This window comes from Nomia melanderi, chromosome 3 (assembly GCF_051020985.1).
Source record: "Nomia melanderi isolate GNS246 chromosome 3, iyNomMela1, whole genome shotgun sequence".
Lineage (NCBI taxonomy): Eukaryota > Metazoa > Arthropoda > Insecta > Hymenoptera > Halictidae > Nomia > Nomia melanderi.
The window spans coordinates 5905899-7059331 of record NC_135001.1 but is presented as its reverse complement, the minus strand read 5'-3'; the positions used below and the strand labels follow the sequence as shown (position 1 = coordinate 7059331).

Below are 1153433 nucleotides of genomic sequence, written 5' to 3'. Positions count from 1 at the left end.
AGTAGTCTGTGAATTGTAAGCTAACTTTTGCTATCAATGCTAAGAGGATACTTAGAGAATCGTAATATAATTCTGAATTATGGATTGCCTACACTGGAATCCTGAAAATGTAGTTTTCAAAATATAGCTTCGAAGCTTTGAAATGAACGAAAGTTTGTGGAAGCTCCGGTTTCGGGCAGTATTGAAATGGAGCGAATTTGTTTATATAAGACTTTACGATGTTTGATACTGCTTTCGCTTTGGTTTGACCAATTAACACGTTGAATGTCATGAGGGTTACCGGTGACCCCCGACCAAATCGAATTACTATAGTTCACTCAATAAAGCGATGATTCTATGAAAACATTTCTATATTATAAATAATGCTACCCAATACGGTGACATTCAACTAGATGAACGCAATAGTAATAATGCAATTCGATTAAATGATTTAATATTATATTTTTTCCATTCTGTGTATTTTTCTCTATAAAATCGTGCGTTCAACGTGTTAAACATCTCTGAATCTCAAGAACTAAAACTCTAATCCTAGTCTGTCCAGTTTTTCTCAGAATCGATGTATTATTTCTGAGAATTAAGTCGAGGATGTTCATCTGTGCAGGCAGCGCGAATTCGTTGAACAGTCCGAGCACGATCACGCCTCCCAGGAACAAGCTGGGACTGATGCTGGCCAAGTCGGAGAGCAACAGTCCTCTAACACCCGAGTCGAAGCAGGGCAGCCCATTCTACGCGGAGCCAGCGGATGCCATCGCGCAGAGCGCAGCGATAATACCAAGAAGACGAGCCAGGAACAATCCAGCGACGAACAAGTACCGGCACAGCGAACCTGGCTGGCTGCAGACACCGGTTGGCGTGAACGCGAATCAGCTGCACCCGATTGACTGGGAGGAGACGGAGGAGACAGAAGACAAGACGCCTCTGATATCCTCCTCCGTGGACAACTTAGCCAAGCGACTCGGCACCAAGGACGTCAAGAAAATCCCCCGAGCCAAACCTGTGCAACCACCAAAGATCAGGACCAAGGTGTTCAACGACACCTCCTGGGCTGTAGACTCCAGCTGGGAATTCATTGGTAGGCTGACATGGACCGTTTAACGCGTTCGCTAGCACCGCTTATTTCGCTGACGGTCTCCTCAATTATAATACACCTGAACTGAAAATATGGAATATTATTATAAATATCGAATAATTAACTATAATACACCTGAACTGAAAATATGGAATATTATTATAAATATCGAATAATTAACTATAATACACCTGAACTGAAAATATTGAGAAGCTGGTATAAGTTTTAGGAATACATATTTATTTCACATAGCTCAACAACAGAAATAATAGTAATGACATTTTAGAGAACAAAAGTATATTTTAGTCGCTGTTACTAAATTCAGATCGCGTGAAAATTGTCCGCATAAATCGAGGGTCAGGTGTATTTCCTTCAATCCAATAAATCTTCTAAACAAAATATTAGAAAAATCAAACTGAAGCGAGTCGTTGAATTCCTAAATATAATGTCGTAGTTTATAATTTCTAATAACAATATCTCTAAGATTAATTTCATTTTCATTCTGTAAAATATAGGGTTACGGCCGTTACAAATATGTGAGGCTGGTAGCAAACGTGTTAAATTGTTACCCACGATTAACTTCTTTTAAATATTTCTTTAATTAGTACTAAGAAATTGATTCCTTGTTCATACAATTTTATTGAATCCTGCTCTTTGCTTCTTGGAGTTGATCACTTTGCAAATGGTTCGTTTCAATCTATCTGTCTTTAATTTTATTCGAAGACTTTATCATGAACTCATCAGTTCATTCCGCTTGAAGTATCATTTCAGTAGACTGATAGAAGCTTATCAGGACCCATGAACACAGGTGGCTGAATTCTTGATGATATTCTGATGTTACCTTGGAACGATGTTACCATACTCTTGGATTTTTTAATTTCATTTCATTGAAATTATCTCTGCGTTATGTCTGCATTACATGTGTCAGAACAAAATCGCCAATGGCAAAGATAAGAGTACCATAATTGAGGATATAAGAAAGCCTATCTTCGATATTATTTGCAATACTCGAATTATTAAACGTTCCTTTCACAATCACTCGATAAGATTAGATCATTTCATTAATCTAACCGGATCGATCGTTCTTTCGGCGACCGTTGCCTCTATGTCTAACGTGACAGAGTTGTTGCAATTATTGTTTACGGTCCACAGTTCCGTCGTTTATCGATTCAAAAAGAGAAGAAGGGATGAAAACGGGCTTCTCGAGTCGTGCGTGTCGAATTAATCGATTGTCAAAACAACTTGTTTATTCGTTATCGTGGTCATCGGTTGATTATCATGTTTAGGTAACGAGGGAGACGACTGCGAGCCAGACTACGACTGTGATGCGGATTATGAGGCCGATAATGTGGCCAGAACGTTTCCGGACGAGGAGTGCGACAGGGACGTTGTTGGGAACACTTTGACCGTTCAGAGTATCATTCTCCAACGGTGAGTATCTAACGAAATCGATCTGATTTCATTTGCTTAATTGTTCGATAACTCGAATAACAAGACAAACATAATTTTATTTGTATAGAGAGCTCCGAAGAAAAACATGTCAAATCACTCTTTCATATAAATATTCAATAGTTCATTGTAAGTGTAAAGAATATAATTTCCAAATAATAATAATATAATTTTCAAACAATATTTATTTAGAAATATTCAATACCTACTGATGAGATACAGACGACATTCTTTAAAACCAACTAATGAAAAAACATAAATTAAGGAACAAAGTTATTTTATTTACACAATATTATGCAAAGTTTAATATTGTACGTAAAACTTTATAACTTACTATTTCAGATAATGATGCGGTTTTGTTACTACTTTTGTGGTTAAGACTTCCTCGATTATTCTGTATGTAATTCTGTTTTTGTATAAAAACACATGTTATAGCGAAAAGTTTTTAAACGATGTCGTTTCTGGTGTTTCACAAATCGTCATTTCGAAAAGAGTAATTGTACATGCTTGTGGAAGACTTCATGATCCACAAGAAATCGTTCGAAACACGTATACAAAAAAGAATGTTGCTTTGTTGGTCAGGTACCCAGAGCTGTTGAAACCACCGGACACGTCGGAGTCGCTGTACAGTGACAGAAACTCCTCGTATGACAACGTTGAGAAGAGGAACGAGAGGGAGGACGTCGAGGACACCAGGAAAGACCAAGCCTACGACTCCTCCGAGTGGGAAACGCCGCTGGAGACGGACGAGAGCGACGTGGAGAGGATGAACAAGAGCAAGAACATCAAGGAGCGGCTGGACTCCCTCCTTTGTAAGTGACCTTCGCAATAATAACATCAAATATTCTGCAAAATCTTTCGAACCGAGCCGAGCATGTGAATTCCAATAACAGGAAAATAGAAACGAAGCGATAGAATGAATGTCCTTAATTTTTAAAATGGTCCAAGTCACTTCAAGCATTAACACGTTAAGCGCCAAGAAAGTCTTGACGATTTTTCTGTACGGTCATCCTTTTCAGCAAAGAAAAGTAACAACAATTATTTGACGTTACAATCTTTACATCACACGATTATCAACTTAATCACGTTATTAAACATTCCGATTCGACATGGATTACCTTGCATGTTACGATTGTCGTCAAGTAATTCAGAAGCATCAGTCATCGGTGACCGACACGGCATTTAACGTGTCAAAAATCATATTTCCTTACAACTCGCACACATTACACAATGATAATAAGTTCTTGCTTTTCAAGGCTGAATGCTTCCTAAAACATTTCGTTACATAGTACTATATCGTTCAATCCACTCTAACACAAACTTCTAAATATCCCAAAACTAAAAATACACTTCGTCCACTCTCGAAGTTAACGGCAGAATCATTTGCCAACGATAACAACCATTACGAAGTGTCTAAATTTGAAATTAGAGGTTCGAACACTTGTCTACACGAAAAATAAGGGATCGAGTAAACGATATAATCCCACAGGAATTTTTAACTTCGGGTCAAAGTTGACCCGGCTGTCGCCGGGTGGGCGACGGTTACAATTACATTTCCTACAAACGTCGAAAAGACTCGATCGGTAATGGATGTCATAATTTTCCGTTTGCCACGAGAAGTTAATCGGCTTTATGCTCTCTTGGTATTGCGACTTGCACGGCGGCATCGTTGGCCGACAAACGCAGCATCGCGGGTCAATCATCGTTGACTCATTATCGCCGCGACGGAACCTCGGTCCGCTAGAAATTCTTCTGTATCTCGTTGCGCCGCGCTCGTCATTGTTATCGTGTGCGTGCGAGGGAGAGCAAGAGTGGACGAACATCGGGGAACGTAATAATTGGCGAGGCCCCGGCGATGCTTCAATTAATATATTGCACAACAGCTGGCTTATCCAATAAAGTTCACGGCCGATAACAAATGCAAATGCGGGGTCGCGCGTCGACGGCTGGTCGACAAAACAAATCGACACCTTTCCCGCCGCGACACCTTTTGTCGACAAACAATGCGCCAATTAGATGTATCAGGGAGGGTCAAGATGAAGTATAATCAAAGCAGTACTTATTAGAACTATCATAGAACGTATCAGTTAGAATGACTGGGTTTAACACGTTGACCGCCACAAAATCCTTTAGAGTTTTGTATATCGCTTATTCTTTTGTAACAAAGATAAAAAAGCAGTTATTTATTAGTTGGTATTGAAATGTTTACGCCAGTCTGGCATCTAGTTATTTACGCTATTAAACATTTTCATTGGATATTAGGTATTTGACGAATTAACATTGTTTTCAAGTGATTTGGATGCTCATCGGTGACCACCGTGGCAGTCAACCTGTTAATGTTATTTTTCATTTACTGATATACATATGTTAGATATGTGAAATTATTTTTGAAATGTTCATCGTACGTAATCTGTGGAATATCAGTAGAAGTTAAAACAAATGTAACTTTATAATTGTTATAAGAAAAACATATTAAACATATCAAATGATTGGTAGTTTTTGTGTTAATGTTGCGACTGCAGATCTTTATGTAAATTCTACTTTTTTAAGGATACGATTGGGATTGCAGAATATCGTTAGGAAATGGAGTCTCAAGAAATATTATAGAAAGCAGTATACTTGGAATGTTTTAAATATTCTCTTGTATTGTGTGCATTTTGAGTAATACTGTAGTTTCAAATTTCCTATAAATATGACGTTTAAAATTCGTAGTTTTTAAAGCTACTGGGAGGAGCTTGTTGCCATTAGAATCTTTGATGCTAACGAACGGTAATGATAAAATACTAATTCAAATACAAATTTCAAAATCAACCATTTTATTATGCACTACTCCTCGATTTCAAGGGAATCCAATTTCACCGACTTTAGTAATAACCGAAAGTAAACGAAACTAGTAATACCAAATTTCGAATTGGTTAGTAACTGTATTAAAATATCAGCTGAATGATTGTTGACTCTCAACACTCGGCCTTCACGCTAAATTTACTCCAACGATAAATACAAGATTTTTGTGTAGGATAGTGAATTATTAACTCGGAACCAGCTCCCGCGACCCCGGCGAAGAAAAAGATCGCCAGGCGATCGGCGACGGGTTAATTTCGTCAGCACGACAGAACGGAAAATATTTGTCTCGCCTCCGATTGATCGTCAATGAAGACTCGATCCTCGGGTGCACAATCGAAACGTGACATTGTTTACCGGCGAGCGTGGCCGCGGTTTCGAGCGAGTGATTCACCGCGACAATTGTGGGAGCGCATCGCCGCGTGCATCGAGCATATCACGGAGACCGCGTCGTGGAAGGTCAGACCGGACGATGCACGCGCGACTCCCTCGTTGTCGAAAGAAAGAAATCGACGGATGCGTCAGATGATGGTGGAATAAGGCTGAACGCACACGAAATGTCGCAGTTGGAATTGACACGTTGACCGCCGTACGATTTTACGTAGAAATACAGAAAATGGAAAAAATATTCAGTTGTACTAAGAGTTTTTGCTTTATTCATATACGTAAAGGATCCTTAACGCTTTATGTTTTATATTATGCCATTGAATTGTGCATAATACATTCCTTCATTTTCCCGAAAATTCCATAACACTATGTTTCTGAAGCTTCTGCTAGACATAACATTGCCGACGGAGCACGAACCGAACGAATGGAACAACAATATAATATCAGATTATTTCATTAAATCGTTTTATTATTGCAGGTTTATCTTGTCGAATGTCATTGCATTAGATAGTATTATTTATAATATAAAAATATTTGCAGATAATCATCGTTTGATTGACTGAATTGTAATAATTCAATTTAGTCAGGGGTCACCGGTGAGCCTCACGGCATTCAACGCGTTAATATTGTAAAATACTCAAGTTCCTGAAACTTCAACTGTAATACGTTGCCTGCCAAGATAATCTTGAGGGTTTTGTATATCGCGTACTCTTTCGAAACAAAGATATAGTTAGATAGTTAGATACAGTTAATTAGGTTTACATTTTTATTCGAGGCCAATCATTTTAGATATCATAATTGTTTTCAAGCTTGATTATGACTATTGAAAACTTCTTAAAAGCTTCGAGATTGATTCCTAAGTCTTCGAAGTGTTAGGAACAAGACCTTGAAGACTTCAGCTTTCACGGCACAACGGACTATAGCTTACAGGACTCGGACTCAGAACGTATTTTTACAATACTAATCGAAACAACAAGGAAACAAAGTTCTTTTGTCTTGCCAAAAGAAGGACAAAAGAACTTTACGTCTTTGTTCTTCCAGAAGAGTCGCCGCTGCGGCATTCTGCCGCAAATCGCTCGTGTGTATTCAGCCTAACGCGTCGCTAGATTTCCTCGGATCAGTCGGAGAAGATCGGAGGAGATCGATTCCTTCGCAGATTTTCGACGCAGTAAAATACGGTCACGGTTCCCGTGCTCCGATTTCGCGATCGTTACGCTTGTCATCGGCGTTACTCTAATCGCTGCTTAGTCCCGTTGACCAGTCGGGGAAACGTTAAGCCCTATCGCACGCGTAGGAATGAATACCGACGAATTACAAGCATGTTACGAATGTCTGAATTATCTATTGTTCTTTAATTGATCGACGATACTCTTTATTTCTGAAATAGGGCTAACTTCTTTGTGCGTCGAGCTTCAAGATTTTTCTGATTGCCGTAAAAATGGCGTCGCGTGCTACGCGTAACGAGTAATCGGTCTATAATTATAGCGATGACTGTTGTTTTATCTTCTATCGTGTATTCATTGGTATAATTTGTATACTTTGTATATATCATTTTTAAAATTCTTGTAAGAAATATCGAAGATCAATTTCAAATCCAATATGGCGGCAGAGTGAGTCTACACGGTCGGCCATCTGGGAATACTCCTAACGAGAAACATATGTAACTTTGTTTTAATTCGTTCGTTAGTGTACGTTTATGTTACTGGTGAGACGTCTCTTTTAATAATAATTATGCTTCCGTCACGAACCGTTTCGCTCGTTGTATATCCGGATTTGGTTATAATATCCACGCGAAAAAGGGACAGAATTTTGACCTGTATCGGTGATCACGTGCCCGCCTCGTGACAAGTTTTTACGGCCGCCCGAATATTCCGTTCCCCTCTAACGCTTTGGTGTTACCCCGGGATTTCCCTGTCCTTTGTGCGTTCAAACGATGAAAGAAGCGCAGTGTTACATAGCTGTAACGTGAATATTATATTGTTACAAAAAGAGAATGACAGTTTTTCCTCTAAAATGAAAAAATCATGGGACTTTTGTATCGACATAAGATTACAAAGCGACGCTCATTTTCAATTATACGGTACAAAGATTAAATTATTGGAAAATATTATCATTGCTAATAATAATAACAATAACAATAACAACGATAATAGTATCGATATTAACAATTATTATTGTGATTAATGTCGAATAACTTAATGAATTAATAAGATTAATTCAATAATCTTCATTACTATCAGTTTTATCGATACTAATAATACAAAGAATAATAATATTAATAATAACAATAATAATAATAATTGAGTTAATTATTAAATAATCTATTATGCATATTCTAAGTTGAGATACAATCTTAGCAAGTTGACGCTCTAAAATCGCAATTATTCGTTTTGTCCTATTGTCGATGACGTACAAACGCGACACGCGTTGCGGAAACGATTACACGCTATCATGCAATACGACGGTCTTTATCGGGGAAGGTTTCAGCCAAAGATTCATCGGCGTACTACGCTCCGATCGCTGCCGATATTGTAACCCCGTTACCGACACTTTTTCCGCGGTAATTATCTGCTCAATGTGGCGCATCGGTATTATTAAATCGCGCGGTTATTTTGCGCGCGAGTCGGTCACGTTTCCCGATTACGACACGTTTTCGTAATACCTCTGGATCTTCCGAACAACACCTTACAACATAACGCTAGCAATGACAAGTGTTCACGGTCCTTCGAAACTTCGTTCGATTGAAAATTGAACTAATAGCTTCAGCAATAACAGAAGGACGAACTAAATTACTTACACGTGGCATTACATCAACGAAAAACTATTTTACCAGAACTTATTTAAGAAAGTACAAGTTCGCTTTATCTTTTAGTCGCCATTTGATTCGGTGCAACAAAATGATGAGATATACAATTCAATATTGAATTTTGTGTCACGTGTCAACGGATGGACCATTGAGATAAGATAATTCTGTTTCTTGATATAAGCAAATTACTTCTTCCTGTTAGTCGCGAAAAGTACCATTAACGTTTCGTCGGGAAATAATGAAGATTTAATGTTAAAAAATATGGCCGAGTGCAAAGGGTTAGGTTGAACTTCGTTAAACTGAATTCATGTGTAAGATAATGAAAGATGATCTATATTTATATTATATCTGTATTAAAGATGAAATAATATAACATCTTATATCGTCGTAAAATTGAGGAAGAACTTATATATGAAGCTATGGTGACAACGGCACAAATGGTAACCGTTAGAAAAATCATTTCTGCGGTCGGTAAATTCAAGCGGAACACTCGAGAGTCACGGATTCGCTTACCCTTAATTCATCCCCATCGATAACTCGCCCCCTTTTGAAACCGCGCCGAAACTTCGGGGATGATGATCGCCCCGGGGCAACAATATGCAACAGACAGAGTTTGATATTCAAACGACGGACGCCTCGTAAACTATTCCAATTTGTTGGCAAAGCCGGCCATTACCGTTCGGTTTATAGGGTGTCCCATTCGTCGTCGTGTTCATGGGCGAATCCGGCGATCCATTACGAAACGAAACCCCATGGAACTTGTAACGAGTCGGCCAAATAGTTTCTTATGGCCGTCGCGATGTTACCTAAAGGGTAAATTACGATCAACGAGATTAATGCACAGGGGAACTAATAATATTGAAATCATTACGAACTTCTTTCGCGTTCAAATTTCATGAACGTCTTTGGTAGCGGCAATTAGAATCTAATGGCAATTACGAATAAAAATGGTACTTGCGTAATATACGTATTACCTTTGTTTTTAACAAGTAAGATGTGTATAATAATAGTAACAATAATGCAATATTAATAATGTGTTATAATATTAAATAAACACTAAACCAGACGATTAGTCTTCAGTTAGGAAACAATGGTGATTCGTATAATAAGTATCATAAAAATTTGCCAATGGAAAGTGACAAGGATTAAATGAAAATTAATTTCTTATTTTAATAATTCTATTAATGTGAAACTAAAGGAATATTTTCAGATGTTAGCGATGTTTCTTTACTTTATATTCTTTGCATTTGCATTCGATATTATACAAACCACTATTATATAAGCGTAATCGATAATTTTGAACCATGAATATCATGGTGAAATGTTTTGCAAACACTTCGAACAGTAAAATTGGAGGTCGATAAAAATTGTTCGACTAGTACGTGTGTGTGAGTGGATTAACCGGGAATCAAGGCCATCTTCTGTGGATTAGCAGTCCCTGTGCATCGACTTTAATCTTAACGTGAGACACGCATTCCACAGGCTGTTCACGTGTCCGTGTATCGACAAGATATCCGTCGAGATATAGAGCATCATATTACAAATTGCCTTTGTATTTTGTGTGGCGCGAACGATAAGTACGGATGAACTCTTTATCTGAGCTATTCTTTCTCTTATCGGGACGTCCATTCTCTTCGTCTTTGAACGCGACACCGAAGAGGGGGCGATAGAACACGAACTCGAAGGAGGGAGAAAGGGGTTGAAAGTCCAAAGCTCTGAACATCGTGAAGATGGGATCGAAAAGAAAGGTTCGATGCTTCGAAAATGCGAATAGAAATGATTAAAAGTGAGGTTAAAGGTGAGGAGAACAGCTGAAACAAAATTCCTAGCAAGACAGGAGAACAAACTTCTAATGCAAAAATAGTATCAAGATACGGTTGAAATTACAAAAATCCAAGCAACTTGCTGAAACTAAGAACGAGTAGAACCTCAAGTACAGTTTTCAATAAAACAATGATAGAAGAAAAAAAGATGAAAATGAAAATACCATTATCAAAGCTTAAAAGAGTGAAACCAGATACGATTTTGTACAATGTAACACATTGAATATCGATATAAAACATTCCTGTTCCTTAATTTACGCAAGATTTTCGTTTATATCAACTGCAAAGAATACCATATATAATAATGAATATTTATAACGAGAAGTATTATCGAGTGCAAAGGGTTAATATTCTCCAAGAGTAGCGAGACAGCGTTCAGAAAAATTCCACTCCCTAACCCAGACACTCCAGCACCAGGGTAATGACCTGGGCCGGGGGTTAGGAAAGTCCCATCCCCCAACCCCGGTTGCAAAATGCGAGCGTTTACTGCAACCGCGCGCGATCAGCGTATACCTCCCTGGTCTGGGGACAGCAAGCCGTGAAGGAGCGACAGAGAGCTCGTTGGAATCGTTCTCCGGCTACCTTTGCCGATAGCGGCGGCGATTCCTCAGTGTCAGTCAGTCCATCGTCGGTGCAGCCTCGCGGAGGCCTCTCTTGGGCCTAGCTCGCTCGTCCGAACAGCTAGAGCTCTGCTCCGGTCCTCAAGCGACGATAAGGTCTTCTTTTTTTTTGCTCCGACCAACAGAAGAAACAGTGATAAATCGATCAAAGAAGTAGACCAAGCGTCGGTGACTTCATCGATGAAGAACGAACGCAGGAGAAAGTTCGCGAGAAACAGTGCACCGTGATTTACGCGAATCAACGCACGCGGGAATCTAGTTGAATCTCAACAACAGCAGCTTTGTTCTCGGCTAATCGAACTATTGCCCGACTCCCGCGTTCCGACCGCGTTTGTTACTGGCGAAAGATTTAGAAGAGGAACAGAATTCCTGGGACTTCTCCGCTTGACGCGATATAGGGGATCGGTTGGAATCTTGCGATCCGATGGGAGGAATTTCCGTAGAGTCGTAGAAGTAACTTTATCGAGCTTCGATCGAGAGGCTTAGAATATCTTGGACCGTTACCAGACACGGATAGCGACTCCAGTCGATAGGAAGTTGTGAAAACGTTGTCCGGTTAAATTTGTGGACCGTTTGATCGATGCTCTCTCGCACTGTTGCGCTTGAAGGTAGTGGCTACGGAGAATAGGGGATCAGAAGCTGCTTGGACCTCATTGAAGAAAGTTTGTTGGGATAGGGGTCGTCTATCTGGTTGAAAGGTTCCATGATAGCTAAGATAAAGCGGCATCTCGCCGGTCGCAGACGTCTGGGAGTCTTGGCTAGGTCAGCTGGTCCATAATTGTATGCGAAATTCATTAGATAAGCCCTGCCAGCTCGAAGAGTCCTGCGAGTAGCACTCTTCCAGCGAAATATTTGTACTTTGATAAGGAGATTCGCTTTAGTACTTGGATAGGACCATTGAGAACTTCGTTCTGGATGATATTTCCTTGGAGGAATAAAAAGACTTGCATCTGTTGGCAGCAGGGAGATTGGAAGCCTGGAAGATCCTTGGCAATGTCATTTTTGATCCTTTATCCTATTTAAATAAGAGAGGAAGATTAGGAGACTAATAATTGAGCCAAGAAACGCAGAGTTCGGAAGATCTCGCTGATGAGAGGAATAAACGTTCGAAGACTGTTTAGTTTCTAGGAGGATCGTTAATTTTAAAGAACAGTGAGCCGAATCTTTGGTTAATTATCTCGAACCTCTGAAGAATTTCAAGTGGATTCAAGGCTTTCAAGGCTTTCAAACAGTATTACATTTTAAAAGCAGACTGGGTTACGTTTAAGTATTAATATGGAGGAAAAGATTGAAGAAAACGGGTTCAAGATGATTAATTGCTCGCTGGAGGTGCGCGGCAAGCAAAACAGCTTCTCTATGAAGACGAGGGGCATCTTCCGGAAGATCGGAAAGTGGTTCCGGTGTTTCTGCAGGAGGCTTCAGCGGAGCGTTGAAGTCCTGAAACGTAAGCTATAACCTGACTCGCGAAACTACGTATCTTCCGATATTGTAATCGATTTATCGTTTAATCCTCTACCATCAGGCCAATATTCCAAGATTGAACGTTGGTTTCGAGGAACTTCCGGTCGACATTTTCGCGTGTCGTTTGACACAAATGATCTGGCCTCGAATTTTCTCGAAGAATTATCGGACGGATGTCCCCAGATAGCGCAAGAAAATCAAAGAAGACGCGTGGACAGATAACGACGTCTACTTCTACATTTTTTCCCCTGAACGTACTTCAGCTATTTTAGAATCCCGTACGACAATAGTAGTTTAGCATTGATAAGATAAGCCGGCTGTACACGGGCGTGTTTACGCAGATATCAGGTTGATAAAGATCGTAATCGAATTCTTGAAACCTCATTGACCGGCGCACTCGACTTTCCGAAAGTGATGGTTAATGGATACTTGAAACCCAATTAGCAATCATGTCTGAAATCCACTCTAACGAACCTGTGCACCGAGTACCCTGTAAATACTTATACAAACTCATCATTTTAAACAACAATTGACACTACGACTATCAAATCGATCCATTCCTATGTTCTTCTTCTCAATGATTAAAAAGATAAAAGGTAATAATGAAATTGATTTAGCAGTAGGCAAACTGAATCATAAGTCAATCGAAGTTACAATAACTGTATTCTTAGAATTTCTGTAGAAAAATTTGAAGTCAGTTCAACCGCTCGGTAGTTCTAGTATTAACCCTTTGAGGTCGTGTGTCTTCTCAAACACCGAAGCTCTCTCACTGTTCCAGGCGTGTACAGTAAAGTTTATGTTAAATGAAACTTTATTATTCTATGAAATTTGTCTAATGTCTTAAGAAAATAATACATTTCCTTTATCATTTTAATTTAGTTTAATGTAACTTTAATATTTTAATGTTTCGTTTCATTACGTTGCTCTCGTTCATACATACGCGTACAATTAATATGACCACAAAGGGTTAATAGAAAATAAGATTCCCAGATCCATCATCTGACTTGCATTCTCCTTGCGTTCCAGCTCCGCCAAGATTACAAGCCCTCAAGAACCGCGACAATGGCGGCACCGGGTCCACGATCAGATTGTACGCCCTCCAGCTGGCCGCGGACAAGACGACCACCTTCTCCCAGAACATCGACAATTTCATCCAGTGCACGAAGGAAGGCAAAGAGGCCAGCCCACACGTGGTCATGAGGAACATGCGGCAGTTCATGTCCGGGATGAAGAACTATCTGGTGAAGCACGGCGAGAGGGAGTTCGAGAAGGAAGTGGAAAAGGAAAGGCTGAAACTGAAGCCGAACGAGTTTCTTAACCTGGACGCTATCTTGGAGGGAGTAATGATGGGCCTGGTGGTCAGGCCGCTCAGGGAACACGTCTACAGACTGTTCGTCGAGCATTACGCGACCACCGGGTCCCTGCAGACCCTGGCCGAGAGCATCCAGCACGCCCAGGGGAAACACGTACAGGATCTCGGTGTTCGAGTTAGTAGCTGTTCGCTGAAATTAACCCTTTGTGATCTTTGAAAGTTTTCCATTAGAAATATCCAATAATTTCTGTTGACAGACAGTTTTTCAAACTAAACACGTTCGTTGCCAGCGTTTGTTTCAGTGCTGATCCTCTAAATTATATTTTATTCGAATCGATAAATCTGAACAAACTGTTGAAACAAATTAAGCTAAAACGAGTCATTGAATCGCTAAATGTAATTTCATAGCTTATAACTTTAATTAAGTATATCTGTAAGATTAATTTCATTGTTTTTAGATAAAATATAGGATTGCGGCCGTAACAAATATTGACACTGGTAACGAACGTGTTAAAGAGAAATCAAACGTACATGAAGGTACAAAGGTATTTTATTGCAGCGTTTCATATGTAGATGCATCGTGCAACGTTTAACGCTGAATATTAACCCTTTGCACTCGGAAGTATTTCGGAAGAAATACTTAACATTTTCTAAATAGACACAGACGACATTTTTTTACATTAACTCAAAGAGAAATCGCAAGTGAATTGAGAAAGCTTTTTTATCCCAATATTTCACACATGGATGCATCATATACATTTCAATGTTAAATCTCAAATTTTGTAGTTTTACTGCATCAAATCAAGCGGTAAAATAATTTTACAATATCGAGTCAAGCGATGGTCTCCTCTGCACAGGATTGAAGATAGCTTTTGTTGCAGTTCATTGATAGGCACCCTAGATTTAGCTTCGATCTGTTCAAATATCACGTACATAAACACAGTGCATTGAATTCTAATGAGAAGCGAAAGAATCTTCCTAAAATAGCGTCTCCACTTGCAGCCAAAGATCATACCCCCATCAGACTCGAATCTGGACCGTATTCTCAAGTACATAGACAGACTCCAGAAAGCCGATTCGCCGCTGGATAAGCTGGAGAACCTGCTAGCAGCCATTTCTGCCATCTTCAATTCGGTAAGTCTTCTGGAACACTGGTGATCAGCTGATTTGTAAGGTTCTTTTATTCAAACCATGATACCTCTGCAGGTGAAGCATGCAAATTCAGGAAGACACGTGACCTTGGGAGCAGACGACCTTTTACCTCTTCTCGTCTGGGTCCTGGTACGGGGTAAAGTCGTGGATGCCGAAGTGGAGGCGGAATACATGTGGGGTCTTCTTCATCCTTCTCTTCTCACCGGCGAAGGTGGATACTACTTGACGACGCTGTCCAGCGCGGTGCACGTATTGAAGACGTTCAAGTCTAGCCAGGGAACCATGTCCACGTTAAACGTTAGTGCGCTATTAATTTGTTACGACTGTTCAAGCTATAGTCTAGCTAGGATAAATTGGGGAAAGAGGTGGATCATTTTTTTTTTTTTTTAAAGAACTATTACATCATAAATATCACTGATATCTGATAAATAATGTATATTGAAAGTAAATATGTGTGAGGAAAATAATTATATAGTATACCAGTAAAAACAATTGTCTAAAACAATAATCTAAATGAGATCAGGCCATCACGCCCGGAATTATCCTCTAATGTGCATTTAGTAGGTTGGATTATCTGAAACAGCACACTTGTTTGCTTGTTAGGCTAGTTAAATTTCAAAGAAGGAATAATTGAAGTATTACGTAAATTGTGAAATAGACTACTTATTATTCGGTTTTCTTCAGGGCTGTGGAACACCGGACTGTTCATCCGTACTACGAATCTTAGTGCCAGATGAACTACACGGATCCCTGAACACCAGAACGCTCCCGGTACGACCTAACATGAACACCAGGGAGATCTGTCGCATCCTCGCGCATAAGATAAGGTGTACCAACCCTCAGGACTACGGTCTCTTCAAGTTAGTCCAAGGGGAAGGCAAGTATTCAGGTGAAGGTTTGAATAATTCTAAAAATCGACAAATTATCATCTTCTAACGAAAGAAATCCGTGTTACAGAAACCTTACTGGGTGATCACGAATGCCCCCAAGAGCTCTCTCACTGCCTTTTCGCGTACAAGCGGATCGATGCCAAGATTGCCTGGCCAAGGACCAGTTCTTAATGGACCCCGCGATAAGAAGTCACTTAGGGTAAACCATGTCCGTTCCGTTTCTGCACTGTTCGTCAAGATTCCTCGAATGGTGCGCAACGGTTGATCCATGTAGCTTCGAAACAGATTCGAAGGAACGATTCTCAGTAGTCATTCTAACACAATCTCGAGCACAAATCCGTAACTCTGTCTTAGACATCGAACACTGCCAGTCGTAGACAATTGTCGAACGAGAAACGAACGAATTTCTGTCGCGTATGATTCCAGTACTTAAAAGTGGCCGAAGCTTCAACGGTGAAAATTAATTCTAGCACTGAACCCGGGACTGTATTATACGTTCAGTGTGTCGTCTGGCCGCTTTCCGTTCGAACTTTCCAAATTCCAAACGATCTTCTTCGACCACGTGCGAAGAAACGAAAGGTTTCCCGTGGAAAACATTCGACATGGCTAAACGATCGTTCATCGTGTCAGATTAGCGGAACACGAGCTCCATTAACATTCAGTCGGATTTAACTTGCCACCGAGCAGGTGCTAATGTCGGCTCGGCCCATCCGTGCAATCGGTTCGTTCCATCGGCGATTGAAATAGTTTCGAAACCCGTTCCCCGCGATTGGTGTGTAAGGAAAATCGTATGTTACTCAGTATTCGATATTTCGTGAAACTCTGGAGACGCTGCTCTGATCCATTCCGGTGGGGCAGAGCAAGGTTCGAATCGAGGAATCCACGACTCTTCTGGATCCTCGCTCCAGAAGAATTGTAGATGTCCTCGAGGCCAACTTTGCAAGGAATTATTCTACGTTTTCTACAGGATAAGCGACTGGAATGGAATACCTGAACGTTTCCGTTCTATAATTTGTTTTTCTCATTTCTTCCCTTTTTGCACATAAAACTTATCTTCTTTCTATAAACGTAGAAGTTTTTAAATAACTGAGATAATGTTTTGAACATTGAAAAACAAGTGTTCAAAACGCCGACCCTCTTAATGAGAAAATTCTATTGTTGCCAAAAACTGAAAAAAAAGGATCTAAGAAAATGTAATTTTTATTCTTCCCGATTCTTCTAAAAGTAACCGACCGAGATCCTTCGAAAAGACAGAAACATTCGGGTGGTCCTTTCCAGATGACTCGCGCCTAAGGAAGCATGATCGCGTTAAATCGGTAGGAGACTCCTTGATACAAATTAATTAGACTCGGAGCACGAAAGACTAGTTTAGACTCTATTTTAAGTACTTTGTACGAGGACGTGGCGAATTACTGGATAAGCAATCTGTACTTTTAAGGCGGACGTCGCATATTTATTGGAAGTTGTACACATATTTTAATATTTGTCGGACGTTTCTCCTTGCGCGCGTGTCGCTTCATCCTTTTCCCCTTACCCCCTGTACTTCCTCCGCTCCCGGTTCTCCAGGGAGTTTTTTTTGCCAGGCTGATTTGGCGCCTCAATCTTTTAAAGGCTGTGGAATATTCTCCGACGATCGTGGGAAGCTTGATTTAGAAAAAGAGAGAAAAAAGGAGAAAAAGAGAGGGAGATAGAGAAAGAACAACGAGAATGCTTTCAATTAAAATAAAAACGAGAAGCAATCAATAAAGAAAACGAGAAAGTGAGTGAGAGAAAGAGAGAAAGAGAGGAAGAGAGAAAGAGAGAAAGAGAGAAAGAAAGAAAGAAAGAAAGAGAGAGAGAGAGAGAGAGAGAGAGAGAGAGAGAGAGAGAGAGAGAGAGAGAGAGAGAGAGAGAGAGAGAGAGAGAGAGAGCGCACGAGAGAGAGGGAGAGAGAGAGAGAGAGAGAGAGCGCACGAGAGAGAGGGAGAGAGAGGGAGAGAGAGAGAGAGCACGTGAGAGAGGGAGAGAGAGAGAGAGAGAGAGAGAGAGGGAGAGAGAGAGGGAGAGGAACGAAAATATTTTACTACTGAAAACTCGTACAAATCAGCCTTGCATGTTATTGTCAGGAAAAAGAACGATGTTTGTAGCCCTCGATACAATTACTTGTAATAATGATATTAGCGATCTAATGAATGTACATTTCTTCTATCGTACCTAATTTATTACGAAAGCGACTTTTTTAATACCTTGTATATCGTAATTTACCATCCCCAACAAACCTTCTCCCCCCCCGTTCCCGTCCCAGAAACCCTTTTATCCGCATCAAACGTGCTTTTTCGATCCTCCTCCTCCTCTAATTGATTACAATTTAACTGTAACGTTAAATGCTTCTAATATGCTAGTCAAGCCGATACAAATCAGAAGTTTGTAAAAGGAGTTTTTAAGTTTATTAAGCGTAACAGATCGTGATAGTTTGTATTTGTTGAAGAAAAAAAGGTATATCATTGATTATCATTACTCTCTCACCATTATTATTATTATTATTATTATTATTATTATTACCATTATTATTATTATTATTATTATTACTATTGTAATGTGTAACACTATGCTCAATAAAGATTTTTCTATAATTCGAAGTAGATGGAACATGGCGTCCGTTCGCATGGTAGTCGCGCAACGGGTGTTCCCGTATCAGATAACATGTCGCTCTTCAATCGCGCGATACGAAAAGGAAAAAGGAACGAAAGAATTACGTTTCGAAAATAGATCGGCCGTAATGCGTATAATAACGCGTATCGCATGGTCGATTTCTTTTCCTTTCCTTATTTAGAAGAGCGCGCATTTGCGGTGTCTGGTGGCGGCCAAGATGGCGGCGAACGCGACGGCTAATGAACGGACAACTGTCGGTATATTTATAGCGGCGTTTTTAGCACCGAGAATAGCCGGTTAATCTTAGATTACGGTGCTGTCGCGATTCATCGACCGCAGGATCTAAATTTTGATTTCCACGAAATACAGGTGTCGGCGAACGCGGACACCTTTCGTTAAAGTCGGAAGACATGGCGAACTTAATTGTAGCCTTCCCGTCACGTCACGATATCGTTTCTCGCATCGCAGTTGAACTGACCCTTTGCTTGTACAAAGAATTCCCATCGAAACGGGCGAATACAATTTGGGAGAATGAAATTCGCTGACAGTCTCTTTCCAGGCGTACAACGTACAAAGTTTATTCGATGGATGAACTGTGTGCGAGGAAAGGGATAGGAGAGGATGAAACGACGCGGCACAAAGGGCGTCGCGATGAAAAGATCCGAGAAATCAACTGATGGGGATGAGAATTCAAACAGAAACGTTACAGCAATGCATATTTTAATAATGTCCGACGACGAGTACAATGCGATGTGATTTCTCTGTTTGAAAATGATTTGTCTTCTTCTTCGTGTGTAACGTCCAGTCGCATGAACTTCCTTCACCGCGCGATAGAGGAAGACGAACAAAGGATTACAACTGGAAATATTTATTATAAATCAAAAAAAACTTACATGTTATCTAAGTAACAGTACTCGCACCTGAGAGCTACAATACCTTAACGTTTTCTCGTTCTATGGGAAAGCGACGGCTACATTCGACGGTACGTGGTACGCTAAGTCTTATCCTAACACTGTTATCACATCGTCTATCCTTCGACAATGAAACATAGATCATTGGCGGATCCACGGCTTCTTTATAACGTAAATTACTTAAAAGAAAAGGAAACAAAAGAAAAACGAGGGGACGAATATAAATCAACGTTCGAAATCCGTAACGGAACGCGGATACCTTACCACTGAAAGGGGTGTGTGTAAAACGTGTAATAAATATAATATCAAACGCTGGACCGAAACTTATTAAAAATTGCACTAGAGAATCCCAGTTCCGTCGGAACTGTACGTGCAACGAAAGCGAACTTCTCGCTGGGTTCTTAAAATTAAAATTTGTTAAAAAACGAAGATAAATATATATATTTATATATCCTTCACGGTGCGATTCCCCGTGTAAAACAACGTTAATCTAACTGCACGCAACGTTCACGTCGAGCATTAATAAAAAGCTCGGCTGTCGGCTCATTGTCGCTCGTTCAACCGCGCCACTGTGTCTCGAGCATCGTGAACAAAGGACGAAACGGACGTTCGATTGCGCTAGAAGCCAAAACAAAAGTTCCAATTCTAGGCCATCAAGCTCTCAGGCGCAGAATATGCGTGTATCGATAAATGCATGTTTGTAGGGGGGTAATGAGAGCACACATGGGCGTAAAGATTAAACATCGAACGGTTAAGGATCGAACAGGCGAGATTTTGAGACCGTTGGCTTCGAACCAAAGGGGACTGTGAATCGCTGATGCAACGGCTCTGACTCGCGTCAGATCGCCCTTAATCTTTTGAACTAAGCTAGCCCAGTGGTGATGATGATGGTGATGGAATAGTTAAACTTTGCCCTTTGGATTTATTCACTGTGGTTGATAATGACGAAAAAATACTAGTTCCTCTCCCTCTCTCTCTCCCCCCCCCCCTCTCTCTCTCTCTCTCTCTAGAAAATGTTTTTTCTATTACTGATACCACTGTCAACCATACAGCGCTTCTCGTTAAGTGATCATAGTCTCGATCTTCCCGATAACGCAAAGTAACCGTAGCCCGTAACGATGAAACAGTTAATGATTAATTGCTTGGACACTCCAACTGTTCTGATGAATACTCGCCTAGAAAAGAAAGCAACGGGGGTATAACAGAGACTTCGCGACGCTTCATCCATCACAATGAAAAAATCGAATTCGCTAAATTAGAAACGCGGATCAATCCAGAAACGATCTGCATATCCTCATCGTGGCCACGAAACGGTCAAACAATATCAGACGAATATTTCTTGCGCTCACAGCCGCTTATAAAGTCCCTTGGTTTTTAGAAGCAAACGAAACGCGATTGCGAAGGATTCTCTATCTCGCGTTGAACGATAAAACAAATTCCTCGAAAAAATTAATCTGAATAAATGCGCCTGTAAAAACGTGTCTGTCTACTGAAGACACGACAACACCGCGATTTATAATACAAACCCGTCCCGTGTTCACGCCAGTATCCTCGATTCAACGAATCGCACAAATAAATTACGTATTCCAATTACATAAATATATATATATATATAAGTATGTATAATATAATATATAATTAATATATTTATATGTATATAAATACTAAAATTATATGAATCTTAACAGGACAAAGAAATCAGTATCGCTGGCGAACGTGTGTGGTTCTCCGTTGCCAGCCACGCGTTAGCCTCCACTCCGTTGAACGAACGAAAAGAAAAACTCTCCCCCTGCCGTGTTGATGACTCGAACAATGTCCTCGATGACGATCAATTACAATGGTACGCAAAAACTCTGCCTCTACCATGTTCAGGACTCGAAGAAAAAAAATCCCCCTCTAACGTGTTCCGTGACTCGAATAAAATCCTCAGTGGTGATGAATGACGATGATACACAGAAACTCTCTCCCTACCGTCGTGATTATGACTCGAATAAAGTCCTCGATATCGATGAATGACAATGATACACTCGCGTAATCCTAACGTGCATGTAAAGAGTACATTTTACGCTAAGCGACATACAAACGTTCCCCTAACCGTTAACCTTTATGCGTCGGAAATCGCTTTTCCGTATCAGACATCGTGTTCCAGTTTCAAGCAAGAACAAAACAATCGTTCCTTTACACAAAACGTTTCATTAAACTAGACAGAAATCGAGTAAAAGGCGCGAGGATTGCGAGAAAAACAATTGCAATAAGAAGATTGGCGTGTAATAGAATGTTTAGTAACGTGAACAGCTAGACAATAGTGCAACGTGAGAACCGACACCAAATCATTAATAATTATATCTAACGCCATTTATCTCGACGACTCGCGACAAAAAGAAACAATTTCTGTATTCGATGCCAGTTCTTTCTTAGAAACGTTCACAGATGTGTGTACTTGACTAATAATCTGCAATTTGAAGATCCAAGATTGCATCGTTCGTAGCGATTTTCGAGGCATCCCCCTAAACGTCGACTGGGAAAAAGCTTCGCTCGTGGAATGATTCCTGTCGCGTCATCGGTCGTAGCGTGTATGAGCAACGGAAAATAGTAATGTCCATGCAAATGTCTGAAAAAACGTGTTGCTTGACACTCTGGTGTCGATGCGCAGAGGAACTGAACACATCAGGGTCTTTTTTAGGTCAGCGATTTCATAGTTTCTTTCACTCTTGCGTTGTTCCTTCTTTTTTCTTCGATTCTTTCTCGTTGAATACGCGATTGGCTTGGATTTCTTTCTCTTCCTCCTGTCTTCTTTTTCCCGTGCTGTTGTTTGCGGCTATTCAATCCATTTTGATTCAGACAACAGTAAGTTCGAAGCGGGGTGGACCAATTTACCTGGCAACCATTTCTCTCGTTGTTCCCCAGAATAATTACATCGGGCCGTAAAAATCGTTACCGGGTGAAATTGAGCAACGTGAAGTACTTCATTACGGTGCGCCTGATTTAAAAGCAGCTGGAATGTGCTGTATTACGGTTAAACGATCAAGACAGGGAGCGGACATCGAACAATTGTTTCGTCGTTTTCTTTTTGCGTGCTAAACAATGCAGAGCCCTGTACGCCATCCGAACTTATCGACTCGCGTATCGTCTTTTCGCGTAGTGTCCTTTATTGCGCACGCACGAAGAACTTCTTGTCCTGAAACAGAAGGAGAGGGACAGTTAGAGTAACCTCTTCGAGCAATGTCACGGACCTTGTGTCTTCGATTTCTTTTCATTGGAATTGCATTCGACTTCGTTTGGCTTTGTGTTTAAATTCGTTCTATTGCATTTCATTTCGAATTCGTTTTATTTTTATTTTAGCCTTTTCTCTATTATCGTCGTTTTATTCTAGATTTATTGTAGGTTTTCCATTCTAAATTTTCCCATGAATCTCAATGGAAGACACAAAGCTCCTTGCCAATGCAGATCGTCGTTGCGAAACCTGTAAAAACGTGAGGTAAATTTCATATGCGCAGCAAGCAAATACATCATCTATTGACGATATCACATTTACAGTGCAATCAATTACTGCTCTCCGTCTAAACGACGTCTATATGTACAAATGACAAGTTCGTTATGCGTTCTCCATGCTGGAGAGCAGTAATTCATTTCAACGCGACCTTTTCAAGGGTCTGCGTGTCGGTAATATCTCTGAAGGATACAAAAAATAGAATACAAAATGCAAAAAAAATACGAGACAAGAACAAAAACAAAAAGGTGTGAACAATCTTTGTCGGTGGTAAACAAAAACAAGATCAGTGACTCTTCTATACAATTAACATAACAAAAAAAAATAGAAAGAAAGAGATAATGGTACATCGACGAAAACTGTAACGGGATTATAGTTCTACGTACATCTACGAATACGCACCTGTTAGATCACGGTTACTTTCGTGCCCGTTTCCCGGTCCAGACGAAATCGTACTCCATTAAGGTGACATCCTTTTTATCTAAGTCCCGGCCCGCTGAGTATACTCAAATCAAAGCGAAACAAAACGACAACGCAGGATACAGGAACAAAAAAAAATAACAAAATACGATTGGTAACAATGGTGGTTAAAATCAACACAAAAAATGCGTGCGAGGAGAATTAATGATGCAAAACCGATTACACACATTCTCAGATCTGTACGGATAAACGAAAATCGCTGGTCTCTCCCCTACGCATGATTGTTTAACAAGAAAATAATAAGAAAGGTCGTCTCGTGTGCCCTTTCCTGCGCATCCTTCTCCTCCCTCCGACCCACGAAGAATGTGAATCAAATGACAAAGTAAGATACGTTGTTTCAGTTAGAAAATAATTTATTCATTCGCTCGTTAAAATATCAAGGCACTACTTATAGTATTAAATTATTCCAGTTCGTTAATGATTGCAAAGTCCGAACATTACACCGTGTGCCGGTTAACATAACAATGTGTTTGTTGCGATTTTCATTTTGAATCGAGATTCGAAGTGTTCGTCTGTAATGAGTAAAACTGGGACATAAGGTGCCTCAAAGAATAGAAGAAGTACCCTCGATACGATCTAAGAACCTTCTTAAAGTATAATAATCATTTGTCATACAAATGAAACTCGTTTAAAGGCGTAATAATAATAAGAATAATAATAATAATATAATATGATATGCACAGAGCGGTCCCTTTGTCCCGTGCACCGAATTGTATTGCTCTTTGTGAAACGGAGAGATCGTCTTGGATGGAATTATTGCACCGATCGTAGCATGCATCCTTTGGAAGCAAATAACTCCATTCAAGATAACTCCGGTGACCTCTGAAAGCAACGAAGTAACGCTGAGTGTAAGGGACAAAAGGAGCATCCTGTAAATATAAATAAGATGAATTGCACAAATTGTATCCGTTTCTTACAAATACATAATACTCTGAATGGAGAATAATTAATGTTACATTAATTTCGAGACACCTCACATCACGTTAAATAATAGGACACAATCGATCTAATCATAAGCCAGATAAAACATTTCGCATTAATAGTTCAAGGTAAACGCATTATTATATAAAAAAAAGAGAATGGGTAACGAATGTAAATTGATCGTACGAATTATTACGGAACTCCGAGAAGGCTGTATATATAATTGTATGTACGTGTGTGTACGTGTGTGCTTGTAGTAAAATCAGAATAAGCTATAAGAAAATATTGTACGGAACATCTGTCATAGAGAATAAAAGTGTTTTCTTCGCTCGTTCGCCTGTCGACCGTCACAGTGGTATTAATTTTCTCTGCACATCGTTTATAAACGGTCACCTTTGCAAATCTATACTGGACTATATAGTTAAGCAAAGCCGTCGCTAAGGATTTACTACGTGTAGTACTTTATGTGCGTAGCTTCACAGTGTTTTGGCTTCAGGGAAAAAGAGTGGCTCGATTCTCTCGTTTCTACCATCACCGCCCTTCTTTCTGTCAGCCAACAGTACCGCGTGAAACAGTAAAACTGTACTTTCCAACGGGGAAAGTGATGATCCGTGGAAGCATCGTTTATTCTAACTGCTTCTATATGGCTGTGTGTATAATACAAGCGTAAGAATAGTTCCAATGGTTCTATTGTCATTATAAATAAATAATGCAATGCGAAGAACGGAATATCCATTGGAAAGCACCTCAACCGAATTCGGATTGACTTTTTAACAATGTGAAACACAAATGTCCTCGATGCTTCATTTAATTTAAAAAAACAAAAAAAAAAGAAAACGGAAAAAGACTAATCAAAAGGCATTATTATCACAGCTTATGATGAATGGAAGTGATTTGTAAAGGCTTCGATATTTTTCTACGTGAAATATATTCCCGAGACGGTCAAAGAAGTAGCGTTGCTCAAAGAATGTTATTTGAAACATTCGTTAATGTATAAAAAAAAAAGAAAAAAAAATAAAATAAAACGAAAAAGAATATGCAGTTACGGTGTACTGTTTACCGGGGATACCTGGCTGCGGGAAACAGTTATCAAATGCCCAGAATTGCCGAAAAGGCCCGTTCCTACAATTCAACTACACATTTTAATGCCTCCCGGTGATTACGAGTTGTCACTAGGGGTCGTGTCCGTAGCAGCTCTCGATCCAGGGACACTGTCTTCATGACAAGACGAATCATGGACAGGCATCGTTTCAATAAATCCTCGTTAATATTCGTCAACGATTAAGTATCTCCTCTCTCGCCCTGGGAGCACAGACCTCGAGTGATACACCGACAAATCTCTGCGAGTGATCAGGGGCATAAATGAACGACAGTAGCAATACTACAGACGAAGGATAATCCTACGTGGAGGAGTGAATCCCGAAAGCTTGAAAGATCTTGTTTTTAAAACCGGGTTTGTTAGAACTAGCGTCGTGGTGGCCAGACTGTCCATCATGTAGCGCCCTTTGTGCCAGCGGCAGCGAGCCCTGTGATTGTGTGTTGTATCGCCAATTCGTCAGAACGGGCCGGATAACGAAAAAAGAACAAAAAGAAAGAAGAAAAGGATAGTAGACGACTAATCGTGTGCTACGACATGCAGTGCAACTAATATGTATATGTATATATATATATATCTTATCGACTAACACAACTTACCTCGTCGTGTTGCTCTTGCTCGTTATTCGCTAGACTGGACCGCGAACCGCGTCTTGTCGAGCCCTTTCCTTCCCCAAGAATTTGCGCGACCTTTCCTTGCTTCACAAACTCCAATGTCTGCTTCAAAAGAAACAAAGAATTTGAGCAACGGATACACCATTTATTAAATCTAAGTAACATCACTTGCGATCAAAACGAACAACGTAACAAACTATCTAATTACCAATTGCTATATATACTTTCTTTTACTGTACTACTTTCGTTAAACTTATCTACAGTAAAAATTCATCTAGGTGAATGAATTATATAGCAACTCAACTAACCTCCCTCCGTGACCTCAAAGCACAATCCTCCAGAGTGTCCGCAGCTTCGTACTTTCCTTGTCTTCGATACAGCGCACCGAGGTTTTTCAAAGTGGTCGTAACCGTAGGAGAGTCTACTTTGGCTGCTTTGTGCCAACCGCCATATTCTCCGTAGGGAGCGTTTCCTTTATTTTTATGCTTATTCTCTTCTCTCTCCTCGGCGACCTGAGGTACAATGATCACCATGACGAATGCTTTCATAAGTTCTTCCCTACGTACATGAAAAGTATGGAACTTACTTTACCTGCCAAATTGGTTTATTATCGCTAGCAATAGCACCAAATTCTTTCTCGTGTGCTCTAGTCAACACTTGTTTGTACAGAACTTCTGCCTCCTTGTATTTCCCTTGTTTCAGGAAACAGGACGCCAAGTTGTTTTTCGTTTTCGCAACATTTGGATCGTCCGGGCCAAGTTTGAGTTCATAAATTTCAAGCGCCCGTTGATAGTAACGCTGGACTTCCTCGTATTTAGCCTGGTTCTGGCAAAGTAATGCGAGGTTATTCAACTGTTTGGCAACGTCCGGGTGATCGCGCCCAAGGACCACTTCTCTGATCGCAAGAGCACGCTTGCAGAGTGGCTCAGCCTCTTTGTATTTGCCTCGTTTTCCGTATAAGACAGCTAAATTGTTCAACGTAGCCGCAACCGCAGGATGGTTTTCGCCTAGAGTCTTTTCTCGAATGGACAAGGCGTCATTCAGCAAATTCGCTGCCTCTTTGTATTTATTTTGGTCTCTATACACTAAAGCGAGGATGTTCAACATTGTGGCCACATCAGGATGGTCGTGACCGGAAGTCTTCTCCAAATCCTCCAGCGCTTGCTTACAAAGAGGTACTGCAACTTCATAACGTCCTTGGCCTGCGTATTGTATAACCAAATTGTGCAGTGTACGTAAGCGCGCAGGTATTTCGTATCCAGCGTTCACTTGTTGTGCAAATTGTGATGGCGGTGTCGGTGATATTGCTGTAAATAAAATGAGGAACTTTGCAAGGGATGGTCCTTATTAGACATCTTAAGTCTGTGTGAAATTAGAATTTTATTACAGAGTGCCATAACATGATAATCAGCAATAAGCTTGAGAACGTTTCAAATTGTATTCCAACATACAAAAGATAATTCCAAGAGGATTTTAATAAAATTCAGTAATAAAATTCACACAGACTTAAGGGACAATTTAAGCATCCCTAAAGGTGCTCGAGAATAAAAATGAAAAGTGAACCTACACTTACTGTTTCGGTCATCCACATCATCATCAGCAAACAGATCAACCACAGGATCACCCTTCGGTCTGTCCTTAGAAGTCTCGTCATCAACAGAAGGATCATGATCATATTGCCTCATGCTTTCCATGAATTCTAATTGTTTGTTAGCAATTTCCAATCCAGCCACCTAAAAAGCAATCACAGGTACCATAATTTCAATTCAAATTCTTTGCGAATTTCAACATTAACCAATGTAACTTATTCACTTACTGCCTGCTCACTAGCTTGCAGTTTCTGCTGTACTCCAGCCAATTCGTCCCTTAGCCAGGCATTTTCTTGACACAGCCTTCTAACTTGTGTTCTGAGCTTTTGTTTCTCAGCCTCAACCTTTTGCAAATGATTGGCCAGTGCCATCATAACCTCAGCTTCGCCAAGGCCCAACTCTATCATCTCAATGTTTTTCGATAATAAGCTAGATTTGTCTCTTGCAGCTGGTGCATCTTGAGACTGTAGACCTAGCAGAAGACCTTCGTGTTCTACAAGAAGGGCTTCCAGCCCTTGTGCTACAGTCCTGGCACCAGCCACAATTTCTTCCTGAGTCATGGCCGTCATTCTACCAATGTTTTCTATTTTTTTGCTGTAAATAAGAAATCAAAATATACAGGCAATGTTGGGTAGAAAATTATTTTAAATACCAAGTAGTAAATAATCTGCACAAATAGTATTTAAAACAATATTCAGAAACAGCATTTCAATTCAAGAATGTTATAAATATGATGGCTTTATTTTGCGATCTTTTCCTTTAAAATTATCAATAAACAAACTTTATCATACTTTAAAGTTTACAATAGAATTACTGATATTATTACAGTAGACGTTACACAGGACTGGAAAGGAAACACAAAAGAAAAGGTAAACCGAAGGTAAACGATATTTGGAGCGACTTGCTTTACGCGCCGATAATTAACCGCAATCAGAAATAGGCATCGAGGAGAAGTATTTCAGTCGAGGCAAGCAGAACGTATCCGACATTGGCGGAGAGAAGAGTTTCCAAATTGAAAAGTATTTCATTTTTACCTAACGTTCAGCCGTTAAAATTTGACAAACGATTACAAACAGTTCGAAACACTTTTATAAACAGTCAATACAGATAGTAACAAAAGTAATTTCAATTGAAACTTACCCATATTAGGGCCGCGTTAAACTCACAGAAATCAATGGTTTAATGCGTACAGGCATGCGCAACTGTGCCGTCGGGACGTCTCTCTAATGCGACATGGCTAGCGAATCAATTTTCAAGAAAGAAACCTGATGAAAGTTATCGTTACCACGACGCGCACATTACTCGAACGATTATAGGTAATATCATAAAATAAATGAAAAGATCAATTGCAACGGTATCCGATTCGATAAGAGACCTGGGTCTATACCAGACCCAAATTAAACCAAACAAAATCAATGGCTCGATACTTCAGCGCGTGCGCGTCTTAATGTGTACTTTTATGCGACAGAATGTATATACCTATATAACAGACAATGGAATTTCGAGAGAGAAAGAGAAATAATGGCAAGAAGGAATATTCGCGAAATCGATAAATGTTTCTGCATACTGCATACTCGCATAGTTGCAATGAAAAATTCTGAATATTGTAAGGCAAGGTTAGGAATTCAGGACTCTGCGTCTATAAACCTTGACCTCGTACAATCATCCTCAAGCCTTGACCTCGCTGAAATGTTACCGCCTAGAGAATTAATCATACAAAACCATTCTCGTTGCCACCGTTAATGGTCGCTTCCTGTAGCTTTAAAGGAAATCGGTCTGGCAGGACCGATTCGGCGTTATTACGAATCGATTTTGTCAGCATAAGTAACGCTGGTACGTGCAGGAAAAGTTTGAAAGTCTCCCAGCGACGCATCGATTTTCCACGGAACCATTTATGATATACCAGAGAAAGTGTTTTCCAGCTGACGGAAGCGGAGGGCGACATGCAACGAAATTTTCATGCCAATTTTCCGCGTCGATATATTGACGCCTTTCGTCCTATACACATGCAACCTACGCATGTTTTCTCTGTACCGTGGGTTCCGATGAATGGCAGGTCGCTGGACAACAGGGGTTGGCAGGATACATACTGTGCGAGGTTTCTAATGAAAGTGCGCGCAGCAATTAGAGCTTGGTACATTTACGTAAAAACGCAGTGGCGTAAGAAAGAGGAGAAAAAGGAGGAAAAGGGAAATGACCAGGAAAAGATAGAATCACCAGTCGTTTATATATATGTGATGTCGTGTAAATGAAGAATTCGTAAGTGGGGGGGAAAAACTACTTACATTCTATAAGCGTTCAGCGTTTTTGACATATCTGTTCTACCCATCGGTAAAGTTGGACTCTGTTGGGCCTACCTAATCCCGTGGAAGCAAAAGAAAAATTTCGAACTTTCTACTATATCGATCTGTCTGCTGTCTCACGGGGAACCGTTGCGGACGTATTGTCACTCTCAGTCGAACGTGTGTGTCGTAAAAAATTCATCTATATCCTCGACTCAAAACGTAGAAAAATATAATTTAATCTATATATACATGTACACTACCAGCTGCCCGAGATGTTAACATTTATAGGGGGCACTTCGCGGAATCGCGTTTAATTCTTTACTGAGGGGGTTACGTTTGGCTTCGCACCCTCCGCATGAAACGGGGGTGGTCTTCGAGTGGGGGTGGATTGCGCATGCGTCCCACGTAAATGTATAGACATCAGTCGGTCAGTAGGAATAACCCGAGGGTGCATAAGGGTGCGATGAATAAAATGACACTTAACGCATCACGCTTCATTTTATTACACTATTAAAGAACGGTTCGGGTGACGCTAATTTTTCAATCGTGGCATTTGTCTTTTCAGAGACTGTTAGTCAGGTTTCATTATTTTTTAAATAAATTAAATCACACTTATGTGTCTTAAAGAGTGATTTTTCTTAGCATGAAATAATTTTTATAATAAGAAAGTTCACCCGGTTGAGAGGTTCATTTTTAAAGCGGGAAAAAACCGTTAATGGTGGTTGCCACCTGGCGGTAGTTAGTGTAAAGATTGATATCACCCTCGTTCGCTAAAGAAGTATTCCTTTTACAACTGGTGACCAATTTTTTCTATTTCGGTTAGTTTCCTTTGCTGGATAGGCTGATAATAAGCCGTAGGTGCCCGGGACTTGAGAATGTATTGTATTCAATTGGAATCCTGATGCAGGTACAGGTCGTCGTCACTGGCAACATGAATTTCACCTAACAGTTACCCTTTCCAACCAATTAATTCGACTAAATTTCGCGAGAAAATTTCAATGCAGCAAAAGAACCAAGGCGCGTAGGCCGCTTTCGCAATCGTTCGGCTTTAAGGGGAATAGAGTCCGGTGGCCGATGACTCATGGCATGACGACAGAACATTGGAAGTACCTACTGTACCATGTGCGCCCGCTCGTAGAGAAGCGCACTACATGCAACGGTGTATGCACCATGCAACACTGCTTTCTCAAATTTATTTCTGACGAACTTTCAAAAACAAAATGCACTATAAAAGTGGGACGAAACGGTACCGTTTATGTAAATTGATTCCATTTCTAATATGAATATCAGCTGCAACGACATGCTTCAACTGGAAGCGTACAGGAAGGATCAGTATTGACAATCGAGAAGGACACCTAAGTCAACGTCTGACGCAAAATACGAAGATAATCGGTGCGAACGAAACTAAAAATATACATTATGCATCGATACAAGTATTTTTAATAACCTCCTCGAGCAACAAGTACAAAGTAACACAGTCCGTGGATGAAATTTCCGTAGAGAATTTTCGAAAGTAGAAAGGAGTCAATTTCAGATCGTGTAGGTGCAACGAATTTTTCAGACACGACTGGCTTGATGACGTATAACAATCAGTAGCCCATATTTGTAAAACGTAACGGCTGAAACGCTGATTGAGATTCGTATCGCGTGACAATCGCATATTCGTATCGAGTTTCGTTTGTATATGGCGAACTGTGGTAACGGTGTACAACAGAGGGTCGTTTATAAACTTTGTTATAGTAATCAAAGTACACATAGTAAAAATTTAATCGGATGAAAAAACTATCAAAATTTCGAAATATCCCTAGAAACTTCGTAGTAATTAACAATTGGAATTTCTAATGTAAAGATTTAATGAATTATTTATTCACGATGAGTTTTACTGTTTCGAATGTTAGTTATGTTTTTATAAGATGAAATAAATAGAAAACTAACCTAACGTTCGATTATACGATAATACAAAGAAACGTGCCACCATATTGATAACTTATTTCGTGGAGGGCCTATTATTCTAGCCATCTATCTTCCGCTTATCTGACAGCTCATAATTAATCCAAGCTGATCTACCTGCATTTATGTAATGGCACACGCGGAATACATAACAAAATCACTACCGCATGGTGAGAACGTTATTCGTGCCCGAGTTCCGTTTCCACTTACCGAATTAGTGAAAATTCATCGAAACACGTTCCTTTCTAAACGCACCAGAACAGGGATAATTATCATGACAATCGTCGTCATGCTCCGTGATTTTCTGTCATGGTTCCGCAGAATCTTACGGAAACGAATTAAAACAATTCACTTCCGGCTATAACTCGCTACCGAAGGCGTGGCGATTCGAATTCACGGATTCACGGTGCGTCTTTCTTTCGCATACATTTAAAGAGATTAAACGACGGAGGAAAAATAAAAATAAAAATATACTCGTAACGATATGAGAATCAGACTTACTCCTCGGAACGGTCCATGCAGGAGATCTTCCCTCTTCAGTATATCATCCCACGTCCTTGAAGAAGGGCAGAATCTTCGATGCACAATCAAAGATGTATCTTTGGGAAAATCCCTTTCAAGCGAAGGAGCAAAGTTTCACAGGTTTAAGTCGTGCAATGTTCTTAATATACTTCCAGCAACGACGTACAACGTCACTGTCAGCGATAAGATCGAGAAAAAGGAAGTTCCATTCACCGTACACGCATTTATTGTGGAACGGTCCTCACGATTTACCAAGAAAGCTGCGGGCTTCTTCTTCAGAAATATCGCGTACAAATTCAATAGAATGGTCGGAGAAGCACGAATTTTATTCCCGGACGTTTGATGACAGACTAAGATGGCGAGAACCGTGAAACTTATTACAAGAACAACAATCACATATTTTATACTTCGGACCCGCGATTGACGAGCACTACGTGTTGCGTTGGTTTCCCGTAGCAATACAGGTTTTCATTAAATCACTGGTTGATGAGAAATATGCTCCTCGTGGCGAGAAAATTGAGAGAAAATCTTCTGAGCGCAAGGACTGCCGTCAGACGATCATAAAAATTCGTACTGACTGAAGCGCCGCATCGATTGTAACATCAGTTACCAGAACTTACCAAAGCTTATGGCGATTTCTATAAAACGCGTTTGGACACGAGAACGCGAGAAATTGTACAAATATACTGTTGCGTTATGCCGTTCGCGGTTAGGGAAAATTTAGGGAACTTTACGTGGGTAAGGTGCCCGTGGAGTACTAAGGTACTCTGCTCGTGGCGCGTGAAATAAAACTTATACTTTTGGTTGTGGAAATTTTGACTTCTGCTTTATTTCTGAGTTTATAAGTAGTTAAACGTTCGAGGTTTGAAATCGTTCTGCTTTTTCGTTGTAAATCTCGCTCATTGTCGGCTCGCATCCCCTCTTCTCTGGTCCTGTTTTCTCCTTCCTCCTCCAGTGGAGGAGATCTGGTTAATGCGCGGGAACGATTCCATGCGCATATGCTGAAAGAAAGCGCGGGACCCAGAGAAACACACAATGTTCTCGTAAAAGCGAACGCGTCGACAGCTAACAATGTATCGAATTCGTCGAAGTGAGGACCGGATGTAACACGTGACAACCTTTTGAAGAGAATTTATGGCCCCTTACAATGTATCTGGTTTGCTGAAGTGAGGACCAAATGTAACCTGTCTCAATCTTTGGAAAAGAATTTATGGCCCCTTACAATGTATCTGGTTTGCTGAAGTGAAGACCAAAGATGATTCTAGCTGAAAATAACAATTCTCTGGTTTCCGACTTCCTCTCAGCTCGGCCGTCCGCGTTGAGTGTTTTACAATAATATACTGTGTCTATAATGTTCTCGCTAAACCGTTCGTAGTTCCCTCTCAATTTATGAGCTTCCACCACGGAACGCAGCTTTAGCTATCCTTGCCTGGCGTTACCGTCGTACCGTGCCTATCCAATCACGTGATAGCGTTACAATACGAACGACATAAAAAGTCATGAATTTTAAATGTATTTTATAAGTTTGCAATTTGATATACTTTGTTCCTTTATTATAAAATAATTGGCACTTTCATGCTGCCATTTTCTGGTACGACAACACATCGTTAGCTCCAATAAGAAAAAAATACTAGACTGAACATCTTATGGGACTACGTGTTCAATGATGTGAAAAATTTAATATTGCGGCAAAGAAATACAAAAGAACATGTTTTTCTATTTATTTATTCGTATTTATATGTACTCTGTTGATAAGATTGCAAGTGATATGAAAATGATAATGTGATCACGTAACACCTGGCCATGGGATAAAAATTTACATTGCATGCTGGTTTGTTCTATCTGTTGTTAGTGCCATTAGCATTGTCGGATCGCTTTCTACATTACCAACAGAGTATAGATGTAGAAAGCGCTAATAACGGTGAGAATTGGAAATAAACTTAAGGTAAAGTCGTGCACTTTAGCCACAGATTTAGAGTATACGTAGATGTTGTACGTATAGAATTTTGTGTCCAGACTTCAAATGATTTAATTTAATTAATAAATTAAACTTTTTTTCATAATTTTTACCGTTCACTCTGTGTATTCAACTCCTACCACTTTTTCCTTTATACCTATTGATTTTACTTCATCTCTATGGTTCCTTCAGTTTTATACTATCTCTATAATTTCTTTTATAATACAGTTTTAATCTTCTTCTTAATTACATACAAGGATTACTACATTGTACAATAGTTAAATATAATATAAGATGTGTAAGTAAACAATATTCAGTTTTTGTACTTTCTATTCAAATAACAAAAAAAAGGAAAATAGAATAAATGCATTTAAATTTTACAATTTGGAAAAAACGTTGAAACAGTCAATTTAAAAGTTGAAATTTGCAATATTAAATCACTGTATATTGCATTAATTTATTAAAAATACTGTTGTGTTATGCTTTTCAGTTATGCACTTTCGTTAAATGTGCTCTGGTTTTACTAGGAACAGAGAACAGTTATAGAGGTTTTAAATAAAGATGAGAAATGTGAAAGAATGGTAATGCACTTTGGTTATGCGTTCCTGTCAAAAGTCAAATGAGTATTTATTAAGAATACAGAATGATAGTGGAGATTTTAGATAAAGATTAGACGAACTGTGATAATAATTTTAGTTATGTAGTCCTAGTAGATTTGCTCGCAATTTATTAGGAACACAGAATGTTAATGGAAGCCCCAAACAAACATGTTAAACTATAATTTTGGTTTATTTAAATTATCCATTGCATAAGTACTTATTTTCTTTTCATTATTTATTTGTTAATTTTCAACAAGGTACTATTAATGTTTATTGTTGAACAAATATTGTAATATAATAATTGTAAGACAATTTGTTTCATCATTTTTTGTTAATATAATTTATGAAGACAAAAATCATTCACACTCTACAAATGTGTTTAAATATACAATAATTTCTCTCTAGTACAGTTTTTATATAATATGTTAGGTTTTTAATTTTATTGTTTCGATTGAACTTTTCTCACGATTTTGAAGTGGTATTGCCTTCCCGCTACGATGCCGTAATTCCAACGTCAGTGGTCAGGAAATGACGTTCTTACAGCACAGTGTCCACGTAGCGCCTCGAATCTTGACGAGTGCAGCAGTTCGTACGTCAAACGCTTTGTGAAACGTTACTCGGTCGAACGTATCGTGAGTATTTGAGTTTTATCAACTATTTATTGTAAATTAAGTTAAAAATCATAAAGTAACCATAAGAAAATCAATATTCTTTATAACCTGTAAATTATTTTGTATAATTAATCGGTTTAAAATTACGTATTAACATTTCATTAAATGCAACTAAAATATCCACACAATATAACTCGTGCGATTTTCTATAATTATAAAAACATATGTGACACGTACATTTTGCACACTGTTCATAAAGCGTCTGCATTGGTTATATTCAAACGTTCTAATAATAAATTTACTTGTAAGCATACTCAAATTAATTTAAATTACACAGATCCAACTTATTTTGTTTTCAGTCTTACAAGCATCATGGATCAAATGAAGAAGCTTACTGAACCTGGCCGCCAGTTTGCTAAAGACAGTATTCGTCTTGTCAAACGATGCACAAAGCCTGACCGCAAAGGTAAGGTTCCACATTTTACAGTAATGTATTAATTTTATTACAGAATTACCTAGAAGCTATGTTTGATCGTACAATCTTTCTCAGAGTTTCAGAAAATTGCTCTGGCCACAGCCATTGGTTTTTGTATAATGGGCTTTATAGGATTCTTTGTTAAACTAATTCATATTCCAATTAACAATATCATTGTGTAAGTATATTTGTTGACTTTTTTTGTATTCAATTATTGTTTAGAATAGATTCTACTTAAATGACTCTTTTCATCTTACAGGGGTTCATAAATCCATATCAAATAGATACAATTAAGGTTTAATAAGGCTATTCTCCTCATCCTCCTCATCATGTATCTTTATTTATAAAATAAATTGTATTCTGTTTTGAAATGATTGTGATTAATGTATGCGAATGTGTGTGTGTATAATAATGAATTTTATAATAAAATAAGTGTATCATAAGAGGTTGTTTTATTATTTACTTAGAACCTCATAAATTGGTATGAAACAAATAACAGATTATTAGTATTGAAGGCACTTTTATTTAAAGAATAAAATTTTTCCTTAGGTTACAATGATATAATTTTGTCAGCCATTTTTCTAGTTTTAACTCAATGCATTTCTCCTAAGGAAAAACAGCTGTCGCATGGAAAACCATGGCCAGGTACTCAGTAATAAAAGACACAATAGTACGATTTTGTTATGACAAATAGAATCTTACACTGTTTGCTAATTTGTTATTAAAATTACTCTGCACTTATCTCCTAGAAAGACTTTTCAATACATTTTACTAATAAAACAATGAACTTATGAGCCAGATACTGCAAGTAACAGGATCTGGGATTTTAATAATGGCAGTATGTATTGAATAGCAAACATAATTATCAAAATATATTCTAAACTTTTATAAGAATTGTCCGTTTTATCCATGACTCTTGATAAGTGTATGCTGCAAACGTGATCGGAATATTTTTGTTTAATTATAAAATGCAATACTTTCTAACAGTCTGCACATTATATGTGAGAAATGATTGAACACGAGTGCTTATAATAAATTTGTTACAGATCCAATACTATTTAATCCTTTCAATTTGTCGGCAACATTAATCAAACGTTTGCTGTTTTTCACTCTTAAAAATTGTTCATTAAAAGAAGATTCATATAAATAGAAGCTCTATTTGAAAATATGTTTGATAGTATTACTTCTCGAACTCATTGCATTAGTAAATAGACCTCGATATTACACGCTTAACATGTGTATTAAACTATTAAATACTCTCTTCAGGCAACTTAATAAAATTTATATAAAAAAGCAAATATATAATATATGTAGCACCACACGTGTGTGACTGTTACGTGTTGACGTTTGTCCTGCACATTTACAAATATACTTAACATTCTCGGATGACTAACCCATTTAATACTTTCTACTTTTATATAATAGATATTAAGATATACGAACATAACTTTAGAAAATTATTTTTTACTTAGAACGACAAGATAATAGAATATTTATAATAAAAAAATTCGTGAATGAAATTTTGTCATTATTTTTGTCATCTTTGAAGCTAGATACGTTATGTGTCCTCATCATTATGAGATTTTGTACATATCCTCTTCGAAAATATTTCTGTAAATATATTAAATGTATTTACTCAACAATTTTGATGAATAGACATCATACAGGTTCATCAAGTATAGATGGGCTAATCTTTTAAATCGCATACTGTGAAGAAGAACAATAAGAGGAAGACTTTGTCTCACTTCCGTCTGACGAAGTGCAAGAAAAATCTTCTTCGTTAGATCAATTGGCGGTAACATTCCGACGATGAAAAGCATTTTAGTCCGTGGACTCGAAGCGTTTCACTATTAAACTAACTCTCGTAAATTGCAAGAACGCTTAAGCGTAGCCCCAGAGTGCGTTTGCTGATCCCTAGATTAATAATAGCATATTAAAATGAAAAAAATATAATTCCTCATTCTGTACACACTGATCAATGTTTCTGATGGTTCTTTGGCATTCCCTTGCATATCACTGTCACTCAATGTACACACTGCGTGAATCGACAATTAAAATTTCAACAATTACATGATCAGAGTTACAGGGCAGAGTTGATAGACTGTAAGCGTTTACGTGTTTCCAAAATTTAATAAAGCCCTTCCCTTATCTGCGATTGAGTTCCTAATACATTGTGAATGAAATATGAATTTCCTTAAACGTCTACAGTCTACATATTACGTAGGCAGCACTAAACAACCTGGGAGTGAAATTACAAGGCAAACGCACAGAGGGAGGGTAACTACCCACAATAAAGTTGAGGTATGTCGTTCGGCTCATGTCATATTAATGAAACATTTAATAGTCATGTAATTAACTGTTCATTAACTGTTAATGACGCTCGCGTATCTATATATATGTGCGTGTCTGCGAGTGTAAATATATTTATGTATATATCTATATATATTTATATATATATATATAACATATATATCTGTATAAAATATGCACATGTACATAATATTAAATATCATTCGATTATTCGTATAATTATAAGTATCCTTTGAACGCGTCTCGCAGTCGCGTCACAATATGATAGTCACAATCAATATCAGAAGACTTACATGCTGAGTTATATACTTTCTCTCACTGGTGAATCGAGAAATGGTCACATAAAAAATAACGCATTGCGATTTAATACAGGCTCTCTCGATTCTAACTTAAAGCAACGGAATGTCTTTGCAATGATTCTCTTCTTTAATCTACTTTGATTTTGAATTTCGTGATTCTTAACCGATCACTTATAGTAATGACTCATGGTACTCACTGGTAATTCAATTTATTCCTTCTATATTCATGTGTGGATATAATGTAGAGCAGTTCAATATTTTCTACCGGGCACATATAAACACTTAACACCAACAGATCATTGTTTCCTCAGCACTGCAAAGGCAATCCGTTTCTATCTTACGTTTATCCATAATATTAATTATACCTTAGAATGTCACAGTACTTATGTTGAAGGAATTGGTTACTTACTTTCAAGAAAGGGTTACTTTCAAGGAATGTCTTTAAGCGTTCTACGTTGAACGTTTTGAGTATAAGGGGGCAGGTTAAAAAAAGAAAGAAGAAATTTTAAGGCGAAGAAAAGGAAGAAGAAGATAGAAGGTGAGCAGGAAAATGAACAAAGAAAGTGGCGAAGGTACCGGAAAAGAAGACATAGGAGCGCGCAATTATGGTATAATAAACAACTTATGAGCTACAGACTTGCAACTAACGGAGGAGGGAAGGAGATCCAGGAGAATCTGATTTACCGGGAGCGACAAGGGAGACCCAACAAGGATGACATTCATGACACTCTCTGAACATATTCTGAACATAGTTGGCTGCCACTAAAGATGAAGTACAGGATAAACCTAATGTCTACAGTACTGTTGCGTTGCGCAATGAAAACACTCAAGAAATATTCTCTTTCATCTATCATTTCTTAAACGCATAATATCATTTTTAACAATTGCAATGGTTATCTTGAACATGATTATCAATGACATCGCTGTTAATCACAGACGGTGAGACAAGAGTACTTGTGTGTTACACGTAACTCCCATAAGATTTTAGGCCAATTCTGAACCTCATCTGTTGCACTATCGACATTCTTATTCACCGACATCTTCTTGGAATGCTTGCTTTCTCTTCTTCTCTGTTGGACCAGCTGGCAAAGACACTAGCGCAGTTTCTCCAGCCGGTAAACCGGATCTCCACAGAGATTGCTCCCCAAAATGGCGCAGCAGGGATTACTTGTAACGAATAAAGCTACTACACCGTGCAACCGGCATCCGAGGTTGGCACGTACGGACTCTCCTGCCTGTAGAAGTCACCTTCGTAATCCTCCACCTTCACCGGATACTCTGTCACGCAGTTCTGTGGCTGGTTCAACGCAGGGGGGGGATGTACAAAGTTCTCCTGGTAACTGGGTAGATGCAGGGGTTCCGCGAACTGTTGATACGAGGTGTCCGTGCCGCCCTGCTTCAGGCAGGTTGGCCCATGAAGGCTCAGCATATCTACCAGCCTACGCCTCTGCGTTTCCAGCTCCTGGATCTGGGACTTGAGGTCGTGGTTCTGCGTCTCTAAGATCTCGGACTCCTGTACCAGGATCACCGTCTTCTCACGCTTCTTTAACCGACACTTGGTCGCGGCGATTTTGTTTCTCTCGCGTCTTCTTCGGCGCCTTTCCTCATCCTCCGGTGTCAACTGAAAGCATTTCAAGCTACTTATAACAACGTTGCTAAGTCAACCAAGGTTTAATACCACTAATTACTAGAGAATATTCAATCGAGCAAGCTAGACTAGTTACTACAAAATATACTTTCAGGGTAAATCACCTAAAATTAAAACCTGAAACATCTGCGTTGCCTCTAAACAACGAACACTCGACAGAAAGGAGTCTAACACACCATGTCATCGAGTTAGATCGTTAGATCTCTTCAAGGTCTAACCGTTTAAACGAGAACCAGTATGCGAGAGATTCTTACTCCAGTGCGGCTGTGGTTGTTGGGCGAATCGTCCTCCTCTTCGTCGTCCGCGCTTCCGTCCTCCTTTTTCGTCCTCTTCTTGCTGTCATCTCCGCTCCCGTTCGCCCGCCTCTTCGTTTGCAGCGTCAGCTTCAATCCTGAAATTATTCACGTTGTTTAAACGATCTGCGGTTGTGGGACTCATGTAGATACTGACACACGACTGTTGCTCAAGGAAATCGTTCCGGAAATTCGAATAAACGAAACAAGTTGGATCAGCCTGGACCACGACCGAGCTGAACTCGACCCTCCAGCGGATAGAGGATGTTTTAGAGAGCGAAATTAGGCACGGGCAAGGCTGAGACGGCCTTGGAGTCGCGGCGGATTCGAGAGAGGACATAAGAAATGAGAGTCCGCGACCCGGTAGGATATCAAGGCCACCACTGGATGGGTACCTTCTTTAATGAGCTGACTACAGGTGTGCTGAACGCTCGGTGGGCTCGGCTCACCACTGCTAATCGAGTCCGTACGGTCCCTGCTCTTCTCGCTCGTGTAATCCTCGAAGGGATTGGTCATGGCGATTAGGGAGTTTACGATTTCCGGTGTCCTTGGCGTGACCTCGGCCGCCGCGACACCGAGAAGACCCGCGGCAGCCGCTGGATTAGGATTCACGTTCACGTTCAGGTTGTACATGGTCGGTTAATTACCATTTAACCTGGAACAAGAACAGAGAGGAGCGTCAGTAAATCAGACTGTCCGGGATCCTTTGTTCGTGTTCATTTCGTGTTTTCGTGCCTTTCGCGCCGACTGTCATTTATCTTCCGCCGATGGTAGCATCCGGTTAACCCTTAACAACCTAGCAGCGTCCAACGGACATATTTTCAAATTTCTTTACTTGCGTGATTCGCTTCCCTAAATAAATAACATTTGTGATTTGTGTAATATAATAGCGATAAATTACCTAGTTTATATATTTTAATGTAGTATTTTCATATAATACCGAGTGCCGATCAGTCACTGTGCAAGAATTATAGCGGGTTGTTAAGAGTTAAATTTTAGACGCCGCGCCGGTGACACTATTCGGACCCGAGTTTTTCGGAACTTCAGACGATTTCTCAGTTTTCTGGCAATTGATTTAAAAATATACGATCTAAGAAGACCGTTTCAAAATATTCGCACAAAAAACAAGTAGACCTAGGCTGAACTGTCTTACAGAACTCTTATTATTCAACACTTCAGCTGACGATATACAAAAGGTTCATTGGAGTCAGATAAAAATTTGTATTAAAAATAAAAAGGAAAAGTTATAGAACATTTCTTCAACGAGATTAACACAAATCAACAATTTGAGTTGGTGATAAAAGATCGTCCAATGACGATACAATGCGTATAGATACGGTGGCGCGCAGACGACAATATGGCGGCTGTGAGATCCTCTACCAGAAGGAGAGTTACTTCCAGTTATTATTATTCCCGAGACACCGAACACGTCTGGTGTCCACTGGTTATTTGCAATTACCCGGTTTATCTGCGGAGGAATATCTAAAGTGGATGTTGTTACTGTCGAAGCAATTCTCGTTGATAAACGAAACCTCGGCAGCCTGCGGCCACGGTATATCTGCAGTTCTCGGGGATTTTTGGGCGCCGGTCGCTGATAGGCGCGCGACATTCTCGGTTGCGGTTTAACTAGACGGTTGAAACACTTATCGCGATGAAACGCGTTCACAGAATCGCGTTCACGCAGAAAAGAATGCACCTTCATGCTTCTTGCTCGCGAGATTAATCCTTTGAGAACGGACGTCGTCGTAATGGTGACAGCAGACTCTCGTATTTAGAACACGAGGGTGCAAACAAGTATTTTAATTAATCACATAACAAGAGTATCAGGTGCACTATATTAATTCTCATTCACTTCTTCATATTTTTAAATTAATATTACATTCAATATTAATTCCTCTTTTTTTTAAATATTAATTTTAATGTCACGTTTAACGTTAATTCCTCTTCTTATTAATAATAAATTTATCATCAATTTTCTTCTTCTCTAGAATTTAAGAGTTACACACGTAATTCAATTTCCTCCGCCGAAAGTTTTGAATTCTTTAAACAGTCCTTGTTCGCAAAGGGTTAATCGGTTCGAAAAAATAAAAATGGTTCGCGGATCTGATCCGATCTCCGTGATTTACCGGTCTCGATTAAGCGCAACATGGGAACGCAAACTGACGCAGCCAACCTTCTTCATTTCCAAGTGGCCTTTTGTTGTTCTGCAACCTCTATTTTTTTCGTACAACCGCCACGTTCCCTTTATTACACGTTCTCCTTTCTCGGGAACGCGAAGCCCATTGATACGTCCTTGATACACGGCGGAACAAAGAGGAACTCAGCCTGAATCGCGGCATTCTGATAACGTAACCGGAAGCTGGAGATCCTTATCGATCCCGCGGAGTGAAACCGGCCTTCGTTCATCACCGAGGACCGCGGAGTGTTTACCACTGGTTCAACGACACTGCCGGTACCAAAACAACCGATCAATTTCAAGGTGCCAACATTTGATAGTGTTCCTATAAACGGCAAACTTCCACTAACCACTTCCACTAACCAAACTAAGCACGGAAGGAAATTCACGGAATTCTATTCCGAGGTAGGACACAGATTTCCTATGCATTTCCTATGAACAAGGAATGCAAACACTGTCTTCCTTATTCGACCGTGTTATCTACCGGAAACCTATTAATAGACATCTCGGTGTCTCTGCTTCTGATATGTTGCAGAAAAGGTTCATAATTTTCCTTTAAATACAGAAGCCAAAAGCAAAAATACGAACCCACGAGAATCGAGATGTCTTTGTTACCGTGTCATTCATCGTTAATACGAACTTCACAACGCCATTAATAATATTAACTATCATCAATTATTAATATAATGTGAAAATTAAGAAATTACGAAGTTCGATATTCGATATTAAACCTTGTACGATGCATCAACATTGGGAACATTGAAATTCACGTGTCTCTTCGATCGGTTCCAAAAAAGTACCCTTTCTATCTCATCAAAAAACGTCAAATATATCCAGTGATCAACCCAAGACGATTTCAGAAAATATTCCGTTTCCCCAAGAACTCAAAAATCAAGTTAGACCATTATTCCAAACCACTGGACCACCGAAACCGCAGGAAACAATAGAAATCCGAAAAATCGCGATCCCGATCACCGATCGTCCCGAAGTCTCGGAAGACGCGAGCGGAGGCATTTTCCCGGCATATAGGTCAGTGGGTATGGGTTCGACGGTGGGGCCCTTGTCGCGGCCCGTTCGGATCCGGTCCTCGGAAGTCAGTTTTTTTCTTCTCCGCAGCTTCACCGTGTGTGTCGGTGGAAAGTGTAACCGGCCCACGAGAACGCGACGGTCCTCCGGGGCGCGCTGGCGCGGAGAGGAGATCGGTGAAAGAGGCGGTGGAGGTGGAGGTGCGCAAGGAGCAGAAGGAGGAACCATAGAAGGCTACGAAGGAGGAGTTGCAAGGGCATTAGGCTCCGAATACGGAACGATAAAATTCTTACGAAACGCGCGAGCAGCCTCTGCCGCGTGTGCACGCGCGTCACCGTGTTTCGAACACAGGTACAGGTAGATCGGTGTACACCAGAGGAACTGGCAGCCAGCTACGTTGGAGAAGGAGAGAAAGAGGTCCTCCCGAGCTGGGGAGGAGGAGGACGAGGTTGGGCAACAAGCTGCGGTGCCGCGAGCCGAAGAATTCGACGGCCGAAAACAAGCCGGCCGGCTCTAGCTTGCTGGAGGACACGCACAGTTTCTTTTTAGAGGACACAGAAGACGCACCCGGCAAGAGAGAACAGCGGAACGTATTTCTGACGAGAATTGACAAGCTTTTAGCGGTCCCCCACCATACCGGATCCTCCCGACGTGATCGCCTTTGACCGTTGCACGCGCAGATCGTCGAGAGTCCCGCGCTGCGACGCTAGGACTAACGAATAGGCGACTTGGCTGTCTTGAATTTTCGCGTGGAGACTGTGCGAGTATGTTTATTGAGACGGTGGGCTTGTATTTCGATTTCGGTACCGGTGAATCACTTTCTTCGGTGATTCCTTAGAGAAGTGTGTTTGGCTTTTAATAATTGCGGAAGAAGAAATCGGAAATGGACTGAAATGACCTTGACTGTTATTGAAAAAATACGGATGATTTTCTGGGAAATCGTTGGATAAATTGTCTTAGATTGACACAGGCTAGGATATAATTTTATAAAAAACATTTTTTTAGTTTGACCTAGCTTCCGTGGGGACGGAGCTTACTGTTTTGTTTGTTCTGCGGGCCAATTTTAACCTAGTTTAATTTTAACCTGGCGCTAAAGGGTCGCTGATTTTTGTTACATCGATGTTTCTTCAATATTAACCTAATTGAAGCTAGAGACAAGCTTGTCTCTATCTTGTCCTGCAGCCAATGTTAACCGAGACAGAATTAGATCGATGCGAAAGGAGTTTTGCGTTTCCGAACGTTAACGTTCGTAAAATTTCCCCTTAATCTCGATGGAACGCGTTCGTGTCGTCTTCGTAAGCAGAAAGACGCTTCGTGAAAAGAGTTATTGAGCTTGACGCAAGACTCCTCCGGCCGCGGGCACGATTATCGGCTATTGATATTTAAATTTTCGAAAGGGATACGCGACCCCCCATCGCGATTATCGTTTGACTAATTTATTGCGTGCTGGAAACGAGCGGATTAACCCGTTTATACCGAACATTAGGCGACCATTGTCGCTGCGAATGGAATATTTATGGACCCAGTTAGTCTTCTATTCCACGAGAATTATAACATTGAAAATAATCGATTCCTCGAATGACACGCGTGTTGTTACGTCCTACGGGCAAACTTTCCTTCATCTTTCCCACCACACATCGACGATCTATCATCGATCGCAGATAACGCGTGTGTGGATAACCTTCTAATATCATCAATACCGAATTCACCGACTTTTATGCAACGTTTTCTTACTGAACGCTTGAGACATTTTTCACGTGTATTCTGACGTCTCTTATGTGAACATTGACATTTATAATTATCTCTTGTTTACAGGAATATAACTTCTCGGAGAGATATTTAATACTTACGATACATTATTTAACATAAAAATCGCGTTTCTAACGAACGAATATGCAGGCAACCTTGCGTATCACTCATTTTATCAGACCGCAAGAAAAGTGCGATTACAATTGGGTTTTGATATCTCCAATGGCTTTACAGGAACGGATACATAAAGTTAAGATATGAAAAGAACGAATTAATTAGTCAATTACTATTTAATTCCTCTTTTTTCTCGAAAAACCATTCTTCTCATTGAAATGTCTTAATTCTATTGCCGCTAAACAATTGATGTACGTTGATTTAGATCTCAGAAATTAGGGTGTCGAAAATACACAATCAAGTGAGGTATACGTGCAATTTCATCAATAAAAATCAACGTAAACATTTATCAAATAATTATAAAATTCGATGCGCGTCAAATTGACGGGTTCCGTAAACCTAGTGTTAATACGTTGACTGCCACGATGGAGCTTCCAAATTACAAGTAAATAATTGTAGTTTATAAGATAACTAATGTCGAATAAAACTGTTCAGTAGCGTAAATAGCTAGATAATACTGTAACATAGCAATCGCAATAGAAAATAATCATTTTTCCTCTATATCTTTCCTCGAGAAAGAATAAGTGATACATAAAACGCTGATGTCTTTCGTGGAAGTCAACGTGTTACATAATTTCAGTTTTCTTAATTGAAGATACCCTAACAGAACACTTTTCCTTCGAACAAATAAGATCGCGAACGGGAAAAGGACGAATCAACTCGCCTTATTGAATAAAACAAACATCAATGATATCTCTCGAATAACGTTCCCAAATTTCAGTTAACTCTCGATGAATCATTCGCGGCTCAATTATCAACAGCGAAACAAACGTGAATGAAGATAAGGGGGCCGATAATTCATCGTTCAACCGGTGGAGCGAGATATTTTCCTTGGCTCCGCATAAAAGAATACACATCTAGCAGCCTATTCGATTTCATTCGGGCCGCGAATGTTCGTATACGTATTATTCGAGCGGAATCGGCGGAAGGAATAACAAATAAATCGATCGCCGGGCATAATATGATTGCAAAGTCAACAGAATCGGTATAAACGTTCTGCGGCCGGAGGCGACACCGTTTTCCCCTTCGAGCGCAAACAAATTCACCGTCCCCCATTTCCCTCTGTCATTGTCTCGCTCGCGTGTTTATCCCCGCTGATTAAACGGGAAGACGGCCGAGAGAGGATAGCCGGAGGAATCTAGCGAATCGAGGCCACCGGGCGGAAGGAGGAAGAACGTTTAGATTTTGAAATTGAGCTACGAAAATAGCCGGCCGCGGGAAACAAAATCGCAAAACGAGGCGTCGAAAAAATCTGCCACTACTCTGGGGGATTATAGAGGATGTGTTAGTTTTAATCTTTTGCACTCGAAAGTTTTTCACTTGAAATATTCAATACTTTCCAATCTGATGTAGACAAGATCCTTTAAAAGTAATTTATCAAGAAATTACACATAAATTAGGGAACAAAACTATTTTCTTTCAATAACTTACGTATTCGTGCAGTATACAAAGGTTAATGGTAAATACAAAAGTTTGTAATTTTACTGTATAAATTCATCTGGCGACTGGGGGTCGCCTATCGAGTGCAAAAGGTTAAAGATGGATTTTGTAGGGGACGAATTGATAAATATTAGGTTGCTTGGAAAGTGTTGTCGCTTTATTTTGCGATACGGTGTTATATTGTTGTATTTACAAAGAAATCAAGAGAAAGATAAAATTCATAATTTAATGAAGTTCATATTTTCGAAATTAAATTTTTCTTTAATATATATGGATTTTAAAAATAATGTGGATTTGGAAGAGGACGAATTGATAAATATTAGGTTGGTTAGAACGTGTTGTCGCTTTAATTTGTAATACGACGTTTCTATTATATTGTTATGTTATTATTCACAAAGAAGTCAAGCGAAAGATATAATTCATGATTCAATGAAACGAAATTTTTACTTAAATTTCCCATTTTCTCCAGCACTTCAGTTAAAAATTACATTCTTCCTACTTTAATTCGTCCTTTGAGGTAAACTGAGATAACGATGAACGATCGATAGTTAAATTTAAAACCCTTCATCGAAGGTAGGAAAACGAACACTTCAAGCTATCGAAAGTTGAAAACAAAATTCCGTACTGTCCAGCGAATTTCAAATTTAAAGATTCATTTTCTGGTTCCAAGTTACCCCAGGAATTCGACTATTTTTTGCAATGAGATAAAAATGCCTATAAACCCACGACATTCGAAGATAATCGATTCAAGTTCTTCGATTTTCTCTCAAGAATCTCCACTACGTCTCTTCCTGTCCACGTATTTTTAATTTCTTGTTTGCAGTATAAATACAGGGAGATTTATCGTGGGGGTTGAAGCAGGAACGTTTGAAAGGGAACAAAAAGAAGACAATTCGTGACCTCGGCTCGAAGAATGTAGATGCGGAACTGGGTCGAAAAATCGTAGAAAATTATACAGTTCGTCTGGAGAGGTTAGGGAAAAATAATCTGTGCAACGTCGATAAGGTGCAATACACCGCGCGATCGTGTAATCAGCGTGATTATGTAAAGCTGGGGGGGGATGCGGTGCAACAGATTGAAATAATAATCGGCGGATCGGGTTTGTTTGAATGGGAACAGGTGTCCGATCGAACCCGTCGCCGCTGCACGCTGTTAAACGTATAAATAGAAACCGTTTGATTTTGATGTATGCCACGAACGCTTCGGTATTCGCCGGATCTCTCGCTGAAAGATCCTCGGCCCGAGGCTTTCGAGCCCTCGCGAATTATTTTCACGAAATCAACGGTTCTTTCATTTCTTTCATTCTTTCGTCGAGTTCTGTCGAACGTGTGATTTCTCATTCATACTTTGAAAACATCTTGCACATAACGATCGTGGAAATGTTGCTTCAACAATAAGAAATTGAAGGAATACGAGACTTTGGTTTTTTCGGAACCAAACATTCTAAGTAAATTTAATAAGATTTGTAATGAACGAATGGTGTTTGTTTGTAATATGTGTAGTAATGAGGCGATATTTTTTAAGAAGAACGAGAGTTTTTTAATTATTTAGAATTTACTGGAGTACTTAGGAAATCGGCGATATCCTGTAATATAGTGTCGTTCAACCATTGTTGCGATTTAGAACTAACGGAAGAGAAATTGAACCTAAAAAATCTCCTTTTTCACGGTAGAATCTTTCAATTAACAATATTCAATATAAAAAGAGGGTTCAATAATCCCACATTATATGAACATACCATAAACTTCGCTGAAAGTGTTCAAGTATCATCGATTCATTCCAAACTGCACGAAACCGAAAACGTAAACTCTAGTGGCATTCGTCTTTCACCAAGCTACATCTCTCAAAATGCCGATAACGTTAACAAACTCGTTAAGAGTGTCAACGAGAAGAAAATTCCAGTTTACTCCCAACCTCGATCCACTTGAGTGCGAACGTATTGGTTCGAGGGGTCCGCGAGCACTTCCGTCTCGAAAAGTCCCCATCCTTTGAGTCGGTTGTTAAAAGTCCCCGTACATGTTGAAATATGTGATAAGTTTCAGTCGAAACCTTCTGAGGTTTCATGATAGGAAAAATGTAGAAGAGACGGTTCACATTTTTTTAAAAGAGCCATTTACATCATAAAATATCAGGATACCTCTAACAAAGAAAAATTATATTATCCGATTAATCGATTCTTCAATTTCTGTCTTCTATTTTGTCTCTATTTTGAAAAAACTTATTTAATTCGTTCCCCTTTGTTATATAATCGGCTATTTGACCAGTTACTTTAGGAATGAGTGTATATAAAGTGCCGATCCGTTTAACACTAAAACTACGAAGCAACTAGAACGACTTATTTCCACTTTTTTCTGGAAGTTCAATTTAAAATCACTCGCAAAAACAGCTTCATAATTCAAATACTCGCAAAATAAAAACTCTGTCGATCAATTTGAACCGTCCGGTAGTTTTAGTGTTGAATTTTAAAATCGGTCGTTTGACCGATCGCGGTGAGTACCTATACGTCTAGCGTTAAAATTACCTTGAGACCATCGGCAGTCCTCCGAAAGGCCAAACAAGGGGCCCACTGTGTTCGCCCGACCGGCTGGCCACGTTTCTATTCGGAGATAAAGGCCGATAAAGCAGCGGCGACCGGGCCGATTCGGCTCGCGTTTCGAAGACGGAACGAGCCCCCAGGAAGCGGGCGGCAGCAATGGCGGCTACGATACAATACCCTCGAGCAGAACGGTCCCTACGGATCGGAAGTACGATTATTATTAGGCGGCCACTCTACGAATAGCTTCGTTGCACCTTGACGCAAAATAAACTGTGCGTGGTGTTTATAATTTTCGACGACCTACCCGCCCCCTCTACACCCTCTCACGGTTGTCCTAGATACGATCGTTGATTCGAGATTGATTCGGCAGCAGAGAGAAACCGATTCGCTCGAGACTACGTTCTTTTATTTCGCAATTCTAGGGGAATCGTGGAGAAATGTAACGATTCGGGGAATCGTTGAATGAGAATGTAATAGTAATCGAGCCACTCGTTGGTCAAATCGATTAACAAAACTAGAAACTAGAACTAGAAGACTAGACGTCTAAAGACTGAAACCGGGCCTGTCAAAGTGACAGTTTTCTTATTTCGTAATTATCGATAACCTGAAAGTGTTGGATATCCCATGTGACTTAAAAAATAGTTTCACTTCGATACTACAATCAATATATGAAGAAACCGAGGGAAAATCTATTGCTACAACTTTCATAATTGTTATCCTTATAGTACTTATAATTAATATGTTAATTTAACATTAATCATGTTAAACGCTCGATTGCTCTAGTGTTAATACTCTTTATGGATTCATGAGAAGTTTGGTAGTGTATAGTGTTTTCTATAACATTTGTTGTGTAAAAACCACTTTCCATCGTAATTCTGTTGTCTCAACTATACACTGAAATATTTGAATGTAAAGATTCATAGTTTAGTGATTGATAAAATTGTATTGTTAGCAGAATTGAAATTCATTCGAAATTTATTTGTTCGTCCGTGTTATCTGATAATTTAGTTGGACACGTTCGAGTTTCTCTAACGTGAATAAGACTGTCGTTGAAATAGGTTAATGATGTGAGAGATAGATCACGAATAGATTTAAAAGGAAATCAAAGTGATTGGAACCAACATAATTTCTCATTTTCCATGGACCAAGAATTCCTCGTGACCTTGCCGGTTGTGCAACCGTTCATTCTTTTTTGAAACAATTAGATTAGTGAATTTGTAGCTGTTGGCAACGTCCGAGGAGCACCGAGATTCCGCTCCGCGTAAGATTTTTCGACGCGAAACGCGGAATTTCCGCGACGGATATAAATCGTTGATAATCCCCACCTATTCTCGAACCGCGATTTGTCTTTTTCACGGTCGCCGCTCGAATAAGTACCGCAGGCTCGGGTCTGGATTAAAACGGGGCCAAATAGACAAGTTTCGAAGTTCCATACATCCGAAATCTGCGGTCCCCTGGATCACGCTGTAATTCCATTTTTCTCGCTGAACCATTTGTTTCCAGGTCTTCGAGAAACTGCCGTCGGGGTTTGGGGTGAGAAATAGCGACGGATTCGAGTATCTTTGAACGCAAGGAGAAATAAACAAACAAAACAACCTGCCACTGAACTTATTGCATCAGAGATTGCGTTAGCTGATCGCTGTTTGTAGATTCTTTAGGAACGAAAGGGAGAAAGTAATATTATTCAGATGCAAATGAAGTGGTACGACTCGTACAACTTCTACGATTTCCTCTATTTCTATTTACTCCTATTTGTAAGGAGTTGTATGCATTAATTTGAATACGTCGGCAGTTCCAGCATTATCTAGTGATTCCACAGTTTTCATCTTAACGCGTGTACGGTAAATCGATTTATCCAATAATTTCGAATAAGAACGCATTCAACTATTCTGGAAATCTTAAAGAACTGAAAACTTGAATCGTCTCGTTTCCATTGCTAGATCGCGGTTCAAATTTCTGAGCGCGGCCGCGGTGTATCGCGGAAAGATTGATCGCTGTGGCTCGAGTCGAAAGACGATCGCGTCGCTGCTGGGATTTTCGTGGCGTCCCGACGCTTTTTCGGAAAAGGGGGGCACAGAGGCATGTACCTTCGATATATCGTTGCTTGGTGTATTTATGACTCGCGCTTGACACGGTCGGTGCCTCTATTCGCCGCGCGGATCGCCTCGGTTCGCTTCGACGAATTTCTGCTGCCCGCTTCAACCGCCATTCGGATGGGAACCAACGGATGGAGAACGGACATGTTCCTAAGTCAGCGATTGTTAATCTTCCTCATCTCATGACACGTCTACGTTACTATATTAATAATGGTAATAACATTAATATTGATAATATTCGTATTGATGATATTCAAATAGTGATAATATTAATGTTGGAATGTTAGTATTACAATATTGCCATATCACAATATTTCAATACCACAATATTAATATCACACTACTGCAACAACACATTATCAATGTTACAATATTACAACATTAACATCACAACACTGCGGTATTATAACACGAATACCACAATATTCCGACGTTACAGCATTAACACCAATACTACCATGCACAGCAACAAACATGGAACATAAAATATATTGTAAAACAGTTGCTGTGACAGAAAAATGAACAAGAATCCTCATCAAAATACCTGAAAACTATCCCAAATCCACTCACCCAAAAGTCTCGCGCACCGATCGAATCGCGTCTGGATCAGAACAAAACAAAATGGCAATCCCTTTCGCGCGCCTCGATGACGAGCCGACGGAACACGTTTCACGCGGTGACAGTTAGAACGCGGGAAATCCCTGGTTAATGAGAGGGGGGGGGGGGGGGGGGGGGAGGAAAACGGAGGAGCGGGAGTGGGAGAGAGCTTGCGCAACCGGTGCCCATCTGGCCAGAAAGCTTTTATCGTGCTTTTTCGGTACGGTCGTCGACATAAGCGTGGGCGGCCTAATTCCTGCGGCTGTCGTTTCTGCAACGTACGCGTCCGATCGAGTCCGATCGAGTCCGATCGACTCCGACCGAGAAACTGGCCCCGCACGGATCCCATCAAACTCCCACGAGATCGGTCCCCGATCGACGTTTTTACGAGATCCTGAAGTCCACGCTAGAATTTCTTCGCAAATGTCGAAACCAGACAAAGAGAAAGAAAGCGAGGGAGAAAGAGAGAGATGGAGAGAGAGAAACAGAGTTTGTTGATGCGGAAACCGAAATGTTTAGACCGAGAATCGACAAGGGAGTCTAGGATACATTGTTAGTGGGATAGACAGAGTCTAAAGGTCGTGAATGAGACGATTGTTCGTGTGATAGACTCCGATGCGAGACTTTCGAGAGCGTCAGTGTTATCGGACAGGCTGCTCTCAAGATCGAAACGTTTTCGACGATGTTGCTTTCGGGTACTGATCGTTCAGAAATGTTTTGTATTTACGAGGACCGTTGTTTGGACGATGCACATGGGTTCCGAGAAGCTTTTGGCGTGCTTGCGTACGGGAGATGGATGGAACAACGGAAATATTGGGTATAAATCATCGCGTAGCTGAGATCGGTAGTTTCTGCATGGGAGATGGTATAATCTACTATTAAACGTTATTCAAAATTGATAGGATTCGAGTCTTAGGCAAGTCCAGCTGTATTAGACATAAATGTGCGATTCTGTACGATATTAATGAAAGTCTTTGAAGGTACAATATGTTTTCATTATTGCATTCAAGTTCTGCAGTTAAAGTCACGGTTGAATGGACAAACAAATATTATGAACGAGCACGCGGTAAGATAGTGGACATCTGTCCAATCAAATGAAGAATGCTTCATTCAAGGAGATTCGATTCGATGTAAAGAAATCCTGATTCTTTCCATCGCCAAATGCGATGAGGCTCCGTGGGCAATATTTCATCGCGCGGATGGTTGCAGAACTTCTCAATTATTGGCACACGACTATTACATAAATTTTGCGCGTACTATATTAGCTCGAATACGCGGCGAGCTTCGCGGAAATTTACAAATTTAAATTCCTCGGAGGCCGGTGCTGCGGCGGCCGCGTCTGGACCGTGGTCGCCGGTAGAAAGCCGGTCTTTCATCGGGAGCCGCGTCCGCGAAATGAAAAGGACACACGCGCGATATTTGCGAAACGACCGGGTAGGTTTGCACAACCACAGAAACGCCGAATTACCGATAAATAAAAATTTTGCCGTGTATACACCTAACCTTCTGCGGCGACCGTTCGATAATTGGTGCCGCGGCGGGATTAATGCTTTTAGATAGCTCGTGGAACCGTTCTCCGAGAGATAAGCAGACGGAAAGTAGATAAAAACTGAACGATCGATTTTCCTCAACTTTGTGGATCGTGCCGCGGCAACGTTTTCGGAAGCGGCGATACGATAACGTCTTGGGAGTGTCTCTGGCGTTACTTAATTCTTTCAACTCGAAGACTCCGGAGCCATTTAAAATTCGTCATTACACTTGTAAAGTTTTATCATTAAATGTATTATAACAGTTATATCTGTAATCGATAAAAAACAGTAAAATGCATCTATGACTTTTCTTTTCATGCGCGTATCATTTATTTATACGTTAATATGCTTTCTTTTTTAAATTGCTTCTAGTTGCTGGTAATATTAATGAGGAAAAGCTTCGAGTGCAAAGGTTAACACGTTCGCGACTAGCGTTTGTGTCAGTAGCAATCAGTAGCATCATATCGCCTTCATAAAATGTAAGTAAAATTCGGGAAAGAAATCTCGCCAACTTTCAACACGTCACACTATGTATCAGGATTTCAAATATAAATAGACGTGAAAGTAATTGAATTTTCTTTACGCAAGATACAGAATGGTATGAATATATGTCACTGATTGCGAAAAGGTTAACTTCTGTTACGCTATCATTGAAATTTTACAAATACTTTCGCGGGGAATGCTAAGAATTCGATGAAAAGTGGTATATGGAAAGGAAATACAGTTTTATGATTTTTTTTTTAGTAAATTATGGAGCGAATAATTATTTGGATAGTTTAAGCCTGGATGGAACATTTCATATCCGTATAATTAATTGAAATGAGATTAATAGTAATCAAAATTTTGTACGATTTCATTGTATCGTGTAACAAATACGAAGATACACAAAAGTACAAAAATATAATACGTTGAAACGCTTTAATTGCTATGGGCGCATATATGAGTCCAGCAAAAGTCATCGCTGTGAATTACAATTACAACTTAATCACGCATCGCATGAATTCACATACTTTGTCGATCTTTAGACGACAAATTAAACAAAAAAGTATTCCGTCCGTGCAGAACATTTCGGCTAGAAGTATTCAGCGCTCAAAGTTTTCAAGAAAGAAGAGAATAAAGCTGCGAATACGCGCAGCGAGGAAGCAATAAAAGAGGCAAACGATACGTAAATGAAGGTGCGAAACAATTTTTAGAGTTCCAAGAACTTTTTCCGTTCAATCTTTGGGACTTGAAGAATGTTCCGAACGAAGATTCGAGATTTTCGCGAGATCGAAGACTCCTCGAATCTGATGTCTCGCGACAACATGGTGAAGGTCACGATAAGTTTCCGGGGCGTTGTTCGACGGCAATTTCGCGGATTTACGGCCGTTTTTTCTTCTTTCTTTTTATAAACACTGTCCGGGGACCGTGTGTTAACAGGCGTCGCCGGGAATCGAAGGAACGTTGCGCCGCGCCACGGCGGACGCGCGAGGAAAGAAATGCGAGGCAAGGACGTCGTAAAAAAATGCATGAAGGGAAACGACGATAAAGCACGAACCTACCGGAGAACAATATGCGTCGTCGGCCAAGGAGAGAATGCGTGCGACGAAGGTGAGAGGTCGACGCAACGGAAAGAACATAAAAAAAAAAGAGAGAAAGAGTTCGCGGAGTCAACGCCTCGAGACACGCCGCTCGAAAATCGACGGACCCCGAGACGCCATCTTGTCGCTCAACCTTATAGGTCGAACGCTTCAAACTATACGCATTTTGATTTTTATTCTTGAACCTAACTTAACAATCGTTCGAATTTGTTTTAAAATGATTTTCGTGAACCCTATATTTCTAGAAAAAGATTTTTCTTTCTTCTAAATCTATAAGGTTGATGTATAGAATATATTTCTGTAGCTAGTGCGTCGAGGTGGTCTCTCAATCTTGCACTGTATCGCTAAAAAAAGATAGTTAACGAGTTCAAGGAAACTGAATTGAAAAATATAGAAATTTCCTGCGGCTGTCTTCTGTAACCGAACGATTTAACGGAATTGCAGATCAAATTCTAGTCCTTTTGCGTTTAGAAAGCTTCCTTCGTGATTGGAGATCTACTTTTAAAGACGAAGGAGTATACGAGAGGAAGATAATGAAATTTGAAAAAGTTCTTTTCCAAGACTCAAGTGGAAATTTGCGCCCTAAGGCGGAAAGTGGACAGATTAAAAAACGGAGACAAGGTGGAAAGGATTAGAGAATACGGTTTCGTAACTTGTCGAGGAAGATTGAGTGCGACTACATTAGTCAATGTCACGAACGTTACTGTTCGTAACGTAGGAATTAGGTTGGCGATCAAGGCGAGGGGAGAGAGGATAATCAAGATTAAAAGAGGCCCATTGAAAAGCCACGGCGTTACTTTTACGGGCCGGCATGGCACAGTGAATCGAAGCCGAAACAATAAGCCCACGGCAGCAGGAGGGACGGGAGGATATTATGGCGCTATCCGTCCCAATTATGCGACTTTAATTACGGCAAATTACTTTGCCGGTGCCTCGGAGCGTGACGGCAACGAGCCACCCGCCGGTCGGACGTGTATCATGTTGAACAAACTGCGAATCGCTTTCATGAGGATTGCTTAGATCCCTAAACAGTTCGGTCTGAAATAAACGCAGAAGTTCAGACAAAAGACGCCCACACTTTAAGCTAAGCTCTGGATTCTGAAATTACTAAAGACAGTTGTGCGAACAAAAGGATTTGGAATAACAATGAAGAACTGGTTCTTAATGCTAGAGCCACCGAGCAGTCGAATTAACTTTTCTAAAAATCTTTTTACGGGAATTATAAGAGTGCATTTATTAGGATATCCATTGACTCAAATTGTAGAAAGCGGATTCCTATATCAGGTTCTTTAGTAATTTTTCAGGGAGGCACTCTTCATCTGTTCAATAATAGTAAAACAAGAAATGTGGAATGTCGTTTCGAGGCATCTGTTAGTTCCAGCGTTAATCAACGTTTCGTTAAATGAAATTCAACGTGTCCGAGAAGTGGGTTACGGGAGGGATTCATGGATAATTGATTTGATTAAGTTGCAGGGCGCCTAATGGCCTGGGAAAAACTATATTTACGAGGGTGCGTGCGCGCGCGTACGCGAGAAACACGCAGGCTCGTTTCGTCGATTTCCTCTTTCCTCCATGCCGCGTTCGTGTTCGCCACGACAGTCATCATAGACGAAACGCACACGAACCGGGGCCCGTATGTAAATTACACGGCCGCTGGCGAGCCGAGCGTGTGGTCGCGTTACCGGCGGACAGGAAGCATAAATTTTGTTACGAACGCCAAACATAGTGCGGGAAGAGCGCGCGTAGGAAACCGCCAGGACCTCCTCTTTCTAGCATCGTCCGCTACCATTTTGTTTTCGCCAAAGGACACAGAACAATTCGGATTGATGAACCGTACGCAGAACCCTGATCATATGTGACCCATACTATTTGTTATTATGCCATGTATTTAATATTATAATGAATAATTATTGTTATTTACTGTTATAATGGTTACATAATTGTTGTTCTTCTGGAATACTGGAATGGATAGTTTGTGATGTTAATATAAATATGTGACGAAAAATTGATTCTGTTAAGTATATGGTAAATAATGATGATTTAATATGAAATTCTTTGTTTAGTTTAGAATATTTAGGAAAGTAACGAATTATTTGTACCGTTGTATATAGATATTATTCAAGATAAACGCATTGGTAATGCGAACGATTATGCAGGAAGATAAGCTGCTTAATCTTGTAGCTTAGCCTTCTTAAGGTTATTATATCAATATGTTGTCACTGGTTATCGAGATAACGGTTAAAGTGTTAGAATGTTTAAACATATTCGATAAGAGAAATCAGAAGTTGAAAAGGTAAACATGGCAAGTAATATCTTAATAGTGGATAATGGTATTTAATTTGGTAAATACATATTAAAGGCGTTTACCCTTCTTCCAGTTTTCTAGGTGGTGAAACAGCTATTACCGAGGTCAAGAAACACAATTGCTGTGATCGCAATTTCCCTAATAAAGAATATTCATTGACTTTGAATATTCCTTCTATTTGACCTTTTAAAGGTACTTTCGCCGATTACTTAAGTCTATCTTCTACTACTGACTTTTCTATGTTTGACCACTAGTTCTCCAAGTTTGAGAAAATTAAGAATTATTTACTTCCTTTAAATCTATACCGAAATAATAGAAATTCCTGAAATCTTTCAAAGGATAATTGCTCCAGCAATTCAAATTTGAACGAGTCGCAAGAAAATTTATTCGAGTTCATAAAAATTGAATCCCAATAACAAATTATAAGGGTACCCAAAAATTCATTTTAAAACTTAATCAATCGGAATACCACAATATTTTTAATTTAAGTACTCGAAAATGTCGGCCAACGACTAAAATCAACACACCAATATCCGAAGATTCATTCAGAATCCGAATCTCAAGTGAGTCACGATTATTTAGAAGGTACTCCAACGAATCAGAATGGTTTAAAGACTTGAATTCCACCGCAATGATATGTGCAGGAAGAGCAAAGCCTCTCACCGCACACAGAACATGTTTGACATTCCTACTCCGAAGCTTCTCTTCCAAGTACTCCAGAATTCACATTTCTTGTGAAACTCCCAATGCCATCGGATCTTACATATATGTATCTAATATCGGAAAACAGAAAACCCTCGGTATTCCTTGTAAGACCGCCAGTTATTAATCTTTATTCCATGAATCTCGAACCCGGTGTTTACGCCGCGACGCCACTGCTTCTCTATTCACCGCACCGCCATCGGCGGTAACTTTCCTGGCAATTAGGCTTTATCGCAAAGTCGATCGCCGCTCGGAATCTTCGCGCGTTCCCGGGGCTCGATGCAACCGGGAATTAAACTATGACCTGGAATTCCGCCCACTCCGAATATTCTTCGGCGAACAATCTCGTATCGTGAATTTCTGCCATCAGTGGGAATCGCTCTTTCAGAAGCTATTATAGGATAAGAATCTTCAAATGCTGAACGAGTGTTTCAACTTTACCGCGTCTTTCAGCTCTTCTTTGACCTAAATGTTTCCATTTTCTTATCACCGTTCTGTTTGTTTAATCGTTTTCAATTCAATCGCGTCTTTTAATTCGCCGGAGGTATTTAAAATTTGAGACTAATACAAGAAAATTATTAGTGGACTATGGGTTCCTATTTCGTAAATAGAATTCTGAATTATAGATACACTGAGAACTGCAGAATAGTTGATCGATAAAACGAGTAATGGGTACAACAGAACAATGGAGCTCCAAGTATAATCGAAGGATAGGTCTTCAAGTAGAACCGAACAATAATTCTACGAGCATCGAAGATGACATATCGGCTTTGAAAGCGAACGGTCGATCACTCAAAAGACATTTAATGTCGAAGCCGCGGAATGCAATGACACATTGGGAGACAGTCTCGCAAAGGGAATCGTTGTGACACGCGACAAAGAATTTTTCCGCCGTTCACTAGCGAACGTTAGAATCTATCTTAAAGTATAATCTAATTACCTGCGCATCGAGACTAATGATTAGAATGCAACTTTCGATTCAATTAGCAAAATACTTCAATTATTAATCAAGACTCGCAATACTCATCTCCATTTCAATTGTAGGTTAAAAATAACTGGCAGTCACAACAGATGATCGAATCAACTATTACCTTTGAATAATTTCAATTATCCTCAACATCGTGCAATCAAATGACATTTTTCCTAACTCTGGCTTCAGGTACCATTTAGAAAACATTAAAAGGTTAAAAGTTCAAGAATTTAAATCTTCCAATTCTTCGGAGGAAGATATCTTCAGAAATGCTTTTGGGAAACATTCGCCAAGCGAGATATTAGGCGTCTCTGTTTCGACACTGGGCAGCTCTCCGGTACTTTGTATTCGTAAGTTAACCGTTCCGCTCGCCTACGACGTTCCCGAAGACACGAATTTGCGCCCGTATGCCGAGAACGATTCCCCAAGAAGGGAGAACACCATGCGGGTTCGGGAGACATCAATCTCCATTAATTGTTCTTTCCTAACTGCTTCTTCGAAAGACCGTCGTCGAGGTAGCCTAGAAACAGGCTGAGCTCGAGGATACTAGGAAAGCCGCGCGAGCGATCCTCGTCGCTTCTAGAGAGGATTCAGGTGCTATCGGAGAAATTCCACTTGTTCTGTACACAATACCAGTCAACAGAACATCCTTCAGTTTTCTAGCAACACGCTTCGAGAGATTTATGTCGGATGAATTTTAATTGGAAACAGAATACGAAATACTCAATATTTTGAAGATTCTTCGAGATTCGTTATTTTCAAAATCCAGTATTAAAACACTGAACACTAAAGCTACCATTTACCATTCTTTGTTTTTTTGCAATTATTGGAAACATACAAACATTTGAATAATGATTGAAAAACATGATTTAGTCAAACTAAGATATAAGTCAACTGAATTGAATTAAACGCAGTCTTATAGTTCCTGCAAAAAGATTAAGCTAGTCTAACTGTTTGGTAGTTCTAGCGTTAATCAGCAGTCCTACATATAATTTCATCATTCTTGTCCAATTTTCACTTTTCCTAGTTAACCACTTCGTCAAATGAATGTTTCGCGTATGACAAGACGAATCCGGCTAACAAGATAGATTGGTCTGACGAAAACTTTTGGAAAAGCCTCGAATTAATTTTGGACCCCAGAATCGAAACGTTAATTAAAAAATACCGATCGCCGAGGAACGGCACTTTCGTGCGCGCACCGAGCGCACATTTCCTGGAACGGTCGTCCATCCGGCGCGGCGACTTGGTTTTCGTCCAGAAACGATTACCCACTTTAACCAGTTGAAGAGATCGAAAACGCGTTCGTCGCGCGAGCCATCGACGCGTGGATCGCGTTTCGCACGCGACCTCAGCGCGAGCATCTACACTGCACGCGGTTTCATTCTCGGATCTCGGCCGCGCGCGCCTCTGTTTGGTCGGAGACCCAAATCGCGGGGAAATTTCGCGGAACCATCGTGTAAATCCGCGGACGAGCCAACTCGGGAACGTTTAGGACCGTCCGGAACGCAACCGATCGACGAAATCCTGCGTGTTGCATAACATGCCCTCGCGCCCTTACCGACTCGAAGTTCGCCAAAGTGTAATCTGATTACAGATTAAGCCCTGCTCTTATAATATCGAGTGGGATTCGTGATGTAGTTTCGAAAATAAATTTGATATAGTACTTTTTTCTCTTTCGAGTCGAAATTGTATATTATTTTCTTTTTTGAACTGAGATTGGATATTATTTTTCTTCGAGTCCAAGTTGAATATTATTTTCGTCTTTTGAACTTCATTTTTACAGTAAACATAGATTTATGATAAAAGTAGAACTCTTTTCGTTTCGTAGTTAATTAATGAAGATAACGCGTTAAGGAGCTAATAATGAAAACGCAAGTTTCTATATAATTGTAAGTTGCAACGTGTAATTATTAATTATGACTCCTTGTAATCGCCTCAATTTCAATTGTAAATTGGTAGCAATTGACTATTACCGATCGTTACATTTGCATTGTCGTCAGCAACGTGTAATCCGATTACATTCAGTTCAACTCTAGACTGGAAAGATGCTTCCGCTCAGATCCTTCGCGCGCGACAAAATAGAAACTCGTAATATTGGGAAATTTACGACGCAGTGCGCCGATATAATGAGTTTGAATTTTACTGTACAAGAGGCTCTGAAATATAGTTGTAAATGCCCGGAGAATTGGCGAGCAACAGGTGGAGCCTTGTGATTTAGTGCATCGCGGGAAGTGAATATTAAAACTACAACGTCGATCGTACGTAAGTTCACAAAAAATGGTCACTTTACCTTCCAAACGCCTCGTTACAGTGACAAAGTCGCAAAAGATTTTCGAGAGTGACTCCGGATGAAACTTAAATTGCGTGTACATCATCGGGACGTTACTCGCGGCCGTAAAGACGCTTATCTATTTGCGTAGGTAAAGTGTCTTCATCGTGCGTCGAGGTGCCCCGTCTTTCGGGGGAATTTCGAGAAACTGCGTGGCCCGAAGTGGGACGTTTCGAGCTTCGCCGATCGTATAAATTCCAGCGAAACGGTTCGGCGCCGTTGCCGTACACGACTCGCGTCGTTCGAGGCGTACTATAACCGAGGGAGAAACAGTTTCCCCGAAAATAAAGGCGCTTGTCGAAAGGCCCGCGGTACGATTATCGCCGGTTTTACGGTTACGGGCCGGGTCCGTTCGACAAATCCGCACTCCGCTCCGGACACACAGGGGAACTAATAACAACGACCGGCCTGGAATTATTATTAGAGATATCAGAACTATGCCAGCCGGTATTTACAATCGCCGCGTCCGGCGTCGCCGTTACGCTGGCAATTTAAAGAAGCTGTATACGAACCAGAGTTCCGTACGACCGGCCGTCACTCGCGGTCCGCGCACACTTCGACTTCACTTTGATCTCCTAAAGTGACACAGATTTGTTGCTGGCTGTCCGCGGTAAATTACGAGCACAATATTGTGCATCGCCGGCCTCGGATACCCCGCTAGAATTTACGCCTTTAACGAACGAACGAACGAACCACCGTGTACCGACGAATCGTTGGAACGGTCAGCGACAAGCAGGCTTCGAATTACTAGACAAGCGAATGGCTGGTCGTCTACAACGTCGCGAAAGTCTCGAATTTTCTTGAAATTCAAGCGGAGGGTAGATTACTGTGGACCGTCATTTGTTCGATTGAGTCTGCGTACATTTTGGATCTTGAAGCTTTAGTTCTAACGATGGTAAGGATCAACGAGTCTGTGAGGATCAACGTTTGAATAGCATTCTTATCTCTTCTGCGCTATTTTCATTGTATGGGAACTCTGAATACTGGACGTTTAATAATGATTATACCGAGAAATAATTGTAATTGTATTGACGATTACATCAAGTTGTACTACTAATAACGAATATGTAGCTTACAAATACAATAACGCGATAATCAATGAGAAACCCTGTATTGGAAAACAAGACAACGGCAAACTCAAATTTCGATTGAAACGTGCCCAGAATACATCGCATAAATGAATAATTTTGAAAACATTAACCACCCAGCTTTCGACAGGATTTTCAAAAATGTCTGACCTTCGAGACGGAACGTTCAAAATGGTCGCCGTAAAAAATTCGTGAGCATGTTCGGAGGCGTTATCGAACGGGAATATATTTTGTTTGCTAGCGATCCAAATCCTTCCTATTCGCCATTTCTCTGCGCTGCATATTAGCATTTTAAATTCAATCGGTACATTGACGCCCTTGAACAATAATGGTCTCCCCCACCAAGCACCCCCGCCTGGCCCCCACCATTTTTCCTGTCCACCTCTCACTCTTTCACCGTGACAACTTGCAAATCCAGTTATATCATCTCTCGACTTTGTAATCAGCTGTGTGTAAGAAGGCGAACGAGCGAGCGAGCAAGCAGGCGAGCTCGCCAATAAATCAGCCGCGAGAGAGCTTTTATACGCGGCGCGTTTTTCCTTGACCGCGGTAAATTTAATTAAGACGTGCTCTTTTGTTGGCGGTTCTCGACGAGAACCTTTAAACGTCAACTTTTCCCACATTTCCCTTTTCACTTTAATGGAAACGGTTGTAACTTCATTCAATCATTACTCCTGATTACAGAGTAAGTACAGGATAGTGCGACCAGGGAGATACTTAGATCGGCTATTGTTGACATTTCAACTCTTTGCAGCCGAGAGTTTTTGAAACTTGTAAAAACTTCTTCCGTAAAAAAACTGAATCACCTAATGTTTTTTTTTATAAAATCATTTGAAATTATTGGTATTGGAGATTTTAAAATAGCAATTTATCTAGTATCCGAGATATTAAAATACCATACGTCAACCTCTCGTTATTAGAAAATGTTCAATTATTCATTTTCCGCTTAGAATTTTAGATACTGAAGTTTGAAATCGTTACATTATAGTGATATTTGTCAGCGAATGGTTAAAATTGACGCGTGACTGAATTCTGTGCTAGTTTTTGAATAAAGTAAATGAATCGCAAATGAACGCACAATTAAGTTATTGATTGCACTTGAAACTTTATGCAAATCTGGTCGAATTATCCCAGACTTACACTACTGGTTTAGGTGCCATTATTTCCGTCGCTGTTTCCAGCAATCAGAATCTGCCATGTTTAACAGAACTCTATAATATTCTTTTCGCCATTATTCAAACAGTAATTAAACAGAACGGAATAATACTAAAAGTAATTGAGCATTGTTCAACATCTTTACGTGCAACCTTTAACCCTCGGTCATCTGTGTCGGATCCACTGTTGACATACGTTTCCGAGACCGTGTACTCCACTGAACAGCAACACATTTTTTATTCAATTCTTATAACCGGATTCTGCATCTCGCTAGACATGCCCGTTCTAATCAAAACCACGGATTCACGTGAAAATTACAATTTTACATCTAATATTGCTACAGTAGAACCCCTGCACAACGCGATTGAGAAATTCCGTGTTATACTAATTTCACGTTCATGAATTTCTCGTTAAATTCCTTTTCTTGATACTGGCCCAACTTCTGTCTCTATTTGTATGGCTTTCTTTTGAAGAATCCCACTTTCATAGTTATTTTTCAATAATTTAACATTAAAACTACTGAACAGTTGATTTAACTTTTTGATATTCCTTTATAAAAACTCCAAGAGTGTATCTATCGCGTCTTTAATTGATTTACAATTCAGTTTGCGTATTGCTACATCAATTTCTTTAATAATTTCTCAGAGAAACACTTCTTATCTTTTTAATAATTGCAAAGAGAAGAAATTAGGAATAGGTAATTTTAACTTGTCTCACAGTTTTAGTGTTAATCCAATTAATAGAGATCTTACCTACATTACATCTAAAATTACTCGAACAACGCGTTACAATTGAAACATAAGAAACGACAAACTTCAAATATCTACAATAAATCCTATAAGTGCGATCAACGCGTGACATCGAAAGAAACAAAAGTTCTATCGATCGTCATCGTCTTCTAACTTCTTAAACCTCCAAATTGCCATACCCTGACCAAAGTATTCCAACGTGTACTACAATCGAATAAATTCTGTTTTACGATGGAACCAACGAATCGATATCTTCCCGAAGGAATCTACGCGAGTGAGTGAGCGAGCGAGCGTGCGTGCGTGCGTGCGTGCGCGCGCGCGCGCGCATTATCGTAATGATTCTCATTAGTTAACGTCGTCCAGCCGAGTCCGCAGACAAAGATTCCTCGACTCCTTCGCGACCATGACCTTACTGACATTTAATTCTTAGATCGCCAACAGCTTCGAAACTCGCCAGTGCAGGATCTGCACACATGTGTCAGATAGCGTGGCGCATTTCCATAACTCCGAAGGTCGCCAAATATTGCAACTAGGCGAGTATACACCTTTTACACGCTCCCCGCCGACTTTTTATCTTCGCTTTCATCGGAACTGTGCGCGCCTCTTCCCGTTCCCCCTCCCGGTCACGATAAATTCGATGTTTGCGCACGAAAATTGTGGCCAATTACCGTTCTACCCGGCTTCATTCCTCGATCGTCGTTTCCCCTGCGAGCCGTCTGAAAAATCGTAAATTACCGGTAAGTCGCAGGGTCACGGGCTTGCGAAATCGAATAAAGCCTTTCGCGGACTAAGAAGTCGAGGAATATTTAATCGTGAAGCATGTTTTATTTTCATGGTGTAAAATTATTACAAAATTACCACAAATGTAATTGATCACCGGTATCGGGGTCACGAAATTGAGTAAAACCCTTTCGCCAACTAGAAAATCAAAGAATATTAAATCTTGAAACAAAATTACTTCCTCTTCATAGCTTAAGAAATCTACATTTCCCACTGACCTAGCTAAGTCATTTGGCAATTGAGATTTACGACTACTGAACCTACGAGAATGTATCGTCTACTGACGATCCTCCAGAAATCGAAACGAAACGAGCGAAGAAAGTCTGTTTACCATTTGATAACAGTTAAAAATACTTCGAAAAATCATAAAAAGAACATTCTCGCTTAATCCTCTCCTCGTACATGTTACGTTAACGTTCCGTGAAATAAGCTGGTCCAACGTTGGCATTTCACGCGCGCGCGCGCCTTTCCTCTGCAAGATAAGAAATTACTCGGCGAATAAAGAAGCGATAGGCGAGACCTCGGGAGATCGGCGAAGAAAAAATAGAAAAAGAAGAAGGAAAGTAATAGAAACTCGTGAATTGAAAGGAAAACCGAACACCTCGATATATTTCCTCGAAAAATCGTGATCTATGAAATGGCGCGCGGCGACGGTTGCGGCGGCGTACGACCGTCGCCACTAATTATCACGTCCAGCCTGTTGCACCTTGGTAGTATCGAGTCTCGTTTGCATAGCGAATGCGAAGATAAGATTATTGTTATATAATGGTTATCAGCCGCGCGGAGGAAGTTTACAAACGAAAGTAAACATTTAAGGTTCGTGGCTCCACGAACGTGAATCTCGGTGAAGATCGGAGTGCTTCGATCGGTTTAATTATGAAACATGTAGCGTTGCTTCCGAAGCAGCGACCTTGAAGTTCATTCAAGATCCCATTGCACCGGCGATTCCTCGCCGATTGACGCGAAACTGCGCCGAGATGACAGAAGAATCATGTACATATGTGCTTTCGTAGGTTGCTGCAAATGTTTTGGGAATCCGCCATTTCTAACGTTGCCATTCGGTTGTTCGTTATCTTCATAAAGCATTTTTAAGTTTAGAAAGTGCTGACAGAACACAATAGGAACTGTACTAACGTTAAAGGAAAATATTTTGAACAACAATAAAACTATTAGCAACAACCCGTGTACTACTAGATCACCTAACGGCTAAACTGAGGTATTCGGTCGATCGATCAGTTTTCATTTTCTATCACTCAATTTTCTGTTGCTCTCATTTCCTAATTCTTGTTATTTTCGACGACTAGTTTGCTATTCGTCAGTACGATTGCACGTAATCAATCGAAACTATAAAACTGTAAACTAAAAAGACACCTCTTGTCCATGTGCCGTGCCGCTAGACATCCAGTAATTTGCATACAGTACTTTCGCTAGAGCCAATCTGCAACGAAACGATATCGACGGGTTTCCCCGGTGATCTCCGCGACTCTATCTTGAAAAACGATGCTCCGCTTCGAATAAACACCGCGTACCCCGGTGAGTTTGTTTTTCACCGTGCAAACATGCCCGCGAAACGCACGGGCACGCATGCGTTCCCGGTAAACACAGAGTCGTTCATAATAAACGCACGCCACGCTTAAACTCGCGGTAATATGCGGTTTTATGATTACGGTTATTCCCGATCCTACTTAACTCCACTTTACATGCCAATATAAACATTATACTTTCGTGCGCGTAGACGCGAGAAAGATATTACTAAGAATATCATTTTCCCGAGCATTCGACGCGTTGACTCCTTTTGGTGGGAACCGTTCCGAATTTTTTGAACTTCCATGCAGTGTCTCGTATAGGGAAAAGTTAACGCTTTGCGCTCGAAAGTTTTTCACTGATAATATTGCACATTTTCCGGTGAGATACAGACGACATTATTTGAAGGAACGAAAATATACATGAATTAAGGAACAAAGTTATTCTGTTCCAATATTTCATACAGCGATGAATGTATGTATGAATTATACGAATGTTTTGCATTATAGAAAGTACAATACAAAATATTATATTGAAGACATTATCATTTTTCTGTATCAAATCTCGAGTACAAAGAGTTAATAGGGATAGCCTGATATAAAGGATAAAGACAGTTCGTATGAACATCCTGTTCGATTTTGTCCTCTAGTTGTAGAGAGTTTCGTGCCGCAATCAATCTTTCGACTGAGGTAGTTTAATAAACTGTTTGTAAACAGGACTTGATGTCTTACGAATGCTAATATTACTGACGATAATTTTCGTAATGTCCATCATATTTCTTGTGCAAGCAGAATCTGTGAAAAATCAAACTCGGTGTAACTTGAAAGTAGAGTCAAATGTCTACATTCTTTTCATTCGTTTGATAAAACCATTAAATGATTTCCCACGCATTATATATACTGTGTAACTGTAAAAACTTCGTTTCTACCAATGAAGAGGTGATCGTGGTTTCTTAATTCGGTATCAAAATTGTAATTTAAAAAAAAATGTAAAATTACAACAGTTTATAAAAAAAAGCAGGGAACCATTCATCTGGATTCGAAAGTCTCTAGACCAGAGGACTCGAAAGGAGAAACGAAAGCGGGCGAGAAAGAAAACCGTGGGCGAACGTTCAGTTCAAATGTTTAGTTTAACCGAGGTGTTGTGCAATGAAGAGCATTGGTACCGTGTGAGGATGCTATATAGCCCCCCCCCCCCCAAGATTCGTGACGATGTTGCCAATGTTCTGTTTTGCTATATTTAAGGTTCCCCACTACACGTCGGATGTTCTCCGTGACACTAATCGTGCATTATTACGAGTGCATCCTCAGGTGTCATCGGTCCGCTGACAAATGCCCGACGCATACGCGCACATATGCGCACGCAGTCATAGTGTTTGTGAGTGACACCTACCAAACAACTTCAGCCTGCGCCTTTGATCAACTGTCTCGACAGAAAAATTTGTACTTGTAAAATCAAACAAGGGGGAACGTCCATCGACCCATTAACACTAGAACTACCGAGCACTTAAACCGTCTTTTTAAAATGTCTTTATAAAAGCTAACAGCGTAAATTTATTAAGATTTCAATCAGCTTATATTTCAGTTTAGGTATTACTTAATCAGCTTCTTTAATCATTTTTCGAAGAGATACCTTTTCAGTAATCACAAAAGAAAAAATTAAGGAGTGGGTTATTTTGACCCATTTGGTAGTACTAGTGTTAAAAATCGAATTTCTACTTAAATGTGATTACTTCGTTCTAGTAGTCTTCTTCGGAGACATTGAAACGTGTAAATGTCACAAATTTCTAATTGCTGTTACCTTCATCCCTAAACGGTTTTCATAGTGAAGAATGCATTAAGAGAGTTCGATAAAAGATTGCTCGTTCCCTCGATGGATGGGGAAAACAAATCGCCTTTAGTTGCGCTAACAACTATGAATAACAGTTTTTCCTCGTGCGCTTTTGGCGCGGCTCTGGTATCACGTGAACCGATAGTCGACATTACAGTCAACTTCATGGAAACACATGTTTTACCGCGGTATCTGCCGCGAACGATCGCTCGATTAGACGGTAGTGAAATGTTGTCGGGGAGTTATTGCTATTCAGCCAGTGATGTCGGGGAAATAGCTGTGCGTTAATGAGAAACAGCGAGCGAAAAAAAAAGAACGAAGAAGAAGAAAGAAAAAAAATAGGTAAAAATTGAGAGGCGAACGATAACGTACCCACGTCGCGGAGTAAACGTCGCGTTTAACATATTCTTCTCTCGACTGTTGCTGTAATAATGCAACATGTTCGTAATAAAGCTCCGCTCGGTAGCCGCGCGACCTTGAATTGTTGCGAACTCGATCTTCGCGGTGTTCTCGCCGATAGAAGATCATACCACGATTACTTTGGCACCTGTTCCTACGTATTCCATTATCTTTCAATCGCCGATACGCGATTTTCGATACACGTCAGGCAGGATTTGGGGGAAACGTCGTACCCGCGAGAATTGTCAGATGCTGGACAATGAAACAAAAATAAGTACAATGGAAACGAGAGTTCAAGAAAGCGGCAAACAAATGCAATTCACGCTAAGCGATCAAACGTACATTCAAACGATTTGTTTGCTAAACCATGTCCAATTACAATTTTGCATTGTAGTTTCAATATTTGCGATCTGCGGCCCTCTCACGCTATCGATACAAGAGTAACAGAACAGTCAACAAAAGTCTCACGAAATCTCCAAGTAAAATCACACGTACAGACATGAATAATTATTCCCTAGTTTAACGGAATTAATTGATCTTTGTTCGAGATCGTTAGCTCTAACAACACAATCCGTATTTCATCTGTGTCGTTAGCCAAGATTTGACCGGTGTTCTTCGGCAAACAATGTTACTAGAACCAACAATTATATAGAATCTACAGCACGTCGGACAACTTTAAATTCATGTACAAGAGACATCAAACGAAAGGGAACATCCGTAGCGGTCCGTTTTCCTCGTGAGCACCGACAGCGTGATTCTTCGAGGGGTCGCTATCGCTTCGAAAATCGGTCTAAAGGACAAATGTCACCAGATACAGGAACGCCTGACAATTTGTCGCGGGAATCCCGAACGAAACGTCGCGAGGCCTCGACTCGGTACACCCTCGAGCAGTATTACGAGAATAGCCGCGTGTGCTCGCTGGTCGACCTACAAAAGAGCTTTATCACGTGTAGAGATGGAAGGCACGGTTGTTTTGGTTGCGTGTGGTTCTCCTACCTTTTTCTTTTCAGTGCGAACAGCACAGCGTGTGTCCCGGGTACGGCGCACACCGTCCTTCCCCGTCGGCTGCCGGCGCACGACTGTGGATAATTCGCGGTCGCGACCGGCCTAGATATATACGGGTTATTTTTAGCGACTGCCGTCACCGGGACGGGCGCCGATTGGACTGCGGTGTCGTGACCGAGCAGCCCGATTGGCCGATCTCGCGAATACGCTGCGAGTGCCTCCGGTTGCAGGCCTGGCTCACGGCTGGGCGCGACTCTGCGGGCACGACATTTGTTGACATGAAACTGTCAGAGAGAATACGCGCTCCCTTAACCCCCGATCCTTAGGTTGCATCGTGGAAAGCCGACGTCGGGTTACTCGTGACCCGCGCTGAAATTTTCTTACGTGTTTATTGCCCTGCCAACGAATCTTGTTAATGAGCTTCATCCTTTCGCGGTGTCGACGCGTCGTACATGTTACGGAGACGTCGCTGTTTACCAAACGTAGTATAACCGTGTAGATCAGGCTCGAGTTGTTCATGCGGCAACTGAAATTAATGCAAATTAAAAACGGAACCTTGTATCTAAGCTAATCGAGACAGGCACTAGAGAGTGCATTTTCGGATAATGCTTTCTATGCGGTAGCATACTTTCCTAACACTGATTTCCTAACACCGAAGAGTCGGGTCAGAAGTGACCCGGCATCGGCTGAGAAAGGGTTAACGTACCGATATTCTGCAGCGCGTTGCTTTCAGGCAACTTTACCTCTGGCTCGGATTCTGTCCCTTTCCCTCGCTTGTGGAATTGCTTGGTCGTGACGATATGGTGAAAGATGTTTGGTGCTTCTACGAACGATCCAATTGGAACGTTTCGCGGCTTAATTCTATGAGTGCGAAACTTTGGAAATGGTTGACGTTTCATTTATGCTAGCATCTATGCTTTGAAACGAAGAAAAAGAGTTTTATTAGTAAGGACTGCTTCCCGCTCAAACGTTTAAGGTTAAGATCGAGTTGCGCATGACCTATTTGACAAGCCACGGAAAGCGAACGCTGTTGTAGGGTTAATCTGCGTTTCTCGTGAGGTGTAATTTCAGTTTTGAGGAATTTCAGATGACCGTATACCCTCCCAAGGGGAGAAAACGGTATAATAATGAACGTGACATTTCACGTCGCGGAGATCCAAGAACTGGATCGAGGTTCGCTCGTATTCTTACAGGTGAACAGTAAATCGAGACTTACGCAGGGTGGGTGGGTGGATGGAATTTATGGAGAATAGAAGCGATGGTAATGGACGATTATTAACGCGGCGTGCGCTATTAATTCGCTCGAAGCTTTCGAAAAGCCTTGAAGTCGGCCGGCGTGCCTCTCTTCGGCTCTATGAAATCATAGATTTCCCGGCAGCGTTATTATGCGAAAATTACGCTCTAAAATTAGTCACAGTCCATTACCGTGTGCGTGCGGGCCAGCTTGTGGAAAGAAGCTAATTGAAACCCGTACTTTTTCGATACGTATCTCAGTATTAATGTTCGCGACGGCGATGATGATATTTATGCTAATCGTAAGCAAATCGAATAATCGTAATGGCACGGTACGACGTTCGCGTATCCGGTCGTCGAATATCCTTTCGTGTCTTAGTCACTTGTCGCATCATAGATTCATCTTCGATTGTTTACCTGTGTGTTGGTTAAACGATCGACGAACCACACCGACAGTGCCCCGATATTTCCGTGTAGCCTCGACGAAATGCCATGCTGAAATGGTTAATGACACCGGGATCGATACTTTCGATCGTCCGCGTACCGCAACCGGGTCAAAATGACATTCTTCTTCAAACATCTGAAGCATTTAGTTATCCTGCATAAGAATCTGAGTTAACATCTACTTTCGAATTACCTTCCTGAATCGTTTGACAGAAACACCAGCGACGCCTGGAAATGCGCGAGTGAATTAAAGAACAAAATGGCGACGCCCGTGGTTCAAAGTTATGTTTCGAGATAGCTTTAAATATTATAAGAGTCGAAACTCACCTCCTGATTTGAAAGATGTGATCGATTTAAATGGTCCCAGTAACAATCATGTAAGTTGTAACTTATGATATTTATGTACATTTTTAATTTATAAAACCTTGTTGCTTTCTAGGTTACCCTTAGGACTAATTTCAGAAAGAAGTTCTTAAATGAACAATGTCAGTATGAGTTAGGGTTGAAACCGGTGGAAGACTGGCAAATCTATGAATTTTTTGATATTCCAGGTATGTATGTTGACATGACAAAAAGGGAGTAAATGCATTATACATATCTTGACTTTATTATTAGGGCTTATCTTCATAAAGAATCCATTTACTAGTGATGGTCAGCGATATTGGATTATAAAATGTTTAAAAGATTACTCAAGAAAACCACATAAATTAAACTTAGATGCCCATGATGTTTTGGGTGACGGTGATGCCTGGTGGGACTTATGTGTTGCTAGCAACAAAGCTAAAGAACTATTACCAAAATTACGTTGGGCTACACTAGGATACCACCACAATTGGGACACTAAATTATATTCTGAAGCATCTAAAACAGAAATGCCTAATGAATTATCATTATTGACTTCAGTTTTAGCAAACACTTTACATTTTATGGACTTCAAAGCAGAAGCAGCAATTATTAATTATTATAGGATGAATTCAACTCTAGCAGGTCATACTGATCATTCTGAAGTGAACAGTAATGCACCTTTGTTTTCTATAAGTTTCGGTCAAACTGCAATATTTTTAATTGGAGGACACAAGCAGGATGATCCAGCTAATGCTATACTTTTAAGAAGTGGAGACATAATAGTAATGTCTGGAGAATCACGTTTGAGGTACCATGGGGTCCCAAAAATTTTATCAGCAACTACTACACCATGGGTCCAAGAAGAAAGAAGTGAAAATAAGAAGCAATATCAATGGCACCCTGATGATTGGAACAAAGCAGAAACTTATATTTCCGAGGCTAGAATAAATATGAATGTAAGACAGGTACTAAAACCTGGGCAGACATCTTTGTTATAAATTGTTGTTTAAAGTATTTTTGTACAGTTTTATTAAAAATACTTATATTAATTACAATGATCTTAAATATTCATTTTCCTTGTTATTCAAGCTGTCAATTCACATGAGCAGTAGAAGCCGCATTATAAAAGTATAATATACTTATATTTTATTGTTTAAAGTATTTTCTTCTTCCATAGTTTGATTTCTGATCTGTTTTTGAAATGTGTTAAAAACATTTAAAATATTCCATGCAACTGTAGACATTCTCAGTAAAAAATCTTGTGAATGTAATGTCCATCCTTGAGTATATCTACTTTTATAAATAATTGGAGGTGAATTACGTTCAGATAATATTAGAGGTGTGTATGGTTTAAGTAAAATACTAGTAGCCTCTTGAATTGCCTTATTAAGAATAGAGTCTTCAGGAACATCTGGTACGTGAATCATTTTCTCTTCCAAATTGAAGGCAATTCATTAAAAAGAATATCTATATGTAGGTACCTATAAGATTTTTTTTGCTATTACATGCAATTTCTATTTTATACCTTATAATTAATGCATACAAACTTATTTTTACACACTATTCACATTCATTTTAATCAAGATATCTTCACAGGCTTTTCTTATTATTCCTGGGCACAAGCAACTTCTACGCGCACTATGTGGATTGACAGCACACACGTCTATCCTAAATGTATTTGTCAATTTGTTGTCTCTAACGAAGAAACAACGATTTTCTTTTTTTAATTGTTCTATAAGAGAGGCTTTCATTTCTTGAAACGTAAAAGAAACTTTCTTCTTTTCTGCCATTACAAATTATTTGATCATCACATTCACTGTTTATTATTCATTTATGAAATTAATGTTAAATAGTGTATTTAGTTTTATGATATATTCGGAATTTAGTTACATAACTAGATGTACAGTATCAATTTTTTAAATATTTTGTTTTTTATTTGCGCCATTGTACTCATGAAATCATTTTATACATGTAAAATAACAAAGAAATTATTTTAATTGCACTACCGATTGTCAAAAAGTCAATAGACTATTTTCAAGGGTGAAGTATTGACAAAAGCTTATTCTTTTAAATCTCGCGCTTGTCACGCGCAATTGTATTTACCTTGACACTTCCGGTCCCGCGAGTCAGCTGATCAATCTCATTCCTGTCTGCTTGATAGTTCTCATAGCAATGTCTGGAAAAGATAAACTTCCGATTTTCCCTTCTCGGGGGTAAGTATTTCACTTATATATTGCTTAAATCCTCTTCTTTCCTTCATTGAGTACACTTTTCATTTACTCCATGTGAATTTTGATTTTTGCGTCGAAGTAGCTCCGATCGTCTCATCGTTAGATGGGTGTAACCCTATCTCATTGAGTTTTAAACATCAAAACTTCATTTCTAAGTACATGATTATATTATCGTCGTATTATCATATTATTACGAATTATGACAGTGATATTTGATAATCTTCATTAAACTATCACAGTTTTTTACACATTCTATATATGTCTTTCCTTGAGTTATTATATAAATATGAATAAATTGGAACTGGGTCTTAATTTGTGTGTGTTTCTTACAGGGCACAAATGTTAATGAAATCCCGGCTGCAGGGAGCACAGAAAGGTCATGGTTTATTAAAGAAGAAAGCTGACGCATTGCAAATGCGTTTCAGATTGATTTTGGGTAAAATTATTGAGGTATATCCTGTGTTATTGGTGTTTCCATTTGCTTAACTTTTGTAGTATAATATTTATTTTTACCACTTTTTTTATTCAGACAAAAACACTTATGGGAGAAGTAATGAAAGAGGCAGCTTTCTCCTTGGCCGAAGCAAAATTTACAACTGGAGATTTCAATCAAGTAGTGCTACAGAATGTGACAAAAGCACAAATTAAAATTCGTTCTAAGAAAGATAATGTGGCTGGTGTTAATCTTCCAGTATTTGAATCATATCAAGATGGCACAGATACTTATGAATTAGCAGGATTGGCCAGAGGTGGTCAACAGTTAGCCAAGTTGAAAAAGAATTATCAAAGAGCGGTCAAGCTATTAGTAGAATTAGCATCTCTTCAGACAAGTTTTGTGACCTTGGACGAGGTTATTAAAATCACGAATCGTCGTGTTAATGCTATTGAACACGTTATCATTCCAAGAATTGAAAGAACTCTTGCTTACATCATTTCTGAGCTGGATGAATTAGAAAGAGAAGAGTTTTATCGGTTAAAGAAAATTCAGGATAAAAAGAAACAAGCAAAATCCAAGGTAACAGTTTTAGTTATAAATGTTAATCAACACTAAATTTGTTTATAAGTGTTAATAAATTTTTTAAATTCTTTTCCAGCTTGAAGCAGCTAGGGCTGAAATGTTGGCATCTGGCAATGATATGGAAGCTCCAAATATGCTTGATGAAGGAGATGATGATATTTTGTTCTAAAAACTGTACATAGCTTGTTTTCACAAACTGAAGTATTAAAAAAAAAGTATATTTTGAATCTGAATGAATGTATAAAGCGTGAATCTAGCGAAGCATGAGAACACACTTTACCCCCTACACGAAGATCCTCTGACAATACTAATTTCAGAGTACATCTGAATTACACGAGAGATTGTGATTAATGTTCCACAAAAACATTTTATGTTATCAAACTATGACAGATAACGATGGCCTCTACAGCACAGTTAACATTTATTAATTACAATGTAATATATCCTAGGCTTGATTACTGTGTTATAATTGAAAGATGTTAATATTTGCTGTGGACTACATGTTACGTGGTTTGTTAAACTCCCCATTGTGTCTAAGCACATTCAAACTGTTCGCGTTGTTAATATATTAATAAGGAAATCACGGAACGTGAACGCTTCGCGACAGGTATTATAAATGGTTATAGAATCAAATAATTTAGTAAAAATTATAAATAATAAACGTGTACATATACATTTACACCTGCGTCTATATTCTCCCCCCTACACTGTCCTCTTAGTCTCGCACCATATACTATACCTATTTCAAACATGAAAAAGAAAGGTAAATACATATGTGAAGAAATTATATTAAATACCGAATGATCTATTTAACAGCCAGTGCTGTTATCAGCATACCAAAAGTTCCTGCTAGTGACTATAGATGCTTTCTGACACGCGCGTTAAGAATAATTAAGGGCGATACATAATCATTGTAGCCGGTAAATTTCTTGAACTGGGTCAATCAATATATGGACCTTTTCCCATATGAGCCTCTCCCTACTAAGGGTGGTGCGCGCGTGGAAAATCCTTTCAGTGCGCGGAAAATTCGTGCCGTGACCACCCCAAAGATGTCGTCCGATCATTTAACGGTCGTCGAAGTCCCAGAAAATCGCTTCGATGAGGCAATCCACCACTTAAGATGGAACTTTTTCTCCGACGAGCCGCTGAACCATGCAGTGGGACTTTGCAATAAAGGGGAAAGCCAGTACGAGCTCGAGAGACATTGCCTGCTTACTTTAAAGCAGGGATACTCGAGGATGCTAGTGGATCAGGATGGGACGGTAAGTCGAATCGAAGAAAGGAAACACCGTCCTTGAATTTTCTTTTTCATTTCCCGCGCACTATTCCCCGCCTCTATCGTCCCTACGTGCTTCCCAATCAACAGGTAAAACATTTTACCGCGGACCTTGAAGATTAACTCATCACAAGACACCCTCGTTCGTAGTACTAACAATAAGCCGCACGTGGGGTAGCGATCCACCCTAAACTTTATTTCACAATAACTCGGAATCTCATTAATTTTTTTATCCAGTTTACATTCACTATCATTCTAATGATATTAGACATTCAATGCCTATATTTGCAAATTGATTAATTATTCGAATTATTTAATTGCCCCCTGAATATAATTGAATAAATGTATATTTCGAAAAGTTTTAAGAGACTAGTTTTAAGTTTTAAGTTTAAGTTTTAAGAGACTAGTTGTGCCTTCCTTTATTGTCGAACATGCGAATTGTCCCATTAGATAGCAGGCATGGCTTTGAATGGTATCTTGAAGGAGGGAGAGCGCGAGGAAGCTGAACGTCGGCTCGCCGAACTAAGTGACGAGAAATTCAAAATCATTTTCGGGCTTCTCTACAAGGTCAACGAGAAGGTCGACCTATTCGCCAAGTACAATGTCAGCGAGTTGTTCGAGTGTCGCATTCTCAGCGTTGACGAGAACTTCCGCGGGAAGGGTCTGGCGAACATTCTGATGGCGGACAGTATAGAGACCGCGAGAAAGGCTGGCTACAAGGTAACGCGTGCGGCAAAAGCCCAGTTGCCGTGATAATTCTCAAAGATGTTCCATCGTTAACTATGTGTGTAAATGTCCGTTGCATGCGTTTAGGTTCACTGAAATGTGACTTGCCACCCTAAAACGATGCCCCGTGACCTTTACCATGCCTCACTGCCACCGTATTCTAATTTTACGGCATCCACCCCCGTATTTCAGCAGTAATTTCCAATAATTCGATGTTGGTGTTGTCACACGGCGCAAGTTTCCCATCGAAAGTTGCGTTTAACACGGAAAACCGTGTTACGGAGAACTTCGGGCCAAAATGAGGATCGAGTACTCCAGAAAAGAAACGGCGGAACTCGACTGGTTTCGATCTCCCTGGTCCCCGGAGTTTCACACATTCTATTTTTGTTTCAGCATGTTCTTCGATTGTAATGCATGGGATGAATGTTCGTTTACCAAGACGTAATCGCGATGCACCCGTTGCTTTCTCGGGAGGTACTTTTGCACGCGATGTAATTCGAAGTGTATGTAAATGTTTGCGAGCGCCGAGCGCACCCCGGCTCAGAGTCCTCAATTTGCCAACGTGTTTGCAGGTGTTCAAGGCGGACGCGACCGGGATGTTCTCCCAAAAGGTGTGCTTGAAACACGGTTTCCAGGTGGAAGCGGAGATCCCTTACGCCGAGCTTGACGATTGGATCAGACCAGCTCCACCCCATCAAGCTCTGAAGCTGATGGTAAAGATACTAAATTAAACCAGGCAAACAGACGAATAGAAGGAAAAACAACAAAAGAAAACAAAAAAAAACGAAACGGAAATGTTCAACGTTATTCGAGACACCTTCGATGAGCAGAGAAATTTTACGAAGGAACAGTAGAGTAATACTATGTGTATCGTTACGCGACAATAACAGCTCTCTAATGCATGTTCGTCTTAAAAGACACAGTTCTCCAGAAATATATCTAACGATGCAGGGCGGGACCGCGTGTCTCGCGTAGAGAATATTAGGAATTCGAGGCACCGGCGCACCCTGCCCCTCCCTTTCTCAATGTTTCGAGCGATCTGTTGTTTCACGCAAAAGAAGAAAAAGAAAAAAATCAGGAAAAAAAAAGAAAAACGAAGCAGTGAAGGAGAAACGAAACAGTAAGAGGATGATCTATCTTTAGAGTTTCGTTCGCTGAACTTTGGTTCCGCGTTCTGTTCGTTGAGAACGAACTGCGCGGGGTCGGCTGCTCTCGTCCGCAAAACGACAGTGATCCACGAAATCAATTTTCTGTGTTTGCATGCCGTGAAAATCGACAGAAACGAGAACCGCGTGTCAAATGTTCTCATTTGACGAATTTGTTGTCTTCGAGTACATCCTTGCAGTTCGCCGATGGAAAAATTGAAAGTATATCGTATACGTACAGTGCACGGAGTCTCGTAGGTATTTCGGAATTTCGTGTACGAATTTTTTTACAGCCGTCGTGGGAGAACACGGTCCCCGGAGGCTTCCGGGCCACCGTGTGCAACGATTCATCAAAGACGGTGATTTAACTCATGGTTTCAGGAATTACTGGATAACGGGTCCATTATGAGTATAAAACTAAAAAGTGACAAGGAATATTTTTGTTGATATCACGTGTTACGAAAATATATTACAAGTTATTTTGTAAGAATATCCGCCAAATAAATATTACAGTTTATAATGACCGATGGCTCTCATTATGTTTACATCCTTTTGTCTCTAGAACGCGATTACACTGGGATAAGTCGTAGCGAAAACTGTTACTGAATTTAATGAGACTGATTTCAATAGTAATATGCCTTGAGCTTGTAACTCATTTCAAGAGTCGTAGCTAACAAGTATTAAAGTGCATATTTCAATTAAATAAGTACAAGTTTATTTCACCAATAAATGTATAAATATGTAACGCAATAAGCACGCCTAACAACTTGTTATGCATAAAAATTCTAAGGTTTAAAAGGAATGCAGTCTTGCAACAGTATTTATACATGTTCTAGAAATGCCTAGAAGTTTACTTGGGGTCTAAAGTATCTTTGCAGTTTGTTCGCCTTGAACTGCAATTGTGTAGAATATTTAGCCTGTATTCTTTGCATGTATTTTATATCCCTGGCCTTCTTAACAACAATCTCTTTTTGTGTTTCCTTCCATCCAAGAGCTCTATATTGCGATAGTATTTTCCGTAATTTTTCATTCTTGGGTACCGCGACTGCTCTATTCGGGTTTAAGTTTTGTTTATAGTATCTCATCAGGGACCTGTGACCAATAACATTCCCAGATGGCAAGACCAGTTGATAGTCACTGTCGTCTAGCTCAGGTATTTCAATTTCTGCATCTGGATCGCCATTCTCTGCATCAGGGTAGCTAGATGAATAATCATAGAATTCTGCATATTCTGCAAGTGCATCTCCTTCGTGCAGCATTTTGCAATGCCCTTTATCCACCATATGTGACCTGGCAGCTTCTGCGCTTTGAAAACTTTTCCCTGTTAATTTTTAAAACATAATGATAATATATGTCACTAAGAAAAGATACACCCTAATTTATTGGAGGAGTAACAACTTACCAGTATCATTGCACCAAATACACATGTATCCGGCATAAATTTTTTCTCCGAGGTATGTGAGCAAACCTTTAATATCTGTACAATACTCTGTGTCTGGTATAAAGAATGAATGTGCAACAGTCATATGCTTTAAATTTTTTACCAAAGATCTACTATGATGATCGCAAAATAGACAATCGTTATTTTTTATTGGATTCTCTGTATCTTCTATCCATTCATCAGAATCTATGGACTCTATGTCAGAATCTATCTCCATTTCTTCTGCTGGTCGTTTGCCACTACGTCTAGTACCTTCTTTTTGAGTATCATTCATGATTGTTGAACTAGAAGAACTACTTATATCGTCTGCATCTTCCATAGTGTTCTGCTTCGCATACTTTTCCTTGTGTTTCTTTGACAACAAGTGATTTTCATATTGATTCTTTGTGTTGAAATTTTTTCTGCAAATCTTACAGTTCATTAACTCTTCTTTTCTTTCTTTATCATCCTTGTTCCTTTGGGCAATTACTCGCTTTTGGAACTCTTCTACAGTGACCGGAGGCAGTTCAGCTACTTTTCTCTTTAAATTATACCTGTGCCAATCTGATTTGTAATGCTGTCGTTGAACTTCCAAATCTCGAAATGCCACACGACACGTAATGCAAGTAAACGGCGATGTCATTTTCGATATATTATAAACGCAACTCAACAATGAACATTAACAACGTACTTTTTACACTAGTAATAACAATTGATATAACGTGTCATTTATATCGTAATAACGTTTGGTATGATTTATTTGTCACACCATAAATAATATTATATATACATCTATTAAAATTTCACGTATATTGATGCTTATACCTTTAAAAAGAACTGTAATGAAAATCACGTGTGCATTTGCTTTTTATACTGACATTAAGGTTATACTATTGATCACTGAGTCATCGCAATTCTCTTACAAATTTCACAATTATATCTGTTATTGTATCAGATTGACCGAGCAAAAAAAAGTAACGCGCTCCTGCTATAAAAGGCCTGATAAATTTTTTCTAAATTATTAGAAGAGGCTCATATAATTTTAGCGGCAACATAAAGAGTTTCATGGCTAATTTAAAAGTATCGAATATTCGAGCGATGATAAAATGTGCGAATAATTACAGGTTACACAATTACATAAATAATCGTAGTGATATCTTTGTTATCTACTAGTTTCATTAAATGTTTTTATTACTTCGTTACTTGGCGCAACAAATTTTTTTCTCCCATGCTTATTTTTTGTTAGCACGTTACTGTTATTTAAACATAGACTACGACCTCTGATTAGACAAGACTACCATACCACTAGATCTTCTCCTTTTTGATGCGTAAATTAATTGGTCCATTCAAGATTTATTTTGTTTAGTAATTCAAATAATTTTGAAAAGAAATTCTAATCATTTCATGGTTATACTGTTCTTACATAAGAAATATATAATAAAGAATCTTATTATAATCATTATCAGAATATTCAAGAATAACAGCAATCGTCACCGAGGATTCAACATTCCGGCAACAACAATACAATTCGAAATAATTGATTCTTCGAGCTTCCGAATAAAAAATATTCTCTTAAATGATCAAACTAGGAACCATGAAATTCATATTGCGTCACTGCGATTGATACTACATTATCACGTGACATACAGGAAAAAACGTCAAGTGGCCGACGGTAGGGACGGCGCTATCATGAACAGGGAACCGCAAGTCACGTTACGGGCCTGGCTTCGTCGATCGTTTGCAGTTGTATTCAGGCAGTAGCCGTCTCAGAAGCCGGAACGTATCAAGTGTGCACGTCGTGAGCGAAAAAGGTACGCACAGCACGCTTAAAGCCGCAGAAACCTCGAGAGCGAACAGTAATTCGCCGACAGCGGTCCAGTTTGTCGTCGAGCTTGAGAAATCTACGAGGAAATCGAAAGGCATCATCACGGTGTCACGTCGAGGCGACCGAATCCAACAAGCAACTTTCGCAGACGATATCGTAGCGAAACGTAAAAACGAGACACTGGGGTGCACCCGACAGGGCGATCCATCTGTCTCGATCCACCCACGAACACCCGTTCAATTTTCACGCTAGAAGGCGGCCGTCCAGCAGGGCGATACCATTTTATATGACTTTTCTTCGACGTCAAGGTGAGTTGAACCAGGGCATGGTACTCCTATCCGGTATCTCTTTCATTGCTTTCCGACGCTAATTTTAGCGACCAGCCATTTTGGACACGAGGAACGTGCGCCGATCCACGGTATGCGTGCGCGACCCGTTTCTTACGGAAATGAAACGTTTTCTCCATTTCTTCCCCGTCTTCGCTCCTTGTCCAGCCCGTTATCGTCGCCCCTATGTCTGTCCTTTGCTTTTTCTCGCTTTCTTCTCAGAAGTTCTCGACGTTTCCGCGATGGATCGATATCGATCGTTGAAAAAACTTTATATTGAGCGGACCGAAACGGCTGGTTGGGGCTCTCGTGCGACCGATACGGGAGGATCGTGATAACACCGCGTGGTATATCGATGCCCCGATGAATCACGGTCTCCTTTTTCGGCGATTAATAAGGGGAAACGGGCGAATAGAAAAACGGCCGCGCGGAAAGCACCGATAATCGATGTAACCTCACGCTCGTTTCAATCACGGCGAGGTATCGGTTGCTCCAATTCGTTCGAATTTTTGCATACGCTATCAATATTTATTTCCACGCCTCGCTATAAAGCGCAACGTCATACAGTGAACAGCAATCACGGTAAACCGTTGACGTGTTCGGGTGTACTTACTATAATTTTGAAGGTGTCGGCGAAATATATGGGAACGTGTACAGACGAGAGAAGAATATGATCCGGAAGTAACGGCTTACGTAAAAATCGAAATTCTTGCAAAATGGTTTGAATCGATTTTCAACTAATCGGGAAATTGCGTGGAAATGGATTTTCAGTTTCGACTGAAACGTCTGCTTCGTTTTACGTTCATTTTCCGTAATCCGAGGCGTTCCGGTAATATTTCGGTCGTCTAACCTTAATCGGCTTAAAATTGATCGGAGCATGGAACTTTTTAATCCGCGTCGAGCGACGAAGGAGGAGGAAGTTATCGGCGTAATAATAATTATTATTTCGATTCATTGCGAGACATCGTCCCGTTCAACGTATTGTTTACGTTCCAACGAACAGTCGATATCTCGAAATATCGTACATTTCGAAATTGAATTGAGTACAACGCTGGATCAATACGGAGCGAGATCACGAAAGGTTAACCTCTTAATCCGATGTGTACTCTTCTCGATTTTATACAATATTTACATTTTGATCCGTTGACCTGATTCAAGTTTAAATCGTTTAACAAGCAATGACACAACGCACGTTTCTATAAATATTATTCCCTTTAAATCGAACTTCCGCAACGAGATATAATTGCTGACAGTGTAAGTATGGAAATATACGATTCAAACAAAATTTGCCACATAGTCAGACATCGGTCGCTGCCACTATATTCGGATGTATTCACCCTTTGCATTCGAAAGGCGATTCTCAATCGCCGTTCGGTTTGATGCGACACAATTATAAAGTTCAATATTCAACATAATTTCATGAAATCGTATTCATTGAATTATAACGTAATTGTAATATTACACGAATATATAATGAAAATATAATATTGCATGAAACATCGAAATAAAATAGCCTTGTTTCTCAACTCACGTGTGGCTCGTTTTTTAGGTTAGTTGTAAAAAATCTCATCGACGTTATGCCAGAACCTGATCAATATTTTATAATGAATATATTCGAGTGCAAAAGGTTAAACGCTAAAAAAATATTTAACGACAGCCGGCACCTTGCTAGGGCTTCAGATTCGATCGCGCGGACTTCGATCGTCAATATCGGACGAGATGTCCAGTTTCGAAACCGATTCTCTGAACGGTCTCGCGTGTAATCGGACCTTCCGCTCCCTTCGTGCGGACTCTCCTTATTTTTTCCGTTTATCTGCGGCTTAAGATGGCCTGCTTTGACCCTTAAGCATGCATAGCCGCACGATAGCAATGCAAAATAATAAATACCTCTTAATCAGTCCCCCCGTCCCAGTGGTTCTCAACTGGACTCTCAACGAACCGGAAATCAGTTATGGCCGCGCCATCTTTGGTGAACAAAGGCCGCGAACGATCACTTCCGTCGATGTTTAAACTCATTGTTTATTATTAATTGCTTATTAATTAATACTCGATGTAGTTTTCATTGTAAAAATACATATGTTGCTTAACATGGACGAGAATCTATTAATCCTTTGCACTAGGGAGGTGACTCTCAGTCACCACTTGATTTCATACAGTAAAACTATAAAATTTGATATTTAATATTATACTACGTATAATGCATCAGTTTGAGAAATATTGAAATAAAATAGCTTTGTTCCTCGATGTACGTGTGATTTCTCTTCGAGTTAATTTCACAAAATATCGTCCTTATCTCATCATCAAATGTTAAAATATTTCTAGTAAAAAACTGTCGAGTGCAAAAAGTTAATGCAAAATGTAATGCTTGAGATTTATGGCGAAATATTAGCAAATTATTTATTCGACTTTCGAATTCGTGAAAGCTCAAAAATGACTCTGTACATTCCGACGAATCTAGTGTTTTCTGATCGATCGAGGTCCATTGCGGCTTTCGTTACGCAAGCATCTAATCGCGCGTCGTAGATAACACCGTTCAACGATACGACGCGATAAACAATAAACATATTACTGTTCACCGGCTAATTGATGAAAGTCCTTTCCTTGAGTTTCGTATGGAATCTCGAGAATTCATCGGCGATTGTCCGCGTCAGGCGTGCAGCAAAGTAAAGGTTATTAATATTAATATTTGAAAAATGAATCGTTGGTTAACAGCACGTAAAAACGATTGTCCGAACGGTCGTATGTTTAGACTGCAACGTTCACGTATAAGCTCTCGTGCAATTGTTCGAACGCACAATCTCCGTTCTTCATTTTTTATCTTAATCTCCGGTATTTAAGCGTGAACGTTAGCGATTTTTGCTTTGAAGACTCTCACAGATTAATAAGAATTTCAGCGAGCGATTCGCTGCTTCGCATCGAAATCGTGTATCAACGTTTAAAAATATTTTACCGTTAGCTGTTTCAACATTGTTATTTCCGTTTCGTGCACCGCGAAGCAACCATACAAAAATAAACAGCGAATCGCAATAACAGACACGTCGTCGAGTTAAGGGTAGTTGCAACAATGATAAATCGAAAAAGAAACAACAATCTCGAAAAGTCTCTACATACGTAAAGCCCATCGGCGAGTTACACGAGGAAAGATAACATACATTCTCAAACAGCAACTAAGTAGGAAATTACTTTTATCAGCTTATCAATAAGGATTTACATGTCCATAGGGTAAAGTAAATTTGAATCGATTAAAATTTCATTGTTCATGGATTAGTCCGCATTCCATTAAAATTCATTGCTCCTGGATAATCTAGTCGAGTAGGTATCGGAACATTCGTAGCACTGTTCAATGCCATCGTTATAACGAAATTTGCTTCGGAATTTTGTTCAAGATCGATTAAGTAACAATTTAAATAACAATTTAACGTCGATTAGACGAGTTCCTCGTGCGGAAAAATTCGTAAAATCGCTTGGAAGCTCTGAGCCAACGTTGCAGCCGGGAAACATCAATGCCAGAAGGAAAAAGTTATCGGTATAACGAAACACTTCTTGCTCTCGGCTCTGTACATGGCTCGGTACTTACGGCCACGCGAGCACGGCCCATATATACACACCACGCGATATCGTTCGCCCACGGCTCTCTCGAAAGATCACTTCGTTTTTCGAACCGTGCACGCAGCTTTACGTAACGCAGCCGCGGCGGGAGTGAAAGTTGCCGGTCCGCGTTGAATTTTAAACTTGCTCCAGTAAACAATTGCTGCTAACAGGGGCCCGATCGATTCTGTTCGAACGACGGCTGCAACCGTTTCTGTGTGTCAAGTTCGGTCAACGCGTAATTATCTTTCCCGCGAAGCGATCCCCGCGGCAGCGTTATCAATCGCTGCGGCTTTCTCGGATCCGAATGATCCCCCCCCCCCCTGCGCTTTCGATTCCCACGGGGTCGTCATCGACATTCCGCGGAGTATGTACAAAACTCGATCGTCGGTTTCACGAGGTTCGTCGAAATGAATTGTTAACTCTTTTCGCTTCAATTTAATTATGAAGAATTTTGCAATGAGGCACCAGTTCATTTGAGTAAGCCACTGCATAATATAGTGTTAGAAAGAAAAGGAGATGTTTAATTTGAAGGTTCATACATTTTGTAAGTTAACAGTATATTATTGGTTTGAATGTAAGTGTAATCTAATTTGACATAGCAGAATTATGAAATTTTAAAATTAATATTACATTTTGTGTGATGTATAAACAGAGATAGAACAGTTCTGTTTCTTTATGTAAGATATCTTTTTTGTGCAAGGTTCAGATTTCTCGTGGGAACGAACGTGTTGATTTGTAAACAAAATTGGTCGATGTTAATTTTTCTTATTTGTTTTGGAGCGTATTCGTTTTCGTGGAAGATTTTAACTTTGATATTGGAAAATTTACACTAGAACTACCGAGCGTCTAATACGATTAATCTTTATCAAAATTGTGATAGTTAAATAAATTTTTTTAAATTTTCTCGTATATTCATTATAATATTCAGGTGAAGCTATTTATTTTTGAAATCATTTCGGATATTTAACACTTTTAATAATTGCGAAATAGGTAAACTGAAACTCGCCATTTTGACTGGTGTGGTAATTCTAGTGTTAATAATTGGGCACATTTCGCACGAAAAGGTATCGGAAGTAATGGCATCGAAGACACGTGACTGCGAATCGTGTAACAGTTCTTACGTCTGATTTTTGTTGCGAAAGTGGACGAACGGGACAGAAACATTTATAAAAAGTTTCACTGAGAGATTCAACGGAAATCGAAATTGTGCGTGGTAAAATCCGTCGGAACAGCGAAAAAATTCGCATAAGTAATGGGTCCCGACACCTGTTTCGAATGAGTGTCCGAAGATGCTAATTTTGGACCATGAAGTTTGTTCAGTGACGATGGAATGTCACCGAACGCTTATTAAAGTAACGTACAATGTCCAATTATATGTTAATCCTTTCAAACGCGTTGTAACAAGTATTTTCAAAACATCTACTTGAAAAAGAATTACAAAACGACGTACAAAAGTATTCAGAATTAAAAACACTAGTCGAAGAAAAACTTCGCTAGCTTCTCATTTATCACCAGATCGTTCTACATAATACAAGATTGCAGTAATTCATCCAACCATTACACAAACATTCCCAAAAAACTATAAACCATTTCTCACGTTAAAAAGCAGAAAATTAATGTACGTCAGGTGTAATTCCATTAACCCTTTGCACTCAAAAATTGACTCACAGTCGGTGTTTCGTTCGATACAGCAAAATTATGAAATTCAACATTGAATACGATATTTTGGTACAATGCACTTAACATGTTAACAGCGTCGTCAGTCATTGTTCGCCAATAATGTATGTACAATTTAAAAAATATTACAAAGAATATATATGAAGATATACATGTAGTCTTATCATAATCTTGCATGTATCTCTGGCTACCCAGCATATCGGCGATATCGGATATCGCAACCTAAACGTATAGGAAGACAAAATAGGCTTGGCGCTTAACGTATTAACCTTCAAGTATGAACGTGCAATTTCGAAACCAGTGAAATTTTCGTTACATAGTTGATGCTATTGCTATGCAGAGCCATTTAAATAAGCAAAAACGAATAAACACAATAAATCCGTTTATTAATTGCTACTAACGAGAATATTTAATATTAATCGGTAATTTTCAAATTTCCATACATAAAGGTTAACTATGAAACGTCGAAATAAAACAGTTCTATCCATCGATGCGCGTATTCTGTCTAAAAAGACCACCGATTTGATCGGTACTGCATTAGAATCAATAAACATACACAAAGGAGAAGCGGTCGACAAAGGGTCAACCCTTTGCGGTCGGTTGTCACTCAAGAGCTGCAATGAATAATTAAATTGTTTAAATAACGAAAGATTGACGTATGACTTTCTTTTCTAGTATTTGAGTCCTACAGATTCAGCTTGTTTCTGGACAAGTTTCCGTAAGTTTAAAAATTCTCGTCCGCAGAGGGTTAAAATGCCGATTTCACATGCAAAAATCAGTGGAAAACATGTCCTGGCTGTATCGCGTGCACGCCCCGGTCCGTCCGTCCTGCATTAAGGCGGATTTTACGAGCCTCGCCGGCAGCACGAACACGACCCGCGTCCGCGGGGCGGGTAAGTCCTCGCTGGCGCGTTACGATCGCCGTCGGGGACAGTCGTTCGAAACAAAGTTGTACGGGCCGTACGATAAATCGTAACGCGCGTCCCGTTCACGCACCGGCCGTAGCTGCAACCTTCACCCGGGCTACGGGTCGAAGCGGGTGCAACCCGCCGGCGCATTTGCATAAGGAGTTATCGCGCCGGATCTGTCCCCAACCGCCGCGATACGTCTTTTCTGCGACGCATCGTCGTGGATATTTGGCCTTGCCCAAAGGAACCTATCCTGCCCCTGTCCTCCTCCTCCTCCTCCTTCCATTCTGCGATCGTCGGAGATGATTGATCGCTAAGAGAGAATGCATAATGCATGTAAACGGACCGGTGTCTGGACAGATAATAACACGCTCGAAAATGCAGCGCCGTGATCTGTTGCGCGGACGATAACGGCGACGCTAAACCCGACTTCGTAATGGACGCCGTCGAGGATAAGGTGATCGCTGCGTTCCCTTCTGCAAACTGATACCTCCTGCCTCTCTCACCTCTCTTCCTTGCACACTCCATTTCTGCAGAGTCTAAAGGTTTGAGTTCCTCTGAAACTTCACGCGATGATATTTATGAGGAGATTGCGGAGGGTTTTGAGGACTTTTCGGAGTTGACCGAGTTCGATCGATCTGTTTAGGAGTTAGATGTTTTTTGTTGAAGTGTTATGCGTTGTGTGTGTGCGTTCTCGATATCTCTGTAGAGTCTAGAGTGTGGAGGTTTTAGTTTCTTTGAACTTCTCGCGATTATATTTATGGGGAGATTGCACGGAGTTTTGAGGACTTTTTGGAGCTGACCGGGTTTGATCGATCTGTTTAGGGGCTAGGTTGGTTCTTTATCGAAGCGTTCTCGGAATTATGTAATTTTTCGTTCGGCTTGTAGGTAGGCGTTGGTAGTGGAGTAAGTGGAGCAATGGATTTAGAGATGAGGTATCCTTAGGGACCGACAGTATTAAGTTTGAGGAAGAATATTTTATAAATCATTCGATATTAAAGCATTTGCTCGCGTTCTTTATAACGAATTTCATTGAAGTTGTAAACGGAAGAAGATTGTTTCTGTTACATATTTCTTGCTCGCGAGCTAACGTAATTTTCGAATTAAGGGCTATTTCGAAAAAAGGGATCCGTGCTCAACGTGTCAACGTTCAATGTTAAACTTCCCAGCGGACCCGACACACTTAGATATGGGCGTGATGATTATCTAAAGTTATTGAGTTTAGGGTCAACAGGTAAATCTTCTAACAGGATTATTGCTGGTTCAGCAGCCATAAGAATTCTGCGATATGAAAACAAGTTTTCTAATAAAACGAGAACGGATGAACTTTATCGGGATAGTTGCTGCATTAACACTCCACCCCCGCGTCTACCGGTTCATTCGTTCAAGAAACTCCAGTTACAATCGTCACCTTGAAACCTCTAATCCTGAACTTCTCTAATGAAATACGTGACTGTAGCAAGAATTAAAGGAACGCATCCTGGCACCAAGGATAAAAATAAAGATGAACTAACCAAACCCTGCAACATCGAGTCAAGTCAAAAACGACCCACCATCGGTAAAGCTACGATCATCAATCCTCACTCATCAGAACCCATCGAAGGATCATGCAACGAAGATCCTCGGTCAGAAGGAATCGACTATACTCGACAAGATACAACTACGTCCTAAACGAAACTTTCCACATAGAACCCAATCTTTACAGAATCGATATCAACTGATTACCAAACTCTGGTTCATATTAAAGACAATCAGAGTTCTCAATTCTAAAGAGACATTTCATCGTTGAATTACGCCACCCGAAGCCTACGCTCCAACACTGGCCGCTGCCACGACCCCGCTACATCATCGGCGACCGTATCACAGGACACCAGCGAAGAGGACACTAGGGGCTAGCGGGTGCAGTTAGTCCGACAGTCCTCGTGGCGATGCTGAAATCTGACCTTGCGTCGCGGCGAGGCGCGGAGCGGCGCACGACGGCGGCATACTAGAAATTCCGGCGCGTTGTTCGTTACGTCCGGATCGGGCCACGTTCAGATCAATATACGGCGTGTCCCGATGCGCGGAGGACGCGTGCGCGCGCGGCCACCGGACCCGTTGGAGTAGGTCGATCCGGGACCCGAGGAGAGAGTGCCGCGAGCGGAGCACGCACCGACGTCGAGGACTCCGGAGTGTCACGGCAGAGCCGGTCGAACAGAGGAAGAGAGAGAGAGAGAGATAGCTAGAGAAGAAGGAGAGAAAAGGAGAAAGAAAGCCCCAGCCCACGTACTCGCCGTGTCCCTGCCGTGAAACGGGCCGACGACAATCGCAACGAGAGCAAAGAGAAAGAAAAACGTCCCCGCAGTACGGTGGCAACACGTGTGTGCGTGCGCGTGTGTGTGCGCGCGTATCCCCACGATACGAAAGCTGCACACGAGGGTGCCGCGGAGGCGACGGACATCGGTCGCGGACGAAACCGGGGCGGATTCAGCTGCGGAACCACGCGCGCCGACACTTCTTCCCTCTTCCCCAGGTCTAGACCGGCCGCAGTCGTACCTGGCCGCCCGGCGATCGACAGTCCCGCACGAAGACGACCAGAAAGTACCGGCAGCTGCGGGCCACGCTGGCAAATCACGACTTATGCGTCTGTACCGAGCAGGTAATCGTCCAACCGTGAGACGTCATCCACGGGTTTCTCCACCGGGACACGTCGCGCTGAACGGACAGGCTGGAGGCTGGCTGGTTGGCCGCCGAACTGTGTCGAAGGATCTAGGGTGCACCGGGTGTCTCCGGGTTTTGCATTCCGACTCGCGACCCACTGACGCAATTTTCCGTTACGCGTTCTCGGTTGAATCGACTGCAGAGAATCGTTCTTTATACGTGGATTTTCGGTTGCTCTTCGGTGTACTTAGGCGATAACCTTCCTTTGGTTTGGTGATCTGTTGAGGGGTTGGAACGCTGACGCAATTTTCCATACTGCGGTTGACGTGAGATTGATTGTAGAGGATTTCCTCTTTTTTGTGGATTATTGAAGAATTGTTCGGTGAACTTTGCTACGTGATAACGTTCTCCTGGTCGGTCTCGTGGTTTGTTGGAGGGTCGAAGGACTGACGCAATTTTGACGTGAGATCGATCGGAATTGCTTCTTCTTCGTGGATTATTGAAGAATTCTACGTTAAACTTAGAAGATAACCTTCTTTTGTTCGTGGCCGAGGGTTGGCCGACGTACTTTTCTATTGCGTAATTGATTAGGAAGAATTCACGTTGTTCTTGGATATTACAATGTAGTGATCTTTTAGTTGGTCTGATACGTTGAAGTGTTGGAAAGGCGTGGGTTCGGAGAACGTTAGGGGATGGTTCTCCAGCAATGACTCGTCTCGATGGATCGAGAGCTTTTTCCCTTCTGCTAGAGAAATCAGATACGTTTGATCGTCCAGAAAGTTCGTGGGCATTCCTACGCAGCGTCTTTGTTATCCTTTCGCAGTATAAAATGGAACCTCGTTTCGCTCGGTGGTCGTGCAGTCTTCTAGAAACGTTTCGCCACGCGTCCTCTATGCGAATTGGATTTCGTTTTACCGTTTCAGTACTGTGGGAGGCACGAATGAAACAGAACCTCGAGAATTTTATCTCCGAAAGATCATGTGTCTGGGTTACTGAAGAGACTGCGAAGAAGAAGCTATCGACCGGCCTCTTTCAACTAGAGAACGAGAATTTTGTGTAATGACCGTGAAATCGTTAAGAACTAAACGAAAACTGTGGTTGCTCGTGATGTAAAGCAAAAGCTGTTACCCGTGTCACGGTTCTACACTATCGAAGCTAATCTAGACGTAGTCATTCGATAGATTAAAATACATTGCCGATTGTAGACCATCTGTTAGACTGATGAGAATTTCGTAATGTCTTCGACAATGTTTCCGGGCCTGCCAGCCCGGTTCTACGAGCGGCGTGACGTGCATCGACGTGGCCTCTTTGCGCATTCTGTGATACGGTGCAACGTGACTACCGTGTGCACCGGTTTTTCACATCGAAACGCGCTGCCACGTATCTAGCCGCTATCCCACCGCCTGTTAGGCTGAAATTAGATATTTCGCATGTTCCGAATCTGATAGAAACCATTGGGCACCGAATTAACCGATGAACTATATAGTCCCACGAATTCACGATCAAGAATACAAAGATTCAGTGATCCTCTTTGAAAAAATGAAGAGTCGTGCTAGACAATCTGCCAGCATCAATCTTGCTGCGTTCTTCGGATCTCTCTCGACCCAATCAGGTTCACAGCACGATCGAATCTATTCAGTCTTCTTCAACTTAATTGCATTCCCATTTTACCACGGCTGACGTACGTATTCTTAGTCCTCTAACGATACTTTAAGTATGCAGATAAATCGACGACCGCAAGGTTAAATATATAACGACTGATCGACTGGTCCCATTTATTCTTCCACGGTGGTTCTGCCAATGCTCCTCTAGTCGATCACTGGCTTACCTGTTCGTCGATCGATCCCGCCGCTTCATTTATTTTATCCGAATCCTCCATTGTTCTCGGACAATCTCCTTCAGCGATGATCGGTTCCCGGTATCGAGGATTCGCGAGGAACTTCCCCGAAAACAAGGGGACCAGATCATTTCCACTCTTGGATCGAAGATTGTCGGCTCGTTGATCGTACATCTCGGCGGAGCAAACGATTCGAGAGATAAGGGGATGAACCTTTGAAAAGCTGCCCGATCGAAAACACCTCTCTGTTTGCCCGGTGGCCGCGGCGCGTCTCCCGTCGAACAAATGTTGCCGATCGCTCGGCATCCGCGGCAAACTGCATTGTTTGATCGCGATAAGGCCATTGCACCGCGTAATCGGAGAGCAAATATCGATTTAATGGCGCGCGGACTCCATTAACGCGCTCGCCGTCTCGCTCGCTCCGTAGATTAGACCCCGGCGTAGGAGATAGGGGTCTAGGATCCGGAGCACTGATCAGCTAACTAAATCCACCTTACAATTATATCGTGTAAAGCTAACCATCCACAAAGCAAGACTTCTGATGGAAGAATTTCACGGTGAACACGGATGTTCAAAATAAATCCCAGATCAATCAGGACTTAGCATTGAAGACCAGAACTACCAAGCAGTAAAACTATTTGCATTGGAAACAAACTGCAAGGGTCCATTTATTGAGACTTCATACGTTAGCTTCTTATATCCAACTCGGTTTAGTTCCCTAGAGAACCATCTTTTCGATCGTTGCAAAAGAGGAAATCCAAAACGAGTCATCTCGACTTAGCGGTTCTAGGGTTAATGGCTAACGGATTAGCGTCCTCTAATCGAAATATACTAGCATCGCCGGGAAAAAACAGTGCACCGTTGCAACGAAAACTCGCTGGCATTCCCGGCAGTTCGGATAACCGAGGTTCCGTATCGTACACGCAGGAATTTGAGCCGCGCCGGTTCCCGATATGAAATTCTGTTTCCATTAGAAATGGATCGATAGAGGATTGCGGGTGGAAAGGAGCGAGAGAGACAGTGAGAGAGCGCTTCCTCTGCTCGTCGCCGCGTTGATAAACGGCTATCGGTACGGAACCGCGCCGCGACTGGAATTCTAGGCTGTTATTTTACTCCGCGTGACCGGGCACCGGAGGGAGAGAGAGGCGTCCCCACCCCTGTCCGCGCACGTGAGAACGTGAATACTTCATGGGGCGTCGGTGAACCGCGGAGGAATGCTTTACTACCGAGAAGAAGCTCTCGCCATTTTCCGCGGTCGCGCTCCAATTTTAATTAACACTGGCTTTACGGCCATTTATCCTGCGCGTCGCGCTATTGTTCCTAGAACGATCGATGTTCGTTCATTTAGATCTCGGAAATTAGAGATTTAACACTAAAACAACCTAATCCGTAAAAATGGCGGGCTTCCGGTTTCTTATTTCACGATTACTGATGTCTTAACACACTCGCGACCGCTGATGCGAACTCACGTCTTTTCAAATTCTATTCCTGGCTGCGGCTGACGTAGATTTACGGCTTTTCAAATATAATAGCTTCCAAAATGTTTGGTTCTCCTCTGCTTCTCCATTTGCGGCTTCCGCGGAACACTCTTAATTTCAAACATATCATTAAAAAGACGTTTATTTTAAAACAGATTCTCTAATTTTTGTCGTATGTTTTAACGTTAGAAATTCGCGACAATTAGTTTAAGATTTTCTTCATTCTCACCGGTAATGGGGATTGCATATTAATCATGTTTAGAGCTCGGTTGTTCTAGTGTTAAAGGTGGACGGTTAGGATACGTATTCGTGCAGATACATCGATCGAAATCGACGTAAACAATTTACGAATAACGTTTATAAAATTTAATACGCGTCGAACTGACGCGTTCCGTAAACCTATATGGTAACAACATTGTATTCGATGGAACGCAGTCAGTGCACGCTGCGAACCACTCAAAAAGGGGTGGGTTCTCGCGGAAAATCAGGAACGCCGAATACAAATATACCCGATACACATGTATTTGAAAAGATTCCGTTTGAATTTCAGATGCCATTATCGAAGAATTGGCTGGTATTATCGAATATTCATTGCTTATCGGTTCTTGTATAAACAAATGTAGGTGGACATTGAATTTAATAAATTTTGTATAGCATTCTGGAGAGAAATTTTGTATCTAGAAATGTTACTTTACGTTTTCGAATAATTTTGTCCTTGTGATTACTGTCTTTGTAATATTCTTGTACTGTTCGGCTGGAGACACACCGTATATCGGCTGCAGGTGGTCGTCTAAGCGGTTAGCCGGCTGATAAGGAGACCACGCGCTGATTTTAATGAAACTTTGTAGGAAGGTAATGGTCAGTCGTATTCTAACAAGGAGAGAGAGCCAAGTGAAATGGTGGTCATTTTAGATCAGGGGTTGTCAACTTACTTTCCATGGAACTCTAAGATTTCCCCGAAACTGAAAATCAGCATTCGATAATAAAATTTGACACGATCTAAAAGCTGATAAACATTGACGAAAGTGGAACACAAAATTCGGTCTAAATGCAACCTAACGTTCATGTTACAAATGCTTGATCTTCGTTGTGAACGTGTATTCACGACGTACTAGCAATTCGTATCTTTCCATTAGCAAATTACTAACGAATAAAATAACTTCGAAGAACAGTTGCGCAGGAAATCATGAGATAACACGTTAAAATGTGGCGTGAAGCGAAATAGGGTTAGAACGGAGTCCCGAAGATAGTGCTTGTTCCGCGGCGATACGGGTTTCACGTCTACCGGGTGATTAACAATCGGCTCTTATCTGTTCGGACGATTTACGTGATTCAGTCGCATCCGATGATTACAGCACGAACGCGACGCCGCGTTACCGTATCGTTCGAAAACGGATTACGCTGTGTTTTTATATAATAGGATTACATCGACCTAACAAAACCAATGAAAACCTCCCCGCGAGTCGATCTAATCCCCGAGGAAAATATGTTTAAATATTTTCTATGCTGCAAGTTCGATATTAACCGTTTGCACTCGAAGATATTTCATTAGAAGTATTCAACAATTTCTGACGAGATGCAGACGAAGTTTTTTGAATCTCAACCCCTTGCCCTACAATATCGCCTCAGACTCGCGGTGAAGATTTCAAACAGAATTTAGGAAATATAAATATCGCTTAATTCTTCCAATCAGAATTGTATATTATTTTTCTATTATTAATTGTAATGCTTCTGAGTAAACATAAACATAGAATAAGTGTAAAATTTTCCACCTTTTGTAAGGAAGCATAAGGAACAGAATTATTTTATTTCAATACTTCACATAGTGATGCACAAAGTTCCATGTGAAATATTAAACTTTACCATTTTGCAGTATCGAATCCAGTGGTGACAGAAAGTCACCTCTCGAGTGCAAAGGGTTAAAGCCATCGATCATTCGTCCGGCAATTGGACAAACGCTCTAATTCATTTTAGCGATCCACGTTTCGGTTGGATTCGCAAGACGCAAGAAAGTTGAAGGAGGGATCGCCACGATGAACGTTAATTTCCCGGTTTCTGTTACGCTGTATAAATTGCTCCCATTTTGCGGGACTTTCATGGTTGCTGTTTCTGTCGTCGCGCTAATGATGTCAGATAATGGTCACTCGCGGATGGAGATATTGCTGGTCTACTCGCCGCCAGCATTCGTCGTACATAGCCGGAAGTATGCTCGCGGCGTTGCGAGCCATGTCTGGCTTCGTGTCGGGAATTACCGTAGTTATATTACACGTAATACGTAACGATTGTTGTTCATCGGTTGTTTCCCGAATCTGACTATTCTTGTCCGAATTAGTTATTATCAGATTATATCATATAAAATATAGAATTCCTCGTGTCTCACGATCTTCCCTATTACACAAACCTTTATTCATCGCTTGGAACAAATACGAAGATATCTGATATCCTCGTTGTTATTAAACCGCAAATGCAAAATCAAAATTTTCTGAAGCAATTGAAACAGCAATTCGATGATTGTTAAATAGAAATTGATTTTCTTTCTTAAGAAATCTACGAGGTTGAAAATGAACTAGTAATTTCCTTAAATCCTCAAGTTTTCGATATTTTTAGGTAAACGTTCGAAGTAAATTGTGAATGTAGTAAAATTCTTCGGAAAGCATTCATAGTTGATAGAACGGTCATCATAGAACATCACAGAGCGATCGGGACACTCGAGCGGTCCTCAGATTGCAAGAAACCGATGACGATTCGATCGATCCCTCGCCGATGGCCATCGTCATTTGTCGCTCGTTTCATTTGTTCGACGATGGGAAATGAGGTTCAGTGTGAATCATCAGAGCCTTCGTTCCATCTCCGATACCTCGATCCGTTTTTCAAGTAAACACGTCCTCGTGTAACTTTCGCTATCATGATTTTTGCATGGTCGGTCCCTCTCAAAAGTTGCCCGGATGACCGTTAATTGCCGCGGATAAATGAAACTGGACAAAATTTCTGGGCAACTGGCACACCACTAAGAAACACACAAATGACCAGTCTAATTCGCTCGTGTGCATCCTGGTAAAAATCGTCACCGATGGTCCCGCGTACCGAACGTTTTTAACAGGCCCCTTGACTCAACCGCCTTGAACCGTATTCTCCAAACGAATGAGCAAAGAAGTGAGCCGATAAATTCCTATCACATTCGACGTTCAAAGTAGATCCTGATAACAGCGCAAGGTTCCTCGGTTTGAGATGATTTGGCTCACTAAACATAGGTTTGTCTATTGTTCAACTGAAGCCCTCTCTACGATGAAATTCAAGCTTATAGTGTTAGCCAATTTGGGCTGAAATTCGCGTAAATCAGTAATATTGCGGGCTTGTATTTTGTTGTATAAGAGGTCTCTTGTGATATAATAGGGATTAACAGTGAGGTGCTATTTTCACCTGAATAGTTTTCTCCGCGAGAGAGCAACTTCTGAGGTGAAGTGTAGCTCTCTCGCGGAGTTTATTGTACTTAGGATATACAGTAAAAGCGATCGTATAGAAGGTCATTGAGACATCATTTTGTAGTGATTAGTAACACGGAAAAACAACAAGAATATTTATAGGAACAAGTTTTATTTATAGTTTTTGTAAATTAGATTGTAGTGGAAGAATAGGTAATAACGAGGGTTTGTTTTGTTACAGAAACATCCAGGATATCATCCAGAGGGAAAAGATCGGTGTACAGCAAAGGTGGCGGTAGTAGGACATTGTCCAAGCGATTCATAAACGGCAACACCATCACCTTCGCACGGTATAATCGTTCGTTGCGAGCAACCAGCGAGTTAACCACTCCAACCTGGTACCCAGGTATTCTTAGTGGCACAAGCAACGGACAGGCAGCGTGTATGATCATTGAAAACCACCCCCCTCTGCTCACCAAACCGAGGCAATATCTACATCAAGATACCACCCAACGATTTCTGAACCACCTGGTCCTGCCTAAGCACAGGACCTCAAAATTTTCCAGGTGTGTTTCATCGCTTGATCCTTCAGCAACCGTGGAACAGAATGTACACTTGAAAACAATGATGAGACAATAAGATAGTAGATTTAGTGGGAAATAGATCCAATGTTGTCGCTGATTGCTAAACTTAGCCGATTTCCTTTGTATAGTCTCACTAGATTTAATATCTCATTGTATCTTCAAGTGTGCACATTTGGAATCTAATCTTGAAATATGCTAGTGGTACAATCAGGCTCATGGGAAATCCCTTTACTGTAAGACTTTGCAACGAGCATGTTTCAGGATGAAATTCCATGAGTATACTTTAATTATATAGAAGGGATTAGACGACCGATTAAACGAATAATCTGTTTCAGTAATAGGCATCGGAAGCTACAGTCGTTCAGAGAAACGTGACTGACGTCAGCGGGTAGTGCGGCTTGCCTTACCGCAGACAACGAGAATCACCCTGACTCGACACGTAACGAGCTACCATCGGGTAGCCATTGCCTGGCAACGTCGCTGCACAGCAATCAAACTGCCGCTGGGAAGCGTGGAAAGTAGATCGAGAAGGACAAGGACGAAGACGTTACCTACTTGAACGAAGCAACGATAGGGGCCGGAGGGACCAGTGCAAGAGAAAGCCCTAGCGAGACAAAGGGAGGAACGCACGGCTTGAACCGTCACTCTCTCGATTCGCGTGGTTCGTCGATACTCATTCACAACGACGTCTCGTCCAAGGTTGCGGACTTGCTCGAAGGGAGGCATTAAATTAACAGGAAGGTACAGACGGGAAGAGAAGCAGTCACCATGGGGAGCGTGAACGTGAATCGCAACGTCAGCGATGCGTTTTATCGCTACAAGATGCCGCGGATCCAGGCGAAGGTCGAGGGCAAGGGTAACGGCATCAAGACCGTCATTGTGAACATGGTCGACGTGGCGAAAGCCATTGGCAGACCTGCCACCTATCCTACAAAGTACTTCGGCTGTGAGCTTGGAGCACAGACCCAGTTTGATTTCAAAAATGAACGATTCATTGTAAACGGTTCACACGACGCCATTAAATTACAAGATCTGCTGGACGGTTTCATTCGGAAATATGTACTCTGCCCGGCCTGCGATAATCCTGAGACCGAGCTAGTCGTAAGCGCGAAGAAATCGACTATCTCGCAGGGATGCAAAGCGTGTGGCTATCACGGATTATTGGAAAGCAACCATAAACTGAATACTTATATATTGAAAAATCCACCGAGTCTGAATCCAGCAGTCCAGGGCAGCTCATTGACGGAGGGGAAACGAGGTAAACGTTCGAAACGAGCGAACGGTGACACCACTACTACCACCACTACTGCCACCGCAAACGGTGACCGATCTGGTTCTCCGGAAAACGAGACTAGCGCCAAAGACATCGTGGTTGAGGTTCCCGAGAAAATTCCCGACGAGGAAGGAGACGATGTTAATTGGGCGGTTGACGTCTCGGAAGAGGCGGTCAGAGCTCGTCTGCAGGACCTGACAGATGGAGCGAAGGGAATGACCATCAGCGATGACCTCGATAAGACTGAAAAAGAGAGGATGGACATGTTTTATAAGCTAGTTAAATGTCGTCGGGATGCTGGCCAACTGGACAACCATAAGGAGCTCGTCGCTGAGGCTGAACGGTTAGAGATCAAGATGAAAGCGCCGTTGATCTTGGCTGAGTTACTCTTCGATCAAAACATTGCTGCTCAAGCCAAAAAGTACCGAGTACTGCTGCTTCGTTTTACCCATGATGATACTAAGGCACAGAAGTATTTAATTAGAGGAATCGAGCAAGTGATAGCTTTGCACAAGGATACCTTGATGTCTAAAGTACCCGGCATATTGAAGGTAAAAAAATGGATTAACAAACGTGTGTGTAGTTAATAGATTAGGGATTATTTGAAGTTGATAGCTTCATGGATTGCTTTTCGTTTGTAGCTATTTTATGATGCGGATATTCTGGAGGAAAAAGCTTTATTCGAGTGGTCGAGTAAAGTCACTAAAAAATATGTATCAAAAGATTTGTCTCAAGAAATTCACGATAAAGCCGCGCCGTTCATGACTTGGTTAAAAGAAGCAGAAGAAGAGGATTCAGAGTCGGAGGAAGAAGACGATGACTTAGAAGTCAGTATAAATTTAACAAAACTTTTCGTTAAATGCAGTTTAATTGAATGATGATAGATTATAATAATTTCTTTTCTTGTTTGCAGATTGAATACGATGACAGAGCTAAACAGTCGTTAAAACCACAACAATCACCGACTGTGCAGAAGCCTGCTGCAGTTAATGCAGACTCGAATGACGAAGATGATTTTGATATTGATGCCATTTAAAGATGAAAAGATGCTCAGTAGTCGGACAATATTATAGAAAGAAAAAGATGGAAAAATGCGTCCGATAAACAATGATTAAGAATCGTTTCTCAGATGATACAAAGAGTCGCAATGCAATCTCTTATTATACATAGTATTTTGTTATTTTAGGCCAAGAAGTGATTGTAATGCCATTACGATTTATGAAAAATTTTAACTGTTTCCCGAGTTTAGCAATATTTATCTGTACGATAAAGATACTTTTAATTGTTTTTAAATAAGGTAATTACGAATTACCTGACATCATTATTCCTAATTATTATTCAAAGGTTTTAAAACAATCGATGCTTCTATACCTTGATAATGTGTCTCTTTTAGAAAAAGAAACAAAAACGATATTGATAGTTCTCCACTGTTACTGGGAAGTTGGCCTGCTAAAAGCGTTCTCTATTGTATCTATTTACTATTCAAATAATAATTATTCAAATAAATATGGTTTACTGCAATTTATCCTGGTTTTGTATTTAATTGGATTCCTGACTCGTCTCTTCATTGTTTCCTTCCTTTTTATTTTAATTATAGTATAATGTTACATTTTTATCAGATTTTAAGATAACTGTAAGTACATTCATAGTCATAGTTATGATTTTTTGTCATGACTTATACTTGTTTTTACGAAAGAAGAGCCCTTTTAGACGATTACACGTGGATATTTAATTTATACTCATTCTTGTTAGCTTCTAGTAAGATTTCCATGAAAAAGTAAAATAAGCACAAAATTTTGATGTTCGATCTATTATTACGTAAACCTTGTTTATGTAATATTTATCATTACTAATTAATATTCTTATTATTGCATTGCAGTGTCTTAAAAAAATTATTCAACTATTTATATTATTAGAAAAAAACTTTTAACCCGTGTGAATTGCTCATTACACGTCATAGTTCAAAGAACTTTTTTAGAAATGTACTTAATATCAGTTTCATTTATTATTTCCAATTTTATACAGTCTTTTTTAAAATAATAGTTCAACTAAAAAAAGAATGAATATTACTACAATTTTTATTACAGAAACTCTACTTTATGCATTATGTATCAGCCTTAAGGTATTATCTTGTAAATTACCTTGACTTTTGTGATTAACCTGTCATCTGTCAGCTTCTTGTTCTCGCACTGTACTTTGACCCATAGAAATAAATATGAATTAAAAAAGAGTGTAACGTGATAAAGATTGAAGAAATTAATATATTGTGAAATTCTTATTTTAAAGAAGAACATGGGTAACAGATCGAGTTTACTTTTACGGGAAGAGGAAATAGCACAAATCCAGGAGGCCACAGGATGTAAGTTTTATTACATATATTTATATATCTGAAATATTTAGAATTATTAGATTAAGATCTGTTTCATACAAAATAACGTAAAGTCCGTGTGCTATTACATTTATGATATTGAAAATGTGTTCTTGTAAGTTGAATTTAGGTTGTGTTTAACTAAACTGTAATGGAATAAGATCTAACTTAGGGAATCGAATTTATGCAATTTAGTAGTGCAGTTCTACTTAGTGCGCAATGCTTTTAACCTAGTACTAAAATTATTATTTATTATAATTCCAGTTACACCAAATCAAATTGAACGATTGTATAGTCGTTTCACAAGTCTTGACCGTGGAGATTGTGGCACATTAAGTCGGGAGGATTTCCTTAGAATTCCAGAATTGGCAATAAATCCATTAGGTGAAAGAATTGTGAATGCATTTTTTGAAGAAAGTGGAAATGACAGGGTTAATTTTCTACAGTTCATGCAAGTTCTAGCTCACTTTAGGCCCATTAAGAAAAATAGTCCTAATAGGTTGAATTCCAGGCAACAGAAGTTGAAGTGTAAGTTTAATATTAGTTTCAGTCATACAGAACAATAGTAATATACTGAAATAATCTTTGGCTTTTTCTAGTTGCTTTTAAAATGTATGACTTGGATAATGATGATTTAATATCAAAAGATGAACTTTTGGCTATTTTACATATGATGGTTGGAGCAAATATTAGGTAAGGATTAATTCTGATATATTAATACTAATTATTAATCATGAGTTATAATAATTATATCTTTATTGTAGTGAGGAACAGTTAACTAGTATCGCAGAGAGAACTATATTAGAAGCTGATGAGAATGGTGATGGAATGATATCATTTAAAGAGTTCTGTAAGGCACTAGAACGAACAGATGTGGAACAAAAGATGTCTATCAGATTTCTTAGCTAATTTACTTCACTGTTTCTTATAATAAAGCACAATTTGCTGATGAGTTGGAAAGATGTACTAAAACTTATCAATTAATAATAGTGAAAAGGAAATACTTTCTTTTGTTATGTATAGAACCTTATTTATTTTACATAGAAAGATAATTGAACAATCTGTAATAATCATTGATGCATTTAGATTTCATATCTCTATGAAAATGGGTATAATTTTTATTAATAAAAAAAGTTATATATTTGGGTATCGTTGTTATAATTTATAGTATATAAATTCGGTAATTATTACAAGTCTTGGTAACCTACAGTTTACAATGCCTAATACACAGTTTGTTTATATGCCTTGTTACATTGTTCGTGGTGTACCATTGGAAAATAAATTAGTCTACAGATTGAGACATTTTTAAAAACCGACGACACGGGATATTTAAAATATGTATTACATTAATACTATGTACTTTATTTGTACATGAGTCGTACCTCGACTTTTGGAAAAAAATAGTCGTTGAGGAATTACATCTTATTTTTTTATTAATCACGTACCTCCATTATAACCGCGTAATTGCTCTTCTGTATATATAAATTCGTACCGCACCTACAGTATCCTTATCGATAGATTGCAACTGAGTATCTCACCGTAAAGCACGAAAATGCTTTTAAATTTTGTTTAAACAAAACGGTGAGATAACACTTGTCTTTTGTATTTGCAATTTAAGCTGTTGATGAGACGGCCAGCTTCTTCAAATGTTCCATGAATACTTGCAAACTGACGTCGTCAGTTAAAACAGGCGCTCCGCTTTCCTAAATTAATACAAGCATTTATTACAATTTGCAGTTCGGAAATATGAAACCAGTGAAAGCTGGAAATTCTTAAACCCAAACCAGTGCGAAGATAAGAAATAATCATAGGTTACAGTTATATAGAATTTCAAAAGAAAAATGTTTGACCCAACCACCAGTGAATTGTGATAATGCTATTGTATATACAAAGATGTTATATATTTTATGACTGTTTAATAATGACAAGTGGTGTTTACAGATAGATCGAGTTGCGCCTGTAGTAATATAGCTGTAGAATACTGAAGTAACAACTGATATCTGTTAAAAACTGTTAGATGTTAAAAAAATATTGTAATGAATAAATATTTTATTGTGATGCTGTAATAAAACGTAGATAGTTTAAATAGTTGCCCCGTGTTCTCCCATTACCAAAGCAATTAAAAGCAAATGTGACAAAATTAAAAAAAAAATAATCAAATGAATGAAAAACACACCCCATTGGGTATCGGCATCCCCTGGTAACAGGAACACGGTCACATAAAAAAATATTAGTTACTGCGACTGATAATTTTGTGGTATATAATTATACCACGAAAGACGAGTTTTTGGTATATAATTGATTCGAAATATTAAATAAAAAGGATATGATACACATGTCATATATGATAAATATTTTGTAACAGACGAGAAGTTTACTTACGGCTCCATAGGCATACATATTATTGTGGGTTTGACTGGGATTCACTTTGCTTAGTAAGAACCTCGCTTGTGAACCACCTTGTTCAGTATCGATATATCTAGGTGCAGGGAATCTTCCAGCTAATATTTCTGCTGCATCATCAACAGGTGCTGCTAAGAGTTGCCGGAAGTTTTCATATTCTGGTAGATCTTGATATTTTAGTTGACGCCACTGCGCGATCGTCTGTAATCAACAGATACGAAGATGTTGTAATGAAGTTCTTCATTACTTGTCATTTCATAATCAATAATAAAAATTACTTCGCCGTGGAATATAAGTATTTGGAAGAAAGTGTCCATTAATAAGATCCTATCAGGTTGAATCGATGAAGTGTCTAACAAAACTGGTTCTGGAGGGCCACTGAATCCGTAACTGTACAAGATTGGTTGTACCATTATCAAAGAATTTGTTAAGTCTTCTCTCATAAGCATGTGTCTGTAATATTCAAAATTTAATTGATCTGCTGTCCCAATGTGTTAAATATTAATATCTAATTTTCCGTTTACCTGTAGAAGCTGGTTTCATCGGGGGAATTATTAAATACTTGAATGAACTGTGACCTACGAAGATGATACATAAACTGAGGATACAACGAAAAGTTTTCTGCAAGCCTAAAGCTATTTGGATCATCTTTAGCGTATTCGCCAAATTTCTGACACTGTAAGCAAACATTTTAAAATTACAAGTCATGTTACTATTACTTTTGTAAAAAGTTGAACATCGTAATACTAACTAGTCTAATGAGCATACGATCAACCCATCTCAAAACATCTTGTCCGTCATCGCTTTCTGCCCTAAAAACTGCTAGACGCGACATGAGGACAGCAGCTGCTTCTTGATCAAATCCGGCACTTATGTGATGCAAAGATGTCGATGCATCTGCCCAACTATAATCAAGTCCACGTTAAAATCAAACCTACTATTTTCTAATTATTTTACTTACTTTCTAGCAATTGTGGTGACTCTAATTCTTCGTTGACCACTGCTGTGTTGATATTGGGTAATAAATTGTATGCAGCCTCTTCCACCTTGTGGAATCGGCCCGGTATGTTGATTTACAACTTCAAAAAATAACGATGTAGTTGTGGACGGTGTAAGGGAACAGAATTTCCATTGACATGTGCCACCTAATCCTACTTCTTGCTCTCCTACACTCGCTCCTTTTACTCCCAGAGAAACGCAAGGGCCGATTGCTCCAGAAACTTTAATTTCCCGAGAAGTTTTAACTTCTAATGTCGCATTAAATGCCATCTTTAAGTCTCCTTTACTATCTTTAGCGAATACACGCTGGAACGTTTGTTTGAACAAGGAAGAATTGAACGAATCTCCCATGACCATGTGTCCACCGGTTGAATTGCAACATTGTCTCATTTCTAGCAACCCAGTTTGATCAAGAGCACAGGAGTAGATGTCTATGATATGTCCATTGGTTGCAGCCCGTGACGCAAGGCCATCATAATGCTTTGTTGCCTTCTTCATATGCTTAGCATTATCCTTTTGAATGTCGTGATGTGATCTAATTGGCTGCCTCAAGTCATCTGTTACAACCTGACCAGGTCCTTGAGAACAAGGACCACCAACAAATAACATTATCCTACCAGAAAGATGTATGTATTATTTAATGTTAAAAGTGCTTGGAGGCAACAATTAAATATATAGTATATACCTAGCTCCGGTATTGGCATAACTAGCTTCTAAAAGACCAGTAGCAACAGCCAGTGCAACACCGGTAGATCTTAACGGACGTTTTCCTGGACCTACAGGCCAAGGATCACGTTGTAATTCTCCTAAAAGGTCTGTTAAACTCATGTCACATTTATGTACAGGCTGCAAAAAACGATTTGCCGGTGGAAGAGGCTGTCCGCCTGGTCCCCTCTGTTGATTCAGATTTTGGCCTGGTACTGGTCGGCCTATGCCTATAACAGATAAAAATGAATACATACATTATCATCTGAACTTAACAAATAATATTTAGAACTTACCTAACATATCCTGAACCTGTTTTGGCTGTAGGTCTTTAGTGCCGCGGAAAACATAACTTTTACTGCATCCTTCACAACCAAGTTCATGAACTTGAACCATTCTGCCAAAAGTGATAAGACCAATCAACGCATTGGGTGGAAGCAAAGAGAGGGACATTTGAAGAGAATCTTTAAGAGAACCCAATTCCTCCTCATCCATGCATGTATCCACAACCAATAAGAAAATAGGTGGCAAACATTGTGCTCTCTAAATGGAAATAAGAAACAAATGTATTAATATATAAATTGATATTAACAGCTTTGTTATTTTCAATCAGCACTGTCCAGTATATGCTCTTGAAGTTGTGATATTCTTATATTATTTTCATAAACATAATACTACATGTGTACACCTTACAACAGAATGCAATGTACAGCAACAATATATAAAGCTTCCCCTATGGACAGTACTACTTTAAACCTTAAATTTTTCGTACCATTATAGTATATTCAATTGTAGAAAATATCGGAATGAGTTCGGCAGGTTGGTGCTGCTCTGAAATAGCAGCATATTGTGGAGGAAACTATAAACATCAAATCATGTAACACATATATTAATACATGCTGTTTAATTTTGTGAATCTAAAAACTTGAGTGCATACTCACAGGATTCCTTTGAAAACACAGATTGCACACCCATAACTTAGCACGATAATCCACCTGGCACAATGGATTCAAGATTGCTCTGCAAGTAGACCTTGTACACATAACTGGATCATATTGTATAGGAGGAAGATCTGGTCTTTCTTTGATGGGCTGATATAATGTACCCAGTGGCACAAGTAATCTAGTGGCATCAATGCGGGATGAAGGCCAAATGTTCCAGGTAAAACGTACTCCATCACGGTCTTCATTTTGCTGAATGAAATCCTCATAGGTGGTCATCTTGCTGCAATCGCCAAAAACCATATGACAATAAATCTACAGGATATTTAGTATACATTAAGTATATTGTTTTTAAATATGTGACAAGTGTTAAGCTGTAGATAGGGGATTTAGGTTAGCACGTACCTGAGCGTATCGATGATACTCCTAAGTTCTCAATTACGTTATTGAAATAATTCAAAGCAACGCCTGTTATCAAGTTTTCATAATTGTAACATGGTTTTATAAATGAAACAAAACGACACTGTTTCACGTTAACAGCACAACTCGTGCCGTCATTGAGGCCACGTCACTTGAAGCTTTGGAAGAAATAGCGCTGGCGCATGCGTGGAGTGGCTTTTAATGATACAAAAATTGGAATTTGAATGGAAATTTGCACGGTGAAAAAAAGTGAAATTTTTGTTACTTTCGTGCATTATTATAAAATGGAACGTTAAGGCAGTCCAGTGTTTTTCTTTTTTCCCTTGATATTAAACTGGTCGGGTTGACGGTATTAACAATATTCTCTGGGTAAAATATTAAAATAAAGAATAAGCAGCACATTGAAGCCTTTATAGAAAAGTTCTCATAGTGGATACGATGTAATTATATTTGTTATTATTTTGTAAACGAGTATTAAGATTAGATTTAACAAAAAATCAAATTTGTACCTTCGCGAAGTGATAAGATTTTCTTCATCAATGAACAATTTTTAATGGTTACGGTTTCAAAATACTTGAATATCAGAAAAAAACATGATACTTTCAACTTTTAGAGCGGTCAGTGAAAGAAGAAATTGCCAAGTGTCATCAACAAATAAATCATGTTTAGCGTTTAGGAAATGGTAGGGATTCATTCAACCAATCAGCCGCAAAGTGATAACGACCGACTGTGAATAGACTTGGTTGAGTGTTTACCGTACGTATTTACTATTACTGCAACTCGTGCTGCAGTATAAGTTACCAGTGTGAGCTTGTACGAATTACAAGACAAGTATTCTGCCGTGGACGCGACAGTTTGAAACATAATAAAGTATCCATGTCACGAATGCTGCGAAGGTTTGTTCGCGACTAACCTCTGACACGGAGTAGACAGTTTTTTAAAAATGGATAAAAGGTAAGACACTATTTTTCATGTACATTAAGTAACAAAAGCAATCACGAATTAAGAATGTAAAAACGAGTTGAGTTTTTAATAGCAACAATTATATCTCGAACAAGATCTCCTGTAAATAAAAAATTTATGTACTCCAATTTTTTGGAGTCAGTATATAATTTAAGTATAATAATGATATAGATTTTTCAATCTGTGGGTATTTCTATATTTAAATGATTTGTTTTTTTGTTAGGTTGGACTCATCAAGGTCAAATTATCAAGAGGATGCTTCTGGCCACTCTAAGAAAACCAAGAAACGGTCTAGCAAAAAGAACAGTATGTTTTGTCCTTGGATAAACAATGTTCAGACTAATCAAAATAGTGATACATTACCTGGTATGGAATATCAGCAAGTGATGTGGCAATCAAACATACAGCAGAATTTTCAGAGTAACGGACAACGTCTATTTACAACAGCTTCTGATCCAAGCATGTGTGGCTATGCTCAAATGCCAATGACATATACTATGGAACCCGTTTCCTTGCCAACTATGTATAGATTGTATCAACCGGTACCATTTTCTGGTATTAGAACTGTTCATAATAGACCCAGACGTCATTACAATCAGAATCAGCCATTGAATTTGGGTGTGAATACTGTGGGAAATGGATATACAAGTTTACAGGAGAATGGAATGGAATCTCCTATGCCAGTTAACTATCAGAATGGAGATTACACTAGTTTACCACCCACTGCTAATAAAAATAATGGGATGAACGGAGATGAATTGAATTCAGAGCATCGTAGGTATTCTGATCCTGGTCTTGGGTCTGCTGAAGCACCTGTTCATACTCAAAGCGAAGATTCTGATAGTGTTGATAGTGGAAGTTCTATTACAACTATTGGTCGCAGCAATAAACTTGTTCTATCTTTGATCGAGCAGGTCTGTACTAATTTTAATTAATCACATCCAATTGTATATAAAACATTCCATAAGATTCTTATGTATGGCATGGTATTGGTTCCAGATGACAGAATTAAAGAAGAGCAATAGTCAATTATTCAAAGAATTAAATGAAACAAAGTCTGAGTTAGGCACTATGAAGACAAAGTTCGCGCAATGTAAATATAATACCTCTTCAGATTATCAGCCAGGAATGTTAGCAGGTAAATATTTATAAAGCCTAGTCTATTAATTTCTAATTCACCTCGCCGCAAACGATTACAAATTTGTTAATTGTTTCAGATCTTATCAGAGAAATTAGACAAGCTAATAAAACCTGTGAAGAAGGATTAGTTATTAAAGTGAAGTCCATCGTGGAGGAAAAGCTGAACCAAAGGTCGTTGGAAGTAACTAACTTAAGCGTATGTATCATTTTTAATTTTACGCTTCAATATAATCTCTAGTAACAGAACACTAAAATATTTATTGTACAATTGATCCACCTTTAAGATAATTGCAAAGCATTGAAAATATATCTTAAATATACCTGCGAATTTTTTACAAATCTTTTCACGTGTACAAAAACAATGATTCTCCTAAGTTCGACACTCAAAAATGTCAGATTCCATTGCGTTTTCGTTATCATAGCAATGATTCACTGCACTGGTAACAAATTTTAGGAATTCTTCAAACCCTCGTTTGTCTCAAGAACCCAATTTAAGGCCAATGACTCACACCATTTGCCCATAATACTGACTCATTCTTCGCTGCATTTTTGTTCCATTCTCACACGATTTAAGTCACCTAAAGGAATTATTATATAATCGTACAAAACGATTTTATATTTGTAGAAATTTCTTTCATTACGGGGATATAAGTAGGAGGAAGTTTCAAAGAAGAATAGAACTCGGACTGGAAAGGTAGATAACGTGGGAACGGAAAACAAAGCTAGGAAACCTTTCTCTCCGGACTTTGCAGTTAGGGTACAGTGAGATGTGCCGCCTTGGCCAACGCTTTCGGCATTTCCACGACGCGCTCATGGACATATTGTTTGCGTAGCATTCGTACGCTCTGTTTGATTAGGACCGCCAGGTGATCTTCGGCCTCTTCTCCCCTCCCCTCTTCTTTTTTACAATTTCTCTCCCTCGATTATCGTCTGCACGCGAATTTCCATCGATCTCTGCCACTTCCCGCAGTCCGTTGAATGTTGATTCTCTAGCGCATTGTTTGTGCGAGTTCTTATGCAATATTCGACTCAAGGGACCAGCGGTGCATTAATGAGTAACGTGCAAGAATGCCGTACAGGAGAAGTAAATTAATATTCCGCGTACGCTTGAGAGGAGATACATGATCTTTCTACTTGTTTCTCGAGAATAACTTCTTCTCCCATGCAATCAAGAATATGTTCTCCCTCACGGTTGTATACTAATTACCATCGTCCACTGGACTCGATTTAATTACCATGATCTAGAAGCATGTACCGTTTCTTCTCGTTTATTCAAAGATAGCCCAGAATAATCTTGAATAACATTTTTACGTTACCAAGGTGTTCTCTATCATCGTAGCCATCCACTAGACACCATCATCGATTCAAATAATTTCAATCTCTTCTTCAACAAATTTATATTTTAGATGCTACATCTTACTCCAGAAAGAACCAACGGAATAGGTATTTCGAGACTTTCCACGACGCGGAAAGCTGAGCACAGCCAATTTCACGAAGTCAGCGAATCGACCCCGAAGAATTGACTTCATCCCGTAATTGGGCGGGCAGACTCCTCCCATATTGGAGCCGGCCGTTGATAAAAACCGGTTGATACCGGAGAACCTAATGTAGACGTAATACGAAATATCCGTGACGCGGGTAAAAATGATTAGGTTTCACATGAGGGTGGTACCTTGCAAAGGGACGTGCGGTAAAGGGACGGGCAGGGGATAGAAGGGAGACGAAAGTATACCCCGGCAGTGGAGGGTGAAGCAGGGACGGAGAAGGGTGAAGGATGAGGCACTTAGCGGCTGTCACGGCCTCTCCCTTGGCCTCTTTCCTTTCCCTCTTTCCATGGTCTTCTCGGGTTTCAACCATCCATTAGCCTCATCAGCCGAAGCGATGGCCGTCCGCGCCATGGCTGCCTCCGTCGCGTTGCCAATCTCGTAATTGAACCTCCGGGACCTTCCACTTTCGTGCATGTAAATTTCCCTCCTCGCCGGCGACGCGCCCGATGGAGGCCACTCGATGCGTCCCGTCGCGTCGCGACGCGAATTTCGTGTTCTTCGCGCCCGCGACCACGACCCGTTGAATATTTCTCTCTTCCTGGCGGCATTGCGTTTCACGTCGGTTCTATTTTTTAATGGTTGGGCTACTATATTCGCGATTTGAATTTGAACCGAAGATTTTCAGATTTTTATCTGTGGAACTGCCAACTGGGTCAGAACGGCTCATTGGTGATTTCCTTTTTTGCAATTATTGCGGAGACATAGACGGAGAAGTTACTAGATCAATTGATTTTGCGATACATAAATATATTGAATTTTTAAAAAATGCATTCTTCTAGTTTCTGTAAAACGATAAAGGATAGTTAGTTTGATTGCTCGGTAATAGTGTTAATGGTTAGGTTTTCTTTCATGTTTTCGCGGAAAGTGGGAGGTGAAAGTTTGGAATTTATTTCTCAACTTGTTTTGGCTAATCAACCTTTGTTTCGAATTCATTGTTTTGTTATACCGTGGAATATGTTTATGATATTTTGAATGTTATTTAGACTTTGGTGTGTGAAGAATATTGGAGGATCTTTTAGAAGGGATGGCTTGTTGAAGAGTGTTCACGGTATTCGAGTCTTCGCTCAGTAGTTTACAGTTAATAATTTACTTCGCGAATTAGTAGATAAGTGGAAAGTTAGCGAAGACGCGCGAGAATACCACGGTGTAGTCGTAAACCGTTATCTGTTAAAAATTGCAGGTTACTATGTAAATTGTTTGATTTCTTTCGAAACGAGGCGTCTTATCTGCGGCATGTATTATTGTCTCCCTTATCTTTTATCTTTATCCTCGTTTCCCCACGATGGGTGTGAACTCGGTTCGCCGAGCAAAATCTTCTTCAACACCTCTGGTTAATTATTATTTCCTTTATTTTAATATGAAACGAATTTCAATGAGAACGTTATAAAACGAGCTATTCGCCAAACAATATAGTAATATTTCAACCCCTTGTTTCAAGATACCTCGAAACAAAGTTTGTCGCGTCGATTCAATCGAAACGTTTGATTTCTTTATTTGACTCGAGTAATATTTAGAATCGATTTCTTCGTTCCAGAATCAAATTCTGAAACTGATCGATGAGAAGGAGGAGAGCGAGAGGCGAATCGCGAAATTGGAGGAAGAGGTGGCCACCTTGAAGTTGAACGCAAAGTGAGTACTCATTTACGGATTGGTTGGGTTGTAGAAAGTTTGTACAATTGAACTTAGGCTTTGTTTTGTTGAAAAACTGAGCAAACGTTGCTGGTTGTGATTTCGTGACGCACAGATTTGGCACCGGGCACACAGTAAAGGTCGCAAAAACTTGTTAAATATTGTCGGTTCGGTGGGAAAACGGTGAATCTCCTTTGTCCAATGAATTATTTTACCGCTGCCTAAATGTGTACACTGTAACGTAAACGATTTTGTTCGAGGAATAATTATTTTTTGTAGAGTCAAAGCCTTAGGCACAAGAATCGTGCAGTTGTTTACGAAACATCGTCGCGGAATATTCTATTTTCCAAATGATTTCTCTTTAAACTGAAAAATTGTATAAATATGTTAATATCATTGATCGATAACGCGTTGTAGTCTTTTCTTCACGATTTCTCTACTCTTTTCCCACTGTTCTCCTTACTTTGATATCCCGCTATCTATAAATCTCACCACTTTTAGCAATACGAAATACTTTCATCGTTAAGAATGACAAAAGTCGTGTAACACGTTCGAAGAAAAGCTGCTAATCTCACTGTATTGTATATTCTTTACCTTTTAGCTGTAGTATTTACAAAATCAACCGGTTCACGATATATACACGATTTACACTGTCACAGTATTTTATCAAATGAAAGAAACCACTCTTTATTTGACGAAAACGCTTCGATGTCCCGTAGCGCAACGCCGTATCGCGAGCCTAACTACAGATTTCATTCGCTTCTATTTTTCCACCCTTAAAATTTCCGTTTCTAAAACCATCTAACACGGAACCACACCCCGTACACATTTTCCAAAATCATTCTCCAATTTCGCCAGTTAACACATAAAAATGCTTCAAGACCATTCCGCTGAAAAATATCTCCAAATTTAAAATTTCCTATAGAAGTCTCCTTCGCCTAAATAACACTCCCAAGTTCAAAAATCGACCTTATATTTCCTAAAAATATCATCAACAAAAATCATCTCCATTTCCGTCGACACACGGAAACGTTCGAAACCACTGAGTCTCAACTTCACCCCTTAAAAATTCAAAATAATATGAAAACTGATTTTCCTTCCTCACCAACTTCAAGCGAATGAACATACAATAATTTTTCCCTAATTCCTCCACCGGATACACGAAAATGAAAATCACTTGGTCCTAAGCCACTTCATCCCCGACCTCAGCCCCCCACACCCCAAAGATCAAACAATCCGAAAACATTCAAGAATCGACTGATTTCTACCGAAACTCCAGAAGACTTTTACTTCAAACTCCGAAATCGCTCCGCATGCCGGAAACCACACAGCTCCCTCTCACCAATCTCATAGTACAAACAGTTACGCGGCGAAGAAAGCTCTCCAAAAACGCCCCGAAATCAGCTCCAAAAAAGCCCTATCCCGCCTCCGTGTCTAGCTCGGTGTAGAATCTGTATAAACGTAGGACTTGTGTTGGCACTTAGCAACGAGGGCCGCGAGATCGCAGCCTTCGAGGAAGAGACGCTGGCGCTGCGACGTGAGCTGCAGGAGGCGCGGGCGTCGAAGACCCTGGCTGAGACCCACGCGGCAAAGTGCGTAAATGCAAGACCCGTCACGCCTGTATCGTTCGAAACGCCCTACGTAACCAGCACCCCCGTGCGTACCGCTCTCTCAGACACCTGTAGCCTGATCCCGTCGGTACCCTCGTTCTCAATCCCGAGTCTGATCCCGTTCAAACGCAACCGGACCGCCGCGGATCTGGCGCAGCACCACGTGGCCGACAAGTCGAGTCATTACCGTACCGCTGACGGCAGTCCGATGTCGGATACCTGGACCATGGAAGACAACCGGGCGCTAATCACGAACACGCAGCCAGCTTTAGCTATCGGGGACGCGGATGAGGACAGCACCTTAGAGGACACCTCCAGCCTGCCCTCCACGGACACACCTCTAGAAAAGAAGGAAGAGTTAGCGCAGAAGCTGGCAGCGGCTCCTAGTGAGGCTAGAAACAACGAAGACAAAGAGGTCACCGTTGAACGAGCGAAAGAGGACATGGCTAAAATTGCTAAAGACGAGGAAGATAAGGCGGCCTCTGTTCAGAGTGTCGCAGACGCTGACGATGGGATCGCGTCTAGCGTATCCGAGAGGAAAGAGGCTAAAGGTTCGAGGAACGAGGCGGGTAAGGACGAAGGGATCGTTCAGCGGAGCCAGAGGGGTAGCTCGAAGAAGTCGAGGAAGAAGAAGGGTATGAGTAAGAAGTCGTTCAGCGAGGCGGACAGGACGTCTAGCGAGGGTGTCTGCCACCCGGTGAAAGACCGCAGAACGGTGAGCGAGGACGACAACGATCACGCGAGCCGAGCCATCACCGAGATCCCGGAAGTGACCGTAGTCGGTGGTGGCTCCTTCGTGCCGAAAGATCTCTGCTCGACGGGAATCCTGACCTCCAGAGTCCTGACAGCACCTTCACGCGCTACCTACACCACTGCCTACATTTAGGCTACGTACGCGCGGGGCCCCGGACGCGAAACGCCGCGCGCCACTTCGTCGCCGTGCCGCAATACTCGGGGGGCTTCAAGGGCTTGCTAGAGGCTACTACATGTACATGTCGAATAGCACGTAGGTCTATCGTTCTGGTTCGATCCTCGTTGGAACACTTCCCCCTCCTATCACTCTCCACGCACGCTTGGCCCTCGGCTTGGTCCACTCCCGTGATACTTTCCGCGAACCGATCGAAATGAACTTCGACCGTTTTCTGACAAGCAAATTTTGCGGACCGAACTTTGGATATTTTTGTAGATTCTTAGTGGAAAGATAGGGGTGGACGTCTCGTGGATGTACCGCGGACGTTTGTACAGATTCGTTTGTAAATTTGGGAACCGATTTGTAGAGGGTTGTTATTTTTATATTCGATATCCGCGTTTAAGGCATTTCTATTCTACTCGAGTTCAGCCGGCAGAGAGGTAATATCCGCACTCTAATTGTAAATAATTGATAGAATAAATGTTTCAGAGGACAGTATTCTCTAGGTTTTATGTATTAGATTGTTGATAATGTGAATCTCAGTGTCGATCAAGCCCTGGACCATCCCCTAAATCATTCTCCTTTATCAATACGCTTCTATCACGCGTAAGGAACAGAAGAAGAGTCTCGATTTCCACAGAATCTCCGTCCAAGAATCTTTATGCAAAGCCGCACGCACTGTCTTTATTCTTTACGATCAGTTTCAAGACTCTTCTTCTAGTTGAACTTCTAGTTGTGCATTCTGATAGTCTCAGGCGGAACGCGAGAAGCTGTATATTCCAAAGAAACGAGTTTTTACCAAATAATGGCAATTTGCTGCCACTTTAATGCGTCGACTGCGATATTAGTGGAAAACCTTAAAAATTCAATATTATTAATAAAACTCACAGTTTCTGCTCCAGTGAATACTAACATCGTAGTCATCGCGTTAATGAATGTCTTGCTTCCAAATTCCAATCGACGAACATACGATGATCTTTTTAATCTCGCTGCTTCCCGGGTTCCGGCTCGGAAATTGTAATTATATATAATCGTAGCGGTGTGTTATGTTGTGCGCGAGAACATGCGTGTGTGTGAGTATATGTGTATGTGTGTGTGAATGTGTAAATTTGTGTAATGTAAATTAAGTCCCTGTCTATTGTTCAGCATGGCTTCGCAGCTTGTCTAGCATGCGTTCAGCTCACGTGTTTCCTTTTGTGTCAAAGCCACGCTCGTTTCTAGCACCAATGTTGCGTAACCGTGTGCCTCTGTTTCTCGTTTAATTTCGTAGCCGTGCTCGTGCCGGGGACGAGTCGTTGAACTTTTTCGACTCGGCTCGATCGTTCCAATCACATCCCGTCGACACGACGAACGTGCGGAGGCGATTCTTTCTTTTTGTAATATAGTCCAGGCCGTCTCTCTTTTTATTCTCGCGTGTACCACACTTTTGTGGCCCTGTTCTTTTTTCTTTTTTCTTCGGTCTTTAAAACATTCCTCCGACGATCGATGCAACGATCGAACGAGGGTCGCCCTTTCACCGCGAACATTATCTTTTCGTCCCCTCCCGTTAGGGTATATACGAATTGACAATCGAAACACGAAACGACTGACGATCATTTTTTGTCGAGAACGCACCAGTATTGCAAACAAGAAGAAAAACAAAACGATACGCTTTTTGTAGGTGTAAGAGAACGATTGGAGGCGCAGCGTTTCGTTTTTCGCCGACGATCTCCGGGACGCGCCATTTTGATAATTTCGTCGACGGTGGACCGATTCCCGCGTCTCGGTGCGTGGAAAATCATTTTTGAACGACCACCATCCAAGTTTTTCGTCTCACCGAGTTCACGTATTTTTCTTGTAGATCGTCGGGGATAGAAGCGTTCGATGCGAACCGTCGCCGATTGGTGTTGCACTTTCTCGTTGCGAATGCGATACAAATCGTCGTGTGTATGATCGGCACGTGAACGAGAGTTTTTATATGTCGCAGTTTAATAAACGGACCAGACTTGTTTGTATCAGTACCGTGTTCTGTGGCCGCTGCGACACGACCGAATCGCCACGGTACGGCTCGGATTACCGTCCACAGAGAAATCTTTGTTACATTTCTTCAGTTTCCAGAATTATAGAAATGACTACATCAGTTTCGTGGAACACACGCAAAGATGAAAGTATTCGATGTATCTTTTTAAGTCACCCTCAGTATTATCGCCGTATCCGAATTTCACGCGTCCAATTGCAACAATGGAAAATATTAAATTTCCATATTATCTCTGAAACGACGAATTCACTAAAGAATAGATTAAATATCTCACTCAATTCCTATCGATGTAATCGTGAAGATGCGAATTTGCGACTCTATATATCTATATATATACATATATATATATTAATGTCCAACGAACAAAAGATTCCCATTTAAACGTAACTTTCTTCTACAAAATAGTAAAGAAATGTTAAAAAGGAAAACAAGACTAATTACCGATCCGGACCGTACCGTTTTCTATATTCCTCACGCCATCGCGTGCGATCGCAGACCGAACGAGCATCCGAAGAAAGCTCGAATTTTAACGAAAGATCGTTGGAGGATACGTTCGATTCGATCCCGTCGCGTCGTTCTGGGCGAATATCTATGGAGCTATCCTTGGACGGATTCCGCACACACCCCAGTCCACTGAAGAACCCCTGTCCAACAAACCAACCCCCTTACACCGCACGAAATGGTCCCCGCCTGTATATTTGGGTCATGGAAAAACCGAAACCGCCGCTGGGACTAGGTGTTCTCTCTTGTTCTTCTAGCTGGGCAGCATGGCTTTCACGGCTGGCGGAAATCTGTTGCTTTTTTTTGCCGCTTCTAAACGAACCGCATTGCAGAGAAATTGTCTTGTCCGGGCCGGCTAGCGGGCGGATTCACAGCTGCGTGAACGCATAGGTAACGTGAATCGAACCGTGATATTTGTCAGACGGGAGACGCTGCTGGACATTCTCCGTAATAAGGTGATCGGTGGTGCCACGGACGGGGGAACGATCGATCGAGCGGTTCCCTCGGAGGACGAGGAGGAGGATGAATTCGACGGGACGGAGAGGCAGCGGGAGGACGAAGAGGACGACGGGGACGTCGACGGTGGCAAGGGAACCCCGTTCAGGGAGAAGATCGATCGATCCGCTGTGGAGAACTGTAGCAAGCTCTCTGGACCAGTCACTGATCTTTAGGAGGTTTGGCGTCTCTATTGTTTCAGGATCTCTGAAAAGAGATTCGAATTGATTCATTCATCTAGGGGGTTCCTTGATTCAGAGTTTGTGCAGGGAGAAGGTTGATCGATCTACTGTGGTGAACTGCAGCTAGCTGTCTGGGCCAGTCGTTGATCTTTAGGAGGTTTGATATCTGTACTATTTCAGAATTTAGGAAAAGAGATTCAAACTGATTCATGATTCATTGCGTTCTCCAGGTTCATTCAGTTCCATTTTGGGACACTATCTTTAGAGGGTTTCTCAATTCAGGGTTTGTACAGAGAGGAGGTTGATCGATTTACTGTGGAGAACTGGAGCTAGCTCTCTGGACCAGTCACTGATCTTTAGGAGGTTTGATGTCTGTACTGTTTCAGGATTTAGGAAAAAACATTCGAACTGATTCATGATTCATTGCGTCCTCCAGGTTCATTCACTTCCATTATGGGATATTTCATCTTTAGGGGTTCTTTGAGAGGATCTAGGGAGGTTCGGAATCTATATAGAGAAGATCGATCTATTTAGTGTGGAGAACTATAGCAAACTTTCTGAATCAGTAACTGATCTTTAGGAGGTTTAGCGTCTGTACTGTTTCAAGATCTAGGAAGAAAAGAGTAACTACTAGGTCACTTTATCTTTAGGAAGGTTCGAAGTTTGTATTGAATGATCCAGGATCGGAGGAGAGAAATTTGTAACTGGATTTCTTTCTGAACCTCTGGTTGATATTCAACAAGTTTGAAGTCGATGCTGAATGTTTAGGGATACGCATCAATTCATGATTTTATAGGTACAGTCTCTAACTCTGTAGGTTTCTTTCTGGACTGGAGACTGATTTTTAGGGGCTTAGATGTTGATTCTGTATGTTCGAGGTTTCGGAGAAAGGATTGGAATTGTTTAATTGTTTGACGACTGTAGCTTTTACGCATTTATAACTTTCACTTCGTGGATTTGTTATTTTCAAATCAATGCAAATCAATGCATTATTGCAGAAAAATTTATCATTTTTTAGACTGATCATTAGAGTTAGGGTTTAAAAGGTCGAGAATGTTAAAGGGAGATTAGCTTGTGTACAAGATGATGGTTCTTAATTGTTCGAGGAGAATGTTTTTTATCAAGAAATGGAAAACGAATCAAATTCCCTGGATCAGTGATTGATCCAGGTTTTGTAATGATTTTTGGGTTAGGTAGTATTTAAGGCGTTAGATCGGTGATTAATTACCATTAACGATTCTAATAATCATTAAGCTTCCTGGATTAGGTTCCCGTCCTTTAACTCATACAGTATATCTTTTCTCAAATTAACACTCTTCTCCTGTAAGAAAGATTAGGTTCAATTGAATTGTCAGAAATGAACTTTTAATTGCGCTTTGTTGAATCGTTCTTTAATCATTTTTACATAAAGAACATCCTTTATACAAAGAAAATTTTATCCATTGACTATTGTATATACATATTCATTGAATATTCAATATTATTACATTAAGTCTGATTTATAAAAATCTTGTGTACTTCAATTAAACATATTACATCTAAAGCGTAATCGAACACGCGAGACTAACGGGTGCAGCGATTATTTCAGAGCAATACAATCAATCAATTTTAATTACATTTATTTGTAACCTCACCCGTGATTGTTCAATTCGTTCTGATTTGTTTTCAAGAACGTGGTTCCTCTCGTTGAATTTCAGTGCGTGTGCCTGACCAGTTCGTCAGATTTAACGGACGAATTCGTCCGAGGTCTTAGGTCGGGGTTTGTTTCGGATTAAGAGCTTTAAAATAACAAACCAGCTTAGGGTAACGCGTTACAGTTCATCTTCAAACGAATAACAATGCTAGGCAATACCAGGATGTTCCGTGGTCGGAGCCATCTTTCGAAGATCAAACTATTTTAATAACGTTTAACAATCTTGTTACAACAACTCGACAATGTTAAGTATTACTAACGAGTACATTCACACATCGTTCTTGGTTTTTAGCCTAATCGATTTCTAAGGTTTTCGAGAGGCATACGAGTCTTTTCGCGATCACCGTTCCATTTTTCCTATTTGCAACCCCTTGTCTTATAATATCGTATCAGGCTCGTAGTGAAGATTTCAAATGTAATGCAAATTATAATCATTATTCGATTCCTTCGAGTATAAATAGCCGGCAACGTATTGGCCACTTAGCCCAAACGCCGGCTTCATTCACTTGTATCTGATCAATGAGTAACTAAAAAAAATATTCAAAATATTATACATTTTCGTAAAATAGTACATTTTAATTGCATATTTGTCATATCCAGAAATTCGCATTATTGCAGGGCCGGCGCCAATGTGTTACTTTTTCTCGTTATTAATTTGTATGGTTCAGGGTACATTTAAACGCAAAAAGAACATGGAATTTGTTATATTTCTAGTAACTTATTAACGATAAGCAGTTTCAACAAGTTAAACTGTGAAACCGAAAGGACCGTTAACTAAATTAATTTGTTATTTTTGTAAATTATTGAGCAAGTGCCACTGCGATGCTAGATCTTAAGGCAAGGGGTTAATCGGCTCACGAACATCGAAACTTGCAATATTGTCGTTAGATGTGTTCATAAGTCTAGATTATAATCTTTAGATACATAGTTTTTGTTACTAGAGTACTGCACACGTAGCGTGTCGCGTTTCTTGATACGATTCCGCAATAAATCCCTCATCTGCCGCAACCTCGTAGGATTCCAATAGAGTACAACTTCTTCTTTACACTCGCACTGTCCGCTCGGAAATTGTGTTACCGTACTTCGTATAGGTTCTTCGTGGTTCTCGGGTAACCGTAGTTTTTTAATAGCGAAAAATATATTTTTTTATGAACGACGTAGATTAAACACGGACACACTCTGTACATAGGGAACACGTCTGCCAATCCTTCTGCCGCGATTGAAATTCTTCCTTTTCATCGGCGAAAGCGTTCGCATCCCTACAATCAACGAAAGAAACATCGATTCCGGGTTTCTTCACATTTTCACGGTACATTCGCGAGTCGGGAACCGATCGCTCTAAGAGAAACGACAAAAATGGCACTTAGTAGACGTACAATTTATTAAGCAGACTTTTTACCGTCGATGAAACAATTGAATAATGTGCAGTCAACAATGCAAGTGTTCGAACAGCATGGTAAGAAATCAATCGCCATTAAGACGTTCACGTCGGCGATGTAATTTATGTTCTCTCCCATCCGACAGCGGAATTATTATATTTTTTGGAATTACTAAAATTATCAATAACTAAATTCGTCATCAATTATGGTGATCATCATTTATATTAAATAAACTGTTTTACATCACGTCTGACTTCAATAATGGACTCTAAAATAATAAACTGTCGTTAACAACGAAACGTACAATTTATAAAATTGACAATCCACATGGTAGACCGCATAAATGGCAATTTTTTTGTTTTATCAAACGCATTTAATGAACTACACATTTTATGGTACACGCCATCTGATGTGACATTCAACTGTTGACCACCGATGACACACGCTGGCGTCACCACGTTGAAAGAATTGTACACCGTATATTGCTATTTATTGGAACAATTTGCGTCCATGGTACATATAATAAAATTGTAAAAATATTTAGCAATACGGGGACAAGTTATGGGATATTTATTACTTCTAAGCATGCGTGACGTTCGAATAGTTTCGTTGCCGACTGTAACTGTAACATTGCAAGGTACAGCGACAATTATCTTTTTTCTTTTTCTTAGAATAATGAAAGGAAAACACCCCGCGAAAACGGTATTTTCGTAACGAAAGAATGATGTTCCTTTCCAAGCATCGCCCGGAAAAACGAATATTTCAAACGAATTTTCTTTCTATTTTTTATACCCTGTACACCGAGAGCAGCAAGGTTCATTAGCTTTAATCGAGCTTAAATCGTGAAGTCCGACACGATTTCGTTTCCGTCGTAGCACTCGAAATAATTCCAGGATCGTGTCTCATCTCCTTCGTTGTAGAATCTTTCGGAGTTCGAAGAGTTATGGCTCGGATTGTTTCGAAACAATTTATTCTTAGAACCTCGAAGAGTTAGGCCTCGAATTTTTTCGAAACAATTCATTCGTAGATACACCGATGAATAATCCATTATATACTTCGTGTACATCAAGTAGACTTGTTTCTAAAGGAACGAGAAATCAGAAAACTAAGAGAACATTTGATCGAACTGAAGGGCTAGAAAATATTCGACGAAGTTTCAAGCGTTTCCCATTGACGTTTAATCAGAGAGATTACATAGTGGATTTCACATGAGATCTGTTGATCAAAGATCTGTTCTATTACCGAGGAAAATGAGTCTCGTGTCTCGAAGTCAGCGTGAAAACCGCGACGAATTAGTTTCTTAAGAGTTTCTTAACACTTTGACTGTCGAGTCACTCGAATTCAGGGGACACGATTTTTCGTATGGATATAACGCTTTGCACTCGAGTGACAACTTCGAATCGCCATTACATTTGACAGAATACAATTAACAAATCACAAATTTTTGCTGTGATTTTCTTTAAGGAGCGGATGAAGGTTAAGAAACTTGATAGTGTAAAGTTCTGCCTATCAACCCATGAAAAATTAAATTAAAATAGTTACATCCCACAATTAAAGTATCATTATTCTCCGTGTTACAAAATACAGTCAACATTATAACGAAATGACAAACATCTACAATGAAACACCTTCGAGTGCAAAGTGCTTAAACACATTTCAACTATTCTATATGGATCATTGTCTTACATATAGAAATCAAATTTCATCAAATCTCTAATTCGCAAGAAAGTTCGAAACTGCGATTGCTCGAAAAATCTGAATTTCCCAGTTGCGGATATGATTAACCCCTCGCCCTATGACATCGTGTCAGTTTCATGATGAAGATTTTAAACGTGTCATTTTAAAGTGTCGTTTATTTTTCTTAAGTATAAATTAAATATTTCTTTTTTATTATTAATCGTTAACGTCTGAAGCAAACATTTAGAACAGAATAAATACCAAATTCTTCCTAATAAACGATTAAAATATTTTCATAAAGCACAATTATGAAAGAGATCACAGGGCAAGGGGTTAAGTAAAATCCTTCTGCGTGATTTCGGTGATCGAAGGCAGTCAACGTGTCGACGTGTCGACCGTGTAACGACGAGAAAAATCAACGCGAAATTAACGTAGAATCAACGTTGCACAACGAACGGATTAATAAACGCGTAGTTTCCCCGGACGGAAAATATATAATCAATTAACCCATTCCGGGACAGCGTCGAGCGTTGATCGGTAAGGTGATCGGAATTAATTCGCGCGCGCTCCGGTAATGTTTAACCGATTAATATTTGCGGAAAGATCGGTAAAAAACGCCGACCGGCGCGGCGCGGAAACATTAATGCGTTAACGCACAACGCGTTCTTTGATCAGGCATTTTCCGTTATTTGATTTCAGTTTGCAAAAATTAACTGGCAGCGTTATTTCCCTGCGTGCCGTCGCCGATTGTTTATTCAAGTCTTCATGATTGACTTTTTATTCAAATTTCATCGGTCAACCGAACGGCGGCGGGATTTTTCGCTCAATTTGCTGATCAGGATCGCCATCCGTGTGATTCGCGTCCCGTTTCCCGACGGAATCGCCGCGGATCGGTAATTCGTTTCCGCCGAGCACATTATTATTTTCATGATTTATTTTGTTATTTTATGCAGCACGAATGCTTCGCTGATGAACAAACACGCGGGTCGCGTATCTACGTAATGTAAAACCTGCGTGGGGATCATCGTCGGCGGACGCTCGACGCGGTGCCTCCGTTGTTAACCCGAATTTATCGATTCGCGCTTCGATAAGCGAGTAACGAGGATATTGTATGTATTGCCAAAAGCTTGTAATTATCGACCGGATGAACCCTTTGCCTCGCAGGGTAAGTCAGGGAGAGATGGGCCAGTTTTTTTTGGAAGAACTGTCGCGTGAATGTCGTTTTAACCCTCTGCGGTCGAATGTCACTGAAATGGTAACTCCGAGGATTCATGTTTGAAAACCGAGTTTACAAGTGAATAATTTAATTGATCGAGCAACGAGAGATTGACTTCTGGTTTCCTACTTTTCTAGTATTTAGGATTTTGGTGGGTAATTCAGTCTTGAGTGGGAAGAGTTTTTAGAAGTTTGAAAAGTTCTTGATCGCAAAGGGTTAATGGTTAGCAAAAAGAAAATGTATTTACGAAAGTGAATACGTGTAACATGAATAGTTGAACAGATTTCTGTGCAAGATTCGGTGAACAAATAAAAACAATTGACAACATAAATATTTGGCAATGTATTGTAATATGAAGGTTTGACAACGTAAAAGGACCATCTCACCTGGAATTACTCTATATGAAAGATTTATTTGAAAACCTTGTGGATTGAATTTGTTAAAAACGATGTTTGATTGCTCATTTCTTTTAATGTCGGAAGAATGAAAATTGAAGATTAAAGAAAATGAAAAAGATGGGATTCATTTTTTGGGTTGTTTTTCTTGAGGAAATTATCAATATTGAAGTAGCTTCTACTGCATTAATTGCGATATCAATATTTTTGGAATTCGTAAGTGTGCTAATAACGAGGGAAATCGTGAGGCGAAGGGTTAATCGTAGGGTTGAATTTCGACCCAGCTGATTGTTCTGCACGAAAAATCAACTCCCGTAGATTAAACGTAACTCGATGGTACGTATACTTAATACGCTGTACTTAAATGATGCGACGCGACTGCAGTTACAATTCGTGCACCGAAACGCATCGTTCACATTGGATTCGTGTGTATCGTCGACGTGGATTGTCGATCTTCGACCGATACAGATTTGTTCGAATTTTTATTGGATAATAACGGAAGCGAACAAAATAAAACAAGAATCCATTGGGTAACTAAAAATGTTCTCTTAAACCGTAAACAATAATAAATATATGGCAATAATATATTATATTTCGTATATATTATATTAATAATATAATATATTTTTTAATGCATTATATTATTTAAAATATATATTTTAATATATTACTGTTATATTATTTCAATGAATAAATTCATTTCCTTTTTGCATATTCTCGTTTAATTCTCCTTAGGATTTAGAAGAATGTTCGTTGTCTGATATTTTTATAAAAAATAAAGGAACAAAATTTGATAGGATTCGGAACGATCATTTTAGTCGAAGATCGACAGTCTAACTGTCGGTTAATTTCCAAGTGCCATTAAGCGCGTGTCTCCTCAGGTCTCAACGAAACATTTTCTATCACATCGGAAGCGATACCAAGAAACTTTTGGTAGCGATGTCACAGTAAAAGTGCCCTTTGTACTGCAAACAGTTAATTACAGTGTATCTGTTCTGAGATATTAACGATAGAGCTAAGTTTAAGACGACAGTAGCCTTAAGGGGGTTGGTGTGAACGCGATTCGTCGGATGCACACTTTTACAATTGACGGCGTGGCCGTTTGCCGATGGCGTGTCGCAGCGAATTATCGAGTATTATATAAACGCGGGCGAACAATGGCGTAACGATGCCGGCGACACACTTCAAATGGTTTGTTTTCACTAATAAGCAGTTGTATATTCTTGGAACTTCAATAAAATACACGGTTGCGTGTTTAACCGATCACTTAGTCCCCTTTCCTCATCCTAAGAAATTCTCATGTTCGTATTTACTCATAATTTCCTATTCGATATGTATTTATAAATTTCATTCTGAAACTAATAGACTGAAAATCGTCGTGCAGTTTAAAAATATATGACTTTGTTGATCATTCGCAATAGGCTTCATTGTAAAATCCAAGAAAGAATATTCATCGAGGTTCCAAAAATAGATAAAATCAATTTTTAAACAAATTGATTGTTCCTCGAATTATACGATCTTTCACACGATAGAAAAACAAACGTAGGAAAATAAAGTGAATTCTAATATTGTACTATAATTTGTTAATAATTTCTATTGCTTTTTTCGTTGTTTCTTACAGCTCTTTTATTTTCCTGGACAGAAAGTGAAAAATAATAGAAACATGTATTAAATCTATGTTGTTTTTATTTTATATTTTATTATTTTATTAAAAATAATAGAAATAATAAAAATAAAGGGGATGGTAATGGTAGAGTCAATACGTTATACCTACCAAAGTCTGTGAAAAGATAAGGAAAAGCAGGGAAACGCGATTTTTGGTTAGGGACGAGCCACTTCATTAACCCGGCGAAGTTCGCTCGCCTTTCCCGGAGATTTCAACGAGCGGGGAGCAATGTTTTTCTACTGTCGCCTGCCGACGCGACGCGCTCAGTACAGGCCGCTCCAAGTGTTGTGATTAGCGGAACGCGAAAGATGTTATTCTTGTGTATGGATGTTTGTCTCCGCTGCGCAGCCTCCCACGAAGATCGCCTGAAACAGTAAAAGGCTCGATGTACGGATAACGGAGTCGATGATAGCAAAACATCGGAGTGATAGTGTCTTGCTCGGATGATAGCGAAAAGGGAGCGAATCTTAATATGTGTATGTTTACATCGTCAAAGATACTCTTCGATTCGGAAGAATTTGGTTATTTCAGTGAACGAAATCTTTTATCAGATATTCTTTATGAAAATATGAAATAACTATTATTGTATGATTTTATCAATCATTATCTATACTTCTAATTCATATCCCTTTTCAACAGTGTTTTAATCGACGATGTTTCGAAGGAAACATTTGCAAAGGAGAAAGACAGTTCATTTGAAAATTCAATTATTTAGATAAGAACGAATGTTTCTTTACGAAAGATATCGTACACTTAAAAAAATTCATATTCGCAGACTAGTTAACCAGTAAACTGTGTTCGACGAATATACACACCATACTAATTTATTACGTACTTTTTTAAAGGAGCACGTAATTATTTGTCATTCTTTAGCCTTTTATTGTAACATATATCAGCTGTACTTGTTCTGTTCGACGTGTATGCTCGCCATTGGCTGATTTTATCAGATACCTCAACAAAAATTCTTTCAAACTAAATTCCACAGTCGCCCGATTCAAATCCAACCCTCTCAATTATACGAAATCTATCAACTCTTCCCATCCTTACCAAAAAACGAATTCACCGTAGCAAAGCCAGTCATCAAGATGACGTCCGCTCGCCACGAGGAACGGAAGAACAATGACAATTCGCCAGCAGCCGGCAGCCGTAAAAGCGGCCCAAGGGTTTTTATTGTGGTCGCCGTATGCGTCACAGCGCAGAGATCGCTTTTATTGTCGGATGCCGTACGAAAGCCGGGAAAAAATTCGAGCTTTCCTCAGATCATTTGCAGGCTCAGGGAAAAATTCTTCTTTGGGTTCTGGGCGCAAAGCGCCGCCATTGTAAATCGATTATCGTTTTACGACCGGATTTTCGGTTTCTGTTCGCACGTCGCCGTGCCCATCCCTTCTTCGTGCCTACACTGGACGCACCGCCACCGCGAAAATACCGAAAAAAGAAGACAAAAAAGACAAGCGAAAGAGAGGGAAGGAAAAAAAAAGCGTATTTAACAGAGCCCCTTCTACCTGACGCAGGTACATACCTACTTGCACGCTGTGTTTTTATTGCGTGCCGTGGAACGTATCCCTACGTTTCGATTCCTTGTAATACTGCGATTATCTCTGCCAATAAGGTGACCAACTGCGTCACGTGTTCCAGTAGGTATTAAGGTATTAGTGGTTTCTTCTCGAAGACGACGGAACGATGTTAACCCTTTGTGGCACGTATATATCTCTTCGGAAGCATTCAACACTAACCGCACTCTATGCATACCTATTTCTACCGTAACCAGTAAAATAACTGGCTAAAAAACCAAAGTAAACACGTTCGATGAGCATTTTTTCTTAGCAGAGACGGGAAAGAAAGGAAAGACAGAAATTGTAAAACTGGATAATTGGGAAGTATAGGACTGATTAATCAGGCAATATAGTATTCGATGTAAGGTTACATGAACGAAAGGTAACGCAGAACTTTAAACTAAATTTTAAAACCGGCTATTTGACCGGTTTGTGAAGAAGGTTTGAAATATTGTAATAAGACCTAAAAAATAGGGTAGTTTCGGGTGAGATGGCCCGATCTCATTTGGATTGTCGAACGTCCATGTTATCAATTCCTTTTAGTAGTATACTGAATCGTGAACATAGCTTATTCTTGCTTATTTAACTGGTGTCTGTATAAATCATTTATTTTCATAAATATATTTTGTTTTATTAGGTACTAATAATATTTATGATGTAGTCGGTTCTTCAAAAGAAGTCACTCATTGCCCTCCGACTTATCTTACGTATTTTTACAGTTTGAATTCATTTTTTGACTCAAAGTAATAACAGGAACTCCTCGTGTAACCAATGCATATTTACACTTTGAAATGACATTGCGAACTCGCGGAAATAATAGGAAAATTAGGTGTTTGCGAGCTGCAAATACTTCGTAACGGTTAGACGTGTCGAATGAGGCAATGATTAATAATACACCGACCGCACGGTTGAACGGACGGAAGATCAAGGAGCACTATCGCAATAAAAAGGTCCAGGGATTCCCTACGTTATTTAGGGAACTTGTGTAAGTACTCGAGGCTGACAGTTTTATTACGCTCTTTCGAATACTTTGATCGAGTATTACTGGGGATTTATCACGCTCCGTTGATTCAAGCTTCGGGGTTGTGATGATTATCCGGATTTTGCGGGTTTCCGTCGCTCTTTAGGCATTCAATCCTTCCATAATTATTTTGGGAAGAGGATACAGCGTGGCGCAAACGTTGCGACAATTTGATCGATCTTCTAGTAACTCGCATGCAGGTGCGTTTCAAACATTCACACTGGCTAGCCGGTGATGCATATTTCTGTTCTGTTCTTCCTCATTTCTGTAACAAACGTTTACTCCCTAGTCCTATGATTTCTTTCGCAACTGGACTTAATGAAACTACTTTATTCTTAATCATTTAATAGAAAAAGAAAAGAATTTGATGCTTATTTTATGTTTACGTTTAGTCTGAAGGTTAAATATTGATAATAGACAAATAATATTTGATTCGTATGAAAAATAAATAAATAACACTTAACTTTGTCGAATACAGTTGGAAACTTTCATCGCGAGTATAACTCGATATTATAGGAGAAAGAGTTAATGCCCGCTAACCCTTTGTCGCATAGTGTCCTAGCAAGTAGTGATAAAAATTTCAAACAGAAATGTCAGAGGAATCGTTTTATTATGAATCGTTGATCTCTAAATCACAGGGCAAGGGGTCAATTATAAATAAACAAACGAATCTGTACATATAAGAGCAAATGTCGAAACAATTGAAACTAAAAACATGGAAGGATAGTAGGTTCTTTTCATAACGTACAGACTTTTAACAGGAATTTTTCGAAGTTCAATCCTTAAGGGAGTGAAGAGGACTGTCAAAGTTTATATAAAAAAGAATTATTTGATTGACCTTAACACTTGGTATAAATAATAATTGATGTCGAATATCTACATCAGTTCTACTTGCAAAATACCTATTTCAAATGCTCGTTATTAATAAAAAAAACTTGGTACGATAAATATTCCGTGAAACAAACAATTCAACACGTGTTTTACGGGTTCTAAAATTGAACTATAAGGGTAAAACACGAGATGTCAAATATTTACATCAGTTCTATTTGGAAAATGTCTATTTCAAATGCACGTTATTGATAATGTACTAATTGCCAGGCGAGCGAAGCCGCGAATACGAGCTAGTCATAAATAAACAACCTAAATAAAAAGAATTCGGAGTGCAAAGGATTAATTCCACGAGTCGCGGCGATGATCGTTGCGGATCGTCCTTCTCCAACGTAATTCCTCGTGTTCCACCCACTTCCGGCGGGTTAACGCGGTGTCCAGGGGATCGATAATTTGCGGGGGAGAGCGAGCGCGCAGCCCGTGGGAGTTCGGATAATTGAAACCCGTCTGAAAATCGTCCGAGTCATCGTGCGCGTACCCGTCACGAGCCGTGGGCGTTATTAAAATTGACTGGCCGAAGGGGCGCGGGAGAAGCAACGGCAGTCGAGAAATCGCTGCCAATTCGAGGCGTTTGATCGGGACGCCACTCACCTACCACCTGCCATCTTTTTTAACGTGTTCATCGATCGCCGCCGACGCAGTTTTGAAAGAGAAACGCGAACACGAGGAGGGAAAAAGGAGAATACATCGGGTATGGTGGTTCTTTGGTGGTTTCTTTGAGTTGCTTTGGGTTTGATAAGGTGTCTTAGTATCGGAGTGGTAATCTTGGCGATTGACGCATATTAAATCGGTGTATCAATGTGTAATTACTTGGTTCGATGTGGTTAAAGAAAGCTGGGAATTTGACGACTTGGAACTTTCGAAATTTGGTAACATAATAATTTTGAAACCGCAGAACTTGGGAATTTGGGAAACTTGAAAACTTGGAAATTTGAAAATTTGAAAATTTGGAAAGTCGGAAAGTCGGAAAGACGAAAACTTGGAAACTTGAACATTTAGAAATTTAGAAACTTGGAAAATTGGGATCTTAGAAATATTCAAGTTCAGGAATTTCAAAATTTCGAAATTTGGGAACTTCGCAATTCTGTGATATAGAAACTTAGAGATTCAAAAACTCGCAAAACAATTAATTTTGTAACATAAGTAAGTCAGGTGAGATTAATTGAGCGTTGATTTTTGTTGAGTACTGCTCAAATGAAACGAAGGCCGTCGAACGGTTTCACGACTGGCCCATTGGCCTGTTTAAAAGTTCTGCCGACCGCGAGCTCGACGAAATGTAACGAAAGATCGGCATAGCAGGGATGAAGGTGCACACGACGGACTTGTTTGTACAATCGATTCCTCGCATGCCGCTTTTACACGCACGGAGATAGTCCTATCGGAGGGTGGAAAGTCTAGAAAGTCTTCAGCGTTTATTCCCGCGATAATCTTCTCGTTGTTCCACCTACAAATAATTAGCATTTCACAACGAAATACAAAATTTACTAGTTAAACATATTGACATATATAATCTACTATGTATCGTTCAATTTAATATTTATCAAATTAATATTAACCCTTGTCACGTGAAGCAACAGTCCTATTATCAGATACAAGTATAACGAATACAGTTACTACAGTAAAATATGAATAAACATGTTCTTTATTATTCTATGCTTATCCAACATTTGTAAGTAGTCTTACTAATAAACAAATACTTTATAAAAATTACGTCTTGTTTTTGTCTTCATGTTGTAAACTAATGAAATCTGTTCCGAATTAGTTGACAAACTTGCTATAATATTCTTGAAGCGATAAGGGTTAATCATGCTAATAATTATTCTTAAGAAATATTCGGTCAGTGTCGTTAGAATGATTCTTCTCGTTCACGCCTTTACTTTCGAATTGCCAGTATTTCACGAAGAGGAACGATTCTTTGCTCTACATACAAACAACAAAGAAAAACTCGACTTATACAATAAATCGCGGGGATCGAGCGACACCGAACAAGGCGACGAAATAAACAGCTTCCGAAACAAACAGCTGAAGGCGTAAGTAAAGCTCGTCGATCGGTCTCCGCCACGGCTCGGCTGGGCTCGCATCGTGTCTGTTTGTCATCGCGGCAAATCGGCAAATATTTGCAAGTAATAATCGACTTGCTTGCAGGATCAATAAAGTACAATCGCCCCGCGACATCTGGCAGGCTTCGAATAATTCCGCGACCATGATCCTTTCGAATCGTTTGCACAAACTTTTTAACCGGTAAACGACGAGTCCCGAGAACTCGCGCACGCGCGCGCGTATCACACTCGGCCATTTCTTTCCCTCACTTACCGCTCGATAAATGAGCCATTCGTTGGACAAACTAGTTAAGTGCATTTCCTTTAATTATTACAAATTTCTATGATAAACTTTGAAACTTGGGAACTTTAGAAATATCGGGAAATTGAGAACTGGAAACTTTGAGAAATTGGAAGCCTGGAAACTTGAGAACTTGGAAATTTGAGAACTTGGGCGCTTGAGAACGTAGGAACTTGGAAACTTGGAAAATTGAAAATTTTAGAAATTGGGAATATAAAGCATTGAGAACTTGGGAAATTGGAGATTTGAGACACTGAAAACTTGGGAACTTGGAGATTTGAGACACTGAAAACTTGGGAACTTGGGAAAATTAGAAACTTGGGAACTTGGAAACTTGAGAAATTGAAAACTTAAGAATTTGGGGACTTGAGAATGTAAGTTCATTTAAAGTCCTGCATTTGAACAAACGAACGACACAAACAAAATCGGGTTCAGTCGAACTATCCTATAGAGGATGTGTCCTCCACAGTCCTACTTTAGAAAACTGTCATCAAAATAAAATTACGATGCACAAGAGAAAGTCGGTACATAACTGAAGATACCAATTTTCACCCAAAATGGCAGCCGGAAGTGCAACGTTCAATCCGATATCGCTCCGATACGAGACACATTGCCTCCAGTGAGCACTCCAAGCGATTCGATAACGATTATTTACCTCCTAGTAAACAACTCCGAAACTTCGAATGTTTCACTTTGAACCATACGTAAGTGGCCACGTGTTTGCCGAAAATTCGACCTGTGAATCATCGTCGTCGCACAGCGAAACAAACGTCAAAGGACAGCTCGTTATCCAACACTCAATGTCTTCGACGATTACCGGACAATGCTGGTCGTAAATCGTAAGTGACTCAAAGGGCCAGAGTTTCGGCCGGTAGCGCGCATAACCTGCCGCTTGTGATTTCTTTACAGCCTTATTTACCAGATGATTGATTAGTCATCTATCAGACAGGACCGATACGCAGAGGATCCCTCAAACAAACAGCATTATCTTGTTCAATGAATACATTAGTCACTTTTTCTTGTCCGCGTTTGTCATCGCTTTCTTCGAGACAAACCGGACACCACGTTCGACTTGTTGTCTCCTGCTTTCCCTCGATCGTTTCGAGTACCGATGTAATTGATTTGATATTGAACAAAGGTGTTTTTTACTTGAGAAAATAGTGAAAAGCAGAACGCTATTTTAAAACTTTAAAACTCAATAATTGAAGCATCAGCGTTGGTGATCAATGATTTTGACAATTATTTTGGCGTTACCTTATTACGGTTATTGTTATTCTATACTTCTTACAACCACTATATTATAACTATATTATAACTATATTATTGTCATACCAGTCATTATATGGTAGAGCAATAACTAAATTATTTTACTGTTCCCTGTTTACTATTTTGTACTCTCATTTAGGCTTTTATACAGATTTTGACTGAACCTTCGCTAACCCACTACTAAACGTTTCTATGTCGATGAAGGTATGCATCAACCATTTGGAACATTAATTTAGAACATAGAAACAATGAACAGCATCTTTGAAACATGTCTTACATCATACACTTAAAAGTAACCTCTAGTTAACCAGTCAATAGTAAACAGTTAATCAGTTATTCAACGTTCGTCTTTTCTGTTTAAGTTTCCAGTAAGAAACATTCATCGTCCAACTTGTTTACCTTTATTTCGTAACCAATTATTTGACTGGTTACGGTAGAAGTAGTTTAGTGTTATAATGAAATCGTAGAATCTTTTTTCTACGGTTCACTCAGGCAAAAGACTAAGCAGAGAGGTTGCAAGAGATAAATCGCCAAGCCAGCTCTTCTTTTTCCCCTGTATCATGGATCACGGATCCGTTGATCTTCGGGAACGTGCGAGAGACGAGTCTATTATTTTTACTTCGGCTCGGATCCGAGAGGGTGGTTTTCGCCGGGCTCGAGATAGGCCGACGGTCGACCGGTCCTGGGCGCGGCAAATCTGGGAAAAGGCCGACCAGGCACGCACAGCACGTGACTCCTTCGAGGACCCCGGTCTGCGCCGCGTCCGACAACGATAAAGCACACGCGGCCGTATCGTTTTTTAAGTGACTCAATTTTCGGCCTCGCCCTGCATCCACTTATAGGCGTCCCTTTTCCTCGCGATCCTCCATTTTCCGTAATTTTACGCAGCCTTCGAGGCGTTACAATCAACTCGTGATTATTTCCTAACCCAAACCGATACTTCGTTATTAGCGAACCACAGATTTTGTACTTAAAATGGGGTGAAGTTGGGGTAGTTTGTTGTCGGTGAGTAGGAATTGCAATAGATGTGGACTGGTAATTGAAATGGTAATTTTTATTGTTTTGGTGGCTATCGTTTTGATAATTTGACTAATTTTTATATCTAATGATTATTTCAATAGTAATATTTTCACTGATTTCGATAGTGATTGTTTTAATAGTGAAAATTTTACTGATTTTGATGGTAGTCATTTTCGTTGCTATTAGTACTGCGTTACTTAGACAGTAATAATTCTACTATTTTAACAGAAACAGTTTTTCTTATTACTATTATTATATTACTATTTGTATAGTAACAAGTTTCCTGAGTAACTTACAACAGTTGTTAAATATTTAATAACTTAACTTTAATTCACTTATCTCTGGTTTTCTATTGTACAGCTATGAATTTACCCTTTGTCATATCCAAGAACGTTCATTTCGACAAATGCTTTAATTCCATCGACTTTCAAGATTTTCCGAAATCCTCGACATTGTCATTGTTTTATCATATGCGGCTTTCGAGGGTTATCTAAGCTTCGATTCCGGAAAGGAAAGATCAGCAGGAGCGTAGTCCACTTCGAAATCGTCGAAAGTTCACGCTGCACGGGATTTCCCCGGGTTAGGAAAATTGGTTTTGCCCCGATTATGCCAGGTACTTAATGCGGTTCACGCTCTTGTCTCGCGCAAATGTTGTGACAGCGATTTACGAAGTCAAACGGTGAGATTTGCGCGGAAACCAGGCACCGTTTGACGCTGACATCGGTTCTTGGGCGTCGTTGGTGGCTGTTCCGCGTACCGAGACATGGATTTAACAATCTGACGCGACGTGCTGCGACAAATAAGATCTTTTCTTAGGGGGCGCTTTCCCTTATCCAGGTACTTATATCCTTTATTTTTCTAGGTCGATTTATTTTTACAGGAATGTGGAACCGAGCGTTCGGAGAATTTTCAGGGACATTCTCAATGGATATTTAAAAGTCGTAGGAGAATAGTACATATAATCGAATTGAAACAAGTATTCCAATTATTTCACCCTTTAAATTTTTGAATATTCAAATGCTGAAGTTTTCAAGCATTAATGTTTTCAAGTTTTCAAGTTTTCAAATGTTTAAGTGTTCAAGTGTTCAAGCGTTGAAGTTTTCAAGTGTGGAAGTTTTCAACTTTTCAAATGTTTAAGTATTCAAGCGTTGAAGTTTTCAAGTTTCCAAGATTTCAAGGTTTCAAGTTTGCCAATTTTTGAATTTATAGTTCTCAAAATTTCAAACTTTCACAAGTTCTAAGATTTTAAAATACAGCCAAACAAGGGGTTGACAAAACGAAGATGAACAATATGCTTGTAACCCTTCGCACACTGAAATTTGTCGCAAGCGTTTCTAAAGACACTACTCTATCCAAAATTCTTTCAACAAAAATTCCACTAATGGTTCTGAAGCATAATAAACTATCCCTTTACACCCGAAAAATTTAATCTACAATTACCAAATCCCCGAAGGAAACTATAAAAACCGTTCTGCTACGACAAAGAGCATCCACCAAAATCAAATTCAACGACTACCACCTAAACTCGAAATTTGCGAGTAACTAATTTAATTATTGAAGCAACATACCGCAGTTATCTTCCCTAATTCCACAATTTAACCGTTTATGATCGGCACATTTTTCTGGTGACAGTACCAACTAGTCAAAGCAAATATGCATTATATATATATTTTCAAAATTATGTTTCTATAGGTGGTTTATAAGAAATATATGGATATTAAAAATTTGTTGAAGTTAATGTGTTTTGTTGAATTTATTTTGTAAAGAATAGAAGAATTCTGTACTCAGAAAAAAGAACATGCCGCCATATTGGCGATACCGATTTCGAAAACAAACGTTAAATGTCGCCACTACGGTGGCACTGATCGCATAGGGTTAATATATAACAACCAAAATAAAAGATAAACGTAACAATTAAGCTGTCCATGGAGAACCTTTCCAACACTTTAACCCCTCTGCAAAGGGTTGAATCCGTCAGAAATTATCCGTGCATCACATGCAAGCGTCTCAAACATAAGCCACACCTCTCCACGGAGGCCGTCGCGGAGACGAACGAGTCGGTTGGTTTCGCGTCCCCGTGGAATTTTTGGGAAATTTATGCCGCGTCACGGGGGCGGCGGGGTCGCGTGAGTTTTTCGTGAGTCCGGTCGCGTACCCAGCCGAAGGTGGGCCGGTGTTTTTCGGACGTGACCCGACCGCGGATGCACCTGATTTTCTGGAGGCGGCCACTCACGAAACATTGACTTCTCGACGGAGGGCGCGGTTTGTTGTTCGTAAAGCCTTGAAACAACAAACCCCTTGGCACCAAGCAAGCTCCCGACGACGGTAATCGCGTGACAGGTATTTAGGTTGCCCAGGCCAGATATTTTTCTAGGGCGGTCCACTTAACGCGGATTTCGGGAGACGTTCTTTGCCGTGATGTCGAGGCTGGAAATCAGTGACATCGAGACGAGTCGATATTTTCTCGAAAAAGTCTCCTTTGTTTTCATTTTACGATGTCTTGAAGAAGCTCATAAAGTGTATTGGTTTATACAGTAGGGACCTCTGTAACGCGGTGAACCAGTTAACTCTTTGCCTTATGATTTTCCCAATTGCGCTCAACAGAGATATTTTATTGTTTGTAATTCGGAAGAGAAAGAGGAAAATTCTGCATATTATATACTATGGCTATGTTTATTTAGAAGCATTACAATTAACAATAGAAAAATAATATTCAATTCGGACTTGGAAGAGTTTAGTGATATTTATATTTGTTAAATTCTATTTGGTATCTGTACATCTTAAAGCTTGAAACGATACTAATTCTTTCAACGATGAATTATTTATTTCCTCAGATAAACATGTAATTATTCTTTCTTTTGCTTCGGTTTTTCATAAAAATATACTCTAGCTGCATTCGTCCTGCGTCTGACAAGTACACACTTTATTTTTCCATTTTATTGCAAAAACGACAGAGTTTTGGAACTAAATTCCACAGGTAACAGATTAAAAAATCGTCGAAAAATATCCTTGAAAGTGAGAATTTCTATAAGAAACTGATATATGTGAGGGACAAAGTAAATAGAAGTTGGACCAGTATACTAAAAGGGAATTTCACGCGAAATAAACGAGAAATCCTGTAGCACGGAATATTTTAATCGTATTACAGGGGATTTTACTGTATTTTGTACTTTCCACAGCTAACTCGAACAATCCTAAACGTTTCGCAACGAAAACCAGGATCATCTTTCCATTGCGTAGCGGCCGGTTCGTGTGCCGAGAACTTATCAACGGCGTTAATAATAGGAAACACAGGAGTGGACCACCCAGGTAGATCAGGTAGCCATCCTTCGGGCTGGCCGGTACAGCGTCCACACCCATCCGATCTCGTGCCGCTCGCCTCAGCTCGGCTCGGCTCCTTATAAAAATGACAGAACTCTTTTATCCAACCGAGCCCTCTCGACCCTCATGTCTTTCAAACGGACTTTCAAGTGCGTCTCAGCGATAGGGGACAAATTTTCCTGTGAAATTTCTCCGAAGTTCAACGGACGAACAGGAAGACTTTCCAAAATGCAGAAGCATCCGCTCATTTCCTCCCACCCTTATCCTAGCAATTAAAACGTTCACGTCCGCTAAAACTTCAATATCAAAATCTTCCCACATTCGTTTACAAACGGCAAATTGACAAAAAGGTGTGAAAAGAGTATAATTCCTAAATTTATACGAAAGCTTATTATTATTAATGTATTATCAAATCGATTAAAAAGAAATTCAATTCCCTATCCCTTCGTAAATTATTTTACTATAAATCCTTTGCTTCTAAACAATCTAAAATCGAAAACTGGAATCGAGTAATTTATTTATTCAACTAACCAGAGACTGACATCTTCGTTTCGTTTAATATTTCAGACTTCGATGCACAATCGAGTTCTTCACGAAAAGAAACGTTAGAAGTTCAAGGCAATCTCATCCGCAAAGAATTAATAGAACATTGTCGACCGTTAAGGGTTAATCCAATACACCGTTCATCCTGCGCTATACACAAACAAAATTTTTCCAATGCAGATCCGCATGGGTCGCTCCACTGAAAAAAGAGTACGCTCGACTTTATCCGTCCCGATCCGTTGCAGTATCACGCGCGAAATTTCGTTTGCCCAAAACAAACAGATAAATAAAGAAGAAGAACAATAAAAGTCGGTGAGGACCGGGCGCGGGCTCGCGTAGGATCGATCGCGGCCTCGATATGCCGTAATCTAGGTCAAATAGCAAATCGTTGTTTAATCGTAGATTAAGGATCACTGGTACTAATCGAAACAAACACGCGGGCTCGGCTCGATTGTGCATCGCGAGGAGTAAAGGGCTGGATACGGGGGAGGGGAGCAGTGATTTGTTGTAAACGAAGAATACGCGCGCGCGCGGCCGCGTGAGAGAGAGAGAGAGAAAGAGAGAGAGAGAGAGAGCTATGAGCTAGGCCGCGATCGCTTGGCACAATGTAGCCACTTGTTTACAGGGACAATATTTTCATTCCGCAAACAATTGGTGGCTCGATAAAGACCCGGGCGTACAGGTGGCTGCTCGGGATCTAACGTTGTAACGCGCCGCCGCCGTCGGTTCGTGAACACGCCTCCGCCGCCGCCACCCCCTCGACACCCCCGTCGCCTATGTGTGTGTTTACGAATCTCTCGAGTAAAGTATTAGCCGACTCTAAACGCTCGAATCATCGAGAGAGAGTTGTATGCCTTCGATTCGTCGGCCCGTCACGGTCGACGCGCTCGCGATATTTCATCCTTCTCGTTCTTCGTTGGTTTTTTTCGTTTCTTCGCTAGCGTGATACCTAACGCCTATCCTTCAGATTGTTCTTAGCTTGTAAATGCTTTATTCTGATCGAAAACGCGATTCGAGCTAAAGAAGGTCTCACTTTTTTCTGTTCTTTTTGGTGGAAGTTTGATTCTTGAATTCGAGTCATTACTATGATACTTAATGTCGACCCTTGAGATTGTTCTCAGTTTGTAGCTGCTTTATTTCGATCGAGAAGCTCAGAATCAGAGTAAGATTTGAAATATTGAACATTTCAGGGTTGCGATATAAGTATTGAAATTGAATATAGGACTCTACCATGGAATGTTGGTAATAATGAAAATGAATTGATATACTATAAGGAGATCACTCGATGATTACGCTGATAAATCTCATTAGTCAGTTCTTACCTCATTTACTTTACCAATTTGCTATTCGTCGATGCGGTTATGCTAAACATTAAGCCACTTCCCTACAATAGTAACACGCATACTAAAACATAAATCAATCGAAGTTCGAGCAAATGAACCTTCATAGTCCCAAAAATAATAAAAACTAATTCCATCGATTGCTCGGTAGTTGTATTCAGTACTAACAGCATTTCAACAGTGTAGACAAAACGACGGGGCACGAAGAAAGGTGGCACAGGGTGAATCAAACAGGTATAGTACCACGTATTCTTACAACGGTAGCGTCCGGTGTAGGTGGCTGGCAATAAAAAACAAAAGGAAAACCCGTATGGCTCGTGTTTATCGGCCAGGTAATGAAGGAAGAAACAATGGCGACCGGACAGCGTGTCCTGCAGAGATAATCCGGCGGTGTTTACGATCGAGCAACCGCAAGAACAAAAACAAACGACGGTCTCATCGGGGCTAGAGTCCACTCTTACGGCCGCTGCGGATAATAAGCGGTACTAAAGTGACTGTAAACCGAGATTTGCTGGTCGTGGACGGAACGATACACCCGTGGAGCCCAACGACGCAGATCCTCGCCAGATTTTCGCCCTTTTTCCCTTGTAATTGCATAGAATTCGAGTATCGGCTCATCCCGTAACCCGTCTCAACGGCAGAATTCAAATTCTCAAGCAACCGAAGAATTTTCTTTAACACTAGGTTTACTGACATTTACCGTACAGTCTGTTCTATCGTTTTTAGAGAAATTGTTATGTGTGAAATTTTTATGATTCAAATAATTGTTACATAATTCGGTATGAGTCAAATTGTTATGATTCAGATAATTGTTATAAAATTGAGTCGAATTTACTCGTTCGATAAATCTAGTGTTAAGATACTATGATTCACGGGAAATTTTGATTTTCTCTCGTTATCTTTCCATCTGGATGGAAATTCATTTGCGTGGGCTCTGTGGTACTACCGAGGCTATTGAGATTATAGAACATGAAATAAATTCTCGAGGAATAAAAGCTTCACCGTAGAGAGCTGACATTTTTTTTAAAACTATCAATTTTCTTTCGTTACTTTTTCATATGAATAAAAGTTCCGTTTTGCAGGTTATGAAATGGCTCACGGTAGGAGCCATTTTTAAAATAAATTTTTCAATGTTCGACGAGGGGAAACTGTGAAATTAGCAATCATATATGAAATATAGAAATTGTTCTGTACAGATTCATTTTAAAATGATTTATTTTTATTTATTCTGTACTGATACGTTGGGGGTAAGTTTCTCGAGTAACTGGAAACAGCGGAATTTCGAAAAATCCGTATAATCGGCAGTCGGTAGATATTTAGAGGCGGTTTATCAGGCCGGGAGGGCTTTTAATCATGGGTCAGTGAACAAGATACAAGGGACGACGGACAGACAATCGATAAAATGCCGGACCTCGTTTGCGATTGACTCTACCTTCCCCTGTCCGCGTTCGGTGAAGATTGTCGACGCTTTTCATGCTCGTTTTCCATTGATTACACTTCTTTCGAATAGACTATAACAGAAATTTCTGCTGTTCCCGAAATATTATGCCTTTTTAAAATAATTCTACACCATTTTTTCTGTTTTTCTATAAAATATCGCTGCAAGCGATAACAACAGAATCGAAGAAAACAATTTCTGATATCCGAATCGAATAGTTACAATGGAAATCGGGCTTTTTTCAATGTCGATAGACAATTAAATGGAATATTGGAGTTTTCACTGGACAGCTCGTACAGTGAATTTTATAGGGAAGCATGGCGTGCTCCTGAACCGCCGGAATTCGGCGCCATTGCAGCCGATAAGCGATACACCACGATAACAGCAGTGTGCATCGATCGGAAACGGAACATCTTCGATCGCTTTCGAGCGGGATATTGTAAAACGTTGAAAACATTTGGGATCTCTTCTTTTCGAAATATTGACAAGGTAAAAGTACGTTTTTAAGAAATTATTAATTAGATTGACTTGTCAGTGGAGAATGAATTATATCTTAAAATGTTTATAAGCTATTCGAAATCTTAACAAATCCATTTTTCTAATGTCTACAAAGAAGTATAAGTCAAGCAAATTGGTCTGCTGGGTTTTATTGTCGGTTCTAATCTCTAGTGTTCTATTGTAACACTCTAACAGCCTACAGCCATGGCAATTCCCAAACTGAAAGCCTAATATTTCATGTCATAAAGTAATTATGAAGTAAAACATCATAAAATGTCTTCATAATTAAATACGTAAATACATTCATAAAAAATTTAGAACATTAGAACTATAATTTATATGAAGCTCCTTTTGTTCATGTTATTGTGTACACCGCAAACAGTAATTGAGGAGTTGCGAGTTGCGACTACTAGTCACTCAACTGCGAATGTTTATGCATTTACAGTAAATTTGATTGCACAGAGCACATACAATACAAGGAAATACATGAAGTGCCCAAAGCTACTATTCTTTGTACCATGTCCTAGCATTGATAATATTCATTGCCACGCAATGTCTACATCCACTCTTCAAAAGATGTCATTGTACAACACCATTACTCTCTTCAACCCTTAAAAAAATCATTTCTCATCGTAGGAAACTCTAATTCTACCTCTCCAATTCCGTCCTCGAAGATCAAACTTCAGCTAAAAATTCACAGTGTACTCATCATTGTTCCAGTATCAACAAAAACACATGAACTCCAGAGAAAAATAAAATTCAATAAATTTGTCCGCGAGCATTCCTCTTTCGTAGCAATCATCCGCAACAAGCGGACTCGTGCTTGACAAACGCGATTTTTGCCGTTCGACAGGGCGCTGGTTTAAAATAATTTCACAACGGGCTCGACTTTTAATTAAAGGAGCAATCCGCGGATTGTTCGGCAATACGCAGGTGGTACGAACCCGCTCGCTCGCTTGCTCGCACGCGTGCGCCGAGATTACCTGCTCTTAATCCAATAGCAGAAGCGTTTCGCGTCCATGTTTGCGAAGCGTATTAGCCGCGGGTCGGCCGGCGGATTAATAAAGTTAAAAATGCACTTTGCGGCGAACGTGCGATAATGATAATTTCGCCGGAGTCCGTAGGACGGGGGCGAAAAGAAAGCGGAAGGGAGTAGAGTCGAACGAGTCGATTTTTAACGCTAAACCTACCGCGATCGCTCAAACGATCGTTTTCAAGGTTTAATTAACAATTCTGCGTTTTCTTTCGTTCATTTAACTTTATATCAATTCCTATATCGTCCGACTAATCAGTGCTTCAATTTTTGTCTTTTTCCTCGGTTCTTTTTCCATTAAGAAATATTTATGGTTTAATTTGCTTACTTTTATGTTGTTACGAAATATTTGATTGGTTATGGTAGGAATTGGTGCATATAAAGTGCCGGTGCGTTTAATGTTAACACTAAAATTACCGAGCAGTCAAATTGACTTTTTCAAATTTTTCTGTAGGAACTCTAAGAGTACAGCTATTGAAACATCAGTTGACTTATGATGTAGCTTGCACATTGCTAAATCGATTTCTGTAGCAATTTCTCAGAGAAGTATGTGTTATATTGGTAGCTTCGGAATTCTATTTTTGTGTATTTATAAACAGAAATATGTTATCTAGAACCTAGCGTACGGATTTTTCGAAATTTTAATTCTTATGGGAATGCCGAGCATTTGAAGTGCAACAACCTGTTCTTACCCCAAGAAATTAGCTACAAATGTTTATGCAGAATTAAATAATCGAGATATCGAAAAATCCGTACGCCGCATTTTAGATAATATACTTCTGTTTATAAATCCATAAGAATGCTTGTCTTTGTTTCAGTTGTCTGCAATCGAGTGATAAAGTCGACGTCTACATAACCGCGACATTTTGTAAAATTTCAGCTCAGAAAACATACAAATATAAAACAGAAGGTTACAGTTACACACCTAAAAGAAATCAGGAGTCCTCACTTAATAGTTATTAAAACAAAAATTCTTAAAGTCCACCTATACTCAGGACGTCTCCACAATTACAATAATAGTTTTTCGCGTAATTGCATCAATCAAATATGACACAAACAATACCAAGTAGTGTTTATAAAATTCGATATGCATGAAATTGTCGCGTCCCATGAGCCTCTGTAGTGTTAATTGCTTCCGGCCGGTCGTGCGACCCGCTCGCCCCCGTTTCTTGTCGCGCGGCAGCCGGATCGCGTTATAATATATTCTAATTAAAATAAATAACGTTCGGCTGGAAATCGGATCCGCTTGTTTCCGTTGAAAATCGCGCGGATTTTGTTATTCAAATGAAGAGGTTAATTAACGAGCGGATTATAAACGGGATTGGCGGTTGTTTTCCACTTTTTCGTTTCGTTTAAGTATGGTAATTGAGATTGAATCTGATGTATACGACACGCGCACGCGTGCGTGTGTGTTTTATTCGTTTATACGCGAGTTATACCTGGCGGAATCAGATTATCCGCGTCGATTCCGAAAGTATAGACACTGGCCGCCGATTATCTCGAAAATGAATTCAACGTTACGCAAACATTCGTTCGCGGCGCGATCGATAAACTAACCGGGAACTATGCGACGATTAATCGGGAACTAGTCGGCGTTATTTAATTCATCGTTAAACAAAGGGTACCGCGGCTTGACACCTCGCGGAATTATTAACGCGCGGCCGCCTATGCAGTTGTTTATCATAAACAGCGATGCGGACCGGGTTTGATTTGTCTCGTTTCCGACGCGGGATTCGTTGTTACAACGATTCGCCGATTGATTTAATGCACCTTTCGCTTTTAATTAGCGCGGGCACATTCAAACGAGCTGCCCGCGTTTCGACAGTTTCTAATAACCTGTCTGCTTTGATATAGATAGTTGAAGTGGGCTCGACATTTTACCGTCTAATGAAATTAGCATTAACGTAGAAAAGCATATAAAACATGAAAATGGTTAAGGTTTCAATAATAAATTAACACGTCACGGAACTTCGAGATATATCGCAGCGAAGGTAAACAGAAACTATTGTTGATCATTTGGTGTCGCAGTTGTTTGTCATTCTGTTACTATAGTTACTTATACTGTAGATGTTGTTATTCGACATCAATCATCTTGTATATCGTAGTTCATTCCAAATCAACGTATTAACCATTTGTGGGCGAATGTCGACATTTCGGCGAGATGAAATTTTCAGATGCGGAAGACTAAGTCCCAGACAGATAATTTAATTACTCGAACGGCAAGAGATCGGCACGTAGTTCCCTTTTTTATTACATTTTATTTAAGCAATTCATATATAATTGAGCTGCATTTGTGGAAGGTTTTGTGTACTTCAAAGAATCTTCGTCCGCGAAGGGTTAATGTTTCCCTTGTATTCGCTGAACTGATTCGTATTCCTATTTAGAATGAGCCTGAACGAAAGTTTCTACGTTCAGAAGCGTATACGTTAGAAGTCGAATAATGAATTTAAAGTATCTTCAACGTGATTTTGAAGCACGGAGTCATAGAATCGACGTCTGAAGGCTCTTTCTTTCTCGTTTAGTGTCGTCGCTGCGAACGGTCCGGTCCCGATGTTAGAGGAATCAATTTGGAGGGCACTAAATTGTTGAAAAGCGACGACTCCCTCCACCGTGACCGAATAAAATGGGTCATCGTAACGATTTACACGCGACAGTGTTAAAGGTTTCGACAAATCCGATCGGTCGTTCAATGGATACCTTTTTCTCGGTTCCGTTCTCGAACCGACTGACCGGCGCAACCGAGCAATTTGCCGCGTTAGACCGCACTTCGCACTTCCCTGAAAAACAACTAGTTACGCCGCATCGTAGCGCGAATTACTAATTTCTTCGCGGTGCGCGATTCACACATGGCGCTGCGATACATCGAACGTGTTCTCAACCGATCTTTCTACCTTTTCTCGATCCAGATTCGAATACTTTATACGACAATTTTGGGACGTTGAAACGATCTGCTGCAGGAAAATCGTAGAATTTGTAAAACTATAACTAAACTTGTAAAACTACCATTTTCCGATGGACACGTGAAAAACTCGTTGGTATTTTTTAATTTAAACAGATCTTTTGTAATTTTTTAATGAAGACAATTTTTATTTTGTTACTTGAATTTTCGTGTGATTGGATTTTTCCAATTAATCAACTGTTTTTTTGTAGTGTTTTTGAACCTTCTTGATTTTCTGTGCCGTGATAAAAGAGATTATGATTGTTTTGTAGGTATATAAGAGGATTATGTATGTTTCTTGTATTTTGCGATAGAATCGAGTAGATTTTTGGACTGGCAACGGAATCCTGTTTAGAGCCTCCTATGTATTCACTGTTAGATGACTTTTTTCGTTGGAGAAATTGAAATTTTTTTTCTATGAAAACGTAATTTTCTGTGTCAATTATAATTCGTCATTGTTCGCTAAATTCAACGGGAAAATCGCTAATATCGTGCATTAGAAGTTTGTTTTCAAGCGTCAGACGAATGATCGATCTTTCGTAAGCAATAAACTCCGAAAATCAGAATATAAAATAGAAGTTTCTGATATAATCACTCAACATTATTAGAATTAAGTCAGGACGATAAGTTTATTCTCTATATTCCATTGCGACGGATATTGAATCTTATTTCCAAAGTCTATCCACCTCAAAAAACTGAATCCACACAAATCCCATAAAAAATAATTCAACTTTATATTTTTCTATTCATTCAACTGAAATCCATACACATACATCTCCTGCCAACGTCTTCAATTTTTGTATACACCTTTACAAGCGGCCATCCTTAAAACCTTAACATTTCACTGAACCGCGAAAGCATAAGTAAAATAAAGTATTTATCTCTTAAATTTCTCATTCCTTCCAGGTTTTCTAACTCAGACACACGTGTAATCCTTTCGAGACTATTGGGACACATAAACCTAGTCAAGTTTACAGAGATGCAAGCTGCTGATCTATTAAGATTTCTTGCATGCTACTTTATTATGAACGTGCCATTATTACTTTAAAGAACATAATCTCGTACTACAATTTCTCGCTGTTAAAAATTCGGTTAAGTGTCTCAAATATTTGAGTGACAATGTTTGTAGATCATTTTTCAAAAAGTGGTCTTGGAAAATCCGCCTCGGAAGCATTAAGGTGTTGTATAGCAAATTTAGCGGAACATCTTCACCAAAGAAAAAAATTAACAAGAAAATAATCGCAGAAAGGGATATCGTTGGTGGACACCACCATGTATGGAAGAATTTCTGGTCCCAAGATCGCGTAAGATAAAGAACGTTTGGAGAGCGAGAACTTAAGCGCATTGAATTTGTCGTTCAAACTCGCGATAAAAGTCGAGGTGATAAGCTTTTCGGTCAGCGGAATCGTCGCGAAACGAAGAAACTCGGATGGGTGGACCAGGAAGAGGCTTGAAAGGCCGCGGAGCGTCGGCGAGGAAGCGCGGGACGCTTGATCGAATCAATCTAACCTAATTATCTCCCCTGAAAATCCGGTCTCTTTTTATTACGCCCGTTTAATATTCATGGGAAACTCCGACGGTTAATTATTCGACGCGACAAACGGTTAATTGGAACGAAATCGAACGAAAAGTGCGGATTAATTAGGTGATTCGATTGCGGGCCGCTGATGGGACCGGAAGCTCCTCTGAGGACTCTGCAGAGAGCGCTGGTTGGCGTCGGTCCTTTTATTCCTTTTTTTTTAATTCCTTCTTGTCAGATCTGAGTTGGAACGAGTTAATTTTTGAAAAATGTCACGATCCATCTATAAATAAGTGTCTTTGCTAGGTTTTGGTAGTTTTGTTCGTATTTTTGGGAGATATCCTAGTCCTTAAAATGAGGAGTTTGGTTATTGATATACAGTTTTATTACGCGAGAACATTTAGATGTTCGTCGTGCATTTTGTTTGGAGATTTTTCATTCAATTTCGAACTAAATGGCGATGGAAAGTTACAAATGCGAAGTGTGTTAACGAAGTCTCGAACGAGAAATTATGATGTAGACTCGATAGATAAGGGGTGCGACGTCTGATGCTGCCGACGGTGAATAACAGTTCCTGTTTGAAGGAAATTTCCGACATTTTAGAATTTCTGAACTCGATAAGGAGAGAATACGTACGCTGTGTTATTGTTTTCCAATCTTCCACAGTGAAAATACCAACTAACAATGGTGTTAACTGGTTTCAGCGACGAGGACGAATAGAAACATCAAATACCCACGGAACATGATTGACTTTCACGATCTCCAATATTAGAATCGAACGAACGAAGCCTAACAAATAAACCCACAGTAGCTTCAACCAAAATCGCTAGATTCTCATCAAGTTTCATCCAGAAGAATACCCCGCGTCTACAAAATCTAAACATCCAACTTGCCTGGCAAGCAAAAAGCCAAGATCTTCTTAAAACATTCCCCTGTGCTTCGAAATAACCCTCGCAGCTCTACGAGTCACACGAGTTTCACGAAGGAGAATGCAACCGAAACAAAGAAACCAACCAAAACAAAAAGAAACGAAAGAACAATCATCAGGTGAATCAAGAAGAAAACGAACCTCCATCGCCTTGATCCATGCGCCGTCCGGTTCCCTCCATCGTTTCCCCGTAACGCGAGAATTCCCGTCTCCGCCACGGGGTTGGATCGCGGGAGCGTCGAAAATCGAGGCGAAAACGCGTCGTCGACCGAACTCGTACTGTAGGATCCGCGAAAAAGCTGTGCGAGAGGGGGGGGGGGAGGACGAGGAGGTGGTGCGGAGACGAGGGGAGGTTGGTGGGAGGCAGAAGGGTGGTCAGGTCGTACGAGTAGGGAGGTCGTCGAAGAAACAAGGGTGGAGGAGAACGGCGTCGACGGGTGGCGAAAGTGATGCGGAGCAGGGAAGAAAAGCGTCGCGTCGCGTCGGGGTCGCGGGACGCGTGACGGCGCGCGCGAGATAGGTGTCAAACGCGTGGCGGACAGACAGTTGACATGACATGGCAGAGCCGCGAGGAGAGGCGACGCGGTGGCCCCGTCGTCATCGGGACGATCGTCGTCGCCGGTCGTCCGTTGCCTAGCCGTCTCCTGCGGGTTGTATTGCGCAAGCTGCTCGGCGCGCAGAGGTTCGCAGCTGCGCGCTCGCCCTCGGCGAGGAAAGCCCGAGCCAGCGAAGCATTATCGCGCCACCGATTCAAGGCGGCACGGAAGGGGGACGCGCAACCTAACCCAGACCTAACCCTCCGTCCCAGTTAGATTGGCTGGCGCTGGCCGGCGGAGGGGACGGGCACCTTTGCATTGGCCGCGCCGCATAGCGTGGAGCAGTGGCGGGCGTGGTGCGCGGCGCCAGGAGTGGGGGGTGTTTGAACAAGATCGGGAGACTCAAGAGTAGCGGAGTACACTCGCTAACCGGCCTCCATCCACACGGCACACAGAGAGAAACAGACCGGGTGAATGAGGGAGAGTGGAGGTGAGGCGGCTCAAACAGGCCCCGCTCAAACAACTGCTCTTGTGTGTTCAGCTCGTGGCTGTTGCGAGACGCCCGCGCCACGATCGCCGCCGCGCACACCGTTGGCTTCTTCCTCTCGCAGTTCGGCCGCGTCGCGTCCACTCGTGCTGAACCGGAGATCGACGAGTGTCCGATCGAGCAGCCCGGTCGATTGTTGCTCGTCGTTGAACGTCGTCGTCGATCAGTGAACGTCAATCTCGTTTGAACAACGGAGAACGGTGACTGTTGTCGTGCAACGGGAGATCGTTGTGCCCGCGAGGGATAATTGTCAGTGAACCAAGAATCGTTTTGTGCGTCCTCGTTCTACCGATCGGGAACGTGTTTGCGTACGTACTGATTCAGTGAAGTTTCAGTGTGAGATCAGGAGCATAAGGACCCGACTGCTCCTCAGACAGATCAGTGATCTCGGTTCGAACCGCGTTTCGGCGTTCCGAACTCGCGCGACGGACTTCCACGAAGGTTTCCCAGTGACCGCGACATCATCAGTGATACAGGAGGTATCGGTGATTTCTCGACCGGCGACAGTGGGGCGAGAAGATTAAGGGATCGTCGCACTATCAGCAGCCGTGGTACCGTGGTTTTCATGATTCCCGTTTGACGAGCAGACAACAGTCTGCCATACCGGCCCCGGTGACCTCTATGACCATGCTCCAGTCCCAGAAGCTGTACGGCGACGCTGGCGGTTTAGGCGGCGCGATGACCAGCGTCGCGATGTCCACGATGGGCAGCATGGCGCCGACGTACAGCTCGATAAATTCGATGGACTGCGTGTCGATGGGCATGTCAATGGGGGTCGGCGTCGGGCCGAGCTGCAGCCCGCAGGGCGCCGGCGGCTTCAACATGAGCACCATGAGCTCCGCGATGGGAATGGCTCCGATGGGCGGCGGCACAATGAGCAGATACGGCAGCGCTCCGATGGCTGGCGCGAACGCGTGCATGAGTGCCGTCGGCTACGGCTCCTTGACGCCAGGCGCCAGCGCCGCGGTCACCAGAGACCCGCTGTCCCTGACGGAGCCTGACTCGCCGAACTCAAGCCTGCAGCGGGCCCGCACGGACAAGTCGTATCGGCGCAACTACCCACATTCGAAGCCGCCGTACTCGTATATCAGTCTGATCACGATGGCTATCCAAAATGCGCCCACGAAGATGCTCACCTTGTCCGAAATTTACCAGTTCATCATGGATTTGTTCCCATACTACAGGCAGAACCAGCAGCGCTGGCAGAACTCCATCAGGCACTCGCTCAGCTTTAACGACTGCTTCGTAAAGGTGCCGAGGACACCGGACAAGCCGGGAAAAGGCTCGTTCTGGACGCTGCACCCGGAGAGCGGGAACATGTTCGAGAACGGTTGCTACCTGCGCCGGCAAAAGAGGTTCAAGGACGAGAAAAAAGAGCTGAATAGGCAAACCAATAAGCATCAACAGCACCAGCAGCATCACACCAGCGACAACGGGATAGCGCCGGCGGGCGCCGCCAGGCACAACAGTCCGACGCCGGTCACCGCACGGGCTGCTGGCAGGAGGACACCCGCCTCTCTGCACCACGGACCGCAGCAGCAGGACGACAAGGACCTTCACTCGCTGGTGTCCTCTCACCACCATCACCACGCGGCCAGCCTTCATCAGCACCACGCCGGCTTGAAGAGCGACACCACGGACATAGGAGGTCTCTTGGGCCCCGACTTAGGCGCCGCGCACGACGAGCTCACGGCCATGGTCAGTCGGAGTCTTCATCCTCATCTCATCCCCGACACGGCCACGCTGCACCATGGAATGACGGGCAGCTTGAAGCAAGAGCCACCGTACACCGCTGCTAGTCATCCCTTCAGCATCACCAGGTTACTACCAGGCGCCACAGCCGGCACGTCCCCGGGCGCTCAGGACACCAAGCCGCCCGAGATGAAGATGTACGAGCTACATCAAAGTTACACGAACTTCGGCTCGTCGCATCATCCGCACGCGCACTCCGCTCCCCCGAGTCACCATCATCACAACGGAATGCACACGGGCTCGAACACCGCTCCCATGCACAACATGACCAACCACCATCACCAGGAGTATTACCAGAGTCCGCTCTACCATCACGCGACCAGTGTGGCCAGCAGTAGCGCGCCACCCCCGCCGACCGTCGCTTCCGCTGTGCCCGGCTTGTGACACCACGCTACACACCCCTACGCCCTGGCCTGAGTCGCTGCTGCCGCGGCCTACGCCGCCAACACTGCCACTCCGGCCACCGTCACTGCCGATCTCGTTCTTCATCATCATCACCATCCGTCGGCGTCTTCCGTCTCGTCGTCGTCGTCCTCCTCCTCCTCATCATCCTCCTCGTCGTTGCCCTGCCCGGCGACCACCCAGCCGTCCGCCGTCCAGGACTCGCCCGCGTCTGTCCGACCGTCGCCTGCTGGGCAACGACGTCGACGCCGCTGCGACGAGAACCCGCCGCCGGACGTCGCCTGCTGGCATGCGAACGAGGAGGAGTACGACGACGAGGAGGAGGACGAAGAGGAGGAAGAGGACATCGTGTGAACGAGGAGGACTTTGATCGAGGTATGAGGACAACCAGCGTCCGCGGGACTCTTGCGAACGTAGAGCGCTCTTTTACCCTTCGATCGTCGCGATCATGCCACCTGGTCGTTCGATTCGCCGGACCGGACGGGGGTTCAAACGGGGATGTTCGCGCGAGGTTAGGCGTGATACACACTGTCGGTCAGGTTCGATCGGATGTTCTTCGATTGCTTACAATGTACGTGTTCACGCTGTGAATCCTGACCTGGGCTTGGTACGATCTCGCTGTATTTTCTTTCATTGGAAACAAAAGACGGGGGAAGAATTTTTCATGGATCGATAGAGTGTATCGGGTCTTATAGTAGCGTAGGCTGATCAGGGGTTGTTAATGTTTAAGATGTTTCTTTCATTTCTTGAGGGCTGGCTCGGAGAGGTAATTTTTGGCTGAGATTTTGTGCAATAAGGATTTGAGTCCTTTCGGTAGGGTATCTGGAATTCGTCGAGCTCATCTTTCGTTGCTATCTTTGGTAGAGATATGTTCGATTGTGTCCTGAAATTGAGTAGAGTCTTTATTCAATTTTCTTTTCATTCTCTTTTTATGAAATCGCCGTTATAAATTTCTGCTTAGATTGCGGTCTAATGTCTTGGATTTGCAGAAGCTCATGCTAATCGAAGCTTCGGCAAACAGAAACTTGAAATAATGGAGATCGCGCGAAGAAATTTTTCTTTCAGTTGCATTGAAATGGGAATTTTAATAACTTAACCATCGGATGGTAGAATGATTTGAGTCGGATAAAAGGCGTATATAAATTGTTCCTATTCCACGAATCGTAGCAGCTGACACACAGTATCAGTGTGTCTTTAACCCCTGATGAAACCAGCTACAATGATGGCGAGACGTTGGAAACAAATTCCTACTGGACATGGTTCAAAAAGCATTAAAGCTACTGATGATAATAGTTACTCGATGACTCAGTTCCGCCGTCGAACGGCGAACCAAATTTCCATTTGCTTCTAGTTTCTGCGTAGTAGTTCACAGAAGTTTGTTCTCTAGTCTGAATTTTCGATTTGCGTAGAAAGATCAGAGCGCAGCGAATGAAATTTTCGTCTGAGCGTGAAAGTATAAACATCAGCAGTCGGATTACGCAGTACTTGCGGCGATTTATCGACGTCTGAGACGCAGCCGTGAGTCGGAGAGACACATTTTAGCCGCGTTCGCGTAACATTAAAAATTATCGGGAATAATGGAGTCAAACCGATTAGCTCCGTCTTTTAGAATTCTCGAAACATTTCCGTTGAAACGCTCGTCTCGGGTTTTTTTTCAGTTTGAACGTATAATATTAATTTTCGATTTTCATTTCACTAAGACGATCGCATCGACGAATAAACGAACGGTTCACTTTTCGGTCTTGAAATTTGGAGTAGCCTGAATCTCGAGTGTCTGACGACGACAGACACTTTTCACTTTGCTTTCTATTGAAAGAATCGGACACAAGGAAGCGTTTAATGCTCTCCTCTCGCTTGACGTCTTGAAATTTAAGGAATACCGAGTAACGCATCGCTTTTAACGAGCAGTTAACCAGAGCGACAAGTCTGAAAAACTACCGGTCAACACATTTCCGGAGAATTTGTTAAAACCTTAACCCTGGAAAGACGAAGAATAATTCAAAAATCATATTACCGCGTGATGGTTCAAGAAAATTATTTATTTTCGCTTGCGTCTTCCGGAAGAAGCGTTTGGAAATGAACCGTCAGGTAGTGGATGAATTACTGAGTCTCGAGGTTCAATCTTTCCAAGGTTAATTCTGAACATTTAGAGGTCTGTCGCGCGGAAAGTGTCTTTCTCGACTGCGAATATTTGATAACAGTCTTCGATACTCGTTGAACGCGAAGCTTGTCGGAATTTAGTACCATTTGAAATTTGTACGATTTTTAATTTAATTTGCACAATTTTTAACTTAGTTTGTACAATTTTTAGTTTAATTTGTACAATTTTTAATTTAGCTTGTAAATTTCTTAATTTAATTCGCACAATTTTTAATTTAATTTTTATACTTGTTAATTTTACAACCAGAATGAACGTACCATTCTTGGTCTTTGATAAACCATTAAAAAACGATAATTATAGAAAAAAGGGTGAATAAAACATTCTCTAAATTTCTTTACAAATAAAAACAATTAATAATTCGCATGTACGATCCACGGTCCAGCGAGGATCAACGCGAATCGGAAGTTGCGACGTGATTTACAGATCTTTCCAAGCATATCGCTCGACGAGAATGACAGAAAGAAACCGTGGAAAGGAAGAACTAAAAGAAACGAAGAAAAACGGGATAGAGGAACGGTAATCGGGACGCCAATCAAGCGTCGTCTTTGAGTGTCTGACTCACGGTCGCGCGCAGATATGCGAGCGCAATCTAGGGGGAGAGAACGATGAGAAGTCGGCCTGGAGACGCGCGATTAGGCCAACGACGCGTCGCGTTCCTTTGGGATCTTCCAGTTAGATTTAGGCGAAATGTGATCTGATTATTACACTGCTGGATCTTTCTTTCAAAAGCAACAAATAACTCGAAGAAGTTAAAATTAACTAGATACAAACTTCTTCTCTTAAGAATTTGAGTAAGTTAATCCTTCGAGGACTATAATTTCAATTACATCCTAATCTCTAGTTATTTAAAAAATTCAATTTCTTGAAGATATTCGTCCTCGAAAGGTTAAAAATAAAAGAACGTTCTTATATCCTCACGAATTTCAATATTATCTCTCTATTTTATATTCTATGCGATGGTAATTACAAATTGCTTTTCGGTGTTTTGAACTGTGATCTGTAAATCGAGGTGATCCCATTATGTTTTAATTGACAATTATCATTAACCCTTTGAACATAATGTTTCTCGTTGTAGGTGATAGCTAAATGTTCATTATTTTCTGATGAAATCGATCATATTTTTTGCAACTAACAGTCAAAAAACAATGCTGCATAAATTGAGGTATAGGATTATTTCATTTGAATGTTTCATGTGTTAATATATTATACAGAATTTAATATAGAATTTTATAATCTCTGTGTTGAAACAAATGGTGATTGAGGGTAGAGGGTTAACATCTGGTAGGTTACAGTCAAATCGAGGTTCACATTTCACTCGTCGATCTTGACGTTCAGATCACATTTTGCTCAAATGTGCTCGCGTCGCGTCGCGACGGTTTTTAGCCCCCGCAAACCACCGACGCGCGTCGGTTTTCTGTGATACGCGACAACGATTGCACGAGGCGATTCTGAGTAGCCCCGCGGACTCACCCCTTGCTCCACGACCCTTCGGAGTCCGTCCCCGTTTCGAGTTTTCGTTCCGTCGCGCGGACGAAGAACCCTCGCGATTTCTAGATAGAGCTGTCATTCGCGAATAGACTGTGGATTTTTATGCGTTTATCAGAAATTTGAGAGTGTAACGTTTCACAGAATGCAGAAAACACTAAGAGATACATCAAATGTTCGAAGTGCAGTAATTTTTATTATTTTAGGTAGCAACGTAACTAAATTTGGTTGTAGATATGAACATGTTTCGATTCATAAAATTTAGTTAAGGGCCCTTGAAAACGTGCATAGTATTTTAAACATATGAAAATGCAACGTTGCACAGTATGCACAAGGCTCTAGAAGGTACATAAAATCTTACAAGTGTAGTACTTTCTATAACGTTAGATAGCAACGTAAATAAATTCAGTCGCAAGTATGAACGTGTTCCAATGTTTACAGTTTAATTACGAGCTTTTAAAAATGCATGCAAAGCAGCATTTATGTGACAACCCAATATTTGCCACGACAAAACATTCTCTATCGCAATCCTCTTTTCTTCATTGTATGCTTGAAAAGTTGAATTTGCATGAAGATCTGTAGTCTACTCGCGAGGTACCCGAATACTCGAATGTCTCACACATTCGGTAAAAGGTACCAGCCCAGTTTACAATCCCCGACGGGGTTGCTGACCATGGAATCGAGGGCGGGAAGCTTGCACGGGCTTTTGAGACGCGAACGGAGCCAGGTTCCTCCTCTTTGACCTCTGTAGAACGCGAGACGATCGATTTGTTAATGTTGCTCCAGATTGACGGACAATCGAGGATGTTTCTTCGTAAATGTTAAATAGAGTACATTAAGTCGGATGTTTTGGTTTGAATTTCTCCAATGTATTGCATTCGATATGATATTCAAATTGACAGTTGTGTGGCTGTTGAAACTGAAATTTTAATGGAACATTCTTAGACATATGACAGTTAGTTAATGTAGACGATTTACTGAGAAACCATCCATAGACTTATAAATCAGAAACGTCTACAAAGTCTCTCAACCTCGACCAGCCTTTAGGGGAGAATTTTCGAATCGTGTCGATGGTTGGACGTTTCGGACGCCGATCGAGTTTGAATAGGACCAAACCGGTTCTCTGGATGTTGATTAAGGTTTATTCGGAATATCTTAAGTATTGACTGTTAACTGTTAACGGTGGAGAGGCAAGGAGCTATTCGACGAGAGTAGACAGGAATAGGGTTAAAGATTTCAGGGATTTTCTAGGGGAACCGAGAAATTCACTGTTTAGAATTTAGGAGTTTAAAGTGTTAAACGTTCTAGAGAGAAACATTGTTTTTTGTTTTATTCTGTTTGTTAATTAATTCGAGTTTCTCGGTGCAACTTTCAAGGTGATACGCGAAATAATCTACCTCTTCAAAAGCAATATTCGGATCGACCCACGTAAACAGTGAAACTAAACTTAAATCAATGAAACAATCAGTCGTTCCTTCACGCGTGATAACCTCAATTATCTCAAACATTCGCTTCCGAAACCAGTGTCCAAACTTTCATGTACAAAGAGACAGATTAGGATCAGTGCAAACATTTTGCGTTTTCCGATAAACAGTCTCGTGTACTCGACGTTTCCTTTCGAATCGAAATCTCACTGTTTTTCTCAATACGATTTAAATTGATTAACTCCTTGCCCTTATAACATGTCAGACTCATGAGGATTTGAAACGAAATTTAACAAATGTAAGTATTACTCAACCCTTGTGAATTCAAATGAAACATTGCTCTTTCTGTTATCAACGATTATACTCTATAGCAAACACAGACGGTAGGATATATCCAGAATTTTCCTCTGTTTTTACTAAATTATTAGTGGCAAAGTAATCGGACACAATTGAGGAATAAGTAATAGGACAAGGGGCTGTCCGTACTTTATCGCTAAACAATCGGTTCGATGACTCACCGTCGGATCGATGAATACTCGGTTGTTACGCGGAGATTTCAAAGAACGCGATCGGCGCGGCGCCGATCTCGCGCGACTCAACGTTTTCTTATCCTCCCGTGGTTGTCGCAACGGTGTTCTGACTCACTCAGGTCGTGCCGGCGCGAGGAAAAGCGGAAAAAGTGCGCGGCGTGCACACAATCGGCCGACGAGTGTGTTTATCGACGGCGTTAGATCGATACTAGAAGCCGATAGGAAAGGTCTGTTTTAGGATTATCTGTTCCTGACGCATTCCTCCTCTTCTCCGTCTGTCGTTCTGTCGTCGGTCGTTGATCTCTTCGATCGACGCGCGTCTCCATTCTCTCCCGGCGACTCGTTATCGCCGGCAGCGCGCAATTGTTCGCGCTGCTCGCATCGAAAGGTTCGCCAATTAGGCTTTATCTTCGATCGGGATCCCCGCCGATAAGCGGAAATCAGAGTTTCCCTCGGAGACGCAGCTTTATTTCCGATCGACGACGTTTCGTACTCTTCGCAAAGCGACGTTGTTGCATTTATAATTGACATTTCAACCGTCTTTGACGGAGACGCTCTCGAATGCGGAAAATGTTGACCCTTCACTCAGTCTGTTTTGCAATTGTGCACGTTTTCACTGTTTTATGATTTAATGATCTGATAATGTAATGGTTTAATGATTCGATAATGTAATAATTTAATGCATTGATAATGCAACGACTTAACGATTTAATGATTTATTAGAACTGAAACAGAGTTCTATCTTTTTGCGTGCACACTTCGAATATGAAGAATTTATAACAGAAAAGTAACGTTCAACTTGAACTCAAGGGAATAGTGACATTCATTGCTAATTTCTGTCTGAAGTCTTTGTCACAAGTTCGACGCGACATTGTAAGGCAAGGGGTTAATCGCTGTAGAATTCGTAACTTCGTTTCTGAACGACTTCGAGTCATTGATGAACAATGTACGCTTCGCCCGATGAATATCTATTGATTCACGAGGAAGTGATTCTTTTGTAACAAGATTTTGGGATTTCTAATAGGAAGATTGCTCTGGTACACTGTTTGTCATGTGATAATAGTTAGTTTCTGCTGTTGATATGATATGGTCATTTCGAACTACTCTGAACTGTGTCCAGTTGGTCCCGGGGAATGATGAATTCTACAAATATATGTTTAATCGGGCGCCGTAGTCATTGTTAATGGTCAGCAGCTCGTGTGGCAGCTTTTAACTGGTTCACAGTCACGCGGAAATCGTTGTCCCCGCTTGGGTTTCTCTTTGTCGTCAGCGACTCGCTTGGCTTCTGGCTACTTTTAACCGGCAATGTTGACGGTCCTTCCATATTGTGCTCTATTGCTGTGCACACACGCCGGTTGCAACACCGAGGAACGTGAAGTAATGAAGATGCATTCAACGTTAGAAGCCGCAATTAAATATTCGTTGAGTAACCCGGCTGGTAGAGATTCTTTTGCCATCATAGTTATAATTTCCCATTCGCGGGTTGACGGCTAAGTTCATTTTCTTTTGGACAGCTTGCCCAATCTTCTGTCTGATCGCCTGTAAATAAATGGATTCGCAGCATTGATTGGATTTTCCGTTTAACATACCTTATGTTATGATTCCGTTTCTTTGGTTCCTTTATCAAAACAGTATTCTCCTAACACGATAATCTTGGAAAAGAACTTCTTGCCGATTCACTCACGAATGTTGGACAAAACTATTCTATTTTCTTCGTGTTTCCTTGGCGATGCAATTTTCGTGTATCATAAAGTTAAGAGACGGAACTATATAAATAAGGATCAAATTTGTTCCTCGCTGTTGCGTATAATTAACGAAAATCGATTTGAAATTTGCCTTCCTCGTTCTTGCGCAGCGATAAATATGCGCTTCTCGAAGTTTTCTCGATCAAGTTAATGTATACACGTCGAAACAAGGGGTATTGGAAGAAAGTGCATCGTTCTTGTTTAATTATTGGACCGAAGGTAACGTTTACACTACGATACAGGAACAGATATCGCGAACAGACACATCTAGAACTCGAACGAAACGAACGACCCACGGTTTCGTGAATTCTAACCGAAATGACTGAAACATCTGTTTTCAAACATCCCGTACAGATGCAAAATGCTTCTCCCATTCGATATTTCGTTCTCCAACCGGGTGCTACGCGCGAACATCTTCGAACACCGAAACGACTCGATTCCTTGAAGCGATTTAGATCGTTCGAGGGGTAAGAGGGAGGATAAGAGAGAGGAGCGTTCGCACGGAGGAAGCCCGCCGATAGATCGAAGTCGATGGAAAGGGCAGTCGATGGCCGACCCCGGAACGCGAAAGCGTCGGCGTAGAGCGAAAATTGTGATAATCCGTGAGAATAAGTCTAAATTAATGAACGTAGGCTTGCAATGACGCCTGTATAACCCGCGTAGAGGTGCGCATTCGTATCGGAGTCGGGCGAAACGCGATCGAATTATCAGACTGCTCGATTTTCCCGTGAAACCGGCGTCCCTCGAAGTGGCTTGAACCTTGCGTTAGCAACCGGGTAGCCATTTTTCTGTTTTCTTCCACGCGATTTGTTACATTCTTACGAAAATTCGACAAAATCGCATCGATCCTCAATTTACTTGACGCTCTCGCGGCGATTTGTGCCCCGAAGATGACCAATTCGCGCACGAACATTGCAATATTCGAGTTTGAAGAAACATGAACGCGTCAGTTGCTAACGCGAGGGTTGAAGAAACAAGAAGATTCTTCCGTCGAGAATTGGAATAAGTTAAAAGTAAGGTAACACGACTCTTAAACTCCTGTAAAGTGTTACTTTATTTTTCTATTTCGAATTCTACGCGCTCGAGGACGTAACGCCCGCAGTCTGCTAATTATATTGGAACGATTGAAACGTAACGAACTGACAAGTAACTTGATTCGGCGATAAACGATCTCCCGCAATCTCCGATTGTCGCCGGTCTAAATTTGAAACCGACGCGATCACGGTGATTCACGATGAATAATTACAGACAACAGTTCGCCAAAGAAAAGTTGCATTTCAATCGTGAATCTTGGTACACGTTCCGTGCAACTCCGTATTCGTACATTGTACTCGAAACAGACAGACACGCTTGAACACACGTGAACGAACACGACACACATACTTACATGAGACATACGAGAATAAGGAAATCGTAAACGAAAGGAATCCTGTTGAAAGAGAAAAAGCGTCACGCAGGACACGTCCAGTGTTTTTTGTATGATACGTGTAGATAGCCGCACAACGTAAACGCGTATGATTGTACAATATTATATATGTTACAGAGAGTATATATATATATAAAATTATAAATATAAATATATAAATAAATGGAGTCTTTAAACGATACATTATGTTAGGTATATATGTATGATATATATACATATATATTATATAAATAATAGAGAAAATGTGAGCGACTGACAAAAGGGGGGGAAGAGTGAGAGCGAGCGAGAGGAAAAACATTGTACGTGTATTTCAAAAATGTCTCAAACGGCAGCTGGATCGTCCGGGATAAATCCGCCCCGATTATTCGAGGGTTGCTTTCGAAACACGCCCCTATAAGAGAGACGTCCTGTAAATAGAGAATATACATATGTTTGTGTGATAGAATGAGCGAATGAAAGAGAACAATTGCGGGAGAGAGAGAGTGAGTGTGAGAGAGAGAGAGAGAGAGAGAGAGAGAGAGGGGGAGAGGGAGAGGGAGAGGGAGAGAGAGAGAGAGGGAGAGAGAGAAAGATGAAGCCACAGAGCAGCGCGCGCGCATCGCCGAATGCACCGATCATCGTGAAACAACTCGTCGCATCGAATTCTCGGTTTTTCGTTCCGACACTTTACTCCGTTCCGATTTTCACTTTCTTTTCGATCCCGTTTCTCGAACTACATAGCATCTAAATAACAGCGACAGACTCCATAGCCTAGGATCCCGATCGAACTCACACGAGTTTAAAAAATGCCGCGGAAAGGGCACGCGCGGGAAATTCGAATGATCGAAACAGCGAAAGGACGATTTCCGCGATCGAGAAGAAAGTCGTGAATCATTGAAATAGCGACGTTTCCCATCGTCGCCGGTGAGTTTCCTCTCGATCGTGGTGAAATCACGTGGCTCGCATTCTTCATCATCGCCAGTAAATTGTCTCTCGATCGAAGATTTTTCATGACCGAGGAAAATCGTGGAATCATGTGACTCAAGTTTTTTATCGATCTTGATGAACTTGATCTCGAATCTTATCGAAGGAAGATCGCTATAGAAAGGACGAGACAAAATCTGGAAATTATGTAACTTGAAGAAGATTCTCCATGATCGAGAAAAAATCAAGAAAAACCATGGGACTCGCTTTTCCTATCGTTGTCAATGAATTTCCTCTCGATCGAAGAACTTTCACGATGAAGAGAAAATAGAGTCGCGTGACTCATAGTGATTACCATCATTGTCAATGAATTTTCTCTCGATCGAAGGTTTTCCTTGATCGAGAAAAAATCGTGGAATCACGCAATGTACGATAATGAATTTCCTCTCGATCGAGAAGGATCCGTCGATCCGTTCACGGCGAGCGAGAAGCCTGACGTCTTCGACTTCGCGATTGTTCGTCCGAGCTGCTGTTTCTTGCACGCTCGCGTTCTCGGAGACGGAATTGTCGTCCGACGTTGCGCGTTTTCGACGGACCGAGCGATCATTTTCGACCCGCCGCGCCGCGCGGGACAGCGTTTTCTCGAATTCCGTGTCCGTTCTCGAAGCGATCGGTCGTTCTATGGCTGATTGTACATATTATGCATTGACTTTTTAGGCAAGGACACCGCGCGTGATTGGGATGGACCTCCGTCGGCCGCGACGGGGCCCGGTGAAACGGCGCGAGCTAAACGAGGATGTAAATGTTTCAATAAATCCACGTATTTCTACGAAATGTCTCTTTTGTTTGCGGATCTCCAGACCTGGCTTGATTCGTGTTCTCGTCCTTGTTATCCTGATCCTGTCACCGACGTCGACGATACAACGGGTACTCGAAATGTTCCCTGGAAACGATTGTTATGCGCTGATAGGATACTCGCTTTATTTTGTAAGTAATGTCCCTCCGGCCTTACAGTAAGTGGCAATAAATAGTCCCATAAGTTCGTGGCGTTCGTATATTTCTTGGCACTAACGCGAAGAGAAATCACTCGTAAATTGAGGAACAAACCTGTTTTATTTCAATATTTCGCATAATGTTGATGTATTATACAAAGTTTAATATTAAATATTAAATGTAGTGGCTTTGGTATGCATCTATAATACTTAAAGGATTCACACATCGCGGCACGAACTTATGGGACGATCTAATGCAGTATTGCGGATTTACGACGAGGGTGACCAATCATATAATACATCATTAGCAACTCTTTTAAGAGCAGTAAAATAAACAACGTAAATATTATTCGATATTATCGATAAGAAATTGATTTAATACTCGAGCATGAATTAATGAAATTTCATAAAACCATGGATTAACATATAAAAAACACTCGAAACGCAAAAACGCAAAACGCAAATTGTCCCAACAGAATTAACTTCTACCATTATTCGATCGCGTGAAAATTTGTAAATAAAGTTCAAGTGTTCGCTTCGCAAATATTTTACCTACCTACGGTTCTACGTTATCGCGTAAACCCCTTCAGACCCGGCGCACATTATAATGTATCTACACCGTTTCACTACTTCGATGTCTGACGCAATATTAAGTACAAATTGAAATAAGTTTCCATTAAATCATTATATAAGTTTATAATATTTCAGTGAAATAATTTTAACAAATGTAAGAGTAGATTGATTAAGTAACGGTTGATTCAACTATAGTCAACTGTTACCAAACGGCAGTCGAGATAAAGGTAATAAAAGGAAATTCCGATGAATAACTGCCGGTCGAATCGAAAGTTACATTTGAAGCGTCGGTTTCGATACAAGCAGAAGAATTTCGGCCGCAATTGAAGGGAACGATTCAATCTGGACGAATACAAGCTCACTTAGTAGGTTGTGCAAACAAGTAAATAATGTAAATCAATTTTTAATCATTATCGTTAATCGCCATCTTCTTTCTATCTTTGAGATGATCCACTTGTGAGATAAGATCGCGTTAAACAAACAACAAATTGTCTGAAATTTGCCCGATTTACTACAACACGACTTTCTTTTGTTATCCGATCAACCTTGTCCTTCCTAAGAACAGGTTCTATTTCACTTTCTTCATTTAAAGAACAAACAAAGAATAGTAACAATTACTAATCAATTTACTATACCTGCCACATTCAAATCTTCACAACATCCCGGGACCATAGAACATTCTATAAATCCGTAACCTGTTGCTTATTTATCACAATACGACATACAAAAAACTTGTTCTTTTACAATACAAATCACTTCCTTACCCACAAACACTTTCAAATCTTCCCCCATTCCACAGCTAAAACTAAAATCAAGAAGCACATGTCACACCTCCAACAGTAAGCGACTCAAGAAATATTAATTCAACCATCCAATATTTCATTCAACCATTCTAAATATTACTTAAATAATCAACCGCGTCCCATAGTTATTCGATTTTCATCTGAGCTAATACATGCCTCTCGACAACTTTGCCACTGCTATCGTTCCTTTCCCGATCTCCCGCGATAAGCGTTCGATTATAATGTAAAATCTTTTGAACCGATTCGTTAGCCGAACCGTAATCTGTCGATCTTGCGCGCGATAATGCTGGAAACACGCGCGCAAGCAGGTAGCGAGGAATTGAAAATAAGATAAAGATTCACGCGATGTTCTTTCCCGCTGTCATCTTCGAGCGGCGTGGACGCGAACGGCAGTGGCGAAGGGTTGGCGGGGGTGAAGCGGGAAGTGGCAAAGAGAGAAAGAGAGAGAGAGAGAGAGAGAGAGAGAGAGAGAGAGAGAGAGAGAGAGAGAGAGAGGGAGAGAGAGGGAGACAGACGTATCGGAGCAAGTGGAACGAATCGATATCGCCTATCGTGCAAGCACACCAAACACTCGATATTTTGTAATTCGTGCAACACGATCCGAAGCGAAGGTGAACGACCCGGAGCGTTGCACGCGAAAGCTGCCGGACGCTCGCCGAGCACGCTCGAGGACGACGCTGGTGAACTTTGAAAAAGGCGGTCGACTCGACCACCCTCTGGGCGCATCGTTCAGGTAATCGTTACATTAACAGCCCAAGCTCTTGCGCCGGAAAGACGTTAATCGAAAACGAAACGAGCAAAAAGATTCTTTTCGCCCGTAAACTGTTTTTCAGAATTCTCTTGGAGCTTAACATCTTTCTCCAGCGATTCATTCAAAAGCAGTGCGGAGAATTTTGTTTTCATCAATTTCTCGCAGACGTGCGATTTTGTTTAATAATCGTATTGTTTAGTGTAATACATTTTAAAGTAGTAGGGTACATCGAGGCGAATCGGATCAGTTTAGATTTGACAGTGAGAAGCTAATAGTTGAAACTGAGAATCAACATCCTTTTACGTAAATTTCTTATCAATGTCAGCTTTAGTATCAGTAAAGCAAAATGTTAAAAAGCTTAGAAACGTTCGTTTTATAAAGAGAAAACTAGAGTGCTTTGAAATGTATCACTCTATACAAAGTGACTACTTTGCTTCTAAATGAATTGCCAGAGCAAGAGGTTAAGCACCAAAAGAGAATTCTGAAACGCTCTCGATTAACGTAAATATTGATAAGAAGTCCGTGATTATGTATTATATTTGTTTATTTTTATTTCAAGGGCCGTATTTACGCGTAGATATAAATAAATTGTGATAAATAAATTATGATAAGCAAATTACCAGATCTCTGTAGTCAACATCCCAATGTTTTATTTATTAACTCGTTGACACATTCTCCATTTGCGCCAGTAGGATAACAGTAGAACTAACTCGCAAGCAACCAAAACGATACGTTTTCAATATTTTCTTTTCTAATTAACAGTTATTAAGACACAAATTCTCTGAACGAACCTTCACAAAGCTCAACACTTCTAATCACAATAAAACTTCAATGCCCAGTGTCAACGCTAGAAATCCAAATGCCTATTCCCACTTACTCATTTATCGATTTCGAATGAACTAGACCAAAATCCTTATCCCCTTATTATCCTCAAACAAATCCTCCCAATAACGCAATAAAGCAATCTAATTTCGACGATAATACACGGCATAGCGAACACCATCAGAAACATGGAGAAACGTAGCCACCCCTGTGATTCGTATAAAGAGAAATTCCAGTCTGCTCGGTAATTCCACTGTCAAACATCCGTCGTACCCTTTCCCCGGCCGAAGCAGCCGACGCCGAGGGAAAAGCGGAGGCATTAACAAAAATCATGTCATAATATTTGCCTTGCCAGACCGGGCCGGGCCGGGCCGGGTACAATTTGCACGGCTCCTCGGCTCGTCGACTAGCTCGCTTTTTACGTTCGCCGATCCCGATCGTGGATCCGCCTAATCTCCGCTCGCGGAACCGCCGCTCATTAATTACGTGATTCGTTTGGCGGCCGGATACAATTTTTTCGCGGGCACGTACTACCCGGCCGAAGGATAGAATGAACGGCAGCGATCCAACGCGATCGAATCCGTTCGGCGTGTAATGGGGGATTAAACGCGGCCAATCGCGGTTACGCGGCGATCGGTCAAAATCAGCTGGCGTATAACGCGCGATATCGTTACCCGGGGATTATTGTTTGAAAAATCGTCGCGGGGAACTACTCGTTTACCGGGGGTATTCGGGTGAACCGTTGGGAACGGGGAACTGTTTTAGGTGAAAATGGCCGTTCCCATGTGATGCATGGACGATAGTTGTATAACCCCGTACCTTACGATTTATATCTCAACTATGATCGATACAACTGATTTGTTATTAATGTATTAATCTGTATCAATCTTTGTTTCGGAGTATAACAATTGATAATAGAAGAATAATATTAAACTTGGATTCAAAGGGCTCGAGTAATGTTCATGCCTGTTTGATTCTGTTTAAAATCTACACTATGTGTCTGACACGTTATTGTAAGGCAAAGGGTTAAGGATTGGTACCTGTGGTTCTCTACTTTTTAAGTAATTCTTCTAATATTTTATTAATATTAATTTTTGCAATGTTTTTAATACCATCCTCGAAGTGCCATTGAGAAATGTTTTGTAAGATAAGAAATTACATGGACTGACCTAATGTTAGAAAAGTAGGAATATGTAGGTTAGTAAGAATTTTCTTAGATTTTGAACATTTGAATCGTCTTGGAGGAAACGAGGTTGTGATATACTTCGGAAGAAAGCAAAGAAATGAAATGCCAAGGAAATGAGATGATTGGATGAAAATAGATCTGAAAAGTGCAGTAGAGTTAAAATAATGGATAGAATCGTTGCGGTCGAGCGAATACGTTCTCTGGTACATATATCGATTCTCTTTTCAACAGACACCACCGGCCGAATTTATGGCCGTCGTGTTTTTACTATCTTATCTACCCCTTTTACGTCACGCATTAAAAGTTCTTATTAAGCCTATCTAGCTTTTATTGGCCTTAAATCGACCCCCTAAATCGAGCGTCATTTTTCTATTGCCGTGAATTTTTAACATCTAGGATCGAGGTTGTAATTAGCTTTAATTTTGTTTTTTTTACACCTGTTTGATATTTTCATTAGTTTATTAACGATCGTAGTTTCATCGAAGATTAAACCGTTCACTTCGTTTCCATTTGTTTATTTTTGAATACGTATTATCTTTTAGACAGACTAAACAGATTATACGGAATCTGGAACTAGAAAACACTCTATGAAAAATGTATTTACATACACCAAACTTTACTTATCGAGCTCCAACATTGCCCCGACAATATTTGCCCAAGATTCTCACGAGTGTTACCGTTTTTCAAGACCACTTTACACTGGCCAAGTGACCTAGTGCTACTTATTGTCCGTCTTAATCTTTCTATCCCAGAACATTCAAACGCAAGGTTCTGACTCGCAACTCACGGTGAATATGAATTAACTGCTAAGTATTCTTCCACTCTGGAAGATGATTTTAACATTAATACTCTGGAACAAAAGCAATTGTTATCGCTGTACGTTGAGGACGAATTATAACCGTTGCATTCGAGTTTTCTTCATTAAAAATATTCTTTGTTTAATCCTTCTTCGTTAACACTACAACTACCAGATATTTCGCAATTATCGAAAATATGAACCTATTTCTCTAAAAAATCACTAAAGTTAATTCCGTAATACTAAAACCGACGTATAACGCCATCGAAATCTCAACAAACGTACAGATTCCGCATACAGAAACTCCAAAAGCACGATTCCATTATTCCCTACACCCAGTGTTAACACATCGACTGTCAAAAGTACTCGTCAAAACTCCCACACACTCGAAACTTAATAAATCAAAAACCAAAACCTCAAGGTCCTCGAATAACGATTGTTCTCTCATTCCTAATCTCATTCCCAACAAAATTCAGTTCTTTCGTTACATCGCCAAGAAAATCAACGTTCAACAGAACTACCAACCAATCAAACTGCCATTCCAACATTCCTTCGCAGAAACCTCAACAGATTCATCAAATTATTCAATTGATTTCCAATTCATTTTACCTGTTAGCAAATCAACTTCACTAACTTCTTACAGAGACATATATTACTTCCTCAGCGATTGCAAAAGAAAGAAACATCTCCCTTTTCCCGTTGGATCCAGTGTCAAGTTCATGCAAAAAACGTTGTCACGGCGGTCGAGGTGTTAACTAACGTTCAGTCGAATTAACAAACTCCGTAGTCCCAGCGAGCACATCCACCGCCGACGATAAAACCGACCGATGAAGCGTTAAATTTCATCCGAGGGGGTTTCTACCCTTCGCGTCTTGGCTGTGCCGGCTGGGTGACGCCGGGAGAGGGCCGCAGAGAGAGGAGAACACCGACCGCGGCTACAGGCACGCACGCGAAACGTCCTCTCCGTCGATATCGGCCTCTCTTCCCCACCACTTCCGCTGGCGACGGCCCCCCTACCCCCACTCCAGGCCTCCAGGCCGCTCCCCACTTCCCTGGCTTGCGGCGTCTCTCCCTCTCCGAACGTTTCTCGGCTCCCTCGCTCGCTCGGCCGTTCCTTTTTTTCCCCTCCCGTTTTTACGCCCCTACCACCGCCGCGTCTCCGCCAGTACATTTTACTCCACCTTTCAACCGTTCTCCAGCGTCGAGACTCTTTCTCTTTCACCCTTGCCTTTTTCCCCGTTGCTCCGTTCTTCCGACGGTGATTCTGCTTTTTTCTGCCCCTCTTCACTTTCTCGTAGCGATGGGAACAATTCCGAGGATCGCCGGCTGCGTCTTGTTCTCGCGGAGTTGATGATGGTGATGATTGGAGTGTCGGGGAATGTGTTAGCTTGCAGCGAAGGCTTGTTTCATTGATTCGTAACGGACGAGTATTTTATGATCTATGTTGCGTCATTCAATGTCCTCGCGCGGTTCGGTGGGTATACGGTGTTGATCGTAATGATCGGTAGTTGGGAAAGTTTTAAGTTGTAGCGAAAGTTTCTTACGTTTTGTTGATGTATAGGGGATATCAAATATTTTGTGGCTTACGTCACGTTATTGAACTGTGCACGTGCAATGTTTGGTAAAGTCGGTTAGTATTTTATGGTGTATAAACGTGGCAGTGTTAGTGTTCACGTATGCAAACTGATAAGAAAGTTGGAAGGTCTATTATTGTATTCAATGAGAAGCTGTTCCGAAGGCTATTCGAAAAAACTCAGTTTTACAAGTATAGCTGCGAGACAACAAATAGAAACAGAATGTCACGGACAGACATTCTCCTCGCAGCAGATCAGTGGAGGCAGCAAGCAAAGATCAGACAAATTGTACTCAATGCACACTGACATTAGAGGAAACAGCCTGTTTTATGACCCACACATTTTGTTAATTAAAAGAATATTAATTAAAAGTAATCTGGCAAGGTACTACTATTACACCAATATACTCTACAAAAACTTCAAAAACTACTCTACAAAAAGTTTTAAAAATAGACACCAGAACACCAAGTAAATTCTATTCAGCCCTCCAAAACTACTCACACGTTTCACCATAATACCCTAAGATCCACCCAAACAACAAACAGAATACCAAAGAAGTCCTATTCGGTGCTTACACCAGGGAACTATAATTTCCCAAAAAAAGACAACTCACCGAGGACAGAGAAAAACGAAAAGCCCCGACTTTCGACTCGTTGCCAACACAAAGAACCGTTTGCTCTTCGGTCAGACTCGGAGCCGGTCTATCCCCGTTAAAAAAGGGGGTAACCGAGAATCATTGCTCTCATCGCTACTTCCTCGTGTCTATTTTTCCACCTCGTTCCCCTTTCCGTCTTATATCTCTGGCTCCCGCCTTTTCTTCCTGACGTTCCAGGGACGTGGTCGTCCTCTTTCCACACAATGCCACGAGTCCCGTCTCTTCTCTGTCTCCTAGGTTTCTCGCCCTCTATACCCTCTCCGTCTCGTTGCACGTCCATTCCCGTCGCGAAGCGCGGAGGAGAAGAGCCTATATCGAACGAGCTCTCGTACACGTACTCCTCCGCACACGTACACGGACACACACAGCCGGGTCGTACTGGTTTCCGTGTATCTACCTGTGTCTGTATGCATGTACGTGTCCCTCTTTCTCTCTCACTCCACGCGGGAGTATGGGTGTATAAGCGCGAGGGCGGGAGAAGCGAGCGAGCGAGCGAGCGCGCGAGAGCTGCCCTGTGTACAATCAAACATTGTTCATGATTTAGTCAAATATTGGCGAGATACACAGGTTTGTAGTACCTCTCAATGTATATCTGGCTGTGTATCATGCCGAATAATCCGCGGGAGATTGCACCTCGATTGTCCACCCGTTAACTAAGACTCGTTACGCCGACGCCGACGCCGACGGCGACCGGCCCGGCGAGCGAGACGCGTCTTTTTTTCGTGTTCGACCCGTCGTTCGACAATCTGACGGGAGATCGTTGTGACTGGAAGCTGATCGTTGCATTGGACCGATGTTTCCCGGGATAATGAGGATTTTGGTGAATAGTTGACTCGGCTGAAAGAGAGTTCCTTTTGGTTTTGAAACTTTCGGTTTCACAGCGTTTCAAGGAGTTATAGTTGAGCGATAGACTGTTTACTGATTTTAAAAATTTCCCTAGAAATGCAAAATCGAATCATTATTAATAGAATCTATTTTACTCGATTAACACGAGTGTAGCTTCGATCTAACAAACATGTGAAATACATAAAATAATATATATTCTTAAAGTAACTTACTATTATTGCAATCTTTCCACGACTGAAAGAGTTTTTATTATTTCGTGGTAAATCATAGAAAATTGAAGAAGTGCTAACCGATTTTCCCAGCGAGCGGCTCAAATATCGATCGCGTTGGATTGTAAAGTGTCGCGATAGAAGCTGGAATCTTTTATTATTAGTATAATTGCTTACAATATTTTTAACGTTCGATACAACGGTGGACGTCGGGGTTTATCGATATTTTCGTGCGGCGTGGTATCGTAATTGTGGTCACGTGACGCGGTAGTTTTATCCCTTTGATATCGATAGCCAGTTTCACGGGTCGCGGGAATGCGTGTCTGCATTGCGTCGCCTGTATGCAGATATTTGCACTGGGCGTATATGTGCACGCGGTGTTAGTCAGGCTAATTTGCAGCTTCGTTAATTTATGGTTGCGCAAGCGTGAATTTCGCGTCGCCAGCAAAGGCGAGGAGTCAAGGTTCGTGGGGAATCAGTGACAAGATGTCTGACCGGAGAAGCGCCGCGCAGCCACGATCCACTCCGTCGAAACGGAATTTTTTATTTTCAGCTGTATAAATCGGCGTTCACTCCTTCGACGATACGAAATTCCTTTCACTGAGAAGTTCTGAATTTTTGCGCCACCGCTGATTGGAAATTAGAGACCAATCGAGAATGGAAACGAACTTTTTAGCCGTGAAGTTTGGAATTGTTATGCTACCGGAAATTGGAGGAAGCTAATCGAAAATTAGAAACGAATTGAAAATGGAAGGAAGTTTTGTAGCCGTGAAGTTTGGAATTTTTGAGCGACTGGGAATTGGAGTAGAGCAATAGGAGATTAAAAAGAAATTGAGCATGGGAAGAATTTTTTTTAGCGGCGAACTTTGGAATTTTTTCGTTATTGAAATTGGAAATGAAAGAGAGGAACGAATTGAAAATGGAAATCGTAAAATCGGAATCTTCTGCTGCAAGAATATAGAATATTTTGCTTCGAAAAATTAAAATTCTCTGTAACAAGGATCTTTTAGAACTCCATGACAGGCAAAAATGATAATTCTTGCAACACACTATTTATAAAAATAATTATTCTCGAACTGCATGGAAGTATAAAATCTCAGCACACCGAAAGTTGGATTCTTAAATTATAATAATTGAGTTCTTTTGATCGCGAGGTGATTTCACCATTGAAAGAGGAAGGAAAATATTCTTGCATTCTTAAATCGCAATCACAGCGCTACGACTAGAATCGACACACGAATAAACAAAACGTAATCGTGAAACGAAGTTAAAGGAGAGAAAAGGGGGAGTAAGTTGAACGCAGAAAACTTCTCGTCGTTCGAATATCGCGTAATATCGAGGAAGATATCGCGGAAAGCTTAACGCCGAGTCACCGATTGAATAATACGAGATAAGCAGTGTCGCCTTAACGCCGACACTTAAGTGTAGCATACCGATCCTGATTTTTCCGGCTAAGACGGGCTCTCCCAGAAATCTGCACTCATTCCTAATACATACTTGTATCTACATACACGTGTCTATATATTAGGTAACCGAAAGGTTCGTGTGATTTTTCGAAATAACATTTAAACGCGTATAAGAAGTTTCATAAAAAATTATGTTATTCAATAAAATTGTACAAATAAGTTTACTGTTAATATTGAATGATTTACGTATGACTTAGTTCTCCGTTGTAAGCACAAATAAGAAAGGTTATTGATTTTTTTAGTGTCAATTTTTACGTTGCAGCATTATTTATTTATTAATATATCTTTATAATATTAAACATTTGTATTCGATATTAATTACTTCAAATTGTAATTGCTTCCGAGCAATTCGTGAGCACATGATCGACAATCACCATAGTAGTTAACGTGTTAATATAATATTTCGTTAATCATCGCCTGGTTGCCAACTAAACGTGAGTATAACGAATCGTCATTTCGTTCTGTTTCGGCAGCTGGGTGACAGTGTTGCAACGCGTGAAAGTGCAGAAGCATAGAAAACCAGTATAAAATAATATAATATAATAATAATAGTTTCGCAAAATATCGCTTTTTCCAAATGAAATATCGATTTGTATTGTATCTATTCTCTTTTCATAAAAGTTTCTGTTTTTCTGGAAATCTAACAAAAATCTGAATTATTCAAGTTCAGGGTTATGAAACCCATAAATTCGATATTAAATATCACAAGCATTATTCGATAGAATTCTATATAGATTTTAATTGAAGCAATTATATCAATATATAACATTCTTATTCCCTCTTTAAGAAGCTCCAACTTCCAAGTTCCATACGAATGAACAGTTAATTTCCCAGGAATAATAAAATAAACTATACGTCAATAAATGCTTGTAAATCTAGCATTGATAATTTCCACTACAATTTTCATTCCACCAAACTGCAGTACAAACTATTTTGAAAACAGCCGATACTATAATTATTGCTATAACACAATTACAACCACGTTACAATCTCGATCATCGAAAACTCCAAAGTCAAGGTTGCCGATCGCACTCGAGAAATCTCATCCAGCCGATTCAATAATTCCAGATCGCCGATTACACGTAAGTAATGACACGGCAAACGTAAAAATCGGCGAGCAGCCAACGAGCGTACGCGATATTATAATTCCTGCGGCGGGATCGCGAACACGTTTAATCGGTAACGGCTGATCGGCGGATTTTAAAATTCAAACAAATACCCGCTGAAATCATTATTAATAATCCGGCCGGCTATTTATTTTTAAACAATCGGCCCGGTCGTCGCGCGCCGGATAAATAACGAAATCATTCTAGGGTTGCGCGCGATTAAAAATAAAAATATTATCCCGTAACGAGCGCGTAATAACAAACAGTATACCGCTACAGAGAGAGAGAGCGTGAGAGAAAGGAAAAGAGAAAGATATATATTTTTCATGAAACGTTAGAAAGAGAGAAAAAGGGGGAGAGAGAGGAAGGGTGCACGAGCGGGATCGATTAGCGTCGCGCTGCGAATTTCATTTTAATAGAGTGTAATGGCTTTATGGAAATACGATATAATTCGCTGCACGGCAAACATGATAAAAACTGCAAACAATTTTGATACATTTCACGCATCGCGCAGAGCAACGGGCCCGTATAATTTTCAATTTCATTTTATAACTGGATCGAGAAACGAGGCAGCTCGGCCTCGCTCGCTCTTTCGTTCGTCCTTCGTTGTTCCACCACGGGGAAAATAATGCGACGTGAAAAAAGCATTCGGAGAGTTAATTATTCGGCGAGAAAGGGAACAGGGCGGGAGGGGGGACGATGCGTCGACGATTAAACGATCGGGTTAATCGATCGAAGCGAACGTTTTCTGATCGAAAACTCGTTTTACGATCTTGTTGCGCGGAGACATACGATCGACGACGAAGTGGAACAGGGTACGACAGTTTTTCTTTTTATTCCGGGTCTCGTTTTTCTTCCTTTTTTCCCCTGTTCTTTTCATTCCACCCTTCCTTTTTTTCGGTAGGTATGTACGTTGGTAGTGCTACAGTTTCACCGTGGATCGAACGAATGAAAAAGAGACGGAACGCGCCGAGCAGTGGATTTATACGGGCGAATGTTATTCCATTCTGTTTCACGCGTGACATAATACCAGCGGTGCCCCTTTTAATTAACGTTACTACAATTAACCGACGCTCTCGCGGATGGGACAAATATTTGAGGCATGGTTACTTATCTCTATCCACTTTCCCGATATTTGGTGGAAATGTACCGTACGCCCGTTTTTCATTCGCTCTGTTTTATCTTTCTTCCGCGCCGGAAACGACGCGTTAATGGATCCGCGTGTGCCCCGGGGGAAGAAGATTTCTCTTATGTGTTCAAGGATTATGTGTCTCGGCCGCGAAATATTTCTAAGAAGTTCCTTAAGATCACGATCTCTTCGTCAACGTGAAACGTTTTCTTAACCTAAATTTATTCGCGATCGTTATTATTTTTTCTTTGTACTCCCGACGAATAGACTATTATTATTACTTTGCTTGCATCGATGTCCAATACAGACTTATCATTATTATTCCTCGTGTACACTTCCGTTCAATACAAAGTTACTATTATTATCCTACTTGTATTTCTGATCAAAACACTATTTCATCCACTCCCAACCTTCAACCCTTACCAAGTTCGGGGTTGCTCTATATAAAACCTCAAGATCCCCAACGCATTAAATTAATTTGGCAAATTCTGCGGCCACCTTCCATATTTCTCAGTTCCCCTACTAGCTTATCCTATAAATTTCGAGTGTAAATTCAACGCATCAAGTCCCAGTTCTTCCTTCGATCTCCCTCGTGTACTCATCAACGCTTTCTTCCCCGCAACAATTCCAGCATCGCCAACCAGAGCTGCTTCCTACTTACTTTCGTCAATAAACCTTTGCTCCAATTCGAGCGTCGCGACTCTGGTTCGTCGAATGCGTTGAAATGGCGCTATTTTGCTCGCACCTTTGATCCACTGGTAAGGTCCCGTTCAATCCCCACAACCGCCCGCCGTAGATTCATCTCTTATCGCAATCAGGATTATAGCGATCCTCCAGACAGTTTCAATTTCCATTCCCGTCCAGGAAATTGGCCCCGGGTGTCTGAGACGTATCCCGGTATTGGGCGCAAGCAAGCCGAGCAGAGCGTATCCGCCGGCTGATTTTATTAGCGAACGTCCCATTAAGACCAGGATTACATTCTAATTAACAAGGAGTTTGTCGTGCGGCCGGACCCCTAATCCGTTTACGAAAATTTCAATTTCTCGGCCGCACCTAAGTAAACCCCGGTGGTGCCGGCTTAAGCCGCCGCGGATCCGCCGGACACGCGCGGACCGCCGCGCAGACTTTGCCTTTTCGAGATACACATCGAAATCACGCGGGCTAATCCGCCATCCCGCTCCAAGGAATTACGGGGAGAGGAATCACCGAGGAAAACCGATTCCCCGAGGGTTACATCTTCGATTCTCTGATTCTCGCTTCCCGTTTTGAACGTTTCGTCTTCTTTTCCAGTTGATCGACGAGGTTCATAGGTAGCTAGTGTGTGTTTGTTTTGGTCGATGTACTGTGATTTTAGGGTTTCGCGCGGTAGATTTTGAAACATTCTGTTGGTCGTCTGGTTAGTATGTTGTCGATGGTTTTTGGGAACATTGTTCAGAGGAATTGGAATTTTCTATTTGGGGAAATTAAAATTTCCAGAATAGAAGTGTGACAGTTTTTGGTCTGAATTTGGTCTCCTTAGATCGAATTTGGAACTTTCTTCCTAGAAATTCGAGTCTTCGGAAATAATTGATACTCTGTGTTTGGGGACAGTGGAACTCTTTGTATGCAAACCAGAATTCACTGTTTGGGAAGATTGAAATTTTATGATCACTGAACAGTGAGTGCTCTTTTCATTAATTATCTACAAACAACAAATAAAGTGTGTCCTAGTGATATATTTCACAAATACTTGCGTTTTTCGTACCACTAAAATGTAAACATTAACGGCGATTATTTAGGGATTATTTATTAACTTCTCAATAGCAATAGCAATTGCAGTAATGGATCAGTAAAGAATCTTTCTGAATATAATGCAATAGCTTCCTGTAACATTATCATGTAAAATAAAAGAATAAGTAATACCATACAGCAAAATCATCGAGAAACCAATTAGCAACCCTACAAATAAAGTGTACACTAACAGCATCAATATTCTGACAACAATTCCATCGAACAGTATCCAAACTGTCGCGTGTACGTTCAGTCTCGTTCGTCAGGATGCTCTCTTCCCTTTTTCCCGTTTTCCGCGCGGGACCACGGGTTAGGGAATCGATTGCCAGCTGGTATTTGGTTATCGGGGAGTTACGTAACACGGCTGGTAATCTCGCGTGGCAAGTCCCTCCGTAATTTCCCCATACGATGTCGCGCGCTCGTGCGCTCGCGCGGCCGCCTCTGTTTGAGTGTGCTTGAGAATCTTCGGTCGAAAGTTTCTCAAGGATCGAGGGAACGCGTTGCTTTCCTGGAAAATGTTGCGCAGGTGAAATGGAGTTGCGAGCCCGACAGCCACGGTTGGCTGGCGGGGGCCGAGGGGAAGGGAAGGAGGAAGAGGAACGCTGGTACCGGGTGCATGTTGAGACAAAAGAGGATCGGCGGAGAGGAAACGAGCCGGGAGTCGAGGGAAGTCGGCGGAAGCAATATAGATTGGGAAATGATTTTACGTGGCCTGGGAAGAGGACTTATCGAGATGAACAGGGAGGAAGGTGAACGCGAAACGAACGGCCGTGAAGTGGAAGAAGAGAGAGGATAAGGGTTGAAGCGGCGGAAGAAGAGAAATATTTTGTATGGCGAGGAGGATTTTTTGGGATTGAAAGGGAAGGAGATAGAGTTGAAACGAAGAGGTGGAAGATTGAGAAGATAGAGAATCGAGAAGAAGAGATTAACAGAGATGAAGGGTTAAGATGAAGTGAGGTAGAAGATGAGTTTGAAAATGGACGAGAGTTTAAGAAGAAAGGAGAACGAGTGGAAGAAATGGAGAATGAACGATAATTTGACGTGGGGAGATTTCTTGGAGTGAGAAGGACAAAGTAGATATACGAGAAAGAGGTGAACAAAGGCTGAGAGAAGAAAATGTGGCAGCTGAAGCAGAGATCCCACTGGCACGAGACGAGAAGAAAACAAAGGCGAATCAAGTGGATGCAGATTACAAGAAATGAAGAAACTTGAGTAAATTAAGGAAAAAGTGGGACGAATTCCACGCAATTGCGGAAGAAGGAGAGTCATTCAGTTCAAAGGGAACAACACAAAGGAAAAATAAAATCATTTCATAGGAAGAAACAACACGGTGAAGAAATAACGAAAATGAGGAGATTCATTTTGCATTGCCCAAGAAGGAGACCATTGAAGGAAGTAAAAAGCTCGTGCAACATAGACCGACCCGAACTGACGGGGAGAGAACTAATTTAAAAGTAACTTTTCATAAACAGCTTTACACGAAGAATAAATTGACACGCGAATTTCACCAACAGCTGGAGTCTCTCCAAGCAGGCTTTGACCTGCTCTGACAATCGCGGCCCATTAATTTAATCTTTTAATACGACGCGAATTCTGCGCGCGATGCACAGCGCTCGTTCTCCGGAGCCAGCAAACAGAATCGCCGGGAAGACCCGTAGAATTCCTAGGACCCGCGAAGACAGGGTCTTCATAAAAATTCAGGCCAACGAAGCGACAACCCCCGAGACAATCCGAGCCCCAAAAGCCACGAAGACGCGAGCAACTCTCCGGAAACGAACGTAACCGGTGACACGGAACCAGTTATCCACATAGAAAGTAGAATCACAATTTTCAGCGGAAAAAGAAAGAGCCCGCAGAAGTTCAAAAGACCAGAAAAAGTAGAAGGTGGAACAACAAATTCTCTGAAACAGCAACCCTGTAAACAGAGATAGAGAAATATAGAGCTCGTAAAAGGGTTGGCAGACAGAAGCATAAAAGGAACACGGTACAGGCAAAGCGAGACGAGAACACCAAACGAGAAAGAAGCTGTAAAAAGAGAAGAAGCAGAAGGAAGAAGAAGAAGAAAAAGAAGAAGAAGAAGAAGAAGGAGAAGAAGTGTTGAGAAGTTTCGGACAAGTTGGTTGAGGCAAGGGAGGAGAGAGAGGAGAAATCGCGAGAGGGACGGAGCAAGGAAGGCGTAGTGGGGTCACGAGGGAGGCGAAGAGGAGGAGAGGCTGCTGACGCGTGTGGGAGCGGCTATCAGTGAATATGAGCGCGTTTATCAGCGTGGGGGTACGTCGGCCATGTTGAGCCTGCGTTCTGGCTCCGCGACCGCGTCTCCCCCACTCTTTCCTCTTCTCCCACTCTTGGCCGTTATCGCGTCGTCTTTCCCACTCCCTTTTCCACCCTTTCTCTCTTTTCCCTGCACGCGCTGTGCCCCTTTTCCCTCGCCGGCCTCGTCCATCCGTTGCTCCCACCACGTCGGTTGTCTTCCTCACTCCCAGCTCTCGACTCCTGCCTCCCCGTTCAACCAACCGCCAGCCTCCTCTCCCCGCCGACCTGTTCGTCCCTCTCAGTCCGACGAAGGCGCGTCAATACCTCGGCCGAGCGTGCTTTGCACCCCGCGAAGTCTCGTGGGCCGCGTTCGCTCGGGCCAACCAGAAGGCAAGCTGATACCCCGGCGTAGCGATGGCAACGCTTTCCTCGCTCGACCGCCGCCGACGGCTACCCGGCGGCTCCCGCCGCTATATAGCCACTTTTCCATCCTCCTCCCGCGCCCCGGAAAATCACGAGAAACGAAGGAGAGACCGGCGTGCCGCATTCGAGACCGACCAACCCTCCTAGCTGCTGGACCTAGCCGCGTTCACTGGGCTACCGGGGAAAGCCGCGCGATCGAACGCTACCAAGCCCGTCGGGATCGAGATCTTTGGGGATGCTGGATGATGTGTATATTGTTACTTGGAATGACGGGACTATGGCAGTGATGCAGGAAGGGATGGAGAAAGCGACGGGATTGATGATGGGTGTTTGGAATAGGTGAGATTGGAGAATGGAAGATTTAAAGATGATTCGTGGATGATTCAAGATGGAATCGATGATACCGGTGAAGGGATTGATTCGTTGTATGACTGGTTTGAATGGGATTTGGAAATTTTAAGAGTGGTTTTTGAAAGTGCTCGATTTGGAAGTGTAGACGAAGTTGTTGAGATATTCTTTGGGGATGTTGATAGTTTTTGAGTAGAAGAATTGCTAGAATTCTGTTAAAGCTGAAGGGGTTAACGAAGATGCTGTAGGAATGTTGGAATTTTCAAATTTAGATTTAGGTGAACGAGTCGGGGTGGTCTGGGAACGTTGAAATGAACCTGAAACAATATTTAACGTAATATTCCTTTGTCTCTTGAAAAGATCATAAGACAGGGGGTTAAAAATGATCGTTACGGATCAAAGGACACTTGGAAGATCTCGAACCAGACAAAGAATCTAATGAGTTTCTTCGGGAATTTTGCGATTGGATCGTTGTTGTAGGCGTGTCGGCCGATCGATGCGCGAAATGAAGGGGTCGGATGATCAACGGTGGGTTTCGGCTGTTTTTTCTTGAGCAAATCGCGGGAATAGCAGTCTGAATCAACGTCGTGAAGACGACACGACGTCGTTTCGGCGTCGCGGCGAGAGGCACCGGCCTGTGAAATATTAAAACACCCCGTGAGACAGGGGTTACGCTCTCCCCGAGCCTCTCGCTGAAATGAATTCCAGTCCGAAGCTGCCACGGTGAATCGACTATGACGGAGGATCTTTCCTCTTTCGGTTTCTGCATTATTTCGTATAATGTTTCCTATCGAGGACAGAATAAACTGTTCTCTTAACTTGTTCCATTATAACATCGTGTCGATCCCCGGTGGAAATTTCCAACAAAATTTAACGAATATAAATATATCGGATCATTTTTCAAAATTGAATTTAAATATACTGTTTTCTGCTTCTTGCTTCAGTGTGAATACAAGATTTAGAGTAAAGAATGAGAGAATGTATAAACGATTTTCCTTTTTCGAACTCTCTCTTCAACAACAAAGTATACAGCGATTCGTCATAGTAAGCCTTATACTCCTGAAGAATGACTGCGATGAACCTACAAGTTTCAAGCACAAATCACTTCCGGTGTTGTAAAAGTTCTGAGACTTATTTATTGCTCTTGGTTCATATGTATGGTAACTCTGAAGTTCCACCGTTATATTCGCTAGAATATCGTAGATAATTATTTTGCATTCAAGAGTTACATATCACGGAAAGGTTTAAAAAAATAATTATAATAAAGTCATGAATGGTTAATAGTTAGATGAAGAAACGATTTAAATCTACATTAAAAGTACATGAGACGGTGAAGAATTGTTCGAGGATTCTCAGAATCAAGAAAATTAGCTCTCAATTCGGTTCGCGAATCGTTTTCGCGATTTCTAGAACGCGAAATCCCGTTCTCCGCGGTTTCCGCACGATTAATGGAACCTTTTGTGTGTTATTTTCGAAAAAATTCCACGGGGTCGGGCGCACGGTCGCGTAATTTCCTCGATTGGAACGACAATCGGGTTCCGGGCCAGGGACGCGAAATTGAAAACGCGGTTTCGAGGCTGGGGCGATTGATCGCGGCCGCATTATGCGTGAAAAGGATTCCCTTGTATTGATAAAAGTAGGATCATTGTGGGCAGCATGTAATCAGGCCGAAACACCGCCGCGCGGAACTATTTAATTCGCCGGGATCGATGGAAATTGAACGGCCGCGGCTCGCCAGCGGGTTCGTTGATTATTTGCGGATACGTTGATCAGTGCTTTATCATAGTTGGCGGCTACGTGGAAAGAGATACTAGAATAAATTAAATAACACTCATTTTTATTTACTTTCCTGTGTAACGTACATATCTGAATATCTAACACGATTTGTGTTGCTTTGACCATTACGTTTTATCGATGTGATAAATTAACAATATTGCTATGAATTTTTGCCAAGCTCCAAATCAAATTAATGGAACATCATAATTGCAAATGAAAAATAAAAAAAAATGAAAAACAGAATTCGTGTTATTTACACGGCTTGGCGTAGACAATTTTCATACGTTAATATTGAAACGGGAGAATATTTTATTTAATCGTATCTACTTCCAACTTTTCAAATTTTATTTATTTCATTTGTTTCGTTTGTTTTATTTATTTTGAAATTTCTATGATACAAAGAAATGATGTACATTAAACACTATTTTTGTTACTGTAACAACTGTCTATTTAGAATGTTTATATTCGACTCATTCGTAATGAAGGCGGCGCGATGATAATGAGAATGGTATTAGTAATATTAAAAGACTGAAGTGTTCTTGAAAGCACGAAACGATTACACGCGTTACAGCGGCAAATGATTCTAATAAAACTCTAGCGCGAACCCCAGTCCAGGCTTCTCCGAGCGAACCACCCCACGGCTACGCCCCTACGACACGGTTATTGTCGAGCTTACCCTTTGTACTTCATTATAGATGAATAGAGCTAAACGGTACGCCCGGTGACCTATGAATAATTGGCCGGATTAATGCGCGACAATCTTCCGATAGGCCGGCTAATGACAAATTAAAGCGTATCGCATTAACCAACTAATATTCTATATCAGTGCCCATTTAAATGTTTGGACACAAAGTTATTAACTTCACTTCCGGACCGTTTAACTAATATACGTGCGTATATACTCTGAACAGTCTGCGGATATTTATGCAAATTTGTATTTTGCTAAACCAATTTGTTTAATTAGGCAGCTATTAAATAGAAAATCAAGTCTCCTTGCGGTCGGATATTATTCAACGATGTTATCGGCTGTTACAATCTCATTAGTTCAAAGTATTCCGAATCGTATCACTCTTAAAACTAATATTTCGTTGCGTTCCTTACATTATGCAAAATTCGTATGAATTGTAAAAATACAATTTTTTTTGAAAAAGAAACTTTATATTTCCAATCACATATCACGCATAAAACATTCAACAAACAAACCTAACGACTAAGACGCAACTTTCAATCCGATTGCAGACTACAATCCCCAATTACCAATTACAACTCACCATAACTATTTCCAATTGTACATTAGCAACAAACAAAGATCACAGAAAATAATCTTCGATACAAGTGAACAGAACGTAACTCGCATGACCAAAACAAAACTCAACGTCCAGTTCAATCAACCCCCACATTAGAGTCGTCATTAACACCTAATCAGCTTACCTTTCGCCCGACTACGAGCCCATGACAGAATAATCCTTAATCCACTTCCCATTTTTCCATCGACAGGTCCCCGACCTCCCTAACCCCCTCCAAAAGAGAGAAACAGGAGCAAAAAAAAGACAGTCGAGGGGTGAGAAATCAGGTGTGACGGATCAAAGGCGACCGCACATGTTCCGTTCTCGCGGATAACGCCGCATGGTCGTCCGCTTAATTATGCGCCATTATCCGGTAACGCGATTTAAACCCCGGCCCGACAATTTGTCGATTGTTTTAAACTCCGGCCCACGGATCGTCCTTTTGTTACAGCGATCGCGGCCGGATCGTTCGAAGCGATCAAACGAGAAAGGGTTGAAAGCGTGGGCGAAGCGGAAAACAGTCACGCTCGCCGCGTTCACGGTTTGTTACACGCGGCCTGTAACGCTGCGACGCAGGCCCGATGATTCCGGGGCTGTTTGTTATTGGTAAATCTAAACAGGCCGATGATCGTTTGCCAGCTTCCGGGGGACGAGTCCTGTGATCCCCAGGATGAATTACTCGGAACCCGTTCTGCGGCTGGTTTTGTAAATCACCGTCTGATTCGAGCCTGTAACGTTCTGGCAGCAAATATTGTGCACCGGCACACCGGTTTTCGGTTCTTTCCGATTTCTCGTTTCGTCGAATCCTTATTTTTCTTTTCATTTCTCCGTTGTATGATTCGTAGGGTTCGTGACTTTGCGATCGGATCGCGGGCAAGTTGGGTGATAGGGGTGGTTAAAGGTTCAGAGGGATGATTGCAATGGTATTGTCGCACCGCGGCAACCTTTATGTAAATTTTCCGTCGGCCTGGATCGTTTCGCGGGAACTGGAATTAGGGGATTTGTTTATTTCGATTCACGGGTTTATTAACGCTTTACATGGATCCCGAATAAATGGCGCTGTTTGGACCGCGGCGGGATTTAGCGACGCGCATCGCTCTGCGGCTTTTGCTTGTTGCAGCGCACGCTGGTTGGGGGACTGAGTTATTATGTTGTTGAACTCTTGCTCTATGATTTCTTCCGTAACTGCACTTGATAAGACTGTTTTATGATTCATGATTTACTAGAAAGAGAAAGGAATTTTATACTCATTCTATAGCTATGTTTAATTTAAAGCATGATGATTGATAGACAAACAGTGTGTAATTTGAATTCCAAGGAACTGAATAACATTTATGTTAATTTTTCATTGCGATGCAACTTGACATGGATACTATGACATTCAAATTTGTAAGTTATCATATATTTAATCCTATGTAGTCTTAATTTTTTCAAACAAATCGATTTAAATATTTAAATTCTCGACAGGCCAAGTTCCCGAATATCTAAAGAAAGGTGTTAACTTTCGAATACTGAAATATTTAAACATTAAAACCCTCAAGAGATTCAATTTTCAAATATTTACACTGTCAACATCTGTTTCAGTCTTTCTTCGATTACTAAAGATTAAGAAACTATTTTCTTCGCTAGAAACGTGTTACTCAGAGCCCGATTCAATGATAAACAACCGTATTCGATGAAAATTGAGTTAATAAATCCGCGAAGATCGTCAGTCGTGGAAAGTACAAAATCATCTCGTCTCTAACAATTTTGTCTTTACAGTACGATCGCCGGCATGGTTGTGTGGTGGCTTTGCCGAGTACACCGTCGTCGATCGGCGACGAATTAAAACCGGCCAGCGTGCTATTGATTAGGAATAATTACTGTTAACGAGCGCGATTAAAAGCACGGGGAACACGGTCGCCCATCGTTATTAAATGTAAACAACGATGCTTTTTAACGATCGTTCCCGGCTGATTTTCGAATTCCCGATTCCCGGGGCCATCCCCACACCCACCTCTATCACCGCCGCCATCGCTCTAAATAATCACCGGAACTTCCCGCGCCCGGATTATTTTAACCGGCCGAAAATGCGCTCGGTCTGTTTGCCCTGGCGCGCATAAATTATCGAATGAAGTAAAACCGAGCGGTCCCGGGGAACGACGGACAATTTCGTCGCGACGGGCCGGCATAATGCCGCAAACGATAATTGCTAAACGCGGATTTCATTAACACTAGAACACACCGGCGGATACGTACGGATTCATCGAATCATCGGGGCGCTCGCGCCGCTACGAATTATTATACGAATTAATTTCGTGGATGAACCGTTCCGTGATGTCGTTCCTTTTCATCTCCTTGCGTATTCTATAATTAAATCGGATCGATTCACTCGAATATGAATGTTCTGTAATCGAATTTTTCCCTGTATTCGTTGTAGTTAGAATTTCATTCGGATCAAGTGATCTATGGATACTTTTTATCGATGATTCGATATGGTTACGAAGATGGGATATTTGCGAGATGTTCATTGAACTGGGGATTGTAAATAATAAATTGATATTGTTTGCTATTGTTAGGATTTACCTTGATGTTATCTATTTCATGACTGTTACGCGATAGTGATCAATTCTATTCTGATCTAGGTACTATTCTTTAAGAGCAATTTATCTAGGAACAAAACGTTGGTGCTAATTGATCATGTGTAATTTAGAATTACACTATTATACACACTCCAGTTCGCTGTAAAGTATTAAACTTTGAACTTATTTCCCTGGGAACGAGGCTTTAAGCAAACAACCGTCATTCTTTCTGTCGACTTACTTTTCAATAAGTACATCCAGAGTTCAGAAATAACTATTACTCTTTTCTTTCAGCTTACTTTTTAATAAGTAAATCTAGCATTAAATAGACATTCATTCCCTTCTGATTTTTCAATAAACAATTATTACCCTTTTCCTTACTTTTCAATAAGTAAATCTAACGTTAAACAAGCAACTATTATTCTTTCCTCCCAACGTACTTTTTAACACATTAAGTGCCGCACAGTTTTCCGAGAAAAATGTAAAAAATGAAAATAATGGAATATCAAATTATGTAATCGAAATCCGTTATTATTATTGCATCTTGTTTAACATCACTGTATTAGGTAGTGTTACTTGTAATATAAAAAAATTGTTAAGTAAGTTAATCGTTTAATCGAATGGATTATAGTAATTCGATTTGGTTGAGGTCAACGGTGACCCCCATAACACCCAACGTGTTAATAAGTAAATTTCCTGTTTCAAACAAACAATTATTATTCTTTTTCTTCGATTTATTCTTCCACGTTACACCAGGAACGCTGTCATCGATCGATTGGCTCATGCATATCGATCAGCCGTTTACACTGAACAGACGAACGACAGGGCCCGTCTAGGGGGCGTAAGTGCGTGGCTGGAAGGGGTGCAGGCCGCAACGCGTATAGTTAGCATTTCATGGGGTGTTTTATTGACGGGTGTCGCGCCGCAGGGGTCGGCCCCCGGCGATCCGGTGTTAAACGGTGCGATCTTAAGCCGGATCCCCATTGAACACCCTCGCCGCAGTCGGTCCAACCCCAACGAATCTGTCGCAGCCCGTTCACGAAGATTTCTCTATGACGCGGCGAACAGGTCTATTAATCGCGGCCTTTTCGATCATTGTTGTCGATTCTTTGCCCTTTTCGTGCCCCGCGTCAATCCTTGGGCACACGAATCTCTGTATTAATATCTGGCGCGTAGTTTAATTCGGTGGAACACCTTTTCCTCGATTGCAAGGAAGAATTTCATGAATTCCGAGTAACAGATGCGATAGTTAAGCAATAGAGTTATCGCATGGCTTATATCGCTTGTAGAATTTAAATATTATCTATTATAAATACCAAATATGCTGTTAAGGTATACTGTAAACTTATTAATACGTTAATTTATTCTACATCTCCATAACTTTGCTAATGTCATCAAGGATCTTTTTGTTTGAATCGATTTTGATCGAAATATTAATATAAATGAGAGTTTATTCTTTAACAATGTATGTTCATGTATACCTACATAATAACTCAGTGTATCTACGTAACAACAATTTATATAATTAAAACGATCATTTCAAACAATCCTTATTAACCCCTTACCTAATAACAACGTATTACACTCGCAGTGAAGATTTCCAATATAATTTAACACAATATTACTCAATTCATTCGAAGTTAAAATATTCTTCTGTAATTAATTGTTATAGAAAATCCCAAGAATTTTTCTCTTTTCCCAATAAATTATCAACGACGTAGTCGTGTCGACCGTAGTTAAGAAACAAACCATAGCGCATGGGGTTGAAAACAGTTCACCAAGATAACTTACAGTATCCATCGTTCAAAGACTCAACCCTGTATGCACAGTGGCGTGCTCACGGTGCAGTTGTCGATCACAACATTGTCCTGTCCGCATTTAAAGGGTGCTGACTGCGCCCACCCCCCGTCCAGCGCCGCTAACAATCACAACAAAGACTTTTATTTTCCGTTGGGTTCGATGAAATCGAGCGTGTCGAAGACGCAGAGCGGTCGCATACGGCGGGCCAGGGTTGATCGCGGATGAGTCGAGGAACGAAGGGGCGAACAAGGTATGCAACTGGGGATTGGCCGGGAATTAGCAGGAATATAGCAGCATTTAGTGGACCGGCCAACGGAGGATCGCACTAGATCACTGCTCCCTGTTTGTCGTGCCCCCGCGTACACATACGGGACGTTTTTCCGCGCGAGCAATGATCTCGTTATTTGTTTCTGGTCCAGCGGGGTGCGAGCCAACCCCCTTCTCACTACTTTCCTCGAAGAGAAATTTTCTGGCCGCGTGAATTTCGTCCGTGATCATTGAAATTTGAATTCGCAATATTTCTTTTCTTGTGGTTTCTTTTGTGGGCATTTCTTTTCTTGTGGCTTTGATAAATATTCACTTTAACTCCTTAACGCAAAGTTTTTTTGAAAAAAACAGGCCAAAAAAATCAATTTTGATATACTGCGCTTTTGTTCCATGGAAAAAGGCTATATTTTATTCTTGAATAAATAAGTGTTATAGCTTACAATCCCATGTAAATGATAAATATCAATAAAACGATTTTTTTTCTTTGCTTTCACATTGTTATTTTCACAGTTTGGCCTGTTTAGCGCGCTCGAATTAACTCGAGCGTACAAGTTAAGGGGTTAAGGGACATGTCGGTGACTTTGATTTTCGCGTACATTGATAATTGAATTTAACAAATATAAATGTCACTTAATTCTTCCAAGTCCGAGTTGAATATTATTTTTCTATTATTAATTGTAACGCTTCTGAGTAAATGTAGACTTACAATAAGTGGAGAATTTTTCTCTCTTTTTACTGAACTATGAACAATAAAACATTTCTGTTGAACGCAACTGGAAAAGAAATCATAGGGTGAGGTGTTAATGATGGTGTACAGAGTATTAGAAGACACTTTTTAAAATTTAAACGTTTCTCTATTTTATGAAATTTTTTATTGTATTTGATTTTGTTTTGAAATTATCAAATGAATGTTGTAGTTATCAAATGCAAAAGTGTATTCACTTGAGGTGTAATTTTTAAGTTAACTTAATTTGACCGATGGTTTCTTAGTTTTCGAGATTCACTTATGAGAAAAGTGGGAACTGACAATAGTTATATGACCGAATTTTATATTTTCATGCTAATGATTCCGTCAATTGTTCGAATGGAATTATATTTTTTAACAATATTTTCGTATTGTCATAGTTCTTGCAATGAATCTAATCTTAAGGTTGAACACTTAATTACGAAATGACTGTTGATATTTCTGCAAATAGCGTATAGAATGAAATATATTCATTATCGAGTGTTTCTTTGATATTCTTATCCCATGATCATACCTAATCGAAGTAGGTTCTAGAAATGCGCAACGGGTAACGCGCAAACAGTCCGGCTGCGCCCGCATTCGATCGGTGTCCACGCGACGTGCCGTACAGTGGCGAGTGTGGATTTACGAGACAATGATCAAGAGATGACCGTGGTCCACTACAATTACGGAAATGGTTACTCGTGGCAATCAGGTTAACTGGCAAATTGCGATCGATCGTCGTTTAGTCGCGGCAAGGAACTGCGCGTGAACGACCGAACGTCGCGCGAAGATTTCGAAGCTGACTCGATCATTTCATATATATATGTCTCAAAAATTAATTGTCACCGACGCATAACTGCCCCAACGTAATAAAATTTTGTGAACAATTTCGTAAGTCATTAATGTTGCACCGTGAGGAACACTGGTAGAGATGTGTACAAGATTGAAAGGTTAATTTAATAGAGTGCCAATATTTGTGTTGCTCATTTATCAAAGTTATTGATTCGACAACACAAACAGTAGAAGGATTCGGCGTAATTACGTATATTTATGAAGACCAATTAGATATGTTACAGGATTAAAATTTGTAAACTGTAAAACAGAGTCAATCAATTTGATCTGTGAGCGAGTTATTTATCTATAATAATCGTAGTAAGAGCAGAATTCTTTTTGAGCAAGAATATATTATTGGATGTTGGAATACGTTAGGAAAAATGATGATTTCGTTGACAGTGAACGTTTCAATCGTGGAAAGCGTGAACTATGTGTAGTTCTTGTCTCTACCAATGGCAATGCTACGATGGAACGTGCCTCGCGGAATAACGCGTGGATTTATACGAGGATAACCAGGGGATGACCATGGTCAGCAATCATTACGCCGATGGTCACTCCGACGGATTACGATCCACAGCAGCCAAACGCGATCGATTCTGTTCATGGGAGAACCTACGGGTACGATTGCTTCGCGTTAGCTTCCATCTTTAACATTGAAACCACCATTCCATTATTAACTGATGCATTCACAACAGTTGTGAATATCACGGATTATCAATGAGTTAGACAACTGACATCACGAATTATCAACGAGTTAAATAAATATCAGGGCTCACCAATGAATTATAAATTCATATCACTAAGTACCGATGAATTACACCATTAATTATTCAATGAGATTCTATGCTGTTAATGTTTCTTACTGTCACAATTTTAAAACGAATGATCTGCAAGCACGAAGTATACAGTTCATCGAACATTAATGCACTTTTCAAACGTCAACCGATCATTTGATACATAAACTAAATCATTACTAAATTATTACATCTGTTATTAAATTGTTACTAAATTGTTGATTCGAATTTTTGACGATTAATCTATAAAGTAATATTTCTATGTTTATCGGTGTCTTTTCGTCATTCAAATCGAGAGAAGCCTCAAAACGTCCACCAGGTCGATCAGAAAGACCTATTTTTATCATTAATCAACAAAAATCTATAATCTACGATCTATAAAACAATTTCAAGAAAAAATTCCATTACGCCAACTCTCGGTAACACACGCAGAACCTTAAGCACAACATTTTTCCACGCAAGTCATCGGTGTCCTTTCATCATTCAAATCGAGGGAGGCTCCTACGCGTCGGTCGGAAAACGTTATCAGACCACGTCCACGTCCATTCGAGCGTTCCCGCGACGCGGGGCGGAATCTATCATCGGAAGAAGTGACCGCGAGACGTCAGGGACGCTTGATGGATGAGCGGTGATTAATTATATAATGTCCACCCCCAGCGTTCCGCGCCGCAACAGCTCCACCGTTGAGCTTCTCCTGATAGTAAACACCGGAGACGATTCTCCGCCTCGATTTCCGCGTCCGTCTTCGCCCGCCCAAGAACCAGACCCGGAATTGACGTATTAATTTTCTAAAGTGGATACACGGCTGCCTGGTATCGCCGATGGGGAACGGATCCCCTGGAGTCTTCGTTAATTTCGGTAATGGAGTACGCGGCAGGGATTTTTGCGGAACTCCTCACGGTTTACTGCCCACTTCTGCTCTTGTTTTAAAGTCTTCCTAGTTGTTTCCCGTATTTTTCGCGGGATCAATCGATGTTCGGCGATCGGGGAATGTAGAAGTTTAAGGAAGTTGCAAGTTGAAAGGGTGTCCGAACGTTTGAAAGTTTGGAAGTTCGAATGTTTGAATATAGCAATCGAGTGGCTGGATGTTTGGGTATTGAAGTATGAAGCATCGAGGCACTGAATGGTTCGATGATTTAATATTGTGATTAACTCGAGCGGGCTGTCGAGTTTGTTTGAATACTTGGATGTTTCACAGTTCAGTTATGGAACAGCTCGAGATTTGAATGATCAGTTTTGGATGGTATATATGTTCGAGTGTTTAAATGATTGAAGACTTGAATGTTCGAGTGTTCGAATGTTGCGAAGGTTGAATTTTTTAATATCTGCAAGGGAAGTTTGAGTGTTTCGAATATTTGAATGTTTGAACGTTAGAGGAATCGAATGTTTGAATGTTAGAATAGGTACTCGAGAGATTGAATTTTTGAATATTTGAATATCCGAATATCTAAATGTTTGAACATTTGAATACTCGAATAATCAAATATTTTCAATCAAGTTCAGATTTTTTAACACATAAATATTGTCACGTTCGAATACTCGATGGATTCAATTTTCGAATATCTAAAGTAACAAAAGATATTTATTTCAATATCCGAATACGCGAAGAAATAAATTATGAATTCGTCGCGTGCTAAATGTCCACCTCCTACATATCAAAAATAAAACATCCACTATCCTTCTTTCCTGAACAAAATTAAGAACGATTTTTTATTTTTCCCAACGATATCATGCAATTTGAGTAACAATAATCGATAGTCTGCCAGCGAGTTGCGGTTTTTCGCGGTTCCAGATGGAACTATGGTATCGTCGTTTATCGACGTCGGCGCGGGTTCCGGTCCGGCGTGGCTCGCTCGGCCATTAAACGGGAATAACCGGTATCGTTCGGCGCTCGGTTTTGTTTGCCAACGTATTTCGGTAAATAAATAATACCTTTGTGTAACGAGCATCGATACCCGCGCTTGTTTGCGCCGGAAACGCGGCACTCCCGCGGTTTCGATTAGAAAAGGGTGGCTTCGTGGAGTTGTTCGGCGTCTTCCGGTACGTTTCATTCGCCCTGACAAAAAAAACGAAACGAAGGCACCGTTCTCGAATTTTTTCACCGCTGCGCAGTATTTTCAAACTTTACCCCTAACGATCGAAGGGCTTCACCATGCAGAAATGCAAAAGAATTGCTTTTTATTTCTATTTATTGTATTTGACGGTTTATTTTATTTGACGGTTAATTAGAGGTATTTTTTGTATTTAAATTAGGTTCATCGTATTATGAAATGTTATTGTATTCAATATTTTATTGTTTTATATGTGAAGCGTGCTGTATGAAAAATATTATTAATTGTTAAAGGTTAAGATCAATTTAGAAGCTAGCAATTTGGCGGAAGTATTCGAGTTACCATTCAAAACAATGCACGATACCTCGTTGGAGCTGAAAATATATCTGGAGAATATTAAACAAAGCGCGGATTAAAGGACACGCGGCCGGATATTGCGAGTTCCAGCGTTTCTGTCGTGCACTCGCCACTGTATTTCGTAGGATGAACCTGGATTTGAATGTCTGTCTCTCCCTCGCACACTTTTTCTGCCATTAAGCGTTCTTTACGAGGCAACACTGCCGTCGGAGAGGTGTTCAATCTTTGCGCAACACTATAAATTTTTGAAACTATTTTTTTTGCACACTCTATATGTGCTACCTAATAAAGAATATCGTGCTTCGCTTTTGAATTCGTTCGTAATTCCATTGAGAACGTATCTCATTCTTTTCAATCTATATTTTCATCTTCGATCACTGGAAAAATCCTGAATCTAGCTAAAATAATTTACAAACCCTTAATTTGAAGGACACAGAGTTTCATTCTTTGGTAAATATGACAATTTTGATTGATAAAATAATCGAAAATGTAAGTCTGTTCTGTTAGCTATAATTTGCAAGATCTATTTAAATGAACTCCTATTACTCTAAGAACAATATAATAAAGTATACCATAAGCGCATTCGTTATTTGATTCGTAAATATATTATTCAATATTAAACAAGAGTTCTTCATTATCCTTATTCTACTATTTTCAATACAGTTTCGAATTCAATTTGAAATATCTCTCTCCAAGCTATAAATCTTCGTAAATATTGCTCATTGTCCTCATTGTATCTTTTTAAATACATTTTCCAGTTCATTTCGAAATTTTCCTGTCTCCCCTCTAAATCTTTGTGAATCTTGCCTATCGTGTTAATGAACACAAGTAATGACATTATTCATTATTTTGTTTACCACTCTTCCCAATACATTTCCTAATTGACCTCGAAATTTCTCTGTCGACTCCGTAGATCGCGAACCGTTTTCGCGACATCGTTCGATGTAAGCCGCGGTAAACCCGCGACAGTTCGAAGAATTATGACGGCCGCGGGCAGAAGGTTGCAAAAGTCTGGGATTCGTAGAGTACGTCGACACAATAGCGTATTTTCGATCGTGGAAAAGGGAAACAACGTTTCGAGAGCCTTATCGTCGCAAGACGAGCAATAAATTTCAGGTTTAGCGGCGTCTCGACGCGAGTTACTTTTAATTCTGCCGCATCAGATACCGCGGAATCGGATTCGTTCACGTTTCGAGCTGAATATTCTCTTTGGAGGATGAATCTACGTCTCGCGTCTACTCTAACCCTTTGTACTCGAGATGTGATTCTCAATCGCCACTCAGTTTGATACGGTAAAATTATAAAGTTTGATATTTAATATTGAACTTTGAAATATTGAAGTAATATAGTTTTGTCTCCCAATTTATTGATTAAATTAGTTAACCAGGTAGCTGTTTTTGACGAGTACACTCGTTACAAAGAAATGGCAAGGTTTCGTATTACGACGAGTATGCTTGTCAAAAACAGCTGTAACTTACTTTTGCGACACGTTTTAGGTACTGACTTTTTAAAAGGTTGCAACAGCTAACTGATTAAATTAGTTTCGGGTAACCGGGTTTGTCCCCCGGTGTTTTAAGGAGAAACCAATCGTTAAGTGTTACGGAGGATCGTAAAGGAGGATGACACGGTAGATTCCGCGAATATTTCGAATGCAGAGTCCTCCGGCTGTTCTGAGAAGTGATACGTCGGAGAAATATGCGATCGACGATAAGAAATCACGGACTACGTCATGCGAAACGGCTGCGAACTGAAAAAACGCGATGGCGGACACAGGGGGAGTGAAATTTCACAGGAAAACCGACTAAAACGATATCCTACGTGTTCCGTGGCAAGAGTTCTTGTATTCTCATCGGTCGAACGTCCTCCTTTGATTCTGACTTCGTTATTATTTATTTAACACTAGATTTACGGACATTTATTGTACAGTTTATTCTATTGTTTCTAGAAAAGTTCACGTTCATTCGTTTAGATCTTAGAAGCTAGAGTTTTAAGAGTAGACAATTAGGACACATACTCGTCAAATCAATATTAAGATAATTTTAGTTTATTATCCAATGACACGAACCCATGGAATATATATAAAACTCGCATAAGAAAATATTATAAATCACAAATGTAGGTGTGACCACCTCCAGCTGCGATGTCTAAGGATTTATTAAACTCTTTCGAGTTTCGCTCATGTTTTATTCGCGTTTTTTATTTTTTTCACCCGTATTCTTTTGAATTTTAACATTTCAGAAGTGGACCGGTGGATAGGGAATTTTCATTAAGAAGAAATCATTTGCGACACGTTATCGTAAATTGTTAGCACGACGGTTCTAAAGTTCGTCAGGGAACATCGCATCGCGCGATGGTACCGAGATAACAAGGCCAACGATCGGCGAGACCATCGCGAGTTCATCCCAGAATTTCTTCTCTAGCGAAATAGTCGGCGAGGCGATATACCAGGCGGAGTTCGCGTGACGATAGCGCGTGTTTGCGCAGCGATAAATTGACTTCTACCTGGCGCCCGTTTCCTTAGCCATCCCGTCATCTTGGTCCGCCACAGTCTGTGCCAGAAATAATGCGCTCATTGTTTTCTGAAAACACTGGAGTACAGTTGGGATGTTGCATTATTGAATATTAAGGAAACCATGGGAGAAATTGGACATTCGACCGAATTAAGTTATCTTTTTCATAATTGAAGAGGCAAATTCTTATTATTCAGCAGCCTTTACACTGAAAAGATGTTCTGTATCATTATCTTCTTACTTTGGTAATTTCGCTATACATGGATTAAAGGTTGAGTTTATTTTCAAATTTTGTGTATCCTTATGCTATAGGAAATTTCATGTGGAACATCGAATTTTATACTTTTCGAGAGCAGGATTATTTTTAACGTGTCTTTCAACGACACATTTGATCCGGGGTCCACGCGCAAGGACTGCAGCGTCGGCTCGGGGTCCACGCGCACGGACTCGGTCCTTGTCCACGAATCTAGCGACTCAGCTAATTAAACAGAAGATTGTATTAGCAAATACGATGCAGAACAAGATGGGGACGAAGAATTTCAAATGGAATAAAACGAGACTCGCGAGACGGGCCAAGGTTCGCGGCGATAATCCAGTGGTTCTTAACCTGTGTTCAGCTTGTTAGTTCGTGGAGCTATAAAATCTTCAATTCTAAATCTTGTATTTATGTTATCGATGATTTCAGTGTTCCGATTTCTCCAATTACGCTTGCTAACCATCTATCTCTTTTGTGTTAATATTTCTAAGTTTAGTAAATTTCAATATTTAACACTAGAATCACGTATTCCTGAATCCTTTTTCCAATTTCTTCTCTGAGAAATGACTAAATAAACAAAAATAGTCCCGACACACGCACTCTTCAGGTTTCTACACGAAAAGTTCCCAAAGCCAGTTCGACTGCTCCGTAGTTTTACTGTGAACCTCAAAGAAAATGGTTGAAAATGAGAAAAAAAACACTAAAAAATCATCTCCCTTCGGAGTTTTTACTCGTTAGACCTACGCACGAAGCCCGAGGTATGCGAGATATCTCGTTTCCCGTCCGCGGTGCGTTAAGAACCGCTGTAACAAGGTTCGAAACGGTGACGCGCGAGCTGCGACAAAAGGACACGTCGCGTTTCCAGAGAAAGCTGCGCCGGTTTTCCAGGTAAACGACAAACGGCCCGGGGCACCGATGCGTTCCCCGCGTTCTCGGCTCGTTCCCCTAGGGCACCGAATCACGAAACGGGCACGATCCAATGTTTGAGCCGCGTCTCGCTCGGCAAACAGCGGCACGCTCAGCGCTCCGACGAAAGGGCCCCGATAGAGGCTCTCGCTCTAGAGTGGGCCCCTTTTCTTCCTCTGTCCCCGCCACCGCTCGACTTCCGTCGCGGCTTTCCCCGGCGTCCCTTTCCGCGAAACGGGGCGTAAAAGCGCGTCGAGTGCCGCCGCTTTTTTGGCTTTCGAGAGCCGCGAGCCATCTTCGTTTTTTCATGTTTTCTCTTCCCTCGAGTCCACCTTTCCCGTTTCTCCACCGCTCCGCCGCTTTCAGGCGGATCGGGTTTCTTTGGGCCTGGCGGACAGGTAAGTGGCCGGTCGTTCCGTCTTTTGGGGACTTTGAAGGTAGGAGGGGGTTGATTGGCACAAGAGATCGACTTTGGTTTTTCGTTTTCTGAGTTAGATGTGCAGGAGTGTATTTAACACTAAAACTATCGAGCAATCGGAGTGACTTATTTCTGTGATAATTGGAACAATATATTCCTTGAGAGTTGATGGGTCCCTTATTGTCGTATCTGTACAAATAGACAAAATTTCACAATTTTTCCCAAAAGCCTTGTCATGATTTAAATACTTACAAATTAAAAATTTTTAAATGGATCAATTCGAGTCGTCTGGTAGTTTTAGTATGAGCACGAGAAAATACTCTGAATTTGAGAGATACGTTTGGTTCGCAAAATTAGTTCTTCACGACTGCCGTTCTCCTTCTTCCCCTGTTCATTTGTCTTTCACCGCGATGCTCCTTTCATTAATCAACCTTGATCCTCAATGTTGGAGCATGATCTCTTTAGAAAATGCTTCTGAACGTTTGGTAGTGTTAGGTATTGATATCTCAACAGAATAGAGCGTAATACTAAGAAACAGAATTCGTCCTCTAGAAATTAAATAATGCATTTGCTGACACACAGGATAGAAAAGTATCGAACGATATCCGAGACATCGCTTCAGAAAAAATGCTGCTAGGTTCTTCAGTTCACAATGTTCATCCTACAAAAGCGATTCCACTATTGTCAACTTTTATAACGAGTACAATCGACTTTGAACAGATCCTAAAATCTAACCCAGTACCAGCCGATTGTTCAAGAAACGCATTGCTCGATAATAACGCGTTGAACGTGAAATGACGGTGTTGGTGGAACTGGCGGAGGATGAATCCTAAATCATAGCAGATTACCATCTAATAAGTATGTTCGATCGATCGATTCCCCCATACTTCGCGCGTAGGAAGTTTAATGATGTTCTCGAAAAGCCGATAATGTTGCGCGCGGATCGATGTTTATCTGGACGAATTGGAAACGCCGACGATCATCCTCCCCAGCCTGCGCCGGGGACTTTCTCCGTCCCGGAGAAGATCGATTGGCCGATTTGTCGAGAGACACGGAGTTCCGGCACGCTTCCTTTGTTTTACGTAATTTCCGCGCCAATATTAGCACGCTGCGTTCCGCCGGCGTGTTCCGTTTTCGAGTCGACTTCGTGTATTGGTTTGTGTGTTCTTCGCAAACAAACCAATCAATGCCGATGCCTTAGCCCCCTTCCCGCGAACTTTCTCATTTTAAAGCGGCCGCGGGGAAGGCCCTTCGCAACCGGGACACAGTTTTTCTCGGGGAATATATGGACGTCACTGTGACATCACGGATTAGAAGGATGAACGGGCTGTTCATTTGTTAAAGCGATTAACTCCGTCGAGGGAACTGCAAGGATATTTATTACGTAAACAAAGGGATTGTTGAAGAGAAATTAAGTAGTTTGGTACTCGATGAAAGTGTGTGTCCACTGTATGTACTAAATAGAACTAGATTAATAATAATACACAGGCTTCCTTTATATCTCTAGTTTTCCAGCTCTATAATGTATAAAACAGTAGGAATTGGAAAATATGTTCAATTGAAACATTCAATTTATCTGCTGTTTCTGAAGTAGATGCCATATTTTATTCACTGGTTCTTATAATCAAATTTATTGCGAGTAAAGAATTGATTCAGTTCCAAATATCAAAGTAATACACTACGTATATACTTCACTTTAAAAAGCAATATTTAAACCATTATGTTCAATGAACAATATCCTAATATCTTCAATGTTTAATAATATTCTTATTCGTTAAATACTGATACTTTCTCAAACAGAGGGAAAAGTCGAAGATTAGTCGAACTCAAAGAAAACTACCCCGAACGTTCGAATATTCTGCTCGGCGAACGGATACACGTTGAAAACGATTGTGCCACGCCGTTGGTCACGTAAGAGCGTTATTATCGCAATGTAATGTAGGTCGGGCGCAAACAGACCGCGTTTTTTTCCATCGATTAATTATCACTGAACACTATTCCCGCGGTATCTCGATGATTACCCGCCGGTCCTCGATCGTCGTAAGGTGGCGGCGTCAATTTTATCTGAAGGGGGTCGAGGACCCATTATCGGACACCGCGGGAAACGCGAGCAAATACGGCAGCGTATCGAGCGCGTTTCTTTTTTCACCCTCCAATTCGCGGATACTGAACGATCCGCGGGGATCAACGCTTGGAACGCCGTGACAACCGCTGTAATGTCCATACAGACGTTATCTAATTCAAACGTCGAGTACTGAAGAGCTTGTCGAAAAATAACACGTGTCGGAACATGCGAATTACGAGACAATCACTTTATTCGATGCTTTATTAGGAAGAATTAATTACCTACAAAGCAGATACTTGAGATTTTAAAATTTGCTAAGCGATACTTGAAGGTTTGTCGAACTAAGTAGGTACTCGTAGCCTCTTAAGAGTTAAAAATGAAGTGAAAAGCATGAATAAGCTGGAAATGGAAATAGTTGAAACAGCAGTGATACATAAGAGTACAATAGAAATTGGAAATGAGCGATTCGTAGCTATGGATTTCTTAATAAGATAGATCGTCAATGGCAACAATCGATAAGAAATATATAGGAAAATTGAACGTTACAATGAAGCAATTTTTCGTAATTATCAAATCAACACCGTCGATAATAATAATATTAACAAGAATCTCTTTTCAGATTGTTATTCAAAGAAGAAACTATCTTTTTTTTCAATACACAGATTGAGAAAGTATTTCACAGCTTTTGAAGGATTATAGTAGTACCAACTCGATCTGAAACTTCCGGTACAAGATGTTCTCGCACGAAGTGCGAAAATATGGGACAAACACGTTTCGTCGAAAGAGGGAAGAGCGAAAAGTGGAGATAAACGTGGAAGAGGCTGGGAGCTTGTTTCTCTCTGTGCTCAAACGTCGGCGGGTCACGCGCGAATCCACCCCCGTGGACAAAGGGAGGCGCGGCGATATGTACAAACCAACGGAAGCGTGTCGAGCCCAGGAAGCGAGGCGAGAATTTCCGGGGAAACATTCGGAAATCGTCGAACGCGTCTACCCGCCGTTCCGGAAACGTGATTTCGCTCATCCCCGCGCGTCGCCGTCCTCGTGGAGGCGACGAAATCCTTGCAGCCGCCCCACCGTCGCGCCGCGACGTCGAATTCACGCACGCGAGTCAATTTTCCGTTCCTCGGCAAATACTCGATGCCTGTTTATAAACGCGCGAACGTGGAGGGACGAAGGACAAGCGATAAAGGGGATGGACTCAGGAAAATGATTTGTATGTATGAATTTTTGGGAGTCGACGAATGACAGAAGGGACGGATGCGAGGAAAATCGTTCGCATGAATTTTTTGGGATTGAAAAACGAGTGCTCGAAAGGATGAGGTTGAAAGAATTGATCGTATGAGTTTTGGGGGGTTGAATAACGGGGATAGATGGGATGAAATTTGAGGGAAAGGTTTGCTTGAATTTTTGGGTTTGGAGAATGAGGGTAGGTAGTTGGAGTTGAAGGAAATTGAACGTTTGAATATTTTAGGGTTGTAAAAGAAGCGATGGAAGGGATGGAGATGAAGGAAAGAGTTCGTAGGAAATCAAATGGCTTTTGTAGTCAATTCTTAGGTAACTAATTATTCAATTAGCGAATCGTGATAAAATCTCAGAGGACTCCAGTCAACTCCATTGAGGTTCGTGTGACTTTTGAGAAAAGTGACTGACGCAATGCAATTATTATTATAAACACAATTCTTCTACGCTGGTTTTTTAATAGATATTTGGCTATTTAATAAAATATCAAGTGATAGAAATGTTTCCGTTTTATCACTAGAAAACGAAAGAAAAAGTGATACGCAATACAGAATAATTGTACGTTAAAGATGGATACGTGACTATTCCTCGCATTGCTAAACAGTTGGTAATTATTTCAAATCGATCGAACACAAAAAGAACGCCGCAAACACCGGCCGCATTATTCTCCGAAGCTATTTCCCCGGTGAAGTCGTTCGCGGCGGACTCACCCCCTCCATTGACGCCGGATTGTGTGGGTAAGGGTTGCTCGATTCGCAGCGATCTCCTGATTCCAGAGCATATTTAGAGAGGCCTCGGTTTTATTTGTTGGCTCGAAAAACATCCCCCTACCACCGTGAACGTCGTATTATTTCATCCCCCTTACCTCAGCCAACAGAAAAATATTAGTAGTCTATCGGTTCTCCAAATTACACAAAACTCCATTACGCCGAGCCGATAAACCGTTATCCCCTCGACAATAATCACATGTATGTATAACGCTCAATAACGAAACGATCGCGAAACTATTCACCGTTCACCCCTGATCGTTTTTTCATCAGACAGAACTCTTTAATTTCTTGCAAATTACCTCTCTTCCATCCAAAAAAATTATCTGTAATCATTTGAACGTTCAGTCTTCAATATGTTTGTTTAAAACAAAGATTCTTGAGTTTCTTCGGCCGAACCTCACTTTTCCAAACAAAAAGGAAAATCACCCAGCTACCCAGGTTGCTCATTGAAATTGGTTTAATTGTTAATAAGAGGAATTAATTAGGGAAAAAATCTAAGATTGTACAATCAAAAGTTGGCAGTGGACAGAAGAAACCTACCTATTAATAAGGGGAACTAATTAAAAGAAAATCGAAGATTCTGCGACCAAAGGCAGTGGCCAGAATCTAACAGCTAATGAAGAAAATTAATTAAAAAGAAACCGAACATTCTTCAGCCAAAAGAATTATTTCGTGGAGTTAATCGATTTGTCCAATGAGTGGCTCCATTCGACAACCGGTCGCGGCCATATTGAAAATGATTTGAGTATCATCTATCGACCTTTGTGATTAATCGCTTCCGATAAAATAACAAGCTACACTCGTCATACGGCTAAAATTACAGGTAACATGTTTTCACCTGCACGAAATTTGTACAGTCCTTAATTATGAGTAATCTAGTGTAATAGTTAACTCTTTGCGCTTGAAAGTTTTTCACTAGAAGTATTCCTCTTTTCTGACGAGATATAGACGACATTGTTTGAAACTAATTTACCAATATTTCACAGATAAATTAAGCAACAAAGCTTTATTTAAATATTTCACATAGCTATACAAAGTACAATTCAAAATACTAAATATTTAACTTCATAATTTTTCTGTATAAAATCAAGTGGTGACTGACAGTCACCTCTCGAGTGCAAAAGATCAATAGTACACAACCAGATTATTCTCAATGAATATTCTCTTTATTAACGAAACGTACAAACCATGCAACGAAGCATGTTGTTCCCCTGGATAAAAATAAAATGCTCAAACGAACCATTCGCCTCTACCCTATGAAGCCGGCCAATTACGAGCCTCGTTTCCCTCTGTCGCGACTTTCTCAGTTACCTCTTAAGTGCAAAGGGTTAATAGTAGACAGCCAGATTACTCTCAATGAATGTACTCTTAATTAACAAAACGTACGAATCATGACACGAAACATGTTGTTTCCCTCGATAAAAATAAAATGTTCAAATGGACCATTCGCCTCTACCCTATGAAGCCGGCCAATTACGAGTCTCGTTTCCCTCTGTCGCGACTTTAAAATGGCGGCCGGTGCCCTTGATTACAATCGCGCGTCGGGCGACCGTTTGAAGGAGGCCGGCGGGGGTTAAAGACGACGACGATAACGATGTCCAGGAAAGCGATAGGGGGCGAGTGGAGGGGGAGAGGACGGTCGCGAGGGTGACGTTAACTCGTCACCGGGTAGTGGGAGGGCTCGAGTGGACGCAGGGGGTTATACGTGGAGCGAAAGAGGGACAACGGTGGAGGAACCACCCACGGAGAGCGCGGAGAGTCCGACAAAGGCTTCGCCACTTGTCCGATCTCTTGGATCTACGCAAATAGACGCCCACGAAGCAGGCTTTTAACGTTCTCCGTTCCTCGCCGGCTCTTTTCTCTACGCGCCTTCCTCGCTTCCCTTCTTCGGCTTAGGCCTGATACACGATATCGGTTCGTCCTTCGTTCGATCGAATATTATTCAGTTGTTTTGAATACAGGCAATCCTTTTGCAATGAGCTCTGTGCATGATGAGAGGAGAGGTTTCGGAAATAACTGTTCGAAACTGTTATATATCGCTTTCATAGTGGAACAATGATGGGGAATCGAGGTAGGGTTGTGATTATTAGGTGTATCGGTTTTGAAGATCGGTTTTGCTTCTGGCCCCTTGGAATCGGTATTATGTCGGTTTTCTGTTGGTTTTGTAACTCTTTTTCGGTTTTCCGTTCTGGTCTGGAAGTTTCGGAAGAGGAACTGAAATGTAAGAATTATAGATTTCGGAATAAAAATTGATACAGTTGTTTAAACTTCTGTAACTCAACTCCGTTTTTGGAGGTAGTTCATTTTTTAGAAATTTTTAGAAATACAATGATTATGTTGTACAGGGGATATTGATTGTTTTCGAAATGATTATAGCGGTGAAGTATCTTTGCAAAAATTTATGTATAAAATGCAGCACCGTGCTCGTTTCGAAATGACTTAGGTTGTTTTAGCACTGTCAAAGGATTTTATCGGAGAGCGTCGGGTTTTTCTGTTTTATTTTCTTTTCGTTTGGGGAAATATGTCGAGTAACTTATTGGTAGGCTCTATATTTCAATTCCCGGGTAATTCGACCCAATTGAACGAAACACTTATCGATCCGAGCGTCAACGTCGCCCGGAACGGTACGCCGAAAAGCATGTTCATGCTAACGACAAGCAAACAAACCGTGCGTGTTCGATTCTCGCCAGGTAGTTGGGTAATCCACCTATCTAACCGTATATCTGCGTGCCTTCCTTCCTCTTTTTTTTTTATTTTTTCATTCACGGTGGAACAGCTGCGGAGATAGACGAAGCCGCTCGTTTTTCACCGACGAAAACAGTGAACTGCTTTACAAGTGTATGTAACCTACTCTTTAAACGTTCGAACTTTCATAAATCAATCGATCCCTGTATATATTTCCACAGGAACTTCTTTAACGTTTCCAAAAAGAACGTAAATTTTTAATGAACCTAACAAATTTTCGTGTTTCTTTGATTTCAACGATATCTCTCAGTTGTCTAAAATACAAGAATAATTAGCTGATTAACTTATTACTTTCACTGTGGTCGCTTCCCTCTATATTTCTCACAAATTTCTTCCTGCAATTCTCGAAGCAATCAAAGAATTAATAATTAGCGATTCGTGTTCGATTTCTTTTCTTTCATTTCTTCCACACTTAATTACCCAATTTTCTAATTCATCGATAACAATATAGTCAACTCTAAAACTACAGAGCGTTTAATACGATTAGTATGTGATCCTTAGAAAAATTAGATTTTTCGAATCCTTCGCATACTCATCACAGCATTCAAGTGAAACTATTTACTTTTCAAAGCACGTAGAATATTTAACACTAGAACTACCGAACTGTCAAAATCACCCATTCCTGACTTTTCCTTTTTGCGATTATTAAAAACAACAAATTCTTCTCTGCGAAGTGGTTAAGAAATTGATTTGACAATACGTAAACTGAGTACTAAATTAATGGAAGTTTCAGTAGATGCACTCTTGCAGTTTCCATATACGAATTTCAAAAAGTCACTTTCGGTGCTTGGCAGTTCTAGTGTTAGTAGTTACAACATACCAATAACCGCGAAATAAGAAAACAGAAACCATTTGGATAGTTCTACTATCAATGCATCTTCGAAACAATCTCTTAATATACAACCCTGGCAAACCTTCAACCCCCTCAAACACCTCTATTCAATAACAATAAACCACGCGCAGAAAGATCGCAGCTCGACGCGGGAATACGTGATCGGTCAACTCGCCAACGTCCAACTCGGAAAAAACAACACCGGTGAGTAGATTGAAACTCGGAAGAAAGGAACTTTTCGTGGTTGAAGTGAAACCTGCTCTCCCCATCCGAGCTGGCCAGGTTTTTAGGGTTAGGCAGCGAAGCGATAGCACGAGCGAACGAGCGAGGCGGGGCGTCGCTAATTAGTCGTGGCGGAACGGCTGGTGCAAAATTTGCGAGAGAAATCTGAATGAACGTGCCTTGAATCGTGCTACGCGGTTAATACAAATGTGTATTACCGAGCAAATAAATAAATATTTGGTCATGAGCGGAGCAACTCAAATATGTTCAAGCAATGTTAGCAGCATCTCTGTTTGTCCCGTTCTCCCTCCGTCTCTCTCCCTCACTCCTGCTCCCTCTTTTTCTCGTTCTATCCTCTCCTCCTCCTCCTCTTCTCCTCCTCCGTACACACACGTGCAAATAGACGCACGAATAGGCAACACGGGGAAAATTATTCGTAGATGCAGCTGGAAAATCCGCGTGCACGCGAAAGCGCAAGAGGAAATGCTGCGCGCACACTGCAATGGAACAGTGTTCATTGGCCTCGGGTTTCAATTTTCCTTTTTCCTCCGTGTCGCGCAGCTTTCCCGATATTTCTGTACAGGCTCCGTTCCCAACGACGCGAGTGTAATTCATCTGTTTCCACGATGACGGTTTGTTGCTCCGTTTCGATCCTCTTCCATTCGCGCGCGAGTCGCCCCGTTTTCGCGACCTCTCTCGATACTTCTTTGACCTTGCCTGGTTCGACGTGTCCTCGTTTATCGCAGTTTTCGGGCGCTTCTCTTGTTTTTTTGCTCTTTCTTTCGCCGTTCGTTTCGATGTCAACTTTCGTTTTGGGATTTGAATTTTCGTCTTGGACGAGAAGAGTTTCACGGATTGAGAGATACTGCTTGGCGTTGTTAATTGGAGATCGGCATGGATATGCTAAAACTAGCATGGATTGAAGAATGGGAGAATTGATGGGTGCGCCGGGTAATTTGCGATTTGGTGGGTGAGGTGTGGAATTCAGGGTAATATGGGACATGCGGAGAACGTGGAAAATATGAGAATTATGGGAAATACGGGAAATACGTAAAATATAAAAACAAAGAAAATAGAAAAAATACAGAAAACTGAAGAAAATAACTATTACAAAATAGAGAACCACAAAGCGTACGTGACGATTGTAATAATAACGGCAATGCCATTGTGCGCATCAAAATCGATCTAAACAGCAGAGAACAAAGGAACATTAACGCTACAATTACCAAGCACTCAAACTGACCAGTTCAGAATCACATATCTTACACAAACGCATAAAACTGCATTTACCAAAATTTCAACCGACTTACATTTCAATTCACACGTAACAAAGCCGATTCATTTATCTCAGACAATTGTCTTCGATTATAAAAGAACTAATTCGAAATTAGTTACTCTAATCTACCAGGTAGCCCTAGTGTTAAGCGCCCTGTCCACTGGTCGCCTCTTTCTCTCTTCTCCTTTCTGCACCCGGTGTGTACAATGTACGTGTATGTTTGTACGCGTGTGTGCGTGTATGTACAAGTGTTTGCGCGGTGCGCGAGTTTCTACCATTATAACAGCGTTATACGCACGAGAATACACAGAGATCCGTATCCACGTAGGACGGCAGGCGATAGCGTTCGGGTACAATATGTACTCAGTCTACCCCACGGTTGACTCTTGGTATTTGATTCTTGAATCATTTTGTGTACGAGAGGAGCGGTTAATCGTAGGTTAAATATTTTGGCCAATCGAAGCTTGACGCGCGAGCGGCGGACCCGTTGACGTCGACGACGACGACGACAACGACGCGAGCCCGTTGTCCACCCCTCGATTATTCGAACCGACTGCGAACCTGCCGTGCAAAGTGATTTGTTTATTTCTCCACGTAGAACTGGTTCTTTGGTCAAACACTGTTCGATGGGAAACGGTAAATAGTATTTTCTTCGTGATGTTTCTGTTTAGATTTTCCTTCGAATGAATCGTTTTAAGGAGAGCTGGCTGGAACCAATGCGTATGATGTTGTTTGCTAATAATTTTGGAAATAGAAGAAATATAATTTAAGGGATGTTAAACGTGATTTGATATAGAGTGCTTATAACAACAATTTTTTTACCGCGCCTCCCTACCTTTTAATTGATATAGAGACACGTTTTGAATAATAATAACTTTATTACAAAATAAACATTACTTCACTGAATTTGTACTGTTACCTTATGATACGATGTTTATTTATTTGTAGATATTATGGTGTGAACATTAATTTTTTATTAAAAATTTTGGCGCCGTCCCTGGCAATAGTCCGCGCCTCCAAGATTGGAAACCGTTATTTGATTTTGATATTGAAATTAGACACTTGTTATCAACTTTTATTTGTTGCTCGATTTTCGAGTGTTGATTAGATTTCGATTGACAGAAAATAAAATGTTAATATAGTGAATTGATTTCTATATCTTCGTTGATTAGGAGTCGATTAACAGAAAATAAGATGTTGAATGTTAGCTTTAATATTCTTGATTGATACGTAATCATATAAATTTTCGTATCTAGTAATTTTATAAAAACAAAAGCGATCGAACTGTGATTAACTTTGATTCCTGTGCATCGATCTATCTTCGAGTTCGAGTGTTCAGATAGTAAGCGCGGTTGAGCTCGCCGCTTTCGAACATTCTGAAGGTTCCGGTGTACCATTTCATTCTCAAACAGACACACGGCGAGTACAAGATGTACGAAAGACGTTTATCTCGAGTAAAGAATGATTATGCAGAGGCTTCTATCTAATCGTCGCTGTTTGCCGGAGACGGAAGGTCACGCTTTAAATAACGATATTTGTCGTTTCTCTTTCGCCGTGGTTCGAGAACCACGTTACGAACCGAGCGCGATCCTCTAACAAATTTTATCTATCCGAGCTTCTCGAGATCATCTAGGTAAACATTCATCGATTTCTCTTATCGAGAGGGCTGTATCGTAGATCGGAAAGAAATATGCTGAGATTAATATAGATACCAGAAGAATATTCTTAATTACAGACGAATTCGTTATAATAATTAAACACGCCAAGGAACGTTCTATAACACTGGAACTACCGGAGTCCTTGTTTGACGATTGTTAAAAAGACACGTATGAGATGTGGGGAATTATTAATTAATTCCTTTAGTGTTGCACAGTTTGAGAGATAAGTTGATTATATTCTGAATTTAGGATTCGTAGATTCAGTAGAACCTCGATTAACCGACTCAAATGGGTAATTGGCGATTTAGATAAATGGCAACTCGAGACAAAATTGTTTGTAATGTGATTATGAAATCTAATAGTAGATACATATTCTGAGGTGTAATCTAAGAGTCCAGATTATTGAATTAGTCAATAATGAAGATTTTGAATAATCGAAATCAAGAAAAATGGGAGCAATAACCTGTTGTCATACAATATTGAAATTCGTGGCGAAGATCTACTAAATATCATTTTTCTGTTATTAAAATTATACATTATTGTTCTATTATTAAAATTAAAATTATATATTCTTGTTTTGTTACTAAAATTAAAATTATATATTATTGTTCTGTTATTAAAATTAAAATTAAATATTATTCTTCTGCTATCGACCATTATGCTTCAAAGCAGACGTACACAGAAAAATCCTAGAAATCTTGGCTTTTCCTAATTAATTATTAATTAAATAGTTGCATCGACTACAGCCGAGAAAGAAATCACAAGGGAAGGGGTTAATCGAGGTTTTACTATATAAAAAGCTACTAAAATACTTATCGTTAGTAAATTCGTCTGTTTTGTAGTTCCACTGTTAATCGCCCCTGATTCGTATCGGTGGACTTCGTAGTGACGAAATAAAAATTTCTCGTGCTCCGTTCGAGGGCGAGGTGGAGGACCTATTAAATGGAGGCGCCGAACACTTGTGCAAACTCGACGAACTCGTCGCTGTTGACACGCGATTCTGACACGCGGCGGCGACGAATTCGATCCTCGGGCATCGCTACGATTGTTTAAATAGTCCTCGGTGTAGCCGGGTTACCGGTTTCGCTCGAGAATTCAAAAGTGAGGTAATTAATGGTTCTGGAAAAGTGGGGAACACTTGGAAGGGAACTGGGAATGTACAAGGAAATTTTCATCATGGAAGTACATGGAAAACGTAGAAAATAGAAAGATATGTTCAAGAAGCCGTAGAAAATGCAGGAAATTTATAATGTATAACGAATTGGAAAATTTGAGAAGAATTCGACGAATGTAGAAAATTCGAATGTGAACGAATGAAAATATGTATGTGAATATAGAAAATATAAATAAAGAGATATTATAAATCCGGAAGTTATGAAGATTCGAATCACCGAAAAGTCGTAGGAAAATGAGAAATTCACGGAAAGAGTTAGAAATTACGAAACAGAAAGAAGGCAAAATGTTTGCGGATAGAAAAAGATCCAGATGAAAATCAGGAAACGGTGGAGAAGTGTGATAATCGTGGAAGTCGTAAAGATTGATTTATAGGAAACGTAGAAAGTCCGTGAAGTGCACGGGAAACGGATTACACGGGAGAAAAATCGGAAAGGAAAGCGGAAGGAAATATCCCGTCGGATTTCCCGGCGTAGCCGTGGCTCGAATCGAATTCGATCGAAAAATCGTTCGTGGAATATAACGGATGGTGAAACGCGTGAACGTCGAATGGCGTACCTGTGTTTAATAGACACTTAAAACACATATCCTGCAGGCATTTTTTGCGCCGATGTTCGGCCAAAGACCGGGATTTTTCGATACAATTTGTGGAAGCTCAGTGCGTCATATAAAAAACAATATGGCGATCACGTACAGCTTTTTCCATAAAAATATATATTTAGTAATATTTTTATTTTAATTCATGTGTTGTTCAATCTGAAGAGACATGAATACTACTCGCTTAACGGCGGAGTATATCTGTTGCAGAAATGCGATTGTTAAATTTTGTGGCAGACAGTAATATCGCGTAAGAGCAATGCTAAGTGACAAAGGATTTTCACTTGGTTAAAAGTTTCGTACAATAATTAACCCTTTGCTCTAGAGTGTTTTTTGCATCAAATTTATAAGTATTGAAAAGGAAAAGAAAGAATGTATGGTGATCTTTCGTTATTTATAGAATTCAATTATTTATTTGCAAGTTTGAACTCTAGATAGGAAAATGTGGCGTCGATATGGGAGTAGTTAAAGTTGAAACACGTTAACACTAGATTTACGCATCCCTTCAATTCCATGGATATCAAAAAATATTATAATCATTGTTAGTAAAGGTTTATGCCAATTTGGACTTTGCAATCTTCTATTTTGGAGCTATTTCTCTGATAACAATAAAATAAAGTCTATAACAGATTACTCTAAATCTATTGCCAAGCTGCATACTAAAAATTTGTAAATGTATGCTTGATTTATATAATATATTTCTAGTTAGTTAATAACCTTAATTGTCGACGGAACAAAGCTAGGTAAAAGAAGAAAGTGATTCATTTACAATTATTCATTTGAAATGAGTAAGTTTCAAATATAAGATTATTCATTTGAAATAACTAATTGATAAATTTGAAATAGAAGATTATTCATTTGAAATAATCAATGAATAAAGTTTGTATATAAAATTATTAGTTTGAAATAATCAACGAATAAATTTCAATTTTAAACAGAAGATTATTCATTTAAAATAATCGGTCAGACGATTTTATATAAAATTATTCATTCGAAATGATTCAACCGTCGTTCGGTCGTTGCCGATTGTCTGTGAAGCGACATATTTTCGTCAACCAGCAGCATACGCGTTGATAATCAGCCGGCGTGTAAAAGCAGAACGCGCCGCGCGGCGTAGCCGTAATAAAATTTTACTTGTCCCTGGATTCCGCGTACAAACACGCACACGCAGGCCTCAAGTCGGGTACGTGCACTCGTTACTAAACCTACCAGGCCTTTGCCGGCCTGATATCTATCCAATCTCCAGGTTCGTATCCCACCCCATAAATACATTGGTTGATAACGGCGGGCTGCGTTCCGCGTCGACGATAAGATACACGTCGCGAGAAGAACCGTGTTCGTGTCGGTCTACACGGTGGCGAGGCTGGGAAAAAAATATTTAAATTCGTTGGAGGCGTATTTTCGCGGTATTTTCTCATTCTATTAACTGTTCCACCCCTTGACGAATTTGAACTTTGTCGATGGAAATTAACAGGAATCGGGAAGAATAAAAATTGACAAGTTTCTGAAGTTGATAGGACAGCGTTTTATGTTTAGTATGCGTTTGTAGCAATTTCGAGTAAACTTAATTACATCGAGTTTTTCAAATGGAATATTGTGACAGCACTGGACTGCTTTGGTCTTATAAAATTTGATACCAATTGGAAAGAGGTTGTCAACAGTATGATTCATTTATATGAAATTTACTTATTATTTCATATATTGATCTTTTGTATTGAATTAATACTGCATGATAGATTAAACAATACTCTCGCAACGGTTTCAATTTTCTTATGGAATGTGAGAGAAGCTGTTGGAAAAAATTATGAATTTTTATATATATATATATATAGGCTGTTTCAACCCTTAACAAAATTATTATAAATTACATCTCCGTCTGTACTTTCAAATGTACGGACGAAGCCACGTTACCAGTTCTTCGATACGCGTATCGTCGATTAAAAGCTCTCGTATTAAATTTTCGCAAAATCTGTCGTGTCACAGGGTGCTTCATCCCCGACACGAAATATCAAGCAGGAATCGTAGCAAGGAATTTAATCGCTTGGATTAAACATATGTTAGATAATATTGTTTCTGCGTCGTTGAACGTATTATTAAGCTTGGGTCGAACAGAAAGCAAATGGGCCGCAATGAATTATTTCAATTTTACGACGCGGAGGAATACGAATGGCACACGGGATGTAATCCAGTCGCGATTTCTGGCGGTTCAAAGTTCAAGGAATGCCACGGAATTACCGGCTTTCCCGCCGCAATCTCTCTCCGTCGAATCGATTCCGATTATTGCCCGTGACAATGTCTTCGCAACAAACTTAAACGATCTCGTTTGATTAAATAATACTTTATCAAACACATTCTATGATCGTTAACTGCTCGAACGCATGCCCGGATTCGCCGCATCCTCAATCACTATAAATCCATAGTAAAAACTCCTTCGTTTCCCTCGAAAACACCGGGAAAAGCGGGGAGAGGGCAAGGGAAAGGCAGAGGAATCGAGAACGATCCGAACGTGAAATCGGTCTCAACCCTCGAATGGAACGATTCCGAGATCCCGAGCTAGCCTTCGACGCAGACGCGGAACGCGTCATTCGTTTCATCGCACGCGAGATTTAAAACAATAACCCCTTGCTTAACTACTTTTATATTTAACACTAGATATACGAGCATTCGCCGTGCAGTTTATTCTACCACTTTCGGAGAAATCGATGTTCGTTCGTTTCGATTTTGAGAATTCGAGGTTCAAGAGTAGACTATTAACGAAACATTTACCAAATAAGATATTTAGGAAAGTCGATATGAGACAAATGGGTAAAAAAATTCGACTGCGTCTTTACGTATACATCGAACCGTCTAATTTCACAAAGTTGATCGCTTTGGGAAGTTCAATATTCCTACAAATTTATGACGTGTTAACCCATTGCCTTATAACGTATCAAACCATGACGAAGATTTCAAGGAGAATTCATCAGAGATAAATATTATTCGATACTTCCGAATTCAAATGAGACATCATCCTTGTGTCATCAATAATTATACATCGGAGTAAACAAAGACGTTATATCCAGAATTTCCTTCTGTCTTCAATAAATCTATTAACCATACTTAACAAATAACTCATACGGCAAACGGTCAATAACGGCAAATATAAACAATATAAATAATATTTCACATTCAACATTCACCCGAGACATTCCCCAACAAACTTTCCATTTCCATGTACCCCTTAACGATAAAATGATTGAACGGTGAAAACCTGAATACAAAGGATTCGCGGAAGAGTATCGACGTGGATTCCCGATGGATCGGCGAAGCAACGGCGCAGGGAAACTCGCGACACACCCGGTACGTGATTTATCGCCGGGGATCCTCTAAGGAGAGGCCATAATCGGATCTCATGGAATATTCAGTATTAAACGAGCAATTTCACGAGAGGCGAGGCTTTCTCTTTCGCTTTTTTCCTCCCCCACCTTCCAACCCCCTCTCTCTTCCTCGTCCTCTCTCTCTCTCTCTCACTCCCTCCCCCCGCCCTCTCTCTTTTTTTTATAGCTACCGGCGAGAGATCTTGGAGAACAATGACGAGGCAGCGCGTGACTGTAATTAAGTTCCTTGTGATTAATGGCGGGCACCCAGGCTCGTTCCTCGTCGGCTGCATTAATTTACAACTCTGTTTAAGGCCTGCCCGTAAGAACCGGTACTACCGTCCGCCATAATTTTCTGTTGAGAAACGCTCTGTTTACATACCTGATAAAGTATACGCTCCCGCCCGTCCAACCCCTTCGTCGCGCCTCCCCTTTTCCGCCGGGTTTCCCGTCCTTTTTAGTCTCGGCACTGCGCCGCGGCTATCAGCGGCGTTGTTTCACAAGCGGGCACGTATGTACGTACACGTGCTTATACGTACTTACACACGTGATCGGCGCGGCGCGGTTTTCTTCTTGGTCCTCGATCCGATCGAGCACGATCGATTCCCGCGCGGATGTTTCACGGGGGAGTGTGCCCGGACCACGAAGCCGCACTTCCGTCCACAATCTGCGCGGAGCGAACTCCTCTCCGATCGTCGCCGTTTGGATTTTCTTTTCTTAGATTGATTCGGAGGGCCAAGGTAGTAATTGTAGTCTTGATGCTTTCACGGCCTGGAGTATTATTACATTCATTTTTGGCTTTCGAGTGAGAGCCGTGTCCAATAGGAATATTTTCCCAACGTTTCGCCGGCATTGCAGCTGACTTCATCAGAGGGCTAAAGGCACACTGATACTGGTGTATGTCTTGGAAGACTTTCTTTAAATATGTACTCTGTTCATGTACCGGATCGGTGGTTACCAATCATTTTCAATTGGTCAGCTGAACAATTAAAAAAAAAAGGTAGTAATTGTTATCGTAGGGGTGGTAAGAGAATTGTTGAAACGTGTACGGGAAACCGAGGAATTTCGTTTAATTTTATGCACGGGTTTAACACTAACTGGGCTTGTTTCTCGTGTATGTAACTTTAATATCAATTCCTACATTGTCAGATTACTCGGTTCTTCGATCCTCAGCTTCCCTTTTCTTTATGTTTTCGCTACCAAACATTTATCATTTAACTTGTTAATCTTTACTTTACAGCCAGTTATTTGACTGGTTACGGCAGGAAACATGCTGGTTAGTGTTGATGGTAATGTATAACGTTCAAGTGACTAAGCCATCGTTATGGTAAGGTGGATAGGGGTAGTTTTACGTAAAAGAATGTTGATGATGGCATTGTGAATTCTTCTTGGGCCCGACTCTTTGTTTTTTTCTTGTTAGATTGATTCGAAAGATGAAGGCAATAATTGTTATCATACGAGTGAAAGTGGAGAATTGTTGAAGAACAATTGTAGAAGAATTGTAGAATAACATGTTGTGTATAGATGAATTAAACTTAAATCTTGACCTGTTGTTCGTGCATTCGTATCCAAAGCCGAATCACCGGACAAGAAACAGACGTGTTTACCATCGAAGGTCGGGTATGATAAGAAAAAATCATTAGACAAAGATCCACGCGGAAACTATAACAGAGTACTGTTTTTTGGCGCACCTTTTACTTACATTTCTTTCATGTCTATCCGTCGTCACTCTTTCAAGCGGACAAGCCCGAATGGAATTAATGGTAACGAGCGCCGATAAATTCGATTCGGATCGAACGGAGCGATTCTCGCGAGATAATCGAGAGCCAGAAGCGAACGAGACGGAGTTTCCAGGTAAACGGTCAGCTAACGGGAAGAACACGGCTAGAAGTGGGCGGAGGGCGGCCGGTCTTCTTCGTTAATTTAAGAATTTGCCTCGTTAGTCGCATCATGTCCACCTCGTTGGCCGCGCAGCAGTTGATACAATTAATTAAGCAGTCCGTCCGCCCGGTGTTGCTCGGGGTACGCAGGATTTGATTAGAAGCGACCCAGGGCGGACGCTTCTTTCCACGGGCCTCGTTTTTTCCGGATATCGATGCCCATTAACGTCGCGATTAGCCGACTCGACGAACGGGATCGTTTTTCAACCCCTTGCCGTGGAATATCCGAATCCTAATGAAGATTTTATTTAGAATTTAACTGGCATTAACCCCCTGGCCTATGATCTCTTTCTCAACTCTGATCGGTACAGCTATTTTGTCATTGATAATTTATTGGGAAAAGAGAAAAATTCTAAGCTTATGTTATTCTTATATTTCTTTTGAAGTATAATAGTTGATCACAGAGGAATAATATTTACTTTCAATTCGAATGAACTGAGTAATACCAGTTGAATCATATTGAAAATCTTCACCACGAGTCTCACTCGTTGTTGTAGGACAAGGGGTTAATGTTGCTTGATTCTTCAGCGTTCAATATTGTTTCCGTTATCGACTGTTAATCTGTGGAATAACTGCAGATATAGAATGACGATGGTATTCTTAGAGTTATTGGAAGTGGAGTCTTTGAGATTATAGTGAGTAATAGTAAATTTAACACGTTGACGCAGCATGATTTCATAGAGCGAGATACTGAGAATGAGAAAAAAGTGATATTAAATTGATTGATTAAATTGCATTGTTATTACTGCACATTCGTCTAGCTGAATGTCACTGCATTAGGTAGCATTATTTATAATGTACGTTCGTTTAATTACGTTAAATGTAATTATCGTTTAATCGAGTAAACTATAGAAATTCGATTTGATTGAAGGTCACCGGTGACCTCGATGGAATCGACGTGTTAATAGTCAATTATTAGTGATGCAGTTCCAACAAGTACAATCGTGAAAGAAATTGTATAATAAAAGAAAGGTACAAAGATATGAGATATACGATTAATAATTCTGTTATTGATTATAGAAGGATTAAATGAAGGTTCCTCGGCTACCAAATAAAAAGTATGAACAATGTATCATTTTTCTATTGCGGAATATTGAAAAACGAAGTGCTTTTCGTCTGCTCCGAGCAGGCAGCGAACAGCGAAGAATGCTCCTTCTAAAAGGAACATCGACAGATGCGCTCTTCCGTCAGTTTCAATTAATGTTCACAAATAGAAATTGTACGCACCGCGAGTCAGAACGTGCCACTATCGATACGATATTTCTTTCAATCCCGATGCACGACCGATCCAACGGAGCAGTGCAGAGGAAACACAGGCCGCAGATCAATTCTGAAGAGCCACATCAATTCGAAGGCTCATCCTTCACGGAGAAGATTTAATTACAGTCCATTCAGCGCCTCGTAAAAGCCGACTTTCTAGAAGCCGATCCTTCTCACAATCAGTTTCCTGCCTCTCGCAGGCGCACGGCATCGATAATCGCCACCCCGTTTCGTCGCGCGCGCTGGCAACAGGGGAAAAAGAAACGGAACAACCAAAGAAACGAAGAGACGAAGAAGCGAAGAAACGGAGAAACGAAGAAACGAAGAAACGGAGAAAGGGAAAAACGGAGAAACAGAGAAACGAAGAAACGAGAACAGAGAACCCGGAGAAAATAAAAGGAAAGTTGCTCCGAATATCTTCAACTCTCGACGCAAGTAGGAAATCGTTCCGCTCGCTCGAGAAATTCCGAGGTCGATTCAATTTGCCGGTCGCATACTTGCGATTCCACTGACGAGCGAACAGACCCGGCTGGCGCAAATCGCGGAACACACTGCAAAATTAACGATTTGTCCCGCATCGGAATAATGGCGGCGCGCTCGAGACACTATCGCATTCCCGATGCCCCGGGGAACATGTCGGGAAGTGTCGGCGATCTAATTGCGATCGTTCCCTAACCCGCCGCGATTTTATTTGATCGCCTCGTCTCAGTACTGTAACCGAAACCCGGAATCTTTTTGCTTCTTGTTTTTTTCTGACTTTTAACAGTAGATTCGTGGGCATTCGTTGTATATTTTACTGTACTGTTCCTAGGTATAGAAATAGGGAGGTTAGGAATAATAGTGGTAAGCGTGTGTTTATAATTGCAGCAATCGAAAGAGACGTGAACCTTTACCATATAATGTCTATGAAAATTCATTTTTTGCTGTGGAATGTATTGTCAGACGCTTGAGGAAAATATCAAACAGAAGTAGTAAAATAAATTCTTTGGAATTCAAATTAAATATTTGTTTTCTATTATGGATTGCCCCGCTTTAAAGTAAACGTGGATATAGATGAATACAGAATTTCTCCTCGTTTCTAATGAATTACTAATGGCAATTCTATTGAACGCAGTTGACAAAGAAATCATAGGGCAAGTTTAACACGTTGCCACAGGGATTTGGAACGTTTTATACATTACTTATTCTTACTTACATTGTTTACATACAGTAATCTCTCCGGTGTCAAATAATGTTTACACTATCATAAAGTCAGATACGAAGAAAATCGAAATATTTCACATTGCCAGTACAGTGAATCGACTAATATATTGCTAAACCTATCATTCGTAACATGTGTTTTGAATTCTCCATGTTTCTTACAATACAGCCAAACAAATATATACATTTCTATTCGTAAAACCCAAGAAGACTTCGATTTCGCTGAAAACAATGTCCAAAATGTATACCAATATACACTCTATTATACACCTATTATACACTCCATACCCTACAAATCTCGTTCTAAACTTTCCAAACTCGAAAAAACGAGCGTTGACACCCTCTATACTCCTCCATCGGGTGCATTTTGCACCGTCGCGCATCAATGCGATCGATCCCGCAATTCGAAATTTCCCATAAATCCATGAAAATCCCCAATCCACTTAGAATACAGAACCAGTTACAAGAGCAAAACGTCTAAACGTGAACCAGAAGAGAAACGTTTCCGGTAACGTTGCGAGAGTGGACGCGAGCCGATCCTCCCCCGAGGGGCGCGCGAACCATCCCATTCCTCTGCTCGATCGCCGTGGAGAGCCGAGGGGATCGCGGATCGGAACCGTCGGACCGAGGAGATCCCGCGCGCGATCTAAAGGGCAGGTAATTACACGGGCCCGCGATCGATTCCTCGGCCGGGTAATGAATTTTTTACGACGCGCCGCCGAAGAAGATCGGCCCGATCGTTCCGTTCGCGGACGATTGAAGGCCCGTGTCCGATCGGCCGAGGCGTCGGGCCGAATTGAAACGACCGGCTGCGCGCGGGCCGGGGCAGCCGCTCGACACGCCACTCGCTCCTATTCACTGACAGAAGAATGCGTATCGCGATCCGTTCGGCCAGGCTCTCGTCGTTTATAATTTATTAATTTAACGCGGCCGACCTCGACGATCCCCGGCCGATTCCACGCGGTTTCTGTCTGTCTCTCTCTTTCTCTCTCTCTCTCTCTCTGTTCCTCTTCGTTCGCCCTCTTCTTGTTTTTCCCCCGCCACCCCCACCACCTGTATCCTCATTCTACCTTTCTATACGTCAAGTCGAATCGGCACTTTAATTAAAAGTCTCTCCACCTTCCGCTCGTTATTACCCTGTTAACACTAGCATCTCAACGCGGAGCGGTCGGAACGACTCATCTCAGGTCCGAACGATTATCGTAATAATTGTAACCGGCGCCACTGTCAGATACCGTCGACAAGCATGAGGCAATTGGTTGGCTTGTGGTTGTTGTTTCTTTTTAATGTTTCCGGGGGGGGGGGGGGGATTTTGGGGGTGTGCGGAGGTTACTTTGATTTATTCGCACGGATGAAAGGTTAGGCGTGGTTGGAAAGACAATTGTTGTGTTCTCTGGGTCCTTTCTTTTTTTGGCGAGGGTGTTGAAAGTTGTTAGGTCGAGTTTTTGTTGTGGATCTTGGGACATTTGCAGTTGGTTTCTGCTGAGGGAAGTATGTGAAAGTGAGGTTTTCCGGGAGAATATTTTTATTTTCTGTTCTTTTTTACGATGTTTTTGCCAGTTACGATTTTCTCGAATTATTCAACTTATCCGGTGATTTTAATTTTGTTACCTTCGACTTCTCGTTTTCTACAATATGAAGAAGAAACACTAGAATCACTAAGAGAAGATAGTTTCTACTTAACCTTCCTTTATTGCATCACTCTGGACAATCTTCATTTTGCACAAAACTCTACATATAACCTTACAAAACATCCCATACCGCTTATACCCAGTTTCCACTCAACCCCTGACGACCCTTCGCATGACTTTGAAAAATATTCGTTTTGCCAAAAGCTCCACACAGAAACTTCTACAAGAAATTCTAGACTCGTTTCATCGAGTCTAAAGTCGAAGACCGGCTGAACCGGAAGCTTGATTATTGTTTTGTCGTTGGAGGGGTGCGCAGGTCGCGAATCGCGAGCACTGACCAAAAGGAACATATGGCCAGGCGTGCCGTGTCGGTGTTACGCGTAGGCGTAGCGTGTCAAGCGCTTTTACGAGCCGACGAGTCGCACGGATAGCTCGTCACCTCGACGCGTATATCCAGCCCGACGGATTATTTAACCCCGCGGCGAGCATATGTCGCTAACCCCCGCCGACTGAGCACGGGTTATCGCAATTAACCCAGCGTCGAAATCAAGCCTGCGATACGCATCGCGTATAAAAACCCGTTTTATATTGTACAATGCTGTGCACGCTATTATATCACGGACAGGTTGCCTTCTGTAATACTTACCCTATGCACTTCCGGCCCTGCTTGCCTTAATTCGTCCACGCCCCCTAAATATAGACGGCCCATCACTTTCGCACTGGAACTACCTGACATGTCAATGATTCACTTTACTTTTTTTAGAAGCATTCAGAAGATACATGTTCTTTTGTGAGAAATTATAGAATTAATTGTTTTAGCGACACGAGTTGCTTGGAATAGAAGTTTGACTATTCCTGAATCTTCGAGAGGAAGAGGTTTCATGAAATCGTTTTTTGAATGAAGGAAATAATAATATTATAATGTTACTAATAATATTAATCATTATTGGTTGTTAATGTTAGCGATTATAATGGGACTGTACTGTATTACAATTACTGAATCGTTGAAAGTACTTATTACCTCTGTAGTTTGCCAGTATCGCAATTTGGATGTTAACTTCCGTGGTTTCGAAGATAAGCGAAATTGTAAGGGACCTTTGCAAAATATGTTAAAACAGTTGAACATCAATTTTCGATAAGAAGTATCGCAGTTAATCGGGATATGCGTTGTGTATACGAAAAATTCCGTGAATGTTCCTCTGAAAGTGAGAAGGTTCTACGTGTTTATCTTACTGGAAGAGAAAAAAAGCTGCAGGATACTCGGAGTCAGGTGTCTCTAGAAGGAGAAGAGCGTGTTAACCGATCGACAGTGTGTACAACGAGCGTGGCAAGGTGAAACAACCGGGAGGGTTGACACTGGGACTGAAAAAGTCAGTTTCGCGCTAGTGACCTACCCTCTGCTACTCACCTCGCACTTAACCACCTCCGCAGGACATTGAAGCTACGAAAAGGAGGACACACCCCTTGGACGTCACCCGTTTCTTACCGGCGCACTCGTCCTCCTGTCAGAATAAATAGATTTTCTTAGCGCCGTAGGGGCCAGATGATAAAACTAAACGCCTTTCTGTGGACATCACTACCCCCCCGGCGGGGAGCGACACTGGAATTTTATTAACACGCCCGTCGCGACTGCTTCTTTCATAATTAACCCCTTCAGAGTCGGTGCACATTGTAATGTATACTGTTTTAATATTTAAATGTCGGACAAAATATTGAAACTGTGACAGTCAACCGTGTAAAACCTTGTTCCGTAGTGTTTCCAATACCTTGGCATTCGAGAGTCCATTCGACTAAGTTAAGTACTACTTGTATTTTATAGTCTGTACAAAGCATTTCGCTTCATTCACCTTTTTACTAAAACATAAATATTTACTACCTAATAAATCCGGACGTTTGGCTCAAAATGTCGAGCATATTCTTAATGGAAAAACCTTTGCAGTCTCAAAGCATAAGACATCCCCCATCTCAAAACATATGTGTATGTGTACAAATACTATCCTATATTCTACCCAGAGTATATTACTTCATTCTACTTTCTACCAGATAATAAATCATAAACATTCACTATCCAATAAACCCACTCATTCGTCGAAACCTCCCGTCACAAAATGTCAAGCATTTCTAGTGAAAAAAAACCTTTGTAGTCCAAAGGGTTAAGACGTCCTCCGTCCCGGCCTATAAGTCGATCCCCGTCGATAAGGGGTCGCGCGTGTTTCATCCACCTAAACGCGCCGCTTTTGTAAACCTTACGAACGGGGGTGCGCGGAGGACGGAGGGCAGAAAATCCCGTGGCCCGGCCGGGCTGCACGCAAGTTTCACTGCTTTCGAGCAGTTATGGAGGGCGCATGCCTGCATATTTCATGAGCAAACAGACTTCAACCCCCGTGGCATGCGCTGCAACCACCCTCCCGCGACCGACCCTCTCCGCCCCTCCGTGCCTCTTCGCACAAGACCAGCCGTAGCTTCGACGAGACTGGGCCCCGCTTCAAAAAGACTTCGCCGCGAGGAAAGCTGCCGCGCGGGGGTCGAATTATTAACGAACTTCCGCCTGGTCAACGAATAAGTCTCTCGCTTGCTCGTTCTTCTTGATTCCCTTACTCCTTTTAGCCAACTCTTGTTGCCTACCACTTTCTGCGTCGTTTGATCGAGTTATTAATTACGTTGTCTCGATACCCGCGCGGTTCGTTCAGACTCGCGACGCAATTTTCAATGAACACGACTTGGTTCAATCCCTCGCTGCACGAGTTTCTCTCGCGACTACGCTTGTTGCGTTCGTTTCATTAGCAATAATCTGAGAGACGGCGAACACGTTTTCTGTTTATTGAAAGTACCTTACTTCGGAGATGAAATGTTGATAGAAAAGCAGTTTTAACTTTGACTTATATAGTATGAATGACATTGATTTTTGGTGAAAATGAAAAATCTTCGCTTTGAGTTTCATTTATTATTCTACGGCAAGGAGTTAAGTATTGAGTTTGGAGTTAGATGTAACTTTCCTGTTCTCTTGTAATTTGGTGTGAAAATTTAAGGAAATCTATTTTGGGTTTTTACTTTTTGTTGAATATGAGTTATGGGGTAATATTGGAATAGGAAGGCTTGAAGGAATGCGAATAATTTGGTTGATAACATAAAGATTGGCGGCCGCCATTTTTTATGGAGAATCTAGGAAGTGAAGGTTCGATGTGGATATGACCTTATATGTAGCCTTCGATTTTCTAACTGTGAGGTACCTATTGAATATTGAAATGATCGATGTAAATTATTGACTTTAGATTTATTGAGAAGTTCATTAGATAGTAATACTACTTCTTTATAACTAGAAAAGCTAATATTACTTAAAACTAAGGATTGATATGATCTTCAGTTCCTAAACTCTCACAACTACTATCCTTTAAAACAATAATCAGACCTCTAAAACAAAGAATCGATCTCCAAATCACTAATTAACACAAAACTTCCGAACCTCCCAAATTGACCCACTTCGGGATCTTTATTTTACAAGTATGCAAATTATAAAGACGTTTGCGAAAGGTTTTCAATAAAATTTGTGTATTTGTACAGATACAAGGCTACGACCCTCCGAATCTCAAGAAACGTATTGTTGTAATTTCTATTGAACACTGGAAGTAACTTTAATTGTTCCGTAGTTCTAGTGTTAAGCCAGGCTAAACAGTACTTTTAGGGCGCATTCTATTTGATCCGCATGTCGAGTTAATATCAACTTTCCGCGTCGATTCAGTAAACTCGTCTTGTCAAATGGAAAAATCGACTTCCACGATCGGACGTTTTTCAAGGAAAGGGCAAGAAACTGTCCGCCGGAGGCAGACGCAAAAATTCATTGTTTGCTCAAGCCTGTTTTTCATCGGCAGCGTAACATTATCGTCTCGCGATCGGATCGGTGGACGTCCGATAATATCGGCGACGGTGTATTTGCCCTGTCTTGTTTTAGCGCGCAACGTTCGCCCTGCCAACGTCTCTCCGCGTGTGTGCGTGGCCGTGTGCCCGCGTGTACCGTACATTCATACGTTCGTTCAACGTACAACGAATGTACGTGTGTTTACACATTTTGCAGGAAAAATAAGATGTTTTTATATCACGTGCAAGCTGAAGCAAAGATTTGCAACGAAGCTGGATACTGGGGTTGCAGGGGCGTGGGGGGTTGGTAGGGGACAGATGGCAAACAGGATCGAACAGGAACAGTCCGCGAATCTGGATTTAGAAAAATCCAATAAACGGTGAAATTTTGTTTGCCCCGCGTGCGATATATATGTATTACGCAACCGTCCATTAACAATGTTTGCCTTTCGATTTTTCAGCGATCGCCGGATCGTGTCTGTTGATATTATCCGGATCCAGGAAACGTCGAGTATCACATTCGAAGATATAATTTCCGTTCCTTCGACCGATAACCGTGCGCTTTTGTTTTGGACGGCGAGCTGGAACGATGGCACGTGATTATCCTTGTGTTCGTTGCTTCTTGGAATGGCAATTAGTGGAGAATCGGTGAATAGGCAGTAATCGGAGAAGGTAATAATTTCATATAGAGATGTAAAGATTGGGAAAATTAATGTTTTTGCTTCTGGAGTGATTATACGACATATTCAGAAACTATAAAAAGGACTTCCTGACCTACGAAAAATGAAGAAACAAAATCCTTGTATAACTAAAAAGAATATTAGTTGTTCCATTGAAATTTATAAGGATCAGAAAATATCAAAAAATGGACCGCATTGACTTCTGAGCGACTCATATATATATATTTCGTACTTAATTAATGTGAGCTAATTTCCCCCTGGATCTGATTACATTTTTTATTGTAATGTAATATTTAATTCTACAAAGTATAATATATACTGTAATATAGCATTTTACCAAATTATAAGAAGTGTCCATTTTGGCACAAAAGATTGGCACATGAAGAGTATACTCTTCACATGAACCCAAAAGGGTTAATTTTATTTAAACTAAAACAAATCATTTTAATTATAGTACATATATCTTTTATTTGGACCTATTTCTATCAGAAAAATATTATACTGCTATATTTTATTCGAAATGCATGCCATTACTGGTAGCATATTGAATGGCAGTCCTTTGATAGTTCTACGAAAATCAGGTCTGGAGAGGTTAACACTAAAACTAGCAAGCAGTTAAATTGACTTCTTGAAATTTCTCTATAGAAACTCCAAGAATTCATCTATTGTGACTTTAATTGATTTACAATTCAATTTACATATTGCTAAAACATTTTCTTTAATAACTTCCCAAAGGCACATGTGTTGTCTTTTTAATGATTGCAAAAAGAAGAAATCAGGAATGGGTCATTTTGACCCGTCTGGTAGTTCTAGTGTTAAGAATATTCGAATTTTACAATCTTTGTCTCACATATACGTCTCTACAACATAATAGAAGCACAGACAATCATATTGGCCTAGGTTTCGGCCGTGGCCTTGCAAGGTCGTTGCTCTTGCTTCGACTATTCACAATTATTTGCGTTTTTGCATGGCGTTTGGAAGGCAACTGACTTCCAAACGCTTGGGTGTTTGGATAGGGTAACCTTCTGAACTTTTCGTCGCGAGTCTACGTTGTTTTTGCTGTCTATTTTGTTTTGATTGTTTTTAGGGCAGGACTCGAAAGCCACTGATCTTCCGAGTTCACTGCCCTCCACACGTAAATGCGCCTACAAAAGTATACGTGTAATTACGAGTAAGACAAGTATAATAAAATGGAAAATAAAATAATATTTTTATAATTTCGATTATTGGAAAATTTGAGGATTTGCTTTAATTTCTCTCAAAACTAGCTAAACGTGTCGCAAGTGATTTAGAAAATCCTTAGGACATTAATTGAGCTAAAGTAAAATTCTAAAATAAAATTGTTATAATCTCGATTATCGGAAAATCTGAGGATTTGCTTTGATTTTCCTCAAAACTATCTAAACGTGAGCTTTAGAAAATCCTTAGGACATTAATTGAGCTAAAGTAAAATTCTAAAATAAAATTGTTATAATCTCGATTATCGGAAAATCTGAGGATTTGCTTTGATTTTCCTCAAAACTATCTAAACGTGAGCTTTAGAAAATCCTTAGGACTTTAATTGAATTACAGTAAAAAGAAAGATAAAAAATAATATTCAATGCTTGGTTTTGTTCAACAAATCACTGAAACTAGTAAGAAGTAACTAAAAAAACTAAGAAGACCGCCGGTCAAAATAACAAAACGTCTTTCATTCGCACTGTTCCGAGGTCCTCTAAAGATATAAAAGTTACTCATAGCCTAACCGAACACCTATAGCAGAACGTTTCAATGTATCAACTCAATAGCTGTTAAAAATTCAGTCCTGCATTAACATTCGTAAGTGCATCCGTGGATTGACAAGCATTGCATGGAATAGTGGCGGCTCTTCTCCATGATCGCGATCAGCGAGCGATCCATCAGGATTTCTAGCACCAGCGGTGTACAAGAGGGAGAGACACGGAACTTTAATAAGTACCCTCGAGAAAACAGTGATTCACGTTCAATCTCGGAACATTTCTAGAAACACTGGCGAATGGGGAGGGAGGTTAGCAGAGGCTGTCGGTGTACCCTCCGAGCGATGCGCACGAACAGAGAGCGCATGGGAAATTATGGGGAATCGGGTGGCCTCGCAGGGGATGCGTGTGCATCGCTTCAGGGAATTGGTTCAACGTCGATGGACCTAGAAGTATCATCGAAAGGTAGTTTACATCGGCTAGTACCGCGGCCGCGATTAACTCCTCCGACGTTCAAAGGCGATTGCTTTTTAAATAGACGCCCGCCTTGCCCGTGGGAAACTTCGCCCGCCCCAATTACACCGGGGCAAATCAGGAGGAGGAAGGCATCGGTTTCCTCTCGAAAAATCGAACGAGCCGGGCGACGGACTCTTCAATCTCCGACACTTCGAATGGATGTACATATAAGTTCTGTCGTCATATACGAAATTTTTGGGATTTGAGTGGGTGACGTTGTATATTGGTGTTGGATGTGGGTATTGGTACTTTGGGGGTGAATGTTTTAGGTAGCTGTGTCGAGAGTGGGCCTTTCGTATTTTGAATTGAACGCTGGGAATGAAAGATTTGATTTTGAATGACTTGAGAGAGCGGAGAGGAGTTTTATACTTTTTAGTGGGTATTTGAAATGTTTAATAGATTAAGGAAATTAGTTGTTAGCATGGTTCGAAGTTTGTAGCATTAGCTAGTTCAATTATTGGAAATTTCAATAATTTGTAATTTCAACCCTTTGTAATGTTAACCATTCGAAATCTCAATTGTTTAAAATTTCAATAATTTGTAATTTCAACCCTCTGTAATATTGACCATTCGAAATCTCAACTGTTTAAAATTTCAATCATTTGAAACTTCAACCCCTTGAAATTCTAACCATTTGAAACGTCAATCTTCCGAAATTTCAACCCTTCGAAATACTATTACTCAGCAACAAAGGACCGCCCCCCCCCTCCACCGCCAGAATCCACGTCTCCATCGAAATACTATTACGAGATCACAATCAAAGGTTAAACCGTTCACAGTCTTCCCAGAGACAGGACCCAACATGATCACCCTTCGATATTCGTAAAGACCTCTAGCAGCGGGTAATCCGTGTAGATTTCAATGAAGCTGCGAAGCGACGAGTTAACTCGTCCCGGGGTTCAAACGGATTTGGCCAGCGATCCGCGTCTCCCCACGGAAAATTCACGTGGTGGTCCACGTGTGGGCGAGCACGCGCGCAGTTGAGAAGAAGAAGCCCGTGAAAAGGGGGTTGATCAGGTTGGAGGCTGCCGCCCCCCCTTCCCCGAAGAAAAAACGGGGGCGCCGACGTTCCCGAATGTTTTGACAGGGGGTGGGCAGCACGTGGCGTGGAGCTGTTTGTAAAACATCGCCGGCTCCTTTATCGCGGCGATATTAACCGGCAGCCGCGCCACGTGACTGGCCCATTGTTCGCATTGTTGCGGCTCGAGAGAGCAGCGATACGGCATTGTTCCCGGGGCGAGACGCGACGCCGTGATTTCTTCCCCTCCGCATCGCAATAATCTAATTGAAATTAATTCCCCCCCGACCTGCGCGAAACCTGAGAACTGCGATTTATGTAGATAAGGGCAACGGGAATCCCTCTTAACACTAGGCTCACGGACATTTGCTGTACAGTTTGTTCTATCAGTTTCAGAGGAACGGATATTCGGTCACTTAGACTTTGAGATACAGATTTGTGTTGCGTCAATGAAAATCGATCAAAACATTTACCGAACAATGTTTATAAAAGTCGATGTCAGTCAAATTGGGTCGTTTACACGTTGAAACTTGCGATCACGACAGGTGACGAATTTGAGTCTGGTTTTATGATACATGTTGCTCTCAAAGAAGAAAGACGTGGATAAAGAATGGAGAAAAGGAGGCTGGATTCTTGTAGATTGTTTTTTAGGCTTTAGGGTGTGGTTTTGGGGAACTTGTACGTTCAATGTGAATTGGAGATTTAATAGAAATTAAGTGAAGAATCTATATAGTTGAAATTGATGTATCCGACGCGAATGTTGAGATCTAGAATTTGTGATGTTTCCGTTTGGTTTTTCGGAAAAGGAGTTTCAATCTTTTGAACGCCTGTATTAAAACTTGACAATAGAGTATCATTTCAACAAATAGGAATTGCTACGAATTTTTGTTGTATTTGTTCGTGAAATTATAATTGTTCTCCGAAATGTAAGTATCTATTTTAGCATCGCTCAGATGTCGTCAAAGAAATAATTTATTAATAAACTGAATACACAAGCTGAGCTGTAATTATACAGACCTCGACGGAAGGGATAACAAACAAGAGGATCGTATGTTATGAAAGATGGAAAGCAAATGAAAGCTCAAATCGATTTTCAGAGTCACGCGTTACGTCGAAGAATCGAGTCGGTCGATTGGCGTTCACGGAAAACGAACGGTCGAAACGCGCGTTTTACTTGAACTTGATTATAAACGTCGGTCCGAGCGGGCCGTCCGGCGGCCTCCTAGTTGACAGAACAAACAGGTGACGTTCCAGCGATCGTAAGACTGGTAAACATATATGCCGGGCCGGCCGCAACGCGTTACCAAGCAAATAGCCGGCATCAAAATGCATTAGCCGATTCTGATAATGCCGATTTACGATGCGCTTATGGCCGCTAATTGTCTGATTTATCGACGATGTCGTGCTAATACGATTAACACGCGTTCAAGCCCGACCGGATTCGTTATCGCGGCAGCTTCGCTTCAAATTTGCGAGGCTCGTCCCGCAATCACACCGTTCGCCGACCACGATGGCTACCGTCACGTTACGCGTCGTTCGGCCGCCATTATGGTAAGGAAAATAGGTGCAATCGCGACCTAATCAATTCATTTTTGCTTGTAATTTTAGATAGAAAAGAAACTTGTATTAGTATATAAATAATTGTATTAAGTTTCTTTTTACTTCATTTAGAGTATTATTTTATGTTGCAATTATATTGTATTGCATTACATTGCATTTGTATAATATTGTATTGTATTACATTGCATTTATATTGCTTTGTATTATATTTTGTATTTATATTACATTATATTCTATTATCTATCTTGCATTTGTATAATATTGTATTATACCATTTAACAATTATATAATATTCTATTGCGTTATGTTACATTTGAATTGTATTATATTGTAGTTGCATTGTATTCTGTCATACTACCATTTGCATTATACTCTACTATAACGTTACTACAAGCACCATAAAAAGCCAATTCCAATCACACCTAATCCAACTACATCAAATCACATCAAACTCCACGTTTAATCACTTTCAGAAACTCCTTCGAGCTACAAACGGATAAAGCTCATCTCCAACCAAAACAAACACACCTACTACAACATTCTATTATCTACTCTTCCCTTCCGAAACATATATTCTCAAAACTCTTTCCAGCCGACGAGCAAATCGAGAGAACAGTCACCGAAGGACGCTGAAGATTTCGCGCGTAACCGGCGCGAAAGTAAAAGGGACGGCTAATCGGCGTAGATTTTGTCCGTGAAAGCGTTTAGACCGTCGGCATTTGTACATTCCGCTGGTGTATATTTGGTACATATTTACACTGCCGGTCGGAGTATTTGCACGAAACGGTTGTACGAGAGGATCTTTAAATATTAAAAAGAATATTTGTCGGGCAAATCAGCCGCAGCGCGAGGGGAGTGCAATGAGCCCCGCGGTCGCGCGGTTGCGCGCTCGCGCCGGCGAGCGGACACGACGCCTTTATTATTTCTAATCGCTCTCCGTCCGATGATCGTTTGATAAATGGCCGTGGCGCGATACTTCGAATCAACAGGAACGACTGAGGCCGGACGGGAGGCGGCGTGTAAATATATGCAGTGTATACAACGATAAATGTCGCCGCGATTCGTGTGCACGCGTACACGGCCGACGACGATGATGTTTTCAGTGTGCGGTTACAACGATGTGTACTTACACGTACGTGGTACTTACACGTGTTGTTGTCTTTCGTTGCGGCTGCGTTTCTATTCGGGATTCGAAGATGTTTGTTTTCTTAGGCTGTTGGTTCCGTAATAATGAACAGATACTTGACGGCGAGTGTAGATTGAAATCATTTTTGTCTCTTTGATTTTATTTGGAATCTCGAGCATTTGGTGATTTAACAGTTTGAAGTTTCGACGGTTTGAAATCCGGATCATTTGACGTTTGAAGCTTTTGAAGTTTCAACCGTTTGAAATTTTAATCATTTATAATTTCAACTTTGGTAACTTTTACTTGGAATTATAACCTTTTTCGTGTTATTTGATTTTTATTTTTTACTCCGGTTTCGACGTTTCTTAGTATGAAGCTTTTATTAGTAAAAAATGTTTAGCGATGAAATTTCGGAGTGATTAGTAGTGGTTAATAGTGGTTTGAATTAGTTTTCGGAGAATAACGAGACGAATAAATAGTAAGATGTCTAATAAATGAATAAATATTCCGAGTACCGTAATTACAATCCAAGAGAAAATAAAATGGAATAAGAATTTTTAAAAAAGTTAAAAGAATTTAAAAGAAAGTTACGAATGAAGAATTTAATTATTTTAATAACGAGAGATTGATATATGGTTTTTTCTGTACTAATATTTAAGAGATCGCTGATCAATTCAGCTTTGTATCGAAGGTGTTTTCAGAAGTTTAAAAAATTGTCATCCGCAAAGGGTTAGTGGACAAATCGTGAAATTAGCTTCGCCACTTGACAGATTGTCACTCGAACTAACAGTCGTAACTTGGTTGCCGTCGTAAAAGGATTAAATGAAGAACCGAACGTCGACTATCGATCGTGTACATTACGGTTTACTGTTAAGCAAAGAGCAAACTGCTACCTCGGCATAATTCGATACGAACCGTAGAATATCGAAACAACTTTGTATCGATATTCCCCGGCGAGGCATATCGAATTAATAGTTTGTACATACGCTGTAAATCGACGGCCCCGTGCACCGTGCGACGCCTATTGAAACCCGATAAAACGGCGTCGTGCACACGGCCAATATGGCGGAACGAGTCAATCTTCGCAGTTTTCGTCAAGGACACAGTGTAAGTAGTAGATTGTCGGATAATAAGCGAAAAATTGTGAATTTGAACTTTTTATTGATCACTCAAATTAATTGATCAACTTTTTATTAATCGCTCAAATTAATGGATCAACTTTTTATTGATCGCACAAATTAATTGATCAACTTTTTACTAGTCGAACAAATCAAGATACAGTAATCCCATGGTAAGATTATTGTATTATTGCATAATAGGATATTCATAATAAGTAAGATGTTTTTAAATAAAACATTTACTCACACTTCAATTCCTTCATCTTCAATTTTGACCTTTCCCCCTTCTAATTATATAATCTAACACCTCTGTACTTGTGCGCGTAGGTATCCGATTGCCCACGAAATGCCATTCACTCTTTCCATTTTCCCCACTTTTCCGCTGAGATAATGATATTACTGTAAAAAATTAAATATCGCATATTAGAAAGTCACCGGGTGATCGGTTAATTATCGGCGGCCTCTTAACGGATATCAAATTCACACAAAGGTGGGTCGACGCAACGATCGATCTTACCCGGAGCCTGGAATATCGATAAACAGATAATTGGCCAAGAGGTAATATTCCGTAATGGAGTGTAATTCGACACACGGGTTCGAGTGGAATGAAGTGGGATCACCAAGCGAATCCAATTACAACGATGATCGTGTTAGAGGCAGATCTATCGATTCTCTTTTATTCGAACCACGTCTCAGAAAATTGTTATTAACAACATTTACTCATAAATCTCCTAATCGCTAACCAAGACCTAACTAAGACTTCATACTCTACTAACCAGAGGAATTCACTTTGTTCTACAATTCTCGCATCCGTTTTCCTGCCTAATCACACGAACATTTTCCGAATCGATTAACGGTAACGATAATAATTTAATATAATTTAATACTGATTAATAATAATATTCAATAACTCAATCCACGAAGAACAAGGAAATAAATTAGAAGACAATGTCCAACGCCGATCGATGAGGAGGAAAAAGAAGTCGGTACATAAACGGGACGGAATTAATTGAAAAGAAATTAAACGCTGCTAGAGCCGGCCCTGTAATTAACCACTTTATCCAATCAGTTCCGTTTTATCGCGGTATCTAGCAGGGTAGGGCAATCAAACGGTCGAACGAATCCCCTTTCCGGGAGACGCGCACGGAAAGAACAGGTGGCAAGCGCGCCGCATGGGGTAAGCGCACGTCAGACCACCCCCGTTTGGTAAGCCCCATACGCAACACCAGACACCATGGGGCCACAGCTGGGCGCCGTGTAGCTGCTTAGCCCCCCGACAACCCCCGGCCACTTCATGCTCCTTCCCGGCCACCTCGAAAGAGAACACGCGCCCCGCTGCGCCACCAGACTTTAGGGATTGATTCGATTTGTTCCGGTTGTACTTGGCGGTTTTCAGATTTCGACACGGCCCTTGGTAATTTCTAATTCAATTTTAATCTGTTCTTAGTGATTTATCATTAAGATTTTTCTTCTACGGGGTAGTTAAGTATCGAAGGTCAGTTTCAGGGTGAAGAAATCTTTCTTAGGAATACATTAAGCATTACTGTAGTAATTATTGTAGGGATTGGAATAATTGTTGTAGTTTCTATGGTAATTATCGTGCTAGTTATTAGAATAATTACTGTAGTAATTACTTTACTAGTTATTGAAGTAATTAGTGCAATAATCACTATAGTAATTGTTGTACTAGGTATTGTAGTAATTACTGTAATAGTTATTATAGTAATTCATAATTTATCTTTCAATTCTCTTTTATGAAGTTTTAAGGGATTTTTTTGTCACATTGCGTGACAAAAAAATCGTGCAATTTAAAAATCATTTTCCCTTCTTAGGACGAAGGAAGTTTCGGGGATAGTTTTGCGGTGGATCCTACTTACATGCCAGCGAATATTCCCTCAAGGATCTCACCAGGTGTTCTACTGTGTAATTTACAATCCAATTCTGAATCCTCCAAGGGATGAACGAGGGTGGATTTGCGGTGGATCCTTTTAAGTACTAACAGTACCCTTACCTTAAGACTCACTCTATGTCTAATCGACTCTGTAATTTGCATTTAATTTTTGAACCCCTATGATTTTAGGGGTGGATTAGTGGTTCCCTCAACTCTATCCACATATGGTCAAAACTGTGGATTCCTAAGGTTTATGTGTTACTCTACTTCCAACAAACTCCATACAACTTCCAATTATAATTCTTTTAGGACCCTCTTCAGGTTACTCGTTGTCTTATCAAGTGAATCATCGCCGAATGTTTTGCACCGAATACTCTTTAATACCCGTTAATCCCACGGTTTCACAAACACACTTACATCTCTGCGAAGTGACACCCGAAATAATTTTGCTTTTCCGTTTTGAAACTTGTATCAAAGTTACTACTATTCCATATGTTATTTCTCTCATTTAATTAAAAGTTTCTAGCAGTCACTAAAACTGTTGTTATACACATTTCAAACAATCAAAGCAATAAGTGCTAAAGCACATATTAGAATAAAATACTAGCAAAGATCGATTCAGTTCAATAGAAATCAAAGTCATTCCTCGAAAAATGATTTCAATTAAAACACTATATTGTTATAATCAATGTTCCTCTTGCCAAATGAAAGTACAATCACCTTAAACAGAAAATTTCTTACGTATTTCACAGACAACCTTGTGTCCCATCTGAAGTTTTGTGTTAGGACTAGCTTAGTAGTTAATGAATATTATAAGACTTTATTTACTATATTATTAATACTATATCGTTACTAATATTATTAATATTTTATTTCTTAACGCTAGAACTACCATGGATCAAAATCACCCATTTCTCGATCTTCTCTTTTTCTATTATGGAAAAGATACAAATACTTCTTTAAAAAATGATTCATGAAGCTGACCTAGTAACACCTAAACTGAAATACAAACTAATTGAAATCTTAATGAATCCACGTTTGTAGTTTCCATAAAGAAATGTTGAAAAGTCAGTTGAAGTACTCGGTGGTACTAGTCTTAAAAACAAAGGTAGTCCATACAATACGTAGGTATCAATTTTCTTCATGTCCTCACAGATTGTAAATGATAAAATACATCAGACAATCATAGTTGAGAAAATCGCACGATGACGGGTTAAAATTTCCATTTCTCGAAGTCCCTTGCAGTTCTCGTGGAGTCTGGTTCCCCGAACCCGAGACCGAACGGGTTCGCGATCCCGCGAAGGGTGAATGCAGGCATCAGCCTCCCGTTCGGCCGTGCTCCACGACGCCGTGGACATTGTATTCCCGTTCGGTGGAATTTTTCGTCACGGCGACACCTCGATCAATATTTGCGCAGCCGGGAGTGGAGACCACGTCACACTCGACCTTCCGCGGCCATATGCGAACACGCGGCTGCATACGCGGCGACGAATCGCGCGTGTTCGAGCGTCTGCGAGCTGCACCTTCAACGCTGTCTGCCATATTTTCATCGATATGTCCACTTATTCTAATGTCGCAGCCATTATCATCTCATTCAATCACGTTGGGTCAAGCTAAGAACGATTATCACCTTCGTTTCGCAATTTATAAGGTTTCTAGAGTATTTTGTGATCAACGATGGCTCGCGTTTGACAAATTTACGATCGTTATTGGCGATTCTTCGAATTTTCTAGGAAAGTTCGGGAATGGGATTGTCTGATTGAACTGTAACGAGCGGACGATCCGAGGTCGGGATCGAAATAAAATATGCTGGTTTTTTGGAAACATGCGGTTTCCTATGAGTACAGATGTTACTGAAAATATATAAATCGGTATAAATTACTCTAAATATAGAAACGTAGAAATTATTATAAACTGCTATAAATCTAGAAATACAGAGATCACTATAAATCGCTATAAATATAGAAATGTAGAAATCGTTATACTCTACTGTGAATATAGAGATACAGGAATTCCTATAAATTACTATAAATATTGAAATACAAAAGTTCCCATAAATCTAGAATCGCAGAGACCACAATAAATCGCTATAGACATAGAGATACCGAAATTGCGAGAAACATAGGTATACAGAAATTCCGGTGAACATAGCTGAGTAGATAATCGGATCAATGATTTCTCTGCATCGGTGATACCGTGAACATGTGACTCTGAGGCTGGAAGCGATCTAGAGGACCTTCTCGCGAACCGAGGAGCGGCGGTCCGGTTCCAGGAACCGTTTCTTGAGGCTTGCGAAGATCGATTCTCGCCTGGCGACGACGCGGCCAAAAGAAGAAATAGATCGGCGTCTAATCAGAACGAAGGCTCGCGTATTTGTCGCGCGAGTTATTTCCACGTTAGCGGCGGCCAATAGGGAGGCGACTGACGCTTACGTCTCGGTCCTCCTCGTCCACGCTAAACGCTCGTAATGAGTGATTATCTTGGTTAGCTTGGTTAACACGCGGTGCCAAGGTAGCGGCGAGTGTGCACCGTTTATTTGCTCGCCGCGACACGTGCCCGGCCCGCGGACACCTCGCACTTACGCAATTGCGTGTACCGAACGATCTAACGGTTCAACGGATCCGTGAATCTGTTCTTCCACGCCACCCGGGTCAACGTATCGTGCGAAACTTCGTACGCCCTACGGCGGCAACGTCGTTCGATCGTGTTCGGGACGAATAAAGTGTCGCGTAGGTACGGTACTCTTTCCACTGATACTCTAGATACTCTAGATTCTATATTTGATCTAACGCTGTGGTTTCCAAACTTTATATTACGCACGTCTTTGACGTTTTGAGTGCTGATCTTTTTAATCTCGTACAGGCCGCGGTGATAATTATAAGTGCGTGTGATTAATATACGCGTTTTGGTATCATTCCATTTGGTGAAACTGTGGAATTACAATTTAAATTTAATTATCACTTAATTAATTGTATGAATTAACGTAATTTATCGATCTTCAGGTGAGCAACAATATATTCTATCCACGCGGAACGTTTCGGCTAGTATTCAGCACTCAAAGGGTTGCAAAGAATTTATTCTTGGCGCCTATCCTGGATGCTTTGTGTCATAAAGTAATAGAGACAGATTTTTAAGTGGTAAAAAAAATGTATTAGTGCAAAACTTGAAGAGAACGTGAATTACATTTCTTTTCAAGTTTTCGCGCCTTCTTTTGCACTAGCCCGCGCTTCCTAGTTTCGCTGATCTAATGTTTGTGATCGTTTAAGCCTTATACGCAATGAAACCTAACGTTATTCTTTATCTTTCTATAATTTACTTTTTCGTTATTCCCTAAACTAGAAGGTATACTTTCTTTGCATTCCTAGTACTTTCCTAGAGAGTACATTCCCCTCATCCCTTGTAGATACCTAACAAACTTGTTTTCCTTGCACTCCTAATAGCGCTCATCTTAGGAAACATTATTTCCTTCCCATTCCTCAAGCCCTTAGAATCTGTGCTCTTCTTGCATTCCTAATGCTTTCTAAGAAAAATACCTTTTTGCTCGTTCCTAAATCCCTGGGCACGTAAAATATTTCTTTCGTTGTTCCCTCAAATACCCCTTTTAATAGTGAACAATTCCACGAAAACAAACTCTACACAAACAAACTAAAACCCCAAGAATGACAATCACATAACGTAACGGTAAGAAATAATAGTACTTACCGAGAACAGTGTCAAAGTCAGTATCGCATGAACGCAAACGGCGGACTCGCTTGTCCCACGATTTTCATGATCGCGGCGGCAATTACCGTCGGGCGTTACATTATTTAGCGTGTCGTGTCTTAACGACAATTCGGGACATTGTTCAAACGGTTGCTTTGATGCGAAACAGAGGTGCAGTCGCAATAACGCCGTCGTAACACAACGGGGGCTGTTTGCGTAACCAACGCGGGCGCGGGCACGGCCGTGGAAGGGGTTGCCGTTAACTGTTACGACGGTGTTTGACGTTCTGACGTGTTCGTGACAATTTAACAAGTCGCATGCACCAAGAAACTGCGCCTACCGGTGCGCGAACGCCGGCGCAGCACAAACGCCCGAGGTAACGATCGCCGTTTGCGATGTCGTTATTGAAATCTGTAACGGCAAACCGGCATCCTGTTTGCTAAACCGGGCCGTTTCTGCGCCAGGAATACGACTATACGAGCTAAACCCCGCAATACACGTTCTTAACTCGCTTTCCATTCAATTAATCGTCAACATTCGATGATTTTCGCGAATCCACGAGCATCTCTCGTGTTACTCGACTGTTAAGTTTACCGCCGATCGTATCTGCCTGGTTGTAACCGATGCGTTGTGTAATTTCGTGTAATTCTATAGTACTGCTGCGAGAACTTTTATAGAGAATTCATTTTGGTTCTTGGTCTGGGATCTTAATTGAAATTAGTTATTGAGACTCTGAATTTTTGGATAAATTAATCGATACTTTATTCTATTTAACAATTATAGCGCTGTGAACAGTTCCGTACTACAGACATTGAAAAGTAATGGATTATTTGTAACTAGATTTTTCTGGTAATACATACCGCTGATTTAAGTTTTCTTGTACTTGCAATTCCAAAATGACACTATAATTGTTAGTAACGATAATTCTTCCACGAGTATGAAATATTCCTTTCTTCAAAGTGTTCTACTGTATTCGCAGGAAACTACAAAACGTTCAAAATATCTCATCATATCTTCATATTCTCTATATTTTCACGATATTACAAACCTCTACCAATATCAAAATTCAAAAATAAAAAGTCTTTGACACAAGAATTACCGCACCTGTCAAAATAACGAGTATGAATTGCCTCATTCCGCAACTATTCATACCTTAAAACTGTTAACACGAACCATACTGAAAACCAATCAAATGACCGCATTTAAAATTCTGCGTTTCCTTTTGTTCATTTAACTCTATATCAATTCCTACATTATCCAGTTAATCAGTTTCTCAATTGTTGCCTTTCCTTTTATTTCTGTTTCCACTGGAAAACATTTATCATCTAACTAGTTCATCTCTATTTTATAATCAGTCATTTAACTATATAGTTAAGGTAGACAGAGTACCAGTACGGTTAACGTTAACATTTTGCCGAGAAATATATACAAAATGAAAATAATCTGATATCAAATTATGTAATTGAAATGCGTTATTATTATTGCAGGTTTATCTTGTTGAATGTCACTACATTAGATAATATTACTAGTAATACAGAAAAGTTTCCAAAAAATCATCGTTTAATTGCATAAGTTATAGTAATTCGATTTGATTGAGTTCACCGGTGACCCCCGTGGCATCCAACGCGTTAAACATCCCAAACGATTTGAGAAACAACAAATTTCACTCGAATACTACAGCCACTACAGGAAAAAACGGAAACAAATCCACTATTATACTTCTCATAGTCGCACATCAATCGTATCAAACGCTCGTTATTCTATCGTTAACACGGAGAATCCCCTACAGACAATCAACGGGACGTTGAGGCAGGTCGCGATCTTCGGCTCTAGGAAAAAAGACGCACGGTTCGATTTCGCCGCGGTCTCTATCGAATGAAGAGAGATCCGACGGAATCGTGGCGCGTTACGCGTAACGTGGGGGACCTCCAGGACCTGGCCGGTGTTTGAACGACAAATATTTTGTCATCAAACTTCTGTCGCGGGGAATCAGCGTGTCTATATGTGCAGGGCTAATACAAAGCGTTTCGCGGCCGTTTGCTAAAATCGGGTTACACGCCGCGGAGCCCAACCCCCGGCCCGGCCACCGGAGGACGCGGGTTTCCGGTCGAAGACGCGGTCCCGCTCGTTTACCACCCCCTAACCCCATCCCATTTCCTCGAGGATATCGCGCGATAATGAATTATCCAAACGCCGCACCGGGTCGGGCGAAAGCGTCGACGAGTTGTTTGGAGAGCGCGGTCGTTTCGGCTGTTTGATGACGGAAAGCTTCGAATAATCCGTCCGACCGGTATAATGGACGACGATTTGTAGCTGTTCAACGGTGATCACGAGGCTGCGTCGCCTCGATGGACCGGATGCAACCTTACACGCTACGTTGCAGCTTTTTTGATAGCGGATTTGTAGAACACGTTCGTTTAGAGCAGTGGTCTTTGATACATATTGTTGTGGTAGGTTCGTCGCGAAGATTTCAAATAGAGTTTAACGAATGTTATTTAATTTGAATGCAAATTACATAGTAATACTTTGGCACCAGTGATTGTACTTTGGAGCACGCATTGACATAGAATAAGATTTTTCACTTGTTTTCATGTTTGATAGGTTATTAATAATAAAGTAAGTAGATCGATCACAGCTCGGGAAGAAATCTTGGGGAGATTCTAAATTTCTTCTACAAAATCTTAGAGAAGTTTCTAAACTTTCGTTTGAAATAGAAGAAAAAACTAAGAATCGCTTAAATGTAATTAATAACTGCGTGGCTCTTTCGAGAGTAGCTTCGCTTCGATAGTGTCATTATAAATAAACAACTGCAACGTAGCCACTGAAAATTGAGATATTGTTTTGTAACTTTAAAAATTGATATATTGACAACCTTATTGATCCTAGATTACTAATCTTCCATCAAAACACTTATATCTATTCATGTTAAGAAAACAACTACCTACCGGTTGAATATACTTCAGTCAATTACCCTACGCCGATCGAATGCCAATTAATCAAGACCCACTACATTTAAAACCGACGTTTCAGCCTCGTTCAATCAGCCGCCCACGAATCCAGATCGGATAACAATTTTTCCGACGCCCTCGCAATGGAGTCGTTCGATTCCCCAGTTAATTAGAACCCGTTAATCGCGGCGATGCGCGCGCGCGCGCGCGCGTGCTCCACCGTAACAGCTTAACAGGGTTAAAGGGGTGGCTTGTCTCGCGCTCGAAAAGTCGACGGCATTAGCGTAGCTCGCGCGCGGAACTCTCTTCTCAGGGATGATTTCCGACGCGAGCGCGCGACCTGGTGAGTGGGCTCCTAACTCGTTCCGTTCCTTTGTTTTCGAGGAGCCAGCGATAATTCCGCCATGAATTTTAATTCGACGCCGCTCGAAGCATTCATGAATTTTAATTCGCCTCTTTTCGCCCGCGTTTTCACCCGCTGCCCTCCACCCCTGCGCCTCGCCACCCACTCGTGGACCACCCTTTCTTTCGGCTCCCTTTCGCTCGTCGGTTAACCCGTTCGCGCGAATCACATAGCTGTCTAATGTTTCTTCGCGTTCTCGCAATTGTTGGCTATAGCATTTATACTTTAACCCTTTGCACTCCATAGGCGCCTCTCAGTCGCCAGTTGATTTAGTAGAGCAAAATTATGAGGTATTATATTTAACACATTGAATTCTATGGGGGTCACCGGTGACCTGAAACAAATCGAAGTACTATCATTCATTCGATTAAACGATGATTACTTGAAAACTTTTCTATATTATGAGAAATACCACTTAATACACTGGCATTCAACAATTCGGACCTGCAATAGTAACAACGCAATTCAATTACATAAGTGGATACATTAGTTTCATTTTCTATATTTGTCTCAGCAAAATCGTGCGGCACACAACGTGTTGATGTGAAGTTGCGTGTGATGCAATAATATGTGAAATATTAAAAAAGAACTGCCTCTTTTTAACCTTTTCCTATATTGAGCGTGACTCGACATCAGTTTTACTCACAGGTGTGCTTCTTTGTTAAGATATTTTTAAAATAGATTATATTATTATGTTATTTTCGATATTATTAGTAAGAAGAATCGTTTACACTGCTCTCTACAAACTATCTACTTTTTAAAATAAATTTCAAATGAAATATTGTAATAGTACAGAGTTATCGAAGAAAAAATGCAGAAGAAATTTGGAGTGCAAAGGGTTAATTTATGTACGATTTCTCGTTAGTTGCAAGAAATGTTGATTAAGTTTTATCGGAAAGTGTGTTGGTTAGTTTTGGTAAAAGACTCTTGAAGTGCAAAGGATTAGCCCTTTGACCAGTGATTTATTTCATAACTCGCGAGAAGTATGTTGTCGTTAAGGATTTACTGAAAATTAATTAAAATTAACGTTCTAACGAAATTCAGTTCTGTTAATTTCGATTTCAGATCTTCCTCGCGAGTCTAACGGGATATTGCGTGGCAAAGAGTTCAGACAGGGGAATAAAACTGACAATAAAACTGACTTTTTAAATTAGTGCGTTTTTATCTAATTTGTTAGTGACATAGGAAGTACATTTTGAAGAAACTATGTACTTTTAAGATCGGTCTTCAAGTGAAAAGTTGACTGAATTACAGAAAATATAGAAAAATCATTGTTCAATTGACCGAACCATAATAATTCCATTCGATCGGAAATCACTGGTAACCCCCATGGCATTCAACTCATTAAACATCCCAAATAGTTCCAAAAATAAATAATTCCACTCGAGTACTCTAACGAATCCACGAAGAAGCCGAGAAAAAATCTATCGTCCGAATTTTCATCAAAATTACATATCAATCGTGTCAAACGCTCCGTAGTTCCAGTGCCAATGCACACATAATTCCAGAAAAGCCAACTCGATAGCCGAATGAATTCGACTAAATTCGAACGAATCTACGTTCCCAAGAGATACCTATGTACTCGCGACGGCTACGAAAAATCCCAAAGCCCGGCGCGAATAAAATAATAAAGTTGTAGCCACGTAAAAGCATCGCCTCCGTTTCATCGCCGGGTTTCTTCTCGACGGTTTTATTTCCGCGGCGGACAGGTCGTACGATTTTACTCCGACGAGATGGCTCGCTACGCGAGCTGGTTCTCTACTTGTTAGCACTTAATTAACCATCACCGGCTCGACCAGTCGCCGACGACGAGACGAGAAATTCCTTCTTCCTCGGATCCATCAGCCGCGAGACGAACCTGCCGCTTCTATTCTTTTTTTTCCCTTCTTTTCTTTCTCTTTCCCTCTCCGTCCCATACCCATTTTCCCGTCATCGTCTGCTCTTCCGTCTCTCTTCCGCCCTGCGCCGAGGCAGACCGTTCTCTTCTCGTTGAAAAACACCGACGCCTCCGTAAAAGTGGCGTACACACGCGGCGCATTAATAAAGCACGCCTCCGACCTCGGTTTTCCAGGAATCCTCTCGGCGAATATTAATGAAATATTAATGTCGCCGGCGACTTTCGTAACCGTGCACGCGAAAACACGATGACCCAATGGGCAAAGATCGACGGACCCCTGTGATACAGCCTGTGCATCCTCTTTCTCGATCAGCGGTAACCTCGCGACACACGGAAATATGGAAACCGATTATCGACGACGTATGTTGTATCGTTGCGTCCACAGGTGGATAAAGGTAAAGAAAGTCTGATGTGTTAATCATCCATGAACGATGGCGAGGAATTTATCGTTTTGTAATATTGTTTCTTGTAAAATATCACTTTGTGATAGGAGCGGTAGAAATCCAATCCAACGTGTTAATACATCGATCGCCACGAGAATTTTGAGCGTTATGCATAATACTGTTCTTCTGAAGGTAATAAATATTGGAATTGGTTATCGATGCTTTGGAATCGTAGTTCTTGAGTTACACTATTAGTTACATATTACTAAACACTTGAATTCTACATCAGTTTCCTTCGTGCATTTGTCTTCAAGAATTTTGGAAGCTCCGGTCATCGGTGACCACCGCGACATTCAACGTATTAATGGCGCGACGTTCTACAAGGCAAACGCGCAATAACGACAACGCAATTCGATAGAATAACTTCATATCGTGTTTTCCTCATTTCGTGTATGTTGCTCCATGAAATCACGCAGCATTCAACGTGTTAAGGAAGTAGCATTACTCATGATACAGAAAAGTTTCCATATAATCATCATTTGATTCAGTGAATTATAATAATTCGATTTGATTGGGTCACTCACGACCTCCGTGGCATTCAACGCGTTAACAACTGTCACACGGAAACAGGACAAAATGCTGAGATAGAGAAAGATCTTCGCAGATCGCGTTGCGTGCTGTGTTACGACGGTAACAGCGATTCACGACAGAAACAGACGTTCACCGACGATCTGCGAGCGAGGAGGATCCAAGCGCGCGCAGAAACGATAAGTATTTGCCCCATTAATCTCTTTGGCGAGTACCCGGAGCACAAACTTCCATCGAGTACGTTCAAATTACTCGGTGCGCAATACTTCCACAGAGCGGGCTGTGTATAGACCGGCCGAGCCTCTGCTGACAGAGCACACAGTTTTGACACGCGTACGCCGGCCACGTAATTTGCAGATAATCGGTGTACAATTATTTACACGGTAATAAATCGGCCCGTCGGTTTCTCTCTGTTCACAACCGATCGTTCGGGAACCCACGAACACTAACATCCTCGATCTTCGGCCCCCTGCCACGAAATCCGCTGAAAAATGCTATGATCAGCTTGTACATTACTATTTATTTCTTTGTGTTACTATTTTCTACTGTTCCAAACCTGGTTATCGCTTAGTCTAGAATCTAGAATAGTTGTAGACTACACCATCAACGATTTCGATGATTTTATTGTAGAAATCGATGGTTTCGAGAACTTTTTCCTCTTGTGAAATGTCGGATTAGTTTCTGAGATATTCGAAACTGTTGGGTCTATGGAAGGATTGTCGGCCATGCTGAACATTAATTAGGAAAATTAATTAGTTATTCACTAAATGTGATAGGGAATCAACTGTTTTTAACTGAACCTAGTAAATGATAGTTTTATTCTTACAGATTCACTGTAATCTACAATTTCATTTCAGTTTCACGATTTCAAATCTGCAGGTTAACTGATCCCTTCCCAGTGGGGAACGGATCCTTCGATCGTCTGCTGCTCGTTTTTTCTCGGTATTTTGTCAGTTATTTTGCCCGCGGTCTTGCTTAACCGGCAACGGCGAAATTCTCGCGTCGTTCGGCTTATATAACTCGTATCGATGCATTAACGAAGTCCCGAAGGCCGCGGTTTCTAGAAAGAAACGCGTATCCACGGATTGATGCGAGTGGTCAATCGAATTGGTCGAACGAAAAATGTTGTAAATCATTTTTTCACTTTTTCGTTGTTCTTTCTATTTCCTTTTATTTTTGTCGTTATTGTAGTATTATTATTGGTTTCTTAAATTAGTCAGTTTCCTTTTTAATCTCTGTTGGTATTTTCACGAGTAATTTTTTTCCATTAGGGAAATAGTTCACTAATAATTTAATTAGTAAGTTTAGCAGTATTAGGTTTTCTTATTTTTCATTTTCGTCATATTTTAAATGTACAGATAAACTGTGAATCGCAGCAGAGTTAAAGAAAACATCGAATTTCGTCGGTTTGCCAGAGCTAGTCCGTCGAAGGATTATTTTTGCCGGCCACTGTAACCCCAATTTTCGACTGGACTTTCAATTAGCAGCTTCGAGCGCGAATAATTTTGCCTCTCGCGCCCGAAATCATTCGGTCAGCGTCTAAATTCGTGTTCCTACTCCCGGGAGGCGTGTTCTCCTTGTTTGCCTTCGAGCTCTCTCGTCGCGTTCCCAACGACGAACAATATTATCGCCGAAAACTCAATACTTTTTCATTCGTTTAATCTATTACGTACATACAAACGTACAGAATCAAACATGGAAATCTTGCGATAACCCGTGCATATATATTATTCATCGTATTTCAATTGAAATCGAACTCTAAACAGTTTTTATCCTTAAACTTAATCCTCAGCATCTTCAATTAACAAACGAAAACAAAACAAAACACCTACAAATAACACCACCAAACATCAACAAACCTCTCCCACTAACTTCACCGCAGACAACCCCAAAAATTCAAAATCCAAGCACACGGAAACAAGAAAAAATTTTCTCTCAAACCCCGAAACAACAGTCATCCTCCTACAGCATCGGAAACCAATTCTCCTATCATAATTCACTGGATCTTGTCGGAATTCTCTGAAACTTTACTGAAACTTCAGTAAAAAGTAACCATAAGCAGCCTTCGAAACTTTACCATTAAACTTAGCTTCCATCTTCAATAGCCAAAGCAAAATCAAAAAGCACCCACCAATAAAACCAGCAAACATAATCAAACCCCTCGCCTATTTAAAAATCACGCGCACAAAGGGACAAAAGAAAGAATTCCTCTCGCGCTCCGCAACAATAATCACTCCCCGACAGCATCGGAAACCAATTCTCCCATCGTAATTCGGTGGATCTCGTCGGGACTCTCTCAGACCTCAATGAAACGCGGTGGAAGCCACCCCCCGGTGGTGTCCATCATCGAGAAGCAAGTGGGGAAAAAAAGAAACCCCATGAAAACGCGGTCGTTGTCCCTCGTTCAAAACAATCCGGACGATTGTTTCGCGGTCCGGAGGGGGTGGATGTTCGCGGTGCAGCCCGTGGATGTTCGCAGCGGCCTCGGGGGTGGTTCGCTAGGTCCCGGACGCAGAACGGCGGAGAGACACGCCGCGGATATATACGGCAAGCGAATCAGAGCCGGTAATCCTGAGCGACAGGGAGGCTTAGCGCCCCTCCTGGAAATGGTAGCGGCGAGGGTGGCCAAGGAGGGAGGCCACGGTCCCCGTTAAACGCACCCCCGGCGGATCTCACATTGTGCGCGCTCTCGTACCGAACATCATAGGCGCACGATGTATGCAGTGTATTGCAGCCTATACACGGCGTCCTTGATAATATGAAGATCGCATCAGGATTGTCTGATTGAAAATATGATGGAAGCGAAGGGAGGGAATTCCATTTAAGAATTCTTTTTTGAGGGAAATGAATACGATTTTGTATTATTATATATTCATTTGGTTACTCGAATGCGAGAGGAAAGGAGGAAATATTGTTTCTAATAATATTCAACGTGTTAAATTAATCGTGACAACGGTTTGTACTTAAATACGAAGAGAAAGACAATTACAATTGTAATCTAGTGATACTTGTAACAATCGCAGTTTCATAACAATGCAATTTCGTTATTCTGAATTTCCATTTTATTCTGAAAATTAGACTCCCTCTGACCTAATTCGTATCGCAATTTACTGGACACCCGGTATTGGATGCGTTCCGACCCTCGATATTCTACGCCGCCGCCAATGCAACCCCCCGAGAGCCACGATCCTTGGCATCGGTAACCCCGTTGCGATCAAGGGTCACGAATAATGCCGGTTAAACGCTACATATTGCTCGGTTCGCCCCGGAATTTACTCGGGGATTTGAATAACGATTTGTCGCCCGGCTCCTTCGATCTGTCGCCACCCTCTACCCCTGTTCCGAACGCTCTCGCGCGCGTACCATTGATCAGCCGCGGAGCGAAGGGGTGGGACACGCGTGCACGGTAATCGATTGGGCTTGTTTATGAAACGCTTATTTCGACGTGATTTCGGGTAACTGGGAACGCGACTAGGAGACGATTCTGGGGTGGACGGATCGGATCGGAGGTGGAACGGTCGTCTGTTTGGCGACTCGTTCTGGTGAATGTTTGGGGAAAGTTTTGTGACTGGCTTTAGTGCTGATCGGCGCGGTGGACAATTTTTCGATAGTTTGTGGAAGATTGTATTGTGTTGTTCTTTTGTGGGAGATTGTAAAGAACATTGTAGTCGAACGGATGTATATTCGAAATTTGTTATGTTGCGCTGGTTAGTTCAGTGTGCGATATTCATTGTGATATCGATCTTGTAAATGATTCATGAGACAGTGTACTTTTTTCAGACAGAGTTGTTGAACTGCAATTTTGTTTAGGAAGAGTTGAATTATGCTTTTCTAAAAAAGGATTGAATTGTAATTTTTTAAGGAAGAGTTGAATTGCGATTTTTTAAAAAGAATCGAATTGCAATTTTTTGAAAAAGGATTGAATGGGAAACTTTTTACAAAGGGTAGAATGGCAATTTTTTGATAAAGAATAGAATTGAGGATTTTTTAAAAAGAATTATATTCCAATTTTTCGAGAAAGAATAGAATCATTATTGTTAGGAATTCTTAATTAATGTATATCTAATTTTCTCCGATTTCTCAATGAAGAAACAGAAAATTTGAAACTATAGTTGTTAGAAGAAGAACCGCTGGAAACTATAGGATTCAACGGATTCATTTCTAAGGGGTACGATATACTTTTTCGTTGGTAACTTCTCGAAAATTCGGCAACGATCGAGCGGTGCGCGATTAACGGCTCCCGATAATGGCCAGTTAAAAAGTGGCGCTCGCGTTCCGCATGCTTATAACTTGTTTCCGGCCGATAAACATTTTCCAGAACAAACAGGGAGGAGCCGGGACGCGGCGTCGAATTATTGCGGTCGGGTGGGGATAAAATTGGTTAATTAACGGGAACGGCCTTTTTCTCGTTTTCACGCGTACGCACAAAAGATTTGCACGGGAATCGGCGGGATTATCGATGGAAATTCGGCTGCCGGATACGAAATCGCCTGTCGCTCGTATATATCAGATGCGCAACAAACCGAGGTCGGACATATTAAATCAAACTCTTTAGTTTTCGGTCTCCTTCGGGTAACGCGATTATAGTCCTTTAATTCGAAAAACTCATCGTGCATAATACAAAAGCCAAAATAAGTAAAAAAAGTAAAATAATAAAATAAAAGGGGAATAATTCTAGGCATACTCTATGTCTACGTTTGCTCTAAAGTATAATTATTGGTACCAGAAGATCGATATGTAATTTAAATCCATAAGAATCGAGTAATATTCATATTTGTTAAATGTTCTTCAACATCTTCATCACAAGTCGGACGCGTTATTATAAAGAAATACTTAAAAAACACCCTACTAATTGATACTCACACATTACTCATTTGCCTTACATCAACTGAATCATTCCGAACTCATTTCATCATTCGAAACTTCTAATTCCCAAATCAGAGACTTTAGTATTCATTTAACAATAGCTTTCTATACTATTCTTTATCAAACTATTCTCTTACCCTCCACGATTAATATTTATTATAATCATCCTCCTTGTATTCATTCCACAACTCCTCCATTCGTTTCAACCAAAACTATCTACTCAATACCAGAAACATCCCCATAAAACGGGAAATCCTCTCGCAAAACATGTTCACCGTTTCGAAAAGGGAGCATCCCCAACGGCATAGAAAATAATAAGTAATTCATCGAAAAATAAACGTAAAAAATCTTTTTTGGCACCTTTGAATCCCGGGGAGCTGTCGATCAACCGATTAACACGAGAAAGGAAAATAAGGAAACCTTCATCCCCGGTCGAACGCCCGCTGGAAAACGACAGCAGGATCCAAGGGCGAGAGAAGTGTATCAATGGTCCACTCGATGTAAAACCACAGCTTGCCGTGACACCGAATTACTCTCGGCGGGCTCGCGCGTGTTCCGCGTGAAGAACGGGAAGCGAAAGCACAACCCCCGCGCGGCCGGTCGAGGGCCCTCGATGTCATCGCTACAGAGACGTTGCTTTTCGTCTCTCGATCGTTTTCGAGACACACCGTATCCGGTCGTGGCCTCGAGTGCCGACCTGACCGTTTCTCTTCCTTTTATTTTCGGGGTGCGACGCGCAAAAACACCCCCCGCCCCGACGATCCTCCATCCACAAAAACGTCCACTCTGTTCGATGCCACGTCACTTTCACATGGATGACGCGAGTTTTTGTTGGAATTTGGGGATTTAGTTTCGCAACGATTGGGAGGAACTAGTTTTATTAGAATTTGCTGGATGTGCAACTTAATATTGTAATTAGGGTTATTAGGAATCTTGACTTTTTCAATGGGTCTTTCGCAGAATCGGATTTGGTTTTGTGAGATTTTAATGAGTATTTAACGCGTTCATTGTCTAATCTATAAGTCTTGGCTATTTTTCTGTTTAACCCTTTGCGGATGAGGATTTCTGGAGTGTTAACATTCTTTTATAGAAAATCGAATTGGATATGGCACTATGAAATGCCATAGAATGAGGAATCTATCAATCTATCGATGTTTTATTATTTATTTTATGTAAACTGTTCGGTTGCAACTTTCGAGATACGTTAACCTGGCGTGGTTAATAGATCAATACTAGGCCAACAGAGCAATAAATATTAATATTTACTTTCTATCGTCCCTCTGGAACATTGTCCACTTTTTTGATAACAACATGCCACAGTACTTGATTAAATGTAATCAATTGGAAACGCGTCGTAAACAGACGTTGCTCTAATAAAGCAATAATCCACTTTTAGGTTAATTGAGATACTTTCACGGCCTACAATATTTATCCATGCCTTCTCTATTCCCATCAAGTTCGACTGGCTCCTCGGGAAAAATTCCAAATTATCGATATATAATAAGGTAATCATTTACAAAGCGATGCTTATGTCAATATGGGCGTATGGAATTCAATTATGGGCGACAGCCAGCAACTCTAATATAGAAATCCTAGAGAGACTACAATCCAAAGCCCTCAGAACAATGGCCAACAGTCCGTGGTGCGTCTCAAATGCGATCATCCACGTACATGTAAAAATAAACACCATCAAAAAAGAAATCATTCGCTTCAGTGAAGGATAGTCCAAAGATACGTCTAAATGAAGACAAAACTAATGAAGCTTTTCAACCAGCACACGCTAATTTAAATGAAATTCACGTGAGGCATAGTTCTCAAGAAAATATTTGACTCGTATTTTTCTTTATCAGTCGACATCCACTTTGAACAGGTGAAAACATCCCTCAAAGTTGAGTATTCAAAGTATATTCTTTCCATCTCTGAAACTAGAATTATAGAAAGAAAATCTAGATTATTTACTTCGAAGCGAAAAATTTAAAATATAATTTCTTTTCTATATCCCCTAGTTTCAGAGATATTGTGAAAAATATACTTTCAACCCCCAACTTTGTAGGGTGTTTTCACCCGTTTAACACATTCGCTACCAGCGCTTATTTCGGTGACGGTCTCCTCAATGATATTTTCTTCAATAAAATTAATCTTCTAAACAAAATATTAGAAAAATGAAACTGAAACGAGTCATTAAGTTCCTGAATATAATCTCGTAGTTTACAATTTCTAATAACAATATCTATAGGAGTGAAACTATGTTTCACATAAGTTTCATAAAAATCTGTGTCTGCTGAAAAGGTTCCCTTGTAACAACCACATCCACAAATTACCTGGGCCATGCATCACTGGACACTCGCTTTGAATCCCGTCAACGTTGTGTTACGCCATCAAAATTGCTGATTGTTATAATAATAGCAGATTGCAATTGTTTATAATAAAAAGAAAATATCGAGTTCGACGAGTCTGTTGGATAAACAAGTGCACGAAGACATATATATATATATATATATCAATCAGTGGGCGTGGTCCGTTCGCGAGGAGTCCTTTCGATCACCCTCTCGACAAGGGTAAGAATCGCGTCGCGGGCATCAAAGCCGAAAGGGGTCTCGGAATTATTGGAAAACCGTCGTCGCTGGCAATCCGACGGGAAAGGGGGACAGGAAGGAACAGCGATGGAAATAAGCGATGGCGCGGGGTGGGAAACGCCGGGACAAGACCTCAGAAGTCTGACGCGACGAGCGTATAGCCCAGGAAACTTTTCCGCGGAGTCTCGAGGGTAGAGTTTCAGGTCGCATTAGACTGGTAAATTCCAAAAGCGCCCGCGTCCGCGAATGGAACACCCCTGTGATACAGTGACGCGCAACTCGTTGCCCTATTTAACCCCTTGCACTCGATTTATCTTCAATACTGTTGGGTGCAATCTTGTATTGATTTTTAGAAAAATGCATTGAAGTGATTTACAGTAGGGGAATTCAACGTTTTGGAATTATTTTATTTATTGTAATTATAACGAGACTTAATTTTTATATTCCTTTAGAGTGAGGTATTTTTTGAAGAAATAAAGTATAATAAATTTCTATTGTTATGTCCAGCATGGTATACAGGTGCAAAGGGTTAACTCTTTAAGCGTTCCGTTTTGTTCCGTTCCGTTCCGTTCCGTTGCTTTGCTTTGCTTTGCTTTTCTTTGCTTTGCTTTGTTTTGTTTTGTTTTGGGGACGTCTACCGGTGTGCTTAATTATTTGTACGCGATGACGAGTATAATTTACAGAAACATACTTGTAAGATCGAGTTGAATTATAATAAAGTGATAAATATTTTTGGTTGTTTCTTTGAAATATTTCGTTATTTATTGGTGTTTATGGTGTTCACAGAACTTATTTTATTTTTGGAAAATTATTTTATAAAAGAAAACCGTTAAAAATTCGAAATGTAAGAAAGGGAACTCGTATTTTTGTCGATGCATAAAAAGAAGAGAAATGCTTTGAAATATTCTAAAATATGCTACTATTCTCTTTGAGAACAAAGATGATTTTAGTTTCCATTGTGCAGTTTATTTTGTTCAAATTGACACGAATCGAACGATACGAAGACGGACGTAGGTAATTATGAGAAACATTTGAAAAAACAAATATCCCTTCGATGAACGTTAATGTTACCACTAGAACTACTAAGCAATCAAATTCTTTTTTGATATTTTTCTGTAGAAACCCCAATATTGCAACTATTGAGACTTCAATTGTTTAACAATTCAACTTCTGTATTGTTAAATCAATTCCCCCAGTAATTTATCAGACGAGCATCCGTTATCTATTCAACAACTAGAAAAAAGAAATTAGGAATGAATTATTTTGAACCATCCGGTAGTTCTAGTGTTAAACTCAAATCAAATGTACACATATGTGCCAGTATCCAGAAAAAGGTTAATAAATGATGTTCCTTGCAAATTTTGACACGCGGAAGGTTGCGCGTCACTGCTCCAAAAGCTCCGCGACTCCTCCCCCTACGGCCGCGAGCTTTCCCTTTTCCTCGCTCCGCGGCCTCAAAGAGATTCTTCGAGACTTCGAGGAGCAATATAACAAGAGGGACCACGGTGGTGGGCTGAGGGGGCGGAGTTTTATTAATTTCGAAAGTTCCGAAACTGATAATTAGATCCCCGCGGACCCCGGGGCCGCCAAAGGCGAAGAAACTCAATTTCTGGGTCGGTTCACGGGAACGCTTTCGCCGTTTAATTTTCTTTAATGTCGCTTCCCCGACGCTTCCGGCGCGCCCGCTTCCGACCCCTCCGCGTTATTGTATCCCGAATCGGCCGGGGGACTGGGGGTGACCATCCCCTTTGTGCAACCTGGTCTGTCTTTCTTGGAAAAATTATCTTGTGACATTGTTTTAATCTTTAATCCTTTTAATGCCCGTGATTTTATACAAATTTAATGGTATGTTTCTGCGAGAAAATGTTCAACCCCCTTTGTCCAACTTCTTGGTACTCTGCTTTCTAGGGAGATTGTTCTGTGAAACATTTCTTTGGATCGTTAATGCTCTAGTAATCTTAATTCCCGTAATTTTATATAATTTTAAAGTATATTCTTCAGTAAAAAAATTATGATCCCCTTTGTCGAACTTCTCGATGCACCCTTCTTCCGGAAATTGTTCTGTGAAGTACTACTTTTAATCATTAATGCTCTAGCAATTTTAATTCTCGTAATGTTATATAAATTTCATATGTGCCGGCGAGGGAATGGAAACTGAAGGGAATGACACTCTCTTTACTGAAACTTTCCACTTCTTCCTAATCCTCCCGAATATTATTGCCTTCACGATTCCTCTTAATATTTCGAAAATCTCTTATAACAAATATTCCTTTCTCGCGGTATAGAGAGGCAAAAAATACGAAGAAAGTTAAAAATCATCTATTTATCTACAAAAACAACTCATCCCAGCGATACCGTGCGCTCTCAATATCGAGTTCATAAAACGCTGCCGGACGAAAGTAGCGTGTCATTGTTTTTACAATTTAAATTTCACCGAATTGTTTGCCCGTTTAATCCGAATCGTTCCGAATAATTTTGTTTGTCCTCCTGAAAATAATCTACGGTCCCGCGAACGGCGCGCGAAATTTATGGAGATAGGTCCGACCCCAGTTATTTGTTAATTAGATAACCGGCTACAATAAATATCGATCTATGCAAACAGGCCTTTGTTGTATTACCGAACAAGTGTCGTATAAATGAATCGAGACGGTAATGACACTCGGATCTATTTGACTAACAACATGAACCGTCGACTGAAGTTGACTCAACTCCGTTCTGTTGGGAGAGGCTTAAGTACACCGAGTCGCTCTATTGATTTATTTGTAATAAAAGTATAGTATATACATACAATATACAGATATATGTATACAGAACTAATGTCCATTAGATTTTAACGCACACGCACACGAGCGCGCGCACACACGTATTCGCCGCGTAAATTGTCGCTCAAGATCCTCCGGCACGATAATTACCGAACAAAAAACTCGATCAATTATCGCCGAGTGTTATCTTACCAGTCATTTATTTAACACCGTATCTTCGATTTACATAAGATAACAAATATTGTTTGATTTCTTCGGCGATCCGTCGTGTTCCTGCTTCTGGATTAACAAATTACAAACAAGTCGTTTGATTTATCCCCACGAAATCCCAGGAAACGTATGCTCGAATAGTATTTCAGTCGATTATTTGCGACATTATCCGGAAAATTATTGAATGTACTTCGAGGGGATTATTGCGTGCATTTCGAATGAGTAAAATTCGATGCAACCGATAGAAACAATTTCCAACAGCCGACGCGAATTGGTTAAGAATACAGTTGCTTATTAGTAGACTCGAGCCGGATCTCGTGTTTGACGAGACGAGGTACTGTGTACTCAAATCTAGGAAGGGAAAGTCACGTCGAGTGTCAACTCTGCAGTTTTCGCTTGGAAACAAAGCGTATTTCCCGTATCCAAAAATAAAAGTAGCGTTCACTTTCACCGGGAACGAAAAGCCAACGAATACCTAACCGTTGCTAAAAATTCTTGTGTTTCCTGTCTTTCCAACCCCATTGTCGTTTCCTAATGTTTCTTGTTTCAACGTTGACTTCCCCGAGAACTGTTGGAAAATAAATGAAACGTTTCCATTTAGAAGGAGACGAACGAGAAGAATTAAAAGCAATTGCTCGGTCACTATAGAAAATCTGAACATTTCAATTTCCGTTTCATTAAAAATATTCCTATTCCAACTGGAATTTCAATGAATCAATTTCAATGTTAAAAACTTCTCTAAACAAGAGAATATTAAATATATAAGAAAATATAGTATATAAGAAAACAAAATTAACTCTTTCGAAAGTATCGAAAAGCTAAAGAAAACCTAGAAAGCATCAAACAACAATTTTTAAAGTATTGAAAACAATTTCATAACTGAAATTCCGGTAACAAAATTCACTAGCTGCTTAAATCCAGGAATAAAACACTAAATACACTGAAACACATCGAATTCCAAAGAGCTAAAAAAGAGGCATAGCTATTCTACTTCTGTTGGTTAAATAACTATCGCAGTCTTTTCTTTTCAATATCAAATCCCAAAATTTCTTCTCAAAGGGTTGAATCGTGTTTTCGAAAAATTATCCCCAAAATCCGACTCGCATTGCGGCTGGTCGACGCGGTTCCCACGAGAAAGGTGTCAAGCGTTGGGCAAGAATAACGGATTGCGCTGATAGAGTCGGCGCTCCACCCCCGAGCGTTCATCCCCTTTCTTTTCGCGGCAGCCAGTTCGCCAGCGAACACAATCAGACGCGCGTTCTAGCTGTATTCGGAATTGCGAATGTTGACTCGGAGTATATTTGTCCAGCAATGGAGGAGCGTCGGCGATGGTGGCGGCGACGACTGAGGGGATGGCGTCCCGGTTCAAATATTGTGCCGGTTCATTCAGCGCCGCGATCATAGACGCATTATTCCAGCGTCGCGGAACACGAAAAAGGTGGACGGCGGATGGTGCCCGCGGGATCGAAAATCATGACTGGACGAAGGGAGAGAGGGGGTTAGCGAGCTGCAATTCCGATGGATTGACGGTTGCCAGTCGCGAGTATCAATCGCTATTTCGATGTTTCAACCCCACGCCCGTCGCAACAATTTTTTTGTCGTATTTTTCCAATTTCTGTGAGCAATGTATTTTTTTATAACGTTAGATTCCTTTGTAATGTCGTTGAAATTGTGTTAGTAGAATTCTGTTTTCGAGAATTCTGCGAGTGGTTTTTTTTGCGATGTTGGATTATTATTCGAATACTATTAGTGAAATTTTATTTTTTTTTTCAGTTGTGTAATGTCTTTGTAATATTGGATGATTGTGAAAAATCTATCGAATTTCCTTTTAATTTTCTTTTATATGGAGAACAGGGATGATTTAGAAAATTATTCGAATGGTTTTGTTGACGGTAGTGTATTAGTTGCCCGCAGTTCCGTGGAAATTACTGTAATATCGGCGAAATATAATTGAAACTTTTTATCCGAGCGAATAAAATAATCTATGCCCCGGGGATAGAATTCGTTACGTGAAAATGTAAAAACGTTTATCCGTTGTGAAGGATCGCGGGCGATCGGGTAACTTCGAAATTAATAAATGGCAAGGGGAATCATGAAATGGAAAATATTTAATCGTTGGTGGATGGATTAAAGGAATTCGAGATGGAATTATAATTTCCGAGATAAATTTTTATTATGCAATTTGGAATAAAATCGCACGGCAATCAGTTGGAACGCTCGGACTGTATTCTTCCCGGCAAATTATATCGTTCAAATATTGCACGATAAACTCTGTCTCGTATTATTTAAACTTGCAAAGGGTTTATATCATTTTTAGCAGATTATATCATTTAATTTTGATACAGTGCCCCGTTTTTACACATCCCGTTTGTTTACACACGCGTCGGCACACTGGGCCGAGTTAAATTATTTAAATTCGGGATGTAATGAATTTATTTATACCCGGCCCGAACGATACGGCGACGACGTTGATTAAATAACCAGTAATTCCTACTATTAAATGAAATTTAGTGGAGCACAACGATCGCTCTGTTAACATTTTATTCCCCCCTTTTTCATCTGTCGATTTCGCAAATAACTGCCCTCGGATAATACACTCCCGACACACAAACTTTCTAGTCATTACTTCCGCTTCACAGTAAATTGCATTTCTTTGTTTTCTTTCGCGCTGTAAACAGATATCCACGAACTGCTAACCCGTACAGCAACTTTTTCACTCCACGAGCCTCGGAAAACCTACTTATCGAACCGTGAATCTTTATAAAAATACAATTTTCCATGAATAGCTGTTGAATGCTAAGTATCACACATCAATCAAATATTTCCCCGAGAAGTCTCCATCGAAAACATTTCAAAGCTTCCCAAGAATTATTCATACCTAACGGGTTCCACATATTGCGCTCTATTATATCAGATCAATACAATATAACAATCCCGCGATCAACCATCGCAACGAATCAAAATTCCGGTAAACCTTCATCAAAATTATCAAGAATTACTTGAAAAATATTATCGCTAGACGATATCTCTATAATATCTCTCTTTTTCTCCTTACACTAATATACGAATCATAAATACTCAGACTTATCGAACAAACAAACAAATAAACAAACAAACAAACAAACAAACAAAAATCGAATAACAGATAAAAACACGCTCAAAGCTCCAATTACTTTCGACGTCACACAGGAAGCAAATTACCAAAATTTCCGCGCCAGTAGAGCGCGTGAATCCGGCGAACGACCGTTTCCAATAAAATCGGCGGGAAAAAAGGAGATACCTCGACCATTATTCTCCATCACGAGCGGGCCATGCGTCCGCGACGCTAGCGGTAGCGCGCGATAAAATTCACGACTCGCAGAAGACGGCCGACGCGCGGAGCCCGCGGCCCAATGGATTTATGGTAGCCTGCAGGACTTTTACGAGGAGCTGCCCGATGCCGGGCTAAGTCCTGCGAGCGAGGACCGGCTAAAACGGAGGATCCGAGGCCGCTGGTTGGCTGCGGCCGGCCCCGCCTTTCATCATCGCGATTCCCGGTCGACTACGTGTGTTACATACCGCCGGTTTAAGTAGATACGTACACGCTCGCCCGGTGAATCGCGCTACCTTGTAATAAGAGTCTACCTGATCTGGCTGATCCGCGACACAGGATCCGAAGCTCGAACTCCGCGTTCAGCCCCGATATTGCTCCAGCCTACTCTTCCTTCTTTTTTTCGTCTTTCCTTTTTCTTTTAGATTTCTGGGACACTGTAGTGATACAAGCTTGAAGATCTCGGACACTTTGGGAATGTTGGAAATTTCGAAAGAATTGAATGTTCCTAGTGAGTTGTTATGGAAATGTCTTTTAGATTTATGTTGTACGATGTTCAGAGTGACCTTTTAATGCTCAAACTAGAATCTATAAAAGCAATTTTCCAGATTCTCTAAGACATCTATAATTTACCAACACTCAAACTCTCCGCATTAATCCCTAACTATCATCTAATCGATATCCACGATCAGAAGATAAAAGATACAAAAGCGGTTCAACTCCGTAATGACTCACAATGAAAAGAATCAAAATTTCCTAGCCAAACAATTCCTTCAACGATTCAGCTTTCCACAAACCCACTTTCCTGAAAGAAAAATAATATAAGTATCATCAAGCTCGATGGGAAGGGGTAGTTCCAGAATGACGGAAGAGATAGCGGCAGCCGGCCGCGTGATCCGTCGGGATCAATCGAGCGGAGGACGACGCAACCATTCATTAAATCATAGAGACGCGTCGGTTGCGCTCCGTTCCGACGTCGGGCGCCGTCAATATACGAGTGCAGGTCGGCCAATGAATAGGCCGTGTTTGCATAGGTCCCGAGGTGCAGCGCGCGTTCGGGGCTGCGAGGGAAGAGGGAAAAAGAGACAGAGGTAGCGGGAAGAAGAGCGAGCGAGTGATCACGATGGGGGTAGAACTCGAAACGACGAGTGAAAAAGAGACGGAAAAGAAAGAAAGAAAGACGGCACAGGCTCCTATGTACACTCAGCTGTCGGCCTGTTTTTACGGCCGTTCTATCCAACCCTCTAGCCTGCGCTGACGTCTCCCAGCGCGCCTGTCGATTTACGCGCGCGGAAATCGCGGATCCTTTGCGCGTCGTTCGAATGTGTCTTCCTATGTTCCGCGAGAAATATTTCTAACGTGGATAGATGATTGTTGAATTGGGAAATGTTTGTTTTTGAGTATCGAAGAAAATTAGAAGCAAATTGGAAGGAAATTTGAAGGAAATTATAATATTTGAATTATAATAAGCGTTTAAGTTTGTACGAAGTTTGTATGAAGGCTTAATGTTTGTTCAATAATGTAATTGATGCTATGGGACAAACTGTTAGTATAGAATTTCGAATTACGCAGATGACTCTTCGCATAAATTAGAATTATAATCGAGAGTAAGCTTGTTAGGTTGATTTGTGAACTTCGGATTTCACGAGTGAAAATTATCTTCGCTAGAATTTCTCAAAAAGAGACTTCGGTTTAGGAAAACGAAAAAAGATGAAAGTAAGCTATAGAAAGTGGACCGGTGAAAAGGCATAATGAACTCAAATAACAACGGGTCGTAGGTCGGGAATTCTTTTCAGAGTCGATCAACACTTTTTGTGTTCACCAACCGAAATGAGAGCAACGTAATTTCTGCCCGCCCGTGACCTCTCGCGAAACGTCACCGCGCCGCGGTAATGTTGCGCGGAAACAAACGGGGTCTGTTATTATATCCACGTCGTAACGCACATTGTCCCTATCGGCGTGTCGTCGACTGAACGAGATTGCCTGTGCATAATTTAATGGGAGGCAGCGCGGTCGATCAATCGACTCTGACAAGCGAATTTTAAGGTAGAAACGTTGTCGCGGCGGGACAATCGTGACCACAGAGGACGCCGCAAATAAAGAAGCACGAGGTAACAAGTTTCGCTGACAGTAATTATCGCGACGCTGATGTAATCATGGAAACTCGAAATTCGAATTTTTTGATTCTCAAACAGCAATGTGAAGAAATGAAAGCTTTGATCAGAAAGGACTTGTCAGGTAAAAAAACATGCCATGACAAATTTTACTAAGAATAATTGTTACGAAAGTAATAGTACGAAAGGAATTACAAATTCGACTCTCATCAAATAATCACGCAAGGAAACATAAATAGAAAATTCAAAACGAAGTTAATGAAAATCATCTATCGAACACAAAGCAGCTAACGATCGGACATCAAAGAGGCAACAAAGATGGCGACCACTGGAATCATAGTACCATCCGTTGCACGAGAGTTGGCAGTAACTGGAAATGCGGGTCACTGGTAAATTTTCGTCTTTCCTCATCTCAGTTCCAATACTACTTTTCTATTCGTCAATACACTGACACATAACCAATCTAAACTATAAACAAAGCACATAGCAGCACCCTTCTTGCCCTTATACAGACACCTCTGCCAACTCTAGTAACGGGCGATACACGATGAGCAATTTTTCGAAAACTGTCGTCGCAGAAATTAATGGGAGGGAAGCGTCGACGAACAGAAAAGCGAGGACAGACAAGGGGAAAACGAAATTGAGAAGCGAGAGACTAAAACGGGGCGAGGGAAGATCGTCGGAGGAGGATGAAGAGGCGGCTGGCAAGAAAGCGGAGCGAAGTTTCTCGACAAAGCAGAGAAAAAAGAGAGATGGAGTCGAGAGAGCTTCCGTCGAAAGCTGAACGATAATACTCTCTGCGGTGCGCTCTCTTTCCTCGCTCACCCCCTCGCCGACAACCCTGTGAACGCTTCGAGCGGGATAAAGCCTCGCTTTTCGGGCTGGCGAGAAACGAATCGAGGGGGCGGAAGAAGCGGCGAGGGTGAAGAGGAACGCCGGCTATAGCTTGTAAGTGAATTTTATTGCGCGATTATATTGAATCCCTCGAAGCCACCAGCCACTGTCAATTCCCACCCCCTCGAGAAGAGTCCACGCGGTGCTCAAACCGTCAGGCTTTTAATTCGTAGTTCTTCCGCGTTATGAACTTGACGTTTGTTGTTATCTTTTTCGTTGAATGTCGCGGCCGGTGAGATCCAGCTAAACCGAGTTATTGTGGTTCGCTCGGCTGTATGATAAGTATTTGGAAACATTTGTGTACTGAATATGAGAAGCGACTCGGTTAAATTATTCGGTATCATGTTCGTTGCATTTCGTATTGTTTTGCGAAATTATGTGGCTTTCAACGTGTTAATTGTTAAAGTAATGGGCTAATGTAGAGGATTTCGAGGGGTTAGTTAGAAAACGAGGAATGTAGATTTAAATGTAATAATTGTTGATTTTTGAAGACGAATATTGTTATATTATGCATGTATGCATAAGATAGCATATTACTGTATGCTTCTATTTCTATTTTACTCGATTTTCTTACATTTCCCCTTTTATCTAGATTCTTCTAAAAAAAAACCTGAAAACAAATTTCAGAGACTGGTATATCGATTATTGCTGTTAGTATTATTATAAGCGAATCGATCACATGATTTATAACAGGCACATTCACTAAAGAATTTGAAGAACTTAAAGTAACACATTGACCTAATGTGTAATTAAACATTCAGAGTTCCATTCGATAATATGAGATAATATTTAGTAATACAAAGAACAATTTCCCAAGGAGAGATCATTAAATAATATTAGAAGAATGAGTCACCTGTTGTCGATAGCAGAATTCGTCAAACCGACGAACATATAACGAGAAAAAGGAAGTCGAGCGACTAAGCCATTAAGCCACGAAATAACAGGGAACTTTAGCCCGACAGTGAGCACCACTTTTGAAGCTCGAGGGTTGCACGGTAGTTACCGGCCGGCGGATACCAAATCGAAGCTCTTGCCCACAGGGATGTTTGCACGTTGGATCACGGCCTCCATGGCAAAATTCACCATAGCAAAACCTTGCTATTCCCAGAGGCACGGGGCTAGGGACCGGGTTTCCGGAGTTTCGTGTCTGCGACCTCTCGGTTTCCTCTGTCCCGAAGTCGTTTCACCCGTGATCGAGGATCTCCGGGTAAACTTTCGTGGACTTAGACGATCATCTTTAACCACATTCGCCTGGTGCTTTAAATTATTTTCGCCGTAAATCGGTGGACCGAACATCTTCGCGTGTCTTCGTGGAACAATTGTAGAGAGAGTTTAGAGGTTACTATACGGTAGAACTCCCGATAACGCGGCGAGAAGATTATTGAAGGGTAACTGTAGAAGTGAGTTTCTTCATAAGAAAGTTATACAAGCAGAGAAAGAAGTTGGATCAATATCAAAAAAGGAAATTTAACGGGAGATACGTACACGTGACATCGCTGACGGAAGTTTTCAATCGCGTTATATAGGGTTCTACTCTATATAAAGTCGCTTTTATCAGAGAATTCACCTTCTGAATCTTTGAATTCGAATTTTAATATGAAACTACCACACCCGTCAAAATGGCAAGTTTCAGTTTTCTCAGTTCGCAATTATTGTTATCTCAAGAATGGTAGGTTAAATACCTAAGAATTTTAGAAATGAAGTTTCACTCGAATGATGTGATGAATATACGAAGAAACCGTAAGAGTCTGTTACTATTATATAAGAATTACACATTAATCATATTAAACATTAATTACAGCGTTAACAAAGTATTTGCTATCACCTTCGTCCTGCAGTTTTGTATTTAGAGCATTATACTAAACACAGTTCTCGATTACACAATTATAAAGTATAAACGAATCAGTGTACCTTCTATATGTAACGAATGATTCTGTTCTATAAGTGTATACCTCGGATGCCATTCAATTCCTCAGATTCCCCCGTGAAATCCAAGAACCAAAATCAGTGGAATTAATTAGAAATTTGGAAACCCCCTCCAATTGCTTTCACCAGAGGAAAGAAAGAACGGTGAACGAATCGCCGGGGGATAAGCAGCTAAACACTCGGCCTCGCGGCGTGATCCGAGGAAGAAGGAAAGAAAGGAGGAAAGGATCCGACGATTACATTTCGAGCTGCGCGGAGTAACTGGCATAACGAAGGACCGTAGGAAGGATAGCCGAGAAATTAATTCAACTCGACCATCTTTTTTCCCCTTCCGTGCCATCTCGAGGGAGCAACTGGCTGCCTCTTTGAAGAAGGGCCAATAAGATCGTCCCGGGGACCTCCTCTCCCTGTCCTTGGGGATAAGACCAGCACTCAGCCGAACTAAACTATCAGATCTCTTCGCGAGACTGACCGCGCAACCGCGACTGAACTAATTTTTCCTATTCCTTGTCGGGCCTGGTTCCTTGCGATGGTCGTTGGTTCACGCTTGAATCATTCGATGGAGTGTGAGGTGTGATCGGAAGGACAATAAAAGGATGTACGAAACGATTATGAGGATGATAAAGGTATACAACAGTGTTGAAGGAAAAGTGTTTTAGAAAATGGATTAGGTATAAGGTGTGAAGGATGATTATGAAGGAGATAAAGGTAACATCATCGAAGGAAAGGTATTTCATAAAATGAATTAAGTATGAGGTGTGATGGAAAAGGTAATTAAAGGATGTGAATTAAAGGATTTTGTTCGAAAAAATGAGTTATGCATTTGAAAAAGTGTTTGTAGGATTGAAAATAACTGTAGCGTTGTATTTAAGGGAGACTAGTTTGTGAAGGATTACATCAGTACTGATGGATAAATGAACTTTACGACTATAAAGGAAATAAGGGTAAAATAGTTGAAGCTTCTGAAAGCTATTTCAAAAAATCGGAACCAGTAATGTATCCAGGATTGAAAATACAAAGCAAAAGAAGTTATAGAACGCTGTAACACAGCGTTGTGTAATTGTCAGTTCACAATTTTTTGTTTAGTTACATGTGTTAACCTTAATTGTACAAAGGTTCCAGTGTTTATTGTAATATTTTTCATCGAAAAGCAAAGACCGTTGTTCATCGAACAAGCGATCAAATATTATTCCGCTTTTTTCTCGCTCAATAGGCTATTCAATTTTATTTCACTAGCAGCAGTGATTAAATTTTATTCAATCCCCTGAAACGGTGAACGGGGAATCCTTGTAAATGATGAATCGCACTTTCGAGAATGATGCTTCGTGTTCACTTTCTGGGAAACATATCTTTCCAGGGCAATGCTGTCGTATAAGAACTTCTTTCGCAATGTAAAAATGACTAAAACTAATTCCACTAAGAAACACAAGAACAATGTAAACTACTTAATTTATATTTTGAATATAATTTTTCTTTAATAGAAACTCAATTCAATTTCTTTCAACTCTTTCAGCTTTTGTTGCGATCCAATTCCAGTTGTATTCTTCCAACTGTATTCTTGGATACAGTTCAAAGTTCCAAATTTTCTAAATGCCTCACTAAAATTTCCTACAATTCAAAGTTCCAAATTCTCCAAATATTTTAAGAATTTAACATTCCAAACTCTCCAAATACTTTACTAAAATCCACTAAAATTCAAAGTCCCGAATGTTCTAAACACTTCAACGATTTACTAAAATTCATAGTCCCAAGGTTTCCAAATACTGTACTAAAACGTCCCAGCATCCAAACTTCAAAATCCTCTAAACGCTTCAATACAATTTACCAGAATCCACAATCCCAAATTCTCCAAACACTTCAACAAAACTGTACCAAAATCCACAGTCCCTTTCCCAAATACACCCCGACATTTCCAAAAAAAAAATTCCCTTAAAATTCGCAGCAACATAATTCACTCCATCAATTCCTCGATCCCTGACCGAAGAGCTGAACCTGTTCCCTTCCACGTTGGCCTCAGAAACGTTCACGGTTGACCGGGCCCGTTGCCGCCACATGGATCGCGGGGCGAGCGGTATATTGCGGTGGATATGATTTCGTATGATTTTTAATAAACACCGATCAGACAGCCAGATGTACCGGTCCGGTACTTGACTCGGCATTCGGGAAGAGGGCACTCGTTCGGCTTACCCGGGGCCACTCGATGCACAAAACTGACGGACGGACAGGCCCTAGGCCGTGCATCGAACATATTACGTCCGAAGTGCGCGGAACAAAGCTACGCCATTGTTTCGTGCCGTCAATAATCCACTTGCCCTGACTTGGAGAGGACCGGGCGAGGGTGAACGGCGGGGGCGCGGGCACAATTGGAAAAAGCATGGAGGAAACCGGGAAACCGATGCCCCGCGGGGTCCATCCCGGCCTCCACCAAGAAAGGGGGAAGAAAGACTTTGATTTCTCCTCGATCCTCGAGGATCACGGAACCCGGAGCTCGCTTCGACGCACGCGACGGACGATAAATGATTGTTTCGATGTACAGGATGTTCAAAAAGGTTGGCACCGAACATGTACTTTGTATATGCAGTGTTCGAAAGATCCTGGCTAGATCATTTCTGGAATATTTCTTAGATAATGAAGGCTTTAAGAAGTTTTTGTTAATATGACATATAAAGGACATATTGCATGGGAGGATACTGTAAAATAATAAACACCGCATAGTTTATGTACATAGTTTTTTAGAAATAAATAATTCAGTCAAAGTTTTTCGTACGGGGTGTTTAAAAAAGAAGATAATGCTTGTTTTCTGTTATAATAATAATAATTTTCTATTATAATATAAACTCTAGGTATTACTGAGGTCAAATAGATGAAAAAGGTTTGTAGAAACTTATGTCCGAAAATGCTTTATTGGGAAGATACAAGCATTCATAGATTTACGGACGGAACTGGCGTGACAATTCGTTGTACGGAATCGTATACATATTATTACTCTCTACTATATGTCGTTCTATCGTCTAAGAAACATTTAGTCGTACAAGACATTGTCAATACAATTTATACAATTGCAATTGCAATTAATAATGTACGCGTTTCCTAAATTATGCGATTTGCATCTTGTATACCCCAGACGCCCTACACCCCAGCAAATTATCGTCAAATAAACAAAAGTTTTAAATATTTACATTTATTCACCTTATCGAACAATTTTGTAAATCATTCACGATACATCGACCTATAAGAAGTTAACAAACTTATCAATTAGTACTCTTATATTCCGATCGTATACGACTCCCTCTACGGAAATTACCTCAAAGAACGCACGAAGAAAAGAACAGATTAAGTTCGTCAAGATTTCAAATACTTCATCACTTCTTCCAACCCTTTTAATTATCCCTAAAGTGTCTCAAACCAAAAATTAAAAAAAAAAAGCGAAGGAAACGGAAAACAACGTGACTCTTCGTCTCCGTATCAACGAAGACGAGACGCGCGCGCAGAAACTCGGCTAAGAAAAACGGCAAATTAATTTACCGCGTTCCGCGCTGAGGAAACGGTCCGGTCTGGCGGATACTTGCTAAGTAAATATCGTGCGCGGTTAGATATCGGCCTCGCCGGGGAGAGGAAGGGACCTCTAAGCGCCGGCAATCGAATGATTAAAGGCGGGTTCGCCTGGTTGCGCCGGATGCGGCGAAATTCCCGACGGAAATCAGAGTCGCTGGCCATCCAGCCGTATTCCCTCTTTCTAAGCACCGTGAACGCGCGGCCACCCCCGCCGCCGCCCGTCGGGCTCATCCTCCACCCCCGTGCCCTCCTTCGGGAGTTATCCTCAAAGCCGCCCAGTCACCCGCTCCTTCTAAACCCTCCAGCATCCGCATCCCCTCTCGGCAAACAGCGACTCGAAGCACCGAGGACTGCCACGGAATTCTGGAAATATGCTGAAGACGGGGGAAACACGGGGGAGGACCGAAGAGCCGGCGACACTCAGGTGGTGCACGCTTAATGGTCCGCCGAGTCTCTGTACATCGAGGTTTCTTTCTGCCTTTTCCACGTTTTTTTTCCTTCGCGTAGGACATGTCGCCATTTTCTTCGAATTAATGGGGATACGAACGGCGGAATAGCGTTACGGGGTTAGTTCTTTGATGGTTTTGTTGATTCGGGTGTGATAGATGATTGATGGGGACTGTGTAGGGGTTTTGGGAATGGTGAATATGGATAGTTGAATATTAGGATATTAAGATATTAGCATATTAAAATATTATGATAGTTATATATAGATATTAAAATATTATGATAGTTAGATATAAATATTAGGATATTAGCATAGTCAGATATATATATATATATATATTAGAATATTATTAGAATATTAGGATACTAGAATAATTGGATGTTAATACTAGAATATTAAGATACTAGGATAGTTGGATATAGACATTAGAATATTAGGAAAATAGAATACGTGAATATAGACATTAGGAATACTTATCGGTTCACCATCATAGTTTCTTATAAATATTGAAATATTATCTTCCGAAGGAAACGATTTGAGTATGTTGGAAGCAGCGTCGACAATTGAAAGTTAATCAAAAGTAGTATTTTGGGAAAAAAGAAGTTACAAAAACCGAAATTATTTGAGATATTAAAATACATTACCATTAAAATCATGATCCAATCTATGACATAAAATAATAGATTCTTCGAACCAAAAGTAAATACAATTGTATTGTTTCTAATTTCACCGATTTCCTTTTTCTCAACAATTTTCCCAAGAATTCGACTTGTTTTTCAGGATTACCCGGTACAAACGATAAATCTATGGCAACGAGTCGATGAGACCGCGATTGTGGACAAGTTCCGATCACCGATAAGACTTGAAAACCGTTTCGACGCGAGTTACCTCCGTTATCGATGCGTTTCCCTGCCGATCGTCCTGTTAACGAGCAAGAGGACGAAGAGTTGCCGAGATGGTGCGAAAATCGATCCTCGTTTACGATCTGCTAAGAACCGAACAGCCGCAGCAGGGGTTCTCCGAGAAGGAGATCGTCGAGCAGATCAGCAACAGGCATAACATCACGGCAGGGAAAGGACTCAGGAGACAGGTGTCCGTGGCCCTTCGCAGGGGACTCGATTTTGGGATTCTCGCCAAAAAGAAGAATCGATTTAGGTTGCCACTTTATTTCCACGATCCAAAACATGGTCTCCTCCATTCGTCAAATTTCTTCGAGAATTCTTTTTGACGATTCTTCCTGAGAAATTGCTTCCGATGTTTACATAAATCGAGATTACAATTCGTGTTGCCTCAAATAGATTAGTATAGTTTAACTTTGAATGTTTAGACAAACTTGCATTGAATCTGTTTTTTCCAAATGAATTAATGAAGTCATCGGCTGAATTTAACTTTGAATTTTTAGGCTAATTTACATTGAATTTCTGTTGCTCCGAATAGATTAGTGTAGTCGCAAGTTGACTAGATGTAACTTTGAATTTTTAGACAAATTTGAATTGTAATCTATTTCATTTCATAAATTTACTCGATGGTTTCTCAAATTCACACGTGATCCATTCTAAGAGGATCAATTAGAGAATTATTCATTACATTTTACTGAGAATTTGTTTTTCGAACATAGATTCGATCCCGACAGTGCGATGATGAACAACGCGAGGCGGCAGGTTTCGTCGAGGATATCAAAACCGAAGCAGAAGAAGAGGAAGGAAAGAAGGTCAACGACGACGAAGCGGCGGAGTAACAGCTCGAGGAACAAGGACCGGAAGCAGAGTCGAACGGTACCGCAACCGCCGTTACCTAAATCGTGGGCACCTGGTAGGAGGAACCTCGCCGAAGAACCCATCCCCAAAGTCAAGAAGATCTAAGAATGACTTTTAGAATGTTTTCAATCGTTTACCAGTGTTTGTATTGTTTACTAATGTATTTATAATCATGTATTTTTGAATGTTTTGAATATACTTAGAAACTTTTTTACTTTTCATCTGTAATGTCACTTGTTACTAAATTCTACTAAACTTCGCTAGTAACTAACATTATAGCTAGTAACTACTAATTAGTTACTAACTAGTAACTAATATTATAGCTAATAACTACAAATTAGTTAATAACTAATAACTAATATTATAGCTAGTAACTACCAATTAGTTACTAACTAGTAATTAACAACTAACGACTACTAACTATGCAGTGCGACAACACTTGAACGTCTCTATTTTTCTTTCTTTCAAGCCTTATTTCTAGAAAGATCCTCTACATTGCAACAATTGCGATACATTCGATCCAAAAAGTTCCCACAAGGATACTTCGATCATTATTCTCACTCTTCCTCCCACCTGCGAAAGAGGAGAGAGGGAAGAAGGTGAAAAAATTGAAAAACTACCCCTAAAACGGCGTAACAGAGAAGGTTTCGCGTTCACGTCGAAATCTCTTCCCATGAAATCCACCTTCCGCCGTCAGGATCCGGATCCTGTTAGGCGAGACTGGTTCAAACGCAGCGGCCGATCCTGCGCCCCGTGATCTCCGGCCGGATTATCCGAATAGGTGGATCCGCGTACCTTGGGAATTCATTCGAGGTTTCGCTGACCGTTCCTCGATTAGACACGGCTGCTACGCTCGCTCTTTCAATCGCCGAGGCCCCAGGGGTGGTTGGCCGACCATTTCTTTGGAAGTTTTCATCAAATTCGCGCAATCCTGGGCCGGATACGCCGTGAAAATCGGCCAGAATCCGCTGAACGAATCGCCAACGCTCGATGCACCTGTTATCTAAGCCACGGCTAGGTAGGTAACTCGCGTTGTGTACCTTGCGTCTCGATTCTCGCGTGATCGCTTGTTCTGATCATGCGATTCGCGAAGGGTGGCTCCGATTTCGCAGAGTTTCGAAAGGTGGTATTCATATTGAGAGCGAGCTTATATTCGGGTATCCATTGATGAATAAAGTGTAGAAATTAAGTTACTTTAAAATGTAAAAACTAATTTAATTTAATATGTAGACATTAATTTAGTTTATCATATAAAAATTAATTTGAAATATGGCAATAAATTTGGTTCAAATTACAGCAATTACCTTAAATCCTAAAAATTAAGAATGACACTTTTTACTTGAAATTACTTAAGATTTTAATCAAAGTTTCTACTTCGTCTACACCGAAACACATTGAAACCAGAAATACAAAGAAGAAAATTCTTTTACCCGACGACTTGACTGTCCCAAATACAAAAGTGTGAATTATCAATTTCCGACCAGCAGGATTGCCTCTAAATAAAATCCTCAGCTAATAAGTTTACTGCCCGATAAAAATCGAACGTCCCTGTAGATCGTTCGTCCCAGTTTACTGAATTGATCCGGCACAATTATCCGCACCCACGCCTCCTCGCGGTCCCGCCAATTAATATTTCAAGCCTGGCCCGCGTTGTTGAGTGCCGCTGCATTGTCGACTAACAACAATGCGCGGACGTATCGTTGGTATTGCTGGCAACCTGGCCTTTTGTTCGCAAACTGCGCGTTGCCTAATGGAGCCCCCCTGTTCGGTGGTTCAAAGTGGACGGGGGCTGGCAAAGCGGACCGGAAGAAACCTGGATGACCAACATATGTCCCGTCGCGATCAATTATTGAGGAGCCGCGCGATAATCGCACGTTTTGCAGTCAATCGGACTCAAAGCTGTTACCCAGCCTGTTTCACAACTTTACTTTAGTGGATTTCTGGAAAACGAGGGTGTCACGCCGATAAAAAATTGTACTAGGGGATGAATAAAGCGCAGGGCGCGAAATTGTATTTGGTTTTCTGCAGTGTGAATAGTCAAAGTGTTTCTAGTTATTACTTTAGCTGATTGTAAATAAGTTTCTGTAACTATAAAAAGATGACAGATGAAACTTGATATTCTGATTGGTTTCGAAGTTCAAGATGTTTCCAGGTTAGAAACTCTAGGAATGGTTTTTAAGATCATTCTCTCTAAAGTAATTGCATATAGTTAATGAAATTTATGAAATCACAGATGAAAGGATAAAAGTGAGTCAGTAGGCGAATTAAATAATTCTATTATGATGAAGTATTGAATTACATTGTCAATGGAATGAATAACTGTACGAAATGAGGAACATAACGAACAATCGAAGAATAGTTAACAGAGAATAAGCAGAAGACTGTGAAAGCTGTGAAAAAATTCTCTAATCGAGGTGTTCTAGACAAAATAGGAAGCAATTACTCGAAAAGGAACATCGAGACCTGCATTTGAATAACGTCTGGCCCATTGTCGTCTCCGAAGGAATGCTCAAATTAGCAAGTGCATCGAAGTTAACGGAGAAAGTGGCCGTTCTTCGTTCGGACACGCCGTGAACCTCATTGTCCCACAATCAACCGGCATTTAGAGGACCTTTTCTCGTCAATGACAGAGCCCAACCGCAGAGAATCTTTGTTCCTCGCTTCTCGAGCCTGTTCGAACCATGTCGACCACCTAAACAACATTTTAACCGACGACACGCGTGTCGCAGGTGTTTCGATGGTCGATTACGTGCGAGATAGAAGACCGATTTCTCATTGGGCCGTGCCACTCGACACGTGTCGCCTCGCGAGACCACGAGGAATCATTTCCGGTTCTCACGGGAGGATAATTTCGGGAGGGGAATCGACGATGACACCTTTTATGGGTTTTTAATTATTAAGAACGCGTTGAAACCCTTGTGTAACTTGTAATAACAGATACTGTATTATTTTTATATTGTTTCTGTTAGGAATAACGTCTTTTTCTTCGAATTTCTTAATTTCATCTATTTTCTTTTCTTTACTATTTTTGTGGTATATTTATATGATTGTAGAACTGAAGTTAACACGCGCGCGCGCGCGTTCCGTGCCAGACCGTTTTTTGACGAACATTCCGTTCAGGCTTTACAATTATATTGTTTTGTTTCTGGAGTATGTCTTACAATGATTAAAATAATACAAAACTCGTAACTGTCAAGAAAAGAGTGTATAGTTTAAGACGTATAACACAACAAAGCAATAAATTAATTTTTTTAGCAATTAGTTTAACAAATACCTGGCTGAACACTACTCTACCGAACGAGTCGCATCCTCGCACATAATATTTTTTTATGATGTCTATATTAGTTTAAAATAAAACATTTCAGTTGAAATATATTTAATATTATATTTATGTGACAAGTTTGTATATAATCAGGAAAGGATATTACGGTGAACTCTGTTAAAACATGGCAAACATAAATGTGGTTTATCCACACAATTATTACAGAATGTTGCAATTTTTACAGTACAGTTTTTTAAAAAATAGTGACTACCACGCCGCGTGGGGCGTGTACGCCCCACGATCAAATAAACGCCGCGACAATAGTATTAATATGCCCACAATTGACTGCATAATACATTTTTAATAAATTCTTCATTTTACAATGACATATAGCGTATACGCCCCCCGCGGCACGCAGCGTGTTAAAGATGAAGCAGTATTGAATCTTCTATATTTTATCATTACACGCAACGTGACAATCATTCTCTTAAACACAATAGAGAATTTTTTTAAATATTCAAAATCTTCCGCAAAAAAGCTCAATTATACATCGAATTTGCAAATACTAAAGAAAAAGAGAACTGTACATTAATCTTTTATTATTTGAAGAATTTAATCATATGTGGGTAACTCTATCTTGGACGTGAAAGTGATGTCTCTAAAATGCCAACATTCGTCCATAAAGGGTTAATATTTCTATTAATATTTTAGACACTAGCGTTACACCTAATATCGTAGATATTAATATCATTACTAATAATCATTATCACTATCATTATAATTCTATAAAACTGACCATAATCAAATTGATAATTATTAAATAATCCTACAACCAAATAATTTCATCTAAACAACGTATCTTCATAATTCGATAATCAAACTAACATCACTTATAAAGGGGTTGCCCGCGATCAACCCCAGTGCATATAATTTTCGAAGGAATCAAGAGTGCTTCGACAACCCTCTGGAAAAATATCAGCTCGCACGTTTCAAAAATGTTCGAGGAAAACAATGGGGGCAGTTTAGAGAGGCGTTCGATCCCGGAGACCGATAATCGGCCGGTAAAATAAAATTACTCTGCTCGTGTTGCCTGGGGAGGGTCTGAGCACGGTCTAAGGGTTGCCCAACAAAGACTGCCCTCGCGTCGTCTCGCGTCCGACTAATTAGACGGTTTATTGTTGCGGAGGTTCCATTGGCGTCAAGCGTGATATATTGCCCGTGCCGCTCGTCCTTTATCCTCGTCGACCAGCCTCGAGTTTTGATCGAGCCTCGTTAACGCCGTTGTGGAAACACGTTATGTCCAGCGTCACCACGGTCTAGGGCGTTTCTCTAACTCCAATTCGATTTTATGGCCATCATTGATGCAGTTGTGTATCGATTCCGTAATTGCTTCGACGTGCGATCGACGCTGTTTCGAAAGATTCGACGTCGTTGGGGAATATTGGACAACGTTAACGAATAATTCGATATAATTAGCAGTTAGGAGTTGATTCGTGAAAGTATAATAGATATTTTATTACTATTCACAAACTATCATCACCTTCGTTGATATCAGAATCTTAGGAATGAAGTTATTCCTCGTTTACTAATTTAGAAGCTGTCCTATAATAAGAAAATCGAATTAACTCTAGTAACTTAAAGCAGAGGCGAGAAATATAAGTAAACTTAGCAAATCAGTTATCAAACTTGTGTTCATATTCGTCATTCCATTTAGATTGAACCCCTTAGCATATTATTCACTTTCGTCACTAAGCTCAGTTTACCATCGGCAACTTCGAAGAAACGCAAAGAATGTTCTAGTCCACTTTAATGCAAATTACTTTGAAAACAATCCATTGGTGATAGCAAGACAGTTCTTTTTTATCCGTGGATAAGGAACAACACTGATTTATATTCAATTAATCTTCAAGGGGTTAACGAAGAAAATTTAGTAATATTGTATCTTTCATTTCATCGTACGATGCAAATGGATTGAAGAGTACATATAATTTCGAACGTGGTTTCGGGAGATTCTCGAACCCGTGGAGACAGGTACCGAGCAGTGTGTCGCCCCAAAACCGTTCGTCGAGCTGCTGGAATCTTACGGTTCCAAGGTGAAACGGATAAACGCGAACTCGGTAACAACGCGTTTCTTGTGGGCGAGCAACGTCTGACATCTGGGCCGGCGTTATCTCCGCGTTATCATTTTTGAGATTAGCCTTAGTAGTCGCGGCGTTTGCTTTGCACCGCGCCGCTTTCTCTGTGTACCCTGGGTGTATCGCCGTCCTGCCACGCCAAACCACCTTCCTTCCACTAACCGTTAAGCACCGTACACAGGTAATCTATTTTCTGTGCCGAAACTCTGCTCAACGCGTCTCACGCAGGTCGTCCATTTGCCAAAGCGATTAACCCGTCGAAACGAGAAGCACCGGAAATTGATGGAACTATTATATATATACACGAAAGACCAATCGAGCGTTTCACTGGGAAACATGAAAATCTAGAAATTTAGGAAGATTGAAAGCGTCACTTTGACCTGTGAATACTTGTAAAGGAAATATGAAGAGAATATTTAGTAATTATAAAACCTTGGCCAGTAATATGTAAAAATCAAAGATTATAGAATTTTGAATAAAAATGTTAATTCTCTTAACAGTTTTCTTGATTTAAAAATTCTGAAATAATGATTTATTATCTTTTTACAATTTGATTTATTTAATGTAGAGGATAGGCGATTCTTTGAAAAGTCTTGCGACAGAAAAAGAAGAAAAGGAATGACGTGCTTTATTTTCCCGCGTATAATGAAGATTCAATTTAACTTATGAATCCTGTATAAAAGAGTTACTTATGACTATTAAATGGTAGTGAATAGTCTCAGCTGTTTGCAGATGATCCATCTTTTCTGTTTTGTTAGCTGTTAACGTGCACTGAACGCGCGTGTGAGGCGAGCTTAAGGGCCCAGAAGGACACGACAGTATTCACACATCGCCGAGGCTGAGACTGAAGAAGACTATCTCGAAGATTTTCCGGTGTGAGAATGCGATAGCGTTCCTTGGCTGAGCAAACATCGACGCTCACGGAGAGAGAGACCCACGGTTGCGTTCGAGCAATTCGAAGACGGACGTCGCGAGTCCGTGAGAATTCCCTAAATATCCTCCATTAATCGCACGCGATAAGCGAACGCTCTATCATCGTTCGTCGTCGCTCAACGAGTACCGATCCTCCCCGACACAGAATTTTTACAATCCCACGGTTCCATCGAAAGTTTCCACTGACACTCACCGGGAGTTCCTTAACGCGTTGACTGCCACGAGAATTTCGAACGTTTTGTGTAACAATACATATCCTTTCATAACAAAGGCAAATGGTATTAGAAATAATTATTAATGACTTGGTATCACAGTACACGTATTTATTATTATCTAGCTGTTTGTGTTACTAAGTATTTTTAATCGACATCAGTTTTCTTATTGTAATTGTATTTAAGCAATTTTGAAGATCCGGTCACCGGTAACCACCGTGACAGTCAACGTGTTAACACTTGATCTACCGCAAGTCATCAATCGGCTTTCCAATTTCGAATGTCTAGCAATCGGTAACCTATTCAAATTACGCTGATTCAAAACAAAAGAAATTAGAACAACGTTACGAGGTTCTTTTATACTTTGATTTGAAAGTTAGCTTTGCGAATGAATACGCACGCTTCTACGCGATGAGGAACATCGAATTGGTAGTTAGTGAGTGATGCCTTGATCAGGAGCGGTGGATAAAGTGCTAATACTCTACGGTAAACTGTAATCTACATTAATTGTGGAGAAAGTAATTCTCTGGGGACAAAGGAATTGCAAGTAGTCCATAACATTATCGAATAAAAAGAAGGAAACTTCCCAACAAAGGAATTCGTGAAACAGAAATCCAATTTTTGATAGAGCCAAATTAAAAGCTCATTAACCCCTTGCTCTATTTATTCCTTAAATGTACTTGATAAAATTATCGTTAATAATTTAGTAGCAAAGAATTTTATTCTGTATTCACCATTACTACGGATGTTAAAGATCGATGATAGACAAGTAGCATTTAATGTATGTTAAAAATAAAGAAATGACACTAAATGGTAATCACGAGTCTAGGGGTTAATCTTTCCTTCTCTATGAAGCTCGATCGAGTATCTCCGAGTTTCATCTTCAAATGAAACATTCTTTAACCTCTTCAAGTATACTGGCACATATACCTACATTTGATTTCAGTTTAACATTAAAGTCCATCAAATGAACACTCGTTGTTTTCGCACGTTTCTCATAACTGTCTCCGTCCGCCTTCGTAATTGTTCAATTCATTTCAGTTTGTATGAAATGAACTACAATCAAACAGAAAACTGAAATCATCTTTCGTCCGTTCTCAAAAATAATTCGTTCCTGAAGAGGTTAATCAAATTTTCGAAGGCAATGCCAATCAAACGAACCCCCGTAATAGAAAAAAAGAGCTGTGCGATCCGTAGTGTTTGCGTTAGGGCCCGCGGACTCGCGATCGGAGCATCGCATCGCCGTTTCAGCCGGCCGGAACGCAAGCCCGGGTTTTTAACATGTAATGTTTAGCTTGTCATTTTTACAGTTCCATGAGGTAAATATTAGAGCGCGTTTGTCGGTGGAAACGGGGGCTTCCCCCGTTGAGCATCGAGCTCGGCGTCCCCCGGAGCTCTGTAGCGGCGGAAAAAACAAAAAAAAAGAAAAAAAATATGAAAAATGAAAGAGAGAAAGGGAATACAGAAACTACGCGATCCCGATTGTTGAGCGCCCGATCGCGCGTAAAAATATCGCTCCCCGAACGATTCCTGCCGGATACGGCGTAAGCCGCTCCCATTTATTATTCTCGAGCGCGCCCGCCGCACAATGTTCGGCTCGAGTGACAGGCATCCTGCTTTTGGGGATACTTTTAACGTCCGACAGGTTCGGGCGTGTGAAATTTGTCGCATGAAAATTGCTTATATATTTTCTTAATTCATTATTTTACTATTTTACTATTTTATTTTCGTTGTTTCATTATTCTACTATTTTTTTTACTATTTTATCTGTACTATTTCATTATTCTGTTTTTCTAGTATTTTATTTTTGATGATTCATCATTCTATTATTGTTCTTACTATTCTATATGTATTATTTCATTATTCTGTTCTTCTACTATTTTATTTTTGGTGTTTTAATATTATTGTTTGTTTACTATTTTATTTGCGTAATTCCATTATTTTGTTAGTTTACTATTTCAGTTGTATCATTTCATCATTCTATTACTTTATTACATACGCGTAATATTTTCTATTCTAAATGTAACAGTGAATTAGAACGATTACTCTGTAAAGTACTTATATGGGTACTTGTATCGTCTGCAATTAATTTGCAATTGGAAACAAGATAACGATAATAATACCGACGTCAGACAGCAACGAGGGGCAATCGAGATTGTTTCCCCTCCGCCGGAATCCCTGAACTCTAATGCAGAAGTGTTGAAGTTAGCCGTATCTCCCTTTGATCGGTGGTCTCGGGCGCAGCACAAAGTGGAAATTGTATCCACTGCTAAGGGTGGCAAACATCGACCGAGGGTTCAATCGTCGCGGATGTTTCCCGACGAGTCCCGAAAAAATGTTTCGGGCGCGATCGATCTATCAGCCGCCACAAAATTCTAATTAAAACAGACGATCCCTCGGATCCCAAAACGCACGACGTGAAACTAAACGTCAATATCCATTCCCAAGTAACGCATTAATTATAATTATTTTCTCGTAACTTGTAGGCTCATACGTTTCATAAAATATTTCTTCTCAAATTCGACACTGCAGGCTCCTATGTTCAACGTCGCCTAAATGAAAAGTTCGCTGACACTGATCAACATCCAGAGATTCACCTCAGGGATCAACATCGCGCAACGTAGTCCCACGTCATTTCAAATTTCTTCTCATTTGTAACGTCCAATTGTTTAAAACTTTGAACAACGACTAGATACGACTAGAAGTATCCTACTGACAAATAGTAGAACCCTGTCGTACTCAGCTACAGACTTTCAGAAATTGCATGCCGCATTCGTCTAAAAGTGTTATCCAGCCATCCCTACTGTCGCGAAAGTGTTAAGCGGTGGAAAACTAATAAATAAAAGAAACCTACGAGAAACAGGGGGCGGCAGCTAGTGGACAACTGGTCCACCCCATGTGTCACGGTTAGGGGATGTCCGCGACGAGTCACCGCGTCGCGTGGAGGAAGAGACAGAGCGACGAGAGCAAAGAGAGAGCCTGGAAGTGAGAGAATGCAGGGTGACGAGGGGGAGGGGGTGGCGGTGGTGGCAGCGGCGGCGGCGGTGGAGATGACAAGGAAGCGCGGAGAAAGAGAAAGAGAGACACGGATCAAGGATAGTCTTTGCCAAATACCAATATTTGCGACCGCCCTGTTGGTACCTCTGCTCGACTCGACCTGACCCGACTTAACTCAACCGATCCGGCCGCAACTCAACTCGTACTTTCTCCCTCTCTCTCTCTCTACCCCACCCCCCCTCTCTCTCTTTCACTCTCTCCGCCCTCTCCCTGCCGTGTCGTTCTTCTCGCTGACTATCCACGGGGTGATCCTCGCTAGGGTTACTCGGCGGCGTACGGAAAAGAAAAATCAAATCGCTCGGGTTTTTCCACGTTATTACCGCGACGAATGCTGATAAGGAGACGACAGATCCATTAGCGACGGACAAATTGCCGGCTGATCGATCCGCAATGGCGACTGTTGCGTGAAAGCGACACTGGTCTGCTTCCTTTACGATTTCACCCTTATCGTTCGTCGAATGTGACGTGAATATTTTACTTGTATGTGTTTATGGGTTTCTGTAGGTTGAAGTAGGGGAGAAGAGGGTAAAATGAAACACCAATGGTTTTCGTGTACTTGTCTATTGATCTGCAGTTGATTACAGAGTATACTGTGAACTTATTGTTTAACCCTAGAACTACTACATACATGAAAATGACCCATTCCTGATTTCTTCCTTTTGCAATTGTTAAAAAGATGATGGATGTTTCTCTGAGAAATCATTAAAGAACTTGATTTAGCAATACGAAAACTGAATGGTAAATCGGTTAAAATTTCAATGGATGCATTTGGAGTTTTGATAGAGGAATTTAAGAAACTCGATTTAATTGCTCGGTAATTTTAGTGATGGATCATGCAACACCACCTACGTTTGTTTTTGTATACGATTGGCGAAAGAATTTATTTAAACTGTCTTTTCAGGCGCAGTTTGAGGATAGACTGAGGTAATGGCTTTTTGGAAAGTGGAAAATATTGGAAGAATATTCAAATCTCGAAGGAGTCACGTCTGATCGACCTGATGGGGTGCGATAAACGTGATCCTGGGACGTCGACTCCTCTAATGCTAATGGGAGAATGATTGAGGACTGTTGGCGCGAGTTATTGTCAAGGCAAACTGGGAAGATTGGGGGCTGAAGAACTCATTGATCGAGGAAGCAGAGACTGGTAACAAAGAATTCGAGTTTGGTGGAAGGATTTAGATGATTGGTAGTATCTGATCCTTATCTCTCAATGTTAAGTAGAATACATAGATAGAGTTACTGTTTAGAAACATAAATATATCCTTACGTTCAGTTTTCACAGTTGCATACCAGGTCTTCCAATGAAGGTACACCAAAACAACTATACGAAAACCCTACCAGCAAGGTACAAAGTTACGATAATCAAGTATTCATTTCGAATCAAATGAATAGCACACTCTCATCAAATCAACAACCTCAAACAACACCGGTAACTCCACCAAGCACATCCAATGATCCCCATGAAGCAAATCCCTCCTTCAAGAACCATCCCCAGCTGAATCCAAAGGAACCCACTCCGAAACCTACGTACCACTCGCATCTCCCTCGATAAAATCACCGATTGAACCCACTGCGACAGGCCAGATTGATTTCGGGCGTATGCGGATGGTAACGTAGACCCGATTGGCTTCTCGCCCGAGGGCCGAGGGCTCGTCACCTAGCCGCTAGTAGCCAGCTAGACGGAGAGCAACGAAACCAACGGGGAAGGAAGACAGAGATACAATGATACAGACAGACGGGAGGACAGAGAGGAAGACAGAGAGGAACCGCGGTAGTGGCAGTCATATTACGCGGTGTGTCGCGACAGTCGCTGGTGTCGGCGCCGGAGACCGGGTCGCGTCCGATGCAATAAATAATAATTAGGCGCTAATTAGCGGCGGCCATGTTGGCCGGCAGCAGTTGTCGGAGGATGAAGAGTAGGAGGGCGGTGGTGGTGGATAGCCGGTGGAAAGAGGGCAGCGGCAGGGGAGGCTGGGTTCGCGGAGGGCGGTTTAATCATGTCACACACCAACGCACCCCTGTCCTCTCGCTTATGGCCGTCTCAACCCATATGTATATACACGTACCTGCATACACGCGAGTATACATACGTATTATACATAGATCACACACACACGCGCACGCACGCGCGCATACACACACACACACACACACACACAAGATATATATATATGTATGTATGTATGTATGTATGTATATAGGTAGGTATATGAATGTGTAGACGTGCCGGCGCGTGAACGCGCGCGGATACGAGCACACGCTTGTCCCGGACATGTTGACGATGTAGGGGCTAGCCTGTGCGGTCGTACGATAATACAACGAGCACGAGGGTGGATGGCGGAAGCGACCAAGGGGGCGGCAGGTGGGGTGGAAGGTGGAGGGAACCGGAGCGGGAGGGTGGACGCTGGATGCTGGATCCTGGATGGTGGATGCTGTCCGTGGGATGGCGGTGCACGAGGTGGTCGATTTCACGCGGTCGATCGCTGGGCCCGCAGCTCCACCCCCGTACGCTCGCGCTCGAGCCCATTCAAAGAACCATACCGCTCGCTTATTGTAGCACCAGGCGTCTCTTAACCCGTTCACGCACGCTTTCTTTCTGTTCTTTCTTTTTTTCTGCTCGAGACTGGGATAACAGTTTGCTTTTAATTTCTTGAGATATAACTCTGTATGACAAGATCTGACGCGGTCTGCGTATAGTAGCATAATGTAGCATAATGTAGCATTGCGATTTGAGACTGATAATTTTATGCTGTGGAATTATGTGCACTGTAAAGTACACAGCTGTCGACGACGGAAAGATTTGAGTCGCTATAGTGGCGTATCGTTCGAAAAGATGGTGTACACGAAAGTCATTGTAGTTGTGTATAGTAGGCAAAAGGTTAAACGTTCGAGTGTCGCGGTCTAATTTGAAGTATCCTTATCATGGACCGTTCCTACTTTGTCGTGTTAAGATGTTGTTTTGATGCTGCGAAAATTGTATGGAAACGCGGTATTCTTGAGTAGGTGTTTACAGCGTAAGATACTCGTATCGGACGTTTATGGAACAGCTGATAACGAAGGACTGATTTCGTAGATTTTCTATGGTTTATACTTTTGTCAAACTATGTAAATAACAAGAAATTATTCAATCAATGTCGGTTTCCACCAATGGCGTAACTTTTATTCAAATTTTGTGTAATCGGGATAGTCACTTGCATGCCACAATTTGACATCACCGATTTCGAAATAAAAATATTCAAACTGAACACTATTTTTTCATGGAATTCTCCGTTCTAATACATATTAATATATTTTTTTTTCGTTCCTGGGCGGATATACACGTTGCTTTTCGACAAATCATCGTCACAATTACCAAAGTTTTACCGCCGTATCACAACAATACAAGAAACCTAAATTTTTCTGTATATTCAAAAATTAAGTTTCTCGTTGACACACCGAATGAACCAAATTTTATCGCATCTGTACGATACAAGACGCGTTAAAATACTAATCACCGTGCAAAACTGTCATTTTTCACTTTCCAGGGTACTACAAAAGTTATTTCCAATACATGAATAATTTAATAAATGCAGATGTAACGTAATGCATTAACCATTTAGTTTATTTCCTTCAAAACTACCCTTACTACAACTATTTCATACTTAACGATAAAAATAAAGAATTCCATGCTTTCATTATATTTAAATTCACTCCAATAATCAACAACTGACAACAGAAGAATAATTTTTCAGCTAACCTCCTTCCGAAATTATACAAGACAACGGGTTAACCGTGATCAAACTTTACAGTCTTTCTCGATCCAGATCGAGATGAATTTTTGCTGTGAATTGTTTTAACTTTTTGAGGCACACCGTTTTAAAGAAGAAAACGACTCAAGTTGCACAGAATTCGCTGCATCACATAATTCGCCAACTATAATTATTATTATGTAGTTAGTTGTTCGTAGTATTGCCAACTGAATGAAAAATTTTAAATAAAATATTGCACTCTACTATGAGTAATTTCAGCTTGTCGAGGTTGGTTCAAATATACTCCACCATGCATCAAAAGCTAAGCAAAGGGTGGGACAGTTTTTAACCCACCTAGTCCCAAAGAGTTAAGTAACGCATGAAGGTTCAAATTCGAATAAAAATCGACAGACTCGATCGGTTAGACGAAATTCCGACAAATAGGGATGGACGATCGGTATTTTTGGAAGTTTCGGACTTAAAACCGCGTGTGTGCCGTCCATCGCGCCGGATAATCTGGCTGCTGGGAATAGTTTGTTTCGCGGTAAACAGAGTCCTCCGGGTGGAGTGCCTTGAAGGGCTCGTTAAATCACCACGGGCAATTTTCGCCTTTTACCTGCAAATTTTGCGGGACTCCTGTCAGCCGAGTTTCCTCAAATATTGAAATTGGTTGCGGTCCTCCCCCGATGCGCGTCGCATTCTTTCGAGAGCCGGCCGATCGTGGACTCGAAGAGCCAAGAGGGCGTTCGTTCGACCTCGTTTGCCGCTTGGTTGTCCCGTTGCACCTATGAGAGGCAACGTGAAACCCCAACAGTGTCTCAAAGAACAACAATAGGAAATTACACGTTCCTTTTTCGCTGGGGGAAATTCGTTTTTCAATGAGAATCGGGCGAAGAAGGGAATACGAGACTTTGACTTATACATAGGTTGCTGCAAAAGTTTCGAGAAATTATGAGAACAGTCACAAATAAGTTTGAACTGATGGTATTATTGTTTCCCGAAATAATCTCCTTCAATATTAATGCATTTTCAATTGCGTCGCGTCAGCACTTTTTAACGTTAAAAATGTAACGTAAATTCTCGAGTTGAAAAATTCCTGGAACTTCTGCAGCAACCTACGTGATACATCGTAATTTGATGTGTATAAACGTTTATATTTTGGTAAATTATGAGATATGAACTCTGAAATTTACATTCACCACCCTATATCCTTCTATCACTTCGATGTCTGCCAATTGCCACTTTATAATTACCACGACGATTACCTACACTCTGATTTCTCAATTGAAAGGTTTTCTATGTTCATTATAAATCCGTAGTACTCACGTTCCTCGCATTACTCTTACGATTTCTGCTTACAGTAGTACAACAAAGTTAAACAACCCCTCAAGAAAAGTCTCCTCTTCCAACGAACATAAGAAACCACGTTCCACAGCACGAAAAGACTAGCCAAAGCTAATGTGAAAAATTCATACCGCTATAATACCAAAGAAACATTAAGAGTACCATCTACAAAAATGTCCGAAGTTAACAAAAACAACACTTCAAATTAAACTCGATCCAAATACGCAAACCACAACAATGATACATTCCCCCAAAACATCCCCCAGAATCAATTACTCAAAGGGAAAACCAAAAAAATTCGTCACGCGCAAAGTACCGGTTGCACGAAGGGTTAAAGCGAACAAACGAAATCACTGTTACACCCGGCGATCCAGCAGAATCCTCGATCCCCGAATCAGTGACGGCAGAAAGGGGTGGGGGGGAGGGACGGATGAGCGTTTTAAAACGACGATGCTCGCCGGTCGGAATTCATTAAAAGCGCGTCGGTAATGGGACAACGATGACGTTGTCGGTGGGTGTGAGAACGCGCCGCGCCGACGGAAACCGTGCCGCTCGCCGGCGGCGGCGGCGGCGGCGAACACGAGGACCGGGGAAAAAGCGAGAGGGCGTGGAGAGGGTGTCGTAATTCTGTCGCATTACCATTTAGATTAGTTAGATTTGCAGGTAAACAGGACGCGGGGCCGATCACAAAACACAAACATACGCGCGCGGCCGTCTGCATCGGCCAACCCCCTCCCCCGCTGTCGACAACCCACCCATCGCGACCGGCGGCCGCGCCAACCCCGTTGACATTTTAATTTCATCGCGATAATTACTTTCAAACGGATGGCTTTTTAAGTAGATTAAAATATTCCTGCGCCGCGAACACGTCCACACTCGTATAATTAATGCATTTTACAGGACGCGCGCGTCGACGGGCTCGCCACGGTTTTAATGTTCTCTCGCCCCCCGCCGCCGCCGCCTCCTGGCAATTTCAACTCGATTTCGCGACTGGCTCGCGAATCCGTGATTTTCATTGGTGTTTTATTTTTGGGAATGTTGGAGTGGATTCTGTTGAATGGAAATGGAGCTGGCTGGGAAGATGATCTGTTGGTTGGTTCTGAGTTAGGGTATCGGTAATGTGAAGGGATTTTCGGGGTTGTTTCATTGATGTGCTGGATTGTTGTTTATTTGTGTATTCTTGTGTTTGCAGTGTGTTTGGTATTGATGATGTGGTGATATTTGATTTGATTTGATAGTTGCGCGAGCTTTCTAAGCTCAGTTTGGGAGTGATAGGGGATATTGGTATTAATAAATGTCATTTAGTTGGGTTGGTGTGTGATGATGATAGAGGTCTTGTTTCTGTCGTCGCGGAGATCGACGGAGTTTCTGAGATAGGATGTCACCAGATGTCATTAGTGTATTGAAATTAAATACTATGTTTCTGTTATCAACTGTTGTATCCTGGCGCAAACGTGGATATAGGTGTATTACCAATTTCTCTTTGTTTCGTCGGTGAATCATTAATGACAAAGTTATTCCAGCGAGTCCAGTTATGGTATAAATCATAGGATAAGAGGATCACTCGTCATATCGTATCACACTCGTGATGAAAGTTCCGCACTAAATTTGACAAATTCAAATGTCACTTCTTTCGAATATTAATGAAATATTACTTTCGTCTCACTAATCATTTCTTTCTGTAGTAAACGCAGACATGAAATATGTATCAAATTCTCCTCTTTTTATAAGAAGTTATTAACGATAAAGTATAATAGCTTTACCAAGGACAGTTATAAAACAAATCACAGGACAAGGGATCACCACTAAACCTACCAAGTAGCTCAAAATGACCGATCCTGATTTCTTTTTACAATCACTGAGAAGGCAATCAATCCTTTTCTAAGAAGTTACTAAGGAAACTGATTCCAGCAATATACTTCAACAGATGCGTTCTCAGAGTTTCTACAACACCATTAAATAACATCAATTCGACTGCTCGGTTTTACTACTAACGCTTAACAGTCAACAATTATTACCACATTACAAACGACTCTGCCTTAAACCAATATTTCTTCCCACAAAGAACCAGATTACGCACGAAAGTCCTAAATACAACCAGAAAAAAATCACATACCAGTCTCTCGCTAATTGAAGAACTAAATCATTCATTCGCAGTTTTCGATTTCAGATATTGCAGCCTGATGTCAGCGTTACAGCGATATACGACCGCAAACAGTTAAAAAGAGTAGACGAGGAACTTTTCGCCGAAAGTCCTGGTAACCGGAGTGCACCCCCGCGCGGAGGGTGGCGACGCGGCGGCCCCGCGGCCGAGGAGCCGTCCCGGGCAACGAATAATATCGGCGGTGTACGCGAGTAAAACGCGGCGGGCGCGTTGCGCGCGGTGCTCGTCCCTCGATCGATAGCTTTGAAAAGGCCAGATTGAATGCCCATCACTAACTGGCCCATCGACGTCGCCGGCCGGAGAGCATTACGTTTTTCCACGTCGGATGTAAATGCCAGGCAATATCGCGATGTTGGCGCCAATGGTGGACGCTCGAGTGACTGGTGCTGATTGATGTTGGCCGTGTTTGGTCAGAGGGTTGTTTCTCCGCTCCGCAGCAGCCCCCAGCGGACCCAATAAGCACCTCACGCATACAGAGGCGAGCACGCGCGCGCAACACGCTCTCTCACTCCCTCGGCCTCCCGACTCTCCCTCTTCGGCGTCCACCTACGCCTAACCTAGCCGAAGGAACCGGAGCCATTGTTTGCACGAGCTGCAGCCCGTCTGTCGCGATACCTTCGCCCCTCCGAACCCCTACGCCGGTTCCCCATGGGAGAAACTAGGTTTAAACTGTCTCCCTCCCACGGAACCACCGTCAATTTATTGTACTCCAATTGCGTCCGTCTTCGAATCGATCCTCGTCCCTCGTCCCGAGATCGGAATCACGTTTGGTTCCCTCCGGCCGTGATATTAACGCGTTATCGACGGATCACGGCGAATTCAGTCGGACTCGGGAGTCTTTCGCTGGGAATTTCGGGAACCGATGCTCGTGGCTTGGGAAAATCGGAGGTTCTCGGTTTTGTGGGAGTTGCAGCGTCGGGGACCGATCGATCGCTTGCTTTGAGGTTCGTTCGTTGAGGATTCTTGTGGGGCTGTTTACTGTCTGTTCCGTTTTTAGAATTGTCTTGGTGCTAAGTAGAATGTTATGTTGTTCATTGGAAGTTTAGGGTATGAAGTGGCGAAGTTGCATTCGTCGTTGACTGCGAGAATATTCCGAATTCTTCGAGCAACGCTTAAAATTTGCGAAAAAGGCAAATTTTCAGTATTTAAAAGGCTCGAGATTCCTGGCCTATCGTGCGAAAAAGTTTCTCTATCAACACGTTCGCTACCAGCGTTGCATATTTGCGACGATCAATATTTCATACTTCCTACAAACAGTAAATTATACCTACGTGTGTTTTCACGCGATATTGTAACATGGTATAACGTGTAGAAGGTCACGAAGATTTTGTTCTTGATTATTATATGTATTCCTATTTTATACATATTTAATAAAATAGAACAACCGCATCGACCGTTAAAAGAAATTCTGGTAGCGATTGACTTAAGGATGCTTCTCATTTCTAGGTTCCCGCAGAAACGATCCTCCTCGTCATCTCCGCGAAAAATACTTAAGCCACGAAACAGAAGAGCGCCCAGAAAATATCTTCCGTGTCCAAGGGAAAAAATAAACAACGGAGCCGCCTCCGTCTTTCGGGAAAGCCGCGGAGCGCGTTCCGCCATTTTCTTCTGTTGTCTTTGCGGAGGCAAACCCCGGGAGCCAGGCAGGCTCGGCAAAAAATTAAGGCGCGTTCTTAGAGACTTGGGAAAACAGTGTCGAGTGTTTGCGTCGATCGGCGCGCGGAAAGGGGGTTGGGTTTGCATGGCATTAGTGCCTATATTATTGTAAGCCGACGCATATAATTCTCGAGCGGGGTCGTCCCCGACGATTTCAGCCCCCGGACCCGAACTAGTTGATGTCGAATTAATTTAATATCGTTACGCTCCCTTTATCGCATATTTACACGGCGCCGTAATTAGAAAACTGCATCGCCGTAACCTGTTAACCGCTCCATCGCCGCGAATCGTGTATGAATACGTTTATAGCAACTCTCGAATTATTTATTGTTCATGTTGGCGACGCGTGTCGATCACTGTTTACACCGGAAAAGAACGAAACATAGATAAGAATTGAACAACCTGTCGAAGATTCTTATCGATTGAATATTAAATCGGGTAGACTCAAATTGCTTGAACCACCAGAATTAATGTTCCAGTCAAAATAGCTGGTTTTGTCTTATCTTCAAGGTACTAAATACTAGAAGAGATCTTGAAAATAAATAGGTTCACTTGACTATTATAATGAATATCTGAAGAAGCTGAAAATATTCTATTGTTACAATTTTTATAAGGATTAAATATTTATCGTATTAAATGCTCGATAGTTCTAATGTCGATAAACGTGTTTCCACGTGAAATTCCTACATTTTCCCTAAATATTATATATTTCACTTGCAGCAGAGATGAATGTTGTTAACAAATATTATATTATCATCACTGTTTACTCGGATCACTAATTCTTATTCGATGCTATAGAAACTTTGAACAATTCAACGTTTAACCTCCAAGAATTTTCAAGCAATTAAAGTTTTCATTTCGAAACAGTGAATTTCGAAGCCATTAAACTTTTAACTTCGAAACAATGAATATTGAAGTGATCAAATTTTTTATTTTCAAAGCAATGAATTTTGAAGTCATTCAAGTTTTTAAATAACTCAATACTTATGATCATTAATGACTACCACAATGACCTATTAGAAAATGTGACAGTGTCTTTCAGCTAACTTGAAACTGTCTTCTTATTTTCTCGGTAAAGCTGCGTTCGCGCCGAACGCAATGAACTATGAAATTTCCGACAGGAATCATCCGGATAGCTGTGAATCGCGAAGGGGTAGCTTTATATTAATAAGAGACCCGTCGCATCTTCGAGGTATTAATAAACAACCGTTCATCCCCCGAGCAATACAGGGCAATCAGCTGAGCTTTCGACCCCGTTCGCCGTCGACGACGAGGATAGCGGCCGGTGATCCGGTGTTGTCACAGTGACTCAGTATTTGGACAAGGGCCCCGCGCTGCCGCCGATGGAACGATTCAACTTTTCGGCAAGAAGCGGCCCTGTCGACCCTGTTTCTCTCGTTATACCACTTACCGGCAGGATCCTGAGCGATCCTCGTACCCCCGAAAATCTGGATCATCCTGTTCGACGAGAAAATCTCGACTCCCGCATAGTACATGGTTACTTTCACCTATGATAGAAAACTATTATAACGCTAAATTCGATACATACTGTCAACTGCGTATATTGCAATTACATGTGACAATAATGACACTAGTTAACCATTTGCACTCGAGAGGTGACTCTGTCACCACTTGATTTGACGCAATAAAATTATAAAATTTTATAGTTAATATTGAACCGTGTATAATGCATTGGTGAAATATTCGGATAAAAAAGCTTTGTTTCTCAATTTACTTGTGAATTCTCTTTGAGTTACTTTAAAACATATCATTTTTGTCTAGTTAGAAAATGTTAAGTATTTCTAATGAATTACATTCGAATGCGAAGGATTAATTAATCGCACCTATTAAAAATCTGAAAAATGAAATATAAAGCTAAAATTATTTAATTTCTAATTATTCGTTGATGTATACAGGAATCTTAAGAGGATTGAGAGAACATATTTTCTTTAAAGCCGTTTAATTTCTTTTTTACATTTCACAGTTTTAAGGTTTTGAAGGAGATTCACCGAGCCATTATTCAAACTAAGATATTACGCATTGTGTAACCGTGAATTAGATAGTAGATTGTCAGTGACACAAAAAAGTCACGTTCGAACGATAGTGACTGATAATTGGTAGAAAATTCGCGGATCGTCTGGACACGGGAAAGGAACGTAAGTAAGTCCGGTGTTTGCGTTCTCGCGAGTGAACGAGCAAATTTATTCGCCGATAAATATTTTAGTTGCGTCGTAGATTAACGACCAACGTTGACGATCATACCCTTTTATTTATCGAGTCGATTTGTTTACCTGTTCGCGCAATCGTACGTTACACTCAATTACACCGGAAGTTGCACGAACTCCCTTTCGATCTCGCGCGTCACCATCAAGCCTGCTATCAATGCCCGATACCAATAATGGATCCTCACCGTGTACTTCGAATCAAAATATTATACAAAAAACGAGAACGTGGTACATATAGTATAAATTTTGTTAACTGTCGACAACTCCATAAAAATGAAAATAAAGGGGAGTAATTTTTCGAAAGAAAATTAAGTTCGAATAAATTCAGATTACATGATATCAATCAGCACAGAAAACGGGAATAGTCGAGTTTATTAACTCTTAAAAAAGTTTTATTTTCATTTTTATGTATCGTGCTCGCTGTAATTTCAGATAAATTTTCCGTTTTATTGTATTAAAATTCTCATCGTGACTTCCTCTACATTCAGCCAATATTCTGACGTTTCATAGAGGATGTGAGCATTACTAAAAAAATTATCGACTGATAAGGGTTAATGTTTCGCGCAATCATTCCCCGTTGTTTCAATATTAGATACAAAAGCTCTCGAAAAAATCGTACAGACAGAGAAAGCGAGGAATTATTTTCAGGATAATGGAGACAGCGAAAGGAAAAGGGATTTAATAATTGCACACGCCGCAGTGCTGTTAAAACGTTAGACAAAAATTTTCCGACCGAGTGAGCGCCGGCGTAACCTGAAAGCGACGCGGGGGAAGGGATGAAAGTAAAACACGAACGAAAGGGAAGCACTCGATCAAAAAACGGACGGGACTATGCTCTCGCCGAACATTTTTCAGAATCGGCGTTGCGTAATCATTGATAAGATCAAAAGCGAATACCATGTACAAATTTGCCCTTTAAACTTTACCTTCCCGCTTTAGTCTTTTATGCGTTTGCGCAGGCTGCTCTCTTTCATCGCTGCCCATTATTGCTGACGAGAATTATAAGAGCGTCGGCCGATCCCATATCCGAGAGAGAAATTTTCGGAGAACTTGTTAATAATGTCTGAACGTGGAGGGAAGGCTGTTCGCTGTTCTTGTTATTGATTCAGTATCCTTTCTCCTCTATCCAATGACTATGACAGTGATAAAGTACTAAATACCCCTTCACTGTATCATCCATTCAAATAATAAAACAAGGAACATCTACTTTTTATATTAAATTAAGATTTTTTATTAAATTTCTGAATCTACCAAAGTTGGGAAGTAAAATTATTTATACTTGTAAAATATCGATTCGTCAACCCTTCTATCCCAATATTGGTCTCCCAGTTCCCTCAAACTTTGGTTTCTCGAAACCTTAGTCTCTCAAAACTATACTTTCTCCAAACCTTACTTTCTCTAACTCCCGGTATCACAATATTTCCCCAAAACCAGCCTTTTTCAAAACAAAGGTAGTATTTAAAAATAAGAATCCCCAAACGCCCACAATAAAATAGAAAACCAATTACCCAGATTCTCAACGCGACTCTCAGCCTCAAAAACCCGGAGAAACCAGGCCCACTCGCTCCCGGCCACTCTCGCCGTATCTCGCATAACCTAACGTACCCTCGTACACGGTCCAGCGATCCGAAAAGACAATTCCCGGTCCGCGACACAGTCGGGGGTGGCATCTTACACGCCGTGACGCTGGCAGGTATGGGTATCCATCCCATTTGCAACTAGTCGCATTATTGTTAGCCCTAGGTATGTACCATACCGCGCCGGTACACAAACGGTTGTGTACACACGTATCTCTGGCCCAGGTTGTGCGCCACGTACGGAGCCGCCTCATCCTCATCTTCCCCGTAGATCCATCGGTGCGCGCGCGCGCTCGCGCGGCCCCGCGTGCACACCGGGAAGACACCGTGGAATATAAGGACACCGAGTGCGTCTCCCTTGATCCAACTGTTCACCTTTCTCTCTGGTGTACGTAAATTCGGTGTATGTGCGCGTGTCGGCGAGAGAACGGGCGCAGACACTAGGGGGTGGTGTAATATAGAGAGCAGCTAAAGGCGGACGTAATTTCCTGCCCGCCTGACAACGCTGCAGACATGTTTGCGAACTTGACACACACAACCTACTTAGAGCCTACATGTGTCCCTACGACAATGCGCCGACACAAGCTTAATCTATTCCCTGCAGGTATGTACTGGTGCTCGTGCAATCATGTACTCGATGTATATATATATGTGTGTACGAGCGTGTGTGTATGTGTGTGTGCGTGCATGTAGGTATGTATGTTTGTATGTATGTATGTATGTATGTATGTGTATGGAGACGGAACCTGTATTATCCACGTGTGTCGATGTGTGAATGTAAGAGAGGGACCGAGGGACATTCACGATATGCGACCTGCAGCGTCTACTCGCCTAGCCCAGGGCGCTTTGATCAGAATACAGAGAGGATGACCCAATCGCTGGATAGCCCCGATATAAGTCGACGCTTCCGATCCACGCTCGTCTTTCCAGCGAACCTTCCAGCGCTGCCGACGACCTCTGTCCCTGTGGCAAATGTCTTGTGGACTGACGCGCCGATTCACCGATTTTGGTAATTAACTGGGGATTAGATGACGATGTGTGCACGGAGATTCAGGATTAGATGATATTGGGCCGGTGATTCGGGGAATTTGATCGTCGGCTGGAATTCGCGGTTGGATTATTCTTGAGGACGAGTTTTAGTCTCTTCGGTTGTGGGTCCGTGGAACTTATTGATCCAACGGATATTGAATTATGAATATTATTTAGCAACGCTCGCGTCGGTATTTGTTCTCTGCTTCCGGAGCTCCATTTTCCATTTGAGAGAATAAAGTATACAATAGGTGACTGTGAATTTAGTGTTAATTGATATCGAGTTGAAGTCGATCAACGATTTCTTTTGAGATCATTTGAGAAATGTCGATTTTGGGACTAAATAATAGTTTGGGGATGATTAGAATTATAGAGATAATCGAAATGGAACTCGAGTATTAAACGAAACCATTGATGACAAAGTTTTGTTCGGAACGCTTAAAAAATATTGTTTCCGGCGACAAATTGATGGAGCAACGCAGAAACCAGGCTTCCATTCTCTCTTTTTCTTTCGCCTCCTCTCGAGAGCGCTTCCAGCTCCATTCGGCGCGCGACAATATCCTTGACACAGTCAACAAACCTCAATTAAGCTCCATTCACCGCGAACTAGTCCATCGAAATCTCCATTTGCATAATCATCCGCGATCCGCTAACCGAAGAATCTAATCCCCACGAATCCGACGCGACGCGACGCCGTCCGCCACCGACAACTCGAACCTATCCTCTTCAGCTACCGTTTCTCGCGTTACACAATCCCCTCGAGTGTTTTTATTATTATATAACCCAGCGTTCGACGAGGCAGCGAACAGAGATCGCAAATCATTCCCGGTGCTCGGGGATTCGATCAAAGTGCGCGTACGGCTCCGGTTGTCCTTGCCGAGTAAAATAGGCTTGCTAGAAGTTGCCAACGATCGAGCAGTTATAGCAACAATGACGCCTCGGTTTCGACATTTTCGTTATTCGAACAAAAATGCGACGAAGTGAGGTGTAACGATCGAGGATAACATTGGCGTAGGATCCAAGAGAATTGAAAATGACTTGTATCGTTTGTACCGCTCATCCGTTAGCAACAACTATTAACATAAAAGAACAAGAACACTATAAACGATGCAGAATAAAAACTGAAAGCTTCTGCTATTAGTACCTACCTTCTCAGTCACAAAATAGAAGTCATTACTCCGTTCTTCAAAAGACCCCGGGTCAACATAGAGACAAGAAGGGTTTCTAGCTATATCCTCTATCCATAGTTCAGTTACATGTATTGACAAGTAACTACTATCGAAATAAGGAAAGATGAAAACTAACCAATTAGACTCGCAGTCCTTTCAACACTCTCCTAAAGCGACGCTGAACAGATGAAGCCAGCAATTACCCTCGCCTCTGCAGTCCCAGCTTGCAAGTACCCAGCCAGCTTCTTAAAGGACGTATTACAGTCAGTATTACCAATCTCTACAATAGTCAGAGAAGGATTGCAGCTCGGAATCCCGTAGCCCAAGCCGCCTATCACTTAACATCGATTACGGACGAGGTGTACCAGCCACTCGGCACCGGATTCCGCTCGCGGGCATCGCGCCACTCGATAAATCTTTCGCAAACCGTTGACACTCGTCGTCGCAGCCTGGCCTGGACGGTATTTTCTCTTTTTTTTCTCTCTCCTCATCCTTTTTCCCTTTTCATCGGAAGAGAAGCTCTGCTCCCGATAGTCGTCGAGACCGTCGAGTGGTCGCTCGCGCTCGCGCGCGCGCGCGCGCTCGTCCAAACATTTCGGACAGCCTAAGGAAACACATTTGCCTGCGGGCAAACACGACAGTGGGCCGCGCCGCGCGGCGAGGCGAGGTGGACCCGTCTTCGCGTTGCCTCCGGGGCCAAAGTGGAACGCGGAATGTGTCTGGGACTGTTTGCACTGCAGGACAATATTCCGAGTCTTTTGAAGGACGAGCCGAGAAGAACCATGTTATTTCGTCTCTCCTCGCCTGTACCGTCCGCCGCTCGTTTCTTTTATGGGTCCTCACCGACCGGCTCGCTCGCTCGCTCGCTTGTTCGCGCGAGCTTCGACCGACCGGATTTTTGTTGTTCCCGGAGACACGGCGGAGGTTTCGGGGAATCCATTCGCGCGTGCACATTGATTGCTGGTCTTACTATTGGAATCGGTCATTCATTTGGAGTCTTGCGAGAATCGAGACTCGTTTGTCCTGGCTTATTGACGTTTTCGCTTGTCTAGCTAGGAGTACCGAGGTTATCGGTATTTTGTTATATTTCTTCGTGGTTGATGTATATCGGAAAATCTCGGCCTATTCGCCTTTAATGAGTTGGTTGTAGAATATATGGACCTTTATTCTTGTATCGCATTCGGTGATGGTTGTAAACCAAATTGCTTCTGTCGCATATGTTGCCCATTAACCTCTTAGGAACGACGCGCCACTATAGTGGCTCCGTCGCTACCAATATGTCATATATTATACCCAATTGTATTACTAATTATTATTCTAAACTGTTAGAGTAAAATTATGTGTATCATATCTTTAAGAAAAATTATAATTTAATCAACAAAAACTTCATTCCAATGTACTCGCGTAGAGAACAGCATTGTCCGTACAGAACTCTGCCGTACAGAGTAACAGCCCCGCGCAAAATTCAGCCGTGCCTAAGAGGTTAACAGTATTCGGTTGTCAATTCTAATTTCTGATGAAGCCTGCTTAGCATTGAATTAGATACAAGAAAGAAAGAAAAAATGATTAATATGAAACACACTCACAAAGAAAGGACAAGTATAATAATCTACATCGTAAATAGATTCATTTATGAACGTTTAACCCCTTGCCGTACTATTTACCTTTGCTACTAAGCTCGTGTAACATTTCACTATCGACGATTTGGAAGAAATGCAACAAAATTTTCCATTCTACTTGAAGTGGAAGTTTCATTTGAAGATAATAAATTGATAATATCAAAATAATTGTTTCCTTTGATTCTTGGGTAACGAACAACATTGATTGTTAACATCGTCTAGAAGTCTTCATCGCGAGTCTCACTCGTTATTGTACGGCAAGGGGTTAATGTGGTACTCCCGATGCAACTTCTGATACAAACGAATATTATGTTATAGATAGGTACTCCAAAAGTTGTCTTCAAGGAACAGCCAAGACAAAAGCAACGAATCAAAAGGAAAGGGATGGTGCAATCTCGATCGCACGCTCCCGCGTACATATGTATGTATATACATGTGGCAGCATAATAAGTCTCCGTTAAAGGCGTGATCCGAAAGATAAACACCGCGCTCCTCGCCCGCCGCTCGTTCTACCCCCGTAGCTTTTTCTATTGAAAATTCATCACACAGGCAAAAGTACGTCGGACCCTTTCGTCGGTGTCGCCCCATCGTTGAATCGAGCCACCAGCGCGATTCTTCCTCCTCCTTTCTTCCCGGAGGCCCTTTCCATCGTCCCTCTTCTTTTTCCAATAGGGAGAGAGAGCCGCTCCAGGGATCTCCGGTCGGGTTCCGCGCGTAGCCGCCCCGGGTTATGAGATTTTATGAGAGCCAAAGCGGTTTACGCACGTAGGATTTTCCTTCGATCTGCTTTTCTCTTCGTCTCCTCGATAGCCGGACGGTTATAAAGCCGGGGAGGAATTTTATTTCCCGATGTAGCGTGTACGAAGTTACATCGGCCATCTTGCGCGCGAGCATCGCTTCATTTAATCTTCTTCTAGCTTCGAGTGGTTGACAAAAGTGCTTTTTTGATAGGGACTGAACCATCGATATAACTTCTTCTTGTGTAGCACTGAGAGACTATTTCGTAGTGCAGTTAGGATCGATTCGGGATCCGTTCGATACGCATCTAGACTCTTCTACTTCGGTTGGTCATCCGAAGTACATTGTAGAATGAATACAGTATCTACTCGATGCGCATCTCCAATAAAGGTAGAAGCTGTCTGAAGTGAGCCTGGAATAGATGCAGAATTCACTCAAGATGCATCAAGAATTCTTCTTCAATGTCTCTCTGCTGCTCGTAGTGGTGTATCCAGAATGAATCTAGAATTCACCTAAAACTGCACTTGGAATAAATCCATGGAGAGAATCTGTCTCGATGTGCACGCAGAATTCATCCAAAGTACTATACATCCTGAATCCATAGGCAAATATGATAATAATGCGATAGAATGTATTACTTTGTACTCGAACAACAGATAATAACATTCACAAGGTAACAAGGAAATTCTGGAGAACCAGAACAGATCACAATATCAATGAAATCCGAATCTTGCTAAATTGGAACACAGACAAAATCGTGTTGCTTCAGTTCCGAAAACGCAACGGCTATCGTACACACCAGTAATAAACAGTATAAGTATTTATATGAGAAAAACTATAGTAAAATATGAATTCTAATTAAAAAATGCTTAATATTTCGACGAATTATCAACTCAGAACAGATCTAGCCATTCCATCCAATATTATTCCGATTCTCGAGTCAAGATTCTTCTCGCAAACGGAACAAAACTAACCATTTCCTCGATTGATCCGACAGTCGAGCGATGATCAAAGAAACTTCCCTAAAGGTGTAACATCCGGATACCCGGGCAACCCGACCCTTTGAAAGAAGGAGAACGTTCCATTACACGGCTCTGAAGAATCAATCCTCCGGTTTGCCCGTCCGCAACGCAGGAAAACCGCTTCTGCTTCTTTCAGCTGGCCGGTGAAAGCGCGCGCGGCTGAATATGAAGCGAAACGCTTTGAGCGAGCTCGAATAGGAATTTTCGAGTTATTACCTCGTATTCCGCGCGCAAACAGAGGCGAGCCGTAGGTGAAACACGGAATGCATCCGACTGCTCGGGACAACGTGTTAAATCTTCGTATTCGACTCGAGCCTTCTCCTTTTTCCCGGTACCGCTTTTTCTACGAACCTATTCCGCTCTTTTCATTCGTCTGGTACTCTTCCCCAGACTCCGTCTGTTTCAAGTAATGGACGAACTTGAACGCCGTGTTACCTAGAAAAAGAAGAAAATCTATGAAATCCAGCAGAAAGGAATTTTCAATCGAAATTAAGCGAGAAAGAATATTCTCCGAGGAAGGAAATAAACGAGTTGTAGTAATTTAAGAGAGAAATCCGTGAATTTCACGCTGAACGAATGTTCAATCGAAATTGTCTAAGAACGAATACTTCGTGGAATAAAAAGACTTCTCGTTATTCTGAGAAGAATCTAGGAATTCCACGGGGTTAGAATCTGCCATCGAAATTATCTGAGAAGAAATATTTTTCAAAAGGGAAAGTAATTTACTGTAATGTAGTTTGATTAGAAATTGAATTGAACTTAATTCAACTTGAATTCAATTGGAAAAGATTATTTAGAAATTGTGCAAGAAAGTATATATTTTGAAACAAATAGAACGATCGTTACAAAGGAAGAATTTACAATCGAAATCGTCTTAGAAGAAACATTGTTCGGAAAAAGGAAGAGAACGTTCCGAATAATTCAACTGTAATTCATGCGCGCGCGGAGTATCGATAATGAGCATATTGGAACGTTATAATCCGTCGAACGTTGGCAATTATTTTTAACGAACCCCGGGCTGGGAAATATTTTCAATAAACGAACGCGGTGATCCGGAAACATTACTGATTAAAATGTACATTATTTATTTTTGAGGTACGCGTTTTAATGTAGGTTAATATTAATTGAACGGTATATTATTCATTCGGGGCACGCCACCCCCGCAGCGGTCCGTCGCGGGTATTCGCTCGAAAGAACTGCAAACAAGTTCATTATTTTTGTAATTAAGCTTCCATGGGGAAATTGGTTATCGGCAGGCCGTCTCTCGCGGAGATATTTCCCTCGTATTAAAAATGAAGCCCGATTGGAATCCATTAAATGAAAAATATTGTAATGAACTATTGGCCCCGCTGCTTTCATCTGTTACGGCGACCTCGGTCGCACGATAAAATAAGTCGAACGTTTTTCTCTGCAAATGGTCGATCTTCAAACCTGACAACTTCAGACAAATTTACATTTCTATAGAAATATTTGGAGAATTATAAATCGAGTTAAGTTTTTTGATTTTCTTCGTTTGTATTGGTATCGATAAGTTCGAAATCGAATGGAATTGCACAGAACATCTGCAAACTCTGTATTTAATAAATATTCGAAGATCTCTGTACATTTAAACTGTTTCTAAACGCAGTAGGTATCTACCTTATTATGATTAATCATATTGATTTTCGTTGCTCTCTATCCAACGATCAATTATTTACCATACTTTGCGTATATAAATCACGATACAAATACTACGAAATGTAAGAATATATTCTTGATTTCAATATTATTGAATAAAACGAATTCCAGCCTCGGGTAGTCGACATCCCCAATCCCGAAAATGCAAGTGATCCCTGTTGCGGAAAAACCGAACGTCGACCGGTGTCTAGCGATCCGCGAATCGCTGGAGATATTCCCGATATTCTGTGATGCCGTATCGCGGAAACTCAAACATGCCGGTACGCATTAAAACGGCGAGCAGACAGAGGGATGGGACGAATCACTGAAAGGACATAGAAAGAAGTCCAAAAGGGAACAAGAAAAATAGAGCTAGATAACTATACAGCTATATAGCTAAGTAACTAGATATCTAGACAGGTAGATAGCTAGATAGCTAAATTGCTAAGTAGCAGGTAGCTAAGTTGCTAAGTAGCAAGGTAGCGAAATTGCTAAGTAGCAAGGTAGCGAAATTGCTAAGTAGCAAGGTAGCTAAGTTGCTAAGTAGCAAGGTAGCTAAGTTGCTAAGTAGCAAGGTAGCTAAGTTTCAAAGAGATAAGGTAGCTAAGTTGATTTTAATTTTCCTACCTTGCTAGATAGCAATGTAGCTAGATAGGTAGGTAGATAGCTATGTAACTAAGTATCTACATATCTAAATACCTATACAACTAGACATCTACCTAGCCAAATATCTAGAAAAACAAATAAACAGACAACAAGGAAAAAGGGAAGAGGCAGAGACGGATAGAAATAAAGGCGAACCCGATTTCCTCTTTTTCTCGTTAACGTTCCTCCTCTTCCTGCTCCTTCATTACCGCGAGACGGCTACACCGACAACGACGTGGCTCTCTCCGGTTCTCTCTCGTCCTCCGTCGGATGTTATGTGGGTCGTTCCATCTCATCTCGCTTCTCTCGCCGCCTCCTCCCGCTCCCGTTCCCCGCTCAACCCGTCCACCCGTCCGCCTAGCCACCCATCCACCCCCTCCTTCCGACGTCCTCTTTCACCCCCGTTCCTCTCTCGCCGGGCCGTCTCTTCCGTTCCGTTTCGTTCCAGGCCTGGCTTGCGAGCCCAACTTGCGTCAATATTTGACTCAAACACGTTAAAACAATACCCAGGCCCCGGAGTAGAGAGTCGTTTCAACGTGCTTCCCAGAATTTTATCTCGCGTCAGAAAACGCCTAACGACTTCCCGCCACGGAGAATTTCGGGCTTGTGGAGGGAGTTTGCGAAGACTCCGCTGGAAAAAGGGAGAGGAAACGTCGTCGACGTCGACGACGACGACGAAGAGATCCGTCTTCGTGCTTCCCTCCCCGTTTCCTTCGTCTCTTTTCCCCCTTTTCTACCCTTTTTCTTCTCTTTTTCGGTCTTCGCCTCCATCTCTCTCACTCGAAGGATCCGGAGTCCTCTTTACCTACGTCCTCTCTCTCTCTCCCTCTCTCTCTCTCTCTCTCTCTTTCTCTGTCTTTCTCTTTGTCTCTCCTTTTCTTAGCTCGCGCGGCTGAATATCTCACGGCCCTCGTACCGTCGGTCCTCCTCTTTAATTTCATATTTATCTTCGCTCGTTTTATACGGCGCGCCGCGCGGCCACCAAGTGGCACGCGCGCTCTCCTCGGCCCCGCCAGGACTACTCTCTTCATTACGCCTGGCCCGGGTTTCGGCGGTAAATAGAAGCGGAAAAAGTACCCGCGGATCGATCGGAGGATTGTTTGATTAATTCATTTCTTGCCTCCGCCGAAGCAGTCGCCTCTCGTCGGGCGGACCGGTGTAATGCAGTCTTGATTGTTGTTCGACGGGGACGACGGATGCCCGATTAAACTCGGGATGGACGGAGTTTAGGGGAGGATGATCGTTTGTTGGTTAGGTGTTCGGTGAATATGGAAGCTTTGGGTTGAGTTTTGTTTTTGATCCTTTTTCTTTCCGCTTGTCTTCTTTGCATGTTTTTGATGAACTTTGCATTAGGCTTTGAAGTAGGATTTGATTGTATTAACGTTTCAAGCGATTTTGGGTGAATTATATGCTCTTGTTACGTGTACTGTGCAATAAAGACGATGAAATAGCGTTTGAATGACTATATCGTGGTAATTTCATGATAGCGAAGGACGAAAAGGTAAGTGAAATAATTTAATGATAATTAATAATAATTCAATAATAATTAACAATATTGAATGATTATTTGAAAGCTGACATTATTGTTCAGAAATGAACGAAAGAAGTGTTACTTTGATTACGTAACTATAATAGTTATTTAATTTTATTGTTCAGAAATCTTTTCAGTCAACTCGCGCAGAGAATATTGATACTTCAAATTCCGAGCACTCCAGGGGAACGGAGTCACTTTATTATTGCACTGATTGCAACAGATCATCAGCCGAGATCGGGTAAATGCGACTATCATGCGATCGTAACATTAACTGGATATATTTGTATAATCGGGCTATTTCGCGGGCATCGGCGCATCGGTTTGCAAAAAAAAAAGTCATCGCCTCTGAAATGCAACTGCAAACAAAACAACATTTGCGTCAATGCGTGCTCCTGGTGACCAACCGAAAAAAAATTGTACACGCAACACGGTTGTAAAACGAAATCAATTTGTTTTCCCCCAAAGCAGAGTGGCATTTTTTTCATAACCATTGATCATACAGGCGCACACACTTCTGTGAAAACATTTCGCGTAATAACTTGGGTACACACATTAACCCCTTCAAGACTAACGGAACAATGTGTTGGAAGATCGCTTCTATCAAAATTGCCGGAATGTTTGTTCCCAAATAGAACTGTTCAGCCGCAGTTCTGTTTATTTTCCGATTCCGTTTATTTTTTTTCTGTTGCACTAGACGTAGAATCTCATGCACGATAAAATGTAACGTGACATTAATGAATTCGTGTATGAAATTGAATATTTCTCTACTAAAACCTCTACGGTGGATTCGTAATAAATCACTCATTGAGACAGTAACACTTTTTCGTCAATCCTGCATAATACAAAATCTCCGAAGATCCACTTTAAAATTAATAAAAGTACACCCAGCGGATAACAGTAGCTCGTAACAAAAATAAACAACACGAAGGCTACAATTTTTAAACATTAGGAAAGCACATAAATACAAATCTCCTAAGTTACTTATCCATACACCCCACAAATGATACTCCACATCCCATCACAAAACTATCCCATACTACCTAGAAAAAAACTTTCGGAAGGTTCCAATCAATACACAAACTTTCCAATTCCTTTGTCATTTGCAGCGCGAAAAAGAGGGCGTGAATTCTCAAGGAATCGTTTCGCGGTGCCATTTCGCGAGGATAGGTGCTCCAAGGGTCAAGCAACAAGGTCCGGCCGGCACAAAGTCCATTGTCGTTTTTAGAAAAGAAGACGCGTTCGTTGAAGGAACAGGGTCACCGGTCATTCTTCGGTGGCATTTCTTCACATTTAGGCAGTTTACCGGGCCGTTTCGCCGTCTGAATGGCCGTGTAACGTATTGCAAACATTTTACCGTTGGCCGGGACGCGCGGGGCAAACAAGAACGAAGAGAGAGAGAGAGAGGCGGAGAGGGAGAGAGTGGGCACAATTCCGACTGGTAGGACATTGTGCCTAATGTTTGGACATGTGTTCCGCTCCGGTCACGCCTTTTGTTATCATATTCTATGCATGTTTGCCCGCTTAAAATGTTGTTTTAGCGCTTGCGCCACGCCGCGCGGTGTCATCCCCGGTGTCCTCGCACCCTATGCGCCGACCGACACGCGTACCCGTCAATGGAAATGCAGCGGCGTCTTATTCTTCCAAAACCGGGGTGGAACTTGTTGCGGGATGCCTTTAACCTTTTCAAGGATACTGACACATATGTGTACATTTGATTTTAGTTTAACACTAGAACTACTGTACTAGTCAAAATTGATTTTGGTCATCTTTTTTCGTAATTATTGATACCTTAACCCCTTGCCCTATGATTTCTTTTTCAACTCTGACTGATACAACTACTTTATCATTAATAATTTATTGGAAAAAGAGACAAATTGTAGGCATATTATATGCTTATGTTTGTTCTTACGTATAATAATTGACTGCTGAAGAATAATATTTATTTTTGAATTCGAATAGGTCGAGTAACATTCATGTTTGTTAAATTATGTTAAAAATCTTCATCGTGAGTTTGATTGTTATAAAGCAAGGGGTTAAAAGCATTGAATATCCGAAATGATTTCGAAAATAAATAGTTTCACTTGAATACTATAATTAACATATGAAGAAACAAAATAATCTATTGTAACAATTTTTATATGAATTACATATCAATCTTATTAAATGCTCGGTAGTTCTAGTGTTAATACTGTACACGTACAAATGACGGGTGTTAGCTTTCTTAGTTTACAATTACTGGTATTTCGAAACTATCAAGTATTCGAAGTCATTGTAAACTTGAAGACTATAAGGAATACCTGAAGAAGCCGAGGAAAATTAATTGTTATAATCTTTATGAGTATTGCATATTAATATATAAAATGCTGGAAAATGTATGATTTTCTAATTCTATGGCAATGTTTATTTTATTTTGATTGTATAATAGAAATCAATAATGGAGAATAAGTGAAATCTTTACGAAATAATAAAGACACTTATTTCGATTATTTTTTTAATTCATGACCACCCCTAGACTCTACTCGAGATTCCTCCCCACACTGTGTTCCCGTTCCTTCCAGGACTTGTTCATATTTGACGAAAGTATAAAGAAACGTTTGCCGACGCCACAGATGTCAATGAAATATCAAACAGAAATTTGTTTACCCTGTTTAGGATTCCGGGTTAGGTACCGAACAAATAAAAACGTTGTTAACTCTCGAGCACCTACGGCCCATTTTTATATTACGCAAACTTTCCCTTTCAATGTTTAACCACCGATATTTCCATCACAGTTACTAAATTAATTCTCCCGTATATGCACATTCACAAATAAAACATGCAGCGCACTTATGATTAACCTCTAAATTTTTCAAAAGGGAACACAACTGGAAACTTACTAATTTTCACCAAAACAAAAAGGAAAAAAAGGCATAAATCGATAAACTACAAGAAATAAAAACGTTACAGCGAAAAATCGTGACAAGAGAGGAACGTTCTTTCCGAAATTCAAATAAAAATCAAACATCCATCAAAAAGAAAAATATTCCAGAAGAAACACGGATTACCAGGCGTGCAGTTCGACCGCCATAAATCTCGAGACGAATAGAAGGCGAAGCGAAGTGTCCGCCGGAAGACGAAAGGGACTCGTAGCCGCAGCTGGAAAGTCCATTAATACGCGGTCCGATCGCGCGCGGAATTACTTGACAATTTTGATTAAAGTTCACAACGGTACCAACAAACATATACCTACGCGGCGAGGGGCTGGGTGCGTTGTAATTCCGCTGTGAAAACAAAAATCGTGGAAAAAAACCGGCGACAGGGCTGCGCGCTAGCCGGGCGAAAAACCGGCGCGGCTATAATCTTGCTCCCGTCGAAATCCCTTTGTTGTTTTTCACCGTTCCGCCGTTTCGTTATTTGTCCACGGTGAAATACGAGCTATTAATAAAAATCTGGGACATTTTTTTCGCGATTGATTTCGGGGGAGAACGGGCTGCTCGCGCGCTTGGAAACTGGACACGCGAAGGAGCGCCATTTTTTTTCCCCTCGTCGTGTTTACGGACAAACGCGCACACTTTTTCAACGATTTAATTACGCCTAAAGTGCGCATAAAAATGCTGCCGTCGATAGCCACCGGTGGGAGGGGTGTCGATAAATATTTCGGGCGTATTTTTTTATTTTTATTTTCGCTTCCTTTTTTTTTTTGTTTCCTAGTCAATTCCGTCCGGCGGAACACTGGAAAAAATGCTTGATACATATTTGCGAGCGGCTCGTTTTTCTGTGATAGCCTATTTACCAAATACGCGTACAAGCGAATGCAAATTTCCCCGGCAAAAAATTGGCTGCGCCGTGAAAAACAGAGCGCCTGTTGACACGGCCGCGCGCGGCCACCCTTTTTTTTTCTCGCCGTGAGCGGCCGCGCGCGCGCGCGCGCGTACGCCGGTGGCTGTGCTCCTAAGTAGGAAACGTTCGCCGATTGTTTTCGGAGTGTATCGTTTGAGTTCGCCGATAGGTCTTCGGGAATCAACGGAGATTTGCGAAAATATGTTTCTGTGTGGTGATAGTTTGAGTTGTTTACGTGGAGTTGAGAAGTCGGTTTAGTATACAATAGGTTAGTGCGATGTTATGAAGTTTACCAATCAGGAAGGTGTAGTTAAATTAATTTCGATGTTCCCAGAATTGATTAGCGATTTTGTGATAAAATGATCCGGAATTTTTAGTACGGGGATTCTATATTGAAAGTAGTAAAACTTTTTGCTGGGGTATAGTAAAATTCTACGTTGCGAAATAGTACAATTTTGTACTGAGGAATAGTCTTAAGTTAGAAAACAGTAAAATTTTGAATTGGAGAATAGAAGAATTTTGGATAAAGGAATGGTAAACTTCTGCATTAAGAGAGAGTAAAATTATATACTATACGATAATAGAATCTTGCAGTAAGAAATACTAAAATTTTAAGATAGAAAACTGTAAATTCTATAGTATAAAATAGCAGAAACTTGGATTAAGGAATAGTGACATTCTACATTAAAAAGTAGTAAAATTCCACGTTAAAACATAGTAAAAACAATTTCATTATCATTTAAAGGGGCACAAAGGTGACACGTAGGACGAAAGGTATCGTATAAGCGAAAAATCGATTCCTCGAAGGCGAGAACCACCCGATCGATTAGCCAATTGGAAATGAATTTTTGTAAACACGTCCATTTTTCAGGTTTACTCGGTGCCCGGGTCGATGCGGCCGCCATACATCATTCGCATCCCTTAACGTTCCACGCCCTAACAATAAACCGGGGACATTACACGCGTAATCAAAGGTTGGCAGGGACGTTGTACAGGCTGAATGCCGTTTCCTGGGGGCGTGGAGGGCGGTGTAGCGGCATTCATCGATGCCGGAGAAATAGACAGCCCCGACAAATTGGCTGGGAAAGACTCTATAGGCTGACTAAACTTGCCTCTACGCGAACTGCCAGTGACTGTATCAAAAATATATGATATTCGTCTAATATAATTAAGATTTATTTATATATATTATGATCACCAATAATCCAACAGTAACGTTGATCTTTCACCTTTGCTAGCATTGTAGAAATATTTAGCTAGACATTTATTTGACATATATTCATTTTTCTCAATTTCATCTACTTTATACTTGCAAAAATTCATTATTTATTTATTCATTTATATTTATCCGAAATTCATTCATTCATTTATAATTATTCTTGTAAAATTCACTAAATATTAATATCACTGATCACTTACCGATAGTAACAAAATCTTCAATTGTTCATATTATTACCAAACCCTTGCAAAAGTCTCGAGTAAAATAAGAAAAATGTTCTTTTCCAGAACTGTGGAGAATACAGAGGAACCTTGCGCCGAAGGAATCTCTCAATGGACGGGCCGATATGAATGCACACGCTTTCGACAGGTTCGTCCGGTGTGTTCTCACAATCGATCATCGATCCACGCAGACGCAACACTCCGCCCTTCATCGGACACTATATACTTTCCATTCGATCCTCGTTTAGAGCCTGGCTACCAAGTCTGCGCGACGCAGTCAGTGCCGGGGGCCCATTCAACGGCCGGTCGAAAGAATTCACGAAAAAGGCACAACATGAATTTCACGGCGATTCTGCGAGGCACAATGAGACCCCGGATCCGGACGTTTTGACTTTTGTCCGGTCTTTAACCGTTACCTGGTTCCTTCGGTGTACCAGCCGCGCCTCTTTAGTGCCGACCGGACGTTCGGTGCTCTGGATTTCCGTGCCCTTTCCCTATTCACCCTATCTCTCTCTTTTCCTCGTGGATACGCGAAGATCCTACCGTGTCCACTGTCTACCCTCGAATATAAAAACTAGTCTTTTACTACGCTAATTCCGGGAAATTTCCGATCTCATTCAGAATGTCAAATATTTACGTTTTCTACTGTTTTTAGTGGTACACTGAAACTTGTAGCGAAGCCTATTTAACTGTTCTTCTTATCTGTATTTACCTTTAAAAACATATTTTTTCGTTTTCTTAGGTATCTATGATGTTTATGGTGCGTTAGTTCTTTCAATGAAAGTGGGCATTAATTGAACCTACCTAATGACTAGAATTTTTTAGTTTACTTATTAAATTTCTTTTTCCATTTCGAATGAAACATCCTTTTTCATACGTAAAAGAATACTAGAAACCAGTATCGGGAGTAACAGAAGAAATATCAAATAAAACATATGTAACAGTAAACAATTTTAGAAAGAATTAATTTTACAAACTGATTTAGAAGTAACGTTCAACTGTTCAGATAGATCAACCGAACCTTAATTTCCATTTTACAGTGGAGCCCACAAAGCCCGTTGCTCGTCTCAAAATTTGCATATGTTCCAAGTCCAAATGAAAACGTCAACATTCTCCATACACAATGATCAACAAATAACGCAAAACAGAGTGTACCTCAGCCCAAACCTTCTCGAATCCACGAACATTCCACATTTTTCTCCCAAGAGGAACACAACCTAACCAAGACTTGCAAAGAGCCCGCGACCCACAACCGCGCAAAATGGGTTCTATTACCGGAGGACAAATAAAAGAAAATGAAAAGATACGATCGTATTTCAGTTTCCAATTCATTAGCGGCCTCGTAACTCAAGTGGCAACATTAACGTCGATGATAATGAAGGGACAATTTGTACCTACGACACCGTTGGCCGCGTTTCCCCAGTGACCGAACACACCCAGGGGTGCAAAATGGTCGACAACAAAGTATCGCGTAGGGGGGATGGGGTTTGATCCATGCGGCGACGGTCGCCGCAGAGGAGACTCGCTCTTTTAATCCTATCGCGAAGGATATCTAGACCTTTAAGATCGTTTGTACGTACTACCTACGTTCACGTGTGTATCGGGCCGGTCGAAGGTCGAACCCCAAGTTCTCGTAGGCCAGCCGAAAGGGAAGCAAAAGGGACCCGCCTGCTTCGGAGCCACGGATTGGATTGGATCGGCTTAACGCTGATTTAAGCCAATCAGCAAACAGGCCGGTCACCGGTCCCGAACCTCAACATTGATCTCGTTAGCTCTTTACAAGTTCAATGTTGCGTCCCGGCTGCGCTGGGACCGGTCGAACAATTCGCGCAACGATCATCGTGATTCTCCCTCTTCTTTAAGCATGTATCTAACTCGTACGCGTTTGTACGAGATACCATCGGATAGATTTAGAAAATTATATTTATCTCGAGATTCATGTATTATTTGTTATATTTGTTGCTAAATAGATGAATAAGACGTAGTTGTGTTAACCATGAGTTCGATCCTGGAGACACTGCAACGAATATTTTAGAATACCTATCGAATCTTGCTACTTGATTTTCTAAAAGTACTGTTAACGAGACAATAAATCATTTGATACTTGAACTTAGGAAAAGTGATTTCAACGATGCACACTATTTAGAAAAAAAACGATCGTTCTAACTGAGATCTCTTACCAAAGCTTCCTAACGAATTCCACGGAGAGATTCATAAACAACAAGCATTCAATTCGCATCTACTCGACCCAATGTCAACGTCGCATTCCTAAAATCCTCGATAAACTAACTTACCGCGTACCCTCTATCCGATCGTGTCCAATCCATAGTTCACCCCAAAATTAACCGAGAAAGGAACAACGCAGCCGAAAAGAAGAAACACATACAGAGGAAATAAGGGAGAAGAATTTCGAGTAGCGGCGGGTGGAAAACGAGAGGAGGCTCGAAGGAATCGCGGGCCGCGCGACATAACGATACGGCTAAACATACTTCCATAAAGTCGCGCGCACACATCGTACCGCGCGCCGCGCCGAGTTCATACAGCGGCGTGGAACGAGCTGGATGTTAGTATTTTAAGCCTATTTAAGTGTGTTTGTCGTATAATATTGACATCGTGCACACAAGCAAAGATAGCACCGCGTGCGCACACACTCGCACACGCACCAGCCAATCCTCTTTCTCCCTCGATCCCCTGCCCGACACGGTCCCTCTTCCTCTTTCTCGCCTTCTCCCACCCCTCGCCGCCTCACAGTCTATCTTTCTCTCGCTCTTTTTCACGTTCACCCGCTGCCTCCCTCTTTTTCTGCCTTCCTCCGACCCTCTTCACCCCTTTTTTCCGGCGGTGTAGGCGCACACGTAAGGAGACACACGCACAAATGAGAGGAACGCCGAGGGGAGGCACGGCGAGTGAATCAAATCGCGGTGTGTGCTCGGCAAACGACGCCCCCGCGTCGTGACGCCTTCTTCTTTCAACCTCCGCGCGCACGTGGAGCGTCCACGGACGCGGAGCTCGTCGACCGCTCGCCGGTGTTTAGGGTACGTTTACAACGGAGTTGTGAACTGCATTACACAATCAGAGTAGAAAATGGGATATACGTTAGAGGGATTTTGGAGGATTCATTTGGAATTATTCATAGATATTTTAAGGAGGAATTTGGGATTTTGTTTATGGATAGAGGTGTTTGAATATAGAGCTACAGTTAGTAATAGATCAGCGATGGATGTAAATATAAAATGATTATTTGATGGTTGGGGTGAAGCTAGTATCTGGTAATAACGAAGAAATATTTTGTGAATTGGAGGTATTGGTGAGGAGTGTTTGAATAGGATTTGTGAAATTGAATAGTTGTTATTGAATAGTTGAAATTGAAATATTTGTGTTTTGGTGTGTAGATGTTGGCGTGTGCCAGATGGATTGCAATGGAAAAATTTGTGAGAGCCTAGTGGAAGTAAGCATTGCATGGTAGGATGATTGTAATGTAATTCTAGTTTTATTAGTTTAGTTGGCGTAACGGTGAATGCGCAGAGATATTCGACTAGTTTACTGATTGTTCACATTCAACAAGGTTGGTTCACGATCGAATACAAGGATTTATCTATAGATCGACTTTTCTCGAAGATCAACTCCGAGCAATGATTTTCATTTCGGCGTAACGAAACTCGGACCTCGATGAACCTAACAAAACCGAAAGCGATAGTATAAACACTTCGTAACCACCCCCAAAATTACCGTTTGGAACTCGGGAAGTCGAAACGCACGATATCGAGAGCAAAGAATCCGGCCCAATCACAATATTTGAAGACAAACCCGGTGTCTCTTCGGATCTCGATATCAGGATCAACAAGTAAACACCGTTCGAAGGGATGAAAGGGGGAGGGTCCGAGAATAGAATAGAGAAAGCGACCATCAACCTGTTAATCGATGATGACTAGTAAACTCATCATTTTCATTCTTCGTTATCGTTGACTGACCTTTCATTGCAATCAAAATGCAATCAACAGACGGCGTATCAACAGAAATGAGAGCTCTCTCTCCGTTGGTAAAGCGTCAGGTATCGCACCGTAAAAGTTCGAATCTTCCAGCAATGATAACGCACTAAGTAAACCCATAAGATACCAAAAACACAAACAATCCAAATAAAATCAACAGACAACGCATTGCCAAAGTAAATAAAAAATCTCTCCTCGCTTGTCTAGCAACGCGTTAAACATCTTGAACTCTCTTGAACCCTCCCAACAACATTAACCCTTTACGGTCGAATGTCGTAACGGTGACTTCAAGCTTCGATATCTAAATTGGAAAACCGTAAACGAATAATTTAAGTATTCAACTAACGAGAGACTGACGCGTGCCTTTTCTTCTTTCAGCATTTAATATAATTCAGTTTTCCATAAAAAAACGTTAAAAGTTTGAGACAATCTCGTCTGTACGAAGTTAATAGAAAATTGTCGACCGTTAAAGATTCATGCGTTAACTAAAACCATAAAACCCTAAAAACACAAGCAATTCGAGTAAACTCAACAAACGACGCGTTACCAAAATGAAGGACCGCCGATTTTCGTCAGTAACGCGTCAGATATTCCATAAAAATTCCTACTCCCCGAAATCCCCCCGCCAAAGATAATGGGCTTCCGGTGCGAAACATTCCGACCGCCGGAACCACGGTGATTTTAATCAAATACGAAGATCCTGAGGATCCTTCCGTCTCGAGGGAGGAGCGGCCGGAGGATCCCTGGCTGGCAAACGGTAGCCAAAAAGGCTGTCAGCGACACCGGTAATCTCCTGGTAATCGTGACAAATTACGGGGCCGAGGTTCTCGCCCTTGGTCTCGCGGCCCGTCGAACGGATGAATGGGGGACCAAGCGCCAGGTGGGGCGTGCCAGCCCCATGCTGCGAGCCGAACAATTACGTAACACCATAGAACACACCGCCGGAACGCGGCGGGGAACCCGCTGGCACGAGAGTCCGGCAATCGATTACGATAAATTATGTTTATAGGCGCAACGTATTTTACACTCGCCCCCTTCCTCCCCCCGGAAGAACTGTGCAAACGTTTACCCTACTATTTCTCTCGTTCGAGCCTCTTCCGAGGGTGGCTTCCCCTTTACGCCAACTCCGTCGAGGAACTTCGAGGTTCGAGCCACTTTTTCAGTCTTCTTGGAAATCGACCATAAATATTTTTCTTTTATCTTGCGGTCGACTGGTGGAAATATATTTTGTCGGGTGAAATATATATTGTTTCCTTTTGAGCAGGTTTTTGGTGCATTTCTTGTTGTCCTTTGCGATTTGGGGATTGAAGTGTTGTAGAGTATAATATTTTGTTCGATGTGTTAATATTAATACTGGTGAGCAGTTATTAGGGTAAGTGTGTAAATGTTGATAAGGATTGCAGTAATATATTTTTTTATTTTATATGTAGGTGAAAGTTTATTTTATAAGACCTTTTGTTGGATGCTTCTGAAATATCGATAATTGCGAAATAAGAAAGGTGGAACACGTGATTTTTACGGGTAGACTAGTGTTGAATGGAGATGTTTGTGTTGCGGGTTTCTATTTCGACTTGAGAAACTTCTGAGCTGATAGTTGATAAGGCATTGATCGCAGGCATTGAAGCAGAACAATGTATCGAATTTCGAAATTTGATTATTCTTCTCAAAGATCCTATTTTCCTTGGAATTTCATGGAAGATCGATTATTTTCAATTTCAGTTCGTCGAAACTGTTTGATCTACTATTTGGATGAAAAGTGTGTTTAGTAACGGATCCGTATCTCCAAATTTGAAGCACAAACATTAAGGGTGAAGTGCCTTTATACACAGCGATTATATTGACGCGTTTAACCCGTAACGATTCCAAATAAAAAGGTAACGTCCTTAGTCCAATTCAATTCTGTTTACAAACCTGTTGACTAATTCGAGTGGCAGTCTCTGTCAATGTTTTTGCAAACGATTACGAAATAATCCCGTGGCATTGTACGGGAACAAGCGTACACGCGCGCGCGCGAGCCAGCGAGCGAGCGTCCCGTTTGTGTATTCGAAGAATGCAAATGATAATCTCGGAGCGACGATTCCGTTAAGGTGCATCAACACCTCGAACGTTGGTATACGTCATTAATTAAATGGAAGAGTCGATGGAGTGGTGCGCAGTGGTTAGAGGCTGTAGACAATCTCCAAATATTTGCGAGGCCAAATATCTTACCTAAACATCGGAGTGACACGGTAGTTTCTAACCATCACTCTCATCTCTTGCGTATAACTGCTTTCGGAAGCGCCGAGCCGACGGAGCAACAACGACCGAACGCGAAACGAAACAATACACCGACGTACCTATTAAATTAATTTCGATTAATTAAAAATCCTTGTTCAAATACACGTATCAACGCGATACGATTCATCCTCGTGTAACGAATGCGCCGTGTGCAAACGAAATGTACGCTTAATAATCGACACGGAAATTGTCTGTAGATTCTTTTAGTTTAAAAAAACATAATTGATATACTCTGGAAAAATAGATTCTTAATTTAATTAAGGCGGCACCTGAAGCCGAAGGATACTAGTCACAATCGAAACGGACATTTCTTTCCAAAAATTCTCGAATTTGAGTAATTCATTTGAATTTGGCGTAGTGGAAATTTTTTACAAATTTCTTCAGTTTGCGTTCAATCAAAAGCGGAACTCTTTGTTGCGAGTGAGTTACACGTGGCACCGTCGTAAAAACGTTTTATGGTGTTTCGTGTGAACCAAGCATAGTCGTAAACCACAATCCCTTTCCTAATATACTACAGGGTGGTCCTCGTAAGAAACCGCAAGTCCTTTTCAATAATGTGGTCGACCATTAACCGGTTGTTAGGGTTGTTTACCCTCCCGCGCGAGGAAACTTATCGTACATCGCCATTGAAATCCACCGATCGAACGAAAATGATCCAACAGTTTTACTAGCGCTTCAAGCAATTTCTTCGTAACGACACATTTCAAATTATTAAGTTGTCCCGTAAGTTTCTTTCGGGCTTGGCCTAAATCGTGCATTCCACCAGAATTTTGGGGGAAAGAAGAGAAAAGTAAAAGACGAAAATGGAGGAAGACAATAAATCGGAATAGGTAATACAGAATTCAATAATAAAACATGAAACATAAAATGTCGTGCATACATTGCGTAGCAATAAATCGAAAGAAATTGTTTGGACAACCTAACACAACAATTTGATGAATTCGTGGCGTGTAATTGTTGAAAAATAATGTAGTTTAATCGGCAGCCCGATGGGAACGAAGAACGCGCATCAAATATCCGAGAAAATTATGGATTAATGTGAATTCGATATGAAGACAGAGCCGGCCAGTGTAAATATTTCGAGGCACGTAAGCAACGCGATCCGAAAATTAAACTGCATATTACTGAAATAATTAAACTCGCTGTTTGCGTCGCCCTCGGTCGGATCAAAAATTTTCGAATCCCGCCGCGACGTAGTTCATTATGAAAAAAAATACATCCACCGCGAGTGAGATGAATCGCCGAATTGTCCGGTTCAATATAAATTTAACGGTACATTAAACGGACGGTAACGTTCCCATTTCCGGGGTCGAATTTCGAACTCGCCACGATGAACGTTACTTTTATTATTACAGCATGCGATTAAAATCACAGTTTTTCTTCAACGAAAATTAATATTCCCTCTCGTTCAGCGTATGCTACTTATAATTGATCACTTAGAAAATATAATTAATAGACACCTATACCTGTTCTGCGGAGTCCATTCAAATAATATTTTTCGAACCTCTAATAACTTCTTTAGTAGTAAACTATTCCTATTTCTTAACTATCATATTTGTCTACTTTCAATTTCTCTTAGTTCTCTTCAATACCATAACCCCAAAAAATCTAAATTACATCATAGCAACATAACACCTAACACAAAGACAAATTCGAACGAACAAAGCATAAACCAGCAATTAGGTTTACATAGAATTAAAATATCAACCAATCCTCGTTACAGAATTCACGCATCCTAAAGAACCAAACCTAAATCCGCAAAGATTTCCCAAAGAAACATCCCTTCAAAGCACAAACACTAAACATTCGAAAAGAACCCCAAGAAAGAACCCGCAAGTAAACGGGCCGCGGAAACAAGCCAGGAACAAAATCATTGCGATCTTGCCCCTGTCTCTCCGGATCAAGCCCGATCCAACACGATGGGGCCGGCAAACAGGATATCGCAGTCTGAAAGCAAACGCGGCACTTTGATCAGGCCGTGCGCGGGCTGGAAGCAGCGGAAGTGGCGCGTGCATTAAGCTCTTCCGCGGAAACGCGACAAGGGGTTGAAAAAGGGGTTCGGGAGCGTAGCGGTGGGGAGAAGGGTCGCGTGTGTCCACGGGTCACCCGGTATCTGGCTGGTTATAATGTATGGCCTAGTCAGGTTCGGCATGGTCCAGTGGGGGAGGGAGAGGTTCGGTTGACAAATCATTAACTATGCATCGAGCCGGCCTGCAAATACTCGTTACTAGTGCTTCTCCGTACTAGCCCACCCTCGGCCTCGTTCCTCCCTCCGATCCCACCAACGTGTCCTCCTCCACCCTCTCGCACGACCCTATCTCTCTCTCCACGTTCCAGGCCTCCCCGCCCTGCGCCGCTCCTTGCCAACCCTCCTCGCGAACCGACAAACGCGGCACCATCAACGGTACCTTCTGTCAATAGCCCGACCTAGCCATACCTAAATACATCGGTGATCATTATGCAGCGTTATAACAGCCCCCGCCCCGTGCGCTCTTCCGAGTTTTTCGGGCGGAACCGGGAACGGGTTATGGAGCCGTTTGATCGGATGGAGACGGGATGAACCGGGTGTAGGGAGATTTGCGATAAGTATCGCGTGAAAAACGAATGTTTCACGTATGGTCTGTCCGATTGAAGGAGCGAATGTAAACACTGCTGGCTGACTTAAGTGCGACGGAGGGAATTGTGTGTCAATTGTAGAGGTGAGATTGTGAATGTTTTGTTTATGTTCGTCGCCTCGTTTCGCCGGGGACCGTAGGAACGTGTTTTCTGGCAATTAGGCCGTTAACGATGGTTGTTTAATGGAAATCGTGGCGTTGCTTAGAGTGAAAGCTGGTCGTTCAATGGTGGAGTTATTGTTCTGTTGGTATTGTAATTGATGTATTCTGTACTTTAATAAGGTAGCGTTTGATAGGTTAAAGTATGTATACATCAATTACTATAGATACAATTACTCTCGATGAATTCGGATCAATGACAGAAACCCGAAAGACGCGAGTGATCCCGACCCCCGCTGTATAACCTTTAAAGGCCCGATCAGACCACCAACGATTACCCGACAATCGCAGCCAAAGCGCGGTCCGTGCACCATAGAAAACGTATTAAAAACAGCCGATTGGATCGGCGATCAACTCCATCGGAACCGGGGTACAAACAGAACTAGCGTAGGATCGAACGGTTATCCAGGAGCACGCGGGTGAAGGAGTCCAAAGCTAGGAAAAGTGCAGCCCAGAAAAAGACGGGAATCGAAAGAAGAACGGAGAACCGAGCTCCGCAACAAGGCAAAACAGAAGGCAGAAGCGGGGAAGAGGACAAGCCGACAGAGAAAAAGGGACGGTAGTCGATCGGCGAAGGGGTGAGGGTAGAACACGGGGTGGGAATAGGGGCGGCGGATGGCTGGATGCGGTTTCCAGCCGCTTGTACATGGGAATTTGTTGTCCGTTATGTGGCGCCTGAGTGGATCGCCGTAGAAAGGAGTCCTTTGGTAGAAAAGGACCGTGTCCAGGACGAAGGGAGACGGGGAAAGAGATAGGTGGATGAAAGAAAGAGAGAGAGGGAGAGAGGGAAACGATCCGTAACCGAGGAGCGAAGGAACGAAGGAACCTGGCGAGAGAGAAGGTGGTAGGGGGAAGGGCAGAAAGGGCAGGCAGGATCGGAGGGGGGATAGGAGGACGAGCAGCAGACGGAAGTTAGGGTCGGTACCAGCATTCCTGGGAGCGGGAGGGCTGAAGGAACGAGAGAAACGGGAGAACCGGCTCGGAGGGTGAGCGAATTCGCAGCATTAAACATGGTGGACTCGCGCATTGGTTGCGCAGTAGCTGGGCGTTACGGGCCGCACCATCGACCAGCGGACTATACGCGCTACTGTATACCAACCATCCTGCGGCATGTACTCTATCTTCATCTCCCTCGCTTCCACTAGACTCTGCTCTTGCCTCTCTCCCTCCGTTCCTCCCTCTACGCGGCTGCTTCCCTTCAGACGCGCACCTAAACTCCGTCTAGCTCGCTCCTGTTCTTTCTTACGATGCGCCGGCCGCAAGCCATGCTTACCATCGCGTAGCTCGATAAGCTTCGACCACTTCCGTACCCACCGCGGGACCTTTTAATGGCAGGAGCAGCCGGGGGTGGTGCGATGTTGTAATGATGGAATTGGCCTGGAAAGGGGGTCGGCTGTCGTTTAGACGGTTTGATCTGGGAATTGTGCGCGATCTGTTTGACCGTCGAGTAACGTTTAGCGTTTAACGCTTAGAGGTGTGCGGACTGGAATCATGGAATGATGATTCGGGGCCATTTGGGACTGTTTTGATGTTTGAGGACAGGGGTTTCGGGAGGATGGATATTTTTATTTTCTGTATACGGGTCAGGGTGTTGGGGATATTTTAATGGTAAACACCGAGTAATTGGGATAATTTGTTTTTCATTCGTTTTCGTGAAAATTGGAACAATATGTTTGTATCTGTGCTAATAGATCAATTTGTTTTACTGTCCCTCGCGAAAGTAGGTCTTCGTGATATAAATATTTGCGAAACAAAAATTTCGGAATGAGTCAATTTGTGCCGTCTAGTGGTTCCAGTGTGTTTATGTTTGAACAGGAAATTTTTGATTCGCGAGTAGTGCCAATGTAAATGGCACCATGGTTCTGTATAAATGAATAATAAATGAATAATAAATGAATAATCATGACTCTAAAATCTCTGAAACTGTGTGACACTGGTTCGAGACTTTTTATACCGACTGTTAGACCGTTTCAAATGTTTTCTATCGTTATTGATCTTTCGCGATGTTGATACTGTCTATTTCACGGTGTCCCGTGGAGAATAATATATAGAATAAATGCATGAACATACACAGTCTAATGACGACAGAAATAAATAAATACAGCGGCGGCAAGGTGAATTCGCTAAACGAGGGTTAATAGAGGACAGCAACTTCAGTATCTATTTACATTTCCTCAATTTTCATCTTTTTTGTTTACACGGTGCTGCGATGATTGAAGAGATTCCTGGATCCACTTCTCACAGGAGCGACTGCGCGTTCAGCCCTAGCCAAGTTTCTAAGTTATTTCCCGACCCTCCTGACAAAGGCTAATTCGATTAAAACAATTATACTATCGTTATGCTAATACTATTACCATTATCATACTACACAAGTCATTGTACACTATTACAGTAGAAACTCCATCAACGAGTCATCATTTTTTATTTCTCTATTATACCCGCAAACTCAACGATTTAAATTCTCAAACTACACATCAGAAAATATCTAATATATAATCCATTTATCTAAACCTCCCAATTAAAACAAACAGTCAAGATTCCGCTGTATATTACAATACATACATTCCCTTTAGCAAATCTGTTCCCAAGAGCCAAAATGCAACGAAAGTTACATCGACCGCCGCCAAAAGCGAAAAATCTGAAAATTCCAGTAAGATTTTCCTGTGGTAGGAAAAAGCGCTCGTGGGATTCAAAGAGTCTCGGTGCTCATCCAGTTGCGGGGTGAAGGGTGAGTGCGGTCTGTTAGAAGGGAGGATGCGCGAGTATAATAAAGGGTAAACAGAGCGTCGTCTCCCCGACTACCTCCTCGTCAGGCCAGCGGGCACGAAAGGTCCTTTGCGATTTCGTGAGATTTTCAGTTAATTTTCTGGTTCCTCTTATGGAGCACTCCATCAAGCATCCCTCCCCTCCCAGCTTTCTGGGGGCTATCTCTCGTCCACCATTCGGATTCTCGGCCGGAGCCCTTCCCTTTTCGTAAGAGTTTTCAACCCTTCCAACGAGGCAGCCTGGTATAATATTCAATTACATAGCTGCAAGTAAAGTCAAACAAACCCACGGGGCTGCAAATCTCTCCCTCTCTCTCTCTTTCTTGCTCTCCTTCCGTCCCTCTCTTACTTCTGTCTTCTCGTCTCTTCTCCTCGTTACTCTTCGCTTCTGTCCCTCTCTTTCACTCGCTCGATCCCTCTGCCCTCTTTCAGGGTTGGTCGAGGCTCTCCATAGCCAGGTGGGTGTATACAGCCCACCCCGTGTATATAACGTTGCGTTACTCCACGTTACTTTGCCGTAGCGTTCGCGCAGTTTGCAGAGACGCCTGGCCATGGTAACGAAGAGAGTGCAAATTCCTGTTTGGAAAAGACGGGACTATGCCTCCGCCCGCCAGCGCGCACGCTGGACGAACGGACCGTTATTCAACCGAGCCCCCAAAAAGAAACACAACGTCCTCTTGCCCCCGTGTACACGTTTTATGAATTTAACCCGACCTTAACTGGCCCCTACCGCCTCCTACCCCATGCTGGAATACGAGACCATGATACCCGGACGCCAAACGTCGCCCGATTACACTCGGCATATCCTTCCACCTGCTACAAGCCCTTTCGCTGGAGTATATTAACCACTCGTCAGGAGAATTTGTATTAATGGCCGTACGGGTGAAACTTACTAGATTTAAGGAGGTTGGTTTGGTGGGTGTATTCTATGAATCGGTTTTGGGAGACGCTTTGGTCGGCGACGCTTGGTCGTCGATTGAAGATTGAGCGAGAAAGATTGGAATTTTGAATTTTTGGAATCTTTAGGATTTTAAGTTTTGAAACTTTGAAATTTGGAAATTTGGAAACTTTGAAACCTTAAAATTCAATAATCTGAGGGATAATAACTAAATGTATGTGTTTATATCAGTTAAATAGAATCACTTTGATGTTTATTGGTTGATCAGGATATCGTTGAAGGCAGAAAAGAATCCTATATACCTAATTGAACTTCATTAATTCATGCGTCATTCCCTGATGTCATTATATAAACGATACTATTTCCCAAACAAGAAAAGCGATAAAACAGAGTGTCTAAAAGCACCTCTAAATATTTTCATATTTAAAGGAGCTAATATTTGGAGACGAAATTCCGGGGTGAGTAGCAGATTTGTTTGGAAGGGACCGAGGGGGTAGACGAATTATAATAATTTCCTCGAGAAGAGCGTTCGTCCCCGAGTCCACCTCACCGTAATTAAACACAAGGATCTAATTCGTTCAAGGAAGTACATTCGGATCCTCCCGAAAAATCGAATTCTCCGACGGAAACGAAAGTTGCTCTGAGTTTCGATGCCGTTTCCTAAATTCTACCGTCTTGTATTGATCATGCTATCAGCCCGCGTGTTCGTGGAGTGATTTCGCTGGCGCCATCTGTAGAGATTGTCCCGAGTGAGGCGAAATCTCAAGGGCTCTAATAATCGGTTCACCCTCGGATATTCGCTTCGGACGAGAGATCTATTCGAATTTCCGGACAAACATCGCGCGCGCGGGAAATTTTTCAACAAAAAAGAATATCGACGGAAAAAGCTGTTTCGATCATCTATATGAAGACAAGACACGCCGGTTGCACTCCCGATGGAAGGATAAATAAAATCGGAATGAAAGTTGCCAGCGCTCAGCGCGCACCTCCATCCGACGGGTTTCATAAATGGACCATTCATTTGCCGAAGCGATTAGCTGCGCAAAACGAAACGCAGAAAAATTTGATGGAATTACGTACATAAAGAACTAATTAACCCGCTGCCGTGCCACGAGTGAGATTAAAGATTTCTAGCTCGATTTAATGAAAATCAGTGGTTATCCGTTGCACCTAAGTCGCAGTAAAATATTCCAATTTAATTTCTTAATGAACTATTGTAAATATTATTTCTAATGTTTTATCAATGTTCCATGTTCAAAGTAAACATGCACTCGCGATGAAGAGAAATTTCGATGAAATTCAAGCGCGTTTGACCTCAGACAAAATTGACCTTATACCGTTGACCGATTCCACCCCCGGTCAACCCGTTCGTGACCGCAAGTGCAATGTAATTTGTCCGGCGAAAGTGGACGAGCCATGAGAATCGTTTGGTCGCACGGCGCTCCGCTTATTCATATTTAATTCGAACGACTCGTCAGTTGTACGTGAAAGAGGGGGACGAGAGGGGGTGGCTTGCGAGCGTGAATCGTAAGGGTTCGTCCCGTGCGGACAGGACAACCGTGGCCCATTATGCTGCGTTTCCGGTAGAGTTAGTCTCATTGTCCGCTCATCATCGTCGATAATTCTCGTAAACTGCGCGCCTGGGCCCTCCTTTCCGTCCTCGTCCTGACATTTTAATGAACTCGACACACGAAGTCGTAATCCCATGGAGAACCTTTTTATTACTCTTATTTCGTTAATAAATTCGTTCGACGTCGGTTATTCCTGGATAGGTGTTATGCAACGACACGTGTGTAACGTTCCCGAAAGTGGAACAAATGATTTACGTTTGTATCGTAGAAAAGTCAAAGTGACTAATGACTTCATGTTCGAATGTATTTAAACTTCAGCGTTGGAGCAACTTAATCGCTTGTCATACGATTTGTTTCATTATTAACTGTTTAGAATAATATTCTGCCACGTCAATACTTGTATTTACATATATTAATAAGTATCTATTATCAAAATTTCCCAATACGTAGAAAAAAGTCAGACCAATCCTCAAATAAAAGTAACAATCATCAATATACATAATACTCATAAGTAATCTAAGTATAGAAATACACTGAATATCATTTTACCACCAAAAAACCATTTAGAAAAACTTCCAAGAAGAAGCCCAGTCATGATCCCATTTCTCACCACCAGATCTTAAACCAAATTCCAGAAAATTTCCGAAGAATCCCCCTACGAATCTTCCAAAATTTCTCAACATCCCCCACCAAAAAATCACTGGAACCATCGTCAATAATCAAATCATTCGACAAACAGAACGTTACAGCGTAAAAGAGGATTTCTGCCAAAGCGATCAATCAGCGGGCACTGGAGATTACAAGTGGGGCGGCAGCCGGAAGAAAAGTTGCACTCCCGGCCTGCTTTCTTCGTCCGGTTCCTTCGTTCCTCCGGAGAACTCTCGGTTCTCCCTGAACACGGGCTGGCCACGCTTAATTCCAGCTAATTAATAAACTTTTACCATCTCCGTGTTTGTACCCTGCCGCCGTGGCCCCGCGCCGCCCCTCCTCTACGGAACGTTCGAATTCATCTCCTAACCAGTCCGTCTCAAAGGGTGGCTTTACTGTTCGTTCACTCGCGGCCCTATCCCTCTCTCTCTCCCCCCTCTCTCTCTCTCTCTCTCTCGCTCTCTCTATTCCTCTTTTAACGTCACCCTTTCGAGAGAGAGTTTAACCGGCTTCAAAGACACCGTACAATCATCCGCCTTCCGCTAGACGAAGTTCAAAGACCGGATCTTCCGGCAGCCTGCCCCTCGCCGCCCCCGAACCCGAGTTCCCTTTTTTCTCCTCGAACGGAGAACAGTTTCCGCGTCGCGGGATTCCCCCAAGTCGGGTTTTCCGGGAACTTCTGTTTTTCGGATTAATTGGAAAAAGATATTACCGGGACGACGGAGGTGGTAGTTAACCCCTTTAAGTAGGTACATCTCCGTAATAGGCGTGTTGCGCGAGCTCTTGAATATTGTACCTCTGAGATACTGGATAATCTACCCCCGTGATATTTTGTGTACAAGGGTAGGAGGTTTCTTGAAGAATAGCCTTCGATGTAAATTCACTGAGATTCGTGTAGGGAAATGATGATGTTAGGAGAGTTTCTTTTTGATACGTTTTCCTAATATTCGGTGCATTTTTTGGGGGTGTGTGGAATTAACTGTAGGGATAGTTGAGTTGCACGTTCCGTCTAGGTAGGTTGATCAAAGAAATCAATGGAAATTGCTAGTTACGATTTCATAGTTACTAGAAGTTAAGAAATAAAAGGAAAGTTACAGAGGCAACATAGTGTCTCTATGCTAAAAAACAGAAGGAAATATTCTCGAGTTCACCTCCAGTGACAAGAAACCAAATACATATTCCTTATCTCGCATGGAACAAATAAGAAAACAATGATCTCCTACATGATCAATATTCAAAATATAAATACACGACAACAAAAATACACGAAGGTCAATCCCAAACACAATTACGACAAATCACTCTGCAAAAACTTTTACCCTGCATTTCTTACACCCTCCTCCATGATTACTTTCTACAGCCACAGGAGACGCCGTGGACAATCGAACCCCGAATTCCCCATTACAACAAGTAAATAACAAAGCGCGTAATATGGGTCACCGATAAATCCAAGCGTTGATTCTCGGCTCAAAAATCGTTCATTAGCCCGTGATCCGACTATCAACCGTGCCAATTAATTCCAAATAATTCCGGCACGGTCTGCATCGATTCCACCCCCGAAACGATCGAATCGAACGAGGCCGGGTGGACGGGGGCCGCGTCGTAAAAGCGCGGCCGCGTTATTTGCACCGAACGTGTACGCTAGCCGGTCTGTAAATCACGTCTCCGAAGTCGGGTTTATTAGCGACGAGGCGACCGGCGATGTTTGCTCAGCGATAGAACGACGAGGAAAGAAGGGCACGAAATTCTTGCGTGGAAAAGAGATGCCAGACCAAGGATCCTCGGTCGAAATAACGGTGCGCGCGCGGGCGAGAGAGCGGCCCCCTACAATAACTGTCGCTTTGTGTGCTGCTCGAAATTATGTCCTAATAAAGGTTTTACGGGGCCGCTCGACCGGATAATATACCACGCCGGCTCTGGCCTCGTTAATTACGGCCGGTTATCAACGCGACGCGACGCCATGATCGGTCGGCTACGATTATCGCCGACGATCCGCCATTTTGTCGGGGTTCTTGGAACTGTAGAACGAGAAATTGGTATCAGCAGTCTACCGTTTGGAGACTAGCAGCACTGCAAGAGGGATCTTTTTCTGTGTGGTTTGATTATACCTTTAATAATTTGAAAACCATATGAGAAAATATGAAAACAATCAGTCAAGTGATAGATGTGCAATATAGCGAGTTGTGGAAGAATCCCAATTGTTAAGTTAAGACGTGTTAACACCTTGATTTCCACAAAAATTCACAGCGTTTCGTACAATATTATTTTTTCTTAACAAAGGCAAATGATTAAAGTCAATTCTCCGATCAAAGAAGCTCCGATCATCGGTGACCACCTTGACAGTCAACGTATCGACTGACTTTTTTTGTTTTGGATAATTATATATTCCTATTTTCGACGAATAATTATTATTCAGCCAGACGTGATCGTCGCACGCGCTCAGGCGCTCTCGATGTCCGCGTCGCGTTTCCGGTCACGTGGCCCGCGCCGGTCACCCCCGTGGTGCGACAGCAGGGTCAAACGCGCGGGCCTCGTTTATCAGAAGGATGCCGCGTGCCGTGTGACGCGTAATTACACGTCCGCCTTACGTTACACACTATTTACATCGAATTTTCCCCGAACGCGCAAACACGTCTCTGGACATTAATTAGAGGGCCGGCGAGCGCGGGCAATTTATTCGGTCGATGCGCGATGGAATCTACCGACTTTCCCACGAAACGATGGAGGATACACCTCTCTCGCCTCGTTTGCCGAACACAAATATTAGACTGTCGTGCAGGACGTGGATGGGGGCGCGTTATTTTTCACCCGTTCCTCCTTTGGATCTCGCATGCGCTATCTGCCCGAGATTAAAGGTACATTGTTCGAAGGTTCTCGGATAGCCAACGGTTCAAAGGGAACCTGGGACGCGATTATTTCGAGAAGGAAGATCGTCGAGGTAGTTTTGAGTGTTGACCGATGGATGATGAGATTGAGGCTTTGAAAGTTAACTACGCCCTTTGATTTCTTTGCTAATTGTAGGGAGGATGACCATCGAACGATAGGGTTTATCGGTTTAACAAAAGCCGAAGTGTCTCGATGAAAAATCAGTGACTGTTGCTGATGCGTGCTTCTAGTGTACTGTCAATAATAATCCATCAATAGTGACTGATACCTTCTAAGACTGTTACTAGAGAGTATTATCTAAAATAATTATTGAAAAGCTTAGATAGTGTACATTCGAATATTAATGTTAGAATATCTAACCGAGAAATACTGAAGAATGATTAATCCATATACAACAGTGCCTTCTTTCGAATGTACACAAAATCTCACTAGCAAGGTATCATTGTTAACCTCTTATACAAGCAACCAATTGAAAGCTTCGACAATCTTGCACGAAAAACGTATTTCACATAGATATACTATACATCTCTCACGTTACCTCCATTGACCTTGGTTTAACAGTGCAGAGGGGCAAGAGGACTCTTCCACTCAGGACGCTCAGATTTCGACGCATAGTCATTACTGGCGCGCGCCGAGGCCCGTAAGTGGAAGAATCCCCTTGCCCCTTTCAGTTTTAAACCTATGACCGATGGACCTAACGCGAGAGACGGACTGCACATACTTCAATCCATTAATAACGTTGTACACATTAAAAGACAATTTCGAATACGCAACGCAACAAAACTGCACCGCGTATAACAGGCAATTTTTAAACAAAAAACTGCGTACCACCTTACTGCAGCGCAAGAGGTTAACTGATACATACTTAACACAACAGTGCCCAAGGTGGTTCATCAAAAGATCTGTATTATTTAGCGGCTGGCGACGAAAGTTTTCCCCTTTCCACGAGCGTTAGTTGTCGAAGGAACATCGAGAAAAGTTTCGGATCGACCTAGCCGATGTATTATTCAAGCCCGCGCGGCCGGGAACACCGGTAATTAACACTTGGCTGAGGGACGGGGGCGATCGGTTAAGAATGTTTAAACTAAAAACGGGGAGCGAGAAGTGGAGTGGCACTCTCGGCCCGTTCGGCCGAGTAGTCCCGGTGTCGTTTTAAATCGACACACGTACCAGGGTACCTCTCTACATATATCTAACGAGCAACTAGGTATATTTGCCAGGCATAAACGGAATGGCGGCTGGGAGAGCACCATAGGGTTGCGGTGGGGTGTGCTCGCTAGCGTGCGCGCGCGCGCTCGCGGATATCTATGCCGCGCGACTACCCTGTAATAATAGGCACTCGCTCAAATATTTCCCCGGTTAAATATTTGATCCCCCCTCGTTTTTCTACCATTTATTAAAAGCCGCAAGTGAAACGGCGCGCACGTGTCTTACGGGATACCGAGCCGCAAGCTTCGATCGCTTTTCCAAACGCTGGAAACGCTGGATCGCGGATAAACGACCGCTTATTAGAATTTAGATTGCTCCGGGATAGGGGTTCATCGTTCGCGATTCAACATCGCAAACTTTGTTAGGAATCATCGAGTAAGCACGTGCGTTTTTTTTTTTTGGAGGGAATTCTCGGTTTTGGTTCTGTTGGCTAACTGATCGTGGCAATAGTTGGTAGTTTGAGTATTAAAGCCTGTTAATTGGTTTCTTAGTATTGTGCGGTGGTGAAAAGAATTTTGGTAGTTTTGATTTGGAGATTAATTAGTGGAGAATCCGTTGTGTTGGTTGAAAGCATTTGTTGCTTCCATATTGTGATTTCTACAGAGTAATTGAAGAGATTCTGTTTTAGGTAGTACGTAAGTTTTCAAGATCCTGCTTTAGATGGTAAAGAGATCAGTCCATATTTTTTAGTACTTCCGCGTAATCGTGTGACTTAAAATTAATCTTCTCGGTTCATACGAAAGAAACATCGATAATTCCACTGAAAAAACGGAGTTTCACTGAAAAAGGAGTACCGACGAGAAAACTTTTCACTCGCGAAAATAACTGCTGCCAAAAATTCGTGGGCAAATATGGAAACGAGAGTTTGAACGGAGCAACGATTATAATAGTCCCCGGGGGTGCAACAAATTGCTGGGAATTAATGGGCTCGATCTCTCGCTCCTTCTCTACCTATTACTCTCTTCATCTTCATAATAAATCCACGTCCGATTAATAAATCGTCGTCGCAACCGTTTACACGGTTAACACGGCACCGCCGCGGCCGCCGCGTTTCGCTTTCTTACGGGTCTAATATTGACTCGCGATCGATTTTACGATTTTTCCGTGGCCCCGTTGACCCCCGCCTCTCCCGCACCCTCCTCCACGCTCCCACGAACGTAATACACACTTTTTTTCTCTGCCCCTTCCGCCCCCAAGATTGCATTACTCTCCCATTACCCGTGTTGACTCAATTTCATTCCTACGTCTGTCCTGTCAATATTATCCCTCGGCTGCAGGTTCCAATAAAATTTTGCCCAACTTCTGCAAATCTACTTTTATACGTCGGCTCTCCAAACACATTAAACAACGCGGCCGTCTTTTACAGCTAGCGGACCCGCGAATTCGCTCCGGGCAAACTGTTGTTCTTCGGATCGAGAAAAAACCGTGCAAAGAAAACACGCCGAAATTTTGTGCATCACTTGTTAATATGCTTTAGAAGGTTTCGAAGATTAATCGTGAATTATTGTGAGTTTGGAACTAAGAAGTTATGTTACTTGTGGATGAAGAAAGGATACTTGGTGCAATTGTTATTAGGATACTTTGTATAAGTGGAGGGGGTTTAGTATTCCTAAAAGTAATGCCCGATTCATATAGACATGGTAACATTAAACTCCAACCATAAGGCGACCTTCACAAAAAGACAAGTATAAAGTGCAAGAAATGATAAAACAGCGCTAAACAAATATTCGAAAAACCCGATACAATATAAATATAATATAAAAGGCAATATAAAAACCGAAAAGAGGATCACGAATCCTTACACAAGAAACTCCGAAACTCCAAAATCCCGATTCCACCCTATCCCAGTCAACGACCACCGCGGAAAAAGACCACCCCGAACGACCAAGAACGCGGGATCCGGCCAAACAGCATCGAATCCGAAAAGCGTAATCGACCGAGGACCTTCCTCCAACATCCGAACCAAGGGAACAAACCCGATACGAGAAAAAGCGCATCGTGACGCTCTATCGTCCACCCGTTCACCGTGGAAAAAACGAAGGAACCGAGCAACAGGGGGAGAAAAGGGGAGAAAAGAACACGACAGGAAAGAAGGGAAAGCAAAAAAAAAAGCGGAAAAAGAAGCAGAAACCTAAAGCCGCCCGGTACAAAGCACACGCGAATTCGACTCGCTGCCGGCTCTCCTCTGATAGGTACACGGCCGCGCGTTGCAGCGTAGGAACCGCCCACCGACCGACCGACGAGTCTCCCTTCCCACCCCTCGCGCCGCTTTTTTCCCAGCGTCCTCCAGTTTTTTCCTTTTCCCGTTTCAAAGCGGTGCGAGCCGTACCCTCGTAGTAGTAGTATCTGGCGATTCCCTCGATAAGTGATCTCTCGCCGTATTACCTAGATTACCATCGACGCTGAACCACACCGGCATCCGACCGGGCTCAATGGTCAGGCTCAGTCAATATATTCGGTGGCGGACGGAGGAAAGAGGGAGGGATGAAGAGAGATGAATGGATAGATGGATGTATAGTTGAAGAGAGAAAGAAAGAGAGAAAGAGAGAGGATAATAGAGGAAGAGAGGGTAGTAGAGAAAGAGATAAAGAGGAAGAGATAAAGAGGAAGAGAGGATAAAAGGGGCAACCAGAGAAAAGAGCGGTGAAGATAGAGAAATAGAAATAGACGAAGAGAAGGAGAGAGATGAAGCTAGTGAAAGTGGGAGAGAGAAACAGAGAAAAAGAGGGATGAAACTAGAGAAGTAGAGAGACAAAGGGAAACAGAGAGATGAAACTAGAGAAAAAGAGGGATGAAACTACGGAAAGAGAAATAGAGAAAAGAAAAGAGAGAAACAAAGAGGAAAAGGGTGGTTCGCAAGGGGTTGCGAACGATGTAGGATTCGCGAGTGCCGGACGGGGTAGTGCCAGGAAACGGAGCTAACGGATAAGAAGCAGCGAGAAAGGGGGACGGGAACAGGAGAGAGAAGAGACGGCGAGAGACAGAGAGAGCGTGACAGGGGTTGCACGATCGAGGGGGAGTGGCGCAAACATTTGCCTGCCGCCCGGTAAATTAAAAGCACACAGAGAGGAGAGAATAGAAACGGGAGGAGAGTGAGTAAGTGAATGAACGAACGAGCGAGCGAGGGATCCGTAGGTGGCCATCGCTTTCTCCTCTACCTTTCGCCTTGTCCCCGTCCCACCAGCCCCTGCCACCGCCGAATCCCGCCGCCGACACGCTCCTGTGTACCCTGTTCCACAACAAACTCGAAATTCACTGGAAAAATTGTTCGATTAGACGACCCGGTTCTGGGAACGGTCCTCTACTCTTTGGCGCGTGGCAACTTTTCCGAGGGTAGCCGGTTATTTGGGTTCGAAATCAAGCTTCGTCTTTGATTTCTATGACTTTCACGCATGAATATTATTATCCGTTGTTTACTAGATGTTAATACTAGAACTACCGCACCTGTCAAAAAGGATCAGTTTCAGTGTATTCTTACACGGTGGTGACAGCCAATGTATTGATAGACTTTCCATTGGCAATCCTTATCATCTGAGAGCCAATTAAAATTACTTCGTTTCGAGAGAAAAGAGGTCAAACCAATACCACGAATATTCCTAATGTTCTGATCTTAAAAGTTTACAATAAAGTTAAACGTAACTTAATGAAGTTTACATTATAGAGCTTTACAAATAGATACTCCTTCGTGATAGCCAATACCAGGCCTGTGTTCAACGAATTCGCGCCAAACTGATCATTAACATACTCGATCACAAGCGAGAAAAGTGTCAAAATACATTGCCAAGGATGTCACTTAACTAAATTTTTTGTATCGACGGCAAGGACCATTTCCTAAATAATTACGCAGAGTGTTTCGTCCCGCCCTTCGCGGAGAATTGGCGCGCGAACTCGGACGTTCCGCGCGTCGGTATTCGCTGGTAGTCGCATTTTTTCGTTTTGTTTGAATTTTCTTTTTTGTTACACGTTTTTTTTCCGTTCCGAAACAGTGTCGCGTGCGGGCCGAGTTTTCTCATTACATTTCATTAAAATTACACGGTATGCTCGCCGCGGGAAACAGCACGACGAACTGGCCGAGCGGCCGCGCCGCGCCGAGCTTTTTCATTTGCCGCCTCGTTACGACACGCGGGGAAACGACAAACAAGCGTTCGCGTTCCCAACGGTTCGTTGAAAATAATTTGTAATGTTCTCGCTTGTAATGGGAGGCCGTGATAGCGGGCCCGTTCATCAAGTAATATTTACCTCGCGTTTAAAGGGACGACCCGACGTAACTGAGACCCTCAAGTAGCCTCTCTGAACGATCGTCAGTGGGTCCAATTGTGAACAAATACAGAAGCGCGCCGCGATTTTTAATAAATGTATGATAAATTCCAAATACTTTCAAACTAAACTGATAGTAACATCATTTTATCCAACACGATCATTTTAAACGAACCTCTAATCAAACTCTCTACAACATCCTCCCTTAATAAGTTTAAAATACATCTCCAAAGCAAACAAACCTTCAGCATCCATTTCAAAGAAATTACATCACCAGTAATAACATTTATTTACCAAGACAAATCTCGCTAGAAAAGTTCTTTATTCAGCGAACTCATAACAAAGCCTTCCTTGCCACCATTACAATTTTAAATACTCAAACCTCCTTCAAACATGATTCAGTATAAAAACTCAAGTTTCCGAGTCTTGTTTGACTTGACGGACTTTTTAACCATGCTGGAATTCCGCGCAACTCGTTCAACCCTTCCGTCCCGAATGTTACACATAGGAGCCACGAACATTTTCAATTACCGGAACGCTGGGAAACGTTCAGATAATGAGAAACTGTACCACACGGGGACCTTTGCTTGACAGCTTAAGTGCTAATCAGCTGTGAGTACATGTGTTTTGGTCGATCCTTGCGCTGCCGTACGTTTTTTTCACGAAATTCATATTAAAGAAATACATATTCAAAGGCGAAAGGGTTAATCAACCCCCAAACGGCAACGTGTCGTTGACAACAGAGCGCGGGATGATCGCGCGAAAATCAAGTCCTCGGTTCTTATCGCGTGTCATTGCCTCCCTCGTTCCGCTTTGTCTCTCAATCGGCCGCTTTTATGATTCGTTTGGCTCCCTTCGCGACGTAACGTCTGCCCTCTCGCCCCTCCAGCGCCACGACCCCTCCGCCAGTTGTCTCTCTTTCTCTCGTCCGGCCATCAAACGTTCGCTTGGATATGCATGTCGTTTGCGGCGAAGGGATGGAACGGGATGGTAGTGCGAGCCTCTCTGTGTTGACAGGTAAATATTTGTCGCGGCATACACCACCACCGTCAACCACCGTCGACCACCGTCAACCGCCACTACCATCGTCTCCGCGCTCGCGTCCTCCAACACCGAGCACCCCTCCCCTAGTCGCGGCACGGCCGCCTTCCGTTAACGGTGTCTCCTTTTCCCCCGTTTTCACGCGGCCGCTAAAGACACCGTTGTGTCTCCCGCGATGGCTGAAATACGCTTCTAAATCGCGATTACCCTGTCAACCCCCTCGGAAATCGAAATGACTCGTCGTTTCTGTTTGCATGTTCCGGCTAGTTTTTCTCGATGAATTGTTTAGTATAATTTCAGTTTTTAGATTAGATTATTTGTGGTTTCTGAAAAAACGATAAAAGCGTAAATTTATAGAAGCTGCAAAATTATCCCCCAAAATTTCAAAGTGTATAGTAGATATATTCTACAGCTCCAGCCGGAGTTCCAAATTTTCCAAAGCTCCAGTCATAAAGTTCAAAATAGTGTGGTAGATACTAGAACCTATTCAGAAACTACCCCTACTTTAAGATAACGAATACAACGTTACCATATTCACCATAATATACACAAAAACATTATCAAACTATCCCGAGAATCATCTCTCGAAATGTCTCTTCGCAGAACCAACCCGCACGGACAATATAATACTTCCAAAAAAGAAAAAAAAACGAGGAAAACCATCGCGGAAGGGGTGCGCGAGGGAACATTGTCGCAGCGTCCCTCGGATATCTTGACGCAGCGGTCGAAAGGTTAATTAAGAAGTTGTCGGGGTTTGCACTCCGGTCAACAGACATCATACTCGTAGCCGGCCACGGGAACGCGGCACCGTGACTGGGGGTGAAAAGGAATCGGAGGGAGTGAAACGGAAACGCAATCGAGTCTTTGTTGCGCTTTTACCTGGAGCCCGACTAGGCCCGCCACTGTCTGCCCGTGTTTGTCCCGCGCAAACTTTGTTTTTACAAATAGAACCACATGTTCCTCCGTTCACCCTCTAACCCGCTACCCATTCTCTTTCACCCCCTACATACACACGTACACACACACACACAGAAACACACGAACACATACCATTTACGTATTTCCCTCCTTCTTTTCCCTCTATTACTCTTTCTCTCTTTCTTTCTCTCTTTATCTCTATTTTTCAGCGACGATGTCTTTGTCTCGCTCTCATCTTCGCGCCTCCTCTTTCGCTCCGCTTTCCTAGACTCACACCAACCAAGCCAGCCGTTCGCTAGCTCGCTCGCTCGCTGCGCACACACGCGACAGGTGGTAAAGTATAACAAAAAGGCAACTTCATTCAAACGGTTTGCGTTGGATTCGCTTTGCACCTCGGAATTTCTTTGGAAAGCTGCACCCCGCCGCTGCCCCGCTCTACACCCCGTCAAATATTAGTTCGCGACAGGCTTTTGTGGCTCGTGGATCTATACCATGACGACGGCGATGGGGTATGCGGGGGCGAGCAAGCGAGCGAGCGAGCGAGCGCGCGTTTCGATTCTTCTTCTCCTTCTTCTTCTTCTTCTTTTTCGACCACCCCCGATCGTAATTGGAACACCACGGTGTCGGATCCTGTTGACAGCTTTTTTCTGATGTGCCTCGTGGGTGGCGTTTCACGAATGATAATTGTTGGCGTTTGCTGTCGCGCTCACTTTGAAGCAGTCGCTGCGGTAATCAGGATTGGAGATAGGGAAAATAATTTTAAAAGTGAATGAGAACCGAAGGAGGATTTTGTTTCTTTGATGCGCATGTTCGTGAAATTTTGGTTTAGAATTTTGCGTGTTTTTGAGATTTTGGTAGAAATGATTGCATCGAAGAGTGAGGCTCTTATCCGTTTGTGTATTAATTAGTATCGATGTTTTGGGGATGGCTAATGGCTCCTTGTGTTGACGTTTGGGGATGAAGGTACATAGGTCGATGGTTATTATTCAGTCGGAGTAGGACAATCGTTGGATTAAACAGTCGAATTAATTCTAGAGCAAAGAATTTTTCAAATACTAATTAGTAAATTTTAGATTATCTGTTCTTCTATTACCATGAAAGATAAAAACAATATTCTTCGTTGCTAACGATATTCAAAACAATCTGTCAAGTCAAAATAGTTTCTGGAAAATGATTCGAGATTTTTTCAAATAGATTACAGAATTTTTGAAACATTATTTAACACTAGATTTTTAGAGCGAGTCAAATCGACTCATACCGAATCTTATAAATATTAATTGATAAATACTTCGGTCGATTTATCCCAATTGTCTACTTTTAAATTAATTCCCAAAATCTAAGTGAACGAATACCAATTTTTCTAACAAAGATAGAACAAACTGTAGAATAAATATCCGTAAATATAGTCTTAATGCAACATTCAGATTGATATTAAACTGAACGATTAGAAAATCTAGAAGTTATCTAACGGAACATCCAGAGAATGGGGGTTGAAGTGTTCACAGGAATCCGCAGCTTTTTTTCAACCACACGCGCGTCCATCTACTAGGAGGCTGTTAATTAATATTTATGAGCGAAGCGCGCGCATTTCTGCGCACAACTTGTTCATCGAGTGCCAATTGTCAGCGGCGGACACTTAAATTGCTCATCGAATATTCATGCGTAAGCAGTCGCGAGAATGCAGTTCTGCTCGATACCTAAATACGAATGAAAAACTTCAAGAGGAATATTGGAAACTATTTGCGTATCGGCATATCCCGCCATTAGTACTTATTCAGTTGCGGACGTAGAGAGATGACTTGATGTCTAGCGAGACGGTGCAGTGGCAAAAGGTGTCCTAATTTACAGTTTCATCATTTTTATTGGTTACGCGTAACCGTACTGACGAATAGTAAATTAGCGATCGAAAATATTTGAAATTAAGAAATAAAACCAATAGAATATTGGAAAGCTGAAAACTAATTACTCAACTGAATTCTTCATCCTAGCTATCAAGTTATCTCCCAGCTGTGTGTATATCATCGTTGCAACTCGTGGATTGCACGCGCATGATACATCGCACGATCAAAAGCATGAATTCACTGAAATCACTCTTTGTCCGCGTAGAAGAAACTTCGCGAAGCGAGAATTCCGATAATTGAATGATTTCCTGGTACGACAACCATTCATAGTAATTGTTTCATAAAAGCAAGCACTCGACTTACGAAGCTAATAACATGGACTAGAAGCTTAGTTCAAAAGTTGAACAAGGGATCGCAAGAAATCCACTAAAACAGAATTCTAAACGTGAACAATATAAATCACCCTTTTGGGTTCTGTACACTTTTACTTAACACATTTAATTTATCTTAATTATCTTTATTTATCTTTATTTTATTAGAACTCTTAACACTAGATTTACGGAACAACTCAATTTAACTCATATTGAATTTTATAAGCATTATTTGGTAAATGTTTAGGTCGATTTTTATTAACACAGTTATGCAAATATGTGTCTTAATTGTCTACTCTTAAAACTCTAATTTCTAAGATCTACACGAACGGATAACAATTTTTCTAAGAACAATAGAACAAACTGTACTGTAAATGTCAGGAAATCTAGTGTTAAGAGAAGAATTGAATTTCAATTCTTGTTTCTTCTGATTGTTTCGGGAAATTTTGAGTTTGATCGATGGAGTAGGTCCACAGAGATTCTCTGATTCTACGCTCCAGAAGTCCAGCCACCGAAGAGGTCAATCCGGGAATAATTTCTTTCTTTCTTTCCCATTGAGAAACAGAAGAGGGTCTGTGAATTCGGCTGGACCAGAAGAGTTCCCGTACGACGCGGAGAGAAGGTAGAAGATGTATACTAATTGAAGGGCCGGTTAGAAGCAAGACAGTAGCAAGTCTCCTGATTAACACCTCCGCTGGACCACACACAGCCTTTCGGCAGGAAGAATTTCCAGTCCTATTTTTGTTTATCGAGAGAGGCGAATCTGGCCCCACTGTGTACACGCGTATAATAATGATACGACCTTTTTCAACGGGATCATTGTTCTTTATTGTTCTTGCGACGAGGGAAGATGAAGAGCTACGATGAAGAACTACCTTCGACGCTATATAAGTATAAAACACTAAGATAATGAATTCTGAAATATTATCAACGTTTTATAGTGAAAGTAATTGTTAAGTGATCGTTTTTGGGTTGAGGTAACAGTTTTGACGTTTTTTTATAAGATCAGTCGCTCAGAAGCCAATGCGGTTAAGTTCATTGTTTGATATTTCCTAATTTTCGTACATTTTAATGGAATAAATAATATTCTTTTTAGTTATTCAAGGATTTATTCTTTTCTTCGTTTTTTTTCTAGCTTTGAAAGCCCTTTTATAGTTTCCGAATATGTTGTATAATCATTTCAGAAGTTAAAACACTAATTTTCTCAATTTTTGTTTAAAAAAAAATTTGAAAAGAAGAATCCTCAACTATTCGCTGGTAAAAGCAAAAGTAAGTAAAAACGAAGAAAGAACTGTCCTTTAAAGACTTTATAATAGTTTGAAAACAGATGTCATTTATTTCGAGAAACGCAATTTTCTTGTACGCACAATAAACGTCAAAACTTTTGCATCAACCCAGTATGAATGAAAAGAAACATCTTAAAGACGAAAAACTGCAAGTTGCAGAATAATATGGATTAAATGAATCGACGAACAGTTAAATCGGAAAAGGAAACTTGGAAAAATTGAAATATCATTGAAAAGACTAAAAGAAAGAAGGGTTGATATCAAGGGATGAAAACTGTCTCAAATATTATTCATTGCATTTTCTAGCTTAAATAAAATTCCGGCAGAAAAAAGGAATTCTCAGAGTCGAGATAAAACTAAGCTAAAATCGAAGTAATGAAAGTAGCGACGCAAAAATTTGAAAGAACTGTAGTTCCGGGTATTTCGACTTCCAAATTGTTGGACGGGGAAAGTGGAAAACGCGAATGATAAATTTAGAGACCTAATTAAACGTTTCAAACGACGAAGAAAAGAAAGGAGCTCTAGAGAATTTCGAGGGGCAGCGCGCGACGTTGAACTGCGTAGAATCCTGGAAATGTGTTTCCGCGGGGAGGGTTGATGCAAAAGCGCGGAGGCGCTTTGCGAAAACATCAACAGCAGAAGGAGTAGGCGGATAGGCGGGGAGCAGGAAAAAAGCGACTACTTTCGGAAGTTCATGAAAGTTCGTTTACACAACTCTTTCCCGTACTGTGATGCATTATGCTCTCGAGACGGACTGACCTGAAATCTTCGGCCTCTACTGCACTTCACGACGGAAGAGCATCGCAACTCGTCATTCCGGTGCGCTTTCTACGGATCCGTTCGATATACTATGTGTCCTGGAACTACTGAATAGTCGTACAAAACTACATTCGCTGTTTTCATTAACGGTAACATTATCGTACGAATCGAAGTGACCGATTCTTGATGTCCTTCTTTTGCAGTTATTAAAAATATAACAAATGTCTCTGTGAGAAATGATTACAGAAACTGATTTAGCAATACGAAAACTGAATTATAAATTAATTAAAGTCGCAGCAGATGCACTTTCCGAGTTGCTATAGAAAAATTACAAAAGCACTGTTTATCTGCTCAGTAGTTTTAATGTTAACGAGTTTAATGCACAATGTGAGATACAGAAATTTAAAGAAATATAATGTCGAATTATTTAACCCTCCGCTGGTAATGTGTATATAATAAACTATTTTGCTATTAATAATTCATTGCAAAGGGAGAAAAATTCTATTCAATAAAAAAAATAGAAGAAGAACGGAAAAACGATAAGAATGAATGAAACGAAATTGTGACAATAAATGAGGATTACGATTGTTCGTAAATGTAAGACAGAAATTTTTAACTTTTCAATGAGTTTACACATCTAAATCGATTTTCCAAGCTATCTAATATCTGCTCAAACTGTACGGCAAGATTATATGGGACACCGAAGAGGCGGCTTAACACTTTAAGTGTCGTGTCAGTCGTCTGTGAATGACGCGGCCGTCGATCATAAATTGAGAATTAATATTTATGGTAAAATGTGAAGACTGGAGGAACAGGTTCTGCGATTAGTCTGCAAATGCTTATGCATTCGTGATTCATTTGAATGTAAGGGGTACGAGAGAAACGGCGAGATATTCCAAATTTTCTATTCTCAACTTTCACTTATGAATAAACCTGATGTACCTACAATTCAAAATTCTTTCGTTCGCGAATCAAGCTAATTAGCAGAATCTATAAGAATAGCCTAAATAGTATAGTGGGGCGATGTTTCTGAGGTTCATCAGATTCCAGCGACAACAGCTTATTCGCACAAGAAACCTGATATAGAAATTCTTTCACTTACGAGGCAAAATAATTGTTACCACACAATCTAAGAAATTAACTGAAAGAATAAAGTGAGACGATACTCGCAAGATTCATTTAAACCGAGAAACCTTTGTCGTTTGGGATAGCTGAATATGTGAGGAGCAATGTCTTACAACTTCACGAATGATTTTGTCATGGATCAGAATGCGTCCCGGGATTCCTTCAAGCGCAGTTGTATTCACCAAGGTTTTGAGATTGTGATCTAAAAAACACTCATTTGCAACTTTCTAAGGTCATACAGTTTCAGTACTTCGAAACAAATTTTTTTTTATAAATTTATGTCACTTTCACCTTCAGCAATTTTTCAACAGGGCTGAAAAGAGGGCTGGACTAACCAGCCAGGTGGAGGTACTAAAAGCAGGAGGGGCGGCGCTAAAGTGAGAAGGAGGCGGGACCAATCCAGTATAACCCCATCTCCTCTCCAGTTAGCCCCACCCCTTTCCCACTTCAGCCCCAGGCGTGAGCGAGCCTAACAGAAAGAGGGCTGGGCTAACCAACCAGGTAGCGCAGCAAAAGCAGATGGGGCAGGGATAAACTGGCCAAGAGGCGGAGCTAACTACCCAGGTGGCGGGCCAAACCAGTATAGCCCCACCTCCTCCTTCGTTGGTCCGCCTTTTCCCTGTTTAGACCCCGCCTCCTGGTCTGTTTGGCCGCTCTACCTTTCTGGTTAGTCCAGCCCTCTTTCGAATAGGCTCATCTGAGCCCTACGCTTCGCGATCTGCAGTGTAACAAAAAGACACTTCCCACTGTCATTAAATTTAATACTCCCAAACTATAAATTTATATCACTTCCAACGTCAACAATATTTCAACAGAAATATTGTGATTTTTCAATTTTGCTTATTACTAAAGAAAATTTGCAGAAAACCACTAAATTAAACAATTACATATTATTTATGATGTATTGTTATGCATTATATATTATATCATTTTATATTACATCATGTAATATATGATATATAAATACATATATTCTTTTATATTTATATGAAATTATATGTAATTTATCTAAATAAATTTATTGTTATATGCCATATAATTGCACATTATTTTATGTGATTACATTATATGCTCATATTTTCTTGTAAAAAAATCTTTCTTCTTTTTATCTGTCTTTAATTTTGGCCGCTCAGATCGGGCAAATACGCCACTGTGCGACTTCAGCCGGTGGCGTATTATTCAACCGATAGAAAAACGGCGGCGAGTCCTCGTGGCTGTGTCGTATTCTACCCGGTATGCTGTCCGGAGCGACTACTTCGCCCGATGGAGTACTTGGTCCGAGGGTACTCGAGGCCGAGTCGAGAGAGACCTCTCTACATGGGTGGTCCATTCTCCTTACGCATGCATTATATAAGTTCAGGAAAGTTCACACTAAGGATACATCGGCACCGTGAGCTGTCCTGCCGGCTGCCAACGGAATTCGATAATTATATCCTAAACCGTACTCTCCCAAGTCCTCCATGCCCGGAGTCACTTATCTATGCAATCCGTTCGATGACGAAACAACGAACGTTCTTCCACTTGCCTAAAACTGTCCATGAAATCAGGTACGCTATCGGTATCCCCATTCTTTGAAACTGAAGTCAACGAAGGAGAGTTTGTTAGCGAGTTTCAGAAACTATTGTGAATGACTCTAACAGGTGTGTGAATCGATGAATCGTCGATACATGCTTGCAATTTGTTCTGAACATTGGAAGAGATCATAGTTTGAGATCAATCTAGTAACTATCAAATCTAATAACTAGTAAATTAAACCCTCTCTTTTGATAGAATGGTTCAATGTCGCATCAATTGCATAGGACTCTCGTGTAATAAGGAACGATAGACATCAAGGATGTTGCCATTAGCCCTCAAGGAGACTCGATCTAAGGAAAACGATCTTCCATCAACCTACTACTTCATCACTTCTAGCATTCAACAAACATTAAGCACCTAATTCATCAAATCCTCTGATCACCGCCGAATCCCCTAACAATCCTACACTTCATGCAAGGGCTTTGTCTCGGCACCAAGTTTTAGACAGTCTCGTGCTCGGCAAATGCGTCTGTAGCGCGAGGTAAGCAGCTAGGTAGGTATGTGTACCCAAAGAACTTCGCCGTGAGGTGTCCCACATAATTCAAATTTTGGACATGTACAAAGCCGGATCCGGGGAACGCGGCCGCCCCTATTCGTGGGGCCAGCGCAGGGCAATATGGTCGATTCATCATACCGTGTCCCGGGCACGCGATATAACCGACGAGATGTGGAATACGGAGAGGCAGAGAAACCGTGGCCTGTATTCCGCAGATAAGAACGGACCCTACGTCCCCGTTATGTAGACTCCACCCTTCCGCCGCGATCAAGATTCCTTCTGGTCCCAATTACGTTTCAGATACTTGCGTGGTCACGGGAGGATTATCATCCCTCCGACACGGCAATGGTGGAAAAAGGAGGCGCGCGCGGAATATTGCGCGAGAAACGGGACATTGTAACGCTCTTTCACGAATGAATCGATAAACCGAAGGAGCCAGTTCAGGAATATTATGAATTTTTTTTTATTAATCTCTTGGCCTATAATTTCATTCTCTACTCTTTCTACAGCTACTTTGTCATTAATAATGTATTGGAAAAGAAAGACAAATTCCAAGTATATGTTATGCCTATATTTCCTTTTAAATATAATAGTCGATTACAGAGGAATAATATTTATTTTAAATTCGAACGAACCGAGTAATGTATATATTTGTTGAATCATGTTGAAAGTCTTCACTGCGAATCTCATTCGTTGTTGTAAGACAAGGGGTTAATCAGTTAACTGTGTTCGACGAGTGTACATGTCACATTGAAACCCAAACTAATACTAGCTTTGTCAGCAATCAATTATTTATTTTTTCAAGTAAACATGCAATTCTTTATCACTTTGCCGTTTGCTCCTTCTTTTTTATTATTTTAATGTATATAAAGAGCATTCTGCGTTCTTTAATTTTTAAAAGTAATTACCAGAGATAAAAAACCACCTCAGATTTCTTCTTTCACAATGATTGGAAAAATACGGACAGCTTTTTGAGTAATTGGTGAATTTATTGATTTACTAACGAAGACGCGATAATGTTCTTATTTCTATTATTTTTAAGGTGCACGTATAGAACTGAGGTGCATCAGGTTCTTTTCATTTTCTGCTAATAGAGGCAGATTAGGTAACCTTTTTTTATTTTAATAGTTTGATAGGACTAGGTTTTTTACTTAAATATACGACGTCAATAATGGCCAATGCGAAGGTTCCATTTTGAAATGCAGGAAAGACTTGGTGTGCATCCTGGTGGCGGAATTTGGTATGTCTACGACAATTAATTCTTCTATTGATAATAAATTCTCTATATAATAATAAAAGTAACATTAGCATATTTAATTAATATTCCTCAATTAATAGTAGCACGTGACATACAAAGACTACAAAATAATATAAAAATAATATAAATATAGAAGTCTCATAACATGCATCATCCGTATCTGCCTAAGTCTGTTTTATCAATCGCAGATATAAGATACAACATGTTCCCGTCCGATGGCGCTGTTAGTGGTTTCGAATTCTACTTCAAAAGGTCGCGCCAAATTATCTGACCTTCCGATCCGTTCATTCTCCATATTTTCTACACGACTTTAACCAAATAACTACTGCTTATAATCATATCAATGCAGAAAACTATTCAATCGACCAATATGCATCGACCTATATTATGACTATTTACATAAAATGTAGCAGCTATATTATTTCCTCAATTCCATTTGGCTACATGAGCCAAAATGGTTAACACGTTGAATGCCATGAGGGTCACCGGTGACCCTCAACCAAATCGAATTACTATAGTTCACTCAATTAAACCATATTTATTTGGAAACATTTCTATATTCTAAATAATGCTATCTAATACAATGACATTCAGCTAGATGAACGTGCAATAATAATAATGCAATTAAATCAAATAATTTAATATTTCATTTTGTCCATTTCGTATATTTTGCTCTATGAAATCGTACGACATTCAACATGTTAACGACACTGTGATTAGGAAATGTACAAATGGTCAGAAATTTCATCACTGGAATGAATTTTAGTCTATTGTCTGTGATTCAGGAAGAATTACCTATTTCGTATAATTGTTAGTGATTATATCACTTTCGAATTAATTGTCCGAGAATAGTTCGACCAGTAAGAAATAGGAACTGGACGTACCTTAACGTTCGAATCGTAGGTTTCCATTTCCAAGTGAACATTAAAACAAGGAAACTTGTCGAGATAATATAAACATAGGATAAAGCAATGAATTTGATAGATTTCCGTTGATTTTTACAAAGAACGAACATTTCACTCACGAGTTTTCACTGGACCATCCGTTAATACGAGATGAAAGTCGATTCGATATATCGCGATTAGAACCGTTTCCATTACGTAGTTTGAAGGTACTTTGTCGATAATAATCGTATATCGAATGCATAAGTGCTTCTTCATGTAAATCACGTGGATAATGTCAGTCGCAGCGAAAACAACGTTCGGTTTATGTTGTTTAACTTCAATTGGAATAATTGGTTACGTGCATTATAGGCAAGAATATGACAGGTAATGTATATAATTCACAATTAAAAATTAGGTTAACTCCATGTAACCCTCATCAGCAGAATACCATAACAGTTTCTGTATGTCTCGTAACATGGATGATGCGTTAAATTAACGATAAGACACTGTTAAAGTGTAGGATATTTGCTCGTATTAAAGGAAAAAAGTTAACGATGAAAATATTATGAAAATCAAATGCTTTACGTGTATTAAATTCATCGAATTATCATCAATCTGAGTTGATAATGTGTCCATGTTACACGATGATGTGAAACGCGCGGTATATTTATGAATTACTCTGAAGTGTCATTATTTCAGAGAACAACTTCATTTAGGTGTTGTTCGTGATAGAGAACGGCAGGAACGTAGGAGAATACAAAACTTATATTATCTTGAACAGCAGGCCGAATTAAAAAAGCAGCTTCAAAAAGCTCAGAAAGAGACATCGGAAATGGAAGTTTTGTAGTTTGTAAACATAGTCTAACCTAGTTAACAAACAAAGTTATTTTTTATCTTTATCAGTAGTGCTTAATTTGCCTCAACTTTTACATAGTTTTTTTGTAATTTTTCGTTTAATTACGTGAAGTTAAAGAATACAGTTCTCATGAATATAATGACTACAGAAGAACCAGTAGATCAACCAGGTAAATATGCTCGCATAGGGAAATACATTAAAGACCTTAATAAATCAGTTTCATTTAATTATACATTTATAGATCTAATTTGTGTGGAAGAAAGCCTCATGAGTCTGGAAAAACTGGACCGTGCATCACCAGATTTATGGCCTGAGCAAAGTGAGTTTGCATTACAAAATATATATTCTGCTCCAAGTGAAAGTTGCATTGTATGATACATCTTAGTTGTTATTGAAGTTCCAGGTGTAAATGAATTTGTTGCTCAAAACTCACCACAAACTGAACCATCATCTTGGGCTGCTGGTCTCACAGCAGACGACATAAATCAATTACATCGTAAGCTTTTATTTATAGATGAAACCTATTTATTTATATTCTACATCTTATAAAAAGCACATTTTCTTTTAGAACTGGGAAATTTATCAATGACTGGTTTAATATCTGAAGTGAAAAAATTACATGACATGGCTTATCAGTTGGGACTGGAAGAGGCGAAAGAGATGACTCGTGGGAAGTACTTAAACATCTTCAAGCACAAATAGGAGAATTCTGCATTAAAAAAAAATGTGTAAGTTAATATTCAATCTAAATTATTGATAATCGATTTCATGATCAATACTAACCATCTTGTAAGCAATTAACAATTTTCTATTATCCAGCGTATATATCTTTGAACATCAACAAAGACTGTTGGATAGTTGGTGGTGGAATTGCAGTTGGAACCATGTGACAAGATTCCTAACTATAAAGTTGTATACAAATGATCGTTACCAAATTGCAAATTAAGTGTAAATGTATATGATTTTATTGTAAATATATTGAATTTCCCAAAACGAAAGGACCATTCAGAATTCTTACCAGAAAATAAGTATTGCCATATTTAAATAACAGGGGACTCCCATTGTATCCTGAGCAAGGCATTTCGTCCCCTATCGCACAAAGCTCAACAGAATATCCGTGAGCATAATAATTAGAACACTCTTGAGCCGGTGCGATCCGCATTCTCAAACACTGTTGTTGGCATAACTTGACTTAAATAAAATTCAAGCGCATTATTATTAAAGTTGCACATTTATCTATTCATTGGTATATCATTGATTTTCTTACTCTTTTGACTCGATAATTTTCCCCAACCAACAAGAACAGAACCACCACCTGGACCTATCTGCATGTCTGGTGGTGGTAGACATATTGGCTGCACAGTTTCTAAATGAATAAAGAAGAATATGTATATATACATACATAAAGCTTTTTCTTAAATATGTAAGGAAGACGTATATTGTAAAACAATCATCAGTACGCTTTTCACAGCGGATTGATCATTACATTAAATTATTTGATTACCAGTGTATTGTATTGGTTCTCGCAGCCGTAACATTGCTATATTATTAGCAAACGTTTTCTCATCGTAATATGGATGTTTTATTACATACGATATATTATGCTTCCGTGCACTGCAATCCGGGTCAGTCTCGGCATTAAATTCACCAACAAGGACGGAATGCCTATCACAACGTCAAGTATCAACCTTAGAAATTCACTATAGAATACAACAAATATTTTACGTACAATTTATAATGATCAGTTTTTGTAAGAGCGCAACTCGCAGTGGTCAATATTGTTCGTTCATTAAGAATTACCCCACTGCAAGGGTATCTCGTTTCTCCAGTTACGCCTGACGAGAAAAAAGCTGCATAGTATTCAGAGCGAAACGCAATAAACAATTCTATTACAATTTAAAACACTTCTTATAGTTCCATCGTGATAATAAGAGCCTTAAAAATGAAACTAATAATAGAAATAAATTTTTAGATTCTCTTACACTCTGTAAATTACGTCCTAAAACTTTATACAAAGTGTTTAAATTTTTGGTTTGATATAGCAATATTATAAAATATTCAATACTACATTTTATATAGACATGAAATATCGAAATAAAATCGTTCTACCAATTGACTCGTGTATTATTTCTATTTAATAGAACCAACAATTCAATCAATATTTTATTAGTAAATAATATATATTTATAACGACAAATATTTCGAGTGCAGAGGGTTACTTGGCAATGAAACTTACTCAAAAAGCCAATCCTCGCAACGAAAGGATACACTCCTAAAGCGTTGAAGTCACTGTCAACGTAACTTTTCCCGCACTCCATGATTGAATTCGATCTCCTAGAAAGTGAACCGTCTCCTGGATTCGCGGGACCATTATCTAAGTCGCAACAGACTTTTACTTTAATATTGTCGTAGCCGCAAAGTGCTTGACGAAATCTAAATCAACGTTGAATCAGTCAGTCTTCGAATTCCTTCGAAAGCAAATCCGGGAAGCTTTACCTGTGAATAGGCAACAGACCCTGACTCATCAAGTCGACAATTGCCGGACAGTTCTCGATAAAGGTGCACATCTGATCATTTTGACAATCGATCGAATTACTTTGGTACGGAGCATCGAAGAAACTTTGATGCTGCGCGACGGCACAGAGAAGCTGAAGAGCCACGGAAAGGAACACAAAAGGAGGCAACATTTTTCTATGATGGACCGACAACGTTTAAAACATATTCCGAACTGAAGTCGTCGGGAAATCCTATTTCGTGACTCGCGATGAATTTCCCTGCTACCTTGGTTCCAGCATTATTCGTTCATCCGGCGGAAGTCTCATTGTCAGACAATAAATAGTTTTGCAAACGCTCACGCAGAAATGGCGGCCCTTTCCATAATGTCATTACAAAAGCCCGATTACGTAGACAGGGAACGATAATCATCCACGTTTCGATTAATAATCAAAATAACAGAACGGTATATAAGTTCAGTATATTTACAGCGTACAATACTAATTCTTTTTTGAAATAAAATTAATTAACACGCTCGACGATTACAATATGTAAGACGATCGACGTTGATACCAAGTAATTAATAATTGCTGCTATTCATCTTTCTTACGAAAGAATAAGTGATATATAAAACGTTCAAGATTAACCCCTTGCCATATGATTCGTTTCTCCACTATGGTGGATACAACTGGTTTGACGTTAATAATTTATTAAAAAAAAAAGAGATAAATTCTACGAAACAAGAATTAACGATTAATTAATAAAAGAATAATATTTAATTTTAATTCAAAAGAATTGTTTAATTCTTAGGCTTGTCGAATTAAAATCTTCACCGTGAGTCTGGCACGTTATTATAAAGCAAAGGGTCAACATATCAATCGATTTGTGAAAAGATTACCCTTCTGTGGAGGAAAAGGAACTACATTCGAAAGGTAACTAATATCGACAGTGGAAGTGACGATTCTCGTTAGCCTTGATGGCTGCCTCGACGATCCCCGTTCCTCTTACAAAATCCACCGCCACGATATTGGCGGAATACTGCCAAATACTGCTGTACCAGTTGGTGACATTAGCGTTTACTCTGTGGGCCATGTCGCGGATGCTACCGAGGCGATTGTAAAGGACATCTATGACGTTCGCAGTCAGCTCTGCCATCGCTGCTCTTGGCCTTACTCTGGAATCGCTGATACAGACAAAGAATTACCAATTGTCATATCTTATTCGACTCTTCGATCGCACGTTTAAATTAACATTGTTCACCAAGGTTAGCTACCTGTCGCTGCTTTCAATTTGATTTAGATGCCTGTACAAGTCCTTGACGTTCCTGACGTTGCCCCATTGATGTTGCACGCAAGGCCACACGCTATCGCGTTCCTGAACAATCCGCGTGTGCCTGTATCCGATTATCAATCTTTTTCCGGAAGACCAAATATCATTCAACGTGGCGAACCATCCGTGACTGTTCGCCAGGAAATAATCCTGGAACTTGTCCTCGAGATACGACACCAGTTTACGATGAATCGCTATATCGTTGAACCCTGACAATGAGAGATCTTGAATACAATGAAAGAAGACAGTGTGCAATCAACATGTTGATTTCCATGAGAATTTTGATTGTTTCATATAGTGTTACTCATCCTCCCGTAGCAACGACGAATGGTATTAGAATTAATTGTTAATTACGTGGCATCATACTTCTTACGTTATTCATTATTTTTATATCATATAGTTCATAATATTTTGATAATATGTCTATCGCGGTCGATGCATTTCTGGCAAATGCGAGCGTACAGAATAAAAAATAAAGAAATATGTGTAAGGCTTTACGAATGTCACTATTTTATTTGCTACTTTTTAAGAGCCTCAAGAGAGGAAATTGATTTTTATTAAACCTTCATTTCTTTATGTTTATATATTTTTGGAAATTTTTATTTTGAATAAAGATATGCTGACATCTGATCAATGTATCATACAATGTGGGATTCAAGCGATTACCAACTGGGAACTCGTGGAAGTCCATTATCACAATTTCTTCGGTGTTGTTGAGGAACTGCTTCACCTGATCGATAACTGTCTTCAGGGGCACTGACCGATACAGCGGCCCATGATTCGTCCACCAAATCTCGCTTGACAAAGGGTAATGGCCAACTCTGATGTCCAAGAATCGTACACCGTGGATTAATTGACCGAGAATGTCTGTATCCTATAGATTCGTCATAATAGACAGCTAACGATGACCAAAAGATTTTGGGATTTATTGGAATACAGTAAATTGATTGTTATTTAGAGAATTATAAGAAATGATCAAAAAATTAATCTCTGAAAATCTGAATTTTTTTAAACATCCACAGCTCAATGATTATATAAGATTTGGATTTTATACGATACCTGTGTCACAGCGTTGTTTGTGATAAAGTTCCCGGTATCATCTTCCGCGTAGCTTGCAGAGTCGTGAGTTCCCGGAAGGAAAATCTCGCTGATCCTGCGAGGACCCAAGATGTTCTGTCTTTCCTTCATCCACGTCGGCTGCGTCTTGAGACAGTTCACTTCTTTCAAATCGCTGGTTGCAGTCAATAATGCCACACTATATCCTACGGGAAAAAGAATGTTTTCATAATTCATCAGCAAGATGATCTTCCCAAGAAAACGTATACCCTAATGATTATAATTAATTCCTTGTATGATTTATTTTTCAACTATGGTCGATACAACTACTTTGTCGTTAACATTATAACGATAATAAATAGTTTATTAAGAAAAGGAGGAAGATTTTAGATATATTCTGCGTCCACGTTTGTTTTAAGGTATAATTATTAATAACAGAAGAATAATATGTAATTTACGTTGTTACTATTTTTTCCACTGAAACTCTGAGAAATTATCAGTAAAATAAGAATCTAGCTGCACGCGTACTGTGGCATTTATTTGGTAATATTCTGTGCAAATGTACAAAACAACGACAAATAAATTCGATCGTCACCTACCGGTGCAACGCTGCGTGAACGAGAGGTGTGAGCTTGGCACAAATTTCGCTTGGACCCCAGTCCTTTCGAAACCACTCGGTCCATTCGATGACACATTATAAAGTACAATAGGACTGTCTAAACGACTGGTGTCTAAGAGCACGATTTTCTCATAGGGTTTCATGTTGTTCCAATAAATTTCAATCTCGTGGATAGGTAATTCGGAGACTATCGGAGAAATGAAGATGCCTATACGTGACTGCCCTGTGAATGATTTTATTAAATACAATTGTCGTGATATAGAGTTAAAATGTAATTATCTTTTGTTGGTAGTTGGTTCAGAAGTCAAATTATCACCAGATACTAGATTCATATTATTAACCATCTACACATTAGAAAAATTTTTAAAGAATCCTATAACTGAAAAAAAAGAAGAAGAAACTTACCATTGTTTATTACAGATGAATTGCAGACTTTGACAGCTAAAGCTTCATTGATCGTTATAAATATGAGTACTAAATTTATTAAGCATCGAATCATTATTTCTTATGATCGACCAAAGATTGCTGATTACGTTACTTTATCTGCAATACTTTCCTGGTTCAGCGGTACATGCTTGCACAGCATGAAAACATATAAATAATGTAAAGGATAAATATGTAAATAATGCAGGAATGTTATGTTACATAAATATGTAAAATGAAAGTCCATTAAGGTAACGAAGATAACCTGACAAGCCGATGGCCTAAGTCTACATTATTTCAAGGAAAAATGTCTGTTGACATTGCACATTACTGGGGATAGGAACGGTTTGACTTATTCGAAATGTTATTACATTTAGAATGAGCAAGTAAGCAATATTTCATGAAAAAAAGTTTGTTTGACATTCGTAATGAAAGTACAACATACTTTCAGTGATAAAACTTAGAATTTCAATTTTATCTTCAAGCCTGAATTTCTCAAAAATTCACAAGGGAAAACGAATCGCATGTTTGAGTTCAGCATAAAAAAGTACGATTAAAGTCACCGATTAATTTTTTCGCGGGAAAAGAAAAATTAAAATGTTGTAGATTAGTATAATCCGTCTTCTCTTACCGAAGGATCGCGTTCTTCGACGTAATGATCACTTGCACTTCGCCTGTTATCACGCTACTAATTAAACCAAACTCATGATAGTTGCGTATAAACCGAGGAAAAACACGATCTGATAAAGTAGAGCAAGAGAAAACATAAGTGCAGTATATATTTCGGTTCTGTTTGCGACGCACGATACGATTTTGCAATGATTCAGTTTTATTTTGCGTCGGTCACTCACGCTGACGTACGATTCTTCAATTTGCAGGAAGGCATTACATCAAGTGCCGTTCGGCGATTGCTTAAGACTAAACACATCGCCGTGTTTCCGTTGTTCACAGGTCCAAGACTGCGAAAGCGCGGATAAGAGCGTGAAACCCTTACTGTGTGGTTTTATAATTCAGCTGTTGCATAAATACATGAATTGTGTTTTTCGCGGTATCGTTGATTTCGCATTCTCGTCCTTGACAGGTTCATTCGAATAATTCGACGTCAATATAAATTAAATCATATTGAGAACAATTAGTATCTTTTCTCTAATTGATGAAATTTTCTGCGATATGTTAATAATTATCTTACCAGCATATTTTCAATTGGCAATGTGAAAAGGCTGTGTACATTATCGAATACTTGATAAGTATATATATATATGTAGACAGGGCATCAGTAAAATTATAACTACTATTTTTATCGATGATACTTGTTATAAAGTAATTGATAGGAATATTCAGTTGCTAAAATTAAACAAATTAAACAATACTTCAGACTTCATCGGGTACTTTTATTTCTTTCAAAGTTGATTTTCTGAAGCTTATAATTAGTCAATTTCTTAATTTACAGTAATTATGTGATAAGACATGCTAATGGTTCATTTCAGTAATAATGCTGTATCAAAAAGAGCGCTAAACTGCACGGTGGCGTCATCTACTAACTACAAGTTCTACTAACACGTTTCAAACATTAATTACTAGATGGCGTAATATGTGACTTAAATTAATTTTATATCATAAGCTGGAATCAATACGAATGACACTTTCCCTTGACAATACGAGCGAGATATAAAAAAGCAGGTGAAGAAATTAAGCAAGTTCAAAATTATAACATTCCAACGGTATACATTTTGAAATACTAAAAACTTCCTTGAATAGAAATATTGATGAAGATACAACTGATAATCAATCCGCTAGACGTATTGTTCTAGTACTAAGTTTTTCGATTTAGTTCATCTCCAATAATACAGATTTCTTAACGTTTTATTTTCCACAAAGGCGACAATAAATAAATGTAAGGTAATGAGTAAAACTCAGAGCGTTTTTAGTCATCCTCCTTTATTACAAAACTGAGAAAAAAGAAAACTTTGCGAGAGTAACAAACTTTTGGCTTATGTGACTAGTTGTAATACTCAGCGGCAATACTAAATTAGTGCAATGTAAGTATGTACATTTGTATAATTAGGTGCGGCGGGCGCGGTGAAGGCCGTGGCGATGGATCGAATGAGTCGAACGATTTTCAGCGGAAAATAATCACGTGTAACGGGCGAATTATAATTTATATCACTGGAACTAAAATATCATGGGCATTCTTACGTGATGCATTCAAAGCAATATCATTCGTCTCTGATTTCCCTGTTAAATTTAATCGAAGTGTTAATCGTGTATTATATACAATTTCCATTCTTCGTGCCAAGAACTTTTCAGGCATTTTTTCGTCGTTTCAAATTTAAACATGGCGTCCAGCACAGTCGGGAACATTTTCATTCATTCGCGCGTATAATCGACGAGCTATTTGGATATGTGTGTTGCACATTCGAAATTTAATTACAAACGAATTATCCAATCTTAACGCGATGTTCGAACCGTTTATCCACACTCTGTACAATGAAATCAACCGATCTCCGGTGTCCAATAACGAAATTCTTTAATGTCGTCGACTTTTCATGGCCGATCGCCGATCTCGATTCGGTTCAGTTTCAGTCCCTAGAACTCTATGTTACAAAATGCAAAACGTTTTACGTGTGCGTGTGCTTTATTTCACGGAAAACCGTCCAAGGGTAAATGAAATTCTGTTCCCTGCGTGTTGAGCGCACTGTCTCTCAATGATCATTGACACTGTTTGTATCAAAACAAGGTAGATAACTTCAGAAAAGGAGTTAATAAAATGAAACTACCAATACTGTTCTAGTAAACTGTAAAATTTTAAAAAAGAAACATCAATATTGTTATCCAATACCCATTTACAACTTCAGAAAATAAATTGAGATGAAACTACCGATACTGTCCTTTTGTTCTAGCCATCCATAAAATGTCGATCATATTTCGAAGTTATTGTGCAATTCCTTTTCGTCATCTTTAGGGTCTTTCCCTAACGTTTTAAAAATGTTATTTGTCATTCTTATCTTTCATCCATTGCTCGAATGAAATTTTATTTCTCCTTCTAATCGATCAATCTTTCCTTTCCTGGATTCATCCACTTTCCTTTTGCCACACGAATAGCTCCCCTAGGAGTCACTAGGAATTCCCTAGCGGTGTGGATCGTTCAGAGACAGATGCACTCGCTAGTATTCTCGATTTCACGCGATCAGGCTTCACTCGGTGCCTCGATTCCCACCCTCCTTTTACAGGGTGAAACGACAACTTAGTATGGGATACAGGATATCGGGTCGCGCTCCGTTATCGCACACGTGTCCTTTCGAATTTCCAATTTACGTCCCGTCGTTCCAAGCGAGAAAGTACCTTCTCGATGCTATCCATTATCAGGCTGTACGTTAAAATACATTCGTACCACATGTCTCGCATTCTTCCTGTTCTATTTGGAACATCGTAGAATCTCTAAGAACTATCACCTGTTTCCCCGAGGATTTTAAGTACAGACGCAACAGCACGTTCGAACATGAATAAAATTCGAGTACCTTCGCGTGTTAATATTCCCTTTGGCGCGAAAGGTTTTCAATTTTACCACATAATACTACGTTCTTCCAGATATGCAAGATTCAAGAACGATAAAAGTCTGAACTCTCGATTCGTCGACGAATAACTTCGTCATTTTTCAATAAAACACCATTTATCGATAATTCGTTACGTTTCTTACGTTCCTGCGTTTATTCTTTCTACCTTAAAAGCACAATTGAACGTATCAACACGTTTCCTTAAAACATATTTTTATGTTTCCCAAATGTACCAGTACATCGTATCCCATATAAAATCGTCTGTTACCGTGAACCTCGACACGCCCTTGGTCTTCTCGCGGGCAACGTGTTTCCATGTTCTCAACGTGACGTCACATTGTAAAATACACAAAATTCGATTTAAAAGAGAAGCCGCAACCCGGTAATGGCAATGAAACATTGCATAATCCTGACGGTGATGTTTGTTACAGTATTCTTTCTCGGACGTTTTTAACGACTTTGCGAATAGCGATGCCTAAATCCTTGCAAATTCTTGTTCGTCGATAATTTTTTAATATATTTTTCAGAAATATTCTGTTCAAAATACGTCAATCTCATTAATAGATCTCATTATTATATTATATTTAATATGAGCCATACAGTTTAGCCGATAGAAGTTAAAAGGTTATGCGACACGTTTTAAAAAACGATTGTTTTTCAAAAGAAAATGGACACAGGCATCGTCGTCGACAAAATGGCGCCTGCACGGTGGATAATCGGAGCACGACCCGCACGTAAATACTAAACTAATTCGCTTATTCGTAGTCTCTGTCTTGGAAGACACGGTATGGCAGGATTTTTTGATTAGGAATCACGTATCGTAGGGGAAGGTCTCTGCGTTTTGGTTCTCTCATTCCGCCACGGTTCCGTGCAGCCGCGGCCTCGCCTGTGTTTCGAGGTTATGTTCAAGCGAGAAAAGCGGACCACTGTCCTCGCGACTCAGTTTCAACATATCAACGCTTCAACTGTTCAATGTGGTCGATACTTAACGCTTCAACATTGTTACACCTCGCGACAGTTGTTCCGATAGTCTTTGAAAACTCAACGATTAACAATCAAGGATTCTTTTCATCGATTATCCAATGGCGATAGAAACTGCTATCGTGGACCAATTAGTTCACTTAAGAAACATAACATAACAATTTCATTTACGATTACTATTTAAAGAAAAATGATTGTACTTCGTTTTAACGCATTGTTGACCGACCATGAGTATCATAACAATATAAAATATTTATTTATAAAGCATAAACTGCTATTGCTATGTTACTCATTGTATTGTATAATGTGTGATTTATCCTTTCCGCTACGGAACCAGAAAATTAAATACTTAACTTTTTAATTACTAATAATCAACTGTATCGATACATCGCAATCATCCTATGCCAATAAATAAAAAGTAGCAGTTGAATAAATTACAACATTTTCGTTTACTTTCGTGTGAAAGAAACAGGAAGAAGAGAAGCACACGTATGATGATTCAACGACAATGTAACTTGAGAACCACTGTAGCGACGCGTAGCGCTTATAGAGTTAAATTTAAGAATTCGATACGCTAATTATGTAAATAACCAAAGGCAGAATCGGTCAACAACATGTTAATGTAACACGGACGTTTAAGAAGCCATTAAGAGGCTTTCCTGGCAAATAAAATGTGGTATCGATAAAGGATCGGCTTTAATTCCAGTGGAAATTGTTCGAGAGGACAGCGACCGCTGATAAATTATCAATATATCTACTCGCTGATGGAAATGGTCGCGTTTCACTGGACACGCGAATAACGGCTCACCAGCGTCGCCGTTGCTTAATTAACAAACTTGCTGCGAGGCCGAGAACGCTTCGTCGATTAAGAATATCTTAATCCTACCGGAAATCACGCGTCGCCGGCGATCGATCGTTTTCCCGCGCTTTCTTTTTCTTTCCTCTCGTTTCGAACTTAACAACCTAAAAGGACTTATTCACTAGTCGACGATGGTTCCTCAGGAAACTTAAATCCTGCCAACGATTTAACTTAGTATAATCTTCTTACCAATAGGCACCGGTACGGCTCAAAAATCCTTGAATCATTTGACAGAGTACGATCTTCGCCATTTTATCGAATAAATAAAGTACTACAATATGTTACAGTGGGCCAGTGGTTCCCGACTTCGATCATTCCCTCGAAATTGTTAAACGAAATTCAATTCTTCGAAGTTTAAGCCTAAAGTCGAAATACAGTTTTATAGTGGATCTCCGAGGTTCCACGAAACTCGAGTTGAGAACCACTGCTCCGCGTTGACATATCCGATACACTATTTTTGAGCGGTAACACGTACCCGACGCTATCGCGAAATGTTAAATAAAAATAAAAATAAAAATAAAAATAAAAATAAAAATAAAAAAAGAGGAAAAAATCTTAACTCGTTCCCTGCTTGAGAATTCGTTACTTCGTAACGAACGAAATTCGTGGTAAAAATCGATGGACAATCGATCGATCTCGAGTCCCTCGGACCGAGGACATCTGTATTTACAGACACGATTCGCGAAGAAAGGGACTAATCGAAACGAAACGAGAGACACGCCCAATTAAAAACTAAGTCTTCAGTGTCAGTCCATTTGGAAACTCTACGCGCGCGCAGTACCGTAACTAGAACGATTACCGAAATGGAATTGGTCTGCCACGGGTCGAGTCTGCCCTCTGATAATTAACCTGAGCACCGTTCACGCACGGAATCCACTTAAATATCGAGGAACGGTTTAAACGAAAAAGAAACAACAAAACCGGAAACAGACGTGATGCATAAAGGATCTTGGTTAAAGGACGCGAACACTTTTCGGTAGTCATGGCCAATGCTTTCGAAAAGAGAAACGAAGTAATGCTGTTCGCATAGACGGGATACTTATCAGCTAATTTACCGGTTAGACGGAGCGTGTCCAACCGATCGCTCGCTGAAGTTGATTTTAGCGAGGAAAGAGCAGCCGAGGGGGTGAAGCATGTAAGACACGCCTCCTTGAGTAAGAATCCAGTAGTGTAGGGATCAGAGAACGTATCAGCGTCGAAAAAATTGTGTTGAAGTAACCAAACATGGTAAAGAATATATTTTCTAGTAAAGATTTGTTTTAAAACACAATTGAATTTTAAATAAAAATGAAAATAAGTGATTCTGATTAATATTTTCGCTGTAGATGTTACTTTATCGATCTTATATAATTCTTCATGCCACAAGTGTATAAAATCTATAGTTTCGTTATTGCTATTAGTACTATTTTTTATTTTACTGCCATGGCTGCCGTCTTATCGTCAGGTAAACGATCTTGTGACGTAACTTTGTAAAAAAAAGATTGAATGAATTGAATAGATATCAGTATCTAGCTTAATACTGATTCGTTTCCCCCACTATTTACCGTGACTTTTACTCTGGCACCGCCCACGAGCTTCAAGGAGCGCTCTGATTCGCGAGCTTGGCCCGGTTGGACACGTCCAAATTAGTCACTTAGGCAATTAAGGTGCTGTACAAGTCGTCGTAGCGAGGGAGACTACGTTTCGGTGACTTTCAATAAATTACATCATCGCGAACCGTAAAGACGGCTGAATGTGAGCCCCGCTGGCTCATTCATGGTCACTCGTAAACGGCTCCGGTTCAACCCTTCGTGGACGGATGACGCCAAACGGCAACATTTCCAACGTAATGAAACCAAAATAAAAATTCATAACACTAAAGAGATTACATTGTACTATGCAAATATAAATCTGCAATACAAGATATTTCTAAATGTATACGTTTGCAGCTGCAAAACAAAACGACGCGAGTCAGATTTTTAAGAAAATTGTACCACAACTAAGAATCTGCAAAACACAATTTATATTTTTCGAGGAAGAAAAATAGAAAAAAGTTAAATTTCTAAAAATCTCAAATCCCCGAAAATCCCCTAATTTTCTGTACAGCTGTAGATAATAATGAATATAAGTTTAATTGCGTGCGTTCAGACAGTGATTCCTACCGAAGTAAGTATGAATTTTTATTTCCTTCGAAAGGATCGGAATTACTTGTTCAAGTGAGTCCACGAAGGGTTCGACCTGATCCTCCACAATCCTACAATGCCGGGTTCTCTTTATGTACACAGGGGATCAACGAGTTTCATATATTAATATATCGCGATTGGACCACTTACGCAGCGTTTACATTGAACAAACTGGTACAAGTACTTCGTACGCGTATTATGTACAGGTCGGTTTAAATTAAAACGGGATTACAAACTAGTAAGTAAAAGTATCTTAGTGACTTAGCGAGCGAGGAAACGCCTTCTAGTTACGGCACTCGGGTCGACCAATGAAAACTATTGTGGTGTCGCGGGTGGTCGAGAGAAAGAGAAACCCGTTCCGCGTAGTCCAAAGGCTGGACCGATATTTTACATCCTTAATATAAGGGATTGCTCGAGTTAACGCTACAACTACCAAGCAGTCAAATTAACTACATTCTTTTCTTATAATCATTAAATCTTATAATTAAAAATTTGAATTCGTTAATTACTAAATTCAATAATTCATAAATCTATTCAGTAACCTCTGAAATCTAAAGTTTCTATAATTACTAAATCAAATAATTAGTAAATCCATCCAGTAAAACCTTTCAAATTGAAATTTGTCACAATTACTAAATTCAATAATTAGTAAATCTATATAACAATCCGTCAAGCCTAAATTTTGCATACTTACTATATTAAATAATTAAGTAAATCTATTTCGTAATTTCTCAACAGAAGCACCTGTACCTTTTCAATAACATAAAAGAAGAAATCTGTAACATTACCGGTCCGCGTGGTAGTTTTAGCGTTAACATAAGAAATTCAACGCAAAACCTGTTTCTGTATTCGGAAAAGTCAGTCAGACCTGCGAGATTGCGGCCCAAGAGAATTATTGTATTTATATTGTGTTCGTTTCTTCTTCACTTTTCGTTAATTCCTCGAATCATTCAACTTCAAAGGTATTCCTCCCGAATCATTTAAAAGTGTGGTTTCATTCCCCCGATAGTTACTGATCCCACGCCATTTTCCCACGTCGTGAGTGTCAACCGCAGCGAACATCACGGAGAAACGCGCTCGAAACTTCTTCCTGCCTTCAGGCACTAGACGGCAACAATAAATACTAAATTAATTACCCAGATAGAACGTGAACGCTGGTTCGGCCCGAGATTGGCCCGGTTCTTCATTTTACACAATTTTCCCCCTCGATTTATCACCTAATATCGTTAATTCCCTTCGCCACTATTTATTTAGTTTATTTATTTGTTTATTCAGCCCCGGATACACACGAGCTCTGACGCGTTCGCTTATTATTTACACGATTTAACTCTCTATTATTGCAACAGTAACAAAATATTCGTAGTTCATCTCCTTATTCTTCTCTTCTTTTTTTTTCTTTTTTACCTTTTCTCGAAGCTCGCGGAAGATACGTTTAATGCCCATTAGAGTATTTTGATTTCGGTAATAATTCTACTTTCCAGTCTCTCCTCTCTGCTTTTGCACGAGTTCAATGAAATTCAATATTCCTTATTTTCTTTCTTTCTTTTTAATACATTAATTGTACGTATTGGTCGACAATGAACACCAAATGAGGGTGGAATGGGGGTGCGATTGGGGAAACACTCGTTTTCTTTGCGCGACCGTTCCGAAACGACTCGAAATTGAAAATGTTTCTAAAAAAAGTATTTATAAATCTACAAATTATTTTTCAGTAAATGACATTGAACTCACCCTCATATGTCTGCAAATGTTTCTTTAAAAACGTTTTTAAACGCTACGCGGATAACAATTCAACGTATCAATATATTGGGAACAAACAGAAGTAAAAAAGAATTAATAAACTAAATTACTAAAATACTCGATTCGTCGTTTTAACTTATGAGCTCTTTTCTCAGAAACATTCGGAATTTCATTTCAGTACCTGCGCGCCTCGGAACGCTTCGCGTATCACCGTCGCGCATAAATTCGTTATTGGTCTACAACCCGCACGATCGTATTTGTCAATGCGCGAGCAACGTCGGGCTACCGATACCGTTCCATCTGGGTAGACGTCGTTACTTTAAATGTTATTAAACGCTATTTGTTACATAATATGTACAACACTATTTTCGTGTGTATGTGAAATATCTCGGGACTCGATTGCAGATTCTTTGAACGGAAGGTCGCAGACGACTAAAAGCAATTGCATTTCGAAACCTTGTAGTTTCTCTATTGGAATTAAATTATTCGAGATTTTCATTGTGAATGCTGCATCAATCTTCTTATATCTCACAGATCCAATGAAATTTACTTCGTCTCAGAAGATGTAAAACTGAGAAAATCAAAGTCTAAATTTATACAAAAAGATTGTGTCATTTGAATTCGGATGACATGGAAATCGAAGTGTTGTCTACAAATGCTTGAAGAACTAAATAACGAAACATTTAACGAAACTCCGCCCAGTGGGCGGAGTGCGGAACAATCATTGGCGCTACGCACTTCCCCGCCCTGTTATTCTCCGCTTAGTAGACGGAGCTAATGCGCAGTGGTGTTCTGCGCACGATCTCTATTGGCTGTAACTTCTACAATCATTTGCGAGAAAATAACTCATTTGTGAAACGTGAATCTTTTTGTGTTTGAATCGCTTTTTCACGTAGAACACACTGAAAACGTCGAATTGTGTTCTGAAACGTAATTGTTCAACGTCTCTGCAATTCTCAGTAGATTCAAAGATATCGTTGGATGTATACCGAAGAGGATGAACGCCAATCAATTGCTCAACAAATAACGTTCCAAGAATTTTGCGCTGTTTTCGGGAAACGAAGCCGTTTAACGCTTAACCCCTCCCACGTTAATAATAAACCGCAGTAACATCTTATACTACCTCTGACTGTTTTACTGTACACACGTCTTCTCCTTGAAACTTATTCGCTAGACTTTCTTTCGCCAAGCATTATTCTCAACCACTTCTCACCCGAGAAAGTAAAACGATTTAATAAAATATACCGCAACGACTTTCGATTACGTGGATCGTTATCCCTCGCCATAAATTAAATAACCTACAGCTAACGAAGTCGGGTGATAACATTAAGAACAGAGAAACAAATGTAATAAAAAAAAAAGAAGAAAAAAGTAAAAAAGAAGAAAAGGAAACAAAAAAAGAAATGATATTGCTAAGTCAAAGGAACTTCCAGACGACCCAAGTAAACGTTACGATAACACAATTAACGGTAGAGAAAAGAATAATTTACGCGCGTACGTACTATGTTAATAATAAAATATATAGATATATAATATATGTATATATATGTGTATATATAAATATATGCTTTCACGCCACCGGATAACCGGATCCAGATAATCGAAAGCTCCCTGAATATTTTACAGCGTTTATAATACAGTTCGGAAGTGTTCGGCCTGTCGCACTGGCCTTGGCCCGTTCGATTCGATTTGTTCTATCGTTCTTCACCGGAATCGAACGAGGAATCGAACGAGCCACACACCTCGACGAAAAATCTCGGGGTTTGGGCAACGATCAGGGCTCGTTCGTCGCGTCTGAATCGAACCGGACCAGACGAATCGATAGAAAACTCGCGGCACGCCCTCTGCCCCGCCCCCTACAACACACACGCGCCCCTGTACGCTCCCGCTACCCTCAGTCGATCGATCAAGAATAAATACGGCCAAGAAAAATACTTATCCGGACATCCGTTTATATCTATAAAATAGAGATACTCTCTTTTCATCTGTTTTTGTTTTTGTCTTTTTAGATCCCCTCCACTTTAAACCCCATTCCTTACCTTATTAAGTTATTTATACTTATTGCAAAGATTGTTGGCATGCTTATTGCAAGTTTACCTACAAGATACCCGCATGACCGCAAATCGCGTGCTCGAGAATCGTTCTTTTTTCCTCTGTATAGAAGAAATCTTGAACGAGCGTCGTGATTGCAACTCGTGCGAACGGTATGCATGTAACAAGGAACTCTGGTGTGCATGAATTTTCTCGTGTGGCGAACGCGCAAGTCCGTTTTCGGTTCAAAGACCGGATAACGTCGACTACTGTGTCCTTTTGTTCTTCTGTCTGCAGTGTATTCCATGAACGCGGCCGAGCTCCGCAAGAGAGCTACGATTTTTCTCCGCGAGAGAGCTATGACAATTTCTCCGTGAAAGAACTACCTTCTTCAAGAAAATAGTTGCACATCTTTCTCAATCAAAGAGCCATTATCTTTATCTTCTAATTGTTTTCTTTTTCCCCACTTGTTCGCGATGTGTTCCAATCAACTTTGGTATCCAAAATAATAGCTCTCTTGCAGAGCCCGCTGCGCCACGAGGTATTCGTAGATGATTCTGCGATATCAAGATAGAAACGGATTAACATTTTTCCCGTGAATGCTCGGGGCAACCGCGGACCAACTGCGAGTGAGAGCAATCATCATCGTGTCGCCTCTATTTACATAAAATCCCAACCGAGAGAAACAGTGAGAGATAGAGAGTTCGCTGAGATATGTATAAGTAAACCTTGATGTGTTGAGTATAGAGAGACTCGGCGACGGAGCACGATAAGTTTCGAGATTCGACGCGAAACGAGAACGTTACGAAAATTTTCTTTCTTTATCATACAATGAATTCATTGTTAACTTTGCCGTCGTCTTGGTCAACAAGAATAAACAACACGACAACGTAACCGAAAAACTTAATTGGGATCACCCGTTTCTATTAAAAAGTCTGGTGATGTCTCGTTCATGTTCACGCTAATTATCTTTTCCAATTGTTTCATTCTTTTGGAAACTCCAAAGTACATCCATGGAAATTTTAAATAGAGTTAAAACTCGCACATAGTACTATACGAATCAACGAATAGAGAAGAAAGGAACATTTGCCTAAAAATGCAACCGCATGAACGATCCGGTAACAAAGAATTCACTGTATAACCGCCCACGATAGACTCGACGTTTTGTATAATTAATCAGTTCTTTGTGAAATAGGTAGCTGCAGCTACGAAAGAGCCAGGGAGAACAAAATGATTCTCCCAAGGATGTCAACGGTGAGTCCTGTGCAGTCTAGGAGCTGAGAGCTTTGGTTAGGTATTTCTAACCCCTCAAGGAGTCGGCGATAATTTCCGTATTAGCGGAATGTCACGCTAATGAAACTGCCATTGCCGTCATTCTAATTCTATTCTCGAACACTTTCAATTTAAATGTGAACCGAGCCTTAAGAGGTCAACGAAGGGGAAACTCTGCAAGGTTCCCACGGACGTAGTGTCCGGAGTGATTTGGTCATCATCGCATGTAACCGCGAAGTCGATTATTGATAGACTACAGAACTTTGCGCAGAAATGTACACTTTCGCTGATGAATTCGGTTAAAACTAAATCAAAGGAACTGTTCCTCCTGTCACCAACGTTCTCATAGAATTTTATAAAACATGCGACATCAAACTTTGCTCGGGATCTTAAAGATCAGATCAGTTATAACAACGAAAAGAAAAGAAAATAAATCATTCCCTTAGATTAACGAGCCACCAAATAACGAGTACTCCTCTTAACACTGGAAACAACGATCAACCAAGTTGAATTTCTCAAACTTCCTTAGAAACTCCAGGAGATTTCGATTGACGTTTGCGTATTACTAAATCAATTTCTTTAGTAGTTTCTCAAAGAAGCATCTGTGGTCTTTTCAATAATCACAAAAGAAGGATTCAGGAGTCCCAGTATTAATTCTCGACACTGAAATCTTCAATGAACAGTGGCATCGTTCGCAGATGCTGAGAAGCTAAGTCAATCTTCAATCACATTTTCTCAGATTCCTCAAGCCGAGCGCACAAAGTTCCGCGGATCGTCGATCAAAGTTCGTGAACGGGCTCCGAAAGATCAAGAGTATCCCAGCCCGCTGCGAACGCTTGTCCATGATCGTCGGACCGACCGAAATCCGTTGCCCTAAGGGCGATCGTTTTGTACATCGTGTCTACAAGCTCTCTGACAGGCGATTGCCTCGCCGCAGCCGGTCTCACCGATCCAGAGGCACGTTCTCCAGGTTGGCTACATTACCAAAATGCTGGAAACCATTCTTGAAGATGCGTCCCCTGCTGGTGCCGGCCTTGGTCTGGTCCAGGAGCGTCACGTTGTCCTCGAACTCCTTGACCCAGCGCGCAGTTTCGTTCCCCCAGTGGAATCTGATGGGCGCCGCCGGGTGATAAGGTTTCTTCATGCCGGACTTCCGACTCTCCTTGCCCTCTGCGGAATGATAGAACGATTTCTCACAGAAGTCCTGCCCGAGACAGGACTCCAGCTCGCCGACGATCTCCATGAAAGTTGGTCGATCACTGGGCCTCCACTTGAAACACTTCTCCATGATCTTGTGGATGTTCTCAGGACAATTGCGAGGTATACTGAGTGTCCCCTTATGCAACACGTGACTGAGCACCTCCTCGTTCGAGAAGCCTTGGTAAGGCATCTCAGCCAGGGTTAAGATCTCGTATAGAACCACTCCGAAGGACCAAACGTCCGAATCTGACGTGAACACACCGTCCGCGAGATTCTCTGGCGCCATCCACCTGATAGGCAGCAAACCTTTCCGGCCGATTTTATAGTAATCAGTCTCGTAAATATCCCTAGCCATCCCGAAATCCCCGATCTTGCAAACCAAGTCCTTGGATACCATGCAATTCCTAGCGGCCAGGTCGCGGTGCACATACTTCTTGGACTCTAGGTAGGCCATACCATCAGCGATCTCAGCTGCCATCCTTATGATCCCGCAGGCATCTGGGACTAGGTCCAATCTGTCTCTAATCTTCCGCAGATAGGTCTTCAGATCTCCGTTCTCCATCAGCTCCATAATGACATATGGTGGATTCTCAATGGACACTACTCCTAAGAGCTTGATGATGTGATACGTGGAGAAGTTCTTCATCACTGACGCTTCGTTCAAGAATTCGTTCTTCTCCCTCTGACTGGCCGTCTTCGAGATGGTTTTGATAGCTACCGGGATAGTCTTGTCGTACACTCCACGGTACACCATGCCGAAGTTTCCTAAACCCAGCTTCTCGACGATCTCAACGCTCTCAGCAGGCACTTCCCACTCGTCAATCACGTACTTAGTCTCGATGTAGTCTGGGTTCACGCTAGCGATCAGCCTCTCCTGTGTTTTCTTCTTATGTTGCGTTCTCAGGAATACAAAGATAGCAATTAGAATGACGGACAGGACGCCTAGAATCAGCAGGGATATCAGAGTGATCGGCGCAGTGTTGGATAGATTGACCGAGAAATAAACCACCTCCGAGAAGAAACCGTCCCCCGCTAAAGACGTGGATCTCATTCTGAGACTGTATTTTCCAGGACTCAGGTTCTTGATGAAGAAGCTTTTCAGCTTCTCCTTGCGAGTGTGCGGGATGCATTCGGTACTCTTCCTCGCGTCCTTCACGTCCAGATTCGTGTACTCTATAGTGTACGAGACTGTCATAGCGTTAGGGTCTTTGACCAGGTCCCAAGTCACCTCCACGATGGTGTTGTTCGTCACGTGGATCTTCACGTTCTGCACATCATCCGCGTGATCCAGCTTCTTAGTCCTCACGATAGCGTATTGAATAGAGGAACACATATGGGAATCGTTCACCTTGATGCCACAGGCAGCAATGGATATGATATACCTCGAGAAGTGTCGCAGCTTTGTGACCAAAAACCAATTGTTCGCACCGCTGATATTGTACGTTACGGTACCCTCGTCCACAGACCCTACAGCGTTCGTTGGTTCAGTCCTCATGGAGTCCTTTTCTTGCTGTGGAAAGGACAGATTGTTCGCCAGGTCGTAGAAACTGTCGTCGATGGAATTGTAGCTGTTGTAGACGCAGTAGTCCCTCCAGCCGGGCGATATGTAGCTAATGGTCGTGTTCTCGTGGCAGAATAGCTCGAATTTCTTCGACGTGATCACATCCACGTGCTGCACGTCCTTGAGGCAGCATGAGGCAACATTTACAACGGGAGTTCTGATAGTTACCTCTGGTACAATCTCTTCGACTTCGGACTCAGCCCGGATGGTATTGTTGCAATAGTCTCTATAGGAGATCAGGTCCTCCTCCTCCGGGATCACAGTGCTGGAGATCATATAGTAACCAATAGGACCATTCGGATATTGAGGAGGTTCCCACTTAACGAGAACCTCTGAGTCGCTTTTAGGAGTGGACACTAGGTTCAACGGCGGAGACGGTATAGTGCTTTTGGTCCTGAAGAAGATGATCTCGGATTGACCAACGGGGTTCAAAAAGTATTTAGTGTTTCTGGCGTTGAAGGTCTTCACGAAGACCGCGTACATGGTGTACGGCTTCAAGTTGGTGATGTGCTTGGACACGGTGTTGTTCCACTTGGGGATGTCAACGTCCAGGATCTGCCAGGTGTTGTTGCCTCCGCAAGCGTTCGATTCGTAGCTGATGTTCTCGTTATCAGTTTCTATGTAGTTCAGCAGGTAACTCAGTAGCTGTTGACCTTCCGGTGGTTTGTAACTGTCCCAGACCAAGTCCGCGTAATCTGGGCCCAGGTTCCTCACAGTGATGTTGATGTTGACGATGTTACAGGCTACCTTTTCACCATTCGACTCCGGTTGCACCTCCATATCCGTAAAATTTGTTATGTTCACCATCTTGCTGAACTGCACTATCTTCGAGAGACATAATTTCGGGTTGTAATGGAAGAACAGTCGGCCGTTGTCGATCCTGATCTTCTGCTCCGGTGGAAACAGGCCTGACAGATTCGGGTTGTCCAGCACTGTCAGACTGGCGTTGTTTATGTCCAATTTTTCTCCGCGGATTACCTTCAGTTTCTTGAAGAAACTCAACGAGGTGATCGGGAACGAGTGCGTGATCTTCAGGTACTCCGTGATCTCCTCGATCTGTCCGAACGCCTCGGTCAGCTCGTTCATGATGTTCGGATTGCCATTGCGGATCTGGAACTCTAGTGCGCCTTTCACTACTGTTGTGCCTCGGTACGTCTGCGCGTCCGAGATGTGACGTATCAGTGCGCCGTGGTTCATTTTCCGGCAGCGATTCTCGCAGACGCGACACGTTGTCATCTGTAACTCAACGGAGGTTTAAATTATCCTGATTTCCAGCAAGTCAAGGAGCTTTTCCGAGCTTCAGGATTCAAGCAGGTTCGGAGTAGTCTTTGAGGATTGGTTCTTGGATATTCATGTTACCATTTGTGCCTTTCGTTATCTTTAAGCATTCTCGGTACTTTTTAATATATAGAATGATTTTTAGATATTATATTATAGGATATTGTTGTTGTTATTATTAGTACTACTACCAGTAGCAATAGTATTCATATATATAAAATATATATATAGATACACATTCAAAAATACATAATTTATGAAACACAAAAATTGCACAAAGGCGACTGGCATTATTCCTCGTCAATGCTATATAATCAGTGCAACAATTGTAAAAGTACAAATTGACGTGTATTTTCATTTTTTTGAGAGTTCTGTTTCTCAATGTGATTTTATGCGAGGGAATATCCGTTAACGAAGCAACAAAAAAAGATCGTTTACCGAATAAAAACTCACATTATTATGATCAAGGGCGTCCTCGTACCCCTCAGGACACTGAGTCAAACAGGATCCATTGAAAGGCCTCCAAGCTTGTCCCTCCTCCAGCATGTACGTCCTCCTCAGACGATTCATCTTCACGCACTCTTCCATGCTGATGCAACGTCTCGAGAGGTAGGCGTATCTGCGGAACGCGATTGCATTTTCACTGACGATGATTCAGTGGTACACTCAACGAGGGTACGTTCGTTCATCGATCGATGATATCTGGGTTACGTTTCCCGCTTGCTGAATTTCACCCTCGCAACAATGTCTACCAGGTATCATCAATTCATCTGATTCCTCTTGCCAATTAATTCGTGTTTTTACTCCACGCGTGGAATTTACTTTACCATCGTACCTTATATTCTCGTCTCGTTATTCTTTAAGTTTACCTTATCGACATTTCGTTTTATTTTTTATTAAATTCTTATCTTTACGTAACTATTCTTTAAATTGTATCTTTTCCTTTAGCTCATTCTCTCCTCGTTTTACTGTTCCCTTTTCTATTCTCATTCGTTTATTTTCTAAGGTTCCCTAGTTCCCTAAGATTACCGCCGACGTTCCCCTTATCATTCGTAAGCGATAAAGATGACAGTCTTATTATTATGATATTACTCACAAATGATGGGGGCAGTTCTTCACGCATTTCCCCTCGTGCCGATAGTGCTTGCAGGCGTAGCAGTCGTTCTCGGTTGGCCCGTGACACTCGCCGAGACACTGCTCGTGACACTTCGGCTTCTCCAGTCTCTGACAGTGCTGGGCGCTCCAGCAGAGACCTTCGGGACAGTGGGAACACCCTGAAACATGCAGCAAAATTCATGAGAACTTTCATACAACGATTAATATCCTCTTCCTCAGTCCACCTCACAATGTGTTCCAGTCATTATTGCAATTTTTCATCGTCAAAAACTTTCCAGTCATCAAGTAATATTATAATCATAACAGCTATACAACAACTACAACTTCATACGTGACCATAACATCTAATAACAAATAACACAATTTATTATCGTCAAAATCTTTTTGTTCCAGTATATCGCAATGGTTCCTCATCGGAAACTGTTTCACTAATTGGTCATGACGCTTTCCTCTTTTATATTTATTTTATTCATTTATTTATTTCACCTTGATTAGGTCCCAGAGTCTTTCGACCCAAATCGAGATTTTTTCTTTGATTTCTTTATAAGTAATAAATCTTACCTGGACATGAAGCCTCTTCCCTGTTGTCTTTGATAACGTTCTCCCCAGCGGAAACGATTCGGTCCCAGTTCAGATTGTTCGTGTAGCAAAGGGTTGGGTTCTTCTCAATCCGAACGCTACCCCTGGAGATCTCGGTGAGCTTCTTCAGGCCGATCTGCAAGAAGAAACCGTCGGTTTCGATGCGTATCGGCGGACCAGAGGTCGAACGGCCCAGTTAATTCGATTAACTAATTAACGTCACTTGACCCGGCGGGGTCAACTGGCAGCGCTGCGTCGAATTGGAACGGATCGACGGAGCACAGCATCCCGCCAAGGAGTCGCCGTGGGAACGATCGATTGGGAAAATTAGCGTTTCGTGACGCAAATCGATCGGTCCACCTTGTCGTTTACTTTATCGCGCTACTATCTATATAATTATACACGGTAGTACCACGATTAAACCGTTAACGATCAAACTTCCTCGGTGTGCAACGTTATACATGAATTTCAAGTCAACCGTTACTCATATTTCCATTTGACTATCAATATAAAACTGTTGCCTTTTAATTGCTCGTGATGGAAGCTTCCTTTCTATATGGAAGAAGCAAAACATGATGCCGAATTTAAATAAATTAATGAGGTTCGGTATTGTCCCTTCTCAACCCGTTGTGCCGTGAATGTCACGAAGATATGCATTAACCTGTTAACTGTGGAATTTAATTTCAAAAATTTCTGATAATACTCGCAATGAAATCAGATAATAAAGTATGTACTCGTTAAACGCAAGCCAAATGCATTTATAAAATATTCTAACGAAAAACTAATGCGAAACGAAGAAGAATTATATGTTTATCTGAAAAAATAAGTAAATTAGCATTGAAAGAAACAGTATCATTTTGATTTTAACATGACGTGTATACTCGTCGAACACAGTTAACTGGTTAAGCGGTTAATAGAGTCACTGAACACTTTGCGCGATCCAGATCGTTCAAGGTCTCGGTACCCACAATCTCGATAATTAAAATTCAGTCTTAGAATGAAGTCGATTTGATTTGAACTCGAAAATCTTTTTGAAAGTGTTCATCATTTTCTATGATGGAAATATTAAATAATAAAAATATATATGCAGTATTAGTGGTATTGTGACTAATATAAATACAGATAATACACGAATGAAAGGGAAAGGATTATTTTATTCCAACATTTTATTTATAATTGCATCATTTGAACTTTAATATTTAATATCAGACTTTATTATTTTGCTACGTGTGTCTCCACTTATGCGGCCCGTTAGTCGACTAATTAAATTAAGCAATCGAAGTTCTACTGCTAAACTATTTATTCGGTTACAGTTCTAAGCAAACGGTTTTCGGAGAAATGAATATCTCATTTTCATTTAAAACAAGAAAATGTTTTAAACGAAGATACTTCGTTTCGAATCTAATAAAGATTGCCCTCATCACATAATAAAATGATTGCAAGTATTTAAAAATAAAAATAAGGAATATTATAAATCTCTACAATTATCATCGCGTAATCACGATTAGGATTCCAATGTATTTTTGATAATCACCGGAAAATTCAATTAAGAATGTAAACTTTTATATTCAATTAAAATTCAGATGTTGTATTGAAATTGAAAATGTTAAAGAAAGTAGATTCGTCGATTTCCTGGTCATCGAATCGCGCGTTACTGCTGGAAATGACAACAGATATCGGCACAGTATTCGCGATTGGCGGGCAAAAAGAAAACATCCGACGTTCTCGCCTCGCTCGAAAAAGTGATACGCCAAATATTTGCCATCTAAGCGAATATTGATTCACGTTTATTTTGAGGAACAACACGGCAGTGGGAATCCCGTCGGCTAAGCGTTAAACCCGCGCTTTCGTTTCGTAGAGGCTTCCTGTCCGTCGAAAAATATTTACAGCACAAACAGGACACTCTAGTTTCGCTTTTTTCACCGGACCAAGTGGAAATATCAAAGGTTACGCGACACGAAGTAGAAAGTATATCTGGATTATTGAGCCATGTTTCTCGATGATCTGTTAACCCATTCGCGCAGAATAACATGTCAGAGTGGCGGTGCAGGTTTGAATTTTGTCGTGGTATATTAACACCTTGTCCTATGATTTCTTTCACAACTGCGTTTAAGTAAACTACGTTATCTTTAATAATCTAGCAGAAAAAGAATAGGATTTAATAGACAAGAAATATTTCATTTATATGAAAAATAAACAAATGACATTTAGATTTGTTGAGTGAAATTTAAAATTTTCGCTACGAGTCTGACTGGATATTACAGGAAAAGGGGTTAATGAATACTGATACGTTGTATTTTTCGTTTTCCTTTGTATTACTATACTATCATACTATTTAGACAGATTCTAAGCAATTTCTAAATGAACAAAACAAAATATATGAAATGAATGTCGCGCGAATGGGTTAAATGACTAATTGTTATAAATATTTGTCTCACAAGAATCTAACTAAAAATTTCGAGGCTAATCCCAGAAGTTATTGTGTTTATTGCTCCTTGTGAACCTCTTGGGGTTAATTTCGCCATAAAAAAATCCTTCGTGTTATAGGATCTTTGTTTTGATCATCTAACACTCCATAGATTCGGCAGTTTGTAACAAGTATTTCTAAGTTCCTTACAGTTCACGCGTATTTGAAAATTGTTAATATTGTCAGTGAATTTAAGAACCGAGAATATAGAATATTTCAAACTATTACGATCTCTCATTCAGTAATCCAGAAATTCATCGATTAAAAAATTTAAGAATTCACCCAATGTCATTGACACGCCACAAAATAGAATACTCAATTCAAGAATTACAAATTCATACCGCTTGACATTACCGAACCTTTCAATCTCAGCCGGTGTCAACCGATTTCAAAGCAAAAAAAAACAGAGCATGTTTACGACCGTTGAGTCTCTCGACGTCATCAGCGCGCCGTGTGTACATACCAACTGGCAAAGGTTAAACGTGCTCACCTCCTGCAGATTCTGCATCTCGTACACCATGAAAGCGTAATCGGTCAACAGGATGTTTCCTCGTATCACCTCGAGGTTCGGGAACAGGCTACCGAGGCTTTTCAGGCCGTTCACGCGGTACAGGAGAACGTAACCGGTGACTTCGCGCAACTCGGAGAACTGTATGTCCTGGAACTCGGTCTCAGATCCGTTCTCGATCAACACCACCTGCAGGTAGCCCTCTATCACGCGGCAGTTCTTCATGATCGGGAAATTCTGCACGCTGTTCCGTATGTCGATGCTCTGGCAGATTCCGTCGCCGATCGTCATGTTCTTCAGCCGCCTCTGCCTGGCCATGAACTTCGTGCTCGGCTTTGGGAGGTTCGACAGCTGGCCCGACTGCTGACTCGTCTTCGTGTTCGCCTCCGACGATCTGCCGTTTCATCAACAAATAGTTTAACACTAAAACTACCGGATGAGTCAGATTTACCCACTTCAGAATATTTATCTTGCAAATATTTAAATTATGAAGGCGTTTCAATTAAATTAGCGTATTCGCACAGGTATAAAACTGTCAGGCCCTACGAATCTCAAGAAACGTATTATTCTGATTTTCATAAAAAATTGGAAATAAGTCGTGTTAATTGTTCGGTACTTTTAGTGTTAACTGTGGAATTTAGTTTAAAAAATCTCTCACTGTGCACGCGGTAGTAAAACATTATCGAAGCCGGAAATGTATCGAACATTTTCGGCTTCCACGACTAATCTACATTTCCGACGAGCCCAATCCAAAACAACTCACAATCCCAAACCTCTCGAAACCTCTCCAAAACTCTAACTAAAAATAATATTAATCGCAATCCGAATCGAATCGTCAATACCGACAACCATTCCAAAAGAAATCGAAACGAAATTCAAACACAAACAAAAAAGAAAACAAGCGTCCACGCCCAAAATTCCGAATCGTTCGAATCCCGATTCCCAGGCAGATTCCTGCGTCACCGAACGTCTGAACCGAAAGATCTCGATCCGGCCAACATGTATCCAACGCGAGGGACGCAGACATACAACGGATATCAAGGGTACCTGGAAGCATCGATGGCCCTGTTGCTCCTGTAATTAACGACGCGATCGTAAAACTCCGGATCACCGGAACCGGTCGTGTCCATTTCCCGATGCTGCTGCTGGTCGTCCTTTCTGTCCGCGGCACGAGCGTCGTGCGCGCTCTCAGCGTCCTCCTCCCGGTAATAGACCGGTGTCCTGTGCGGCAGCGAGTCCTGGCACCTGGCCAGCCGCGCCGCCGCGACGCAGAGGAATACGACGATCATCAGCGGCGACCACCTCATCCTCATCTCCCTGTCTCATCGACACTGTTCCTATTGACGAGGCTATCGTCAAACCTTCCTAAATTATCCCGCCTGTACTCCCCTTCGGTCCCCTCCACCTTCTCCTTGCCGACCCTACTATTCTGCTTTTCTTCCACCTCCGCGCGCCGCGCTCCAAATTAATCGGACACGATCGATCGTCGGCTGGAACGCACGCTGCCGAATAGAGAAAAAGAAGATCTCTATCAACGGACACCTCTAGACCACTGGATGCTACGCCTTTCGATGCCCGTAGTGCCCTTTTGTCTATCTTCCGATGGGACCAACCGAGTTTCTTGACCTAGTCGAGTGTAGTTTCAGCTTTGAGGATACCTCTGGAGGAAGAAGATTCTTTAGCTGTGCAGTTCGATGGTTGAGCAAGTTTGGAACGCGTTGGAGATGATGGTTAGCTGATGAAGCTTGTAACCTTTGGGGATCAGGGATTTGAAGGTTTAGTTTCCCTTGGACGTCTCGTTCAAGGTTTTTTCGTATCGTGATGTGCGGTGGCGATCGAAGCAATGGCTCCTCGGGACCCTGGGGATGCACGCTTGGATCTGATTGCTCGAGCTTTTAACTAGCCGCGGGGAACCCTTTGGCCTTTGCGACCACTGATAGGTAAGTCTTTCTGGGAGCAGCACTAATGGTGCTCACATCGCGGCATCGTTCAGAGGAGCTTCTTGTTGAAGATGAAGAACTTCCTCGATCTCATAGTTACGGTTTACCTGGAACCAAAATATTTTTCTTGAAGGAGAGAAGTGACTAACATATTTGTAATGAAACAAGTAACTAGTACATTCCCATTATATAATCTTCAAATAAATGTTTAGTGATATTTTGGAAATTAAATATATTATCCTTTAAAGATGTTGTCAATAAGAAAAGACCATTTTGAAATTTTTGAAAGACAATTGCTTGGACGAAATGATTTACGAAATGATTGATGACTATGATTTACTTCTTAACTATGGTCGATGTAAATACTCTATCATTAAGATTAACGATTTATAATAGAACAGTAATATTTAATTTATAATTAAAGAAAATAAATAACACTCAGATTTCTTAAATTCAATTTAAAATTTTTATCACGAGTCTGACACGGTATTGTAGGTCAAGGGGTTAAAAACACGAGTTACTAGGCATTACAACTCATAAATGTTATGTATCTATAAATTCATTTGAAAATGTGTCCAGTGGACACTAGTATTAGATTGTTAATCAATACTGCTCACGAAACAGCGAAAGATCCTTGTTGCTTTTGTAACGCTCTAAGTGTTAACTCTTCTTACCGTCAATAGACGGCAAAGGTTCGGCACACGATTCGATAGAGGATGGTTAATGATTGTGACGGGCATTGGGAGCACGCTCCATGTGACCGCAGCCACTGCCGCACACGTGGAATTAACCGGCCATTCAACACGTTGTTGACGATATATGACTACCCAGAGAGAATCGAACAATTTTATCATACTAAACGGAATCTTTTATCGAGATTAACCTTTTGTGGACGAACCTCGTTATTTTGACGACACCAAACTTTTGTACAAAGTTGGAAACATAATTTCATTATTGAGATAACAGAAGATTATTCTTTCAAGAAATCCTCGCCCGCAAAGGGTTAAACAGTGAAATAACTTTTAAGCGATTGTACGAATTATGTTACTAATTATTTTATTTATTCTATATATACGTTATATCTGTGATTAACATAAAACATAAATACATTTTGTATTACTATCAAATGAATATAGAATGATACAAATGAAGGATAAGTTTCAGAGTGTTCAGTAAATAAATTACATTGTAGTGCCCGGATAACATCTACTCTTCTCAAAACTTTCAATTCAATCCACGGTATCCGCTTCTTAACGTATAATCTTCGTACACGAACACGCTGCTCACAATGTTGATCCGTCATAAAAATACCTTGATAACCATCGAGGGAGGAGACTTCCAGTGGGAGTCTTCTGATTAAAGGGCAAAGACACTCACGGAAGCGATCTACACGCCGCGCAGTGGGGTATGCGACCAATCAGGCCGGCTAAAAGTTCATTTTCAAAATTTTACCTCAACCGAAAAATTGTTGATGTTCGACATAGCTGAATATGTGAGGAAGAACGTCCTCCAAATTTTTGTATCCTTGGAGTACTCGAAAAGTGATGAACTATTCCCAAAGCTAGGCATTTTCCAACTACGCGTTTTATTTCTGAAATTTCTTACAACACTTTCCATGTGTTCTGGAAAAGTTATACGAATTTTTCTTCCGTATCAAAGTTTTCAGGTAATTATACATTATACCTTTAATAGTTCATTACCTTTGGTAAGTAGCAGGTAGCTAAGTTGCTAAGTAGCAAGGTAGTTAAATTTCTAAGTAGCAGATAGCTAAGCTGTTAAGATACAGTCCTGCTTTTAATTTTGACCGCTCAGATCGAGCAAATAGCTCACTGTGCACCGTGACACGTGAGCGGGAACTGGTGAACGATCTAGACGCAGCTCTATGAATGAATAGTTTGAAAATATGCGTAGCAATTCAACGGCGAATCATTGGGTTGATATAATTATCAACAAATTTGTAATTAACACACCGTTTTCTCTTAGCAAAATCGAATCTTACTGATCATCACAATAACGAATTCGTAAACAAAATGAAAAGAAGAAGAAGAAGAAACACATCGTTATTTCAACGTAACAAATTGCTTCATCGACTAAGCGAATCATTTGCCACAGTCATCAATTTGATGACAATACGTGTATAAAGAATCGTTTTGAAAGAAGCACATTTTGGGGCACTTAAGAATGAATTACTTTGACTCGTGAACGCTTCAACTAATAAAATAGTAATTATTCATTCCAATTCGTTCAATTATATTTAATTATTAGAATATCCGTAAATGAATACACATCACAGTCATTTTTACACATCGCCGCTCTATAACGAACTGAATCCTCGAACTCTGCAACTGGAGCACCATTCCAGGATCATTATATATCGAAAGTGAACGTTCGTTTTCAGCGATATTCAGAACGATATGCAAAGTGAACTCCGTTTTAGCAACAAAGTGAAATATCGTGTTCAGTTACCAGCGTTCAGTGAACGACACCATGAAAAAATCGAGAATTTCCAGAATGCGAACGTACCGCGGTCATTTTCGTATCGCTCGATGGGTATGGGGATACGGCGAAATACGTATGCACATAAGCAACATTGTTGCAACAGCTACTACATTTATATTTATGTGACAACTGTAATTACGTTGCACCGCGACCATCGCGGTGGTCAAACAAGTTTCCAGCACGTGAAACCGAAAGGTACTCCGCAGGCGACATTCACGTGGAATACCGATTCACTTATGAATTCGGAAACGTGAACATTGAGAACATTATGTATACGAAAATGTAATGTAGTACTTCATAAAAAAAATAAAAATGTTGAAATAATTATTATTACTTTAACTTGATCAGTTTTCTGAAAGTAAAGTTGACTGTTCTGATTTGTATATGAAAATCTAGTGTACCCTATGAAAAAAATGATGATATGAAAAGAATCGTTATTACTTCAATTTGATTACTTTGCTAGAAGTAATTACTCAAGTCAACCGTTTCGTGTTATCTTCGATAAATCATGAGAGTTTCATTAAGACTTTGATTCAATTGTATATACTTCAATCGCGCGTCACTAAATCAGAATATATTTTTAAGTGGAATGAATGTATCAAAAATTGGACCCGCTCATACAAGCCGCACTATTTTACGTACGCATCCGCTATTACTTTTCCTCGAATATACGTAACGTATATCGTTCGTTTTATTATATCTCCTTCCGAGTATATTAGCATACATTTCTTTTTCGTTCCGTTTTAGTGTTTTAATCTCGTCGAGCGATAAAGGAAGGGACCCTTTTTCTTGTATTTTGAATATACGATCGCTCGCAGCTGTTTTTATGTCCGGCCTTTAATTTGTTCCTGGCACTGAGGTAAAGATTGATACGATCCGATCGTTAACGCGGTTCATTTCACGGTTATTAATGTTTCTGGCCACGTGGAGGCGCGCGGAAAACACTCGGAGCTTTTATTAAGCGTTAATGGAGCAACGGGAAATATTTCGGTAGGCCGAGGGGACGGATCCGTTGGTCCAAGTGCCATTAAACGGATGCGGCCGAGGAGAAAATGAATCGCGATGGGCTTGTTATTGAATGTTTCGCTTCATTTTCTTCGTTATCGGTTAATAATCAAGGATAATTGGTGAACTCGAGCGGCAGGAAGACAGAGAACAGGAACGGACGCGTTTCCTGGTATCGATGTTAATTACCATTGATGTTGATTCGTTATCGAATCGCCCGGAACCCTTCCAATTATACCATAAAAACATCCGTTCGCCGTTTGCCAACTGAAATATTCACCGATTTTTGAAGTCTCGTTACGTTCCAACGGAAACAACATAATCGATTCGACCACAATTCCGGTTTATCGTAATTTATATCTAAAGTTCGAACCAATCGGACATTTTAATCTCCACGAAGATTTTCATAGCGGCTGAACGTTTCGCTGCTTAACTTTGCCAACGAACTTTGAAATCAATGAAGTTGTCGTTGTATGATTAATAATTGATACATAGAGATACTTAAATAAGTAAAAACAAATAAATAGAACAAATTTGTTTATTAATTGCTACAAATGAGAATATTCACCATTAATCGGTAATTTTCCGATTTCTGTACTTAAACCATCTTTCTTCGATACAGTAAAATATATAGTTCTTTTAAATAATTTTTAATTATCTTCCTATTGTTTTGTGAAACACGTGTTACATATTTTTAGTGTTTCATTATTTTCAGTCTCATTTGCATATAACTGTATGATTAATCAAAGCGTTGAACGGAAGTTGCTTAGTTCAAGCAATATGTGACAAATTCATTTGTGAAAGTGATCAACTGCGTGATACAAGTAGAAAAACCTGATGCAATGGTATAGATAGGGAATGAATCAAACGTTTCATCGTTAAAACCTGAAAGGTAGAGTTGGCCGTTGACTCCTGAACTATTAACACATTCGTGACAGGCGATAGCATGTCAGGACAAAACGTTTAGCTGAATATGGGCATATAATTTCCAGTAGTCTGTGGCTGAGTACGACAAGATTACCGTTATTTATGGGTATGTGACTGTAAGAAATATTACATCTCAGTATGATACTTATAGTCAGTTGTTGTTCAATATTTTGTAAAATTAAACATTACAATGTGTATAGAACAAGTATCTTTGTATGATAAAATATATTCTGCTAAAGAATTTCAAATAACACAAATATAATAAATAAGCCTTATACGTGTTAATGAATAAATTCTATTTGTTAACACTTTGTTGGCGATTTGAACCATTAAAGGCTTGTCGAAAATCTCATTTCTCCATGACCGCCACGATTCTACATTTTTATTGCGAAATAATATGAAGATTTGGGCAAAGTATAATTTCTATATTAACACTAGATGTAGAGAACGTCAATCTGACTTGCATTGAATTTTATAAACATTAATTGTTCAATATTTGGGTCGGTTTTGATTGATACAGTTACGCGAATATGTATCCTAGGTGTCTACATTTAAATCTCTAATTTGTAAAATCTGAACGAACGGATATCAATTTCTTTAAGAAGCATACAACAAACTGTATAATAAACGTCCGTAAACGAAGTGTTAATTTTTAAAACACGTTAAGATCCTGTAGCTGTAATTTCGCGGACAATAATTTCTTTTCGTTCTCAGCGCAAATCTACGGAACGTGATCTTAAATTGGACGGTCAAACTGGCATGATACCGTCCATTCATAACTTAACGCCGGTTCCGATAACGAGCTGATAAGCGGCAGATTGGCTCGTGCCCGGCTCCGCGTTCCTTATCGCGTGTCTCGTCGAGGAATTCGAAACAAGGAGGAAACGCGACGCGGATAGCCCCCCATCGCGAGCATCTTTTCCCTTGTACGAAAAGGAAAGAACACCGAAGATCCTGTTAACCTGTACACTCTCCCACGATGAGATCAAAATCTCGTAGAGTACGAGGAGAGAGAAAGAATAGAAACTAGCTCTAAAAGAGGAACGACGAGATCCAACGTTTTCTAAACGGTTCAAAGTACGAGGTTATTTTATTCTATTTAACTTAGTATTATGAACCGCCACGATGAGAATAGCATTTTCTTTTTATAATTATCGTTGTCGTTGCTTCTTACAATTATCGTTTTTCTGTCATTGTCGACTTTGTCTACAACTTAGAGACTCGACATCCAAAGTTTAGTAAGATTTTGATGCATCATTCGATCTACAATTTTATGGAAAGAGCTTTTAGGAGCTTAACAGATTCTCATCTGCAAAGGATGAAGAATTGGAGATGTATAATACGAAACAATAGGTAGTTCAATTTGTTGAAAGAATGAACAGAACGTTTCGAAAATGATTATGAACACATAATTATTCGTCTCTACTCCTTTAACACTAAAACTACTGAGCACTCGAACTGACATTTTCGAATTTCTTTATAAGAACTGTAGACATTTATTAAGATTTCAACTGTCTCATATATATTTCAACATAAGTATCACTGAATTAGCTTCATTAATGTTTTAGGCAAGTATTTGTCCCCCTTCATTACAAAAGAAAAAATCAGGCATAGGTCATTATGGAGCATCTGTTAGTTGTAGTGTTAATGCAGCGGAGACTGAGTCAAGATTTCAATCAAACGAAAATCATCGAGAAAGTTAATGTTTAAATCTCCGTAAAAAATGGTGTCATCCACATTCGTGGCAATCAAAGCGTTAATCCTTTGCACCTGTAAAAAAGATTTAAAGTTTTAAAACATTAAATTCCACCGTTGTAAATTACCTTAATCCATTTCCCTAAAAATAATTACAAGTTTCAACCAACAACATTGGAAATATATCGAGCGCAAACTGTTAACACTAAAACTACCAGAGGGGTCAAATGACCCATGTCTGATGTCTTCTTTTTGCAATTATTAGGAAGGTAACAAATGTTTCTCTCAGAAACTATTAAAGAAATTCATTTAGCACTACGCAAATTCAATTGTAAATCAATTAAAGTCCGAACAGATGCACTCTTGGAGTTTCTATAGCGAAATTTTCAAAAGTCAATTGAAGTGCTCGGTAGTTTTAGTGTTAAATCGTTTCCAAATTTCCCGTGTCCTATATTCCCCAGACACCGGTGAGCGTTACATGTATACACATAGCCGTCCGTTCTAGGGCGAACGCTGCGACGAAATTCGTGACTTCTACGCAGCGGCATCTCGTTAAACGATCGCGGCGGGCGGCTCGGCCCTTCAGGGAATAACAAATAAGGCACGTGACGCAAGCGATCGACGGGGCTGACGCAATGATGCAATTTTTGGCTCTGTCGTTTGTCCCTGTGCCGAGACCGACGCCGAGGCGAGGCAACGCACGCGCTCCACGACCCAACTGTGTGTCACAATGAACGCAAATGAGATTTCCCTGTCATCCTCGCTCACGCCGCCCGAGACCGACCACTCACCATTGCCGTTGTTGTTTACGCGGCGCAATATAATTTACGCATCTAGAAATAATCCGACCACCGCTATCTGCCCCTCTTACGCATTCGTCTTCGTCGCGTGTCCCCATTCGTGCGGAAAGAATTTTCCCGCGGACGCTCGGAAAATTTCTCGAGGATAACGCGGAGAAACACGGGTGTCAGACTATTCAATTTATTTCCAATTGATTAGTCATTGCGACTGGTTCGATGTTGTTTTTTTTTGTCAGTGGTATATATTATAATCGTGCACATTTTTAAGTCTTCGATTTATTTGGAATTAATTAGTTATTATGATTGATTCGGTGGTTCTTTTGCCAATGGTATACAGTGCAACCGTGCCCACTTTTAAATCTTTTTTTGATTTCTGCGGAATTTCGTGTATAGCCTATTTTTAAATCTCCTTGCACAACTTGTACAAATTTGTCAGAACTGTCTTGAATCTTAGTTGTTTAAACACTTTGAAAATCAGAAATTTTACGCATTGGAAATAACAGCGCAAACATTTCGGTTGCTAACATAAACATTAATATTGAGAAATGAATCACTGAAAATTATATTTTAAAAGCTACATTATAAGCCTTCAAGAATCCATGTATTCGCAAAATTGGTTTGGAGCAAAGCTGAGGGTACTCATCTCTATGCATACTGTCAAAGAACTCCAAATATAATTTACCTTTCCACGAAAAAGATGGTTAACGCTTCCAAAATAAATCTCCTTCGCCAAAGATTGTATCAACAGAATCAAAGAAAATGGTAAAATAGACCAGTCTAAATTCCAAAGGAAATTCTCTTTCTATTATTTAAACCATTGGAGAAGATTTGGAAACGTCTTGTCAAGTATTTCCTGGCCAGAATATTTCGGCACGAGCGTTTGAAGCGTTGCGGGCATCTAATTATGGTTCGCTCGAAGATAACGCGCAGTCCGTGAGTCAGCTGTTGACGACGTTGCTTCAAACAGTTTCGCGGGCCTCGATGCTGGCTACATCGTATTCGTAGTCGTAGCCGTAGCCGTAGTCGTAGTGTCTCTCCATCCGTGTATCCTTGCCGGCTACCTTCGTCGGCAATGGAAAGTCGTTGAATGACAATTCGGAGTCACCGCGTCGTCACCGAGAACCGCGTGAACATTCTTTACGGGGTTGTGTCAATATGCGGCCGGAAATGTGTCACGCGAGAAAAAACGTCCGTGGATCCCAAATCATCGATTTCAAAGTGAAACGTAATTATCCAATTTTTTCCCCTTTTATCGATTGGACCAACGTCTCATACCGCGTTTCCTCGACGTTTAGGTATATGTATCGAGCGACTGATCGATTCTTCTAACTTATTAATCTCTAGAGAACGTTTCTCTTAAACATTCTTTTTCCTTTTGCTTTTATACTGTTAAAGTATTTATGTTATAAAATCTTTAAAGGAATCTCTTGTTAATCCCAAAGTGAAACGTAATTTTCAAGTCTTTTCTTTTTTATCGTCTGGAGAAACGTGTCTCGTTCGGAGCGCAAACGTATGTATCGAGCGACTGATCGATTATTCCAGTTTATTAACCTCTAGAGAACGTTTTCTTTTTTTTTTAATTTTGATACTTTCCTTACTTTCCTTTTTAATTTGTTAAATATTTTATTAAAAAATCCTTAAAGAAATCTCTTGATTCTCTAGAAGGTAAAAAAACATTCGCACGCTTATATTTGTAATATTATCACGACTATGGTCGCGTTTAAATTCGCTTATCTGTGCCGGGTAATGTATACGGTGACTCACAAATTTATTCATCGGACGCACTCGCGTCTCTTTGAAAATTACGTAAAAAGTTGCAGGTTTCCTGCTACGTTGAAAAGCACGGGATTCAGAACGAGGAATATTATGCGACTGGGAATTACAAGAAAACATCGAGTTACAACACTTATAAATAGAATACCAATAACAGGAAATTAATCCTTAAGGAAAATAATATTTCAACCTAGAGGCTCATAATTGAATTCGCTTATGGAATATCGATAAAAATGTTTCATTTCGATTTAACTCATTCGCGCTGAATAACAGGTCAGAGTTGTGATGTATATTAATAAATATTAATACATTATATTTTTCATTTGTTCCTGTAATACCATTCCATCATACCATCCACTCAGTTTCTAAGTATTTTTTGGATTATTTCTACGTTGCATCCGCTAAGCGCATTGCGTCTACAAAATAAACAAAATGACGCCATGCGAATGTCAAGACACCTTTTGAAATTTAAGATTATTTTCCAAGCTCAGTCGTATATTCTGAATCAACTATTTGACTTTTTCAATAACTATTATAAAATTAACTATAGGAAATATCCAAAATTCAATTAAGGGAGAATGATTAAACTGAGAAAATAATTTTAAGTTAAAATTTCAAAAGGTGTCTTTTGACCTTCGTCATTGAATTCAACTGAAAATCTTAAATCTTTTTTGAAAATCACGTGAATGCTACAACATTCAAATTTATGAGTCACATTATCGTGCATTTAATTCTGTATAGCCTTCATGTTTTGAAATTACCATGTACATTTAAACCTCGGAGTACTGCATTTGTATTGTTTCTATATTTATAGCTGATTAAAACGTTTACTGTCCGTGTTAAGGGCTATGTGGAGGTTAATTAAAATATCGATTAATCAAGTGATCAGTTTCAGTTGTCTAAGGTCCAGTAGAAAATCGCTGTTCGTCGCGAACAACTTTCTCAGCTGGTTTCATGTTGATTTAGCAGAATTAATTCACGGCGCGTATACGAGCGCGGATGTAGCACAAGCTGCGGTTTCGGAAATGTGGCACAGAATTCCACAAAGCTGTGCCGAAACGATGAGAAGCGAAAAAAGAGAGAGAGAGGGGGATTCAAAAGAAAAATAAAAGTGAAGCAGAGTGAATAAGTATGGGAGCTACAGCCGCTTCTCGGGTTGTTTGCGAGGCATACTCCGATTTCCATGGAATCTAAAGTGAAGCATAAAAATCGAAAACGCGGAGAATGAACCGAAGTTCCGAAGTATTTACGAACCCGCCTTTATCTTCTATCCTCAGCGAAGACGAAGTTAAATTATGGATTTCCGAAGCACCCGCCGCCAGGCTCGACCTTCTCCCACCCGCTAAACTCTATTCCCTTCCATTCATGCTTGCCTCCCAACAACAATTAACCCCCGAAGGTTATCTTACAATCAGCGAATTCGAACTGACATAAAGTACCTTATACTATGTGTATCGCTAAAATTTGAAAGTAAATCAATAACTGGCACGGTAATTAGTACAGCGAAACGATGGAAGTATGAATAATTTTGAGATAAAATAATTCTGGGAAGAGATTCATTTTATTCAATCTTAATTCTAGCTCAACGTTGTGTAATGGATATCTAAGTATCGTATCTGTTAATGAATATTTCATTATTGTAAATTGTGAGAATGTACTCATTTTGATATTGACGTTTCATTTTTATAGACATGTTACTGTAGCAACAACAGTTTTCTCAATTTTTTTAAATATTAATGTTACCTATGGGAAAGAGCAAAATATTTAATGCGTCAGAAGCGAAGAAAGAAAATAGGAATCCTTAATTCTTACATAACAATTAATTCCTATATGCTAATTAATCCTAAATAAATGTTTAACTATTCGAGAAGTCCAAACGAACTGTTTTCGTCGAGTTCCAGAGGGTTCACGCGTGATAAACAATATGAAATCGCGGAGTCGGCGCGTCTCGCTGCGTAAAGAAGCGATTCCCAGCGATAAATGTCGGACGATTAACGAGATCCGAGCGGACAGCACGTCGCGCTGAGATCCATGCGTTATTCGCATCGCGGCTCGAGATTTTTGAAGGTACGCTTTGCATCTACATAACCGGAATGTTGATTTGAATGATTGTCCGGCGCACAATAGGAGGCCGGTTAAACGCACGTCCGAGGGGTTAATGACTCTGGGAATTGGTTTGGGCGCGAGAGAAGAACCGACAACCGGCAGAAACGCCGCACATCCCTTGTCCGTGTCGATACAAATCCATAAGATCTTCGTCGCGATTTGTTTTATTGCGATGAACAGAAGTACAGTGAAGCTCTCACGTTAGCCCCATCGACCGACAACCTAGAAGTGCATAGGGGCAAGGGGACTCTTACACTCGCGATGCACGGGTGACTTCGACGCAAGGACATTATTGGCGCGCGACAATAACAAAGGACGAAAGCGAGACCGAACGCGGCGGTGTGAGACGGAAGTATAGATAATTTCGTTTTCCATCGTTACGTTACATTCACTTCATCGCATTCGGTCTCGCTTCCGTCCTTTGTTATTGTCGCACGACAGTAATGACCTTGCATCGAAAGCCGAGGCGGCCCGGGGATCGTGAGTTGAAGAGTCGCCTTATCCCTGTGCACTCTTAGCTTGCGATGAAGCTAATGTGTGAGGCGTATAGTAACGAAGACTGCAAATGGAACAAAATACGACGAAGTCAGATACAACGATAGGGAATGAATATGTGTGTCAACTACTTATTTGTATCTCACTCCGTCGTATTCTGTTTCATTTACGATCTTCGTTTACGCGAATTGATATAACAAAATCAATCAAAACCGAGGCGTTAACGTCATCGCGAGGGGTCGTGTCCCCTTGCCAGACTTATCCCTTCAATTCATGGGACATGTGAAGAAACGTCGTCTGTGGACAGTAAGCTAACACATTGTTGACCGGTGACGAGTTAACTTGTGTTTGCATTAGCCATTTCAATTTTTGAAACGCAGGGCAATATAGAATATTACAAACGCAAAAATATTAAAAGTTGTAGAAAAGATACGTCCAAGGTTTCATTTGAATTCATTATGTACAAATAAAGGATGTAGAAGTTTATTTAGATTGTTCCACTTTCATATTTAATTACGGAATAATAACCGATGATATGGGATAGTGTCTGCGTAAAATTGTCGGTCAACAATGTGTCGATGAGAAAATCAATAGAAAAATAAACAAATAGTTGCACTTGCGAATTCTTTTATTTTCAAATAATCTAAATCCATTGACAACGGTAAAGGACTGATTAAAAAGATGGAAGAAAAACCATTTTTCTACGTCAGAAAGCGTGAAATGCACCAAAGAAAGAGCAAAGGGTCCACGACGAAAAGTTCAATACTAAATAAATGATTATATAAGATCGTCGTATTATCCCTGAATTGAGGAATCGATCGATTAAACAGGCAAAAACTTGCAAAGAAAGGGGACAACTTCTAGAGCGGTGACAAAATAATCATTCAGGCCGCAAAGGGTGAAATTAACTAACGATCAAGCGATTCGTTCCCTACTTTTGTTTCTCGAGGTCCGTCGTCGCGATGCGTGCCGGCGCAATTCGTGTCACGGGAATTGGAGCGATTCGAATGAATTGGCGGCACTCCCGCGGCGCCAGACGATTAATTATCCCCGAGTATTTCTGCCCCCGTCCGCGCGAGAACCTAACGCTTTTCGGCTACCTGTGACCAATCCAAGGAAATTTCCACTTTCCCGGCCACGAACCCGGAACCATTATCAACAGGCTAAACTTTACGTATTCCCGGCAAGAATCGTTCACGTTTTCTAGTCGGTTTATCTTTCCTAGAAATGCAGTCCGATAACGTGCGGTGCACTTAAAACGAATTTCCGAGTTTCCTGTTTCCTCGTCCGGAAATCGGTGAAATAGGTAATCACATGGTGGATTAACCTTCAACAGCGGAACTTGGGTATACCTCGATACATATTTTAAAAAATCTCGTTTAATATCTTAACAATTTGTAGGTAACATAAGTTGCTGATTATTTCCTATTTAATATGGAGATATTGGATATTTTGTAGAACTTTGAAGAAATTATTTAGGGAAATTGATAAATAACAGTGGTTTTATCATTTTCTTCGAATAATAATTTTAATTTTAAAGTAAATTTAGTTTGAATTTTGCTAGTATTAAATATACTATTGAAAATTTTATTAAAATCCTTCGAGCAATGACCTCCCTCTAATCACTCTTTAACGCCATAAACAACCGCACCCGACAAAATGGCGGGTTTCAGTTTTCTTATTTCGCAATGATCGATTTCTGAAGAGCGTTAAATATCGGAAATGATTTGAAAAATAAATAGTTTCCCTACCATACTATAATAAATATAGGAAGAAACCGAAAAAAATGTATTGTTACAACTTTTACAAGAATTATATATTAATCATGTTAAATGCTCAGTTGTTTTAGTGTTAATAAACTCACTCGCCGATTTCCAACGATCGCCAATACGTAGGACATAAAAAAATGTTGGCACGAGGAAAGCACGTCGGTAAAAAATCGCAAATAAAAGAAGACGAAATCGTATTTCATTCATGAGAACAGCAAATGATCGGTCCAAGAAGCCGACTTCACACGACCGTCCCCTTCCCCTTCGCGATAACGTTATCGCGAAGAGTGTCTGTTACGTGCGTCACACAAGTGTTGCGTCAATTTTTCGAAACCGTTTCGCATTACATAAACCTGGCAACCTGCTATCGGAAACGCGCTGATTAACAAACGTCGACTGCCACGTGAATTTATAGCGTTTCGTATAGTAACACTTATTCTTTAATAACAAAGGCAAATGGTATTGGAAATAATTATTAACGATTTGGTATCACAATAGTCGTATTACACTATAATCTAACTATTTATGTTATTAAATGTGAACGTGTTAACCCGTTAACTGCGTTTGACGAGTGTACACGTCATCTTAAAGCTTGAAATTATACTAATTCTTTCAACAATAAATTCTTTATTTCTTCCGGTAACCATGTAATTCTTCTTCGTTTTGCTTTGGTTTTTCATTAAAATATACTCTAGGCGCATTCGAAACGAGAGATTTTTCAAACTGAATTCCACAGTTAACGGATTAAGCGGTAGAACACAGTAAATTCCGATTCACGGCAATTGTTTCGCCGATCGACGATCTACATGCGCAGATCGAGCGCACCAAAACAATGTTCAATAACCGACACCTATCGGTCACGGATCGCGCGACAGGATAACACACCTGTGAAACTTCCGCTTCGCGATCGCTTCTCGCGTTTTCCCGCGATTCTTATCAGGGATTCTCAGCACAGTCGCTCCTTTGGTTCGCTCCTCCGCGTTCGCGTCTACTTTCAAGTACAACAATTGAAGTAGTAAATTCCGGAACAACCCGAGTTCACCTTTTCTAACGTTATTCATATAAGTTATTGATGTAACCGTTTTCAACTCTCTCACTCAGATCCATTTAATAATATTAAAAATACTAACAAATTCGTGAATTTTGAAACAGCACAAGTCCATTTTTTAATGTTATCCATACGAGTTATTGATGTAGCCTATGTAATAATAATAAAAATGTACACGTTGCAGCAAGAATCAATAAAATAGATAATGAGTAACTTACTATTTAATATATTTTCATTATTTTATTTGACAAAATATTAATTTGAATTCGAAAGAGTCGAATGGAATTTAGTTTTAACTTCCGTTTGGTACACTTCGAACTACTCGATGGACTTCTCGATGTAATCGATGCATATCTGGAACGAATGTTATTGTATAATATTAAATTACGTCAATACGCGTTGAATCCTGCGATAAAGAATGGTTTATCGTCGTTTTTATTATTATTACCGTATTTCGGGGTACGATAATCGAAATATATTTGAACGAGATAACGCGGACCAATAGCGGATAACCGGAGACCGTAGCCAGTGCCGCCTTTTCTCTGTTTACCGTCGAAAATACACATGGGCTCGGCCAGCGGAACACGCGCCGTGACCACCACCGTTGCCAAACACCCGGGTTCGCCTCTTTTTATCGCACAGTTGCGTAACTTTTTCCCCGCTGTTCCCATTCCACCGGCGATTTCCGGCGATTTCCCGCATTTTCCCGGCCCTGCTTGATCCAGTCGAGATCGATCGACGTTTTTCCGCGTGCTTCAACCCCTCGCTGCGCCATTGTTTACCTTCACTCACCGCGATACATTTCCCATGAATTGACTGGTGGCATTCCGTACGCGTCCATCACGCAATTGTATCGGTTACTCTGTGCTAGTGTGCATCGTGTTTCAAAATAAAATATTATGTCTACGGGATTAGTCCAGGGTTAGATATCAAACCTCAGAAATTACTGACGAAGAACATCATTAACGATTAACCCCTTGTATTGAAGATTTCAAGCGGAATGTAACGAACGTAAATGTTGTTTAGAAACGTAAATTGAATGTAATCATTTTATTATCAACTGTTATAGAGGAAATATGTGCGCAGAGAGAGAAAGGGTGGAATTCTTCTGCTTTCTCTAATTTTGGGTAATAAAATAGATCCGTTGTAGTGATAGCAATCATAGGGGAAGGTTGACCATATCGTTCCTAAAAGAATAATCTTGCTAAAATTAAATAATGCGATTAAATAATTGAATTACTATTAGCGGTTTCTACTAAAGAATGACAATAAGGAAGGGTGAAGAGAGAAAAGGGAAAAAATGACAGAATGACGTAAGGAAAAAACGACAAAATCTTAATGTCATAAGGAAAAATGATAAAATGTCAACGTGGTAAAGAAAAAAATGACAAGAGAAAAACGAGAAACAAAGAAACGAAGGGAACGAGGGGCGAGATAATCTCACCGGTCACAATGCGGCTCGTTTATTCGCGTTCGCTCGTTTTCCGGCAATCAAATGTCACGGCGAACGTTAGCCGAGCACGTGGTAAGATAGTTCCGCGGCCCCGACTGCGCGTGAGTTCCTACGCACGTGTGCAAAAATCATTTGTCCGACCCCCACCGTCGATCCAGACAAAACATTGTTCGCGGCCGATACACAGAACGCGAAGAAGATTTACAAAGTCAACACCGCGTGCGCCGCGCTTCCTTCCGAGCCATGAGATTGATATATCTCTGGCGGGCGAGCGCTCCGATCAAACAATAGCCTTCGCGCGAAGCCAATAAAAACAGAGGGTAACTAAAGCGGGAATGGAAACCGCGAGGAAAAGAGAGGAAGAATAGGCCGCAATGTATTCCGGGCAAATTGCGGGACTTGTTACGTCTCATGAGTCGCGGTGAGACTTCCTAGCGGACTAGCGATCGTAGACGCGATGTTTGTCGCGGGTAAAACGATAGAAAAGTTCCTAATTCGTCACGATGAAGTAATAACCTTCAACCTCTTATAGATGAGAATTTTTCGAAGTATTAAAGACTAATGGGAAAGTTGCACGATTTTCGAACATTTTCCATTATAGCGTTCGTAAAGAAATTAGCGTTCATTTGTATAGATATTAAAAATCAATGAATCAATATAATTGCGTCAATAAAAATCGACGTAATCTACCAAATAATATTATATTTAACATCCATGGAACTGATGGGTTTCATGATTCTAGCGTTGTTCTATTACGTATATGGACATTTTAAATAGAAAATAAGAAAGCTAAGACTCCTTGCTGTACGAACTATCAAACCAATTGAACTTGAAGTATTAACGTAGACACTTACACGTTTGTCACATATCCTGTTTCTGTTACTTCTTCATCAAGCATTCTTGGACTTTTTATTACACGATGTGTTAGTCTTATCTTTAGCTATAGAACATACTTTAGTTAGCAACGTTCGAATACTAAAACCCGAGTCGCCCTGTATATGCGAGAACCGTAATACGCGTGTCGCGATACGCGTATCATCATGTGAAAGTGGCCTAACCGTCGTTGCGAAGAATTCCGAAGACGGAGATCGGATGCCTGGTCGCGGGGGCAATTATCGGGCCGAGGAACGTGTACAGGACGGCGGTGTCGTTGACGCCCGTTTCGAACGTGCTGGAACCTTTTACAACGGCCAGGATGTATGCTTACTTACGTGTCTCATAGATACGCGCGCATTCCTGGCATCGGATTCACAACGCGATGATGACACGTCGATAACACAATCGCTCACTGGAGCAACGCCGCCACTCTGTCCCACATCGGTCCGCATGCCGGTACTCTCCGAAATCCGCTCTGCGCAAAACGAAACGGAGTTGTGATACCAGGCATTGAACAGGTAGCGGAAATAACTGTTTGCTCGTTAGACGAATCGGTTAATACCAGAACTACTGTACCAAACAAAGTATAAGTATGATAGTTTAACACGTTAAATGCCACGGGGGTCACCGGTGACCCCTGCCCAAATCAAATTACTATAGTTCACTCAGTTATACTATGATTATTTGAAAAGATTTCTATATTATAAATAATGCTACCTAATGCGGTGATATTCAGTTAGATGAACGTGAAGTAATAACAATGCAATTCAATCAGATGATTTAATATTATATTTCCTCCATTTTGTAGATTTTGCACTATGAAATCGTGCGGCATTCAACGTGTTAAAAGTAAAAAATATTTGTAATATTTTTGAAAATAAATAGTATCACTTAAATAGTATCAAGAATATCTGAAGAAACCGAGAAAAGTTGTAACTGATATAGTTCAGAACGAATATATTTAGTAACAGTTATGACTCCATGTTGGTTCTCCGTAACTGTTTCAAGTATCGGAACCGACATCGTAACTGTTTTCAACCCCTGCATGATACTCGTGTCGTTCGGAGATCGACTGTTTACAAATTCTAACGGTTTATGTGCGGGAAACCGAGTAGTAGACTTTTCTCCAGTAACTATTCGGTTGCAGTTACATAAAAAGAAAATGGGGCGTAAAAAAGTAACTGCTAACGATGCACAAAAATCGCTCTTTCTGTTCTCTCCGGACATGGTCGAACAAACGCGTTATAAAAGAGCGGCAGTGTGGTTGCTAGAAGGAGCAGGAGACTCGGCGTGCGATCGATGCGTGGCTCTATATCGCAACACGCCGGCCGATTACAAAACACGCAACACACTAATTCTCTTTTTCTCCGTCGCTTAGCCGGAACTTTTTCAAGGCTTCAAGGATTTCACAAGTATGCGCGCGGAGCAGGCAACACACACAACGGCTCTCGCCACGCCGATCGCACCAAATTCCGTCCTTTTCCCCTCCCCAGACGCGACTTCGCTGGAGGGATTATTTAGGACAGAGGAAAGGAGCGCACGTCGGCCGATTTGATTCGTACCGCTTCTAAACGGCCGGTATCCTGAGCGGAACGGCACGAATCATTCGAGTGGCGCTTACGTGTCTGGCTCGGTGAAGCAGATGATTCGTGCCGCTCGTTCGAGGACTTATTTTCGCGCGGACGGCACGGATCATTTGAGCCCGAAACCGAATATATATTCGTGAACGTGACGTTGAATATTTCAGTGCGACTTGTAAAATATTCGGGGATAGTCGTCTGGACACATCTACCGTGAATGTTTCAAGTGCCATTGTCTTGTGAATAATAAAATGAAGTTGTAAAAATATATTAACAGGCAGGTAGACTCAAATTTGGATTTATCATTTTGACGTATTGTATTAAACGTTCAATTTATTTATATTCACAATGTCATTGTAAAACATTATTTTATTAACATTTAACAAGAGAACTATCAAATGGATCAAAATGACCCATTCCTTGACGTTTTCTTTTGCAATTACTGAAGAGGCACGAACACCTATTTGAGAAATTATTAAAGAAGCTGATTAACTTATACCTGAGCTAAAACTTAAACCAATACAAATCTTAATAAATCCACGTTTATAGTTTTTATAATGAAATTTTCAAAAGTCAGTTTAAGTGCTCGGTAGTTCTAGTGTTAAAAAGAGCATAGCGATTTCAAACATGGCGTAAGTATGCATCCTAGATATTTAGGTATATACATAGTACATAGTACATAGTACTGAGGTGTTAGTGGTTCAATAATTGTTGCAACCCATGCAAGTCAAATAAAAGAAATAAAAAAAAAAAAAAAAAGATTTCTATTAATCTACAAAGAATCTGGAGTTGTTGAGCGACCATTTTAAAAAATACCTTCTGTGCAACGGAATAGATCAATAAAGAGTGGATAAATGTATCGTCGAAGAAACCAATTCGAGCGCGTTTCTAATGCGCAGTTAGCTCGACCGAGGAATAAAAAGTACGATTGAATGAAGGAAGAAACCGCTCCTTGAAGGCTAAATCGACGAGATACACCGGCTGCGAACCACGCGCCGCATGTTTACCTTACCCCACCCCAAACAGGTTGTCGGTACGCGTCTCGCAGTAGGATTATTCTTCAAGGGAAGGCTTTGTGTTTCCGCGTTAATCACGAATATCTTCTTTTCGTGGAGAAACAACAAGGAAAAGCTCCTCTACGCGAGCTTTATTCGAGAGACAGGATTTTCTCTTCAGAGGACAATCGCAATATGTTTAAGTCTATAATATTTTCATTTCGTGTAACGTACACCTTTTATTCTTGGCAAAAAAAAAAGAAATAATATATCAATTCGATTCGATAATTTGGCTCAGTCGTGCTTTTATGTATACTTTGTACGACTTTGAAACGTTGTCCAATTACAACGGGGAAACGATAAACGGAACCACAAATTCGTGACGACACCGGTCATATGCGGAAATTATATCGTCACAAGTGTCAGAATCGGATTTCTTGAAGGATTTAGAGGCACAGAACTTTAGTAAACAATGATTGTTTACCTGACTCTCTATTCAGAGCAGCATCTATATTCTCCGCCCTTATGAACTACACTACTATTATTGCACCCGAGTATCTTCGTTATCATCACCATTTAACTTGTCATCACTACAACACAACTTATCACCACCTACGAATTCGAGTAAAAAACATAATCGTCAACGTGTGAACTCTTCCAGTAAGAATATAAAACGAAAGAAAGTATCATTATTATTCAAACACCGTCAACTGTAAATCAAAACGGGGGGTTAACTGAACCAAACGATGATTAAAAACACAACTATCATTCAACCGTTCCCAAAGTGTCTACAACAATGGCGGCTGCCAAAAAAACAAAAATGTCACGGCTCAGTAACAAGACGGGAACAACAACAACAAGTAGAAAAAAAATACATCCAACATGGCGGATCGAGGAGGGGAAAGACACGAGAAACGTCAGTACGAAAAACCGAGAAAATCCGCGGACCGCAGACGGCGCGCACGAGGCAACAATAACAACGTCCGAAAAGAGTGTCTCGCGTCGCCATTATCATCGAGGGCCGCCGGAGGAAAAAGAAGGGTTGGTGACGGTGCGACACGCGCGGATCATCGCATGAAGGAGCAAGACGGATATAGGCTAGACTAGAGAGAGGCCGACGGCACAGGGAAGACCCTACGGGGGACAAAGACGAAGACAGCATCGGCCGTGTCCCGTATTGCGTAGTAAGCGGTTGAATGGATTACGTCACGCGCCGGAGGCAGCGCGAGAGGGTAAAAGCGTCGCGTCAGAGTTGATGGTGGAAGAGAGAGGTAGGGGGGGGATGTGTGTGTGTGTGTGTGTGTATGGATGAGCACGCTAGCCACTTTTGTTTATTGCACCGCGACAGCTCGATCCGCCGCCGCGACCCGTTTGAAGGACTTCGGCCTTCGACACATTCCTTTGCTCGAGACCGTTTCTTTTCCCAGCCGAAGACAGGAAACGTGTCGCGGTCCCACTAAACACGCATGCATGCACGCACTACCGCCACCATATGAAACAACATGCAATACGATATGGCACGGCACGGCACGGCACGGCACGGCATGGCATGGCGCAGCACGGTATCCAACACAAACTTTTTAGTATATGCGCAGCATCGTTCGCAGTTCGCGCATATTCCCCGTGGTACCGTGTGACAGGACGATATCTGCCCCCGGACACCGTTTTCCCGGCGTGTTTCTCTCTCGTGCACCTTTGCGACCCAAGCAAGCGTTCCCTTACGCCGAGGAAACGGATCGATCGCCGAGATCAGGGGACTCGACGCTGCTGGTCCTCCTCCCATCATCGAAGACGGAAAGTTCGTTAAACACTCTCCGGAGGAGTGGGGGAGGGGTAACGGGAGATGGTAGAGGAAGGGCAGGAGGGAAGAAAACCCTCTCCCGCGTCGCACCCCACGTGTTTTGCGCGGTCAAACACAACAGACACTCGCCCGGTTGCCCCGTGCGTTTTATTCTTTCACTCTGGGATCTATGTATGGCTGTGTGTATCTTCCTTACTCTTTCGGCCTCTATATCTCTCTTTTTCCTCCTCCCTTTAAGTTTGTATCCTGTCCTGCTCTAGCCTCGTACGCTCCTTTATCCTTCTCCCTTAATCCGTTTCTCTTTATACGCACAGACACACGCGCACGCGTGTGTGTACATAAATATAATACATATACGGAGGAGACAAAGTAGTAGATACATATACGAGAATATAACACCGTCGCGGCTCAAGTGTCCTCCTATGCTGTCCCCTCCTGCGGGGAACAGTGGAAGGACCTTTAACGCTCGTCCCTCTACCGATCTAGTAATTTATGCTTCTCCTCTTACGTTCACGTGCTCGCGAAGTTCTCGGCGAAGTAGTCACCAGGAACACTGGCACCGCGTTCCACGTGGGTAAACGTGTCCCTTCAAAACACCGTCACGGTCCTCGCCACCGCCGCGCATTCCACCGTGCATAGCGTTGAGCCCGAAACTATACATATACACCGAGTGTGCCCAACGGGCGCTCACCACTGCGGTCCGCGAGCCACGCGTGTGCCTTTTTTTTCTTTTTCTCCTCACTCGACGGCAAGGTGTAGCGCACTCGATTCAGTTGCAAGTCCGGTCGATAGCACACCGCGACGGAAACGCGACACAGTGTACGTCTCACACACACGACGCGAACGGAACGTTTAGCAACATCCCCACGAACGAGTCAGCTGGTACTGATCGCCATCATGATCGCGACCGCTGACTTAGCCACGGGTCACGGACGTAGACGCGCCGGAGAAACGCGTGCCAAGCGGCCCCTCGTGTCCCACGTTGGAATCCGACGTATGCGCCGCCGTTCGTGTGGACGCCTCAACTAATCGCAGGTCTGTGCACGCTAATACCGGAAGTCCCTACCACAGATGAGGTATAGGTCAGATGTAACTACAATGGAAAATTTTGTCGCACGCTCTCGAGGGTACTCGTGTACCCCTTGCTATTTTTATGTCACGCCCTGACGTATCGACTAAGACTGGTTTTGTATGGCAGCGCTATAAGCGACGGAAATGAGAATAAAAAAATATTGAAATTTTAAATGACAATCAGTACAGTGTTGCCGATATGAAGAATTCTTTATTCATTGAACTGAGCGTCGCGACGTGACTTTTCAGTAGTCATTATGTAGTAATTTGTATAAGTAGCTTCGCGCGTTAGGAGTTTGAAGCATGACAACATTGTAACGGATACGTTTGTATACTGGTTTACCATTTACTACTTGGTCAACTTCGATCATTTTGCTTGATATGTAGTTTTCCTATGGACCGTTTTCTAGGCGTAGAGGGCAGAGTCAATCCTCTGTCTTTTGACACAGTCGATAATTCAGAATATGTGACACCGAGTACCGTAAGTTTGCAATGTCTATCCTATACCTCGTCCGTGTCTCTATTTATTTGCTCTACTCGACTAAACGAAATAAGAATAGGACCATCCAATGCAAATAGTAGCTCAGTCGTAGTATAGGGCCCAGAAACACTATGGTGCAGCCCTGGTGAAGAAGACAAAAGGAACCCAGACTATCCATTGTTAGTTAACTTTGTTGCTAACTGATCGTTCATAGAGATTTGAATTTTTAATGAATTTTTGTAATGGAGACTATATTTAGATCCTGCCTTTTAGTTGTTTCATTCTATTTCAACTTATGTCTCTGCCTAAATATCTTTAATTTATTTGTAACTGCTTTGGGATTTAGGCAGTTCAACTTCTTTATTGACTCTTTGTCTTGTAATGTTCATTTATGTAAATATGTATAAAGATTTAACCTAATTTTGATTGTGCAGTAGCTGAGATGAATCTACTTGAAGAAATGAGGGGTGTTTAGATCTAGCTATGGAGTCCCTTGTTGTAGCGATATTCTATTATCTTTTGATGCGATTAACACTGTAAGATGAACGGGGCAGCGGATAGTTACCACCGACTAACCATTCGGGGAGCTATTGTTCCCGTCGAAAATGAATATCCATTGTACGTGGCATTATTCGAACCTCTCCTTTAGCGATGACGGATGTGGACAGGTCAGACTTTGATGGGACGTTCTAGATGGGAGGATGACCTTAGGCTTTTGGTAGGCAGACAAGAATACTCTTTTCCTTTTTGCGATTCTTCGTTACCTCTTTGTTGGTTCCTTTGGGGTCCATAATGATCGTCATTTCTCATGTCAGATGATGCCGAAGGATGTAGAGTAATAAAGCGCTGTAGACGCGTTTACATTTGATTAGCTCAAGAAGGGAGAAAGAGTACAGGTACAAGTGTTTTACCTCTTCATATTGATTCACTTGTTATCTGGAAGTTAGATAAATGAAGAGGATAGCAATTACGGGAATATTATTCATAGCTACCTGTCTTATGAATGACAGTTAATAAACGAATAGTAAAACTCTACCTTATCGATAGAAGCGAACACACCTTTACCTTTTATCGGTCAGACTTATATTATTTATTTTATTAATTTTCATCATCGACGACTTGTTGACTAACCAAAAGAGTCCGGGGCGTTTTGGCGAGGGATACCACACTAATTCTTCTATCATTCGCATATCAAAAATACTTATACAAAAAATATTAAAACATTAAAAGGAACAGTTAAATTGAGTATATAAATGTTAAAAATACAAATAGTATTAAAAGTTGCTTGAAAATGTACGAGAAGACATTGCTAACGTTGCAACAGATATTTTATTACGTGGGATATAAAAATATTTATATTATAATTTTGTTTCTTCGCATTTATATTTCATATATAATGTACATAATAAGAATACATTAATTTTAGTAAACGTGAGTGAATATAATCATATTTTGTTACTACGATAAGATTTTCCTATCCGTGGCTTATAAATCAGAGAATATTAGAGTCTTTCACAATTTCTGAGCATCTTACGTCTTTGTTTACCATCCTATTGGTCAGCCGGATACAGCCTTCCTCCCGATGAGACCTAGACCTGGACCTGGAGTCTCATCACTGCTAAGTCAGATGGCTACCCCTTGCCTTCCCGACAATTCTGGTGGACGGAATCCAAGTTTTCCACTTTGGAAACCTGTATTATATAGTTTAGACTCATTTTCGACCAAAGGTATCCCGAACTTCCCATTGGTCAGCCGGATGTAGCCTCCCTCCCGATGAGACGTCGACCTGGGATTTCATCACTGCTAATTCATGTGGCTATGCCTTGCCCTTCTGACAATTCTGATCGACGGAATCCATGTTTTCTACTTTGGAAACCTGGTTGGTTTCTATAGTAGTCCGCATTACAGCCGTAGATAAATACTGGGATTGGGAGTGGGGAGTGCCGGTGCTATCCGAGACCCCATAACCATTCCTCTAGTCATCACGTCGTTGACGGTCGGTAGATGTGGTTTAGATTAAAATTTGTTTACTCTAAAGGACACAATGTACGTATTTTTGAGGTATATTTATTTTCATATTCTATTTACACGTAACATTGTAAATATCAGTCTTGGGAATCAAATCTTTCATACTTTATAATTTCAGCTATCAAGAACTATTGTCTTAGGACAATATCTTTGATTCACGCTAAGTATATCTTCGCCTTTTGTCGAATCTTCGAGCGGAAAGATCATTTGTAGTACAAAATTGTTAGAAAAACTGTTTTATTACAATATCAACATTCTTACAGTAATTCTCGCTTACGATCGACACGTGTAATCTACAGGTACAATAAACTATATAAAACGCAATAAATATTCGTAGCGTTTATATTGAAAAATCAGCACAGTTCAGTCTAGTTTCTTTTTATTAACAGCCTGCTTCGATATCGTTCTCCAGCAGAGTTTCTTCAGCCCGTATACGAGCAACACCAACGCGGCCGCATAGAATGCCACCACGTCAATGGAATAATAATGAATGACGCCCATGTGTCTAAAAAGAATGAACTTCAGTTTTGTTTTGTCAAACTTTCTTTCGAGGAAAAACGTTTTCCGTCAGAAGAAACAACATGAAAATAACGGGAAGGAACTTCGTCGTGTACCTGGTGGAACTCATCAAATGTTCAGCACCCTTGTACTTGGCGACGTGTTCCACCCACCAGGTCGCCAATTTTCTTGGACTAATTGGCAATTCTCGTAACAACGAGCTGCGTTTCTTTGCTGCCATTCGATACGAATTGTTGTGCACGGCGGCCACCTTCAGGATCCCCTCGCGAAGATTTCCGACCGAGATGCCAGCTAGATCCATCACCAGAGCATAGCCTAGCTTTTCTGCAACGAAATATTGGTTGAAGCTATTTTTGAACATTCGCTGAACATTAAAAGATCTCGATCACTGTTAATCAGACAAAGCACAACTTTTAATCAGATTCGGCTAAAAGATACCAATATGATACTTAATTGGAAATCTCTGATGGATCCGAGATCCATTCTGCAAACTATCAGAACATGGAAACTCATTATACTCACCTGCCTGGGCAGCGTTCCCGTCGTGATCACAGAAGACAGGCAGAACGAGAGTCGGAGCACCATGATATGCTGCTTCGTGCAGAGACAAGAGGCCGCCGTGGGAGACGAAAGCTCGGAGTTTCGGGTGCCCGAGGAGGTCCTGCTGTGGCCACCAAGCCGCCGTTCTGACGTTCGACGGCAGATCTTTAATCTTCCCACCCTCCCATTTCCATACAACGTTGTAGGGGATTGTGGCAAAAGCTGCGACGAATATCTGACGAAGAGCCTCTGGCATGCCCGACGCTCGAACCGACGAGCCCATAGAGACGAAGATGAAACCTGCCGACCACGTTTTCATGTTATCATCGTTATTGGAATCTTTGTGGAGGATGTTCAATCTTTTCGAAATTCTAGACGGACTGAAATCCGTGCTTGAAAAGTAGTATTAGTAGTAATTATAGTATTCTGTTTCTATAGAAGGGTGATATTTCTATTCTTTGTGAAAAAGCTATCTTATTCCTCCTCTAAAAGTCTTCTTTCCCCTCATAGGAAAACTATTTTTTCCTTCCGCGAAAGAACTAGTAGTTTTCTCCACGATAGTGCAATTCTTCTTTCCACGAGAAAGCTATTCCATTTTGGTCCAATATGGAGCCAACTGGGATGCATAAAATTTCATCAAACTCGTCCGCGAACGTTCTATCGGATACAGTTGTCTGGACGGGCGACTCCCTTGATTATTTCTGTTTCCAGGTATGTAAATTGCGGAAGTTCCCAGCGTAGACGCGTGATACGAAGTTTCACGGTCCTCGAAGTTCTGCGAATCCCGATTAATATTCATGCGTCATCGGTAGAACTTACATCGGCGGTTCGTCATGTAACTAGATAGGAAATAAGATCAAGTCCAGTGTGAACGCACCTCGCAGCAGGAAGTTCTCCATATCGTTGCTAAGCTGAGTGGCGGGATTGCAATGGAGGCAAGCGACGTTGACAACGTTCGCCAAGTATGGCAGAGAATCAGCGACGCTGTAGTGGCTGTTCTGTAACGTCAACGGCACCTCGGCAGTCAAGTCACGTACGTCGGGCAGCTGATCCCCTGGAAATGGGGCATAGTTCTGACGTCGCTAAAGATCAAATCCTGCGATCGAATCGTTCATGGCTCATAGTAAGAAATTTTGTGAACTGATCGTAGTGTAGGGGTAGCATTCTGATGTTATTGCATCATTTTATTGTCGTCGCTTTCAAAGTATTCCTACCTTCTGAAACTACAAGGTAGGAAAAATTCAGAGAAGTTAACAGACTCGTCAGCAAGGCCTTTTACCAGATCTTTCACTTAGACGTAAGAACTAAATAGCCCTAATGACTGTTCCTATACCAAAGAATAAAGTAAATATCGAAAGACATTTCAACAACATTAGAATATGTCGACGGTTCTGATGAACATCCTATCAAATCAGTTTTAAAATTGAATTGAAAGGCGGATTTGACACTGAGAGACTGGCAATGGTATGCAGCTTCAACATAGGAGTATTTTCGCCATTTTTTCTCTTTGTTTTGATAACTATAAGCTGTAGCCAGCTTGTCAATTGAAAGAGCAATTGTTATGAGTAGCAACTGTGCCCTTTCCCCACGGTCAGTCCACGAACCTCACTATCAGGCAGCGTATCTACGTACCGAGGTATCTTCTCAGAACGGGCTGCACGTATCCAGTAGTCATGATCCAATGCATGATCCGCAGCGTGACTAGACACGCCGCGTTCAGTATCCTCTCGAAGAAGCCCATGTCCTGCGTGAATGATTTGCCGAAGTAGGGCGTGACCGACCAAGGAGACGGATTCCCCTGACGCCCTATGGAGCCGCTGTACAGGGCGACCTGTGTGCCAGTGGTATCGATTTCACCCGATTGTCCAATAATTCTTGCCCTCCGAGTAATTGCCTTCGTTAAACGGCTAATGGTAATTAAACGTGCGAGATTTAATTGAAACGTGATACAACCCCTGCTGCAAGAGACGCGACCTCGAAGCAGAGATTGCTCTGCTTTGTTTGGAGTCAGCCCGCGATACTCTTTTTTCTCTCTCCCTCCCTTCCGTCTCTCACCCCGTGACCGAATCCCACGGAGCGCGTAATTAAAACCGGAGGTTTACTTTTGGGGCGTAGTTGGGTATAACGGTACACCAATTAGGAGGTCGAAGGAATTAATTAATGAGGGAGTAATTAATAGCCTTTAGGGATTGGAGGAAGGACTAGTTGATCAGGAGGCGTGCTTGAAAGAAGCTTTAACGATAAACGTAATGGGTTGTACCCTTGTGTATACAGAATTAGTCTTCATTTTTTCCATGTGTACTTTGTATAGGTAAATATTATCAATAACTAAAAAGAAGTTCACGAATAGTCAGTTCAGTTGTGACGAAGCGTTTCATTTATTTCTATTTCGAATTGCTCGAGCGTCTGTTCAATCTGTTCACGGATTTGATGGTAAAGTGAATCTAGGATTCGTTGACGTACTTATGACTCCGCCCCTCATTCAAAGAACTCGGAAAAGCAGGGGATTACCGTGTTAAGCATGATCGTAGGCACGTTTTCGCCATGGAGAACTCCAAGAAGACACTCAGGAAAGGCGCCATCTACCACGGCAACGTCCCAACGAAGACGAGGATTACCTTCCGGCTTCCTGATCCAAGAAACCGACATCTCGTCCCGAAGGAGCGCCTCGCAGGCTTCCCAGGCGTATCGCATTGCGTCCCAGGGCGAGATCGGCAACTCGTCACGGAACCTCGCGCCCACCAGGTCCCATTCCGACGTGTAATTATCGACGTAAGCCTACCCGACAATCAATTCAAGCGAAATTTACACACGATTCACCTCCAAGTTTATCGAAAAATGCACTCACTAAATATTTATGCACGCAATTCTCGATCGATTGAAATTTAACGAACCGTCAATTTATATCTACCCCCTAATTAGAGCTATATTATTCTCGAGAATTAGCCTTATCTTCATTGAAAAACCACGGTTACTTTAAACCGATGACACCAGAAAGACAGTGTGTCATTTCAACATAAACAAAGGAAACAACGTAAGTTATAATATATACAATTTACACATAGACAATTTATTTCGTCCGCACTGATTTCCGAAAAAAACGAACATCATAATGCATCTTAAATTCTCTTTATGACAAACAATTATCGAATCGCTCACCTCGAAAAGGGGTGGTACGAACTCCTGAAGGTCGTTGTTCACGGCAGGCCCAGGAAATGCGCTGACCACCGTCACGTTATGTCCCCTGGCCCTCAAACTGCTGCCAAGAGCGACGAAAGGTACGGTGTGGGACTTAGTGCCGCCCATGGTGGCCAACAGGACATTGTATCCCTTCGCCGTTGCCCAGAAACAGGTGACGATCGTCAGAGCAAGGACACGGTCGATCGAGTTGATCATATCTTCTCGCTTGGTGGGCTCTGATGCCCGTTGAAAAAGAAACGAATTGTTTTGTGTTTCACGTAAACCGGCCTATCTGCCAGCTGAACTCGCTGCGTTGGTGCTGCTGGCTTCGAATGGTAGCCGGTCGTTGTCGAAAGAACGGCGAAACGTCGAGGACGGTCGCATCGTCGAGTCGACAACTTCCTCCGGTTCCTCTTGCCACTGTATCTTGCCGCTCTTCCGTTCCAGCGCGTTTCCCTGTTAGCTCAATTGTTGTGCTTCGAGTTCCCTCCTCCTCTGAGAATGCCTTTAGAGCACTACAGCCTCAGCGGAGTTTAACGAGCTCGCGAAACGACGTTCCTACGCGGTGCTCGTCCTCCAGAGCTGCTAGAAACGGAGCCGGCGATCCATCATCATGGAAATCAGTCAGCCGTTGAATGCTGATCGTTGGTCAATGGGTACGGGTCACTTTGCGTTCGAGTGTTTCTTCATTTAAGGACTTTATTAAACTCCAGTGATTAGTTGCTAATCATTTTTTTATGAACCTGCTCGAGTAGCGGGTAATCTGTCGGACTGATTCGTCATTTTATCTTCGCACCCTGTAAATTCGCGTGATTCGCCGCGTGAGACGTTTAAAATGTGAACCGTGGGGCTGCAATATGGACTAAAATGATGAATTTTAGATTTCTTTTTTTCGAATCATTGGGAAAATACAGGCGTTCTTCTGAGAATGAAAATAGAGAGCACCGCGGCTCGGAAATAATTGATTAGTGGTTTTATTAACTTGGATTCCTTAGCGAGGAGAATTTTAAACGGAGAGCTTGTAGAAGTGGAAAGAGTTTAATTGAGGAGGAATGGTGAAATAACAATTGTTATTGAAGGGACTCTCATTTCGAGTGCGTTTTGATTTCATTTCTCTGGGGTGCGAATACTGCAACAGGTCTGGTACTTTCGAGCTGTTTAAAGGAAATCTGTCTTTTCATTATATAGCTTTGTACTTAATTTCTATTATTGTAATATATAAATAAAAAGTAGAATTTTCAAGTGGATTTTCTAAGGAGATAAAGAAGTCACATAAATATTGCTATAGAACATAAGAGTCACATGACACGTAGTACCTACGATATGCGAATCAACGAGTCTAATCTTCGACGGTGTTTGAACTGGTGCCCGAGACTTTCTCTAATAACGCGAGTTTCAAGTGCGGTATTCAATCGTTTGGTCGAGACAATGCGATTTCTCGTGATCACCGCGATCCTCGGATTTCTTCTGTTCTCCTTTTTTCCCGGCGGAGTTAGGTAAAATGTAATCCGATTACATATTACTAACGACAATTCAAATATAATAGTTCATTTCAATAAAAGTTCTCATTTTCGGATTACTTCCAATTACAAGGGACCAACCCAAGAAATTTCATAATTGACTTGCAATCGTGTGCAAGTTGTACTTTAACCCTTAACAACTAAGTATTTTAGTTACAAAAGTTGTAAAAACAAAAAGTTTGCTTGGTAATTCAAGTCAGCTAATTTGAGAGAGACGAAACAAGATGAATTATTAAGCTGTAATCACTAATCCTAACACATTATTTATTATTAGATACTAAACATTTTATCGAAGATTAATGAGCAATTCTGAAGAATTTCTTAATCAAACTTTCAATAGCAATAGCAATAGTAATCCAGAAATAACGAACTACATCGAGTAACCACAACCTAATTATTGTTCCACTACTATTACTCAAACAATCTTATTTGGCCAGTTTTGATACAAGATTATAATTGAAATTTCATTAAAAATCCTGCGGTAAAGCGTTATACATTCGCGATCAGCGTTCGTTTGATCAAATCATTGTTATAAAATGCCAAACAGAATTCAAAACAAAAATCTCGGTAATTTCATTGACATTGGATCACGCTTTGCGATATTGAATAAAAATTCAAGTGAAAATAATTGAATTCTTTTCACGCAGGATGCAAAATGTTGAGCGTCACAGATATGTGGTAACGGTGACGAAGGTGTTAATATACAACCGCGTTACATTTTGGTCAATCTTACTCCCCGGCAGCTCGATTCTGGTTCGCCAAAAAATGGACCGGACCGATTTCACTTCCGCACGGCAGGAACGGTGGCCGAGCCGGGACGACCGAGAGAAATCGTTAAATCCATTTTCGGACCGAAGAAAGAATCGAAAGTAGCCGGTCGAACGGCGACGGTCACTCGCCGCGCGCACGAAATCGCGAGCAGCTTTAACCGTGGCTCGCTCGGATTGAACGGGCCGGGAAAATTGGTTCGTTTCCGTGGAACGGAGCAATTGGATCCGATCGAGGCGCCATGCGCCAGTGGTTTCCAAAACATTGTGTTGCTACGCCGTCTTTTAACCGTTTCACACGATTTATTTTAAATGTTGCTGGGTGTAAACTTTTATTTATTTTTCGAACATGAATTAAAGTAATTTGCTGCGGTAGGATTCAACGTTTTATGTTTATTTCATTTATTATTACTGTAATAAGATTTCATTTTTATAATCTTTTAAAGTGTGGTATTTTTTAAAACAATTTCCAACGTTCTATAACAACTTCTATTGTCATTTCCAGCATAATATAGGAGTGCAAAAGGTTAACAGATTGACTGCCAGTGATATTTTTAGTTGTTAGCTGGAGTATCGACATTGTTTTTCTGAACAGTTCTTATGAAAAATAATATATAATATATAAGTGGAGTACTTAATACCTTTATTTCACTTTAATAGTTTCTTATTTTCTTAATATTCAAAAAATACATTCCGATCGGACTGAGCGGCAGGCAACCTCTCCCTCGTATCGTAAAATAATACATTTTTAAATGGTAAAAAATATATTGACACTTTATCTGCTCATTATGTTGTTTCGATTTTGTTTGTTTTAGAGCAATGTAATGTTAATAGGTTGTTAAGTATTCGGAATCTAAAAACCGATTGATAGGCTTGCAGTAGATAAAGCGTTAATACCGAATGTTATGTTATAAAAATAACATTTCCAATGTGAAAATCATTACTATAGACGGTCGAATTCAGACACTGATAAACCACGCTCGATCGAGAAAATCAAAGAAACAGAATATCTTCCAGTGGCAAATAGAAGTAAACGGATCGGTAAACGATTTAGATTTTTTACGAGGATCGCTTCGAACGAGATGATTGATAAGAAAACTTGAATAAAAGTTGATAAGTAGATACCATAAGCGGGATTCTCGCGGCATTCGCCTCTTAAACCTCGGAACACGGGAAAACTTCGAAAAAATTTGAATGAGTTGTTTAGCTCCTTCGGAATGCGAACGAGAATCATTAATGGAATGAAGAAACTTTTCTTCGACGTTAACGCTTATAAAATGGCACACGGAAATCGTGTGTATATGTTTGCTGTCTTCAGATATGTCGGGCAGATTGAATCCGAATAATGAACGGGTTAATGATCTTAACCTAGATCTTATGGAGAGTCTAATAACCTGTGTTCGAAAATTCACTGTGCCAGGATTTCAACATTACAGTTACATATTAAAAGTTACAATTTTCGTAACCCAATTCTAGAGTTTTTCTAAAAAAAACAGTTCCCAAAAGCCAAAAGTTCTTTGGGTTAATAATCGAATTGAAAAACGACTTTTTACGCTCTAATTGAAACTCGTTCTGGATCTTATCTTGAAACCAATACAAGTTTTAATTTTTCTACGTCGTTAATTCTTATTTTATTTGTGTGCGATTTGTCTTTTTAGATAGAAAATGTATTAGATATCCGTGTAATTAGTATCGAATGAGTTGAGAGGTCTGTATTAAACGGAATTGCTAATGGGCGAAGGAGAATTATCGGTTCCATCGATTCAGTGATCCATACACGTGACGACTTCCGATTACGATGCAGAGGACGATGCAGGATGTGACAATCCACCAAAATTTCTCAATCTCATGACAGTTTCGTTTATAGCCGATCGTTGCGCGCGGATAGATCAGCGCAATGTCGCTTCATATTAGCGTGTTAATTCGTCGCGGTTCACCGTGTTGCGATTACTAGTTGCGAAATTCACCTGTGCACTTTGTGTGCTTTAGGCGAGTCATAAACTCCGATGCATCTGCTCCGAGTCGGTTTAATTAATTGCAATAGCTGGATTGCGTGTCCTTATGCAACATCAAGATTCTTCAAAGAGAAATCCAGAGCATCGTGTTAAATATAAATTAATCTTCTTTAGTAATGATTTCGATGCATAGAATTCTCTTGCACTACAATGTTATAAATATTTATCATTATGCTTTAAAAGAATTATGCGAACCATCGGAATTATATTTACCATTCAAAATCTTTATTTTTATCCTCGTATTCAAATATTTCCTGCCAACTTCATTAAGTCGATTCTTTATGTTTGAAAAGCATGTTGAACCATGAAACCAGTTCCTTCTAAATTCGCTTTTTTCACTAACAAATATTCGAAAACACACACTCGAAACAAAAGGTCAAAATCTTCTATTTCTTATTTCGTGTTATTTAAATAAATTCTTTCACTCTTATTTATCGCTGAATCACTAATCTCCCATCCAAATAAAGACCGTATTTATTACTTACATAGTTTAATTAATTAAACTGTTATGTAGCCTAATTTATCATTGCCAGTATCACTAATCTATAACAAGAATGTAAAATCAGATACGTTTGTATCTCTTTAGTAATTCTGATATGCTAGTAAAAAATATTATTAAAAAGAATATAGATCAGTGATTCCGAGTTGAATTACATGCGATTCAACGTGAATTAAACAGCATCAAATACACATTCAATGTATCCAGTATTCACCATTTCCCAGCCTCAACTTTACTCGGCTCTCTGTTCAGCGTGTCGAATCGGTGGATCGCGGAAAGGAATCCGTAACATTCTTCCTTACCTTCGACTTTCTTTCTCTCCTATATACGGTCAGCGTTCCCTTCCGTTCCCATCGCACTCGTTCGTCACCGTTATCGCCCTGTCGAATTCCCGACGATCGATTATCGAACAATCTACGAAATCCTTCACCGAGTCCTCGATCGTTCGGTTACCGCGAACGATAAACGAATTTCTTATCCGCTTCGAGCATCTTCGAAATCGTTCCAGAAGCCATTCGCTCCACTGAATCACTGGTTCCAAGAAATCCGATGATCCGACACGATTTGCAGGGGGAAAAAACGAGAAACACTACGTGACGCGCGACAAGTTATTCGCGTTCGACCGATCGATCCACGGATATTCAAGTTCAACGCGTTCGAACGCCGACAAGCTCGGATATCACCGAGCGTGAAAGTTTGACTGGCCAGCGGCAGCTTTAATGATCAGCTGTGCTCGAGAGAGAGAGAGTTCTTCCTCCCACCAGTTGACTTCTTGCTCTTCGGCAGTCTCAATCGCATCGGCTGAAGATGTTCCATGGCGGGCAACGATCGGGTCGGTCCCCTGGATCCCGTTGCACGATCGTTGGGTCGCTCTCAGCCCGTGGGATTGCCGGTGCTCGATCCTTCGATCGAAACGAGCCAGCTCGTCGAGGTGACTCCTTTCACGATCGTTCGTTGCATTCGTTCTTCGGTATCATTCGCAATTCGTGGACGAGACTTTTTTACATCTTCCGAAACTCTTTTAACACTAGAACTGACGAGCAGTGGAATTGACTGTTCGGTATTTTCCTATGAGACTGATAAAAGTATATTTATTGAAATTTCAGTTTGCTTATATTCTAGATTGGGGTTATTTGAATCAATTTGTTTAATAGTTGATCGTCTATTGAATAAAGATGAGAAATCATCCGAATTTTCAATAATTTTGAGAGGACGAACACAAAATCATTTTTTTGTAGTTGCAGTGTTAATGAAAACTTAGTTGTGTATTGAAGAAAATTATATGTTTGTCTCTCGTTACTTGAATAATTACATTAATCATTTAGAGTTTTTGATTTCATCAGAATAACGAAAATTCATTAGCTCTGTAAATGATTCTTGTTTTTCGAAATACCATAATCAATAGATTAAAATAAAAATTTATTTCAAACAGAGAGATTGATATGTAGAAGAGTACACGGAATATACTTGGTCATAAAAAAGTGATATTGTTAAATAACAGAAATGCGATAATTTCTCAGAAAGATATATTTATTTATTAATTCATTTCCGCGGAAGAATCGAAATGTCGGCTGATCGATACAAATCCTTAACTCTTGCGTTACTAATCTACAAGAAAAGGAAGTAATTTGCGGAAGTTGATAATAATGCAGGAACAAAAGGACGTTAAAATTATACGGATTATGAAAGTTATTTCTCCGCTGCACTCGCCACGCGTATTTGCCATTACCTACGAGTTTATTGCTCTTAGAAAAATCATACGTTCGAAAATTAGTCCAGATCCATTCTAATTCCTAGTGATTGAGCAATTGTCATGCACGTGGGGAACCTGCTCCATGCATAGTCGCGTGTTAATTTCATGCATTTCTGCGCGCCGAATTTATTGATAGCCGGATAAACCGACACACCCAGAATCGACACACTCGAGTTTCTCTTTTGATTCATTTTCAGTCCCGACGAGTGGCTGGAATCGACACGAAATGCATAACGAGATGCAACCGTTTAAAATAATTAGAATAACTACGTACGGTAACGATATTAGAAGCAGAAACATTAATATATGCAAATGTGGATCAGTCACGAGATTCTTCCACGATATATTCGCTGCAATTGTATATAAACTGAAGCAACTTGCAACTGAAATCTCTAAAGCCATCTATAAAGCAAGAAATCTATGAAATAACGATCACAGTTGAGAAATAAATCGTAGGCTAAGGGGTTAAATGATTCGTAAACAGGAGTACAAGTATCGAGGAGATAGTGTTTGGCGATTCGCGGCGAGACAAAGAATTAAGACGGATTTCACTGGTTCGATACCGTTACTTTTTCGCGAGCGATTTACTATCGGCGCAGCACCGTTTCCTCGGCGTCGCGTCGGGGCGACGTCGTGGCCGAATGGCCGCGTTTACCTCGACTTCTTTCGCAGGTATGGATACTCTTCGTTTCCCCGGTCCTTTTTCACCCGCGATCACGCGCATTACATTTAAAAAGCCGACCATTATTCCGGAAGAATCAAAGAGAGCTAACGTCCATTCATGCGTTGGAAATTCGAGGGCTTCAAAGGAAACTCTTTTTACGTACGAAATTTGCCTACGAAACTTGAATAGCCGCTGGTTGGCAACCGGCGAGCCTACTCGAACTCCGAAAAATATCCGCCGCGTTTATTTATTTGGTCGACAATGCGAACATTTTTCTCGTTTCGGGAGCGAACTGGGTAACCGGTCACTGTGACCCAAAAAACGAAATTCCAAATCGAATCTCCGTGCGGCATCCATGTTTCCGTGTTTACTCATCTTCGGAATTTTAACTCTGGTAATCTGTACTCGTTACAACGGGCATCGATCAATAGCTTGATGACTATTAGTCTTTTCAGAATTATTCGAATTCTAACGCTGAACACGATAACCCATAATGGTTATGGGACACGTAAATCCGATCTTTGAAACATGTCCATGGGCTGGTGATCGTTCATCCTGTGAAACTAATTGCGATAATTTATATTACTTACGGCGGACATCTGTTGTACGCGAAAAAGACAGGAAAAAGTGACCAGAGTCTATTACAATTACTCATCCTCGAAGCTAATAACGGGCTTGACACCAATGTTCCTCGCAACTTTGGAGCAATTCGATGTTTAAGTGATTCTTGTAAGTTGATACGAGTAGTATCGGAATGAGTGCTAAGTGATGGTAGTATTGCGTGAAGTATGAACGTGTCGATTATAATTATTAATCGAACCGAAATGGAGCGTAATGATACTTGACGTGACGGATATACGGTGAGAAAAATAAACGTGATTCGAAGCAGCATTAACGACAGAGAGATTAAAGTCGGTGACAGTGACAGAAGGGAGAGAGAAACGTAACAAAAGAGTTAATATAATATGTATTGTGAGTGTATAGGTACAATTGTGAATCTATTTATATCAACTCTATTTAAAACGTAGGCAGCTGCAAGAAATCGAGATAAGTGATTGTATATCGTTTGAATATCGATACTTTTGATGTCTACGCATTCATATGAGTTTACTTGTGATATATAGATAGTGAAGTATCGATATAATATTGATGTATATTACCGACAGTAAAATATAGAAACAATACTATCAATAGGACTATCGATATAGAAATATCGATATACCTTGAACAATACCATTTCCCATTGCTACTCGAAACCAAAATCTAAATGCAAATAGATTGATACATTCATTTTCTACAAAGACCATTCAAACTTAAACGATTTAAAGCTAATCACGCAGAAAATTCGGCACAATGAAGCCGCTACCACTATTACTTACCTAACGGGCTAACGAAATCAGGACAGTTCGTCTCAGAAACGATTAGCGTCGAAGAAAAGAATTAACCGAGAGGGTAGCGTTGAATGCTGCCTAACTCAAGCTCCACGGTTTCCATCGAATCGCAACAAAAGGGTTGTTCCCGGACGACGAGCATCCTCACGAGAGTGCCCTCATCTTTTCTTCCCGCAGATAATGCCGATTACCAGGCACGAGGTGAAATGCGCATCGTCGGGCGAGAATGGAACGGTTTCAAGTAAGACGACCAAACATTAAACAAATTCGGCTGAATAGAAAGTCTTTTGACCGTTTTGTTACCGGTGGCATCGCCTTGAAACAACATATTTCAATATCAGTAAAATGCAAACTATTTTTTTCACGGTTAGAATATCATTTTTGTATAAAAGTATTTATTTCGGTTAAGAATGATAAGTTAGTTCATGTATATTGTGAAAGTAGCTGTATTTTTCTTAGAAATTTTTATTTGGGATTTTTAGGGGTTGATGGATAATTGTTATCAACTTAAAATTTTCTCAAGAACGTCAACCTTTTTAGATACATTTAGTTAATACGCGTCGAAGAGGAAATCAGGGAACATGTATCTTAGATTGAGAAATCAATAATTCCTTTTTTAATAAATACTTACCTTAACTATAAATTTAGCTTTCTTAAAAGTAAAATATCGTCTAGGTAATTATTGCCCACTGCAAATATGGTCGCCGCCTGCTGTCTGGAAAATTAAACTCCTTGCCCTATGATGACGAGTGAGACTCACAGTAAAGATTTCGAGATTAATTTAACAAAAATCTACACTTCTCGTTGCACGTGGATCGAAGGAAACGACTATTTTGTCTTTCTGAATATTTCACCTTCAAAGTTAATGTATATTTACAACTTCTTCGCATTTCTTGCAAATCATATAGTAGAATTAGTTGAATTTATTCGCAAAGAAAATATCGTATGTTTTCCTATGACTGAATCGCGGATATTTATACGAATACTACTTGTGAAACTAGAACATCGGTCTTGTCTAATTTGTTCACGTTCATTACCGTCATCGAAATTTGTCAAAAGAAGTCAGTACTTACAACTTCTTCGAGGTCTATAAATCAAATTGTCAGTTTAATAGCGCCGCTGAAACACTCGTGCGCAGAACTACCAGGCTCGAAATAATTAACAACAAAAACATCCAATTTCGTAATATAGATCGCTACAACGGCAATAACTTTCTCCGTTTAAAAACACCTCCAAGTGATTCCCATCCACCTCGCGCGCTGTTTTCACGCGCGAAGCGTGACTTCGTTTACAGCTCGCGAATACAGCGAATAACAATTAAAAAAAATACGAATTCAGCTTTGGAAATTGGGTTAACGCACGTGCTCGTTTTTTTCGGGCGAAATAAGAAAACAAACACTGAATGGGCTCCAATCGAAAATGGTAATTTCGCACATTCAAAAGAGCCCATCGATGCATTGTAGTCAACTACATAGTTAACACTAGAGCTACCACACCCGTCAAAATAGCGGGTCTCAGTTTCTTTATTTCGCTATTACTGATATCTCAAAAGTGTTAAATATCTGAAATGATTTTCGAGGTGAATAATTTCACTTGAATACTATAATAAATGTAGGGAGAAACCGAAAAGAAAATTTTATAAGGACTACATATTATCCGTTTGCACTCGAAGTTTTTTCTCACTGACATTACCAGCGACTCGAAGTAATTTTAACGGAAAAGGCAAAGATACAAATGTCATAACATATATTTCATGACAAAATCTTACAATTTGTAATGATAAATTTGAAATTGCTCTGCTCTGGAGCCTTTGAGTGCAAAGCGTTAATCGTATTGAACGCTCGGTAATTCTACTGTTAACACATTGACTGAATCGACATTTATCAAATAATAGAATCAAAGTAATTTTCGTAATGGAACAAAAACTGCAAACTCGATTTTTTATAGTGGTTTCTTGATATGTTATTTCGGTATGTTCAATATGTCACTGAGAAAATTCATTTTTACATCTGTACGGAGAAGTCATAAAATTCCGAATTCAAGTGAAATGGCGATAGTGCTGTTTGAGTTAGGGGAAGGGAAGGACGAAATGAAAGGTCAAGAAGTATATGTTTCATTTACTGTATATTCTATCGAAGGATATAGTAGCCATCAACACTAAATGTACCTCAACCGGTCAAATGGCCAGTTTTAAAATTTGATTAAAAATTCTGCGTGTTCCTTCGTTTACATAATTCTATATCGATTCCCATATTGCCCGATTAATCAATTTAACAATGTTTGTCATTCCGCTTGTTTCTGTTTCCAAGAAGAAGAATTTATCGTCTATCTTATTTACCTTTATTTTATTATAACCATTTATTTGGCTGGTTACGGTAGGAGTAGGCAATGTTAATGACAGTACGATGAATAATTAAACTTGTTAAAAATTACTTTCTGAATTTTTGTCTCCTGATACCGACCGTGTTCCGCGAATTTTGTTAATGAAAATTCGCGTGTCCGTCAAGGTGTAGCGTAATTAGCGGACCGGGGAGCGCATGAAAATTAGCTGATTCGCTGTGTTTCGTTTTGCTCGGCCCGCATTCGGGACACGTAGAACCGTTGCCGGTCGCGACGATCGTCGTGTCTCTCGTTTTGGCAAACTGAACTGTCGCTCGGATGCACGGAACGCGAAATATCACGCGGTCATACGCGAATGTCCACGACATAGTGTAACTCTGACCTAACGTCTCCGTTGGCAAGAACATTTTAGTTAATCTATTAACTAATACAAAATAAATTATCTCTTTATTCATTTATTCTTCCGTTTATCCGTTAGAACGGTTGAAAAGGAATATTAAACGAAACCTCTTGTTCTATGGAACATACAAAATATCGATAAATAATTACGTGAAAAACGAAATATTTTGTCTTTAATGCTTATGTTTTATGACGAACAATTATTTACTATGCGTTTCGTTCAAGTTTCATTCTTCTCTTACTGTTAGCATTAATCCTTAACAGAGTAAAAGCTTCAATATCAAAAAATATATAACACTTTGTTTCCATTTATAGTTATCGTAATTAGATCTGTCTGTTGTGTTGAGATATATTTCCTGTTTTATAATATCAAAAGATTTATTAACGTTTCCGTTAGATTTAGTCAATATTCCAGTACTTTATAGAAGTGAGCATTATTAAAAAATGATCGAACGGTAAAGGTGAATTTCGAAACCGACAGTGCAACGACGGGCACGTAACAAAAAAAAATAAGCATTTCGTGCTCGAAGCGGCCTCAAGCCGCACTGCGGAATGAATTTACATTGTTATCGTTCGCAGTCGCCTCGAGCGATCATTTATCTCGATTTGAGTGCTGCTCTCGAGTGAAACCGGAGTTTAGCTGTTAGCATTATCGTTAGCACTTTGATTACTTTATCCGACGAATCACGGGAAAGCAAAGGAATACTATTAGTTGTTATAAAAGTCGGCTAGGCACAGAATATTTCAGACACTTTTCTTTTAACGATTATGTCAAAGGAATTTCTGAATATTCATTAATTGATACTAATCTATTTCGAACCATATTTGACACTTGACAAATTCATTTATAGATATGATACATATCTATGTAGATTTTATTTGCAAATAAGGTATAAAGTACAAAATATTATAAAATTGAAAAAGAACTATCACGATCGACCAGGATTTTATTTGCAAATGATAAAACTAACCGTGAAAACTCATGCGAGACATAGTTCGCAAGAAAATTTTTTACACATCCTTAAAGACACACGATGAAGAAAAGAAATTATTTTTTAAATAATTCGCCTCGAAATGAACAATTTAGATTTCCTCTCCATACCCCGTGGTTTCAGAGATATTGTAAAAGATATACTTTCGGTCCTTAATTTCGAGGAGTGTTTTCACCTATTCAAAGTGACTGTTGGTCGATAAAGGAAAAATATACTTATGAGAAATATTTTCTCGGGAACTATGTATGTCTCGCAAAAGTTTGATCAAAATCGGCGTGTGCTGGTTGAAAAGGTTCCCTCGTGAGATCAATCGGAATACAAAACCGATAGAAAGAAAACAGCGGATCATTAGCCAGCGATTACTATTCCACTCTTATCTAGCATCGAGCACGTGAATCTGTTGCTAAAAATCTTCCCGGCGATTTATTGCAGTCACGAGCCGCGATTGTGGCAACCGTGTAGCAAAAGATTCGCGGCGACCCAATTCGACCATCTCGCGGCCACTTACCGGCCATCATTTTGTCTTCATTTGAAACCCGTATCTCTGGCGGATTTTTCCCGGATCCGTGACGGCCGCTTATTCTCACGTAACAGCTCGATTCGCATCGTGCACCGTGGAAAATGCAGTTCGTTTCGCTTGTTTTAGCACGCCACCGCATTCCTTTTACCGCATGCGGCGATTAATTGAGAAATTAAAGTGGCATTGATCGCCGGAAACACAAATTATCCGCGAATCGATGCGCGAATATTATTTTATCATCGAGATTGCATAGATGAGTGTGCATATAATAACAGGCTGTTTCAGGTTTGCTTTTTTCAGCCTTTTTAATATTTGCTATTGCTTTGACGTAGAAGCTCGGTTGTTTCTATTGTAATTTAATACAATATCCGTGATTGTTTTGAACAATTTAACGTTAAAACTACCAGGTGGATCAAATTCATCCATTTTAGAATGTTTAGTTTGCAAATATTTAAATTCTGACACGGCTTTTGCGAGAGACTGTAAAATAAATTTGTGTATTTATAAAGATACATCAATAAAATACTCATCAAATGTCAAGAAATATATTGTTCTAACTATAGTAGAAACTTAGAAATAAGTCACTCTAATTGCTCGGTAATTTTAATGTTAACTTATTATCAATGTTTACATCTATTAAACGAGAAATTATATTTTTTATTTCCTATTATCTGAATCGAACGATGAAAGGTGCTCAGAAAGTAAAGTAAAACGAAATTTTATTCAGCGCCTGATAATTTATATGTTTCGCGCAACAATAAATTTTCTAAAATATAGAAATAAAGAAGGTTTTTAAGGAGGACTCTCTCGTTACACGATCACGTGAGAAATGTAAATAATTAATCAATTTCGATTCACTGAACCCACCGCCGCAGGATAACCGATCCGCGCGCACTACGAAGCAGAATTTTCCTCTCGCGATTTCACTTTCGCCGTGGTGGCATAATCGCGCGTGTTACGCATGGTAATCCCAATATCGCGGCGTGTCCTCGCGCCATTACGACGTGCACATACGAGGAAATAAAAGGACCCATTACCAAAACGTTTTTTTATTCCACGGGCGTGCGCACCACCGGGATAGAAAATACCAGGGTCGGTTGAAAACTAACTAACTTTCATCTGCATCTCGAGAACAAATGCACCTATCAAAATAATACGAAAAGTGTATAAAACTGAGATTCAACAGGTACAAAATCCATATTTATTTTTCTACGTAATCATCGTTGCATCCGATAGATTTTCACCAATGCGAGACGAGTTTCTGCATTTCGCGAATGAAAAATTCTGATTTATGGTATCTTCTTTCGATAGAGAAAGTCATTGCTGCCTTCACTTCATTGTTCAGTTTGGAATTAACACCTTTAAGGGTCGTTTTCAATTCCAGGATAAAACGAAAATTACAAATTTAAGATGGCTGGCTAATGGATGGTACATTTCAGTTTTGCATAGGTGCTTCGTTGACGTCGAGTTTGTACCAATCATCGATCTAAATGATGCTTCTTTTTATATTTGAGTTTATTTTAAGGTTGTCACAACAATAAAGTTATTAGTGACCAATATTATTATATAATGACTTTTTGTATAACAATATACTAGTTGTATGAATAATAAGATTTACGGAATAGACATCTCTTAATTACAATTTAGAAGGTTAATTTGTCTGAACAACTTTCCGGATACTGTTGTTGGGATCATTTAGGTTCGTCTTCATACTATATGAGAATGTTCGTTTATAGAGGGGATATGTATGTAGTTACAATCTAAATCGAAAGTTCATTAGTTTTCAGTCGAATCTCGGAACGTCAGCCAGCGGTTCGCTGACAATTCATTTTGTACAACCAACTCGGTGAGAGGTATCCCAGAATCGTGTTATTTATCGACGCCTCCTTTTATGCTGCTTTTTCAAGCAAGAGGGATCTCTCCGAAACGATTGAAGCGATACGAACGACACTTTCGCAAACTTTTTGCTACGATATCGGCACTCCAAATTAGAAAGATCCTTTCACCATAATTGAAGCGTTTTTTCATCTTCGGGAAACCATTCTTTCTTACGAGTATTTACCAATGAATTTTTCATAGATTTCCGAAAATTTCACTTTTCTAAACTTGGAAAATCTCAATCAGAATTTGAACAAAATACTTCCGAACGTTTAATAAGCCCGTTTATTATACTTTTGATATACTCTTAAATAATCTTACAGTCCGTTCATTTACTTTGCAGTAATAAAAATACAAAGCGTCACTCTTATTTGCATCAACATTAACGATTCTCATTTCCATTAAAATCACATCATCATACGATTCACGTATTAGAAAAACTCGGAAGACCATAACAATATTCGCCGGCTTTCATTAAACAAGCAACAAGTTTCCAATCTTCTGATCCAATGCCGCAGTTGATAAAAAATACAGCCTCAAGCGGCTGATGAAACGGTTAAAGAAGCATTCGTGCTTGAGAAAATTCACAAAACTCATGAGAATTAAACTCACATCCAAATGTAATTAATGAATTACATCTGAAACGAGGTGGAGAAGCTCGGAGAAGCGTGCGTTTCGATTTCCACCGGTTCATCTCGTCGGTTTTCCGCTTTAAGGATCGTGCAAAGCTCAACCCCGGGGAATCCTTCAGTGAGACCTCTCTCGTATATTCGTAGGTGAAAACCATTATGTCCCGGAACGAGAGCGCTTTCAATTTTATTAAGCCTTAAGGGATCGCGTATGAATAATGCGGAGGAAACGCCGCCACTGTTTCCTCGTTAATCCTCCGCTCAAGGGTCGCGCCTTATTAAAGAGCCAGCGGTTCTCGTTTCCGCCGCGCTTTTCTTACCTGCACGCTTTCATCTATTTTTCCCACCAATTAGTCGGTGTTTCGTGGCGCGCGGCCGGCCACTGTAAAGGGAAAATGAATTAACGAAGCCACGCGAGCCGCCGGAACGAAAACCGCTGGAGGAACGAAGACCCTTTCTCTCGAAGTTCCTTCGAAAGCGTGGCTCGCGTCTGATACACCGGCACGCCATACAAAGAGCACACCAATGCACGTTGACTCCTTGAAGAACAAAGTTTACAGCAACACGTAAATCAACTGCCGCAGAAAAATTCGCTAATACGAAAAATGTGCTAACACTTTGATCAAAGTAAATGCAGATGTATTCTAAGTGTAGAAACTCGAGCGTTTTAGCTGATTGTAATTAGCTAAAGTCCATAATGGAATTGATAATTATTAAAGATACTGTAGTCCAGTGAGCACGGTTACGAGAGAAATCGTAAAGCGAAGGGTTAATAGAATAGAATATCAGTGAGCGGAACTTTTGGGTTACTTTTCTCGTTCGCTTAGACTTTGAATGTAATCAAGGGAACGTCGCGTCGAACGGTTCGTCACGCTCGTTCCTGTTTGTCACTGTTTCCGCGAAAAATTGTCAAAGAAAATTTAGATCTTTAAATCCATTTTAATACCAAAAGCCAAAGATATTAAATTAAAATTCAATAAGAGTTAAATAAATTCAGATTAGATTCAGTTTGTTACACGATAATTTTAGAGATGGTTAAAAAATTTCATTGACTAGTACGTACAAAATCAAATATTTTCGCATTGATCGCGGCTCATCATCGGTCAATTCCAGGAATTTCACAATCGCTCGGCGGTCGCGACTTTTATTACGAACGCGCGGATACTCCAAAAAATCCTTCTTAATAGGATTGAGTAAGCAACCCATTTCGCAGCTGTAAAATCCCGTAAAACTCATTACATTCTTCCAATAATTAAATATCCAAAAGTAATAATAGTGGGGATCGCTAGCGGCCGAAAATCGCCGAATATCTCCGATAAGGAATGAAAAATTATTAAGATTTCGAAACACTAGCAATTCACCATGAGTCATCGTTCGCGAAGGAGCAAAACTTATAACTTAAACTTACACCGCGAAACGTCGGATCTGCCTCCAAGGACTCTTCTTTCATAAATCAGAGTATAACACGTCGCGAAATCTGTTGATTTCCGAGGACCGTGACGGGACTGACGAAAACGTCCAGTAGCGCGGAAACGCGAAACAAAAAACCATCTTTCCGTTTAACTTCGCGCCGTTCGCGCATAGTTCCGCGAATCGCTAAAATCTTTTTGTAGGAGCAGAATTCGAGGAAGTTGTTTCTTGGCAGCAGGTCATCCGTCTCTTCTCTCACGCTTGAATCTTTGAGCGTGAAAATCGGACACCTGTTGAAAGGATAGGAGATGAACGACTTGGCAGGGTTAGCTTCTTCAAGGATGCTAGCACGTGTCGCGTATCTCTTGAAAACAGTTGCCGTAAACGCGAAACTTTCAGTTGCTTCGTTGAATTGACATTTGAAATAAATGCTTCATTAAGGATTTAATGATGATCTAATACGTATATTTAGCATAGGTAAGAAAAATATTTTTAACGAATAGATCTAATTTATTAATGAATCTTGAAGTATTATAGTTCACCTTCTAAGATGATTGAATGAATGAATGAATAACCTCGACCAGTAGAGTCTAAGAGTTACGCATCACTGATAGTTTTCAAAAGTTATAGAAAAAATAATGTAAATATTTTCGACAGTAATTTCTTAACAGTAAGAAGACAATTCGCGCAAAGGAAAAAGTCAATAGGGAAATATGTGTCGTCGGACTCTACTGGATTGTTAAGGGTTGAAGAAAGAACCACATCGTCGTGATGTTCTGCAATAAATATATTGAGTTCGCTGTTTTAAATATATACGCGTAATAGTGTTCGATGGTTTGGTTTTCGTTCGAACGTTCCCCAGGATCGGATGGACCGTTGGTTGGTTAGCCGGTATTCCCTGCGGGAATCTCGACAGTCCTCAGTTTCGCTGTTCTTGCCTGTTCAGAACGGTCAGTGCTGTGTTCTGGCTGTCGGGCAGCATGCTTCTCGGGCTTCGTATGTCGAATATCTTCTTCAAGGATCGTGGGAACTGGCTATTCAGGCCTGCGTAGATGATTGGATTGTAGCAAATGGAGGACTTGGCCAGCAGAGCCGGTAGCACAGCCATGGACGCTGACGGTTTTGCCTGCGGACCGGCACAATGAACACTTTCGACGATAATACGGTGTTTAGCGAAGACCTGTTCGTCTGATAAGATATTTATTACTATATTTCAGCCAAATATTATCTTCAGTTGCTTCTGCGATAATACAATAGTTGCAGAAATATCTATTGTTATGTTTTACCTAAGTAGTATCTCTTCTGGGCTGCGCTACTAGTTCTGGCAAGATTTGTTATTATTTATATTCTAGCTAGACATAGTATCCTTTGGTCTGTTTAAATAGTTTCAATCTCAATATCCTATTTTCTGTTGTATTCCCTTCTGTAAAGATTTCAGCATTGTTCCTATTGAACTTTTAAAAGCCTTTCGTATTGCAAGTTTATACTATTGATCTCGAATTTTGATTTAATCGTTCAAGAAGGCGGTTCGATTTATAACACCAACTTCGGAATAATTATCGTATTTTCTAGTTTACAGCGGTACCATTAACGTTACCTTAAATTATCGCTAGCAGTATTCAACGTAAAGGTACCATAGTTTATGACCGTAACTCCAGTACGATTATACTTCCTGCCTATTTTAGACCGACAGGATTAACGTTGTTTCCCATTCGGAGAAACTGCAACGAAGATTTCTCGTTACATTCGTAACAATGAAATCCTTCGTTAAGACCGTGATATATCGTTCGATTTGTACTGTCCCGGCGAAACACTGTTCCGCGGAGATAACGTAAATAGGAAAACTTATAACAATACTTTCACCGCGACGCGCGTGCTCAGTTAAAACTCTCCGCTGTCGTGCGAACGTGTACCGAGTCGTTTCAGTCCGCTTGTTTTTTGCGTTCGACACTGTTTCTTTCTGTCTGATTCAAATCCGCGCTTAGCGGCGCTCGCTTTCTCGAGACACGCCGCGAACGGTTTCGTTTTCGTGGAAACGCCTCGACGCGAGATACTAATCAAGACCGATGCGCTTATTATTTAATCATATGCTCCAGCCGTGATACCCGCGAAGATCCAACCGCGTGCTCGCCTAATCCATTCACTTCGCTTTCGTTTACCTTTCTAGAGATAATGCGTTCGGTACACACGTTCAGCGATCGCCGAGCGGAATAATGCATTTCAAAGCTGTTAACTGCGAGTGGGAGATTGATTAACCTTTACGTTAACAACCGATTACTCGGCTATCCATTTTTCCATTTTCTTCGACGCAATTTGTTACGTTCTCGAGACAATTCTGATAAATTTTGGGAGCCGGGCTTTGCATTCTCATTCTTTGAAATGTTTACGTCAATCCGTGCTTTGAAAATCAATTTATGCGGGAATACTTATAGATACTTATAGTTCAAAGAAACGCAAATGTTTTTGTCGATAGTGTAAGGGTTACATTGTTGGAGAAATTGAAACTTTGGCAGGAATTAATAATTGCGTAATTGAAAATTATGTTGACGAAATTGCGGAGTTCGATGTAGGGAATTTCTGAGAGCATACTTGAGTGGCGTGTTAAAATATCCAATATAGTTTTCATTGATCGTTATTAATCTATGAGTATTTGATGATTTTCTATATACTTGAGGAAATACGCGGTGAATGGAAATCGATGATTGTTCCTTTATATGGAAGACTTATTTTGTAGAAATACTTTAAGTAATGACGCACGATGTGTTAGGAATATTAAGCATATTGCAGAGGTGAGTGCATACAGCTTTTTCGAAGTTATCAGTGGCATATCTCGGGTACCTCATTGCGATGGGGTGACCTCTACCGTGAGTTGTGTGTTGTTGTTTTATGTTTCTAATTAGATAAAATGCTCTCAAAGCCTCTGTGGTTGTGGGGGTGCGCGCATAGCACCAACAGAAACGCCACCGCCCTCTTTTTAAAGAAGAAGCAACTCTGCTGGTTTAAGTTTTCGTTCCTTTATCTATCATGTGTATATATTAAATAAACTTTGTGTCGAATATACAAAATATTATTAAAAATACACCAACATTTAAATCAGAACAGAACTTGGAATATCCAAAAAATTTGGGACGGTTTAGTAGAAATAAAATTAGGGTATCTAAAGAGAGTAAAATAATTCAGAAAATACTATTATAGAACATCTAAAAAATCCAAAGAATCCAAAAATTCCAAAAAACGATCCGTCAAATATTTCGGATATTCGATAGAAGTAAAATAATTCAGAAAAAATACAGTAGAATATCTAGAAAATTGAAAATGATATTCAGAAAATAAAATTATATAAGGTAATCCGACAAACTTAGAACGACACACAAAAGAAACCACGCCACGGAATTAATTGAAAAATATCGAGTAATTAAATGGAGCGTGAAATAGAATCCAATGAATAAATTGTCCTTATCTTAACCAGAATAGCTATCTGATGCCTATAACGGGAATATTTTTCCTACGCTCCTAGACCTTCAATGTTTCGGTACAGGAATGTATATTGCTCTCTTCTCTCGCGCCTCATTGCCTTTACAAGTTCAGTTATATCTCTTCCGCCAGCTACACTTATCCATGTACTTACATCGAAATACTGAGCGGCGAGAGCCAGAGCAGCGTAAGGTGACCAAGCGATCAGGAACGCCGTTATCATCAGCGCGACCATTTTCGTGATCTTCGTTTCTCGTCTTCCGCGTGCACCTGGATCACAAGATCAACGTTTGTCCCGGAACAACCGTGACATCGGGGCATCGCGTGTTCACGTGCTACAGGAACAGGGAGTGAAGACATAAAAAGGGTACCGAGATCACCGTGATGAAACCTCTTTGTAAGCGGAACAGGCGGTGCTTTGCGAGGAGCGGTTACTGGAACCGTCATGTTTTTATCGTTTTAACGTTCACGAAGAAATCACGGAAATCGCTATTCTATTCGGTGCGAGAAAATCTAATGACCAGTTTCTAATGTTCTTTCTCCTATCACAGGTCTTTCCGAACAAGAACCATTCCGACAACTTTCCTTGCTTCCAAGCGGAACTTTTGATCCGTTATTACATAAAGATTATTCCTTCGAAATTGCTCAGCTGTTAACGGATTCCCGGTAAAAACCGTTTCAATTGTAATCCATGTCGTACCGGTCAATACAGAATAAACAGAAAAATACGTTGTTGAATATTCTATATCTCGATTAGATTAGTATAAATTCAGATAATTAGATTAGGATAGAAATCAATTACACTCGACTGTGTTGAAAGTTTTAATTTGAGAAAAGACTGTATTTTAAATGCCCTGTCCAGAGAAACGACCGAGGAAAGGCGAATTCATTTAGGAACTCCGGACGAGGGGACACGAAATCGTATGGCAAGAAAGTGTAACCAGATTACCTGTTCTCTTCTTCACTTTCCTCAACGTTAATATAATCGCCAGGTAACTGCTGCTGATCACTATGACCGGAATGACCAGGCCGAAAGTGAATAGGAAGCCAATGTAACTCTCGCTTTTCGTGACCGGATCGTGGACTTCCCAGGAGACACTGCAGGACACGTTTCCTGCTTCCGGCCCGTAGCTTCCCCAGCCGACCAACGGCGGCAACGACAGGCAGAGCGCGTAAATCCAGACGAAGAAAGCCAGTATCATGGCTGTCCTATTGATGGCAGAGGCACACGAGTAAAATGACGAGATGGAGAACTCCATTCTTTCCTGGGACATAACTTTTTATTATCGTCATCGCGAACGAAGCGAAAAGAAACAGGAAAAGAAAAAGAGAACGAGGAAAACGCTATTGCTGAACCTAGAACAATTTAGTAACGTGTCAATTAGAATGTTAATTAAGTACGTGACATAATCTTGAATACTTCCAGCCTAATCTTTGGACGATCAGTAAGTAGAAAGGCAACGGTTCCATATTAATTACAGAGAATTAATCGCACCAGCAGCGTGCTACTCTGTCATTTACTCTGACAAATGACAGTTACCTCGATCTAAGTTGTTCCCTTTGCGGTCTCGACGCATTACTGAGAATTGCGGTTGTGAACTTCTGCGCCACGGTATATACCAGCACTTGTTACCGTACGAAGTTCATAAATGTTCATAATAAAGCTATAGAAATGTTATAAGTAAAACGAAAGTTTCTTAGCGAAACAGAACCCATTGTATCGAAATTTTCAATCGAAAGGAGAGACGGACAGTTCATCTTGAAGATGAAGTTGCGCGGAACAATACGAAGTTACGGGGGACGTAAGAAACTGTTAGGGAAGCTCTTGATCGTTAATGAAAGTTGAATGAGAATCTGTCTCTTTATTGCCGGCTTCTAATCCACGGTCGACGCCAGTCGAAGAAAAGAGGCTGCCGTTGTTAATCCAAAGTTAATTGCGAGCGTGATTCTCGGGAGAACTAAATCTTGAACGCGGCTGGATCCTCAAGGAGGACATTTGTAATTACCTTGGTCGAAAGCGCTGTGAACTACTGCTTCGGCTGGCTAAGTGATATATTAACCCTTTGAGGTCGAATCTCGCCGCTTTACCGACATCGAGCTTGCATACCTAGTATCCGGGACTGCTGACGAACAACTAATTGCTTTAATAACAAGATGCACTTCAATGGGCAAATTCAGCTTTCCACGGAGAATATTTTCCACGTTCTTCGAATATCGTTCGTTCTTCTATTTCTTTCAAATTCGCGCGATTAATGAATAATAAAACGAAACTTCCCGTGGCATCTGTATTTTATGAATACTTGAAATATCCGAAGCATCGAGGAAAACCAGTTGATTCTTTGTAAATACGATTTCGCAATTCTTTATGAATATTAACTATCTCCCCGCAGCGTATTCAAGATATTACCAATTACTCTCTGTCCCATTAAAGACGATATAAATTTCCCTGTCGCAAGAAAGAGCTAACGGTGTTAATTAGCCACCGTAAAACGTTTCCTTGACCCGTTGGAGAAGCAAGATGCCTTTTGCGGGCCCCGTGGACGCAGTCAAACTTTTCCTCTTTATATTGCTAATGGAATAGTATTAGCTGCGATTCTTGGACAAAATATCTTCTCAGTTATATTGCTCATATCCATTAAGATTCTCAACGATGTTTCGATCGAATGGATTTACAGAATCATCGAAGAATCTCATCATCCGTAGTGTTCCTTTTTATCGTCGAGTTTCATTATATCCGAACACCAGTACTTGTTCAGAATAATTTCCAATGAACAGTCAATCAGTATTTATTATTTAATAAAAGAAGAAAATTTGAAGATAACAAAGCATCGTCGATTTCTTTCGGTGTTAATTACTAGATGAAAAGGGAAATCGACCAAGTGTAAAAGAGATTGATCGTGAAAACTGTTTTCACGATGATTATGGTGAAATAGATTGAACGTTGACCGGTTACGACCCATTTCGTTCATGACTGGTTCACGCACGTGCGTCCAGCCACGACGCGACAACGCCTGGCTACTTTTTGGAGCGGAACCGGGCCGTCCGCCCGGCCTGTCCTACAATTCCAGTCAGCAAGGCGAGAGCCGCAGTTTCATGAACAGGCACCCGAATATCTTTCTCATGGATCGTAAAGAAAAGATCTACCAAAGCTGACAATGCCTACGAATATTTTGTAAAAATCGGCACATTATCCGTTAAAAACAATTATTATACAGATCAATAAATTTATCTTAAAAAACAGAACAAATTGACTATAATGAAAACATAGTTGAAGTGCATAATTTGTAAAAATAATCGACACATTATCGATTAAAAGCAATTATTATACAGACCAATAATTACGTCTTAGCACATTCGCTATTAGCGCCTATTTCGGCAACGGTTTCCTCAATTACAATATTTTATTCAATCCAGTAAATCTTCTAAACAAAATATTAAAAAAATGAAACTGAAACGAGTCACTGAGTTCCTAAATATAATGTAGTTTATAATTTCTAATGACAATATCTATAGGATTAATTTCATTTTCATTAGGTAAAATATAGGATTACGGCAGTCACAAATATGTGACGCTTATAGCGAACATGTTAAAAAACAAAACAAATTGGCTGTAGTGTGAATGACATTTAGTAAATGTCCCCTATCGTTTCGAACTTTTCATTTGGAACAATCTTTCGTATTTTCGTATTTTTACCGTATATCTCTTCCGAAAAGCGTCTCGAGAACCGAACAAAAGATGAAGTCGAACCTTATTTACCGTATGGACAGCGCTCTCATCGGTCTGGCGACCAGCAGCCACCTCTCCACCGCCATTACCGTCAAGTTTCCGATACTGGCGAATCCCAGAGTGGACATGAACCAAGCGTACCTTCAGGAAAATAGAAATCGAACGGATTATATTACGATACACAGTCTTTTGTTTTTTTTTCAGTTTCCTTTCCCTGCAGAGATAGCATTGTTCGTTCGTGAAACGCTGTTGGAACAAACGTACATTTCTTTCCATACGTATCTCAATATGTGTTACCCTTACTTCGACACATAAAATCGAAAGCTGCCGATAATTATACGAATAATTGAATTATTCGGATTAAAAGGTTTAGTCCTATAATTTCTTGTTATACTTTCACAGTTTAATGTCGTGACTCGAAAAATGAGATTTATATTGTATTTTAAAGACACAACGTTTGCAGATGTTTTCTATATTTACCTCAAAAAAAAAACAAAACAAATGTTTATTTGAATATTTTAATCTTATGAGACAAGAAGAAAGACATCTAACGTTACTCTCTTTAAACAAACAATACGTGCTGCACTTCTTATGTTCCATCTTCAATGGAAATAAACGTTTCCTTTGATATCAAGGATATCTAATTCGAGTTTTATCGGCGATTTCATGTCGAGCCTTTAAATGATTCCGGCGAAAGAAATATACCTGATTGCGTTACTTTAGACGATTTCCCAAGGAAAGTCACGCGTAAGATGAAAATCTGCTGACATTATGCAAAGTCTCCGGACTCTTATTGCTGTTGAAAGTTGTTCCATTCTGCCTCAATAGGATCGCATTCGGGATACAGTTAATTCTCGCGTTCCGACTCGATCACTCGAAGCTGGCGCGCCGGTGGTACGTAAAATTGAATGGAAAATTCTCGTGGGAAATCATGACGTCCCGGCTCGATAGAACGTGGTGGTAGCTAGGCTATTGGAATTAAGGTTTAACATGTGGTTACAAAGACAAAGAATGGAATAGAAGACTTTTGACCCGAGCACACGATCGATTTTGTCATCGGAATTTCTTACATTATCAATTATTTCGATTTTCTACGCATACCGCGATAAGAGGAGCTTTATTATAAGAACTGTCTTTCACGCACAGGAAAATTCTTTAACACACTGACATTAATCTTTGACACGTGTGACATTCTTCCTCCAAAGATTTTAGAATTTCAGATTACTCGAAGAAGAGAATATAAAGAATATGAAGAATCAGATATGGTTTTATAGATTGAAAGGATTTTTTGAGAATGTTTATAAAAGAAACAAGTGGCGTTTATCCTGTTAAATTGTATTATTTCTTATTATTTATTTTATTACATTAACTATTTGATTTCGAGTGTCTTCTTTGTCAAGCAAAAATACAAAGAAGTAATTATTGGTTTTTAAATGAGAATAACTTTTGAAGTGTTTTCACAGAAAAATATGGTTCTCTTGTTTTCAAATTATGTAGCAATGCGAGGTAACTGATTCTAGTTAACAATTCAAAGAATCAGTCTTTCTTCAGTAAACATAATACATCTCACAAGAAAATTGTTAGAAATAATCTCCTTTAACACTAGAACTGCCGAGCGTTTAATGTGATTGATATGTCACCCGTATAAAAATTGTAACAATAGATTATTTTCAGTTTCCTCGAACAATCCTTATAGTATTCAAGTGAAACTATTTATTTTCGAAATCATTTCGAGTACTCGATGCACTTAAAGTATCAATAATTGCGAAACAAGGAAACCGCATTCAATCATTTTGACTAGTACAGTAGTTTTAGTATTAAGGATCAATTTTCTATAAATGAACCATTTTTACTGTTAAGGCTGTTCAACGAGATTGAAATGGAATAACTGTGTAATCGTGATAAATGAAATCGCGAAGGTAACGGCATTGAATAAGAAATCGTTGCAAAGAATAATGAAATTCGGATGGGGCCGGAGTCCATCGTCAAGTCACAAGAACTGTTCGCACAAGCTCTAGATTAAAACTACCCCAACAATGGCATCGCTGTTTCCTCATCGGCAAACTTTGTTCGCGGAACGCTTGTGTATTCCGAGCATTTCTGATACATTTACAGAGCAAATAATTTGAGAGGAATTCTTTCCCTGAAGCTACATCCTGCAGGATTCTAAAGGACGGGATCGATGGACACTACGCAAACAGAAGAATCTTCTCGTGTCGATACGAGAAATAAACGAACTGTATCGAATTTTCGTTCACTGTTTTTCCTTGGTGCGCATTTTACATATCGTTTCTAGATTTGCACCATCATAATGATAAATTGCACGTTTATAAATAATTATTGAACTGTTTTCTACATCAAGTTTTATTCCAGTTTTAGTAGGTTTGTGCTTGTAGACCAGTCTAAGGTATTAAGTATATAGTTACCAGTTACCCTAGTATACAAGTTACCAGTATAAGCTAAATCAAATCTACGTGCTGATCTCTTGCAGTTCGACCAATTAGATCAATTGTCCACGCCTTAGTCTTCCAAATTTGAACAGTTCATCTCGCCGAAATGCCGACATCCGTTCGCAAAGGGTTAATTCATTGATTTATTCATTTATTAATTGATTGATGCATTTATTTTCTAATTTATTGATATTCAAATGAAGATATTAATCTGTAAATTGAATGTTTTTGTTGGTAAATTGTATCAAAGCTGAATAGTATCGATGCTAAAACCAAAGAATGGAGAAAGAAGGAGAAACAAGTGAGTGAATATCCGGAGCGTAGTTGAGTTTTAATCCGCGTTCACGGTATCGGCGGCGAACTGCGAAATTCGAACAATTAGTGTGTGACAACCCGGGACCTCTGCTAGAAAATAACCGAGGAATTTTTGCCATCGGAGGCGCGGCTCGTAGCTGCGCGGCGTTTAAATGAAAATTCACCGTTGGTTGGTCATCGCGGCTCCCTTCGTTTATTAAACGACTCGTGATCCCGCTAATTGAAACGTATTGTAAAATAGAATAATTCTGTTATAACAACGCATTCTTCTTGAAACAATGTTCCTGAAATATTTTTCCGAATCATTCAATTACTAAACGGGGGATGAATATTCGACGTTAAACAAAGAAACAGAATAAAGGATTTCGAGCACGGTATAAATCGATTAACTGTAGAGCCCACAAATAAAATATCTTTTTGTTTGATATAAAAAGAGAATAAAATCAAAGAAAAATGGAAATGCCAACGTCGATGTTCAAGTATTTTGCCATACGACGTAAAATACGATGCGTAAAAGAAATAAAGTAAATTATTGCGTAGATATCAATTAAATATCAAATACTGAGGTATTTCTTTTGTGTTTGAGATAAAAAAAGAATGAAATCGAAGAAAAATGAGAATGCCAGCACCGATAATCAATTATTTTGCAGTGTGGCGTAAAATACATCGACAACAGAAGAGAGGTTTCTCAGATGAATCTCGTGTAACTGCAATTAATAAACAACAGGTTATACCATAGACACACTTTGTAGCCCCAGTACCATCCTCCAGTGATCGCGGAAACCATGGCGACCGGATTTCCGAGGGCAGCTACCAAAAAGTCGCCGACCTACAAAGAATACGAAAGAAAGAATTATTTCTAACCCAATTTCCTGAATTTATTACTGATATTAATATATTCCGAGACAGTATTCCATTGATTAAATATTCATTTTCAGCTCAATTTAAATTAACTTAAAAAAAGAAACATGAGTACTATGAATCATAACCAAAATAGAAATCTTTTCTTTTTTAGTAAATAAATGTAATTTTCTAATAAAAAAATTTGGGCATAATGGTTTTCCAAGATATGCTTATTAAAATGAATTTTATTCATATGTCATTTGTAAAAGTCAATATTAAATATAAATATAAATATAAATATAAATATAAATATAGATATAAATATAAATATAAATATAAATATAAATATAAATATAAATATAAATATAAATATAAACATAAATATAAACATAAATATATAACACTATAAGTCAACACGAGTTTACTTTTCTGAGCAGATTTATATGACCATAGTGCTCAAAAAGTTAAATGACCGCAGGAACAGTAAATAACAAAGAAGTCGTACCGTGGGTAGTTACCACGTACATTTAACTGTAAGACTAGATCCAAAAGAATGTTAAACACCGCGTCGTTGCACGGAAATAGAAATTCAGTGGTTTATTTTGTCCAAGCAGTAAAGTTTATTCTCGGCGACATTGCGCAAATAGTTACGAGGAAAAGGATCTTTCGCGTCATGGGAAATTTCAAATTAATATCTATAGGGAAAAGAGCAATCTTCCGAGTGTTCGTAGGACAAGCGATTCTCCCCGGGGCCGAGCGAGAAAAATGAATTCTTTGAGAAAGAGAAAGTTTCTTGTCGGTCGACTTGCTCTTCGATTTCCGATGCTTCGATGAACGTACCCCCCTTAAACCGGAAAACCGCGAAGTCGTAAAAGTTGCGGCCCTTCCACGGCGATGCACGATGTAACCCAGTACTTTGGAATAATGCGACGTTCTTACTGCGAAGCAATTCCACCGGCTATCCCTTCAATCATCTACTTATTTCAATTTTCCTCTCTGGACACGGTCGTGCGTGAAAAACGGAACGGTCATGGTTTCCAACTTCAATTAATCGGTTTTCAAATCTCATTGAAAATCCTCCGTTTCCCTTCGTTCATTTCACATCAAACCAATTCATGGATTATCCGATCAAACGGTTATTCAATTTTTCTCTTTCCTTCGATTTCTATTTTCAATAAGAAATATTTATCGTTTCACATCTTTACCTTTATTTCATAACTATAGTTCTTTGACTGGTTACGGAAGATACAGATATAATATATAAAGTGTCGATACATTTAGCGTTAATACCCAATTAATACTGGTTTCTCTAATATTTGTCTCCTTTAAATTCATCGATCTAATACCATTGCAATCCCTTCGCTCTCATGATCGTGGCATGAATTGTTTTAAATCATTTATAGTTCTCGTAACCTCTCAATTTTCAAATATCCACGATTTGATTACTTCGTTTATAATTTGACACCATTGTCGCGCGTGAATGTTAAACTGTTTGTGCCATTCGCGAAAGTCTCGTGTTGTTCTCGTTCTTTTCATTTTTAATAAAGAGATTTTATAAAGGATTTCTTACGTTTGTGTTTTTCTCTCTTATTTTCCTTTTTTTTTTAATAAAGGGGGTTGATACAAAAGATCTTCCATTCGCACAAATCCCTACCCCTTTTTCTCCGCTTACCCCCACTGCTTCGTTGCAAATCGCAACGAATTATATCATCCCGGTCGTTTATTAAAAGGTCAGGATACGCTCGACAGTGCCGCGTGAAACTCGTTTTGTTTCGAATTAAACGCGATAACCGATGACCGAATTTTTCCTGGCCGTCGGCTGAAACCAAGATGGCGGGTGGCGAAGGGTCGAGAGGGAAAACGGAACATTTCGAAACGTCTCGTTGCGATTTTTTAATTTTTTATCGTGCGCTGGGAGAGCAGGCTACCTTGTTTGTGCTTCCGTTGCTCGATCGAATCACTTTCAGGTAGTATTTTATTCATTCCAACAAATCTTCTGAAGAAAATACTGCAAAAATAAAACTGAAACGAGTCATTGAGCTCCTAATTATAATGCTGTAGCTTGTAACTTCAAATAACAATATCTATATACGATTAATTTCATTCTCTTTATGTAAAAGTATTCGATTATGGCTGTCGCAAACATGCGACGCTCGTAGCGAACGTGTTAACTCTTTCTCCTATAATATCGAGTCGAATGTTATTTATTTTTCATATAAATGAAATATTCTTTGTTTATTATAAATCTTTAACCTTTAGAGTAAACGTAGACACAGAATAAGCATCAAATTCTTTGCTTCTTCTGCTAGATTATTAACACCAGATTTACGAAACGAATCAGTTTGACTCATATTGAGTTTGGTAAACATTATTTGGTAAATGTTTGGGTCGATTTTGATTGATACAGTTACGTAAATATGTATCCTAACTGTCTACTTTTAAATCTCCAATTTATAAGATCTAAATGAACGAATATTCATTTTTCTAAGAACGATAGAACAAAGCGCAGTTGTGAAAGAAATGAAAACATCGTGGCGTCGTTAGACCATCGCCAGAATAAACAACGCGGTAAAATTTCCTTTCTGCTGCTGGCTTCCGGTTCTCACCCCATTGCGACCTATTCAAAATATCTACCCGTTCCGTCTTCCTATTACAAATTCATTTACCGACGGGTGTTTTATATTTTATTCTGCGTTTATATTTTATGCACTGCACTAGGACATTTTTATTTCGTAATTACGATTGTTGTTGGTTTCACGAAATATCACGATCAGAGGGAAACGAATTCTTTCGTCAAATAATTGTGGAGAACAAAGGTAAAACGAATGAAATAATTATAATTTATTCTTCTGCTGAGAAATCTGTTAGCAGCGAAATAATTCTGGTCTATTAACGATCCATTCAGTCAAATTCAATTGAAATTAAATATACTCTGTCCGATTCGGAATAAATTGCACCGTTCCGTTTTATATCATCACTGAACTGCGGATTTCCATGTATTCGTGAGAAATGTGAAAATCCAATGGCGCATGGAACGCATACGATACGAAAAAATGATCGACACTGAAACTACCACAACCGTCAAAATGGCTGGTTCTCATACTTCGCGATTATTGATAATTAAGAGTGTCAAATATCCGAAATGATTTGAAAAATACTCTCACTTGAATACTATAACGAATGTACGAAGAAACCTGGAGAAATCTCTTACAATATTTATAAGAATTAAGAACATTAATCACATTAAACGCTCGGTAGTTCTAGTACTAAAATATCCAAAGTGCGATGATTTTATATTGATCAAGACGAAAGATTTTCTATAGTAATTCTGTTGTTCGAGTGATCCTCTTAAATATTTGAAATTACACGAAGATCCGCAGTGCAATCGTTACAAAATGAAAAGATCGCGTAACATACGTTAATCTTTCATACATCCAAGTTGTCAGTGTTGAACTTTGAAACGTTTGGTTAGCGGATTACGTTTAGGAACAGCCGGAAGGGTTTAAGAGGGCAAGAGAGAATTGTTTCATCGCGAAGTGATTTCACGGGGAATGTATTCAGGCGGTGAAGTGAGCTCGCGTTACAATCTCGTCGGATCCTGTGGGGTGAAAGGGCGCGTAAACGCCAAGTAGCGGAATAATGGCGGCGTTGGTAACTTCCGAGCCTCCATTAAAATCGAGTTCCGTTTGAAGACGATTTATTAACCTGATTTCGACGACTACGCAAACGGATCAGAACAGCTCGGAACAAGTATCGACAAATCGCTTTAGGGCGGATGCGCTTTTCCATCGCAAACGAATCACTTCTTGTTTTACGGCCGTGGCCCGCTTTAACCGTGTGTCTCGTTCCTTTTCAACAAATTCGAGAGTTCCCATAAAAAACACTGCAAGTGCCAAACGTGGAAAATTGTAATATACAATTGTAGTGTTTACTATTATTATAGATGTTGAAAAGGTGGATCTTCAGTAAACAGAGAATTAGAAATAAATATATGATGTATTTAATGAGATAAGGAAACAATACGGACAACACGTAAAAATACAATTTAATGTCACGAAGGCCAACACACACGACTCTCTATCCGCTATCACGCACAAAATGTTCCTCTCCGCTGTCTCTCACAAAAAATGTTCTCCACGCATGCATTCCCACTTGCTTTTAACACACACCCCCATTCGCTCTGTCTTTCTCACCCTTGCACCCTTCTCTCTCGCATCTTTCGTCCATAGTTAAAACTCACGCAGTCACGTACACGCTTTTCTCATGGTCCAGTCGCTCAGTTCCAGACACTCTTCCTCGTATTCTTTCAGCCACTCGAAATTTTCTAAACGCAGTCACACTATTTTCCAAACATCCCGGCGCCGGTCCGTCGCAATACGACCTGGTCGCCCTTACGCACGCACAACAAACCATTCATCTTACAATACTTTAACCTACACTAAATATTCTAGATACTATACAATTTAAATGGGATTTTCTTTGTTTAATGTAGTCATTGATAATTGCAGTCGTCTATGATACCGATAATATTGAAAGACATCGTTATGATATAACGTTGAATATGATGCTAGGCAACATTTTTCCACTTCTTGAAAAATTTCACGTACAATCTTTCCTATAAATACTTTTCAATTCTTCGATCTTTGCAATATCAAACCCGTTTCCTTCGACGCCATTTTATGTTCTTTCAACGCTAGATTCATGGATATTTATTGTATACTCTAGAAATCTATACTATCTATACTATCAGAAGAAGTTGATTGAAATAGATCTTGGAAATTAGAGGTTCTAAAACAATGAATTTGGATACTCTTTGGGAATTATAAGATATTCCTATAACTGCATCAACCAAAATTAACACGAGCTTTCCTCAAATAATGTTCACAGAATACAATATCCGTCAAATTGACGTTCAATAGGTCTAGCGTAAAATGAACAACCATTATTCTCACCTTTCAACTTATCTTTCCATGTAAAATCGGGAATACTCTATACCATTGATCAAAGGGCTTAGGCACACGATCTCTTGGTCAAACATTAAAGTGCCATTTTACGTCTGACTAAAATACATGATTTGTATAACTATATAAAATCACGCTAAAAGTACCTATAAAATACGCGCATAGTATCATTGAAGTGAATTTCACTAAATATTCAGAACTCAAATTACAGTTGAGAAACTGTTCCGAAATTGGCTTGAACGGAGCAAGAATCCCGAGATCCGCGTAACGATCTCGTCAGGATCTTGGTCATCTTTGCGGAAAGCTCTCGAGGGGTCTCCTAATTCTGGTGGTAACGAAGAGAAAAAGGAGCAAACAAGGAAACGGAAACTACAAAGTTTTTAACGTCAAGTTTCCGAAGAATTTCGAGATCAATGAGAGCGAGCAGCGGAAGGAAGGGAAGTTCTCTGAGAGAACTCATTAATGTTAATGCGCTTCTGGGGCTTAATGCTGTAATACTTCTGAGTATCGGGGATCGCAACATTTAGAGCGGGACATTCTTTGGTAACAAGGACGCACTATTCTCAGAAAATCGCGTCTTCGAACCAGACAGTGTTTCCCGCGCAAGCTGGAAAGGGTTGCATATGAAGAGGCTTATCATCCGTGCATTATGCGCAATGACACGAGCTAAACTACGCGAACACGGGACAAAGGCTGTAGGCTCTCTTGTGTCGTCGCGATAATGCTTCTTCAACTGGCATATATCTGGTAGACAGTTTTTGCAGAGATATTGACCACAATTAGTGGAAACGCTAAGTTTCATGTAAAAGTGGCAGAATCTGTAAGGGTTGATCGAAAATTAAAAAATAGAAGTTTAAATAAGTTTTCTTTTCATGTTCGAGTGTTTAGTAGGAAACTAAGGTTTCTATAGGGAATATTAACGAATGTTTGAATTTTATTTTGTAAATAGTATATAAATAACAGAATGAAATAATATAATTTAACTCTTAGGGGTCACCCTACTCGAAAGTTTAACAAATTTGCTGCGCGTAACTTTTCTTTTTGTTTATAACTATTTTATAGAGATCCAGTTTTCGTGCAGGAAATATTAACTAAATATTTTTATATTTCTTTTTCATCATCGGAAAGTACAAAATGGTAAAGTTACAAAGCCTGATTTTCTCTCCAGAAGTTACTGAAACGCGAAGAATAAGAAATTGCGAAAAAATGAACGAGAACAGATTATCTACAGAATAGCGTGCAATTTAAAAATTGTGGATATTTTATTTTTTTCGTTAAAAGCATTGATTGTAAATGTAAAAACGCATAATAAATAAGTAAATAAGGATAAAATTTAGCAAAGAATTGACACAGCTGTTAAACTCAGCCTGGAATACTTTTTGTTAAACGCAGCCAGGATTATTACGAGCTCCTTAATTCTTTGTGCGCCTCACACGAGACGAGACTATAATATTCCGAGAACGATTCAGTTAGAATTTGTAATTACTTCGAAAATTAGACACAACTTCAAAGCAATTTCCCCGTGACTGTATATACCCCATTCCTGCGTTGAACATGGAATATAGAATTTCTACCTCGTACATACTTTCGGAAGCAATAAGACGCGTTCAGCCAAGATTATTATTCCCAAATAGAATTGTAAAACTTTCAACTGCAGTGTCCAAAAGAGTTAAACGTGCAACAATAGATTGATACTTTTTCTCACACGTACACACATAAGCTTGACATGTTTTCCTTTTTTCTCACGTCTCTATTAGCTTAGGTTCACAGGGTAGAAAGTTCTCAAAAACTCGTGCCTCTGTTTGCCGACGGATGACGAAAATTCTCGCGATTCCTACGGTCGTTAAGTATCCAAATATTTCGAAGACAGGCAAATATCAGTCAGAAGCATGAAACCAGAATTCCCAATTCACGACGGAGAAAATGTTTCTATCGCGGTATAGCGAAATTCCATGATTTAATAATCCCGTTATCGCGTTCCCTTTTCACAGAGAATCCTCTTTGACGAGTACCACGAATAATTAATTCCCTTCTTGTTAATAATTCTCGCAAATGCATTACAAAATTCGTAATATCGGCTCGTAAAATACGTTTCCATTTTATTTCACTGCGTGATATACGCGTTTCCATTTCATTTCAACGCATCAGCGAGTTTCGCGAGGAACGGGAACGAATATCGGATCGGGAACAGCTGAGAACATCGAGATAAAGTTTCTATCGAGGTTGCTCGAGTCGGTTAGATCGTTGGACTTTAACTTCGTGGATTTATTCGTACGAGGGCTTTGCTGAATGCCACGACTATGAAGGCAAGATTACAAGTTTGATACCCTAAAGGACCGCTGCGGTTAAAGCAACCATCGATCCAGGAAGCGTTTCCCATAACATTACTTCCAAATTATATTGTCTATGAATTTCGTAAAAATTGTCGCAACGTTAAAACGAATGGAAATTTTATGGACAGCTTATTAACTATTCACATCGAGAACTTATGGTTCCGAGTCACGCAACAAATCGCTGATTGTAAAATGAACAGAACCAAACTCCATAAAGAGCGAACCCGAAGGAGCTCGGGGTAATTGCTGTTTTACGAACGTTGCAACGGAAGTGCTGATTAGCAGATCGTGAATTCTCCGCGAATCATCGACATTGGAATAGAGGAATTGGGTCTAATTAGAAATAATTGCGAGTACACTTTGATGGCTGGTAGTTTTAGAATGGTTAATACGTTGATTGTTACGACGGTCATCGACGATATTCATCTGAATTACTTGAAAACAACTTGGAAACTGATAAAACTGTTTACTAACGTGAGCAACTATGCAATACTGTAACGGAAGGATTTTAATACCAAATAATTAATAGTCGTTCATGTTTACCGCGTAATTAGAAATAATTGCGAGTACACTTTGACGTCTAGTAACTTTTAGATGATTTGTACGTTAATTACCGTACGGCTATGGCCGTCGAGGGTATAACTCCGAATTATTTGAAAACAATTCGAGAACCGATCAAAATGTCTAATAACGTGAGTAAGTACATGATAGTATAATGGAAAAAATCGTGAAACCAAATAATTAATAATCGTTCCTATTTATGAACGCGTTAAGAGAATAGAATGGAAGGATCGAGTGAGCTTTGACGATTCGATGTGTATATTCTGTTTTGGGGGAAAATACTTTTTTCGGGCGTGTGCTAATGAATCTTTCACGGTGGAGTCAACCGGTAACGTGACACGTTGGAGGCTGTCAAAGGCAGAGAGTAAAGACTCGCCAGTGATTACCGTTCGCGGGCTTCACTACTGCTCTTGTGTAAACATTCTGATTAGGCCGCTAATGTTTCCGCCGTTAGTCTGTCGAAAGGATTCAAAGGCAGAGCCCTAACGAATAATTGACAAAATGAATTCATCAAATTTGGACTTGAAGAGTTTCCTTATACACTACAACTAACAGAGTCAACGTGGCTTGACTTTCGTGTACTTATCGTAAGAATTGAACGATTAATTTGTCAAACTGAACTCAACAGAATAAAAAGTAGAATAACTTGCAAAAATTCGAAAAATGGAGTTGGTCACTTCGCTACAGTTAAACTTCAACAATTCCCCAGATCAATTAGGAGCAACATTTCATAAATCATATGACATGAAAAAATTTGATCATATCCTTTGTAATGAATTTCATTGACGCATCATAAACGAGAAGGAGATGCTGTCTGTTATGTCTATTGGTTACATACGAAAGCAATACTTCAATTTACGTGCCACCTAAATGGAAAGCAAAGCAAAATCAGCTTGGCGTTTAACATGTGTTAATAGGAAATTTTGAAAACACTCAGAAATTAGGAGTCAGTCACTTTCCCTCGATCAAGTTTCAACAGTTTCCCAGATCAATTTACTCGCGACCACGTTGACAAGGACCACGTTGACGATACAGTCAACGCGTCTCAATTTCCATGTATTCAACGTAAAAATAGAGCCACTTCAAAATAAATTCAACAAAATCAAAAGTGAAACAACTTGATCAAATTACTCATGTAAAGAACCATTTAACACGTCGAATGCCGCACGATTTTACGTAGCAAAATATACAAACTGAAAAAAATATATAATATCAAATTACTTCATCGAATCGTTTCATTCCCATTGCACGTTTACCTCGTCGAATAATAGCGCATTAGGTGGGATTATTTATAGTATAAGAATGTTTGCAAATAATGACCGTTTAACCCTTTGCCCTATGATTCATTTTTCACTTGTGATAGACACAGTAACTTTGTTAGTAATAATTTATTCGAAAAAGAGGAAAATTTTATGTGTATTCTGTATCTACGTTTGCTCTACAATATAATAATTAATAACGGAAGAATAATATTTGATTTGAATTCAAACGAATCGAGTAATGTCTATGTTTGTTAAATTCTATTTAAAATGTTCACCACGAGTCTCACACGTTATTGTAACGTAAGGGGTTAATCGACTGAATTATAGTAATTCAGTTTGATCGGGTGTCACCGGAGATCCCCATACATTCAACGTGTTAAGTAGCTATATATCACTCAAGAAAAACTTCGAAAAATAGAGTCAGTCACTTTCTTCGATCAAGCTTCAACAATTTACTCACGACGAGGTTGACGAGGACCACGTTGACGGGTGTCCAGAGGTTCTGCGCGTCCTTGACAATCACCGCGGCGACCATGAGGTTCATAGTGAACCCGAAGAACCCAATGAATCCGAGGGCGACCGCGGCGCCGATGTAGACCGTCGGATGCACATAATCCTCGTGGATATCGTCCGGCACCGCGGTGCTACGATTCAAGGACATTTCGTCGATGGGAAGCGATCAAAATTGTTTCTACGGGGCGCGCGGCAAGCACGCACTTTCGGTATCACAACACGGGGCCGTCACGTGGCTCGCGTGCCACCGATGACACTACCGACCTATTCCTCCTCCCTTTCTTTCGCTTTCGCCCCCGGAACGCGTTCTCCCTTCTTAACATCGACACGAGAAGCAGGCCGCATGCATCAATCAAAACCGGCGTGTGTGACGCTACAAAGTCTACCTACCCTTATATAAAGCGCGGATCAAACTACCCTCTCTCCGCCGGCCGCACGCAGCCTTTACCACTCGACACGGGCCGGATAGAACCAACCCCCCGTCGCCCGACGCGAAAAACCGGCATGCGCGAGATCGGGATGCTACGACTCACCCCCCCCCCCCCGCCGCTTCCGTCGCGTGTATTCTCCGTTAAACCCCCGTTTCTTCGGATATCCGGGACTCGTCGCCACTGACGGATGATTCAATTAAGAGGCGTAAATGAAAGCTCGCAGCCGTGGGCGCGAAATGTTATTAACCCTTTGCAGTCCTGCGCCGAGACCGATTCGACGTTCGATTTTAGTTCCGATAGGTTTCACCGATGTTCGAACCGTGCGTTCGAAATATGATGACGGTGGTTATGGAACGTTTTATTGGTTAAGTGTAGAGGCTTGGGTATGTAAAATTAACTTTTAGGACGAGGATTTTTCGGAGGAGTCAGCAGTATTTCTCTGACTTGTACATCAAACTCCTAAATACAAAAGACAAAGATTTAGACTTTTAAAAGTATTTAAACCTATCAATCTGTTGATTGAATAGTTATACGCTGATGACTTTGTATCTTGGATATAAAAATTAAATATTTTTAAAATGCCGACATTCGTCCTTGAACGGTTAACAATGGATGTTTCTGTTTTGTTAGGAAATACGTTTATCTGAGGTCTGGCATATCTTGTGTTATATGCTGCGCAGGTAGGTAGGATAACAATTGTTATTATTACTTTACTAATTATAATTAGGAAATATATATGCAGCGATGGGTTCGTGTATTATGATATACTACTAGACTTTAATTTTATTATTGCAGCCCCACGAATTCTCGGTGAAATTTTCTTACTTTTCATCGCGTATCAGTGAACAACAAGTGAACTTAAAACTTACTTGAACGATGCAGCGGGGGTAACTAAGTGTTAGTCAATGTAACCGCAAACTTCCCTTGAAGGCTTAGGCTAATTAGTGTCCTCCAGTTCAGCGCCATATTTTATTTAAATAAGAGAGGATCATCCTTCGACAGCAATTAAAAGATTAACACAAAAATATAACAAACATGTTCCTAATACCATCAATCCTTAACACTATTTCTACCGAAGGTATTAAAAGACACTTTTCGAAATTTTAACTTACAGCTATGATCCAAGTTCAGTAGTATATTCTGAATTGATTTTTTGACTTTTCCAATAACGATTATAAAATTAAATATAGGAAATATCTAAAATTCAATTCAGGGAAAATTATTCACCGCAAAAAGTAATTTCAAGTAAAATTTCAAGAGATGTCTTTTGACACCTTCGGTAGAAAGTGTCAATTATCTCCCAACAAACACAGTACAAAAAAGCTCGAACCTCTCAACGAACAAGTCACCTCTATTCGATATTTAGAAAATGTAGAAATGTATTATTAATTAATAAGATCTGAGATAAGCTTGTTCAACACGCGACCCAAGACGGTTGTGAATGCAGCCTAACAAAAAATCATAAGCTTACAAACTGTATGAGATTACAACTGGAGACCTATTAACAATACTGCAAATACAAGTTAAACATGCTATTAACCCTTTGCACTCGGGAGGTGCGCTCTCAATTACCACTTGATTCGACACAGTAAAACTACAAAATCTGATATCGATACTTGTGATTTCCTTTCGAGTTAGTTTCAAAGAATATCGTCTTCGCCTTGTCGAAAAATGTTAAATATTTCTAGTGCGAAACTTCTGAGTGCAAAGGGTTAATTTATGTAACGCCCACAACAGTCCATCTTGTTCCAATGAGACCCAGGGGAGCTAAAATGTTGGACACTCCCGATCAAAAAGAACTAATAGTGGCTTTGTATAAAAGTTTATACTGCATGGAAAGTGGATCACTGCGACGGCAGCAGCATCATAAGGAAATATTCAACGGTGAAGTTAAATATAACGACGGTGTGCGCACAAAAGGTAAGGATCCCGGGTGCTGGTCGTTTCGATTGGGAAAGTTTGCTGATAAAATTCGTCCGAAGTACGTTACCCGGCCAGAAGTCGGTAACAAGGATAATTGCATTCCCCTTTTCTACAAGAAAAATATCTGCCCGCTGGCGGTGTTGTGGAATTGTCAAACTCTAGTTATTGGCTTCGAACTTGTCGAGGAACTATGATTTACGATCACGGTGTAGAGGAGTTCGCAATCTTTTGGCTCCTGATCACGTTGCCATGACCTTCTGAAGCAAAAAGCTCAAATAAAATCAAATTAATGAAATAAACTGTGCTTTTCACTATGTGCGTTTTCGAACGATGTGTATGTATATTATCGACGCGACAGCTAAAACGGATGAACGAAATAGAATGAAAAAAAAAATAAGTCCTTGTTTTCAGGTTCGACTTGGAGAGATTAAAGATGAAACGTTTTGAGCAGGGTGGTTTTTTTGCCACTGGACCGATCGATTTTCAGGCGTTCCGCTGTTTGTCGAATCAAAAGTATCGTTAGTCGAAGGAAATCTTTTTAATAACACAAAGGGATCATGCCCATTATTCGTGGATTATTACCGAGCATGGTTTTCAGCAGTTACGCGCGTTTAATAAATGTCGACGAGGATGCAACGCGAGACAAGAGTCCGGATTTTTATTCGCGGATCAAAAGCGTTATGCCACTGCGATTGTTATGAAAGTCGTTTGAGTGGCATTTATGTAACATCATCCCCGTTTCGTTACTCTAACGAGAAAATCGTTAGGTCGTACTGGACAAGTGCTTAGAAAAAGAGACGCACATATTTATTTCTTGTTTTTTTTTTTTAAAACGATAGGCAGCAGTTTTTATTGGACTCATTTATGACAGAAAATTTTCCACATCGATGGGTTTTTTTTCACATAATTAAATTATATATAACTTACAAATTACAAAATGTGTATTGAAAACTATTGTCGATTTACATGTCTTCCGTGTCGCTGTCTGAGTCTTCCGCCATCGCCTGTTTCGCTTTAGCCTCCGTTTCCGCTTTTATATCTTGCGGCACGCGCTCGTGCCTTCCGTTCGTATGTTTACCTACCCAGCTCATTTCGAGTTCGAACTGTTTGTCTTTCAATTCATCGTGAACGAGATAAATAATGCGCGCCGCTTCTTTCACCAAATCGTTGCAGTTCATGTCGGCGAGTTTCAGCTTCTCGATTTCAGTCTTTGCGGACTGTTTTGCCTTTCCTGTTCAAAGTAAATGAATACTGTAAAACAACTGTTTTGTTCATTAACGAAGCTAAATTTAGTATACATACCAATGGCACAACCATAGTATCCATAAGATACACCAGATGGATCGATCATGTACATTTGTGGCTGGTCATTTTCATAGGCACCAAGAATAACTGAACAGCCGTATGGCCTGACTGCTGAGTACAGAGTGTACGCGTGCATGTACATGGACACTCTTTCATTTAGGTATTTTAAGGGGATACCAACTCCATACTGAGCTTTATAGCTAGATGCTTCTGATCTGGCGGTCTCTGCAATCTGTCCAGCATCAGAGATTAAACCGGAGGCTGCCATACCAACATGCTGGTCGATGTTGAATATTCTTTTGTTTGCACCAGGCTCGAATAGCTTAGAAGTAATAATCTTCTCGACAGCAAATACTACACCATCCTTTCCACGTAAACCTATCACTGTCCTACATGTACAATGAGAGAACTTTAATTACTACATACTATTAACCAAGTGGCAAAGGGTAAAATTTGAAAGTGAGTATGTAAATAAATTTTACTGAGATAAAGATAATGAAATGAAGATTGTAACAGAGTTTAATTCTACGTATTGATGAGTCAAATACACTGAATAGATAACAATGACAGACAACTTGTGGATAGGTTATGTGACAATATTATAACACAATACTGCGGAAAAATGTGAAACAAAATAAATTTCATACCCTCCATTCTCAACAGCTTTCTGTGCGTATTCCACTTGAAACACACGTCCGTCCGGTGAAAACTGAGAGGCGGACAAGTCATACTGAAATCACCATAGAGGTTAGTTTTCATTCAAATTTTCTATTAACGGTTTCTGAACGACATATTTTTAAATTAATACAGTGCATATTTACCCCTGTTCCTACAGAACTCATTCTTCATTCAATTGTAACTACGAATACTGTAGTGTTTTTCAGCGGAAAAAATTGTTTATACGCGTACACGGCGTGAATAGGCGAAAATCAAAACTTGATCGTCAGCACCGCTTGGTTACGTTCAGGTTAGGCTCGGAGACAATCTCAACAGTGACATCTAACGGTAATCTCTGGAAATTTCTTGCACTTTATAAATAATTTCAAACCATATATAATAATGCACAAAAAAGTTTAAAAATATTCAATAGAATTTTTGTTTCAACACTATAATTAATTAAATATACCAAAATAATATATTTGATTTGTTATCTGCTTCAAAATTTAAATACGATGCACCGGAAGCTGTTTCTGGAAGTATCTAACATTAAATAACGCATAATATTATATATAAAAAACACACACATATACATACATACAATATACACATATAAAATTAAATAATGCAAAATTACATATGTAGATCATATAAAATTGTTTAGTATTTTCCAACGACTAAATTTTCCATATTTTATTGCAAATGAAGTTTGATTTAATACACAGAAAAGGGTACTGGTAACCAATGTTTTCTATTTAAATTAAATAACAACAAAAAATAGTTGAAGATCACAATTTATTCGTCTAAATATTTATTCCCCATTCAATCATATTTTCATGCTTAAATGTTCATCGATAAGAGTTTCATTTTCTTTCCTCTCTTAAAAAGTTTTTAATGTTTTCTTTTTTACAAGTGTATTCGGGTGGACAGCCATCCGTGAAACCGTATTCGATGGCTTTCCGGAATTCTGCCATTGTTTTCTCGTACTTGCCTTCTATAGAAGGAATTCTGTGAAACATAATACCACTTATTTAAAAATATCTACCATTGAATGTAGAAACTAGAATTCAAATTAAATAAAATTAAACAGGTACTTACTGAGGCAACAATTTTGCAGTTTCGACAATCATTTCCGCTGCTCCAAGATACTCTTTCGCCACGTGTGGATCCTCGCAGGCTGCTCTATACAAACAAGTATCTCCCATCAAGTATCCCAGAGCTAACGCCATTTCTCCTTCTGATAGAACATTTTCTGAAATATTATATACTTCTGAATATTAACCCTTTGCGGATGGATGTCGACATTTCGGTGAAATGTAATGTTCAGATTTGGAAGACTAAGCCATAGACAAATGATTTAATTAGTCGAACAGCAAGAGATCAGTATGTAGTTTTCTTTCTTTCTATGAATTAAGTAATTGATATATAATTTAACTTCATATGTTGAAGATTTTGTATGTTTCGAAGAATCCTCGAAAGGGTTAAATATTTCTAATAAATTCATTTCAAGGTCATTTCAATCGTTTTATTCACGATTTCGTAAATCACTGAATCTGTAATTCATATTATTAATAGTAATAAATTAGACTGCTTATTATTTCTAGAGATAAGAACCTTCTTCCAGGTCGCGTCCCTTGTGGACATTGTGCCCCAAATACCCAGCGCCAAATACAACTGCTTTTAGCACCAAAAGAAGCAACAAATTTGATAGATTCAGGTTCAATACCTATTGGCATTGGAAAAATTAATATTTGGTCGATTATTTTTGTTTCTATAAATCGTTCCTTCACTCAGAACCACTAACGCAATTACATTCATCGAATTATTTATGTCACGCTTACCTGACTGGTACTTGAGGACCTCTGTACAAGCTCTTTCGCGATTTCCATCAACATAGAGCCACTTTTCTTATTATAAGTATCTTTAAAGAAGTCGTGCTTGCTGTTCGCGTTCCTTCCCAGAACACCATAAGTCAGCAACGTCAAAATTATTAAAAGTTTCGAGTTTAACGTCATTCTATCCTTCGAAGTTTCTTCTTGTATAGTTTAGAACGATCACTTAAATAATCTGCTGTATTATTTTAACAACTTTATAGAGCTTATGACAATAAAGATATAAAGTAAAATTATCGATCACCAGAGATCCTTCGAAGAAAGTGCAAGTCCTAGACGCAAGAAACGAAAATGACAGCGACGCGATGTCTTCGGTCATTTTTATAAGGCGCTTTGTTCTCTCGACAAACCGTGAAGCTTGCTTGTTTGTCATTCGTGTGCATCAAACCGAGGGTCGGCCAATATCTTCTCACTTTCCTCCCATTGTGACCGAGATCCACGCACAATCATTAATAATGACGTTTAATAGAGGAGACCCAGTGTGCGCTTCCAGCACTTTCTTACTTTCCTCACCGGTGACGGAAATAAGCGGTGAAAGTTTGACGCTCTTGAACTCTTACTTTGTCCAGGTATATACTTCATATTCAACGCATAACCAGGAGAATATTTAAACAAGTCATTCATATCGGTTACAAGGGAATATTCACAACTCAACGATCAGGGAAGATGAAACCAAAATAAAATTTCGCAAATATATTTCTTCATTAAAACGTCGATGATCATTGATAATCTTAGTACAAACGCAAACAGAAATAAAACAGAACAGAAGAATGGACAAAGGAGAAGAAAATAAATAAGAAAGTGGAGGTAAATTTCCAACAGCACAACGGACACTCAGTTCTCAGTTGGATTATAACTAATGTAACGCTTTCGCTTAGAAATTGCGAGGCGCTAACGTTTCACGTAATGCATTAAATCGTTAGCCATAGAACCTACACTATGGGATCATGAATATTTCAATTGTCGCGCATAATTGATCGCGCGAGTAGTAACGCCAAGATGAAGGGTCCGGTGGCGGTGTACTGTCGTTTCAATCATCGCAAGTATATTCGTAATTGAGGGTTAGGCAATGCAAGGATTAAATATTCATCGGCGAAGGGAGATCGCGCGTTCTCGCACTCGTCCATAAGCAATCGACTGCAAATGAGTTTAAACTCGCTCGGGTATGCATCGAAGGTTCCCCGGCGTCGCGGCGCAGCCCCTTCGAACGTGGAATTGCGGGCAAAAAAAGAGGGGGGAAAAAATAATATTCTGTGCCGCTGAATGCATAGTCGATGCGCGGATCACGCGAGCAACAAGGAGTCTCGTTAATATTTCATACTTTTATTAGTTCGTCACCAACTTTCGATCTTGTTACCACGATCCTCGTAGTTTCATGTATCGTATCCGTTCATCTTTCTTTTTTTCTTTCCGGTTTTACGACGGCTCGTCATTTTCTTTCAATCGATCGAGGCTCGGTTTAGTGCAATGAAATGGGGTCCGCCGGATGCAATAAACCGGGGAATGTGTGATTGCAATACAGATCATTCGTCCTTCGTTCTATTAATATATACAGAATACTTATCTTTTTATTTTACAAAGAATTAACATGATTTTTTTTGTATATTCTTGAAAACGATTTATTCTATATTGAATACGGTATCAGAGTATGCATTTGACATTAAATTCCACCCTTTTCTTGAAGTCCTTGAATTTAAATTGGATTTCTGTGTTTTGTTTTTCATGGCGTAGAGGACGGAAATGTATTCCCATCGATCTCGTCGTGGTCTGAAAACGTAGAAGCGCGTCTCCCAATCGAGAAAAGGATTTCCATGTATTTTAATCGTAAAAAATGGAATCGTTTATGCAACAAGTTTCACATCGAAAGTACCCACGTTCGCGCGCGAGTGCATCGGTAAGAACGGATACGGTTGCGTTCAATTTATTCACGGCTGCTTACCTCGGAGTAAAGCTGCAAACTGGAAGAACAAAATTTGCTCGTGGTGATCCGCGATGGTAGTTTCCCCAGGCACATGATAATTACCAATAATTTAGCATTTTTTGGCGGCAGTTTACACCATTCGCAGTTGAATGTTGCAGTGGTTAGATCTGTACTCTATATAAATTAGTGATTAGATCCATTCTGCAACATTTCTAAATGACACTTCGTATCGACGTCTCGCGAGTAAACTCGCCTGCAGTAGTCAAGAATTTTTACGCGAGTCTCGAATATTTATAGGCTTTATAGGGTAAACAAGTCGGTGGAATTGCACTTTCGTTCATCCCAATGGTAGTTTGTGATCCACTTTATGAAATAAATCAATTATTTGATTACAAGTGGGGATTATCCTACCATTGAAACTTATTGTCACAATTTACGACTGGTTATTCATTTTGATTTAATTTTATACCAAAGTGATGCGAAGAATTTTCTCCTTCAAGTATGAAACAAAGAAGAATTGCGCAGAATCCTTTTTCCAAGTTTCTTAAGCAACTGTACCTCGACAGCGAGCTTCTCTCCGACGCAGCAATATAAATATAACTGTGCCATAAGGTAGAACACGTAAAGTATGAGGAAGATGATTTGAGCCAACGCCAGCCCGTTTTCCTCGCCTAGAATTCAAATATCCTGTAACTTCTTTTTTGTTGTCATTTGATGAATAACAAGTTTTCCTTACCGTGGTGGCTTGGGAAGAATGGAAACAAAGATGCGTCGTGCATCATTTTAGTTATTAACAAAATGATTGCTCACCAAGAGTCCATAATGTTAAAATATAAATATTTAGTTTGGGGAATAGAGTATTAAATAGTGTGGTCACGTCAGAGGTGACATCATAGCACAGAAAGCTAAGCTTATTGATAAATTAAGGAATGCAGTAAGGACAGTGTTAAGACTACGTACAATTAAGAAATAACCCTCATCGTCCCGTTTGCATAGTCAAGGAAATTTAGTTTTTACAACAATAGAGACACATTAAATAAAACCCTAACCATTCGAGACACCATAAAACAAACAAATTAAGACATTTTCAATACACAAAGGACGGCTTAGCTTCACGACACGCTAACGGTACTCCACACTCCTACTGACGATACCTGACTTGACCTGTCCGACTTACCCTACAAGGCGTGACCACAAGACAGCAGATTCAACCCCCAACAACTTCATTGGACGAAAATATTTCCCACTTTTAACATACACATGAAACAGTACACACCCTCATCTCCACGATTAGTATAAGACACGCTCGATTGTACAAATTAGGCAGAGTTCATCAAGACAGAGACTACACATTATCATCATAGTATTAAGACAAGTATTTTCAACAACAAAATAAAGGGAAACACAGTCCGATAAATCAAGCCAAGCCTTGTTAATTATTTAAAACTTATTCAGTACGCCAGTGCAACCAAGTTACGATAAATATCTGGTCTTACAAACCAGATTCATAAAATTAACAACTTCTTTGGTCCATTGACCTACATTACACATTAACAGACAGGTTATGATCAATCTCAAAAGTCGTTGAAACTATATAACAGTGATGAATCTTATAATAAATGGTTTAATTGTAAAAAGACATCGAATAATTGAAAGAACTTGTTGGATCCATTACCTTTGCTTTGTAACTCCAGTGAGTAGCTACAGTATTCACATAAGAATGTCCTTCAGGATCATTGAATATAACTGTTGAATATGATATTGATTACAATTTTATTAATCAACTGAATACAAAATGCGTACGAGAAATGTATGAGTCTGATTAACGATTCGTAATTTTCGTTGCTGAAAATGGAATTAATTTATTATTATTTTGTTTCTTCATTAACGAATCATTCTTTTACGGCCAACAATACGGATAAATATCCGGCGGAAGTCTTTAAAATCTGAAAGAATTTTTTATATTTCCGAGATGTCTGGTATTACTTCAAGAATTTTAACTATCGGTTTGTTGGTGAATAAGTCCTTGTTGACTCACTGCGTTGAAGAGTGTGATAGTGAAGGGACTGAATTTTCCTGCGGTTATTTGAAAAGATATTCTCGCTCGACCCATTATGTTAATCAGTGTGGATGCTTGTTTCGGCGGCAGCTTATACCAAATGGAATCGTACACTGACTCGGCAATTCCGGTACTCTAGAGTTTAAAATACTATTATATTATACAGGAACTGTATGAAAATATTACTTTTTTCTCAATTTGAAATTTTATCTTTGAATTTCGTACCATGAATATCATAGCACGATTGCTTAGCACGTTTACTTTTTATTGTTCATGAAATATTTTTATAAAATGAATAATAAAATTATATGTATTTTGAATGCTTACTTCTCCCACAAGAGTTTCACCCACATAACAGTATATAAAAAAGTGTATCATCGTGTATACCACGTGCAGAATAAAAAATGCCATCCCAACAGCATTCATTTCTTCTGCGGATTGATCGACAGCCTACAAAACGATTACGCGGCTATCGTTATTTCATTAGGAAAAACTGATTTCATTCACTTCTCATAGACGTACAGTTAACATACGATATCCTGTCAGACACAACATCGCCGTGCAGATTAGGGTTTGCACAAACAATGTCAGATTGAAGCAATCTTCCAGAATCACTGCAAATCTAAAATCGAAAGATTAAAGAAATGAAATTCCCGAAGACTATAATTAGTATCATTAGGATGCAAACATTTGCATATATTATAACTGATCAAGCTTCATAATTTAATAAATCAGTATTACAGTTATTGTTTTATCAAAGCCAAAAAATGTAACGATTTCATAGAAGAGAAAAATATACAATAGATCATAATGAATTCTAACACACCATAACAACAAAAACAGAGTAATCATTGGAATTCGTTATTCATGAAAAGCAATCAACATATGAAATCATAAGATCAACAGTTAATTCTGAAAAAATAATTCTGGAATTAGTAATATTTACAAACTCTTTCATCTTAACGCATTCGCGACCGTTGGCGTGAGTTCACGTGCTTTTAAACATAATAACTTTCAAACAGCAGATCATCACATGAACGAATATTCCAAAACAAATTTCCCACTTATTGTCCGTGTTTTAACGTCAAACATCTACGGCAACTAGCTTACGATTTCCTTGATTTCCACCAGCAATAGTTGTTAGAAAAGCAAACAATTTTCCGATCGCAAATGTGTTAATACCAGCATAAATAATCGGTGCAGACCTGTACAACTGATTATGTCTGTACACGATGTACCCGAGTCTCCCTTTGAACTCCATAAAATTGGTCTCGTTGCTCGTGTTCACCAAATTTGTGACGGCCAGTCTAAGAACGGACAACTGTCCGCATAAATGCAGCACGAGGACTGCGAGGAACGTGTCGAAACAAGAATAACCGATCGCGGCGAGCACGGTGCCTATAAACTGTCCCAGCCAAGTAAGTTCGAAATTGGGACTTTTTTTCGTATTATAAGGAAACGTGGCAGGATGCAAGAAGCCCTCCAAATCAGCCTCCGAAGAGTTCTGCATGTTGTTCCAAACTTGCAACGTGAGGAACGCGAGAAGCATGATCCACGCCAGCGTGGTACAGGCGATGGATATCATTCGACTTCTCCTGGCACTCTTTAACATCGTCTGACGATACGCTTCTGGCAAAGGCCGGGACCAGTCTTCCAGTATTTGACCGAGCAAGAATGTTAGGGCTGGAACGATAATAATTTATCAAAATAATGAATGCGACAGAAACTGAAAAGATTTTTTCTTTCCTGGAAAATAAGTTGAAAATCGTGAAGCTAAAATTGGTAGTAAAGCTAGTAATAATAATGAAGTAGTAATAATAAGAATGATAATAAAAAGATAAGATGATGTTATTCAAAATATACTTAATTAGTAATTAGTTTATGAGAGGTAATTAACAAACGAGGGAGCAAGAATTGGCGAATATTCGCTTGCAGTTACCCTTCTTATGGTATCGTAAAACAAGTTGCTTCGTCAGGGCGAAAGCAATGGGCACGTTGATCGACAGATTCTCAATCACCTCGTCCAAATTCGTCGATTTCAGTACCAGTCGCGCGGTCTGCGGCGCGCATATGAACATAAACGAGACAATACTCGTGAACCAGAAGACGAAAGACGATATTCGCCGTTTACGATGGGAGATTAACCTTGGTTCCGGCCACACGCCGAGCAGAGTTAGATTGAATTGACTCCATCCCATAGCGAAATCCATTTCTCTGTTTGCATCGAAATCAACGTCGTTGTTGGACACTTTTTAATGACTATGTTTCATCATCACAACGAAATTCAATCATAAACTCAAATCAACTTCGAACAAAAACGAATACTGGAAATGGATTCTATGAGTCTACGAACCGAAAGCAAATGTCCTAGAATCTATGAGTGTTATAATCAAAAAGAAATGTGTTCACGTAGGAAGTAAGTAATATCGAAGAACAAATAACGATATCAGTATATTCCAAAACTGCACATCAACGATGCTTTATTTTCCGGAATCATCTCACAGAATTGAGTAGGAATGATTGATAGATCAACAACGCAGTTACGGAAACTGTTTCTCTAATGCTAACGGTTTTGGTTTGCGGATTTGTTTTACTCAAATTTTTCCCGAACTGATGTAAATCAACGACTGAACTTCTAAATTGCGCGCAACCCGTTGTCGAGCGCGGTCTTCATTACGCATTCCCATCCATCCCTCGAAAACGTTTTCCGATAGGAACTTTTAATAGCCACAATTTGAAAGTTGCCCATGGAAAGACACCCTGTAATCCGAACTCTTTTCGTCTGTCTGACGGATCGAAAGATCCAAACATCGACGTAGACTCTTCAGGTCATAACGTTCCCGTTGGACGAAAAAGTTGGGTAGTTTTGTCAGGGAATTTGGTCGTTGCATAGAACTTTGTATCGATATGAGACATCGTAGACGCGTGCAGACGTTGAACTTTCATAAATGATATTCGTAGAGGTTCTATAACTCTGAGGTTGATCAGTCGTCACTGCCCATGATAGTGAAAGGAACTGATGGATAATCAATCGCTGTTCTTCAATTTCTTATCTGAAATTGAAAGAGGCAGTCGTTCCTTGTATCTTTTTACTTCTGTTTTTCCAAAAATCGTTAACCAAATGCAATTTCATTTTAAGTATGTTACAGTGCACATAGGAGCGTCAAACTTACTGTACTAAACATTTTTTATTGAGGGCCGCTGGGGCTGCTGCTCTATAAGGATGGTTCACCCTGCATCTTTTCTTACTGGACTGTGTTATGTATTGCTACAATCACTACATATGATATGTTTGGTACGTATCTTAACTGTTCATAATTTAATGTATCCAGATTTCTGAACAATTTCATAGTATTCGAATGGTGTTTCTGGGATTATTACGAGAGTATGGAATGATTTTGGATAATACAGGATATTTTTTTTCTTGTTAAATTTCAGGAAGTAACCGTATGGATGAGTTTTTCAATATTATGGGTATTGAATATTTTGATTTAACTTTCTTAGATAGATAAAGTTGGAATCATTATTTTACTTTTTCTTATTTGATTTAACTGAACATTTCTCCATTTTCTGATATCATCCAGGGAATATGGAGGTGGGGCGGTGGGATAAGAGTTTTATGATTGCTATAATAAATATAAGAACATAACGATTTTAAACTGCTAGAGAAAAATGGTCCGATGATTTATCTTGAATGGGTACGCGAGAAATGACGCTTAATTTCAATAACAAGGGACGTTCGATGCTGCATGCCATATTAAGGTACAGGTTTTTATAAAATGCAGTACAATATGGTATATTAACACTTCACACTAACAAATATTAGGGTGATCAACGACAACGGAACTCACCGGAAACGATACCATGGAAAAACATTGAATAGTTGACTGAGTTTGTTGGGTTCATTATCTTTACTTCTCAACTTCAGTGAGTAACTGCAGAATGCGTAGAATCATTTTTCCCAGGATTATTGAATACAATTTTCGAATAAAATACTAATCATAATTTTATTAATTAACCAAATATAAAACGTGTAGGAGAAATATGCGAGTCCGTTTAATGACGCCGAAATGGTTATTCGAAAATGATTATCGGGTGATCCTTCATTTCTCATGCTGTAAGTGGAATTAATGTTCATTATTATTTATTTTTTATTCAAGAATCATTTTTCCATGAGCAGTAACACGGATAAATATTCGGCGGAAGTCCAGAACACCTGAAAAAATTTGTATATCGCCGATGTATTTGTTACTAATGGTAGAATTTAAATAACATATCTATTCCACAATCGCTCACGAACGATTCTTTATTTTCAAAGATCATCTCACATAATACAACCCGTAAAAATGATTGATGGATCAGTAACGACACTGCGCAAATTCTTTCTCTAATGCTCATGCTTGCGGTTTATGGGTCTCGCGGGGTTCTTTCACTTGAATTCTTCCTGAATGAAAATTCATCGATGACTGAACTTCTAGGTTGCGTGCACCCTGTTGCCGGGCACAGTCTTCATTCTACATTCGCATCCGTTAGGAGCTTTTAATAGCCACAATCTGGAAGTAGTTGTGGAAAGACACCCTGCAATTCAGAATCTTTTCGTTTGTCCGAACAATGAAAAGATTCGAAGACCATTCGCAGAATCCTAAGAGAATGACTTGAGGATTTTTCAAAGAGGATGATTCCAATGGTCGAAACAAGTTCGAGCAGGTCTATCGGGGAATTTATTCGTGTCACAGTGGTGAAAAATTGTCTTGATATGCAACAATGTAGTCACATAAGGTTCAGTGATCTTTCATAAATAGTATTCCTAGTGTTTCTAACTATAGTCTCTAGATTGTGCGCGAAAATGATCAGTCGTCACTGCTTGAGACAGTGAGAAGAACTGACAGATAACCCATCGCCGTTCTTAGGATCTGAAATGAAACGATCAGTGACTCTTCGGATTTCTGTATTGCTGTTTCTTCAACAATTGCTAATGTGTTCGAGTTTTTATTTTAACATCGCATCGTGGACTATAGAAGTGAGAACTTACTTTGCTAAACATTTCCATGGAGAAGATACCGAATTTGCCTGCTTTCAAATAAATTGGCCGCGAGGATCTTACAATGATGAATAACAGGCACTTTGCGTCTGACGGCGCCACGTTGTACCATCTGGATTCGTAGGCAGCGATGCCCAAACTACTGCTCTGAAATATGTTTATTAAATTTTCCGAAATTCATAATTCTCCTCCCGTATACCTCACCAAACGCGCAATACAAATATTACTCAGATTTGGATTGTACGTGTCATATGGTATATAATTATACACCACCGACCAAACTCAATAGAATTTCGTTGTTGCATAGGATATTATTATTTCTTCTCATCATTCCAATTCCCTATTCAAGAAAATTCAAGAATATGAAGGAAGATAATAATGGATGTGGGGCCAATGTAAGTAAGCTATTATAATAATACACCTAACTCCAAGAAGGAACAAAGAGGATCAAAGATCAAAAGGGCAAATTTCTTAGTCAGACAACGCTTATTAAATACTGCAGATAAGTCATGGCGGCGGGCACTCATGTTAAATGAATTCTTGACGAACGACACTTTGTCTCAATAATAACGGGAGATTGTTTAAATATTATGTAAATACCATACCACCGTACGAAATATTAGCCCTTTGTACTCGAGAGGTGACTCTCAGTCACCATTTCATTCGATACAAAAAATTACAAAGTGTCATATATAATATTAAGTTTCGTATAATGCATCAATATGTGAAGTATCTATATAAAATAGCTCTGTTTCTTAATTTATGTATGTTTCCTCATTAGTTCGTTTCAAATAATGTCGTCTACGTCTTATAGGAAAGTGCCGAACCGTTTCTAGTGAAAAGCTTCCGAGTGCAAAGGGTTAGAAATTACAAAATAACATAATAAAAACACTTTGCACTCAACTTTTTCTCAACTATCTTTTACGGAAACTCGAACTTATTTAGTGTATATTGAATTGTATGCATTATATGTAATGTTATTCCATTAATAACTGTCTATTGCATTCAATATATTAGTTAATAAAATACAGTTTAAACATACTTACTTCAACAAGAAGTAACTCGCCCACGTAACAATAAACAAACATGTGCACCATAATAAACAATACGAAGAGTATGAAAAAGAACATCTGGAACGTTAGAAAGCCGTTCTCGTCTTTGAGTATTACCTGAAATCTCAATTAATATGTCAATTAACATCACTCTATCGATCACTCTAGGAAACTTACATTGAAAAATAAGAATCCCTGAAAACATATTTCAATGGTGATGAGCATCATTTGCAAGAACAGTAGAACGCTGAAACACTCTGCGATTTCGATGCCTGCCCTTCAATGAAAAACTACATTCATCACCATGTTTAGATCAAGAACTATATTTCCTAAATTTATTGTCATTTGGGTATAGACAGAATGAACTGACCGTTCGACACCGGTAACGAATTGAGTCAGTAAAATTACAGAAACCTAAAGAAAGTGTATTTAATAGATTTACGTAATCATATAATTCCAATTTATGATACTAAACGAAAATAGTTTCTTTTCATCTTTTCAGTATCCTGTCCAATTTTCTCTTTAATTCTCCCATCAATGATCTCCTTCAATGAAAAGTAACTTCAAATTCAAAAGTTCAAATCAAAAGAATTTCAAAGTTGCAAGTAACGTTGAACAATCAATTAATTATCTAACAGACAATAGAGTTTCCTTGTTCACCAGTTCAGATGTTCGTGTCTCTTGACGATCCAAGTCAGCTCCTTCTGAATGTCGCTAGATTTTCTGGTCCCGTCTGCTTCGTCCATCAAGTTTTCCAGTTTCCTCTTTAAATTTTGGAATTGCCCGCAGAGGTGCAACACTAGCATAGCTATGAAAATGTCGACGCCGGTGTAAGGGAAGGTACAGCAGTAGGCAGCCACTACTTGCGCCACGTTCGTTATTATCCTGACCGACGTTTGTCTCATATTAAAAGGGTAGTATCCGGGATAAATGACCAAGTGATCCTGACGCTTCGTGCGTACGTCACTTGTGACGATCGAGTACGTTCGTGTTCCGATGAAGGCAGTCACCATGCACTGAGTCAAAATCGTACACCAGATGGATAAGTATTTCGAGAGTTTCGCGCTGTTCATCATTGTTGTTCTCTCTTCCTCGGTCTTCGGAGCGTACCAGTCGTCGTAAAACGATTTAATAAGGGGCTTAAGATCTTCGAACATAAATTGAAGTCTTTGATATTCGAGAAATCGAGTTGAACAATTGTAATTAACTAATTCCTATGTTGTATCTTGTGTAATTGGTTGTGTTCTTGCAAAAATATCAGAGAATTGTTTCGAATTTCTACGATCCATATACTTAACAGCTAATTAGTAACTACAATAAAACTATAATTAATTAATTAATAATAATCAAACTATAACTTATTGGTTAATAGCTATAAATTTGCGTTGTTTAGAAAATAAGAAGTTTATTTAGGAAGTTGGTAATATTGAAGTTTAAACAATTGTAACACTTTCATTCTACCAAAAGAAGATTAATTGTTTAGGGTTTCATTTTTTAGTCTTACCTTCTCGGTAATACCAGACGACGAGTACCTTCATGGCGGCATTGTAGGTTGGAATGTTAGCCAAAGACAATGTCTGCGTGATCTGTCCGACGTCTCCGTCCAATCTGAACAAATTTATACTTTGCCATATGGTGGTAAACATAAGGATGCAGAAGACGGATAGGAAAGCTCGGAGATCCGCCATACGATCCTGTTGCACCATCGGTTCCGGCCAGATACCAATTATATGCAGATTCAAACGATTCCATCCGATCGCTTCTCTCAAATCTATGACAATATCACAATTGTAAGGAGATTGATAGTTCATTCACGGAAATGTTAAAATAACAGGTTTGTAATTTCTGAGATGAATTAAAAGAATTTCAATTCGTATATCTTTGTAGAACTTTCTTATTATCATTGCGGCGAGGGGTAAATCTAGCTATAACTATTTTCATCGAAGGAAAATTTTCTTCAATATCAGGAATAATTAAACAATAATGTACTCTAGGAACATTTGAAAAATACTTTTCAAACTTTATTTGGTACATTCACTGTTTGTACTAGAACACTTCCACGATCAAAGAAACAAGAACATCCCAGCAACAAAGTATTCACGAACGAAAGAATGGTTGATTCTATGACGTGATAGATACTTTTACCAATTTCCGTAAAAATTGCAATGTTATTTAAACATTTTTTCTAACTTTTCTATTTACAAGGCTGAAAATTCTATTTTGGGGAAGAGGAATGGTACCTCGTTCGAAATCCATTGCCACCACTCGTGTATAGACCACAAGACAAAGTGACTACTCACTAAATTCTGTCTGTCTTCTGGTAGGGAGGACGCATGCTCGTTTGCCGTGAGAAAGTTAGTTTCTACTCCTGCAAAAAATGCAAGAAAGTCAAGCGGAACAGGGCTGTGGACGTAGTTTCGTAGTTTTATTCTTTCGTGATGATGCAAAAAAGTCGCTCCTTTGTTCGTAACTTTGTCCGTCAACGTCCTCACTCTCGTCGATTATTTAAGCCACCCCAGCAGACTCAAAAAAAATTTTCTTCCTATCGTTTTCGTAATTGACAGATGTAACTCGTAACGTGACTTTAATAAAACATGTTACGAATTGCTGTCTGTAGAACCTCGAAATGAAAAAGACAACTCGTGCAGTAAGCACTTCAATTCTTTGGTTTGAACTGATAGTAATTAAGTCAATACGAGATCTTCATCGACTAACTAGCAGAAATGAAAGTGAAAAATACTTTTTTCAAATAATAATGAATTGTATTTTTACAGGTGTGTAGCTGAAGCAGACACTGTTACAAATTCTAGATCTAAGGTAGTTGAAGAATTTAACATACAGGTCAGTAATTTGTTAACTGTTTTGTAGATAACACGCTCAGTTAGACATTATTAATTTTGTTTACAGATTATTACAATTCGCATCGAAACCAATGAAATATCAAAGAAAGTATCGCATCTAAAATCTATCTGGATCAAAGACGTGTGTCTAGTTACCTTTTCTTTACAGAATAGTTTGATTAGAATTTAATTATATAAAACTATCGACGATAATTATGCACACATTCATTAATGTTACAATTACGTACCATCACAAACATCAAAACACTTGTCTGTAATCAATGAGAAGTACTTTATATCTGTTTCTATTTATTTTTTAATCAACAGTTGACACGATCGTAGCCATAATAACATGGATAGATATGCAGCAGAAGTTTTTGCAATTGGACAAAAAATTGTATATATTCGACATTTTCATCATTTTAAAAATAATGATTTAATTTCTCGTTGACTCACGGCGGCTCGTACCAAATGCAGTCGATGTTCTTGAATTGACTGAGCAAGACCAGTGCTATAGAGTTCAGAATATCATAATTAAATACTAATCACGACAATGTTTAAAATTCAAAGTTTGTGTTCAACTGACTTCTGCCTTAGTAACATCATCATTGAGATTTACTAATTCATATTTCAATATCTTGTAATTGAATTATGATAATATTTCATAAGTATGGATCATTTAATGTACTAATGACGCGTTGATTGTATTTCATCGAGAACGTTTTCTAATATGAACATCTAGTTGCAGTAATTTGAAAGTTCATAGGGGTAGGCTGCAATTACAACTCATTTCATTCGTCTGACCGATTAAAAAAATTGAGCAGTTTCGACAGCGAACGCTTCTCCATGGAAAATGTACCAAATTTGTATACTGTCAAACGAAGTCGTTGGATCATAGCATGATCAATAATAGGCACCTGACTTCTGATAACGTGACATTGTACCAGTTGGATTCGTAAATCAGCAATCACCGCTGCGGCTATGTGGTTCAAGGTGAATCCGAAGAATCAGAAGAATTCGAGGGTGGCCGCGGCACTGATATAGACCGTCGGATGCACGTAATCCTTGTGGATATCGTCTGGTACCGCGGCGATGCGATTCAAGGATATTCATTTCATCGGTGAAAAGCGATCGAAGTTTCGTGGGGCGCGCGGCAAGCACGCACTTCAGGTAATACGACACGGCACCGTCACGTGGCTCGCGTGCCACCGATAACACTACTGACCTATTCTTCCTTCCTATCTTTCGCTTTCGCATCTGGAGCGTGTTATTTCTCTCCCTATGCACGTTGAAACTGAGCTTTTTTCACTTTTTGTTTGAGTACAACACGTATCACCAAACATCGAAAGACGAACTTATCAATTGTAGCGATGCCCGCATCGACTCGAAAAGCGAACCGCATGCATTAACATTAAAACTGCCCGGCGAATCAAATTGGTCGAGTTCAGAATTTTTATTTTGCAAGTATTTAAATTACGAAGGCGTTTTTGCGAAAGAATTTTAATTAAATTTTCGTATTTGTATAGATATAAAACTAGGAAACTCTTTGAATTTTCAGGAACGTATTGTTCTAAGTTTTATAAATAATTAAAAGTAAGTCATGCCGATTGAACGGTAGTTTTAGAGTTAATCAAAAGCGGCGCGTGCAACGTTATAAAGTCTACCCACCCTTACATAAAGCGCGGACTAAACTAACCCTTCTCCGCCGATCGTACGCAGCCTTCCCCACTCTATACAGGCAGGATAAAACCAAACCCCAGCCGTTCCTCGCGAAAAACCAGCATGCGCAAGATCAGAACGGTTCGACTTATCCCCCACCATTTCTTTCCCATATATCTTCCGTTCAACTCCCGTTTCCTCGGATATCTGAGATTCGTCGCCGCCGGATGATTGAATGAAGAGGAGTAAATGAAAAATAGCACTCGCGAAACATTCGTTGCAAATGGACACGTGCTTAGAGAAGGAGATATGTTTTTTATTTTTTGTTCGTTTTTTTAGCATATAAAATTGTACTCATACATAAACTATATATAACTTACAAATTACAAAATGTGTATTGAAAACTATTGTCGATTTACGTGTCCTTCGTGTCGCTGTCTCAGTCTTCCGCTATTACTTTGTTCCCTTTAGCTTCCATTTCTGGTTTTATATCTTGTAGAACGTGCTCGTGCCTTTCCTGCAAAACATAAAAAAATACTGTAAAATACTTGCTTGGTAATCGGTAAGTTTGAATTTAATATACATACCAATGGTACAGCCATAAGATACACCAGATGGATCGATCGTGGGAGTATCATTTTATGCATGGATGCTCACCAACTCCATACAGAACTCTATAGCTGAATGTTTCAAATCGGATGGTTTTTGTAATCTGTCCTCCATTATAGATCAAACCACAAGGTGCCAGGTCCACACATTTATCGATGTTGAACATTCTTTTGTTTGCTCCAGGCTTGAACAGATTGACAGTAATAATCTTCTCAACGGTAAATACTACACCATCCCTTTCAATTAAACCTATCACTGTCCCAGATGTAAAATGATAGAATTTTAATTATTGAATATTATTCAGAAAGATAGAAGGTCAAATTTGACAATGAATATTTAAATACGTTCCATTGAAATAGAGACAATGAAATAAAGATTAAAACATAGTTTAATTCTATGTATTGATGAGTCAAATACACTGGATAGATAAAAATCGTTTTCATTCTAAATCTCCGATAACGGTTTCTGTACAGCTTATTATTGGATTAATACATTTCATATTTACCTCCATCCTGCGTAACACATTCTGTAGCTAATCTTAATTACGAGTACAGTTGTATTTTTCACTGAAAACAATTGTTTACATTCAAACATGATGTAAACACGAGGAAATCAAAACTTGACGGCTGCGCCGCATAGCTCCGTTCAGGTGAGGTTAGATGACACTCTCAACACTACCATCTTACGACAATCGCTAGAAGTCTTCTACACTTTATAAAGAAATTCAAACCGTAGGTAATGGTGCACAAAAACATAATATCCAATAGAATTTTTGACAAATATCATAGTTAATCAAATATATTAAAATAATATATTTGATCTTTTATTTACTTCGAAAAATAAATGTAGTGCATTGGGAGTTGCATTGTTAAAAATACTTAAATGCCTATATATTTAAGTAATGCAAAATCGTATGTGCAAATTACTAAAAATTCTTCTGCATTTTATTCCGGCTAAATTTTCCGCAGTTTACAACAAACGAAATTTTATTTAATGTACAGAAAAGATTATGAAAAATCAATGCTCTTTAACTAAATTAAATAACAACAAAGGAATACTTAAAGATCATAATTTATTCGTGTGTATTTTCACGCCCTATTTAATAATATTTTCATTTTTAAATATCCAACTAAGATTATCGTTCACCAGAGATCCTTCGAAGAAAGTGCAAGTCCCAGATGCACGAAACCAAAATGTCGGCGACACGGTACGCTCGGTCACTTTTATAAGACGGTTTATTCCCTCAACAAACCTTGAAGCTTGCTCGTTTGTCATTCGTGTGCATCGATCCGAGGGTGAGCCAATATCTTATGATTTTCTCCCATTGTAACCGTAATCCACGCACAATCATTAATTATGACGTGTAATAGGGGAAACCGAACGTGCGCTTCCAGCACATTCTTTCCTTACCGGTGACGGATGTGAGCGGTGAAAGCTTGGCGCTCTTGGACTCTTACTTTGTGCATGAATAAAGACAATGTCTACCTGCTATTTCATTTATTCGCATGTTTCATATTCCACGCATATCAAGGAATATATTTAAATACGTCATTCATATCAATTGTAAGAGAATATTTCTTCATTAAAACGTTGATAATCATTAATAATCTTAGTACAAACGTAAAAAAGATTGAACAGAAAAGATGGATGGACAAAGGAGAAGAAAATGAGTAAGAAAGTGGACATTTTACTTTCAACAATATAATGGACAGTCAGTTCTCAGTTGGATTCAAAATAATGTGACGATTTCGTTAAAAAATTGCAAGGCATTAATGTTTCACATAGTAGAGAAAAGCGTTAGGGACAGTATCTACACTCCGGGATCGTGAATAATTCAATTGCCGTTCGCATAATTGATCATGCAACTACTAGCAGTAAGATGAAAGGTCCGGTAGCAGTGTAATGCCGTTGTAGCCATTGCAAGTATATTCGTAATTGAAGGTTCGAGAATGCAGAAATTAAATATTCATCGGCGAAGGGAAATCGTGTGTCCTCGCATCCGTCTAGAAAAAAATGATATCCTCGAGCCGCCGAATGCATAATTGATGCGCGGATCATACGAGCAACAAGGAGGCTCGTTAATATTTCATACTTTTATTATTTCTTCACTAATATTCTATTCTGTTACCATGGTTTTCGTACTTTTCGTGTATCATTCCCACTCTCCTTTCCTTCATTTCTTTCTGGTTTGACGAGGGGTCGTAATTTCCTTTGAATCTATCGAGGCTCGGTTTAGTGCAAGGGAATGGGGTCTGCCGGATGCAATAAACCGAGAAATGTGTAAATTGTATACAGATAATGCGTCGTTAGTCCAATTACATCCGAGATACCCTTTTTTTTATTCTGCAAAGGAATAAGATGATTGTTTATGTATTTTATTGATACCATTTATTCTGTATTGTATAGAGTACCTGAGTACGCCTTGACATCAGGTTTTACTGTTTTCTTGAATTTTAATGGGGTTCCTATGTTTTGTTTTTCATGTCGTAGAGGACGGAAATGTATCCCCATCGATTTCGTCAAGATCTGAAAATGTAGAAGCGCGTCTCGCAATGGAGAAAAGGATTTCCATGTATTTTAATCGCAAGAAATTTAATTGTTTATGGAACAGGTTTCACATTGAAGACACCCACCTTCGCACGCGAGTGCACCGGCAAGAAAAGACACAATTTATTCACGGTTGCTTACCTCGGAGTAAAGCTGCAAAGTGAAAGAACAAAACTTGCCCGCAGTGATCCGCAATTAGTTTCTCCCGGCACATGATAATTACGATTGCTCACCAAACATCCATAATGTTAAAATATAAATATTTAGTTCCGAGAATAGAGTAATAAATATTGATAAATTAAGAAATGCAATAAGGACGTATAATAAATGGTTTAGTTGTGAAAAGACATCGAATGATTGAAAGAATTTGTTGGATCCATTACCTTTGCTTTGTAACTCCAGTGAGTAGCTGTAGTATTTACATAAGTTTTCCAAGATAATTGAATATAATTGTTGAATATGATATTGGCTACAATTTTATTAATCAATTGAATATAAAATGTGTACGAGAAATGTATCGCGTTCGTTGAACAGTGATTACTATTTTGTTTTTTATTAATGAATCATTCATTCACGGCCAACAATACGGATAAATATCCGGCGGAAGTCTTTAAAATCTGAAAGAATTTTTGATATATCCGAGATGTCTGTTATTACTTGAAAAATTTTAAACAATTATCGGTTTGTTCGCGAATAAGTCCTTGCTGACTCACAGCGTTGAAGAGTGTGAGAGTGAAGGGACTGAATTTTCCTGCGGTTATTTGAAAGGATATTCTCGCTCGACCTATTATGTTAATCAGTGTGGATGCTTGTTTCGGCGGTAGCTTATACCAAATGGAATCGTACGCTGACTCGGCAATTCCGGTACTCTAGAGTTTAGAATACTATTATATTATACAGGAACTGCATGAAAATATTATTTTTTTCTCAATAAAATGAAAATGAAAATTTATATTTTTATTCTTGTCTTTTTGTAAAAATCTTTAAATTTGCTACCATGAATATTATAGCACGATTGCTTAGCACGTTTATTTTTTATTGTTCATAAAATATTTTTATAAAATGAATAATAAAATTATAAGTATCTTGGATGCTTACTTCTTCAACAAGAGTTTCACCCACATAACAATATATAAAAAAGTGCATCATCGTGGATACCACGTGCAGAATAAAGAATGTCAAACCAACAACATTCATTTCCTCTGTGGTTTGATCGACAGCCTACAAAATGATTACGCGGCTATCGTTATTTCATTAGGAAAAACTGATTTCATTCACTTCTCATAGACGTACAGTTAACATACGATATCCTGTCAGACACAACATCGCCGTGCAGATTAGGGTTTGCACAAACAATGTCAGATTGAAGCAATCTTCCAGAATTACTGCAAATCTAAAATCGAAAGATTAAAGAAATGAACTTCCCGAAGACTATAATTAGTATCATTAGGATGCAAACATTTGCATATATTATAACTGATCAAGCTTCATAATTTAATAAATCAGTATTACAGTTATTGTTTTATCAAAGCCAAAAAATGTAACGATTTCATAGAAGAGAAAAATATACAATAGATCATAATGAATTCTAACACACCATAACAACAAAAACAGAGTAATCATTGGAATTCGTTATTCATGAAAAGCAATCAACATATGAAATCATAAGATTGACAGTTAATTCTGAAAAAATAATTCTGGAATTAGTAATATTTACAAACTCTTTCATCTTAACACATTCGCGACCGTTGGCGTGAGTTCACGTGCTTTCAAACATAATAACTTTCAAACAGCAGATCGTCACATGAACGAATATTCCAAAACAAATTTCCCACTTATTGTCCGTGTTTTAACGTCAAACATCTATGGCAACTAGCTTACGATTTCCTTGATTTCCACCAGCATTAGTTGTTAGAAAAGCAAACAATTTTCCGATCGCAAATGTGTTAATAGCAGCATAAATAATCGGTGCAGACCTGTACAACTGATTATGTCTGTACACGATATACCCAAGTCTCCCTTTGAACTCCATAAAATTGGTCTCGTTGCTCGTGTTCACCAAATTTGTGACGGCCAGTCTAAGAACGGACAACTGTCCGCATAAATGCAGCACAAGGACTGCGAGGAACGTGTCGAAACAAGAATAAGCGACCCCGGCGAGTACGGTGCCTATAAACTGTCCCAGCCAAGTAAGTTCGAAATTGGGACTCTTTTTCGTATTATAAGGAAACATGGCAGGATGTAAGAAACCCTCCAAATCAGCCTCCGAAGAGTTCTGCATGTTGTTCCAAACTTGCAACGTGAGGAATGCGAGAAGCATCATCCACACACTCGTGGAGCAGACGATGGATATCATTCGACTTGTCTTGGCGCTCTTTAGCATCGTCTGGCGATACGCTTTTGGCAAAGGCCGCGACCAGTCTTCCAGTATTTGACCGAGCAAGAACGTTAGGGCTGGAACGATAATAATTTACCAAAACAATGAGTCCATGGCGATAGCTGAAAAGATTTTTTCTTTTCTGGAAAATAAGGTGAAAATCAAGAAGCTAAAATTGGTAATAAGGCCAGTAATAATAAAGAAGTAGTAATAATAAGAATGATAATAAAAAAATAAGATGATAATGCCCAAATTCCTTCCTATATACTTAATTAATGATTAGTTTATTAGAGGCATTTAACGAACGAGAGAGCAAGAAGTGGCGAATATTCGCTTGGAGTTACCAGTCTTATTGTATCGTAAAACAAGTTGCTTCGTCAGGGCGAATGCAATGGGCACGTTGATCGACAGATTCTCAATCACCTCGTCCAAATTCGTCGATTTCAGTACCAGTCGCGCGGTCTGCGGCGCGCATATGAACATAAACGAGACAATACTCGTGAACCAGAAGACGAAAGATGATATTCGCCGTTTACGATGCGAGATCAACCTTGGTTCCGGCCACACGCCGAGCAGAGTTAGATTGAATTGACTCCATCCCATCGCGAAATCCATTTCTCTGTTTGCATTGAAATCAACGTCGTTGCTGGACACTTTTTAATGACTATATTTCATCATTACAACGAAATTCAATCATAAACTCAAATCAACTTCGAACAAAAACGAATACTGGAAATGGATTCTGTGAGTCTACGAACCGAAAGCAAATGTCCTAGAATCTATGAGTGTTATAATCAAAAAGAAATGTGTTCACGTAGGAAGTAAGTAATATCGAAGAACAAATAACGATATCAGTATATTCCAAAACTGCACATCAACGATGCTTTATTTTCCGGAATCATCTCACAGAATTGAGTAGGAATGATTGATAGATCAACAACGCAGTTACGGAAACTATGTCCGCAATGTTAACGATTGCGGTTTATTGCTTCCACGGGTTTATTTTATTCGAATTTCCTCCGAACGGAAATGAATCGACGACTGAACTTCTAGATTGCGCGCAACCCGTTGCCGAGCACGGTCTTCATTACGCATTCCCATCCATCCCTCGAAAACGTTTTCCGATAGGAACTTTTAATAGCCACAATTTGAAAGTTGCCCGTGGAAAGACACCCTGTAATCCGAACTCTTTTCGTCTGTCTGACGGATCGAAAGATTGAAAGATTGACGTAGACTCTTCGAGTAATAACATTCCCGTTGGAAGAAAAAGTTGGTTAGTTTTGTCGGGGAATTTGGTCGTTGCATAGAAATTTATCTCGATATGAGACATAGTAGATGCGTGCAGATGTTGAACTTTCATAAATGATATTCGTAGAAGTTCTACAACTCTGAGATTGATCAGTCGTCACTGCCCATGATAGTGAAAGGAACTGACAGATAATCAATCGCCGTTCTTAAGATCTGAAATTGAAAGAGACAATCATTCCTTGTATTTTTTTACTTCTGTTTCTCCAAAAATCGTTAAGCAAATGCAATTTCATTTTAAGTATGTTACAGTGCACATAGGAACGCCAAACTGATGGATGTCCACCCCATATCTCTTCTTACTGGACTTTGTTATATATTGCCAAAGTCACTACCTATAATATGTTTGGTACGTATCTTAATTCTTAGTTTCTTTTCATCTTTTCAGTATCCTGTCCAATTTTCTCTTTAATTCTCCCATCAATGATCTCCTTCAATGAAAAGTAACTTCAAATTCAAAAGTTCAAATCAAAAGAATTTCAAAGTTGCAAGTAACGTTGAACAATCAATTAATTCTCTAACAGACAATAGAGTTTCCTTGTTCACCAGTTCAGATGTTCACGTCTCTTGACGATCCAAGTCAGCTCCTCCTGAATGTCGCTAGATTTTTTTATTCCAGCCGCCTCGTCCATCAAGTTTTCTAATTTTCTATTCAAATTTTGGAACTGTCCGTAGGTGTGCAACACTAGCATAGCTATGAAAATATCGACGCCGGTGTAGGGGATGGTTGCGCAGTAGGCAGCGAACACTTGAGCCACGTTCGCTATTATCCTGAACGAGGTCTGTCTCATATCGAAAGGATAGTATCCTGGATAAATGACTAAATAGTCCTGGAGCTCCTTGGTTACGTCAGTTTTGGCAATCGTGAACGTCCGGATGCTGATATAGGCGGTCACCATGCACTGAATGAAAATAGTACACCAGACGGATAAAGATTTCGAGAGTTTCGCGCTGTTCATCATCGTTGTACTCTCTTCCTCGGTCTTCGAAGCGTACCAGTCGTCGTAAAACGATTTAATCAAAGGCATGAGATCTTCGAACATAAATTGAAGTCGTTGGTATTCGAGAAATCAAGATGAACAATTGTAATTAATTATACTTTGTTTTATGAAAGAAGGGCCCTTGTCACATTATGAGATAGAGTATGGTGAGCAATAATTTTTACCTCAAAAAATATTAATCATATACGGTTCGATCTTTCTTTATATTAATCAGAAGAAATTGACCTTCTTAAAGAAATTATAGTGTCAGTTTTAACATTATTACCGAACAACATCATGATAAATAAATTTTTATTTATTGTATTCATGGTTTTCTATGTAGGAAGAACGTAATATAGGTCGTAACGTTTAATTAATACTTCTTTAACGATCTCTACCATGTATATGAAGACTGGAGTTAGCCCCCACCCTTACAATAATTCTTTAAACATTCTTCTGACTGACTAACATTGGCGACCTTTATTTATAAATAGGTCAGCCTCGACAGCAGAGAGCTCAGTTTGTCGTGAACTCTTGAACTGTGAGAACTGGGAAGGATCAGTAGACACTCCTGAAATCGCCTGGACCTTCGTGGATCTTCCTGGACTTCTCTGGCCATCAGTGGCCTACTCCTAGCTCCACTCTTGAACACTGGTGGCTACTACTGACCATCACTGCCCACTACTGACCATTACCGTCCGATTGAGATCAATGCAGATCCATGATGCCCATTAGCTATGAGTGCAAACCAGTGATCTTCAACCCAATCTGAGCCATATACCGATTGCAAGCAGCAATCGCTACATAGCTTGGGAGGAGCCGAGGACTACTCATTGGCATTCATCAGTGCTGGCCACCATGGATCTGCATTAATCTCTACTGATCGGGGGTAGTCAGTACTGGTCACCAGTGTCCCAGAGTGAAGGTAGGAGTAGACCACTGATGCCCAGAGAGGTCCAGGACAGTCCAGGATAGTCCAGGATAGTCCAGGATAGTCCAGGATAGTCCAGGCGATCTCAGGAGGGTCTGCTGGTCCTCTCCGATCCTCACAATTCAAAAGTTCACGGCAAACTGAGCCCTCAGCTATCGAGACTGTTCCCTATATGGGCGAAGGTCCCCGACGGCAGTGGTGATGTTCTTGACGTCGTCACGCTTACCGGATCACATTTTTACGGAGTAGTATTTCGGTCGTACCAGAGGAAAAAATAAATTGTCCAAAAAGCAAGTTTTCCGTAAATCATTATATTTTATTATATGCAAGGAAGTTATATACATTTTTATTAAGGTTCTAATATTCTCATGTGGGAATGTAATTTTAAATTGAAATAATCTTCATAATTAATACAGAAAAATTGTATTTCAAGTAAAAATAGCGTACATTAATGTGTTTGTGAGATTAAATGTTTTGATATTACATTATTTAACTAAAAACATTGTAATTTAAATGAATATGTAATGCATGATATTATTGAAGTACAATTTTTTTGGTCATTTAGGTAAATATATAATGAATAAAACTAGTTTCAGATAGAAATATGTACATTATTATGTTGTATGATAATTTATAGGATAAGCCCATCTATAATAAGATGTTGATTGATTTATATCCGCGATTTATGGAAATTATGTTTTGTAATATTACATTCGGTGAAAATTATTCCCATCGTTCAAACATCCCCGCCGCATTCATTTGTTGTCGCCAAGTTGTGTAACACAGTTGTTGTATATGTCTACCATATCGCCGGCAGCTGCTATTCAGTTCAATCGCTTGTTATCTTACGAACTCTTTTCTTCGAAGCATTCGAAACTCCATTCTGGCTCTACAGCTCAAAGTTTTTGTCAGTGAATAATGGCATGCTTGTAATGAAGATGTTATAGAAGATTGTAATTGTGAAATTCAATATTGTAAATCAAAGTTAGACCAGTTCAAAATGTTATCTTGTTAAATAAAATACTTACATCAGGATTGCGCACGAAGAAACGCACTGAAGTAGAATTAAATCGCCAGTTGACCTCGTATTATTCCCTAATGATCTGCCAATATATCGAAAAATTACAAACGCATTCGTTACATATAACTTCTACAAAGACATTTAAGGATTAGTTATTCTTACTCCAAATGTTCTTCTAATAAATAAAGAAGAATCTTTCTAATAAACATATACCTTCACAGGACAACGTAAGTAACTCTTTGTTGCTTAAATCCAGGGAAAAAACGAAGGTGAAGGTTTTTCCTTTCTAAAAGACATCCATCAAAGAAAAGTCCAGTCTGAAAGAGAAAACCGTTGAAATGAAATTGACTTTGAGGAGTATCAAGGAATCGCCAGGGATGTTTTTTGTTCACCGAATTGTTGAAAACTTGTCTTGAGTAGCCGTCTGGATGCTTAACAATGCCTGTCAGAAAGTAAGATTTAGTTATGAATGTTATTATTGAATATTGAACGCTAAGAAAGATATTATAGAAGTTAAAAATGTTTGGTTCATTTGTATTTCATATTTATAAAATACTTTTACCCGGAAAGTTTCAAATTTCAAGAAACCGTAATGAAAAGATTATTTATAAAACATGATATCGAAACAGTGGGCGACAGGTTAGCAAACAGGTATTTACTATACGCCCCACATATTAGTTCCATTGGTCTTAGGTTTGAAAGGAAGTGCTCAGAAGCAAAGGGAACTCTTCCATTCACGTCGCTCGAATCGCCCCGACTTTCGGCGCATGGTCATTGGTACGCGCCGAGTCCCGAGCGTTGTGAGTGGAGGAGTCCCCTTTCCTATGTGCACCTTGAAAGCAAACGCCGATGGAGCTAACGCAAGGGGCGGAGTATAATTAACATATTATTAAATACAGGTTTGCGTATGAAGAATTGAGATCGCCGAAGCAATGGAAGCAATGGTGTAACTGTCGAGAAGGAATTCGATCGCAAGACGTTCTCAAGCCGGTCAACAAAGAATTGAATTTCGGCAAATTCCTTCCAATGCTTCAGCAGATCAATTCGCAGCTAGCATTGCAAACAAAAGAGAGTAAACTTTCCGAAAAAGTCCAGATGAATACTTCTCAGATGAGACAATGTTTTAACAGAGGTGGTGGCAGACGTTCTAGTTGAGTATCTGAAGATGCATCTCAACTTATATTGAAATTATGAATAACTTCAAGTAATCAGGAATGTGCCATGACAAGATTCTTAAGAGTTTTCTGAAAATCGTTAACTATGTAATCAGTGAATTAAAAACAAGATGTAATTCCACAATAATGTGAAAAAGTATTTCCATAGGAATAATTCATTGAACTTACGAAATTGAAGCAGTAAAACAATGGCGCCATCTCTGTAAAAATGCTGAAGGCGCTAACAATTTAACAACATCGTGATAGACACGAAATCCGTACAAACATTTTTCCACTAAGATTTTTTATTGATTCTGATTTAAATCATTGATCACCCGATCCTTCCTCGATGATACAATATACAGTTTTCTATCTGATACTTCGAAATATCGATGCACTAACCAGAAAACAGTCAGCTGCTGAACTACACCAGCCTGCAAAGTCAAAAGTGTATGTTAAGTGTCAGAAGACTGACGCTAGGTTTTCTACTTTACAAAGGAATACAATTCACCTGTGATAGCTAAAGCCTCATTTCAAAGTGTTCAATGTGATGACAATAGATTCTGAATCCACAATCGTTAGCTCGACATGATCCTTCACAAAGGGTACTGTCAACAATACGGATTAGCCGGATCAAAGCATTTGAAGTATCTGCTATTGTAGAACCAAACAGGTGAATGGAACAGGGTTTTATGGGTGTAATAATAAGTTTAAGAGAAATTACGTTGAAGAAAACCGGGCCTAACTAAATTGGATCCACTTACCCGCTTTTCCTAACCTATTAGTGATCGGAATGCTAACGATCGTAATGTGTACTGATCTCCCTACATGTCCTCTTGTTTGAGGTTGATACCTAAATAAATGAGACCATCCCTCGATGATCCATGTCATTATTTGTCAATTGAACTGTAAATAAATCCATGTATCCCATGTTAGATGATCGAAGTCCTTCTTCAGGCTGCAGCTAAGTGTAGAAAACAATTCTAGGGTGCAACATCGCTGTTTTAATTTCAGTTCTTAGAGGTCACGTCAGTAGTTGCAATTTTGTTTAGTGGTACCCATGATTGTCTCTAGGAAAGATGAATAAGAGGAAGGCGGATTATCACTTGAGAGAGAGAAAGTGCTACTTTGCAACACATACCATGATGATCGAATCGTGACAATCGATACATGAATTGTACTAGAATGTTCTGGGATGTTTTAATCCCGCCACTTTAATTAATTAGAGCCCTATCAAATGTAATGAAAAGTTGATTTCAGTATTTTGCTATAAAATAATTCTATATGTGTGCAATTAACAAATCATTTAAAAACAAAGTATTATCTTCAGAAAATTAAAAATTGTTAATTTATTGGAACGTGACGTCACATATCGCGATTTTCACGCATGCTCAGAAGCCTGGGCCTTCCCCCACTCCAACGGTTCGTTACCGGTTGAAGACGCGACCGGCGTCATTCTTTTCTGGACGAGTAAAGGGGTTGGACGTATTTTGAAATTCCGCGAATTAATTATTCTCCATATTTAAAATTTTTTGTGGCGTCTATCGAGCATCTTCCTGTTGCTGTCCCATCCTGAGCTTCTCAACCGTCGTTTGGTAATATTTCTACTACTTTCTTTTTGTTTTAACACTTTTTCGTACACATTTTTGATTTTGTCATATATTTTTCGCGAAATTCGAGATTTAGTAATTGCGTGAAACAATAACGGCCACATGGCGTGCATCAGTTGAAATTTTCCGATTTGCTTCAATACAATTCAGCTAAATAATTCGGTTTTGATGTTAATAAGTAAATTTTTGAATAGAATTTTACTTGATAATCATTTTAATTCGGGTGCTGTTATAATTTTCAAAAAATTTGATTTATCCTTTGGCGTCTGTCGGTTATTCTCTTTTTGCCGGTTTATTCCAGTTTTTCAATCATTGTTTGTTAACGTTTACGTTGATTTTTTTTTTGTTTTAACACTTTTTCGTACACATTTTTGATTTTGTCATATATTTTTCGCGAAATTCGAGATTCTGTAACTGCGTAAAAGAGTAACGGCCGTTATGGCGTCCATCAGTTCAAATTTCCCGATTTGCTTCACTTTATAATTCAGTTAAATAATTCGATTTCGGTGATAATAAGTAACTTTTTATGAATCGAATTTTATTTGGAAATGATTTTAATTCGGGTGCTATTATTATTTTCAAAAAATTTATTTGATTTTTCCCTTGGCGTCTATCGGTCATTCTCTTTTTGCCGGTTTATTTCATTTCGCGAAATTCGGGAGTTAATAACTGCGTAAGAAAAGTAACGGCCATTATGGCGTCCATCAGTTCAAATTTCCCGATTTGCTTCAATTTACAATTTAGTTAAATAATTCAATTTCGGTGTTAAGAACTAAATTCTTGAATCGAATTTAACTTGGCAGTGATTTTAACGCGAGTACCATTATTATTTTAACAGAATTAATATAATTTCTGTTGTATTGTCTGTTTCAGAGTTCTGATCGACATTCATTGCGGATGCAAAGCCGTCACGTAACGACGCCATTGAACACCTCAAGGAAATCTGCCTGACACGTATCACATTTGAGTATCATTTGGTTATTTATTTATTTATTCATTGGTTTCTAATATTAGCTTCATTTTCTTCAGATATTGAAATTAAACGTATTTGCACTTCATTGTACTTCGGTCGCGACATTATCTCTAATTTAATAATTTCAACTTGCAATTTTTTATTAACAATTAAATTTATCAACATTTTCGGCTGCAAGCTTTATTATTTAAACTTTTCTACATTTGACATGCTCATCGAAGCATATATAAATAAAGTAACATTGTTAATTACAAGTTTTTAGAATATCGAGCAATATTTCCGGGTAACGGTCGGTGTAATAGAAGCTAAGCTCCCCACCCGTCTAATCGTTTTTTACAGGCATTTGAGACTTCAGGGAGCGAAGTCAGTAGAGTCAGTGTTGCTACGTACCGATAGACATATTATGTTTCAAATATATACAGAGTATAGAAGGTTTCAGTAATTTTCCGTTTATGTAACTGGTGTAGGGCATTCGGTAGTAGAGTCAGTGTTTTTTCGCGATGTATGTCAAATTGTTTCTAGAGCACCGTGGCTCTAAGTTTTTATACCTGCCGCATTAGAGACACATTTGTTCGCCGTAAATTATTCTCGGTCCCGATAAATATAGTTTTTTTTTAAATTTTTTTTTTTTTTTTGACAAATGAAATTGACGGTTGACGCGGAATTAGAGTCACTGTATCGAGGAAGAGGACAACTTTTGGGTGCTGTTCCCGTTTTATTTGGGTAGGTTCCTTTTGATTTTGTTTCTATAATTATAGTTAATTAGTATTTAATATTAATTATTAATTAACTATTCGTATTAAACTATTAGTTATCAATTATTTATTTATTAATATTGTTCATTGCTTACTGTCCAATTATTTATTTATTAATAATGTTTATTGTTTACTGTTCAATTATTTATTTATTATTTATTATTTGTTATTTGTTGAAAATAAAAAATGAAAATTTATTACTGCTCTTTTTAATTAATTTTAACGCATGCTTTTCTTTTTTATTCTAGGTAACAGCTTATTTTAATGAAGCAGTTGACTGCCGCAGCTCGTAGGATGGGCATTTGGCGTCGTTGTTGGTGGATCAGTGTAAGTGTTATCTTACATTACCAATAATTAATTCCAGTTTTTGTAAAATTATTATTTGTTTTGGATTAAGCCATAAACAGTTTCTTATTTTTCTGTGCTTTTTTCATTTTTAGTTTGCTGCTATTGATCCCCTTCGACGTCCATCGGTTCCGTGAGTACACAAAAAAGAGAAACAAAACCAAATGTTTAAATTCCTTCTTTTTGTTTTTTTTTGTTTTATTTCATTCTTCTGGTCACTTATGTCGTAGGACGAAAGGTCTAATTGCGACACAGGTAACTGGTTCTGTAATTTTATTCTGTGAGCACAATGAACGCAAGTACGCCAAGCGTACCTGTGAGTAGTAACATTTAATCCTTAGACAGGCAGGAATCTTCTTGTATATCATGGTTTTTAAGTATCGATTGGTTTTTAAATCAAAGGAAGCTGAAGTCTTCCGTAAATAATTAAATAAAAGTTGAGTAGCATTAAAATAACTTTAAATAACTGTTGAATTCAAGTTTCAAATGAAATATCTAAGAATATATTGATACGTTGATCGTATAAATAAATTAAATCTAGCATTTTCCCTATTTTTAATGATAATAGCTGAATAATATTTTTTTTATTAAACTTCCTTAAATGACATGAATATATTAGAGACAAAGTACAAGAAGATAATTCGCGACGGGTAGATCCTTGAGTCAAAGCAACAGGTTTGCCTTATTGTAGTATATTTTACAAAATGTGCTTTGATAAGAGGATCGCCCGAGGGTTTTTAAAGAATTCCATGATTAATTATTTGCACTCGAATATTTTTCACTAACAATTTTCAACACTTTCTGATAAGACATAGACAACATTTTTGACTCTAATTTATTGAGAAATAATGCATAAACTGAGAAACAAAGATATTTTATTGCAACTTCTCATGAGATATGGACAACATTTTTGAAACTAATTTATTAAGAAATCATGCATAAACTGAGAAACAAAGATATTTTATTTCAATTTCTGATGAGATATAGACATTTTCGAAACTAATTTATTTAGAAATCACGCATAAACTGAGAAACGAAGATATTTTATTTCAGTATTTTATATACTGATGCTTTTTACAGAACTTAATGTTAAATATTGAACTTTATGATTTTGCTGTATCAAATTAAATGCTCACTAAGAGTCACCTGTCGAGTGCAAAGAGTTAAGCGAATTCTAGTTCGCTAAAAAACTAACAAACACTTGGCTTTTAGTTAGGCTTTTCCAGGTTGCTTAATCCGTGTTCATTGCTCAAGTCCTTTCACGTGCCCAGGTGCTACTTGGGAGGGTGAGAGCAATGGGTACGATGAAATATATTATAATTAAAAATGTGTGACGACTGATGACGTTTTGTGTATCGTGCACGACGTAATTTCCACTTTGTGTATGTGGTTAGGCAGTGGAATTGCGTCGGAATTTTGACAATAGCGTTAAAATAATATTCAAAGAAGAATATTATTCAATTGGAATAATTAACAACTTGATTTCATAAATACTATATAACAATAATTTCAGAATACAATATTATTCAATTAGAATAATTAACAACTTTATTTCATAAATACCATATAACAATAATTTCAGAATTCAATGTACAATATATATAATATAATATAATATAATATAATATTAACTTTATACTTAAATAATGATATCAATAATAGTCAACCGTAGTATATTTCAATTAAATCAGTTCGCAATGGTCACTAGCGTTAACAGTCGGTTCCAGGAAATGGTACGTACCCTTAGAGTGTGTTTGTTGATTGACGCTCAGGTGTCGGAGGCGTCCCGGGACGTCTCCCTAGGTGTTAGGCTAATATTGCGCTTGGGTGTATGAATGAGAACCGTGGAGTGATGTGTGTTGGCGAGAATGCCTTTGCATTTTTTTTAAATATAGGGCTAGGTAGGACAGGTAACTTACCTTCTGGTGTGTGTGCTTTAATTATAAGTAGGCAGGGACCGGGGCTGGCTACCACCTTTTCTCTTCGGGTAGGCCCCCCTTTCGCAGTGGTGGTCAGCTACTGGAAAAACTTGTGGAGTTAATTCGAGGCTGGCCCAAACGGAGAATGCCGTTTGCTGCTAGCACCGATTTAAACTCTTCAAGTTTTAGGTTTCTGTGGGCTAGCTTCCGCGGTCGCGGTCGCGTTCGCGATTTCGGTTAGGGCCTCGAAACGTTGCGCAACTTGCTCATTGCACGAACGGTGAACGACAACGATAGGAGTCATTGTCTGTTGATTAACGAGCAAGTGTAGGGTTTCAGATATGTGGCGGACCGCAGAAGAAAAGAAGAGGCTATATGCTGAAGAGGCCCAGACAAATGTCGTTCAAGAGGGCAACTATTAATGACGCTCCATCACGTATGCGATTGGGCGTCATTCTTGTTACTACATTGTCATTGTGCTCACTATTGTATTATCGTCTTAATATTTTTCATTTATTTATTATATGTATATATATATATATATATATATATATATATATATATATATATTAATTTTTATCTTTTATTTATTTACTCTTTATTTTATATTTATATTCATGTATTTCTTATATTTTCTTTTCGTTTCTGATTTATAATTTTTTTTCATTTGTTTCCTAGGGTGGCCTTCTGTCAACCTATTTCTTATGAGGGCAGATCGCGGTTTTCAATTAGTGTTGCGAACAAAATGATTACGGTTTAAGTAATTATACAATTACAGTTTGAATTTTGGTCTCATAAGTGAAGTAGAGTTAACTTTCAATGTATATAAATTTGGAACTACCAGTTATTACATGATTTACTGATTTTCTGAATACAGATATAAATACAACGCCATTGAACAAAACAAATTCTAAATTTAATATTTCAATGAAGTAATTAATGTCTCAAGATTTAAGCCAGATCTCAATCGATTTTAACTCATATTTTAAATTAGTTGAAATAATACAGAATAATTTATTCAGTAACTAAAACGTAGATTTCATATACATAATTATCTCTTAATTGAATATAGTAATGAAATAATTAATCTGCACATATTTAAGTCCTCACAAAATTCATTTTAATCCACGTTATAGCTTAATTAACCAGATTTAGAATGTTGCAATTCTTATATAATTTGAGGTGGTCTGTTAGTCAATGTTCGCTATCAAATAGTTCTACAAAATCGTACGAGGTAGACTGAAACTCAATGTGAAACTTAATCCAACATAAAATAAAATTAATGTATGATAGAACCGACTGCAGAATGGGAAATGCAGCAGTCAAGAAGTAATCGACTCTCGAGCAATTTTGGTCTTGTATCGCGTAACGTATGATTGAAACCAATGCGTAACCAGTACATTCAATTTAATATAGCGGAGAAAACGTATTGGCTCGTTCTCACAGGCGCATGTTATAGCAGTTAGCGCAATACCACGGTGTACGTTGCTACGTTCAATTACCCCGTTCCCACATGTCGCGATTTGCAGTTCCGTCCTGGAACTTGTGTACCGCGCATCGCATGAAAACGGTACCGTTTGCAAAAAGAAGACGTATTAAGTTACGTCACCTGCGACAGTACCGGCACCGAGTTTGTCCATCGTAATTAGATGGGCATCGCGGTGTCGTGCTATTCGCGGAGTCTACACAGTAGAGTCTGGAACGTAGCGGCGTGCAGCCTTAGCCATTTGATGGTGTGTGAGCGTTAAATGCACGGGAACCTGCTAATGCGTTTCACGGCATGCATAGTGTTTTTCGAAGGTACTGGTTCCCTCGCGCCGTTATTAAAGTAGAGTCAGTACCACTTATAGTGGAAGATGAAACACGTGGTGATACCTTGTCGCCCTAAAAAAAAAGACAATGGTGTTGCCACGTTGTCGATTAATTGCTCGGTGAGTTTAATGTGGAATGAGTGTTGCGAAACGCATTTTGCTGTTGGACATGGTGAACACTTGATTTTCGTACAGGTTGTCCGAGAAATTTCGATTGCTATTTTACTATTTAAGGCGAAGTGAATGTTACTAACAATGACCCGAATATTTTCGTAAATGAATGTTGTACTTCATGATGGAATAGCCTGCAGAGGTGTCGCAACGGTGAAACGGTCTCTTGAACAATTGCTTATATCAAACAATTGTTGTTTAATATCGCACAGAATGGATTAAGATTTAATCCTTAACTTTATTAAACACGAAATATAATTCATATATGATAATATCGAGCGTACGTCGAGTAAAGCGAGAATCAGGAAAAATAGTCTAACATATTATACCTGCCAATGCAGAAAACAAATGCTGATTTTAGACTGTAGTGATCTAGTAAAGTTGTGGTGGTTGTTAAATTTCAAACTTTGTCAAATACACAATGAAATTATGTATCGTAGAATAGACTGCAGAATGGGAAATGCAACAGTCCAAAAGTATTCGACTCTCGAGCAATTTCGGTCCTGAATCGCGTACCGTATTATTGAAACCAACGTGGAACCAGTACATTCAATTTAATATAGCGGAGAAAACGTATTGGCTCGTTCTCACAGGCGCATGTTATAGCAGTTAGCGCAATACCACGGTGTACGTTGCTACGTTCAATTACCCCGTTCCCACATGTCGCGATTTGCAGTTCCGTCCTGGAACTTGTGTACCGCGTATCGCATGAAAACGGTACCGTTTGCAAAAAGAAGACGTATTAAGTTACGTCACCTGCGACGGTACCGGCACCGAGTTTGTCCATCGCAATTAGATGGGCATCGACGTGTCGTGCTATTCGCGGAGTCTACACAGTAGAGTCTGGAACGTAGCGGCGTGCAGCCTTAGCCATTTGATGGTGTGTGAGCGTTAAATGCACGGGAACCTGCTAATGCGTTTCACGGCATGCATAGTGTTTTTCGAAGGTACTGGTTCCCTCGCGCCGTTATTAAAGTAGAGTCAGTACCACTTACAGTGGAAGATGAAACACGTGGTGGTATCATGTCGCCCTAAAAAAAAAAAGACAATGGTGTTGCCACGTTGTCGATTAATTGCTCGGTGAGTTTAATGTGGATTGAGTGTTGCGAAACGCATTTTGCTGTTGAACATGGTGGACGTTTGACGTTCATACAAGTTGTATGTGAAATTTTTTTTGCAGTTTTGCTATGAAAGTTGAAATAAATGGTATTAGCAATGACCACAAATTTTCTTAAATGAAAGTTGTACTTTTAAATGTAACAGTCTGTAGTAGAGTCTAGTAAAGTATGATTTTCTTGGAATTGATTTTTTAAAAATTATTCTGTATACAGTTCATCACGAGGTTACTGTAATGTATAATATATGTAATAATCATGAGAGAATTAGTTACTGGAATAAATTTTCTGTAGCTTCAAGTGTTAAGTTTCGATTACTTTTTGAGTTCAAAGTCTCAGTGTGAGAGATCCTAGTTTTGAAACACCAAATTCTGGATTTCTGATATATAATTTTTATACGAGTTTGTTGATTGTTGATACATTACTTTACACTGTTCATTTTGTTAAATGTGCGATTATGAAGCGTGTTGCACTATGTGTTAAGCACGACTGATTGTAAATTGTATATTTTTCATTATTGTTGTGACTTTGAAGTGTCATGTTTTCTGTAGTGTTGCGAAATGTCAATGCCCAACTTTTTGTTGAAAGTATATCTAAACCATAACAGCCAATGGCTAAATATGGAGATTCGTCATAGCCAAATTGGCTGACAATGTTAGGGTACCTTCCATCCATAATCCTCCTAATCCTTCTCCCCATTGTTGCGTATAAAAAAATATAGGTGCCCGGTATTTTCTTGTTTTTATGTATTAATTATTACATAATGTATTAATAATATTTTACATATTAATCATTTTATATATTAGGAAATTAGTGTTGCGATCAATGATGTTTTTTTTTATTTTCTGTAATTCCGGTTTTGTTATTGCTACCTAACGGTTCAACACAGTATCAGTATTTACCACTGAAATATTGCTCGAAAGTAAATTAAATTATAAAAAAGTAAAAGTGGTACTCATAAATGTTGGTATTTAATATTTAAAAGTAGATCTGCTCATTTGTTTCTAGAGTTATGATTTTTAAAATTTTTGAACTGTACTTTTCAACTTCTAGACACTAATTAGAAAATAGTTTTCATGATACTTAGAACCTTGCTCTGAAAAGGCATATGACTCTAATTAGATTCTTCATATTGATAGTTAACTTCTTGAAACCGCTACAAATTCGTTTGTATTTTTCACGATTAAAACATTTAGTTCTCAATACAATAAAATGCAAATACTTCAATTTGAATATCTGAAATTCCTTTGGCGTTCATTATTTGATTTTGAAATAAAATATATAATGTATAATAAATTGCTCATATTAATAATTGAACATAAATGTAAGAAATAGTTACAAGTATGAGTTCAGAATGAAAAGTTAAATGATTTCAATATTTAAATTTATAACAAGCTGTTGAGCTTTTAATTTCAAATATCTATTCCTTTTGATTTTTGCATTGAAATTGAATAAACTAATTGTTTAAATTTGATTGTCCATATCTGGTATATTTATGTGATACCAATTAGTTTCTTTTCAGCTATTAATCAAATAGAAAGTTTTCTGTCGTTTAGGTATTCATTTCTTATGTCAAGGAAAACGTACCAAGGAAACCATGTATCAAGGAGCCAGTGCTAAGATGAAAGTATAAATAAATGTAATAACACGATGGAGAAGGTGTCAATGGTAAGAAGCTAGAAACATATTTTTTATTGAATCTAAGAATGGAATTCGATTTACATTAACATATATATACAATACTATTTAATTCTTTGCGTTTTTGTTTCAGAATAGGCGTTCTAATTAGGAAAGAAATTCTGATGGAAATACAAGAAGGAAATTGAAGTATAATTTAAGTAGGAGACAACTACAATAAAATCGTAGGAGGGAATCAATTATGGTATAAATCAAAAAGAAGAGAGGTATATTATTTAATTGTGTATTATTTTCAGGTGTCTATATTGATTATGTATTATTTTCAGGTATCTATGTTGTTTGTGTATTATTTTCAGGTGTCTGTATCGTTTGTGTATTATTTTCAGGTGTCTGTATCGTTTGTGTATTATTTTCAGGTGTCTGTATCGTTTGTGTATTATTTTCAGGTGTCTGTATCGTTTGTGTATTATTTTCAGGTGTCTGTATCGTTTGTGTATTATTTTCAGGTGTATAACCAATTCAATTCCTTTTTCAGCTAGGTATCATTGTGGGATATCAACAATCAACATGAATATTCAGCCTATACATGTATATATACATGTATACATAGATTACACACATTAGAATGCCATGCATGGTTAGGTAGGGGATTTATTGGGCTTCAGAAGCTCAAAGGTTCATGAACAAAGTTTAGGAATTAATATAATATTGTATATTTTATGTCGGTCTGCTTCTTGTACAATGCATTGTTTCTTTCTTTCAGAGTTGAACTTATTCCATCATTTTTGTCTAATGATATTATTATATTATTTATACTAATGTGAGTACTAATTATATTTATATTGTTACTAATTATATTATTTTGTGTGTACCGAATTTTGTTCCCTTTTCAGCTAGGTAACTTCATGGGACAGCATCAACACAACGCAATACATATGTAAACACGTGTTAAAATACCATGGTTAGGTAGGGAATTTATTGAGCTTTAGGAGCTCAAAGGTTCATGAACATTTGGGAATTAATATTTAAATTTAAATTGAAACATTGAAAGTTGAATAGTTATATTTATGTTAATAATAGGTATTGATATTTAGGATACTATTATATAGTATTATATTAAGTACTATTATAGGTAGGTTAATATTCGGCCGGGTAGGTTCGTGCAAAGCAGCTCCCTCTGTAATGCATTTGATTAGTAAATGTGTTCCACACGGAGATGCTTAATTTTTTTAATTTGTTTATTTGGGGTTTAGTCCAAATTTTTATTCGCATTCCGCTAGGGTGGGCCGATTGCAGAACATGAGGGTGGGCGGGTCTCGTCGCAGCAACCTCCTCGTGGTGAGACCTGGGTCGGAATTTTCCTTGGAATAGGATATTGTCTTTTTCAACATTAATATTCTATACCAAAGATTATGCCGTGCGAATAGCTGCGAATCATGTTTATTCTTTGCACCTAATGGTGATGATTTTCATCTGCTACAAATTAATCAAGTATTGTGTCCTCGCGATTACTTTTTCTCTAGGCTACTTGCATGTTGAAGTGCAGGATTCGGACTGTTATTTAAACTCAGATGATTTCGAAATTTATACTTCCTATGTCATGTGGTTACAGATGTTGCAGTTTATGGGAATTTTTTGTGTTCTTTTCTTTGTATCATTAATAACTCAAATTTTGATTTTTGTTACGATCTAGTATTTGAATTCTAACGACTAATTGACGAGGCGAATCGTTTGTCCAAGCACACACGTTTCATGTTACAGTCTTATATGATTCAACAGTTGGCGATTTAATTTAGATAAAGTACATTAATGCATCGTGGTATTTTGTAGGGCGTCGGTGTTTCAGAACTGTAGGCTAAAAAATATATATTTACGCGCAAGCTGTACCTTAAGACGTTGTAGGGAGCAAACAACCAACCATCGTCCGTTGATAAGCAAGGTCCTTCTTAGCCGTCGGTAAACAAGATTCAAATTTTTTAAATAGCATACTAAGAAGTTCCACCCGCCGCTTACGAGAATAAAAAAATAATAGTTAATTCCAATTCAGAAGAATTCAGTGATTTTTATGCCTGTTTAATTCTATTTAAAATCTTCACCGCGAATCTACGAGGTTATTATAAAGCAAGGGATTAATATAAAGTTCTTTCTACGAGATTATCTATCTGTTAGTAACAATATACATTAAATGATAAGAAATGTAAAGTAGTAGTTTAAATAGTAATCAATAGACTGCGAATTCTTATGCATTTATAGGAAATTTGTGAGTTCAAAGTTAGGAAGACCTACGGTACCTGCGCGTCCGTAATATAGGTTGCGAACGTTGATCGATTATCAAATTCCTTGAATCCATAGTCTGCATTACAATTCATTTAACACTCGTTCCAGTTTAATTTAATATCAATTGAAATTAGTATTCGCCGAAATTGAATAATAAATAAATTTTGAAAATTGATTTCCATGAAATTTGTTGTCATTAATCTGTAAAGTACATACTTCGGAACGTTAACCCATTGCATTCCGAATTTCTTTTGTATTTTTGCCTTGATGACTTTGTGTTATTACGACAATATTTTATTCGAAATGTATTTTAAAAAATGATTAGTTTGTAGACAACATTATAAACGATTTTTCTTACTAATAATATTGAAAATAACAATAATATAATCTATTTTAAAAGTATCTTGACACAGAATTACATCTGTGAAAAAAACTAATGTCCAGTCACATTCAACGTAGGAGTGCAACGGGTTAATATACCATCTAACAATTCTCTTCGACGGTCTTGGTTGAATTGGTAGTACAGAAAGGCAGTGCTACTGGAGATTCCCATTGCCACTGTGCCATCACGTTAGTCATCGCATCTTGGACGGTCGGTACATGTCGAATCTATCCTAGCTGTCGCCAGAGATTTTCTCCTGTTGAGCAAAGATGATCATTTTCTCACAGGATATGATCAATACTAGTTTACCTTCCAATAGCATAACAGAGAGCTACGTTAACGACATCAGCGTTAACTCATCGTCAGGTTGCTCCCGCTATCTGGTGTAGATTCCTGCGAAACGTGGTCACGCGGAGAAGAGGCTCCCCACTCTCAATCCTTTGGCAGTCACCAAAGCGCGGGCTAAGGTTCAAGTTGCATTTTAGATGCGAACGAATGCACATCGTTTTCGGTTTGTGGTCATGAGCTGCGTTTCGTGAAACTCGAACACCTGTTCCGGAGATTAGATTCAGTTGTGACCGTTGTGATCCATCGCGGTGGACCCGTGACGATCGTGAATCCGGTAAGTTTCGCTTTTCGTTGTTAACGTCGAATCGCAATGTCGCGCGTGCTGAGAGTAGTGACACTTGACAAGACAGGTACACTGACACTCGTCGCGAGTCAACGTATCGTCATCCTCGAGAAAGATTCGTCTCCCGTTGTTCTCCGTTTAGTGTCACGCAACAATGTTTCATTGGTTGTGGTACTTCCTGTCCCGCTCGCCGCGTAATATTGGCACGCTTTCGGTGAACGCACCGCCCCGTTAAATTGCACGTGGAATTGAAACACGGAGGCGAAGTACATCCGGCATTATGTGATTGTTCCAAAGGAGGGCGAATCATGTAATTCGTATTAACGTGCACTTTCCTCGGAGACAACGGAAATTAGACCAATGACACGCGGTCGAGCGTCATCGGGCGGCTCGTACCGCGTGTCGACGCGTTCGTCAACCTTCTAGATCCGTTCCTCTTTTTACGGTCCATCGAAATTTTAACCTGTTTCTGACATATTGTTCGTTATAAGAGCGATCCATTAGCGCAATCTCGATAACAGTACTTTTTGTAGGAGATTTATTTAATTTGATGTTGACTTGGATTTTTATTTATTTTTTATTTTAATTTGTTTTTGTGGTTTTTGTGTTCATTTGCGTTTTGTCGTCGTTTCCCTATTGTATGTTACTGGCAGGAGTATTCTCGGTTTACTTTAAATAGCTTTCTTTATTTATGATCAGCTCCATTGTTTTAGATATAATATTTGTTGTTATTCAATCGAATTGAGTTAATGTATTTTCGAAATTTTTGTGCGATTTTGACCGTTTTAACGAGCGAATAATATTTGTCAGGGTATTGGAAGGTGAACAGAGTAGAACAAGTAGAATGTTTTAAATAAATTAGTTTCAAAGATAATTTTCTAACAAAACTACTGTAATTACCAGCTACGTTGTAATATCCGCGTAGCATCTGTCTAGCGTTAAACACGTACATTTTTCATCAATAAATAAACATGTGACGTTTTCTGTAATTAGCAAAGACCGCTGGTATTTCAACTTTTAGATACTCAAATGCTTAACGGATTCGCTACCAGCGTTACATATTTCGCATATAGAAAAGTAAATTATTTTAACGTGTGTTTGCCATTAAAATCGTAACGAATGATGTAGCATGTAAGGAATTGATAAGATTTCTTTTTTAGACCTTATTTGCATCTCATAAACACAACATGTTGTATTTACTGAACTTCCTTTTATTTACTTTAATAAAATATTATAAATATGCAGACTGCCACGCAGAAAAATGCTGATAGTGAACATATTATCCTTACAAGTAATACGGTTCAAATTATTCAGTTTTCAATTTTCCTCGCCCCATTTTCAATATTAATTAACCATTCGTTAATGCAGTTACACGTAACCAATTAAAACAATCAAGTCATCCCATAATTAATGTCATCTGTATTCAACCATTAATAGAAAATCTCAGAAATTCTAACATCACCAATGAAAAAAAGAAACATAAGTATTAATGTTTTGCACTAGATGCTATCATAAAATACATCACCTATGGTAACATACACCTATAAACAACACACATCCCCGTGCAACAAAGAATACATATTCCCCATCCACAAATAAAAGTAAATGTCTAAAACGGAAACGATGAAAGCACGATCTTCGAGAATCGCGTACGGTGCACCACTGGGACCGAACGAGATCCCCTAATAGTCAGCGTATTTAATTATCCCCGAAAACAGTGGGCATTTCGCGGCAGATTATCGCCTGTACAAAGTAATAAATTGACGCGCGCACCCGGCACTCGGGACAAGCGTGGATCTCGCGGCGGTCACGTATCCGCCGTTAGCTCGCTACTCCTGCATGTAGACGGCCGCGCGGACGCTCGTTAAAAAGGATTAATATAAACGATTACGTTATCAAACGGGGCCCGGGGTGTGAAAGGTATTACGCGGCGCGGCGCAACGACACAATGTCGGCTGGCGAGAAGTTCGCGGCGGCTTTATCCGGCCGCGTTATCTTGCCCCGGCCAAATTGTTTTAGCGACGAAAAGTTCGCCGGAAGTTCGCTCAAGGGGGGCCGGCAACGCGTTAACTGCTCTCTCGCGGAGCGAGGCTCACGGCCGCGCGCGAGTATGGCCCCGGCCGCATTAATGGCGCGCAAACCTCGGTAAAGTTTCCATGGCGTGCTAGAGATGCGCTGGAAAAATTAACGCGGATGTACGCGATTCGCGAAGATCGTGGTTGCCATGCTTTCATCGCAGTGAATGTGAGGTCTTTAGTTATTCTTGGGAGATGTGTTACCTATTTAACAGATTGAATTGTTACGTGAATCTTGAGCGTTTTGTGTATTGCTTATTCTTTCGTAGAAAAGGTAAATGAAAGCACTTCTTATTTGCTTGGTATTTACTACAATTCTTACGTTACATTATCGTCTGATTACTTTTATTAGTTATTAGATATTATTTCTCGTCAATCATCGTATGTATTGTTGTTGCTTTTACATAATAGGGAAACGTTGGTCATCAATGACGGCAAGTCAGTGTATCAATTCTTACGGTTGAAAGCGAAGAATAGAAGACGAGATGTAATTCGCAATGAAATACAAAGGGAGCCTAAGGATACCTTCATTCTCCGGAAAGAATAAGTTAATTTTAATAATCTTAGGAAATTCCTGTTTCATGATATTTTCAGTCGATAAAAGTAGAAAACAGATAAATAGTTTTGCAAAGTGCTCATTAAGAGATAATCTTCGTCATTAGCGGACATCGTGACATAATAAAAAATCACGGGACACACACCTCAACAGGGGGAAGCGCGAGAATATCCCACGCGTAATCCGGTGCATCCGCGAGGAACCCATAGCGCCCAGCCCCGATCTGTATAACCCGTGGCCGGCATCGGCATTAAATTACCATTCAAATTGATTCGCGTTTCGACCGTCATATAACCGGCCGCATTACCCGCCGTTGGCCCGGCGATTTATTTGGAAATCGTAACAATGCCCATTTTCATTAAAGGCCGGCCCTCCCCGTCCCAACCGAGTAAGGCCGCGTCAATGGGGGACAGCGGTAAAGGCTCACCTATGGGGGAAATATGGTTTCGTTACACCGCGACCTGTTCGAGCGCTGTTCGACGACTGTTATCGAGCGCAACGTTTCTGAACAATATATATTCAATTGGCTTTCATAGTGGCCGCACGCGGAATGGATTCCGGCGTGTTTGCAATAGCGCTGGGAAGCCCGATACCAGACGCTGCGAGGAACGTCGCCGCTACTCGTGATACGATGTACCTGATAGAGCTTCGTAGAGTTGCAGAATTTTGGGGAAATATTTTCCTTTTCTGACCTATATTCGTCCCTGCCGAAGGAGTGACGGTACTCTTTGGGGTTGGTGGAGAGGTTGTTTCATCGTATCGCCGGAAATTCGGATAGGATCGAGGGTTTGATAGTGAGAATATTTCCCGAGTTCTGAGAGTAATGTTCTGTGTTTAATAGAGCTTTTAATTGTTTGTATATAATAGAGTTTGGAAACAATCGAGGAGCTATTGTATATCACTTTCGTTTTTTTTTGATGAACCATTACATTAATCTCTTGTATGGTTTCTTCAGTAATCATACCTGATGAGGATGTGTCATTAATAATTTTCTCATTAATAATTTCGGTAGAAGAAATCAAATTCTAGAGTGGACTGAATTCAAATATTAATATTCACGAAAACATGTTTCACAAGGTGTTGCAAAATCTAGACAATACCAATATAAAGAGGAGAATTCCAGCGCGATAACATCCAATGAACCTTGTCAATATTCTACAGCAAATGTTCGGAATTAAACCGAGCGGTGTATTTATCAAAGGGAACAGGGGTTGAAAATTGCAACTATCGTTCCGATAAAATATCGATTTCCTCGTGTAAAGACAAGCTGTTTATTATTTAAACGGATTAAAGTCGGATAGGTCATTCGGCGGTTACTGCCGGAGAAAAACGCCGTCGTCGTTCTCACAGTTCCGTTGTCATGACAGTGACGAGCGAATGGTTAAAAGGCTCGCCGGCCACGCGGCGATTTATGCACGACCGATCATGAACGGTGCGTTAGCATTCGTCGCGGCTTCACGTAAATCGCAAGCGCACGCGCGCGCGGATTCCTGACGATTTAATTACACGTGTTCCCGAGACTGTGCGCCTCCTTTTTCCTTTCATTTTCCCCTTTAGCGCGCATGAATTAAAAACTGCCGCCCCTGTCTCCCGGCGCCGCGCTAATCTCGTAACGCGCCCGTGACGCGCGTGTGTTTGCATGAGAACGAGATGAAAGCTCCCCACGCAGCGATGAGAAACCCGCGCAGCGAAAATCGGAAGCGTTGATACACTTTGCTCTAATTTCTTCTGCGACGGTGTGTTGGATTACGCCGCCGTGACTCTTGACGCATGGTTAATTTAGAATTCTATGGAACTTATTCTTCGCGCTCTGCCACTGGAATTACCGAGTCGAATTGGTAAATTTGTATCTTTTTTCTGTAGAAGTTAATAGAAGCGCAGCCATTGGGATTTCGGATTGACATGTATTTTAGTTTGTAGTAACTGTGATGTTTCCAGTGAATGAAGGCGTTAGGAATAAGATATTTTGATCTATCTGGTTATTCTAATATAGATATTGATGTTTTCGCGTTTTTAATTAACTCGAAGGGAAAAAACAGTTGGGAATTGTACATTATAACCTAATTCCATTGAAATTTTCTCAACTTCTTCTCGCCAGATTATTAATAACACAGTAATTAAGTTCACGTTAATCAGCCTGATCAACGGGAAAATCGTAAGACAAGTTCAACGTAACGTCCCTTGTGATCTCGCGTTGAACCGATGCAGAGGAATTAAGTTCCTCATAAAACGTATCAATGAAGTAACTTTTATAAGCCTGACCAAGAGGAAGATCGCAAGATAAGGGGTTATACCGCGTTTCTCTAGTAATCCCACGCTTGATTGGCACAAGAAAATCATGCTCCTTCTCACAACGGATCGATAATGCGCATAAATCAGCGTAACGGAAACTACTTTTAGTACATCCTCTTGAAGGATTCCGCAACTCGAGGAATATTTTTTTCCTATCTTCCCCCACCCCGTCCGATGTACTTTACACTCTATCGTCTTTACGTCGTTTCATCGCGCCGGGCGCGTATTTCCCCTTTATCTCCGATATCTATCTCCGTGACGATTCTTGCGGGCACTGTCTCGTCATAAAAGAGTTTCTCACGTCTGCCACGTCGAATTGCATCGACGTGTCTCGTCTCCTTATCCGTCGCTGCACAATAGGAAGACGAAGAGCTGGAAGACTGAAGAATTAGTCGGCCGGGAAGGGCGAAACAAGTGGCTTTTCGGGCGACGCACTTCCCAGCCTTGCATTTTCGCGGCCTAACGAGATTTCAACGGCCACTTTAGGATGCCGCGGAAATCCTTTCAACGACCCGGTGCGCATTGTTGTGCAGCACTGTTGAGTCCTCGCGTTTTTTTATTCGCGGCTTCGATTTGTTCGTTCCGTGTTTCCCAAGACGCAGAACCGTCTATCAACCCTTTGACGAAGATTTTTGAAAATATCAAACCCCTTTCTTAGAAGAAGCTATATTATGCAAACTTTTGAATACTACAAAAGTTGATTCTACTTTTTGTTAATTTTCCTACATAGATGTTCATTCAGCCTAATGCTATCATCATCTCAAAATAGTTCCTCCGATGACACATTTCCTCCCTGTCTAATATTTCAAATATTTTACAAATTCCAATATATTTCATCTGAAACCATACATTGACAATTACACGATACCCTCCGAGCAGAAAAAAATCATTAAAAGGAATATAGCAAGCAGAACGCGGCAATCTCCGCGCGAGGGTTGAACTGTAAAAAAAAGAACCACACCCACGCAATTAAAATCATCGTTAAATCCCGCCGCCAACAGACGAGTACCGGGCAAGAAGATTTGTTGCCCCGAATATTTGACTGTACCCTCCCCGCAGTTAAATTGCGATCCACTCCCTCCGCGAAAGTCCGAAAGTCTTATCCTCTCACACACACCCCTCCCCATTACTTCTCCATCGGTTTCATATCAACCCCATCTTCAAAAATGATTCCACGGCCGGCCTTTGAAATTGCTGGGGCATGAGCGCGCACATTTATTTGCGCTCCACGCTCGGGCGGCCCTTATTCCCTAACGAGGGCGGATATCTTCTTGCCATATCTCGATCGGGTTGAAATCGGGCCATGATGGGAAACAACAAAGATAAAACGGGGAACAAAGGGGCAGACGGAATTGGAAAAACGTGTGGTCTTAAGCGATTCTCCCCCGAGACGCCGCGTCCGCCATTTTAATGGGACGCTTTTCGACCAACAGGTCTTCTCTTCCTTTTTTCCTCGTCGCAATTTTTTCCTTTTTTCCTTTGGCGTTCTTTTCGTTATACCCTTTTTCTAATTGCTCCACGGAGAACGCGACGGCCGGACAGTTAATGGAATCTTACAATGAAACCGAGCGCCGGAAAGTTTCCGCTGGAACCTTTTTTTCGCCCGTAATCACGGTCTCTCGCTGAGCGTGATCGAATAAACTGGCCCACTCACGAGAATATCTAGCGCAACTCTCATATTTTGGCCGAACTCCGCTAGATTTCGAGAGGAAAGAGGCAAGAGGTAACATCAACTGGTGACGCTCGGCCCGGTAGTTATGGCTACAGTGACGCCTCAGTTTCGGCACATCCTTGTTATTGGCCGAGTCGCGCAACATAGAACGTAAGCAAAACGGAATGCGGTGAAATGAGACGTATGAATATTTGCGTCGCATTTCGTTTCTGCGCGGCACACTGCAGCCGCCTGCGGACAAGGCTCCGAAATTCGATTATTCGTGTAATGAAATTTGAAAGTTACCAATGCGTTGCTAAGTAGTCCCTGCTATACAAAATGGTTTTCATTTCAAAAATTAAAATATTGTGCAAATAAATTCCGTTTCTTTATTTATATAACGTTGGAATCGAAACGCGAAATATCCATTGTCATTGAAAAAACTTCGTAATATTCCCATAATGTAAACAAAATACAACCACCATATTTTTAGCTGTATACCTTACAACCTATATCTGAAGTATTGTTTTGTATCACTCATATTTTTTAAGTTATTGAGTTTTTTTCTGAGAACGGGTGTTTGGCCTCATTTTGTGGCGGTGGCATTTCATGTTTACTGAATTCTGGGGACACGGAGGCTCGGCTACTGTTTCCTGAAAGGATCGAGGTGGAGCATGCGAACGATCCCCTTGTCTCTCTCCCCTCAAAACTTGTGGATGCTGGCCAAGACATGAGAGCTGCACTGTATTTGTACGGCAATGTACGACGGAAACTTTGTTGAAAACTGCGAGATGTCTGACCACTTTCATCGGTGGCGCGGTTATTTGCCGCCGACCCGTTGTTCCATGGCCTGTCTTCGTCTTTTCGAATTCACCGCGACCGCGAGCGTTCACTCGGAAGTGAACTTCGAACACGTGGACACTCTTACCCGCGCTTTCTGCTGTGTTCGTGGATACTCTGCAGCGGAATTGAATGGATAGGATTGCGCTGTCGGAGGAAAGTTCGTAACACGGTGATTTTTCGTGATTCGTTTCTCGTTTCTTTTCAGTTCTTGTGGATTACGCGTTCGTTGACAAATTTTGGAAGTTGATTCGTGTAAATTGGTATTGTTGCTATTGTTGGTTCATTTTTGCTTGGTTTGGGGTGTTTTGTAAATGGTACAGCGTGAACAAAATTAAGTGGCTATTCTTTTTTGGATAGTATTACAATTCTTACTGTTTTAAAATGTAAGGTCTTCAAATTTTATAGTATTGAAGTATTAAATTGTCTGTTTTCAGTTTCTGTATATTTGAAATTTTGTATCGGATTTCAGTCGATATTAATGAAGCGGCTATTAATGCTCCAAATTTTAGAATTTCATTAAAATGCTTAGCGGAACTACGTTTTCTGACGATTTACAATATTAATGGAAGTGCACGATAAGATGGAACGTTTAATGGAAAGTATTTCTAAATGTCTGCGGGCAGGCATTAAGTCTAATGGAGTGGACATAACATATTAATGGTAAATGAAAAGGGGTTACTATGAAAGGAAGGAAATGTTCGCTTAATCTTGTCTACGATGTTTCCTATCTATATAATTAGCAATTACCTTTATTACAAATAATTCATATTATTGTATATAGCTGTTAAGTTAAGTCAACGAATTACTAACTTGTCTCGAACTAAGAAATTTGTTCCATTAATTTTACCACCAACTTCATTCATTCACGAAACTATTTTGTTCGACGAAAACGAAGCCAGTCAATTTATACATTGTTCATTCAGTCTCCAATTTCAAAACTCGCATTTTTATCTCCTTCGCATCACGCAACCCTTTACGCATCGTTTCCACATCGCTTGTTCCACTCGAAAACAAAACAACCAAGTCCGTTCTCTTCTCTTCCAATTATTCCATTAACCCACTCAAGTTCCATGCGAAATATTGCTGCGAACCTTTCGCTGGAAACATCCCCAACGATCGAGCAACGGTTACCGCGTCCTCGTCAAACGCAGTGAACATCGATCCCGTCGTTCCGTTTAATTCCGAAATAACGCCGGGACTGGGGCAAATCAAGCCGCTTCATTATTCCGATGCCGAGGTTTTACATCGCCGCCATTGTTTGCACTTTACACCGTTTTTCATTGTCAAAGGGGAGCTCCGTCGGCTCTCGTTGTCCGCTCCTACGCTTTTCATTAACCGTCCCGAATCGGTGAGCTTGGTTCGACGGGCACCGGGAAAAACAGAAAAAAAAATACACAGAAAATCTATTTCGCGATATGTCGTCGTGTCGGACGAATAAATCGAGGGACCGGCGCAAATATTTTTTTTTATTAGCGGCACGATCGTGATATCGGGGTTACGCCGATGAAAGGCGCAGGTTTAAACATGAAAAACGGTTGACCGGCGAACCATTGAACCGGGGACGTGGTTTTTTCCCCGTGGAGGCTCCCTACGGCTCTTTCTTCGGCGATGGGGCCGATGAAATCGTTCGAGAGAACGGGCACAGGGAACACCGGGCCTGTGTCGGCCCGCCATTCCGAGTCCGCGCGGATTCATCGAGCCGGTATCGCAACACGCCGCTGCCGCGGTTGTTGTTTCCATGACTGACGCGGTACAACCGGCGAATTAATCCCATGGCAAAGTGCCCGGCGCCATAAAACGGAACAACCGACGGCCGACAAATGGCTGGAAACGGTCTAAACGCTTGTCAATCGGTCGCTTTACGAACGAGACGCTGCGGGAATTGACGAGCGGTCACATTGCAAACGCCGTTTCAGTCGTTGACGGTTGATCAACAGTTCTTTAAGCATTGCTGATCGGCTTCTTAATCTTTCTATCATGATCGCGAGGAAGTTGCTTGGTTTTTCGGAGATTAATCTGCAACTGAGATTAATCTTTAGGGGGTAAGTTGTTTTTATTTTTCCGAGCTTTTTGGTAATAGTAGCATTATATACATTTTTCTAAGTTGTTACGGGTTAATAGTGCTTTCTACAGTTTCCTAAATTTTTGTGATTAATATTACTGTTTTACGGCAAAGCTTTTTAAATTTTCTAGGATTCACAGCGCCGTCTAATTTTTCCAAATTTGCTAGGGTTAATGACATTTTTTAAATATAGATATTTAATTTAAATTTTCCAGGCACGCGAATTCATATATTTCTGGCGGAAAATCTGCATTTCAGGATGAGATGCGACTGGAACGAATTTGAAAACGATTATTGAAGCAGAAACTGAGACGATTATTATGTTAATGTATTTTTAATTTTCACTTATAGATTGAAGCGGCACATTGCGAGCGTACACGCGCATTGATCCACAGGTTCATTAATTTTCGATCCCCTCTAGTCCGAGAACGGGGCCACGACTTTATCGCATTTCGCAAATTCGAAAACCGGCGGAATAATAGAATACCGTGATCTGATTTTCGATGCTCACCGGAATTAGCGTTTCGCGTGCCAATAATTTGGCCGCGCGGTGACCACCCATTCGGCCGGATCCCTATAGATTGTTTAATAATGGTTTTCTATCAATTCCGTTGATCGTAAATCGCGAATGCGGCTTTACGCAACGTACCGCCTGTTTCGCATTCTGTCGAGGGTTTACGGTCAATTGTCTGTTTGAAAACCTTACTACCGGACGATCGAACGATACTGGGTGAAACTTTAACAACGATCTGTTAACTTCCATCGTTACCACATTGTGTATGTTGGTTACCAAACGAAATTGCTGTTTGCGTAACGTTTAGATTTCATTCAAAAGCTATTGTCTATATTTTAATGTTGAAACAACTATGACTTATACTCCACAAAAGATGTCCACCGAATAAATATTAAATTCTGAAACATTTAAAATATGAAATTAAATTTCTCAATATTTAAACTTAGAAACCTCATTTTTAAAGATTTATGTTTGTATACTGAATTTTGAAATATTGGAAATTTGAAATTTGGAATTAAATTTTTTAATATTTCATGTTGCAAGTTCAGTTCTGATATACCTCAGATTTAAAACTGTAAGAGTATGTGCAATACACTCAGAGACAATGTATTTTTATGTAAACATTGCCAGTCCGTTTTCACACAAATCAGAGGGGAAAAAAAAACATTTGATTTCGCTTAAGAGATTCATAAATCCCTCGCTTTGCAGTAGTACCATGCTCTCGGAGATGTAAATGACGATTTCAATCTGAATTTAATAAACATGAATGTCGTTCGTTCCTTTCCTCCAACATATAATCTCCGGATTAAAGAATAAATTAATCCGAACAATCGCGGGGAATGCGATGCGAATCGCGTCGCTGGCGGGACATATTAAAAACAGAAACCTTATTAACTTATAAAAGTACCCGTTTCAATGAACATTGAATCCCTCCGTTCAGTGCGAGGCGCATTAACGCCACGGAGTAGTCCACCGTTAAGCTCAAAGAAGAGCGATAATCCCCTTGAATCGAATATCTCGGAATAAGAACACCGATAAAATAAAGACAGCCTGATAAGCGATGCCGTTCCGGTTGGCTGTGCCACCGCTCGGCTTTCTTTAAGTTTCATTATCTTCTTGCTCCACTAGTTTTTTGCCCCGCGATGGAAAGCGGGAAATAATGCGCGGAACGATCCGCAAAAAGGAGTATTCGAGAGGAGGAAGCGGACCCGATAAAATATCGTCCGGTTCAGTATCCAAAGGGGTGGGCCGAGATGTAAGAAGGTGTATATATGTATTATTTCGCGAGAACAGGAGGGGAGAGGAAGAGAGAGAGAAAGTATATAGAAAGGGTGAGAGAGAAAGAAGGGTTGGCTGCAACAAGTATAAAACAGGGGGCGAAACAACTTGCGCTCGCATTCTGGATTAAACGTTCACCGGGCCAGCCAACGAAGTCTTTCTCTTTCTCTCTCCTTAGTTTCCCTGTTTCTCTCTTCCTCTCTTTTTGTTTCTATTTTCCATCTTTCTCTCTCTATTTCCCTCATTTCTCTCTCTGTTTTACCACTTTCTCCCTTCTATTATCACTTTTTCCACTCTGTCTCTCTCTAGTTTCCCTTTTTCCTTTTCTACGTCTCCATCACCTATCCTCTCCGAATTCTCTCTCCTTCTATTTTCCTCCACCCATTTTCCCTATTTCTCTCTTTTATTCCTCTTTTCCTCATTTCCTTCTAATTACTTATTTTTGTCCTTTTCTCCCCGTGTTTTCTCTTTCCCTCTCGCAAACCTATCTTCCAACGGAGGCACCGTGTGTTCTAACTTTGACGTCCTCCTAATCCCTTTGAAAGAGTGGCCGGCCGGTACAATGAAGCGTTTAACGAACGTTTAAAATATACAGGGGCGGCGGCGGGGTCCACGATTAGCATTCGCGAACGAAGTCGCCGTCTTAATTAGGTTCGCCTTGTCGTCGGTGTCGCGGCCCCGGACATTTTCATTGTCCCGATCCCCTCGCAGGAAAGAATGAGGTGTAAAAACCGGCCAGACACGTCGTTCTTCTCGCCCTACGGTTCCTGGATCTTGCTCTCCCCGTCCCTTCAACTTTCCCGACCTCACCGCACCCTTCGACCTGTAATCCTTCGGCGCGCGACACGTTCGGTCTCCTTCGTTTCTCGCCGCGGTCGGATCGCGTTTGTATCAATCAACTCCCCGACGTGAAAAATGATTTTGACCCCGACGCGCAGCGATTTAACCCTTTGTACTCTGACGCAGCGGAATCGTGAAGTTTGATGTTCGACATTAGATTCTGTGTGACATACTAATGTATAAAATGTTGTATAATCTATTCTTTGATTCGTGTGCGACTTCGATACTTTAGTGGACGATTAGAAAATGGTAAATGTTTGCAGTGATACAGTTTATCAGTACAAAAGGTTAACACTCTGATGCTTTTCTTTGTTCTTTCTCGATCCAATGTGGTTCTTTCAGTGCCGTCACGTTTTTTTCTGAATTTTTCTGTTCCACCATGCGCCGATTGTTTCAAAGGTACCTTTGAAATCGGTAGGATCGTTACTAGAGTACCGTTTCGCTGATATTTCGGATACGTGGATAAACCGCGCAGAGTTAAACATTGATTCATTGAACGAGCTGACTGAAAGAACACAGGGGAAAAGGGAAAACTCGCTCACGGGAAACTTGAAACGCAATTTTCACGATTGTCGATGAACAGATTTAATTCTCGAGCGACGAGCGTTGGAACACTTTGATCGAATAGCAGCTGTTGCCACATTTATTGTATCTGCGCGGTATTCGACCGCGCGTAGTGGATATTCGATTTGATTGTATAATTAATTAATAATTTCGTTTAAATCAGGGAATGACGAGTTCGCGGTTTCAACTTCGTTTCCAAGTTATTAGCGATTAAAATCAAGTATATAACAACGTCCTGTGAATTGGGTCTATGTTTCTGTCTCCTGCAGCTGCTTCGCATCGCTCCGTCCATGTTTACACTAATCTACTACCTCGCGCGCATTGCTACCGGTGCACCGTCATAATTCAGAGGGATTTTGAATGGTTAATAACTCGAAACTGAAGCCAGAACCGAGATTTTGCCACTTTTCGTTGTCGTCTTAATGTGGCTTTGTAAACTTGCCCCTTGACTTATTTACCGTAATCTAGGGTAAATATAAATATTTATATTTCTTATTACATAGCCTATATCTATATTGATTAATAGCAATGTCGTTTTTCATGAATGTTTTAATTAGGAACTATTGAACTTTGTCGGAAGCGGCATTAAAAAATGAATCGAAAAATGTGAAAAGGTCATAGAACGACGTGTGTCAATACGTCGGCGATAAAAAAACCATAAATTTTAATTTGTTGCACTAGATGTTAAAATTAAAAGAACGATATTACGTATAGGATACTATTCGTTGTATGTTAGCTTGTGAACCACTTCTTAACGGTATGCACAAAATTTTGCGTAAAATTTCTGTTTGAAACTTGTATGCAATAAATCAGACTTTAAGATCATTTATCATTTCATTAATATGAATTTCTTGGTTCAACGATTTCAATGATTCCATTTTATTCGGTAAGAATAGAATTTTTTTGTGGCTGATATTATTCTTTGGTTCAACGTGGAAACTCCAGTGAAATTCACTAGTACGACCCATTACACTATTGTCGATGCTGTAGCAAATTCCAATTTCGTACGGGGTAACTTTTTCATCGCGCGCAATCTTGGCGTATCCCGCGAAAATTTTGATTGGCCGGCGACGAGCGGATAGTTGACGGAGAAGCGCGGAAACTTTTCCACTTTACACTTCGCGGGCGCCGTCGATTTTTGTTGGCACTCGTCGCTCACTCTTTTCGTCCGTTAATATATATTACACTTTACACAGAGATAGAGAAGCACAAAAGGGAACGTATTTATTTACGTTGAATTAACAGTAGAACCACTGAACTAGTCAAAATAACAGGCTTTAAATTTCTTACTTTATAACAATTGAAATGATAGAAATGCTTGTATTCAATATTGCTTAAGAAATCCATATTTCTTAAATAAGCAATTGCATATAAGTAATTTTAATACTAGAATTATTAAGTGTTCAAATCGACCGGTTTATATTTTCTTGTACGAATTATAAAAGCGTATTCATCTAAATTTCTATTAACTTATACTTTAGTTTGCATGTTACTAAAACAATTTATTAAATAATTTCTGGGAAAAACCTTCTCTATCATTGTATTAACTATAAAAAAATTAATTTAAAATCTGGCACCTTTACTCACCAAGCAGTTCTAGCGTTAAACGAATCGATAAGTAATTATAAAAGTGAATTTATTACGATTTCTATCAACTTATAATTTAGTTTACGTATTACTAAGTAAAATGTGTTTCATAATTTTTCAAACAATAGTCTGAATCTTTTCAATAATTTGAGAAGAAGCAACTCGAAGTTTGTCAGTTTGACCTATCAAGTAGTTGTTGTGTTAAAAAAATCGATAAATAATTAATATTCCGTTATTTTCCATAACTTCATTCCTCTCGCGTGGTAAGTAGCTTCTCGTTACGGGACAAGGGTTTGAGGCCTTTTTCTCAGAAAATGTTCAGCATTATTCCGCGCGGGACGACGACGACGGCTCGAGTGGACGGGCTTGCGGGTTTGATCGCGTGCTTTCTCGCATTCCGGGACTTCTCAGACTTTTAAATCGGCCGGGTACGAAATGGCTGAGGGGTTTCGATTTAAACTGCCTGCCCCCGCATAAAATCCGTTCCAGCAATTTTCATGAATTTGTAGACGGTCGCCGAGATATGCATCTCGCTCGTGCGCGGTCGCGACGCGCCGCGCTGAGCAAGTTACGTTACAGGCCGGCGTGTGTAAATTTTGCAACTCGAAACGATTAGCGAAACTCTTTTCCCTGTAACGAGACCATTAGCGCTCACCTGAAGACCACAACGTTTTGCTGTATACATAGGCTACGGAAAAAAAGGGAACTGTTCGAAGGTTTCTGTAAGGTTTCACTTGTTGTTTTCGAGTTAAATAGAATTATTTCCAGCACAAAACACGTACGATTTGAAATGCAATTTTTCAACTTCGAAACTTTTAATGCAATCGTTTTGTCTAAAATCAGCTTCTGTTTGTGTTATTGTTGTGTACGCGTTTTCTATTCGAAAATCTTATAGTGAAACCCGTACGTCGCACGCCGACTTAACTTTGTGCGAACTGTTTGGAAAGTGGACTGTATCTAATTACTTCAGTGAAGAATACTTTAGTGTTTATTTTTGGTTAGTTCAATAATAATCGTCAGCGGCGAGAGTTTGTATACAAACAGGTCGCACAAAGTTAAGTCGGCGTGCGACGTACGGGTTTCACTATAAGATTTTCGAATAGAAAACGCGTACACAACAGTTATAGTAATATGAATATATAACAGAGTATACTGTATTTCTATATTTCTATACCTCTACACTTTTACATCCCCAAATTTCTATATTCTATTTCTGTTGACCTGTTAACCTTACAAAAGCTCTTTCCTCTTCATTTACAATACAGCATTAACACAGACACTTACGCTATTCATTACGTCACACCCTTTGTATAGGTATTCCGAAGTTTGTTAACACAGGGCGTGTTTGAACACCTATATCGAAGGTTTTCCGCGTTTCTACCCTTGAAAATTTTATTTAGCATCGCTTGGAACGACGTAGGACAGGCCAAAAAATATTCTCGGGCAGGTTCGCACCCGGCTTTCGTTCGAAATTTTGGAAAGCGACGTTTCGCGTAGGCCGGAAGCCCGCGCGGACAGGTAGATACACGGACACAGTTCAGTTTACATAGTCCCAATCGTAAATCTTGTCTGCCTTTGGGTGAATTTACATTCCATTGCTGTCTCGGCAATCGTAAAATTTCCCTGGAACAGGTGTATACGTGCTTCTACGGTATTAAGATTTCTTCGTGAAAAGCACCGCAGCAGCGTACTCCCGTCTTCCTTTTTTCTTTGCCCGCTTCGACCGACTTGCACGAGTAATTCATTTCTTGAAACTTTTTCCGCTTTATTTGACCTACAATTGAATATGCAGTAGAGCCTCCATCGCTCTGCTGTTTGTACTGGATTCAGCATAAATCGGCGATGGAAACGCGTGGAGCTATATAACTAAAGCAAATGGTTGCATTGAGAATCATCTTATAATACAAATAATCGACTGTTTATCTCGTTTCATTGAAAGTGATACGTACAAATGTGAAATTCTTCGCTAGAACGTTGGAATATTGAATTTAACATGTGATTCAGTTAATGACCGCAGCATTTTCATTGTTTCCGAATGATTTAATTTCGTACAATAACATTTCTGCATGCCTGAGAATGGAATCGTTAATTATGTATTTAATTAAGGGATTCTATTGAATTGATGACCATGGATAATTAAAAAACCAAGACTGCTGAAAAGGAAAGTAGATACTTCGGTCGGAAGTTTCTATTTAATGGAAAAAGTTTAACCAAAAAATGATATTGCCGCGGCGATGCTTTTTCCCTGGTCCACGTGACGCAGAGAGGAACGGATACTCTATCCGCACTTGGTTTCTGTCAAGAGGTTTTTGGATTTAATATACTTTTGAATGTGTATAAAGAATGTAAAGCGCTCAGCGGTTGGTTAGCTAAATTCAAATTACGTCACGGCGTATGAGGGGATTGAATATTTTCGATGGACGAGATCAACCTGGAAACCTTCAAATGAAGTTTTAATAAATTCCTTTCCGTAGAAGGTTTAACATTTTCTATTCACTGCAAATGAATATAACTGTATTAAGTACTATTATCTCGTTTTCCCTTTGACGTGTCTTCTTCGTATTATCATTTTTACATTTAATTGCTCTTTAAATATTCAATATTTGATTTATCGTGGCACGTGAATTAAAACGTGTATCGTTAAACAGTTCTTTGTCTGGTTCGTCGATAATACTGCGTTAATAAAAATCATTTAGGTTACGAAATTAATCGAATCAGAGATGTAGAAATTTCTGCCTATTAAAAATTTCAATTCTCCCTGATATTTCATGTAACTTCAATAATCAGCAATTGCAAGTAAAGTGATTTACAAATTTCAACTTGCAACTTCAATTTACGAAACTCTGAAACTTCAAAAAAGATATAAAATAATTATGTTTCTCGAAACGAGGACGCGAGGACTCGCAAGATCGCCTTAAAGGACTTTGGACTGACGGGAGGTCGTGTATACTCGCGGCACAGAGAACATAATGCAGAATTAAATTGGTCAATCACGATCCTCGCGTAGTCTGCATAATTTGCTCGGCGCTCGCTCGATTGGCTGATTCGATTATTCGTATCGCATTGTGCCGGATGCGCGCGTACAGCATCCGTCAATTGGAAACTAATGTGCCGCATTAGTGTAACATGCCGTTCTCTTACTCCGTTAATTCATATATAAACACGGCATGGGGTTGGCGGAGGGTTGCTACAGCTCTCGTGAGAAGTCGGTTGAATTGCAGCGGGAGACGAAATGGAGAGCGATGTTTCAAAAGTGCGAGGGAAAGAGTATGCGAAAGTAGGAGAATCGGTGAAAAATCTGGTTGGTGGTATATGGTATGTAATTGGTAGACAAAACGTATAAAATTGGAAAATGTATGTTTAAAGTAGATTTAACGTAAATTTAAAGTAAATGAAAGAAAAGGATGTAAGTAATACAAGAATATAAGTAACTCATATGAGTGACATTGATTTACACGTGATGATGTATAAGTGTATATTAGCAACTTCCCAGTTTTCTGACTATAAAGTCCACTACATTTTACAAATTACCAATGCTTTCAACTTGATTTTAGTCGCATCTAATTTCGAATGCAAAAACCGTACATAATATTATTATGATTAAATAATTTCAGGACTCTTTTTTTCATCATCCGAGGATCTAGGCCGCCGCGATGGCGAAAAACGAGAAAGCAGGCCACGGCTAAGAGCCGCGAGACAGTGACGCATTTAATTTTTAATTTTCACCGAATAATCGTCAGCAGTCTGCAAACTGGGTTAACCACGATTCACGCTGCGAGACCGTGTCACGATCTCTCTCGAAAAATTCTCCCGGAACTTGATTCGTGTTCACCGAGGCAAATATTTTTTATATACGACCATTGAACTCCGTTTTATTACTCAGTATCCGGCGACATGGTATGAATCATCATCGGTATTCAAAACGCGAACGCGGAAGTATGAAACGTTATCATCCGAAAATTTGTGGAAGATGTTCTCGTTGTGTCCGAGCTGTTCGCGAACGGTTTGAGAAAAAATCTAATGAAGACACTAAAATGAAAACGCGTCTTTCTAATACGCTTTTAGTGAATTTGGCTATGATTTTGCTTTTAAACTTATTTTTAATTTCATTTTAAACTGAACGAAGAAACCTTCAATCCTTCAGAAACGCCACGTAATTCCCTGTTTTTCAGTTCTCTCTAATTCATCTTCTCCGTTACAAATGTTACCATAAATTATTCATAATACAGACATTCTGGTATCTTTCGTAGATATTTTAAACCCTAAAGAATAAAAAGAGATAATTAAATAATAAAAAGAGAATATACGAACGCTGAGATCGGTATCAGAGTGATTAATCCTTCAGAGACACCCAATTCCCTGCTTCTTTTAGTTCTTCGAAATTCACCTTTACAAATATTACCCTAATTTATTGAAACTCTATTTTTCCGACAATTTTGTACCTATTTCTAATTCTAGAAACTCGAAAAAAGTGGTAATTGAACGATAAAAAGGAAAACAAAAGCTCTGTGAACAGCACAAAAGTTAGTACGGTGCTCCGACGCCTGCTCTGAAGGGTTAACTGTTCGTAATCTGCCCGCGAGTTGTTCCCAAACTCCGGTGCATCCACACACGATGTTGTTTCTGTTCGTCAGGCCAGCGTTTCGAATAAAACGGAACGTGTTAAACGGACTTCGTGCGTTCGAAATGATGTATGTTAATGAGCCGCGTGTTTCCGCCGATACTTGCACGAGCCGCAGAAAGGACGGCTGCGGAACGGGCACTGACGAATTTTCGAAATTTCCAAAATTTCGTTGCACGCCGAAACGTTTGGTGATGGAAACTTGCCACGGAGCTCGAGCATAGTGTCGCGCCGTTCTCTCGTGTTTTGCTGACGTAATACGTAACACGTAACACGTGCGTCCGGAACTCTTAAAATCGATCGCGATACCGGGCCCGCTTCGTTCCACGCTTTGAATCGTAAAGCAGATTTATGTGGCGAGAAAGATGACGCCCTCACGACAACGCGACGCCCTGAAAATACCATCATCGGTGGAAAATGTTCCGATAAAAATTTGTTGCGAGAGTGAAACACGGCGAAACGGCGCGCAGTACTTCTCGGAATCGCTGGGTCTGGCTTTGACAACTGGGAGAAGTACGTTTCACTTTGGAAACTGATGATCGTGATTCTAGGAAGATTAAAATTGGCACTATTTCAACTTGGAACGTCAAGTTATACATGTTGAAGTTTTAAATATTAGAGAAGAGAAAAATAATGAACTTCTAAGATTGCAGCCGATATGAATTCTTAAAGTATTTGAAATTTTGTAGCATAATATATTAAATTGTGCACATTAAATTTTAGAATATCGACGTAGAAGAGAGTTGAACATTTTGAAGACTGAAAATACGAATACATATATGCGAAGAAGTATCGTTTCCAAATAACTATTTCTACAGAATCTCTATATACAAAGACATAAATCATTATTTTCATTTGATACCGTATAACGAGCACGACGAATAAAATTCAGCGAACCAGATTCGGAAACGGTCCCTGTAAGCACATGAATGCACCGCGGCACCGAAATTAGTGTTTTTTATATGCTTTTCATGTAAATAATTCAAGCGTAGCCGGTTTCCGCGAAATTCAGTGCATTTCCATTCCGGCGAACCTACATTTTTTAATCGAAGACACGAGTGTGCAATACATCGCCGGCGTGTTATTAAAATTTATTATTCATAGGGTCGGGGTGGGGGTGTGTGTTTTCGGGTAATCCGGTCTGATTAATATTTCAGCCGGCGGGAATATTTTTAAAACGTTACATCGCGATACGATTTCGCTGTAAGCGCGTTAATAAAGACACCGCGTTCGGACTGGGATGATTAAAAATTTATGTTGCACGGTACTATAAATAAATTAAAGGTTGGCACGGTTTCTCTCACGGCCGTTCTAATATTTATGAGAAAAAATACCGCGGATCAACGAATTTTCCGTATAATTTCGTGCCGCGAGAACGCGGTTTCATTCTCTGAAGCGAATAGCAAACGAAAGTTTTCAACACGCGTTGAAATATTCTTCCGTCGTTCGACTGGGTTCATTTTTAAGGGTGTTTCTCTGAAGGATCACAGAGTTCCCGAGTCTTTTGTCGCGGGTACAATCCCGAGAGACTTTTACACCGATATCAGCATTGCCTCGAGCCCTAGGTCAGGATTATTCGCAGCGCCTCAAAGGCTACACGGTTAACCCCTTATTTCCTTTTTATTTTCTCCTAAAGTTTCTCTTTAGAATTCCGCCGATTATCCTTTTCGTTACTCTCTCCGCCGAGCTCGAACTCCGCGGAGAGTGCGTCCATTGTTCGCTGAGCGTAAAGATGGCGGACAGCCGCGCTGGAACTTGATAACTCCGATCTATCGGCGTACATTTTCGGATTATCGGCGAGTTTTTAACTAAGTTAATAAGTAACTCTCGTTTTAACTGTAAAAGTATTTCATTTGTTTGTTTTGTGTATAGCAAATCGAGTAGAGAATTGCATTTACTTTATGGATTGTTGAAGGTGAACTTCAGGGATAAATTGGGCTATTTGTTAGAAACATGGCCAAGTTTGTTCTTTGAATTACAGCGGCTTCAAATTTTATGAATTTGGAAATAATTCGTGACGATAGCACTTTAATAAACTTCGATGAGTTAATTTACTTATTTACATAACGAAGGCAATAAAAACGAATATTCTATATCATTCACAGTGTAATCTGTAATATAATATATAAAATGTTCATATAATTAAATTGATGCTCAGTGCTGCTTTACTTACGAAGCTTGCTTATGTAAATTTAGTTTAGGTGAAAGGAGCTCAAGTAAACGAAATTCTACTATATGTATGCATAGTTCTCTACTTCAGGGAGAATCGACCAGGAATCCGTGTCACTGTTAATATTGTCCGTTTCGCAAAACAAGACACGCGAAATACGATCCTGCTTCGTACCTGTCAAGTGTTGCCCTAAGCCCCGGGCGTTCCCCTAATCTAGCAAATCACTCGGTTCCAACACAGTGATTCCGTGATGCATGGAGTTGAAATGAACCTCAAGGGGAAACAGGCCGGGTAATGTACGAAGATGAGGGATTAGGAAAATGTCGGGGAATATATGAATGGCAGGGGAGCGACGGAACATGCGCTAACGAGAACAAAATCGAATCTAACTTCTGTTCCGCGCGATGAATTCGACTGGTCAACCGAGGGACATAAAAAAGCGGCAGACGAGAGGGTTCTTGAAGGGATTTAAATGATAATCCACCCTCGACGGTTTCGAGGCTGTTCTTACATTTTCTCGGTAGTATTCTCATCGGAGATCTATATACTTCAACAGCGATCATTGATAATTCAGAGACTATTAGCCTTTACAATATAAAAATTCACATAGGTTTAGCCGAATGCAAATATTACTATCCGAGATCAATTCTTCTATTAGGAATATTATAACATCTGATGACTAGATTTACTCTTCCGTCGAATAAGTCGGTGAATATAACTGACTCAACGTCTCTAGTTAACAAATTAAACAATCGATAAACAGAAGTCACAAACGTCGATAACTCGCAAATCCTAACCACTCGCGTTGACTCAGAATTGCAAAAGAAACGCTCTTTAACACTATTGCAATTAATCAGTTCCACCTAAAATTAGTTGAACTATCACACCAGCATTTAACCATCGCGATTAAAGTACGAATCCAGTATCGAATTGTCTTCCAACGTTGCGGCAAAGGGACAAAGAGCTCGGTCCATCGCATCTTCCAGGATCGCATTTCCTGCAGGCCAGCGGGATCGGAAGAATTCCCTGATGAAGAAATGTACGCTGCGTACCTTCTGAGGGCTAGCCGTTTGCGGAGCAGATCTCGCCGGTCCCGGCGGCCCTTGAAAATCCCTGGAATGACTTTCTAGAGAGCCTAGCGGCCGCGATGGCGAGCGAGGATCGATCAGACGGATCCAGTGGACCCAGACAAAAATAAAAACGCGGTGCTCGGACAGAGAAGAACAGGACGGAAAACGAAATGAAGTCCTCGGGGCGAACGGAGAGAAACGGCGGACCACTCCTGCAGCGTATTCAAATTGAGTGAACGAGCGGCGGGTCAATTAATTAGCGCGAAATTGAATTAATGCGTCGATCGCGACCGTACGTGTCGCGAGAGACCTCAACGACGCTCGAATTAAACATTCATTCGGGCCGAAACGAGACTTACGCGCGCCGTGGGACGTCGATTTGGCTCACTGAACCAGCATGGACAGAGAAAAACTCGGGGCTGGACGAGATTCGGAGGAAGAACGAGTTGGCAACTGTGTTGCGGAAGTCAAGTGCGCGAGAACACTTGTGGGCCCACTGGACGAGACCATTGTTGCGCCAACACAGATGTCCAGGAGAGGCTACGCCCATATGGTCGATCCTGCCACTGGATTGACTCTACAGTATCGTCTTCGGCTATTAAACGCAGCGGGCCGCGCTTTACAGTACGCAGATTCATCCGGGGGGGATTTATCTTTGGATTGGACCACGGGGTAGAGGCTTCTTCGTACGCTCTTCTTTGTTGAAGGGAAAAGTTGGGGATATAGGGATTTTTCATGTTGTGTAGAGTCATCATTTGCTTCTAATATACCTGAAGATTCTTGAGAATGGAATTCTCTAAACCTTGAATAACATTTTTAAATGTTCATCTTCGTGGTTATTAATTTCAATCTCATGGACGTTTGCATTAGTTCGCCTTGTATTGAGAAAAGAATATCGATATTCTGTGAATAGGATAACTTCATACGTTTTAAAGTTCAATTCCTTTAATGACTTTCTGCTTTTCCTAACTCCGGGGCAAGTCTTTTCCCTTCCTCTCTATTAGTTTACTTTGCGGGAGTGTTTGAAACGGTGCTCGAACGGCCTTAAAGCGTCTCGGCTTGCCGGGCGAGAAAAAGTCTGAAACAGTCGCGAGACTGTTATGATTGGAGGTCTGAAGAAGTTTTGGGATTCTCGAAATCTTGAGCGTCGGCTAACAGTGTAACTGTTATCGTTGGGGACAACGTTCGACAGAATAAACGGGAGAAGAATCGGGGACGAAGAAAAATAAGAGGAAAATCCTTCTTTCTTCGGGTCAAAAGTTGGTGTATCGTTTAAATCAGGCTTGTCCAACTCGTGGTCTAAGGCGGTTGCGAATGCGGCCCAACAAAAAATTATAAGCTATAAACCTTGTAAAATTGCGATTAAAAAATCCATTAACAATACTAGAAATACAAGTTAAACTTGCTATTAATATTTTGCGGTCGAATGTCGTGACGGTGACTTCATAGGCGATAGCCCACCGCAGGTATATATTCACGCGCTCGAAGTGGAGGACCCGCCTTTCATAATTCCCTCCTTTCAATCATTGTAAACATGTTACTTTACATTGTTTGTGTTATACATGAAAAATTATAATACTGCGGGCTTCGAAATATTAAAAACACAAAAAAACCTCGGTGGAAAAGGCAAGCTGACTGATGCGCTTATCAGGAAACTCACCGCATACTATGGCTTAGCCGTACGAAGAAATATTCATAGTGTGGAAAATATGAAGAAAGCTATAATGGCTTCGTATTATCACTTATGCTCCACCAAAAAAAATCCAAGTCACGAATACTGCCCGGTAGGAAATGACAGCTGGTGCAAGTGGCAGAAAGCTCTAGCTACAGGAGCAAATTTGGACCTTATAGAACATCCTGCACCACTACATCCAGACGTGCAGAAGCACATCCTACCAATTTACGAAGATTTATCTGAAGAGAATCTACTTGAGAGGTGCTTGGGCGGACACACTCAGAACAATAACGAGAGTTTCAACTCAACTGTTTGGCGCTTCGCTCCAAAGCACCTGCACTCAGGAATAAAAATTATTGAAATTGCAGCATATTTGGCAGCTGGCTTATTTAGCGAAGGATATGCTTCAGTTTTAAGAACTATGAGTGCTTTGAATATTGTAATTAGAAAACAAACAAAAACATACGCCGACAAAATCGACGAACAGAGAATAATTCAACAGGAGCGACGCACCTCATTAATTACCAAAGAGGCTCGAAAAGCAAGAAGAGAGCAACGTATGGAGGGAAATCAGCTCTATGAGGAAACAGAAGGAATATTGTATGGCGCAGGAATCGCAGACTAGCTGATAAGTCATTGAAATTATTGAGTTATCACTTATCGAAACTTTGAACGTGTTTATCTCACAACTACATTTTCGAAATCGGTGGAATCAATAACTCAAAAACTACTCAATCAATCTTGCTGAAATTTTGCACACATATCTATAACAATATTGTCTTCTATATGAACCTAGAGATATGAAATAAATCGTAAATAAAAGTACCTTTTTATTGCAAAATATAGCGAAAATTTCATGTAAAATTCAAAGTTTCTGTTTAAAAGCGTGTCATTTTTTCAATTTTCAATATTTTTCACTTTCTGTAGGTTCATCTACAAACTGTAAGTGTTAGTTATCGAAATATGTCTTGCTGGTTTGTTTCAAATCAATGTAGCCAAAGCTAGAGCTTACACCATTTAATAAGTCGCACTTTAAATATTTTGAAAAACAAAAAATACCTTGTAATAGAGAAAGAATATAATAAATGATAACCAAAGTTTCAAAAATATAAAACAATCCTTTCCTTTACAAAAAAATTCATAAAGATAAGCTAGTTTTCATCCGTCTAAAGGTATTTCCCCCTTAAGTTATGCGCGGCCCCCAGCGAGCCGTCTTCTTGCAAGGAGTCTCAGGGAAACTAAAAGGTTGGACACTCGCCTTAATGCGAGTGCCAGTAATTATTGCAAGGGCTGGTCAATGATGTAGGGTTAAAGTGTCGCGCGATATCGATGAGTACGACCGTGCAGTACGTTAAATCCGCCTTAAGGAGCGAGCAATAAAGGAGCCTGCAGCGTCCCGATAGAATTTATCGTGGCGGGATTAGGGGTTGGCGCCGGGAGGGGGCAGGTCGAAAATTCCGTTTCGCCCAAGAACGCGGCGCAATTCCATCGCATACCTGATTACAAATTCTGCGAAGTTGCCGGTTATGAACGTCGTGCAGCTTGCAATTTCGGCGCCGCGCCGCTGAACTTAGAACAGGCGCCGCGCCGCTGAACTTAGAACAGGCACCGCCGAGGCTGGATTAGGCTTCGTCTTCGGTTCCGGGAGAGCGGCCGAAGAGATTCCGGATCGGGACGGACTTTTCCACCCTTAGGTGGTTCAGGCGAGGGCGCGCTGCACTGGAATTAAGATAAGCCGAGTCTGATTTCCACGGTAATCTTTTTTCTTCGTTGCGCGTTGCAAGAGTTTACATATCTATTCGTTTTTTATAGGGGAACCTCTTCGATATAATGTAACCCTTTGCGGACGTAGGTTCTCTGAAATATACGAAACTCTCAGCAGATGAAACTAAATTATCAATAGATGGCTTATGTAATTAAAAACAGGAAACTAAGTACCGATCTATGGCTGTTTGGGTAATCGAATCATTTGTTTGCTATTTAGTGTTACAAATATGACAATTCGATCTCGCCGAAACACACTCGTCCGCGAAGGGTTAAGTGAGGGTGTAGTTAGCTTTCTGCGGGCCAGAATTTGTTAAGCTTTCGAAAACCTTATTACTAAAAAGGCTGAGTTATGTATCGAAGTCTTGAATGCTATAAAAATAAAGTTAGATATCAGTCTCTCGTTATTTGAATAATGAAATTATTTATTTAATTCGAATTTAGATATCAGAGCTCGAAGTCCCCATTACGGCGGCACTCGATCGCAAAAGTTTAATTAAGTGATGAAGATGCAGAGAGAAAAATGCACATGTAAAATCACGAGAAAGAGAACTGAAGAGGAAAGATAAATAGCGTGACAAATACTATTTATTCTACAGAATATAAACGTTTCTTATGGCATACTTTCATTAACGAATTAGAAGTATAGAAGTTTGAAAGAAAATGCCAATGTTCAGGTGAAAAGAGTTTATAGTATTGACTATTCGATTTGTACAATGATTAGAAACATACAATGCGCAGTATATGCTTGTTGTTGAAGTTGTCGAATGTTCAGCTGGTGCATCCTCTCGCATTTCCATTTCCATCTCTTGCGATCCATTCTTGTGTAAACGGCGCGAGGTTCGCGCATCCCATTTGCCGCTCTCCACGGGAATCTTATTCCCCAGGCGTCCCGAGACAACGAATCCCCGGAACCGGGTCTCGGGAATCGAATTATACAGGTGTCGGGAAAGAACCGGACGACTCCTAGAAAAACGAGCCGATATTCGACACTCCCCAGGCTACCAGTGCGTGCATTCCTTTTCTCGTTTTTGTCAGTTACATGGTTTGAAATATTTTTCATTTGTCGCACAGTTGGATTTCATTCGGTGTCTGTCGGCTAGGATCCTGATCGTCAATCGAGATAGTCTGCAAAGTTTATTCATCGGATCTTGGGTAATTCTTTGCAAATGTGGACTAGATTGAATATCGAAATTTTAATTAAGAAAGAAGAGAGGTTTACGAAACGCGTCGATTTGACGCATATTGGATTTTACAAACATTCGATAACTGTTTACGTCGATTTTCGTGCAACCGCACGAAAGCGTATCTCAAGTGCCTACTTTTAATCTTTCAAGTTTTAAACAAACATCAATTTTTCCGAGGACAATAGAATATACTATGCAATAAACGTTCAGTAAACCTGGCTACGTGAACTTATTAACAGTGATTTCCCAATGTTAATAAATTCTTCATAATATCGTTCCCTGCGATGGTATCACAAAGGCACAGCATGAAATATTTATCATTCGCCGTACAATCGGATTTCATTTGTCGTTTGTCGGCTAAAACCGTGATCGACGACAAAGATACTCGCCCGCGGGACATTTTCGTTTCCGGCGGAATCGTCTGGTTCGAAGCGCGATACACGAAAAGACGCGCGCCGCGCCGAGATCCGGGATGCATATTTCATTGGCGCATCCCGCCTACGACTGTTTTTACTCGTCCGTCCCGTTACATTGTCTATCTTTACGGGGCGCATCTGCATTTTTACTGCACGTTATAAACCGTTCGCGACGAGAATTTGCGAGCAGAGTGTGGAAACTTGTTCCCCGTGGCTCGCGATGGCAGAACGCATCGGTCTAACGCCGGGCACCGACGCGGATTCGTGGCTCTGTGGATTGATGAGACCGCTGTTTGTCATGTACGCGCAACCCGGTGTCGCGAGAATTATTATTGTTCGATATCGGCCGTCTGCATATTCGTGGATACCGTGGAAGCTTGGAGCAGTGTAGTCTTCTTTGTTTTATTGTAAACCAACTGCGACAACGTACGGATATATGCATTTTCATGGGCATGGAAGTTAAAGAAACTAATCTAAAATAAAATTGAATCTCCTGTGGTGAATAAATCAAAAGTAAGGCAATGTTTCATGAAATCCTACTGGAATTCGTGTTTTATGTAATTATGAATCTCACAAACACTTCACTTACAGTTCAATATTCATATTTCGCACTTTACAAAGAAACAAACGTATGTATTTTTACATTAACGCTTGATTTACTCGTGTCGACAGTTACTATATTGACCTTCTGCATTAGTAAATTACCATGACCAAAATTACCATGACGAAAATTACCACTACCAAAATTATCATTACCAAAAATACCTTCCGTACCCTATAAGCGAATACATAATTATTACAACAAACCTGCCTCGAAACAAGCACCTTACCGCCAGCAATGCCATAAACAGAACACCTTTCGTTTCCAATGAATAATCCCCCCAACGAACGCCATCATCAGCCATTTGAACGGGACACTTTCCATCGTGCGCTAATATCGCAGCTAGACCAATTGATTCCGATTTTCCCCATTTCGGCAAACATTCGGCCCGGCCGGGAACACGCGACGGTGCATCGGTGATTGGGTCGGAGTGCATGCAGGCGTGCAAGGTGGACGACCCGCCGACCCATGAGAACCGGTTCTTTCATACGCGATCGGCAATAGGAATTCGGAATGTCCGTGGCTAAGCTCGCAGAGTGCTTTTAAGCTACTCGAAGGGATTGCTGGGCCCGGCCTGTTACGGGATTACCGTGTTTGCGCGTGCACGTGTGTGCATTTCCGGAGCGTATACCGCGGTAGCGGCTCGGTACCAACCCACCTTGCGCGTTTCTGCATAGCTGCCGCCTCGCCCTCTCGAAAAGATTATTATGTACATTCATGGACGCAGTGTCGGGGCCGGGGCTCCTTCACCGGCCGCAGAATTATTGAGCACTTCACCGGGCCATGCAAATGTATTTTTCATACCCTACAGCCCACTCCCATCAGATGTGGTAAAACACGATAAGTGTACACGCGGATAAATAAATGGATAATGCCGATGACCCTGCGATGACGAGGAAACCGTGGAATTTCTTTTCGCATGTATTTAATACTTAGCTTGTTGACATCTGTGGTAACAGGATTTTTGGTGTAGTTTGCAGGCTGGGTTGAATTACATCTGACCGTCGCAGGAATAAATGTAAGCTTGTGATTAGTGGTGTTTAATATCTATTCTTTGCTAACTTGAGAAATTTCTCTACACTTTCTGTACTTCGCTTTTAATGTTGGAACAAGTCTAACTGCTGCGATGTTTCATTCATCTAGCTTCCATTATTTCTGCTTACCGCGTGAAAATAATGTTATCTTACTGTTCATTATCTTTGGTATATTATAAGTGGGCAAAGGAGTATTTCTCCAAAACGATTGTTTCCTAAAATTAGTTATTCATTTCTCTCGAACGCTGCGTAATCGTTTTCGCGTTTCGAAGAGAAACGCGAGGTGACAATAAACGTACTCCTCTTTTCATTAAATTCATAAACTGTAATGCAACAGAGTTTACTATCCAACGAAGAGAAAATAATCTACTATTGTTACTTCCCAAAACGAGAAGCAGATTCTCGTCTAATATCCAACGAACTTGCAAGCAAATTACTTTTCGTTAACGCGACGCGCGCTCCATATTCCCCCGCGTCACGATTGGTTACCTTATTAACCTTACACGGATCCGAGGAACGGTAGGAATCCGTCCCGGACGTCGTCGTGCCGCATAAAATTAATGTAATAAAGGCCGGCTGACGTGTACACGCCGAGCGCAACACGGATTAACCGTATTTACATTACTTTATCGTGTTCCGCAATTAACCCGTGCTCGCTCGATACTCCATTAATCACGGGATAAACAATCAAGCCTCCCTCCGCTGTCTATCGCGAAAATGAAAATGAAAATAAATTTGTCGGCCAATTAACGGACGCGTTTCAATCGCGTTTTTTGCTTGAACCGATCTATCGATCCGCGAATTAAAGGGTTATCGATCACGGAATCACCGGAAACAGGTATATATAATACCAACCGGTACACGGAAACCGGAACGGCGATCGTTCGCATAGATATTATTTTCGTCATGCACATTAGCTCGCAATTTCGATATTGCGAGATGATTTCGCGGCGGACACGCGATTCCCATTACAAACACGGAAGCGCGTCGCCAAGTTAGATGATGAAATAACGGGCCCCGTGGACCAAGCCTGGAATCCCGGAACGACCGGATAAAATATCGAACGCGGATCGACAACGGAACGCGATATACTCGCCCCGCATTTTCGTCGATGCTGTCGTCGCGTTCTCGCCGCTGTTCCCCTTCCAAGCACAATTAATAGCTTTCATACCAGTTTAATAGACACTTTCGAAGCGGCGATCGCCGATCGACGATGAACATTTTATTCGCATCGATATTTTCGCGACTTCCGCCAGCGAAATTCCGGTTATGCCGGTTCCATTGATTCAATCCGTGGAAATAGTTATCCGACAGGAAAATTAGATTTACTGGCGATTATTCAGATCAAATTTCTGGTCAATCCTAATAAGACTTCCACGAACGAAATTACCGATTCTCTATTTCCGTTCGACGGAAAAATCGCTCGAGCTAATCGAATTTCACTCTTCGCGTTCTGTAACCGGTGAAATATACCTAGCGCACACGACAATTCGATTTTATCCAATTCTCACGCGTTTCCTTCGAGCTCACGCTTCGAAAAACGCGTTCCGCAGCGAGTCACCGATGGGAAGGGAAGAAGACGTGGATATATTTGTGAAATATTAACCGGGAATCCTTGTTTCCAGGAATGAAAACACTGTCGCGGGCGTCGTTCCCTTTTACACGGTCCCTTGATTCGATCAACCCGTCGTCTTACGTATTATGCAGCTCTTTGTCGCTGGCGCACGCGAGCGAGTAAAAATGAAATTGCGAGGAATCCCATTCGCGAGGGAGGACGGCATTAACGAGCGGATCGCAGCACCAGCGAGAAAGGGGATATCAATTTTCCGGGGGGCTAATATAATTGAGATATAGTGTGTACACAAGCTGGAATCACCGCGGAGGGAGTCTCTCCTAAGGCTAATAAATCGTGCATAATTCAAGCCCCTTACATAGCCTGCAATGCGCCGATACTTTTGAATAATGTAACCTGCCCCACATCACCCGCGTGAACGGGGCTGCCGGTCCGCGCAGCACGCGCTTAAATACCCGACCTCGGGTATTCGTACCTCTGACAGCACGGAGACTGGAAAACGCGGACAGAATTGATTCGCCACGCTTCACGCCGATTCATTCCACTCCGATTGCATTTTACCCGTTTAAGCCGGCTATCGGCTGCCTCGTGAGAACTTAACGGCGGACGACGATGGATGATCGTCGATGATTCGCTGGAGTTGTGTGAAGGTTTTATGAAGTTGTCTTTTGTGATTGCTCATGTTAAGGTGATGCAAATGTGGACGTGAATGGAATGTCGATTGATTTGATTATCGAGCAGTTTTTTGATATTGTAAGCGAGCGTGATGGAAGGGGATGTCTCTAAAGGAAGATTCAGTATTATTTATGGCTATACTTTGCTGTCATTAATACGTCTAGTACAATACATAGTAATCGAATATAGAAATCCATCTGGAGCAGAGCTGGTCAATCTTTTGCATACCATACGCCAATTTTGTTCACAGACAAGTTCATGTGCGCCATACAATTCGAGCACCTCTTCGACTTTCTTACATTCACGGTTGGGGTAGGAAAATAGGGATAAAAAGGAATAGCTCAATCTTGCAATTAAATTAATTCATTTAAGCGAGTTCAAAGGACACACGTTTATTGAAGCACTTGAAAAAAGAAACAAGTAGTCGTAAGAATGCAATGCACTACTTGTAATCATTCAGGGCGCCACGTTTGGCGCATGCGCACGGTTTGGCCGCCTCTGGTCTAGAGCCCTTCTTTCCACAAGTTATTCACAATGAACCCTTAACTTGTGACACCAATTGAGACCTATAGATAACATTCCCTCAGTTGATCAATTATCATTAACGGAAATGTTTCTCTACTAATTAAAGTCTAAATTAAGTAACTAGCTTAAACAAACTAGAGCCTGGTTTATCCAAAAAGATGATTATAATACAAACGAAGTCAGACGATGAATAAAAGGTTTTCAGTGCTAGTCACTAAGAAACACCAAGTACCGTAACTGAAGATGCTCTAGGTTTATACCACCCCGGAGCGCTTACTGACATCTCAGGATTTTAAATCCAGAATGAAGTTTAGCAAGAAGAGCGACGCGGTGCCGTGGTAATAGACAATCTACAGGGGTCGCGAGTACAGGCCGGCATTAATCTCGGCTCCAATGAAGTGTTTCACGGTGAGACGAAGTTTTACGGGCGCAGTCGGTGGATCAATTTCCGGGGTGAGCATACATGTCGCATGCAAATAACCAGAAAACTCCACGGTCAGCGGGATCCAAAGTTTATCCATATACTCGAGGGCAACTTCGGTTCGACCTCTGGCTCTCAGCGTCCATGAAAAGTTGCCCGAGCTTACGGGACACGCGTACCACTCTCTATCCGCTCGCGATATATCTTTTTTTTTTCTAACCCCGCGGATCCTCAAGGATCAGACGAGGAAAATTCACACGCGTGGCCGAATTAAAGTTTGAAGGAGTGAAGTTTTCGAAGAGCCCGCAGATTCTATCGGAACCACGGGGTACCGGGATTCCGGGTAGCTCTCGGACCCCCCTAGGAAATTTCGACGCCTTCGTGCGGAATCGATATCAAACAGCTCCCTCGTCGACGTTGAGGCTACTCTGCAGCATTACCGACGCTGCCGTCAGATCGTGCGGTGAGTTGCCGAACTTGGGCTCGGCTCCGGGATGCGGATGATGGAACGGTTTCGGAATCTTCGGTGATGCCGGGAAATTCAGGTTCGATCGATCCGGGAACCGAGAACAGTTAATACTGTTATTGCTATCTAGTTTGTTCTGGATCGAAGAATGAGAAAATGATGGGAATCATGGGAAATAGAGGGGAAAGAATGACGAGTTCCAGCAATTCTGTTAGGGGATGAGGCTTAGCTTTGAGGCTGCCGAGTAGTCTGATTGGACGTCTGAAAATATCTGCAACTATGGGTCTTTTTGATCTGTCTTGTGTGAATTGGAACGAATTGTAAATTTTTTAAATCTCGGTTAGGGTTTCGTTGAAAGTTTCCAAATAATGTAACGATGTTGATCTTTGATCTGTAAATTTCAGATTTGTATGAATTAATTCAATGGAATGTAAAGTGTAATTCTGTATTGCTTGCGTTTCATTTTCTTTCAATTACATTGTACTTTATTCTGGATTAAGTTGGAAGCATGCCCAAGGAAATATTCAGGTGTTCGACACGATGTTTCGCCAAGCGTATAGTTGGAAAATATTTCGTTTTCGGGGTTTCTACTGGATGTACCAGGTGATAAGGTACTTGTCCCGAATGCTTCGGATCAATTTTGTCGCCGATAAAAATTTGTGGGTCTGAGGGTTTCGCAGCCGGTGTCGATATTTGGATTTACTGCGGCTTCCAGCTGGGAGCGGCATCCATTATTTGCGAATCGATGCCCCTGTGTCCCGGATACCTCTATGCGAATGTTATCCGTAACAATAAGCGCGAGTACAAATATGGACTTTGCGGGACAAGTATACAGTCCCCTCTCTCCATTCTATCTGTCTCTTTCATCTTTCGCCAACCTATCACAGGCTTTCGGTCATTCGTTCCGCTGCCAGCGAACTTGCTAACAGAAAAGCATACTTTTCTCACTACAAAACTTTCGCTCTACTTTGCATAATTTGTGAATACTGAAATATTAACATTCCTATATGAAAACACTATTCCTCTGTACAATGGATTTCTACGAATTCCTGCATCGATACACCATTTCATTGGAATAATAAATTACAATGAAACACAGTGCACCGCTTCTCCTTTAACAAACCTTCAAACTCATCTTACACTATCGAACGGTAAATACCTCATCATTCCCTAAAATAACAATCCCGTGCACAACGAGACCCCTCAAGATTCTAATTACATTGATATTCAATGGTCGAATAAAAAATCACCGCAATAAAGGTAAATTGTGCCATCTTCTCACTACCCTTATCACCCGGAACTCCCAATTTCCTACTAACGTTCCACTTCCACGGATAGCTGCGTGAGCCAGCCGAGGATGGGCACATAACCGGCGAATAAAAAGGATCATCTAATCCGGGGAGCGAGGGTTGACATCGAGACGGGTCTCGTGATCGTAACAGGAATGGGGGTCGTATCGGCAGCCGGTCATCGAAGCCTCGAAGTGGCCGCCGCGTTTCGCTTCTCGAGTGAGGGTGCCGATGAAGGGGTGAGATGGCGGGGGTGGCTGCAAAATAGGTGAGGAGGCCGGTATCCTCGCGGGGGATTCGCGTTAGCAGCGGCGCATATCCGCGGACACATACATAAATGCATTATTCAGGCAGCGGGCTCGGGTCGGGCCGAGCTGGGCCGGGCTGGGCCGGGCTGGGCGCACCGTGTGCCTGCGCGGGCACTGCATTTGCGTTACTTCCACAAGATTAAACTTGCATGCGACGCGAGGCTATGAAGTATAGTCGCAGACGGCACGGCCGACATGCGACTTGCCCTCGGACAAAGCCGAGACTGGTTGTTCCCCAGCACCCTGTGTGTCGACGTTGCTCCGTCGGCCTTCTCTGCACTACGATTTGCGTCCCCTCGTTTCGTACCTTTTGCTGCAACTCTCTCCGTCCCGCTCATTTTGTATGTCTCTCTTTCTATCTTTCTGTCGTTTAGTTCCTATTTCGCACCTCTTCTCTGGCTACCTGTCTTTTTTATTCTCCTTCTCTGTTTTCATCCCTTTCGCTCTATTTTTATGTAGCTTTATCTTCCCTTATTTCTCTATTTTTTTATTTCTTGCTTTCTATGTTTCTCTCTCACGTACTTTCTTGTCTTACCTCTTGCACTCTGTGCTATTATCTTAGTTACTCTTCCTTTATGTTGCTCTCTTTTTCTCTATAAGTGTCTCTCCGTCACATTCATTTCTCTCTTCCTCTTGCCTTCCTTCTCCATTTGCACCCTTTGCGCATCTACTTTCTCCATCCCTCATAGTCGCACAGACAAATTTTGATTTTATTACACACCCGTGCTCGCTCCCCATTCTTCGTATTAGAACTGGTGAAAAAGAGACAAGAGAGGGAAGAGCCGGCGCAAAGACCCGAGGGAGTCGCATTTGGTTAGATTTCGGTCGCCTTTCATATATTTTTTCTTTCCTTTCTTTTTCTCGTTTTTTTTTTATTCTCACCCCTAAACTCTGCCGGAAGAGAGATGTATGAACAGCCGAAAACCAAGGCTATGATATATGCAGCATTTCCACCAAGCTGCTGGGATTTCACGCGGTCGCCTGGCGCGCCACGCAGTGGGGTATTTGCCCGATCTGTGCGGTTAAAATTAAATGCATCTTTATATTGATTTTCTACACGAAAATATGAGAATAGAATATAATAATATACAGTAGTATGCAATTATATGGCATATAACAACAAATTTACTCATATAAATTATATACCTTACCAATTAGCAATTTAGTTACCTTGATATTTAGCAATTTAGCTACCTTGATAGTTAGCAATTTAGCTACCTAGGTTCTTAGCAATTTAGCTGCCTTGCTACCTAGGCCCTTAGCCATCTGGTTCTCTATCTCTTAGACACCTAGCTACTTAGCTTGGCCATCTGTAGAATGCCTGTCTTTGGGGATAGCTCAATACTTGTCGAGTGGTCCAAGGGTAAAAAAATTTGTGAGACATTGTTCCTCACATATTCAGTTGTTTCAAACAGCAAAAATTTTTCGATTTCGGTAGAATTTTTAAAATGGCCAGCCTGATCGGGCGTATACACGACTTTGGCGGTTGTTTAGCGACTTCCGTTCCGCGGTTTCGGCACGCTTCTTTCTTTCGCCCGCATTTTTCAAGTGATAACACGCCCGTCGGACGGTGATTGATTCCGCGGGCCGGGCGGACGGTGTTTTTCCATCAATTTGGGATGTTCGATACGGTTTCATTGACTTTTTTCTGAAGAAGCTTGACTTTGAGTGGTGGGATTGACCATTGGGACTGTTCGTCTATTAGTTTTCATTGCCAAATTTGAGCATGCTGTATAATATTATTTATTCTTTCATGGCAATGACAAATTTCATTTTGACACATTCGCTGCTAGCACAAAATATGTGGTTTCGTTTGTTAAGTCCATTCTGCTTTATAGTGGCAGATTTAAAATTTTAGTTTTTGTGAATTATTTTTGTGATATTTGTGATACGTGTTTTTAGCACTGATAACAGGCGTACGTAGAAACATTGAAACCCACATATCGTTCACAGCCCCACCTTTTTCCTTCTCGTCTTTTAAGAATGTTGGATGAGCTAGAAGCTTTTATATCTTAACTTCCTCCGCCTTTTAGCAGCCTCTCTTTTGTAGTCGTGATTCTGGAAAACTTCGTGATAAATAGGTACTTCGAGTAAAATTGTTGAACAGTTCTCAGTTTAGGGAACCGTTCTTCCTTTGCTTTCTAGATTCAGGCTGCAGGAAAGTATCTCCGATTAAAAATATTCTTAAGTTTATTATTAAATATTGAATCCATTTATTACTATATCGTTCGAACGTATAGAATAAAGGAGTGAAAATCAAAAAGGATGATCTTGAATACAAAAGAACATTTTTTACCATTTTTGCAAGCTACTGATTTACTTTCTTCTGTTGGTTAATATTATAATACAGCACGTAAGTGAACAGGTATATACTTAAAAGCATCTAGGTTCTAGCAGACAGGTTCGAATAACGAAAAGAAGTTTTTTAATCTACGCTTACCATCAACGTACAAAGAGGCTTGAGAAGTTGGGCTCGAAGTTGCGTCTTATTAATGAAATAATAAGCCTGGATACTTTGTGCTTTGGCTGACTTTTGTAATTAATATTATTGCGTGGTTCTTAAGTAGCAAGACTTTGCAGTTTCTTCGATATCCTTTATTAAAGATCCATCTAAGCTTTATGCTCGCGCAAGAGTGAGCCTCAAAGAAAGATTTCCAAACTTATCAGCAGCGAACATTTATCTTATAATTTTCTGTCTCACGTTTTAAAACTATCTTCACCCCTCCAACATTTTATACGCAACCCCCCATGTTAATAAAATTACAAAAACTGCAGAACACATTCTCTGAAATATCCCAATATATACCATTTCTTTCCTAATCCGATGTCACGAAAGTTGATTCCTGGATCTCAATAATACCATTACTATAACACAATAGGAATAATTCTCAAGAAGCGAACCAACCATGACATTTCATAATTTAAGCAACATTTCAGGTTGAATCGTAATCTTACTTTACATTTAAGAAAATTAATATTCCTAAACATCTGCTCACAATAATTCAAAATCATGAATTCGTAATATACATCATTACAAATATTAATCCTCGAATAAGTTAAATATTAAATCAAAATTATTTAAGATCAAGTGTAATCACTTTACTCAGGCTGAGCCACAGATTTCAAATGAAAGACTCGAGGGTTACCGACCCCTGCTCCACGCCTGCACACAATACGCTTCAAAAAGTAAAACACGAGGAACGATATTAGCAACGTGGAGGTCCGACAATAGGAATTTTCTGAAAGAGAATCAAAGCCAGAAACGTAAACCTCGGTACAGTCGAGTCGAATCCGGGGAGTTGCCGTGTATACGGATCCTTTATTCGGTTCTGGGGCCAACTAACGGCCCGTATCCATTGAAAGAAAGATCTCCAGGCGCGGAATTTTAAGCGGGCTCTTAAATTTACTCGCCACCTCGCGGATAAGGCGTCGGTTATCGAGTTATCGAGTTAGACGGCGTCGAATATAAGGCTTACAACAGGGGCGGAAGAAGTTTCCGTGGGGTCCAGGAAGATGGGGAGGTGGTATTGGCGATGATTCACCCTTCGGTTTAAAATGTAGGTGGCCGGGAAAGTCGGGAGGGTCGGCGGCAGAGCTGGGGCGAAGTTTCGGTGGATGAGGTTTATCGAAGTTACGTTATTGAATCGCAGCGCGTTGTTCACTTTCGAGAGGCTGCGGAGTTGTTGCTGCTCGCCGGAGAGTGTTTTTCAACTTCGAGGGCTGGGAACGTTGCTCGACGTCTTCTGAATGACCCGCGCCACGCCGGAGTATGCAAAAACGTGACAACAATCGGAAGCTTTGCTCCCGAGGAGCTCCTTAAGAGACACTCGCTTGTTAGATTTAATCAGGGAACTTGTGAAACTTCGCGTATTTATGGCGTATAAAAATTCTTCGAGCGCTTTTGACGCAGGAGTTTAAATTGTGTAACGTTTCCGAGTGTCAAGGAGTTTTTGGAAATGATTGTTTGAGTGTGTTTGCAAACTGAGTTTTCTTTAAATTTTATTCGTGTCATTATTTTATGTTTGAATAGATTGTCAATGATAATGCGAAATGTACAACGAATTATATCATATACTTTTACTAAATGTAATTTTTGAAGTGTTAAATATATTATTAATTTACAGAGAAAAATAAATTTCAATTTGATTTCCGTTGTTCCCGATTTACATACAGAAATACGAGTTGCCGCACACGAATAAATGATTTTGTGAATTCAAAGTGGCTAGTGATTCGATAAAATTAATATCCGCGGAGTGGTGTGATTGAATTATATTGTACAGTAGTTCCGATAGACGGAAATAGTTCCGCGTGGTCTCAATACCGGGGCTGCGGGGTGATTGAAATTCGAGAGATACTCGGACTAGTCGGTTAATTAAGTTTGAATTGTCCGTAGGCGGGCTGCCAGTCCCGAGGAAGGGTGACTTTAAAATTTCTCGATCGTCTGTTACAGCCTGGGTTCGGTAAACCCGAATAAAATTAAATATCCTCAAAGACAATACCCGGTAAAAGTTAGAAAATGAAAAAACGTTAACCACCTCGGTGACCCAAATATCAACGAAACATTCACAGGACTGTCCCTAAAATTTTAAATTCTTAACGCGCTGTCTCGCCAAATTCCACGCATTCAAGCGATTCATCCCCTCTCTAGAAATCTCCTACTCAGTCCATCGAAATACTTCTCCCATCGTCGAATAGTTACCGAAATATCGTGTCAAGAATCCGCGTTCTCCTATGAAATCGAGTCCTCTGCGACTCTCCGATTATCGAATTTCATTATCCTAACTTTCCATTACTTAACATTACCAAAAATTCCATTACTTCTTCGAATTTGAAAATGTCCCAGCAACATTGCTACTAACCTACGTATTCCTATTTTCTCAAACATACGAACGAGAATTCCTTAAACTCCTAAAACTGCATCCCACAAAAAGCTAAATGAAGAATCGAAGCTTTAAATAACGGTCGTGCAGAAAATAGAACGTCAATCACTCGTCATCCAAGTAATTAGATCATTAATCCATATCTTTCGATTAAAGATATCAAACTTCAACGTCACCGTGATAGCTCCGTTCGACTGCGAAAGATTAAACTCGTTCCGTGGCAGTTTTGATTGCGTCCGTCACTAGAAACTGAAAGGAAAGCAATAAGGAAGGAATCGTAGGGGCGAAGCAGTTGATGTCCGTGGAATCGAATCGTATTAGAATGGAAGGCTTTAATTAAATCGTCTGTGATTCAGCGCGGCCGCGGAACTAGGCTCGCCGGCCGCGCGTAATGTTGCCAAAATCCCGTTAATTGCGAGTTCGCGAGCTGCCAGCGTCACGCGGCGCGTGCCAAAAATCCTTTCAGCTCCTTCTTTTTTCGGCGATCTATTGATTCTGGCGCTCGCCACGAGTGCACCGCGCCTTGTATAATGATCCCCACTTCCTGCCCTGGGCTCCTGTCCGCTGAGCCTTTAAATGGACTTGCAGTTCTAAGCAGCGGTAGCAGCGCGATCGGCTCCACTCGAGAATGCACCGCGCGCCGCCTTTTGTTTCGCGCGGCCACGTGCGTGCAGGGGAGCCGTGCAATTATCCGCGTCGGCCCGCGATACGGCCGACACACACTCGAAAATCGAGGGGGCTCGACGCTAGCCCGGTCCAATAATAATTAGACGGAGAATTTGGCGCATTTCGGAGAGACACGAGTGCATAGAATACAAATTGAGGAATGATCCGGTCGATCAAACGCTGGAATTACCGAGGAGATTGATTTTTTCAAATTCTTCTATTGACACTCGAAAAGTATTGAGATCTTAATTGATTTATAATTCAGGTTGTTGTAAAGTAATTGATTTAGGAATTTCTCAGAGGTGTGTCCGTTGTCCTTTCAACGATTGTAGAGGAAGAATTCAAGAAGGTGTTACGAATGCTGTCACTTTGTTTTCGATTTATTGATATTCTTGAGAAGGTATTAGTTTCTGGTTAATTCTTGTTTATTTATAATATTTTAGATAATTTTTATTTCACATTTCAAGAGATTTCGAGGTTTCAGGTAACCCACCTCTAATAATTGTTCTTCTCTTTCAGCCCTCCCTTTGACGATGGTTGCTACTTTATCAGGAAGATTGTCGTGCGCTCGCATAACTAATAGAATCATTCCCGGGGTCTCTGCTCCCGATATCACCCGTTAATTTCGTTATCGAGCTATTTAAAGGCCTCCTCGGAAGAATTTTAGCGTTTCAGGCCGCGTTACGTGATCTCCCGGCTCGGCCCTCGCGATGATGGAATTTAAACGTCGCGCCACCGCCGACTCCGCCGTCCGCATGGCGTCCAATTACTGGAAAAATGATCAGAAGTTATCGCTCGCGCCTGATGGAAATGTCTATCGTAGAGTTTCGCAGGTTTTTTCTTTTTTTTTCTATTAATACCTTCGCGTCGTTTAGAGGACCTGGGAAACGTCCTCCTACTTCGTTTTTAATATCACTGCGATGGGGTTGATTGGAACACCGACCATGCACCCTTTCCTCCACCCGATGCTGCCTGTCTGTGTCTGGAAACCACGTGACGTGGTTTCAGATGCTTTTTTATTAAACATCTTTCCTATTAGTTTTAACTCAATAATTGGAAATTTATTTCACTAACGAACGCTTCTTTTATTGATACGAAATGTATTTAGCTTCTTGCGAAAACAAATGATTGAAAAATCATCTGTAGTATTTAGAATTTTTAGCGTAGGTTAAGGTATTTTTAAGAAGAGTGAATGTAAGAATGAGTGTGAGTGAAGGACAGGCTGTAAAACGGTCGAGGGAAAGTGGCCTGCACAACGTCACGGACCCAAGATTGCAGGGCCAGCTTTCCAGGGGTGCATTCGAGTGTTTATGATGAGTGCGAGTGAGAAGAATGCTTGTGGGGGAGAGAGTGGTTTTTAAGTGCGGATGGTGAGAGATTTTGAGAGAGTTGCGTTGACTAGAGAAGAGAAAAGACCTGTACACTGCGAGCTATATCGTTTCTATTTATTTGTATTTTATTCAGTTATCTATTCCTGTGTTTTTTTTTTAAATAAAACATATTGAAAATACCATTAATACCACACATCTTTTGTATCTTAGATTACTAACGTTTGCTAAGACTTATATCATTTGTATAGTTTGTTTATCGTGTGTAAGGAATGGAACGAGAATATAAATGATGCAATGTTGGTGTACAAAACACCACATCGTACTTTAATTCACCGCGCGACATCGATTTCCGTCGGCGAAACGTTAATTTATATACACCCCGAACTTCTAAGCACGTCACCGCCTGATAATTCCCGAACATTCAACATTAAACGCGACAATCTCATAAATAACGCAGCAGAATATTCATCAACGAAACCCGTACACCTAAAACCCGCGATCCTCACGTCGCTGGCAACCCCGAAAATTTCGAGCGAATCGCGTCCTCTCCATTTCCCGTCTCGCGATCTCCCTCTTCGCCATTTATCAACCCGTGCCCGGACCCTTGTTTCGCGTGACTCGAAGACGGGCCGACGCACAATCGTCACGCTGTCGTTTTAACGATCGTTAAAATTAATGACGCGCGAACCGAACCGAGCCGAAGGGATAAAGGACAGAGCAGAAGAAAGTGGGTGTAGGTAACGCAACAAGAAAACGATCCTGACGAAATACAGTTTTGTACAGATGGGAAAGATTAACGGAAGGCAATGGTACATTGTACTCAGTGTTACAGTTTGCACTCTGTTTATGAAACTATGAGATTGCGTTTATCGAGATTTGGATTGATTCGTATGTCAGTTCGCGCGTTATTAAACTACTTGACTGAAGAATTTCTCATGATGATAGCTTTATCTTTTCAGTAATTATAAAAGAAGATCGTTGATGCTATTTATCATTTTTCGAAGAAACATCGATCATACTTTTTACCTCAAACCTAAAGAGAAATCATATAAATTTTGGAACACAACTATTTAATTTCAATATTCCGCCCTACTAATACAATACGCTAAATTGAACATTGAACATCAAATTTTATAATCTTATTGCGCTAAACCAGATGACATTAGAAACTTCATACTCTATCAACTTTAAAGTGTTAAGTCGCTGTACATATGATTCCATTAAGATCCAAATAATTTTTCATACAATTCTTTTACACATTATATTAATACTCTACCCAAAATTGAATATTGAACATGAAACTTCATAATCTTCCTGCATTAAACCAGATGACATCAGAAACTCCGCACTCTATCGACTGCAACGGGTTAAAATACGTGTGAATAACGTGAACACGCTGAGGCTGGCGATGCGCTGTTAAATGGGCGACGACCTTTAGGTCGGCTGGCTGCCATAAGTCACCGTCAAACGATTCATCGATCGAGGAAAAGTTTGGCCCGCGTTGCCGACTTCTCACCCCTTGTATCTTTTCCAGCCACTCCTGGCACACATTCGACGAAATCCCCTTGCGCGCGTATCGGCTCGTTTTCCCCGACTCCGCCGGTCACTTGGCGGTGCGTGACGGGTCCCGCGACATTTTTCCCGGCATACAATGAACTGCGACCCTGGAAGGGTGTCCTCTCGGTATTATTAAGAGTTAACAAGATGTGAATCGATTGGAGATTGATGACTGCTCTAGGGACAACAAATTTCCGGGAGGCTTTTGGGAATCGCTATGCGACAATGAGCACCGTGTAAATCGGACGCAGTCGGTCGGTTCCGGGAGGGGAGCATCGAGGGTTTTGACTTTCCGTGAACGGGGAATCGGGGGTGGAGATGTTTGTACGGGGTGACTGCTCGATTATTTATTTGTCGGATGTGACGTTTAGTTTTGCTACTATGTTCATCTATTGGGCGAGCATTGTGCTGTCTAATATGGGGTGCATCGGATAGTTTGAGTTTTGTCGTTAGAGAGTTTTCAGAGGAAATTAGTGTCGGTTTTTGTTAATACAGTAATCGAATACAGTATTGTATGTAATGAAGATATTTGGAGTAAATAATGAGGAATAATAGGTTTAGTATAATGGAATGTATTGTATAGTTGAAGTATCGAGTGTTTTTGAAATTTTTAAGGGGTAGTTATTCTAATTTTTGTTCTTGTTTTGGTATAGTAATTGAATAGTACAGGAAATTAAGACATTTGGAGGAAATAATGAGAAACGATAGATCTAGTAGAATTAGTATTATTGTATAGAGATTGTTAATGTGTAAATATGAGTTACTTAAAGGATATCATTCAGTATTTATGGATTTATTAACCGTCGATCGATCTTTATATTCTTCAGCTTTCAGCAGTGCTCAGTACTGAACAGAATAGCCATTTATGTCTTCGATATAGTGTAATAAAGATGCCGTTCGATAGTGTGAAATCGGTTAAACAGGGGCATCGGTTAAATGCGATGGCAACACGTTTCCGCCTGTAGAGAGTGAATTTCAAGGGCAGGATTTATCGTCGATCCCGAGGAGCCGTGCCGGCCTGTGTAAGATTAATAACCTTACTAATTTCCCTCTCGAATGTTTAATGGTTCATAATTGGATCGTAGAGATTTCAATCCTATCGAGATCGATTGGTGTAAAGAAATTTCTTGGGCGATAACGTCCGCTCCTGGGGAATCGATTTCCCGATAACAATAATTAAATTTTATGAAAGCGGACCGATCGTTATCCACTTACCGGAAACAGTCCCGGGAAAACCCTTGCACGATCACTATCCGCTGGACAAAAGTGCCACCGGCGAACAGTGAGCTGGACATTAACGAATTTTATGGTGGGCGTGTGAAAAATTCTGACGTCATTGTCCGGGTATTGGGGAAAATAGAAATTAGGAGGCTGCTTAAGTGCTGGTGGCGAACCTATTCTTTTGTTCGAGAGTGCTTGACGACCAGACGGTTTTAGATAGCATAGATAAGATGTTCGTGCCTTGGCTCTTTGCTTCGTGATCTGTTTAAGTACACCAATTAGTAAATAATCATTTTAATTTTGTATTATATCCTACGATTTTGGAAAAGATTTTATTCAAATTATATAGTTTCACGCAGTCGTGAGGAATCAAGCTTTCATGATCGATCGAGATTTTCTATGTGCCAGCATGATTATTCCTGAAAAGGACCACTTTATTTTGAAGTATTTTCAATCTCATATATAGAAAGTCAAGAAAGTTACAAGTTTTCCCGTTCGAAAATTCTCTTCTTCTCATGAAGACAATTTGACTCATCGGCACTTCGACCGATCGATCGCGATTTTCAATGTGTTAACGTCATTCTTTCTCAACCTCGCCATGCATATTAATGTGCGCATTCCAAGCTTCAATTTCATATACCAAAAGTTCAAAAAATATCAAGTTAGTCAATTAAAAAATCGTTGCGTTTTCTGGGAATGAATTTGAACCGCTGGCACTCTCAACGATCGATCACGAGTTTGAATCTGTTAACGTCATTCTTTTTCATTCAGATCACTTGCATATCAAAGTGCATACTCCAAGCTTCAATTCTATATACCGGAAGTTAAAAAATGCCCGGTTATTTAATAGAAGAATTTATCCGTTCCCAAGGGAAAGTGGTTTTCCCGCACGTGCACTCTGAGTGAAAACCAACCAATAATGATTTATTCGGCACTCCCAACACCGTGTCGTTTCTCTTTTAGATAGATTTCGGACCAGCCGGCCGGTTCAAGCGCGAACGCGAGGACACCGGCACGAACGAGACTTTAATGCGCACGTATCATTCCCCGCGTGCCCCGCGGCCAGTATTCGTTTCACGGTCGGGCAAAGTGGATTCCCGATTTATTAGATCGCCCGCGGCGAGCCGCGCGACATTATTGCCGCGCAAAAACTCCGCGTCAACTCTCCGAAGAACCCGAAGGTTTCCGCGTTCCTTCGCGCATTGTACTGCGGCGAACGTTAATAACAATTAAATCGATTTTCCTACAAACAACATGATACTTTGTCAAAGAACAGTCGTTTACGCGAATGTTTGAACCGCTACCAATGTTCTTTATGTTGGTAACACGTTCAAATGGATAATTTTTCATTGAGTCCACTGTTAAACGATGTTCTCGAGTTATTATAATTCGCGTTTGTTCAATTTGTACCATTTATAAGCCGAGGTAATTGATATTAATTGCGATCATTAAATATTCGAGTATACTGCTTGTACTTTATATTATTAGCCGTATGTCGCTGACAATCCAATTTTAATCGGTGTTAATGTGTTCAGGAATGCGTGGAAAATGAAAAATAATTATCAGAGTTAATAAACTTCAGTTAGCAAATATTTCTTAAATTTAGTCGTTGTGTAAAGCATATTAAACGTTTGTCAGTGTTGGTCGTTCATGATCACATGTTATTCAACGCGTTGAAGAGGCAGGGATTTTTAGAAGCAAGTGGAATACAGAATTCGAGCGGAGATAAAAAAGAGGCTATCGTTCCGGTTTTAACAACGTCCTCTTGTATACGTTACCGCGACTTTTTCGAGCCGACGTGCACGCTCGTCGGCCTGGCGAATGATATAATAGCTCGCGGAACAGTTTGGAAGTTGATAAAACGCTGATCCGCGAGCTAGGTGGTTGTTACAACGTTCGTTTATCGTGATTCGCAGCGCAATCGTGTTTCGCGACGCGTGCACGTCGAATGCCGTGCCCTAAGTACTCCGGGAGATCATGAACATTTAATTAATGCGCATAGAGAATAATAATAATTCGACGTAACGAGCGTCGAGGGATTTTCACTTGAATGTCTACGAAACTCTGGCTCCCTATAGTAAATCGAGTCATTGTTCTGCGTCTTGCGGGGATTAATTGTTTCGTAGTTGGTTAAACGAAAGTCTGCTGCGATTTTCGTGTCCTCGTTAAAGAACGGTGATCCGTATCCTTCTGAGAAACCAGTGCAATTCGTCGAATTTCAGTTCTTTGTAAATTATTGGAGCTTCTGGGAGAATTTATATAGGATATCTCAGCCAGAGTAATAGATTATTTGATTAAGGTTGTAACTTGAAGGATGTATTTAAGGTATTCTGTGTTTAATTAGAGATATGTTTATCACGAATAATGTTAGGAATATTACTGTTTTGATGCTGAATTAGTTACGAATTGTTGGTGGTAATTTAAAGGTTTTCAACGTAGTTGAAATGAAACATGGGGATACATTCGAGTAATTTCTACAAATTGTACTGCAAGTTATTATTAATAAAGGCAACTTTAGCTGAATAACTTCACTACGAATTTTTGTGTAGTTAAACTAAAATTTGTTTCGTTCATTATTTCCTTATTACAGTAAAACGTGAAAATATTATTATAAATTTCTCATAAAATTGATTACGTTCTTTGGTTTGTCAATTCATGGAATTCGTGAAAATCTAGTCCAGTTCGTGAAATAAGTGTAATTTAACCCCTGCACGAAATTTTGTATAATTTTCTACAATTTACAATATCAATTTTCTACAATATATCAATGAACGAATTATTTCAACGAAATAATTTTCTTCTTCAATATCTGCATGTTTCCTTTCCAACTTGATACCTTATCTACCAAAAGCCTATTAATAACTATCATAATAGCTAGACTATATGGGAAGGGTTTAATTATCTCCTTCTAGATAAAAACCATAAAAAAACTATCACGATACCTTATACAAGATAATGTATTGACCAACATCAACAGTTGTTACAATTATTCAATCGTTCAATAAGAAATCTTCGACTATTACTTATAAATCTTCAAAGAACTATTCAATGATCATTGATTCATCATCAGAAAATAATCAGCATTCAATGAAAAATGAAAAGTCTGTTGTTGAATATCTGTCACCGCGATTGTGACTAACTCAAAGGCACGAACGGGGTATTGCGATAAATTATTTCGTTATCTCTCGTAATCGACCCACTTAAAGTTTCCATAGTGCGCGGTGCGCCACGCGATAACGATCTCCAACTTCCACAATTTTTACAGCTGCTACCGCGGTGTTCCCTGATAATTAGCCCGCGTAAAGTTCGATCTAGATGCTAGGAGGACAGAGGGAGCGGGGGTGGGTTTCGAGGCGAAAGGAAGTCCCACCAGATTCTGCTTGTTCGCGAACTTTCTCCATAAATTATCGAAACAAACTCGTCTTCTCGTTTTTCTAGGAGCCCCGAAACGAGTCCACTCGACGATATTGCGAGGCACGAACATCGTGGGACGTACCCTGGATCTTCTGCAGGCGGTCGACGTTCGGTGAGCGATGATGCAAATTCGTTGTGTTCTTGTTACGCTAGAAGCCACGCGCACGGAAATATTTATAAGGAAATATCGAGCTGGGTTTTTTCCGCAGCACCACCGTAGACCGAGGCGAATCGGATCATCTTCATTTTGAGAATGAAGGAGTGGAGATAATGGAAGACCACTGACGAAAGGTGAAGAAAAATTTTTGAATCTTAATTTGCATATAAGAAGTGAGAAGTGAGAAATGTTTGGAATATAACTTCCATTATTATTTCGATTCAATTCGTCATGTGGTTTGCCTCGGTCTACTTTAATTTACTGAGCTCGTATTATTTCTTTTTCATTGTTCGTTGAATTTGAAGTGTCTAATCGAATTGTCTTCACAGTATTTTAAGTACTTAGTATTGTGTGGAGGATGTTATTAATATTATTAAGATTATCAATGTTATTAGTGTTGTTACATTTAATATTATGTTGAACATAAATTTAACGAGTAGAAGGTGTTGTCGAAGGATGTCAATCATGAGAATAATAAGAATAATTGAATTGGGAACACACTATATTTTCTCAGATAGCCTAACGTTTCTTCTGAATTATTCGTGACTTGTTTAGCCTCGCGCCATAGCAAATAGTACTGGGGCATAATGGAATGCCGTGGCAATTAATAAAAGTAACAGACCTCCGAAGGAGATATCTGGAACCACTAATTAATTTCAAATTCAATTGAAGCATTTTTGTTCTACAATTAAATGCGTACTTCGCTATTGGAGTCTATGGTTCAATTAATGAAATTAATTTCCTCATATATCTGCGGTAGAAGGAATGGTAGACAATATTCTTGTCACAGGACGAATCGACATAACTATCTTGATATCATTGATATTTGGTTACAAAATATTTTAGGTTCGTTGGAAGTTGTTTACGGAATCGGTCGGGTACTTAACAAGTCAGTTTCAATAAACTTCGAATTCGAGGAGAATTTTGGCGACCCTTCGACTGTAATTGGTCCTGAATGCGGACGAGAAAACGCGAAGGGGGCGTGTCTGATGCGGTCCGAATTTTTCGATCGTCGATTTTTATCGAGTTAGAAAAGGAGGAATTAACGCGGGCGGCGAATGAAAGCTTAGAAATTAGATTTCCTCGGTCGCCAGATGTCTCGTCAGGGCGCGACATTCGTTTTCCCTGATTGCGTCTGCTTTTCCGCCGTGTCCCCAGCCCAGGAAACAATAACGAGAGAAGCCGAATGGTCCCACTGCACGAGTGTGTCATGGAATCGTCGCAGGAAAATGTTTCGCGGAGTTATGGTTCCTTTTAGACCGTGCGTCAGTGGTTCGCAACCTTTCTTTGAATAGCTATCTTCATTCATAAGTAGCAAACGATCGTCCTTCCGTTGCTGTGATTTTCGTACAAAGGACTTTTCCATGGAATGGACATTGAAACTAGATTCGTCTGAATACAATTCTAACTCAATATTTTATTATAATATCTATTGCGACAATTGTAATCTGTAATTGCCTTGAAGATTGTTTCTTTCTTTGGCTAAGTAAAAAAGTTTTGGGATTCTTTTTTGAGTAATTAGAAATATTTAGAGATTCTTTGTTTTGATGATTAGAAATATTTGGAGATTCTTTTTCTAATAATAAGAAATTCTTAGGGATTCTTTTTCTTTTAATAATTAGATTTTTTAGTAATCCCCGATTTTACGCCATGTTTGTAGAAAAAGAACAAAAGAACAATTGTTCAGGGTGTAATTACGATGTAATAATGAATTAATCTAGCGTTTAACGCAACGGAAGCACTTGGGAGACAGCGAACTGCAGGTTAGGAATCTAGGATTCGGCTGAAGGGTAATCGGACGCACTCTGGCGTTGACTGGAACGTCGCACAGGTGGATTTGCTCGTCCCTGCGGCGGAAATATCGTCGCGGTGTGGTTTCATCTGTGAATTAGAATGTTGTCGTAACAGACAGCGCTGTCAGTGGTCGAGGAAGGATAATGTTTCTAGTAATTGCCGATGGAGCCGACAAGAACGGCTGAAAGTAGTAACGAAATCAGTTAAATGTAATCCAATTCCACCGAGCAGACGGAACTTCGCATTTAACGCATTTATTACAAATGTACTGTAATTAATTCAGTCAACGGAGTAACTTCCTGCGCTTTTGTAGCTGCAACACAATTCATTTCGCCCCCTTTTTTTCCTTCCGTCCATTAAGCGCAATTCACTTCACGGATTTCTGTGTCTATTCTGCAGCTGCATTAGCTTCGCAGTTCCCTTCTTTGAACTTCAATAATTCTGTTAAGACAGAAATATTAGCCGGTCCATCAGCACTTTTACATAATAGACTCAGTACGCCGTCCAACAAATAAAAATCGAGAACATTTGTCACTGTAAGACCTGAATCTAACTTTCCGACAGATTACGAATAATCAAGGAACAATAACTTCGATTAACATCCACGAAAATCTTCCAGAATAGCATTATATTTCTACAACTTAATCCTGCAGTTTTCACTCTTACTAAATACAGAATTACTGATCATACTAACAATAATATACAATCACTAATAATTCTATAATTATTCAAATTCTATGATCATCAATAGCTCTACAATTCCTTCTTCGATTGATCACCCACCGAACTTCCAAAAATCCCAACGCCTACCCCGCAAAAACACCAAAAAATACCGTAGTATTACACAAACAGCGGAAAGTCACGAACGCAGTTTAACGATTCCCTTTTAAAATTCGAAACGATCGGTGACGTAGTGGCCGGGGAACGAGACTCGCAGTAAAAACTATGCGGTTTTCCGCGGGAGGCCCACCTTTCCCGCTCCGGCCCGTTGATTGGAAATGTTTGTCTCCTCGCGAATCGCCGGTCGACCAGCTTGAAAAGCTCTCGAGCCCGCCGAGAAAAACTTTTTCCCCTGGAAACGGTTCGATCACTCGCAGGAAGCTCGCCAACTCTTGCTCCGGGCTTATTGGAAATTTCTGCTGAAAGCTCGTGGACGTGGAACGCGGCCGTCAGCGGAGGGGTGTAGGGCGGGAAGGTACAGCCGAGTCGAAGGAGGCAGCTTCGAAGAAAGCATGGAAAGATTACGGATGTTTGAACATATTTGCGCGAGTTCGGCAGCCTGCGGGCCTCCGCCTAGACAACCCTATGCTGGGTCCGTGTTCTAACAGCGACGGAAACTTCATAGACAATGTTTACATCAACGCTGTTTTACTGGCATATGGTGTTCCCCGCAATCTTTATGTACTAATATTCTATTTTTAATACATTGTATCACTGTTTCACAATTCAATATCCGTCAGATTGACGAGTTCCGTAAATCTAGTGTTAATTATTGAGGTTCCTTATGACACAAATAGAATAGAAATTCCGTCGATGTTTGCTAATACACACGTTTCTTTCTATTTTCTGCTTTTTTTTCTATTTTAATAAGTTGTTACTAATAATATACATACGTCGGTTAATACAAATTGCCTGTAAAAGGTAATTATAGTATAGCGAGGATCCATCTGGATGGTGGCACAATGGTCGCAACGCATCGCGTCATACCTCTCGACGAGCGTTTCTTCGCGAACGTTTTTCCACCGCGGTACGGATTCCAGGATTCTCCGTGGAACAGTCGTGATTGAAAGACGCTCTCACCCGGCAATTACGTTGCCGGCTACATCCGCCGATTCCACGGCGGGCCTCGGATATTGGCCCGACCCGAGGACGACCAAACGAACGATTACAGCTGCCGAACGTTCCGCCACTGACATTTCGATCCACGGACTGATCAGAATTTCTCCACGTTAGAGCCCGGTGTTCTTGACCAGCCATTAAACGGAACTGGATATACCCACCTTCGCCCTGTAATGACCTGTCATCACCTGTCTCTAATCACATTTTTAGGCGATCCCGAAGGTAACATGAAGGTTCTTTTAATCTCTCATCTTCGCACTCGGTTTTCGAAATGTAAACTAGTAATCGATTGCTGGCATATTATAAAAATGTAATTTAGTAAAAGTACGATAATACGAGAATTGTAAATTAGTAATAGTATATATTATTATTTACTAAAGACGGAATTGTAGATGTTTTCTCGAACGATTGGGAAGTCCTTGCAATTGCGACGATGGTGGTCAAATATTTCATACAGTTTGCTGAAGATTTTGCTTCATTTGCAGCGTCCCAAGTTATTTAATGAGGTAAATAAATTTTAGTTGGTTCCAGATTCTGCAATTTACTGTGTAACAGTCGGTCCTTGGACTAGCGTCCATAGTTTGCTTGTGAGATTGTTGATCATTGGTGATTGACTTCAGCCTTTAAATAGAAGATCTAGGTGAACTTATAGACGTATTTTACTTAAGTTAACATATATTTGAATAATTTACAATGCGCTTGTTTCTAACATCATTTGTGAATGGTGCATTATAAATTGCAACAGTTATGGACATATTTCAAATACAGTAGCTAAAAATACTTTGGACCGTTTAAATCTCGAGACTTGCGTTGTGGCACGTAATGGTCCACGAGGCTTTCAGTCGAGATCCGAAAGCATGATCGATAATTGTCCACTTACAGCGATTCCAAGCGAAGGCTTATTGCTGTAGCCGGTCGCTGAATAGCCTCGAAAGTCCCCAACAATTGGCGCGGTACTTCGCCATCAGCGTCTCCGTAGTTGCATGCAGATACATGGTCCGTGTCCAGCGTTCTTTGCCAAGTCTTGGAAACTTTCAATTGCTTCCAATGAAAAGTGACATTTTTCGGCTGCGCGTACACTGCATACCCGTTTCGAAAACGGGGAGATCTTTATGGGAAACATGATTGATCCTTGAGGCAGCCGTTGTCCATTCGACAACTTGAATCACTAGAATTCGAAACAGAATCCACGGTCTTCGGATAGTTAACATTACAATTAATAACATTTTATATAATAACATGAATAAATGTAATAATATTCCATATAGTAACATAAATAATAAGAAACATTTCATTTATCTTTCCGCTAAGAAATCAAGTAACTGTTAAGGTCTGAATTCAGGTAGAATCATTTCAGTTGCAAACGTCAACGGTACTTTCCGTTCTCGCAAAATATCCTTTTAATTGTGAAACACCGAGGTGTTCCTATTAAAATTTGTAACACCGCAGTATCACTTCTAATTTTCTATATCGCTGGTTATCGAGAATTGATGCGGTGCTTAACGCGATAAAATTGGAACGAGCGTACCGTTTGGCGGCGAAATTCGCGCGAAAAAGCGCGCGGCCAGGAAAAATGGCGGTGTCGTGTCACCGCGTCCGTGGGAACCGAATTTCAGTTCATTTCGACGCGGCGCACCGGCGTGTTGCTGGCTGGAATTCCATCGGCTGTAAATCAACCAAAGAAACAGACCGAAACACACTGGGCCCGGCGCGATAGCAACGATCCTGTTTTCGTAATGAATTATTAGGGCTTGTTGGAGAGTTCCGCGGTTTTTCGCGCTCCAGCCTGCGCAGATAATAGCGGCCGCGTTAATCTTGACTGAAAGCGGAATCGTTTTTAGTCCGTTTTTCGCTGAGATATGTGTTCTTCTCGCGGTACGCAAGGAGCTGCATCATTCTAGCGCAGATTGCGTTAGTCAGTCGATAAAATTTCGAATACAAGGAAGACGAATCTCTGCGAATACATATTTCCAAGCAAGTTACCTCAAAAACATTGCATCCTCCAATTTTCATGAAAATATAAATATTATGTTTAGACATATGCACTTTTAATGCAGTTTTATCAATGCATTCGTTACTGCATTGATGTACAATATATATATAATAACATAGATACTATTTTATTCCATCGCAGTTGAATGCCGCCGTAATGGCGACTCCGAGGTCTGAAAGTGAAAATTGCAGACGAATCATTTAATTATTCTTTTTTCCCAGTGTTTAGGACTTCAGTTTTTTATCATTCAGTTTTTTATAAAATCGAATTTCAGAAATTTGAGACGTTCTAGTTCGCGTAGAATTAATATTGACATTATTATATATTTATATAATAATAATCAATAAAATAATCAATGAAAATAAAGACATACCAATGAAAAGATAAAAAAGAAAACAGGTTAATAGAGGCACTAATTGGTAGTTATTATTCATAATCGGGAAATTCAGCTAAAATGGGACTACTCTCTGGAGGTTTTAAATTGAACAGACATAACCGAATGGGTAATCAGAATTAATAATTCATCAGTAGCTCAATTACGTGCCATTATTGTTTCTGTCTATAACTTTATATCGAAGTGGTTCGCGTTGAATCTTTTACCAGAACTCTCCAGATGTTAGAGAGTTACTATTTGCCAGTCAGCAAGTTATGGAATCAGATAGCAGCGTAAAGTCGTTGCTACAGATGGGTCGAGCTAATTTTCGATTATATGTTGTTCGGTATGCAAATACTGTTGCGTAAAAGGTCGATGCCGCGCGCTGCTCTGCCGTTACAGGAAAAATATAGTAATGGCTGGGTAATAATAGCGCGGTATCATAACGGCTGATGAAAAACGCTTCCACGTGTCACGACATCGTTACGACGGAGCTGAAAGCTACGATGGGCGGAGTTTTAGGTGGCCGGCGGTTCGTTTAACACTTTGACCCGCGCGTCGGTCGTTTATGGATAGCGCAATTCTTTTCTCTAAATTTAGAGATTAATTTTTAGTAGACCAAAGATATTATTAGGGTAGAAAATTTCTTCAAATAGATTTAGAAAATCCGTCACTGTGAGAGATATTAAACTTTGTAAACACTGTTTGGTAAAAGTTTACGTTACATTGATTGATACAAGTGCAGGAATATGTATTATAATTCTCTATTTTTCATGCTGTAATTTAGAAGCATTCGTAAAGCTAGCGTTAAGATCTACCAGATCAGTTGGAAGATTGAACGAATAATCATAGTGAAATAAGTTTTGATTACGAAATTATAACTTAAAATTAGATTGTTACTCTTTCGAATATTACATATGTTTTCTAACTTGAATTACCAATCGAGCTAACACGAATATTATCATCTCTCACTGTCAGATACTTTTATGCTTACCACTGTACCCTGCGACCAAAAACAGCATTCCAAATAAAATTCACCTCATTAAGATCAGCTTAAGGTACAAAAATCCACGAATCAAACGTTGGATCAGCCGATCAGCTGCTGTTTTCTAGTCTACACGTCATCGATCAACGCGAGCGACGTTCGATCAACATCTCGAAGGGCTTTACATTTGATTGGACCGCAGAGGATACACGGTTCTCCCGGAAATGAGGTTCCAGTTAGCGGTGGACTCGTCCCGAAGTGATTAATCCGACAAATTGACGCCCGGGGTCGTGATCCTCCTCGAGAAAAGAATTTTTATGAACAATACTTCGGTCCCAGTTACAGATCGATATTGAAAAAGAAAAAAAAATGAGGAAGGGTTAGCAGGAAGAATCCAAGCGACCTGGCCGCGAAAGAATACGGGACTGTTTTATGCGCGGCAGTAAATTGTAAATTCCCCGGCGATAAAATTATATGAAGTTTATTGCCCCCTAAATTATTAAGGCCGCCCGGTAACAGGTTACGTGAGCCAAATAAAAGTTTCGCGCCGGTGAACGATGGAAAGTCGCTGTCAGAAGTAAAACGGGATAAAATAATTTCGAACCGACCCACCCCCGTCGATCCCTCCGTCGTTCGAAAGGGTGAAGGGTCGTAATGGCTACTAAATTTTACCTTGTACTCGCGTTTTATTCCTACGACTCGGCCAGAAACTCCTTTCCCGCCACGAAAAATAAACAACCCTCGGAATCACCTCGTTTCACCCCTTCCCGGCTTCGAGACGCTCGCGTTAGACGCGCAGTCACTTCCTTTCGAGAGGAATTCAACCACCCTTATCATTGCGTGTCGCGCCGGCAACGCGGTAAATTCCCCGCCGCGAAGTTTCCCAACGACGCACGGTTAACGGGGAACGTAGTGTTCGCGAATTGCAAATTAATTCGGATACCGAATGCGTGAATTTTATCGTGACGGTGGAACGGGCACACTGGAACATCTGATTCGCGGGCAATTACTGCAAGTTAGAAGATTATATTAGAGATCATACGGTTTCCGTTGTTACGATAGATGATTGATGTACCTTTTCCATAATTTAGCGTGAGATAGCCAAATCGTATTTAAATTGTCAAGTGTCTGTATTTTCAATTGTTTTCGGCCCTATAGTATTCTATTTTACTATGTTTTTTATATCGATTTGCTTTCATGAATATACTTCTTCTCGTTAGGTATCGACGTGATTTATATATTACGAGAGGGTCATAGGAAGTCTGTGAAATATCAGAAAAATCAGTTATATTCTAAATGAAGTTTTAAAAAAGATTTCAAATTTTCGTAAATTGACGTATGAACATGGGAATGTCGATGTTGAATGAAATATTAATACTACTAGAACATTAAATATTTAGTTTTAGTAAATGTACGAAGTACTAGAAAATTCCAATGAAATGTGACACGAGACAGGATCCTATCCAGAAATTTTCAATTGAAATAAAGGTTCTCGTTCCGTACAATCCAAGCGCGGGTTTTATTAAACAAGGGAACCCTAATTCCCTTGTTTGCGTGTTTCCACGTACGTGCAGGAATTTTTGTCTCTCCACGTCGTCCATATTCTCCCCTGTCTAGTGAAATCGAAACGCCGTATATACCTACCTGCGGGCTTTCAACCCTCGCACGAGCACGCACGGCGGCTGACAGTCGCACGCGGAGAGGAAGAACATGTTCTCTGGAGGGAATCCTAGGCCTCCGGCTAAAAGAATCGGCTGGCATGAGTGAAGTTCAGCACTGAAATGCTGGAAAAGGGTGCGACTGTCAGCGTCGAAATGGGGTAGTTTTAACAGTGCACAGAAATGAACAAATTTTAACCCTTGACAATAGAAAGGGTCCATTATGCGGGAACGTGAAAAAATGTTGTATTCAGTTTTATTTATTATGTTCTGCTCTAATTTGATATATATTTGAAATATCGACTGAAAGATATTTCTGTATTATTAGAATAAATAGTCTATGCCCACGTGTAGCTGATATTCTGTTGTTTCATAGATGAGATTAGTATCAGTAAAAGGATAACTTACATAATACGATTCATATATTCGCATATATTTCGTGTGAATGTAACGATACATTTTCATTTCGTTCTATTTAGTTTCGCAATAACACGTACAACTTTCATAATAAAATATTAATATAAACTTAATAGCTCTTTTATAGCACACGGTTTCACTTGGAAGTTCCGATACTCCGCGATAGGGAAAACCGCACACTAACATTTCGTTCATACGAACTTATTGAGGGGGAACAATTCAGATAACGCGGACGGTCGTGAGATGGGAGTTTCAGTGGTTCTAGTTGTTGCTGGTCGGACGGCATATGGTCCGAACACCGACGTTCGATGTCTTCACGATCGTCTTCATTGAAACGGGAATATGAAACTCTTGGTTCCGAAAATACGCTCGCAGTTTAAAATATCAGATTCGTTTATATTCTTAGAACAATATATATTTAGAGACGAAGCCCTTTCTTGATCCAACGTCGAGTTGCCACCTGGATAATTCTTGCTCTTCCGTTTCTATTTTAATGCTCAATCCTTCGTGTTATAATTTTATCTCAGACACGAAGGTTTCGAACAGAAATTAACAAATTATAACGTCATTATATTCCCTTGAACTGAAATTACATATGTATGTCTATCCTATTATCAATTCTTAGTCTTTGAATTAATAACCTAGAGCATGGGATTATATTATACACTATTTCCACTAAATTATTAACATCGTTAACACATTTATAATTTCATTTATTCAGCGGTTCAAAAAATACAATCGTAATTCAAAACATCAAATAGCTACTTTAATATTCTTGGAACAATACCCTTCAGAGATAAACGATTAAATTTTATCCTCCTTTTCCCACAGCCTAATCGATGTGTTTCGAAATCGATCCTCTAGTCGGAGGATTCCTCCGTCTTCGCTCCTGTTTTTCCGCGTAACGCACTTAAAACTTCATTTTTCATTCGGAATGGAAAGTGTCGCGACACGTGCCGACTGTCGACAATCTTATTTGTCTGTCCGATAGACACGGCCTGTCACGGGGCGCGAGCCTACACCAGGGAGGGTGGTGTTTCAGTCGGGGGTCGACTGCGAAAAAAATCAATTTGCCCTAACGGTGACATCCTTTGAGATCACTTAGCTGGAATTTCGCGAGACGGGCGGAATCCCCTCCACCGTGAGCCCTATTCCACCCCTTTTCCCGCCTTAATGGGGCCGCAGGAAGAGGGTGACGTGGGGTTTCATCGTACGCCACTGGGGGAACCTCGGAACCGACTAATGTCTTTGTCATGTTGACTGTCGACAAATCGCCCTTTGAACAGTTCACCGTTAGCCCTCCAGGTTCATATCCAGCGGGGGTTGCTGACGCATCCTCCGCTTACCTTTCTCGCTTTCCGCTTACGTCACTTTCCTGATACACCCCGAGAGCTAACTAGTTTCTCGATTAAGTGGTCGGGAGACAGAAACATTAGCCGTGAACCAGGGACCTCTGCGTGTTTTAGACAGGGTACGCGAAAAAAACTAATAGGGCTATTACAGCGATTTTTGGAGATCTTTTTTGAATTGTCATGTGCATAGTTTTTAGTTTTAAGGATTAGTGTGATTTATTGAGTAGTCGATGCTGTATTATATGATGAGTTATCACAAACATCTTACAGAATCGAAGTTTTTTTAATAAAACTGGAACTGAGAAATTGAATTCTATTATTTCATTAGTGAAACTAGTGTTACGTTATTCACGCAGATTATGGATGTTTAGGAAATTTGTTTCACTTGGTATGTAACATTTTTACGAAGACTAGTCTTTAGATTTGGAGAGAATAATGTCAATCAGAAAATTAGCAAAGTTAAAAATAGAAAACTATGTCTCCTTTTTCGTATTCAGTCTTCAATATCGGTGGCAGATTTATCAAGCAGAAATGACAGGTTCAAGAAACGTGAAATCAACGTTTCGTCGAATCAGAAATTGTAGCGGATATTCACTGGATTCTGGACAATCAGATTCACCGTCCTCCTTGCGATCACGGCCACGAATCATTACCCTATTTACCTCTCCTAAAGACACGATGGTACCTACAATAATCCCAGAGCAAAATGGCTTGCTTCCTGGATTGGTAGCGCTCGCCTGCCTTCGGAATTCTAGGCGAGCGCAAGGGAGGATGGCCCATTTCACGGGTTTTAAACACCCGGGTTGCTGGGACGGCGAAAAAACTCCGGATCTGGTCCCTCCCATTGGTCCTCCGTTGATTTCCTGGGCGGAGGACCCGTGGAGGAGTCGCGGCAGATGCGCTCGATACTATTTTGTCTGCAGGGAACTTTTCTCTTCTACGTGAGAAACGCGGGTTATTGGACTGTCCGAAGGAAAATCAATCACTTTTTGCGTTTAGTACGAGGTGAATTGGATTTAATTCAAATCTAAGGAAACTTATGTTAGTTCAAGATAAACAACTTACGAGCATCTTTAAAAACCATCTAATAAAATGCCTTGCATCCTTATTATTGTCTAGATATCCTATCATCGATCACTTTTTGTGTTCAATATTAGAGGAACTAGATAGATCAATTAAGAGTTCAAGCTAAATAAGTTATAAAAATTGTCAAAAGTCATTGAATGAAATGTAAGTTTATATTAATATTTCTGTCGACAGTGTATACATTACGTATATTGTTGCATAAACTTGATCTTGATTCTATAGCTCTGGAGAATTAAATGCACTGGAAATAAAGCGATAATAGTGACAGCGATTCGCAGTAATTCAATAATGGTCAATGAACGTTCATGCAAATTTTAATATTCTTAAATTTCCCGATAAATACTCGAACAATTGAAAACTCGCCTCTCGCGTGGATGTCTTTTAATGTGGAATAAAATGCAACTTTTTATTGAATCCTAGTTACAACGTTTTAATTTATCCACATACATCATGAATGCGTAAAATCTAAAGTCACTTCGTTGATACATTATCGAATAGTTTAAATTTATCTCCCTGTTCTTTTTCCATTTTCCGTTTATAAATTAAAGGATCAACAGACGAGGTATTTACCTGTTTGGTCAATCGAAGAATAAACGGAGAATATTTATCTCCATCGTCGCGCGTTTTTAATAAACGTGCTTCCCGGTTGATTTACGGGACGCGTATTCAGCTGGATCTGTCACAGATTAATTCAGTTTCCCGCTTTTCGGGCGAAGCGATTATGAAAATTCGCGCTCCGAGCTTTGATTCGCGTAATCCACGCTATTATTGTGCATAATTCGCTGACGCGATCACCGTTGAACCATGCGCGATCGATAGCTGCCCCGAAAACAGTCCGAGCGCAGGAGATCGCGATCGCTATCTCGAGTGATTAACAGTTTCGAGTTGTCGGGAAGAGTGATCACGGGTCGTTGGTTACGCTACTGCCAACGAAACTGCAGTGACTACCTATGTTTTAAATACGAATGGAGATCTCAAGACTAATCACGCCTTATCCGGTCCAATTTCCCATCGATGAATCTTGCTCGATCGATAGAATATCAGAAATCAAGACTTTAATAAGGAAAGATCCATGTTATCTGTAGTAGCTAATGATTCATTAGTAAAGAATTTAGTGATAAATATTGAGAATTGCATACAGTACTCTATTTGACGGAATACTTCTATTAAGAAGATATCTTCTTAATTAATAAAGAAGACATGTTAATTGACGGGCTATTGTTTATCGAATAAAACATCTATTCCAATCGCGTAATATGGAATAGATAAATTTCTTTATCTTCGGTGTTAATACATACAGCTCGGTAAAATCTACATTATTTCATTTAGGTATTTCATTAATAATCTTTTTATAGTAATGGCCTCAGAAAAGTAGATCCACTCTGTATAAATCACAAATTATTCTACAGAAAATCGTCCCAAACAATTCATCTCGTGATAAATTCAAATGGTGGCGCATTACCATCGACTATTATTGCAGCCACTTGCATAACGGATTCAGTTTTGCCTCTCATACCACGAAGCTTAAGAAGATCCAACGTTCAAGCGTTTCACAGAAGAAAGTTCGTCAATCCCCTATTCATCCAGTCGTCCGGACTAATCCGAGACGTTTACGAAAGTGAGTTTCGCCGGTGTTTCGGTTCACATGATTTTCCTTTCAATTAAACGCCATGCGGACTCCATTTGCGTCTTCCGCGGGCACAAATAAATAGCCGACGCCGGTGTTCACCAGCTGTAAATTCGATTTCGTCGGTTAATTCCTCTATCGGGAGCGCGTCGACGATCCAAAAACCAGTTCCCAACCGCCTCTCCTCCGCCCACCGTTCGCGGGAGATTCAATCGTTCGTTCCATGAAGTATCGTTTCAATCCGCCGCTCGATTTCGGCGACGCGCGCTCGCGCGCGCGCAAGCAAGAAAACGAGTGTAATTGAATCGCCGCCGGGTGGAAACGATGCGACCGATCGGTTTTCATAATGCGATTGTGACTGCGCCGGACAGGAACGACAGACGTTTAAACTGCAGTCGATTTATTAGTATCGAAAGGTCAACGACTACTTCTCCGACGGTCGTTCGGTGGAAATAGCGTGCGAACGTGGGTCGGAAACCTCTTTTTTACCGGGGAATCGATCGTTGATCGTGTTCACGCATTAAAACTGAGGAATTCTTGAAAGGAATTCTCTGCTGATTGTTTCGGAAATACGAGATTCGCGTGCGTACGGAGTTAATCGTGATACTTCGGTCACGAGAACTTTCGTTCGACCTGTTAACCTAGACGTGTTGCGAAGTTTTTATTTTCTGTGGGTTTTTTGAAGATTTCAAACAGATAATTTGCGGTTAAAATCGTTGTTTATTAGGTACTTCAATATTTGTAATGTATATTTGAAGATTTGTAACGTATACTTTATTGTTTTACCGTTATTATATGATGGTTTCTGAATGTAATTTTTATTTAAATTTTGTTTTCAAACTTGGTTTTCGCTCATGCTGTAGATTAAACCGTTTCGGTAATAGATTAATACCTACTAGAGGATTGATTAGCGAATTAATTACGGTAAAACTGTTCGCACGTTTCCGTTAATCTGTGTCAAAACCAGGAGGTCGATTAATCATGCATTCTCTTTTCCTCGTCTCGATCCAGAAATAACAGACGCAGGAAAAGAAGTTGAAAGTTCGAGGAGTAAAAAGCAATTACCTACTGCTACCTCGTCGTTGAGGGAGTGTCTTCTTGAGAATGAAGGGACCGATTGTAACGAATATAACGAGCAAACAGAGTTTCCCATTACGCAAATGCTACCAAAAAAGCATTTATTATTAAACATTCGAAGAACAGAAATTTTAACTTCTTGCTTCAGAATATCGACTCAAGAAGCCTGTGGTAAAGATTTTCAATTGAATTTATGAAAGATGAATATTATTCGTTTTGCATGGAATGAAGACAAATATTCTCTTGCTCCCTTCAATATTAACTCTTTACAGTAAACGTGCAACTTTAACGAACTTCGAACTGGGTTTTCCATTGAGGAATGATTAAAAATGAATAAATTCTTGCAGGAGTGTTACCAAGAGAACTCATAGAAGAAAAGATTAATTTTAATCTAAAAATTCACTTCGAACATTACAAAAAGATCTTCTTTACAGTATGAGGAGTTAATAATTTCGATGGGAACAATTGATATAACGATACGTTTAATCTGAAGATTCACTTGAAACACTGTATAATAATTTTATTTGCAATATTCAACATTAGTAATCTTCCAGGGACAATTGATACAGCGACACTTTTAATCTAAAAATTCACTTTAACCACGGTGAAATCATTCTGTATATTATATTTAAAATGAATAATCTTGATTATTAGATCAGTTGTGATATATAGGTGCGTTTAATCTGATAATTCGTTTGATATACCGTAAAACCACTTTATTTGCCATATTCGAAGTTAATACCCTCAATACGGACAGTTCAGGCACCGATATTTATCCATTACCGAGAGAAGAAAATAGCAGAAACGGAGCCAGCTGCAAGCTGGAAATTTTCAAAAATGTCTCGGGTCAGTACGACCCGCCGACGTAGCTAGAGCGGAACAGTTAAGGACCTACAAAAGGAGCAAGGAGAAGAAAAATGGGAACAGAGTTCAAAGAAAATTCGCTGTATTATGTAAACGGACGTCGGGTCCTCGGAGAAAATTCGCTTGGTTCGGTCGATTGAAGTGGTCTTCGAACTTGTTCGGCCTGTTCCTTGTAATATACGTATTGAAATGAGAGACCATCGGTCGTATTTATATATTTAAATGGAGCCCATTCATTTTTCATAACACGTATAGTTGCGTTCACGAGCGGCGCAGCGGCTCCTGAATTTTTCAGGTCGTTTTAACGGCTCGTCGATGGAATATTGACGACCTTTAAGTGCCCTTTCCAACCACTAGGCTTCGGTGCGCGAACCTACGCGCTGTTGAGGGCCGCTGGACGACCTTTAAGGGCCCTCCCTCGACTTTTGCCTTTTGATACGGCCGGAAAGTCACCGCGCAGCCAAGTGGAAACCAGCTGTTCGCGGATCTAGGGCTTTCGATTGTTTTGTTGCTTTTTCTTCTCTTTTACCGGATTGCTATTGTTTTCAGCATTTATCGTGAGAAGTGAAACAGTTGGGATTGGTTGATAACACTTTGCATTCGCTTTTTATTATTTCAATCTGTCGGTTCTCCGCCAATCGAAGTAGAAATCGCGAAATTTGAAATTGAATTCTTATTAATGTCACACTCATTGTTAAATTTTATTAATAAACCTTTATTAACATCGATTACTACTATTAATACAGGATTCTGTCAGCAATCTACTTTCATTATCTACAATCTGTATTTCAGCACTGACCTTGATATACCAAGGGTAGACCAAAATAAGTCATTCTTCGCAAGATCCCCCTGGCTTTCTTTGCTTAGCAAAAATAACGCCACCGAAGGGCATAAATATTCATTTAAAGAAAAAAGTTCGGTTTCTGCATCTTCGTTCACCAGACACATTTTCCCACGTTTTGGTGTGTTCTCCGGGAATATAGTCTCGCCGGTGGGCGCCAGTCTGGGCGCCGTTCACCCCCCCCCCCCCCCCCCCAGGTTTAGCTACTTGTCGCCGCTCGTAGACAAAGATCGCTTACGATCATCCACGGTTAAAAGTTTCACGTTGCGTGACCGGCTGATTCAGATCGATTCAAATGTGGAATTATCATACAGCTTACGTAATTGCACGTTACGTAAAAGCGTTATGGGGTGACTCACCTGTCCACGGCAAATGATTCCCGTACAAATCGTAGCGCACGACACGTTGTTGGTTGAAAACGTGAAACTATAGGACGTTCGTGGAATAAAGATACGAAGTTATAATTGTTTAACTGAATGTGGTTTTAATTTAATTTTACAATCTACGAGGAATGATAAAGGTGGAAAGTACCATTGGATCGTCTTTTCTATGTTTTTATTGCGCCGAAACTAATAGTACGGCGAGTAATATTTCGTTTCACCCCCTGGTGCCTGGCTGTACGAGACTCGAGTGTGAGAACGTAAATTCCCATAAAAATCCGTGGTTCTCTGGTAATATTAGAACGGGTAGTTTGTAATTCTTAATCACGTTCTATGGTGCAGCAGGATTCGGTCTTTCTATTAAGAAATATATTGTTCTGCGAGGGTTTAATGAAATTCAGTTTAGAAATCGCGGGTAAGTGTAGTTCACGTGACATCGAGTCTTCACAGATTCCATTTCATCGATTTAAATCAATATTAGAGGGAAGTAACTTTATGAATGTGTAGATCATAGAATATTTTCAGTTCAAAGAAAATTGAAATATTAATAATCTAAGTACTCTAACACCTCAGTAACGAAATAATTATAATCCCTTGGCCTATAATATCGTGTTAAACTCGTGATAAAGCTTTTCAATCGAATTCAACGAATCCCGGTGTTATTTATTCTCATAGAAATGATATATTACTTGTCTATTATCAATCTTCAACCTTTACAGTAAACGTATACATAAAATAAGCAGCAAATTCTTCTCTACTAAATTATCTAACACAGTTGTAAAAGAAATCATAGGGCAAGGGGTTAATAATAGTAATAATTACATGTACAAATAAAAATAACGATAAACAAAACACCTTCTTTCTTTCATTATTTTCCGAAACTCTTCTTTCACTACTCACGATTTCTAATATATTTTCATCAAGCAATGCACATGGCACAATTCCTCTTCTCTCTCCAATTATGCCACTGTCTTCAACCACATCACCCCAACCTGTAATAAACAAGCAATAACAATAACAATATTATCGTTCCCTCACCATTTACGCTCTCTGATATTACATTCCCCCGAGCACCACGTATGACACTACGATTCCTCTTCTCACCCTAATTATAACGTTGTCGCTGCGATACGCTCCGCGATAGCCGGTTAATGGTGCTTTTTAACGTTCGTCCAAGTGTCTAATATCGTTCGCGTCCATACTCGTCCGCAGCGTGGCGGTTTACGATCCGGTAACGCGGGCCACAACAAAGAACGTTCGTGTTCAGAGCGCAGAATGTGTAAATTATGAGGGTGGAGAAAAATAATTACCAATAAAGAAAATTATTTTATTTACCTCTTGAATGCTCTGCGTGGAATAATGTGAGACACGATTGTTCAGTACATCACGGATACCGAATTTTCTAAACGTTATTTCGTAACAATTTAAGTCGATTCGTGCAATTATGCGAATACGCATTGCAATACTCTGATGTTGAAGCTACACTTTTCGTAATTTATACAGACGAACCCTGTTTTCGAGGAACGATAGAATAAAGTATAGAATAAGCCACCGTAAATCTAGTGTTAAAGAAAAAGATTCCACAAACCTCTGTCACACGTCTGAGCACGTTCGCTACCAGCGTCACATATTTGTGACGGCCATAATACTATATTTTACATGATGAAAATGAAATTGATCCTATAGATATTGTTATTAGAAACTATAAACTACGACATTATATTTAGAAACTCAATGATTCGTTTTAGTTTCATTTTTCTAATATTTTGTTTTAGAAGATTTATTAGATTGAAGAGTATATTATAATTGAGTGTTAATGTCTAATGTAGGGATCTACTAGAAAAGTTTACCGATGAATCCATTAGTACAGTAAGTACTACTAAGATATCCACTTGATGTATAAATTAAAGAATTCGACTGATCGAGCAGTTTTCGTTCTTCTTTGTGCAATCTTCTGTTGGTTTTATTTTCTCATCATAACTTACTACTCGTCCATTGTACGGCCAGGGTTTAATATAAATCTCGAACGAAACCCACTATCTTTTTCTCCTATTCTTTTCGTCTCCTCTTTTCCTTCAATCAACCGTTACAGCGCGCATCAAAGATATCTGTCGGACGGACGGCGGGTTAAGGATCAGCCGAATGTCACAAAGAAAGCGGGTTCACGGCCGGGGGACATGTTCAGAAAATGTTCTCGCCCCCTCTATAAAAAGCGCGTCGCCGTCGAGAGCCAGGAGCAAGGCTGCGAAACATGTTCCGGCCTTAATTACCTAAAGTCGCATTCACTAACTTTCGCCTTGCCTCCGTCCCTTGTAACAGCTTTAAGAGAAGTTCTCCTTGAAGAATTCCTTTCAGCGACGGGAGACGTAGTTTGCTGGTTAAACAGAAAAGAAAGAGGAAGAAGAGGGAAAAAGGGCGGCTAGGGGACGAAAGAGGCCGGATTGATCAGCCGTCGAATATTATCGCGCGCAGCCGATCGACCCGGAAAGTTGGAACTCTCGTTTCAGTCGACGCAACGCGAACCAATGAACGATCGACCGCGAAATTCAAGTTACTCGGCCCTGAGTAGCGTCGCGTCGCGCCGGGTTAAGTAGAAATTTAATTAGCACGCCGTTCGTCGGTTGGTAGTGCCTTTGCCACGCAGTTTTCGGCTGCCGGCTAATCCGGCATAAAGCTCCGTCCGCCTCTCGAACACCGTCGATACATAATTAAGCGCACGGAACCGCGACGTTTCGGGAGTGTCGAACTTTAGGACCAAAATACCGGAGATACTTGGGCTTCGGATAAATTGAATAAATTTTAAGCTTATTTCTACGATTATGTCCATCAGCGACCTCTTGTTGATTTTTTTTCTTTACTAATCTCGGTGACCTTGAATTATGTTAGGAACATGATTTTTTTATATGTTTCGTTTACAGTATGTTAATGCGAGATGGTTAGATACCCTGTATTACTAAATTACTACTTTACAGTAACAAATAAGATAATAACTGTAATTTATATTTGTTATTAAATAATTAACCGTACTTAAGTAATATTGTTGAGTAAATAATGGTAATTGTAACTATTTACTTTCCTGTAATTGCCAGTTTAATGTACATTTCATTCACACCGAAGCTGATTCGAGTTTTAACTGTTACGCTTCACGTTATCCGGGCAACAGTGATCGTTTATGTTCGATCAATCGATTAACATTTTACATTTCCTTTACTTCATTATTATTGGTGAATAAGTAATTAACATTTATTCCGCATCTGTTTAAACACACACAGTCAAAATAACCGCACATAACGAAAATAAATAATTCTCGATACGAAGCGTATGTGTTAATTAATTCGCTGGGCCGCGATCGCGCGTTAAACGGAAGGATTATCGCTGCCCGCGAGAGGGATATTGTCCGAGAACAATGGAACCATAACTCCTTTTTCTTCCATTAACCATTGTAACATCGTGTTTCGACGTTTGCCGCGGAGTTTTGTGACGGATTGTTTTTGGCGGATTTATCTCCGTACCCTTCTTCATTGGTTATCGAAAATGCACGTATACCGGGCTTTGTACTGATTATAAGGGAAATAATAATGCTCGCAACGAATTTCATTTTATATTTCTATTGTTTGATATTCGATTCAATTTATTGAGGTTGTTTAATGTACTTTCGGACTCTGAATATGCGAGATTTTGTTTTCAGGATGAAAGGAAGGGACTATTTTTAGTATTCCCTAATATGTTAATTTTTTAATTTACTGTATTCTGTTGTATAGTAAATCTATTTATCTTCGACAAGTTTTCTTTTATATTTATAAATTTTGAATCGTATCCACGATTGCGATTATTAACGATAGTAACTAACGATAGAAATTCTGTAGTTTTCTTTTCTTTAAAGAATCGACGGTCGAACAATGGATCGAATATTATTGAGATAGTAGTGTAAGTGCAAGAGGTTCCAAGTGGTTTGAAAACAGACGTTGTTTGTGTTAGTGTAAATTTGAAATTCTAAGCAGCAGATAAGGTTGATGCAAACTCAACGAGTTGCTCCTACGTTGTATACACATCTACATCTTTGGTAATAAATTCATTCCTTCGTGTATGAAAATATTATGATGCACATTGAGTAGATGGTGTTACGGTAGAACTATCACCTGTTGGACGAAACTAACGCCTGTGAGTTTAGGACGATAGAAGTTTCCGGTTTATTGTTAAATCGCAAACTTCGGTTGAATCAGAAAATTATTGTTGTAATTTCCAGGCGATTAACAGTGTGACAGTGATCATTCTTGGCAATGGTTAGAACTGTTAATAGAAATATTAGAAATATTAATTACATTCCGGTAACCACTCGTCGAGAATCAATGCCGCCGATAAACGATAATCATAATGAATGTTTATTGGCTAATTACTGATTACTAATCAGCCATTGTGGATTCCTAGAATAATATCTCAGCACGCGAATCTGCTCTACTAATTACAATTGTGACATTCAACTACGATAACTGACACCGAGCGCGATGTAATTACCGTAATTAATGTAAGATCATCGTTAGTGTCTCGAACTCGTGTCGAAAGCGTCATAATAGAATAGAACTCGACTCGAACACGTTTGTAATTACAAACGTTGTCTGATTTTCTGCGGAGTAACTGTAACGAGATCGAATTCAAGCCAACGCTTGTAATATAATTTATGATCGATAACATCCTGCGTGTAATACGATGAAACTATTTTATGTGAAATGAAGATACAAACAGTTCAAGTTATCCGGAGTAAGTCTGATATCGCACTGTAACCGAAAACGAATAATTCTGCACGAAAAAAGTGTGTCAGAAATAAAGAATAAACTTTTCTCGTAGGAAACTTCGTTTGTTCTATAATTAACTTCTAAAGTTTGCTACTCGTGCTTTAGTATTTACCAGAAGTGGAAACGGTGGGTTGTGAACAACCACAGTAAACTTAGTCTGCAGCACGTTTATGTTTCATACGACTTTCATATGTGATTATCTTACACCCGAAGTATGAAGCGAAAATGTTCACTTTACATAGTCAATTCATTTTGTCACATAGAATCACTTTTAACTCTGGCGTATTCCTCGGGTCTCCTTTGACCCATCCACGTTTTCGTTTCCTCAATTTCATTTATTTAATTTTTCTCAATTCACTCGTATATTCATTTCGTCAACGATACTTTTAAACTTGAAAACACTCAAGATTGTTACTATGTTTATTATGACTATGTTTCCTACTATTTTCGTAATATTTCCAATACACAAAGAAATCGACGACTAAAGCACGCTTGATAGAACAAGTGTGATGCACAACGATCTATAACCTCGAAAGCGAAGTATTTACCTACCAAGCTATCTTATGAATTTTCGTGGATCGTTTTACGTACGTCAAACCTGAAACGTCACTCCGTTCGACAGGTCTATAAATACCTGTCGAGGGCGGAGGTTCGCGAGGATCGTTTGAAAAATGATGTTAGGCGGATTAAGGTTCTCGATGACGGTAACTTCCTGCCTGTTGGACGGCACCCGCGACGATCGCCGGGTACTAATTGATGGGCGGAGAGGATTAGTCGTTTCGTCGCATCGCGACGTGTTTTCGTCGTTAACCCGTTTTATTGGCTATTATCCGTCTAACACTGGATGGCTAGCAGCACGGAACAAGGATTCTAGAGTATCTATCTGTTTTGTTTATAGTTTTCATTAATTTTTAACACTAAATCTACCAGACTTATCAAAATGGCCCATTCCTGATTTCCTCTTTTCGCAGTTATTAAAAGGGTAACAGATATTTCTCTGAGAAATTATGAAAGAAATTGATTTACCAATACGCAAATTCAATTATAAATCAATTAAAGTCTCAGCAGATGCACCCTTGAAGTTGCTATAGAGGAATTTCAAAAGGTTAATTGAACTGCTCGGTAGATTTAGCGTTAAATTAAGTTTTCGAATAATCTAAAATACTCTTGTGCAGTTTTATCCTGCGAGTGGTTGGATGACACGTGAGAGGCTCACCGTACTTGTACCTGCAGAAGGTAAAAGAAAAGAGAAAATAGGCAAGGAAGAGAATAGTTGAGTAAGTGTATCGAACGACCCGATTCACGGGGATCGTGAGTCAACGGGAACGAGCACGAAAGACTTAATTTCCGGACGTTCGCTTAAGCGGAGCCCTGCACCCTTCCGTCTACGGGATTCTCTTCGGCCAACCGTGCGCTCTTCGCGTCGATCAGCATAAATAGGGCCAATGAATTAATTGATCTGTGGCCTGACCCTTCGCCGGTTGTTGTCGTGACACACGCTGATCGCCGATTTCAATTTCGATTTAAAGAGGAAGCTCCAATACTGAAATCGGTACGAGGAACTTTTCACGGACGCCGGTGAAGTTATCCGCGAAAGTCAGATCGATTTCGTTTAATCGGATCGCATGTGGAATTGCGACTTTTTCATTGTAGGAATGTTTTTAATGGGATTTAGAGCATTCCGCTTCGGACTGTTGTAACTTCGTTTATTTTTGTCATTTAAACTTTTGCCAATGAAATTTTAAATCTGAACGATTTAAAAAATTTAAAAGCTATGAGGAATGCAATTGGACCTGAAGGATTTGTAATACATCTGTAGTTGCTTATTGTCGATAAATATTAGCGAAAGCAACGTCTCTATTGCTGTCGATTGCATTAATCACTTTACCTATTTCACAAGGATCCGATTACAGAATAAATCCTTTAGAATTCAATGAAAAATATTCCAGAATCTTAGAATACCGATCTATAGAAATCATTGCTCTATTCGTTAAATCCTTAATCCTTAACACTCGGGAGGTAACTCTGTCACCACTTGATTTGACGCAGTGAAACTATAAAATCTGATATTTAATGTTGAACTTTGTATAATGGGTCGATACGCGAAACATTGGAATAAAATACCTTTGTTCTTCAATGTACTTGCGATTTCCCTTCAAGCTAGTTTCAAAGAATATCATTCTCTCGTCAAAAAATGTTAATTGTTTCTAGTGAGAAACTTCCGAGTGCAAAGGGTTAATTCAAAAAGATCCCCGAGAAACGAATTGTACACGCAATTTCCGTCCTCTCCAAATTGGTCCGTGAAACCGTGAATTTACGTGGAGATCCGCAAAGTCGGAGAACAACAATGGTCGATCTCCATGACTAATGGTAAGGGATCCGATCGAGAAGCAGCGGAGCGGGCCCAGAGTTCCTGGTTCCAGATGAAAGTGCAGCCGGTAGACGGTTTCCCTTGGAGCGAGAAGAAAAGAGAATTAAAGTCGCCTTTTTGCCCTTCGTTCCTGTTCAACGGGAATGAATCGCGTATCGCGGGCGGCGAGCATTGATCGCTTTTCTCATTTCGGAAATGGAATACATCTGAAACAGGAAAAGTGTACAATCGGAATAAATTCCGAAAGAATGGAGCCCGAAGCTTTTGTTAACGCGCCGCGTCGTTTCTTTTCGACCTCCATCTCCACGGCCGGGCCATCCGCAGCGTGACTATTTATTAAAGCGAAAGCGGAAATCGATGCAGTTACCACCGGCCGAGATTAATTACCGGCCGATACCGTTATTTCCGGCGGAATTTTTCCGCGAGGACGCGACTTATCGATCACTGCCTTCGCCAGTTAATTTTCTTTCGCGGCCCTCTCCTGAAATATGCTTCGCCCTTCCCCTAATCCGCCGTTATCTCGCTCCCAACTACTTGTGGATCACGACAGCGAAACACAAAATGTTTCCTCGAGCTTGAATCTTTGCGAAAATAATGGGCGGTTGTAAGCGAAGAACATTATGGAATATCTTTGTTGTGTAATTGAGATCAATTAGGGTCTATCGATGAATATTTCAGTGGAAAGTTCAATTTTCGTCGAAGGAACAGCAGGGAAATATCAATTACATTCATTAAAGAAATCAGAATGAGAATAGTAATCACAGTTTACATATAGTCCCATAAGTAACTCGAATTTCTAACGACACACTAAAGGCTCTAAAGGCTCGATAAAACATATTTTCTGAACTATAAGATGTCCAAGTAACTAGAAGATCAATCAACATCATACCAACACGGAAAAACAGGAAAATCACGTTAATCAAGTGAATCAGAAGAAGCGAAGTAATTACAGTTGACGTTTAGTCGCGCGAATAACTCGAATGTTAAACAATCCATTAAACTCCTCGAACTCCTGGTAAGACTATTTTCCGAGTAGACTATAAGATGTTGAAGGAACTTCGCGGGTGGGTCTTTAAACGTGTCCGCAGCCGTCGACACCGGTGGGAAGAGAAAACAATTTAGGAATCGAGGATAAGTGCTGTAGCAGCGGGACTCGAAAGAACAACTCGTAATTAGGCGAAGAGACTGAACGCCGCGCGATTCCCATTAACGGGGTCGCGTCGGGTGGAAGTGAAAGCGGGCACGGTCTGCTCACTTTTCTCGCACTCCAGTTGCAGCTTTGCGAAAATAGGCTGCACACGCGGGACGGGTTATGTTATTGATTGTCCCTGTTTATTAGAGCATTCTAATAGAATCCGGTGGAAGGCAGGTAAGGGGGTGGAAAGTTTTCGGCCACGTTGTAAGGGTTGAAACTTAGTGCCTTAATAACGGCCCTCTCGGTCCCCGGAGCGTCGGGGGTTAATGAACATATTTTAACTACCGGTTAAATGAGCCGGTAGTTGAAGTTATCCCGTAATTACGCGCGGAACCGAGGGAAATCCGCGAGATAATAGTCAGCTCGGCTAGGAGTTCGCGGATTTTCCGCTTGGCTCGCGCGCCGCGGCACGGGGAGCGGAGTTTTTGAATTCACGGCCGGTTGAATGGCGGCCGCAATCCACCGGGAACAATGAAGGAAACGCAAAGGAGTATTTGATAAGGCCACGTGCCAGTTAATTACCGGTCTCAGAGGCAACTGGGTGACACCGCAGCGGCTGACGCCGCTCCATATATGACAATAATTTTCAGGTCTTGCGCCCGAGCTAATCCACTTCATCCGATTCGTGAATAAGCCAGACCGAAGTAATTAACTTGCCATGCTTGTTGCAACGAATAAACAACGTCGTCGTAGGCTACGCCGGTAGACGCCCGGTAGAACTAACGTTTCATTCAAACTGTCGTTAATTTCTGACGTCGATACATTCAAGCCCGCTGCGCCTTTTCCAAGGAAGGCTTTCGAAGGAACAGACTTTCTTTCGTCTATTCACCGGAATTCTGAATTATTGGGTCAATGGGGTTGGCGAGTGTGTACTTCGTGTTCTGTGCGAGATGATTATTACAGAGGTTTTCAACCGTAGAAGCATTTTTCTTGAAAGTGTCGTTGTAATCAGCTGGATGTTTCTCGTGTTGGTTTTCTTGGTAATGAGATTTCCTTCTATGCACGGGAATTTTAAATTATTATGTCAATGAAGTTGGTGAGTATGTACTTCCTGTTTCGAAGTTCTGCATTTGAAAAGTATATTTTTGTTGAAATACTGATAAGTATATCGTTATTGCCGGTGAAAGATCGAAATATTTCATTGAAGAAATTAAAACGCTCGGAAGATAGTAGAATAAGAACGACGTAAATTAATTAGCAAATAAATGAGGTGAATGAAATGCTGTGGAATAAAGATGGCGTGCAACGGCCAGGCTTGGTGGGGGGGAGGGTCACGCTCTTATCGGACCTAGCTTAACTTAGTAATAACGTCTGTATTACTGTATTTATCTGCGAAATATGGGCGAGATCCGGCGATTGTTATTTTGTCAGATTGAATCGTAAATCTCGTACACCCGCAACCATTCATTTCACGTGGTTCTACAAATTGTTATTCGCCCTCGATTCCTCAAAATTAATCTCGAATAATTTACATCTTATTTGAATATTCGATAACTCTTAATGCCGATGACTCGAGTCTTATCACAGAAATACGGTTCATTTAGCGAAAGAAGTTCTTAATATTCCTCGGGAAATAAGAAACTCAATTTCCACATTGTACCAGTAAAGTGGAAGGAAAATAACTTCGATGTTAATGGATTAATGTAATTTATCTGCTACAGAGGAAGTTGCAGAAAGCCAAGCTGCCTTCGCGCGAGACTTTTTGTAGAGAAATAAGTCGGACGAACGGGACTGACGCGTATCCGGTTTAACGAAGACGAAGCGCCAATTTCCTCGGGCGTCGGATCACCTTGGAAATAGATCGCAATTACGTTTAATTAAGTCCGGGCCACGGCCAACAACGTGTGGACTGATCGGCCGGTTATCGATGTTCCGATTACGCGGGTCGCTGACCGATCGGTTGTTCCTCTTGCAGCCACGACCCAACGCGCCGCGTTTATTTAAAATGCGGTTAATAACGAGTGCCACCGTTCGCGGGAAGAATATTTATAACAATAACATAAATCAGGGAAGTAATTAAGAAGCCTCGGTGTTTTACGGCCGGCTGAGGGGTGTGGCGCTAAACGAACTTTTCAACAAATTTCAGTTCAATTTATCCTCGAAGAGCGCATCGCGAAGTTTCGTCGAACTTCGTTTCCTTCTGGACAATTTGCCCTTTCAGGGGAGAAACAATTTGAAGATTTCGCCAGGCGCAGGCGGGTGACATTTTAAATTGTTAAGGGTTGCTTGAAGTAGTCGGTGGTTGTCCGTCGTGAACCGTTAGGAATATACATCGAATATGGATATTAACTATGGAAGAAGGAAGGTTTATTTCTTTGTGGCTTCCAAATTTTGTAATTCGACTACTATTATACTATTGTTTATGTAATTGTCTAGTTACTAATATTATTAGCGTTTAATATTAGCAATATTGGTAGTCAATTACTAGAAATAGTACTACTAATTTAGTAGCAATATCAGCAATTGATTATTACAAAATAATATTACTAATTTACTAGTAGCAATATTAGTAATAGATTACTAAATACTAATATTAGTAATTTACTAATATAATAATATATTGAATGACTATTTTAGTACCGAGTCCCCAGAATTTACAAGCTTTAATTTTCATGTCACATCTGTAATTGCAATATTGACTCACGGTGGGAGAAACCCGAAGACAGATGTTGCGGTAAGCGCGCACGATATAATAAAATTGTTAGGGGTTGCGCGTCGTGAACTTATTCAAAGAGGGACAGCGCCTGAAAATTTTAACGGTCCGACGGTTCTAGTTTCCGTCCGGCGGTCGGTCTGTTACAAAAATAGTTGGTTTCAGAGTCTAAACGCCCTCACGGTCTACAAGTCGAATTAAACTTTTATAATTCGGCATCGACCCCAACAGTTTCACCCAAGTGTTCAAAGATTCATGGCCCATTCCCCTGGCTCGCCGCGAAGAGCCGGGCTGTCATCGCCCTCCACGCCGGAAAACGTTCCAGCTGATCACGCAATCGTGATCGTCAACGATCGCTCGCCCCTATTTCATCCTTTTTTTTCCACGTTTGATCCCGCCGTGTTATTTTGCATACAAACTGTTCCAGGTTCTTTCGCAAATTGTGGTAAAACTTTGCCTATATCCCGTTCGTGTGAGCGAACAGTTACTTTCTAAAACATTTTCAATGGAACGTAATGATAGGTTCATGATTTTGCGTACATGCTTTGTTTGCCGCAGCGTATATCGTGGATTGGTTAAATTATTTGACCATATCGGGATTTTTAAGAATTCAAGAATTTTAAATGAAATTTGAAATTTTTCATGATCCCTCAGGGAATTTTTGTGATTCCTCGATGTCATATGTGGAATTATTGTCCTTAAAATTAATCGAAGATCTCGAGGGATCTTAAAAGAACTCTGGAATCCTGTAAGTTTCTACTGTAGGCGTCGAAATACATCTAGAGTCCTTGAAGATCTCTGAGTGAACTTTGAAGGAGTCTTGATGTCTTCAGAATATCCCCAGGAAATCTTCAATTGTCTCAGGATCTTTATAGCGATCCTTGAAGGATCTCTAGGATCCTTTAGAGTTACTCAGTAGAGTTTGAAGAGTTTCTTGAATCTTGTAAGTATTCTTATGGATCTTGAGTTGATCCTGAAGGTCCTTAGAGTCCATCAAGAATCTTCAGAGGACATTTAACAGTCTGATAATCCACTATAGATCTTTGTAGAATCTGTAGAATCCTGTAAAAGTTTTTAGATAACTTTTCTGGTAACTTATTTAAATGTTACGTAATTATCTTTAAATTGGCTTAATTTGTGATGTTATTCTAACGTATATTAACGTTTCCAGGTAGAATATCCCTCTTGGAATTAGATGACGCATCAGCAATTAGAAACATGTCCCTCAACGTTCGTGGTTCTCTCAGCAACCACTCACCACTCATTTTCTTCTTTTTCCCCTGTTGTAAAAGTTGAGAACTTCTCAAACTGTGGCCGGTTCGACCGCGCAAACTTCTCCTCGGCTGTTCCCATTCACTCTTTTGTCCATAAATTATCATTCGTCTATAGTCCCAGGATAGTTTTCCATCATAGATCAACGATTCGTCTAATGCTACACTCCGTACGAAAGGATTCGGGATCTGTAACGTTGTTTTCATGTGCTCACCAACCTAGTTCTTGATTGAACTTGCCATCGAAATCTTTCAGTGGTTCTTATAAAATTCAGAAATATTCGAAACTGAAACTTCCAAGTGCTTCTTGTAGAATTTATAAATACCTCAACTCTTAAACTACAACTTCAACCCTCTCGAAGCCATTGATTCAAACACATTAATTCAGTATAAAAAGCCAATTCGCTCTCCGTATCTCTATCAAACAAATCGAAAACATCCATACAAATTACCATCGGGCGTCCCGCACAATCGTATAAAAAATATTTCCTCCCGATAGAAATCACTTTGAAACCCGCGTTTTCTTTGACTTCTCCATCCGGCTCACTTTACTCCCAGCCTACAGTGATAATTGCCACCCGGAGCTGAACTCCATCGAGCCAAAGGGAGGAAAAGCAGATGGCGAACCGTGAAAGGAAGCTCATCATCCCTCGAAGCTGCAGATAAGCTCTCTCGCCTTTGCCCTGGCCCGGTAGTCGCTCAAAAATCAAAGCCACGACAGGACAGCTGGCGGACAAGGATACGGCGTCGTTAATATTTGAGAGGCGCAACTTTGAGTATCCCCAGCCCTTTCGCTGTAGGGCGCTCGCGCGCATCGAGCATCACGCTTGAATTATGCAAAAACATCGATTCCGGGGGTCGAGCTGGAAATTCCTCTCGAGCGGTTTTCTGGCTGTTGTCTGCCGCCCCGCGAACTATTGTACCGGATTAGCGAACAGGATTTGTAATTGCGCCGCTCCCACTTCAGCCTAATGAGATGGCGGCCCGTTGAAACGCGAGCATTAAACTTGGATAACGTTGCCGCTTTAAGTGCATCGTCCCTCTTCATCCATAGAACTCCCGTTGCGTTCGAGGGAATCCATGATGCATGAATGTTGGAGAATCTGCGTCTTGATAACCCGGTGTTCATGGTCTTCGTTTATCTTTTCGATTATTACCTCGTTATCAGTAATGAGAGATTAGTCGTTGTTCCAGTGCACTCGTTTTGCACGTACCCAATGCGATAGAGAATCGTCTTCCATTTTGAATGTTACATCGATTTGAAACTTTCAAAACCTCGAGATTCGAGGAGATTTTAAACTTTGAAACTTTGAGCCTCGTAAAGATATTGAACTTTGAAATTTTCTACTTTGCGAAGGTTCTACGGTTTTAAATGCTCAACGTTGCGAAGATCAAACATTTTAAAATGTTAAACTTCGCAGGGATCAAACATCTTCGAACTTTCAATTCGAAGATTTCCTCTGTTTCGTTCGCCGCTTGACGGAACTCTTCAAACAACGAAAAAATATCCTTTGTGAATCCGAATTCCCCGAAGTATCGTCTGAAAACACGTTTTTCCGTAAATATTCCAAGAGTGTTTATTATTATTCGCGGTTCCTCCGATTCATGGTCGGAGCTCGCATCGGCGATTCCTTTTTATTTGTCCCCTAACGCTGCTTTTACCTTTCGAATTAGCGGTTCGACGGGGACGGATTACCCGGAATTTCAGGTGGATGGAGCATTCGGGGGAAATAGAGCATCGGACGTTCCCATTAAATCGGGAACGAAAGCATCGCACTTTTTCCAGGAGTTTTAAGAAGTTCGCCAGACCGTTGCAAAATAGTTCGGGATCGCAAATAATACGGGCCGCCTCGGCTCCGCTCGTGCCATCGTCCTTTTTCGCACGTCCCTAGGTTCACGTGGATTCTCGGAGTGAGCAAGCGCCGCGCCGAGCCGGCCGATTTACGGTTCGCCGAGCAGAATTGTTCCTCTCGCCGGAAGGTTTCCACGCCGGCGACCTAATAATATCTTATTGCGCGCCCTTTCCTCGCGAACGAGGCGAAGAAATCTCAACAACCGATGCTCCAGTTACGGCCGGCCGCTCGGTTTGCCGTATCCGTTGATAATCGCGCAATCCCGATTACCGATGCCCTATTTCTCATTGTGAAACGCAAGCCGTCGGGAATATAGAATGAAGCGGGGCGAGGGTGACGCCACGATAAAAAGGGTTGAATGTGCGAGAGCCAGGCCGAGGGTGGGTATTAGGGTAGATAATACCAGATAAGGGAAACGTATAGCGTATCCGTGTTATCTCTGAGAACGGTCAAATATTTCGTGCCGGATTAGGGGTGTAAACGTTGTTTTTACTACAAATTCCTTTCTTGAGAATTGTTCGGTGGAAATATGGAAGTAAAACGTGAAGTGCACGTGGAACTGGAAGTATAGCAGCTTTAAAGAATGAAAAAGAAATGAAAGTTTATCAAATAGTAGATATATTTTAGCTATGAAACAGAAGGGTAACAAAAGTGGTATTCTCATATATTCTGTATTAATTGTTCAACCGCCTCTTTGATTAATGAGCAATTCGGCTTGATTGAATTAACAGAATCGGAATGTTGTAAAGGTAAAAGGTGGAAAGCGTATGATACTCGAAATACTACAAATTTTGAAGAGTTTAAAAAATAATCATTCATTGAGTAGAACGTTTTAACTACGAAAACCAAGAGTAACATAATCGTTTCTATATATTTCGCTATTACATTTTCGATCGTCGCTTTGATTAACGAGCACCAGTGTCGATTGAATCAGCAGAATCACGAGCTACAAATCAGAACTCTCGTAAACATCGATCAGTCGACACTCGAACGATCACGGGCAACATCATCAGGATCATTGGTCCGACGTAGACGTGCTGTAACACGAGTGTTTCGACACGGCGCGGCCATTTGTAATTAGATCCACTAGCGCGCGTCGCGCTGCGTCGCCCGTTCACGGATCGACGCATGGTGCTGCATCTCGTCTTCGCGTTCTGGAGATATACAAGGTGACTACAAAGGAATCATCGGGGTTTGGAAAAGTATATTTCACGAAGTATTAGACGTATAACATCAAATAATACCTGGGCATTTAAAATGAAGTAAAACTCATGTTTTAAACTTGCATATTTTCCTTCTTTATTATTTTGGACATTTACTATTACAAAAACTATTAAAATTGTACTACCAATTACCGGTATCATTGCGAACCTTTTGTCCTATAACATGATCAGTAATCGAAGTAAAAGGAACATCATGCGACTCAGCAATCGTTTTCACAATCCCCTTATAATTCCGAAGAAACTGAGAAGTATGTTGTACTCTGGATGACCACCGGTCACTATTATTCAGCATCGTTCAGCACTAACTACCACTGGTAATCACTGTTCAACATTGTCCAATATTGTTTAAGAAAATTTAATAAATCCCAAGTGTTGACGCTCGGTGTCCCAAACTGAAACACCGTTACGTCAACGTTCCTCTAAATCTTTCAAGGGATCGTAGCTCAAATAACTTTATGAAGTACAGTTTTTCACCTGCTACGGTCGAGGTACGCGGAATTTCCATGACGTCACGCGAAGGTACTCTCGATACCTGCAGGTGACCGATGGACTTGGAGGCGGTCAACTTTCCGGTGACTGTCACCAATCAGGAAAAACGGCCTCCTCCCTGTCCAAAACGTAGAACTCTAGGAGACCACCAATCCGCGTGTCTCATCCCCCGACGCTACCCTTACAGCCACTTATTTAAGGGTAGATCTTAGCACAAAACGCCGAATTTCTAACCGAGAGTTCCACGGAGTCTCTAACGAAGAGTTCCACCACAACACATATCGACGGAATTTCTCATCAAGAGTTCCACAACAACACACATCGACGGAATCTCTAACCGAAGAGTTCCACCAACAACACGAATCAACGGAATATCTAACGAAGAATTCCACAACTCAACGGATTGACATCGATCCAATTACAACTCATCGAAAATCTCATTATTTCATTCAGGCTCAGCATCACTATTCTGAAACTGAGCCAGAGTATCGCCGTAACTAACTGCGAAGCTCAACACCAAGAATGTCTACAAATGCGCGAGGATGTTACTGATTGTCTAGGATACAATCTTACAGGACAGAGCTCCTCCACAAACGGCGATTCAAGATGAACTTGTATTTTTGGAACCTTTACGATTCTTCACTAGCAGTTTTCACTATTATTACTTTTGGATATTTAACTATTGGAAGAATGTAACGAGTTTTAGGCGTGTTTGCGCGCCCGTAATAAAAGTCGTGGCCGCCGACCGGTTATGAAATCTGTTTTATCGTGCCACTGAAGCGGTCTTCCCCCAAAAGCTTTTCTTTCATAAAATGAAGTATAGTATCATACCTTTTTTAGTGATATTAATATGTATACTTATTAATATTATACATTTTTTATTGATACTAATATTTAAATTTACTAGCATTATATTTCTTTAAGACCTGATGATTCTTTCGTAGTAACTCTATACATTCTCAATACCAGTTGTTATCACCGGTCGTCCGTTATCGGGAATGCGATTCTCAATATTTCGTCGAGCACACAGTGAATAGAGTCGCATCAGAACCAAGACCGGCCGCGTTACTATCTGCGAGGAAAACAATCGTAAATCTTTGACGGTTAGGTGAGAGCAATCGTAAACCCGACATCATGAATCCCGCAGGCCGGCGTAACGGCAGGAAAAATATCTACGAAATATTTGGCGTCATTGCTCACCGCACCTGCTCCGTTGTCTAACATTGTTTATTGCAATGGGAATCAGTCGGCATTGCCGAAGTCCGAATCTATTTATCGAGCTCAGTAATTCGTCCTCTGGCGTATCTTTCGCGCATCATTGTTGCTGAAAGCACCGTCTGTGGATTCTGGAAACTAGGAAGGATCGAGTAAGTCACTCTTCTTACAGTGAAAATTTCCAATAAATTATTTTCTGTTTTATTCATCTATACTGTCTTCAATGGTCTCCTTCTCGAATTTTTGTTGAGAGGAAAATAGGTAATAATTTCTTCTTGGATATTTCAATTTATAGATTTCGTGGATCTTTTTCTGAATAACTGTAACACTAGTCGTTATGCTATTCTATTAAACTAGTTGCTAATTATTCTATTAACATTAAGTTTACGGAATGCGTCAATGTAAAGAATACCGAATTGCGTAAACATTATTTGTTAAATATTTACGTCGATTTCGATCGAAGAAATTACACGAATGTGTATTCTAATGATCGATATTTAAATTGCCAGGATCTGAATGAATGAACTTGGATTTTTCTAGGAACAATAGCATAAACCGTACAACAAAACTTAGGGTTAAACTATTCCAACTGAAATCCTTTGAACGCGTTATTTCCCAAAAACAATGAGACATTCGAAAATATTAAGAATCAATGGAAAGCGATAAAAGTACAATGGGAAAAACGCAGAATTTTTCAAATTTTATTAAAACCACGTTGATGGGTTTGCCGGCAACTATGTAGTTCTAACGCGTGCACGAATTGCTGTCCTAAATAACAACGGCGAGCGTATGCAGTTTAATCAATATTTTTCCCATTCTTCCCGTTTAATAGACATCTCGATTCCATCAATGAGTTCAATTTTCAGAGTAAATAGCTCGCGTTCTTCGCTGGCCGTGTTTGTCAACGAGTTGATCGGCGCCGGCTCGTGTTCGCTGGTGGTGCATTTAACGGGGCAAAAACGATTCGTGAGAGGGTACAGTGTCCATCGCACGCGTGCTTGCGGTCACGGCCGGAATACCGGCGTTCACCCGGTGTTGACGAGCGGAGTCACGCCGGTTATGCAGCGTCGTCGTCACGTCACTAATTAGATCGGGCAGCGATTAACTCCGAGCGAGATTCCCTGGGAAGCCGTTGATCTCAAGGAAGTTACACGGGCAGAGAGACAGAGCGCGATAAGACTGATAATTAAGCGTCTGTCTGTGCCTGCCCGGTTAAAGTCGAACTGCGCTGTGCTGAGCTTGTTCTCTTTTCAGATTTATTTCCGGAACATGTTCGCGCGGTTTCTAGCCTCACGAAATTGCGTTTTGCCCCTGTGAAATTAAGTTCTCGTCCTGTGTATTTCGTTTCCTTGCCTTATTAACTCTGCGCAAAGGTGCTTAATAATATCATTCGTTTAATGAGTTAATAAATTGGAGATTTGACATGTCATTATATTCGCAAATTGGAATAATGTAGGTTCCAATGAAATTATATGATCATTATAATGAATTTCACTTTGTTACGATTGTAACTTCGTAATGTAGTACATTTTATATTCCGTAGCCAATTGTAGAGGAAGATACATTGTTCTATCTGCTGCAAATTGGTTAAAAGAAATCGAAGCTAGAAAGATAAATGAAGGGACGCGTTAGCTGATTAATTCATAACGCGTTCCCGGAAACGCAACGAAAATAGCACCGACAACATAACGCTCGATGCTGGGTTTGAATCATGGAACGCGTTCCATTAAAAGTATTTGTCGGTGAACACCCCGCGTGAATAATTAGGCCGTGGTGCGCGTTGAGTGCAGCGGCACGGCGAAATAAAATCAGCGTTGGTTAAATTGATTTTCAATTCACGGGGAGAGCGAGACCGCCTGGAGAACTGGAATACTGAAATTGATTCTCATATTATTTCAATCGGTTGCTTCCGTCTCCTCGTGATCGAATCGGAAATAAAGGCACAGAAATACGGATCCTTGGGGACGTGGCGCCTTCAGCGGTTGGTAATGCCATTGAGAAAGCGGTAGTTCAATTTCCCCGATTTATTATAAATACCAATGAGCCTGTTCAACATTAAATCACGCGTTTCTTCTGCAAGAATCTTAGATGCTTTACGAATTTTTCGACTAGAAGAGAAGCTAACGATTTCTTTATTGTGGTTGACACACTTGAAACTAATCGGACATTAGGTGTGTTATATAGTAAATATGTTAATATAATGATACGCTGATATAGTGATACGGTGATATGATTATATTGTGATAAGGTAATATAATGTGATAATATGATTACGATACTACGATTGTGTCGTGATATGGTGACATATAGTTATATAATAACATAACAAACATGGTAAATATAGTTTACCTAACCATATAAATAAAATCCATCTCAAATAGAATAATAATCAAAGCTCTCTAAATATAAAAACGTACATTGTCTTATCTACAATGTTAATTTCTCACTTTCGGAAAATTCTCTTTTCTAAACTGTCAACATAGGTATACCGAACAACTGTTCCAACCTCAGAGAACCTTTTAAAGTAATCCTAATCCGGAATGGATTAAAGACTCCAATGCCGTAAAAAGCACGCCTCACACAAGCCAATCGCATGACGTAACGCCCGGGCGGCAAGGAGTTTTATGTAACAAACGCATTTAAAGCCGACAGACCTAGCATCCGATGGAAAATGACCTGGAAACCGCTCTTGTTGCGCAATAACCACATTTCATGGTTTATACCCCTGATTCGCAGACATTATATCTCCGTCTTATAAAGTATTAAGCACATTTCTTGCCGGATAAATCACTGCCGAACCAGAATCGTTGCACCGCGCGCGCCGTTTTGTTGGTTCAGGCTAACGAAACGTTCTGAGAGCTTCGTCCAATTAACGGCGGCATAATCGGCGAAGCTCGTACCGCCGTGAAATCGAATTAACCGTTATAAACGGTAGCAAACGGTTTGTGGAACAGGATCCTCGCGGGCCAACCGGCGCACCAGTGGAAAGTGGGAACCGGTGAATTCGGGTGTAGACCAAAATATATATTTAACCAACGAAGGCGACCCAATAACTCCCCGCCGGACAGAATTCGCGCTCATTAACGGGTTCTAACGTATCGTCGCTCCACGGTCCGCTGTTTATGCTTCCGTCAAACGTCAGCTAATCGTTCCAAAGCGCGCGTGTTCGCATACGCCGGGCGCGGTTGCATGTTTGCACGGAAAATACTCCGGTCGATGGTGTATCCGGAGGGAAAATATTTTTCGAACGACAGTCCCCGCGAACGTTTCACCGGACTCGATACGTTGTTTCAACGGAAACCCGAATAAAGAATCACAGAGGATGGGCTCTACGGACGGAACGTCCTCCTCAGGATCGTTCTTCTTCTGGAAATATTTTCGACCGACTATTATTCTTTCGAAAATGGAAAACCGATCGAATGGTCGGAACGCAGCGGGAAACCTTGCAACGTGTTCGTTAAGGGCGGAGCGGCGGTTAAGGGGTAGTAGTTAAGCGGCAGGCGGGAGAAGCTGTTTTTCTTTTTTTTTCATGGAGACGCGAGGAATGTGACGGAGATTTATGTGTTCGCGTGAATAGGGTAATTGAACCCTTTGCACTTGAGATATAGATGACATTCTTTCAAAGTAACCGATGAGAGAGTGTATGTAAATTAGGGAACGCAGATATTTTGTTTGAATATTTCAGATATTGATGCAGTATATAAAGCTTAATATTGTAGGAGAAAGAGAATTTTATTTGAAACAGTATAATTATTTCATCACAGCTCACAATAAAACACTAACTAAATTAAACAACGCACACACTATTTATATACTCAGATGCTCTTATCTTACTCACACACTTTCTAGAACATTCTTTCATGACCATGCATTAACTTCACATATATTTGAAATATTCTAGATTCTTAAAAAAAAAGAATATTATTAACATATGGAGAAAATCAATATAATCTAGAATATTCCTACGCTTTGAACATTCATTCAAAACGCGCTCTCACACACAGTCGCGTCATTCATCTATTGCACACACATTCATCACTCAAATACATCCATTCCCACAATATTATATTGTATAAGATTTGATAACTTTGCTATGTCGAATCAAGTAAATGGTTGAATAGTGGAAATTAGTTGGGAGGTGCAAATAACTTTTAATGTTGTTAAAAACCTGTAGAATCAATGATATATTCTCATTGGAAATTATGCAATGTTTAAAATAGAATTTCAGAAGTTGGTCGTTGGGTTTCCAAAGATTTCATAAGAGGAAACATCGGGTTTCTCGAGGAAATCCGAGCACAGGAAGGAACCGCGGCAAGATATTTCGCGATAAAGAGAGTGGAGAACATATTCCTCGTTGAACATCCCAATTACGTTAATGCTAAATAATCGCTACACTGCTTTGCTTTTATAATAGAATAATTATGTATCTTCCAGCTACGACCCAAACCAGGACGTTGTTACATTTCAAAATCCAACTCCGCGTGTCTTATTGCCCATCTGTTTATGTTTTCCGAAATATCTAACAAATTTCCAGGGACGTTAATAAAAACGAAAATATAGATATACTATTTACAGTGTTTCCGTGCAATTTACCAGAACTAAAGATTCGTTATGAAATCGCGAGGGAGTTCGTTGCGCCCGCAATTACCCCGGAAAAACTGCTGAAAAATCATTTCGGATGGCCGGAAATTAGCCGTTAATTAAAGTTGTTTAAATATATACCGCATCGTGTCTCGAGTTTCGCCGTTGTTCGACTGGAAGCCGCGAAAGTTCGCGGGACGCGTGTTCCTCGCGGTGCGTGCGTTACAGGGGCGGCCGGGGGGTTGGAAGGCGCTCAGTAAAATACGGGAATTACTGCTCATTGCGGTAAATACGGGGAGGGGGTTGCGCGTAACGAGAGCCACGTTAAGCCGCGCAATAAAAGAAATATTCCGTGAACAGGAACGCAAACGGAAACGTTAAACAACGGGGCAGCCGGGCTCGCTCACTCGCTCGCCCGCGAGAATACGAAACGCGTACAATCGCGAGGCTGGCACGGCGGACTTCAAACAGCCATTCCCCTAATTAGAATGTAAATACGTTTCTCTGTTTCGAGTCGCATGTAACATTTACTTCTAAATAATTATCGTCCTGGAATTCTCGGTTTACTGGCAATACCGGCAGTGTTACTAATAAGCGTGTCGAATACTGACGAATTTTCCTTTGAATGGCTGCGGACCCCGGCTCCTGAACCCACAAAATCGCGACCTCGGTAACCTGCGAGTTTCCTGGAGACTGTGTACCTGAAAAACTGAACGATCAAGTGAGAAGTTTCGTGAATTCACCCTTTGCACTCGGAAGTTTTTCACTGGAAGTATCTTTACATTTTACGATGAGATAAAGATATTTTGCGAAAGTGACTTGCAGAGAAATTATATCTATATTGAGGAACAAGCTATTTGATTTCAATATTTCTAAAATTGATGCGTTATACAAGGTATAATATTAAATATCAGATTTTATAGTTTTACTGTATGAAATCAGGTGATGAGTGAGTCACCTTCCGAGTGCAAAGGGTTAATAAGGGAGATCAGGAAACGAGAGAAGTTTATTGCGAATCTTTCGCGTGAAATGTAAACTTGTAATGGTGGATTGAATATAACAGGTGTTAAGGTAATTGAGCAGTGAAAAGTGAGAATCGTGTGTTCTTGTATTTTCGATTGAAATATTTCATATTATATTCGATCGTTAGCAGGGAATGTTCCATTCGATTTATTTATTAAGAGAAATATTTCCTTAAAAGAATGATTTAGATACAGAATACGCTCTTAAATCTAGTACCGAATAACACGAGCAACTTTTCTGTATACCAGTATTATTAGTTAACGCTTTAACTCCTTCACAGTATCATTGCAATAATATCTCAGCTACTTCGAGCAACAGAATCTGCATTTCACATGTCCCAATCACTGGTTACTAGGTAAATTCTCACAGAACTCTGCATCTCATACATCAAAGAACGCTACAAAACGATTCGTTTCAATCAGAAATATTAAACTACATCTTCCACGCTACCCTGTTCCTCATTTACATAGAAACAAATAAAACTGACGAAATACTCAGAAGAATAACTTACGTTTGACGTGTCGAGTTCCGATGATTAAAACCGATGGACCACGTTCCATGCGCTGTGGAATGAATGGTAGGACAGGGATCAAAGACTGCCGAGATATATATAATATGACTATGGCAACATCGTCGGGAAAGGCTAGCAGGATCCTCCCAGGTTTCCGAAATGGAGGCTCCACAATGAATCGTGCATAACGGAGTATCCATTTAATTAGCGCAACTGAATACGGCCGTGCGCCTCTTATGCGCTGGCTTCGGTTTCGGGGCCGAACACGCATCTCTGGGACGGCGCACGGCGCAGTGGCCAACGCAATCTCGTTCGGCAATTCATCAGGATTAATCCTGCGTTGATAGTCCGGCGCCAGCGCGAGCGTCGCCCCGTTATTACGTGCCGACGCCGCTGACGCAATCCGAAGCTTCCAATGCGGCCTCGCAAATGAGGACTCAAAGTGGATAAACTGATTCTCATATACGTACATAGACGATGCTTAATTCAATTCATACGTCTCGCTCCTGGAACCGAAGGACAGTATCCCATTGAGACGCCACCTTTGTGTAATTACTCTATTGGTTTCCTCGCGATGGCATAATGAAAGAGCGATTACTATGGATTTATGATATGGATATAAATTGATTATATTTATAATATTATTAATATCAATATATCATATTTATAATATTGATGCAGATTAACAAGCGAATATTAATAAAGGCTGAAAGTGAAAGTAAAGGCGTATAAAGAGCAAGAGTGGAAAGTATTAATAGCGCCCAGAGAAAGGGAAAGTTGGGGGTTACTTTTAATAAAGAGCTTGTCGCGTGTTGAATTTCACTTTGGTACACTTTTCGTATTAATTTCATTGTGGACACAAGATTTTCTAATCTCCGATCTTTCACTTTTCATCTGTATTATTTATGTTTCTATATTTTTCACTTTATGATTATATTTGATATATTCACGTTTCTTTATACTGTTATCGGAATAATGGATTGAAACACGTATTACACTGTCGAAAATAAAACTTCCGCGTGCCATTTCGCGTTTGTTCCTTCGCGATACTTATTCTCAACGAGAGTCTTTTGTATTTGAAGAATACCGACGAATAATATGCGGAGAGAATTCTTTCTTGCCTGAGGGAAGGCAGAGGGTTACGACTGGTCAGCTTTCAGGGCAACAATACCGAGCGGTGGTGAACAGAGTCGCGAGATGTAAACGGGTCGTAAGGCTTCGTTCCTGTTTACGAGATCCAAATTTCGAGTAGGTCTTCTAAAATTTCGTTCCGTTCGTTTTTTCGCGATGGGCGGTTTCCTCGGTGAGCCGGCCATTCCACCTTCCGCCCTCGTTCCGCGAACGGAAAGTTATTTCCTCGTCCGCCTTTTCCCGGTCCGCGGTCGTAACAAGTTTCGATTTATGATTTGTCGAACGGGAACGCCCGGTTCCTGCCGTCTGCGTATCTGCATAACGCGGCTATCGCGACGCCAGCGCTGCGACGCTCGTCGCTGCCTATGGATCACTGGCAACCCCCTCGTTACGTGCGAATGATTTCACTTCGATCGAGCGCATTATTCATATTTGCAGCTACGCAGTTGCAAAGACATTATTCGGGAGAAAGTATATAAATATAGAATAGTGTACGAAAAGATAATACACCGAATGTGGTTTTGAATAGTGTAACAGTTGTACTTCATTGCGATTGAATAGGCGGGGCTTCTGTTTCTTTGACAAATCGGGAATGTCCTGCAGTAAAGTTTACTATTAATAATGACTTTATGTTATCAGTTTACCGTGTGATTTGTTAATCATATAGATTAGATTTCCTTGAATGAGACTCCAGATTATGCAAAGATACTTTCTAAGGAGTGAGGATTCTGACGATAAAGAGAATCTTTAGCTAACTGTTGTAGTTTCCAAATCACTTACTGAACCATTTACAAATATTGTTCGGTATATAATTCATAGTAGTTTAAATATTAAAAATAATTCCGATTGAACACCTTCTACAAGGGTAAAATTCTGCAACCAGTCAATAGGAAATATTACGAACTTCACAGTATAATAAGGCATCAAACTGTTCGCGCTACAATAACTATGAATCGAGCTAAAATAACCGAGCATTTCCCAGTATAAACAATAAATGGACACCTGTCACTCGCTTCTCCGTATAGGAACGCCGTCTTATTGAAAGCTCTAGTCCGAAATCGACTTATCCATACATCTCTGGTAAAGCACATCCTGTCTCCCAGCAGCGAGTCGTTTCGATTTACGATTTGTCGAGCGTGAACGTCGGTTCTCCAACGTTGCGCGCGTCTACATGCATAACCGGGGTCTCGCGACGCCAGCCGGCGTGGCGACCGCGTCGATGCGGGATAAGCAACAATGCGATAACAAATGATGCGCGATAAAATAAAATTGCGCTCGTTTCGCAGATTGCCCTCCCCATCGCCGATTACTCTTGCATTACGCCGAGAATGGAACGCTGCCGCGCGGCTCCCGTGAAAACTTCGTCGACATTCTCACCGTGGATTACGTGTCGTTCTGGCAGCGAGATCAAACTTTCGTTGAATTAACTGGCTGAAAAATCGGCGAATTATTTACTGCCTCGACATGCTCCCAGATTTTTCATTGGTCCGTGTCACATCTGCTGAGGCAGTTTAGAACCTTATAAACGAACCATTCGTTCCATGGATCGGCGTGTATATTGCGAATGGAAAATGCTTTCCAAAGTGAACTCTAATTTTGTATTGCAGCTAATTGCAGGTTTCAAAGCAATATTATAGCTATCGAAGGATATTGTAGTTTTCGATGTAGGAACTACGATTTTTCAGTGGTAAATTTCAAATTTACAAACATAACATATAGTTCATATATGTTCTACTTGTGCCGATTCCACGATATGAAAATTAGAAAAATTGTGTGAAATTATGTACACAGAAAATCCATTAATGCTTTCTCATTGAAGTTTGAAAATGTTAAAAAGAATGTTATTTGAAGTGTTTCTGGTCAGTGAACTATTTAAATACGGGGCGATTTATTGTGTATCGCACTCGACTTCATAATTATCGATTTTATTTAGTTTCCTCCTATTTTCATATTATTGAATAATTTCCAATTATTTCACTGCGTCCTTGTTCTCGTTTTAAATATTCCTCTGTAATCATATCGACTGTTTCCCTGTTCGTGCGTACTGTCTATCGTTGCCTGCATAAATCACAGTTCCGAATAAACGACGAAAAAAAGTTGCAGCTTGTTGGACACAGACTTCGTTCATTACGAACCGATCGACGAAACCCGAGAATAAATTACACGCCGCTTACCTTCCCCGTAGTCTCGGAAATAATGCGGTTATCAAATTGAATTTCATTAAACTTATTAGTCTGGATAATTCGCCGGCATAGCTAGTTTAAGTTTCTTTCGATCGATAGAAAAATCAACGATCGCGGATCGGGATATAGTATCGGATGAATAAATTATCGGGCCGCTTAATAAATCACGGGCGAACCACCGGCAGAGGGGTTCGTGTGCAAATTTAATTCGCGACAGTCGAAATCGCGGGAACGGGTTGCTGATGTGGACGTTCGCTTTCAGTGTCGTGTTCTCTGCGTCGACTGTCAATTAAAAGAATCGTCTCGATAAATGCAATTTGTATTTTTTATGCTGCAATTAAGCGTCGAGTCCCGTTCGAGTGTCTCAATTATGGATAAGGGGATTCGCGATTACGAAATCGCCAGTAATACTTAATCGTTTGAGCATAGAACGGCTGTTGAGGATGTTCAGTTCTCGTCGAAAATGTAAAACATGTAATTTGATATGCACATATACTTGTTAAATTAACTGCTAATTGCAAAATTATAACGTTGTCAGTTAATGTTAATTGTAACAGTGTATTATTACAAATAAATGTTACTTGCAAAGTTGTAATATTACAAGTAGATTTCACGTCTTTGTGGAAATCCAAATTTTTCAAAATGTAATTGGAAACATAGAATTGCATAGAATATTTTATGTATTCTTTTGTATTGTGTGCATATTATGTAATTTTACACTTCCAAATGTTGATGAAAGTTAGAATTGTACACATTTTTACTACACGATATAAACAATTTGTTCTGCAACAATTGTATCGATAAGCAGCGCTTTGTTAGTACCACGTCGTTACAACACGAGAAAAGCGCGATCGAGCTCAAATGGTCAATTCGTCGCTGAGCAGCGTCTAATAGTGGCGAATTATTTCTCCGCAGCTGAAACGTTCGCGTAATACATTTATAAGTATGGTCGTCAGCGAATGATCAATAGGAGAATTTGTATGCAGCGTATTTTTTAAAATTCGCGGGGCGCGTTGCCTTTTCGCGCGCTGATTAATGTTCCCGCGAAGATGAGAGATTAAATTGCGATCCCCCAGACGGTTTGGTGTCCCGAGTTGAATCTCGAGTGTCTTCGGCGTCGGCGAGATCCGAGGCGCTGATAAATGCAAGATACATGCAATTGTGCCGAGACATTATCCTGGAATCTGATGAATCTCTTCCAGGAGAGATTCTTTCGGGATAAAGACGGTTTTAGTTTATGGTTAGTTACTCGCTGTACAGCTTAAACAGGTGAAAATTAAAAGAGGCAAAGGATGACTAAGATATTAGGTTGATCCATAAATTTATCTCGCATTTTTTTTCTAAAAGCACAGTCACAAAGCTTTCGGGAAAATGGAAGAAGATAATTGATTAGATAATGAACGACTTAAAACGTGAAATATTGTGCACCCGCTATATATTGCATATAGAAATATCCAAATATATAGAGAAACATCATAGAGATTTAATATTTAGTTGAAACTAAATATATCTTTGAAGAAGTTAAGAAATACTTGTTAATGTCAGATTTTTTGTACCCAATTAATATTAGACGCTTTTATATCCGATACCAAATAATTTTCTGCAGCTTATTAATAATATTCCTCGCCATGTTTCGAGGAAAGACCAATTCGAGTCTCGTTGCAAATAAAAATGCCGACACGATAAAGCAAATATCGTTGCGCTGGTCGAAATCTATTTAAATAACTCAAGAATAATTCACCGCGACGAAATATTCGCATCCATCGCAGCAGACGGGACTTCATGCTTTTCATTTGTAGCTGGAAAATGAAAGATCGAAGCACGGCCCCGTTTAGAATTATTCGGAGCGCGCGATGATCGTGTTTCAACATTGCTTTGACGGTTTTCTCTATCAAAGGTTTCCGCAATTCGGTGAAGCTCGGCTCGTTCGAGCAAAGAATGATTATTAAAAAAAAAATATATATATATATATATTTTTTTTTATATATAATATAAAATTTTTATATATATATATATATTGCCGGTGTGCTAGCGTGCGCAATGAATCACGTGTTTTATTCAAGCGAGTCGTCGTTAATAGAGTTCCACGATAAATAATGAGTAATTTCGGTGCGAGCCTTCTTCAAACACGCATTCGAAGTTTTCTCTCGTCACGTGCTACTCCGTCGTCGATTGAGAACCGTTCTCTCTCTAATGCATAGATCAATATTTGAGATTTCAGGCATTCGGATAAATGTTTGCGCCCCTCCTACTTGATGAAGAATTATCCACTCGCGAAATCCCTAACGGGAGAGTTCGGACACGAAGAATATCAATTTCCCTATTTTAAATTCTTCATTGTAATACTCGTCATTGTCGACCTTCTTGTCTTTCTTGTCTTTTGTAAACCGATTACCTTCACAAAACTTAACAAAATGGAGAACAAAACAATTCGAAAGAAGTGTATCGTATGAACCACTCATTAGTCAAACTGGGAACATCTACAAAATGGAAAATGGATAAATTCAGAAAACTCACAAACATACAAAATTAAATTGAACGCCAACATTTGAAAACATTTAACAAGTAGAACTAACCACATTGATTTCTAAACAATGCGTATCATCATCCAGTATTTAATTATACTTGAAGAAGGTAAAAAAGAGAAGCAAATATACCAAATACAAAACTACTCGAAATCGCAGCATAAGCTGTAAACAACATTACAGAAGGATAACCCGCAACCATAAAAACCAGGTTTGCCTGGAAAACCCTAACGCGTGCATTAATTCTAGAACGCAGCGTCCGCGCGCGTTAAAATGATAGAAAATTTAAAGTTACAATGTACCGTATTTTCAGCAGCTTTCCCGCGCAATGCGGTCACCGACAGAAATTTTTGCCGGATCCTGAGGGTGCACTATGATCCCACTTAGCCGAGAAAATTAGCGAAGTACTGGCGTATTCCCCGGCGTCGCGGCGACGCATGGATCGAAGACGGTCCCTCAGCCAGCCAGGATCGCGGCGCTGAAATTTTATTTAACTTTCTTCATTTTTGCGCTGCTCCAGGACGGACCCGGCCGGGTCTTCCCGACTTCTTAGAGTTGGCGGCCGATTTATGGTTGGGTAACTCCACTTCCGTGGGACGCCTCCACTCCGTTCGCTTCGCGAACCTCGGGCGACCCGTTGATCGAGAAAAACGAACAGCTCGGCGAAATGAAAATATGCTGGCTCGCGACGAGCCGCGCAACGACCACTAGCCATACCGTCCTCTTTACCAGTGCGGATCTTCCTCGGGCTTTTTTCGGCCCGGAATTTAGGAATTCACGCGACCCCGGGGAACTCCCGTATCCTGATGCGCTTTTAGGAGTTACAGCCTGACGAAGAAATATCGGTTTCTCTTTTTTTAGAGGGATGTTTTGGCTTTACTTTCAGGATAGAACTTCAGTGTTAGAAGTTATTCGGTGTAATGGATAAATTTGACTTGATTGTTATTCGAGAATGATGAATAATTAAGGTATTCGTTGTTCAGTGGTAATGAGTGCATTGAATTTATTTGTCGTTTCTGTGTTTGTTGTTTTGGAGAATTCTTGTGTAACGTTTAGTATGGTAATACGAGAAGTGTAGATGATATTGAGAAAAAGAAATCCGAATGAAAAATAACGAATAATTTGAAAAACAAGTACTGAATGACGATTGATTATTTAGTTGTTTTTGTTGTTTAATAAGGTTTTGTTTAAATAATATTCACTATTGGCTCAAATCGGATTGGTCAAATTATGTATTGACTGTTTATGAATATTTTGGTCTTATTGAAATTTCTATGAATTGTGTTACGAATATAAAAATTAGAGAAAATGATCCATATTATTAAAGAGAAATCTGTAGAAGTTCTTGTTTGGTAAACACGATTTGATGAAATTATATTTTGTTTAATTTGCTGCGCCGCCATCATTTTCAAATATTTTTCAATGAAATTTTCGGCCGCATAATCACGTGTAATTTTATCCATGAAAAAATCGCGAAATGTAACTGCGCTCGCAGTTATTTAGATGAAAATTTATCATCAGGTTTAATGTAATCTCCACTTTCCACGCCGCTGGTACTGCAAATGCAATATACGCGCATTATAGCAGAATGTGAAATTTGTTTACCCTAACTCGGGTTGGAGTAACAAAGAATGATGAATTTCTTTGAGTTAAAATTACCTTTGTTCCCAATTTTGTAATTCACATTTATTAAGAATAATCAACAATTTATTTGTTGTAATCTTCAACAATCACTTCTTCTAACATCTCTTATTATTTCCTAACGAAAATTTGCAAAATTCTATCTCAGAGTCTTACACCGTTTCACAAGGATATCCCAAATTCGCTTCAACTCCGTTCAGATGAAATTCAATTAGAATCGCGAGTCATAGATCCGATGAAATTCTATCGAAAACGGTCGAGTACACAGTGAAACTTTCTCAAAAATAATTTCGCCGATAAATATCGACGAACACGTACAAAAGTCTTGCCGCGATCGCCCTGGCGCTACGGTGCTGGGAACTTTTTGGCTCGTTCGTCCTGGTCTCAGACTTTGTCCAAACATCGGAACCGCGAACTTCTGTAACCAGCCCGGCCGGAACGTTCCAGCGGATATTTCGTAACGAGGAGAATTTTTCACTGGATTCGCCGTGGCGCGAGAGATGACGGATTTACAAAGCATCGACCGCGAAATTTTCGGCGGAAACTTTCGTAACCCGTGTTCGCCGTTGACACGTCGCTGCCCCTAGATCAATACTAGTCGCAGTCGACCACGCGGCACGAGTAAACAGAATTAACAAGAAAAGTTAAGAATTCGGCTTCTGCCACGTCCATACCGCCGGCGGTAATTAACGCGAACGCTTAATAGAACCTCGACTTACGAGTCCCTGCTTTAATCTTTTGGAGACGAACCTTTTTGACGAATAATTAGTTTCGAAATTAGGCGTGGAGTCTCATTAGCTGTCTGTACAATGGTAGAAGAACACTGGAACTGTAGATAAATCATTATATCTGGTTGTGAGTGTTTGTATTGTTTTCATAAGATTTAGGTCGGGATTTTTGTATTACGACGCGTGTCCTCCTGAAGTTGACTCAACTTCATTAGGACATTGAATGACGAAGTATTACGTCGTGCAGTGTTTTGCTATTAAAATACAACGAATTATTGGTAGACAGTGATACACAAGTGTCGATGTTGAATTAAATTAGGGATTCTTGTAACAGAAAATGTAATAATTAATTAGGAGCATTAATTGGTAAAGTGATTCATTTTACATTTAAATTATATGTATTATTGGCGCAACGACTATCTTTTCATTATCAAAGTAACAATAAAAATCACAAAAATAGGAAATAGTAAACTCGAAGCTTTGTGAAATAATAGTAGCATGTAACCTCTTCCGTTACAGTTTAGAGGCAGTTCCGTGTATTTTTATTTAAAGAAGTGAAACGAAGGAGAAGCACGAATCCCCATCGATTTCTATTAATTTCAATGGTATCGGAAACACGTTTATGCCGGCTAGCAACCGATAAACGAGTTCGCGGAACCGATGGATCGATCGTGGACGCGATCCCGCGTGTAATTTATCGCGCGGCGTGTCTGTTCCTCGACGGGCATCTATCCGTGCGATTCATCATCGAGCGTCGAACCGGCGGGAAAAATTCGTTCCTTGGATATTTTCACGGGCCATTATCTAGATCGACTTTCGTCGCTTTGGGACGCGAAGACTCTCACCGCTGGCTTTCGTGTTAGAAAAAAAAATTCGTGTCTGCTTCTTTTCTCCTTCTTCTTCTTCTTCTTCTTCTTCTTTTCCTCCTTGTTTCATTTTCGTTCACACTTTGCATCGTTACAGCCGTGAGATATGTACGGGAAGCTGGTTCTCATTAAACTCACCACCCATTTTTTCGTCGCCCCTTTCTTTTCTATTACGCGTGAAAGAATCATGACACGGCGTTCTCCGCGCCGAGACCGCGGCCTCGAACCTTCGCCCCTTGTTTCGCCGGTTTTTCATTTCCCCATGGCATCCGTTACTCGACGAAATTACATTGTCATCGATAATTCTGTTCGAAGATGAATTCTTCGGATACGAAGGAGAACGCAACCGAATAAAATCGAATTGGAGACGATTTCGAAATGAGTTTTCGAAATGAATCTTGAATAGATACCAATCTTGAAGACGTGAACATGATGAGTAACTACTTCAAATTAATATTGTATTTTGTTTATGTGCATGAGAAGCTTCTGCCGGGAGAAAACGAATGCTCTCGATGTTGTCTTCACAATCGAACGGGATTACATTCGGTATTCGCTTTGAAATTCGTAAATAATATCAAGAATATAAATAATATCAACAATACCACTAATATCACTGATATCAGTAATATCAATATTATCTTAACAATCAAACGTAACCAAGTTTAACACTCGCGTTGCTCTTTGTAAATGACATCTCCACAAAACAAGAACTTACACGTTAAGAGCTTGAAGCACATAAATAACATCTACCCAAGATTAAATGCTAACGAGGTTAATTTCCGACTCTTACGCGACACAAAAGCAACTCGGTTCACCGAACCCACTTTGAAGTCTCCGCCGCCGGTCAGGTTAGTCCAGGGCTGCGGAAGGAGATATAGAAATTCGAAGGGGGTTGGCGACGGAGCCGAAAAATTCGGAGCGGAAACGGTCCGGGCCGGAGATGTCTCGCCGGGCGGAACGCTCGGAAAATCGGGGACGTTTCCGGGTGAGTGACCTCTTCTCATTTGACATTCAATGGATGGCGCGCGCCATAAAGGGTTGGAATGTCGTGTACTCGAGCGGCGTAAATTACGGCTGGCCGGAAAATTCGTTGTAATTTCCCGGCGTGACGATTAGACGCGTGCTCGACGAAACACGGGCGAATTCTCGCAGAAGGGATCGCGGTGAATCTCTATTACCCTCCCACCGGGTCGGCCGGCCGGCCGGTCGGTCGGACGGACGGACGGGTGCAACGCATCACGAGATAACGCGAGGCAAACGGGACTCGTCCAAAGAACGCCCCGATTGAAAACGGTTCGGCGCGGAACCTTCTTTTTCCCCTTTTTCCGCGTGTTTTTTTCTCACGCCAAGCTTTTTCGGATGCATGAAATAACCGAGGAAACACGAGAGGAACGTGCTGCTGATTAATTAGCCCTACCTCCCGATCTCCGTGTCTCGACTGTCTCGATGTTCTCGATTAATTAGACTGATCGCGAGATTTACTATTTAAATGTCTCTTAATTGGACGGCGTTATTACCACTGATGGATTTGATAAAATCTTAATTAATACGCTTTTGAAAGTTTCATTATGACAGATGTATGTGTCATACTTTATGAACGAAGAATGTCGAATTCGAATGTTAACGTCTTGTAGAGACCGTAACGTATTCTGGTAACGTAATTTTATATTATTAGGTTGGTGCATATGAAATGTCGGTTTTTTTTACATGTGAACGATTGCCTCCCTGTTTTTGTTATGCTTTTGTTTTTGGCATAACCTCGTACTGTCCATTGCCAGCGTCACATTTCAACAAACAAAATTTTCTCAAAAGTATTCCCTTTTGTTATTTATGTTGAATTTTATACCGATGTAAATTCAATCGATATTCGTGTAATTTTTTTATATTGATAATAAACTTGGTAATAATGCTGCAAAAGCTGCACGCAATATAAACCAGGCGTTTGGGGAGAATACTGTTAACGATTGAAAAGTGTTGCGTTGGTTTGAAAACTTTCGGTCTGGTGATTTTTCCCTACAAAATGAACCGCGTGGAAGACCCAAAACGTCTGTGAAAAATGATGCTCTGAAAGCATTGGTGGAAACGAATCCAACTGTATCTACAAGGGAACTTGCTACCAGAATGAAAGTTGACCATACAACAATATTGCGACACCTTTCTGAAATTGACAAGGTAAAAAAAATAGATAAGTGGGTACCGCACGAACTAACCGAGCGAAATAAGTTGAATTGGTTGAACGTATGCTCATCATTACTAACCCAATTTCATTGAGTGCCATTTTTCGATCGGATTATTACTTGTGACGAAAAATGTGTTCTTTACGACAATAGGAAAAGGTGTGCTCGGTGGCTTAACAGGGTGAGGCTTGTGTTGATACTCCAAAGCCATCACTTCATTCACGGAAAATTTTAATAACAGTTTGGTGGAATGTGACTGGAGTAATTCACTACTCATTCCTTCGAACTGGGGAGATAATTACAGTCGAAAAGTACTGTCAGTACATTGATGAAATGCATGAAAATTGAAAATTATACGCTCATTACTTGTTAATCGGCATGGCCCAATTCTTCTCCACAACGCTCGACCGCATACGTCGTACAAAACAATTGCAAAATGAAATGAATTAAAATATGAAATTTTGCAGCACCCAGCTTAGTCACCGGATCTTTCGCTAACCGACTTTCAGTTTTTTAAACATTTAGAACAGTTTTTACGGGCTAAACAGTATGAAAATGAAGACAGTCTGAAAAATTTCATATCAGAGTTTATTGATTCTAAAGATCAGAATTTCTTTGAGATAGGCATTTGTGTATTAAAATCTCGTTGGAAAAAGTGTATTGAAGCAAATGGAGCATATTTTAATTAAATAAACAGTTTTTGAAAAAAGATATACGATTTTATACATTCACTTAGAAATCCGACATTTCATACGCACCAACCTAATACTTGATTTTTCAGGAGTTTTTTAAGAATTCAGTGATACTCTCGATGAGCTGTACTTGTCTGTCTCGTAGATCGATATATGATATTCTATGAACGAACAGTGTTATAGTCGAGGATTATCTTATTAAAGGTTAAATTAATTTGCTCCGTGTATAACTGCCTAATAATTATTCAAATTTCTAAGAATTTATTTATAATCCTTCTATACCCTCGATAAGCTTCACAAGTCTACTTTATAGATCAATGTATTATATGCTACAAATGAAAATGATCAAGACTCAGTATTATCATTTTGTAAAATTGAAATGTATAAGCTGCCCGGTACAACATTTGCAGAACCTATTAAAATTCCTAATTTAAGAATCCAGCGGTGTACCCGGTTCTCCCAAGACAGGGTAGGGAACTTGTAAACTCGGTGTCATCTCCGTTTTTATTCGTTGAACGCTAGACTCAATAAAACCCGCGATCGCCCCGCCGTCGTGTAAAGACACTTGCTGTAGCATTTTCTGTAAATCCCCGAGATTGACGCGCGAACGACTCGTTTACAGGCGAGTTTACGCGCGGATTACCCAATGGTTCTCCGTTTTCCTTCGATACTTCCGGCATTTTAGGAATTGTTACGGAAGTTTAACGATGAGCTGCCTCCGCTCGTCGCGGGCCGACGCGCGGCGTGGACTTGTTAAATCCCGAGGCCCACGACGTTCCTTCTACTCTCCCAAGAAACGGGAACTTTCCGCGCTTCGCTGCAATTATACACTTATTCTCGGCGCCGAGTTAATTAGCGCGTCAACCTTGCCGGCACGGATGTCGACCGGATTAACGTTATCTGCCTCCACTCGGGTTCTGTCTGTACAATTAGGTGACACGAATTTCAGGGAGGCGCTCTCCTATCGGCCCTCCTTTTAATCGCGGGGCACGATAAGGATTAAAGGTGTGGAAAATCTGTACTCGGTGTTCCGTTATTCACTTATGTGTTGGGTAATCGTTTTCCAAGCATAGAGAAACTTTTCTTCTATAATACGTCTTTGAGAGTTATAGAATTGATTCAAAAATTCTCAAAACCTGTAGCTTGCAACTGAATTTAGTGACGTTATAAGTAAACGATGGTGACAACCGTTTTGACAGTATTTCACAAATCGATTCTTTTTATATTTATGTTACTGTCAGTGAAAGATTTGGTAGTTCTCTTGCTTTTCCAAGTACTCAGCCATGAATTCTACCCGTGAAAACTATAAAATCATCGTTGCAACTTTATCAGAACTCATACCAAACACAGGAAAATATTATATTCCACAATCCTATCAATTAATGAACGTCTACACCTATGAGCCACTTGGCGAGGACACGGCAATTCGTAAAGCAAGAAGCTTTTCAGATAAATAACGAAGATTAGACGAAACTCGACACCTGAAATCCAATTTCCCTCCCCGATCGCTCGTTGCCACTGGCCGTGTGCCGTTCGTCGCGCCGCGAGCCGCGCGGTGATCCTGAATATTCAATTACCTCATCGCGTCCGGGGTCAACGAGCGCGAACGACGCGGAAACGCGAGCTGACCTTGCGGCCGTGATGGATTCGCGGGCGACTTGCGGGATGCCGGGTAAAAAGAGGCTTGTCCCCGGAGCCGATTACAGGCGTGTTCCCGATCGATCTTCGTTCTAAGTACCCCAACAACGGGGCAGTCATTTCCGTTCCGTCGGGTAATTATGCGCGCGACTCGGTACCCGCGGCTTGTTGCTTTTAATTTCAGCTCCGTGTCATTACCGTTCCCTTTGTACGGGGCCAGGCGGCCGTGGACCGATTGAATTTTTCATAAGACCGCAATAAAAAGCATTACAGGCTCCTCCAACGCAACATAATATATACGACGCTATTAGTTACTCGATGGAAAAGGAGGACAGCAGCGAAAGAGCGAGACGGAGAGCTGGAAAGGAACGAAGGGAATAGACTGAAGAAGGAATGCAAAATACCGCGGATAATAGCGGCCATATTTTACCGAGAATAATGGTCTCGATGCGACTAATGCTTTCGGGAACTTTTTATTCGAGACTTAATGCTTCGATAAATTACTCACTGGTAAACACAATGCGGCCCGATTTCTGCGTGCCGCGGACAACGCAGACGGAGATCCAGATTTCGGACTTTTCGGGGAAAAAAGGAAATGTTATTTAATTCGGAGCCGTGATTTCCGCCGGCCGTTTATCGTAGAAGGCGTTTATCGCTGTGTGTCGGTTTTTACGATGTTCCCGCGTGAATTATCTGCGCGTGCACGCGTACGAGTGGGTATCGATCCCTTTCTTTATGGGTCGATGTTCCGGTAAGAGCGGGTTGCTTCATTGTTACGCGACACCGCTGCGGAAACTGTATTGCATTCGTTCGACGGGTAACGAGGCTTCGACTGCCACGACTAATCGGGGCTTTGCGAAATTTCGCCCGATACGCTTCGATCTTTCGTTGTTGAATTTGATTAATCTTTTAGCTGAGTATTTTTCGAACGACTCCGGACGAGTTCGATTGATACAGTGAACAGTGGGTAATTATAGACTTCCATATTGCGTGATCCGTATTGGCATGGACATTGAGGTTTGATGGAGCACGATTGTTTAACACAAAATCGAAGAGTTATTGTGAAATGAAGCTTAACTTGGATGAAGTGTTAACTCGTCATTCCCAGTTAAAACGTTAACATTCATTCGCCTCTAAAAACAAAATCATGGTAAAAATTAATCTCGATTTGGGTTAAAAAAGACCCTAGGGCTTGATCAAGGTTAGCACATGCGACAAACATTTGTTCTATATATTAATAGATCTTCATGAAACATAAGAATCTCATTACCTCTTAATCGTGTTATTTGATTGGTAATTTTCGACGACGCATGTAAATTAGTGTAAATTTTTTTTATTACAATTGATGTATCTTACAATTAATACTTTTTCTTTGCTATGTATGACATCGACGTGGTGATACTGTACAGCGTAGTGTCAAAATGTTGACGTCGATGCAATTTACGGTTTTGCCAATCTAAGGAAGAAATCCTTAAGATTCTTTGAATTATTAATAAGTAAATTAATTTTCAAATATACAAAGCTAATTTAACGAATTACATATTCGATGATACATATAGTCTGATGCGACAGCTGAGCGTGAATCACCGGTGCTACACGCCGACGTTAATGTGTTGAAGCTTTATTAACAAAGTTACGACGAAAATGCGAGCAGTAACCCGACGATTGAAATTTTTAATTAGCGGACAAGAAGGTGGAGCATTTTTCCGGTTGGTGGAATGCGTTAATGTTTTATCGATTCTCAAATGAACGATACCTTTCGTAAATATAACATGGTATTATATTTTAAAGTACATTTTCAATTAGTCATATATAATTATTAGACCATAAAACGCTTGAAATATTTCATCGAATGCAAAATGAGTAAAAGCTTTCAATAATACAGTGTAATATTACATATTAAAATACAATTTCGTTTATTCGCATGCAATTGTTATATTACGGACTGTAATATTTGATTGCATTCAAACAGAACAATTTTCAATAATATAATACAAAATTGAATGATGAAGCACATTTTGAATTAGTCGAGTGCAATTACCGTATAATAGACTATAATATTTTATTTCATTCAAAATAAATAATTTCCAATGATATATTTATTATAAAATTGACCAATACAGCACATTTTCAATTAGTTTGTAATCATTATATTACACAGTATTGCATTGTATAATTTCATGTACGACGGGGCTCCCTAATTTTCGATTTGCGTGTGTTACGATTACATCGTCGATCTAACGAGATCGTTTATTCTTATTACATGTTTCCGAACAATTGGCGAGGCCAGTTATCGTCGTTTTAATGACACGCTCGAATAAAATATTCTTCGCACATCCCTGAAAGCAAACACGGGTTTCAGGAAGGTCCGTCATTAGGTTACATTAATCACGCCGCAACCCAGATCGAGCACAGTGTACACGAAGTATTATAATATAATAGTTACACAGGCTCGGGTTGCAGCGTGTTTGCGCTGGCTCGCCATTTGAATCTCATCGCGGATGCAAATTGTCGTGGCCCCGGCTGCAATTGATACGTATATCCAGTCTGTTACTCGATAAAGTATTTTCCGTGCGCGATAACCGGTACGCCGCCGCTCGAATTTCATTGGGCCCTCCCACCATTCTTCCGCGTGTTATAGCCGTTCATTTTTCAAAGAGAAAGACGCAGGGTATATCATCGTTAATAATACCCCTTCGTCACTTACCAATTGCCCCTACTTCGTAACTGAACTGGAAATCTTTATGTAAACGGACCTCTTTATGGGCTGATTTGCAATAATAATTTCATACAAATTATCTTACGGTAGAAGATACTTTAATCAATTAATGGTTTTACTCGAGTGAAGTTTTAAATTGAATGTAAATGTAAATGGGCTTTAAGAATATATTCATTGCACTGAATTTCAGGATAAGTTGCAATATGCATTGCATAATAAAATTTGCAGTTTGAAGATATCATCACTGAAGCTATCGAGTAGTCAAACTGAGTTGTTCGCGTTTTCTTATATAAATTAAAAGACCGAACATAAGTAAATAAATGTTTTAAATAATTTCATAGGCAAGCAGTCCTATCGTTGTAAAACTTGTAAACGAAGAAATCCTTAATGGGCTGTTTTAATTCATCTGGCATTTCCAGCGATAAAGAAGACTGAAAGACATAGAATTCGTGACTATAAACCTAAATCTTCTTTCTTTAATAAAACACTAAAATAACAAATCAACCCTTTATTTCAGTTACCACCGTAATTTCCCAACAAACGTATCTCAATTTCCATAATTTCATCCATCATATCCGTCGTTGAGAAACATCATTACCCAAAGAATCCCATTAATTACAGAGTTGCTTTTTGCCATTGCAGAGTTCTTCTAGGGGATCATTGAAAATCTGGGCCAGCGTCGCAAGCATTGCAGAATAATCGCTCGCGCTCGCTAATTAAATGCGAGTCGGTGAGCTTGGAGTTCGTTCTTCTGAAAAAAGTAGACTGTATCACGTGGGTGGCGGCACGCAACTGGACGAAAACCGGGGCTCGTAAAAACCGAATATCAAGGTCCATTTGGTCTGCAGTGATGGAAGGGATCGGGGGGGGGCGGCGGTTCGCGCGGCGACTCATTTGTCACGCGTTTCGTGTATTTGTCTTCGTACCGGTTATTAATTACCCTCGCCGAGTGGAGCACGTACAAATATTGGCTTGCACGGAATACGGCTCGAAAGTCATTATACAACCGACCCGCACGCCGCGCGGGGGCGGTTTCCAATGTAACGCTTCCGCGCCCCCCACTTTATTTGTATTTTACGATTGCCGTGCGCCGCGCTTTATTCAGGAATCCCGCTGTTTCACGTTTACCCGCTAATCGGAGCTCTCTTTGTTTGCAGGTAAGTCTCGGGCTTCGCTTTACTGGCAGTTAGAACGGCGACGTGTTCGGCTCGTGTGAGTATATTGAATCAAGCGAAATTATTATACGGAACAAACAACGGTGTGTAGATTTTGTGGAATAATTGTTGATTTTTAGGTGTTATGAAATATGAGAGTACCTGGTGACATTTCATGTTTGTAGATAGTAATTAGATGTTTATAGTGCTGAATGGAAATTGGTACATGAACGTGAACTGCATACGCGAGCGTCCACCGTAGTGGGTATTTTGAAACTCATGTCTGGAAACGTAATTACTTCTTATGAGTAAATTTGAAAGCGGTGTCATATTTACTGCCTCGCTGAACCTTTCAGGAGGTATGTCTGGTTCTGGCGAGATTCTGTAGTTACCATTTTATCCGTCCAACATTAGAACAGTATAAATTCGTAATTTTGTCGAGGGTATCGCGGGTAAACTTTTGGGGGCGTCAAGTCTGGAAGGATAGAACTACTGACTTTCACTAAATTAATTGCAAGTAACTTTCTAATATCGATTTGGAAGGCATAAATTCAATTCAATTCTAATTTCAAATATATAAATGACTAAAAGCAGTTCTTTGTAAGCATTCTCTGCAAGAACTCAATATAGATCAAGCCTAGAAGCAAAGCAATCAATTTTTCTAAACGAACTACTTTTCAATTCTTATATAATATTCATATATATATATATGACAAATATTTCTGTACAAGCATTTTCCACCCCAGTAAGCTACCACCTTCGATGTTTAGCAACTTCTTAACAGCTCGAATGTCTGTTAAATTTTAATCCGATTGAAACGCGACCCGTCACGGTTCGTACTCTCGAACGAACATCTGACGACTATCGAGTAGCGTATAAACGAAAAGGCAGCGCAGCGTATCGCGGGGACGCGACACACCTGGCGGCAGCCGGGACACCCGGGACCGTTCCAGCCAAGCGGGGTTGACGCTGCGCCGTTCGGATTATTTTCGTTGGCGTGCGTCGGTGCCCGCCGCGAATTTATGCCCGTAAGCAGTTGCCAAGACATCCGTCCGGCGCCGAGCAAACAGCGATCGAGAAACCGGCGCACCGCATGCACGGAAATAACTTTCGCGAACAATGAAGAACACGCGGCGAGCGCGATCGAATTTTCGCGGCAGACGTCTCGAACGCATTTTTGGCGACATAGTTCGCTGCAGGAGGGTGCTGGTGCTCGTCGCGTCGCGTCCCGTTTGACGAACTATTCGACTCCTTTCTCTGAGAGACGAACTCGGGCGAATTCTTTGATGCATTCTGGAGCCCCGAATGCAGCCACGGGATCCTTCGTCTTTCTGCTAACGATTATTGCTTCCTGCCGAGATTGAGGTGAAATATCATGGATTTGTTCTAATTATTTTGGGTTCTGGGTGTATATTGGTATGCTTGTTGTTTAGGTTCGTTGATTGTTGATATTTAGTGGTTGATGGGGGAAGTGTGATTGTTTTTAATTGAGAATTGAAATGTCTTTTTCGTAATTTTTTAAGGTGTGTCTGCGTTTGAAATATTGTGATATCTAGTGATAAGTGCTGTAATATTATTGGTAATTAATTGTATAATTGCTATTGATACTAGTAATGGCATTAGTTGTAAATAATATTGATGCTACTGAGGTCGTTGGTGTACTATTAATATTATTAAAACTATTAATACTATCGATACTATTAATATTATTAATACTATTGATACCATTGATACTATTAATACTATTAATATTACTAATGCCATTCATACTATTAATAATTTATTATAAAACTATCACAACTCACCAAAACAGACGAAAGGAAAAGGGAAAAGAGTATTGAAAAACTAGGCTAATGGATTCGTCGTGAACCCAACGGTGTTACAAAAAAGACAGGACAGGTAGTAACAATAGGTACGGTGCTCCGCAGGAAGTTCCAGTGCTTTCGCAGTAGATCGGCGTCAGGGAATTGTTCACGGTCTTAGATTTCGGACCAGTTTTATCTGTCGGCAATAACGCAGAGGTTCGCTGAAGGGGACGGGCATCGCGTCATGGTTCAGTTCCTGCTGAAGTCGTCGGTCCCGTCAGTAATGACTACGGAAGTTCCCCGCGGAAACGGAACAACACTTCGGGGAAATTGAGTTGAAAGTTGAATTTCTAGGATCGCCCGCGCGATGCCGTTCGGTTGGCCAGGCTTTCCGAGAATTCGACGAATAATCCGATCCTCGGCGTTCATCTTAATAACTGTCCACTTAGCAGGTTATTCGCTTCTCGGTTTGAGGAATCCATTGTCGATCGATGTGAAAATCTATAAATAATAATGTTCGCTACTTATACGAATATTAAGAAATCTTCATTTGTATATCGTAGTCTGCTTATCGATTTTGCTGCAAAGAATGCGTTTTTAAATGGAGTTTCGTATCGATCCTTTGAAGAATCGTTAGCGTCTATAGAGATATAGATTTATAACAAATTAATTGAGTTCATAATGCAGGAAAGATCTCATTAGATCTCACTGGTCTTATATCTCATAGATCCAACAGAATTAAGTCCGTTGGATGATGTTACTAAGAAAACTTGTCGAATTTACCTCGAGGAGTAACAGTAATTCGTACAGCTGATTACCTTAGTAAAATGTTTATTCGAAACACTTATAACGCTCTAGCTCTGTCGGGAATTCGAAGAATTCTCCAGAGTCTTCAAGCTGAAAAGAATCCATGGGTCCTCGAAAATGTAAATAGTTCGAGATGTCGAAGAAACCGGAGGCTCTCGAAGCGTCTGGACAATCGAAAAAGTTTCGGGGGTTCAAAGTGCGAGGGGAAGTTTCCTCGTTCAGTGACGTCGGATATTGTTCGACGCCGGGTGCCGAGACACCGTGGAGCACCGTTTCAGGAATCTAAATACGATAAGTCATGTTCTCGCGCATATCGCTCAAGTCGGACGCCCGTCGAACAAACAATCCACGGTGTTTCAAGTGCTATTAAAGGGATCCAGATGGTACGCTTCAGCGAAAGAGACAATTGATATTCGAGAGATCCGAGATTGGATGCTCTCCAGATGCAAGCTAGAACAACAAGTAAGGCTCGATGGCTGCGTCTACTTATGCGGAAGAGAAGTAGGATTATCGATGGCGAACTTGCTCCTCCATTTTCTTCGGCCGGCCTCGTTCCTCATGGGGGATTTTCCCGCTTTGTTCCGAATGCTTATCAGACTCGTTCGAGTGGGCATTAACTCCGATTTCTCAGCGTTAACGCTGCTATTTTCCTTTTTTTCGTCATTTGGCGATATTAATAGTAACGATAATTACTGGAATTACTAATAAGAAGAAGAATAATTAGAATTATTAGTGATAACTATAGTATTAATTATTCTTAACCCCTTAGCCTATGATTTCTCTTTCAACTCCGATCGATACGGTTATTTTGTCAATATTAATTTATTGAAAAAAGAGAAAATTTCTAAGCATATGTTATATATTTCCTTTCAAGTATAATTGATTACAGAGGAATAATATGTACTTTGAATTCGAATGAACTGAATAATATATATATATATATTTGTTGAATCATGTTTAAAGTCTTCACCATAAGTCTCATTCATTGTAGGATAATAGTAAAGCTGATAATAGCGAAGACTATAACTTACTTTTATAATGTATTACTATACCATAACTGTATTATTACTATATTACTATTATGTAATGTAATATTGTAATATTACTATATTACTATTTTTATCATAATTACCACTCATTGCCATTATTTCTATCATTATAAATGAAAGAGCTAACATCCCTCAAATTCCAAACACTCGTTAACCGAAGCCTCCGTTAAAATGAAATCAAATAAACAGTCGACTTAATGCCACAACAACTCCACTATACAAAGTATACTGCGCGAAGTAATGCAATCGCCACGGTGTACTCGCAAAATCCTGAATATTACACGTAACCCGAGACATCTAAGACGCAGGAGTCCCGCAGTAAAACGAGAAGTTGTCCTAACAGAGATAAACCAGGCGCGGTCCATTGAATTAAAAAAAACCTCGCGGCGTTGGCTAGCAAAGCTAGGAACTCGGAAACCCACACGGAAACCTGTAAATTCCGGCATTAAAATTTCACTGTAATTCCATTGCGACCGCTCGGTCCGTGTGTGCACGCGGCCCCAGAATATTACGGACAGCGGTTTTCGGAACAGCTCGGGCAACTTACGCGCGTAAAATGAATTCTTCTTAGTAAGAAAACCAGCTCCTCGGAACCAAAAGGAATTTTCCCCGCGAGTGGAGCCGAGGATCCTCGTGCGTTTCGCCGCCGCGGACATTCTCCCTCGAAAGTATGAACACCGACGACGACGACGTCGTTTCCGTTTTTAATTATTCAAAGAACCGCGGTGCGGAATTAGGATGTCCCATTGGCTCGTTAAAACAACATTTCGCCTCAGAACTTCTTTTCATCCGGAAGAAAAATAACGAAGTGGCTTTAATCGGCGAGCGGGGCCGACCCCAGCGGCGCTGAACGTCGCGTTTGCTTCGAGGGCATCTCGAAGGGTAAGTTTCTCCGAAAGCTGGGACGACGGAATGGAATATCCGGCGCGCAGCTTCTTCGCGAATTCCCTTTCCTTTCTTTTTCTCTCTCCTTTTTTTCCTTTCCTTTTTCTGCTCTAGTTTTTTACCACTACAACGGATTCTCGGGAATCTTTCGTTAATTCCGTTAGCCCTCTTTCGGATAATCGGGTTACCTCACCGTGCACTCATTTTTTATGTCGAGAATTCTGTAACATTTTTGTGAAAAATGCAGTTGGGGAGTGGTTACCGTTCCGCCTATGCAGATATTTTTATGTTTTTGATAAGGCCTCTTATACATTTTTATATTTTCACATTTTTGAGTACGTTCCATGGTTTTCGTATTTTAGTTAAAACGGAGCATAGTTATAACGAAGATGTACCGTGAAATAAACACTTTTTACAGCATGTTTTCAAATTTTATGTTTTACAAGTCTTTTGTTAGACAACGCGGTTTTGTTCCCTCGAGTGTACGGATATTGTCTGCAGCGTCTTGTAGATTGTTTGCCTTCTAGGCAACTGCGGTTAACAATGTTGCTGACTCAGAGAATTTTCATTTTCACGGTTCAATGAGAAGGAAGTTCTTTATGCAGTTGATGCGGGGTGACTCGAGGGTTGGTTATTTAATCAAATATTCGGGATTCTTTATGGGGAAAGAGATATTTTAATATTCTAGTATTCTAATATTAACGGAATCAATAAGTTCATGAATTTAAAATAAAATAAGAGCATCTTTTTTTATATTTCCTGAATTATTATTTGAAATTTATAGTAACTAAACCTTTCCTCGTCGAGAATTAATTAAGAAATAAGAAACGTCTTATTTTTAATTGTTCTAGCAACAGATACCCATATAATTTCATCAATCGTAACCTTTACATTATTATTTCAAATTTATATTAACTAAAGCTTTTCCCATCGAATAGTAATTAAAAAATAAGAAACATCTAGTTTCAAACCTTTTTAACATTAGTATATCTAGTTTCAAACCTTTTTAACAATACTATATCTAGTTTCAAACTTTTTTAACAATACTGTATCCAGTTTCAAACCTTTTTAACAATACTATATCTAATAATTCATTTCTTCGAACAATAAAGAACGCTTCTTCGCGATCCATCTTGCAACTCCAGCTTCGACATTTCGAAAACCCACAGCACCTTAGCGTGTTCCTCAGCAACCGCCAGTTGGCTTGCCGGCGGCTTGTTCCCGTAGAAAAGAAAATCTCGCGGAGCATTTTTCTGAAATATGAAGTTAAACATATATTGGACGGGCGCATTTGCAAGATGGAGACTCTGAGGGATGAACGGATCCAACGTAGTGTCTCGCGGCGTGTGAACATTAATCAACAATGAAAAATAGCTGTGCACGAGGATGGAATGTTATCAAGTAACGTGTAACGCTAACATACAGCTGAACTTTACAAACGTATCGTTCTGAAACAACTCGTAGTTCGTGTTCGCATTCGGCGAACATAAAACTAACCTTCTAATTCTCGACGATGCGGAGAAACTCCCGCGCCGAGTTTCCAAAGTACTCGAAGAAACATTTCTACGGTACTTGCACGAATGCGCAACGTTTCCATGGGTGAATCAGGCTCCACAGCGACGAATCAAGCTCCGTTCTCTGTTTAAACTCACTTGGTACGTCTTCGAAGCATCTTTAGCTCCATTAGGGTCGCAGATATCGGAACCGTATTTGTAAATTACATTCAGAGTTTAAATAAATAGTATTCTAACGCATTATTTTCTATATTTTCCAGATTTCCCGCATTTTACATGTTTCACATATCTTCCATATTATCCATATCATCCTCATTTTCTCTATTTTCAAAATTTTTCACATTTCAAAAATTTCCCACATTTTTCGTTAATTCCGTTAATTCCATTTTTCATATTCCTGTTCCCTACCACATAAATTCAAAAATTAATATCCTTGGTAGTGTATCGGACGCTCAAAATGTCGCTGGTTTATGAAACGCAACATTATTAAAAAAACCATCGTTTTGAAAAATCTCAACTCAATTTCCCTTCCATTTAGAAAATTATTTCGACTTTCTATGATAATTCAACTGCAGATTCAACAATCCCTGCGTTGAGAGGAATAAAGTGAAAATTTCGACGAAGAAATAAAAGGAGAACCTTCGATTTATTCTTCCCGATTCTTCTCGACGTTTCGAAGCGGCCGCTGTAATACCGAACTCTTAGGGTTCCTCTTACACGGTCTGGTGGCCGAGGTCGATATAAAGGCGGTTCGCAATGAGTCTGCAAATAGTGATTCACCTGCGTCCCCGGTATTCCCGGCCGCTATTCTCCAGCCACGCTGGTGCTCCTCTCATTTTGCACGCACTCTGCGTATCCGAGCGTCTTATTAATGGATTCCGGAGTGCGCTCGAGTGTTTGCTCGGCCGGCAGGATTGCTTGCCGCGCGATTCAGCCCCCGTGGATGCCCGCCGGGCCAACTGTTGTTCACGGGGGTGGCCCCGGAACCCCGAACTTCGCCGTGAAAAGAGTATCAAAGCTTCTCTCCGAATTTCTTTTCATCCAGCGTGCACTAACTCGTGAATAATAATTATGGGTATTTTCTCGTGATCGATCTGTGGTTACCAGAGAAATTGAGATACAGATTGAGAGGCCTGTTATCTAGTGTGAACTATATTAACCCCTTGCAGTAAAACGAGTACAGCTCGCTATTAATTTTTCGTGCCAAGCCGTGTAGTGACGAGCTACACTCGTTGTGCAACTAAAGTTACAGGTAACATGTTTTTACATGCAAAATTTGTACAGATTCTAATCGAGAATAAATTGGTATAGTATTTAGTAGTACCTTGATAGATTACTTTTAATTAATATTCGTTTAGTTAAGAAAATTTGTGAATGATAAAATGAAACATTCTGTTTTTTTTTTTAACAAAAATGAAATGTTTCTATCATGCACAATTTTTTACGATTAAATCGTATGGGAAGAGTTAACCCTTTGCAATCAAAAGGCGACTCTCAGTCGTCATTTCATTGAACACAACAAGATTATAAAATTAGAAATTCAACATTAAAGATTGAATAAATCATCAACATATGAAGCATAGAAGTAAAACAATTCTGTCCTTTAACTTACACAAGATGTTTCTTTATGTAAGTTCCAAATAATATTGTTAATATTTCGCCAGGAAAATAATGGACGTTCATAATGCAAGATATTGTCAAGTGCAAAGGGTTAACTTTTTAGTATAGACGTGCAGATCTCTGTATAAAATATCGTGAATTTTAAATCCAGTGAAGTTTCGCTGTATAATTGGTCTTATTGCTATATAGAGATACTTAAATAAGTAAAACAAATATTTTCATAAGTCGTTACAAATGAGAATAGTCAACATCGATCGCTAATTTTGAAACTTCCACATTTAAAGGTTAAACTGTCAGTCTTCATATACCGCCGGTCGCGGTGAATCGAATCATTTTCTATTCAACAGTATAGAAGTACAAATACTTGAATATTAATGATAAGATATGAGACATAATTTTCAAATCTTTCTTTTGAAAATAAGGAACGAAAAGTGAGACGTATAATTTGTGATGTGACAGATGTGTATTTTCATTTCAATTCGATTGTTCTCGATCTACTCTGTAGGTATAATATTATTAGAAATGTCACGAAGTTTGCGATTTAACAAGGTGAACACGGAATTAATACCTTTCTTTACGTAACACAACTTGTTAATAAACGGGAATTTTCTATGTAATTCCTAATTTCCTCGAGTAGCCTCTAAAAGCCTGAAATTCGCGCAAAAGCCCAGAGTACACTAACAACCAAGAAGCACTACTCGCGTTTAAAACCGTTAAAGTATCCAGAAGTTCCAATTAAACTTCTTTTACCACTATTACCCAGTCACTCCTTCGTTTTCCCTAAATTTCGTCTGGTTCACGTGACCCGATAACAATAATAGTCACGCGAATTCCCCGTTTAGCTCTTCTTTTAGCCACTATTGCGTCTGAAGCAAACAGCTGAATAAAATATAGAACGTTGAATGAAAATTACATGGGATCCACTTGTTGATCCGTATTACCGAAAGTAAGTGGCTCTCGCTGTTTCCGCGGCAGGAACGGCCGGGGCTGGAATTCGCGGATGCAAGGAAATACACTTTAACCCTTTGCAGTCGAAAGGTGACTCTCATTCACCATTTGAGTTGATATACCAAAATCATATAGCAAAATTATAACCAATTTCAAATAAAATTTGTTTTAATTATTCGAAATTAAATAATATTAAAACAAATTAAAAACAAAATTAAAGTACGTTTTTTCATTAGTTACTTACATAAAATATCATCCGTACTTCATCGAAAAATGTTGAATATTTCCAGTGAAAAACTTTCGAGTGCAAAGTATGAACCTTTTCGCAACGAAGTGTTTGCAGTATATAAACACGCTTTAGTTATGCGAGGAAGTTGCTGTTACAATCCTGAAGTAAAACAACGAATTCAAACTGTAGAAGTACATATTCATTACGTTTTATCTCAATATTTTAAACCTTCTTTAATCCTAATCGGACCAAGATGTGACTTTGAGTCACATTTGAACTTGTAACTTAAATTTTTGGATTATTTCCAAAAGATTTTTAGGGCTTTTAAACTTTGGACCCTATAAACAAAAAGAATAACATTTTAATCATTCCTTTTATACTTATAAGTAACTGAAAGTTACATCGTGGTATGATTCGTTATAAAAACACGTGGTACGATTAGGGTTGAACATTGCCGAAGAGATAGTTACGTGTCACAAAAGGTGAATCCTCCGATGGTGGTCCCGCGTTGAAATCTGCAGCAAGGGGACTTCTGCGCCACGGGACGAGTTTGTTGACCGGCGGAACAGGTGGGAGGAGTCGCGGCTCTATTCAACTGCCACCGCTTTCGTCGCCCACTCCTGGCCCGTTTATAAAAGAGACGCGCAACGTCCGCCACCTGTCCACCGAAATTACTCGACGGGAACAGGTGTCACCGATGACCCGCGCCCCCGTGATCCTGAGGTCGTAATTGCCCCGCGAATAAATAGAATGCGAGCCGAGTCCCATAATTTTCAGCTCGCAGATCGTTCCGTATATCTCCCACTGGAATGGACAGCCTTACGCGCCTGTTAGTTATGGATCGTAAAATGGTGGCGGCGACGGATTCTTCCGGTGACGGAGAAGTTAGGGGTCAATTGGTTGCAAACGGTTGAGACTGTGGCTTCTGATTTACTGCAAGGAAACGTGCATAGAAAATGTAATATTATTTGTCGTACATTGATTTTGAGATCTTCGGAGATTGTTTTGTGAGAATTTCGATTTTATTGTGTTTGTTTTGAAAAATGAAAGCTGTTCTTTTACTTCAGTTAGTCTTTTCTAAGGGTACAGATGAAATTCGAGTTGTTTTCAACGATTTGTAGCTTTAACGTTGAAAATGAAATGAAAAGAGTAATTCTTACTTGAGTTGGTATTGATAACAGGGTAACAATGAAATTCAAGCTGTCTTCTTCAATTTTTAGATTCATTGTGGAAGAAATTATGAACATCGGTATATCAGGTGCCAAGAAACTTTTAAATTTTCAATGAAATAACTCAGGTGCCCGAAATTGCCTTAAAAGGATAAAAGAATTCTCCCCGGCGATAATCCGAAAGAAAATCAAGAGAAGCGACAAACCCACCGGAACCGAAGCCCTTCAATTAAAGAATGGCAAGATGGCGCGCGACCCCTCGGTCTCCCGGTGGAAACTGGGGGATGGTGGGCCGGGTCTGCGCGTAATTTTCGCAAAAATTAGCCAGACGTCTCGGGGGTTCGCCATCTTTGCTCCGGTGGTAGGGGCCATTTTGACGGAGGGTTAGCCAGGGAACGGTTTCACGCTCCGATTGGCCTAACGAAATTTCGTCGTACCATTCCTCGCCCCAACCACTGGCTTAATTGTATAAATATTGAGTTATGTTCCCGCGTATAAGCTGGCCGGCGCCGCTCGTCACGGGCGTGCAAAATTTGCAAATCGACCTTAAAGCCTGACCCGTGGTGACTACTGACTGACCAGTCGCTTAACGTGTTTGCCGGCTCGACCTGTTGGCTCGGGGTGAGCCGGCGATTATCTAATTACATTCCCCATCAGCATTAATGATTCCGTAAGATTAAGCGCGTCAACAGCCCAATATCAGCGATCACGGTCCCAACAATATTCAATATTCGACGTAATTATTTTTAACTTATAGGCGACGCTGTTATAAGAATGATAATTGAATACTCTACTTCACACCTTTCAAATTAATCACATGAAAAAGTTAAGCGCTAACAGAAGCTCGAAATGTATTATATACAGAATCTACTCCGAGAAAAATTGATTTCTATTAATCATCCCAATTCCCAATTACAAACTTCAACTTCCAATTCTACTTTTTAAAACCTCGTCGCCAAGTATTTACCATTTTCTCGACATTTGAAACAAAAAACAAATATTCTCTTCCCAACACCTAAACATCAAAATACCCCAAAGATAACCTTCATACCTCCAAATCCCGGGCTCAAGAAAAATCAAACATTCACCAGGCTCCCGTAGGTAGTGACAGGGATACCTGTCGAGCGTATCGCGCGATGTTCCGGCCACTCCGCTTAGTCATTCGTCAAACGAAGAATCTCGCTGCGTCGGCCAGTCAAGATTGCTCCCGCTTAACGTCAATACCGAGCGAAACTTCGTTCTCTTTATCCCATCATCCGTGATCATCCCCAGCAATGCCGGTTCCGCTGAATGTCACGGGGGTCGCGTATCTTCGCGGCTTCGTGCGCCCTCGCCGCCCCAGCCGACTCACATCTTTTTCCCCGTCGTTTCGCGAAGAATCGAATCCCGTTCGAAACTAATTTCGTGCCTTTGTGGATCCACGTCATTACCGCCGGTGGACGTCGGCCACCAATGGCAGACGCAGGCTCGAAGGGATACCTAGATTTCCGATACTATTGAAATCCGTCGAAGCGAAAAGTAAATTATATGAACTCACGTCTATCTCCCTCTTCGCCGGCCTCTCCTTTCCACGGGCCACGGACTACGCGCCGGTCTCTTTGATGTTTTTCGCCGACGGAACTGCGAGCGCCCCGAGCGGTGAGTTCTCATGCGGAACGCGATCTTCCGGCTCCTTCGAACGACCCCGGCGCGTCGTACACACCATCGTCGGTGAGTTTCGGACCCCTCGCCCCGTCAGTGACGGCGGGGATCAAAAGTCCCGGAGCACGGCCAATTTGATCGCGGCTGAAACCGGCGAATCGTTGGAACGGATCGACGTCCGCACGGATTTGTTCGCCTACTCGGAAGCAATTTCCGGCGCGCGCGAAGCTACGTCGACGTCCCGTCGCGTTTGCTCCGGCATAATATTCCGTGGACCGCGTTCGCTCGTTCCCGCGGGGATAATTAGATTTTCGTGAATTTGCTGAACTCTCTTTCGGCATTTTGGTTTCATTTGGTTTGTAGACGCGTTACTGGCTGTTTTATGTGTTTACCGGCTGATCTCGGGGGACGAATTGTTCGGTTGATTCTCGGTGTTTTAGAATTTGCGCCTTTCACTTCTGCGTGAAAGGGCTTGTAGAACTTGTAATTAATCGTATGCGCGCGGGGAATTCAGTTTCTCTTTCATTATTCCTTTTACGAAATGTTTCATATGTGTTTCTGATACTCTTTGTACATTGGTTCGACGAGTTTTATCTCCTCGATAAAATAAACCGTGTGATTCTCTTAAACGATAATTTAATAATCATTTTATATTCAATTTCCCTAATCAAAAATACACGGAACTCTATATGAAAATTAAAATTAATATCAAACTTTCATTGAAGGTATCAATAGTATATTAATTCTATATTACGAGTATCCATTGTACATTACTTTACGTATTAAAATTAATATTAATTTTATCAAAAAAGAATTTCTGACGCTTAGTTTACAGTTCCGGTAGTTCGAGACAGGTAACGGTAAAGTCACTGCGCGACCGGAATTTGTAACGACGACGGAATGAAAATCGAGATCGTACCGAGCCGTTCCGAGTAAACAGCGATGTTCGCGGGACCGGGTGCCGTAAAGCGACGAGGGGTAGTTCACATTTCTCCCCCGGAAAGTATCGCGACGGAAGGAGAGTTAGCAGTTAAGAGTTAACGGTCGACCTTGCGAGACTGGCCACGCTTCACATTCTTATTTTTTTCATTAAAGCTTACGATGCCGGGGCGGTGAATTTACCCAACGTGACTTCCTTTGGGCGTGTCCGTTCCCCTTGTCAAAAAGGTATTCCGCGATACCGGCGCCGCGCGAGAATAAAACTCGCGGTTTAATGACGCTCACCAGATGCTTCCGTCGTTCGCGCCAATTCCGGCTGGAACTGCCGCTCGTTTTTAAACAGGCGGCCGCGAATCGCGGATTCATTAACTGGGAAACACATTTCGGAAGAATGGTATATTTCGCGCGGTACGCGCTCGATTATTCAAAGATGGACGGTAGCTGGCGGGGAAAGCGCGAGGACATTGCGTATTAACTTCTTGAGAGCTCGGCGAATTCTTGATAGTTTTGGATCGCGAGGTTTAGAGATTTGAGTTTTTGACGGCTCAGTTGAGTATAGAAATTTCAATTTTCAATTTCTAATTTTTAATTTTCAATTTCTAATTTTTAATTTTCAATTTCTAATTCTCAATTTCTGATTTCTCATTTCTATTTTTCAATTTCTGATTTATAATTTCTAATTTTCAATTTCTAATTGTTTGCAGTTGTCTGTCATTAGCATTCATACAGTTTTATAGGACACATTAATTATTACTTGACTGGAATGTAGAATTTGCAATTTCATGTACAACATGAGGAACGATATGTTTCCAATATGTAGACAAATTCTGGCGCCTATATAATCATATTTCAACTACTTTAAACAAGAAGAAATGAACAAAGACGATAAAATCTTAAATTCGTTCATCAGGAAAATATAATATCATATATGATACCTACACCGCTAATTTCCATGGATTCGTTCCAGTTCTTCTCAACAAAAGCGAACCATATATCAGAAGCTTTCCACTTGCGCAATCCCGGCCATCTTTGGATCAGGAAACTGGTACAACAGAGTACGATAGAATCGATCGTTATCCCGGCTCGATCTGTATTTACAGAAACTGGAAATTCGATACCTACCTGGGACTCATCCCTTTTGTAAAGTAGATCAAGATAGCCGTCGCAGCTGATATTACAGCCTCGTAGAATCCATCTCTTCTGCCGGTCGGTCGCGAAATCGATACCTCTAACGGGCCGACGCAGTACTGCGAAACACGGCGACGAATATTCCCGGCGATTTCTATCGATCGCCGATGCCGCAGCTTAAGGCTCCGCGTCGCGAAACGACACGTTTACTTTTGCTCTCCATTGATACCGCTGTTAGATTCTGGCGCAATGATGCAACGCACCGATCGATACCCGATGTTGCATTTATCGTCCGCGGCAACGGTGCAGTAACGAACACGCCTCGCGTTTGCAATTTTTATTTCTCCGCGCAGCGCGGTGCTCCAGATTGGTGGATTACGATGGAAAAGTTTGACCGTTACCATTCTATTGATAACAATTCTTGTTTCGTGCATTTGTGCATTCTAGGCGGAACGTAACCGAAATTACATCGTTACGGTGGGTTTACTCGAATGTATAGTAACGCGTCGTATTGGATTAATCTATGATGAATTGCATCAGGGAAACTGCATCTATGAATGTATTAGTGGAGTATGAATTTTGTAAAGTTAGCAGATACTTAGTTTTTGAAATATGGTGGAATTTGAGTTTGGAGGATTCGTGGATTACAGGTGTAGTTGTGGATCTGAGTTTTGGAATTTAATTACTATACTATGTGTTACTGAAGTGACACGTACAGTGCATCATTTACTAATACTTGTAATCTTTTACCTTCGATTTTGAATTTTTTTTTATAATCGTCGGTTTTGGATTATTTTTCCGCGTTTGATCCAGCGAAATATTTGTTTCGAGATATTTGCGACTCGCGATGGGTTTTCAGCAACAAAGCGGATTTAAATCGAACGGTTTATCGAAGTTTGATATTTTATTAATCGCGTCGCCGCGTGCATTATAATAAACCCTCTTGGGGAAGTTTCGTTATAAGACGTTTTACGATCCCTTGGAGAAACTTATTTGGCACATTGAAAGTGTCCCTTCTTCGAACACTTCCTTAACTATTTTAATCGGGGCTAAACACGGTTTTCGGATAATCATAATTCAGTGTAATTAATATTCAGCACCTATTGAATTCATCCGAATATTTTGAAATACCTCATTCCTATACGCTATTTCTTTAATTGCACTACATCGAATATTTACTCTCCGAGGAATATTCTATCAACACCTCGTTTTACTTTAGAACCATTATATTATACAATACAACCACTCTCTTCATAAGCATTTCAAATTGAAGTTCACATATAATATAATTCAGTCTAAGTATCATTCAGTTCTTTCAAGTTTAGTTAGTTTATGTGTATAACTAGAAATCGCGAGGCAAAGGTAGATGATGAAAGAAGTATGAAAATTTATTGAGTACTTCTCAACGAAACACACTTCAGCAGTAATGTTTGTAGTGAGCAAACGCAAAGTCAATAAAATACCGTGACATCGAAATGGTTTTAAGCAAAATGAAACTCTGTACGAGGTTGAAAAAGAGAAAGTTGGACTACGAGAAAGGCAATCGGCAGCATGAAGGATACGCAATCGACGTGGCAAACATTTGAAGAAGAAGCCGTGGAGACGGTCGCGGGTAAACGCGTCGAGAACTTGGTCCGGTGTAACGTTATCGGATCCGTTTAATTAACATCCGTGGCGCTGATGTCTCGGCCGAGCACGGAGCTCCGAATCCCGCGGGGTTATCGCTCTCGATCAAATCGCGGCGTGCTGAAATCGTCCCGGAAACGATCTCGAAACTCGTATCCCCTGACGGCGCCGCATCGACGGTTCCCTTCGTGAGCCGCATTAACACATCCGTGACTGACGTTTTAAATCAGAACCGTCTCCGACAAACGACGACGTTTGTTTAATTACAATAACAAATAGGAAAAACTCGAAAGTGTGACAGTATGGACAAACATGTATCAGAGAATTGCTATTCTATATTGCTGTAAATTTCAGTTTCACAGTTTTATCACTTCATTAATTACTAGACTACAGATTTTTATGCGTTTCACTGAGAATTTGGAAGTTCAAAATTGCATAGAATGCACGCGACGAGTAAAAGTATAGGTGTATTTGTAATATTTTTCTAATTCTATTCCTATTTTTCCATTTCCTATGTTATTCTATCTATTTGTACTTTTAAAAGATTTGAATTTCTATAATATGGATCAGCTTATTACTGGTTACTTGATACTTAAAGCAGAGTCATTATCTCTGCGACGGAAATTTTTGCATGATCCAGTGAGTATTTGTCACGAACGTGTTAACGGTTAATCAACAGGTAGCAATCTGAAAGATTCCGAAAATTAAAGTTCTCAAGCGGTCGAGGAACGATTTATCGAGTCTACCGGATGAAATCGATGCGATCCAGCCGATGGTTCTGCATTTATGCTCCATTCTGTATCAGGTTTCAGGGCTTATCTCTATGAAACGTAATTCCTATCCTCGCTGGACACTAGCGCAGAGCTAGCTTGATCGGGACCCGAACACGCGTTACTCTCGTCGGACGGTGGAAAAGACTGATTGGCGGTCTATAACTCGGAACTCGAGCGGAGAGCCACATGGACGATAACAAGCGCGGAAATGCGAAGCCGCCTGGGTACATCTTCAGATTCTGATGAACCTGCCAGTTTGTGGTAACCTGGGAACACTATATTGCTTCACAAATTCACGATCTCCCATTGTCCAGGACTAATACTACATTATTGTGAAACCAAGTTCTGTTAATCTATACTCATCAAAGTGTTTGAAACATTCGATGTACAATTATGAGTGATTATCGTGTATTGAAACATTAAGTTGGGATTTTGTAATTATCGTCGACTGAAATGATTAATTAATGTTGATTTTGAACGCAGTTTGGTATTTTCTATATATGATTTATTGCGTTGTTGATGTAATAGACGTATAATTTTCTCATTTCTTCAAACGAGTGAACTGATTTTTAATCTCAGAATGTGTTCCATTGAAAATTCAATATCTCAATATTTTCATTGTTTGATTGACATGAAAATTAAGACTTTCTATTCACAGTACTTCCCTTTGGAAACCATTCAAATTGAATTCGTATTGCTTCCTGTATTGTTAGATGTAAAACAGACGTTTTGTTCGGTTTTATACATACTGTACATCAAATTTTCCATGTTTGTGGATGTAAATTCGTCTTGTACGCTGTAAGGAATTCATTGACAAGGAGACCGTCGGTCCGCTAAACCCGAGAACACTAATTACAAGGAAAAAGTGTCATCGATCTCGTGCAACTCGGACAATTAACCGGCTACTCGAGAACCAGCAGCAAACATGTCTCGTAAACTGCATTTACGACGCCGTATATTGCGCAGTGTATATTCTAACAGGGAAATAACTTAGTTATAGCAAGCCGAAATTTCCAACTTATTCATGAACGAAGTATCGGGCGATCCTCGTTGGCAATGCCTCAGCGAGTTCCGCGCGAGAGATTTCAATCGTAAAGATGAATCTCCATTCACTGTCGTGGCACGTTGTTCTGCCATTTCCCTGCAATATGTAACGCGACGAGGCAACTGATCCTCCAGAGTCATCTTATTCGTAAAAATGCAAGCCGTCCAATTTTGAAATCCTGCGGAATCTAATCTCAAGATTAAGAAATCGTTTCTCATTCGCATATTTATTCAGCAACCCAAGAAGATATTAAATATGTATATAGTAACATACACTTACATAATTGTGAGCATTTAATCATGACTTATTACAAATGCATATAGCTGTGATAGACAAGAAGCCGTTTCTAATCAATTTAAATTCAACACTGCTTTTTCACAGCTTGGATAGAATTACTACAAATGTAATATTGAATATATCCGAACATATTTATGACACAGCCATATATTCTAACGAGCAAACTGTTTCGATCTATAAGTTTCCCGAGGAAAGCTACATTATTTAAGAAACGGGACTGCAGTATCGACGATCGCGAGCCCCGAGTCCGCGACAAAATGGCGGACGGCGAGACCGATAAATAAATGGAACTGGCGGTCGACCGGTTGAATATTTTCTATGGCGAAAGAAAAGGGTTCGACGAGATATGACTTCCGTTGAATGGCGAGCCGAAGAGCAATAGATATCTGGGAAAATGCATGGAACAATGCCGGGTGTTAAAATAGTAACGATAAAGGGGTTCGTTAAAAGATGGGGCTCAGTTCTTTTTTAAGGGTCTGGGGATCGAGGTTTTAGCGATAAAAAATGGCGTCGATTTAAAGGCCGTGATTCGTTAATACCTCGAGGGCGGGAGAAAACGAACGGAAGGGGGTTAGGAAAAAAGAAAACGGGGCTTGATAAACCGCGGGCTGGTCACTGTCAGGGAACGGAAGGAAGGGTCGAGCGGTGTATTTCGCTGGTGTTTCTGATTCCTCGGCGACGATAAGAAATTTATCGGCGATTCGCTCGTCGGCTGAGATTTACGGGCGATTCTTCTTTGGTTAGGTCAATTTGTTGCCTCGCGCGGTGACTGCGAATTAGTTCCTACGGGGCCGCGCATCGATCGAAGTGAACCGGTGGACAAGTGTGATAACTAAGCTAGGGTTTATCATTATTTATCGCCCGCCGGGTACCCAGACTACCACAAAAATGAGTTTCCCCGGAAACTTTAACGACGCTTTGTAAGTTCTTTCTTTGCGCGAAGGAAATGTAAAAGGAAAACCTACATTTTTCGAGATTTCAGTTCAGAAACTTATATTTAGAAGCTCTGTTGTATTTAATAAAATATCCTAACCGCAAAGATCGCTACTGACAAGCATCAGTGACTTCGCGATGAAGATTCCAAGTAGAATTTAACAAACATAAATATTATTCCATTTGTTTGAATGCAGAGTACATATTACTCCTCTGCTATCAATGATTGTACCTTAGAGTACACGTTGGCATAGAATAAGACTGGAATTTTCTTTTATTTGCAATAATTTATTGATAACGCTGTAGTTGGATTGATCACAATTCAGAAAGAAATCATATAGCAAGGGGTTGAAAAAAGGGGAATACGATAAAAAATCGCGTTCAATTGTGTACATAAGCGCGTAATTTCAGCCATTTTTATCTTACATCTCATTTCTAGGCCTACTGCATTTCATTTCCCTCTTCTTCAAATTAATATTCGCGCCCGTTTCCATAGTTCCAGGTAACTTTTTCTTAAATCGCGTGTAACGGGGATACCGGCATGGCGGCCGCCCCATACGGAGAATAATTGAACGGCACGCGTGATTTAGAGGGATACACGCGTGGAAACGGGGCCGTTGTGTTTGCATGCGCGCGCGTCGTTGCTTAACGTTGCGCCGGGAAAACCGGCGTAGAACGTAATCTACTTAGGCGAAATTATTCGAGGTCGTGCATCTCAACGAATGTTATGGCGCTGCGACGCGACGGGCGCAGACGGTGATCGCTTACAATTTCGCGCGGGGTGAACGGAGAACAACTGCCACGCGCGAACGCCGAGCGCGGCGAGTAACTGGTTCTTTGAGCCATTAGAAAAATCAACGGTATTCTTGTTTTCGTCGCGTCACGCTGCAATCTGCTAGATTGCGAGTCTGACTTAGTGTTTCGTGGGTGAACATTTGTATGCTATTTGATAATTCGTTCTCACTCCGCTTATTGCTCGGTGATTCTAGTCGAATATTTTGTATTAAGGATGCACATTTGTATTCTATTTATTATTTTATTAACACTCCACTGGTTGATTCAGTAAATATTTTATTTAATTATTTAGAAGTCGTTGATAATGGGGGCTAGGTTTATTTTGACGTATTCACCTTTCATCGATTATACCGATTTATAATTTTCGAAGTTTCTAATTTCGAATGGTTGGCGTAAATTATCCGTTACAATTATCTGAACACAATTTTCCACAAAAGTTTAATCAAATGTTTCACGTGTAAACGTGTAGGAGGTCCTCTTCATCGTCAAATAAGAGAATCTCGTCTACGAATGTTCCACGGTATCGATGCGAGTAATCTTAATCCCTCGATAATGATACCCGCCGCAGAACCGCAGTTAATGAGACAGAGTAAATTAATACCCTTCTATTTAATTTCCCGGGGGATACAAAACCGTCTTACCGATACAGACGGACGGGAAACATTTCCTCGTGGAAGTGAAGAACGGAACTGTCTTGAAGATAACACGCAAGTAAAAAAAATCGCAGTGTCTCGAAATGAGAAATAGTGGATCATCGCGCGGAATATCTTTCGTTCCGAGACACGAAACGATTCGTAGACGGAGAACGGTTAGCTCGATCGTGTAAATTGATTTGTAATTCATTTTAATAATCTAAACGACTATTAAAAACAGTATTACCTACCAGAATTGGTAATTAGTAAATGAATAGAAGAAGCAAAGATTTTTAAGACTTAGAAAAAGAATTTGATAAACTGCTCACAATTGTAAGAAGAAAGGAGTACTATCATAATATCATGATATTTAAAGACTAGAATTTATTTTGAAGGGGATACGATGCAGATCAGAAAGATCAGTACCTATTCAATTGATTAGTGTATTCGGTAAACTTAACGTTGCTAATTAAGGAGTTAATCAACATTTTCATAAGATGAATCTACATTTCTTTGTGAAATATTACTATGTGATGTTTAATGCGACACGTGGTAGTCTTCATCACTCTTGGATCATTTCGATGCTCCTTTTGGTAAAAAAAGGGTACATTCCACTATAGAGCTGAAACCTGGCTCGACTATCCATGAAATTGATTGGACTCTTTTTTACGTATTCCCGTTGAAGGTGCGTGCGCACGGTTGGCAGCGGCTCGCTCGTCTATTCGAGGGCCGTTATTACGTTCGAATAACAGCATTACAAACACCCGGGGCCACTCGCGGACCGAGACCGCGAGCATTTCTCGGCGCGGCCCTTTGTGTCGGCAAAGAAAAGCCGGAGATAAAGATATATTTCCCCAGCTGGATAACGAGCCAGCCAGACGAGTGCATTGTAGTCGACCGAAAAAGACCGTGTACAAAGTGTAGACGCTCCACGATGGAAACGCCGCTCGGAAGAGTCGAGGTCGCGGTAACGAAGAGGGTTTGTCACCCCGTTGCCCTCGACAAATCCTGCATATAAAAGCAACAATTATGAATGCCTGCTGATTCTAATCTGGCGCCGTGAGCTATATTGCCTGGAAACGCGTGTTTTGTTAACGTTGATTCTCGGGTAGTTTTGTTTTTAAAATTTACACACTTTTTCCTGAGTTGCTGATATTATATTAATGCTTTCATCAAAGAGTGTATGGAATTGGTTGATAGAGGAGAAGGAAATTTAGTATTATAAATATCGAGTATTGTTCAGAGAAATTAATTATATCCGGTGGAAGTTATAAATTCTTTTCTTCATCAATTGATACGTTGGAATACCTTTCATTTGCTAGTATTTGTCAATTACTTAGGATTTATGTGGAATACAAGATAATCTTAAAATAAGTTCTACCTTTCACAACAACGTCATAGTATGGTATATCATTGATTTATCAATTGTTCGTGTTGGTTATACAGATAGTTACCTAATATCGAATTTAATATCTTTAAAACGAGTGTACCCGAGCGTCGGTTTCCATTGAGAGATTTCCACAGTATTGTTCCGCGCGGTGAAGTAGTAACGAATAATCAGTGGAGATATTAGGAATACCCGAAATGATTCCCTCATCGTGTGCATTCAACGAGCCCGCCCCCAGTTTCGATTTACTTAACCGTGGCCCAGACCAGACCAACGAATCATATTATTAACATAAATTCTGGGAATTTCTGGCCGTGTATGCAAATTTCGTATGACCACCAACTATCCGAAATTTCTGCTTACTGAAACCGAATCCTATTATGTCGACTGAGCACGATTCTGTTATACACAAAGCCATGACCCGACGCCTCTATATCAAAATGGATGAATTTCTCTCGCAGCTCCACATCCACGCGGCTTATGGTCGCGAATTTTTCACGGTATGATCGTTTACTGAACACTATCAAGTGCACGCATTGCAACATGATCGATGCATTCCACGTAGAGCAGATGGCAACGAGAAATTTTGTCTCCTCTTAGTTTCCCTCATTATTTTCCCTTAATTGTAAACAATCGTTTATTTTCAATATTATCTTTCTTTTTAATTTTATTTTTGTACTGTCATATGCGTATGTTATTATACAATTTTATTATATATATTTTATTATATTATTTTCAATGTGGATCATTTCAACGTGGCACTGTTCTTGTAACTATCATAGAATTGAAGTCCTGTGGTCCTTCAGTGGCCTCCAAGGACCATCATCGGCTTTTATGGATTCCCCTAGTTACCCCCAGGGGTCGACCACCCCCTAGACCCTTCCTATTTGTCCTGTTCTATCGAAAACGAATGATCTATCCCTCTGAACCTACACAAGATCAGTTAACAGATCAATATCCATTGTCCCAGTTCTTTTCAACCCCCTTAACAGTTATTAGACGAGAATTGATTTTTTTCTAATCTGCAAGCAGTCGAGGATCGATTAGTAACTTGATACTTTGTATCGACACTGAGTTCTGTTGCGTATTATGATACCTGATACTGTTTGTGCGAGCAACTCATTTGCAGGATAATATTTTAATGCATGATCACTAAGAAGGATCAATTTCTCTTCAGTAAACAATGAATTATAAAGCTATCGTAGGTATCAATTATTTTCTAAATATCTTACATATAATTCATTCGATGTATAACAGTAGACGTTTAATTACTCGGCAGGAATTAGTTTCCTTTCGGTGGCGAACGCTCAAGAATTAATTCACAAGCTTACCGTACACACCGATTAAACCTCTGCCATTTCCATGCGCGATTCATTTACATAACAATCCTTAAACGCTAGGCCACTCGCAAAGAATCGCTTCTTCCTCGGCTGACAATTAGTTACCGGGTTTAACGCATGCGCCGCTTAATCCTCCGCTATTTCCATACGTAATTTATTTACATAATAATACTTAAACACCCCATTGACCGATACTCCTAAGTACATACATCAAGCCGGATCCCTCCGTTACAGGGTCGCGAATTTGCATAGGACGCAAGATGCACCCTCGGCGCAAGGAAACGCGATACGCGGTGACCTATGCATCTACGTGTCAACTACGTTCTCTGAACGATACATTTACCTGCACTTTCGATACCATCGGCCATGTCATCGAGTGAAAGAGTACTAGCTGGTGTTTGAGAAGGCTCGACTTGGCTTCACTTAGCCATACTTACTTCAGTCTTGAATATTAATTCAGTCTAATGTCATTAATTATAATCATTATTCACACTCATGACATAATAGGTACCATATTAAAATTACAGATAACAAAACCCTTTCGACACCTCCCACCATTACAATTTCCAGTCGATTCATCACCATAATCCCATAATCAAAACAACTATACCTAATACTTACAAACATAACTCAACTCCCGACTTCAATCTATAGCAATGAGAATTACCAACGAACAGCAGGTCACCGCAAACTACTGATAGGATTCCCACTTTCATTACCTCGCGCAACCTACGCGAATCGAATGAAAGAGGACTAGTCAGGTATTTACAAGACTGCCCAGTCCTACCCAACGCGACCCTCTGTCTCGACTCGTCCCAGGGCCAGCGTGATTAAAGTTATCGGCCACAATGAAACGCGGGGGCTTCGCGAACTAACAACTAATTACGCCGAGTTGCCCCGAGGTATTACGTATTCGAGAGTTCCGGGTGTCCGTCGGGGATTCGAATTTCATAAAGGGACGCTATTCCATATTCAAAAGCCGGTGTATCGTATTGTCGCGACTCCTAATGGAACCGACGCGACCCAACGCGACGCCGCGTCTAACCACCCTCCTCCGTACCAAGAATGCTCTTGGCCGCCGCGTTTTAACGCGATTCTCGTTGCCGGCGGCAGTGGCCGGTCCCGGGTTACGCGGCCGTCGTAATAAGCCGCCGCTAATTGCTTTAACCAGGGACAGCCGGCCCGCTCCGCGCTGTTTGTCCCCATGAATAACTGAGAATATGGTTTAATCGGCACTTGATTACACGGGGACAATCGTCGCGACCACGGATCTCAGCAGCAGGCCGCCCCCGGGTGCGGTCTGATTTAAACTAGCTCGCGGATAACGATCCCGTGTATATTTTCCGTTTTCGTTAAATATAATTGACCGTCTTTACTACTCGCGGACACCTGGCATATGTACTCCCAGGTATACTGTATAATTATCGAGAGACCCTTCTGTTACGGGAATTAATTGCGTAGACTGGGGTGGTCGGTTTACGCGGTGATCGATATGGGACATAAATCAACGTTTAATCGTGTTACGGTGTTCCTTGGTTGCGCCGTGTTTGGGTTGTAACTTGTGGCGAGGAGGACGGTTCGCTGGGGGTGAGTTTAAGCGTGGAATTAATGAAAGCTTCTTTATTGAGGTGGTAAGGTGTTTTGGGGGGAACTGCTCTTTGTAGTGGATTTTTTGGAGTGGCTTAAAGCGTGTAGATTGAGAAGGTTGGTAAATGTTTGTTAATAAGATCATGGGTGTGTTAAGAAGACTTGTATTGAGTCTTACTGGTTTGTTACGTCTTGCCTTATAATTAAAGTACGTATACAAATTAATACCTTCAGAAATTGTTGGGAAGTTTTGTTCTACTTTTCTGTTCTACTTTTCTGTTCTACTTCTTTTCATTTCCTTGGAATTATATTTGTCGAATCCTTTCCAACTAAAACACATTCTCACGTTTTCGAGGATACTTTCCAATTCGAGAGTAAAGGAGGACAATTGTCACTAGTATTTTCAATGACAGTTCAAATGTATATATAAACCGAGAACTTTAGGAAGATGAATACAAACTTTGGCACCTGAAGTATCGTTCCAGTAAATCGCCACGGGATATATGAACGATACTTAGAAGTAGAGGATGAAAAATGGGGGAAAAGTTATAGTTTCGGAGCTGAGCGGGCTGGCAGAACGAAACTCTGAAAGAAGAATGAAAAGAATCAATCGACCGGGTCCTGGTGGCCCTAACTTCGGCGTGGATTATCATGTCATTCCAGCAAGCCCCGAGTTCTCCGCTAAGCACCAGACAGACGGAGAGGAGATCGCGACGAGGAGACACGTCTCGCGGCGACGCCTGGCCGACTAACTCGGCGGTCAGGTGAATATTCATGAGGCGATCTCTGCGGTTTAAAGCACAGCTCGCGTGGCATATTGTCGGCTGTCTAGCGATTCGGGGCCGCGTCTGCGCCCGTTAGACGGCTCGTAAGATCGTTCGCTATAAGTTTTGAACGGAATCTTCGATTATTAAGTGCACGCGGAAGCGGGCGCACCGGGTAACCTCGAAATCTCTGCTAAAACTTGGGAATCGTTCGATCCGGCACTTCATAAGATTCACCGAGCGGTTTCGTTTCTAGCGGATAACTTAATTCGATATTTATTACTAAATTTCGAGTAACTGGGATTTAGTATTTTCGCTGGAACTAGCGTTTACTGAAATCAACATTGAACCGAAAAACACACTTTCTTTTAATTTCACAAGATATCGGAAACTTATCTATTTTATCGTAACAAATATTGAATGACCATTGCAAGTATAATAACATCAGACTTTTTACTCACGGCTCATAATCATAGTTCATAATAACATCATATTATCAAAAACACTAGGTAATCACCCTTAATTCAATTACCCCGAACATTAATTCGCGCGAACGCTGTCCCTAGCTGAAAAGATCAAAGACTTTACTCACTTTTACTTACTCGACGAAGCTGAACGTTCATTATAAAATCAATTTGCCCCTGAAGGCCAGGCAGTCATGGCCACCAGTGAAAAACGATATGAATGAATCCTCGTGTAGGTTAGACACCCTCCCGCTCGCATGGCCGACGCGACGCGACGCGTCGCCGGGCGTCGCCGCGCGTGCCGGGCATCGCGTAACGGCTACGTGGCCAAGCGGTCACGACCCACGCCATTCGACAAGGGCCGCGACATCGTGTCGGGCCGGCTGACACGTTTAGATTGATGGCGTAAGGGGGAGTTGCTGTAAAATGATATCCGCGAGGGCCGCTCGAATGTTAATTACCTACATAATTAATGCCATTACCGTGGCCGCGCGGGCCGAGCTGGGCCCAGCCTAGCCGGCATCCCTATAAAACGCGGCAGAACTCGGCCGAGCGAATAGTCCTGCGACACGTCCACTGATAACGCTCGACTTTGTCCCCGTCGTCTGTGCCCCAACGCAACGCGGCTTTTTCATCGAGGGGCGGCCGCGACCATCGATTAGTCGGCATTATAACTCTTCATCACGCATTTCTGGCCTGCATCACCACTGTCCCCGGTTGCCACTTCCTCTTCGAAACTAAAGTTTCTCCACTTTTTTCTTTGTTTTCTGGCTTTCCCTGGTTTGCAACAAAAGTTTCAGGGGAGCAGAAGAAAATTCACTAACAAACTTGAACCAACGGTTTTGTTGTTTGTCAAAATATTCTCCTTCAGCGTTAACACAGTTTCAATTGCGTCGTGTCAGCACTTGCTAACTCGAAACATGTAAAGCTTCGCGAAAATAACAGAAATTGCGTTGAAAGATTCTCGAAAGTTTTCTAGCAACCTAGCCTTTCTCTTTTTCATTCCTGCCGTTCGCTTTTCCTCTTTACGTTTGGCTCAGCAATGGGAATCAAACCGGTGGTTAGTCGCCGAGCTTCGATAAACTTCGTGCTTTCTAATTTCCATTCGACCAGAAGTCAGAGGGGAGCGGAACGAGGCCGAATACGGCGCAACTCCGGTTATTAGAGTGCAATAATTCCGATCGCGATTACCCGCTACGTGTACTCCGAACTCGCCGCGCGGCAACGGCCTGGCAAGCCAATCGCCGGCCAATGGCCGCGATTTTAGGGCTCGCTTACCTGGAAAACGAGCGTTTTCTAGTTTCGATGCTGGCGCGACGCGATAACGCCGCAAGTAATGGTACTATTGGGAAGGGCTTGGCTCGGTAGATTGATATGCGCGAGGTACGTAACATTATCATATAAATACGATGGGGCGGCAGGGGTTGTATTTCGGTCGAGGGGCGAACGTAGCGATTGCTCGGAGCGGGTTTTTTCGAGTTCCGAGAGATTGTCGGTCTTGTTTGATGGCATTCCGAGATTTGTTCAGTGGATTCGGCTTGCTAGAAATTACGACTTTCTACACATTTCCTACTGTAAGGCTCTTGAGAGCTATACAACGAAACCTATGATTACTCATCTCTGTAATTTCAAAGTTAAATATAAATCTTGATGAGAAATGCAGAAAATACTCGTAGACATTCTGTGGCAAATCATTTTACTCGTGACGATATTAAAAGGATTAGTCCAAAGGTAAATTTATTTTAGTACTAATTGAAGCTCACTTCAATATTGTAGAGATGGTAAATATCTACAAAAACTGCTCTTGTCACTGAGAGAACGAATTAAAAATTTTGGCAACTTTTCGATATGTACGAACCGAATCTCTCCAGCGCAGGTTTCCGGATCGCCGGTAAAAATTAATGTTTGCGAGGAATCCGCGGTACCGCCGACACGACAGAAAAATGGTCGGCCGCGGGTAACCGCAGCCCGATTTGTCGGCGTATTTGCCAGCCCGGGGGACAGTCGCGGCGATGCCGAAAAAGTGTTTGTCCCGGAGCGGGTTCGGTTCCTGGCGATTTTCGAAAAGCGCAATGTCGGGGAATCGGATAGCGCGGTCCCGGCGCGGGAATAACGATCCCGATTGTACACCGCGCGGGATAAATAAACGGCGACACGGTTTCGCTTTGATCATTCATTCCGGAACCGTGCGGTCGCGTTCGATTGGCACGCGCGGCCGTGCATACACCGAACAAATCGCCATAAAGTACTAAATTGCGCTAAATGGCGGCGGGGAATGCGTTAACGCCTGATCCAACGCGCGGGGCCCGGCCTCATGCGGCCGTTAACGACCATCGATCGGCTGACAATGACGCATCGATAATTATGCCTTAACCGGTTGGCATTTTTGTTGGTGGCACAGAATCGTCGACGTTTTTATCGTCGCGGGGGGTTAACGATGAAAGTGTTCGGACGATGCGATCGATCGCGGGTGTATTGTGTTTTGTGTGATCTATCAGTGGGTCGATAGTGCATAGATTAATGGACGGATAAAGTGATCGTGTGAAAGTTTGATGAACGGTTTGTCTGTAAATTTGGTGTGAGGTTTGCGGGGGACCATGAATTTAATTCAAAGCACTGCTGTGCTGCCCTTTATTATCTCGTCTCGTTTGTTTCAGTGTGGTTTCATTGCTTTATATTTAAAATATATTTTTTCTGCTCCTCTCTGTTTGTAATTGAATTAATCCATGTTACACTCGTATTCAGACTCTTCTGTTATATCTAGCAAATAATCAAAGATAGCTTATCAACGACGAATACCAACCACCAAGAAACTCTGAAACAGAAGACACGTTAAATCAACGTATAACCAATCACTATACTAAAAAGTTAATCCTAAACTACGGGAGACTCTCAGATTTGTAGCCTTTCTCTGGCAATTCGCATAAATCATTTTACCAATAACCTATCGGACACGGATTTCCATCCAATCGCAGTCAGAAAAGGGGCAACGGAACGCGAAGCTGGAAACGATAAATGTAGAACAAAATGTTTTACACTTTGCGGGCCATAATATTGCGGGAGAGAAATATTAGCGACGCGTGTTCCCGTGTAATTTCCCGCGAGCCCATAAAACAGGTTTTTGCGTTCGGCGGATCGCGGCGCAGTTTTATCGGATACCGAGCTTTTTCTCGGCGCTTTTCAACTGGCAACCCTTTCTCAACAGCGCGACGCGGCTTCTTATTACATTCCTCCGGCGTTTACCGTTGCGGACGACCCCGTCGCGCATAGAATTTTCCAGCGCGATGCGGTGAGTTTTCGCGACAGCGCCGCTGGAATTGAGATTGTTGCGGGAAGTAATGGCGTTCCGATAACCCCGCGGCACGATGACGTCTCGAATTTGTCGTGCGACGCTAGCCGAGCTCACCGCGCCGGTAAACGCGTTAAACCGTATGCCGCGGGCATAAATTTCCCTTGAATCGCGCGACTGTTTGGGTCGTCGAGTCGAGGGCAATTCTGAATGAGGCGAGAGCTTGGTAAATATCGCTCGTAATTCCGCTGAACGCCAGCGTAGCGGACTTTCGAGAATTTCGGCTCGCAAGGAACCGCGCGCCACGTTTTTACATCTGAATTCGACACGAGGCTTGCCTCTGAGGGAACTTATTCCGGATTAACATCTTGCTAACCTAAGAGAATGTATTGCTCTCCAAGGTTCTCGAATATTTCGGGAAATGTTGAGGAGATATTGGATTATCCGGCGCTCTTGCAGTTTTGATGCTGCACGGCAAGTATGTACGTACGTAGAAAAAGTAACTCGAATTCCCCCTTTATTCCTTACTGTATAAGAAACCTTCAATATTTTTGACTCTATAGCTGCAACGTTCCGTAGTAATCATATTTCCTATAACCCATGCTATATCACGTCGATTCAAACTTTAAAATTTCCTATCTCACGATTTTGAGATACCAAAATATCCGTAGATCTTTGAAAAGTGTTTTAGATTATTTGATCTTCCAGTTGTTCGATGTAAAAAGCGAAGCTTCAATATTCCCTAAGAATTGTATCTTCCTCAAGCTATGCTTCATATGTTAGGTTGCATTCAAATCTAACTGACGGTTTCGAATTATCAAGAAATCTGCAGACCTCCAGACGAACTTCTTCGAACGTTGCCGTCGTCGACTGCTGGCGATCTTAACTGCAACCCCCTTATCGCCGGGTTCATTCAACAAATCACGAGCTCCGCGAGTTCGCGAGCGCCTCGCGATACCTCCTCCTTTTGTTCCGGGGTTCGACTTCCTCCGCCACGAGCACGTGGCTCGTCATTTACACGATTCAATCTCCCCGGTTAACACCGAAGCGCTCCGGCGCCCGGCTGTAGGCCGCGGCAGTCGCGCGTGCTCAGCGGCCGGCTCTAAATCACGCGGGACGCCGAGCGCCATTTCGGATTCCCGGCGTAGCCCTTTGTCGTCGTATAATTCACACTCGGTCACGTATTACGCCGGCCGTTACAGCGCGCATTACACTAATGTCAAACAACGGGCAACGGGACAGCAGCGGCGCCTCGTTAATTTCGAGGATGCGCCGCCGCGTCGTTCGAACGTGCGATGAAAAATTGATATCTTGCCCCTTGAGATCGCCCGCGGCCGGATTCGCCGGGCCGGTATTCAGAACAGAGACGTCGAACACGCCGCGGAACAATGTCCGTGCCGTTGTTACGATACCCGCCGCGATACTTTGGTGTCGCGTGATTTATCCGCACCCATTTGGGAACTACACGGATCCAGCAACGACCGGTTCTTGGCGCGTCTGACGCCTTTGGTGGTTTTAGTGGCGGAGTGGAGAATGGTCTGAATGTTTCTATTTATAATGTATAGTGTTATATACCGATGGTTTCCGGTTTTCCTGAGGTTCTGAATCGAGAATTAGAATATCGAATTAGAACCTTTGCAACTTTAATGTTGTGTCAACCTCTTGCAGTCGGGAGATTGATAGTTGCTATTTGGTTTGGTGTAGGATGAGTATTAGATAGTATGATAGTCGATATCACAGTTTAATTATACGTGAAATGTTGGAAATGAAGAGTTCGATCGTTTAATTTATATATTGACGTTAGTTGTACGAAATACTATTAATTGTTTGAATATGGTGAATATATAAATAGGAAACTTTCGAGTGCAAAGGGTTAACTGTGAAATTTACTACATTTATTTATTGTCTTTTTGGTTATTGTATTATTTATTACCTAGCGGTGGGTACAAAATTAATAGAGGTAGAACCTAGAAACTATGATAGTTGGAATGCTTAAAATCACTAGAATTAGCAAACTTGAAATTTCTTTACCAGTGGCGATTACCTAATCTTCGAGGATCAAAGAAATTTTCCGGCTAAGTTTCACGAGCTCGAAAGAATATTTTCTACATGACAAAAGATTAATATCTGCAGGCCGGAAACCACTCAACGGGTCCGACTACTTGGTCCCGATCTATCTTCATTCCATTCCTTCGTTCTTTTTTTTCCCCCTTCCTTCGAATTCTATTATATTACCGGAGCCGTGGACGAGTTGTTGGAACTCCTCGATGGATCCTCGAGTCGCTCGAACTTTCCTGTCCCGCGGACAATAAAAGTCGAAGTGGTTGTTCAATCTTCCGGTACAAGCTGTCGTTCGATGAGCTAAGGACGCGTTACCGGAGAAATATTGATTCCGGGGACACGTATGTGTCTACGTTCTGGATCACGTTTCACACCTAAAAGACACCTGTCGTACATACTTACTGTTTGCCGAGGATCGCGCCCGTGCAATCCTCGCTGCAGAGGATCGCGAATTGTTATCTTCGACTCGTTGATACTCCGAAGAATCGATACGCTTTTGTTGTAGCTCTCGACTCGTGACTTCCTCGAAATTCTCTGTGTAGTATGAAGATTAATCCTTCATAACGCAATTATTTATTAAATTTCTATATTCTCTGTGGATTAATCGTCTTTCTATTTATTATTTTAACACAATACCATTTTTCAGCATCCAATCCTTTCATTTCTCAATATGTACTCCCCTTAGTAGAAAATAACAAAGAAATGTGGTAATCCATTGATTCATATTACGAATATTATCATTTATCGACAGATAGAAGTATTCGAAGGTAATCCATAAATCAATCACATATGAAGCAATCAAATTCTTGTTAGAATCTTCCAAGTAAATCATCAATGATCTTGATATAATGGATATTTTGTACTGTGTCAATTAAAATCTCCCAGGATGATTCGTTGATTAACTCAATTACGATTTAAATGATGTTCGAGTGTGGTATACGCAAAGAATCGACCGCAGCTGACGCCGAAGTTGAATCGAAGTTAAATTTAATGCCTTTGTTTCGAGTTAAATCGGCGTCGAGGATACAGAGACGCTTATTGTCCAGGGATTACCTTGGGCGGGAACAAGAATTGCGGGTCGACGAACGCGTTTCTGGCGCGCATCTGCCGTGAAACGTCACAGGTCGCCCCTTTGTAGTAAACGCGGACAGTTAGAATCTCGGAAGGCCGCGTCCCTTTGCTCGCGGCCTCGTGAAACTGGATAAGATAAATTTGGGATTGCGCAATAAACACCGTCGGCCGCGCCGTGCCGTGCCGCGCCGCGCCGCGCCGCGCGCGAGCGCCAAGCGAACTGGGAATAATAGAAAAACGGTCCGCCGAGATGATTCTCCGCAACCCTTTTATCATGCTCCGCGAGAGACGGAACGGATGAATGGTCGGAGATCGTAATGGACCGGCGATGCCGTTGACAGACCTGCGCAAATTTTCCATTAAACTCGAGAACGGTAACGTCAACTCGTTGTCCTTTAATGTTTGTCCAAACAGAACTATTTTGTAGTCATTTTTGATTATTTACTGGAGTGGAAAAAGAGTTCTATGGAATTTAGTGTCTAGCTTGTCCCTAAAGGATATTAATTAACAGTAAACTTACCCAGTAGTTAAGACGATTTTTTGAAATTCCTCTATAGAAACTTCAAGAGTGCAATTCAATTTATAATTCAGTTTGCGTGTTGCTAAATCAATTTCTTTATTAATTTCTCAGAGAAACGTCTGTTATCTGTTTAGTAATTACGAAAAGGAGAAATCTGGAATAGGTAATTTTGACCCGTCTTAGTTTTTGTGTTAATAACAGGAAAATAATATTTAATTTGAAATCAAAGGGACTGGAATAGGATTTATATTTGTTAAAATATATTTGAGATTTTTGCAGATAATATTATATGGAAACGGAATTATTTCATTGTTTATAATTCATTGGAAAAAGGAAGGAATTCCAAGATCATATTATGTCTGTGATTATTCTGAAGCGTTATGATTGATAATAGAAGAATGAATATTTAATTAGATCTTAAAAGGATTAAGTGGCATTTATATTAGCTGAGTTCTGTTCGAAATTTTCGATATTGTAGGGCATGGGGTTGAACTTGTTCCGCCCTCCCACGGGAAATTTTTAATTTAATCTGATGTGAATAATACTGGTCGTTAATATTTGAAAGGAATTCTACGTTTCGCAATTTCTTTATTTCGGAACGGTAACGGTTGACTACGGATCTTTATGCAAATTTAAATTTCTTCGAGACTCTCCTCGGAAAATGGAAATTAAACGGACGATTCCGTTATACACCGCGGATCCTGAGTAGCTAAAAATAAGATAAGAAATTGGATAAGGGTTCATTAGAATTCTCATTTTATTTTATTCGCCAGGGTAATTATGAGCAATTGTTTTTCATTGTTACGCCGTGGGCTAGTCTGCAATTGGCCCAGTAACGTAGGAATATTCTTGTCGGTGGAGTTTCAAGTACGTTAAAAACACTTTGTAACTCGTAATATCACTTCATTCCTTAAAGAGGAAGAATTCTTAAGAAGCGTGGCACGATGACATCGCAAAAGGAAAATAAATTCCCATTACATTCAGTAGAAAATTGCATTGTTAATCTGTACAATTGCACTAATACTTATGTTCACTCTCTACCTTTATATCCATCGCTTCCAATTTTAGCATCTATCTCGAAGAAAAACATTTCTTCATTTACAATGCAATCAACTCTCGAATAACACAGTTAAAAATGGCATACAACTAGAATACTAATTGCATTAGTTTCTCGTACGATATCTTTTACACGCTATTATGTATACTTACTAACTTTCACAATCCTTCATGAATTCTTAGTATCCAACAACACGGTTTTCAATAATTCGGAACTTGAACATTACACTTATACGACTTCTAACACGAAGTATCGTATAATGCGGTTCTGAACAACACGGAGTCAATTAACTCTGTTATCCGAGGGTTCACTGTATTCTTAAACACACTTTCCTACAAAGTTAGATGGAACACCAGTGGCTGCTCGTTACAAACAACTTTCTCGGTCACCGTAAACGTTCTGTCGTCATTAGCCGATTTCCAGCGAGCGTTGTCGCGAATCGAAAGTAAGGGGGTGGCTGGAAGGCAATGCGACAGTGTGCAGGTCCGCACGGGGCGTTTCCAGTCAGGTTGTAAGTGCTAATCAATCGCCGCAGCAGTCGCTGTACACCGGTTTAATTAATTGACTAATTGTTATGCTAATTAGTGCTGCTAAGTTCGAGCGTGTCCATCGAATGATAGGCGGCGATGGCCATCGGGAATCACCTCGGTAATCGACTAGCCGGGCAAATTTCCATGCCCGGCTCAGAATGTCAGGAGCGCATGAATATTCCGTCAATTTACAGCAAACATCCAACTTTAATCACGGACTCATTAACTACCGGACTCAGGTCACCTGACCCCTCGTTGCGAGCCGGCCAAAGTTCCTCGAACACCCGGGGAACTCGTTGATTTTGCAAATTAATCGTCACCCACGTTCTTCGGCTATTCTCCAGTTCGCCATTTAATAAATAGGGTCGGCGAGATTGTTCGGTCTGAAGTTGCGAACATTTCGCGTTGGTTCCTGAGTATCGGAGCGAGTCGAATGCAATTATCTTATATTCCATGTGGATGTTTCACTTTTTATCGAGTACTTTGATGAATTGAATATCGTAGAAAAATAATGGCAATTCAAGAGAAAATATTTGATTACATGATTGGTTGACTGCTAATTTGTTGGTATAGATTTTTATAGGCCATCGAGCTGAGATATTCAACTCTGTTCTTGTATACTATTAGATCAAACTAATAAGCTTTGAATTAGAACAATTGCTTTTGCAATTGCTCTAGTATCCATCATCCAAATCTAAAACAACCTTCCAGTATCTCATTTCCCTGTTCCAATCACAAACCTATACCACCTGAACGATCGATGTCTTTCCTGCCCAAAATCATATGATCCAAAAATAAGCACGCAATATATCAATCCACCGCTTTTATATTCCTCGAGTCGGCACAGCCATCGCGACAACACCCTCCAAGAGGAAGAAAAACAGTATTTCTCTCGACAATTTCGGACACGAAAAGGTAAAGTGTTCTTTCGCAGCGTCAAGAATCCCCTTTGAAGCTCGCCACTTCCTTGGAAAGCTTGTTCTTAGTCTCCGTCAATTTCTCTCCGTTACAGAACGGCTGTCCGAGTGTATTAATTTGAATGGCGGACGTCAGGAGCGGGTCACAAGGGTCAGGCTGACAGCAAACACGCAGTTGTCCTCGCGGGACGAGTGGCTGCCCCGCGGAAGAGGGATGCTGCGCCTCTAGCTTTCCGCGATAAATAAAGAAACACGAGCGAACCCCTCGTCGCGGACATAAACAACGGAGAGGAAAAACAGGTACAAAGAACAGGGACAATGGTACATTGTATACATTTGCAATTCCACCGCAACCATTAAGGCAGTCTGCACGCAATGTCGCCTCTACGAGGAATCGCTACGTAACAATCCCCCTTCTTTCGGCACGCACTCGGATAACATCTTGATTCCGTGCTAACACGCCACACTTTTTAGCCGAAACGCTGGCGAAACTTCTTCGGTCGTCATTACCGGCGACAGAACTAACTAGAGACAAAGCGTTCAGCGACTCGAAAACATTTTCCCAATCGCGAAACTTCTACTTTCCTGTCCGGGCTTGAATATTAAAAATTATCGTCGTGAAAGTTGCTTTGAACATCTGTACTTCGGAGAAACAAGTTCCGAGTTAGCGAGTTTTATTTTCGAAGTGGGCACGAAGCGGAGGGAAATCGCGTATTTCTTGGCTCGAAGTTCAGCCGGGATTATTAGCTAACGAAGACTGTCCGAGCGGGATTGTTTTAACGGTTGAAGGGTCTGTTTGAAGAAGCAACTTGGAAGTATGTAGCTTTCGTTTCCAGAAAAGCGAAGCGAATTATCCTGGCAGCGTGAATAGTTTTTTCCTGAGGACGTTTTCGAAAATCGTTTGCTCGAGGGGGTTGATATGAATTTATGAAATCAGTTCGCAGTTCACGATCTCGGTGTTAATTATTTCGCGTAGACGACGACCGCGCGGAGAAACTGAGTGCTGAAGAAAATGCGGAAACCGCCAGAAGCAGCGTCGGTAACACAAGAAACAGCACTTTTACCTCGGGCGGAGGAGGATCGAGTTCCAATCTTGGAACCTGGCCCGGTGGGTCGCACACTTTCTCCACGGATATAACAATATCGCCGGAATTTCCTATAGAAATCGTAGACCGGGGCATAAAGGATATTCGGAATTTTCAGAAAATAGTGAAGGGAAACTCGATTGGCTGTGGAGGATCTGAAGAGTGTGAGAGGGAGGGAGGGAGAGAGGGAGAGAGAGAGAGAGAAGGGACACAGAGGAATCGGAAACAATTTTCCGGATGTCAGTAATTCCGCGATCCTCGCGGCGTTACGGGCAATTCCGAAATCCGCCCTCCGCCCTTAATAAATCTGTTTGGCCGGCTTACTTTCGCTCAATTCACCGCGACGCGACGAGTCGCGTCGGCAGCTTCTTTTCCCAATTAAAATCCTTTACCCCCGGCGGGATTTATTGCGATGGAAATTGCTCGGTGGCACGGATTTCAATGGGGATCGTTTATCGTGCCCGGGGAATTGGCGAACGCATCGCTGGAAGATCAGTTGCTGCGCGTATGACACGGTTGCTTGAATCTCGAATTTCTCTGCGCAATAACTGAAACAGAATGCAAACGTAACGTATCAGCGCCAGCTATCTACGTCAGGAAATTAACTCGACTAGTAACCTACATTCAGTACCAGCTATCAGCGGTATCGATGATGTATCGGCGGCTGCGATATCCAGCGAAACTCCGCTGGATGATCAGATACAAGCAGTTACAAAATTATTATCCGAGCGTGCTTTGAGTTTCGAAGTGCCTCGTTCGGTGGAAAACCAACAGTAATTCGTAGACGCTATTAACATGATTCATACGTTTAATTGATGTAATCGTTGATAAACTTAATTTATACATCTCAATTCTAGAGGAACTTGGAAACTGGATTTTGAAGTCGATAATTACCAAATATTAAATTATCGCGTTGTTCATCTCATTTGGAACCTAATATATATAAACTAAGTTCAAAAGCGAAAATATCTCGAAGGAAGCAACGATCGTAGTAAATGGCGTCAAATATGTTAACATAGAAGAATAACACAGTCGATCCAATATTTAGAATCACCGATTCCTAATCGCCTAACGCAAAAATATATTTCCAAAAAACAGGGTGTTTTATATGTTTTTAACTCTTTGCAACGCATGAAAACAGCCTAGAAACTATTCACACTGCATTTCCCCATCTTCAAAGCGTAAAGAGCAATATCCTTCGCAGCACAGGTAGAGCCTCGAGTTCACGGCGTCCTAAACACTTGGAAAGCAGAAAGGTGTTACACGGAAGTCGGTTTGACCCGTTAAGAGGGAAGGTTCGCCGAGGTCCCGGTAATCAGAACATTTACCGGGGCTGGCCGCAACCTTTCCGTTCGATTGGAAAGTTTTCCAGCCGTCGGGATTGCATTTGAGAGCGGCTTCCGTCGAGGTTCCCGGCGGAGTGGCTCGTTTGAACCTCCGGTGGGAAGCTTCTTCGCATAATTTCCATCGATCGTCGACACGCGCACCGGCGCGACCGGAAGAGCACACTGAAAGTCTCGCGTAATTCGAGTCACGCCGGATGGTCGGCCCGAAGAAAAGTTTGGTGGATCGTCGACGCGAAGGAAAACATGGAGACGAAAAAGGAGGCCGAAGAACGTCGAGGGAAAAGAGTTTACAAGCATCGCTAATATGAATTTATACCGGCCCTGTTTGTTCCGCGACCCGTTATCTCCGTGGGCTTACAACGTTGACTGCGGATATTCCGCACGACGTCGAAAGTCACGCGCTACTGCGGCCGAAAGATAAGCTACGTGCGCCGGAAGAACGGAAATTGTGCATTTCATAGTCGCCGGAGACCCGTCGGCAGCATCCTCTATCGCTTTTCGGTGATTCGCCGGCCAGCGATTTCGTTCCGACGAGTTTTAATACACAGGGACAAGCGACCGTGCTGCTCAAACACCGTGACGCGCTGGTAGTACTTTGAACGCCGCACGGGCCGTGTAATCAGCGGCCGGAACGGTAACAAGTTGTTGAAACGCTTGCACCGTTTGTTTCCGTGTGTCTTTTGGAGGAGCGTTTTAACGCTTTATCAAGGAGCTTCGCGCCGTTCGTTGGTCGAATATTTTTTAATTACCATTTACGAGTGGACTCCATTTTCTTTGACAATATTCGTGGAGTACGTTTTCAACGTTGACTCCAAATGGGAGCGATCAGATTTAAAATTCTGTCTTCTTTTCTTCAGCTTCATATGAATTCCTATATTCTCCGATTAGTGTTCAACTTTTGCTGGAACGGTTAAACTTTTTTTTAAATCTTTTGAACGTTACATATCTTTGTGTTACTGTGTAACGAAGATTAGCTTTTCGTTGATCTAATTAGAATGATCAATTTACGGAATGCGGGGATTAAGGAACAGTTTTCCTACGAATTGTTTATTGTACAAGTTGTTAAGTGGTTCGTAATTGTGCGACTTAATAGATAGAATGATTACGTTAGCTGGAAAAGGAGCACAAAAGGCGGCGGATTTTGTCCTTCTCCAACGGGCGACGTCGCTTTCAAGGCGCATTATAGAATTTCACAAGTTTACTCGCAGAATCCTCCCCCTTCTCGGCGCTGCTTTTTCTTAAAAACACCTCTCGTCCCTGTAATTCAGAAAATCACGTTCCTCCTCGGTAGAAAAGGGTGTGCGCATCCACGCATCCCTCAACCCCCGGCTCCTAGCCGCCTCATCGGGGCCGTCAGTTTGAGGAAATTGCTCAGAGAATTTTCATTTTCCTTAAACTCGGCGTTTCTCCCGCCAGTCACTTTCTCGGAATGACCGAGCCAGTTAGAACGAAGACTTTAGATCGGCATCGCCTGTCGTATTTTTCACAGCGAATTCACAGGAACTCCGGCGGAGCGCACTGTCGACCGGAAGTTACCTAGATACCTCGCATTTTATGTTCTTGCCGTGAAACGAACCCCCTGCCCCTTGGTATATCTGAAAGTAGCGTGGAAAATAAGCAGCCGCTATCAAAAGTTCCCATTTTATGGCAATACTCGCCTTTAGATTCTTCCGCAATCAACAAACACTATCGTCGGTATCCTTTTCTTCAACTATTACATAAAACGGCCAAAAAAAGGAACTCAACTTCGTTCGACCTTACTTTGAACTTCATAGAGACCGCTTAGCAAGTTGGTCGAATGACAATAGTAACCAATTCTCTGTAACAAAGAGCAACTTTGTACGAAAAGAAATCGGAAACAATTTTCCGATGCTCAGACGTCCGAGTTCTCGACAGTTGCACAGTTTCAAAAGGAAAAACTATTCCCATTGTCCAGATTTCGCGACTCTCGGCCAACTCTTCGGTAGATTAGCGTCAGCGATTAAACTGTGAGATCAAATATTTTCCCCGTTTTCGCCAAAGTATCGCGAAACGAAGGAACCATCCAGTTTCTTCGTCTGATCCGGGCGTGAATACAAGGTCCACGGGAACTTTCCGTCGGCGTTGTAGATGTGAGAGAAGAGGTGGAGCGGGTTAATCCCGCAGCGCGAGGAACATCCTTTCAAATCTTGAGCGTCGAGTAATTAGATGTAATCCCGATAACGTCTACCTCCAGCATGATAAATAGCTGCCGGGTACATTGTTCACTCCTCCGGGAGCTGGAGGCAACCAAAACGCTGGGAAAATTCACTTGATCGTCGTTGAAGCATTTCGTTTCGCGGGCAGAGGCTGGAATTGGCTCGATCCTGGAACGATAATCGTCGGCGGGTAAACAATTCGATTATTCCGGCCGAGAAAAGTTGGTAGCCGGGCAGCCTTTAAAGCTGCAGCTTTAAGCGTAAGCGGTTTCCGGCGAAATCCTCAGCGAGAACTCCCTCTGTCTGCAGACAGACGGTAATTCTTGCTTAAACGGAGCGCTAGGATGAACGAGATAGGGAAAGGGTTGGATTGCCCCGGCGCGCAAATTAGGAGCTGCCCTTGTTTTAGGCCCTTGTTTAATTTGGCAACCCCTTGTGTCAGCCACGCCACGCCAAGATACACACGTTTTGCGACGTTGTTTCCGCTTGTCCTCGTTGCTTCTTCCCCGCGTCTGTCCTCTAGTTTCTAGCTAGATCCCATCCAAGTCGTCTCCTTTCGGTTCCTTTTTGCTTAGTTACTCCTCGTGTCACCGGGCATCACGGTTTCGTGTGTTTTATCTGAGGATCTCTCTCCCTCGCTTTCGTATCTTCAATCTTGACGCTGTTTCTGGGATGCATTTTTTTCTGTACTGGCTGGAGCATCTGTTGGCCTTGTACTGTCTGCGCGAAGTGGAATCTGGGGAAGAATCTTTTATATGAATGGTATGGTACCACATATTATTTTCGGAGTTACGGTTCTTTATTTAAATTCATGTTCGCGTAGCTTCGTTAATTCTGCGTGTGTCTATATATTTTACAGGTAATTTAGTCTACGTTGATTGAAAAGCAATGATTAAACTTGCTAATGAAGATCTAATCGAGGACGCGGATCCGCTTAATCGTTTCAAATTTCATTTGAATAATGAAACATGTAATCTAAATTTATTTCAGTCGTTTATCGGCCACAAGAAGTCTTGAAATATCGATTTCGATATCGCTCAGTATTAATCAAAGTCTCAAATATCCATCTTCAATTTAAAATTACACCTATCTCCTTCTGGTAACGATAATTGGCTGCTCAATAATAAGATCACTCTCCAAAATACAGTTTCAAAAATACCACTTCATGACTAATTGATGAGATCGTTTTAACCACAATTTTCGATTCCCAACCCACCTTCTTGTAATCGGATTAAAAACTAAAATACAAAAATACTAAAAAACTAAAAGTTACAATAGAAATACTCGCCTCATTCTAGGACCCCTCTAATTGTCTCGTGTAAGCAAGAAATAAAATGAAACGAAACGTTCAACTTAGGGTAATTCCGAATACGATAGCCCAATCTCATTTATTGCCAAATGTTTATATTGTCAATGATTTTTAGTGGTACACTGTATCTTGCACTAAGACCGATACAACTATTCCTATATAATTCTATGTAACTTATAAAGTATTCTTACAAAATTATACACATTTACATTGTAAATATCATTGATACGTAAAAGAAGATATATTAAAGAGGTAACAGCTCCCTTAAAAAGGTTGCGCCATCTGAGTTACCGTAGTCCAGAATTCTACCTATCATTTTCATCAAACCGAAGACATCCCAGAATTTTCTCAAGCGTCTCATCGCAGCAAGAAATAAGATGAAACCAAACATCGAACTTAGAATTCTACCGATCGAACGGCAAACGGCACAGGATCTTCCCGAATGTCTCGGCGAGGCAAGAAACAAGACGAAACGAGAGGAGGAAACCGCGGCCGTCCTCTTATCAACAGTTTGTCGCTTTAGATAATTCCACAGATTCGTTAGAAGTGTCGCGGGCAACCAGAAACGCGACACGGCAACAGCCTCGCAAGTTCTCTAGTCCTGCGGGGCAGCTTTGCAGTTCGCGCGGCGGCTTTGTTCCCACTTCGGAGCACTTACGACTTCGTAAAACCGTCGATCGGAGCGCTGGGAACTGGCCGAGCCGGCTCCGCGAGCGATCAATCCAGCAGCTTCACTGCTCCCGGATTAAAATACACGCGTGTCCCCAGCCGGCGCTAATAAACGTTTACGCTCCTACGTGAGATCCATGTTTGCTTTGAAATCCGCGTGTAAACGCTCGAATTTCCTGCCGCTTGATTTCGCCGTCTTGCCCTCCCCTGTTCTCTCCCCCTCTTTCTTCCTTTCTCTTTTCCAGTGCGTGGAAACGAGTACCTTCTCCTGAACGGAAGTCGTTCGCACGACGATCGTTACCGTGAGCATTCCTCGACAAAAAGGGGAAATGGAAAAGAGGAAAATTGTGCCGGAGTCTGGTCGAAAATCGTTGACGATCTCGTTCCGGCGCAGTTGGCCACGGATTCTTGCGCTTTGTAATTGATACTCCGGCTTTTATGAACTACAAAGCTCGGAGATTCGATTTTTTTTGGATATATTTCTACTGGATATTTGATTCCCTTTGAATTGTGTATATAAGCAGTGTTTCTTTGTATCTAATTGTCTCGCTTACGTCCTATGATCCTCTTATTCGGTTTGTTTATTGGTTAATTGATGTTCCTTCTACGCGTCCATAAAAGCGACCTTATAACCCGGTCAATTTTTTAGTGATAATTAAATGAAACCGGAGCACTTGCTTATAATGAACCATAAAATTTTATGTTCCCCCGTCAATACGTCGAACTGCAATTACTCGAAAGAATTAATTCGCGTGCGTTGTGGCCGAGTATCCGGTGAACGCGCGAACACCGGGGCCTTCGTTTATGAACGGGCTCGAATTCCGAATTCCGTTCGGTCGAATATCGGTATCTCGGCCACGCGAAAAATTTCAGCGCGCAATATCAGGGGCGGATGACAGCCGCGATCACAGCGACCGTAAAACACTGCGCGGAATGACCTGTCGGTTAATGCGCGCAGGTGAAAATATTCGGTAGCTGTCGGATATTAGAGCGGACGTGTCATGATTTACGAGCATTTTTTCGCGCGACCGACCGGACTAGTGAGCCCAACCGGGTCTGCGCGGAGTTTATTTAAACGTCGGGTACTGTGTATAAATTCGACAATCGGTGTAGAATATTCCGTCAAGCTTTAGATGTTCTTTAATCTCTTGTTTCGCAGTTTTATTCGCGATTTGCTGCGCTTCGGATATTTGTAATGATTTGCTTGAAGATTAACACTGAAACTATCCGACGGATCAAAATGATCTATTCCTGATTTCTTCTTTTTGCCATTATTACAAAGATAATAGACGATTTTCTAAGAAATTATTCAAACAATTGATGGAGGAATACGCAAACTGAATTGTAAAGCAATTAAAGCTTCAATAGATACGCTCTTGTAGTTTCTATAGAGGAATTTCAAAAAGTCAACTTAACTGATCGGTAGTTTTAGTGTTAAGAATTTCTACTATTACTGTGGAGGTTAAACTTTTGTAACAACAAACATAAAACAATATGGTAATAACAAGAATAATGCAATAACAGTGGTAACAATAAAATACTAAGAATATAATAACGATAGTAATAATGAAATAGTATTAACACTATAGTAACGACAATATAATAATATTAAAATACAATTTGGTTTCAACCTAAAAGGAAAACTAAACGCTCTTATTACCTGAATTTGGGTAGAAATCTTCGACACGAGTTTGTGTGATTGTCGGGGGAAGGAAGCTGCCCTGTTTCAATTATCGACAGTTTATTATTGCATCACTGAAAGTGAACATGATGCAGGCACTCGTGAAATACTCGGGTGCAATTAGCGGCTGGCGTTTCAATTTCTGCGTTGTATTTATTCAATTCCGCGGTTCCTTTGTTTCATCTGGACCCTTATCGGCTGAATGGTAATTGGTGGATACACCGCGGAATTTTTCTTCTCTGACATTCGATGTTTCTCGCAAACCGCAGTAACAACGGGACAAAAGTGCGACTAAGAATCTCGCGCAGCTGGGTGAACCGTTAATTGCGGCGCGATCCGCGAATTAGATGCTGCTAATTATAATTCCGAGCTGCGAATGTTCTCGTGCGCCACGATTAAGGGACTAACGACCAAAAACCACGATGGTATCTCGCCGATGGGCTTTTTGCTCTGACGCTGTTCCATTAAAAATTTTCGGAACCTCTTAACGAACCGCTCCGAACATTGTTCATCGCGAATTTTTTCGTACTGCCCGATTTCGTCCTCGAAAATTTGTTTTTACCGAATTGTCTGCGACGAGAATTTTCAACGTTTTACGTAATATTATCCATTCTTTCAACGTAAAGGTACATTTTATTAGAAATGATGATTAATAACTTGCTAACACAGCTCTTACGTTACACTTCTATCTAGTTGCTTATGTTATTAAATATTTTTATTCGATAACAATATTCTTAAACTGATTATCTCCAATCAAATTTTCTATTATTATCAATAATTAAATTTTTCATTTTGAAAGCACAAAAGTTGATTGAGTACCAACGGTTTGTACATATTAGGTCTTCACTTCGTGAGTCGACATTGATCCAGCTTAATTAAACAATTAAGTAAACAACAAAAGGGAAACCTGAACGTGGATCAGCGATCGGCAAAAGGGAATACGAGTAGAGGCAATATTTCTTTGTATTATTTAGAAGCGACGGGTTTATTTAATACGAGCTTTCCGTTTCCCTGGCGGGAATGGAATCAACCCGCCGATAAAGGAACGATTTTATCGAGGGAACCTGGAGTTTGTTTCCTGAAAAGGCAGACTTTTCCTCTGCCTTTGCCGGCGCGCATCTCGCCCATAGAAAATATTATCTGTAAACCGATTGAAATTCTCGACAGCCATGAACGAACGATGATTTATTGATTTCCCTTCCGCAGTACTAAGTGGCCCACCACTGACGCTTTCTGCGCGATAGAATATGTTTAATCTCCAACGAGTCATCGAAACACGTAGCAGTTTCCGCGTTCGAGGGATCTAGATCGAGTAAAACTAGGTCGGAACAAGAAGAAACGTCGACACCGAAGCCGAGAAGTGGCGAGCAGACGGTCGGCTGGTTGCCCGAATTATTCATAAGCGTGCCAATTACCGTAATTGCGTGAAGCTGAGCATTCAAGTGATTAAGGAACCTGCTGTTTACCTCAATATGGCGGCCGAGTGGAGGCGAGGTTCCGGCTCTATCGCCACCATTGCTACCCGTTTGTCCCTCTGAACGCTGCAGAATGTGATGTCCGGACCGTGAGCTAGCTAGAATTTGTGTAAACACGGGATAGATAGAGAGACGGAGGAAGCTGGTAGCGAAAAACAAACAGTGGAGCAGCGGCAGAGAAGACGAGATGAGGGATCTTCAACGGAACCAACTGATAGGGTTTTGCGGCTAGTCTATTGTCCATCGTCTCTGAGTTTCTATGATATTAAGGAATCGATCTTCACGTTCCAGGTGATCACCTGCAAGATTTTCCGCGGTCTCGTTACCGTTGCTCCCAATACTGCCGAAGAAGTGGTTGATCAATTATTTGCGCGCGCCCGGAAGTCGGCCAGCTGCCGGTACAATAACTCTGTTCAACTTGTAAGCTGATTCCGGCCCGATCCTTGGGAGGATCCTCTGCCAGGCGCCGCGCTGCGGTGAAAAAGTTAATAGAAAGAGGTTTAGGCGACCGGTCTCCTCAGCGACCTCCCCGGGGAATGAAAATAGCTGATGGCTCTCTTTAATTAACCACGGCGCGTTTCGAGCGGTGACCTCGCGACGGCCACTCGAAATGGCTGCTTCATAATTTCTTTCCTCGCGGTGTTATTAAACGGGACGTTAGTCCTTTAAGACCCACGAATCTACGAATCCCTTCTTGCGATGATTAAACGTTGTTTTCCTTGGAGCGCCGGGAAAAATCGGTACTCGGGCGGGGCTAATGAATTATAATGGAAACTTTGGGTTTATTAAGTCGAGGATGGTAAACCTTTTTAACGCTGGAACTATTGAGTTAAATTGGTTTTATCTAGTTTTAATAGTAACTCTAATCTAGTAACTCAGTTTGCGAATTACTGAATGAAATTCTTTAGTGACTTCTCAGACAAACGTTTATTACGTTTACAATGATTATAAAAATAGAAGTGAGGTATGGATCGTTTTTATCGACCCGGTAGTTCTAGTGGTAAATCCGGAGTTTTGAACGTTTGGAACTTGTTCCTCTGTTGTGACTGTTTTTGTAAACTCGTTTCGGGAAGTCTTGTCAAGTGGGGATATGTGGGTAGGCTAGCGGTCAGATAAAAACATAAAGGGGAGCTCCGTGGAATTTTTATTAGAGCCCGAGAAAGCAGTTTATTGAAAATTCGTTTCGTTTAATGTCGGGAACGCTATAACGGTGCTTCGGTCCCCAAGTAATTTTAATAAACTGCTGGCCCGTGCGCACGCGTGCCTAGCGCGACATAATTCGAAGTCCAATTAAAGAAAAGGCCGCTTTAGCTTTTAATTAAATCGGAGGGAAATGCATCGTCACACGCACATGTGTCTCGGGGACGTGTGTCCGTTTCCGTTATCAAGAAATCTAATTGAAGTGCTTGAAAGCCCGACGCTCGGTCGACGAGGGTGAAATAGAGAAGATGAATCGAGCCCAGATGCTGGGAAAAAAGGAGTTTCTGTCGGTCAGATTCTCCGCGAACACCGTCGAGCTTTCAGGAAATCAATTCTGTTCCCTCGTTCAATTTTTTACACGCGTGTGAAAGATCAGAAGTCGATACCTTAATGAAATATCGCAACAATGTAGACAGCTGCAAAGAAAAGTGTAGATTGCCCAGGGCGAAAAAACACGATTTACTCGTGACAAGCACTAAAAATTCATCAAAGTTAATTTTCATTACACTTCCAGCTTCCCATTTGAATATATCAACGTTAAGAAGCTATGGAAGGACAAATTTTACGTCGCGTTTCAAACAAACACCGCTTACAGCCGTTCCTATGTCCATCCTTCGTCGGCAAACGCGTTAATATTCATGGCCTCTAATTTTCCACCGTCATGATCGTCGGTGCACTCGGTCCGTCCTCGAAACACGATCGATATTCAGCAACGATGCGACGGTTCCGCAGCGGAAGACGCTTTTCATGGGTCTTTTATCGCTGGGAAATGGAAGGCAAATGCGCGAGGCAGATCCGATTCACCGCGGCGGAAAGAGTCCTGGCTGAGCCGGGGTTTCGGTAATGTGTCCTCCTGCTTGGGCACAAGGAGCGAGGAGCGGGAGCAAAATAAATAATACTAATTGCGGGTGAATGGTCTGGCCGTGATGAGGAAGAGGAGAAAATAAGAGCGAAGAGACCGTCTCCGCGGCGAAACAATGGCCGTCCGCCGCATGTGTTCCAGCTTTTTCTCCTCGCCAGCGGCTTTCCACCGGTCTCTCAGCGGCGGGAACACCGCGATAATTCCTCTAATTATTTATTCACGGCGCAAAGTAGCCCGGCACGGCTCCCATCGTCGATATTCCCCCGTCAGAAGCCTCGGCGACGCGGAGACCTGCGGCTTGATGGAGCCGCGACACGGTCGTTTCCTCTTCCACCGACGAAAAAGTCCGGGCTTATGGGTGTTCGAGGTCCCTGCGATCCGCTTTCAGCCGCCACGCAGCTTTTTACACACCACGGTTCGTTATGGTTTTCCTGCTGCGGCAAAAACAACGCTGAACACCGCAAAAATTGTTCCCGCGCAATGAAACCGCTGTCGGTCCGACGAATATTTATTAACGACGCCGCTGGACTGGAATTCTCGCGACGTCGTGCAGTGTTGTTTAAAACATTCTCGCGGCACAGGGAAATTTATAATTTCTAATTTTAACTTCTTTCCCGTAAACCTCCATCAAATTCTTACATCGTCCTCTTGACCGGTGATTCGTTTAAACTCGAAATTCCTAGCGCTATAAAACTCTTGTAACTCGGCCCGGGAGCGGAATAATCAAGGCTGGCCTCATGAATTCTCATCGAATCAATCCGAAAAGTTCGCCCGCTACGACAAACGTTGACACAGGACACACCGCGGCAAGGGAACGACATTCGTTAACAGCGCGAATCCGGGATTTAGGGCGTGCTGGACCCTGTCGCGCGGTTTCCCTTGCGCTCGGAGGCAGTGGCCAGTCGTGTTAATCATCCTAATGCGATGGCTCGGCCTCCCTGGTTTTTCTTCCTCCGGGAACCGTCACCGGAGATGATGCATCTCCAGGAGACACCCGTAGCAACATTATCCACGGTATCATCTGTCCGGTTACCGTCGCGTCAATCGTGAGATTGACCTGCATCGTTACGCCCGTCGACGACTATGAGGGTGAGCCCTGTAGGTCATCATGGTTGACCGTGCACTTAACCTACCCGGCTTCTGTGTTACCGTGACACTCGAATCGAGGGGTTCCTCGTTGCCTTTTCACGTCGCGGTCGGCGCAAACGTTTTTCGGGACTGCGACGGGCCCGCATTCGTTAATACTCGGGGGAAGGAGAATGGGACTAATTTTGGGGGGTGAATGACACGTGCCAAAGTAAAATCGAATCTTATGGGCTCTGGGCTTATGGGAAGCATTATAATATATTATGAGTCTGATTGATTTTCTTAGGATTTTGTATAAATGTCAGTAATACGTTGATTGGTAGATTTCGCGTGAATTAAATGTTTTACGAGTTTCATTAGTAGAATGTTTCTATAGGTATTCAGTCGTATTTGAGAATTTGTGTATATACTACAGTTGTGAAAGAATAAGATGTATAAGTGATAGTTTCTTAATGAAGCTTGAATATTCGTAAAGCGTCGGGGGGATATTTTTTTAAAGAACATGATTTACACTTGAAAATTTTAATAGTTCGGATTAAATGCTGAAACCTGAATGCCTTGCATTTGGCAATTCTCTTAAGTCGAAATGAAACCTGATTGTTCGCTCGGGAATATTTAATCGTTGTAATGAACGTGTGGAGTAGAAGTTTTACGGAAATGTTTCTTCGTAATATTGAGTAGTCGCGAGAAGGCGGTATCTGCGCAGCGTTAATCGGGCCTGCGAAACGGCGCGACGATGGAATCGTTGCTAAACTTATTTAACGAGAGACCAGACACGTACGTTTCCCAGTGCTGTCCTAATTTGCATAGTTAATAGTACAATATTTAACTACGTAACTGCGTTGACGCCGGCGAAGCTTTATTAACGTGATTACGGAGTAACGCCGCCACTGGCCTCTCTTATGAATCTAATATATAAGTATGTTCTTCCGTTGCATAAACACAACTCTGAAGTGATAATACGCGTAATTGTTCCGTGCTACGGTATCTTGATTCACATTTAGATCCCAGTAAAATGTCGCAGATATTTCGAATGGTAAATTTAAGCGATGCGCTCGTTATTGTTTGAATTTAATCTTCATTACAATCGTTTCGGAACAAGTATTCAGTAAACAGAACTACATTTAGAAGGTTATTACTAAAAGAATAGACAATTTTATTACAAGTAAAACGTTATGAAAGTATTGATACGTGTTTTGAACTAATTTGAAAGGGTATCAGGTTCCCGCCGCCTGATCAATGACCGCGCACGCCCAGCGGGAAAAGCGCTTCTTACGAATCGAATGGTAGAAGTTCTGTTGCTATTGCGCAAAGAAAGTTTCTAACTTGTTTCGAGAAAACACGCAAGAAATTTGCAACCAGCGGGTGTTTGCATGAAAGCTGAACTTTCAGAAGACCCGTGTGTGCCTTATGAATAAGCAGAGCATATTCGGCCGCTTAACCGACGCAGTTCGAAGAAAGAATTTGGCATACGCCGCGGAAGGAAGTATAAAAGTGAACAACTGCAAGTATCAGCAGTAGAATGTCAAATGAATTCCAGGTATCCCTTCTAATAAAATAATACAACTGTCAAGGAACAGGTGCTCGCGCTAAACTAATTTATAGCCTGCTAATTAATCCAAGGGTATACAATTTTAAGCGTTATGTATAAGTTATAAAGTAAATAAAAAAATGTGTAGAATATTAATAATAAAGAAAGAAAATTACTATTTTCGTCATCCATAATATCGAAAAACTCGCAACATTTTACAATATCCCCTAACAGTCACAATTTTCGTTCGCAAGTAACCACCACAATATCACTTTTTCTGCATTTCGTAAATACACAACCAATGTTATCTTCCATTCCCAACTCGCGAACAACTTCGCTGATCACGTTCGCTTGATTCCCCTCAATGGGTGGTGGAAGCACGCACGCGTATCTAGTATCGCGGAAAATCGCTTCAGTCGAAAGTTCCCCGCGATCTTTTAATTTAAACCCGCGGCGAACGTTCAGAAAGGATCCGGGGTCTGATTACGGTCCCTGCAATGCAACCGTAGGAAGGATGAAGAAAATCACGCGTGTCACCGACTAGATTTACGAACGCTTTATCGTGCGGACCCCGTAGAAGTACACGTAAACGTTACGCTCCCGTACTCGCTCCCCTTCCTCCCCTCCTGGACTTGTACAGTAATTCAGTGACAAACGAGTTCTACGGAGTACATAGCGCGTTCCAGTACGACCCGTTACTAAATAGCTGGCTGGTTACGACTTCGCCGTATATCTTCTGTTCGCAACAATCGCGTCGCAACCGGGAACTCAGTCCCGTTCCGAGACTTCAATTTCGTGCGTTAGGGCTTGTAAATTCGAAATTGCCAGACTGAACAAGTGGAAATCCTCCCCCGCGGCTCCTCGAGGCCTGGCCGGCGGCCGGAGGTGCAACTAATTCCGTGTTTGAACGGTAAACAGACATTTTCTAAGGCGTGAACTACTTTCCGCGGCCCGCCCTCCAGGTGTATTTGACTTCCGGCGAGTTCGTTCCGCTAGCTCGCGGAACCGAGACCGCGATTAAACATCGTTCGAAAGCCCGCGCAACACGTGCGCTTTAAATATGTTAATTCCGTACGCGCGTGCCCTTTCGCGGGTCTCTGCCGGGGACAGTCTTAGTTTAATGAACTGATCCTTTGAGACGGGTCTTTGAACAGGACACGTTGTTGCGTGAACTTTGAGGATTGGTTTTGTTCAATTGGGAAATGTATTGAGCACTGTTTAACGTATTGACTGCGGAATAGATGGTTGTTAAATTAGTGATACAATCGGAGCAATTCTATTAAAAGGTTGGAAACTGAGGTCAAGTTTTTTAATAGTGTTTAGATTCCTAATCCTTTGCACTCGAGAGGTGAATCATCACTTAATTTGATATAGCAGAATTATAGAGTCTTATATGAATATAATATTAAGCTTCGTATAAAGTATCAATATGTGAAATATTGAAACAAAATAGATTTGTTTCTTACTTTATCCGTTTCCCATAAATTAGCAGCAAAGAGAGTTGCTATATGTTATAAGCAAACGATTGATATGTCACCGAAAAAATTCTTCTTTAAGTATCCATAAAAAGACAGACACGTTAATAAGCGTTAACGTGTCAATTAATATATTCACCTCGCGATAAAGGGTGGAATCGACCGGAAGGGTAACAACGGATCAGGTCAGACGGAACCTCGAAGATACTGTAACTTCTAAATTCCCCGAGCCTTCGACATCGGTTCCTTTCTCCCCACCTCGGTTTTATCCTTTTTCGGTTGTCCCTGGAGGGGAACTCGAGACCCGGCCGGGCATTAATCCGCGGATTAGAGCGGAACGCTTAAAATCAAGGCTTTAAATTCGCGCGAAGATTAAGGTGAAAGTTATCCGGGATTATGCGCGAGTTTAACTTCAAACCAAATTGTTGGAGTTTAATCTCTAATTAGCATCGCGAGGGTGTACACCAGGATGGCCGACCGTTGCGTATTTCACTTTAAACGCGCTATCCCTGCGCGCGGAACTTTCGACTGCGCGGAGTGCCGCTCCGTCATCCTTATTACTTACTGCCCGCCCATCCCCTTGCTCCGCTTCATCCTTCGCGACTCTTCGTCTTTATTTTCTGTTGCTCTCGCAATCTTTCACGAGTGCTCGCCTCTCCTCCCTTTTCCTCACTATAATTTCCTTTTATTTCCTCCCTTTCTCCGCGCTGCTCCACACACGCTCGCCATCATCCCTTTATTTTCTCTCGCTTTCCTTCACGCGCTCTCACCTTTTTCGCACGCTGCTTTTTGTACCGTTTGAGTACGCTCTCGCGCGCACCACTGTCGACTTTCTCCCTCTATCTCTCTCTGGCTTTCCCTCGCGTTTTCCCATTTCCATCACGCCATTTCGTGCATTCTCGAGCACCTTTCAACGCGTTCTCACCTCTGATTTTCCCTCTCTCCGCTCGACTTTATTTTGATGCATTGGAACTCGTCGGGAGATAGTTTCCTCTATTCATCGTTCATCAGTTTGATTGTTCGCCGAATATTGAACGGTGTTACAGCGGTATTCTTCTCGGGCCGGTTGCTTGTTGCTCAACCACTCCGGGGTGATTAATAATTTACTGTTTATTCGTGGTTGCATGGAGGGTCTTTGTTTCGACAGCGAATTGGAGGTGAACGTTTATGTTCCTCATCTAATTATTTCGGTTATTTTGTAACGATATTCGCTGTCTCATTGGATCAATGAGAAGTCACAAATTTCCTACATTCAACGAGCATCGCTAAGTATCCTGAGTTTCGATCAGTAAACACCACCTACTTCAAATGTTCAAAAAACTATTCATACGTAAAGAATTTGACGCAATTGCAAATTACTATCCTCCAATGTGATATAAAATGTCTTCGACATCTCCCGACGCGTCACATCGAAAGTCTGGCCCGATCAGAACAGGTTCAACCAAGTACAAGACACTATCTTCAAGCTCGCGTGGCTCAAACAAGGGCCTCTTCACTCACCGACGCGATTTATCGTCGCAGACTCGCCAATCCTTCCTATTGACGTCTATTTATACGCGAGACTCGCAGCCAACCACTTAAACGCGACGCTTCGCTAATCGACGAGGCCGTATTCGCAAGAACGTTAACAGCCTCTTCCGACTGGAGCACTCGCTGCTGAACACGCGATCCCGTGGGAAACCGTGACGTCGTCGCGTCGCTGCTCGGGAGAGTTCATACACGGTAATCTGCCGATTACGCGTACACGAGCTTGCAGTCATCCAGGCGCCGGTGAATAAGAGATGGTAATAGTGCCCGCGAACCAGCGAATCCTTGGGGCAAGCCTGATACCTCGGAATCGTGGATTGCTTTCGTCGTTCCAACGGAAACTAACGGGGCCGCGATACATATTCGCTCGGGACCGCCGCGCGACGTGTAACGAGGGTGCGCCGCGTTCCTCCTCGCGGTACACGAGTTTTCGCTGCATTTCTGCCGACATGATTTCACTATGCTAATCTGTAGATTCTGGATGCCTGCATAAACCCGTGGAAAATTCACGAAAGGGAAAATTGAACGGGAGCATTCGACGATTGTCTTTGTCATTAAATACCTATAGATAGAACTATTGCTTCGCGTGAAGCTGAAACTAGTCGAGTTGCGAAAGTGAGATTATCATAGTATTTACGGTATAAGAATGGCATAAATACTATATCAGCTGTTAATAACACTAGAAGTAAGTGAATCAAAGCGACTAGTCTAGAAAGATACAAATGTTATTCGAAGAAATTACTAAATAGCTTGAGTAACATACAAGTAAAGCCACGAGCCAATTAAAATCCCAATAAATACTCTTCTAACTCCCACATTAAAATAATAAAAATTCAACTGCTAGGCAGTACCATTAACCCCGGTAAAACGATAGAGTCATTTACCCCGTGCAAATCACGCGAAGCTTCCCCGAAAATCGCCAAACTCCATAGAGAAGCAACCCCGGGGATCCGCGTGAGGTGAAAGGCGTAAAAAAGGGAGCACGAAATAGAGGGGTGTGTGCGTCCCCTTTAACTAAAGCACCGGGGCCAAAATTATTTACGAGTTTCTCGTGTAACCGGGGATTCGCCTCGCTTCCGTCTTCGGTAGCGTCTTATTCAGAAAGGGCCGTTTAGATCCCGCCGGCTGAAAAGACCGAGCCCGTAGCCCGTACATTAACCTGGCCTTCTTCCTTCCTGCCTCTCGTCGTCCTCAGCTACCAACGACCACGACCAAGACCGCGTCGTCGTCGCCGGCCACGACGTATCCTGCGACGTATCCAGGCCGGGGGAGTGAAACGCGCGAAATTAAATGCATCCCCGTGGCCGCGCGGCACCGCGGGCCGTCGACGTCGACGTGCCAGGGAAAACAAGCCGACCGGCAACAGGCCACCCTCGTAATTCTATCCCTCCCGGGTGGGAACAAAAGCCAACGGGCTGGCTTGTGTGGGTCTCACCTGGGCCGGCGGCGCGTGTCCGTGAATCCCCAGCTCTCCGCCAGCGACTACGGTCCGCGCCGCTGTTTCTACAGGGCGAAGGAGCCGAATCATCCAGTCGCTCTCCCCGTTCCGCTTCGAAACAATTAGGGATCGCTCGTAAGGGATAATTCCCCGTGCTGAATTATACTAAATAGGTAGCTCGAGGGCCTGCGTGCTCGCTCCACCGTCGCCGAGATTGCTCCGAGGGTGCGAGACTCGGGGCCTCTTGCTCTGAACGAAGCTTCTCGTTCTGGGTTCGCATTGATTTTTCTTTTTTGCCTTGGGGAGTTACTGTTTTTTTCCGTGAGTTAGTCACGGTGCTGGATTTGCATTACGTTTGCTTGGTTAAGGGGTTTTGGAGACGGAATTTTTGCGTGGCAAATGTAAACAGAGCCGGGTGGAGAGGAAATGGATTCGGATTCTAGTGGGATTTGTGTCAATGATTTTTTTGAGATTTACCATACGACAATAAGTTTCCATTGCGATGGAAGTATTTCTATGAAGAACCTCGGTGAAACAGAAAGAGTTAGCAGAACAACTTCTACCGATAAAACGCCCCGAATCGCAGTAACCGACGTCGGAGGAACGCAGCAACGGTACAACGCCTGCGTCAGAGATCACAGAGGGTATCGGGGCACCATGCAGCTCCTTTGTAATCCACGGAAGAAATTACACTCCCGAATCCAGGAGCGTTTGAAATTCCACGGAGAAAAATCCGACCAGTGTTCTCCATACTGCGAGCGGGAGCCTCCCTATCCGCCGGAATATCGTCACGAGGCTTGGACGATTGGAAGCCTGGAAGCATCCAGCGATCATCAGGCTTTCCACGAACTATTACAAGCGATTTCCCGAGTTTCTTCGTCGTTCGGAGAAATGAACCCCCCTTATTCTCGCGAACGCGTGGTATTATCGATAAGGAGCGTCTTCATTTTTTCCATTCCCGACGTTTGCCCTCGCCTGCTCGTAAAAAAACAGAGGAACCACCCTGTTCCCGAGGGAGTGGGGATCGTGGGACCGGATCGATTTGTTCGCGGCAGCGTTTCACCGGGGCCCGTGAAAACGAATCCGAAGGAAAGGCATACTTCTAACGCATCCTTATCTCTAAGCTTATGCAAATGCGGAGCAGTTTGCCACGAGGATTTGCATACACCGGCCCGGCCGATCTATACTGGATCATGTCTGGGCATAATCTCAAGAAGCTCCGCAGTTATACACCGATAGTCACGTTAACAGGCCGCGCGCGCCTCTCTTTTTGTTTCCCTTTCGCTGCCTGGAACTGACGTTTTCAGCTCGCACGCCGTTGGCCCGTTGCACTGCGAAGAGGAGTAGCTTGAGAATAATGGCGTCGTGATCAGCGGCTGAAATAGTTTCGAAAACGAATGTCTCGAATTGCTGCAATCGAAATATTTAGGAAATTCGGGAAAATATGGGTGACCGTTAGGGGATGTTTTGGTTCTGGACCATGATTTTGATTTTGGTTCTTCAGATCAATGCTGTAACTGTTACTCTTGGTTTCGTGTCGTTATAATCTTGTTCTAAGTTGTAATGATCAATAGGAAAACGGAATAATGGTTTTACAATGTAAAATTGATAATTGAGATGTAACGTTAGGAAACGTGTATGTATTACGAAGATCCAAAAGTTATGTATTTCAGAAACGATACATTCATTGTGTTTATGGGTAGTTTCCTGATTTTCATAATTGCATCAGCAGCACGAAAAGGTATTTTAACTATCTTCGATCCCTGTACGCGATACCGAACAGAAGCTCACAGAAGTTACCCCTTTATTCGTTATCTGCGCTCAGATGAAGAAACTGCTCATACTTTTGGACAGTCGCCGGTGACGTTTTCGCCGGGCGAAGATAATTTGACAGGTCCCCAGAAGTTTCCTAGTTGAACCGTGTCTACGCCAGAAAGTTTAATATATGTGCGAATCGTGGGTCCATTGAAAAGCTTCTGTATTGTCCGGAGTTGAGCGATACATAGACGCAACCATATCTGGTTAGGTATATTAAACGCGTCGCGCTGCTGGGAGTTATCCTTTGTAGGCGGATTCGAGTTTAGGAATGAGGAAGGGGATAGTTGCTGAACCGCGGGAAATTATTGTTATTTTAATCCTCGAAGTTCCTTCGTTCTTTTGGCATTCGCCTTTTAAACCCTGAGGAACTTGACAAGAATATTGGAATGATTTTCTCATTTATTCACGAGAAACTGAATGCTAGTGGCTTGACTGCTGATGTCTCTGCAATCTCATATTTAGACTAATTTAACAAATGGAAGCTACCAATGAAATTACCAAGTGAATAAATCTCAGGAAACGAAATACTTGTGAATTTTGTTTCGTGATTGTAATAAGATTTATGCAGTATGAAATTAATAAATATCAACATTTAAACACAAATTAACAATGTATTCTATAGTTCTAATAATTTTATTAAAACGAATATATTTTGTAACTTTGAAGTTACGACGTTGAACGTAAACGCCTGTGTGTACAAAAGTTTAAACTGATTAATTATTTAATGTCATTCCCCATTTTGCAATAGAAAATTAAATAAATCAATTTAACCCAGTATAATGACGTGTGACTTCAAAGTCGCACGGGCCTATAGAGGGTTAAAATGATCTAAGAACGATCACAGTTGTAAAACGATGTCTTATTAAACTTCAGTTAGCCCGAAGGGCCGTTTCGGCTACTTTTATCTCTCTCCTCTAAGAACCACTAGTTTCCGTATCTATAAAGTTCCCAAACCAGTCACAGTGTCACCATGAGACCACGATAGGCAGTCGGCTAACTAAGAAAACTGGCTATCGAGTCGCGCTCGTCAGTGCACCGAGAATTTTGACAGACCTTAGAATGGATGAGGGCCCCGGGTAACGAAGCTGTGCCTTTCGCGGCCGATTTTCAAACTCAGTTACGGGCTACTTTAATCTGATGGGAAGTTACTTTCCGGCTAACTCGGTCCCCGTGGTTTCGCCGCGATAGTGTTGATTAATTTGTTCCGAAATGGCTTATCTGGGCTACTATGGCGAACTGTAAATGCAATCGGGACGTGAAAATACGACAGAGGAGGCGAGATAGATCGCTCAGAGCTCTTCGTAGAACTGGGCCCTGAGCGGGAGAAAGAGGGAAACTTTCAGCATAGTTCCTGGGCGTCTGTTTGGCCGTGACTGCGAGGTATTTATCTTGCCGATTGTTGCTGGAGGAAGAGCAGGGCCCCGGGTTCGACGAACGAAAACACCGCGCGCTCGTTTCTTGGGACTTTCCGGGAAAGTTTTAATGAATGTGTCGTTATTAATTAACGATGACTAACTCGGCGGCGCAGTTCGGAGAAAGATGAAGACGGTAACACGGTTCGTCTGGGAAAGTAATCACCGTGAAGGGAACGGCGACTCATTTGCGATTCGAAGGGATGACGTCGAGCTCGCTGCGAACGTATCGTCGCTCCTGTTCCCGGCGCGCTTTTGTTCTAGGTGTTTAGCATGTTTCGATTAGTAGGTACACGATTTGGAAAGTACATTTAATACGACAAGATTGCCTTCAGATATACTACTAATTCTGCTAAAAGAATCTCTAACGCGTTAAATTCCGCGCGATTTCATAGAGCAAAATACACAAAATGGAAAGAATGTAATACTAAATCATTTGATTGAATTGCATTATTATTATCGCACGTATAGCTGGATATCACTGCATTAGATAGCATTATTTATAATATAGAAATGTTTTCAAATAATCATCATTTAATTGAGCGAACTATAGTAATTCAACTTAGTTGAGGGTTACCGATGACCTTCATGATGTTCAACGTGTTAAACAAAGGATTTGTCTAAATCTAGAATTTGTTATATTGCTGCTTCAGTTGGATCAAGGTAGCAAAGAAATTCACTGAACTTTAAGACAGTAGTAGCTTCTCAAGTGAATCACACTCGAAAAACGTCATTTTTAATTAGAAATGTAACTCGCCCCATTGCCCTTCGCATTAGCCAACAGATTCCCGATTTGTCCATAAACTTTCATCTTCTTCCCCGAGCAGATTCCCTTGAACCCCATTTCCGAGTAAGTACTCGGTCCGCAGTAAAAAGGGTTTTAACTACCGCCGCGCGATTGGATTCGCCCGTATGACAAGCGTAACCAATCCTCGTCCACCCCGTTCCCCCACTGAAATTATTTATTCGACGATGAAGTCGATGGAACGCAACGGCCAGGACGATTCCGCTCACGTGTCGAGACTTCCGATTAAATTGTACGACGTTCCTCACGTCGCGGGCCAAGGAGCCGTCGTGTCGCCTGCGAGCACCGGGATCCACGGAAACTCGTTCGTGAGGATCGTTCGACTACCTGCGCGTCCGTCGCATTTCACGGAGTCGGGGATGCACTTTGCCCTTTAACTTCCGCCCGCAGCGATGGAGTATAAAAAGGAAAACTGTTTCACAGAGGGCCAGATACTTTGTGCAGTTATTAAGCGGAGCGAGGAGGATTATTTTATTTAGCCCCTGGAGAATTAATATGCCGCTTTCAGATAAATTTTCTAATATTCTCGTTTGCTCCGCCACGAGGAAAGAATGATTATTAAACTGGGAATTCAGCTTGCAAAGGCCGGGCTCGAGCAAATGCAATAGCTACACAGAGTTTTATTAACGCTGAAAATGAACGTCGAGCTTTGTTCTTGGTTCCATTGATTTGTTACATATTTCATCGTGATTATAGTATTAACGTTTCCTACATAGATTTATTTTATTCGATCGAATTACTATTAGATTCTATTTCTAGTGCTTTGATTATAATATCAGTTAATGTAACACACGGACAGTATAAACCACGAATTGCTAATTACCAATTATTGACATATCAAATTCTTTCGTTTCATCGAATCGATTCGATCAAATTACCTATACAGTTCGCGCATATGTAACAGGTTCGCGAATTACTGAAATACTCGGCACACTGAAAACTGTAATTACACATAGGGCCTGGCAAACAGCGAAATCGTCGGGCACAATAGAATCTCGTCATTGCAATGGTCGATTGTACCGCGGAAACTATTTTCTTGTATGCTCAATCGGTCTTGAAGAATCGAGGTAAACACTTCCACAGCGTCCGAGGAAGCATCCCTTCTCGGACTCGGGATTCAGGAGGGCGTCCTGCGTCGATCAGCCATCGGAATCGATATCGTTATCACAATTTTCTTTTCTAACCGTGGAGAGAACCGGAGTAGTATTCAGCTCCATCGCAGTGTAAAGAACGAACGAACGAATGAACGTTGGGGGTCGAAGGGGTGGTCGGATGGTTCAATAACGTATGTTATTGAGGAGGCACTCGTGCGTCGTCCTCCATTAAATGCGCACGAGGAACGTTCTCGGGACGAATGATGCGGCACGCATACCTTCCGCTCTCGGAACTTTACGAGGAGATAACTCATAATTGAGTTGGCCCAATAATAGGTTGCGCTAGGCCGTTTCAATCGGTTCTGCCGTCTCCAACTCTCCCTTCGCGATCGATTTCCCGCGGTGCCCGGGAAATGCGAGAAAGAGAGGAAACGAAAGATTACTCTTATGAGTTACGATGTCGCCCAAGGAACACCGTCTCTCATTAATGCCAGCCGAGTCCGCTCGTAATTATCCCCTCAGCCTGTCCGCATTCTCTCCTCTCTTCTATCCTGTTTCGTGGCTCGATAATCCGATCGACATTGAAATTATCGGAGGATGTCTTTAAAGAAAGTCATTTATTGGTCGGAACTAAGGGCGGCAGAAAGGTCTGACGTTTCCGGTATTGATGATAGGGTGTCAATGATAGCTTTTCATCGTCCCTTGATTTATTTCGCGGAGTGTTGTAATTGACGGTGTTGGTGGAAGTAAATGAGTGTATCTTTGAAGGGAAGATTGTTTGCTTCAGTGTAATGTTTTCATAGTTGAAGAGGTTTGCAGGTGATTCTAATGTATTTATGGAAGTGATTAAGAATAATTTTATGAATTGTTGAAATATTAATTTCATTGTATTGTACCTTAATCGCAGAATTTTCAAATAATTTATTTCTTTGTTGTCTTGTATTGCTCTATCTATCCAACGTATTTATTTTACATCTAACAGTGAGAATATAAATATTCTTTTATCGTTTGTAATTAAGTAGAGTTACTAGATATTGGCTTTTCTTGGAAACCGAGTACCTTATCCCCGAAGGAAACTGTAGGAAATGTTCGACAAAGTTTATATTACTTATTTATTGACTTCACATGTTGCAAAGCGTTTCTCTGGGTGTAAACGAGGGTAATTGAGTCACGGCGCGTTATCCGCGTAAGCAGTCACGAAATGGTTCCGCCATAATCCAAAGGAACGATCGGCAATGCGTCGGTCCGTTCGGTAATGTGATTCAGTTTCCGTGGTTTATCGTTGTGCCATCGTTCTTCCCATAAATGGCGATCGTCAGGCATCCTGTCACACTGGATAATTGATCATTTCTCGCGTCGAATGGAGCCACCGCGACTAATGTACACGCGAATCGCGATGATTTGTAATTATATTGGTAATGGATGTCGCTTTATTGAAACGACACTGTTCGCAGGAAATTTATCGGTACCCACCGGTAATTTGGATAATTAGTGATAGTGTAAGTTACCGCTTAAACGAATCAAACTCGGAGCTTTCGGTTTCCGCGACGACGTTCGTTCGCCATTCGTTGAAATTAACGTTTACTGATTTAGAACGTTGTCCGATCGATATTTTAATCTCTTCGAACTTTCTCTGGAAATCTATACATATTAATGTCCTGGGAATACTGTCGGAGAACCGGGAAACACGTTGCTCGTTACGTTGACTTATTCATCGGACTATATTCGTATGAAGAGGTTAAAAAGAAATCAGATTAAAAAAGTGTTAGAATAATCTGTATTCAAACGTTAAATCACGAAACCGCCAGAAAATTACTCCTATGATTTCACGGCATGTCTTAAAATCACTATCTTCCTCATCTTTCACGAATCTTAAAATGAATACCTAAATTCTATGAGGCACACGATTATGAAAGAAGAAAACAACCCAACTGCATAGTTCACTACACCGTTTTTAATGCGTTTCGACTTATATAAATATTTGTTTCCATTTATTTACACATTTACCATTAATTCATAGTGTCGTTAACTAAACGAAAAACTTCAACTAAAACTACAAGTAACCTCAACTTTCCGAGTTCCATTAAAATATACCCTACCACGTATAAGAATCTAAGCAAAGGGTAGAACAATTTTAACCTAACCCCAAAGAGTTAACGTACGGTCCTCCATAACACAGACTACCAACTTCAAACAACATTCTACACCCATCAAAAACAAAACATCTTAAATAGAATTCATTATTCACCGTACAAGATCATTCTCTTCCAATTAAACCTACTCACTTACATAAAAAAAACCCCGCTCAGGTTAAGGGTTCAGCAAGGAAAGTCCTCAAGCAGGCAAAAATATGCGTGCACGCGTTCCAGTGAACCGAGGAAGGCTGCACCCTCGTGCCCAAGAAGAAAAAAAGAGAGTAAAAAAGGGGAAGGCCGAAAGGAGGAGGTTAATTATCTTTTTCACGACGAGCTCAGCCTCTTCCCAATACCACGCCCCGTCCCCACCGAGAACGTCATTGACCTAAGTGGATATCATTTGATCGCGCGGGACTTATCCCTCCGTGCATCCCCCTGTTTACGCAGCCGGGGGCTGGCGGAGTGGGGCACTTTCGTTCTACCTGACCTCGGGGACGACTTTGTACTTTGTTCGGAGAGAGCGAGTCAGTCGTGCTTTGCCTTTCGGTTCGGTAGCATCGCGTCAGCTCGGCTTCACGCCTCTCGTGCGTCCAATCGGATCGCTTGCTCTCTCTTTCTCTCCATAGATCGTCTCGAGTGTTCCCGCGCGTCATCCTCGTGCTCCTCTCGTCTTTTATCATTCGACGTTGCAACATTGGAAAACCGTTGTGCACCTTCCCAGAACACGTGAGACGCCGCGCAGTGCTGCTCGTGTGAGATAGTGTTGTGAGAAGGTTACACCGCATCGCGAGAAATAGTCTGATTTATCATCCGGTGTTTCCTGCCGGCGGATGTTTTAGAAAACCCTTGGGTCTCGTTGAACCGGGAACTGCTGACGCGAAACTCCCCGGTAAAAGGTAAGTCGATTTATCTATCGGGCCCGATCCCTGGCCGTGTTGATTTCTCCCAGGGATTGACTTATTAAGATATTCCGATTGATGGATCGTTCCACGCTTGTTGAACCTCGGTTTCGTTTGCCAGCTTACTGCAGGACTTTAAGTGGTTCAAGTGTTTTCCTTCTTTATTTTCTTTCGCTCGCTTTTTTTTTGGAACATAAACCGCGACAGACGTTTACAGATTTGTTTATGCGTTTCTCGAGTGGCCGACATCTGTAGGTTTCCTTCCGTGAATCTGTGTTTACTCGCGCTACGTACTTTTGACGTTCCGTTCTCTTCACGTGATCTTGACGTCGTTCTGTAAATAAATTTATACCGCGCAGTGAGTGACATTATTCTAAATTATTCTCTTCGATTCGAATATTTCTGCTTGGAGATCAAGAAATATTCAAATGTTGCCAATTGCGCTTATTCTATTCGCGTTATCTGTTTACACTCGAAAATATTGAATCCTTTTGGATATGCAGAATCAGAATCAGAAACAGAGAATGAATCAAAAGATTAAAAATATGAATGTTTCAATGAAAAGCTACTTTGCGAGCGTTTATTGAACAAATTCGAGTGTCACGTTCCTTTTCTTTGAAGAATGACGTTCTATTATACCTCGATCGCTGAAAAAATTCTTCAGCCATCGGTTCACCGGTTCAACTCCATTTGCCAGGTACCGCGGGGTGACACATCGCGACCCTTAACCGCGCTCTTAATGCACAAGTCGATTCGGCTCGAGTTACCCGGGCCCACGGCGCAGGAAATTGCCCGTTAAATTTGCGATTCGGCCAGTAAATATCGGGTATCGGTGCAACGAAACTGCGCGGTCCATCTATCCGGGATGGCTGTCCACCCCCCGTGTTCCGCGCGCACCAACAACCCGCCATGTATGAAATATACATTCGAAGCGACGTATCGTAAACACACGCGAGCCGACCGCGATCTGCTCGCCAGCCCAGCACTGCACGCGTTATCTACAGGGTGTGATCATCGCCGGGAAGCATTAGAATGTCTCTTTCTATTATTCAATTTATTATCGCTCAATCCGCACGGAAAATGAAAAGTTTCAACTGTGTCCTACTCTAGAATTTCCTCTCGACTGTGATTTTTATTTCCCCTTCGACCGTATACGCTGCATCGAATAAATGACGCACGAGGCTGTTCCACTTTGATTAACGTAACGATAATAAATGTATAATCAACGTTATTTCGAAAATCAAAGCAAAAATGTAATACGAAATAATGAATGAATTTCCACAGAACATGTTTTCGTCGTGATTACATGCCTTCACAATGTTTATTATCGAAATGATGCATGAAAGAATATAAGCTGCACTGCCATATTTTCGAAATAAATGAGAAACGCAACAGATTCGCAATTACGAGTCAATGAAAACAGAGGAACACGCGTCGCAGAAAACGTGTGCGAACCGGAATTTGCGTAGTAATTTTTTTAATTGAATGGAGGACGTATGTAAATTCGTGATTCGTAGCGTTTGAATAGAGCGGAATGGCGGGTTCGTGAGCCGAGTGCATAAAAATAGGGGAACAGTTTGATAATTCTCGGCTCACCGCATATGCGTGCGTTGCCGCGCGAGCGAGGGCGGATATCGGAGTACGTGTGTTAGCAGGGCGGATCGGCTTCGGGGGTGAACTCGCAACGCCGGAAGCATTACCGGGAATCAAGTTTACGTTTCCTGATATGCGTATTTCCAGGCCGTGACATATGATTTAGACGTCATGCAGGGTTCCTTGCGGGCTCGGGATCACTGCCACGCGCAACCCCAGCTACCCCGAGCACTGCCGAACGTCGAAACTTCTCGATTTTACGAGGCAAAGTTACCCCGACGCGCGCGGCTTTTGCCTAATGCTCCCTCTCCATGTCTTTTTCTTCTTACTACCGGGGATTTTCGAATATTCCCTTGAAAAAGACGCTTCAAACATCGGATTACTGAATTTAATTCTTCCTTTCTTCTTTTTACGACTACGGAATGAAATTACGATTATGGTAATCAAAGTTCTTTGGAAAGTACCATTCTTCTTTTGTAATGGATAATCTTGCGTAATTATTATCGAACCCGTTGAATTTCTGAAATTTCGTAGCTTCAGACGATAGTTCGCTACGTGAAAGGAAAGTGTGAATGTTGAAGAAACGAAAGGGTTGAAATATATTTGCTTCCTTAGCAAGACAAATTTATGGTGTTCGACGGTAGAAAGATTCTATTTTTCTCGAGCAATGACTTTGCAATTTAAACTGTTCGATTTCGTGTCCTACGGTTATGGAGTGCGCGAGGCATGAATCACGCGATTTGATGTTTCTACTCGGAACCGAGATTATTGGATTGGCTATCTTGTGATTAAATTTCCCGGTGCTCCCGTACCGCGCGGGAAACAAAAGTTGTCGCGCGAGCTGCCCCTCCCCATAAAACTGTGCTGGCTCGCTTATTTGCTGGCATGAGTTTTATTCTGCAATAAATAACGACTGGGTTCAGGGAGAATTGGTTCCAGTCCAACTCGCTCCTTGGTAGACAATATAAAATCGCGGCGTAATTCACTTGCTCTTCTATTTCCGGGACAGGGTTTCCTGCGACGCATTAAACAGCCGTTTTACTTTTGGTTATACGCGTATTTATCGCCCGGCGATGGACCAGTTACTGCCGTACACGTCCACGTTCGCACGTTAGTTCCTTCGTTCCTCTCTTGTCCGTGAAATCTCTTACTTTACGCTCAACTTAATTTCCTACCTCGACCAGTCTCCTCTCAAAATCTCAGTTCTTAAATAAAATCTTGTGGAACATTTTCGTTAAGCTTTTCAAATGCCACAGCTCTCTTATACTGATTCATACCCCAAACTGTCTTCTTCTATTTATCATCACATTTCAGGGTTAAAGGTCAAAGTAACATTCCAGAAATATTAATTACAAATCGAATCATCAACCATCTCTTAAACAGGACTGCATTTGATATGTCAGTTTAATCAATCATGTCCCCAATTGTCTGTCAGCTATACAATAGCTAGACCAACCCATCGATCGGTCTCCAAGATTTTCAATGTATTTACAAGCAGTGAATCCTTGATTCGTTTGCGGATAACTAATTAGTTTCCTTCCTTGACCAGTCCCCTCTCAATATGTTAGTTCTTATATAAAATCTCGTGGAACATTTTCCTTGAGATCTTCAAATCCCACAGCTCTCTTATACTGATTCATACCCTAAACTGTCTTCTTCCATTTATCATCACATTTCAGGATTAAACGTTAAAGTAACGTTCCAGAAATATTAGTTAATTACATATGAAATCACCAACCATCTCTTAAACTAGCACTGCATTTAAACGTCGCTTTAGCCAACCACGTCCTCAATTGTCTACCAGCTACACAATAGCTGGACAAATTCATCGATCGGTCTCCAAGATTTTCGACGTATTTACACGCGGCACTGTATCCTTGACTCGTTCGCGGACAATGGACCGCTCAACCGAAGAGTGATCAATCGAACCCCGAATACTAGCTAATTCCATACCGCGCCACAAATGCTGCCCGTTTCGCATTCCGTGAACAAGAGATCACTGGTCTGCAGTTCAACAAGCAGTCTTACTGTTCGCCGATCAAAACTTGGCGAACAATTCTCGTTGGAGATCGATCGATCGATCGAAGCGCGATCCTCCGGGTACAGGTGATTCTCTGCTTCCATGCACTCGAACGAAGTTTTCGGGCACGACGTAGGACCAGGGCTCCGCGATTTAATAGGGGATTCTATTTGTGCTGTTGCCATACATTGTCCGGGCCGCGTTGACGTAGTGCGTGGGTGCGCGCGTTTCGGCAGGCAGGCTACCTGCAGGCGTGTGCCACGGTTTCACCTTTGATCCGTCGATTATACGCGGGTATAATTAAAGCCCGATGATCGGCCGATGGTCCGCCGATTGATCGCCTCGGATATCCGTCGAATCAATTTACGTTAGTCCGGAGGGAAATTTGTGGATCTACCGGACGGAGATTTCTAGTCAGCGCATCGATGTCTGAGCTGTCTCCAATTTGCAGGGAAAATTGAGCGATTCGTTGCTATTAACTTATTATTGGCTACGTGGTTATAGATGTTTTATAGATTGCGAATGGACGTGTTTCACGTTGAGTGTTGATATTATTTATGGAAATATGAAGCGTGAGATTGAAGTTTGATGATATTCTTTGGTAGAGAAATATGCGAGAAAGTGCTGGAGAGTTTGGGTTTATAATGAAAGTTAATAATCCAGTGTAATATTTCTTGTATTTTTATAGACTGTTTCGTAAAAAGTGAAATAGTGGATCATGTTAATTAGTGTCTATTGTATTTATGAATATTGTCATTATAATAAAGATATGAATCTTGTGTTCGAATTGCAAGAATTATTCGAATAATTATGTACAGTGATTTTTAACAAATTCCCCGGTGATACTTGTTAAAACCAGCAAGATTTGAATACCTTACCAGGCATTTACAATGAAGAACAAAAGCTCGTATATCTCTGACTTCCGCAAGAATAATAGAACAAGGTAGAAGCGTCTCGGTATTTCTTAGTGGTGGCGTGTCGGGCTAATTAAATCGTAGTTTTAAAAGTCACGGACAAGACTCGACTCTTCCGGTAAGTTCGACTGTGCTTCTTAACCGAAATGAATTTCAAATGAATTTTCTACAAATGCGCTCGGCGAACTTGCGGCCGTGGTCCAGGTGAAAGATTTACGACGCCGGTGGGCCGGTAATAAAATGTCGCTTCGTCGAGATAAATAGTTGTAATACCGATGCCGGGACTGGATCGAGAATAAAAGGAGAAAAACCGGGGAACTCGGTTTCGCGGTTTGGTACTGGTTCAACGGAAAATAAGGCGCGGCGGGCATTTCCGCCGGGAAAATGCATAGAACCCGGTGAAAATATTTTCTCCGCTGCAACAAGGTTCATTATCGCTTTTCGCCCGGCATGTAAAGCAGACGAGGCGAGTTGAAAGCGTTCCGTCATCACTTAGCGCGTCGATTTTCCCTATCAGCGCTCGTGAACCGAAAATACCGGAGGAGCTTAGATAAGAGGACTCCTGGAAAGTCGCGAAAGAAGATTTCGCTCGCGTGAAAATACGCGTTTCCTCGCCGATACGCGTATTTTCGCGTGGAAGACGCGCGAGCTCCGATTCCTCAAAGTTCCGCCTGTCGGCGAACGACTTTGAAACCGATGAAAAGGTGGCGAGAAAGATTCCCGTCGCGGAAGAAGTGCTTCCAGAAAAAGAGAACGACGGGACCCCGAGGGACTTCTTACGGAAGTTTCGATACGTAAAACCGTTCCTGGGAAGTGGCGGAATCGTTAATATACTTTAATGCTCGTGACATGGAATCACCGTGCCGAATTGCGCGATTAACGCTAGGTTTATGGACGTTTATTCTGTTATTACCGGCGAAATGGATATCCGTTCAATCAGAATCGGTGTAACATTTAGCAAATAATGTTTTTGCGATTCGACATGTGTCAGTTTAACGCATTCTGTAAACCTAGTGCCAAGCAATCTGTTGTTTCCGATAAACTGTGCGTTCGTATCGCAGAGAACGAAGATCAACTTTCATTATTATATCATAAATTGATCATTCGACGTTTCATTGAGTATTTCCTGTTCTCCATACATTATACCATTAAACATTTAACAAATTAGTCATAATTGGAAACTAGATTCCTTAGTGGTTCGTTTAACACTAAAACTACCAGACGGTTCAAAATGACCCATTCCTGATGTCTCCTTTTTGTAATTATTAAAAGGATAAAATTATAGTTAAAAATGACTGAGCAATACACAAACTAAATTATAAATGAATGAAAGTCTTAATAGGTGCATCCTTGAAGTTTCTATAGAAGAATTTCAGAGTCAACTTAACTGCTCGATACTTTTAGTGTTAATATCGTATTTGGCTTTCCTGTTTCAACGATATTCTATAGTCATCATCGAGAAACAAGTGGTCCCAAGAATCACATTTGAAATAAGAACCATCCATAGATAGTTCGTCCCCGTGACTGGAATCTTGGATCAGCTTGTAACCGGAACGAAAGGTACAAATGGCTTAATTCTCTTAATACAGATTCACGAATCTTGCCAGCGCCCATGAGTTTCCAATTCCTTCCGCTGTCCAGGTGGCGACTGGCGCCCTCTTCCTGGCCCGTCATTAATTTTTCGAGCACGTTCTTCCGCCGCTGTTCTCTTTTTATATTTGAACCGTCTTCCTGCGGCAACCGGCGCGGAAAGTTCGTGTCCCACAAACGAGTTCCGAGCCAATACGAGCTCGTCGAAGGAGCGAGGGAGAGAGAGAGAGAGAAAGAGAGAGCGAGTGAGAGTGAGGATGAGGGGTGTAGAGGCAAGAGTACAAACGTGCGGAACGATCTCCCCTTTTTCCTCTTCCGCGTGCCTGCTACACGACCCAGGTCGTCTGTTTCCACTGTTACGCCAGCGACTTCATAACCGACGCGGTGGTTCCGTTTCTTCTCCCCCGTGCACCCTGACACGGAAAATATCAAGCGTCATGTACGATTTAATTGAAAGTTGTGGGTTGGCACAAATTGCTGGTGTGCGTATGAATATCTGAAAAGTGGTTATTATCAAAGTAATAAATTCCGTGAGAAGAGTAGCTTTCTGGTTAACGGAGCTCGGTAGATTTAGGATAGTAGATATGGTAGCGATTGGGATAAAACAGAAATAGGGAGAATGACAGAAAGCATGAATAGCTCTTTCGTGGAGAAAAGAAATTGCTTTTTTGCGAAGGAAAGCAATTGCTCTTTCGCGGAGAAAATCGATTGGTCTCTTATGAGGAAAAGGAATCATAGTGTCGAGGAGGAGACACATTGCGCTTTCGTAGAGGAAAGATATTGCTCTCTCGCGGAGAAAATAGCTTTCAAGCTACAAACCTTATCGCAATTACCAGAACCAGTGGTAACAATAATAAGTTCATCATTCTTCATACTGCAGCGTCTTCATCTCTTCCACGACGAACACGTAATAGAGGAAGCAATTCGCTCACGATTGACCGCTCCGAAACCCCAATCCATCGGAACTAGAGCGAGGGGAGATCAGCAGAGTTTGAAGCGAACAACCGCAGACTCCAGCTAGTAGCCACTAGCCGTGGATGCTATTGTCTGTTCAAGGCCATTTCTAAGCGCATGCCTCCCATCGGAAGCTTCTTGTTTCAACAATCTTCACCGAAACCTCTCCGAGTTTCACGCGAGAGGGTTGAAAAAGCAAATAAACTCGGCTTATTGATGCTTCTTGCCTTCGCCTCGACCTTATTCTCATGAAAAGGAAGTACGACGGCGAAGCGAAGGTAAGAATAACTACTCCAAACTTGCCGTTTCACCGAGCGGCAGCATATTTGTTTGTAACCGTTCACTCCGGCCAGGCCGGCCTCGTCATCTCCGCGGCTGTACGCGAGAGATCTTCCTCGCGCTGCTGGCGTTCTGCCTCCTCTGCCCGTGATTTATCCAGCGACGAAACTCGCCAGAAGTGTTTCTTTCGCTTTTGTTGGCCGCGAAACTTCCGCATCAGCCCGAGTCGCGAGCGTTCAGTTTGACCTGCGCGCTCGGTGAAATATTAAAAATTAGTTTCCTATCTAGCCAAGGAATCTCGGAAAAGCAAATGGCGATCGTCGGGAACCTGGATTTCGTCGGGAACGGGACCACGGTTTCGTAATAAGCTGCTTCAAGCCGGCAATGTATCGACTACGGTACAAATCGATGTAATTATCCGGCTCTGATATAGGGTTGGAACATCCTTCACGTTGTTCCACTTTCGGACATGTTTCTGTTTCGTTATTCTTCCCGGCTTAACGGAAGCTTCGAGGGCTCTTGAATTTTTGAGAAGCTTGTTTGCCACGGAATATTCACGATTGGATTATAACTTTCATTCTACCGCTGACCTGGAAGAATTCTTTATTCCCGTATAATCTTAGAGACTCGTTTTGTACTGCACCACGGTGTATGCATTACTATAAATTATTCGTGCAGACGTTGTTCTTCTTTAGCAGCGGTGCTAATGGATAAATATTTTGGGGAAGCGACACTGGAATCGTGGAATGTTTCTAAAATATTAAAATGAATCTCTAAACTGCATACCATTTGTCTCATTTGCACAGATGCAACCAAATTTCAGGTCTCCATGCAACGTCCAGTTTTAAGAACTAACCAACAAACTTGCTTCTTTACTGTTTCAAGTAAACGTCAAATCCATATCGAATTTCATTAAAGCGTTTAATCTACTAAACATTAATATCAAAGTTTCCTTTCAAAGATTACCTAAGTACAATGAAAGAATCAATCGAACAACAATAGGATCGTACAATTTTCGCCGCAACGACGCGAATGCGACCTAATTCCGGACGAGCCACCCCGACTTGAAGATTGTTAATCGGCGAGCGTCGGGCCGCGGGCAGGGACAATTCGTTCCAAAATTTGGATCAATGACCTAGCTCGTTCCCTTTCGCGAGCCACGTACGTACTTAGGACGTGGCATCGCCACGCAGTGGAAAGCGGAAGCAGGAAGAAGCACGGGGACGACAATAATTTACCACAAAGGCGAAACGTGGGGCAACGAGCGTCCGGGCCCCGAGAACGGAAAGAAATAAATAACGAAGAGTGGGTGAACGCTCCAGGAATCACAACTGCGCCGAAAGGAGGTTTCGCACGTTCCCCGGCGCGAGTTAAGAAGAAAACGGCGGAGGGTGGAAGGTGAAAAGCCCGGCCTCTGTTTCGAAAACTCCGCCATTCGGCAGACCGGAGCCGGGAATCCTTCCTTCCGACGAATTAAAGACTTCTTTTGATTTCTCAAACGCCAAACCTCTTGGCCTACCTCTTTGAACTTCGCGTCTGCGTGTGCTCGCTTTAATCAGTTTTTCATGTTAAAAGATTCCGAAGATAGCTTCTTTCGGAATACTTTGGTTACTTACAAATCGAGTGAAGTTTTTCAACCCTGGATCGTTTTACAAATTCTTTTTCCTGAATAATTTAGAAATACGTAGGATTCGTGGGAATACTGAAATATTGATAGAAAATGGCTTTGTTTCTTAACAAAAAACATTGAAAAACCAATTGATCGAATAATAAAGGAATTGATGTAAAATTTAGTAAACAAAAGAAAATGTAGGATTTGAAATCCGGTCATTTGACTGGTTTCCGGTACGATTAGTGTTAATTTGTGTGTTTTCTTATTAGTAGTTGTAAAGAATATCGTGTATGTCTCTTAGAAATGTTGAATATTTCTAGTGAACAATCTTTGAGTGCACATGGCTAATTTTGTAAGGTGCATCTCCGTATATTGTCTATACGCGAATTTTAGTCGCGCTAGTATAAAATACCGAGTGATTTGTCACGCGTCTTATGCACGCGTAGCATATTTCGAGCTATTACTTTTCCGCATCGCGGAACGCAATTTATCGATTTAATGGGACAATTTTTTAACGGTACCGAGATCGTCCTCGACAAACTCCAGATAACACACTTCTCTCATTCAATTTTCAATTTAATCGTGAATCTCTTCCCTTAGAATTTAATTAGCGTTACGACGTGAAACTCGCAATTAACTAATACATAATCCGCCCACAAGACGGTAACCATCTATCTACACTTTCAAAATGTTAAATTCGCACATGATTTGTCGAATTTTTAATTAAAATCTAATTTTCAAATTGCCGAAACTCTTAAGCACTTTCGTACTTGTCCGATTAATTCTTTAATTTAATCAAATCTTTTTACATCTCATTATTCTACAGTTAATCACTTTGGAAAACGAATGCTTCATATTTGAAGACTTCCAAAATTGGATCGTCGGAGACTGACGAGTCCGTTGTAATCGTACCTAAGTTTAGAACAATCTTAATAAACACTTCTGCGGAGTTCCGTCGTCACGGCGATCGCTCGTCTATCTGACGAGAAGACACACTCCGGCCGTCGCGGCGTCAGTCGGCGACGTGTGTCGACTTCCGTGAGCCGGTTGTAATTTGTAGAACGTCCGGCACGGACGTTCTCGCCCTCTCGTCCTGTTTCCCTCAACCCGTCCTCCTCCTATCGCCAAATTGGAGCTCGTTTTTCCCCCGATTCTCCGATCTCTCATGCCTTTCATCGGGAATACTTTGAAGGGAATCTCGAAAGTAATTAGGACGATTGCAAGCCTAGCATCAACTAGCCGGCGCGAGGCCAATGTTCTTCGCCATCTTTAATCTCCCCGGACGCGTCTACGCGAGAGATCTCCGACGATTTCTTCACTCTTCCTCCTCTTTTCTTTACCTTCCGTCCTTTATACTGTTCCACGGATATTTTCTTCTTATAGAAAAAGAAGGTACCTTTGCGTCTCCGCTCATTAACCCGAATAGAGACTGAGGAAATTACCTGTGTATACAAGCGTCTACTTCAGAGCCTTTCATAGGGAAATAATATCGTTAGTAAAAATGATTTTTCAATGTCAATCTTGAAGACTCGGAGGATATTAATCCCTTGGTCTGTAATAACGTGTCAGACTCATGATGAGAATTTTAAACTGTTCTGTCTTCTATCTATCGTTAAATGATCCTTTTCTTTTCGTAATCAATTATTAACGATGAACTAGTTTTATCCAGTTGTGAAAGTTATCGTAAGGCAAGAGGTGAAGTAGGTTCTGTTAATATTTTATGTAAGACATAATATATCTTGAATTTTTGAGATAATATAATATATCTTGAGTTCTCGCGAAGTATCTACTTTAAAACTGGTTTTTCATTAAAAATTGCATTCTGTCGCAGGATCAAGGGTTTCCGGAAGATTTATCGATCGATTTCCTGGGTGAATGACGGCGAACGCGTTAAATTCTCATTTCGGATCGATCGAGGAAGCTTCTACGTTGAATGTCGAAAAAATCCGAAGCGATAAGCTTCGCGTTTTCAGACGGCGTCCTTCTTTCGCTCGGACTGCATGCAAATATCGCTTCTTCCTGTTTGCCCGACCCGTCGATTTTTCGCTGTTCGCTGTGAAAGAGTTTCCATTTTCCACAGTCCGGGGGAGCGGCGCTGTTTCATCCCCGTCAGAGTTGTTTGCCCATTTCCGAACCGGCTCTACTCACTTATCGACGTTTTAACGATTAAAGCTATTCCCCCGGTGCCGCGCGGTAACGCGAATCTTCGCCGGGATTTATCCGGTTATGGACGGACGGGTTTGACGATTCGATTCTCGCCGACGTATAACGGAAACGATTTTCGGTTCATCCGGCGGATGCCTTCTGCGGGGAAATAAAAGCTGCTCCGCTTTGCGTCCTTTTGAATAACTCTTTACCCTAACGAAATTCATCTGTACTTTCATTAATTATTAACGAAATTCATTCGTACTTCCAGAAATATTTACATTTTAAACAAATTGGAAGAATGCGTAAAATATAGAGCAATACAAAAGTGATGGAATCATAAGATAAACGAAATATACACCGTTTGCACTTCATAGGCGCCTTTCATTTGCCACACGAGTTGGCACAACAACATTATGGAATATAATATTCAATGTTAAGTTTCGTATGATGCTTTAATACGTGAAATATTAAAGTATAACAACCTCTTTCTGTAATTTATGCACGATGTCTCGTTAAGTTTCAAAAAATGTTGACTATAACTTCATCAGGAACTGCGTTGGGTATTTTTCATAGAAAATTTTTGGAGTGCAAAGGGTTAATCAACGAAGATGGATCTAATACAGTGGAATCAGTTTTTCTACACTTCTTTAACACTAGATTTACGAATCGTCAATTTGACTTATATTGAATTTTATAAACATTGTTTGGTACACGTTTCAGTCGATTTTGATTGATGTAGTTATGTTAATATGTATCCTAATTGTCTACTTTTAAACTCCTAATTCCCAAGGTCTAAATGAACGAATATCAATTTTTCAAGAAATGATAGAACAAACTGTACAGTAAATGACCCTCAGTCAAGTGTTAAATAGTAGTAGATAAAATTTCAAGATTAAGCGAATATCTTCCTAATTCATAGATCACAACCGTGATCAAAGGGTATTTTCGGAGAACAGTGAGTAACTTCTGTTTCCCCGTACCTTCTGTTCACGTAACTCCAGATTCCCCCGCTCGTTAACCCGATTTTTCCCTTGGAAATTTACTTTGCGCTGGGATAATTTACGAGATCCATCCGTTTGGAGCTCCGTGTCGACCGGGCTTTTTTTCCCGTTTCCGTCTGATTCCGGTCCCCGTTACAGCGTCCGGTCGACCCCGGGAGTCTTGTGATTGTTCGAAACTTTGATTAGTTCGAATTAAGAGAGAAACCGATCGTTCGGATCTTAGGGGATGACCGGCGGATCCGGGTGCAACGGAGGCGTGTCGCCTCGTCCGGAACGTAACGGCGACTTTCTAACTTAATAAGCGGGCTTCTCCGACGTCGACTCGTTGGACAGCCGACGATGACTCATTTTTGCGCGGAGGACGTTGTCACGGTTAATGGACATTCTTCTCGGCTGACCTAACACGTGTCGCGTTAATCGAGAACGCGATCCATTGTACGAGGCCTGATGAAACGGGGGACCGGAATCATGGGAATGATTCTTGAAATAGACCCGAGCCGCTACTTTCACGGACTTCTCAGTGGCATCGCGTCGTTAATGATGATGAATAACACCGCATTGACTTGTCACGAGTATACTTGATTATGCACCGACTTAGGCCACTGATGAGAGACAAAATTACGGGGATTCCTTCGGATGTTGGATACCGTTTGTTTAGATTGTATCTGCACTGCTGTAATTTTAATGGTGATTTAGTTATTTAGATTGGGATATTTTATAAGTTAATGAGAATTCAGTGAAATGCATTAATTAGTGGGTGAATGATATGTTATTGTGATAATGAGAAGAAATATTAGGGTAATGTTTTTCGTGATAGAATTGATGATGCACCAAGAATCATGAAGTGAAAAATGGATAAATAAGAGAATAATGAATAATTGTTTTATTAGACTTGTTTAGATTAAGGGTTTCTAGTTGAAATGTTGGTTAATTAGTTGATAAGCTTTTTAATTAAACGTTAGCGGTGTTCTACTCGTAAATTGTTCCGATACGAATCGCAGTGTAGGGATAATCCCTCGGATTGAGGTTAAGGGATGAAAGCATGGATGTAATATGCAAGAACAAGGTTCATCAACTAATTAGCACTGTTATTAAAGCTAATCCGATGGCTGACAATAGGCAGTTCAAGTTCAGTCATCGTAGAAGTTTCACGAAATGTTTCTAACTTCCATAGCCCCTCTAATTAGCCGAATTGATCTTGATAGTCTTGGTCCCACCGTAATTAGGTCAGTGAATTAGACGTCGCTAAGTCTGCTCTGCAGCAGATACAATTGCCACTACACAGGAATCATGCTATTCTTAAAACACCAACACCATTACTTCGAATCTCAATTCAACATCACTACTATCCGACAAACGATTCAATAACCATTCTACCAAACAAAACCATCGAACAATTGACCAATTTGTCGAACACACCATCCCTCGGACTACAATCCTAAAAACGTTCGAATTCACACATTTCTGTTCAACCACCTATAACCCGAAGCAAAAGAAAAATTCGTTATCCCGTATGGCCAACTCGTATAAACGAAAAATATCAAATAAAGTGAAATAAAACCCCACGGAAAATTTGTCTATTCTATTCTAGCCATCAAACCGCAAAAATCCGCGATCCACGGATTCGGGGGATCGTCCACGTCCGTCTCTCCGGGCCATTAAACGTGTCCGAGTCGAATGGACGGCGTAGCCTAGCCTATAAAAATCCGCTAACGATCCATGTAGGTCATCGTGTAGCTTCGTCCAGTCTCGGGTCCCGTGCGGAGCATGTAACCTGCGTGTAATACGAGCCATTACGGAGCCTGCTCGACCTTAATTGCGGTTGTTTCGACGAGATGTGGCTTAACATCTCGCCCCTTTTACTTGACAGCAATTATCCTCGGCGAACGAACGGTCCACGGGACGCTCGGCGGATCGACGTCGAGCCGTTCCCCGCGACCGGAACGTGATCACGTCTATTTTCAAACGAGCCACTGTCACCGTTCGCCGCTCGGAACCTCTCTCCTATCGTTCTATCGGCGACCCTTTCCGTCCTGCCAACTGTCGATCCGCAGTTTCTGCCCGATATCTATCGGACATCGAGCGAGAGAGAGTCTCTTGCACGCGATCCCCGCGTCGAACTTCACCATTTTCCTCGGTAGCGAAAGGATTTTTCGCTGTCGGAGAGGAAGAGGCTTACGCCTCTTGCCTAGCGGTTGCTCACAGTTCCATTCTGCGACGGATTAATTGAATTTTTCGTGGGATCATTGCGGATGCTCTCTGCTCCTCGTGCTGGTATAAGTAGCTTATGGGGCTGCGTGTTCGCGAACAACGTTTGAATTGGGTTTTACGACGGATTCTTTTTTGTTTTACAGAGTTTTCTACTGCTATCATGTGGGAAAAGACGATAGCATCTGCTCGGTTGTATTTGGTAGCTCGCGAGGGATTAATCGAATAGCTCTGTGAACGTTTTTGCGTTATGAAGACTTGGCTTTCTGTTGTTAGGGATGTGATAGGAAAGTATTATGGAACAGAGATGCGATCTGTTCAGGGGATTTAAGACGTTTAGCGACGGGTTAATCGAACAAACATTCTTTTATATTATGAACACTCTTCTTATTAATTTGAATACACTAGAATAAATGGAAAATAATCTGTTTACAGATACTTTCTAGAATTTCACAAGGGATTAATTGTATTTTTTGTGTTCATCTTAAGCGCTTTCTAGAGCTTATCTCGATATAAATGGCTTTTAAAGTTGTATTACACCAAGGAACATTGCAATTGAATTGTTTGTAGCGTTTTTCCTGGTGAAAACTTTCTTCTGTATATGCTGGGAATTAAAAGAAGTAATTGGTTTGGTGTTTAAGACATTTCGGTGGCTTGCTTCGCTGATAGAATCTCCTTGTCCGTTTCTTTTCGCGAGCACAAAGGATTTGCGTACGCTCGGTTCCTTTCTCTTCTCCATTGAAGCTCAAAGGAATGTTCCGCGGGCCGCGCCGTGACAGAATCGAAATTAACAGCGAGGAAAAGAAATTTTCCGCCCGCGTTGCTAATTCCGTTGCGCGGAAGTAATCTTGTCATTGATGGAGGCTGCATACTGATGCGTACAAAGCTTTCGCGCGCACCGTCTTTTGTGCGCTACTTCGACGGTAATAAACACGATTCCGTTCGGGATTGGACACCGTCGCTGCTCGTAACGACAGTCAATTGACTTCCCTTTAATCCCGACGCACACTCGAGCACGGTGTTCCTGAAGAACGTGCTTGAATGGACGAAGAACTCCTGGGAATGTTGAAGCGTTGTCTGAAAATTTCGAACAGTAAGAATAATATGTTTTTCTTTTAGCCTCAGTCTATTCGGCATGATCGGGTAACCTTGCTTGTTTAAGCTATAATGTTTATGTATTCCATTTCCTTACAATTGTTATAATATGGAAGTAAAGATGTTACAGTATTATAGGAAATAGTGAAACATACAAGTAAATGGTTAACTAAATTCCAGCTTTTCTATCTTTCGAATATTGCACTCTTCGGTGAACTCTTGATTATCGATTGATCAAATATGAGATTACCTTTTAATTATCTATCTCCAATGCCTTGTTTCTAAATAATAGTTTAATGAGTACATAATTATTTCCCCCAAATATTTGAACGTTCAGAACCGTTTCACGTGCTTCTCGTTCAATTTCGAATCGATCAATCTCAAATTCTCTTTTCGCGGATTGTCAGCGTTAACGGACAATGTAGATCAAAGACGAAAAGAGTGAGGAGGCTTGAAAGATGTAGTACCGTGAAGCGTTAATTAATATTCGCAAGTGTAAAGTGGACTTTACGATGTTCCGGTGGAATAAAGTGTCGGCAGTTTAAGATATGACTGGCAGCCGAAGGGTAATCGCTGCCAGAAAAATGTGTTTGCAGGGTTCGCGGGTGCGGTTGTTTGTTTCGCTAATTGCGAGCAAGTAATTACCAGTCGGCCCCCGCACTTACCAGGGCGAATAATTCGAGAGAACGTGTTGTCCGTTTAACGCTGGCAAATACGATCGGCCGCTTCAATTATCGAGGCGACACGAGTCGAAAAAGCCCGGCCAAGCGGCTTTCTGCTCATTAACGGGGTAGAGAATTAATTATCCGACAGAACATAAACCGATTAAACCGGCCGCGCGGCGCGAGAAAAAAGAGGAACGGAAGTTCTCGCGCCCGACGCTCGCGCTGCGTCTTTCGCGAACAAATCCAGCGTGCACTTTGTTTTCGCAAAAAGAAAAAAAAAAAGAACGATGAGCTTTTTCACACATGATTACAATAGAGCAGTCACGTTTCCGTGTTTTTAAAGCTCGCGCTTCTATTGCCGTGCGTTATGACGCGATTCAGAATTAATGGAATACTTTATTTTCATCGAATTCCTTTAAACATACGGAACCAGCGCGAAATATTTTCCTTTCCGTGTTTTTCGTTCAAACATTCTCTCTTTTCCTTCCTTCTATTCGCACTTGGAATTCGATTTTTGAAAATAGAAGGCAATTAATCTCCACTTTAGCTTAATCTTCATTTAACTTTAATGGTTAGGTGTTCTGTATTATTGAAGATGGTAAAGATTACGAGATTTTTCCTTTTTCTTTTTTGTATATTGGGTTAATAGGCGTGACATTCTCAGCTATAAACAGATCAGCCATCCCCCTCTCCTTGCGTGTCTCCGGTTTAATCGAATCCCGCGATCCGAAAGTATAACCACCGGATGATTTACGCGTCAGATAGCGCCGCGAAAATTGCCTCGTATTAATTGCCCGGCAAGACATCGATCTTAATAGAAATTATATCGCCGGTTATCAAACTGTCCTGACTACACATTCTTCCGTTCCACGCTCTTCCGTGCACGCTGTGCGATTAAATTTCACCCCTTATTGATGGGGTTGATCCGTGCGACCTGAATAATCTGCCTTCAACGCGAAACATTTGCATTTAATCTTTTTAATTTCCTTGAGCTTTAAAAATCAATTTCACAGGAATTATGATCCCGAATCTGTAAGAAAACACGTTTATCCGCAAAATCTACGCAAAGAGCAATTTATAGGAAGCAGAATTGCAAAAATCTTTGCTGTAAATATTTCTAATTGTTAGCGATAATTATTCTATTATTCCGCCGTGTTACAATTTCGAATAGAATTGAACAAACATAAATGTCACTTTACTATTTAAAATCCGGATGAACTATTATTCGTCTATTATTAGTTATAGTGCTTTCAAGTATACATAGACATGGTTAGGTATTAAATGAATATAAAGCTTCTTTTTCTACATTTATTGTAAACAATGAAATAATTCTATCAAGCGCAATTTTAAAAAAGATCACAGTATAAAAGATTACTGAAGGATACTGCAAAATAAGAAATCATATTTCCTAAGGGTGGTTTCATATTTTCCACATTAAAATTCTAACACTTCTATTTGAACCCACAATGTTGATAACAGTAAAATAATGTTTATTTCGATCTACACGTAATAAAATGATACTGATTTCCATTAAACCGAACCAGAAACCCTCACCGTGTCTCGCAGATGATTATCCAGTAAGGGGTTGATTTCTCGTTATATTATGACGAGTTTAACACGAGTTCCCGAATTTCCATGCGTTCTCATTGTTTATGAGATCAATGTTTTCATATTGTCGAGGGGTGGGAACGCGTTTCCGAGGATTTTCCACGCGTCAATCCGTGCTTACATCTCGCCGCTGACTCGTGTTCCTAGTCAACGGCGCGGAACCTCGTTAACAACTCGTCGTTACTAATTAGTACGAGGGTCGGATCGATCAGAACCAATTAAGACCGGCAAAGCATTGGTGCACCCTCCGTTCTCCCCACCAACGGTGAAATCCGCACTTCGCGACGACGATTAAGGCACGGGGCGTCCTTTATCGGTCGCAGGAAATCCCGGCGGATAGTAGCGCGTGCCTTTTCCAAGCTTTAACGCAATTCGATACAAACGGATTAAATTAAACGGCGAGCTGATCTCCCGTAGTCCATTTCTAATAAAATCTTCATTTCCGTTTTTCCTTCTCGTTGCAGGTTCAACGCGCGGTGCGCATCGATATTTCCCTCCGGAAAGTAATCCTGTTATTCGACCCTTTGGATTAAGGTAAGATATAATGAAAATAGTTTCACGCGTGATAATTAAACTGCCGGTTTTGTGTGTTTATAGAACACTGCACTGTTTTAGGCGAAAATATTGTGATTCTAATTGGAATTGATGTAACTCTTATAATTGTAATTTCGGTGTCCTTTAATTGATGAGTGAGTATTTAATTTATTTTTCATGTGCGCGTGTAGGTAAAAATGGGAATTTTCGGAGATTAATATTCGCAGTTTAATTATTAATTGTTTTTATGAAATTGTGATGTTATCGTGTAAACGAATTATGTCAAAGTTCCATAAATACAAGTGTATATAGATACTAATGTAGATATTTTAATACTCTTCTAAAATGTATGCTCGTAAATATTGAAATGTATCAAAGATTTAAAGGTACGAGCTATTCTGAAAATGTTTGAAGAAGCTAAACATCACGAACGTCTCATGTAATTCCAATTAAGTTTAAATGTATCTCCTATTTTATATGAAATATCTGCTAAAGTATTTTAGATACATTCACCACAGTTTGATACAGTGGTAGTAACTCAGATTATTCGGTATTCAAGATACCTGTCGGTTCCAGGTATTACAAAACTATTTGCACATTGAATCCTGTAAATTTCGCAAAATCTTTTAAGCTCCCTAAAGCCACTGCAAGTATTTTCCTTCATAGACAACACCCGCGATCAATATTTACTGGCACATTAAGCGGCCGCTGTTCTTTCGTTCGAGACCAACAGAGCAATTAGAAATACCTCGAACTTGTAATACTTTACAACATCCAATTAGTCAAAGAATAACCTCCCGTTCTTTCCAAAAGCTTAAAAGCTACGTTGTTCAATATCTTTCCGCAATATTTCAAAAATCTGTTAGAGATAAAACAAAATTTTTTATATACATATAACAAGCATAACCCATAACAGTGAAAACCAAATCAAATTACTATAATTCATTCATTCAAACCATAATTATTTGCCAAACTTCCATTATAAATTCTCCGTATTATAAGCAATGACACTTAATGCGGCGAACAAGATGAACGTATAATAATAATAACGCAATTTAATTAACACGTTGAACGCCCCACGATTTCATAGAGGAAAATACGCAAAATGGAAAAAATATAATATTAACCTTAATCGGACCACGATGAGACTTTGAGTCACATTTGAACTTTTTACTTATATTTTTTGATTATTTCATATTTCATAACATTTTAATCATTCCTTTTATTCTCATAAGCGACTGAGAGTCACATCGTGGTATGATTCGTTATAAAAACTCGTGGTACGATTAGGGTTAAATCATTTGATCGAATTGCATTATTACTATTCCACGTTCATCTAGCTGAATTTCACTGTATTACGTAGCATTATTTACAATATAGAAATATTTTCATATAATCGTCGTTTCATTGAGTGAACTATAATAATCCGATTTGGTCGGGGGTCACCGGTGACCCCCATGACATTCAACGCGTTAAACTCGCTGATATTAGATTTTCTTTATTTCCTCTATCTTTCCATGTGAAATAGTCCGATATTCGACGCGTTAGAAGGAAATGTAAAAACTACAATCCTCGTTGCTAAACGACGAATGAGAGCTGTCCAAGTGAATTACACGAGACCCATTAATTTGCGATGGAATTACCGTAATCGTCGAGCGTAATTTACGTTCGGATTTCACAAAGGTACCACGGCGTACCGCGAGAAACCGATACCTCGATTCGTATGCCTGTGGAACAGGCACAGAAAATCACCTTAGTCGGCTCGCGCAGCGAACTTGTATGCAAATGTAATCATATTGTTTCGAGAAATGGTACGGTAAGATTATCCTCAATGGCAGCGCTCGGCGTACAATGCCTAAGTGATGTACCTGTTTATGAAGTGGCTCCGAAGATTTGCATGTTGCTCGAGTGTGCGCGGATTATGCGTTTAACTGGCAATTCAGCCTCCCGGTGGCTCCGCGCGAGAGCGCGCGGGGAATTTGCATCCCTCGAAAGTGACGCCGCAGTTTGAAGTATCCCCGCTCAATTAGACGACGAGCTGTTGATAATTGAGCCGCCCCGTCGAATCGGTGCACTGCGCCGTTTATTTTATACCATCCATAGCTTCCCGGTTTCCGATTATTCTCGAAAATTGCGAAACTGAACGAGAGTAAACGAAAACTTCGAAGGAATGTTTGAAGAAAACGAAAGGAGAATATGTGAAAATATTCTGTAGATTTGAGTTTTATTAGGAAATTTGCGGATTGGGATAGTCGGTATTGATCGGCATTATTAATCTTTTGTGACTGGTGCCGCCACAGTGGCGACATTCAATATTTGCTTTCGAAATCGGTGTCGCCAATATGGTGGCGTGTTCTTTTTTTCTGAGTAGTGTTATTTCACAGAATTTATATTCAACAAAACACATTAACTTCAACAAATTTTTAGTATCCATATATTTATTATAAACCACCTATAGAATAATAACTTTGAAAATATATATTTGTAGAAAAATAATTTTGAAAATATGTATTTGTAGAAAAATAACTTTGAAAATATGTATTTGTAGAAAAATAACTTTGAAAATATATATTTGTAGAAAAATAACTTTGCTTTGACTAGTTGGTATTGTCATAAAAAAAATATGCCGATCGTAAAGGTTTAACCTTTTGCGGATGAGAATTTTTAAACTTCTAAAGAAAACTACGCACCAGTCACTCGTTGTTTGAATCATTAAATTATTCATTCGCAACTTCCGATTTAAACATTAGAAGTCTCCATTACGTTTGCCTGCGAAGGGTTGAAATTCCTAAGAATTATACTTCCAACATGATCACTACGCCAACGCGAATCTGTTTGCACCGCGATTAACAGAATCACCATTAAAAACATTCGATTCCAAATGTACATCAGATATTTACTTCCTCATTGCCACAGAATTCAATTTTCCAATAGGCAAATCGAACAGTGAAACTTTTTCTACTTCGAACAACAGCGAGACATCGAATTTCTACTGCACGATGGACACTACATTCCGATACAACGCTTCCAAACGAATTCTCGATCAACCTTCCTTCAGTAGGAACCGTCCGAATACCCGATCGATTTGTATTTTTCGAAGACGTACGGCTACGAGCCAGCGGCGCGGTGAGTTATTCATCGGAGAAGTTCGATGCGGGCGTAACAAATTTAAGTGCTCGCAGCGGCGGGCGGGTTATCGCGCGGGCAACGCCGCCGCCTGGCTTCTTATACTGTTTTTCGTGACTTATGCGAGCGCATATCGGCGGTGGGGGATCGGTGATCCAGCATTTTCGCGCCGAGTGTCTGTAAACCACGCTATTCCGGCCGGAAAGTTCACGAAATATCGCCCGGAAAGTTTCGGGGTCGGGGCACTCTCTTGCACGGCCACGGGTTTAAAGGAATTAATCGTTTTCGCGAAATTGATAGCGGTTGCCCTACAAAAGGCGGCACGCTTTCCACGATGAAATGACGGGGCTGTTCCGCGTCGTTTAATTAACTCGGTATTTTGCCGGAACGGTTTTGCCAGACCCGGCGCACCGCGGAAATCAACTTTTCGGGAACTTCGACAGCCTCGATTGCGTCAAGCGCGGATTAATCGCACTCGAATCGATACTTTCGAATATCGCGCCGGCGTTCGCGCGTTGTGGGTGCAACACTCGAGCCACTCGACGCCCGTTGCAATTCACCCCGTTTTTCGCAACGTGTGCGAACTCTCCGCGATGAATAAACGCTTCGAGAATAAGTATCGATTATACTACATTGTCGCTTGATTTCGTGCAATCGCGAATTCTTATAAGATACTGTATTCTATCGTATCAATGAGAAATAATGTAAATGCCATTTCAGACATTTTCCCATTAATATCGCTGGTCTTGTATAATAGGAATCGGTGTATACGTTTAGTTCCTTTGTTGCTTGGAAAATTATCGTATAGTCGCTGGTACTCGCAGTCAACGAATAAGAGGCTTTCGATTCAATTGGTTTTTTCGGTTCAAACGTTTCGTAACAGCGACTTTAAGCTTCGATATATAAAATAAGCTGCAAACGAGAAGTTTCATTATTCAAATAACTAAACGACCATCTGTAGTTTTCTTCTTTGATTGCATTCAAGACTTCGAAGTAAAATCTAATCTTCCATCGAAACAGTCTTCAGTCGAACAAATTCTCGTTTCGCAAAGGTTTAGAATTGGAAGAATTCATTCCCGTCAACCGGAAAATCCACCCCTTTGATAATTCCCCCGGTACTGTAGGATGGGATGCAAGAATTTGACGAATTGTTCCCCCGAAAAACGAGTTCGATAACCCGAATATTTTCTCCGATAAGTTTCGTGTCAATTAAAACAGGCCACCGCGATACATTTTTCATCCCCGTGTTCGGGACGATCCCCCAGTCGGCGTGAGAATGTAACAGAAGCATTTAATGTAACGTGTAGGGACGGATTCCGGCCCCCCGGGGCTTGAAAATTTCGACAGTGAAACGCGGCTTTTATAAGACACGCCGGTTATGCAAATGCTAATCATAATTAGCCCCCTCGCGCGCGGTATATGAGGCATGCGATAAGGGGCGGTGCATAATTAGACGTGTACCGAGTATCTGGCCGGAAAATTCATCATTCGAAGCGATGTATATTCATAAACAGGCAGCTGGAATCGAGCATACTGCGTGGACGGAAAGGATAAAGTTAAGACTTTAGGTGGTTCATGTTTATGTAAGTTTCTTTCAGTTTCGATTAATTAAATTATTGGCGAACAGTTCGATGCATTTGATTCTCAATTGATGAAGACGGGCTCCTGGAATGTTAACACGTTCGCGGACGTGAATGCTATATCATTCATTTTCATTGTGATGCAAAATGACATGAATGCTGTAACATTGAAATCTATAAGTTACATTGTCATGAATTTAGTTCTCTATAGCCTTAATTTTTTGAAATTATTATGCACTTTAACCCTCAGAATATAGTATTTGCATTTTTCTATTTTTTTTTGACGTGTTAAAACGTGTTCTCATTCAGTTTCATTCTGTTTGGTTTATTATAAATGAAAAGTAATGTCACTCGTGCGATATAATTGTGTTGAATTGACTGCTTTGTTCACTGGAAGTATTAACTAATTTTAATTAATTTCTTCACTTTTATTCTAGATAATTGTTTTCAGTTCGATCCACGTGATATGATCATTTAAGAATAAAGCAGCAATAGGCTTTGAATCATTTTTCTTTGAAAGAAACATTGTTGAAGATAGAAAGAAACATGTGACAGAACTGAGAAACTCTCTACAAAGCGACTTATTACGCTAGTAGAACACGACTCACAAATTATGGGCGGTTTTGCACGCAATGGCGTGAATGAGAACGAGTGTTTTGTCGTAGAGGCGAAAGTTGTTGAAACGATGATACCGAGTGGTGGCACTGCAATTTGCGTAGAAATGCAATTCGACGATGCAATTTAGACCTTTCGCGACGCTGCTCTCTCCCTCGCGCGATGATCCTACTTACACGCGTTCTTTGAGGTCCAGTCTAAACACCTAACGCTTACATTTAATTGCAATCTTCTTGGTTCAGGGCTGAACAATGTGCCTTTAGTCCTTGTTCAACGATTTGTAGATCCATTTTCAGGCAAATCTGTATTTCATTATTTCTTATTGCGGTATAAAGTTTTTCAACGCATTTCTCTAAGTTGTTTTTTCAATTTTCTTTATTATAATTTTTGAAACTTCCAGGAAAATTAACAGAGTAATTCAGTCCCTGAGAATGAAACAATGCAAACTCTTATTAATTTTATACATATATTATTCTTTAAACATATCTCCTTTTTTCTTACATTTCTTTAAAGATTCAGTTCAATTCAATTGGATTATCTGAATCAAATTATGGCTAGGGTGAATCGTCACTGACAATGATGATTAGATCGCGTTTGCGATCGCCAATCGTCTTTTCCGGTTGTCTGACGAAAACCAACCAAGCCGACGGTAAACGAGCAAAGTTCCGCTAATAAACCCTGAAAACGATGGTAATTATCGAAGTGGTTGGTATCGGGTGATAATTAAGTAGCTTGGGAATGGGCCGACCGCTTTGACGCGGCACTTTCGCCCGGAGTCCCTCCTTGTCACGCCCTTCGCCTGCGGTTAGTCGTAAAAGTGTCCGCTCATCCGTATATATGATATACTTTACTAAATTAAATAATACTTCCTTGGTAAACTATGTGTAATTCCTTAATTGAATGTATTCTAACGTGAACATTATTGATCATGGTTTAGGACAATTTAAATTATGCCTGGTAACTTCAACTGAATACACGTTAAATGTGTATAGTATGTGATAAATAATCTTAATTTGGTCGATTGTGATCATAAACAAATGAATTATCAATCTGTTCCGTTCCTGGAAACTAAGCAGCATAGACGTAGCACAAGTGTGATTAAAAGAATTAATAGAAGTGCATATCGTACAATTAGTAGAAGTATTAATGCATAAGTTAATAGAACTGTTTATCTCTAATGGAATATAATTAATGGAAGTGCGGGATATCGGTGTTACAAGTAGAAATCAGTAGCAAAAATCAGCCAGTAGTAGACATCAGTAGCAGAAATCAGACAGTAGTAGAAATCAGTAGCAGAAATCAGTCAGTAGTAGAAATCAGTAAGTAGTAACTATCAGTCAGTAGTTAAAATCAGTAAGTAATAGGAATCAATGAATAGTAACAATTAGTCATTAGTTAAAATCATTAAGTAGTAGGAATCAATGAATAGTAACGATCAATCATTAGTTCAAATCAATAAGTAGTAAGAATCAGTGATTAGTAACAATCAATCAGTGGTACTAATCAATAAACGGTAAATACGGATCACTATTAAAAATCAAGAAAAGAAATTACCCGCAGTTCGACATCCACAATCCAACAATACATTACATACGTAGATGTGCAAATTTTTTTGCGTAACTGTATAGACCACGCCTGTCGCACATTGGTGGCTATTTGTACGTTTTTGCCCGTGGAATACAGATACTCGTGAATGCATGTAAATGGGGTCGCGAAGACGACACAATGTGAGTTGAGATGGTTTACCCCGGCAAGAACCCGTGGTGCTCTGTTACGTTTGCGAGTCCGGTCCCGGAACAGTTACCGTGACAATCCTCCGGGTGGATTGTTTAGATACTTCCAGAGGAAATGGTTCAGTTAGTCGGGGAAAATCGATGGCGACCCGGAATCTTTGAAAATGAGAGCTCGTTTCACGCTTGTGCATCCGTGAACCCGAGACTAATGATCCATCGTGATTGATCCTGTTCCTAGATCTTTCTTCCAAGAATGCTACTTACCGGTCCAACTATAATGACTCGTGACGTGGACTTGGTTCGAGTTTCTTCGGATAGTTGGATGTTTTTTTGGATATCCAACGATATCTCGGGTCATTCATTTCATGGATAATCCGAGTAGCCTTCAATCTTTCAGACGAATAACAAATCAATGACTGAGTAGATTCGTTTATCAAGGTAATAGGTTCTACCAAGTTCTATTTACGTTTGACGAAGATTTCGCGATAGATAATTATGATTAATGTATAATGTGTAATAATATTATAGGTGGCTGCTATTGAATATAATATTCAATTCGCATAACGTGTTTCAAGTTACTGAAGTAGCGTGACTCGGCGAGATTGAACTTCGCCAATTGCGGAGAGCTGAAGCTAGCCCCGCCTAAAAGCAAATTAGTTTTACAATCCTCCTCCGCCCGGAACCTTGGCGTTAGTTTTCAAAAGTGTAACGCACCCGTAAACTTTCTGACAGCTTCTCAAACTACAGCCCGTACGTTCTCATCTAATTATTATTCTTGTGTGTCGTCCCCGGCGTTCACCCAGCGAGCTTACCGGTGAGATTCAAATTAGTATCAAATTAGCATCCCCACTCTTAATTTACGCGCTGCATGCCCGTGGATGCCACGATGAATAGACGCTTTGATAAGCGCCGCAAATTAGTTTCGTCACGACGACACGGATGTGTACACATGCCACCACCTAAAAAAGTATTTCACCCCTTGTCTGATGGATCAGACAAGAACAGACAAGTCGTCTGTTTTATTAGGCAACAGAATATATTCAGAACAAAAGTGACGATCAAACGGTTTTAGTGAGGCTCAAATTTTTACATATCTAGACAGTTATAATATTTCTGTTCTCCTAGGAAAAATATTTCTTGAAATAGCTAGCTCCACATTTTCACTGTATCTATTATTTATTAAATTAGAAATAATTACATTTATCTTATTAGCAAACTAGTTTCATAAATACTTGCATCCATTATAGCTGCATTTCGAATCTGGTGAATTCCTAAGTTCTAGTTACTGTACTTCTTATTATAGCAACACTAATTTTAATCAATTCAACTGAGAAACTATTTAATACGTTAATCGCCACGTCAGCCACAGTTGACCGACGCTTCTAAATACGCTAGAAGCCAATGTTACAATCGTAACATGCAAGATGACCAATATGAAAACATTTAATAACGTAAATAATCTGATAATACTGTAATACAAACATTGTAATGCCAAATAATTGATAATTATTCCTACTGTGCTACAAAATCGTAACTATTGAAAATCGCTCAAGACTTCCATGTCGCTTAACGTGTCAATCTCCAATTTCACAAAATAAAACCGTCTCTATAAACGAATCTGAAAGGTAATCATTAGCGTCACCGTCCCAAGTACTACAAAACGAATTCATCATCCCTTAAAATTCCACAAACGAATCCCGAGAGCAATCAAATCACCACAAACCGGCGTGCAACTCCGCCCAATCATTATTCCAGCCCCAATGCTCCCCGTGCGAGCATAGTAAGCAGAAAGAGGCCGAAATTAGTATCGAATTAGTATCTACAGAGGCAGCCGGTGCTGGGCGTTCGTCTGTGTCTACAGCAACACCTATCCGGTCTCTTGCGGCAGCGCGCGTTTCCACCCCCTTCCGCCTCTAAGACGATAATGTAACAGCGTATTACGACGTGTAAACACAGAACGGCAGCGCGGCCCGCGCGGAAATGGCCGGAATAATCCCGGTGGCTTACGGTTCCTAAGATTTCGCGGTGCCAGTGCGTCATAAATTCTCCGTCGCGCGTTGCATAAATTAACGTTGCAGCGACGACGGCGGCGACGGCGGCTACGCGACATTCTTTATTCTCGCACGCGTTTATCTGAATACATTACGCCACACGCGTTCGGAATTGCTGGTCGCCGATAAAACGGGTCGAATCGCGCGACTCGCTCTGATAATACATACAATCTCCACGATGTGGATGAATAATATAACTTTAATACTTCCGTTCCTCCCTTTTTCTGTACTCGTCGAAACAGTTGACCCGGAACAGCGTTCCCTCGTAACGCGATGCGGGATCGCTGGATTTTATCATCCCCGTGATTCCGCGCGGGATGATTAATCGACTTTATTCCAGTTCTGCGCTGAGATTTAATCGTCTTTTTTATTGATCTGTAACTAGGTCGAATAGTTCGAGATTATGTTGGGACTGGTAAGAATTTTCTGGGGTGGATTATATTATTCGGAATATTAATGATGGAGATGAATTTTTATCGGTACTCTAATATGACGGGGGATGAGACTGATTTACAGTTCTAAAATACTGCTTTTCATTATATTATCGTTTGGAATTAATGTGCCCCATTATTCCCAGAGGTTCCTTTCATTTTTGGACAACCACTATTCAAAGGAGTCGAATTTAAACTCGTTAAATTTTCCTGCTTCCTGAATTAACAATTTAATCCTTTTCAGCCCTATGATTTCTTTCGTTACGCTTAATAGAACGATTGTATTCCTCGTAATTTTGTATAAAAAGCAAAAAATTCCACGCTTATTCTGTCTACGTTCTCTCTAGAACACTGCAGTTGATAATAGAAAAATGATATTTCATTTGGGTTTGAAATAATTAAGTAAATTCCGTTTCAAATCTTCGCCATGAATCTGTTACGATATTGTATGGTAAGGGGTTAAACAGGTATATAACCACTGTGGAATATTGTAAATAATTCTCGCTATCGAAGATCCCCGAACATCGTTGAATTTATATCGGTATACCGTAACGAGGACGAAATGGTGTCCCTGAGGCGAAGCATAAATTATTTTAGGGTAAGGATTAGTTGGTAGCGGGGATAGATTAATGAGTAGCCGAAAACGGCCGGCTAAATCGTGAGGCAACGCAGCGCATGAATATAAAATGACGCTGTTCCAGCCTGAAAATACCGTAGAAATATTACATAAGCGTTGTAACGCCATTAGCCTCTGCCGGGCTGGCTCGGTGTTTCCCGAGTGGGGCGAACGTTACGGCGAGCTCGTGGGCTACCGAAGAATTGTTGGTACTGAAATGAGCTTAATAAGTAACCTCGTGCGCCATGAATTTACCGTCGCGAAGAAAGCAGCTCGTTCCTTCTTTCGTTTCACGAGTTTGCTATGTTAACGTTCGCATTTCCTCTTGCAGCCTTTGATTCCTGGGTTTATTGGTCGACGAAAAATCGCGGCCAATTGTTCTCGAAATCGTTCGCTTCGATATGCTTCACGGAAACTGTTTTTTTTTTCTTTTTGGAGATTATTCTAATCGTTTTGTGGTATGAATTTAGAAGTCTTTTGAAATTCTTGTGAAATGGATGGTAATTCTAAAATTCCTGTTACGGTTAATATTTGCGTTCCTCTTTTCAAACCTTCGATTTCCAGAATTATTGATTGGCGAAGGATCTCATCGAATCGTTTACGAAATCGTTCGATTCGATATGTGCCACAGGAACTATTATTCCTTTATAAATTATTCAAAAATTGTTGTGGTAGGAATTTAAGCTACTGGGACTTTTTGAGGAACAAGGGATGATCATTCTAAAATTTGTTCTGTTAACAACAGCGTTCTTTTCTTCAGTCTTCACTTTCCAGGCTTATTGCTTGACAAAAGATCTATATTCTCTATCTTCTTGCAGATAATTCAAAGCGTTTTGTGGTAGGAATTTACAAGTTGTTGGAACTTCCTGTAAAACAAGGGATGAGAATTCCAAAATTCCTCCGGTTGTCTCGATTAATTGCTACATGGTCTCGGGACACGCGCTAAAATGAATACGTTCCGTGAATTACATCCAGTAATTTTCTAGTAATTACGAAGGTCTTTTTTGGATATTCGCGCACGCGGCCGCGTAAATTCTTGAACGCGGTTCCTCGGCACCCGCTGACCATTATTACGGTCCTCCACGGATCTAGATAAGACGAAATGAAATTCCTCACGCCCCACGGGCTTTTCTGGATTCCTCTCGCCCGATTTACCAATCTTCTGCTCTTACGGTGCTGGGAAAATTCAACAGAGACACTCTTTTTGCTGGAAACCGTTTGTTCACAGTATTTGGACGCCTCGAACCTGTTTCTCTGCCTAGTAAAATACGCAACTTATTTTTAGTTAATTCTAAATTCCTTTCCTTCGATTTACTGCGTTCAGTAAGAATCTCAATATCAATTTTAAGCTTTGAGACTTGTTACAAGAAACAATACCTATTTTTAAACACCTAAAACAATGTCTCTTTTTATTCTACATATATATTTTTAATCCTTCGCATTTAAAAGTTATTCACTACAAATTATTTAACATTCTCCGATGACGTACATAATAAACAAAATAATTTCACTTCAATATTTCATATATTAACTTTATACTTATACTATATCAAATCAAATGTTAACCCGGACTCACCTCTCAAATGCACTGTCAATTCGTTGCCTACAACCATACCAACAAACAGAACATTATCAAAAATGCAATGGAAAAGTACAAAAACTAATGAAACCAACATTCTTGTCCGAGACGCATATTACACTCCTAAAATCACATTCCCACAGCAACCAGCATCTCCCAGAAACGGGACAGCTTCCCCCAATGAAAATAATTCCTGATTAGAACGAACGTGTTAAAACGCAAATTCTGGAGTTCGGAAACTAACCCAACTATTTCCTATCATCTCTCGGTTTCCCGGTGCCGGTAGACCTAGGACCAGTATTTTCCATTGAAAGAATTCCGCGGCTGGGGATCTGTTCAAGTAACTATAATGAACCGCGCGGGATTACGCGCCGTGACCGCGAGCGAGTCACCTTCGTTCGCCCCCGGTCCTCCGCGAGCATGACCGAAGAGGATCCACGCTCGGAGCCCGATCAATATCCGTTTCACGCGAAAGAGTCGCGCTGCGGCTCTCACGACCGGTTGCGGGAGTTCGTGGTGCCTTGCCAATTTTAGGGACACGATACAGACACCGCTCCGGGATATTGGAACACCGCTAATAAAGTGAAGAGGAGGACGCTCCGGCCAGCCGCGACACTCGCACACAAGTCCCGATAGAAACGTGCTCACGGTGTTCGGTCGAAATTGCCGGTGGAACGGGACACGTTTCGTAAGAATCGTTAGGTTCCTCTGTTACCGCGACCACCGCTGTACACGGACTCGTCCACGCGGAATTAACATATCGAGCCGAACTCTGCCCGCTTCGTTCCCGACTGTCCGGGTGCCGCTGTCAAGTCACCAGGTTCCATCGAGTTCCATTCGATTTGTAGCGGGCCGTGGAAATGTTTGCGTTTTAAATTGAATCGTGTTTATCCCGTTGTTTGCGGATCGCCATTTGTTGAGATGATCGAGTTCGCGGGGGATCGGCCCGGACGGATTAATGCGATTCAGCTAATTCGCTTGTGTGCTTTGGATCAGTGGCAGTTTGCTGGTTTCTGTTATATTAATCTTCGTAGTTTGTTGGTTGCGATGGCGTTAGGGGTTGGTGGTTTTGATTTGCTGTATTTTTCGATCTGTAGTCGACGTTTACTCGAATTGTTTGCTGCGAACTGAATGGCGTGGTCAAGTTCTAGGCTTCTAATGCAATTCTCTGAAGACCTCGGTGCTTTGATATTAATGTTTTAATTATCTTAGATCTTATTTGATGAAAGTTATTTGGAATATTGTTTGCTATTTCTACAAAACTGCATCTCCTATATTAAAAACAAAGTGGCTTAGAGCATTTCGACGAGAGGTCACTTCAAAGCAAGTGCACTGACAGAATCCAGCCTTCTTTCCATTTGCCAGAAACTGTTTCCCAATTTTTCGACGCGCAAAAATCTGTCGGACTCCATTCCCAAACTTTTAATCATCCCCGGAAAGCCCACCGCTAGGCAAAAATTCCAGACGCGCCGAGCGGCTTCGAAAAATTCGCTCGCCGTATATCGCGCGTCAGAGGGCAGCATCGAGTTCGTCGGAGCGTCGTCCAATAAAATTCGATGGAAGTGCGTCGCAACGTCGACAGTCATTAAAAATATCGGTATCGCCGCGTGTTACGGCGTTCGTGGGCCGGCATAAAAGCGAAGAACGCGGCGGAACCGAGCTAATCCCTCCCGATTGGCCCCGTATTTATTTCGATGGGTCGGGAAAGTTTTCACGTTTCGAGAGCGCCCGAAAACTCGGGACCGTATAGCTTTCTGTTAACGATACGCGCGTTAAAGCGCGGCACGCGGCTGTAAATATCGCGTATCGCGCGTTGATGTTCCTCGAAAATGGCTGTTGGAGCGCGGCGCGGGCAGAGAAAGATAGCGGCGACGACGGAAAACAGGCGTTCCCCGGGCGCGTTGCCTCGTATGAAAATTCGCCGACGTTCCCCGCGAAGAACGAAATCGGATTATCGTTTCGCCTCTGTTCCCCCCTACCCTGCCGGGTATTTACATGGCCGCCCAGTATATCGGTGCTACATTTTCTTCCCCGTTTACAGAGCCTCGCGATGGCTGGATTATTTCTATACTCGTTCCGCCCGGCGAAGTAAAGTCCCTGCGAATTTGTTATTCCGTTCAGACAGCTTCCTACGCCGCGCGGATCTTGCTCTTCTTTAAATAAAAGAATTCTTTTAGTCCCATGTATGGAACTTCTCGAACGCGACTTGCTAAAAAGCAACGGCTCGTTGATGTTATTCGAGCGATTTGCGTTGGATTCTCCGGTATTTTCGTGAGGGAGTTTTGTTGATGGACATTTAGGGAGGCATTATTGTAATTCGAATCTTGGTATTAGTGATTTTTATCGATGTTTATGCTCCCATAGTGTCTGTATGGTATTTCGTTGACTTGTGAACTAGTAGAGAGGTAATACTGTAGTTTGATTTTCTAGGCAAAGAAAAATCCTTCGTGTCTTTTACTTTATTTTCTACTTGTTAAGACTGATGTGTCTACTTTCAAATATTGCTAAGCGTAGATAGTTTATCGACGAGCTAATAGAGGGGCGTTACCGTTGTTCCATCGAGATTTACGCCGATTCTTCGCCACGATTGCGCATCAATGACACCGACGATTATGCACGATGTTTATTTATACATTCATCAGGTGGTGAGGTAAACTCAGGTAAACTCAGGTCAGGTAAACTTTATCGCACCGTGTACTTTCCCAGAGTTATTAACCGAAAGACTTGGTTCGCGCCCGCCTGTGTTAAAGGCGGGAAATTCTTTGAGGAACTGTTTCCATAAGGCTCCCCTGTAGTCCACGTCGAAGGTGTTCTCGCGGGGCTCAGTCCGGCTCGGCTCGACGAGCCGTTTACACGGATCTCGAAGTTGAAAGTTGCCGGGCCGGGTAAATTGAATTACTAGGCGCGAGGAGAAAGTAAGCTATTATCCCGAAAAAAGTAGTTTACCTTACCGCAACGGAGCGTTAATTATTCGCAGCCGGGCCCCCCGGTAACGGTGATTAAAACGTTCGTCCGCCGGGCAACTTGGCGAACAAAAGCCGGCCCGTAATTAATAGCCATAAAAAGCGGAAATGTCTTGACAAACCGTGGGCCGGCACCGGCCTGAAAATCACTCGAAAATCTAAATTAAATGCGGGAGGTGTGTAATTAATGACGGGGAGGTGGCCTCCTTATCAATTTCGTGCAAATTAAAGACACCACCCCGCCAGGTAGATCCTCAATAGTTCTTTATTAATTATGAGGAACTCCCTCGTAGCGCAGTTTCCCGATAACTAGAAAATCTCTCGTTAATCGTAATTTTTCAACCAGTAGACTTCCCGTTTAAATGGAGTAGTTCCTTGTGTTTCGTTCTTATAAGAGTCCAAAGTCTCTTAAACCTCCATAATAAAAATAAAACAATCTTCCATACTTCTTCATCCACGGTAATATTAACGTCTTCCGTGATGCACTCTTATAAACACTTTGCATTCATAAATATTCAACCTCTTTTTAACCTTCACAAATCAAAATATTCAACCTCTCTCTAACCTTCACAAATCAAAATATTCAACCTCTCCCTCACCTTCACAAATCGAAATATTCAATCTCTCTCTCGCCTTCATAAATCAGAATATCCAATCTCCCTCCAATCTTACCAAATCAAAATATTAAATACCACCAAAACATAATAAAAATCCACATCAATCTAAAAGAGAAAGTAACTACGACACTCCAATTAAAGTTCCAAAATGCCGCTCTAAAATTCCGAACACTGCGTTTCCGTACCATCTGCATCGGATCCACTATCTCCAGGCTAAACGGCTACCCTATCCTTACCCGTAGCAAAAATTCCTCACGCTTATCACCTGACTCCTCGAGAAAATCCCCTCGAACGATCTCGAGCCAGAGCAGACGCTTCTTCAGAGGATCGCGCGAGAGCATCCGAGGGCGTGCACGCGCGGCTGGTCCCTGTATCGCATCAGGAATCTATAATTAACAGAGGATTACGTGGGTTTTCTTGCTCGGTCTCTCGAGCTACCTCGAGTAGGCACACTCGATAGACGCGCACCGGATGCACTCGGGGGTCCGGCGTTGCGGCAGGGACGAGCCCGAGGCCTGAGGAAGCGAGTACCACGCGTATGGCCTCCCCATTACAACGAAACTTCCCTGGTAAGTTAAAAGATAAAGGGAAACGTTATCGCGGATCTGGCACCGCGCGTGCCAGGATACCCGTCTGTGAAACTTTTCTGATTTCCCGGCTCGGCGCGCGTCACGTGGACCGCGCCGGACTCACGGGAACTTTCCCGCGGAATTTCCTTGTTATTATTGTTAAGTCGATTGCATCGTGACGGGACGAGGCGTCGTTCGGTACGAAATCCGCCTGGTAGATGTGTTACAGGGATCAAGTAGCTTTGGGCGCACTTTGAATCACGTATGCAGGAACTTGTTTTTCATTGAATATTTTCCCTGCTGCGTTGCGCTTGGTTTCGTTCTTCTGCTGTAAACCAGATTGTATCCGTGGAACGGGGATGGAACCGAATCTATGTTAACACGTTCGAGTAGATGCAAAAGTGGATTTTTGACGAATGCAATTCGAGTTTTGTAAACAGCGGAATTTTATTTTTACGGAGTTTCGGGTAACGAGAAGTTGACGTTGGAATAATAACGTGTTGCATTGTGTATAATTAGTATCTGGAACTAGCTGTTAATGGAACACTGGTGGAATATTTCTCAAACCTTGTTCAAATATAGATATTGATTTTGCTATTAACGTGTCAGGTAATACAAACATTTATATCTAGCGTTTAATGTATATCGAGAAGAAGATTTAAGCATCAACTCTGGAAAGCAACAGTTGCGTGTCGGAAATGTACACAGATCGAAGAAGGTGAACACGAATGTACCGCTCAGTTCGACGGGGAGTCGCTGGGAACGTCATTAGAAACGAGTTATTGAACATCGATGTCTACGGCTGATGGAAACAGATTTCGAAGAATGTTATTCACGTCACAGCATCCGCGATACCGTCACAAAGGAAAACATCGATTCGATTGATCTCGTACTCTCGTTCAGCAGCGCGGCGTGTGCGAACCTGCGGGCCACTATATCGTTGGCGTGCACTGTAAATAAACTGCTCGATTCTCCCGAGGAACAATATTTCCGAATAAATATTTTTACGCGATGCGACGGAAGAGGCAGAACGGCGGGAGGGTCGTCGGGAAGAACGAACGGAGGGGGCAAACAGAAATAAAAACAAGCGCTCGCGGAAGGAAAAATTTGACCAGCAACGCCGTTCCGCAGAGAAATTTATCGCTTTCACTTTTCGCCGAGGGATTTTTTTAAAAACACGAATCACCGGCGAAAAAATATTTTTCCAACGGAAGAATATATTTTTTTTTTACTGCGCTTCGCGCGGGCGAAAAGGGACCGGCGGGATCGTCGAATAAAATGCGAGCGAAAACTATCAGGCCGCAATATCCGGAAATTCTCCGGATGTCCCGCGAAACGATCAACCCGCGATTCCGGAAAATTTCCCGGAAGGGGCGGGTAGATATTAACCCTTTGCGCTCGGGAGGCGACCGTCAGTTTTCATTTGGTCCGATGCGGGGAAATTAGAAAGTTTGATATTCGATATTGAATTCTGTGGAACATATTAACGCATGGAATGCTGAAATATGATAGTTGCGTTCATTAATTTACGCGGTTTCTCCTTAGTTTCCGTTGTAAAGGATACGATCAATATTTCCGGTGAATATTTATTGCGAAAAGTTTTCTAGTTCAAAGAGGAAACACGTTTCGCTTTGCATAAATACATTTTCCCTCGTCGAAGATGGAACTCAACGGTTACTTAAAAATTTACCAATTTAACCGAGTCTGTCTTCGTGACGTGCTTCCATTAAACTTTAGTGCATTTTAATTTGGCCGTTGACGAACTTTTGCAACTGTGCTGATGAATAGCGTTACCGATTTCAAAATTTTTCGCGTAACCGTGTTTTCAGTACAATCGGTTCGTTTTTCATTTTCGTGAAATGTGAAAAATTAATTACCTTCCTTACTCGAGTTGTGTGGATGTCTACTCGTCCTACATAGCAGATTTCATACGAATCTAATTACAATTACAGAACTTTTCCTCTCCAGTAGCTGGATGAATTTGCTTGATTATCGGTTTCGCTATGAAAACACTTGTTGTGTGTTTAAACGAGGGTGTAATTTATGTAATACTGGTGAAGCTGGCGTTTACTTTGGATAATAGTAATAATAATAGTAATCCTGTAAAATTTTATCGGGCTCATAGAAACGGATTAACACGGGTGGAAAACTGAAATTTCGCCCGGTTTATGCAGATTACCCATTCGAGAGACACGATCGCGTTGCATCGACGCTCGGAAAGTCTTTTTATAGTCGCCGAGGACACGAACGTCCTTCCGAAGGAAGTAGATGCGGACTACAGATAGGAAACTGTTGCGCGAACCGTATAAACTTGGTGAAAATTCTGCAGAACACCGGCCTGATTATGGTTCCTACAAGGGAAAAAATCTTGCGGGGCTTAGAGTATGCTAATTCCCCTTTTGAAATAAGGTTACACCGTGGCCGCGGTTCCAGGGACATTTATGGCCATTAAAGATGGCGATCTCGCGACGTAAAATTTTATTCAAACTTCGTGAGTAATATATTGCGTTCGACGAACCGGAGTTAAGGAGTTGCCGCAATTGCGACTTTCAAAGGAGACGCCGGATACTTTGAGCAACGCGATGCATTTATTCACCTTCTTAGAAGACGGTCAAACCTGTAGTAGAGAAATAGATAAAACAATAAGAAATATTTGCAATTTAATCATTCTTATTCTAAACATACAAAATATTTATTATCCTCGATTTATAATTCATCGATTCCAATGTTGTCTTCCATTAATTACCTTCTTTTAGTTATCTACTTGCTTTAGTTCTGATTCACTTCTACCAATATAACAATAACACAGCTGCAACATTTCACGAAACATCCTTCACAATCCTACCATTCAATCCCCTTATCACTCAACAATCAAGCATCTACACCTACACCCGAACTACATATCAAACATTCTCCATTGCGCATGCATCAATTTCCATCAGAAAGCTTCTTATGCAACTTACATCTCATTTCTGACAAAACATCCATCGCCTATTTCAAATGCCAGCATACCTCGAAGCTACTATCTCCCAATCAATAATGTACACACAATTCCCTTCTTTCCCGTTCGCATCGGACACCAGCCGTCGAGTGCGTCAACCATTGTACATTCCTCATTAGAACGGTAGGCAACAAATTGTTCTATCTCCAAGTGACAGGTCCGTCGTGCCGGTCACAATGCAATATTCCGTGGAACAATATCCAGGCATTCCTCAGGGTGGATCGATTCGGCCGAGGAATCGATTGGCGGAATGAATCGAACGGTGGAAGTCCAATCACACTCGTCTCGCGTAAGTCACCCTGTCAACGTGTCGTTAAGAGATCGATGCGGCCGTCGGACGTGGCGCTCGTTGGCACCGTTGCCGAAGAAAAACACGGCAGGCAGGCAGGCAGCCCACGGACGATGTAGATGCGCCAGGGTTCGAGCGGAATAGGAAATCGTCGGATCAGCTCCAGCCAGACCCGGGAATCGTAGGCATTCCCAGGCTCCTCCAATAAGTCTCCTTAATTAGAATCTTATCGGGCCGTGAACCAGACACGGAGGACTCTCCGCTAACGGGTGTCCCGGACGCGAGCCTCTCCTCTTCACAATAGGGTCGCGCGATACCTAATCCGACTAAGTAAGTAATTACTGCTGGTAGCTTCGGAGGGACGTTTAAAAATAGCCGTTGCTCTGGAAGCTTTTTATGCGTAACTAATTGAGCCTTGCACGAAGATTTGACGAAGCGTTGGAAACCTTTTCTACAGTAAGCCGAGTTATGTGTCGAACTAGGGAATACTGGAAAATAGGAAAAGTGTAGATTGATTTGTTGTTTAAATTGCTTGCGATTTTTGATATTAGGTATCGAAGATCGGCAGTGATACGATGACATTTGAGTTGAGATCTTGAAGAATCGGGTTGGATTTCTAGGAGAATTTGAATGAAGACTTACTTTTTTGATCTTTGGAAATAGTTAATAGTATGAAATGGCAAAGTTGTGATTGTAACTGTAAAATATTTTTAATCGGCTCTAACTTGTGATGCGTTTTCAATTTAGTTCGCGATTTCTTGGGAATTTTGGTAGTTATGCAAATGGCGGCAGTGCAAAGATAACATCTTCTTTGTTGCGAAAAATCAACTTTTGACGCTTATAGAGAATAATCATTGCTTAAAACCGTCGCAATGAAAAACGAGTTGCGATGAACGTAGAAGTAAAGTAACGTTTCTCTTACGTCATATACTAAATAAACAGGAAATATCTTCTTTTTCCACGATGATCATCTGCTCTACGCGTGGCCATTAAACGTGAAACTCTCGAGGTGCATCCAGCAACGCGAAAGTGTATTTTTTACTACATCTTTCATTTCTCCTGTCGGTTCGTGCTGCGAATGCAAAGGATCCCAGTCGACGAAGCCAGGAGTTGGGTTTCCAGTTGCATGAGTCGTGCTCTCCGGGTCCTACACTTAAATCTAACTTGATTTCGATAGTTTAGAGGGTTGGGCGTCGTCGAGAGCAGGGAGAACGGTGGTGTTCCAGCGGAGCAAAGCGCAGCAAAAGGGAGACCAGGGGGGACGAGTAATGGTATCCAGAGGATTCGAAGGATCCATAGAGTTGGAAACCACCTATAACAGAAAGAAATGTATTGCCGGAGGAGTTAGAGCAATGGGAGAGGAGAATGTAAAAGTGAATCATTATTCACTCCATTATTCACTCCGTATCCAGTGGATTCGGAAAATTTAGAGAGTTCCGGGAGCTGGTAAAGGATAAAAGAAATTCGTAATAAAATCCGAGTCACGTTTAAAACTTTCAGATACGAGCTTCTATGACATTGAAAAACAAAGCATTTCTATAGAACAGACACATACGAATAAGTCAAAGAAGCGAACAATACCAGTGAAATTCGCTTCAAATCCGAAAATATCAAAGTACATACTCTTTCCCTGTTTCTCATGGAAACTCCGAATCATCACTTCGAACTGCATCGCAAACTCTGAATTTTCTCAAAGCTAACGTCAAGTCTCCACTCCGCATCTCTCCAATCCCCCATAAATACGCTTGAATATTAGAGTTGCCCGTTGAACCGTATCCCAAAGCAATACGCAATAACACCGGAACGATGAACAATACGCCCCCGCAGCGACCCGGCCGGGAAAGCCGATTTCCATAGACCCGATCCGGAATCTTTCGGGAACAATGGCGTTAGGAAGTCACCGTTAGGAAGCCGCTTCGAGGATCCGTTGACGCGACGCGACGCGTTTGAATAATTCCCCGTGGAAGTTGTTCCCGGCCTGTTTCCGTTCGCGCGACGCGATCGCTGACGCATAAAACCGTTTCGCCGGCTGGCTCGCCGGGATACCGGCCGTGCAGCTCGTTCGAGAACAACGACCAGAAAGTTTTAAGTGAAATTCCACGGGAATAACTCGGGTGCGTTCTCGTCTCTGTTGTCGAGCTGCGTGCCGATTTGTCAACGCGCGTCTGTGCGCGGCACGCTAAAGACACCACCCATCCGCTTGTTCGGCAACGGTCCAACAGAAGGATTCCTGCGGAACTCGACGGGGAACGTTTCACTATGGCTCGCTACCTTCGAACGATGATGCCTGCGGGATGCCCGGGACGGGTTCGCTCGATTGTAGACGGTGCCGAGAGTTCTCTTGTATCTTTTCGATCCCCGCGACCTGAATACGGTATCAGGGCACTGTCAATATTTGACGTTTCTGTGTCGAGAGTATGATGAACGTACCGAATGATTTGCTAATGTTTTCCAACGTTTGATCGTTGGTAGTGTAGGATGGGTATTGTGAGTTGGGATAGTTAATCGTGACGAACTGGTTAAACGTGTAATGTATTTAATGTAAGATATGTATATGGTAGGATTCACCGCACTACGTTCACCGCAAACTCGCCCTTGCTCGTTCGCTGTCATCCTTTATCTGCAATCGAGTGCAACGTGTATCGTGAAACTTTAGGAGATTCAAACTTATCACTTGTTGCGATATTTGTCACCAAAATTCTACAGTATTCCACATTTCCTACGTTGAAACTTCAACAGTCCGCTATTAACCCTTAACACATCGGAAGTAACTCAAGTTTACCAAAAAACACCCTTATCACAGGTAACATCTGAGAACGAATTCACAGAAGTGTAGCACAATACTCAACGTAATCTTAAATATTACAACAATAACAAAAAATAATAAAATGATTATTATCGCCGAATACGCGGCATTGGACTCGGTAAGTAAAGCTACCATATGGCTCTTTGCTCCGTTCAGGGTTAACAAACTCTAAGATCGACAAGTCAGGATCATCTGAACAAAGCTCCAAGCCCGTTAATTCGTCATCCACTGGACTTTCTGGTCCGCTATAAATGTTCGGCGCGTCACACGCGAGAACTCCCGAGACGCGGAACAACTTAATATTTTCCGCGCGAGCTGCTGTTCCACGTCCACGCCCTGCCATCCCTTTATCTGCGCTCGTTTCCGTCGACAAGCCGTCCGTCTTGCATTCTTCCTCGCCTTTCTTCTTGCCCTGCTCCTCCGCCCTCGCCTTAGCGTAATTGCATAATTTTACGAACGGGTCGACGGTCGAGAGACTTCATTATTTTTACGGGTGAAGGTTTTACTATCCGTCCCAGCGTTTAGTATTCTCGACACGGCCCTGATAATTGGAGAGCAAAAGAGAAAGAGGAAACGGAAGAGGGGGACACGTCCCCGAGAATATTTTACGAAGGAGCACGAATGAATTCGACGATGATCGCGCCTCGTGCGGAATACACGGAAATCGTTTCACCCCGTTCCCACGGGAATCCCGCGCGCGATTCCGATATCCCTTCGCAGATTACCGCCCGGGATCGTCTAGCGCAGTGGTTCTTAACCTTTTGTTTACCGTGGATCTCCTGCGAATCAGTTTTTCCTCGTCGTGAACTGATAATATGCATCAAATATGCATATGTAAGGTGTACATCGTAAGTACCTATGTGCAATGTAAGAAGTTGGAATTCCAGAAGCTTCGAGGCTGAATCTTGAAAGCTTAGATTTCTGTAAAGAGAGTTTTCGAAGCTTCGAGGCTCAACCTTGAAGCACTGAAAATTCAATCTGAGCGTTAAAGACTTCAGCTTCTATGGCTGTAGGCTAGAAGCACGAGAGCTCTAGCTTTTAACGCTTGAGTCGCGATTGCAGCTTTCAAAACTTGGAGGATTTATTTTTAGAAGATTACCTACATATTTGTGTATATGTAAATACAGAGTATTAAAAATTTATGTAGGATCATTTAAATAGTGAATGCATAATGAAAATTGAGTTTTAATTACTAATGTATACTGGTGGTTAGTGTATCGCCAAAAAGGAGAAGAGTAAGCCATTTAAGATAAATTAAATATAAAACCAGAATTAACTCAGTCGTTGCTAACTATGAAGTGTCCCATAGTTTACTATAAGTTCTTTTGTTCAAAATAAATTGTTGGGACTCGGGGCAAGATGTTCGACACGTTCGCGGACGTGAATGCTATACCATTCATTTTCACTGTAATTCAAAATGACATGAATGTTATAACATTGATATTTATAAGCCACATTGTCATGAATTGAATTCTATATAGCCTTAACTTTTCGAAATTATTACACACTTTAACTCTCGGAGTACGAAATTTACATTTTTCTTATTTTTGCGGCTCATTTTGTAAGTATTTAAATTATGAAGGCGTTTTAGCGATTTGCGTATTGGCAAGACTACAAGACTAAGACACCCTTCGAATCTCAAGAAATGTATTGTTCTAATTTCTATAAAAAAATTAGAAAGAAGTCGCTTTAATTGCTCGGTAATTTTAGCGTTAACGAATTTAAACCTTTATACGCTCAAGCGTGTAAGCTCAACGTCATTGTAATTTCAAAATTTCAAGGTACACTCGTTTTAATACAATTATTAAACTATTGAATTCATTGTTGATTTGTATTTACAGATTGACATTTGTTAATTATATTCTACATACATTTGTTTATAATCGCGAAGAAAAATTCTGTCTATAGAGGGTTAATTTATTCAGTAGCGAATGGGTTAAGAACCACTGGCCCGTCAGTATCGTAGGCCACGATCGAAAGGTGCACCGGCGAAAGCTCGACTCCGTAAATCCTCTGCCAAGCGACACTTCCTTGGATGCAACGATATCGCGGCTGGTAAGTCTGATGTGATATCTATCCATGGAACAATCGAGTTCGAGCCGTTGCTCGTCTCCCGCCCTGTGAGATCTCCGCCGGTGTGCACCGAGAGAGAGCGTGACTGCATAATGCACGCGATCCTCTTTGACGCGAGACCCATGGAAATGATGGAACGTTTGCGGTTAATCGTGGAGTAGATGGTCCAGCAACTGCGTGCTTATCTCTCGCTGATCTTTGTCCATTTTGCTGTAGGCTTCTAATCGTGTATGATTAATTATTAGAATGGATCAGTAACGTTCCATCTTTAATCATTGATATATTCTATCGTTCTTTTATATAATTCCTCTGATTCGTTTTCCAGATATTTGGATTTTTCTTGTACGTAATTGTTAGTGTTCATGACAATTGGAACACGGATCTTCCGTGTATTTATTATTGATTATGAAACATTTAAATAATTCGAATGGAAGAAGTGATTAGAAGAATATAGTCCTTTGTCCGTCACATTTTTCACGAGACCATTCCTTTTTCTACGATCCAATGTTTATCGAGGTCGTAACCTTTGTTTTCTCAGCTATGAAATTTGCATTTCCTAAAAATGGTCCGTCGAAAGATACAGAAGTCTGTGACATCGAGTGGGAACGGTGTGACTAGCAATAAGCTTGACAACCGAAAAAAGAAGTAACCAGTTGATCATTGCTTAATTCAATGTTACCAGTTTCGTTACTAAATGAGTAAAACATTCGTCTCGGTGTTTTTAAAATAGTCACTTTGTTCTTGCTTCTTTCCGGAGTTTCGATTTGACATCTGCCAACCGGAAATTTTGCTGCCAGACCGCGCAGACCGTGTACATATTCATACCGTCGGAACTGTTCGGCCGGGAATCGTGAATAATATCGATTTATCCGGGAAATTTCTTGAAGTATTTATACAGCAGCCGAAAATTGACGGGTGACCCGCGTACATCCTTTGACGGACGTCCGTCTGTGCAGTTTCAGATAAAGTGTATTTATCAATTCTATAATATGCTGATTGAAGAGGATATTTTTACCGATTATTAACCCCTTGCCTTATAACAATGCATCAGACTCGTGGTGAAGATTTTCAACATGATTTAATAGGCATGAATATTATCCAATTCATTCGAATTCAAAGTAAATTTGACTCTTCTGTATTCAATTATTATACTTAAGAACGAACATAAACATAGAATATATCTACAGTTCTTCTCTTTTTCCAATAAATTATTAATGACAAAGTAACCGTATCGATCAGACTTGAGAAAGAAATCATAGAGCAATGGGTTAATATTGAAATAACATATGTCATTTTGGTTAATAGATCACGACCAGATAATTATAATAGAATATTTAACTATCGAATAGGAACTTCACATTTAATTCTATGTACTCTTTGCACTGATCAATCGCATTGACAAATCATACACAAGTTAATAAATTAGAAACTGTATAAATACAATGATAGCTTCCTCTATAATCCATATTGCTAGCTAGTTTAATATTGACGGGTTAATTAGTCCATTAACGCCAGAACCGCTACCCCGAAATTCGCTATTACTTTGCAAAAACATATTCACAAAGCGGCTAGTACAAGGTTTAACCAGGTACTCCAACCAAAATTCTCTCATTCGTTATAGTGGAGTGCTGGTCGAACTTTCATTGCGCAGTAAACACACGAAACTTCCAGTGCAATTATAACGCATAAAAATCTATATAATTCACGCATTAACATGAAGTGTTGTGCGAACAACTCGATCGGTTGCTTCCAATTACGAATATCAGTGAAAGTATACACGCAACGCGTGCGTGGAATGCATAAATCGCATCAGGATCTCGCGTCAGTGTCGGGAAATTTCTTATTCCGTAATAAGGAATCTTTATCGCGTCCGTGTTATCGATAATCTCCCTCTGAAGCGTTCACGGCGCTTCCTCGTCGAGTTCTCGCTGGAAAATCCGCGTGAAGAAGTATCGAGCGTCTATCAGTGCTTGCGGAAATCCGTTCGCTGCTGCATCACGGAACGATAAAACGGCGTCGCGGATATCCTCGCTGCAAATTGAAACACAAGAGAGGATTCCCCGCTCCGGCGATCCCGACACAGCCTCGTATTTCCGAGGAATCCGTCGGATCCGTACGAAACCGAACATTAAGAAACCCTTTGCTTCCTCTTTCGTTTCGCGCTGGTTGCAGCGGTCCCTGCATTTCCTACGATCTTCTGGGAGGCCGTCAACGAGCGCAAAGTCACGATCTCGCGCTAAGCTGTTCGAGCTTTCCGGTGACTCTTTAATCAGCTTTCGATTGAATCTAATCCACCCGCCCGGAAGAATGAAACTGTACCTTCTCTTTTGGGTTTCTTGACTAGTGCGCAATTATTGTCACGGATCGATATGAATTTCATCATTTTATACATTCATAACACTTCCTGGTTTTTCAATACTGGAAGAAAGTGAGTGAAGGAACTTAATAAAATTTACCTCTTAGAAGATAGGTTTCTAATATTGCGAATTCTTGTTTATAATAATTGCAATATACCACTTACGACAGAGAACAAAGAAACTTCATGTAAACTATAAACTTGATTCCAATCACATCTACAGACAGAACGCAAAATTGCCGTCATCAAAACGTCGAGTAATATTTACCCGAAGAAACTGAAATAAATCACTTTATTCGATAACTCTTCACAAAACCATCGGACGAGCAACACTCGTCACTTGAATCAAAAAGGGATCGACACCGTGAAACCTCTCGCGAACAAAGGAATGCAATAAAAATGTGGAACGTCGTTGTTGCTGCGTCTAACGGGAGCAGGGATATCGAAAGCCGTTGATTCAATGTCTCAGCCCGGTATTAAAAGGGTACTAGAGCGCGATGCAATCCGTAAACCCGAGAGGGAGCGGGTTTTCCTCAGGGCGGTGATTTCCATCGGTATCTCGCTAAACGGTAGCAATCGGAAGACGAATTTCCCCGCTATATCCTCGCTAACAGTTCGAGGAGCTTGCTCGTAACTGCTCCGCCTACGTCTGAGCCCCGTTCGGAGCTGTCTCCTTTCGGTTCTTCCCTACCCCGCGGCAGACTGTCGGCGATAAATCCAACGGTCTCGCTTCTTGCACTCGCCGCGCCCTTCCAAATGCTGGCGAAGCAACCTGTTCCATCCTTAACCGAGTTTTCGCAAACCGCGCTGCACGATGTAACGTTCATATTTGTAATTCTTAGTTCCCAAGCCGCTCTTAAATAGAAGTTGCAAATAGAACCGTCCTCCGATATCGGAGCCGTCGGCTTTCAGCTTTTAAACTCGAGCTATTAAACCATTGTTGCAACACGGCTTGCACTTAAGAACTACAGAAACGAGTTGCATTATTATTTCATCGTCCATCGGTTTCTGAACGTCTGACTTGGAAATATTATGATATTCGAGCGTCGATCATTGCTAGTTAGAGTTATCGTGATCAATATTCATGCGTCGAAAATATTTCATTTCAAATATAGAATTGAAATTGAGCTTCGTGCGTTTAATGTAACATTTTCGATATCAATTCCGACGTTTTCATATTTCACGAAACCGCTTCAGGTTTAATCGTTGGGAGTTAATTGAGAACGATGTCCCGGCTTTCTTAAAATTCATTATCTCCTGTGTTTAATTTACCGAGACTGTTACGTATTTCGAGTGGAACAGAGAGAAATTGATTTCACGAAGCCACCTACGTTACGAAATAAAACAGTTACAAAATCGATCATTTCATTATCGAGTGAAACTGAGTCCCCCTGTTCTTTCAGTAACGTTTAAATAATATCTCTCATTTTTCCGTTCTCAGTGAGCTAACATTTTCCACTGCGCGACGAGGGAACGCAAACAAAAGATCGTAGAGCCCTTTTTTCAAAGTTCACCGTAAAAATCACCGAGCTCGTAAGTTCACGTCGAATATATTCGGCCAGGGGCGCGGTGCCCTTTTTCGGTCGACTGGTGTTTCGGTCAGCTCTACGGTAATATTTTTTATAATTGAAAATTCGCGCGTGATACGCGATGCTCGATGTCACGCGCGAAGAATAAAAATGCTACAGCGCCATTGTATTTTACTCAGCACGGTCGATTAAGCGGAATCGCCGCGTTCTCCTCGCTTTCCTCGCTTTCCGCGCGGACTCGGCACCGCTGTCAATCGTTCGTCGGACAAATTCTCGGCGACCGTTGTGACGTTCCATTGAACCCACAGGATCCCGTGTCCTCGGATATAAAGTACGGATTCCGCCGTAAAGTTAGCGTTCAGCGGTGAATTTCGACTCCGGACAAAACCGAATGCAGCAGCGCCTCGTATAACACTGTTAACAACATTATAACAGTTTTCTAACGAAATTTCGCGTTACCAATTCACCTATTACACGACAATTAACCCGTACTATTTTCATTTTAATTCAAGGAAGACAGGAATATTTATCGGGTTCATGGAAGAAATTAGTTATCGATTTCTACTATTAACACAACTACCGGATGGATCAAAATTACTCTTTCCTGATTTCATTTTTTCCAATTATTCAACAGATAATAGATGCTTCTTTCGGATTATAACGCGAACGTCGTATTGAAACAGTGGGGACGACACTTTTGGGATTCAAATATTGCCCTATAAAACTGCGGTGGAACTTGTTTATCAAAGCAGAATAATAAAACGACAGGTCTACGAGTTTCATTGCGTTGTTATAAAATAATATCTACATTTATTAGTGGAGGAGCTTGGGCTCATATTTTGGTCCATCAGTGTACGCGTCCTGTGCTTGAAGTGGTCGATTTCCAGTGGCCGGATAACACGAGCCAACTTCGCCGGATTAAAGAGACCGCGCGGCGGCTCTTTGCCTCGGCGTGGACGATGTTTGGAGATTTTTCCGACCTCGTTAACATCACCGCGCCCGCAGAAGCAGGCCGGCCGGAGACACACTTTATGTGCTGGTGAATCGTTGCGGCATTTGATCGTGATTTTGGAGCGGAAACACATTTCATAACGTTCCACGCGAGATCTTTTCAGAAAAACAGAGATACCGGACTGAATGTCGTGTGAGAAATAACTGTAAATGTACAATATATGCATAAACTTTCAGGAAACGACGGAAATTACTGAAATAAATACGGTAATATATATTACTCAGTTCATTTAAGGGATTAAGTAGATATCCGTATTTATTTCAGTAAATTACTATATATATATATATATATATACATATATTTGTTGAATCATGTTGAAAATCTTCGCCACTCGTTGTAAGACAAGGAGTTACAGATCATAAATATGACAAACGTATTTCCAGAAGAAATTATATAGACGAATTATTTATTGGTCAAACTAAGTGCTTCATCAAAGTCTCTACTACTCGTTTCATGTTATTAATCGCATTAGCAAACGAACAGCTTTACGCATATATAATCAAAACAACACATTTTCCACAAAAGAAACGTCACAGTCTAAACCCACAGACTTCAAAACTCTTCACTCACATCCGAAGGTTCCAAAACGAACCGTCCAGTTCTGAAGGCAGCTCCCGTCGCGCAAAAGAGCATAAAAAGTACGCGGGGAAGTATGGTAAATACGATAGTCCGCTTTCCGCGGTCATATGCGCCCCCTCCCGCACGTCTCCGAAACTTTCCCCTTTCCCAGCTGGAAAAGGAGGAAAAAAGTGTGGCAGCGGGAAAAGCCCGAGGAAACAAAATCTCGCGAGCATTTTCCAGAGTCTCGCAAAGCCCGGACGACCGTCGTCACCGCGGACGTGACGTACGCACGCACAACGGGAGTTGAACGCGTGCGCTGTGTGGAGGCTGCTGGTCTGCGGGCGCCAGTTGAAAAATAAAGGCGAACGAGAAACGCGTCGCATCGCGCGCGCGCGGTATTACGCGAGCTTCCACTTGAGAGGATAATTTTTCAAAGGGGTGTCCCTTTTCGGCTCGTCTTCGTTTTGCGGGAGGGGTAAAAAGGCGAGCCAGGTGAAAGGCCGGCCGCTGCACGCGTTACCAACAGGGAGAAAGAGACAGAGAGAGGGAGAACGGGGGAGTTCCGCGGCTTACCTTCATCCCCCGTCTTTCGTTTACCTTTTTCACGGCCTTTACGTAGCAACCTCGACCCGCACTCTTTTCCTTTTTTTATCCCGCGGATCCCGCACCCTTCCGTGTGTCTTCCCGCCCACTCCCGCCCTCCGCCGGCCGGCTTTCCGTTCGCGGCAAGATTTTTCTGGGCCGATGAAGCATGCACGCCGTGATTCAGCCTCGCGCGACGGAGACATCACACGGCGACAGGGACCCAAGGAAGCCAAGGGTACGCGTCCGTCCGTGCGCGCTTCGATAACCCTTGATCGGATGTACACTCGTGAGCAGCCACTTGTGGCGTAACGTAGCCAGTTCCTGCTGAGGCCGGATTGACGTTGGCAGTTGAGGATGAGGGAGTGCTGAAGTTTTGATGGAATTTTTTTGATGAACGCCGAAGAGACTGGAGAGGGATTGGTGTTTAAATAGGAATGTTTGGGATGTTTCTTTGTTGTGGCATATGGGAGTTGGGTGAGAAGGTTGGGAAAGCTGGTTGATTGTATTAAAGATTATATTGGGTTGGAATTTGATTATATTGAATATTGTATCTTGGTAGTGTTTGATTGCATTGTAGATTATATTTGATTAACACTTGATCACATTATGAATTAACATTTCGACTTTGAACGTTACTTTTAAGAGTTATTGGAGCTCTCGTAAGCTTAACAGTTTCTTGCCAGTGTCTTTTGATTAACTGATGGTAAAATAATTCTTTTGTTATCACTAGCGCAAAATTATCGAAAAAATTCGAATTTCAGATTCTAAAAGATTCTTCTAACAGATATGTCTGTGTTGTTACAGATACCCACGATAGCAGCGATGAAGCAATCACCGTGGATTTCCTTGATTTTTCAAGCGTTGCTAGTCATCTCGTTGCTGTCCTCGGGTCTATCCGCGTCAACGAGATCGCGTGGGAAGAAAAAGGTCGCGAAGGAGACGAAGGAGATGAACATTTGCGAGATGCAGGGCCAGGAAGTAGCGATCTTTTGCTACTGCAACAGCAACGCGATCAGGAACGCTTCGGAAGCTAAATGCCTGGTCCTGAAGTCGATCAATCTGAACGATCCGACCTGGAATTACTTCAGCTCGCAGATCTATCTGCAAGAATTGACGTTCAACGTACAGACGAACAGTCTGGAGTACATACCTACGCAGTTGCTCCGGCAATTGAAGAATCTGCAGAAGATCGCATTCCAATATGCGAAGATCGACATGCTCGCCGAGTACGCATTTTCGAATCTGTCCACGATCACGGAGATCAATTTGAACAGCAGTTCCGTATCGGCGCTTAAGATGCACGCGTTTGAAAACATGAGGAACCTTTCCATCATCAATTTGAATGACAACAAGATTGCCGAGATTAACAGGTGACTATTGTTCCTTTATTGATTTTGATATTGATTTTAATATTGATTTTGGTATTGATTTGGACATTGATTTTAGTATTGATTCCATTAGACATATCCAAGATTCATATTAGAGATGATTCGTTTGCACTGATGCACTATTTAGATAATCCATCAACTTATATTTGTTCAATTAAAATCACATTAAAGACGACGTTGCATTGAATTGCATATTCAGAAAATACAACTAGCAAGGAAAGTTTATTTGTAGGTCAGATTCGTCTAACAGGTACACGCAATTAAAAAATTAAACGTCACGGTGCAATGTTTTTTATAACACCATTACAGGCCATGAAACACTATAATTCATGCGTATAAAGTTTTACGCGGCCTCGTAACATGAACTTACAAAACGATGACATATCTAAAATGTGCAGGAACTTGCAAAGTCGATGCCGTCTTGTCAAAGTATTCCCCTAATACCTTATCGCAGGCAAAATCTTTACATTAAACAACGGTTACGTGGTATTTACTGAAACATTCACCTCGATCATGAAACTATAAATTTTTCCTATAAAACGAAATACACTAGAAATTCTATCCCACCTAACGTTAACACTAAAGCTACCGAGCAATTAAACTGACCTTTCGAAATTCCTCTATAGAAACTCCAAGAATGCATCTATCGAGACTTTAACTGATTTACAATTCAATTTGCGTATTGCTAAATCGAATTCTTTAACAATTTCTCAGATGTCTGTCATCTTTTTTCAAATTGCAAAAGAAGAAACCAGGAATGGGTCATTTTACCCGTCTGGTAGTTTTAGTGTTAAAATATACATTCTCTTACAGAAACTAACGAAACAAATTTGATCAAAGCCTTCAACGAACGAAACAAGCGTGTAAATTTCAGTTAATTAAGCCGCCGCGCTAAAACCCGTGCTCCTATAAACAGCCGCACTCCGGATACCTAATTACATTTATCGGAGAGCCAATATCGTTTGCGAGACTAATCGAAGACGGGTGTGCGAGACAATGGGCCGCGCCGGATTCCAGTTTCGATAGTCTCGCCGCGATAAGAGCCCTCTCCAATGAGAGCACCCTTCATAATTCCGAATAATTCGTTCAATTATGCCGTATTGCGAGCTCAGCCTCCTCCAGCAGCGGGTAAATTGGAAACGTCTTTAGCCGGCGCGGCGACATTTTACGAGGAACGCGCGCCGGGATAAATTGCTGAGGAATTCCTCGAGTTCCCTGTGCTTCGCGGTTTGAACGTGTTTTCGGCGGGATCGGCGCGTTTGATGATCGCTACGATACTACGGGGCGTCGTCTCGGTGGGTCTTGAAATCCGGACTACCGGGTGTTTGACGCGGTTAATAATTGATTGATCAATTAGCGACGGTCTGGCATACGGGTATACGGGTCACGAAGGTTCGCTACATGTAGACCACGATTGATCGATGGAATTAAACGATTCGGCTGGAAAGAAGAGCTGGCTTTTGCGGTGAAGCTTTAATGCATTATTCTTTGGTTCATTATTAACCCTTTACACTCGGAAATTTTACACTAGGTATATTCAACGTTTTCCGATAAAATATACACGACGCTCTTTGAAACCAACCAATGAGGAAACGTACACAAATCAAAAAACGAAGCTATTTTACTCCAATATTTTACATATCGATGCATTATACGAAGCTTAATATTATATATGACCTTATAATTTTATTATATCGAATCAAGCGGTGACTAAGAGTCATCTCTCCAGTGCAAAGGGATAATTTATAGGATGTATTATTCTATAATACGTTTTAATTACTGTAATGTTATGTGTTATAGCAGTTTGATGTATTGTGTTTGTTACTGTTTATTGAGCTTTGACGAAGTTTGATGGAGACTTTGTTTAATTGATTGTATTTATTTATTTATGTATTGGAAGCTTGTTAAGCTTTTAGCAAGGAATACATGATATAAGACTGAGAAGAAGTATTTAAAGGAATGTCAAAGTTTGGAGGATTTATGGAGGTCATGTAAGCTGACCTAGCCAGTCAAACTTCACTTTAGATCTCCGCTCGGATCGGTTTACGGTTGGTGCTCGTGAATAGTTGATTCCCGAATGTAGATGATGTATATCAGTTAGTTTTGGGATGGTGAAGTTGGTGCCTACCAAGTATCGTGTTCTACTTTATTATGCAGCTATATCCGGAACGCAACTTGTGATTGTTCGGACTTGAACGTTCATGTTCTATAATTGATTAGTTGAGTATAGCCGAGAGGGGAATAACTTTGTAATATAGTTTCTATTGTTCGTATTGGACGCTCCTATACTCCTGTAGAATTCATTCAATTTGAAGAGTACAGGGAAGAGCCAAAACTTCGTAATATAGTTCCTATTGTCCGTTTCGGACGATCATGGTTTCTCTTGTAGAAATCAGTCAATTGAAAACTGTAACTTGTACTCTCTCTCTCTCTCTCTCTCTCTATCTCTCTCTCTTGAACCGTTATACTCTACTTAAGCCGGAACTTGCAAAATGGACACTCATTTATGTTATGGATTGTTCTAGAAGGCACTTCTTTGCTATTATGACTTTATTTAACCGTTGAGTGCCAATCGGTGTGGTCATGCTTCTCCGTTACACTGTTTAAGAGTGCCAACTTATAGGTTCGTAGAATCAAATTGAGTTTATTTATTTGTTTTCCTTCTGGTTATTCAGTTTTATTCTTGTTATTACCTGCTTAGAAATGGAAAAACGGAACGATCGTGCTGTTCAGAATTTTTTAATGTAAAAATAGAAACGAAAGGAGCGCTATCGCGCTTCTTAGCACTTCCCGATCGGGATTTTGCAAAGACCCGTGACACTCGAACGGTTAATATTTCTTATTTCATGTCACAATATTAGATCTCCTCCACTGCGATTATGTAAAAGTTATCCAAAAACTGTAACGTTAAGCACAATACGAAATATAATAAGTAATTTGCATATCTGTATGACCAACTCGTAAAGATGGCAATTTTAAAAAAGTTTAGAAAAGTGACAAAGTCATATGGCGAAGATGCAAAACAAAAATTATTAATCTTTGATATGAAAATTCTTATATTACCCTATTACCTAGTTATTTACATTATGGAAAATTTGTATTCAAAATCAATTACCTTCCAAGTCATAATTATTTTCTTGTAATTTGAAAGCACCAGTCTTCGTCAACAAAGTGTTAACGAAGAAATCCAAACACTGTCAAATTGCCAGAAAGACAGTAAAAGTAAAAAATTGGAACCAGAACAACGTGATTTGTGAACTCCAAACGCGACCGACGACAGCGTAACCTTCTCGCGGACAAAAAAATGACAGCGTCGCGAGATTAATTCGGGAATACGCGTATCGCGGTTTCGTATCTGGCGTGTTCGTGCATACGCAATGCATTATCGGGTGTGGAAAGGTTGTGGAAGGGCGCGCGAGTTCAGCGACATGTTTCTACGGGGAAAGCTCCTTATCGGCGCGGCTGGAGGGTGTCGTACTCGCGATCGTGCGATCCCGATTGCTTGTGGGACTCGTAATCTCGGCATTGTTGCCGGCCGGTGTGTTGCCGCGCTATAAATAAACGCCGCGGAGATCGCTGACGCTCGATATGGAACCAGTCACGCGATAGAAACGCGGACAATGCGGTCCGGAGGATGCCGCAGTTTTCGAGGCTCGCGCGCCTCTCGCGCTTAAAAGCTCCCGCCTCGTTCACCGATCGCGCGACCGACACGACGCGATTCGATGCCGGAACTTCGCGTCGCGCCTTTGCACCTCTTCCCTTTGTCCAGATACCGGCGATTCTCGTTCGTTCCCGATCGACATATTGCGTTAGAAAGTTTTTCTCGCTGCGGGGACTTCATGCGCGAAGATATAGTAATTTCGCGAGTTGTGATTTGATGGGAAAGTCATTGCTTGTGGGACTAGTTTAGGATACTTTTTCGTTAGTGTTTTTAATATTTTTATATTAAATATTTTCAGTATTAATATTTTCATATTAATATTTCAGTGGTCATAATTATAGAAGAAGAAACTTTCGATAGCTACATTGTATGTCGGTTTTTTTAAAGATTCTCGAAACCCGAATGTCTCCAGCTCCCAACACTATGATACGCTCGAAAGTACAACACGGATTCGCGATTCGGTCTCGTTACTAAAGTCCACTGTACCAGAGTCAACAGAGCGCGACATAAATTTCTTAGACTGACTGCTTTTAAATCCGCCCGGTACTTGTACACATTCCCGACCTCCGTTTCGTGCAACTATCTTGTTTTCATTGCACCTATCAACTTTTCTTACCCTCGGGTAGCTAGAAGAGGGACGCAGAGAAGTCCCTTTATACAGGCCAACTGGCAAAAATTGCCGGAAGACCCCCCCTCCCCTCGAGAAAATCCAAACTCCGTAGCGAAACCGGCGCCGATTCAATTTGGCGCTCAAGTACGTAGAACTTCCCAGGCGCCATTAACACGGTCATAAAGCTGGTCCTCCGTCCTTCCTCCCGGTGGAATTTCTTCGACGACGTTCCGCCAGTGTCTCTCACATGCCCCGGGTCTTAAACCTCCATCTGTCTCACGGTGTAAATTCAATTCGCAGGGAAACGTTCATCAATCTGCCCTCGATGAAGAGCCTGTTCCTCTGCCGGAACAACATCAGCACCCTCCATGACAGAGCCTTCATGCACCTGACTTCTTTGGAGGAACTGGAACTATCCGAGAATCAGATCAAAGTGATCACCATTGACAGTTTCCACGGACTAAGGAGTTTGCAGAGGTTGGACCTGCGGAACAATTTGATCGACATGATAGGCGATCGCACCTTCGTCGAAATGTCCATGCTGCGCGAGCTCAAGTTGGACTCCAATAGGATCGTTTACATATCGAAGAAGGCTTTGGACGGACTGAGGAACTTGAGGAAGCTTGGTCTAAGTGATAACAAATTGACCAATCTGGAGCCTGACTTTCTGGCTGGTGCTCCAGGTGTCTATTTCTTGGACCTCAGGGACAATAGACTGAAGACCATCACCTTTGATAACATTAAGCCCATTGCTACCAACCTGTACAACAGCTCTAGTCACTTCTTCGTCACTGGTGAGTCGATTCGATGCATGTTTGATTATACTTTTATTCTGTTGGCTCGATACATATGTGAATTCTACTTTATTGAACGAATCCGGGGTTTTACAATACAAGACTTTAACGATATACGATAGTGACACGCTACCGGTTGAAACTAGTCTTACAGACAACTCAGTACTTATGACGAGATTTTTTCTGTGTCAATCAAGTACTTAGAAAAATTATAAATAGCAACCTTGTTCAGTTAGACAAAAGGTAGCAGACGCTACTGGTTAGTTTATCGATCCTGGAATGGTTAACTCGATAGACGGAATATGTTATTCCAGATATTACCGTGTACCCATTAACCATTCTGCAAGTTTAATAATTGAGAACTTTGTCAATCAAACCCGATCTTAATTGCCCTCGTAGTCTAAGAGGGTAATTCCCAAAAATTCTGGCTTAATAATACGCGGGCTTTACGATCGAGAAATTCGACGGCGGAGTCGTCGGAAACTTTAATGAAACAGCCGTAACGGTTTTATACGGGGCTGCCGACCGACCGTCCCAAGAACCAACACGACTGTAAATTCACCCCTGCGGTCACGGTTCGTTTCGAGAACGTCATTGAACTTGCCGGTTTTTACTGTCGGTTAATAGATAATTCCCTAACGATCCAGCGACGCTCGCCGCGGAACGTTATCTTCGTGAATTTCTCGAATCTCGACGGTGCGCCCGTAATTCGTCGACGGCGAGAGATCGAAGCGATACTATCGCGACTGAGAAGTCTTTAATCTTGATCGTTAACCTCTGAGTCACCATTGACGCTCTATTTCGAATTTGAATTTTTTCAAACTTCTCTTTCTTCATTACTAATATTACAGCAATTTAATATATTATAATATATTCACTCGTAATTAGTAACTAAGACTTTTCAATACTTATCATATGTATCTCTTATCATAGTTATCTCTCAGGTGTCTCTAAGAAAGGATCAACAAACTAAAATAACAAAATCAAGTAAATAATGCTAGAAGATTTAGTTTTAACTCTCCCAATATATTACTATGTTTGAATAGTGAATTACGTTGCTCTTAGAAATGATATTGTATATAAATGTCAATTACCGGAAGACAATTTATTAAAAGGGGAGCACAGATCTATAGACCCCTTCTTGTAGAAACGTCTCTTTACTCTAGAAGATGGAGAAAATTGTAGAAAATAATATTAAATAATATTAAATGATATTAAATAATAGGAAAAGAGGCAAGACTGGTGGAAACGGTATGAGAGTTAGTAGTTAGTACCGTCACCTTCCGTCCCCGAAGAGTTAAGAAACGACGCGTGCCAATTTCGTGATCATTCCGTTGATGGCTGTCGAGGGAAGCCTCCGCGTGAGCATCGCGGCCTCTTATTTCCCTGCGCACCACCCTCGCCCCGCCTTGATGCCCTGATTATCTTCCACGGGGATCGTCGATCCTCCACAGTCGCAACGAACCGCGTTCCCCGAATGTTTGGCCCAACTTCGTCACCGTAATCTACTAACCGTGTTAGAACTTCCCTGGAAACTAGCCTTATGACACGTTCGTTCGGAACTGCGCCATTTTTGGTACCGTTTCCGAAAGGGGGTTGAAAGGACTGGAATTGGAAGTGGTGGATCTCTGGGATTTGATGTATTCACAGGGAAACTTTGGCAATTAACGAAAGAATAATCGTTCGAATTTAAACGGTCCGCGCATTCGGGACATTGACTGGAATATTTTGAAAAATTGAAACACTGATTAGTATCAAATTATCCGACGATTATTAGAAATTTAATTTTTAAGGAGCTGATCTCTTAAATTTCATTTCGAATCACGCGACATTATAGGAGATAAGTAGTAAATTCGTACAATTTAAAACTAGTGGCAAGTTCTGTTAACCCGGCTGCGTTCTTTGGGTCCTCTTCAACCCAATCACTTATTTTCTCAACGACAGTTTATTCATTCAATCTTTTTCTATATATTCTCATTTTTTCTCATTTTACCAGGGATACTTTCCCATTTAGAAATAGTTTTATAAAGTTATTATTGAAATATATATTTCTACATTTTTAATAATATTTCAATTACAATAGATAAACTGAAGAACGCAGCAGGGTTAACCTGCTAACAAGTATTCTCGACCGAACGGTTACAGAACTCTGAACCTTGAGAAAGGTTGTTCCCCGCGTGCCGTTTCATCGTGTCTTAGTTTGAAATGTAAATAATCTCGGGCACAATATTTCCAACCACTTCGGGATTTCCGATAAAACGTGGCTGGTCTGTCTCCGGCAGGCTTCCGTCCATTCTGGAATTACCATAGACCGGCAAAAAAACTGGCCGGGGTCTCTGTCCCCTTGTTATGTAGCGAGAAAATTGCAGGAGTTACGAGAATTCGAATAGTACCACTCGATGAACGAACAGAGAACGAACTTTACTTTGCCGCATTGATTAAACTGAAAATATTATCCAACATTGAACAGAAATATTTTCGATCGCGGTATAATAAAAATATTGAAAATCCTTTCAATATTGCATTTCAATTCGCAGCATGAAAGACCGTCATTATTGAATTCTATTTTCATCGATAATAACTTCTATAAATACCCGTTGGAGGAATGTCAAATTTGAATAGAATTACTCAATTGAATAATGGTAGATTACTGTAACAAATTAATATACACAGACCGAATGAATCACTCAAATAATATCTTCGTGCAAACAGACCAATTTTCTCTAAGCTACCCAAATGAACGTTTAACCAAATTGCTTAATTAAAATCATTAAGAATCGTTCAACGCGAAATTCATCCAAATATCTCCCAATCAACTGAACCTCTGTTCATAACAATTCAAGCATTTGCCAACTCTTCAAAACAAGGATCACAAGCATTGTATTCATGCAATTCCCATTTACAACGTCCTTTCAAAAACACCCCTTTCGCGAAACTTTCCTCGTCCAGCGACCCTTTTCTTCGACGGAAACCTTTTTTTTCTCAATGGGAGCCATTCGAAAACTGTTCGAAGCTTCTGCGTTCGAGGTCGACGACCTTTAGAACTTGAGGGGTCGCCTGGTCGACAGGGAAGCCCGACAGGGCGTTACGTGTCCATCAGCCTCCTTATTAAACTCGCGCTCCCAGAAATTTCTTGCCGCGGAATCGTTGGGGCCCGGAAAGTTGGTCAACTTTTTGACGAGGCTGCCTCGTCCGATTCTATTAGGCGGGCACGGGTTACACAATTCCTTCGGAACGAATCGCTGCGAGTTCCGCGAACTAGAAATTCCGGGAGCGTAACCGGAAGGGCTGATTCCGGGCGCAGTTGGTGCTGTTTCTGTCTGTGACCGATAACTCGATTGAAATTGCCGGCTGAATGGGCCACCTTTTTTTTTCCGACGGAGCCACGTTTCCGTGTCCATCGATAATTACAGAATGCCGGGGTCCTCGTTGAATATGTTATTCAAAGTTAAAAATGTTCAAGGTACGAGAGGGAATGATTGAACGGAGAATGGGAGCTTGGAAATCCCATTAACCATTTTTCGATCGTTTCATAGGAATTACGGGTTTTCAGGTAGGAACAAAGGGTACGGGTATTTTAATTTATCGGTTATATTCGGAAATGTTTGGAAAATGCTCAAAGTAGAATCATTGAATCGAATGCTCGGAAAACCTGAAAGGGACGTACATGGAAAGATGAAATTGATTTGAAATGTTGCTGTCGAGCCGGTGAGAGTTTTCGTTGTCGGGAATGTTCGGTTAAGGGAGAACGTTTGCTGTGTATCGTATTTGGTAATGATTAGGATATTTTAATTTATCAGTTACATTCAAAAACATTTGAAACATATTCAAAGTAGAAGTAAAGTGAAAATATCAAAATTCTGAACGAATTAGATACTTCATTACTGGGAAAATTTAATTAAGAGAAAATGTTCGCTGCGCATAAAACCTGGTAGCTGTAAAGGTTAAAAATATTTTAATCCGTCAGCTGTATTCGGAAATGTTTGAAACATATTCGGAGCAGAGATAAATTCAAAGTTACAAAATTCTACAAAATATATTAAAATATGAAATTGCTTCGAACATTAAAAAATGAAAACAAGATTTTCCAGAATTGTTAAGATTCAATGAAGAGAAACTGTTCGCCGTAAGTAATCCAGCAGAAATCGGTCGCATTTAAAACAGATTGACAAAGAAGACCGCCGTGCAATGATGATACTGCTCCTGGTGAACGTTTAAACGGCGGATAAAATTAACGGTGATTAGACCGGGTGAGTTGTTGCCGAGATTGGTTTAAATAGCGCTAATATGTGCACTCGTATGAATTTCTACGGGGATATTACTAATTAATATAATGTTGTCACGGGCAAATAAATTATCCGTGGCGTTTTGATACCGTAATGCTGTATCTCATCGCGGTACAATCCATTCGGAAAGTCCAATTGGCAGTATCGATTACCGTGAATTTCTGTTTATAGAATGCTTGATAGATTTCAATATTTTCGATTGTATTTAGGAAAATTGAAAAACGTCCCGTGGGTGCGTTCCTCCCTTGGTTCCAATATATATACGTATATCTAGTCGATCATTGTTCATCTGAAACAGTGGCGCGCAGATTCGCTCGATTCCCAATATTAATTTTAATCGACTTTCAATTAGGTAAGCAAACCAAACGTTCATTTTCGTGGGTGGTTGGGAGCGTTCCAAATATCCAAACGGATCAAAGCTCGTCCGTTCACGATATAAAATCATGAAATACAGACGGCGCATTAAACTCTAATGACGCTTCGGTCGGCGTGCATTAAAATCTGACTCCCAGTTCCGTTATATTTCATAAACTGTTAATGCTCGAATCGCATGCGTTGAATTCCGTTTTCATCGTGTCTGTTGCTCGTCGATTCTTGATCCATCCTATTGAAGTGACTCGTCAAACGCCAGTGTTTCAAAAATGTCGCCTGTTCGATGTAGAATATATAAAAATGTGAATTCAGCCTTCAACCACTAGATTTTAGATGAATTTCCACGAAGTTAAATGATCGTGACACTTTAAGAATATACATATTCCGTGTTTCATGCGTTTAACATGATTGACAGCTTTCGAAATACCACGCGCTTCATATTTTCCTCAAACACAGTACCTTCTGCGCGGCTGTTGAAATTTCCGAAAATATGAAAGGGTTTGAATAACATTTTTTGTACTTCCAAAGGAACTTCATTCTATTAATGGAGTATTTTTTAACTACGTCCCTGGAAATTGCGTTAACAGCTGGCAACAGAGCAGCTGACTCGATAGCATTTTTCTAGCAAAGTAAACTTTGTGATTTTAAAATTCTATACTGTAAACTCACCCGTTCATTCATTAAATTATAACCTCAACTATAACAGGAATACTAAATTTCTAAAAATCCCAACTTAACTATTTAACTCGGGATTTTCGTTATGGAAAATTTGAAAATTTCACGTGTTCATACAATATCCAAACTATAACGTTTTCCCCGATATTCGTAAAAAGCAACCATTTCCAATCGTAATTCTTCCATTATTTAATCATAATATATTTGTATCTCTCCATTTCTTTAATTACATCCTCAAACATTTAAATTTGCTTGGAAATCCGCGGTCTAGTAATTATTGTAACAGATGCACGTGCAATATCGATGAGCCGAATATGAAACTACAATGAGGATCGGTTCGAAAAACACAGTTGTGTGTTGAACGGTGGTCGAAGTCAATTACGGTCTGACTTGGGAAAGGCAGAGGGCCAGGGACTGGTTAAATTCAAACAATTTCAGGCGTAATACGCAAACTGGGGCACACACGTCGTGCTACGAAATGGAATTTCGTGATCTCGGTGCTGGTCAAACACGTCCGGCATTTCCTCTCTTTCCATGGTTCCTTTCCTGGCCGCTCGTCCCCATCAATTTATCAGATCCCATCGGTATCCCGGCACCGCCAAACACTCGATCGTATTAGGTGGCGAATACGTCCGTCGGAGGATGGCTCACCGAACCATACACCGGACGGTCAGATATCGAAGAAAGGTTCGATAACAAGCCACCGCGTGTCCGCACATCGATTTTCACTGGGTCTACTTCCTCTGTCCCGTTCGGACGGCTTACATTTATTTCGATGGCGGTTTCCGGCCGGAATTGTTCGAATAACTTTTGGAAAAAGAGCAGAGGAAAGGGCCCATTTCCACGAATCAAGCGTAGCAAATTGAACCGACGTTTGAAACGAAACTCCTCGACATTTATTTTCAATGTTATTCTACATGCTCCATTCTATTTACTTTACCGAGATATTTGTTTATCTTACGGAATTCTTGTCAATGTAGGAAACACGTGTATGGTGGTTTCTGGTTGTTATGAAAGTATGGATGTTTGATGTTGATTTTTTTAAACGAACACAATATGTCCGGTTCGGTGTACCGAAGAATTCTGCATTTAATCAATCGAAACGCCGAGTCGACAACATTATGGAAGTGATAATTATATATCATCAATTTAATAATCGTCGACTGTACAAACAATATCGTAAAATTATTTGATTGACATGTATTATGAAATTAATGTAATTCTTCGCTGTATCGGTGCGTGTAATTATCGCCGTTCTCATATAACGAACACGCGCGACGAACTCGGCCCAGGGAACGGAATGACGGGACTTAAACAGTGTCCCTAATTAAATAATTCATTGGATCGATTGCAAAGTATCGTACAATATCCGCCGATCAAACGGGATCGGAAACGGAATGAAATTACAAATTTCATTTGTCTCGGGACGAATGCGAAACTCGGAGGAAATAACTTACTAAAACAATAATCAATTTCCTGTTTCTTTTATATCTAAATTAACAAATACCAAGTTAGAAAAATTGAAATAACAAGACAATGTCCTATTTCCAGTCAACGGAACTGAGTTCTACGAATTTAACAAAATTAATGTTCCCCGTAACACATGCATCGAAACGAAAGGCTATTCTATTTTCAATACTTCCTCCTTAAAGTTAATATATATTTACAATAACTCAAATATTTCTTCTCGTCTGATTCAGATTATTAATAGTAAAATTATCATTAAAACTACCGAGCAGTCGAAGTTTTTGAAATTTCTTTATACTAACTTCAAGCATACATCTGTTGAGACGTTAATTGATTCACAATTCAGTTTGCGTTGCTTTAAATCAATTTCTTTAACAACTTCTCAGAAGAACATTTGTTGTATTTTTAATAATTCTAAAAGAAGACATCCCGAATGTCTCACTTTGACCCATCTAGCAGTTTTAATGTTAGTCTTAGTCGCGAAGCATTATCGTATGACGAAAGGTTAGCGTTTGAACAAAAATCATCAGCGGATCGAAGAAATTCTATATACCAGACGGTCTGTGATTTCGGTCCGGTGAATTTTTATTCGCGGACGGTTCGCGTGATCTGTACCTTGATCCGCGAATTTATCCGCGGATATTCCGCAGACATCCCCGGCACGAGGAACTCATTGCGAGGGCTGTTTTCCCGGTGCAACGGGAAAACTTGGATATCGGGCACGGGAAGCGGCCGATTATAGGAAATACGTACTTGAATATGTACGCCACAGGTGGCACACAGATGCTCCAATATTTAACCCCCCTCGCTGCCCCTTCGATATTGTTCCTTAAAGTCGCGAGAGATTACGTACAGCGATGGGAATTTACGCGCGCGCTGGAATAGCTGAACCGCTCCACTGACTGCTGGATAATGGCTCGATTATTGCGAACGAAAACGAATATCCTGGCAATTAATAACAATGTAATCGATTTTTCGAAAATTTAAGTTGTAAGTCGAGCTATAGCTTCTTGGTAAAGCTGATCGGACGTCTCTTATCCCTTAATCCACGATAGTTTCGATGTGGTTTATGAGTGGTACCTCGATGGTACTGTATTACGACTTTGGTTAGTTTTATATTTATACCATAAGAAACAAATATTAGTGACTTTAATTATAATTCGTTCATTTATTATTCTCTGTGACATTCAGTTAACAGTTTATAAGACATTTTTTTTGAGAATCTTGCTACTTGTCGATGTAAAATACAATACAATTGAATTATCTTCAGTTTACTTGTTATACTGAAAGTACCGATTATCTTCAAAAAGTTATATTTATTCCTATTTAGTATTTTATTGTTCATTCAGCAGCGCCTCCAGTCGTTTTGAAAGTGCAAATACTCCGCAACTGTTTCCGTCAAAAGAATTGTTTCGCCAATAAGTTTGCGCAACAAAATAAAATTCTAAAGGAATTTATGAATATTCACGATCGTAAAATTGAATTTACAATCTTCGTTACAGACACAATATCGCATTGAAAGTGGCCCGAATCGCGTCAACGGAGTATCCGTGCGATTCGGTGCCTGAAAAGAAAGAAAAGGGATCGCGTCCGCCATTCGCCGTCCATTAATAATCCATCGAGCGCTCCAGCGAGCTTTTGACCCTGGACCTCCTTCTTTTTTAATTCGTGGTTTCATAGGGAAACGGGACAGGACGGACACCGTGAAAGATTCATTGTAACCGGGCAAATAAGAAGCGGCTTACACGAAATATCAATCTTGAGCCGGCATGGTCTCTCAGCTCTTTGTCGCTTTTTCTTTCCACTGCGTCCGTGTTTTTGCTAATGGGACCGGTGACCGTGCGACGCGAGAAAAAAATTTAATGAGTCGTTATTGTTGACTATTTGTTGATTGCGTCGATGGCAACTGCACTAGAGACTTTTATGCGAACTTACAATTGTTAGGAGTTTATAGATAAACAAGGATTAAGTTGAAACTAGTTTCTTCTCTTGGGAATTTTCATAAGTTTAGATAATGATTAGACCGCAGATTTTTGTGCAGAATCAAAATTTCTCGAAGTAATTGAAGAAAATAATGGTTCAGTAGTGATTAGATACCTTCGAATCTTAACAAAATGAAGATTTTCTATACTATATTCTATACACTGACGTTTATCATTGCATAAAATCTGCAATATATCTATTAATAACTATTCGAATCACTGTTCGCTTGGGATTGATAAAAACTACATTTGCAAATGGATATGGAAACCTCCAGGATGTATTATTTCAGTGTCAATGGTGCCTGTTGATAATTAGGAGTTTTCATTAATGTAATTGAATACTGGAATTGTTGAATTATTATTGGGAATCGCGCCAGATGAATATTGTGTCGTACGGGGGTGGGATATCATAATTATTGCAGTGACGTGATAATCAAATTACGATAGCATCGTACTTCCTGTTATTCAAATAAGTGATCTACTCCAGCAGAAGATAACATGTATTGTAATATATAAATGATTTAGATATGAAGCATTGACACAGTAACAATTCTACTATAGTACTTGAATCAAAATAATACAATTAACATATGAAGCAAAAACTCAGGAACTTTTAACATCCAATGCATTCCCACTAAGACACTTTCTTCGCAAATTTCGCTCCAACTCTATCATACAAAATTCTAAAAAAGAATTCATCGATCTCCAAAATTAAAATCCTTTCCAATATCATTTGAAAAAATTCCAATATTCCTAATTCACAGATAACACAAAATTCCTCGAGCGATCCACAGAGAACACAAGATACTCGAGATCGCCTAAGATTCGCATGTCCGCTCGCGATTGCGCAATTAGCCGAGAATAACCTCGAATGCAATAAAGCTACGTTGAATCGACGGTCAAGTGGACACAGCAGTACCTCCTCTATCCGTTCCACATACTCCAGAACAACTGCCAGTGGAGTTCAAGAACCCCGTCGGTTGTGTCATAATAAATGACGTGGTTGTAGTCGTTTCATTGATCCCTAATAGATCTCCCGTGTCGGTTGGCAGTAAATCGCGACGCTGATCGCTCGTTCTCCTTAAGCACGCCACTGCACAGTAATAGAATAGCGGAACGGGGGCAGACGCATGAAACACTACAATGCAAATACCTCTGATCGAACCCTACTTCAGAAAATACTTGCGCCAGGACTAGACTAGCGTTTTACACTTTCCCCGCAGAAGTATAACTTGTACATACCAATGCAACTGATGTAGTGTTCTAAAGCGTGTCATAGTATGTTCGACGTGAACTTAGTTGCACTAACCTTTTGCACTGGACTCTGGACTAGTCACAAAGAATTTCTTGTTATAAGCGGTAAAAATTTTCCGTTAACCTTTACCACTCGAAATGGTTTTGTAATCTATCAGTAACCAATTTTTATACTATCCCTAGTGAAAATGAACAATGTTATAACATTTCTTAGATCTTTGAATTTCCTTCTCATTACAAAATTTGACTATTCGGAAAATCTGATAATTCTAGGGCAGTTTCTTTAAGATTTATTGACATATTTAACATTATAATTGGCGCAATATTGGAGCCTACAGAGTTCAATAGGTTAAATATCAATACTCATGTTTGTTGTATACTGTTACAATTTCAATAGTTTAGTTTGATTTCAGCCAATTGTAATATTCAATTTCAATCGTATTTACTTAAATTTGTCGGTAATTCTTTCTCTGACTGACAGAGCCATGTATAGTTTTATACTGAGACTTCGCACTGATTAGAGCTATAGGTTACAACTAAACTCGACTGATAGGACTATTTTCCTCGAACTATAGAATGAGATCTAAATGATAGAGGGACCCGGTTCTCACTTGAATCATTAGACTAATTCGGTACTGTATCAGGTTTCACACTACAAATGACTGCGCCCGACGACCAATAGGCTCAAGTAAATTTGCACAAGGTATATCGCTGTACTTTACGAATTTTACCTGGCTTCCCCTCATAAGTGCCTCCACTGAAACGCAAGACGTAATAGGATGCATCCGCAGAGTGCACCGCGGGCGAAGGTTCGCGGCTCGCGAGAGTAATCGCCCGAAATTTATTACCTCATCGCCGGCCGGTTACGCGATATATCAGAATACTAGCAGGTGGCACAGCTACCGTCGGCGATTAATAAAATAGTGCAGGCGGCGTTTTACTTGGTTTCGCGTAATCACGTGCACGCGCCGCGTGTGTATCCCGCGGATGAGTAATCGACGCGTTGGAAAGCCGCACTGGTTCCGTCGAGCGACAACGTTTTTCTTCCCAGCGTTGCATCGGTGACAAGTGGACCGCGGATTTTTATTTGAACCTCCTCGTGGAGTAATGAAGGAGTGTGAGTGGCGAGGTGTTTGTTCAGCTTGATAGAGCATCTGTTAGATTAGAGATAATGCTGGGTTTATCTTTTGAGTTCGCTTAATCTTCTTCACGACTACTTGCGAGAGAAATACATTGTCATTAATAGATTCGTAGATATTAGGTAAGCGATAATAAAAATAGTTCATTATTTTTTAAGAAATTTAGCAAGAAATTAAGAAATTTTCGTGCATTAGAATCGAAGATTCTAATAAATGTTAAGATTAAAATGTTATTGTAATCAAATTAGAAAGTCAATATTATAGGAAAATTTTTCTAATTTTCTGAATGCAACAATACGATATTGAATAACCAAACACATATCTGTTTTCAATTGAACGACCGTTTACGATCGTAGCGTTCTCGTAATACCCGATGTATCATCGCAAATGCACTCTCAGCTTGAAGAAAACGCAATATTCGATACCAAGCATCAATGATGAATGTAGTGCCCCGACGCGGCAAGAACAAATTCGATAGAAATATCTGACGTGTCTGTGGTTGCCCGGCCACCCTGTATTAACGAGGATTTTCCTGTCGAGAACCGTGATCAGAGGGGGGTAGGACGGTGGGCGGAGCCGAACTGTAACAAAGGCTACGGAGAAATCATAAATCAAGCACGTCCATTCTTTCCTCGTTGCCGCCGTGAATGGCCTATAAAACGTATTTAAGACTCGCGGGCTTTCCACGGAACGGGAAGTTCGTGTTTGAAGCGGTGAAATATCGCGGAACAAGATGATTGCGCCGCGGGCCAGCTGAAATCGATGAATAAATGGCGGAAAGGCCTGATACGATCCTTCCCTATCGTTCGGCCCCGTTTTCACCCTGGCCCCTGACGTTTTCCCTGAGAAATTACCGAGGTTTTCTAATTCCAGTTCGAATTATCTGGGAAAATATTTATTTCCCTCGAATTTTTCATGCCGCGAACGGCTGACATTGTTTTTTGCGGAGCTAACCCTGGGCAGCTGGACCACGACACTAATTACCGGAATATTGGAAATAAATTAGCGCGCTCGGTTTGTCAGTTCCCGACTGACATTAACCTTTTGAGGAGTTTTGAAAGGTATTGGAAATCTTTTCTGCGGAAAGGTAAATTGTATTTTAAATTATCGGATGCTTGAAAAGGAGGTCTGTGTACCGGTTGTTCGTTATTTGAATAATTTAACTATTTGTTCTCGACTTCTTTGTCGAGTTACCGGCATCGAATATTGCCAGTATTATGTTTGTTCTCGAAAGGTTAATTCTTGAGAGAGCAACCTATCGATTCGAATGCCATAAATAATTTTCCTGCGTCTTACCATCGAAGTTTTGCGGATAGTTCCTCTTAGTAGTTTCAGTTTCATTTGGAATTATTCAACGACGAAAGTTCGAGACACGGAGCGATACTTTTTATAAACGATCCGCTCGCCGATTCTATTAGGTTGATTTAAACAGCGGCGATTTAGAGTGTCCGACGAACAGTTTGACCCCGAAAGAACACCGCGGCTAAAAAAATTGCGCGGTAGATCAAAGTCAGCGAGCTCATATACCGCATATTTCATTTCATTCACCGCGCACGGCCACGGGCGCGGGCTATATCGCTCGGCTCTGTCCGATCTTCGCTTTGTTACCGGCTCCTCTTAAATGGAACAGCTTTGCAACCACGGAATCCTGGTGTAATTCTCCTCTGGCAATACAGCTTTATCCGGACAGGTTATGATAAGACATTTAATAATAGCGGGCAGTATAGATGTTAACGCGAATTCGAAGAATCTTGAAATTCACTATCGGAAAACGCTTTGTGAAGTAAAATACGAGCATTTATGGCAACCATGTGCTTCGTTAAATTCTTTCAATATATTTCATTGAACTATAATAAATGTTTTCTAATTCTATAATAATTTTAAAATTTTCTAAATCTATCATAGACACTGCATTATGTAGGTATAGATAACGGTTACAAGTACAGTCATTAAAGCGAATTTCGAATACATCAAATGTCAAAATTCTCAAATTTTCTCATTTCAGTGTTCGACTATATAAACACATTTTTGTCATACTTTCTTCCATTCATAACAATTATAAATACTTCCAACCCACTATCTTAAAACGAATACGAGCGAACAAAAGATTCATTAGAAATCAATTACCAACGATTATATTCAGCGTCGGAGAGCATCGGCAAAGGACCAGTAAAAGTCGGGTTTCGTCGGAAGTCGAACGGGAGTATTTAATTATTAATCTTCGCGCCGTTGATTGCCACATTGTCAGGTCGCCTAACTTTGCTCGCTCGATTTTAATTGACGTGGCGAACGCCGCCGCCCGGTCTCGTGACCGCAGAATGCGAAAGTCACAGGAGCCACGCGTCAATTTTCGAGTCGGTGCGCTTTCGAGAGTGCACCGCGGCGACTCGCTGCATCAAAGTTGGCTGGCTCGCACCCCTATCGGAGCACCTATATGAGTCGCACATGTGCGCTCGCGCGCTCGAAACCGCCGCCCGTGTTCGACGGGGTCAGAGGTGCACGTGTCGGCTCCGAGACGTCTTGTTAGGCACGCGTGTCGGGGAGACACGAACGCGCATATAGTGCCGCTTATAATTATTCAAGCGATAGCGGCTGCCGGCTTTTGCCCGGCTAACAACTTTGTTCCGCGAGGAAAGACCGTAACCCGTTGGGATACTTTCGTACCCGGTGAGTCACGAATTTTCAACGATCGTTGCTATCACGTTTGATTCGCCGATTACAGGCGTCGCATATGTAGTGAAATTCTAGGGTGTAGCCTTGAAAACCATGATCTCTTTGATTAAATTTTAACCTTCTTGCGAGAAGAATAAAGTGTGAAGCACTAGGAATGGAAATTGAAAATGAGGTTTTAGGTTTCGAAGTGTTTCAATGGTAAGGTATTAGGTTTTTTTTGATAATGAGAATAATTGAGCTGGTATCAGGTCTTCGACGGAATTGAATGAAATTTTTCAAATTCTGTTCGACGGAAGTCAATTGATACAACTTTCTTTAATTATTAGGTTTTCTAATTATTGGGAATAATTTGTCAATGTTCCCTTAATGAAATTCATAATTGATTACCTACTTTATATAATTATCAGTTTCCCAAATTATTGAGGATAATTTTTCAATACTCCCTTAATGAAACTCAAAATTGGTAAATTACTGTATTCAACTATAATTTCTCCAAATTATATGACCAAATTGTAACTATAGCGGACACTAAAATGTGACGATAAAATGACATATCTCTGATTTCCGTGCGTTAAACGGAAAATACCGAAGATCGAATCACGTGCCAGGGGAACAGCGTCTCTGTAGCGTTCCTCTAACAAGTAACTTTTTTCCAGAGAAGGTGAAAGGATCGCGAAGCGGTGAAATTACGCAAACAAGCCGCGCAGCGAAAACGTTGTCGTTCCACTCCTTGGGAAGAATGCGACGGCTTATCCTCGCGGCGCCGCGAGATTGAAAAATTGAGAAATAAAATTAACCTTCACCCTGCGACGAGGACGAACATCTTTCTCGGCCCGGGCAATTTCATATTTCCCCCTTCTACGGGCCGCGTTGCCCGCGTAATCCCTGTGTATACTTCTCGCGGGCGGAGGGGACCGCCTGTTAACCCTTGTGCTAGCAACCGGCTAGCCTGAAACCCATTTTTCTATTTTTCTCCATGCAATTTCTTATGTCCCTGTGGAAATTCAATAACATTTCTTTATATCTTCGCAGTTTTTGAATTGAAATCCCCCATAAATTTCTGCGTTGACAAAGAAAATATGAATACATTCTAGTATTTACTAAGGTCCGTGTTATGTTTTAGAAAAATGTAATCCGATTACGTATGAGCACTAATGATTGTTACTAAATGCATTTTGATCTGATTACAAGTTACCTCGTGTAATCACCAGGAAATTAGGACCCACCACGATCATACTAATTACAATTGTTAATGTGAAAATTGAAGATTATAATTGATATTTCGTGATCGAATCAGTTATTATATTTGACTGATCGTCTCTAATATCTAATAGGATTACAACATAATGATGATCGATCCGATTAAAATGTCACTTCGTCCAACTTTCAATAAATGCAAACATGTTGGTTGTTGGTGTATGGATTAAACGAAACTGTAGGATGGAAGGAAACGCGGCAGAAAGGGGCAAGAGGTCCTTACAACGGGTTTCACTAGCAATGGCGTCGCAACGGGACCGCCCCTTTAGTTGTCCAGCGAAACGAGTCGAGCCTCGAACGATTCTGATTCGGCATCCCACGCGTAAAGTCAGATTTTATTGCGGTCGCATGGTCGAAGTGTGATTGAACGCAGTAAAGAGTTACGCCCGGTCGGCCGAGTCTATCATTTTTCATAGGGAGAATTCGCGCGTTCCGGATATCTAACCGGCGCGGTAATTACGAGATTCGGACAGAAAACGCGATTCCTGGCCCCGTTAACGTCGCCGATTCTAGGATAGGATCGTTTCAATGAATGTCACTGGCTCACTGTAAAATGTAACTGTCGAACAAAGTAATCAGGATTCGGAAGATTTTTACTTTTTAGGTTTGTAGACTCGAGGATCTTTGGAAGTGCTGTTGGTACTTGCGACTTGTGAGAGGATGCACCTACTTACTTGAGTGACATCTATCGATTTTTATAGAAGACATCACTTACAAATATATCTGATACGTACATTTTTCTTATTATTATTCGTATTGGAAGGGGAATACTGTCGTCAAAATTGAAGACACAGTGCAGAATAATTTTAAGTCTATTTATTCGTAATAGTGTCAATTTAGAAGTGTGCGGTCTTAGTTTTTTGAATTTTTGAATATGGTGACACTCGGATTCTCTAAATACTTGAATGTTTTAACAATTACACTCCATAATTATATCCCTCCAAATTTGTCAATATTGTAACGTTTAGATCCCTCAAATTCTGTTTCTCCAAACTTCTCAATATTATAATGATTAGATCCCTCACATCTTGCCCCTACACTATCACCTTAACATCTTCCAAAAATTTCAAATCCAATTTCTAAATAATACAACTTCATAATAAAATATCCTAAAATTTCAATTCATCTTATAGTTACCGTCCCAACAAAGCCAAACACACTCCAAATATAAAGACTCCACAAAATCGTCATTACGGTTCTCCATCAACCAGCATCTATTTCAAAGTATCAGTTACACGACCGAACGAAAGTCCACTGCTCGTACGCTTCCAACCCATTAGCCTTTTGTTAAACTCTCCGGTGAACGGGACAGGCCGCAGTTACTGCAAACGTAATTCCGCGCCTCTATCTCAATCTCTGTCAGTCCAGTGGCAGCGTCACCCCGGATGAAATAGAGACAAAGACGCGCGCAGAATTTGGGCAGAATTCAGGCGGAAAGCGTTCATCCCATACCGTGCGCGCGATGTTCACCCGCCGGCATTCCGTGAAACGCAATGATTTAACGTCCGAGATAAAACTACTACTCGAAGACATTACTCTCCGGTGAGTTCTCTCGTCTCGGCACGGAGTGTTAACTTTATGACTGGCATCCTCGGTGCCTGGCTCGCGGAACGGGATCGTGGCCTGATCGTTCAGCGCCGCTCCGCTTCCTACGGCGCGCTTGTTGAATTTTTAGAACCGCCCGAATTTTTACACGTCGTGAGCTTTGATCGCACGGTCCGTTCTCGGTTACCAACTTCCCGCTGACATTGGCTGACCAGTGATTAATCCAATACCCTCACGCGTCAGTTTTCTTTTTAAAATAGAATATAATCAGATAATCAGATCATTAATATAATCTATACTATTAACTATAATGTGATGCGGAGGATTTATTAGGACCCTTTGCACTCGAAAGTTTCTCACTAGAAATATTCAACATTTTCTGATGAGATGTAAACGAAATCGTTTGAACTTTAACGACAATTCACAGATAAATTGAGCAACAAAGCTTTATTTAAATATTTTCTATAGCAATACAAAGTTTAATTTTAAATACTAAATATTCCACTTCATAGTTTTGCTGTATCAAATCAAGTGACTGTAATATTATTTTGGCAGCTCTTTCGATCTGAAACCAGAATCTGATAAGTATCCAACTTGAAGCTATCTAACTTTAAATCCTAATATCTAGTAATACATTGATTAAGGACAAACTAGGTTAAACTGTAAGTTGACGATAGAAGAGATGTTGCCGGCGAGATCGAAGAAAAGGAGAGCTGTAAGAAATAGAAGTTTCATTAGATGAACGGGAAGATTTAAACCCCATAAATATCCTAGAAGGTGGTTCACTTGTTGAAAGTACTAAGCGGCTCTCAGGTTCAATCCTCCACGGTTGAATAAAAAAGGAAAGCCGGTTTATGGTAGCGGGGTTGTTGATTAAACGGCTGTCCACGCGTTTCAGGACACAACGGCCCTTTTTCCGGGGTCGAAGCTCAGCACGAGGCTCGGTGTTCCATTCCTGTCACCGATAAAAGCACCGATATTTCAGCGCCACCGCCCCGCCTGCGCTCGGATCACGTGGAGCGCGTATCGCTCGCCGGAACCGTTTAAGCATACGCTTAAGCGCTATGTGAAAAGTCCCCGGGGGCAAAAGAGCACTTTCCCCGGCGCTCGCGTTGCGAATTAAGTGCTACCGATCCTCTAAAGTAACTGCTTAACTGAAGCACCCCTCACTGCCAGGAGGAGGGCCACTCTCGCGCGGTGTTTTCAAGTAGCTGCACGCCTACCCCGCCTTTTCACCGTTTTGTCGCGACCCGGGCGAATTCTTGCAGGTTCCTCGACCCACTGGCCTATCCGCAAGCTGCGACGTGTCGCTTACTTCTGTTCGCGTTCTTGCCATCGAAGTTTCTTTTGACATGGTCTACCCGGGATTCTTAATTGCTGTCTCGGAGAGCATCTGGCGAGTTAGTTTAGACGAAGATAGCAAAGTTTAGTTGCCTGAGTCCACTTTTTATTGACTCGGGGTAGGTGTTTTGAGGTATGGAGTCAATATCGAGTAGTTTGGAGAATGAACATCGAAATATTGATACTTTAAACACTGAGCAGTCAGTGACTTGTTTTCAATTTTTTATCGAATTAGAACAATACGGTTATGAGATTCGAAGGGTCTCTTATTATTTCATCTTTGGAACTAACGGATTTAGTTGAAAATCTTTACAACAGCGCATTGTTCATTTAAATACAAAATAAACATATTTTATTAATCCTTCTTGGATATTTCTATTGATACTTTCGTTAATTCTTCTTCAGGTTCTTTTGGATCTACGCATGTACCCAGTTTATATAATCATTGTATTTCACTTCTCATTTGCACAAATAGTTTCACAGTACTGACAGTCGGGGAAATTCTTCTTTCTTTGATCATATTACGATTTGAATTAACTGCAATATTAATACCAATATGCATTAATTTAACTTGGACATTCCTCACGAAATCCACAGCTACCATCAAACAAATATTCCTGAAATATACTTCTACCTACGCGAATATTTTCCTCCCCGGTTCTGACCGGCAGCCACGACTCATCAGGAAATAAATTCCAGAGACGTGTAACGGCATTCGAGCAAGCTGACAGAGGGATTTCTCCTCTGTCTCCCCTTTCTTCTTTCCGTCCCCTTTTCTTTTCACTTGGTCGCGCGCGACAACACGAAACAAAGAACGCTAAACCTTCCGGTGGAGGGGATCACGATGTCGCGCGGTGTCGCAGGCGCGAGAGATATCCTCCGTATATTTTTTATTTTAATTTCCGTCGCTTATTTGCCCGGATCCTCCGCCCACCCGCGAAGATACAGCAACAAGGAAAATATATTAACCCTTTGGGGACGTAATTCTTTCGTGGCAGGGTATCGTAGCGGACGGAATTATTTCACGGGCCGGCTAGAGGAACACGCGCGGATCCACAAATTTCATTTTAATAAACTGTCAGTGAGTCTCGTGTAACCTGGTACACATTCACACACACACACACACGTGAAAATAACACACGTAGACACGTGTAGATGCACGCAAATACGTGGGTAACTAGTATAATCGCCGTCTCTTTTATTTCACTTTGAAAAGAAGTCGTAAGCTGGAATGTTCCAGCTACTTTGAAATCGTGAACGAACCAACGACGTCGCTGTTGCAAGGGATTAATTTCGTATGGAAGATTATTTAATACAGTCTCCGCATTCATTTGCAGTACACCGTAGCGCGATCTATTTATTCTCTCTTTCCCGTTTTTAAAGAAAAATCTGCAGCGTGCTCGCGAAATAAAAATTCCTTACGGTATTAATGAATCTCTTTGACGATCGTTCCACCGGCAGTCATTTTGTCTTCACGGTTGTTTCATTATTATTCCATCGCTGTCCGAACAAAAGACAGCTGAAACGGTTGGCGAATCTTTTAATCGAATCCGGAGGAACAGAATCCCGCGACTCTGGTTTCTTCCGTGCCTGATTACGACGGCGAATTTGCCCCGGGCCGGTTATTCCCGGCGATACCGGGCAATTGTCCGTGAATTGATCGGCCCGCAATAAATCTCGGTCGAACGATAGCCGAGTCTCTAAACCGAGCGGATCGCTCGGGAACCGCTAATGAATAAAAATCAGCGGAAACGATTGAACCGGCTAATGAACAAAAATGATTCGGTCGGCAGGAATTGATTTTTTACGGTGGAACGGCTCGCAAACGACTGCCGATTCATTTGGCTAGCTTTTAATTAGACGACGCTCGCCGGATGCGGAATTTTCGGTGTTTGTCGTGTATGTATCGGTGTGTTTTAGACTTCGAGCGATTCGTTTGCGATTTATATTTAAAATCCCTGATGATTTTGCAGCCTTCATCGCGGATATAATATTTTGAATTATAACTTGTATCTATAGTAGAAGCGTTTGGCAATTGGGAGATCCTTTTGGACACTTCTAGACCCATTCAATGTTCAATTCTTCGAAACACCTCAACCGTATATCACGTCAAAACTTGCGAAAAATGATTTAAACGTCAACCTTTCAACACTGCCTATAACATTATGATACTTCAACATTCAAATAATTCTAATCTTCAGCTTTCAACGATAACCAGGATTTCACTGCAATTCACTTAAAGAATGCAAGAAGAATCACGAGTATTAAAATGCCGACATTCGCCTCCAAGATATCGCGAGAATTGTCTCCCCCGTGATCCTTGGCGCGAGATCAAAAGACACCCAGCCAAGAATTTTTCTTGCACCCGAATCTGCGCGACGATTTTTGGAACACATAGTTCCACGTAGGGCCTCGGCGTACGTACATATATCCCGGCGCTTGCCTTAATCGCGGGGGCGAATTTAAAGCCCGATCACCATAAAATCGGTCGAATTATGGGAAACCAATGATAGCGATAAATCGTGGCCGCGCGATAACGTAGCTCGCATAACGTTTCAACGGCCGATTCATTTAAATAAAGAATGTGTCCGCGCAGAAGCAATCAGCCGCGGGACGGATGAACGATGGAACTACTCGAGTTTCCGGGCCAGCGTCATTCTCATCGGTGAATGCGCGCAATCCTTGCACCCTCCGGCCAGCCCGTTCACCACGGCGAGCCGCGAATGATGCATTATCGGGGGAACTCCGTGCACGGTGTTACGCCGTCGACGAGCTCGTCGAATAATGGCCACGCTGCAACGCAACTGGGGAGGGGAAAAGTTCCGTACGTTGTCGCTCGTGTATTTTTTAACCCTCTCGCCGCGCGCGAGAGGAACTCGGCTCGACCCATTGTGTTCGATGGTAAATGATTGCACCTTTAACTGGAATTGCGAACAAAATAAATGATAAACTAGTTGAATATGCTTCAGTGCCGTTTTCCTGCGTGATCGTAGTAAAAAATTCAAGTCGATCAATTGGGATATTCCAGTTTTTCCAGTTATTCGTTTATGGGGCTAGCGTAGATTCAGGCTCGCTTATTATTCGTGATATTTGAGCAAGCGTCGGTCGAATTAGAAAGTTGATTTTGCTTCGATTGTTTTATTGTGAACGATAGCGTATGAGTTTTTCATTTTTGTTTTACTCGCTTTCGGTGGAATTACAATAGATGGATAGTAATACGTTTTAGTCCTAGAATATAATAGTTTCCATTTTAGGATCTTAGGGAATATTACAATAGCGATAAATATAAAATTACAATGAACACTAACAAATACCATTGTTCCAAGAGAACACATTTTGTCTCAAGATCTACCCAAGTGAAACGAGGAAATACTTTATACCGCCTTTCCTTCCATCCCCAAAAATTCTCAAATGGCCCCAAGGAACAATATCTATACAAATGGCGGATGCTTCACGGTTCTTTAAACTCACTCCAGGGACGACGAATTTCCATTTCGTCGCTCGGAATGCAACACCTAGACGGGCGTAAATCATTCATAGGAGTCGGTCGGGCAGTCTGGAAGCGACGGGATTAGAAGGGTCCATTCGCCGGGAACGGAACGGCCGATAAGCCATGCCATTTGCAGCGACCCCGGCTCGACACGGTTTCATTTATTAAAACCGGCCCCCGCCGATACCGCGCGCTACCGAATTCGAACGAGGCCAGGCGACCTCGTGAAAAAGTTAGCAGAAGGATCGCCGGAGGAGAATCCGGTCCGGCTCAATTGAGTCGTGAAAGAGTCCGAACCTCGCCTCGGAGCTGTGTCCGTCGAGATTCATGAACGGTCTACGAGACGGGAATCGCGGCGGAAACGGGCGCAACACACATTTTTCTTGCCGGCGTACTCCCGGTGATTTGTTTGCCTCTTTCTCCCCGTTTTCCGCCGCTTTCCGCGGATTCAGCGATATTCTTCAAGGTGAAATTTTGAAAGTTGTTATTAACGATGACGTGGAACATCGTTGAATGATGTAGACTTTTCTTGACGATGGAAGACTTCGTTCGCGAGATACTTCTAGGTTTGCGTTAGACGCCGTTCTACTGATAACTTACTGACAGCGGTTTGGGAGTTTGTCGAAACGATATTAGAAGGATTCAAATATCTTCATCGCAAATATTGTCAATAATCGATTGCATATATATTCATTTACAGTAAAGATAGATATTATTTCAATACTTAACAGTGTTTTATTGGAATTTGACAACGTTGTGACTGTGAGATAGAGGATTATAAGAATTTAGTAGCTTCCTTCGTTGTTATTTGATACCTTTTCTAATTACAAGTGATAATTAATTGTAGGTAATGTAAGGTAATTGTAAGTGAACTCTGGTCTGGTTACAATTTTATACATTTCCCAAGCAACAAGTATTTTTATTCAATCGTTTTCAAGATGTTACTTATAAAATAGTACCATAAATTATTCCTGATAGACATATCGCGAAGAAACCTTTCGAATAAATATCGAATGCACCAGGGAGAATGAAGAATATCAATCACAGGGCTCCGAGGAGGCTACAAACCATCGTTGTTCGAACAGTTTCCCCCGGAACACGCGAAGGGAGTTTATTTAAATAACGATAACATTCCCCCAGGGAAGACCGTCTTAATTTGAGAAACAAGAATTGCTAACAAGAGTTGAACGACGGAGAAAGGGGTAGATTTTCGTCGATCATGCGAATCGATCATAAATTTGAATGAGTTCGAGACAGCGCGCGGTGCGTGGAGGGTGACGGTAGAACAACGATCAGCCGGGGCTGCCGCGTCTTATGCAAATTCCATACTAAGACACTCGGTAAACATCGCGACGATGACGGTGGTTGCCGTCTCGTTGAATTTATTTTCACATCCTGCCCAGTCGAGCGTTAATTAAGCTCTGAAAGCACGGCAAATATAGTGGCTGTGGGTCGCGTTCGCCTCGGAGGAACTCTCGCAGGCGCGACACCGGGGAATACGAGGGTGAGAATGAAAGGAGACGGAGCGGATCGAGTTTATTAGGAACGCCATATTTATTCACGCACGGAGACCCCTTAAACACGGAAATCGACGACTCGGCAAATCGTTAAAACGCGATCTCGCGTTCGCGACGTCTTGTTCGCCATTCCGGCCTTTGTCGTCGTTGCAGCTACAAAGATGTTATCGATTTGTATTCTTTTTCCTTGTGCTATTCGATATTCTTTCCCAATGATTCCTGTCGTCAACTGGCTCGTCTGCTGGTATATTCTTCAATTAATAAATACGAAATTGTAGCTGATAATTAACGGAAGAGATATACGTCCTTTTAGAAATATTCGGATTCGAAGTATTTTTGTCATTGACAGTTCTCAAGTTATGATGTATGCAATTGTGTAAATGCTACTGCAGAAGGTTCAATATCTTACTTTTACATTATTGTTAAAATTAGCGGCAATTTTGTAGGAATAACACATATATAATACAGCAGCTTTACAGAAATTACTATAAACTAATCAGTAATTATTACCAATTTCTTTATACGAATTACAACGACGTATCCCGCAATGTTTCGAAAACAATTTTCAAACTTCTTTCTTAATGTAACAATCATTCGTCACTAGATTCGACGAACAAATCTCCGTGTTCCCGACGTGACTCCTGAAAATAGCGCGACAGGGAAGAGACCGAACGGAACTTTTATTATCGAGAAATTACGAAACCGGGTGAGGCTGTCCCTTTGAAAGTAATACCGATAGCTGCGGAACTTTTTTCTACCAAACCGCCCCGAAAGTTTCGCGGTCGGAATGCTTTTTCGGGTGCTCGAAGCGTGCCGGCGCTTTGTGCGCGACCAAGTCAACAGAATGCTTTCTTTCAGGCGGGCACAAAGCATTGTTTCATCGCCATAAATGTTTCAAACGTAACGCGAGCCTCCGGTTACGGTTCCGTCGGATTCGCCGGCAAGTTTCGCGGCCTTCCGCCGTCGCTCCGAATTTTTCTCGCGTTTCCCGCCCGGGAAAACAAGATGAATTCCCCCACTTTGGTTTCGGTGTGCATCATTTAATTGCAGGCCGCAGCGCGAGGCAAGTTTTTAATTCGTCCACGGCCGGGCTCCTTGAATTTTTCACGGTACCCCGTCCTCGTTTCTCGTTTCTCTGAATTACATCTCTCCGAGCTAAGCCCTCGGAGATCCTCTAGTTACGTAGTCGCACCTGACCATTGATTAATCGCTCGGAGATGCGTGGGAAATCCCTGGGAAGAATTTTAAATACCGGAAACGTTAAGAGTATAATATGCCTGGGGCTTTATTCACTGGCGCGTTCTCATTTGGCTCCGCTGTTCTTTTAACCCCTTGCCTTATAACCACGTGACAGATGGAGGTTTTCAATAAGATGTAACTCTAAATATAAAGTAAATATTCTTCTACAATCAATTATTATACTTAAGATCAAATATAGTTGTAGGATATGCCTACAATTTTGCTCTTTTTCCAATAAATTGTTAGTGACGATGTTGATCAGAGCTGAGAAGAAAAAGGGCAAGTTGAAAAATGTATTGCTTCTCTGTACAATTCAACCTTTGTCTTGTAATATGGAACTTGGATTATTCAAGACTTTATATTCAGTTGAATAACTGATTATTTTCCATTTGTAAGGGTTTTACTTCAAAAACCATCAAAATTTTAAGCATTTTTAGGAGTTACAACATTCTTCAATATTCGTTAGCAAATTTTCTTTAGGAAATTGATTCTCAAGATCAAGGTATAAAAGAAGAATAGCTTCGTAGATTTCATCCCCTATATGACATCTCGAGCTACGCAGCTCCCATGTTTACAAGCAAACACGAAGCGCCATTATCATTGTATCATTTAACCCCTAACGAAGCCGTAGCGGCAACGCTGTAACGTTGGAGCATATTTTTTTTCAAAAGAACTCGACTACCAACCAAAAGCCTCAACAGCTAGTACCGTCCTGTGTGTCCGCTCTGCGGGTCCGAGATTTTTATATCACGAGAGGACGCTCCCCCCCCCCCCCCCCTCTTCTCGGCAGGAATCAAAAAGAATTCAATTTGCATGAGAAAGAATCTTCTCTGCTCAAACGTGGTTTTACGCGCGCTCGTAAAGGGGTTGTGAAAGAAAGACAAAAATAATGAACGAAAGAGAGAGGGGCCGGCGAGGAGGACTGACGAGGTCGCGGAACGGAGGATGAACGCGCATTCTTCGCGTTGTAAAAATTACGCAGAATTACGTACGGTGTCAGAAATGGCGGTGTGCATGTGGCCCGCGTTCCCGTTTTCCGGAATATTAACACGCGCTCCTTCGTTTCGTTTAGCCGTAGAACGCGCGATTATTTACAAATTCTGGCGGGGACACGCGTGCGAAGATAACGGCTAATCCAAACTACGAAACTTTGTCTGGGAATCACCTGCAGTTGAGCTATATCGCTGTACGTAGGCTGTTTTCAACAATAGTGGGCGTCTACATCAAGTTAATGTCTTCAATTATAAGAGATTTGATATGAGAATCAACTAGCTATCGCGATAAATAAATTAACGAGGGAAACTAAACAACTATGGAGACGTATGGAAATCAGAATTCAAGGTTTCAGTATGGAAAGGGTTAATTTTTGGAAGTGGGGATAAGAAAACTTACAAATTCTTCTGGTGATAAGCCTAAAAAATTCACTATGAATATGTTTATTACTTGAGAATTATGATGAAACCGAACTGCTTACTCATTCAGCGTGCCTCTTTCAACGTTGGTTTGTAAATATTTTCCTCCCGTTCCAATGCAAAACAATAGAATCCAAAAATTTGTTCACCGTCGGTTTTAAGACTTGTTTTGTCTTCATCATCCGTAGATTGTTCGCGGTCAATACCGTCGTCGAAACCGAAGCAACCTTTAAGAAAGCTAGTCGAACGCATTCGTGTAGCCGCGTCGTAAACCGTTCGATCGTAAAAACGCGCGTGGAAATTCTTCCGCGCTGTTCCGCGACGTGAAATCGGGCATGCTTATCGGGGGCAATTTCGGCAACGTGTATTCAATCGAGCCGCTTTACGGGGGGCGGGGAATGTATCTTTGTTGCGCGGCCGTGATAAGCGGCGCCCGATGGTTTACGAGCCAATTATCGGCGGACAGGCCCGACCCCGTTATCAAACTGGCGGCCGACCCTCGATCCTACGGCCTGTCGATGCAGATCCGAGTTTTATATTGTATCGGGACGGATCGAGATGCGTCGTTTGACGGATGTCCACTGTGCTGGATTGAAATCATGATTTATCCCTTTTTTTGCGAGGAGAAATTTGGGGTCGAATTTGATCGAGACAAAGGGGGTTGGTTTTTTGTTGCGTTTCGTGGTTGAGCATTGGGGAATCTCTTTGTTAAGGACTGGTGATTGCAGATTGACATTTTGATCGCGTTGTAATTGTATTGTGAAACTTTTATTGATATTGTGTTTTGAGGACACTTTAATGTATCACCAGAATGACGAATAGTTTTACCAATGATGCAGGCTACTCATGCTACTGACTACCAACACTGCTAGCTACCAATGCTACCGATTACCAATGATACTTACTACCAATGAAATTGATTACTAACTGCTCCGACTACCAATGCTACTGATTCACCTAAAAATTCTCGAAATATTTTTCCCGCTCAACAGCGACAGGAAAAACGGCGATTAGAGGGAACATCGGGAGCCGAGGTAGAGCCGGCGGAAAAATTAACCGCGGCTAGTAGCATCTGGGGGAATGCGCAATTGTACCGGGGAATATCGAACACGAGAAATAACTTTTCCATACGTTTCCGGTGGATTTATGCAGCCGGGGCGTCCCGTAAAAATTTTCACCGGAACGCCCGGCCTCGTTATTGCCGGCCGGCAGCAACTTATAAAGCTGGCAACCGTCGTTATTTAAGTTTAACGATCGCCAATAACGATTTACCACAGAAATTACGCGTGTGTCCAACGTTACGTAACATAACGAAAAAAACACACACACACACACACATAGACGCGCACACCCCAAAAAAACGTGGCGACCGTTGAAATTGGCGACCGCCTTTAAATGAAATCGTCGAACCGGGACGAATATGTATTTATTTACACATGATTGGGCTGCCGCGATTTCGATGACGCAGCTCGAAACGCAATCGACCCAATGGAAGAAATATTTGTCGCCTGTCGTTCGTTAATCTTCATTCTACGTGGAACGACCGATGAAACATCCCACGATTTAACGCTAGAGCCACCGACCGATCGAATCGACTTTCTGTTTTAATTCTTTCATGGAACCTCTGAAAATACATCTGTTTCGAAATTTCGATTAACTTGTGATTAATAAAATGTCAATCCTGTGCCGACAATATGAACCATTATGGACTTTCGAAAATCTTATCCCTTCATGACTTAACAACGATTTTCAGCTTTTATTGAATTCTTATTAAGTACTATAATAAGTATCTTACATTTTGTTCAAATTTCCACAAATCTCACAGAAATGAAGAATCGAGAGTGATCATGAGAGGCTCACATTGTCGGTCACGTTGGGTTAATTAATTTGTAACTGAAGTACTAGGTGTCATCTTTTCGAACATTGTAGAAGATACCAGAAACATAGTTATTTCGACTGTTCCGATGCCACACGAGAAACAGATATTTCGAAATGAAAAAAGAAATCGAGCTAATGTAAATACTGCACACGAATCGAATGACTTTCTCGTCAACGAGACAGCAAGGAAAGGGGCACAATAAGAATTCCCAGATAGAATAAGGATCGTTAAGTCGAAAAGTGAGCACTTAAAGGTCGACGAGAGCGAGCACCGAGGAGACGAATATTCAAGTCGAGGGAAAAAGGAATAGCGAATAAAGGGTGAAACGGGAAGAAAAGCGGGGAGCGAGCCGGGGAAGGGATGAAAAGAAGAAATGTATGAAGTCTGGTTTATGGAAGGGAAAATATATTCATTGCATCCCCCTTTTTCTGTCATAGCCCGGTCTAAAGAAATCCACGGCGGCGTGCTCAACAAAATTGCAAGACTTTTTCGCGTGTACCGACGGTCTCTGTTTCCTTTTTCAATTCGTCGTTCGTCTTTCCATGAAATCCACGCGTATCTCCGGGCTGCAGCGGCGAAACCGCGAAACAGCCCGAATATTCGAACATTTCTCCGAACAAATCGCCAGCCCTTTGACGCGTTCCCATCAATTTCCGTTCGACGGATCGAGAAAAGAAACAACGTAACGGCGGCCGACAAAATGGCGCGCGTCGCGATTTAATTTCGCCGCCGGGCGAATTTTTCGCGTGCTCCTTGTTAACTTTTTAAATCGAGTTACATAGCCGCGAGACTGCGCGCGGCTGCTTTTGTTTAGCGATATTACGTCGCAAGGACGTTTGAAAAGCGAAACGCTCTTTACGCCGCTAACTTGTTTAATTCGCGACGCTTTCCGCGCTCCAGATTTTTGCCACCGGCAGCGTTCCGGCTGGAAAGTGGTTTTCTTTTAGTTTCTCGTGAGATGCTAACACGGTGTTAGATGAGATCTTTGGAAATCTCTTCTTCCCGGGAGAAAAGTGTAATATTGTTAAGAGAAAGATTTCTCGAGTATTTGTTGGTTACAGGAAAATGATGTTTCACGGAAGATGAACGTTGAAATGGTGTTAGAGATTTTTAGGAAATTTTTCCATCGGTTGTAGTGTAATTGTGTGCAGAATTTATATTGCATCGGCTAATTGAATTTTTTGTCTCCGTTAATTAGATTGAATGTAATATCCTCCATGCCAGTGCATCGTGGAACGAGATAAAGTTATCGGTTGATTGTAGAGCGCTTTCGGAAATAATTTGCGTAGAAGGGAAACCAGGTGGAATTATGGTGTCGGTGTAAATATCTGTGACGCGACGCGGCTGCTTTTTTTATTTAAAGTATTAAAACAACGGCAGTGCATTAATGCGATTGAACGAAGTCAACGAAACCCGATGCGGGAACGGAAAATACGAGCCGCGGTATCGTTTGCCGCGTTCCCTGGAAAATCCGACTATCCTCTGCCACGCGTTTATGATCGTATCGACTGTCTCGTGTTTCGGAAACGCACAACTTTCTTTTTTTATATGCTTTTCCCCCTAGTGACGAAGCAGAGTTCTACCGGAAACAGCGGCAGAATGTTCAGTTCGTGCGTAGGACGCCGCCCCGTATAGTTTCAATCTCATGTCTCGGGATTTTTGTCGAAACTGCACTCGAACTATAACTCACTTGGTTAATAATTCTCTACAAAAAGAAAAAAAATTCAGTGCATGTCGCTCGTCTGTAACGTACTTTATAGCAGAAAAAGCGGACAACAGTGAATATTTAAGAATGAAAAATAAAATATTCACTCTGAAAGCAAGCAATTGAATCAATTTTTAGTTTTCTATATAAACTATAAAACTACAAGTATCGAGAAATTGTCTATTTTGAAACTATTAGTTTCCAAAATCTAACCGAACGAATGTCAGTTCTTCTAAGAACGACAAAACAAACTGTACAGTAAATGTCTAGCGCTAATGAACATCAGGCGTCGAGGTTTCCTCATCCACCGTTGATCCGCATATTCACGCGATGAATGACTGGCGTATAAGCGAACGACAATAAGCGTCCACGAGTTCGACGATGAAAAGAAAGGGATCGCAGCCATATGTCGCTCGTGGTAGCGTAGTAAATCGTCGAATCTTGATCCCAGACATCGTCTCGGTTCGGACGTGCTTGGTTCGGAATATCCGTCGTAAAGTGCCGGCGCGTTTTCATGCGTGCCTTACACGTTTCCAACGCTCGCTGTCATCGATACCGGCGTAAGCTCGTTCCCTTTTACGTCTGCCCGATTCCACGAGCCATTCACGGCCCCCACGGACACTGGATTCTCCCGCGGGCACATATTCATACGCATGTTTCACCCAAGTTTTAGAGACATTCGAAACTTCGTGCTGTCGATACGTCGGATTCAATGACGCTGAATAGAGTCCGTCGCGGCTGTGCGACATTGTACACGCGTTCTCAGCATTTCGTAAATACCGCACGCGCGGTTTTCGGCGCGGATTATATCGATACCCTGTCTGGAGTTTCGAATCGTTACGCGGATACTCGAAGTGCTTCGGGGATACCGAGGGAATAAGGAATGGTTGTTGCGTAGCTTTTATCCTTTGAAGTTGTAACTTTTCATTTCGGATTAGAGAGAAATGTACGTTCGATGAAAGCGAGGCTCGTCAAGGATGATTCAACAGCGGATGGAAACTCTGAATACCGCATCGAATCTATCGATATTCTAGTTTACAGAAATTTCCTGGAAACACTGAATGTTTTGTAAATAGCACGCGAAGTTATTCTACATAAGCGCTTTATATCTGAGTATATCTAGATCTAGAGTACACGAAGATTTAATAAATTCCATAAATTATTTCTACGATGTCATCGAAATATTCATCGTATAGAAAATAATATCACTTTCCGTCTTAATCTACAGATTCCGCAAATGCAATTCAACTGTTCCATACATATTCTAAGCGCTTCATAAGCGCCGTGTGAATTTCAGAATCCCTCACCCTACAAAGGTATTCCAAAAATATTCCTTTTAAAACACAACCATAAATATTCAACAAGTATGCCAAAAGTAATCCACGAAATATTCTCCATAGTCTACGTGTCCCGCGCTTTATTCTGCTCCCGAAACCGAGTCCGTCAAAACAAGGTTCGCGAACCCCCGGCCCAGCCATCAGCCTCTTTCAGCCCCAGAAACACACGGGACTCGACACGGAGCACCGGGAATGGAAAACCTTCCGTCCTCTTAACTCCAACAGCGCGCATCCCACAAATTTCCCGGCGATATTTCTGCCGCGGTTTTGTGTACACACTGTCGGCCGCGTTCACAAAGGGTTCATTTACACCCTGGGCCGGGTGCGCGCGTCTTCCGGCGAAAAGGGAAAGCGTCGCAGCGGGGAAAAAAAGCGAACGGATCAAATTAGGGGTGGGACAAAACGACACGTACCCCGCGCGCGTCGAATAATCCGCAAACACAGCGGTCGGGATGGCACGCGTGTCGCGTCTGTCTACGAGCCACCCTCTCAGACGCTGTCAATGCTCGGCCCGCGAGGGTTAATTTCGTCCTTTTCAATTATTAACGGGGATTCGTTGCGTCGGAAGATTTATGGGACCGTAAAAACGGGCGCAGGGTTGTCCGTTTTCCCCGCGCCACGTCGGACAGCAGTCACGGAGTCCGGCGTTACGGCTTCGAGGGCCGAATGCAAACGAGCCGTGGCTGAAACATTCACGAACCACCTAAGTACGCGCCGCTGCGGTTCGCCCGACGCCTTTTCCCCTTTGTTTGCCGCTTCCTGAACTCCTTGCGTTTGTTTGATGAGATTCGCTTGTATCGCAGTCTTGGGCCACTGACGAAACTCACGAGTGAGAGTCGGGGTTATAATATTAGAACACGTATACTTGACCCTCGATTTACGCGGAGATCCGTTCCAAGTGGGTTCGTTTCACGCAAACGAAAATCCCGCAAATAGAGCCTGTCGGTACAAGAGAAAACAAAATACTGAAGAGAAAAGCTGATATAAACTTTAGAAATACATATTTACTTCACATAGATTAACAGAAGAAATAATAATAATGACATTTTACGAAACAAAGGTATATTTTACTTGCCGTTACTAAATTCAGATCGCGTAAAAACTACCGCGTATATAGTGAAAACTTCCAATGTACGCGTAAAAAGAGCTTCGCGTTTGAAAAATCCGCGTAAATTGAGGGTCAGGTATATAAATATAAGTATGCTGTGAGATACCGAATATAATTATGGTCTGATTTTTCCTGACTAAGTGATGTAAAGGGTTAAACCCTTTATAACTATCGAACATGTTTTTGCCTTCACTTTGGGCCGAAGTTAGAGAAAATTACAAGATAACGCTCAGATAATAGAATAATCGACATGTATGAGGCAAATAACTGATTTACTCTATAAAATAGACTCTAAGCTCTTTTCAAAAAATATATTATTAACCAAGCAAAGCAATCACACTTCTATCAGTTCATCGACCCATGGATTCAAACTGAATTGATTTGATTTCGAGAAGCCCAATAAATGAAACCGTATAAAAATGTTAATGCATATGAATCTTTTCTCCATAACGAAGGTGTATTCTTCGAATATTTATCCTGGACACGCATATTTCGTTGGAAAGTATAACAAATTCATGCGTTCACGTAACGGACGAACTGCTCGGTGTTTCCGGGCTCCGCGCCAAGTATTGTTTTTTATGTTTAACGGAGCCGCCGGCCATAGTTGCTCCTTTATTCATAGTTAAAGAGAGCCGAGGAGGGATCCCATTGTTCCGCGGACTTACCTCTTAGATGTCCTCCATTATGGATTCGTCCTGTTTAAATTCAGCGCGTTTCTAGTTGTTCGACCCGCGCGCCGCCGAGTAAACAGGAGCGGTTACGTGTACGTGCATGCAGTGTCGCGCAGGAATCGACAAGAAATAACAATTTTATTAGACACCGCACACTGCGTTCCGGTGATACTCCCCGGCGCGGGACGATAAACTTCGCCGCGAGATCTCTCTCGTAGCGAGATTTATGGAAAATTTATTCGCGCGCGTGCATTTTTTAGGAAGCTTTTTATAGATTCCTCGACTGCGTTCTGGAAATATTTTTTTATTTTTAATACGGCCTTTGAGTAATGTTCCCGAGGCGTTTTGAGCCGCTCGGGTTATTTTGTAGGTAATGTTGACGATTAAAGGTTTTTACGGGCAAATGCATTCGCGAGCGTTCGCTTTTTAAACATCGTCTCGCGGATGCCGGCATTTTGAAAAATTGCTCGCCTCTTTAAACAGGCTGTCGACTGGTTTATTTTGTAATATTCCATATTTTTCACTTTGTTTTCAATGTTATACCAGATATAATTGGGGGATCGCGAATGAAACCGTTACGCCAATCAATGAAACAAACAGGACAGCGCGTTGTTCGTGCGTACCGATGAAAAATATCGAGTTTACAATAATTATTTAATAAAACACGGTGTACTGAAATTTTATATCGCGTTGTTTCTGGGCTGCTCCGTTTTGACTAAAAGCGTCTGCCGGGAAAATATCCCTTTCATTCGTTTTCCCGTGTTTTGAGGATTTATAACGCATCCAATCATCTGAAATTCCACACACAACTATTCGCTCCATTTTCCGAGTTTACAGAATAAAACTTAATATCAACGTGTTTGCCCGCGCTTTGAGAGCGGAATACGTTTTATTTTGTCGTACGCTATCCATTTCTCGTCGCCAATAACAACTTTCCTCGGTAAATCCATTTCCCGCTGGCCGCCGTGCAACGAGATGCTTGTTTCGAGCTAATGGTCAATGGTGTTTTCAGTGAGTCCGTACAATATCCATTTTCCGAGCTTATAAATCTGAAACTGTCCGCACTGGTTAACAGCGACCATTCAAAAATGCAAAACTTTAGCGACTTATGTCGATGTTAACCGATAAACAATTGAATTATACACAAAACGCGACTATAACCTTTGCGCCTGTCGAACAGACTTTTTGCATTTTGGTCTGTGAAAATCTACATGACAACAAAATCGAATTTAAATATTTGATTAAACGCACGCGAGAATATTTATAAAATATACAATAATGTTATTTAAATATTCAGCGATATTTCCGCAGGTGTCAAACGCGAACATTACGTTTTAGACTCACGGGAAACCAGAATTTGAAAAAACTACTACTCGTTAAATTTTGCAAACGCTCGCTTCTCACTTTCGATTTCACTGAACAAATTGCTTCAACATCGGAGTATTGCCAGCACTGTTTCACCAGTCAGCGCATTAATAACAATTCCATCCATCCCTCGTAATCATCGCCCGAAACCCAGTCCGCATCTCCTTCGATGTTCCAGCGAACGGTATCCGGTCCCGTTTCAATTATTAACGTTTACGACTGCCAGAGGATTTACACGGTGTTCCCAGTCGCGTCGCGACGCTACCCCCACCTCGCGCTCCCTAGTCCCCTGGTCCGCCGGAAACATGTCCATGGCCGTTGTATACACTGTTTTTTTTTTTTGGAAAAGCTCGGAATTCTCGATCCGATCCCCCGTTAACCATTCGAATCGACGCCGCCAACCCCCTCGGCGCGGCGTTAACACCCGTCGAACCAGGGAAACAGAGCAAAGGTGTGACAGTGGGAAAGGGAGAGGAAGAGAGTGATGGGTAGAGAAACGGCGAAACAGAGCGGAAGAGAGAGAAACTGTAAGAACGATGGCAAAAGAGACAGATAGAGGAAAGGAATAGAGGGAAGAGCAATAGAGAAAGAAGGAAGCAAGACGTGGTGCAGAAAGAGGGAAACCGATTGTAAGAATGATGGCGAAAGAGAGAGAAACAGATGAAAAGAATGGAGGGAAAAGCAACGGAGAAAGAAAGAAGCAAGGCTAAAGGCAGAAAGAGAGAAACTGATTGTACGAACGATGGCGAAAGAGAGGAAAGGAATGGAAGGAATAGTAACAGAGAAAGAAAGAAAAGAAGGCGAGAGTGAGAGAAGGAAGGTGAGAAAACGAGAAAGACAAGAAAAAAGAGGGGAAGATGGGAGAAAGAGAAAGACAGGGAAAAAGAGGGAGAAGGTGAGAGAAAGAGAAGGACAGGGAGAAAGAGGGAGAAGGTGAGAGAAAGAGAAAGACAGGGAAAAAGAGAGAAAGGTAAACATAGATGCATTTCCCACGAGATCTCGCGGTAGTGGCATGCATACACGGGGATGCATGTAGGCGCGCGAAACAGTCGGGCCCGTGTTGTAAGCCGATCGACGACGCCATGTGGCTCGCGTCGAGACGCATTGTACGTCGCACCACGCCAGCCCCCGTAAAACAATGCCGGGATCGCCTTTTAATAAATGGAACGGATTACGTCATACAGAGGGACGCGGCCGGACGCCCCATTCTGGCGCGGACACGGGGACAAGCAACACGATCGGTCGTGTCCCAACCCCTTCTGCACCTTCCTCCTTTCTTTCCTTTCTTTCCTTTCTTTTCCTCCTTCTCTATTATTTTTCGTAACAGGATTCTAGGGGTCTCGTTCAACACGTTCACATCGAGGCATGATTTCATATTTTCAATCATTGATCGTGATACTAACAAAGCATTCCTCTGTTACATATTTAAACAACAGAATAATAGAATAAACTACAATAAATGTCCGTAAATCTAGTGTTAGTTCTCTTACTTCGAAATCGGTTAACTCTACGGAACAAGAAGTAGAGAGAAATGATGCTGTAGTGTACATTAATTCTTCAAATTCCCCTTAGAATATAGAATAAACATTAGAGACAGCATTTCACTGTATCATTGCAGCTTTAGTTCAACTAATATGTAAAATCCATAATGTAGTACATCCAGGAAGTAATCTTTATCGGCATTGCGACTTCTGCGTGACGAACTTTTCACATGAACGCTGTCTTCTTCCTGCGCTAGCTCCTGAACGTTTTATTTCGACCAAACAATAGGCAGTACGGGATCGACCGTGTATATGTATAATTTTCTTGCGCACTTTGATGCAGCGCCCGGAATATTTTCCATATTTATTCGCCGACGCGTTGGCAAATAGCGGGCCGCCAACACGGTACCTGTTTTTGTTGCAATCCCCACCCGACGCAGTGAGGTTCGAATTTTTAGATAAATACTACCGGCAAGTGACTGCGCCGTGTATTTTTCCGTGTTGATTCCGCGGTGGTTAAAAGATGAATGCGGTGGGAAACGTGGACGTTGTTTGACGCAGAGATGTATCTTGCGGAGATAGGTTTATCAGTAGCATACACGTGTCTTATCGTTTTGATGAATAGTTGCGGAGAAGTATTCCAATTTTTTCACGTTTCCGTGAGATACTCGTGTCAAGAATGAAGCGTTGAGTTGGTTGGCCTTCGTGTATAGGTGAATTCACTGTAGAAATATACTTTTATTTAACGCCAGAGCCAGATGCATCAGAATGATCCATACCTAACTTCTTCCTTCGCGATTATTCAAAAGGTATAAATAGCTTCTCGAAGGAATTATGCTAAATAATTCAATTCAGTAACGCCTAAATTAAAACGAAAGTCCATTGAAACTTTAGTAAACGCACTATTTTAATTCCCATAGAAAAATAAAAGTCAATTCAACCGCTGAGTGGTATTAATTGATTATACTCACATATCCATTGCCTTCAGTATTTTCGATCCTCGATCTAGAAATGTTATTTCCTCTCCAACCGAATGAAACGTGAAAACTCTCTAGAAAATGCAATGCGATAAAGCGGTACCTTTGCTGGCAAATATTCAGGCGCAACAATAACGCCCCCCACCTCCCGGAGTAAATCGAATCAAATGCTCCTCGAAGAAAATCAAAAAGACGCATTCAGGCTGTCGACCTCCAATTTCGAACCTATAGAAAAGCGATTCAGTGGAATTCCAAAAGGGTCGTTTAAGCGAAACGGTCCATCGTTAAGCGGGAGTGTATCGCGTCGATAATGAAGAGTTGAAGTCGCGCGCGCTGCGAATTATCCGTGCCATAATAAAACGCGCGCGCCGCGGACCGTGCGTCGTCGCTGAGAAACGTTTGATCGTTAGGGGACGGTGAAAAAAATATGTTCGAAAACTGGAAGCCCGATAGGGGTGTTTTTCTCCCGAATCCGCCTGCAAATATGAACCATCTGTTTGCTCCAAATTCACGGGAATATAGGAACATCGGTATCCGACGTTATCGGGCAAATATTTTCGGCGGCGAAGGATTGCCGCGATAACGAATCGCGTGTTTGCCCAGGTGATGGGTCCGAAAAGGAGAGGGGAAAAACAGGAATTTCCGCGGGCGTGTGTTTGCCTTAACATTCGCGGTACCGAATGGAGTACAGGTACACCTCGGACGTCGCGTTATCGTTGTAATTTCAATTTCCTCTGTTTTAATGGAACCGTCCAATGTGTTAATTGTTGTCGTTCCGAAATGTGGAAAAGTTACGGCCGTTTTGGAATAATTGATAGTTCATTTGCAGACTTCAGACGTCGAACAATGTAACATTTCCATTTCGGATATTTCAGGGGTGCTTCTATTATTCGTAACAAAGTTCCTATTATCATTAATAGCACGATTATAATACCTTCGTACTTAATTGGTAATTTTACTGGTAGCGCCCAATCGTTTCATTAACGCAAACTTTTGATGATAGAAACTATTAAAACTGTATAAAAGAAGTATGTTTCCTATTGATTAACTTCTATCTATTTAACACTAAAACTACTGACCAGATCAAAATAATTCATTCCCGATTTCTTCGATTTGCAATTATTAAAAAGGTAAGAGTTTCTCTGAATTATTAAAGAAATTGATTTAGCGATACGCAAACTGAATTACAAATCAATTGTCTGAATAGATGCACTCTTGGGGTTTCTATAGAGGAATTTCGAGAGGTCAGTTTATCTGCTCGGTAGGTTTACTGTTAACAACACGTGTTCAACGATTTGTACAGAAAGTTTGAATTAACGGGTCAACGTGTTGATGTATATTATTCTACTATTATAATGGTTAACGAAATACCGCGATAGAATCACGTAGGTGAGGTGCGAAGTGGTGTTGCCGAGCAATAACAATTCTTCTGTCGACGACGGGCTGCCGGCTAAGGCGGCCTTTTTATTTCAACCGGGACGAGCGAGATTTCAATGAAAACCTCGGCCGGTCGATAACGCCGCGGGAATATTGTCCAATGATCGCGATCTGAATTTCAAATCCATAGATTGCTGGCTCGTAAAGAGCCCGAAACCTGGGGAATTCCTTTTCTCCGCGGCGATATAATGATAATCGCGAAACGAGATTATTCGTCGGTACGTGACGTGGTCCGGGGAACAACACGGGATTCGTTCGATTCGCCGTTTTAATCACGTTCGCCAACCCCCGCTTTTCGCCCCGTCCCTCGATCGATTGTTCCGCTCTTTGCCAGCCGATCGTTCACTGGAAATAAATCCCGTCAACGGGATTCGAAATATTAATAACGTAAGGTACGCGCCCTTTGCAAGGAAATATTTAATTAATTTCGATGCGAGGGATCCTTTTGTGCGGATTTCATATTTATGTTGCTCCGATGATGGATATTCATCTATTTAATAGAGGAAAATATATTAATCCGATTGTGACTCGGCGTTATGGAAGAACCAATATTATTGTTGATCCTTATCGATTAGCAGTAATTAATTTATATTCTTTATCCTTTACACGCACGTTTGATCTGTTATCCTTATTCTTAACACTAAACATACCGGAAGGGTCAAAATGACCTAACCTTGATTCCTCCTTTTTGCAATTATTAAAAACATAACAGATATTCTAAGAAATTATTAAAGAAATTGATTTAGCAATACAGAAATTGAATTATAAATCAATTAAAGTCTCCGCAGATGCTCCTCTGAAGTTGCTATAGAGGAATTTCGAAAAGTCAGTTTAACAACTTGTTGTCCTACAACAACGAGTGAGACTCATAGTGATTTTTAACATGATTCAACAATATATATATATTACTCAGTTCATTCGAATTCAAAGTAAATATTATTCCTCTGTGATCAACTATTATACTTCAAAGGAAATATAGGAGTAACATAAGTTTAGAATTTTTCTCTTTTTCTAATAAATTATCAATGACAAGAGTAGCTATGCCGATCAGAGTTGAGAAGAAAAATCATAGGCAAACGGGTTAACTGCTCGGTAGGTTTAGTGTTAGAGATATATGCACGAAGTACATAAATATACACGTACCGTTACAAATTGCCAAGATCCGAAAATCAATCCAAAACGAATTCGAGTTTCGACATCAGCATAAATTCCCGGTTACACGAATATCCGCAACAAAAACACCCGTCCGACTGTCCCCTGAAAAACTGCCTCCCGCCGAGGTGAACCGTTGCCGCGCGATCTCGAGAGCGAAATCCTACAATCGACACTCAGCGCGCCATTCACGGATCATCGTACGAGCCGTATAAAAACAAAAAGATGAAAAAGAAATCAATCCCACCCTCCCTTCCTCGCCTGCCCCCCGCCTTCGCGTTTTTAAAACGATATTGGAACAAAGAGTTCTATCAGCATTACGCAGACCCGTAGACAAATCGTCGAGGGGGTGGAGAAAAAAATCGTGCGGCGCGAACCATTTCCGACCGGTGTGTTTTCCCCCCTTGGTGACGTCCCGTCGCAATTCCGATCAGACGTCCGTTCAATTTCCATCGCGTTGTCGGGGAGATCCGTCGGCGAAAAATTGTTTCGTCGCCTCCGTTAAATCGCTGCACGGGGGACGGGGGGCGGCGGTTGCGTCGCGAGACCGCGTTTCAAGCATCCGCGTAATCACTCATAAACAACGCGTCCTCCCTTTTGTTCTCTCGCCCCTTTTATAAAAGAGAGAAGAAAGAAACGAAACGCGAATGCGTTTGGTGCCGCGAGGATCTTCAGTGTTTTATGCGGGTTTTGTTCTTTCGTGATGAAAGTTGAATGGAAACGATTGATTGTTTGGTATCATAGATAAGCCTGTTTGTAGAAACATTTTTAAATTATATGTTCATGTCCTGATACTGTGAATTCTTCGAGAAAAATCATTTCGTTAATGAAAGTCTGAATCTCAAATAACTCCGAGCCACTTCTTTGTATTGAATATAAGATATTAAGAGTAGAGCAATTGGAGCACAGTTGATCGAGATCAAACTTCAGAATATTTATAGTGAAAGTAGATGTACATTTTAGTTTTGCATCAATTATTTTATACATGGTACTTGTTTTCAAATAATTCAGGAGCAACGCTCATTGATAACCACCGTGTTCTAGTCGACGTGTTGAAAGCTGAAGGTTTCGGTCGAGCTGTACAATGTATAGAATTTTTTCGCAGAGGAATTATTCGCATCCGTGAACGATACAAGCGCAAGGGTTTATCTACATTTCAAACGCATCCGACGTCTCCTTCGTCTGTTTCTGGCAGCCAGAAACAAAACAAACCGTTGGTACGCGAATTAAAGAGATTCGCTTAATTAAAATGCAGCCGTTCGAGGCGATAAACCCATGGTCGGTACCTGGGAATCTTTGCTACCGATTTCTGTAATTAATAGCCACTGCTCGCTGCAACTTACCGGCGATTTTTCACACTTTGGCATCGCCGCTCGTTAGAAAATTGGTTTTCGCCGCGCGAGTGGATGCAGTGTGCGTTACGTTGTTTATTGCGATATAACATTATACTTCTGGAATCGAGCCCCGAGGTGGCGGTTTTTTCCCGGCATGCTTGGGAATCTTGGAAATCGAATTCTTTGAATTATTAATATAGCGATCGAGGAATTTTATTCTCTCTTGCAGAGAAATAAATTGTATTTATGCTTGGCAAAAGGAGACGTTCTAAAATTAGAAAATTTAATATTTAACGTTAAGCTTTGTATATGAAAGAAATCGTAGAATATGGAATAAATAAACTGCTCCTTAAACTATGTGCACTGCCTCGTTAAGCTGCTTTCAAAACATGTCTACATCTCATCAAAAAATGTTGAATATTTCTAGTGAAGTATTTCTGCACTGTAAAGCATTAATATACATATCAATGCCTGAACTATCATGAACCAAGTTTCCCATCTACCATATCAAAATAGCAACATTAATCACAAGCAATCTTGAACCAACGTTCCAGTCAACTTAATGCACAATCTCAAATCGACCAATGAAAACTTCCGATCAATTTGACATGCAAATTATTACGAATTGCCTAATGAAACCCCATCATATCAACTCAAGCCACGATTTCAAACTAACCAAAGGAGACTAATTTCCTTCCGACTCATTCTCCCGCGTTTCAGAGGTTCCCAATCTAACTATGCTATCAATTCCCATAAATACGCGCCACTCGAGCGAATAATATTTCCATAAACTCGCGGTGGCCGCGGGTCAACGGCGCGCGAAAAAAAAAACGTACGCGATTCTGAGGGGCAGCTCGTGTTTTAATTAATCTCGCAATGGGGCGCGTCGCTGTTGCGCTACATTGTTGGCGGCGAGTAATTTTTCAGTTCGACCGTCGGCGGAACATTTATTCGCGTCGCGTGAACAATATTGTTTGGGAAACAAGCGCGGAAAAAGTGGGACAGGCCGCGTTCATGAATGTATTTACAAGCGGCCGGAAAAATGCCATCCGGCCGCATTTGCAATCGGCGCGGGTGAAAAACACGGCGCCGCGAAGAGGGTCTGTTCATTACGAACGCGTTAACCGATCGAACCGACGTGTTTTTCATTCATTTGGCGCGGAGGAAAAAATCGGGGGAAAAGGAAACGCGATGCGGACGGGCGGAAAGGGGGCGAGAAAGGGATACTCGAGTGGGAACGATCAACAACTGGATGATTCCAGAGTGGCGCGTTGCGAATTGTTTAACGCGTTGGCTCGTGTGCGCAGAAATAAGTAGGAGCTTTTGTTAGGGATTCTGTAAGTATATATTCGATTGTATGCGTGTAACGAGTGAAGTATAGATTTAATAAACATAATATACCCTGAATTTCTTTGGTAAATGTTTCAAATTCGTATGCATAATATTTCGTATTTATAAAGGAGATTAATTAATTACATGTTATTATCATTTCAAATACGCCGCTCGCATTAATTTTCTGTAATTTTTGCAGTATTTACTTTAGATTTTCCAGTATTACTGTCTACTAGAAAATAATGGATTATGCATATGTAATTTAGCATTTGCTTTACCTGTGCTTAATATTTGTAAAGGATTATTGAGAAAAATATTAATCCAAACGGTCAATTCACTTTTTTTTCTTTATTGATATAATTTAATTACAGGTACACATTTTGGAACATGTCTCATACAAATTATACGATTTAAGTGATTTTCTCAACTGTTTTATCGTCATTTACGTTTGAATGGCGAGGTTTCTCAGAAAAATATTTAACCGCATTTACATATAGGACTATATTATTTATGTACGAATGACGCGAAAACCAATATGTTCATTGAAATCCGAAACATCCGGTTCAGTTTCCCTTGGAAATCCGCGATCACAGTTGCCGGCGAGGTCCGCGTTTAAAGAGCCGCGATTTACGGCTATGATTCGATTTATAGTAGCGAAAACAATGCGCGCGGGCCACGCTCGTCTTGTTCCCCATTTATTTGTTAACAAATGGACTAGCTCTGCTCGCCGCGCGGCGGACACATTCCTCACGCGATTTAGCGCATTGCCGCGCGCCACGTAACGCCCACGCGCGTTTACGAACGGACTGCCAGGTTGCGTCGCATGCAGCGCCAAAATTTGAATTCGCGAACAGTGACGAATGCAGGTGTGAATTCGTACAATTTTTTCGTTTCCCTGACGACTACCTTTTTTTGGACAATTATAAATTCTCAAACTCCAAAGTCGCGATGGAACAAAATTAACTGAACAATCTCTGTTTCTGAATTCAATCTCCAGAGAAACTTTTCCAGTGGAAATTTCAGTTTTCTACCAAAGTAATGTTTAAACGCCTCAAACATGCTCCGCTTAATTTTGAAGTAGACAGACTCTTTCAAAGTGAAATTCTCCAACGAAAATTGCAATGTTTACAAAGGAAACTTTAAAATCTTTCGAGCGTATAATTCACACCACTCCACTTGTTATACATTTTCCTGTTTTTTCAAAGTCGTACCTCAAGTCCTTCCCCTATAATTCCTTCCTCGACTGGATCTTCAATTCCGAAAAGTTAATTAATATTTACGCTTCTGAAATCTCGTTTAATTTTCACGAGTTTGACCTGGTATTACAAAACAAAACTATCCTTCGAGCAGTTGCAACAAAAAGTCAATCATCCCGCAAACCATCCGCATCGAAGCGCAAGCGAAACACAGCACAATTCAAAACATAAAACAATTCGCTCGGTCCATTAGATTCACCGTGAACGACAACGCGTCGCAGTCGTTCACCCTTACGCCGTTCATCCCCTGCAACGCGTTGATATTCCGCGGGAGCTACCTTTTATCCACTTAGTCGACGGAGAGCCACGTATCCGGCCCGTCCTCGCGCGCAGGTAACCTCATTAAGATCTCCGCGAGAGAGTAACAATAAAGCCCGCCCGGTGGCGAGGGTAGCAAAGAAGGGAGGGGCGAGAAACGCATCTGGCCGGATTAGAATCTGACCTTCGTAATCGCTTTAAAACCGACGGCTAATTTATTCGCGGCACGGCCCGATCTCTCCAGTTTGATGGTGGTTCGGTCCCGTGGAAAAATCGGCGACCCCTTCGCCTCACGGCGGAAAAGTTGCCGGGGCGCGAGCGGATAGCCGGCGGGGAGGGAATATCGATCGAGACTGGCGGCGCGATACTCGAACACGAGGCTGCTTGAATTTCGATGAGTACACTCCTTTTTCTACGTTTTACTCTGTCCCCGTCGCCTCTATTCTCTTCCCGCCCCCGCGCGCCTTTCTTCGTTCGTTTTCGGTGAGGGGGAACGCGGAAATTCCACGGAGACGCGGCTGAAATTATCGTGTCGCCGATATTACGCTTGAGTGCGCTCCTGCGAGACGCGTGCCAGAAAAAACGGGTTGAGATGCGTTTGTGTTGTAAGGGAGGAAATGTTTGAGCATTTAGTAGTTGATGGATGAGTGGATTTGTAAGGCGGTTGTCAGGTTACTTGGGACACACTGAGTTTCTTGGAGGAAAGGAACTGAGACACTGAGTTTTCATTGGGATTGATCTAGTATTATTTTTATCTTGCAGATTGACGAAATTTTGCTTCGATGTATGTGGGTATGTCATTGAGAGAATATGTTTTATATGAGTATTGAAAGTTGCGTTATTGGAATTCGACTGGTGTAGAAGCGAAAATGCTACAAGTTGATTTGCATTTGATTCTCTTTGAGAAGGTTCTATTCTGCTACTACTTCTATTACTATTGTACTACTATTACTGTTAGTGCTATTACTACTACTATTACTATTACTATTAGTACTACTACTAATTACTATTTTTATTGGTACTACTACTGATTACTATTTTTATTGGTACTACTACTAATTACTATTTTTATTGGTACTACTACTAATTACTATTATTATCAGTACTACTATTGCTACCGTTACTATTATTACTACTACTACTACTACTTCTACTATTACTACCAGCTACACTCAGCCAACTCCTCATCTCCGTATAAATCCAGTCGATGAAATCGGTCGGCGAATTTATTATTCGGTTAATTCCCCGGAGATCCATCGATCCACGGGACGAGCGCGAAAATCAGCCGATGAATGCTCGGTATTTTTCACCGGCACTCAGCGCCGGGGATCGTTTCGAAGATTTGCGTGCGCGATTCCCGAGGATTCATTGTATCTCTTTGCTTGTTATTTTTTTCCATGAATTTTGTTTATATGTTTAACAATAAACATAGAATCATTCTTCCGTTCATCAAATTATCAATTGTTTCACAATATATCTCTAACGTGAAGGGTGACAGAGGAACTCACAAAACCAGACGATCGATCGACATTTCATGTACGATTGGTGAAACGGTTGTATGTATCGGGGTAACGTATAATAGAAGGTTTTTCTTTTTCCCTTGAAAATGGCGGATCATCTACCCACGAAGGGAGCATCGACGTCTGATTTGAATTGTTTCCAATGAACGCCGACCGATTTCGATGTGATCGGCGGGCGCGGTTTCCGCATCGAAGACAGGCCTCCAGGCGGAATTTGCGGATGACAGACCGCCACTTCTCTTCGGTTTCCCCCGGTTCGCGCTACTTCTCCGTTGATGAATGATTTTCGAACGAGTCCGCGTCGCGCATCATTTCCACGCGATCCGCGTCCAGAAATTGATCGCTGATCGTGACAGGTCCGAATCGGCCACGGAAAAGAGGGACTCGCCGCGGCAATTGTTTCCCCGCGAGAGAACATTGTCTGTAAATTAGAGGAAGTTATTTTCACTGTTGCACTCGCGCGGAATCAATTTGCCCGGAAATATACCTACTGTCACGCGCAAGCTTCGCCATGAAATTCCGGTGGTTTTCCTTAATCGGAGAAATAATCCTACCGGACGAAAGTTAAGCTACTAATTTATTTTTCGTTAGCAAGAATTATCCACCGTTAAGTGAAACTTGACGCTTCGGTAATCTCGTGTATGAAATTTCATGCGATTCAGATATGGATTTCAAATATTTCAGACACGTAGAGATTAGTGATATTAGTTTTTTAAACATTTGTTTATGCTGTCAGCATCGATAATATTTATCGTAATGAATTAGTTCTCTTGAGCTTACTATATAGGTGCCAACAATTAACCCTTTGCGAACGAATGTCGACATTTCGGAAAGATGAAGTATTCATATTTGGAAGACTAAGTCGCAAGCAAATGATATAGTTACTCTGACTGCAAGAAATCAGCTCGTAATTTCCTTTTTTCCTATTAATTACGTAATTGATATCTTAATTTAACTTCATCTATTGAAGACTTTGTACATTTCAAAGTCTCTTCGTCCGCAAAGAGTTAACATCTTTTCGTCCGATGCTAATTTTGGAAAATTGTATAACTTCAGTTCTAAATTTTCTTCTGTTCGGTTGAAGGATATTATTAGAATGTTATGAAATCTGTTCCTTAACCCTTTGCGAACGAAGACTCTTTAAAGTACACAAAGCTAGCAACATATGAAGATAAATTATACATAAAATGCTTGCTACTCGAGTAATTGAATCATTCATTTGCAACTTAGTATTCCAAATATGAACATCTCATCTCGCCAATATGTCGGCGTTCGTCCGCAAAGGGTTAAGGATGGAGAAACTGAAGGAAAACTCGTTTTATCAGACGGAGTCTCGACGAAACTGGAAAAATTGACAAAGAAGCAGAGTTGTGTAAAATTTGAGTAAGAAACGAGTCGTAAGAATACTTTTCAGCATCCAGGAATTTAATATCCGATGGTACCGCGATCGATGACCGTCGAGGTGAACGGGGTCGCGTGCCGATCACGGCGCAACCATTTCAATACGCACCCGACGGGGTCGGCGTGATGTGTTGTCGCGGTAATGCATTAACATATTAAAATTCCATTCGACGAGTAAGGCCGTGGCGAATGAAATTTTGATCAAGGTAAAAGATACATTGGACAAACTCCGACGTGGCTCGACATGTCGCGCGAGATATAAATTGAAAGAAAATATCCGACAGCGGCGTTCGACCGAACAATGTTTATTTTCGCAAGGGCCAATAAATTGAAAGGGCGCGCGGAGCGTGTAAAAATAAAATAACACCGGAAACCGGGCATTAAAAATCAACAATATTTATAAACATTCAACGTTCCGACCAGCAGTATTTCACGAAACTCTACAAAAATATCAAAAAAACTAATACCGAGGCTACAAATCTTTCTAGTATTTCAGGAAATTTTCGAAAAACCCAACTGAATTCATAATACCGAATAACCGATCTTCTCAGTATTTCATCAAACTTTCAATATTTCTACCGTATTAATAGCACATCCTAAATCCTAAATATTAACAGTATCTACTAAGTAGATATTAACCACAAATATAGATAACAACAAAAAATCCCAAATCGCAAAAGCGAAAATAAATAATAACATTATCTAAGTATCCTGAAGTCCTAAAAGAAAAAGAAACAAAACCAAGCAGTAACATTAACAAACCCCAAACGCCGACACGGTTTCCCACAGAATTCGGCGAAAACATAAAAAAGAACCACCCCGGTCCCGTATAAATCTGTCACAAACCATTGAAATTCAAGCATCCATGAAGAATAACGATAATAGTTGCAGATTGGAGAAAGACCGCGCCGATCATCGTTGTATCGTTTCACAAGGGGGTAAGGCAATGGAGGAGTATGCGGTCAGTCCAGTCAAGAAACGATCCCCCATTGAATCGGAACCGTTCCCACTGGTCCCGTGCAAACGTTTCGGCAATTAACCGGACCTTTCCGGGCGCACCCCTGGTTCCGATCAGGTCCGGCGCGTATCGTTTCCCGACCCTCGCGGCGGAACGGCTATTTACACACGAATAACGCGCTTTATGGGATTACGTCAAAACATTCGGCGCGGAATCACCGGGTCGGCCCTGATCCTCTATCCTGCCCAGCGAGGATAACAATGAACGAAAAATAGAGAAGAAAACACTGGGGAGAGCGGGCGTGCGTGCGTGCGTGCGTGCGTGCGTGCGTGCGTGCGTCGATGGCTGACGGACGAAAGGGTGCGTTCACCGGGTACGTTGACGAATGCAAAATCAACGGCGCATTGTTGGCTCGTTCGAGGGACAGGCCGCGGTTCTTCAGGGTACCGGCTGCGCGCCGGGCCCCAGGGCTGCCTGGAGTGTGCTACTAGCAGGGTTGAGTAGCGCGATTCGAGCCCGCTAATTGGGACGCGGCTATCCCGGGGGGTGATCGAGGGATGCGACGCGTCGCTGGCGCTATTTTTACACGCGGGTTCGTTGGGTTCGCTCGCTGTCCCTTCCGTGACTTCTTGGCTTATCATCTCGACTCACGTTGAAGCGTTTGCTTACCTGGTTACTCACTTCTGGGGTAGTTCGTTCCTTGCGTGGATAGTTTTTGTGAGACGGGATTCTGTAGGCGGAATAATAAAATGAATACTTGGTTTTCAATGTTACTCTTTTTAACACTAGAAGTACCAGATGGGTCAAAATGACTTACTTCTGATTTCTTCTTTTACAGTTACTGAAGAGGTAGATACTTCCACGGGAAATTGTTAACGAAACTAACTTTGTAATAGCGAAACTGAAATATAACTTAATTGAAATCTTAGTACACGCACGCTTATGGTTTTTATAAATTTGTAAAAGTCAGTTCAAGTGATCGATAGTTTTAGTGGTCATTTGATGTTCCTCGCTTGGAAGCTACAGAGAGAATGGGAATAGCACTTTTTAGCCGGAGAACTCTTGTTCCCTTCGTTAAGATTGTCTTACATTTCCTTGTTTCTAGAGATTCGAAGAACATTGGATAGGCTTCTATTTTGAAGGTTTGAATTATTATTTTTATTTGTGTTCAATGCTTGTATTGTTGCTTCCTATAGAAACGGAAGAATTTGCATTGAATAGAATTTCTTTCTCGGAAAAGTGAAATGTTAGTTTATTTTATCTTTATCGGTGCTTCTTATTCTACTTGCGACTCGAATTTCGACTGAATAATGTAGCCACTTCAATATACCCTAATGATCGTAGTTTCGAAAGTTTTCCTCGTCCCTTGGGTTGTTAAATGGAAACACAGAAAAACTGGATGATTGTAGAATACCTTGCCACGAGCGAGTAATTCCCTGTAATTCGTAGAAGTAACGTTGAGAGTTGAATAATAAGACGCTCCAGACAAACTGAAGCAACGTAGAATCTCCGGGACTAGCGGCCAATATACTAAAATCACCGCAGGATCTAGAGCGCTTATCTTTTCCACGACTCTTCGGGTAATTTCTAGCTGGTGCCGCGGTATTCCGTATCTCGTCAAGGTTTAGCTTCCGCTGGAATCGTCTGAAAGCCTCGGTACGATCTCGGCCGACTCGATGGCCTTGAGGAGCTTGAAAGCATCGGAAGTCGCCGGGAACTTTCGGAACACTGTAATTTCTTAAGGACCTTGAATAGTTCATTAACAGTTTTAATGAATTTCAAAGGGGCCGAAAGTTTCGGCAGAGTCTTGAAAACCTCCGCTAGTCTTCGGATACCTGAGGCATGTTAAATTTCCTACCAAAATTTTCATTTCGTTCGACGTTTGAAACCGCCGAGAGGTTTTCGCGAGACCGGCCCGCGGTGTGAGGGTACATAATCCTCGGTCTCTCATCGGTACAGCTCGCTGGGATCAGTGTTTTATTCGGGCTGCTTGAAATATTGGGGTTGAACGTCTGAATTATGGAACATTTCACTTCCTAACGTCTTTGATAAAGGAAGAACATATCCGATTGAGCAAACATTAGTACGCGACTTAAGGAGTTTTTTAGTTAAACTTATAATGAACGTAGGATTCATCTTATTTCCAGCTAATTAGTAGCTATAGAATAGTCCACGGCGAATATTTCAAGTTCTAATACAGATAATAGAATTGATTAAATAAAACTATAAAACCCTGGTAATATTTCATACACAATATCATAACTAAGTTTTATATTACCTTAGCTTCGTCGCAAAGATTACAAATATGAAAATTTATCTACATACAACCATAAAAATATCATACAATTATTCTCAATTTTAATAGGAAATAATACTATGATGACTCTGCAACTGTTATACTACAGAACTATCTCCAACATTCTGTACACATTGCAAGAGCGACAATATTTAATTTCAGTTCCATCGCAAACATTACAAAAAAGCAAATTTATACACGACAAAAATATTATTACACAACTATTCTCTGTTTTAACACTATTACACTATACAACTGTCTCCGACATCGTACACGCGATGAGAATCAACGAGCACGGCGAACATTCTCGCGTCCAGGATCGCCGACGCGGAGTGCTTTATGTTTGTTTGATTCGATATACAGGGAAGGGTGGGTTTTGGGGTGCGGATGGCTGCTTAATCCCCGTTTCGATAAAACGTTTGCCATAGGGGGAGGGGCTTCCATTGTAAATAAATTATCGAGATTGAACAGGGTGCGCCCAGAGATTTCAGATCCGCGATCGAGACCCTCCCTCCATGTTTTTTCTTTCGTTCTGACGTACAAGAGACTGCACTTCGGGGGTTGTGGTATTCCGTACCCCTCTCTGGTTCTCATTTAGCGATCCTACGCATTTCGCGAATCCACTAATTTTCATTCAATATTACGGCGAACGCGGAGGGTAAGTCTCTCTCTTCCAGAGAGGTTATTATATTTCATACGGTAGGTAACAATGAAACGTAGGAATAAATACATAATGCAATTACAGTGCATTCTACAGAGCACTCTTCATTTAACGTACTCAGGAATACACGTGAACATTTCGCCAAGACTGATCCAGATTATTATATTACGTTCACTAATTTTTATTTCGTTCCTTTCTCGAATATTCCCCGACGTGATTTTCATGCCAAAATTGCATCACGGTCTCCTTGCATCATCATATGTTTTATATTGTACGAATTCTATGCATCGATTGGAATTCTACAGATATCCTATACATAGAATATATTCTACATTTTATATTCTACAATATTACACATTTTCCGGAGAGAACTAATTAATAATTCTCTATAGTTCGTATCTAATAGTTAGGACAACGATTCACGAGTAAATATTTGAACTCGTCAATGGGACGCGTAATCCCGACGCGAGACTCTCCGACGAATAATAATAATTTATTAACGACTATCTTCGTAATCTTCGCAGCGGAACGACGTTCCCCGCGAAAGGTCCCTGAATTTATTGCGAGCCGGCATGGATATTTCTTTGAAAATTCCCCGGACAAACGTTCCGCGGGGGAATTTAGTAAGCAGAAGATCAAACAGTGCAGTAAGGCGGGAACGTATTATATTATCCTTTTCTATTCATCAGTTTTACATATTTCGCGAGGGACCAGGATAAAGAACGCGAACGGGAAAAAGAGAAAAATGAATAAAAGCGAGGTAGACACGGAAACAGAGGGAAACATTAGTACGAATTAAGTAGCGAGCGTGACAAAGAGCCGTGGATGAATCAGCGCGAGTGATCGGCGAAAGAAAATTCCGGCGAGTCCCAGTTTCCTGCGATTTTTAACGTCGATTGTTGGAATAAAGGAAAATAGAGAAATTCCAGTCGGATATGCGTGTTCCACGGTTGCCGGGTCGTTCTTCATCGTTCCGCGTCTTTAGTCCCTTTATACCGGCCGAAATGGGACGCGGGATAAAAAAAAAGTCTCCGATTGAAACAAAACAACATTTTAATCCCAGCCGTTTCGCGAAACGAAAGGAAACGGCGGGGCGAGGTGGACGAAATGCTCGATCGTACATTCATTTACGGTCGCGGATTCGTGCTCATCGATCCGAGAGAATGCGCCGTGCTGTGGGAGGAATACCTTCGTCGTTCTTCCTCCTTCGAAACTCTCTTTTCCTGTTCACGGCTCGGTAATCGATTTTCATGTACCTATTTTTTTTAGTATTCTCGTTTTTGGTAGACGCATCACGGCGTAGGTAGAACGATTCACAATGTTTATTTACGCGGAACCGGGCCACGATGAATTTAAGCCGAAGTCGGAGTCACGTTGGCGGAATGAAGTGACACTGAATGCAGCGGAGGAGCCCCGATCGTTGGAGTATCGCATTGTCACGGGTTAAAGTGGGTCGAGATTGCAGTCGGATTCAGAAAATGCATTCACGATCAGCTGGCGACATGTTTCATCGGGGGCAATTAATTTCTTTTAGCTTCCACGCGCTAGGAGCGTGTGTCTGTTGTTTCATAATTAGTTTGTGGATATAGATCTTCGAAAATTAGTTCATGGAAATTAGAACATCCCTTATGAAAGTTTAAAATTTCAAGATAGTTGAATCTTTATTCTCTTGACAAAAAGAAACCTGAAGTGGTAAAACGAAATATACTTAAAATATTCTAAAGTACCTTGGATGCAGTAACTTTCGTTCACTCTTCATCGTATTCAAATCAACCATTATAAATAGACCAATAAACAGACAAAAATTAATATATTCAAAAAAACACTAACGATTCAGAATTATATCGGCTAAAAATCATGACAATTTCTAACAGTTACTTTCATAAGTTTTCCGATCCCTGATGTTAACTATTGAAAAATCCACCACTCAATGCCTATAAATCGATGATTCTCTCGCAAACGAAACCGACGAGTAGACGAAGTTTAATCCTTTAGCTACAGCGGGACTAGCTGCGAAGCTATACCTCTGTACAGCAAGGTTTAACTCAGTTCGCATATCATAAATGCAGTATCACTGCGATTTGAGACCGATAGAATTGTCCACTGTGCAATTACGTTAGATTAGACTATAATGTGTACATCGATCGATGACAGAGAAATAATTGTGCTGCTATAGTGGCACACTGTTCAAAAAAACGATACACATAAAAGCCACTATGGCGTACAGTAGCTAAAAGGTTCAATCGAGTCGACTCAAGAACGAACAGCGCGGATCTAATACGTTCGCGGTAAGGAAGCGGCGCGCAAAAACGTGCAGCTAATTTGTCTCCGGCGTCGTTTCCGCCGGTTGTCCCGTTAAACGGTCGCGGGAAGAGACCACGGCCCGTTCCTATTCGATTCGACCCCGGAGGAGTTCGCGCGGCACACGATTTAACGGCGGATAAAGATAAATCGCTGACCACGTTTTATCGACTCGACGAGGCGTCGGGAGCGGAAGTCTGAGTCGCGGTGCTTCTTCCCCGCCCGTTTCCCGGAAGTCTCGGAGATTTTATTCAGTTTCGTCTGGCATGGTTCGGCATGGCGGTACTTCCGGCAGCCTGTCCCTTGATTTATCGCTGATTTATTTGGACTCGCGCCGCGAGAAACGAACAACCATGTCCCGAATCTACCCGCTTCCACCTCGCGCCGCGAGAAACACTTTTCAAACTTTACGGACGACCGCGGGCGAACGAGGTCTGGGCTGAAAATTCTCGGTTTATTCTCGAATCGATTGATATCGGACGAGTTTTCGGTAGAGATTGAACAGTGTCGCGTGTGTACGTCGTAATACGTAGATACTTGAGAACGTCGGCGGCGAAGGATTTGATTCTTTCATTGTTGTAATTGGGAGATACTTGAATTTTTTGTTATAGGGATGAATAACTTCTTTGTAATCGTTAGAATTTGAAGCATAATAGTTCGTTAAGTGCAACGGAAGCTTCAGAAAGTGAATTTATTGATTGAAAGATTGTTAATTTACATAATAAAGAGTTCTATAATGCGTGTATTATATTCGTGTACTCGTTCTTTCAGGATTTTCAGCTATTGAAACTGAATTTTATATATTTAACAGGACACGAGTTTAGTATCTTCTGTCATTAATTAAAATTACCGAGTAACTATCCTGGTATTGATACCACTGTAATTTTCCACTTCTTAGGAGAATTTTGCATAAAAAATAATCAGTCTATGCACGCGGAATATTGAATCCAATAAAGTTATCCAGAAGGGGTTGAAGTTACGGTTTAAACCTTTTACGACGGTTCGACGGAGTGGTTCGCGTGTGCTCCTTGCTAATTACATATTCTTTGTTGTGCAGGATGTCTATCCCGTGTTCGAACGATAAGAAGCTGTACGAAGCTGTACGCCAGCGAACGGGACGAGTCCGACATAAAAAAGAACTGGGTCCGCTTATCGTTTATTTACATTTTTACGGAGAGGCGTAAATCCTACGTATGACAACCGCGAACAGGGTGAAACGAGGCCTTGCGAGCCCATAACGAAAAGTTACATGCCGGAACGAGCTTCGCAACGTTCCCGGCTATTTTCAATTCCACGACGATCCACGGGATTCTTTTTTTAACTCTTCCAGGTGCTGCACTTTTCAAATACACGCATCGAATCTTTATTCTTCACAGAACTCTTTTGCGTGCGTAACTGGCAATACTTAAATATTTTAATACTTCAACGCTTTAATATTCAAATCTCCAAAATTTCTCTGCAACTTCGTAATCGAACCTTCACTAAATCAAACAACAATTCTAACTTAACCTCTTGCACTTTGATCTATTTCTTAGGTACGATCGATGCAACTACTTCGTTGTTAATAATTCATTAGAAAAAGTTAGCGATTAATCATAGAAAAGTAATATCTAATTTATATTTGAAAAACGAAAGGAGCACTACAATCTCATAAATTCAGTTTGAAATTTTCGTCACGAGTCACGATATTGTAGGTGAGGGGGTTAACAAGACTAAGATTACTTACTACTAACACCTAATCGCATTCACCATTAAACATTCGAACAAACAAACGACTCAGTAATCCAAACATGATTTCCCCTGCATTACTCCCGTTCGACCCAACTCAAACACCCAAAGCTCAGAATCCCGCGATCACTTTCCATTTTCCGCAAAATACGCCCCGAAGCTTGCCGCGCATAAAAAAGCTCGTAGGCGCGAAGCGCCTCAGAGGGATTGAAAATAAAAATGTCGGAAACGGAAGCATCGGGGATCGGATAAATTCCGGGACGTCGGTTGCCGATTCGAATTTCGCAACAAGAATTTCGCAGCGCCCGGAGGATGTGCACAGGACCGGGTCGCGGCGTAGGACACGTGCAGGTGAATCTCGAAACTCTGTCGAGTGGAAACCGAAAGAGAGAGCACAGAAAGACAGAATGAGAGAGGTAAAGAGAGAAAGAGAGAGATTGAGGGATGAGTCCTTCCGACGCCACGTGCGACGGGTGTCTGGCCCGGAATTCAATTTGATCGTTCCATTCGTCTTTGCACGGCAACACCGCCACCGGCCGGGACACCGTCCGACCCCGGCGCGGCGCGACACCCGGCCGCATCAGCCCCCAACCCCCGTGTTTCTCGATTTATCCGCCCCTTTGTGCCGACGCGACGAGGCCACGGTACCGCACCAGCCTAGTCAGCCGCCAGCTACGCGCAAACGTTTATTAATGCGCGTAAATCAAATCGGTGCTTGATATAATGACCCTCCCCGCGGCTGGGAAAGGTCCCTCGTGTCTACCAGTTAGATAAGGAGGATCTTCGTGTCGTGATTTTGGGGGAGACAGACACGGGGGCGTGATCGTAGGTATTATTTCCTCGCCCGGGGACCGTAATCTTGCCGGGATTCTCCTTTTTTCATGCGGACACTTTGCATAAATCCTTTGGGAATGACCCGTTAGGTACACAGAACGTGCCACCCCCATTTTTCATCGATGCCTGAGAATCTTCGACCCCTTTTTGACTCGGACTCGGTGAGAATGTTTACTCGGTGAAGATTTTTCGTTCTCACAGTTGGGGAATGGAATTATTTATGTCGCCTAACGGTAATGTCTATTTACTTTGGGGTTGTTTGATCGTTTCGGACTAGATAATCTTCTTGCAGATAGTATGTTTTGTGGTTTAATTTATTTGTGAGACGAATGGAGTTTGATTTATTGTTATCGTGTACAGAGGGTGCTAATATTTATGTATGAGTGTATACTTGGAATTCATTATTCGATCATCTCTTGTCTCAGTATTGTTCTCAACTATTGATCTCGCGGGTGTTGCATTTCGTATTCTGCGCATCGCGCTTACTTCGCGCGTAATTGTACAGGATATCGACGAGATTTAATAAAACTGTTGACAATAAAAGATTCAGCGTCATTGAAACGAGACCTGTAACGAGAAAAATATCGATGTGTCCACGATGCCTGTACATTTCGAGAACAATGTTCCCGTCGCATAAAATAGGGGTGAGCAGGCTCGTATCGCGAAGATCTCGACCGACGCAATGTTATCAACATTCTGTAGGCAGCCCAGTGGGTGTTCCATTAGAAACGGAATTAATTACTAACGAGAACAACGAGCGAAAAAGCTCCCGGGGGGCGTCGGGCTCGTCACCAATTCACCGAAAACAACTATCGAATCTTTCGAAATCGTATCGAGCGACCCGTCGAGATTTTCTTTTTCTGTTCCATCGAGGAAACCTTTCGTTGTACCGTTCTATTTTACGAAAACACCGAACGCACACGCACGCACGCGATTATTCGCCGGCGATAATGATTACTCGAGGAATCGTTGCATAATATTTTCAAAGACACGCGACCTGGCGTCGGTGACCTAAAAATCCTGAGCGTTGTTATTACAGCGACGTTCGCTGGCGGCTACAATGAAAAGGAGTGACCTATCGGCCCACGGAAGATGATTGCGACCCGGTATCGCGTTGAGAACCTCGTTAATGGCCCTTTCTTTCCTTTTTTCGCCCCTTGTTTTTCACTGCAAAATTAATTATCGTGCGTGGAACGCGAGTTAATAGGCGGCTTCAAGTGGAGCACTCGTTCACTGTGTCACACTCTGTAAAATACTTGGTTGTTAGGTGGAACAGGAGCGTCAAAGGTTGTGCGTTTTTCTGTGGTTCGTTACGTTGCGACGATATCGTTGGTGATTTTGTTCCGTTGTCGTACAATTAGCAGAGACAGGAACTCTTTAGTTTTTTTCATTGGAAACTCGATCTATTAGGTAGAATTATCTCGAGTTAAATGAAACGAAACCATAATTCTTTTTTAGGGATGTATTGAACATAATGAAATATAAGACAAGAAGCTGCAGGCAATCGATTGAACGCTCCATCGGAATTTCATTAGCTTCACTCTTACGCGAAATAGAATCCACCTAAATTCTGCAAACATTTCATTCCCAAATATACGGTTACAAATTATTTTAATTAACATCGCCGCTATCGATACTCCTATCGAGTTTCCGCGATAACCGATATTTCAGAAACTTGAGTGAAACCCGCACCGGGTAATTTAAAGCCGGCACAGAATAAAACAATCGTCTTGAACCCGGGTATTTTTGATTCGCAACCCTTTCCAGAGGGAAGCTTCAGCGTCAGAAAGGTCGGGAGTCAACAACGCGTCTCGCCGGGAACGTTTTTCCCGTTCCGATTCCGGAAAAACCGATACTGTTTCCCGGCGCACGGGATCAAACAAAACATCGCGGCCCGTGTTTGCCGGCTTAATGGCGGCTGCGGCCACCCTTCGTGTTCATGTCCCTGAGAAAAAGGCGGCGTTCACGTACGTTCCGTGGAACACGGGGAACAAATACTCGGAAAAGAGAAACGAGGTGTAGGCACATTTTCCTAGGTAGAAGCTATTTTTGAAACTTTTTGTTTCTCGTACTTTGTACCTAATCTACTAATCCTCTCTTCCAGCAGGTAATTCCCTTTTCACGTGATATATAGATTGTTGGGTTCACCAAGATCAACGGGTACAGCGATAAACTAACCCCTCCAGACCTAACACACATTATAATGTACACTGTTTTTATCAAAAAAGTAGTGGACTACTATATTTTATTCTGGAGTATTCAAGATTTTATAATCAGATGCAGATGACTTTGAAATTGACTTGACGAGAAATCGCACATACATTGAAAAACGAAACTATTTTTTTCAACATTTCACGTATTGATGTATTATACAGAGTTTGATATTTAATGTTAAACTGTACAATTTTGCTGTATCAGCTGGATTGACGACTGAGAGGTACTTCCGGAGTGCAAAGAATTAATAAAACGAAGTAGAATAAAATAAACAATCAACGCTCGCGAAGGCATAAACTCCTGGAACGATGGTTGGGGATGCACGAGAGGGTGAAAGTTTGGACAGTGTCCCCTCTCGACGGGGGAGCGTCGCCACTGAGCAGTAATGCGATTCATGCGCGTTAATGAATGCTTCCACGTGTCCCTCGACCGACCGAATGACTTTGATTTGGCTCGCAAGGGCGGGGATTAATCGTGATTCGATTATTTCACCGTGTATGTTTCCCCGTTGCTGTTTAGAAGGATAAATCGCACCGTTGAGAATGTGAAATCGGTGTTCTGGGAAAGTTAACTTACTCGAACGTTCGTGTGGAACTTGACTTGCTTTTACTTCAGTTGCTCTTGTGCAAAATGGAGCGTTTTCGAGGCAGCGTATAAGTTAAAAGGGTACAGTTTCATTTTGATGGAATGCTATGGAATGTAATTATGGTAATATGATATTTGCGGGAAACAATGAAATTGTAAAATTAATTTTAGGAAATTAACCAGTGTCTACATGGTGGGAAACGAGGAGAAAATAACGTTAGCGATGTATAATTCTATAATATCAGGTTGCGGAATAATAGGTTTTGTTACAACGCTGAACCACGCTTTTGGCTTTGTTTAATTTTTTCGTTGTATTGTATCGCAGTTTCCTTTCATTCTTAATCTTTTGTGTGTTATTATTTCATACGTTATTTACATTCCCGGGAATTTTCGTGTTCCCATTCTTCTCATTTTACACGTTCGTTAATAGACTTTACGCACGAAGCGCGGAACCCATTACCATTAATATCGGCAATGGTTAAAAAACAAAATAACGGTTGAAATAATACAAGATCGCCCAATAGAACTAAAACACAAAGGAAGAACATACATAACTTCGATAACATCATTTTATCATCTCATTAAATTGAACACTAATTAATCTAAAATTTCTAACCCCATCTCCCTTTACAGATACTAACAATTCTATCGATTGAATCGTTGAAAACAATCTCTCCATTTATTCCTAACACCTCAAAAACTCGAAGAACCTTACAAATCACACATATGATTCAGACACTGACGAATCTCAATCATCTAATCCAGTTTTTCATCTCTTAGCACACACTAACAATTCAAAAATCAATTAAAACATCGAAACCAAGTCCCCAGACAGCACTAAACGCGAAACCCAAAAAGAACCTCGCAAAACGCAACGAATCATCTCCCTACGAACCTACCGACCACGAAAATGCCAGAAAACCGCTATTCCTATCGACTGGAAGGATTTCAAGAGAGTCCTCCTCAGGAGTAAATAATCCGAAGACAAAGGAGGCCGCGCCGGGTAGCAAGGAGAATCGATAAGACGGTAGGATATCGCTACTCCGCGGGAATGGTTACTGTGTCCACGAAGGCCGGCAAACAAGCCCGGAGGCTTCAGCCTGCGTGAAAGACGCGAGACACGCGCGCAGGATCCGGTCTGATGGTACCGGAGGACCGGTAGCTTTCCCGGGGTGAAACTCGAAACGCGTCGAGCAAACGGACGATCCCTCGGGGTGCAAACATCCCATCCTCCGCGCAGTTTCCCGTCCGCCCCTGTCTCCGCCTAGGAAAAGTAGAAGAAGAAGAAGAGAATGGCTGGCAGGCGGGGCACGAAATCGACGGATAAAGGGCCTAGGGGCCTACAGTCCCCCGCGGAGTCGTAACGTTTCGCGTGGGGAAAATACGAGCGCAGGAGAAAAAAGAAAAAGTCTAGAAGAGAAGGGAGAACTCGCAACAGTGCGTTGCCAGTTATTAGCGTAGCCCCCGTAGACTGAGCGCGTATATATACCTTCGTGATGGGGAGTCGAAATATAATTAAAGGTTCGCCGGTGGCCGGCCTAAGGGATGTTTTGGTTCCATTATAGCGTGCTGCTTCGCAACCCCTGTGTGTATGTTCGAGGGTGGCCCCTCGAAACCCGTGGCCGGTCTACAATTACCGTTCTTTCCCCCCGTGCCCCCTTCACCGATCTTCATTCGACCGGCTATAAATTTCGATACATGCATATTCAAAGCGTGCGCCGTGTCTCTGTACACCAGAACCACCCCATCGCGAGCTTCCTTTCTTCGAGGAGATTGCTTTCGCCTTCTTCGTAACTGCTCGTTGTGTTTCTGCGTTTCCCTTTTGTCTTGCTGGGTTTCTCTGTAGGGTGTTCGTGAAATCGTGGGACAACTGGGGACAGTTCTGCGTGGAAGATTACGTGGTTACAACTGGAAAACAAGTGATGCAGTTTATTCGCGTGTCTTCCTTCCGTATGTAGTGTTTGAAGATTTCTGGGCGAGTTGTGTCAGAGTTACATAATGTATCTTCGTAACTTAACACTTCGACATCGTGTGAATATTAATCCCAAGCTTTGGTATCTGCAATCGAAAGCTGTAAATGAACAATGACATTTTTTAAATAAACATTTATACGTTTCCTCTGTTATATAGAACTTCGTTGTATAATCCGGTTTCTCGTGAAAAGAACTTTCACAAGTGGAGAAAATTCTCAAAGGGTTAATTACGTGCGAAATAGACTCCCTAAAAAATTCTAATTTATTCCTTCAACTTATTTTTTCATGCGTACCTCCCTTTCCTTCTCGATTGCATTGCGATTCAGGAAACGCCCTGTACATCTCCCCCTCTTATGAAATAATCATACAGTTATTACCCTACGGTTTACGCGTGTTCCTCGCGTTGAAATCTCACGGTGGTTAGGGGTCTACTCGATTTATAATGCCCGGCAGCGGGACTTGAAAGGCCGGTTCCTTCTTCGGATACCTTACCCCTCGCGACGAAGGAGGGGGTGGCTTTTTCCAGGGAATTATCGCCGAGGATACCGCGTCACGCTGCGTCGAAATTAATTCGACCGGAGACGGAAGCTCGCAGGGGGAGGAAGGGTTCGCGTCGCGTTAATTACTACAGATTAATTTCGTTCCGTCGTGCTCGCACGATTTCTTTTATCCCCCCACGCTTTGACGCCGCTCTGGACCGTGGTTTTAATGGGACCGCCGTTTGATGTCTGGCGCCCGCACGGCGAATCCCGTACGTCGCGACACACGCTTCAAATTCGTGGACTTCTTTGGCCCTTATTTGCGCTCCGCGGGACACCGCTCCTCGTTTTCGAGGATTCTTACAACGGTACCTGTTAGAAATGTCTTTTTTCGTATGTTTTTCTTTCTCTTCGTGGACGGTGTGTGAAGTACAGGGTGTAGAGGATAGTTAGACAATCAGAGACGTGGTACTTGTTGGTCGGAGAATGTATTTTTCGGGTGCCTTGTTATGTGACGAATGGTAATTGCAGGTTTTGGACGAATTAATAGTGGCATTACTGAGATAAAATTGATGTGTGGTAGGTGGTTTGAGTGGACTTTTAAGTAGATCTATTCAATTTTTGTAACGAATGGGAACTTTAGGTTTCGGACGAATTAATGGTGGCACTACTGAGATAAAATTGATGTGTGGTAGGTGGTTTGAGTGGACTTTTAAGTAGATCTATTCAATTTTTGTAACGAATGGGAACTTTAGGTTTTGGACGAATTAATGGTGGCACTACCGAGATAAAATTGATGTATGGGAGGTGGTTTGAGTGGATTGTTAAGTAGGTCTATTCAATTTTTGTAACGAAGCGTCTTGAATCGAAGGTAAAACACATTTTATTTCCTGCATTAGTAGCTTCTATAAGTGAATATAACAATTGTAATAACAGTATCACAGTTTTGTGTTAGAAAATGAAATAGCGCATAGCTCGTACAATCATCGATTAAACTAACAATCTCAGAGAATCAAGAGCGTTATAACCAACAACAGCACAAATTTCATATTTAAAAACTCTAAAATTCTAAGATTTCACGCAATATATAGCCCATCGCAAACATATCGAACGAACTTATTTCACGATTCACAGCGAAATCGACCTTCTGACCGTAGACGTTAACGGACACTCGGAATTCACCACTTCGTTGGGTTCGATGGCTCCGTCTGGCGGATTCTTCGGGGGATTTATCGTTCATTATCATCTTCTGTATAACCGCGGAGTCGGAATAGTCGCGGCAGGTGCGGAAAGGTACTAAAATATACGGAGATTCGTCGGAATTAATTCATTAGCCCCGTTCGAATGGAAGCTTTCACGGCGATTGTCTGTCTCCCCTAAAACGGGGTGGCGAAGTGTCTCGGTACTGCGGCGATTCCGCTCGCGCGATCCAAAGTACGATGACTGGGTCCCAGGGTAATCGACCCGATCCTCTTCCCTTTTCATTTTTCTCCGTTTTTTTTTCATCCGGCTCTACTCTCCTCTCTCGCTCCCCGGCAGAGAAGTTTGCCGAGATGATTCACGGCGATTACGACAGACGCCGTCTGCGCCCTCGTTGTAATCCATTAAAAGCACTTTAATAAATTGACAAATATATGAAATATCATACGACCGCGACCCCCTTTTTCGCGTCTACGTCCCGTTTGCATGCGTGGACGGATTCGATTACCGGCCCGGGGGAATCTCAAATTTCTCCGCAAGCACACAATGACTCACAGAACTCGATCGCGATCGTGCTCGTCTCTTGCTGAATTACTTTAGAAAGAGAACCTCCGATTCTTTTTAACGTTTCCTTTAATATATTGACTATAACGCTATCCGAATTCGAGTGACACGGATATTTCCATAGATTTGAGAGTTTATCTTTTCAGGGACGTTTCGAGTAAATCTATATTTGTTGGAGCTATGAAGTGTAAAGGATCGAGAGATCAATGGTTGCGGAGAATCTCAAGTTTTCGATTTTTATATTAGAAAAATTGCGTTAATCGTATGAATAATTTGATTGCAAATTCAACGGCCAATCTATTAACAGATTACTCGCTACCAACGTCACTACGAATATTTCGTATTTTACTTTAACACATAACACACGTCAAATTAAAGGAATTCTCTCCTTGAACATACATATTTAACTTTACTGTCGAGAACATTTCAAACTTCTAAAATTTCATTTCAAAAATCTAAATCGCGCATCGAAGTCTGTCACACTAGAACAGGACATTATATGCCAGTCTCTCGTTATTCGAATAATTAAATTATTCCTTTAAAGCCCTCAGTTTCAGATATCAAATCTCGTAGTCGTCATGGCGACATTCGACTGTGAACGGTTAATACATACCAAACCACGAAGTCAATTACCGAAACATATTCAAATACGTCTTAATACCACGGTCGTATATTTTTAGTCACCGAACATCCGCCTCCTGAACAATCGTGTTCTCGATTGTTAGTTCGGAAACCCGTGTGCGAGCGAACTCGCGCCGCTAGTCGTCGTGCATCTGCCCCCGGCTCGATGAAAGGGAACGAAACACGACTCGCCGCCGGGAGAATCGAAATAAAAACTTGTTCGTTAACGTGCCGTCGGGAAACGGGGCGTGCAGACGGGGGAGCGGGTAGACGGAGCGGGGAAAGTTATCCAATTAAAATTATACCGAACAACGGGAACAGCGCGGCAGCACTAATAGCTGGGAACGATCTCGCGGTCGTTCATTATTTACATTCATAATGCGATTGCGATTCGCATCGTTCTAGTAGGCACGTCGACCGAGCCGATAAAATTGCGGCCGAGCCGCTCACGTCATTTTAAATTTTCATGGGCCCGCCCGCTAACAATCTGTCTAATTGCATCGCTATCGCTAGTGCACCAGCCACGCCAACCGTTTACCGGAAATCAACGGCGGTTGTTAATTAATTAATCCCCCTACCCAACCGCTGCGGGCGGCTACTGGTCCGCTTCCTTTTTTTATTCTACCCTTTTTTTTACCGTTCTCCTCTGCCTTGCTCGCGGAATTTTGCTTACACGCGAGAACTCGGCGGCCGAACGTGCGCGACTGCGAACTTGTTACCTAATGGCTTCATTGCTTGTATCAGGATACTCCTGGAAAATCTCCGCCCCGTCCGGAACTTTGTTGACAAATTGAACCTTCAGCGTCCTTTTTCCCGGTTCTTTCGGTCGGTTCGCTAGCTGCCGGAGAAAGGAATTAATTAGGAAATTTTGTTGTTCGCACCGGAGAGTTAATCTTGCCGACGACTCGTTCTTTGTGAGGATTCGCGGCTAGGCGACTTTGTTGATGGTAAATTTGATATATTCTGTTCGGCGTCTGCAATTCCGATGTTTTTATGAAAGCATTATGAAAGCTTCGCAGTATTAGTAATATTATTCTATTATTTTTACTGTTTCTATGATTGACTCGTATTCATGACTTTCATTTTAGATAATAAACTATTGGAACCACTATCTCCGAAAAGTGACACACAATTCCACGCGAAATGAGTAAAAAATACTTCGAAACGCGAAAGAACCATGCTCCATTCCCGCGCAGCTATCAACGCATAGAACCATAAATCGCGAGAGTTAGCCCCGCGAAACTATCCAGGAAAAGGGAGTAATTCCGAAATTAACATTCCCGTCGCGAATAAATCAAGCGGGGCCAAAAAAATTCCGGTTAATTAAAAACTTCAGCAGCTTCGCGTCTAAGTTACTTTTAGGTCAGACTTTCTGATTCGGCACCAATCGCGGCTCTAATAACCGCGGGCTCACTTCGTCGGCGTGTTCCTCCGTCCCCGTGGGCTATCGACACTGACAAAACGTCTCTCTGCCGGCGAAGAAGCCCGAAACTTTGTTGTTCGGCGTGCAGGGCACGCGAAAATGATCGACGAGAAAAGTACATAGGGCAGCGGGGGCCGCGGAGGGCGGTAATTTATGTGTTTGTCCCGCGTAGTCGTCCGAGCCATTCGTTTTCGTGTATCGCACGCGTCATTGGCAATGATAAAGTCCCTTTCTCTGGCTCCGTTCGTCGCCTCGCCTCGAGGACCGGTTCCCGAAGGGTGGCCGGCGAAAGGGGAAGGGGTTGGATCTGTTAAACAGGTTGCGCCGGATTGCGGTATTATTTTCTGTTACGCCCGCCGCAGCGGCCGCCCCGGGTTCCGTGTTTCTTGCTTAGACGGGACACGCGGAACTCGGGGAAAACTGGACGTGGAATTTCAACTGAAATTTCAGCGGCCACCCTCCGGCAACGGTAAATATATCTATTGTTTTAGGAACTTCATAGGTAATGTTAATACAGGACATTTTAGATTATGCTTTAATCTTTAATCGCGTTGGGAGTTGTTTGCGATATTTGTTTGGTGATTTGAAGTTCGTTTTAGTGAATAGGAACATCGTTTGTTTCTATGAAGTGATAAATAGTATTGAATTGGTTCATCATTTTTAGGAGACTTTTGTGCGAAAATGCAATGCATTGTTTTGGATGCTAAGCAATTTTGTTTAGGTATGTATTCCTTGTTTTGTTCTACGGTTTATTATCATGTTTTGATGGTGTTGTTATTAAGAAATGTGTTTTTTGAAGTTAGATTTAGACGTGGATTGGAGGATAATTGTGAAATGAAGATTACAAGGGTAAACATCGAAATGTGTATACTGATATGGAAAACCATTATTTCCATACGAGTGGAGGTAAACAAGAATTGTACTAGAAACCATGTAATTAGGTGAAAGCTTCTATTTATATCCATTGTCGACAATTAAACATTTTGTTATCGATGGAAAATTGGCCGTGAGAAAGCAGAGAATTCATATGCAATCACGTCGCGAAATGAATGCGGCGATTAGCACGTGTTAAAACGTAAAGATTGCTGCGATATAATTGTATTATTAAAAGCGATTGTTAATCGGGACGAGAAATCACGGTTCGAGGGCCCTTCATCGTAGATACTCGACGAGCGAGCGCTGGCACAAACATTTTCATCCCAGCCATTGATTGAAAATGTTTTCTGGACAATATAAAAGTCATCGTGTAAACGCGGATTCCGCGTGTCCCTGTAAATATCACGGTAAACGCGTCGTTTCGCGGATTCGTTCTGGTAGAAAATTCGCCGTTCGATATTCATTTCGCGTTGAATAATACGTTGTCCTGCCGTTGTCGCGATTATTAATATTTTACCGGAGAATAAAATCCGTTTCTGCGCGGCAAGCGAAACGGAAAAGTGCTCCAAATTTGTTCCCCTCGCGTTGACTTCGCGTTGAACGATAATTTATACGTAACTTTCGTGACACGTTGGCGCGACTCCGGGCAGAAATGAAACGCTCGTTATAAGCGTATCGTCCGAGCATCTTTCGATGATGTATTGCTGGAAAGAAGTGCATTAACGGGAATTATTTAGCTTCGGCGTGAAGGCAATTTCACGCGGAACTTGTGCAGATCAATTATTCCTCTTCCTTCGATCTATCATTTTCGATGGTCACGAACACCGCGAAAATTACCTGTTTTACTGAGGAAATATTCGGGAGCAAAGAATGCTCGTTATTTTAACGCAGAATAGTAACGCGGTGTAAATTGAAAGCGCACAACTATTTTAACCGAAACGAGGAAAAATATTACAGAGAAGGAATGTTGAATTACTCTACATCGACAGGTGGACCGCATTCTAGACTAAAAACAATGAACTACCCCACACCGCAAATGGTAACACCTCTACCCTAAAAACATCAATCGAAACGCCCAACTCACAAGGGACACTTAAGACCGAGACACCGTATTCGAACGATCAATCGAGTGACAGCACTCCTAATAGTGTAAACAACCGGAAATCTGGAAATGTCTGCAGCCCAGAGGATTGCCTGGGACACGGGCGAAAGCCTGGATGCTACGCGACCAACAACAGCGCGGCGCAGTCTAAAGCAATTCGTCAGCGTACGCGCTTAAGGACGTACCAATTAACCGAACGAGCAAATAGCGTTAGCGTCCGGCGCATTTACACGCGAATAAGCATAAGCCGGGCACGGGCGCACCGGCACACGGCCTGGATTCCTCCGGGCGATGGTCACTCGGTTAATGCACCGTGCTCCTACCGGCCATTAGCATAAAACGGTCCAACAAGACGCCCGGACCGTGAGCCAAGAACATTTCTAACGGTGACACTGCATAACCCGTGAAAGTCATTGTTTGAGCTGGGTAACGGCCCGAGTATTACAGTCGCGAGCAAGAAAATCGCGAGGATCCCGGATCCATAAATCGCCACCGGAGCCCGTTATCAAAGCCAGTTCTTTTTATCGGAACCCAGCAATCCGTTTTTTTTCCATTCCGATTTTTCTTTGTAACCTTCCCTTTTTTCTGTTCGATCGAATTCGCACGCTGCGAGCCGGGTTCGAGACTTAGAGGGTAAATAATGCGAGCTTAACCCCGTCGACCGGTCGGTCGGTCGGTCGGTTGGGCGGAGTTCAAAACGGCTACGTGATACTAGGGATTTTAATTTCGCGCTAGCCTGCCGGCGAATGATACAGTTTAGACGCGCGGCCGTTCGTGAAATCCTGCTGTATAAATGGCCGACTGCCGGAAAAATGGCGCGAGCGTAATTGATAATATTCGTCGGCCGTTGGGGAACGATGAACTGAAAGCCGCTGCGAAAAATATTGGGATTTCTTGGTTTCTTACGTTTTAATCTAGCGAAGAGATTATTCGTTCGTTGCGCGATTTCGGTGAAAAATATGGTGAACTAGTAAAACATGTCGGTTTTTTTTCTCGCTGTTTGTAATTAGAGTAGTGAATGTTTAAGTTGTTTCTGATTAATATCGTTGATATTTTTATGTTTGATTTTGAATAGTTTAACCTTTCTTTGTTGACACTGACTTAAAAAAATGTGCTCCGTCGGCAAAGACGAATTCTTTTTCGACATTTCAAGTGAACAGACACGCGCCACCAAAAATCAAGCTGAATTATAAATCTCCAGACAAAACGATAATCTGATACAACACCAATTCGATTATCCCACCGTCCGAAAATTCGCTGATCGAGCCACAGACGAATTAAATTCGTCGTCGCGGCGGCGAGCCCGTAATATAAACTCTAAAACATCGTTTCAACATTAATTATCCGCGGCATGCATTAACCCAGCGAACGAACCGAGCAGAATGCATTACATTAAATCGCATCTACTTTTGCTCAATTTGCATATTCTCCTTTGGTCGCCCCCATGTTTTTCCAATTGCCTAATTCTACAAAAAATTCCACTAAAAAAAGACTTCTCCGCTCGTAAAAACCTCATAATTGCATCCAAAGCAAAAATTAGATCTCAAAAGTCTCTGAGCGTAAATTTAAACATTTTCTGCAAACTATTTACACACCAATAACTTCAATTACCATGCAACTTTTCTAAAAACCTCTATTCCTATCTCCTTTCTCCTACGACACAACACATTCTATCCATACATCACACAAACTACAAAAAGAAAGCCTCGAATGACTTCACACTAACAAAACCCAAGAACACATTACAAAACCAACTTAAGCTCCGCTTACATTCGCATTCCACACCCCCAAACCTTAAGAAAACAACCCCTAGATTCCCAAGGAATATCTGATCCTCGAATCGCGCCGTCACGCAGTGCGGCCGCCTGTGAACAAAGTAAAAAATTCAACTGCTCGCATAACAAAAATTGAAGGTTACCATATGTCGCTAAGTAGTCCCTGCTATACAAAATGATTTTCATTTGAGAAACAGAAATTCTCTGCAAGTAATTTCCGTTTCTCTATTTGTATAACGTTTTAATCGAAACGCAAGGTATCCATTGTCACTGGAAAAACTTCATAATATCTCATCACGTATACAAAAATATAACCACCATAAGCTTAAGTCTACACCTTACAACTTTCTGAAGCATTTGTTCGTATCACTCATACTTTTTAAGTTATTGAGTTTCGTTCAGAAAACGGCCGTTCGGCCTCACCGTGCGCTACCTCGCCCTGCGATCGCTGACCCATAGATCCCTCTTATCGCAAAAGGTCGTGCATCACGAAACAATATTTCATCTCCTTCATTTCACGGCTGTCAATGCCCGTCACCCCACCCCGTCGAGTTTTATGTACAGAAGAACCTCGGTGAGAGCGCGAGGACAGGAGGACATCGCGCTGGGACGTCGGTAGAAGAGGGGAGGCGAGGTTGGCCGTGAATTATGCAAAGCACGGAACGAAAAAAGCGGTCGAGGAGCGTCGGCGGGAACTTAAGGCGGAAATTGCAAGCTGCCCCCGCCTCTCGGTGTCTGCGAGGAAATGCGCGACGCGGGAAACGGGGGGCGGCGGGGGTGTGGTAGAGTCGCGCCGGACCTTTTCTCCCCGGAAAGAAAAGATGAGACACAAAGGGCAGGGACAAGAAGCGCGGGGGCGCGCGAGACACTTCCACCTGACACTCTCAGGCGCGGCGAATCGATCACCGGCCTGTTCCCGCTGATACCAGCCGATCCGATCGGATAGGATCCGTTGCCGGACCCTGCAGAGAGAACGCCGAGCTTCGCTTTTCCTCCTGATACTGACACCCAACGCGGACGAACGAACGAGACTTCTTCCTAGGCGAGCGTGACGTAAATCGGACGGAGAGTCTCGAGGATGCTGGAGTGGAGTCGAGTAAGCAGAATATTTGGGCCGATTTCGGGGTGGAATTGAATTTACTAGGTCACTTTCAGTGCGGATGTCGATGCAGTCTTTAAAGCGTTTACGGATTTGGTGACTGTATTTGAAGTATTTCGGGAAGAGGCTGTCTAGAGCTTTCCCAGGTTATTTTCGTGAGAGAATGGATATCTTTTCTTTTTGTGTTTAGTCATTCGGTGCGATTTTTGTTGGTTCTGGTATTGTCGATCTTTTTTGGAAGTTCGTTTACTGTGGTAATGTTAGATTGTAGAATTTATTTGATTGGGAACGAAGTTTGTTCTGTTCGTGAATGTTATTAGACACTTTTCGGTTATATCTTTAGGAGGAATCATTTTCCACATGATTGCGTGATGATTACTAAATTACCTTGCATATTCAGTGAGCACCTTGTCGTTGACATTAAGATTTAATTGTGGCAACCGTTCCTCTACGTGTAATATCCTTTATAACGCAGGAAATTTTAATTATTGACATTGTTTTCGCTCCGAATAATGCCGCAGGTCGTCGTAGGAAGATTAAATATCGTATCGCGTAGCGAGTCGTGCCGTCAACATCAGACGACACTGTGCCACATTCTCGCGAAATGAAATACGGTCGAAATTTCCCCGCGGGAATTAAAATTCTTTTATAGAGTCGTATAATCTTATGCCGTGCTTTATGCATCAAGTTTTCACTTGGTGGTTTTAAAATGTAACGCGTAAAAAAGTTACAACGCATTAAACGCTGCGAAAGTGGAGCTCTTTGCACTATTATTCCGGAGATCTTCTTTTGGAGATATAAGAAACGATTGTTCGACGTGACCCCGGGGTTAACATCTTGTTTTCTTCGTCGGTCGTTGACTTTAGATAAAAGAAATTTGCTTCAAAAGATAATTATACTCATTTTACCTTCTATTTCTTACAAGCATTGCACCGATTTTTTGATAGAATCGATAGCACGTTTGTTTATACGCTTTCTCCTCGCATTATTCGTAAAACAGGAATTTTTAATTTATTATATAGCAACAAGGGAGTGTCCAAGTATGTCCCAGCCACATGTACCCCGCAATAAATTCCCGTAATCCTCGGGGAAGCGGACGGAATTTTCACTCTGTTGGAACTTGCGAAAATTTCACTTCAGACATTTTCCGGAATTGTTGTTACAGAAAATAACTCTCGTGCGGCCAGTTGGTAGCCGCCAGATGCGCAACGAAATCACAGTCCATTCGTGTTTTATTATCAACCGGCCAAAACAAAACTGAATGACCGGGCCGCGATCTACATCAAGACCGTGCATTATAAACTACAAATCAGCCGCGGGCTCTACAATGATAGGAAACGGCGATAAAATTTTATCATCCTATAGAATCGTCCCTTAGAAAATGTATACATAACATTATACAATTTTCATGCGAAATACGCCACATTCGGTTAATTAACATATTCCAAATAACGCTGCATACAAATTACAATGCATTATTAAATTAAATTAGGAACATACGTATCACACAATATAAATACGGTAAGTAAATTCCAACCTGCATCTCATTAAATTCTAATTAATTAATTCAAGAACGTATCAGGAAACGTAAACAGCGGGAATGAATTTCAGTCAAATAATATGCGAATTTGCAAGCGACGTGTAATTTAGAAAATCTTTTCAGAAACACATCGCAAAGGCGCCGATAATTCTGAATAATAGGAAACCGCGACAGGAGGTTCGGTGTCTTAAATCATGACCGCGACGAAAAAAAAATGTTCGCGCTACAGCATAGAGATTTAAGATGGAAATATTTCACATTTAGCCGAGAGATAAAGATATATTACAGCCGGCTGAATCCGCATCGGCGCGAAACGTGAAACGACGAAGCGCCTGTAAACGTAAATCATCCGGCGCGCAACCGTGTGCCGAAAAATGAGGCGCGAATGTTACGAACGAATCTGTCCCAATGTTTTTTTTTCCCTACTTTTTTTCTCTCGCGTCCGTTCGCGATCGTAAGCATTCGACGATAAATAAGATTGGAAGGGTTATCCGGTTGCCATTCGAGTGTTCGCGCCAGTTGAGACTTTTAACCTCTTCGATCCGTCATAGCACGACGCATCAATCTCTTAGTAACCGTATGCGATTAAATTTTTGCTTTAAGACCTGCTTTGCTATTTGCTTCGTTACTTCAGTCATGCGAATTTACTTTCGTGTAGCTGAGTTTATGTATTATATTTTATTTTTGCGTTAAAAGATATAAGTTAAGAGTAATAGTAGTAATATTAATTAGTAGTGGTAATGATGACATTGCAGGAGTGATAAAAATAGTAATAATACTAATAGCAATGATAGCAGCAAAAAAATAGCAATAGTAAAGATTGCAATCGTAAAAATAGCAACAGCAAATATAGCAATATCAATAATATCAATAGTAATAATAATAATAATATCGATATTAATGACAATAATAGTAATAACAATAGAAATATTAATAACAATAACAAAAATAATAACAGCAGTATTAATAAAAATAGTAATAACATCAATACTAATAATAACTTACATTCTACCCTTTTTTATATTACCTTCGCTAAACACATAACCACAAAAAGTTCAATAACCCCACACCCCAAACAACAATATTCGTACCTTATATTCCAAATACAAAGTTGTAAAGGAAATTTTATTTGATCGCCTCGGCCGCGCGTGATACACGGCGCGCATCTCTCGAATCAGAGGGGTAAATCCCTCGCAGCTCGTCAAACTTCCAATAAACCCCGGCAATATCCGTCGGCCGGGAAAGATAGCCGCAGATTTCGGTCTCATCCCGAGCCCGATACCGTGAGCCACGGATTAAACCGTTTGCGGAAACTTCCCCCCCTTCCGTAACGAGGCTCATTGCGATAACGGGGCGAGCGTGCTGAATTACAAGTACGAAAAACACCGAGCCTGTGCCAACGGCGACGCGACGCCTTGCGACTCGCGCTTCCGATGCACCGTTATACACGGATGCGTTTCAAGGATGCTTCTCCCCGTCGCGAACCAACTTTCCTCGGCGTTCGTTGAATTCGAACGGTCACCGGCCACGTTTACGCGTGTGTTTATTTTTCTCGGGTCAGATTTGCGGAAATTGGAGTGAGGAAATCGGTTCATGCTTCGCCGGCTGCCTCCCGTCGAGTTCGAAATAACTGCGGCTTCTGCGCAGCTATTTAAAATAGCCGCGAATGTACGCGGAATTTACAACGGGACGATCGATTTTAACGAAGCTCGAAGCGGTACGATGTACACAAGAAAATTGCATTGGCACACGTTCTACATTGAATTAGGCGGAAATTCAGATTTAATTCGAGCAACGGTTTCGTCTACCAAATTCACCGTCGTCGAATTGAATTAATATGGAATTCGATTAAATATCGTGGGGAAGGAGGTAACATTTCAATCTAGATTTCACTAAAAACTTCGGTAATATAATTAAGAATATCTGTAACCTCAATTCACTCGACTCGATCACTTGTATTTTAGTTTCTTTCCAATTTCTAATTGTGTACGGTACTAGAGCGATGATTCGTTAAGTTCTAGAGATCGTGGCACGTTTCTTCCGTCGTACGACTCATTCAACGATACGGTCTTCCCCGTTGAGCGGTAATGCAGATGTTTCCACCGATAATCCGTTTATTTCCTCGAAACTGGGGTTTCGAACCGTCCGTCCACCGTGTTTTCTCCATTTTCCGGGATGGAAAATCCGAGGGGTGGTGAAAGCTGGGCTAATATGAAAAAGCTTGGATGAGTGCAAAAGGAGAACAGAGGAGAAAAGGATGGATGAAGGAAGTGTTTGGGTTGGTTTTTCGTGCAGCGGCACGCGTTATTAACGGAAAATGAAAATCGACTGAAACTACGCGGGCACCGAAGCGGAAATGCTCGGCGGAACGCACGCGGGTACGAATAAACTCGGCCGCAGCCGTGTTATTAGCGCGTTTACTGCCGCGAAAAACTTCAGCGTTTTATGTATCACTTATTCTTTTGTTGTGGAGGCGAAAAGAAACGATTATTAATTGTTCGGTATCGCAATTATTGCGTTACAGTACTATCTAATTAGTTATTTCTGTCATCGATGACCAGCCTGGTAACTGACGTGCTTTAATAATGCGTCTCTCGTCACGTTTCTTTCTCCTCCCTTTTTTCAGACTGCGCCGTTAACATAACGAGCGCGGATCGCGATTTCCACCACTTAATCGCGGAAAGAGACAGCGCGTTTCCGGATCGTTGGCCAGTTCGAATGGGGATAACGACGCTTTCAGGCTTCCCGTAAATTTTCGATGTTTAATCTTCACCGTGGAAAAGTATCTGGTACACGATCGCTTTATGGAACGATTCGAGACGCGTTGAATCGTTGAACCATCCTGCGTGTTAAGTACTTCGGGGTTGATTATGTGACGCGCGCCATGTTGGTTTTGAGGATAATTCATAATCTGTCCTTTTGTAAATACTTAACCCCTGAAACGCGTATGACGTAATAACTATTATTTTTTACAATCTTTAGATCTATCAATTGTTTATTTAACGTATTCTTTAGGAATGAAAATAGCAGTAAAATAATAAAGTATAATCGGAAGATGTTCCAGCACGAAAATAATTAGAAAAATAAATTATCAAGTAATTTGTTTTGAGGAAAGTAACTGTTATAATTGAGTAATAAAATTTGTTTGAAAGCTGAAGTTGCAAATTAATTTAACGGAGATTACTCCAGGATTGGAGATTAATTGGATTACGATGATTGAAGGTTGAAACTTAAATTCGAATAGCATTGAATAAATCTTTTGCATTAATGCTCTACTTCTGCGATAAACAGATTTCACGAAATAAGTTCAACCAAATTTAGCAGCAACGAAGGTCTTCGCAAGGATTAATATTAAAGGAAGGCGTCATTGAACCGCAAATTAAATTCGATCGATGTTCAACGAAGTTTCGGGAGACTTAATCTCTAAAGATCTAAACAGTCTTGATATAGTGTCCCGTTGTCCCCTTACTCGTCGGATTAACCCACGGATCCGCCAAACTTCTCGGCGATTTTGTTTTCTGAGTAAGCAGGAGTTAGTTGCGGCGCGTAAGAAGACGGGCGACATCGATCAAGGAGGCAACGTTAGGGAAAGTAGCCCAGTTTTGTCGTCGACGTTACAACCGACCCTCCTTTTACACTTTCATTCGTCACATAAATTGCTTTATCAAGGTTCTATCAAATCTAGAAATTAACCAGTCATCGTCTGAAATGAATGTTAACTTTTCTAACAATTAAGTTCGTATTTCTTTCAACTGAATATGTAATTCTTTTTCATTTCGCTTTGACTTTCTATCTTAATGTACATTAGGTATATTTTCCTTGCGTTCGACGTGTATACTCGTCATTAATTTTATTGCACACCCGCGAACAATGTTTAAAATTAAATTAATTGTGTATCTCCTTCAACGATCAGTCAAAACTTGAATTTAAATACTCCTTTCTTCTTAACACTAAAACTACGAATAATTAATTTGACTTTTCGAAATTCCTTTATAGAAACTTCAAGAGTGCACCTATTGAGACTTTAATTGATTTACAATTCTTTAATAATTCCTCCGAGGAAACCTGTTACCTTTATAATAATTGCAAAAAGTCTAGTAGTTTTAGTGTTAAAATTAATTTCCCATACAGAGTTTCAGGAAGAATATCTCTTCTTTATTACAATTGTTTTTCACGCTTTGTCGTATTATTGAACATCTGCAGCAAATCGTGTCCAACGATTTACAAGAATCACGGGCGATCGTGCGCCCGAACGGTTTCCCATGTACTTTTAACCGTGTCCCGCCGGTTGCTTACTTATGCACAGGGCAATTTAGTCGACCAGAACGATGGCACGCAATCTAATAACTTGAAAGTTCACCGGTGGATACATTTCTATGTTCAGGGCGCGGGCTGCATCCACTTTCATATTTATTTACTCTCTATCCGCGATGAAAACGGTCCTTTAATCGCGAAATTGTCGATTCCCCTGACGTTGATGCCACTTCGATTCCGGTTGCTTGGAGAGCCAACCTTTGACGGGACGTTTCTATTACCGTTAAACAGCATTAACTTCAATATCCCAATTCCACGCTAGTTCGTACCTTTATAGGTTAACTTACGAAAATACGATTTACATTTTGTTATTTCCACTCGCAGTGCTCCTCTTTAGGCTCCATCTACAACCATTAACACGTTCTCCGTTTTTGACGAAATCCTACGTTTCACGAGATCACATTAATCTCTGCATCTTTTATTTATCCTCATTCAGCTTATCAAATCCTGTACCAACTCCAATAATTAACTTCATATCTATAATCCTTCAAAATAAATTAAATACATCGGAAATATTCATCTCTAACAGCGGAAATATAATCAAATTCATTTCATCAGAAAGTACGATCAGAAAGAGTTCAAATTCTTCCATCGACCTGAAGCTGTCCTACAAAATCCTCAGTCCAAACACCGAAAGAGAGATTTAGTAACAGCCGTCAAGTATCTTCGTCCATTCCAGGCTCCTTTAACTCCGGTGGCAAGATCAACGACCCACATATTTCACGTCCACGATCGATTAACTCCGAAACGTTGTTCGAAAATGCCCGTCAACAAGAAACCTCTACAGTCCGCGCGCGCCGTGGCCCGCAACAATGGCCCTCTAGCTAGTTCTCCGATCGATCGTTGCCCGATCGCCGTCGGTTTCGCCGGCCTACACTTTCGAGCAACCGATCCCGTCGCGTCATCGTTTTTACCGAGTCACGCTGCGCCATAACTTACCGTTAGAATCGAACGCGGCGCGCAACCCCCATTGTATCCGTGCGGATATCGGCAGACGGTTTCCCCGATGAATTTTCCCGGGTAGGAACGATCATTCTTTCTCCATCCCCCAACGCGCGCCGCGGCAGCCTTGTCCGACCACCCAACGGAAACTGAATTTGCCCCGGCTACAGAATTATGCAAAGTGGCCTCATTACGGGCCAGTTGAATTATTTTAGAGCTTCATTCTTGCTCGATCGCCCCTTGGTCTCTGTTCGGTGTCCGACGCGCCTCCGTTGAAATAAACATTCTGCCGGGCGATGGTGCAGTGATGCACAACCAGAGACAACCGTTTTGCTATTCGCGAGTAGTACCTCGTTCGATGTAGACAATTTTTTTGTTTGGAAATATTGTAGGATTATATTGCAATTATATTACTTGCGTGAGACATTTGACTGGATTAAACAAAAATTTATAAGTTGAGTATCAAGGAAAAACGAAAGGACTTCGAGCTGTAGAAGCTTCGTCTTCGAGTTCTTTTTCAAGGAGATTTAATAAATGAAAGTTCATCTTATAAAGATTCTGCAGGATGATCGATTCATTAAACGTGGACGTCACAGTAGCAGGTGACCTATAGGTCAAAGCAAATTTCGTAAAACCTGAGTTACTTGCGAATCCGAATAGCAGAGACGAAGTACATACTGAACAGACATTTACAAAGTAACACAATTACAGAGTCTTCGTACTGTAAAAGTTTCATAGTGGAAGGGAATAAAGGCACTTCGCGAGTTAGAGGTTTTCGAGTTATATCAAACTTCAACGGTATTCCTTTTTCCATTTCTTTATTGCTTAGCTATTGTTTATACGATTACGACGGAGATTGGTTATGTCCCGCGACTGATACACAACGTTGCGCGTCCTTTGCGCGTATCTAGAAGGTTGCGCATCACTGCAGAGAATAAGGAAGAAACAAGTACTTTGCTGAATTCCACTCCGAGCGTCCTTAAGTTATTCCGAAGGGGTTGAATGGCCGGACGCGCAACAACCCCCGCCCAATATACATCTTCGTTTGTATATTGTAAAACTGCCACAGAGCCTCTCCCGTGGATTCCACTTCGGTCGCGGACCGGTTCGCTCCCTTCATTCCAGCGCCGGCTTTCCTTGTAACTAATGAATGGCTCCTGCGGCCGAGGGGCTTCTTTCGCTAGGATCCTTCACGGCGATACTGCCAAGACTAGTACTCTTTTTTTCTCTCCCCGCATCCTGCCAACTCGCCGCTCGCAGATGCTGGATACTCCGTGAAAAGATGCTTTCGCTTTTTCGATTTATGCATGGAACGCTGCGGTCTACGGTCGTTGAGCGGCGTCGGTGCTCGTTTGTTTGAGGGTGTAAAAATTGGGGAAAAAGTAGCAGCAGGGATTCTCGCATAGACCATCACGTGAATTGTTCGAATCGCGCGTCCCTTCTGCGACATCTGTGATCTTTATGGGAATTTAAATCTTCGCAAATTATTTTGGAAATATCGAAGTAGAAATTGATATCTCATATGGTAATTAACATGTTCAATTTACTTGTAAATTATACTATTTCATTATTACAATATTATCTCCTCCAAATTCCGCTGTTCCATTAATACCAATATCGCATATTGAACTTTACTATCTCATTATCGCAACATGTAACGCCGCACTTTAAATTTCGCTGCTTCATCATTACAATTATTACAATATTAACGCAAATACTATTGCACGAATTTTACCACCTCGATGATTACCCGTATCACACATCGCGATATCAATTCCACAATCTCGATAACGTTTCAAAAGGCCCGCGCGCCACTGCAATTTTCAAACCCCCGGAACCGATGCCACGGAAAACCCATCAATCGAGGGCCACGTCCATTCCCTAACTGTCCACCGCGCGAAGCGCCGACAAGTTCGATTCCGGGGCATAAAATATGACACGGTTGTTCGCGCTTGTCCTCGCTCGCCCGCGCGGGGCAAGTTTACGGAAGAGGGATCTGTTTATGCGCGATCGAAATTCGTTTCACGGTAACTCAGGTAAACGCGGGCGTGCCCGAACTTCCGATCAGGTGTGTGCATGCACAAATAGTGGAGATAACTTGTCCGCATTCCCGTCGACAATAGCAACCGAACCGCGGGCTAGAAGGAGACTTACGCAGCCAAGTGGACAGAGCGAAGCTAAAACGATAGGAGAGAGAGAGAGAGAGAGAGAGAGAGAGAGGAGCGAGAGAAAGAGAGAGGGTGGTGCCGGGAACCGCGGCACAAACTCTATCGCGGCAACTAGGTACCGGAAGTTTCGCGTTAGCTGCCGGAGGATCGCGGGCTTCCGTTTTGTAGCAGGATCCTTCTCTCGTGGCAAGTACGTCTCGAGGAGATAACTCCGAAAATGCAAATCGGAGCCGCGAGAACGCGCGGGGGGAAGGGACAGGCTGATCTCCCGTGAAAGCATCGCCGCGGGCCACAAGATGGCGTACCCCATCCACCGTCGCGTCGTCCGAGCGGGGAACGGGGTGCAGGAAGTCGGCTGCTGCGGGGGCGGCCCTAGTCAGCCGATTCGAGGAATCCCTTTGTGCCGCGAAATTGGTCGAGTTCGGTCGCGTCGACTTCTATAAACAAAGCCGGATCGGCTCCGCGAACCGGGGCATCCGGAGCTCGCGTCTTGCCGACGAGGTGAAACCCCATTCGATCGAGCCCACTGATCTCTTCTCTTGGTCTCCCAGCAAGAGAAAACCGCGCGCCGATTCGTCGGGAATCGATTTCCACCGGTGAAAGATCGCGGGAACGATGCGCGTTTGTAGAGCTACGATGGAAGCCGAGCTGTGTGTCGATTGGATGGAATATCTTCCGGCGCGTTCGTTGCGAAAGGATAGTCGCGTGGTTTTGTTTAAGCTTTAGAGTATCGATGGCTTTAGCGTAGATGACCACGCTTCGGTACATACGAATATATAATTTGAAGTTGTTGACATGAATGTTTTCAACTTGGATTTTGATATTTTACTGGTGTATTTTATCTCTGAGGAATGTCGTGTTAATTAAGTAATTGAACGATGATTGTGAAAGTTATCAGGGGCCGTGCTGAAATGTAGTACAACGAGGATTGAACTTGCGTATCGTTGGTTAGTTACCAACTCTGTACACCGCTTCAACGCAAATGCTTCCGTTATTAAACGAAAGCATGTATCTGTATACTTTCCACTCATCTGTGGTTTGATCGAACAACGTAGCTCCGCTGTAAACGCACCTTTAACCGCATGTAAATCGATTCCTCTACCCTGTAAAACATTCTTCGCGGAAGAAGCACGTCTACGAACTTCGGTAGCGTAGTATAATTTGAGGGGGGATGGTTCGAGAAACAAGTTTTTCATTTTAGAAAAGAAATTGCTGAAGGAAACACAGGTGATCCGTTCACGGTGCAACGTAATTTATGGAGGGGAAAGATGCTGCGCTCGGTGTAAATCCTGTTTTTCCTTTTCCATCTCTCCTTTTACATTGAATGGAACGCGGCAGGACTTCGCCTTTCATAAACTTCTATTAGCCCGTAAAGGTTTAATGGTTGTACAAGTGCCCGGAGCTTCTGCGGAACTTTGATCGACCGCGGATCGTGTTTACAATTTTATTTTTGAGTCGCTTCGGTGCTCAGGCTTCCACGATTGTCGAATATTGCGTTTCTCTGCAGCACTCGGGTTCCTCTGATTACTCGCGAATACGCTGCGAGTCGCTTCCACCAGCTGGAACTGCCTCCATTATCTAAGATCGTTGGTTGAATATTAAATTGGAGCGAAGAATATGGACGTTAAGCATGGGCTCCGAGTACAGAAGTTTTTATTATTTTTGCTGCAGCTTCTTGGAGTTCTCTGATCATTTATGATTCTGTAATGGTTGCCTGCATAAACGGAGACTAAGTTCGTTATACCAAATTATCCGGTTCCGGAGAACCAGAGTTGAGAAAGAGTGGTTGAAGGATTAACCTGTAAATGTCAGACGGTTATTACATTTCTTATAATCGTTGAAAAAATTCCGGTCGTGTGTACATCTGTTGTTGTGCGTTATTTTTCAGGAGCAAAATTCACTTTAGTATTTGGAGATTATTAATTTTGTCTAGATTGGAACCAGAAATGCGGATCCTGGACATTGAACTCTTAACCCCTTGGCTACTGCTAGCGCCTAAGGGCGCTTTAAAAATTTAGGTTTGGTGCGCTAGTCACATATTACATAAACGTGATCATTTTAGCTCGGTTTAATATAGATGAATTCGATGTTTTGATAGTTTCAATACTTTCTTAGAAATGCGCGTTGATGCTAAATTCTGCCGTAGCCAAAAAGTTAATACCATGCATCTATTATATCAATCACAGCTGATTACACTCTCCTCATCCCTTATAAATCTACAGTAATCTTTTCTACTAACTAAAAATGCTTTTAACATTAAAGAATCTTCCACTTCGCATATTTAAAGCTTTAAATTCAAATCTATTGCAACATTCACATAGCTACTCTCCTCAATCATTTCTTTTCAGTAGAACTGCTCTCAACATTCAAGAACCACCCACTTTACTGAAACTGAAACTTTACTTTAAACTGAACCCAAGAACCCAAATTCGGGACATCAACCCCTAAATGCCACACAGCTACTTGGTCCTCTGATCATTCCCAAGCACACTCCCGCAACACTCTTTCACCAGACGCAACAGCTTTTAGCGTCAAAGAATCATCCACTTCTCACAAACTGGAACGAAGAATGCAGAATCCCTGGCATCAGCCCCCTTGTCGCTCGTCTAATACGTTATTCAGCCGCGTGGCCTAAAAGTCGGCAGCCTGAAAGCCAAACCCAGTTACCTCGCGCAATCCTTGCGTGCTTTATTCCGGCGCTTCTTCCCGACGATTCCTCGTTTTTCGTTTCCAACCGCCGAACGCGCCTGTTCCGTTCGTGCCAACCATACGTCCCGCTTTTCCTTTCCGCCTGTTCGGCATCGCTCGACTTATCTGTGCCTCGTGTGTACACGGGGCCCGCCAGGCGTAGAGGAAACCTAGCCGAGCCGAGCAAGCTCGGCTGAAATAAAAGAGAAATTTATAGGACTCCCAGCCGTATTCACGGAATTCGTATCGCGGAAGTATTAAGAGCACTGCCGCGCAAGAAAAATGGACTTTTATGGATCCGCCCCGCCCGCCCCGTCCCGCCGCACCCCCTGCCGCTGCTCGTGTCGATCCAAACGACGAGATTTCGCTCAGATGCTCGTCCGTTGCCTCGGATGGATTTTTGCGACAGCTGTCTCTGTTTTTCCTCTAAATCGCCGGGAGAATGGATTCGTTGGTTCCGTTCCGGGGAATTGGAGACTCCTGCTGAGCTCGTATCGATTATTTGTACGGTTTGATGCACCGCGCGCTGCCTCTGGAATCTTTCGTCTCGTACGTGTTATTGAATTTTTCATGCCACAACGTTCTGTAATTGTGTTCAATTTTTTATTCGCGTCGTCTGTGTGCCTGATACTAATTCAAATGAAGCTTTTGGTTTATCCAAATTGCAAATATCTTGTCCGTGGAGACTGTTTTACTCTGCTTTGGCTTTTTTCTATTTATCTATGATATCACCTTTAAAAACAATGTTTCTGTCAACCTTCGTCTGTCGATTTTCATTTTCATTATTACTATCACTATTTATAATTATCATTATTATTTTCATTATCGTTAGTTACGAAAATGCAACACGAATTTACATGAATTCTCGCAGTTTAGTAACGCAGAAATCTTCTATTGTTTCTATAAGAAATATATCTATAAGAAATCATTTATCTCAGAAATACATCTATAAGAAATCATTTCTCTAAGAAATACATCTATAAGAAATGAATATTGACAAGTGTCAAATAAATCATCACTTTTTCAAATCAGTGACGATAACGTATATCCAACGACGACCGATTGAACGACGTTGGAATTTTCAACGTGAACCTCAACTGTCTCGGGCCATTTAATTTTCTAGACACTTCCGGGAGGAAGAGGGAACCGCGCACTTAAAGGGCGCGCACCCTTCTTTCGCCAGATAAACTGCACCCGCCCCGATGATCCCCCATCGAAAACGCAATTTGTCCGCAATAATGTCGTGTTTATCAGCCGTGGCTGCGATTGGCCCGACCACGGCCGAATTCCGGTTCTGTGGTAGACGTTCCGAATTTACTCCCCACCCTGGCGCGCCTCGAAATTGCTAATAATTCCTCCCACCGTCCCGGCTCTCCCTTTCCGCACGGTTACGGGTTTTGCGTGGGAGTTCTCGTTCACTGTTAGGCACCGTTTAATAGGCGACGGATCGATTGGACGCGCCACGATTATTCGACGGCTGTTGCTCTTAGTTAATCTATTATCCAGCCGTCCATCGCGATAATTGTCCCGGCGACGAGCTCATTAACTCCTTAACACACATCCATACCGGTACTCGATGCGCCCTAAAAATACGGCTTAACCCGGATCAACTGCATAGTTATGCAAACTTGGAAATATATACTTGAATCTAATGGATCTAATTCATTAACCGTACTGAATATATACTTGAATCTAATGGATCTAATTCATTAACCGTACTGAATATATACTTGAATCTAATGGATCTAATTCATTAACTGTACTGAATTAAGTAAAATCTGTCCGTAACATATCGACTGAATCAAATTTTTCTCGATTCGTACGATACGGAAAGGTTAGAAGAACGATCTTAATAACTCTTGTCTTTGAAGTTTCTGTTTTATTGAGGCAATTATTTCGAGTACATGGGCTTTTAATGAGTACTGTTCTACAGGTTTATTTATTTATCTATTCATTTATTCATGGGTATAACCTATTATTCACGATTAATTAAAAGGAACTAGCAAGCAGCAATGAACGTAAACACAAACAAAGCACATGTGTACGACAGAAATCTTATATAACAACAGAATACGATCCAAATTCAGAAGGAAGTCAATGACAAAAATTGAGGCCGAGATTAATCAAGGTACTTAACTTGTTAATGAAGCTGATATACGATATTAACGAATAAGATCTTCAACATTATAAGCAAGGTTCAACGTACGAATCACAAGTGTCTCGACGTTTACTCCAGACATTTTTTGACATTCCAAAAACATCGTCCTTTAAGATGACACATAAATTAAATGACATCTCCCAGACATTATTGTCTAACCAAGGATTCAACTAACAGATATCCATTTGACAAGTAAAAGCAAAATGCAACGAGAGGGAATTGAAAATGAGAAGTTGAATAATTTGATCGACATCTTCGATACATCTTGAATATAGAATATAAAAATAGCCTAGTGAAATCGGTACGTAGAAATTCTAGTGATGCTGTAATGCTGTTCCGTCACCCGCAAAATGGTGGTTTTTATCGAGTCGTTTAGGAGGTCTTCAGGTCGGCACGGCATTTACGCGCGACGTCGTTTATCCCCCTCGCGTTTGTACCGGACGATCCTGATGGACGAGGGCTGGAGGATTTTGCGTCGGTTATGGTGCGGTGATCGTGAACGGAGGATCTTTTCGGTGATAATGATCCTGTGCGTGGGGGGTGGAGGCGTTAAATGTGTCTGATGGGGTGTGCTGCTTGATGCGAACTTGATGGAGTAAGAAGTTTGTAATGTTGCAACGATTAAGTAAAGTGTATTTGATTTGGGAATGAAAAATGAGTTTTTCAATGGAAATTCTGTAAGTTTCATGGCTTTGAAAAGAGGGAGAAAATATTTTATATGATACTTCGATAGTAATGTGAGTAATATTTCATGATTAATACTAGATTTACGGAACGAGTCAATTTGATTTATATCGAATTTTATAAGCATTATTGGATAAATGTTTGGGTCGATGTTTATTAATGCAGTTATACAAATATGTATCTTAATTGTCTGCTCTTAAACCTCTAATTTCTAAGATCTAAATAAATAGATAACAATTTTTCTAAGAATAGTAGAACAAACTGTACAGTAAATGTCAGTAAATCTAGTGTTAAGGATAACAGGGGTTGAAGAAATGGAATATTTGGTAATATTTGTTATAGTATCCTGGGTGATATAGAAGTAAAAGACAGAGGATTTTATAATGCAGCCAAAGTCAGGTTATTCGTGACTTACAATCAAGGGATGAAATATTTGTTAGCACTTCTAGCAGGCCATCTTTTCTGATGCAGGAATACGAGGGATGAATGGTATTTGTTGCAATATCCTGTTTGATCCAAAAGTTGCAACATATTTGGTAGTAGCATTATTGAAGGTTTTCAAGCGATCTGGAAGCAAAATAAGAATTTTATAAAGTGGCCGATGCACTTGTTACATTGAGAACGAGGAACGAGGAATTTTATGGAAGTTCAGGACCATATTTCACGACCAATGTAACAGGAAACAATCAATATTGCAATGTACGTTACAAGAAAAGAAGTCGAGCGATATCGATTTTAACCAGAGTTTTTTTGCAATAATAATCAGTTTGAAATATCGACAGCAGCGTAGAATAAGATTCTGTTTGAAAGGCGTTAAAATTACATGGACTCATAAAGGGAGAAGAAAGAAGTTTTTCAATAAGATGATTAATCGACGTTCCCTCGATTAATCACCGGCCCGCGATGGCCGTGCTTGCTTTGGACAAATATCTACCTGTGATATAAATTGTAATTTACGATAACATCGGAAAAAAAGCCAGCGTTCTGTCTCATAACTGTTCGAATAATCCATTCTATTTCAATATTCTCTTGGGAAGTAAGTAATAAACTCGTTGCTTGTGTAAATCGTAACTATTAGATAGACGATCGTCGCTGGCAGCGAAGGAAAAAGCCGGAATTTGAATGCTCATTCCATGTCGGAATGTCATTTGAATACGGCCTCGATGCCATTAAGCAATAAACCGAGTGCTTTTAATTGCGAGCCCCGCGAAGCACGTAATTGCACTTGTTGCGTTTTTTGAAACGAGTAACAGTGTCACTCAACGTTTACCAGTCCGAATGAATCTTTAATCGTTTCGAGTGGGCGTTTCAATTTTCATCTTCAAATCTAGTGCACCGTTATCCAGTAAAGTTGCTTCTTTAATTAAGGACAAATAAAGAATTTGACAAATTCATTCGATAATGAATCTTCCTTCCCGTAATAAGCATTTAAAACAAGAATAACCGTTGATTCTCAGTTACAAAGGGTATTTCGAGGTCGCCAGATACGAAAACAAAAATATAAATTTTCGAAAAATCAAGGAGATCGAATAAATTTTGATATAAAGTTCACTTCGATGAAAATTAAAATCATAGTTGTCCAGTCGCGTTCGTTAACCAAAAACGTAGCGATCACATTTATTGATCGGCAACAGTTTATTCGTTTAGCGCTGTAAATTGTTTCCAGGGTGAAATATACGGGGTAAAGGAACGGAACAACAATTCCGAATGGTGCCATTACTTCGAATCGAAGTTCACCGTCGAAAGCAAACAACTGGTACGTGCTCGGTCTCTTTTATTCGCTTCGGGCAAAGATCCCCGGCGAAGATATCGTAATAACACTGTCACCGATAATAACTATATCGGAAAGCTCATTAGCGTGTAGTGGGTGCAGAGCGGGCTATTATTATCCCCCGTTGGAAATCACCGTTCATTTCGGATAACGATCGCCGCCGTGGATGGCGAAGTAAGATACACTTGTTTAGCTTTCCATTGTCCTCGTTTATTGGCGCCGTTGTTTCTGCGGATCATGCGCGGCAACGCGAAACAAAGTACGCCGGGATTCTCTGAATTTAATTGTTCTCCGGAGCAAATCTGGCGGGGATTTTAAGCGGATGTTCTCGTCGGTTTTCACCGATAAACGTGAGAATACTTTGGATCGTTTAACGCTGACATAACGAAGAATCGGAATTTAATTAATTACCAGCGATATTCTGTCATTGGTCGTACGTAGAGTCTTTTCGACGAATGTCTAAGCATATGTTTATCGTATAAAAATTGAGAAATTTAAGTTTGATAAATAATAAATAACATGTTATTAGATGAATTTTGTTTAAAAGAATACACAAGTTTATCTTGTTGCTAGAATATTTAATGTAAAATTCAGTGAAATTAGTGGTAACATTCTTGGAAAAGAATCTGTCAAAAAGAATTTTCTATTTTAGAGATTGCTTGCGCTGAAAGCTAATTTTTCTGGTTAATTATGTAATTAGTAGCCCGAGTAATTGCTATGGCCGAAAGAATCGGAAGCCACTCATCCGTCTCTAATGCGCGCACGCGAAACCGTGCAACTAAACAAAGCATATTACCCGCAATATTCAAATTACATCATTAACAATGATAATTATAATTAACGACTGTATTCATATTCATCCAGCGACGAACGCAAATAACCGTGTTTAATAAATTAATATGCCAAGTGTTTCGCTGCGGTAATCGATATTTCCAAAATGATTTTGCAAAGGATACTACGTAGGCTGGATATATGTTCTTCCGAACGAAGAATATCAATAAACAAACGATGTTCGCGTAATGGTTTCGGGCGGCAGAAATTAATTAAAATACAAGTTTGTTGGATTGTATCAGGATTTTGTTGGGGATGTCCAAAACGCGCCGAGTTTTCGAAACGTTACGATTATTAAACAAACTCGGGCCATCCGGCCGGTGGTTTTAATTATTTTAATGGGGATCATTGTCAGTATTTGTAAACACTCGTTCCTGTCGTTTCCATTATAATCGATAAAGCATCATTTAGCCGTGTTGCACCAGATGTACCGAGGATTCGTTATTTTGAAACCGTATATTGATTATTTGTTCGCTCCATTATTATTTATCGCAGATTGTTTGTATCCGTTTGTCTTTATTTAACAATTACAAACAACGAGTCGGTTCGGTGTAACTGGAAAGAACAGGCTCGATGCGAACATTGACTGTTTCGTCCATAAAGAATATTATTCAAATAGTAACAGAAATCTACGAAAATTGTTGACACACCTTATCTTGCTTTGTGGAGCTTTGTTGTATATATTTAAAATTCCTTTTATGGAATGTAACTTAAGTCGAGAGAGTTTTCCATAAAACACTGCACGCTTCATTAGTGCATAATACTTGAAATAGTTTGTTCGATAAGAAATCAAAGCGTACTTGCAAGTTAAGAAAAGATTATATACCTTCATCTAAACATTTCACATTTTCATTCGTCCTGAATACAGATTTAACCGCCAGCTAGCAAATTTTCGCTGCAAAAAATAGACATCGCTACAACTAAAAATGTTAGAAAATTTCATACCCGCGCTCTCTCGCGAATAAATTATCATAACACACGTTGCTCCAGAACGCGCCAGATTTAGAATATTCCATGTATCCATTACAGTTTATAAAAAAGATTCATACATCTAATATGTCCCCACAAAAACACGAAAAGCTGGAATATTTTCAAGCCGATAGTTGCTTTCCGCCTGACACAGCATTTATTCAGCACAATCTCGAAAGGACGAAATAACCATACCATCGACAAAAATGCGGCACACACGCGAAGCTCGTCGCACAGCGGAATAAAAGTATCAGAAAAAAACGCAACTCATTCTCGGTCCACTTCCAGCTTTCCTAATAAGCCTCTCTGCTCTCTCTCTCTCTTTCTCTCTTTCGATCGAGAAAAACGCAAGCAGGTAATCCGCACGGTGTTCATCGATCAGCGTGTTGCTCGGCTTCTTGCGAACTCGGTTGCCGCCTCAAAACTCTCTAGCTCGAAAGCCGGGAATAGTTGTAGTAGAGAGAGAGAGAGAGAGAGAGAGAGAGAGAGAACGAGAAGCAAAACAAAAATGAAAACAGCAAGAGTGAAACAAAGAGAAGGAATCGAGAGAGATCGAGCAATCGAGCCGCGTTAAAAGTTTATACGCGAACATCAGCGCGGAACCATCAACCGGACCGCAGACGGATAAAAGTATAAAACTATACCGATCCCAACAAGAAGCAGAAAAACAAAGAGAACAAAAAATGAAGCTTGAAAAAAAGGTACAATAAAAAGCAAAGCTTAAGCGAGGCTAAACAATTCGACTTCCGCCAATCAGCGTGTAGTTAGCGGGAACGAGAGATGAGTGCGATACCGGCCAGCTGGTCGCGCACGGAGAAGTCCCGGCTGGTGATTTGAATGCGTGGCATTTCGGGGTTGCGGCAGCGGTGGCGGCGCGTCGCGGCCGATGCTTCAGTCGATTTCGACGGAACAATTTGCTCGGCAAACACGGCGAACCGCGAAATCAGTAGCGATTAAAATTAGTCGGCAAAACAGCCGTTTGACTCCGTGCTTCGGTTACGCTTCGCGTGAACGAAAATGCCCGTTTCCACCCGACCGCAAATTGCATCGGGCAGCTATCCAAACATCCCTGCCGAGTTTGTTTCGTGTTTGTAGCGATGTTTCGGTAGTCGACTCGTTAAGATAACGGGTTTCTTCGATGTTGATTGGGATTGGATCGTTTCGCGATTATCAGATAGCGGAGCTTTATGCGAAATAAGGACTAACTTATGCGATGTAAGGAAACTGGGGTTAAATCGGTTTCTTATGTAAGGAATTTTAATAAGTTGATAGTAAAAGAATAGTATCTTTCAGTTTATGCGTTGATTGGACGGTTGAGCTTGTAAATCGAAAGTTTCCCGGTGACGCAAAGAAATTAGGGTTAAATAGAAATCGACTTTGAAGAATTTTAATAAGTCGAAAATAACAGTATTCTCAAATCTTGCTAAACAATGAATAAGACATTTCCTCTGCTTCAATTCTTTTGTACGATCACAAATGCATGAAATCTGCGGTCTAGCATTTCGATACCTCTGAATCTCGAACATATATTCACTAACTAACTTATCAACTTCACGTAAAAAATACAAAAACCATGTTATACAGAACCCGAGTATTGCATAATCCTATGATCATGAATAGTCATGCGCCTCCAGTCCAAGATGAATAATTTAGAGTTCCATAGATCCTATGCACAACACAACGGGACGAATGCTCGATAAAAATTTCACCACCTTTTCCTTCTATTTCCAATATATTAAAACGTTTGACAGAGGAGGACGTCGATGTGTTTAATTCGCGTTCCCCGTAGGTTAATTTTCCCAATAGCGATTTACCTGCGGTCGACGTTAAAATCTTTTTAAAGCCGTAGTTTCAATCGAACCGGCACTCGATCGTTATTCAACGCCGCGAAATCGAGTTCCATTCCGAAGCTTGCTATTCTTAGTAACTTCCAAACCCCGCGAATGTAAACTTACGCCACGTTATTCCGGCAAAACGGAAAGTTCTCGTGGCGCGCGGTGTTTTTCCATGCGACAAAGGCGTCGTCGCGGCACTTCGGGACCCGTTTGTAACTCGCAATCCCGCGTTCACGTCGATTTTACAATCGGAAACGTATCGCGGCCGACCGACTCAATCATCCACACCCACGGCCCGATGAAAACGAACCCCGTTCTCCGGATATTCGGGAAAATCGTTCCCGCCGGGCGAAACTTACACCCGTGAAACCGGCGCGGCGGCTGGATCGCTTTCCCGTCGATTCATTTCCGTTAATTCGATCTAACGGACACTCGTTTCCCCCGAAGTTCACGCGAGAAAAAAGAATGTAATCGATGGATTCACGTAACGATCATCTTCATGCTGGGCTCCCTCGAATGACAGAATGATAAATTGCGCGGATTATCTTAGGATTACCAGCGGCAGGAAAATCATTTTTTTTTCTTTGAATGAAGCATTGATTACGGAGATTACGACAAAGTGGAATTTTTTGTATTATCGCGATTTTATAAATGTTTGCTAGCATGGTAATTTGGTGAATTGGAATAATGAAGTTTCATTAAAGTGAATTGAATCGATCAGTAATTGTGCTTTAATGCACTTAACTATTTTCATTCTTAGACTTCAACAAGTATAGTGTAAAGCAGATTAACGATAGGATGTATAGATTCTTGAATTGATAGGTAGATAATTATGTTTCTAATTTAAATTCATTAAGACTGTTAAACCAATGTTCTACCGGTATATACTTTTCCACAGTGTAAGATGTTATAACATCGTACTCCCTTTTATTAGATCTAGAGAATTCTGAACTTCAAAATGGTCATCGATCCAACTTATCGATATCATTTTTATCGGGTTAAAAGGAATGGATGTAACAAATTACACGGTTAAACTTTTTAACACGGATCTCCGGAGTCAGCATCGAAGTCGTCGTCGAAAGTTCTCGTCAATTTATTGTTCCTTACCCCGAAGCTGCTCGTATCCTCTTTAACGGAAGAGAAGAAATGGCCGGGACGGCTGAAATTCAAGCCGACGCTCGACCCGTTTAACTTTTCGACCACCCTGCAACTCCGTAATATCGTCCATTCCGCGTTTTATTTCCAACGTCGCGGCGGTCGGCCCACTTTCTTCCCGACTTGCCATGTTTCTTTCTTGAGTTTCGAGCTGCCGCAACTTTTCGCGCCCTTCCAACGGCGGATGTAACAAGGTCGGCGTAATTTCGCGTCGCGACGAAACTTCCGGCACCTCCCGCGACAATGTATATGCGCCTTAAATCGTAATACTTATAGTACGAGCGTCAGTGATCGATCCTTTTATGCGCGGAGCTATATGTATATCGTTTATTCCATAATCTATGAGAAAAAAAGGACAACAGTTACAAAAATATTTAAATGGTCTTGCATTAAATGGGTTTTCTTTTCAAAATTTATTTAATAATAATATTAGTAGCTGATAATTGTGTAATAAGGATAACCCAATTGTTTCTTTACTTAGTAACTTATTCGAATTTATTTAATTTTAAATTATCCGAATGAATTCATTACTTGCATTAAAATGTACATTTACTTCACTTCCAATTGAATTAGAAATGATTAACAAAGACACGTGATTTAAAAGTTGATGAATTATTTATTAACACATTTGGGGAACACTGCTCCAGCCATCATAAATGAAAGATTAAAATATATAATGTAGTATGGTGGAAATGTGGACCTAACCTGACCATATATCGACTACTTCCACGCAACGCGCCTGACTTGAACTCTATCATACCACTTTGCTCCCGGTTCAACGGCATTAAAGATTCATCTGGAAAATGTTGCTTATGCTAACACGGTTAGGCATCTTTAAGACTTACAATAAGTTTCGTTAATAGTGCACGCTATACGAAGTCAGCTTTTGATGGTGAACAGATAATGCGTCTGGCGATAAACGGTCTAGTTTTACTGCAGTCTATCTACCTTCAATCTACCGTTCCACTTTTCAGGGCATTAACCTTATCAGAGTCACAGACCGGTGTGTTTTAATTACTCTTTCCACTCACTTCGTTAAGGAAGCTAAATTCCATTTTGCCTTATTACACAATTTTTCGTATAAGAGAACGTTTCCTGCGAAAAATCTTTATTTTGCAGTCTATATTTTATAAAGAAAATTACTTCATCTATTAACATGTTGACTGCCATGAAAAGCTTCAGTGTTTTGTGTGTAATTTTTTCTTTTGTAGCGAAGGTACAAAAACATGATTATCAATTATTTGGTACTAAAATTCTTAAGTTACATTTTTATCTATTTATTTACGTTGTTGAACATTTTTATTGAATGTCGGTTATCTTAGGAGGTATAATTGTTTTCAAGTCATTTGGAAGTTCCGGTCATCGGTGACCACCGTGGCAGTCAACGTGTTAAACTCTCAACCCGTTAGAACAGTTAGATTCCGTTCCATCTTTCTATACAATTTTTCCTATAAAATTCAAGATTTATTCTTTCAATAATATATTCACCTATTGAAAGTCCAATAGCAAAAATTGTATCGATCTATGAGACGGTACCAGTAGGTGAAGACTCGAATCACTATGAAAATCTTGAATGATCAATCTCTGTTTCATTAAGAAAATAGTTTCGACTGGTGTCCATTTTTTTCGTCGCATCTTCCCATGATATTTATAGCCGGAACATCAGTCATCGATTCCCGTGAAGCGATCGCGACGGTTGGTCTCTAATATCTTTGACCAGCCGCTGTCCGCACGTCGCGCACACCTCATCTACTTCCAATTAATTCATACTCGCGCGCCGCTATTGAACCAGTTCGGATTTGCGAGAACAATCGGCCGGATACTGCGTTCGAACGGTCGTCTGATCGGTCAAAGCGTTGTTAGCCCAGACATCAGTCAGCGACGAGTTTAGCCGTGACATGACCGGATTGCGTAAGAAAGAAGTTGACGGACAGCGATTCGATCCCAGAATTCATCATCCGGAGAAGAAAGGCGTCCTCTACCACTTCCATTTGTTTTTCAGAGCACGCGTCGCGTTTTTCAGCTTCTTTTTCCGAGTTCTTTATTGGAATTAATGGCTGTGGGCTTTTTAATGTACCGGGCTATTATTTAGGATGTATATAGATAAATAATTAATAAGGTACATAAGATATATATATATATATATATAGGGGAAGTTTCTCAATCAAGTAGTTAGTAATTTTCGTAACCACCTGTTTTGCAGGTAATATAATGATAATATAGATAATACGGTACTTCGACAGTCCCCACAACAAAGTATAAGTAATGGCATAATCATCATAGATCAACCAACTGAGATATCTCGCGGGAAGTTTAAATGTGCTGATTTATGAGCTGCCTATACGTCACATCGGTGACACTGAATTATAGCTGGTGACACTGGTTTTTGTTTTCGTCTTCTCCCATTAATGTGTACCTAGGCACATTAATCTTTATATGCTGAACTCAGAAATCAAACAGTGTAAGTTCCATTTACAGTCTGTTTCAATTACTAAAACATCCCTTTATTAATACAACAGTGTTACCATTTTCGTACTTAAAATTTAATTCTACAGACTCTGTAGTCACTTCATCAGCTAAAAATGTTAACAATACAAATTCTCTTCAACTATGTAAAAGTGGTTTACACAAATTGACTCTTAAACCATCCTACTGTTACTGTCTTCCAAAGCAGTTTAACCTAACACTATAATTTCTCACACAGCTACGCTGACTAGAACTATTTTATCGTCATTAATTTATTGCAAACGAAACTTAATTCTGTTCATTCTATATCTACGGTTACTTCAAAAGTAGACAATTAATAACAGAAAAGTAACATTCAATATTAACTCAAATGAATTACGCGGAAATTTGCAATTCCCAACTCCTATTCGGAATTTTATTCACGAGTTTGATGTTATAAGACAAGGTTGTTAATAGGACTAGAAACAAAAGCTCGCGGTAAAATCAGTTTACACGTGTGAATCGATGATATTGCGTAATCGAGGGCTTTTGATTCGTTCATTGGGCAGAGGGCTGCTAAATAGAAGCGTCGCGGCGCCTGTAAAAATTTTGCCCGCCGAGGCGTCAGGCGGAAATCATCGCTGTGTGACAAGATAATCGCCGGCGCTCGTCATATATCTCTTGAAAGCGGAATAGCCGGTCAGCCGGGTTGAATCGCGATGAAATTCTAAACGGGCGTTGCACGGTCTCGCGATTTCGCAAGTGGCGCAAAACGTGCCTCGATTTTTTCTCTATTTTCCTCCCCCCGTAATGCGCCAGACGAATGGCAACGACGGCGGCGTCCCGTCCGCCGCGGAATTATTCATTTCAACTCTTCCGTTCAACGACGACTCCACCAACAAAAATTCCAAAATACGCAAATAATAATGACAACGGGATAATTGTTTAAAAACGCGGAAAATATTTTGCACTCTGCTAACTTCGTCGTGTTTGCCGACGCATGGAATATTCCGCGCTCGCGTTACTATTTACAAACAATTTTGTAACACCGGGATTCAATAGAATTTCATACGGTTTGGGTTTATATTTGATTCACTGGAACGGTTCGCGAAGGAAATCAAATTTTACGTAATTTCGGTTTGTTCAAATTCCTCCGGCGGGATCTATGCAAACACGTATGAACCTCCACAGCGCAATTATCACGGTTTATCTTGTTGATTATAGTTCGTCCTTCTTCGCACCATGGGTTTCGTATCGCATTGTGGATATTTGAATAATTAACTTTTAACGATTGAAAGTCTCCACAAAATAACTTCAATAATTCCTATCGAATCTTATATAATTCCTCACACTATCAAACTATTTTTAACTTAATTTCTAACGTGTACGAAATTCTATAAGTGTTCCATCAATTACCCAAAAAACGTTCAAATACCATTAATCAAATCGTATACAACGCCTCTCAGTATCAAACTATTTTTAGCCGAATTTCCCGTTCACGGAATTCCACAAGTGTCCCATCAATGATCCAAAAACGTTCATCCATCTTTAATCAAATTTCCTATAATTTCACGTATCAATCTATATACATTTTCAGTCCAACGCACGTCTACAGAATTCTACACGCTGCCCGTTAATTATTCGGAAAGCAATTATCGTTGGTCAATCCTCGTGTTCACCAATCAAAAGTCGACAAGCTGCCAAAGTCCGTAAGGAACTCGACTAATAAAGACTCGCGAACCCGACGTAGCTGCGCGAAGAAACGTGAACGCCGTTTACCCATTAAAAACCGGGACGACGCGACGGCGAGCGACAAGGGCACGTTTCGTTGCCGGCGGCGCGGCGGGAACAATTTCATGAATTTAAATTACGTGTTCCAATCCGAGGCCACCGTGAATTCGCCGGATCTTTTTTTCGGCGCGGCGTAGTTTTGCGAGCCACGGGGAAAACTCGGCAATTTGCCGTCAAATTATTTCCCCTTCTGTCCTGCCGCCCCCGCGCGGTCGGCCGGTGTAACGGTTACACCGATATTATTATCGATAATGGAAATTTCCTAGCCCATTGGGGAAATAGCCACTTTAATCTCGCGGAACTTAATAATTTATCGTGCGATCGTATTTCATCGGGCGCATACGTACCGCGCTGTTCACGCAACCACCGGAGCTCCTCAATTTTGAGAACCTTCCGCAGTCGTGTCTGTGTCTACCGGGCTATCGTCAATAGGGCTGTTCTAATTTTTTAACTCTTTACATTCCGTTGTTATCGTAACATAAATTGATACCTCTGTTTTTGGGAAAACATAAGTTTAAAATGTGTACGTGCTTTTTTTAACTCTTTGCGATCGAAAGTTCTCAATAGAAACGACATTCTTTGAAATAAACTACTAAGAAAACATACATAAATTAAGAATCAAAGCTATTTTGTTCCAATATTTCACGTTTGATATACTACATAAAACTTAACATTATATATAAGATCTTATAATTTTACTATATCAAATTAAGTGGTGACTGAGAGTCGCCTCTCGAGTGCAAAGGGTTAATGACAATGACATAAAATGTATACTTGCTTCATAGAAGCACGCTCGAGTGCAAAAGGTTAAAATATTGTTTCCCGTATTAAAATGTATATTCTTTGTGAAAGCCGATTGAAATTGAAACGCAGGACGTACGTTCGCGAGTGTGCGTTTTTCGTATCGAAATAAAACGAGAAAAATAAACGGCTCAGTGGAATTATTCCGCGATACGCGTGCGTCGCATTGTCGCTGTTGGATTATGCTTTCGAAAATTGAATATTAATGAAATTGGTCTGTGACGGTTCCGCGTCGCAAAGCGTTTAAAGCTGTCTGGTGGGTTTTAGGGGACGGGAAATTGCTTGTCAATCAACACACGGTGTAATAACTTTGGATAATTACGTTCGTCGGGGAGAAGTGGGATTCAGAGTTTCTATAAATATTTCGGTAAAATTCGTTCCGGAGAGTGCGTTAGGTGTTAATCCCTTTCCTTTTATGAAAATTGCCCAGCGAATTTTGTGTAATTTCCATTTTTATAAGATACAAAGCTCACGATATGAAATTTTTAAGAACTGTATATTATAGAATATTAAACTTTGCAATGCAAGCATGATTCACGAAACAAACTTTAACTCCAGAGAAGACGTTTGTCAAACGAGAATTGGTACTTTATAACAAAGTACATATTTATAACAAAGACAGATATTTGAAACGACATTTACAATACAGAAATCGATCCTTGCAAGATATTTATAAAACAATCAGCGATAATTGAAAACCTATTCACGAAGATACCTACAAAACAAAGATTAACCCTCAAGAAGCTAAAAATTCAAAGCAAAAAATATCTCGACATTCCAATACTACCAAGCAAAATCGTCACGGACAGTCCATTAAAAAAGGGGTACGTATTTCTCCGGCGCAAAAGTCTCGTCGCGTTACACGCGGAAGGGGCTTCCGTTCCGTTCGCAGTGTCGCCTGGCGGACAGTTTCATGAATTCAAATTACGCGTCTAAATTCAAAGCAGCTCCCCTGCGGCGTCGAGATTTTGCCAACTTAAATGTAACGTTGCTCAGAAGAAGGAGCGAGGGAAGGGAAGGAGCGCGGCGGTCGCGCGTTTTATTGTTATCGCGACGGCGAGCCAGAAGATATCCCCGAACCGGCGAAAGAGTGTCGGAATCACGGCCGAATAATCGACCGTGCCCGACTTCGCAAGTTTTCCAGGTGGCCCTGTTAATTAAGGGGGATATTTTAGCGGCGGGGATCCGCTACGATCTGTTAAACGCGCCTCACCCCGTGTCGCGAAGTTTTCATACGCGCCTCGGGTGGAGGGGAAAAAAAGGAGAACACCGGAGGGAAAGAAAAGCGGCCAGGCAGCTGGGGAAACAAGAGAAAACCGAACGCTCGGAAAATTCGTAACTGTGCAAGTTACTCGGGAACAGTTCGCGAATTTACCCGTTCCCTGGCGTGAAACGGGGAAGGATACTAATCCAAGGGTTCTTCCGCGCCGAGAAGTCGATCGTGTTGGGAATTGTTTAACCGTTTGCCTTATAAATTAATTGAAAAAATTTCACCGAAGCTATGAGAATTCTTTTGTTCTCTGTGGCACTTGAATGCGTTGGGAACAATGTAGTCATGAATTCGATCGAATCAAGCGTACTATGGACAAGGTAAAGGTATCGGACATAATGATTTTTATTTAACCCATTTCTACCATACGAAAAAGTGGAACGTTGGTCCTCACCGCCATAAATGTTTCAATTGCATCAAAATATAAATTGTTTGAAACGTATGAAAAAGTAAAAACGTATATAGCCACTCGACAGTCATTGCACTCATAAAATGTATCTTTCCCTTTTTTTATGATATAAAAATTATACAACGGTGGCACGCATATATGCGCTTATGATGCAAATTGGTTAATAATCTTTAGTAGGAGTTCTGAGTATACTGGGGATAAAGAAGCAAGTGTAACTATTGTGGATAGTTTTATGTATATCTTGAATGAATGACAATTGCAGGTAACATGCAATTTTTGAATGTCCACCGTAGATTACAGTAAGGATCGGCCATTATGATCGTTTTGACGAGAGGATTATTGATTTTAGATATTGTTACTATGACTACAGAGTGATGGTGGAATATTTAGAATGACGAGAGTAGGTAATAAATGGTAAACGAAGGAGGAAAGATGGAATGAATAGGGACGTTTGTTACATAATTTCATCTCAGTTAAAGCGACTGTTCCATTCGCTTCTACGCTGTAACGCAGTGGGTGAACGAGGGATCATCTCAACATATTTCATATATAACATAATAGGATTATCTTCTCATTAGGCTGCATTGGAGAAATGTCAGTCACGCATTCTCACGATCAATGAATACCTACAGAAAGCTAATATAACGTGTTCACGGTGAAGTCAGAACGACATAGTGCCATTTGAATTAAAATAACTACAGGAATGAAATTTTCAAAAGAATACATCAGTAGCTATATTTGGCAAAGAAAATACACAAGAAATTTAGTAACTTTAAAGGTACTGATTCCTCGATATACAGTTTATCTGTTCATCTTCTCTTTCCTTTGATCACCCAGCGCAGATTTACAGACACCAATCCGCGCATTCCTAGGGTATAAAATTCCGAAAACGTTCCCTCGGAATAGTCTTTCGCCAGAGGACCTGATATCGTAAAATTCACCGTCGGAATATTTTTCGAAAGCCGGGAGTTCCTTACAGGGACTAAAGCGTATCGATTCCCTCCTTCGAAAACGTTTCGACGCAACCTCCTTCGGCAAATAGAGGGTCGCGGGAAGGAGCGGCCAAACAAAAGAAAACGCGGAAACCACTTTCCTCCGTTCTCCGCCGCTCGAGGATCGGTCCTCCCGGAGTTTCCTCCAGGTTACCGAAAGGATACGTCGCGTTGAATAATTGAGAACCCAATTTCCTCGGTGAAAAACTATCGTATCGACTCGAGACGCGTCTTCCAGCCTCGTTGATTCGACGAGCTTGTGAAACAGTCATTAGATCGCGGACGAAAAGTTGGTCTCCCTGAAACCCTCTTCTCCCTGCTTGATTCGCGAATCGCGTGCACGCGCCTTGATCCACATTAACCTGACCGCGTCGATTAATTACGTGAACGAACCGAGCAGTGACACTAGCACGAAAAAACTGAATGATTCAAGAAAATACCTGCGTTTTCTGCTTTCCCGTTTCGACCGTGATTCTCATAGTTTCGTTGGTTTTTCGGGGATTTTTTTTAATCACCGTTCATCGAGACTTCGATTTTTAACGATGGAAATATTCAGTTGTTCGCTCTGTATTCCGCGGGATTCAAGCGGGCGGAGAAACAACGGGAATTTAAAGGGAATCCCGCGGCATCCCCGATTTGTCCGCGGTTTCGTCTCGTTAACTGCGTGGAACGGTGATATTTTTTAGATGGAAGCCCGCGTGCGCTGGCGAGATTCGTTTCAGTTTGATTCGGACAAAGAGTAATGAAGACGAGCGAAGAAATTATGTTCGCGCATCTCGAACCAGCAGTTCCATCGGCCGAGTTTTTGGTTAACGAGTCGAGCACGGTTCGTTAGTTTGATGCATGCGCGGTTGATTTAAAGGGGAACGAGTGCGGGAGAGAGCCCGGGCAATAATTGTAATTGGAATATTTTTGCAATGCGGCGGCCGGAACTTTTATTGCTGCTGGCGGAACATTTCGAATGGCTGTCGGGATAATGAGGGCTAATTTAGGGAAATAAACTGATCGGGCATGGGCTGGAGCTGCCGGAAATTTGAAGAAAGTTTCGAAGTCCCGATTAAATAGTTCTGGATCCGCGTTCAAATGGGGATCGAACTGGCCGAATGGGAAAAGTTCCGGCTGCCATAACGGTTCGTCCATCGGGAAAACCGTACACGTATAAATTCGAACAGAATTCATAAAACTCATAGAAAATCCAATGATTCATTAAACGGCGGTTATATTCCTGCATAAACATATTAAATCGGACAAGGATCAAGGAAGAAACGTTAAAGGAACCATGAAATCGTATTGATTTGATATCAATATCCATAATAAATCCCTTTAAATCACACATGACCTCAATTTCGCACTGTCTAAATATCTTTACTCGTCCAATAATAATTACCCCTGAAAAAAGCCAGTTAATCGTACAAAACATTCCAAAAGAAACCCTATAAAAACGTTTCCGTCGTATCGGTACGGAATCCCAAATACACTAAAAACCCGGAATCGACGGATTCCCGTTTACGCGGTGTAATTTCCGCGGCATGTGATCTCCGTTCCCGATCGGGACAAAGTTTTCTCTCCGTCGGAACAGAAATTCTTCGCGAAATCCGCTTTACGATCGTGTGCCGCGGCTCGAGGGCTGAAAGATCACAGGAATTTCCATCTCGCGCGGGTGGAGAAAGACGCTTTCGGTGTCACGGGGAATCCCCTTCCCGCCGATGGCGGTGGAGGAAGAGGAGGAGGCAGAGGAGGTGTCCCGGCGGTCGATCGGTCTCGTGAGCTCGCGTGAATTTCGTTTCGTTCGGGAACGGCGGGCCGGTGGGCCGAAAGATTATAAATCGCGGGATGGGGAGATCGCGAGATAACGTAAATCCACGGGCCGGCTTACGTAGTCGCGCGCTCGCGGCCGCCCGCCATCTTGCTTCCGCACCGGAGAGAGAAATTTACTGCAGATTACCTGGAACGGGGTTAGGTTGCAGACTTTTTCCAAGGCGAGAGAGACCATCTTCGCCCCCTTGGCGAACTACGAGCCGCTGCACCGAGTCCTTGAGAAAGGCTGCGTGTATACTGGGTGTGTCGCTTGAAATCGGACTCCTGATTGTTTACTGAACGTATTCGCGCGTCGGAAGTTTGTCGTTCCCGTGTAATCTTCGCGTTCTTCGAATGGAATTCGGTGTAGGCTATCTTTGAGAGAATATCGAGGAGTCGTCTATATTGTAGATTGTATGAAGTATTTTAGATCAATGTTTCAGTTCGAAACACAGTAAATTTGTGTAGCTTTCTGATTGTTATATCTGATATTCGGATGATAGAATTTGGCTCAGAAATCGAAATTAACCTTGTCGAATGACAGATTGGTCACTGTTTGGAATTCAAACTTCGATAAACTCTACGCTAAATGATTCCTTTTTAAATATTCTGTTGTTACTACCATTCATTACTTACTACTATATTATGATAATTATTATTATGATAATTACAATGAAAGTTACTACAAGCCACCGCAGCGTTACCATGAATATTTTAGAAGTAACGACTTCGCGCCCCAGCCAGCAGACTCGTTTGTACCCAAATCGAGTAATTTCCAAGCTACGATTACATCATCCAGTAACACGGGACACCCCGTATATTCGCAGCCCCTTCGCAAAAACACTGGCGAGCAGACAGGTGCGTGCGATTGCGGATACATCCGCGACATCGATGAATTTCGGTCCAGGAAGGGGCTGTTCCCGGCAGAGGAGCAGACTACCACGCCCCCGTCCCTAAAATTTCATCCCCTGAATGATTAAAACGTAATATGGGGACACGCCTACCGGAGGACGTCTCGGATCCCCCGTTGACGCCGTTTCGCCTCTCCCCCACCCTCTATTTCCCATTTGCTCAACCCCCGTTACTCACTTTCACCCGTCCTCTCACTTTCCGCTCGCGATACTCGTTCCCTCACTTTCCCCGATTCCCGTTTCGCCCCCTCGTTTTTCTTCCCTTCGCGCCGCGCGCCGGCCGTGTATCCCGGCGCGGTGTTTTTTCGCGTTTCGAGGGGATGGAACACCCTCGGTGAAATCCGCGGCTGAATTTTCACGGTCACTGGCTCCAATTTCGCTCGGCGGTTTGGTTACGGCGCGGGGAGTGGTGGGCAACGGCGTCGAAGCGAAGAGGGTCGAGAGAAAGGGACGTCTTTATTATAGGACGGGGGCAAGTGGTCTGCGAGAGCAACAGCCTCCGCGTCACGGCGATACGTACAATTATACGACGGTAAAATTAGAGGGCGGAGAGGGACAGGGCAGACGGGATCCTTTCGTGATTCCACGCGCGGTAATTGCGAGACCCGTGCTCTTTCCGGGGAAATTGATACACCTTAATGAGACGCGAAGCGAGGCAGGGATGATACGAAGTGCCGCGCGCTCGTGGAACGACGACCGGGATCGATCGATTCTGAATTATTTAAAATCTACGGGTTCCGAGTACTCGTTGTCAAGGTTGGTACCATTCGCCGATGCACTGAGTAGGGTATTGTCTGTTACGTGACGAATTAATGAGGGACACGGTATTTGGATCTTCATGGTTCGAGCGAAAATTTGTTGTATTTTTAAATGAATGCAGTTTAGTGGACTTCCTAATAGTCTGCATATTTCACAGGCGATTGGAGGGGTTTTGGCTCTGTACCAATACGACTGGACTACGTTTTAACCCTTTCCACTAAAGAGGTGATTCTGACCGTTTGATTTGATATAGGAACTTCATAAAATTTTCTATATAATTTTAAACCTTGTATGACGCATCGATATATGAAGTATTCAAATGAAATAACTATGTTCCTTAATTTACCTATGTTTTCTTAATAGTTTCGAGTGTCGTTTATCTCATTGGAAAATGCTGAATACTTCTAGTGGAAAACATTCGGCTGCAAAGGTTTAATATATTCTCGCAATGTTGTTATTAATTACACTATTTTCGATGTTATACGACGTGTTGTAAGCTTGCTGAAACGTGTCTGGATTCGGAAATCCATTTAAACTCCGACCTAATACGACCGAACTGTCTTTTCTCAGTTTCTTCTCGAATTCCTCGATAATCCATCATCTTTCTCCGGCCGCACGGTTTAATATACATCGAATAACTTTAGCCGAGCATTGCCAGCTTCATAATTTCCGTATAATCTTCCCGCGCCGACTAAACTGACTTTGAACTCCGGATCAATACGACTGGAGACTTCGGTAATCTTCTTACGTGCCTCTCGCCCTCTGCAGGTAGTGCCAAAGCGGTTTTAACCGGGCTTTGGAAAGTGCAGCGCTGTCATCGAATATAAAAACCCATTGAAGGGGAATTGAAAATGTATAAGAGGGCTCCTAGTGATACCCCGTAGTCCCGGGCATCGCGATCATGCTTCCAGGGTGTTGTCCGCGTCGACTTCGTCGCTCGTGCCGTAACTTAGCGCGACAGTCTTCTCGCTGCCGCGTCGCAGCTGTTGCCGGTATTATTTCGACCCCGACGTAAATCGAATACCACTGGCCATAGAGTGTCAAGCGTGACAACGTCGACGCGGAAGCTTAACTGGGAAACCGGAAGCTGCGGTTGAAAGTGTCTTCCACGCTTAATACGTTTATATTTGATATCGCGATATTGATATTCTTGCGAGCAGAATGTGGCAAATGGAGAATTAAGGAAAGATCAATCAGTAGTATTCTGTTCTGTTCGTAATAAGAATGATTTGTATAATAAGAAATATATTTAATTTAGTATATTCTGTAAATATGTTATACAAATGTAACTCCTTTATTATTGTTATGATTAATGAATAATATATAAACCATTTTTACGGACCATAAATATTGAGATTTGTATGCAGTATTAAATAAAAATAGAAATGAAACCGAAGTATCTGTTTCAAATGGAAATATTCGTGAAATTCGTGTAATTACTATTGATGATAAAATATATTATTTATAACTAGAAATATTTTCGCGGATGATTGACATATATTTCCAGCGACTCAATGAAAAATTCAACGCCAACTTTTTGCCATCGCTAGTCGTTGATTGAAATTTGTTCTGATTTCTGTTAATATTGTATATTTATTATTTAGGAAACTGGAGGGGTATCCAACGAGCCAATAAATTGCGGGTCCAATAAACATTCTATAAACTCTGAATGGAACCAGCACAGTGTGTTCCTTATTATGCGAACCCGTTCACCGAATAAACGCTTTGAACCTGATACGGCGATTTGTGTGTACAAATGCGTAAACAAGTGACTTGCAATTGAAACGACGCTGAAATATTAAGATAGTCCCATCATATTTAAATTGCCAAATATATTTCTAATTACTTCAGTGGAACATTGAACCTTACACGAAGTATACATTTCTTTTTAGATATCAATGATTCTTATCACATAATAGTTCTTTTCACACTTCGACTGTCAAATAAACATTCGCCGAAGCTCCTATGCAGTCGATACATGCACAGCTAATTCTCTTAACAAAGGAGAAACTAAAAAATCAAAATTCATCGTAAATCTTTCATTGCTCTACTACCTTTCTCACGTCTCATACATCCAACAAAATTCAGTTCGTCCGATACATCACCGAGAAAATGAATATTCAAACCTTTGCGGTCGAATGCTGCTGTAATGCCGACTTCCAGCTTTCAATCGAGAACTTTCAATCGAAATGTTCAATCAAACGAAATCGAAAACTGCAAACAAATCATTTTATTATTCAAATAACGAGAGACCGATGCATAGTTTTATTCCCCTCTAATATTCATAACCTCGATGCATTTTCAGTTTGTTATGGGAAGAGTTTCTAAAAGTTTAGAAAATGCTCCGCGATGGGTTAAGTTTGTATAGGAAACGATATCACCCGAATTCGGGACACGTGGCAGTCAAAATGATAAGAAATGTGGATCACCTCCTCCTGACTTGTCCTATCCGATACTTCGATCATCGAAACTCGCCACGTCGCGTTGTTCTGCCGCGATATTTGGATTCGGGACGTGTAAGTGGATTCATCGAATTGTTCTCGAGCGTCGCTCGGAAGCAACGGGCGTCTCCGGGCAGGGATTTCCGGGTTTCAAGCAGGCCTTCGACCAAACACACTCGGCGACGTGATATACGCGCCTACAATTAGACTCGCGAGTGCCGGCTCCGTGACTTCTTGACAACAAACTTGGGTAACGAGCGGAGTTTCGCTTGCTGCACCGTGGGACGGTGCGTACGACGATAATTACTGACTCTGTTTAGCGCGCGGAATTGCGCGATCGTCCTCGCTGAATTTCTAAAAATTGATTCGGTCGTAAAAAAAGTTACCAGGTCAGAAATTTGAGAGATGTTTGGATTTTCTTTCGGAATTTTGGGGGAGATCGTTGAAATTGATTCGTTGCCAAAAAGCATTATGTAAATGGAGAACGATAGGGAATACGTTTTGAATATCTTTATGGGATTCGGGGAAAGAGAGAAGACATTGCTAAGACATCGAAATTCTAAAGATTCAATACTAATTTTCAATAGAAGACGAAAAATAATTTAATAATACTGACGAGAATAAAGCTCCATTTTCTGTTTGAATCGAGAATAAGAAAAATGTGCTTTGAGAACGTTGAAATCCTGAAAATTGATTCCGTGCCAAAAAGCTAGACGCGAATGGAAAACGAGGAAGACGTTTCGAGTTTCCTTTCAAAACAGAGAAGAAGCGAATACATCGTGAGGACGTTCAAATCGAAGAAATCGATTCGATGCCAGAAGTCGGAAGATAATTGAACGAAGAAGCACGAAAGGGTTTCGAATTTATTTTCGAATTAAAGCAAAATATATATCTAAGGGATTTTAAAATTCTAACAATCGATTCGATGGCAAAAGACTCAGCGTAATTGAAAATCGAGAGGAAACTCGTTTCGAATCTCTTTTTACTAAGAAAGGAAAAACATTTTACCAATGCGAAAAACCAGTGTGATGTCAAAAAGCCGGGTACAATTGTAGAAAGGGAAGTAAAACGTTTCGAATTTCTCTTCGTATCAGTGAAAAGAAAACCGCGTCGCGAAGACGTCGAAGTCGACGGCTTACACAAACACGAAGAAGTTCCATTGGCGACAAGATAAAATAGAACAGGACGTTTGACGACCTGCCTCACCGTCGGAATTGTAACTTTACACCGAACCCCGGTCTTAAATCTAGAATTTCAATTTGGCCGAGAAGTTTGCGCGCGAATTCTGAGGGAAGGGTTAGCGGTCGTCCCTTGTCTCGCGATTCGTTAGAAAATACCGCGTTCTAAATCCTCCGTGGAATGTCCTGCGTTAGAAGCATCTCTCGAGCTCGCCAAATATTTTCAGAACTGTAAAAAGTTACGCGAGTCTGCCTTGCTCATCGCGACGTTGATGATTTTCCTTTTGTTGCTTGATTCATTCATTCTCTTTTCTCATCTTTCTCCCGTGACCTCGAAAACCTTCCAAATAACAAGCATACTAAATCATAAACCAAGAGAAATGAAGTTCTTGTAATATCTTTCTTAAAAAGAATTCGGAGAGAGACTCTTAATTCTCGGGAAACGGGGAATAAATTTTCTGCAGACATTATCGAAGCTGACTGGACTGTTTTTCCGTTTGTATGGTGTGAGAAATATGGCACGGAGTATGGTAGACATGAAATCCATTTCTCCCTCCACGCAATGCGAGTTACTTTAAATTGAAACTAAAACTTCCTCTATTGCTCCTGGGAACGTGAGGAAATTTCTAAGGGAAACATTGTTTATCTATTTGTTTTCTTGTCTGAGAAAAACCTTATTTATCTATTTATTTTCTTACGTAAATATATTATTCCTCTACTTATGATATTACTTTTCCACTCCCTCGTCTAAGAAAAATATTATTTATCCACTCACACTGTCTACCCACATATTTTCTCCTTTCGAAAAGCATTATTCATCCATTCATGCTTTGTAATTGATATTCTACTATTCCCAAGAGCGCAGATTGTTTTCCTTAATTACGCCAAGTTTCAAAGTAAAGCTCTTTCCAAACTAAATAAATTCATGGAGTCCGGAGTAACGGGCGTCGCGTCTTGCGGCGGCGAGGCCTCAACTCGGTTGGAATCTGATCATCAATTGTCGATTAATTAAACAATCGTAAAAGCGAAAGATCCTCGGACCGTGGGCCACGAATGCGCGTGACTGCCGCAATCTGCGCCCCGCCCGGGAAGATCCGCTCAACTTTCGGAAGTTTGGCCACCGTTAAATCCTCGTTACCCCGAAGATTAATCCGCGCCGGCGGCGCCGCGAGGCCCGAACTCTTGCCCGCGTAACAGGACGTGTAATGTGCGCGATTCATCAAAAGGCAATTATTAATTCCGCGCGGTAGCTCTCGCCAACGGGTACACGCGCGTGTACTTACATTTACGAGTGCGCGTGTGTGGACGTGCATCTCCGCCGGCGAAACATAATTCCGCGCCCCGTGTGTTCGGTTAATTAAAAACCAGACCTTCGTCAAAGTAACACTCTCGTTCCGGATACGCCGAACGCTTTCATTGTTTTCGTTGGTTTTTGCTGTTCGTCTGCACCAGTGAAAGAAAACCCTTAGTATTTGCTTTTCATGCGATGGAAGGGTTGGCATTACCTTTTTAGGGAAAATTCGGGATGAGGGATGGATTAATATCGAGACCACTGGATGTGTCGCACTGTGTTGCAAACGTGCTTGTAATATTCTTTGAATGATACGCAAGGCGTGATACTCGTTCGGAAAGTTAAACGCCTGGAGAGATGACCGTGTTTTCTCCGAAACGCCATTACTTGAAAATTAAAGGATTAGAAACGAGTTAATCAACAGGAATTAAAATTACAAATGAAAAAGATCGATTTTAATAGTAACTGTATCAAGCATTTATATATAGTAACTGAAATGGCCATCTCTCCTCCGGATTACCTTATATTTAATACGAATGATCACTGACGATTATGAATTATCAATCGTAACATCTGAAACGAAAAGTTTCTCAAATTACATTTCACCGTACTTTATTTTCACGTTTTGTACACTGATGAATTCCGCATTTTCTTCCTTCAAATAACACTCGGATATTTAAAACTAATTCGGATTAAACTGTAATTTCAAAAGAAGCTCGGTACGAGATGAACCGTATATTGAATTCGAAATGCATGTTGAACTATATTCGAGCACTTTCAGTAATCAAAAGGCGAACTCTGCATCAGAAGAAACATCACCTGATAATCGTACCTTCTAATTATTTCCATTTACAAACACAAGGCTCTCAGCATTCCAATCAGAACGCGTAACACCCTCCGCGAAGAGGTCCGATATCAAAAGGATTCCAGACATTTCTGCAGTTCGCCGGCTAAGTAGTTAAAAGCGTCTATAATCAGGCGAGCATCAAGAAGGTTAAAAAAGTCATAAAGTTTCGCCGTGCAACAGCAGCGATGGCGTGCTCTCCGCGCGCAGCGTAAACGCCGAAAGAAAAAAGGTGGGAGGGAAATGCGATTTTCATTCGGCCGGGGTCCGCGATAAAAGGCATTAAACATTCCCCGGTAAAGCCTTCCATTACGAAATCGAATTTATTTCAGTTCGTTCATGAAACATGCATGGCCCGTTGCTGTCCGGATTTTCCACGGTACATCGGACCGGCCGGTTTTTAATTCGCGAGCTTAATGAACGCGCGGGAAAACCCCGTAGTTTAATACAGATGTTTCGGGATCATACGACACCGGCCGATTTTATTCGACGCGTTCCGTCGCGGCGCTCTCCAGTTTGTTTAATTCCCTCTGATATATTTCGGTAAGCTGTCCGCGTTTGATCTCGCCCCCTTATACTTTTCATTCAGTTAAAGCGAATGAAATTACCACGTGATTATATTACATTCTGTTGCACAGGATGCGTGTGTGTACAAGTTTCACTGGCAGCCTCCTTTTAACCGCGATGCTGTTGGCTTTGAAACGATTATGATCGTCAGAATTCACGTGGTATTCCCTAGTTTCTGAATTAACCGTTCTAACGTTCGGTTACAATTATACTTGCCGTTGAATGAAACGAATGAATTCGGGTAGCAACGTAGAAGTAATTATATTGCTTTGTGAAAAGGTACGAACTAATTTTAGCATCTACTTTCGAAAATGTATATTTTCTAATAGAAACTTTATTGCAAGATATAAAACCCATAGATTAACGAATGTTTCCAAATGTTTTGTAAATAATGTATGATTATTAACACTGAAACTATCGAGTAGTTGAATTGACTTTTTGAAATTCCTCTTTAGAAACTTCAAGAGTGTAATTATTGAGACTTTAATCGATTTACAATTCAACTTGCGAATTGCTAAATGTATTTCCTTAACACTAGAACTACGGAGCACTTGAATCGTCTTTTGAACATTTCTTTATGAAAGCTATAAGCATGAATTTATTAAGATTTCAGTTTGCTTATATTTTAGTTTAATTATTGCTAAATCAGCTTCTTTAATCGTTTCTTAAAGAAATATCTATACTTTTGCGGTAATTCTACAAAAATTAGGAATTGGTCATTTACCCATCCGATAGTTCTAGTGTTAATCATTTCGCAGAGAAACATCTGCAGTATTTTCAATAATTACAGAAAGAAGAAATCAGGAATAGTTTGATCTATCTAGTAGTTATACTGTTAAATTTCAAAGAAATAGAGATTGTCGTTCGAGTTAGTGTTTCTGTGCGCGCAGAGTGCGTGTTATTCATCGAACACGCGATTAAATCGTTCCGAGGCGTAGCGTGCGCCGCGAGATTGGAGAAAGAGAATTCTATTTTGTATTTAATACGTGCGATATGAAATCAGAATACTCGTGTCCCTCGCGCCGATATTCGCGCCACGGTATACGCGGCAACCCTTCCGAGCGACTGAAACGTTACGCGGCACACAAGTATCCCCGTTTCCGCGTGCCGCTTCCGCGTGAAATATCTGTCTGGGACGCGTGTTGCCGTGATATCTCGCGATATCACGCAACACGTACCGAGCACGCCCGCCACTTATCGATTTCATTGTCTGCACTTCCCGCCACTTACGCGGCTCGGGATAAAAATACGCGAATGTTTTAACGACGGCCGCGCAAAAAGGTCTGGGAAACTCGGAATGAAACGAAAACATCGCGGAGAAGCGAGGTGCAGCTACGGGCGGCCCTTTCTACGGAGGAAAAAGGAAAGTTAAGGGAAAGCTAAAGAACTGAGCGTTACGAAAAAAACAAAGGCTCGAGCGAAGAAGGAATTAACAGCGGAATATCTAAGTAAAGAGGAGAAGGAAAAATATTCCGGATACCTTGTCTGTTACGCGATCGTTCAGTTAAGTGCGATAGAAGACGAATCTTTGTTAAGCCTTCAGCTTTTAATTACAACCTAATAACAACGTTTTCCCGAATTTTTCTTTGTTCCTTCGAGGTGTTACAATAATTTTTTAACTACTCAAAGTTCTTGATGTGTTTGCGTAGCTATCTTTTACTCTAGGAAGTTTCAACTTTTTCAAATTCCTCTTTTTCTATTACATATGTTACCAATATTTATTGGTAATTTAGAGTTCTTGATAATTCTCCGTAGCTGTCTAATCCTGAAAAATTTACAAGCGTTACCATAATTATTTAATAATTTATATTCCTTTCACTTCTTATATCCACGTTTAATTTCAAGACTAGAATAAAAAACAGTTGAACACTGAAAAAAAATAATAAACTTACCAGAAAATAAACCGGTATCAAAGTCACTATTACCAACATCGTTCCCAAAGCGTCAACAAAATCCCAAACTCGAACACCTTGCAAACCCAACGAATCAGATCGCCACAACGACAACAATTGTTGCAAGAGAAAATCACAAAGAGTAAAAGCTAGGTCTCATCGCGCAGGTAAAGTTCGGGACAAACAGAGAAACCAATGAGCGATAGGACGGCCGCGGAAACTGCGAGAGACAGATTCGAAGGTAAAATTGGAAAGCGTGGATAAGTCAAAGGGAAAAGGGGGTTAACGGAAGACGAAGAAATCGGAGGGAATCAGCGAGCTGCGTCCTGGAGGAGGGAAATGGCCGCAGGAAACTCCGCGTCGAAAAGAGCGGGAGCAAGAGAGAGAGAGAGAGAGAACGTAGAAGTAAAGGAGCAAAGGGAGTAAACTCCGCGGAATAAAATCAAAATGGTGGAGACAGAGGAAACGTTGAGGATCCTGTAACGTCGTTCCGCTCGGCGGAAGACCGTCAAAGCGAATATGCGCCAGATTAAAATTCGATACGGATATCGCGTTTTCTTTCTGCCAATACTGTCTCTCGGCCGTTCGACGGGAAATGCCGATCGTTAAATAATTCCTTGCCGGCGGAAACCGACGGGCGACGGCCGGAGGGCTGCGCCACCATTCCCCGGAATTGCCGCGAACCCGCGGAAAAGCTTCTGTCGGCAGCTTTTCACGGAAAATCGAAACTGGATACGGTCAAGGGTATCGTTGCTACGATTCGATCCGGTTACCGATATCGCGATCAAAAACGGCCCGACCGGAGGTGCTTGGACACTGCGTATGTGCTCGTGTGCGTGCATGGAGACGTAGAAATCCCAGCCCTCCGCCCCTCATCTGTACTCGGACACCGAGCACGTATTCAATTTTTCTGAAGCGCGACGTATCGACAGCGTATCGTCTTCCACGGCGTGGGGATCTTACGAGAACGCCTGTCGTGAGATTTAAATAGCTCGGTCTGTCGATAGCCCGTTTACATTTGCGCCTCCGTGAACGGGGTTGTGGACCTTGCATGTGAAGCTGACTTTGATTTGTTAACCCCTTGACGTTTTAGACGATCTTATAGGCGACGATGTTTCAAATGTAAAATCTTTATCAGCTTTTCTGTATATCTCTTCGAACATACTTCTTCAAGACGCTTTGAACTTTTTATTAAATCTAATATAATCAGCTAACTCCTAACGTTACATATGAAAAGCTAAAAAGGCTCAACTCAATTTTATATAATAAATCCTATTGATCAAACCGCATCAGATTTAACAGTAAGATTAATGTTTGTTCATAAATGGGAATAAATCGAACCTTATTAAACCACATTAACCATTTGCACTCGGAAGTTTCTCACTAGAAATGTTTAACATTTTGACGAGGCGAAGGCGATGTTCCTTGAAACTAACTCGAAGGGAAATTACAAGTACATTGAGGAAGGAAGGTGTTTTATTCCAATATTTCACGTATCAAGATATTATACTAAGTTCAACATTAAACATCAGATTTTATAGTTATACCGAATCGACATCGAATCAAGTGGTGACTGAGAGTCGCCTTCCGAGTGCAAAGGGTTTAGGGTGTTCGGATGGTTTGTTTTAGAGATTATTTGTTCGTGAGTTGAGAGTGGGAGTTTAGTCGATGCGAGTGGAAGGTTTAATGAATGGATTGTTTGAGTAGAGTGACTCTTGTTTCTGAGATTTCTTATTTTCGAGGAGGTATTTAGTTTTTGATGAGTTTCTGATCATTGAGAACAATTCGATGGAATTGATTGTTCGAAGAGTTTCGATTTCTGAAGCGTTACGATCGGTTTTTGAATTTTATTCCGAACTTTTTTAATGATATTTTATATAACTTAGTATATTCTTTAGTAAATATTAGAGCGACACTGTCAAATGTTACGAATTTCTTTAATCACTTCGTGCCTCTTCATTTCACTGACAACTTAATATTGAATTCGGAATTACCTACCTTCGCGAATCTTCTCCCGAAATTCCTCGACAATTCATGAACTCATTAACGCGGTGTTTCATAAATATCAAACGGACCCCATGAAAAAACTGCAACCCTCACGCATCTACCTACGACCGTTGAAATAATCTCGAACTCCGAAACAACGGTTCGTGTTTTCAAATATAATGAAATTCCTACGCGCAATTCTCGAGTAAACAACCGTAGGAAACGTCTACGTTGAGAGGAAGGAAATGTTCTAAATCGGCGTGGAATGGGAGAAAGAAGTAAATAATTCTCGTTCAGCTGGTTGTTGGCCGAAAATATAATTAATAGCAAGCAGCGGCAGTCGCTTGTAGGATGCAAACAACGAGAAGAACACACAGTCGTTGGAAGGAAATATTCTTATGTAAAGAAGGATCCTTGGAAGGATTCTGTAACCGGGTGTGCTTGTATTCCGCGCACGCAGGAATGTTTCCCCCGCAGGAAACAGGAATGCGCTGCTTCGGATAAATACGAGAACCACATTCGCTCGGTACTTCCTTTTTTCCTCGGTGATAAAACACAGGATCGCGGGTGGTGCGTGATATCCTCGCAGCCTCGAAAAGAACGTCGCGGATTAAAATTCATAATGTAGCGGCGCGTAATATTAACTATCCAGAATATCCTCGAGTGATCTGCATAATTGCGATACCGATCATCCTAAAATTGACGGGATAAAATATCCCCGTGATCAACTCGGCGGAGTTTCTTTCTCGTGGATCACGGACAGTTACGATCGCTGACTCCTTACATCGTGATTATATTATAATTCTGGCCACGGTAATTATTACGCCAATATTTATGCAAATACACGCTTTTTGTGCATTCATTTACGGAAATTAGTATCGGGTAAGGAGAGTTTCGCCGGGATTTTCGAGTAAATTAAAATCTGATTGAATTGTGTTAGATCTTTTGATCAGAAGATTCTATTTTCGTGCATCAATTACTGTGGATTCTAGTTGGAGTATTAATAATAGCAATCGTCATTGCTATTATTATTCGTGTATTGTGCGAAATGAATCTGTTAGACATAATTATTCGTAAAAGTAATGACTAGTATGCAAAATAATGAATATAAAATCTGTGATTAATAATCTTATCAGGTAAATATAAATTACTACAGAAGTCAGCGCGGTGAACGCGCAAACGCGTATTATGATTGACACGGTATATCGACTGATTAATGAATATTATTGATGCTGCCGTTTAATTTGCAGTCTCTATCAATTACTTGACATTGTTTGCCGTGGATATTAGCCAGAGTATTTGCGCATTGATTCTGCGAAATACCACCGCGAGCATCATGAAATTAGCAATGCAAGAGTAGAATGCATCGACGCTGCGAACAGCAGTGGATAAATAATGATAAAACGGAGCTCATCGTCGATTATTTGATTTTCATTTAACCCCGTTCCACGCGTACGTATTCACACCGTGCACACCTTGAGGCGTATCGACTTAGGCATCTCTTCTTTCGATCAGAATCGAATCGAGCCCATTCCATTAGTTCTGTAACAACCGTTTCGCCTTTCCGGTTAAAGGTTAATCCATTAGTCCCGAAGCTAGATAGTGATTGGTGCACCGAAACATCGCAGAGCTAACAGTTTCGCAAATCCGAACGCACTGCTCTATCGACTATACATCCGGAAATGGCGCGTCGGCTATGCATCATGGAACAAACGCGGCATGTTTGTTAGCATGATTGCTTGGTGTGCATTGTGCCTCGTAACATTTACACGTCACGCAAATATTTCGAATGTTTCCGTTAATTTGTATAATATTTACAATATTATGACACCGACCGTTGCAGTATCATCCGTGGCTCATTTCAGTCGTGTTTATCATCAGATTATCATCTGTCCGAAATATTTCCTGATGGATCGAGACGCATTCTATCCTCCATACATAAGCTCCATAATAAATAAATATAAACCAGTAAACTACAATAAACACTTCTTTAATAAACATTTCTCTCCTATAAAACAACACTGATATAATTCCCATAGAACAATAGAATGACATTAATCTAAACAGTCTCTTAGTAATACCATAGTATCTTACATCCAACAAATTTTCAATAATAACTAACGAAAAGAGTCACAAATCAATCACAATTCCGAAAGCGATAGCTCAACAATCTATTCACTAAAACACATAATTTCCGTTTCAAACGGGAAAGGAAAAATTCCACTTAGCATTGTCCACCCACGAACGAAGCATAGGTTCCAGCAACGCGTCCTCCGGCCAAGATTCAATTCGTTAATCTATTTATCCCCCGCTGTACCAATATCGACGCGCCACCGCTAATTCCCGAATTAATCTGGCCGGCAGCGGGCTGCATAGTTTACGCAACTTTCCATTCGTTATCGCGGCGCGTTTTGTTTCCCGGTGAATAGTGGATGAGTCGCGCGGTGGAGCTAGCATTTATAGCGCAAACACGGAGTCGATAATGGAGAAACGGGCCGCGGCAACCTCGAAAAACGGACCCGATAAAAGGGGCTGGGGGGAAAGAAACGCGATAGAGAAAGGGTGAACCGGTGAAATTCGGCGTAGGATTCAATCGAGGATTCTCGACCGATTCCCGGCTTCCCTCTTCACCTTCTTTTTTCGCCCATTCCCGCTACTCCCGGCGATCGCGAATGCGGCTATTGGAATCCTTTGAGGGGGTGCTTCAGCTTTATTTCTGGGTGGACGGTTCTGTTAGTATGGAATTGATCAAATCATTGAAAACCTGGATTATAGTACCTTGGATGAGTGCGAATCGACGCTTGCGAAACTTGGATGAAGTTCAGAGTGGCGTCAGAAAGAAGCGTGATTTCGTTTGGGAATATTTGATCAGTGACAATTATTAGAATATAGGAAAGATGGTGTAAGGAAAATTGCACTGTATTGTGTAATAAATATTGTTTTATGATTATTAATCAGTTTGATTAATAAGTAAGATTTTGTGTGAACATTAAATCATCTGCTTCGTGCTCTTCTTTAGACAAATGTTTATCGCCTAACAATTAATAGAATATATTAAATCAATAATATACCGGTATAATTAGTATAAAGAAGAATCATATACAAACGAACGTTTCATAATTCGTTAAAATTACTTCCATTCTCTGTCGCTCAAGCTATATATTCATTCACTACCAGTCGTCCGTACAAGTGCTGTCAACACTCGACAAATTCAATAGCGCCGCAACGTTCGTCACAAATATCGTCTTCGCAACGGTCGCATGTCTCCTTTCCATTTTCCGAACTGGCAGCTGTTACTGAATCACAGTCGTAACGGTAGAGCTTTCTATAACTGCACCGTTCCGCCGTGTTTCACGATATTCCGTAGAATTCTTTATCGACGCGGGCCGTGTATCTACTTTGTAAGTACGGGATCCGGCGTAAAATATTTAAAGAAGCAAACAGCGACAATCCCCGTTGAATGGCGCCGGAAGGGTCTCGTCCTTCGAAACATTTGCACGCGATGAATTCTGCATGGGCGTCGTATTCCGTCAAAGTGCATTCCCCCGGCGCGGCGCGGTGCAGCCGGCTCTTTTCAGATGTCGTTTAACTGCGTCCTTCGGCCCCGGTGCGCACGAGACGGTATCAATTAAACAATTAAACGGTTTGGTCAGCTGGCCGTGATGCGACCGTTCGCGCCGGGGTCAACGCGAGGAACGCGCGAGCCACAATTCCAGCGGCGTTTCGTCGCATGATTGGACTGTGAAACATCATTAAAGCATTCGGGTCCACGTGAACGGTTTTTATGCACGTTTTCATTGCTGGTCTTGGAATCAATTGTAACGTTTAGTGTAAAAGCAGGCAAAATGAATCTTTTAATGGATTTTAAAACGACGGGGAACTGTTGATCTGCCGCTTCAACCGAGTCGAACTGTTGAATGAATTAAAGGAAATTGATTAGATTTAATAAAGTTTGATGTAAGAAACTATTCTTTTTGACGTATATTATACTGTATTATATAATATAATAATATTTTAATTGTATTATATTTAGAAATTATTGAAATTTTGAATTTCGAGAATTTTGAGTTGAAATGCTTCGTCGCCATCTTCGGAGTTTCTACTTGTGATTCTAAGACGGAAGCGAGTCTTCGAAGGTAACGGCGAGCATATCGAGGATTGAGAAATGTAGGTATTAGTTTTATTTAGTGGAAAGAAGAAGCTTTATATTCTGAATGTATGGCCCTTGCAGCGCTTTTATGCGCTCAATTTTTTACTGAAAATCTCGGCAGCCAAATACCAGGGTTCCTGGTGTAAAAGGCGGGGATCCTTTTTTTGAAAAGGTATGGCCCCACTCTCGCCGGTCTGCGTGAAGATTCATCATCGCAGATGGCCCACTTAGGAACGTGCGAACCGTGACACATAGCAAAGAAATGCGCGTTGAAAAGGGTGGAAACAGCGTATCTATGATTCATGGTGTACAGTGTCGCGCAAATATGACGCTCTAAAGGTGTCATTACTGGCGGACAAGTTCCCCCTTTGTCACTGCTCCTGTCATCGTGACTTCGATCGGGAGCAACAGATAAACCCGCGACGCGAAACACGGGGGAAGGGAATAAAACGCGAAATAAAGTAGGTTGATAACTAAGGAACTGACCGGCGGAATAATACGGAAATAATCATAGGGGAAATGATTACGGAAACAGAAAAGTTGTTCGTAACTATGTTTCAGAACGGTAAGATTAATGGATCACCGTTAGATAGAGCCTTTACCTGAAAGTCAGTAACGAACAATAAGTTCTTTTGCTGGTGAAAATGAACATTTCGGAATTTGGTTCGAGCAACGTTGAATTAAACTTAAATTTTGCAATTGATTTATTAGTATTATTACTGATTAATGAACATTTGTTCCGTTAGTCGTATGAAAGTATAAAGTATTATGAATGTTGGTAGGTGTGGTTAACGTAGAAGTTAATGCCTCGGAATTTATGGATGGTGTTAAGCGGCCTGGTTTTTGAGACTTATGAGAAAAATAATTGTGCCTTGTTAGTCACGTTTCTAGTGCTTTGATTCCTTTGATACCTGTACTTCCATCTTTCCGCGATATCCTTCTCGATGGCTCCGAGCTTGTACTCACACTAGGAATCATTAGAAGAGGTTCCGAGGATTATGTGCTAATTTACTTTCAGAGATCGCAAGAGAAATGTGTAAAAAGAGAGGGTTGTTTCAGTCGACGATTTTCCTTTGACGGTACTTTCTGGTAGAAGAGGTTACATTCTTTGATGATATAAAAAGTAACTTAAAAAGAAAAATCATCCAAAGGTACAGATGTTACTCCAAGAAATATTGAAAGAATTTTTGACATTTTCAGTGTTTGTTGAAAAAAACTTCATCTCAGAGCTGTATAAATAATTCAATACCGCTATTCATCTAACACAACAAAACACCCAGAAAGGATCATCCAAAGACAACAGGTTCACTGGAAAGATCGCAAAAACAAAGCTCCGAAAGTTTCAATATTTGGTCAGAATATTCTCAAAGCCGTATAATTGTCTATACACAAATTTGCTCAAAGGCTTCCAATTCCCATCCAAACAGAGAGGGTCGGTCGGTTGTTTGCTTGGCAAAGCTCCTCCAAAGTCTAACGGCACAAGAGAGAGAGAGAGAGAGAGAGAGAGAGAGAGAGAGAGAGAGAGAGAGAGAGAGACAGAGAGAGAGAGAGTTGAAGCCTTCAATTAAAAAAAAAGTCACGAACACAAATCGTCGAGGGCACCACTGGAAAAAAAGGGGGAAAAAAGGGTTTTCGAAGTTGCTTCGACAGTCAATCAACAACAATATTTCCGCCACTGTTCGCCGATACGATGCGGGGTGAAAAAAAGAGAGTTGCCAACCGGCTGGTTTCCCGGCGCTCTCTCGTCGGTTTGCGCTCTTCAGGAGCGGAATTAAAGCCCCGTTTGAAAGCGAACTAAAGATGATATACCGACGCGGGCCGCGCGAGACATATGAATATTCAGTCGCGTTTGACGCTGATCGGTCGACCACCCCTGCGTATTTCGACGCATCCGGCCGGAGACCGAGCCCGCAGCGCGCATTTATATTCATAGGTGAAAATAAATCGCGGCCGCGCGCGGAATAAACCGTCCGCGGGATTTCGTTTGTTCCTCCGTGACGTAGCCGTGCCAATTAATCGCGGGAGAACTGGCCCTGTTCAAAAGTGAACGCCAATAATGAGAGTATCGGCCTTGCGTCCGGGATAATTGTGCTCCCGTTAATGGACGATTTATATCGTTCTCGTGGACCACGGGGCGAAAAGCCTCGATAGACACGCGCGTTTCTGATACGACTGGCCACCTGTAACGAGTGATCCCATGATTATTTAATGAGACAAAGTGGAGCTTGTCTGATCGACATCGCCGCTTATCAGTCCATTTCTGGGCCACAATGATAACGGACAGGAGCATGTTAAATTCATCGACGATCGCGGCGATTAATCGTAGAGATGCGTTGAAGATACTTCTACAATCCTTGGATTATGAAAATATATTATTTTCTTCGTTTAGAATTTCTTTAACACTAAAACTACCAGAGGGGTCAAGATCCATTCCTGATTTCTTTCGTTTGCAATGATTCAAAAGATAACAGATGTTTCTCTAAGAAATTATTTAAAAAATTGATTTAGCAATACGCAAACTGAAATGTAAATCAATTAAAGTCCCAATAGATACGCTCTCGAAGTTTCTACAGAGGAATTTCGAAAAGACGATTTAACTGCTCGATAGTTTTAGTATTAATAAATTCTATATTAATATTATGTATCTTGAAGACGAAATGAATAACTGAATACGGATTTAACAGAGATTTAACCTTCTTGCAGTCGAATGCATAAATTCCGATTTAAAATCGAAAAGTTAGTAATTCAATTGTTCGAATAACGAGAGATTATATTTTGGTTTTCTTGTTTTCTAGTATTTATAATTTCGTCTAATATAATTTTGAGAACAATCCTTAACACGTTTGCTACCAGTGTCACATATTTGTAATGACCATAATCTTATATTTTATATAATGAAAATGATATTTTGTTATTAGAAATTAGAAATTAAGACGTTATATTTAGGAATTCAATGACTCGTTTGTTTCATTTTTCTAATATTTTCTTTAGATTTATTGGATTGAAGAAAGTAGAATTGAGGAGACCATCTCCGAAATAAGTGAACGTGTTAAAGGGTTGGTATTCTTTGAAAGATTCGAAAATACTATCCATCGAACTGATCCGTCAAGATTTGTGCAACGATAATCGGCTGCGATTACTTTGTAACGACAATCCCTGTCTAGCGAGATAATTTGCGAACGGTTCTCGTTCGTTTTGCCCGCTTATTATTCATCGAACCAGGACGTACAAAGGTGCAGGGAACAATGGCAGGTAAAAGCAGGAAATATCGTATCTCTTTGGTAGTCAATAACCATGAACACCGTTTCGTAGAGAGGATATCCGTTGAAAAAAGGTGAAGGGAGAAAAACGCAGAAACCCGGCTGTGCCGGCTTTCCTCCCTCCTCTTCCTCCTCCTCCTCCCCCTCCTCATCCTCATCCTCCTGTTCCTTCTCCCCGTCCAACCTTCCTCTCCAACCGATAAATATTCAGGGCGTGTGCGAGAGCGCACGTGGGCGGACTTTAATTCCAGAATTAATGGACGTTTTGTCGAAGTTGACACGATTAACCCTCGTTAGCCTGGGCCGCGATTATTTCGCAAGAACGGGATTCGGTGTAGTTTAATAAACACCGCTAACGGAATTACCCGCGCCGCGATTTATGAATTTATCAGGTTCAACGGTAGCAACTGGTCGTCATTGTTCCGTGAAAAATGAATTTTTCTTTCCTCTCTGATTCCCTCTTTTTTAATAATTGAAAAATGAAGCTTCCGGAGGAATAAGATTATTTTGGAATATTGGATTGGGAAAGTCGTATTGGATTTGTGAATGCATAAGTGAATCCATTGTGGAGTTATTATTTCATTCAATTGGTTGGACAGTGCCCTGGTTTTCCGCGATTTTACTCCATTATCTTCCACGATTTTGTCTCATTAAAACCAAAGCTTTCGACACGAAAATTTCTATAATTCTTAATCACATAAACCGCAGTCTCTATTTCTAAAAATCCTCCATATCCTACACTCCTCCCTCCTCACTCAAGTTACTCTAAGAATCAAACTCACAGAAGTCTTCCACTTTTGTCCTGAATCATCCAAAACATATCCAGAACCTCTCGAACCTTTACTAGCTATCATATAACGATTCTTTCCACTGCCTGTCGATCGATTGCCAATCGTCGGAGGCAGTAACGAAACCAGGACGAACAGTATCGCGTCGTTCGCGTAAAGCGCCCGACAAAAGGGAAAGAGAAATGAGAATCGTCCAATAAAGAGAGATTCGGTTAAGGATCCGGCGGGCGTACATAGATGAAAATTCCTAAGTCTCCAGCGGGTCCTAGTAGCAAAGGAACCAGGTCGCTGGGAGGATCGATGAGAAGGGAGCAGGATCTAGAGAGTAGAATTCGCGTGGCAAGGGAACTTCTCCATATTCCGCTGATGGCTGCGCGACGACTCTTCACCTTTCATTCCAAAGGACAATTGATCCTCGCTCTTTTAACAGCCACAAGCAGCAAAGAACTATGAAAATGTCGATCGAGTCGAGAGGACACTCGGCGTGCTCGTTGTTAGTTCGCAGCTCGACGTTGGCTAACGGTGTCTATCAATAATCAAACGCCACGAATTTTCTCGTGGGAAATAGGGGATCGCGATAGGGGATGTACACGTGAAAAATACCATTTCCGCTGGGGCGTTCTGAGTTTCCGGTGCCGAAAGTTTGGCAGCGATGTGTTTCCTGGTTATTGGACACCGTATGGGCCGATAGATTTCCTCCGTAGTGAGACTGACGTTGAATTTTAGAGTCTCGCCGAATTTTTCTGAAAGATCAATTTTGAAATGTGCAGGTGTGCTTAGTTGGTGTGTGTTTAAATTGTTTATCGTGAATAGTGAAAGTACTTTTGTTTAAAACAGAGGAGTATGACGTTTGAAAGCATGTAGCTATAAGGAATTTGATTTGATTTTTTATTGAGATAATTGAGTGCTTTGATGAACTTTTGGTGTAAAAAGACTGTTAGGCGTTGTATTGTTAGTCGTCAGTTTTTTGTCAGTGATGAAGAACTTCAAGAGTGTCCTTGGAAAAATGGAGACACGATTGCATAAGAAAAGATGCGGAGTACACGGCAGGGTTAATGGACTACTGGTCGCTGTTAAGTTTCAGTATCCTAGCCTTGCACTCAATTATCCCATCGTAAACCTAAGTTTCAGTATCCGTTCGTAGACTCTTCATGCATTCTACTGCGCACCCAGTTATAATGAGTCGTAAAGGTACCATCGTATTTCATGATAATCTGGAGCTTACTTTCTACAAATGCCTCAGTCACAGCTGCTAGAATTAAAATAGCAAGTCCTTCTCGATCCTCTTGTTCACTGAACTTGCCTTTAACAGATTTTTGGGAATTCAAGTGTCCGAATAATTCTTCAAACGATAAATCTTCAGAAGATTACAAAGGATTAAAGTTTGTATTTCAAAAATTCTTTTGTTTGTGGAATACTGATATGTAATATAAAAGAATAATTGATTTAAGTTTTTATTAGATGCAGTTTATAGAAACTAACGAATGATACCTTTAGGAAGTAAAATCATTAGACAGACAAAATTTCGATCGAAGCTATTTTATTCTGATATTAAAATATCAGAGCACGAGTCAATGAACTCAAAAGGGGAGTTCGATTTCAGATCTCCCGTATTTTTAATGGCCATAAGGGAAGCGAGCGAACGTTAGTTATAATTAGATGTCAATTTTCCTTCGATAATTTCAAAGAGGGGGATGAAAACGGGGGTTGAAACATTTCATCAAGGCCCATTCACCGTTTATCGATCCTTTCCGCAGAAAATTTCATAATTACAGCCGTTCAGTCGCCAGCGCAGCGGCGGCAATCAGATTTCATTCAAACGTGTACAAACCTGTCGAAAATGAAACGGCGTAACTATTTAAGCGGCGCAGAGTCGCGATTTTCGCGTCGAAAGACGCCGATGAATCAATTCACTAATAATATTTCTTGATTAAGAGAATCCTCCTCTGCGATGACTTCGCTTGAATCAGACTTAAATTGAAGATTCGATCCACCGAATTTGATTTATCCATATATTTGATTTCCAGTCGTTGATTCAGTTTCAGGATGAAAGGAATGAGTCGTTCGGTAGACAAAGTGACCAAACTCATTTTTAGAATGTTTTCAAATTTTAGTGTTAAAATATTTGAGTCATAATATAGTTATTAATAATATATATCTATCTTAATATGGATATACAAATATAAATTAATTAATATCTACCTATCTTTCCTAATAATAATTTTAATCCTAATAATTTGTATCTATCCAACTTCAAATTCATACCCATATATTTTTATACTACATATTTCACGGATCTAATCGCTTCTAAACCGAACAAATGTTTTAAACAAACCTTTACGCTCGAAAGGTACAATCGTAAATTACAAAATCACACGGAAACGGAATTCCAAATAGGAGATCTCGATGAATTGTTTTATTATTTCATAAGAAGCCGGCTGACAAACCGCACTCGACGTTCCAGGATTTCTCCCAGGATCCCGCCGCCGAGCCAAAGCTTGAGCTATTTTCAATCGAGACCGAGCGATATCGAAGCGAAATCCTGATGCGAAGGATGAACGATTAAAAGAGAAGTCGTCGCGCTCGCGCGGCCGCCCGGCGTTTCCTCCTTTGAACCGTCGCGAATGTTTTCTCTGGCTCGAACCGACTTTCCTCTCACGTGGAACCGACCGACCCGATGGATTTTCCCGTGAAATTATTCGTTAAACCGGTCGAACATTTGCAAGATATAATTCTGGCTCGCAAATGGCGCACCAGGCACGCTCGCTCGCTCGCCTTCCGTGCAAAGACACTGAAATTCTGTTTGCTCGCCGCGAAGTTGCTACGGGGTTGGCTGTGTCTGATCAATATCGCGCGTATACTACTTAAGGCGGAATATGCAGCAACATCGAGGGTTCGTCAAACAGCCAGAATGTTTCCTTAATGTTTATTGGTGCGTTGACCTACATTCGTTCGGAGACAGTGGCACCCTGTTTCCCGAAGTTTCGCGAGGCAAGTCTGATCAATATTATGTGTATACTACTTAACGTTGAATGGGATAGAATGTTCGAGGGTTCATTAAACAGCGGAAATGCTTCTGTAATGTTTAGTACCTTGATTCGTATTCGTACGAAGATCTTGGAGGTTTGTTTGTAAACTGCGGAACTTTAGAAGATCTTAGTCTGATCAATGTTGAGCGTGTACTACTTTGTATAAAACGTAGTGGGACATTAAGGATTTATCGAATTGAGGATATATTCTGTTAATATTCATTAGCGATTTTGGATTAATATAAATTTTGTTGCTTAATATAAAATGAACTAGATTATTAATTGCTCATTAAATAGTAAGAACACATTTGTAATATGTATTGATGTATTTAGGAATTTTAAAGAAAATAAAGTGGTAAAGTGAAAAGAGTCTGACCACTATTATAGATGTTCTACTTTATTAATTTAATAAATTAATAGTGTGCTTGTAGGTAAAGGATTTAATGAAATAATTGTTTCAGCTTGTATCGATATATTAAATTATATATTACATGGAAATAACAAATGTTTTTTCCATATTACAGTTCCTTTGGACTAGATCTTCTAACATTCATGAGTTCGACTGTATTTATTATACATTGTCACCGTGTCTGCTTCTTATAAAATCCTCCCTTTCATTGGACACCCTTATATTTTAAATATTCAGAGCGGACCCTTGTACCTTATTTAATTTTGTAAGACCACTATTTTGAGCAGTCGAAGGAAGCCAGCGATAAAACGAAGAAAGGATTACACCCTCACGAAAATGGTGTCGAAAAATTACACTAGGGACTTCCCCGGAGTTTCCTCGCGTTTCCATTTAGCTGGGAATTGTCCTGCGACCGGCAGGTCGGATCTTTATATCCTAGTGTTACAGTTGATCACGATCGCAGACTGCGAAAGAAGTTTCAATGAGTATAGAATTGTACTATTAAATTAACAACAATGTCCTATTGAAAAATCACTAACAAAATAGCTACTAATTGAAAACCAAAAACAAAGTTTTACACCTCAACTTTCAGAGTTCCCAATACACCAATACCGCAATATTTTAGGAAAAATATTTACAACTACACCCATCATCACACAAACTTCCACAAAATTAGTAGTATTTATATATTCAAACTGAAAAATATTTTCACAGTTCAAACTTTACCACCCTAACATCCCAATCCTATATTATAACAAAAAAAAACGTTTACATTTAATCACAGATTTTCCCAAAAAATCCAGGCTCTTACAAACCAAATTAAACCCAGAAAATCCTCTCTTCGTAATTCCTCGATTAAAAAATCCCATTACTCCGACACCAAAATAAAAGGAGAAAACAGCATGTTTATTCACTCTCAATTTACATTTTATTTCCCGTTTCCCACTATTTCCTACTCCGACGGAGTTTCCCATGTTTCGATTTACTGAAGAACCATCATGCTTCCAGTAACAGCGCCAGTAACAACACCGACTCGAACCTTTATTTTCCAGTCATCGTACCCAGCGTCACGACGCCAGACGGTCTCCGGACGCGTTGCCGGCGGTACCGTCGCCGCAAACCGCTTTCAATCAGTGATATCGTTGCAGGACGGTTTGCAGCGGAGGTGGAAAGATTTCCCGGCGCGAAAGACGCCGGATCAAAAGGAAAGACAACGAGCGACGTTTCCCTTTTCCGAGCGAATGTTTCGCCGCGGGTTTCATCCGTCGGCGAGATAAAGGGCATATCTAGCGCCGATCATCGATTGTATCGGGACGAAACCGAATGAGTAGTCGCCCCTTCCTCTACAGGCGCGCACGACGACGTGAAAAATTATAGGTTCGAGGAAATATTCGCACGGCACGGCTGAAAAGCGCTGAATGCCGAACAGCCGTCCCCGCGTTCGTCGATTCCTCTTATGCGCCGGGATTTTCTAAGCCGTTCCCGGCAACACGTTCGTTTTCTCGGCGCTCTACCCTTCTCCGCGAGTTTGTAATAAATATGTAGCGAGCGTGATGTAACAGGTCATTCAGAATGTAATAAATAGCGCGTACGACGTGCTGCAACTGAGACTTTGATTAATCTTCGGTATTGGAAGGAGTGAACAGGAGTGTCTCGAATCGTGTGCTGTGAGATATAAGATTGGTATTTTGAAAAGAATTGCTTGCAGCTTGATTTAACGAATGGAGTTTCTGCGAGGTTCTTGTGTTTAACTATTGTGTATCGATTGTAGTTGTCGATTATCTTATGTGCTGGAGTTTTATATTTTTGATGGTAATGGGATTGATCATTTTCGGGAATTTATGGTTGTAATAGTGATAATAGAGTTTATGCTTGCAATAGTGATAATACAATTACTAATGCAATAGTGATGATGTTTAAAAGAATATGAATGTTTGCTGGTCTCAGACTTATTTTCACGAGTACCCACAGTCTATTGATGAAGTAGGAAGAAAGTAGATTGATTCGTTTGTCCTTCGATCTGCCAAAAAGACAAACATTTCTGTCTTTCATTTCATCTTCGGATGACTGGAGAATTCACTCTAAATTCTCAGCAGACCGAGCCTCCTTTCGACAGACACCTGATTCCACGGTTTTTGATGATCTTTGTAGGGAAACTCGGCGATCAGTTCGTCAACGTTCCGCGTCGCTCCGAGGCTTTCGCGTTTCCACTAAATCATCCGCGGAAACTGGCTTTCCTTTGTACGCCCGACGACCTTTCATCGCGATCGCGAGATCGGAGAACGAATGATTCAGATTCCTCTGAGGTTCCCGGCATCGTCAGCGCAGCGCTGTCATCCGAGCAGTAATGAGTGACGGCTCTGCGTTTTTCATCGTAAACCGTTTTCACCGGATGGAAACTGTGTTCCAGAAAATGACTGACTTCCTCGGGAAACGCGGATCGGTGAACGAACCAATTTGTTTAGGTTAGCACCGAGTGTCACGGTTAAAAGAAAAACCTGAATAAATATAATCATTGTTTTTAAGAAATATTCATTTAGCATCGTAACTAGGAAAGAGTGCTTTTCTACAATTTATATATTATGATGTACTATTTCCACCATTCCAATTATCATAAGCAATTATTACAAAACGATCGATATATATCACATCTCATCTATTTAAATCATTGCTTATTACTTTATACAAATATTTTCCTACATACATTATCAAACGAACTCAACTATTTCATTATTGATAATAAATGCGAAATGAATCAAATTAATTGCTTAAAAATGGTAAATTCTATAGACGGACCTTTGAAAATATTGAATACGGACAGACTTATACGCGCCAGGGTTAATACGGCGAAGCGTTGCGAGGCAAATATTCTATTTAATTCCCGATTGCTTCGCGTCGCGGAAATACTGAAATGGCATCCGGCCTCTTTCCGCTCGTTTCTCCCGCTATTTTTCATATCCTCAGCCGGCGACCGTTTCGTCCCACGAGTCCTCCGGGATCTCGTCCTGGAAATTGAAAGGCCGCGCCCGTTGAAACAAGCGCGACGGGGAGTGGCTCGTGAAAGAATAACGAAATGATATAGAGAGGACGTTCCTCCAGTTCGAGAGACGCTACGGAAGGCTGATTCATTGCGAAATTGGGAGAATGCTTAGCCGAGGCGTGCCCATTGAAGCACGCGGAATTAAGCGAGCGGATGCAAGCCCGACCGGCACGAAATATTCGATTCACCGGCTGGCATGAGAGTGCTTCCATCAAAATTCTCGTTTCCCTGACGCTTCTATGCCGTTGATTATTTAATTGTGTCCCCTCGTTAATGAATTATTTCTCCGCATATTTTCATCTTCTCTATATTTTCCCCTTCTTCTATTTTTCCTTGATTTCCTAGTTTTCTAGAATAGTTTTCCGAGACATCTCACTGATAAATATGCATTCCTATCTATTTATGTTTATTGTTTCTATCGAAGGTTCTCGGATATTTAGCATTCAGGGTGAATATTGATTTGTAACCTTCCATTTGATTAACCAATCAGTGTGGACTAGCATAACTATACGTTCGGCGAACACCGAATATCAATGGTATAGAATAGACTTTTGTGTAACGTCTGAAAAGAGTTATTTTGAAAAAGCGCGGGTTTACCCGCGGACAGGAGTATTTTCGGGTACAATGCCATTGAATCTTTCAGGGCCGTACTGGATCGAAAATAAAAATGGATCTTCAACGGAATTGACAGATGACGGGCGTCGGAGCACTATTGATTTTATCGCGCGTCAATCAAGGCGTAACCGTTAGACAATACAATCTAATTTCGCGCGAAGTATTCGTTAATAAATCCCACCGAAATCTGGCCAATTTCACTTGAAAACTGAAGCGAATATTCTTTCTTCTCCCAGTCAACTGTTCCGTATTTTTCCAATATTTTATCCCATCGCTTTCCCACTCTGTTTTCACACAATTTCGAATACTTAATCCTTTTGAAAATATAAAAAAAAACTCACTAACTCACACGTTCCTATTTCATATAACACATTGAATGCCGTGGGGGTAACCGGTGACCAACCAAATAGAATTACTATAGTTCACTCAATTAAACGATGATTATTTGAATACATTTCTACATTACAAATAATGCTACCCGATACGGTGACATTCAGCTAAATTACCGTACAGTAATATTCATGCAATTTAATCAAATGATTTAATATTATACTTCCATTCGCATTCCACGTGTTAAAATCATTTCAAAACTGCAAATGAACTAAGGAACAGTGTCAAAATCGATGCAAGTGGAACTTGCAACCCAGATTCCGTCCAGCCACTCCTATTTCCCGACCACCGTGTAGAAGAGTAAGAAGCTTTAAGCCCGACATACAACGATGTCTCGTGTCTTTCGGAGTGGCCAAGCTGTAGGACGCGAATTAACCAGATCCAGCCGCGCCGTGGGAACAATGAGAGCATGATAAATGGAGATTGAAGGGACAGGGACAGTTGTCTGTCTTGGCTCGTCTTTAGTCACCGCTCCTCCCCGTTATTATGAGCCATTATGAGCCTCAAAGCTGGAATATGGAGCGAGTTACTGTGTACGCGGCGCTCTCATTGTTTCCAGCGCCGCTTTAAAATAATTGCTAAGCGCCATTGTCCACGCAACAATCGCCACGCTCTCGTATCCATTACGCTTGTAAGGCGCGCGCGCGCGCGCGCAAGCCGTGGCGCGGGCCGGGTGTTGTCTTCCGCTAATCCTTCTCCACTGAATCGAAAATGAAACAACCGGCGTTATCTTTTCGGTGGGGAATCCGCGGCGAGCGAAGACGAGCTCATTGTCAGCGGTGAACACTTGGCGGAGTGCGCGTCGCGGTGCCGAAACGTTGAATCACGGTAATGCCTCGATTGTTGATCGGCACTATACATGATTTTCTTGCTTTTTGTGTTTCGTCTTATTGTCCTGTGAGAAGAAGAATGGTTATTGAATTTCAGCGAGGGTTAAATGATGATCTAGTAACCAGGTGCCACTGTACTTTTAATATTTTGTTCGTTTAGTTAGATTGTTTCTGTTAACATGTGTCGCGTATGAAAATGGTTGGATGTCGATGTTATAGAAGTTAAATTCGGTGAACTAGCGAAGCATTACTGTATGCTTAATATTTATTTCATTTCAACAGGACTTCCGTAGTATTTTTTTTATTTTTAATACTGTCCATGTTACATAGGATGAAGGAATAACGGTAATGAATATTAAGACCAAGTAGACTAACAAGGAAGCGTTCCTGCAAATCTCGCAGTCGAAAACCAGTTTTTCGCCAATTCCCCGACCTTTCATTGCTCAAATTTCCAACGATCCCGAGCGAACGATGCAATTTCCAAAGCTTGTCCGAAGACCGGCAGAATCGAGTGCAAAGGAACCCCCGTATCGACGCGATATCACATTTCCGCTGACAAAAGGCGGACCCCTTTCTCCCATCCCATCGCGTTCCGTCCCCTTGATCTCGGCCACGGGGACCATTACGTGTTGGTACCACTTTAATTGAACCGGCGCGCGGGGCGAGGTTAGATTTTCCGGAAAATTAGATACGGTCCGTGCGAAAATACCTCACGTGTAACCGGTGTCACCGCGGTGGGACCCAGAACGATCGCTCGCGGAAACGGACGGTTAAGGACCAACGAACGTCCCATCTCGGACATAGGACTCGTGCGATCCTCTTGTGTAATTCCTTTGTTTTGTAATGGTTGTAATATGTTAATGATGGCAGGAGAGACCGTTCTAGCAGAAAGATAGCTGAGAGAGGTTTTGTTTCGGATTTGCCAGTGGATTCACCCCTCAGGTTTTCCTAGCTGATCCTTCCTTAGATGAAAGGACGATTTAATGCAGAATTGCGGACAGTGTATACAGGGTGTGTCTAAAATCATGGTACCATCGGGAATAACATTATTCTGTGTGAAGAACTAAGTAGAAAATATGCATTAACATTCTGTAACGCTTTGTATTCGATAGTATCATTTCATAGAAAGCATTATTCAACAGAGTACTTATTACCTAATAGACATTGGTTAATATATTCGTTTGTAACTTACCATTAAGTTTCCTATAAGAAACTTAAATTCTTTATGTCCAAATTATTTTTACACATAGGTTTTTTTCCTGGATTCCACTACAATTTCGAACACGCTCCATATAGGAATATCCAGAAGATACACCGGAAACGTGAAAAACGTTAGGTTCGTTGTCGCAGCCCTTTTAATGAAAAATCGGCCATCGCGAAGAAAAAGGATCCCGGGGAAGGCGAGAAAATTCCCGTGTCGTCGATAGAGCCGTCCGAGTCTGAACTTCGAGCCGGAAACAACGTAACGGAAGTCGAGGCGAGACCGGCACAAAGAAGCCGTAGAAACACGGGAAAACTCGGAGAGCCGGTCTCGCGCGAGCTTTCGGCTACGTTCACTCGTATACGTGGCCACCCCGTCGTGACGACATGCGACACACCGCAATCGCATGAATTTCTGAGGGTCACCTGGGACGGGAAAGGGAAGGCGACGTGTTGACCCTGGCGCCACGGAATACATTATTAAACAATTAATTAAAATGGTCGCAACACGGGCCGGCGCGCAACGCGGCCATCGCGACAGTCCATCGAGCCTGTCGCTGTATTATTCAGCTGGAGACGGTTCAAACTCTTCGCTAGTCAGATTGGTTTTCTTTATTAAACAGTGGGAATCGGTGATGCTTTGATGTTTTTGCAGGATGTTCACTGAAGCATTGAAGCTTGTTTCTTTTTCTTTATACGTATCTTTTTAACCCTCTGTTATAGTCCAATGTAACTTTGAAGTTACACATTAATATGCTGGGTTAAATTGATTTATTTAATTTTTGACCGCAAAATGACGAATTATATTAAATAATTATACTTTTATACTCACAGGTGTAAACGTTCAACGTTATTGTAACTTCAAAGTTACATAATATATTCGTTTTAATAAAATTATTAAGGCTATTGAATACATTGTTAATCTGTATTCATAAAATGATATTTATGGATTTTATACTGCATACATTTTGTTATAGTCACGAACAAAAATTTGGCCCGTAGAGGGTTAACGCTAGACTTACAGACATTTATTGTGCAGTCCATTCTATCGCATTTAGAGAAATTGATATTCGTTTCGATTTTGGAAATCACAATCAACCAAAATTGACCCAAAGCAAATAATATTTATAAAAGTCAATAGGACTGAAATTGGCTCGTTTCGTGAATCTAGTGTTAATATTGTTACGTTTCGTAATTTCCTAAGTCCGCAAGGTTTTATTAATTTTTTCTTTATTTTTGGTTTGTGGAATATGGTTCTTGCTTGGTTCTGTAAAGTACGACGAACATTGTTTTTGTAGCTGTTGTTGGTAATATTCCGCACTAGATATTAAGAGCAGAATTCGCTACATACATTGTCAGATATAATATTAATTTCTCAGATGTCTGCAGACTTTAAGATGTAAGTGTGCATTCTCGTTTCTGAAACCGCCCCGGGCAGTTTCAAAGAAACAAGAACGATTAAAACAATTTCTAAAGCCACTACTTAACAGCCGTGTCTCATTAATCGGCAGAAAGCAGCTTGAGTTAGTAGGCTATTCGAGTTTTCAATTAATTCGCCAGCTTTCACTTTGCTGCGAAAGCTTGTCTCGAGTGGAGGGAGGATTGTTCGATCGCCGGGGCGAGAAGAAAGTCACGCTAAAAACCGTGAGAGATTTTAGTGGCGGCTGTGGCCGGCCAGAAGAAAAACGAAACCAGCCCGGTTTTCCGCGGACGTCTGCAAAATTCGCTGCTCGCTGAAAGGGCTCCGTATAAGTCTCCGGTTCGTGAAGCAGAATTAACCTGTAATTGAACCCTCTATCGGACCTTAGGATCGTAGACTCTCGCGCAGCACTTTCGTAATCGTAGATACTTTAGATGGAAAAACGAGTTACAACTAACGTACGTTCCTACCGTACGTTCCTACCGTCTTTCAAATCGTTGATCAAAATATTTGTAAATGTCTACAATTTACTAGATAATTGAATATTAATCCGTACCACATATGGTACATGCGAATTTTTGTAAGAAAATATTTCTAATGGATACATGGTCACGGATGTATGTTACAAACCATCGAAAACATAAAGAAACAATATCTAAATACATAAAAATTACCAAAAACCTGAATATAATTTACTGTTTTATTGAAAAAATCAATACAATTCATAAGCAAAATACAACCGAAGTTTCCGTGGCACGGAACGTGTTAAGTATTAAAATTACTCTTCACTGCTACGAATGTGAGTAGAATTTGAAATACTAAAATATTGCATATTTCTGTTATTAAAGATTGTCAATTTTGGTGTATCAATGAAAGATTGTTTTACACTTCAGAGGATAATACATAATAATAAATATTCGAAGTCAACGAATGATAGAATTAATTTTTTTTGAGATTTAATTTCTCAATCTTCAAGTTCACCCCTTTGCTCGCCCTAAAAAATCGCATCACGGTTTATTTCGCGTATATATATTTAACGACGCCGTCTGAAAGGAACACCCCCTTGATGTTCCATCCCCACCTCGCTCGACTTCATAATAAATATTTCCACGTTCCTCCGCGCGGTTAATGAACTCCGTCAGTGGTAGAACAACCCTTTCTAATCTTCAATTCAGTAAAAACTGCCCCTGTTTCTTCCCCTGTTTACGAAACCTCGCCTCCACCGCCATCATCCACCCTCGTAGTTATTCCCCATTTCCCTTTCTGCTCTCGTAGACCCGTGTACATTCGGGAATAGAATTTAAATACCTTAAACTATTATCTCTGGAATTAGCGCTCGGGAGTTCCGTTGCCCTCTACCGAGAGAATACCGCTTGAAGCATCAAATTCTTCGAACATCCCTCCAATTACTTAACTTTTTCAAATGGACATAAACAACTAGCTATTTCTCAGCTACACGATCCGACTAACTATATAAATATTCTTTCAATTACCGTTGTATAATTATTTTGTTCTTACTGCGAAGAAAGGTTGCTATTTACCAAATCAAGAACACTGTAAAATAGTTAGAAAACACTTTATTAAAATAATATTGAAACCATTGATACGATTCGAAGAATCGATCGATGCAGAATGAGAACAGAAATTATAAAGGTAATACTTTAAATCGAGAAGGACAAATCAATCGACGATAGAAATAATAAGAGAATAATGAAAAAAGTAATGCTCGAGTAAATCTGTGTATCCCCAGTAAAATGAAGTGAACGCTCATGTATTCACCCCGAGTACAATAATAGTCCCGAAAAAGTAGTAGGCAAACAGCAAACAAGAATCCCGTCCACAATGAACTTCGCCTGATCAAACATGGACCTTTTGGTTTCAGGCAACGAACTGATCTGCGACTGCAAGCTGGCATGGATATGGGGTCTAAGGAACGAGACGAAGAACACAAACCTGCGGGACGCGCTGGAGAAGCTCACTTGCTTCCTGGAGAGCAATAACGCATCGCAGAAGATCAACAACGTGGACCTCGAAAGGAACGAGGCTCTCGACATCGCGCAAAATCCAAGTGGGTCGCTCTGCTTACACGCTCGCCCCGAGTTTGTCCTGTCTCCTCGGCATCCGGGAGCCCGTTAAACTTTCTCGCCCATTGTTACGGGAAACGTCCGTCGCTGGAATTTCCGCGCCACCAAGCACTTTTCGCCATTCGGTGTTCCGGTTGACGAGCCGTGGCAAACGACTTCGCAATCGTATCTGTTCATCGGAAAGATTTTCGACGAGTTCATCGAGCTGCCCGAATTTTTTCGTTATCTCTCCGCGAATAGATTCTCCGTACGCGTCTTCTATAATCGATGGATCCTTTGGCATCTGAGTTTGTTGAGATTTATTGGTTCATTGATTTAGTTTTGATTTCAATAGTTTGTTACAAGTATGTAGCTTTGAGATATTTAGCTTTGGAATATTGAACTTTGAGATATTTGGCTTTGATATATTGGATTTTGAGATATTTAGCTTTGGAATATTGAACTTTTCAACATTTAACTTTGGAATATTTACTTTTTATGAGATATTACGTTAATGTTTAATATTTGCAAATCTTCCATATAGAAATGCTTAGAACTCCGGAATTTTTAATTTGTTATATGAGGATTACTCTGTTTAAATGTCGTGTCATAGAAATACTGGGGAACACTATAATATTTTTTTTTTATAATTTTTCAATCGAGGTGCGCTCTGTCATAAAGAAGCAGCAGCCACCTTTTACACGATGGATACGTTCACTTGGCCAAGTCGAGGAATTTGATTTAAAGAACGATTTAATTGTGCAGCGCGGGCGGCCATTCCCGTTACAATTTCTTTCAATCGTGGCAAATCCCACGGAAATATTAACGATCTGTAACTGCGCGGCGTAACGTAAATCATCGGTCCATTAAATTCGGTTTTCATTTGCCCCAACGTTTTCAACGGCGCGAGCCATTTACTATTATTACCGTGAACGGACATAAAAATTTGATATATATCGTGAGCGTTTTATTTCATAGTTAGCAGCATCGAGACCCGTCCCAGCCGCGCGACGACCAGCCATTATTTCGGGAAAATAAAATTTCGATTAAAATTTTATTAAAACTGTATCGCTGTAACACTCGATGGCACGGCTGAAGCGTGATATATGTGTGCTCCGTATAATGTATCTGTGTGCCGCGTAATTCGCGCACGCGGAAATACGAGGTAAAAGCACGAAATAAAATTGTTCCGTACGAAACTTTGTTTTCGAGGAAATTCGAGTCAATTACTCGATAAACGCGTGAACTTCTTGCAATTAGAACGAATGCCTGGCCAGCGCTGCGTTTTTGTAGTGAAGCTCTCGCTGCAACGGGAAATTTTCCATTTCCCGTCGTTATTATACTGGTTTCCAGAGTTACTAAATTATTCAACCATCATGGAATCGTCATCAATAGATCGTGAAAAGTTTGTACCAACTCTCCCCTCTAAACGTTACAAATATTTAGACTTCCCCTCGTCATTTTTATCGCAGCGAATTTCAGTATTGGAAAATGAAATCTTTTATCGTTCGACAATTTCCAAACGAGTCAACAACAATTCAAACATTGCGTTACATTTATACAGGCCGTTAAAAAATATTTGATCGTTCGCAGTGTCGGCGATTCTTTTTTAAATGACGGGCAACAAAGGGCAGGGCTTTTTCATTGTCCGTGATCGTTTCTTTACCGTTTATTTCCGGTTACGCGCGTCAACCCCGACCGAATAAAATCGGGGACATTTACTTCCATCTTTTTTACCGCGAAATAGAGGTTCGCGGTTCATTGGGGCAGCGACGAAATATTTTTCCGCGTCGCTATTGCGGCACGGTTCGAAGTTGCCGGCTTGTTCGACAATCGAATTGCGTTCGACGGAAAAGCAACAATTCGGATGCATTTTCGTGCGCCCTTTTAGATATGCGTTTTCGAGTGTTCGGTTCGATGTTGTTACAGAGGAATATCTTGCCGAGAACTTCAGAGGCGGGAACATCGGGGACGCCGGCGCTTACTTGAACGACGAGAACGAGGGCGACGACGGATACGAGGATTCCTCGTCGAATTCCGATTTTCAGCCAAAGGTATGCCACGTATAGAACGTTCACCTTATATCTGTATTTTCCTTTCCTCGAGTCGGGATCCATTTCGATTCGACACTCCCGAGTTCTTTCGGGTTTTCGTGGCATGTACATTCCATTCGGAAACTTCCAATGAAATATTAAGTTTACTCCGATTCGATTACCTATCAGCACAAAATTGGCGCCATTTAAAACGTGGCCGTAAAAGATTCTAATTCATGGAAAAAAGTTAATCATATTGAATTTAACCCTTGCACTCGGAAGACGACTCTCAGTCACCACTTGATTCGATGTCGATTCGGTATAACTATAAAATCTGATTTTTAATGTTGAACTTAGTATAATATTTTGATACGTGAAATATTGGAATAAAACACCTTCCTTCCTCAATGTACTTGTAATTTCCTTTCGAGTTAGTTTCAAGGAACATCGCCTTCGCCTCGTCAAAATGTTAAACATTTCTAGTGAGAAATTTCTGAGTGCAAGGAGTTAATGTGGTTTAATAAGGTTCAATTTATTCCCATTCATGAACAAACATTAATCTTACTGTTAAGTCTGATGCGGTTTGATCAATAGAATTTATTATACAAAATTGAGTTGAGCCTTTTTGCTTTTCTTTATGCAACGTTAGGAGCTAGTTAATTATGTTAGATTTAATAAGAAGTTCAAAGATATACAGGAAAGTTTGATAAAGATTTTAATGATTCAAAACATCGTCGCCCATAAGATTATCTAAAACGTCTAATCATAAAGACTTAAAATCCCCATTAAAAATAACCAAACATTCCCGTTCGATCAGCAAGAAAATTGTGCGTAAGATCCGATAAATTCAAAGCGGAAGAATCGCCGAAGATCCAGAATACCACGTTCGAATTTCTTATCACGAACCTGGGCCATCTTCCTCGCTCCCTTTCCCCGTCGACGTGCCCCGAATTTCGCGGAGACATTTTTTATTTAAAACGGTCCCCGGACGGTCGCCGAGATAAGCCGGACGACCGTGACAATTTTTTGAAGATAAACCTGGGAAAACAATAAAAAAGATGGGTTAAACGAGCGCGGAGGACAATTTAAGGAAAAACTCGTTCGCGCTGGATAGAAGGATTTAAACAGTTTTTTCTCTGTTTTGTTTTTTGTTGGTTTCGGTTTGTTCTGTAACAAAGATTTATGGTCACAATGACGCTCGAACGATGCGAGTTTAGCAGCCTATCAAATAAATTTGCTTAACATCCGCAACTGGCGAGTATATCTGTTTTTATATACAATTAACGGGACGCAGCGCGAACAAGTTCGGTCGGATTCGTTTGGTTTGTTTTTTTTTCAATTATGCTTGAAATAAAGCGTCCGCCATAACTCAAACCAATCGCGAGCCATTTTCATCGTTTTGACAAGTGCAGAATCGATTTTGAAGAAGCGTTCGTGATAGTTCCAGTTTTTCTTCTCCCTTTATTTTTTTTTCCTTTTTTTTTTTGTTTTTCGCTCGTATGGACGAGGTGTCGATGATTTATAGGCGAGCAGCAGAGGGTTCAGGGTTATTCTAAATAATAGCAAATTTATCTCCATTGTTTCGTTTGGAATATCGAGTTCGGGTGTTTTATTTCTTCGGTCTGCAAGATGCGAGGTTCGAAGGAAATTGGATTGGTCGAAACGTCCTGTGGCATTTTTTTCCGGAAAATTTCAATGTTCCTCTTAATTAAATTACATTTGATTAGACAAATTTAGTGGACAAGGTATTTGTTTATGGAAATTTGTGATAATAATGTTTAACGATGTTTATCGATGTGGTGGAAAGATCGAAAGATTTATACAAACTGGATTACGAGCAACAACAATCTGTTTTATCTCGAAACTCGTATATTCATTGTTTTCAATGAACCAACTCAATAACTATGAAGTGTAATGTCAGTCCATTTATTCGTATCAGAGCGTTCAGTGTATAACTCTCTTTGAAGGATAGATCGGTGATCAAATGGTTTGATGGGTATATATAGCCCCTCAATGGCCTTGAACAAGCAATTTGTCTCCATTGTGGTGGAACACAGGCCAGATATTGTCAAATAACATCTCTCGATCATCGAGTTTCCACTCAAATATCCAAACACTGGTCTAATAGAGTGCGGCTACCGCGAGTATTTAACATGCACCAGAGAGATATAGAAAATATCAATTTGAACGCGCTTCAGTGGGTTGTTTAAACCAATTTCATTCGATCAACGCTTTTGTCGCAATAATTGGGCTGCATTTCAAATTTTGTTTTTAATTCGCTCGTACCACGACAGTTTATTGTTTCGAACAATGGGAATTTTATTTTCGTTGATACAAGTAACTCTGTAACCGAATTTAATCCTTTCGCAGACAATGGGAATATTGTTAAAGCTTTTACGCTTAAAACTGTTTACATACATTTTTAAAGCTTCGATTATTTCATTTTCGTCGAAGATTCAAAATCCCCCAGACGTCCTCGATTTGATTGATCGTATATAAATTTATTAGTATATCAAAGCGTCGAAAATGTGATTGAAAGCGCGGAATTAAATTGTTCGACATTCCAATCGAAGCAATTGCATGCTTCGCAACGTCAAAGGTAACGCGGTAACCCCGTCTGAAGCGCGAGAATTGACCCTCAGTTTTTTTAATCGGTTTAAATTCGATTGTGCTTTGACGTATCATTTTCCGGTTTTGTTTGGAAACATTTGAAAATGATTAAAATCATGGTTCCATATGATACAGCATTACAAACCGTTGTATCAAAAGCTGATAAAATATTACAAATAATTCTAAGAAAAATCGATAAAACATCAATAGATCTAATAAAAATTGATAAATCATTATAAACATCTCTAACCCAAATTGACACAATATTAGAACTAACTCTCTAACAAAACACTACCAATACTCCTCCCAGAAATTGACAAACTATTAGTACCGATTGAATGAAGAATTGCAAAAATCGCAAAGGATTCAAGCCAGAACAAATCCACATCACAAATACATAAAATCGGGCAATCCGCCCTTTGAAAACGGAAGCCGAACCGCTCAGACGCGAAATTCTGTAGCCCCCGGCCACAGAAACGCTCCCCGATTGATCGGTCGACCATAATCTCGCGAGCGGTCGGCCTCGATCCCCAATTAACCATCAGTTCGCCGTCGGGCGGTGTCTCTGTTGCAGGTCCAGGTGATAGAAGGTAAATCGATGCAGGTGAAGAACCTGTTCGAGCTGAAAATCGAGGAGCTGCCTTGCCCGAAGCCCACCAGGGAGGATCTAATGGCCTCAGAACAGCCGTCGAGTCGCCACGAAAACGCTCCCGTGGGATCGTCCGGCTCCATCTGGTTCTCGTCCGCGTCGCGGCCGATCCATCCCGAGCTGCCCGTCCTGGTGTACTCGTTGGTCCTGCTTCTGTCGGTCCTCTTCACGTAGAATCGGCTACGCAAGCCGGACTACCCACTAAGCAGATCAGAAGGACGGCCCACGGACGAGGACGAGTACGAGGAAGACGAGGGGGTGGAGGAGGATAGGGAGGAGGATGAGGATGACGACGATCGTTACCGGTATCCCGGAACGCGAGCATAAAATCGAACCCGGACCGGTGCACGGTATCTGTGTGTGTGTGTGTGTGTGTGTGTGTGTGTGTACAAGAGCGTGTACATCTGTTTCTCCGCGTATGCGTGTGTGTATGGTTACGGTATGCATGTGTGAGACCTGCGTACGCACGCAAGTGCGTGTGTATGTAGTAAGCGTTAATCGTCGCGTTGCGTTCTCAGCCAATAGACTAACCCGTTGACCGATCCGCGGGAGGGTCCGACGCGCAATTAGCGTTGTCCTCTGACCTAGAACAAGAGAAAAATCTAAAAGAACTAAGGAAACCTATATGCATAGCGTTATGCATAAAAAATCCTCCAAAGAAAAACATGGTAGAAGGGACTTAATGCATAGCGTTAAGCATCGAGCATCCTCCTGAGAATAAAGATAGACCCAAGGAAACAAAAGGACTCTCAAGGTGTACGATGCTAAGCATCTATCGTCCTATAAGCGACGACGGGAAACCGAACAAACTATGATAAAGCAACGGAACCTTCGAAATGCATAGCGTTACGCTTCTCATCGTCCTCTACCCAACTCCTTTGCTGTCCTTCGCGAAGAACACGCCAAGGCGACGCGACAGATCGTTGAAAGAAGGAATCTAGAACGCAGTCACGATCGAATCAACCTGACGCTCGCCAGTGCGCGTCATCATACTCTAACTGTTCCGCCCGGAAGAACCCGAGTTGATCCTGGGTTCGCCCGGAGGGGAGCGAGCCAGCTATAGCTCTCGACCTGGCATTCCGCGAGGCGAACACTCGCCAATACGCGTCGCCGGTTTTCTTTCTCGCGGCGAGGATGCTCGGTGTCGTGCGCGCGTCGCGTCGATTCGTCCATCGGGGATCGATGGATCCTCCGCAACTGGCGACGATCTTTCGATCAGGCCGCGCACGCTCAGGATCGACGGATCGAGGACACCTGCACCGCCGACGCGCGGAGAGATTCGGAAAGGATATCGGGCCGAGGACGGGCACGCTGTCTGAATACCTTGAACGAACGTTCGGATTCCATTTCCGTGGCGGATCGTTATCGCCGCACGTTTGTAGGACGCTCGCGACGTGTACTCGATAGGCGACGCTTTCTCCTTTTCGAGGCTTCGCGTTTGTTTCTTTGGGACCCGTGGGGCTTTGGTCGATCGTTTATCCCTGTTTGCATGTGACGGGGCATCTGGGTATCTTATTCTCCTTTTATTCCTTCTTAACTCGTTTTTTATATGTATAGAGATGTGTATAATTATTGGAATAATTGAGGATGGATTTCCGTTTATTGTTCCTTAGATACCGTGCCATTTAGCGTCTGGCTATCTTCTTTATCTGATCCTGTATTCTTTGAGGTCTATTTTCTTAAATATATTTCACTCTTCGTTCGATTTACAGATGCTGTTAGTTACCACATTAGATTTTTCTTTTATTTAGATACCATGGGAATTAGGTGCTTCCTAGTCATCTTTTCTCATTCCATCGAAACGTAAATGTTACGTAATTACTATCTTTGTTTCATTCTTTAGACGCCCAAGTTAGCGCTTTTTTCATTTTCTCATTCTATCGATATAAAAATGCTACATAACCGCAATATCATCTTCTCTCATTTTCTCTCCGTATTAATATGCAAATATTTCATTGTGATTATAATAATTGATACATTGGATTCCTGCTGTTTCTCTAGGCACGCGAGTTGAGTGTTTCCTGGTTACTACAGCCATCCTTTCCGTACCGGAAACACTCCGGAACTCATCCATGTCGCGTCCACGACCGAACCTGTCGGAGTTTCTGCGGACCGTTCACGGTGCACGTGTGTGCGCGGTAGCACAAGGTTTTTCGCGAGTTCGTGGCAATTCCTCGGCGCGTATCAGTCCTCGCGAGGCTCACCCGTTCTCCGTGGAAACAAAGTTTCGCCGATCGGGGGACGATCCCACGCGAAGCTTAGTCAATTCCCCGTGCAATCGCGCTGCTTTTATCGTCGGTGAGATATCGTCTCGGATCGCGCGGCGGGAAAGTTTCTCGGATCGGAACCCGGGCAAGTCTTCGATCGCCGAACTCATGGCCGCGACAACCGACACCCGCTAAAATATCTTATTTTCACTTACTTTCGTTTATTTAAATACGTCGCGCGCGGAAATGAACGTTGGAAACGTTAACGAACGTTAAAAGGAAAGGTGAGGCGAGGTAAAAATTTTTATGTAAACTTTCATGGAAATTTGCGAAGAAATAAATTCACGATTTAATTATCGGTAAACCGTGGATTTTAATATTTTCAAATTTCCAATATTCCGACTGCCGGTAATTCTTTTATTTATATTTTTGTATAAAATTCTCGGAACGGTTGATCCAATTTCAATAATTGCCTCGATTCGTTTAACTAGTTAGAGATATTGCACGAGGCCTAGTCGAAAAATTTGGAAAATCATATTTTCCGTTTCCCACGGAGCGGGAAATTCGGCAACAATTTTCTCGCGTAAGATAGACACGGGGGATGCCATATTAGCAAAGTTCGTGAAATTTAATAAAATTATTGAAACGCGATTCCCCGTAGCCAGCGGGCAGAGAGAGAGAGAGAGAGAGAGAGAGAGAGAGAGAGAGAGGGAGTCGAAAACGAATTTCGAAATTTCGACGTTGAACAGAAATGTCATTCTCGCGACGATTGTATCGAGCTTGTCCAACGTAGCTGAAAAATCGGAGGAAATATTATTATATCGTTCATTTTGCCGCGTTCTATGCGAGTTGCCCGTTAAGCGGGTAAACGTTCGCAGTCTAATTATCGCAAATATGGACCATTGTTACGTTATTGTACGCGTTTATAGGTTCGGCGATAGTCGACAAGGTTCAACGTTTTGTTCCGCGGTAATATTCACGGCCGAGAAGGTTTATTCGTTTGCGAGCGGAGCGGAAGCCTGCCCGGAATGTAATTCGATACAGTTGCCGTGAAATTGTGGAGTATGTTGAACGAAAGGGGTAAATAACGAAGCGAAAGGGGTTGGAGCGGAAGGAATCCGGTCACCCGGGGACACCGAGAAACCCCTCCCAGCATTCCGTGTCTTATGTGACCTGAGCGAACGCTTTCTTTATCTCCTAGACAGGTCAATGATAAGGCCAGTCATAAGTTTCAGAGATTATAGAAGTTTCCCCCCCCCCTTATCTTGATTCAGAAGAATAATGCAGGATGTTCCATCTTGCTCTATTACTAGGAAGAAATTTCTGCTCCTGGTTTTTTGGCGGAATTTCGGTAGCGTAACCACTCTCACGAAGTTCGTGTAAAATATTGTTCCACTAAAGTTTTCTACTATGTCATATACAGTTATTTATATTCGATCTTTATCTTGGGACAAGATAGGGAATCATTATTACTGCAATAAAATTGTTCATTCTATCTCACAGTTGCAAATGTACGCACAAAACTACGCACACGAAGGGAAGTAAACTTTGTTAGTGTAAATTCCAAGCATAGTCGTAAACAGTGTAGAAGATAGGCCGAAGAAGGAAGGGAGAAAAGTGCATAAAGAAATTCACCGGTGATCACTGCAAATTTAAAGAAATATTCTTTTTGTCGAATTTTTAAGATTGCTGTCCGTTACAGTGTAACGATAAGCAATTGTCATGTCGGAATGAAACAAATTCGACATACGAGAGTTAAGAACAATGGAGGGGGCTGAAATAAAAGATCGTGAAATATGCAAGGGGTGAAAAAGGTATCCGGAAACTTATCCCGGAAATAGTCAGCCAATCGAGTTCCGTTACGAGCGACCATCCCGCCCGGCGAGACGTCTGCGACGATTCGAATTCCTAGGGAGTGGTCCTCCGACTTTGCCCTCTTCCCAGCCAAACAACCCTCGAATCAACCGACGGTATCAAGAGTTCCGCGTGCGCGAACGACACACGCCGCATCCAATGAATAAATTAGCACGGTCTCGGATTCAAAGGCCGGCTAGCAGGACCCAGTCCTCGTTCCTCTCTCCTTTCAGCCCGCTGCCGTTTCCTCGCCCCTATCGAGTCTCCTTCAGTGAGCGAGAAAATGCGTCTTTAACACTTCGTCTACCGGAGAATATTAAACACTCCCTTAGAAATTAACAATTGCCAGCTGAAGGTTTCTTAATTTTCAAACGGTTACGGCTGTTAGAACTATAGAAATTTAGCGAGTCACCTCGGAAAACGTAATTTGGTAGTTCTTTTTGATATTGTTATTTAATCCTTTTCACAGGACTTTGGGAAATATTACAAATTCTTCATTTGCCTAGTTAAATTGCATAATTTGTAAGTACTAGAGAAGTAGAACTGTTAGATGTAATGATTAACTATAAACATTTTGAAATTAACCTTCAACTATAAATATTAGAATATTATAAAATTTCATCGAAAAGATTCAATATTCATCGGAAGGTTAACAGAAGATTTTTAATCGGCTTTTTCATTGCCACAGTCATTGCGGAGGTTATTTATAGTCTTCCGGTAGGGAAAGCGTTAATCGCGGTGCTAATTGAACGTCAGACAATCGAAAGGTTGCGAAAAGAGTCGCGGCAGCGTGTATGCAACTAAAAGCACGGCGGTGAACGGGAAAGGCGGTGGCGGGAGGAAGCAAGACAAGAGAATCAGTTCGACAGGGATCGAGAAGCGATCCGTGTGTCGGCGAAGCTTCGCCTCGCATCTCTTGCAATATAGACAACGATCGGCGTGTTTTTTTAATATTATGCAACCCGTTTGGTTCCGCTTGACACCTTCAGTGCCATCCCGTCGACGTTAATTTAATATTAGCTAGTAGTGGTTAGCTCTTACTCCTGGCAGCGTCATCGTTCGAGGACGCTTCTCGCAAGGAGCCGCGCTTTTCGTAAGTGACTGCGACGCGAGCGCGCGTGTTCATTGGAAGTGATGCTCGTCTGCGAGTGATCTTTAATCCTTTCGATTTATATCGTTGCTTCTGCACCGACGTGCTCGAAGTTTGCCGAGGAACCGAAGGAAGTATCCGGTGAGTTGGATCCTCGATTCCCTGATAGATCGAGGTGTTTGAATCCGATGTTTGTCAAATTGATCAGTTGATCGTTGAAAGATGATTGATTTCGGGTTATCTAAATTTCATAGTTCAGCGTGCTTTATAACCAAACAATAATATAGAAAAATATAACTTTGCTAAAATACGAAGGAAATATGAATAATGAATTATTGAAAAAAATATTATGTCTCTGTACGCCTCTATTAAGCTTTAATTCCAAACGAAAGTTAAATAACGCAATTCTACAGTCTCGATTTTCTAAAATGTATCGAAAAACTAGATGTATGGTACCAATTTGAGTTTTAGACGCTTACGACTAGGGAAGGTAGCGTTTCAGGTCGCTAAATCACCGATAGTCCCTTTTTCCGGTGAATCGGCGGTCTCTGGAGTGCTTACTCGATTCATTAATTGCCGCGCGATCGAACAATGCCGTTCCAAACGCGTAACCAATAACCAAAGCCTCGGCTAATCCGTAGAAATCGTTGGAACCGGCGAGCGGTTGTATCAGTTTAAATCCGTTGTTCGATCGGGTGAGTTCAGCACAGAAGCGTCATTCTTCTTTCGCTGATGGTAACTTCACATTGGCCGCATTACCCTTTGACGGTCGACTAATTGGCCGCGCATTACACGGGCTCGCCGGATCGACGCTGCTCAATCAGCTTTCGGCCCGGCGCTGCTCGACTTTGCGAATGTCGATTAATCGACCTAGCTGCCGAACGACGCGACCAGCCGCTTCAAAAGCGGAGAAGGCTCGATCGGGGTCGGAAATCGTTACACTGGCCGGGTAAAAATTTAATGGCACCCAAAAATTTAATGTATTCGAGTCCACAATGGATCACGGTTGAAATTTTCGCGAGCGTCTGACGGACAGCCTTTTGACGCTGGTCAGGGTTTCATGCAAATATACATTTTTCATGAGTAGTTTAAACAAATTCCACTCAAACGACAGTTTTATTCGTTTGTTCACTTAGTGCTTCAATTTAGAATTGTCAGATTTCATTTGATTCTACTACAATATCAACGTAACTTAATTTCACGTGAAAAGGACAAGATCTACCTAAAATTAATATTTCACTATATACAATAAAACTCCGTATCGAATTCGATTTTAACCGAAATGATTACAATAGATCAATTTTCAATCTACCGATTACCATGCGACTAATTTCATCAGTCATTCCACGATAGCAGAACGATTTCCATAAGAGAGACCACGCATCCCTCTGCAAGATTCATAGAGAGTGTTCAACCGTGAATCACAGGAATCGCTATCGCGGTTGAATAACAAACCTCATATCACTCGGTGTCACGAAACTCGGGACAAAGGGAGTCCAGGATCCACGGGAACCGGCCGTGACTTCGGTATCCTCGGAAGTGGAGCCGTTTTCGAGCACGGCCTTCGAAATATCCTCTTAAAAACAACGAACCTGAAATTACGAAACACTGCCGAGGGCTCCTTCGAGTAATACGTTAGCCGATATTGCCCGAGATCACGAAAACGAAGGGTTAAAGGAACATATAGACCCGGCGCGGCTGGAACACGAGAACCACTTCCACGAAGCGTGCGCTGCGTGACCAAATATGCCTATATAAGTTAATCCAACGGATCGTCTCTGTTCGACTGTAATTCGACTAGTTTCGACTATAATTTCGTGGGATCGTGACGAGGATCGTGGGCAACACGCACGGGGGAGAACACTAAAAAGAAACACTGCGTCCGTTCTCAGTTTCTTCCTGTTTTCCGTTCGACTACCCCCCGCCGCCATGTTTTGTAACTTTTAACCCTCGCGCCACAAGGAACGCGGAAAACTTGGAAACTATCTCTAGACTGATGTTAATTGAACAGACTGAAATCTTCGTGAAAACGTTCGATAAAATCGTACTCCGTAAGGATAAGGCTGATGTAAATTAGATCGTCCAGCGGAGATCTTTTTTAGCCGAGTTTACAATCGTTTACGAGCCGTTGGGATCATTTCTACGTGACTTTTTATACTTTTCTACGTGACTACTTTTTGTACCCTCCACGTGGCCGATTTTATTCGTTCTTTGCACTTCTCGGGATATCTCGACGTCTGCGATATCAACCATGATTCATCTATAATATAATATAATATAGCTAATCTATAATGTAACTTATTTAATACTTACGGGAAACGAAACAATTCCAAGCATAACGTACGCAGTGCATATCAATACTTCACTGTCACTATATGCTAGCGTTTAATTAATTAAGCTTCGCGACTCAGTCCATAAAAAAAGGGGAAAATGTTTTTGAAATATACGAAAGGCCTGTAGCTACTGAACCATCATTTTAGAGGATACCAGGGGTGCAAAGGATTAAATCAACTGATCCTGTTGATTCATTGCAAATAATACATTGAAACGATCAGACGCCGAACGGACGATGACGGTGTCGTTTCGTCCGCGTTCGGTGGCGCGAGGGTTAATCGAACGAGAGAAACGAGGAGGTGATGATTCGCATCACGTCGAAAGACTGTCCCTGATAACGGCCCCAAGCGACAACCCGTTTGCCCAACGCGCGCTCGCGCACACGAGAAAGTAAAGGAAATAACGACATTGGAAATGAAGAGGAAAAAGAGAGTAATAGGAAAAATTATCGATAATGTTGAAATTGTTTGTCATAGTATATGCGTTATCATATATAGTATCGCGATATATAGTATATGAATGGTCGGACTGCAAAATGACGTAAACCGGGAGACGATATGGGGTAAGTTGATGGAGAAGTCGGTCCGAGCTGACGACGGTGGCGCGATCGACAGCCGCGAAACGATGCTCGACGATTCGAGCAGCTTCCGAGTTGAGTCGCGTTAGCCGGCACAAGCGCCGATGCACCGTTTTTTTCTACTCTGCTCTAGTCGCAGTATTCTAATTAGCCGCGGACGCGGAGCACCGCGCGAATCTGGTAACCTCGACAAGCGGTTCTGCGTGAGAAAGAAAATCTACAAAGAAAAAGATGTGTAATTATTTTCCTGTAATTTTGTGAAGAATTATTTAGGATTCGTGGGGCATGAACTGGTTTGTTTGTAGACAGCAGTCTGTTGTCCTGATTACGTGATCATTTATCATTCTTTTTATCGAGAGTCTGAGAAGATTTTTCTAATTGTCAATTTGAACCTAGTTTAATGATCGTTCTAACGAGATAATTATAATTATAATTATAATATAATTCTAACATAATTCTAATATTTATAATTGAATTCTAAGTGATTGTAAAGATTCTCTATTTCATAGGGATCGTTTTCTAACAGAAGTTTCCTAGTTTGGTCTAAAGGCTGAGGAACCTTGGCAGAAGGTTCGATTCAAGGGAAAAGTGTACAGCAAGGTACCTCGATCATTGTTTCCCCGTTTATCAATTCAAATAACGCACGTTTCGAAGTCGGGAACACGAAACCGAAATTGTTCAGCCGAAGTTTCCTGACGAAGGATCAGTGGCCGGGCAAGCGCTCTGAATCATTTCGCCATTCCAAGTTCCGTTGGAAACCCGCCCGAGGGGTGAACGATTCGCGCGGCGTCCCGGGTTGCTTTAGCCTAAAAAGAAAACTTTTCTTCTCATCGTGATTGTTCTTCGTCGACTTCGTCGTACTTCGTCATCCACGCGTCCATCACGATGGCATTTTGTGGCACGACGTCTGTTGTCAATCGAGACGCGCGCACGCGTACATCAAGGAAACAAAATGGGGGACAAAAGAATACGGGGAACCGCCTAGGATAGAGAGAGAGAACAAAAGATTCAAAGAAATAACAAACTGAAACGAAAGAGTAACTTGGAATAATCGAAACGAACGCGAACAATTAACCTCTTAACTGAGGACGATGAAATGACTCTTGAATCAAATTTTGTTTCATTTCTGCGCGTTCTATCAAATTTGTCAAATATAAAATTTCAATTCCGCATGATTCATTCGATCGAATCATAATGTTCACATTAGTATAAACCGTATAATATTGAACTAATTAAAATGTACCATTACACGATTGTTCGCTACGTTACTTTCATTCGTCGAACGTTGCAGGTTTATCGATGCTCACGTCGGCAGAACGCGCAGTTAGAATGTTAAGAGGAAACGTATTTATTAGGATACAGCGTATGCTAAGTTATTCATTCCTCAGTGATCGCAAGACAAAAAGAAAAGAAACCAAAGGAATAAAATCATAGGAAAGAGCACGAATTCGAGGAGAGATTTAAAGAGAACGAGAAGAAACGCACTCTGGACTGGTCTCCCGCGACGCGCGTCTGCAACGCGTGGTTTCTCTCTCTCTGATTTCGTGAATCCACGCGTTCTATGGACGTTCGAAGTTTTTTCAATGATTCTCGAGCATTAGGATATTCTAACATAAGGAATAGTGTTAAGTACAACTAACGAATCTCTCTGTCTCCCACCCTCTCTCTCTATCTATCTCTGTCTCTCTCTCTTTCACTCACTTACTCACTAACTGACTCACAAAAACACACACATACACAAACAAAAAAAAAATATACGATTGAATGGCGAAAAAAAATGATAATAAGAGAACAGACATATTTACAATTCACGTAACCGACACACATTCGGATCCACTGGAAACTAGGTAAGCTCGTAGGTACCAAAGATAAGGAAAGTTCGGTGTTAGTCGTTAGGAAGCTCATAAACATGTTTCATGATCCGCGCCTGATCACAACAATTTAATTGTTAATGCTCGCCGCCGGTTAATTAAACGGACGAGTTTCGCGAACGACGAAACGAGCGTCGAAAGATGTCCGCCGGCATTGTCCGAGGGATCGAATCCGTGTAACTTCTATTCATGTTCGTATCACGAATGCGTGCTGTGCTCCACTTTACTTTCGTAACATGTACGTTGTTTTTTTCATCTATCTCTCTTTCTCTCTCTTTCTTTTTTTCTCTCTCTTTCTCTCTCTCTCTCTCTCTCTCTCTCTCTCTCTCTCTCTCTCTCTCTCTCTCTCTCTCTCTCTCTCTGTCTGTTTCTCTTTTTCTCCCTGTTTTTTGTTCTTTTTCTTCTCTTTTCGTGTACGGTTTCAGCCACTCGTTTCGTTTCGGGCTGCGTTACGCTCGTGTGATTCGTTCTTCCTCCTCGCGTGCTCGGGAAACGCTCGCGGGACACGCCGTTCCGTGATTTCCTTTTTCGATTTTTCTCTCGCGCGAAATTTCACTTCGTCGTTGTTTCGACACCTTTTCGGGGACTTTGAACAACGGACGTAATGGTGATATGGGCTTCGTTAAAATGGAGTTAACGCGCGGAGATAATATTGATTTGTTTTTGACGCCTTCGTAGCTGAAAATTCATTGACGAATGATTTTTTGGTGGTTATGAACTGTGTTCATTAGGAATGATTTCTCGATGACATTTCGAGGTAAACGTGTCAGAGAGTTCTGCGAATGAGTCGTTCGCTTGTTGAACTGATTAACTGCAGAAAATGGAAAACAGAACAATTCGATGGGACGTCAGAAGTGAAGTATGAATAAAGTGTAAAACTGAAGTTTGGAAATGTTGGGAAAATGTAACTGGTGGTTTTGATTTGTGAATAATCTAGATATATCCGTCACTTGACGTTCGTTTGTCATTTGTAGAGTTAATAATTAGTTCAACAAAGTCTGCGGTCGGTCTCGTTGCGACGAACATACATTTACTTTCTAAAAAGGGAAATATAAAAAGGTAAAAATCGTTTTCCGCTGCATCTTAACTCCATTTTACGGGAGCATGTCACAATGGTGTCCGCTGGTCACGTGTCACACGCGTATGTATGTATGTATGTACATGTATATGTATGTATGCTCATCCGTTCTTGAGGACACGACGGTTCTTTTTTCTGTACGATTTATCGTTTTTAAGCTACGAACGTAAGACCGCTACCATCTAAGTTTAAGGTTTCATAAAACTACTTATGGATTTACTGTCAAGCTGTAATATGTATTATATGTTCTTTTGTAAGATCTAACAATAAATAAATAAATCGTCGAGGAAAACGGAGACACGGAGAGTGTTCTTTTGTCAGTTCGTCCTGTGGAACCATTTTAGTCCTATCCCATGTAGTTCCCTTCGCTCGTGATTAGTAAATATAAAAAGCACATGGGAGAATTCGAAGATCATTGTATCGAATGAATATTGTTACTTTACTATATTAACTGCTTCAAAATGGCTTTCGTCAAAGTTATTTCTATTTAAATACTTGAATACTATTCAAATAATACCTATATCAAACACAAGTGCACATTCTACAATTATTAAAGGACGCATCTATAGCTACATAATAAAAAGAAGAAGAAAAATTTTAGTACATTCAGTTCACAGAAATATTACGATGCAAATGGTATTGTGAAACACACTCAAAAGATGAAAGAAATGAACCATTTCAAAGGATTAAACTAAACCACAGATTTCACTTAATCATTCCAAAAGCTATTGCAATATTCGCGACAATAGGTGTACTCAACTCCATTATAAACGTACACAATGACGCCAATACAATTTCAGAATTCCATAAAATTACCACTTCGCGACGTAAACATCAATATTCGATTTTAGTTTCGATGGTATATTTTTCCACTGATTTTAGTCAATCGTCAATCATCGTCGACGGGGTTGTAGATTCGAAAATAGTCGGCGTTGTTTAGTTTCCATTTATCGAGTCAGAATGCTCGGAGGTTCGAAAAACAGTATCGCAAATTCAGATCGATCCGGCCGTCCTCTGTTTCCGTCTCTTTCCCCTGCCCCCGGTATTATGCAGTTCTCGCGAGCCCAGTAAACGGTCCAGGAAAACATCGTGTTTACTCAACAATGCTCCTGGTCGGACCGGAAAAATATTTGTCGACAAATTAAGCGGCAGTTTAGTATCGCTTCGACCGTTTCCTTTTTCAGCGCGCCCTTAAAACGGCCACTTAAGCTATCAGCTGTGTACACACGGCGAAATATACTCGTTACTCCTCCGACGGAATTTAATTTCCCCGAACAATTTTCTGCTCGCGATACCGTTCCGAATGAACGGACCGTTCACCACTGCTCAGACTGCCGTTAAACCGAGCGATCAACAGACGCACGTAAGAACCGCGATCGATTCGCGGAGGGATGCGAATCGATCGCGTGTCGTTCGTCGAACATCGAGCGACACTGCGTCTCGTGAGTACCGTTTTGCTCGTCTTGGAGAGTGGACTCGTGATTCACGGTGTGACAAACTTTTTCTCCTTCCATCGAACGAAATTTCGGTATTTTTCAATTTCTAAGTATATAACTGGCACCGCCATTCGTTTGATCATAGTTTCTTACAGATGAATATAAATTCTTTTATCTTGTGGATAATATTGACATCTTGACTGTCGTTTCATTTCATTTTGTAATATTTCTCCTTGCTCGATACTGACACTCGAAATTTTTTATTATAATATAGTTTCCATTTATCGTGCTGCGGTTAGAATGTTAATTTATTGTTTCATCGCTTTTTCATTTGTATTTCTATATTCTTTCTTCTGTATTCTACTTGCGTTCTACGTTAATATTAATCTCATTGTGCTATGTGTCAAACCCTTCGTTTTCTATATTCATTACCAATTGAAAGATAATTTTTCTTCACCATTTTCCTCGATATTGTATCGAAACAGTTGCCACGAATTGACACGAATTATTCACGTGCCAATGAGTTTCTCAATGGCAAGTAAAATTTTAACAGCATCTCTGACTGCAAAAAAAATTTAGTTCCACGTTCGTGGAAGTTCGCGTCGTACGTATGATCGGCTTAGCGCGAATTTAGAGCGGGCGAAGTTGCTGATATGACGGCATAAATTACCACGGAGTGGTTCAGTTCCATCGAGGCTTTTCTAGAGAGACACGGTAAGCTCTCCGGGAAATGTGTTCCAGTAAGTAGCTCGTAAATATAATAAATATCTCCATCCAGGATCGTCGGGGCATACTTTCGTGAATTTATGAATCGATATCGATCACGCCTCCTCTCTATCGCCTGTTTTCCGGCTAATCGAGCACCAGCTGTAACGCGGCCGTGCTTTACGAACGTTATAATAATCGGCGCATAGACGAGCGACTCCATACATTTTTTATTCTGTATCTACGTAATACGGGACGAATCGCGTTCCCCTTTTCAAACTTGAGAATCTCGTTGCCCTTGCTCTTAGAAACGTTTCGAATTCGTCATAATCTCATTCGCCGAATGATTGGTAACGAATTAAGCCTTCTCTGCGGAATACTTTTGAAAACATCCCTAGAATCTCCTCATTTCATTATCGTGATCTATTCGTGACTGATTTCCTATTTCTTATTATTACATGCGTTAACTGTAAATAAAGTGAGCAAAAGAATTTTGTTATTTGAACAGAGTTCTCTCATTTCTAATTGAATATTCTGATGTAAATGTTCAATATCATCATTTCAATCCTAAGTTTGTCCTTATTCTTTTCGAACACCCGATGAAACCATATTCAAAAGTATCACATATTTCTTCGAATGGAGACGAAAGTGAGTAAATAATTTCAATATACATCGATCAATCGTATTCGTTACCCAGCAATCCGAATGAGCGAAAATCAAAATCGTGAGAAACGGTAACGGGATGTTACGTAAAGTATAATTCAGCGCAGCCGACCGTGGAATATTATGCATTACGAAACAAACGTGGCCGCCTAATATATGAAATTACGAGTGGAAATCATAAGCAGGATCACGCGGGATAAATTGAAACAAGCAGTATCGTGTTTCAGCTGTTCCCCGTGTTTTCTGCGCCGGAAGGGAGGAAAGTTTCCCCGTGGAATTCAGGCGTCTGACATTCGGGAGTTGGCAGCGCGTGGCTGGGAAGGGTCGAGGAGACGACGGAAAGTGGCAACTTGAAGAGCAGTTAGCCAATTAACGCGACTGAGAGTAGTTAAAAATTTATTTCGCCCGTTAACGAGTTCGTAGATTCCATTTGAACCGGCGGTGTTTGCTGGAATTTCTTCGCTGATCGATTCTGGGACTCGATACCGGGAACACGGGGCTCGGAAAGTATGCTCGAAGTTGAAGGTTTCAATGGTGAAACAGAGCACGGACTTGAAGAATTCAGCGAGTAAAGGATTTATTAATCGGAATCGATTTTTTCAGATATTCGCGGTGTATTAACGTTAGAACTGCCGATTTATTAGGGTATGTAATCCTTAGAAAGATCGTAACAATGCATTCGTTTGGATTCAGATGTTTGTTATAGTGTTTAAACGAAACTATTTATATTCAAAAACATTTTGGATGTTGAATAGATTTAGAATATCGATAATTGCAAAATAAGAAACATGGAAGTTTCAGTTAGTTTAAATTTCTTTAGAATATGTTTCGATAATTATTTCGAGTTTTGCACGGTGAGATGAGGTTTAGAAAGGGTCGGAGTTCAGTCCACGGATCAACCAGTTATTTATTGAATATTCGAACGCATTTGCTAATTCCAAAATGAATTTGAATATTCAATTACCTTCCCACTGATCCATTGATTCCTCGTCAGTGGTTGCCAATCAATAGATTGCAAATATTTATGCATAACCGAGTGCGCGGATTTCGAATTCATTTGATAACTTTTCGAAAATGCGTAGTATACGTTTCTGACGCGAAAACAATATATTCAGTAAATGAAGGATTTGAAAATTAGGATTTATTATAACAATCGTTCTGTTCAACTTAAATCAACAGAATTTTGTGATTCAGTGTTTTCTGATCATTATTTCAAAATTAATTAGTTTCGATCATCAACCAACAAGTTTTCTCAAATAATACAGGCTAAAATATTTCCAAGAATTATTATTTACACGAAAAGTAAGCTTCTTTTCAATGTAAAACACGGAGATGACTACAAACAACTCGCAGTGGACAAAGTGTTTAGTGTGTACAGAGAATTGTGTAACCCATATGCACGGTAACCAAAGTGTTGACAAAACGTATCGCGAGGACATTCAAACAGGACATCCACAAACTCGAAAACCAGAAATAAAAGTCTCTCGCGCGGTACCGCAGAGAACAATCGCGCGAAATAGGTGAAAATGCAAGATCCCTGCGGAAGCTCAACGGACAGAAATTTCGAGACTACGTGCCCCTCGTGCACGCAGCCGAGTGGAGGAAAATTAAAAATTTCATTAGGTGGAGTCAGTGGCGCGTGGCCAACACCGAGGTCTTCCGGTTGTACTTACGTGCAGGGACCATGACTTTTATCGCCAAAATGAAAAAGGGCCATAAGGTCATAATCATTTCTCGACTAAAGTTTTCTAGATAATAGATAGCTATAAATGACCGAGAATACTTTTTATTGTCAATAACTAAATTTTATGATTAATCTCAACTTGAATAACAAAAGAGCTTCAGTCACTAAATTTTTGTGGTAGCTATTATTTTTAATCTGTATTTATAATTATTACTATATCTGTAACGAAAGTGTCTAATTTTTCAATCATGTAGCTTCGAAACAATTATCTTAACATTTTTCAGTTATTAATATAGTAATATTCCGGACATGAATGACAAACGAATGTCACTTACCGATTATTTATAAATAAGTTTCCGCGACGACCGTTATTTTCGGTGTCTGCCGACAGCAGCTTTCCAGGCTCCCATTGACCTTCTGGTCGTTACTGTCGTCGCGAAGACTGGCAGCGCGCACTCGTCGCCGTCATTAGCGTTTAGGAACGAACTGGACACAATAAATCCTCATTCTCGGCCGGCCTACTTTCAATTAGCCCCGGTAATTGCTGGGCGCACCGGAGTGGTTTCGCGTTTCATCTTGAAAAGTTCGCGACTAACGGCGAAACGTCGCCGTGGGACCGTTTCCTCGCTAGCGCGGCGCTCGCCTATTTTCAGAGGCCGCAATCGCCCGCCGCGGAATTATGTAAAAAGGCCAATTGTTTCTAACCCGCGGAGTTTATATAAACTGGCGCGATCGCGTCGCGGATGCAGTTGGTCGATCTCGGATCGAGTGCGGTGAGGATTGAGTGTGTTGGATCCTCTAACCGAGTTTCTTGGGATTGGCGATAGAGTCTAGAGATTTGCGGTTGCTCGAAGCTCGATCGGTGAATTGGCAGCTGGAATTGCGACGGCGATTCTTCGTGGATGACAATCGGTCCCGAGGCACTTAGAAACGGTACTTAACGAGTTCGAACACCATCTTGAATTTAGAACGCGAGAGTTCATCCTGTTTCATTGAAAGGTAGCATTCAGCATTTTAGCATTCTTTTTTAGAGATTCGGACGAATATTCGAAATTTGAATCATTAGTTACCGAAATTACGATCGATGCAAGTCTGTTTTAGCAAATACATTCGAGATTTCATGAAATTACAAAGTAGAAACTCCCATAGACACTTCATAACGCATAAAATTCGCAGCCTGGTGATCAGTCCAGTTTCACTGGGCATGTCCCCTATCAATGTAGACGCGACACTTTCACTTTCAAATCAGTCGATTCAAGCAGATATCAAAGGATGTACAGGATGCTTCAAAATTCTAAAGAGAAACCCAGTAAATAGAACCATCTCATTAAACCAGCACTTCGCAATCCCTCCGTTTGACTATAATCTGCATCGGAACCAGTACAAGAATCCGCAAATCCAACTTTTTGGGTACCGGGAGATTGAGTCAAACAAATCAGAGAAATTCAAGGTATCCTCAGAGTGTTCGCCCCAGTTTCGTCTCAAAAGAACAGCCAGAGTTCTTAGGTCGCGGCGGGCGTTAGTGTACGTGCGTTGATTGCGAGCCGTGCAATTATTTCCGGGCGAGGGAAACTGCCGCGTCCTTTCCGAATAGCTTTCCGATGGAAACAGAAGCAAATCACGGGCGCAGTCGCTACAGAGGATTATACGGGAGCCGCGTTCATAAATTATGCGATTTATCTTAGGTACCGAGCGCGGAAGCTTTTTTAGAATAACGATGAGCGGGCTCCCGCTCGAATAACCAACGAAGTCGCGCTCCCCTTTTCGACGGCCCTCCTCCCTTTTACCCCTTTCTCCGACAACGCTGGGCTCCACCGAGGGTCGAGGGGGTTGAACTGAAAATCAATTTGCCCGGTTCAATATTGGTTCGAAGCCGATATTTTCTTGACCACCGGTAAAAATCGAATTTCCTTTTTATCGGCAATTCGTACGGCGAGTCACGGACTCGTTTAAATTATTAGATTTGTTGCTGCTCCCCCTCCGACGGAGTTTCTTCGCGCTGCGGCCCGGTGACACGCGGCAATAGAGGTATTATTGACCCTGAAGCGGCCATCGGAAACCTTGTTCGGAAGATTGCGGTTTTGTCTACCTCTTAATCGAGACACGTTTGTTTTCTCTTTTTTCTTTCGTTTCCAACGAATTTGGAAATTTCGAAACGGTTGCTTTTTGAAACGGTCGGAGTTGAATTTTTTTTTGGACGCTTGTATGTTCTTTTTCATTGAATTATGTGATATTTAATTTTATGGTTTTTAGAAGATTTCGGCGTTGTTTACCGCTTAATCAAATGTTTGGTTGACTAATTTTCCATGGAGTTGAAAATTTTGACTGGGAACGGTTTTAAAATTTCTATGAACGATTGACCAATTTAATTTTTGAAATGATAAAACACGAATTGTTTGAGATGCTCTTTTATATATGTCTTTTAAATCGTGCAATATTTCATTACATTTTGCTGAAAAAATTGCAGAGCTCTGTGCTTAATAGAATAACCTCTGTTCTTCCATTTGAACGGAAATAGGAAATTTTAAGCGGAGAAGATTATAGAATTTCTGTTAATAATTCGAAGATTTGATGTTTAGAATAGTAAGAGTTCAATTGTTGTTGGATTGTTGCGTTTTGTATGTTTGTATCGATAAATAAGACCTTCTGTCGATTTATTCTCGTTTAGGATTGGACTCACGTAGTTTTTGAGACAAACGTGCTCGATTGATCGATTGGAATTCGAATGTTATTTGTGGAAAACAACTAACGGATGTTTTATTATTCCGTATGAAGTCCCGCAAACAGAGCGTCGTCGCAGCATCAATAGTTTCATTGTTTATGCAACCAAAGGGATCGACAATCGCGTGACACGAAACTGGGAGGCATCGAAGGAGCATCGTTCCGATCGATATTGTATTACCAATTAATCGAACGGAACGACAGGGCACTGACATTTTCTTGGCCACTTATCCATCGTTTTCAACTGGTCTCGCAACGTTTGATCTCTTCAAAAAGAATTGATTCACCAATCCATACAATAGTTACTTTTAAAATAAAATATAAAGCAATATTACTTTATTCATTGATACTTCATCTAATATTATTACTATACAATATGCTCATAAGCCAAAGAAATCAGAATATCGATAAATAAAAAAACAAAATTACAAAATCGTGACAAATATTATATTTCAAAGTCAGTATTCTACCTGTAATATTTACACAATTTCCAATAACATTTTCGCGATATTATATTCGTGCGTTCTTCATTAATCGCTATGTGTACTTCGGTTCATTCTTTTAATATCCTGACTTTCATTTATTATTTCAATAAATATAGAAATAATCGAAATGCCCGCACATCAAACAGGAAATTAATAAAGAATGAAAGAGTTCATGATTGCAATTCCCATTGCAATCAAAATATTGATTAAAATTTGTTTCCCAAAGACCAATTGAATGACCGTAATTGATTTTCAGCGAATGAAATTTTCGTTGGATCAATCGATTAGTAGATTAACTGACGGCTGGACATCGATAGCTCGACCAACGGGCACAGAAATCTCGCGGAATCCGTCGAGAGAACGCGAAAGATGTTAGTCGTTAATATTTTACAATCCCCTTTTTTACGGTCGTAACCGTGACACTTTGCGTGTCGAAGATCGATATCCGGCTTGCCTGGCTAATAATCCCGGTTTTATACGGCCAGTACATTTTTCAGCGCGCGGATCGTGCTCGCGACTGTCGGAACTGCTGTCGAACGTCAAACGCAGCATCGGCATTAAGGGAATGGCGTATATCCGTGGGGGAGATTTAGACGACGGGGTCAATCAGGATCAATCGTGGTGTAATTGGATCGCGCGCGGAGTAAACGGATAAACAATACACGTATCGGGAACGACGCGAATACGATTTGTCGAGGTGTAATCGAGATTTTCGCTGAATCTGTTCTACACTCGATACTGGGAATGAATGTCTCGAACGAAATATTTGTTACTGAGAAATAAGTGATTCTCAAACTTATAAGATGAAATTCATTTAGGAAAAGAATAATTTTTTGCGATTTCTTTGCTTGGGAAACTTGGAATTATTAAGTTCACACACAAATCTCGTTTTTATATAGGCATTTAGATATATTTAGCTGTATAACTTTGCTAGTTGCAACAGCATTTAAAGAAACATTAAATTTGATTCTAATTGATTATCTATTGAAAATATATTACATAACAATATGATATCCGAGTTTTTGTATGTATAATGATATAAGTCGATCTCACTGAAAATTGCCATCCGCACAATTCAGTTTTTTGAAAATTAGTAATAAGTGATTTAGAGCGGATTAACTTATCTTATTCGAGGTTTGTTTCATTTTAGCAGTTCGTGCGTCTGTGTGTAGGATAATAATCATTTTAAAAATTTTATTTCACTCAATGCTTCAAGCATATTTGAAATTCTTATGGGGGATTCAGGAATTTTATTTTTATATCTCAAATTTAATTGAAGGATCCTGAGGATATATCGCACGCAAGTTGTGAATCCCTCAGTAAAAAATTTAAGACTAGGGATAGTATTCCATAAAATACACAAGAAATGCTGATGGTATGTGAAGTCCAACTTAAGTAAACTGTTCCTTTGTTACCGTGAGCTGTATGAAACTCCTTGCTGCCACTATTATAACTAGACTGCGGATTTTATACGTTTATAGCGTGCATAACCCTATAAAACTCGGCACATTAAAAAGTTTTATATATTTTAATTAAGGTCTCACTTTATTTGAACTCTGTTGGAGCTTATAATAGCACGAACAAGCTTCGTTTTATTTTTGGGTTCTTGTAAATTTCTCTATAAAAATCTGTATCCGCATTAATGCTCGCAGTTTAATTACGAGGCACCTACGTGACCTCAGCGAATTTTTAGAAGTCTATTTACCCTTTCGCCACGAAAAACCATTCATTTCAAACTACAGAGCAATTACACGAAAAATCATATGAACCAAAGTGAAGCAATGGGGAACAAATCTCACACAAAGTCAATGAAAAAATAATGAAGAGATTAAACAGTATTTCAGCAGTTTACAAAGGTCATTAGCAAATCCATTTCAAACCCTCTAACGTTTCATTCAATTCGCTTTCTGTAAGGCACACTTAATCATAAAAACAGTATATCCTTTACAAAATCTCCCAATAAAAAACAATCAAATTTTAATTAACACATTAACCACTACAATGATATAACTAAAGTTTCCGAATATTTTTAAAACAAATTCAATAAGAAGACTGATATCAAATAAACTCACCTAACAAACCAAATACTTAGAAAAAAGTGTAACATAAGAAAAGTGATACCAAATCAATAATTAATTCTACCAAACAGTAAACTCCACGTTACCTTAGTCACAAAAAAAGATTCACCTCATCGTCTCTACAAAGGCAATTACACAAAACTGTACATAAAACTTGTAAAACTTACAAAGAATTATATAAAATTGTACGAAATGTCAAAAATTTGAATGTTAACGCGTCAAAGTCCAATTAGAAATTTCAAATCGCAGACACTTGTAAATTGTTGCCGCAGCATCGAAAGGCTGAAAAGGACAAAAAATTCATTCGACAACCGAAGAATCGAACGTCCGACGCAATTCCGCGTCGGCAATCATTGCCGCAGTCGATCGTCCCGTCGATCTACGTCCCGGCCCGGTCAGCGGTCATCATTGTTCGAATTAAGGGTACCCCCGTTCAGAAGCGGAGTCCGCTCGGCACTCTTGGCCAGTGTCATTCACGAAGAGTCCCGTCCGCGAAACTAAATCGGGAAACAATAAAAAGCCCGCACGAATGTGAATCTGTACGCCCGTACGTGTGTCTGTGCGCGTGTCCGAACGCTCGGATGAAATGATCGACAGCCAGTGAGGACAGACGAGCTTCTGCGGGCCGAGGAAATAAGGGTGTCCAAATCAAAATGGGAAAGGTATTACGCTGCCGATGTCATGCGCGATGACAATCGCCGCGCGGAAAGTTTAACAGCGCCGCTCAGATTTTCGCCGCACGTTTTTCATCGCCTCGTCTGCATGTCAGTGGAATTCGCTGTTAACTTTTCGATGCATTTTTCTTCTTCGTCCCCCATTTTTCCGGCGAAAGTTCGATCGCTGCCGACGCACAATGCAACCAAATGGCCGTTTTCTGAACGGAACTCGATAACTGAACCCGTTGCCCTACGATTCATTTCTTAACCATGATACGACTACTTTGTCATTAATAATTTATTAAGGAAAAGAATGAAATGACAATATATCATATACCAATCTTTATTCCGATGTATAAAAATTGCTAACAGAAGGATAATATTGCATTTGAATTCAAAAGAATCGAGGAACGTTCCTTCTTGTTTGATTCTGTTTAAAGTCTTCGCCACAAGTCTGACACGTTATTGTAACGCAAGGGGTTAAAAAGTGTGAGTGATACAAAGAAATGCTTCAGACGAAATTATAGTTATATTTTTTTTACATCATGGGGATATTGTGAAATTTGTTCAATGACAATGGATATTTTGCGGTTCGATTCAAACGTTATATAAATAGAGAAAGAGAATTTATTTGCATAAAATTTATATTTTTAAAATGAAAGTCACTTTGTAGTAGCGACTGCTTGGTGATATATTCGTAACCTTCAATTTTCGTTATTTGAATAGTCGAATTTTGAAGTTTTGTCCATAGGCGGCCGCAGTGTGCGACGAGCCAAAATAACCAGTTTCTGATTTGTTATTTTTCAAATATCGTATATGATAACGAATTAGTCTGTGAGAAATGATTAAAGAAATTGTTTTCGTAATACGTAAGCTGAATTATTAGCCAGTCAATATCTCGATAGATGCGCTTCTAGCGTTTCTATAAAAAAAATAGGAAAAGGCGATTGGACTGTTGTAGTTTTAATGTTAACGATCAGTGCGGGAAGAAATTATTCGAACAGCCTGGGGGTAACGTTGACTTATGCTCGTGAATATTTCATTTAAGGAGATCGTGCGGAATACGTGGTAAATTTGTTGCTTTAGATTATGATTATTTGAAATTATCATATTCTGGCGCTGTATTTGAAATGAGGAAATGGGATTTTGTTTTCCGAGTGGGAGGATAGTGGTTGAGAGGTTAATTGAATTATTTCGGGAAATATGTGAATTGATAGGGATTAGTCGAGGATTTTTATTGTTTAAATTGTTGGTTTTAGTAAATTTGTCCTTTAATTTGTTGAATTGAACTTGATGACATGACAGGGAACAATGTGCGAGTATTGTAAGGAATTGTGTTTTTTATTGTTGCTTCAGATTTATGAATAATTTATTCGTTTAAATATTATTTAGAGTAAATGTCAAATTCCGTGGAATTTCGTTAATGATATCAGAGATGAAACTATAAAATCGCATGGTTGTAACACGATCAGGGGCGACTGAAATTCCAGCTTTCCTACTCTGCGGTCTCATTATACCGAATAACCCATCTATCGTTTCAGCACGCAGTTTGCTTCGCAAATATTATCTCTATAAGCGATTAATGGATTATTGAGATTTCATTAAAGAAACCTCGGCCAGCTTCAACCGCATGAAATCATTAGAATCTGTTTGCTATGAATACTAAAAACCACTGCATATTTTACTAATTGCAGTGCCTGTAACGGCTGTTCTATTTATCGTTCCACGGCAATTATTGGATTGCTAAGTTATTAGTCAACTCATATTCCTCTAACACGTCATGTTAGATATATTTATACATGTTTATCAAAATAATATAATTTCATACAAAAATTATAATGTCATGACACAATAACATAATAATTACGAAATGAATATTTAACTTAGAAAGTCTTTCTTCCACGAATATTGTTATACATTCCTTTCCATTATGTTGCTAATCAAAATCATATAATTTACTTTACCTTCTGGCGTTATAATTTTCATGTATATTAATATATCTTAAACAATCTATGTAATGCATATTGTTCTATCTATGCTATTAGGATTGAATCGACAAAAGCAATTAATTCTAATGGATTGATTATTTTTTATCTATTTCCTTGTTACTATATTTTTTACCTTTTTTTCGAAAACAGGGAATGTTCTCTACGGTGAGCGGGAAGCAGCAAGTATGCCTGCTGTTCTTCGTCCAAGTCGTCCTAATTGTGCTAATGGGCGCGCTGATGACATATGGTCCGGAGGCGAACGCTAAGTTGCTGAAAAATTACGCAGGTCAGTGTCCATTTACGCGCGTGCACAGCTGATCTCTCCCGCGTGTTCACAAGTTATGCAATGACGTAACTGATCACTATCTGCAGCGGTCCTCTTATCGTCAAACATTTGCCGACCGATGTCACTTCGGAAATTATATTGCCAGCACATTACACATTTATTTCTTTAAAGCTTCCATGATATTATGGGAAACATGAAAATAATGAATTCTTTTGTGATGATCAAACTTTTCGACCAGTCAAACCTGACGATCTACGAAATTTCATATGAATTTTCTGTTCTCCAGCCTTAAGTGGTTAAAATACCAATGATCTCAACTTTTTGATAGTTTCACAAATCCATAGAGGTATCATACAGCTAATTTATTTCAAAATGTTTATTCACTTCAGAAAATGTATACTTCTCATGCTTTTAATTTATCTCAGAATAAAATTCGTTTCTCGACCGTTAGTACTTTGCAATGTCTTCCAATGAAAACATAGAAAACACTATTAATCTCGAATAATCCCAATGAACAGAAACAAATGCCCTTAAATCTACACAACAATAATCAATACTTTACATCCGTCTTCCTTAATTCTCCCTGTGTCTTAACCCTTTGCGCTCAAAAGGTGACTCTCAGCCACCACTAGATTCTATATAGCAAAACTATCATCTTATACATGATATTATGCTCTGTATAATGCATCGATATGTAAAATCTTGAAATAAAATAGCTTTGTTTCTTAATTTATATATGTTTTCTCATTTGTTAGTTTCGAAGAATGTCGTTTATATTATCATATTGAAAAATGTTGCGTATTTCTAGGAAAGAACTTCCGAGTGCAAAGGGTTAGTAATGCATCAATCATTCTGTATCGATAAAACGTACCTACCCTGGATTAACAATGAATACTGTTCATTCATCTTTCCACTAATAATCGATACAGCACCGGCACGTCCTCTTTCCCAACAAGAAAAGTAAACAACACGATCTACCGAGGCAGAAAACCTTCCTCCGTCATCCTTCTCTTTTTCCGCTCGTGTTCAGTACAAGTTACAACACACCTAGAGTGCCTTACACGCCAATAAAAAAAACGAATCCACTCGCGTTCTCCTTTTGTCCGGCGAATCCGTAGTCCGGCCGAAGGGTCTCCTTCCGTGTTTTACTGTTTCCACTCGAAGCAACGGAATGGTTACTTCGCGAGGCGCGGAGACGTTGCGTCGTGTCGCGGAGACGTTTCTCTCAGAAGCGCGGCAGATTTCATAAAATATTCCAGCGGCTCCGTATGACGGAGTAATTAAACTTTCAGGTAACCACGAGGAAGAGGACCCGCTGCGAATTTATCCGAGTGAGTAAATCGAATTACTTAATCCCGTATTTATATTCGGCCTGCGAGAAATGAGTGGTCGGGATTCTCCACGGAGTTACACGCCGAAAAAACGGGAAAATAAAATGGGAAACAAAATCGAGGATTCCGTTCCCGCAGGATTCACACAGGCTTCTCTTTTGCGCGATGCTCCGCGCTGGGAGCGCGGTTAATCCCGTTTGTTCGCGTTCTCCAAGATGAATACGTAGAACGTACCGTCCGTTGAACCAGAGTTGGCAGTCGGGTCGACATAGAGGTTATATGGGTCAGTCGCTGTGTGCTTTGTTTATAGTTTTCATTGATCACGTGTAATCACATCGACGAATAGTAAAGTAGTATTGAAAATCAGATGAGAACAGATGAAAACTGACGCGTATTTCATATTATTGCCAACTCTCCTGCAACGTATGGTAAAACATTGTTTCTGTCACTTTAATATGAACACTGTTCGACTTTGCTTGTAACAATAGTTCGTTCTGCTCTCGATATTCTGTCGGGAAGTAATTTCGTTTCTCGGGTTTCTCGCATTTTATTAAACGGACCCGATGTCGCGGCGTTAACGGTGAAACTCTTGAAGGATTACTTCGCCGACGAGGCAGGGAAGTTTAAATGGAAGCTGCTTCCTGCGGGGATCCTCCAAAAATGGGACATTAATTTCGAAAGCTCGCAGGAATAAATGATTATTTAAGAATTTTTGATCAAAGAAAAGGCGACCGTTAATTAAACTTCCCGGGGAAGCTGTTCGCCGTGGATTCATCTGGGCACTCATTTCCGCGTAGAGGAACTTTTGTCCTTTTAATACATTAATTTCATAGCTGTTCGAGGATTCGCTTCGAACGAATCAAGTTGTTCCCTCTAGCGTTGCCCTCCTCGTTCCTCCCGGCAGTGAGGAAAAGAATGTGACTAACATCTGCACGTCACCGACATGAAAGGGACTCGCTGCTTAACGGCGAATTCTACATAGTGTTACTTTTCCGCGTTTGGACGGGTCCATTAATTTAATTTACTCTTTGACCAGCTGGAAACGTTTGTTCAACGCCTGTCGAATAATCCGCATGAATTCGTGCATTTACTTTGTCGCCTTGAGGGACTTGAGTTAACGTCATGTTATTACGGCGGTTAATAACTATTATTAATTTCGTTGAAACCTCGTTAGCGGCCGTGGACGTCGGCCCCGGAGCAGTTGGCGCGAAATTAAAACCGGCATCGGGCAAAAATCACTGTTCGAATTAGCGAAATCCGTTCGGAGTAATTGGAAAACCGGACCCATTCAACATTTATCCGTCACCTCCTCGCGACCGGTCCCTGTTTCTTTAATTAAAAACCCTTCAAACCCCGGCGCGCATTGTGACCAAAGAAGATTTTAATTAAACTTGCAGTACATTTCCTAAATGACTTTGTTTCCGAGCTATTTAATTAGGATGTTTGCTGTCGAGAACGTGTACACTTGAATTTACAGTTCTTCGCGGGAACAATGGAGGATGGTTCCCTTTTAAGGAGCTCGTGTGGTTACTTTATTCGTTTCTAACGGTAACCGAGATAATTAGACAAATGTCTTTAATGAATTAAATAAGGTTTCTCATTTTGATAGTTGCGGAAGGAATCGTACGACAAAGAACGAATGGACATCTCAGTACCTAAAGATAGACAGATAAACAATAACAGGCAGACACACAAAGGTACACAAAGCAGCATAACTTTCTTCGAATATTCCAAATGATACATGAAAACATTTTTAATTTTAAATCGAATTCTGCCATGATGTTCAATCATTTGACTACTCGAATAACGAAAAAACAAGTGACTCCCTTCTCTCGAGTATTCAAAAACCCGACACATTCAATCTCTAATAAAAAGAACTACTAAGAATTTGAAAAATTGCCTGCAAACGGTCAAAAGTTGAACTATAGAAGACAGTGGAAAGTTCAATCTACTAAAGCCACGAGCCAGAAGATCCTAAAAATTACTATGAACATAATTCTTCATAAGGAAGTTCCACAATTCATCCGAGAATGGTTAATACTCAGTAGCTAGTGAGCTAGAGAAGCTCACCCCTCACTCTTTCCGGGGTTTATAACACGGATAGGGGGTGGGGGGGACAGTTAGCTCATGAAATAATAGTGTTAGCGGGTACGCGATCGTCGGCGGCGTTTAGTTCGAACCTGCGTACCGAAATGTAAGCGGCGCTTCGAGTTAACAGCGCCGGGTGAGCGGGGCGCGTTTCCGCGCCGTCATTATCCGGCGAAGAACAGCGCCGCGCTGAACTTTCCGGGGTCGCGAAAGCTCCTTCGCCCGCGACCCGCTCACCGGGACGCGTAAAACGTGAATTTCGGTGTTCCGGCAGCAGCGGCAGCGCAGTGGGGAGATTAACAGCCGTATCATGCGAAACGCGTGACGTTGCCAGCCCTCGGCCCTCGGGAACCTGCTCGCTCGCCCGCCACTTCCGGCGTTCCCAATGGAGCGGCTCCCACGTGGCTCTTTTTTCCGAACATGGCCAAACCACGTGTTTCTGTCACGGACAATTCGCTGCACGCAGGTTACCGCTGAAGTTTCGGGGATTTGATGTCATTCAGTTGTTCGTTACTTTCGTAAATCTTCATATAAGTTTAAGTGCTGACAATGGCAAGTGTATCAACATTTTGCCACGGTGGTCACCGATGACCAAATCTTCCGAATTGCTGAAGAACAATTACAATAAAAATCTTGATTTTAAATGAAAATATTTAGTAATATAAGTAGCTAGATTGTAGTGTAATGTGACTACTGTAATACTAAATCATTAATAATTATTTTTAATATCATTTGAAAATTTGTTATTGAAGAATAAGTATTACTATTCGAAACGCTAGAAATTCTCGTGGCAGTCAACGTGTTAATGTTGGAGGAGAATATCTTGGGAAATAGTAAAATCATTTATTCAAATTTATTTGTGACTATTCTTATATTTCGAAACTTTTGCAATAACCTACGTAGTACCTCTAAGTTGAAACGAATCTTTGGTTAACAAGTTGACGAAGATGTTGGCTGTAGGTGTCAAATATTTGTTGTGTATAGTAGATGGTAGTAATTGTACTTTAAAAGAGTTTATGGAAAAACAGTTCGTAATAATGCGGTTTCATTTAGTTCTGTACAGTATCCAAAGTACGTTTAGAAGGAAAATTATTTCTAATAAGGGTTGTTCAATCGATTTATCTATTACCGGAGGATTTCTGCTGTAGAATCTGTGCGAAGACAAAGTTGGATGACATTCGATTTTCATTTAGAATCAATAGTCAACTACCCTAGAGTCAGTTGCATACATTCTTCTCCAGTTTCGCCACTTGACCACCACTCGACGTCTCAAAGTCTCGAATCTTTCATATATTCCTTATTCCCCACCGACAACTTCACATGTTTATCCAAGAAATTTCTCCCGAGTTCTACCCGTTTATTCAGTCCGCGGATGTTGCGAAACCTGCGTTTTCATTGCACAGAAAGAATACCAACCTCGCTCGAGAAAAAAAAGAGTAGGGGACAAAGAAGTACGTAGGATAACATTATTACAGGGAACGTTAACTTATTCGAAGCACAAGCCTGCGAGACACAAAACGCTGCTGTCCCTCGAAGAAGGACGTAAAAGAGGACAGTACAAATGAAATACCAGCATCAAGTAGTAAAAGGGGTTCCACCGATATCTTTTTTATACTGCTCGCGATACATCCGCGCCGATTGATCCAATCGTTCCGTCGCGAAACGGTCAAAGGAATATATCAATCGGATCGTCGTATTGTTTGTTAAACCAGTCGCTTCAGACGTTTCAAACGGAAACGAAGTAAGCGGCCCCGCCCCTCCTTTTTCCCGGAGCGGTTTGAGCGGCGTGAATGAAATTCATTAGAATGTTCCCCCGATCGTCGAAACATACGTTCGTAATGGTGCCACGGCGTGAGGGGCGCGGGGAGGGGGAGGCAGTCGTGAACTCGCTGGCCTGACCTCTCTTCCTTTTTCAAAGAGATGGCACTGATCTTTATCGAGTATTCAAAAGAGCGCTCCTCTCCTCTCCTCCTCCCTTTGCCCGTGTAGTCGTGGTGCTCTCCGTGATTCAAAAGCTTGTCGATCGTCGACACTGCGGATCGAGTATCGTGCGAGTTACGAGATCGAATTCCAATAAACACCGAGGGAACCTGAGGTACGTCGGTTACCTGGGAGTTTCCTTCTTCCACGCTGCGAAGTGCCTGTTAAACGATTCCGGGATATATTAACGAGAAAAGGTAGTTTATTTTCGTCCTCTTAGTACTGTGATAGTTGTAATTGTCCATGGTGTCGAGATACTTGTGTAGATTGTTATACATTTCGTTTGCGTTCGCTGTGATGGTGAATTGGTGTTTGAAAGATTTAAGAGGGAAGGATTACTCGAGCGTGCAAACTTGGAACGGAAGATAGATTCCTTGTTAAAAGAATGTTGAACCGAGAATTGTTTCTAATTTTAGGTGTCTTTCATTAATGATTATCCGAAATTTTGTCCCATTTCCTGTACGTTATCTTTGAGTTTGACGCGTTTCTAGTGCGAAGAAGGTGACTTTACTGCAAAGTTTGCCATTTGAATTATTTCTAAATGCCGCTCTGCCATCTGCATTTCTCTTCCAAAGGTTCGCTGCTCTATGTCCCGAACTCGTGAAAACACCACGCTTTGTTCGAACATCGATTGCTCGAATCAGTAATATACTCTACAAACCATCACCGACTATCTATTCATCACCAGCAACAAAATCATCCCCGAATTTTCTGAATTCGAAACTTCATCTCCCAACATTAAATAACAAAATTTCAATGCTTTCATCAGAAAATCTTCTCGATTAACACTAAAACTACCAGACGGTTCAGAATAACTTATTTCTGATTTCTTCTTTTTCAATTACTGAAAAGGTACAAATACTTCTACGAAAAATTATTAACTAATTCGGTAATAGTAAAACTGGAATGCAACTCAATAGAAATCTCTTTAATCGCACGCTTATGGTTTTCATAAAGAAATTTGTAAAAGTCAGTTTAAGTGATCGGTAGTTCTAGTGTTAAAACTTGAACTCAGATCCGTGGTTACTCGCGATTCAAATTTAATTGAACGAAAGACCTAGTCAGGGCCGCGGAAAAGGGGTGGCGAACTTTGGCTAACGAAATCGTCGATTTCTCGTACATAATACACCGGGGAACCGTAGCGGTTGAGAAGAAACGATCGGCACGTTTATAGAATTCGCCGGGAGTGGCCGGATGGAGACGATCAGGTGAGAGGGAGGAAAGGGCCCACGGTTCCGGTGGAGCGGGCAAAGTCACCCTCGGGTACCAGGCCGACCAGGTAATTTTCCGACAGCCCTGGAACGGTTGTTCCCGCTCCGATTCGGCTGCAGCTTCGTGGGGGGAAGAAAGCGTCGCCGGAAGAGATGACGACTACCGACAGCCTATCGCACGCGATCGTGCTTCTCTTTATCGAGGGGTTCCTCGTCTGTGGTTTTTTGGCGACGTTCGATTACGCCCCCGAGGCGGACGCCGGTAACAGGCAGAACAGCGCCTCGCCTCATCTAAATGGAAAACCGAGCTCTTTGCCGGTCACGTACACACGTAAGTCCTCCGAGTCGCTCTTTTTCACCCGACGCGCTCTTTTTCTCCTTATTCGTCTTCTTCTTCCGTTTCTGCCCTTCCGACCACCCCTCCGTTCCTTTTCCCGCCGCTTCTCTCGTTTGTCTCTACCCTGTGCAAGGGAATGGGACAGCAGGGGTACTTTGCGTTTTAACGGGCAAACTTTCCGGTGACGCGGAGACACTCGAAATGAGAAACAATGGGGCAAAAGAGTACACGGGTTCATTGTAACGGTAGCTCGCCGTGATTTTTTAATCGTTTGGAAATTTTTGTTTCTTCTGAAAATTATCCTCGGAACCAGTAGTGGAATATTGTTTTTTTGTGCTCTCCGTTTGGTGGGTGGGGACGGAGCTCTTAAGGTGTATAATTGGGTGTTCGCGGGGAATGGAGTGTTGGATGTTGCTCGAATTATAGGGATTTCGGGTTTTATGGAGCTTCCGAGCGGTGAGAATGTTAATCGTTTACAGTAGCTTCTAGTTGTTGTTGGGATAATTAACAGTCTTTTAAGCGCGCTGGCTGCATTCTAGGTTTCAGCTCTCTGGAACTTTTTAAACCTCTTGAACCAGATTATCGTGTACCGTTCCCAACGATCTTCTCAAGATTAACCTTCTCATTCAAAGGTTAATAATAACTCTGATAAACAAGAATCTTAATTCCAATGTTACTCAAACAACTACAGCAGTCAAAAGAAACTCCCAAGAATCAACGCAATTCAAGACCACGTGCCATTACAAGGCATCGCTATCAAACTTTCTCTACCATTCCCAAACGAAAACTCGAGACATCCTTCAACTTTGAATAACCCTACGCACAGTCGGTACCACATTCGATCGCAGTTACCTATCCTGCTTCACGAAAATCCCTATCAAAGTCCACGGAAGGACCGAGCAAAAAGGCTCGAACCGTAAAACAATAACCGTCAGCGACTTTTATTCGTCTCTCTTAAACTGCGAATACCTCGGTGCGCCGGTATCACCGAGCGCAAGAGAGCCGCCCATTCCGGGCAAATTACTCATCGAGGATTTAAATGGCGGAGCGTGCTTCTTTCCACATACGCGAAGTTCGACCGTAAAACCGGAAGCCGGCCGTATCCGCGAGCAGAAACTCGCGGTGTGGCCCTCCTGCTCCCTACGGATCGCGGAAAGGGCGAAGCAACAGGGACCGAGAACGGTCTAGGCGAGGGGTTCGAAGGCTAGAGGGCCGCCTGAAAGATAACGAGAGACGCGTGTGTAATATTCCGAGAAACTCGTGTACCTATACCACGATGCAAAGAGGCGACGTCGGTTGGGGTGGGCTTAACTTCGCCATGGAGTCGGATAAAGTACGTATATTAACGTCGCGCCACTACACCAGAAACCTCTTTGTGAGATACGGCCGGGCATTGTGTTACGGGGAATCGTCTTGCGTCCCGTTCTCCTCTCGGCTATGATTACCTTCACTATTACGGAATTGCCTGTCTCTGCACTGGTAATTGGCGAGCTCGGCCACACCCGTATGCCACTTCGCTGGGATTTTTTAGCGTGGCTTAGATTACTGTTTTTTAAACTATCCGTTGTTTCCGTGGAAGTATTAGATTGTTTAGAGGTTTACAAGGGGCGGATGTAAAGACGGAATTGGAATTTCATGTCTGGTGTGGGTTAACGCTAGATTTACGGAAGTCAATTTGAGTCATATTGAATTTTATAAGTATAATTTCGTAAATGTTTGGGTCGATTTTTATTGATTCAATTACGTGATTATGGTTTCTGACAATACGTTTTTAAGCATTTGATTTTCTAGATCTAAACGGACGAACATCAAACTTTCTGGAGACAATAAAATAAACTGTCCAAGAATTGTCTATAAATCTAGTGTTAAGTATTTGCGAATTTTGCTGAATTTTTAGCATGGCACGTTTTGTCGATGTCAGGGTGTTTGTTGTTCCCGTGGAAGGGTTGGGATTTTTAGATGTTCATGGGGGTGTGAGTTAATAAAGATGAAACTGGTGTTTGGTGTTAGTTTTGAACGTTTTGGAGATGTTTGGATGGCGATTTTTATGGGAAAATAGGGGAAATCTAGAGAGAGATTTAATTATTTATATAATTTAGATGTTTGATTGTAAGTTTTTATCGTGAATATGTAAACCTGTTGTAGCTAATAGGGTAATACTCGACTGCAGAGTGTTAATAGGATTTTCGACGTCAATGCTCATTGATCGTTAGCTTACTGATGGGCTTTTCAATTGTTAATGCTTTTCGATCGGTAGCCTATTAAAGTTGCACTGCTTTGAAATAAAATAAATTCAAATAATCTAACGGGTATTCTTCGACATTTCGATTTCAATGTTACAGGATTTTATAAATAGACACTTGCAGCGTGTAAATTGATTGTTAGTGGAGTCGATAAAGCGTTGAAATTATTGGCAAGTTGAATTCATTGGGTTAATATATAATTTGATGATTCATACTAAAAACATTTAGTTTGTTTGGTTTGTAAAATTTCGTTTAATTTATTCTACTTTCATCTGTTATCTAAATGGAGTTTTGTTACGGGCCGAGCAAAACACAAATTGGAACGAAGCTGAATAAAAATTTAGTATTCCCCTCTGCCTAACAAAAATGTTTATTCAGCCAGCAAAGTTCCAATCTAATTCCCGTTTTTATCGATTCGCTCTGAAAAACACGTATTTGCATAAAGATCCGTGGCCCTTGCATTAGTAATCTTGTTCGCTCCGGCACGAGAAAAGCCGAGGAATCGAATATTGCGTGGAGTTTGATTTAGAGTTCGTGTTCGGCAACACTGGCACAGCGAAACTACTTAAAACATTTTCTTCGATAAAATACCTCGAGCCTTAACTATTTTTATAGCTAAATAAGATACTACCGAGTTCTCGGAGACTGTATTCCAATTATAAACCTCCTAACTAGCCTAAAACAATAAGGCAACCGATTTTTATCGAGCACCCATATCGTAATAGATCTATATTTTTAAACAACTTCTAGAAACCCTCCCATCACAATTCAAAAGAAACTTCATAAATCAATTATCTTGAAAGCTCCTTCGAAGGTAAGATTTCTAATTCTCGATAAACCGTAATTCGATTAACAGTTTCTTCGACTCGTACAACGTCACAGGATATCGCTGCTGTTCTTTCCAGTTTTCGAATAGCTTTTATTAACTGAATTTATCTAGATACTATACAATAGAATAATACAATGAATTCTTTCTTTTCTCATGTACCAAATCATACAACGCACAGTCTCTTTCTGAGAAAACCCTTTTTAATCTGATGTTCCTCATTTGGAGGCTATATAAAAACCCTGACACTATCGGCACGGGGCAATGGGATCTATAAACAAGATCACACGTTTTCTTCAAAAAACATCTTAAAAACCGACAATAATTATACACGATGATCCTATAAATGAAACTATGAGATACATGGATAAAAGTCAGTACAAGTGGCAGAAAAAGAATGTGAACGGTGTCTAATTTCCCTCGCGAAGTTTGATACGAGGCAAAATGACGTACCTGATAAACCTAGCGTTAAGAAGGCATCGATTGACGAAACGCAGACGACCAGAGTCCAATTTTCCTTTCATTAAGGCTATCTTACACGCGTTTTTTTACGGCCGAATATTATTCATCAGCATCGGTTAACGCTGTTTCACGAGGGCGCGTGATAACAACGTGGCATGCATCGGACGCGTAAACGAACCGCGCGCGCGGCGTCTCCTAGCGATACGACCGCGCGCGAACTCCACAGTATCTTGGGAGTTCCGTGGCCGAAACTGCCGACAGAGATGAACATGTGGTCAACACTTTAGACCGGCGGAATCTGAATTTCAAAGTGATACTTTGTGTAGATTACAAAACCGGCTCGGGCCAGAAGCATAATTGGTAAGGTAATCTCGTTGCTCTTCAAAGATTATAAATTTCAGCGGGGATCCAGCGCGGCAAAGCCGGCAGCGTGTACGTGTTTTCTTATGGAAATAGCCTTTCAAGCGACGTGGACAAAATTCCCTTCTCATGGAGATGCGGCGGTTAGCAGGAAAACACGGTATAAAACCTAAATAGAAGATCGTCGTGCCGTTTCCTTCCCCTCCCTGTCTGCCCCTTCCCTATTGCGCTTTTCATTTTTCCCCTTGTTTTTCGTTCAGCGTGTGTCGCGTTAGGAATTCTGGCCAGCATACCTGGAAAATTAATATTGCTCAACGTATCACGGTAATGCGAACATTCGAACGTTTCCACTGGCAAATTGGAATTTGTTTAATACGGTGGGAAGTGAAGAATTTTTTGACTGCGTTTAGCTGTGATACAGGAACATATCGAGTGATTTGTATTTCTTAATATATAGAATTATTATTTATTTCTTTTGGAATAGAGGTGTATATTTTGTTATAGTTCAATCGTTAGTTTGAGTACGTGTTCAATAATTCGTGAAATATTATTATAGAATGTTATAATAGTTATTTAAATATTATACACTTGAAATTATCAACTATTAAACCTTCTAAATTGAACCTTGTAACTTGATTTGCTCCGCGTTCACAACTTCCATTAAAGGTTTCCTTTGCGTCCTCGGTACTTCAAAAGACATTCGTTCATTGCCTTGTTAAGAGCAGATATACCGCGCGTGAAACGGAAAATGAATAACCGACGGTGGGAAACTCGTGGAAAATTCGGCCGCTCTGCGCGGAAAACTTTCAGACGGTACGCGGAAAATCTAACCCTCGAGCGACTCCGATACCCTACGCATCCCCGCCCCAACTTTTGCGAACTTGCGGCCCGGATTATACTTTGCGACAAATTTCGGCGTGCCTGTCGGGGAACACAAGCCGTGGGAAAAACGAAACGTCGTTTGACAATTAAAAGTTTCGTGGATGTGCACGTCGGTGAACTATTTCTTCTTTGTGAATAAATTAATTTACAACTATGGTGATCATCGAGGAAAAATCGAATTATTATTAATTACTAGGTAATTAATTAATTCTTGATTCATTGCTATTCAGTTTTTACTAATTTAATAGTCAATTATTTTCTGGCCATTTGAAACGATTATCGAATCGCATCACAGTGAATGTTTCTTTCGGTTTTGAGCTTGATATTTTGATTTGAATACGATTCAAGAAAACTGTCTTCTGTTTTCTTTGAACCGCGACTTTGTGTTTTCTTCGGAAATGTTTATAAGAAGCCCAGGTTTGAAGGTGGCAGGGAAAAACGCTTTCGATTCTCCCGCCATTTTGCCTCTCCGGTATAAAAGTCACGACGGGGACAGCAATGCCTCAAGTGATAAATAGATTACATGGACGCGTCTCGAATAATTTCGAGCGGAACGCTGGCCTTTCGGTATAAACGTGTAGCTGGAAATGGATCCTGGACTCCACTTTATCTGTATCTCGATCTGTTCTCCTACATCGGACGTGGATCCTCATTTATTCACCGTGATTCTTGTTAAATCAGTTTCTTTCGTTTAAATGGAGTTCTAGTAATTGTCCGCGGGTAGTTTACGATAATTTCTACGGCTATACTTTGAATTCTTTAATCTTTTAAATTTCTTATGTGAATCTGGATATTTGTTTATTGATGAGTCCATCGTTAACTATTTTAAAGTATTTAAATATTTTCAGCACAAAAGTTTGAAGTATCTACATTCTTTTAGCAGAAAATGTGGAAGTATTACAAAAGTATTAGCAGAAATTTTGGAATATTTAAAAATCTGTAACAATTTGAAAATTATGAAGTTGTGGCAACAAAAAACATTGTTGGATATTTAGTAACAGCTTGATGTATTGATATTTCGAAAATTTAAAGATTGTTATCATTGAAAAATGAATCTCTGTTTTTCCAGTCTTATATTATAGGAATTCTTCAATTAGTTTATTCATTCCTGTATAGAAAATATCTTCCGCAACACTTTGCGAAACCTTCCAGAGACTTCATTCTTCGAGTTCGAGGAGAGTCATCCAACTTTCCGCGCAATCCCCAATCAACAATGCAATTTACGGATAATGCAAACAGGATTTAAAGCAGGGACAAGTATCATAAAAAAGAGATGAACAATGAATATTTTCCCGTATTCTTGGGAACAGGAAAAGTGGCCGGGAACTTTCCGCCAACAGTGTAATTCTCAATGGTAGATAGATGAAGTTTTCAGTGCAACAGCGGACGCCATTTTTATTCTCGAAGCAATGCGACGTTGTCGTTTTATGTCTCTTTTTATTCCGCATTACCGTGCATAAAAATTGCAGCACCCGGTGTAACATGAATCAACGAAGAACAAACAATTCTTCACCCATATGAATATACATTAAATACATCCAGGACATTAAACATTAATTAAAAACCTGATTCAGAATGGCTGCGTTCTCGTTATTTTATCACGTACACCAACAGATAACAAGACTAAAATAATGCACTATATTTCATCCAATTTCAAGCGTGGCCCCTAGAAAAACAAACAATACTTTATTTCAATAACATTTGTACTTGTTTCACAAACACCCGTCGCTATTGAAATTCTAAACAAACTCTAAAAACCATTCGCAAACACGTTCCACATTGAATAAGATGAAATTAACACAAATTACTGGAATTCATTCAACTAGAAGATAATGGTCTAACTTCCTAAATCGTTAAATAACAAAACATGAACATGTCACGATATCATTCAGCAAAACAGAGGTCGAAAGAGTAACAACGCAACTCAATTAGACATTTATGTTACATTTCCCAAATACCACGTATTTCTCTTCGCATAACCAGCATTCAACCTGTTAACAGCTCGATAATCCAACCAGCTCTCGATCCCCGAGCCAAGTAACACAGCAGTGCGCTCGATTCATTTCATGCAATCGCGGCGTGTCGCAATTTTTATGTAAAAGCGATATCGTCTCGGCGAATCAATGGGACGCGAGACGTCCCCCCTATTTTCCGTCTCGCCGGCCGGAACATCATTATTTAAATCGAAATTGTGGATGCATTACGTTTCCTCCGAACCGTATATATTCATCCCGGTGCAACGCGAACTGTCTACGCGAAGCATGCCCAGGAACTTCTTAATCCTTGCCCTCCATCTGTGTCGGGTTCCGTTGGGTATCGGTCCCGACGCGTGGATATTGATACGGGAATGCGGAGTTCTCGCCGCGGCGCAACGAAAGATCGAAGAAAGCCTTTCCACGTTATGATATGTGGCCCCAACCTACTTGAATTTCGACTTGACTCCTGGATCATCGGTTATCCGCATATAAATTATACCGGTGACTGCGCTACCCGCAATACCTATGATAAATAAATAGATCAGCGTTGCGAGACGCGGCCCCTTTTCCCTTTTTCCTTTGATCCATGGCTACCACAGAGGATATGCTAGAATAAGTTGTCGATCCGCGGGTAGAAAAATATTCAAGAAGCGCGACTCGCGACATGCAAAACACTTTTTCGCGTTGTTATCAGTGATAATTCGTTTCGAACGAGTATCTTTGATATTAAACCACCGAGAAGTTCAATTGACTGTTTGAAATTCCTCTATAGAAACTCCAATAGTGCCTATCGAGACTTTAATTGGTTTACAACTCAGTTTGCGTATTGCTAAACGAATTTCTTTGATCATTTCTCAGAGAAACATCTATTACCTTTTTCATGGTTGTAAGAAGGAGAAACCTGGAATGGGTCATTTTGACCCGTCTGATAGTTTTAGTGTTAACTATCATATTTATCATTAATATTTCGAGTTTCTTGTCAACCGAGTTTTGAAGGTATAGCTGTGTTTTGCATGGATTTGGAAGTTAATGTTTTCGGTGATGTATTGGGCAAAAATTGTCTTGGATCTGTGAGATGCGAGATATTTAACCCTTTGCAATCGAAAGTCTGGTACTAGGAATATTCGACAATTTCTGGTGCGACGAGGAGGACGTTTTTTGAGAGTAACTTGAGAGAAAGAAACGTAGATTATAATACGTAAGGCTTTGTAATTTTTCTATGTCAAATTAAGTGGTGACTGAATGAAAATGATTAGAATAGCAATCGTTCTGGAAAATATACATCTCATGGTTTCCATCTTTTTAGAACTAGGAGTTTATAATAGATATTTCTATATTGCTAATATTAGTATTAGCAACTAATCATTCGACAAGTGACAATGTGACAGTCAGCGTCTTAAACTGTTTCCTCAGAGTTCGATAATAAACAGATCAACTTCGCAATATACAAATCCTCTGTCCTATTTCTCTCCTCGAAAGCTACCAAGCGAAACATTCCAAAATAAATGACCAATCCGCGAGAAAATGAATCTTCATGATACCATTACTCGCGACACGTGCAACCCTTCCCCGTGTTATTATCGACGATGCCTCAATTCGAGCGAACACGGGGCTCGTTAGAATGCTCTTTTTCTGGAGCAGGAAAAATCTGTCCCATCTAACACCTCTAGAGTATCAATTCTATCGACGTTGCCCTTCCCCTTTCTGTTTTTGCCATCGTCAAGGAACGAAATTTTCTTGCGCGTTAACGTTGACCCGGATCAGCAAGATTTCCTACGGGCTATTATGCATTCACGCGTGAATCGCGAGGCGGCGACACTTTGTGATGGATGAGAGGGGCCAGCTCTCCCGCCGCGAATTATCTGTTTCGAGAGATGGCTGGTGACCTAAGACGTCCGACGGTTTTCCAATGATTTACGAACGTGTTTTATACGGCGCTGCGTCTGGTCTTAATCCAGACCCCTCTCAACGGGTTGATTTATTCCCGCTTAATGGGAGGGATGAAAATTTACCGGCTGGAAAGCGAGACGGGACGGGATAGGATCGATTACATGCTCGCCAAGCTAAGTGTCGCGATCAAAGCTTCAATGGCTGGATCAATATTAACTCGAGACATTAATAACCGCATAAGTAGCGGGAGGAGATAAATTCTTTAAAGTCTAGACGGTGAAGAAACTTACGGCCATCGACATTCACGACGCATTTGGTTCAATTATTCTAATGATAGGTTGCCGGGTTTGTTAACTAGTCGACTGTAGGATTTGCTACCGAAAATCTCGTAGTATGGGTAATCAAGTTAATAAATGATGAACATGTACTTTGAACATAGGATAGTGTGTATAATATATATTAAATAAAAATCTGAAGCAATATGAAAGTACGTGTTTATTTGAAAAAATATATGATTGTTGGGAAAGTTAATATTTGGGTTTTAAAGTAGTTTTATTCTATGTTATTAGGAGATTCCAGTGAAAGACATAACGTTGTATTTTATCGGTAATCGAGTAGTAAAGAGTTGAAATTCTTAAAGTGGCTAGCTTCGAATCACAGGTGACTCTATCAGGAGACACAGTAATTACAATATTTCTTTTCCGCTGCGACCAGCGAAAAGGTACGCGGCGAAATTACTCCGAATCTCCGGAGACCATTCAAGAATCTAATATAAGTTCTAATCAGATCAAAAGAAGGGAATGCTGGTAATTGCTTTCTCGCATGTTAACAAAGGAGCGCTAAGTGCGTCGCGTTAAAACGTAATTGCACCGAATTACCATACAATAAAGTAACCGTTATTTTATTGAAAGCGAATTCCAGCGCCGGTAAGTCGGCAGGAGAAAGATTAATCGCTTCGTAATTCCGATCGCGAGCAGTCCCGAATGTTGCCTGCAAAACCGTGACCCGGATAAAGACCAATTCCGCGAGCGGCCCTTATTAAAACGTTCCGCGACGCGAGTAGGGGAAACTGATTGCAGCTAGGAAGGCGTGAGTTATTCGGAGGGCTACGGTTGCGGAACACGGAATGTCTCGGGCATAAGTCTGCGGTTATCTTCGAATCGGTCAGCAGGAACTCGCGTCCTTCCTACCGGCAAGGCGCAACCCGAGTAATTGCAGCGATCAATTAACGCGCGATTAACAGCACTCAACGAGCGACTGGGCCAGCGAGCAAACAAGCTAGCAAGCGAGCGAGCTGGCTGGCTCATTAACAGCACGCGAGCCATGCATGCGCCTAAACAAAAAGGTATTTCTGTTTCCCTCTATCCCCCGAAACGGCGACGCTAACACGCTTCAGTGTATCAAGATGTCCACGTGATGATCTGGATCGGATTCGGCTTCCTGATGACGTTCCTCAAGAGGTACGGCCAGAGCGCCATTGGCCTGACGTTCCTGGTAGGCGCAATCCTGGTGCAGGTCGCTCTAGTTTGCGAGGGAGTGATGGAGATCGAGAGGGACAACAAGGCTCATCTGTCTTTGGAAAGGTTTGTTGACAATTTTCTTTTATGGTATTCTTTCTTTTGAGATCTTTAGAATGAGAATGGCGATTGGGAATTTTTGGGTATGTTTTAGGGTGAACAGGAAATGGGGATTATTTCGTGAGAGTACAATTTGTTGATTGGATGCATTTATGAGTTGAATTTGTAATTACGGATTCATGATTGAATTCATGATAACTGAGGATGAAGACTAATGAAGTAGACATTTTTTATTGTTCTATGCGATTATGATGTCTTGTTTCCGGTTGTTTCGCGTGATGCCAAAAATGCGCACAATTGATTGCGGGGATACATAAACTACAGTGGTACAAGAGAACTTATTAAAGAAGTTGCAACACGATGCAAGCAGAGTTCCCGCGAAATTTTAATTCAGAGCTTCGGCATGAAGTTTGCCAATTACGCTGGTCGGTTAAACAACATCCAGCCGGGGCACGTGCGGGGTAATTAAAAATTTTTATGTTAACATGTACTAAATCGCGGCTTCGAATTTCGTTAAATTTCATTAAAAGCTGGAATTAAAGTGTCCGTTCACGGCGCGCGAGGTCCGGGAAATAATTATACATTCCGGCCGGAATAATCGTCGTGGGAAGTAATCGAAAGTTATCGAAAGCTATTTTCCCCAGCGGTCGTATTCAATCGGAGGGATCTTTCAACCGAGATCCGACGAAAGCGAAAGTAATTACTTCCCGCAGCTAATTATATCATTGCATTCACAATGGGAATTTTCCGAGGGGTTGAAAACCCTAGAGTTCAACCAGATTTCTGTCGGAATTAGCGCGAAATTAGCGCCGTAAGCACACTAATTAAAACGTATAATATTCATGGGTCACGCTTCCTGAACACAGGATTAACTTTTCGTTCCAAAAAATCCTCTTGTTTATCGCGCGCTTCTTAGATCAAGACCACAAGAACTGTTCCCCGTGATTTTGTACTTTTTAGTGACCGCAGGGTGAACACAAAATATGTAAATTAAGTAGTTTCGTTCATAAATCTTGAATTATTCAAAATGTTCTTCCGTGCTTCTTTCAGCGACTGTAAAAAGAATTACAAAGTACTCAATATTGCAGGTTTATTCATAAATCTGGTCTTATTTTTATTATTCATTACAATTGTAACATTTTACGACATTTCGACAACTGCAAAAAGAAGTACAAGGTACTGAAAATTGCCGTTTCATTCATAAATATTGAATGATCCTAAGCGTTTCACTACAATATTTTGCCAACCGCAAAAAGAGCAACAAAGTACCCAAACTTGCAGTTTCATTCATAAGTTTCGAACTATCTTATTTATTTCGCTAGAATATGTTGCCAAGCGCAAAAAGAAAAACAAAGTACTCAAAATTACAATTTCGTTCGTAAGTTTCGAATCATCCCACGCATTTCACTTCAATATTTCACCGACCACAAAAAGAAGCGTAAAATACCGAAACTCATACTTCGATTCATAAATCTCGAGTTATTCCTCGTATTATTCCACAAAGAGTACACTACAAGACATTTCATAAATCTCTAAAAAAATCTGACCCCAATCTTTCCACTCGAAGATAAGAGACCTCCCGTTCCTTTGTCCGCGTAACTTCCTTCGCTGCTTTAATTCACCGAACCGTTCTAAAGTTTTCGAAGAAAATTTCGCTGGACGCGCGTGTGTATCGAGAACTAGTAAATTCCCGCGATCCGGGCAATATACAGATCAGGTCCCGATTGGCTGAAAAGTCCGAAGATATTTTTGCAGGGCACGGATGCAAAATGCATCCAGTCTACGGATGCGCCGGTTGAATACAAAAGCCGCGCTTGTAAGATTGTGTGTTCGGTCTCGCGCATGAATAGTTAACAATGAAGGTGTGGCGAGCGGGTATTTCGTCCTGCGAGTTTTCCCTCTTTTCCATGGAAATTGCAACTCCGGCTGGACCGAGAAGAAAATGACAATTTAATAAAATGACGCGCGGCTTGAAAATCGAACGCGTGGGGATGACGCGTATTCGATTCGGGTGAACGGTTAATCGCGTGTCTCTGTCAGCGTTTGGAGTGTCTGTATTCATTAGAGAGATATTTTACTAAATATCTACGCATTGGTTCTGAAAACATTTGGAAAATATTAATATAGCATTTTATTTAGAGGGTCAATATAGCTTTCTTTTCTACAGTCACTTTTTCAACCCTTCGTAAAATCCTCATATCACACAGATCTTCCAATGTCTTAGCAGTGAAAATACAAATTTGAAACTACTCATTAATCAATGCAACAATTACAAGATTAACAATTTTCAATATAACCAAGTTAAAATGCATTATAATTCCACAATGTTCAATATAACCAAGTTGAAATATATTATAATTCCATAATTTATCATTTCCCAAAAACGAATACTTCGATCTTTAAAGCTCCATTCAATTAAAAAAATTCAGTTTTCTTTTCAGACAAAAATTAATTATCTCTTATCTTTCTAATACTATCTTATTAAATGATATCTAAAACTACTGCAATCATCCACATGCCAATAATCAAAGACGAAAGACCGAAACCTGTCGCAGTTAATACCCAATCCCGGATCTCTATAATTAAATGATCACATGGAAACACGCGAATCCCCGAATGAAGATTAATCAACGTTACAACTTCCATGGTATCCCAATCCTTAATCGACGACACGATCCAGCGACAATTACCCGAGGATCCGTTACCATCGATAACGTTATGGTTGCGACTCACTCGAAAGCAAAATATGTAATTCCTGTCCACGGAGCGGAAACTAATCTGGCCTCTTCCATCCTTCCGTGATGCGACCTGTTTGCGTACCGACCCATCCCCGATATATTCATACGGATGTTATGAATACTGATCTCCGGTTCCGAGGATCCGCCCCCGCGCCGGTTAACCCCTTGCCTTAGAATAACGCATTCAATTCGTGGAGATTTTGACACTAGATTTACGGAACGAGCCAATTCGACCACATTGACTTTTATGAACAGTATTTGATGAATGTTTGAATCGATTGTGATTGATGCAGATAGGTAAACATGCATCCTAAGTGTCTGCTTTTAACCCTTCGCACTCGAGTAGTGACCCTCAGTCACCGTTTAATTTGATATAACAAAATTAAGGAGTGTTATATATAAAGTTTACTTCAAGGATATTGTTTCTATGTACTCTACATATTTTCCATTTATAGAGAGATTTTGAAAATCCATGAATACTTTTGCATTATTCTTCTCTACTCTTGTAAATTCAAATTAAGTATTACTCTTCCATTATCAATTAATATATAAACCGGACGTAAACATAGAATACAGCCAAAATTTGTCTCTTTCCTTCAACAAGAAAAGGCCTGATCAAGATTGACGCAAGTTGGACGAGTATTCAAAAAGCGAATTCCACAAAGAACACGAAGTATTTTAACCCTTTGCAATCGAGAACCCTAACATTCGATATTTAACATTAAACTTTCTATGATGCAACAATATATAAAATATTGAAATAAGATAACACTGTTCCTCAATATACGTATCATTTCTTCAAATTAATTTCAACGAACATCGTCTTTATCTCACCAGAAAATGTGAAAATAATTCTACTAAAAATCTTCCCTGCGCAAAGGGTTATTCGCGTTAGAGGGTGTTCTACTGTACACAGTTGTATCGATCATAGTCAAGGAATAAATCGTAAGGCAAGGGGTTAATAACAGGCGTATCGATTCATCTTGCCTGCGAACCACTTTCAGCCTCCTGAGCGCGGACGTTGCAGTGGCCGCGCCGTTGATATCCATGGGCGCCCTCCTCGGTAAGACGACCTACATACAGCTCGTGTTCATGGGTATCCTCGAGCTGATCATGTTCACCGTGAACAAGTACGTCGGCAACCATATACTCATGGTAAGTTTACCCTTTCTCGCCCATTGACCGGCCACCATTTAGGTGTGTGCTCGGTTCTCGCCGGAGAAAGCGAGCCGACCGACCCAGCCATACTCTCACGACGATCCCCAGCCCGAAAACCGGCTGTTTACGGAATTCGCCCGGGATCTTTTACTACCCTCCGCCGGTTATTGCCGCGAACGTGAGGCTATCTTCAAAGCGTGGACAGTCTGACCGTTGGCTCGATCACGGATATTGCTCGGTCTTTTTAGATTCTTTGGATGGCACTCGGTGGCGGCTCGTGAGAATTTGCGGCGGGGCTGCAGCGATAAAATTAAAGTCTGTATTCCGTAGTATTGAGGTGTGTGTAAATAGGTATGCGAATGCAGCTCCAGGGTTTAGTGTGTTTATTAATTATTGTTATTCCTATATTAGTTTATGTACGTAGTATTTATGTGATGCAAGGTGTGGCAGATTTTAGGTGAATTTAAGTAAATTTATTGGTGAAATAGACATTTTTTATGTTTTATTTTTCATTCTGGAGGGGTTGGGGAGAGTTGATGGTAGAATTTTGGTTTTGGCCTGTTTGATAGAAGTTTGGTGAATTTGGAGTGTGTTTATTGTTCAGTTATTTAACTCTTTGCACTCGGGAGGTGACTTTCATCACTTGATTTGATATAGTGAAGTTATAAGCTGTACGTGAAATATTGGAATGAAATAGCTCTGTTTCTTGATTTATGTAAGTTTTCTTATTGATTGGTTTCAAAGAACGTCACCTATATCTTATCGGAAAATATTGAATATTTCTAGTGGAAAATTGTCGAGTGCGAAGGGTTAAAAGATAGAATGTTTTGTTTGGAAGTAATTTGACTTTAAAGTCAGCATGCAGTGGATGGACTCAGGGAATTTTGACAATCGATTTTAGGAAGGGACGGTGTAATATTTATTTTCAATTTATATTATATCTCTTATATCCTCTACAGTACTTACAAGATCGAAATTTTTAAAACTATTCAAATATTTACACTTGCTGTGACTCTTTCGCAAACCGAAAATCATCAACGCGTCACCAAATCAGACAACATCCGTTTTCACGAAATAAAACGAGTTTCTTCTATTGAAAAAGTCACCGACACATATCACACATTCCTTACAATTTTTATTATTCAAATTTCCAGTCCATTCCACGTAATACCCTCGGCGTTTAACAATACCCAGGCCGCGGCGGTTCACCCCCCGAACGTATTATTATTATTCTAAATGAACCCGCCGACCCGGATTTCTTCGAGCAACGCGCGAAACGTGATTCACGGGGATAGATCCAAGGGAACAAAGGGAGGAACGAACAATTATCGAGTCGACTGTCCACGCCGGCCGAAGAAAGGAGTAAAAAGAGCGAGCGAAAAACGGAGGGGGTAGCGGGAGAATTTGTTCTGCGCTTTAGGACGGCTCGCTATTGTCTTCCCCGATGGCGAGAATCGATTTACAGGTGGAACGACGCGGTTTCCGGCACAGACGAAATGAAAACTTTCCGTCTTGTTGTTCCGATAGGCGGTCGACGCCGGTGACAGTATGTTCGTCCACGCTTTCGGCGCGTACTTCGGACTAGCGGTCAGCTTCGTGATGGGGATGAAGGAGAAGCCGAAGGAACACCACCTCGAAGGGCCGTCCTATAATTCGGACATCTTCGCGATGATCGGTTTGTTTAACTCTAATTAGCATTGCTAAAGTTATCAACACTTTGCAGACGGGAGACTGTGATCACAGTCGGGGAAAGAACAAACTTTAGATAAGGAGACTGTAATCTCAGTACAATTATGTATAATAACTGGATTCGCTCGCTAAACATTTAATCCTCCGCCAGTATGATTTTTCACCAACATAGCCAGTAATACGAACTTTTTATGATCAGTCTTGATCTTTTACTGTTGAGAATTTTGTGGAAATCTGAAAGGATTTTGAGATAGTTATTATAAATCCTAATTTAATGTACAATACGTTAACCGAATTTTCGTTTCATTTTGCGATAAACATTGAAAATCCTGTTGAAGTGATGAAGAGATAATTTCCACAGTCCCTCAGTGGTCCATATTGCCGGCGGAGGTTTAAAAATGTGAAAAATTGCGTCCGCCTTTAAAGTGTTAATATCCTGTTGACCGGTAGTTTTGCTCGGAAACTTTTCTGCGCAGTCCGCCATTATTCTGCAAACGAATGTGAAATGAAACATTTTTCGACTTCGATACACATGCTGTATTTACGTATATGTTAGGTCGAGTTCATCAACTACAAATTCATTTCAGATTTAGATATTTGTATACCATTTTTAAAATGCGGTTAGCTAAACACACGTAGTAGTGAATGTTTCTAAAATTAGACAAATGTATAATTTTCTTTGGTAAATACAAGGTAAATTTTTTTCAGCATAGATAGACATTTGATATTAAAATGATTTAACGATTTTATCTGATGAATATGATCTAGAACATGTTCGAAACGTCTCATATTGTTCGAATGGCTCGGAAACACGAGTGAACTCGTGACCGTTCAGCAGCATTGGGTCACGAAAACGCGATTGTACGCGTGACCGGTCACCGGAGAGTTTATTATCTTAAATCCTCTACTTTTAGTTCAACGCGTAAACAGTGAATATTACATAGTTTCTATTTCCGAGATAATAACTCGCAGGTGTTACTTCCCAGCGGACGCAGGTGCGGGTATGTTACTCGCGAAAGTTACTGTCGCGTGGAGCACGTAGCAGCGCGAGTAAATGTATAATACTTTAACCTGCGTTAATATTTAGAAATACCTGTTTTTCTGTTTTCACTTTAAAATATTGAATCGCCGACAGAAATTTATTCAATTTAGTAAGGGTTACAGAGGATTCCGGGGGAAATAAATAGTCGAGTAAATTGCGTTGAAGTTCCGACTATCCCGGTTGCAGAGTATCGAGAACATTATTAATGTGTGAATTCCGCGGGGTATTTATAGGTATTAATAACAGTGTATAATATTGATTTCACGGATTAATTTGGTACAACTTGACGCAGTGTTAGATGGTAACACGAGTATTAATTTTATTCTACCGTAATGATTGCATAAGCTCTAATTTCTTTATATTTCGATTAAACAGAGAAATGAAATATCGTATTACCTCGACCCCTGAACTTGTGATTCATTTCGCGATCAATTTCGCTGAGGTATTTTATTTTTCAATAACTACTCAATAAAACAAGAGATTAAATTATAAACTCTCTTAATAGCACAAAATAATATTCCTCTTAAATTCAATTCATCTCGTTTATGAATTCACTATAATTATCACTTAATGCAATTCAAGAACAAAACGCTGTTTCCCTTATACCGAATTCATTCAACTGATTACCTCATCATAATTATCACACCATTAAACTCAAATCAAATTCTTCCCTCCTCGATATATTCCCATAATACTAGTCGAATCATTTCCTCGATTCTTCTCTATTATTCCACGGGCAATTTCGCCAATTAATTCCAAAACCAGAAATGTCCCTATTAATGGCAACGTATGCCACTGTTTGAAGAGGAAATAGCAATAGTTTGTTTGCGACAGGCACGGTGTTCCTGTGGCTCTTCTGGCCGTCATTTAACAGCGCGAGCCAGCAAGGAGACGACCAACAGAGGGCCATTATGAACACCCTCCTCTCGATCTCGGCCAGCTGCGTGATCGCGTTCGCTGCTTCGGCCCTGGTCTCGAAGGACAGCAAATTCAACATGGTCCATATACAGAACTCGACCCTCGCCGGTGGTGTGGCCATCGGCACCGCGGCAGGTACGACGCGGTATTAATTAATTGGGCCGGGGGTCCGTGGCAGACGTGGCAAGGCAGCTAAATGGTACGTCATTTTCTGTATAAACACAGGCATGATGTGCGAACCAGTGGGCGCCTTGGTCGTGGGATCGTTGGCAGGACTGCTCAGCGTGCTTGGATACAAATACCTCACGGTAACCCATCTCCTCTGTCTATTTTATTGCGTGCTTCGCGTTAAACACATTTAATTGGTTCGATTGACCTGCGCGTGTTAAATTATATCGTGTTCTGCAGTATTTTGATAGGCTCCCCGTCCTTTATTGATGCGTGGATTCTATCTTATTTTTTATATTTAGTGTATGTATAGAATGATTTTGAAGATGATTAGTGGATCGAGAATTTATGATGATCGTAGAAATATTTATAAATTTTCTAGAATAGTTTCTTCGCAGTTTGAGGAATTCCTATTTTCCATAAAGATGGAACTGTACAGAAATTAATTTGACCGTGATTCGAGGTTCTACAGAATGATTTAATTGTCGGATGGTAATGAGGAAATTTTAGAATCGCGAAACAACGGTTCTAATGAGCGGAACACGATCCGAATCGCCGCAAACGCAGCACAGGCGATAAAACAAACGCAAACGAAATGTTAATTTCGTCGTAATCTATCGCCAATGGTAATGGTTATTCGAACAATGCGCTTTGCAGCGGTTGGCCCGTGGAACCACCAACCGTGAACAAAACTCGATAGAAATTCTATTGTCCACTATTAAAGTGAAACTTGATCAGCCATTTCTGTAATCCTTTGATCTCATTACGAAACGCTGGCAACGTTTGCCCAAACGAGAGGACGCTCCATGCAAAACGTACCGCTTCCACGGTAACGGGAAAAATTACCGTGCACTACTTACTGTTACAAGATCATTTTACATCTAGCCCAAGAAATTCGACTGATTCATTTTTTTCATTTTTCTCACTCAATTTCCTATTTTCTAATTTCTAATATTTTCGATTGAAAATTTACTATTCCTCAATACGTTTACAAGTAACCAATCAAAATTATAAAACCATAAACCAAGACACCTCCTGCCCCTATTATTCCTTTAAACATCAAGTCATCTTCCAATAGTACCTATCTAGCCTCAGTGTTCCCGTTCCGTTATCAAATATCTATTAACCTTTAAATATGTGGGATTTCTAAAATTAAGCGTATTGCGGTGATTAAGTACTTTATTTAGTCGGTTACAATGCTCTTTCTCTTTCTTAAATCGGGCTCTTTAAAACTGAAACTCTCCTGACTTGTTCCGTTTCTTTTATTTTGGTCAGTCCTCACGCATACATTCGTTCACACACGCAGGGGTTATGGCACTAACATTCTATCACACTCATTTTCTAACGCTTTCTCCCTCACTCAGCCTTGAGGTCGGTCACCTGTCCTTTTGTTGATATCCTGAATATGCGACACTCGCCGTTGCTGTCGCCGAATCACCAATTTACAAAAACATGAGACAGGCAAAAAGAGAGGGCACGCAAAAACGCATAACTGCTGTTTATAAGTTTAACCGCCGATCGCTCCTAACAGTCGCGATTGCCGTTTAAAATTATTTTACTCCTACAAATATGTGCGTGATTTTATTTTTATATTGCCATGGACGTGTGGTCTCGCAAACCTCTATATAAAATACCCTGAACTTTGAAACCAGTGAAATTTTCTATGTATAATGTAATAGTGTGTATAATAAACATAAATACTGCTACATAGAGCTATTTAACACAGATATTACATCGTCGTTAGCATGATTAAAACTAAAGCCACTGACAACGACAGCCCCGCGGAGGCACCAGGGATCGGGAAAACAGAAACCGATACAACACCGCGGTCTGTCAGACCGCACGTCCATATTTAACCCATCTGCATATTCGCTCTACATATGAAGCTTACTGTATACGTCGGAGACGCTCAACTGAAAGTCTTCCAAGCTTTCGATTGCAATTAATCTGCTCCGACCGATATAGCCGAGTAACACGTAAACAACTAAATGTAATTGTCTGCAGAATATTTCGCTGTTGCTGATAAGTAACAGTTGTGTGCGGATTGTTCCGTTTAACACTAACCATACCGGAAATCGGCCAAATGACCGGATTTAAAATTCTGCGTTTCCTTTTGTGCATTTGATTTTATATCAATTCGTATATTGTTCAATTAATTAGTTTTTCAAATTTTCCTTCCTCTTGTTTGTCTCCACTAAGAGAAATTTATCATCTAATTTGTTCATCTTCATTTTGTAGCCAGTTATTTCACTAATTACGATAGGAACAGTGTCGATACGTTAGTGTTAATCCTTTGCACTCCGAATTTGTTTTATATTTTTTCCTCGACAACTCTTATTACGATATTTTATTTGAAATGTATTTTAAAAAATAGATAGCTTGTAGAGAACAGTGTAAACGATTCTTCTTACTAATATCGAAAATAACATAATAATGTAATTTACTTTAAAAATATCTTAACAAAGCACACCTGTGAATAAAATGATGTAGGAGCGTAAAGGGTTAATGGTGCAAATGGGTTGAAGGTTAAGATGTCACAGAATTTCATTCACGCGCGATTCATAATCGTTCGCCGTGCGTCGACGTCCCGTCGTGTACGGTCGTCGCGGTCGTTCCATCGACGGAATCTACTTACTTTCCCGGGAAATTTATATTCCACGTGGCGCGGCGTCGTGAAGTTCCGCCGGCACTTTGGTAGCGTAAAAATTTCAGGCAACGCGGGATAGATCACAGGACTCGTCAACACGCGCGCCCGGTTATGCGCTCTACATGATTACTGAGGCCAGATATACCGTTCACGCTGTCCTCAAATATTCCGGTTCGGTCGCAGGAATTACATTGTCAATTTCCCGGGGACTCTTGTAACCGTACCACCGACGAAGCTTCCTTCGTCCGTGCTGCCGTGTCACTGGCAAAATGAAGGGAACATGCAGCGAGAGCTTCTCGCTTGAGATCTTGGGGCCGAGCAAGTGTTGAGAGAGTAGTAGCTTTATTGGAGGCAGATATTTTATGTTCTACAAATTATGATACCACATAAAGGTACTGGTAACGGAAGTTCGTTTTTATGTTGGGGGAAGTGTATATAGTCTGTCGTTTGGAAGCTTCGCATAATTTTATGTGGAAAGATCATTTTTATACAATGTTTTCTTTTTAAAGATTGCCAGTGAAAATATGTGGTGGGATATTCGTTATCGAAATGGAGATATTCTTTTGGCATTACTAGTACAGAATCGTGTAAAATATTTAAGTCGTGATATTGTCTATTGCATAGACGAAAGAATATCTATATTGAATTCATTAATTTCATTTTCGAAAATAACCACACAACCAAATATCACGCATTACACGAAATGTAATGTCTCTCTCTATTAACCCTTTACGCTAGAATCATGTTCATTAGAAATACTCAACCCTTTCCCATGAGATATATACCACATCCTTCAAAACTAACAAAAAACGTTATATAAATGAAAAAACACAGATATTTTATCTGAACATTACATATATTATTGCATTACACAAAACTTAACCATCACTCAGTGATTTCAATATTACGTTTAACATGTCGCTCTAGAAGTGACTTCTCAATACCAAAAGTTAACATTACACACAAAGCTTCATAATTATGCTGTATGGAATCAAGCGGTGACCAAGAGTGGTGTCCAGTCCAAAAGGTGAAACCTTCCTCCCTTACATTCGCTACGCCAAACCGTTTCCTATTGACTCATGAAAGGAACTCTATAAGAATCGACGATCGCCTAGAAAAAAGTTTCGCGGGAAGTTCTTTTAATCGTCCGGCCGATTCATTCAGCCCCGCGGTTCCATATTCTTTATGTACTTTGTTCTTTCCGGTTCGCGCTTCTTCGGCCGTGGAACTTTCGCCCTGAGGCCCGGCCGCCGCGGATCGAGTGCGGTTCGAGCGCATTAATTAACGATTCGCCATTAAGGCGGAGGGAAAAGCCTCCGTTCCGGCGATTCGCGCGCCGATACAGAGGCAGGAGACACCGCCGGATTTCTTCGGGAACCGCGAGAGCCCAAGAGGCACTTCGCGGTATCGTTAAAAGATTCAAGCAAATAGATTCTCGAACAAAAGCGGCTGGCTGGTGGCGAAAGCGAATGAGGTGGAGGCAGGCGTCGTTCCGTTCGAGTGGCGACCGGTGAAATAAGAGAAACGGCTGGAATGAAAAACGCGAAGTTTAACGAACCCGTTGACGCTTATCGAGCCGGCACTCGCGCGACTCGAAAGCTTTCTCTTTCCGTTTCTCTCCTTCCCTCGCTCTCCAACGTCCTCCATCTTTTATGTTCCAGCCCGTTCCTCACGGCGCGGCGCGGCACTGCGAGAAACGTTTCGATTGCTAATACAGTGCTTTGATTGAATTTCCAGATCCGATCGATTTTTTTATGGATCGTTAAGCATCAACGAGGAATTCTCAATTGTAAATTGGATACCGGTGGTTCAGCCTGCGGCTTCGTTTCAACCTTGACGTAATCGTGAATGGTCATTTATGGGGTTCTTTGAGTTATAGGAGGATCTTTAGTGAATTTTGGCGTTGAGCGAATTGTTGGAATGATTGTGGAAGGTGGTGTTTTAAAGGATAGAGTTTATTGAGGTCGCATCAAGATTTTGGAATATGATTGAATTTCAATGTTGAAAAGCTTTGTAATAGACAGTAGAGTAACGAGTAATTAAGATGTGGATTTAATGTTTCATAAATTGTTATGAAACGAGTGTATGTTAAAATTTCGAAAGGAACGTTCCAATGCACTTCTCGTATTCCATGGAAAATCTTTTGTTTTTAAGCGTCGAGTATTTTTCAGTGAGCAATAACAATTCGCGTGCAACTTTGTTTTCAAGAGCTCCAATTATTTAGATATGCGAGCTTCGCGATGAATTTTTTTGATAAGAGAATAATAAAGCGAACTGTGTATCCACGTATTTATTCTGCTGTAGTGGAGACTGATACTCTTTTTGCTGCCGAAAAATCGATGCCGCCCGCGATAACGATATTTTCCGCGATAGCCGCGGCTGCTCAGAAACAGAAAAATAAAAGTAGTCGTTGTTTCAACGCCGTTGCGTATCATCCACTTAGATTTTCCTGGCCTGCTATTTTCCTGTTGGTTTAATGTCCACGTAGATCAGCGTTTCCCGCGGCAGGGTCACTCGCCGAGGAGCATAACACTAAATACACCGGTATCAGAAAAACGTGCGCGCGAAGGGTTCGTGTGAAAAATCCGGACTGGACGGCAGTCGTATATTTTACGTCTGTTATTATTAGTAATTATTTGGAATTTACACGCGGCTCGTGTCCCGCGAATTATTCCCACGCGAACGAAATTTTAATTACCAGTAACTTCGGCGATAACTTTTCAAAAGAGGACTTCCGCTCGCAGCAATAATTCATGACAAGATAAGCTTGTCGAAAGTTTTAGTGCGACGGGAAATAAAATTTTATTTCGTACGATAAATTTATATAGGCTCGAGAAATCCATATTACAGTGTGCGGAATGCGAGATATAAAGCGGGCTCGGGGAAAATTTTATTCGAGCGAAACAATATCTCTAAAAGAACTGTATTACAGACGCGAAATTAAACTAACACGAGATCGCGCGAGTTTCGACAAAATATACATGGAAGATAATCCTTCGCGATACAAATGTTTCCTGTGCCCAATTTCCAAACAGTCTTCAACGGATTCAGCTCGTACAGATCCTCTAAATGCCCTAGCAATCACTTGAAACTCAACAAAATTAGAAAAGCTATCCCTCAGATTTGACTTCTATCATCTTTCCCAAAGAAACATTCCTAAAAATTACTTAGTATCCGATAATCACTACTATGGAGTTCCTAAAGTCGAATAAAATCATTGGCCTTCTCAATCGTTGAAGATGAAGAAAAGCGGCTAAAGTCAACCAACCCTCAGCTTCCAGACCACGCTTCGACTACGTTCAATTCCCCTCCGCTGTCATTATTCTAGATTAGACTCGACGGTCTCCCGTCTGACCCAAATACCGGCCCGGAAGAAGGAAGTATTTTTTTGCTCGCGTAACCTCGAGCGGCTCCGCCGCGAATTTTTGTTCCAGCCGATGATACAGAAGCATCTCCGCATACACGACACGTGCGGTGTCCATAACCTGCACGGGATGCCGGGCGTCCTGGCCGGCATTTTCGGCGCGCTGATGGCTGGCTTGGCCACGGAAGCCTCTTACGATTATTCCCTTTACGAGGTACGTAACTTCCGACGGACCGGGCAGCCCTCCCGCGCCGTTACAGGGATTAATCGGCCGGCTGCTCGGGTAATTAACTTCGTAAGGGATACTTCGCTAAGTATGCCGGACCGGCAGGGCACGGCGGCCCACGAGTTCAGTTTCGAACTGGGCTGAATGGCAGAGAACTTGTCCGCGAGGGCGAAGCTCGCAAAAACCAACAATTGCTTAATCTATTAACCGTGAAATGAACATTTCAGTCGCCGTTCGCAAGAAATTTCGCGATTGTTATTCCGGTCCACGAGACCTGAGCCCTTCCGGTTCGGCCTTCCCCTGTCCCTGTGTCCGCCATTTTTATTGACGTTTCGTGTCCGCGGAATTTGGAATTTCTCATTCCGTTCAATTGCACTCTAAGGTTTTTGTAAAGAAATGTTCGAAGTTCTGCGATGAGATACAGATGTTCTTTTTAAACTGACTTAAAGGTAATTGGCATGTAAAGTAAGGGAAATTAGTTTATTTTAATATTTCACTTAATGGCAGAGTATACGAAGTTTTCTATTGAATATTGAACTTTATGATTCTACTGTATTAAAGTCTGAGAGTTACCTATAGAGTGTAGAGGGTTAGTTATGAGTTGTAATTCGCATTTGTTAGTTTTGTTAATTGTTTTACTGTTCTTTGACTAGATCTTTCCAGCGAGAGCGCCGAGCTCCGACGCAAAGGTAGCCGAGATGAGAGACAATTATGGTATACGGCCTGGTCAGAATAGAACGGCGGCACAACAGGCTGGTTATCAATTATTAGCACTAGCGATTACTCTGGGAATTGCGATTGTATCAGGATTAGTGACAGGTAATCGTATCAGAAACTTAATTGAAGCTTTATTTCCAATTTAGTAGCTTTCCCGTTCGGTTTTTATTTTAATCCTCTTTGAAACGGCAATAAACGATTATAAATAACGGAAGGCGCTTTCAGTTTCACTTTGAAGTTAATGAATATAAATTGCATCACAGGCTTAATAATGCGTTTATCGGTATGCGGCTCGATATCTGAAGAACAGAAGTTCGACGACGAGGCGCATTGGGAGCTAGAAGAAGAGTCATCGCACGAATCGACAGTCAAAGATGGAAACAACTCCGGTGATCAGTTGCCGATGGCTACAATCTGAATGCAGATGTTTTTATTAACTGCATAAGAAGCGGAAGTCTGTTCTTTGTTCATAAAATGTTTTGCAACTCGCCAGGCAGTTATACAATACCATTTTTCGTTGAATTGTGCAATATATTTTATCTTCGTGCGAAGGACAGCCCAATAGATGCGCGCGATCAACAGGTAGCACCGGGGCAAACAAGCGGGGGTGGCGATAATATAGGAAACAACACGTCTAAAAACGAAAACACTTGAGACCAATACATACATCGACAAATACACGTAATCGTTTACCGGGAAAGCAGCATGCAACAGACTACAAAGTTCTGTACAATGTTTTTATTGACATTATTTATATTTTTTAGAAAACTTTCTATAAATTTATACAGTAAATAATTTGTAACATAAACAGATTCGATGTAATATAATGTACGAATGCATCTGGAAATTGCACAACGGAGTTTGCCAGATCGTCAAGCTTTTGTTACGCGTGTATGATGTGTCTATGAGTGTACGAATGTTTCTTAGTTTCAATTGAAGTGTGTAATCGCCAAGGCATCAAGAACAATAAATCTCTCGACATGATCGCATGTTTTAAATTTCTGTATATCGTCTTAATAATAATAATGTTCATAATAATGATAGTAGCAATAAATGGTACGCAATCCTGAATCTGTCAATAACAATCCACAAAATCTCTCAGAATGATCAAGTTCAATATTTTATTAATAGAATCAACAATTATTTCATCAGGGCGTGTACTACAGCTTTCGCGTTCAATGATTTCAGGTCCGTGTACGTTTGTCCGGTGCCAACGAAAACGATTGGTTGCCCGGTAATGTACGTCATAGAAATCGCCGCGCCAACCTGTAACAAAGTATCCGCCGATAAATGTCAACGAGTTACAGAATCACGATATCATTGATAAGAGGCTTCAGCGTTCCGTATGGTGCCTAACCTTATCATCGATTGTATCAAATTTAGTCAACACGATCCCGTCAATGATATGAGGATTGTTAGATTGACTATGATCAGCTAACGCTTGATTGAATTTTACTAATTGATCGACAGCTTCGTTCCCAACAAGAGCTTCGCCGACGAAAAGAACCAAATCCGGCTCGTTCACTTTGATCAACTTGGCTAAGGCTCTCATCAGCGGCTCATTGTCTTGCATTCTGCCGGCAGTGTCCACCAAGACCACGTCAATCTTCGAGTCTTTGGCGAAACGAATCGCCTCCATTGCGATGCCAGCCGCGTCTTTGCCGTATCCTTTTTCATAGAGTTGAACCATAGTTTGATTCCCGTGTTTCTCTGGCGGATGCAGAGCGTTCAAATGGCGCGTGTGAGTTCTCAGCTGTTCAACCGCGCCAGCTCTGAAATCCAATTACCAATTACAGAATTTTATTTCACCATTAGTTGTCGCGGTAAGCAGAGAAGACATGGTGTACCTGAAAGTGTCGCACGCAGCAATCAGAACACGGAAATTGTTCTCGATCAGCCAGAAACAGATCTTCGCAAGATTCGTCGACTTTCCTACCCCGTTAACGCCACAGAAGGTCATCACATATGGTCTCTTATTTCTTTTAGCTTCCATCGCATCTCGTAAAATGTCGACGCGCCTCTTCGGGGACAATATTTGCACTAGTGCGTCGGTTAGGCTCGCTTTGATGGTGCTCGCCACACTATCGAACGTACCCAGTACCTTCCCCTCTAATTTCACGCCAACAGAGCTGCACAACTTTTGAGCGATATCAGCTGCTACGTTCTTCGAGATCAGGTGATCCTTCAGCTTGTCCAAAACCGGGGCCATGTCGTCGTGTTTCAAGCTCTTATTGCCAACCAAGCTCTTGAACATGGAGAACATACTACCAGATTTCTTTTGTACTTGCGGTTTGGAATTCACAATTTCCTGGTCGGATTCGTCCTCCGATTCGCTTTCTACTTCTAAGTCGCGAATACCACCCTTCATCCGTCCCACTAACTACAAACCGATACGAAATAGTGTGTGAGGTGCGAAAGTAACAGGTGCTCGAATAAAAATATTGGAATATTGGAAAGCATTGGATTACTGTTGTATCAGCTGCAACGTAATCTCCGCTTTCTTCTGGCTTATCTTTGGTGCGTTCTAAGATAGCTAGGTCCTTGGTGGTCCCACCTAATTCCCACACACGAGGTTTCTTGCCAGCCTTCTCCGGTTTAGGGCTCTTCCTACAAAATGTAAATTGCCATTGCTTTAACTTTGAAAATACCGCGGATTTTATTAATTTCTACTGTAGAAAACCTACTGCTTATCAACTTTCTTTTTTTGACCGCTCAGTTTCTGAGCCAATTTTAAACGGTTCGCGATTAGAACTTCTTCATCTATCTCCCCATTATGATTATGATTATTCGTTTGGTTATTCTGTAGATCCTGTTTTGGAACCTCCTGAACTTTTACTGAAGAATCAAATGGGAATGATTAAAACATTAAAGTTAATTGCAGAACGTATGCAATCTTTAACAAATTGCAGCAACTACATTTTAGTTATGTTAGAAAGCGAAAGTTACTCAGAAAAATTAAATTCTTCTGTAAGTCTGGCTACTGTTAATATTGTTAATAGACAACAATTCATGCAAGTAACTCTATTGCATGTGAAACCAAAGCCACTTACTTTGATCATCTTTATTAGTATTAAGTCCTTTCTTCCTTTTACCTAGAAGCGAAGAATAAGATCCCCATATCCTGTTAGTGATACCCACATTGGAAAGGACATATTACTACCTAAATGAAAATTGCTTGTGATTCTATATAAAGTCCTAGACAGATTTACTCAACAACTTATAATACTGATAAGATCAGAAACAAGTAAACATCTCTTTAGAAGTTATCCTCAACTTTATAAATTGCAAATTAGTCCACAAATTATTCTAAAAAGGATAGCAAGAATATTTTTCAAATTTCCCAGTATAACATAAGAAAAATAATACAAGAAATAAGAACATGTAATCAAGATGCTCGAAATAAACATAACAGCTATTAAACTAAGATTTAAGTATTGTAATACCCATTACATACCCTGTTTTTTATTATCTTTATCATCCTTCCGTTCAATCATGCTAGCCACAGTCTTTTTGGATTTTTGACTCTCATCAAATGTACGCATTTGTTTGGGTATTTTTGCCTGTGTTCGTGCCCATTGTTCAGCCAAAGCAAGTATATTCTCATAATTACTTTGAAATTCAAAATTATAAAACCATTGAGACCTTTCCAATTCATTTTTAAATCTGTCTCTAAATTCCAAATGGATGTCGTTTAAAAATTTATCTACATAGGACAATTGTAATATTTTTTGGTATGCTACAACAAACACCAGCTCAAACTCATTGTCAAGTTTGTATTGTAGACGCAAGGAATCATGCTCAAAACTGTGATTCCCTGTACGCTCCTGGAAACAAATTATTAGAAGTATTTATAAAATACTATTAATAACATTTATTTCAACACTGGTTTAATGGCAAGAGACTTCATAAATAATCTATGAAACAATCAAGTCCGATAAATGTAAGCAACAAAGTTGAAGAGGAATGACATTATCATTTAGTGCTACATAAGGGGCAAAGTACATCAGGAAGTTAGCTGGTATAAATATTAATACTTATAGTTAAAACATTAACTTCAACCAATGTTTGGATAGATCATTCTACATAGAAGATAAATTCTTTATTTAAATTTTACATTTTATGCTTGGATCATATCATCTACAATAATCCATATGGATACAGTGAATGTAGAAAAAAAAAATAAAAAAACCTTGACAGAAACACTTACTTGCAATATAACACTTCGTATAAGCGCATTAACACTAGGAGCAAATATCTGCGAGGTACTTTGAAAACACCAAAGTACGATTCCCCCTTTACTAAATATGGTAAATAAGTCGAGCATTGTCGCACTATTCTTTACTAATAAAAAATGTTTTTCATTCAACACTAGGAGAACTAACCTACTAATGGTCGCAAAATTTGATTTCTGTACACGTCAGATACTGCGTAAACCGTGAAACAAAACATACCAGATGGTCAACTACATATGTACCGCCAACTTCTACCGCGATGATAAGTTAGCTCCATCTCCTGTAATAGATGCGTACTTTACTGTCTAACAGTTTCGGCATGTTGCTATGGATGGCACCACAATTACTCCGTATGAGGCGGGCAACTACGTTTGAATTGATTGACAATTTTAAAAATTGAGAAGAATAACTACTCGGCATATTTTGTACAATTTCGCAGCCGATTAGCCTAGCACCATCCTCGATAGGAACTATTCTATCGGCGATACTGCTAGTTTCCAGTTCTTTGTCGTTCTTATAGTTCCAGCATATTTTTGAGCATTCAATACAACACAACTCTGAAACACCGCGAAAGATCATTGTCGCTACACTAAGAAAAAGGGGATCGATCGCTATCGTAACGCTACTTTAATTAATGAACATTATGTGTAATAAAGTACGCTCTCTCAAACGCGTTTGCTCAATCAACCGCAATGCTATCACAAAATCAAATGCACTATTTGTTAGTTAAGATAATCAAGCTTTATATTTAATAGTATTAAAACCAAACGCGATCAGTGTCTGTCATACGCAAAGTTTCTTTTAAAACAATTTCAAAAGACACATACTAAAAATAGTTCTAATCGAATTCGCGATTATATCTTTCGCAACTCTACTTCCAGCCGTAATGTATTTCGCAACGCTAATTAAAAATCGTGATCTGCCCATTGCTGGAGGTTGGGGCGGCTATAGCCAGCCCGATACAACTACAATTACTTCTACTACTACCACTACTATTTTTACTGAAGCTAAAGTGAATGCAGTGACAAAGTAGTAACATAAAATGACGCTCCATCTCCATGCTAAGATGGAGCGCCATTAGTAATTGCCCTCTTCAGCGACATTTTGTCGGGGTCTCTTCGGCATACGCCTCTTCGTTTCTTCGGCAGTCCGCCGTTTCTGAAACCCTGAGATTGTCACTGATGCACCTGGGTGCGAAAGAACCTAACGCCTAGAGAGGACGTCCCGGGACGTCCGTTGACAACCACATTCATACTCTAGTTTATCAATTCCTGAAATCGACTGGCAATGGTTAACGATTTTTGAGAAGATATTTTGTTTTGTACGAACGATACATTGAAAGTGATATAATTCTAATATCATTCATTTTATTATAATCTATTGAAATTCATACTCTACTGAGTGAAGATATAAGGAAACGTGTGTATATACTCCATGAACAATTTATAGCAAACATGGCATAGGGTAAGTGGAATATATACGTGTGAAGAATATATATGATAGTGTTTATTTTACTTACATGTTTAAATAATAACAATTTCATAGTGTCCATTGCCCCTCACTCTCCCAAGTAGCACCTAACAGACTAATGTTCTTTGATTCTCAAAAATGACTATAATTCACTCAAAATTAAGAATTTAATTCACTAACTTTAGAATTCAAACAAAGAATAAAAGCAACTGAAATTTAATGGAAATTGAAACTCTAAGTAAAATTTCAATAACTGTGAAGCATTTAAAATTTTTTAGAAATTTTTAAACAGCCTTAGGTGATTCCTTTGTCGAAGCAACTGTTTTTAATGACAAAACAAAGGTGTTACAGAGTGTAGTTGCTTCGTCTCGGAGATTTATCCATCGCGAAATGTTTTCTTGTACGATATTTACTATGATATTTCTACGAATAAACGAACTTTAATGAAAATAATAAATCATTTTAATCAACTGTATCTCAGTCAAACTTGAAAAATCCAAAATCAGATTGAACCTATTGATACAATTAATGTACCACTAAGTTCTCAGTCATACTATCTTAATATTCAATCTTGAAGGTTCTATTATATCTTACATACGAAACTATAAAATAAAGTTACGTTGCTCGTAATTCGATAAAAAGTCAAAGTATTATTGCTAGCATTTGCAGTTAACGTTAAACGCGACGTACAAGAAAACCCTATCTTATCTAACAAATAAACCAAAAAATGCTTCTACTCTCGGGTATTCCTCGTGAGGCATATCCGAGGTCACTACACTCATAAAATCAAAAACTACTAAAATGGTACTACCAGTCACCAGTGTCGTTACGGACCATTCGTCCTACGACACGATCGGTGACCGGAGTGAAAAAAAAATAGCATGCGACTCACGATCGCTCTTTGCAATCGGTACATAGCTTAGGATGAGCTGAGGACCACTGGTTAGCATTGATCAGCACTGGTTAGCATGGATCTGCATTGATTTCAACTAGTCAGTACTGGTCAGTAGTGATCACTATTGGTCAAATAATTTTTGCGAATTATTTCTAATATTTTTAAATAAATACAAATAATTAAGTATATTTTCTTGACGCTTAAAATATAAAAATTTGTACATCAATGAGTTTTTAATTCGAACACCTCAGTAAAGGAGCTTATGATCTTTCAAATCATTTTAACAAACGAGAAAAATCGGAATTTGTTTATATTCTTTAGTTTAGAGTTCTTCGAAAAATTAGCTTGCGACCTTCTGAACCACTTTTGTGGCGTTCAATTTCAAAAGTTGAAGATATATCATGTAAATCATTTTTACCAACATTATCTAATATTTCATATTCCAAAATAACTTCTAATCTGTAATACAATTTTCGAGGAAGTCATATTTCACCATTTATCAGCACAGAGGCAGGGCATAGAAAAGGAGGACAGGAATATATTTAGAAATCAGCGTTTTATTGTTTTCCAGTGAAATTTACAAAGGTGGTTATTTCTAATCTACTATTTAAATTTCACTGTTCCGTGCTTGATATCCCGTTCACACAGTCAACGAACAGTCACAACGTGTTTTCGCGGTTCAAGCCGTACGCGAACAGCACTCGTCGACTTTCGTTTCCCTCGTTCATCATTGTTCGCGCGACGACGCGGTTTGAAAATGATCGTAATCGGCAGTACAGTTTACGCGACACCGTGCATGATACGCTACTTAAGTAAAACGTTATGTCCTTAAATAGTACCGATACGCTTCCGTTTACTTCATGTGCCTCAGTGAATAAATACAGTCGATCATCGATTCACAGTCACCTGTAATTTCATCCGTTCCGACTGTCGATTCGATTATTAATTGATTTCACGTGAATTTCAATAGCGTCAAGGACAAGACAGTTTATTCCCGCTAATTCGAACCAGCTCGTTCGCACAACGAAGAAGTTTAATTATCCGAAAGAAGGATTGACCGTTATAGAATAGACTCGCGTCAGATCAGATCACGTTTATCAATTATTCGAACAGAAAAAGAACAAAAGGACACTCGTTACCTCTACCGAAATGTTAATCGCAATAAGCGTGGGCGTGATCAATGCCTTAGATTACTTGGTCGAAGAGGAAACCTATTCGAAGGGAACCGTTTCCCCTTTTACGATTATATTTTGAGCACACGTTGCGACCAGGACTTTCTTCCGACACAGTCTCTCTCGAAACGTTGATTAACCTGTTGACGCCGGTGTGTACCATTGGTAGCTCACACTTGAATGTCACATCAGACGGCATGTACCATCAAAAATGTAATTTATTAAATTAATTTGGTAGATAGGAAACACTGACATATAGTTGAAAATGATTGAAATGATCGATAAGTGAATTAATGTACATCTACATAGCAATTTTTTCTATCTAGCAAACCAATTTAACCAACTACACATTTGATGGCACACACCGTGTTTCCTAATAACTTCGGTAATTATTGAAATGATCGACAAGCGCGATTCAATGTTCAAAATTCCACGAAGTTCGAGATAACACGAGAAACGTGAATTACAGCGCCGACGTGAACGTGTTAAACGATTAATTCATTCGCACATCGGTTTCAGTGGTCTCGATTCTTCGGCTCGCATAGAACAATCAACGCGCGCACCGCACCGGCTAGTATCTTCGGTTTCGTATCGTGTGTCGCGCGTTCCTCATCGATTTCGTTGCCGAACGACGATACCGTGACGACGATACTATTGGGAGTACGATATTGTTCACAGGGATGACTATACAGGCCGAGTGTACAATATTTCCAGCGGCAATAAACGCAATTCAACATCGTCGGAGGTCGTTACACGAATCGAAAAACGAATCAGACGAAGTATAAAAATATCAGACGCAAAGGATGTGTAAATTTGGTGTACGATCATACAGCTATACATCTTATCATTGTTCAATCGTCCTCGTTACAAACGAGTTAGTTCTTACAAGTTCGCGCTCTCCATTTCCTCGTTACATGCGTCAGAGCTGCGACAATCTTCTCTAAACCGTTCAGCGATCGGTTCAGCGCGAGATGATCGCGCGGATGTTCTCGGAACACTGCTATGCAGATCGCCAGGACATTGTCAAGTAATTTTAGAAGTCCCCTCTATCGCGATCATTTCTCTTTTTCAGTTTTTTTACAATTCTCGTCCCTTAGGGCCGTGTAGCATAAACATTACCTATTTATTGATTATCTGTGCGAATTCGTGCACGACTTTCAGTAATTGGGATAGAGAGAAAGATCGAAAGAGAGAGAGAGGGAGAGAGAGAGAGAGAAAGAGAGAAAGAGAGAAAGAGAGAAAGAGAGAAAGAGTGAGAGAGAGACACACAGCGGTGAGCCAGGGAGTCTCGCGGGTCACCGGAAATTAGGAATATCTCGGGTAATTAGCCTAATACCGTGTCCATCGACCGACCTCTCGGCCCTGGATACCAGCTACGAGAAGAACACTTGAAGAACACTGACCGTTTCGCAGTGAGAAACTTCGATACTTCGGTCCTCGGAGATCCCTACCTAATTACAGTCAATTCTGTTAAGAATCAGTTCGTTCGAGGTAACACTTTCGCCGTTCGCGACTGAACACTTGCCTTGGGAAAGAAACAAGACAGTCACACAATGGATCGCATGATCGCGCTAGGAACGGCACCCTGGTTGCAGCGAACGGCACAGTTTCCTATAAACAGACGCTCCAAGCTACACACGAACGTTTGCATCCTTCAATTAGATGGTAGTTAGCATTCCATTGTCTCTCTTTCTTGGGCAGTCTTTAAACGAATTGGAATCGCACCAATCTCCGATTGGATCCAAGGGTTCACTTTAGCACTGATGTGTCCTTAAAACCCACGCAATTGAAAGCGGCGCCACGTTGCAGTTTTTAGTTTTCCCGATCGTGGATCCATGATAGCGTCAGCCTGGACTTCTAGTCGAACCGGGGACTCCGAGCAGTAATCCCGAATCCCATCTCAGAACTTGGACTCGCTGATTGCCTCGAAGTCGACGAAAGTTACCTTCTTAGCCTTTGAGTTGCCCTCGAGGGGCAACCCCTAATGCTATACGGATATCTCCTGTATCTGCACGCGTTTCTTGATGGTGTTCGTGGCGGCAGTGGTGGTGCTGAGGGAGCTGGTGGTCCTGGTGGGCGGTTTCGGCGGTATCGGATCCTTGTGGATGGTGTTGCTGGTCCCGAGGCTGGGCTTCGACTCGTTCCTGACCGGTTCTTCCTCTTCAAGCGTCTGATCCTGGGGGATCGGCTGATGTTCCTGGATGGAAGGACTTCTGGCCAAGGTCGTGTAAGAAGGTGGCGGCTCTTGTGTTGTTCTAGGGCTGTCTGGTCCCTTCATGGACGACCTGGTGGTCATAGGAAGCGACTCTTGGCTGTTCGGCGTGCAGTCCATTGTTGCTCTCTTTTTGTCCCTGTCTCTTTGATAGTAGATTCCAGCGAATATCAACATGTTCAACACTAGGAGGATGCAACCGACGCCTACAGTGATCGCTAGGGCAGTGGTGGTGCTATAGTAGTGGCGGGATGCTAATCTTTGCAACAGCTCCGCATCGTCCTCCGAGTCGTCTAATATTGGCGTTATGTCTTCCGTTACTGCGTCTTCTTCTGATGGTGTGCTGCACGAGGTTGTCGAGGATGCACTGATCTTGGTCGTTCCTATTAGGGGCAGTGGGGTGTACCATTCGTCTCTGACTGGTCCTGAAAGTAATTCGTAATGATTTTAGTATAATTTTTAATCACTCTATTCGCATGTATTCTATTTTTACTGAAGGTTTTGACTCGTTTTCAAAGTAAGAACAAATCTATTTCTCGAAACATAAATTTGTTTTAGATGTATCGAAGGATTTGGTTCAATGTTAGATCCTAAAGTTAAAACTAGAGACGGATTTATCGAAATATAAAACCACCTTAACTTTAGAACTTGTTTTACTTTAGACCCTGCAACCCTAAACGCAAGAATTGTCTTTTTATAAAGAGACGCAAACCGAAACGGCTAGAGATTCATACATAACGTTCGCGTTAGGAAATGTTTCTCGTAAGAAGGCAATTTACCAGCGTAAAAGTGATCGCCCCGTTCACGGAAATGATGATGCCGCATAGAAACGTCGTCGTCGGCGGGCCGGTGGAGCTGCGGTATCAAGTTCCTCCATAGCGCCATTTTATGGCCGCGATAGTGACTCTTCATTTTCGGCTTTATTGCTAGAAGGAGAACGGGAATGTTAATGCTACTTAGTTTTGTCGTCTCGTCGAGACGATCATCGACTCACCGATGGTTAGGTATTGTTCCGTGCCGGTTTCGTATTGTTCCCAAGTGAGGCCGTGGTACCGTGTTTTATCTATCGACGTCCCGTAGTCCATCGACTCTATTTTGTGAGGCTTGTTCGGGTTCCCGGTTTTCGCGAAATTTGTGAAGAAGGTGAGCACCGCCTCTGCGATTCCGATGTCAGGGCGAGAGTAATTTCGAGGAAAGAATGACCCACCGGCTACCAATGGCAGTCCAAAGATATAGGGTATGTCCTCACCACGGATGCTTCCGGAACGCTGGAACCATTGCCGAATTAACGTGGAAACAGTCGGTGAAGAATAGAAATTCGTTTTCTAGACATACGTTGGAATTAGACTATGATTTCGATCATTTATACTGGACATACATATAAGGAACAAAATAAAATATTACAATGTTTACTGTGCACAGACATAACTGTGCGCATGAATTCATTTGTACTTGTATATACTTAACAGGAATCAAGTTGCAGAAAGTTCATTGTCTCGAATTCTAGTCAAATCTCATATAGAGTAATTGTAAAATCATGAATATTCACAAGTTCGTATGAAATATGAGTGCAAGAAACTGAATCAGATATAGAACACAATTAAATGCAATGTTGCTTTCAAATTATTCTAAAAGGAAGCAAGCTTCTGTCGAACCAAAGCCTATGAGGGACTCTCTGGAGGAATTTTACTTTGTAAAAAGGATTCGCAGCGCAGTTATGACAGGCTGGCGAGGGAAACGCGCGATTTTAATGGAAACCGGGCAAGAACGAGCGACGCATCGCCATCTTGAATAATTATAGGACGAAGAAGGAGACGCAGCTGCGAGGACAAGGATTCGACAGGCCAGCTGCCGGACGCTGAGGATGGAGCTGAACGATTGTAATTGCAAAGCAGCGTGTATCGCGTTGAACGTGCCCAATTTTGTTTGAGTTCCCGGGTCGCGATGCAAATCCCGTTAACTCGGTGCGCAAGCAACTGAATGTAGCTCCTCCGTTGGTCTTGGATGGGCCGGGGATTGTTGTACGCGCGTGCACGGATTCGGGCGACGATCGGAGGAACAAGGTCGGATTAGCATTTAATCGGGGATTTGTAGTTGCGAGTTAATGTCTTCCGGGCTGCGTCATTCGGCCCTCGAATCGCCGCGAGCTTTTCTTTTTTGCCTGGCAGTAAGCGGGATTTCGAGGAGAAATACTGTTGCTGGAAATTAGTGGAATTGGAAAACGTTTTCTCGTTAGAATAAAGATGTGTCTACTCCAATTTGAAGGAAATTTCATTTTACTAAACTCATGGGAGTTCGTTCCGAAGTACTGATCGTTGAACAGGACAAAATAGTGGCAGCAAAGAATGATTATTTTTAAAGATTAACCTGATGTATTTGGAAGACTGTTTAATCGTATTGAATCGGTTGAAGTTTCAAGTTTGAAGAAAAAATGAATATTACAAGTGAATGAGAAATTTGTAGAAAAATAGTTTTGAAGGTTGTAGCATCATATAAGGTAACGCTAAAACAACGCAACGAAGGGTAACATTATGTTAATTACTGATTTAATGTACGCTTTGGGCATTTAATTTACATTTAATGATTCTGCCCATTAACGCCAATTAACGAACGCAGTTTTGTTTCACGTGAACAACGTTGCCTATGAATTTTAATCGACGCTCACGCATAATTCATCTCATAATAATTTTCAACCTGTTTATTACACTTTCCGGTGAATTAACGTCTACTCAACTGGTCGATCGTTCTGCTTACGGTGACCACACTACACAAGCTTCTCATTATTATTTTATGGTCTTCAAAATTCTTTATTAGTTATATTATTCTTCGTTCACATTCTAATTGCAAACACAGTAGAACCCTAATTATCCGATTTAACTTGGCATAGCCCCACAGATAAATGGAAACTCGAGAAGAAATTTTCCAAAGCATATGTGCAAAATTCGATCGTATACAGAGTAACCTATTCAAATATACCGACTCGAATATTTTAAAATTCCCAATGACGTCTTCTACACATCGATAGTCTTGTTACATTAAGCATACGAGATTATTTTGAAATGTATCATTCCATACAAAATAAGTAATAAACAACATTAATGCACATACCCGAGTGAAATAAATAAAAACAAAATTCTTCGCACGAAACTTTGCCAAATCTCCGAATTCGTTACTTAGCGCAAGTTAAACGCGCAGCCTTTCGAACGGCGCGTTTTCGGTTTAATTAAATTTCGCTTTGTATGTACACAGCTGGCCCGCGTGGCGAGCGAACGCAGTAAATCGCTATTACCCGTGGCCCCGAGCGAAACTTATTAACTTTCGGCTGTGCCGTGATTCATGTTGGCCCTTCGGAAACTCCGAGGTTTACGACGTGTCCGTTCTACGCTGCCGTGGAACGGGAAAGCTGCGACAATTCCGAACTACTGCAGTAAACCTCTAACTTCCTCTGTCAAGATGTTGCTGCCTTCAGCGGACACGCTCCGACGCGTTATGAGCCGGATTCGCCGAAACGAAACTGAAAATGCTTGGAGCGACGTTGGCATTTGATTACGTGACTGGGTCAGGCACTGTGATTGATTAGGCAAATCGAGTTGGAAGGTTTGTTAGTCGAATGGATGTAGGAGTGGTGGATGCAAGGAATAGAAATGGAATGCAAATCCGGAAACTCTTGATTTGCCTGTCAAGTATAGATAAAGATTATTTTCAGGGAGAAATCTAATATACATTGACAGACAAGTGGAATAGGTATATCATTTATTTATGTAATTAGAAGAGGTCAACGATCTGGACAAGAATTCTAGTGAATAAAGGAATTAAATAATTACCGTCGGACATTGTGAATTAGTCAATTTATAAGAACACATTTCTACTGTAATGAAAAATGTATGTACACCTGACCCTCGATTTACGCGGACCTTTTTCACGCGGAAAATTGGAACACTACGCGATAGTTTTTACGCGCAATCTGAATTTAGTAACAGCGAATAAAATATACTTTTGTTTTATAAAACGTCATTATTATTATTTCTTTTGTTAAGCTATATGAAATAAATATGTATTTCTAAAACTTATACCAGCTTTCCTCTTCAATATTTTGTTTTCTCTTGTGCCGACAGACTCTATTTATGCGATTTTCGCGTAAATCGAGAGTCAGTTGTACATTAAATAAACACTCAACTGCCCACTTGATCAGCGGCGTAAGCATACAATCATAGATTAGATAACCGAACGACAAACTCATCACGCGAAATTATTCGAGCAACTTTAGCGAGTAATTACCGGGAGTATGAGTACCTAATCTTTATCTCATCTTTGCACACGGTAACTCTAGTTACAAACGAATAATTAAATCCGTTTTCCGGGCTAGCAACGTCAACAGCACGTTCCTAAATTATCCTCTCGTATGCCGAACGAGTGAATCAGATTAAATTTCGGCAATCTGGGCGGGTAGTTCCCGTTAAATCACCGGGAAACGGATCCCGGTTCAAAAACCGTCTCGGCCGAGTTGCCAGGGGCAACAGTGGACGCGGAAAGGCGACGTAATAACGCGAACTTCCGAGATTCCGTTGGCGGGCAAGTTCGAGGGATAACGTCACGCTTAATTTACACCGGGTACGCGGAGGGAGACACCTCGGCGATAATGCGAGCGTCATCCAGCCGGCTCTCAGGGCGTCTGATTAAATCAGTAGCTTCATCGCGGAATCATGGGCAGCGGTTAAGCGGGGAAACGAGAGATCGAAACGGAGGAGCCGAGGAACTGAATGAAGATTCGAGTGGCATCGGCGTAATCTTCGCACCGGCGAAACGAAAGCGCGACAGACGATTGCGTTCAAGCGATTGAATTAAACTCGACCGACAAGTGCTCGTCTATGTCTCTTTTCTTTGTTCCACTTTACTTTCTTAGCAGGAAAGTGACTGGTATCTTGTATGATCTACAGTTAACACATTGCGTACTGGTAACGAGAAATCTCGTTTTTATATAGACTCTTAGTTATATAACTTTGATAATTACCACAGCATTTAAGGAAATATTAAATTTGAATAGAACTAATTGTCCATTTAAAATATATTAAATAACAATATGATACCTGAGTTTTTAATAGATAGTGATATAAGTGGATCTCAGTGAAAATGTGCACAATTTAATTTTCTGATAATTAGTCGGTACGCAATGCGTTAACACGTTCGTTACCAGTGTTACGTATTTGTGACGCACGTAATCGGATATTTTACATAACGAAACTGAGACTGCTTACATAAATATTTTCATTTAAAGTTATAAGATACGGCATTATGTTTAGGAACTCAATGACTCAATTCCTTTTTTTAAATATTTCGTTTTGAAGGTTTGCTGGATTGAATAAACTATTACAATTGAAAACTTTGTTAGTGAAACAAATGCTGGTCGTTAACGTGTTAAGCGTATCTTCGACGGCGAGAGATTGTGGTAGATGTTGGATGATGGATTCACCGAAGTTCTGTTAAGATGATGATTGGTGTTTATGTAGTAGCTAGATCAGACTTGGAGCATTGGTTTGGTGTAGTGTTAGTTATAATAAAGACTCAAATTGTGCTGTTCTTGAGAGTAATTGTTTATTAGGATTTGAAGAAATGTACTAAGTGCAAGAACTTCGAGCTTTAAACTTTCAATATTCCACTTTTAACTCTGAACTTCCAACTTTCCCTTGTTAAACTTATATTCGTGATCTGTTCTGGTCAACTTATATGACAAGATTCTATTAAATTACAGATATTCCACGCGTCCTATAAAACTATCTCTAATCCTCCAGGAAGGGAAACCATATCTCATGGAATCACTTAAAAATCGGAACCTTACCTCTGACTTCTCACGGCTCTGCGAGCTGCCGGCGTCTTTAGTCTGATGGCTAAAATGATAAAAGTAAGTCTTAGCTCCTCTCCTGGCGTGATAAAAGGCGATCCTCATGAGCGGCGCTACGGTGTGACCGTCGCTGAGTGCCTCGATGGTCGAGTCCCGTATGTAGACCGGGTGCAGTGTCGACTTCTCCCAATCCGTGTACTCGTTCCTCACCGCGGAGAAGATCTCGTTCAGATGATAGACGTAGACGTTTCTGATGAACGTCCTTAGGATACGGTCCCGGTAGTCCCCCTCGAATCCGTATTGAAAATTGTGCGCGTTGAAGTCGAGATTCGACTCCGTGGTGGAGACGCCCAATATCAGCGGCACTTTGATGAAAGTGTCGCTCGCTTTCTCCATGTCGAGGCCCGGGTCTGGGTTATTTTGGTCCACTGGCAGGCCGGGTCCTATTCGAGGCACGAACCTGGATCATAAGAGACGAAATTTCTGCCTGGCTTGTTTAACGTGACAAATTGCTGGGCCTGGACTTGCTATTGATCGATCACGCCACGGTAACGACAGCAACGCCTGGAATCGTTAATTAAACGCTTCGGCTAATGATAAACTGTTGACTGAGTTCTGTCTCCAGGATGCGTTAGAAAAATGTTTCATGAATTCCTCTGTTGAGCGTAATCATTACTATGGCAATCGAGGGAAACTATTAGGTGATTTGAAAGGTCGAGGTGATTTAGCAATGCTATCGAAAAAGTAAGAAATCTAATTGACTATTCAATGTTTCGAGTACAATTCATACTAGTGATAGAGAAGTTCAACATTACAGTAACCCAAAATTCTTATTTACTATTATTCTGTAACAAAAGTGACGCGTGGTAGCCATAAATTGAATGATAATTATCAAGACAATTAAAATTAATATTGCTGATACATTAATACAAGTTGTTCTATTTCTGTTACTGAACACTGTGCGGAAGCAATGGTTCGGAAGGATTGAAATTTAATAATCCGAGGCGATAAACGAGTCTTAGATTGCTCAAGTAATTTCATTGTCTCATATGTAGTTCCGCGGAGTTTATGGGACTTGTTTATGTGAGAACGAGGGTGGATACGTTGAAGTATCCATAGATGTTAAGCGAAGTCTCGGGATAAAGTCGTAAACGGTTAGTATCTTACCGGATTTCCGGAAGTTCAACCGCCATAAGCTCGTGGAGAGGCACGCCGCGCAGACAGTCGGCGATATCTTCGTCGTTTCCCGCGGAACATCCTATTTGCTCCGCTACTTTTGCGCGCAGGTCGTTCGGATCGTGAACGGAGGCCCATGGGCTTAGCGCGGAACCACTTGATAATACCACGCGATGGAACAGACCTGAAAAGAGCCGTTTAAACGGTCGGTACCGGAGGACGATTTAATCATTTAATATCGTTCAACGTAACCGCCAAGACGTTGCCCGAGCCCGAAATTAAAAAAAGAAACATCGGAGGTAGCTGCGCCGTTTTGGTATTATTTCAAATTCACGAGCTACGTCTGACTGAACTCTTTTGTGAACCACTTGGCCTGGAGGCGATTCGTTAAATTCATATTCAATTTATAGTGAATTTATAATGAATTCATAGTAAATTTATAATAAATTCATAATAAATTTATAATGAATTCATAGTAAATTTATAATAAATTTATAATAAATTTATAATGAACTCACAGTGAACGCAAACAATTTACAGTAAACTTCCAAATTCGGTGTTTCCAAAAACTAAGCGTTAACAAAAATGTATTCCATACTTTTTAAGTAAATGATCACCTCATTGATACTTTCTCATTTTTGTATCGTCAGCAGTTGAACTCACTTATGATTTCTTGCATGACTGTTCCAGTATTACTTTGCCCTTAACATTTTCCTAGATATAAAGAAAAATTCTCTGTTCCTACTATATCAACATTTACTTCAAACAATACTAATATTCAGTTGAAAGTGAAAAGGATCGAGCGGCATTTATTTCCGTTAAATTCAATGCGAAATCTTCATCAACGGTCCAGCACGATATTGTGCAGCGAGAGGTTAAATTAACTCGAAGTAAGAGAGATTGTCGGACTAATTTCCTACGTTTCCACTGGCACCGATTCCGCCGCGTTCTTGCTCGCATAGACTGTCGCCGTTTAAGTACTTTTTACGACAGCCAGCCAGCGAAGATAACAACGAATTGCATTTCTTGGGGAACGTCTCGAGTGCCCCAGTGTCAGTGCGGCAGAGCATGCGCACGCCGGCGTTATAATGCCACGAAGAAAGAAGGCATTAAAGCTTGCCCGTACGGTAGGACGCCGGATATATCGAAGTTATTACAACATCAACACGGGAAGGTCGTTATCCGCGATAGCTCAACAAGATTTACGCGATAATAAAAGATATTCAAGGAGACTGGAACGGCAACGGCGACGAATTATGGCGTACTGGGACACAGGTAACGTCATCATCCGGGCACAGTGAATAGAACGGCGACTTATCGTGCCTCGCTGAGAAAAATGGCACTCCCGATCCGGCGTTAGTCCGCGCCATTAAACCTTATATTTAACACCACTTGTCAGACGGTCCGAATACTTTGAAAAATTTGAGCGGCAATATTTAATACGAGCACTAACGTTTCCACGGACCTCTAAGGTTCGACCGTGGAAATCTACCTTTGCCTTAAATGTTCGAGTTTCATGGATTCACCTTTGACAGCATTTTTGTGATATGCAGAGAACAATATTAAAATATATTAATTAACTGCGGTTGCTATTCGTTTTATGTTCCTATAAACTTAATTGAAGCGTAGATTTTTAAGTAAGATCTGATTGAAATGTGTCTCGACTACTTGTGACGCTTGATTAATGTTAGTTGCGAGTATTGAAACCATTATAGCTTCGAATTGGTCGTGGATAAATATATGACAGTGATTATATTTATTTGTCTAAACTTGTGTCTTTCACAAATTTCCTTGTGTCTGATCAGAAACGATTGAAACTATTCGAATTGAGAAGTTTAAGGAATTTTAAAGAACAATCTTCCATTAATTCCTTATCGAATACCCTACTAATTCAAACTGTATACACTGCACAATGAAATTTAACAGTTACCTAGAGTTACCACAATTTTCAGAATATTCCGCTCAAAGAACAATCTTCCATTAATTCCTTATGAAATACTCTACTAATTCAAAATACATACACTGTAAAACGAAATTGAACCTTTTTCACTCGCAAGGCGACTCTCAGTCACCATTTTATTTGACGCGGTATAACCTTAAACTCTGATATTTGAACTTTGTATAAAGCCTTGATACGTGAAATATTGGAATACAATAGCTTTATCTCTCAATGTACATGTAATTTCCTTTCAACTTAGTTTGAAGAAATATCGTCTTCGCCTCATCAGAAGATGTTAAACATTTTTAACGAGAAATTTCCGAGTGCAAAAGATTAACAATTACATAGATTCAACACAATTTTCAGAATATCCCGCTCAAAGAACAATCGTCCATCAATTCTTCATAAAATACCCTACTAATTCAAACTACATACACTGCAAAATGAAATATAAGTTACCTAGAGTCACCACAATTTTAAGAATATCCCGCTCAAAGAACAAACTCTCTTAATTTCTTGTACCTCGTCCGATATCGTGGTTCCCCGCGACGTGGTCGATACCAATCCAACAAAATCCAGCGCAGCGCGCCGAGGCGGGAGCTCGCCTTATTACCGTCACGGATTCCTGTTTGCCTTTAATCTTTGCCAGGCCCCGTTAACGAAAAGTATACAATTTCCAGCATCGACCTCGACGTCCTGTCTTCTGCGTCCTTAATCCCGGCTTTCCGCTAAGTCCGTAGTATCGCGTATCCCGGCCGGGTTTTGTTCCGTTCGAGCGATAATTCATCTTTTCCCCGCCCCATGCTATGCCGTTGAAGCTAAGTCGACGAACGTTTCATGCGGAGGGAAACGGAAATCCAGGGAACGGATTATCGGGAGGCTGTTAATTAATTAAGAGACCGATCGATCAGTCAAGTTCCACTTTCGGACAAATGTTGACTCTGTCCTCGGATCCACCGCGTAACAGCGAATATTTGCCGGGCGAAGTTTTTACACTTGTCGATTGGCGATTTAATATTGACGTATTATCGAACACTTCCTTGCAAATGCATAGTAGTCTTTTCGAATCGAAACATTTGCGAGGAATAGAAGGTGTTTGAAACAATAGTGCCGAAGAGTTTAGTACTTTGCGAAGTGTTCTTGGTCGCGTTGGTTGGCTAGCTTGAAACTTGTGTCAAGGTTATTTGATTCGATTATGGGTTGATAGGATATTTTAGTAGTTCGTTTGAGAATATGAAAATATGCTGACTTATGCATTAAATTTATGTATTTGTAAATTATGTGATTGAAATATAAATAATTTTTATAGAAACTGATGGAATATTGAACTATTGGAATAAAATTAAATGTTGAAGATTCAATGATTCCTAATTTTCCACAACTTCATAAAGAAATGAAGAAGAAAAGGAAAGAAGTAAATAAGGCCATAAACAATGTATCGCCAATCCCACGAAGAATTAACATCAATCATTCCTTATTCCCAATAACCAGAGAAAGCACGAGAAAAGAAATAAAAGGAAAAAGTGAATAAGTCAAAACATTGTCAAAATACGTTAAGACAGCAAAGAGTCAATACCATCGATCCCTCGTTTCCCATAACTTGACGATGAATCAACTAAGAAACCAAAAAGGAAGGACATAAAGAAATAACAAGACAACGTGTTGTCAAGAGAAATCTCTCTCGAAAACCTGCCCGTCGATTGACAACGTGTTAAGCCCGAGCTAGAGGACCGTCCCAGCCCGATCGGCTCGAATATCGGTTGTAATCGATACACACAGGTGTGCGTTCGACGTTGCGCACGGGTTTTCTGTCTCTTTATAACGCGGGAAAACGGAGAACACGGGTCCGCGGGGCGAAACAAACGACCATCGATCCGAAAATACGATCAAACGCGGATCCCACGGTCGTCTGACGGGCAAATATCGCTTTCCGAAAATTACACCGGCTCGCACGAGACTGTAAAAGGCAAATATTTGATCCGTCTCCCCCTCGCACCCCTTCGGACTGGAGAACATTTGCATTGGACATGTATTGCGCCGTATTTCCCCTCGGCATCACGCCGGATTAATCTGAATACGGTTGCAGCCGCATTTCCACGCCGAAAGTCGTCCATGCTTAAAGGTTGGCCGTGTTTGCGCGGCCGCGATCTTTCCGCCTCGCGAGACGTCGCGAAAACACGACCGGAAATTAATATTTCGAAAGTTCGCCGTTCGATTCGGAGAAGCAACGGTTACCGCTGAGATATGGCCCCGAAATCTCATCTCGGACAGGGGAAATTAATTCGTCGCGCTTTGAGAGGAGTCGTTGATTCAGCGGCACGTGAACGTGGTTATTTGTAGGAGGGATTTTGCGGGAATATCGTTCGGGGAATGTTTTTTAGCTTACGGGCTTGACGAAGAAAATAAATAATATTAAAATAATATTTAAATCGCTGTATGGAGCTTTGGCGCTTTACTCGATTTATTATGAAGAGGAAATATTATTTTCAATGAAATTGTATTTAGACACAGAAAGATAGACAGCAGCCAATCGGGTCACAAAGTGAACTAGATCGAAACAAGAATTCAGTTCACACTTGTTTCATCGCGAATTATATTCCTCATTTCTTGTTTCTCATTTTCAAGTTTAATTTTACCAATATGTTTAAACTCTCCTCCACTTTTTACTAGTAATAACTTATACTAGTAATAATTATACTAGTATAATTGTTAATACTCGTGGTTACCGTAATGGTGGTCGAGCTTTGTAGGCGTTTGCACGTGCTGTGCCGACTAATAACACTTGTACGGTTCGAAGGACCACCCAATATGATCGGGAACAAAACTTAGAAATGAGTAGGAGGTGAAGCGGGCTTTGACTCTAGTGTTATGTGCTTGATCGAAATTGCTACTTGATACTTTGTAATCCGTACTTCCTACTCTGTACTCTATGCTATGTACTATGTGAGTTGATACTTGTGTAACTATGTGTTTCCAACTTGTGTTTCTAACTTGTGTTTCTAACTTGTGTTTCTCAACTATTTGTATCCAACTGTGTGTATCAACTATGTGTATCCAACTATGTGTATCAACTCCTGGGCCTCCCAAAATCGTCTTCGACACCTCCGCAATGTTGTCTTCGCAGGGGGTGAAGACGTTCTGGTTGGCCCTTTTAGATCTAGATGGTTGTGAAAGGGAGATACAGTCCCCTCCCTTCTTGGGTCTTCCTAGTTGCTAATGTTAATAACTAATTCGTCCCGTTTGCAATCATAGAGCGTGGCAGGTAAAAGCAAGGAACGCTTTGGCCTTAATAACACATGCTAACAGACGGGCTAGAGAGTTAAAAATACTGGTGACTGGACGCCAGATGTGAACAATAGACAAGGAAAATCTACAGCAAGAATCGCGGGCCTTATGGGTTCAGGGATTTATGGCTGCCACGGTCCCTTCTCGTAATACCGTAAGGACGATTGCAAGTTGCGACAGGACGAAGGCTCTTATTGTTACGAAAAAGTACCAAATGTACAATAAGTCTTAGAAAAGATAAAAAGTGTATACAAAACTAAAACTACGATGGTTTAAGGGCTCGAACGAAACGGTAAGGCTATAAGTGGCCTTAACAATAATTATATATATATATAAGTTATTACATATATTAATATTATTATGACCTTTTTGCTAAAGAGAGAATAATTCTGTAACTTTATCATTATTTCGTGTATCATTGACGTTGAACGTTCAAACGACAGTGAACACATTCAGACAGATACTTAAATTCATCCACTTGTTCCAAATGTCGCATCACAGTGCAGATGCAGCGTCCCGTCGAGTCGTATGTCTTCGCGGCTTCAACGAGCTCGAGGATTCTTATCGTTTCGTCAGCCGCGATTAAACGTCGCATCCTGCATGCAAATTGGCTCGTTCGCCGTGTGGAAATTTTACGGCTCGACCATTGGAAGCGCTCTGCTCCGAACGTTAAACCGTCGTTACGCTTTAGAAATGGAGATTCGGAAAGTTGTAGCCGCAGAAACGCGCACGTGAAATACAAATCATGGACTCGTACGATCACGGAAAACCATGTTGCCATTCCCAAGATCCTGCGACGCTTAACTCGCTTGAGGGTCCTCTGTGGAACACGTTCTTTGTTTCCTCGGCGTTGCATTGCGAGCGCAAGCGTTTTAATACTCTAATAAATAAAATTTGTCTCCCTGATGTTCATTGGGATTCTGAATAAGTCACTTTGAAGATCTTTCATGCTAGATTTTCTCTAGCAATATACGCTGAATCGAAGAATCGTAATCCTTCTATGTTTCACTGCAGCTGTTTTTTGTAATATTTAAAATTGACCGAAGCTCTGTTATACAAACATTTGAAGCTAAATGAATTGAACGGCTAAGCGTTGATTTATAGTGAATCAAAATTTTCTGTTGAAGGTTTTCTAGTGTAAGCTTGGACTTTTAAGCTTCCTAAACAAATTTATGGTTTTTTCCCTTTTAGTTCTTAAAGAGATTGAAGAATCGGACACGAAGATTGTCTATTTCGATGCGAGGCTTCGTTCGAGGGTAAACAGAAAGTACCAGGCAATTGTGGCCCGCGAAAACATCAATCGTATTAAATTCGAGAGCCAAAATAAACTCCTTTCTTCTTCTACCGTTGGTAGTATGTTTCATCGTACGAAGAAATAGGATTACGCACCTCAGGAGTGAACTGTATCCCGTCTCTTTTTCCGTTTTGCGCTTCGCAGTCCAATTGCCCGCGACTTCTGCGCTGTCTCTCGGTTCTCGTTGAAGCCGTACCGGAATGATTGGTTCGAGAGAAATCAGGCAAGAATATGAGACTGACAGAATAAACACAGGTCAACAGATGTATCAATCTCCCTCGACGTAAAACTTTCATTTGTCATATAAATTTCCTTTCAAGTAGATTGAAATACTCATATAAATAGTTTTGAATCGTTCTCGCAATAAAACACAAAAGGAGACGTCGAAGAATTGTATAGTACAGATGTATCATTGAATTTCTGTAAGTACAACCTATTGAATCAAGTTTCAGTCGCCTTAAATTCAAATAAACACGGTGCCAACTCCACTATGTCTATCTAGTTCCAGTATCTTCCACTACTCCCATTTCTAACCCTATCCTTCCCATTACAATCCCTTCTAATTCAAATTCACAATACCCAAGCACATCTAACTAATTCCAATATTCACCTACCCCAAAACGAACCTTCACACAAAATATTCTCGCATTAAATGTTCCACTAATCTTCACTCTTAAAAACACTTCAAACACAATGAAACGAAACTACTCAAAACCACATCCTTCAACCGGTTACATTTTCTTCGCTCTCTCCCATTACTCTCGCCAATTCGTTTTAGTCCTCAGCGCACGATATGTCCAGTGAGTTCCATACGTTCCCACGGTTCTAGCACTCGCGTTCCTCTTTTCGCGTGATACAATAAATTCCACGTCATTCATTTCTCTTTAGCGCTGCCGGGAAGATAGCATCTAACGTCCGCTCACGAAGCTGGAAGGATTTCATCTTCTACGGAACAGAAACAGCGAGAGGGGGGGGGGGGGGGGGACTGAAATACGGCCGGAACGAAACAGATGTTCCAGTCCGTTCCTCCGGCTGGCCATTTCCTGCGGAATCCTACGGCGGAAACGCGGCGAACAGTTTACATCTCGAGAGGGTCCCGTCTCAGGCGTCTTCGTTTTCTGATTGCAGCCGCAGGAAGCGTCTGCTTTCGGTTCGAGGCTGCTGCGGCTTTTTCCGTTCCGCTCCCCGCCCCATTTTGGCCCCGATACCGCGGCCACGCCGGCGGACAACTAACTTCCGGCGAATAAGGGGGCACGGGAGCTTCCCGATCCAGTCTGTGGTAGCGCCGCCGCCGCCGGAATGCACTTGAACGCTACCGAAGAGCGCCCAGAGGAAGTTGATGCTTCGACCGGACAACTTTTACTCCGCGTTTCCTCTTTTTATTCACTCTTCCGCTTTCTCTCTCTCTCTTCGCTCTTTTCCCCTGGCAGGCACACATGCCCGTCCGGCCACGAATCACCGGGAGAAAGCATGAATTTACTGGAACTTGCGGGGAACTCGGCAACTTCTCGAAGTTGAAGGATGGAATGAAGGTTTGCTTTTGTGTTATGTGTAATGATAAGGTACCGAGGTGTCTTTGGAGATTGTTGTGTGAGAAGTGTCAGGTAATGTGGGAACGTAGAGTTATATAGGCAGTGAGAGTTTCAATTGAGAATTGCGTTAGTATGTAAAAAATATTGTTTTGTTCATTGTTTCGTTGAGAATGATGTGTGAAGATGTTACTAGTGGTAGGACTGTTGAAAGCAGTTTGAAGTCAGAGTGTTGTAAGTCATTGATTGATTAAAATATGAGTGACCAATTTTAAATAGTACCACTGGGAAATTGATTCTTTGGAGTCTGACTAATTCCTCTCATTATTGTTAGTAATTACTTCATCATTTTCGGAATGATTACAAGATAGCTTATATGACATTATCGACGACTATTAAAGAGTAAATCCTTTAAGGTCTGACTAATTTCTCTCTCCACTACTATCATTTTTTTTCCTCCAAAGGATTATAAACTGTCGAGTTCTTCGTTTCTCTAATACAATGAAGTCTATTAATTTCCACCAACAAATCCAAAGAGATCTATACATATTTACGTACTCAAAGGAAACAGTATCCACAAATGAATATGTCTCTGCGCCACGTCTTCGCTAACAAGAAACTGAGAATTCCTCCCCCGCATGTAATCGACAAAGAGACATCGAACATTAGCAAACAGCACATCCAACCATCATCAAATTAGTCCCAATTATTCGTCCACTGGCTGGGCGAATTCAACTTCGTGTCACTTGTTCCTGCACCATTAGCTCGTAATGATACTTCTGATGACGCGCGAAACTCGTGCGACAGTATTGCACCGCGCGGCTGATTATTTACGCAGCTCTTGGGCGACGACGGTGTTTCCGTTGTATCTTCCTTCGAAACAATTTTTCGCTTCCAGTCTCGCGGTGATTTCACTGTTGACGAATACTTTGTATTCCCAGTATCGTTGCATTTCCACTTATCGTCTACAACGATGGATCACTACTTTCATTAAATAAGGTCTTCCACGTTAGTTATAATCACAATTTCATTTCTGTCATTGACGACAACAGATAGCTAGTTTAATTAAAAAACAAAATTTATACTCGCGGTATCGCAATTCCGCTTTCATCGACGACGAAGGATTCAGTGGTATTTCCTTTTAAAAATATGTCGCGCTTCCGGTATCGCCGCAACTTAATTTTCCGTCCCGATTCCGTACTACCATCGATAACAACGAAGTCTACTGTGTTTTCCTTGCTAAACTTCGCGCTCCCGGTACACTCGCGATTCCGCTTCCCGTCGACGATGACGGATATTCCGTCGGCTGCTCCGAACGATCCGGAACGGACCAATCCTGGACCGTGACCTATACAATATCTACCAATAAAAAATACATCCTCCGTTTTCCAGGTATAAAACGAACTTACGCAATTTGTCACCATCGGCCATCGGGAGAGATCGATACTCGCAATTTTTTCTGCTCCCTTCCTACGATTCTACCCTTTTCCCTGTGCGCGCGCGTGCTCACTCGCGTGTGTGTGTGTGTGTGTTTTATTTTCGAACGCGAGTGGAAGAGAGAGAAAGGGAGATCTTCCGCTATCTCGATTGTCGGCTCGCTGGTTTCGCCGGACTAATCTCTCGCCGATTAATCTATCGAGTGTCGCCCCGCGCCGGATCCCTCTAATCGTGCCCGACAGCGATATTTCTGCTCTATTCCGAATCGATTTTCATTCGATGCCGCCGCTCGTTATTGTACACGGCCCTCCGTCATCGGCCGGAATCGGGGCCGCCCGACGATCAACTCTGATCGTGTCCCTCTTAGGCGGACGATCTATCACCGTTATCTAATTTCGGGGACTGTGCGGGATCGATTTTTCGAATTTGTCTCCATCAACCGTCCTCGCGAATAAATTTCAATGCATTTTCTGGTGCGCTGGACTTCATTAGCTGATGAATTCACTGTGCGCCTCGTGTCTCTGCGACGCGCGCGATGGCACAGAATATTGTGAAACAAAAACGTTAACGAATGCGCATATATGTTTCATGTGTACGATTCGATCAGATGATGCCCCTTCTCAGCTTTTATTCGTCAAAGATATCTCGTATATTTAATAGAAATAAGATTGATATAATAAGAATCAGTACTCTAAATACTGATGTAGTAGAAATATACCAAGAACTGAATACAATCTTTAATTCGTCATCACGACGTCAATAGATCTAGTTACCTTCCCCGCAATCCTGCTCCAACAATAACAATGAACATCAACACCCAGAAACACTCCACCTCGCATTCCTCCACAAACAATCAAATCCAACTATCAAACAGAAAACTCTTGAAAATCCCGAAAAATCAATTCGAAAATCCCTAGAGGACAAGTGAAATATCTTCAAACGCTTTCCACAAAGCACAGCCGGACGAGCGAACGAAACTAATTAACCCTCACCTTTGCCATAGGGAGCGAGCAACAGGAAGTTGACGAGCGCGGCGCCGGTGTCGTGGCCAATCAACGTGATTTTCGTTGGATCGCCGCCGAAAGGGGCGATGTTCTCGCGCACCCAACGCAGCGCCATGGCGATGTCCTTCAAGGCCAGGTTCCCGCCGGATCCGGGACTCCTGTCTGGGTACGAGCGGGTCCTCAGGAAGCCTGGAACACCGCCAAAAGTTCGCGAGTCGACGATTTCGCCCAGCGGAACGGGATATGGCGAATATTTCGGGCGTCGTTATTATCCTATCCCAATCCTTTCCCGATTCCATCTCCCGTTCGCCCTCTTTCGCCCGTCCCGGCCAGCGCGGCTCGTTGTTTCCCGTTTACCAGACGAGAATCGATGCAGAAACGTCTGCGGCCGTGGCCTGAGTAGACGGCCGCGCTCGCGGTTAGTATTTATATCGCAAATGGAATCTAGTTTTTATCGAGAACCGGTTGGCCGCAATAAAGTTGTTTACGTATCCGATACCCGGCGGCTCGATTGCAGGAAACGGGGACGCGGGGTATCGGTTATTCCCGATACTGTAATTGAATACGGTTACAGGACCATGAAATATTAATCCTATCCCTTTGCGGATTTATGGATCTCCCGGGGTAGGTATGTATAATTATTAGGTCGTTGCACGTGAAATCTATTTCCTCCTTTTTTTTTTGTGTGCGTTCTTCTCGGTTTATTGGGACGAGCGAACGGTAGGCATTGTCATTTATGTTTCATGCCGATTGGACGATTCTGTAGTGGATACTAGATCTTGAGAGATCTCTAGAAATTTTTGTACGTGGAATTTTATTTTTACGAACTCGTTTGTTTCGGTCGAATACGAACCTAAGATTCCTAAACGGTAATTAAACGTGATCACTATAACTTGGCCAGCACTGGCTAAGACGGATCCATCGTAGATGTTCCCGGTACCCCACTCGAAACTTTCACCGTGAACGTAGACCATCACCGCGTATGGTGCTTCTACTCCTCGGGAGCCTGGAATAATTAATGGTTATAATTAATAATGAATTCTCTCGAACTCTGCACTGTGTGTTCGTTAGAGGCTAATTGGGATATTATGGGATTTTTGGGAGAGTGGCATTGTTTTTGTGGCAGTTCTTTCATCGATGAGAGAAATTAAGGCTGTGATGGATAATGAGAGTTGGTAATAGAAGTTGAGAGTAGAATTTAATGTTATAAATAATAGGTGCTGGTATCAGAAATTTAAGTAGAGGTAGTGGATAGTGTTGTATTGAAGATAATATGATATATAAATTATTTAAGAATATATATTTTAAATTTTATTCGAAAAACGTATCACCCATCTCAGTGGAACGACAAACTAACAATTACGTCAGTAATTTGGTTGACAGACACCATCGTAGTCTGTTTAATTGTACAGACATTTCGTGCACTTCAGTAGAAGTGGTCAGTGCTTAGGCAGACGCGAGTCTCCGCGATTTAATTAGCTGTTCTCGCTTAAAATAAGACAACACTGGAAAACCACAGAGCTGTCCAATTGGCCTGATTAAAACACTTCATTATTCAGTCGAGAATTCGTGTGGTCAGAGGGAATAATTCTGCCCGTCAGCATGATTGTAAATTACGTGTCCCGTAGAACACCACTTAACTTCGTTCCTCCATGTTCTCCTTTTTCCATGTATAATAGTATACAACTCAAAAATATGATAGCAAGGAACACAAGAAAAACCGGGTGTTTCTCTAATTGCAATACAACCACGAAAAGAATAAATCCACATGAAAAAATACATCAAAAGGGTAGAATAAAATTTCCTCATAAAAGATGTGATCATTAATATCTATACTGAAATATAGAAACTCAAATACAATCATATGTAATATAACTAATAGTTGCAACAATTTAAATGGTAAGTTATCAACAGACATATTATTATAATTGACACCTGTATAATACCAAGTATGTCCAAATCTTCAAATATTTTTATCCTAGAATCAAAGAATGATATGAAAAAATATTATATTGTTTCCTAATCAGTTTCGTATATATACTGATTCTATTTCTGATTGTAACATGATTTAAAGCATCATGTATCATTACCAACAGGAGAATGATATAAAAACCAAAAATAGTGCCTCCACATTACACACCGGAAAATTTAATCGCACGCGATCGGTAGCCGCTCCGAACAGAAGGAAAAACCACAAGTGGAAAAAGGTGTGTTTTGCAACTCGATAAAAAATCGTGGTTCACGTGCAATTATCGAAAACGATTTTCCTGGCAATTAGTCAGGCGGCATGATGCAGTTCACCCGTCACTGTAATATCTCTCCGAAGTATCGTTAATCGCGCTACTATCACGGCTAAATATCGCTCTTTAATCGGCGGCAAAGCGGAAACGAGGGGTGGGGGAGGGCGTACGATTAGCACGCGACGTCGCTTTTATTGGTTTCGTCGAAAATTGAATTTCTCTATCGTGTTACAATCCGGTCGGCCGATTTAATTGGCAGCGGACCACGTTTGTCGCCCGTGGTGCTGGGACCGGCAAATAATAACGCGGAACACGCCCACGGTTTCGCGAACGCGCGAGATCTGAATGGAAAATAATGCTGTCCCTCCGATTGTCAGTTGGGACGAAACATTTGACCTCATAAAAAACAGCTATGGTCAGTGAAATTTGCCTAGTCTTCTTCAAAGAGATCATACCAGTTTACAGAAGAAAAGTGAGCTTTGTAAATGGAAGCTTGAGAATTTTGACAAACAGTTGTATTTGTATCGAGAGTAAAATGGTCCGTTTGTTCTAACCAAAACTATGGGACCGTCCTTTTTAACATTAAGTTTAAGAAACGCGTCAATTTGACGTATATTGAAATTTATGAACATTATTTAGTAAATATCAATTCCAATTTACGGAGTTGTACGAGTGTATGTCTTAAATGTTTATTTTTAAATTCCTAATTTCCAAAATCCAATTATAAACATCTACTTTTCTAGGGACAGTAGAATAAATTATACAATGGATGTCTGTAAACCTAGTGTTAAGGCTTTTCTTAGTGAATTTTGTGGAACAGTGAGTATCTGTCATGTGATAGACTATTCTAAATTATATTTTAATGTTCCATCTGTTAAAATATTGTTAACCAATCATGCTGATTTAAAGAATTGAGAGAATTTTGTGTTACCACTAATACGATCGAGCAATGTTTACAATTTTTCTTAAATAATATGTTGATTTTGTGAGATGTTGAATAAAAATCCTTTAATGAAGTATCTCAAGGGTTAATATCATATTTTATTTACTAAAATATCTTTGATTATATAGAATTAATATACTTTCTTTGAGTTGTTTATTACTTCAAGGAACCAGTACTCAAAGCAATCACTTCTTTTTATCGAGGGTATTGGTTTCATAATTGTGCGGTAACGTAAAATTAGTTCAGAGTTTTTAATGACAATTCAATGGAGTCTGCGGCGCGGTCTCGGCTTTAACGGTCGTCGAATGATATACGAGCACGGGCTCTTACTTTGGCGATAATACCCAGCATAAAGGTTCTAATTACTTCGGGACTAATTACTTCAGGAAGTAACTTGTTTCGTAATACCGTTCTGTTCCATAAGCAGATGATAGATACCGGTTCAAAATTTCCCGAGGCATGTTATTAACGCTGTTTAATTAATTACATATATTACACGTGTATCAAGTCAAGACCATTTTCTTTGAGTCATAATCTCGAATCACGAGAATTTAATAACCGATTGTGACGCGCGCGAAAGGTATACCGTCAATTAACGTTGAAGCGATTCACATTAATTTATAATATTTCGTACAATTTACATACCAATTACACAAGTTCTGAAAATTTCACAAAAATGTAGAAGATACTTAATATATTTCCGAACCTATCATTTCATTAATTTCTTCGTTCCCAACTCTCATTAACTCAACTCTAACATTGAGCATTAATTTCCACGCGATTTAACATTCTCATTCACAATACGTCACTTTTCCACTATATCCTTTCATTTATTTTATAAATCCGTGCATCTAACTTATATTTAACAAAAATACTCCAATGCGCGGATTCTCAACGCTAGAATCACCAAGTATTTAATACGATTCACATCCAAACCTCATGCAAACTCTAACAAAACATTTTGTTTCTATTCTCTTGAGATATCTATTATAATATTCAAGCCAACTAAGTTATTTTTAGAATCATTTTGAATATTTAATACCTTTAACGTCTCGGTAATTGCGAAATAAGGAAATTAGAACGAATCGTTTTGTTCGGTACGGTAGTTCTAGTGTTAATCCTCGACATCACTTCGAAGGAACTTCGACCCAACGAAACGTCCGAAGATTGTTACGCTCACCGCTTCCGGGTATGTACAGATTCAGGAAGAGGCAGTCTTCGCTCTGATTGGTCAGGAACATGTGCAACTGTTTCAGCTGCTGATACCTGCCCAAAGGCATTTGCGAGAGGGCAGCTGTGGCATTGTCGATGTCCGGGAAGTGCTGTGGGCAGACCGCGCCGAACGAGTCCGCCAGTTTGATGCCGTCCCAGGGGATCGGAGAAATCGGCGATCGAAATCGTAGCTCTCCTACGGGCGGCGCCGCGTACGGAATACCCCGGAACACTTCCACGGGCTCCAAGTGTCTGCTGTTTAACTCCTGCGGCAAAGGAAAATTCAGAATTTCCTTCAGTAGAAATCCTGCAAACGTCACACTTCAATCAGACAAACTTATTTTACTTGTTCACCCCCTTGCGAAACGATTTTCTTCGTGACTAACTACTTCTACTACCTATGATTCGGAAGAAATGCGAAGAAATGTTACGTTTTTTATAAATACGCCTTAAATTTGTAGGTTAAATATTAAAAACAGCGAAATAACGTTTCCTTTCGATCCATGTGCAACGAAAAACATTGATTTTTATTGAATAAATCTCGGAATCATCATCACAAGTTTTATTCGACAAAATAGGGCAAAGGGTTAAGCTTCCAATATCATTTGACTTGCAATATCGATAAATATTAATATTCTACAGACGAATAGTTTATAGTAAATACCATTGTAATGGTTATCATAAATACATGATCGCAAGATATTTACATTAGTAATTTTCAATGTTATAGAATAATTAATGGTTCATGAATTTCTATGCGGAATATGTTTGCCATGGTACACACTGCTAGGAACAATAATCAAAGGAATATTAGAACGTTGAAATGGACAGTTAACTGACTTTACATCCGGAAAACAACTTTTCCATTGCTATATGCATTAGAATTTTTTTATATCGGCGTAAATACATTTGAAGGGGATAAAAACTAAGAAAAATGAAATGTTTCCATTTACTCATCAATTACATTGCACTGTGAATATTTTTCTCGTATTGCCCGAGGAATTGTCATCGTATATAAATCCTCTAGAACACTGTGCATCGTGTTTTCGATCCGACTTAGCTCGAATTACAGAAGTGCCCGCGAGAGCGTGTTGTTTGAATCAATTTGTTAATGTGACGCCCGTTACGGAGTTCCGCGTGTCGTACGAAGTTGGCCTCGATGAAATCCGCGACGCGTATACCGACGAAAGCACCCCGTTACTTCAATCGGCGTGCACTGGCCCGATATGGAGATCTCCGACAGTAATATCGCCGCCGCCGACAACATTGAGTTAAATGTAAATCCCGTATTTTATGTACACGAGCCCGGGCGAATGCGGCGCCGCGTACGCTCACGCACCCGGAAACTAATTACCTAATTACCTTCTGCATTTCGATTATCTGTGGTTTACGAGAGCCTCACCGAATCGCAACAATCCGCAGATGCTACGCCGCGTCGATATTGTCGCTCGAATAAATTATTTCCGCGCGTATCTGTCATATTTCTAAGTAACTACGTAGAAAGGGAGCTAAATACCTAAGTAGCTAAGTTGCTACGTAGGCAGGTAGCTAAATTGCTAGGTGGCAAAATGGCTAAGTTGCTAAGAATATAACTAGGAAGGTAGCTAAGTCAGTAAGGACTTAGGTAGCAAGGTAGCTAAATTGCTAAATGGCAAAGTAGGTAAGTTGCTAAGGACCTAGGTATTAGGTAGCTAAGTTGCTAAGGACATAGGTAGCAAGATAGCTAATTTGCTAAGGACCTAGGTAGCAGATAGCTAAGTTGCTATGAACCTAGGTAGCAAGGTAGCTAAGTGCTAAGAAGCTAGGTAGCAAGGTAGCTAAGTGCTAAGGATGTAGGTTGCAAGTGGTACATATTGCGTGCTTGCACCATTGTAAATATTCTTGAAATAGCTGATTGCTCATGATAAAAATGACTCGGAGTTGCTGAAAGATCATACTAAAAATTGTTCGAAATACAAAGGGTTAAAAGTCACCGCGTCGAAGCCCTTTGCCAACGAATGTATTCACATCCCCTATGTTTTTATTTACCTCCGGTGACAAACTAGTCCATGTTCTCGTTCAGAAAAGAGTCCGGGATCGGGGGAGACGACGAAACTCGATAATTGCTTTCGTTAGACGTAATTGTACAGGGGAAAAAGGTTGCCGTTCGCCGGCTTTCTTGGAAGCAATTATACTAGAAGAGCTAATAAATCTCGTTTGGTACGCGTCGACGTTAATTGCACCTCCGGGTGCCGCGAGGAAAAGATCGTTCCTTCGCCAACTAAACCCCCTCCTTCTTCGCCCCCATCCGTTCCCCCACCCCTCGCTCGTTCACCATTCAGAACGTGGATGGAGTCGCATCGAGTTCAAAATCACGAATTCCCATTAACGTGAAGATCGCCGGTGTTACCGGGGGAATAATAAAAAGGGCCGTGGGTGGGGATGGATGGACGTGAAAAAATTTTTACCCCCTGGCCTTATTCCTGACTTCCCCGCCGAGCGCTCTGTAATTATGCTGCCCCTTTTCCTTTCGACGATCGTGTACCATTCGGAAGGGTTCTCCGGTGAAATATTCTTTCCCTTTTTTTGATTTCTTAATCTAGCATTTACTAAACGATTGATAGCGATGTTATTGTTTATAGAGGATGAATAAATGGAGATTGTTATTAAATAAGTTAAGGTAAGAAATAGTACATCATCCTGGAGTAGTTCACCTTTTCTGATTTTCAAACAAGAACATAGATGAAGTTGATTTGAGCCTTTCACTTGCTGCGTTTTCTGGTAATGTGAAATCTAGTAACTATCTACGATCTAACACCATACTATTATTCAGCTATTAATATTCAATGTTTAAAGAAACAACCTAGAATTTTAATAAAATACCGAATTATTAACGATGAAATCATTTTGATTAGAACAATTGTAAAATTATTTTCTATGATAATAGCCCGTTCACAGAGTAATCTAACAACATTCAAAATGGACAGTCAGTACTGAGTTCTACGAAAAGAATAACAAAGAACGATTCATCGGATCGTTACACGAACCAGACGGTTTCACATTTCATCGAGGAAATATCATTCGATAATTCCGTGGGGGTGTCCGTGTGACCATTTTTGTATCGCGTCGGAAGGGAAGCGTTCCCAGGCAACGGTTTCGACACGTCCGCGATAAAATATTCGAAAGTTTACGGGCGGAAATAACGCTCGCGAAGCCCGCGTTCCGGCGTTAATATTGAAATCACCGTTCCAGTATTTTCTGGAAAGAGAAGAATAATTGTGACAGGATCAGCGGGGCGGATCGGGGACGCGCGGACGCGGAACGACCAACCGATGCAGGGGGAAATATTTAAAAATCGTGTTCTCCAGCGATTCGATCCCATTCACGCGTGTATTTTCGAGCGTGTTAAAAATTAACGACTTTCACTCGCGCGCTCGTCCCGCGAAAATGCTCGTGGAGGCAACGGTGTTGACGAGTTATTTATCCCCGCGGGACCGCCGATTTCCCCCGTCGCGTCGCCGCGATTGATTTCTGATAGGTCGAGGCAGCTCGTACGCGCCCGTGCAATTATCCTTTTCCTTTTTTCCCATCTATCCTCGCGGATATTTTTTTTTCATGCTGGATAACATCCCGATTCGTTGACGTTCGCGTTGGAAGTACAACCATTGTTATTCTGTTTAACAGTAACGTAACATGTACAATACAATGCAAATCTATTATATGTATAAATTAAATTATTATTGTACGAAAGGTTGCATTATAAATATATAACATAATTGAAATGTGACTTTATATTTAGTTTGAGATATAATTTAAACTATGTACGCTATTATTTACTTGTATGTAGTTAGATTGTGAATTCTTACGCGCGATGAAGGATTCTATGTACTATCTATAAGGATCAAAGTTGAATGATAGAAATTTAAATATATTATGTTAAAGGGTAAAGTAGTTGTAAGAAGAAAATAAAATAGTACATTTGCAATTGTTGTATTAACAATTTATACGTTACCACTGGATCATCTTAATTATACAGTAATTGAAAGGTCTATGTTTGAGTGTATATTTTTCATGTAAAAAGTGACGATCACTCCAATGTTTCCTGGATAAAGAGAACTATTCTTTTTTTCAATGATATTGTTTCCCGCACAATAGATCAAACATTCTTCAGCGTCCTCATCAAAGCTTCCAAGGAGCGGAAACGCGAAGTAGAAGTTAGTAGCGGAATACCGTCTGCGGTCAGACACGCAAAGAAGAGTAACCAGGAGTAACTGCGCTTAGTCAGACACATGGGAGGAGTATACTATAATTAGTAGCATCTACCCGTGTTCAGTCGGACAAGCGAGTGAAGAGTCTAGTAGTGAAGGCAGTTGCTGTTAGTCAAATGCGCACAGTATTCGAAAACAGCCGGCCTAACTTCCTGTAACTTTTAATATAAGTATACTTTCGAAAATTCGTTTAAGCAAATCTGTCTGTTAAAGTTGAGGAAAGGATGTTCCATTGGATGAAACTGTTGTTGCGATGATAAATGAAATTACAAACGTTGAGGAATCTAGACTTTGAGAAGTCTAGACGTTGATAAATTTAGACTTCGTGAAATGTAGACTTTCAGGAATCTACACGTTGAGAAATTTAAATGCTGGCACATCTGGATGTTAGGAAATTTAGTCGTTGACAAATCTAAATATTGAAAAACCTAGATTTTAAGGAATCCAAACACTGAAAAATCTAGATATTAAAGAATCCCACAATACGCAAATAAAACATTAAAACAATATCCACGAACCTACCATAAAACGTACTACAAACATTCACACAAGATATTTCACTGTCTAGTAGAAACGCTGAGTCACAGAACATGGTTTACGCCTTGCCGGTGTAAAAAACCGGCCCAAGTCGCAAGCCGCCGCAACCTGAACTGCATAATGCACTCACCAGCTGGGTCAGCCGCGTTCAAGAATTAAAGAGCGGATCTGGGCCACGGCGATAAACGGATCGGGCAGTAAATCGGAGATGTTGCCGCGGCGCGGAGTTTCTTCGAGCGCGGCTCGCGCGAGCAATTTCCCCGCTAATGCCCCCGTGAAAGCGGAATCCGGCGCACACCATACCGTGAAATTGCGCGCCGCTTCCTCGAAATATGTTTCGGCTGGCATTATCCACTGGGCCGGGAAAAACGGGGCGAACTTTGGAAATTAAAAAGGGAAAGCTGCGCTATCGCGGAACTTCCGCAACTTTCAAGAGCGGTGTAAGAACCGTTACAAGACTCGTGTCATTAAAACTTCCTACTGCACTCCATCTGCCGGCGATTCCCATTGGAAGGGGTAATATAAGGTTCACTGGGACAGATTAATTCTTGTCCGGCTAATCGTGTAACTTCTTTTTTTCTTTATTGCTGGCTATAATGAAAAGTATTGTTTCGAAAATGAATTGTTTTGGTCCGTAATTTTTTTGGAAGACGTTGAGAATGTTTGAACGTGTTGTCGTATTGTAAATATTTGGTAAACTAATGAGAATCATTGATGAAAGTTATAATTATACAGGTTAGTGTATGAAGACTTTTAACATCCAGAGTGTTCGTTAGAACTTTCTCCAATAGATTTTCATTTATTCAGGAGTTTGGGTAACTTAATAAACAATTCACGAAGGAGGAGTGTTTAAAACAGGCAGCCAATGAACTCGTTTCATCAAAGGAAGGATATTTTCATCAGAAAGGAGGTGAATGATTCAGTCGTCGAGGAGCATGTACGAAGTGAAATGAGAATTAATTTGACGAAATAGAGTTACAAAAATTGAAAAATTTCTGTTGAAACTTTCTCATCCATAATTTCGCGTGCAACCCAAAGCTTCTTACATGTGTCTCCGACTTCCAAACAAATTCACGTCTCGGAAATTCTAAAATTACCAATCCCTCCTTCCTCAAACTTTCTTCGCAGTTCAGAAACATTTTATAAAACAACTACACGCTAAGGTAAAAAAATAATTGGTATACGATATAACCGAAAAGTAATATTGTTGAGTCCAGGCGTATTTATTATTTTTACAACTCGATTTATTGATGCTCGAGCTTATCAAAAACATAACGTAACATAAATAACAAACGGAAACAAATTCACACAAGTGACCTAGCACACTCCTTAACATGTCAACTGTAAAACTCACAGTAATAACAGTAATAAAAATAATAAATGATTTTTGCCGCCATACACGTGGCATTGGACCAAGCCAGTAAAACTGCTATGCCGCTTATATGGCGGTATTGCTACGTTAGAGATTAAACCTTTGCAGATGAAGATTCTTTGAAATGTACAAAACCTTCAGCAGATGAAGTTAAATTATATATCGATTGCTTAATTAATAGGAAAAAAGTAAACTATGTGCTGATCTCTTTCTGTTTTACTGATTAAATCATTTATATGCGACTCAATCTTTCAAATGTGAACATCTGATCAGTAAAGGGTAAAAATACAATCAAATATACACATACGTACCAGTATCCTTGAGGTTAAACTTGTTTCGCCATCATCGGCTTTCAGGAAACAACGATTGACGCGTAGTCATTGGAAACCCGAGGACCGGTGGGCCCCAAAGAGGTTGGCCGCGGGATTTTTTTCCATGACCGGCCCACTACGACTACGCTGGTCGCGTCTCTCGATCGTGTTACCTTAATCACGCCCGTAATTATGGTTACGTTGGCCGGGGCGGTCAAACAGCCGGTCCCTATACGCGCTCTCCATAGCAATCTGGCAATAATAATAGCTGGCCCGGTAATGTCGGCATAATTACGGAACGATGACATTACATCGGCCGCCCCTCCGCCCTGCGAACACAGTACACGGCCGCTGGTGGTCGCCGCGTTTAGCGACTCTCCACTGACAATGTTGCCCGCGTAATAAAATATTTAGCAGTTTACATGCCGATTGCGATGGGCCGGCTAGCAGCTGCCGCGCGTTTAGGGATTTTATGGGTGCTAAACGCGCCGGAAATGAAAATATCCGTGAATTCGCCGGCCGGCTGGATGGCCGCGCGCCGTGTCTCCCCTCGACCGGAAACGGGACACGCGTGAAATTTTTCGTCCGCCCGCCGCGGGATTTCACGGGTAAATTGTTGCGCGAGTTACGATCCAGCGAGAAAAGTATTTCAGGGGACTTTAACGGGGAATTTTTATTGCAAAGCGCTAACGTAAACTTCTTCGATTTTTCTGCTGCAGATGTTGTACCTTGAAATGTTGTTTCAGAAAAATTGGATGAAAGTTCGGATGTTTGTTGTGGATATTTTCGAGTGTTTCAGATGTTTAAACTTAAATTCGACGTGGAATATTTTTAATTTGAACGTGCAATTTGTTTGAGAGGTACATTTTGCAATGGCAACATGAAAGATTTCAGTTTTAAAACGTGTGCAGTGAGTATCGAGGAATGTGCATTTGTTGGGGAACAGGTTTAAGAAGGATTTTTTATTTCTTTGTGTTGGGGATAAATGAATTGAGAATTATGGAAAGTTTGATGAAGCTGATTCTCAGTTGAATCGAGTTTAATGAATTCTACCGCGCGGAACTTACGATGAAACGACCCGATAATTGAATAATTCCTCTCTTTCCCGCGTGTTCTGGACGCATATTACACTGGTCGGCGTCCTGGTCGGCATACGAAAGGGGAAATATCAACTACACGTTACGTGAGGGGACTGCGTAACACGGGAATCATTATAATCCTTTTCGGGGCGCCGATTCTACCCCAAAATCAGTCGCGCGGCGACGTGATCGTAATTCTCATTATCACAGGGCGCGGGGAATATTCAGCGAGACGAGGGACGGACGAAATATTCCGACTGTGAAACGTACGGGAGAAATCACTCGACCGTTCGTTCCGACCCGCCATAAATTGGAGAGAAAAGAAGGAGACATTTTAAACGAGGGTTGAAGAGCTGGAAGAAAAAATGCCTAACGAGTCCGTTCCGGAGTATCCAGGCGAGTGCTCGATGAATGCCGTAGTCAGTCAATTTTCAAGCTTGATTCGAGTTGAATTGTTGGCTAGTTTAGTGGACTATGAACATATGTTAGGAATAAATAATACGAGTTATTAGAATTGAATATATTGTATTAAAATTGTAAGTAAGAGGATGGAGATTGAGAACATTAAAGAAAACACAATGAGTGAAACGGTTGTTTACATTACGTAGGAAATTCTCGTTTTACATTTATGTAACCCGTTCGTTAAACATTTTTATATTCGCTGAAATGATATATGCATAAAGCGAATTAACATGTATCAAATTACAACCAACCCAAAACACGTTACTTTAAAGTCGTCCCCTACTTTCCTAAATTCAAGGATATTGCAGAATACACGCATTAAACTACGAAATTCCAGAATATTGCTTATCCAGTAGAAAACAAATATTATTAAAAATAATAATAACCCTCGAACAACACGGTTTCCATAAAAACCTACCTCAATCATCGAAAATTCTATTCCAAGGGTAAAGAACACGCCCTTCAGTTTCCGAGTTCATAAGTTTCCTTAATGAAGCTTCCTGTAGTGGAAGTGCTCGGGTTTGTTTCGCGGGCACCGCGTCGAATAACCATTTCCAGAGACTTCGTTTGCGCATCGACGCGGAAACGGTGGCCGATCTAGCGAAACGATTGACGGAACAACGTTTTCCCTTCTGCGCGGCGGTCGATCGCGCGAAATGGACCAAGCGAGGCGGACGAGAGGCGAACAGCGCGGTGCGACGTTACGACGTAATGTAAAGACCACCGGACGTCCCGGGCGAAAAACTTTTCTCGTTATCCATCCATCCACCACGGGGACGGCGCGCGGTCGGGGTCTAAAAACGCCCTGTAAATTACGGATCCGCAGTCCACCGAAAACGGGCGTGCGTCCATTCCTTCCGAACGCGCGCGCCGCGCGCTCTTTCATCCCTCTGTTCCCGTTTTACCGTCGTTCCCTCGAATATTCCGCGAAATAATCCGAGACTCGGTATACAGAGTCGAAACATTATTCACGGAATAACAAGTACTTGCGCAATAGTTGTTTGGAGTTCATTAGTTAACGTTACGGAAGGGATTCGTTATGTTACCGAGCGCCTAGCGAAACTGGCTAGCAAATAAATAAGGAGTTTTTAGAAAAAATATAGCAAACTAAAGATACTGTTTATTGCGGATTGTTGCTTGATTGGTTCTCTTGGTACTGTATTGGTACTGTATTAACTTTGATTTTATAATTTGTCATTTGTTAATGTATCTTTTATGTGAAATATAGGTTTGTGGACATTAAACAAATAATCAAGTATTTGTTATCAGTTGTGTGTGAACATTAATGAGAATAAATTAGAACTAGTTAGTTACAGGGCACGTAATCTCAGTTGCTCTGTAATTTTCTTAAGGTTTGTTGATGTTTTAATCTGCTTACAAAGTTGTACTAATTAGATGGATTCTTTCTTCTCCGATTTAGAACGGTTCTCTGTAGAAAAGGTCTTCCTTTAATTCCTTTAATTTTGAGTGCACTTTGGCTTTAAATTACAAGGCCAAGGGTCGAGATTTGGAAGGAGTCCGATAAGGGATCGAATAAAAGGTGTTCGAAAACTGGTGAATACTTTTCCGCGAATGAAATTGGCTGTCCCTTTTCCCATCAGCGATTCCCGGCTCGCCCAGAAAATCATTCGACGTTCATTGATCCTTTGTTCCTTTCAACAGGAATATCTATTAAACGCAATAAATGTCTATCGGCCATTTGGCTGACTGTCGCAGGAAACGTCCGATGAGCTTCGTCCTTCGTTACCGATCGCCGTCGCAAAAACGTGACACGGAATGTCCCGTTTCTGAACGATCGCGATCATTCATTGGACGGTATATTTGCGCAAATATCGAATAATATCGTTCTGGCTATGAAACAGGAATTAATAATCGGATAAAAGAGCTTCGGGCGTTTCTATTAATATTTTCAATCCACCAGCATTAATTTTACTGAATTTCAATGAATTGCTCCATTCCAAATATAATTCTCATTCGGTTCAAGAATTCTACGTATGAATTATATTACACGGCTCAACTGTCTAATATTGGTTACATTCAATCACAACCGTCGAATTCTAGATTAAATTCCACGTTCGTTATAGATATTCCGCTCTTAAATGCTTCAATCAATATTTTCATATAATGCAATCATTCTACGTCTTAATTATATTAACATTCTGTACAAAATTACGACTTCCGATTCGAACTGAAATTTTCCACACAAGTATTTCATTACATTAATATTTTAAATCACCTGTAATTGGTTATATCAAATATTATACCTCTCCAATTTTAAATCAAATCATTCGTCCGAGTTATTCCACGTTTAAATATCTCTATCAATAATATACAACGTTTCCAACCAAAATAAAACACCCGTTTCTCTTTCCATCGATTCCATTGCGACGATAAAAACGGACTGCCCCAAATTGCTCAAAGAAACGACGTGTCGTTTGATAGACCATTACCCGGGAATCAAGCGAATTTTTTGGATATCCGTCCTAACGATTCTGGATTCGCACTTGCGATGAATCCGATAGTCGAACCCGGCCGTTCCGCCCGGCACTACCGTTCACCCAATCGCCCGGGTGAAACGGCAGAGATCGATATACTGAAATATTCCATGAATACTGTGTCGAAGATTTCCAAGCCGACGACACTTATCCTATCTGGAATTATTTATGCTCGAAACATGCTCGATTTCCTCCGACATGCGTGCTGCTTCGTGTATTTGCGTATTATTCGCCGGTTGACCGATAGGTCAGCCAGTTTTTTGAATCCTTTCACTAGGAATTAATTCAGAAATTTGGCAAAACTTTGCACGAACAATTTTCTTTTCACCTGTTTCACGCTAATATGAACACTAATTTTGCTTATTACTGTAGGCATTTTGTAAAAAGAAACAGAAGAATGCGCGTAGTCGGTCAACCAACCTTCGTCCGACCACCATGTTTATGCTCCAGCATAGAACAGATCACACGACCTGCGTAGAGGACAAGGCTATTAGATCCGTAAGAAAAATTTCGAAGAATGGGCTCTTCTGTTTACAGCTTGGCCCGAGTCGTCTTTCCTCGACTCGAGTCGCATTATTGCCGTCTTCGCGAACGGACATTTATCAAATAGCCACTTTAGTGCCCCTGAACTTCGACACAAAATATCTTCAGTTAACCCCTTGCCCTATGATGTATTTCTTAACTATGATCGATACAACTTCTCTATCGTTAATAATGTATTAAGAAAAGAAAAGATTGTGTTGCTTATGTCTACGTTTAGTCCAAAGATTAACGATTGATGATAGAAAAGTAAGATTTAGTTTATATTTTTTAAAAATAAATAACATTTAGGTTTCTGAAATTTAGTTTAAAATTTTCGTCACGGGTTCGGAATCATTTAATCGAGTAATACATATTAAAGCAATCTGGTATGTTTAATACAACGAGATTATCGATGGTGTATAAGACGTCACTGGCAACGTTTGGACAAAACCATCTCGACGCGCGTGGTACATTTTTCCAGTGCAAGGGGTTAACGTTCGCGAGTCATGCGAATTTTATTCGCCGTTTGATCTGGTTTTTCCACGGTACAATCTGCTCCCACGGATCCTTTGAGACTTCGCGAGGCTGGCAAGCACGTCATACATATTGTATGCGAACGATCGGTGCTCATCTGTTTCGGGCTAAGTTATTTTCGAGAAAAACATATCGCGAACGTCGTCGTTCTCTTTTCTCTTCGGAAGAAAGTGAAAAGCGGCGCGCACCGGCGAAAAGTTTGCGCTAGAAGCTTTCTCCCCGAGCGAGCTGTTTGAATGATTAACATTAATTTCCCCTAACGTTCATGCTTATCGACGACAACGACTGCTGGAGCCGTGTTTCCGGTTTCCTGACGACGAGTTTAACGAGCGTTTAAAACGTCAGTTTACTATCGGAAGATGAATAAGAAGATGTAGAGGGTCTTGGTAGGAATTTTTTCCTTCGAACCCACTTTTCCGTTTATCTGCTGGCCCAATTTTCCTCGATTTTACCCACGGAAACGCTTTACTCCTTGGATACACATTTTTATCCTATTACGTTGTGTAAAAATGTGAGCACAAACTAATTAAAGTACGGCCAGAGAGAAGTGCTTTTGCCAGCGAGGCAACGGGATTTTCAAAGAAATACAGTGGTTTTAAGCTATCTGATTAGAAGCGAGGCTACGGCGAATGGGAGTAATGATAAAAGTTAGAATGTGGCTCGTTTATTTTGGTGAGTTAGCACTGTGGTTTCGAACTAGTCGCGAAAATAAGTAGAATTTTGATTATCCGCAGGTTGGTTGTCAGAAATTTGTATTATACCAACCAGTAATGCATCATCTTTCATTTGTATTACTGTTTGATTATTCAAATTAAATATTTAACTATCCAAACCATCTCAGTACTAATTAACTAATAATATATAATCAAGATTTCACTTTACTTCTCAGAACACTTAATTTGATATATAAACAAGAAATCTAACTATCGAAATTCGATTTGATCCTTCAGTAAAAGATGCATTTTGTTCAGTGCACAAAGGAAGAAAAGAAAGATGAAGGAAACGAAACAGAAAGAAAAATCGACGACACGTACCTGAAGAATCCCTCGAATTTGTCCGCTCTTGGTCTCGACGATGCGCGAAGCGTAGCGGATTTGCGAGGCTGCGAGCGATCCCTCGCAGCCGATCAGAACGAGGACAGCTATCAGGAGGAGGCAGTGGCCTGCCGTCGACGGGAAGCTCGTTGAGTTGCTCAAGGACCTCGTGGCCAGCGGCCTCTTCTTGGCCGCCGGCTGGCATGACAAGAGCATGACAGCATTTGCTGGCGGCCACCCGAAGCGACGCCAGCAGCATAACCGTGGAACGCGACTTTAGCCACAGCCGAAGATCAGCCGAGAGATCGCCGAGATGATCACCGCGGCTGCCGCAGCATTTTAGAACGATCGATCAGTGTCACGCGTTGCCTCCAACCTGAAAAGATTATCGGTTATACAGACGATGTTTGAGGAACACAGGTAAGAAAATTGTTTGGTTCTTAACATTTTAGGACTAGCCGCGAAGCTATACCTCTGTACGTCATGGTTTGACACGGTCTACATATAATAAATGTAATACCACTGCGATTTAAGATTGATCGAACTTTTCACTGCGCAATTACGTTAAATCAGATTATAATGTGCACAACTATCGATTACAAAGAAATAATTGTGCCGATATAGTGACGTACCGTTTAAAAAGATCATATCCGCGAAATCGATCATTGTAATATAAAATGACATCAGCGGAAGCCATTATAGTGGCACATCGAACCTAAGAGGTTAATGATAATAAGTAGATTGGGCATCTTTATGCAAATTTGAATGCTTGAGAATGTAATTAAAAAATTAGAATTGTGATGAAGAATAATTCTTTGTTTAATGAGTATTATGAAAAGGATTATACTTTGATATTTTATATATTTATCTGTACTGAATTTGTGCAATTTTGCACTTTTCTCATAAATGCAGAAAAATCCGTAGTCCAACGCTAAGCGTAAACGTTCATTTTTGCTGAAGAGAAGTTTTCAGTCGGCGGAACATATTTTTTAAATCTGCTGGTTCATAATAATGAAGGAGGTGAAACGTTTCAAGATCATTTTCTTGAGAACCAACATGCAAATGGGGATTTGTCTTCGGGTCTTTGGAACAGTGTTACGGTGTTCATCCTTTGGGATTATTCAATGGGTCGGTCTCGGCTCCCTGAATGTATTCAAATGTATGAAAATGGTGAATGTTGGAATAATTTTTAATTTTCGTTAATAAAAAGAGTTATTTGAGAAAGTCTGGACCCGTATTGTAATTTCTCTGGAAGCTAAAGAATTGGAGGCTTAAACTCGAGTGCAGTGTGATGGATACTCAAGTAAAACGTTCACGCAGTGAGGGGCAGAGGTTTTTCATTCCAAAGAAAATTACCCTGACTTTTGAAAGGGTAAAGTTTCTATAAAAATAATCTGGTTTCTCGTGGGGCAGACCATCGTTGCTTCTAATGAAGAAATCGGTAGCTAGACCGTGTTATAATCTCTTCAAAGTTTTATATTAAATCTCTTACATTCTTTAATGTGTTCATAATTTATTTCACACCTCTTTATTTCCTTCAATTCTTACTTTTCTTCTACCAATTTCAATAAATCCAACTAGTACACTTAGTAAACTACAAATCTTTAAAGCAATCACCAAAGAAAACATTAAACAAAAGCATTCATAATCTGTATACGATAAACCCAAATAAAATACAAGTTAATATAATCTCCCTCGAACCCGTAGAATTTCTCATGAATATTTCACAAATGAAAAGCCAAAATCAGAAAAGAAACTCGTCCGGGAGAATATCGAACAGCGCGTAGCAATTTGTCGAGCGGCAAACCGGTATCGAAAACTGTTCTGAGCATCCGTTCAGCGGATCCCGTTTATAAAAATGTATAACGCGGCCCGCAGCCGTTTTATTCAGCAGGCTGGCATCGCGTCGCATCGCGTCGCAGCTCTCGCACACGCCCCATAACATCGGAAGATTGCGGCGCGTACGTACCTACGTACCTTAGGCGCGCCCGTCACCGGAAGGGATGGAAAAATATTTCCAATCGGGTCGCGGGAACGGCTTCCGTGCTATTTCGCAGGCCATCCAAAGCGCCGGCGACAAATCACTCGGTGACTTCGTTATGCAAAACGCGGCCGCCCCGGATCGCGTCGTTCGTCGCGTTCACCCCTTTCTCCCTTGTTTCCTCCGGCCCCGCTATCGAATCCCCAGCCCCGAGCGTAAGTTAAATTACACTCAAAACATCCCGTGAATGACAAAATGCGGCCGACGTCGTGCACCGCCCTGTTTCCAGCGGAGTTTCGCCGACCCGTAACGGTCGCCAGTTCCAAAAGCCGACGCAGCTATTCTTTGCCCCATCTGAAACCGAGGGACGGTGGGACGGGGCGTTAGATCGAAGTATCGGCGGACGGCGTGCAAAAGATACAAGAAAGAGAACCGGTGACCAGCGAAAAAGGGAGCGACCTGCGGTCAGGCCAGACTTCCTTCGAGCAATCAGTGTCCCACGTCACGTTCCCGCTTCGACCACCTACTATCCGTAACGTCTAAGCCAACCCAGCTGCCTTTGTGGTTCGGACGTAAGACACGAATTGCATTTACTAGTAATGAGTTTACAATTTAATGGAGACGATTATAACGGGTTTTTCTTACTATTAATGATGTAGATAGTGTATAATCACCTTGGTATCATTTTAACCTTTTGAATACGGATGTTGTCATATTGGTGGTGTCATAGTTTCACATGTAGATATTATATATATATTACTGAAGGAATAGTTTTCTATTTTTTAATATCCTTTTTCCTTAATATAATTTACTTTTTCCTACTGAAAGTTTTGAATATCTACTTGAAAAAATCCTCGTCTAGAGGGTTAATCGTTCCCAACCATAATTTACTGAATAATTTTACTTAAGCCGAAGGTAACGTTAATGTAAAGTAACTTCCACTTAAATTTGAATAAATCTCGATGGAAAATGAGCCTTTTGATTCAGTGATACTCGCGTGCTTATTGAAAGTTTCAGATAAGAACCAGTACCAGTCAAGGGTGGGTTACTCGTTTCAAAGGGGGAGCGAACATAAGCGAACAGGATTCGAACCCGTAACTCACACCGTTAACGAAACGATTTGTCAACTTTATCGTTAAAGTAACTCCGCGCGAGTGCTGCGCTCTTTCAAGAGTTGTTTTGCGATAAAAATGTTGCGTGATCCTGTAACGTTACTGAACATGAATTGTGTACCTCTCGATACGCAACACTGTGACAGAAATGCGCCAATTGTGCCTGCCAACGTTTCAAACGGTACGATACACGTATCTAACTGGGAATCCAACCTGTTAATTACTCACCAGCGATAATTTGTGAACTTATTGCGAAAAGCTCTTTCTATAGAAAACTGAATTGCGCCCCGAATTCTTAAATATTGAAAAAGAAAAAGTCACGTATGAATCTCTCGTGTATTTAAATAATTAAATTTTTCACTTGCAGCTTGCTCCAGATATGAAAGCACTAACTTGCCATTACGTCGCCATTAAGTCGGCAGTGCATCGGGAAGTTCAAAAACAATTTAAAGCACGAAACCTTCCCCAGCAAATAAATATTTGACACAGTAGTTTGAGTAGAATGGGAGCAGTTTGAATAGAATTAACGCTCGAGTTGGCGGCCACTTGAATTCCCCCCGTTCGTTGACGCACTGACGGTTTCCTCAGGCGATTAGACGCTCAGAAAACACCAAGGCAAGGAAACGCGTTTATAACTACGTCACACGAGGGACGTTCGAGGAATCGAAGTTCCGCTAATTTAATTCCGAGCCTCAATTATCGGTCGCGTCGGATTCCCCGGGCGGCTCTAACTTTCAGCTCCCCGCGAGCGCGAACCTCCCGGAAGAAGCGGAGAGAGCCTGCTCGACCGACAAACGTGTAGCACGGCCGAGATCCGACTCTCCCCCGCCAACCCTCCGTATTCCGCCACTTTATCTTGGGATTGACGTTTCATCCGCTGAAACCGACAGACCGAGAACCGGGAGGATTGCTCTGCGCCAGTGGGTTCGTATCTGACGCCGGGGAATGAAACGGAGAAAGCGGAAGAAACAGCGACAGAACCCGGAGGAAACAACGGCCGAAAGAAAATAGACGCCGGGATTGGTCAACGAGGAAACGGGGACGAGAAGATGAAGTCAAATTTCAGAAAGCAATTTTCCTTGTAACCCGTTCCTCGCCCTGTTCCCTAGTTTGCGAGTTGGATACACTCGAAAGCACAAATGTTAACCATCACTCACTTATTAAACTTTCAATCAATTTCGAAACGTCGTATTCCCTATATTTCCGTGCGTCGCGATTTTCGACAACGGTTCGAGAGCGTGTGAAACAATGGAAGATTTATTCAGCTATTTAAATGGAACGCGGTTATTATGTTCGGAAAATTGGAACTGCAATCGATTGAAAAATCTAATTTCGTCGATTTTTTTTCTTTCTTCCCGTTTCGTATACGTGCTTTGCGAAGCAGTATAAGTTACGAGGGATGGGGAGAAAAAAAGAAGTGGAGAGGGGAACGTGAGGTTGAAAGGGAGCAAAGGGAGAAGAAGGAGACTATAGTAGTGGGTCGAGGCTGGTAGGGAGGTGGAAGGAAGGAAGAAAATGCATTCGTTCGACGGAAGAACTCCTACTCCTTTCCATCGATAATTTGACTTTATAATCGAGCCAGGCTCGTTCAATTACGATGGAAAAAACAGTGCTGCGATTCGAGAGGGGTCGATCGCTGCTCGGATAAGAATTCTCTCGCGACTGCTGGAAAGTTAATGATATAAACGGTTTGTCGGTTAATAATGCACCTGCGGAAGGAAACGATATTTTCCCGGATATAATACAACCGTCGGGAAAATCGTTCGGAGGTCAGGGTTCTTTCGATCCTCTGTTTTTCTCTTTTTCCCCTCGCGGTTTTTTCCTTCCGTTTTGTTTTGTCTTTAACGGAGCGGAACGATACCGTTAATTACAGTTTAATTAAATTGGAAACGCTCCACCGACTTGGCGTTGCTTCCGGCGGCGGAAAGAACATGACAGCTGACAGTGACTAGTTCCGAGCAGCCTTCTTCTTTTCCTTCCCTTTTCGAAGCTCCACGTCGAACGTTGCCCGATCACTTCCGCTTCTCTTTTATACAGTTTATAGGTGACGCCAGGCACGGCTCGCCTACGGACGCGCTTTTATGGGCTACAATTGCCTACTTTTGGTACGCTACATTTTTATTACGCAACACCAGCGGCCATTGTGCTGCCACCGGTAACATTGAAATGTGTTCACTGCCTCTGGAAACGCAACGCCGCACGATACGATTCTTTCGTTTCTTCTTCTTTCTTTTGCCGACCCATTGTCAGGCTGAAACGGAGTCTCTATCAGTTAAAGTCTTGAAAATGTCGCAGACTGTCGTTCAACCTTGCTTGAATATTAAATCGATACTTATGATCGCAAAGTGTTACTCGTTTAATGACAGTGATCAAGTTTGTATGAAGAAATGAATTTTTGTTTCATTCAAAGGTAAAAAGAATCTGATTTTAATGAAGCTTAACTCATATTCCCGCCTATTCTTGCATATATTTCCGGTTCCGTTTTGAAGTCTACTAAAGAATTCATGGAGCAATTATGTGATTCACCGTTAAATTATTATCAATCGAAGTTTCTTTCATCGGTAGGAGTGAATCGAGTTTTTGATTCTATACGTTTTAATCCGCGCAATATCGATGAAAAGTGTCACAGATAGATGGAATGGATATATGAAAAGCCATTCAATTTTTACGATTTGCCGATTCGATTGTACGGTGCTATCGTTATTCCCTGTCAGAATCGAACTATTAAATTACCTTTTTTATCACGGCAATAAGACCGGGCTAATATTCTGTTATAAAATTTTCGGAAACCCGCTCCGATAAATACCGTCGCGTATAAAGCGTTCAAATGACATGGAGAACAGGCGGGTCGATATCTGGCGAGAAGTTGGCAACGCATGCGCTTCGATTGCGCTCGGCCCGTGGCAACTTCAGGGCGGTCCACAGTGGCAGTCGGGCAGTTGGGAGGGGAACACCTATTGTGAATGAAAGTCTGTTTTACTGTTTTCCTCAAAGAGAAATTCCTTTCGATGTGAATAACCGAAGAACTATTATTCCTCGAGGAATTGGAAGGACGTTGTGAGTACTTTATTGGTTTAATTAACTTTTTCTCTTCATTTGTGTTCGTCCACCTTGACGTACAGTCTAGTGTCAACCTGTATGTTTCGCCTATTCGTTTCTTGCTCCTATCTCACATTTTCGTATACTGTTTCTCGATTTTTACTCTAAGGGATTTTTTCTGATTTTTGCATTATAATACATTGCTCCACTGCGTCCGTTCTTCCGCTTGATAACATAACCTCACCTTTTACTACACTCATGCACAGATTTCTGTTCACTAACAATTACTGCAACTCCTCCTCTGCTCCATCTGTCTTCCTGCATTAAGTGACCATTGTATCACTATTGAAAATCGATGCAAAATGGATTTTTTTTTTTAATTGCAGTTTGACACATCTTAAAGATGTCGACATCTGCGATATATATTTTAGATGTGAAGGGGAAGGTATTGATCTCACGAAATTATCGTGGGGACATAGAGACTGGTGTCATAGAGAAATTTATGCCACTTGTGATGGAGCGCGAGGAGGAGGGAAATCTCACTCCAATAATCCAAACCTCTGAGTGTACATATGCGTACATAAAGTACAATAATCTGTACATTGTTTCAACTACGAAAAAGAATGCCAATATTTCTCTAGTATTCGTATTTTTGCATAAACTGGTGCAAGTGATGCAAGAGTACTTTAAAGAATTAGAAGAAGAGAGCATAAGAGACAACTTTGTTGTTATATACGAACTTTTAGACGAGCTCATAGATTTTGGCTACCCTCAAACCACAGATAGTAAAATCTTGCAAGAGTATATTACTCAAGAGGGACACAAACTCGAAATACAACCACGTATTCCTATGGCCGTGACTAATGCTGTATCTTGGAGATCAGAGGGCATTAAGTACCGCAAAAATGAGGTGTTCCTCGATGTAATAGAGTCTGTGAACCTTCTAGCGAATGCCAATGGAAATGTGTTGAGCTCTGAAATAGTGGGTGCCATAAAAATGAGAGTTTACTTATCAGGAATGCCAGAGTTAAGACTTGGCCTCAACGATAAAGTCCTGTTTGAATCCACAGGACGTGGAAAATCCAAATCAGTAGAATTAGAAGACGTGAAATTCCACCAATGTGTCAGATTGTCTAGATTCGAAAATGATAGAACAATTTCCTTCATTCCACCTGACGGAGAGTTCGAATTAATGTCCTACAGATTGAACACCCACGTGAAGCCACTTATATGGATTGAGTCTGTGATCGAACGGCATGCTCATAGCAGAGTAGAGTACATGATAAAAGCCAGATCACAATTTAAGAGGCGGTCCACTGCCAACAATGTGGAAATTGTAATTCCAGTACCCAATGACGCAGACTCGCCCAAGTTCAAGACTACTATTGGCAGTGTCAAATACTCTCCTGAACAGAGCGCCATAACATGGTTCATCAAGTCATTCCCTGGGGGCAAAGAGTATCTGATGAGAGCGCACTTTGGCTTACCATCTGTCATTGGCGAGGATGTGGAAGGAAAGCCACCGATTCAGGTGAAATTCGAAATTCCCTATTTCACAACTTCCGGCATCCAGGTGCGTTATCTGAAGATCATCGAGAAGAGTGGGTATCAGGCGTTGCCCTGGGTTCGGTACATCACGCAGAACGGGGATTATCAATTGAGGACGAATTAAGTAAAAGAACGGATGTCGAAGTGGAAACTAGTCGGTTTGCTACGCTTAGTACGCTTCCGAACATTTAAATCTAACTTTGTAGCTACCGATTGTGATCCATAATAAAAAGACCAAGACGTATAAAAACAAAAAAAATGCTGTCGACTAGCGTAGCTCGAATGATTTTATCTTTTTGTCCATGCTCTTAATACTCCTCGGTCAGTGTTACATAAGTCTAATACTATTCTTTTCTTTTTACGTTCTCCGGATATAATCATCGATCGCATGGAAACACGAAGTACTTAATTGCTCGGGTGTGAACACGTTTCCTACGAGGCTAACCAGTTTTCATATAAGTAGTATTTTTTTTCATTTTACACGGAGATTCGCATTGATACATCCACCGACGAATTACTCTTATCCGCATAATACGAAAATGTTGTAAATACTTCTGATCACCGTCGTGTCCCAACGTTTTCATGGAGTTGTTAACGATTCGATCGTTTTTAATAGACGTTCTTTGTACTAATTTAAGCTCTGATAGTATTACGTCAGAATTAATATTGTATATCAGTATGACAATAGATATAATGCTGTTATTATTGTATATCAGTGTATTAGTAACTTAAAATACGAAAGAGATGTATTAAATTTTTAATAGAAACTACAATCGCTCTCTTGATCTTCCCTTAACATTAGAACTACCAGGTGGGTCAAAATGATCAATTCCTAATTTCTTCTTTTAGAATTACTGCAAAGGTACATATACTGCTTTAAGAAATCATTAAAAAAGCTGATTTAGTAATACCTAAACTGAAATATAAATTAATTGAAATCTTAATAACTTCACGCTTATAGTTTTTATAAAGGAAGTTTGAAAGATAGTTTAAGTGCTCAGTAGTTCTAATGTTAAAATCCCTTTTACGCTCCATAAAAGATGTACCTCTTAATTCGTGCTATAATCAAAACAAAAATCGATCTCTCAATACCGTAAAAGAAATAAATTTAAAGCAGCTAAAAGTAAGAACGCGAAGGGGGGCGGGTTTATCGCGAGTTCCGCGAGGATCGCGATACCTCGCGTATTTTCGCACGTGCAAAATCTCGATTCCGAGCGAGACGGTAAATATTCCACGAGGCAACGTTGAATCGCGAAAAGATGGAGACACGGAAAACCCGTTTAGGTCGAAACGCTGCGCGCAGGGGTGGCTTTTTATTCGTTGATACCGCGAGACGGTCACGGTATGCAAATTTCCGGCTCGCACACACCGGCCCGTAATAATTTTATGGAAATTGGTGGTCCTGCAAAGAATTTCGAGCGGCCGAGCGAAACGCGTATCGACCGAAGAACGTGTAAGCGTATCGGAAAAAGGGATGAAAAAGAAGGGGCGGGTGGTCGCGGGGAGGCGCTGGCCGGGAATAGCCTATTCTCATTCATAGTACCAGCAGAGTGGACCGGGATTCTTTATCCGGTGTCCCTTTTTCGACGTGTTTTCCTTTTATTTCGTCTCCGCTGTGACTGCAATACGAAACTAGTTACGCGGCGCGCGGCGGCGCATTACGAATTAGATACGCAGCCCGGAGCTGATAACGGAACCCGGTTAGAAGAAACGGTTATCGCGGTCGGAGATAAACCACTTCGGAATAATTTACCTGGTTTATTGCGCCCGCGGAACCTGTAATTTCGCGATTCCGTTTGTGAACTCGCGTCCGCGGGATCAACTTGTTCTTGTTGCCAGAGTAGAGATTCGTTCACTGCAATTGGCCATTTTTCATTTTTCTTTTTCCCGCTCCGATATTTTTATATCGGTCTTTAAATAAATTTCGAGGAAGGGATACAGGAAGCGGTGGGATCAATTTGAAGTTTTCACCGCGGGGAGACGAAAAACTTTAGACACCATTTTCTCCTGTATACTTTAAGTCGCATTTTTATTCCAAGACTACGTCGCGTCTCTGAACGTATCCAGTCGGGCTGACAGCTGCTATATATTTTCCACGACGAAGTTTTAATATCCTGCGGCGGAGACGGCGAGATGTCTCCCGTGGATTTCGCGACGGGATCTCGGGCGCAACTTTAAATCGGCCTCTTCAGAATTTTTCTTGAATCTCGCGCTACCACCGCGTCGATCGAACGGCCGTGTGTGTCGCAGCGAACTCGTGAAAACCGCCCGAAGGTTTTCTACGAGGTTAACCCTTGCGAATTAGGTTTCCTCGGCGACGGTTACCGCGCCGGAAATTTGCTTTATCCATTAATAAAATACGGTCGAAGGAAAACGGATTTTCGAATTGAGTTGAACGGTCTTGGAATCCTTGGGCGTCACTCTGTGAACCCCGTTTTCCGTGTAGCTTGTTTTTTCTCTTGTAAATCATAAATACACACATTGACTGTTGAGATAGTCAACGGTTCGGAATGATTTCGGGGGAAATGAATTTGGTTTGTCAATAAACACAAACTTACGAATTACCTAATAGAATATCTAATCTTGATATACCAAAGTCTCGATTCATCTAATCATTTAAGTAAATAATCATTTACTTGCAAGTATATAAGCTGACTGTTGAGATAGTCAAGCAGTTCGTCAATATCTTTCCTGTTGAACGCGATAGGCGACTCAATCTCGACGTATGAAAGTTTTGATTTATCTAATCGTTTAGATAAAAAGTCATCTATTTGAAGACATTAGAGGCACTAATATTAATAATATTTCAAAATCATACTATAATATTCCGAAATCCATTCCTTTTTACCTTTATACTTTCTTCGGTAAGAAGGAACACAGCTGATCACATCGGTTTGAATGGATGTCCGTGGTCATCGATTCTCGCTAATTAGTCCGATCAAAGGAAAATGTGGCCGTAGTGGACACAGCTGCAAAGAAGGCATAACGAAAATTCTACGCGTAGCCATCAATGGGTCCGCGCTCCGATAAAGGGCTCGCAACTATAAATTACCCTTCCAGGTAATAAAGAATTTCCTCTCTCTCCCTCATTCGTTTTATATACATATACACCTATATATACTACATATATATAGATTTACACGAACGGTTCCCTTTCCAGCGCGACCCGATAAGCTGAAAATTGCTCTTGGGCGCGGAGAACTTTCAGAGGATACATTGACCTTTATCGATCAGATCTCAGCCCGAAGACTGCGATACACGGTACACACATATACGTACAGACTTATCCTATCCGCGAAAATTTCGGATAAATGCATTACCGTAAATACCGACCGGCGTCGTAGAATTGATAAACAATAAATTCGAAATGGTAAACGGAGGCGAGAAGGAGAAAAAGATAACAGCCGGCTCTCCGCGAATACTTATCATACGACCGTGAAAATTATGTTTGGGGGGAGTGTCCGACATGAAGCCGCGGGGTTGCTTTTGTAAATCATCGGACACGGGATATATCTCCTACGAAAATCGTGGCACGGCTACGTTTCCATTAGACGAATCGAAATTTCGGAGCGGTTCGTGGGAAGATTGCGTTCCTGTTTCGTAATACCTATAAATAAAAATGGGAATGCAAACGCTTCTCGTTGGAGAAAGCGAGTTTCTGTTGAGTAACCTGTTGGAATAAATGTCATTAAAGCATAACGAAGGGAAATAATGTGATAATCTTGGGATTAATCCTTTAATGCTCGCGACACATTGGAACATACTAGATTTATAAACATAGTACGGGATCTTATTAATCCTTTGCAGTCGACTGACAAAAATAAGAATGCCAAATTTCGATATCGAAAGATACAAAAAAGTAATCTAATTATTCGAATAATGAAATATTTACAGACGGTTTTTGGTTTTTTTAGTATTTAATACTTCGACGTATAGTTCAATTTTATCGAAAGAGTTTAGAATTTGAAAAATCGTTTGCAATAGATTAACTTATTTATCGGTATCGATTTTATCTTGATAATCGAACAATTATAAGTTTAATACCTAACTCCTATTTTTCGAACAGGAAATCTACCAGGGAAATTTGTTCGGTAACTAGAACTACTGATAAAAAAATGGACTGTTCTATATCTTTTTATGACAATTATAAGAATAAGTTTATTGAGCTTTCAATTTGCTTATAAATTAGTTTGGGCATGTCTTAATTTACCGAATAACTTGTCAAAAAGGTATTTGTATCTTTTCGATAATTGTAAAAAAGGAAATCCAATTGTATTATTTTGACTCGTTTAATAGTTCTAATGTGAGGGGGCTAATTTAATTTACCGGGCGACAGGTCGAGGGGAAATATGTTGTCAAATGATGTCGCTAATTCCCGACACTACGTGGAATCACCGAAATATGAATCGTAAAACACGGAGAACAACTTCCGGCTCGTCTGTCACGCATATCCACGGAAATACGTTCCCGTCGGAGTTTGCCGTTCGTAATTCAACTCGAGTTTATGTTCCTTGTGTACAAAGTGTTATGCCCGCGAAGTTACACCGTAGAAATACTCCGTTATGAATCTCGAAAGTTGTTCGTGGCTCGGCCGGAAGTGTACACTGTGCATACGGACGCGGATCGGTCGAGACGGCGGCGTACCGCGAATCTCAAACTGTCAAACTTCGATTGCATCGATTTCCTTATTTTCGCGTTATTGTATCACGTCGAGCGAGCGTTGGACGTTACATTCGCCCCTGGGAAATCTTTGAACGGCGACGGAATTTTGTTTGACGTGATTCGTGCACTTTCTTCGATAGATGTGTGTGATATAACTTAGTTATTTCACTTAGTACCTTATAGCATTTGTTTACTCTAGTACATTTAATAATAAAAAATTATTAGTAATTAGTATTATGGATGTATTGATAAATGGTGGAAATGAAGAGAAGCAAAGATTTGTGTTCAAAATTCAAGACTCAAGATTCAAGACTCAAGACTCAAGATCCAAGATTCAAGATTCAAAATTTAAATTTAAAATGTCAGATTTCAAATTTTTAAATTCAAAAACGAATAGATTTTTTTGAATATTTATATTTCCAATATTTGTAAGAATAATCTCTGCTGTTGACATTAATCAAGAGTTCCAAAAATGATAAACATGGACAGCAATATTCGGCGGATCTAAAGTGGTTTTCCAGTACCAAGAATTTCAAAGACTTCGCGCTCAGTTAGTGCGTCCTTTCAAAAGGGAAGTCTACCTGAAAGGAAATTTAAGAAACTGGGACAGCGGAGAGTATCAAAGCATCAGACAGCGAGTAAATTAAGCGATGCACGTGTACACATACATATATACGCACGTATGATTTAGTACGTGCATACATATCACAGGGACGCGTTTTTGAAGGACACCTCGTTTGCGAAAATATGTCGCGCCCGCGATAAATAAATGTATACGTTTAAGCTTCAAATAGCGGTTGCCAGCCGCGGGATGAAAAGGGTTTATGCACGCGTGCTTGGGCGTGTAAAATCGGAGAAAAGGCAGGCTGCTCGCGCTCCTAGATTCTGAATTACGGGAGTTCCTCCCGAAAAAACCGGGGCCTTTGCGGAAGAAATGAGACCGTCTTGAAAGCTCTCGAAAAATACGTCTATTCCTCGCAGCCGTTTTTAAACGCTGCCCAAGATATACGAGTCCCTTAATTTTCTGCCACTCGATTACGAAGAAATACTGAGAATATCCGCTTCGAAGCGTATTTAATCTTGCTTCTGCTCTCTGGTTACGGTTATTACCTGAGGCATATATATTTATATCGTTATGCGGATATACATATATCACTAGCTATTGTTATATAAAATAGATTAGAAGACATTACATAAATATTTATATCGCTCGGTATAGTTATATAAAATCTGCTAGTAGATATTACAATAAGTACTACATTTCCTCATCGACTTTCTATCGATATACATTCCAAAGAGAGAAAATAAACAGAGAATAAACTGAATTATCAGGCAACTACAATTTTAATTAATCAAACGTCTGATCAAATATCATTGAGCACTAGCTTACATGTTACTTATTATATGATTGATAATAGATGTGCTTCCGGTGCTCTTTGAATGATAACCGAAATCAGTACATTACTCACCGGTAGATCTAACATTTTGATAGTGCTGTTCACCGCAAGAGTCTGTGGCTTACGAAGAAAAACGAACCGACTCAAGTAGGATCGATCTTTTAAGAGGATAGCGGGAGGAGGACCGGTGCCACGGCGAATGTAATTTGCAATCAGATGTCGAAGTCAAGGGGCGAAAACAAGGAGAAGCCCGATTGGCTCGGAGCCAGTGACGGATCTCGCGGTCTTCCCGAAGGGGTGGCGTTTTGTCACTCTTGTCACCCTCGAGACCAGCCCCTCGGCCCAGCGGAAGCTTAACACCCACCGACGGCTACCTTTCTTTTCTCCCTCGCAAAATAAATCAACGGTATCTGCCAGCCTTTTCTTCATTTTTTCGCGAACGCCTGCGGTAAGTGACGCCTTATCCAGATATCCTGCAATTTTCTTCTTATTTATGACACGCAGTGTGCGTGTTACGTTTACTGGTGTAACCAGCAGGTATTATTTATTAGTAATGAATTATTTTACACACTGTTGCGGAAGTTTGCTAATATTTCAACAATATGACGTTTTGTTGGAAGCGTTTAATGGAGAATGATTATTGCGTGCAGTTGCAATGATTATTAATGTCGACTGTCTTGTTCATAATTAAGCCTCAAGTACTACGATTTAACCCATTGCACTCGAAAGTTTTTCACTTGAAATATTTAATACTTTCTAGTTAGATGTAGACAAAATTCTTTAAAATAAATTTATCAAGAAATCACACATAAATTACGGAACAAAGCTATTTCCTTTCAATATTTCACGTATTGATGCAGTATACGAAGGTTAATGGTAAATACCAAAATTTATAATTTTCCTGTATCAAATCATCTGGCGATTAGGAGTCGCCTCTTGAGTGCAAAGGATTAACAGTAGAATTATCGAGAAATTAAACAGATTCATTTTCAATTTTCCTATATACATTACAGGAATTCATTCTTTTTGGATTCGACGCGATTTATGTTATCGAGTTTACACAAAGAAACTCATTTCACAATTTTTCAATGAAAACACTTCTATGACTTCAGAAATTGTAAAATTAGAAGTTTTATATAGATCATTTCGATTTGTCCGGTAGTTCTACGGTTAAATCTAGTTTTGCCCTAAGATCTAAGTGAATATCCTCGTTCTTCGGATCGTCTGGAACGTAATCGCGTCACCTTCATCTAGATGCTCGATAGGCAAAGAATAAAAAGATCTCCGAGCACTCTGCTCTCGTCTCGTCCACAGAGGAGATTGTTTCCCTCCGAACTTTATATTGCGTCCACGCGATCGACGCGTAGAACGTTTTTCGCAGCCGAGGCAAAACCTTTTTGCGCGCATCGGTGATCGAGTAGATTACTTGTTATTCCGTCGAAGATCGATCCCCGTATCTGAACCGTTTCTTGTTTCGTTATCCGTTCAACTTTTTTCCCTGCCCCTTCCCGGCGTGCCGTTAATTACTTTTGCGGTGCTTGCGAACGGTTTTTTTCTTCCTCGCGCGACCGGAAGGACATATTGACGTGATTAATTACAAAATTAAATTAGCTGGCCCGTCGATTCCTCGGAGACCCGTCGTTGCAACGGGAAAATGGAATTTAACGTTAGGAAAATGAACGCAGGTGCTTTTTAAACATAAATTAGGTAAATATTCCATTGATAATCGAAAAGTTTCTCTATAAATAAATAGTGAGTGATTGTTTTTGTTTCGATATTTGGCGCACAATTGTTTGGTATTGGTCGTATGCAACAATGGCGAATGTACTCTCGATCCATCATTACTTACACAATGCAAAATTTTGATTTGTCGAGTAAAACAGAATTTCTATATACAATTATTTTTATCGATTCGATTAGCAGTGTCAGTAGATTTTGAACTATCAGTCCTAGTAAAAGATCTTCCAATTCTATAAATATATTTACAAAGATTCGACTTATAGCACAGATATTATATTTACAGAACTGTAAGAATCTCGGGAAACGAATGAATTTTCAGATTAAGTAATTCAAAAAATTATTTTCACAACATTTTTGCAAGGTACATCGTAGACAGTAAAGCATTCGTTATCGGAAGGGTTAATTAGAATGATTATGTATTTCCATTAGTATGCGAGGAATCGCGAGAAGAAGAAAGTGTATTCTAATAAGCCGTGGTAATCGCGTGTCACGCGGAGCGCGGAGAAAAGGCTGGCAGCATTAAGGAAAACGTTATGGTAACGTCGCCGAAGCTTTGTCGCGCGGAGACTCCTCTCCCTTTGTTGGACTCAACTACTGTGGAACGATGTGTGTAAATATTCCCCGTCGTTTCCTTCGCTAATGAGAACGTTACACAGCACGGAAAGCCCGTGGAGGGTATCAGAAATGCTTTCAAAAGAGGGCTGTGCAAGCTGCGCGCGGTAAATGCGGGTTTCTTCGAACGCGAAGCATCCTGCGCTGTAATATCACGTCATTGGTGTACGGAAACATCGGCGTTTCTCGATTTCGGGTCCACCTTCCATTTCAGTGAACCGATTCAAATTATTTTTCCATGCGAGTCTACTCCGTTCCCTCGTTGATAACCCGTGACCCTATTTTCACGCGAGACCACCGATAATCTTGCGGTAAACCAAGATTAGAACTATCGCAGAGTTGAATTGAGTTTTCCTAATTTCTTTATAGAAATTGAAAGAGTGTATTTAATGTGATTTCGATTGACCTATATTTTAGTTCTCGTGTTACTAACGATAAGTTCACTAATTATTCCTCTGAGAGAAGCATCTGTATCCTTTCAATAATTGGAGGAGAAATCAGAAATAGATTATTTTGATCTATTTCGTTAATACAGTGTTAATGGAAGGGTTATTTTATATATTTGAATTTTCTACTGTAATCTGCGTAACTGTAACCATTGAAAGATCATTTGCGATAGTAAGAGAAACCTTCTCGAACGAATTGTTAACAGGACACGCCCAAACGTTGCATAAATCGCGCCGTGCGTTCATTCCCTAGTAACACGGAAGCAGAACGAAGAATTAGACGCGAGAGTCAATTAAGGGCACCGTGGGCATAGCTCAAAGTCAATTTAAATTTGAATTTCAAATCCATCGAAACATACGAGAAGCAAAATGGCGGCGGTCCGGCGATTCGTTCACAGACGAAACGCGGCGGCCGCGTTTAAGACTCTGAGATGCAAATTTCGTGGATATCTTTGTTAAAACATTATCCTCTGTCGAACTGACGATCCTGTAATTATCTCCAGGTCGGCTTAACTTCGTCGCTGTTAGGATAATTGTTCATTGAAATCGAATTTTTCGAGCCCGCGAGTCGAAGCGTGTTCGTGTTCGCCGTGGACATCGGTAAATGCAAATTTGAAGTTTGACGACATGGGCATTGCCGTTTGATGTTAATATTACAACTACCGATCGTTTAACGTGATTAATATTTAATCATTATTAAATTTGTGACAATATATTTTTAGTGAAATTATTTATTTTCAAAATCACTTCGGATATTTAACCCTTTTGAGATCGATTATCGTCAATTAGTCATTTGTCATTTATATTTAGAATACACAGTTATGAATAAATAATTGAATTGTTCAAATAACAAGATATCAGTGTGTAGTTTCCTTTTCCTCTGGCATTTAAGACTTCGTCTGCAATTTAACTTCTTCTGTCAAAGGGTTTGAAAAGTCAAAAAAATCTTCGTCCGCAAAGGGTTGACACTTTTCAAATAGCAGTAATTGCGAAATAAGGAAACTCAAAATCGTCATTTTAAGAGGTGCAGTGGTTCTGGTATTGAGCTCGCTGGGTTAATGCATTCGAGTATCGCGGATCCGCGCGCATGCAGATGCGCGTCGAAGAGGCCGACGCTCGGGATCGTGGTTACGTCAATCCCTTGATTGTCGCCGCGCCGACGCCCGCTCGCCGGATAAATACGTCTCGGGACTGCGTGGTGTCCCGCGAATTATGCGCCATTGATAATCGCACTCGACGCAGAACGGACAGCGAGCTTTGAAAGCTTTTTCGCGATTCTTTCGAATCGACTGAATGGAAATCCACCGTGCTCAAAAGACGAAGTTCTTAAGAAATGGAATTTTGTCGATGGAGATTCAAAGTTTTTATTAATTTGAAAGCGAACTTGAGAGTTTGAGAATCGGAGAGTCCGAGGGTTTGAGAAATTGAGAAGTTGAGTAGTTGAGAATTTGAGAATTTGAGAATTTGAGAATTTAAGAATTTAAGAGTTTGATCGTGAAGTTTATCCCTTTCTGAGATAGTCGAATCATTGTTTATTTTCAGATTCATACGTTTAACCGGAGACGATTGAATTAATGAAATGCGTATTGTTAAAACTGACATGCTATTCTTTATTCGTTGAATGAGGCTTTTTACTAGATTTCAGTTTCTCCCTTAGGTACTGGAGAAATAGAGAATTACCTTTACGCAGCATACATTGTAAATTGTGGTATTATCTCGAAATAGTTCATTTCTTCATCGACGCGATATTACACGACAAAGAATTAATATCCGCAGTGTATCGTTCCAAAATTCATCTCGAATAAAGTGATCAGTTACTCGGTAGGAAATATCGTTCACATAGAATATTACAGCGGAGAAGGGGTTTAATATGAAGCGTGCACGACATTTATTATAAAATAGTTCTCCCTGATGTCGCGTCGATACTTTGCCCGAGCTCCAAATACTTGGTTGCCATTTCGCAGTTCGCCCGGCGACGAAAATTTAATTAGACTTTCAATATCCGTGCCGTTGGAACGCGTCCATAAATACTAATATTATGCTTGAAAGTTAAAGCTGTCCCGGCAAATTAGATCCCGGAGGTCAGGCGATGGAATATTCGATGGAGAGCGACGGGATAACGAAACATTTTTAGACACGGCATCCTACTCCCGATTCTCTAATAAAGGTGGGCAATGTTGCAGGGATTCATTTATTTCCATTACCGTCACGGTCGATTAGTGGAAATTCCATCGTGGCCCAGGGTTAGTTATTACAGGAACGCTGTCAGATAATCGAACTTCAGATAAATGCTGCCACGATCCGCTATGTACGTCCACCCCCCAAACCACTCCTCTTCCCACCGCGACCTTGTATATTTGCGTGCGTGTAAACGACGACAAATTACCTACGCCCGAATAATGTGTCGGTCCACGTTAAACATGGGAATTGCGGTTGGGATCTAGTTTGCACTAAATTTGGTAATAACCATCGCAACTCTAGCGACACTTCTATTTGACGACTGGCTTGTTTCTAGTTCTTCCGTGAAAAGAAATTACACGCGTTTTTACTTATCTGTATTAATCTATTTTATAAAAATAATTATCCGAAGCGATAGATTCTATTTTGAAAGATATTTTATTAAACCTTTGTTCCACAATTTTTTTCCGAAACTACGATCGACTGAACTTTATGGTTAATCATTTATTAGAAAACAGAATTCTATATTGACTCCACGTCAAATAAGAACAATACTCGTTGAAACGTTTGAACGACTTTACAACAGAATTTTCTCGCGGTCCCAATACCAACATCAAACACTCAATTCACTGGAACATTTCGGTCACTGAAACCTAAAGAAAGTATTTCACTGATCTTCAAAAGCATTGTTACAGATTCGATCAATCCGAGTACAATCGGAAGATTAGTAACACGAACGTGGGAACAATCGAGTTCTATCTCGTCGGCAAACGACGGATTAGAAGGAGTCGCGGCCGTGATTGACGTACGGTAACAGGTTTCTGCGGCGTTCGGCCGAGTTCCGGGTTGAAAACGTGTGGCCCAGCCCTATCCTGGGCAAGAACGCATTATCAGAGGCACTCGGAAGCAGCCGGTAATTAAATAGAGTGACGTAGCTGGGGACTTTGCGCAGAGGTTGTACCTCAGAGCCGGCAGAAGGCGGGCGGAGAGGGTCGGCGGTGTGAGGGTCGACGAACCGCGTTGCTTTCGTTGCACTTGAATGCATTAGCTCGGCTTAAAGTTGAGACGACGCCGACGTCTCTTTGCATTTGCATTTACTGGCGGTGCCCACACGCATTTGCATTTACTTACGAATCATTGCCCCGACCTAACCGGCCCGGGAATCTTGCAGCTTTTGACAAAGGCGAGAAACCTTGCGCAACACCGCGCCACGGAAAAAGAACGAAACCGACCCGGCCCGGTCCGACGAGACGCTTTCGTGAATTATACCGTGCACCGCCGCGAAAACACGGAGCCACGCGCGAAAAAGGAAACAATAGGATTTCTCATTACTCTACAATCTTCTCTCGTTTCCTTCCCAGAATTAAATATCGGACAAAGGTTTCGCGCGCGAGGAAAAACGTGTTTCCGCCGGATTCCGCGAGATCCCCGAAATGAAATTCGCTTCTTTCTCGCGTCCGTGTTCAAAGAACTCGTCGCGATTCGCCGTGTTACGTCATGAGCGTGTATAATGCGACGTCGACGGAGCGACGAAGTTTTCGTGAGATCGAAGTGGAATCGGAGTTTACTTTGAAAATGGCGTTCGGAGGTTTGGTACGGAGGATTTGGTTCGGGAAAGTCTTCTAGCTTTTGGGAGATTTCAGTTTTTGATCAATAACTGTGGAATCTTTGATGGAATGTTCATTTTTTCCTTAGTTCGACCATTCGGATATTGTCGTGGAGAATGATTGAATATTTGCGCGAACGTTTAAATGATGACATTAAAACTAGCTCTCAGAGTGATGAATGCTTCCCATCTTCAATTCGGAATCTAATCGAATTCCTTTTTTAAGAACTCTGTAGAACGCGAAAAAGAAACTTTCATATTTCATAAGTTTTAGATCCGTAACAGTGAAATGTTCAATGGAATCTTAGTTTTTCCTTCATTTTCATGTTCACTTGGATGTTGTCGCGGTAGAAGATTTAATATTTCCAAGAACTTTTAAATAGAAACATGGAAACTAACTCTCGAGGCGACAAATACCCTCCATCCGCGGATATTGAATCCGTTTTCAAGGACAAAAGAATACGCGACGAAAGGAACTTAAGAAAAAAAGGGGAAGAAACGCCACGGGAGGAGAGCTGTCAGTTCCACCCTTTCTTCCGGTGTCCGTGACAGATATTTTAAAATCGAGCGACAGATATTGGCGACGTGACACCGAGCGAGTAGCCTCCTCGGGCTGAGAGAAACTTTATTAATGTCGTGCTGCGTTCGAAGTTGCCTTGAAAGCGTTCGTGAGCACGCAGTACTGGATATTAAAAAAGCATCATCCACGTTGAAATTATTGAAAAACGGCGAGCAAAAGGAGCACGGAGGATAAACGGTCCTCTCGATCGAGAGACTGGGAATTACGCTGTCCCTCGATTAAAAATAAATTTCATTCTCGGACCGTGGACATCCAATATTTGCAATATTGAAAATTACCAAGAAAGATTGCTCAGCCCGTGACAATTTTTCTATTACAGCCGAGTTCGCCGTTACATGCAGTGAAAAAATTACTTTACCCCGGTAATAAACGTGTCCCGCTGACCCCTTCCAGCGCTCCGCGTCGCGTCGACCTTTAATGAACATTTTCGCGCTAAGGGCGAACTGCATTTTTCCATACCCCCAACGTTTTAATGGAACTTCGACGAAAGGGATTTGCGAATGTACTCCACTTCCGTTGCTCTTTACACGAACTTTAACCCCCTGCCATATAATGAAACGAGACTTCCGGTAAGGTACTGTGGCATAATTCAATATAAATCAATTGCACTTAGGTTGAATGAAATAAATTTGAAAATAAATTGTGAATTCACGATGAATAGAAATTTCTTTGTATTTTCGCAGATTATTGATCATTTAAAGACCTCAGTGCAGAGTATTGATTCTGATACTATTCCTAACGTGTCTATTTCCTTCGGTAGAATTTAATTATCATTTTCCTTTATTATCTAGAATTAAAGATGTAAAAGGTATCAAATGATCTAACTTATCAGAATGTACCAGAGGAAGAAGGATTCGTAGGTACTGGAGGAAGCCAAGATTTCGGCTGAAAGGTTAATACTAAAATAGTAGAAGGTCAACAGTTAGTCGTAAAACAAACCTGACGAACATTGCCGAGAAGAAAATAATACGATAAAGGACGAATTTGTAATTGGAAATTCAGGTCGAGCACGTCGATGCGCGACGAGAATGAACTTTCCGTGAGATATTTATTGCCCGGTGTTTCGAGAAGGTTTCGCGACCGCAAGCCGATTCTAGTGGACGTCTTAATAATGCAATCTCTTCCTCCGCGCGGAAATTACCTCGGACCGTGGGATCGTCTTCGCCGAAAGCGCACGAATTTAATGAAAGAAAAACACGGTTAGCGAGCCGTGGAAATAGCCCCGTCGAAATGGCGATCGCGTCTTTGTCCGTAGCTGGGAATTAAATTCGCCTTGTTTCTTGGAGGATCGATCCTAAGCTAACAGTATTCTCGGTTCGACGCGGATTTCAGGGAACAATAAACGTTGGAAGCAATTTGGAATCATTTACCGTGTTGGTGGTTTGCGTTTCATTGGTCTAACTTATTTCGAAATGATTGCATTCGATGATTGTGACACTGGAAACTTGGCGGAAGTTTCTACTCTTGATGAAGCATTTAGGAAAACTAGGAAATTTATATTCTTAAATACAAAGATGTATTGTGTGTTCGTTTATCGGTTTATTTTCTTAACGACTTTTACTCGGAAACAATGTTTGATTAACTAAATATGCGAGCAACTTCCGCAAATTTCTTTACAAAGGTACACAGTCCGTTAATAACGTAATCCAAGTCAGAGATTCACGGATGCTTCAAACTTCATTCAGTTCCGATTGTTTTCGACAAACTGGTTTCACCGTCCGAAAACCAGGGAACGTTTCGAATGTTACCCCGTTGTTGTCGGTAATGAGAACCGAATTAAGATTCGAGCTGCGTGGGTTAAAGTTTAAAACAAGATTTTCGCCAGGGGGTCATCTGCCTCAATTTGTAACTTCCCGGTACCTTGTTTGTCGTCGTTGGCTTTCTCTAATCAAGATCACCAGCGAAGAAGATAGTTGTATGTATACATAATTAGGAACAAAAACAGAAAAAGTAGAAGAAAGACAGTATCGATATGTTCGAAAACAAGTGACGAAACATTTAATATTCGTTAAATAATCTGTAATACCGTATCAACGTAAAATCTATAATTAACAACTTATATTACTTATCACTAGACATCGAATTATTACAAAACTTCAAATTCTCAAGAATAAAATCGGTAAAATAGACTTTTTCTCGTATCATGTGCATTCTCTGCAACATTGTACTTTCAAATTTCCCATGAAACTCCTATGAACACACAAAAATTCGCGATCTACTTATTACAATATCCTACGAAACCCGATTAAATCAGTTTGATTATAATGGAAATGGTCATTTAATCAAGTCTAAGATCCCGGTACGGTGGAAGATGCATTTAATTACACAGTTACGTGTGCACTATCAATGAGCAAATACAGTTCCCGCCCTTATTCCAAGAGATCGAGATACGGGAAGACAAAGTTATTTGAAAGGAAAACGCAGTTTCGCGTGTCTAAACGTTAATCCCCTTTAAAACGCGAACGAAATCCCGCGTTAACGAAGAGCGCCGCGTTGCTCCTCCATTTTTCTTGATAATTAAATTTGTTTCGAGTTTCGGAACAGCTCTTTTCCCGCCGTGCGAATGGACTCGCGCTTTCAACGAAAACGCAGATCTTACTCGGTCGTGCGCTCGCGTTTCGAGGATTCCGGGGCTCCGGCGAAATTAAAGTATTTTTCATTTGAAATTAATAACCTCGGTTGCGATGTAATCCTGTCGAGGAAATTTCTGACGAACCTGTTTAACGATCAAAGGAAGACATAATATTCATTTCTTTAATTAGAAATTTCATGTTGGCTCTTCCTCTCTCTGCGAGCAGATTATGAATCGCAAAAGTATTAATTTAAGGTACAAATCGTATTACGCGGTCTCTTGTTAAAGGACGCGCGGAGACATTAATTAGCTCTTGGCCGGCGAACTCCATTTGGACGTACGCGAACTGTTTGTGCAGTTCCAGTTCGTTGCGATTTGCTGTAATTATTACGAATGCAAAGTTAAAATCTGACGGACACGATGTTTGCAACGCGCGGTTATTTAAGAAATTTCGTTTGTACTTTGTGAACTAGTAATGAACAACGGGTTCATGAAAATCTGTTTTCGTAATGTCTAACGAACGAAGGAGGACCACTGTAGAGGAAATAATTCAAAAATCTTACAGTGGAGTGTGAAATTGAGAATTTTACGTTTGATTGTGAGTCGATTGGACACGCATCGGGTGGAAGTTTTCAATTAAAAAAGCCCCCGTCGCGTTTCGAGCTATCGTTTATTCGAGACACGATGGAAACCTGTGTCGATTCCTGTTAGAAAAATTCTTTCAAACGAGAAACAAAATGTCACGAGATCAGTGGGAAAATTTCTCGAAGGATCGACTATCGAGTTGTCCGTTTTTCTCCGATAGCAGTGGATTGGCGGAGGGGACAAAGGTCAAGGATTTTATCTTTGACGCCGGGTAGAACGAGGTAAATCTCATTAAAATCGCAGTACGAGTTTCGTTTCTCTCGCCCGGCCGGAGAAGAAAGGACGAGGAACTCGAAGGTATCGTTAATTAACTCTGCCCATCGCGGGAACGGAAAAAGTTCGTGCTCTCGCAATCTCGAGCACAGTGACTGGGATCCGTTTTCAATGTTTCTGGGGGGGGGGGGGGGGATTTAACGGTCGGCGATGCGGGGATCGCGAGTTTGACAACGAATTCAAGCTTCGAGCGCGGGAATTTCATTCTTCATCATCGTTTCAGCTATCGGTTTGCTTCAGCTTTTGAGAAACCGAGCGGCGAAAGTTGTTCCTTTCAGTTGAAGCTAATCGTTTTATCGCGAAAAGGATTTATACGCAGCGGCGCGTTAATAAAAACAAATATTTGATCAGATATTGTATTGTATTAATGTATTATTGTGTTAATAATATTATTGTATTTATGATTGTGCTATTATTTGATGGGGGTTTGCGCTCGGTGAATTTCATACGGTACAACAAATTTATCATTTTATCAACAGTATTGAATATTTTTCGATAGAAATTTATTGTTTCAGTAAACATTCTGTTTACCAGTACACAACATCGTTTAATATCGTTTAATAGTACTCTGGGTGCAAATACAGTGATAAAAACGAATGTATTGTGTTACTTTAATTTGAACATTTCACGCGGGTAGTTTTCTGGTCCGGAAACTCTACAGGTTCATTAAAATTGTTGAATTAAATGTATTTCAAATCTCAGATTCAATACGATTTTTAAACAATTTTTTCTTATTTCGTAGAACCGTGCAATAATTGTTTCTGCGAAATCGCGGGATAAGTGAACGTTTAAAACGAAGATAGGAACAAATTAGCGCATTAAGATATTAAATGTAGTTGGTAGAGTTCGTTACTCCATGATTTCCGTCTCCACTTAATTGAAATCAGATGATACTTCCTTCCGTTCGTGTCTTTTGTCCAGTGAATGTACAATAGAGCGCAATAAAGGTCTCGAAGACAGACGGAACGGAGTACGGCGGTAGAATTAATTTAATTACGTCCAGTATCAATTAGTTTGTTCGCCGCGTCTCGGTTTGAGTAGAACTCTTAATAACGGGCGAATTTATCTCGGCGTGATTAAAATAGAATTCCGGGCCCGGGATATATTTGTTCTGGCCGATTCACTTGAAAGTCGGATGACGCGCGACGACTCGAGACTCGCCCGGCGAAGTGATTAACCTTATCGTATCATTACGAAGCTAATTAAGACTGAAACTACGCTATTCCACGGTGCGAAAACGTAAAAACTTTCCTCGCTTCGATGAAGTAAAAATCCATACTTTTTAAGTTAAATCGTAAATCGTTCTGGATTGTGAAAGATTCAATGAGAATAATTAAGGTAATTATTTAATTCGAATTGACGTCTTTACAAATTGATAGAAGAAACCCATTAAAAAATGTCAATAGCAGTCAAGACTGATTTAAAACTCGATTCAATGAATGAAATAACAATCGCATACCATTACCAATGTTCCAATCAAATTTTCTAAAACCAACTCCAGTTGCTTCACGCTGCAAACCCACTTCAACCTATCACTTCACATAACTAAACAAACTAATCAGCTATCACAATTCCATTCCAAACTTCCACCAGTACACCAATAGTTCTCCACATTAACAGTCTTACAAACCTCAAAGTCCTCCATACCCCAAATAAAAAAAAATTCCTCAAAAACCGGAGCACCTTCATTATCGCAGAAGCAACCGCAGTCTCCAACCCAAGAACAGGCACCCATTTACCGCCACAGGGGACGGGGGTGCCAAGTAAGACAGGGATCGGACGGAATCTCGTTTAGTTTCGAATTTCAATTCCCCCGATTGCGTGGGCAGTGTGGTGGGGATGGAAGGCATCGATTATACGGGCGCGACGCGATCGCACGTCAGACCGACACCGTGTTCTCCAGTGTAAACGTAGCGCGACGTCTCGAAACTACTTACGTTAGGCCCGCCCCCGCAGTGCCCGTCCTCCCTAGCTGGCTCCTTTGCCAATCCCGGCAAACATTGGCTTGTTTGACCGACGGGAAAGTTGTCGGCCGTCAGAGGACCCGTCAACGACTGGGCGACACGGGGCCAAAGAATACGGAGGACCCGTCGAGTGGCGATGGGTCGAGGCGACGAGTCCTTCGAGTTTCTTTTATTTCTCGACCCCTCTACCGGCTTCCTTTCTCTTTCCTTCGCTCTCTAGTTCGCTTTCTCCGGCATCCCGTTCTCCATTTCTTTTTTTTTCTATTCCCTCGCCCGTTCCAACGAGGAGCATTCATTGTCCACTCGCGAACTTTTCGAGCTTTCGTGCAAGGCGCACAAAAAGGAGAACGTGGAAGGAGGAGATTGATTGTGAGACCGCCAGGCACAGACCCAGGGCACTTCCCTCGCTTTTCCAACCCCTTCGCGCTCGTTTCGGTGAATCCTTCCTCTCGTCCCTCGTTTTTTTTCGCGCTTCTACGGGCTTGATGAATTTATGATAACGTTTAATGTCCGCGCCGACGAGAGGGCAGCCGTCCCCGTGCTCGGGACCGTTGTTGACGAGAGATGTTTTCGTTTGGATCGCGCTTGTTTGTCGCTGCTTTTTTACTCTTTTTTCCATCGATCGAAGGGTGCACGCCGTCGCGAGAAAGCTGCGTCGTTGCGTGGTTATTCGAAGGGTTGATTCCGTCGTGGACGAGCTTGTCACGTAGACGCAACAAGTGTTGATTTCTGCTGCTCGATGGAGGACTCCCGATATCGAGAGCGTTAGGCGAATGGATTGTGGAATTGTGTAGCTCGCGTGAGATTGTTTTTCTTTTGGGATAGTGTTTCGGAGAAATGAGGATTGATTGGGGTCTGATTTTATGCTCGTGTTTCGGTGAATTGGAAATGATATGGTTGTTTTGAAGTAGATGTTGAATTTATTGACGCCGAACGATGAATTTCATCTGAAATCGAATGTTTTGTTTGGATTGAGGATGGCTCGGTTTGTTGACCGCAAGTCACGAGATATTAATTAATAAATTAGTTTGCCGCATCAAGTGACGGAACACTGGTTATTGCGTTAATCGAGGTATTAATTACACAAAGCAGGGGACACTGTGCCAATTACCGCACTAATTGTTTAGAGCACTAATTAGTCAGCTGGCTTATTGGTCGAATTATTAGGGGAAATTATTTCAAACAATAATTATAGTAAAGTAGAGCGATACAGTAATAATACAATAGTAAATACTAATATAAACTTTATTCAGTTTGATGCACTTATCACGCTAAGAATTCTTGCACTAGTTATAGAAAAATATTGATATTTCGTTAAATTATTTTCAAAAAACGTCATTTGCATTTTCTAAAAAAATATTGAACATTTCTAGTCAAAAACCTTCCTTTTTATTAAACTTTACCCTTAATTGAACTTCGCCTTTTCTAACATACTCTAATTCTCATTTCATTAGGAATACCTCTAAATTCAAGAACAGCATAAGAAAATTGTAACTACACTATGCATCTCTTTTTTGACAACACGTCGAAGTCACAAAAAAAACTATGCACCGTATCAGAATTAAAAGTATACATTAAAAATATAATAAAAATAATAGGAAGAAAATAAATTCGCTATCAAACGATCGCGAAAAGCGAATTAGTGTACTCGGTAGATCAATCCAACCTTCGCGAGGACGTTGCGTCATCATCGAATGTCACGCGTTTGACAGAAGAGCTGGGAACGTTGATAAATAATTTCTCCAGGACCATTTTTTCCGAGACGTTGGGACACTTTTCAAGCGCGGAGGAACCGAAAGGCCGCATTCACGCCGAAGACAGGACGCATGAGTAATTCAGGCGGCTGCATTTCGATCCGTTATCTGCCGCGGCGAGGTAAAAGGTTCATATTTCCAGCGTGTCGCTATCGCGCCTCCATCGTTCGCACGTATCCCTTTCCTTCGCGTGCTCGATACGCACGCGTCTTCTTGCTCACGGGCTTTTCTTCTTCCCTATTATTAAATATTAATACGGCTCGAGTTCTCCACGGACAAACACGAATCCACACGCAAGAAATACGAACGCGAGGAAATCCTTTAATGCTAGGCGGTAGCGGAGAAAGAGAGAGATCCGTCGCCGCTGTTATTGGCGACACGATGAAGGATACGAAAATATGATTTCGCCGAGCTTCTTCAGAGAACAATCTTTGAGTTACATTTAATGTACATTCACCTGGTCGCACAGGATTGTTTCGGAATTCCTGTTTCGTGACTTTCTTCGTTGAAGAGCTTTCTCTCGTAATGGTTTACGCTTTTGAATCTGTCTGGCAAATGCTCGTGATAACATATCGAATAATAATGCAATATCAGAAAGAGAAAGATATATATTTTTATAAAGCAACGAAAAGAGAATTGAATTCTCTTTGAAGATGATTTCAGCAAATAGAAAAGTGTTTCACCTTTGAAAGGTGTAATAACAATTACTTCCCATACTACTATCAAACTTTTAATTCACCTAATACAAAAACTAATATGATATTAATATGAACCTTTGCCACCATATTTCAACGTTTACTTTCTAATTCCCCTCAAAGAATCACTGACTCAATTTCCACCGCAAAGTTAACATATCTTCCGTCGCGAGAGGCGTATTAATTGAAGAGCACGCCTAAAAAGTTCTACAGATTGCCCATTCTCACCGTGTTTATACCTGAACACGTTTTAGTCGGCATTCCATTTGTCCCCGGTTCAATGAACGCGGCGCTTCGTGATATTTTAAGAGACCCACTCGGCCGTCGTAAACGTCGTCGCGCTGCGATCTCTATTTCCGGGTAAAAGGGTCGAGGATCCGTCCTTAATCTCGATCCGCCGCGGGAACAGTTTGATTTCAGATTGCACGAACGTATTCCCAATTTTCTCCGCACGGATCGATGCCGCCGCCGCGTTCTCGACAATTTAGCGTCTCTCCTCGTCGCATCAGCAAATTAGATTACCCGAGAGCCGGATACCCATTCCTTCTTCCACTTTTTCCGGGATTTTTTCCCCTTTCTGCCTCTCCACCATGGTTCGGTCGCCTTCCTTTCCGCCGCTTCCGTCATTTACCTCGCGCTACAAGGATCACCCCGGATTGGCGGAAAATTAGCGCGTTCTTGGTTTTCCCTCAGATCACCGGGAAATCCTCGCGACAGCGGGATAAATTAGACGCGGATTCTCTCGGCGAGAAACTGGCAGCGAAAGTCTGCAGGCTGAATTGATCAGAAGAGGCACTACGGTGAAAGGATTCTTGATTAACCTATGTTGTAGCTCGTCTGGGTCCGTTGGGATCCTGAGTTTGGCGATTATTATTTTTCGAATCTTTGCATTGTTCATTTGTCTAGCTGGTGTAATATTCTTTAGAAATAAAGGGTAATGAAATAGAAGAATGTAAGTTGAAAATATTTGTGTTAAGGTGTGATTATCACACGTGGACCTTGGACGTTTGAGAAAATTGTTATAATCGAAATATTTGCGGCGATTCGCTGGATATATCCAACATTTGGTTTTTATTATTAACTCTATATCTATATGAGTACCCACATGAACGACGAAACTGGATATTTAATAATTTCGAGTTTACCGAGTTACGTCGTTACTCGCATGAATGATGATACTGATATCAATCATAATTGCGTTTACATTGGATAATGGAACAATTGATGATTTCCAACATTACCAATATTAACAAGTGCATAATTAACCGCGGCAATGGATCTGTTTAATTAGGAGCATTATTCTAAACGTACAGCGTAATGAATCGTTCATGGCTTGGGAATTGTTTTGAAAAATAACTCGCTGAGGTTCCTTGACGATGTATGGTAACAATCGCGTATCATGATAACATGTTTGTATTATATTGTTTGTATTATATTGTTTGTCAATGATTGTATTAGGTATGGAATTACATACAGAAATGGAATCCACAAATTACCATCACACTGGGAAAATGTTATTAGCAACCATGGAAATTGTATTGTTTGGTAAACATGGATAAATGTATTGAGAGTATATCATTTTCTTCTGAATCAAAAACGTGCAGAACTTTTCGGTTGATGATATATTAATCACTTCGTTACAGAAATTCATTTGACGAGCAGTTTCGAAGAATTTCGTCGCTAAAAAGGTTTGTTTGTTTCAAGAACTATTTTATCGTCCGTATTATCAGTACTCTCCCTTTTTCCGGGTCTATTTACATTTCAATTATCCTGTCGAGGGAGGCTCCGCGTCGCCGTTAACGAAGATCAAAATTTACGACGACTCACCCTAGCGAAATACGCTTCCCCGACATTCGTGATCCCGGCCGAGATGGAATGGAGCGATCGTGCGCCCGGAATAACAGCCGATTGCCTGTAACTGGTAATATTACAGACGTAATTTCTCCATCTGCGTTTCCATCGGTGAACGCCATCGCGGCGATCCTCACCTAAATCAGTGGTTCTTAACCGATTCAGCACTGAACAGTTAACTTTCATTTCCGCCACAAATTTTGAGTATATACAGTGTAATAAATACTTATTACAAAATTAGACATATTTTTTGTTCCTTACTTCAAGTGTGTTTCGTATAAATTATTCTGGCGAATGAGTAGTCGAATGATCAACTGTTATTTTGCAAGTTTCTTACAAATGTTTCGTAGAATCACAGAAGCTCACTGGAAATTTTGTACAGAAAAAATAGACGTGTTGACTCTACAAGCTCATGAATATATTTCTAAATTTAACACTTATGTATGCGTAATACATAATCTTCAATGAAAGATAACTAGATCTTTATTTTCATAGTTAAACACATATCATTGACAATGTTACCGTTTCTGAAATTCTTTTCTTAATCAGAAATCTTCCGTGACTTGAGGAACCTTAAGAACCACTGCCCCAGATAATACCAGAGTAAGATTTTCGAGAAGAGACGTGGAGCAGGAGATAACGTAAATTTACTGTCCGGTTGTTTTCGATTCTCCCGGCGATCCTCGTCGGGATATCTAACTTCGTTTTAATAAATGCAACGAAGAGAGAGAGAGAGAGAGAGAGAGAGAAAGAGAGAGAGAGACAGAGGTATGCTCGCGGTTTATCAAGGGAGAAGAATAATCCTTTTGATGCCTTTGACTGAAAAAGAGAGGAGGGCGACGTAACAGTCGCTTTATGAAGCAACGCGAAGCTTTCGCCTCGAAACTTTCCTTATCATATCCCCTCGGGGATATCGCGGCCGTCTCTCTCTTCCACGCATTCGTTATCGGTAATCCAGTGCTCCCTTACCGTTATCGGATACGCCGTAATAGAAATGAAATAGATTGAAAGTTTAAGCATGAAAAGAACTTCGGGACGGTCCGGACTTCGCGGGATTCCGCCTGACGACGGACACCGACGCTTATGAAGTTATTTCGCGGACGTTTGGAAGATACGCGTGTAATCAGGGATTTTTATGGTGAAATTTTGGGAAGTTTCGGGAATCGCGGAGAATAGATAAATGAGAGGAATGAGGAGGAACATGTTCGAATGGAAATGGTGTAGTAATTCTTTATGCTGGATTTTTATTGCAAGTGTAAGTGATTGAATATGGGCGTTTTTCTAGATTCGAATTTTAAATTTCGTATTGCAAATTTCAAATTTTACATTTCAAACTTCAAATTTTAATGAATGTACTATTCAGATTTCACATTCCAAACTTCAAATTTTAATGAATGTAGTATTCAGATTTCACATTTCAAACTTCTAATTTCAATGAATCTACTGTTCAAATTTCAAATTTCAAACGCGAATTCAACTCACATTAGAAAATATCTTTAACGCAAGGAAAGCTCGGCAAAATCAACAAAGACAGTAACTTAATTAGTTGCAAAAAAAAACGGTAACATTTCTAACGGAGACGTTATTAAATTACATTGTCTAATGGAATAATTGAATTAACCGCGAGCTTAAACGGAAACTGCAGAGAATCTGCGCTTGAATTTCTGCGGACGCGAGCAAGTAGCTTTTGACACGGACCGACCTTTGCCGGATACGCTGCGCAGATAATCGTGCAAGGCGCGTCTGTAGAAGTGCACAGGGATAAGTCAGCCGGCGTTGTGCAAACTGCAACAACTGTTAACTGCATCGACGGCGAACTTCTCTCGTAGTAAAACGCATAAATAATGGAAACTTCGCCGCGGCAGATAATAGAGCGAGCTAAATGTGTTTCCGCGTTGCCGGTGACAATAGATAACCGTGTAACCGTGCAAGGAGAAATGCATCGCATAAGTCAGACAGCCGCGTGTTCTACTGGCCACAGCTTCGATTAAGTTTACTTGTTACTCGCAGATAGTAAACAGTGAAGACATTACTAATATTCTACTACTATAACCATCTTTTCTTCTCTCCATCAATAATCTAAACTTTTGATTGACTTGCAAATAAAACAGACACAAAATTTCAATAATGAGAAAAAATGAAATTTCTGTTACTCTATAATTTAGTATTTCTTCGTTTCTTTCAATTCTTGACTATTGCTCGTTTATATTAAAAAATATAATACTTGAATATATATATATAATTTTTTAATGCTATTTTTTATAGCAAACTGTTTTGATAGTTTGAGTGAAATCATAAAATCATCGTAGTTTTAAATTTTCAACAACGATTTTATCTTTCTAGTGACTTGTATTTTTTCATAAATATTTAATTCCTTTTTCGAAAATTCCTATCAGCTTTCAAGAATGATCCAGTTCGAAGAATCATTATTAAAAGATTCCAAAATAACTCCGAGTCCGTTTAAACGAAGCGATCCATCGTTCCACAAGGACCCGCGCTGGGAATGCAATTTTCCATAGCGGTACCTGTCGGAGCCGACCAGTCCCCGTGGAGGGAAAGGACGAAGAATTCCCGCGGAAGGCTGCGGAACGGTGGAAATTTATCGCGCGACTCATTTCGGACCCCGGAATAAATGGACACTTGTCCGTGAGCGATGCAAGCTTGCGGGAAAAGACGTGGCTCCCACGGTTTATCGCTGAGACAAACAGACCGATTAAAACAGAAATAAACGGTTCACTTACCGGCGCTGCGCGCGACTCGTAAAGCCGTCTAAGTGTCCATCCAGCGCCGCTAGACGTGTCAGACATGAGAAATAATCCGTGGATTTCCCTTCTGCTCTTCTCGCTCGGCCAGTTGAAAATTAAGTGCCCTTTGAGGCGCGAGATTTTTTATCTCAGCGTGTCCTACGACCAAAGAGAATTTGTTATTTAAATAAAAAACTAAGAAATGATTGGTGTAGGAAGTGTAATTCCGAATTAAAATTGCAATTTGTTAGATAATCCAGATATCATGTGATATAGTGTCGCGCCTTAGATAGATTAATATAGTATATATTTGAAGTTGGATTTCATAATTGGAGAACACCTGATCGATACCCTCGTAACTCAATTAAAAATCCCTCAAAACGTTTGCTCAGCACTGTATTTCTCTGTTAATTCCTCGAATATTAACACAACGCTGGTGTTTATTCAGTTCTACAAATACGGAGTCGTTGATTCCACCGCGTGTCATTATATTCAGGATAATTTCCGATCGTTTATCGCGATTCCCGTTTATGCTTCATCATCTTCTGTGTATCTTTAAACAGTCCACCGAATCATAGCGAGTGTACCGGAGATTTAATCAGTATCGTTACGAGAAAAGTTATACCCTTTCCCGGCTGTGTGCTCCACTAATATTGACGTTAGATCAGGCTACAATTCATTCGGCGCGTTTATATCGAATATCCTCGGAGGTGACAGACTAAGCTTGTTTTACGACGACGGACAAAGAACGTGAAGTGGCGTGGATGTTGTTGACACGCCGATCGGTCAACGCCGGCGACGAAAATCCTCCAATAAAACTTCCGTCGGCGGATTTATTTCATTGGTTTATCGATTAAAAATATTTCGAGCAAGTCCTTCTTCTTTCCGCTCAAATAAGCTTGTCATAATCGAGGAATATCGTCGAAGTCGTGTCGCGAGGGTATTTTCCGGTGTGGGATAGACGCGTCGAGGATCACTCGTTTCCGGTAAATAGAAGGTATAGCTATCAGCTAGGCTTTATCGCAATACGAGCCATCTTTGTCCGGTAAATAAGTGTGCACTCGCCGTTATGGTCAGTCATCGAAATTTCTAACGGCTGATTTTATTATACGCGTTTAACGATCATTACAATGCTGATTTAATAGAACCGTCGCTTTTCGAGTTACGTGAATAAAGTTTTCCACTTGTTTTCATATCAAGTTGGTGCTCAGATTTTGTAATAATTTTATTCGCAGTTTTCCTGCGATACTATACTGAACGTGGAATTAAATTAACGGCACGTGAAATTATGGTAATACAGTGTGAAGGTTTTTAGATACGTAAATCTTTCGTGTTATATTTTGGAAGTGGTGGAATATATTTTTGTAATTCTAGATTAGATTGTGAATGAATTAAAAACGTATGTTACTTATCTTCACTTCTCAATCATTTCATTATAATAATACATAAATACAAAAATATAACTATAATATAACGAAAAAAGAACATAGTGATAACAGAATATTTTTCATTATGTCGTATCCTGAAACTGGCTTATAATTTTATTCGATTGAAAGAACGTGAAGTAAAAAATGAACCATTGCCGGTAAATGGAGAGTAAACCGAAATTTCCAACGACCTGTTCTATTATACTCGCCCCTGCCAATTGTTATTATACCGATTTAGTATCTAATCGTTACTTGAGCACACGCGGCGCACCAGCTGAATTGACGGCAATCGATATAATTATAAGCTCCTCCGCTATCCGAGCAAGGAGGAACTAATTACCGATCGATGTTTCAGCAACTTCCAGCTAGTAGATGGTAGCTTCAGGGAATTTGTCCTACGAGTGTGTATTCTACGTAGAATACTGTGAACCGCCAATTAGAGTGATATTCTTGGTTTCCGGAAAATTCTATGGGCGAAGCTTTTCGCATTTAGAAGAGACCGAATGGATAGTTTAATTACATTGGAGCGCTGTCGTCACTGTTAATTAGTATAATGTTCCTTCTGCGGCTTCCAGTTACTTGGGCATGAAATGTACAATCTTTTACTTTCATTATCGGTGAACGGGAGATATTACTGGATTTATTATCGGAAGAAGTTTAATGAATAGTATTTTACATTGGATGTCTGTGGCGGTAATATATTGAATTATTACACAATATTAAATTACTCCACAGGACATTCAATATATTACATCTCTATTGTGATTTATATCCAAAAGATTCTCATCGAACGTACAGCTTTACTAAATCAAAAATATCACTTAAAAAATAAAAAGCGTCAGAAAAAGATGGTGATGTGCACCGACAATTTATGCGTTATTGGAAGTATCAGTCGCGTCGCGTGTTAAATAAACATTACCACCGGGACAGAAAAGAAAGGGGGAATATTATTCACTGGTATTTTATTAACAGTCCGATGTCCATTATTTAATGCAACGACAGAGCGTTATTTTATTTCGTGCCAGCGATATTCCTGGCTGCGAGAGTTCGACTGTACATTAATTCGCTCGTGACAAATATTTCCAGCGCGACGAACGAGTTACCATGTTACCCGTTGTTCTATGATTTCTTTAACAATAAAATGTGCTCGATAAAACTGGCTCACCGTCGATAATTCATTAGAACATAAAGAATTTGACACTTATTCTATGATTACGTTTACTGTATAAATTAACGATTGTAGACGGTTCGCCCTTTCGCGTGTCAATACTTGGGTGCCTGAGAGATAGTCCAGGCCCATTGACAAATTTATGACCAAGGGGACCACCAGGACCTGGGTCACGTACGCCCTCGTCTGAAGAGTTTTCCTTTTTAGAAAAGCAATTGAGGAAAAGCAGTTAGTCGCCGTTCCTCGTTAGAGCCACATCGCGTAATAAATATATTTAACCTAACTACGGACTTAGTTTTTATTTTAGTAGCTCTACACGATCAATAACAGAAAATTCATATACACAATAAAACTTCATTTATAGTGAACACGACAATTTCTATAATCAAGTAGTTCATATAACAGAGTCCCTCTAATCATTATAAAACTAATGACAACGTGGTATTTGCAATTTATGGAACAATAATTGATAATACCTACAACTAGTAATACGTTATTAATAATATGTAATAACATAATTTCGTTTGTAAACGTAGTTCGTGTAACTAGATCCACCATTATACCTTAGTTTACAAGGGAGCTCCGAGTTTATGTACTTGGAACTACAAAGTAGTTCATACAAGTAGAGTTCTACCGTAACTCATATTCAAAAGAAGCAAATAACATACACGTTCCCGAAATACAATAAAAAAATGTATCTCACGAATCGTCAAGATGTCACGGTGCAAGGGGTTACGATGAAATGAAATGGGCGAAACCGAACGCAACAGCGACCGGGGAAGTGGTCGATCGGTGGGAATCGATCACGGCCGAGGTCTTCGTTCCGCGTGTCCGATAAAAACTTTCTCAACGACCCTTTCCGGCCCAGCATTCTACTTCACGTCTTCCCTCTCCTTTTGTTCTTCTACAATATCTTTTATACCACGACCTCGTTTCCTCGAAGAGCCTCGTAGAGTGATGGTGAACAGGAAAGCTGCGGGAAAGACGGAGAGGACCGAGGGAACGCGAGAAAGGGGGAAAGAGAGGTCGCAGCGAACAGCTGAAACATTAAATTCTAAATGAAAAGGCAGCGGCGAGCAGGATTTCGGAATTTCAGGTCGACGGGCGGCGGTGGGGAGGAGGGAGTGCGAGCAAAAGGGGGAAAAATGAGCGGAAGAAGAGAGGAAGCCGAGGAACGAGGAAAGGGGCAGGTGTAAAAGCGAAGCTGTAAAACGTGGCCAGAATCTCCTGGTTGAGTCACTGGGCATTCAGACAGCGTCGGAGAGCGGGAGAGAGCGAGAGAAAGAAGAGAATTATTCGAAACTACTCGACGAGATCTGGCGGTTAATTCGACGTTCAAGCGCAAATGAAGTTTCACGAGTGACGCGTGCGCCTCGTCGGAAGGGGTGAGGAAAAAGGGACTTGTTAAAACACTATGACGCCCGGTACGTCTCGCCAGGTGACACGCTACGGACACGGGTCACGACGGGTTTCAGTGAACTCGAAAGAGGAGTAAAAAGGACCTTGATGTTTTACTTTTCACCCTCGTGCCGCTTCGCCGAGCGGCCGCGCTGAATCCTGATCGCCTCGTCGAGTGACTATCAATTTGCCGTGAAACGTACCTGGCTACGCTAGCGTTTTCAGGAATTTATATCTTATGGTTGTTCGTTCGTGTGTGCAGACGTGTGCGATGATGTGATGGGAATGTGCAGCAGGGTTCTCCGGTGGATGAGGAGATCGGTTAGAATATACTAAAGCCTATGTGACGTGGCCTCAGTTATTGATTATAATTTTTGTGAATAAACTTCAATCGATATTCGAATATTTTTGTATAAATACCTGTTTGTAGATCTATTATCAAGCTGTGTTGTTAGTTCTTCATTATTTGTTGAAAATTGGAAATACTTGAGAACTGGGAAAGTGGAGTTGCAATGAAAATAGTTTTTCTTGAAAAATATGGAAGGTGTTAGATTTTGGATATTTTAAACATTCTTTCGTGTCGTATGCGTTTTGTACACTCTCAGGTTTCGTATCAATGCATAAAATTATGCAGTCTATTGATTGTGTATTTATGTATTAATTGAAGTATATGATGAAAGCTATGTAATATGGAATTATACTTATAATATAATTACGAAGTGTAAAGAGAATTTTATGTTTACGATGAACGTGTTTATATTGTATGATTATTGAATTGTGGATTATAAATGGAACAATTTGCTGGAATATATTAGGGCAGGTATATGTAAGGTAGACAATCGAACGTTTTAAACTTTAAACTATTCGTTTGTGCAGTTATAAATACAGGAGATATTTACGTAATCCCTTTGCAGAGCTAAATCAATATATACATATATTTACTGGAACGCGTTTATTCCTCGATCTATTCTCGGTCACCGTCGACCAAACACTAATCTTGGTGCTCGACCGATTCTCTAGTTGCTTTCCTCTCATTACTCGTCCAACTACGTGCATTGTAGTGTTTCTTATTTACAATCGGTTGCTCGTTATAACAACAATCCGCATAATAAGTTAAATTATTATCTATAGATCATTACAACAGTAACGTGCAATACTCTATTTCTTTTACTTTCGATTTCATTTGACCCTCAACTGATTCGTTGAAGTATCTAAAAATACGTTTACTCCCATCATTGACGTTAAAATCTATATTCCCTACTTACTATTTTAAATAAATTATTATACAACTCTACAATCTAACCAAAAATTATCTGTTTAATAAATTTACGTTTATTACAAAGAGTCTAAATAAGTTCAACGTAATAAAACAATCATGAGAAATATTATTTCAACATTCGTTTCCTTATATCCCAACAGATCGAACAAAATATCTAATCAAATCTTCGAATGGCAGCATTCTAATCATAATACCAGTCAACAGCGGCGTCACGAATTCGTGAATACCAGCATGAATTCGCGGTTGAGCAGCTGAATGTCGTTATTAATTACAATTAAATACGGCGAGTCAGACTTCGACTAATTTAGAAAGCGTTACCCGGCAGCTGAAATTTCAAGCGGCACTGAACCGGCTAATGAACCGTCAAAGATCGCATTTCTGCTTGGTTATTCATCATCCGCGGGCCGACTATCATCCCGCGGGGCCAACTCTCCTCCGCCTCGAATTCAACAAAGTTCGCGGAGAACGCGTATATATTCATTCGCCGCGGAGGCGGCGCATGTCTGCATTCCAAGAAACACGCAATGCATACGAAAAATGTTATTTTTCTGCGGCGGGAGAACTTCTATTGATAACAACTGAATCTAACAACTCTGCTGTATGTATTTCTGAATTCTTGGATTGCTTTCACGATCACCGCGGCCGTGCCGCGAGCTTCAGCGACTTCCCTCGCGAAATTGCTGCGGGAAAGAAACTATTTTTCCTCGTGGACCAGCGACGCGGAAGAAATTCTTCATTTTTTCCCGCATCAATTCTGTCTTCGCGCTTCGTTCGCGGTAATAAGTGTATTCTCGGCTTTCTCGTGGAACTGTGGCGAATATGAAACTACGTCAACTACGTGTGACCATTCTTACAATGTGGTATAAAAACACAAGAGTTTCTGAACAGAGCAACTTTTCGTTTTATATTCTACAAGTAACAAAAGAATTTTAGACGACTATTTCAATATTGGTTCGTTAAGTTGGTATCTTTTATTTGTCTCATCTTTATACTGAACGTGAATGAAAATTCCTTTAGATACCAACTTTAAAATATAAAATAATAAAATTTGCTCAGAAATGTTCACTCTCATGTGCACGTAAAATGTAACCACATCTTCTCAACTTTACGTTATTAAACGGAACAGAATTCCCAAGATCGAGCCATCCGTGAATTTTTTATTCCACATTTCCCTAAAAAATTCTTTTCCTCCTGCGAGAATTGCCCGCGTTAAAACAACATCGAACGCGTCAAGAAATTAATTGCCGACACCTTCGAGCCCGACAGCGAGCGCATGAATAATACCGGTGCGCTGGAAAAATATTTCGAGACAAAGAACTCCGCGCGACGTTCCTGCGGAAAAGAAATTTTTCAAACCGTTAGCAATCATTTTTTCCTGCCCCGCGGGACGCTCAGCGCGAAATACGGTCGGGGCCGAGGGAAACCGATGATAGAAGTGGACCGAGAGTGCGTCCGGTCACGTAAGACAATACATCACGCGGTTACGGGCATCTCCATGTGAATACGCGTGTGCATGAATTACGCCCGGCGGTTTATGCGTGGCGTACTCGCCCGCACACCGACGAAAATGTGGCGTTGCTGCGTGGGTGACAGTGTTCTATAGGCCAGTGGTTCTTAACACGATAAAAGCAGTGCTCTTTTTGCTTCGATTTCCATTTAGCCATATAAATAAAAAGAAGAAGTTTGCTTTTTGTTTATAATGGTTTCATAAAATTCATTGTAAACGGCGTGAAGATTTTTTGAAAATCATATGATTTATGAAATACTGCGCCTGACATTTTCCTTAACACTAGATTTAGGAACATTTATTGTACAGTTTATTCTGTTGTTCCTGCGAAGATTGATGTTTGTTTCTTTTCGGTTTTGAGCCATAGGACGGCTTGGTTCACGTCAGTAACGCATTGTAGCTACTTAGTAACTTAGCTACCTAGCTACCTAGCAACTTAGCTACCTTGTGTCCTAGGTACCTAGTAACTTAGCTACCTAGCGACTTGGGTACCTAACAACTTAGCTACTTTGCTACCTAGAAATTTAACTACCTTCCTGCCCAGCAACTTAGCTACCTTGCTACCTAGAAGCTTAGCTACCTTGCTACCTAGCTACTTAGCTACCTAGCAACTTAGCTACCTAGCAACTTAGCTACCTAACAACTTAGTTAACTTGCTACCTAGTTGCTTAGTACTTTGCTGCCTAGCTACTTAGCTACTTAGCTATTTAGATGTTTGACCGCTCAGGTCGGGCAAATACTCCACTGTACGACGTCGATTAATGTTTCGTGTACCATGAACTTCTTTCAAACTATTTTGAACTGAAAAACATTCTCTGTCGTGGACCACCAGGATATATTAACCCTTTGAAAAGGAATGCCGCTGTTTTAAAGATATTAAACTTTTGTATACAAGATAGAAAGTTATCAACACATAATTCATTTATTCGAATACTAAAAGCTTGATACATAGTTTCCTCCTTCTTTAGAGTATACTTGTTTGATCTAAGTTAGCCACCTTCTCTGAAGGTTTCGAATACTTTAAAATATCCACGACACGAGGAGCTTTGCGTACACCTGAGAATCCGCGGATCACAGGTTAAGAACCACTGGTATAGACGGTTTAGGCTGTAGATTACAGCCGACTCGCGACTGTGTTTGCGTAAGATATTACAGCCATTTAATATCCTATTTACAATATTCCACCGTTATATCTTAGTCATTCAGCGGCAGGGCGGTACGTAACGAGGTCGTAACGCGTTTCCGTTACCCGCACGATCCGTATGCACCACGGTAACGAGCTGTTCAAGAGCCAGTTCAATGGCTCTTTTTGATGTGGCTCCCGATCGAACGGTTTCTCTAAATGCGGGGTCAAACCTGATTCCAGATACACTGTCCACTGATCGATTCACGGGGTATTTAGCTGGTATTCGATGACGCGTGATTGAGGATAACAGTGTAATGATAGGATGTTTCTCTCGTTTAATTAAAAATGGACGCTGGTATTAAGGAAAAATGTGAATAGAGTTGAAACATGTATTTCTTGCAATTTTAATTTTTTCTTAAATGGAACGGAGTAATTTATACTAGATTTATAGACCCTTATTGTACATTATAATTTATTGTCTTTAAAAAAAAATAGGTGTTCTTTTACGTAGATCACAGAAGATAAAACTTCAAAAATAGAGAATTGGGACATGTTTTTTTGACAGAAACTTTTATCGTATAAATTTTACGAAATTTTATGTCGAATTATCGAATATTTATTAAATGAATCTATTGTTAAAAAATACGAATATGTTGTGTTTCTATACGAGATTGCATTGTTCTCTTCAAGAAACTCACTCTATAAAAGTTTTAAACTAAAGTGCATAAACCATGAATACCTCGGCAAATATTTCAATCCTGTGATCCAAGATATCAGCGAAAACATGAATTTTATTCCAGGTTCGATCGGACCGCGATCGAGCCATCCGCAGATCGCAATCACGAGAATTAGGACCGTATGAGCCACCATTTCGTCGTTCTTCATTCGCCCCGATCAAGCCGTAAACGCATAACTCGTCCCGAGGCTCGTATACCATAAAAGCTGATCACTCACCTCAGCACGCATTTGGTTCGCAATCGTGTACCAGATTTTCTCCGAGATATCCCTGGATGTCCCGTTCGCGTAAATTCCAGTCGAATAAAACGAAAAATGATAAAAATATCGGCTGGCGAGAGTTTCGAACGTTCGTTTCTCCCTTTTCGCCGCTGGCTGCTAGAAAGCCGAGATAAAAGAGAATATTCAGGTGCCGGAGAATCGTTGGCAGCTTGCGGTGCTAGCTCGAGAATGCGAGTTCACGGTGCTACGCGCCGAGTCAGGTCGAACGTGGTTATTTGGGATCGATTCGATACTTTGTGTATTGCAGTCGATTTATTGTGTATTATTGTATAATAATACAACAGTACAATCCTACGGTGTCATGTTTCATAACATAGGATTGTTATAATTATTGCAAGAAATTATTACTAATATTATCTGTTAATATCATAATTACGATTATTCTAGAAGCGATAAAGCCGATCGCTACAGTCGAAATACTTCAAATTCCAACATTAAAAATACTAATGATTTCAACCTCAGGAGAAGTGTCTTCTATTTCACAATTCTAATCCACTTACTACTCAATATCATCTACTCTTAAACTTTTAAACCTTCTCTAAAATACTTTGCACTAAGAATATCCCCTAAGATCCATTCATGTTCCACGACCATTAACCTGTCAGAAACGTTGAAAATGTACACAAAACATAACTCTTCCAAACAAATGAAAAAAGCCACTCTATCAAGATCACCAGCATCAAAGAAACTTCGAAAACACCTGAAACATTCGTGTCCCATTCCCCACGAAAATCTGTCATCAACCATGCGGCGCACGAGTGCACGTAGCGCGACTACCCACCAACCGCTCCGTATCTTACCGAATAATATAAATCGACCTTACATCGTCGTCATCCGCGAGATACCCGGAACTCCATCTCATTCCCAACTCCCGAGAACTGCCGCCTTCCACCGGAGTCGTTTACCAAATTGATACCGGTCGTCGCCGGAAAGTTTCGCGTCGCATAAGCTTCCCGCGCGCCGAGCTCGTCGAGTTACACGCGGACACGCGTGCAACTTTCCGCGACGCGGATTATTAGCGTGGCTCTCGTCGCGCTCGGCAGTGCTTACCGATCCTATCGCCGATAAAGTTCGCGCGGGCGTCCCGGGCATCCTCTCGGTTATCGAACGTCCGCGACCGACGGCGACGCTTTGAAATTATTTCGGCGCGCGGAAGGACCTGTGGAACTTCCGCAACTCGGTAACTACCTCGGCCGAGAAGGAGTTTCGATTTGTCGGGCGGTGCACTCCGTCGACGGGCGAAGAATTCGCCGACGAATTCTCGGCGGAACGCTGCCCCGGGACAGCTTGGACAACCGGGATAGATTAGTTTCTGACCGGGCCGGCGATATTGGATCGTTCCATGCCGGACGGCGAGTATAAAACAACCGAACGCGAACGCTGAAACTGGTTGCTCTGACGGCCGGACAGCGGAATTTGGTCACGTACGCGGGGTCGGTAATATGAAAGTAACTTTAGGCGGACAGTCTGCTGGGATCGATTCGTCGGTCAGCGTTCGGAAGAGGATTCAGCCGATTCGGCGAGCTTTGGGGTAGGTTAATTTTTCGGCGGACGCGTTTGTTGTCCGACCGCTGGGATGGGAGTGTAAGATAGTTTGGGAAGCGGGGGATTTGATTAGAAGTTGGAATTTGGAATAAGTGTGGAATTGGGTTATACAGTTCAGATTTATTTGGTAATGGGAAAGTGAGGATTGAGATGTGTCGGTGGAGTGGGATAGATGAATTCTTTTGGTGGATTTTGAGTGTTCGAGTTGTTGAGTGGAATTAATTGGGTTAGAAGTTGGGGTTTGGAGTGAGTAGTGTGGAATTAAGCTTAGCTTGATTTCTATAGAGATTAATTCGCTGGAGAATCATTGATGAAATGGTATTGAGATATTGGAGGGTATAAGGTAATTGAGATATATTAGTTTAAAACAGTTTTTTATAAAGAATTGAATTATGCATCGAATTCTTAAATACTGGGAAGAAGGGGAAGATCATATCAATGTCTGATCATTTGAATAGTTGAATTACTCGTTTACAGCTTTCAATTTCAGAAACCAAAGTCTGAAGTGGATAAGATAGCCTTCAGCAGATAAGAATTGAATCGTTTCAAACAATAAGAATAAATGAATTTCGTGAAAGACTCATTTAATAGTTCCTTATCGAACAGCCAGTATAAGGCTACACAAGTAACAACAGGTCGCACACGAAGCAAGCAGAATCCTATGATAGCCCGTGAAGCAATAAAACGAAATCGTTTCTGGTCAAATAAATGGAACAGTCCCTGATTGAACGAGAACAATGGTCCCTGGCGCGCAGAATAGTAGAACACATTCCGTTACTGGTCAGACAGTAGAATGCGGTCGTGTTTACACAGACGGTAACAGAATCACCTCCGAACAGAGGCGAGTACGATCATGTTTACTGCTGATGCAGTAAGGGTTCAACTTATACGAGTGCAGTAGAACAGGATCGCCATTTGCCAGACACGTACGAGTTCAAACTATATGGTAATTTATTAATACAAAATGCTTTAAAATACAATATGTATTAAAGCTAAAATATTATGTACAATGCTTGCCTCAAGATTTGAATTAACTACATGACCAATTCAATCAATTCAACTACAGATCTTTTCAAGTTCAACTCCTTGACCTCTAGCCACACTATCATTCCTACTACGAAATATTCTCACCCCATACATATTCCCATAAAACTCTACTAAAGATAGCAATGTTCCATCATCAAACGAAGCTAGATTTAACCATAGAACCACCCCGAAGTCAAATTATATTTTAAAACTAGTACCATAAAAACATCAACAGTGCGTCTATTCGCATTTCAATTGACTTCTGATCCAGTTTACACGCTACTAAATCAATTCCGTTACTAATTCCGCAGCGAATCTGTTTCTACGAAAAACAGCAACAGAATCCAGGAATGGTCCATTTCCATGTACCCCGGCGTTAAAACCACATTTAGAAGCGCACGATACCGTGCCAGGCACGAAAACAGCATCAATAAAAACTGATGTAATTATTCGCAGAAAATTCTCGTTGACGCGATCAGCAACTAATTGTCGGAAAACATCGGGGCCGCACGGTCGAATAAACACGTTCCGCCACCGGGGGGATATCACCACGAAAACCGCGTCCGCGGGACAGTTATGAAATCTTTGTCCAGCGTTACACAATCGGCCTGTCCCGCTGATAGATTTATCTCGCGCCGGCCATCATCGAGCCGAAACGATTGCGTAATTAGTCGAGAGAGCGCCGGCTCGAAAACAGCGAGACGGGGACGAGGCTCGGATGCGTTAAAACGCGACTCGACCGGCAGCTAATTAAAGGGACCCTGAAAAATGTATGCGTCGATAAATCAGCAGTGTCGCCAGTCACGACTAATGGGGATTAAAATATCTGATTCCGGCTAAATTGCAGCGGACACGCGTCCCCCTGCCCCATCGCCCCGGGATTTTTCGATAAACGTCAATTTCGCAATTAAAATACAACAGCGCGCGTCAAATGAGCACGCAACGTCTGTCGCGCGGCCGATCATTTACCCGATAAATTATTTCCGAGGCTTTCCCCGTGTCTAATAATCGATTCACCTGCTTAACCTCGCCCGAGCGAACGAACGGTCCAGTTTTTCTAATTATTATCGGATGATCCGCCGGTATCAATATCATAATTGTGCAACGCGCAACGAGGATCTTCGGGAAGAATTTCCCGGTTTCGCGGGGCAAATCGAAAACATTGCACCTGATATCTCGCATTATTCCGTGTAACAGCGTTTCGCATGAATTTACGATACCGAAATGATTCGACAGACTAATTAAGTGCGATTTAATTTAATTATATCCGCGCCGAACGGCGATGTGTTGAAACAGTTAAATTGAATTACTCGGTCGGTTCGATACTTCCGCGCGCGGGAATTTTGCAGATTGTTTTAATTATTCCGCGCTGCACGCTGGACACGCCTAGAACGTTGCGATAAAAGCTTGTGACCGCGATTGCGAAATGTAAAAAGAAAATTCATCGTATGAATCGAAACGTTTCGATTTCGAAATTTTCGAGCTTCTCAGTGTCTATATTGAAAAGAACTTATTATGTACTGTACTTATAAATTATTACAATTTTGTATCATACGTCAATACGTGTGAAACAACGTGCTCGTGAGAATTATGCATTGCTCACAATTTTCAGCGACGGTAGATAAATGTTTCACTGTTCGATCGCGAAGGCTCTCGAAATAGAAAAAGAGAATAAATGATCTCGATTTAAACGTTTTAATTTCGAAACTTTCAAGTTTCCCGATATCTCTATTAAATGGGATTTATTACAAACTTGATCTACAATGTATTACCACTTTGCATCGCGAATCAATAGACGAAGAACAATATGTTCGCGAGAATAATGCAACGTTCACGGAATTCGGCGGCTCTGAGCAATTTTGCCGCCGTTCGAGCGTGAAGTTTCTCGAGGAAATAACCTGTCCACGAGCTAACGAATCATTAATAATTCATTCAAGCCATTGGCGGCACTTTAAGCCGTTTAATCGTGTAGCTGGGCCTCTCTTCGGCACAGTTTTCCAGGGTAAATTACTCGAGACACCAGCCGACTGTATAATAATTAAAATGTTCTCGCGAGATACGCCGACAAGGGGCGATGCTTAGGTAAAGGGGAACAGGCTGTCGTGTTGCGAGCGTTGTCGGGACAAGCGAAAAAATAAGACGATGATAAAGACGACGCTGCCGGGATAAAAAGGATCGTTCAGGCATTATTCATACTTCGCTACGTTCGGATAAGCGTGCGTAGGACTTTCGTACGCGCAAACTGTACAGGGTGATTCGCTTAAAATGCCGTTGTCTTTGAACTTCAGGGAAAATATTATCTATAAATTTATGCTTCAACCTAGAGTGACAGTATTTCTGGAAATATAGACCTTCCTACATTATTCTCTGAAGAAGAGAATTAGACGATACGAATTTTGAGAAGTCGAGAAGTAGAATAATGGTTTTGTCAAATAAAAATGTTTTAATATATAGATGACTTATAATTTGCGTTAGTTAATTACATATTTGATGATTTGACATATAATAGTTATTCTGTAGTATTAACTTTTTCCACAATAGTTATTATATAATAATTACTTTATAATAATAACTTGCTTTACAGTAGATACCCTGTACCAGTAACTTCCTCTAGAACAGTTCCTCTGTAACAACAATAACCTGGTATATAATATATATTCTATAACAGTAACTCGATCTACATTACTTACTCCATAATACTAACTTACACCTACTTATTATTGAAAATATTCAGTAATTTACTATAAAGAATCGTCTGCAGTATAATCTGTTTATCGAACACTTTGGCATTTTTACGTGGAGGCTTGCTCTATCACAAAACGAAGAGGTACATTAAGTAGAGCTATACTGGCCTGGACATCCTGTACAATATGAGCAAATTGTTTTCCGCCGTCTGCACGCCACTTGCTCTTTTATTTCTCCTTTGTCACTCTCCCTTCGGACATGCTCGATGCCCGCGTCACACGACAGCGTCCATTATGTCTTGTGAAAGCGAAGATGAGCTCCGCGTGTTCCGCGCGCGAAGAGGGGTCGGCGAGAATGAGGGAGCGACCCTTTTAGGATTCTCGTAAAACCTCTGGTTCATTTAGGGATTCTCGTGATTAATTGGCCGCGCGCTTTGATTGTCCTTCGAGGAATATTTCATGCACACTTCCCGAGCTATTCGCTTCATTGTTTCAACGCGGCGGGGTTACATTTAACCTGGTGAATCCGGGAAAAAGCTAATTAATCAGTGAAATATATAGTTCAAACAAGCCGTTCAACAATACGGGGTTAATAATATGATTTAATATTAAATCATTAGGCGTCCTTCGCATCGAATTACGACTGTCCGCGAGGAACGCGTAATTACTGTTTCATTACACACTGAATCAGTCACGAAAATTTTAGTTCCACCGAAGGAAAGGAGTATAAGGAATTTTAATCACCGGACGGGAACACGAGACCGCGCGTGCGTGTATTCCATTGTTCAGGGATCAGGTTTTAAGATCGGTGGTTAAATTGCAATTTAAATCGAGAACGGTTGGTAAGATGCTTTCGAGTAATACCTTCTGCAAATGACGATTTAGTTGCCCAGCGGACGGAGCAAGTTACACATTTGAAACTTTATTAGTGTATTCAGTGTATTGATAGAATTAATAAGTTTGTAAGTTCGTAAGTTAGTAAGTTTGTAAATTTGTTAATTAGGAAATTTGTAAATTTGTAAATCTGAACAATTTTAAATTAAAAAATTTCAGATTTGAGATTTGAGACCTGAAAATTTGAAAATTTAGAAATAGAATTTCTTGTAATTTCGTGTCTGAAATTTGAAAGTTTGTAATTTCAGTGGTATTCTGTTGGTAGAAATTTCATGCTTCACCATTCCATTATATTGCTCCCGTTACGTTTATTAATTAATTACTAGTACATAAATAGGAATTCATTTTACCAATAACTGTCGATAGTCTACGGCTCCAATAGCGGTTGTCGTTCAGTGTAACGAATTTTCGAGGCTTCTTTCCAGCTGGCTTGAGTCAGACGGATCGATCCACGGAATCTAATTGCGATTAATTTGTCCAGAGCGTTTCGTGACGCCCGGCTCGCTCGAGCGTGCATAGACCGAATGACATTCTATTCGAAGAAATTTCTTGCCCCTCCATTCCATTAAATTGCTCCCGTTACCTTTATTAAGCACCACTCGCGTTGCATCCTCAAAGGCCTCCTCGACACACACGCAATGCGCTTCCACGTATTTGTGCCGGCTTCTATTCCGAGTGCGGTGTTCAATAACATCTAAAAATGTGTTTCACTTTCAGCTATCGAACGATAAAATGGCTCACTCAGAAATGCATCTCGGGAGCGAAATAGTTTTCCACGAGTAATTTAATAATTAATATGTCAATCTATCAACAAATCGTACGTTGTAAATTTGTACCTTCATATTTTGGTCCAATCGGAGTAGGATTTCAAAATGTGTCTTGGATCGAAGAATGTAAATTTGTAAACATTCAGGGAAACGAAGATTTACAATTTTCCTGCTTTATATTATAGTGATTTATATTATAGTGATTCCACTACACAAAGTATGAAAACTAAAATTTCGAAGACGCCAGACCAAGGCTGGAAACTCCTAAACAGCGAAAATCGCAAGCTCGAAACTTACACGTCGCCTAAACCGGTCTTCCCGAAGTCACGGGGCCTGAACTTGTGAAATTTTAAAGCTTCGGGAGCTCGGTGCAGCTCGAAGTTTCTTCGAACAACCGAACCGTCAGTGGATTACCGGCGCTTAGTACAAAACTCCTAGCGGAATCGAGTCAATAAACGCGAACGTTATCAGCGGACCGTTCCGGGGCCATTAAAAATTCACTTCACATTTACGCAGTTTGTTCATCTTCGGTTGAAATAATCACCGCGAAATTTGTTACTCCTCGTTGTCCTGTGTAACTGGCTCGCGGATCGCGCGAACGGGATTTTAATTGTGCTGCCGACGCAATCGGCGCGGATCTAATTACGACAATTAGCCGAGCTCGCGTAGGTATTGCCGCGAACCACGTTCGCTCGCAAAAATACCGTGTTATTTAAATTATTGTCGGGCATTGGCCCTAGCCGGCGGCGATCGATACGCGATTTCCCCCTCGTCACTCGACTATCGGCCGTTTACTCGAGCATTTTATTGCAATGATGGCAAAAACAACGGACACGGTAGACCGCTAATCAGTGCGGAGGCGCGCGCGTTGGCAAACTTTATTCCTCCGGCATTTCACGGATCGCTGGCGTGCTCGCTTGTTCAATTTTTCCGATCGATCCCGTCGTACAATTCCCGTTTATCGAATTCGAGACCGCGTTTCTCGAAATGAATCGAAATAGTTTTTGCTTGCTCGGTCTGAGGAGTACGTTCGAACGGTTCTCACGTGAATAGTGGAACGACTCCATTTAGACCGTTCAAAAGTATTAACCATTCCGGTAAACATTTGATTTTTTTCTTGGAATTTTTGGAAGTAAGCATTGTTAACGGTTCATTTAACAGTGGCTTTTAAAGCAGAGAAGAATAGGTATTCTCGAGTACAGACCATTTTAAAAGCATTTTATCTCGAAACATGTTTCCTCAACTTAGATAACCAACCTTTTCGAACATTCTTCTTTCTGCTGTAGATATACAATAAAGAATTAACAACAGAATCTGGTTCGACTTTTCGAAATTACACGTAATGCAACATACATAAAATCTAGCAGGAATGTTTTATAATGTATTTAAAATGTAATTCTTCGAACAGTAGTTAGAAAAAGCTATTTGCTAAAATAATTCTATTTTTCCGATTACATTCTGAAACACGTGAATTCGCAAGAAGATTCACTGTCTAGTCATAAACAATTTGCATCGCAGGAACGTCTCGCGCCCTCCATTCGCTATTTTTCGCCGGGTCGAAGAATAAATTATCCGAAAATGGTGTTTCGATGGAGGCGGCATTGTGCGGCCGCCGTTTCTTCAGCGTCCCCTGTAGCCAGGTCTGTAATTGATGCGCATATTTCCAAGGATTCAGTGTGCTCCGGATGGAAAACCTCGTTAGATACGGTAACAATGTTTCGCCGAGTGCCGGCGACGTTGCCGCGCCGGATTCGACGTCGCGTCGGTCTCGTCCCCGGCTCATTGATTAAATTCCGCCGCGACTAAATAAAACAGCGGCGGTCTCCTTCTTGATCGACTGACTGCAGGAAATGCAGATTAGGTGCGACCGATGGCGTGCGCGGCTGCTATTGGAAATTGAACGACCGCCTACCCCATTCGCCCGCGGACCCGTTTATTCGACGAAACCTGGTTTCCCGGGGCTCGAAAAATCGTTGGCTTATACTATAAACACTTTATCCGGGAAGACGTATCGGCATCGATTCGCCCTGTTACGGATTAGCCGAGCTTTTTCCAACTTTCAGTTGCGAGTTTTAAGGTAAGCGCCTCGGTTGCGTATTTCCCTGCACGGCCGGTTGCTTCTAATAAAAATATGCGTCACGCGCAAGGAACAAACGAACGGACAGCGTGAATCACAACGCTGCATGGGTTAAATTGAGAGAAAATGTTTGAAGTTCTGTCGCGATTGATGTAGGTAGGTTTATTAGATTAGGTTCTAAAGCTTCTGAGAGGTAAGAAGATGTGTTAATGAAAATGATGAGATTGAAATGATTAGAGTAAGTATTCTGTCGATAGACAAATTCGGATAACTGAAATTAGTTTTCGAAATAATTCTGTTAACGTGGGAGTTTCTTTGCTGAAAATCAATTCTGGGGGTGACAAAAAAACACGTACATGTTTAGTTCATCGATGCTTTTGATATACTGATACTGATTTGAAATTTGAAATTTGAAATTTGAATATTAATGAAATCAACTGTCGTAACTCGAGGGTCATCAAACTCTAAACGCTTTATGATAAATGGCTTTCGGCAGAACAGCTTTCAAATTCCGTCACGAATATACACATGATAGAAACATCGATACGGTTGGTCCCTATCAAACGCGAGTCGTAGTGGCTCCGAAATGAGCCACGACCCTGAAAATCGTCGAGCTTTTCGGGGTCGCTTCCGGTCGTATTACCGCAACTGAGCGCGGCCCCCACGGGATTACACGAACTGCCGGCGGTGGCAGATTGCTTGGCAAATAGGATTGTGCAGCCAAACAACTGCTAGCAGTTACGAGAGATTGGTATCGCGAAACGATGCCGGCCGGGAGTGTATGTCGAGCATCGGGGGCAAGAGAGGGTGGGTTCTAAATCGACTCAAGTTTTTCCATATTTGCATTCACCTCGAACTACCCGGCGAAAGATATTCGACGGAAGTGGCGCGGACCGCCGGAAGTGCGAATAACTTTCGCCGGTGAATATCCTTCGCGGCATTGTTCCCTCTCCCTTCCGGTTAACCTTGCGGGAAACGACGCGGAAACGTGGTTTCCTGTTCGACGGGAACGCAGAATAACGTTCGCTTCTGTCGCTGAGGAATTTCGCATCGCCTCGCAGTTGATATAATCTGGACTGCGGTCCACTTCGCGATTATGAAAAAGCCATTCTTGCTCGTTGAATGACGTTTTTTCGTTTGACTGGAAAATATGGACAATGGTGCAATAGAAATACTAATAGAAAAATGAGAATAGGTGTTAATAGGAAAATAAAATAGGTATTAACGGAAAGCAGCAAAATAGGAACAGGTAATAATAGAAAAATGGGAAATTGGAAAATTCAATTTTAAGTTTGTTTGAAATAAAAATTCTATTCGTTTGCAATATTCTATTTTATTATTTTATTATTTTATTATTTTATTATTTTATTATTTTATTATTTTATTCTAGAATGATATTCAGCGTCTGTCGCTGAAGAATTTGGGATCGCCTCGCAGTTGATATGATTTGGACTGGTGTTCACTTCGCGATTATAAAAAACCAATTGTTGTTCGTTGAATGACATTTTTTCGTTTGATTGGAAAATATGGACAATGGTACAATAGAAATATTAATAGAAAAATGGGAATAAATGTTAATAGGAAAATAAAATAGGTACTAACGGAAAGTAGAAAAATAGAGAGAGAGATAATAATAGAAAAATGGGAAATTGGAAAATTCCATTTCAATTTTGTTTGAAATAAAAATTCCATTCTTTTGAACTATTTTATTCTGGAATGATGTTGGAATTCAGCGCGGGACGATTCTCTTTCTATCAAAATCGATAGTAATTCGTAGGCTCCATGGAATGATAATTAAGATTTATATTTAGAACGAAATCGCATGTAAAGTGGACGGTAAATTATAAAATGAAGCTCGACAAGCTGGACTGAAATTGAAATTGGAAAAGTGCAAGATGCGATCGACTGTTTGAACGTAACAATAAATTGCAGTTGAACAGGAACAGCGAAGCGAATTATTTTGCAGAATTGAAAACGGAACGGTGTGAGTTATCCATCGAATGATTTCATACTATTTCACCAATTCCATGGTAAGATAACATCTGGTGACGTAGTAATCGACCATCTATAAGGAACACCGACGTCCCATTCGTTCTGGCTGACACCTGCGATTCTTCGCCAGCGAGTACAAGAAATTGCAACTGTCTCGACGGAAGTGCTCGTTAAAAGCACCGTCCGAGACTGATATATTTTTCAAATTATAATACATCTCACCAGCGTCTCGGTAAAGGCACGAGATGTCTCCTCATTTTCACTCGATTTTTCTCTATTATAATTTTTCCTGGACTATGGGGAAATTCTCTTGGCACGCTTGAAAGCACACGCTAGCACAAAATACATCATTATTTGTCTACTCGAGCAGTGGAACCAACGGAACCCAGGAATCGAAGTTTTCAAAGGTTCACATATTCAGGGATCGAAAAATATACACATAACAATTCAAGAATCGATGGATGAAAAAATTGAGAAACATAGAAACACATTTCTACATTTCCAATCTCAAGCTTCTTTCTAATTCCTCGGAGCTTTAGAAATATAAAACTTTCATGTCTCTAAAGCCATCTCCTGCAACCCCAAAATGCAACGAGAATGAATCAGTATTATCTGTCGGTTCGATGAATCCTCCATGCAGCGAAACGATTAATCGAAAGAAAAAGGGGACGGTCGAGTGCGAGGCAAATAGGGTATCATCCCTCCAGAGGGAACCCGGACATTTGCCTAAGCGTCAGCGTGATTCCGGTCTCGTGAAATCCAAGTGCTCGGCCTCGGCGGAGGCCGCATTTCACACTGTACATCCGCGTCGGGCTCGTTCGGAAGCATCGTCCGGGACACCGGAAGTAAGTGGGCACGAATCGATCGATAGTTCCTTCCTGGCTTGGCACGGTCAGCCCGGTAACATTCGGGTACACACGACTGCACCGTCGCCGGCCCTGACGTCTCCGCATGGCCGACAATCGCATGCGTTATGGAACTCTGCGCCGGGCTCCCCGGTGTTGGGACTTTGATCATCCAGATTTATAGCATATAGTGATGAAAGGACGTCGCGCAAGTTCCTGCTGATGTGTCGTAAATATTCGATAATGAAGGGACTGGCGTCATTGACAAGTTGAGCGGCAGATGCTATATCTTAGCCGAAGTTAGACTACGTTGAAACTAGGGGCAAGTTAGGCTTGAGTTGGTTCTCCACTGGAACTAGCTTTATGTGAGCTAAGTTTCTCTTAGGTTTGTCAGAGTCTGAATTAAAGGTGCTAGGTCTTTTAAGAGTATTTGCTGCATTTAGATAGAGTTTGCAGTACAGCTGAGTAGATTTCAGTTGGTCTGTGCTAGAACTTGCTGTGTTTGGATTAGGTCTCTGCTAGAACTTGCTACGTTTGGACTAGGGTTCTGCGAGGACTGGCTACATTTGAGTTAGGTCTTTGATAGGATTTACTGAGCACGGATTAGGTATCTTCTGGGACTTTCCAAGCTAGCATAGCTCTTTCTTAGATATTCTAAGACTTGGTAGCCCTGAGTCAGGACTAGATAAGTCTATAATAGCTCTTTGTTGGAAGTCTGTACACTTAGATTAGGTCACTAGTCAATTAAGTTAGTATATACAAATATCTGACAAGTACATTATCGCATACGAAACTACTAATGTTACAAGCAAATAAAACATTAACCTGCAAACTTAAATGTAAATTTCCATTAATCCTTAATCGTTTAGTTAATTCACTCATCTCCTTCATCCGATCTGGCATCATCAAACTTCGACGAACTCGTTAAGCGTGTCTTCCAAGAACGACGAGCCCGTCGACGGGAAGGAAATCAGTATTTCCTCGAGCAGGGATCGTAAACAGGCGCACTCATTGCTAGACGATATAAAAGATGCTAACGGGCGTCATGAGCAGCAGTGTATTTCACAGATAAATTGAGCGAGCGCGAGGTTCGCAGCCGTAACTCCGGAATGGCCGCTATAGACGGCATTTATGCGTTGGCGTTACTGCAAATTGCGGCCGAGTGCGTTCAGTTCGCGGCCGCGCTGGCTAAGGGCTTCGGAAGCGAACAGTGAGCGCGCGATCTGGGGTATCTAGCAGTCGTGAAAGCAATTTTGACGCCGTTCCCGTAGCCCGGTCTAATTTCCTTCGAGGCCGACCGAGTGGCCTGCGAGCCACTCGTAACTTCCGTGTCCTCGTCCCTTTACGACTTCTCGTAACGGCTGCGTTTCCCATTGCGGTGCTCTCTCTGTCTGACCCTTTGCTTTGCACCTTTCCCCCTGCCTGTATCCGAATGCATCGAAATATTCCGCGCAGCAATACTGTAACGATCATATTTCATACATCACCTGGTCTTTGAAATTTTCGTACATCTAGGTTTTTAAAGTTCCTCATAAATCATTGTGCCCTTAAAATTATTGATAAACTAGTAGGTTTCTGGAATTCTTCATGAATCACTAGATCTCTGAAAAGTTCGATAAATCACTAGATTAAACAAACTTTTAATAAATTACAAGGTTCTCGAAATTTGTAATAAGTAGGTCTCGGATATTTTTGATGAATTATTATATCTTTGAGATAATTCGTGAGACAATAGATAGTAGAGGGATCATTTTTACTCATCAATTCGAAGGAGTCTTAAGAGATAATACAATTCTTACTTTCTCCTTCTTTGTCTTCCTCCATCTTTCCCTTTCTCATTCTTTTTCACTCACTTTCTCTCGACCATCCACAATCTCGCGAGAATCTATCGCAATAACCGCAAATCTATGCACTTCAAACTGACCATGCCAATTTCCTCCGTTCAAATACAAGATTTCCCAGGTTCCACTGTAAATATCCACCATCATTCTACAATGTATCGCGTTCTCTTCGATCTCCCTCAAACTTTCGTTCCCACAAGAAAATCCAACGATACTTTCAACGCTCGCCCGGCCAAACTTATTCAAACGTAACCGATAGGTCCTTTCGATTTTCATTGTCCGCGTTTAATTCCGTTCCCGGTGCGTTTCGTCGCGCGTAACAAACTAAATACGTCCCCGTTACTCTTGTACCGTCCGCCGCGGCGAAAAGTTCCACGCGAAAGTTCGCGTCCGGCGCCGGCGACAAAGGAGCCGGCCACTCGCCAGAATCGGAACGCGCTTATAATGGGAATTCGGAAACAATGCAGCGCGCCGCTATCGAACCGTCCCCATTCATGCACCGGGTGTTCCACAAGTTATTGCCGAGTTTAGTATTCCGCCAGAACGTGGCGTAGCCTGTAGTCCGCCGGAAATCCATAATTATTCGGCGAACTTGCCACCGTGTTTTCGGAAACACTGTGTGCGTACTTTGGTACGTAATTTTATCGTGCACACGAGCGGTTTACGTGTACGGATAAAAGAAGACTCAACTTTTAATTCATTGATCGTCCCTTTAATCTATTAGATGACAAATCTTGATCTTTTACTCGTTTGATTATGTGTTAATTTGTTCCCTTTTCTGGGTTTGTTTTGGGGTTTGAATAATTATGAAGGTTGAGCTTCGTTTGGTACTCCGAAAGAAAATTTCTTTTTTTAGACGTTTTAAAATGGGAAATTTAATATATAGAATATTCTATATTGGGAGATTAAACTTTCTGCTATGATGATTGGAAAAGAAATCTTATTTAACTTATTTCTTTAAGTTCAGATTCTTCCGTTTGGCTGTCTCGTTGTAAGTATATTTATTCTACCGATTATACAAGAATTCTCTTGAAATTCCTGTCAGTAGGAAGTTATTCTACCTGCTGGATCAGGAAGGTTTTCTCTTCTTAGTGTCAAGAGGGAGACCATTTTATTCCACTTTTCAAAGTCTGTTTCCCCTTCTATACGGAATTATTTCTACCATTCAAACTGTCTTTAAGAAGATCTTTCTCTTTCATCTATTCCATCAAAATATTTATTTACTTATTGAATAGAGAAAACATTCGGACGTTATTTTTCGCAACTGATAAATACGATTAATCAATGGACAGATAATAAATAAATAGAATATATTCATTATTTTGAATAACTTTTCCTCACCACTGTATATAAAATCAAGATATATAAATAAATAAATACATAAATAAAACCGTAAATAAATTCCCTTACCAGCAATAGAATTTTCGAATAAGAAATGACCAATATTAAATAACGAACAGGTTGCTCCACATGAATCGATGGAGTAACGAATAACTTGAATACCAACAAACCGAATAACAATCAATTATTCATTCATTATCACTATCCAAATAAACTTTTATTCGAATATCACCCAACATACTTTCAGCATAAGGTAACCTCCTTCTCCACCCGAAGAATTCGATATTGCCACTTGCAACCTATTCTGCAAATACTCTTTAATTAATTCGAGACCTGATTCGACTCCTGAAATATTCAAAATCCACTGAAATGGAATTCTGTGCGACGCGACGGGTCACGATCGGGTAACACATTTTCGATCCGTGATTGCGATTACATAATGGAGGCCTGTCGACGGAATAACGGATTAAAAGTCACTTCTGCGACGGAATTATTTAAGCGTCGGCGCAGCCCCCGCGGCCTGTGCATAATAAATACCTGCCAGAATATTTAACCCCGTCGAATCGAAGGAGATCGAAGCCGGCAGCTGGAACTCGCGTATAAGGTGTGCAAGGTAAACGTTTCGCACGGCGATCGCCGAGCCGATTAATTGATAAGAGCCGGGAAAGTAGAGTGTACAATCGCGCATGACCGATTCTTTTGAGATATTAACGAGCAAATTGGCCTCCTACGCGCCGTGGCCCGGCTCGTATTGAATTTCGGGCCTCCCCTCGGAGCGATTCTCCAGTCGGATTTAATTATGAGCACTCGCGACGTGGTATCGGTATGTGTAATTTCATTTAATTATTCGTTCACAGTTATATTTGTCTATTCGACTTTTATCATCTCTTCCTTGAACATTCGAATGACAGTTGATAACATTCGACTTGTGAAATTCACTATTGACTTTTTCGCGAAATCTATTATTGAAATTTCTATTCCGTGAAATGTATTATCGAATTGTTTGGTTTATAAAATCTACTATTGAATCACGATTTCTCAATTCTCGATGAAATCGTTGCCATTAGACACTGATTTTATTCGAGTTCTGTGTTATTTCGTGTATTTGATAAAAAGATTATTTCTACCGAACAAAAGGAAGAGAGATCTAATGAAACGAAATTATGTAAAGGAACAATCTAGTGTTTCGACATTAGAATTTAAAGGGATTAAGGAAGTGAATTTAACTTGAATCATCTTTGAACAATTCTCGCATATCTTCCATTTTCGTTGTCGATCGGCCATCATCGCGCAATACTTGCCACGCATCTGACGTCTGTCGTAATATTACGCTTCGCCGAGCGTTTCTGTATTAATCTGTAGTAAATGACGTCAGTATTTCGTCACGTTGAATTCATTAAAAGGTCCTAGAACGGGGCGAACGGCAATCCAGTCCCTCTTGACATTAAATCCGACACGAGTACCGGGGATTACCGCGAAGCCCCTAAACTTCCCGCGACCGGAAGTTCGGCGTTTTACACCTTCCACTCGAAATTAAACCGTAACTTTCAGTCCGGGCGCTGACTTCGCACGGGAAAAGGTCCTCGAAGCGTTTTTTTTCTGCCGGACGCGTCGGGTTCTCTCGGTTCCGATGCTGCTTTGAATCGGACGTTTATTCACCTACCATTAACTCTACGGAACTAATTAAGTTATATGTATTCGCTCAACTAATTAATTTCTCTCTTTCCCCTCTTTCACTTCTCTTTTCCCCGCGACTGTGAATGGAGCTGAGATCACTGAGACACATTTTTGCGGTAACATCACGCATTCGACTTTATTATTTGACTTGTTTCTGCGTTATTTATTATATAGCTTCAGATTTTTGATCACTTATTTCTTATGGTTTTTATTGCATTGTTAAATTATCGTGTCGAATCGATCGAATGTTTCTACGTGTATCATTATATAAAATATTTGACAAAATTTATGTAAATGATTAGGCCAACGCATGATTTGACGAAGATTGACCTGATGCAACGAAATTTGTTTTTGTCATAAATTTTATCATACTTTATACCACAGTATGACGATTAGATCGCGACGCGATTGATCGAAAGACGCGTCTAGGAAGTTAATCGAACCTCTCGTTGAATATTCAGAGAGTTCACCGAATAATCAAATTATTCGGGGACAATTATTCCGGCTAAATTGCGATACGCAGACGAAAATTAAATTGTATTAAATTTCACACCGCACCTGTCAAGTGTATAATAGTCTTTTAAGGACTGTGATTAACGAGTACTCATTCGAACGTCCGGAACCTTCCACCTTTTCAACTTAACCCCCTTCAATAAAAATCCAAATTTTCTAAAATATTTATCATCATTTTCAAAAGCCTGCAGAATTCCCTACAAATATCTTATCAATCATTCAAATCTCTTTTTACAATACTTTTCTTACTAAATTCATCCAATTTTCCAAAACATTCGCTCACCACCTTCTAAGAAATCTCCAAATCTCCCTTCAAATATCCTATCTATCATTTATATCTCTCTTCACAAGATTTCTATCAGCAAACCCTCTAAATTGTTCAAAACATTTAACACTAGGTTCACGAGATGCGTTAATTTGACGTGTATCAAATCTGATAAACATCAATCGGCAAAAGTTTATGTCGATTCTGTTTGATACAATTACGCGAGTAAATATCCTAACAGTCTATTCTTAAATCCCTAATTTCCAAGATCTAAATTAACAAACATTAATATAATAAATCGTACAATAATCACCCGTAAACCTAGTGTTAATCATCTCTCGAAAGGAGCCTCTAAAATTTCCTTCAAATATCCTACAGACCATTCAAATCCTCTGTCGCGATACATCTCTCATTGAACCCTCCCAATTTTCCAAAACATTTAATCACCATCTCTCAAGAGCAACCTCTGAAATCTCTTTCAAATGATTTACCGATCATCCAGTCCCCCCTCGCAACGGTTCTCCCGGTGAATCGAGCCCCGATGTTCCATTGTGACTGGCAAATGAAAAATCTCCCTCCCGACTAACGGCGTTTGATCGATCAGAATGACCGGGTTCGCATTCAGAAACTTCTGCGGCCGTTCAGTCGTTAACGGAGTTTCACCTTAACGACTGAAGTCCTACCCGTCGGCCGATAAATTTCAATCCAATCCTCACTTAGACCCGGCCGACTTGGATGTGCCGTGTAAATATGAGCCAAGTTGACCTCCGCCGCGCACGAAGAACCTACGCCGAGCGCCGGGGAACGCGAGCTTCCGGCCGAGTTTGTCTTTGGTATTAACGGGTTTTGGTACAGGGGGAGAGGCAAACTGCTTTAGTGCCGTAAATTCCGCCGCACGCCAGCCACCCGTTAATATCATCCGTCCGAAAGCGGTTTACGGATCCCTCGAAACTGGCCAGGCGTCTTTTGTTCTATTTGCCTCGCCGTTTTCCCCTTTTTTACGATCTGTGTCTGCGCGTGTCAAACCGGCTTCAACGTCTGAAACACGGGTTGCGTGATCTTGGGAGTCTTAGAGAATCCTACCCGCTTGATGATCAACGGAAGAATCGGGTTCTTCAGACCTTCGCGCTGGAAAGAATAGCATGGGATAAGTAAATGAAACCGCGAAGAAACGCGTCTAGAATCACGCAACCCGGCTTCCGAACGATGAAATTGTGAATTGGATGGTGGACGCTGCCGAGTAGCTTGTAAGTTTAGAGTAACCTAACGATTGCTTGTTTCTAATCTGGAAAAGGGTCTGCTGTGAACGCAGAGGGTTGATGTAGTTTAATAGTGAAGCTATTAGGGAATTGTACCAATCGTTTCGTATTTTTTTAGAAGAAAAATAGAAGTGGATAGGATGATTTAATAGAAATTGAGTGGTAGAGACTGTTTCATAGAAATAAGGAAATTGCGAAATTAAATGGAAGTTACGATTTTTTTTTATTGAAATCTCGAGTCACGTATATTTGAATTATTGTTCAATCGCTTTATTAATACGAATTATTCTATTTCACTTAATCGTTTATTTATAAAATCAAGGACTCTCCGAGTGTTTAGAAAATCGTTTATAAAAAACGAATGAATGCTCGTTTAGGTTTCAATTTTGTCAGAGTGGTAGATGAACAAGCAAACGTTAGCATGATAAAATTTCAGGAAAATCTGGAATAGACTTGCCTTGTAGAATCCTAGATTACGTATTCCGTGTGTTGTTCGACGTTTAACTCAGCTGCTCCGGAATTCATTGATGAAGGACGACGAACGGTTTGAGGATTATAAGCAGGCGCCATGTTTACGGGTTCGAATAGAGTTACCGGTAAGTGGTTTTAATAGAAAATGAAGATGACTTCGGAGGCGGTTGAATAATACACTGCCGCGAAGATTAAAGGATTTCTGTTGACGATGAACGCCGTGTATGAATAACACTGTGTTTCTAAACGGCATCGCGAATTACCTTTAACTCTTTAACACTACATTCTGGAATTTATTGTATGCTGTATTCTATTGTTCCGAGAAAAATTGATATTCTTTTATTTAGATTTCGAAGATTACAGATTTAAAAATAGACAATTTGAATATATATTCATGTGACTGCATCAATAGAAATCGACGCCAACAGTTACTAAATAATGTTTCTAAAATTCAATGTTACGAGTTATGATTGACAGACTTCCTGTTAATTAACGGTTTTATGGCATTTAGAACACTTTAATGCAACGAGTAGTAATACAGCTTCTTCTCAACCACGTTTCTACAGTATGAAACATTTGACACCTGCGCAGTAACGTAACAAACAAAAGACGAACGCTATCTCTACCATGCGGCAGCTCCAACACAAAGAGAACTATAAAAGAATGTGTCGAATCAGAATCACGTATTTAACAAATGTGCGTCAAATTGACGCTTTTCGTGAAGTTATGTTAGTGTTAAATGGTAAATTGGCGTAAAAATTTCAAACTTCGTTCGTTTATCTTTGATTTCACGAGCATACAACCGATGCGGCAATTTTAAACTTCACCGGAATGTCCTTGATTTTCCGAGCAGAAAATCAATGCGAACTGAATCGAGTTGAAACTTCACGGGAATATCTTTGATTTCTCGGGTCCACGTGGAAATTTTTAGTTCCATGTAAATATCTTTGATTTCTCGAGTAAGGGATTGATGCGGGAATTTTACGCTTCGCGTAAATGTCTTTGATATTTCGAGCAGTATATCGATGCGAAACAGTTTTAGTTCCACGTGAATACCTTGACTTTTTCAAGCGATATATTGACAGGGACATTTTTAGTTTCACGCGAATGCTTTTAATTTTTCAAGCAATATATTCACGTGAACGTTTTTAATTTCGTGCGAATATCTCTGCTTTTTCATCCGGCGAATTGATATGAAAATTTTAAGCTTCCCGTTCGATATTTTTGATTTTTCTGGGATCGGACTATTGTAAAAAAAAATGTCGAAATCCCGGCTGCGTTTATTGACAGCTCGCGGTCTTTTACGTAGGTTGCTGCAAAAGTTTCGAGCAAGTTTAACCAAAGAGAATATATTAACCTTTAAGTATGGGCGTGGATTTAACCGTTAAGTATGGAAATCTGAAAATCACCGATTAACGTTAAATATCCTCGTTTCTAGCGACTAATAAAACAATCTATTGTATTTATTTATTTTTTCTTGTTTAAATATCTCTATATAACAATAGTGTTAAGTATATTACGAAAATTTCACTGCTTTCGAGACTCACGATATTTCATATAGAGGTATATTAAACCTCATGTCCATACCGAACGCCCATAATTTATTTCTAAACTATGATCGACATACTTCATCCTTAATAATTTATTAAGAAAAAGAAAATGTCATGCTTATTCTATTCTACGTTTACTCGAAAGGTTAACGATTGATAATAGAAAAAGTAATAAGGTCAAACGGTAAAAGGTTAACATTGAACGAAAATATTTTGAAGACCAATGAAACCGTTATTTCCAACTTATTCACGGGTGTTCTCATTCTTTCTCGAAACGGACGTAGCAAGCCACGTATTGTTAGCGTGGAAGTGTCATATTTATGCTCGCGTACATTTATCCGCAGACAGTCGAGTTTCGCGTGCAGACGAGACTTCAGAAGTTCCTGAAGGAATATTTAATGGACCTTAAGGTGCGTATGTATCACGTAGTTAACAACGTTCCTACGGTGATTCTCATTTACACTGACGGCGAAGTGTAGGAAAACTAACAGGACTTTGCTGCGCTTAGCAGTTCCACTGAACACCAGCTATTTCGTGGAACAAACTACTACGGCCGGAAGATGGATCTGTAAACGGAGGTCGGTTTACGAACTTCCGTAAACTTCCCATCCTCTTTGTTTGCATTCGGTTTGTCATTTTAACGTAATAGTTCTGGGTTCACGGGTATCAACCGTCCACTCGTTCAAGTTACGTGTGCTTGTTGGCACGCTGGATGTCTCGTGTCGAATAAACTACCAGTGAAATGATTGTCGTGAACGTTATGAAAATTAGACGTGATAGTTATTCAATGAGGAAATTGTTCCCGTTGTTCTCGTGTTATTGAAATTAGAGAGATGGAAACATCTGAAGATTTATTATTCAGAATATTATATATATTGAACATTGTGTCGTTATTTTATTATATTTGATATTGCTATAATATTTCATTATTATTGCTTAAGAATTATTATTATAGATTAATTAATATAGGTTAACGTTACGTATTGTTGAAACTGGTTATTGAATTAAAACCAGTTTCTCATATTATAATCATAATTTCAAATTATAATTTCAAAAATACGTAACGTTAACTTATATTAATTAACTTATAATATAATAATTATCGGAATTGTTACGTTGAATTTTCACATTAATTTCCTGAAAAGTCAGTGGCCGTCGTGGAATTTCCGTACCTCAGAATAGTTGGACCGCTCAGACCATACCGGACCTAGACCACGCACGTATCACCAAGTCCGAACGTATTCGGTGTCAGCTCGTTAGGAAATATCAAGCGTGCGAACTATGACGGCACCGGTGTCCATTAAATTAAGTTCTCGCTAGTTAACAGATTGCGCGGGAACATCGAGTATCCTTGACGTAGCAATAATTTATATGCTAATTATGTCACTGCCTTCCATATCAATTGTTTCGACTAATTAGGATTCATATCTTTGCTATACGACGTCAGGGATTATGCTGAATGTAAATAAAGAGTTACTCTGAACATTTATCTTTCGTACTGCATTAACACGTTGACTATATATAATAATATATAGACGACACAAATTTTTGTATAAATGTAAAAATCACTTTATTCAGTGATACACGAAATAAATCAAATTTTATCGGTTCAATGAGGTGCAAGGAGATTGAGAGAACAATATTTACAAATAATTGTTGATTTGTCAGTTTGTTTCCTTCGGAAAATTTCGTATGTTAGAATCTATGTTATTTAAGAATTTCTCGTGTCTATTGACATGAAACATAATTGATCAAGATAATATTATTTCATCTTTTTGTTTGAACATGTAAAATGTATTTCGTGCACTATGCATTGATATATTACTCAAAATGTCTTACATCCAATCAGTTCCAAGTGTTCCCACTAAAATAATCCGAAGATCAGACAGCAGAAACATTGGCTCCTCATAATAGTTTCCGGTGAACGATGACCGGAAGCGAAAGACGTCACGTCCTCCCGTAAATTTCGCACACCGAATGAAGTCCCTGCTGTTCATCACTGTTTGCGCTCGACGCGAAATTAGTTTTTCGGAAAGCAAATCGCACTTCGTGGGTCACAGTAACATATGGTCGCATCAATATCCTGCGCCAGTTAATAATTCTGTCTTCTGTGAGAGTCCTTCCGAAAAAATACGCTTGAATTCCGTGAACACGACTCTGTACACGAGTGCCTATGTCTATATCAACGTTCCCGGTGATTAACGTGTTAATCCACGCTACCGTCACCATTTCCTTTTCATTTCTCAAAATAAACTTTAAAATATTAACATTATATAATAAGAATTTTCAGAAAACTTTGATCTTTAATAATGCAGGAACAAAGAGCACGGGTTACACGAAAATAAGAAACGTGCAATACGGAGCAAATATATTAATGAAATGACGACACAATACGGAAATTAATTATACAAAGTAATTCGTGGACGATTGAACGCTATGTTCTGCTCAGTAACACTGTTAAGTACTCGTGGCTACCGTAATGGTAGTCGAGCTTTGTTGAATTTTGCACGTGGTGTGCCGACTAATAAAATTTGTACGGTTCGAAGGATCACCCGATATGATCGGGAACAAAACTTAGAAATGAGTAGGAGGTGAAGTGGACTTTGACTCTAGTGTTATGTGCTTGATCGAAATTACTACTTGATACTTTGTAATCCGTACTTCCTACTCCGTACTCTGTGCTATGTACTATGTGAGTTGATACTTGTCTAACTATGTGTTTTCAACTGTGTTTCTAATTTGTGTTTCTCAACTGACTGGACCTCCCAGAATCGTCTTCGACGACACCTCCGCAATGTCGTCTTCGCGGGGGTGAAGACGTTCTGGTTGGCCCTTTTAGATCTAGATGGTTGTGGAAGGGAGAAACAGTCCCCTTCCTTCTTGGGTCTTCCTAGTTGCTAATGTTAATAACTAATGCGTCCCGTTTGCAATCGTTGACCGTGGCAGGTAAAAAACAAGAAACGCTTTGGCCTTAATAACACATGCTAACAGATGGGCTAGAGAGTTAAAAATACTGGTGACTGGACGCCAGATGTGAACAATAGACAAGGAAAATCTACAGCAAAAATCGCGGGCCTTACGGGTTCAGGGATTTATGGCTGCCACGGTCCCTTCTCGTAATACCGTAAGGACTATTGCAAGTTGCGAACGGAACGAAGGCTCTTATTGTTACGAAAAACTACCAAATGTACAATGAGTCTTAGAAAAGATAAAAAGTGTATACAAAATTAAAACTACGATGGTTTAAGGGCTCAAACGAAACGGTAAGGCTATAAGTGACCTTAACAAACACTGTGTTTGCTTCGCTAATCTTTTCGCTAATTCTGCGGTCGAGCTCGCTCGCTTTTTATTAATTCTGTGCCTCGTTCTCTCTCTTTCTCGCTCTCACACTCCCGCATTTAGGTGATTTCAAAAAGGCAATGGACTTTTGAAGTCGTTGGATTTCGGAGTTCATTGCCTCTAACACGTTGAATGCCGCACGATTTTCTAAAGCAATATACACAAAACATATTACAACTATATTATAAATAATGTTACCTAATACGGTGACATTCAGCTAGATGAACGTCCAATAATAGTAATGCAATTCAATCAAATGATTTATTACATTTTTTCCATGTTGCGCATTTTGCTATATGAAATCGTGCGGCATTGTTAATATTATTCACAAATACGCTTTCCCAAACAAATACAAAACATCTAATTAAAATCATTAAAAAAAGAGAACATTAAATCAATTGACTATGATTCTCCCACGCCTCGATTGTTGACGAAGAAAAAACTCGATTCGCCATTTTTGTTCCCATCGCAGCAAACTGTTAACAATATCGCCGTCGCTAAATATTTCATATCGAGTTTCACAAGAATTTCTATATACGGGTGATAAATATATACTCGAAAAAAAAAGAAATTAAATATGCTCGCGCGAATTGTTCCCGTGACAGACGGTTTTATTAACTGCGCCCCGAGAGTTTCGCCGAACGTTCCCCTGCATATATTCGAGTACTCCGTACGCTACGAGGGCGGAGAACGTTCTCGCGTTGCACACCTTTCCACGTGGGACGCGGGCGGGGCGGGAGAGGGAGGTTCCAATTTCCAATCGCGTTCCCACTTCTAACTGCGATCCGCCGGCATTATAGGTTCGCCAGGAAATCGAAAGGAAAATCGTCGTTTCCCCGGAAACTGGAGTGCACTCGCCACGGTATCGAAAATCTTCGGAGCGCTCGAGGAAGCCCGATTTCGTCGCGCCCCGAGAAATGATCGCTCCCCCTCGCCCCAACAGCGCGCTCACAGCGCGGTACTCGAACTTTCGTATTAAATTCTTCAAAGATCTGGTGGATCTTTGAGATCGGCACGATCCGCGTTTCACGCTGCCCCCCCCCCCCCCCCCGCCTCCGCCTCCGTAACGGATAAACGGATGTTTTCGGCGGACCGAAGTGGTTCCAATTAAAGTAACCGAGTGAAATTTCACGGTCGACCCTTTGATGGGAATTCTGGCGAGCTTGCGGATGAATATCGCGTCTTTCTCAGGGTTCACGAGTGAATTATTAAAAACTGTGGACGGGGATCTGGAAATTATTCTGCGGGAAGTGTTGGGTTAATTAGTAAGTTGGAATTCATGTTTAGTTAATATCTGTTCTTCGTTGAAAGTATTTGACGGTGTTTGGTAAAAAATGGAGGTATGGTTTCTTTTTGTCTAAGGGTTCTGTAAAGTATTCTTGTTCACTTTATTAGTTTCTATTTTAATATCACTATTTATTGTGCTAATTTTTCTAAGATTACTATTCGAATTTTATTATTTATTCTAATGTTTACTATTATAATTTTACTATTTATTATCCTAACTTTATTATTTGCCGTATTCGTCTACTATTTACTTAGAAGTTGAATAATGAAAGAATACCCCAGCTTCAATTATTTCCTCCGTTAGCCGAAACTCAAAGTCTGCGACCAATTGATCAATATAGAAACAACAGTTTTTTATTGTTCGATAGAGTTTAAAGATTGATTATTTCACGCACCGGCGATCACTGTATTTTATTTGTACATACAAAATGCTGCTAAATACCGAAACGCGTTAGTCGATGGAACGAGTCCGATGAAACAAAGCGAGTACACACAGGACTGTTCGGCGTTGTTTCGCCTGCACGCATAACTCTATCTACGGTACAGCGCACGCTTCGTACTACTGTAAACGTTCGCTGCCACATCCTGACGCAGTCGCATCTTTGTTATTACAGCGCGGCGACGCAACGGCTGGGTTAAACATGCCTGCATAAATTGAGGAGCAAACTTTCCGCTTAATATCGCCTGTGAGAAAACAGTTTCGTTGAGCAGAATCAGCTGTCCTACACGCTTCTCTGTTTTCACTTCAGTTGACGGCAGCTAGTTTCACAATGGATAAATAATAATGGCGTTAATACTAACGGAACTTGCTTCGCCCGGACAAAAATGTTGTTTCCGCTGACAGTGTAAAAGCGTCAATTTACCGAGAAAGTTCAAGTAGATGTAAAGATTCCACTGAACAAGAGCATAAATTAGAGACACTAAACGGTAACTTCTCCCATTGCACATCTGTTGGACACACCCCTTATTTTTTATCACCGCCCATATTCATTATTGTGATAGCTATAGAAGTTTATCTTTATTATAGCGATAACAAGTTTTTTATTGTAACATTGAATCACCACTCAACGCCGAAAGTATACGTTATCTAATATTAAATCTCGCGTTCGCTGTGCTCACTGGCACGCCCCTATATTTAAACACGCCTTCATGTCTTCGGTGGTGATATTTCATAATCTTTTTATTTAAACTATAATATGTATCTTTCTTCAAGTATTCATTAATATAACCTTTTTCTCTTTATAAAAATGAATTAACATCATTGAATAGATATGTCAGCTTCCCAAGGACATTTTTCCCTGCCCACTTAGAGCCTGACCACGCCCCTTCGCGGTAACCACGACCACTTACATTTCTTTTATCGGTGTATTTGATCGAACGCATCATCTAAAGCCTAAAATATCGAATATAACCCTTTTATCGAGGACACTCCCATTTCCCTACAACAATTTCGGTCTACGTGGACAGGAACGCTCACACGCACACACGCGGCGGGGGGAACCGTGCACTGACATTTAACGTAACGCTGTAGCCGGCTGATACAAAAGCAACGACGAACAATGCGGGGCCAAATTGAACGTCGAAAAGAAACTTTATGGCTGGAAATGCGCATTTCCGTAAATCGTTGCGCCGTTACCATTATTAAGCGGCAGGTTCCGATAAATTGACAGACTCGTGCTAACGAAATTACCTTTCGCCCGGCCTGGGACGAGGATAGTATCAACAAATCGACGGTTTCGATCGGTCGACGGTACGCTCGGCCGTGTTCCAAATTTTTTGGACTAATGCCTCAGCGAAATTTGCTGTTATAATACCGTTAAAACTTCATATTTTCAGAATTTTTTTTCACACTTATCTTCTTTATATCTCCTTCTTTCAAAAATACTTTCTCCTGATATTCCTTTTGACCTTTTTATCCATAATAATCCAGTCTTACCTTTCTATTTCCTAAACGATCACAATTTCATATTTCCAAAATTTCCATTTTCAGTTGTTTCATGTAGATCTTCCAAAATTGCATTTTACAACCTGTCTCCCCCGGCTGTGTATTTCTAATAATTCACTTCCCTACTTTCAAAATTAATCTCCTACTTTCAAAACTGTCACAATTTCCCCTTGCCACGATTCTCATTCCAACTGACACTTTCCAAGCCTCCTCCTTTGAAAACCGTTTTCTCATAACACCCTCCCTAAGGTGATTCGTAATAATTCGATTACGTTAATTTCCTAGCTTCGGTGTCATTTCCCCTTGAATCCCTCGGTGTTTCGTCATTCCCCCGGTGCCGTTTGCATGTAGAAAAGAAAATATCGATCGGCAACAGTCGATTACGACCCTCCAGCATCCGGGTAACAAACTTGTAACGAACTGTGTCCCCGCTTTTATACACGGAGTCTTGGCCGGCGTTTTCCGGCGGGAAGTTCTAATTAAAAAATAATTTAACGAGCTCTCTCTCTCAGTCCAGGCTGTATTACTTTCTTCCTCGATTCCCATAACACTTGGTTTACTCGGGCTCGCTTCTCGTCCCGCCATAACGCGTGATTCACTGGACTTTCCTACCCGGTTCCCGGGCCGGCTTACGCCCGCCCGGGTCTCATTGTCTTTTCCCCGCCCCCGTCGCCGATGATTCTACCTGCCCCTCCCGCCCTTTATCTCTTAACAGGGAAAGTTCTTCGCGCGTTTATCACCGCGACAATAGCCAACGATACCCGGACGATAAAGGGCAAGTTCGCGTTTTCATAAGTTGTTTCGCGTCCCCGAGCCGATATTAACCGAGCTCGCGGTGAATTTATGCTCGCTTGATTCACAGTGTCGCGGGACTATAGAAGAACGGCCACGGAAAACTCCGGCGAACTGAAAATTTATCGGTTTCCGAAGTAATTACGTGTTTTCGTTGATTTATTTGTGTACCGGTTCTTCGGTAAAATTCTTCATCCGTTTTCACCGTTTTTCTCGTGAACTCGTCGGATCAAATTGAGTTCGGACACGGAGTTCACAGTGTATCGGATTTGGTGATCTTTTATTCTTGGTTTCATGATTCTGCAATTCGGTCTGTAATGCATTAGGCGTGCCGAACAGTTTTATCTTGTTTCCTCAAGGAAGGATAAAACAGAAATTTCACTTTGTTGAATTAAATTTGATTAAACCACGTTTTGCGCATTTCATTCGGAAACATTCTACCGTGTTTCCGTTTATTTATTTATCATATTTATTCACGTATCGTAATGTAAACGTTACATTGGAAAATAACTTCACGGTATTTTCTGGTCATCCAATATTTACTTTCCCATTTTATTCCAACTATACTGCCGCGAAGAGAATTAAATATAAATTAAAACTCCATTTAATAACGACGAAAGGTACGCCAGAGGGACGATAAATTCTATGGAAATTACTGTTGCTGGTAAATTATGACCATCAAGTGGTACGGATATATTTCTTCGAAGCTTAACACTTTACATTCAAGAAGCAACCTCAATATTCGATTCGTCACAGCAAAATTACAAAATTGTAAATTCAATATAAAAGTTTTTACAAAGTATCATACAAGAACTGTTCAGATAAAATAATTCTTTTCGATTTATACAATATTTCTCTTCAAAGGTTAATAATAAGAAACATTGTCGATTGCGATAATATTAAATATCAAATGATATAAAAACAATACCCAAGATTTTCCAAACGGCGCGCCCATTCACTCTAATTTCGTATATACCCATAAACGTCCGCTCTGACACGTTGTTATTCTAAGAAAAATCCCACATTCCATTTCTATATTTCTTTTGTACCGACAGAATCTGTTTACACGATTCTCATTCGTGTAATACGAATCCGCTGTTCCCTGATCTCCAGAAGGCGTCGAAGGAAAAGGCACGGCGAAATTTCACTCGAGTAGCTCGATCGCCGAAGCAAATGCAAAACAGTCCCGGCCCCTTTTTTATTTACACTCGCTCTCGCCCGGACGAGGCGGAAACGCTGCAACGGATCGCCCTTCCGTGAACCACTTCCGCCCCGGGCGCGGTATTAAGTGGCGACCTCACGTGAAATTCGCTGGGTTCGAGCATCGTCATTCGAGATTTCTGTTTTCCACGGAGCCTCGCTTATTTCTTCCCAGCTGCTGCACTTCGAGGTTTTAACGTCTCGCGCGACGCGACAGCTGATTTTGAATACCAAAACACCGTGATGGGCGTTCCAAGCGGAAAATGGATGTTTCGTGTAAAAACTGGAATAACGATCACTTTACTGATGGAATGGAAATGAACAGTACGTTCGCAAGTAGCGAGAGCCTTGTTTTGGTTAGACGAGTGATTTTAGTGATTCGGGTTTTTGTTTTCTTGAATAAGCAGGAGGAATTTATTTTGATATAAATGTAATGTTGAGAGGGAATTATTTGAATTCAAGTGGATTTCTCAATTAAATAATCTATCGAGTCTTCAATTAACAGTCTATGAAATCTTTTGATGAAGTAGAGTAAATTTTCTTGTTGAATAACTTGGACAAGTTTTCATTAGGTAAGTAGAATTTAATTGAATTAGACATTTGGGATTTTCTACAATTTCGAGATTAGAATTTTGTCAATGCCATGGTTCGCAAGTAACGAATCTCTTCTTCGATAAAATACTCCGTACTGACCTTAATGGAAAGACGGTCGAAACAGTGAACGGCCAATTTAATCAGGATTCCGTTCATCGGAATTTTTTCAAATCCACGGAGGATCTTCCGTCTAATGCAAAGAGAAAGCAATTTACAAAGCACGTTCGCTTATGCAGTCCTCTAACCAATCAAGTCATCAGACCTATTGCGTCCATATATCCGTAGTCTAGCTGAGAATGGAAAGCATTCTAACCGTATAATAATCTAGTCAAAGCATAGGCAAACAGACAGGTTATAGAGTAAGACAAACAATGACGCATTTGCATATGATTTTGATGCTTTGTATGCTGTAATCGATGTGATTTCCACCCGACATGTTTAATAAAAGAATCTTCTCTAATTTCATGTGAAATTTCCAGTCTTACCTAGATTATTTATTTTCATATACTTATGAGAAATTGTAGAGTCCAACATTGCACAGAATAAAGATCACTTGAAAGGCTATATAAAATATCCAATTTAATTAGGAAAAATTATTCTCCATCAGAATTCTATCTCCATAATTACATTCCCAATGATTTGAATTTGCGTAAACATCCTCAGTCTGGACTCATACATTGAAGATTATTATATTCGCAGAACACGTTGCAAGATCTTAGAAAATGACTCAAATGATCGTTACCGAATTTGTCTTATTAATTCCTTCATTTACATTACAAACAGCGAACTATTCGCCAGGGAAAGGTTGAACAACACGTAGAATCCGTGGAATAAAGGAAATGTCTCGAAGTCAAGGCGCCATTAAAATCCACGATCTAAATTCCCGGAGGTAGTCCGCGAGAACCGTTTCCCTTCGAATTTATCACATCCGCGTAGGAAATTGTTTACCCTTCAGCCCGGCGATTTCCATGAAAATCGTCGGATTAATTTTAGCGGACGGCCCCAGGATTGCGGGCGGCGTGCCGTTGGAGCACGGTTTTCGACGAAATTCTCGCCGGGCGCGCAGGGAAGCATCTCCGGTTACATAAAACGAACGTGTCTGTCTCCTTATTTCGACGTTCCGCCGGCGAGTGCTGTTTTTCCGTGCAGTTGCCCTTAAATTTCCGCCGGTCGGCGGACTTTTGCCTTTCGAAAATCCCGCGGGACGAAAATAACAACCGTGCTCGACGCAGGGAAAATGTCACCGCGGCTCTTTGACGGATTCTGTCTCAGGCAGCGCTGAATTCTGGACGGGCCTCGAACGAATTTTTCCACAGGAAAACGTTCCGTTGCCGCTGGACCTGAGTTTCGTGTTTCGAGATCGTTTAGGGCTGCGTTTGACACTGGAACCATCGATCATTTCATACGATTGACTTTTCCATCCTTTTAAAAATTAGACTTTTTTCGATTTCTCGGATATTTATTGTAGTATTCTATATTTTTAAGATAGTGGATATCGTGGAATACGGAAACTGACGTTGTGGCATGAAAGAAAACAGTAAAAGACGAACGTGACTGCTGACATAGAGACAGAATGTTTTTCGTACTGAGCAATGCTCGATCGCGCGAGGTAAGATAATTATCGAAACATATAATGACCGAGTTCAACATCTCTACTAGGCAAAATAAAACAAATATAACTGAGGTCTACCGAGGAAAACGTTTTTATAATAAGACACGAGCGAGACAATCAAAAACTGTAAAATCGAGTGCGTGATAAAGTATAATAAAGGAAGTCCATCTTTCACTTCGTAGGACACTCCACTGAAATCGGTCATCCTAAGTTGTACGGTGATTGCCATGGCGATTACTGATCAGTGACGCTTCTGAACTGTTTAAATTCAATTATAATACATAGGAGAATGATTTCCATTTATGTTTGCTACGAAAGAATAAGCATTACGTGAAACGCTTAAGATTTTCATTGCAGTTGATGTTTTATTTTACTAGTTGGCAGCAGTCAAAGATGTACAAAAACGGCAATGTTATATTGGTTTAAAGTTAAGACACCAAAAAGAGTAATCCACGATCAAGCACGTTGGATTACAAAAAATGAAGAGTAATGGTGAAAGTGGTGATTTTAAGTCTTGGCTGCCGAGGACCGTTCTTTTTTAAACCAAACCCTGCTCCCGAATGGGTTAATCGTTGACCAAACAAGTGGTACAAGGATTGCCAAGAGGTGGAATACGAAGTTACGGAGAATAGATGCGTTGAATATGGACCATGACGGCGTGGGGAAATAAAATATGGACGGTCACGGGGTAGATAGTAGAGTATGGCGTGTAATGGATCAGACACGAATGTTCTAGGCAGTGGATCAGGATAATAGAATATTGTTCGCGATTGGATTAAATGTATTAAGAACCATCAAACTATTATAAAAATTTCATGGTAAAAATTTGATAATTGAGATTCGTCTTTCCAATACTTCAAAGTAAGAGTTACATAGGTTCAGACAGGTAAAACGATGCTTTTCAATAGTCAGTCCGTTCAATTGAGTGCGTACACCACCGGATCTGATTAATGTAACAAGATCTATTTTACATCAAACAAGCTGAATCTGTGAATATTTGGTTCTGCAGAGATAGTAATCCCCAGGCAAGTGGAATATGGACTGCCAAAAGGCAGAACGCGAACGTACGGATATAGGATACGTAGAATACGGCCCGTAACGGACCGGAAGAATAAAATATGGACGGTCACGCGGTAGACAAGCAGAATATGGAATGTGATAGATCAGACGAGTAGAATATTGGACTCGCTTGATAAAAGGCGTACAATAGTATTTGTTATTGGAGTCAACACTTCACCAATGAATAAAAAAATGGTAACTATTACACGTGTGTACCACAGAGGTAGAAAACAAGTCAGACGATAGATCATACAATTTGAAACGGACTGTTATAAGATCAGGTCAATATACGGTAGCATACTTCAAACGGATGAATTAAATGTCGCAAATACAATAATTAAAACACATTATATACCACAGGATCAACGTTTGTTCCGATTAATATAGCGAAATCTAGTACACGCACGGGAGGAACATCAATATTTACTCGTACATGAGCCAATCTCTCTTTTCCAGTACGAGCGAGTCAAATACGCCGAGACTCGCATTACGCAACGAGCAACGTGATCAAACTCCAGCCATAAAATCGGGATACGATCTATATACTGAGTGATCGATGCATCGGGGGCCATAAATTTGACAAGAACTAAATCTTTATAGAAACGGTACAAATATCACAGTCGATCCTCGCCGAGGGAGGCAAAGTTTTATAGCGTCTCCTTCGCGGAACACATAAGCGAGCAGTTAGTGCGGCGTATCGTGCATCAATTTCTGCGCCGAAATAGGGCGTGCGGCGCGTCGACGGCGCGCATGATCCCAGCTGCATCAGCCGTTTATCGGCGAGCGACGAAATCTTGCGCCGAGCCCCGCCGATCGTAACGTTATCTCTTTCGATCATGACTTCGTTGCTCGTTCACGGTGTAATCACGTTAATATGCGTGCGATCGCGGGATTATCGAACGAACGCAGTTAACCCCTTAACTTACAGTAACACGCGAGACTCGTGGCGAACATTTAACACGGAACTTGACGAACAAATATTACTGAATTCGCGTGAATTCGAATGAGATATTATTCTTCTCTTAATGATTATTGCACTTTAGAGCAAAAGTGGACATTGACTATGTGTAGAATTTGTCAGTTTTTTCAAATAAATTATTAACGACAAAATTGTATCGATCACAGATGAGGAAGGAATCATAGGACAAGGAGTTGGTACTAACTAAAAATAAGATTTCAAGGTTTATTGCATCGTTATGCGTTTCGTTGAAGTAGTTTAATGGTAACACGGATAGCAGAAGTGAATTAGATAAGGTATTTTGTAACAGTAATTTCTATAGTATAATTAAACTAGGTAATTTAGATACGTCTGTTATTTCGAGACCATTTATAATTGAACTAGGTAACAAAGGCATCGTGGTTATTCGAATCTATTAATAATTAAACTAGGTCATTGAATACGCTCAGTATTTCAAATTTATTGACTGAACTAGGTAAACGCCTTTATTATTTCAAATCTATTTTTCTATTACACGATTACACAGATTACGTGTTTTCTTAGAATATTGTGGAGATATGGCTACTATAGAGTTTCCTATTATGCTAATTGAATCTGTAGAATGATCCCTACGTGGATTACGTAACACTAATTCTAAGTGTAAAGAGACTAAGTTTCGATCGCAATTAGGAAAGTCGTTAAAGTTTTAACGTTCACAAACGGTTCACTCGAGAAGCAGTTAAATCTATTTGCATGCAATATTCTTTTATACTCCGTACAAGCTCGAAATCCTAACAAAACCTTAGAGAAACCAGAACTGATGAACAAATGTCACAATTCTCGTTACAAAACGCTTCACGTTGTAAATATTAGTAATGCATACATCCTTCTGTGAAGAGCATGAAAAATTATATTAACATGCACGTTTAAGGGATCGAATCCGAATCGAATAGAGTCGAACACTGTCGGATCAATACAAATCCCGAGTACGTTCCACGCAACATCGAACGCAAACCCTGTCAATAATCGCGGATCAAACCTGTTCGACTCGTCGACGGTGAAACCGCTGCCCGTTTTTCCCAAGTTTGTCCGTTTCCGAAAAGGATTCCGTTTCAACCGGTAACGTCGGGAATTCCAGACAGTTTTTCCCCGGCAATATTGTCCGGTTGATAGTCAGTTTTGAAATCCCGCGGCTACTTTTCATCGCGGGAACTCTTTACCCGTGCGAACTGATACCGTCAATTTACCGCTGACCGAAAACCTCCTATTCGGAAATAATGGACAGCCGGAAGAGGCGGATGGATTGAAATGAAAACTCGGGATATTCCGCGACAGGGGGTAACTTTCCTCGTCAATCAATCCATGATATTGAGGATACATGCGAATTTGTGCGCGGGGAAATTCGATTCTTGTGTTTGATCGGCCGTTTTTCATTTTGTCCTGCCAGGCGTTCGGTTCCCTAGCGATCGTCGTTTCTCGATACGTCTACAGAGTTTACTGTAACCTGTGTGAATCGCTTTAAAGTTTCCACGATGCAGACTCGTCAGAAAACGGAGGAAAATATGTTTAAACAAATGTTTCCTTGACTTTCTGATACTATTTCTAGTCATTCTTAGATAATTATATTTCATAGAACACCCTGTACATTCCGGAATACTCTATTTTCGGTATAATACTAATTTATGTTCGAATTACTCTCTCTTTAAGTGAAATTTTTGAAATTTTAAGATTCCAGATTGTGAAATAATGTTAGAGGACACTCTAAACATGCTAGTTTTTCATTTTTACCGCAGTGCTGATTTCTGTTGGAATGGATTGTTCGAATTTTGTAAAATCTGAATTACCAGCGAATAATATAAAAGACACCCTATATGTCCTGCTGCTCTCCATTTTCGGCGCGAAACTGATCTCTATACAAATTGCTCTCTGTTCAGACGAGTCTTTCGAAAGTCTGAAATTCTTAATTGCCAAAGAACGAGCGGAATATTCAATCTTCAATCCTAGACGCGAAACGCCCGGAGCAAAATGTAATTTGTCAAGGATCCCCTCACAATCTTGTCTAACGTCACGCCGCGAAGTACCGTCACCGCTGAGCGTGCACGGATAAATTCGTCAGCGAAGTTTCCAGCTAATATCGTCTTACGCACGAGACAAGATACAAGGGGGAACTTCCTTTTGCCGCGACTCTAGAAGGTCTCAATTAAGGAAGCAGCTTGTCGAAAAGGAACGAGACAGGTTATTGATACGGTAGAACTCGGACGAGCGTAGATTAAAGAATCTCGAGGGTCTCTGATAAGTTAAGAACTAATTTCATTCGAAGGCAATTTAAATTTTCGCTGTCGTCGAACAAAATGTACAATAAATGAATTTTTCACAAGTAACGTTGTGTATTTCGAACAAGTAAAAGTTGATAGAGCACATATAAAATTACTAGTGAAACTCATTGAACCTATACACACTATTGGATGAAGTCTAAATTGGACGCAAACTGTATCGAAATTAGGCCAAAATTGAATCTAAAATTGTGTATCAATTAAGTGAGAACTAAATTTAGTTTGCACCTGAGCTAAACCCTAATTAAATCCAAATTAGACTCGCTACGGATCCGCACTAGGCTTGAGCCAGCCTTAGCTTCATCTAAACAAGATCTCAGTTAGGTTCAAAGCTACTCTATTTTAGGGTATCCATTCCAACAAGCAGGAACATTTGAAGAATATTCTTCTTTGCATTGAACAGAGTTAATTTCAGAATTAACTCCAAGAAACCAGTTCCCTTATTACTTTATTGACATCAAAACGTATTAGTCCATTGAAGATCTACGAACTACACGTCCAGTGAACCGAAATCTCAATATTCCTAAACGCAACACGGTATCCCATGAACCTCGCGATCAAAACCAAACAATTGCATCACGAGGTAGACACAATCCAGCCAGCAATCCATTCAAGATTCTTGCGGTAATCCGTGCTCGCTTGAACGCTACCTCCATTTGTCACGCTGACAACGTCAGACGAAGTTCGAGTCCCGTTAGCTATAACTCCTGTCGTCTAGCTACTAATCAAGACGCTGCGCCAGGTAAAAGCGCGTCGAACCGCCAAATAGCGACGCGCCGGTGAAATGATAACAATTAAATGGCGTTAATTTCGGTTAACAACAACGATATGGTTGAACGGTAGACGCTGGGGAAGAGTAGCTGGAGAGGGGCGGATGGAACGAGACACGATCCAATTAGTCAAGGCACCGCGGAACGATCTTGTCTTCGGTGTTGCGTCGCGGTGTAACAACGGCGTCGAGCACGTGGGCATCAATTCAGCCGGTGCAGTTGCATTGCGTTAGTTAAGACACTACTAATATCGTTTAAACATAGTATAAGATTAACTATAAGTTACATCATTCCAATATAATATACATTTGTGTACTAGTTACACGATGCAGGCACAACATACATACCTATAGTTATCAGAGTTATATTAATAATCACTACAATTACAGTTATATTTAAATATCAGTGCCACGGGTCTTTCCAAAAACCCAATAACAAGCAACGCGATCGCGCTTCTTTCGTTTCAGAGAAACTGAATGACGCTATTCTATTTCTACATAAAACAATTCTAAACGATCGTTCTATTTCTCCATCTCTAAGCAGGCAATAGCAAAAATGAAAATAAGTAATTAGAAAGAAGACGAATAAATAAACTACATTCGATTCTAAGAACCGATAGGCGTTGCCATTTTTAGGCAGTACATCGGGAACCTCGATCGCGTTGTTTGCCACTCAAACGGTTAGAAGAACCTAACCATTTCTCAAACAATAGCAAGTATAACAAGCTCCAAGAAAAAAAATAAGAAAAATTCCTAACAAAGCTCAATGACATGCTAGAAAACAGCAGTCCAAACATACGGAGCTTGCCCCTGAGGGTTTAAGAGGGCGCGTCGCGCGCAATTCCTCCCAGGCTGCCGTTTCCCCGCGCCGAGACCCAAGCCGCGTATCATCCGCGCCCGTAAGATCCCGCCCGGAGCGGTGACGAGTCCTAGGAAACTTCCGCCGTAAACCAAAAGGGAATTGGACAGCCAGTGGAAACTCGAAATTCAACCTTTAGTCACGTAACGCGCGTGCGGGAACGGTTCCGCGCGTACAGCTTTGTTAACTCGCGGCCAAGGATCCGAGCTACGACTGCCGGCGATCGTGTTCCAACTGTGCCAGCGAACGGATAGCTTCCGGGAAATTCGCTTCGATCGCTCGATAATGCGGCTCGTTCCCGTAATTCACTGCAGTTCGCGTACGAGTTCCTGCGATAATGAGCTATGTTTCGGAATTGATAATGATGCTGGTCCCGTTTGCTACACGCGATCGGAGAAGTCAGCAGAGGTTCAGGCAGGCTGAAGATGATGCATCGAGATGTCGACGTATGTAACACCTTTGGCGGAACTTGCCGATTGATGGCGTTAACGTGATGTAGAGGGATGCACTTGGAATTGTTATTTGTACTTTATATGGATGGTAATTTGTGGGGGCTGAAATATTTTGATAGGAGTAATATTGTGTAGGAGCTGTGGAATATTGGGATATTTGAGAATTGAAGGGGACCTATTTTTAATTTGATTTATGGAGATCTAGTTTGAATTGTTATTCGTGTTTCGTATAAATAACGAAGCGGAAAATGAAATATTCCAATGAGAGCAACTTCGAGCATTCCAATATCAAGGCACGCGAAAAATTCGGAGATTTTATATAGCATTATCGAACAATAATCTAATTTGGACCATATTACCTATTAACTCTTTGCACTCAACAGGCGACTCTCATTCGCCATTTGATTCGATACACCGAAATTATGAACACTGAAATTCAATATTCAATTTTGTATTAGGTATCGACACATGAACCTTAGAAATAAATTAGTTCCAACCCTTAATTTATGTAAGATTCTCCTTTATGTTACTTGCTAACAGTATTATCAATATTTCAACAGAAAATAATAAATATTTACAACGAAAAATATCGTCGAGTGCAAAGGGTTAACTCTAAGTCAACAAGCGCCATGTCGGTCACTGATAACCGACGGTTCTAAGTTACTTCAAACAGTCGCAACATGCAAGATAACCAATATCGAATGAAAATGTCTAATAAAGTAAGCTGATAATACTGTAATGCAAGGATCGTAACGTCAAATAATTAATAATTGCCCCTACTTTTTTCTCGTACAGAGTACTAACTCTACGAAAAATCAGGCAAGACTTTCATGCCACTAAGCCTCTTAAACAGTCTTCAACGAAAATACATCAAACACCGAATATCTTCGAGTATACTTTTCAGCAGCGCGAATAGAACCTCCAGATGCAAATGTCCCTAGAATCGTTGAAGAACCGAACGTCATTCCCCAGCCGAAATCCACGGTGTGCGTAGAGAAGAACAGGAGCGCCCGTAGATGTAGCGAAACGTGTCCTTAATTTCCCCAAGAGACACACGAAAATTATTCTATGCACGCGTATGGGCGGGCGCGCGAGACAAAACGGTACCCGGTTAAAGTGGCATCAAATGAATTCCCTTTCATCGACAGCAGTCGGCCGTTTCGTGTTCCCGGGGCAACAGACGGAACGGATCCCCGAGATAGCGCGAGGGTATTCGTGGAGCACATATTAAGAGGTCTATCAGAAACCGTTCCGTGATTCGGTGAGTTTGTACCGTCGCCCTGAGCTCCGAGCGTTCGTGTTCTGCCACGATAAACTGCGACGAGCAGCTTTCGGCGGAAGGCGTGCGTCGCGTCGCGTCGCGTTCGGAATCAAGCACGGGATTGTGGACCAGTTCAACGTAAAGGAGCATCCACAGGCACCGGGCTGGAGGTCGTTGCACGCGCAGTCGTCTTTATTGCCCGCCGGCTGAAGGATGTGGACTTAGCTTAACGGAGTGTTCCCTTCCGCTCGTGGAAACCACGGTTTCCTTTCGCGTCCCTTTCTTTTCCTTTTACTTCCGCCTTCGGAGTCTCTCTGTCTTACTCTGACTTTCCTTTTATGTTGGCCTCTGCTTCCCTCTTTCACTCCGGCGCTCCGTGCTTCCTTTAGTCTGTGCCTTTTCTTCCCATTTTCTACTTTATCGCCACCTTTTTCTTCCTACTTCTTCTTAGTCTGACTTCCTCTTACTCTCTTTCTATTTCTCTTAGACTCCATCTGCTTTTTTTATACTTCGTCGCGGTTAACTTACTCTGCACTTGATTTTATTTTATCTTTCTACTTTTTCCTTACTCCCTGTTCTCGTCGTTTCTTTCCTTTCGATCTCTCTTCCTTTGTTACTTCATATATCAATCTTTCTCTTTCTCTTAGTATCTATTTTCTTTTCCGTATTACATACCGATCTTCGACTTACTCTATACTGTCTTTCTTTTTATGTTGCTATTTTTATCTAACTGTCATTCTTCCTTGTTTTCCTCATTCTTTATCACTATTCTTTCCTCAATTTTCATCTCCATCTTATTTTTTTCTTTCTCCAGCTATTTCTTATTCCCTCTCTCAATCTTCCCTCCACCTTCTATCTTCCTCTTTCCTTTCGTCTTTTTTCTTTTCTGTTCCATCGATCTTTCTCATACTCCCAGTCCTCATATTTCCTAGCTCTGTCTCTATTTTTCTGTCTCTTCGACTCTGTCCCGGTTTCTTCTCTTTCTCACTATTCTCCTGGCGATCCTTCGACCTTCGCGAGCACAGCCCTCTCCTCGTTGCCGCTCGTACGTCTCGCCGTTGCCAACAAAAGACGGCAGTAATCTGCAAACGACCTGGCTTACATCTAACGAGGCAGCACATTAGTCACGGCCAGTGATCTGTATGAGTAGATATTACGCGTGATGCAATTTTATTTACGGCGCGCGATTACGCCGGACCGGCACGGCAATTTACTTCGCGCGTCCGCGTAATTGCGTTTTTATTCCCTTCCAAGCGTGGCCCGGCACCCAGGGCTGCTATTAAATATCCTCGGATCGCGTTCGTTTCTCCTCGACGCACAGTGCGGCCAAACGGCCGTTTTCTGGACAAAACTCAACAACTTAGTGAGTATGAGTGATAGAAGAAATTCTTTAGGCAAAATATTGTGAAGTTTTTTCAACGACAATGGATATTTTGCGCCTCGATTCCAACGTTGTATGGATAGAGAAAAGGAATTTATTCGCACGAAATTTGTATTTTTCACATGAAAATCATTTTGTACAGCAGGGACTACTTAGCATTACATTGGCAACCTTCAATTTTCGTTACGTGAATAGTCGAATTTGGGAGTTTTGTTCGCAGGCAGCTGCACTGTGCGACATCTGCTATTCGTTAGACGAGCGGAGAGGGGTCTGAGTTTGCGGCTGAAGAAAGGGGGCAGAAGATTTCTCGTGTTCTTGCGGCTGAGTAGAATGAACCCAGTAGGTTTCCGGTCAAGTGAGACAGTTCTTGTCGTGATGAGAGACATATAGTGTAATTGCTGAGGAGGCTGCTGAGTAGAATGGAGAGACAGTCTTAGAAGGTTCATTGATAGATAGGTCTAGTAACCTTGTATCTTTGTACACGAATTTGTTCTTTCTTATTGATAATGGAAGTAATTATTATGAGCTAAATATTGAAATTATCAGTAAAGTAATTTATTATTAACACCAGGCTTAGTGTTAATTAATTGTTACAAAAGAAATATATTTTTTCGTAGTAAAGTTAGTTTTTATTAATACTAGAATTTCTAGGTAGATCAATGTGACACATTCCTGATTTCTTCTATTATAATTATTAAAGATGAAAATTGCTTCCCCAAAGAATTATTCTAGCAGTAACGAAAGAAGGAATTACCGAAGAAACTCTTTTTTTCATCTTCTGCAAGTTTTAGTTAGTAATGATCTATGAACTTTTAAGTGAAATGAATGAATAAAATGTCACCTACATAGAACACAAGTAAAATGAAGAAATACAGTACCCCGCAAGCAAAAGGCAGAATCAAGGTGTCAAGCAGAACAAGCAAACAAAATACCATCCAAGTAGAACAAGCAGCAATGCGCCGGACCAATTGGAGAAACAAGTAAAACGTCCCAGAAGTAAAACGCACGAATAAAGTATCCGACAAATACTACAAACGAACACGGTACTCGACGCATAAAACAAACGAATGAACTTCCCGCTAAGTAAAACGTGCCAACTAAACGTTGACCATTTAAAGCCAAACTTTATCACGTTGAATCACGGTAATTAATTAACAAAAGGATCGCAGCGTCGAACGGAAATCGAGGAAATAAAAGAAATCCATCGTCGGTAATATCGCGCGTACATGTTCAAGTGAAATTCAATCGTGTTAATCGCGTGGAGAACGCAGGCCTGTGCATTGGGAACAAACATTACGTGCGTTCCGTGCATTCAACCCTTAACGTTGGCCTCTGAAAATCCCTTTTTTTTGTGTTCATTCTCTTTCTCCCTCCACTTGTCTCCCCGTGCGCCAACAGCGGAGATAAAACCGGTGGGATTTTTGCGTTCGCGATACGGACGTAATAACGACGGCTTTTCGTTTCGCAATCCGATCGGAAAGCGATCACTTGATACGAGCGTGATAACTCATTAAGGCCTGGTCGCCGCGCGAGCGCGGTCGTGGACCTTTTATTTTGATCTGGTCGTGTAATCAGGAGGATTACCGAGCCTCGAGAACGGGTCTGGCTCCCGCAGAAATTTATCTACACTGTCGGACTAAATCGCGTGTGCACGATCCAGGTAAGTGAGCACCTAATAGTACGTAGGTGGTCCGGTTGTCCGCGTACCTAGCCAGGATTTCCAATCGTCCGAGCCAGCAAACGGCCGACCCGCTAAAGCCCCGTGTAATTGCCCACCGTGTACCACGTTTTGTCACCATAATTCGTCCACGGAGCGATCCGTTTCCTTGGCGGCTTCTTAATACCAGGACTGTCGACCATTCGGAGCGATTGTTTGCGATCCTTTTGTCTGTTATTGGATTATTGTATGATAATTGTGAAATTCTTAACTTTGATGTGTCTGAGATGATTATACGTAAGGTATTGATTAAAATTTTGGTCGATTTGTCTTTTTATGTGTTATTAAATCTAGAAATTGAAGTTTAAAATTTTCGAATGCTCGAATTTTCAAGTTTTCAAACTTTTACATCTTAAAATCTTCAAATTTCCGAATGTTCAATTCCTAATCTGTAATTTCTAATGTATTTAATAATTCTTGTGAAAATTATCTGTATATCTTCAATGATTGTAATACAAGAAGTCTAAAATGGATCATTTTGATCAGTTCCTCTGTTAATTGTGTAATGAATCAAGACTGTATATGTTCTGTATTCAACCGGAAAATAATTATATTGGAAAAGGGAATGATTGGCAACGAGCAGAGCTTATGATTGTTCCTAGTAACTAGTACATATGTATTAGTACAGGTCAACCGTAAAGAATTCATCGGTCGACTCTGTTGATCTTTCGTCGGTGCCAGAGTACTTTGGCACGGCGTATCGGCGCATGTGGTTATAATGGATGCCAAACATAATAATACCAAGCCACAGTGCCCAGCCCATAAAGTTCCGAGTGCCCTAGAACGGTTACAACTGTTCTCCTTCCTTGGTTGTTTCCAACAATACGAATTTTACACGACGGACGCAATGCAATTGTGGCCGTTCCTTCGTAGACGGGTACAGTAGCAGTATCGTTTAGCATTCCGTTGGAACGGAAGTGTATGGTAGAATAGAACTGTAATCGAATAGGCGAATGGACCTGTTTGGTTATAGAAGTCGCGGTGTACTATCACTGAACCATAGAACAAAACAAATATTGATTTAATTGTACTACCAGTTAGACGAACGAACAAAGGCCATATGTGGCATAGAAACTGTAAGAAGAACTGATGCAAAAAAGTAATTGATGTACTGTGAAATTACCAGATAAACTGTGAACAAATATTTTTTTATTTTCCTAAATAATATTATCGATAGTTTGTGACATGAACAGTGAAATTCGTATGTAAATGGTCAGACTCAGCATGTCTTTTCACAGCTGGAATAATTTTTCTAAGTAATATTATTAACTTAATTATGGTGGATGATCACTGTAAAGTACGATTACATATACTGGTGTAAATATATAATTAGCCTAGGAATTACCTGTACATTTCGAAGCAGAATAGAACTGTAAGTGGCCAGACAAATGAAACAAGGACTACTCGTGACAGAAAAAAGTTGAATAAGAATCTGGCGAAGCAAGAAATAGAATTACCCTGCAACACGAAAAGTGGAATTGGTGTGTGATTGGCCAGACACACGAAATATTCTCCTGTGTTTTCAATTATTCGTTTCGTAACTATTACAAGCTAATCACGCGATCTACTGATATAATCGTGTAACCGGAATAAATACTACCCTTGCATTTTCAAGTAGAAAAAGAAAATGTGTGTTCAGACAAATAGCAGAGTACTATCGATGATAAGAGAAAGTAGAACAGAAACTACGTTTAGTCCGATAAGAACGACAAAATCACCTTGCGACACAAAGATTGCATTTAGTTGAAAATTATAAAGTTTAAAACGTTGAGAATTTGTGAATTTGTAAATTCGAATGTTCGAAAATGTACTCTGGAAATTTTCAAGTTTGAACATTTGAAATTCAAAACTTGGAAGAATTCTGGTAAAAAAATTAACAATTGCAGTAAAAACTATCCTCGGGGTTTCAAGTAAAGCAAAACTTTCAGCTCAGTTGTAACTACAAAATCAGGTTGTAACACAAAAATTGAATTTGGTTGATCGGAAGCATCGATTACCTTCTCCTAACTCGTCAAACAGAACAATCCCGAAGTAACAAATCAAAGTTTACCTTAGCACGGATAATTTCCCGAAAACTGGAACGCGCGGAAGTTTCCCGATTTTCCCCGGAAGTTGCAAATTTCAACTTTCGAGTGCGTTGAAATTTTCAGCGCGTGGGGAGAGCCCGATAATACAATAGCCACGTTAAAATGAACGCTCACGTTTTCGCATAAATCCGGTCAATTTTTCCGGGATTGCGAGCAGCAATAAACATTGATCGGGCCCGGTCCTTTGGCCCGGGTCGCGATAAAATGGCTTGGGAAACGAATTCAAAGTGGAACGTCGAGTGGCAGGGCTCTTTGTAACTCCGGCTCACCTTTACTCTGAGACGCGTGCGTACGTGACGCGAAGACGCGACGTCGTTCGCACTATTTTCATTCGGGAAAGGACTTTTCGATGTTCAACTCGAAATTTATCCCATGGAAACCTGTCGCTGCCAAATCCCTCTTTAATGCCTTGACAGTTAAACCTGAGACTGATACGAGCAAAACGAATTTATGGAGGAAAATATTGAACCTTATTAATTCCTTTAAATTCAAGATTACCGTTCCATTTCTTTTTATATAAACAAAAAGTTCTTCTTACTAGAAATTGAATAGTAGGATTTTTATGTTCATGCGTATGTGGATGAAAGATTAATACTTGGTTTGAAGTTCGTGGATAATATTGATTATTGAAAATAATTAACTGTGGGGGGTTAGTGCTACGTAATGATGAGTGAGACTCGTGGTGAATACTTTCAGTTCAATTTAACGAAAATCAATGCAACTTTTGCAACTCCAGTTTGTTACTCCAGTTACTATGAATAGAAAATTCCTTTGTCTTTGTAGATTTTTATTGATGATAAAATAGATCTGACGATCATGATAGTAAAGAAAATCTTGTAGTCAGAGGTTGAAGAGAACAATCATGCAAGAAAATGAAATTGCATTTCTATTAGTAGTGAAAATATTAATTTACAAATCCCGCTGAAGAATGCGTTGGCGTATATTATAATAGAAATGTTCGGATATTTCGCGGTGACTGTAATTTTAAACAGTCGACTATTTGTTTTTGCACTGACGTAGATTTATGAACCACTTTGCATGTGAACTTCGGTCGGGAGAGATATATTTATTTATGGAATAATGGCCAGCGAAATAGAATAAAGGTTGAATTAATATTGACCGATAAATCAGAGGATAATTCAAGCAATGTAGTATAAATTCCTGAATAAACTATACGACAAATTAATCCTAGAAATAATGAATTTCAGAGTTTATAATTTTATACTTTTATAGTTTATACTTTTCGTTTATATAATCCTCGATTTCCTGTACCGTTTTAAACAATAAACAGTAACGCAGTAGCAAGCAACTTTTCAACGCCAACTGCACAGAAGTTATTCAACAATAAACGACTCTTGAAAATATTTTGATCGAAAATAGTAACACACAGGTCCGATATTTCGAAACTGATGCGTTCAAAGGACGTCAGCTGCGCGCGGCCCCACGGCTAAGCGCAAAATTCCCCGGGGAAAAAAAGAAGAACACTTCTCGAAACACCTTTCAGAAACGTTCCGCTCGGCTTAAATTTTGTCGACAAGTTTATTTGCTCGTAGACGGAACGAATCTATTGAATATGAAATTGATTCGGGCCACGCCGGGCATTTTCCTCGAACGGGTTACGCGCGCGCATCGCGTCGTGCCAAATCAGTGTTCGATCCTGAATCTAAATAATCCTAAATCAAATGCAGCGATTTCGAGAACACGGCCAATCTGTTACCGAGGCGGGCGTGTGGGTGTGTCTGAAATGCACGGAGACCTGTTCCTCCGGATTGCTCCGCGCTCGATCGGTCTGACATCGGTCGCGACTCGGAGACATCGATTCACGTCGAATTAGCCGGCTGTCTGAAAATTTTCGGTATCCGACATGCATTGGACTCTGTTCAATTACCGCGCCTGAGCATCCTCGAAATCTGGAAATGACCGAATTAACCGGCACGACACGCTGGGATCGATCGGTATTTGCGATTCCGTCTTCTTGCCAGCGCGAGACGTTGAATCGCTTATTGTCTAGGATTCCTGGTAATTAACCCCTCGCGGTAAAATGCATTTTTCGTGCCAAACCGTGAAGTGACGAGCTACACATGCAACCAAAGTTACAGGTAACATGTGTTTACATGCAGAAATTTTGTACAGATTCTAATTGAGAATAAATTGGTATAATATTTAGTAGTAGCTTTATTGATTACTTTTTAACTAATATTCGTTTAATTAACGAAATGTATGAATCGTAAAATGAAACATGCTGTTTTCTTTAGTAGAAATGAAATATTTTTATCGTGCACAATTTTTCACGATTAAATCGTACCGAAAAGGGTTAGTCGGTTAATTGGGTTTGACAAATACACATGTCATCTTGAAACACGAAATGATACTAATTCTTTCAACGACGAATTATTCACCTTTTCAGATAAATATGTAGTATCTAGAATTATTTAGCGTAGGTTAAAGTATTGTAGGAAGAATGGTTTGTTGTGCGTGCGTAAGGGTGACCAGGTCGTATTGCGACGGACCGGCGCCGGGATGTTTGGAAAATAGTGTGACTGCGTTTAGAAAATCTCGAGTGGCTGAAAGAATACGAGGAAGAGTGTCTGGAACTGAGCGACTGGACCGTGAGAAAAGCGTGTACGTGACTGCGTGAATTTTGACTATGGACGAAAGATGCGAGTGAGAAGGGTGCAAGGGTAAGAGAGACAGAGCGAATGGGGGTGTGTGTTAAAAGCGAGTGGGAATGCGTGCGAGGAGAACATTTTGGTGAGAGACAGCGTGAGGAACATTTTGTGCGTGATAGCGGAGAGAGAGTCGTGTGTTGGCCTTCGTGGCATTAAGTTGTATTTTTACTTGTTGTCCATATTGTTTCCTTATCTTATTAAATACATATATTTATTCCTAATTCTCTTTTTACCGAAGATCCACCTTTTCACTATCCACAATAATAGTAGCCCCACTATAAACTTGGGGCTCGTCCGGGATCACTATAAATATGTAATTCTTCTCTGTTTTACCTTAGTTTTTCGGTAGAATATAGTGTAGATCGGTTTACTTCGTGTTTGGCGAGTATACGATTCATTGTTTGACTTGATAGAGTCGAAGTCTTGTCAGTAGACTGTGGATCATTATGAAAATTCAAACTCTTCAGAGTACAATTAGGAAAATTGAATTTTACGGTGGAAAATAGTTGTTTTTAAAGAGTATTATGAAAACGCCTGTACTCTGTGTTCCGTCCGATACGGAAGACCCTAACAAATATTCTCGAGGTTTCGTTATGACATGGACGGGACAGACAGTTTCGTTTAGTGTTCATTCTTTTTTTACTACTCTTGAGTCGTATTTACTTTAGCTGACATATTTATCGTCGCGCCAGAAAACATTTTTGTTAGTTAACGTGCAGTGCATACAATAAGCATAGAATTGCCTCGGTCGTCTTATTAACCGACCAGGTCATAAATTCGGGATTTTCGAAGGGTCGTCCAAACATATGTACACCAGTACTGACAGACAAGTTTCGACCTGCAGGAAATCTCCGCAAGCCAGCGAACCCTCGATAACCCCCCGACACACATACACATACACATTGCTCTCATCCCCGCTCGTAAAAGAGCTGGCTAAAGGGCGTTAGCCAAAAAATGGAAAAGATGCGCCGATTGGCTTAAAACAAAGAAGAGAGCTCATACTGAGACTAACACGAGGTGTCGACGTCGGTGACGAAACGAGACTTCGTCACTTCTCACAAGTCATATTCAAAAGGACGTCGTTCCTTACACACACATCACACACTAGACATACTGTTCATATTTTTATAATAAATTAAAGTTTGGTTATAAAGCAGCAATTCTTAAAGCATCCACCTTAACCATCTCAATATCCGCTGGCCGTTAATTCAGCGAGTGGAGCGGGGCATACAAAGAAAGTTTCTTTCACAAATTTTTAAATAAACCCTTTGCTCCCGCCTCAAAACTCTGGATATTTTATGTATATCGCGTTATGGTGATACTGTGCCATTTTGCACTTGGAAATTTCTCATGAATACATAATGATCAGAAGTGTATTTATAGATGATTGATTTTTTTATTGAAATTGGAGTATTAAGTTTTAATGAGTATAAGTATATAATGTATTTCGTGTATATACATAAATATTGGGAAAAAGTGAATGACTATATTTATGAAAAATTATCGGTCCACTAAAGGTTAATAACAAACTGTTGGGAACATACTATTGTGTAAATATACAATTATTTCTAGTCAGCCTGTACGACCTAACCAACCACATCCCGATAACCACTAGTCGATGCCAAGTACCTATTTCACCGCATAAAATATCCGCAATCAATACCTCCACCATATATACACTATTGGAACTATTTATTGCATCATTCCTAAATGTATATACCAGCTAATGTTCATTATTAAACTATACAAGTTATGGAACACGATATAATAAACACTTTATTGGTCACCATGAAAACCATAAGAAAAATAATAATAAATTTACCAACATTCAAAAGATTGACACCTGCCTCCAATAGTCCACAATCATTCAGACATACTCAATGAATCTCATAAAACACATAACTCAATCTTGTCTGATACTATTTCCACTCATCAAAGATCATTCCTGAAACTATCAAAATACTAATCTCTGTACCAAATAAAATAATCAGAAAGTCGACTATTCATCTTTTCCTATCGCAAGCCCAAAATCGATATCCACCGGTACCATGCCAACAACTCAGCGTAACAAAAAATCGCAAACAAAGACAATCCTTAACCAGTTTAACCAACGAAATCCTTTCAATCACAAACAGACTAACACTCACACATCGACCTTGGTAAGTTGTCTGGATTGTCGTTAGATTGCCGCGGAAGAGTTCGCAGACTTCACCGGAAAGGAACTAAAGGAAGAAAGTAGGAAAGTAAGAAAGTAAGAAAGTAAGAAGAAAGAGGATTCCGTTTGTCCGGTTGTGCTTAGGGTATCCAGCGTTGAATCCGAAAAGGAGGCCGGAAACCGCCCGGCTTGTGGAAAGAAGCAGACGCGGGGTGCTAGCTGGCTGCAGCCAAAAACGGATTACCGCTATTAAGTTCGACGGCTTCTTAATGGCACTTCGACGGTGGCCGGGATGCCCGGGGTTTCGACCGAGCGCTCCGCGACAACTCGGCCGAAAGGACCGCCGGAAGCCATTGTCTCGGGGCTTCGAGGTGAACGAACGTGTTTTGCTCGATGCACGTAAGAATCGAGAACTAGAGTCTGTTAAAAAATCTGTCCTTTGAAATGTCAAGTAACGTATCTCCGCGATTTAGGTATGTTTGATGGACTATAAATAGTAAGGGTAATGTTGGGAAAATTGTAAGTGGTGATGGTGACGTTGGATAAATTAAAAATATTAATTGCAACTTCAAAGGGTTAGGAATGTTTGATGGATTATTAATAGTAATGGTTATATTTGGAAAATTATAGATGGTAATGTTGGATGATATTGGTAGATGATAACGTTGGATAAATGATAAATAGTAATAGCAACTTTAAGCTGTGATATCTAAAATAATTCTGATTATTCGACTTTGCTTACATCGTTTCCAGTAGTCAAAACTTCGATGTACAATTCAATTTTCTATGCATGGAATTTCTATAAATTCTGATTTTGTAGACGAAGTGAAGGAATTCACCCTTCTAGCTCGAGATAGTCCCTATTACCAATTTCTTACATACATAACGCTTACGATAACGTTCCTCAAATGTTCCCAGGTAAACTATCAGAGCACCTCATTAAACTACACTTGAATGAAGGAATCTTGACACAATTTCGAAAGTGAAAGCAAGAACTCTTCGAGACGCGAGTGGTTAATAATTTATAGAATTATCTTCAACCTCTTCAAAGACGAATCCTTTTTGACAACACACAGAGGTGATCTTACTTTCCGCAGTATATTTTGTTCAATACGAATCGAACAATACAAAAACGAACGGAGGCAGTTACAGAAAAACATACGAAAGAACAGCTAGCTTTTGTTCGACGGACTTTAATGTTCAACTAAAATCAAATGTACACATACGCGCCATTATCCCTGAACAGGTTAAATTGGCGTTTCACTCAGGTGGATTCAGCGGTCGCTATAATTCGGTCGAATGGACCACTGAAAACCATTGTCTCAGGGGTCCGAGGTGAATGAACACGTTTTGCTCAGCGGTGAACCGTTGCTCGCAGAAAGAAAGCGACCCGGTGGATTGTATCGGTTCTGGGGTGGCCGCAGCTGCGACTCCGAGGTGCACGTCCGCCTCCGTTACGCTGCTTTGAATCGAAACGCGATATTCGGCTCGTATATCACGCGGCTTTCGTTTTTCCCGACGCCGTGAATTTGTTTCGCACCGGCTCCACGGTATTCGCAGGCTGACATTGCATACGGAAAGTTTTCCTCTCGGCTGGACGCTAAGAGAAACGAAAGCTGTTTTCGTTTGGAAATTGGCCTGCGATCGGATTGACGAGACACGCGTCGATGATTGAATAAATCGTAAAATGTTCGATGGAAGATTTCTATGGTAGAATTTTCTTTTAGATTATTTCGGTTTAAATCATTTGCTCGTGGTGTTGATTATTGTATTGGTTGAACATGGACGAGTTGGAGGTTGATTCTTATAAAGACTAAGAGGAGATTGAAAATGTAATTACTAAAATGAATTGGGATTTTTTGGTTCTTGTTTTAAATCAAATAGTTTGATTTAATAAGTTGATTATTGTATTGGTTGAACACGAATGAGTTGGGGATTGATTTATGTGAAGATTGAGGGGAATTTGGAAACGTAATTACTAAGGTGAATTGAGATTTTTTAGTTCTTAATTTAATGTAAATACTTTGATTTAATAAGATGGAAATTGAACTTTTGTGATGGGGATTGTATGTGTAGATGTTGAGAAGGCGTAAATGATAATTAGTCACAAGTTATTGGGGAATTTATTAATTGCGCTAGTCGGATTCTTGTTTATAGGACGAAGTTGCCCTCGCGTAACACATCCTCGGCTGCACGGTGCAATAAAGAAAATTCAAAGAGTCACCATAAATAATGCAACTCCGTCTACCGGCTGGAATACGCGGCATGTAGGTAGAAAGTTTATTACAGTTCGTATCGTCTAAGTTTAATTACGAAATAGATCTCAGCAGAACTGATGCTACTTCCCTCGGATCTTATGAACTCGGGGTAACTAGATAATTACATAAGTTTTAACATTCATTATGTAACCTCTGGCCGGAAACCTTGTGTTTAATTATGTTGTGCCGGGGTGAACTTCGCTAATTTCATTGGACAATATGCGGCCTCAATCTTTCTCTTCGATAAGCATAGGAATTATTAGTGCCCTCGTTGATTTATTATCTAAATTAAGTGATCTCGATTGGCTCATCCACTCCGTTCAACTCTCTCATCCTCTGATAACTACCTCTCAACTAACAATAATAACACACTCTCACTTAACACAACACATTACTTAAAACCACACAAAACTACATGCAAAGCGAACAGCAAATACTCAGTATACGTAAAAAATCCATCACAAAGATTCATATTTCTACCAAACTAGACACAAAATTCCAATCCCCTATTATAAAATACTATCAAATTTCCGTTAGAAAATATTCATTCACATTCCCTACACAATTCAACAAAAAAACAAACTTACTCCAGCTTCCATACACACTTGTTGTATTCACTTCTCATCGTCCTTCTCAAATTCCACTAACAACTCGCAATCATCAAACAAGAACACCTATAAAACCGTTCAATTAAAAAACAACAACTGAAACCCACAAGGCGCACGTTTATTAATGAAAGAATCGAATAAATAACGTCTTCAGAAATTGCGCCAGTGTACAGCGAAACGTTGAGCTTCTCAGAAAATGTTCGCAGCGTCCGGTTATAAATCGAGGCGCCAGATCGATTGATAAAGCCGTGCATCGGCGCGTATCTTCGGCGCGGTAAATCAGTCCCATTGAAAGCGTCCGGGGGACGGGACCGGGATCAAAGTTATCCGATATTTTCCGGGCGCGCGATATGATTAATCGTTGGTTCGTCGGGCCGATCTGTCACCGGGCGCGCATTATGGAAATGCGTCTCGCCCCGAGACACGGTATTTTCGCGTCGCTTCGGGGGGAACACACGGCCTCGGAACAGCCTGTGGAATATTGTAATGCCCGGCGAGCGGGCGGCGCGGTTAGATCTCGCGCCGCTTGCAAATCCTTCGCGCAATTTGTTCAAGTAATGATACTATTCGCTCGCGCGATAAGCGCTATCCGAAGTGATTCCGTCGTCGATAAATATCCTCGGCGAAAGCACCCTGTTTCGGAGCGTTGAGGAACGAGAGGGCTGATAGAATTCCTATTTCAGAGATTTCTCGATGATTAATGGCCGTTAAATGTGGATAAATGAGTGTGATTTGGGATGGGAGATAATTGGGGTATTTTTAATTAGCGTGGTTCGTGTGCGGCCTGTTTACAGTAGAGAGTAAATTGTTTTGTTTGTAGATACATATTAAACTGAACATAATATATTTTAATTCTTAATTAAAATTTGTAGAATACAAGTGGAAGAGAATTTAAAGATTTCTTTTCAGGAAATTGTTCAGTAGGAATATTTGATGGATTAGTAAGTTGAACAGTGCTAATTGTGTACCGTGTATAGTTATCAGTAGAGATGTACAGTACTCACAGTCAATGGGAACGACGCAGGTCAGCTAATCTGCGAAGCAAACGGAAAAATTCGAAGTTAGTCGAAGAACGAGGAAAAACAGGAACATTAAGTACAGCGGCTGACCAATGGCGGTATTTTCTACTTTCTTACTTAGGACTGATTTCCCAGGGCACCGTTATACCGCCGAAGTTCCATAAGTCCCCGTTGGCGGATCTAAAAGATTTCCCTTTAATCCACGGCAGTTCTCGGAATTGTAAATTCTTCGGAGGATTTCGGTCCCGTGACAGACAAGAAAAGTTCCGCGGACGCACCTGGCGCGAAGCTTCGCGCGCGACGCAACGGGACGCGTAATTTGTCGCGCGGCAAGACGTTCCGATGAAAATTTTTAATTTCTGTCGCGCGTAAAGGCGAATAGGAAAGCCAGAACTCGTTTGTTCCATGACAATTACTTGACGAAACAAAAGCCATGGAAAGTCAAGGAACGTTTTCAGGGCCGAGATGTTGTTATTCTCCAAAGTGAAATTAAGATTTCATCTCTTAGCTCCCGAAGTAAGCAAATATCATCCGCGAGTGAAATAGTTCTACGAAATGAAATTTTCTACTCCGAGCTTGTAGAAACGTGACAGAATTAAGAATTAAGACCTTCTACTGTAAAACAACGGAAGGCAGAAGGAAATATCATGCCTACGTGTTCTCTTTTTTAAAATTCGTCAACAGTCTAAATAAATGAATCCGTGTTCTTTCTAATTTAAATGAATTGAAATTTTTACCAAACAGAGATGTTTTCGCGGAATAAAATACGTGAAACGTTTATAATTATTTAAAAGTTGTATTGTTGGGAAAAAATATGCAGTAGATGCATGGTGCGCGGGTAGTCGAAATATTTTAATGGACAACATGGTATAAAACGAAAAAGATTTTTTCATTTTTCTTTTGCGAATAAGAGTGAAAAAGTCCAAGGTATAATATGTGATATGACAAACGTAAAATGGATTTTCGTTTTTGCCCGGTTTGCCTCGGTCTACTCTATATTAATTTTCTGCTCCGCATTTCGCCGCGCAGATTTTCTTTCTGGTGTATCATATTTTATTCGAGCAGATTTTCTCCGCCCGAATGGAATTTGACGCAGCGAAATTCAATGGTTAATGCAATCTGGCTCGAATATCCGCGGCACGGAGTCGAAATCGTTGAAGTCGTGCTTAATGGGCCAATACGGAACGGCAGAAGATAGGCCGAAGCGATCGTTAGCCTGGTTCTTCGACAGTATTTTCACAAGAAAGAAAGAGACCTGCATTTCTGCCGGAAGTCGATAACATTTTCCGACAGCATTCATGGTCGTATTTCCTTGCCAGTCTGAAACAATGCGGGGAAAACGCTTAGCCTGATTTCTATTGCTCTTTACCCGAACGCGTAGCGAGTTTACTGCTTCTATTTGAATCCTTGATCATTCGGATCTGCGAGTCTTGCTAACCTTAAATCTTCCGATCCTGAAAACCTTGGATCTTTGAATCTGTGAATCGCCATTCCATTTGAATATTCGTATTGTTGAATTTTTGAGGTCTGAATGCTTGAACTTTCGAGGTTTGAATGTTTCAATGCTTGAATGCTTAAATGATTCAATATTTCAATGTTTGAATGTTTGGATGTTTGAATTTTTCAAATTTTCAACCTTCAAATTCTTGAATAACTAAATTATTGAATATCTAAGTGACCGAATTTTCAAATGTTTACCGAACATTTAGCCTGCCACTAAATATTATTCTTCGCAATTTAAAACGGCCATTTCAAATCTCCACGCACCAATCATTCTCCAATAGTTATGAGCGTAACACGAGTTCACTAAACCAATTTTTCGACTCAATAAAGTTAAAAAAAGGGGAAAAGGATACAATGTCAGGAAAGGTATTGAATATGCAATCAATTTACAAAAAATTAACAGATTCATGGTGCACGCAATGTAACAGTGAAATGTTATAGGCGTACACGCACAGATATGTTATGCCTTTGTACTTATCAACCGAAAAAGCTGAATCGAAAAATGTTTCATTCCATTGCATCGGTCGACCTGTTTAAATTATATTTCAGAAGTAAATACGTACAACAGAAAAGGTGTCCTTTGTGTGGATTAACAGGGTCAAAGGCTACGGACCGGTCCTACGAAAAAGACCTTTTTGCGCCGGGTAACGTAAATATTATTCGGCCGGCGTCCTTTTGGTAAATAAATTACAAGCGACGGGATACGAGAACCGCTCGGGCAATATTCGCGACATTTCGCGTGTTGACGAACTTCTGGGCCGTGATGCACGCTTTTTAACATGATGCAGCACTGCCGCTCCACGCTGGAAATAAATGCAATCCGTAGTACCCAGTGCACACGGAAATTATTTCGAGAGATTGTACTGGATGTCGTCCGTGTTTTTATGTGAACGAAGAAGGAAGGTGAATGCAGGTGAAATAATAACTTCAAAATATATAAGCTAACTTTTACATAGTTGTTTCTACTTTCTAGTAAATTGTTCTTGAATATTCAACACGTTGATATTGATTTGAACACTTGATTAGCGTGTCTGAGCATCGTTGGTTATTACTACTTACGTAGGTATTTATTTAGGAATCTATTAATATAATATTATCGGCTTTGAAAAATTAGTTACGAAAAAGAAATGTGGAGAATAAAATCATTGACAAATAGAATAGAAGAGTATTGATCAGATGGCTGAGACAATTTTATGAATAATTCATTGTTCGAGGTATATATGCACAGTTAATTGAATACAAACGATACATTTTATTTTCATTAATTTGAATTTTAGTAATTTTGAAATATATACGTTTCGGTACATTTTTCATTGACTTTTTCCGTAAGGTACCACTTGCAACATTGCATTGTTCAAAAAACGAGTACCTTTTAGTTTAGAATGCATCGTTTCGAAACAAGTTGAGCCCCAGCGACGCAAACATCGCTGATTATAACTGAAATTTCATAGATTCTGACAAAAAATGGAAATTTGGCCCTTTCGTACGGACGAGCTCTCGAACGTGAACCGATACAAATCTAATTGATATCAAGGGTCGCTTTTTTACGGGACGTATCGACACGAATTTTATCATATGAGCAAACAATACAGTCGCGCCGTGAACCTATTTGCGAAGGACTTGACACGAATCCGCGAGTGATTCTGGGAAAGCTGCTATATTCACTCGATGAAAGTTTCGAATGCGGAACGAGAACTCAAGTAGAAAGTTTCGCATGAAAGTTTCACTGGAAAAAATAAGTGTAAAGCATGGAATACAATTTTCTTATTTAAGAATTCTTTTATTTTCTTCGTGCACTGCAACCTGTTCTCAATTATTCAACCCTGTAAAATTCCGAGCCATTTCAAGTGTACTAATATAATGCTAATCCCAATCTTTTAAAAAATGAAACACCAGATACGGAAAATTTCTTTCTCCTTTTTCTATTATCTTTTTGCGTAGAAATCCCTTTTGCCAATTTAACCACATGAAATACGCTGTATAATTACAGGTGCCTCGACATCATGCATTCATGACAAAGATGTTATTCGAAGTGATTCATTCCATTTTTTAAACGATTCCAAATCTTAGTAACAAAATACTGAACTACTTTTTCTGTTACAGATTAAACGTTATACACTTTGGGCAATGACTGGCTCAAATAGAAAGCTCACGAGAAACACCAACGTTTCATGTATCGCATATTCTTTACATAGCGAAGATAAAAAGAAAGAATTATTAATTATTTGGTACCACAATCCTAACATTACACTATTATTTAGTTTATTTATCCTACATTTCTATTCGACATCAGTTATCTTACAAATTATAATTATTAGCTTGTGATTCGTAAGTTCCGGTGATTGGTAACCGACGTAGCAATCAACGTGTCATCAAAAAAATTGTTCTTGTCATCCACCACCGATTTCAAAGTTTGCTTCTGTATTGACATATTTTAAAATTATACTACTATACAATTTTCAATAATATTAGTGATGAAGAATACACATGTTTCCTATCATCTAACATAACTATTGTATTTCCTTTCGAAATACATTTCAAACGAAACACTTAAAACAATACAAAATGATCGAAAACGAAATGCAGAAGACACTTGGAGCGCAAAGGGTTAATAGGAGAACTTTCGTTTCTACCTGATCCTAATTTCTTTACATCACTCTAGTAACTCTTTATTTCACACGAAAATCTGTTGTCTCGCCATATAGGATTACCAGACTCCGTGGCTCCCAGAAAATCGTGTAAAATCACTACGTGTCTCTCGAACAATGGCGTCATTCTTGAATTATTCAATCCATCAGTTTGTTAATTGGTCGCAGCGTGGGGAGATGTGGAATTTCGTTGGGCGCCGTTTACCGATAGAAGACGACACGTCCAGGAGCCGGTCTCCTCCTTCCGCTCGGACAAAAGAACGGAGGCGCTGATTTAGTGGGCCGCATAATTTCGTCCTGGCATTAAATTAATATTTCCATGCCTTTGTTCGCCCGTTCCACATAACTAAAGGAGAAAAGAATCTTGATGAATATAATCCTCCCCCTTCTCTCCTTTTTACGGTGAAATATAGAGAGCCGTTGGGGTTTCCTGACGCAAGATTCGAGGACCGGCCTCCTTCAGAAAAGATTCTTTTGAAACGGTCTGGGGATCCGTGGCTCTTCCCGATTCAGCGGCCATTTTCAATGTTTGCCAGATCCATTCTTCTGTGTGTGGCATTCTCGGATCGCCTTTAAATGTTTCATCGTTTAGGGTACACCGGGTATACTTCGATTTCGTGGGGAATGGAAGTATATACTGTTCCTTGAGTATTTAAAATACAATCGCATATCTTACTATTTGTATAATTTTGTTTGATAACCGATTATATTTCAATTAGTATTGAAATATACAAGACCTTCAGCAGATGAAGCTAAATAATACATCAATTGCTTAATTAATAGAAAATAAAGGGAACTACGTGCTGATCTCTCGCTGTTTGACTAATTACATCATTAGTTCATGACTTGGTCTTCCAAATATTAAAATTTCATCTGGCCAAAGTGTCGACATTCGTCCGCAAAGGGTTAGATTAGCGACTGGGTTTTACTCAGGCACGAGTAGAATTTACTAAAGAGAACAGATCTGTGTTTAAATCGGTGTCTATACAATACAATTGAAGCAAATTAGATTCCGCAGGAAATCAAATGTAATATTTTGCATTCGCCGGGTTACTTATATTCAAATGAATATTTCTATTATATTCGTCTATCGTATCAATGATTAGATTTCAGTTAAAACGAACGAAGGTTTATTTACTCCTAACCCCAGGATTCCTTCAATTTCCATGAATTACATCGGCTAAATGTTCTAATAATTCGCTTATCGCGTATCATTTAGAATAATCGGAGTTCAACAATGAATAATCCGAGGATTGTCACCATACGCAACGAATCGAAAGCGAAAACGGAACCGCGTGACCCGTTATAGAATTATCAATGGAATGCGCACTGCGAGAGGGATTAAAATGTGAATTAGCATAAACATGTGGGCCCCGAAATCTTCTCGTGCCGCTGCGAATCCCCTTAAATCCGCTTTATAGGTTACATTTCTCGTATAAATCACCGTCCGCGCTCACCCACCGACACAAAACCGAGTTCGGACCTATTCTGCCGTTGCAGGGGAGCGACGGCCACGGAATTCCTGGGTCGAACCTCGAGTCAACCGGATTGGTACACAGACACGTCCCAGTTTTAGCTACATGTAATTATACAGAACTCGAGGCTTACATGCAAATCGGTTCCTCTTCAGTAGGATTTAATTGATCCGGTGTGATATGCTAATCTGATACGATTATGCGTCTTTCCAATAATGAATTGGGGACGTCATGGATCTGGAACCAATCGAATTTACAAACGTTCGCTGACGCAGCGACCCCCCGGGACGTTATCGACGAAAGTAATCCTCTGGAACGACGTTCCCGCGACTCTGCCCCTGTTTTCGTGCTTTTAATGCCAGTCGTTTTGTCTCCATTTCAACGGGCACGGATAATACTTTCCAGTGTTTAAATAAACCACGGATGAAATTGCATTTTAATGCGCGCCAATTGCCGAGTTTTCAAATTAATAAAATTGCGCAATTAAATAATAAATACTCTATCGTAAGATTTTACCGATCCTCGGATTCATCGAATGTTTGTTTAATCTCGGCATAGGTTCCACAAATTGCTATGAAAGTAAACATTAACGAAACGTTCCGTTTTCTCTGGAACGTTAATGCGTCAAATATTTCATTAGCATTAAGTATCTTCGGAATCTTTCAAACATCTTTAACGTCGATCCGATCTTTCATCGCAATACCAACACAGGATCGTTTCAGATATTAATCAAGGCGAGAGGATTCTCCGAGCAATAGAGAAACTCTTCGAAATTCCGTTTCATTTCGGAATACAGCGTTCCCGATTTATCCTACAATCGGCGATTCGATTTAAGCGTGTAACTTCTACGGAGTAATTGTTTCTTTTACTGTTACGTCTATATTGGATTGCCGGGGAAACGTTCGTCAGAGACTCCGCTGGGCAGGGAACGTCTAAGCGACGTCGGAACTTTAGTCGTCGATCCAACGATAGTTTTTGCAAGTCATTTCGGGGCTCGATACTCTGCTAGGAGGAGTATATAAGTTCCATGGTAAGCGTGTTTCGTATCTGAAGTTCCTAAACGGTCGGTATTATGTACACAAGTGTTCCGCCGGCCGAGTCTTTCACAAGCATATCGATTTTCCATCGAAACTATAGCCCTGTTCCGTATACCTTCCAGATTCGACGACCTCGTTATCGCCGGTTAGGCCGGGCAAATCTGAACTCAGCCAAATTCAAATCGAATCTCCTTCCCGCTCGAACGGATTCACCGATTTCGAGCGATTTCCGGGCCAAATACAATCGTTTTACGTCCTTCACGCCACGGCGATTTCAACCGGATGCCGTTAAGCGTCCCTTCCACGATGTGGCCCCATACCCTGTTTACATTTTCCTCCCCTTATCGAACCCTCGATTCTTTGTCTTATCCTCTGAATGATTTTACTCCATAACCAAAAACATTTTGACGCTTTTCTTTAATCTTTGATTAAATTGACGAGACAATTCAAGAAACTTGTAATTATTCCATTTCAGTTTCTTACTTTCGTGCATTGGTACACTAGGAAACCTTCTAAAATATGTGTTAACACAAAGAATTCTTCATCGATTTACTATTTGTAATACAACAAATTTATTGATCAATTTCTCCTGCAAATAACAAATTTGGTATTGATGCAGTACAAAATTATTCATGAACTTGCTAGGATAACTTCAATTCATATTCAAATTACTCAGACCATTCACTAACGGATTATCACTCCTTTTTCTCTTCTCAAAATCATTTCATAAATACGTTCGTTAAACCTAAGATGAATGAAACTAACATTCCAACATTAAATTCCTAAAAAAAAAAAACAGAATACCCAAGGTATATATCGCATAGAAAGAGGATTATTCGAAGCAACGCCCACTAATTGAACGATCAAAGGTGCTAATACCACAATAAATCGGCGCTGAAGCTCACGCGGTTACCTAATAGCCGTCTAAACCGATTTGTCACATAATTATTCATCGAAAAATCCAAATGGACGGAGGAAAAGAAGTTTAACGGTCTCGGTTTCAATTATTCTCCTTACGTGCGGCTCGTGCTCGTAGGTCGTAGTTCGACGAAAAGCAGTTTTAACGACCCGTCGCCACCGTTATTGGCTACACATCGGTCGTTAAGCCTTTCCGGCCATAAACCAGATTGAACTGGAGCCAGTATTTTGACGCTTCATAATCCGGCTCGGCCAGTTTTGCCCGCGCGTCCCGAATAATTTAAGCGCTTAAGAGACGCCCCGGCTCATTGTATCGCGCCGTTCCATGCCATTTCAGCCGGCACTTTTCTCGTGCTTTTCGTGCATCGGATCGCATTACGAGCGTCGCGCATACGTCCCTGCAAGACGTTCCTCTCGCCGGCATATAACAGCCCCTCTGGTATTCAATACTCCCGGAATTATTTCTTTCCCTTTATATCTCTCTTTGGAGAATAATAATATCGTTGAACATTTATTTAATTTATTGCACCTGGTAGAATTTATTTTTTTCTTCGGAATGATTTGGATTCCTTTGTATCTGCCTCCGGGGAAATCATTTCCCTGATAATATCGTTGGACGTTTAATATTTAATTTATACTTCGTGGAATTTATTTTTCTTCAGAATGATTTGCTTTCCTTGATATTTTCCTAAGAAATTGTTTTCCTAATGACACCGTTGGAAGTTTATTGAATTAATTCTTGATAAATTGATTTCTTTTTCTTAGAATTATTTGTTAATAATACCTTTGGAAGTTTACTGAAGATGAATGAAATCAATATTAATCGGATTTAATATACTGTATAGAGCTGATAACAAGTTGACTGTGAATCGAATAAAGTGACTTACCCATAGAGAACCAATTAGCTTTTACATCTAGCTATTACATCAAGTTTCCCAAAACCGTACTCAATATTTTCGATCTTCCACTTTCCTTGGTATAACTTCAAATGGACTGCATTTTGAAAACCAGATTTCACTGTTTTACCTTATTATCATTTACAACAAAACACACACGATATAATCGACAAGTAACCATACTAAAGATACAAATGGTACAATCATCGAACACGATATTTTAAAACATTGAAGCCCTGAAATCGCTCGAAATATCTGCTTCTTGAACCCGTCGACCGTCTTCACGACACAGATAAAGATTCCTCCATCCCCCTTAATTCATCTTCCCTTTGACAGAGGTGTATCCTCCATTTTTCTGCTTCTGCCTGAGCAAATAACCGATGGACGATTCCGTTCGAGTAGTTTCCTCTGTTCGGGACTTCTTCTACCCTCGTTAGACACCGAGCATCTGCCGGAAGAGCGCCATATAAGAAGGGCGCACGATCTAAGAACAGCCGATCATCCCTCCCTTATTGTACCGGCCAAATCCTCACGGTAATATATTAAGTCGGGTATTATTCTGTAAAGCCGCATAAATCCGGCCGGAATACATTACGTCGAATAGCATGCGATGGTACGGAAATAACGCGATTTGCATGGGATCATTCGCAACGACCGTGCTCTACCCGGTTTATTTTTATTAAAGCGATCCCGCGGACGTTCCCGGTTTTCACGGACTAATTCGAACCCGGCTGGGATCCTTCTACCGGAACACATCTCGTAAAACGTGTCATCGATTCGATTTTCTCACTACACTTGAACGCCCGGTCACGTTTCAATTCTTCGCGAGGATTTTTTTACACCTTTGCTAACCCTGTTCGTAACGAAGCTGAATTATATATCGAAGTATTAAACGTTTGAATAAAAGGAAACCACACGCCGAGCTCTCGTTATTTGAACAATTAACAGGTTGAGTGCCGCATGATTTTGCCGAGAAAAATACACAAAATGAAAATAATTCAACATCAAATTATGTAATTGAAATGCGTTATTATTATTGCAGGCTTATCTTGCTGAATGTCACTGCATTAGATAGTATTGCTAGTAATGCAGAAAAGTTTCCAAATAATCATCGTGTAATTGAATAAATTATAGTAATCCGATTTGGTTGAGGTATTGGTTGTAAAATGGTTGTAACTGGTTCGAATTCAAATTAAATATTAAAGACTCCTAGAATTGTTTTTCTTTTTTTCGATGAATTATTAATGACAAGGCAGTTGTATCGATTATACGACAGCTAGTTAAATAATATATCTTCTCGATGAACGTGACTTGAATTGAAATATATCGTTAGCAGGTATTTTCATAATGGTCGATTGATTGTTTGAATGCATTTCATTTGTTTGTATGATCGGAGAGAATAATTAACGAATCGCTGCTGTATCGTTTCTGCGAGTGGATCAAATTTTGTTCGTTCAGAAATCCGGTTCTAAGAATTGAAAGTTGAATGTATCATTTTAATGAAATTAGAGATAATTTAATAATGCTTTCAATAACACGAAATTGCAGTAACTTAATGCTATACAATGTGCCACGAAAACTTGTCGCCGTTTACAAATATTCGAGCAATGCATGAGCATTTGACAATGCAGAAGAGTTTGACACGAATGTTTCCGAGCATTCCGTCGAGCACGGTTCAAAGCGGCTCGAATTCTTCAGTAATTTCTGCACGACAGTCAGGTGGAATTTCGAGCAATTCACGGTTTATTTTTCCCTACAAAAATACAAACTCGATTTTCGGCGCAATTATAATGTAATTTTCGCGACGAGCACACAGCTGCACGCTACAGTACAATAAATTTTCGGTAATTTGTATTACTTTCAGGACATTAATCAGAGTTAATTGCCCGGGGCGGCGAGTAATTCGTATTTTCTTTTGGAATCAGCACGCCTATTATTCGGCCGCGTCTATTTCTGCCATAATATCGTTCCCGTGGTAAATAACAAGCTTGATCGATAATAATTCCCGTGTAATTCGACGGCGCATTGAGACTGGACGTTTGTGATTTTGCAATAACCGCCCCCGAACGTTCCTTTGTTAATTCGAATTTCCCGTGTGCCTGTTATTTCAATTAAAAGTTACGCGGACTCGACGATTCGCGCAGTTTATATTGTCGAAATACAACAATTGCAGTATTTTTCGCTGAGTCCTATTAAAAACTCGCGAATCACAGTGGTTAACGTCGAGCATTAACAAATGAAACGAACCGGCATCGAAATATTCATCTTGATCCACGGAAATAATCACGATGCTGTAATGAATTTCCTTCGTCGAACGCGATTACCATAAATCACTGTCTTTATTTCAATTAATTTCAGACAACGATTAACGTTATTTCATTAAAATATCACTTTCAGAAAAAATATGTTTGTCTGCTTATCGCGGGGGCAAAACAGTTTATTCCAAGGAGAAATATTACGATTACTCTGAATTCATTCATCGTATCGAGAGATTTCGCGTTCCACGGCGAACATTGATCAAAATCATAATAAAGAAAATAACGAATGCTCATTTATAAGGGACTGAATAATTAAACGCCACAATGAACTTAAATTTCAGTGCAAATTCGGTTGCCGAACTAATTATCGTGCAAACTTTCCGTTCCTGTACACTGTTGCATCGTTATAACGTCCTCATTAACGAATGTGCTTTCTACTTATTTAAAATAATCTAGAAATAATTATATTCATCTAACTTTCAATTTAGATACCAAAATTCAATATCACCATAATGAACACAATCGTCCTTAAATTGTCAACCCTCGAATTACTGTAATTATATATTTCCTTCTTTATATAAAACATAACAAAGTAGAAATAATTATATATTTTCCTACTCACCAATTTATTCCCATAACTACATACTCATATCATTATAACATACCCAATTACTATTATACACAACATTTCAGATAAAATCCCTTCTTAAATCCCGAGCACAACGCAAAAACGCAATTTCCTTCTATATATGAAACATACAAAAGTAGAAGTAATTATATATTTTCCTACTTACCAATTTATTCCCATAACTACGTAGACATATCATTATAACATACCCAATTACCATTATACACAAAATTTCAGATAAAAATCCCTCTTTAAAACCCGCGCACAACGCAAAATCAACATCAAGATTCTAGATGAAAATGGCCATTTACCATGCAACGCTTAACAAGTTAACCCCGTTTCGATTCCGTTCCGTTCCGCTGTAACGCAAACCGTTCGCCCCCGAGATCCGTTATTCACTGATCCATCGAGGTAGCGTCGGGTAATCGATACACGGCCTGTCCGGAGTTTCCGTGACGATCCTTCAAAAGTTTCGCGCACGAAATTGAGAAATTAACCCGACGGGATCGCGAGCGAGAGAGATTGCTCGGGAGGGTGGTTTACGTCGGCGAACGGGGCGAGACGTTCCGGTAAGGAACGTGGAAGGAGACGCGCCCTCCTGCTCGGGACGATAGCGGATACGTCGGTAATTTATCTCGTATCGCGTCGATTTGAATTACAAATTGTTCCAGATTATGGTTCTGCTCCCACCCTTTCCTCACCCCCTTGGCGCTCGAAATGGATGCGTAAACGGTGACACGATCCGTTTTCGGCTTTGCTATTGCTGAATGAAATGTCGATTGTGTACTGACATTTCTATTCCTTTTTGTCATCTTTCGTTGGTAGTGGTAATTATCAAGAGTGGATGAAAGCGTAGATTTTATTTGGAAATTGTTTGAGCGAGAGGTCTTTTGAGAGTTAATTGGAGAATTTATGTAAAGAAAATTAGGATTTGTTGCTCGGGATTTATTGTTGGTAGAATAAGGTTTGAGGGGAGCTTTTTGATTTGTCTTTTGAGTTTATTGTGTGTTTTGGTAAATTGAGTTTGTTGCATAATAATGAAATAAGGGAGAATTGTTGGTTGAATAGAGATTCTGTAAATTGATGTAGGATTTTCTGAAATTTCGTGTGGATTTGGGTGATTGATATATATGATAATTAATGTTTTCTTTTAATAGAGGTTTGGTAGGACTGTTAATGAAATTTGGATGTGTCTCTGTATTTTGTTTATATAAATGATTGCGTAATATTTACATTTCATCTGCACAGCTTAATTAATAATATCAAATTTGTATTTAGAAAGTGCAAATTAGGTTGACTGGCTACACTTTGAATTTTGTGAAGATGTACAAGATTTACTATAATTATTACAATAATATATAACAATTTCACTCGCTGGCACTAAATTGTAATGGAACTAATGAAACATTTCATACTATCCGATCAAACAGATCGATCATTGATAATTATCACCAGTATTATTAATTGTGTAGTACAGTAAATTGACCTATTCATTTATAATGTTAATTATCGGTAATTTAATTCACTGTCGTCGGGGTGGATTGGCTTCACCGTTGCAGTTTCTAATATTTAAAATACGAATGTTTCTAGATCAACAAACTCAATGCTGTAATGTTCATAATCATTCAAGGAAAAACACTTGTACATATATAAATATTATTGCGCATCAATTAAAATTCTAATTAAAAAGTTCCAAACATAAAAGCAACTTATTACATCATTTTCCTACTTGTTGGCAATGCTTCCCCAAAAATAAGGGTAACAGAAATGCTTTCCCGCGTTTTGTTATTTTTATTCTAGCTCCCGTTGGAACCTTCTATTGTCACTTTAAGTTAAAGATTACGGAACTTTCGTCTCGGGACATTTTTTGCCAACCCCAATGGTTCTCGAGTATCCGAAGGGCGAAACTTTTGACTGTTCTTTCGTGCCTTGAACTCGAACCGAGACTTAAAGGAGATACTCTTCTACAAGCATCCGAGAGACACTAGGTTTTACATATTTTCATTGTCCGGCGCAATCAGTCTGCCTCTGTCATTAATATATTGAAAAATTAACCCTTTGCCTTATATACCAAATTAAGCTCGCGGCGCAAAATCGAAATTGAATTTAACAAATATGAATATTATTTGGTTCATACTTATTGTATACGAACAATATTTGATGGCAATGAATATTTATATTTCACAATAAATCTGTATTTAGAGTAAACGTGGAATTTATTTTCCTGCAGTTCAGTTATTAATCATAAAATAATTTCTTCGGTTATTATCATTAAAAGATACCATAAGTAAATAGCTCCGAAAGGATTCGTGCAAACTTCATATATTTTTATAAGCTGAAATTATGCTCTTTGCGATGAGATTAATTCCAGTTTGTCACAGTAATGATTAATCCCACAATATAAAGTTATATGTACATCTCCATGTCACATTTAGTTCTGTTATTTTCAAAATGTTTCCACGCGTTAACTCCGTCTCACTAAATCATGTCGCATTTTATTTAGATAACGCAAACTGCAAATACTAAATCAATTACAGGAACATTCTGCATACCGAGTTAAATTACCATTCATCATTTAATATTCAACATTTACAGGATTAATAGCAACGATAAATTAGATAATATATCATCGCGTTCCACTAGGACAATTTTTCACTAATTCCCAGTGACAACGGGATACTCTGTGAAAGCATGGCACACCGGCCAGGTAAAGCCGAAAATCATAAAAATTTTACAATAATTGGTGTACGGTGTGGCGAGCAATTGAACGTTTCAAATTCACATTAATTTTATATGGGGCGCGTTCATCGGCTGTTGTGTGTATCGCAGTGAAATTTTCACTGGTGTACACTCTGCCGGCTAGTTAAACGTTATTTCATTCTGCAGCGCGGCCGCTGATATTCGTTTCGAGCTGTTCCCTAGATGTAATTAAACATCCATTAAATCCTCCGGGATTGCTAGCCTCGAGCTGGCTCTTCTTTCGAGCTCGACTCGCGGAAGAAACAATTAGACGTTTTATGGAAATGAAACTCCTTTCAGAGTTTATTATATTTACCATATTATTATTCCGGTTCAGTGTTACAACAAAAATACCAGCCACGGTTGAGAATGCACGTTCCTGGAAATGAATGCTGGACATCTGATCGTTGGACGCTGTAACTTCGTTTCCAATGAACGAAACAATTAATTCGCTTCTTGCGCAGAGTTAGTCGAAGCTTCTAATTAATTCATAACTTTCGTATCGCTTTACGTACACCTATTATGCCCGCAGATTGTCGGAATGTATTTGTGTACGTTTATGCCGGCCGTGTAACGCGACTGATACATTGCCATCCCGTTCACATTTGTCATTATTAATGTTTATTAAATCAACGGAAAGTTCATTAAATCCCCGGCGAATGTATCTTGCACGCCGAATATTTTCCATTTGATAATTATCTCCGGCCACCGTTGTGCGCCGGTTTTCTGTCGCTTGATCAGTGATTCTCGTGAAATTTGTCATTTACATGGGACGTTTCAACAATTGAAGTCCACATTTTGGTTTTCTGATAATTCAATCGTATAATGGAAGCATTCAGAATTCGTGGTGTCCTTATATTCCACGCGAAAATGAAAATTTCTGTTAAATACACGGATATATTTTCCTAGATCTGTCCACCATCGTGATTTTGTCATCGAAACTTTTACAAATCAAGCGCCGGAGAAGTAATCATTTAAATGCTTCGATGAAGAAATGAATATTAATCAAATCAATCATTCAATTATCTAGGTTCAATCCATTTTTTCCATTAATTCCTTTATGTTCTACTCAAAAGGAATCAAAAGAGTCAATAGAACAGTCTGCTGGTTCCATTAATTTCCATTGAAACAACTGCCAGAACTCTTTTCCAATATTCGCGAACCCAAAAGTACTCGACACTGTTCTACGTAGTCCCTAACAGAACGAAAGTTGCTCATAATTCACGAGTCCCTGCGAAAGTGAGTACACGAAAATAAAGAAGTCCGAACGAGCTTCGTTCAATAATTCTAGCCAGGCTGGCCCCGCTCCGAAAGAGGTTCCCCCTTTATACGCAGGAGAGAGGGTTGAAAAAAGTGGCCGAACGCACGCAATCGAAGGCCCGTGAAGGATTAGGCTGCTTTCACACAATGGCGTGTAGAGTAATTTGCGATACAGTGTGTGAACTGCGTATGAAATATATACTGTGGAATAAAATGTCTTTTCTTTTCCTATCGATTATTCTCCCTTGAAATTGCTTTTTCTCATGAATACAACTTGATTCAGTATTTCATCTGCTGCTTACGAGGAGTAAGCAGTTGACGTTCCTGGAATATATAAAATGAATAAACGTAAATACTCTAAGTGCATAAAAATGAAATACATACATGAAACGAACGCGGTAATAATTAGATTGATACTAGAACTGCCAAACAGTTAAATTAACTTTCTATAGAGAAACTCCAAGGGTGCATCTATCGATACTTTAATTGATTTACAATTCAGTTTTCGTCTTGCTAAATCAATTTCTTTAATCATTTCTCAGAGGAACATCTGTCATCTGTTTAACAATTGCAAAAAGAAGACATCAGAAATAGGTCATTTTGAGTCTAGTAGTTTTAGCGTTAAACTGATGAAAAATCGTAGTTGGTATAAAGTTTATAATTTACTTCAAGCAAAACCGATTAAAGATTCCAGCTGCTACAAGCATTCAGAATTTAGTTACACATTAAACTGATTGAAGATGGTACTATGAAGCTTCTACATTAGCCTGCACTGATTGAATATTGCAATTATTCCCATGAAAAGATCAATTAACAAGTCCTCAGACATTACACTAATCTTAAAAAATCTCTTCAACTACTAAACAGATGGACAACGTATTGATAAAAGGTTTTCAAACACGCATGTTCCCATTATTCCATCCAACCCTTTTTTCCATGTCCATCACACGCGTGTTCGTGTGAAAGCTGCCTTAAAATCAGCTAGGCTCCGGAACTCGCGCGCGTCGCATCTGGCGCGCCGTGAAACGCAAAGCGTCCGAGGGCTCGTGGGACGGGCGGCGAACGGAATTAAGCTCCCAGAGCATTAAAATGTGGCAAGTGCGGCAATAAGAGATTTACATAGCAAAGTCGACTATATTATCGTTGTCAGAAGTAGGCTGGCCGCGTGTTACCTCTACGGGCACGCGGAGCCCCCGGTATTTACGCTGCCATTAACATTCCCCGGATGCCGGTGATATAATAGCGCCAACACCCTCCTGTTACCGGACCGCCATCGGAATAATATTTTGCATTCCGACGCCCTCCCGCCGCCACCCCTTGATGGACTTGTTCCACGTTTGTTCACGCCCACGCGACGTGTTCCGCTTAGATTATCGTTAAACCTGTTTGACCCGCCCCTAATAAGGTCGTTATATCGATCGGGAGACGTGTGATCTTGTTTCTCGGACTGTTTGCATGGTATTTGAGGTGTTCCGGGATATTTTTGATTGATGAGGTGATTGGGGATTGTTTGTTTGGTGGACGTTTCTGGTCTACGAAATCGATATAGTGATTTACTTGTTTGGTTCAATCAGAACTATTGCTGCTTGTGTGATTTAATGGGGATTTTCATTGCTTTGTGCGATTAATTTTTCGATTTTTGATCGTTCGACGTGATTAATGTTTCTAGTTTTATTTTGTTGAGTCATCAATCTTTCAGTTTTTGATTTCTTTTTGACTTTTGATTTCTGATCTGTTGTTGATTAGTTTTTCAATTTCAGATCTTCCGACCAACCAATTTTTCGATTTCTGATATTTCAGCTGATCAATCTTTTGATTTATAATTTTGCAATTTGTCACTCTTTTGATTTCTAATCATTCAACTGATCAATCTTTCGATTTCTGATCTCCCACTAATCAGTTTTTCAATTCCCGACCTTCCGACTAAACAATTTTTCGATTTCTAATCTTTCGACTATTCAGTCTTTCGATTTCTAATCTCTCATCTGATCAATCCTCCAATTTCTCAACCATCGATTAATCCACCTCCCGATTTTCAATCTTCCCGCGCGATCAATCTCTCACTTTCCAACCTTCGGTCCATCAAAAACCTTCTACTTCTCTAACTTAAGAAATCTGTAACTCTACTAATTCGATCAAGCACAAGTGTAGTTCGCAACTTCTCTGTCTCACCACTAGTAACCTTACGCCACTTGTTCAGCTTCAAACAATTCGTACTCCACTTGTCTAACCAAAGAGTTACACGTTCTACTTACCCTGCCGTACATATCGCGATAACTCTAATGCGGCTTACATTCAACAACGGTACACCATCGCGCCTACCTTCATTCCACTCACCCGGCTTCATAAATCAATCAAAAGTCCTTTCTCCCGTCCATCGTGAAGTGTCGAATTCATTAAATTGTACTCGAATCACAATGACATCCGATCCGCTATAATAAAACTGACTGACCGACCGGCCGACCCCGTCCGTCCGCTGGATTTATTTTTCATTCAAATTACTACAAGCTGCCGCACTAGAGATTATACGATACGGGGTAGGTTGTGATATTAAATTTATGTTGGATGTTTGACGTCACCGTTATAACCGGACGAAATTACGCCAGTCCCCGTGTATTCGTGCGGAAATAAAACGCGGCCGCCGCGTATCGTAACTCCCCTGAAACGCGCGAGCTTTCGCGTTTATCCGAAAAACATTTCATAAGCTACCGACGAATCGATAATTACTTTCAGCATCGGTGATACAATGCATCGTAAACCAACTGTTTATAAGGCACTCGACGGCCAGCGACTTCGCTGACGGAACGTATAAAACTTCACGCTAATTCTTCGCAAACTGTAATCGACATAAAAAATGCATTACCCTGTCGCTCTTCCTTACGCTCATCTTCGGGAGGCAAGTTATTTTCGAATGGCTTATGAAATATTTACTGAAGCGTCTACTGTAAAACTTTCTCAACACTTTTCTCGGTTTTATTGGTCGTATTAACACTATTACTACTGCAGGAGTGTAATCTGCACTTGGTGTAATGGTTATGTACTTCTTTTATACATGAGGTAATTTGTTACATATTTATATAATAAAACGCTATGTATTTATAATATAACAGAATATAATATAATATATCATACTATATTATAATATAATATAACATAATATAATATAATATATTATACTATATTATAATATAATATAATATATTATACAATATTATAATATAATATAACATAATATAATATAATATAGTATAATGTAATGTAATATAATATAATTAGATAATATTGAAATACAGTTTTTGAGTTTCTGCTCATATTCGTTGGATTACATAAGTAAGACCGTTGACTTTTGTAACGTAATTCCATATATTTAATAACTTTCTGATACCAGTGATTATAAAATAAAAAGATTAAAATTAGCCATTTTTACTGGCACGCTAGTTCTAGTGTTAATATCACTTTTAACTTGGCGCATGAAATAATTGACAGTGAAGGAGTGAGTATTCTATTATTCAAAAATTCCCTTCGCCCGACCTGTCTCGCCTTTAGTCCGCTATAATGGAAGCCCCGCCGTATTTAAATGAAACGTCACCTGTCAATTTAACCCTTCGGGTCCTTTCTTACTCGCGTGTCAATCGATTAGCAGCCACAACTTATTTTTACTCGCGTCTGCGCGGAAAAGCGTAAGCTAATGTAAAGTGGAAATTGAAGATAATCGAGCTGCGATCTCTTTGTGGCCGATGTTCGTGAAGAATGCTGACAAATTTTCCAACGGGACACTAGGGAATTCTACAATTAAAAATTCTGCGCAGAGACAAAACCTCCGCTTAATTTAATTTTCGAAGATTCATAAAATCTGATACAAATTTTATAAAATCTGATACAAAGGAAAAATTCATTCTACCAATTAAGGAATTCACAATATCCAACTCGTAATAACCTCAATTTGAACTGCAATGAATTACAACGAAATTTTAGTGACAATTGCAACTAACAATATCAATGTTAAATTATAACATATTATAGTTCAAACACGATTAATCATAGTTTTAAATATTGAAATTCTAAGATCACAGTTATTACAAATTACATTATTCGATTTAACTATATAATTATTCAATACATATACATTACATACGTAAATAACTACATAATTACGTACAATTCAGAAAATCATTATTATAACCCTGTATACCTACCATTAAATCTCACCATAAAAATGATACATTTCTCTAAAAAATTATAACTATAATATAATACAAAATAAATCCACACCAAAATTCTATATACTTCCATACTTATCATCTAAAAATATCAAAACAGAATTAATCAACCTTTCATTACAACGCCGTGTACAACATCGATACATACACAGGGGAAGCATTCGAGGCTCGACGATAAAGCAACATTCCGTACGCGACAGCCTAATATTTCTCTGGGTCGCTGAAACGAATGTTAATCGAGATGGTAATTTCGAGTGACTCGTTGCTCATCTGCAAGCCATAACGAAGGTTCGCTACGAAAGGGAACGAAAGGGGGGGTTGGCTATAGGTGCGGGGGCATTTTTAATCGGGGATCGCCGGCGTTTCCGTTTAATCCGTACGAGTAATTCCCGCATGCAACACCATGCCGTTATTACGTTTAATATTCCTTCGCATTAATCATCGTCCCCGAGTGCCTTAGCGTGTGAACACGGTCGCTTGCTCGCGTGACGCGAATACAGAGGGAGAGAAGGGGAGGTTTCGCTCGCGCGATAAAACTCGCGACGCGTTCGTTCGTTAAAATTTTTAATGAGCCGAGCCCGAAATCCTCGAATTTCGTAAAATCGCCCGGAGAAAATTTATTACGTCCGTCGCCGCGCGGGTCCGCGGATCGTAAAAACGTTAACGACATGCAAATACGCGTCCCCGTAGGAACAAACAAATTTTCGCCGGGAAATACCGCGAATAAATTGGGTCCCCCGGTTTTCGCGATTTTTCCGCGGAACTGAATCGCAACAATGGCCACGTGGAAAATCCGGCACACTGGCCACGCCGCTTCTCGTAAAGAATTATTTATGCGTAACGGCGGCAGTGTCTGGCTCGCAACAATCGAGATAAATTTCATTTGGAACCCGCGGATTAAGGATTTTTCCGTGATTTCCGTGAGATTTCCCGGAAATTCGTGGTACCCAGCATACAGGAATATTCCAGGTAAATATTGTTTGGATTACGTAAGCTAAGTATTTCAGAATTTCCATAAGATTCCTTTCAAACTTGATATACTTGAATCCTTAAAACGATTGCAATAAGTTTCAGATTACACGAGATTTCTAGCGATTTCCATAAAATTTTTCTCGTACTCGTTGCTTCAAAGCATAGAACCAAATTTCGTTGCTTTGTTATGAAGTAACTAATTGGTTTCCTCTTTCTTTAACCAAGGAACAGAATCAATCCGGCCGCGTTCGTCGCGCGGAAGTTCATTTGTTTCCTCTTTACCCGAAGAACAGAATGAAATCTGGTTACACTGTTCTTCTGTAGTGAAACGTATATTTTCTCTGTTCCGTGGGACTCAAAGCCGATATAGCTCATAGTCCCCGTAACAGGCGAGTGTCGTGCGCCGGAAACAATGGGGAGCGTAACGAAAGGGGCCGATTTGTTGGGAACGCATTAATCCGATGTCGCGCGTGCGCCGCGTTCCATCGTGTGACGTTTCAGCGAAAACACGTCCGGCCGGTGTGGCGACGGAAAAGAGAGCATGCCGTCGGTTCCGGGCTAAAAGGCTTGAAAGAATTTGCGCGCGGGTGGCAGGGAACGTTCGGGGAACGCCGGCTATCGAGTCGCGCGACGGGAAATTAAATAAATGGAACATAAATTTCGTGGAGAGTCCTCGTCGACTGGAACAACGTGACGTTGCCTGTCCTATTTTAATCTATAAATGGGCACGCAGCTTCTAGCGAAAGGCTAATAAAATAAAATAGAAATATTGAAGTACAATGCGCGTGGAAAACTTCGCGGAGGCTCGCTCGCTTTCACGACGAAAGTGTTCAGGGAGCTTTCAGCATGATGGTGGTAGTGGGCGATAGACTGTTAATTGAATATTGACCATGTTGCAGGTTTTAAGGGATCGTTAAATGGATTATTGGGATAACAAAGGGGGATTATTAAAGTATTGGCGTGGAAAAGTTTTGAAGATATTGGAATGAGAAGTTACTCAGATATTGGAGTGGAAAATTATTAAGATAATTGAACGGGAAAGTTATTGAGATGATTAAGTGAAGAATTAATATATTGGAATGAAAATGTTATTATATTAGAGTAGAAAAATGATTAAGGTATTGGGAATCGGAAGTTCCATAGAGCTTCTAGGTATAATATATTTAATTATTTAAATAACAGGAGATTAATAGTTTTCTACGATTCTATTATTTAAGTATTTCATCTAGAGTTTACTTCTCTATGGAAAAAGTTTTCATTACTTTCAAAAATCCTTATCCGCGAAATGTTAAAATATCGGAAACACAGTGTGTTACAAGAAGAGATAAAAAGAAGAATATTTTGAATATACTTACGGTTCTTAATGAAATCGTGAGTTGACGCAAAACCGAGCGGGGAAGTCGACCCAAGTCGGCCCGGAACCTTTGACGGACTTTGAGGGTAGGTACCCCCTAAATGTGCAGCTGCGATGGATGTCGGTACTGCGCAAGAATGGCGTCGTAAAAGATCGACGTAAATTCCGGAAAATTCCCTGTGCTGGTGCCGGGAAGCTTCACGGTTCCGCTGAAGTTCCTCCCATGGCAATGTCATTAATTAACAAAGGCATCTAGGCGTTCGATAAATTCAACGGCGGAGATCTTTTGTCTCCGTTACTCGTTGCAATCGAAATATTCAAGAAAATGCTCAACGCACATTCAAATATTAAACGATTAAGTGAATCAATTAAATAATGCAACATTAAACAACACATTACTCCACTGAAACAATAATTTCCTTCGACTTCTCAATACCATTTGCTATTTACCTATTCCAACTTCTCTCACACTTTTACTCATTTTTTATACCATCCTCCATCCTCACTATTTTCTATTAAACATTTCCCCCAATCGAAATACAATCTCAAACCAAATTATCATTAAGATATTCAATTTTCCTAAAATAAAACATCTAAAGCTCGAAATATTCTCATCTGTAAAACTATAAAGGACAAACACAGTGCAAAGGAAACTCGACGAACTATATGGAACGTAGACGACAGAACGTTACGGGGGATTTTTAGTTTAATCGAATTCCACGGTTATCGCGGGAGTGTATCATCGGAGCGGGCCGACGGTCATGATAAATTCGGATTTTCTTGCCGAGTAATCGTGCCGCGCCTGCATATTCACGCGAGATTACATATGCATCCTTCGGCCGCGTATGCATATCCGGAGACATGCATAACAAGCGCGCGTGTATCTACATCGTGCTTACGTTTGTGCACGAAAATCTCTGGAGATTACACTGCGGCCGGTTAATGTCTACATCAGCGATTTCGCCGTCGGCTAAAACCTATTTCTAATGTTCCCCAGCCGGTGTTCTTCTGCCGTTTCGTCTGACGAGCCGGCCAGCCCGGCGAATCCCACCGCAGTCTGACAATGCAAAATTAATCTACTTTGCTGGGGGATTAGTCTGAAGCTGCTTATCTGACCACGCATAATACCACTTTCCATCTGGAGGATTATCCATAACTGTTTATCTGATTAGACAGTTTTGACGTACCCCGGCCCCCTATGTATACATATGGTTGCATATCAAATTATTGTGTGGAATGAAGTTCGAGCGAGTGCATTGCAACGCTGTATCACTGGAATTCATCGTGTAGTCTAGTTGTGCGTTCAAGCTTCATCTAAATTGAATGTAATGCAAGTTTATGTATAGTTTAGTATAGTATTATATAATTTAATATAGTTAGTTATTAATATACAGTTTTGTATTAGTTTTATATTAGATAGTTTATATATTTTTATATTGATATAGCTAGTTTATACTAACTATATCATATTATTATAAGTTTAGTTTATTATAATTTAACATAGTTGGTTTATTAACTATATATAGTTGAGTTTAATACATTAATTCGAAACACTGGTAATTCGGTAAGTGTTTTAATGAACTAGTAATTCAAGTTTTTTTCTGTTTTTGATATACGGCGATCGAAAATGTTACACGAAGAGAGTAATATTACCGGAAGATCATAAAATCTTCCCTATACTTAGGTCCCTGGGATTTCAAAGAAATAGGACAATATTTCGGAAATATATCAGGCATCCTGCTGTTTCGAAAATGGCCCAGAGCGCCGGAGAAAGAGGAAAATATTTCTAAAAAGAACACATACTTTTCCTTCGCCCTGAAACGTCAGAGAGTGTTGGAAAAACAGGAAAATATTTCCAAAAGAGCGCGGACTTTCCCATGTTTTCAAAATGCCGGAGAGTGTTGGAGGGAAACAGGAAAACATCTCCGAAAAATCACAGATTTTCACTTCCTCTCGAAGTGACAAAAACTGTAGACGGAAATGCAACGATATTACTCGAAGCATAGAACCCAAATTAATAACTCAATCACCCTTAACAATGACAGAACCTTTAGCTCACGAAAATATAAAAAATCTTTCCATTCCTACTCATATTACTATCATTTAAAATATTTCTTCTGCTTCACTACATTGAAAACCCTATCAATATTTTCTCCAAACTCAACAAATATTCTATTATCCCACATATACCAAATTATAACGAACTATTAACATAACTATTGACACAACACCAAATACCAATTATCGAAACAGAATACGACACAAACATCATAGTTCATACGAATCACACGTATGATGCAATAAACGCAAAATACTAAAACATAACGCAACATTAATAACATCACAACCATTAATATTAATAACCTTTGTTGAAGCCAGCATTCCTCTCACGCGAGTGCCAGAAAAGAAAAGAACCAGCAAGAAGATTACAGAATCTCGGCGCGCCGAGATCGTGGCAAGAAAGGGAACACGTGACGCGGAAGTAATTTCGAAACTCTTCATGACTCCGAGCGACGTCCACGGTAAGGCGCTGATGGATCAGATAAGCCCGGGGGGTCTCGCGATTTATTTGCCACGCGGGCGAGCGCGCGAGCACTGGCGGGAACGTTATAATTAAGTAGCGAGGGACACGGTGACTTTCTGGAACGAGCTCGCAGCACATTCTTCTTGGGTCGACGATCGACGCCTGTAGTTGCGCGGCACGTCACCGTTGGCAAGATTTATTATATAAGAAAAGTTCAGCCGGCCGGGTTTTGTTTCGTTGTTTCTGCTCGATCTAAAGTGCTTATCGCGGTGCACCGGCGAGGGAAAAAATCACCCGCGAATGCTCGGAATGGAACTGATTTTCCGCTCCAGGGCAATGCATGAAACGGCGAGGAAAAAATTTAGAAAAGTAAAAAAAGATATTCGTATTGTTAACGCTGGAACTACCGTGAAAATCACGGATTTCAGTTCCTTTGTTTTTCAATGATCGATATTTAAAGGTATTGAATATCCGAGGTTATTTTGAAACTTAATGGTGAAATATGGCAATGATATTACACTTTAATTTGAGTTTAATATTAATGATAAATTAATATCGTGAAATTTTAAATTGAGGTCAATAAATCTAGATGTTAGTATTTAATTTCTAATAAAAAAAGAGTAAACATCTAGATTTGTTGAACCCAATTTAAAATTTCACGATTTTTCTATCGCCAATTGTCAATCTCTTAAGTAAACGTAGATATCGAAAAAGCTTTCAGTTCTCTTTTTTGCAAATAAATTATGATTACGTAGTTTTGTCGAGTACATTTATGGAAAAAATCGTAGGACAAGGGGTTAAAAAACAAAGAAGGTTACAAAATGGCGTTAGGAAAATAGGAACGTGTTTGCGTCAGAAAAGACTCGGAGAAAGTGGCAGGGTTGAATAAAAAGTCGTATGGGTTAATCGACGCAAAGATGGGGGACAGAAGGCGACGCTGAAGGCAGCGTGAAAGAACGTTCATATTGATCAACGCTGTAGCCACTATGCGCCGCGCTGAAATATGCTGCTCGCCGGATTTCAGTTGAAGGTAACCGTATGCAACGCGTACGTCGCGGCTCACGGAACCGTAAGTAACGCAGAAGTATTTGAGAGTATTAAATGCTAATGCGGGCAATAACTTCTCTCGTGTGAATTTCAGAAATGTATACTGGTGAACTGAGAGTAACGTGATTGGCCGTGAATGCTGGTAAGTCTTTCTCGTCTCTACGACTTCTGTAATTGCGTACGTTCTGCATAACTGCAACGATAATGCGTTTCTCGTGTAACATAAATTGAAGATAGGTAAACACAAAAGTAATTCATCTCTTTTACTTTGTAAATAAGACAATGTCTCTAATGAAATTACTTAAAAATACTGGTAGTATTATATAATGAAGTAGTATTGTATTACTACTACTACTACTACTAATAATAATAATAATAATAATAATAATATATCATTACTGACGAACAGGCAACTTTGAATGCTGATATCTCGATAATCGCTTACACGAAAAGCTTCATGTCTTCAAAAATATGAAATAGAAAATATGGAGCTCTATTTCAGAATTATAACGTGAACTTAGCAGGACGTTTCAAGGTCATGCCACGGTCAAATACCTCTCTTCGTGACATACAATGTATCATGTGTAACTTGATCGGCACATTTACTCATATCATTGATACTTTTCGAGATAATTCGGTGTTCTTAATTCAGTCCTCATACATTTCCAAATAAACCTATTTTTATCTGAGAAACTATTGAGTTTTGTACCCATGTTCACTAGTGTCTATTACACCCTATACATTAATATACTATAAATATTAATAACACTATATTATCCACACTACAACACATTACACACTAATATCCCACACGCCCACGTCAACCCCCACATTTCCCAAATTTCACCATACCCGAGAAAAACTTCATTCTCTGCGGCACATATCGAAGATCCATAAAAAATCTATCTGTCCATACTACACCATCGAGATGCTTAATCAAACAGAAAATCCCCGTGAAAACGATGATCGCTAAATCCCTGGTGTCAGCCAATATCGCGGCTGGATCGTTCGCGACGAAATCCATTTCAATCTTCGCGTGAGATGCGCCCGTGAAGACGACGAAGCGAAGCGAAGCAGGTAGTTTCACGGCGTCCAATCATTTTTAAGAATCCCGGCGGACCGGGCTCCTGGACCATTTTTCCTCACGCAGCGGGTCAATCCTCCTGGGAGCTGACTCGGTGAGCTGTTCCCGAGATCGAGCCGGAATTAAATTCGTCGGGCCCCGGATGCATGCTAGCGGCTGCTAGCAGCTGTCGAGCCTTCAAGGGGCGCCATTAAAATGGAATATGTAGATTCGGGGGCCGCCAAGTCCGGGGACTCTTAAAATCAGTCGCCTGTGATGGCCGTGTACCGGCGCACGGGATTTCATTAGGCGAGACGCGAGAGCAGGCGCGCGCGGAGCTGTCTGTCGTCTGAAAGTACTCGTCTCGGTTCGATGTGCGAATGTATTATACAGGTATGGCGTTTGAAAGAGATACGTCGAGCGTACGCTCCGAACAAATGGAAATCTAGCACTTTAACCTTGTATCAACACCTTGCACTATGACTTGTTCTTTAACGGTGATCGATACAACTGCCTTATCGTTAACCATTTATTGGGGGAATAAATGTAGATACTTATTCTATGTTCACGTTCACTTCAAATGTTAAGGATTGATAATAGAAGAGTAATATTGGATTTATATTTAAAACACAAATAAAACTCTTTTTTAGATTCAGTTTCAAATTTTCGTTACGAGCATGGCACGATATTGTAGGTGAAGAGGTTAACCCTTTGCACTCGGAAATTTTTCACTAGAAATGTGTGAACATTTTATGATGAGGTAGAGAGGATATTTTGTGAAACCAACTCGAAGAGAAATTACATTGGGGAACAAAGCTATTTTATTTCAATATTTCTCAAATTTATACATTGTACGGGGTATAATATTAAATATAAAATTTTATAGTTTTACTGCGTGAAATTAAGTGGTGGGTGAGAGTCATCATTAAAGTGCAAAGGGTTAATCCTTTGCAGTCCCTCTTAGATTTCATTTCCGTGAGTTTGTGCAATTTTAAGTGTTTCAGGTGGAACATATTTATGAAGGCAGTTAGTTGATACGAAACATTTATTGTTTTATATAAAAAACAGATAGGAAACGATTCTTTTTACTAATGGTATTGAAAATAGAATAATAATATAATGTAATTCGAAAATGCCTCGAGAGAAGCACGTTTGAATAAATATAATCTCGAATCGCAGTCGACGTAGGACTGTAAAAGGTTGAAGGTTGGTTTTCTGTTATTATTTGAACGAACTGATGGTACTCGTTTTGTAGTTGGCTCTGTGGAGATGGAGTTTGCGAGTTCATAATACTGAAGTAACTGCTTGGTTTGAAGCAATATCCTTTTTGAATTTTAATGTTTGAGAGTCAAGAGGCGTTCTAAATTTTGAATGAAGTTCTTTCCAAGTTTTCGCAGTTTAAATGTTAACCGACGTGCTGAACCTTAAAATGAAATCCTTTCCAAATTCTGAAACTTAAAAGTGAACCGACGTTCTAAATTCTCGAATTAAATCCTTCTCAGGTCTTGGGACTTTCAAATAAACCGACGGTCTGAATTTTCGATTGCAATTCTTTCGAAGTTCGGAACTTAAGAGTGAACCAACGTCGAATTTCACCCAAAGTCATCTTATATATTCTAAAACGATTACTAACTATTCTCAGTTAACTAGGACTGTGCCATTAATTCCTAATATTTCAATAAACCTCCCCAATCACTCCATTTCCACAAAAGAACCAATTTCTTAACGACCGTATTCCAACCAGAAAACTTGCTCAAAAATGTCAACAAACTACCAAACCGTCCTTCCAAATCACAAATGCATATACAATGGGAAACAATTCTATCGCCTAGTCTGTTCTAAATTCTCAGAATTCAAGATTACGGTGGTTGTCTCGGTGGAAACGTCGATACCGTCGTCGGTGAACCGCATCGAGACCAAGAAAGGAACAGAGCGCAGAGGCGTCGTCGTCGCCGCGGCAGCGCGAATAATTTTCCCGTTTCACGGCATGTTTTACAAAGAGAGAGAGGGGGAGAGAGGGAGAGTGAATCTTGCGAGGTGCTTGGCTCTGGGTTCAGTGCGCCCTTAGAGCGGAAGCGTTAAGCGGCTTAATTCCCAATAAGCCCCGAAGCTGATCTCGGCTGAATTCGTCATTTCCGCTACCCCTAATCTGCTCGGCGCTGCGCTCCGCCCGGCTCCTTTGTCTACCGTCATCTTAACGACTCACGAGATCCGGAGCCGCTTTCGAATTGGCCGGATGATTCGGCCGATTGCCGGAATTTCGCGGCTCGAGGAACGTAATCCTGTTCGCGGGCTATTTTATTTGCGCGCCGCCTTTCACGCCGACGCGGCGGAGATCTTGGTTTTAGGTGTAATCAGATCGCGCTCGATTGGATTAAGGAAATAGATTAGGAAAGGAAGAATAGTGCAAAGATAATCTTGGAATAGATTCTTCTCCTCTCTTATTTGGTAGTGGGGTCATTTGGATGATTAAAGAGAAGTTTCGTTTGATTGAGGATTTGGAGTACTTGGGAAATACAGTTGTATATTGGGATGTGAAGATTTAGGATCTTTCTAAGGGCTAGATGTAATATCGATTTGTCCTATGGGTATGGTGAATGAAATGTCTGCTTTGAGAATAACTCGTTGAAACTACTATCCTAGACGAAAATTGTAACGAACGATCTTGACGAAGTAATTTTCTAAGGACTTCGTAGATTCGTAGTTTAGAAGACAATATATACAGTTCCATAACTGCTATCGCGTATAAATTCATATTCCACTCTCACCGCGAAAGCCTCCTAATCGTCAAAGAGAAACACCTTTCAATCCACCAGATGAAAATCACGAAATCACCACAACGATCGTGCAATAACCATACAAAACTGTCTCCACTCAGGCCAATCGATCAACGATCCACTAGAGGAAGCATGCTCTTTCAATCTTAATGAATAGTATAGCATCTCGCGAACTCGTCAACAAAGTAGTACTCCTTCCTGTTTGATCGGGCAAGTAGGATAAGAGACGTACCCATGTCAAACGAGTACAGCTTTCCATTTGTCGGGCCTCGGGAACAAGGGCTTTCGATCGCGGAGCCAAGTAGTACAGACCGATCCTTGGTCAGACGTAGCGAAGGCTCGCGGCTGAAGAGTCAGTGCCGCGGCCATGAGGATCCTCCTTCATCGGGCAAGTGGTACAGGTCAATGCTTCACCTTGATTAAATTCTGCCCTCCTCAAAAATCCCTCGCGACCGTTATCGATCCCTTTATACGAACCGGCGCCCTCCACCCTTTGTCTTCCTTGAAAGACAACGTACATTACCCCAATCGAAAACATTCCCGCTTCCATCCAGTAAAACTTTCCACCGTGCAACCGATTTATTACCGCAAATCTCGTTCTCGGTTCCGATCTACCAGACAAAAACTAGCCGGAAAGTTTCGGCCGGTATTCAAATCAGGGTAAACAGCCCGGCCCGCCGATGTTTCACCGGCTACTAAACGACCGCGTCCAACATTACGTTGACCCGTTCCACTGGGAAACGATCACCCTCTCGGTGAAAGATAAAGTGAGTTTAAGGATCGAGTTAACGAGGAGCCAGGATTTTTCTGATGTGAATTCCTGCGGAGATTCGTTCGGTTCTTGTTGTTGCTTGATTGGAGTTTCAAATGAACGGAGATTTAGCATTTCAGTAGATTTTGTCAGTTCTATGTTTTCGCAGAGTTAACGATCTTAGACTCAATATTTCGAGGAATCTGTAACCTAGCAAACTTTATAATCCTCGCGTTAGTTAGCATAATACTTGTATATTCAAACTTTAACACTAAACCTGTTAAAGACTTCTCGAAATTCCTCTATAGATACTTCAAGGGTGCATCTATCGAGACTTTAATTGATTTACACTTCAGTTTGCGTGTTGCTGAATCAATTTCCTTAATACTTTCTCAGAGATACGTGTTATCTCTTTAACACGTTTAATGCCGCGCGATTTCACAAAATACATAAAATGGCAAAAATATAATATTAACACGTTCGCGGAGAGTAAAAATTTTAATGAGCTGTAAAAACAGAAAGAATACAAATTTAGTTGAGACAAGAGACAGAGACAATTTCAAAAATTTAAGGGTATGTAGCATTAAATGCGAAATAACGTGGCTTATAAATTTGAATGTTATAGCATCCAAGTCATTTGGCATCACAATGAAGATGAATGCTACAGCATTCACGTTCGCGAACGTAAATCATTTGATTGAATTGCATCATTGATATTGCACGTTGATCTAGTTGAATTGTCACCACGTTAGGTACCATTATTCATAATATAGAAATATTTTCAAATAATCATCGTTTCATTGAGTGAACTATACCAACTCGGTTTGGTTAAGTCACCGGTGACCCCCATGGCCTTCAACCTGTTAATAAGTGCAGACATCAGTAATGGGTCATATTAACTCGTCTAATAAATTTACTGTTAATATCATACTTTACACAACTCTCTAGTTCAAAGCGTCAACGTATTGCCATTGAAACCTCAGCATTCTCAAGGAAATAAACTGTATAAATCAAAATATAAGAAAATACAAGTGTATACCCAAGTGGCAAACAGCTAACAGAAGGGCTAAAGGAAGATGATCCACGCAACCGTGCGTAAAGCTCATAGGACACCGCCGCGGGGGCTGAAGGGTTGAAGTTGCTTAACTCCTCGGCCGGCATTCCTTCCGAGACGATGTCTTTTCCCCGGGTTTTTAGCCGGGCCCCCGAGTAATTGACTTCCAGGAACTGAAATCTTGTCCCGAAGTTTCACGGAATATTTTCTCCTCGGGCCGCGCGAGAGGATTCTTAAACAGTTGGAAGTATTATGACGCTCCTCGGGATAAGAGTTATGAACTCTACCGTGTATCCGAGCGGTATTCCCGAACTTCTTTGCCGTGTTCCGGCGGACTACGGCGGAAGCCCGGACGGCAGCTTCGGGAACAGGGCCTGTCTCGCGGGGAACTGTTGTTCCTGTGGAACGCTAACGAACGGGAACGGACCGCGGGAAGTTGGAGCGAGCATAATCGCGTCGACTTCTCGAGTGGACCTGGCCGGAATACCAACGGCGAACAGATTACTCGATCGAATTTTTCTTTGAATTTCCTACCGGATAAGATGCTTTGTAAGTAGATTATGGACGTTTCTTCAAATTCGAGGCTTTTAAAGTTTGCTCCTTATATCGGACGGCCGAAGACGAATTTATTCCTTTGGGTACGGGTAACCTTTTGTATAACGGCGAAAGTTGAAAATGTGATTTAACGTTTGTCGAGGATTCCGTTTCGATAAGTTTCGTTTGCACTGAATGACCATGAATCTTTGTATTATGTCTGTGTCACTTTGTTCGCGGTTTTGTTGTTCTGTTTGTGTGTCTATAATTTAATTCATATCTCTGTGCTGAGTTGATTCTAGGAGAATTAAGCAGGGCATTTAAAAGGCAATGAATATCGAATATTAAGAATATAATATTTTCACGGAAAATGATTCGAAGTGTTATGAACTACACTTAGTTTAATGCTTCCAGGACTAAATATCAGGAGAATTAAGTAATATTTTTCCACGATGGGAGTATGGAGAGTTCCAAGAAGTTCGACGGGCATTTCACGGCGGAACAGTACGAAAACGTCGAACAAAAGCGATGAAGTTTAATATCGACGGAGGAGGGGGAAGGGCAATTCAAATCTTCATTAATCTCGGGGCAAGCAAAGATATAACATTCGGTGGCAATAAAATCGCACGTTCACGGAATTGCCGGGGTTACGGTAATCGATATCAGAAATCAACCTATTAACTCCTCGAAATGGATAAAGTTTCAAGTGCTATCGAAAGGTACGGTAATTGCAGCAGCGGAACTTTCGGGTATGATCTAATTTTAGCCCCAGCTACCTGCAGACATTAGCACGTGACTAAGAAATAACGAGGCTATTAGATGGTGGCTGTAGTAGTCCCAGAAACACTTCCCGCCGACAATTTTCAATATACTTTCCGCGTTTTTCAACGGAAACGATCGCCGAATAGGATTCTATTGAAAATAAAAACGGAACGAAACATTCGGTATTCCAATTTCTGGTTTGCACCATTTGATTCCATTATTGCCTGTGTATTCCACGTACAAGAGAATCATTTTTGCTCGTAGAATTACACGCATGACGTGGATAAAATACAGTAGCATCTATCTGGACAAATATAACAGATTTATTCGTCGTCGGTTAATAAAAAGAAAAAGAAAAAATCTTTCACTGCGCACTGCAGTACGTCTGCGTGGAACGAATGTTTGAAATAGACATTCAAAATATAGAACAATATATTCGTTACTCGAAAGTAACTTGACAGTTCTAATGAAACTAATATTGACATCACACAGGTGAAACATATTCTATTCTCCAATCACAACTGAATAATTCACTTGGAAAATATTACAAAACTACTATTAACCTAATACATTTAGAAAAATTGTATTCATTCAATCAAATCTAAGGTCTCAGAGAACCAGCAACACGGAACAGTATTCTAAATACTATACAAAAGTAAACGTTCATATCAACTGATGCAATTATAGTAATATCTATCCTAATTCTTGTATTTGAAGCTTCAACTTCCAAACCCAATACAAATGAAACTACGCCAGTGAACTGCATTCATTCAATCAAGTCTAAGGTCTCAAAAAACCAGCAACGGAAAACATCATTCTAAATACTATATAAAAATAAAAATTCACTTGAACATCAATTAATGCAATTATAGTAATATCTATCCTAATTCTTGCATTTGAAGCTTCAACTTCCAAAACCAACGTAAATGAAGTTATTCCAGTAAACCTAGTATCGATCTCAGAAATAACCGAGGACCTCTCTAAATCAGAAACGTACCCAGGCCCAGTGCAATCCAGATAGTAGGTCGTAACAAATCAATCGAACGAGCTAGCAAGATCGATAAATCGCTCGATCTCTGGTGTTACCAAGGAAATCAGCAATGCAGAGCAGCGTGGGCCCTAGTTAGCCGGCTAAGGATCGCGACATGGTCACCTTCCAGTGACAAGAGGCCGGCTATCTCTGCGGAAGATAAGCGCCGCGGATAGCTGCGAGTCTGCGTCCGATCCTCGGTGTACTTCGAGCCTCGTTATACGCATTAAGGGAGCACGTAGCTAGTAGGAGTTTGCTTTGCAGGGGCACGTTCGCATGCGGCTCACGTGCCTGGATAGATTTTGCATGTTTGACCTACGGTTACGCAAGTGGAGACTGGCCAGGTGTCCTTCGCGTCGAAGCTGCATTGCGCAGGTTGTCCGAACGGTTCCGGAGTCTTCTCCGAGTTTGACTTTTGCATTCCTGGGTGGACGCGAACGCTGCACGGGATCCGGAATTAGGGTGTGCAGAGGTAAACCAACTAACGTGTGTGTGTAGAGTAATTTACGGGGTATGCTAACGTTACTGATTAAAGGATTGCGTAGTCTTCAATGAAATGTTGGTTTTAGATGATTTTAGGATTCGTTATTTTTTGTTACTTTTAAATCAATTCGCATTCTATATCTTTGAATTTCTGCTTTCTATATTATAGTGATTACTATATTATAGATAGTGAAAGAGTGGATCTTGAATAATCGAGAACTAGGAACAAATATATGTATTTAATAAAATATGAAAACAGGCATTCTTCTCACTCGCACTCATCAGAAACACTCACATGCACCCCTGTCCTTCACTCACAGTCATTCTTACATTCACTCTTCTTAAAAATACCTTAACCTACGCTAAAAATTCTAGATACTATAATATCTTGTTTTGATTTTCTGTATCTCTAAATTGTGAATACGGATTGAAAGTTTCTGTGTTTCTAATTTTTACATTACAAATTTTAAATCTGTGAACCTGTAGATTTCAAATTCCAGATCTGTGAATCTGTAAACTTCGAATTCTAAATCTATAAATCTCTAAATATCAAGTTCCAAACCCTTACATTTCCAGTTAATAAATATTGTAGTATCTAGAATTTTTAGCGTAATTTAGCGTATTCCAAACAACAATTCTAATCAAAAACAACCCCTAAGTCTCTAAATTACAAATTCCATTACCATCAACTTATTCATTCAACCATAACGACGCCTCTCCGTGTCAAGGCCACCAGAAAAGCACGTCATGCCCGAAAATCGCACAATTTTTCAAAGGGGAATCATCGAGCCCTGTCCTCTCGCGTTCATTTTCAAACGCGTGTGCACTGGTTGAATTATTTCTATCGAAACGCGCGTCCTCCCATTCTCGATCGCGCACAAACGTGCACCGGCCAGGCCGACAATTAACTCGGTCAACAAATGCGACATTGCTGGTGCCCTACGTACCCAAAGTTAGTTTTGATTACGTGCAGCCCGATACAGGCGATCGACGGCTAGAAATATCCGCTCGCGCTACGGCTCATTGTTCTTTTGTTACTAGAGCAGCGACTGTTTAACCTGACGCGACACGCCGAGATGTAGATAAAACACGATCGCGCTTAGACACCTCGTCGAACTGTTGTTTAGCCAACAACCTTGCTCAAACATCGGAAACACCGGCTGATTCAACGGTTCATCGCGGATATACCCTCGAAGGTACACGAACGTAAGGAATATCATGACTTTTCACGTCTCATCTGATATTTTATTTTGCAAAACAAGTCACACGTGAATAAGTTAGTGGTCTCTTGTTGGAATGTTCTACTGAAACAGCTGTAAAAGTATGGAACTTTTACGCAATCGTATAAAACTTTTACGTTTGTACATAAAAGCATGAAAGATTGAAGTGAATGGTGAAACGGTGGAATAACTCTGTCGAGATATTCCTTAGGTGAATCAATTCTTCCGTTAATTTTCTGGATTGTCAGGAATTATAAATATTAATCGGATGCACCGTAAACTTCTTTTACGACTTTGACGTGAGCTGTGTACTTATTATTCGAGCAGTGAAGCTTTTCATTTTGATATTTAATAATATGAACATAAAAGTATGTGAAGTAATTAATATTACAAGAAATTATTAATCTGCGTGGAATATAAGTATAGAAATATACACATTTTTATTTTATTTTTGGCGATCTGATAAGAGGAATAATATATTTAAAATTGCTTGAAGAAGTAATCCAGATTTTGTACGAATATAAATATCAAAGTCGATATCAAATATTTCACGTGTTAATGATACTAGACCCATTATTTACATTTTCGGTAGAATAAACGACGATTGGTCAGTCACTCACCGGTAAACGTTCATATCCCTCCATACTCGTGGATTCAATAGAGCATTTCGAACTGTAACTATATTTTTCAAGCGTCCATCGTGCTCGTGCCGAGTTATATCGTTATTTACATCGTTCATAAACGGAACGTCGTCTCATTCGGCTTTCATCGATCCGCTCGCGCCGCGAAAATTCTCGATGACCGTTCAGTTATAATCGCGCCAATACGAGCACCTGGATTAAATCCGTTATCACGCTGAACCTTTTTCGAATTTTCAATTTTCGCTGCCATAGTAGCACTTAAAGGTCGAGTATTAACGAATTTACACGTCTAACATCTCGGTTAGACAAATAAAATTAAGTCTCGATAAAAAAATAGAAAAATGTCGCAATTAAACTTTAAAGGATTAGTATTGTTTTGTATTAAAAAAAAATAATGCTTCAGTTTTTTTTAATATGTTTCTAATAAAATCATTGTACGTTGATGAATAATTATAAAAAAGGTAGAGCAATCATTTCTCTCATAATGCTTCGTTTTCTAAATAAATGAATTACATGTGATTAATTTATTTGTACTATACTATCAAATGTAGTCGAGTTATCTGATTTAGATTAGATTAAACTTGACAATCTCGAGGACGAAATTTCCTATAAGAAAATTTTCATCTGTTTTCCATCAATTTTTTATTCGACTTTCGCAAAATCTTCAAAGAAGCTTCATGACTTTTTGAAAAGTTGATTTACCAATGTTTCTCGGGGCAGTTATCAATCACAGTACCTGTAGTATATAAACAAGCGGCCAGCAATTTTCAGCACCGATCACGGTGCGTAGTTTCGACCATGTCATTGTGTTTTATTTATTTTCAACTCTGCTACGGACAATTGAACGTTCACAGTCTCCGCGCGGCGTCATCGTTCGAAGCATTGATCGATACGTCAATTCCGCAATATCCTTTCCTAACAAATTGGAAAACTCAAGCAAACGTCACCAATCATTCTTTTGGTTTTTTAATATTTATATTGAATATTTGTTTCATCACCATGTCTGAAACGTAAATTCATTTATGTACTTTGTACATCAATTGCACAATGTTATCTTCCAATAAATTTCAGAACACACGTTACTAATCATTTTTCTATTTTAATATTTATATTCAATTTAACTTTACTCCTATGTTTTAACATCCTTTGAAACTTAAACCGTTCAATTACCATTGATATTGATCAACTGCACAATGCCACTTTACCAACAATTCTTCTATTTTTTAATATTCATATTTAATTCAACTTCCTTTTACTCCTATATTTTAACATTTATATTCCATCACATCAATTTCATAATGTCATGTTCCAACAAATGTCGAAACACGTTACCAATCAATCATCCATTTTCTAATACTTATGTACATTCAACACTCGTATCATATCGTCTAAAACGTAACCCGTTCAATTATCGTTGAATGTTCGAAACTTTCACGCGAATCAGAGAACAACAACGGCAGTTCAGAACTGTGAGGCCGGAGAACAACAGGCGCCGTTGGTACTCATTAAAAATATGAGAATTCGTAAAAGGAAAGCGTAACTTTCTTCGTCCGGTCGGCACGAATGAAAAGAAGAGCACCGAACCGTTATGGGGAAAAATGTTCGCCGGGCACAAAGAGCTTACAATTTCATAATTGCGACGCTTTTCCCAGGCCGGCGAAACACGCATAAAACAATGCTCCCGGGGTAATGTTACATATAGCAACGCTCGTGTCGCTTGTCCGCGGGAAAATATTGCTTTTCGCGGTTCTGCGACGATGCACCCTTTCCAAAGTGTACTTCCCAGTGCACAGCGTTGCGCACAATGACGCGTTAAACCGTCGAAATTATTCCATTCCTCTTTGCTTGACATTAGAATCAAAGTCATTATAGAGGACGCATAACATTCCATACATAATTCAATTGGAATCGTTTCAATCCTGAAGTATCCGAGATCTCTTCCAATTCCGAGTCGTCTCGGTCTGACCCAGACGATCCCCTTCTACTTCGCTAAAGGAAAACGACATGCATCGTTAAAGGCAGCCTTTCAAAAGAATTAACTGAATAATGGGGCTCGCTTTAGAGTGGATTGGAACGTCTTTGACTTGGACGAACCACTGAGAGTTGTTCAACGTTCCAATAAATTTATAAATTTTGAAAAAGACCAATTGCTGGAGAAATATTTCTTAAAATATCATATATCATTCCTTATAAGAAACGTCAGCTCAGCTTAGAATAAACACACTTCACTCTAGGAAATCATAAGAATTCCCAAGAAAAACAACTTCCGAATAACAAAATCAAAGAAAAACCATTCAATACAGAGTTCCCAACAAAATAACTGTCATATTCAAACGACTGATAATATAATCCTAAATTCTTCCCAGAACTCGACCGCGAAGTACATTAATTTACCAGTACAAACAGCCGCAGGAAAATATCGTTCCCCTTCCGAGAACACGTTAAGAAAACGAAAGTAAACAAAGCAATGTGAAGAGAGGGGCGGTGGTTCAAGCAAAATTTCACGTTTCTCCGGGGAGGTTCCGTATTACCGGACCGATGTAACCAAAAGGTTTTCCTTGGGGATGGAAGATGAAAATTTTTCAAATTTCCGTGAGCCACCGCGGTATTCCGCGGGAATAATGACGGCGGAGTGGCTCTCCTTGGGAGCGACAGGCACGGCCGCGCTGAAATCACGAACAGATGGCTTTCCAGTATTAAATTTGGTTCGCGGTAAATTACAGGACGCTCGGCGGCCCGGTCGTCAGGCTCTCAGGTTTGCCTGGGGCCAACAAAATGTATAAGCTGCCGCGGACGACCTATCTACCGTGTCGACTTACAATTAAAAAGTTAAATTGAAATTATTCCGGTTCCTCCGTACTTCCGGCTGCGCGTTAAATTGGAGTTACCGTTAATATCAATTCCGCGGATCCGGCTTGAATGTAAGAAAGCTGTGGCTCGTGAACGAATGATCAATGTAACTGAGGATGGATGACCTGACGTTGCTTGATACGCGAGGAGCTGCTGCGAGTTGTATTTGCAAGACAAGGGGATATGATTTTGTGTGTAACGATGAATACAAGTTGAGGGACAGTTGGTTTTGTGGAAATTTACATTTTAATGGAAATTCATTCTTAGATTGCTCATGGATAGATTTTCCGATTTGTCTTTGTGACTTGGAGTTTCTACTGAAAAGAGAAGCTTCAATCTTTCTTATACTTAGTAGTTAGAATTAATATATACAATATTCTAGAAATTAAATGACGTCCACATCAATATTATAATACGCTAATCTACTAACTTCCAATCTCGCACTGGTAATCACAAATACTAAAAGAAACCGAGAACAAAACAAAATCTTCCATACAATGAATTACCAAAATTTTCCTTCGAAATTGGTATGAATTATAAACACGAAATGTAAAATAAAAAATAAGATTGTACTAAGGTGAAACACGTTTGAATTATACTAATATTATATTCTACTGATTATACTAAAATGAAACACATTTAGAAAGTCAAAGCTACTAATATCTTTTTCCAGCGTCTGTTTCTTCTAATCATTATTGCCCCGGGACCGAAGACATTACTCGGTTTACAGTAAGACAGATCAAAGGGAAGCAGAGTGGCATCCTTAAGGGCCATTAAAATCCATGCCGGGATTTGCCTCAGTACCAAGGACGCTCGCCCCGAAAAGAAGACGCCGCGATGCGAAGGGCGAGATGGAAACCAGTTCGGTAGTATCGCTTTGGTTCGCTTTACAATTCAAAGGAGGTTCGCGACTCCTTTTAAGTATTCAGGATGCGGAATCGTCGTGGGAGCACGACAGTAAGTGATGGCGAGCTTTTTTCCCTTCTCGAGTGCATCGAGCTTCCTCGTCGTCCGTGACCACCAAGATTATGTCACGGGGCGGGAGGCGTTGTAATTGAAATCCACGCTTAAAATGCAGACGCAGCCTCGCCGCCTTGACAGAACCCCGACAACTCGCGGGTTCCGAATGAAAAATAGAGCGGGCCGTCTTCTCCGCGCGTCGCGCCGCTCCTGTTCTCTCGCGGACTCTGTCTCACGACAAAATTCTTCTGAATACACAAGGGGATCGCTGTGAAACTTCCTTTGAATTGCAGAGCGAATCAGATACCGGGGGTTTCGGGGGACTCGATTGAAGCTTGTCGTTTCGTGCAAACGCTTGGGTCTTGCTTGGGTTTCGTCTAGGGTGCGGTAGGTCCGGAACTGAGTCTGGTTGAGTTTGCGAGGAGTTCGATAGAATCTGAGATACAGCTTCCTTGGACCTGATCGGATCTGAGTGGAATTCAAAGTGGGTCTGATTAGATATCGTTTGGGTTTGGCATAGGATTAATTGAGCATGAGTTGGGTCCAATGTGAGTCCCGTTTGGTATGTGTTGGTCCAAGGTGGATGTCATTCGGTATGAGTTAAGTTTGAACTATTTCCAGTTGTACTTTTGTTAATACTGATCTGAATGTTATAGGCTTTCGATTCAATTTAAACTAGGCCCAATTGGAGATTACTTGGATTTAAAAGTAAACCCTAAATGATATTAGTTTGATCGAAAGTAGAGCTATGTTTATAGCTGATTGTAGCTGCGTTTGCTTCGGTCTGAGTCTAATTGAGTCTTGCTTAGAATAACTAGATAGAAGTTATGTCCGTGTTAGATACGAATCTGGCCCTAATTGGGTCCGTTGAATCTTAACAAGAACTAAATGAACTTGTTAGATCCCATTCCAGATCCGAGGCACTTTACTACCCACCGAGAAACAATTTATTTCTGAATGTATTTACGATTGTTAGCCTAAAGCGTCGTATTTGTCGCGATGTCGATATCTAATTAAATTTGGCAATAAAGAAAACTTTATGGAGTGAAGTTTACGAGCCTCTTCGGGAGGACACGTTAAAGCGTTTCGTAATTTTTAAGACAGCGATACGAGGTTTACGGGAGGATCGCGAGGACCGTAAGAATTCATGGCCCCATTATAAATTAACTGCCAACCTCTAGCTTCTAGCTTTCAGCGGAGGGGTAGCTTTTTATTGGTAACAATAAAAACGTCGGAACATTTAGCAAGTCGTTATCAAGGTAGTAAACAATACAGGGTGTCGCAACTTAATTGCTCCTGCATTGTTCAGCATAGGATTACTCGAAGTTCACGGAATAAATTCTCAAGCAGCCTCGTTAAATTATAAGAATCCGCCGAGTGCTGGAGACTGTTCTTAAACGAACGAAACTTTCCTACGACTTTCTATAATTAACACTAACGGAACGCAATCATTCAAAATTCGACATTATAAAGCATTTTCTTCGTATACCTCCTGCAAAACAAATTCAAAAAATGTCCATACGTAAATATAAGCATCCTTATTCCTTTCCCAATTTAATTCCATTAATAATACAACATCGCCACAGAAATCGCTCCCAAAAACTTTCTCCGAAATTCAAAGTCTTATTATTTAACTTGCAATCGCAATTTACAATTACTAATTATAACCGACCGTATGATTCCAACTTACAATTATCAGTTATAATTCCAACTCAAAATTACACTATATTTTAATTACAACAATCACCTTACAATTTAACCTCTAACTTCAATTCATTCCAACCAAAACGAAACTCTCGACTCACCATTTGTACAACAACCTTTCCAACCCCTGTTCCTTTTCTTCCTCGAAATCTTTCAAAGGTCTACCATCTCCGCTGCCAATTCACGAGAAAAAACCTGCAACAAGGCCAACAGAACAGGATCAGTGAAGAATCGTTCGAACCTGTCGCAGTTTGTCGCAGAGGCTAAAATTGCATTTGCATTTTCGAGCCGTGTTCCGCGAGCAGTTTACTCGCTCGCCATGCTTCGGCCGGCCGGATGAAAGGAAGGAAGTCGCTTAAAAAGGAAAACAAGCCGGTCGATCGCCGTCGAGAAAATACACTGTCGCGACAACCGTTGAGACTAACTACTTTATGAAATTACGTGCAGCGCCGAGTCACCGCGGCGCAGCCCGGTTTTCGCGAGACGACGCTGGTCGTGCCTGGAATTCCATCTCGCATTCCCTGTTCACGGACCAGACCCCCTTTTCAATCCACAGTGAGGTTTTTAACCCGTCGCGCGATTTCTTTCCTGACATTGTTCACCTGACCGAGGTCATTATTGACGGGGAACAAGGAAACGCGAAGAAGCTTTCTTGTTCATTGTATTTAACACATTGATTACCACGGCAGTCACCGGAGCTCCCAAATTAGAAGAAAATAATTATAACTTGTAAGATAACTGGTGTCGAATAAAAATGTCGAGTAGCCTAGATAACTAGATAATAATGCAATGGAAGAATTGTGATTCTCTGATAACTAAGTTCTGATAACTAATAATTCTTCCTCTTTATCTTTACTACAGAAAGATTGAGTGATAATAATTAAATTGTCAATAATTACAAAAAGAAGACAGGTATAGCTCATTTCGACTCGTAGCTGTAATATTAACCCTTACCCTGCCAACGTCGTCAACGCGGAAAATTTGTCGAGAAAGAGCCAGCATCGCTCCCAGTGACCTTTTATGTTTAACAGCAACAAATGTAATCATCAACGGAATTTTTCATGTTTTCTGTTGTCCCCTCTTTATCTGTGCTTCGGATTATACATTATGATATTACGTTTCCCATTTCTATTCAATTTACAAATGGCACTCAAAGGGTTAAATGCAATCTAAAAACTCTGTCGCGGATCTGACTCGATGTTATAATGCAATGGGTTAAAAGCGAGAAGCATGAAAGGGGTAGAGAGGGAGGGGGGAGAAAGAAATCCGTCGACGGCCGGGAGAATAAATAGTCGCGTTAAACGCGGCGGTTCCGGTGAAAAGGATTCGGCGGCGCTCCCGGCGCGGCCGACCTTTTCCCGGCCCTTCCTTCCGACCCCGTAATATTCCCCTACCATCGTTCGTTATTTTGTCGCGAGTCCCAGCCCGAGATTGTACGCTCGTTCCGGGGCTGATTTATTATCGCGAATGGACGTATCCGCGTGAAATTTATTCCCCCTCGCGGCACTTCGGGTATACAGGGTGTTTCAATTTGTCTCCGCCAAACGGAGCAGCATGTTCTATGATTAATAATGGGGGAAAACGATATATAAACTAAGGCTCGTAGGTGCTCGTTTACAAAAATGAAAGTACGAAACTGATAAACAATTGGTTTTTCACTTGATTTCCTAAACGGTAATATCTCATAGTGTTAGAGAAGTTATTTTCCATCAGCGATCGCTCTACGAATATGTCATTGTACTTTGGTAAGAAATATATTGATCTTAAAAATGAGAAACCAGTTATTTGCAAATTCGTTTGTGCAACGTTTTTCTTAAATAATAGTTTTACCATATAAAACTATGTTTGTAGAATATTTTTATTTTATATTATCTTCATTATATAACGCTACGTTTATATAACATTTTTATGCTTCGTTATATAACGCTCTGCTTATATAACGTTTTTATTGTATATTTTAGTGTGTAGCACTATGTTTATGTAACACTTTCCTCTTTTGTTATCAATTATAGAACACGCTGATGCCTCTCGACGGAAATAAATTTAAACACCCCGTACATCTCGATTGCAGCGGGATGTAATTTGTTAAGCGACTCTTCGTTTCACTGAGGATGCGGATGGTGGGGGTTGATGGTACATAGTAATTGGCCCTTGTTCGGAGTTACGCGATATAATTGTTTCTGTGTTTAGCAGCGGAGTATGTCCCGCGTTGCGTGAAATATATTCGCTTTGCCGGAGTAGCATGGTCGGCTGATCTTTCCAAGTTGCGAGCGCAAATGACATTGTGACATTTGAGAACCGTTTGGAAAGTGAGCTTAAGGAATAACGAAACTCTGACATTAATCAAAGTTTCCTATTGTACCGTTCGAACGAATTCTGTGGCTCCTAAAAAATAATCTTGGCACAGACTGAAATTGAACTTTGAGTTTGTACCGAGTAATTTTTAGAAGGCAATGTGTCTTGGCCGATCATCGATGAAGTTACTCTACTTGTTTCATTAAGAACTGATCATAGGTAACATGATTGATCGCGGACTAGGCACCGCGGTATTGATCCCCTTACGAGGAACTCATTCATCTATTATTGTCGGATCAGTGACATGCTTTGCTCCACTTTTGTGACTGTGAATAGATTCCATTTTACATGTTCCGATGGAGGTAGAATATTGTTGGACTGGTTTTGTAATGATCATTGGATATTTCTTTCTTTTATAGAAATCGTCTTCTTTCAACCTGTAATATTTCATTGTCGTGCAGGTAAAATATAATAATTACGAAAAATATAATTTATTTTAATTTAATATCGTATTAACATAATATAATATAATTTCTTTTTAACTGTCAACATTTCATTATAATTAGGAATGATAACTGTAACGATTCAACGAAAGTCTGTCTTATTTGATTAATGATTGTTAGTCTCGTTCCCATAACGTGATTAGGATCACCTCTGACTCTAACTTATCTGACCATGAAACGAACTTATTCTACGCGATCGAATACACCCCGAAACTGTTCTACTTGTCTGATCACATAATGAACTTATTCTACTTGCCTGGCTACATAACGGGATAGTTCTACTCATCTAATTACCAGGCAAAGTTCTGTTTGTGTGATTACATACAGAACTTGTTTTGCTCGCCTAACCACGCAAGGAGCTTCATACAATGCCACTAATCGTCTAACAAAAAAATCATCTAATTAATCGAATAATACACATCTTCGCTCACTAAAAAGAACCAATACAGAAGTATAAAATTCTTCTTATAACCAAACTCCAATAATATACCTATTACTTATCTAAACCAAAACCATTTCCGAACCACTTATTCAATTCCAAATCCAATTACTGCTGCCAATGATTTAATCGGGCCAAAACTACCCCCGGCCCGGCGAAACCAATAAAAAACATAGAAATTCATGATTCCAATCGAACTGGAACACTACATTATTCATCGAAACCAAGATCAGCCTCCACCCAGTTATTCAATTCCAAATCTAATCATTGCCACCTAATGAGCTGTTCGATCCGCAACTGCCCCCATTCGCTTGCCCCATCAAACGTTTCCATTAGAGGCTGGCCCGCCTTCATCCGCGCTGTTCGACGTCCAACTGATCATTTCGCCGTGACGGTGGCACAAGGGTGGAACCGTTCAACTGTTTGCCGAATGGAATCGCGTGCGGTCTCCCGTGGAACGACCGGCCAAGTCACCGGACACGGTGGATAGGTCGTCGCCGGATACTGAATTAAAGAAGCGCTGATTTAGAAGCGAGGACGGCCGCGAGTCCATTAGCAAAAATTAGCATACGCTTCTGTGAGACGCGTTATCGCGAGCAATGCTACGGAACCGGGGAATTATTTTCTCTAATCCAATTAGAGGGACGATAAAAGCTCACGCCCCAGTTTCTGTCCGTGGCAATCGGTCTTCATTAGCCGTGGGACTAACTTTTACTACGGCTTAGCTTAAATTAAGCTCGCGTGCTCCTGCTAATCGCGTGATAACGAATCACTTTGAAAACGAGCCCGTCGCTTCGCCTCGTCTCGACTCGACTCGGTTCGGCTCGAGTCGCGTGCGACCGGATCGAGTATCGAAAATCGTTCCCGTTGCTTTCATCCCCGAGGAACAAGGGTATCTGTCGCAACAGCCGTACCGTGTTAATCCTTCGGCGCTCGGACGTCCGAATTTACTTGGTTTTGCTCCCCTTTTTATCGCATCGTACACTGACACGCGCGATCTCGGATTGAATATCGGCGTCCGAGTGACCCGGAAAGTGCAACGGGAAAGAAGGGAAAGCTGTTTTCGGGATACTGGAGTAGGTGAAAGCGAACGTTCACTTGGGTGTATAGAAGGAACTGTAGGTAATTGAAATTTCTTCCTCGTTTTAGTATCTAAATTCATTTAATTGTGATTATTAACACTAAACGTACCGGCACTCTAACCACCGATTACGGTTTTGCAAAAGGATCGTAGGTGACTGTTGATTTAATGCGGAATCAATGCACAAAATAAGTGTTAGATAAGAAGAGAAAGATTATATGCTTTCATCTGTTTCTAACGCGAAACTATAGGTGCATGTTTTTATTTGCTAGTTTCGGTCATTTGACCGGGATGGGTATGTTTAGCGTTAAGATGCGATGGAGATAGAAAGCAGTTCTTGATAATATTAATAGATAATTGCTAATATACTCAATGTTAATACATTATATACCGATAGTTACTGAGTAATTTGCTAGATATTAACGCTATATCACCTGAAGATGTCAAATGGCAGCTTCTGAAATTTTATCTTAAAATTATCTTCCGAGTTCAGCCGTATATTCTGGATTGACTTTTCGACTTTTCCAATAACGATTATAAAATTGACTACAGGAAACGACCAAAATTCAATTGAGGACAAATTGTTAAACCGAGAAAATCATTTTAAATTAAAACTTCGAAGAGTGTCTTTTGACACCTTCGAAATCGTATTAATTAACTGAAAGTTTCAAACTTTTCATAGTACTGAAAATTACCATCTTAAATCTACATGACAACTATGGTTCAAAGAGAAATATTGAAATTGCTAATTAATATAACATTATAAAACATTAAAAAGAAAACAAAAAATAAATTTAATTTAATAGCTATACGGCTATCGACTATGAATAAACAAAGGAGTACTACTAGACCGTTTGAAATTTATACTCGGAAATTTGATTCCCGAATCTTCTGATAATTCTCGTTCAACAACAAGCTGTCGATGGAATTCGTGCAACGCTGAAAATATTTCGACGTTGACGTATGGCTCTTTTGGAAGCTCCTTCGCGGATGAGTAATCGAAATCCACGTCGAAAGTTTTCGCGATCGGCGCTCGATGGCCGAGTAAACGATGAATTTTAGTTATCTGGTCTGGCCCAGGCAGAGCCAGACGCGCGCTCTTCATGCGAGGCTGCGGGAACGTTCTAGCAGAACTAAATCGGCGTCCCCATCGACATTTAATTTCCCGTGGCTTCGAGTAAACGTAAATTCGCCGGCAGGATGCGTCCAGGGGAACCACGGCCAACCAGACGGCGAAGATAATCGTGACGTATCTTCGGCCAACCGCCGCCTGTCCGACATTTCTCGTACCCGTGAAATTTACGAGATTTATTTCGTCCTTCAGAATATCCGGCACGCGGCCATATTTCTCGTGTAAACGTAATGTATGAGGAGTTTGAAAGGAGGCCAGACGGTTAGATGAAAATGTTGGAATACCGCGGGAGAAAGATGTGCTTGGGGTTTGTCGGGAAATCGAGAAGGTTTGATTTTGGGATGAGGTTATTATTGAATGTATTGGTATTTATGATTAGTTGACAGCGTGGAATGTCGTAGGTGATATAGGTGTACTAGATATGTGTATTTGTAATTTCGATTTAACGAATTGAATTTTTGATCTATAGTGGAATTAGTGATTCGTTTTTACATATAGGAATTCTGTAGACTTCGTGGATTTCTCGATGGTGATAATTCTAATGTCACCACAATCCAGTTATTAAAGCATTTTTAGATTTTCGGTCTTTGAAATTTTCAATTTTTCAATTTTTCAATTTTTCAACTTTTCCGGTTTTCCAATTTTCAATTTTCCAGTTTTCCAGTTTCCAGTTTTCAATTTTCCTGGCTTCATTTTTCGCTTCCCCACTCCCCCTTCACATTCCCCATTCCCATCTTCAATTTCCAATAACCATTCGGTTCGACTTCATTAGCAACACATTACCAATGACAAAAGAATCCACTACCTCAACACACGAAACAAAAGAAGGTCCCGTCCCTCTAAAATAACCTTTTCCTATAATTAAAGTACCCAATACCCGCAGCTCGCGTTCCTCAAAGGAAAATCAAAGTCTCTCGTGCAAAGAAACAGTACACGTGTTCCGAACAATGGATTTTTAATTGCAAAAACCAAAACCGCCGTGCAGGTTACGTGCAAATTAGTCGAGAAAATTGCGGCTTGTTCTTTCGCCGGCGTGATTTCCTTCGGCCAGTGTCGCGTCGTGTCGTGTCCGAAAAGGGGGACTGGGAAGCGATTACATTTAAATGACAAAGGGGCCATTCATTTTTGCGGGTCGGGCCTACTTTTTCGCCCGGTAACGTGTACGCGAAACGGAAAGTACACGGGGAACTTCTAGCTGCGCGGCCATTGTCTCGCGATGCAAATTCAGCCCCGGCCCGCCCGACGGAGATTACAAGAAGAGTCCGCGAAACTGGTTCCGAGGTCCGCCGCGTGCGTGTGCGTGCGCCGGCCCGCATTGTCAACCGCAACTGAGGTCACCGTCCTGCGGTTTTTTCGAACGAAACGAGAAAATACTGGTTAGTGACGTAAATAAGTTTTGTTGCATTCTATACACTATCTCGTTGTTGCTGGTTCTCGGAAAGTAGTGAAGTAACAGTATCGAGTGCGAAGTGTCCACTAATGATTCCTTGTTAATTACAATTATAAGAATTTGTGTCGAGTTGTGAGTTCATTTTTGGAATTACAAAGCTCCTGATATTAGTAGTTAAAAAGTGTTTTTTATTAGAAGTTGCTTACGTCGAAATGTAATATTTATTCTTTCAACCTTTCCAATGTTAAAATTTTAACGTTTGAAGCTCTATGATGATTGAAATATGTAATTTTCAAACCTTCCCACGTAAAGTTCGTGGCGCCTGTATGTCCAATTTTTCGCGACTTAATTTCTCGAAGCGAATTCCTTCCACACACGAAACATGAATCGAGAAGCGTAATTGAAGTCTGAAAAGTTGTGCCGGCCATAAAAGGGATTTTTTCAATTCGTCAGAATGAATAACGCGAAAGTGCTGCGGGCTCGTGTATTTTACGTTTTAATTGCTGTGACGAAAATTCTTTATGCCGCTGCATTGCGTGCCTCGTTATTAATAAAGCGGTGGGAAGCAGATGTAAATAATTATAATTTAGTAATTGCAGCCTTTGACCGGCTCGGATCGCGGCGTTGCCGTTGGGAAATACGAAGCGCGTCGGAATGGGAGGTTAGGTAACGTTTTTTACTATCATATTTTTATTGCTTCCGTTACGTACCAGCGCCGCTGACACACTTGACATAGTTTCGCTTCTACGGCAGTCCGCAAGAAAAATGCTGCGAGGAAAATTTCTATTGTCCATGAGAATTTCTATTGTACGGCAGCTCCACTTTTGAAAAATGAAACACCGCGGACGAGGCGGCACCCTTTCCAACGGGAGTTGCAGTCTGGTTTCGCTCGATCGAACTTTTATTTTATGTACCATTTTCCCCGGCTAAACGTTCTCAGCGCCGCCGCCGTTTTTAACAGTTCCTATATGGCCGCAAATAGAATTGGACTCGCGCGAAACGTGAAACGAAAACAACATTCCGAGCATCGTCGGGGAGAGTTTGTGGTAGAGGCGTTGCAACTGGCGCAATGTATTTTGGGGAAAGCGGTTGTCGATTTTCCGCTGGCTATCAGTAGAAACGAACTGACATTATTCATGTTTCTTTAGTATCTCTTTGTTTCTGTCAAAAATAAGAATGGGAATTATAAAGTATAACAGAGAATAGAAAGAAACCTATGATATTAGGATAATACTGCGAATTCCATTAGTTCAGCAAGTAGCATGAACCTTCTTAATCCAGACGAGTGTGAATCCTATTAGTCAAAGAACTATCAAGACGCTACCAAAGCAAATTAAATTAACTGGAACAAGTAGTGGGACTCCTGTTATCATCAAAGTGAAACCTATTAGTTGTAGCAAGTAGTATGAAGTTCACGAAGTCAGTCAATTAACCTAAACACTCTAAAGTCAAACGAGCACTAGAATCACGACTAAAACACACTACCTACAATACAGAACATCGATACAACCCAAACTGTCAAAATTCTCCTTCATAATAATTAAACTTCATCCTAATCACCGATCATACTTTTCCATTCAATACCCACAAATTCAATCTATTCTATGAAGCACAACTTTCCTAAAAACGTGCTTGTTCGCAAAAAAGATGTCCTCGATATGGAAAAAAATCCTCCCCTCGCGCGATTCGCAAAATATCTGAATAGCTCGCAGCTGAACGAGAAGCAGCGTCAGACACCCTCGAAAAGAAAGGGAAGAATCTAGGTCGAGGAATCAGCGGACCATTTCGTAGTGAAAGTAAAGCAGCGTGCGGGACACGAGCGTGTCACGATGGAAATTTTTCCCGTGGCTTACGAGAACAATCACGGGCACTCGTTTCGAGTCGTAAGCTCGAAACACGCGCGGCCGCATTATGTGCGGTAACTAGGCCCGTTACCAGCGCTCGCCCGGTTAAAGAGACAATCGAGGTCGGCCCGGAAGCTTGTCGCTGGAGGGGGCTCGGAGCAGCTCCGTGACAAAATATTTGAGCACACGCTATAAACGTTTACCATAGACCCCTCCCCATCACCCCCTTCCCTCGTCGACTACGCGTAATAAAGCGGCGAAGCTCTTTGCCGATAATACCGTTCTCCCTTTCGAGCCGCCCTTTAGGCTCTGCCCGACCCCATCCCCCTATGGAACTTAGCTCGTTGCGAGGACGATTATTGCCATTAGTTGGCTTGTCGAATCACCCTTCAAGCTAAACGTTCATTATCTGATCCTGTAATGAGGTAAGTGGTGTATATATGCGTTTAGTCGGACGCTCGATGCTCTTGGGTTTTGCAATTGGCCGTAGTGTATCGGTGTCCGTGGCTCCTTTGGCTTTTTGTGAGAGTGGCTTAGAAAAGTAATTCTAATCGTTGAACGGTTAAAGTTGGATGTTAGCGATGGATGATATTTGATGATAATATTTAAGTAATAATTAACTAAAACTGCCGAGCACTTAATATGTCTTTGTAAAATTTCTTTATAAGTTATTCGGGTGAACTTATTAAGATTTCAATTGGTCTATATTTCAGTTTACTGCTAAATCGGGTTCTTTATTTATTTCTTAAATAAGTCTCTCTACCTTTGCAATCATTGTGAAAGACAGAATGTGGAACTGGTCATTTTGACCCACCTGTTAGTTCTAGTGTTAAGAATGATATTTAATATTTCACTGGAATTCCTAGGGAAACGTGATTATCGGGAGTTGTATATTACTATCTTTGCAATGCGGAGCACTACACGTTTTTCTCAAGGCGACGTGCAATATGTCGCGTACGTTTGCTAAGATTATATTTAGAAACTTACTTCATCTAACTTAACTTTATCTGAGTTCCAGTTTCGTAATTACTAATGAAGATTCTGAATTAATACGCACTAAAATTTGCCACTCGCCTTGTGATCTTCGTCTTCGTGAAACTAAAATGGAGTTACTTATCGTTAAGAGCGTGTCATATCTATTGTAAGATTAGAATGCAACAAGGATCATCGGGAGCGAAGCAAATTATCGAAAGAGAATAACCGAACGCCCGTTTGTTTACGGAAACGCCAGGCTAGAGTGCCAAAAAAATTAGCCTGTTTCTCCGGATCAAAAGTTAGTTAAAACCACGATTACAGTCAGACGACCGCAGTCAGCGAGTTCGATTTTTTTATCTGAATCGCCGGAATCACGTAAACTCGTTTCTCGTTCAGGAGCGGACGGACAAACTCGCCGAGACAAATTCATCCGAAGCACTGGTCGTTCCCCCAAGAAATATCTCGTTGCAATTTACAAGCGGGCCAGGCGGGGGAGAGCCGCCGAGACAAATTGTGGCGGTCGCAATTTTTCCTAGGTGAGAGGAATAAAGTGGCCCCAGGCGGGAACCGCGTTACCGCGCTAGCATTGATTAATTCGAGCCGCTCGCGGAGGCCTGATTCGCTTTTCCTCGCGAACCGCGCCGCAACGGCAGCTATTCTCGACGGGTTCGACGTTTGCCATGGTTTCAGTTGACCGATCGGTAATATGCGCTGGGCTTCGGGGGAATCGTTCGGTTCCCTTCAGTAAATCGTGAATATTTTGCTGGCGCTGAGGTTCGCGGAGAGAACGGTGGAAGTTGATTGTCGGATCGATTCGGAAGAATTTGAAAATAGATTGTATATGTTCGGTAATATTTTGTGCAGCTGCGTTTCATGTTGTGTGGTATGTTATTTATTAACACGTTGAATGCTGCGTGATTTCCTGTAGTAAAATATACGAAATGAGAAAAATATAATGTCAAATTATTTTATCGTATCGTTTCATTATTATTGAACGTTTATCTTGCCGAATGTCATCGCAATAGGTAGCGTTATACATAATATGAAGATTTTAGCAAATAATCATCGTTTAATTCACTGAATTATGGTTATTCGATTTATGGCATTCAACGTGTTCAGTGATGTAACTGTTGAGTTCGTTATTGCGAGTCCTATAAATAAAAAAATTGTGAAAATTGTTGTTTTCAGAAATGGATTTTAGTTTATAGACATTTGGCGAATATTGTGTTATAAAGTTTATTAGATTCATTTGTGAATATTTTTATTTAAATCGTGGATAATTTTAGAGATAGACGTGTTGTTGAACGCGTTAAAGGCTATTTGAGATTTGTTCCATTAGTCTGGCTGAATAATTGATCATACTACTAGCATAAATTAATAGAATTTATACTAGTCGATAAATTTCACACCACTTGTACGATTAAACAGAATTCATATCACCTGTTTGCTTCTAAAATGTAAACTACACGCACGACTTAATAGGATTTATACTATTCGTCTTCTCTAATCGGATTCGCACTACTTATTCCACTGAAATAGGATTCATACTACTTACAGGAATAAATAGAGAACAGTACTTGTCTGTCTGCGCAGAATCACATACTACTTATCCAATCCTACCATACATATTTCATAGTCATCGTTCAAATTCAACAAGAAACGAAATTAAACAAATGAATTCATCGTGACTACAGATTAAACAACAACAGATTGGACACAACAATTCCTTTCGTATATAAAATATTTCCCTCCAATATTCCATTCAAACATTTCCACAGATAGATTGATATATCGAAAACCAAAAGTATTCAGATGTAACATTTCTATTCTTTTAAGGGATACCACTGATCGATCACGGGCTGCGCCGAGAGGCGCCCGAACGTGAGCTGCGCTCTAAAAAGCCGTAACGAGAACCTTCTCTCACGAAATTCTATTCCCACCGAAACCGATACGGAAATCCTCGCCAATCTATTTTTTACTTTTCGTTACGTCTCTTTTATGATTATGATATTCGTATTCGATGTACCACAGCATTGCCCGGTTTCCCAGGAAACCGCGGTTCCCCGCTGGTAATTACAGCCCGAGATGTTCGTATCCCGTGCGAAACAATGAAATATGACGATTTACAGTCGCAATTTTTCTAAGGAACGCGCGGATGTTTCAGCCAGGCTCCCGGAAAACCCTCGTAGTTCCACTGATTAATCGTGTTCCACTGACAAACCAATATATCCGTTTCCTCGCTCTCTCCCGGCGTGCATCGCCTCCGGCACCGGGTATCGATCAATCCGACGAAGCTTCCGTAAGCGCGAAATACATCAATGCTGTTCGGGGCATGGATCACGAATATCCATTTTATTTACAACAGAGGTGTCGCCGGACTTTTCCGACGTGTTACGACCTACGGATTACCGTACGACGCTCGTGAAACTAAATGTCGCTGGGAGAACGGAACGTTTGCGTCATGTACGCGTTTAGCTCCGCTATGATTCAGATGTCTTCCGAATGAAAAGTATCGCACAAATACGCGGGCCGTTGTAAATATGTTTGCCGTATTTCTGCAGATTAGAAACGCGGTAGGGGCACGCTATGCAATTGCGCTTTCGGTATTCTGTGCCTATATTTTCCGATGGAATGGCTATTCGTAGTTTTTTTTCTTTTAATTAAAAGTGCAACTGGGGCGTGCGAGGGAGTGTAGTTACATATATTGCATGGATTCAGTAATGGAATCATTCCAATTCTTTTTAGAAACGTAGTAGAAGCATTTATGCAATTATACGTTCAATCGTTTGTATCTGTATTTAGTATTGTAATAAGTATTTGTATATAATTCTTTCATTAAGAGTGTGATATAGTCGTACATTTAAAGATACTTACTTTCTTTGATATGTTTAAGAAATGAGTAAATCAGATCTATCTTGAAATTAAAGATATAGTAGAACCGTTTGTGCGATTATAATTTCGACTGTCAATGCACTTGTCAATGCAAACGGTTGTTCATACCTTTTTAAACTAACTATAATACGTATGATATTTAAATATATCTTTCTTCTCTACGCGTTTAGCTATGCAGCGGCTCGGTCTAAATTAAAAATGAAGTAAAATCACGTACGCAAAAACACTGAGAAATGTTGCATCTTATTTACATACGTCGCATTATTTCGTGAGACACAAAGCACGCCGAAAGCATTCGTTCTTCGGCTCGCTTGACGAAAACACGCGTTCTTCGTCCATTTCGCGTCCGCATTGTATACGACCATACTTTCTTCAGGATGACCCGGAGCTTTCTACGGATCAAGGGGCGAAATTCTTCTGGACACTTTGCATACCTCGGGCACCCGGGTTATGTGCACGTCGTTCAACGTTCGCATAGAAATTCTGTTTTCTCGACGTTCATCAGCCACGAGAGAGCGTTTCCCTGTAAGCTGCACTCACGAAATTGGCTGACAGTTCTAACGCGACGGATGATTTTCAAATGACAGCGGGATTCTTCAAGATTGTCGCGGATGTTTTTGTAAACATCAGGTCCTGGAGGAATTTCCCGTTAGACGGAGTCGCTTTCAGCTTGAAATATTACCGTGGAACTCTCGTGTGTTTTACGCTGACGTGAAACTGCGGCTGACTTCATCTCGTATGCATTCTACTTTCAACATTGGGTTAGCGGGATCAACTGCAACACGCGCTGTAACGCAATGGTGGTCTGGCTGGCGAAACTATCTTTCAAACTTCTTACTTAGTCTCGGGATGCGAGTGTAGCGTTCGTTGCTTTGTAATTATTTCTTTGAGTAAACTGAATTATTTCTTTGAGTTAATTAATTGGGTAATGAAGTTTCTGTTACTGTAACAGTTTCTTTTAGGTTGTAGGAGAGAGTGAAAAGACGAAATTTGAAACAGAGGTAGAGATACAAATAGAAATAAGAGTAAAAATAAAAGTGGAAGTAAAAATAGAAGCAAACATACAAATAGAAACGAAAAAGGTGAACGAGAAAGTTATTCGCTAAAAAATACACGGACACTCCAAGGTATTAGTCCCCACTTAATAAACCATGAAAATCCAAAACTCACTTTCCACGCATGCAAAATCTAATCAAATATTTTCCCTATTTTATCAATACATTTACAATCAAATTTTCCGCTTTTACCACGCAGTATATTGATTTCCGATACGATCGCGTTGAGCAAACTAATTTGAAATCTCATTTCATGCACATTCCGAACTTTCATCGGCACAAAGAACGATTTAAATAAATTCTACGATCGACGCGATTAATTTCATTCGGCTCATTTTCGTTCCTTAACGTTGCCCATCGCAAAATTATCGGGACTAGCGGAATCGCGTCGAAACGAACCCAGGCCGCTCATAAAAATTAATTCCTTATAATGGAAAACAAACACGACTGGATGAATGGGGAGGGAGGGGAGGGTTTCATTTCGCTGGGAAAAGAGTGGGCCCGCTGTGAATAAACAACAATTACGTCGGCCAACGTTTTCACTATCGCCGATTGGCGGAGCCGGGGATTCGATAAATAAACGAGTTAGCTGCGGGCTCGCGTTCGGTCAATAAACGAGACCAATTACGAGCGGTACGCCCGTGTCATACAACCGTCGCGAAGATCGCAGACGTCTGCTTGGATGTGAAACAGTCCGTGAAAGATTTAAGGGTCACCTTTCCTTTCTGTCGATGCTGTCCCGTTTGACGGGGCAATCGCACGTTTCTACGCTTCTACTGTCCGAGGACTGGAAATCGAAGTGATAACGGTTTCGAGGTAGAAGAGGGTTTACACAGGAAACATTTGGAAAGAATTTTGAGGATTTCTGAAAGGAATCCGTATCCCTTTTTCCTTTATTTTATATGGTTTCGTTTGGATTTTGTGTAAGTGATATTTCTTTCATGGCCTTTGTGCTGGAAATTGGAATTGTATCGTGTCCGATCATTACTGGGTATTTCTACTTAAAACTTATGATTTTTGCTTTAATTTGTCTGTTGCTCACGGTAATTATTGGATATTGGCGATTAAATAATGGAACAGGATATATTTTACACTGTGATTTTATTATAACGGCTCTGAAAAACACGTCTAGCTGTTTCAAGTTCTCGAATGCAAATCGGAACACCCAAAAGTACGTTGGAGTCTGCGTTTCTTCGCAAGACCGTTTATGGCCTTGTTTGGAGAAGAGTCTGTTGACTTCGCGTGACAATATATCGTACTAGGATGTCCAAGTAGAAGAAGCTCGCAATGGTCAGATAGATCGAACCTTCACAAAGAAAATCTACAATACTCTATGTATGTCTCTACTATAAAATAACCTGTTCAAAATCTTCGACTGCATCACTAATTACTAAACATCACATCGCACTCATCAAAAACCAGACTTAAGGACATCATATCGAACTACAATAACATCCCAAACTCAGTCTCCGACAGGACTCATCGCCAGAAACTCACGCCAAGCAAATTCTCTGCTCGCGTTCGACCGCGCGAACCATCAAAAGACCCTGCAATCCCCATTCACATCCAGTTCACCTCATTATTCCCCACTCGCAAACAATCCCCGGCCGCTTCGCGGTACATTGAACGGCCCGGAATTAATGAAGAAACGCGAAACAAATCCGCGGCGTCGGAATGGAACCGCAGAATCACGGAACGCGGAGCCGAAAGGTTTCGAAAATGGGACACAGCGCTAGAGGCGGCGGGCGCAGCGCAGTCAGCCGGGAGGGCCGCGCTCGCTGCCGGATTCCTGCGGCCAGCGCTCGAGCGCCGCTAAAAGACGAGGCGAGAAACGACTCGGAGGAATGTCTGGGGTGCCAGCTGCGGAAACGTAATTTCTCGGTACGTTGCCATCGGCGAGGCTTCCCCGTGGCAGCGCTGGCTCCTAGGCTTCCAGCAGCCTCCGCCGAACTGGCTCTTTCAGCGCGCCAGCCGAAAGTGTCAAGCGCTGGGAATCGCTGGAACGTGTCTGTCTCTTTTCCAGCCCGCGTTCTCCCGGCCCCTCTTCGCCTTTCCCTCGTTTTTCTTTCATATCACCTTGTCGCCGACCCACCTACACATTGTCCGTCTTCCACCTTTTCTTTAGGATTTTTATTCCCCGACCGAACCCACTCTTCCACCCCTTTCCCTCGTCCTCATCTTTTCCGACCCCGTCACCGCTTTTCTCGTTGCTTTTATTCTCCCTTCCAACTCTGCCCCCCCGCCGCGCCGCGCGCTTCCACTCCGGCCGTTTTTCAGTATTTCTGCGGATTTCGTTGTCTTTTTATTTTCACCTTGGTTCCGTCCCGGCCCCGCCATCCTCCATCCCGCTCCGTTTGATCTCGATGCTCGCCGCGCGCCCTCCTTCGCTCGCGATCCCCATTGTTTCCAGCGCCACGGAGACTTCCCGCGTTCCTGGTTGCCCCGTTTCTTATCGCGGGAATTATGGCGGTACCGGGGACGGGGATTGATGGATGAACGGGGATTTCGTGACGCGATGAGAGTGATTTGTTAGGCAGTTGCGGACGCTTTGTGTGATGCTTGCTGGATTGATGGTGTTTGATTCGGTGCGCGGGATGTTCTTTGGTAATGGAGTTCGACTTTGTGGTGGTGGTTCGATTGGTATTTTGACTCGGCGTTGATGACTCGCGTGTGGAATCGGTGGGCGCTTTTCATTTTGTTTTGGGTAATTGAGGTCAGGGTGTAATAGAGGATAAGTGAAACAGAAAATTGCGACGGGAATTTCATTCTGATTTGTTATCTCGGTAACGAGACTGGATAATAAGACTGCTTCCGTTACAAGTGCATTAGACAAATGTTTGACTGCTTCAGACTTGACTTTTGTACAAAATTCTGATAGCATATTTAACAATGAACCGCCATTCAATGTAATGGTAACATTATTTCGAATAAAATAGTGTAGTATGCTACTTTTCTAATGGAAATAGGTAGGAATCAAAGGTCTGTATACGATTGTCTATCATAATTCCAATATTCTGTCAGATATTGAAGTACTAAAACAGTCATTATAATGAGCGCCGACTCTGGAGAAATAAATAATGGTGTACATAGTGATTTAAGATTAAAAGCGATCGAAATTCTACTCGCGACAGCTTTCAATTCAAGAGTAATTGTATAATATAATTAAAACGTGATTATAGATACTAAACCTATGTTCATAACATTCCTTTTCATTCTCGGGAAAAGCGGAGTACTTGTTTAGTAGTAGTCCATTGAATCCTACGTAATTATAAAATATGTCACAATCCCGTCAATTAAGTTTAGCAAATCCTCTTTCATCACAGCGCACAGAAAGAAAACGACATTTTTCATCCGCGTCCTCGTATTTCCACTGGAACGAGATCCAAGGCGAGATTAATTAAACGATTTCTACTTAGAGTAAATTAACGAGCGCAATTATGAATGTTTTGCAATGCAAATAGATACAGGGATCGGATGAGGATCGGCCACTGTGACGTTCATTCCCCGGTTAAACTCAATCGAAACGGAAACACTCCCGCGGGACGAGAAGAGGGTCACCTCTTTGCTCGCCGCTGTTATCCCTGGATCTCTGTGATCTTCCTACCGAAGATTTACTCGGGCAGCAGTTTAAGCCGAATGAGCTGTATTAATTACTTATCGATTTCGGTGACGGGGTGCTCGCCTATTCGACGAATGTTACACGAAACAGCTGGCTCCTCCTTTTCTTGTCGACTTTGCGTTAACTTGCTCTCCGCTAATAGCACTGTACAACACGATTTTTATTTTGTGATAGCTAATAGGCGATTCTCGTAGATCTCTTTGCCCTAAATACGACTGCTAAGAGCAAATTGTTGGGTTACTCTCAGTTTTTGGAAAACATGGGTTCTTGTGAAAACGGTTGAATTTTCGAAAGAAACAAATGTCACGTGAAAATTAAAAATGGCAGGCAGTACAAACCAGTCGTAAAAAATAGAGAGTTGCCCGAACATGTATATCGAGGTCCTCGAAAGTGGTTCTCTTCTTTGTCGATCGTTTTACTCATTTAATTGAGAAAATAAAGTTTCTTCGTATTCAAAGCTGTTTGAAAGTTTGTACAATTGAAGTTAGAAGTTAGAAGAATTCGTATCTGATTGAAATAATATTCTGATATGATATATTAATACATACCGTTTCTTATTATTCGATACTCACACTTTCGAAAACTTTTTAAGATACTCTTGTCTTAGGATTCAATATTTCCGTAATCTCGAAACCAAATTATCAACTTCATTATCAAGTACACAAAAATACTCCTTTTTCGTAGCTTACAGAATAACTTTTAATAATGTTCTAACTACATTTAACAGTCACAAGACGAACAATGAAATCATATTTAACACTATAGTACAGTTAACATGTATTTAAGAAGAAATCTCATTACTGTATTGCTCCGTTTATACATGAAGGAAAAGTTTACCATAAATCGTCACGATCGGTCGTCGACAAAAGCTCCGCCGCTTCCCCCTCGAATTCCAAAGGTGTTGCGCGCCGGCGCGGAATACAAATGCGTTTTCTCCGGGAAGTATTATTCTTTCCCGGCTCCTCGGGGATACGGTCCAGCTCGATTGAATTTAAGTGAGAGTCTCCGCGCAACGATTTCTCGCGTAATATATCACGCGCTCGCGCGAGCCGATATCTCGCCACGTAATCGAACGCCGCGGCCCGTTCGTGCAATTACCCCGACAGACCGATATTTTTAACACGCCCGCGCTGACGTATACCACCGGTGATACACAGCTAACTTATAATATTGAAGTAAATTAAAATTCATATTAATTGATTTATCTATCATATTATTTATTAGCACTCACTCACAATCAGCAACTGAAGCCAGGAAACTAATCTAGGATATCTAAAGATATTAACGTTAATAAGAAATGTTAATAAAATATTCACAGTAATTCATTTATTCATTATATCATCCGTTAACCATGATTTAACTATGATTTCTTTCTCAACTCTGATCGATACGGCTACTTTCTCATTAATAATTTATTGGAAAAAGAGACAAATTCTAAGCATATGTTATGCCAATATTTCCTTTTAAGTATAACAGTTGATTACAGAGGAATAATGTTTACTTCGAATTCGAATGAACTGAGTAATATATATATATATATATATATATATATTTGTTGGACCATGTTAAAAATCTTCACCACGAGTCTCACTTGTTGTTGTAGGACAAGGGGTTAACCCTTTGCACTCCAAGCAATTTTTAATATGACTTTCAGCAAGTCCGATTCATTTTTGTTATTAAAAATCAGCCACTCCAGGAGAATTACAATTTTACAATGATACAAGCGCGTCTCTGTGAAAGTTTCGAAATTTTACTGTTTCATTAACACGTTGAACGCAATGTTGGTCACCGGTGACAAACGAAATCACGTCACTATAATTCACTGAATTAAACGGTGACTATTTGGAAACGTTTCTTTATTATAAATGGTATTACCTACTGCAGTGACATTCGACAATATAACCGTGCAATAACAATAAAGCAATTCAATTTAATAATTCAATGCTATGTCCTGTTTTCTTTCGCATAGTTTGCTCCGTGAAATCCTGTGGCATTCCACGCGTTAAAAATGACGCGGATACATATATGTTTTATTGAAAATGGAGGTATAAAGTTATATTACAATGTTGCCGCAGCGACAACGAAGTGCAAGCAGTTAACATACGCCCAGGGTTAACAATTGGAGTTAAAAAACTGAGCATTTTAAAGAATAAAACTGTTTTAAAGAATATTCGCACTAAGATCAACGCGCGCGCCGAACGATCTCGCCGTTTCAATTATCAGCTTCCCCGCGATTCCATCGATACGTGTTCCCTGTTTGGTTCGTGTAAATAAACGAAATTAAATAATTTCGAGCGTTCATCGTTGGCGTCGTTCTGTACTATAAATTATTAAACAAGAGAGGGAGCGTGGATATGAAATCATTGATCCCTTCGAGTACGTGTATTATAGAATATTCACGGGAACCAATGAATTATTTTCTGCACTCGGATATTATTAATTAATTTTATATTTTAATGTGTATTTTTCCGTGGAGTGTGTACCGAGAATTTTTTAACGACGTCACGCGACTTGGTGCGGAATTACGCGGAGATTTCCAATTCCTGGATGACGTGTTACTAGGCCGTAGTGAGAATCGACGGTTTTTATGAAATTTCATCTGCACATAGCTACGAACCGGTGAAAAATATTTGACACATATCTTTTACTATCGGCGATCTAGTCTAGCGAAAAATGCTTCCAAAATTCGTGGTGGGAACTGTATTTGATCAAGTATCTCGGGAAACATTAAAGCTAGATAGAAAAGTTCATTGTTAAATTGGATGTTTTTGAACGATGAAGCCTGCCATAGAAATAATTGAATTTTTTTCATTTAGTCTTGAAAAACCGCTGGTGCGAAACTATGAAATGAAAAATTTGACACATCTAATTTCTATAAAAATCAGTGAATAATTTTATCGAAGAAATATGTTATACAAGTTACAAATTTAAAACAAATTCAGAACTAAATTACTATCGTCCATTACCGAACGCAATGATATAAAAATTCTTATCAAAGAAATATGTTACACATATTATTAATTTACACAAAATATCAAATTAAATTATTATCGGCCATTATCAAACCCAATGTTATAAAAGATTCTTATCAAAGAAGTATTATATATTACACATTCTACAAATTTGTAAAAATAGAACTAAATTATTATCGTCTACTAGCAAACTCAATGTGACAAGAATTTTTATCAACAGAACATGTTACAAATTGTGCAAGATTTGCAAGAATTATTATAAATTGTACAGAATATGTGCTAAAAATTTGCAGAAGATTTAGAACTAGAGCACCATCGTCTACTGTCGAAGTCGATGTTACGGGGATTACACTTATCGATCCTCAACGGCGGACGTTGTTTCACCGGTGTACCTAAAAGGCCATTCACAGCACCGGGGACAATGATTATCTTCGCGTTACAGCCCCGTAAGGGAAGCCAAGGTGATCGTCCGCCGCGGTAATTGGGGTGGCGAAAGGAATTCACCTTCCCCGGCGTAGAATAAGGCTTCATTGATCGGAGAAAACTTTCCGCCACGCTGGATCCCACTTTTCCGCGCGCGGAACCTCGAAACTTTGATTACCATTTCAGTGGAAACGACCGAAAAATTCGAAGTATGCTCGACGAGACCGATGTCAGACGGAAGGATCAACGAATCTCGTATGGGAATACGATCTTAGCAACTGAAGAGTTCTCACTACTATATTTTATATTTCAAATTTCAATATAATAGCTATTTAAATAATATAGTCTTGATGAAGAATTTTTCTTCAGTCTCGATAGATGCTCCTTTGAAGTTCCTATACAGGAATGTCGAAAAGTTAATTTAACTGCTCGGTAGGTTTAGTATTAATCTAATTATTACCGCGTTGTTTTTATGTTCATCATCAATTTAATACTAAAGTTACCAAACGAGTCAAAAGTAAAAGATCATTCCTTTCTGCTTTTTGCAATTATTCAAAAGATAACAGATATTTCTCTAAGGGAAAGAAAAACACAACTGATTTCCTCGAATTTCTTTAAAGCACCGCACCGTACGTAATTCGAGCTTCTCGAAGTTAGTGTAGTCGATTTCCCATACGAATTACGCGCACGGCGTGTTCGCAAATTCCAGCCGCCGCGTCGTGGTAAAATTTTCGGATACCTAGACGAGCGTAATCGGAATTCGAGGCTCCTCAAGACACAGATAAGGAGAACAGAGAGGATCGTTAAGAAAACCGCTACCCTGAGGGCGGATTTTCATGCGGTGAACGTCTCGCGTTGATCATTTTCCCCGGTTCGAGCGGTGTCGAAAGGTACACCCATCTTCTCGAGATCATTATTCGCAGCCTGCTCGCGGATCTTATCGCAGATAAGTGGAAGTAAAGGCGCGTTTACAGTAATCGAACGAATACTCGTTCGCACTATAACTGCCGAACGTTCAACAGCATTAATGTGGAATTCTTATAAAAATTGTAGTGGTAGGTTTTCCTCGATTGTTTTGTATATTCGTTATAGTACTCAAGTGAAACTGTTATAAATAAAATCCTAGACGAGTCCCCAATTTGTAGGATAAAAGAAAATAACAAGAGTTTAATAACACGTTGATTGACACACAATTTGATAGGACAAGATACACAAAATGGGAAAAATATAATATTAAATCATTCGATTGAACTCCGTTACTACTATTGTACGTTCATCTAGCTGAATGTCATCGCATTAGCTAGTATTACTTATAATATAGAAATGTTTTAAATTATAAGAATGTTGGTATTACGTATAATATAAAAGTATTTAGAAAATAATCATCATTTAATTGAATGGACTACAGTAATTCGGTCTGGTTGGAGCTTACCGGTGACCCCATGGCACTCAACGTGTTAAATGGCGTTTACTAATACGCTAAATCGTTACACTGAACTCGCTCTAACTCTCGCATAAAACTAGAGCTACCAGATGAGTCAAAATGACCCATTTCTAAATTCTTCTTTTACAATTATCGAAAAAATAATAGATCCTTCTCTAAGTGAGTTCTAAATAAAATGGTTTTAGTAATACGCAAACTAAGTTTTGGTGATCGAAGTCTCGATACACTCTTGGGGTTCCTATTGTAGACATTTAAATATAAAAACCGTTGTGCGAGCCTATAATAGCAGCAATAAAGCGCAGGGACCCATTGCTTGTCGTTTTTAGTTAATCCGTGGATTGAGCCCAAGGTAGGCAATAGCTACGAATTTTATGCTTGCATGTAATTTAAAGTCGAGGCGACGCTTGGGGCTATTGCTGCTATGGTCGTTAGAAATTTCCGGGTCTCCGGCTAACGGAACCAACCGATAGAACGCTGGCGGGGAAGTAGGGTTTTCCCAATTTTTAGGAAAAACCAACCCTAACCACGCGTCCGTCACTCCCCCGCCACTAGTGGAGAGATATATATTGTACGCCGACCAACCGGCATTATTCATTGCACATTGAGAAATTGAAGGATTGAATTGAGAAACCATAGACTGTGTCACTTCTTTCGCGCTTCCCAAAATACATCCTCCGAATCCCCAACGCCCTGAATCGGTTTCCTTCCTACACTGTAGAGGAATTTTGAAAAGTCAACTTGACTGCTTGGTAGTTAATTACTTGCATTGCAAAGACGTGCTACACATGGCGATGGAGGCCCGAGTATCGAAACTGGAAGAATCCCTGATTTCTCGTTTTCATGGGAAATCGCCAATACTTCTAAGTCAGACGATTCGTTAATCGTTGCATTCTCAGGATCCAGCTGCTAGATCCTAAATACTTTTCCCCTGCATCCATTCAACCAATCCTGTTTTTCAAACATACCGACATCACCCAGTCGCAAAACGACATGGACCACTCGTACAGACAATGGATTACTCATACCCTACAGAAATAAGAAACCTGAAACCCATCATTTTGATGAGTGCGATAGTTCTAGTGTTAGATCTACAATTTAACAAATTGGTATTCGCCAGTGGATTCGATGCTTTCACGATACAACGAGTTGTAGTTATTCGAGGCTTTAAATTGAGCTTTAAATTATAAACTGTGTTAAATGGGAATATTTACTGGGTGGCTTCATTGAAGATCAAAGATTGACTGATACTGGCGTGCAACTCGGAAAACGATATATATCTATACAGTAGTACGCGTGCTCGTGTTCCGGATTAGCGATTGCCAATCGTTTTTTAATTGTCGAATTGACCAATTCCAATGGCTTACTTCTAAAGCTTTGAATACAACAAATTCGTGTTCGTTTGGTGTGAATGGCAACTGAATTGTATGTTTGCGATAAGTGGGAGCGAGTCTTCGTATAGTTTGAAAGGATCGTGAATGTATTCCATAGTCCAGTACATTTGCTTCTGAAATCAACTGAGTATTCCTCGAGCATTCAGAAATGTAAAATCGAAATATCGTTGGGTGCTCTGAGAATCAAAGGTATAAATCGAAAATTATCAAATAATGGAATAACCTTTCCTCTATAAGACAAGTGACCCTTTAATTCATTTCTCATAGAATCTTTTGTTATAGTAAGAAGAGGATTTTATTACTGAACTGTAAGAATTATTATTGATTTTTCGATAACTGGAGCAAAACTTTTTTAAGAATACGCCCTGTGACTTGCATCATTGTTGTCCCTAGCACTTTAATTGTCACTTAATTTATAACTTCAACTTTGTTCAAGTTTAGTGTAAAAGCACCATAACGTGGTTCAAATGGCGTACAATGATCAGGCTTCTGGTTTTTCGAACAAATCCGTTCGAGTAACACTAACACTTTTCCTGCCATAACGAGTCAAATAACTGGTTACAAAATAAAGATAAACAAATTAGACGATAAATTTTTCTTAGTGGAAACAGAAACAAAAGGAAGGATGAAAATTAAAAAATCAATTAATCGGACAATATAGGGATTGATATAGAATTAAATGAACAAAAGAAAAGGTAGAATTTTAAATCCGGTCATTTCACCGGTTACCGGTACGATTAGTGTTAACGCGAGGGATCATTTTCATCTTCTGTCGCGTGAAACTCTGTCCGGCCACGCTGTGTTTCCATTTCTCACGGTTTGCAGGTTTTTAATCATCGCTGAATCGAAACTCTTTCCATGCAACATCGTCTACATTCGTTCACTTCAGCAGTTTGCGTCCCCCCCCCCCCCCCTCTCGCGATTCTGCGTCCATTGTCTTCGCCAACTGTATGTTTACCTCTTTCCATGTTTTATAGTTCCTTCAATTACTTAGTTTCTGTTGTCACCGTCTGCTAATCCTTTGTGAACGACAAAGGGAGCGTTGTTGTTATTCCCTGGTTGAAAATAAGGTTTTTCTTTTCACGTAAAGAACTGGTGAATATTACTTTACTTTATGACTATGTAATGTTCATTGAATTTTATTTATTTTATACTGCAACTAGTAGAAACAATGCGTGACAAGTTAATCGCTTTCTTATTGTATTCTCTAAACAACCATTTGTCTTTTTTGTGCCTTTCTATGCGTACAATACAAGAGCACTGAAACTTTGATGTTCATAATCATTTTTCTATTTTCCATTTGACATGGAGATTTTAACGCATTAAAAGGACTACTTTTTAAGCTTCATGAATTATTTATGAGGAATAACGATTACGATATCAAGCAGCTACAGGATATATTGTTCATTCTCTCGAGATATTATTGTCTATTGCTAGTCTTCATTTGAAATAAATTCCTCGAAGATTTTCCCATGACATTTCTAACCTCTTACCTTACAATTTTCCTTACCATTGTAATTAGACTAATACCATCAATAATTAAATACAAGCACATAAAGAATTTTCCTTCTCACAATACCGATAATAGCTAAACAATTTTTCATTTCAATCCAGAGACAACGAATAACTTCAATATTTATCAAAACATTCGCTACCATTAAATATTGTAGGATTAATTTATCAAAAATCCCACGTGTTGCCGTGGTGAGTAATAAAAAGAAAAAGATAGACTCACTGGGTAACAATAATAGTTACTTTATTTTATTATAACTCGCTGACTCGGTAACTGTTACTCGCTAACTCAAAGCGTCCCACTCTATGTCTTGCTCAAAAAGATCACGCTCGACTCAGGCCACGCTCCACAAAAATGTTCCTCTCTACGATCACGCACAAAATGTCCCTCACGCACGCATTCCAACTCGCTTTTTATACACACCCCCATTCGCTATGTCTTTCTCACCCTTGGACCCTTCTTACTCGCATCTGTCGTACATGGTCAAAATTCACGCAGTCACGTACACGCTTTTCTCACGGTCCAGTCGCTCAGTTCCAGACACTCTTCCTCGCATTCCTTCAGTCACTGAAGATTTTTCAAACGCAGTCACACTCTTTCCAAAACATAGCGGCGCCAGTCTGTCGCAACATGACCTGGTCGCCCGCACGCACGCACAACAAACCATTCCTCCTACGATATTTATCACAATATCTCGTATTTTCTGCAAAAAAGAGTAAGTTACATTCACATATTTTTATCTAACTTCGTAACACATGGTACAACGAACAAGTAGTCGAAGAATACCATTTCTCTGAACATCATTCATATTTTATGAAGACTGCACCAATATATTTTATTTAGGAGAACACTTGAATTTTTCTGAAACTCATCAAGAAATCTTTGTCAGGAGTCTCACTCGTCATGGCGCGACGGAGAGTTAATCGAATTCACTCGGAGCGTCTATTACCGTTGCGCGTAATTATATCAGCGATGATGCAGCTTCAGATCGGATTTCAAATTGCCTGGAAAATTTCCACCCCCCGCCCGCCCACGGAATATATTTTTCCACAATACTTTTAATGCATTATCGAGTCTCATATTTCGCAACACTCCGCCGTCTGCGAGCGCAGCAAACGCAGTTATTTATCGGGATGCGGAGGGTGACTTCAGAAAAATGCGTTATTCATCCCCCGCCCTACATTCGACCCCCAATAAGTTATAGGGGCATTTATTTTGCATCGCTTTAACGTCACCCGTGAAAAATAGGATTTCCCAACGGCATTATTGCCGGTGATTAAACAGCGTGTTTCTAATGGCCAATAAAAGCGACTTTGTTCCACGTTGATCATGGTTTTTGTACTGTACACAGTCCTCGGGATACAATTCGCTTTTTCCATTCATATTCTTTTTCTCTTTTCCCGGTGCATTCACTGCCACGAGATTATCTACTTCTTCGTTTATAGTAAAAATGGTATTAGGAGAAATTTTTGATAATTTGATATCGCAATTTTTATGTTATACTATTATAGTATCGTAATTTTAAGACAGTGGGACAGCGAGTATTCTGAGGACCATAAAAGAGAAAGGAACTCATGGAGACCAGGCCCAAGGGTTGGTGGGTTTTCCCGAGGGATGCGTAAGCGAGAATGATGAATGCGTGGTGGTGAGAGTAGGGTGTGTTCCAATTTGTTGGAAGTGTGAGTAAGAATGATTTTTAAGTGCGGATAGCGAGAGATTTTGGAGAGAGTTGCGTTGACCTTAGAAGAGAAAAGACTTGTACATTGCGAGCTATATCGTTTCTATTTACTTGTATTTTATTGAATTAACTATTCCTATGTTTTTTCAAAAATAAAACATATTTAAATTCCATTAATACCATACTATTGTCAAGTAGTAGTAATAATATTGCAGTAGTTACTGAGGTTATTAAACATATTTATTTCATGTTTCTTAATCATGTCATTGTGATTCTTGTTTAATTGAATTTTCATTGAATGTTGTACTTCTTTTTGAAGTAATATAGAGACTCTGAACATTGGTGACTGTTATAATAGTCAGAGAGTGAACTGTTTGTTAATAGTTGCAACGGTAGAATTGTAGTATGAATAAAGCAAAGTTTGTTTGAGTTTGAAGTGAACGTCGACGATGAAATATACAATGCAATTCAAACGGACATTTTTCACGAATCAGTATTTGCAAAATCTTTCTCCTGTAACAATCTGTTTCTGTAAACATTTCCTTCTTTTCACCGAATCCTTTCGCCAATAGTTTAATTATTCATAATCCACGTATTCTGCGCTTTTCTCGTTTAAACCCGAACAACGGAAAGTCAAGAGAATCTTTTCTGGCTCCGCGGAGCGGGTTTTATTTACACGTTTCAGATCCGAGATAAAAGCACCATTGAAATTTTTGTGTAATTGTGTTTCGCCGGTTCTCGCGTGCCGTGTAAACGCGCAACACTCGCAGCCTGCTAACAAGCACACCGTATCTTCTTTGTGCGAGCGTTTCCTGACCGAGTTTTCTATCGTTTATGGAACGATCCGAAATTCGACGGTGTCGAGACCTCGTCATCGAAATTGTCGGCGACCGATTGAATTATTTCTTGTTTCCGCGATGACACGGCCCGCATTCGGCGGGTATTAAATTCGCTCGAATATAAAATGCCTCGTAAATCAACGGTCCGCGGTCGTGATCGGTTTTCCTTTGAAAATGAAACTGTTTATGCGTGCTGGCGTTGATTAATATTCCGCGTCCGCGTTGTAACGCATCAATTTTAAACGCGCACGAAGAGAATTCGTGCGATGGAATTTTTTTTCATTGAACGAATCGAAAATTTCGCCTTTGTTTTTCATTGGAATTCACTTAATTAATGAATTGTTTTTATTTGATCGCTATTTCTGGCGACGATGATAAGCGAGGCATACGTGTTCATCGAAATAAAGTATGTGACTGATGTAAATTACGTTCAATTACGACCAACTGAATTAAAGGGGAATTTATGTTTGCCATCTGATGGGTTCATTGTTTTTTGGAGATTGATATATGTATGTAGATAGTAATGAATTTCATTTCCATTGTATATTTTATTGTGATTTTATTATATTCGTAAGCTAGACAGTGACAGTTTGTCTAAGTATACAATCTATGATATAATTTCAGTAAGAAAGGAGTTTTGATTAATGAATGAGAGATGATTAATTCATACTGGAGTACCACGAGCGCAGAGCGTACCGAAATAGCGGTTAATTTGACAAGGAAATTAATAATTAACGGGAACGCACGCGCCGAATGAACTTAATAACGTCAATCTTACGAAATGAAACGGAACGAATTAATCATCGGCGTAATTAACATCGCGCAGCCGGTTTCGCGATGGCCTGCAGTGGTGACTCGTTTCATATCACGCGTCACATAAATCCTACCGGCTAGATAACCATTTGGATGCTGGGCGTTCGAAAGTAAATTCATAGCCGGGCCAAATTCGTGGATCGTCCACCAGCCACGCTTCGTACTGAATATTTCGGCAACGTCGAGACCAATTTGTCGCGCGAAGGAACTCGGGTAAACTCTCAACAAGAGTACGCGGAAGGGAAAAAGTAAACGATACGGATAGAGATGAGCGATAGAGAAGAGGAAGGAAAATGGAGGAAAAGGGAGAAATGTGTATTATGAGGTGTGATACATAAGTTAATGGGACAGTGAGTGATCGAGTGAATAAATGAATATATAAGTATGTGAGTGAAGGAGTAAATAAAAGAATGATTGAGAAACGGAGCTGGTGAGTGATGGAGCGATTGAATAAAAGAATGCGTAAATACATGAGTGAACGAGTAGGTGAAGGAATAACTGAGAGAATAAACTACTAAGTGAGTGAATGGATAAATGAATATATATAAATATGTGAGTGAATGAGTAAACAAAAGAATGATTAAGAAATGGAGATGGTGAGTGGTGGAGTGATTGAATAAAAGAATACGTGAACCCACGAGTGAACGAGTAAATAAGAGAATGACTGAACGAATAAACTACTAAGTGAGTGAGCGAATGCCCAAGTGAATGACTGAATAAATGAACGTACGAATACACGTGCGAGCAAGCGAGTAAGAGAACGACTGAAAGAACGAGCCAGTAAGTGAGCGAATGAATGAACGTGTGAGTGAGTTCCAGACAGAAAGAGAGAATGGGAAAATGAGAAAAAGACACGAGATAGGAGGAGTGGAAAGGGGGTCACAGAAGCGACTAACGAGGCAAGCAGGAAATAAAAAGGAAAAGTAGGGGGAGGGTCGGAGAAAAAAGGGGTGAAATTGTTCGACGGTCCGTGCTTTGATCACAGAAAGATTCCTCAAACAAACCGTGCCGCGGTAAACGCAAGGCGGACGCGCGTGGAAGCCGCGAACGCGTCTACGGCATTGTCTTTACCTGGTAAGCGGGTTTCACCGCGAATCCTTTGGGCGAGGTCTCGCTCGGATCCGGTCTCAATTAGATCGCAATAGCGTATGGCCGCGTGGCTTAAACGGCTCAAAGACCGACCATTGGAAACGAGACCTTTACCATTCATCCCGGAGTCACACTGTGAAAAAGCTGATACCCCTCAGCTCCGAGCAAAGGTCTCGGGTCCCGCGGTGTCCATTTCCGAAACGCTTAACGCGTTCAATGTTAAATTGACTTAAACCACCATTCAGCGGGTAATGTAAATCAAGCTGAATTCAGATGAATTGGCAGAGAATGAGTATATTATAGAACAGAAACGTGAAATATTGAATGAATGTTCTTAATATGGCGGACGTATGAGAGACGAGTATTCATTAATGTTCTATTGAACATTGAATTGAAAGTCGAAAGTCTCACTTCAATTTCTCAATTTCTTGTGCTTGTATAGTAACATAACAAGTGGCAGGAATATATAGTTAAAGAATTAATAAAGGAATTGGTGGAATAAGACCGTCAATAAATATTTCAATACAAATTTCTTAACCGTGTCAAATATGTTTTAAACCGCTTCAAGATAATATCAGGAAGAATGTTATCCGACAGTTAACAAAGTTAATATATACGATTGGAATTTTATACGCAAAGTCAATAAACACGATTCAGAAGATACAGATAAAAATGCAATCGCATAGTTGAATGCACAACGAAGGTATTTCTATTCCCTTTCTTTCGATAAAACCGTGAGTATCGGAATGATCGCATGTTTATAAACGGCAGCATAAATTCGAATAAACGCTCGACGGAGCACGATAGCGGGAAATTGAGGCTTCAGCGCGGAGGACGCGTTCTCGATGATCATCATTGCAGTTTTCTCTACGCTTCGTTGACAACCGGACCTGTCGGCGTGGCAGCAGGAAACGTCGGCTCCGGGAACGCGAAAGAACGTTAATTACAACTCTTCGCGGCGTCGCGACGCGTCGCGAGCTCGCATGAATTATAGTTTACGCAGCCGGCCGGCCCGCTCGGAATGGAACTGCAACCTCGGGGAAGTTTCGGACGTTTTTGGGTCGACGGGAACTCGTCCCCGCAGAACGGAAAACGGCCGGATGCCATGAATTTGACGGGAGTTACGCTTCCAACGGGTTCGATGTTAGTTTTAACGCTCGGCATTCCGCTGGTTCCACGACATCGATTACACCGTACTATTCGGTAATCTGATAATCACCGATTAATTATTCGTGGAGCGTTTCATAATTAATGGTATAAACTTGTTCATTTGTAGCACCGAATGTTTCTCTCGGATTGCTTAACCGTTAGTGTCAACGTTGCTGTGAGCGACGCTGAAAATTTGTCCAAAAAATGCCAGCGTCGCCCTCAACAATTTATTTTTGAAAGTAATAAATGTAATCGACAATGGAGTTTTTCATATTTTCTGTTGTTTTCTATTTATTTGAACCTCAGTTTATACATTATGATATAACGTTTTGTCAATTTTATTCAATTTACGAATTAAAGAATGTTCTATGATAATTTAATTAATATTCTGATAGAGTGTTGTGTATTTTCAAGTTTTTCAATTGTTTCTTCAATCGTTGAATTTAAATATTTGTTTTATTAATCTATATTACTTTTATGGTATTTATAATATTTCTCTATGTTAGTTGTTAGAATAAATCTTCGAATTGAAATTGATTCAACGTTCAGCTGTCGACATTAAAGAATGAAGTTTAATATTGGAGCATAAGGTTGCAATCCGACGATCAATATCTTCCACAGATAGAAACAACAGAAAGCAACCTAATACGAAGGCACTTAGGAGTACACGCGTCACTTTCGAAACAGAAAGTCTCGCGAAGGAAGCTCTACACAAGAAAAAACTCATACATCCGCGAACTCTAGTAAAAACTTCAACAATTCCTTGCCCCCGAACCAGCTCCTCCGGGTTGCACAGCCTGGTTCAGCTGCGAGGAGCCATCAAAGGGAAGAAAATTTCCACAATTCAATTCCGACTGAAATTTTCTTTGAAACTTCTGTTCGAAGTGTTCCAATAGGAGATGAGTCAAAGGGATCCAAGTATTCCCGAAGAAGAGACAGACCGGAATAAAAAAGTGGGAGATGCAGGCGGCGAAGGGAGAACGGAAAGGAAATAAACAGAATATCGGGGTAATACGCGCATACTCCGTGTACGAGAAACGAAACCAGCGAAAGAGAACGTAAAAAAAGAAACGAGAATAGAGGGAACGCATGGAAAAAGGAAAAAACAGATTGAAAGTGCGAGAAAGAAGAAGAGATTGAAAGTTAGAGAATGACACTGCGAGCGAAAAGAAGGGACTGAGAATGGGAGAAACAGAAAATGAAGCAAACAAAAGGGAATGAGAGTTATAGAAGGTAGAAGTGAGAACGAGAGAATGAAACAGAGGAAAGAAAATCAGAATGAAAGATTGAGAAAAAAGAACAACACAGTGCGACGAGGAAACAGAAAAGACAAGAGAAAGAGAACACGGATGAGAGGAAAAGAAAAAAGGCTAAACGTAACATGGAGGAAAGAATATTTAAATCAGAAGGAAGAGCGAAAAAACAGAACAAGAGTAATACAAACAGATTAAAAGTTAGAGAAAGAAAAGCGAATGATAACAGTGTAATTAAATAAAACAGAGCAAGAAGAGGAAACAAGAGCGAGTAAAGCACGGAGACAGAACAAGAGAAATAAAGCAAGAGAAAGAAACCGAGATAGCAAAAAAATAACGAATAACACGGACAAGAAGAAAGAAAGAGCAGGAAAAACCGAGGCAGAAAAAGGAGAAAGGGGCGAAAAGTTGCGGTGGACCCGTAGCATGATTGATCGAATATTCCTCCCTCGTCCACGCGAAATATCTGAATTAATGCTCGCACGTCCGCCCGGGCACGCGGGCGCGGCCGTCCGCCGGTTCTTCCGTTTCATAGCCAGTTTCCGGGCTCTCACGTGTCGGGATGACAAAGGCTCACACGGGCCGCCGTTCTTCTCTTGCAGTCGAGCTTTCAATTACCCGGCAATTCCCGACGACGTCCGTTTAATTTCTCCTCTCTCGGCCGCTTCTACTTTCCACCCCTCTCTTTTCTCTCTCTTTCTCTCACGTTCTCCGGTGTTCTCTGTCCCTTTCACTCTTCGACGACAGCGACGCGCGGGCTACAAGCCCCGGCTTGTCCTCCCGCCCGCACGGCACAATGTTGAACGATAAATTTTCAAACATCAGCTTCAAGCCTCTCGTTCCTCGCAGAATTCTGCGTGGCCTTTTTTCCGTCCTCGTCCCGGTGTCTCGTCCGTGTTTGGTCGTTTAGCGGACGCCTGTGTGAGTCCGTCTCCGCTTGCACGTGCGCCTGTACGCGTTTGTTTGCGCGGACGTTCTCGGTGTGTGTGTATACGTGAACACACGGCGGCGTCTCCTGCCCGGGGTTCGATTTTAATGCTGGTCGACGGGGCGGCGCGGCGGTGGCCGCTGTCGTTTCAAGGAGACCCTGATTTGTTGGTTTTAGAAAATGTGTGGAAAACCATTCTCTTCCGGTTCGCTCTTCGCCGGTCCCCTTGTTTTAAGTTTCCCCTGTTTACGGCCGGGTTGGACCGGAGATTTGTGGAAATTGTTTCGATTTATTCTTCGGGGGTTTTTCGAGGGAGGACGGGTTTCGCGGGTTTATGCACTGGTGGGACGGTGTTTGAGGCTGTTTTTGGCGAGTCAGTTGTGGATTCGTGTGTCTTTTTGTAACTGTGGATTGAATTTGTGATTTTGTATATGATTAGAGATTAGAATAGTTCATAGTATATAGAATTTTCTATAAAAATGTGGATTGTAGTTTGTTATAGTGTTTATAAATTTTTACATAATTGTGGATCATTACTTTATGGTTTTTTATGTAATGATATATTACAGGTGTATAATTTACTACGTAACAGTGGATTATAATTTATAATCTTTATGTATTTGTATATAACCACAAATTATAATTTTTCTATATTTTTTCTTTATTTTTTATTCTGTAATATAATAAACGATTCATTCGGAAAAATATGGAAATGAATCTCTTAAATATTCATTCGGAATTGTATACCTGACTTATTCTCTGTTATACTACTGAAATTGATATTTGTAATTATTCTCACATTTTATAGACGCTCTGCTTTCATTTGGAATAGAAATTCCCTTTGTGTCTCGAAAGAAGTTGATTGAGAAGTACAGGGAAATTATTCAGCGTTATTCTTCTACTCTGTGTAATATCTGATGCGTTCATAGAGCGTTTATATATCAGGTAAATGTGTTTAAACTGTCTTTCTTAATATTATAATGGATTAACTTCGGAAGTATTAGTAGCAAACGTCTTAAACTTACATTCAGAAATACGTGTCTGATTTATCCTGTACTAAACTACTTAAATTAACTTCTACAATCGTTCTCAACTGCTATTCACTTTCTATTCCCATTTAAAATAGAAATTTCCTCTGTGTTTGCTTCTGAAGTTCGGATATTCATTATAATTATACGTCCTTATCCTTCCATCCCTATAACGTCTGGCCATTGCACTCACATACTACTGAAAACAACGTAAATATTATATGCACTTCTTTGCAAATATCATAATCAATTAAAATTTATACAATTCACTCCTTCAATTCATTAAGTCTACGTCTTACCTATTCTCCATTACACTACTAAAATTACCTTCCACGCGTTCTCAAATCATCATTTTCATATTACCTCCATTTTGCATATACTGCAACATAGAAAATATGTTCATAACAATACAATTCCCATTAAAATAATAAATATACTAATATACCATACATCCATTCACAATTCATACATATAGTCGCCGACTTCCCCCATCATTCGACTTCAAAACACCGCCGTCAGCGACTTCATCAGAAATCTCACAAATCGTTTTCCCAGGCCACAAGTACCCGCAAGTCACAAACGACACGTAAATAATCCGCGCGCTGTCAAAACGCCGACATATTAACCCGGCAAACTGCCGCAGTGGTAGCGTCGCGTGCATGGTCAGACGTAGAAACTACAGGGCCAAAGGAAAATTGATATCGCGAGGGGAACGGGGCCAGCGAGGCTGTAATGTCTGGCAGCAAAATATCAATCCAAAGTTTCCCAATAAACGTCCCGTTTACATGCCGGGGGCTGTTCGAAATTTGTTCGAAAATAAATTTACGGAGGGCGGGCACGTTCATTGAATCGGTGCACGGCTGAAAATCAAAGTCGATGTAATATTCCGTTCCTTCGGGGAGTCTTTCAGGAAACAATCATCAATGGTGCGTGAGAAATATAAAAAAAAGGTGTTACAGAGACCGATAGGAATGACGATGGTTGGGTACAATCACGAAGGGAGCGAACCAGACACGTCGATTCGACTGCCAGTCACGGTAGTGCAGTGATGCACAACCTTTTGCACATGATGGATGCACCTGTATCGTGCGTTAACCTTTACATATGGACGTAAATTTAAATTTTAAATACGAAACTTTGAAAATTACGGATTATTGTTAAATATTCTCCTCTGTCGCAACTAATAACAAGATTGATTGTATTTATTTGTTATTACTTATTTAAATATCTGTATTGTGCGTTAACCTCCACGTATGGACGTAAATTTAAATTTTAAATACGAAACTTTGAAAATTACGGATTATTGTTAAATATTCTCCTCTGTCGCAACTAATAACAAGATTGATTGTATTTATTTGTTATTACTTATTTAAATATCTGTATTGTGCGTTAACCTCCACGTGTGGACGTGAATTTAAATTTTAAATACGAAACTTTGAAAATTACGGATTATTGTTAAATAATCTCGTCTGTCGCAACTAATAAGAAGATTGATTGTATTCATTTGTTTTTACTTATTTAATCTCTACATAGCAATAATATCAATTATATAACGAATGTTTCGGTAGTTCCAACATTCATGATACTTCATATAGAGATCCGTGAAAACACACATCCATACTTGAAAGTTAGCACTAGATTTACGGAACGAGACAGTTCGACTCATATTGAATTTCATAAACATTATGTGCTAACTGTTTGTGTCGATTTTGATTAATGCAGTTTAATATGGATTCTAATCGTCTACGTCCAAACCTCTAATTTCCGAAATCTAAACGAACGAATGTCAATTTTTCTAAAAACAATAGAACAAACTGTACAATATATGTCCGTAGGTCTAGTGTTAATCATGCATTACTACGAACCTAGTCCACTAGTTTTATCGAATTTTTAGACTCCGAAGCAGTCCAGGTAAAACAGTTTACTACTGACGTCGCAAACAGATCTTTGCAAACAATCGAAACCAGGACTGCACACCGAACACTTCGAATTCATGTATTTCCGTATCAGCGAAACACGAAACAGTGTACTAGATATAATAATCACATCCCATTTACCCACACGTAAAATGACATTCCCTATAAAAATATTGATTGTCGTTCAAACCCGACTAGTTAGTTAACGTATATCACGAAGACAAATGTATTTTTCCTAAAAGTACCTATTCCAGAGCCAGATGGTTAAGCAGACAAAGAGGAATTCACGTGAACGTTGAAACGAACCGCGAATTGCGCGTCACTGCGATATTGCGTTCGATATTTGCGCGCACACACAAGGAACCGCGGAATACCGATCGAGCAACGAGCCGTGGCGAAAGGAACTGTCATCAACGGTGCTTCAAAGGCTGTCGGGCTGGATGACGCCGGAGCGCGGCGAGCACCGCGGCAAGGAGAGTTGTTTTTCGAGCCTCTCGGCGGTTCGTCGCATCGGACGACAAGCGTGTATCTGGATTCGTAGCGCAAAAAGCCCGGGATATATCAGTGAGCGCGCTACGTTCGACGAACAGAACAGAGGGCTTGCCTTTGGCACAGTTTCGCTGATCCTCCGCGGGATAAATGGAACGGCGAAGTGAGAGGAAAAGTACGGTTGCCAGGAGCGGCAAGGATGAAGGATCAATAAGGGGACGCGTGGGAACGGGTCGAGTGGCTGCGAAAGTGAAGTCAGTTTTATAAATATTCCGGTTACGGCGTTCACCCTGCTCGACCTCTTGCTCGGCGGATGCCATCGTGTAATGGTTTTCGGAATTTTTTGATAAGTGGAATTATTATATGGACGGTAGAATTTTTGTGTAACGAGGAAATTGAACTCACAGAATGGGAAACGGTGTTTGGTAAAGCTAAGACCGATGGAAATTTAGAATACTGGATTCAAGAATGTATATATAAACCTGGCACAATCTTTCGCCTTGGACAACTCGCTCGAATTATTTTTTCAAACATCCACTACGGTGGAATCATTCTCTTCCTCGTGAGCGAAGAAAGATTTAGAAAGATATATTGAAGAAAAACTCTAGGCGATATATAAACGATGATCGTTTGGTTTTTGCTTCTTAACCGTTTGAGTACCACAGGTTTTTGCAAAAACGCGGTCGAAAAATGCTAAGCGGCGCGATCATGATTCTTTCCTTTCGATTTAGAAATTGAATTACGCTTTTCTATTCTTAGAAAAACAAATGTTAAGTAGCGCGATCGTTATATTTTTCAGTTTTAGGCGGGTAATAAGAAAAACAATGGATAATTAGACTGGCACTTTTGAACAATGTAACAGAGAAGCGCCATCGCGCTGTTTGGAACTCAAACGGTTAAGGCAGTTTGCATTGCCATTTTGTTCTCATTCTAGTGTTTCCAAGTGAAACAACGCTGAACCCTACGACATTGTAGGGCACCTGCCTTCGCTTTTGACTGTTCGCAGCTTTCCCTTTTTTGGTCCTTTTCCTTGTCCTAAGTTTCATTCTTCTTAAGACTAATCTGGCAGCTTTAAATGTAAAATGTACTAAATAAATTCTGGATATTACGTTATGATGCAACAAGTTATCTTAAGGAGGATGATTCATTAACAGTTCTTTTTGAGATTGTTATTACAGCATAGTAATGGAATTATTAATAGGTATTATTAATAGGTTTCTGGTAGGCGAAGCGTAAATTGTTACGATGAGTATTTTTTATGTACTTCTAAAGTTAGCTCTGACATATGATAGCACCTTTTACAGGAAGAACAAAGTTCACGTTCGATCGATGATACTATATCGGTTCGAAACGATTCTAAAAATATTTGTTGTGTGTGCGACGTGACAATATTGGAACTGATGAAGTTTGATCTTGCTCTTAAAACAGATCATGCAGCTGAGACGTGTTGCAGTGTATAAAACAGCGCATGGGAGTGAATGAAACGGCATATAAAGAATGACACGTGTTACCATTCAGATGAAAAGAATTTTTAATGATCACTTATACCACATTATGTAATTATTACATTCTCGTGGATTAAATGCTAATTACAATTGAACGATAAAGCAATACCAGTTACCGAAACTAAGACTTTCACCAATTACTCAACAACATTCACCAAACACCACTTAATAGTAAAACTACCAAACAGTTCAATTGACTTTCCAAAAATCGTATGTGTATCGCTAAAGAAATTTCTTTAACACGTTGAATGCCGTACGATTTTGCCGAGGAAAATATACAAAATGAAAATAATCTAATATCAAATTGTGTAATGGAAGTGCATTATTATTATTGCAGATTTATCTTGTTGAATGTCACTACATTAGGTAGTATTACTAGTAATACAGAAAAGTTTCCAAATAATCATCGTTTAATCAAATAAATTATAGTAATTTGATTTACTTGAGATCACCAATGACCCCCGTGGCATCCAACGTGTTAATAATTACCCCGAAAAACACCTGTTATCTTTGTAATAATAGCAAAAAGAAGAAATGGGTGCAGAAATGGGTCATTATGACCTGTCTGGTAGTTTTACAGTTAAATAATGAAAAACTTCCCAAAAAACCTGCCATTTACCTTTCCTACCGCAACCAGTCAAATAACTGGCTGAAAATAAAGATAAACAAGCTAGGTGATAACTGTTTTCTAGTTAAAACAGAAACAAAAGGAAAGGTAAGAATTAAAAAACTGAGTAAACGAGCAATATGGCAATGGCTATTAATATTACATATACGATAAAAAAGACCTAGAATTTTACCGGTCATTTGACCGGTACGGTTAATGTTAATTCCTCAGGAAAGCTCCACACCCGCTACAGACTTCAATGATTTGTCCCTTCGACGGTGTCACATCCGTCGGTGTTTCGCGCGGAATTTGACAGGCTGTCGTTTCTCTTAGACTCCATTATCCGGCCTCGCGAAGGGTATCGAGGAAGGAAGGAGTCGGTGGCTCGGCGAATTCCCGTGGAAACTCCGCGGTTCGATTCAGGATCGCAAGAAACGCAGCGTCGCCCCGTCCCGGGAAAAACAGGCAGCGCCGGCTGGTCGTTACGGATTTCGGTATGCAGTAGGGAAGGAAATATTTATGGGCACGGTTACGGCGGAGTCGCGTTAAACCAGTGCCCTTGCGGCCCCTCCCGCACGGATATATCGCCCTTCTAGTATCTCTGAATTATTTCGGGCACGCGTTTAGGGACGGGGTCCTGTTTTATTGTGCGGCCGTCGCGCTCCACGCGCTTTTTGCCCGGCCGCCGCGGAATTTCAGCTTGTTTTCTGACACGGATTCCCTCGGATTGTTTGAGAGACACCGCGGTACGGTTTAAACAAGCGGAGATACACATCGGACAAATGTTACTTCTGAATTTGATTAAAATACGGCCGGAATTTCCATGCGTTCCTGGGGCGAGCTCGGTGGAATAGGTGCGTTCGTTGGATAGGGGAGGCTTTATTGCTACGAGTGGAATAGGCACTCTTGTAAAGTGTAACGGATGATTTGGAATGTTGTGAATTGTACTGTAGGGTATTCGTTTTATATTTATATCCAGGGAAGAGAATCACTTTGAATCGGAGAGGGAAACTTGAGCGGTAATATATTCGAGACTCGTGATGCGGTCGTGGATTTGGAATTGTTTAGGTGAACGCTGGTAACGTATTTCTATGTTGTTTTCAATTTTCTTAATAGAATAGTGGTAATGTAGTTCTATGTCCTTTTTAATCTTCTTAGTAGAATGGCGGTAACGTAGCTCTTTGGCATTTGTAATTTCATAACTGCCTTCGTCCACCTTCGTATTATTCAATCCGTATAATTTCTAACAAAGTAAACTGTGACCAACCGAAAACTAGAATCATCTATGTTCTCAAAAAGAATTCGCTCCTGAAAAGGTTAACCTTTTTCCTACGATTCACCACCATTATAGCTTCCGTGTATACCATCTTTTTAAACGGTACGTCACTATAGCTACACAATTCTCTCTGTCATCGATAGTTGTGCACATCACAGTAGAAAATTCTATCAGTTTCAAATCGCAATGACATTACATTTATGATACGCAAACCGCGTCAAACTTTGCCATACAGGGATATAGTTTCTTAGTCTCGCCACAGTTGACAAGCTAAACCAACTCAAGTCCTCCATCAGAGATAAAGTCCAGTCCGCAAGGCGTCAAACTAATAAAAACCCTTGACCAGCATTAAACACAAACGTCCCGGTGAACAATGCAAAATTCGGTGAACGAGAAGGATTGTTCTGACTTGACCCCGCGAACAATGGACCGGGGATTCGCTTTAATTCGCGAAATCGTCGACTGGATATAATCTCGGGATTCCGAGTGCTGCTCGTTTCGCCATCGCCGCGGCCCGCGGGACAATAAACTGTCGCCGCGGTTCTCTTTCCTCTCTCTTCCTTTTTTTTTATCACGGTCCCTCCGCGTTCATCGATCCCGCGCGTACGTTGTATTACGACCTATCGAACAATCGAAACGTTGTTCGCCGCGCGAATGCGGCACGGAAACGGCAGGCCGGCTCCTTTGAATAACGAGGGGGCGAGCTTGCGTCCCTCTTTGTCCATTGTCGCACGCATGTGTCCATTGTTTCCGGCTATGGAAATGCCGTTTGACGATCCGGCCGCCGTCGGCGGTCGTAAAAGCGCGTCGGGACGACGACCGCCGCGGTTTTATCGACTCCCTCCTCCTTCTTTGTCCCGATTTTCCCTGCCACGACGTCTCCGCGAGGCGCTTGCCGATGCGGACTAAGGTCGCTGAATGGACGTTTTTATTCGCTGCTAATCGCCGGAAAGTTAGCCAGTGTTGCCGGGATTATCGGACAACTGAAAACTACCGAATGATAATTGCTTTCGTCGTTTTCTGCGAAATTAAGTCGGGCTTCTCCGGGGGCTGCGGTGTACTCTCTGGAGTTCTAGTGTCTTTTGTTTATCGAGTGGCACGTAGTGGCCTAGAAACTTGGAATTGGGGATTTCCGCTGTGTGTAATTCTTAATTTATTGACATTTTTTTATACGCTGCGTTCGTTTGATATTGCATTAGTAATTGCCTCTACGGCTTCGTAAATAGAATGATAAATTAGAGTTTTATTTGTTCCTATTATTCATTTACTCCTCTGTTTGTCTGATTATCGCGGGCTTATTCTAATGCGTTCGGCATTATTTCAAGTCCGTTGCCAAACCGACTGTTTTATTCACTGGATGAAGCGTGTCACTCAGGTATTCATATTTGTCTGAGCTCCTTCCTCGCTGGCTGACTCTCGTGCGCTTATACCACTTGAATTCATTCCATAATCTTATATAAATAATTCCACATACGTTTCACGTATCCTCCGGGGAAAATACAACCGGCATACTATAAAATTGATATACACAGCAATACGGTGGAGTGCAGAACGATGTTCTGCCCAACATTGTCTATTACACAGACGCGCACCCAGAAGGATACATGACAGAATAAATCGACAAAAAACCAACAAAAAGTTCATTACAGAAGCATATACGTCCAGCAACAGAAACAAAACATTAATCAAAATACAGGTCACAAACTGCATCCGCCTTTCGCTCAAGCGAATTCCATCGAACAAAATAAGAATAAATCTTTGTTAATTGGAAGAGAACGCAGTCGTCAAGCTGGAAGCGGAAACGTTTTCATTTCCAAGTTTTCAGTATCAGCCGACTGTCGATTTAATTAAAGAACACGCAGCGCAGGGAACAGGGACGATCGAAACCCGTCGTATTTGTTAAATATGTATCGTTCGAGCTGTAACGTCTCGTGTTCCACATCTGTCGGCGTCCGCTCCTCTCCATTTCTGTTCGTTCTCTCCGCATTTTCTCGCGCAACGGGCACACCGGCCGCATCCAGGGTGTTCAACGCCGACGAAATTCTAATTGGTAGTGCCACCGTCCCGAAACCTGGGATTGGCCCCTTTGTTAGCCCCCCGGCGCGGCGCGCGTCCCGTTCGAGCAATTTGCAGAGCGTTGCAGAATGGTACCCAACTTGGAGCATCGATTGGTTACCGGCCCTCCCCCAAAACCGTGTCAAGGGGCAGGATATAACCGGAATTTCAATTCGATTGCATCGGACATCGTGAGTGACGCGGTCGATAATCGACGATCGGAGGAATGATACCGGAGGCGGAAGAGTCGAGAACGATCATGGGACGGGTATCATTGGGTATGGTTGTCGATGAACTAGGTTTCACCGGAATTTTGCAGCGCGATTTCTAACCGAGTATGCGATTTATAGTGTCGTGCAGGTTCGTTTGTAGTTTTGGAAAGATTGACTAACGCGTCGGGAAGGAAAGATGTAAAGCCAGATATCAATTTGAATCTAGATCCAAATGTTGATAGATATCTGAGTATGAGTGTAGATATAAATCCGAGTTTAAATGTGAATCTGAGTCTAAATCCAGATATCAATGTAAAGCTGGATCCAGATCTAAACCTAAATATAAATCCAAATTTAAATCTAAATGCATATCTAAATTCAAATCTAAATTCAAATCTAAATTCAAATCTAGATCTAAATCTAGATCTAAATCCAGATCGAAATTTAAGTATAAATCTAGATCTAAATCCAGATCCACGTTTTAGTATAAATCTAGATCTAACTCTAAATCTAAACCTAGATCTAAATCTAGATCCAAATTTAAATGTAATTAATTTACTATCGCACGTACTAAGAATTAATAAAATCCATTCTCTCGATTTCCACGAAATTTAAACTAATTTATATATTATTTTCTATGGATGATCATGTGTCGCTGAAGCGGACCACACGCTCTAAATAATTAAACACACTGTTCTCCCATGGCTAACTATGAAGCACAAGTTTGCTACTCGAAAAAAGTATATTGACCGTAACAACTTTAACTTAAATTTTTTCGACGAAGAAATAAAAAATGGAACGCGCAAAGCGCAGAGGGAAAAGTTTGAAGTTCCTCCCTAAAAGCTCCGAGACAAAATTGATGGATGTCCCGGCTCCCTGCAGAGGAACTTCTATTTTCTAAACAATTATTTTATTCCTTTTTCATTCCAGTTTGATAGACACAAAAATCTAGATTTATCTTCGGTTGGGATACAGGATGAAAAAGATTGATATCTAGATTTATCTTTCGAATCCCATAGAAGATGAAAAAGATTGATTATAAAATACAGTTTCGAGAAATAAAATAATTTAGCTTATTCGTCGTAAAATGAAAGCGGAAAATAACGCGGGGATTTAATTTCGATAACAAAGGAAAGTGTTTAATCGGTTAGAAATCGTTGAATCGTTAAAGCCGCAAGCCGCGACAATCTTCAACAGATGAATTCGTGATTGATAGCAGTCCTCGAGTCGACAGATCCGTTCAGGTCATCCCCCTTCTTACGACCCTGATGCCCCGCAACAATTAATCATCGAGATGTTCACAATGTAGTTAGAAATTCCCGGGCGATAAATCATCGAACGATCCCCGGGTTGGCTATGAATCATCCCCGCGGCTCACCTGAAGTGTCTTTGTCCTCCGGTGGCATTAAGAAGGTCGCAATTAGGCTAGCAATCTAATCACAGGTGTGCCTGAACATTAATAACCGGAAAAATCACTGAAAATTTCCCTCGAATTAAGCACTTTATTATCGTTCGCTAACCGCGGACGTAAAATATTACTCTTTTGATCTCTATTCTTTAAAAGACCCTAATGCTTTAGCTTAATATACATTCAGCAACTAACATCATGCGAATAGAATGCGAGAATATTTACATTAATTATAAAAATCGATAAAGTGTAGAAATATTAAGGTTTCTTAAATAAACGTTACACAGAAGAAAAAGAAAGTCTACATTTCTCACGAAAGCAATGTTTGCGTCGCAGTATTATTACTATCTAAACAGCAAACTATACAAAAATCCAAAAACAACAGTTAACAATTATCCTGTCAATTCACCTTCTTAAAAAATGATTAACCCTTTGCACTCGAGAGGTGACTCTCACTCAGCACTTGATTCGATATAACAAAACTATAAAATCTTATATACAACATTAAATTTTGTATAATGCATCAATACGTAAAATGTTGAAACCAAATCGTATTAATTTGTCTATGTTTCCTGATTACATAGTTTCAAAGACTGTCGTTTATAACTCGGAAAATCTTGAATACACCTACTGAAAAGCTGTCCACTGCAAAGGGTTAACTTCCTTTCCTCGCACTGCTAATTATTTTCCTTCTCGCACTTTCATCGAGCCTCGATGATCAAAAATGAACCAACACGAACCATTCTTCGAAATCAAAATAATCCTCGAAAACAATTCACTAGCTTTCCTCCGCAAATCGAAATTTTCAGCCAGAATTCTACGAAACTCCAGCGATCAATTTGCAGTAGATTCGCCAGCGGTTTATCGCGTCCCAGGGAAGAGCTCGCCGATGTTGCGAACTCACCGCGACGAAACAAATGTTTCCGGCGACGAATAAATCTTCTGACAGCGGTAAAATAAATGCTACTCTTACGCTTGGAGACTCCCGGCGTATCGATCAGGGGTCAGCGTGGAATTTCCGTGGAGGGCCCATGGTCCTGCGATCGATGTACACGGCGCACGTGTCACTGGGGGGGCGAAAGCGTCTCGACGACACCCGTCGCTTTGTCTTACCGCGGGAAAAAATCCCCGACGGTTTTTCCCGAGAAACGAACTCGAGGACGAACGTTCCGCAGAGGATATCAATCGTTCGAGTTCACGAGGCGTCCTCGGACGTTTCCGTAAATGGAGGAAAAATTGGGGGCGATTTGTAAATCGTCCGTGGGAATCGACCGGTGGACGTTCAATCGAATGTGTTAAGTTACTTTCCTAGCGTTCTTTGCACCGATGTTGGGAACTGGATTAAAGGTAATCGCGGTTTTTCCGATTGGAATTTGTGATAGTCCTTGTTTTGGAATTGGTCTATCTGGTATTGGTATTTAGAACTGAATTCAAGCAGAATTCGATTATGCTAGGTCGAAATTAGAATTTTGTTAGGTTAAGTCACAGCGAATTAGGTCTCCATCATCTTCCGGCGGATTTAAGCTGGATCAATATTGAATGTGAGACAACTGGTCCGAGTTAAGTCTTGATTATATTGTGCTAGATTTAAAATAGGTCAATATTAGACCTGAGGAAGCTAGACTGAGTTAGGTCAAACTATGATACAGGCTATACCGAGTTAGAACATACTTAGACCAGACGCGACAAATATTAAGGAAGACTGAACAAACTTGAACAAGATCTAAGTCGGATGAAGCTAAGATCCGAATTACTTCTAAAGCCAGCTTAGATCTGATCAACATCGCAGTTGATCCGAACAAAGCCAGTCTAAAACATTCTAACCCAACTGTTACCTGATGTAAAATAACTGCCACTCGACTCTAAGCTACATTATCCTCGACCCGCTGAACATCTCCAATTAGTATACATCAAGTCCATATTAACGAGACCAACTCAAGACTCTAATTTCCCCGAACAGCACTCCCATGACCTTCCCCAAAAATGCGGTCTCCGCGTTCCCTTGTTATTCGAAAATAAAGGTTGCACGTCTCAAACCGCGTAATCACCGAAAATAATTGAAATTCCCCGGGCGGCGTTCGCAAAGACGACAGAGCGATGCAAGGATAATACGGCGCGTTTAACGTCATCGCCGTTAACTCCGTGTTCTAATTACGAAACGCGATTTACCTGTCGCCGTCGTTCAGCCAGGCCGTTACCGAATAAAGTAGTGTCTCCGCCCGAAAACTCTTTGCAGCGCGGCGACCGGCTAAATGATTCTTCGGTTATTACTTCGCTTAACCCTTCGTTAGCATCGGGTCGCTGGGAAAAGCCACGTCGGTTTCAAAAGCAAACGAATTATTTCCCCGTCCCGTCTGCCCCGCTCGCCCGTTGTCGCACGCTTATTGTTTCACCACGGGTCCGCCTTCGTCTCCATCCGGCGTATAATTCTCGCGACACGGTCGCGCTAACCCATTAAGCTTTGCGCGCGTAAACCAGCCACGTCAGTGTTCGGCGAAAAAAAATGTGGAAAAACGGATAATAATGCTGTCGCGTCGCTCTGAAAATTGCTTTCGGATCTCTGTGACATTGTTTCCCGCGGAATTGGGGTATGACGCTTTGGGAACGGCTGTTTCTGTCGGGACTGACAGAGTTTCGATGAGCCTGGTGTACACGTTTTAGCGAGGAATTCATTGCGACGATGATAGTGATAGTAATAATGAGAGGATTAACAAGTTTACTCGGAGGGAACGATTAATAGATGAAACTTTGATGTTACTGCTGTTAGAGTATCTGATTCCAGCAGATTGCATACAAACGATGATATCGAAATTATAGAATTACTGGATGATACTGGGAGCGTAAAACAAATGGGAAGGGAACAGTGAGATATATTTTTTGTGTGTACCGTTGTCAAGATTTCAATGAGATAGCGTTGGGCATTATTTTTCAGAGTAGACTACGATATTAAGTAGCTGAATCGTTTCGTTTTCTTATCAATTTTGTATCGTTCATGTTTGCTTCGTTTAGATAGTCACTATTATTATAAATCATATTAACCCTTTGCACTCGGAAGTTCTTCACTAGAAATATTTTAACACTTTCTCATGAGATAAAGATGATATTTTGTGAAACTTACTCGGAAAGAAATCATACGCATATTGAGGAACAAAGCTATTGTATTTCAATATTTTTCAAATGGATGAGTTATACAAGGTACAATATTAAATATCAAATTTTATACTTTCACTGTATGAAATCAAGTGGTGAGTAAGAGTCATCTCGAGTGCAAAGGGTTAATTTATATATCAACTAACATATCTTAATCTCATAGATCACAAAAAAAATGTTACAGACGTTGAATAACAAAGTTCCATATTACATATGTTCTATAGATAGATCTTGATTTCATTTCGCCAGTTTAAGAATCTTTTAAACACTCTATTCAGATGCTCTCCAGGGTTAGTCGATCCTCTATCACTGCGTTCAGCCCCGTCCCCAAGGCAACCAATCTAAAACCGGGACGGTCGCCATCGAGACCCGCGCGAAGAAGCTCATCACCTGAACAGACGCAGAAGATCCCGAAAAGATAACTTTCCATGTCGACTGTACGGGTTGATACTTATCTCGCGAACTGGGTCAATTAGAGGGGTAGGCCGTGAAAAGTAGCCGAGGGCGACGGCCGCTTTTAGGCTGGCCTGTTTAAAGGGAGAAAAATGACTGTTGCCCACGGAGGACAGGGAGAGAGTGTGCCTGCCAGAAAGAGGACAGGATACCATCTTTGGCGATGGTAACGGCCTGCCATCCCGTTGGCCGACTTAACACTCTCGCTAGTGCTGATGCGCGCTGCGTTCCGTCAATTGCTTTGATTATTCTGCTGATTTCACTTCTTTGCATCTCATCGTTCTTTATTTTCGTCAATTAACACTCCTTCGTACTCGAGAGGAGACTCTCAATCGTCACTTCGTTCAATTTAGCAAAATTATAAAATTTAATATTCACTGTTAACCACTTCTGCTGGAAATAAATTTAGAGATTTGACAAAGTCTCGTGCGATGAATTTTGTTTTTACCTATTTTAGGCAGATGTGGACATTAATTTCGTCTGTTAATCATTTTGTACAGAATGATACATTTCGAAACAATCTAATATGCGTAATGCAACAAGATTATCAATGTGTAAAAGACATCATTGACCATTTTGGAACAGAAACGTGCGTGACACGTCTTTCCAGCGCAAGAGGTTAACACTAGAACTACTGAGCATTTAACTCTAATCGTAACACATGTTTTTATAACGAATGATAACACGATGTGACTCTCAGTCACTTATGAGAATAAAAGGAGTGATTAAAATGTTATTGTTTTTGTTTATAGGGCCTAAATTTTAAAAGCCCAAAAAAACTTTTGGAAATGCAATATGAAATAATGAAAAAATTTAAGTAAAAAATTCAAATGTGACTCAAAGTCACATCGTGGTCTGATTAGGGTTAATATGGTTGATATGTAATCCCTGTAAAAATTTTAATAGATTATTTTCAGTTTCTTCGGATATTCGTTATAGTATTCAAGTGAGACTATTTATTTTCGAAATTATTTCAAACATTCAACGCTTCTGAAGTATCAATTACTGCGAAGCAAGGAAATCGAAACCAGTCATTTTGACTGGCACGGTAGTTCTGTTGTTAAATTATGCGGTATCACGTTTCAATTCGTGCAATACTCAAATAAAATACTTTTGTTCCCTGATTTGTCAATTTTTGTATCTATGTCTGATTTCTGGTTATGTAAGTTGTAAAGAATATTATCGATATTCCATGGAACATGAAATCACCTTTGAACTACGCAGAAAGTTCAAAATTGAACCTAAACTAAATCTAGGTTAATTCGAAGACTAGATATGCATCTTCTCTAGACTACATCTAATTCTTCCGCCAGATCCAGTCTTCCCAGACGAAGTCAAAGTTAAATCCACATCTACTCGCAATTATCTTTAATCCATTTCTCATCAACAGCTCCAAGTGCAAATACAATCAACAACGCAGCCTAATGCTCGTATACAAAGATAAAGAAAAGCTGGTGCGTCTACGGGGAAAATGAAATTTCAGCAGCGGAGAAGGTGTTAAAGGAGCCGGGACCATTGAACCGAGGCGAGGAAACCAGCTAAGAAAGCAGCTTCGCGACAGCCTGGCTGGCAGTTCAGCCGGAGCTAAACGCAGAAGCGATAAGAAACAAGGAAACACGGTTGAGAGGGTTCCCAAGGATCAAAAGTGTCTCTTGCGCGCTTTGACTCGGGCCAACTTCGTATTCAACGGGACGCCCGGCCCCTGCCAGCCGTATAGAAAGATGATGAACCGTGTCTACTGTCTTCCACCCCGAGATTTGATCGATACGGCTCTAGCTAGCTGTTGTTCGCCGCCCGGTAAGCTTCTTACTGTCTGCACACGCCGCGTTCTTCCGCCGGTAAGTAGCTCGAAATTAGAAGGAAAGCTTTTGAACCGAGCAATTAGGGTCGGATGGATGTTGAATGCTTCTTTCCCCGAGACTTTTCTCTCACAAGCATCACGTATATATCACGACGAACCTGTCAGAAGAAGAGTTTTCGTTCTGGTAAACCGATTCTTCTTGGCGAAATTAATATCGAAGACTCGGCTGAATTAATTTCTAAAATTTCTGATTAAACGTTCTGGCACTTTGTTCCTATTACTACTACTAATTAGTTAACTGACTGGTCACAAAACAGGTGCTCGAGTTAGATGATAAATTTTCCTTAACACTACTTCTACCGCAGGTGTCGCAAGACACCTTTTGAAATTTTAACTTAAAATTATTTTCCAAGCTTAGTCGTATATTCTGAATTGGGTTTCGACTTTTCCAATCACGGTTACAAAACTGACTATAGGAAATGTCCAAAATTTAATTAAAGAAAAATTATTCAACTGAGAAAGTAATTTTAAATTAAAATTTCAAAGGGTGTATTTTTATACCTTCGGTGGTAATAGTGTTAATGGAAATAGAAACAAAAGGATAGACGAGAATTGAGAAACGAATTAATAAAAAAATATAGAAATCGGCGTAAAGTTAAATGAATGGAAGAATGTAACATTTTAAATCGAATTTTAATGACGATACTGGTATTCGTGCTTTTTATTGTTTTAATGTATTACGAAGAATGTATTCATAAAAGGGATCAGATTAATTGTAACGTGGAAAATTGAAACCATTAGAAATAAACAAATTGTTAATAAACTTGGGATAAAGAGACAACCGGTTAATGGAAGTTTAGAACGAGATTTGATACTAGAGAGTGAGTTGAAGTTTGATATTTTCGCGTGAGACGGAAAAGAGTCGGGTTCTCGCGTGTTTTGCATGCAAATGAACGATCGGGGATATTTTCCTTTCATTCTGGCTGGAAAAATATAAGGTGCCGCCGGATGAATTTAATCTATCGTTAATAAGTCTCTTAGAACATCTTCATGGATAATCTGTTTAATCCCTGACTTCATTATCTCGGCAACACTTCCCCGGAGGAAAAAACCTGCTGTTTTGTTGATATTCTATATCCCCGGGGATTTTAATTGGATTTTCTTCTTCTTCGGCGTTTCTTAATCCCTACTTTTACCTTCATTTCTTCTCAACAAGCATCAAAGTGTGAAAGTTGAGGTTTATGAAAGACAGATATTTAAACGCTTCGTCGACCATCTTATTGCCATTTCTTGTCTTACTTTCTATTAAATAGTAATTAATAAATACTACAATATTCTTTTAACAAATTTTCCTTCAATTTCCAAGGAAATGATATTTCTATATTAAATGAATTATTCCCATACTGCTATAGAATATATTTCCCTATGTTCAACAAATTCGAAATCACAAGAATACTTCAAACTTCCTTGATACTAATTAATCGAGATAAATAGTCATTAATACCTAACACCTTAAAACTTTCATTCTCTCAATCCTCGAACGAGATGTCTCATAAGGATTCCTTGATCTTCAAGGACCATTTTTTTATCTCCCGCGCGAAACAAGCACCGTTTTGAAAACAAACTCCGGCGAAGGGATGACGAAACGGTTGGTGAGGTCGCGAGGAAGGCGAGGAACAAGGTGGGGAGGGGGGGTGGAAAAAAGCGTTATTCTCAGCCGCGCCGGTGATATGAATAATTAATGCGCACCAGAGCGCACGCACAGCGGGAACGTGGGTGTGTTTCCGGGGCGCGAAGAAGCATTCCGTTCCTGAAAAAGAATTACGCCGGCTAATTGGTGCATTTAAATTTCATATGACCGTAACCGTATTTGCAATTGAGATTATTTTATTAGCCAGACACGCCGGGTCGGCTTCCCTCTCCATGGATACGCGCGAAAACAATTTGAAAATCATCTGGAAAAGGACACCGAATGCTAGGGGACATTTTGAAGCTAACAGGTATAGATATACAGATTTAAAATTCGATTTTAATCAACGCGACAGTAAATAGAAGAATATAATATATAACGAATACATTTAAAATATAAATATTTTAATAAAATAACAGCGAATAAATGAAGCAACCTGTGATGAATAAATGTGTAATATGATAAATATAACAAATATAAATGAAAGAAGCGTCGTTTCAAGTGAATATTGACGTTTCCCATTTCCTTTGGGAAGGAAATTTTTGCATTAAAAATTCAAATGGGAGCCTTCTGATATTAATTACGAGGCGAGAATATTTTAATTAGAAAAGGAATTGCAAAAATCTGAACGCGCAGATGATAAAACTAGAGTGGGAAAGCTTGAAGTAAACATGTTTTCGGGTAATTAAGAGGGGGCCAGATGTATTCGCGGGGTTAATAGGAAAGAATGTACGCGAATGACGTACCGGAGGTCGTCAGGATGAAAATAGAAGGGTCGTTCGAATGAAAAATTAATGAAAATGCATTTACAATGTTAGGAGAGGAAAAGGTCAGCGCGGGTTTTTTTATCCTGCGGGGAAAATAATGAAAATACTTTTATTGCCGTGGCAACTGCAACGCTGCAGCCGCAGCTTTAAGTGAAACAGATGCAGCTGCACCTTTGTAACGATGCAATAGCGTACGGGACGACTTCGCCGCGGCTAATTAATTTTTCTAAAACGTATTTCGTGATGTTCCGAAGTTTAAATAACTTTCCTTGTTGCCAACAATTACACAAGTGCTATGCTCGACTACAAAAAAAAAACGGAACAGATGAAAACAGGCAGAATAACCAACGGAATAATTCCAACTCAAAAAATACCTAGTAAAATGCTCACCGTAAATCGATAATAACCACACGGAAATTCCAGCCGGACCGACTTTGAATATTTTATAAACAACGAAAACTAAAACGGAACTCGGGATCATTCGTACATTTTACATACTCGTGTGTACTAACGAACGAAAAGTCGTAAAATTGCAACCGTAAAATGCTGCGCGACGATCAATACTGTGTACTGCTGTGAAAAAAAAACAGAAGTTTCGACACTGGGACCAACAGATAAGCTCGGAATGACCAATTTCCGATTTCTCCTCTTACACGTAACGGAAAAGTGCATCTTTTTTTCAAAGAAGTTATTTTGTAAATTAATTGAGCGTCGTGGAATCGAAATCTCAATGGATATACTCCTGTAATGTCACTAAAAGAAAAGATGAGCAAGAGTTATTTGACTCTCGAATACTTCTAACGTCAAATGAAACGATAAAACCTTCAAGGAAGCTGATATTAATTTGCCAAATCTTGTAACTGTCTCGAGTAGTCGATAATCGAAGTGGAAAGAGACCAGAGACAAAACAGCCCACCGATTTCAATCAGGTCGTAATTTGTCTTTTCCCTCGTCCAACCTGCAACAGTCCTGTCGACTCGGAATCACGGCCGCGGGCAACATTCTTCAGGAAATTGCGCGCGTGTTCCAAGTGCTGCTCTGCGACTTCAACGCCCCCGCCCTCCTCCCCGTCGCTGTCCACCACCGGACGAGGTTCGTATCTTCAAGTTTTCACTTAAACACAGGACAGCAGCCGCCGACCATCCACCCGGTTTCTTTTTATTTCGCTTGTTTCAGACGAGGATACTTGGCCTCGTGCATTCACCCCTTTCTTTCTCTTTGTCTCTCTTTCTCTCTGTCTTTGTCTCTCTTTGGCTCACTTCTTCTGTGTCTGTCTGTCTCCTTGTCTGTCTTTCTCTCCATCTTTCAGTCGCTTTGTCTCTCTTGCTCTTTATCTTTCTGTCTGTCTCTTTTCCTCTCTTCCTCTCTACATTTCTTTCCCTCTATCTTTCTTCTCTGTCTCTCTTTCTCTCTATTTCTTACCTGTCTTTTTCTCCCTTCGCCTCTCGGTCTTTTCTTCTCTCTTTTTCCCTTTCCCAGCCGTTCGTACTTCCTGTTCGTCTTTTCAGACCACGGGATATCGAGATCCGGCCGACGGTCATTGTGGTTTACGAGTTTCTTTCCCCAGCATTCACACGTAATCTCCCAGCACTTTTCTACCCGATCGAAACGATCTGTTTTTATCGAGCTTTGACATCTTTCTCCTGGTTAACCCTTATGCTGGTGACCGGCTATCCATCTTGAAACTGTTGTCTACGCAATTTTAATTTGTCCTCGTGACAATTTGACAAAATCGCCTCGAATTTCTATTTCCTTAACGTTTTTAAATACGGAATTTACATGGAAATATCGTAACACTGAGATTTTCATAATTACAGACATTTTGATTACCAAGATAAGATTTAAATTCGCTGAAACTGGATCGAGGAATGACGAAATTCTCGAATGGAATACGTGCTTTGGGTATGTTCGAAATTGTAGACTTCCGGTATTGATATAGAGGAGTTCCAGATGCAGGGGAAGTTTCAGGGAAGTTTGTGTCATTGGGGTGAGTTTGTCGGTTGATAGGAATGGAGACGAAGTGTTATGTTGTTTGAAGTTTTGTGGATGTTTAGGAGAAATGCATTTGGAAGAGGATGTTTGATTGAATGAGTATTGTCAAGAAAATTGTGCGAGACGTTATGCTATACAATTTACTTATTATTCATTTATTCATTTATTTGATCGCCAACAAATATTAGTTTTAATTTCGTTGTGTCTTTTCTTTTGAATTATTACTATAGAACACCTTCTATATGTAGTCGACTATATAAACAATTTGTGTATTAATTATCTTGGATAAGTATCATGGATCCGTTAAGAAATTATTTATTTTAGAAGATTAATGTGTATAAAGTCTTCATTCTTCAAACATTAATATTTTTATAGGTTCTTACATTTTCGAAAAGCTTCCTCTATGTTTAAATACATATATTCTGGTTGTTGATATCATATCCTGATTAACAACCGATAACTGGATGCATTTCTACGTACAGCGCACAATCCATATCTTCTTTATTCGTCTTTACAACTCACCCAGTATTTCTGCCCTCGTGAAATTAACTCTTTGTGGTCGAAGTCCGGGATATACCGGACAATGAACCCTTCCCATTATGATTAAAGCGCGGAAGTTTATGCAGATATACATTTTAATAGAGAAATTTAAGGGTAATAAAATTTACCGTCCTATATAAATGGTTTTAAAGAGTTAAAAGTGTGATGAAACTCTATTAAACATTAATGAAGATTGCCTTTTGTAATAATACTTCGAACATTTTCATAGGTTGTAACATTCTCCGCTGCAATAATGAATTGAAAAAAAATTCTGAAAAAATTTTAGTAGAATATTAAAATCGTATCACAGTCTAACATTATCACCATAAAAAGATACCTTAACCAGATAGAATACCTCACAACGATCGATCTATACATTCATATTCCAGTCGTTGTAAATACCAAAACAAATATGAATGAACTCCCAATAACTCATTACGGATGAATGAACCCTTCATAGCCGAAAACTTGTCAAACTTCTAAGAACGTTTTCCTTAAGAAACTAAAAAACACTAAAAAAAAAAAAAACAATACGTCAATCTTTCATTGTCTTAAATTATTCATTTGCAATTTCCAATTCTAAATATGAATTCTCCAAGTCATACTTACTTGAATATTCAACTCCAAAAGGATTAACACTGAAACTACCGAGCAGTTAAATTGACTTCCCAAAATTTCTCTATAGAAACTCCAAGAGTGCATCTATCGAGACTTTAGTTGGCCAACAATTCAGCTTGCGTATTGCTAAATCAGTTTCTTTAATCATTTCTCACAGAAACATCTGCTAACTTTTTAAAAATTGCAAAAAAGGAGACATCAGGAGCGAGTGATTTCGACCTGTTTTGTAGTTTTAGCGTTAATTAATATGTAGGAGGCTAGCAGGTTTCCCTAAACATAGTAATTTATTCTCTCCATAACATTCGCTCTTCATTCAAATATTCATGTGCATGTACAACGTAGTTAGAGTTTGAAGATTTATGCAACAGCTTTTCTAAAGGTGAACGCTAAGTCTGGGCGCCAGGTAAATACACGTTCCGCCTTTTTACCTGCGTTCATTACCAACCAACAGGAACCGGCGGCTAGCGCTCGACTACGAAGGCTCGAACATTACCCGGGCAAAACAGCCCTCGAAATTAGCTCAACTTCATTCTCCTCGTTTACTTTGATGAACGGACGCGGTTATGTTTAATCCTGGAACTGGGTCGGCCAGCCGTCGTAGACCCATGCCAGTCGCGAATGGTTAGACGGCCGGCTATTTCGACGGTAGTACCCTATGATTGTTGGATCCCCTGATGAACGAGGGATGGGGGGAGAACTATTTTATATTCAAGTGGAAAGTTCGGGTATCTTGGAACTGGAAATGTTAACTGGAATTTTGTGAGAATGTCGTATAACCAGTAAAGGAAGTTTGGTGAAAATGAACGTTGAAGTGACGCGGTATGCTTCTGGTAAGTAGAATAGAGCTATATAGTGCGCATACTTCGATTCTGTAGATTTTTTAGGATTCATTGAGCATTCATTCCGTGTTAGAAGTTGAGAATTTTCAGGTTGATCAACTGGAAAATTGACCTGTCGTTGAGAGATCAATTTGCAACTGTGGTAGTGTCGAGGTTTGGTCACGATTTTCAATGTGTCAGAGTGATTCCTTTTCAACTACATCGCTTGCACATTAAAGTGCATACTTCAAACTTTAATTCTGCATGTCGGAGGTTGAACATTTTCAAGTTGGTCAATTCGGGAATCGACTGGTTTTCACCGTGTCAATTTCTGCTCGCGACCTCGATGTTTGATCGTGATTTTTAATGTACCAATGCAGTTATATTTTTATTGCAACTATTTTCACGTGCAAATGCATAGTTACAATTTTGTATATCAGCAGTTCAAAAAGTTCAAGGTAATGGATTCAAAAATATATTGATTTACCAGTAGTCAATTTTTTCCTCCAGCAACTTTGACGAACGACCACTGTCTTACTTATTCGTCATTTGACAATTTCATAGAATATGCACGTTTTTAGTACTTACATTAATACGGAAGCAGTGAACTGCATTTCCTCGTATAATCATTCCCAGAACACAGCTATTCGCTGTCTTCCGATCTCGCCGAATAGCATTCGGAAGTAGTAAACAGGTCGGCTCGCTTTTAATCCTGCGAGTGTTTGCGAATTTCGTCGAACTTCGCGCTCGAGATGATTCCGACGGGGCATTGTGCTTCAAGAGTCGAGAAGTCCTCGAGAGTTCGTCTTACTCCCGCTCGTACCCGTCTCTAAACTTACACGCGGAGTCGATCTCGTGCGACTTTCTCAATCGATTCCACTCGGGACGAGGCGGCAGCAGGAGGACCGAGTCAGGGAAATTTTATGAGACTTTGGAACTTACGGAATTCCGAATTACACGACAAAAATTACAGTACCTTACAGCGTTGCATCCTTCAAGAATGGTGTTAAGTAACGAGGAAACTTGCCGTTTGCCACGAGTATTCCTTTGATTCGAATATCCTTCTATTCACAAATTAGAATAATCGAAAGACACTGAAAAATTATTGATCTAATAAAATATCAACTTTCCTAAATATAAGAACACTGCACGTCTGATCACAAACGAACTGTTTCTACTTGCACCTCATGCTATACTTAGAACAAGTCGCATTCATCTTCGATTCTAGTAAAGTGGAAAAGAATTTTTTATCTTACTTGAATGTATCGATGAAAAATTATTGATCTAATAAAATATCAACTTTCCTAAATATAAGAACACTGCACGTCTGATCACAAACGAACTGTTTCTACTTGCACCTCATGCTGTACTTAGAACAACTCGCATTCATCTTCGATTCTAATAAAATGGAAAAGTATCATTTATTTTACTCGAATGTATCGATGAATTGTGTTTAATGTGTAGAAAGTTTTCAGAATTCTCAAGATATCAAGAATGCTCAAGTAACTCCATGCACACCTAGCAAAGAAATTGAAATTTCTTCGCTCGCAGCAGCACAGACTTTTACCCGGGATATCCGAAGTCGGAGGATACAATTACACGATTTCGACTACAATTATAACGGGAAACACGAAGTGAACGGATTCCCCGGGGATTTCGCTGGTAATTTATGTCTTCCGCCGCAGGAAAAAAGAATCGCTTGAACCCGAGCGCAGAAAAGAACATCGCCGCGCTGCTGGGAAAGACGACGAATGAAAATGCAGGGCTCCTTGCATAAACAGAAAGCAATTAGCAGAAATACACGAGGAAATATGCGGCTGGCGCGGGAATATCAAATGAACGGAGCCGTGGAATGACGATAACGCGGCGACCCCGGAATGCAATTAAATTATATGTATGAAAATAAATTAAACGATTCATACGAACCGGGCCCAGTCGCGCGAGCAATTAAACGTATCGTCGATAAAAATGATATTAAACGCCCCCCCCCCCTCTGTCGCCCGCCTCGCGATGTGTCACTTCAATCTAGAAATTCCTCCATTTTTTTCGCAGCACGAACACTACACTCGGTCCATGAAATGTATCCACCGCGAATTATTGTCTCACGTGTACCATTCGTTCAATGTTAATGTATGCTAATTGCAATGGGACCATTGTACGATATTATTGTACACTATTCCAAGCTAATTGCCCGTGTACGCATTGTACTAGACGAAGCAGGCGATTCTTGCAATTGGATCTTCCTGCGCTGTGTTATCGTAACACATGTATCGGTCGAGAGGCTATTCAATCGCCGCAGGTGAATTCGAATGAATGTAACTTCTGCATTAAAATTGATGTATAGATGTTCAATTCGTTTCGAAGAAAATACAGTTGAACTTTAACTCTTTGCACTCGAAATAATCTCAGCAGCTCTGAGGTACTTTTTAAAAAAATTAATAGGAATCGCATAATATTAATCCTTTGTACCCTTGCTGATTTTATATGTGAGCTACCAGTAACGCTAAGCCGTTTTTCAGGAACCGTTGATGGAAATGAAAGAATTATATTGTATCTTTAAAAAAAGTATAATGGCTGACAGTAGTTACTAATATATTTGTCACCGTAACGGCATCTACGAAGTGCAAAGGGTTAATTAATCAAACTGGAGTATATGATAGAATATCTTCGATCTTATAGATCTTCGAGTTACAGAGATTTCTTATGGAGCTTCCGAATACAAACGGTTCAGCAAACGAAACTTGCTATTACGAGAGGTTTGTATAACGAGATGATCACGTAGCTCACTGACTGCACAACACAGGATACAAAACTGCACGCGTAGTCCGAAATTCGAAAGTATACTTGTATGAAAGAACGCTTCTCAAAGGAACGAACTGTCCAACGGTAATCCGAGTTAAACGGTCTTCCCCGGTTGCCAACGCAGATTCTCGAATCCTTAAAAGAGGCCAGTCTTCTGTTCACGGAGAATTAATCCCCGGAGTAACCCGGTCTGTTCGCATTAGCTTACTGGCCGTCGACAAATATGAAGTTAACCGCCACCGCCGCGGACGTAAGACGCGGTTGTATACCACGGATTCAGAATCCCCGGGGCGATCTTCGTTCTCTTTCATCTCTGCCATTCTGTTCCGGCGGCCTCTCTCCATCGCCGACGCGAATACGGGAAGGGAAGCGTCTCGGCAGCGGCACAAAGACAACTTTGACTCCCGCGGAGACCAATCCCTACCCCTTCTTCTACCTCCCTCTCTGACTATCACTCTCGGTCATCTTTCTCTCTTCTTCTTCTTCTTCTTCTCTCTCTCTCTCCCCCTCTCTGATATATCCTTCTCTCTCTATGTTTCATCTCTTCTCTCTCTCTCTCTCTCTCTCTCTCTCTCTCTCTCTCTCTCTCTCTCTCTCTCTCTCTCTCTCTCTCTCTCTCTCTCTCTCTCTGATATATCCTTCTCTCTTTATGTTTCATCTCTTCTCTCTCTCTTTCTGATATACCCTTCTCTCTCCACGTCTCATCTTTTCTTCTTTCACTTTCTTCCTGTCGTCCATCCTCGCCTTTCTCACTCTGATCCACCTTTCTCTCCTCTATGCTTCACGTATCTGTCTCTCCCTCTGTCTTCGATCTATCCCTCTCTCTCTATGTGTCACATCTGTCCTTCTCTCTTTGATTCATCCCTCTCTCTCTCTCTCTCCGTCCGTTTCATCCAGGCATCTTCGTCGACCCGCTTTGAAGACGTTATACTTGTCGGCCAGCTCCGGCTTATTAATAAATCATTATCGTCGTCGGGACCTGCACTCGCCCCTTTTCGAGCGACCGTCGTTTTCGTTCCCCGTCAAAGCGAGCGTCAGCGTGGGTTTCGTCCGTCCCTTCGCCGTCACCGCGCGAGAAACCCTTTACGCGCGGTTCAATTATATTCTCCGCTCCCCACCGTCGCCGGTGCTATCTTTGTAACTCTGTCAAGATTTTACACGCCTCGATCCTCTCTCTATCTCCGCCCGCCTACTTTCCCCGTCTCTTTTCACCGAGGTTCCCGCGCTCGGTTTCTCCGTCTCTATTTTCCACGCAGACTGTAACGAGACTCAAGCCTTCGTCTGCTCCTTCCCCAACAGCTTTCCCATTCCGCGTGGAGAACCTCGTTAAGGGAAATTAATATTAAATAGTTTCGAGATCTTCGCTCTCCCTTCGTACCCTTTCCCTAGACACCGGAGAGGGTCTGTTTAATGGGAGCAACGTAGTGTTTCGGAGATAAGGGGCGGCGTAAGGGGTAAATGTGAGTAGAATCGGAATTTAGGGGTTAGCATGATGATGCTCGGCGCTGTTGGGCTTGTGATGGAGTGGAAAATATGTAATTACTTCTAGTTTAATGGAAATGTGTGTATGCTACTGCGGTAACTGTTCTGGAATTTGGTTAGTGGATGACTGATTTGACTCGATCTGATGTGATTGAGGTTTCAAATCTTAGCTTGCGCTTTCAGCTGACTCAACTTTGAAGCGAGATAGTGTATTGACTTTGATCTTGATTTAACCTGTGTCTTAACTTAACACTTAGAACAAAGTTAACTTCTGATCTTGAGTTGATCTTGACTCAAATTTGGTGTCAGCTCTTGATCCAATTAGCATCGTTCTAATTGACGTACGGTTTGGCAGAAGTTTAACTAAAACTTAGGTATACCTTTGTCCTAATTCCTGATTAAACCAACATCAGATTTTCTTCGAAACTCTATGACTTATATTATACACGACAGTTTCGCCATACTGCTACCTCAAAATGTACGTTTGATTTCGATTTAACTCTAGCTCAAATTTACGTCTACTTTCAACCCAAATATGTTCCATATCAAATCTAGTTTTAACCCAAGTTCTGACTGATTCTATTCAATTTCGACGGAGCGTTTAACTTCGCCTCAACTTATTTCAAAGTCAAATCTCTCTCAAACACCAACAGAGCTTCCAATCTCCCACTGTTGAATTTAGTACAGTTATCTCAATTGAAGGAGTAACTATAAAGCAATAAAAGCTCTTTAAAAAAAAGAACGCTCGCCGTCCCGACGTTCGAGGAACTTCCTAATTCCAAACGTCCATCGTCTGGCCGGCTCAAAATCAATTCCCAGTTCGAATAAGATCGGACTTTCCCGGGGAACTAATAACCCGGTTATTATAGAAACTTTAAAATCGTTTCTCTAACTTCAATAAAATCTCAATCGAAATTCGGAAGACGAAGGAAACACCTCGGACGATAAAGTCCCTGGAGACACCCGGTATAGGGCGATAAAATTGAAAGAGAAAGAGAGATCAATAAGCGTCGGTGACACCTCGGGGGTCGTGGCCGCCACAGTTATTTTAACGCGTTGCATGTCGTACGATTTCATAGAGCAAAATACACAAAACGGAAAAAATTTAATATTAAATCATTTGATTGAATTCCATTATGATTATTATATAAGGTAGCATTATTTTTAATATAGAAATGTTTCTAGATAATCATCGTTTAACCCTTTGCACTCCATAGACGCCTCTCAGTCACCACACGATTTGGAGTTACGAAGTATAATATTTACTGTTAAGTTTCGTACGATGCATTAATAGTGAAATATTCAAATAAAACAGCCTTTTTCTTTAATTTGATTCCTCGTTAAATTAGTTTCAAGAAATGTTGACTGTATTTCATCGGAAAGTGTGTTGGATGTTCTTGCTAGGTACCTCTTGGAGTGCAAAGGGTTAATTAACTCTAATCGGACTACGATGTGACTTTGAGTCATATTTGAACATTTTACTTAAATTTTTTGATTATTTCATATTGCATTTCCAAAAGTTTTTTGGGTTTTTAAAATTTGGACCCTATAAACAAAAACAATAACATTTTAATCATTCCTTTTATTCTCATAAGTGACTGAAAGTCATCAGTATGATTCGTTATAAAAACACATGATACGATTAGGGTTAAATGAACAGTAGTAATTCGATTTAGTCACCGGTCACCCTCATAGCATTCAACGTATTAATCGTATCTCGTCGACCAGCCGAAAACAACTCAGATACTCTTCTACTGCGCTATAATGTCCATGAGCGATCGCATTCCCGGGAAACCATAAGTCTCGGACGGTGAGGGGGGCAAGTAATTTTCAGTCTTTCAAGTTTCACGCCTCGCTCGCGTCAAGCTCTCAATGGATCCGTTAAGAAAGTAACGAGAAAATTTCCGGGCGGCTTGGAGAAAACGGGTCTTAATTTATGGTCATAATATCGTTGAAATATTGCTCTATTCGAAGCTCGATAATGAAACACCATCTCGCCGCGCGGCTGTATAAAATCTTCGGGCGAACGGGATCGCCGGCGTCGCGTTGTAATGCGATATCGCGTGGTACGGCGGCGCTCTCTCTGAAATTGCGACGTGAATATTGTAAGACGCGAGAGAACCTCGCCTGGTCGTGTCATTAGAAAATAGTCTGGAAGCCTGTCGATCCGCGATCGACGCCATACGTTTACGAGTCCGTGGATTTAAAATGGAACGAGCATGCGGGCTGTAACTTACGGCGAGACAGCGTTTAACGCTTCTTTGGTAAAAGATGTTCTTCTATTTGTTTAATTCAAAGGAAGGTGTGAATATTCTGTGATTCGATGTAACGTGGTTCTTGCTATTGAGAACTAGTTATTTAGAACTTCTTATTTAGTAGATTCATGTTTCGTGAGTTCCTGTTTATTAAATTCCCATGTACTAAATTCATATTTGCCATGTCCCTATTGACTAAACTCATGTTTACTACATTCCTATTTACTAAATTCATGTTCATATTCCAATTCACCACTGACCACATTTTCTGTTTATTAGAAACTAAGCGAAAAATATGAAATCCAATCTTTCTGTCTAACGCTTCATTCTCGAGGAACTCGAATTTTCAAATCTCCCATGCGTATGGAATTATGACTATCGTTAAAATAACAGTTTCCCGTGCGACACGCACCGTATACGGTTCGCAAACGATACCAGTACAATATTTAAGAGTCACTGGCGTAACCTAATAATATAAAACACTATTAAATTCTTCCATTCGCCCGATTCTTCGAACCGTTTAATTTCCAACTGATTTAGAGCGAAATTTATAAGCGATTGGGCGGCGAACGTTCGTCCGTCGAACCTCGAATCGGAAATAATTATTATCGTTGCACGCGCGCTTCGATTTAGTTCCAACGATTTAATGGAAATAATTAATTACTGGTATAATACAATGCCGGAACGATGTTCAAAAATCGCGCATAAAAATAATTAACAAAAATGGTGGCCGGGCTCGTTAATGCGTCTGAATGTGGACTGTTTTTTAAACAATATTCCGCTCGCGGGAAGATAATTAAAACGCCGATGCTTAACTTCTCCTGAAACGAATGTATTAATTAAACAAATGTCTCGATGCCGTTCGAGTTCTTAAAAAGTAATTAGTGTTCAGCGAAATATGCGAGTGGACGGAAAATGGGGGGCGCGGGAGCATAGGGAAAAATATCCAATTAACGGCACGGCGTGTCTTTTCCATGGAATAATCGCGAGCGACCCGGTTATTCGATAAACCGTTAAACAATCGCGATTTTTCGAAAAGATTTGAATTTTCCGCGCGAGCGCCATTGTGACCGCTGGAGCATGACACAGGCCGCATGAAAATGTGTTAATAAGACCGTTAAATAGGGCAGTCGACCCTGGATCTAAACAACCGTGACGGGGTCCATCGGAGCTTGCAATATCCCTCTGAACGCAGTAAAATTAATAATAATTATTATTCTAAAAATGACAAATACAGCCGACGTATGGTAATAATTAACTATGTCGAACTGGATTACTCAGGAGCACGAAGTTGTTTTGTGAAAATTCTAATCATTACTTAATCCCAATTTATATGTCGTAAGTGGAAGATAATAAATAATAATATCTAGAAAAAATGGTAACATCTAGTATATAGTAATCATTAACTGATGGTAATAATTACCGCGAGAGATCAAATTTGTTTTTTTGTTCCAAGAATAACTTTATTTCAAGACGATCAATTTATTTATTATTTATTTCACTTTTACTTCAGATAACATAACGAATACATCCTACGAAATATATAATTCATTTCATTTATTCCCAACTATTTTCTAAGCCACCGAAACTGACGTTACTCAGAGGATAATCCAGTGTTTACAGACAGTGACATTAAAAACCGCCTCAGTCGCATTGTTAAACCACCGGTCGACCTAGAGACGTTTCCAAAACCCTAGCGGTTCAGCTTGTCCCCTCGATCCCGCCTTTCCGAGTTTCCCCCTGGTTTCCGCCGGTAATCTCAAACGGCTGAAGAAACGCGGGACGAGGAGGAGATTAAGCGAAAAGTGGGGTGTTCGGTCGATCTGCGCGGCCATAAGTAAATTTTAAAAATTTTATAACAACTGAACAATTTTTGCTGTTTGAGACAGGTGAATATGCAAGGAACAATGTCCTACAAATCTTTTTATCCTTCGAGCACTCGACAAATGGCGAACCATCCCGAAAGTTAGACAATTTTCGATTACGCGTTTTACTCTTAAAATTTCTCGCAACGTACGTTCTGGAAAAGTTGTACGAATTTTTCTTCAATATCAAAGTTTTCAGGTGAGTATATACTCTACCTTCAATAGTTCATTGCCATTTTACCGTAAATCTTTATGTAAATATCAACATTTTAACACGACGAATGCATCATCGATATTTCATACAGTTGTGCAACTTCATGAATGATTTTGTCATAGCTCAGAACGCGTCTCGGAGTTGTTTCAAACATAGTTGTATTCAGTGAATTTTTGAGATTGTTATCTATAAATAAAATCCTCTGCATACGTCCGCCATTTTGTTCTACAGCGATTTGTTTACCGCGGCACGCCGCAAATCCGACAACCAAACGCCGCGTGTCGCGATGTGTGTTTCGAAAATCCACCTTCCAAAGTCATTAAGTTTAATACTTCGAAACAAATCTTTTTCTTATAAATTTATATCACTTCTAACTTCAGCAATTTTTCAACGGAAATATTATGATTCTCTAATTTTGCTCACCAATATACAAAATTTGCAAAAAATCGATAAATCGAACAATTATATATTACTTATGATGTATTATTATGCATTGCATATTATATTATCGTATAGTACATCATATAATATATGATATATAAATATATATCTTTTACATATAATTACAGGAAATTATATATAATTTATATGAATACATTTATTATTACATGCCATATAATTGCATACTATTATATATTATTATATCAAATTCTCATATTTTCTAGTGAAAAGTCGATATAAACCTGTCTTCAATTTTGGCCGCTCATATCGTGCAAATACGCCACTGTACGTCGCGCCATGTGGAATTGCAACCTTAATTGGGACCACGAAAACGTTCGGCCAGGGAGGAAGGGCTACGGAGAAGGTGGAAGGGTATAGGGGAAAAGAAAGAAAATAAAAAAGTTCGTTTAATGAGCGACTAAGGGTTGCCACTTGTCGAGACGCCGATTCCGAACGGCCTCACCGCTGCCGGAGGATATTTATCGGAGCGAAATTCTTCCAAGGGACTTTTCTTCGCTCCGAATACGCTTCAATTTACTCGGCACGATTACAGGAACCGCCTGTCACATCCACTTTTTCCTGTGGGCTTCCTGTTTTATGGACTGATGTGACGCGTGAATATTCATGCGACAAGGGACGCCTAACCCTCGTCATTTTCACTTGAACGTGCATAATTATCTTAGCATAGATTTGTTTATTAAACTGTGTGTTCCTTTAGAGTTTCTGTATAAAAGTGCAGTTTGTTTGTAGTAGAAAATCGGTTATTTTCATTAATTTTAATTAATTGATTTTTTCACTATATTACATTTCTTTTTTGTGTTCAGTACTGGGTATTAATGAACAAGCGATTAATACAAAACAAATGATGAAGAGGTAGCTAAAATTATTTATATGAAACCATATTGCGCTTAGTTGCCGACAAGTGAATTTTTGGCAAAGTTTACTTCTGAACACCAAGAATTAACTAAATTTGAGACAATCCAGCAATTATTATTTCAATACCAATACAGTACAAGAGATCGACCATCATATTAACCAAAATATTTACTATAATTCAAGTTTCATTATTACGTTTTCCCATAAACTTTCAAATTAAATGCTGACATAGAAGTGTTCAGCAATTAACGATCCAAAGCAATTTCATCAAATTTCTACGAGAACGGAGCAAATTGTAAAAGAAAACGTATAAACAGGTATCCTGAGTATCTTGTTGCTAATACGAGAGTTCACTCGATAGAATGTAGGACCAATCGTGTGTTCCAATTCCGCAAAAGAAGAAAACCGTGAACGTTTCTATTTAACGGATTTAGGTGGTCCGAAATGGTCACCACCAAACGCAATTTCCTCTGTGCGTCCCTGAACAGAGAGAAAAAAAGGCAACAGTACTGCTCACCCTTTCCGCGAAACCGACAACACCAGAATTCTGCGGGAACGGTGCTATTCGGCGGGCGATAAAAAATCAATTTCCCTTCCATCTCTCAAAACGCGGTCAACCCATCGGCGGAGATCGGTGCAATTTGTAATCCCCATTCTTCACCCTCTTTGTCGAAGAACGGCCGATGCATTGTCGCATTGAAAATATCGGGACTTCGAACATATTCGTGCGGTCGTTTTTCACGAAAATTTCGATAAAAGATGGACCCCCGGCATCGGACGTGATTTAATGAGACGGGTAATTTATTGTCGAAAGTGTCCAAGACCATATTGCCGCGAAACAATTAGCGAATAATAACGGCTACCTTCCAAACGTCTCTATAAAATATATTGCCGTAAATTTTCGTTTTTAATCTCATTTAAAACGGATGTTATTGATCAATGAACGAGATTTAATTCTCCGCGATTTCAAACATCCTTCACTAGGATCAAATAAATTATTCGAGTACCTATCGCATATCTGCCGGAGAGATCTCTAATATAATATTATATTTTGTTATTAATCTCTGCTATCAGATAAAATCGGATTTCAAAACATTGAGTCGGTCACGAAATCCTCTTAATTTATAATTTAATGTTTACCTCTCGTATTCGATAGACATCATATTTTTGTTAACGTATTTAGTGTATCGAAAAACACTTTGCAGTTGTGTTATACTTTGACCTTAATTTTCATGCTTCAAAGTGCTAGGCCTCCTAGAGAGTTTTCTTCAATTGGTATTATATTTTAATGTTAACTCGCAACATTCGATGAAGCACACTTCAAAGTATTAAATTTATCCATTGAAAGGTTCTCTCGAACTGTATGGTATTTTAATGTTAATCCTCGGTATTCGCTGCAATCCTACTCGAGCAGTTAAAGTAGTTTTCCATGAATATAAATCAAAAAGTCCTTAAATCATAAAGCAAAAGTTATACAGAACTGATTTAATTATTTCAATATCAAAATATCAGCACACTCTGTCCCCTGCGTCTACTACTCAAAAAACTCATTTATAATTTTTCCATAATACATATATACCTTCGACATATCACCTATTTCCAGAATTTTTCTCTATCTAAAATGAGGATCAGTAATACCTTCAACAATTCTCATTCCCAAAGTCTCCAACAGGAATTTATCACCACCAGAATCCACCAAACCGAACACACAAAACCCAAGTCCCACGTTTTAAAAGAAAATTCCCAAGAAAGCTTACCAAAACTTCCACAATCCATCAACCACCAGGATCTCCCATCAGACCCACCGCACAAAAATCATAATCCGCAGAAAGAAAAAGCAAATCTCGAAAAAATCCACCAAGAACTAAACAAGAATCTATCAACCGGCAGAATCTCCCGTCTCAGGCAACGCGGCGCGGAGCATAATCCCCGAGAGTAAAAAGCAAATGAAAAGAAAAATCCGCCAAAAATCGTGGAAGATCGGCGTCCCCTCAGACTGTAGAATAAGTAAGGATGTCGCGGGAGGTATCAGGGATGAAAAATTAAGGCTCTCTGTGGCTAACAACCTCGCCGTGGCGCAGCTCCGCGAATGTTAGAGAAGAAACCGCGTCGAATCGAGCGAGAGGAGCGAGGTCGTCGGTTGTCCAAGCGACCGGTGCCGCTTTTTCCGCGTATTACAGAGCTTCTTCGCCATCCAGCCGACACTGACGAATGCTCGGGACCGTTGGAAATTATCTCGCATAAACTCCGGCGAGAGAGGTATCCCGCAACGGCCACCTGATGTTCCAAGTCCCCGATGATACGAACGGTCGGCTAGCGTCCCGCGTTTTTCCGTCGACGTCGTCTCAATCCATTTTGATCGCGTCGCGGAACAGCGAGATGTACAAGGCTCGCCGGTTTTTCCAACGACGACAGCCAGTGAATTTCTCTTCGACGACTGACGACGGAAATGAACCTCCGCCCTTGTCGATCTATTTCTATGTCCCGGGCCGTGTCCGACACGGTTTAGATGTTTGCCAGCGTAGTTGCGGAATGTTGGGGCAACCGTTGCTCGATCCGAAACCGTCGACATTCGAAGCGAAGGAATTCGGAACGACGCCGATTGTTCGGCAATGGATGTTGTTTGTACTTGATTTCGGCGGCAGCGTTGTGAATAGCCATTGTGGACGTTGGTTTAGTTTTATTCGGGTTTTAATTCGATGAGTGTTTTCGCGGAAGAGCTCGATGGCCGGACCCGCGTGTGTAATAATTGGTTCGCGTTCGTCGCGGATCGAGTTTATGTTGGATTTGCGTTGGATCCGTGTTGCGTTCCTATTGAATACGCGGGATTTGTATTGGATCGGTGTTGAATGCACAGTGGATTTCTAATGGACATGTATTGGATCTCTGATGAATTTGTGGTATTTTTAGGGCGGATCTGTACTGAGTTTGTATTGGAGTTGTCTTATGCTTCTTTTCCGTTGTTGGGGTATTTGGATTTGATCAACGTTGAATGCATGGATTTAGTACGGAGAATAGTGGATTTCTAATAAACTTGTGCTGTGTCTAAAGAATTTGGAGTGTATTTACATTGGATCTGTATCGAATTTGTGTTGCGTTTATATTGAAATGTATTGAGTTTGTATTACATTTGTACTGAATCCGCATTAAATTTTTGTCGCATTCGTGTTAAATATCTATTAAAATTGTATTAGAGTTGCGTTGGATTTGAATTGGAAACAAGATAGGTCACCAAAAATGTTCCTGAACGAAAAATTTCGCATCTTTTGTAAACGTAGATCTTACCAATTAAAATGACAAGCGGTGCGCATTCATGTTAAATACCCCGGGATTCCTAACGATAAAATTTATATGATGTAAATCCTTTTACATCGACCCGTCCCCTGTCCCACATAATTTTGGTTAAATTCAAACTTGTTATTAATCCTACAGTAATCTCTCTCCCATTGTACACTACGCGATACACCGGGCACGCTATTGAGCGATGCAAAACTGTTACCCGTTCGGTTTGCTACAATGAATAGACGATAATGCGAACGGGCTGGCGTGCACGAATAAATGGGATTAAACGAAGAACAGCGGTGCTACGGTTATCTATTTAATTAATCTACTAATTTACATTGTTACCAGTGAAACGGGCTAATTTAAATAAAATAAATCTTGTCAGACACGGTCCAGGCACATAATTACAGGAATCGAATCATATTTTTGCCGTCCATTATCCTTCCATTCAATTCGACTGCCGGCGCACGTACGAGCCGACGAATTAAACCGCTCCGAATTTTAATTAGCTGCGTCAGTTATCTGAAACTTCACGAACCAATTATATTTTACCTACTCATCGATCTTTACGAGACCTCACGAAATATCCTCCTAACAAAAGAAATCTGTTACTTCATAATCAATATTCTCAATTAAAAGCTAGGAACGATACACAGAACAACCTCCTTAATTATTTCTTAAATCCTCCAATACCATTCTTCCTTTCTAATATCTATTCACTTCAACTAACATCTAAAAAAATTTGTTTCTCTTTTTTATAATTCTCAGTATAAATTCCAAATTTATATATTATCATCATTACCCGCGAAAGAAATTCATCGAGCATCCCTATCGCCGCTGATTCGCTTGAAAAGCAGTCTCTCGAGTCAAAAGATCATTCCCCCGCAAAGGATCAACATTTCCCGACAATGTTCTCAGTGTACGTTCGCCTTAAATGGAATCCGTGTCAGCCGAGCGGTTAGCTTTTGATTATCGCGCAGACGTCAACTTCTCGATTAAGGAATCGGGCGGGCCTAATTAAGCCAGCCGCAGACACCGCGATCATCGTCGCGGTTCGCCGACGGTGTACGGCGATGAAACGCGAATTCCGCGGGACGCTATCGTCGCAAATATTAGCACGATGCGTATCGTTGGGAGATGGCTCGAGACAGGTGCGCGCTCCTGTAATTCTAAGAGACGTAACAGTATAAGGTATGAGGAAACTAGATGGAAATCTTGCAAAGAAATTAATCAAAATTGAGAATAATATTTTTTCATATTTAACTTGCATTTTTAAATGCATCGTTGGAAGTTTGCGTTGCATGCATACATGTATTACTAAGAGATAACTTGTCTAGGGGTTTTTCGTTGAATGTTTTACTTTTTGATATTTCCGTGGTATTTTGAAAAAAAAATCTTGTCAATAGTTCTAAGCAGGGCAAATATTGTCGAATAACAGAGTATATTATGGCTTAATCATAATTCAGTTGATTTTCAATTTTACGTTTCTATGGGTATTAGACTCAGTTACCTTTCTAACCCCTTTTAAAACCTAAAATTATAAAGTATCATATTTAATATTAAATTTCCTGTAATCCATCAATATGTGATATATCGAAATACAATAGTTTCCTTCCTGAATGTACGTGTGAAGTTTCATGAAGTCAGTTCTAAGTCGAGTATTTCTGGTAAAAAGACTTTCAGAGTGCAAAGGGTTAATAAGTGGTGGCCAAGTGATATCGATTCGATGCCAGGTTGCGCGGCACCGTATCGGCAAACAGCAAATTAGCGTCGAAAATGAGACGAGAACAGATAAAAACTGTACAATCAGTCTGGCATCATGGAATGCGGAGTCTAGCCATCAAGCGATCCACCAGCTTTGCGTGTGCGCAGTCGCGCGCTGCTAGAGTAATTGAAGCCTTTGGACGCCGAAAAATTAACTTTCGCCGTGCAAATATTCGAGCGCGCTCGCGCGGTTTTGAGGGACGAGGCCGCCCCCTCTTTTCCCATTCCGGGGCCGTTCGATTACTTCCGCATGAATTATCCGACGTTCAATTTCGAGTCAAAGTCGGCCCCAGATCTCGACCGCTCTTCTACATATATGTATGTATATGCATGCATGCACGTATGCAGGCTCACGCATCCGCCTTGTTTGCACGAGTTCGTACACCGAGCGCATCAGGAAATTCCAGTTTCCGCGAGGAAAGTATTTTTCTTCGCCCCGGGCGACAGTTATTTCGAGTCCGCGACGAGTATCTTTCGCGGAAAAGTGTTTACCTCGACGTTAACCCTCTTCAACGTGTGCTCGTCGCCGCTACGCTGCGGTATTGGACGAGTGTCCCGGGGAGAACGTGTTTTTTTGAGGTATCCGAGATCCTTGACCTCTTGAAACACTTTTCTTGTTATTGTTGTCAGTAGTGATGGTAATTGTATTGGACGTTAATATTTTATTTATTGGTGGTTATTTGATGAAATTAGGAATCCAATAGTTGACAACTGTGGAGTTTAAGGTCTACAAGATGATTGTCCTCTTGAAACTCTTTTCTTTATTGTTACTGTTGTTGGTGCTTGTGGTAACTGTATTGGTGACGTTAATATTTTATTTATTGAACTTTAATCCCTTGCCATGCAACATCGAGTCACACTCGTAAACAAGTTCCCAAACGGAGGTCACGAAAATTAAATGTCACTGAATTATTCCATTTTTGTTGCTTTGAGTTTTTTCGAACTTCATGCTCGAACCACTCTCAGTCATTAGTGTTATTATTGATAATGGCAGAAGCGGTTATTGTGTTTGTCAACGTGGTCAATGCACCAACCCCTATCACGATACTGGAAAATTCTGATTAAGCTAAATGGCCAATTATTTGATCAACAATAATTACACGCTAGTAATTTCCCCTATGTCGAGCACGTCAGTTCGTTCGACTGAACGTTTTCCATAAACGATGTGTATTATTACCCGGATCATGTTCACTCGTTTGCTAAAAATACATGCATCATTCATCCCCTGTCACTTGATCACAGATTTTTATAGAAATTCATATATTCAAACACTGATTTACGAACGTCAAGAATTTTAAGCATTCATTTATTCATAGTACCGAACGCTCCAATTAAACAAAAATAATAGAAACGTACATTTAAACCTGGTCAGCAATATTCGTTAATTGTGTATCGAATTTTCAAATACATTTACACGATTACACCAAATGTATATTCTACCAAATGCTGCGTCGCAAAATTCAATCCACCTAATGCACACAAAATTATCATAATTACATATTAGGAATACCCAGATCAATAGGATAATTTTCCCTCCGACATTAAAGAAACAAAAATACTGAAACATTCGTAATAAAAAAATCTTTTAAAATGTTTCAATCCCTCTTCCCTAAACAAGAAACGAAAAGTGACAAATATAATTATCAATATAATAAAAACAAACAACTGATTCTCATTTCAAACTGATTAATTTCCATCTACTCCACATAGATCGCACAAAATGATATTTGACCACAAAATCACTGATCTCATTTGCACAAACAGAAACTAAATACCACAAACATTTCAAATTGCGATTCCCCGTCCACTCCATCGCTCAATTAACAAAAATAAAACCAATCTAAACGCGTAACATTCCACGGAAGAAACTTTCAATCGATCCTCGACTTTTCTCATTACCCAAAGATCCCATCATTATCACAATCCCTTAGCAAAACCAATTCTCAACAATAGCTCTAGGAAAAACGCATACCTCCCCCGTCTACGTCGACGCCACGCATCATTTTCGAGGGCCGTCCGTTATTCTCCGTTCCTCGGGATGAGGAGAGAATTCCGGACGGACGGGAAAAAGGACGAGGTAGGAGAAGAACGTGGATGGTAGGGCGAGGAGGACGGGACCGATCGCCGCAACGGTGGCACACATATCACCCGTTACGCGGCTGGCGGCTACAAAAGGATCGCCGGAACATTTTTCGCCGGCGCGTTCTGAAATCGATCGCGAAAAATGCCCGCAGAAAGGCGGCGAAAAATCTCGCGGCAACATTCTCGATTTCACGTTCGCAATTTTCCGGTTCGAAACTGGCGGCAACGAAAGGTGGGCTGGTGGGGGGCGGGAGGGGGTTGGAGCCGCGGCCCGTTATGCGTATAACCGCCGCCGGTATTCAGGGAACGTAGAAGCGTAATCAGAGTGCCAGCGGTGAAGGATCGTCCGGTTGAAAAATCACGAGCAAGAGAATAGACCTGGGGGACGTAAAATTCTGTGTGTGCGTGGCTGTGCAAGAGAGATGGTGACGCTAGTGTAGAGCGATGGGGCGGAGAGGGGGTGATCGGGCGCACATGTGCGCAGCGCTGTATGTAAAGAGGAGCAAGATAAATGAAGCCAGTTCCCCGTCAGTCGCGATGTACAAAGGATAACTTGATATATACAATGTCTAGATATGCAAAGCGCCGTGCAACAGAGTGCATTTCCAGGTTGTCTGGTACGTTCCGCCAGCCTCCCGCCCATTTTCTCGCCACCGCCCTACCGCGACCAAGTATTTTGCTATATTTTCGGGGTAAACATTGCCACTGCGTGGCGCAAGTGAGGGGATTTTGATTAAGGATTGGGAGATTTCGAGGTGGTTGAGTTCGATCTTTCGGTGGCATTGCGAAATTAGAATTATTCGCGTTGGCTGTTGGAATATTGTTCACTAGAGCTGTATAACATTGAGACTATGTATATTTTTTCAGACGAATAGAAACTGAGAAACGAAGATTTTTCACAGCGGTTGCATCGTTAATCTTCGCATACCTCGTATATCTGACTTTGGTCCGTGCGATGCGTCACCGAGGAAATATGTTTCGAAATCTGTACGAAAAATTGTGCTAGCCGAATTTCGGTGTATAGCAGACGAAGTATTGATAATATTTCATATCGAGGAGCTGAGTCGGGAACGTGTATATCGAGCATTCTAGCTTGAATGGAGCATTTTTGGGTCTGAATTCAGTGTTTATTGCGAAGACCGAATACATATTTGTCTTGGGTGAAACATGTTTGGAACTTAGTATGAACGAAACTGTTCGATGTTGTTCGTGAATATTGAAACTACGTTTAATTTGGAACACTTGAATAAGGGTGAGTGTCCTAGGAGACTTCGCTTCGGGAAATTTAAAGGATAATTGAAGTCTTTGACGTCGCTACAGTAAAAAGCCGTAGGTACGATCAATCGCAGGACGAGTCATGCGACCGAGAAGCTTCGGGAAGTCCAATGGAAATGGAGGGGAAAATTGAAGACAGTCGAAAAGTAACTCCCGATATTGGGAAAAGCACAGGCACGACAGAATACATCTCTACTGGTAAACAAGATTGCCAGCCTCATTCTTAGCTCAAAAACAATGAATAGAATCCTCATTCATGAACAACAATGAAGGAAATCTGTTCAACGAAACGCTATAAACATTATTAATTAAATCGTCTTAACTAGACATCGAGCCTTTAAGCAAGATAAAAATGTTCTGAAATGATTCACAGACACAAGGTTCTGTAGAAATTGATTCCTTATTTTAAGTAGTTCAATAAATTGAAAATAAAGTTGTGGAATTTAAAAATCTCTATTTTATGCACTCGTATTTGTAATGAATACATTAATGCACTTTCCAGCTATTATGATGCAATTTTATTGGAGATTCTAAAATTTTAGCATTTGCTCGTCAATATTTATATCGTGTCTTCAAGTTGTACACGAAATATCTAACGGTTCGTTAAGTTCGCATAAATCAGTGTTACCCGATGACCAGTGACCGTTTGAATTTAATCTCGGTTCAGGAAATGCAGTATCAATTGCGACGTATTATGTACCTTTGACGCGGATTATTTGGGCCTGAATAGGAGAATCAGCTTGATTTGCATTGACACAGGTTATTCGTACACGGTGAATTATTAATGAGGAGTTAATTTGTCCAGGAGGGTACAATTCCTTCCAATATATTTTGTAATGAAATTACTGCTATAAATGCGAAAAGAGAATAATTTCATAGATGTTACACATTGTGTAAGTGAATACGGCGAGATGTACGAACCGGTAGAAAATGTTTAACATAATTATGACGTAGCAGATTAATTATTTCAATGCAAGTGTAAAATGAAATTCTTGTATGCTTATCAAATATCCCACGTAAATCCGTAAATGATTTACATTCATCATATTATAGCGGATCGTCATTATCCATGAATTATTTGATATAATCAAATTGTAAAACGATTTATTTTGAACGTACTGTGACATACTATTCATATTAAATGAGGTATCCGATGCAATCAGATGGTACAATGATTTATTCAAAGCGTATTGCAGAATGGACCATAATCGGATAATAAAATGATTTATATCGAGAACAATGTAAAATGGAATCTCAAGCAGGTTACACGATGATTTATTTCAGCCATAACGTGGAACGAAATCTTTAAAGGTAGTACTTTATGTAATCGAGACATGGAGTGTTTATCTCGAACAAGGTACGATAAAAGCTTTCGACCTTCCAATATACACCACCATTCGATAATATTTCATCAGACTGAATAATTTCACTTCATAAGGAAAAATGGAAGTAAAAACACCGCGATATATTATTTCCCGATAATTAATTCTTTACCTGCTAGCTATTATTTAATAAATTGCCAAAAACCAAAAACGAAAGGCTAAGAATTTCTTGCTAATCGTTTAATCCTAAAAACGCATAAAAATTTAAATATTAACACGCCTGAGTTTTGTTTGAATATTATTCCAGAATAAAGAAATAATCTAACGAACATTAATTTATTAAAATACCAACGAAAAACCAATTTATTAAAATACTGTCAATGAAAACATTAGGCATCCAATAAACTCACTTCAATTTGCCAATATTATTTAACTACACGTGTCAATCACCGTCTGAAAAATACCCCATCGAAAACGTCAAATATTTCTCACCACCGAATCAAAAGATTATCGCTCACTTAACATACGACGAAACATCCTGAAATCTGCAGTGATGCTGAGAAACAAACACCTTACTTCCCACGAATTCAAAAATTACAGACCATTATCGTTAATAATGATTCACTACGAAATGACTGAGACAACACCACTTACCGGTGGTTCACACTCAGCGATCCCCAACAGCATCGCTCGCACTTTGCAACTCGTATCCAATCCCTTAGCCGAAATAATTCATGGTCCCGATGGCTTTCACTTCCAGCAATGTGCCGACGACCGTCACCACCGATCCGCGTAAACAAAGTCGCAGACACGCACATGCACAGCTCGTCGACGATGGGAACACGTTCCCGCGGATGCGTGCGCGACGACGTCTACTGACAGACTAAACGCGACCCGTCGCACGTTCACGGTTCCTGCGTGCCCCTACCTGTGCACACGCACACGCGAACGGATTACAGACGCACGCACAGTCACTGATCCAGATCCTTCCTTCCGTCTTATTGGTCACGGTCAATTAGTTGAATATACCGAAACTCCCCCGTGAAATTGGTCTCTACGCTAAACCATTAAATACCGCACCGAAACTCGACAGCCCGTTAGGTCACGTGGCATTAGAACACAGCGGCGCAGCCATCTAACGAACAGATTCAACGCGAAAACTCCCGCACAATGGACAGCTTGTTAGTGTTCCTTCGGACCCGGTCCTGTGTGCCGTCACCTGCAATCGAGTTATATCCCTCTGGCAGCAGCCGCGCGTCAGCTGAGCTAGAATTCAAGGGGATGTCCGATAATCCCTATCAATGCTACACTGTCCATCGAACTTTCAAATGAACCACTGTCTCCTTCGCACTGTACCCTAATGAAAATCAAAGTATCGAACTGTCCAATACTGTAGACAAATTAACAGGCCGAAAGCATCAACGAGATCCTCTAAGTCCAGCAAGACTCCCAGATCCTCTAAATGATCCCTAGTGTCTAGCCAGACTGATCTGCTCCAAGCTCATTTCCCATCGTTTATCAGCCATGTGAACGGGTGGCAGTCCCGAAGAAACCCGCAGCGAGCATCCCGGTGCGCAAGGACCGGTGATCAACCCTCGTAAACGGGCTCCGGATCGACAGGCCCTGGTCCAGCCGCCAGTAGCAGCCCGAGTCGGTGCACGCTGGATCCCGTTGCTCCCGGTCGCATCGATACAATGGGAAAATTGGAGGTCAGTCGGTGACGTAGCGCGTGACGCGCAGGTGGCACGTGACACCGCGGCGGTGGTTCCGTGTGTATACGTGTGCACGACGTCAACGGACAGACGGACGGAAAGAGAGAGAGACAGAGACATAGACCACGTTACACCTGGCACCGGGGCAGCGCGGCGTGACGTTCTGTCCTGGTCTGTGTACCAGGGTGCTACTGGGGATCGCCGTATGCTTGTTTTTGCAGGGCAGCTAGAAGAGATTGGGGAGGGTGTCCCTCTAGCGTGTAACAGGGATGGAATAGCTGGCTCGGTAGAGATGGAGGGCGATAGGCGCGTAGGGGAAACAAAGAGTGGGAGAGATCGAGCGGTGGAGGGGGCCGGGCTAGATGGATAGGTGTGTAGAAGGGTGGAAAGAGGGACGAAAGAGAGACGTAGGGGTAGGAAACACGGGCAAGAATGAACTAACAGCAGAGCACGACACGGCGGTGGCTGAGGATAGCGAAGGAAGACATCGGTAGGGGCGGCAGTTCTATGAGAGAAGGGGACAGAGGACTCGTCCCCTTCGTCCAACACCCCCACCGAGGAACGCGGAGTGGTCCCGACGCCGCCGGTCCTGCGTTGCGACGGCGCAACGGGAGCAAGGATCTCCGTCCTTCTTCAGAGACGCGGCTTTCCTTCCCTCTTCGTGCCTACGCGACACCCCCGCCCGCTGCCCCGGTTCTACTAGGCAGCCGAACACACCGGCACAAACCCACCCACACCCCCCTCGCCCCTGGAGCCTCCGCGACCGCGGATCGATCCGACGAGCGGACGGACGGACGGACGTACGGACGTTCTTTCGTTCGTTCGGCCGTCTGTAAACTCACCGCCCGCGGATTATGCCGGCATGTACACACGGCATCCACGCGCGCCAGACGCACACTGGAGGAATAAAGAACGTTGGGGTTTGTTGGACCGATCGTTGGACCGATCGTTTGACAGTTGGATGGAGGAAGTTCAAGGATGTTGGGTGTTGCAGCTGTGGATCGTTGGGTTGATTGTTCTTCGGGTGTCTTTGTTCGGATCTTGGAGTTTTGGCTTTTTTTGTTGAGTATTGCGTTTGCGTGACGTTGAGCATTGAAGATACTTGAACATTAGAAAGTAAGATTTAGTAGTGTAGTAATATTAGAGATCTTTCACGGAATATTTAACACCAGGGCTATCTAGTTACTGATACTCATTCGTTTTTTCTCTCTTCAGAATTTGTCAAATTTTTCAGTTGCTTGTATGCATTCTTATCAACACGCACACGAAGAAACTTGGAAGATGAAGAAAGCTGTAACTTTCAAATGTGTGACTATTCACTTGAATGGTCTGATAAAATATCCGATATTTCATATTACACGACCCAATTCTTCGTCACTGGTGGAGAGCTTCGCTTTCCTCGTCGCACACCCTACTCAATGACAGTCCCCGGAAGAGACGCGAACGGACACGCGTAGCTGATCCACAAAGAACCGGACCGCGTTATCGCAGGCTCGCACGCGGAAAAGTCAACCGGTAGATCTTGTCCAAGCACTCGGTTAGGGGACGACTCGCGCGATTACCAGCGCGAAGGCGAGAAAGTAATGAGATTCGGGGTGGGTCGAGGGAGACGTGGGAATCTTGCCGTTTGCGTTTGTTTTTGAGAAGGATGGTTCTCTTATTTCGTTTCTCTCTTTCGCCTCTCTTGGTAGGCGTACTCTGAGGGTTTGTAATTTGAAATTATCACGCGCTTTTGTCTTTGTACAGAAATGTTTGTTTCGCGGGAGACGTAGGGGATGTTGGATGTTGAATTGCAGATGATGTTCCGCGTGCATGCACTTAATGGGGTTTTGTAAATAACTTTGGAAACGATTCTAAAGTCGTTAATTAAGAAAGTATTATATAATATTCTATTTTACAAACTCCAGGGAACACTCTTTAAATATTCCTCGACAAGTTTTTGTCATCCGATAGGAAAGGTAGACACCCAGGATTATCGCCGGAATAAGATATTCTCACCTGCACGGTAATATTTTTCACACATGCATAATCACACGATCCAGCAAGTGAATATACAGTGGTTTAAGTAATTCGTGCGAGGACTGTACCAGACTTGTACCCGTAATTACAGTCACGTGTAAGTAGTTAAGCCTCGAAGTTACGGATCCTGCGCGACACTTTGCTCCTGAATACAGACACGCGCGCGCGCGCGAAGGCGAGACAAAGGATACGTTGCAAGCAAAAACATAGATGTAGTTACCGACTCAAGATTTATCGTAACAGGGAACTGTATGGGAACTCCATTAAAAAACTTTTACTCGAGTTTGCCACGGTGTCTGATCTCCGTTGAACGCTCGCTGTCGCGTTCCAGGTAGAAGCTTCCGGTTGACTCTGAATGAACGAAAACACGCCGGTGTTATCGTTTCGCGAAAGAAATTCTAGGAGTATACCCGAAGGAAACTTCGACGCACCTGCCGACAATGGATAGTCTTCTTTAATGCTTAAGCAAATAATGGAGAAGATTTTAAAATAAACACGTTATTCCGATAATAAGGTAAATTGGAAATTCCTCGAATCTACAAAGATAAATCTTCTAACGCAAGTGGTAAACTTTAGTTACATACATCTAAAAATTATCGGGGCAAAAATCATAAGATACATCATCCAAACCCACAATCGAATAAGAACAAATATACGACTCAAAAAAATAAAACCACCAACTCTTAATTCCCATTTTTCAAAGATTCCATAAATCAAACATACAACGAGCCCATAAAATTGAAATTCAAATATTACCATTCTCATTCTCCAAATCTATAACCAACTTATAATCAATCTTTCGCCCAACTATTACAACTTTCCATATACCATCAAAATTCTCTAAATAAAATGAAAACTTCTTCGCTTATTTCCATTCCCGACGACCAAAAAGAGAGTACAAGTTTCGAAAAAACGGTAGAGGCGTCGCGCGACGATAACCGCGAAACCGTTCCGGGCATCGATGGCGGCATGCAAATGAGCGGATTTATCCGCGGCCGATATAGTCACGCGCAGCGCTCTAAATCTCAGACGCCTAGGGCTCATGTTTTACGTGTGCTGCTTGAAAGTTCCTTACGCGCCTCACGGATAGAGATCCCAACTCGCGGCTGCGTAACTGCATCGCGGCGCGATACGTGCGCGCCGATCCCGCGGTTTCCCGTCCACCGAGTTCGAATCCTGCTGCGAGCTAGCAATCTCGCCCAACCCCTGTACGAGCCGTGCATACGGTTCCCTCCGTAACGTCTCCCTTGTCCCTAGACGTGATCCCACGCTGCTTCCCGAGACTCAATGAACATTCCGAAGGGAACCTATACGCGCGACAAGTCGCATTCGTGTCCTATACATCGCAAAGTTTCGTTTTCATCATACGCTGGAACATAGATTTTTGTTGCTGGGTATCATTCGCGAACTTTTATGGCATTGTCGTAACAGCTGTTGATTTTATTGATATTTGTAATAGATTATGTAGATAACATTGCTGTGATTTCCCGAGAGGATTTTTTGTAATAAGTTTATATATAAAATATACAAACTATAAAATTGTAATATAGTATCTATGGTTTGTACCTTTAATGATAAGGGTTAATTGTTGATGATTGTGATATTATATTGTAATTGTTTGAATCTTTGAAATCTGTCTTGAAATATACAGTATTGAAATATATCGGATAATATATTATATTGAAAGTTGTTAAGAACAGGTTGAAATAATAGAAAAACCTCCCTTCAGCTTTCGCTATCCAATCATGTCATCCATGCCGCAGTAACCTATAACAAGAGACACAACGACAAAGGAATACAATTCCTTAACACTGTAATTACCAGCGGAGCGCGATGGTAAAACCAAATCGATCGCGCCAAAATAAATCGCTACCAGCCCACTGATTACGCTGTACCAACGAGATTTTGCGGTTCACGGACCCCG

The 1153433-nt window shown here is 40.8% G+C and overlaps 31 protein-coding genes and 8 long non-coding RNA genes across 120 annotated transcripts in view; 20 read left to right on the top strand and 19 right to left on the bottom strand.

Annotated features, from left to right (window-relative positions):
* spri (Src homology 2 domain-containing protein sprint) overlaps nucleotides 1–17753 on the top strand; it is a 310137-nt gene extending 292384 nt beyond the window's left edge. For 10 of the 13 annotated variants that reach the window (XM_031984934.2, XM_031984905.2, XM_031984981.2 and 7 more), the window contains 8 exons: nucleotides 602–1072; nucleotides 2356–2500; nucleotides 3101–3330; nucleotides 13483–13943; nucleotides 14771–14902; nucleotides 14975–15217; nucleotides 15605–15809; nucleotides 15878–17753. In XM_031984934.2, the coding sequence (XP_031840794.1) occupies nucleotides 602–1072; nucleotides 2356–2500; nucleotides 3101–3330; nucleotides 13483–13943; nucleotides 14771–14902; nucleotides 14975–15217; nucleotides 15605–15809; nucleotides 15878–15981 (1991 nt within the window). In that variant the 3' untranslated portion in view covers nucleotides 15982–17753. The remainder of the gene's footprint in view (nucleotides 1–601; nucleotides 1073–2355; nucleotides 2501–3100; nucleotides 3331–13482; nucleotides 13944–14770; nucleotides 14903–14974; nucleotides 15218–15604; nucleotides 15810–15877) is intronic. The other 3 variants (XM_076365610.1, XM_031984944.2, XM_031984971.2) reach the window with 1 other exon arrangement.
* Nucleotides 17754–17892: 139 nt separating this feature from the next.
* Klc (kinesin light chain) lies at nucleotides 17893–32893 on the bottom strand. Of its 10 annotated transcripts, XM_076365613.1 has the most exons (10): nucleotides 29828–30181; nucleotides 29577–29644; nucleotides 28683–29464; nucleotides 27770–28136; nucleotides 27521–27686; nucleotides 26545–27260; nucleotides 26262–26465; nucleotides 25939–26058; nucleotides 23245–25769; nucleotides 17893–22530 (listed from the first exon to the last, which is right to left on the bottom strand). In XM_076365613.1, the coding sequence occupies exons 4-9, from the start codon at nucleotides 28109–28111 to the stop codon at nucleotides 25644–25646; spliced, it is 1674 nt and encodes a 557-aa protein (XP_076221728.1). In that variant the 5' UTR covers nucleotides 28112–28136; nucleotides 28683–29464; nucleotides 29577–29644; nucleotides 29828–30181; the 3' UTR covers nucleotides 17893–22530; nucleotides 23245–25643. The 10 variants fall into 10 exon arrangements, with proteins under 10 accessions (XP_076221728.1, XP_076221729.1, XP_076221730.1 ...); XM_076365614.1 differs by lacking the exons at nucleotides 28683–29464; nucleotides 29577–29644; nucleotides 29828–30181 and adding exons at nucleotides 31988–32193; nucleotides 32279–32893; XM_076365615.1 differs by lacking the exons at nucleotides 28683–29464; nucleotides 29577–29644; nucleotides 29828–30181 and adding exons at nucleotides 31988–32189; nucleotides 32279–32893.
* A 2438-nt stretch (nucleotides 32894–35331) lies between these two features.
* Nucleotides 35332–36384, top strand: LOC116431170 (protein transport protein Sec61 subunit gamma). The gene is made up of 4 exons (XM_031986245.2): nucleotides 35332–35487; nucleotides 35826–35932; nucleotides 36017–36119; nucleotides 36201–36384. The coding sequence occupies exons 2-4, from the start codon at nucleotides 35839–35841 to the stop codon at nucleotides 36208–36210; spliced, it is 207 nt and encodes a 68-aa protein (XP_031842105.1). The 5' UTR covers nucleotides 35332–35487; nucleotides 35826–35838; the 3' UTR covers nucleotides 36211–36384.
* Nucleotides 36385–36441: 57 nt separating this feature from the next.
* Atf3 (Activating transcription factor 3) lies at nucleotides 36442–70315 on the bottom strand. Of its 11 annotated transcripts, none has more exons than XM_076365617.1 (7): nucleotides 70222–70297; nucleotides 69199–69477; nucleotides 51680–51887; nucleotides 49578–49787; nucleotides 40887–41146; nucleotides 40453–40589; nucleotides 36442–40171 (listed from the first exon to the last, which is right to left on the bottom strand). In XM_076365617.1, exons 5-7 carry the CDS (start codon nucleotides 41122–41124, stop codon nucleotides 39737–39739), a joined length of 810 nt encoding a protein of 269 aa, XP_076221732.1. In that variant the 5' UTR covers nucleotides 41125–41146; nucleotides 49578–49787; nucleotides 51680–51887; nucleotides 69199–69477; nucleotides 70222–70297; the 3' UTR covers nucleotides 36442–39736. The 11 variants fall into 11 exon arrangements, with proteins under 11 accessions (XP_076221732.1, XP_076221731.1, XP_031842042.1 ...); XM_076365616.1 differs by lacking the exon at nucleotides 70222–70297 and adding an exon at nucleotides 69568–69716; XM_031986182.2 differs by lacking the exon at nucleotides 69199–69477 and having other exon boundaries at nucleotides 70222–70308.
* Nucleotides 68978–73307, top strand: AlkB (alpha-ketoglutarate-dependent dioxygenase AlkB). 2 transcript variants are annotated; one of them, XM_031986141.2, is made up of 4 exons: nucleotides 68978–69168; nucleotides 72121–72284; nucleotides 72347–72458; nucleotides 72523–73307. In XM_031986141.2, exons 2-4 carry the CDS (start codon nucleotides 72192–72194, stop codon nucleotides 73248–73250), a joined length of 933 nt encoding a protein of 310 aa, XP_031842001.2. In that variant the 5' UTR covers nucleotides 68978–69168; nucleotides 72121–72191; the 3' UTR covers nucleotides 73251–73307. The 2 variants fall into 2 exon arrangements, with proteins under 2 accessions (XP_031842001.2, XP_031842011.2); XM_031986151.2 differs by lacking the exon at nucleotides 68978–69168 and having other exon boundaries at nucleotides 72081–72284.
* Nucleotides 73308–74366: 1059 nt separating this feature from the next.
* Nucleotides 74367–76180, top strand: Vha36-1 (V-type proton ATPase subunit Vha36-1). The gene is made up of 4 exons (XM_031986235.2): nucleotides 74367–74465; nucleotides 74816–74933; nucleotides 75013–75498; nucleotides 75578–76180. The coding sequence occupies exons 1-4, from the start codon at nucleotides 74425–74427 to the stop codon at nucleotides 75668–75670; spliced, it is 738 nt and encodes a 245-aa protein (XP_031842095.1). The 5' UTR covers nucleotides 74367–74424; the 3' UTR covers nucleotides 75671–76180.
* A 256-nt stretch (nucleotides 76181–76436) lies between these two features.
* LOC116431162 (Arylalkylamine N-acetyltransferase-like 7) lies at nucleotides 76437–79171 on the top strand. The gene is made up of 3 exons (XM_031986220.2): nucleotides 76437–76763; nucleotides 77228–77497; nucleotides 78076–79171. Exons 1-3 carry the CDS (start codon nucleotides 76452–76454, stop codon nucleotides 78232–78234), a joined length of 741 nt encoding a protein of 246 aa, XP_031842080.1. The 5' UTR covers nucleotides 76437–76451; the 3' UTR covers nucleotides 78235–79171.
* Nucleotides 79172–79340: 169 nt separating this feature from the next.
* On the bottom strand, nucleotides 79341–81360 carry LOC116430214 (cytoplasmic 60S subunit biogenesis factor ZNF622). The gene is made up of 2 exons (XM_031984024.2): nucleotides 80051–81360; nucleotides 79341–79969 (listed from the first exon to the last, which is right to left on the bottom strand). The coding sequence occupies exons 1-2, from the start codon at nucleotides 80709–80711 to the stop codon at nucleotides 79491–79493; spliced, it is 1140 nt and encodes a 379-aa protein (XP_031839884.1). The 5' UTR covers nucleotides 80712–81360; the 3' UTR covers nucleotides 79341–79490.
* A 411-nt stretch (nucleotides 81361–81771) lies between these two features.
* LOC116430226 (uncharacterized) lies at nucleotides 81772–98838 on the top strand. Of its 2 annotated transcripts, none has more exons than XM_031984047.2 (3): nucleotides 81772–82201; nucleotides 98014–98338; nucleotides 98692–98838. In XM_031984047.2, exons 1-3 carry the CDS (start codon nucleotides 82180–82182, stop codon nucleotides 98729–98731), a joined length of 387 nt encoding a protein of 128 aa, XP_031839907.1. In that variant the 5' UTR covers nucleotides 81772–82179; the 3' UTR covers nucleotides 98732–98838. The 2 variants fall into 2 exon arrangements, with proteins under 2 accessions (XP_031839907.1, XP_031839916.1); XM_031984056.2 differs by lacking the exon at nucleotides 81772–82201 and adding an exon at nucleotides 90443–91033.
* Nucleotides 98839–99124: 286 nt separating this feature from the next.
* Nucleotides 99125–101154, top strand: eIF5 (eukaryotic translation initiation factor 5). The gene is made up of 3 exons (XM_031984013.2): nucleotides 99125–100180; nucleotides 100271–100456; nucleotides 100543–101154. Exons 1-3 carry the CDS (start codon nucleotides 99125–99127, stop codon nucleotides 100663–100665), a joined length of 1365 nt encoding a protein of 454 aa, XP_031839873.1. The 3' UTR covers nucleotides 100666–101154.
* Nucleotides 101155–101750: 596 nt separating this feature from the next.
* On the top strand, nucleotides 101751–103144 carry elm (calcineurin like EF-hand protein 1 elm). 2 transcript variants are annotated; one of them, XM_031987236.2, is made up of 4 exons: nucleotides 101751–101988; nucleotides 102262–102525; nucleotides 102597–102690; nucleotides 102762–103144. In XM_031987236.2, the coding sequence occupies exons 1-4, from the start codon at nucleotides 101922–101924 to the stop codon at nucleotides 102904–102906; spliced, it is 570 nt and encodes a 189-aa protein (XP_031843096.1). In that variant the 5' UTR covers nucleotides 101751–101921; the 3' UTR covers nucleotides 102907–103144. The 2 variants fall into 2 exon arrangements, with proteins under 2 accessions (XP_031843096.1, XP_031843105.2); XM_031987245.2 differs by lacking the exon at nucleotides 101751–101988 and adding an exon at nucleotides 101993–102112.
* Nucleotides 103085–107659, bottom strand: Sec23 (transport protein Sec23). 2 transcript variants are annotated; one of them, XM_031987194.2, is made up of 12 exons: nucleotides 107451–107659; nucleotides 107046–107328; nucleotides 106877–106963; nucleotides 106401–106647; nucleotides 106085–106334; nucleotides 105362–106012; nucleotides 105152–105305; nucleotides 104925–105076; nucleotides 104679–104853; nucleotides 104380–104601; nucleotides 104174–104194; nucleotides 103085–103700 (listed from the first exon to the last, which is right to left on the bottom strand). In XM_031987194.2, the coding sequence occupies exons 2-12, from the start codon at nucleotides 107322–107324 to the stop codon at nucleotides 103611–103613; spliced, it is 2328 nt and encodes a 775-aa protein (XP_031843054.1). In that variant the 5' UTR covers nucleotides 107325–107328; nucleotides 107451–107659; the 3' UTR covers nucleotides 103085–103610. The 2 variants fall into 2 exon arrangements, with proteins under 2 accessions (XP_031843054.1, XP_031843063.1); XM_031987203.2 differs by lacking the exon at nucleotides 104174–104194.
* Nucleotides 107660–107691: 32 nt separating this feature from the next.
* Nucleotides 107692–118373, top strand: LOC116431573 (uncharacterized). Of its 3 annotated transcripts, none has more exons than XR_004235972.2 (8): nucleotides 107692–107905; nucleotides 108079–108419; nucleotides 108652–109342; nucleotides 109428–109566; nucleotides 109646–109764; nucleotides 112650–112744; nucleotides 114229–115360; nucleotides 118204–118314. XR_004235972.2 is itself a non-coding variant. In XM_031987224.2 (8 exons), exons 2-8 carry the CDS (start codon nucleotides 108409–108411, stop codon nucleotides 118231–118233), a joined length of 1926 nt encoding a protein of 641 aa, XP_031843084.2. In that variant the 5' UTR covers nucleotides 107693–107905; nucleotides 108079–108408; the 3' UTR covers nucleotides 118234–118373. The 3 variants fall into 3 exon arrangements, 2 of the variants coding, with proteins under 2 accessions (XP_031843072.2, XP_031843084.2); XM_031987224.2 differs by having other exon boundaries at nucleotides 107693–107905; nucleotides 114229–115069; nucleotides 118204–118373; XM_031987212.2 differs by lacking the exon at nucleotides 118204–118314 and having other exon boundaries at nucleotides 114229–118032.
* A 1589-nt stretch (nucleotides 118374–119962) lies between these two features.
* On the bottom strand, nucleotides 119963–148421 carry LOC143174409 (uncharacterized). Of its 2 annotated transcripts, none has more exons than XR_012998305.1 (3): nucleotides 148273–148421; nucleotides 126594–126850; nucleotides 119963–121411 (listed from the first exon to the last, which is right to left on the bottom strand). It is a non-coding gene; the product is annotated as an uncharacterized LOC143174409 (long non-coding RNA). The 2 variants fall into 2 exon arrangements; XR_012998306.1 differs by lacking the exon at nucleotides 119963–121411 and adding an exon at nucleotides 125448–126453.
* Nucleotides 148422–149102: 681 nt separating this feature from the next.
* On the top strand, nucleotides 149103–161865 carry LOC116431035 (forkhead box protein A4-B). Its single transcript, XM_076365742.1, has 2 exons — nucleotides 149103–151743; nucleotides 159068–161865. Exon 1 carries the CDS (start codon nucleotides 149836–149838, stop codon nucleotides 151348–151350), a length of 1515 nt encoding a protein of 504 aa, XP_076221857.1. The 5' UTR covers nucleotides 149103–149835; the 3' UTR covers nucleotides 151351–151743; nucleotides 159068–161865.
* A 59341-nt stretch (nucleotides 161866–221206) lies between these two features.
* LOC116430543 (uncharacterized) lies at nucleotides 221207–224563 on the top strand. Its single transcript, XR_004235737.2, has 4 exons — nucleotides 221207–221486; nucleotides 221568–221778; nucleotides 223789–223966; nucleotides 224040–224563. It is a non-coding gene; the product is annotated as an uncharacterized LOC116430543 (long non-coding RNA).
* Nucleotides 224564–292515: 67952 nt separating this feature from the next.
* Nucleotides 292516–337009, bottom strand: LOC143174366 (uncharacterized). Its single transcript, XR_012998213.1, has 3 exons — nucleotides 336862–337009; nucleotides 293156–293374; nucleotides 292516–293098 (listed from the first exon to the last, which is right to left on the bottom strand). It is a non-coding gene; the product is annotated as an uncharacterized LOC143174366 (long non-coding RNA).
* Nucleotides 337010–337094: 85 nt separating this feature from the next.
* Pet117 (cytochrome c oxidase assembly factor-like) lies at nucleotides 337095–337708 on the top strand. The gene is made up of 2 exons (XM_076365859.1): nucleotides 337095–337245; nucleotides 337561–337708. Exons 1-2 carry the CDS (start codon nucleotides 337154–337156, stop codon nucleotides 337706–337708), a joined length of 240 nt encoding a protein of 79 aa, XP_076221974.1. The 5' UTR covers nucleotides 337095–337153.
* Nucleotides 337709–337714: 6 nt separating this feature from the next.
* On the bottom strand, nucleotides 337715–340555 carry LOC116429929 (phenoloxidase-activating factor 1). Its single transcript, XM_031983474.2, has 8 exons — nucleotides 340214–340555; nucleotides 339954–340150; nucleotides 339447–339552; nucleotides 339222–339382; nucleotides 338985–339083; nucleotides 338736–338908; nucleotides 338501–338619; nucleotides 337715–338426 (listed from the first exon to the last, which is right to left on the bottom strand). The coding sequence occupies exons 1-7, from the start codon at nucleotides 340402–340404 to the stop codon at nucleotides 338515–338517; spliced, it is 1032 nt and encodes a 343-aa protein (XP_031839334.1). The 5' UTR covers nucleotides 340405–340555; the 3' UTR covers nucleotides 337715–338426; nucleotides 338501–338514.
* Nucleotides 337736–338715, top strand: lin-52 (DREAM core complex component lin-52). The gene is made up of 5 exons (XM_031983495.2): nucleotides 337736–337886; nucleotides 337959–338036; nucleotides 338115–338213; nucleotides 338286–338445; nucleotides 338537–338715. The coding sequence occupies exons 1-4, from the start codon at nucleotides 337847–337849 to the stop codon at nucleotides 338417–338419; spliced, it is 351 nt and encodes a 116-aa protein (XP_031839355.1). The 5' UTR covers nucleotides 337736–337846; the 3' UTR covers nucleotides 338420–338445; nucleotides 338537–338715.
* Nucleotides 340068–344642, bottom strand: LOC116429906 (PI-PLC X domain-containing protein 1). Of its 6 annotated transcripts, none has more exons than XM_031983426.2 (8): nucleotides 344269–344638; nucleotides 343620–343788; nucleotides 343195–343437; nucleotides 342599–342801; nucleotides 342206–342413; nucleotides 341484–341748; nucleotides 341109–341393; nucleotides 340068–340213 (listed from the first exon to the last, which is right to left on the bottom strand). In XM_031983426.2, exons 2-7 carry the CDS (start codon nucleotides 343711–343713, stop codon nucleotides 341147–341149), a joined length of 1260 nt encoding a protein of 419 aa, XP_031839286.1. In that variant the 5' UTR covers nucleotides 343714–343788; nucleotides 344269–344638; the 3' UTR covers nucleotides 340068–340213; nucleotides 341109–341146. The 6 variants fall into 6 exon arrangements, with proteins under 6 accessions (XP_031839286.1, XP_031839296.1, XP_031839315.1 ...); XM_031983436.2 differs by lacking the exon at nucleotides 340068–340213 and having other exon boundaries at nucleotides 340677–341393; nucleotides 344269–344377; nucleotides 344489–344642; XM_031983455.2 differs by lacking the exon at nucleotides 340068–340213 and having other exon boundaries at nucleotides 340677–341393; nucleotides 343620–343806; nucleotides 344269–344639.
* A 916-nt stretch (nucleotides 344643–345558) lies between these two features.
* LOC116431290 (insulin-like peptide receptor) lies at nucleotides 345559–388878 on the bottom strand. 12 transcript variants are annotated; one of them, XM_076365848.1, is made up of 11 exons: nucleotides 387537–388875; nucleotides 386391–386518; nucleotides 383667–383806; nucleotides 366698–366992; nucleotides 365993–366605; nucleotides 364928–365339; nucleotides 361953–362106; nucleotides 361372–361549; nucleotides 360729–360894; nucleotides 357221–360233; nucleotides 345559–355521 (listed from the first exon to the last, which is right to left on the bottom strand). In XM_076365848.1, exons 5-11 carry the CDS (start codon nucleotides 366256–366258, stop codon nucleotides 355409–355411), a joined length of 4302 nt encoding a protein of 1433 aa, XP_076221963.1. In that variant the 5' UTR covers nucleotides 366259–366605; nucleotides 366698–366992; nucleotides 383667–383806; nucleotides 386391–386518; nucleotides 387537–388875; the 3' UTR covers nucleotides 345559–355408. The 12 variants fall into 12 exon arrangements, with proteins under 12 accessions (XP_076221963.1, XP_076221959.1, XP_076221955.1 ...); XM_076365844.1 differs by having other exon boundaries at nucleotides 365993–366992; nucleotides 387537–388142; nucleotides 388216–388874; XM_076365840.1 differs by having other exon boundaries at nucleotides 365993–366992; nucleotides 382447–383806; nucleotides 387537–388878.
* Nucleotides 374794–375899, top strand: LOC143174365 (uncharacterized). The gene is made up of 2 exons (XR_012998212.1): nucleotides 374794–375036; nucleotides 375626–375899. It is a non-coding gene; the product is annotated as an uncharacterized LOC143174365 (long non-coding RNA).
* A 2563-nt stretch (nucleotides 388879–391441) lies between the features above and the next one.
* On the bottom strand, nucleotides 391442–400916 carry Ugt50B3 (UDP-glycosyltransferase family 50 member B3). Its single transcript, XM_031985933.2, has 8 exons — nucleotides 400630–400916; nucleotides 395506–396323; nucleotides 394858–395124; nucleotides 393979–394177; nucleotides 393224–393400; nucleotides 392329–392646; nucleotides 391902–392130; nucleotides 391442–391792 (listed from the first exon to the last, which is right to left on the bottom strand). The coding sequence occupies exons 2-8, from the start codon at nucleotides 395740–395742 to the stop codon at nucleotides 391651–391653; spliced, it is 1569 nt and encodes a 522-aa protein (XP_031841793.2). The 5' UTR covers nucleotides 395743–396323; nucleotides 400630–400916; the 3' UTR covers nucleotides 391442–391650.
* Nucleotides 400917–413114: 12198 nt separating this feature from the next.
* On the bottom strand, nucleotides 413115–433224 carry LOC116431321 (visual pigment-like receptor peropsin). 5 transcript variants are annotated; one of them, XM_076365836.1, is made up of 7 exons: nucleotides 433133–433224; nucleotides 432690–432873; nucleotides 423004–423098; nucleotides 419535–419645; nucleotides 416727–416986; nucleotides 415932–416047; nucleotides 413115–413429 (listed from the first exon to the last, which is right to left on the bottom strand). In XM_076365836.1, exons 2-7 carry the CDS (start codon nucleotides 432771–432773, stop codon nucleotides 413223–413225), a joined length of 873 nt encoding a protein of 290 aa, XP_076221951.1. In that variant the 5' UTR covers nucleotides 432774–432873; nucleotides 433133–433224; the 3' UTR covers nucleotides 413115–413222. The 5 variants fall into 5 exon arrangements, 4 of the variants coding, with proteins under 4 accessions (XP_076221951.1, XP_076221949.1, XP_076221950.1 ...); XM_076365834.1 differs by having other exon boundaries at nucleotides 433007–433166; XR_012998205.1 differs by having other exon boundaries at nucleotides 413290–413429; nucleotides 415932–416112; nucleotides 433007–433166.
* Nucleotides 433225–435902: 2678 nt separating this feature from the next.
* Nucleotides 435903–437393, bottom strand: Prosalpha7 (proteasome alpha7 subunit). The gene is made up of 4 exons (XM_031986589.2): nucleotides 437223–437393; nucleotides 437049–437131; nucleotides 436399–436790; nucleotides 435903–436327 (listed from the first exon to the last, which is right to left on the bottom strand). Exons 1-4 carry the CDS (start codon nucleotides 437241–437243, stop codon nucleotides 436059–436061), a joined length of 765 nt encoding a protein of 254 aa, XP_031842449.1. The 5' UTR covers nucleotides 437244–437393; the 3' UTR covers nucleotides 435903–436058.
* A 449-nt stretch (nucleotides 437394–437842) lies between these two features.
* LOC116431332 (uncharacterized) lies at nucleotides 437843–439352 on the bottom strand. The gene is made up of 4 exons (XM_031986601.2): nucleotides 438900–439352; nucleotides 438673–438784; nucleotides 438157–438310; nucleotides 437843–438066 (listed from the first exon to the last, which is right to left on the bottom strand). Exons 1-4 carry the CDS (start codon nucleotides 439071–439073, stop codon nucleotides 437922–437924), a joined length of 585 nt encoding a protein of 194 aa, XP_031842461.1. The 5' UTR covers nucleotides 439074–439352; the 3' UTR covers nucleotides 437843–437921.
* Nucleotides 439353–441380: 2028 nt separating this feature from the next.
* LOC116434158 (uncharacterized) lies at nucleotides 441381–451241 on the bottom strand. The gene is made up of 12 exons (XM_076365673.1): nucleotides 450528–451241; nucleotides 449684–450170; nucleotides 449201–449300; nucleotides 449018–449140; nucleotides 447904–448118; nucleotides 446782–446865; nucleotides 444870–445144; nucleotides 444136–444613; nucleotides 443453–443552; nucleotides 443258–443380; nucleotides 442910–443065; nucleotides 441381–442817 (listed from the first exon to the last, which is right to left on the bottom strand). Exons 1-12 carry the CDS (start codon nucleotides 450832–450834, stop codon nucleotides 442764–442766), a joined length of 2502 nt encoding a protein of 833 aa, XP_076221788.1. The 5' UTR covers nucleotides 450835–451241; the 3' UTR covers nucleotides 441381–442763.
* Nucleotides 445715–447547, top strand: LOC143174364 (uncharacterized). 3 transcript variants are annotated; one of them, XR_012998210.1, is made up of 6 exons: nucleotides 445715–446225; nucleotides 446369–446404; nucleotides 446515–446692; nucleotides 446757–446857; nucleotides 446968–447047; nucleotides 447409–447547. It is a non-coding gene; the product is annotated as an uncharacterized LOC143174364 (long non-coding RNA). The 3 variants fall into 3 exon arrangements; XR_012998209.1 differs by having other exon boundaries at nucleotides 446369–446692; XR_012998211.1 differs by lacking the exon at nucleotides 447409–447547 and adding an exon at nucleotides 447111–447391 and having other exon boundaries at nucleotides 446369–446692.
* A 1065-nt stretch (nucleotides 451242–452306) lies between the features above and the next one.
* LOC116430569 (uncharacterized) lies at nucleotides 452307–455173 on the bottom strand. Its single transcript, XR_004235740.2, has 3 exons — nucleotides 454637–455173; nucleotides 454110–454315; nucleotides 452307–454039 (listed from the first exon to the last, which is right to left on the bottom strand). It is a non-coding gene; the product is annotated as an uncharacterized LOC116430569 (long non-coding RNA).
* LOC143174363 (uncharacterized) lies at nucleotides 452908–461172 on the top strand. 2 transcript variants are annotated; one of them, XR_012998208.1, is made up of 3 exons: nucleotides 452908–453033; nucleotides 460603–460709; nucleotides 461036–461172. It is a non-coding gene; the product is annotated as an uncharacterized LOC143174363 (long non-coding RNA). The 2 variants fall into 2 exon arrangements; XR_012998207.1 differs by lacking the exon at nucleotides 452908–453033 and adding an exon at nucleotides 459695–459876 and having other exon boundaries at nucleotides 460613–460709.
* Nucleotides 455800–468218, bottom strand: LOC116434157 (odorant receptor 4-like). Its single transcript, XM_076365858.1, has 7 exons — nucleotides 468190–468218; nucleotides 459400–459674; nucleotides 458655–459132; nucleotides 457972–458071; nucleotides 457777–457899; nucleotides 457392–457547; nucleotides 455800–457295 (listed from the first exon to the last, which is right to left on the bottom strand). Exons 1-7 carry the CDS (start codon nucleotides 468216–468218, stop codon nucleotides 457242–457244), a joined length of 1215 nt encoding a protein of 404 aa, XP_076221973.1. The 3' UTR covers nucleotides 455800–457241.
* On the bottom strand, nucleotides 464409–465386 carry LOC116431824 (uncharacterized). The gene is made up of 4 exons (XR_004236011.2): nucleotides 465211–465386; nucleotides 464958–465100; nucleotides 464636–464880; nucleotides 464409–464536 (listed from the first exon to the last, which is right to left on the bottom strand). It is a non-coding gene; the product is annotated as an uncharacterized LOC116431824 (long non-coding RNA).
* A 9635-nt stretch (nucleotides 468219–477853) lies between the features above and the next one.
* On the top strand, nucleotides 477854–836526 carry Con (leucine rich repeat protein connectin). 5 transcript variants are annotated; one of them, XM_031987854.2, is made up of 8 exons: nucleotides 477854–478064; nucleotides 582278–582332; nucleotides 662272–662341; nucleotides 693238–693803; nucleotides 698393–698886; nucleotides 830880–831065; nucleotides 832990–833114; nucleotides 836278–836526. In XM_031987854.2, the coding sequence occupies exons 4-8, from the start codon at nucleotides 693256–693258 to the stop codon at nucleotides 836524–836526; spliced, it is 1602 nt and encodes a 533-aa protein (XP_031843714.1). In that variant the 5' UTR covers nucleotides 477854–478064; nucleotides 582278–582332; nucleotides 662272–662341; nucleotides 693238–693255. The 5 variants fall into 5 exon arrangements, with proteins under 5 accessions (XP_031843714.1, XP_031843683.1, XP_076221969.1 ...); XM_031987823.2 differs by lacking the exon at nucleotides 582278–582332 and adding an exon at nucleotides 525224–525311 and having other exon boundaries at nucleotides 477858–478064; XM_076365854.1 differs by lacking the exons at nucleotides 477854–478064; nucleotides 582278–582332 and adding an exon at nucleotides 617343–617396.
* Nucleotides 500080–502925, top strand: LOC116431900 (uncharacterized). Its single transcript, XM_076365518.1, has one exon. It carries the CDS (start codon nucleotides 501759–501761, stop codon nucleotides 502494–502496), a length of 738 nt encoding a protein of 245 aa, XP_076221633.1. The 5' UTR covers nucleotides 500080–501758; the 3' UTR covers nucleotides 502497–502925.
* A 4968-nt stretch (nucleotides 836527–841494) lies between the features above and the next one.
* On the top strand, nucleotides 841495–892737 carry Rh50 (Rhesus blood group-associated glycoprotein Rh50). 11 transcript variants are annotated; one of them, XM_031987895.2, is made up of 12 exons: nucleotides 852591–852784; nucleotides 857408–857797; nucleotides 859930–860065; nucleotides 861358–861396; nucleotides 877048–877234; nucleotides 880971–881121; nucleotides 882652–882799; nucleotides 884690–884908; nucleotides 884999–885081; nucleotides 891023–891166; nucleotides 891832–891997; nucleotides 892159–892737. In XM_031987895.2, exons 2-12 carry the CDS (start codon nucleotides 857789–857791, stop codon nucleotides 892311–892313), a joined length of 1437 nt encoding a protein of 478 aa, XP_031843755.2. In that variant the 5' UTR covers nucleotides 852591–852784; nucleotides 857408–857788; the 3' UTR covers nucleotides 892314–892737. The 11 variants fall into 11 exon arrangements, with proteins under 11 accessions (XP_031843819.2, XP_031843791.2, XP_031843755.2 ...); XM_031987921.2 differs by having other exon boundaries at nucleotides 857385–857797; nucleotides 877057–877234; XM_031987869.2 differs by having other exon boundaries at nucleotides 857385–857797.
* A 254-nt stretch (nucleotides 892738–892991) lies between these two features.
* Nucleotides 892992–896358, bottom strand: SrpRalpha (signal recognition particle receptor alpha). 2 transcript variants are annotated; one of them, XM_076365852.1, is made up of 8 exons: nucleotides 896103–896358; nucleotides 895350–895719; nucleotides 894946–894987; nucleotides 894580–894730; nucleotides 894364–894502; nucleotides 893743–894275; nucleotides 893253–893667; nucleotides 892992–893161 (listed from the first exon to the last, which is right to left on the bottom strand). In XM_076365852.1, the coding sequence occupies exons 1-8, from the start codon at nucleotides 896217–896219 to the stop codon at nucleotides 893036–893038; spliced, it is 1893 nt and encodes a 630-aa protein (XP_076221967.1). In that variant the 5' UTR covers nucleotides 896220–896358; the 3' UTR covers nucleotides 892992–893035. The 2 variants fall into 2 exon arrangements, with proteins under 2 accessions (XP_076221967.1, XP_076221968.1); XM_076365853.1 differs by lacking the exon at nucleotides 894946–894987 and having other exon boundaries at nucleotides 896103–896357.
* Nucleotides 896359–899041: 2683 nt separating this feature from the next.
* NLG-5 (neuroligin 5) lies at nucleotides 899042–1149663 on the bottom strand. 6 transcript variants are annotated; one of them, XM_076365774.1, is made up of 14 exons: nucleotides 1148433–1149663; nucleotides 1073178–1073271; nucleotides 1031754–1031783; nucleotides 969764–969925; nucleotides 938337–938702; nucleotides 936368–936743; nucleotides 923743–924040; nucleotides 920233–920385; nucleotides 919368–919568; nucleotides 908883–909075; nucleotides 907713–908175; nucleotides 902871–903144; nucleotides 902656–902802; nucleotides 899042–902301 (listed from the first exon to the last, which is right to left on the bottom strand). In XM_076365774.1, the coding sequence occupies exons 6-14, from the start codon at nucleotides 936581–936583 to the stop codon at nucleotides 901652–901654; spliced, it is 2595 nt and encodes an 864-aa protein (XP_076221889.1). In that variant the 5' UTR covers nucleotides 936584–936743; nucleotides 938337–938702; nucleotides 969764–969925; nucleotides 1031754–1031783; nucleotides 1073178–1073271; nucleotides 1148433–1149663; the 3' UTR covers nucleotides 899042–901651. The 6 variants fall into 6 exon arrangements, with proteins under 6 accessions (XP_076221889.1, XP_076221890.1, XP_076221892.1 ...); XM_076365775.1 differs by lacking the exon at nucleotides 938337–938702; XM_076365777.1 differs by lacking the exon at nucleotides 1031754–1031783.
* On the top strand, nucleotides 942364–944814 carry AP-1mu (adaptor protein complex 1, mu subunit). The gene is made up of 2 exons (XM_031987785.2): nucleotides 942364–942517; nucleotides 942886–944814. Exon 2 carries the CDS (start codon nucleotides 942903–942905, stop codon nucleotides 944169–944171), a length of 1269 nt encoding a protein of 422 aa, XP_031843645.1. The 5' UTR covers nucleotides 942364–942517; nucleotides 942886–942902; the 3' UTR covers nucleotides 944172–944814.
* Nucleotides 1149664–1153433: the final 3770 nt, after the last annotated feature.

Coding starts and splice junctions, on each gene's coding strand:
- Pet117 (XM_076365859.1), top strand. CDS start 337,154: ATGTCAGTCGCAGCGAAAACAACGTTCGGTTTATGTTGTTTAACTTCA. Junction 337,246..337,560: donor TATAGGCAAGAATATGACAG/GTAATGTATATA, acceptor TCATTATTTCAG/AGAACAACTTCATTTAGGTG.
- AP-1mu (XM_031987785.2), top strand. CDS start 942,903: ATGTCGACATCTGCGATATATATTTTAGATGTGAAGGGGAAGGTATTG.
- SrpRalpha (XM_076365852.1), bottom strand. CDS start 896,219: ATGCTCGACTTATTTACCATATTTAGTAAAGGGGGAATCGTACTTTGG. Junction 895,720..896,102: donor TACGAAGTGTTATATTGCAA/GTAAGTGTTTCT, acceptor ATTTGTTTCCAG/GAGCGTACAGGGAATCACAG. Junction 894,276..894,363: donor ACGTTGCAGCTGATACAACA/GTAATCCAATGC, acceptor ATCGGTTTGTAG/TTAGTGGGACGGATGAAGGG.
- Klc (XM_076365611.1), bottom strand. CDS start 29,871: ATGGGTAGAACAGATATGTCAAAAACGCTGAACGCTTATAGAAT. Junction 28,137..29,827: donor ACGCTGAACGCTTATAGAAT/GTAAGTAGTTTT, acceptor TCTTATTTACAG/CAAAAAAATAGAAAACATTG. Junction 25,770..25,938: donor AGCAAGAGCAACACGACGAG/GTAAGTTGTGTT, acceptor ACACAATCACAG/GGCTCGCTGCCGCTGGCACA.
- LOC116431170 (XM_031986245.2), top strand. CDS start 35,839: ATGGATCAAATGAAGAAGCTTACTGAACCTGGCCGCCAGTTTGCTAAA. Junction 35,933..36,016: donor CACAAAGCCTGACCGCAAAG/GTAAGGTTCCAC, acceptor AATCTTTCTCAG/AGTTTCAGAAAATTGCTCTG.
- LOC116431290 (XM_076365840.1), bottom strand. CDS start 366,258: ATGAGGATGAGGTGGTCGCCGCTGATGATCGTCGTATTCCTCTGCGTC. Junction 365,340..365,992: donor AGGGCCATCGATGCTTCCAG/GTACCCTTGATA, acceptor ATGAAACGGCAG/ATCGTCGGAGGCGAACACGA. Junction 355,522..357,220: donor GAATGGTTTCCAGCATTTTG/GTAATGTAGCCA, acceptor TTGATATCGCAG/AATCATCTACGAATACCTCG.
- Rh50 (XM_031987895.2), top strand. Junction 861,397..877,047: donor CCCGCTGCGAATTTATCCGA/GTGAGTAAATCG, acceptor AACACGCTTCAG/TGTATCAAGATGTCCACGTG. Junction 885,082..891,022: donor TTGGATACAAATACCTCACG/GTAACCCATCTC, acceptor TTTTTGTTCCAG/CCGATGATACAGAAGCATCT.
- LOC116429906 (XM_031983436.2), bottom strand. CDS start 343,713: ATGATTCGATGCTTAATAAATTTAGTACTCATATTTATAACGATCAAT. Junction 341,749..342,205: donor CTTCCACGAGTTCCCAGTTG/GTAATCGCTTGA, acceptor TCTCATTGTCAG/GGTTCAACGATATAGCGATT. Junction 341,394..341,483: donor CAAATTGAAAGCAGCGACAG/GTAGCTAACCTT, acceptor TGTCTGTATCAG/CGATTCCAGAGTAAGGCCAA.
- LOC116431321 (XM_076365834.1), bottom strand. CDS start 433,065: ATGTTAAGAAGGGAGAACGCGTTCCGGGGGCGAAAGCGAAAGAAAGGG. Junction 423,099..432,689: donor TGGTCCTCGTCAACCTCGTC/GTGAGTAAATTG, acceptor TATTCTTTGTAG/GTCGGCGACTTTTTGGTAGC. Junction 413,430..415,931: donor TCGCCGCTCAGTATTTCGAT/GTAAGTACATGG, acceptor GCCGGTCCGCAG/GCAAAACCGTCAGCGTCCAT.
- Con (XM_031987813.2), top strand. Junction 831,066..832,989: donor CGACATCGCGCAAAATCCAA/GTGGGTCGCTCT, acceptor ATGTTGTTACAG/AGGAATATCTTGCCGAGAAC. Junction 833,115..836,277: donor ATTCCGATTTTCAGCCAAAG/GTATGCCACGTA, acceptor TCTCTGTTGCAG/GTCCAGGTGATAGAAGGTAA.
- NLG-5 (XM_076365774.1), bottom strand. CDS start 936,583: ATGCTCTTGTCATGCCAGCCGGCGGCCAAGAAGAGGCCGCTGGCCACG. Junction 908,176..908,882: donor GTTGAACTTCCGGAAATCCG/GTAAGATACTAA, acceptor CTTATGATCCAG/GTTCGTGCCTCGAATAGGAC. Junction 902,302..902,655: donor GGGCGATCACTTTTACGCTG/GTAAATTGCCTT, acceptor AATTACTTTCAG/GACCAGTCAGAGACGAATGG.
- LOC116434158 (XM_076365673.1), bottom strand. CDS start 450,834: ATGAACTATCAATCTCCTTACAATTGTGATATTGTCATAGATTTGAGA. Junction 449,141..449,200: donor AGGGATTCTTATTTTTCAAT/GTAAGTTTCCTA, acceptor TTGAGATTTCAG/GTAATACTCAAAGACGAGAA. Junction 448,119..449,017: donor GCGAGTTACTTCTTGTTGAA/GTAAGTATGTTT, acceptor AACATATTTCAG/AGCAGTAGTTTGGGCATCGC.
- Vha36-1 (XM_031986235.2), top strand. CDS start 74,425: ATGTCTGGAAAAGATAAACTTCCGATTTTCCCTTCTCGGGG. Junction 74,466..74,815: donor CCGATTTTCCCTTCTCGGGG/GTAAGTATTTCA, acceptor TGTTTCTTACAG/GGCACAAATGTTAATGAAAT. Junction 74,934..75,012: donor TTTTGGGTAAAATTATTGAG/GTATATCCTGTG, acceptor TTTTTTATTCAG/ACAAAAACACTTATGGGAGA.
- LOC116431035 (XM_076365742.1), top strand. CDS start 149,836: ATGACCATGCTCCAGTCCCAGAAGCTGTACGGCGACGCTGGCGGTTTA.
- AlkB (XM_031986141.2), top strand. CDS start 72,192: ATGTTTCGAGATAGCTTTAAATATTATAAGAGTCGAAACTCACCTCCT. Junction 72,285..72,346: donor ATGGTCCCAGTAACAATCAT/GTAAGTTGTAAC, acceptor GTTGCTTTCTAG/GTTACCCTTAGGACTAATTT. Junction 72,459..72,522: donor TGAATTTTTTGATATTCCAG/GTATGTATGTTG, acceptor CTTTATTATTAG/GGCTTATCTTCATAAAGAAT.
- LOC116431162 (XM_031986220.2), top strand. CDS start 76,452: ATGGACCTTTTCCCATATGAGCCTCTCCCTACTAAGGGTGGTGCGCGC. Junction 76,764..77,227: donor TAGTGGATCAGGATGGGACG/GTAAGTCGAATC, acceptor TTGTCCCATTAG/ATAGCAGGCATGGCTTTGAA. Junction 77,498..78,075: donor CGAGAAAGGCTGGCTACAAG/GTAACGCGTGCG, acceptor ACGTGTTTGCAG/GTGTTCAAGGCGGACGCGAC.
- lin-52 (XM_031983495.2), top strand. CDS start 337,847: ATGAATATAATGACTACAGAAGAACCAGTAGATCAACCAG. Junction 337,887..337,958: donor AGAACCAGTAGATCAACCAG/GTAAATATGCTC, acceptor ATACATTTATAG/ATCTAATTTGTGTGGAAGAA. Junction 338,037..338,114: donor AGATTTATGGCCTGAGCAAA/GTGAGTTTGCAT, acceptor TTGTTATTGAAG/TTCCAGGTGTAAATGAATTT.
- Sec23 (XM_031987194.2), bottom strand. CDS start 107,324: ATGACCACCTATGAGGATTTCATTCAGCAAAATGAAGACCGTGATGGA. Junction 105,306..105,361: donor GTCACCACAATTGCTAGAAA/GTAAGTAAAATA, acceptor ACTTGATTATAG/TTGGGCAGATGCATCGACAT. Junction 105,077..105,151: donor ATCGTATGCTCATTAGACTA/GTTAGTATTACG, acceptor GTTTGCTTACAG/TGTCAGAAATTTGGCGAATA.
- LOC116431573 (XM_031987212.2), top strand. Junction 109,765..112,649: donor TGGAAGTAACTAACTTAAGC/GTATGTATCATT, acceptor TCTTCGTTCCAG/AATCAAATTCTGAAACTGAT. Junction 112,745..114,228: donor ACCTTGAAGTTGAACGCAAA/GTGAGTACTCAT, acceptor GTTGGCACTTAG/CAACGAGGGCCGCGAGATCG.
- elm (XM_031987236.2), top strand. CDS start 101,922: ATGGGTAACAGATCGAGTTTACTTTTACGGGAAGAGGAAATAGCACAA. Junction 101,989..102,261: donor AATCCAGGAGGCCACAGGAT/GTAAGTTTTATT, acceptor TTATAATTCCAG/TTACACCAAATCAAATTGAA. Junction 102,691..102,761: donor ATGGTTGGAGCAAATATTAG/GTAAGGATTAAT, acceptor TCTTTATTGTAG/TGAGGAACAGTTAACTAGTA.
- LOC116431900 (XM_076365518.1), top strand. CDS start 501,759: ATGAAAAATTATAATACTGCGGGCTTCGAAATATTAAAAACACAAAAA.
- LOC116434157 (XM_076365858.1), bottom strand. CDS start 468,218: ATGAAAAAAGCACAGAAAAATAAGAAACT. Junction 459,675..468,189: donor GCACAGAAAAATAAGAAACT/GTTTATGGCTTA, acceptor CAATGCAAACAG/AGAAATGGATTTCGCGATGG. Junction 457,296..457,391: donor CTCTCACACTCTTCAACGCT/GTGAGTCAGCAA, acceptor AAATTCTTTCAG/ATTTTAAAGACTTCCGCCGG.
- LOC116430226 (XM_031984047.2), top strand. CDS start 82,180: ATGACTTTTCTTCGACGTCAAG. Junction 82,202..98,013: donor GACTTTTCTTCGACGTCAAG/GTGAGTTGAACC, acceptor GTTTTGTTACAG/AAACATCCAGGATATCATCC. Junction 98,339..98,691: donor AGGACCTCAAAATTTTCCAG/GTGTGTTTCATC, acceptor AATCTGTTTCAG/TAATAGGCATCGGAAGCTAC.
- LOC116431332 (XM_031986601.2), bottom strand. CDS start 439,073: ATGACGTTAAACTCGAAACTTTTAATAATTTTGACGTTGCTGACTTAT. Junction 438,785..438,899: donor GGTCCTCAAGTACCAGTCAG/GTAAGCGTGACA, acceptor CAATGCCAATAG/GTATTGAACCTGAATCTATC. Junction 438,311..438,672: donor GGGACGCGACCTGGAAGAAG/GTTCTTATCTCT, acceptor ATAATATTTCAG/AAAATGTTCTATCAGAAGGA.
- Ugt50B3 (XM_031985933.2), bottom strand. CDS start 395,742: ATGATCAACTCGATCGACCGTGTCCTTGCTCTGACGATCGTCACCTGT. Junction 394,178..394,857: donor CTACGATCATGCTTAACACG/GTAATCCCCTGC, acceptor ACTGGCACACAG/GTCGCCCTGTACAGCGGCTC. Junction 391,793..391,901: donor CATTTGATGAGTTCCACCAG/GTACACGACGAA, acceptor CATTCTTTTTAG/ACACATGGGCGTCATTCATT.
- LOC116430214 (XM_031984024.2), bottom strand. CDS start 80,711: ATGACATCGCCGTTTACTTGCATTACGTGTCGTGTGGCATTTCGAGAT. Junction 79,970..80,050: donor TATTTGGTGCAATGATACTG/GTAAGTTGTTAC, acceptor AAAAATTAACAG/GGAAAAGTTTTCAAAGCGCA.
- eIF5 (XM_031984013.2), top strand. CDS start 99,125: ATGGGGAGCGTGAACGTGAATCGCAACGTCAGCGATGCGTTTTATCGC. Junction 100,181..100,270: donor AAGTACCCGGCATATTGAAG/GTAAAAAAATGG, acceptor TTTCGTTTGTAG/CTATTTTATGATGCGGATAT. Junction 100,457..100,542: donor AAGAAGACGATGACTTAGAA/GTCAGTATAAAT, acceptor TCTTGTTTGCAG/ATTGAATACGATGACAGAGC.
- Prosalpha7 (XM_031986589.2), bottom strand. CDS start 437,243: ATGAGTTCTGTAGGAACAGGG. Junction 437,132..437,222: donor TGAGTTCTGTAGGAACAGGG/GTAAATATGCAC, acceptor TGGTGATTTCAG/TATGACTTGTCCGCCTCTCA. Junction 436,328..436,398: donor ATACTATGGTTGTGCCATTG/GTATGTATACTA, acceptor TACTTTGAACAG/GAAAGGCAAAACAGTCCGCA.
- LOC116429929 (XM_031983474.2), bottom strand. CDS start 340,404: ATGTTGCCTCCTTTTGTGTTCCTTTCCGTGGCTCTTCAGCTTCTCTGT. Junction 339,553..339,953: donor TGCGAGGATTGGCTTTTTGA/GTAAGTTTCATT, acceptor TTTTCTCGTCAG/GCGTAACTGGAGAAACGAGA. Junction 338,909..338,984: donor AAAATTATCGAGTCAAAAGA/GTAAGAAAATCA, acceptor ATTTTATTTAAG/TCAAGTTATGCCAACAACAG.
- Atf3 (XM_031986175.2), bottom strand. CDS start 41,124: ATGTACAACCTGAACGTGAACGTGAATCCTAATCCAGCGGCTGCCGCG. Junction 40,590..40,886: donor TAGTCAGCTCATTAAAGAAG/GTACCCATCCAG, acceptor GAATAATTTCAG/GATTGAAGCTGACGCTGCAA. Junction 40,172..40,452: donor ACAACCACAGCCGCACTGGA/GTAAGAATCTCT, acceptor AAATGCTTTCAG/TTGACACCGGAGGATGAGGA.